We start from the raw sequence: 1,153,433 nt of genomic DNA on the forward strand, positions 1-1,153,433 counted from the left end.
ACGCACCTTCCCCCGTAGGTCGTTCCACCGCTTCCTGATGTCGTCCCTATTTCTTGGGTGCTGTCCCACTGCATTTACCCTGTCGACTATTCTGCTCCATAGCTCCATCTTCCTGACAATGGAAGTGTGCTGCACCTGTGTTCCGAAGAGCTGTGGCTCAACCCGTGCGATTTCCTCCACCATGACCCTGAGTTCATCCTCAGAAAACCTGGGGTGTCTTTGCGGTGCCATGGGGTGGTGTGGGTGATGTGTGGGGTGGTTTGTGTGGTGCTAAGTGTGGTGATGTGTATTGGTGTGTTGTGTGACGTGCGTGGTAATATTGCTGGGTGAAAGTAAAATGCGCGTCTGGGTGCTCGGATCTCTATTTCTCTGTGCGTGGTCCCGATTCTGGAGGAGTGGGGGTTTGAGGGTGATGTGCGTGTGTGTTTTATATTGTGTTGGGTGTGTGGGAGTGGTGTTTGTATGTGTATCAGGTGTGTGTATTTTGATTTGTCCAATGTGGTTGTATTTTGTAAGTGTGTGTGTATTCTGAGCGCGGCGGTGTGTACCACCAATAGAATACCGCGGTTGAATGACCGCCGCGTGGATTCGTGTGTCGTGATAGTGTGGGCGTATTTCTGTTGGCGTGACGGTGGAGGTTTGGTCATCGCCAGTTTCTCGCTGCCCTTTGGTGTGGCGGACCTTTGTGGATGTCTGTATTTTGGCGGTTTGCCTGTTGTGGGTCAGAATGACCGTGGCGGTTTACCGCGGCCGCGGCGGTATGTTGGCGGTCTTCTGACAGCGGTAAGCTGATATTCCCGCCAATGTTGGAATGACCACCATAGTATCTATATATGCACTCCTGTCAGACCTTTCATAGCAACCAGAATAGTCCAATTGTTCCCTAGCTTCCTCTTGGTATTTTGCCACATCCCAAAGTACCACATTACCCCCTCTATCCTTGTGAAGGAAGTATTTTTACTGAGAGAATCCAGTGCTTTCCTTTGCCCAGAACTCAAGTTGCTGGCAACATCATTGTGTCTGTTTTTCCATAGTTTCATAAGCTCCCTGATTACCACCTTTAGAAAACAATCAATTGCATCATGAGAAATAGTGGGATTAAATTTAGATTTTGGTTTGAATTGACTATTACTGGCCCTATCGATCTCCAAACCCAAATCACAAAGTAATTCCCTTTCAGAAACCCAATCCTGGTTTCCACACTTCAATTCTCTCAGTAGAGATAGACCCTCAACATCCCCAAAACAAAAGTTGTCAAACAATTGATTTTCCTCAACAATAACCAAGTTCTTATCGGCATATTTCAATTTGTCACGTTGCTGGGTAAACACCTTCAGTAACTTCAACTTCCTGATGAAGAGAAATAGATTAATACGTGTTTTACAATAATCAAAAGTGGCTGTCAGGCAAAATGACAACCCCAACTCAAGGAGCGACCACTCATCATCATTAGGATCATAGGGACATAATGCCCTCATTAAACAAACTGCGTGACACATCTTCACATTTCTGTGTGGCTTCACCCATTTTGAATTCTCTTAAATTTCTTTACCACAGGAGATATTCAAGTCGAAAACCAATCCTGCCAGAGAAAAACATTCCACGCCATTCTAATATCGGAAAATCCGAAAGATGGAACCCAACCGTTATGTACAGCAAATCCAACACAATCCAGCAGGCAACTTCTGGAAAATCGTAGCGGAATTGGCCCGATCCCGTACCCTCAACGGGACATGGGGCGGACACGAGCCGTCCACTCGCCCAAGAACACTGGTGATTCACAAGCTGTAAAGGCGACGGGAATCGGGTATGACGAATCAAGTCCAAGTCCTGCTGTTCTCGATTGCGACCATCCAACGGGTCGGTGCTGCGCCAGTAGGTGCAGTACCTGCTCAAATATTACAAAGACTCCCTCGCAGAGTAAGTGCCGATAACAACGAGAGAAAGTCCGCACTCCAGGATGAAGTTATCTTAGCAAAGTTTTATTACAACTGGTTCACACATATTGCCAGAGCCACGTATACTGTGAAAGCAAGCCCCAAGGGCTTTTAAAAAAACCTAACAAAAATGTCTAATAAACATAAACAAAACATTTTTGCCCCGATTGCCCAGTTATTTAAAAAATAATTAACAATTATCATATAATTAACAATACATACATATCTATATATATATATATATATATATAAATATATATATATATATATATATATGTCTATATATATTTATATAGTACATTCAACTTCCACATCACCCGGTTAACATCCACCATCCAGCGTCAGTGCAAACCGCGGGTGCGGACCCCGCTAACAATGAGAGAAATAGTGAAAATTCAAAGAAGAACTCCACAAAGGCTCACACTCCAAGGCTTCATTTCCAATGCAATTTATTCACAGGCAACGCATTATGACCTTGTGGTCTTTATCATGACCACTGAGTCAAAAGTGCACAATCACCCACTTAAGTAATAGTGATCAGAAGACATAGAAAAAATACTTTGTGTGAGTTGATTAAATTGAAATACACAATCTACGCAAAATTAGACAAATGTAATAATTTCAGGTAATAATCCCCCCCCAAAAAAATGACTGAAGTGCAATCTATGCAAATTACATACGTGTTGCGAACAAAACAAAAAATCAACACATCGTCATTAAATCATCAACATTAACATTTCATAATCTTAATTATGGATATATTCTGTAATAATATTTGACAAGTGGCCTTATTAGTCTTTCGAGGGTTGCAGTTGTACACTATGTCTCAGGGAAAATTAAACAATAAAAAACAATAAACAATAAAACATAGCATGTGTTCTTATCTGGATGTGCCAGAACCTTGTGAACCAAGATGCAATGAGGGCGAGGACACCCGGCGCCTTCCAGGCCAAGGCAATAAGCAGTTATGCCATATCCACCTTATGCTGGGCTAGGTACTAGTCTGCGTGTGTCAGTGCTTCGAGGGCGGCTGGATGAATACTGTAGGAAGCTGGCTCTGTATATACTATATCAAAGTGAGATATAGTGCGCACAGAGTCCAGATCTGCTTGCAGGTAAGTACAACACTTACAGTCTCAGTCTCTGGGTTTTAGGAAGACCACCGATTGGGGCTCAAGTTAACCCCAAACATACACCACCAGCAACACAGGGTCAGCCAGGTGCAGAGGTCAAAGTTGAGCAAACTTAATGTGGGCTCCTATGGAGAAAGAGGGTCCTCAGAATCCGGTCTGCCTGCAGGTAAGTACCTGCGACTCGGAGGGCAGACCTGGGGGGATTAGAAGAGTACTGGAGGGGCCAAAAGTAGGTACCAAACACACACCCTCAGCGGCACAGGGGCTGCCGGGTGCAGGGTGCAAACAGGACATCGGGCTTCCAATGCTGGTCTATGAGGAGACCCCGGGAGTCACTCAGAGGCTGCAGGCGAGGTCTGGGGGGTGTCTCAGGCACACCGCCGGTCAGACAGGGAGAAGGGCCACCTGCTGAACGTAGATGCACTGGGTGTCGGGTTCTCCGAAGGCCTGGGGGCTTCGGATGCAGTGTGTTCTTAGGCATCGGTTATCTTCGTCTGGAGCTTCGCGGTCAGGGGGGTCCTCTGGATTCCTTCTGCAGGCGTCGTCGTGGAGAGATCAACCCAGGATGGGCACTTGCTCGCAATCGCCTGCGGACCCTTTCTGGCTGGGTGGACCACCTGGACACGGGCCGTGGGTGTCAGGTGCACAGGGGTCAGGACTCACGCATCTGGAGTGAGGTGGGAGTCCTTGGTAGTAGGTTTTTCTTAGACAGAGCCGCTGTCCTCAGGAGTTCTTGGTCCTTTTGGGTGCAGAGCAGTCCTCTGGCGATGGGCAGAGGTCGGTGGTCCCACTGGATGCGTCGCTGGTCTTTAGCAGGTTCTTTGAGGCAGGAGACAGGCCAGTAGGGCTGAGGCCAAAGCAGTTGTCGTCTTCCTTCTTCGCTGCTGGGGGTTTCAGATTAGCAGTCCTTCTTCTTCTTGTAGGTCGCCAGGATATCTGGTGAGTTGGGTTCAGGGAAGCCCTTAAATACAAGATTTAGGGGCTTACAGGGGTCAGAGTGCAGTAGCCAATGGCTACTGTCTCTGAGGGTGGCTACACCCTTCTTGTGTCCACTCCCTTTAGGGAGGGAGGCACATTCCTATCCCTATTGGTCCCTGTCCTCCAAACCAAGATGGAGGACTCTGCAGGGAGGGGGTCACTTTAGCTCTGGACACATTTTTCTAAAACACATTTTTATTGATTTTAGCATAAGTCATACAGTAGCTTACACAGTATAATTTAGCAGGGCGTGGTACATAGTATATCATACATAACGATTGTATCATGATATCCCGGATTAGCATTGTGCAATATGGTATACAAACTTGTTTCTAAGTATTATGTCAGCGTTTATTGCTCACTACCGTTAAGGCATATTGTACTTATTCGTCATAGTATGTCATATCAAATGAGTTTGTGTTCTATTTAATATTTTGAAACATGTAACATTAAACATTTCTCCCTTCCCTCCACCTTCTGTTTTGACATCTTTCTCTCTTGGGGGATTTTGAGCAAGGGCTCGCTGTCATTTTAGTTATTTGTCATTATCACCTGCCTATTATTCTATTACAACATGCGAGTGACTTCATTGAGCATCTGTGCCTGGTGGCATCTTTATAATGGTACAATTTTACTATTAGGAGATTATCAGCGGCGACAGTTGGGCCCCACCCCACACTATATCTTAGCATGGACAGTACTATATTTGTAATTGGGCCCCTTGTTCCTCACATGTTATTTTAAAATCATCTAGTACCTCATCCCAGTCTAGAGCCATTGGTATCCTTCTCAGTTCTCTACTCTCCTCTCTTCTTATGGCTGCACTTTCAGCTCTTCCCCATTCCAGCACTTCCATACTCCATTGCGCTACCGAGGGTGGCAATGTGGCCTTCCAGCGCCTAGTCAATAGGCGCTTTGCCAATAAAAGTGCCAAATCTGCTAATCAAGATGGCACTCTTCCTTTTTTGTGTGGGGAAACAGCCCCAGTAGACATACCTTTGCCGACCGCCACACATTGCTCCCTGTCATCTTTTCCAAAACAGTACCTACTCCGTGCCAATACTTGGAGATATTAGGAAAGCTCCAAAGCATGTGTAGCAGTTCCGCTTCCTCCATCCCACACCTGGGACATGTTGATGGTAGTGTGGGGAGTAGTATATGTAATTTCCGTGGTGTGAGGTACGCTCTATGCAGTATAGCATACTGTATAAACTTAAATCTAGTGTTACGGGACACCTGGCTAGGGTATTCTAGGATGGAAGACCACTCTTTGTCCGATAGTTCTCTGCCCACGTCCATCTCCCATTTGATTTTTAGCGCTGTTAAGGGTTGTAGTAAATGAGTTCTAAGTCCCCGATATAGCCATTTTATTAAGTGTTTCCCGTGTCCTATGGTATACGCAATATGTGTGAGGTCATGTATAGAGGGTTCTATGCCATCTGGGGCCCAATGGCTGTTAATGTAATGTATTATATTTGCCTGTAGCAAGAATAGCGAGGTTGGTAGGTTGTGTTCATGTGCGAAATCCGTATGCGTAAGTAAGTGATGATCTTTAAATAGCATCCAAATCGTGTCTACTCCTTCTTGTGTTCATTTAAGTATTCAGCTTTGGGATAATATTCCGGTACCAACAGGGAGTCCCAACAGCGGGATATTAGGGGCATAAGGAACCGTACTAGCTGTGTATTTTAACGCTAGTTTCCAATATTGCAGAGCCACTCGTAGCAAAAGTGGTATGTTCTCCGGGGTGGGGGTCCCAGGGCAGATAAGGGAGTGGGGACGTCCCTTATCAAACATTGTCTAAGTGAACTCTATTTCTTGCAAATTTCGTCTGGCTAGCCAGTATGTAAGCCATTGTAGATGGCTCGCCACACAGTAAGCCTTGAAATCAGGTGCGCCCATGCCCCCCCGGTCTACCGGCATTTGAAGCTTTGCCAAACTAATTCAGCACTTTCCTCGCCCCCAAATAAGTTCAAGCAACATAGAATGGAGTGCTTTAAAATATAGATCAGGCACTTTCACTGGTAGATTCATAAAGTAGTATAAGACACGGGGTAGCTTCACGATTTTAGCCAGTGCTAGTTGACCTGCGATGGATATAGGTAATGTTATCCAGAAGTGAATCTGTGGCTTGAGTGAGGTCAACACTCTCCGTAAATTGCCTTCCAGTAAATCTAGTGGGGTTCGGTAAATCTGTATACCTAGGTATCGAAAGGTATCTGTGGCTACTCGCAGCTGTTTGTCCCCAAGGTCCACTGTGTCTCCTATATTCACTTCACAGGAGGAGAATGCTATGGATTTATCATAATTGATGACCAGCCCTGACGATGGTGCAAAATCATGAAATATTTGCGCAGCAGTGCCCGGGTTATGGCCAAGGTTTCTCTCACATAGAACAATGTCATCGGCATACAATGATACCGAGTGCATTACTCTCCCCACTCTGATTCCCCAGGACTCACCATCTTTCCTCAATTGGTGTGCTAAAGGTTCCACAGCCAAGATAAACAATAAGGGAGACAGTGGGCATCCCTGCCTGGTATCTCTATGGATACGATAGGAATTTGAAATGTTCTGCCCGGTATGTGCTCTTGCCGTAGGAGTAGCATAAAGCAATGGGACCCAACGTATGTATTCAAGGGGAAGCCCAAATCGTTTCAGCACTTCAAACATACAGGGAGTGCAGAATTATTAGGCAAATTAGTATTTTGACCACATCATCCTCTTTATGCATGTTGTCTTACTCCAAGCTGTATAGGCTCGAAAGCCTACTACCAATTAAGCATATTAGGTGATGTGCATCTCTGTAATGAGAAGGGGTGTGGTCTAATGACATCAACACCCTATATCAGGTGTGCATAATTATTAGGCAACTTCCTTTCCTTTGGCAAAATGGGTCAAAAGAAGGACTTGACAGGCTCAGAAAAGTCAAAAATAGTGAGATATCTTGCAGAGGGATGCAGCACTCTTAAAATTGCAAAGCTTCTGAAGCGTGATCATCGAACAATCAAGCGTTTCATTCAAAATAGTCAACAGGGTTGCAAGAAGCGTGTGGAAAAACCAAGGCGCAAAATAACTGCCCATGAACTGAGAAAAGTCAAGCGTGCAGCTGCCACGATGCCACTTGCCACCAGTTTGGCCATATTTCAGAGCTGCAACATCACTGGAGTGCCCAAAAGCACAAGGTGTGCAATACTCAGAGACATGGCCAAGGTAAGAAAGGCTGAAAGACGACCACCACTGAACAAGACACACAAGCTGAAACGTCAAGACTGGGCCAAGAAATATCTCAAGACTGATTTTTCTAAGGTTTTATGGACTGATGAAATGAGAGTGAGTCTTGATGGGCCAGATGGATGGGCCCGTGGCTGGATTGGTAAAGGGCAGAGAGCTCCAGTCCGACTCAGACGCCAGCAAGGTGGAGGTGGAGTACTGGTTTGGGCTGGTATCATCAAAGATGAGCTTGTGGGGCCTTTTCGGGTTGAGGATGGAGTCAAGCTCAACTCCCAGTCCTACTGCCAGTTCCTGGAAGACACCTTCTTCAAGCAGTGGTACAGGAAGAAGTCTGCATCCTTCAAGAAAAACATGATTTTCATGCAGGACAATGCTCCATCACACGCGTCCAAGTACTCCACAGCGTGGCTGGCAAGAAAGGGTATAAAAGAAGGAAATCTAATGACATGGCCTCCTTGTTCACCTGATCTGAACCCCATTGAGAACCTGTGGTCCATCATCAAATGTGAGATTTACAAGGAGGGAAAACAGTACACCTCTCTGAACAGTGTCTGGGAGGCTGTGGTTGCTGCTGCACGCAATGTTGATGGTGAACAGATCAAAACACTGACAGAATCCATGGATGGCAGGCTTTTGAGTGTCCTTGCAAAGAAAGGTGGCTATATTGGTCACTGATTTGTTTTTGTTTTTGAATGTCAGAAATGTATATTTGTGAATGTTGAGATGTTATATTGGTTTCACTGGTAATGATAAATAATTGAAATGGGTATATATTTTTTTTTGTTAAGTTGCCTAATAATTATGCACAGTGATAGTCACCTGCACACACAGATATCCCCCTAACATAGCTAAAACTAAAAACAAACTAAAAACTACTTCCAAAAATATTCAGTTTTGATATTAATGAGTTTTTTGGGTTCATTGAGAACATGGTTGTTGTTCAATAATAAAATTAATCCCCAAAAATACAACTTGCCTAATAATTCTGCACTCCCTGTATAGTCCCAGTTTAAGGAATCAAATGCTTGGCGTAGATCTAATGAGAGACAGCCCGCTTGGGGGTATCTCTCTCTGGCATAATCTACCATATAATAGAGTCAGCGTATATTTAAGGAAGTATTACGAGATGGCACGAATCCACATTGATCTGTGTGTATCAGGTTACTTATAAAGTTAAGGAGCCTTTGTGCTAATATTTTTGCTACTATTTTATATTCTGTGTTCAGGAGGGATAAAGGCCTATAGGAGGAAATATCTGTTGCAGTCTTCCCGGGCTTTAACAATGAGGATACTATTGCTTGTTTAGTAGTATCTGGGAGGTATCCTGCCGTCAGCGAGGCATAGTATAATTTTTCCAATTGAGGGGCTAATTTAGAGCTATACAAGGAATAAAATTCGGCCAGCAGACCGTCTGATCCTGGTGTTTTGTTATGCACCATATCTTTAATGGCCGCCCGTATCTCCCCCTGAGTTATCTGTGCTCCTAGCATTTGTTTAGCTTCATCACTGAGTGTCGGGAGCTCAATGCCAGGTAGAAAGGAGCTGAGCTGTTCCCGATCTAGTTCTGATGGGGCGGAATATAGAGTTATGTAGTAATATGGAAATGCCTTGTTAATCTCTAATTGAGTAGTTATGTCACTTTGTTGTGGTGTTTTAATGTGCAAAATTGGGGTAGGGGGTGGTTCTTCTTTTATAAGGCGTGCCAAGAGTATACCTGCTCTGTCTCCTTCACTGTGGGTACGTTCCCTGTATTTTGTATTGCCAATTTTTCGTAGGCGTTCAAGCAACTCTGCATGCTCGGCCCTGGCTTCAAGTAGTTGCTGTACTTGGGGGGGTTGTAGTACCGCCTCCTTTTCCAAGGGCCCTAGTCTGTCTTCTACTTGTTTTAGCTCCCTTGATATTGCTACTCGTGCTCCTGACGCTGCCCCCATCACCGCTCTCGTCACCACTTTGAACGTCTCCCATTCCACTAATGGGGAGGACGCGGTATCAGTGTTGTCGGTGAAGAAGTTGGTTATCACCTCGGCTATTTCCTCTTTTAACACCGCATCTTCGAGTAGTGAAGGCTGCAAATGCCATGTTGGGATCGGTGTGGATATTCTACCCCAGGTCATAGTCAATTCTAATGGGTTATGGTCTGAAAGTGTTTTCCCCAAGTATGTGGTGTGAGTCATCTGTGTCTGTAGAGAGGCGGTACATAGAACGCGATCTAGTCTCATGTGTACTCCATGTGGGTGGGAATAGAAGGAGTATTCTCTCATCTTTGCATTCCTGGCCCGCCATACATCTGTAAGTGTCCAGCTGTGTGACCAGTTTCGTAGTGCCTCCGCTTGTCTTTGCGCATTAGTACCCGATAGTGGGGGAGTAGAGCGATCTAGAGTGATATTTAGCACTGCATTAAAGTCCCCACCTATTAGCCAGGGGATGTGGGCCCAATGTGCGACTACCAGTGATAGGCGTTCTAGGAAGGGGTCCTGACCGCTATTTGGAGCATATATGCCTAGCACTATCGGTTTCCCATCTAAGTCACCCCTGATCAAGGTGTACCTGCCTTCTGCATCTATCTTCGTCTCTAGTACTTCAAAGGGGACCCCAGCACATAGCCATATAGCCGTTCCTCGGGCAAACGTAGAATATGAAGTGTGTAACAGTTGTCCCCGCCATTTTTTGCGGAGTTTCGCCACCTTGTGAGTGGTGAGATGTGTTTCCTGTAAATAAGCTATGTGTGTTTTACAGCGATTCAATTGGGCCAGTATTCTATGCAGTTTGTGTATGGATCCCATCCCGCGGACATTCCATGTAAGAATATTGTAATCACGTATCAACAGTATCATAGTGCCTTAATAAGGTAAGCTCTCCTCCAATCCATGCCAAGCTACCTCCCCCCACATATTTTATGCATGGTGTGATTGCTGATGTCAAAACTTGAAAAGAAAAAAAACATATAAACAGTTCTTCCAACGAAACCCAATACAAGGCAGAGCCAACCCAGTCTCTGCCAAACCTTTACACCATAAAAACCAGTTCAGTTTACAACCATTATCATTGTGAAAGCAGTCAAACAAGCCTACGCAATGGGGGTGTACAAGATGTAGGTCTAGTAGTTCTCGCCCGTGATGTCAGGTTCCTCAAGCAAGACGTGAATCACAGAGGTCGGCCGTCCGGGCCTGCCTCCTGGTCAGGAAATATAAAAGTTCCACAGTAAATAGGGACATCTCCACTCGCATGAAGAGAAACGGTCCGTCTGTATATTTTCGAGGTCAGTCTTTGCAGCCAAACTGCGCATCTGGAGATAGAATTCTGACTATGTTATAGCGGTCGTGTGCATTATTTATGGCCCAAGCCGCTGCATGGACTATGTGGGCCTTTTCTGAGTTTTCACACTTCTGGTATTGTAGTATTTGTAGTGGGCCGTTAGAAGTTTTCCATCGCTTAAGCTATTTATCAAAGTTCTGGCGCTGTCTGTGGGGTAATGGAAGGGAACAGTGCTAGGCTTCCCTCCGAGTCTGACGCGATGGTGCTATCCACCGAGAAAGCAATACCATGAGGAGAAGTATCTACTCTTTGTATGGAATATGCTGACTGTATTGCATCATTCTGACCCTCTAATACTTGTGACAGTGTTGGGCCTGTTTGTCCCCCGCGTCGAGTGTCGTTGATTTCACTTGTCTTTACGAGGGTGGCGGGCCTGCCTCAATGGTAGGGCGTCATCTTGCCCCTTAGGTCCTGAGTGTGGGAAGGTCATGTCTAGCCACTCGCGTACTAACTCTGGTGTATCAAAGAAGTGTGCCTTTTGATTATAGTTAACTCGTAATCGGGCCGGAAATAGTAAGGCATATGGAAGTCCTTCCGCTCTGAGCCTCTTTTTAACAGATTGGAAGGAAGCTCTATGTCTCTGGACTGCTAGCGTATAGTCTGGGTATAGGGAAACTCGGGTATTATCTACGATGACAGGTTCGGCTTCTCTCGCCATTTGTAGTAGGGTATCACGATCCCTGTAGTTCTGTACTCGAGCTATCAGGGGTCTCGGTGGCGCCCCTGGTTGGGGCTTCCTGACAGGTATCCGATGCGCTCTTTCAATTGTAAAGTGGGTTGATAATCCAGCTTTTGCTATTGTTTTCAGCCAGTCTTCCACATATTGTGTGGGGTTTCGTCCTTCTTTCCCTTCCGGTAGACCAATTATGCGGACGTTATTTCACTGGGATAGTCCTTCTGCGTCCTCGACTCTCTCCTGCAATGGTTCTAGTTGTTGTTGCAATTGTTCAATAGCGTTTTTATTTTCCTTGTGGGCAGGGAGGATATCCGTTACGTTTGATTCTGTCTGCTTTAGTCGGTCTGCTAGTTTTTTGTAATCATCTTTCAGGATACTCAATTCCAATGTGATAGAGCCCAGTCTCTGTTCTATTGCCTGTCTTGATTCTCGAATTTCTTGTAGAATGACATCTAGTTTGACCATCGGGCTGTCTGCTGGGGGAGCCGGCATCGAATTTCCAGAGGCTGAAGTCTCCACACTTTCGAGATGCTTGCTCTTATTGCGGCCCATATTCTGGTCTATACGTCGTATGACCGACCCAGGGCAGACCGTGCCTTCTGATTCACTTCTCGTTCAGAGTGTGGTGTTCACCCAGTAGCGTCGCTATCTCCACACTCTCAGCCGTTCACACTACCTTTTTCGGTGGGAGTCTCAGGTTAAGAAAGGGGCACGCAGGCGTTAGCACCGATTCTGGTCTTCACCTGGTTTTAGCCCCATTTCCTTCGCATATTGTTAGCTGCGCTGTTACGTGGGATGTGTGTCTTTGCCATTTATAAATTTGGAGCTAGGTCTCTGCGCTCCGCCTCTTGATATCCGCTTTAGCCGGTGAGGACACCAGCACCCCCCCCTCCCTACACGCTATCCTTGTGCCGTGATTCGTAGTGCATGTTGTCCCATAAACGGAGGGGTGGGGGAGGGCCCCAGCCTCCAGCGCAAACCAGGCCGTAGTGTCGCGGCCCAGACTCCCACCGCTATGATTTTCCGCAGTTATAGTTTCAGCAAACCCCACTCACCGGGTCAAGCCGCCGGTCCGGCGAACCTTACTTTTGACCTTGTTTTCTCTCCTACTGGGCCCTGCTCCGCAATGGCCCCGGTCGTGTCTTCATCTTGGTTTTCGGCGCGTAAAGCGTGCAGCTAGGGAAGGGGTGGGATCAGAAACGACGGCGGCAAAGGCTCCACCGCCTGGTCCCTTCCGCCCAGCGTCTCTCACCGCTGCGTTTTTGTTGCTTCTTCCACTCCCCGTGGTGCGCCACCGGGCCGACAGCCGCCGCGCCCGGGCGCATCACCTCATTCGTCAGGCCCGGCTTCCGATCAGGCCCCGTTGCGCACACACAGCCGCCGGCTCAGTGGATGCTCGTCTTTTGACCCCGAGTATCTGTTGGTCTCTTCTTCATGGATGGCCCCAATTCAGTACGGATTCACATGATTTTGGCAGGCCCGGACTAGGAGCTCTGCTATCGGACGACCACCATCTTGGGCGGTTACCAGCTCTGGACACATGAGAAGTGGTTCCAGCTGAAGTGGTCACTCCTCCTTGTTTTTCTTAAGTTTCCCGCCGAACTGGCCGCCAAAAGTGGGGCTCTGTCCAGGGGGTGGGCATCTCCACTAGTGCCCTGGGGCACTGTAACATGAGGCCTGAGCCTTTGAGGCTCACTGCCAGGTGTTACAGTTTCTGCAGGGGGGAGGTGTGAAGCACTTCCACCCAGAGCAGGCTTTGTTTCTGGACTCAGAGAGCACAAAAGCCCGCACCCCATGGGGTCAGAAACTTATCTGCTAGTGGCAGGCTGGCACAGGCCAGTCAGTCCTACACTAGAGGATTGGGTAAAATACAGGGACATCTCTAAGATGGCCTCTGTGCATTTTATTTTAATAAAAACCACCATGGCATCAGTGGGGGTTTATTGTGCTGAGAAGTTTGATACCAAACTTCCCAGTATTCAGTGAAACCATTATGGAACTGTGGAGTTCGTAATGACAAACTCCCAAACCACACACTTAATATGGCCACACTACACTTACAATGTCTAAGAATGGACTTAGACACTGCAGGGGCATATTGCTCATGCAGCTATGCCCTCACCTGTGGTATAGTGCACCCTGCCTTAGGGCTGTAAGGCCTGTCAGAGGGGTGACATACCTATGCCGCAGGCAGTGTTTTGTGGGCATGGCATCCTGCTGCCTTTTTCTCTCCACCAACAAATATAATCTGCAATAGCAGTGTGCATGTGTTAGGTGAGGGGTCCCTTAGGGTGGCACAACACATGCTGCAGCCCTTAGGGACATTCCCTGGTCGCAGGGTCTATGGTACCACTTGTACCTTTTACAAGGGACTTATCTGTGTGCCAGAGGTGTGCCAACTGTGGAAACAAAGGTACATTTTAAAGAAGAGAACTGGGGGCTTGTTAGGAGGATCCCAGCACATTCTGAGTCAAGTCAGCATCAATATCAGGCAAAAAGTGTGGGGGTGGGTAACTGCAACAAGTGCCAGTTTTCTATAAATACCTAGAATGATTGTGCAATAGTCTGATGCGATAGGAAAGTCCAAAGTGTTTTGATATGACCCAGGATTACCTTCAAGAAGACAGCAAGGTGTGGGCATGACCACCAGATGTGTTGGAAATCTCTCACTTGTACCCCACACCTCCTACAGGAAGCGAAGCTGTGGGGAACATAGTGTGCAGTCGAACAGGCATATAGTACCACTGGAACATATGTTTGTAAGACGTTTCTTGCTGCAATATGATTGTGTGTTTTAGGGATCTCACACCACAGAACTTCCCAATGTTTCTATGTAAAGCTGACGTGCTGTCAAGTACCCATCTTGCCTGACATGAATGACTGGGGAGGAGGCGGGACTGCTGTAGGATGCTGTAGGAGTTTTGGATATCACACCTCTCAAGCCTTCAATGTTGCGAACTAAAGCCTCAAAGGGTGTGAGTAACTTGGTTGCCACAGGGCACCTGGGGAAAAAGTGCAAAGTGGCTTAATTGAAAATACTGGTGTCGAAGTGTGTTGGGAATTTGGAAGTCCGTCTTGCATTGCTCAAATGGTTTTATTCTCTGTCCTTGAAAGAGATCTTGCAGAATTCACCCTTATCCCAATTGGGTAAGCAACCCAAGCAGAGTGCAGGCGTGAAGTCAGGGTTGCAGGCTATGGGGATGTTTGGGGAAGGAAATGTAGTCAGACCGCCTTCAACTGCCACCCTGCCCCAAATTTCAAGTATCGTCTGGGTTGGGGTCACCATGTACGTGCTACGGGGGTGATGGCACTTAGGAAGCTGGGTTACATCCTAGAATGGTCTACAGGCCACCAGCCGGTACATATATAAGCAATGTATTTTGCTGTCCCTGACCAGTTACACCGAGATGAAGCACAGATAAGCTCCCCAGTACTAATTTAAACGATTGGGGCAGGCCAGGCCACCGTGATTTCTGGGGAGCATGAGCAAGGTATTAGAGATAAGTGTCTGCTTCCCTTTCCAGATGAAGGATCGAAGAACCCTTTGCAAAAGTTGAATGACCTCTGCTGGGATGGGGTAGGGAGCACCTAAAAGAGATAGAGTAACTGAGGCAGAATGTTCATTTTCACCATATTTACCCGGCCCATTCAGGAGACATGCAATGGCTTTCACCAGCAAAAGCACTCCAGTATGGCCCTGCGGCAGCATGGCCAATTAGCCCAGGTCTAGATCTGCAAGGAGTTAGGGATACTGAGGCCCCGGTATTGGATGGAGTGGGTCTCCCACTGAAAGGGAGCCAGGTCCTGTAGTTGCGGGAGTTGTTGTGGCAGGACAGAAAGGCTGAGTGCCTGTGATTTGGCTATGTTGATCTTGTATCCCAAGGCTACTTCAAACTCCTGCAGTTTCTGCACCACTACTGGGAGGGTTGTTACAACTTCCATCAAGGTCAACGGGAGATCGTCTGCATAAAGCAGAACCTTCTGTTCTCGCCCTTCGAACGGTATGCCAGCAATGTCCTGAACCTGGCGAATGTCAATCGCCAATGTTTCCATGACCAGGGTGAAAAGTAAAGGGGACAAGGGGCAGCCTGGTCGGTGTCAAGCTGGAGCTCAATAGGTTTGGTGAGTTGGCCATTCACCCAGGTGGTGGCAGTCAGTGCTGCATATGAGGCCATGATTTTGCTAACCATGACGCGACCCTGCCTTATCTTGATAAGAAGGCCGGCAGGAAGGCCCAGCTGACCCTGTTGAATGCCTTCTCGGCATCTAAGGAAATAAGGGTGGGAATGTTAGCCATACGTGCCTTTTCTACCCGTGGACCAGGCTCCTGGTATTATCTGGACCCTGCCAGCGCTGAATGAAAACCACTTGATCTGGATCAACCAAGCCAGGCAGGAGAGGCTCCAACCGGTTGGCCAGCATATTGATTTCGATTTTACCGTCTGCATTTAATAATGTAGTGGGCTGGTAACAGGAGCAAAGAGTCAAGTCTTTGCCAGGTTTAGGAATCAGTGAAATTTCCACTACTGACATAGAGGGCGTGAGACCAGTACTATGAGAGAGGAAATTAAAGAGTACGAGCAGGTCATCTTTCACATAGAGGTAAAAAACCTTGTCAAAAGTGACTGGCAGGTCGTCCAGGGTCTTCCCCATGGAGAGTCCTCCCCCATCCCTGGAGTTTTTTTCAAGTTCCAACTCCATAAAGGGTGCCTCCAAGTCCTGGGTTTTATGTGGGTCTAAGTGCAGCCCGAAGGGTCTAAGGGCAGTCCCGAAGGTATGAGTGGATAGCGGCCTGGTCCTCCCTCCCACCAGTGTAGAGTGTCTGGTAGTAGGCACGAAAGGCCTCCTGTTTATCAGGTTCCCAAATCGCCCATCCCGGGGCTCCCGTGCATAGTTTGGCAATATGTAAGCAAGCATACTAATGGCGCAGCCTGCAGGCCAACAGTGTGCCTTTCTTATCCCCCCCATCATAATATTTTTGCTTAAGCACAAGTAGGGACCGTTCCCCTTTATTAAAACGGTGGGCCAGCTGCTGCTTATTGCACCCGGAAGGGTTTTGATTGTTGACGCCCTCTAAGGAGCGAATCTCCTCAGTGAGATTTGTTTCAAATAAGCACGGCTCGCACTATCTAGCTATAGTAACGGAGGAGATGACGCCCCATATGGTTTGCTTGAAGCGGTCCAAAGCATGTGGGGAGGGGTGAGCGGCAGGACATTGAGTTCAAAGTATTAATTTATTGCATCCTGCATAGTGGCTTTGTCCACTGGGTCGCACTGCAGCTGGGGATGTTGGGGGAGCCAAGGGTGTGCAAGCGGGGGCCCTGCATGGAGAGACCAGGTCATTTCTGTGTGGGCAAGGTCGAAGATTGAAACATCGGATATCTGTGCTGATTCAAGGCCTCTCAGGAGGGAATGCATATGGAAAACATAATCAATGCGGGGGTAGGATAGCTGACTGTGAGAATAGAAAGAATAGTCCAGCACGTTGGGATGGAGATAGCACCAGGCATCCGATAACTTGGCGTGGGTGATTTCCCTCCTAAGCTGGCGTGACACAGCCCTCGTGCCCTGAAAATGTGTAGTGTTCCTATCAAGCACAGCGTCCCAAACTGAGTTTAAGCCCCCTCCTACAACAACCTCCCCTTTGGACGGGCTAAGCTGGCCCTTGTGTACTGTACGAAGAGAAGTCTCTTGGGCCTGGTTCGGGGCATAAAGCTTGAAGAAAGTCAGGGTAGAATGCCCTCTCTCTACAGTCATCATCAGAAAACGCCCTCCTGGGTCCCGCTATTGTAGAGGTCGACTGTGCCATCTGCCGCCCCGAGGCTCGCAGTATGCCGCAGTCAAGGCCACAACGGCACGGAGCAGGCTGACTTTATTCGGGCGCTTGCACTCTGCCTGTCCGCAACGTTCCACCTCAGAGGTTTGGTCGCCACTTGCTCCCTTCTCAACTTGCATGTTGCATGTCTTCATGTGTGCTTTGTAGTATGTGTCTGTCTCACTGGAGTGAGCGGCCATGGCTTCAGGGATAAGGATACTCATCTGCATAAGAAGAGAACCAGCAGTAGGTGTAAGCATTCTACAAACAAGAGTCTCCAAATATGTGAATTATAGAAGTGTTACTTACGCGATAGCCCGGTTCGTTCACGTTGCAACATTGTCCTGACAAGAGGGATGCTGCAGCTATGCGTTGTGTAACAGTGATGGGCCGAAAAGCGTATTTGGCATAGCAATGCGCGTTAATGAGGCCTGCACTGCAGTTCATATGAACGTTGAAGGAATATATAATGTTCCTGTTTCGGCAAACTTAATCTTAATATGGCCTTTTGTGACATGATATACACATGTGCAATCCAAGCAGTCAGCTTCATTAGGAAAAGATGCAATTGAGTAAAAAGTTGTTTTCATTGCAGTCAGTTTTACATTTGTTTTTGGAAACAATGCAAACGACTTTGCTTATCATCACACCAGTGACTTGCTGCATAAAATGACAGAAGGCTGGTTGTGATATACCGTCTGACAGTGCATCATTACCTTGAAAAAAGTCTGCACCACATGGATGCAGCAGTGAAAGAAATTTCAACAAGAGCAAGATTGCAGTCCTCGTATTGCTCCTGGACTCCAGGACAGTCTCTATCCATTAAATTATGAGAAAAATGCATTCCTGATCCAGATGATGGGTAGCCAGGACTTGGTCAGGCCTCAACAAATGAACACGTGCTGGAAAATCTCCTTTCTTCTGAGGCACTCCGTACTGTGGGTCAGCTGTGCATTCCCTTCCATTAATATGGGCACACAGATGCGCAGCATGTTGTTTTCACTCTACCGGTATGAGAGTGAAACCAGTTGCAGCAATGACCAGTGCTTGGATTACAATCCCAAGAATAGCTGTGTTTTTTAGAAACCTTTTACAAATCAAAATTGTGCAATAATTGCATATATATAACGTTGAATAATACCTATACCATTTGTTTTATATAATGTGTTGGTTAATGACTCCATAGTTATGTTCTAGAAACATTTAAACTGACAATAATAAATTATGACACAATCCTAAACTTTCAAAAACTACTACACCTAAATATATTTGAGCTGATTCACAAAATCATTTGGGAGTACAGGAAGTAGTAATACCGGAGTACTCATTTATTTACTCTTAGATGTCTTCGCGAATCAGCCCTGAAACGTCCATCTCCCTAACAGTAAAAGCGTAAAGAGAATCCTTTCTATTTGTACCACTTTTTGGAAATATTCCAGAATATTCCCATTTTACGTTTTGAAGCTAATTTACAAAGGCATTCAATAATATATAAAAGCGTACTATAAGAATACTAATGACATTATAAAATTCCTTTGTAAATAGGCCCTGTAAGGAAATGCCTCTTTTTGCACGATCACTCCCAAAGTTGTGAGCTGATGCTGCTGGGTTTTCTACTCTGAGAGTGCACTGAGGCCTGTTTACCAAACCTCAGTGCCAGTGTTCTGACCTTAAAAAGCATATGTTTGATTAACTTACACCCATTTGCATAACTTTACTCACTTATGAGTCCCTAATATATGGTACCAGTAGTACCCAGAACCTGTAAGTTGAAGTGTGTCATAGAAGGCTGCAGGATCTATTGTGCCACCCTGCATGCGACAAAGTAGAAACATGTCTCCCAGCCTGCCAATCAAGACTGCTAATTTCACATTCCGATTTAACCTAATGGTAAAGTCCAGACCTCCCTCTTTAGTATATGTGCCATCATGTTGTGAGGACCTCTTGGGTCACACAAGGGAAACAGTTCAGGAGAGGTGTACTTCCTGGCAGTAGGTTTGGTCTTGGCATTTGCTCCTGCTGGAGGTCTGGGTGGACGTCCACATTTGTGGGGTTTTTTTCAGCTACAGAGGATAGGGTGTCTGAGGCATGTCCTTCCCCTGGCAGGGCCTCCATTCCATTAGCATCCACATATGTAGAAGGGCCTGATGTATCAATGCTAGTGGAAGGGGCCAGATGTTGGGTACAAGACCTACTCAGTGTGGTATTCAAGTCTCTCAGCACCCCTGCAGTAGAAGCCAAGTGAGCCTTTTGTGCCTGCCACTACCGTATAACTTCCTAGTGGTTGTCCCTCTGCAGCTTATGGATTTCCCCCAACATGGTGATAACTTGGCCCATCATGCCTTGGGAACTTTGGTAGGCTCCCAAGCCTTGGGAGATGGTATCCTGGTCAGTAGTGTCCTTTTGTGACCCCATCCTCTGGTCCACAGCATCCCTCCTACACACCCTGCCCCCACGTGGCTGTGCCCACTCCCAGTGACAGGTCCATCATTGTCAGGGGTGGCAAGGTGAGACTCAGGTACCTGTACTGTGGGCCGCCCAATGGATGACACAGTCCCTGGGACACAGGTTAGGGGGCTAATGGTTGCCTGTGATGTAGAAGCAACAGGGCTGGGAGGAGTTGAAGTGGGCAGGGTGAGGCTGACATTTGTTGACTGACCAGGTGTCCTAGATGGGCCAGGTTCTTTGTCAGTGTCCAGACATCCAGGGGTGTTGTCCTCACTGGGGCCTTCATCCAGAGGGGTAGTGGCAGTCTCTGTTATCCTCTCCATGGTGACAATGGCAAGGTTACCTGTGGAGGGAGTGGAACACAGAGTACAGGTTACAATGGGGGTATTGTTGCAGTTGTGTGAGATCCAGGCAGTGCCTTGACATGATCCCCAGCAATGACATTGACAGCTGATGCACTATGCAACTTGGATACAATATGAAACTCTGTAACTTCAATTCCATACACCATGTTTTATGCTGGTGAACCATGTTGATAGTGATTGTACAGCTGATGGCGTTTGATATTGTTAGGTAACTGACATGGCTGTTCACCTCTTTTACCTGGTGAGTTGTCTGCCATGATAGCTGGCACAAATAAGAGCTGTAGGTTGCACATTGGTGTCCTTGTTGGAACACAGTATAGGAGTTTACAATGGACATTGACCTGTATCTGGATGTACTGCATGTGCATGCACTCAGCCATCTGACTTTCCAAACCAGGTTAGTATATGTCTATTTTGATCTGTGGCCATTATATATGGGAACCCAGCTATAGCTGTTTTTTGCTTGGGATGTTAGTGTGAGTGAGCCATTGCATTGCTGTCATTGTTATGTTCTGTTCCACACTAGTACAATCAAGATGGGTTAGATCGGATATTGGTTTGACATGCATGACAAGTAATATTTGGTTCAGTGTGCTGGTGTTGACTATGTTGGGATTTAGCATTCTGGGAGTAGTGCTATAATTAGCCAGTATACTTCATGTGCTATTTCTAAGGGCTGTGGGGCTAGATGTGTTTAGTGGACACGTGGCATGCCAGGGAGGGGTATTAGGTGATTAGGACAGAGTTGTAGTGGGTGGTGTGTTAAATGGGGTGGCTTTAGGTGGCGTGGGAGCATGCAGGACTAGACAGTTGGGTGACATGAATGTTGTGGGTACTTACAAGACTCCACTCCCTCAGGTATTCCTGTCATGCCCTCACAATGCAGGATGTTCAAGACCTTCTCCTCCCAAGATGTGAAAGTAGGGTGAGGAGGTCGGGGCCCACTGCCAGTCTTCAGTACCACGAGCTGGTGCCTGGATGCCATGGAATGGACTTTCCCCCTGAGGTTGTTCCACCTCTTCCTGATGTCCTCCTTTGTGTTTGGATAACTGCCTACAGAATTGACCCTGTCGACTATCCTTTGCCACAACATCATTTTCTTGGCAATAGATGTTTGTTGGACCTTTGCTCTGAACAGGTGTGGCTCTACCTTGACAATTTCATCCACCATGACCCTCAATTCCTCATCAGTGAAACATGGGTGTTTTTGTAGGGACATGTTAGTGGTTGTGACAACGGTGTAGTTGTGTTCAAAGTGTACGGGTTCTGAGTTAGGTAAATGGTGAGGTGTAGATGCTGTGATGTGAGTGGGTGACAGGTGTTGTGGATTGTGTGTGCTACAAATATGTGTGTTTTGTATGTTGTGCAGGTGTGTGATGTGGGTGTAATGAAGTGTAAATGGGTACCTATTCTTGCTAATTTTAACTCTCTGGGATGTTGGTTATCTGTGGCTGTGTGTGGCGTTTTGATTGCAAAGGACTGTGGGTTGTGTAGGGGTGTGTTATATAGAACAGTGAGTAGGTGTGTCGGGTGTGTGGATGTGTATTGGGGGGATTCAAACTATCCAGTGTGGTGTGGTGTTCTGACAGAAGCAAGATGAGACCACTGCGGTTTGCACCGCCAATGGTTTTCCGCCATGGAAGGACCTCTGTCGTGATTTGTGGATCGTAATATGATGGGAGGATTTTTTTCGGGCTGGCAGTGTTGGTGGTGGGACTGCCTCTTTTCCGTCCTCTACTGTCCTGTGGGTTTCGGGAATTTAGCTGTTTTTTGGCAGACTTCACAGTGTGACTCTGAATTCGGTGGTCAGATTGCCACCAACATGGCGGTCTTTTGGCAACCACCACAGCGGAAGTCTTGCCAAAAGACGACCAAACGCGTAATGAGGCACTCAGGCTCCTCAGGAAAGTTGTGGAAACAAATCTTACCCTTTCGTTGTATTACTCATGCATACCCAGGCGAAACACAAGAGAGATGCGAGATAAGTTTTCAAAACATTTATTGAAACAGTCGCAAAAGGGAATAAAGCGAATGAGCTGCGATAATGAGGCAGACAAAACAAAGCAAAGTAATCAGCATTAGAAACATGGTAAAGAAAATAAACAATCCAACCATGATTAATATGTTTCTAGATGTTCTACAGTTTCCTACCTAACCCCAAGACTAAGCTGAGAGCATAGTGGGTGTACCTTTCTGCTTGGCCCGATCTAAGGGATTAGCCCCATCCCTGAGGTCAGTGTCAGAAGTCGGCCTGCAGTGTAAATTGTGAACCTCTAGGGGAGCTGGTAGATTAGTGCAAGCAGAGCTGCATGTCGAACACAGCATTTGTCCCAGGACGGTCGTGGCTGGAATGCCCTCTGCCCCTTCCGGGTCAGTGCACTGTTTATATAATAAAGCCATAGTGTGTTAATAGCACAGCTCTGATGCAATGCTGTGTCTAGATGTTAGAAGCTGTCTCCTGAACAGGTAACATAAGAACGAGGATATTATGTACAGTGTTCCTAGCGTTGAACAGAAAGTACTGATTACATTATGTGCAAATGCTAACTAAACATGCAACACGTAACACATATTCCTAGAAGAATATCATGCAAAAAATGTGTATAAATGTCATTGCTAAAAGCAGTATAGTTAAAATGAATAAAATATAAAATGTTGACTGTTCTGTAACCAATCTCTATTTTCCTATGGTGCAAGGCCACTGGACCTGTGTTCCTAAATGGTGTTGCAGCTACCCTGATGACATCATCCACCATGACTAAACCCATCACCATTTTTCTGTGTTCGTAGTCACATATGTGTTTTGTTTTCCACAATAAATCACACTTAAACACAGGTCCTGTGTATGTGTCATTTATCATCCATGTACAATAGCTATGCATGCCAACTCTAGTCTGATCATATCCCTCTGTATTATACACCCATTGTTATGGACCCCATACGTGGACTCCATCAGCAGGAGACTCATTACAATAGGACGGTAACTGGACAGATACCAAATAGGTTGTAAACTACAATCAGTGAAAGATATGCTAACAGTACAAAGAGCATGACTGAGAATAGCATTAGGATGTCTGCCAAGGTATACCAAAATGCTAAACTACACGATACAGAAGTTAGGGTCATGTCACTCTACCAACAAGGCAGTAGGCACACAGATTGGTTCTTTGTATCACCTGGCAAAGCCTTATCACATATCCATACCATAGCTTCCAAATATACATATCCCAAGGTACAGATAAAGATCAGTACAGATCTACACACACGTGGAAACATTCACTTACATTGACCACATACCTGTAGGCTTGTCATTCACCTATGTCAGTCCACAATGACATGCACATTGGTCTGCAAAGTAGGAATACACTGACAGCTAGATTCAAGGTAGAATACATAAAACTGTTACCATTTTGCAGGGAGAGGCTATGGTCCTACATTTACACACAAACCAGACACTTATTCAAACACAAATAACAGCATTAGACAACCTCATGTACCATACAGGTGACCTTGACAGGAAAACACTTCCCCCCTCCAGTGTCCTGACAGTGAAGTAATGTCAGTCACACTCCACATAATCAAGACTCATGGTACCTGGTATCGGCCATGTCCACTTCTCATGACTGACTGCAATTCCCATCTGATTTTGACACTGTCTGTCATTTGCCAAGGTTGATCAACCAAACATGATCTAGGCAAATCTGTGTTTGTAACAGAAGAGGGGTGGGACATAGCAGTACACACTCCTCAGTTCAAGGAAGTCATGTCCAGAAGTGTAACTTTGCATCTGCCATAACAATACATGATAATGAAGACCACTCTGTTCTGTACACCATACAATTTACAGTTTGCAAGCACAACGCACCCATAGCCATTGGAGCTATCTACAACCTCAGAGATGATGCAAGAAAGGAGGTAACATGCTACCCATCTACTTCAGATTACACATTTTACCCACAACATTACGTCTACCTCACATACCTTTTAGTCAGTTGAAGTACTGATTGAAGAGATCTGCCTTAGAATCCACTGCTTCATCTTCCTCTGGCTCTTCATCACTTGGCAAATGTGCATTATTACCCACAGGTCCTGCTGGATCCCCCTCATCTGGTATAAATGGTATCTATCATCTCAATGCAAGATTGTGGAGCCTGCAGCAGACAACTATTATTTGAATACTTTGTTGGGTGAGTAGAGGAGGACTCCTCCTGATCTGTCCAAGCACCTAAATCTTGCCTTCAGGAGCCCAAAAAGTCCACTTAACGACACGTCTTGTCTTTCCATGGGCCTCATTGTAGCAGACTTCCCCTGGCGTGGTTGGGTACCTCACTGGTGTCAACAACCAAGGATGGTTTGGATAGCCAGAGTCACCTGTGAACAGATTGGTAGAACAACACACACACATATATGTGGGAAATGCAACATTGTGATGGCAGGAGACATGCATTGCAAACACACATTTCATTTGTAACTTACCAACCAGCCAGGCCCTCTCTGTGTGGAGTCGTGTCATCAGCAGTGGGACATTGCTGTTCCGCATCATGAAGGAATCATGGACTGATCCAGGATACTTGGCACTGACTTGTGAAATGTACTGGTCTGTCAGACACACCACCTGAACATTTATTGAGTGGTAGTTCTTCCTGTTCCTATACACCTGTTCATTGGCACTAGGAGAACCAAGGGTGCATGAGTGCCATCTATAGCTCCAACCACATGTGGAATGTGTCCCATAGCATAAAACTCTGCCTTCACATGTGCCAAATCCGCACGCTGGGGAAACCTGATGTAGCTATCCAGGTATTTTAACACTGCTGACAGTGCATCCTTCAAAATCAGACTGAACATGGGCTGAGACATCCCTGTAGTTAGGGCCACTGTATTCTGAAAGGACCCAGTGGCCAGGAAGTGTAGCACTGACATTACTTGAACGATGGGTGGTATGCTATAGGGATTGCGAATTGCAGGCATCAGATCTGGCTCCAATTGATCACAATGATCCATGATAGTATGACGATTCAGCCGATAGGCTTGGATACAATGTCTCTCCTCCATGGTGTGCAGGTCTACTGGTGGCTGGTACACTGGTGGTTGTCGTCCTTTCCTCATGGCAGGAAAACTGTGAAGAAAATTCAACATAGTATGTGACTTGCAGCATGCAGAGATCTTGTAAAGTCTGATACACAACACACACATATCTGCTGTCGAGGTCTGTTACAAACTCAGATATCTACTTTACAGCATATAGGTATGAACCCGATGACACCCTCATTGGGGCACATTCCCCCACATAACTAGTGAACTACAAATACATATTAATCTGTTACTGTACATGGTTATAAGTCCAACAGATGTGACATATCTTACACATATTGTTGCACATTATCTATGTTTTCTAGAAACCATGGGAACATGCGAGTAGGTGTATATTGCTAACACCATATGCCCTCCTGTAACAGAGCATTTAGTGCACAGATGCACATATTGACAACTAAACGTGAAGGCAGTATTTACAGTTGTACTGCACGATATGGGGTATAGTGAATGACGCAGATGATAAAATTCTTACATACTTGTAATGTGCTTAAAATGGCAGACGCCTGACCTACGGTACTGGACACATGGAAGTGACCTAAGTCCGCCAGTGGAAGTCGTCATGGCGGTAGGTGGTCACAACCGCAGTGGAAATTGCCATTGAAAGACATTGCTGCCTTTGGTGGACTTGGGCCAATGGTGATGTCTGCTGGTGGTGATGGTCCTGTACGTGGCGGACGTGACTGCCATTTTGTGCAGTATTGCTCACTTGGCTCATGACACTACTGCCAGCAAGACCTTCCCTACCTGAGCTGCTGTGTACTACCTCTGGGAGCTATCATGCCATGTCCTGCAGACGATAGAGCCCCAGCCTTCACCCCTGAGGAGCTGGAGAAGCTCGTGGAGGAGGTCCTACCCCTGTATAAACAGCTATATGGCGTACCAGAGAAGCAGGTCAGTCCAATGCAAATCCAATGTGTGATAGGTTTGGTGAATGATGGTGTATCTGAAATGTAAAGTAGTTAAAGTGTTGATGCATGCAGATGATAATCTGTAAATGAGTGTGAATTGAGAGGATGGGAATGTTTGCCTATTTGCAGTCACTGATGTGTACTGTCCACTACTACTGGTATGGTGCATGTGGACATAATTTTTAGGGTCGAGAGCAAAGCGCTCCGTCCCTGTTATAATTTCTCTGGGGGCTTTTAACCACGCCCATCGGTTTGGTTTGTTCGTGGGCTTGCCTTTTACAATTTGCTTCATTTCATTAGTGAAAGGCATGCATACGTCTGGTGTTTAGCCCTCCTCGAGCGCACTGACCAACTACAGAAAACACACGAGGATCTGTGCTTTTCCGTATGGCTTCTGCACTACTTTTTCTCTTTATTTTGCTGGCAGCGCGATCTCGCTGGGTAGTAGTTGTGCGCTTTGCATCACATTGACCCTGTTACATGGCTAACTGCACTCTTGCCGGTTACATGGCTTATTGCACTTTCGCAGGTTACATGGATAATTGCACTTTTGCCGATACGTTTCACTGGGAGTGGACTTCTGATCCTTTTGTGTGTCCACGTCATGCTTCATTGGGGCCGTGGGCTCGCTTATGTGAAACTGTTTTACTTTTTATTAGTTTATGTGGCAAGAAAAGTCCGGATAGGAGTTTAAAATGGGAATAGCTCTAACTTGAGCAAATGAGAGGCCCATTGCATTGCAAATGCTTGTTTCCTTTTGTTTGTGTCATCCATGCAGGTCGAAGCCCATCAGAAGAAGGGAATTTGGTGTGCCATCACCCTGGGGGTCCACAGATGGCAGAGCACTCACTGTAGGAAGCGGTGGGAGGACCAGAGATGCTGGGCCCGGAAGACCGCAGAGGCCCAGCTGGGGATGTCCTCCCAACGAGGTATGGGTGCCCATCGGAACTTGACCCCCCTAATGGCCTGCATATTGGCGGTGGCCTACCCTGAGGTGGATGGGCATTTGAGGGCAGCACAGCAGCCACAAGGGGGTAAGTACTGACAGAATCCATGTACTTGCCTCTGATAGTTTGGTGTATGATGTCTAAGCATTGCAGCTGTGACGATGTGGTACGTGCTACAGGTATGGTGACTACTAGGAAGACATGGTACTACAGTTGCCAAACGCAGATGTGGCCATTGTATTGTGCATGGGAACATGTTAATCAGCTTTGTCTTCCAAATAGTATGACTGCATGAGGAGATAAATGTGACTGAGTCACATGTGACTCTACTCAGCCATACATTTTTGTAACCTGCAGTGTCATCCTTCCCACCTAGTGTTCCCAAGTCCAGTTACCCAAATGGTGAGTTGTATAGCTCTTTGGTCTCTGACCACTCCAGTTACACTGGATCTGCTCTATGTGCAACATTGAGTCTGACAGATGAGTAACAGGGCCAAGTAATCCTGTGTCCTGAAATAGTTGGACACTTCCTGTGAGGCTGTCATCCAAATCAGGCTTTTGGTATGGCCAAATTACTACACTCCCTTTGAGGTCCGATGAGGAGTCCTCAATGTCATGTCAGATTCATACATTGGGAAATGTAAAGTTTGATAAAGGAGGACATCCTACAATGTGGAACTAATGGGGACAATAAGACATTGACATTTCATGTAATTACATTGACATGTGTACAAATACCTTTTGTCCTAATGTATTCGGTGTAGAAAAGGTAAGTGGCTAGGCTGCTGAACCCTTGGTCCACGTGTATTGTCCATGCTACATAGGCCACTACCATACCTATATGAGTGCAACATATGCTATGTGCTGCCTATATCATGTCTCAATTGATACTTCGTGCCTGATTTGATATTGTAGCCTCTTTTTTCCCAGACTTACCTTTGCAAATCTGAGGCTGTTTGGACAGTTTTAGGTATGGCTCTGCTTCTTTCAGCCTGACTTAGTGGTGTAGCAGGTGTCCCATTTTACATACACCTGTTGGTGTTGTGGGATATGTTGTTATTCAATTAGCTTGCCTCTAGGTGTATGTGTCATTTATTGGTACATTAGTAATCAGTTGTTTAAGTGTTAGTTCTGGAATTAGGTAGTGAGAATCACCTGCCTGGACAGTTGTTAGTGATGTAGGTGTTCAGATGTTGTCATGTAGAGGTTTCTATTCAGCATGTATGGTGGAATGATATGAGCGGTCCATGCTCATTGTTTGGCATCCGTTGTTTTGTTGGTGTAGCTATGCTCCCTGTGGTTGTCTGTAGATGCATCCTGTCTGCTAGGTAGGCCCCTACTGCAGTACATAGATTTGTTGTCTATGTGACAATGTATCAGAATAGTGGGTGCAGAAACTCCTAATGAATCTTTTCCTAGTATTTAGATAGATGTTTCAATGACATGCTATGTCATTTTGTGATGCACACTGTATGGGATTGCCACATGTAGTGTATTCATCTGAGGGTTTTGCCATTGAGTAAGTTGTGTACAGAATGATCAGTTAGGCATGTGATTGGAAAGCAACATGATGTGTCGTATGTGAAGTGAGATGAGTTTACTTTCATGGAATATGAGTTTTGGTGATGGACTGGGCAGGTGTGGAGTAGGAGTAGGCACAGCAGACAGTGAAAAGCGCGACGGGTGCAACTGCACCCGTCGCATGGCCGCAACACTGCCGGCTCCATTTGGAGCCGGCTCCCATGTTGCGGCCAACATCCCCGCTGGGCCGGCAGGCGAAAACTCGGTTACAAGCCAAAGTTGTAATGAGGGCCAGAGTTCTTTGTAGGTCGATTGGTAAGTAGTATGATTGTGTATTTGTATGTGTGTTTTGCCTATTGATGTTATGTTGTGAGGTCTGTGTGATGTGTCCCTGGGTAGTGTCCCCTGTTGGTCCCTGCTAAGTGATTGGAGATGGTGAGGTTGTGTTGATTTTGTGACATGATGTGGTGTTGTGTGGTACTGTGTGAGTGTGTGTGGTGGCCGTGCTGCGTTTGTTGTGTATATGCGTGTGTGTTTGTGGCTGTCTGCGAGTGTGCGTGTTAGTGTGCTGTTAGGTGTGAGTGCCGCCCTCACACCCCTTTCTAGAATGTGCGTTGTGTGTGTACAAAAATTGACAATGTACAGCAATAACAGGTAAGTGTGTATACTTACGGTTGCTGTCGTCGTCGCTGATTCCGAAGTGTTTGTGCGATCAGGAGCAGCAGGAAAACATGTAGTTCTGGTTCCATGGCAGCTCTGGACAAGTATGACTTCCAGAAGGTGAGTGTCTCCTTTTATACGGTTGGTTTCTTCCTGGGTTTCCGTAGTGGTGCGACCGCGGCAGAAACCTTGGCAGTGTGCAGCCTCGTAATCCGTCCGGCAGAAACATGGTCTCCGCCGGCATTTAGGTGTCTACCGTCATCTGTGGGGGCTGGATCACACTGGCTGTGCTTTAGCTGTGTCCTGTTGGGAATACCGCCATCTTCACAATATGGAGGTCTTCTCTGCCAGCCTGTTAGCAGTGCGACTGCCACTGCCAACATCGCGGTCCTGGGACTGCCATACTCGTAATGAGGCCCAGAGTGTCTTGTTTAGGTTGCCGTAATCACCTTCCACCCAGCTTGATTTAGGGTTACAGTTGAGGCACTGTGAGCTAGCCAGGAATTGGGCCAACAGTGCCTGATGGTGTGGATGGAGTTTGTCCCCCACATTCTGAAGTTCTGTTGTCCTAATTCACAGTCTTATTAACTTAGTAGGAACCGCATAACAATCCCTAGAGCAGACCTGTTCTAGTAGTTGGAGTAGGACATGTATTTTTATATGTCTTTACAGTAAAAAACCCACATTGTCGTTTTTACTGCAGAAACGTTAGTAGCTCAATTGGCGACTCAGGTGTGCTAACTTCTGAACTGGATTACTAAAGTGCACACTTCAGGTTATTGAAATGTTCATTGCATTTATATGTAAGAAATGCAACTTTTAGAAAGTTGTCACTCTGTTGCTCAAGCCATCCTGGGGCACCTCACAGATGTTGCCAACTGCTTTCTGTTCTCCTGGGGACAAAGTGTGAACAGCTCACAGGAGTATGAACAATAAAGGCCTGCCACTGGAAGAGATGTCACCTCTCTCTGGCATGTAGGCACATTGGGTGTGAGCCCAAAAGGCAACCTTCAAAGGGGAAGCTGCCTTAGAAGGGCAAATGATGAACACACACGAGAGCGGCTGCTCTTTTTGTTGAGGTAGACAGGTTATCGTCGGGAGACAGGGGTGGGAGACCAGTTGCCAAACAAGGGTGCGGTCTTCTTGGGAGGTGGCAGAATAATGCACTCTCAAATAGCTAGATGGCAGACCTCACAGAAAGTCATCACCAGGAAGGGAGGGACCTAGTAGCCCATTGGCTAGTAATCAGTACCTCCTCTGAGGGCACTTTCTGGGCATAAATATGGCATGTCTGCTACCCAGACCTAAATTACATCTAGACTGGAGAGAGGACCGAAGAACTGTCCCGCTGATATGTGGACCTGGCAAAGAGAGGCTGCACTGAAGACTAGACTGCACCTGCTGATCCTTGGCCTAGCAAAGAGAAGACTGTGCTTGTGGAGCCTGGCTCATGGAAAAGTTGCTCCCAAGCCCCAGACAAAAGAGGTGAACTCCAAAAGCCAGTTAGGTGACTTCCTTTTACAGCATCAGGGCCATAAAGGCTGGAGAACTGCCTTATCGCCACGGACTCCCGATGTGCAACCCAGATGACCAAGTCCTGATGCTCAAAAGTTGCAACCGAGTCTGATGGGCCTTGGAGAGTTGTCAGAGTGCAGTTTGACTGCCCAAGACTGACACTAGCCTTTACCAAAGGGAACCTCTGGTTTTGCTGTGACCGGAGATCAGAAGAACGGTAGGAACTGGACGTCTGCTGGACCAAAAAGGGCTTTAAGGGACATTGACCTTGTGGTCAGTCACCCTACCTGGACCGTGGACTGATGAGTAGCCCCAGGAAGATCACCCCCATCAACTGCAAAGCATTCTCAGCACCTTCCAGCATATTCAGCATCCTGTATCTCTTCCACCAGGACCACTGCACTGAAGCCTATGGCAGCTTGCCCCTAGCACCTAAAACTAGACTTGGGACTGCTTTGGTGCCACAGTAACTGTCCTACTACTCCTCAATGGCCCCCAACACCCGGCCTTCCCCCGCTTGGATTTGATCCCCCAATGTAGGCTGAAGTAGCCGAACAGAACTTTTTAAACGCTTTACAAAGTTTCCAAATTTTGTAGTTACCAATGCTTGTTTGCATGTTTGAGTGAAAAGCTGAGATTTATGTTTACTTAAAAACTGTATCTTCAGAACCCTCTGCTAGATTTCGTTCATAGTGGTGTCAAAAAAAAAAAAATCTGAAAAATAAGATCTATTTTTATAAACTAGTGATGAATTTCTTTCTTGTTGTGTGACTTTATTCTGCTGTTTAGCTACTTCTGAATGCTTTACACTTATTTAAGCCTGACTGCTCGAAACCACAGCTATCCAGTGTTGAGCTAATGTTTAACAAACAAGCCTGACTGGACCCATGTTGGTTTAATAAATATATTCCACAGTGAGGTTGCAAAACTACACAATATAGTACACTACAATTCCAGCAGGCCTTATTGTTTCTTTGTGAACTGGTGACAATGTATGATTCAACAAAGAAAAGCTGCAAAATACAGGCACAACCAAACCTAAATGAGGACCTAAGCCACTTATTACAGATGTTGCTAGTGTTACTGCTTTGCTGCGGGACAATCGCCTTACTTAATACCAGTGTTTATTTTAAGCCGGCGGTTGCAGATGGAGCCAACTGGCACTTATTTTTGGGGACTGTTAGAAATGGGGTCTCTAGCTGGCAGTCAGTTTACACCCTGTCCAAGTAGTGACCCTCACTCTAGTCAGGGTAAGGGAGATATCCACCTCAGATAACCCCTGTTCACCTCCTTGGTAGCTTGGCAGAAGCAGTCAAGCTTATCTCAGAGGCAATGTATTTGTACAAACACACACAGTAACACAGTGAAAACACCAATAAAGGACTCCACATCAGTTTAGAAAAATAGCCAATATTTTTATATATATATATATATAAATCAAAGAAGACCAAAACCACAAAAATACAACATACAGAAGCAAAGATATGATTTTTTAAAGTAAAACGTGTCTTAATCCATAGAAATCAATAGATGTGTTGTTTTAGCACAAAGTACCTGGTATGCATCGAAAATAAAGCTGCATGGGCGAGCATGCGTTAGAAAAGCAAGCGATGTGTCGATTACTTACTCTCAAGCGAGGCCATGTGTTGATTCTTTTTCCACTGGGCAAGCGATGCGTCAATTCTTTCCTCACAGGGAAGGGATGTGTCTGTTTCCTGACAAGCAGCCTCAGGTCTGTGCAGTGATGTTGAAGGTTTTGACACCCAAGATCAATGGGTGGAAAATTCTGACGTGCTGTGCGAAGGGTCCGAGTTCAGAATAGGCACTGCGTTGCTTCTCCAGCCACAAGGCAGGCGCTGCGTCAAATTTTCAGCCGTGGGACAGGCGCTGTGTAGATTTTTCTGACTCACACACAGCATGCGTGGATTTTCCCCCGCAGGTTACTAGCTTCCACTTCTAAAGGCCCAAGGACTAGATTTGGCACCACTTAGCAAGTCGGGACTCTCAGCAGAAGAGCCCAGGCACTGGCAGTTAGTCTTTGATAGCCCTGAGACTCCTGAACAGGAGGCAAGCTAAGTCCAAGCCCTTGGAGAAACTTCACAAGGAGGATTTCAGAAAGCAAAGTCCAGTCCTTTCACTCTCAAGGCAGAAGCAGCAGCAGCAAGCCAGCACAGCAAAGCAACAGGCAGAGTGGCAGGTCCTCCTCAAGCATCAAGCTCTTCTCCTTTGCAGAGGTTCCTCTTGATCCAGGAGTAATTTAAAGTTGTGGGTCAGCAGTCCAATAAGTATGCTCATTTTTGCCTTTGAAGTAGGCAACCTTCAAAGGAAAGTCTTTGTAGAGCACAAGACCCTACCTCTTCCTTGCCCTGCCCCAGCCACACTGTAGGGAGGTGGAGACTGTATTGGGAGGAGACAGACAGAGCCCTTTCAAGTGCAGGTGACAGCTTCTCCCTCCCACTCTAGCCCAGGAAGACTCATCAGGATAAGCAGGACACACCTCAACTCCCTTTGTGTTACTGTCTAGAGTGAATTAAACAAACAGCCCAGCTGTCAGTCTGACCCAGATGTGTATTCAGCAGCCAGGCAAAGGCACAGAATGGTTAAACAATAAAATGACCACTTTCTAAAAGTGGCATTTTCAAACTTACAATCTAAAAAACAACTTTACCAAAAGATGTATTTTTAAATTGTGAGTTCAGAGACCCCAAACTCCAAATCTATCTGCTCCCAATGGAAAACTGCACTTAAAATATATTTAAAGGCAATCCCCATGTTACCCTATGGAAGAGATAGGCCTTGCAATAGTGAAAAATCGAATTTGGCAAAATTTCAGTATCAGGACACGTAAAACACACCAGTACATGTCGTACCTTTTAAATACACTGCACCCTGCCCATTGGGCTACCTAGGGCCTACTTAGGGGTGACTTACATGTAGTAAAAGGGAAGGTTTGGGTCTGGCAAGTGGGTGCACTTGCCAGGTCAAACTGGAAGTGCAAACCTGCACGCACAGACACTGCAGTGGCAGCTCTGAGACATGTTTACAGGGCTACTCATGTGGGTGGTACAATCAGTGCTGCAGGCCCACTAGCAGCATTTGATTTACAGGCCGTGGGCACACATAGTGCACTTTACTAGGGACTAACAATACCATGTAGACAGAGAGCCTATGCACTTTAGCACTGGTTAGCAGTGGTAATGTGCCCCAAGTCCTAAAGCCAAAAAAACAGGTCAAAAAAATAAGGAGGAAGGAGGCAAGTTTGGGGATGACCCTGCAAAAAGGGCCAGGTCGAACAGGGACTTGTACTTATTTTTCCTCATTAGGCTTGGAGCTAGAGCAAGCAAGAGTAAAACACAAGGGAGAAATAATGAGTGTTAAAAATTGGGTTTCTGGTTGACAGAGATATGCACCCTGGTAAAGCAGAAACCACAATCCTGGTAAGGGTAAGCCACAAGCATAGCCTAAATTAACCTGTGCTCACCCTCTGGTGAACTGGCACAGAGCAGTCAGGCTTAACTTAAAGGCAATGTGTAAAGTATTTGTACAACACTTTAAACAGTAAAACAGTGAAAACACCACACAAAAAGATACCACACCTGGTTAGACAAATAAATCAAAATGTAATAAATAAAACAAGACCAAAACGACAAACATCCAATAGGTAGAACTTCAGTTATGAATTTTTATAGAATAAACTGTAATGTAGAGCTTAAAAGCAAGAAATGCCAACCGGGGATATCTTGTTGTGCCGGACCGGGACACGGGCAAAAGTTCAGGCCGACCGCAGAGTGTGGTCCGGCAACAGGGACCCAGTAAGGCCCGCTGAACCAAAGTACCTTAAATCCTGGATGCAGAGCGCTGAGTTGGTTCTGAACCATGCAGTGGAGGTGATGTGTCAGTTTTCTCCACCAAACAATGGCGATGCATCTGTTCCGATAGGTGGCAGTGTTATGGTGTGAGCTCCTGCAGAGCTGACGTCAAAGACTCAGGTGCCAGGGCTTGCGATGCTAAGACCAGTGTCGAGGAGGCATTGTGCAGTCGAGGCAATGTGTCTGTTCTGATGAGTGCAGAGGAGGCTGCCATGCGAAGATTTGGTGTCGTCGTCGAGACTTCTGTTGATGGGGATCTGAGGACCTTGCGCCAGGAAAATTATTGCAGTGGCCATTCCGATGGCGATGCACCAGTTCCTTTTCACTCAACAGCTGCAACGCGTCAATTCTGCTCCCACAGTAGAGGATGCGCCAGTTGTTGAAAGTCTTTTATGTCCCTCAGACTTCAGATCAGGAGGCTAGCCAGCTGGCCCTTGGAGTCACTCTGGGTTCAAGTGATGCAGGTCCAGTCCTTCTCACCCAGGCAGGGGAACAGTTCACAAGGGCAGGAGTTTAGCAAAGTAGCAGAGTAGTCCAGCCGTGTGGGAGTCCTTCAGAAGCACAGCAGCCCTTCTTCCTGGCAGAGTAGTCACAGGTCCAGAAGTGTACTGAGTTGGTGTGTCAGAGGCACAGTAGTTATACCCAATTGGGCCTTTGAAGTGGGGGAGACTTCAAAGACAGGCCTTTGAAGTGTACAGAGGTCCTGCCCTTACTGCCCTGGCACCAGACTCACTACAGGGGGGTTTGCAGTCCTTTCTGTGGGGAGAGGACACAGGTTATTCAGGTGTAAGTGAGGCTGGGTCCAGCTCCTCCCTCCCTTCCCAGAATGGCCCCCATTAAATGACACCTATGCTTATTTGTGTTTGGCTGTCTGGGGGAATACACATAGCCCAGCGGTCACCCACCCTAGAGAAGGGATCAGAGACAGGCAGCAGGCACCAAATGGCTAAAGAAAGAAAATGCCAACATAGTGCATGCTCTGCCAAAAATAGGGTGGTCAGGTCTTTCTTAATTAACAGGTAGATCTCTGACCTGCTGTGAGGAACCTGTACGGATGAAAGCCTTATTAGACACTGCAAGTGATGGGCTATCTGCCATTTGAAGCACCAGAACCCTCCAACATCTGCCAGGAATCTGCACTCACTATCTCCCGTTAATGACAGGCATGCACAGAAGCCAGATGGATGCAGTTTTGAGAATGCCACCACATTAATATATACAATTATAAATGGGTAACAATGAATTATGGGCATGTTTTTTTCACTGGAAGGTTCCAAGGGACATCAAATAGACAACTAGATAGAGCAAAGCTTGAGTAGTCTATGATGTCACTCAGAACCCAGAAGTGAAAGACATACCTGTAATTTACTTTTTATCCACCTACAACTTTTATGTTATGTATTGGCCCAAAAATAATTTCCCTCTGCTTTCAACTGCTACGCAGAGGAGTAATGAAGGAGCCATACATAATATGGTCTCTCCTCCCTGTACCAAATTGAAAAAAAAAATACTGCTCTTGTGCCACTAAACCATATCACTCTCTGTGCTTTCTCTTCTCTTTCCTTCAAAAGCTGTGCCTCCTGCTTTCCAGCACTGCTTTGACACATTCTGTGAGAGCCCTGCTGGAACAGCCTTGAATGTGTGATGCAGCAACAGTGGAGAACAGCTTTTTTAACTACTGTTGCTATGTCATAGCAGTGAGTTACTGGATTTGAATCCCGTTGTTCATGTAAGTGGCTCTCTACAACAGCCTTACATAACAAAAGCAGAAATATGTCATCATAAACCAATACAGAACCATGAACACCACTAAGGATAATCCCATTTTACAATGGCATTCATTAAGAAATGCAGTAATCTAATGCTGATTTTGTCAATAAAGGATTTCATCGACCTTCATTAAAACATGTAATAAATGAGTCACTGCAGACTTTGTCAATAAAGTTTTTTTATTAACATTGTGCATGTTTTTTCCCTACTTTTTTCAAATGCGGTAATGCAATCTTAGGACCCACCAGCAGGGTTCTTGCACTCTAGAGCCAACACTATGCAGCCATAATCATTATGTTTTGTTCACCTTGCCCTTGATTCCCTCCAGCCCCCAACAGCCTTTTGGTAGAATGGTTGGTCTGGGCAACTGCTTTAGAATGTTTGTGACAAGCTCCTTAGAAATGTGGGTGACAGAGCTAGCGAGTCAGGTGTCTTGGAGGTGACAATAAAGAAACATGAACCTAATAAAACGACTTCTTCGTTATTTCAACAATAGTAAAACACACACCATTTTCTAAGAAGCACTATAGACTTACACTATGAATACCCACTCACACTATAAGGCTTACACAAGTTCAGCACCAATCCCTGAAGTAACCTATCTGCGACAGGCTACTCATGCGTACATATCAGAATGAGCTTGGTGGTAGTCAATCTTGATCAGCCTGCATACTCCTTATTCGCGTGCAGCTAATCCAGAGCTTCTTACACCAGCTGCGCAGTAGCACGCCTTGTTTTAAAAGACAGGCACTATCAACTGCCACTTCAAGTCCATTTTTACAGTGAGTGAGAATCACATTACAAGCTAAAAACGGCAACGTAGAAAAGTAAAAAATCCAAGGGGTTGAATGGATCCAAACCCCCTTTCCTGCAGACATAAACACATGCATGCGTCTTTAGAATTCAAGCATGTTAACATGGAATGTGCATATTGTGTAGTAAAAGTTGAGTACGTCCACAGAAAAGCGCTTTGCATAAATAAAATGAGCGTCCGTCAGCTAAACATTATTTTTAATCTAAGTTATCAGAGTTCTTCGATTATAAAATGAAACGTATGGTGCGTTAACCTTCACGTAAGAGTTAAAATATTCCGTTGCCTTTCATGATGTGCCCACGGCCTTCGTATAAAAGAGAAACGCCTGACAAGATGCTGTTTTCTGTCAGTGACAATCTGTCCCTTCCTTTTCATAGCCATTCCAATGAACCACTGTCCGACGAGAAGCAGCATCAATTGTGAGGTAAGTGTACACGAAAGGGTCCGATATTACATGCGCGTCTGTCAATTGACCCTATTCCCAAGGTGGGGTATGAGGAAACAAAAGTGCCACCACTTAACGCACTAGCCAAAAACCCGGCTCACGTGTGGCTGGTCCATGCCTTCCCGAGCGGTAGGAGGTCTTTTCCTGTTACGCGGTCAGGGGCGGGCCATTTTCTAACCAATCGAAGGTGAGCTGTGCGGCACAGGCACCCAAACACGTCCATTCAGTCCTTTTACTAGTCAATCAATTTAAACCAAACTTTCGAATTACTTCTACTAACCTACGCCTATAGAAGTGGGTAAGAGACAGAAGGAAAGTTGAGGCATTCTGATGGTTGAGATTTTTATCATCAACGTCTAGGAATCACCCTCCCTGGCTTTGGAGGATTGGATTGCCTTATACCGAAAGGCGCGCACCATCAAAGCACAGTTCGTTGTTGCTAAGGCAGCAGAAGATACCTGAGCGGCTCTACGCGGCAGATACTGTTCTCTAAAAAGAGACAGTACCGACATCCATGTAGCCAGCCTCTATTAAAAGGGGAGGTGTAGCGAACATGCCTAAACATCCGTTTACACGTGAATTCCACATTGTACACCCAACGCTGCAAGTGACAGGTGCTTCGGATAACTGACATCGCTTAGGCTCAAACTCCTGCCCTCTAGTTTACCTACCCATTCCCTCTGTTGACCAGATCCAAGGAGAACCATGTACCTACGGAAAAGACAGCAGCGGCTGTCACGGGAGTAGGTGGAACTGTTGTTGTGATTAGGCAAGGCGAGTGCCTGTCACGTGACTCTGCCTCGTCGATCCCTGCACAAACATGGCGGCTTTCGGAGCGAGTTTCGAAAGTGAAAAGAGTATTGAGGAGAAGAAGAAAGCTAGGCGCAGCGAGAGAGAGCTTGAGCTGCAGAGGGTAAGTGTGCAAAATTACAGCTCCAGAGTTGCTTGCTAATCACTGCAGTGCAGGCCTAAAGGGAGGGGAATACAATTTTAGTGAGGTTTCTGGTGCCCAAACATGGCAAGCAGTACTCAGCGTGTTAGCTGTTTCCGTTCTAGGTATTGTGAGCCACCTTGTATGTGAAAGAAGTTCCTAGGTCCATGAGTGACTGGCTGCGCCATTTCTGGGTTTTTGTTTGAATTCTGGGACTTGTAGTCAAATTTTATTGCATTAAGAAACGGGTCTGCAAGACCCAAAATCAAACAAGCATTTACAATGCACTAGGATCTCACGTTTGTCGGAGTTACAGCTGTTCACAGTTGTAAACTCCCAACCGGATTTTTCTTGCATTAAAAGAAAAAACAGCGCAATCGTGCTGCTACAGTTCCCACGTAATAATACCTATCAATAGAGAAAAAGTAGTCCACAAACCCAACGAGCCTCGCATGTTTTCTGTACTTGGTCACTGCGCTCAAGGAGGGCTAACCACCGGAAAAGGCGTGACGTATGCGTGCCTTCCACTAATCAAAAGAAGCGGATTCTAACAGGCAAGCCAACATGCCAATGAAAGACACTGACGTGACGTCGACGGGGCTCCGAGCCCTTTTCTAATACCTAAAGCATCTCGCTAGCGATACGCATGCGTGAGCGCATGCGACGCAGGCTCGACCCTAAAAAAGGAAATAAGCGTTGGTAGTGCCAATAGATCTGCTTTTCAAAGAATTTTGTTTGGTAACGTGAAGTATTACACATAGCGTGTTAATGGAGATCTTATTGTGCAGAAGCAAATAACTGTAAAATAATATGAGTATGTTAAAAGGTTCGGTGACAGTTGCACTCTCAAGCCGGACCTAAACAACCATGTAGGTTATGACTGCCCTTTTCCCATCTGTGCTGCTGCCAGAGAAAAACACAATAAATATCTAGTTAGCTAATCAATTTAATAGCATGCACGTGCCCCTGAAAGTTCAACCTTAGGCAGCTATATAAATAAACAAAATAATCCCAGCTGTATGCGGAGCTAGCACTTTTTGTGGAAGCACACACATTCTGCCCAATCAAAGCATGTATTCCTGACTCCCAACTTGTGTTTGGAGCTAAAGCCTCTCTCCTGGTGTTATCACAAAATTGTATGACAGCAGCTGAACTGTCAAGCCAGGCCACACAAACCTGCCCTGGAGCAGTATCCTTGGAATTGCTGTGAAGTTTTAAGACTGCTTATGTGTTGCATTTCTATGTTTTCAGTGTAATTGCGTGGGACACTTCCTTGCCTTAGGTGTGACATTTGGCGTGACACCACAGCGAGTACAACCAAGCAATTATGTCTTTCGTACATATTGAACATGGGCTTTGTACAAGTGGCTATCTAATGACCCATATCATTTGGTCCATATAAATAACGATCTGATTGAATTCCAAGCACCATCATCTGACATTGGGTGTTTCACTAGTGAATATTTCTCCATGTAATTAAATTGTCTCTAGAAAAATAATTTGGACCTTCCAACATTAGTTTTTCATTCATATCTTGGCACCAGTCAAGACCTCCTGCTTTCAACATAAGGAGTTGTAGATCTCTACTCCTGCCTTTGAAGAAGCATGTTTTTCACAGCAAGTCAGGTTGGTGGTTTGCCTCTCTCATGCATGACTGCCAAAGGTAACCCTGTCACCATCATTATGTGATATCTTAAGTCAGTAGTGGCTTTTTAGCCACCGACCTATTGCATTATAGGACCTGTAGATGTATATTTAGCTTGAAGCCTACCGGACAGCACAGCTGACTGGTTGCCAAAATACTTCTTGTAGGCATTCTGAAAGCTTCCCTATGAATGCATTATGCTTATTGCTTAGCTTATTAGCTTATTGCTAACTCTTATGGCTTAGAGTTAACTGTCATTTTCTGGCTTTCTATTTGCTGGCTTTATTTGTTTTAGACTGTCAAGTGTGTCTTCATCCCTCCCAAGGAGCAACGCTTGTTTATCACCGCTTCTTGTATTCTTCCATGATTCCTAACTTTTCTGTAAATAGACCTTTACATTTTGTTCTTATCGTATCACATTTGCTGTGCATGCAAAGACAGAGGTCAAATGTCAGGCTCTGTCTTCCGAGGGAGCTTCGTGTTTACTTTTCTTTCTCTGACTTCAAAGTGAGAGGATTTATGTGACAACCTTGTCAGTACTGGGAAAGAAAACATTTTTTTTCTAGCACACAACAAAATGTAAATGTTTGTTAATGAACTGTGCAAATATTTCAGAATCTATCAGAATTAGGAAAGCAAAAATGAAGGACATTTTGTGTAATTCCGAAGTGTGGCGGAAACAAATATTTTCATATGATCAAAACAAATCAGTACACCAGGTGATGCCATTCCCACACATTATTGTTTGTGCGGTGTACAGTTGTATAATTTTGATTGAAAATGTGTTGTCTGTACCATGCCTACTCCGCTCAACGCCACTTCACTCCTATCTACGACATGACATTCTACGACACAACACTCCACTCAGCTCTATGCCACTCTGCCACTTCACTCTAAGCCATTTTACTCCACTCAATCCCACTCTACTCTGCGACACTCTATGCCACTCTACCTCACTCTAGTCAACACTCCATGCCACTTTATTCCAATCTGTGCTATAAGGCTTTACATCATTCTACGGAACTCCAGTGTATGACACTTTACTCCACTCTTGGTCCCTCATCTCTACGCCCCTCCACTCTGGCACTCTACTCCTTTTCTGTGCCACTACACATCACCGTATGCCACTATACGTTTCTCCAATCTATGCCATTTCTCTCTACGCCACTCCATTCTACAGCTCCACTCCACTGTACTCTACTCTCCGACACTTTATTCCATACTATGCCTCTCCACGCCTCTACACTGTGACCCTCTGCTTTACTCCATACTACACCACTCCACTCTTCAACATTGTATGCCACTCTATGCTATTATACGCTATTCCATTCTACGACATTCCAGTCTGACACTCCAGTCTTTGCCACTATACTCCACTGTGTGTCAGTCTCTGCCACTCCCACTCTACACCACTTTAACTCTAGGCCACTCTATACCACTCCACTCTATGACTCTACTCGCCTCTACGGTCCTCCATGAAATGCACACCCCCACGCTACGCCCCTCCACCCCTCCACCCTATTCCTCCTCATTCCTCCCCACTCTACTCTTCACCACTCCACTACCTTTTAGCCATGCTGAACACAACCATGCTAGTGTACAACATAACAAGAACACATTGGCAAAGCCAATACCTCTTGCATTGGGAAGAGCTGTTGACTTTGCTAATGTTTGTTTATATGGGCTGTTGGCATATACTCACTGAAACTCCAATACACTCCTTTCCGCCAATATAAAGTGTTAATAAAGCTTGTTAATGCAAGGAAGCAGTTGAGAGGACTGCAGCAACTGCTAAACACATTTTAAAAACAACCCCAATTCACAGCTGCCTTTTCGTCCAAACTTGAATAATTTTCTATAAAGATACCATGCGTTTTGTAAACACTGTTATGTAGCAATTAAAATGTTTGTTTGGTGGGTGTGAATATGCTATTTCTCTTAAAATCAGGCTGTAGCTATTTCTGCAGCCTGTTTTTTGCGATTGAGGTAGCATCATCAGTTACCACAAGCAATTTCTCAGGGGTGACGTTGAAGGGTTACACCAGTGCTGCCATCATTACAGTCAGCTCGAAGGCCCTCTCAGCAACTATTCTTATGTGTGCCATAGCTGCCGAGTTTTCAGACTGCTTATGTCTGACATTTCCATGGTTTCAGTACATATGAGTGACATGCAACAACTAAATGCATGACACTTCGAGTGACACTTTCGTGCAAACCAACAATGAAATGCATAGAAATACATCATTATCAGTAATTACACTCTTTTGAGCAACAATAAGCTCTAAAAAGAACTCGAAACTACTTGGTGGGCTGCTGTGCATGTTCCCATGTCAAGAGTGGAACAGAGACCAGCCTCATCAACAAAGAGTTTAAACTCTCTCTAATGCAGCCTCTCAACTCACCATCGGGTGTGTGGTAGAGGCTGTGTTATACAGACTCTCTCACCAAGTTTCTGTTCAGCAGTTGTGTCAGTGACAAACGATGCCCATTCTGCACCGGTTGGTGTATTGCTCATGCATACATACCCCAGAATATGTGCAGTTTCAAGTTCTGTGCTGGGTGGGCGTGACGTGCAGTGGTATGATACCTCTGCCAGCACCATTTCCTAGAGGGCTAGTTCAGCATAGGCTGGGTTAGAGAAGCTAAATGATAACTTATGAGTCCCTGATTTGGCTGCTGCAAGTCAGCTGACCTAGTGTCACTGTCAGCTGAAGAAAAACAATTGACCTGACTTCCGCAGCATGGGGAGCGATAACATGCTCAGCTTTTCTGGTCATCTTATTTGCATAACAATGCCTGTTATTGCGGGAGTAGGAGACTGGACCTAAAAATCATTACTCCAACATGAGATGCACAACACTTGGGAGGGCTGCTATCAAACACTAAGTGCATTGGACTTAAACGCAACAGGGATAGTCACTTGCTGGCAGGCTCACCGGAAGCCATTACACTGTCACTCACTGAGATACTGTAAGGTGGAGACTCTTGGAAAGGCCCTGGAAGTTGGGAATTACACACTCTACACTAAAAAGTGTGGTGATGGTGTTGAGATCAGGCCACTATGTATGTGGATTCTGGAGGAACCTTGATGATATTAATGGCTTTAGAGTTGATACTTCATGAGGAAGTTCAGTAGAATGAAATGTGTTGACTCTGATTGATGTTAGTCCTACTACAATGAGAGGGTGCTCTTACCTTCTCTATTCTATGCTTGATGGTCTTTTGGAAGACCTTGGAAATCTGTTATATTAATTTATAGACTCCTCACCCACTGGTACCACTCATCGCATGCTTCATCATCAGATCCTCACCCACTTCACCCAGTGTGAGCAGGTGGGCTGATGCAGTTTGTTAGGAGAGCACTTAAGTTCTACGGGATTTTTACTTGATGATTTCAAATTGCCTGCTTGTTCCTCTGTACCCTTCTTTATTATGAGTACCTTTGGCAAGGTAAAAAACAAAATAGAGAGGTGGCTTTGTTAGGGTATATTACGGCCCAAAAGTCACAGGTCGAAATGTTTCAGCCCTGTCCTCTGCCCATCTGGGTCATTGGGCTTTCTTCAGGACCACTTTTATCTTTAATCCCTTCAAAGTAATGGTAACATTTTCCACCTAATAGCACAATAGTGTACGCTTCTCACACTCGCGAAAACATGCATTTACAAACCATGACAGGGTATTTGCCTATATTTACAACTGCCCAGTTAGTACTCAGTGCTCCATAATGTCTCAAAAGGAGGGTGGGCTCTGCAGTCTCACATTCTTCAAGAGTCTACGCCCTGCATAGTACCCTAGATTCTGTCCTCCGAGCTCTGCATGTGATTGGTGTTATAAAAGAAGAACAGTTCTGGAATCTAATAAAGACGAAATAAGAAACATCACTGCTTGGATTAGACTTTTTGAAAATTATTTACACAATTGGGTGCACCCAGTTGTGTTTTTTCATCATGTTCTTTCGTTATATTCTCATCACCCTCTTTAAATTTGTTGTATATAAACGTCTGACAATATTTCATTCACAGTCTGGCTTACGCACTATTAATTCACTTCCTGCGCAGCATTGAGACAGAGATATGCAAGAGTACAAAACAACTGAAACTCATTGGGCTCAGAGCTGCTCTTGAGAGAAGTAAGAAGAATGTGTTTTGAATGTCAGCTTCAGGTACTAAAACAGCCACCGATGTTGCCTTAGTTTTTAGGTTGAGCATGGCAGCGCGCAAGCGCTGCTTTTCCAAGTGTTGGTATGTATCTGGTCTTTTAACCACGCCCACCTCACGCCCATCAGTACCACTCGTTCGTGGGCTTACCCTTTAAAAATGCTTTGAAGACACTGGTAAATGGTTTACGTTTGTCCGTCCTTGGGGAGGTTTTGTTACGCCTTGGCCATCGCTCCTGTTGCATGGCTAATTGCATTTTTGCCGATAGGTTTGACTGCGAGTGAACTTCTTTTTCCTTTTGTGTATCTCTTCACGCTGGTGCTAATAGCGGCCGTAGCGCTGTGAATCGGCTTGCTTATGTGAAACTGTTTTATTTTTATTTTTTAATTTATGTGGCAAGAAAAGTCCGGTTAGTAGGTTAAAACGCTAATAGCTCTAACTCGAGCAAATGCGAGACCCATTGCATTGCAAATGCTTGTTCTCTATAGAGTTTAATAGGAACGCAATTGCACTGACCTGTATGTATCTGCTGCCCATCCTGGTTGTGTTTTCTGTGGTCTCTGCCACATGTATTCTCTTGCTGCCTTCTCTGCCTTGTATTTCCTGTCTATTTGCCTGTGTTTCAGGGTCGACTGACCTCTTTACGAGCTCCCCTCGCTGTCGTGTCCTTGGCTGGGCTACTTCCCGCAGAGCTACAGGTTCCTCTAGCTGTATATTGTTAAACTACATCCCTTGCATTATTTTATATCATACCAGTGTCTACACAGGTCTTACCCAAATTGAAGTCAGTCAGAGATTGGATTTCGCAGAGAAGGCTGCTTTGCGATGGGATACATTCAGTGTGGTGGACCAAGTTTGGTCATCAGAGCCCTAGCAACAGCAGTTTGTGTTTATTTTTAGGGTCGAGCCTGCGTTGCATGCGTATCGCAGCGAGACTCTTTTGTATTTAGAAAAGGGCTTGGAGCCCTGTCAACTTCACGTCAGTGTTTTTTATTGGTTTGTGGGCTTGCCTAATAAAATCTGCTTGCTTTCATTAGTCGAAGGCCGGCATAACTCATTCCTTTTCCGGTGGCTAGCCCTCCTCGAGCGCAGCGACCAAGTACAGAAAACATGCGAGGCTCGCTGTTTTCCATCAAGCTCGTGGACTTCTTTTTCTCTAATTTACGAGCGCGATCTCGCTTGGCAGAAGTCGAGCGCTTTACATAGTTAATTTCACTTTTTCGGGTTATGTACATAAATGCACTTTTGCCCGATAGGTGAAAAGTCGGGTTAGGAGTTTACAACGCGATCAGCTCTAACATGAGCAAACGCGAGACCCGTTGCATTGTAAATGCTTGTTTGGTTTATGAGGGCCTGGCCTCGCTCATCTCTCTTGGGTCACAAGAGCCTGAAGTAAGCTGTGGAATTTGGTGAAATTAGGTTTTGTCTGCCACCACTCGCATAGGCAAGAGTCATCCTGTGGTATTACAGTCATGTGTATTTTTGGGTACTGGGGTGTCAGTCCAAAAATGAAACATGCCTAAAGCCCCATCTTAATAGCATCTGATCTCTGGGAGATCGCACATGTGCTGTCCTCTAGCATCCACTTCATTAATACTACAACTAGAGATTAAATGGATCACATTCTTTTACTTGGTTACACCTCTCCCCACATAATCATTATTCTCTTAACCATTATTTTCTTGATGGGATGCATCACTTCCGTAATGTTTAGAACGTTTGACTTTAGTAAGGTAGCTTCGAGAGGTGATTATGTAGAGGTTTTTCCTTATTCAGTTCCTGTGCCCAGGTGCACCGGCAGCTCGTACTGCATTGCCTGGTGTCCTGACATCAACGTCTGAAAGTCCTATTGTTATATTTGTCCAATAAAGTTTAAAAGAGCAGAAATACTGTCCTATGTTTTGATAGGGACTGTTATTGTAGTATTTTGTCTGTTCATGTGCTAACTACCCTATTGTAGACCTGGTTCTATCTGGTCACCCTGTATGTAAAGTCTGTATATTTGTCAAATTGGATGTGTATTCTAACACTTTTTATTGCAAGGTCAGTTGGCTCAATTACTATTTCGTACCAAAAGTATTTTTATATAGTACTATTAAATTTACAAATAATATAATTTCTTTGTTATTGTAGCTCTGCAATTTATCCACAACTCGTTCCATAGATCACAACCTCTCCTATGAAACCACATCCCTGCAACCTAACAGTACCCAGTCTGCTCTAGTTCATCTTTTCATTCCAGCAATTGGCATGAGCTCACACAGACTCACTAATGCTCACACCTAACCTCCTGTTAACATAATCTTCCACAAACAAACTGAAGTAAATGAATGAACGATTTCATTGCGAGCTCAAGAATAACTGAAATTACCAACAATCAATGGATTAACAACTAATATTTGGTTCCGGTGTAGATGCCACTCTCCGTAAAGCCCTTCAAAGCCTTGTAAAGGGTAGTAAGCACTATATACATGCAATTATAATACAGCACACCATTCCTCTGTGAGATACTCCATAGTTCTTGTGAGAATGCTGGTTATCTCGCTGACACAACAGTGACTCTTGCTGATATACACTAACATTACAGGTTTTTCTCAGTGAGAGACACTGTGGGCTCTTACTGGCATGCCCAGCAGAGTCACATATTGAGAGACAATGCAGAGGCATTCACTAAAGCACACTACACTGGTGCCCATTTAGGAATACAACAATGTCCACTGATGAGCACTGCTGGAGATTTGAATTTCTGCATGGGAAACTTGCAAAATACATTGCAGGGAGCACTTGTTAAAAAAAAAAAAACACAACAGAAATACTGCACATATGTTTGACATAAACAGTGGCAGGTGCACTTATTTTGGGTTGATCAACCTTTCAAAACAAAAAAACTGTGGCTGGACATGGAAGTAAAGCTTAGCAGCAACTATGGACATAGGGCTACGAACACTGCCGACACAGGCTTTGAAGAAGGGCTAATTGGCATCTCCAGTCCTGTCTGGTAGATGTACATTTTAGAGGTTGAGAACTTAATTCACATTCAGTAAAGGTTAACAGAATATAAACTAGAAATCTCACTGCCAGAACCCAATTCAGCTGAGGGCCACGTGGCAAGCAGGTGTTACTGGGCCCAACCTTTGGGTTGAGTCCTCTTACTCCTGATGACCTGGAGCCTGACCTACTACGGGTCCTGTGCAACTGGGCCAAACACCCCTTAAGCACTTTGCTTTCAGTGGTAGAGTGGTCAAGCAGTCCAAGTCTTCTTGGGGTAAGGTAGAAAGAGGTAGACGAACACAGGCTCGCAACTCAAAATCTGTGTAACAGCAGTAATAAATGATTGTGCAGTCAGATATTTACTTTTATATAATAAAAAGTAGCAATTATTTTACAGCCACTACCACAAAGGGAAATGCGATATTCACAAACTGTTTCCAATGCCCCCTCTGGTCATGGCTCTAGTGTTTCTTAGGCGGTTCTATCAGTCCCACTCTCTCCTAAATCTAGCGGTAGTGGTTATTCCCCATTCACTAAATGCGACAATCAGGTGAAGCCCCACTAGTCCGAGTCTCAGGAATCCCACTCCGATTCGGTATAAAGGTCAGAAGTGTTCTAGCCTGGAAGCGCAATTTGGCAAGCAAGATTCCCCCAGGGCCGACTGGCCCAAAATCAGTCTTACCCACACCTGCCGGATCGGAGCGACTGAAACCCCTGTGCACTCCAGATCAGCGGATGCTGGAGCTACAACGACTGCCCCCAGTAAGTTCTTTGCACGTGGCCCAGGCGGTCTGCACTTGGCAGACCTCAAGTTCCTCGCACATGGTCATGCAGCCACCACGACCGGAGGATCTTTGTGGCTCTACCAAGATGGGTAAGTTTTTTTTGGTCCTTCCCAGGATGGGTGGGTGGAATAGTGTGAAAGTCCTGACGCTTATCCTCAGTCACGGTGCAGGCCAGTCGGGGTCATCATGACATTCTTTATCCTTTGGTGACGATCTTGACGAGTTTGCACTTCTTGCTTGGATCCAGTGGCCTCCTCTGACATACTGGTCAGGTGTCTCTACTGCACATGGAGTCTAACCCAATCAGCACAGCAGATTTCTTCACAGCGGCCCCTCCTGGCATACTAGAACATCAGATCACCACCGCACACTAAGTACGGCCCACTCAGAATGGCAATCTCTGCATGACCGCCCCTCCTGGCATATGGGGTTTCTGGTTCCTCACTGCATACGATTGATTACACTTTTGGTGTAGCAATGGTCATGGCTGTATTCATTGCAGCCCACATGTGGCAAATGAGGGTCGCCGACTTTCCCTGCACATGGGCAACAACCCGATTGGTGCAGCAGCCGTCTCCTCACACCTCACCAATGGAATCCACTCAGCAGGATTCCCCACTGGAGCTCGTTTCCTCCAGCGCTGTCCTCCTCGCCACGGGGCACACTGGCCTTGGTAAGCAGGCAGGTGGTGCAGGCTCAAGGGCAGGTAGTTTTGGATTCCGAGGGTGATGTCCTCTCACAAGATTCCCTTATAGTCCATTTCCTGACACCAAATGTTATTTAGAGTCTAAGGGCCTAATTCAGATATCGGCAGAGGGTATACTACGTCATAAATGTGATGGATATCCCGTCCGCTGTATTACGATTCCCATTGGATAGAATGGAATCTTAATATGGCTGACGGGACATCCGTCACGTTTGTAACAAAGTATCCCCCTCCACTGACTTCTAAATCAGGCCCCAAGTCTTTAAAGTTTGTGTGGGGTCTGCTTCCTTTTGAAGTGCTCACTCTTCTGCCCTCTCTTTCTCTAGATGACAGTCTGTCACTGCAGGAGCAACTCCAAAGCTGATAGCGCCACAACACAGGCCATGGGAGATACTAGGAGTTCAGTCCTCAATACCAGACACAGAGATATGTTTAACAAAAGGTTAGCCCTACTCTTTCTGATTCTCTTATCAGCCCTATCTCCTTCCTGAGGTGTGCCCAAGCCCCTTCCTTGTGATCTCTCTCTGAATCAAAGAGCACTCTTTGAACTGTAATGGGGGAGCCTAGCTCTCCCTCTCTCCAGAGTGTCTCACACAGTTTACAGGAACACAGCAATCCAGAAATCTTCCTGGGGTGGTTCCTCTGCCTCCTCTCCTCATGTTTCATTTTGCAGCCCTGGGTATCCCAAAATGGACCCCAGAGTCAGCCACGTTTTGTACCTTTCACTGGTACACACACACTCCGCACATATGGATAACGTACATGCACTGCAAAGTACTGGATTTGTCCTGCATTGTACCACTCATAGGCGCACATTCATATAACATGCACACACTGCACAGTACTGCATTAGTCCTGTATCGTAGTCCTTCCAGGCACATGTATACCCAGCACATGTATACAGCATACATGCGCTGCACAGTACTGCATTAGTCCTTTGTTGTACCCCTTACAGACACACACACCCAGCACATGCATATAACATACTTGCAATACACACTACTGCATTATCCCCGTATTCCATTATCAGACACAAATACGCCCAGCACCTGTACATCACGCATGCACTGTGGAGCGCTACACACCAAACCAATGTAAGCCAAGAGTGACTAAAGCACACAGCAGCAACACTTTAAATGAGTGAGTCTGTAGGACTCACTCCAGTGACACAGGTAAAAAGGACCTGTTCACTCCTACTGATCACTCCACAGTATGCTGCAACCACCGCACTCATGTTCTCAACTCTTGGTAAAGGCAGTAGCCTTTCATCACTGTGAGGGTAGCGGTTTAGGTGCCCCTTTTGGTCCAACAAGACTGTAATCCATGAGACAGGCCTATGTTATGGTGCACATGTATGATCTGTGTTTGCCTATGGCAACAAAAATCAGCATTAGGGATCCAGACACAGTACAATGGAGGCCTTCAGGATAGGGGTGTAGATCCATTTTCATGCAGAGGACTTTTCTGTCCCATTACTCGCGTTGTTCCATGTCACACATGGGTAGCTCATTTGGTCCTGCGTTTTACTTTTTTAAAATTTTGAGTCCTTTTGCCTAAGCTTAATGCGTAAAACAAAAATGACAAATACCGGAATGTAAATAATTGGGATGTAATAAAGGATTATTGTAGGAAGTTGGCTCTGTATGTACTATTTCAAAGTAAGAAATAGAATGCACAGAGTCCAAGGGTTCCCCTTAGAGGTAAGATAGTGGCAAAAAGAGATAATTCTAGTGCTCTATTTTGTGGTAGTGTGGTCGAGCAGTAGGGTTATCAGAGGGTAGTGTTAAGCATTTGTTGTACACATACAGGTAATAAATGAGGAACACACACTCAGACAATTCCAGGCCAATAGGTTTTTATATAGAAAAATATATTTTCTTAGTTTATTTTAAGAACCACAGGTTCAAGGTTTACAAACAATACTTTAAATGAAAGGTATTTCACTCAGGTATCTTGGGAACTTTGAATCATCACAATAGCATGTACAGTTTTGGCAAAAATGTCAATAAGCTATTTTAAAATTGGACGCAGTGCAAAATGCAACAGTTCTTGGGGGAGGTAAGTATTTGTTAGTTTTTCAGGTAAGTAAAGCACTTACAGGGTTCAAAGTTGGGTCCAAGGTAACCCACCGTTGGGGGTTCAGGGCAACCCCAAAGTTACCACACCAGCAGCTCAGGGCCGGTCAGGTGCAGAGGTCAAAGTGGTGCCCAAAACGCATAGGCTCCAATGGAGATAGGGGTGCCCCGGTTCTAGTCTGCCAGCAGGTAGGTACCCGCGACTTTGGAGGGCAGACCAGGGGGGTTTTGTAGTGCACCGGGGGGGGGGGAAACAAGTCAGCACAACAAGTACACCCTCAGCGGCACAGGGGCGGCCGGGTGCAGAGTGCAAACAGGCGTCGGGTTTGCAATAGGTTTCAATGGGAGACCCAGGGGTATCTTCAGCGATGCAGGCAAGGGGGGGCTCCTCGGGGTAGCCACCACTTGGGCAAGGGAGAGGACCACCTGGGGGTTGCTCCTGCACTGGAGGTCGGATCCTTCAGGTCCTGGGTCCTGCGGGTGCAGTGGGTTTCCCAGGTGTCGGGTTCTTTGAAGCAGGCAGTCGCGGTCAGGGGGAGCCTCTGGATTCCCTCTTCAGGCGTCGCTGTGGGGGTTCAGGGGGGTGAACTCTGGCTACTCACGGGCTCGCAGTCGCCAGGGAGTCCTCCCTGTAGTGTTGTTTTTCCGCAGGTCGAGCCGGGGGCGTCGGGTGCCGAGTGGAAAGTCTCACGCTTCCAGCGGGAAACGTGTGGTCTTTAAAAGTTGCTTCTTTGTTGCAAAGTTGCAGTCTTTGTGGAACAGGGCCGCTGTCCTCAGGAGTTCTTGGTCCTTTTAGATGCAGGGTAGTCCTCTGAGGCTTCAGAGGTCGCTGGACCCAGGGGGATGCGTTGCTGTTGCAGTTTTTCTTGAAGTGGGGAGACAGGCCGGTAGGGCTGGGGCCAAAGCAGTTGGTATCTCCGTCTTCTCTGCAGGGCTTCAGGTCAGCAGTCCTTCTTCGTCTTCAGGTTGCAGGAATCTAGTTTCCTAGGTTCTGGGGAGCCCCTAAATCCTGAATTTAGGGGTGTGTTTAGGTCTGGGAGCGCAGTAGCCAATGGCTACTGTCCTTGAGGGTGGCTACACCCTCTTTGTGCCTCCTCCCTGAGGGGAGAGGGGCACATTCCTATTGGGGGAATCCTCCAAAATCAAGATGGAGGATTTCTAAAGGCAGGGGTCACCTCAGCTCAGGACACCTTAGGGGCTGTCTTGATTGGTGGGTGACTCCTCCTTGTTTTTCTCATTATCTACCCTGGACTTGCCACCAAAAGTGGGGGCTGTGTCCAGGGGGCGGGCATCTCCACTAGTTGGAGTGCCCTGGGGCATTGTAACACAAAGCCTGAGCCTTTGAGGCTCACTGCTAGGTGTTACAGATCCTGCAGGGGGGAGGTGTGAAGCACCTCCACCCAGAGCAGGCTTTTGTTCCTGTCCTCAGAAAGCACAAAGGCCCTCACCACAGGGGGTCAGAAACTTGTCTCTCAGCAGCAGGCTGGCACAGACCAGTCATTCCTACACTGAACAATTGGGTAAAATACACGGGTATCTCTAAGATGCCCTCTGTGTGCATTTTGTAATAAATCCAACACTGGCATCAGTGTGGGTTTATTATTCTGAAAAGTTTGATACCAAACTTCCCAGTATTCAGTGTAGCCATTATGGAGCTGTGGAGTTCGTTTTTGACAAACTCCCAGACCACATACTTAATATGGCCACACTGTACTTACAATGTCTAAGAATAGACTTAGACACTGTAGGGGCATATTGCTCATGCAGCTATGCCCTCACCTGTGGTATAGTGCACCCTGCCTTTGGGCTGTAAGGCCTGCTAGAGGGGTGACTTACCTATGCCACAGGCAGTATTTTGTGTGCATGGCATCCTGCGGGGGATGCCATGTCGACTTTGCATTTTTCTCCCCACCAACACACACAATCTACAATGGCAGTGTGCATGTGTTAAGTGAGGGGTCCCTTAGGGTGGCACAACATATGCTGCAGCCCTTAGGGACCTTCCCTGGTCACAGGGCCCTTGGTACCACTGGTACCTTTTACAAGGGACTTATCTGTGTGCCAGGGGTGTGCCAATTGTGGAAACAATGATACATTTTAGGTGAAAGAACACTGGTGCTGGGGCCTGGTTAGCATGGTCCCAGCACACTTCAGTCAAGTCAGCATCAGTATCAGGCAAAAGTGGGGGGTAACTGCAACAGGGAGCCATTTCCTCACAATTATTAATTAGCGGTGGAGCAAAAGTTATTTCCATGTGATTATCTGAAAAAAGGGGAGAAAAAGACATATAGTGATGGCGCTCACAGTAATTACACCATTATTAAATCATTAAACTAATGTTAACACGGTGCTCCTGGAAGGAGGGTCCTCCCAACTCCTCTAAAAATTCTCCTAGGAGAATATCAGGGATCAACATAAATATCCCAAGGCACTACGTGTAATTAGTGATAATAGTGTCCCTAAAGTAACCAGCAGCTTAAGTCCAATTGTTCCTTTATTCACAAGTTCCAAATTAACAAGTCTTCAAAACACAGCCAAACGTTTTCCTGGTCCAGAACCAAAAATGCCAGTCTTGAGAATAGCGTCGCCAACATGTGTTTTATCAAGCGAAAATGCTCGCAACAACTTCTTCAGGGCATATGATACAATTATTTGTAAGTCTCTATTAATAACAAATAAAATTGGAACAATAAATAACAAACTTCCTGAACAGATTGCTAAATTCATCACCCAAAGTGCCACTATATAATAAGGGTGAACAGTAAGTACCAAAAGATGCTCAACCCCATGCTGAAATTGAAAAGTCAGTAATGAAACAATTAGATATAGCTATCGACTAAGGTGCTGCCATCTGACAGATCTCAAACTTAAACATGTAGAAATGGAAATCATATACGGTGTAATAGATGAGGAGAAAGAGAGTCCTAGAGCGACACCCATAATCTATCATGTGTATAAGAAAAATATTCACCACCCTAAGTTAAACAGCCAAATGTAACCTGAGTTACACGTAAACCGGAGGATCACCCAAAACACTTGTGTCATGGATAACCTTAACCCTAAATAATACACTCCAATGCATCATATCTAACAGTCAAATTTAGGATGACACTATTGAAAATAAATCATCCAAGTTGCTGCTCTGCGTTTCTGGTTTCAAAGTGCCAAATGTGCCGATCCCCACTACATTAAAAACAAATAATAAATAATAAATTATCTGCCTGCTCGGTGGTGAAAATCCCTCGCAGACATTTGAGACAATTCAGTAGCAAACCTTACCTTCCGGCATATAACTCCGTCCCGTGTGCGGAATGAAAACTCAAATGTCGTTGTTATGCTACGGCATGTACGCCTCCGTTGGACCTCTCGGGAACCTCCATTTAGACACTACAAATGGAACTAGAAAACGGACTAAAAGCTATTATTGCAGGCGTAATATTGAGAGTAGTGAAGTATCACTACTCTCCGTTTGTGTGTGTCCAATTTAGAAACAAATAATAACCACCATACGCTAAACCTTTTGGAGGGTCTAAAAAATATAGAAAAATACCGCTATTAATTGTAAACTATACCTTAATACATGTCTTAAAACCAAAACCACGAAAGGCACCACTTATATTACGTGTTAGGCATTAAAAGGCACAAGGATGTGAGTAAATATGTACCCCATCGTGGTGGTGACCAACTATCCCTTTGTAGTTACAAAACCCTACCTCAGCAAAAAAGCCATTAGAACAAGGAAAATATAGATCAACTCCCATTATTATTAGTGTCCATGAAATCTCGCAGCGTATACTGCATTGTATAAATGCCTAAGCATATGATCGCAGTGCAAAAACCTTACTGAGCCCTCACCAATGACAACTTCCAAGTGGATTATAAAGGTGCAGCAATAGTCGCTCTAGGATAATCCCTCTCCCATCTAATTTTAGTCCCTAAGGACCTCACTATACATTCCTCAATGTACATGGGGGCTGACAACTGTAAATATGAACATCAAAATCTAGGCTAATACAAACATGAACCGTATTTCACCAGTAGACCAGATACAGTTATGTGAAATATATAAAATACAAAAAATCTAACTTATTCCCTTGTATTAAAATAAGATCCGCATACATCATGTGACCATAATGTCGAGAATTACAATGGTGACATTGCGTGCTAACTAATGTTGCCGACTTGTTAGGAGATTGGTAGTCATGTCAGAAAATTGTATATCAGAAGAAAAAGAGGAATACGAGAAGGTTCAGAAACATTGATCATAATAACATAATGAATCATACTGCATTATTCTCCCCAAAAATATTCCAATTTATGATTCGTATTCAGACCTTCTTCCACTGCCCTCAATTTTAAAATCCAAACACATTCCCTCCTTCTCAGGGACAATTCCCGATTCCCACCGAGGGTCTTGGTGTACATGATCAAAACCAAAAAATTCAAAATTCTTCACCATACCCTGCTCAGGACATTGCATCATATGGGCTACTATGGGATATTGAACATCCTCCTGTCTCAGTGCTCGAAAGTGTTCACTAATTCTAATTCTTAATGGTCTAATAGTGCTACCCGCATAGAATAATCCACATTTACAAACTATCATATATACTACAAAAGTACTATTGCACGAGATGTTGGAACCAATATGAAATGTGTCCCCTATTTGATTTTTGAATGTGGATACACCTGTTTTTGCCCACTTGCACATTCCACAGTGACCACATTTATGAAAACCCTTATTACGATTAGTTAACCAATTGTCACTGATTTTAGTGTTAAGATAACTGGGACATAAGACATTTTTTTAGAGTTCTGCCCCTATGATAAGTAAAAAGTGGATTATCAGCAATGCAGTCTTTGTTAGTAGTGTCAGATTTTAACACATGCCAATGTTTGGTCATACATCTGCGAAGTAAAGCAGACGTCTGTGTAAAGTTCACAATACACCGAACTTTATCATTATTTTGACTGGTTGGTTGTTTCAAAGTATCTTCTCTGGGAATCTTCATGATCCTATTGCGGGCTCGTCTCAACGTGTGTAACTGGTAGCCCCGATGTCTGAACCTCTTTTCCATGTCATCAATACAATGCAAAAAATCTGATTCTGTACTACAGTTACATCTGGCCCGTATCATCTCCCCATATGGGATGGACTGTATCTGATGGCGTGGATGTGCACTACTAGCATGAAGTATCGAATTACAAGCAGTACTCTTCCTATAAAGTCTACTTTCAATATTTCCGTTGTCCACAAACAGTTCCACATCAAAAAACGGAATCCTCGTGGTACTATACTCCCATGTAAATTTAATATTCAAACTATTCGAATTGAGATATTCACAAAAAACTCTTCAATTTTGGAATATCACCTGTCCATATCATGATACAATCATCAATGTATCTACCCCAATATAATATATCAGAGTTCCACATTTTGCCCTCTGTACTCCATATAATCTTATGTTCAAAATAACCCATGAACAGATTGGCATAGGCTGGAGAAAACCGAGATCCCATCGCAACCCCTTGTTTTTGACAATACCACTCTGTCTTGAAGAGAAAATAATTATTATTCAAAATCATTTCCGTCATATCCAGCAACATCTTTGTGTGCTCATACAGGGTAGCTCGTCTGCTATGTAGATAATGTCTTAATGCTAATAAACCCAACCCATGATCAATACTGGTGTATAAGGATGTCGCATCCAAAGTAACCAAAATCATACCTGGTTCCCAGTTTATGTCTGCCAAGATACTTAAGATATGCTTAGTGTCCTTAATAAATGAAGGAAGATTAAGAACATGTGTTTGTAAGAAAATATCAATAAACTCCGAAAGTCTTTCTGTGGGGCCCCCCATTCCAGAAACTATAGCTCTACCATGTGGAAATGGTTGGTTCTTATGAATCTTTGGTAAAGTGTACAAACAAGGATACCTAGGCCTAAAGACACGAAGATACAGATATTCATCCTCATTGATTAGCTGTTTTTCTAGGCACCGTTTAAGAAAATATTTAATTGTATTAGATAATGCTGGAATAGGATTAGACGTAATCTTTTCATAACAGGTTTAATCTGATAACTGGCCATAAATCTCATGTTCATAATCAAACTTATTCATAATCACAATATTGCCCCCTTTGTCGGCTTCCTTTATGACAATATTATCTTGTACTGAAAGAGATTTCAAAGCTGTATATTCCTCATAACTAAGATTACTATGTTAAAAAGAAATGTGTCTCTTGTTTTTGCGTTCTAAATTGTTCAAATCCAGTTTAAAGAAGGTATCTATACTGTTACCACTAAACAAATTTGGCGTCCACTTGGATTTAGATCTCAAACCACTATCCATAGTGCTCGAAGAGATGTCTAAATCATTAAGGATCTGCGGAACCGTAATCGAATCATGTTCATAATCAGTGATAGATAACAAGGTTGCCTTGTCATGAATGTCCTGAATTGAGAGGGGACAGTAATCTCGATTAATATCATGTAGGGTATTACTCACCCTATGGCCCAATTGTAATGAAAAGTGTTTTTTAAGTTTCAAGCATCTAATGAACTTGAAAAAATCTATTTTTGTTTTGTAGAATTCACCAAAGACCCCCGGACAAATTCCAAGGCCCTTATTTAGTAATGACAGATGGTGTGCTGATAATGTCCATTCTGATAGGTTCTTAATGGAAATAGCAGCCGCATTCTCATCTAACATTTTTCTTTGTTCCATGATCTGGTTCTCATGCCCTTTCTTTCTTCTGCAGTTTCCTCCTCTTTTACCCCGCCTTGTTTTGTGGTATCTTCTTTGCGTCTATTTATTTCCCATTGCCCCTGTCTGATTCTTTGAACCTCCCTTAAAAAAGAAGGGGTCCCATGTCTATATGTTCCCTTCTCCCTTGCAGTATCAACACTCACTACTACTCATCGATGGGACATTCAATGAAGATTGAGAACCAATAGTATGTGTTTGTGAATCATTCAGGATAGGGGCGTAGATCCATTTTCATGCAGAGGACTTTTCTTTCCCATTACTCGCGTTATTCCATGTCACACATGGGTAGCTCATTTGGTCCTGTTTTTACTTTTTAAAAATGTTGAGTCCTGTTGCCTAAGCTTAATGCGGAAAACAAAAATTACAAATACCGGAATGTAAATAATGAGATGTAATAAAGGATTATTAATTAGCGGTGGAGCAAAAGTAATTTCCATGTGATGTCTTTTGTTTTACCATTGGATGTTATTAATATATCATTAGTTTCACTACACTGTGACCGTACAATTTTTCCATTTGAAAAGCAATGTAAGATGGTGTTTCTGTGAAGTGACCTAAGGCTTTCTCTTGCCCTCCTAGAAGGTAGACTTCATGTCAGTTGCCTTATCGAATTTATACTTGCAGATTTAAAGACTTTTCTGGGACTCCTTATTAAGCATGTCTGTATGACAGATTGTTCTTTAACTTTGTACTTTTTCATGATTCTCTCTTGCCTTTAAAACTGATCAGTTCCTATGACAGTTGCTCTTTGACTCATTATTTGCCTTGTGCTAGACCATATTGTATTCTGGCCGTTAATTAGAATAGCTTGTCTTCAAATGCCTATGTTAATTCACATTTATTTTCATTTTGAGAATCTTGAATTGAATTGACTAGCCATTTATCTTTTTGCCTTCTGTAATGATTTCTACATTTTCATTAAACCTTCATGGCTCCTATGAGAAATTGGGTTACTGGTTGACTGCAGTGTGAGCCCTGGTCCATCAGCATCCACAATCCTGTTCCAGGTGAGGCACAAGCTAACTCTAAAGTAACCTGTGCTCAGCCTTCTAGTAGCTTGGCACAAATCAGTCAGGCTTAACTTGGAGGCATTGTGTAAAGTATTTGTGCAGCACTTCAAACTGTAATAAAATAAAAATACCACACAAAAATGATCCCACACCAAGTCAGAAAAATAGAGCTTTGATTAATAAAATAAGACCAAAATGACAAAAATCCAATTAGTAGGATTGGAGATATTCAGTTTTAAAGATTTTAGGGGAAATAGTGCCAGAAAGCACAAAGTGCTAACAGTGGATATCTAGCCGCCCTGGACGGGGCTGACCGATAGAGCACTGGCCGTCTTCTGGGACTCAGTTAGGCCAGCTGGAAAAAGTACCTTTAATCCTTGTTTGCGGGGCGTTGTGAGGCTCCTCGGGTTCCAGGATGCATCAAGGCTGTGATGCAAGGGCCTGTGTCGAGGATGGGTGTGCAGTCGAGGCATTGCATCGGTTCAGTGGAGCTGCGATGCGGACTCTGGCGTCGTCGTCAAGTCTGCCGTCGATGAGGGCTGGCAAGGCCTGCACCGAGGATGCGTTGCACTGTGGTGGTTCTGAAGGCACTGCAGGATGTGGGGAGACCATGCTAATCTTTGTGAAGGGCCCAATCCATGAAGCAGTGTAGATACATCACTTCTGCTTGAGTTTGTGCCACGCAGCAGAAGAGATGCGTCAGTTCCACCTGTTCCACAGATGCTGGCAGAGGACCTTAAGCAAACTTCCAAGGGTCAGTTGACTGAAGTGGCACCACTTGGCAAAGCAGACTCACAGATGGCAGAGTCCAGGTGCAGACTAAGGATGCTGGAAGCCTGTTATGTCCTTGAGGCTTCAGATCAGGAGGACAGCCGGCTAGCCCTTAGAGCCACTCTGGTTTTTGGGTTCAAGAGATGCAGATCCAGTCCTTCTGACCCAGGCAAGAGGGCACCAGGCATCGGTTCAGCACAGCAGGGCAGCAGTTCCTTCAGAGTAGCAGTCCAGCAGAGTTGCGGTCTTCGTAGCAGCAGTGCTTTTTCTTGGCAGAATACCAATAAGTCCAGACGTGTACTGAAGTGTGGTATTCGAGGTCTGGTATTTATACACAATTGTGCCTTGAAGTTGGGAGAAGCTTCTAGAGGCTTGCCTTTGAAGTGCCTTAGGTGCCCTGCCTTCCTGGCTCCAGACTTACTAAAGGGAGTAAGCGGCCCTTTGGGTTGGAGACCGGACACAGCCTATTCAAATTCAAGTGGGGCTCGGCCCAGCTCCTTCCTTCCATCCTGTCAGTGATGGCGTTTATAGTCACACCTAATCTTCCCATTGTGAATGGCTATCTAGAAGGAATACACAAAGCCCAAATGCCCAGTCATGCGTCCCAGAGACAAGCTGCAGGCACCAAATGGCAAAGGCAAGAAAATGCCAACTTTCTAAAAGTGAATTGCAGTTTAAAATTCGAATTCACCATGTCGGGATTTTTAATTTGTGACACCCGAGTTGGCTACATGTTCCCATTTGAAAATTACTCCTATAAAATATGATAAGGTAACTCCAATGTTATCCTTTGGGAGTGATACGCCTTGCAGAAGTGGAAAATAAATTTGAGTTTTTCACTACCAGGTCATGTAAAACTTAAAAGTACACGTCCAGTGTTTTAAACACACTGCACCCTGCCCTTGGGCTGTCCATGGCCTTTCTTAGGGGTGACTTTTATGTGTTAAAAAGGAAGGTTTGGGCCTGGCAAAAAGGTTTGTTTTCCTAGGTCAAAATGGGAGCTTTAAATTGCATGCACATGCTCTGCAATGGCAGGCCTGACATGGTTGGAATGCTAATTAATTGGGTGGCACAATCAGTGCTGCAGCCCTAATAGTAGCGTTCAGTTGACAGGGACTGAGCATAGGTAGTGCTACTTTACTAGGAATTTACAAGTAAATTAAGGATGCCAATTGGTTATAAGGCAATGATGACATGTTTTAGGGAAGGAGTTCAAGCACTTTACCACTGGTTAGCAGTGGTAAAATGTGCAGAGTTCTAAGACCAGCAAAAACCATGTCAGCAAAAACAGGAGGTCTGAAGACAAAAAGTGAGGGGAAACTACACCAAGGATGCCAGGAACAACCATTCCTATTTCGGTCTGGCTTAATGAATGGCTTTCTGCATGAGGCGTTCCTGCGCCAAATCCTTTAGGAGATATATGTATATGGGTCAAGCAGGGTTGTAGAAGGAATTTCTGACTGTGCAATTGGCTGAGATACCGGTGTCCTGCCTCGTGAATGGGTTTCAGCTTCTTATGAAAAATCTTCATATGGCATTTCCTGTTTTAATCAATCGAGTGGTGAAAGCAAAAATGTTACCTTAATGACATATTTATGCATTTGCCTGACGTCATTAATTCGTCTTTGTTCTCAGAAAATATGGTTCGTAAAGGCCCTAGCCAGACAACTGTGGCCTACGTTCCCTGATGTGCCCACGCCCACTGAAACACTAAGCATACTGCTCAAAATAGCCGGGAGGTGTGCAGGCTTACAACCCACTTATACCAAGCGTTGTGCTCAGACAGACTAATATAGACCCTACAAGTGGAAAATCAATGGTACAGACACTTAGGAAAGGACCTAACCCCAAAGGATTGGAACAAAATACATATGGGTGTAAAAGAAGTGGTGGTTTGCACCCGCTTTAAGTTAATTTAATGTCATATCTCACCCCCAGGTGCATACACAGCATATACCCCTCCCGAGACCATCAATGCCCGAAGTGCGGAATAGAACTGGCCGACTTTCTCCGTTTGGCATGTAGCTGCCCCACAATACTGACATTTTAGGAGGAGATCGTCTCCCAGTTGAAAGCGGCTACAGGATGAGATGTTCTGTTGGAGTTAGAAAAATGTATATTGGGAATTCTTCCACAAAACCCCACCAGAAAGTTGAGTAGGACGATGCTGGCCTTGTGGTTGCTAAACAACGTATAGTTATCTATTGGTATAGTACCAGGGCCAAAATGAGACATAAATGGGAGACAGATATGGTAGAGTGGGCAGGGAGAGAAGAGCTACCCCTCCGAAGGACCAAGAGGGGCAACAAGGCATAAGACGTACTATCAGCCTGGGCAGAGATGACTAGGGCACTACTCGCATATGCTGTCGTACAAACTAACACACGTCTCAAGAGGAAGAAGCTACCTAACAACTGCACGGGTGGAGAAGCGGGGAGTTTTTTGTCTGTTCAATTTTCACAAAATAACTACTACAATAGACTGACATTGTGCAAGGAGAACTTTATTAAGTACAGACTTATAGAAGATGTTAGACTGAACGTGGAAGCTCAGGTGGGAGGGAAGGAGATTGTATGAGGGTTCTAAATGTTATTTGGTTCAAATGACTAGAATGTAAATTGATTTTCCTATGCAACGTACTATCCAAAGTTATCACACTTCTATGTAAAGACATACGTATGAGTTTCAGCTGACTGTTGTCTGCTAATATAATGTTTAGTAAATAAAATATTGAAAAAATGGATCGTAAAGTGGCCTATTACAAAGGTTAATTACATGAACCCAATTACCTACAAGCGTACAAGTACAGCAAAATGTTTGCTAGCCAAACAAAATGAAAATTTTTGAATGTTTCAGCTATTTTGCTGCAAAGTACCAAAAAAGGTATGCTCAACATGTTTCTAGACGGGTTTTAAAACAAAAATGAAATCTGTGCTTTCTGGGTGTTGGATGTCTTTTTTATCTGTACTAAAACATTGCATACAAATGATTTGTGAAAATAAAAGCTCAATACTGAATACATGTTTGATAAATATAGGGTAATCTGGCAACCCTAAATGTAACACATAAGTCCTAGAGAGACTCACAAATTGCATAGCTGCGTTTCATCGATCATAGTTATGTGCGCCAGAATTTGGATGTAAAGATGCCAAGGACTGAAAGGAAAACGAAACTGATTGCCTAGTAGAAGTGATTTCTCAAAGGAGAGACTAAGGATTAAATGGGTGTACTGGAACTTGTACTTTCTGAAATAACTGAATGTAAGTTGTTTCTAGTCTTCTAACTGGAACAACAAGTTATAATGTTAGCAATGAGCCTACTGCCTTCAGTTCATAGTGTGCTGTCGATATTAGGGGCACATTTTTAGTATAAATGTAGGCTTCTGTAAAGTGTAAATCACCCTATAATAACCATCGGTACATGCCTAGATGTTTGCTCCCATCACCTCATTAACTGCACGAGTGCCACCAGGGGGGCGTGGCCAAGGACCCGGAGATGGCGCACGCCTGAACTTCTCGCTCCGGAGGGGCCGGTGAGAAAGTGCTTGAAATCGTGCCCTCTCCGGGCCTGCCGGGGTCCGAGCGGAGGGACTGGGCCTGAGGGAGTGGCCAAGAGGGCGCGGACCCTTCCGGCGACCACGGAGAGTGCCGGGGGGCGAAACCGGCCAGCTGTTGGGCTCGGGGCCTGGAGGCCTGAGAGCGCGGCCGAAGCCGCGGCCTCGTGCTGGGCCGAGGCCCGAAGCGGCGTGAGGGCAGACGGAGTGGAGAGGCGGGGGACCCCGGACGGGTCTCCCCACGGCGGCGCGGGTTCCGGAGGGGGCCCGAGAGCCCAAGAGTGACTGCGTCTAATCGGGGCATGGCAGGGCAATGCCCCTAGAGGCGGTCGGCCCCAGATGAATACGGGGGCCGGCCTACGAACGAGGTTTGTGGCCGCGGGCGGAATTGCGGGCCGAGGCGGCACGAGGGCGATCGGCCCGAGGGCAGCGGGGAACGCCAAGGGAGTCCCCCCCCCCCCCCGCTGCGGCGGGGTCGCCGGTTGGGGCCCGGTGGCCCAATAGTGGACACGCTTTGAGGCGCTGCTCTTAGACAAGAGCATGACCCCAGAGAAGAAGAGTGGGGACGACGAGTGGCCGACAGAGAGAGTAGGAGCAGCACGACACCGAGGTGACGGTGCGACCCGGGAGCTGGCCACGAGGCCGCTTGACTGGAGGTGGAGCTCGGGGCCCCGGCAAACTCCGAAGAAGTGAAATGATTAGAGGAAAGCGGACCCTGGTGAACCCCTGTAGACATCGGTGAGTTCGCAGTGCGACTGGTGGCCCCTTGGGGTAGGGTGCCAGAGAAGAGTGGCCCGGGACCGCGCCTGCCTGAGCCCCCTGGGGGCGGACTTGGAGCCCGAGGCGGGAGGATCCAACTGACAGGATCAAATCAACTGGGCAAGAGGAACAGCCTGTGGAACCGGTGAGTGGCGGATCGCGCCCTGGGGGTGAGCGGAACGTGGAAGGACCAGTGGATGGACTTGTGGAATCCCTCGGGCGCCCTAGAGGGCCGGAGACCCCTAAACGAGTAGGGCAGGAAACAGTACAAGGGGGATTAGCCCCAGAGGGGTGAAACAGGGTGCCCAGAAATGTTATTGGTGCAATAAGGAAGCCAAGTGGGACGCAAAGCGGAGCCGCGAAGAGGGGAGACAGACGTGAGCCCACGACGTGCCAAAGGGCCAAGAACTGGAGAAGCTAGCGGCTAAACAGGAAAAGTCGGCGTAAAGACCCCCCGACGCCGCGGCCCGAAAACAGCGGGTCTGGACGGAGCGCAGGGGCCCAGCTGAGGATCAACCAGGAACAAAAAAGGTGCCGCTTATGGTGAGTGGAAGTGACGCCCTGGAGTGGAACTATAAACATCGTTGGGGCCACTGCTGGGGCCCCTAGGGCAAGGCCGGAAGCCGGTCTGATGTCCCCCAAGAGCCGCCGCAAGACCAGAACCATGGACACTGCGGCTCCGGCTGAGAGCGGGGGACCCGGCACGCAGGACCACATGCAGCTCAAAGTCCAGGATACTCTAGATAAAATACTCGGAGCGATTGAGGACACAAAAGCAATGCTGCAGCGGGAGATAAGCCAGGTCGCGGTTGAGGTGAGCCTGCTGAGAGCAGACCACCACAAATTGGTGGACAGAGTCAAAGAAACAGAAACTGCACTGGCGGACATTGCACCAAAACAGAAAGACTTGGCGGCCGAAGTGACCTCCCTGGTTGACAGAGTGACGCGCCTCGAAAAGAGAGCTGAAGACGCGGAAGGTAGGAACAGAAGGAGCAATGTACGCGTAGTGGGCCTCCCGGAGGGGGCCGAGGGGGCGAACATGGTTGAATTTCTGGAGAAGTGGTTCAGCACAACAGTGGCGCCCGGGCGCCTGACTCCTTTCTACACGCTGGAGCGGGCGCATCGAGTGCCGGCGAGACCCCTTGCTCCGGGCAGGCCCCCCTGGGCAGTGATAGCTAAATTGTTACACCACAGAGACAGGGACACCCTCCTGCAGAGGGCCAGGGAATCTGTCCCGTTCAAAGTAGCAAACGGGGAGGTGACACTATTCCCGGACTTCACCCTGGAGGTGCAAAATAAGCGAGCTTCATTTCTGACAGTCAAGAGAGCCCTAAGGGATGAAGGAATCCAGTACTCGCTACTCTACCCAGCCAGGTTAGACAACGTTCCTCCAATCCCCTGAAGAGGCGTGGGAATGGCTGGAGTCACACAGTTCACGGGCGGGGGGGCCGGCAGGAGAGGGCGCGAATGGGGGCAGGGCTCACCGAGCTCCGAAGGGAAGGAAATCCAGAGACCGCAGACGACTGGCGCCTACGCAAACACAGAAGGAGGAAGGAAGGAAGCACTGGAAGCAGCAGCACGCATGGGTGGCGAGGCATCCCCCCAGGAAGGCTCTGGGGATGAAACGGATGACACGCTGGGGTCCTCTGCGGGAGACCTGGAATACTCAGCCCGGGCCCCGAAGGTAACCCCACAAACGGCTGACAAACTCGGCTAACATGGACCTGCGGTGGGCGCCGGAGATAGAGCGTGTCATGGGAACTAACGGCCCCTCCGGTTTTGGCCACCCCCCGGACCAGAATCTCGCCTATCCAAAAATGGCGAGTACTGCTGTTAAGAGACTAAACAAGTTGCACTGTTGCACAATTAGCTGGGCAACCTACAGGCTTAGAGGCGCCCTGGGGATCGGGAGTTGGGATACACAGTTAAAAGTTAATATGGCACAGTGGGTGGCAGAATTAGTTTGCGGCAAAGTCATGAATATGTGGAAATACAACTCTGAGGCTTGGGAGGGCCGGGGACAATGTTACCAGTCTGAAATCACAAAATGGCAGATTACAATCTCTTGACCTGGAACGTTAGGGGAATGGGTACACCAGCTAAAAGGCACAAAATACTCTCCTATTTAAAGAGAAGAGGTGTACAGGTGGCACTACTGCAGGAGACTCACCTGGCGCCTGGAGAGGGAGAGAAGCTAAGACGCAGGTGGAGGGGGCAGGTGTTTGCATCAGAATACTCAGCCTATGCAAGAGGTGTATTAATATGGATCAGAGCGGGGGTCCCATTCACAATGATTTCTTCTAACATAGACCGAGATGGAAGATTCGTGATATTAGAGGGGAGGCTACACGGTATACCAATGGTCTTGAGTTGCATTTACGCCCCCAACCAAGACCAGGTACCCTTCATATCGGGCCTATCGAGACACCTCACACGCCAACACGCTGGAGAACTATTAGTGGGAGGTGATTTTAATGCAGTGATAGACACAAACATGGACAGATCCACCCCACCTCTACAAGAGGCAGCTACAATTAGAACAGCCAAAAGATTAGGCGAGTGGTTGGACACGTGGGGGTTGTCGGATGTCTGGCGAGTGCATCACCCAACTACTAGGGATTACTCTTACTACTCGGGTCTTCACCGGGTGCACACTAGAATTGACAGGGTAGTTTGTACTGCAGGCCTGATGAATAATATGACACGCTCGGAATACTTAGCCCGCACCTTGTCTGACCACAATCCCTTGCTAATAACGATGAGGTTGTCAGAAGATAGACCCCCCCATACCATCATGGAGACTGTCCCCCTCAGCACTTGAGGACCAGGCGTACAGAGAGGCCCTGCACTGTCACCTAGCAGAATATATTGAGATGAACAGTGGGTCCACCCCATCTAGGGCCTTGGAGTGGGAGGCACTCAAGGTGGTGACGAGGGGCTTCTGTTTGGGGCAGTCAGTGGGGGTGAGGCGCACGCTAGAAAAGGAACTGGAAGCCCTAGAGAAGGATATGCATGATGGGGAGTTGAGACAGGGGAAGGCAGTCCAGGAGAATGGAGAATACAGCCGTGCCTGCAGAGAACACTCCCGTATTGAAGAGCAGCTCAGATGTCATGATAGGCAAAAATACATAGCATCCTTGCAGGCGGAGGAGGGCAGATCGGGAAGGCTGCTGGCATGGCTGGTCCGCCCAGGGGGGCAGGGTGAGCCGGTCACCTGTGTACTAGATAGGGAGGGATCGCGCAGACTCAGACCGGGCCCCATAAATGACGCATTCAGGGAATACTACACGCAGTTGTACGGGAAACCCAGTGAGCTGCGGACGGAGGTCTTTGATAATTACTTACTACAAACTCCACTGCCTACACTGAGTGCAGAGGAGAGAGACGGCTTGGGGGGTCCAGTGTCGGTAGAAGAAGTAAACGAAGCAATAGCACAGTTAGCACCTGGAAAGACTCCAGGAACAGACGGCCTCCCCATGGATTTTTATAAAAAATACAGATCACTGCTGGCTCCCCAACTGATGGAGATGTATGCGGAGGCACTGAAACAAGGAGAGCTACCGTGCACACTGCGGGAAGCCTTGGTGGTGCCACTCCCCAAGACAAAAGACAGGGAAGCTTCGGTGGCGGACTTTAGGCCTTTATCAATGCTAAACAGCGACTTCAAAATTCTTAGCAAGATCATGGCTGCTCGGCTACTCCCCCTTATGACCAAGCTAGTGCACGCTGACCAGAACGGTTTTGTCCCCGGCCGTAATACCTCCCTGAACCTGAGACGGGTTTTTACGGTTCTGCACATGCCTAAGAACCTGAGGCCGACGGCGGGGGTCTTGCTCGTGGTGGACTTCGAGAAGGCCTTCGATTCTATCAGGTGGGACTACTTAAGAACTGTGATGCTTAAAATGGGGCTGGGGGAGGAATGGGTGAAATGGGTGGATCTGTTGTACTCATCCCCAATAGCAAGAGTTAAGACCGGAAGGACAATTTCTAGTGCATACCCAGTATACCGGGGAACTAGGCAGGGCTGCCCCTTGTCCCCACTGCTGTTTGCTCTGGCAATTGAGCCCCTGGCCTCGCGGCTGCGATGTGAAGGCATGGGTAGGGGAATTGTGTGGGGTACGGATGAGCATATTGTTTCTCTGTATGCTGATGATATACTTATCTACCTGAGAGACGGGACAAGTGGACTCACGTGGGCACTGGGGACACTGGAAGACTTCGGAGACATATCTGGTCTCCGACTTAACCGGAGGAAAACATTTGTATTCCCGGTGCTGTCAGACGGCATGCGCCCTGATGCGTGCCCAGCGGATATAATCTGGGCCCCGCGGACTTTTAAATACCTGGGCATACAGATATTTCACGAATTGAACGACCTTAGAGACGGGAATATTGGCAGGACACTCGGATCCCTGCACACCTCGGTGGGGTTCTGGAGATCATTGAAGCTAACAATAATGGCCAGAGTGGCGCTCTCAAAAATGATCATGCTTCCGCGCCTCCTTTACTACTTTGCTAACTTACCGCTACAGGTCCCCTCTGCATGGTTCCGAGAGCTGAATGCTCTGCTCAGAGAGCTGATATGGGATGAGGGTCGCAGGAGAACAGCGCTTTCGACCATCTGTAGACCAACACACTTGGGGGGGCTGGGTGCTCCTGACTTCGAGGCTTATTACTTGGCATCCCAGCTACAGTGGGTGGCCGGCTGGCTAGCGGGCAGGGGATGGCTGGACCTAGCTACCGCGCACGGAGTAATAGACACAGCTCGGATAGCAGCAAGTATGGTGGGCAGGAAGATTGCCCCCATAAGAGACAACATAATGTGCAATGTGGCGATGAAATGCTGGAAACGGTGCGAGAAAAGGACTGGGGTGGGACCGCCGTACTCTCCCACTCTGCCGCTGGCGGCCATCGCTCTGGACCCGGTAGTGGGGGAGCGAGGGGGGCTGGGATTGGGACCATGGACGAGAGCAGGGATAGTGACAGTGGGGGGGCTATTCAAGGAGGGGGTGCTGAGGAGCTTCGCTGATGTAGCAGGGGGGGGGGGAGTGCCGCAAGGACAATTTTTACTCTTCAGGAGGTTGGTGCACACCCTGAAAGAGCATTGGGACACGATCAACGCGGAACCCACGATTCACAGGGTGTTGAACCTCCTGTTGACAGCAGGAGAGGAACCTCACTTGATTGCAAAAATATACCGGGCCCAAATAGAAGCAGCAGTGGACCCCCTGCATTCCCTAAGAGAAAAATGGGTGAAGACAATTGGGCGGGATCTGTCTGAATCCGAGTGGAACAGAGCACTAGCTTATCCCAGGATGATCTCGCGCAACACGAGGCTGAGATACATCCAATACAACTATCTACACAGAACATACCTCACTCCTCAACGGCTGCACCGCATATATGGGGGGGTGCCCAGGACATGCCCAAGATGTGGGGACGGTGAGGCCGACTTTGACCATATGGTGTGGGGATGCACGATACTCCAGAGGGGTTGGGACGCGATGATGGCAATCCTCACGGAGCTGTTCGAGATGGAGCTCAGGCCAACCCCTATCATGTGTCTATTGGGCATTAGAACCGGCATCAAGTGGAGTAGGGTAGGGGTCCGTTTCCTTGACCTGTCCCTAGCCCTATATAAAAGACTGATTACGAAGGGTTGGAAGTCTCCCACTCACCCATCTCTGACAGAATGGAGAAGCGATGTCACAAGATGGTCCAGAGCTGAGCTGCAGGTCCTTAAGGCCGAAGAGGCCAGGGGGGTACGCCAGACTCCCATCGCCTCGGAGTGGGAAAACCTAGTGACAAACTGGGACGACCTAACGAAGAGACCAAAAGCACCTGAGGGGGTGGGATGAACTAATTGAAATGGCCAGCGGATAGGATCGTGGGGGAAGGTCCCCGTAACTATGACAGGAGGAATACTAGGCGCCCCTCCGAGCCAGACGCGGAGAGTGAGAGAGCGGGGGGACAGGACACAATAACTAAAATGATAGAGGACGGAGGGGTGCGAAGCACAGGCCAACCCAACATAACAAGTAATGCCCTGACAATTGCCCCATTAAGAAATTAAGCAGATCCACCCACTTAAGCCAATAAGTTTATTCAAAGTTTGAAGTTGAGTTAAGTCTGTTATTAGGTCACAATATCCAAGAGGTAACAAGGGGTTCTGAAAGTACTGACAACATAAAAGCGATCTGATTTAGAATTGGAAATACTGATGTATAAGTATTATATTATAATATCATTGAAATGTACAAGTAATTGTAACACGCATCGCAAGCAAAGTATAACAGAGTTGCGGCTCAGTGAGCAGAAATGTACCATAAGAACAAAATGTTACAGTAAACAGACCTACATATGTAAAACAGCAAACAGTTAATAAAAATATATTTGGAAAAAAAAAAAATGCACGAGTGCCACCCATCACTTAACAATCCTTATGAAGTATTTAGGTTGGTGTTTTGTACAGTGTGATACAATGTGAATGTTGTGTTGTGAAATTGATGAAAGGCTTAAAAATGTCGGTACACGACAGAATGAAGATCTGAAAAATCAGGAGAGTAGGTAACAGCTTTGGCATACCAACAGGGTATTTAGAAAAAACAGGCGTTCTTGACTCACAGACCTAAGTGACTACGGTGATCCGTGGAAGGAGCTCCTGAATAGTTCCATTTTGACGGTTTTACTAATTTGCAGGTAGCTATTTTCAGATCTAAGTTTGGTGTGTAATGTGTTGTGCTAATTAGGTTCTTGTTCTCCTAGGCATTGGCCTCCATATTTATCTCAGCTCGAGGGGAATTGTAGGGTCAGGTACAAGAAGCCTCCTGTAGGACATTTATTGGGAAACTGCTTTTTAAGGGATACAGATTTTTTTTCCTGTAGGCCTTGCAGCTAACGTAGAGTCTTTTGATGATAATGGTGGTCTCCGCTGGGAATCAGTGGAATGTTCTCCATGCTGTTTGAAGTGATCATGCTTCTTTAGGTACAGAAATATCCCGACTGCCTGATTTTGAAGCTTGTGTAGTTTCTTTATATGCTCTTTAAGGAGACCAGAGTGCAGAACATAGCAGTTATTCTAAAATTCCATAACATTATTTCTTGTAAGATCACCATGCCTGGGGGTTTGCAAGTGAGGAAGAACTGTCTGCAGCAAGTAAAGAGGCACAGTGACACCATTTTCCACAGTCTTGGTTTGAGTGGGTAAATGAAGTTTCGATAATTATCCCAGGTTCTGGCCTTTCTGGGTGCTGGTGGTGCTGATCCCCAGACCCTGGGCTAGACAGATGAAGTACAGGCATGTCTACAACTCCTAGAACTAGGATTTAATAGTTATTTTTCTCCTCTGAAGTCAAGAAAGCTTTATTTCAATAAATGTATTATACGATCTAGGCAGTTTGTGAAGTTAATGTGATTCTTGGATTCATTTTCCAGACTGGGGTACATTGGAGTGTAGTCAGCGTACATCTGGAAGCAGATTTGATGATCTAGTAAATGGAAAAGAGTTACAAATAACAGTTGAAGAAACATGGAGAGATCTGAGAGATGATCCATGTGGGATAACAGAGATTAATTCTGAAGCCCCAATGCATATTTGAGGGGTGGTAACCACTGTGAATCTACCCTATCAATCGAAGGCAGGCCTGATTAACCTGAACAGCCTTTAGCCTGGTCAACAAAATGTTATGGTCCAAGATGTTCTATGCTACAGAGAAGTTGAGAATGATTAGGGCAGCACGTTGTTGACAATTTGTTCTGAATTTTTGGCCAGGACATATTCTGTCCCTCTCATGTGACAGAACCCTGAATTCATTGTGTAGTTCATTCTTTCTACATGTACTCGTTACTACTCTTTTAAAAAATTTGCATGTATTTGTTTGGTTGGTTATTGGTCAGTAGTTAAGTAGCATAAGAAGGTCTGCTTCTGCTTTGTACGAATATAAATTGATAATGTGCTACATCAGGCATGTCACTATGCTGGACTTAAGAGGAATGTATTACTTTGGTCTTGTGAGTTGCCATGGATGGGGAATGTTTTATTATAACACTGTAAATCTTTGCACTGTTGTCTGCAATTATATGGGCTGTTTTTGTTTAATCAGAATTGGTAATTTCCTGTGATATTTTTAAATGTTTCTTTTGATTTGTAAAGTCATCGCTGGACTTGTCTAGATATAGTAATTTTACTTTTCAGATTGCTTTTTGATATCCTGTTTGTTCCTTTTGTACGCAATTAAGGACATGTGACTAATTCCAATTAGGACTGTGTCATTATCGTCCATAGTTTATACATTGCCTTTTAAATTCAGGCAGGTTGTGGTTGAGCTATTCGTTGGATACCCTTTTGGATTTTCTCAGTTTTACTTGTGTAAATTAGGCCCTTAGAAATGTTGCAAGAAAGTTTCCCTAGGATGGCATCTGGGTCGTTGTAGGCAGAAATATTAATTCCTGCTACTTTGCACTGTTCGTTAAAACATGTCACTTTGACGTTCTTGAGTATATTACTGGGCATGTGATCGTATTCGATGTTTTTCTTGGCTGTGATATATTATGTTCCTAAAGTGGAATTAGATAAATGAAGGCCATAATCAGATATGAGATTCGATCTGAATATGTTATAAGTGAAAATGACATAGTAATGCAGAGGATTTACTTAGATTTGCCCAGGAGTTTTTGTGTTCTGCAACCACATTTTCCACCATTCCACTGTACAGTAGGGCATTTGCTGGGGGCCATATTGAGGGAATTGTCTTCGGGGACCCCCAGTGAGCAGCTGTCTTCTTGGTGCCAAGCCACATCCCTCTGCGGTATGACGCTTTATAATACCACAGAAAACACCATATGTTTCCATTTTCATGAAAGCAGACAATCCACCCACCCTTGTTAACATCTAACATTCCTTCATTTTATCTGCCCCTAATGTTTTCACCCAAATATCCATCCGTCAACATCAAACCATCTGTCTGGCTTTCTGTCCATTCTTCAGTCTATCTGCTCTTCAATCCATTCACCTAAGCATCCATTTATCACTTGAGCTGTTCATCCTTCCATCCACAGTTTGATCCATCTGCCTATCAGTCTAATATTTCTGCCCGTCACTTGATTAACCCAACTACTCCTCTGTATTTCATTATCCATCCGTCCTCTAGTTTATCCATTGATCCTTCTGAACACCTGTCAATGTCTGTCCATCATTCTTCATTTGTCTAACTTTTCTTCCGTGTATTTTCCAGTCATTCCGTGTATTTTCCAGTCAGTCCTTTCACCCGACCATCTATCTATATAGTACTTGATCTGTCAACACATTCTTCTGTTTTTGTTTGAGCTTTCATTGCAGAACTCAGTCTATCCGACCCTCATCCATCCATTCATCAGTCCAGCAATCTATCCATTCATCCCTCCAACCCACTCTTCTTCCATCTGTCTGCTTCTTTTTTCCATGAAAAAAATAATGTTTTGATACTCTTTTTTTTTTTTTTTAAGTGCAGGTTTTTTTTTTTTTTTTACCTGAAAAGGACCTGCCTGTGGTGATGCTTATATCTATCTCAACATGTATGGATTGTAAGTGCATTGGGTCTGTGTACATGTTTTTCCCACATGCACATATGCCGTTGTCGGATCTATTTACAAATTAACCTTTTAGATCATTGCTGCATAAAGAAAATACATATTTTGGAAGCGAGCTTATCTAAAGCGTGCTCGAGTTCAGTGAAACATTTCATTGTGGTCATAATTAATGCAAAAAACTTTCATAACCTTGCAAATATTAATCCGTCGGTGCCTAGTTGACGCTATGGAAATGATGATAAAGCAAAAAGCTGACTGCCATATTATGATTGTATCCTATTCAAAGAGCAAAAAGATGGAAAACTCCACCGTTAATGTATCACGGGCACCTCCCGACTCGGTGATAACTCTGGCTCCAAGTGTTTCTCGGTGGACTTTCATATCATTTGCTTCCTGGACTGCTTCGCTTTTCCTCCACGTCTGATGTAATAGCTTCACTTTCCATTAAACACACAGGAGCTCAGTGAGGCGCCAGACCCATATGTCACTACTCGGGCATTGCTGGAACTGCTGCCTGGACCTTTTAAGTTCACATTAGCCTCTGGCTCGCTTTATGGGGCGCCCATCCATTCTTGCTGTCTCCACATTGCCTAACAGGTTATAGTTTCCGGAGAAACTACAGTAGATAAGATCTGTGAGAGTCTCAAGCACATTTTTGATGGTAATGGTGCAAGAAATTGCTTTTTATGTGCATCTAGATATAGATGCCCTATGCCAGAACCTTTAATTCTGCCTTCGTGTGATGCCCCTCGGAGCACACGATATGTCATTATCATAGCGTAAAACCCCTTTCATTTGTAGGTTTGCCTCTGCTGATTGACGGCTAGTGGTTTTTTGTCGTTGGTGTAGAAAAAGGTTTTTGGTATTGCACTAGCGATGGCCTTGTGTAGACCTTTAGACCTTTTGCACCTAGCACTCGGGTGGTGGGGGCATTAGCTCTCAACATATCAATGTCCACTCACAGGAGTATACATTTACGTATACAAAATATGTCACATACATGAGAAAATAAAATAAAAACTGGGTCGAAAAAAACAACCATAACATCAGGCCAACATATTTCGTACATTTTTGTTGTTGTTGCTATAACTGTTTTTATTGATTTCATAATCCAGAACCCACAAAAACAATATAGTGCATAGTAATATGAGATATCACAGATATCTTCTCTGATGACAGGGTACATACAAAGTCAGAAATGTGTGTCAACAGCAGCCAAAGTGGTAATGTTTCCCCTCAGGCCCTCTACTGGTTAATACCCTTATGAAACCAATTCATATGTGTACTATAAGTACCAGAATATGAACATAGCCACAGTTGGTTGTTACCATCGTATCTGAAATGTGCAATCCCATTAGTCAATCATCAGCGTTGGAGCTCCGTTAAGAGATTAATTAATCTGTGAGAGTGAAACTTTCCAATAAATTGCCCCATGTGATCAAATCAGTTAGTGCCCCCTCATCCCTGAGTGTTATCCGCACATGTTGTTCCTCTGCATCTCCCCATTCCAGTATTTCTAGCATCAAATAATCAATGGATGGGCTCCTAGCGCTCATCCATCTTATGGCCACCCTGCCCCTAGCCAGCACTAGAGCTAGTTGTGCTAGTCTGTATGGGATTTTCCTTTCCCGTGGTCTCTTTACCACTCCTAAGAGGCATGTCAACGGCGTTGCTTCGAAGCCCAAACCCGTGACCTCCTCAATCTTCCCAGCCACCTCCTGCCAAAACTGCTTCGCCTCCCTACAGGACCAAGCCAGATGTAGAAAGGAGGTGCCCAATTCGCCACATCTGGAACTCCCGGGTTCTCTAGTTGAGTCAATTTTGTTGAGACGATCAGGTGTCATATACGTACGGTGTACAAAATTGAAATGTAGGAGCGTAAATCTATTATTGCATGAAACTGTGGGCACCAGTGACAAGGTGTAGGGATATGCCTCCCTTGGCATGGTTACCCCCTAACGTTTTGCCTTTTGTTGATGCCAGTTATGATTGAAAGTGTGCTGGGGCCGTGCTAACCAGGCCCCAGCACCAGTGTTCTTTCCCTAAACTGTACCTTTGTTCCCACAATTGGCATAGCCCTGGCACATAGATAAGTCCCTTGTAACTGGTACCCCTGGTACCAAGGGCCCTGATGCCAGGGAAGGTCTCTAAGGGCTGCAGCATGTATTATGCCACCCTGGAGACCCCTCGCTCAGCACATGCACACTGCCTCACAGCTTGTGTATGCTGGTGGGGAGAAAAAGACTAAGTCGACATGGCACTCCCCCTCAGAGTGCCATGCCCTTAACCCACTGTGGCATAGGTAAATCACCCCTCTAGCAGGCCTTACAGCCCTAAGGCAGGGTGCACTACACCACAGGTGAGGGCATAGTTGCATGAGCACTATGCCCCTACAGTGTTTAAGCCAAACCTTAGACATTGTAAGTGCAGGGTAGCCATAAAGAGTATATGGTCTGGGAGTCTGTCAAATACGAACTCCACCGTTCCATAATGGCTACATTTGGTATCACCCTCTCAGCACAATAAATGCACACTGATGCCAGTGTGAGATTTATTGCAAAATGCACACAAAGGGCATCTTAGAGATGCCCTCTGCATGCCAGACCAGTTCCTGCCAAAACCAGATGAGTTTCTGGCCACATGGGGTGAGTGCCTTTGTCACTCTGTAGCCAGGAACAAAGCCTTCACTGGTGGCGGTGCTTCTCACCTCCCCCTGCAGGAACTGTAACACCTGGGGGTGAGCCTCAAAGGCTCATGCCTGTTGTTACAGCACCCCAGGGCATCCCAGCTAGTGGAGATGCCCGCCCCTCTGGACACAGCCCCCACTTTTGGTGGCAAGTCTGCAGGAGATAATGAGGAAAACAGGAGTCTCCTACCAGTCAGGACAGCCCCTAAGGTGCCCTGAGCTGAGGTCACCCCTGCCTTTAGAAATCCTCCATCTGGATTTTGGAGGATACCCCCAATAGGGATGTGCGCTCCTCCCCTGAGGGAGGAGGCACAAAGAGGGTGTAGCCACCCTCCAGGGCATTAGCCATTGGTGACTGCCCCCCAGATCTAAACACATCCCTAAATTCAATATTTAGGGGCGACCCTGAACCCAGGAAATCACATTCCTGCAACCTACAACAAGAAGAAGAGCTGCTGACCTGAAAGCCCTGCAGAAACGACAGAGACGACAACTTACTTGGCCCCAGCCCTACCGGCCTGTCTCAAGACTCAAAGAACCTGCACAGCGACGCATCCAGTGGGACCAGCGACCTCTGAGGACTCAGAGGACTGCCCTGCACCCAAAGGACCAAGAACCTCCCGAGAACAGAGGCACTGTACAGAAACAGTAACAAACTTGCAACAAAGAAACAACTTTAAAGAGACTCTCACTTCCCGCCACAAGTGTGAGTCTTTACACTCTGCACCCGATGCCCCCGGCTCAAGTCCAGGACATCCAACACTGCAGAGAGGACTCCCAGACGACTCCAACGACGTGGACTCCCTGGGTCGACTCCCTGCACCCCCACAGCGACGCCTGAAGAGAGGGTCCAGAGGCTCCCCCTGACTGCGAGTGCCTGGTAACAAAGGAACCCGAAGCCTGGACCAAGCACTGCACCCGCAGCCCCCAGGACCGAGAGGAACTACCTACCAGTGCGACCAGCAGGCGGCCCTCATCCTAGCCTAGTCAGTGGCTGGCCCTAGAAGCCCCCCTGTGCCCTGCCTGCATCGCTAGGGGGACCACTGGGTCCCTCCATTGCTTCCAATAGCACACCCAAAGCCTACTTCGCACATTGCACCTGGCCCCCCCTGTGCCGGTGAGGGTGTGTTTTTGTGTGCTTGTAGCACCCCCCAGTGCTCTACAAAACCCCCCTGGTCTGCTCCCTGAGGACGCAGGTACTTACCTGCTAGCAGACTGGAACCGGAGCACCCCTGTTCTCCATTGGCGCGTATGTGTTTTGGGCCCTCTTTTGACCTCTGCACCTGACCGGCCCTGTGTTGCTGGTGCTGTGACCTTGGGGTTGCCATGAACCCCCAACGGTGGCCTGCCTATGCCCAGGAGACTGACTGTGTAAGTGCCTTACTTACCTGAGATTCCTAACCAAACTTACCTCCCCCAGAAACTGTTGATTTTTGCAGTGTCCACTTTTAAAATAACTTATTGCCATTTTAACCAAAACTGTGTGTACTACTGTTTTAAATAAAAGTTCCGTACTTACCTGTGTGAAGTACTTTGCATTTTATGTACTTACCTCAAATTTGAATCTTGTAGTTCTAAAAATAAATTAAGAAAATATATTTTTCTATATAAAACCTATTGGCCTGGAATTGTCTTTGAGTGTGTGTTCCCATTTATTGCCTGTGTGTGTACAACAAATGCTTAACACTACCCTCTGATAAGCCTGCTGCTAGACCACACTACCACAAAATAGAGCATTAGTATTATCTACTTTTGCCACTATCAACCTCTAAGGGGAACCCTTTGACTCTGTGCACACTATCTCTCACTTTGAGATAGCATATACAGAGCCAACTTCCTACACAAGGCCATAGTCAAATCAGTGTCCTCCATTGGATCCCCCAGCTCCCGCTCCCAAGCCCTCCGTGCCGCACAGACTGCACCTGGTTGATCCCCCTGAAGAGCTCTATAAAACAAGGTAATTAAATGATTCCCATCCCCCAATTTATCTTCCTGTTAAACGCCTTTGAAGACGGCAGGGCGGCCGGGAAATCGCATCAGATCTCAGCACCACATTTTCCACCTTGGCATATTGCAGAAATTGGCCCGGTCCCAAACCAAACGTGTTTTGTGCTTCCTGAGTGGGGTATAAGTCCCCCGCCACAAGATATCCCTGCGCTCTTCAGCTTTCCATGGACATGAAATTATCCATATCCCGGAAGGAAGCCAAGTCCCATATCTCAAGTTCCCTATCAAAGGGCGCACGGTGAATCACTTTCTTAACAGCCTGTTCCCAGATCCATGCAGTATTTCTAATCAGATATCAGACTGCTGTTCCCGACTGACCACCTCTCATCAGTGTTTGTGCTAACCTGTTATTGCCCATCATTCCTTCAAATAGTCGCTTCTCCCAGTTATCAACTCAGTCATCCACTTTGCCGCCTGTTGTTAGTGCGCTGCGTAGTAATATAGCCTAATATTAGGGATAGCCAACACTGCCTTCTAGATCCTTCTGCAGTGTGGACAGCGTCACTTTATTGCGATGCCAATGAGATCAGTAAACTATCCAAATGATTAAAGAGCCAAGCTGTTTATGGAAATAAAGAATTTTGTACCAGGTATAGACACCGTGCAAGAAACACCATCTTTGCTCTAGCCGCTCTTCCTATTACAGAGAGAGGCAGCCTGTTCCAGAACAATGCCGAGCTATTCTTTCCACATTATGTGTCTCATTTGCCGCTGCAGTATGGGTATCTGAAACTCTCCAGTTCTCACCAGAGCCCTACTACTGGCAAGTCCTCCATATGTTTTCCACAAAGTAGCCCTAGAGGAAACATGAGCGACTTATGCGTATTCACCTTAAGACCCGATACAGCCCTAAACTCCTCCAACAACCGCAACAACAGGGGCACCGAAATACTCTGTGATCAAAGGTATTCCAAAGCATCATCTGCGTATAATGAAATTATGTGGATGAAAAGTCCCACCCAAATGCCCCAGGGGGCCAATTCCTCATGCAGCCATACTGGTAGTGGTTCTACCGCTAGGGCAAAAAGGAGCAGTGAAAGTGGACACCCATGTCTGGTTCCCCTGCCAACTACCCAGGTCTCTGACAGTTCCCCTCCCACCCGAACACGTACTGAGGATGTGGTATAGATCAAGCGAACCTACGCACAGAATTTGGGGCCAAACCCTATTCCCCGCAGTACCGCCAGGAGATAGACGTACTGAGGATGCGGTATAGAGCACTGTATCAAAGGCCTTTTCTAGGTCCAACAATGCTAGCGCCAATTTATCCTCTGCACCTATGGTTTCACGCAAGACATGTGCCCAACGACGTAGGTTAAAAGTCGTGCTACAGCCAGTTATAAAACCACATTGGTCTTCATACACCAAGCCCCGAACCACTCCATGCAGCCTAGTAGCCAATATTTTACAAAGGAGCTTAATATCACAATTCAGCATGGTGCGGGCCGATAGGAAGAGGGGTCACTTGGATCCCCCCCCACGCTTGAGCATCAGGCAAACAATGCACTGGCACAGGCACTCCGGCAGGATGCCCTGTGCTCAGGCCTCCTCAAATACTGCCAATAATTTCTCTTGCAGAAGGGGGGAGAATGTTTGATAAAGCTTGACCGGGAGGCTGTGGTACCCCAATTCATGTCTATGTAGCCCTTAATGGCAACTGCCATTTTTTCACGACACGCAGCGTCTGTCAGAATATTTGGGGGCATGCGCCAACTACATGTCACCCTGCCATCTGAACCCCACTGCAGCTGCATCAATACCGGTGCGTGATCAAATTAAAATCTCCCCAAATGTGCTACTTCCAACACTTGCAAGCAGTTCAGGCCACCCAGGAGGAATCGGTCAAGACGGCTATACATGTTGTGCGTCTTAGAGTGACAGGTATATTCCCTACTCTCTGGGTGCAGTCCCCTCCACCCGTCCCATAATCCTAAATTATGCATGACCGCTGCGAGGGATCTCGTCATTAACGGTTTAGTACCCTGTTTAGAGGGGTGACAATCTTTCTCACCGTCCAATATACAATTGTAGTCTCCAGCCAATACAGAAGGAAAACCCACCCCTACCCCCAGCATCTCAGCTATATTATCGTAAAAGCAATGATCATCTGTGTTGGGTGCATAAGAATTGAGAATAGTAAGAGGCGCCTCATCTAACGTACCCTGTAGGAGTATATATAGCCCCTCCACATCAGCTTCGCTGTAGACATGTGTAAATGGGGCCCCTGGCACAACCCATATTGCTACTCCCCTTGCGTAAGAGGAAAAGGACGAGGAAAACACTTGGCCCTGCCATTTCTTAGCAAGCTTTTGAGATTCCTCCTCCATCATAAGCATTTCCTGTAAACAGGCTATTTGAACCTTATGCCGCCGCAGGAAAGAATGCACTCTAGCGAGCTGTATAGTTTTTCAGCCCCCTGACATTTCATGTCAGCATACTAATCTGTCGACCCATGTTAGTACTTTGTATTTTCCATCCATTGTCGAACTTCTCCCGTCCCCCCTCCTCTGCAGGGGAAAAGAAGATTGAGTACTTATCTCACTTCTCACATACACGTGTGCACAGTTGTTGAAACCAAAGAACACATGCAAACATGCACTAACTAAGCAATTCCCAACCCCCATTCCCACCCCGGATAAACAGTAAAACAAGTACATCAAAGCGTACTGTAGATCCATATTTGTAAATGCTGCCAGGACAACAGCCTAGACCCCCAGCACCCCAGTTACAAGATCCTACCAAAGCAGTGGAGGTAACCACCCCCCACCCCGTATGCTAAGTACATCGTGCCTGCATGCCTAATCAATCATGTTCCAATAAAGACAATACCCCCTTCGTCATATAATGCGGACTCAAGGAGTGCCCTATCTGTTTAAGATCCACTTTAAGCCCGTTACCCCTTACTGTACAAACAATAAACATCTGACATAATAACATGCCCCACAGAGAAAAGCGTTAAAACACTATTCACTCAAGAAGAATCAAGTTAACTGTCAACAGAAATCATCTCCACTCCCAGATCAGCTGCCACAGTCAGTCCAGCAGACAGGCCAGGGGACACCACCGCCATTGTACCATCCTGTTGAATTTCAATTCTGCCGTCATCGCTGGCCCTCTGCCCTGTGGAGCTCTCCATCTGGTTCTTCCTGCGTTTCCTCCAATCTGAGTCATCCAATCCGGAGACAAGACCAGCGGCCAAGACGGCCTGCCTGGGTCTACCTGGTGCAACTTTGTCCCACATCTCCAGCCATCTCCAGACTTTCTCCGGGTGGTCAAAAAAGTGAGATTTGCCTCCCTAGAGCACCTTTAAGTGCGCCAGGTACAGTAACATGTATTGAATGTTCATGGCATGAAGCTTGGCCTTCACCTCTAGAAATCCCTTCCTCAATGTCTGTACCTTGTTTGTATAGTCTGGATAAATGGAAATGTAGTGTTTTTCAAAAACAGCTTTATCTGTTTTACGTGCAGCCCGTAGGATACAGTCTCGATCCTTATAGTTTAGAAGATGTGCAATGATAGCCCCCGGAGGGGCGCCAGGCCGAGGGGGTGCGACCAGTACCCCATGAGCATGCTTCACTACGAACACACCGGACAGCCCGAAAGGCTGCAGTACGTTCCTGATCCATCGCTCCATGAAGACCTCCACAGTGGAACCCTCTGCCTGCTCTGGGAACCCAAGAAGGCAGACATTATTGCGTCGAGACCTACCCTCAGCATCCTCCAGTCTCGCCTCCTTTGTCCCAGCTTTTGAGGTGACCTGTGCCATCTGCTTCCATAGAGCACCAACCTCCATCTGCAACTCCAAAATGGACTCCTCCGCAACTTTGACCTTATCAGAGACCTTCCGGAGGTCCACTCAGAGAAGGTTTACCTCCACAGCTACTGTCTCTATCTTTCCCTCAATAGCCACCCTTGAGCCCTGAATTGCCGCAAGAAGTTCAGCACGTGACGGTTCTTCCACAGTAGCTGGCATGCCCATGTCTTCCCGGGCCCACCCATCCGCGTCTGGTGCTGCGGCAACGGATCAGGGGTGGTGTATTGCTCTATGGTGTTACCCTGCATCGCGGCGTTTGCCTGTGCTGCCCCATCTCACCATCAACCAAGGGGAAGTGGGCTGATGAGGCGCGTTGTCGCCGTATCTGGTCTGTAGGATAAAGGTTAGAGTTCCCTTGGACCTTTTCTCTCTTAAGTCAGTCCAGATCCAAGATCAATTCCCAGTAAAATACCAACAGTGGGCCGCATTTAGGTCCATTCAGCCTGCTAACCATCCCCTACTTTAGTAGCTACTCCAATATGGGATAAGGTCCACACTCTGGCACCTGTACACCTTCATACAATGGCACCTTACCAGCACCTCAGAATTAGTGCTGCTGGGGTTCAGGGATGCCCATGCCACCACTCCAATTGTCAAGCCTTAGCCTTCCCTCCACTGGGCTGCAATTCGCCCTGCCGGGCCACACCCCAGCAGTCTTGTTGCGGTGAAGCGCCAACAAGCCCGCTACCGTCCTCCTGGGCCCCCTCTTCACGCCGCCGGCTAGCTCCATCCCCTAGGCCGCGTACACAAGCCGTCTGCCAGGAAAAAGGGCGCAGGGTAGGGCCCTCCTCCGCGCAGGCCCGCAGTCTGCCCTTCAAGTCCGAATCTGTGCCAAACCCACAGCATGGGTCCTCAGCATCAGGGTGCCCCCTGGTCCCACGTCACCACACACGCGAGGACTGATCAGGGCAGTAAGCCCGCCTGGGAAGGCAGAGCAGAGGCCTCCCATCCTTTTTGCCAGGTCGCATCCACCGCCGGGGCCGTAGATCTCGATACCACCACCCCTCCCCCCCCTTCCGAATGGGGGTTCCAAGTTGCCACATGGGTCAGGGCACTCACTCCCTCCTGGAAGAGCACTCAAAGTCCCAGGCACATCAGGATACTTGCAGGATCAGTCCGGGATGGCAGAGAGCTTCCTAGAAGAGTGTCCTGCTGGCCACCTTGCTTGCCCACGCCCCCAACATATTTCACAATTAGATAAACTGCAAACGTCAATTTATATAAGTATATACATATAATATGGGACAAGTAAAAGTGAGAAGAGAATCTACGAACTATCAAAGGAAGCAGCTGTTCCATTGGCAGCCTCTTAAGTCCCATTCATCATTGCCAATATAGATAGTTGAACCTGTTACTTATTGTTAAATGTTACTTTTTTAAAATGCTTGATGACTCTCCCTTTCCTTGTTATTAATGCCGACCATATACATTTGTGCTTTCAAGTGTGCTTCGTTGTAAATGTGTGTGTCCATTTACTTTTGTGGGACTCGCCCATCAGACAGCACAAGCTGTCTGGTTGTGGAAGACCTATTGTGGGCTTACAAAGAACTTACAGTGGGTGAACACTGCTTGCCTTTGGTTGATTTTTGACAATCATTTCCTTTCTTCTTTTTCAATGGATTTCATTTTCCATCTTGTTCCCTATTGGGTTTGTCCCTCCCCTGTAGCATAGCCCATTTACTATCCTCTTGATATGCTAACTTGGGTCCTTAACCTGTTTACTTTTAGGGAGCAATTTCTGTTCTATTTGGTTAAGCACTTCATCAGGGTGCACCTGTTTTCCAGTTTATTTAGTATCTATTTAAGTGACCACAGAGCATTCTTTAAAACCGCACTAGCCCTTTTGTTCCTAAATTCAGTGTGCTTGCAAATGGATTGTGTGTCACATAACTGCCTGTTATTGTGGAGTTTTTATTGTCTCCTTCTATCTCGTTGTTTTACCAAACAAGTACTTTAATATACTGCACACTAAATTACTTTAAAAATTAATAACAAAGCATCTTGCCACTGTTTTCTGTATTTAACGAAGATGGTATTTACTTCACTGTTTGCAGATTTTAACAATTAAGCATCATCGTAGTTGCTGTTCTTCTGTTTGCAAAGGTTCAACAGTTCCTTTGAAACCATTTGCTAAGATTACAGATAGTTGTGATCCAATCAAAGTGCATAGTTTGACGATATATCATTTAAGGTCATTTTAACTTCTACATCATACAATTGCCAAAATTCTTTTGAAAATCTGTGTTGGTATTTACTTAAAATGTCTTGTAATGTTGACATTTCTCAATTTTATTTCTTCGTTGTAGGCAAAAGATGCTTATGAAAAGCAAGAAAAACTGAAAGAACAGAAGCGTCTGCGAGGTGAGGATACGTGGATGCTCACTGATGTGAACGAACGCCTGGACCAGTTAGCACAGGTGAGTAAAGGTATATCCATCTAGTTTGTTCCAACGTGTAAAAAGTCATGTTTAAATGTTAGCTACACAGCGGTATGTCCCCTAATCCCTCTTGCCACATTCTTTTGAAAAATCTGAAACTCAAAAATAGAAGTATAGCTGCAAATTTAGTTTATCAACAGTTACTTTGAGCAAAGAGAGATCCTTGCTGCAAAGGAAATTGTGGCATCCAACTAACACACCTTCAGTCCCCCATACCTTTGAGAAGATAGGAGGGACAAGAAGAAGCGGAGATCGAGCCTCGAACGAGCTAGCCTCTCAGGACGTCTGTCCATAGCAGTCTCGTTCAGAGGCTGTCTGATACTGGGTTAAGTACTGGATAAAGAAGTCATCCTCCTAGGCCCGTCATCCTCCCCGTGTACCCAGATAAGGGAAGAACAGGAGTGGGTCAGTGGTACCTGACACAACCACAGGGCAATTGTGAATTTCTTTCAGCACCTCTGTCTTGGGACTCTTTCTGCTCTCAGCACTCCCCTGAGTTCACGGACTAACTAGTTTATAGCAAAGCACTCTTCATATATACTGGGCTGTGTGGCTGCCTGAACAGATGTTATCTGATTGATCTGTCCAATGGAAGTTGGTTTAGAGTTGCCAAACCCCATTTAATACACATCTAATTTCTTCTTTGGGATATAAACTGAAAACCAATGAGTTGTCTCCGACTGCTCAGGTTTCGTTGTTGATTTAACTGCCACCTAATCAAGTGCAGTGTCTTTTATCCCAAATATTGCTCTGGTGGGCTAGCTCCAGTCACCAGCCTCAGCCTGCTTTACAGGTAATAGTCCAGTTGCCAGTCCTTGATTGGCCAGTCCTGGAGGCCATGAAATTTGCATGTAAGCATGCTCTACTATGTAGTCAAGGCCAAAGTCCTGGAAGCTCTGTCCATAGAATCCCATGCAGCCCTGCTGGGGGATCAATGGCATTTAAGCACTGGTCATTTTGTCCCAAGTCTTCAAATGCACTCAGTAGATCGGTAGGAAACCATTCTTTGCCGTCAGCTTCAGAATCTAAAGGCAACAAGTACCAGGCTCCTAAAGACATGCTGGTGGCAGGGCAGGGAGGTCGGAAATTCCAGGCACTGCTGTAGGGGGACAACTCTAGACGTTTCTCCAACTTCATAGTGGGCACCAAGTATAAATATTGGTCTCTGAAATCCAACTTTTCAGTACACCTCTGGACCTGTAGAAGACTCAGAAGGCCTACTGTGCTGCTCTCCTGCAAGAGGGACTGCTACTTTGCTGCCTGAGTGAAAGGGACTGTACCTGTATCCTGAACCCATGCCCACCAGAGTGACTCCAAGGGCTAGTGGGCTTAACTCCTGATCCCAGCCTCAGGGACCAAACTCCCAACCATTATGAACCCAGCACCTGTCTGCTTTGAGTGTTACCCGCCTCCCCCTCCCCCGTGAAGTGGTGCCACCCCAGTCCTCATGGAATTGGGCCTGGAGATGCCTTGCCAGCCTAGCTGTGGTCCAAACAGAACTGGTGCAGAGCGATGCATCACCTCGCAACTTCACATCAGAACTACCACTGTGCGATGCATCCATGACACAGGACCTTGCATCGCAGCTCTTTGGAATCACTGTGTGCAGCACATCCTTGACGCAGAACCTTGCAACGCTCCACAAACTAGATTTAAGGTACTTTTCAGTGGGCCTAGCGTGGTACATCATGGTTGGTCTAAACTTGTGACTTTGTCCCGGTCCAGTGACCAGATAACCACAGTTGACGCTTTGTGCTTTTTAGCACTATCTATACCTAAATATTTAAAATTGCATATCTCCAGTATTACTGATTGGATTTTTGTTATTTTGGTGTTAAATAATTCATTAAATTTGGCTATATTTTTTACTAATTGGTGTGGGATTTTTCTTTTGATGTGGTATGACTTTATTACTGTTTGAAATGCTGCATACAAACTTACATGCCTCTAAGTTAAGTCTGACTGCTTTTCTGCTAACCTACTAGAGAGTTGAGCACAGGGTAATGTGGCGTTTGTTTCTGTTGATGCAGATAAACATCTGCTGCAGAGCTTTTTCTTTTTTTTCTTTTTCTTTTTTTTCTTTTTCTTTTTCTAGGACATGACAGAATAGTCTGATGTTATCACTGAGAAATCAACTTTAAGAAAGGCTGATTGTGCTAGGTGAATGACCTGGTTGAGGACCTCCTCTAGCCACAAGGCTACTATCTTGGCATAGATCTTGCAGTCTATGTTTATGAGCAATACTTGGCGATAATGTTTGATATCAAGATGTCTTTACCCTCCTTAAAGATAACCACAATGTTTGCATTAGTAGACATGCCTATGATATTACCAGTATTCGTGAAGTGATGAAATAAATTATTGAGTGAATCTAACTGTTATTTTGCGCACATTTAAAAATTTTTGCTAGTTAGGCCATCTGACCATGGGACTTTCCTAATTTTAAGGCTTTGGATAGCCTTTAGTATTTCTGTATGACAAATTGGTTTGTTTAGTTTACCTTTACAGTCCGAATCAAGAGGAGGAATTTGGGAGACTATCTAGCTATTTCTTACAGTCTTCAAGTTTAATTTAGGTTCCTGGGCTGTAGTGTTTCATTGAAGTTGGATTAGTGCTGTGATTGTCTTTCATGTAGGGAATATTAATTTGTTCTTGTTTTGTTTGGAATAGTTTCTTAGAAACCAACCTGATTTATTTTTTCCACATGCTTTCCTTTTTTTATAGGAAATCTATTTATTAACTTTTTTGCTCAATATTTTATACTATTCATATTGAGGGGCTTTTAATTCATTTAGCAACGAGGAACCTTTTGTGTGGTTGAGTTTGAATTCTATTGATTTAATTTTAGTTTGTAGTTCATGCAGTCTTTTGTATTCCTCTTTGTCCTTTCAGGCATTATGTTAATTCATTGGGCCTCTGATTGTGGCTAAATGCTTCTGGGGAAATGTCCTCACTTTGGTTTTCCTGCTTACAAAATTATACCTGTCAGTATGAACGATATAGTATCTCGTTATCTATGAGGAGATCATTCATCCTCCATTGTTTAGTTGTGGTCATTTTGTTTCTCTATGCGAGTGTCCATTAAGATGCTAACATGATCCAAGATTGCTAATGGTTCAGTGTTGCTATTTGATGTGAGTTCTAGGTGTTAAGAATCTTTTAAAAGGTAGACCATCCTTGAAATGTAATCATGTGGATGCAAAAAGAAAGTATACTCACTTCCGGCTGGATTGTGTATGCCCCAGACAGCAATCAGAAGGTGAGAGTTGCACAAGTTTAACATTTGTGGGCCATTCAACTCTGGGAATGCATGAGGGAGTGGGGCAACATGGAACTCTGAATAATTTATTTTCTGCTACTACAACTAACGTCCTTTTTTGTATTTTTACTGTAATAGGATTGACATTTATTTTGGACATCAAAGTGGTGACTGCATTTCTGTTTCTTGGTGTGCCGAGGATGTAAAGCTAGCCTCTCTCGAGATATAGTTAAACAGTAGGACATCTTTTGGACCAAGTCTGGTCTCTTGCAAGAGCCTTGTATCTCCTTTAAGTTTATAGCAGTAGTTTAATTAATCTCTTTTTTAACAAGACTGTTGAGGCCTAGCATTTGATGAGAGAACTTTGAAGTTTGTCTAGTCAGTGTTCTTACTTAGTTGTACTTTGAGGTATGGTCTAGAACTATGTGGTAATAGGAGTGTTTGATCACCCCTTACCTTGTTATGAACTGTGGGATGTGGGGAATGCAGTTGCATTTGTAACAGACCCACAAGGTTTCTAATATGGATAATTTAAAAGACTGCATTGTAGAACAGGCTTGGGTCTCATGGGATGTGAAAATGACATATTTGTCTGTATGGAGGGAAATAACGTATTAGCACACATCATGCCCACATAGGAGGTAAAACGGGGTATAAGACAGGTAAGAGGAAAAGACATATAGAGAAAAAGTTAGACAAAAAAGTTAATAAAATCCAAGACCCAACCCCATGCCCCCTCCCCATGAGAGTGACAGCACTCTAGATTCCACCAGCATAAGGGCCGAGTGTAGGAGTGCCATGGGCAGTCTTCCAAATGCTATACTAAAAGATATCAGTGTTAACATGAACTGTCTTGACCTAACGATTCAAACTTGCCAATAAAGTAGCAGAGGAAGCAATAAACAAGCAAATGATAACATTGGAAGCCACAAGAGTTACAGTGCAGTGGTACAACTGCATAGTAAGAAATGTTGTTCCGAAGCAGTAATAAGCTGATAAGTAGAGTCTTGCTATGGGAAAGCTAGTGTTTTTAACATAATTTACGTTGTACCTTGTCTTCGAGTACATAGAGCGAAAGTTAAACAGTACCGATAACCTCTGCAAGTGATGAATATGAACTGAGTTGGTATCTTTAGGTTATTGCAGTGTGCTTGTCTGACAAACCTTCCCAGCTTGTGGCATTACTGAGCAAGCTTTAAACCATCTGTGATACACAATCACAAAAACCTGAGCACATATAGATAGTGAAAACCATCAGTGCCTATCAAAGTAGAAACTTTGAGCCTAGAATTAAAAGAATACATACTAGTGTTCGTCAGTTCTTTGTTTAAAGACATATAAGACATATAATTGATGGTTAAGACATGATACAAGATGATTGAACATAAAAGAACATTAACAACATTGTTGGTCTGTGTGATTATGTCCTGACAAACAATGGGATTTCAAAAAATTAGGCTTGGTACGGTAGATATCACAGACAGCTGTTTCTCATTGGTCCATGGCAGATTAAGAAATATTTGATTGAAGGACTCTAGCTCCTGTGGTCCATTGGTTTATTTCTTCTTGTAAGTAATTGGTAAATGTGAAGTGCCCACAAATGTGACAGATATACCTAATTTACAAAGATCATTCCTGAGTCCCCGAAAGCCCTCCCTACGAGTCGCTGTGTCTTTTGCATAGTCTTGTGAAATATCAGTTTTTAAACCATTCCATAGTTTGTTCTTCATTTGATTGAGAATTTCTTTTGAATGTCTTTATTTTAGTGGTCTGAAGGTCATCACCGTTGCATGTTTTCAGTATTTGGACGTGTCTGTTGATATTTTCCCAGATGGGACCCTCTAAACCCTTTCAAACTCAAAATCTTTATCAAGAGACAGAACCAATGTAGGAGAACACTGTGACTCTAAGAATTTGACACAGGAATTTGTCCCATTCTTGGAACCTTCTGGCAGAGCAAAAATCCTCAGATTACCCCTGTAGTTACTGTCCTCTAGTTAGGATTGTTACTTTTGCCCCAAGGCATTAGTGATTTTTTTGGTTTTGAGACTTCTCATGGTCCAGGAGGCTTATTCTAGATTCTGTCTCAGCGCTTCTCCCTATCATATCCTTTGTCTTTTCTCAGGTCCACCAACTGAGCTTGCATGACATCTGAGATTTATTTTTCCCTTGTGTTCAGTCATGCAGTGCAGCCAGTATTTGCACAATTTGCTGATGGTGTGCTCCTGTTCACAGAAGACTCTGTCTCCGCTCTACCATGGAAAATAGAAAAGATCCCCAGACGCGCCACAGTGTAGGGACATTTCCTTAATAGGGATAAAATTCTGGTCTTCCCACTAAATATTCACTGCCCCACACTTTGACTCAACGCCTGGGGCTAAAATGGCAAAACAATGCTTTGAAATAATTAGGAATTGGGTTTGGTATGGACTTAAAAAACATTAAATCACTTAATGTATCTAAACTTTTTCCAAAATCAAAGAGATACTATCAGATTAGTCACTAAAATGAATAACCTTGAGGGGAAGAATAGAAACTGTAAAGATGATGATAACCCCTCTTATAAACTTTGCGTCCTGCATGCTCCCGATATTACTGTCACACACAAAATGTTTTTAAATCCATCAATAAACTTATTTCAAAATCCCCATGTAAAAACAACAAAACAAGAATTGCTCTTAACAAAATTATGTTGAACAGAAATGAAGATGGAAGCATGTGACCAGATTTTTGAAGGTGCCAAACCGCCTTCTTGGCGCATCAGAGGTCTTAGTTGATAGCAAATAGCTTGCATACCAGATCACTTTGCCTCCTAAGCCAACTTATTGCCCCAATACCTCTTTTTGCATCCCTAATAATCAACAATGTCAAACAGCTAAGGATCTCTCTTTCAGATCCAAAAATCTTAATCTGACATTCACCTGGATGCTTTGTTTCCTTGATAAAGGATGGACGCTCTTCAACTCCACTCATACAAAGCCTTACTTTGACAGAACAGCGCAATTAAGATCAATGTTCTTGGAAGATTGGGCCTCTAAAGGTATCACTCTTATTGAAGAATTTGTTCCAAAGAGAATCCTAAAACCCTTGCAGAACTGCAATCTAAACATAAACTCTTCAACCTGGATTTTTATTAATTTCTTAAACTGAAAGTGGCCATATGAAAATTAAGGCAAACACCCCTCTGCTGTCTTTCCGGCACTTACACAGATGGGTCGTATTGCCTCAAAAAATGTATAATTTTCTAACCCCACTTAGACCACATATCAACTACAAAATATTGTCTTTTTGCAACAACAACCAAGACCGTTCAGTACCCACAAACATGTGGAAATAAATATGTCTCTCACCTTTCGAAGGTAAAATTACACTGGCATTCACCTAAATGAGGTTAGGTGTTAGGCAATTATAACAATGCTTACTAGAATCCACAAGTTGTGTCTACGAGGTTCAAACCTGTGCTGAAATCGCAACTCAAACAGGTGCTCTATATCACATGTTATACAACCACAAACGTGTGTCCACTGTGGTCACAAATTTAGTTACTCACGCAAAAAATCTTTATTATACACTTCCAAGATCGAACTGAACACAGCACTCTTGGGCATTTTCACTGATGACCCTATTCAACATCTCAAACTACAACATTCTTCTGACAGATATTCTACTAGTCATGGGCTTTAAACTGATGCTACCTGAATGGAAAAGCTTAACCAACATGTTATTGCATACTTGGTGGGCATGGGTTTGCTTTGTTAGAAGTGCAGACCGCACTATACTGCACATCTTTACCCATCTAGAAAGCTCTCGAACTCCATTGACCAATACTTTTAGAAAAGCAAGCTGTCAGGAATGTATAGTTCTAATCACATGCAGGATTTACAATAAAATCTGACTGGCCTATCTGTACGGAGGAACCAAATCTAGACTGACCTACCTTTCACTGCTGTATGTACCCCCATCTAGTGGCTTTGTTTCCTTCTCTCTTGGATGTTCCCTCTATCCCAGTGGCTCCCAATCTGTGGCCCGGGGCCCTGTGAGACCTTCTCAGGGGGTCAGTGACTGCTTAGAAAATTAAATAATATTAGCAGGTTAGGTGCCCATCTTTCAGTAATGACTTAGTGGGGGTCCCCAGATTCCAAAAGTGATTCGGTGGGGGTCCCCGGGTTTCAGTAATGATAAAGTGGGCGTCCACAGAAGTCAAAAGGTTGGGAACCACTGCTCTATCCTCTTCTTCTATTGATGTACCCCTCATTTTTCTCAGGAAACCTACAGTCAAAGTGCAAACCCACTCCCCGGGCCATCTTGGAAGCCCACGCTGTTCTATTCAGGGGAAGGCGTCACTGGACCCAGATGAGCAGAATAGGCTTCATAGCAGAAGTATCCAAAGTCTGTCCTTGAGGGCTCGATCAGATTGATACTTCTAACTGCATATTCCTTACCTTGGAGTTATCCCCAGAAGTCAGACTGGATCTGGAAATGTTTTAGTAAGCAGTATCCCTGCGTGGTGGTAGATATTGTTCAGCTTTTTGGAGCATTCTCCACATCTGAAGTGACATGCACAGTGCCTATATAAACACCACCCAAATGCGCTGACATAATTTTTCTTCCCTCCATGCCAGTCAGCGCAGATCCAGAGGGAGCTACACCCAGTCATTTTTTGACTGAACTTTTTTTACCGTTTTGTTGAAGTTTTTTTTAGATCTTTCTGCTGGTGTGGCAGGGATGTCCACTAAAAAGCCTGGTTTCAATTCTTGCAGCTACCGTCATCAACAGATATCAGTGATGGACCCTCATCACATCTGCCTCTGGTGTCTCAAGTGCGACTACGACTCAAAGACCTGCACCTACTGCTGCTCCATCCATCCGAAGGCTTTGAGGAAGCGGCCCTCAAGCTCTGGGGGGCTTGCTGTGCAATGCCTCAATGGTCTTGATCCTGGTCAAAAGGAAGGTCCTGGGATCTGTTGAGGCGGCATCAATCTTTGTCAAAGTAATCTGTGCGTTTGGGTAAGTCCCACAAGAAGAAAAAGAAGAAAACATCAAAGATGTCTTTGACTTAACCCTGTTATTCGAAGTCATCCAACTAAGTGAGAGAACGCTGTCATTCGAGGTCTGGCTCCGCAGTTGAGCCTGTGCTTGGGTTGGCTCCACTAATCCCCAAGCTTCTGTGAGCAAGAGCGACCCCCTCCCAACTCCACAAATTTTATTAGGTCATGCACCTTATATTTGGGCAGCCCGTCCTTACTACAATCCCTCAGGACTGGCAGGTTAGGGAGGGGCTCCCACTGGTTCTCCGCCAGTTGAGCCCCTTGCATCCACTGATCGATCCAGACAGGTGCCGGTCATACCACCTCAACCTTTCCTGATGCCGGTCCTAATGTCGACACCCTCTGACAAAGCCGTCCCCATTATTATCCCTGACACAGAGTTGGATGGGTGTTGTCCGACAATGACTGCAGCACTGACTGGAGCCATTCCCTCCAGGCTGGAGCCTGAACCATATGTCTATGATCTAGGACTTGGGGAAGATAGGGAGAGCCCACTGACCCTTGAGAAATACCAACCCCTAGATCCTGACAGGGGCTGGTGTTAGGAATTGGTGCAAGCCAGTGGGCTGGACACCTGTCCAGATAGTGGCTTAGTCTCTCCTCCTGCTGGGGCTACAGAGGAGGTTCCACTTTTGCTATTGTGGTGAGGAGGGCAGCCGAGGTCCTGGACCTTCTGCTACTCTCTGTGGCTGTCAAGACTTATTGGTTTGATGGAGGTGCTTCAGCTGGGAGTCGCACCTCCAGACCCTCTTCTCCCATTAATGAAGCCCTTACACATGTCCTGCTTAGGGCCTGTTCCAAGCCCCGCACAGGGGCTCCTGTGAACAGGACAATTGCCTGCCGCCATTGCCCTGTCCCTTTCCTCACCCACCACCCCACTTTGGAGAGCTTGGTGGTCAAAGCCTCCACTTCCCTTGTTAAATCCTGGTGCATACCCCACCACTCCACCGGATTGGAACCCAGAAGGTTCCCTCGCATTGCATTTAGTGAACACTGCGTGCCTTTTGGACCAATACTTACATTCCATGTGGGATTCGTTTTCGCTGACTGATGCCCGGGCCATACTGTCTCAAGATATGGCAGATGGGAGAGATGCAGCTAAGTTCACAACCGGATAGGGGCTAGATGCGACCAACTCTCCAGGCAAAGTGGTTTCTTCGTCGGTGACCTTAAGGTGCCACACGTGGCTGAGGACATCTGGCTATGCAGGGAATGTCCACGCTTCACTTATGGACATGCCCTTAGATGGCTCCTGTCTCTTTGGAGACAATGCAGACTCTGCGCTGGAGCTCATCCAGGACAACTAGGCTATGACCCAGTCCCTGGATCTTTCCGTGGCCCCCTGTCAACCTCAGTCTGCCTTTCGTGGACATGGAAGGGGGCTTCCAGCTGAGCCTCCACCAGCCCAGCCACCACGTCCCGCAAGCTTCTCAACCCCTTTGTGTGTGAGGACACGGTACCCACGGAACTCCAAAGATCGGCCCAGCCCACTACCCTCTGCCAGCCTCAAAGGCTCTTTAGTTTGACCTCTGACCATAATGGGCAGCCAGTGGGTGTCATGGTACATCATTACCTGCACTTCTGGAGGTCAATAACATCAGACCACGAGGGGTTCCCCAGATTGTCCGGCGGGTCTACTCCCTCCCCTTCGTGATGGCCCTCCTTCCATGCCAACCATGACAGGCTGGTAGAGGACCATCTCTCCTTACTCTGTCAGGAAGTAGTGACTCTCTTGGCCAAGGGGACAATGGAGTGGGCCGTAGCAGAAGAAGTAGGTCATGGTTGCTATTCATGCTACTGGCTTATGCTAAAGAAGGACAGAGGCCTCCGTCCTACCCTAGACCTGTGCCCTCTCAATTTCTTCCTGAAAAAGGAAGTTCCCAATGCTCACTCCTGCTCAAGTCCTGTATGCCCTTGACCCAGGTAGTTGATGGCATTGGACTTGCCAGATGCATACTTACATATTTCCGTCTTGCCTACAAAAAGGCATTACCTGCAGTTCATGGTGCGCCATGTGCACTTTTAATGCGCAATGCTCCCTTTTGGCCTTACCAGCATTCCTCGAGTCAATCAATCAAAGCATTTGTAAAGTGCACTACTCACCCGTGAGGGTCTCAAGGCGTTGAGGGGGGGAGAGGGGTGTTCACCAAGGTAACAGCAGTGGTCACAACTCATCTCTGGGGCTTGTGGGTTCCAGTCTTCCTCTACCTCTATGGCTGGCTGTTGAAGGCAGGCCCACCCTAGGCAGTCACCTACCACCTCCAAACTGCGGTGGACTTCTTGCACTTGATAGGGCTCACTATCAACCTGCCAAAGTGACACCTGATTCTCTTTCAGGTGCTCTCTTTCATCGGAGCTGTTCTGGACACGGTGCAGTTTCTGGCTTATCCTCCCAAACGGAGAGTCCAGGATATTCAGGCTATGATACTGATGTTTCAGCCTTTATCCTGGATTTCGTTGAGACTAACTTTGAGGATGTTGGGACTCATGGTCTCCTGCATCTTGATTGGGACACATGCCTTCTGGCATATGCAGGCTCTGCAGTGGAACTTGAAGTTCCAGTGGGTATAGCATCAAGAGAATTTCTCTGACATGGTCCCAATGTCAGAGGAAACTGCAAAAGGCTTGCAATTGTGGTTGATGAACTGCGATTGGGTCAGCGGCAGATCGCTGTCCCTCCAGTGATACACCTGGAATGGGGCAGCTATGTAGGAGAGGTGGAGATCAGAGACCTCTGGTCTGTGACGGAATCCCTACTCCACATCAACCTGCTGGAGCTCCAGGCGATCAGGCTGGCATTGAAAGCCTTTTTACCTTCATTAAAGAAAGGCCAGTGCAGGTGTTCACAGACAACACCACTGACATATAGCACTGCAACAAACAAATCCCTCTCACTACTGGAGAAGAAGTTCGGCTACAAGTTGTTTATACCAACACTGATACCTCTCCGAGCTTGGGGAGGGTGGAAGATGATCTTGCATTAGTTCCACTAACATCAACTAACTTAGAAACATTTGAACAAGACAACTCAACTACGAGCCAAACGGATGGTGCTGTCTGTAGTGTGCCACCACAGGAAACACCAACTCCACCACTGACAACGGCTACGCCATTTGCACGAACTGCCTCTGGTTATTTTGCCGATTTCCACGATGATTTCTCAGACTCATTCGCCTCTTCGACAGCTGATTTGTCAAGTGCACGTAAGCTAACAAACTGGTTTAAAGAAACATATTTCATTTTTCCATGAAACTATGTATGGCTTTCTCTGACTGTCCTAGCCTTTCTACTTTGGATTGGTTTTGTTATTACCTTTTTCTTATTAATACATGGTCATTTTCTTCCAGAGAGATCAGCGTTTGAACAGGTGGAGGAGGTTTTGAAACCACATTTTTCATCACATAAGTTCCGAAGAAGCTTATCTTTTGTGAACATTTCCGCAGTGCCAATTCCTGATGGGATTGTTTGGGGCAAAGTAATGTTTGATATAAATGGTCCCACGGAAATTATTCAAATACCGTATGTGTTCAAATTATCGATGAATGATATAGTAATACCACGCATTGTATCTCATGATTGGGATGTGAAAACAGTTGATTCTATGATGACAGAATTGCAATATTATACTGTCTTTGGAAACGAAGATGTTTACCAATTCAAAGAAAATTATGGTGATATGTTTTGCTATAATTATTATGGGCACCACTTCATACATAGAGCGAGTAGTCCCAAACGATATTTAATTACACGCAATGGGAACATTGTCCAACCCCACCGCAAGGGAGTTCTAAAACTTATACTGAAAAGTTTACATATTTTTCTGGGCACAATCAAAAGAATGCTGAGTCATATTATTTTAAAGTACCTTCTACTAAGGATATACACATGTTATTGACCAATACGAAATTTATATATTCGGAATCTTTTGTTTCCCGGTTATCAATAGAAGGCTATGAATGATCAATTGATCTGAAAAGTGTCTGGGGAACGAAAAATTGGCAGATCAAGGGAAAAGAAACATTGTTTAGATCATGTCTCATCCCTGTTCAAATGATCTTTTTAAATGAAACAGTGCAACAAACCAGTTGTTTAGGCTTAGCAACAATCAGGGAATTGAACATGCCCAGCATACCGTCCCCTGCTAAATTTTATGCATGGCAAAAATACACGAATGCAACTAAAGATGAGCTCGATGAGTGGGTCCAGAATGGTACGTTTAATGCTTCACTGACACGTCCAGGCGGGTGGTTATTGTGGCCCATAGATACCAACGGGTGACATCAACGTTTTATTAACTCCTCTGGGGGTTTTAGGACGAGTAGGCCAGACCCCCTCTATATATCTCCAGAACATGCAGATATCATTACAACATATAGTGTAGGAAAACTATGCCAACAGTGGCTAAAGCATCCTCACTAAACGCGGTTAAAGAACACCTCAATCTCTTGTCTAACACCACTGACTTACAAGATTTCTTGTCAGGCCCCAGACCACCACGTAGGAAGCATTTCTTATATGCAGTATACAATGAAATATGGAAACTTTCCCAACAAGATGCTGCTGCCCGGTTAAGGCAAATAGATAAGGAAAATCTGAAAAAGGCATTAGCTGTTGTGGATAATGGGATCAACACCTGGTCCGACCGGATATATACAATTAACAACATTGTCTTTTCTGCTATAGACATTATATGATCTGATATGTCTTCTTTATACCATGGACAGAGTCAGACCAGGTCCATCATGCAGTTGAGTTGGACGCTTAAAACATTGAGGCTGGTTGCGTTCCATGGCAGCACGTTAGTGCAAGGGAAATATTTTCTTCCTTTAATCTAACACAGCAACAACAATTAATGGCTAAAAAAGAAAGCGACTTATGTCATGCTTAACATCGCGAAACTAGAAAGGTTTCCTTTTACAGTGGCTGAAATACCATTGGCAGCGTGGTTAATACACAGGGTTATTAATCTGCCTATTTCAACATTAGAATTCATCTCCTGTTTGAAACACATTCCGGTAGGCAGATATGAAAAGCTGGGAGATAGTTACATCCATGAGGTGTGGGAGCTTCCCTTCTCGTACAAATGCTTCAATGGCATGAAAGAGGTCTTTCTTAGCAGTAGTGAATGCAAGACTTTTGTCAGCCATTCGATGATTTGTAAACAGCTGTCCTTGCATGGGGCGTGTAACGCCTCGGCTGCAAACTTTGCTTGTTATCTTAAGGGAGTTCCAGTCCCCTTGATTAGACCTACGTTCCAGGTGCTTTCAAACGGCAGCTACGTCCTTCTCAATAGTGAAGACTGTTATGGCATGCGAGCCGGAATAGTTTACGTTGTTTCGGTCTCTAAGGTCGTTCGTTACATGCTGCAGGAACGTACTGTTTCCCCCCACTAAAATGAAGGAGGTAGCCGATATCTGGCTTCACATTGCTACTTCAAACGTGAATTTTGACAAGTTAAGTAGACTCAAGGCTTTATTGTTTCAAAAGCATGTGGCCCTTACATCTGCACGCGAGACCTACGCACTTCTAATGGAAAGGTCATCAGCAGAAATACAGTCCCTGTTAAATACGTACTTTCCGAGACACTTTGGTGAACTCGTGGGAGGAATATTTAATGCGTCCAGCACGGCTGGATTAGCACATTTTTTCAAAGCTGTCGGTTCTGGTTTTGTTCACACCTTCTCCTCCATATTCGGTTTGATGCCTTCAGCTATCCACTCAATTTTCTGGTCCCCGTCATTCAGACCGGTTTTGTATTGTGTGCAGCCTGTGTTCCAGTGCCTCTGGTTCTCCTTTGAACATGCACTGGAAGTTTGTCTTTCACGGCAGCGCCCCCCAGCAATAGATGCTGATCTGTTGATGTTCTCGCTGAAGGTTCCTTAAAGAATCGATGCATCACCTCCCCTGCGCAGTAAGGAACCGACGTGACGCTTTGCTTTTAAGCGCCTCACTTCCCCTGTGGCCCACATCGCATTTGTTTTTGACTCATCCCAGATTCTTTATGCTAAAAAATACTATTATTGATTTGTATGGATTAAGACTCATTTCACCTAAAAAGTGATATCTTTATTGGATTGCTGTCTTTTTGCTCCTGTTTTATTCAGATAGATATTGGCTATTTTTCTAAACTGGTGTGAAGTCCCTTTGTAGTGTTTTCACCACTCTATTACTGTATGTGTGTTACTGTATGTGTGTGTGTGTTTTCAAATACTTTACACATTGCCTCCGATATAAGCCTGATGCTCTTGCCAAGCTACCTAGGGGTTATCTCAGCTGTATTGCTCCCTTACCCTGACTACAGTAAGGATCCCTACTTGGACAGGGTGCAAACCACTGCTAACTAAAGACCCCATTTCTAACACTGGACAATTGGTTCAATCCCTTTCATGTTCTGTCATCCCTCATTCAGACCTTCCAGTGGTAGGTGGTCCTGTCTTACTAGTCAGGTGCTTTTGCTCACCAACTTGGCCTCGGAGAATGGGTGGGATGGATGCATTTCTGGCAACTTTTCATCAGTGACATGGATTCAGATTAATCTCTTCCTGTAAACGTGGAACTTACCCACACAGACAATACCACAGCTGTGACCGATTTGCCAGCTGATAGTGCGATTTTGCAAATAGGCCTCAACATGTTTCTGCTAGTGTTCCACATTACGGGAATGAGCTATTTCAAAGTGTACATCCTGAACAGCTGTCTTCACTCTCACAAAAGACTTTGACTCCCTCTCAGAAGCCTTGTGTCACTCAACCATAGGTCCCTTTCTGACTAGACTGAACGCAAGAGGTAGCTGTTTTACGACTGAACTGGCTCTGCTTATAAGAGTTCATTGGAATAAACATGGGCACTCTTGTACGTCTTTCTTCCAACTCCTGTTTATGAAGGTCCTTTAGAAGATCAGGAAGAACCCAGTGTGTTTGTTAATTCTAGTGCCCTTTGTGTGATCTGTTTTTCAGAACAACTTTATCTTTGTCAGAAGGGCAACCTCTGACTCCTCCATATGAAAGACCTATCCAGGGGGGACAGGAAAAATGAGGAGAGAGTAAGTAGAGAGTGCAGCACTCCTCACTACCATTGCAAAGCATAAGCATATGATTCCTGGAGAGCTAATCTTTGTACACTTGGGTCTCTCCTCAACATTTACACTTGAGTAAATCTAAACGATTGTTTACTCTTACACTTTGGAGTAGCTTTTGTTCCCCAGGTGGTGGTGGTGATCTCCTATGGTAAAGTATAGGGAAAAATAAAAAAATATTTAAGAGTGATTTCTCAGAATAATTCAAAGTAAATTTTTTTTTTTTTTTTTAAATGTTACATTCGTATTTACATTAAGAGATTATTACGGTGTGGTAAAGTAAAATGTTTTATTTTGAGATACATTTTTAAAGTTAAATTGTATTACTTTATATTTTTAATGAGTTTAATTCATATAATTTAATGTAACATTATTTCGTATGGGCTTTTACTTTAAGATCGACCTCTATTATTTTTTATGAGATTATGTTGCAGTACTGGTGGTTGGCCATGTGTAGCACTAGACTTATTCCATCTCTGAGCTGGAATACATTTACTACTGTTTTGGGTCCCTTCTGACTGTAGTGAGTGCAGTTCTTAAATAGGAACGGGCTTACTCTTTTGTCCCTAAATCCTTCCTTAGCCCTTCATAAGCCCCTGATTACTCTTCCCTAACTCCTTCCTATCAAGCATTCCCATTTTTCTATTTACTCCTGTTGCCCTTCCAACATTTACTACTAAGTAGTAAACTTATAGGTGTGAGGATTGCCCCATAGAAAAGGTAGGAGAAGTGAAGGTGGAGATTTATACTCGTAGGTTTCTGAATTGCGTTTTGTAGTACATCAGTTGTACTAATGTGATACTTCTTTGTGTACTACAAAATTCAGTTTGTTAATCTGGCCCTCAGAGCTGAGCATCAGTGCAAATGGCTGAAGTTCAACCAGAGCATCCACAAAAAACATCAACCCTCTCACCTGCTCAGCTGAGATTATTTATTTTTCTTAATCGCTGGGCTCAGATGAGGATGCAGGTGGGAATCTACACCACTCATATTGCAACCTTTTGAGTCCACTGGAACAGACCATAGAAGTCCTTTTGCACGGCCTCTGAGGTTGTCAAAACTATACACTTGGGTCAAGTTATCTGTCACCAGTCGGGTGTCTCAAAGTCTCTTGGAACCAGAACCAGGCTGTTGCATGTGCCTTTTGAACTGTTTACCAATTGTCACTTAAGGCTTCTTATGTGATAAACTTTTTTCTTGTTCACATATAATCTGCCTAGCACTTACGTGAGTTGCAAGCACTTTGTACCTCATATCTAAGCACAGTAATACAGACAAATTGGCCCAAAGGACCTTTCAAACCTTTGTTTCAAAGGAGCTGTCATAGTGCTACGTATACAATTATGAGTTCAAGGGAAGACAATTTTCTTCCCCAGCTTCAAACCACCATAAAGCTAGGCACCTAAACAAAATACTGCTTCCACATTTTGTGATGCAAAGGGAACGCAGATATTTTAGATGGCACTGACACTTTTTTTCTGACCTATATGTCGAAGTGCCAATCCCCAACTGCATTGCTATCTGATTTAAGTTTCATTATTAAGAAAAAGGAATACCATTGGATATTTCAAAGCACTCTGCTCCAGGAGAATGCTTTAACAGCGATATATTTCAAGACTTTGTTTTTTGGCGCTCTGGGCTCCTTCAGCAACCAGGTGAGTCCTCCAAAGGCCATAATAGCTGAGGAAAGGGAATATCATAGCCAGAGGGTGCATAGTACAAGAGTTCAATTAAGAGGACAAAAAGGTGAGGTTGTTTTGATTTTGTATTGAAGTTTTGTGGCCAGAGAGCCTTAGCTAACTTCTTGGAGATAATATCTTCAACGCAAGTAGTCTTTTGCTTTTACCTACCTAGTTTATTCATGGGATGTTCAGTAATGTATATATTAAAATTTGCTAAAAGGAAAGGTGGGTTTGTGCCAAGATTCAGTGTGATTACTTTGAAGGCCATACTTGGGTGGGTGGGGGCAGTGGAATTGTTTTGGGTACAGTGGAAGTCTTAGTAGAGTCTGCTGCACAGTATTTGACATTTTGTACTTTGACACAAGATGGAATGCCTAGGTAGATCTGTTTGAGGTTTAACCAGTAAGAGCATAGATTGCCACAACTTCCATTTGGGGTAGAATATAGGAGAATTGTTGCCTAAAGATTCTCAGCTGAGTCTGTGAGGGCCTCCGAATGAGATCTGATTTTTGCCCATCATCCTTAACTTTTATTTATTTGTTTTGTTTAAAGGACAATTCTGTGAAGAAAAAGAAGAAAAAAGAGAAACATTCAAAGAAAGCTAAAAAAGAAAAGAAGCAAAAAAGTAAAAAACAGAAGCTTGAGAAAAATGTGGAGTCTGCTGACAGTTCTTCGGTAGGTTTTCAAAAGTAATGTGGCAAGATATTTGAATGGAATAAGCTAAGCACAATTAATCGTTTGTCTAATATTGCAGTTTCTAAGTGTGTATCATATAGTGTTCCTTGAATTAACAGCAGCAGCAGACACATGTCACAGAGGAAGCTCTAAGTCTCTCTTTTGTAATAAAAAAATGTATTGACTTTATTACAAGGACAAACTATAACAGTCAGTTCATTTGTAATGTGCTGTCCATAGTTAAAAATGAGCATCTCGATGCAGTACAGACACACCAGAATAATCCCACTGTTTGCCGAGGGCAACCGTGTACATTTATTTATTTATATATATATATATATATATATATATGTGTGTGTGTTCCTCCATTTGTGCACACTAGCCCATAACTACTCTCCATGGGTTAATTAATTCCTTGGCTTCCAGTTTTTTGTGTTTAGCAAGGAGGATGCCTATCCCATCCATGCCCTGTCTCCCCTGGGCCCCCCCAAATCTACCAAAAGTCCCAGCAAGGCAAAGATCTGTCATGTGTGAGGACCCTCAATAGATGGGTGAAAATCTCTTGACAATGATGGGGCATTTCCAGACCACATGAAAGATGGTCTCCCCTCCTTTTCCAGTTTTTGAGTTATGTAATATGTGAGTTCATAAGCAGTGCATTATGGGGGCGCAAGTTATAGTTAGCTCAGGTAACTATAACTGCTGGATTTCTATGGTTTTGTAAGTGTGGAATGTGAGCCTAACTATAACGTCCCTGTACCTTTTAGGTTTTTTAATTATACTTGTATGTTTTGTAAAATTATTTCTCCCAACTATAACCTCCCTCTAACCTTCATTTTTTTTTTTTTTTTTTTTTAGTGAATTTAAATTTTTTGTTTAACGTAAAGTAATTTTAATTCCTATATGTTAATCCAACCGCACCTGCACACATCCTGCGGCCAACCCTTACAGCCACCCCACCATGCGTTGCACACGGCCTTTGGGTGTGTGCAGCAGGGGTTGGCTGCAAGGCCTAGACTGTGGCCAGGCCCTGCAACCAACCCATATAACCACCCACCCCCACGCTGTGCACCGGCGGCCTGCAGCAGTGCCTGGCTTGTGGACAACCCTTATAACCACCCAACCACGCACTGCGCACAGCCTTTGGCAGTGGGCAGCGGGGGTTGGCATGCAAGCAGCCACTGTAACCACCGAACCCTGTACTGCTTACGGTCTTTGGCTGTGCACAGCGGTGGTTGGAAGCAGGGCCTGGCCTGTGGCCAACCCTTATAACCACCCAACCACGCACTGTGCACGACCAAAGGCTATGCAAAGCATGGGTTGGCCTGTAACTAACCACTATAAACCACCCAAACCCGCTCTGGGCTCGGCCTTCCCTTATAACCACGCATAGCCTTTGGCCGTGCGCAGTGGGGGTAGACCGCAGGGCCTACAGCCAACCCCTATAACCACCCAACCTCACACTGTCCACAGCCTTTGACCACGCGCAGTGGGGGTTGCCAGCAGGGCCTGCAGCAACCCCTGTAACCACCCAACCGTGTGCTGCGCACGGCCGAAGACTGTCAATAAAGCCAATGAATGGCCAGCAGTTGGTGGGCTGTAGGCCCCCTGTATGTAAACAAAATGTCTCACCAGCGACTGTGCATGCACTGTGTCAGGCGAGACCTTAAAAATAAATCCATGATGTCAGCAATGGAAGGATTCATCTGATCCAATCAGAAACATGAAAGTATAGTGTTTTTCAGTGCCAGGACAAGCACAACAATAAGAGCAACGAATTAGGAGCAGGGATCTAAGATAGATAAGAAAGTCATCCATGTGTGCAACTGTCTGATCCCTGCTTACAAGACAGCTAAACTCTTTAGGCGAGACTTAAAAATAAGATGATGATGGTTGTAATTGCCAAGGAGAGAAGAGTTTTAATTAGTCACTTTTATTTGTGTGTGGGTGATTTTAGTAGTAAATAGTATTTTATTCTGAGTTGCATGGTTAACATATGTTGGACTCTGGCATGAAGCAGCAAAACACAAACCCTGGGATCCAGTCTGTGTGTGTGATATTTGGACGCATGGCTAGAATTTTGTTCAAGTTCTACTCAACAGGTTAGCTCTTTCAGCCTGGATTGCATTTATATGGCGATCACAGTAATGGTTCTTTTAGGTTAATCTATCAACGTTACCAGTTTATCATTACACACAATTTAAGTACAAGAAAGTGTGTGGCTAGCCTTAGCTCATGTCTGTGCTTTTCCAGTTGCATGTTGTTTTTCTTTGTCTTGTAGTAAGTGTTTTTAGTGTGCCTTTGGGCTGAGTTCCGTTCCCATCTAACTACTAGAGTTAAAAACGAATGCAGATAAAGGGGCAAACCAACTGTGGAAACTAAGACATAGTATGTAACATAATTTTGTTTTATGAGTAGTGGTTGTGCTGTCAGTTTTACTGCAACGTAGGAGTTTGCCGGGAGCTGCTTTATCGCCCAGTATGTCGTCTGACAATATACTTTTAAACTTACGGTAATTTCACTTTTGCAGTCCGTACCCTACTGTTTTTGGTATGTTTTGGAAATTGTGTGTGTGTTACAAGGCGATTTAGCTCTGGCACAAATTATTTCCAGAAGTTACTATACTGATAGCTCTCTTACTCATAATCTGCCCACATATTACAAATCTGCATTTTCTGTGTCTAAACTAAAACTTCGAATTTTTCCCTCCTTCACTCCGTTCAATCGATGGTCTTAAGAGCTAAATTAGGAATACAAAAATCACATATTTTACCTTCCTTAGTTATAGAGCATTCTCGCAGTCCGTTTTAACGCCGAGACACCTAGTGCTGGCTTATCACACGTATAACAAATGATCAGTCTATCAATCACAGGCTACTTAAATAACTTGCATAAAATCCTAACTGATTCAGGCCCTCGTGTAACTTCTCTCTTAACCAAAACTCTTGCTATGCCTACACCATTTTTATTCAGAGCGTCTTCTGCATGTGTAGCGTCCTCTTTTTGAATTGTTTCATCTCCACGAAAAGGTACACCGTTAATAATTGCATTTACAACTGTTTTCTAAGGCTGAAAGGTGGACTAGCTATTATATTCAAACAGGCAATAAACCTCAGTAAAACAGACAACATTTCCATACAAGGTTGTGAAGCCCTCCTCACCAGATGCCACCCTACTCCAACTTCCTCCTGTAACTTTCTCCTCCTTTACAGACCTCCACCTTTCCATATGCTTTTCTAGATACATGCTCAAACCTTATAACACTATACTCCAAATTATGCTTTCTTGGGGATCTAAACATTTGGTTTGACAAACCCTATATGCCCCATCCAAAAGATATCACCACTGGCCTAGTCGCATTGAACCTACATCAGATTGTACACAATCCCATACACCTCGCTGGACACATCCTAGATGTCATTTTTGCTAAGCCTGATCTAGTTAGCATTCATAGCATCATGCCAATCACTTGGTCAGACCACCATTTGCTAACCTTCCAACATAAAACTCCACAAATCAACACACCCCACAACTACTTACATACATGCACCTATCGACCATGGGGCAAACTCAATTTTGATGACTTAGAAACACAACTAACAGCCAACACAGATCTTGATACAATTAATTCTGTGCCAAAACTTTGAGTGGCTACAGGAAGCTTTTGATATCCTAATACCACTCAGAAAAACTAAACATGACAAAAGTAAACCAACACCTTGGAGAAACACAGAACTTAAAAAGATAAAGCAACAAATCAGAAAGTTGCAGTGGACCTGGCTCAAATCAAACAACAGTCAAGAAAAACTGCAGCTACACAAACTTAACAGAATATACAAATCATTAATCAAAAAAGCTAATTCAAAATGCAAAATCTACAGCCAAGGAATTTTATAAAATTCTCAATGAATTTCGAAAACCTACATGCATGGAAGGAAGTCATCCCACTACTCAAGATTTCACAAGCAAATTGGCAACTCACTACACAACCAAGGCAGACACATTGGACTCCTATTTAAAACAGAAGAAAACCATCAGCAAGACCCCAACAACTACAGACCAATCACAAATGGAGCTTTCCTGTGCAAATTGATAGAAAGAGCAGCATTCTCCCAGATGTCACAATTCATTGAAGACAATTCTATACTTTCAGACTTCCAAACTGGATTCCGCCCAGGAAGAGGCACTGAATCAGCACTCATAGCAATCTGGGATGATCTTAAAAAGACAGTCGACTGTAAGGGAGTTGCTGCACTACTTCTCTTGGACCTCTCGGCTGCCTTTGATATGGTTGACCATGACACCCTAATTCAAAGACTCCACCAAGCCGGCATACAAGGGACTGCTCTCGACTGGATTACTTCCTATCTTTAAAAAAGATCTAATATCATCTACTCGCCCCCCTTCTCGTCCAAACCCTACCTCACAAAAGCAGGGGTCCCCTTAGGATCAATCATCTCACCTTTGCTTTTCAACATCTACATGATATCATTACCAGAACTAATCAATGATTTTCATCTCACATGCTACAACTATGCAGATGACACACAAATACTACTTAAATTAGAATGCCCCAAAAACATTGAAAACTCAGAAATCTTCAGTTGCCTCAGAGCCGTTGATCAGTGGATGACCTCTCGGAGCCATCTCAAACTAAATACCTCCAAAACAGAAATACTCATATGTGGTGACTGGAAAAGTTATGATCCTCTGTGCGTCTGGCCTGACGATCTCAGACCACCTCATCAATTATGGATTCCAAGTTAACTTTGAATGCCCAAGTGGACAAATTAGCACGAACAAGCTTCATCACCTTGAAGACTCTACGATGCATCTTCCCCCACCTCGGATTGCCACACAAGGTGCAAGCTACTATCCCGCTTATACTATCCAAACTGGATTATGCCAATTGCCTCTACCATGGATCTCTATCTATTATGAAAAAACTACAACGTATTCAGAACTCCACAGCCAGGCTACTATTGCATGTAAAGGCACACGCCCACATCTCCCCTGCCTTGAGAGCACTACACTGGTTACCCGTTGCCAGAAGATGCACTTTCAAGCTGCTTTGTATCACCCACAAAGCTATACATGGAACAGAACCGCTTTTTATCAGAAACAAAATAACCAAACACATCCAACAAAGAAACCTCCGCTCAAGATTGGCACCCTGCCTTAGAACACCACCATACAAGAAAAAGACTATAGGTGGTACATCTTTCTCCGCTCAAGCAGCCAAACTATGGAATTCATTACCCCCCAACTATAAGAGCCACAGATAACTTTCTTGTCTTCAGAAAACTACTCAAGAGTTGGCTCTTTCCTTCATAACCACCATATTCAAACAACTATGGACTGCATATGCCTATGTTGATAAATATTTTTTTCTGATTTGTATATTTCTAGTTATGTATAGTTCTTTAGAAAATATGTATCAATACTATGTCATAACATTAAATTACACACACACTCTTTAAACCTGTTTGACTAAGTATATTTACCCATGGTTCTAATTATGTATTTTTTGTACATATATGTGTGCATAAGTGTGTGTATGTGTGTGTGTGTGTATAAATATAAATGTCCGTATGTGTGTATGTTGTTCTGTGCTTGGCATGTACGTGGGTCATTGCATGGTTCCTGGGTGTATTGTTATACTAGATATCTATGAATCCCTGCTCTCATCTTATCACACTTATCTACCCATCATCATATGTCATGTCTCTATCAATCTATCCTCCATTCCCACTCTGACTCATCCCAAATCCATTCTACTACTTTCATCTCCTAAATGATAGAGTTTAGAGTTCTGCCTAAGCTCTTCCCTCCGTTTCCACATCTAACTCACCAAACCTCACCCTACTACCATGACCTCCCAAACAACCCTGCTAAATTCGCCCTCATTTATCTCACCCTGCTACTATGATCTCCCTAACCCTTCCACAGACTCTTCCCTCCTCCACCCCCCTTTACTCATCCCAAGCCTTTGGGATGAGTAAATGAGGGATATGCTCCCGATTAACATTTCTGGATTTCTTTCCTCCTCCACCCCTCCATTACTCCAGTCAATCTAACTAACAAACTCTCATATTCCGCGGCTCAAATTAACTCAGAATAATACTAAAACTGTTCTCATATTTCCCAATACTAATCCATCACTAATTCTTGTTGGGTTCCAGGGTAGCATTCTACTCGCCGAAAAGCACTTCGCCTCATCAGGGGTAGTAAGCGCTATATAAATACTTTTACAATTACATTTACAATTTTTGACTGGGTCAAACCATCAACATTTACCTGACCATGATTCATAGCATGTCGGCCCCAAAGAGCACCCAGGATATGGCACCCCGTGAACTAGCAACTATTTTTGTTTACTATTTTTTGAACTTTCTTTTTTACTTACTATAATTCATGATCCTTATATCAATGTTTTCCTTTTTGTGTCATCTTTGTGTTCTAGAGATGTGTAAACGTTTATTGTACTCCAAGTTTACTGATCTTGGGACCCTCAGGAGGAGGCTTGTCAGCGTACAATTACCCAGAAAAAAACACTCCTCTGGATAGTTTTGGACAATTGGATCAGGCCTCCTGCAGTTGTAATCCGGTGGAGGTGCAGTGAGAGAAATAAAACAGTTTTCCAAAGGTCACTGACTATTACCAGCTATTAACTGTGCTCTTCATACAGTGGAGAGAGGTGGTTGCCCAAGACAGAGTGTCAGCCTGGCTGTTAGTGTGCATGCTTGGCAATAATTTGGGGCATTTAGATTTGGGGCCTGCGAGGCTGAACATTCATTTTACAGCTCTGAGCTAATCAGAGGGTACTTACCCTGAGAGTAGGGCACAGGGACCCCATAGAAAAATGATTACTAGGCAGCAGCTGCAACCTGCAGTGGTGACATGTGCCATATTGTCTGTCGTCCTGAAACTGAGTTTCTGTATATGTGTAGTGCCTACAACTACATTGGTTCTTGCACTAATTAAATGCACAATACTGCAACAGTGGACTACGCGCAATAACTATCTTAATGAGCTTGATTCCTGTGTACTTTTTTTTTAAGGGGTCAGAAGATGAGTGGATCGAGTCAACATCAGTTACCCAGTCACATGGCATTCAAAAGGCATGGAAAATTAATAAAGAGCAGTCTGGTAAAGATGAGACTCCTGCTCCGGTCCAGGTGAGATGAACCAGATAATTAATGCAGCTATCCAACCAGTTGCTGTGCCACAAGGGAGAAACTGTTTTCATTGGGAACTTTTATTGTTGCATGCAGGAGTATTGCTTGAAAAAAGTATAATTAAAAGTATTCCATTATAATTTGTACCTCTTTGTGAAAGTTACGTTTTGTTGCCACAATGTAACAACAAGTTTAAAATAACAAATTTTCCATTATATAAAAGAGTTGGCATCACATATCTGTATGTTCTAATATTAGATTAATTAGCTATAGAGCAGTTGTTCTTTCTTAAGCTGGTACTGTTGGTTAAGTAGATGCCTATAACCCCTAAAACATGCTTTACAAAGTGGTTTATGTGACTTTCAGAGGCGAAAAGGAAAAGCAAGTTAGTGGTCACTATCTACCCCTTAACCTGCAACTCTTTCCCTGACCCTAGTCCTTCCCGCTAACAGCCTTCCATGGAGTAACTTGAACAAGTGGCTGGCTTGACACTAGAGTGGGTCGCTAGGTTGTCACTCTGAGGTGTGATTAATAACTAGGTCTGTGTGGAGAGCTCCGCTACGCTGACGGAACAAACAGAGTTTTTGGCACTCCAAGCTCTGCTAGTCCTGCCAGCGGAGCGGAGCTCACCCGATGTGTGCTACAGCCCAGTATGGGCTGCACAGCGCAAGCGCAGACAGTCTGTGCTTGCACTGTGCAGCCCATAATTGTGCTGCAGTGCGCACCGGAGCACAGGAGGCAGCTGCTGACGAAGAGAAGACTCGTCGTCATTGGACGACGAGCAAAGGAGGACCCCCGGGAAGACCCAGGTAAGTCCTCGTCTCTTTCTTTTGTTGTCGTCGTTTGTGCACTCTGGTGCACAAAAAAGGACTGAAACAGAAGCTTTCACTGCCTACGGCCCTGGCCTCAATTCAGGACAGGGCCGTAGGCAGTGAAAGTTGCAGTTTCAGGCCCCTTGTGCACATGCCTGTCCCGTGTGCACTGCACACGAGGCAGGCTGGTGCACATCAGGCCTGGCAGTTTAGGGCAGGGCCGTATGCAGCGAAAGAAAGTTGCAGTTTCAGGCCTCTCATGCACCAGCCTGCCCCGTGTGCACTGAGACCAGGCTCGACCCTGCTTAGCTCTTCCGAGATGGGCGCATTCAGGAGGACTCCGCGGGTCATGGAACTCTGCCTTTGCGGAATTCCACTGAGGTTTTTTTCAACTCCACAGAAACCCGGAAAGCCAGACTCAGTTTACTTCTCCCAGGCCTATTAATCACTAGTACACTGTAAATTTGTCTGTATGTAAAAGGTTCACTGGTGGTAGTTGTGTTAAAATGTGTAGTATTTTATTGTTTCCATGCGGCACTTGCCAGGCAGTGTGGCAGTTTTTTAATGGCTCACTGCTCAGCCTCTCCTGCTTGAATATTCATACTCAATTATGACCTTTGAAAGTGGCAGTTAAAACGTTTAATGTGCAGTCAGAGTTCAAATTATTTTGCTTGCAAGCTAGTTGTAAGCAGCCAGACTCACTCTCAAACGCCCACTCTGCTGTCACATATCCAAACACCTCAAGGACTTCCACTGGCTCTCAATCCACAAACGCGACACAGACTCTTGTGAGTGTGGAGGCAGGTGGAGGTGACCGGGATGGCCTGGTTGGACATCAGGATTTAACTGTTGATTGCAATCCCTAGGTTCCTGGCGGAGTTGGACGGAATTGACATTGGTACTAGTTCTAAGGGCAACTAGACAGAGGATCAGACAGGTGCCTTTTCTGACTAGGATCCACTTCTGTCTTTTAGTTGTTGAGTTTCATGCAATTGTTTTTCATCCATTTCACAACCTTGGGCATGCACCTGATCGCATGGGTTGAGTGTGGTGTCTTCAGAGAGGGAGAGGATGAGCCAGGTGTTGGTGACTTAAGAGATGATGCCGAGTCCATGAGCATGGAGGATGGTGGTGAACGGGGTCATGTAGATGTTGAATAGTGCAGGGCTGAGTGAGGAGCCGTGAAGAACACAGTAGATCAGGCTGAAGGAAGTGGATAAAGATGAGGCGAAGCCTACTGTTTGGGTATCTCCTGAGAGGAAGGAGCTAAACCATCAGAGTGCTAGTCTGGATCCTGGTTTTGTGGAGGAATTGATAGAGGATGGGGTCAGAGATGGTGTTGGAGGCGCCCGAGAGGTTGAGTAGGATGAGTGCTGCTGTGTCTCTCTTGTCCATTTTAAGTCGGATGTTGTGGATGACAGCAAGAAGGGCAGGCTCTTTGCTGTGGTCAGGTCTGAATCGAGATTGGGAGAGTTCCAAAAGGTGGTTGGCCAGGCAGTTGATGATAAGCTTTTCTAGCACTTCTGCCAGGTAGAGGAGGAGAAACCTGAAACAGGCACAATGGTGCTATCCAACATTTTATAACAATACAAGGCTTAAGACAGCTTCATCAATATGACCATACTCAACACTTCGCTCTCCACAGCCCTTTCCCGGAAGCCTGGAAACAAGCAGAGATCAGACCCCTCTTCAAGAAACCCTCTGCAAAACCCTGTGAGTTGCATAACTACTGCCTTATCTCCCTGCTCCCATTCCCTGTCAAAGTCCTTGGAAAAGGCCATCAGCTTCCTACTCATGAAGCACCTAGATGGAAACAACCTTCTACACCCATCCAAATTAGGATGAAGAGCCAATTACAGCACTGAGACAGCTCTAATTGCCGCAACGAACGACATCCGCACCCTGCTTGACATGGGGGAAACAGCCGCCCTGATCCTACCCGACCTCTCTGCCGCTTTCGATACGGTCTCCCACCACACACTCATCGAAGACTACGCCAGATTGTGATCACTAACGACGCACATAAGTGGACGCATCCAGAGAGTCCTCCAGCTCCTTTCACTTCACAAGCCAAGCACACCATCTGCGGCGTCCCCCAAGGCTCCTCACTCAGCCCAACCCTATTCAGCATTTACATGGTACCACTAGCAGACATCGTGAGAGCGCACAACATCGACATAGTCTCTTACGACAATGACACACAGCTAATCCTCTTGCTCTCAACAGACCCCACCCAAGCAAAGATAACTTTCACAACTGTATGAAAAGCGTTTCTGCCTGGATGAGGGACAAATGCCTGAAGCTCACCACAAACAAAATGGAGGTGCTGATCTTCGGCAGACAATCAACCCTCTAGAATGACTCCTGGTGGTCATCAGAACTCTGACCCATTCCGAACACCTAAAAATCACACCTTGAACCTCGGCATCACCCTCGACAGTGTACTCTCCATGAGACAACAGGCCATTGCTGTCTCCTCAGACTGTTTCCACATGCTCTTCAAGAACTTCAAATGAGTCCCCCTCGACACAAGGAAGACAGTGACACAGGCCCTTATCACCAGCTGACTAGACTACGGCAATGTACTGTATGTAGGCACCTCCACCAAACTCCTGCAGCGACTCCAAACAGTCCAGAATCCACAACCTACCTAAGATAACCCACATCACCCAGCACCTTAAGGACCTCCACTGGCTCCCAATCCGTAATAGATGCCTCTTTAAGCTCCTAACCTATACCTACAAAGCCTTCCACAACCTAGGACCTGCCTACCTCAACCACCGCCTTCACCTCCAGCAACCACCACGAACCTCCGCTCCGCACACCTCACCCTTGCACAGACACCACAAATACAACGCTGCCTCACAGGAGGACACTGTGCGCTCTCCGCCTTCACCTTCGCACCCCACCATCGCTGATCCACTTCAGTAATGAACTGAAGACCTGGCTCTTCGAATAACATCTGCAGCAAGCGCCTGGATACCCTCTCGGGCAATAAGCAGTGCTATACAAATATCGACTGAATGATTGATGCTGGAGTCACCACACTGTTGGTATAGTTCACACAATTTTCTCCCATTAAAATATGCTATGGAATAGTTCTATGGCACAGTGCTCGCCTCAGGTATTTGGCAGTAATAAGCTGTTGAGGGATTTACACTAGCAGAGACTGGTGAATCTACTCATGTGCTCCAAATACAGCTTCAGCACTATCTTTCCCAGGGTATCAGTTCTTTCATTGTCTGCAAACCTGTTTGGTAGGACATTGCTCTATTGTTAGGCTTCCTAGCCTGTGCCGCAATAACCAACAGCTCTGTGTCCTTGCGTATAAGGCAGTTTAAATTCTTTGTAAACTGCCTAACATTACTGCTGGCCAATCAAAGCTTGTAGTAAGGAAGATCAACATGTGGGTGGAATTGAGATCCTTCCCTCACTAGATCTTCCTAAAACTCTTTTTCTGGTTATAACATAAGGTCTAGTGAGAACTATGCTGACAGTCCCAACCCAAAGAACAGGGTTTTACATACCACATCGCTTAGGAAAAGGAAACAATTTGAAATAGGATGCAACCGTTTGATTGGTAGTGAAGCCTAATAGAGGTTTACATTTTCAACATGCAATGTAATAATCTGGATATATTTAATGTTGAAGCTACTTGAAAGACCCTATATAGTGATAAACATTATAAGTCTAGAAAGTGATGAATTGTTTGAGTATTAGTATTAAGATAATAGGCGCCCTTGATAAGTGTGTATGAGCAGGATTAATTAGTGATGTATAATTATGTGCCAGTTTAGCTGGAGAAGATGGGCCCAATTCACAATGAAAGAGGTAAATCTGCATTCACAGATCTACACCTATGTGTAAATGTAGATTTCCTGGAACAGGATTTACACCAACCTTTGGCTAGAAGTAAAAAACAGACCCTTTCCAAGGTGGAACAAGGAAGGAGAGGAGTTTGTGAATACCCACAAACAGCATTGTTTGTGAGCATTCACAAAACTACAAGGTTAAGCATTACTTCGAACATCAACAACTTTACAGTGCCTTGAGTGATACTTAAATCTGCACTTGCAGCAGAGATCTCCATACACATAAATTGGCTTATGTCTGCGAGGAAAAGTTTTGTGAATTCCTGGTAAGTGTACGTAAGGTAAATGTGGCTGTAAAAATACATTTAAGATCAAATTTACCTTTGTGAATAGTCCCTTGTGTATATGTTGTGACAAACGTCTCATTGCTTTTACAGAATGTTTACAGACATGTGGAATTACATTCTTTGTGAACATTCAGTGTCTGCAAAGCTCATTCTTTGCCTGGTCGAAAGGAAACCATGTGAATATTTACCCATCCTGTGCTTGCACAAGTTCAAAAGGATTGTTTTCAAATACAGAGCACAGTTTCTCAGTTCTATATCTATGTTGGACCTAGCCCTTTCTCCAGAGTCACCCCTAGACTTTTTGCCTTCACCCATCCTGTTTTCCGAAACAATTTTTGTTGGATTTAGATCTATGCACTTTACCACTGTTAAGCAGTGTTAAATGCTTGTGTTATCTCCTTTAAGCATGGTAACATTGGCCTACTCCTAATTGGCACATTTAATTTACTTATAATCCCCTAGTAATGTGGTACTACATGTAAGCAGTGTCTGTACATTAAATGCTACTAGTGAGCCTGCAGCACTTATTGTACCACCGCCCGAAGTAGGCTTTTTAAACATGCCTCAGGTCTGCCATTGGAGCAAGTGTGTTAAGTTTTAAACTGCCATTTCGACCAGCCAAAATAAAAAAAATTCTAAGCCTAAAACTCCCTTTTTATTACATGTAATTCACCCCAGAGTAGGCCCTAAATGGCCCATAGGGCATGAAACATATTTAAAAAGCTGGATCTATATTTGTAAGTTTTACATGTCCTGGTAGTGAAATACTCCCAAATTTGTTTTCACTACCCACATTTGTTTTTCACTACTGTGAAGCCTACCTCTCCCTTAGGATTACATTGGGTTACCTTATGATTACATTTGATATGTTTGTCTTGGAATAAGTAAAAATATAATGATTTCTAAAGAATTCTAATTTGAAACCCTTTGTAAGTTCTTTTAAATGCTTTTTATTAAGTTTGTAGTTGTTTTTACTGTTGCTAATGTTTGGAATCATTGTTAATTCCATCACTGAAGGAAAGCATTTTCTGCAAATATAATATGGATGTGATATAATGTACTGCATGAATTGCTGAAAAACATAACACAATCTATTCAATAAACATGTTTTTAAAAAGTATGCAGTTATACAAATAATAAGCCAAGGCCCCTGCACTATAAATTATAGAAAAAAGAGAGAAATTGAAATAACTAGCCTCGACACATGGTAAGAAAACAACTCAACATGGTAGTGTTCATTGAAGACATATCAATAATACTGTCGTGCACAGTCCCCATCAGTAATTTGAAAAAATAAAGTTGTGTACTTGCAGATGCAGGATGCAGATGCCAATTACTCACGGCTGATGGAGCTCACTCCACCGTGGAAATTTACCAGAGCTTACAGGGGGAAAAGAGTCAGTGTGTGAGAGTAGATCAAGTATCTCAGTCAAGGTAGGCTAAAAACCCTCTTTAATGGTAAAGTCCGATTTTAAGTCGAAGTTTTGAAATTCCACTTTTAGGAAGCTGACATTGCCTGCCTACAGCCTGTGTCCTAGTTCATGTGACTAGGTGTAGTGAGTTGTTGTCCTTTGTGTTTTCCTCCCTGACAGCCACAAAGTAGAGGGCCTGGGTGTTGGTAGGATAAGCCAACCTAGTTAGGATGGTGGGGGACAAGCTATACACAGTCCTATTTGCATTTCAAAGACACTGCTTCAGCTCACACACAAAGAACTTCACACTAGACTCTTGGGCCTGCAGACAGACTGGGACCAGGACAGAGAGGCAAGAAATTCTAAACACCTCTGTGGAGGGGAAACTCCAAATGCTTCTCCCATTGCAAAACTTGCACCAGGTATAAAAAGGGAGCCCGCAGACTCATTCTTTAGTACACCCCTGAACCTGTGGACCCTACAGAAGAGGGACTGCCCTGCTGCGTGAGGCCTGCCCTGCTGTCTGAGAAGGGAGACTGGACTACCTCCTTCATCCCAGGCTACACAAATGACTTAAAGGGCTAGTTAGTTGGCCTCCTGTTCTGAGCTACAACAAGCTCGAGAGGCCTCGCTGCAGCTGCCGAGTTGGCCTGCTGCACTGAACCTGCAACTGGACCTGCCTGAGGCCTGCTGCCCTCTGCTGGATTGAGTTCTTGATCCCCAAGAGATGCCACCAGATCCTGGACCCTTGATGGGGCTTCATTTGAGCTCTTCCTAAAAGACAAGGAGAAATCCTGAAGTTTTGAGGTCTTCACAACAGCAAAGGGACCTATTCGAGCCAAGATTGCCCTCCAATGCCAGGGTGATTCTCATCTTTCCAGGGTGTATGCACCAATAGTTTTTCATGGTTCTCCTCCACATAACAGAATGTCCATTGAAGAATCTAAAGTTCAAATCTCTTTGCAATTTCTAGAGTCATATCCTGCTCCTCCATTCCTCTATCGCTGACCGTGGCAGCTAGGCTTCTGAAAATATCTATTATGGACATCTGAATCTGCTGCAAGGTAGTATTGATATTCTGAATGAGGCCAAATAATCTTTTTTCCACAACAGCTTGAACCTTTAAATGGAAAAGATTCTGAACATGTACATGCAAAATGTTAAGTTTTACGAAATGCCCGGGAGAGGAGGTTTTCACACGCCTTATTATACTTGGAAAAGATGGGTCTGCAATTTTAATTAAGCTAATTTTAAGCATTGTGAATTACAGAAAGTGTGCTTTACAGACCTCGTTTTCAAAATCCACTTAAGAAAAGACATAGTTTTTAGATTTGTAGTAAAACTTTTATTAAGGCAGCGGCATTGCCACCATCTTACCCATATGACTCCATAGCACCAATGTTGCCCAAACTGCCACTTATATCTCCTTTTCCCAAAGTTCATCAAACATCTCTTTTACCCCTAACCAAGTGAGAACTGCTGCTCGCACACTTACTATGTATCTCCTGGACGGCAACAGAACCATGTTAGCTAGGATATTTTGTTCAATATGATCATAATTGTTCTTCCATGCCCACTTCATTTCTGTGGAAGTGTTAGACTTGGCATCCTTGGCATGGTCTTCCCTAACTTTTTGCCTCTGTTTCCAAGGTTGTTGATGTGTGCTGGGCTCTTGTTTTTGCTGTTTTTGTTACTCAGTGCACTTTACCACTGCTATCCAGTGCTAAAGTGCAAGTGCTACTATGTAAAATGTATGTGTAATTGGATTTCCATGGTTGGCATATGTGATTTACTGGTAAGTCCCTATTACAGTGCACTAGAGGTGCCCAGGACCTGTAATTTAAATGCTACTAGTGGGCCCGCAGCACTGGTTGTGCCACCCACATAAGTAGCCCTGTAAACATGGCTCAGACCTGCCACTGCAGTGTCTGTGTGTGCAGATTTTAACTGCCAATTCCACTTGGCAAGTGTACCCACTTGCCAGGCCTACACCTTCTTTTTTCTTACATGTAAGACACCCCTAAGGAGGTCCTGGGGAGCCGCATGTGCAGGGTGCAGTGTATGTTTAAGGAAGGACATATACTAATGTATTTTATATGTCCTGACAGTGAAATACTGCCAACTTCGTTTTTCACTGTTGCAAGGCCTATCTCTCTCATAGGTTAACATGGGGGCTGTCTTTAAATAGGATTAAAGTGTAGATTCCCTTTGGGAGCAGATAGACATCTGGAGTTTGAGGTCTCTGAACTCACAATTTAAAAATACATCTTTTAGTAAAGTTGTTTTTTCAGATTGTGTGTTTGAAAATGCCACTTTTAGGAAGTGGGCGTTTTCTTGCTTAAACCATTCTTTGACTCTGCCTGTTTGTGGATTCCCTGTCTGGGTTAGTTAGACAGTTGGGATATTTACATCTCTTTCTAGACAGTGACACAAAGGGAGCTAGGGTGCAGCCTGCATATCCTGATGAGCCATCTGTGCTAGGAGGGAGGGGACGAGTGGTCACTTACACTTGAAAAGGCTGTGCCTTCCCTCACACAATGCAGTCTTCAGCCCCCTGGTGTGTGTCAGGGGCCTGGCCTGGGCAAGGCAGGACTTCACAAACAAGAGAGACTTTCCTTTCAAGTAGGCCTACTTCAAAGGCAGGACAGGGTATAAGAAGGGCACCCAAACCCCTGAAAATTAGATCAATTCTGGATATCAAGAGGAACCTCTGCCTGGAGAAGAGCTGAGGAGAAGTGCTGCCCTGCCTGTGACTGTGCTTTGTGGCGCTATCCTGCCGTTGCTGCTCCTGCCTGTGCTAGGGGACAAAGACTGGACTTTGTTGTGCATTCCTGCTTGTGAAGAAATCTCCAAGGGCTTGTGCTGAGCTTGCCTCCTGTTATTGAAGTCTCAGGGCCATCAAAGACTTCTCCTGCCAGCACCTGGACCCTCTGGAGAGACACCTGCCTGCCAAGTGGTGCCCTATTCAGTTTCTGTGGCCTTGGAAGGTGAAGCTGGCAGACCAAGACTGAAAATCCACGCACAGACCACCACGCAGGGAAAACTTTGACGCACCTTCTGAGACGCGGCTGAGAAACGATGCGCTGCTGGCTTCACCGCTGAAATCTCCGCTCCACCTGCATCGTGGCTGTAAGATCGGCGCAACGGCTGGAGAAATGACGCGCAACACCCACTGACGGAGGCTGATAACCTCCCAACCCACATAGCGAGGTTTTGCTGATACCGTGCGGCAGGATTTTCAAAGCAAACCTTGCTGGGTGTGGGAAAACGACGCAAAGCCTGCCCGGACCTGAGGTGCCTGTCCGGATTGGCGCATCGCTCTCCTGCAGAGAGGAAAAATGACGCACGCTGACCCGACCGGAGGAGGAATGACGAACGGTCTCACTTGCGAGTGAGAAATTGACGCAGTGCTGGCCTTTTCCGATGCATGCTCGTTAGTGCGGTGTTTTTTTGACACAACCCAGGTACTTTTTCACGCTAATAGCGTTGGCACTGTTTTCTAAGGATTTAGGCCTCTTTTTGCTTTTTAATTCCTAACTTGACTTGTGTATGGTAGATATTTGTCGTTTTGGTCTTGTTTTATTCAGATAAATATTACCTATTTTTCTAAACCTGTGTTATGTAATTTTGTAGTGTTTTCACTGAGTTACTGTGTGTGTTGATACAAATACTTTACACCTAGATTCTGAAGTTAAGCCTGCCTGCTTGTGCCAAGCTACCAAGGGGTGAGCGGCAGTTAACTGAGGGTGATTCTCTTTTACCCTGACTAGAGTGAGGATCCTTGCTTGACTGCCACCCAAAGACCCCATTTCTAACAGGAAAAAAATGTGACCACATGTGTCTGAGTTCTCGAGCTTCAGTGCTGTCACTCAAGGCTAAGATTTCATTTAAAGCATGCTACTTTACATGCAAATCTCTCCAGCTATGAAACTCTCCTTATCTTATTAGACCTCTGACCATCCACTTTGGTCAACAAGGACTCGGGTGAAAAGCCCCCCTGAATTTAGAAAATCCAGAGTTCAAAATGACCCTTACTTGTGCCTAGGCTTCATTGGTGCTGCAGCTGTACTATGGACATTAAAGACTCAAGCAAACCTCCCATCCTTCAGGAAAAAACATCTTTTTTTTTACTCCATCTGAACTAACCTGGAGGAAGCACAAATGCCATCACATTTGAACTTTTGATATTCCATTATCTCACTATTCATTCATTAACCAGCTGCACTTCACTATTATTTAATTTTTTCTCAATCTGCCATTCTTATAACTTAAAAAATAGTTGATTTTTTTCTTTGTTCTGTTAAAACCTCCACATTTTAATCTAACCTAATAGTGTTATGTAAACTGCACCAATACTTGTTGGCACAGCAGCGCTGTACAAAATTATTGACTAAGCTATTGCTGTTTAATAACATACTACAATACAGATTTTGATACACATAGCTGATGCTAAATACAAAATGGCTTTAATCAAAGAAACCCCCACAAAGGCTCTTGGTTATTGAAACGCATTAACCTCTTTAAGCTTCTTCATCTAACTGATTTACATTTTAGTCAATCTAACTGAACAAGCTTGTTTTTTTATGCCTGCTACTTGAAGTCTCTATAGGGCACTAAAGAATAAAGTGTCACTTGAGTAGATCTTTAGTATGTCAGATACAATCCTACTGTGGTCAAGACAGACCTGTTAAGAAACAATCCCTAAACTTATGGGTGCTCCATGGAGCTGTCAAAGCATTGCCCCATACAGAATAGAAAAATCCTCAATTCGGCATCTCTTGCTGCCATACATTTATCACAGCCACACCAAATGGCTACATATGACATTGGTATCTTACTCTCACTAGAAGAGTAAACTGAACTATGATTGATCTTCGGCCTCAATTCAGATTTCTACTTGAATCATTCAGTTGTTATACATGACTTCTTCCTATATCAAATGAAGAGGATGTGGTGCTACGGCCAGAACTGCCAAATGAAACTAGGGAACCAGGTTCGATTTCCGGTGTCTACTCAACATTCTGCGAATCTGGGCAAATCACTTAGGGCCAGATGTAGCAAAGGTTTTTACCCATTCTGTGTCTATGTGAAAAAGTATTCGTACATATTGCCCCTAATCTCCATGTGACTTAAAAAAATCAAACAAAAAAAATAATAATAATTTGACCCTGTGTGTTGCTCATGTAAAGTGCCTCAATGCCCATGGGCCGAGATCTTGCTATTTAAAACTTGGACTAGTAGGTTATTCTTTTCACAATCTCTGTGCTAGCAGATTGCCAGCTGTATAGATAAAGCAGACTATTCAACATCAAGAGCATTTCCTCTGCTGCAGATGCCATTGTGTGGTGTCTCCCCTGCATTGGATGTTTATAAAGCTAAAACACAAACTTTGACTGATTATGCATCTAAAATTATGAGCTCTGAAAAAATTGGCTAATTGGTTTTCATAAAACATTATTTGAAAATCCATTTGAGGCTACCTATGAATATGCCTACTCTTCTCTACATTTTGGAACATTGTTTTAGGAACATAATAATTTGTCATTTTAAAACCACTTCTCTATATGACCAATGATTGGTATCAGAAGAGTTTGAGCTTTGTAGAGATGCTATATGTGATGTTCCTCAGTAAAAGTGGCGCAAATAATCTTCCTTGCCTTCCTTTCCTTCGAGCATGTGCATAATCTTTTCGTCTCTAAGGGTCATTACCTTTCTGGTTTGTTTCATCACCTTTCTGGTTTGTTTCATCACCTATTACATCTCTTATCAATCCATAAATTGAAAGATCTTATACGGCATGGGGCAAATGTTAGCAGTTTAATGCTGTGTAGCATGGTCACATGACAGAGAGCTGGTTGCTCATAAAGTATCCTCAAGACTTAGAAACACATCTAATTGGATCAAGCCTCTGATAACTAAGCTATTTATTGTATTTTATGTTCCATATTGGTAATTTGCCCTTGCCCACATTCTCTCAGAATTGGGGTGCTGGGTTTGCCCAGTGGGATAGTTGGTATAAAACACTATGGAGGAAAACAAGGAATATTCTTTGTTCTTTTGCCCCGTCAGGCATGGCAGTGTTTCAAGAGGATCTTGTCCTTTATTTAAAAAATGTGGTACCTGAAACAATCAGGTGGGCTTTGTGGCCTTAAAAATGAAGAATTTCCTTGACATGATCTTTGCCAACTTTAGATATATGTTGTGTATCCTCTTGGGGTATTCACCATAGGCATCTTCAGTCAGCTCAATGACAAGAGGATACTCTTTGGTAGAGGTTGGCAGTATGTATTTTATGTTAATCATTCTTCCATAAGTTCTAAATACAACTTTATAATAAGCTTTTTATTTCTCTTCTCACCACATAGCTTTACCACACAGCTTTCTTTTTTCAAGCTGTTTAAACATTTCTGCTTCTGTTTTTATATTTATTTTAGGGGGGTCAACCCAAAATAAGGTTTACTAAATGACTAAGTGACACCAGTTTTTGCCCAACTTTGCGTGGGTGTGCTCTGTTAGTATTAAGCTTGTCAGAATAGATTATGGCATGTAAAAAATACATCTTTTTAGACAGCTCAGATGTCTGGTTTACAAAAAACATCTTGGGGACTTTCAAAAAATTGATCTAGGAATGCCTTCCAAATGCTGATTACCATTGGCTTTGTGGTTTGTAACTTACATTTTCTGGCTTTGTGTTTGCTGGCAGTCAGCAGATATGGATTCCACCTTTTTCATCGGAGCTGCAGGATCTGGCAGTAGGGGCATCCCAGGGATCGGTGCTGAGTCCGACTCTTTTTAATATATATTTGACCTCTCTTGCTGGACTTGCAGAATCTCTGGGTGCCAAGGTTATTTCTAAGGCGGATGATACGCAGCTTCTTTTCTTTTGTGACAAGGGCTGCAAGCTCCCCATGAGTCTGATTAGGAAATGCCTGACAATGGTATTTCATTGGATGACCTTACATCAGTTGAAGTGTAATGCTGAAAAGACTGAAATTCTAATGTTTGGAGACCACCTCCCAACTGCTGGGTTTTTCTGGCCCAATAATGCTTCTCCCACCAACCCCCAGAGGGGCATGGTTAAGAATCTGGGAATAAAGTTTGGTGATTAGTTTGTGTTTAAACCCCAAATTAAGGTGGTGGTTGGCACCCGTTTTGGGATCTTGGGAAGTTGTACTTCCTTTCCAGCCAAAACATCAGTTATTCAGGCCCTAATAACATCAAGGCTTAACTATGGTAATGCACTTTACCTAGGACTCCCTGAATATCTTTTGGACAAACTTCAAATGGTGCAAAATGCAGCTGCTCATCTTCTTCTCCAGCTTCCGAAGAGAGCACACATTTCTGCACATCTGTGTGTGCTGCACAGGTTGCAAATCAGGAAAAGGATTTTGTTTAGAACTCTAGTTTTAATACACTCTGCCCTCCATGCGTCTGGAGCTGATTATCTAAGACCAAGATTCTGTTTTCAATAACCAGCCCGAAACTTTAGATCAGCAAACAGTGCCTTGGCAGTGATTCCTAGAGTATGGAAGTCGAGAATCGGAGGCAGATCTGCCACTTGCTTGGGAGCGAAAGCCTGGAACATGCTACCTCTGGAACTATGAACTGTGCCCTGTTAATTAGTTTTCAAGAAACAACTTAAAACTTGGCCTTTCAATAATTGATTTTCACTGGAGTTGTCTGGATTTGTGGCTTCTGCACCGGGAAACGCATTGTGTAGCTGTACGCAATGCAAGTTGCTTTAACAACATAATATTTGCTTTGGACTGCCAATTATGAGTTCATCCCTTCCGTTGCCTAAACCGTGTTTATTGTATTCTTCCACAAACCCACTTTCTGTAAACAGGCCATTAAAACTTGTTTTTATCTTGTCACAGTTGCAGTGCATTCAAAGACAGAAGTCAAATGTAAAGCCATATCTTTAGAGGGAGCTTGATGTTTACTTTGCTTTCGCTGACTTAAAAGTGAGAGTGGCGCGTAGGCTCTCATTATTCTAATGAGACTACTGGATTTTTAGCGGCAGAATCACCTGCAGTATGGGAGACTGAGTCTGACCCACTACAGGTGACGCCTGTCGCTCCAGTCTGGGTTTTGCTCCGGCTAAATAGCAGTGCCTTATCTCCACCCAAGGGTGTGATGATTGGGCAGCCGAATGCATTACATCATAAATTTCTCAGGGAAATCGTGGTCGCTCAGGTCTCATCCGTTTCTCTGTTACATTAGTCTCAAATACACAATGACAAATAGAGGCAGTATATGTTTCAATAACGCTTTAATGAGGCAACTGCATCTTTGATAGCAAAGCATGGGCTGCAATAACCAGGACGATACAGCATGACAAGATTAAAATTGTGATGAGGAAAGTAAAGCATAGAAATAATGCTACCATATTGTCACTAGAGTCAATAGACTAATTCCTACTTAGGCTATATTAGAGCACAGCATGTTAAGCTCTAGTTCTGCCCTTCAGGTTCCGCTGGGAAGACATCATCCCCCATACCTGAGCAAAGGCCTGAAGTTTGCATAAGCAGCTGTAGCGAAGTGTTCAGCAATCAGCATACAGTCGTGGATCTCTGGCTAGAATCTCCCTCTAATTTGTAAGGGACAGGGAAGTGTTTTTATAATGAAACAACTGATGTCTGAGACAATGTTCCTACGTAAGGATGTATATTTTCTATGAATGTCAGAGACAAAACGTTATACCACGTTCACCGGCAATCTATCTTACTGCAGCCTTGGAAGAAGCACAGAGTGAGCAAGAATGTCTGTTTGAGATCAGAGTGCTGGCCTAGGCAAAAACAGTCAGAAATAAATAAAACAAGACTGTAAAAGTGGCTACTGTAACAATAAAGCGCAGCCGAATCAAATATATCTAGGTTAAAGTGCACAGCGGCAGGCCTAGTATTTTAAAATAACGTGCATGGAGCTATAACTAAAATGGCTACACAACAAGAGTGTTTATAGGAAAGAGGAATGCAGATTAGTGTGCCCATGGAGCCCGCTCATGCCCTATTTACAAGGCTGTAACATTAACCTTAAATAGCACATCATGTAACATGTGGAACACATATTTTTATTTTAGCTAGATAGGTAAGTGGGTTGCTACTTTTAACACAGATATCCTTTTTTTTGCTTGCAGTTAATATGTTGTAATCCTTCTAATGTAGCACAGTGAGCTATGAAGGACATACGACTCCTACACCTTGTAACCTTCACTGTTATGTGCAACAAACATCTTGTACATTGATTTACATACCTGATTTATTGTCAGTGTATAATATGTATGTTATTTAAAGCGCTCTGATACCCTGCAGTGGGTTGACTAGCGCTATAAAAGAAATAAAATAGTGCCATTTACAATATTATTTGTGCAAATACTGGGACAGGCCAGCACATCTGACATTCTTAAAGTACATGCACTTCTTTTATAAACAAGGACTGAACAAAGTCAGAAGCATGCCTCTCTTGACCTGTGACATGATAAGCTGGGAGTCTTTCTTTTCCCTCCTTTCTAACTGCATCCAAGTGTGAACCTCCAGACCACACCCAGCAATGATCAGATTGGAAGAAAAGGAGACCTGATGGACCCTTAACGTCGGTCTTTATCCTTTGCCCGTTGGGAGGTGAAAAAAACCCACAAAGCCCCCTCTCTGCCTACATGTTGCTGCATAGCATGAAAGCAGACAATGTGCAGGCACTGCTAAACATGTCTCTGTGTCTGAAAATTACACTGGAAAAAGTTCATCATAGGCAAAAAATCAAAGTGGCTCTTCAGGAACAACACCCGATCACTGCTCTTCTAAGCACCTCAAACCACCTCTTCCTTCCCTTTCCTTTGAACACGCACTTCCAGGAGCTTACTTTATTTTTAAACAGCAATTGCAGTGACACCAGGATAATAAGAACTCATGGAAACATCAAACCTGCGCTAATGTTTCAGTTTACATTTTAAACATACAAATAGAACACAATTCCTTTACTTCCACTAGAAGATACCACATACTGCCTACACTAGAATATACATTTTGACCATAGCTCAATTTATAAAATGTATTCTTCATTGGTTTTATGCAAGGAGAAGACAAAAACAGCATATATTCTCTACAGGGTTGTATACACCAAGCAAGAGAAACCATGATAGTGTGAAAAAAAAATATTTTCCCAACTCCCTCCCCATCCTCCCTCGCTGCTCTCACACCTCCGGTGCTTAGGACAACTTCAGTCTCTGGTGTTTTTTGTGTGCTATAGATGCTGCTGTTCTTATGACATGCCAGACCCCCTCCTTATGATTGCTGATGCCTAGAAAATATGATGCCATCCGGGTCTTGTCGGCTGCACAGTCTCCCACATCCAATAGCAGGATCCGGCCTTGCTACCCCCCTTAATACCAGCATGCTATGGTCCTGTGTTTGTTAGGGCTGCTACACCAAGCCGTACTCGGCCTTGTTCCCGCTTAATCATCTCGCCCTTGAGTATTCCGTAATTTAGCCTACATTGCCCCATGTGCATTTTCCACTTTCTCACCATGTCTTACATGCTTCAGCCATACCTTTTCCGCTACAGCTGATCCCAACACATCCCGGAGCCAGTCAATGTACCTGGGGTATGGTAGCTTCCAGCCACTGTATAGCAATGCAATGTTTTGCAAGCAGGAGACCTAATAACCCGAATTTCATACTTAGGTTCTTATTCTCAGGGGTTGATATCATGCCCAACATGACAGTTTGTGGAGTTAGATGTAGATCTCACCCTGTAGCAGTGTTGAGACCCCGCAGCACTCTCGACCAGTATGATGCAAGTGATAAACAGCTCCATACCGCATGCATAAAGTCTGCTGCAAGGCTTCCACATGTACTGCATCTATCCGGTCTTTGCTGATAAATATAGAACAACTTCTTTGGTGAGAGGTAGGCTTGATAGATATAATTATATTGTATTAAATTAAATTGTGCATTTGAACTAACAGTTTGTGGTTCAGCTTGAATTTTTTTCCCATTGCTGGGCCGGTATTGGTTCTCCCAGAACCCCCTCCCACTTAGCACATGCCTTCAGTATCAGCTTCGGCATGCCTTCTTGGAGTGCTCTGTACATATGGCAGATCAGCCTGCGCCTACCCGCAAGTGACAGAAGTGATGTTAATGTATGTGAGGGTTCCGGCTCCCCGGCAAAGTACGGCTAAATTTCCTGGGCTGTCACTGATAATTTCATGTATTGCAAATATTGCTCCTTACCCAGTGCAAAGGAGTCAAATAGCTCATCTGGAGTTATAAATTACCCTCCCAGGTATGTCACCAAGCACATCACAGCCTTTCTCCTTCCCTTTTTGTAAGGACCTCACCTCTGCAATCTGTATGAACAGGTTGAGGTCCCTTATTGGCATGTCTCGCTCGTAAGGTGCACACCTCAGTACCTTCCTGACTGTCATTTCCCAAATGCAACACACCTGTCCAATCACATAGAGTGTATCTGGTGGCACCCGTCCCTCTCTCATGAGAATATTAGGCAGTGAAGAGTCCCCTTGGCATTCCCTCAACATTTGGTTTTACAGGTTATCTTCTGGGTCCATCCAGTGGACCACATGCTGCTGATGCGCTGCTATGTAATAGAGTTCTAGGTGCAGAACCTCAATTCTCCCCCATCGCCCCCACCCTCCCCCTTTCCCAGGTCTGTCGAAGCATAAGTAAGCTATTTTGTTTCCTTTTGTTAGCCCGGAGGAGATCGAGAATCAGATGGTCTAATTCAATGAAATAATGTGTGGGGATGTAATAGAACGTATTTTTCAATGCGTATAGACAATGAGGGAGCACCACCATTTTCACAATCACTGCTTTGACCATCAGAGACAGAGAGAGATCCCTCCAAAACCGAAACGACACACTAAGACCTTCTAACACTCCATCGAAATTAAGTTCCAGTACTCTCTGGGCTGTGTGGGCCAGTCGGGTTCAGAGGTACCGGATCCCCTCTGAAACCCACTACAGGGCAGGATTCAGGTCCTGCTGTTACTAAGCGACCCAAGGGGAAGTGTTGGGATTTCCATGTATTGATTCTCAGACCTGAAGTGCCACCAAACCATTGCAGGATATTTAATAGTAGAGGAATCGAATATTCTTGGCTTCTACAGTACACCAGGACATCGTCCTCATATAGGGATATCACATGGGTCGTGCTCTCCACCTCTATCCCCCACGGCTTCAGAGGATTTCTCGTCATCACTGCCAACGGCTCCATAGCCAAGGCAATCAGAGTGTATCAATGTGGACAGATATGGTAGCAAACGTGCTGCCAAAATTCCACTGAGAATTTTTACATCCATATTTAAAAGAGATATAGGCCTATAAGAGGAGGCAAACAGTGGGTCTTTTCCTGCCTGTGGAGGCAGCCTTACACATAGATTCAGGTAGGGAGCCCTGCTGCTGGGCCTCTTGATATACTTCTAGTAGTTTCTCTGTCACCTGGTCTGCATATTTTTCATAGAATTCAGCCGGGAGGCGGTCACCACCAGGAGATTTTGCAGTATTCAAATATTTTATAACGACTAACACCTCTTCTCTGGTAATAGGTTTCTCTAGTATAGCCTTGCCCTCTGCCGACAACCGTGGCAGATCCACCTCAGCCAGGAAGGTGAGTTCCTGATGGCGTTTAGTCTCCCTACTAGATGTGTATATTGCGCTCAGCTGTGGGTGGAAATTGTTATCGATGGCTGCCTGGGAGTGAAGCAAGATTCCAGCCCAGTTTCACAGTCAGGATTGGATCTCGACCTACCTGTTTTAATAAAAGGGCTAGCATAGCTCCCGTTTTATTACTGTCGCCATGTATCCTCTGGCGGTGGGCCATATGTGTGTTTCTCTAGCCAGTGCCAAACATTTAGTAATTCCTTATGCATTTGTCCCCATTTCTCGAGTTTAGATAGCTGAGTTTGGGTTTGTTTTTCTAGGTCACTTAAAGAGGTCTCCTGGTGGCTCAAGTCTCACTCCAATTGTGTCCTAATGCCATAAGAAGTCATGAAGCAAATGCCTCTAATGACCACCTTCAAAGCTTCCCATTCAAGGGCCCTGTTACCTGCACTACCCCAATTTTCAGTGAAATAGTATGTTTATGCCTCTCCCACCTCCATTTCAAAAGGGGGATCTGTAAGGGCCTCTGCCCGAAGGTGCGAGATTAGGATCGCCGGCTGGTCGTAACCCCTCCGCAGACTTATGTACACCAGGGAGTGATCCGACAAATAGCGGGCCACATAGGAGAAGGAAGTCACATTGCGCGCCTTGGTGGGTGTTAACAAAAAATAAACCAACCTGCTATACATTGCCGTTGCAGGCGTATAATAGGAGTACATCCTAGTGTTAGGATGCATGTCTCTCCAAATATCAGTCAGTCCCAGCCAGACCTTGCATCATACCAAGCAGTGCTCCTGTCATATTAGGTTTTGTGTGAGCTGTGAGCCCTTGGCAGGACATGATCCAGCGAGTCGTCAAGAACACAGTAACTATCCCCTGCCAGGACAATATTGACTCTTAAGTATGGAGCTACAGCTGTCAGGACCCCCTGGTAGTAGGTACCACAATATGTATTAGGTATGTACACATTTATCAGGCACATCTCTCGCCCATCTAGCATACCATGTGGGATTACATAGAGGCCCTCTGACTTCAATACCTGAGCCTTATGTTGAAAAGGAACCCCCTAGGCCACCCACATCAACGCCCCACGTGCATACCCAGAGTACGAAGTGGCATATAGCTGTCTCCGCCATTTTTCCCGGAGACTAGGAGCACATTCTCCCTAATTATGCGTTTCTTGCAAAAAAGAAATGGAAATTCGGTATCTCATTAAGTAGGCATGCACTCTGCTGCACTTTTCCAACCGGCCTAGGCCTCTCACATTTCATGTCAAAAACTTGCACTCATCAGTCGACATTGTCATTAAGCATCAATATGAGCTGCCTCCACCCCCTCAAGGGCAAATCTTCCATCATCCATCTCAGCAGGCACCCGTTATAAAAACACCAGACAGGTACGCAAAGAGAGCAGCGATTAATACCCCGAACTTGAAGAACTCTCAAATACAAACTTCCCCTTCACTCCCCCCTCTCCTTGGGCAGTAGTGCGAACTCGCCTGGCCTAAAACCATGCAAAGCATCAACTGACTCCTCCCGACTCCATCCCAATGGACATATGTAACAGTGAGTTGGCTTCGGAGCCCAAATACTTTGAGCTGTGCTAGAGGACGAAACACAAGCAGTGCTAGGGTATCCTCAACCAGCATTCGGGAATCCAAACCAACTCCTTGCCCTAATGTCACGGCTGGCCCTACAGAATTCCTGCCACGTTGGAAACATGCAATTGTCAAGCCTCTACTTAAAAAACCTAACCTTGATGCAGCCCTACTGAGCAATCATAGGCTGATTTCTCTTCTCCACATAGAATCCAAATTGATCGAAAAACATGTCAACAGACATTTGGCAGCCTTTCTCGAAGACTACAAGATTCTTCATCACACCCAAATGGGCTTTAGACCTCCGCACAGCACTGAGACTGCCCTTCTGGCCGTCAGGGAAGACATTCGACGACTGCTAGATTCAGGGGGCTATGCAGCAATTATTCTATTGAATTTGAGCGCAGCATTCGACACCGTAGATCACAGCACGCTGCTCCAAAGAATCTCCCATGCAGGCATCAAGGGGCTTGCCTGGAAATGGATCTCCTCCTTTTTGAAGAATAGGACCTTTTAAAGTCCTTGATTGTTCCTTTTTCTCCAATAGCTTCTCTCTCAGCTGTGGGGTTCCGCAGGACTCTTCTCTGAGCCCCACCCTTATTAATATCTACATGTCCCCATTAGCTGTGATTGTAGAACCCTATGGTCTATCTCTGGTGTCCTATGCCAACAACGCTCAGTCATTTTTGTCGTTCTCCACCAACACTAACTCTGACCAGCCCAGCCCATCCTAACACCCTGCCTCCAAGCTGTTGCCAGATGGATGGCCGACTGTAAACTCAAATTAAACGAAGATAAAACAAAAGTAATGCTTGTAGGGAACCCTGCCCTCCCTAGACCTCCTCTTCTAGTCCCGGAAGGATTGAAGGACCTGCCCCCGCCAATAGAGAACATAAAGAGTTTAGGTTTTTGGTTGGACTCTCGTCTCACTATGGATTACCAATCTAAAAAGCTGGCAGCCACTTGTTTCAGTCTATTATGACTTCTAAGGAAAGTTTTTAAGGTACTTCTATTCTCGGCCAAAAGACTCATTACCTAGGATCTTATAATGTCATGCTTGGACTATGAGAATGTTCTTTTCCTGAGTTCCTCCCGATATGTATTACAGAGACTGCAAGTGGTGCAAAATGCCGCTGCATGCCTCCTTATGAATATTCCGAGACACCTGTCCGCAAAATCTGCCCTAGATTCTCTTCACTGGCTTCCTGTAGAACAATGAATCAACTTCAAAGCTATGTGCACTTTGCAAAGGGCCCAGCCTTTCTTAGGCAGATTGTAAGGCCTTATATCCCTCAGAGGTCACTTAGATTCTCAAGAGCCTCTCTAATTAATGTCCCACAGATCAAGAAAGCAAGATGGGGTGGCAGATCCTTGGCACATAGGACCGCCAATCTCTGGAACACCCTTCCTTTGGAACTCTGTCAAGATAACCAAGAACTCTTTTTCCGCAGGAAATTGAAGACCCTATTGTTCACAGCATAGGTCTTCGCGCAGTCTGTTGTGTCCCCGCTCTAGCGCTGGGAGGCCTTCAGGTAGCCATGCGCTTTATAAATCCTTTAAACTAAACTAAACTAAACTAAACTAAACTTATATATCTCATATAAACATTCCTCAGCCACCTACACAATGTCAGCTATAAACTGAAGGGGTATTAGCAGGTAGAAAGTCTTTAACTGTAATATATATATATATATATATATATATGGTCTATCTCGCCCCCTGAGTCATTAGGTCATCAGATCCAGAAGGCCCTATGAGGCCAGTGTTCCCTTTCTCATGGATCCCTCTGTCCCACCAGTACAGTACTTATATTGCCAAATAAGTTCTTTAGGGGGGACCCACAATTGTACTGTCACTTCCCGTGCCTGGGTCACTCTGCCATCACTGAAAGGAGTCCTGGGGGGCCCTGTGCCCCCTCCACCGTAAGGGTACCATGCAGACATAGCAGAATTCGGTCGGTGGTGGCTGGGGTGCCATGCGCCACCTTTCGCCTCAGCCCTCCTTGCGGTTTGGTGTTGCATCTCCTTCTTGCTGCAAGGAAGCCTGGCTACTGCCCCTAAGGGAGGGTGTCTGGCCAGTCGCTTGCCTCCACAGAGGTAAAGAATATTAGGATTTCCCCTTCGTCATCCACTCTGCTTTGCAGGAAACATCAGACTGTACCTCAAATTGAGGGCTCTCATTCGCTTTTCCACCTCCAAAAAGGATTTCCTCTGCTCTTTGACTTTCTGTGTGTAACCGGGGAATAGGAAATCAGGTGACCCTTCCAATTAGGAGGGCCATGTATATGCATGTGCTGTAAAATAGCGTCTCTGTCTCTGAAGTTGAAAAGTCACACAATAAGAGCATGTGGTGGTGGCCTGCTCGCTCATGAAATTTGGAAGGGAGCAGTGATGGGTTCCATTAATGGCAGTCATTACATCTGCAAGCGACAGCTTTATGCTGTCTCCCCAAGGGCAGATTCAGGTCTTTTAGATTGTCCGTCACTAGGGTGGTCGCCCAGTTGCGCAGCCTGTGTGTAATTGAGTATTTTGTTGGATTGGCCAGAGCGGGGCGATTTATCCTTCACCATGGTGTAAGGATCAGGACTGGGGGGCCCACAGTTGTCTCTGCCCTGGTTCTCATGGTTCTCAACTCCTCACCTTCAATCTGAGGAGCTGCTTGCCCCTGTCACTGGATCATTTGTCAACCACTTACCCCTGATCACCACCAGTGCCCTCGTCTGCATCCGTCAGGTAGGCCCTGGTGTTGTCGCCCCGTAGATCCAGTTGGGGGGAGCCCTCCAGTGAGCACATCGGCTGTCCCTTGTGGTGTTCGTCACAGTTTAAGGAGCCTTCAAGGTATAGCAGTTCCGAGCACAACAATTCTGCCATTCATCAGCTAGACATGCATGGGGAGAGCAATGCCCCCAGCGCACAGGTTCTCCACTCGGTCTAGAGGGGGCAATAGGCGTGATTTCTTACTGTAGACCAATCCCAGGAGTTTCCGTTTGTACTTTTGAAAAAGGATGTTATAAGCATTCACACTAGTCCAGTTGCTTAAGTTTTATGTTCAAAGGCTCCAGTATTTGCAGTAATTTGTAAGCGCCATCGTGGTCAGGCCCTGCACCACGAGATATGGCCCTACCTGAGTTCCGTGATTCAGAGTCCCTTGCAGCCCTCAAGGTACTCCCCATGCAGCCCCTGGTAGGTTACTTTCTGTTTTCACCCCTCAGGGCAGCGTCGATGCCACACACCTGCTGACATGCGGTGCAGTCGTGCCGCAATCTCTGTCCATGGCTGGGAACTCCTCTAGGGCCGCGCCCCTCAGCGTCTCTTCAGGGGCCTGCTCACTGCTACAGATCCAGACCCTTTGTCCCCTGTGGGCCGATCCCTCTTGCAGAGTACGCAGTCTGTTAGGGCCCAGCCTCCTCTCAGGCCTGCTCACTGATGTCCCCTGGGGTTCCCTTGCCTAGGCGTGGCTTCACTCGCTGCTGCAGCCTCAGCTTTCTCCTCTGCGACCCTGCCCAGGACCATGCAGGCTCAGCTGCACTAGCCTCTGGCACCAGTTGTAATATTGACCTTCCTGCTACTTGTAAACAGACACCATAAACCTAGAGCCACTCTGAGAATCCCTACTCCACCCACCCAGAGGTCTAAGCCCCCTCAAGCCCCTCTGCCTTTCCAACTTCAAAGCTTCACAGACTGCCTTTGTGCACTTTTAACACTTTAGCTGACACTGTCTACTTGCGGCTCATCACCCGTTTTCTAACAACAGTTACACTACATCCTTCAGGCCCTGTAGGAAAGCACTTTTTTTTACCATGATTAACCCCCACTTTTTGCCTGGTATCTGATGTGATTTCGACTGAAAGTGCACTGGGTTCCTATTAACTAGGTCCCCAGTGACAGATCTCTTTCCCAAAACTGTACAGTTGTTTCCCCAATTAGCAAAACCTTTAGCACCCTCTGTATGTCCCTAATCAAGGGTGCCCCTGGTACCTAGGGCCTGGGGTACTAAAGAGGATCCCTAAGGGCTGCAGCATGAATTGGGCCACCCTAAGGGACCCCTCACCAAGCACATGACAGGCTGCCATTGCAAGCTGCATATCTTGGACAGACAAAAGTGAAAACAAGACATGGCACGCAGCCTGTGTGCCATGTCCCCTAACACTGCATGTAATATATGTAAGTCACCCTTCTAGCAGGTCTTACAGCCCTAAGGCAGGGTGCATTATATTACATGTGAGGGCATATCTGCATGAGTAGGTATGTCCCTGCTATGCATTTGTAAATTTGCAGACGTAGTGAGTGACCAGGGAAGCCATTTTAAATGCATGTGCTGGACACTGGTCAGTATGAGTTCCACAGCTCACCGGATGACTTCACTGAAGATAGGGATGTTTAGTATCAAACATCTCGTATTGGTGCACCCACACTGATGCCAGTGCTGGATTTACCAATACATGCACCCAGAAGACGCCTTAGATGTGCCCCCCTGAAACCCTACCAGCTACTAGTTTGTTGACTGATTGGTCCCGACCAGTTCAGACACTTTAACCACGTTGCTGACCCCCTACGGTGAGACCCAGCGCTCTCGGAGGCCAGAGACAAAAGCCTGCACTGGGTGGGGATGTTGACATCTCCTGCAAGCAGGATGGGCATTCCACAGTGGAAGCTTCAAAAGCCTAGCAACCTTTGTAATGCAACCCAGGTCTCTCCAGACGGTGGAGAAAATCAACCCCCTTGTCCTGACCCCACTTTTTGGCGGCAAGACAGGCGGGAAAATTTGCTAGATTAGGCGGTGTGCCCACATCATGCCAGTCCCACCCCTAAGGTGGATGAGCTGAAGTGGACACCACTTTTTAAATTCCTCCATCTTATTTTGGATGGAATTAGACCTTTAGGGTCAGGGTTATGCCCACTTCCCAACAGAAGTGGTCATAAAGAGGGTCCTGATGACCTAAGAAGCCTAAGGACACCGGAGAGTTGCACTTACTGATTTGGAGAAAAAGAAGCAGTTGACCTGTTACCAACTCCCCGCACCCCGGCCTGTCTGCATCCCTCGACGGACTCTGCACCAAAAGACAACTTGTCCTGCAGCTGAACCTCTAAGAAACCCAGGAGGACCGCCTGCCTTCAAAAAAGACTCAAGACTCCCGTGAGCAGCGGACCTGGCCTCCAGCCGACTCTGAAGAAAGGACTCTGCACCTCCAGAACCTCAAAGACCCGACACTTGAAGTCACCTCTGCACCTGCTGTCACTGACCTGAGTGGGAGTGGAGCTCTGGTGCCAGTGAGGTTCCCCAGAGTCCGAGTCCACTGTGGTTTCACCCCTCCTGGACTCTATGAAGTCGCCTGCAGCCTCTGCATGCAGACCCCCTCTCCTGCAGGCTCTGTGGTGAGAGAAAACCTGACACTTAAAGCAACCACTGCACCAGTCCGGCCCGAGTTGAAGTGGGTCCCTAGTGTCAATGCCGTTCCCCCAGCCCTCCTGAGCCTGAGTCCACTGTGGTTTCACCCCTCCTGGGCTCCACAGTGACGCCCGCAGCCTCAGACCACAGGATCCCTTGACCGCATGTGCTCTCCGACACAGAAACCCGACACCAAGGACACCCCTGCATCTGTCGCCACTTGGCCTTGGAGAAGAGGACTAAAGGTGCACCTACGTTCCCGAGCACCCTATGTTTGTTTCCTACCTGTTGGTTTTGCCCGACTGGCTTTCTAGCCAGATCCTGCAGCAATTTTCCCAAGGTGGCCAATCCCCATTGAATTACACTGGGCACCCGAGGCCGTACTATACCTATGCACCCACTGCCCGTGTGCTGCCCAGAGTGACCTGTTGGTGTGGTCCTGACCCTTGCCCAATGCGTACCTTAAGTCTCTGAGATTGGTCGTGTAAGCGTTGTAAAAAACCTGTTTCTGACTTTATTTTCCTTCCACAGGTTAACATTGAAGTGCACTGTGGCCACTTTTGCAAATGAAAATTATTTATGCTTGAAAACGTGCTTACCTTGTAACGAAGTTCTTGGTTTCACAATATATATTCTTTCTAAATTGGTCTCTGATTTACTCTTTGACTGTGTATCTCATGTATTGCCTCTGTCAGTACAACAAATGCTTAGCACTACCCTCTCATAAGTCTAACTGCTCGCCCACACTACCACAAAATAGAGTGTTAGTACTATCTACTTTTGCTTCTGCAACCCAATTGGGGATCTACTGTTCTCTCTGCACGGTTTACTTCTTTTTAGTGCACCATATAGAGAGCCAGCTTCCTACAGGACCCGTCTTTCACCTATTAAATCACATAAGGAACACAAACAGGCCTCTCGCTTTTTTGTTACTTTTCTAGCCCTAGCCTATGCAACATTACTTAGTGGGCCTTAATTACATGACGTACTATGTGCAGTAACAGTTTGTCACAAATAAGATTAATATAAAGTAATAATCTGTTGTTCCGCAATAAAATACTGCTGTGTATTTAATTAATTCCACTACAACTCAGGAGACACTACCTCTGCCACAGAGCACTTTTTTCATTAAAATAGATTTGACCTACCTGTGTTAACACCTTTAACTTACTCCAAGGTGTTCTTTTGAAACAACAACAAATCCTCATCGCTGCTTCTGTTTGAATTTTTTTGTTACAGGACACAAGGATATCATTCCCTCTATCTCTATGCCATTGTACTCTATAACACTCTGCGGCACTGTATTCTCCATCACTCTGCTCTGTGCCAGTCTGCTCTGCTCCATTGCACTCTGTGCCAGTCTGCTCTGCTCCATTGCACTCTATGCCACTTTACTCAACACCTCTGTACTCTACACCACTGTCCTCTAAGCCAATGCATTCTACTTTATTACACACCACTGCCCTCTTCGCCACTGCACTCTACACCACTCCAATCTAGACCACTCCAGTCTACTCTGTACCCCTCTACTCTACACCAATGCACTGTACACCACTACTCAATGCCACTGCACTACCCTGTAGCACTTCACTCTACGTCACTCACTCTTCTCTGAAACAATCTACTCTACACCACTGCACTCTGTGCCACTCTATGCTGCACCACTCTACACCACTCTGCTCTACGCTAGTCTACTATAAACCACTGCACTCTACCCAATGTGCTCTATAACACTTTACTCAAAACCAATGCACTCTACGCCACTCCACTCTGTGCCAACTACTCTGCACCTCCGCAGTCTAAGCCACTATACTCTACAACACTTCATGCCATTGCAAGCGACGACACTCTATTCTACTCTGCACCACTGTACCTTATGCCACTGCCCTCAACAGCACCCTACTCTGCAACACTGTACCCCACTGCAGTCTATGCCAATGCACTTTATTTACACTACTGCACTCTTAAGACTTAAGACTCTATTCTGCAAGACTGCACTCTCTGCTGTGGAACTTTGCGCTACTCTGCACCACTACACTTTACGCCATTGCACCATGGTACACTCATCTCTACGCTAGTGCACTCTATGCCACTCCACTTTGCACCATTGCACTTTACGCCACTCCACTCTGCACTACTTCTCTACATCACTCTACTTACTCTAAGCCATTGCACTCTACACCAGTGCACACTGCACCACTTTACTCAAAACCAGTGCACCCTAAGCCATTGCACTCAATGCCAATCTACTCTGCACCACTGTACTTTATGCTACTTCATTCTAGGCCATTCTACTCCACTCTACTCTGACTCTCTACTCCATTAAACTCTACTTCACTTTGCCACTGTACTCATCTCTATGCCACTCCACTCTGCAACTCTATGCCACTGGACGACGCTCTACATAACTCCCTCTATGCCACTCCATGCCACTTTACTCCACTCTATTCCGACACACTACTCTACTCTCCTCCATTACTCCACTCTACGCCAATCCAGTACTTCACTTTACACCACTCAATCCCACTCTATGCTACTTCACTCTGACACTCCACAACACTGTACTCCACTCTACGTTGCTCAATGCCATTCCACTCTACTCCACTACTCCACTCTGTGCCACTCTATTCAGCAACATTCTACTCTGCTCTACAGCACATCTACTCCACTCTATGCAATTACTTCTACGCCACTCCATATGCTCTGTGCCACTCAACAACACTGTGCCCCTCCACTCTACGACACTGCTCCACTCTGACACTGCTCAACTCTACAACACTCTACACCCTTCAACTCTACAACACTTTACTCCCTCCATGATAGTCCACAACACCATGCCACTCCACTCCATGCCACTCCACGCCACTCCACTCTACGCTACTCAACTCTATGCAACTCTACACCACCCCATTCCTCTCTACGCCACTCCATAACACCCCACCCTACTCTATGACACTCTACTTAACACTCCACGCCACTCCCCTTTATGCCACTTTGTCATGCCGGACAGCTGCCAATCATATTGGCAACACCAACAGCTCTTGTATAGGCGGGGCCGATTGGCTTTGCCAATGCTTGTTTTCACTAAGCTGCTGTTGGGAAACCCCAAACCACATTCGACAAGAGGAAAAGCACGGAACTTTGTGCTCCTTGGAAATATTCTAACGCTGAAATTTACAGAAGCCTTACGGATTCTGCTCAGAAACGGCGCTTTTATCGTTTTCCAGCCTCATCAGTGTCATGATACCCTCTACTTGATGCTCATAATATGGATCCATGACACACATAAGCCTCACAAGAAAACCTTACTTCTCTGTAGCAATGACCTCTCAGTCTGGTATCAATCATAAATGTGCATGGCGCCCTCCAAACCTGAATTTGAGGCGACGAGGAAGAAACGAGCACCTCTCAATACGAGGGCTCGGCCAAATAACTTGAAGATTATGTCACAATTTTCAGGATTAAGGGTTTCCTATCTGCGTCCTCGTCTCGCACACATTTCTTTCATTGACACAAACTGCTTTTTTTCCTGGATTGTACCATCAAGTGGTTGAAAGATAAAAACTAGGGATGTATGAAGTTCGTGTAATTTCATGAAATTTTGAAAAAAGAGAAATTACGTGAAATGCAAATCTAGTATTTATTTTAGGGCAAAATAGTGACCTTGTATTCATTTTGGGCGTGAGGAGGCATTGCGTGCTTAATAAAAAGTTGAAAAACCACAAGTGCTGCAAATAGCCGGTCACTTCGTGTGTGTCGTTTCTGTGCTCCCGCAATAGGATTTTTACTCGAATGGACTTCATGGTACTCAATATGACGTAATTTGGGGAATTTCATATAACTAGTGTAATGCGAAATTCCAGTTTTTACGTACGGTTACTACAGCATAACGAAAATAAGACTTCAGCTCTAATTAATTACATCAGTACAGCATATCACAACTCAGTTTGAGTAAGCTTACTGCAGGTGGAGGGGCATTTTGTTGAAGGCAGCACAGCTCTGGAACAATTTATCAGTGGCACCGAGAAATAGTACTAACCTTCTACATTTTAGGGCAAATCTGAAAACATGGCTATTCCCCCCCCTACTCGGGGCTAAGAGTTCTCCCTGAGTTAGTAGCCCGATACTAGAAGCAAGCGCCAGGTTATCTTGGAGGTGACAGTCTGCATGATATAAATGGTGTAATTATTATTATTATTATTAACAATAACAATAATAATTGTAAGTTTTCGTGCACAGGCAGCCGTGAGGTTTATAATCTAGTTGTGTAGTTTCTGAGCCTCGAAAATATGACGAGTATATGGCCTAACCATTAAATTGGCATTGAGAAGTATTCTCCTGTCATTGATATATTTCATATTGCATTGTTCACACCGTCTGGCGGAACCATCAATAAGTGTGTGGAGATTTTTCTAATTACTTTTCATATTACATATTAAAATATGTAACTTTTCTGGTATGCTGTAATTAAATGTTATTTATACATGAAACGGCGGATTAAAGTATAAAGAAAACAGTGCGTTAGTAATCGCTTTTTGAGTGTTTATATGAGGATTAAGCGTTACCCTTGAACTCAAACAGGTGAAATTTCAGTGCACTAGAGATTCTGCAAAATATTATTTCTGTTGTGCAATCCGCATTTGTTTTTCCCTATTGTGAAATGTGTGTAAAACTATCATTAAAGCAATAGCAAATGAAAAAGCTGCTCGTCTAAACCAGACTGGAATAAATCGCAATTAATAAAATATGTTCAATGTGAGGTGAGTTGTATTACTTCAGTAGCCACACTTTATAGCATGCAAACTTCAAGGCACACTTTTGTAAACTCTGCAAGAACAAAAAACATTTTAGAGAACACTATACAAATTTGGAAGCTGGTTCCACAGTGAACGAGTGGCATTTGAAACAAAATTAAACATTTGAAATTTTGCAATATCTGAAAGACTGCCTTCCAAGGAGTGCCCAACAGACTGATCTACAAAGCTGAAAAGGGTTGAATAAAGGCTGCTTTCTTCACCTTTGAAGCCAGAGCTGCATGGTAATATGGAGGAAACGTGAACGAGACCTAACATCAAACAGCAATAGAGTTGAGAAACAAATACATTTAGATAAAATGATTAGATAAACAGAGTTCGTACATTATGACAGAAGATGTAACAATTTTTCATAAAAACGTCCGGGGAAGTTCTTACATACCCAGAAACACAGTCCTTAAGTGGTACGCTTCAAGGGGTAAGGATGCAGTGGCGGCTCCTTCGCAATGGCGAAGGAGCGTCACCACCCCTCCCCGCTAAGCCAGCAGCTGAAAAAAATAAAACAATATTGGTGGCTCTGCTGTGCCAGGGTGTAAAGGGAGGGGCGGGTTGGGGCATAGGAAGGGGAAAGGGGAGCGGGAGTGGAATCTGTGCACTTAAGAGCGCATGTGTGTTTGGCTGGCTCCAACCCGGCTGGTTAAACTCCCACTGAGTGTCTGAGCAGCAGAACAAGCCACTCAGACCAGTCCTGAAACTGCTCTCATGCTATGTTTAGCATGAGCGCAGCACCAGGATTGCATGGGGGAGTCTGTGCAGGTGTCCCAGGGACTTCTGGGACACCAGAGAGAAGAGGAGCAACACGGCAGGTGCAGCAACATCGACAAGGTAAGTTTAAAAAAAATATATATATTTTTTATAATCCCCTCCTCCCTGCCCCTTCCCTTTGGATTTGCGGCGGCCGCCGCTGTAAGGATCATTTGCAGAATTTTTACAGTCATATCTAGTGACCGATTCAGCATATGATGCCTGTTGAGCCAACAAGAATTCATGATGCAGGTAGTTTGCAGTACCCAGACTCTGAGGTGGTTGGAACCTAAGCTCAGAGTATTGAAATGTCAGCTTAAATGTAGAGGTTAATGGAGGTTAGAAGAATGGAAAATATAAAGTAAGTTTTAACAAAACCCAATTGTTGTTCATTTGTTGTTTGCCAAACCCAGATGTCTACCTTTTCTGTAGTAAGCAATTCCTTCTGGTGTCAGGACCTCCTCAGCTTCTCATATAGTGGAGTCTAGAAACAAGTTTCTCCAGCAGGCAGTATTTCTATTTAAGGCACATCCAAATATCCCCTTATGTTAGGTGAGGAAACTGTTTTCCCCCCGGACTGGAATTAGGTTCTGTAAACAGACACTTACAATAGAGATAGGAGAAGCTCTTCCTGGAGGTCTTCACAAATTCACTTGCAGCCAGCAAGGGGTCTCCCTTCACCTGGATTCAGGCTGTTTTTGAAGTTTCAGTGGAGCAAGCAAGGATTTTTAAAAGGGGAACTAGAGAACTGTTTGAATGCAATATTAGTCCAGTCTTCAATATTTATCTGCCATGCTCCCTTTTTGCTCCCTTGTGATTTTGTTTCTGTGTCCGGTATTAAAAAACATTCTCGCTTGCAAACAAACTCTCACTTGCAAGCAAAACTCCGTGATTGCTGAGAACATTTTTTGTGTCTAAGAAGCTTTGCCAGAGCTCAGCATTATCCTTGTGCCATTCTAGCTCACAACCTCAGGGAAGGGGTTGGCCTTTTATAGACTGGCATTGGATGGTACGAACACTTGAATTATAGTGTTAAGTGACCCCACTACCCTCAGTGGGATTCAGATGCAAGAGGATAGGACTGTATAATTTTAGTACAAAGTCTCCTATCTTATGGATCCTGGTTTATGAACATTTTGTATGTTCTTAATTTGTACAGTTGTTTTGATAATAATTCCAACCACTATATTAACAATTAGTTGTAGGTCTAAAGCACTGGCAATAAGTACAAATCAAATGAAATAAATGAACTGGTTCTCGGAGGAAGCCTTGGGATTTATGTATTCTAAGAATCCAAAATGTAAAGACATGTTACAATTTATCACAAAAACGTAACAATTCCTATCTGTCGTAATAGAAAGCAGCTTTCAACAAGCTCTAAATCCAAAATACAATCCAACGAGGAAAGGCAACTGTATTTCACAGAGGCATACTGCAAAGGTCATCAGGAAGGTCCACCAATCACCTGTCTGTCAACCACAGCTGGCCCTTCTCCTCCTGTGACCCCTCTTTTCTACATACTACCAGCAGCAGTGTCCCATTCAGAAAGTCATACTGCTCCCGAACCACTCCTGTCAGAGGAACTAAAGGTGTAAATAACATCACCAGCGATATTCACCATTTATGACAAATGCATGAGCCAAAACAGAATACCATATAATTCTTTGGTAATAACAAGTGTATCTCCCTTTGCGAGTAAATCAAGAATGCTTATACCTATATGACAAGACTTCCCTCGAGTGGTTCTTCTGTGATTTCTAAAGCTGGATGGGATAATCCCTATCTCTGTGTCTTTAATTGAATCAAAACCTTCGGTTACAATAGGTAGGACGTTTTTACATTTTGTGTCAGGATTGTGGGTGAGAATGGTGATTCTCAAAATGAAATAAGAGAATCAAGATTTTATTAAATACACGGAGGCTAACATTATGCATCAACTCTTTTTTGCTATGTGTGCAGCACCTTTAAAGAAGGTATCATTAGAATATCAACAATCCAGAACTAGAACACCATAGTCCTTAAATAGTCCCTTTGGAGAGCTGTCCTCCTCTTCTAAAAGCTGCGAACTGATGAAAAGTTGTCATCCTCTTGCCCTGAGCCCCTGCAGTCCAAACTGCACATAGACGTCTCCTTTCTGAACTCCTCTTATTGTGTATCTAAACAGTAAATATACCAAATGTAAATATTTTATTGAAAATGAACTACCTGACAGTAATTTAAACCTCACCTAAAAAACATCATAATAAATGCAAGTAACATTCACAAAGAATACAATTTAAAATTCTATTCAACACATCACTTTTTCTCATCTCATCTCATCTCATCTTTCTTTTTCTTTATTTTTATGGGAAGTGGTGGGAGGGATAATGTTAGCCTCTGAGTCTTTAATGAAGTCTTGATTCTCTTATTCCATTTTGAGAATCATCATTTCATTACAAGACTGGAGGCTACCATTATGCATGTTGAAAGCCCTTCAATACCACATTAGCCATATGATCCACTGGTCTCAAATAATGCTTCATGAGAGTATTTCCATTAGACCAATCTGATGCCTTTAAAATTTGTTCCAGGCGCCACCTTCGAAATATGACTTACTCACCACAGCACCACGTAACAAATGTGCCTTGAACATGTTTACATCAACTCCTGCTTGTTCCTTTACACATTTAAGGTATCTTGCAATAGTTGCATTAGTAACTGCTCCATGAGGCTTTTCAAAAGATATTAAAAGTTAATTCTCACCATGCTTCCCGTGTTCCATTATTGCACTCTCATACACCTTACACCTTAAACATTCCACCACACATAACTTGTTGGAATCTAAAACTTTGGGATAAAATATCGACTCAGACATTGTCTTCTTATGCTTCCAAATCTCAAAATGTACTCCATCTGGACCATAAATCCTGTTTTTACCTCCAACGCTTTAACATCCCAGACTCTTCTACAGACATAACATTGTTGCCAACTTCATTGTCAACCTTTTTAAATCCAAATATTTATTCAACAACCATTATTGAAATAATGCTAAAACCAAATTGACATCCCATAATCTGTCACATCTCGCTTTAGGTGGTCTTCTCAACCTCGTACGTCTTACGACCCTGCATACTAAAGGATTCCTCCCAATAGACTTAACATCTACGGGTATATGACCTGCTGCAATTGCAGATCTTTAACAATTCAAAATCCTGTATCTAAAATCTGTTTCAAACTGTTCCACTAGAAACATCATCACATCTACAGCAGGGGCCTCCAAGGGTATCAAGATACCCCCTCAAACACCAACAATTCCATGTTCACCAAATCCCTTTACATCTACTTTTTATACCTGGTGCCCAGGATTCTTCCAATAGTTCAACAGCCTTTTCTGAAAGTCCTTTACAACATTCAGATCTCCTGACACTTTCCAAACAAGTAGATTCATCACCCAACTATGTACCAAAGAATGTTCCTCTCCTTCTGCATTTTCTAGTAAATCTACTTCTGCCGGAATCATAAAGGGAATTTCGCACTCCAACTCTGTCACTGTAGGAAACCATACTTGAGACACCCGAAATGGAATCACCAGAACCAACTGACATTTCGCCAATCTCATTTTCAGAAGAACCCCTCTGAATCATGTCAATGAAAAAGCATACCCCCTTATGTTCTTCCAATTCTGTTGAAAGACATCCACTGCTGAAGCTTGCGGATTGGGTAACCAACTGAAATAACTCTGTATTTGGTTTAGCAAGTCAACCTGCTTGCAGAAAGATCTGCCTCCAGAGGGCCCCAAGTCATAGCTACCTTCCTGAAATACACAGATTCAATTTCCAATCGGTGTAATCCCTTACAATTGCAAGGATTCCGGTCTGCCATCACATTCATGCTCCCCAGTAAATACTCTGCTTTCACCTTCATCTTGTGTTCCAAACACAAATTCAATAGATCTCGTGCTAGAAGAAGCAAGTTTTGTGATCTGCTTCCCCCTAAGTGATTGACGTAAGACACCGCTGAAATAGTGTCCATCTTCATTAAAACTGCCTGACCTTTTATAATGCCCTTGAAACTTTGCAAGACATACAGGCCACCAACATATCCAAACAATTGATATGCTGCGTCCGCTTGCTCACAGACCACCTGTTTGCTGATCTCCTAATGGTGCTCCCCAGCCCCTTAAGCTTACATCTGTCTCTAGTACAAATTCCGGGACATATCCAAAGATCACACTCTCGTTCCATGTTTCCATGTTGTTTAACCACTAAATCAATTGCTTCGCTGTCCAGAGCTATACTCTCTCCGTATCAAATACCGTTTTGCACAGCTTTCCTCTTCACTCTCTGAAGAGCCCGGTAATGCAAGGGTCCTGGAAAAGTCACCTGGCTAGAAGACGATAAAAGACCTATCATTCGTGCTAAATCCCTTAAGGTTATCATATTCCTCCTTAGAACCTGTGCCATTTCTTTTTTATCATAGTTATTTTCCTTTTAGTTAATTGTAAAATCACCTTTACAGAATCTATTTAGAAACCTAAAATTCTATGCTTTGTGAGGGTAACAGAATGGATTTCTCCTTGTTCATCAAGAGACCTTAAATCCTCTAACAGATTCTTTACTAAAATCAACTGATTCTTCAGTTCCTCCAAATCCTGAGCCATAATCAAGATGTCCTCCAGGTAAATAATTAACTGGACACCTGTCTCTGCGAGGTAGGCCATCACTGCTCTCATCACCTTAGTAAAGCACCAATGATCTGAGGACAACCCCAATAGAAGGCGCTGAAACTGATACAGCTGATTCCTCCACCTAAATTAAAGGTTTTTCTGACACCTTATTCCCATGGGAATATTAAAATAAGCACCCTTCAGATTTAATTTGACCATCCAATCATCCTTTAGTAATAAATCCCTCAACAAATTGATTAATTCCATCTTGAAATGCATCTTGAAATGCCTGTAAAGTAAAAATGTGTTCAGTTCCTTGAGATATATCGCTTTTCTCTGTCCTTTTCCTTTTTTCCTCACTAAAAAGAGATTGCTCACATATCCTTTCTCTCCCTCCGTTTTTACCTTGATCACACCTTTCTGAATCATTGCTGCTGTTTCCAAATCCACAATTATTTTTTGCTCCTCTGGAAAAACTCAGCTCTCTTTGTTCGACTTCCTGCTCTAGAATCTCTAAAAATTCTATCTCAAAACCTTGAATTTTATTCAACACACATGGATCTTGAGTCATTTCGTTCAATTTCTTTACAAAATTCCTTAATCCCTCACTTACGTTTCCCCATACTCACCTTGAGATCCAGAGAAAGACTGTCCTTGACCATGTGAGACTCTTCCTCTTCTAGACCTTCCTCCTCTCCCTCTATTTGGATAGAAATTGAGAGGGGTCTGGTAGCCTCTTCCATATGCTTTGTAGTGTTTGAAATCCATTGTCAGTGGACAGTCCTTGTCTACTGGCCCTTCCAAAAACACTGTTGCTGAAAACTTTACTCAGATTAGATTGTGCCTTCCTCTAAGGCAATAAAAGTAGAAACATATTTTCCCAAACATTTGACTAAACCATCACCAAACAAAAGTCCCCTAGCTTCTGTGCTTGGCTTTTTATCAGCTAGATCACCCAATTTAGAACCTTTTTTCATAAGAATTGCTTTTCTTCTTTAAGCCAACAGACCAGCATAAGCATTACCTAGACGAATTACACCCCTCTGACTCCAAAATGCTTCTTCTGCCATACCTAGGATCCTTGCTACAGGACCTAGCACATCAAGAAGTTTATCTTGACACTGTTCGAGCGAACGTTCAAGAACCTTTTGTGGATCTCTACCCAGTCTGAATAAAAGAGATCAATTCTGTGATTCGAGTTCACCATACAACAAACTTTCACTTTATTACTGGCCGAGAATACTCTGGACTCAATACCCTTCCAACCTCCTTTTCCAACACCTTTCTCAATCATTATTTAATAAATTTACTGACATGAGCCATTGGCCACTATTCACCACTCATAGGATGTCTGATATCATATGGAGAAAACACCTCCTATCCCAGGGGGCTCTTAACAAGTATCTTACTTGTAGTTACTTCATCTGCCAGTGCTTAAGCACCAAATTCATCATCATGTTCAATATCTGAAACATACTCATCATACTCTGTCTTTTCCAGTCACCAGACACATTTCCTCATTACAAAATGCTTCATCCTGTGTGTCGCTGAGGACATTTCTCTCCTTTGTGACACCTCTTTTTGATGGTGTTTAAACCATCCTTTCCTTTCTTAGTTGTTTTACAACTTGCCAGATGATTAGTTTTGCACAGTTGTTTACCCCCTTATTCTGTTCTCATCTTCCTCTGATAGGGAATAAAATTCATCTCCTGGCCCTATTTCTTTTCCTTTCATTACTCAAATAATCCAATGTTTCTTTATCCTTAGACCTCAACTCTTGTTGGATCATTCTCTTAATTATTTCTTCAGACATACTACTTCTTGATGACTGACAAGTTTCCTCTTAAACAGAATCCATCCTACAATGCTTATTCTGAACAAAGTTCCTATCCGTATCCTCCGATAACAGCCTTAACCATAAGCCTACTACAACACACCTACTTCAAACTATCCCAAAAACTCATCTAAGGTGATTAAAACGTTTTATTAGAAAAGTATTTTAATTGTTTTATCTAAAAAAACAAAACAGAAACACACCAACATAAAATTTGTGTAGTCTATGTGGTCCAGCCCAATCAAACATGGCCGTCAAATCTGGTGATAATCCTGCGAGTAATTAGCCCTTCTTCTATTGTTTTTCTTTTTAACGTTCTCTCGCAGCCTTTATCTGCAATTGGGGCACGAGGCAGGGAGAATAAAAGCAATCTCTGGCTCGCGCTGATTACCAGCAGTGAGTGCCTGCATGCTTGAAGTTGGCCTCCTGAGCAGATTGGCTTGCACATAAACTGAATGTGCTTGAACATTTGAAGACGGCTTTCCTAAACATATCGGTACACTCATAACTTGAAAGCGCCTGAGTGCCTGCAAAAAATGATCGTCCTTCAGCTACAATTGAGGCACGTGTTTACATACACACCTACAAACACAGTAAACCGTGTTTCTAGTCTTAAAATTTGTACTGTCCCCTGAATAAAACATTTTAAAAAAAACTCCAACTATGAAGGAAACAAAAGAATAAATATATATCATAAATGAATTATGGAACTCATAACCAACCCACAATCATAATATTGCTTCTGAAAAGTAGAAGCATTACTGCATTAATTAACAAGCATGCCAAACAGTCAAGTATTACATTTATGCTTATCTTTTGCAGAAGCAGCTTTGAAAGAGGATCTAGAGATATATGAAGAGGCTGTTTAAGGACCATGGTGTTCTAATTCTGGATTGTTGACACTCTAATGTTAAGTTCTGTAAAGGTGCTGTAGGAGTGGCAATAAAGAGTTGATGCATAATGATATCATCCAGTCTTGTAATGAAATTATGCTTATTCAAAGCTTAATAACTACTGATGAAGTCACACCCATCTCTGGCTTAAAACTACATTTTTTAAAGGTAGACTCCATGGACCAATTTGCACGTCCTATAATATCCTCCAGTAAACCTCACAAAGAAAAGGCCTTCAGTGCCATCGCTTCTCTGGCTGAATGAGCTCATACGTCAACCACACAAAGAAAAGGCTTTGGATGCCTTAGGGATGAATGAGCCCCAAAGCCTGAGGTTTTGATGTGGCTTCTGACACAATCCCACAAGCCCACCTTTTTATCTTTGATAAAACAAACTGCTCCGCAAGACTACTTGATAAAAATCAGGAGTTGCTCAACTCCAGTGTGACACTACTCTGCAATCATATCCTCATATATCCCAAGGCAGAAGTTCACACTTAGCTTGAGAGTGTCCAGGAGCTCTGGGTAAGAAATAGTCTGTGTGTTGGACTTGGTTTGCCTGCCAGTAGTAAATGTTACCACTTCTTGAGTAAACCTGTTGCCCTCCAGGTCTTTGACCCTTCTGCAGGATATGATGCATAGCTGCATTACTCATTTTGCATAGAGCTCATTCCTGGACAGATATTCATTTGTAGCCCAAGGCAGGAAGAGAGTGAGGACCAAATTCACATCATATTTCAAAGAGTGCCTAGTTTTCAGAGGTTTGGATAAGCAGATACCAATTACTTTTAAACTATAGGACGCTTCATTTTTGGCACTCTGTTGAGAAGAAGATGACCCTCTCCAATCACCAGCTGAAATATAGCTCAAACAGTCCATCTCGAATTTAGAAAATGTACACTGTGGGCAAGTTCAGCCCCCTAGGACTTCAGACTTTATGTAACTTACCAACGAAACCACTTTCTCTCTGCTGTCCTGTGCCATTTATTAGTGATGTCCGCCAAAGCCCTTTGAATAAGGACCTCAGCCTGCCTCGAAAGGCCTGGGATCGACCATTAGCTCCTGAAACTGCCATGCCATCAGGTGCAAGGATCACTCTAGGACCAGCTGCCCCACCAGCCCCCAACAATCTGTCAGATTTTTCAGGCTTTGGGGCCAAAGGAGTGGAGACTGTTTAAGGCAATTGATGTGCACCTTCATCTCAAGTGCCGACCACTGCTCTCCTGTAGAGATGTCTTTAATTCTTTTGACAAGGCTGGGGCTTTAGTTCCAGGCTTCCAGGTGATTTATTTATCACTGGAGCTGTGACTGGGCTATAGGAACTGACAACCCTAAGCCCATGGTCAGGTGGTGCACCTTCATCTTTTCAAGGCCCAGGAGTGCAGGGGCCTTGGGAAAATCCCCTAAATCAAAGAGAACAGACGGCCCACCAGATTTACGGGTCTACTCAATTCAATCTGGTCCTTGGACAGTGCCTTTTGGTGAAACTGTCTCGAAATGGCCAACAGCTTCTTCTGTAAGACCTGGAGCATCTCTGAAACAGAGTGAATCTATGAAACAGATTGAATCATACGCCTTACGAATATAATATTGGTGGGCCAGTTCTACTTTTTCCGATCCCCATACAATCCCCAGCCTCTGAAGCAACCCTTCTGTGTCGACAAGAAGACCTGATGGCAACCTTGTTACTATTCCATCAGGATCAAGTAGCTTAGGTAGACTATGAGCTTGATGCCCCTGGCCACGAGGAGCTCCATGACTGGCCTGAGAAGCTTGTTGAGGCACTATGGCACTAATGAGAATTCAAAAGTCTGATCCTGTGCTGTGTTGTGCTGTGGTTGTAGGCAACCACTGGTGAGTGTGTGTCCCAGGACCTAGGGACAGCGGCCAGGCTAGAGCTGGGTGCGGCTTCGGGACACTGGCAAGCCTCACTAGCTCCTCACTCCAGCCTCTCCTGCACACTGCCAGACTGCTAAAAACTCACTAAGCTCTCCAAGACTGTAAGGCATGGCAAGCTGGGGGCGCTAGGAGGCTGCAAATACATTTTACAATTCCTTACATAATTTTCAATAATCACCAATCATAACCCCTAAATATTCTTCAGTGGCACCATGACTGGCACCAAGACTTACTTTGTCTCCAAGAGACATGGGCAATGGAACCTAAGTCGCTCGCAAGTTATTAAGATTTTCATGTCGTGGAAACAAAATGTAATATATTTGGTCGACCGTCTGGAGGCCTTTCTATTTTCATTAAACATGCCCATAAAATAGCAGCCACAGATATTTCCCAATAAATCGGACACTCTTGAAGGCTTAAAGTCTAACTCTCAAGCCCTGCGTCTGCTGCTAATCAACTGCTACCTAAGTCCTGCCCAGCATCAAAAGAAAGAGCCCTTGGACTGGCTAATAAAGAGTATCGACGAGCTGTGGTTTAAATACGAGTCCATCAAGCTATCCTAGTCTGGAACTTTAACACCAGGAACTTGAACAAGCCTTTCAATCCCCTTGGGTTGTCAGGTGTGACTGCACCTTTACATGCTCTCTTTCACAGTCACAACTTTAGTTCGTCTCAAACCCTAAAAGAAGCTCTCTCCCTCTGCACCCCCCCCCCCCCCCCAACCCTGGTGACTAATCCCACTTTTAAAAACATATCCATAATTGACTATATCTTCATCAGCAGAGGGTTGGCACCCATTCCAAGACTTTGAAGTCAACGACAGGGACGAAAGTGATCATTGACCCCTGTGGGTTATCCTGCAACTGGCCTCAACTGACTCCACTTTTCTACATGGAATTGGGGAATCAACAGGGGGAAGAGTGCCATAAGCTCCTCTACAGAATCAAATAGTTCTCTAGAATGGGAGACAAACTTCTAACATTGGTTGGGCAAAGAGAGTATGATAAGAAGTCACCCAATGCAACAGCAGTACTTGGAAAATGGGAGGGTCTTGTAGCAGACTTACGTCAGGCGCTGGGTTATAGGGAACAGCATCCATCGTACAAAATCTCCTTAATTTCAACACATGTCCCCTGACAAACCAAGGAGCTAGCAGCTTGCAAACGCTCACTTTGTAGGGCATTGGCAGCCAGAAGAAGAGGCAGCAAAGTTGCAGTTGGGTAATCCATCCCAGCACTCAGGGCAACTTAGAAGTTGAAAGTCTGGCAGCACAAAAGAGAGTACATCAAAGCAGAATGGCTCAGGATTTTTTCAGCTTACTAAAAGATAAGAACCACTCTCTCCTGTGGAGGCACATCAATCGCTTAGGTAACTCGGGGCAGCCCAAGGATAATGGACTGGTGGAAACGGACTGGATCAGACATGTTGAAAAGTTATATACAACCGAACGGGAGGTGGAAGTACCCACTTCCCCTGCTCCAGGTTCGTGGCTCCAATAGAGTTAATCTTTCGCAGAAGGGGCAGTAAGAGAAGTTATTCAGAAAATGAGGAACGACGGGCCCCAGGACCTAACAGGAGTCCAGCTGTCGTGTTCAAACCGGCTCAAGACTTCTGGGTGACTACCCTCACACCACTTTTCAACCATACATTTGCACACTGCAACAATACTGTTCTCCAGGAGGGGATTAGTTCTTTTCCCCATTCATAAAAAGGGCTACCATTCCAACCCAGGTAATTATCGGCTTATTGCGCTTCACGATCTGGAAGCCAAAGATTAGGCATGCATCCTTTTGAAGGAACTAGAAACATGGGCAATGGAAAAAATAATCTTTCTGCTTTTACTATCAGGTTTTAGGCCTGAATGTTCTACAATGGATAACATCATGGCGCTGGCGTACTTAGCCTCTCAAGCAGTTAGGAGGAAGCATCCCCCGTTCTGCTGCTTCGTTGACTACAGCACCGCCTTTGACAGGGTGGATCAATGCAGGCTATGGGGAAGGAAGCTAACTGTGTGGGGAATTCCGCCTTGCTCCTCGCGGTGATAATATCACTACATTGGATGAAAACAAGCCCCAATACAGTTATGCCAGAGTGTCAACCCTCAGCGGGCTTAAACAGGGTTGTGTATTGGCTCCCCTCCTTTTCAGTCTCTATATTGTTGACCTGGTAGGCTCCCTAGAAGAAGCCAGTCTAGTTAATCCCAGGCTGGGCAGGATGTGCCTCCCCATCCTGCAGTATGCAGATATCTCTGTAATCATGGACCTTACCAGAGTCGGTTTACAGAGAGCCCTGAATGTATTCAACTGCTATAATCAGGCAAATAACCTGCAGGTGAACCAGATTAAAGCCAAGATTGTTGTTTTTGGCAAGTACCCCCATAAAAAACAAATCCACTTGCGATTTGGAGTCTTATAAATATTGACAGCGCCAGCTTATAACTACCTTGGAATTAGATTCTCAGAATGGGCCAAGCCAGCCGCTTTCTTAAGGCACCTTAGATCCATCCATCAGCATCATCAGCTCATTAAAGCACCTACGTAATCACCTGCATAGTCCAACTGCTGAGCCGATGCTAACAGTCTCAAGAGCAAAATTGATCCCGTCTGTCAATTACAGCCACTTGACCTTTCCTGGTGCCTTCAATACATTTCTAATGGGTGTCCAGATCAAGGCGTGTAAGAATGCGTAAGAATGTCCTGCTTGTCCCTTGGCAAGCCAGAAGAACTAGACTGAGACTGGAGCTGGGTCTCATGAGCCCAAACCTTAAATGTCAGGTGGACATATTAAAGTACTACCTTAGGGTTTGATGTGCCCCTTAGACCACCCTCAAATACCATCTGAAAACAGTCTTCGAGGAGGTGGGCTTCTCATGGCAACCATGGTTAGCAAAGACGATCTGCAGTTTAAAGATTAAGGCCGATATGCTGCGCTCCCAAGAATTTCCATACTTAGCTTGGAAAAGAGCTGTGAACAGGCAGGTGATAAAAGCCTCATTTGAGTGGGATACTGAAAGACTTCGTGCCAGCCCCGTGATGGACACGTTGGATGCATCTTATTCTTCAGGGAAAGCACAGTCTTATTTTCACCATGCATTTTCAGCACAGGCCCTTAGCAAAATACTCTATATGAAGCTTATCACTTTATCATTCTTGGATTTTAACCCATCCTGGGCTCGAGGAGGGGAGACAATTGCATGTAGGCTCTGTAATTATCACAATGAATCATTGTTTCACCTGCTGTGCTGTTGTCTCAAACTGACCAAGGAGAGGAGCCGTCTGCTTCTTCCATTGTTTTGGTCTATAGGTGTCAGGCAGTGTGGGGAGGCCTCAGACCTGTGCTTTCTGGAGAACTCTCCAAACTCCCTAACTACACTAGGGAAATGTACAAATATTGTTCATCATTCACTTTTCACTTTAGTCATAGCACCCAGTTTTGGGAGAGCTGCTAGTAAGCTCTGTTAACTTCAAGGGTTGTAAGCTGTGTCCTGCCAGATAATGTGCTTCTTTACAGTGTGGGCAGCCAGCCTCTCATCAACCAGTCTCCGTGATCACGTAGGCGATTCTCTTTTCCATTTCTTCTTTGGTTGCTGCTCTTTTTTTTTAGGTCCGGAGGAGTTAAAACTATCTCTATTTGTATTATTTTACAGTTTTAGTGATCATGTGCTGTTTAAATTAACAGCTCTTTTATATATGTAATTGTCATGTATAGCTTTATACATGTAATGATTTTAGTTAATCGAACATGAATAAATTGATAGATTGTGCCCTGACCTTAAAAGCAAAACATATTAAAAGGGAAGGACTGATTGAGGTTTCAAAATTGTATAAAAGAAACTGATTGAGATCTTCACATCTTGAAAAATATTAATCATTTATTGATCATCACAGTATTAAACAATTAATTAGTCAAAAAAATTATTCAACTGTATATCAACGTCAAGATGTGATAAAAAATGTTTCTAAAAGGATCACCTGACTGCCTGCCCATCAGTGTTGCGCCATGGCTATATCCATTGTCACTTATTTGGGGCATCACATTATTAATTTTGCTTTTATCATACTTTGAGCTATACCCAAATTTAATTGTAGCAGTACAGATGCCACAAATATGACAGCCAAGTTATACAAAAGAAAAACAACAACAAAAAAGGGGGAGAAAAACAAACAAAATAGGAAATGTTAGCTAAAGTGAGAAAATTCATTCATATTTCTAGGCAAATAAGTATTTAGTCAAGAATATGAATTTTAGACAACAGATCCTGATTCTAAATAGAAAAAGCAGGTAATCCCTAGAAGACGTAAATATAAAATAACATTGAAATCATTACCCTTCTTAGATTGTAATAGTAGAAGTACGCTAATCACAATACACGTATATTGTCTAATTCACAAGTGGATTAATCAGATTTTACTTCCGTTTAAATAAATATACAGTCCACAAAATAATGTTAATTTAAAAGCCAAAATACATCAAAGAATTGATTACTTTCCATTCAAATCCCATTTCGTACACTTATTTATTTCAATCAGAATGTGACATGTCAAATTATATTTGCCCTTATCAAATCTCATATTCATAATCTTACTCCCTCTGCTCATGTTGAATCTACCTATTCAGTGTAGCAGGTAATATGCCTACCTTGGCTGTACCTCTGTCTCCATTTCCAGACCCATAATGGAGCTGGTCCAGACTTCCACTCTGGCCCAGGGTCCACACCAGTTCTTCTTGTGCTGGCGTTGTTACTGAGTCAGCTAGCTGTGGTAATGGATCCAGTGGCAGTCTCTCATCAGACCGGCCTCAGGCACTGTGAAATAATAACTAAAACACTGCAAAAGGTTGTACGCCTAGTCTTCAGCATCAGCCTCTCCCTCAATGTCAGTACTGTTGGTGGTTCCAGGCCATATTCAGCTTTGACTTCAAAGTTGCATAGGGCATACCTAATATCCCTCACGATCCCTCACAGTTGTGATGATGACGAGGAGGTGGACAATCTGCCTGGAAGTCTTGTGGTGAGACGTCCACAAGTAAAATCAGTCCAAATGCTTTTCCTTCAAAGCCCTGAAAAGCTAGTTGAAACATATCCGTTCATTTGGCTGAAAAATGTTTTCCTCCGCTAGCCTAACTTTACGATCTTTAAATACAGTGGGCCTTCTGGGCAGATACACCCTTGGCGTATGGGACATGGCCAATGAGATGGTGCCAACAGTCCCAGAGGACCTCAAAGCTTCACTAACTCAAATGATCCAAGATGGATAGGGCATAGCAAAGAATGGCTGGGGGTTCTACTGGCTGAATGCCCCATGCTATTGGCACCAGTGTAGTGCTTTGAAACCATGCTTGGATAGGATTAGCCTGATTTCTGGGTGATGTTCAAGTGTCCGTAATGGACATGTCCTTCGAGGGGTCTAGAATATTCAGAGAAAAGGCTAACCCAGCACTCAAGCAATTCAGATAGTCAGACCACAGCTCGGTCTCTGAAGTTATTGCCCCCAGCCAGACAATCCACTGGCAATATAGAAAGTTTAGGGGTTATTTCAGAAGCCTACTTTATCAGCAGCATTAACCTTCCAGTCAGAGCAGCAGCAAACTCAGCCTTTTGGGTGTAGAGGATGTGGTGGTGTCTGAAGCTATTCACACCAGCAGGGACAGCAATAGTCCAACTCCTTCTCTGATGCAGCAGTTCCAAAGCCAATCCTATTAGCTCTCCTAGGCCCAAATTCAGCCAGTAGAGGCCAAGATACCATGTTTCCTCTCTGGTTGTAAATGCCTTAAGCAAAGGGGTAGCCCTGCATTTCATTTTATACCCATGTCTTATTCTCCCCACACCAGAGTAATTTTTGGGAGATCATACCTCTATTTTGATACAAGATGTCCATCTCCTGGCAACCAAAGATGCCATCTCATGGATGCTAGACTCAGAGAGAGGTCAGGGGTATACTTCCTCATGCCGAAGACCAAAGCCCTATAGTGTACAGCCAGCAATAAATGCATTTCTGAAGATGGACAAATTCAAAATGCTCACTATGGCTCAGGTCCTCGTTGCTCTGGATCTAGGGGACTGGATAGTATCCTTGGGCTTGCAGGACGTGCCTTTTCATATTCCTGTCCACCAGACTCCCCTTTCATTGCCTTTTTCTGCCCCTCAGGTGCTCAGGAAAGTGATGGCATTAATCGTAGCTCATTTTCCGAGGTATCAGACACATTTATTCCCATAACTTGATGCCCGCTGCTCAGGGCGGACTCACCATAGTCACAAACTACCTCTGGGCAGGGGACCAGCTCTTGATCTCTTTGGCATTTTCCATCATTGAGCTGAAGTCCCACCTGAAACCGACACAGAGAGTTCCCTTGACACAATAATTTTAAAGACCTTTCCATTGGTGCAGTGAGTCTGGAACAGTAAGGATCTGATACCAACTTTTCTTGCTCATTAGTGGACTCTTTGAGGATGGTTCTGAGGATTCTTGGGCTCCTGGCCTCATTTATCTTCCTTATCCCAAATGCCAGTTTGCACATGCAGACCTTGCAATGAAACCTAAGGTTTTAATGGGCCCAGCTTCAACGTTGCTTCTCTGTCCAAACGATTCAGGACCTCAGGTGATTGCAAACGAGCACAAACCTGACCATTGGCAGGCCAGTATCCCCTCCACACCTGAATGGCAAAGTTGTAATATAATGAATTGCCCTGGACCCTGTTTTTGCTTTTGGGAGATTGAATACTAACCCCTAAATAGTGCCCAAAAGGTTCTGAACCCTTGGCTGATGTTACAGTGTACTGCTTCAGCCTCCAAGGTGCAAGAATGCACTCTGAGAACTTGGTTTCAACTTCTCTCTAAAAAGAATCAGAGGCTCATATTTACAGCCACAGTTGACTAATAACCTTTTGGTTTCATCTGCCCAGACATCCTGCACAGACTTCCTTGTGTCAACAATAACCACCTCCAGTCTCCTTGCAAACACAAACAGACTTCAAGGCCAGCGCAGAAACTGCATCCTCATGCCGCAGGGACCTTCCAGGGTACCGACTCTGGATTTCAACCTCCCAGGGCTCTTCTGTTAACAAAGACCGCCCAACATTTCTCAACAATGCCAAGTTCCTACCAGGGAAGAGGGTTTCATCAGTCAATCGTCAACAAACTGTTCTTTGAGTCCACCCTGCAGCCTAACCTGCAGATAAAAAAATGTCTTCAAGAAAAAGACTGTCAGAAGGTAATCTTTCTACTGGACCGAACTTGGTCCATGTATTCGAGCCACACTCCATTGCAGTTAGCCTTAACTTTTGACTTTTATCCAGACCTGCGCAGCCACATAGCCGCAGTTGGCACTTTGAGCTTTTTGGCACTAGTAATATCTAAAACGTTGAAAAATCATATATCCGGTTCCCTACATGAGATTTTTGTTTTAGTGTCTATTTGCTTATTACAATTATCTCCATTTTAATAAATTGGAGTGTATATTTTGTTTTCTACTTTTTAACTTTTCTGGTGCGGGGAAATGCTCTACACATTTCTTAAGTTAAGTCTGTCCGCCTGCTCTGTGCTACAGCTGCCAAGGGTTGAGCTCAGGTTGAAATTATTGCACCCTAACTCGACCTAGTAAGGATCAGTACCATTATGATTTGAACCTTTTCTCGACTTTGAAATCCTCAACAGTGCCCACTCCTCCTTTGGCACAAAGGCTCTCATCTGCTTCAAGGCCTTTCGTCTCCCAAGCCTTCAACGGTATCAGTGCCTTCCTTGGCTATGAAACCTACATCGACACCAAAGCCACTATCGACTCAGAAACCACATGGAGGCCCAAAAACAAATGAAGGACAGAAACCTGCAGTAACATGGAGGAGGCCTTTGAGACTCCAATTTTGAAGAGGTTATGGCAAGAGTTGGATGCTAGACAACAGCGCATCTTCATTCACGGGCAAGATTTCTATCAACCTGCTTCCATCAGCTCCAACACCACTTTCTGAACCTATCCCACACAAGAGGAAATTTGCTTTCAAGGAAGAGTCTTTTTCTTTCCTTCTTCCCCAGAATTTCAAGAGACGCAGACGCACAGCCATCAGCTCTGTCCCTCTTTCAAATACTCCCTTGCCTCTAATCCTACCTCCACCTCCATGGCTGTGCACTGCTCCACCACTGCCTCCACTAGAGTTAACAGACTGATCCACCTTCTCAGGTTCTCCACAACACAGTTCCTGCAGGACTACCTAATAGTCTGGACTTCCTGCAAGCATCCATATTCCTGGGGCACTGGTGTTGCCCCTCCTTCAGATAAGAAGAGTAAAAGTATTGATGTGGCTATCAATTGGGTGGTGGTGGGAGAAGCTACTACTTGGCGAATAGCCAGTGTGGTCGCTCTCCTCTACAGATATGATAGAGCACAGTGGGAGGAGATGGAGGAACTCCCTATACACCCCTTGGAATAGTTCTGTAAGAGAGGGGAGGAGGTGATGTTAGAGGGCAAAACCATTTCCACTACCAAGATTTGTCCATTAGCTGTCACAGACACAGCCTCAAGTGGCATCAACACTATACTGTGATGCCATTTCGGGCTTTGTATCTCTGGGTTCAAACCCAAGGTGCAACATTATCTTTTCAACCTCCTTTTTAATGGAGAGTACCTTTTCGAGCCACAGGTTGATGAGATGCTGCACGTGCAAGGGCTCCTTTCGGAGGCAACAACCCAGAGGAAGGGCCAAGACCACCCCCTCTGCTCAGCCTCATTAAAATGAGAGCCTGCACCATGCTTACCATCACCAACCCAGCAAGGGGTACATTGGGATCTCCTACACAGGGAACAAAAGGAGGAGGGGCAAAGGAGGTTCCCACAAGGGGGCTGCCTTTTCCCAGCAGTGATGTGCTCTACCTCCCATGCCCAATCACACATTTGCTGTCGGGGAAATAACACAATTTTCTCCACCACTGAGAGGACAGCGCTTCAGACAGATGGGTACCAGCCCTCATACAGCATGGCTACTTCCTTGACCTGCATTCTACTCCTCCCAAAGTCCCACACTGGTCACACATGATCAGCAACAAACACCTCTATCTCCTCCAAGAAGAGGCGCATATCGTTGTGGGACAGGGACCATAGAAGAGGTATCCAGGCAACAGGAAGATACTGGTGAATATTTGTACTTCCTCATTCCCAAGAAGGACAGCTCCTTCAGGTCTGTCCTCTGTCTCAGCCCCTCGACAGTTACATAATATCAGAAATGTTTTTGGGTGTCAGGAGGTCATTCCATCTTCTTCAGCAGGGAGATTTCAAGATGCTGCCCAGCCTTAAGGACGCATATTTCCACTTCCTCTCCACCCAGCCCATCAGAAGTACCTTTGCTTTTTGGTAAGTGGACAAGACTACCAGGTCAAAGTACTCCCATTTGAGTTCCCCGCGGCCTCATGGGCTTCACTAAATTTCTGGCAGCGGTGGTGGTGCATCTGTGCAGGGAAAGAATTCACATCTTCCCATTCACTGACAGTTGGCTAATCCAGAGCAGCAGCCGGTTGCAGTATCCTTGCTTAAGGGGGTTGGGCTTTACTGTAAACACCACCAAATCCTACCTGCAACCTCTTCAAATACAGTCCTTCCTAGGCTCCATCCTAAATTTGGTTACAGGCAAAGCATACTCCGAAGAGCAAAGGGTCTCCGCTTTCCAGCACCTGCTGCCTCTTTTTCAGCCTAGCCATCAGCTCAGCTTTTTGGGGAATGATGGCATCCTTCATTGTAATTGTTCTCTAATCAAGGTTGCCCAGGTGTCCACTTCAAGAGTGGCAGTCCAATGTTCCGAAGAGCATGGTCAATGTAAATATCTAGTGTTGGTTCAGGCCAAAGCATACCCACTCTCTGCAGTAGTGTACAGCCACCAACTTGGTGCAAGGCAGGCCTTTCTCAGAACCTGTCATGCAGGTGACTGTTAAAATGGGCACCTCTATCATATGTTGAGTCATACATCTCAACCAGTATAAAGTTCAAGAACAATTGCCGCCTCAATATTCGGATAGCCCTCAAAGCCATTCTGCAGCTCTGTTGTGGCAAGGTAGTCCTGATCGAAACAGACAACATGACTACCATGTATGACATCCCAAAACAAGGAGGTAGACACTCCAGCCAGCTCTCTTGTTTAGTGCAGAACATCTGGCACTGGGCGCTCTGCTACAACATTCACCTTTTGGCAGAGCATCTCCTGGGAGTGTCCAACGACTTTGCAGTGGTGCTCAACAGGAAGCATCAGCAAGTCCACAAGTGGGAACTCCACCCCCCCCAAATACTTCACAGATACTGCCAGTGTGGGGGCACTCTGCGAAATACCTGTTCCCCTTTCCAGAAAATGGAAAATGGCTCAGCTTTGCCACCAGATAGTCACACCCACAGTCCATGGGCAATATACTATAGGTTAACTAGTTGGGGATAATTGCCAACGCCAGTCAGTCATAATCCTTGTATTCAATTTATAAGAAAATACACCATACAGGTGCAATATACGTACATCACAATATCATCTGAAAATCGAAATAAATAGATAAAAAGAAAGCAGCTTAAGAGTGAAACTCTACAGGAATGGTTGGTACAGCACTCAAATGAGGTCTGTTAAGAATTCATTGAAAGCCTTAATTTGCCGGCCTATTTTAAGAAACCTGTTAGAGAAAAATGGAGAGACTCAATAAGCAATAATTGTTAAAACAATAGGGTTGGTCTAACTTGAGTAAAATCTGAATTCTTTAATTGCAGTACTATGAACTTAACCCTCAAGTGGGCCTAACATCTACAAAAAACATAAAGTGCCTAGTTTCCTTTACTGAGGTTGAATCACACCTACAAGGTGCCAGTCTCTCAGCCTTGTACCATCCTCTCAGTACCACAAGCAAAGAGTGTGATATGCGTAGCTTAAACCTAGTTAGAAATGGCAGGTGTTAATGCTGTGAACAGTTACCAGATAAGGGTCTTTGTATGTTCTTATAGGTACAATAGCTAAGTTTGATCTACTTCAAATCTGCTCTAGTAATGCTGTCGGGGTTATGGAATAAACCAGGTTGTCTAGGAGCACAAAACATCATTTTGACATATTATCTATTTCATCTGTTGCGCCCCAATCCTGCTATAAACAATCCAATATTATAACCTTATTAAGGGATGGACCACTCAGTAGCCAGAGCGATAGCCATCTGAGAAGGGGGGAAGTGCAAGGACATTGGAGAAGCAACCCACACCAAGTTCCTCATGGGCTGTATATGCGAGGGTGGATTTAGGAAGGGACAGGAGTTGTCTCTAAAATGAATTCTCTACTATTTGTAAAGTAGATGTATCCGCATAACCCCAAAGGCCATTCCCGTAAGCCGTGGCAGAGAGGCACTCAGATTGACAAATTTTAATCATGGCTGCAAGTGGCCTATTACCCAACCTACCGGCAAAATCGCAAACTGCAGAAATGGACATGGTCATAGAACGATTTTTGATGGAGAAAGCAGTTTACCAGGAACCTTTCTGCTCCAAAAGTACCCCTAGGTATGGATCCCAGACACTGGTAACTTCAGTACCAGCGATAAAATGTCGATAGGATTTAGGTTTGAGCCTACCACCATTATGTGAGACTTTACAGAGTTTATTGACAAGTTCAGAGAGGTCATAAAATCTTCTAAGGAATGCAATTAATATTTTAAACCAACAGATGTGCGGGCTAGCAGAACTGCATCATTGATGTAGAGGAGTCCCGGAACAGATCCATCTCCCACTATGTTCAAATGTCTAGAACCATGAAGTCAGGCCAGTTCTAGCCGCTTAATGTAGAAGGTGAATAAAATGGGAGCTAGAATATACCCCAGTCTTACCTCTACTTTTACTTCAAATCTCATCTTACATTGGCCATTCATTCCATATCTGATGACAGCAGACATCCTTATATGGATCTCTTAGAAAAAAAAAATTACAATGTCTCCATCCACACTGCTTGAAATCAAGTCCAGAGTTTGGCTCTGTTGACTTGATCGAATGCTGATGTAAGATTTATAAAGTCTATATGCAAGACCCCGTGCTTAGCAACTACATATTTATTAAAAATAAGATATAGATTTTAAGATTGGTCGAGGGCGCTCTGTTCAGGCCTGAAGCCATAATGTAAGCCAGAAATAATCGTATTACTTTATGCCCAGGAGATAAGTCTAGTCAGAACCACTCTTCAGACAACTTTAACTACTAAGACTATTAACGAGATGGGCCTCTAACAGTGAGGATCCCCTTTATCACCCTTCTTATAAATGGGCACAATAAAAGATTGCGACCAGGAACTAGGCAAGCCTTTTCTGACTGCTGCATTAAAAATCTGCGTAAGCATTGGAGCCCATAGATTGGGTTTTAGCTAATACAAATTGGCAGGCTCCTTGTCTGATCCCTGGGCCTTGTTCTTTGGCCAATAAAGGCCTTATGCACTTAATCTATGAAGAATACAATGTTTGAGACACCAACAAGAGATTCCGATTCTTACTCAGAAATGGGCGAATAGTCTGAGTTGTAGACAGATTTAAAATGTTTAACCCGGTGTTCGGGTGAAGTATGGGAACATACCGTTTTTGCATCACTGGGCGATCTACATTTTTCCAGAAAAGGGTACTCTTATAGCAAGGGTGCAGGCTGGCAGAAGTTGGTCCCAATCATCCTTTTTCTGGGCCTTTTTCCTGTCCTTTATAGCCTTTCTTTGAAACTGTAGAAAAGATGCAACCAAATCTATGTCTCTAGGGTGAGTTCAATGAAATCTCTGCCCCTATGCACTGTGGAGCACCTATTATTGAGCCATCAAGGGTGGCGTGGGTTTTTAACCGTTAAAACTAAACTCACTGAGCGGCAAATGCCACCACAGGCAGCAAAGATATCACTGGGCTCCTCCTGGAGACACTTGTCACTTTCAGTGGCACATGAGACAATTAAATTGCTATGAAGGGGAATAAAGAGGGAAAAACACTTAAGTAAAGGAACTATCGACAACCCCAGTTTCAGGAATACAAATGAAATTAAACTTTCCAATAAAATTACAACATGGGACTTAGGGCCAGATGTAGCAAAGGTTTTTACCCATTCTGTGTCTATGGGAAAAAGTGTTCGTACATATGGCCCATAGTGTTTCTTTGAGTATAAACCTGTGATATTCCACCCAAGAATGTCTAAAGCAAAATCAGAGCCCCCTCTGGAATTAGTCATGGGAGCCTGAGCAACAAATACAGAGGTCTTTGGGAAAGACAGTCAATCCTGACAATCCATAAAGCTTAGCGGCTCAAATAAATTGATGATGGGAATGTTACTGACATATCTGGTGGCTTGCTTAGAAACTGGTAGGTGCCCCGACCTCCATGCATCTGACCCAGACAGGTGTAGAGTTGGCAAATAAAAAGTCTAGAGGGGGAGCATGTATAAGTAACCGGGCATTATCAATGCCAAGAAGGGTACCACACAATCCCCATCATAAACCTTCTGGCTTCCACCTATCCAATTAATTTGCCTCACCATTTGTACATGATTAAACGGAGATGGATTGCCCCCACGTGCTCATTAAATCTGGCCCACTAACTTGTGCCCGTGATCCGACAGGACTGTAACTTCATCAACAAGGTTAGAGGTAATTAAACCCATATAACTGATCTCAAAATTATATTGAGCCCAGCTTAAGTAGAGGATTAAAGGATTATTGTTGCTGAACATTGTCCTGAAACCATGAAACACTTTATAAGTAAAATAAGGGGAGACGAAATACAAATTTAATTGATTGTTGTGGATGTACTTCTCTTGATAAAGTTGGGTTGATGTACTAAGAAATCATCTACAGGGCTCCTACTAAGCATGAAGTGCAAATTAATCTTTTTAAAAAATGTAGCATTTGTGGATCATCCAGAAATAATTCTTCTTCACTCTCACAGTCAAATGGACAATCCTGGGCCGCACAGATATGCATATTAAAATCGCCAGCTATAATCACAGGGGTGTATATGATAAAATCCTCTCTACAGTGTATTAAGAGATCTTGTAGCACCGTCAAATGTTCAGTCCTCCTAAGGGATAAAGGAAAATTATAAAAATAACCAACAATCTATTTGATTTTGAGAATCGTAAGAGAACAGGTAGAATATAAGGTGAGCCTGTGTTTGAGATAGCTCACAGCCCCGTTTCTGAGTAATCAGTGTAATTAAACCCTCTTTTGCATGACCAGATGTAGTGTAGCGGGGGGGAATAAAGAAGTAAAACCACTTAAGTAAAGGAACTATCGACAACCCCAGTTTCCGGAATACAAATGAAATTAAATTTTCCAATAAAATTACAACATGGGACATAGTGTTTCTTTGATTATAAACCTGTGTTATTCCACCCTAAGAATGTCTAAAGCAAAATCAGAGCCCCCTCTGGAATTAGTCATGGGAGCCTGAGCAACAAATACAGAGGTCTTTGGGAAAGACCGTCAATCCTAACAAACCATCGAGCTTAGCGGCTCAAATAAATTGGTGATGGAAATGTTACTGACATATCCAGTGGCTTGCTTAGAAACTGGTAGGTGGCCCGACCTCCAGGGATCTGACTGAGACAGGTGCAGAGTTGGCAAATAAAAAGTCTTGAGGGTGAGCATGCATAAGTGACCGGACATTATCAATGCCAAGAAGGGTACCACACAATCCCCATCATAAACCTTCTGGCCTCCACCTATCCAGTTAATTTTGCTCACAAGTTATACATGACTAAACAGAGATGGATTGCCCCCACGTGCTCATTACACCAATGCACAACTTAATTAACTAACTGCTGTGTGGTTTCATATGCTTCCTCCTTCAGCCACGGAAAATTAACAAAAACTAACTTAAACGGTGTGGCACCAGGTGCAGTGAAAGTCTGTGAAGCTATATCTGAGGCTTGGTGCTACCTCTGTTAGAACTAGCCAAACTTTCAGAGTCTTGCCTACTGGGCAGCACTGAGGATGACGACTGGAAAATCGGGCCACAACCTGAAGAAGTGGGTTTAAACTAGTGACCCTTGGGACTGCTGCGAGGGCTCTTAGTCACTGGCCATAACATTCAAATGGCTTGCAGCCATTGTGTCAGGGCCACCGACTTCCTTACCACTAACTAAGCAAACATTTTGCTCAATAATATCACTGGAAACATAGTTAGTCTTTTGGTCCGAACCCTTGTTTCCACATGACTCAACATAGTCCCTTAACCCTTTGAGGTTTAGTCCATATTAGAGAGTCTTTGTTAAATAGACTTCAGAAAATGTTTCAGGAGTTCCGCTTTAGCATAGATGTCTATCAACAGGGTGTCCATTTGTGAAGGTATAATGGCACATAAATCCCCAGCTACTTCAAGATCCTTAGTCACTGCAGAAATGTGAATGGTCACCCCCACCTCCTTCCCTAAGGCCTGAATTATTGATACCAGTGCCCCTTTTGACTACGATTGCTCTGTTCTTTTTCCCACAGTAGTTGGAATTAGTTCTGGAGCCGGTGGAAGCCACTGACAGTACTGGAACCTTTATGCACAATTTTGGGTGACTTTGCAAATGTGTGTGCCGTAGATGAACTGGTAATAACTCTAAGGGACGTTGTCAGGGGATTACTGCAAAGTCCAAGTTCCGCCCCAACAGATGTAATTTAATCACTTAGGGGGTTATTCTAACTTTGGAGGAGGTGTTAATCCGTCCCAAAAGTGACGGAAAAGTGACGGATTTACCACCAGCCGTATTACGAGTCCATTATATCCTATGGAACTCGTAATACGGCTGGTGGTATATCCGTCACTTTACCGTCACTTTTGGGACGGATTAACACTCCTCCAAAGTTAGAATAACCCCCTTAGTGTCCCAACTGCTGAGGTGAGAAAATACATAACAAGAGTTTTTACGATTAATTAAATTGATGCGATCAGCCGCCAAGGAAGAATTTGACCTTTTCCCCATGTTAAGCTTTTACTTAGGATGGCCGGGTGTAAGAGGAAAGCGACAGAAACCAGCCCAGCCTCATACAGGCAGGGCTTCACTCGTGTGTGTCCTGTGCCGTGGGGTGATTCAGTGAAATGTATGGCACCCAGCTTGTGCTGATGCAGCGTCCCTGCCTTTCAGCAGGCAAAGGAATATCGGTGACAGAGTCCTTTCCCCCCAAAGCCCAGAAAAGGCTTCCTGGGCCACGGTGTGAGGCGAGGAAAGTTATGGCGCCAGGTTGGCACTGATGCAGCATCCTTGCTTTCCAGCAGGCACAGGATTACGGAGGAATGACTGCCTGCCCCTGAGAGTCTATAAAAGGTGTCTGAATGCCTGTTTTTACACTTCTCCCGCCCACTGCTTTCCTTTGAGGTCAAGAAGTTCAAGCAAACATCTCTAACTCTCGTCTTAGTGGCACTAATTTGGGCCAGACCGCCTTGGTTTTCCACTCTGCGGAAGTTATCACTCGGCCCCCTCAGAGGCTTTAACTCGGGCTAGACGGTCTCGGGCAGGGTCAAGTTAGGCACATCGGGATTTTGGGCAGTGCAATCTTGCAGTTGGCATCAGTTTGGTCCTAGAGTTCAGATACCTCTGTCTTCCGCTAAAGTGTATGTCTATCTTGAAGGAGGTCTGACCCAAGCATGTTTTGCCACAAAATGGAAGAGGTTTGCAGATTACTGCAGTGCCAGCAAATGAATTCCTTTAAAACCCACGGTGCAGGAGATGTTGCCTATGTTTTGCATCTACAAAAGTTGGACCTTCCCTACACCTCTGTTTGCCAACACTTGATAGCAGTTGCAGCCTACATGCAGAACAGATAACACTTCCTTGTTCATGGTAGCAGTTGTCAAAGGCTTTATGGAGGCACTCAAGAGGGTATTTCTCTCAGAGTACCTCATGCTCTGTGGTAGAACCTCAACATAGTTCTTACCAGATGTATAGCCCTACTATTTGAATCTATGCATTTGTGCTCTCTACAATTTCTGTCTTGGAAGGTAGCTCTCCTCGTAGCTATCACCTAGTTTAGGGACATAGAAGAGCTGCCAGCATTACCAATAACACTAGGGGTTTGTCTTTTTAATAGGGCTTGGGTCTCTGGAGGATATGGGCCCACCGTAAAGAGCTGTGCACACCACAAAAGCATTTTGTAGAAGTGGCTTGGCGACCTAATTGGGGCTTGGGTGTCTGAAGGAAGTGGGCTTTCTTTAAAGAGCTATGCACATGGCAATGGCTATGCTTAGTAGGGGGCTTTGCCACATTATTAGACATTGGTTTCTGGAGGGATTGGACACTTTGTAAAGAGCTGTCCACAGGGCGAAGGTGGTGCATAGTAGGTCCTTTACCACCTCCTCTGCCTTGCATGTCTCGTGGGAGAGGGCTCTCCTTGAAGAACTGTACTGTTTGTAGAGTAAATTGAAAAGCACAAGCGTGAATAATGTTATCAGTGATGTTGTCCCCGATGTCATTTGAGAGGTCATCAATAATGTCAGTGAATGTCTTGATGTAATACAGGGAGTGCAGAATTATTAGGCAAATGAGTATTTTGACCACATCATCCTCTTTATGCATGTTGTCTTACTCCAAGCTGTATAGGCTCGAAAGCCTACTACCAATTAAGCATATTAGGTGATGTGCATCTCTGTAATGAGAAGGGGTGTGGTCTAATGACATCAACACCCTATATCAGGTGTGCATAATTATTTGGCAACTTCCTTTCCTTTGGCAAAATGGGTCAAAAGAAGGACTTGACAGGCTCAGAAAAGTCAAAAATAGTGAGATATCTTGCAGAGGGATGCAGCACTCTTAAAAATGCAAAGCTTCTGAAGCGTGATCATCGAACAATCAAGCGTTTCATTCAAAATAGTCAACAGGGTCGCAAGAAGCGTGTGGAAAAACCAAGGCGCAAAATAACTGCCAATGAACTGAGAAAAGTCAAGCGTGCAGCTGCCACGATGCCACTTGCCACCAGTTTGGCCATATTTCAGAGCTGCAACATCACTGGAGTGCCCAAAAGCACAAGGTGTGCAATACTCAGAGACATGGCCAAGGTAAGAAAGGCTGAAAGACGACCACCACTGAACAAGACACACAAGCTGAAACGTCAAGACTGGGCCAAGAAATATCTCAAGACTGATTTTTCTAAGGTTTTATGGACTGATGAAATGAGAGTGAGTCTTGATGGGCCAGATGGATGGGCCCGTGGCTGGATTAGTAAAGGGCAGAGAGCTCCAGTCCGACTCAGACGCCAGCAAGGTGGAGGTGGAGTACTGGTTTGGGCTGGTATCATCAAAGATGAGCTTGTGGGGCCTTTTCGGGTTGAGGATGGAGTCAAGCTCAACTCCCAGTCCTACTGCCAGTTCCTGGAAGACACCTTCTTCAAGCAGTGGTACAGGAAGAAGTCTGCATCCTTCAAGAAAAACATGATTTTCATGCAGGACAATGCTCCATCACACGCGTCCAAGTACTCCACAGCGTGGCTGGCAAGAAAGGGTATAAAAGAAGGAAATCTAATGACATGGCCTCCTTGTTCACCTGATCTGAACCCCATTGAGAACCTGTGGTCCATCATCAAATGTGAGATTTACAAGGAGGGAAAACAGTACACCTCTCTGAACAGTGTCTGGGAGGCTGTGGTTGCTGCTGCACACAATGTTGATGGTGAACAGATCAAAACACTGACAGAATCCATGGATGGCAGGCTTTTGAGTGTCCTTGCAAAGAAAGGTGGCTATACTGGTCACTGATTTGTTTTTGTTTTGTTTTTGAATGTCAGAAATGTACATTTGTGAATGTTGAGATGTTATATTGGTTTCACTGGTAATAATAAATAATTGAAATGGGTATATATTTTTTGTTGTTAAGTTGCCTAATAATTATGCACAGTAATAGTCACCTGCACACACAGATATCCCCCTAACATAGCTAAAACTAAAAACAAACTAAAAACTACTTCCAAAAATATTCAGCTTTGATATTAATGAGTTTTTTGGGTTCATTGAGAACATGGTTGTTGTTCAATAATAAAATTAATCCTCAAAAATACAACTTGTCTAATAATTCTGCACTCCCTGTATGTGAGGTCCTCGTAAGCAGTGCATGGTGGGGAACAAGTTCGAGCTAGCTCTGTAAATTGCAATTGGTGAATTTCAAGTTTTTTTTGTTTTAAGGTGGTACTTTTTATATTATTATTAGGTGGAACTATAAAGTCACTTTAAACTTTGTTTTTTTCAGTGAATTTCTGGAACTTTTTTAAGCATAACCTAAATTCTTAATACTTTACCTCATCATGACATTATTTTACGTTAGTTTTTTTTCAGTGAATTTCAGTTTTTTTTGTTTTTGTTTTTTTAACGTAGGAGGATATTATTGCCAGACTCAACTATAACGTCCGTTTAACCTTGCCTTTATTAACTTACCTAACTATAATGTGACCTTAATCTGTGGCCATGCCGTTTGCCAAACTCCCTGCTGCTCACGTCCCATGACCTTGTGAGAGTGGGGTTGCGCTTTAGGACTTCACCTGTGGCTTTGTTTTTTTTCAGTGAATTTTTGTTTTTTAATTTGTTTTTAACGTAGGAGGATATTATTACCAGACTCAACTATAACGTCTGTTTAAACTTCTTTTTATTAACTTACCTAACTATAATATGACCTTAATCTGTGGCCAGGCCCTTTGCCCAACTCCCTGCTACTCACACCCGTTGGTGTTACATCAGGTGTTACATCTTAGTCGAATGGCTTTTGCAGTTCTTAGAAAGATAAGGTCAGGCGACATCTGTGTCAGCTGGCAGAAATGGCAATGATTCTGCATAAATCTGGAAATAGGGCGACTCCTATTGTCTAAAATTGAGAAAATGGCGACTTCCATTACCTAAGATAAAATCAGGGCATAATTAAGATGGAGGCAAACCTTAGGGGCTTTACGTCAAACTGGATCCAAAGTAGGGCTGATAGACATGAGGTTGCTGAAGCGCGGGCTCCCAGTGCAGTCATTGACGAAAGTGGGAAATCTCCAAGTGGGTGAAGTGCACGCCCAGGAAGGACTTGACGTTGCTCAGATACAACTTGATGTTAATCCCAGTGATGCTGGTTCCTCTGGCAGAAAGTTGGCAAAAAGTTTCCAAGTCCCACTTATTGCAGTTTTGGGACAGGAGGAGTACACTCTAACACCAGCAAGGGTCCAAGATCTGGGTGGCAACACTTTGGGGTTAGGACTCACTCCAACAGAGGCCAGCTGTAGGGTTCAGGTTAGGCCCAGTTCTATGTGGTCAGCTGGGCAATTGCAGGGAGAGAGGCCTCTAAAAGCGTATTGTGTACTTGTAGCTGAAACAGGAGAGCAGCCTGCTGACCCATAGCCACTTCTGGAATACTGGGTTTCCAAGAAGTTAGGTCCAATCTTACGTCAGGTTTCAGACAGCATTGGTGATATGTTTTACTGGGCTAGGGTGGTAGGTGGCACACAGAGTACTGAAGACCACTAGTAGCATTTAATTTCAGGTCTTGGGTACAGGTAGTACTATATTCTAGTGATCTACAAGCAAATTAAACGTGCCAATCAGGGTTTTGACAACCAAAGAAAAAGGAAAAGCATAAAACAAACGATCCATGTACTACTTAGAGGGGATGCTATTGAAATTAATGATCAGTATTGTAACGTCATTTCCAATTACATACATGGCATCAACAGCAAAGGAGGTAGAAGACCAGAGAAGGGGGCAAATAGGTATTCATCTTAGTCATAACAGCAGGGACCTACAGCAGTTAGCGGTGGTGGTATTGGTGATGTCTGATGGATGTCATACTGAACACGAAACCACTCAAAGCCCAGCTTCACTGCTCCCATTAGTGTGAGTCACGTGTCATGAGGTAATTCCCTCAGTGGTTGCCGAATATGTTTGGGATGGGACGTGAGTGGTTTAAGAGAGGCATATAACTCACTAGTAGTGTAGCAGTGTATAAAGCTGCAAAGCCAGGCTGCTGTTGTGGGTGATGTTTTACTGCCTCCAATGTATTGCTATTTCCCGTTTCACCAACAGTAGAGCTAGTGCTGCGTAGCGTCTGGTGGATTTGGGAATATCGGGCACTTAACCCAGCAAGGCAGGAAGGAGACTGGGGTCCAACGTCATCACAATCATCAAAGAGAGGCAGACAATATACCTCTCCAATATTGAGCAACAATAGGGCATGTCCACGTCATGTGGGCAAAGTCTGCCAGTGGTGCCTGACATTTAAAGTGACAGGAACTTGTACGGTCTACTCTGGCAATCCTAGCAGGGGTAACGTATATGTGATGTAAACATTTGTAGTGGATAAGTCTATGTCAATTATTCATTGAGATCAGGCGTGTCTGCGCACAGCAGGTCCTCATATATTTTGTCAGGGAGCAGGCATCCCAGTTCTGACTCCCAAGTGGTACACAGTTTGGCATTGTGGGAGAGAAGGAGATCCAGACAGGCTGTGTATAGCCTGGAAACCAATTTGTTAGTGTCTGTGATAAGTAACGTTAGAGGTTGGAAGTCATCCGGTGCAAGAGGGTACGTGGGGAACATAGCGCGAAGAGCTCTTTGCAGTCGCCGAAGAACAAAATGATCCATATGGGATGCTGTAGTGAAACACATGTCGTCGGTTCTGGAAAAAAATCTGTCTCTCCAGGAACAAGTCCCCGAAGGTACACAGGGACATGTCAGATAACATACGCTGCACTAATTCTTCTCTGGTTTTCAGGAGCCATGGGTTGTTTGTCAATGGCAATGTCTGAGAGTATAGATTCCACCCACTAAGCATCCGGGCCAGTCTATGCCAGGCCCAACAAATAGTTGAGACCGTTTGTATATCAGAAGGGCCCATCGGATGCCCCGTAGGGAGCCATGCCCTCAAGGAAATGGGGTTTATGAGACCTCTTTCTGATATGGTATATTGGAGGCAGGCATCCGTGTGATACCAATGGAACGCAAAGCGGCATTGTGCCACCAGGTAGTATAAATGAAAATGAAGCACACTAAAGCTGCTGCGGTTACAGGGAAGCACTAGTGTGTCCCAACGTATCCGCGGGTGTTTATCTGCCCATATGAGTCGTATCAAGAGGCCCCGAAGGTCAGCAAAAAAGGATTTGGTTAGGGGGATGGGGATGTTTGTAAAGAGGTACAGAAAACAGGGCAGCACCACCATTTTGATTATGGCGATACGTCCCACCATTGAGATTGGTAGCCGGATCCAGCAGTCGCTATGTGAGGCGAAGTTTTCCATAGCCGGTCCATAATTAAGATGGAGTATCTGTTCCTCATCTTGGTGGACAAATATGCCCAGATACTTCACATAATGTGCACACCAGTTCAACGGGAACCACAACTAGACTGGGACCGTTGCGTCCGTCAGGGGGAATAGTTTAGACTTCGACCATTCAACCTGCAACCCTGGTAGGGCACTAAAATGGATAATCTCATGTAAGATGGGGTCCAGGTTGTCTTCTGGATGGCAGCTAAGCAACAGGTTATCATTCGCATATAACAAAATGAGCAATGGGCCGTATTTGAACTGCAATCCCCCATGTATATGGTTTTCTTGCAAGTGGCATACTAGGGGGGTCCATGGCTATAATAAAGAGCAGTGGAGACAGTAGACATCCCTGGCGGGTACCTCTGTCAATTGGGAACGAAAAGGAAAGGCTACCATTAACCCTAACCCTTGCAGTAGGATTGGTATACAATAATTTAATCAGGATGGTAAAGCTTTGTGGTAGGCCCAGTTTGCGAAGGGTAGCTAGAGGGAAAGGCCATTCTAGGGAGTCATACGCTTTTTTGGTATTAAGCAAGGCCACCGCCACTGGGGTGGAAGATATCCTGTTTAGTGCCACAAACAGTGTGCGAAGGTTTATGGTCATGTAGCGATGAGAAACAAAGCCTGACTGGGCTAGGGATATTATACTATCCATCAACAAGGACAGGCGTGGAGCCAGCAGTTTAGCCAGTATCTTATTCTCAGAATTTAACAGGGAAAGTAACCTGTTAGAGCCACATACTTTCAGACTTGGGCAATAGTGTGATCACTGCCTCCCGCATCGTTGGCGGCAGGACTCCAGCAATAAGGGCCTTGTTGTATACCTCCAGTAAATGCGGTGCCAGGATATGTTTATAAGCTTTATAGAACTCTCCAGTAAAGCCATCAAGGCCAGGGGCCTTGTAGCCATCCAGCTCGTATATCGCTAATATTATTACTTCACATGTGAATGGTTCACTGAGTAATTGTTGTTGCGCCAAGGTGAGCCAAACCATGGCTACCTCTTCCAGATATTCTGCCACCATAGGCTTGTCATCCTGCTGCCCAGAGATATACAGTTGAATATAATAGGAAAGGAATTCAGATTGGACTTCCTCAGTACCCATGACACGCGACCCATTCGCTGCCCATAATTATGGTATGTAGGAGACAAAGTTGGAGGGTTTGAGGAGTTTGCCAGTGTGCACCCTGGGCGGTCACAAGACCATAGGCCACAACAATCAACATAACATAAATATAAAAAAAATGTTATCTTACAACTAGATCGAAATACAGTTCAGTATAAACATTTGAACTTTGACTGTACCCCAATACAATTCAATGTAGTATGGTCTTGTCTTAAGTTGCACTGTGTCCTTGTCAATGTGATTGGTGAGTGTTATTTGTGTTTTGGTATGTTTAGTGTATTTTTTAATATTTATAAATGAATTAGCTTTGTATCGATTAGATATATATATTCTTTTGAAACTGTAAATATTGTTGTCTGCAGGTTCTACAACACATAAGAGTTTGTGATATTTTCATTTTTTTCTTGGATTGAAATACACATTTAATAAATATTCTTTTTGAATCTATTACATTGATGTCTTTTTTCATACATTACCTTTTTAGTTTTTGGATTAGGTAGTAGCTCAATATTTGTTCTTGTACTTCAAGTATATTTCCCTGGATGGGCTACTGATTATACCAGGGGCCCTCGATAGTTTATTTCCGTTCACAAGAGCCTGCCTGGCCCCAGACACACACCAGGGGGGTTGGAGACTGCGTTGTGTGATGACAGGCACAGCCCTTCAAGTGTAAGCGCCAGCTCCTCCCTCCACACTCTAGCCCAGGAGACTCATCAGGATATGCAGGCTACACCCCAGCTCCCTTTGTGCCACTGAGCGAATTCACAAACAGTCCAACTGTCAGTCTGACCCAGATGTGCATTCCACAGGCAGGCAGAGGCACAGAACAGTTGAGCAAAAAAATGCCCACTTTCTACAAGTGGCATTTTCAAACTGACAATCTAAAACCAGCTTTCCCCAAATATGTATTTTAAAACTGTGAGTTCAGAGACCATAAACTCCGTATCTCTGTCTGCTCCCAATGGGAAACTGCACTTAAAAGATATTTAAAGGCAGTCCCCACGTTAACCTATGAGAGAGATAGGCATTGCAACGGTGAAACCCGAATTTGGCAGGATTTCACTGTCAGAACATGTAAAACACTTCAATAAATATCCTACCTTTAACATACACTGCACCCTGCCCATGCGGCTACCTAGGGCATACCTTAGGGGGTGCCGTACATGTACCAAAAGGGAAGGTTTGGACCTGGCAAGTGGGTACGCTTGCCAGTTCAAATTGGCAGGTTTAAACTGCACTCACAGACACTGCAGTGACAGGTCTGAGCCATGTTTACAGGGCTACCCCTGTGGGTGGCACAATCAGTGGTGCAGGCTCACTAGTAGCATTTGATTTATAGGCCCTGGGCACCCCTAGTGCAGTTTACTAGGGACTTGTTAGTCAATCAAACATGCCAGTCATGAAAAAGTCAATCACCGATACAGTTTACACTGAGAGCACTTGCACTTTAGCACTGGTCAGCAGTGGTAATTTGCCCTGACTACCTAAACCCATCAAAAACAAAGTCCAGCACACAGTCACAACATAGGAAACAGAGGCAAAAAGACAGGGGAGACTATGCCAAGGTTCCTAGGCCTAACATTTAGCATCAATGCCCCTAAAGCCGGAGTGTAGTTCAGCTATAATGGAGCTTAAGTCAGGTTGTTGTTGAGGGGCATGGCCAAGATGGCGACTGGAGCGGATGCTTAGCACTCAGTTTCGCTCATGATCTAACCAATATCCTCCTGTAGTAACCCCACCCGGTTCCCCAGATAATCAGAACCAGAGTCTCCTGAGGCCCGCGGACACCGGGTCACTCGCAGACAGCTCTAGTCCGCGTTCAGGCAGTGCGGTGAGATGGTGGTAGCAGCCATGACCGGATCTAAGCACGTGCCCGTCATCTGCCGTAAGTAGTGGTGCGGAGGGGCCTGGACGCTGCACTCAGGGGTGGGGCGCTGAGGGCACGGTCAAAAGCGGAGAAATTGCCGCAGGCCAGGATGGCGGGTTGAGGACGTGGACTTGGATGGAGGGCCTGCGGAGATGGTGGAGTCGGTGCAGGCTGTAGATTGACGAGCGCTGCAGCAGCGGGAGACAGGGCTTCCTTGGAGGTGAAGGGGTGAAAGTGGCAACGTGCAGAAACGTGTGGTGAGTGGGAAGTGACACCTGGGGGGAAAACCGGGTGCTACAGCCAGGGGACGCCAATCTGGATTGCAGGCAGTGACGCGGCCTACCCACCGGGCTACGTATGTGCCCTGGCTTAGGGGCACTTGAGAGGACATGACTGGTGGGGCGGCCACGGATCTCCAAAACGCATAGGCCGCAGGAGCAGCAACCCCCTTCAGAGGAGGAGGGGTGCCCACCATAGTTAATACCACATCAGCTAAAGTCTGAAACCCCACCAGGACTACCTCGCCTCAACATACAATGGGCGGTGGGTGATTGTGGTCATTTTCAATTCAGGTCTTCTTAGAGTTAATTGTGTATTGCCTCCTTGTTGGTTCATCATTACTCTGTCCACACCATGGTATTTTTCCTGATCTACTATTGTATTTGCATGCCTCCCACACACACGGAAACCAATAGATGTATATCTTCCCTGCCATCCTCCCCTCTAATTGCACTTTGGGCCAGTTTGTCTCTCAAGAGCTCACTTCGGCTGTCCATTATTTTAGGGTACAGTGGTGACTACTTACCTATAAGTTGTCAGAGCATAGACAATCCTAATGGTTATTTATCACTCTTCTTATTGTCCTACTGTTACTGTTAAAGGTTGTTCTGAATCTGATATCGTGTACTTCCTCTACATTTTCAGCTCTGGTTGGGCCATACAGTTAATCTTCCCTCACCTTTTTCTGTACTCTCTCTACTGCTTTTTTTCAAAACCCAGTTTGGGTATCTATATTTTTGAACCCCACTGAGCAGGGCGTCCTTTTCCCTACTGTAAGCTTCTGTATTACTGCTACTAAACTTAGCTCTCAGTAGTTTCCTAAATGGTATACTGCTTTTTAGGCCGTTCGGATGATTGCTAGTTAGTGGCGTGTAGAATACTGTTTCATGCCATTGGTTTTCTAAACAGATCAGTGTTTTGTCTTCCTTCCTAAATTCTGACTTTCACATCCAGAAAGTCTGTCTCGTGATTACTGTTAGTAGTAAACCGTATAATTTACATAATTTCTATTGGTATAGTGCACAGATGCCCTTGCCTTCCTTTCACTACCTTACCTGATCGTGAAGAATATAATCTATAAACCTGTGTGAACGTGTGTGCATGTACGTATATATATGTGTGTGTGTGTGTGTGTGTGTGTGTATATATATATATATATATATATATACAGGGAGTGCAGAATTATTAGGCAAATGAGTATTTTGACCACATCATCCTCTTTATGCATGTTGTCTTACTCCAAGCTGTATAGGCTCGAAAGCCTACTACCAATTAAGCATATTAGGTGATGTGCATCTCTGTAATGAGAAGGGGTGTGGTCTAATGACATCAACACCCTATATCAGGTGTGCATAATTATTAGGCAACTTAACAAAAAACAAATATATACCCATTTCAATTATTTATTATTACCAGTGAAACCAATATAACATCTCAACATTCACAAATATACATTTCTGACATTCAAAAACAAAACAAAAACAAATCAGTGACCAATATAGCCACCTTTCTTTGCAAGGACACTCAAAAGCCTGCCATCCATGGATTCTGTCAGTGTTTTGATCTGTTCACCATCAACATTGCGTGCAGCAGCAACCACAGCCTCCCAGACACTGTTCAGAGAGGTGTACTGTTTTCCCTCCTTGTAAATCTCACATTTGATGATGGACCACAGGTTCTCAATGGGGTTCAGATCAGGTGAACAAGGAGGCCATGTCATTAGATTTCCTTCTTTTATACCCTTTCTTGCCAGCCACGCTGTGGAGTACTTGGACGCGTGTGATGGAGCATTGTCCTGCATGAAAATCATGTTTTTCTTGAAGGATGCAGACTTCTTCCTGTACCACTGCTTGAAGAAGGTGTCTTCCAGGAACTGGCAGTAGGACTGGGAGTTGAGCTTGACTCCATCCTCAACCCGAAAAGGCCCCACAAGCTCATCTTTGATGATACCAGCCCAAACCAGTACTCCACCTCCACCTTGCTGGCGTCTGAGTCGGACTGGAGCTCTCTGCCCTTTACCAATCCAGCCACGGGCCCATCCATCTGGCCCATCAAGACTCACTCTCATTTCATCAGTCCATAAAACCTTAGAAAAATCAGTCTTGAGATATTTCTTGGCCCAGTCTTGACGTTTCAGCTTGTGTGTCTTGTTCAGTGGTGGTCGTCTTTCAGCCTTTCTTACCTTGGCCATGTCTCTGAGTATTGCACACCTTGTGCTTTTGGGCACTCCAGTGATGTTGCAGCTCTGAAATATGGCCAAACTGGTGGCAAGTGGCATCGTGGCAGCTGCACGCTTGACTTTTCTCAGTTCATGGGCAGTTATTTTGCGCCTTGGTTTTTCCACACGCTTCTTGCGACCCTGTTGACTATTTTGAATGAAACGCTTGATTGTTCAATGATCACGCTTCAGAAGCTTTGCAATTTTAAGAGTGCTGCATCCCTCTGCAAGATATCTCACTATTTTTGACTTTTCTGAGCCTGTCAAGTCCTTCTTTTGACCCATTTTGCCAAAGGAAAGGAAGTTGCCTAATAATTATGCACACCTGATATAGGGTGTTGATGTCATTAGACCACACCCCTTCTCATTACAGAGATGCACATCACCTAATATGCTTAATTGGTAGTAGGCTTTCGAGCCTATACAGCTTGGAGTAAGACAACATGCATAAAGAGGATGATGTGGTCAAAATACTCATTTGCCTAATAATTCTGCACTCCCTGTATATATATATATATATATATATATATATATATATATATATATATATATATATATATATATATATATATATATATATATATATATGGTTTAAAAGTATGCTAATAAGCTTAATGTTGTGACCCATAGGAGTTCACCCATTTGTGTGAATATCACGAGTGAATCAACCCTTTCTTACAATAGTTAACTGGCTGATTGATTGAGATATTATTTTCAGTTACCTATATCCATTTTACTTTTTTTCAGAGGGATGACTGGATGACGTTAGACTTTATGTCAATGAAAACTACATCAGTTGCGTCACTGAGAGCAGAAAAACAGAAGGAAAAGGAACTGGAGCAAGAAAACTTGCAAGCCATCGAACAGGTACTGCAGTTTGTTTAAACAAGTGTGATGTTGTGGTTTACTACGTTTCTATAGCCATGAACTTTGACCATGTTGCAGCAGCGCAGTCAAAGGTATCACTTGTGAATGTTGTGATTTTTAAATGTAACCACAAATTATGACTTTATGCCTCAAACTTATCGTTTTCCTGTGGTTGACAGCACATTTTCACTTTTTAGCACAGATTTGTTCAGTTCGTCATGTTTTCCTTATTGCATTGCCTCGGTTGTCTGTGACAGAGGCGTTTATAAAGCCTGTCTTTGCGTGGCATGCAGGTATTCATTTGTTCAAACAATTTACTGCACATCGAAGTAACAAAAGAAAGGCTACTCGCATAGTATATCCTCAAATATCTATTGATCCTAGAAAACTGATGTACAGTAGTGGCTGGACTCTAGTCACACCTTGCTTTGCATATCTAGCATACCGACGTTGGTTCTACTTTTACCATCTATTGCTCTGTCCTCAAAGAGGGTATTGATCCATTGCTCATCATGGACCACAAAAATCAAACAAAGATTTAAGAAAGTTGTCTTTAGCCTCAAGGAGCTGGGGAGTTTTTGCCTTTCATGGAGTGAACCTTGAAAGCTCCCTCCTTTGTGCTGGCATAAGCCAATCTAAATTATCTAGCATATTTCGAATCCACACAGTGGTTGGTTTTACTGTACGGTAACACTCTATACTAAACCTGATTAAAGATCTCGCTCCTCTTAATGTAGCTTGGCCTCAGAGAAGGTCCATCGATCCTTTATCTTGTTTTATTTGTACCCAAGAAGCCTTATGGTCAAACTGCCATTTACCACCTGCCAAGGACAGCATTCTGTTTAATTAGAAAGAATAAACCAAGGCATGTATACCTGTAGGATAGCAATCGAGAACACAAAAAAAGTTACTTCATCTCTTCTATGCTGCTGGTTTCGAATTGTACTGGGGAATTATTCAACATCTTAAAGGAGGTGAGAACATTTTGTTTCTCTTCATTTCCAGCATCTACACTCGGCTCAAAACATTTTTCTTAAAAAAGTTCAGACTGTAATGGGTTGAATCAAAGACAATTGTGGCAAAAAAAAACAAGTCTGCACAAAAAGGTACAGTTCTGTACTTAAAGATGGCTCATCAAACTTCATCTTTATGAATCCCATTGAAACCAATTGTAAACTGTCTATAGCAGTTTATAACCAGACCTTAAGTAAATATGTAGTTGAATTCTTTGGTTTACTGTGAAGTTTCAGAAGCTGAAGTGAGACCCTAGGAAGCTGTAGAGAAAGTGGGTAGAAGCCCTGCTAATCCTAAACACCTCTAGACATTTATATAAAAAAACTAATCTAGATAGTAAAAAAGAAAATATCACAGCTCAAATGGCAACATCACAAAATGCCCCTTGAGATCTTTTCCATACCCTGGCGACTATAGCTGAAGCAATTATCAATAGCTCAAATTCCCCAAAGTATTATTTTATAATAAAATTCAGTTCAGGAGAAGTAAAAAGGATGAAAGGGCAAATTGGTGATAGCAAATGATGTGGGCACTATAGCTGTTCTAGACCGCCCCTGCAGGCCAGGCTCGGAAATACATGATCACATTTGTGGAAGCAAGGGTCCCAGCAGCTTCCCCCTCATCATTATGGCTTCAAATTCAAAAGAAAATACTTAATGATGTTGGATTCTGGGTGGACCTGAGTTCCAACATTGCTCCCACTGCCAATCATGTAGGCAGTCTGACCAGCAGAGCTGGGTACCAGTGGTTGTTCCTGCTGGGGTTGCACCATAGGCCCTACTTGGTGGCTCAGTCAGACCCCCTAACGGACACTTTGGACATTGGTATGAGAAACTCAATTGGCTGGACGCAGCGGGGAACTGTATTTGCCAGACCCTGGAGAAATCTTGGAAGGCTTTGGACATTCCTGGCCCTGTGAGAGAGCGTGGGTGTGGACACCCCTTCCCTCACTTGCTTGATCCTTAAACCCAGAGCTTTTAGAAGCCAGTAAACATTGCACCAAATCGTTGGGAGTTGTGCCTTCCCTTTGTCCCTACATCTTAAATGAGGTTGCACTCATATCGGAGCCCTGAGGAGAGAGGCACCAGCAAGATTGAAGAAACAGATCTGCAGTTGGAGCCCAGTCTGCTGGGACCTGAGCTTTTTTAGTCCCACTGTCCCTTGCCAACTAAAGGCCCTCATGAAGGAGAAAAATTAAAATAAGCAGCCTTGTGAGACTGTAGTATAAGACAAGTGAGGGTAGTAGTAAGTGGAGGAGCATCCCATGGCTGGAGCTTGATTGATGTCACTAGATACGAAACAATGTTCTAAATCTAGGCACGTTATCTCTCTTTAAAGTGAAGCTAAGATAACCTGTTACACTGGCAGCAGTAGTATGTTTTGAGAAGAGCTCCTCTCCTTGCCATACGTAGACAGAGCTCAGAAAATGGACCCTGTCATCATCTATCGTCCAAGCTTAAAACTAGCGATTTGTCCAAAGGTGTAGTCATCACCCAGCATCTTACAACATGAGGATGCACAGCAAGCGCATCTCCAAGCCTTGAAATTTTGGCTCAATATGTGAGCTCACTGACTAAGGATGACCAGAAAACTTGCATAGCTGAATTAAAATCCATTGAAGATGGGTTTACAGCACTTAGAGCAGATGTTGTCAAAATATGGTGGACATAACTTTGGGTATGCAGTGGCTGAAAGTCAACTTGAAGCAAATGCATCTGCAAAACAACTGTTTCATACTTCTATAGCCTGCTTAAAATATCAACCCAAACATCTGTGTATGAGTACAAAGACCATGAGAACAGGATGTTGAGGGTTAACATTGGCATCCGTAACTTGAAAGAAGGGGCAAAAAGAGACAATATCAGCATAGGTTCAGTGGACATCTTCTGCATAGCTCTCAGGACTTAAACATTGTAATTGAGAGGGCACGTAGAGTGAGGAAGGAATCCAGAGACTCAGCTGCACGATAAAGTGACACTGTGGTGAAACAGTCAGACTACTGAACTAAGAGAAATCATGAGAAAGGTGAGAGAAATTGAAGATTTGCAATAGGGGGACAGCAGGGTCTTGCATTTTGAGGACCTGTCGGCAATCATTCTTCAACAAAGAAGAAACCTTAGACCCTTAAGCAGACATTGAACAAGAAACAAGTTAAAACTTGCTAGGGCTGTTCAACTAGCCAGGTGGCTCGACATTGAAAATTTCATTAATTTGGAGGAGTACAGGAATATTACTTTTTTTTTTTTTTTTTAAATAAAAGATGGTATCTAGCTATGCAATCATGTTTTGAGGTTGTTGAGTGGATATTGAGTATTGTGCCTGTTTAAATCTTGCACCATTGCCCCGTCCTCCCAACAGCCCCATTGAGAAGCCTTGGCATGCTTTATCCCTGCTCCCACTGAGAGTCAAATGCTGTAAGGGTAGTACTTGGCCCATTTACTCAGGACCCCTACTAGTTTGGGCTCCATCATATCAGGAGTAAAATGCTTCAACCCCCACGATTGGGCCTGGTAGCTTCTGCTTTCCCAGTGGTCCTCTGAAAGGGGTTCTGACAAGGAGCGCCTGATAATCCTTGGACCAAAATATATTTCTGCAATAGTGAAAGAGCACAGTGTACTTCGATCGAGCAATATTTGAGGCAAATAAAAGCATAAGTAGAATTCTAGCTCCAAAGACCAAGGGATAGGCTAATTAGGGCAAAAAGTGTGTGATCAAATATAAGCCCTATTGCTGATCGACGTAATGGGCAGAACAAAGAACAGAAGTCTCTTAGGTAGGCAATTTTAAGTTTCACGTGAAGTTCGGGCAGGCACGGTGGGGTTTTGTTTGTGGTGGTGCGGGGAATTTCCATAGTGAATAATAGAAGAAGCAGCAGGGTAGGCCGAAAGCTGCCCGGTGAGGGAAAAAGGTGACTGGAGGTGTGATCATATGGTTTATGGGTGAACCTCTGCTGGATAATCGGGGTATGTACACAATACCAAGGGCCTCATTACGAGTTTAGCAAAGGGGACTGATTACTCCATTACAAACGTGATGGATATCCCATCCGCCGTATTACAAGTTCCATAGGATATAATGGCACTTGTAATACGACGGTCGGGATATCCGTCATGTTTGCGATGGAGTAATCAGTCCCCTTTGCCAAACTCATAATGAAGTCCTAAGTCATTGTTATCAACAGCGGCCTGTAAACAAATTATTTTTTCGACATAGAGGTTTCGCTCTAACTGTTTTTTTGTTGTTTTAAAAAAAATAAAAGGTCAGTATTTGGGGTAATACCAGTTTTACACCGAAGCAGGAACAAATTAATTTCGCATGTTAAAAAGATGCTCCTGGCATCCAGAATAAATATCGGTGTTTGTGGGGACATTTGCGCCTTTTATAATTATAATCATCCGTTTTATAATTAAAACCAGCCGGTGTTCAAATTAATTTAGGAAGCAAATACACAAGTAATCGTTTACTTGTGATTTTCTAATTAAAATTCAATTAATTGTGCTGAAGGTCCAAAACTAAAATTTTCTGTAAATAGTTACTTTTTTGTAAAATAAAGCAAACGTAATAAAAATGAGTCCTTCAAACAACCGTAAGTATTTTAAGTTGATGAAATAAAAATGTTCAGGCAATGTAAATGCGGAGGAGTTTTGCAAGCTTATTGCTGCAGAACTACCTTTCTCGATTAACCTCACATATAACATCTTCAAGTACATAAGTGAATACATCAGTTCTAATTAAAGTGGGAGTGTAAGGCCACTCGGGCTGACTACGTACCACATAGACAAGCATTCTTTGCTGGGAATGTTATATGCAAACTGGGAAGTCAAAGACCAGTTTTAAATTACCTGTTTGATTTCAGTGGCTTAAGCAAATGTTCCCTGAAACCACCTACAACATACTTATTCAAATACTCTCCAGTCAACAGGTGGGAGAGCCCTACTGTTGGAAGACATTTGAGACATGCAAGCTGCGCCCGGCATAGGATATTTGCATACCCAGAGCCCTTTGCTCTGTATGTCACTTATGTACACCCATGTGTATAAACATATACATGCATTTCTTTTGTCTCACATCACACATTTCAGCACTTGTGTTATCTTAAAATGTTCAGCACACACCTTCTCCATCATTTTGAGAGGTCACCTTGCATGGAGGAGGGCCTTACTGATTCATTGCTTATATTCAGAAGAAGGGCAATGTTGACCACTTTGAAAACAAATTAACGAATGGGACCAGTGGTGGGCAGCAGTTTGCTACTGAAGTGAATGTTGATTGATGTCCTGCCGATCATTCAGTGTTTTAGAGCCAATTTATGTTTGCTTTAAAAGTACGTCATGAAAATCATTTGTACCTGACAGACGACGAATACGTATTTTACTCACTAATGTGTGTCATGGGCGTCAGTTCATCAAGATGCCAGGGGTAGCAGAAGTTACATCACATGCCATTTGACCTTTACTGTGACTCACACACACACATGCTTACCTACAGTCACACACTCTCTCACATAAACACAATCTCATCCACAAGCACGCATACCACATACATTTGAAAGCATTTTTACTTATCTTAGCTGCCTCATAGGGTCATATTCCAGAGAATTGTACTCTATTTTTTTATTTAAAAAATAGTGAATCATAATAGTCACAATTTGTGTAATACATTTTTTACAGAAAACCAGGAAAGTTGATCCCCAACCGACGTCCGTTAGGACGAGCAACCCTGAGGTGCAGGCACTGATTTTGCCACACCTAAGACCAGGGGTCGTAAAGGCTGGGCCAGGGATCGCAAGGGGCAAGTTGACATCCATGTTTTTTCTAGGAGTAACTATTCACTTCAGCAGTTTCACTGATCACTTGGGATCTGTAATGACAGCTGAGTCGTGAACAGCAGTGGTTGGGAGTTAGAGAGTGACGATTAAGGGATGATGAACGAGCAAGAAGTGATGGTTGAGCGTGCCCTAAAATGGATGCTGTATTAGAGATACTCTTTCTTCTTTTAGTTTAGTTTCTGGGATGTTCCTGATCACAACCAAACTGACGTTTTGGCCTGTATTACCGACACATTTCTTTAAGCATTCTCACACGCATTTTTTTTATTTCTTGTCTATTAGAAACAGAAGTTGAATCCATTTATGTGGTTGTTTTAACCCGTGGAGAAAGCCTTGTTATTAATGTTCACTGGGAGTCTAGATGGTGGTTCGCATGCTGTGGTAACATATTAACTTATTTTTCTTTTAGGGAAGAGTTATTTCATTTTGAACTGCAAATACAAACAGTGCTCCATCAGTTTTGTGGTCTCGCCTACTAGACAGAACATGCATTGACTTTTGCAAGAAGTACTGCAAGTTTACAGCGGGCTTAGTGCTTGACCATTGCTTACTGTTGATTGACTTCATTGTCACAGAACATTTGCTTGCTTGTTATATGTTGGTGTGTGTAGTGTTTGCTTTAATTTCTTGTGTTTGTCCCTCCGCTAGAGCATGAGTGCATTAATTGTGTCCTTCCCCTGCTTCCTTTTCAGGCACTGCTTTATCATTTTTGTTTAAGCACTCCACAAAATTGCATGTGTTTTCCAGCTGTCTCCTGGGTATAAGTCTACCTCTCTTCTCTGCCACGCTCCAGTGTTCCTCTCATTTGTTTGTGTATGGCTCCCCTGCATTATTTTCTTGCCTGGGTGATTCTCCCCACCAGCTCCGAATTAGTCTGTTTTTTGCTTGTTTGGTCCACCTGTCTAGCGCTGCACTTTGCTCTCATTCTCTCTCTGTCCTTTCTCCTCGCATGGCCTGTGTGGCTTTCTTTCCCTATCTGGGCCACTGTATTGCTTTCACACCCATTCCCTTGTGTTGCTTCCACCCCCTAGTACACTATGTTATTTCTGGTCCACCCCCTATAGTCACATGAAATGAGGGTGGTAATCCTCTCTCCATTGTTCACGTTTGAGGGAGAGAGCTACAGTTGACACCGCAAGGGTCCACCTCCACACCAGTTATCAGTCTCTATCAGCACTCCCCAACTCCACCAGCCATTGTCAACTGACACCGCTAGGCCTCTGTCTGGCTACTTGCTGGCACGAGGCCACCCCTCCACTCCTTTGCCGAAAGCCATGGGGTATCCACTGGTTTGACTTCAGTCTTGTCTCCAAAGGCGCAAGCTCCAGATACAACCTCTGATGTCAGTTTTGCATCTGGAGCAGAGTTTGCTAGAACTCGACTAATGTCATGTTACAAGATCACCAAAGTCTGGCTCTTGGAAAAGCTAACCTACAATGCCCCTGCCTCAATGTCTTTGCTATAGATCGACAGATGCTGTCTTTAGTTCTGGATCTGTCGCTGTACTGGACATGCAGCATGTTCCTCATGACGAAGAGGAGAAGATGGACAATTTGCTCCTCACCCTCTTCAATGATGCTGGTTTCTACTTAAGCCAACAAATTGGTAGTGGTCTTGACACCTCTCTTGAGACAGAGTTTGACTTGCCATAGAGTCCCCGTACTGAAGAGATCGCAGCTATCACAGTTGTAGTTCATAGAGCAGCATGGATAAAATTGATGCAGTTGCCCACTGTAAAAACTAGTGCTGATTTGCTATCAAAACTTTTGCATTCTGGTCCCTCAGCATGTGAACCAGTTCTGCCTTTCAGTGAGGCTGTGACGGAGGCATTCATGATGGCCTGGCTCAAGCTGTGCCTAGAGTCTCCAGCGAGTTGGCCTATTCCTAAGCTACGTAGAACTGCTCTGTGGGATCTTCCTTTTTGACCAAGCAGCCTGTGCCCGACATATCCGCGTGGCTCAGGCTTTGGTCAGGCCAAAGTAAATACTTTCCCTACTACCCTTCCAGATAGAGAATCTAAGTGCATTGGCGCAATTGGTAAGATGGTTATTTCTTCTGCCAGTTTGCCATTGAGGTTTCTGAATGTTGTTTGCTTACTGGGGAGATAAACTCATACCCTCTGAAATATCATGAGCAAGATCTTGCCTGCCCTCCCAGAGAAGTTCCAAAATATCTTTGCTCAGATAGACAGGATGGGGCCGAGTGTACCTTATTTGTGCCGGTCCAGACACCGGGCTTTGTATACCGTGTTATGGGCACTCGTGTAGTGATTCCCTCTTATCCCTGGATGTGCCCCACAGGCTTCTCCAGGGATTGACAGGCATCTCCGCATCCATATGGATATGCACTTTTATGGTTTCAGGCTGTTTTGGGACAAGGAGGATTCTGCAGTGGAGCAGTTGAGAGATAGCCACGCAAGAGCCCGCTCTTTGGGCTTACTATTGTCAGCTCACCAGTTCAACTGATAATACAAGTAGGTCAGAGGTTACTCCTGGGGTCTGGCTCACTGCTAGGTTTGTGATGGTGGCAGAGGCTGTGCCACCAACAGAGCCAGTCCTACACGTTCTCTTTGCCTATGGCAACCGCTACCAGGCCGCTCCGATTTCCCCATCTGAGCTCATCTTCAGTCAGTAAGGGGCAGAACGTTATTGTCTGGCTGGTGTGCAACTTCTTTAGAGCGGTGGTTCCTGCAAGTTATTCATCTCATACTTTAATGTGCGCATGCTGCTGTTGCACAGGTGCTTCTTCTACTTCGCTCTGGGGTCGAAACACTTCCCGTTCATTCTCCCTCTCTTTGGCCTCACCTTGCCCCCCTCCCTTCGGTGTTTACAAAGTCATGGAGGTGGCTGCGGCCCATCTGTGCACGTCGGGATACACCTGTTTCCGTACCTGGAAGCCTGTCTGTTAAAGGCAGTCTCAGCCCTGTGGCCACTCTTATGTCATCTTGGTTACTCCATCAACGGGTGAAATCTAATTTTCGACCTGTGCTGAGAATTCCTTTTGTAGCGGTGGTCCTGAAAAGCAGTAACACACTAAACCTTTCCACCTCCACAGCAACATTAAGCATATGATCCAGATGTTTTTGGTGAGATTTGTCAAGTGTGGGGGGTTAGTATGCCCCCTTTCCCAGGTTCAGAGATGCACAAAACTAATAGTTTCTGCCTTTTGCTAATTAATTTGTTTGACAGTGTATTTCAGGTATGTACCCGTATGATATTTGTAGACTGCTTCTCAGGTTTACATGGACTCATTGAAGGTAAATGCTGTGAACATAAATTGAATAGAGAGCAAGACAGGGTTTCTCCACCTTACCCACCTCGCTTTCATCTAGTGATCCATTTGCACAAGTGATTTAAAGTAATACAAAAATATCAGACATACTCCTGAATAACAAACTGTCATTAATTTTGTTTCCTGAACTACCATAAAACATACAGCAAATGCATCCTAAAAGCACAAAACTGGTATATATTGAAGCATTGAAACAGAACATATGGCACAAAATTTCATCTAGAATAAATAAACGTGGTAAAAACAGAGAGATTTGGCATTATTTGCAGAAAAACACATTTTCATGAAGGATAAGTATTGAAATAAGCAAACATGAATTGAAACTGTAGGGGAATTGGACTCTGCCTGTCCTATAACAGGCATCAATAAAACATTTCTGAAATCTTGGTCTTAATCCACACTCTGACATGCCACTGTGAGCTCAAATAATAAAAAGGAAATATATCGATCGAGTCAACCTTGCAGAAAATCACATGTTAAATAAATGTAGCATGTTAAATAAATGTAGCTTGCCTGTACTAGGATCAGACTTTAAAAAAAATGTTGAGCAGTGGCTATAATTAACATGCTAACAAAGAGGGAGAAGGAGGTTTTTTTAGGGCTGAGTCTGCCCTCCTCATAGCCTATATAACATTACAAAAAGGCCCAGCCCAAAGGAACTTCCACAGGGTGGAAAAAAGGTTTTTTTTTGTGTGAAAAACCCTCACCCACCAGGGTTAACCCTTGGTGGCATGCTTCATCTTTGTAACGTTATAATTAACATGGGCAGTCTTAAACTGAACTTGAATGCTACGTCTTTGAATTCATACAAGATCTCACTCTTAGGGTTTTGAAATCCATTGCATAAATACAGACAAATGTACAAGTATCTGCATATGTGCAAATGACAAGTTAGCTGTAGAATATTTACTTGTATGAGTTTCAAACAGAAATTTAGTTACTGCAAACTGATGATTAATTTACCAGTCACATCGCCCACCAGAGTGACAGTTACTGTCTAGTGATGAGACATAATATGTAGTTGAGAAAGAATCAACACAAAATTAATTTCCAAGCTATAATGACTTCCAATTAAATCTAGAAATGAGTATGGGTCATTTATATCCAATGTAGTAAATACACTTTAGTGTTAAAGTACAGCCATCCAGATGTATAGAAACGTGTCCGTCCATACAGGACTTCTGAAGCTTGAAATAAAGGGGTCTCAAATTCCTCTGTAAAATGTTTGTTTGACTTTTCTAACCTTTGAAGACAGCTGAAGGAGAACTTATCATTACATAGACAGATTTCCATATTTAGATCCTCGCTACTGCAGTTTTGACTAAATTCTGACATGAAAATTGCAGATCAGCAGTAAATGCCTTAATAGCCCATCAGCCAAAAGGACATTTGATTTATTTCTCATATAATACACTAGAGATGTTTAATCACAATTTAAATCACACTTGGATTCTAAAATGGAACAATCAGATCTCCTTAAAGACAAGGAAGGCAATTTGAAAACCAGGCACCAAGATCCCGATGTGTGGTCATTCAAGTAAGCAATCATTTACTGCATAGTACTTAACAACGTAGAAACCTAGAGTGATCCAGGTTTCTCACACCAATGTTTGAAGGACTGTAGTCAGCCAGCTATCTTAGGCTTACTAAAGATCAGGCTTAGCTTGTTGTTATCCACTGATCACCTAGTTATCCTTCTTGGAAATCAAATGTTGGTAGACTAATAATACAAATGTTGGTTGCTACTGGGTTGATAGTCTTGCAGGAAGAGGAAATGGTTAATGCTTTTGCGATTCCTCTCTGGTGGCTTAAGGTGTAAAGGCCATGGGCCCGCTCAGGAGCCCCACACGGGGTAATACATTAATTGGTACCATAAAACCATGTGCCCAATTCTGATTGAAAGGTAACCAGGTGCCAACGTGGGACTTGTGTCTAAAGAATAATGTTACTGAACAAGTTTACATGAAATCTGAGATGTTAGAACATAACATCAAACCAATTGATGGCATATCTCAAAACAGTTGCTCAAATTAATTGAGACCACAGGTGTATCAGCACATGGATTAGTGTATTCAAAGAATGAATCCAGATTGACATTCATCGGGGTACATGAAAATTATGTTAAGATTATGTTAAAATTATGTGAAGATACATGGTCCCCCTGACTCAATGCCAAAAGTATCGAAACAGTGTTGAGGCAATCGACAAATGAATGAGTAATCTTAGATAGTTCTGGAGTCCCTCCAGCCGCGATGAATGAGGACAGTGAAAATCAAGGAACAAGTAGTCTCCCATGTGTAGAGTCAAATCTGAAAATCAATGCTGAGTCTTTGGCTCTACACGTGGGAGACAGCTTGCTTGACACTTTTTTTTGATACTTTTGTTCAGAGGGACCATGTAACTTCATATGATTTACCAGTCCTGAGGATGGTCCTATCGACAATTGCAATTTGAACAGAAACGTCAAGGCACAACCCAACTCAGTATTCTTTCTTGTGCAACAGTAGAATACTCCTGTTTTGAAAACTATGGGCATACTAACTTCTGAGCGGGTTATTACTACATAGATGTTTAGATGGTACTACTGTAAGTAACTTACAAGCCTATTTTCCTTATCCATGTATTGTTGAAGTTTTTTTTTTTCATGTACCCCGATGAATGTCGATCTGAATTTATTCATAGAACACACTAAATCATGTGCTGATACACCTGCGGTCTCAATTAATTTGAGTAATTGTTGTTTTGAGATATGCAATCAATTGGTTTGATGTTATGTTCTAACATTTCAGATTTCATATAAATTTGTTCAGTAACATTATTCTTACCAAATAAGTCCCTTGTTGGCACTTGTATACCTTTCACATTTATACCCAAGTCTTAAAGGATAATATTGGAATCTCCTCTTGTATGTATCAGTTCAGAGTGAGGCTTCATGAATGAATGTTGTGACGCTTGGTAATATATCAATGTAAAGAACATGAAGAAATATACATATTATGCTGAGTAGTGTTGCTAATTCAGTAGATGGTATTTTTCTTACATCAAAATTAATGCTCTGCTCTGTTGGACTCATTGAGTTATAAGGGCTTGACCTACCTTTTAACAGTGCAACGCATTGGGCCCTTTGATGGTGAGGTCACATCCTCCCCACCGAAAGGGGGATTGAAGTGAGGAAGATGCTGTTGAAAGCTCAACAGATATCGGGGAAAACAATTAAAAAAAGGAAATGGGATGGTTGCTCCATCATGATGCCCCCACATGCCCAGGATCCAGACTCTCTGCACCGTTAGAGGCAGAATGGGGAGTTTAGCCACAATCAGCCTAACCAGAAATCACCACTGAACACCAGATATTATTATTTTTCAAAGCACAAATAGCTTTGTGGCTGGCCCTGTGTTGGCACTGACCCATCCCTCCCCCCTAGGAACCCACTGTCTTCCCCCCCCGCAGCCACTTAAAAAGGCAGATTGAGGAGCCAACTCCTTATCTCTCACACCCTTTAAACCCCCCCCCTCCAAATCCCCCCCAAAAGGGCAGAAAGCCTCAGTAGTAGACACCAGGGATTACTTAATTACCTTTTCAATTTATTTTGTATTGCATGTGTGGCGGACAGTATTGTCAGAGGACCGCACCCCTCAAAGCCAGTGGTCCATACAAGCTTTCTGTCCTCTTGGGAGGCACACTGAGAAATTTACTCCCAATCTGTCCACTCAGTAGTGCTGAAAGCACCTCTGGACACTAGATATTATTTGAATATTTATTTTTACATTATGTATGAGATGAGAGGGTTCCCGGCCTAGCATCAGACCCAAAAGAGTCTTTCTGCCCCACCTGCAGGCAGAATGAAGGTAGCTGGTAGTCTGGTTCCAAGAGGCTTAAAGCCCACTAGTCCAAAAGGGCAAAAACATTAAAAAAGTAAGGGGTGGAGGCCAGCCCGTCTTGGCATCGTGCTGCCCGAAACCCCTCCTACCCCACCCCCTCCACTAATTGGTTACTTTGACCCTAGGCAGTCTTTATCCCCCTGGGCAAAAACAGAAAGGGGGTTTATTCTGTCTCTGCCTGCCCAAATGTTAAAACTATACCCAAAGAAAATCCAATTTCCTCTTACTTGCGATGAGGAAATGGCTGCAGTATTCAAACTTTATTTCAACCGCTACCCAGGGAACTGTGCCAACCATGGGCATTTCTGAAAACTAGAGGCCCAGCGAAGTTTCAAGGTGGTGTGTATTGCGTGGTCCAAATACATTGTCTTACCCAGAATGCCCTCCAGATGTGAAAATTACGCCTAGAAGCACCAGTCTTTTCCTTGGATAGCTGCAATCATTGGGACCAGCGTCAGCTGGTTCCAGATAACTCCAACAAGCCAGGGCATCTCTGAAAACCAGATGCCCTGAACGATCCAACATGGTGTGGCCTGCATGTATCCCAACATGATTTCTCACCCAGAATGGTCCAAGAATATGGGTTAAAAATATCCCCACAACATCATAGCATGGAAAGTGAAAAGAAACTAAATATTTTTAGACAGAGTTGTGACATTTGCAGGGCTTTCTGGATAACAAAATGTATTGGAATTCACAGAGGCAGGGACACCCTGGATGGGTCTCTAGTTTTCACAAAGGCAGGGTTCAAAGATGTTCGTGGGTGCCAACTGACCCCAGGCCAGAATATTGCAGTGATCCACAGTGGACAGGTGGAGAAATTTGGGTGGTGATGGGTATTTTTCTGAAGCTTGCAGGGAATTCCTGGTATGAAAAAGTAGTAGAATTCACACAAACCCACCTCCTTGGACTCCCGAACGTCTAGATAGCAGATTTTTTGGGGGGTTGATCGGTTTCTGTGGGTGGGGGCGGACCATGGGCGCAAGTACCACTGTGGCCTCATACCCAAAATGATTGAAAATTATTGGAAAAATGTAGATGTTTCCATGTTGCATTTCGTGGTCTTTCCTGTCCTGGGCAATAAGCCCACTGACACAAATGAGGTACAGTTTTAACTGGGAGAAGGGTTAGAATGCTGGGCGGCTGGACTTGTGTTGATTCCCACCCATTTCCTAACTCTCCTCCTCAGAAATGTGAGGCGACTATTTTATTTTATCCAAAGTTTGGCATATGCAGTTAATTCTGGGTAAGAAAAAGTAGTAGTGTGTCCCGCACAAACCACACCATTTTGGACTCCTCCAGTTGGCTAGGTTTGAAAAACGTCTGGGGCTGGTAGGTCACCTTGAGTCTCGGCTAACTGCAGGCCCAAACACTACAGCTAGCTCATCCCAGAAGTTGATATAGTACAAATAAAATAAAAAATAACTTTGGGATCGTGTACTTTTAGGCTTTTCATGTCCCGTGCAATCGACCGTTCACACATTCGAGGTGCTGGTTGTTTATTTATTTTTTCAGTGAAGTGTGAGAAACCAGAACAGTAGAACATTTGTTATTACCCATTACATTGCTCCACGTTTCCGGCATCCACATGTAAGTCAGTGTAAAATGCACATTTTGTAAAATTCCTTAGTAATCACCAGATATTAAGGGTAATCCCAAATTCTAAGTGGTATGAACAATTTGCACGGGCACATTTAAACAATGCATAGTTGCCCTTCATTTTTCATTCCGTAGATTTTACTTTAAGAAATTATGCATAGTCGAAACAGTGCAAAATCATTACAAGTTTAATTGATTGATGACTCTGGGTTTCACATGTTTTTAGACAGTGAACAAGACCTATATGTTTCTGGGACTGAAAAAGTCTGATGGGTGTAACAGTTTATTACATTTTGTAGGCCGGCCTTCGATGCAAAAACCTGCAGATGAAAACGTTGTCAACAATTTCTATTTTTACCTCCTTGCTTCCACTATTTGTTAATTTGAGGGATTGGTTTCTTTGAGAAACCAATGAGCAGTCCACACAAAGGGCCCCTAAATGATTCCAGAATGTTGTCTAGTTTTCATTTTTGTAAAGCTTTCATTATATTTTTTTGTAGCTCTGACTGTTTCGGAAAGCTCCGAAGTGGAGCTTCTTCACAACTTTTGTTGATTCTGTTTTAGAAAAAGGCATACTTTCTTGCACAATGCTTTTTCCCGTTTTTTTGAAAATACAAACATTTTGCCACATTTTGGCTATTTTCTAGGTTCACTTTAAGGAAAATCAAAAAACCAGCAACCTTCCGAATCCCCCGCATATGACGGTTAGAAAGGAATCACATTTGTCTGATAAGTTTCCTCGATTTTCTCTCCATAACAAGGCTTAGTAATAGCTTTTCTAGAACCCGCACTGTGGAGTTTGCCAGCCCAAGAAGGAAAGCAGTTGGACTGTAACCACCCGCATCCCCACATTCCTCTTGGCTACTAAGCTAAGCTTTAGCACCAATGAGATGCCTGATTCTAGTTTTTCAAAGATTGTTCACACCTACATTCCTTCTCTGCACAACAGAACCAATGTTCAGTAAAGTAACAGCATTCTAACCTGTGTTGGCAGGCAGGCAGGTAAGGCCACTGAAGAAAAAATAGATGTGCCTTTGGGCAGCCTTCAGTGAAGGAAGATGATCACATCTCTGTATGACCTTTGTCTTGAGTTTCGGATACAAAGTTCTTCTGTATCTCGTTACCTTCTGTTCTTAATTCATATAATACACCTGAACATTGTTAATCAATTTCAGAATAAACAATTAGTAGAACGACCCTGACACCCTTTCACTTAACTAACATTCAATGAAACTGTGCCTATTGTTAAAAAAAACAATAGAAGAGAAGTGAAATTACCAGCTTTTGTGAAACCTAGTTCATTGCCTAAAACAGTTACTTGAAAAAGGAGTTCAGTCCATACAGATAAACATGGATATATTCAAGTATAGTTATCACGTTGCAACGAATAGCAACATGAATAAATGTGCATCTAGATTTGACATGTATACCCAAGTAAACAACATACATAATTAAAGAAGGAGGATGCTAAAAAGGCCAACATATGATCATTATATATTTATGACTTCATAGTGCTAATAAAGTATATGCAATATATATGTATGTATATGTAAAAAACCTAGCAGCAGCAGATAATTGGTAGTTATAGACAGTACCAAGTTTCCAAAGGAAATTGATTGTTTTGTTTGCTTATAACTTTTGCTCAGTTTGATGACTCTTCACAAAATGTTACCAAAAAGTCTCATCCACCTCAGCTCCCTCCCTGATAATTTCAAGCTGTTACGCAGGGGCTGAGAAAAAGGGGAGGGATCGCATAATTACACACAGCTACAGCCAAAATGGCTGGATGGAAATACAGTAAATTTGGCAGAAACCTAGATCTTTCCCCAAAAAGTGTGCTTTTTGGAACAGTTAAGGTTTGAAATGTATGCATATTTCACTCTGCAGAGGATCCGTGGACCTTCAAGGTAACATATAAAGATGTGATTGATGCCACAACATCAGCAAAGTTGTTGCAGGAGCCGCTTCAAGACTTGGGGACTCAGTCCTCTAATTTAGTGACAAAAGTATTAACAAATATATAGGTGAAGTATTACAAAAAAGTATTAAAAAACTATATGGGGTAAGGATAGGGATACCTTGACCCCGTAGGTCCGGTGGGTTGAGGGGGTGAGGGAGGGAATTCCCGTGGCCAAAAGCACTTTTGTATTTAAACTGTACCATGGGTCCACAGAGCTGCACCTTAAAATAAAAAATAAAAAAGCGTCCCATTTTAAAGCTGCCCTTTTCAAATACAATCTCCCACAGTCTGGAAGGGCCATAATCTGAGGGGTCGCTGTAAACTAAATTTGTGGGGAGTGGGTGTGCGACACCCCTCCCCAAGCCAATAGAAGACCCCGGGCATCTAATCCCCTGGGCCAATTTATTTTTGAAGGGTAAGGGGGTGTGTACTAATTACCTCACATATTATGACATGCACTGCCAATGACCTCACATATTACATCGCTTATGACGTAACATCACTTCAACACCTGAAATAACATCGTAGATCACAACACTGCATGGCAGGGGTGCAAATTATGATTACTTTAGAGCACATGATACATTTACTTGAGAACTGTAGCTGATGAATTTCAGTGGGTTTGTTATTTCAAAACGCTATGTTTTAACTGACGGTTTTCAGATAACTATAATATCCCTCTAACCTTTGCTTTTTTTAGTTTATTTCTAAGTTTTTTTCTTGTAAAGTAAGATATAATTTCAATTCCTAACTATAACGTCCATTTAAACTTTGTTTATTTCACTGACTATATAGATTGATGTATTGATGCTTGTATACGCAGTTGTAAATAAAAGCATTTAAGCTGTTATCTTTTGTTTCCTGAACTGTTATGGTGGGTTACAAAAAGAATATAGGGGGAAAAGGGAATCAAAAAAGGTACAAACTATCCCTTTCAGATTCATTTCATTGTGATAATTTTGACCATTTCTTTGCCATGAAACAGGAAAGAGTCAAACATTCTCACACTTCAGGGCAGATTTATTAGTTTTCTCTAACTGACGATGATGGTGAAGTTGCCCTTAGTGTTTCATAGAAGTCGAAATCATAGGTGAAAAGGGCGTCATTGGTGATGTGGAAGGTGAAGCTGGAATAGCTCGTTTAGCAGCACCAGTTGACTCCAACAATGTAGATCCTGTTAGTATTAAGGACAAAGCTTGCACATTTTGCATGGAAACGCCGACTGAATTAGAAAATGGAAATGTGGCTGGCAGCCTGATTCTCAGCATAGTTGGCATGGATGGTGACGTTGCAGATACTGTCTGCATTGGTAGATTGCCTTGTGCTGCTTACTTAACGACCACTAACTGCACTGGAGTACAATATGCTTAATGCAATGTCATTTTTCTGATTACTTCTCTCATGTTAAGTGCCACAGTTGACAGTTTTTCCAGCTAGACGGCCAAATAAACGGTTTCTAAGCAATTGTGGTCCAAAAAAGCAGGTGTCACTTGGGTAGCTTGGCATTTGCGAAGAAACCAAGTTCAATTTTCACTTAATCTGTTAATTAATTCTCCTCCAAAGTGGAACAACATCAATATTGTTGCCGTAGTGTTCATGCCAGTATGAGCCAACGCTATCTCCTCATCAGCTTCCCAAATTAAATGTAATCTGGCTTGCTTATTAGGAATATGCCTATCCTCTACCCCAGGCATAAAAATCATTGGAACATTATGTTTGGAGAGTGCGTAAGAGTATTTTTTAGGAAAGTCGTGAGGAGTCTTTTCGTCTTTTCATGTTGTTTGTATTATCTCTAAAGTATATTCATCAGTCTTAGTTTGAGCAAGAGTTACAGCAGCTGCCTGGGTTTTTGCTAACAATTTCTTTGCACGGATCCCTTTAGCCTTAATTCCTTCATTTTTATTGACTGAGGTGTTGTGTAAATGGATCATAGGAAGTGTATCCTGTAGAATAGTTACCTTTCAAAAAAGTAGTTTTTATTGATTTCCCTATTACATTTAGTTTCTGAAGCAGTTTACGCACCCCTTGGGTGCCGAGGACGAGGTGATCTCGTCCTCAGCGCCGGTTCCCCGGTTCAGAGGACGAGACAACCTCATCCTGCTATGGGCCCCCGCTAGCGCTCCCCCCGATGGCCAGGCACCCCATCCCCTGGGCAGGGATGGAAGGGGAATCGCTTCCCCTTCTACCCCCCCCATCCCCTATAAGCCCCATGTGGCGTCTGATGACGTCAGCCCGCTTTCGCTCGCTGACTTCATCAGAGGCCTTCCCCTTGGCGCTGGAAGCTCAGCTTCCAGCGTCTGATCAAAGGAAAAATGCAAAGCATTTCTCCTCCGATCACGTGGAGGGGGCAGAGAAGCCGGAAAGGAGAGGAAAGGCCTTTCCTCTCCTTTCAGGCTTCTCTGAGCAAATGCCACTAGACACCAGGGTTTTTTTTTTTTTGTACATTTACTGATAGGGGGAGCGGCCCCTTGGGCAAAGGCCGCTCCTCAGGGGGGGGGGGAGGGGGGGGGGGCAATTTATTTCTTGGCATTTATGCCCCTCCTGGGGGCAGATCGGCCTAAAATTATTAGGCCGATGTAATTATTATTAGGCCATTTCTGCCCCTCCTGGGTGCAGATCGGCCTTGCGAAACCACAAGACACCAGGGAATATATTTTTTTGTGGGCTATTTGAATTAAGGGGTGCAGCCCCTTGGGCAAGGGCTGCTCCTCGGGGGTCAATTATTTCTAGGCCATTTCTGCCCCCCCTGGGGGCAGATTGGCCTAATATTATTAGGCCGATCTGCCCCTGGGCGGGGTTGGGGGGAGGGCAGAAAACCACAAGACACCAGGGATAAAAAAAAAATATGGTAACTTTTATTTTTTTATGTTTGGGGAGCGACCCCTTAGGCAAGGGTCGCTCCCGGGGGAGGGGGGAATTATTATTAGGCCATTTCTGCCCCCCTGGGGGCAGAAACCACAAGACACCAGGGATTATTTTTTTTATACTAACACATAAGGGGAGCGGCCCCTTTGGCAAGGGCCACTCCCCAGGGAGGGGGGGGCAAAATATTTTTAGGCCTTTTCTGCCCCCCCTGGAGGCAGATCGGCCTAATATAATTAGGTGGATCTGCCCCCAGGGGGCAGAAACCTCTAGACACCAGGGATATATATATTATTTTTAATTTACTTTGTTTTTATGTATGGGGAGTGACCCCTTAGACAAGGGTCGCTCCCCTGGGGGGCAACTTGTATTTAGGCCTTTTCTGCCCCCCTTGGGGGCAAACCAGCCTATTTTTGTTAGGCCAATCTGTCCCCAAAGGGGGCAGAAACCTCTAGACACCATTGATTGGTGTGTGTGTATGTGTGTGTTTTGTTTGGAGGGGGCAGCCCCTTGGGCAAGGGTCTCTCCCCATGGGGGCAGATTACTGTTGGCCTTAACTGCCCCCCTTGGGGGCAGATTGGCCTATTTTGGAAGGGGCAGAAAGCCCACCAGAGACCAGGGAAGATTTTTTTTTCAAAATAAGAGGTTGGGGGTATGGCCATACCCCCACCCCAAATAAATGGGGCCAAAGTTGTTCTGCCCACCAGTTGGCAAATTGGGCAATTACCCCCGATCCACACCCCGGGGGGACAGAAAGTCTACTAGATGCCAGGGAATAAAAAAAAAGAAAGAAAATAGAGGATTGGTGGCTACCAACCAGTATGGGCCTGGTTATGCCCCCACCTGAACTGAAGGGGCTAACAGTCTTTCAGTTCTCCCCCGCACACTAAAACATCTTATCCCATGGCAGGCAAGAGGACATTTGATTATTTTTGGTTTTTGTTTTACATGGTAACTCTCAAAATCGTCCCACTTTGAATGGTGAGGGCTGCACTTTTTTTAACTTTGGGACGCTGCCATGTGGAAAAATCCACAAGACCTAGACACATCTGAAAACTAAACATCTAGTTGATTCCAGGGTGGTGTGCTTCACATGCACCCCGCACCATTTCCTTACCCACAATGCCCTGCAACTTTGCTGGAAAGCACACATTTTTCCCACATTTTTGTGATGGAATCTTCTGGAATCTGCAGTAATCCACAAAATTCCTACCACCCAGCATTGTCTCATCTATATCTATATGCAGTGATCCCACACAGAAATGTGGGAAAAATGTAATTTTTTTGCTAAATTTGCGGTTTGCTGAGGATTCTGGGTAGGACAATATTGGGGGATCCATGCAAGACGCACCTCCCTTGACTCCCTTTGGCGTCTAGTTTTCAGAAATGTCTGGGTTTGGTAAGTTTCCCTAGATGGCTGCTGAGCCCAGGACCAAAAACGCAGGTGCCTCCCTCCCTGCAAAAACAGGTAGTTTTCTATTTGATAATTTTGATATGTCCAGATAGTGTTTTGGGGCACTTCCTGTTGCAAGCACAAGGCCTACCCACACAAATGAGGTACCATTTTTATCGGGAGACTTGGGGGAACGCTGGGTGGACGGAAATTTGTGGCTCCTTTCAGATTCCAGAACTTTCTGTAACCGAAATGTGAAGAAAAGGTGTTTTTTTAGCCACATTTCAGAATTTCAGAATCCTTTGCAAACACAGGTTTGCAAAGGATTCTGGGTAACAGAACCTGGTGAGAGCCCGACAAGTCACCCCATCTTGGATTCCCCTAGGTCTCTAGTTTTAAAAAATGCACAGGTTTGGTAGGTTTCCCTAGGTGACGGCTGAGCTAGAGGCCAAAATCCACAGGTAGGCACTTTGCAAAAAACACCTCTGTTTTCTTTGAAAAAATGTGATGTGTCCACTTTGTGTTTTGGGGCATTTCCTGTCGCGGGCAGTAGGCCTACCCACAGAAGTGAGGTACCATTTTTATCGGGAGACTTGGGGGAACATAGAATAGCAAAACAAGTGTTATTGGCCCTTGTCTTTCTCTACATTTGTTCCTTCCAAATATAAGACAGTGTGTTAAAAAGACGTCTATTTGAGAAATGCCCTGTAATTCACATGCTAGTATGGGCACCCCAGAATTCAGAGATGTGCAAATAACCACTGCTCCTCAACACCTTATCTTATGCCCATTTTGGAAATGCAAAGGTTTTCTTGATACCTATTTTTGACTCTTTATATTTCAGCAAATAAATTGCTGTATACCCGGTATAGAATGAAAACCCACTGCAAGGTGCAGTTCATTTATTGGCTCTGGGTACCTAGGATTCTTGATGAACCTACAAGCCCTATATATCCCCGCAACCAGAAGAGTCCAGCAGACGTAACAGTATATTGCTTTCAAAATGCTGACATCGCAGGATAAAGTTACAGAGTAAAATGTACAGAAAAATGGCTGTTATTTTCACCTCAATTTCAATATTTTTTTATTTCAGTTGTTATTTTCTGTAGTAAACCCTTGTAGGATCTACACAAATTACCCCTTTCTGAATTCAGAATTTTGTCTACTTTTCAGAAATGTTTCGGTTTCTGGCATCCAGCATTGGTTTCACACCCATTTCTGTCACTGACTGGAAGGAGGCTGAAAGCACAAAAAATCGTAAAAATGGGGTATGTCCCAGTAAAATGCCAAAATTGTGTTGAAAAATTGGGTTTTCTGATTCAAGTCTGCCTGTTCCTGAAAGCTGGTGATTTTAGCACTGCAAACCCTTTGTTGATGCCAATTTCAGGGAAAAAAAACACAAGCCTTCTTCTGCAGCCATTTTTTCCAATTTGTTTAAAAAAAATGAAATTTTCACTGTATTTTGGCTAATTTCTTGGTCTCCTTCAGGGGAACCCACAAAGTCTGGGTACCTCTAGAATCCCTAAGATGTTGGAAAAAAAGGACGCAAATTTGCGTGGGTAGCTTATGTGGACATAAAGGTGTGAGGGCCTAAGCGAGAACTATTCCTAATAGGCAAAAAAAGGACTGGCACAGGAGGGGGAAAAGGCCTGGCAGCAAAGGAGTTAATGTACATTATAGCCTTGTACGCAGAATACTGAATTAGACACAGTAATTGTGGTAACTGAGACATTATCCCTCTGAAGGTCATGTAGTCGGGCATGTATTTCTACTAGCTTTGCAGTGGAGTCATTCAGAAATGTATTGAGTGTGCGTAGCACCTTGAAGTTGCCTTCTTAGAAAAAAATCCCACAACTGCAACACAAGCTGCAGAATACTTCTTTTAATTCCATCTGCAGACTGTGCAGACCCATCCGTATAGAGCATGTTTTTATACTCATATGGATAAAATATTTTGATAAGTGGAATATTTTCAGTGTTTTACAAACTTTTTTGAGTATGAAGTGTATGATCATGTTCCAAATTTACATTGGTGATATCTAAAGAAGCAGCCCCACTGCACATAGTAAAGGTGTAGAGCATGTGCATTTGAAACACTAGCTTATGTGGTAATTTCTAGTACTGGTATGGGAGAAACATGAATGATTTCTTTGCCCTGTGCCAGAGGACACACTGTCTATACTGCAGAACGTTCTCAGTAGGAGTAAATTGATCCTCAGCAGTATGCTATGGGGGTTGTTTGTCCCTCATTGTATACTACAAATGTGTAGCCTAAAGTGCTAGGAACAACCCTAAATGTTAGGGTTGTCCTGTTGTGTCCTGTCTGCTTTGCTGTTTACTCATTTACAAAATCCGAGTAAGTTACTACCAAAACAAATTAAAACAGTAATAAGTTCAAAAGCACACATGATCACTAGTTGTTAAAACAAATCCCTCCCATAGAAAATAATGGAGGAAGAGAATTCAAGTAAAACCAATGGGAAATAATGTTTAATTAAATTATGTAAAACTGTGAAATATAAATGTTATGTTAAAAAATGTAAAAATAGTACAGATTTATAAATTAAATATAACTAAAATATTTTAATAACCTATTTTGAATTACAAAAAGTAACAATATTTTATTAAATTATCTAAATTAATTTAAATTATTCCTGTACATAAATTATAACAATTATGAATGCATATTATTTTGTGTTTAGGTGGGAATTTATATTTTAATTTACACTGCAGAAAAATACAATTGATTTTAAATATGTCCATTTATTAAAGTTTTGATTCAGACTGAAGATAATAGTGCTGTAGCATCGTTATATTTTATTCTACATTTAAAATGAATATGTTAAATGAATTTACATTAATATTTATCTCAACATATTTATAATACTTACTTTAGAAATAAATAATAAAAAATAAAAAAAATATACTTTAGTTTATGAGAACTCTGCAGTCAGAGTAGAAAACCCGGTATTGTAACTTAGACTCTGATTTTGTGAATAAGCAAAAAGTACCAAACTCCCTCAAAATTGTACATTACGCATAAGTGTAAGTTACTCTTGTCAGTCAGCCCCTTAAACTATAATGTCTGCTAACGGACCACATATGATAGCTTTATGTTTTTTGGTCAGATTGTTTTTTGGGGGGATTTTAGTGATTAATTGATACAAGTGTTTAACCTGCTCAGCATAATACAGCAAGTAAGCTTTTCCAAAGCTGAGAAACCCCTTTTAGGGCTTGTAACTTCCTTAAATTATTTAGATGCTGTAAAGTAACAGACTTACGCAAGAAGTCAGCTGCCAATCTTGGATAAACATGTTTGAGAAAAATGACATTAAGATCTAAAATTTTAGATTTCTTAACAATTGATTCTATACCCATGTCAGGCTAAAAACGTCATTATTCTGTCCACATTTTCTGATATATAGATGTCATCAATATAATATAGAGCCTCTGGATCTTATTGTAAGATCTCTATAATCCTTGCAGCAGAGAGTCCAGGGCTGTTCTCATACCCCTGAGACAATCTCACATAAGAGTATTAAAAGCTGCAGAATTAAAATTGGTTAGGTACTCGAATTCAGGTACTTAATTTAGACTAAGTATGTTGTTAAAAATATATAACCTTTTATTCTTTTTCCTGACTAAATTCTTCATTAATCCAGTACTGTGGGTTTTTTGTATAGCATGTTTGAGTTTATGTGCATTCACATTTCTGTTACTAGGATCATGGAATTATAATTCAGAATAAAACTATTTTGAATTAATTTGCAGGTTTTAACAGCAGAAAAAGAGGAGTGTTCTTGGTCAAATGACTAGACACTATTATATTCGATGTTGTGATTGATCTAAAATAGCATTTATATAGCGCTTATCTTCTGGCTTTGGGGGATGTTGAGCCTGAATTTGGGGCTTGCTCCTTGAGGGAATAGCATAGGGGACAGATCCTTGTCCCACCCCGCTTGCCTTTTATGTGGTGCTGGAGATTTACAGAGATCCTTATGCATATTTTTCCCTGAGTGCTTCGGGTGCTATGGAGGAAAATGCTTGCATTACTCATTTTTCACTTTAAAGTACATCCCATATAAAAACCGGATCCCAGTCATCCTCTAAGATGAAGACATCATAAGCATTTGACAATGCCATGCCATAATGTAACTTTGATTTTGCGCAGTGTATCACTCCCCACTTGTATCAATATATCGTCAATCGTGTGTTGGAGGGTTTATGTGTCCATCCAGTGTCTCAACTTATATATATTCTTTATTTAGAGTAACCAGACCTCCTTGAGAGTCTGGTTAACTTTTGCTACTTCTGTGCTGTCCAGAAGTGCTACTCCAAAAGTCTTGTTCCGCAGAAGTGTCCGGAGTTGCTAAAACAACTACTTTTCTTTCTTATTATGATTCTTTGAGTCAGAGTCTTCCTCTTCCTTTTTTATGCTAACTTCAGCTTCACTCGTCGGTTCACATTTCTGTTTGACGTATTCATTCATTCTGCAATACTTAGTCCTTCTAGTCCTTTCTGTTCTTTTCCTGTCAAAATACTGCTACTGATCTTGCTTTCTGATTTTATGATGGTTCCTCAAATTGTATCCATCCTTACCGGCCTCCTTGTTTGGCGAGATCCAGTTCTTTTTTTTTTTCTTTTTTTCAACATCTGTTTTTTCTTAGTCTCTAGTGTAGCTTTTTCCTTATTGGAGCCCTCATTCTCCTTTTTCGATTTGAATTGTGGTTTTATGGCCTGAGAAACTAAGGTATCACAGATGTGTAAATTTCTGGAAATATATTTTGAAGCTCCTGTTTGCAATCTGTAATGGAAATTGCTGCCAACCTCGGGCATACTGCGAGAACGGTGGTGTCTCCTTGAATGTTATTCAGAACTTTTGAAGAAACTGTCTCAAAGTTACCATTAATTTCATTCCTAAGTCGAAAAACTAGTTTGAAGCTCCATGTTCATTTTTTTATTTGTTTTAACACTAGAGTAACTGTACAAATGAGGGTGTGCCATGCATACATATAGATACTTGAAAATATTGTTCCCTAACTAGGAACACCTTTCTACATGCGGTACGATTCCAAGTGGAGCACACAAGGTTGACATCCTATGTCCATCCTGGGGTGTTGCATGAGGGTTAAACCAATTCAATTCTTGCTGGTAAGTTATGCAAACGTTCCAGAGTGGATTTTTATCTCGCTTTGTGGGTGTTTTGTCATTAATAGTACTTATAATAATTTGTGGACTAATTGCCTGCACTGCAGGATGTGCTTTTTGTTTAGGGCTAGGAACAGTTGTCCCCACAGCAGTAGAACATACTGTTGAATTCATCCATAAATGGCCGCCATCTGGTTTAGTAAATGTCTTACTTATGCAACTTTCAGATTTACTACTTCTAAATATGGCATATACTCAGCCAATATGGGGCAGGTAGCCCTTTCGGTACTCAAGAGACAAAGTCTAATATTCTGAACTGCATGGGGTAGTTGACTACCAAACCATGGTTGTTGTTTTTGATATCCTAACCCGACTTATAAATCACAATAGGGTTTGTAAGTAGCCAGGAATGTAGTAGCTCTGTGTGACCATGTTCCTCAATGGTATCTACAGCATCTTTCTAAACCCATGAGTAAAATATCTCAAAATCATATGTGGCATTGGCATTTATAATGAAAGTTACTGTCTCCCCAAGTTAGGAAAACGCCTAGCAAAGATATGTTGTGTAATTGGTGCCCTAAAGTAACCCCTATCGCAATAGCTTGTTGCAAATTTATAAAACAGGTTTTATAAATCAAGTGTGTAATAAACCTACAACAGAAAGGAAGCACCTGTTTGGGCTGAAGGATGTCTCCACTAGTAGAAATAATTGACATATTGAGTTTGTTAGCCAAAATTGCTCAAAGATCTAGAAGATCAAGGTGCCACTTGAGTGCCATTGGTACTTTTTGGGATTTTGTTTCCAGAACATGGCCTGATAGTAGGCATTCTAGACCCCTTGGTACTAAGGACTTTACCAGTATGCTCAACCGGAGACAGCAAGCTAGTTGCGTCTTCATCCAACCCACTGATTACTGAGATGTGTTCTAGGTAACAATAAATCCTGTGAGGTATCACAGAAATAGTTTGTGGAGCCCAAAACCTCTTCCATCATGGTAAGGCACACTCACGAACACTAGAAAACCAGAGATCTATTTAAAAGATTTATTATAAAGTCAAAATCCTTCCTACTAAACTACTTTCTAACTATCATGAAAATCAAGATAACGGTGGCAAATATATTAATCAAAGCAAACAGAACTTATTGTAACATGTTGGTGATATCATAAAGTGTTATCTTTATAATAAAATCTCCAAACCACCTGCATTTCTCTTGGCTAACCAAGCTATGCTTTACAACAAAAAGGCCTCATTCTATTTTCAAAGATTTTTCACACCCACATCACCTCCTCTGAACAATAAAACCAAAGTTCACCAAAGTAAAAGCCTCTGCTATTCTTGTCTGTGTTGGCAGGAAGATAAGTTCTCTGAACAAAGGCCAGGATGTGGAATTTCTATTGCCTGACGCCTGGGACATATTGTTTGCGGTCAAGGGCAACAGGGGTTCATGTTTATTTTGTCCCTTGGACAAGTAGGCCCAAGCCCCTGCAGCAAAAACCCTTTGGCTGCTAGGTTACAGAGAAGGGAACTATCTGCAGTTGAGGTAATATGTGTGTCCATATGTTAATGCTGTTTGAAGTTGTATTTATGGTTCATTATTGAAAGCCTTTATTATTAGTGTGAGCGCTGTAAATAAACGTTTTGAGGTCACACTGCACTTCTCACATTGCTTCCAGTAAAAAAAAAGAAAAAAAAAAAGTTGTGTATACACGTTTGAAATGTTTAACAATATGAGGTTAAGTATGATGCTCCTAGAATGCTCTCCGATTAGGTGCAAATATTTGCCGAAGCTTGTATGTAATAGTGATGATTCTTTGCTTTTAAAATAAAATGTTCATTAAAAAATGCAAGTAGGAAAGAAACATTTCTGCACTATGAAATTTTAGGTGCTATTTCTTTGAAGCGCCATTTAGTAAAATGTGTTGATGCATGCTAGTATTTCCCAAAAATATTTTTAATGCGAAATCAGTTTAACCATTTTCAACAAGATTATGGGAAGCATGAAAATAAATAAGTGCTGGCAAAGCCAACCAATCCAACATTTTTTATTAGTCTTTTAGTTTCGTCGATGCATGTCTTGTTTTGACAGTGCTTTTGTAACACTTTATTGTTGTAGGAGCTGCCAGGCCCTCACCATTGTAACAAACACTGGCAAAACGTAAAAACAAATATTTGGTCTTAAAAAGCACACACTGCCACCAGTGGCATAACAAAGTCCCTGCATCCCCCTTCAGCACAGCACCTGCCCTGAGTGAGTCTAGAGGGGAGGCACTCAATGTTCTTTGCAGGCGGGGCCTCCTCCAGTTTTGTTACACCACTGATTGCCACAGTGGTTCCTGGCAGTGAACAAAACTACTTTGTGTGTCAATATGCTCCTTGTGGAAGAGCAATCACTCACAGTAAAGCCTGCCAATAGAGAGAGAAATAGAAGTTTAATAAAAACAAAACGTCTTTGTTAACGCCAGACCTAATTAGGGACCCAATTCTTAAAGAAAGCCACAAAAGTGCACCCCAGGCATATGTCTTTGAAATAGTGGCTTTCATGAATTTTCCAGGAACTTATAGACGTAGACAATGAAATTGTACTCCTAGAAAATATTTGTGATCTGTATTTTAGCACGAGCAAATACACATGTGTAGATTTGCTGATGTGAAAATCTATTGAGTGTTTACAAGTTCACTTTCCCTCCAACCACTTTTTTCCCCAACTTCTATTTCTGCCCTGGTCAGGAGTAAATTTCCAACCTTTCTCATTATGGGAAAAGATTAGGGAAGTGTTGGTGAAAATCCTTAGAACATGCAAGTTAGTAGGCTTGCAGACTCAAAGGCATTCCAGCCCCAGAACTATTTCTTACTGCTTCCTCTAGCCCCAGTATGTAGATCTGCGGAAAGGTGGCAAAATAAGGAAATTGCTATAGTCAGGATTGAAATTGCAAGTATTCGAGTGCTACTATAGTGGTAGCCCTGGCATAATCAGAGAGGCTATTATCAGAGTTCTTACATAATGAGATTGCTGCCATAATTTGTCACCGCGCTACATGGCACCACAGGGACAAGTAGATTTTTTCACCGGATAAGTGGATTTAAGAAGCAACCTGTCCATGGACAAGTAGATATTTTATTAAATTCCACACCCCTGCAAAGGGTAGATGTACCTCTGAGTAGCCTTCAGTGAAGGGACATGATTACAGCTTTGTATGGCCTTTGTCTCTGGTGGTTATTCTCTATCTCATTACACTATATTATCAGTTTCTTTAATGTATCTGAGTATTGTTTCAGAATAAACAATTCGCAGAAAGGCCCTGGCACCCTTTTACTTACTAACATTCAACTAAACCTTGCCTATTGTTTAGAAACAATTAATGAGCAGTAATGTTATAAGCTTCTATGAAACCTGCACCAGAAAAGGGAAAGGTGAATCTAAATTTGACTTTTATATCTAAACAACATGTGTAATTCAAGAAGGGGGCTACCTAAAAAGAATACTATATGATAATTATAACATGCCTTTTGTGAACAGAAAATTACAGAGGCTCATGCATGAACTACCTCAAATAACAAAAAAAGGAAAAAGCCTTGTTTATCAATGTTAAGATAGTTTAATTCCTGGAAGGATTATTTAATGAAACCATTTCACTAAGCCAATTTATCAAAAGTCTTGGATGAATGTTTATTTTTGCATTTTCACAATTTTTGGTGCATCATCTAGTAATGAGACATCACTTTACATGAGTGAGAGAATGTAAATTTAATTCATCATATTTATATTAAGAAAAAAAAATTAAAGCATCCTACGAGTGTTTGTAAAAAGATGAAAGAGTACCATTTTACCTGGACCTTTGTTAATCTTAAGACCGATTCCTTCACACACATTTATCAATGAACACATTAAGCCTGAGAGAACTGGCTTAATGCGGTCAGAGGGAGCCAGTTAGCAGGCTTTAATCTTTACTGGCCATTTTTAGATGCTTAAACATGGACCTCTGAGTGCTATCTACAAATATAATTTCTTAGCATGTTAGCCAGGAATATGCATGAAGAAAGAGTTACAACTGCCAGAATCTGGTCACTCTGCTTACAAATGCAGCTGGTCTGACTAATAAATTAATTCTGCTGCATTTGAAAGGGTGTCAAAGACGCTTACATTGGCAGGCCTAATTGCAACAGATTAAACTATCTATTGTTATTTGTTAAGAGTCTAGTGGGCATTGTCAGAGTTTCAAGTCTTTTAAGCATCTGCCTGTGCTGTTCTCTTGGAAAACCATCAGAGTTGGGTACATTTTTCTGCATTAGTCCCCCAGCATAACCAACCAAGGATAACCAGTTGATCAACGCTCAGGCTAATGTACCTTGGTGGCAAGATCTGTAGTTTCTGCTCATAATTATTAGGTTTTTTTAACTAGATTACTTTTTCTAAACTGCTTACACGCTTACTAATGTCCAGACTCAACCTCTTTATTAGGTACATAGGCCAATCAGATAATGTCCAACAAAGTTTTTTTAAGATCACAATGAAAGTGTATCAGATAAATAAGTGAAAAGAATTTACCAATTCCGTATAATTAAAACATTTCTTATTTCATCACAGAGTTGGAGTTTTAGAAAAATACAAAAAAGACATGTTGATAACTGGGTTCTCACAAGTTTGTAGACCCTGATTTAGTAATATGGGAGCAGCTATTATAATTATGTGGATGAAGTTCACAACTCTGATTTTAAAGAGGCATGTTAGGGGCACAGTAGGAGCATCTCAAAGTAGTAGGTGATGCCAAAATTGAATTAAAAGATTGTGTATTTTGAGTGTGGGGTCTGCAGAAATGAGAGGGAGGAGTTGCACATATTATTCCCTTCCCTCCCCCAAATAAAAGCTGCCTTTGGGCTTCTACCTATGTAAACAAATACATTAGGAGTTCGATAGAAGTGTATCTGAGACTTGGGGAAGCAGCAAGTTGCTGTCCGCAATGCATGGGGCACTTAAAATGTGAATGTCCTAGGTGCATTTTTAGAAAGGAAGAACATGTTTATCCTTTGAAGGTAGTCATGCCAAAATTATGTTTAACCCTTCCTGCTGCGTCCGCTTCATCCATGGTGCCCACCTACCTCCCTCTAATCATGTTTGACTATCTGAAGTACAGGAGGCTCGGTCATGCTCTGTTTGTGCCAGGAAGCAGGGCACCACAAACTTGTAGTTCCCGTCAACTCGCGAGCAGAGCAAATTGGCACTCGTAGGGCTGGGGCGGTTACCAATGACTTTCTGTGGCTGACGGGCTTTCTAGTGTCTGTTCCAACCACTGACTGATGAGTCAGAGGGGCCCCTCTCCAGTACATGGGAGTTTTGGCCTAACTTCCGTAAAGTAACCAAAAACACGCTATATGATAGAAGTGAGAGAGATCAAGTTTTAATAATACGTTAGTGGCATAGAAGTAGCATATGGCAACTAATAAATCTGTAGTTTTAAAGGCCTAACGGAGAAAGTAATGTAGAAATGGAAATGTGCACATTTGAATTATAGTGAACCTTGTGGCCACCATTCGTATTTCGACGCCTCGTTTAACATAAAAATATTTTGTATTTATAAATGTGTGAATTATTAATGAATAATATCATGAAAGTATTGTTTTTAAGTAGAAACAGTAGAAATTAAATGTATTATAAGTAGGCCTCCCGGTTTAGGGTATTTATTTTTTTAACATTTCCGTCTGTAGTTATCCATATTTATTTTTTGTCCTTTTTATTTGTATTTATCCATATTTATTTTGTGTCATGTGAACAGATGAGGTGATAACTGGTATAGTTCCACATTTATTTAAAGGATAAACACACACTCATACTTTGATGCCTGTCAGATTTTAGCACATTACACCCCCAAAAATAATAAAATAATAATACCACATTAAACAATTAGAATAATAGCACAAGTACGTGTTGCGATATGCAGTAATTTAAGCAAATCTCATTGAGTTTTGTAACTCCCCAAGCTGACTATATGTACAGCCATTTGCCTGAGTCATTAATCTCAACATGGAGTCACTCTCAAGAAGCCAAATTAACTGTATTTGTCCGCTTTTAAAAATAAATACAGACAGGAAACATATTGTTTTCTGTCTGTATTTAGCTGTAAAAATAAGTAAAAACAGAGCCCTAATTATGAGTAAGAAATGAATATGAATTAAACACACATTGAATTGAATGATTTTCATAACGTGTGCAGAAAGTAAATACACGCTTAAAATTGCTTTGACATAACATGAATAATATTTGAAATTAAATAATTTGGTGTGCATATTTGATTTGAATTGTGAGGTGTGAAATAGATTTATTAATGTATTAATTGGATTTATGTGCCCTAGGCTTTTCTGGCATGGCTAGCCCTGGTAAGAAAATTCATTTTGCAAGCAGTCATGAAAAATCACTTGATTATTTTGTCCTTTTTGACCTGAATTCTTTCCCTAGGCAGCTATTCTGTTGTATTGCAGGAGAAGAGCATGTTTCAAGTTTAGTAAGTGTAACAAAATTTGTTCTAGCTGTTGAATCTGTAGTATTCATGTGAAAGAATATTAGTTTAGTTTATTGTGGATTGTGTGAAAGGAACGGCAAGTAGCTAATTATTAGAAAATGTTTCAGCAGAAATGTATGTTCTCATTCAGTTGACAACACACTATAGCTGAGAAGATTCTTAAAAGTATCAGAATTTAGTAGTGCCATCTACAATGATTGGATGCTGAAATCCATGCCCAGGGTATGCCAGTCTGAAGAATCAGTTAATTAATTTTGCCTATTTTAATTAGTGAAGAACTATGAAACTGAAGTCAGTCCGTTTTGAGATCTCCTTAGAGTCAGATCCATGCTTGCTTAAGTCTGCTCTCACATCTCTTCTCTTAAGTTCCCTGATGAGTTTCCTCATCATAGTCTTATCTGCTGTATTCTGTTATGTGGTTCAGAACTAATAAGGATAACTAATTCTGAACTGCTTATTTGTCCTGTGTGCAGCTCGTGTTCTGCACTATCCTGATGCTGCTGTCAAGTGATGCTGGAAGAGGGTGACCGTTCCTGTGGAATCATCCTGTCTGCTGTCCCAGGAGGAGAGGTGTAACTAAGGCCCTCTTTACAACATTGGCGGGCGGCAACCGCCGCCCGCCAAGTTGTAACCGCCGTGCGGCCGCACTCCCGCGGTGCCCATTATGACATCCCCGCTGGGCGGAAACAGAGTTTCCACCCGCCGGCCCAGCTGGGATGTGGGCCGCAACATGGGAGCCGGCTCCAAATGGAGCCGGCAGTGTTGTGGCCGTGCAACGGGTGCAGTTGCACCCGTCGCGCTTTTCACTGTCTGCAAAGCAGACAGTGAAAAGCCGCATGGGGCCCCAGGGGCCCCATGACTCCCCGTACTGCCAGCCTTTTCCTGGCGGTTCAAACCGCCAGGAAAAGGCTGGCGGTAGGGGGACCCATAATCCCCTGGGCAGCGCTGCAAGCTTCCGCCGCGGTCGTAATGACCCTGGAAGCACCACCAGCCTGTTGGCGGTGCTTCCGTCATTTCAACCCTGGCGGTCCTGTACCGCCAGGGTTGAAATGACCTCCTAAATGTGGTTTCTTGTTTCCTTCTAGCTTAGTCACTTACACCAGCATATTTTTGAGTTAGTTGCCCTAGTTGGATGTTTTCCAAATTATTTTGCCTTTGTTTAATTTTGCTTTTGCCCTCATGTGTTAGCCCGTTCCCACACATGCAAGTCCCAATTTTGGTTAGTACCAGAAATGGCCCAGCTTTGAAATAGATTGTTAAACTATATTTTGACGATTTACTGATGTCACCAAAATCTGCTTTGAAATCTGGTAATAATGTTCATATTTTTTTGTTTCAAATCTATATTATTCTTTTAGAGTGTCTAACTGTATTGATGTTTAGTAGGTTAAATCTTTTCAGACGTTTTGGTCAGCCTGTGGTTTTCATGTATGTCTATAACTTAGTTTTACACACCATTTACTTGACATTGATTTTGGGATTGTAATAAAGTTTGAAACTTTACTCAGTTTGGAGTTTTGAATTAGTGTCTAAGTTGTTTATGGTGTTTAGTATTGTTTGTGATTTAATGTTTTTAATTTCTGATTGGATAATTCTGACTACTGCACTCTTTGTGAAGTCCAAAGATCCAGTCAACCTCAGTGGCTGAGATTGGTGATGGTGTCTCACTCACCCCTGAGCGCTGGTGGTTGTTGAGCCCAAAGCTGAGAGAGGGAATATTCCGGGACCCCAGGGCTCAACAGTGTTTGGTAGCAGAGCTATGGTTTTGTCTTGTGGGGAGGAGAGTCAGAATTTGCCCACATTGTGAGTTGTTCTTGCTGTAATGTAAGGGTTGATGAAATCTCTGTGTTGTGTTACAAGTGTACGTTATGTGTTTTGAGTAGGGTTTTGCACTTGCAGTGCTTTTGGCAAATCGCGATGAAGTGTGATGTATGAGTGAAGTAGGGAGTTTGCGTACTCCAGGGTAATTTAGTTTGCGTACTTCAGGTAAGAGAGAGGGGAGTTGGTGTACTCCAGGTGAATGTGGCGCTTTGTGCCCAGAAATTGCCCACGTGGTTGTTGTTATTGACAGGTCCTGCATGGCCTAAGACTCCGGAGTAGTAATGTACAAGTGTGTGGAGACACTAGGTTAGCTTGTTGTCTGCTGGTAAGGTGTTGGTCGATTGAATGCTGATGACAATGCCAAAAGATTTCCCTTGTGTGTGTGAGTTGTTGATTGGTATTAGGTGAATCCTGAGTGCATGTGGATGATCTGTACTAATCAGAATGAGATTTGAGGGTCAGATCTTACCTGCGTTTGAGAAAGCCACAGCCAGAAGAGTAGCTGTTTGTACGAAAGGCCACAGTCGAAATTTCCGTACAGCTTCTGAAGTGTTTAAGTCATATCTGTAGTGAGCAGACAGGTTTTGGTTTTTGTGCTCACAGTATTTGCATTTCGGTTTGTGTATGAGGTGTGTGAAACGGCCCTGAAGTGAGTCACAGCTGCTGAACAAAGTCAGTGTGACGTCATGTGGACCATTCTGGGATAGGTTTTTTAATGAGGAAAGCCACTCACGGATTAGTGGACAAGACTGGGCTGCTATAGGTTGAGAACAACTAGTGAAAAGGATTGTGAGATTGAAAATTACTTCCTAGTTTTGTAAATTTTGTGTTTGTGAATTTGAATAGTGTAACATTTAAGTTTTTCAGAGCTTTAAGGAGCGCATTGAGAGGAGATGCTTTTATTTCAGTTAGGGAGTGAGAGTTTATTCCTCCTGAGGGTACACCAGCATTCGAGCTAATGGAGGAGAGAGGTGATTCATCATGTCTTTGGGTAAATCAATGGTGCAAAATAACTGGGAAGGAATATACCTTAGCTTTTCTTAGGTATGGAACCATTACTTTGAGAATTTTGGAGAATTTGAGGAGGGTGAAGTATGAATCAAAGCCTCTTCCTAGATCTGCACAATTTGAAGCACTTGCTATTTGGGAATTGGTTGCGAGACAGAAAGACTGAAAAATTCGAGAAAAGAATGAGGAAAGCAGAAAAGACACTAGCAGAAGCTTGATGGGATGAAGAGCAGAGAATGTGGAGAGCAGATAAATTACATGCAGTGAAGTTATTTCCAGCGATTACACAAGAAGGTGATGGTAGTGTTAAGCTTAAAGCAAAAAGGAATCTAAGGAAGATATGGAACAGAATTCGGGTGAAAATAAAAGAATAGCCGATGTTGAGAGTGATTCGGATGATGAATTTATAATTCAATTGTTTCAGAATCGTCCCCCACCGTATAATTCAGTTGAATCGGTAAACCAGAACGTAGTCCCGAATGTTGCCAAAGCTCAAGTTGAACAAAGCCAGGTTCAGATAGTTCCAAATGTGGCGACTGCTAATGTTACCCAGGTGCCAGTAGTTTCTCTGACAGTTCTAAATGTTAACACAGTTCAAAATGTCCCGGTTCCAGTTATGCCACAGCCAATACAGAATGCAGGAATGACTCAGTTTGAATGCACACTTAATGTACAGAAACAAGCACAAGTCATGAACCGGAGACGGACCATGCCAATGGATTCCCCAGTGATGACACCACAGAATGTTGCCTGAAATCTGTCAAATCAGACTTTTGGTATAGTATTGACTGGGAAAAGTAAAGGATTAATGTTCCCGAAAAGTCAGTTGAATTTGTCAGGACAGGAGGAAGCATTAACAGTTACTCTAACCATAGGTCTAGTAATCCCGTTGTATGCCCAGACTAATAATGAGAGTGGTCCCCAGATTTCAAATCCAATATCAGCAATTAATTCACCTTTTGGAACTAATGTAGAAATGGAGAGACTGAGCACTACAGTGCCAGCCGTGACTCCTGTGAATTCTGTTGGTTTGAATCAGACACATGGTGGAGTTGGTCCACTAATTGATGTGACACGTCCGCCATACTCCATGGGATCATCTGGGATGGCTAAAGAGCAGGTTATGAGAACCCCGTGTAATGTACCACAGTTTGTACCCCGAAATAACGGTAATAACATTTGTTTGCAAGGTTTGAAAGCCCAACAATTGACTGAATGGTTCAACAATTTGAGTTGAACAACAGCTCCAGGAAATATGCCAGAGGGTGAAAAGACTTTGAATGAGGCCAGTCTAAAATTAGAATTAAATGAAATGATTGAGGGACCACTTAAAATTGAACAGATTAGATTTTTACAGTGAGAACGTATTCCTCTTCATGTGCATAGATGTTACTCTTAGAACAGGACATGCTTATGACAAATTGACTAATTTGGCTCAGAAATATGAAATCGAAATTAATAAATGCAAACGGTCGAAGAGGACTTATAGAATCAAATTTGATGCAAGAGACATTGCAAACATGAGATCACCTCGAATGAACATTCACATTAAGGAGTTGATTTAGAGCATTCAAACATGGCGAGCATTAGATGTATGGGAAGGCAGATGGGCAAAGAAGAGATTACAAGAAAAAGCTGACTGAATCATCAAATGATGTACAGCAGGCTGAAGAAGCAGTAAAAAGATGCCAATGAGAGTAACTCTTGGAGGGAATTTTGTTCGTCCCTTGGTGTAGCAGTGACATATTGTCATTTACCCAAAGTTGAGGGAGAAACTAGTGAAATGGTATTGGCAAACAGAGAGGTTTGTCTAGCTGGCAAAGTGTTTGTGGGAAGATCTGAACACTTTATTTGAGATTGTGGTTCCAGCAGATTTGTGGGTTGAGTGTAAGAGGAGTGTTGATTGGCCAACGTGTGAGCCACTGAGAGAAACAGATTCGCCGTCTGAAGAGGTGATGAAAAATTATTAGAAGGTCATTGAGTTTTTGAAGACTAGAGTTTCCCCTAATTATATTGATTGGCAAAGAATTGACAGAACATCTCAGGAGGCAAAGGAGTCTGTGCTTAGTATGAGAGACTGCTGAAAGCATTCAAACAATACAGTGGCACAGAAATTATTGAACTGAGAGACATGATTCATTTTCTGTTTACGTTTGTTCAAGGATTGAAGCCTGGAGCTAGTAATATGATTAAAAATCATTTGATTTGCTGGCAAGGAAAGCCGATTGATGAAGTGCTGCAATACACAAAATATTATAGTGATGAGATTGATCTGAACAAGAAAACGTTGAAGGAAAATGTAATTCTGATGTAGATTAAATCTGCCCAGGCAGCAGGTGCGCAGGGTATAATGAACGCAGGAGGAATGCAAGGGATGCAACAGCAGGGCAATATGATGCTCTGGCTCAGAGGTAGAGGTCGTGGAGTGCGAATAGATCTGAATGTGGCTGATGTTCAGAACATGAAGAAAATACTTCCCTGTAATTTGTGCTGCAACGTCGGACATTGGAGATGGGAGTGTCCCTTAAATAATGTAAATAATTTGATGCAAGGTGGTGGTGTTGCACAGATGGCTGACAACAGCCAATTTCAAAATCAGAGTCCAGAAGTCCCGAAGTCAAAGCATGAATGTCCCTAATGGAGCAGTCCAAATGGAGGTTCCCCAGCAGCAAATGCAATTTCCCCAACAGCAAATTCATGTCCCAAAGCAGATGCAGCTACCACAAGCTCCGATGGCACAGCAACAGGTGATGGTTCCTTAGCAGAATGCAAACCAAAGAACCAATGCAAATGCAAATCAGTTAATCTCAAAATACCCATTGATTGATTTCAGTGATTATATGAGTGAAGAATGAATGAACAAGAGTTCGGAAGAGGAAGAATGTGTTGGCTGCCTCATTGGAGGTAGATCAGCATGGTCCATCATTGAATGCAAGTGTAATGGGTCATGATGCTTCATTCCTGGTTGACACAGGAGCAACTCGTTCCACTGTCAGATCTGCAGAAGTCCCTTGTTGTGCCACTTTCAGGAAGAAAGGTTCAGATTGTAGGGGTAGCAAATCAGCATTTGGTAAATCCCATTACAGAACCTATTCCAGTTAAAATTGGAATATTTGATGGTCTGCTCTGATTTGTAGTTTGTGATTCAAGTCATGTGAATCTATTGGGAAAAGACTTGCTGTGCAAATTAAAATGTTCTATTACTTGTACACAAGAAGAAATAGAAATTCAAACTAATAGTGATTATGAGACTCCTAGTCAAGCTGATGAGATGTATCCTCTTATTACGTTGTTTCCTGCCATGACAATTAAAGACTTGCTGATGAATTACAAGAGACAGTAACGCTGAGAGCTTGGGCTCTCTGGAAAGGATATTGGGCTTATTCAGGGTGTTGAACCAGTCAAAGTAACTGTGAAGCCAAATGCAGTTTTCCCCAGAACGCCACAATATCACATGACTCCAGAAGCGAATAAAGGAATTACCCCAATAATTGCAGATTTTGTTGAGCAAGGAGTTAAGAAATAAGTGGTGGGCAGCCCATGCAATTCACCAATTATGGGTTTGCGAAAGCCAAGTGGAAAATATTGCATAGTTCAGGATTTGGGAAAGGTGAACAAAATTGTAGTGTGCTGTTCCGTAGTGCCAAGCCGAACTGTGATTTTATTTCAGATTCAATGTAAAGCATAGTGATTTTCAGTGATTGATTTTCCCAAGCCTTTTTCTCAGTGCCATTGTATGAGGATAATCAGTTCCTCTTTTGTTTCTGATTCGGCAACCATGTGTATTCATGGTGTCGTACTCCACAGAGGCTTTCGGAATCACTATCCATTTTTAATCAGATCCTGGTGAAGAATTTAAAGCCTTTGAATATGCCATTTCAGTCTGCTTGAGTGTAGTATATTGATGACCTGATGGTTGCGTCCAATACATGTGAAGCTTTGCAGGCAAGATTCCATAGCACTGTTGAATCATTTGGGTGAAAACAGACACAAGGTTTATCCTGCTAAATTACAGTATTGCCAGAAAGAAGTGAAGTATTCCAGTCACCAAATTGAGAAAGGTGCAAGAAAAATGTCATGAGAGAGAGTGGCAGCAATCATGCGAATGAATCCCCAGTTACACAGAGAGATACCAGAATGTTTTTGGGCATAGTGAGCTATTGTCGCCAGTGGATCCTGAATTGTACAGTAATTTCTAAACCATTGCAGAAATTAACACACAAAGAAGTCACAGATCCTGTCCCTTTCAATTAAGAAAGCATGGAAGTTTCACTGAGTTGAGATAGTTTGTGCAGAGCTCCAGCTTTGGGAATACCTGATTACACTAAAAGTTTTGCCCTATTTTGTCATGAACATGATGGTTGTGCTCTTGCTGTTTTGAAGCAGTCACATGGAGGAACAAACAGGCCAGTAGCATATTTCTCCTCCACATTGGATGCTGTAGCTGCTGCTTTTGCTGTCTGTCTGAAAGCCATGGCTTCGGCTGGTGTAAGTATTAGCCAGTGCGAAGGCATTGTGATGGGACATCCTTTAATTGTTTATGTCCCTTACACTCAGTTGAAATTCTTTTGATCAAGTCTAAAACCCAAGATTTGAACAGTGCCTGACTTACCCGTTATGAGTTATTAATTCTTGGATCCCCTAATGTTGTGATTAAGAGGTGTTCAACTTGGAATTCTGCTACATTAATGCCTGTAAATGTTGATGATTCTACTGATGTTAATGAAATGGAACATGACTGCCTTGATGTCACTGCACTGTGCGCCAAACCCAGACCTGATGTTCAGGATGCTCCATTAGAGGAGAATGTCCAAGTTGTCTTTGTTGATGGCTCCTGTTTAAGAGACAGTGAAGGTACTCTGAGAGCTGGTTATGCAGTTTGCACCCTCTCCGGAGTAGTCAAAGCTTCGTGACTTCAAGGAGTCGTTTCTGCCCAAGTAGCTGAATTGGTTGCTCTTACAAGAGCATGGTGCGTATCAGAGCAGCTCAAAGTGACAATATTCACAGATAGTCAGTATGGATTTGGTGTTGTTTGTGATTTTGGGCAATTATGGCACCAGCAAAGTTTCCGGACCTCTGCTGGATCACCCATTCGAAATGGTGAGAAAATTCCTGACTTGTTAAGCACTTTACAGTTACCTGAGAAGATTGCGGTTGTAAAATCTACCGCACATATAAGATCAAACCATTATGTATCATTGGGTAATGCCTATGTTGACCAGATTGCCAGATATTATGCACTCCATTGCGTCACCTTCTATGAAGAGTGAAGCAATGAAACTGACACCAGTGAGACAAATCAACATTTCTTGTTGTCAGTGGTTGATACCTGGCATGAGAGTGAGAGGTTGCAGGAAGAGGCTGCAGAGGAAGAACACAGAGGTTGGATAAAAGCAGGTTGTGCTCAAAGAGAGGGTGATGATGATTTCAAATGAAGGGAGAGTTGTATTACCAGATTGTTTGCTGAACTCAATGGTTAGGTATTATAATGGTCAGGTTTATCTTGGCAGAGATGTAATTATTCACATTTTTTAAACAGACATGGTACAATCCCAGATTTAGATTGGTTGCAGAAACGGTTTGTCACAGATGTGTTACATGCCAACAAATGAATGTAGGAAAAATCACAGTGGTTAATTTGAGCCACATAGGCAGATTGGGAGGTCCATTTAACAGAATGCAACTGGATTTCCCTGAGATGCCTGCCTGTGACGGACTGAAGTATGTGCTAGTCATTGTGTGTGTTTTTTCCAAGTAGATCGAGGCTTATCCAACATGTAGGAATGATAGTCTCACTGTAGCTAAGCTGCTGCTCCAGGAACTAATAGCTAGGTATGGATTCCTGAGTTCTTTGGAATCAGTTTGAGGAACTCATTTTAATAATGAGATTATAAAATTGTGTGCGGCATTGAACACTGAGCAAAAATTGCTCTGCAGTTACAGACCAGAGGCATCTGGATTGGTGGAGCAAATAATGGAACACTGAAGCTCGAATGGCAAAGGTCTGTGCCTCCACAGCATTGAAATGGCCTGATGCATTGCTACTTGTCCTGATGTGCATGCATAGCACCCCTGACTGGAAGACAGGACTGTCTCGCCATGAAATATTGATGGGCCGGGCAATGAGTCTACCAGCAGTACCTGCAGGTGCACTTGTTAACATCACAGATGACTTAGTGCTGGATTATTGCAAAGGTCTGGCTGATGTGGTTCGCTCTTTGTCTCATCAGGTTGAAGCAGCAAAAATTCAACCAGCACAAGAACAGTGCCACAGCCTGGAGGCTGGGAAGTGGGTGCTGCTTAAGAAACACGTAAGGAAGACTTTCCTAGAACCAAGGTGGACAGGTAAATTTCAAATCATCTTGGTGACAACAACAGCTGTGAAGTGTGCTGGTCTTCCAAACTGAATACATGCAAGCCGCACGCTGAAAGTTCTGTGTTGTCTTGAAAACATAGTCTGATCCGGCAGGAGCGAATGCTGATAAGGAAGGAGTTCAACTTGACCAATCGTGAGAATCGGAATTAATGACTGAAGCTGAAAACGTCCAAAGTGGTGAAGTCACAAGTAGTCTGCATGCAGATAAAGGTGCAAGCAACCTCCACACAGACAATAGTGCAGGAGAGCAAAGTCAGAATCAACTGATTCCTGCCAGAACAGCAAATGTTGTAAAAGCAGTTGTACCTGGAAAGAGAACTGTGAAAGGAGACAAATGGTCTGCAGCTGCACATGAATCGGTTGCTGATAAACTCATCAGTAACAAAAGCAGTCGAAGAGTCAAATCAGAGTGAAAATGAAGAGGGTGCTGTAAGGAGAACGAAAAGGAAAAGAGTGCCAAGTCGCAGATACTCTTCACCTGAATGGATCTATTTTGCCACAAATGAATGGGAGAGCGAGTTTAAGGCCTTTTGTTTTGACCGTGAGAATCCAGCTGAACATTCTGGAACTTGAACCTTGCCAATTGATCAACAAAGACATCACACTCTGGAAATAATGATTAGCGATCAAAAAGTTGTGTTCTATTGAAAGCAAACATTTGAACTGATTTTTGACGATATATTTTTTTTTCATGAACTCAGGAAGTTTCTTAAAGGTCGGGAATTGCTGTAAATAGTGCAAAAAACTTTGAAGATAAATGTTTGTTTTGATTTTTGTTTGTTTGTGCTTTTTAAAAATACTTTCCTTTTTTTCTTTTCTTCTCTGATTCTATATAAGCCTTGAATCCTGGACAGGGCAAACACAGTATATGTAAATATGCATGCATTGGATTGATTGTAGTGTGTATGATTGCATGCATTTTATTAAATGCTGGAATTAGTGTTTCAATGAAAAGGGACGTTCAAAACACAGCACTTCCAATGCTGAAAATGTCATCACCTGAGCAGGATAGGTTTTATAAGGATGAGGAATTGCTTAATTTAGATGTCACAAAGGGAGATTTATTTTCCAATGTGTATTATAGTTTGCTGTATGAGTATGTGAACACGACGAATGTGCATGATTGTTATGTGTGCACTTTAATTCCTTCATCCATGCAGGAAGGAATTACTTATCACAGTTTACCACTAATTTATGAGATTATTTGCAGTTTGTTATTAACACACTTGTATAACCTGGAGTATATTCAATATTTGTTTTCTAACCACAATGGTGTCTTTTCTTTTGTTCCCATTAATCAGCATTTGAGCAGCATTGCAAAGGGTAGAAACATAGACAAAGTGGGAGTGTTCTTTGAGCCTACACTGACTTTTGACACAGCATATGCACAGAGGAATAACCTGCCATGTATTCTCACAATCACACAGGTAAAAACAGAGTTCATTAACCAAATGGATGACAGAAGAAAAACAATTAAAGAAAGGATAGACATGGGTATCGTTAGTAAGAAGAAATCAATTCACATCACACGTAACACACAAGGATGCTTAGCTTTAGATTGGCAACATGTAAAAAAATGTAGAAAAGCTTTGTATATATAGGCCACAATCAAAAGCCGACAACAAATTTATAGGAATGAGTGAAATGCAGACATCTGTTCCTGTTCAAGAGTGTATGAGATTTTATGTAAAATGGACAAGAAACTTATTACAAGCTGCCGAAAAGCTGGTATGGTGCATGCTATTTAGGAGTGGCTTTGCCAAAACTTTATCAAATGGACAACATTGACAATCCCTGAGGGATTGAGATTTAAAAGGGGAGAAAGTGGTACAGGAGATATTTTTGGAATCATTATTCCATCAATGTGCGTGATCTTGAATGACATTAAGATAAGGAAGTTATCAACGCTTGTAAATAAGATGTGAACTGATTTTTCAGGTGCAGTGCTCCCAATGGATACAGAAAAGGTTGTGGCAGGGTCTGCGATTCTTCAGAATCACCTTGCATTTACATTCTTTTAGCAAAAGTGGTCAGAGTCTGCTGAGTTTTGAAATCAGAACAATGCTGCACATACATACCTGATAACATCAGGGAGATAAGGAGATACTTATCTATTCTGACAAGTCTGAAAAATGACTTAAGTAAACTAAAAGAGACTAATGTTTGGGAGACAGCAGGTTAAGGAAGTACTAAGGTAGGATCTTGGTTTGTTATCTTCGGAATGGTTTTGTAACGATGATCCTGAAACCTTTACAGATTGTGACAGTGTGCATGATTTGTGCACTTGGATTTTACAAGGCTTATAATTTCTGGAGAAAGCAAAGAATTAACAGAAGAGGGGAGAAATGGAAATGGAGGATATGAGAAATAAGTATTATCAGACAATAGAAATAATCGATGACTACTGCAAACCTAGATTATGCGTTATCTATGCGTTATCAAACTACAAGGTTTTGATTTGTCTTATTGCAAATGAGAATAGTTCTTAAGGCATAAATTGCCATTAGAGGAGGGATTGAGAAAGATTAAGTTTTAATAATAAATTAGTTGCATAGAGTAGCATATAGCAGCTCATAAATAGGTAGTTTCAAAGGCCTAACAGAGAAAATAATGTTGAAATGGAAATGTGCACATTCGAATTATAGTGAGCCTTTTGGCCACCATTCATATTTCGGAACCACGTTTAACACGCAAACATTGTGTATTTATAAATCTGTGAATTATTAGTGAATATTGACATGAAAGTATTGTTTTTAAGTAGAAACAGTAGAAATGGAATGTATTATGAGTAATTAATACGAATTAAAACACATATTGAATTGAATGATTTTCATAACGTGAAGAAAACAAATACACGTTTAAAATTGTTTTGACATAACATGAATATTATTTGAAATTAAGTAATTTGCTTTGCATATTTGATGTGAATTGTGAGGTGTGCAATAGGTTTATTAATGTATTAATTATATTAATGTGCATTAGGCTTTTTTTTGGCTTGACTAGGCCTGGGAAGAAAATTCATTTTGTGAGCAGTAATAAAAAAATCACTTGTTTATTTTGTCCCCTCTGAACTGAATTCTATGTAATGTTGAATGTTCTATTGTATTGCAGGAGAAGAACATGTTTCAAGTTTAGTAGGTGTAACAAAATGTGTTCTAGCTGTTGAACCGGACAGGAAATCTGTAGTGTTCATGTGAAAGAATATTTGTTTAGTTTACAGTGGATTGTATGAAAGGAACTGCAAGTAGCTAATTATTAGAAAATGTAATATTTCAGCAGAATTGGATCTCATTCAGTTGGCAACAGTTGAGAAGATTCTTAAGTGTCAGAAATTAGTGGTGCCATCTACAATGATTGGATGCTAAAATCAAAGCCCAGAATGTGCGCACCTAAAGAACCAATGAATGAATTGTGTGTATTTTCATTAGTGAAGAACATTGAAACTGAAGTCAGTCCATTTTGAGATCTTCTTAGTCAGTTCCATGCCTGTTTAAGTCTGCTCTCACATAACGTCTCTAAGTTCCCTGATGAGTTTTCTCATCATAGTCTAAAGTGCCCTATTCTGTTATGTGATTCAGTATTAATAGGTTCAACTAATTCTGAACTGCTGATTTGTCCTGTGTTCTGCACTATCCTGATGCTGCTGTCATCTGACTCTGGAAGAAGGTGACTGTTCCTGGGGAATCATCCTGTCTGCTGTCCCATTAGGAGAGGTGTAACTAAATGTTGTTTCTTGTTTCCTTCTAGCGTAGTCACGTACACCAGCGTATTTTTTGAGTTAGTTGCCCTAGTTCGATGTTCTCCAAATTATTTTTGCCTTTCTTTTATTTTGCTTTTGCCTGCATGTGTCAGCCTGTTCCCATGCCTGCAAGTCCCAATTTTGGTTAGTATTAGGAATGGCCCAGCTTTGAAATTGCTTGTTAAGACTTTATTTTGCTAATTTACTGATTTAAAGCATCATCTGCTTTGAAATCTGGTAATAATGTTCATATTGTTTTGTTGCAAATCTATATTATTCTTTTGGCGTGTCTAAACTTATTGATGTTTAGTAGGTTAAATCTCTTCAGACTTTTTGGTCAGCCTATGGTATATTTGGTATATGGTATCTATAACTTTGTTTTGCACACTATTTATGTGACATTGATTTTAGGATTGTAATAAGGCATTGAAACTTTACTCAGTTTGGAGTTGGAGTTTGGAGTTGATATAGGGCCTCATTATGACCCTGGCGGGCGGCGGAGGCCGCCCGCCAGGATGCCGCCCTCCAAAATACCGCGCCGCGGTCAAAAGACCGCGGCGGGTATTACAAGTTTTCCCCTGGGCTGGCGGGCGGTTGCTGAAAAACCGCCCGCCAGCCCAGGGGAAAACGACCTTCCCACGAGGATGCCGGCTCGTAATCGAGCCGGCGGAGTGGGAAGGTGCGACGGGTGCAGTGGCACCCGTCGCGTATTTCAGTGTCTGCAAGGCAGACACTGAAATACTTTGCGGGGCCCTCTTACGGGGGCCCCTGCCGTGCCCATGCCATTGGCATGGGCACGGCAGGGGCCCCCAGGGGCCCCGCGACCCCCCCTACCGCCATCCTGTTCATGGCGGCTTTCCCGCCATGAACAGGATGGCGGTAGGGGGGGTCAGAATCCTCATGGCTGCGGAGCGCGCTCCGCAGCCATGGAGGATTCACACGAGCAGCGGAAAGTCAGCGGGAGACCGCTGACTTTCCGCTTCTGACCGCGGCTGAACCGCCGCGGTCAGAATGCTCGTTGGAGCACCGCCAGCCTGTTGGCGGTGCTCCCGTGGTCGGTGGCCGCCAGGGTCAGAATGACCCTCCTAGTGTCTAAATTGTTATGGTGTTTAGTATTGTTTGTGATGTAATGTTTTTAGTTTGTGTTTGAATAATTCGGACTACTACTCTCTTCGCAATGTCCAAAGATCCAATCGACCTCAAAGGGTGAGATTGGTGATGGTGTCTCACTCAACCCCGAGTGCTGGTGGATGTTGAGCCCAGAGCCGGAGAGTAGGAATTTTTCAGGGCCCCCAATGCTCCAGCAGAAGTGTGTCACTTCTTGAGCCTAATTTCTGCAAGTGCTGTTCCTTTTTAGACCATTCTCTTTAGACCACGCATGGGCTTGTTTAGGGGTACCTCAGAATGGGTATTATAATATTTTTATGCCTTTGACTAGAGTGCACTGAAAACAAATACATTCTTTTTATTTGTATCTTCAGTGGCTTCCATTGGAGTGATAGACAATATATGTGCCACTAAAGATACTGTCCTCCTCATTTTGTGAAGGAAGAAATGCAGCAAAGTTTTTTTTTTTTATTCCGCAGCAGTAGAAGAAAATTAATATTTTGTGCACTAGAGCCGCTGTATATATTACACATCTCAGGTCGTCGTGCTAGGAGTGAATGGCTCATCCCCTCCAGTATTTTTTATTTAAGTTTTGATACTTAATGGGTTTCGTTTGTTCCCATTAGAGAGCTACAAGTACTAAATAAGATAGCAAAAAAAATGGTGTTGTTTACATATGACAGCTTGACAGCTCAGGGGCAGGTAGTGGAAGTGAGGGTGAATGTAGCACCGTTTCAGCTAATGGCAGTAGGTGACAGGGTGTCATGCATGTACCTCAACAGACCAGTTTGAACACTTAAGCTGACTTGCCTTTCCCGTGTCGTATAGTAGGACTCACACTCGGCAAGAGCATAAGGCAAGCCTCTTAGGGTGACCTTTGTCAGTTTATCCTCAGAAATAGTGCCATTAGTGAAGCTGCGAAGCTATACTGTTCTGAGATACCCCTGTTATTTTTTCTGGAGTCTGACTCTGAATGTTGATTTAGATGAGTAGTGAACACCGCAGGGGTAGCTGCAGTACTGATGATAAGCACCGCACCACGACCATAGCTGCCAGGGTTTCACACTGCTTATGAGTGACATTTCCATTGTTTCAGTGTACTTATGTGTGACATTCCACACTATTTTTTATTCTATATGTAATGCAATTTCAAAATAATTACTTGTATAGTCACAATGCTTTTTCAGTCGCAGACTGGGACCTATTAGCACTATAAATATTGAAGTCACTATTCCTCACTGCACCAAACAAGATGCAATTCTGTTTTATTTCTGTTAACACATACCCACACATCTGCAGAGATGGCATTAACCAAGTGAGGTTTCACAAAGTAAAAGACTGCATTTTCCACCTATGCTGTTTTATGAAACTGTAATTGTTTGCTTATTTTATAACCGTTTATCATATGCTGTCTTTAATACAATTTAAAAAATCACTTGCGTATTCACTGTTCCTTCTGTCACTGTCGGGAACCTCGTAGCACTATAAATACAGAAGTCAGTAACACAAGCAATTCTGGAATGCCACAGTTGTGTTGAAGTTATTTGTTGACCAAATGGACAAGATTTCAGACTTTGATCTATTAATTGCTTTTTCCTGCCCATGTCAAAGTGTTACTTGTTGTCACACTTAAGGCATGTTGCACGCAGGCACATCCCTGGCTACTTGCCTCCATTTTGTTATGTTTTTATGCCGGCATACTTTATTTTTTACTTTTAATTTACTGTTCTAAAATGACAGTCTGGCATGTTAGAATAGTAAATTAAAAGTGAAAAATGGCCACGGTGTGTTTCAACCCATTTAAAAACTTGTGTCCCAGTGCATGCATACATTTCAGCAGCTTTCATTGAATGGCTTTTCTGTAACTGAAAATGTATTCCAAGATGTCAGGGCATGCATACACACACCTTATGACGTACTGGTCGCCATTTTGGCGTGTTACTGTCAATTTAAAAAAGCATTGTGACTATACAGCAGCCTTTTCAAGCCAAGACTTACTGCCTTTGGTTCTTTTAAATCTTAATTGACATGTTTTTATCGATCTGTCATTTTCCACAGATTTATTGTAAAAAATTTGCAAGACTATTAATTGTGCTTAACTGTTGTCAGTCTTTCCGGAGTGGGTCAGTCAGTCTGTCCCATTTTAGGTCTCGCTAGACAGCGCTTGCACTGTCTCTTTGAGACATGTGTATACTTTGTGGGTTTACTGCCCAACCATTGCCTTTTTATTTATTCTTTCCATTGTCCTGTGACAATGCTTACTTGCTAGTGGTGAATAATTTGTCTTTGTCCCTCCTTTTTGTGTTTTGTTTCCTTCCACTCAGCACAGGCCAAGTACTGTATCTCTATGCTTTGGTTATTTAACTGTTCGTTTTATGGGACTATTTTTTTCTTGCTCTCCTGCTCGTTTTACTGTTTGCCTATCTTCGGTGGTTGTGTGCGTTTGCTCCTAGTACCGTTTCTATGGGCATTCAAAAACTGAGGGAAAACGTCAGACGTGGTTTTCTGAGGGCTGTTTACTTTTCTTTCTCTGACTTCAAAGCGGGAAGATTTGCGGGTCATGGAGATTGTTTGTGTCTGATCCCAGTATCTTTCACCAGTTGCTCCATTCATTTTAGTCCCTTTTTTGTTTCTTAAACCACAAAGCCTACTATTTAATGGCACACAGGGACGTGCTCCTGCAGAGAATGACACGTTATGCTATTACACATGCAGAAAATATAAAAATGCATGTTTTACATTTTACAAATTTGCTTACTGAAGTGTTCAATTTGCCAACTAATTCAAAACAGCTGTCGGACTCTCCCGTACAAATGCTATTCCGAAATGGCCAAAATACTTCTGTATAAACGAGAGCGCAATGCATGTGTTGTCCTTCTTTTATTTCAATGCAAGGATCAACAGTGCTGCTCTCTATGGAAATCTGGTGTTGCAGCAGATATGCTAATATGAGAATATTTTAATGATTTGCGTATACATACTAATGAGAAACAATGAGATTTAAAAACTAATAGTCATAATAATGTGTAGTGTGAAAAATTTGCCCATAGGGTGTGGTCACCATCTGTGATAACAGTACTACAATAATGTGGAATTTGTTTGGAATATGTAATAATATGCCATAACTGATGATATACCTTATGTTTTATGATGCTTCGTATCCTTAACTTAGCCAAACTAGAGGCCTGGTCGGCGCTGTGCCTTACTTGCTTAAACGTGGAGACGCGATGAGCCGCACAGGATTGAAGCTGGAGAAAAGGACCTTGAACTGTACAGAGTTCAGAGATGAGCTCTGCTAGAAATTTCTGCAAACTCACCAGCGTACAGGAGACGATCAGAACTAACTGATACAATTATGTGTAGAGTAGGCTAAATGTACTTTCACAGGACTCGAACAATGGAACCACTGACTAAAAGCTATGGGCAACAATTTTGTTACCTGAAGAGCTGGATGATGTTCTCATCGATGGAGAGACCAATCATGTTACTGGAACTTGATGGTTGTCTAGACGCAGACGAGTGGTAAACAAAAACTATAGGTTAGAGTGATAACCCCAGATAAGGTCGACCAATTAGCAAATTGTGGGACGGACTGAGAGACCCTAAAAAAAAGTCATGACACGAGAAGAAAAATCAGAGTGGAGAGGCGAAAGTTGATGACGTCAGGAGACGCTGTCCGAAGTGCTGAAATTTAGGCTTGCTCCTTGTGAGCCCGATCCTTGCTGATGACTGATGACCTGGAGACGAAGACTAACTCGGTGCTGATCTATCTCGGATAGGTAGCTATAAATGATTGACTGAATAATGTGCTTTTCCTTCTAGGCACCAACTGCGCTGTTTAAAATTGTTTTTCTCTTGGTTAGTCGTTTTCACAAATTAATGATTTTTGACTAAATTGTTTTTAGCAGGAAGACCCACATGCTGATGCTAATCAGAGTTAGGTAGGCTGAAAAGGGTGACTTTGACTGACTGACTGACTTGCATTGCTGAATTAATCAATGTTACAAAAATTGCAAATTTACTTTGATGTTGCTTTGATCATTAATAAAATCTTGTTGAATTATTGCTCATGATGCTAAAAAGGTTTGATTAACCATGGATTTATTGAAATAAAGGTTTGATTAGAGTTGTAACTAATAGGGAATAAAACAAACTAACCTTCTTGAGTGATGGTCTTATCATTTTTAGACTAGGTTATTGGTGTTATATGTTTGGTTGGAATTATTGTTGATTTTACTCTGGTCACCACTTAACTAGGATACTCTGTGCGATCCAAAAGATTCATCAACCTATACGCGTCCCCTTGTAAGTTCACTTACTAAGGACAGGGCGCGCTAGCACTGGTGACCCGGGCATCCATTTAATTTTTAGTGGCTTCTGCTGGATCGGACAATGAAGCTGGTTTTATTTATTATTGCTTTCAGTGTCACCTTTGCTGCTTTTCAATTGTTATTCTTTGCCCTGCCCCCTCTTCAGTGGGGTGACGATGTACTAGCAACTCTGTGTTAATTAGTTAACTCAGCTGTGCTGCTACTGCTGCACTTAGGAAATCAGTTTGCACCAGTTGTACTAACAGCTCCCCTTAACTGCTTGCACTAACCGCTCTCTTCATCCAAACCATAACCCCCTAGACATGATCCTGTAGCCTCTTTATGCAACTGAAACCCAACTGCTCCACCTGTAGGATAGTATGTGATGAACAGGATCTGGATTGTTGAGATATTCTTGTTCTTGTATTCTGAATATGTCTACAATTCTTATTCTATCCAACAGTTAAAGCCAATCAGAGTGTGATTATTTGCTTTTGTTTCTGTTTATAGTAAAAAATCATTATAAATTCCAAGCTTGAATGATAGTTTCTAACAGCTAGGTGATCGATTAACGCTGCTGCCTGCTATGATTGGGTGACGACAGGCAATCGAAGCAGTGCTGCTGTTTGCCTCCTGAATTCACATCATTGTGACTGGTTGCAGTGAGAGCCAATAAAGAACTGTCAGCGAGACTAGTCGCATGCATTATGACAGCAACCAATAGCAGCCTAGTTGCACAGCGTAGGGGGCTACTCATGCAGGGTTGGTAGGTTTAGATTGATTATTTAAGTAGAGAACACTACACTAAATTTAGTGCAGTTAATCTCTGTATTTGTTAATAAAAACAGGAATTAAAATGAAATCCATTCACCATTACATCATTCAGTGATGCAGCCCAGTGTCTTCCCTTGAATACAATACCCACAGCGTCTGAGCCATTTCCTTTTGAGAATAGAGCATTTGGCATCAAAAAGCACCAGCAACATTGAAACCCCTTAAAAGTGGTGTCAATGGCAAACCAACTACCAAACAATGCTAAGGGACTCTGAAACAGGCTGACTGACTCTTTGGCCGAGATCTGTGTTTTTATGTTTTCTTTCTTTAGGTTTTATATCCAGTGACACTTCTGCTATTCATGGACACATCTTGTAACCTATACAAAGAAACGGGGCATGGCCCCCGCACTTTTCCAATGGATCACTGCTGAATGCTGAACTTTACTCATTTTAATTAGAGCATGCTTCTTTTCTGTTAATTATACATTAAATTAGTGAGTTGCGACTTCAGCTCTTGTTTCTAAACCATGTGCCTTAAATAGTTAAAATTAAAAATTCCCTAGGAATGCATTTCACCCATTCCTTACCATTGACTTTGTTTTTTTGTAACCCACATTTGCTTGCCTTCTATTTGCTGGCTTTATTTGTTTTAGGCTGTTCAGCTTGAGTTCGGCCCTTTCCTTGCCCAAAACGTATTTACTGTATTCTTCCACCAGTACTGGATGTCTGTAAATAGGCCTTTACATCTTGTTCTTATCAGGTCACATTTGCTCTGTTTGGTTTTATTGATATACACAAATGCAATAACATTGCTGACTTCTATAGCTCTCAGATTGCCTAGACCTATTGGCTTTGCCAATGCTTGTTTTAAAGGTGCAGGAAGTTTATATTTAATGGGGAAAAAACTTAGTGATTTTTCCGTGTAAATTTAATGCACAATATCTGAGCGAAGGACTTTCCCGTTGTTTTCAATTACACATTTGTTCTGTTTGATGCCACTCGAAAGGCTCATAAGCGGTAACCTAGCAGTAGAGGCAGCAAATGCATTGTGCTCTTTCTATTTACAAATGGACACCATGTTTCTTGCAGGCGAACATTCTGTCTCGAGAGCTGAACCCTTATTGGAGAGATGGTGGTACAGGGCTGCCGCCAGAGGAGGGTGATGCAGCACCAGCTAAAAGAGGTAAAGACACTTTCATCATTTTATCCACGTCAACAGCTTGAGAATGTATTTTCCCACCTCTGATGCTCCTGTTTGTAAGTCGCTTGTTTGCTTTAGATAACGGTTTACCACATTTCGTAGGTACAAACGCTTCTCCATTAAAGCAACAAGACATCGTGTAGCCCGTTAGCACGAACATATATAACCAAACCACTAGAAGTAAAGTGCTTGACTCCTCCCAGTTTTACGCTGATGACTGACAGGTGCAATGTGCGTAATTGAGGTGCAACGTGTTTACACTGATGAGACTGCTAATTCCACTCTACCTATAATTTATCTCTTCGAATGTTTTGACCTTCCTTTCTTTCTCATTGGCTTCCTAATCTTCTGTTTTGAAACTAATTAAAGTAAAGTAAGATTCTGCTAGGAAAAGATAAATTGTCTGAACTCATGTGGTTCCTTTCATTCCATTACCCAAATTACAGCTTTAAAATATTCAGCTACTAAAAGATGTGATTCACATTTAGATGAAGTACTGGGAGGTGGCGGGATGAAAGAAATTGAATGAGTTAGTGAAGCAAATGAGAAAATCACAGAGATAGAAATATGTTCTAGGAAGATAGATTTGGCCTGTTTTACTATAAAATCTGGTATTTCATACTTCTTTTCGCTGTTTGCAGGATGACCTATTTAATAATCCACTTGAAGTATTTAAAGATTACACTTAACACCGCGTGGACCCTCTCACAATACACGATTATTTCCATGTATTTCCTGATCACGAGCTTTTCCGGTGGGGTGGGGGGGTTATAACTCAGTAGCTCTGGTTGCACATATTGATTTTAGATCTGGCCTAGAAATTGCTTTTGGGCTTTCGCCACTTTCTGTAGCCTCAAAATATCACCATCCATTGGTGCGCCCACCTGTCATGAACATTTTGTTACATACAGACACAGCATAAACCTGGGGCAGTGGTTCACCCTTTGCCGGCTTTCTTGCTCTGTGAATGATGGTATTTTTCCTGATCAAAAAGAAGTGCAGTTCTGTGCCAGAGCTAATAGTGGGCTAATGTGTTTTCTCTCCATACTGCACACTTTTCTTTATTTTATTTTTAGTCATCCTGCAGTTTTCAACTATGCCTGCAGGATATAGTAATTTAAAGCCTGTGGTGAATTTTCATTGCCCCAATAAGAATCATATTTTCTATGGATTTGCCTTACAACTAACAAGAATTCTATCCCTGTTATAAATACACTTGCCTGCTGGGAAGCACTCGTACTGTTCCAATAAATGAATATGTATTTTTTCAATTTAAATATTTATTGGACACATATTGCTACCACACGTAGGCATGGACATGTTTTTTCTTTTCATGAAATATGCTTTCAGTAGAAGATAATAAAAAAATAACCATTGTGCCAACTTGCCAACGTACTTAAATCAGTATTCAGCTGACATTACACATTTCAGAGAAACAGTTTTTCTGTGTTCTGTTATTAAATATTTGTCTTCCTTTAAGTGGTAAAGTAAACAAAAAATAAATAAAACCGAAACGAGCGTTCTCTGACCACTAAATAATGCAGCTAGTTGGAGTTACTGCCTACTCCCCCGTCTAGTCAGGTCGAAGAACACATAATTATGGAGAGCTAAAAACTAAGAAAAAGCACAGCCAGGCACCACAGGCCTACCATTTCCCAAGTCTACACAGCCTTTCCCAATTGAAACAAACATTCGGTGCCTTCGACTTGGGTCTTTAGCGCTGGAGTGGGCCTTTAATGGCTGTATAGCCTAGCTACGGCGGGCTATAAGGCTATTAGAACATTCTGCCACTAGAGAGCAAAATGTTCTAGCAAATAAAACAAAGGCCTCATGGAGCCAGAAGGGGATTAAAATCTCCTCGGTCTCCGTGAGACCTTTACAGCTGTTGCTGTGAAACAAGCATCAGAATGTTGGAGCTCCAGATTTCTACCAGCCATTAGAGATCCGGAGGACTCCATTGTCTTCAATGGAGCTTCCAACATTCCAGTGTTCCAATCAACCAAGGTTAATTGGTCTCAAATACCCTTAACCCTTAATTAAGAATCATGGTATCAATTCAGTGTCACAGATAGCTAAATATAAAGCCACATAATTGTAACAAAAGAGGCAACTCAGGCAACACATTTGGTAAAATTATGGATACAAATATAGTAGTACAGGGATGTTGACTGATTAATATATATATATATATATATATATATATATATATATATAGTGTGTGCGTGCTTTTGTGATTCTGTTTAGGTGGTAGGGTTCATGGTTAAAAGAAGAAACAATAAGTTGTGCATTTGCTATGCACTGCTTATGTCCTCACATATAACCTCACATATTAAATCACTTTTAACACGTTTTGTGATATCATTGATTATATCACTGATGACATCTAAAATGGCACCTCTGTGCATGGTGAGTGTGCAAGTTATAATTCATTTAATTATAACCAGTGAATGTCATTTTTAGGTTTACAACATCACGTTAACTTACATTTTCACTTAACTATAACATCCCCTAAACCATTGTTTTTCTCATTGAATCTGAGAAGCCTTGTCCCAGTGTAAAACAGCATCATACATAACATAGTTTATATTCACAACACAGCTCACTATACAAAGTATAGTGAGAAAGTCAAAGAATAAGCAAATCCATGAAGACATCCCTGTAATCAATAAAAACCTAAATACCTTATAATGTTAGCAAACACATTCATCTTTGATTCGAGTCTTGCAACTTGAACTCATTATTACCTCTATGTGAATGCTCTTTTATTTGATCTTAAATGCTCTCTTTATTGGCTTAAACTAACACATTTTGGTTATTTCGAATCACTACTATAGTGTATTGCCTCTATCATCTGTCTGTCTTAATGTTTGTTCTGATTGCAAGCTTACCCACATGTGGGTAAAACAACTATTTGAAGATCTGAGTCAATATAAGGCAGCAAACTGATCTTCCATAACATTGTCCAAGCATGGGGGTTGCTATCAGGGACCTTAAATGTAGGCCAAGCTCAAGTTCCTATCTAAATAGTCAGTTCCCCAGAGGACCTTGTACATCATCCCTGACTGTTGGTTCTCACCAACACCACATTGCCCTATAGCGATGGAGCAAAGCATCCTCAGTACCCCCAATAAAAAGGAATTGGGAATTTCTGTTGTTAGCCATTGACCCTGGATGGGAGTTCTCGCCTAGCATAATCCCAAATCACATGTAACTGTTGCAAGAACCACAAGATTGGTGAGGGGGAGAGGAACAATTTGTTTGAGATGTTTGGCTGGAGCAACCACTGATTGAAACTGAAGTGTGTGCATAGAGTTCTTAAACTCAAACCTGAGGACTCTAGAAGCTGAAAATGTAACATACCAAGGGACTGTGGTGGAAAGGTGTGCAAAGGACGACAAAGACAAAGAGACCCTGTAACGAGACAGGAACATTGGAAAAATAATATGAAGTACTTCCTCGAGGGTCTTACCCAAAGCCCTCACGTCAGCCTCTATCATTTATAAATATAGACATGGAAAGCAGCAGTCTCAGCGGAATGCAGGGCATCCGCTTCAAGGGCTGACATAAAAAAGAGTGGAACATGAGTGTTGGAGAGGGAAGGGGAGTAGCAAAATAATCTTCTTTATTGTTGATGGGGTAGGGGTGGGGTGGAGAGCGGGGAATAAGTAGCTAATGGGGCTCTATATCAGATAATGTGGTTCTGTTGTCATTTAATTTAACAAGACTCTAAGTACATCTGTGCTGCTTTTAACCTTAGTTCATTGAGTAGGTTCTGCCTTCTGGGACTCAATGTGTATTTCCTGCAAAATACTGCATTGTCTTAGCAAGGATTGTAAATGTAATCTACTCATGGTGTCACCTTGATCAATGACTGTTTTTTAAGTGTTTTCCTAGCATTAGGAGGTAGCCTCTAGAGAACATGCAAAGGTTGAGCTGTGCACTATTATGGATAATGCTATGAATAAATGGATATAGTGTGACACATGAATACTCTGATAAACCAGTAATGGTTTACCTAGGATATTTCTAACTTCTCCGATTTCTGAAGCATTTGCGTCATCCAGTAGGATATAATGATTTATGGTATTATCCTGCACTTTAAACCAGTGGCTCTATCGCACTGATAATATCAAGGTATAAAAGCTTGCTATACTATAGAATGTTGGTAGGTGCAACAACACCTTCAGCTGTGTTTCTCTGTAGCCTCAAAGCATTGCAATGGTTATTAAATCAATGTAAATGTAGCATATCTGCTGAGATTGCATAATTGATTAGCATGTTACCAAATGGGCAGACAAGGAGACCTTGGCTCTCGCTTTTTGCTTTTTAAAGGTACTGGAGGGCAATGCGTTACAAAATTATGAGTTCAGTACCCAGAGCTACTCTGCAGCATTGTCGTTATGCTCACATACACTGCCGGCATATGAACATACAGTAGCTAAGTATAGCTAAGTATATTTGAGCATCCTAGAAGGCCACAAGGAAACACCAAAGATAATGTGTTGTTTGTTACTCTCATGTTTGATCCGGAAAAATGTAGACTAAAATATGCTTGTATTAGTATCTGGAATCTTGCATAGCAATCTTTGATTAGGCAATGTTTTTCAAAAGCTTTTAAGACTGATTCAACACAGTAGTTGTCAAGTACGCACCAGCTTAACTTTATTTAAAGTTAACTTTGAAAATAACGTAACAAATAAAAGAAAAAAACATTTGGGCACATTTTGGATTGCATCTGCTTCGATAAGTTGACAGGATTTGTCGGTTGTGCACACAAATGTACTGCCAACCGAAAAGTACTGTTACTTCTGTCACATCCTTCTGGGTACGGAATACCCAGAGCCAACAACTAAGCTGTAGCTTAATATGATTGTCCATTGTGTACCTACTGATCATACAGCAATTGATATATGGTAAGATCTAATGAAAGAAAAATGAAGATGAAAGAAACGTATACATTTTTTTTAATGTGCCCTTGATACTGAGTTTACGAATATTAGTTATTTGTACAACTGTGTATTTAGGATTACCTATACTTTCATGTGATTGCATTTGGCAAAATGTGTTCATTCTTGCACAGTGCCTTCCATTTGGGGGCCAAAAATGTAGAGAAATTCAATTAATAATAACAATTGTTCAACTGTTCTGTGCTCCAACACTTATCCCGATAAAATGGTACCCCACGTGTGGGTGGACTATCACCTGCAACTGCAAAGGCTACACTACGCAACTCGAAGTCATAACATTTTTAGCAGAAGAAATGACCCATTTAGCTGCAACATTTCGTCCCTGGCTGTCTTCCACCCAGCGAAACTTATCAAAGCCAGTAATTTGTGAAAAGTGGACCCTTGTTGGAGTCCATAATGGTGTGACATGCATTGATCCCCTACCGTATCAGCTACAAACCTCAAATTTTGGCTAAAATCACGCATTTACCTACATTTCTATGAGGCAAATTTCCTAAATCTGAGGGGATCCACAAAAATCCTACCACCCAGCATTCCCACTCCTGATAAAAATTGTACCCCCACTTGGGTGACTTGACTGAGTACCTGCAAAAGAAATAGATAAAGCCAGGGACCATGTCAACTTTCTGTGGCCGCTGGATTGATCTGTTCCAAATGGGTGGATTTTGATGGTGAAAATGTGATGCCTCCAAGCTGTGTTTTGGAGCCTTCCAGTATTAGGTGTTGAGCGAAGCCACCCAAGTGGGATGCCCTTTTCTATGGGAGTGTGGGAACGTTCGCTGGTAGGAATTTTGTGAATCTCAACAGATTTCTGACGTTTCCCTCATAGAAATGTGAAGAAAATGTGTGTTTTTGGCTGCTATTTGAGGTTTGCATTGAATGCTGGGTTAGACAGCATAGTGACATGCACCCTGAATTCCACTGGGATGTCTAGTGTTGAGAAATGTTTGGGTTTAGTAGGGTTTCCGGTTACTGGGTGACCCAGAACCTGAACAGTGCAATCATTCACCATTTCAGCTGGGTGGAAATTAGAATTTAACCCTTCTCTGCTAGACAATATGTCAACACTACAGCCAAAATAATTCAGATTTTCTCTCCCTTCCCGTGGGTGTGGTGTAGAGGGTGGAGGAGAAAGACTGTGGGCATTTAGGGATTGGAGTGTGGCCTGGTGTCAGGGCAGGCTGGCCCTCACTCCATTATTGTTTCTGAAAAGTATTCCTGGCATTCAGTGGGCTTTCTGCACCCTCCGGGGAGAGATTGGGACAACACCTCTAGTCTTTCCTCGAGGGGGCAGAGAGCAATATAGGCCCATTCTGAGCCCCAACCCCCTTTGTTTAGCTATTTCAGCCTGCTGTCTAGTCTACTTTGTGCCCCTCTGGGGGTGGCAGATTGGGAGTAAACCCCCCAGAATCTGCGCCAGGAGGGTCAGAAAAACTGTTGAGACCATTTTGGAGTTGGAGCACAACCTGATGGTAGTGTAGGCCACCTTAACCCTTCTTTTTTCACCTTTTTAGGGTTGAGCCTGCGTCGCATGCGCTTGCTCATGCGTATCACTTGCGAGATGCTTTAGGAGTTGGAAAAGGGCTCGGAGCCCTGTTCACATCACTTCAGTGTCTTTCATTGGTTCGTGGGCTTGCCGGTTGAAATCTGCTTGCTTTCATTAGTTGAAAGCACACATACGTCATGCCTTTTCCGGTGGTTAGCCCTCCTCGAGCACAGCGACCAAGTACTAGAAACATACGAGGCTCGCTGTTTCCCGTAAGGTTTGGGGACTACTTTTTATCTTTAGTTCGCAGCGCGATCTCGCTTGGCAGAAGTCGAGCGCTTTGCATAACATTGACCCTGTTACATAGTTTATTGCACTTTTTCCCGGTTACGGAGATAATTGAACTTTTGCCGATAGGTTACAAATGGGGGTAGTAGCCTAAGGTTAGTCCGCTATAGTCAATTAATATATACTTGAGTGAGTACTCTGAAGCCTGTTCTCTTATGTCAGTCTGACTAAAGCAGGCTTCCTAATCAGTGTTCCAGCACCGCCGTCTGCGCATGTCCAAAGCTCCTCTTCACGGCTCTGGAATCTCTGGATGTCTAAACTTAAGCGCGTGTTTGCAGCTCTGCAGTACTACATTCCCAGACTCCACAGCCCACCTTGTGTTTGGGAGGGGGCCTGGAGACCAGGCAGTGGAATGCTCCTGCCTGGTGGGAAGGGAACCAGAGCCCCCTGCGTTAGGGTTGAGCTCCGCACAGCTATGTGAGGAATGTCTCTTCACAATTGGGATAACTGCTGTTCTGCTGCCTGTGTGTAATTGGACTGTTCGTGGCCAATAGGGAAGACTGGACAGAAAAACGATCCTGGTACAGGGCTCTACAGATCAGAGGGTAAGTGCTCTTACTCAGTCTTGGCCTCACCAGCTCATGGAGAGGCCAAAGGTCGGCTTTGTCCTGGCACCTGACATTAGGCCAGTTACAATGGACCGTTTATTTGGATCATTTCATGCTCTAGCTCTCACTAATGAGGCATGCTGTGGGTCCCTTGTTCTCCTGCTCCCCAAACCCAGCCTTCCGTAATTCATTCTGTTTATTTGTAGGGTGCTTTTAGCCGTTGGACCCTTTTTATGTAGCAATATTGCCAGTTGGCGGTACTTGAGACAGAAGTAATGCTAGGATTCTTGTATGGTGTGCCAAATGTATATTGATTGTTCTGCAGGTAGTTGGGTCACTTCGGATGACAGTGGGCCATGACCACTTTTTAGTTATGTGGCGACCATCTTTAATGTCCATCCCTGTTGAGAGCAAGGGTTCCGTAAAACAAGGGGCTGCTGCCGTACGCTCTCTTCTCTCCCAATACAGTATGATGGACAAGCCCTGGTTGGTTAACGGACCCATGATGCATACCGTGCTGGCAGGGATTTGGAGGTCTTGATTGCGCCTTGCCTGGTCATGACTGTATGGATTGATGGCATACACCAAAACGATTGTTGCTTTGGTTAGAAATCTGTATCTGTTGAAGGGATTGGTTCTTGGTGACCTCCTCTAACAATTTCTGTTCTGCTTGTTAAATGCGGGATTTTTCTTGGCGTGAATTCGGTACCACTTGATGCAGCTTCCCACTGTGCTCCCTCCCTCAGGCTTGCTTTTCTTGTCAGTTTGCGTCCTGTTCTTTGTGGCAATGCTGGTGCACGTTTCTGACCCCCCTCCCCAGTATGTCCTTAGTTTCGCCACTGGAAGCCTGCTTTGTTTAAAATTAAAGCTGTGCCATCGCGCCTGCTCTGATTTTTGTTAATCTCCTGAGGGTATGCCTCTGTCGCATAGCCGCAGTGCACATGACATGTTGACTGGCTATTAATGACACGGACAGTTAAACTATTCTGTATGAACTGCCCACGGTATTCACCGGAGCCACGTGCATTTCTTAACGTTGGCTGCGCTTGGTGTTACTCTGGGTCCTGCACCCGGACCTATTATACTGTGTGGCGGTTCTCTCCATGTTGCTCCTAATGACCACGTGAATACCATTGTACGCAGTTATTCTAGCTCCGGGAGTCCCTCTCGCCCCCTTGGATTGCCAATACATCTTCATCCAAACTATTCATACACCGAAACTCTAAAAAGACCCCGGTAGCCGTAGTGGAGGTGTCGCTTCTGTTCTCATTACAACCTGCACTCCTCTCCCAGTGCACATTTTGGCTCTTCCACAGCTAAATTGACCCCATAGTTTTTCTTCATTTAAGCTAACTCGGTTTGTTGCGCTTTGCTTAGTATTAGTTGGTGTCATCAGGTCAAGCATAGCAGCGCGCAAGCGCTCCTTTGCCGACGTATTGGTTTCTATGTGGGCTTTTAACCACGCCATCACTTTCACTCGTTCGAGGGCTTGCCTTTCAAAAATCCTGTGACTTTGGTAAATGCTTTACGTTAGTCTCTCCTTGGGGCAGTTTTGTTACCGCCTTGGCCATCAACCCTGTTACATGGATAATTGCAATATGCCGATATATTGACTGCCAGCGAACTTCTTTTTCGTTTTCAATTTGTGGCAAGAACAGTCCAGTTAAGAATTTACAACGCTAATGGCTCTAACTCGAGCACACGCGAGACCCATTGCATTGCAAATGCTTGTTTCCTATTTGTAAAGGGGTTCCTGGTGTTGAGTGAGTATTTTGACCCCCTCCCCTCTGAGGTATGGTGGGTTGGTGGTAAGAGACTGTTCAGTTATTTTAAATGATGGGGCACACTTGCCTATGCCCTGGGGACCAGTCCCCCCCCTTGCAGTTTAGTGAGTGGGTACCTGCATGTGGATCGCAGACCCAGTGCAATTCCCAAGCAGGAAACCACTTGGGAGAGGTACCGCTTGAGGTAGGTACCTTTCCCGTATTGATCGGTGCTCTGGGTGGAGCTTTTCTCCCCTGAGCACTGATCAAAGCGCTTTCACTTTGTCTGCTGTGATGTCGGTGCCCCCGAATGACGCAGAAAATGAAAAAAAAAAAGAAATTTAGGAAGTGATGCAATCTCTTCCCTCGTATACGAACTTAAAAAAAATTCTTCTGCCACTTGCACCAGAAGTATTTTCTTCCTAAATATTGTGGACAACCCTTTGATGTCTTCCACACTACGAACATAATCCTGTGGACTTCAAGTGGGCCTTCCATTCATTTAAGAGGTTAATAATCATGCATCATTTTATGAGTCCAGATTAAATAATAAACATTAATGTGCATTTCGTTTGTCTCGGGTTATCATAATAGACCACAAATCTAATTTACTGGGCCTCACTGACAGCTGAGGAACCATGACTTTTTAAAAAACTACACATCTTGCATAATTTCTCTCTCTGCTTCTGTTTTTTCCTTTTTATAAAAAAAGATGAAAATGTGCTCTATTCCGTGTTGTTTATTTTCGTTGTAACAACTAATGTGCTCCAGAGGAACCCTGCATGCAGTGTTTCAAATGTTCAAGGCTAGCACAGCTTACCGGTCAAGTCAAACTGTGCTTCATTCAATTTTTCAGTAGTTTATTGTTCAGCGTTGCAGTGTCCTAGATGAGAGGTGCTCATAAACTATTCATTTTGCTAGGGTTTCTAGAGTGAGCTTATTTTATGTAATAATAATTCTAAAATGTGTAGTGGCTTCTGTGAATGTATGTAAGAGATATTAGTACAGCCCATGGGGTCGCTTCACACCGTGGAAAGGGCATTATTCTCTATTTATGTGAAATTGTATAATGTACTGTTTTTTGGGATGTGTGTCAGACTGTTCTGAGCCTTCTATTGAGCATGTTCTTATGACAGACTACTGTTTGACTTTGCAGGTAGAATGTTTGCCAAATGTACCTTGCCTTTAAACTGAGCAGTTCCAATTACAGTTTGTTCTTTAACACTATACTTAGGATATTTTGTAAATTATGGAATTGCCGGACTAACTAATCTTTTTTAATATTTGTAATGATTTGATTTAAAATAAACTTAAATGGCATTTAGTAGAAAGGGACAACAATTTCAATAGCAGAATTTTTTTGATAACCAATTTTATTGAATTTTGGAAAATACAACACCACAAAGCAGCATTAATAGTGATGCACATACAGAGAATATGATAGATCACTTCCCATCATTGAGATCTAGAACGTAGTTCCCTTTCACAATCCAACCAAGACCAACCGTAATACACACACCACTTACCCCATATTTTCTCATGTTTCTTGGGGCAGCCTCTGGCCTTGTACATAGGTTGTTCCTGACGTGCACACCAATCAAGCCCTCTTCGCCATCTCACCATGTTTGTGAGTTTAGAGTTTCTCCAGTTGCGTGCAATATCGCGTTTAGCAATCAAGGAGGCTGTTCTTATAAAAGCCCACTCAGAGCAGGAGTCTATAACAGATTTTTTAAGTAGCCGCTTGGATAGCGGACCTCCTGAACTAGACACCATACAACGACTGGGCATAGTGATGTGCATGGTTTTTGCACAATTTACCCAATTTGCTAGTAATGTCTTCCTCTGTGCTTTTGTAATCAGTGCTGTTATGAAATCTGTTATCCGTTTGTTTCATTACACTTACAGATGGTCAGGTCACCCTTGCACTGATGTTAGATTGACTGACCTGCAGGTGTTGGCCTCCTCACGGCTTTCTCTTGTGTATTGTGATCCTGTATGCACTGCACACTAGCTGCCGGGTTCATTACAAGATTTATAGCAGGGCTATTAATATTGCTGGTACTACGTCTCTAGTTTCTTGAAAAAACAACATTATATGTTCTGTTGATGCATCTTGCAGAAGATGTATACATTCCCTTCTATCAGTTTCTTTTGTGAATGTTCTGCATTTCATCTGTGGAAGTTGTTTCCTTTTTGTTGAAGGTAGTAAGCCAAATTATTGAACAATTCAGTTTGTCCTGGTTCTTTTATTTTACCAGTCTCTGTTCAGCCTCTTCTTTTTTATGTCTGTGTATCAGTGACCGAAATAGTTAATCCAAAATGTTGTAAGTTAAGGTCTCCCGCAGGTCCATTTGCATGTTCAGTGCAGCTGGTCAGGGACCTATCTGGAGCTTGTACAGGAGGTCAGTCAGCAGACCTTGGGAGTCGCTTTATGTGGCCTGGAATGAAGACAGCAGGTCCAATCTTCCTTCTCAGACAGCGGGCAGGTCTCAGGCAGCAGGGCAGCCCTTCTTCTGTAGTACTCACAGATTGAGAAATGTACTGCAGAGTTTTTCTGAGAGTGCAGTATTTATACCTGGTGACAGCTTTGAAGTGGTAGAATTTCATTTTGAGACTCCCTCCCCTCCTCCTCCCCCAACATCTAGTTCTATACTTTCCTTCCTTCCTTGTGCCCTGGTCCTCGGATGTCTGGAGTCACAAAAGGGTAGTATGAAGCTATTTGTATGCTGAGGCAGCTCCTTAGAAGTGCAAGTGTAGTAGGTGACAGCTCCACCCCTCCCGTCAGGTCAGGATGACCCATCTTGCCAAGATCCAGTTCCCCTTAGTGGTACTGTCTTGGAGGAATACACAACGTCCAGCTGTCAACTACACCTACTCATGTGACCTAGAAAACGTACAAGTACATGTCCAACTTTTTTTAAAACACTGCACCCTCCCCCCCAGGCTGGTTATGGCCTTCCCTAGGGGTGACATATAGGTATCAAAAACGAGGTTTTGGGCCTGGCAAATGGTTTATTGTGCCAGATAAATTTGGCAGTTTACAACTGCAGTGGCAAGCCTAAGATACGTTTTAAAAGGCTATTTATGTGGGTGGTGCAATACTTACTGCAGGCCCAACTAGTGGCACTTAATTCACAGGCCCTGAGTACATGTCGTACCACTTTGCCAGGGACTTGTCAGTAAATTAAATGTGTCAAGTGGGTGTAAGTCAATTTTACCATGTTGAGAGGAGTGAGCACAAGCACTTGACCACTAGTTTGCAGTGGTAAAGTGCACAGATTTCTAATGCCAACAAAAATGACATTCAGAAGACAGGAGAGGTGAAGGTAAAATGTCTGAGGGAGACTGCAGAGAGGACAAAGTCCAACAATCCCCTTTTAAGAATGATTAAGATATGAAAACTAAAATGAACATTTTGCTTTATTATTTGAGCAAGCACTTATTTGATCAAATTGTGTATTTGGTCCTCTATGGATGATATGATCCAAAGAATGTGTTTTTCAGAAATTGATATTATGATGTCTTGTGCTGGCAGAAGCTCGTTAATTGCTGATAGAAACAATGTGTATTTCCTTCAGTGGGTTGAAAAGAATATAAACATCACAATGTCACAATTGTATTGAGAGTTTGAGATGTAGACTCTAGTGATTGAAATGCATGTTTGTGAGCGAAGTCTTCTAATGATAATCACACTCCGCTTTTTATAAACTAAGGATTGCATCATTGAGGAGAGTGCGCTTTTCCACCATTGCCCTTTCCTCGGGGTAGATTAGGGGTAAATCACCCAAAACCTCCCATTGTGATCCTTGTAGGTTGTAGGTTGGAGGAAGACTTTCGTAGTGGGCTTTCTGCTCCTCTCGCCCTCCAAACTGTGATGAAACCCCCCAGTCTGCCTCCCAAGGGTAGCATTATGACGGTTGTGTCTGTAGGGGATGAGGTTAAGACCCAGTGCCTGGGTGGGCTCCCCCCACCCATATTTTAATTTCTGAAAAATATACTTCCCTAGTGGGCTTTCTGTCCCATGTGGGGTGCAGATGAGGGTCAATCTGCCCCATCCCCTTCTTTTTAAAATTCATTCTTTTTCCCTGGTGTTAAGAGGGCTTTCTGCACTCCTCTCCTGCCCCCCTTTCCCCGGGGCATGATGGGGGTTCAAGCACCCAAAAGATGTTCTTTTAAGTGCAGTTGACAAACTGTTCATGTTAACTACGCTACAAACGTAGTACGGTTGAGGTGCATGGGTCGCCAGGCACAGTTAAAGGATTAATGAGTTGTGTTCTGGCAGGTAAGGAGGAGTAGAACATTTTAAGTCAGTGCCTTTAATGCCCATTGTGGTTGACAGGATGTCTAGTAAGGTTGTGTAATTTACAGTGTTGCCAGCTGATGTTGGGTTTAGAAGCACTATTACACCGTAATATCATTACTCTGTTATTTTGAGGATGTCACCAGTAATGTGAGGTGTGACTGATTCTGTGCTATGCTTGCCCTGACTCCAGACTCTTTTGTTAAAAATGTTATAATTGCTAATGCTTGTAGTGAGTTGAGTTGCTCCCGCTTTCTCAGTTTTGCAAGACAATGATAACATTGTCACTTTTCTCAGCTTCCAAGATGTTCTGAGTTTAGGTTATGTGTCTGAGTAATGGTGTTAATCCTCCTGACATAGGTGCACTGGCAAGGTGCCTTGCATTAGTGTGTAGTATTTAAGACCTCGAGTAGAAAGAGCATAGTAGCTTTTATGCGTGCCTCATTATCCTGCATGCAAGGGCATCTTCTTAACGACTTCACATCCTTTTTCCATACTTAACAGTTAGAAGGAAAATCAATTGGATGTTTTTTATATGAATTTTCATTGCGTGGAACTTTGCTAGCTCAATGGCTTTTTCAACTAAAGTATGAATCATTGGTCGCTTGTTATGGTTAGCACATCATTTAACGACTTAGAAGAGAATTTGGGACCCATTTCAGTCCTTTTGAAACCATTTCTGAAAAAAATATGTTTTCAATCCACTCACTAGACCTTTGCGGGTCTTTCAGATCAATTTCTGATTTCGAAAACCTATAGTTATTTCCTATCTTTATCTTGACTCTCTTGCTTGTGTTCCGCTTGTTATACTACGATTTAAGAGGTCTTTCGATTCTGTTTTTTGATCGATCTAGTTCATGGGTGATGTTGTTTATTGTAGGCAGTTGTTAATGAGATAATTAGCTATTATAATGACCTTGACTTTCAGTATGATAACTTTAATGCTTTCTTCTAAAACAGTGGATCTTAAACTGTTGTCCGCGGACCAGTGGGGGGACTACCACACCTCCTCAGGGGGTCTGCAACTGTTAAGAAAATTAGATAATATAAATATGAATAACGTATATATTAATCAAGAAGTAAAATTGAAATTTTTAAATTGTTCTGTAAATGTGCAGGAATTTGAAAATGAAAGCTAAAACGTAAGTTGCTTGATTTTTTTTGGAAAAGCGCTAGTATAGCAAATTCAGCATAGTATAGACGATGGGTAGCCTCAATTGAAGCTCCGCCAAAAACAGCATGCTTTAGGAGGAAAAATGACAGTGGTATGCTAGAATTTTGCGTATCTCTTCATCTTTAAGAATCAAAAACCAAATTTAGAAAAGCTCTCACCTTTTCATTGAAATTAGTTTTGATTTTTCCATATTTGATTATGAATTAAATAAAATATTTCAATATTTGTGTATTTTTCTATAGTGTTTTGTGGTTCAGTTGAGAGAAATTGCTTAAGTCAGAGGTCCCCGGCTTTCAATAATGACTCACCGGGGTCCTCGGATTTTAGTAATATGGGGGCCCCGAGTGTAAAAAGGTTAAGAAACGCTGATGTAATACATTTCATTATACTTGCAACAATTTACCATCTGGGGCTTGGTTGTTGCCGGACGCCAAATATTTTGGATGTATACTTTTTGTCTCGGTAGTAACTCATTCTTTTAGTAACGCTTGTTGCCAGCATTGCAGTGCTGTGTCGTGCTGTGTAAGAGCTGTTCCTTTAATCAACTCATCTAATTCTTTTTACTTCAAAACAGTGCGGAGCTGAGTTATCGTTGTTCAAACTTTAACTATATGATGCTGCGCGCAGATCTCAGAAGCCGCATTGGCCGTCACAAAACACGTCATAGGACTATTAGTTCACCCATCACCACCCCTCTGTTACACTGCGATGCCACCACGTACTACAGCCTGACAGAAACACACTAGCACCCACCATTACCGCACTGCACACCCAGTACCTGTGGTACCACATTCCACCACTGTACTGCCTCTCCCGCCAAAAATCAATCATGTAACAGCACCACATCATCCAAGAACAGCACCCTCCCTCACTGATCTACCACCCCTCACCACTACATTACTAAACTACTTCTACATCCAAAACCACACTCTAGCCCCATACTGCAGTTGTGGTACCACCATGACAAAACACAATACAGTACTGCGCACCTACAATAAGAGCAGCAAAACAACACCCCAATGCAGCAACAAATAATATGACACAGGACCCCAGAATATTATAGCAGCACTCCAGTGCACCACAACAACTCATGAACACCACAAGCACACTGCCTTTCAGCCAGGTTTGCAAAATACAAACATACATACGTAGCTATAACAAAACACCAGATTACAACATGACAGGATAAGAAAATGAACAGATGAAGAACATACGAATACGTCAAAATAATATAGCAACATAGAAAACTGAGCACAACACAAACTCACAACACAACAAAGAAAACAAAACACATAGGAAAAACACTTTTCAGCCAAGAGTGCAGTTACAACTTTTCAACTCAATACTGCAACACAAGAACACCACCACAACAAAACGCAAGCACAACAAAACTATAATACCGGCCCAACAATTGCACTTAACACAAAATTATAACACGATGGGACACAGTACCCTATATACCATAACAATACACAACATAATAACCTGACATTTACAGAAGTCACACATCACAGTTTCAATAACAGCACAGTACAGAACAATAATAACAAAACAGAACAGATAAACACAACACAACATAATCCATAACAATAACAGCACAACAAAATACAATGCAGAAAAATAATGACACAACACCCTAACACCACACAAAAAAACAGCATGTAAAATGCAGTTCTATCCAGGCACCACAGGGCAAGCACACGCTGCCCCTGGAGTGAGGTGGTGACGGTGCCCTCCACTGGCAGATTAAAGTTTTGAATCTCCATAGAGTAGACTCTCTCACGCACCTTATGCCCACAAGTGAGCTCCGCCCAGATAAAGTAACCCCCAAGGCTGTGGGCTGAACACGTGGTTAAATATGTAATATGTAAAACTCCGGGGCGGGGCCGTGAAACCCTAGCAAGTGGAGGGTTAGCATGTGAAGTGGGGTGCCCACCCCCTGCACGCACAGCCAGTTAGCTCCTTCAAAGAGCTCAGTTGACTGTTTTACTGCAATAAGTATTCATGTCAAGACAAAAGTCCAGCCAAAAAAAGGGGTCACACCAGTCTCCCCAGACATGACGTCGTGTTGTATAATGCTTCTGCCTGTGCCAGCCTTGCCTGCATCTGTACCTCTGACGCCCCTTCCAAAGTAACGCCCAGTACCCCTGTCTTTGTACTCTCCGATGCCCTTGTACCTCCGGGCCCTGTCACGTTATTACACCACCGTCTCCTAATGGGGCCGCACGAAGCCCGCAAAAATACAAATTAGGGACACGCTGACGTGCACTGAGGAGCGCTCTCCGGTCTGAAAGGTGCAGTCCGTGCATCCCACACAATGCAGCAAGAGCCCTCGCAGTATCCAATCCCGTGCTTTCAGTTTATGTGCTGGGAATCGAATAGTAGCGACTGCAAACTCCGATCAAAGGACATACATTTCCTTCATAAATTAGCCTCTAACAAAAACTGGGAAAACGGTGATGACGTGCTGCCGGATAATGTGCACCGATAGAGGCAGAAAACACTGCAAGACAGAGGACCTCATATTGACAAAGTGATTTTATAAAGTATGTCCGCCAGCTTCGCTTCCCTGCACACAAAGGAACAGTAGAGCTAATATCTGTCTACCTTTATAGATAAGCATTGGCAAAGGCAGTAGGTCTGACTTGCATTTTTCAGATATTACCCAGAGCAATTGCCTTTGTTGTGCTAAATAATGCATTATTACTGCACCGGGGGCCCATCACACGAAGGGCCTACTAGTGTGAGGGGTGTAGGTAGATTTATAGCAAGAGGTGCACTCTGCTCCTGCCCCTGGGAAACGGTACACACCGGGGCATCAGTTTTCCTGTTGCTTTCAGCTCAGTATTTGCAAGTATCGCCGGGCCTGCCGCTCTCTCAAGCATATGCAGAAAGCCTACCTGACCTGGGCTTCGGAGAGATGGTTGGCTAAGCACTTAGACTAGTGTGCTCGGTATTCAAGGGAATGTGCACTGGTTTCTCTGTTTTGAGCGTGCTTGAAATGAATGTATTCAAACCTATTCACATTAGTTCATTAACACTGTAATTACATGTCTACTACCCACAGTATCCCAGGAATTACCACGGTTGAGCCGCGTTCATGGTCATGTTATGGGAGGAACACCTTCATGTTAAGCATGCCGCTACTGCTATTTACAGGGAGCAGAATTAAACTGCGAGGGTCGGTGCCTTGTGTGCTTGCAGTATGTAAAAGAATATTACACTGCCCATTAGATGTTAATAATAGAACATATGTTACCACCATGCTCACACGGTGAACATTATGCCAAAGTCGGGCACCATTCTGAAAAGGATGCGCACAACAGCATCATGCTGCCTGGGCAGCCTTGGCATAATGGTGGCTGTCCTTGGTATATGTACATAGATGTGTTCACGATTTTGGGGTTATAGAGACTTGTCACCCCGCGACATGCCACAGTTTTACCAGTTTAAAACGTGGGTGTTTTAACAGCAAACAGACGTCATTACAAAGTGGTCCTATGTCATATGTGACTCCCTCATCCAGTTCTGGGCTCGTCACCACCACCCTTTGCATGCTGGCCTTTGCAGTCCCTTCGTGTGATGGGAAGGATGAATTACCTTTCTCGGAATGAAGGCTAGTTGTGATGAAACCAACACCACTAGTGCTGAGTGAGGCACATTATGTGGCCCACCTCAGAGCCCATATTACCCACAATGTCGATGCCCACGGGAGACTGTTCTGCAGCTAGTTTTTGTAGACGTTCGCTCAACACCAGCCTTTGGAAATGTGAGTAGAACTATATTTTCCATAAACGAAACAACATTTCCTGCCTTGCTCTCCAAGAAGCAACTACTTACTCAGAAATGCAACCAAAATAAAAAGCACACTGTGGTAATCTGTTTTGTGTGTGTTTTGTACTCTGCCAGCATGTTTGACAGACAGAATACATTATTTCCAAGAAATAAATTCTTAGTGAAATACCAGCATGCTGCTTTTCTACCACCTCCATATGCTTTAAACAGCTCACAAGCAGAAATGGAAGTACAACGCGATCCCTCTTTTGCCAAGCCCAGTTTAGCAGCAGCCTGTATCTCAAACTCTTGAGGGTCGATTAGCTCCCAAGAGAGTGCATGTTGAGTGCCATATCTTAAGCCATTCGGCACCCATTGCATTCAGGCGCTGGTTGCCTCTCGTCTAACAGTGTATAAACTGAAAATTCCTCAGTGAACAAAGAGTTCATGGTTAAATAGCCACGAGTGCTGAAGATGTTGCTGATGGGTCACTTGTCAGCGATAGGTTTGTTGCCTGGAAAGCCTCAGTTTGGCTTCCAGGGTTAACTCTATCCACATTGTTTACAACACATTTGGATATTATTATACTGTGCCTTTGATTGAGGCTTGCTTATGTTTACACATTCAGAGTAAACTACTGAATCTATCTTATACTGTGGTATGCCGGATGGCAGTTTTGAGTTGATGTGCTTAATCCACCGCTTAGCCCAGCCATTAGAATTAACGTCTTCAGGGTGACAGTCTGCCTGAAAACTGAAGAGTGGTTGAAATGTGAATATCTTTATGCATACTGGCACCCTTACTCCCATTTCGAGGCCATGGGAGACAGCAGGCTATCCAAACTGAAATAGAAAGATGTCAGAGGAATACCATCAATTTGAAATTTCACTCCATGGTTGAAAACGTTAGAAACTGCTACTGTTATTTATATCTAGACCTTGATGTTCTTATTGGCCATCTCAACATACTTATTTTAATGACCTTAGACAAAAAATGTCGTCAGCGTGTGATTTTTGAGTCCTATTTTGAAGAATGCCAGTATCTGAAATGGACTTAGTCACCCTGTTACTTAGCATTAGTTGACTATTTAGTTGAGTTGTTGTCAATCTGATTTTCTTCCTTCTTATTTGTTCAGTTTTCTTCCTCTTTGTGTGTGGCCCTGCACTGTTGCTTAGCGTCTTTCTCGTCTGTTTTTCATTAGATGATCTGTAATCTTTTACTGTTCACATTCAGGGAACAATTTTTTGCGGTGTCTGTCTGGGAAACTGCATTGACTACCATACTCAACAGAGCCAATCTTTGCTCAAGACTGGATGGCTTATGTGACTCAGTTTCCTTGCTTCTATATGTGGTTTCCTCCCTTTCTGTGTTTGACCCTCCCACAGAAGCTTTGGTTTAGCTGTTTATAGATTTGTCATTTCTTCTGCTCCTAATGCAGTATTGCAAATGCAGCCGCGTTTAAGCACCAAGTTGCTGATTTTCAGTGTCACCTAGTGGTTACTAGAATAACTACAGTAGAAATATGGAAGATACAACCACATCGATCTTGACACGCATTGAAGACCATATCATCATCAATCTTGACAGACAATGAGGACTACTTTAAACAAGCATTGGCAATGACACTTGGTCTCGCTTGTAAGTAGAGGCAAGCAAGACTGTTGAGGCATTTCCAATGTTTTCTTCTGTGTTGCCCACTGTCCTTCCATCTTGTCCTCGTCCCTCTTGGTTTTGTCGGTATCTTTTTTTTATTTTACAGTCCCATCCGCTCTTCCATTGCTTCCATCCTGCTACATGTCAGCATTTCCATCATCCCCACACCACCAGTGCTCTCCCCTCCCTGATTTTGTTTTTAATTTATTTTTTTTATAGTTTGCAGGGTCCAGCAGCGACAAATTGTTGTGGGGCCTCTCCTTAACAAAAAATGTAGCTCACACTTTTTATATTATTTTAATTTACTCCTCAGAGATGGTTGTCTGCCATCTTGGAATGGTGACTGAAAACAAAAAAAGAAATAGCTATTGCGTCACGATGCATGGGTGGTGAGGTCGGTCTACGTCACTGTTTTTTTTTTTTTTTTTTTTTTTTTTTTACCGATGCGGCGCAGCTAATGTGAAAAGCATTTTTTTCTCTTTTAAATGAAAAAAAACCTTTCACAAAGCCATAGGTCTTTATTGGCTGGTGAGAGTGTTGGCTTTGCCAATGCTTGTTGAAATATCGACCCGCCCCTGAGATCTACAGCCGGAGCACAAAACCACTGATCTATTTTACCAGCTTGAAAAACGCCCAGAGTTAAAAGGAATCAAGTTAAGCATGATAACCTCTGAGCCTTCAATCCTTTCCTTCCAGGAGTGCTCATCCATTTTCATTTTGCCTGTACAATGGCCAGCTGTGAATGTTTAATTGATAATTACTGTATTTGGCCTTTGATTAATAGAGGCGTTTACAGCCCAGACTTGTAAAATAACAGTGCGGCTCCCAATTAAAATTGAAAATCATTATGAATCACATGTGGCATCTCTTTGATCTTCACTTCAGAAGTACTGTCTCTGTCTAAATAGCTGGTATTTGAGTGGCCCCTAATTCAATAGAGGGGGTATTGGGTTGCAGGCAGCACTGCCCATTCTTGTGGCAGCAGCTTTGTGAACCTTATCGTGTAAAGCACATGAACCATTATCTGAGGACTTGCAACTGCTTTCCCATATCCCGTTGTAATGCATCTCCCTATCCCTGGGGGCCCCTGCATGGCCCTGGGTTGCCACTCCATGGCCCTGGGTTGCCACTCCCTGCCTATGGAGAGTGATTCTGGCAGCTTCTTTCAAGCACTGTATGACCTGACAGCTATGCGCACAGGACTGGATGAGGGGTCCTGGCACTGCTGTAGTATAAACATCTTATCTGGTTATTAAGGTATCTTGTCTTTTGCCTTGTATGCCTGTTAGGAGCCCCCCACGTTACGCATTTTCTCACTTATCATTATTTGGAATCATGCACTAGCTCATATGAATTTATCTTTATTATCATGTAACAATGTGTGCTACATTTATCTTATATTCTGATAGCATTAATATTTATTTTGAATGGTTGTTTTCTTGTGAAAGGCACAGTGCTTCTCACATGACTTTGTAAGTGATTTCTCACACTTTTATTCCCACCTTACATCGTGAATCAAAAGGTTGTATTTTCCTAAAATAAGTTGTTTGACTCATATAGAATAGTCAGTCACTGCCGTCTTGGTGAGAGAGAAAGAATCTTTGGATCTCAGAGGAAGAGCAGTTGGTCTAACTGCCTCAAGGCCATCATTTCATAACAAACACGTCAGTGTAGACAGAAATCAGCCTTGGCTTAGACATGCTGAGAACTGGAAAGTAAATCAACTTTAAGTATGCAATCACAATAGCAAAAAACTGAGTCCTTAACGAACGGAAGGTTTTTTGGATGGCGATGTTTATTGGCAAGGATTCTTTTTAAATACTTGCTCGCGCAGGTCAACTGCATAGGATCAGTGGGTAGTACACACTAGAAGCCAGGGACTGGTTGCATGGGACTGTTTGTTGGTTCCTATGTGTGGAATCACCATGAGGCAGATAGAGGCCAAAGCGGACAGAAACAGGCTACAGGATCAATAAAGTCCTGTTGGCCAAGGCAGGAACAATGTCCTTTGACTTCAACCGCAACTGGCCCCTCGCACCCAATTTGGAATTTGAGGCTATTCTCACAAGTTGTTTGTTTACGGATGACTTCTGGGTAGTTATTACCCTTCTCACTGCCTACAGATATGGTCTTGGGATCATGATAGATGTTAGAGTCCTGTTGGTTGATTCTGTTATTTGTTGAGGATCGAAACGCTGTTGATTATACCGCAGACCCACTTTCGAATATATGATTTGCTATGAAGGACTGTGTTCTTGTTATTTTGACACAGAAGATGATCACATTTTTCACATGCGTGTGTCATTTATGAAAAAGCACTGAGAACATTGTTCTGTACTGGCACTCACTGCGCCATTTTTATGACTTTAATTGTTTAATTGATTATAAATTTAATTAGCATATTCCTTCAAATGGGGACCTCTGTTACTTGTTCTTCCAGGACCCTGGCAATTAATGTGTTTCCCTTGTGTTACACTACCTCTGTTGCAGCACTGTCACTTTCTTTTGTAAGGGCCATCACCGTTGACAAAGAATATGTCAGCTTTGCAAAAGGAAGAATGCACTATGAAAAGGAACTACTCCAAACTAGTTCCTGGACATTGACAGTGGGATTAACATCCCCATCGGGAAACTAAATGTGTGTGAAAATGGGACCGAAACTTTCGTACTTGGTTCTAGTTCCAAGTTCTTGACTGACCAAGGAAGAGTGTTCCCTGCAGAATACGCAAAGAGCAGCTGAGATCCATGGCTGGTATCTCTGATGGTCAGTTTCCCAGAGGTGAGAAGTCCCTGGATATCATCTTTCTAGGGAGCTGTGTGTCTGCCTGTGGTATGGCCTCCAAGAAAGGAGAGATGGAGCACGTAGCCCTTCAGGAAAAGGCTGCCCATAGAGAAGACGCCCAGCAGCTGTGCTCAGAATGTGGACAGCTGTATATGTAACATATGTAGTAGGTACCGACTGATGTCTGGAGAGGGCATTCCTGCCTCCCTTCAAGTTTACACAACAAGGCAAATAAGTTGAATCAGCCTACCAACCCAAGTCTACTTGTGTTAGACCTGGCATCCTTCGTGTGGTCTCCCTTAACTTTTTGCCTCTGCTTCCCAGGTTGTTGCTATGTGCCGGACTCTGTTTTTGCTGATGTTGTTAACTCTGGGCACTTTACCACTGATGGCCAGTGCTAAAGTGCAAGTGCTCCCTATGTGAAATTGTATGTGTGATTGGCTTTTCTATGATTAACATAATCTGATTTACTAGTAAGTCCCTGTGCACTAGAGGTGCCCATGGCCTCTAAATCAAATGCTACTAGTGGGCCTGCAGCACTGATTGTGCCACCCACATGAGTGGCCCTGTAAACATGGCTCAGACCTGCCATTGAGGTGTCTGTGTGTGCAGTTTCAAACTGCCAAATTTGACTTGGCAAGTGTACCCACTTGCCAGGCCCAAACCTTCCCTTTTTATACATGTAAGGCACCCATAAGGGAGGGTAGGCCCTAGGTAGCCCCATGGGCAGGGTGGAGTGTATGTTAAAAGTAGGACATGTAGTGATGTGTTTTTACATGTCTTAACAGTGAAATTCTGCGAAATTCGTTTTTCACTATTGCAAGGCCTATCTTTCTTATAGGTGAACATTAGGGTTGCCTTTAAATATTATTAAAGTACAGTTTCCCTTTGAGAGCAGATAGAAATATGGAGTTTGTGGTCTCTGAACTCACAATTTTAAAATACATATTTTAATGAAGTTGGTATTTAGGTTGTTAGTTTGAAAATGCCACTTTTGGAAAGTAGACATTTTCTTGCTTAAGCCATTCTGTGACTGCCTGTTTGTGGATTCCCTGTCTGCGCCAGACTGACCGTTGGGCTGTTGGTGAATCTCCTCTAGACAGTGACACAAAGGGAGATGGGGTGTGGCCTGCAAACCCCGATGAGCCATCTAGGCTAGAGTGGAGGGAGGAGTGGTCACTTGCACCTGAATGGGATGTGCGTGCCCTCACACAATGCATTCTCCAACCCCCTGGTGTGTGTCTGGGGCCAGACCTGGGCAAGGCAGGATCCTGTAAACAACAGAGACATTTCTTTGAAGTTGGGCAGCTTCAAAGGCAGAAATGGGTATAAGTACTGGGCCCAAAACCCCAGACTTTTGATTACTTCAAGGATTCAAGAGAAACCTCTGCCCGGAGAAGAGCTGAAGGATAAGTGCTGCCCCTGCCTGTTACTGTGCTTCTTTGGGCTATCCTGCAGTTGCTACTTCTGCTTGATAAAAAGGGACAAAAACTGGACTTTGTGGTATATTCCTGTTTGAGAGGTATCTCCAAGTGCTTGGACTGAGCTTGCCCCATGTTCTGAAGTCTCAGGGTCATCACAACCTTTGTCTGCCATCACCTGGACTCTCTGCTGACACTTCTGCCCTGCCAGGTGGTTCCTAATCCAGTCCCTGGGCCCTTAAAAGGAGAAGCTTGTGGAAAACCAAGAAAAACCAAGTGCACCGACTTCGGATGACCCAGGACTGCCGCCGCTTCTGGATTCCGCAATGCCGCCTGCAACTGAAGCTGTGGTCCTCGCTGGACCGCAACAACCCTGCAGACCCGACACCGCAGCAGCCTCGCCGAAGTCCGTGAGCCCCGAAGTCGGGTGTCACCGACATCCGTGACACCCGACTTCGCCGCACCACACCTTGACGGCCAGATATCGACTCTGTGGGAAGTGGGAGGATCCAACACTTCGCTCAACGCTGCCTCACCTCCACTGCTCTGCAGCAAGGACTCAATGCCTCTTTGTGACGCCTCTGTGCCTTCGCCGCGCAGCACCGGAACCAATGCCGCATCGGATCTATTAACGCCGCGACCCCCTACTCAGTGCACTAGCATGTTTCCTCATTTTCACAAGGTACTGTACCTGGGGTTCCGTGTGACTCCGTGACTGGCGCTATTGGCGTCAGATGGTTGGGAACGACTCCGTCACCAGTTCAAAGCATTTGTGTTTCTAAGCGCTATATTGGAGTTTAATCCTTAAAAATTCATAACTTTGCCTGTGTATGCTGGATTTTTGTCGTTTTTGATCTTGTTTTGTTCAGATAAATATTGGCTATTTTTCTAACCTGGTGTTGAGTCATTTTTGTAGTGTTTTCACTGTATTACTATGTGTGTTGGTATAAATACTTTACATATTGTCTCTGGGTTAAGCCTTTCTGCCTGTGCCAAGCTACCAAGGGGGTGAGCGAGGGTTAACCAGGTATTTCTGATGGATACAACTACCTGTGGATTCCTCACCTGATGAATACTCCCATGGCGCCAGCATTTGACGGAAATCTTCTTACTAGTCTCTGCACGTCGACGAGGACGTCACTCTAGCCCACGCGACGCCGTCTGACGTCATACAGGCAATAAGAAGTCCTCGCCGACGTGCCGATGACAGTTCCCTTTTTTCCGTGCATTCGAAACGGTTATCTTCGAGGGAGTTACTGTTACCTTCGTGGTTAGTGTATTGTCTGCTGCGTAGTCTTCTCTGCGGTAACAATGTCTCAGAGGAAGTCGGGTTTCAAGCCCTGTCGAGAGTGTGGGGGCAAGATGTCAGTTACAGATCCTCACTCCGACTGTCTATGGTGTTTGAGCTCCGACCACGACGTCTCGACTTGCGATTCATGTCAACACATGAATCCGAAGGCCCTCAAAGAGCGCGAGGCCAAGTTATTCATGGCAAAGTCAAAGAAGAAGGAGAAACATCATAAGAAGTCTTCTTCGCCAAGGTCTCACCGGCGTCATCGAGACTCCCGGCGCCGTAGAGACTCACGACGTCACTCCAGCAAGGAGTCTCATTCGAGGTCACCTTCGGCTCGGCGTCGGAGGACTTGGGAGGTCAGCCCCACGGTCACGCCGCATCCATCGACGCCGTTGCCCTCTCCGGCGTCACCGGCTTCACCTGGTCAGGCGTCAGTGATTGAGGTGGTGCAGCCTCTTGTGTTTTCTCCGGTGTCGCAGACGTCGAGGCCGGCGTCGGGGTCGCCCTCGATCCAGGCACCCCAGTATCCGGTTTTTCCCACTCCTGGAGCCGATAGTACCGCGTTTCTTAATGCGATGTATACCATCTTTCAGCAGATGGCTCCAGGAGCTGCTCCGGCTGGTCCTTCGGGGCCCTTGGCCTTTTCGTTGGGTGATCCTGCGCCTCTTCGGCCGGCACCCTTTATGCCCTTTCTCCCTTTTGGGAATGTGGGCTCGGCGCCGGTGCCGGCGTCGGTGGCCGCTCCGGTGGCTTCGGATGTTTCGGCCCCGGAGGTTGCCCCTCCGTCGAAGTCAGGATTTTGCCCTGTGACTCCGGTTGGTCCATCGGCTCCAAGACCTCGTCCTCCGGCTCCTGCCTCGGCGCCGAAGCTGCCTGTGGCGCCGGACGCGGCGTCAGATGCTTCTGGAGATCGGCGCCGTTCTTCGACGTCGGCGGAGGCCATGTCGACTCCGCGTATCGAGGAGAGACTTCATTCGAGGAGGCGTGCTCTCCGTCTTTTAGAAGAACAAGAGTACCAGCGAGTCCTAGAGGAGGGAGAGATTGAGGACTCTGGAGACGGACTGCATGGTCTGGATACAGCCAGTGGGCTGGACACTTCCCCTGAGTGGGACCTTTCATCTCCAGGGGAATATACGGAGGAGGCTGCTTCCTTTCATGCTGTGGTGAGGAAGGCAGCGAGCTTTTTGGACCTGCCTTTGCCGGTGGCAGAGGCAAAGCAGAATTTGCTGACAGAGGTATTGCATCCGGCCTCTGCTGCAGCTGAGCCTCTCTTGCCATTTAATGAGGCTTTGCTGGATCCGGTGTTGGAGGTGTGGAAGAAGCCGGTGTCTTCCTCGGCCGTTCATAGGGCTGTGGCCAGGAGGTATCGAGCTGCACCATCTGACCCTGGCTTTCTCTCTAGACACCCTACGCCGGAGAGCTTGGTGGTGCAAGCCTCCTGTTCCTCAAAGTCAGCGCCTGGTTCCTTCCCGACGGTGCCTGGAGACAGAGACTCCAAGAAACTGGATGCGCAGTCCAAGAAAATATTTTCGTCATGCAGTTTGGCGTTGAAGGCCACCAACGCCACGTGCATTCTGGGGAGGTACATCCATGCGCTGATGGATGATATTTCGTCTTCATTCACGGAGCTTCCCCAGGGTCTTTTGGATGTGGTCTCGGACGCCCAGGCTGCCGCGACCCAGATTATCCAGTCTGGGCTGGACACGACCGACTCGGTGGCCAGGGCGATGGGCACGGCTGTGGTGGCAAGAAGACAGGCCTGGCTCCGAAACTCAGGGTTCTCTGCGGATGTGCAGTCGACCCTGCTGGACCTCCCGTTTGATGGGGACAGACTGTTTGGAGCCAAGGCAGATTCAGCCTTGGAACGATTTAAGGAGAGCAGAGCCACAGCCAAATCGTTAGGACTGCAAGCTCCTTCTTCCTCTGCCTCTTCTAGAATTTTCAGGAGGTTTCGGGGATTTGGGCGTGGCTCTTATTCCTCTTCCTTTCGGGGGAGGTTCCAGCAACCCGCCTCTTCCCTCCCCTATAGGTCATTTAGAGGGAGGGGGAGGGGTGGGGTCCGTACCAGAGGAGCCTCTCAACAGCACTCTGCCTCTTCCTCGTCCTCTGGAGGGGTGCAGCAGGGGAAGCAGCCTTAGGCTTCCACCGTTTCCCACTCACTCCTCTCCTGTAGGGGGAAGATTACAGCGTTTTCTCCACAAGTGGAAGTCTATCACAACGGACACTTGGGTTCTCGGCATTGTGGGAAAAGGCTACGCCCTTCCCTTTCGGGAGTTCCCGCCCCTCATCCCGCCCCGCCCATCTTATTGTTCAGAAGAACACCTCCTGTTGCTAGAACAGGAGGTTCAAGTCCTCCTTTCAAAGGGCGCGGTAGAGTTGGTCCCAGAGCAGGAAAAGGGTCGAGGTTGTTACTCAAGATACTTCCTGATTCCCAAAAAGGATGGTCAGTTGAGACCAATCCTGGATCTGAGGATCTTGAATTGGTTCCTCAAACAGGAAAAGTTCAAGATGCTGACCCTAGCACAGGTGCTTTTGGCGTTGAACAAGGAAGATTGGATGGTGTCTGTCGACTTGCAGGATGCTTACTTTCATATCCCGATACTCAAGTCGCACAGGAAGTATCTCCGGTTTGTGGTAGGGTCGCAGCACTATCAGTTTGCGGTCCTCCCGTTTGGTCTTACTTCAGCACCTCGAGTCTTCACAAAGGTGATGTCAGTGGTTGCGGCGGAGCTCAGAAGGAAGGGGATAGCAGTATTCCCTTACTTGGACGACTGGTTGATCAAAGCCAAGTCCCCGGAGCTTGTGTCGCATCATCTGCAGTCAACAACCCAGTTGTTGTTCGACCTGGGCTTTTCGGTGAACGTGCCCAAATCTCACCTGGAGCCCTCTCAGCGCCTCCTGTTCATAGGGGCAGTACTGGATACAACATTGAGTCGAGCCTTTCCTCCGCCTCAGCGGATTCAAGATATTCAGGAATTGGTTCCAATGTTTCGAAATGGAGCGGTAGTTCCAGTCCTCAAGGTCCTTCGTCTGCTCGGTCTGTTCGCCTCCTGCATTCTGTTGGTCACGCATGCTCGCTGGCACATGAGGGCTCTTCAGTGGTGCCTCCGAAGGCAGTGGTCTCAACACAAGGGAGATTTAGAAGGTACTGTCAAGATCTCCAGAGATGCTGCTGTGGAATTGAAGTGGTGGATTGCGGGCAACAATCTTTCACAGGGGAAGCCGTTCGCGCAGTCGCCACCAGTGGCCACGGTAATAACGGATGCCTCCACCCTAGGATGGGGAGCTCATCTGGGGGATCTGGAGATCAAAGGGCTTTGGTCTCCAGAGGAACAGGTGTTTCATATCAATCTGTTGGAGTTACGGGCTGTACGTTTGGCTCTCAAGGCCTTCCTCCCATCCCTTCGTGGTCAGTCGGTACAGGTCCTGACGGACAATACTACCACGATGTGGTACATAAACAAACAGGGAGGAGTAGGGTCGTACCTTCTCTGCAGAGAAGCTCTTCGGCTATGGTCCTGGGCAAAGGACCATCAGATTTGCTTGGTGGCAAATCATCTGGCCGGGGTCTTGAATGTACGTGCGGACAGTCTCAGTCGCCAATTCTCGGCAGACCACGAGTGGCGTCTCCATCCAGATCAAGTCTGTTTAATCTTCCAGATGTGGGGGTTTCCTCGGATAGATCTGTTTGCCACTCGGGAGAACGCGCATTGCCCGTTATTCTGCAGCCTCCAGTATCCGATGCAGGGAGCGTTGGGGGGCGCGTTTCAGATAACCTGGTGCGACCAGTTGCTTTACGCGTTTCCCCCCATACCCTTGATTCCTCGAGTGTTGAGGAAAATTCGCCAAGACCGGGCCCAAGTCATCTTAATAGCTCCGGATTGGCCAAGGAGGGTATGGTACTCCGACCTTCTCCAACTCTCACTGTGCCCTCCGCTCCGTCTCCCTCTCAGGGCAGACCTCCTCTCGCAGTCGCAGGGGCAGGTTTTACACCCCAACCTCCAGAGTCTGCACCTACATGCTTGGAGATTGAACGGGGCAACCTGAGTTCCTTCTCTCTCCCGCCGGATGTAGTGGATGTTATCTTAGCGGCCAGGCGACACTCCACTAAATCTATCTACGCTAATAGGTGGTCTAAATTTGTTATGTGGTGTGGAGAGAGACAGATTGATCCCTTACATGCTCATCTGTCACATGTTTTGTCTTTTGCACTGTCTCTAGCGCAGAAAGGTTGTGCAGTAGCTACCATTAAGGGTTATTTGTCGGCCTTGTCAGCCTTCATTTGTCTTCCAGACCAACCATCGTTATTTAAATCCCCTATTGTTCTTAGATTCTTGAAAGGTCTTCTGAATCAATATCCTCCAAAACCATTCGTTATGCCTCAATGGGATTTGTCCTTGGTCCTGACTTTCCTTATGGGGTCCCCTTTTGAGCCTATGCATTCTTGCCCCTTAAGGTATTTGGTTATTAAAACAGTATTCCTGGTAGCTATAACATCTGCAAGGAGAGTGAGTGAGTTGCAGGCCTTATCGGTTAAACCCCCTTATATAACGTTTTATGGGGATAAGGTGGTGTTGAGGACCAAGGCTGCTTTCCTTCCGAAGGTTGTTTCACCCTTCCATTTGGCTCAGACAATCACTTTGTCCACGTTTTATCCTCCGCCTCATCCTTCAAAGGAGGAAGAAAGACTACATCGCCTGGACCCAAAAAGGGCGTTGAGCTTCTATATCGACAGAATGAAGGATATCAGGCTGGAGGATCAGCTGTTTGTCGGATACGTGGGCAAGAGGAGAGGAAAGGCAGTCCACAAGAGAACACTCTCCAGGTGGGTTGTTCTTTGCATTAAAATCTGTTACTCTTTGGCAAAGAAGGATCCGCCTGAGGGCATTAGAGCTCACTCCACCAGAGCTAAGTCGGCCTCTTCGGCCTTGGCCAGGGGTGTTCCTGTGGTTGACATCTGCAAGGCCGCAACTTGGTCGTCCCTTCACACTTTTGTGAAACATTACTGTTTGGACTCTGAGGTCAGAAGGGACGGTCATTTTGCACGGTCAGTGCTGCAGGATTTCTTGGTTTGACCATTTAGGCACCCACCGCCGGGCGTGGTACTGCTTTGGGACTCTATTCATCAGGTGAGGAATCCACAGGTAGTTGTATCCATCAGAAGAACGAGTTACTTACCTTCGGTAACGACTTTTCTGGTGGATACATTAGCTACCTGTGGATTCCTCACGGTCCCACCCGCCTCCCCGTTGCCTTTTTGGTCTCTCCAAGCAATCCTTGAGTGTGCTCCTTTTGGTCTTCAAAGTTGCAATACATTTTGCATGTATGATATTTGTATATATGTGTATATTTATATATAAATCTATATATATATTGGGTATATACATGATTCGTATGTATAAATATATTTATTTGTTTAAAAAAAAAAAAAAAAAAAGGTTATATTAAATCTACAGCTATTTTATTGCAATGTTGTGTGATTTACAATATTAAGAGATGTTGCTTTGCTCTTTCATTGCATTGGGTTATTATTATTATTCTCATGCACGTAAAAAATGTTGGTACTGTCATCGGCACGTCGGCGAGGACTTCTTATTGCCTGTATGACGTCAGACGGCGTCGCGTGGGCTAGAGTGACGTCCTCGTCGACGTGCAGAGACTAGTAAGAAGATTTCCGTCAAATGCTGGCGCCATGGGAGTATTCATCAGGTGAGGAATCCACAGGTAGCTAATGTATCCACCAGAAAAGTCGTTACCGAAGGTAAGTAACTCGTTCGTTTCTCCTTTACCCTGACTAGTGTGAGGGTCCTTGCTTGGACAGGGGGAATGCTGACTGCCAACCAAAGACCACATTTCTAATTCCAACATCCCTGTAAGTTTACACAACAAGGCAAGTAAGTTGAATCAGCCTACCAACCCCAATCTACTTGTCAGGTAGTGTGACTGCAGCATCCCAGTCATTTGCTCGAGGTTGGAGAATTGGTACTGACTCTGCCGCAACATTGAGTTTTGTGATTGAAGATCTGAGACCCTTCTAGTGGAAGGATTCATGTGAGTAAGGGAGCTAAAGGTGCTGCTGGACCTGCTTCGCTCCCATCCCAAGCAACCATATACAAGCACCAGTGCTGAGAGTTGGATTATGTATGGCTGCCACCCTGCACTGTTTGGAGCTGCGAGCATGACAACTCTCCTATGCTTCAGAAGGTAACTTTAGCCAAATAAAGTTGAACTTTGATATTGTCTTCTTTGCTAAAAACTCCTGCAGGTTATTTAACCCAGTGGGCACTGACTTGCCCTAAAGAACCTTAGACGTTAAACATATGCAGGCTGGCCTATGGTTCACTGAATCAGGGAAGCTCCTAGCACCATATTAAGGGTTTGTATTATGTCAGCTGCATGCCTTGAGTATTTCTTTATGTTTACAACCCCGTAGCACCTGTCTTAGAACCGTGCATCTGATTTTTATTTCCTAGGTGCAGTCGTACGTTTTGATGTGACTGAAGTATTTCTCCTTTTACAAAGGGAAGCACTGGGCTGAACAGTACCTATTGCGCCTGTTGCTTAACTGTTTTAGTTTTGATTCTCTACTCCCACACCATCTCCTCAGAAGTCTTGCTGCTCACTCTCACTATCCTGGATTCAAATGTAGAAAGGTGCTGTTGGCATCCAGCTTTCAGTCCCATAGTAGGTCAGGCCCTCGAACCTCAGTCATAAAATGCCCCAACCCGACAGTTGTTGCCCATTAATCACTGCTTGCCCCATTACCCCAGAATGGGTTCTGAGTGCAGCCAATGAAAATGGCTAGGTGATGTTACACAGTGCCTGTCTGGCTGCCTTGCTGCAATAGTTAAAGTTGTGTAGCCTTGCAGACACCAAATGAAGTAAGAGGCTTTGTAAATGTTGGTGAAAGACACAACCATGGCATAATCAGCTAAATGGTTGAGTGGTGCAGCCCAGGCCAAATGATCATAGTGTGTGATTCTCGAACTGAGTAATATGTTTTTGGTTAAAAGTGTACAATGTCAAAAAATATATATATTTTTACTAGTGACCATTTGTGATATAGTGTGTGCTGATAGAGAAACGATGGACAGCTCATCAAAGCATCGCCTGAAGGGGACTTGCCCAAACAAGCCAATGGCTGAGGAGGCTGACCTGGAGCACTTTTTATGTATATTTTGTGTTGTTGGGTGTCTGTTTGTGTTGCTATAGCGCGGAGAAATCCTAGCTATTACCTCAGACCAAATGGAGGATCTCGCGCCTTAGACCAGTGGATCGATACATTGATTAGAGGGGATGTCAATAGTATATTTCATAATTATTCACAATAAACATCAACAAACAAGAAATCAATAATCTAATTACAATGCAAGACTAAATAGTTTATTAAGAAGGTTTATACATTTATTTCCCTATGTTAACAATGCTAAAGTCATGAAAATAATTCTCAAACACAAATGATACGCATAAAGAACCATCAATGGCTGATTAGAGCGCCTTATATATCTGAGTTTAATCAAAGCAAGTAAACAAATTAACTCGAGTGTTATGACACAACATAACACCAAAATATGCGCCAGTGAAATAATATACATTGAAGCAATAGATCAAAGAACGTCAGTATGAATCACAAGTATGTAAAGACAAAATCCCTCACTAACCTTGGATTAGCATTAACATGTTGGGCTTCCTGTAAACATTTTAGAAACACAAATTTAGAAAAACACACTAACTCTGGTTATGTCAAAAATATTATTATTATTATTATTATTATTGTGCAGCAATTAATTCACGAGTTGCAGCTGGTACCTGTAAAGCAAGACACATATAACAATTTGCAAATTTATACATTACCCATAAGATAACAAGAAGAAGATTGCTTCAGTAGGGGGACACCATCAGTAGGAACGATCTTTAAATCCCCCAAGTCTACATGACTGCAAAGCTCCCCATTAATCTAACTCTGAAAATATTACGTAAGGACCGACTCAAACTCATCTCTCTCTCTCTCTAACTCCTTCCAAGAATAAGTGACAGAACATTATATTAATTTTCTCAAAGCTCATGATTGGTCAGGACATGGGGTGTTGTACATTTAGCCAATAAAACTAATGTTAGATAACTAAAAGTTACACATTTATAGTACACTAAATTCTCAGACAATTTCTCAGTGACAAAATCATTAACTAAACACAATATATAACAATTTTTTCTTCTCTTCCGTCTCATCTCTGAATCCATTGTTCCATCTCGTCAAAATCTCATGTTCAGGAAGAAATGCCTAACAATGTTGCATCATCTTTCATCCTTGAGGGAAACCCACACGTTTGTGACATTTTCTAAACAATAACACAGTCAAACTCTAGCAATGACCTAATAAATCTGACCTTGTAAGACATAACACAAAATTCCACTAGAGGTAGCTGTTTACACGTCTACAAATTATTAAACATACTCTTTTGAGTAAACATTAAGAAATTAAAAAACACTCTATTACCACTAAAGTTAGCCTAAGTAGCAAACAAAATAGATTATGGTGGCCGTTTACAAAAGTCACCCGTTTTGTTAGCATTCATAAGAAAAATCACACATTAGTTCATCAATGAACAGTATTTTGTCAATTATAAATTTCATCAGTAAAATCTCTGCTCCTGCAGTGTCTGTAGCAAGACCTGAAAAAGGAGTGCCCTAGCAACTTTTTGCAGATGAGATATTAATGGTATATTCAGCAGCGACACATAATTAAATATTCTAAGCCACACATTACTGCAACGGCACCCATTCACATGCTCCATCTCTTTCCGCCCCCAGCTAGATGAGCTGCAGGATGGGGAAATTAGCTCCTTACCAGCAAAGGCAGTGGCCGGTGGCCAGACTGAAAATTCCAGTGGCAGAAGAGGCGAGGTCCACAACTTATTTAAAAAATAAATAAAACTTGTTTCTTTTCCACAAAAGTAAACAGGATGTAAGGACATAAGCTTACTATGGGTTTTTATACTGTTCATTCTATTTATCTAGACTTTTAAGTTCTGCAAAGTTGAGTAATATTGCTCATTATAAATTACTTAAACTGGGATGTTATTGATTTAATTCTTGTAAGGAGATCTTTTTCATGGAACACTTGGTAGCCGAGGATAAGAATAGACTGTTTATCGCTGACAATTTGTTGTCAAATAACATGAAAATATGTGTTTTTCTCACCTGATACAGAGAAAGCTTTTAATCAGGTAGAGTCCAACAGTAAATTCAGATTTGTGTGGCAGTTGGTTACTAATATGAATGTGAAAAGTAATTTATTTAAGATCTACCTGGGACAAATTAAGCAGGTGAACAAGTTAGCACTGACCAACGTTCTGCCTTTGTTGAAGAATGTCTTGCGCAGGCAGATGGACAAAGCAGTAAACTAATAGGCGTTAAAGTGGGTTTGAATGATGCTTTGTTGGGTGGGATGTATGGCAGTTCCCGGGTTCCTCTACAATTAACAATCGCTTGTAATTTGTTTTATGCACTCTAGCGATGTTGGTAGAAGATGGCGGTTTGAGTTGGCTACAGAAATCCTATCAACGAATGAAGGAGCAATCTGAGAAAGACAAGCGAAATTTGAATGAAATAATTGCTGAAAGATATGGGGTAAGTTGCTGTGTATGGTCATTTCAAGCACTTTTCTTATGAAGATCCCATGCGTTCCGATGGATATAGATATATGACAATAATTCTTAATGTGCAAATCACTCTTCAACTTCTTTTAGAAATGCTAATGCTAGTTATTGTCCTTGTTATAAGATAAGATAAGAGAGACAGCTTAGTGATTTAAACACTCAAGACAACTTTCTCAAAATACCTCGGACTCGAGGTGACTGGGCATTACCAGACCTACAGCTTTATCATTGGTCAGTTATGGGCAGTAGATTAGCCATACTAATTAATTATCAATTTAAAGAGGTAGGGTTGAGTATATATTAATTATGAATGGGAAATTAGGCCTCTGGCTGGTTCCCGATGAATAATGATCCAAATTACAACAAAAGGGTAAGGTTTAAAGCCCTAGAGGATGGCAAGAAATTATGCCAGCGTTGCAGAAAAGCTCTTCAAATACCACTAATAAAGAGTTGCAGCCCAATTGAGAAAAAAAACTACATTCCCTGAAATATTCAATTATAGTAATGCCCAGAAGTGGGCGCAGTGCGGCATCCCACAGCTTGGAATGCTTTCCAAATATTAACATAAAATGACCTTTCGGAGCAGTGTCAGTTTCCCAGAGAAAGTTTTAGAAATATCACCAACTAAGAGATTATTTGAAGCAATGGGATATGTACCTGGACAAAATTGACTTACTAGAAGTACTTAATAAACCAGAAACAGCTGTTATACAATATATTTGTTGATTCTTAAGTAGTAATTTACTACATTGTAATGTACAGCTTGCTGAGGGGTGGGACAAGGTATTGAACATTTAGGTTATAGTTGAGATGGTAGAATATAGTTTTCTTCAAGCACTAAAAATCAGTGCACTGCCAGTATTTTGACTTGCATTATAAAACTGTTTTATTACACCTCAAGTAGACAACATGCATGGAAAAGTTGAGCAAATTCAAACTGTCCTAGCAGTCTGATGGGGAATGCAGATGACTTATTATGTTTAGGGCTTGTATCAAGCTCACAGATTTCTGGCAGGCTAGAGCTACAAAATGATCAGGCATGCAGGTTGCGGCTATTACTTTATCAGTACCCTTTATATTGTTAGTGAATGATATATCAAAGCTGAATTCCAGCCAGATGCATAGGGGTATGCTTTGTGGCTATGACAGTAGCCAGGTAAATAAACTCTAAGACTGGTCGGATCACAAGCCGCGGCAGTCGATGGGCACTGCGTTTGAGGTTGAATCTGGGGTATACAGAATTAAAGGCAGGAGGGGGGAAATAGGTGCAGAAGTATGGGCTAAATACCACTGACAAACGGACATGTTTATTTAAAGAAGACTTCATTCCCTTTTGTATCATTTTAAAGAGGAACTTTGTAGCTCTTACAGTAACAAAGATGTCCGACTTATGTTTGTTAGCCTTCCCACTTATTAACATGCATTTGATATGCTGTATTTACTAATTTCTTATTTTATTTATAAATATTCTGTAATATCTCAATAAAAAGGTGCTCGTAAAATGAGATAATACGGTGATCCTGCATCTAAAATGTAGAGATGTTAAAGCAGTTGCTTGCAGTGTGAAATATAACTGTAGAGTATTTTTATCTGTATGAAAATGCTTACAGTGAAGCGTGTCCCTCCTGGAGTTCCTCCTGGGGATGGAGGAGAAAGTAAGTGCCCCCTCATCTTGACAACGTGATGCCTGTTTATTAATGCTGCAGTTAATTATAGTCCAGTAGTTCCACATTCTGGAATCAATTATTTTACATTGGAAATATAAACATAGGAAATGAGCAATATAATAAATCTTTAATATACTTTTATTTTATAGTCTGTGGAGACATTCGAAGCTAGAATGAGAGAAGCTGAAAAGCAGGCCTCGTTGCGCTGCAGGGACACAGTTGACAGAAGGTCAGACTGGAGAAAATGTAAATATTCGGACATGGACTCCAGAGAAGCAGGAAAACGAGAGGGAAACGTGAACAAAATCCAAAGAGAAGCAGAAGATGGATGTAAAATCCCATCAAATGAAAGTCCCAAGAATAGGTCTAGTGACTCATCTCAGGGGAAGGAGTACAAAAAACATTTTGAGCACAGGTCAAGATGTGATGAAAGAGATGCTACAAAACCCAGTTCGAGTTCAGAACACAAGAATTACGAGTCCAGGACTGCCAAAGGGGATGATATTGACTCAAAGAACAGGCGAGAAAGGTCCTCTAATGTGAGTGGTCAGAAATATAAGTTTTTGAAGCCGTGTGACAATAATGAATTTTCCTACAAACATGGAGGTAGAAACACAGAAAGACTGAAGAGTTCTGCATTACCCGCTCAGGGCCCTTTAAGTAAGGGGTTCCGAAAACCTGTGTATGAAAACGAAGATGTTCCAGCACGGGGCAGTGGAAATGCAAAAGACACAATAGCTAAAGAAGAATCACATCAGGAATCCGAGCCATCACAAAAAAAGATTTCTACGGTACAGAATTCCCCCAAAGAAAAAGAGCATAAACCGGTTGGAGAGCACTTGCTGTGTAGCACAGATAAGCGTGATCTGTCACCAGAGAGGAATTCATCAACCTCCAGGTATTGTCTGTTACTCATTGGAAACCCATTTGTAGAAAAGCATGTTGAAATACCAAAACACCCCACGTATTGTGCTGCACAACTTGCATTTTATTGTCACGTAATTTAGTCGAACCTGACACATAATTTATGCAGCAAGGCTGACTAACTTTAACGTTAAAACATAACCCATTCAAAATGGCTGCCGTATGCATTGTGACGTGTGCATTGCAACACGTGACATGATACCGGCTATTTTTAATTTTCCTGTTTAATTGTTGGTTTGTGACGTTAGAATGATGCACAACAATGAGAAAAATAGATGCTTGAAAAGTTTGAAAATTAACTCAAGCATTTTTTCCAGCTCCTGGAACCAGGATGGGGAGTGGGATACGATTGTGGAATGAAGAGAGCACTGGGGAGAGATAGGGAACAAGCATCTGCAATGCAATAGGTCTCACATTTGCTTGAGTTAGAGCTTTTGGCGTTGTAAATGCATAACTGGACGTTCCTTGCCACATAAATTGGTCATCCCTGCCACATAATTTGGTCTTCTCTGCCACATAATACCAGTGGCCCTGCATATAACAAAAGCACTTATATTTACCTTCTTCCTCTATGTTGAGCAAAAAATTCAAATATTGCCATTATTTATTATATTTTTTATATTATTATTTTGGGGTCCCCCCCCCCAATCTAGTGTGGGGATCCAGAGATCTAGACAGAAAGGACACATTGTGCGTTGAGTTATGGGCAAAAATGTTTTGTTGAAGGAATGCTCCACAAAGCATTAAGGGTTGAGTTTCCAAGAGCAGTGAATATTGTAGTACAGTGGTTCCCAAACATTTTCGACCCACGGCTCCCTTGATCTATTGGCCACTGGCTGCGGCTCCCCATTATGTTACTTTTTGTTGGCGGGTGGGGGATGTAAGCCTGGCCTAGGGAGTACATCCATTTTTCTCCCTGAAAAGAATTGGGATGACGCCAATGAAGGTATTGTAATTCTATATATAACTGTAAAAAATAAAAATGTAACAGTTGTTTAATTACAGCATGCATAGTGTTTTTTAGTAAGGGGAAAATATTGGTTGACGGTAACCCTAGTAAAATGGGCAGGTCTCATTTTTATGTAGTTATAACATAACTGTTTAAATATTGTGAAATGTAGAATCCCTTTAGTTGTGTTTAACCACCAGAGGGCGCTCAAGGACAACATTAAAAAAGAGCTGCTACAACTGAGTAGTTTTATTTTGTACGAACTGGCCCAAGGGCTATAAATAGCTCAGTGGTTCCCAAACTGTGTGCGGCGCCCCTGGCTAGTTTTGATGGCGCACCAGCGAGCCGCGGCGCACAGATTGGGAACCACTGTTGTAGTATCTTGACTGTAGTGCTCAGAACAGCCACTAGAGGGCACTACTATATAAATAACATTTGTTAAAAACGTGGTCATGTAATAATATAGTCAGCCCCTTAAGGGCTTAACCACACGAAAACAGAATGGCAGAACATAATGCAGTGTAACCATATATTTAGCCCCTTCAGGACGTAGTGCAATACACTGTGTCAGGCCTACTATTACAAACAAGGCCTTCAAAACACAAATTACGCCCAGCTGTAAAACAAAAGTTTCAGCCATAAGAAGGCTTAAAAAGACTCCGACTGGTGGGGGAGGAGGTTATTATTTTACGCATTCGCCCTCTCACCCCCCCCCCCCGCACCAGACACCCCCCCCCCCACCTTGTGTGGGGACCCGAAGATGCTCTAGACAGAGTATGTCATGCTGAAAATGTTGATGGTGGTCCCATTGTCCTAGGGCCACCACACGGTGAGTTATGGGCAAAAGTGTTTTGTAAAAGAAATGCCCAGCAAAGCAGTATGGAGCAATTTTCCGAGTGCAGCAAATATTGTAGTATCTTGACTAATGCACAGAGCAGCTACTAGAGGACATCATAATGAAAGTAGCATTTGTAAGATACATGGCCATGTAACCATATAGTCAGCCCCTAAAGGGCAGAACAGAATGGCAGAAAGTAATGCACTGTAACCATATATGTAACCCCTAGAAGGCGTAGTGCCTTACACATTTTTAGGCCTACTGTAATACTATTACAAACAAGGCCCTTAAAACACTAACTACTCTCAGCTGTAAAACAAAAGTTCCAGCCATGAGAGAGCTTAAAAAGACATTGAATGGTGGGGTGCACACACACCCCCACCACCACTCCCCCCAAATGAGACTTTAAGACACTGGAAATGCACAGACCTGGTGAACGAGGGGCAGCACCCAGTGGTTAATTTGATTCAGTGGTTGCCAGTGGGCAGACATTTTCTGCATCAAGAGAGGAAAAAACACTGAAAGGGGAACGACAAAGGAAGTGAAAGATGGAAAGATCACAAAGGGAGAAAGCAGGAACCCACAAAACAGAGCTAAAAGGGCACAGAGTGTCTGGCAGTGGATTAAAGAGGCCAGGGGTGGATTCAAGAGTATGCAACTTTGCTATTCGAAGCGTTGGCAGTTAATAGCACCGGAGTGTAATTATGTTGTCAGTATGGATTTATGTGGCTTGGATTGGAAATATGTGTAATGATGTTACTGTGTGGATTGCAATTATGTGGTGTGAAGTGGAATCATTTGGGTTTGAGTGGAATTGTTTGGCTTTGAGGTGTGTGTGCTTCAATTGTGTGGTGTTGAGTGGAGCTATGTGTATTGGAATTATGTGGCTAGGAATTATGTGATAATATATGTAGTAGAATTATGTTGAGTGGTATACGTTGTGGAGTGGCATGAAGGGGATTTATGTGGCGTGGCATTGGACTATATAGCATGATTTGGAATTTTGTGGTGTGTATTGGTTGTATGTGGTGTGTAGTGGAATTGTGTTGTGGAGTGGAATTATGTGGTGTGGTATATATGGTGTGAAATTGTGTGGGGTTGAATTTTGTGGTGTTGCGTTTGACAAGGGCCAGTAAAGCAAGTCACAATGAGTGAAATGTAAGCATGGTTAGTACTTCTGCCAGTTATATATAAGAATCTGCTATTACTGAATGGCCAGTAAGGCACATAAATCATATAAATCCCATGTAAAAACAATGCTGTAGGTGCAAGTGTGTGTTTAATACTAAAATCTATCTGGGCTTAGAAATAAAAAACGGTGCATGACATGTGAACAGAGTGCCAGCTAGCAACAAGGCACCATAAATGTAATTTGGAACATATTGATACTGAATCAACCATATTGAATGTATGTAGCATTTAGCTAAATTTGCAACAAGCAATGGTGCATCAGAAATCACAAGCCCTTGACGAGAGACGAGATGACTGCACTACCTCGCGTTGTGTAAACATCTGAACAGAAAATTGAAAATAAGGCTGTAAAAGTGTTTTCTTTCTATTTTAACAGAATGAAAAGTCTTGCAAGCATTCTTGCCTTGCATTTCAACAAGCAGAGGGGGGGCTCTGGAGAGAGAGTTGTGATGCAAGGCTAAGCAAGTGTCACATTATTGCTTCCAGGTTTAGGTACATTCTACCAAAAAGGGCATATTGTGGCTTTCGTGAGCAGGGAGCTGAATGACTGGTGGTTTCTTTTGTAAAAAAAAAAAAGCTTATTTTAGGAGACAGAAGTAAACGAGGACAGCACTGGAATAAAGCCAAAACAAATGTCAGCGATGTGGGAGGAGATGGACTGAACGGAATGCTGCAATAAAACACAGGCAGCTACCAGCCCACAATGAGAGAGGAGGACACAAGAAAAAACGAAAATAGTCAGTCACAGCAACAGATAAAGAAACCAAAGTGGAATAATACAGTAGTTGGTCACTTCTCTGAAACAGAAAAAGGAGGGCAAAAAAGGCAGAACCTACCATTCGCGAGCAAGATTTTTTAAAGGACACTGCAACCAACACATGAAATCGCTTTAAGCTATAAGAAGTATACTAAAAGTATACACGAGGTCAAACGCTTACTCTTGACCTAAAGAACGCGATTAAGCTCTTGCGCCCTGGTGACATGCTGAAATGTAATTTTTAAAAAAAAAATGCAATATGAATGTCTATTGGTCGTGCCTTTTGAAAGATGCAGTATAGTATTGCAAGGTACTGGTAAGCGGCGCTCTCGAGTCAAATATGTAACAGCTTGAGCAGTCTTTCAGAAAGCTCCAGCACCCCTTTCTCTGGAGAAAAGAGTAAAAAGAAGAAATGCAAAATTGCCGACATATGCCATTCAACTAAGGAAGTCGAAAAATAAATTACCATGCTCGTTGGCTTGCTTTAGTCTGAATTTTGTTTCCAAATAGATATATTTTATAGAGTGGAAAGGTCTCAAAATTAGTGTATAAAAAGAAAGAATACCTCACAGGATCATCAGAACAGGGGTCTCTTAACACTTGACCAGACAGTCAAAGGTGTCTGTGCTGGCCAAGCAACTGGATGGAAAATCCTTACCTATTTGTATAATTTTAGAGATGTCCATAGCGTATACAAATGGTGAAGTGCGGCCCCATCATAAAAACATCTGAATTGCTTGCTTTGGAAGAAAGGTAGGCTTATCAAAGTGGCTGAGTCTGGATTTGTCACTGAAAAAACTGAGTCTAAGGTCGGTTGTAGAGAGGATTAAATAAGGTGGGTGGCTCCTCACAGTTAAATTCTATCGGTAGTAGGCAACCATTAGTTAAAAACAGGCTGACGCATGTATGGACCTAAGACGTAAGTAAACATACAACACTGTGATTTCATCAGGACTAAAATTGCATTAAGTCTCTCTTACTCCCCTTTCGAGTGTTGTTAAGTGGGTCTCAAGAGTCAGCATGTACCCCAAGTTGTTTTTACAAAAACTCATACTAGGACCTCAGTCAAAACAGTCACATCCAATATTCCTAGAGGGAGTAGCCAAGCCAACCCTTTTCTAAACATATGTAAGCCTGACGGACCCAGATGTACCAAATGGTCTCACAAATATTCCTTTCTCTAGCTGGCATGGATCGTGGAAGTAACAGAAGGCCTTCTACACTGATTCAGAAACACAAATAAATGCCTATGTGGTCTCCTATGATACAACACATGTACGTCTACCAAAAGAGAGCACCCTTGGCGGCCCGTCCGAACTCTGCCGGACGCGCCTTACTAGATGCCCCTCTTGAGTCTGGGCCGGCCCTGTCTTGAGTCAGATGCAAATGCTTGAAAACTCCTTTAGAAAGCTGGAGGTTGTGGCGTCAACATCCAAATGTGTATATTCACCAGTGCTTTATGCTTGTTTATTATATGCTAAACATGAAAAAGGAGGTTTATGAAGACGTGTCGATATTGCAGCTTTCTATAAATGTATTTTATGGTATAGACGACAGCAGGGTCATGCTAAACTACTTTGCTACTGCCAGGTACTGGTAACTGCAAAGTGCCTATAAAAATCTAACCCTCGAAGACTCCTTTTTAGATGAGTGTGTACATGTGCCCCAGCAAACTGTAGTTGCCAGCAGTAAAGACAACTAAAGACTGAAGTGGTCTGCTCATTTTCCCATGCCGTGTGTTATGGTAGAAGAAATTAACATTTTTTTGCTGAAATGTATAAATAATCCTGCAGAGGATGAAATAAGAAGAACGTGTGATAGATTCTTACGTGACAGCACAGTTGTTTTTTTCCAGTGGCCCTATCGTACCCTACCATAGGTTGACCAATGTCACAACATTAATATAATTAGAATCCATAATTTCACTATAGATTCACTAGAAGTACCTCGGCGAGAACCACCAAACTCCTGCATGTAAAGTGAGTTCAAGTTTACCATCCGATGACAATATTGGTGGCATAATGCACTTTAAATGTACCATTTGCCTCTAAATTTCGCAAATGTTTTTTGGGGAGGACTCTCAAACATTCTTTTAAAAGAGCGTTCAGATGTTAATGCCATAATGCAATTCAGTATTCCCCATTTGTTATTACTCAAACTTCTATTAGGAAAGTCTTCAACTCCCTTGAAGATAGATCTTTGAACCGTTTCAGTTTTGACCAGTTCATCTGGCTCAGTGCCTCTTCAAAAATCACAGTTCATCACCGTTTAAAGCAATATTTTGCGGACATCTCACATTCCCCTTAAATGTATCTTTAATTTCTATCAACGTTTGGTCACTGCCGCTTGCTTATATGGTTCTTGTTAATTACTTCAAATTTAAATGCATAAGTTATCATTTTGCATATTGTGTTCATTCGTAGTGATTCAGGTCTCGTTCATTTTGCTAACACATCTGCACCTATATTTTGCATTGTGGTTCTCAGTGATGAGCGGGGGTGAAGGGGAATAGAAAATATATTACTATTACTTGTTGAGGTGACCTGGATAGAATGGCAGCCTACCAGTTTATAGATTCCTCAAATACACAGCAGTGACTTCCAAGAGGATTTGGTTGCTAATGATGTCGAAAGTGGCATGCAGCAGTCACCTTTCGTGTTCACTACAATTCCTGTATGTTTTTCACATGAGCTTCAAAACCTCTGTTCCATGTTTAGTCTTCTACTTACTTACTTCAAATCCTAAGGGCACTTCCATATTTTCACTGAAGCAAGGTAGCGCCAGGTTGTAGTTAGATTTGCCAAATGCCCTCAGTCCTTTAAGAACAATAGTTGCAAATGGCGGCCCTAATCACCCAGTCCTTCTTCTGCTCTTTGGGTAGCCTTTCTGGAGTGCCTCTTTGTCAGAAGGGTGACTCCTCCGATGTAAAAGTCCATTGCATGATGAAGGACACGTAGCCCTGCCCTGAGTGCCCCAACTGTAATGATGTTCGGATCTCTATCCTGATTTTCGTTGTCATTTGTGAACACGGATCATGCGTGTGTGCTGTGACATAGACCTGTCTCACAAATTGCAGTCTTTTCGGTCCAGGAGGCGTGCCCAAAGCGGCTCCCCTCATAGTAGCGAAAGGCCACTGCCTTTGGGCAGGAGTTAAAAGCACAAGCGCGGTGGTGGCAGCATGCCATGTAATGATCAATGAGAGTGGACTGGCCTTTTTTTTCCAGTTATCACTGGAGTGAGGCATACACTGAGGAGCAGCATTTGAAAATCTGTCCTTCTTGGATTCCCTTCAGTGCTCTCAAGCGTGTGCCATCATTCACACACTCCCATAAACCAGTCTTAACCCGACGCACAGAGGCTAATCAGTTCACAATAAAAGAGTTCTATATCGCATGGAAAAACATACAGAAACACATTTGGTTAAAGCTTATATTGGCCCCTTCCTTTGCCAGATGTGCTTTCACTTGAGCAGTGGATTATCACTATTTGAGGACTGAGCAAGTGCCTCCATTAAAGGTCCGTACATAAAAAAAAAAGTAAGTGAGGGGATGTATCTTTGACTCTAAGTCATCAAAGACTCTGTCTGCATACAAGATGGCTTAGCCTCAGGCCAGGGTGGGTGTACTAAAAAAAAAAAAGTTAATTTTTATTTAAGCTTCACAATTTTCTGTTTTGCCACAGATTATTAGCAGGGTTTGACCTCATGAATGACTGACTAGTACCATTCTGCAGTCTGGGTGTAATGGGCAGGCACCCGCTGTGCACACTGATAATTAATAGAGTTCGCCCCACCTGGAGAGCGGGTGGAGCAGAGCTCTGGGTGCTGCTCCTGTGTGCAGCGCCACCTCCAAGGCTGGCTTTCTTGAGTGCTGCATGCAGTCTCATGGACATGGCCGCCTGGGTGCCGATATGGGCTTGACTGTGATGTTTCTGGAGTTGCAAAGCAACATCCTTTCTGGGCAAGAAAGAGATCCTGCAACGCTCTACGCGACCAAGTCGCAGCAGCAAAAAGGGTCTGGATGACAGGCAATGGAGTGTCCACACACACTGTAGCAAGCCGATCCCAAAGGTGGTGTCCATGGCAATGAAAGTCACTTCCTTTTTGGGCTTGGCTCACACTACCCTGGGCACATTAAACACGCATTGGCAAAGCCAATATGCCTCGCCTACAAAAGAGCTTTTGTCTTCGCCTGTATGTTTTAGCCATTTTGTACACCTGTGTGGCTGCTGTTTAGCATGGCTAAAAGTTAGTGGCGTAAAGGAGTGGAGTGTTGTAAACTATTGTATCTTATCAAACCTTTATTTCAGCTGAAAAGAAACCATAAAAGCGCAAACATAAATATCAAATAAGTACTCAAAACATTCCATTTTTCATAGTGCATCAGAATATATGAATAAAAGCAACAAATATATGAAGTAAAATAATTAGTTTGAAATTCTATAGAAATCTATTTTTTTTACACATCAAGCAGCTTAGATGAGACTGATTCGAAACAATTTGTGATCCTCAGACTCATCCCTCAAGAGAGAGGGATGCAATTATGCAGGTCAATATTTATCACATACATTACAAGTCAAAAAGGGGCTAAAATAAGTCAAAAACTGCAGATTGACCCGAAAATTCTAATCCAAGGCAAACATCTAGCAGAATGGCCATACACCGCTAAAATGCTCATGGCTAAAATAACGTTGATTTCCTTTTTGCAATAGAACATTAAAAAAAGAGAGCAGTTGCTGGCACAAAGAGAGGGAGAGTTTGACTGTTGTAAGAATGCCAGGGCATCACCACATCTTCTAATTCCACTCATTCTTAATATAGGAATTGAAAACCTTTTGGTAAAAGCTACATAAAAATGACCAAAGAGAGTAAAATGGAGCAAGCTCTGGTGGTGGGGAGACTCATCACATGGACAAATTAAAACTTTACAAGGGCCAAACTGGCCGAGGAGGAAACCGAGGTGTAACCTCACAAAACAAAGTCTAAATCTGGTGAAAAGCAGTCTGTCCTAGGAACTATCCACCCATTCTAGGTACGGCTCCAACAGTAGTGAGGTTTGGAACTTTGCATAGTCCCCAACAGTGATTATTGCCATCTCACTGTCCTCCCTTAGTCGATATCTCGATGTCTTAAAGGTCTTCTTGACCAAGACTAGGTCTGAATTAGACATAGTGGAAGAGCTGGAAAAGAGGTCTGGCCTTCCCAGGTTGGACAATTCTGTCTCAATATAATAAAACCAGAGGACTTTCAGGCCTCTTTCACTTGTTAAGTAGCCAAAAATGACCCCCCTATTGAAATCAGCATACAGGTTTACCCAAATTGCACATCACAAGGCGAGAGGGGCCAGTTTAATAGTATCCTCCACATACTGAACCCCAAGCTCTTTTTTTTTTTTTTTAAATAAAAAAGTTGTATTTTAATGTAGAAACAATAAACACAGCAAAGACACAGCCTTCGCCAAGCAGCAAATTGGCAACATACACACAGCCATGTAGACAACAGTACAGTATCCACATCGGTTATAAACCATTATTTCACAATCACAATTATTTTTCTGCATATGTCTCTCATGGGAGGAGGTCCAACTATTTTCCCCCATACCCTTATATGCCTCATAAACCAGTTTTTCATGTCTCGCACACCAGTCAACCCCACGTCTCCACTTTGTGAGGGACAGCGTAGTAGGAGAGTTCCAGTTGTTTGCAGTGTCTCGTTTCACCACCATTAAAGCAATACTGATGAAGGTTCAATTGCCACATGTTTCCTCCATCACTCCCAGTAGGACCATCACTGGGGACATCAGCAGCTCTCCCCACATTACTGCGTTAAGTTTGTGAAAAATCTTCTTACAGTATTGTACAATGTGAGGGCAGCTCCACACCATGTGGAAGAAATCCGCTGTGTCTCCTGAGCATCTAGGGCATTGGCAAGTGGAACGGAGTCCTGCTCGATACATCAGAATAGGAGAGAGGTATGACCCATACAGAAAATACAATTGTATCAGCTACAGCCTAGTTGATATGGCTATTAGTCTTGGCGTCATCAGTGTATCCTGCCAATCGGCCTCTTCAAGAGGGCCAACCTAGCCCTCCCATCTATTTCTGATATGATCCAGACCACCTGGGGAATGATTTATTAGCATTTTATAAGTTTGAGAGACAGCCTTTTTTCCCATAGACCCCATAAACAGTTTGGCCTCTAGTGGACTATATCCAGGTATCGTGTCAGTACATGACAAGTGTGTATTAAGGGCATCATGAAGCTGGAGATATTTATAAAATTGTGTCCGGGAGAGGGGATGTGAGGTGTGGAGGTCTTAAAAGGACTGCATGTATCTATCCTTTGATACATCTCCTAACTGAGAAATGCCCAGCAAGTCCTATTTCTTAAACCCACATAAAGTAGCTGATTCTTATAGCCATGTGCCCTGACATAGAGGGGTCTGCTGGGTGATAATGTTATTCCATTGAGTATGATGTAAAGCCACTCGCCAGGCAAGCAAAACTAATCTGGTCACTGGTTCCATGTCACAAGGGAGCGAGGAGCCATACAGGATATCTAAAATTTGTGAGAATGGGAGTGAAGCTAACTCAAGTTGATATGCCGGGTCAGCCCATCCTCCATTTACCCAATCATGAATAGTCAAAAGCTGTGTCCGGGAAAGGTGATGTGAGGTCTGGAGGTCTTGAAAGGACTGCATGGATCTATCCTTCCATACATCTAACTGAGAAATGCCCAGCAAGTCCTGTTTCTTAAACCTACATAAGGTAGCTGATTCTTTTAGCCATGTGCCCTGACATAGAGGGGTCTGCTGGGTGATAATGTTATTCCATTGAGTATGATGTAATGCCGCTCGCCAGGCAAGGAAAACCTTTCTTGTCACTGGTTCCATGTCACAGGGGAGTGAGGAGCAATAGAGGATATCTAAAATTTGTGAGAATGGGAGTGAGGCTAACTCAAGTTTATATGCCAGGTCAGCCCATCCTATTTTGAACCAATCATGAATAGTCAAAAGCTGTGTTGCCAAATAATATAAATAAGGATTAACCATACCCATCCCCCCATCGTATACCCCCGTCTGACAATGCCGCAATGCGAGTCGATGTCTAGATTTCTGCCAGAGAAATGAGGCTGCCATCCTGTCTAGTGCCTGGAACCAGGATCGTGGAATTGGCAATGGGAAGTTCTGAAGTATATATAAAAACCAGGGAAGTATCATTTTGTACAGTGCCACTTAGCCCAAGACGTTTAAGGGCAATGTTTGCCAGTATATCAAGTCCACCTTAGCCTGAGACACTAGCGGAGTAAGATTCAGGGTCCATGCCAGTTCTGGTAGGAGTGCCACCCAGATACCCAAATATTTAAAGCTCAGCTGACAGAGAGTTACCTCGTCCTGCCAATCATAAGTTTCTTGATGGGCCCAACAGCACCAGCACCGATTTAGCTGTGTTCATTGTGAGTCCTGACGCTTCTTCGAAGCAAGGCAGGAGGTGAAAACTCGGTGGACCAGAGTTACTAGGTTCTGCAATATATAGGAGGACATTTCCACCCTCGGTATATTGGGTCTATTCTAATCAGTTGTGCCAAGGCCTCAATAGCCAGGGCAAAAAGAAGAGAATATAATGGGCAACCCTGAAGTGTCCCTTGGCAGATAGGAAAGACTGGAGATAAAATCCCATTAATCTGAACTCTAGTCATTGGGTTGTTGTATAGGGCCTGAACCAATCGACGAAATTGGGATCCCCTGCCAGCCCTCAAAAGCACTAGTTGTAGATATCCCCAGTCCACTGTATCGAAAGCTTTCTCAAAATCAACAAATAGAAGTTCCAGATCGGAAGACAAGCGATGTCGCTGAGCCAATGTAACATGGAAGCAACGTTTACAATGTTGCGTAGTATGGTTAGTCATGAATCCGCATTGGTGAGGGTTGATTAATAGTGGTAAAAGCTTCTTAAGGCGAGTTGCTAAAATCTTGGCATAGATTTTCATTTCCCCATAATAAGGGAGACTGGCTTATAATCGGCACATGACCGTGATGGTGGGTGAGGTTTAGGAAGTACCACAATCATGGCTGTATCTTTTCCTTCTGGAAAAGAATCTAGCTGGTCAACCTCATCATATAAATTCTTAAGGTGAGGCGTCAACTCTTCCCGAAACATTTTATAATATTCCTCTGGAAACCCGTCAGGTCCCTGTCTTTCCAATTCCCATTGACAAAATTGCCACCTTTATTTCTTCACTCGTTATGGGTTCATCTAGGATGTCTATTTCTGCCTGCAGTGGTTCAGGGAGTGACACATCTGTCAAGAATTAACGGGTATGATCTGAATTAATGGTAGTGGAAGCTCTATATAGCCCCTTGTAAAATGAAGCGAATGCCTTTGCCACAGCAGTTTGAAAACCGTTTCCCCGTGTATGTTGATAATTTCAGGAATGATTCTGGATGTTTGGTGGTGTGAAACTAGCCAAAAGAGTAGTTTCCCATTTTTGTCCCCTCATCCACACACTCTGGCACAGGAGGCATGCCAAAGGTGCTTCACTGCTTCAAGGGAGTGGTCACAGATCTCCTCCCATATAAGTGACAGCTGTTGAGTTATGTCTCCACTCGGATGTGTGGCTTGTTTAGTTTCCAGTTGAGTAGCTCGGGCTTCCAACTGGGTAATGTGTTGAGAGACTGTGCCTTTTCTTGGGAACAAATGAGTCCCTTTGCTAGTCCCCTCACTACTGCCTCACTCGCCTCCCAAAGGATACTCTTCGATGATACTGAATCTTTGTTAAGGGTGAAATATTTCAGACACCATTTTTGCCGAGGTTGAGTATAATGTTTATGTTGTAACTACCAGGCATTCAATCGCCACTTCAGGCGGATCGCCGCGTTTGCAGACCGCAGCACAAATCGAAGTGGTGCGTGGTCCGAAATACCCCTTGGAAGAATCTCAATGTGAGCTAAATGGCGGCAGTCTGTGGCCGGTAATAATATGAGATCTATTCTGGCTTGTGTGTGGTGCGCTGCTGATGTATGGGTAAACTGATAGTGCAGTGGATGCCAGGTTCTCCAAGGAACACATGGTCGCGATGACATAAGCCAGTTGCACAGGCTCGTAGCTCCCTTCAGCCTATGATTCGAGGGAGGCTCTGACGTATCATGCTGCAGATCAAGAACTGCATTATAGTCCTCGCCCAGAAGTGTGATCCCTTGGGGCAGATCTAGAAGCACCTTGGTAAGATCATGTAAAGCTGTGTGTAAGGCTGCCAGAGGGGCATGTACACTTACCACATTAATAATACTTCCTTCAACTCGCCCTTTTAGGACCAAGAACCACTGATATTGATCTCGCTGTACCTGAGTGACTACTATAGGGAAGGAGCGGTGAAGCATTATAGCTACTCCTCCTGATCCACAGGTAAACCTGGCATGATAGACCCTATCAAAGCCTCGTCGTGCCAGGATGGGACGTCGGTCTCCCATAAGGTGGGTCTCTTGAAGTAGAATCACATCGGGACCGGGACGGTGAACGTATGTAAGCACAGCTATTTGTTTAATCTTGTCTAGGAGACTATTATTATTCCATGAGAACTTGTATTGGTCCCCCCATGTCTAGGTGTGTAAACTAGTGTTTTGCCCCGGTAGAGGTCTCTCTCTATACCCCCATGGTTTTGGATCTGGTGAGTGGAATCATTGCTCCAATGTCCACAGACGTACCCTATCAATAAAGGTGTGTGCCTAAGTCCCTGTGTATCTGATAACCACCAAAGAAATACAAAATCAGTGATCCCTAACAACAACAGTAGGTGCGGTACATCGTATGGCGTACCCACGTACCCCCCCAACTCCCGACCCTCCCCATACTTCCCCCAGAAGCATCTGTCACCCATATAAAACATTTAAACTTAAAAAGTCTTTAAACTCCTATCTGCAAACTAAAGAGCAGTGGTGGACCCCTCCATAGACAGGATTAAAGCCTTAATTCAATTTATATTAACATAGCAGATAAGCAAGTGCTAGTTTTAATCTCCCCTTCCCCAAACCTTCCTTTACAAGAAGCAGTCTCACAGTATCGGGGTTCGGGACAGGTCCGCCCCGTCGCAGGAATCACCTGATCAGGTGTAGATCTTTCTTCCGGACAGCCCCAGCAATGCCGGTATTGTCTATTGCTATCTCTGCAGATGTTGCTGCGCAGGCGTGCCCCCCCGGTCTGGGAGCTGAGGGAGACCCAGACCTGCTCCGCGTTCTGCGCCTCCCAGAACGGGCACGCCACCTTTTGGGCCTTGGTCTGTAATGATTGGTTGTTCTTGTCTGGTGCCACTCGATCCCGAGAGGAACCCTGGCCAGAAGAAGTCAGCAGAATCTCCTCCATTAGCTATTTCCAGGCCGCCGCAGGGATGTTAAAAAGTTGGTTTTGTTGGCATAGGCCACTCTTAATCGAGCTGGAAAGAGAAGACGATAAGGCACCTCCATTGCTCTCAACTTATGTTTAACCTCTGTGTAGGATCTGCACTGTTGCTAAACCTCTCTGGTGTAGTCTGGGAACACAAGAACTCTCGCACCACCACAGTTCAGGTCTCCTTTAGAGCGGGCCTCCTGTAACACTGCATCCTATTCTCTGTAGTTGAAGAAACGGAGTATCAGTGGTGCTCCTGGAGGAGGTCTAGCCTGCAAATCCCAATGGGCTCATTCTATTGCGAACCAAGGTGTGAGGTGGCTCTGCGACACCCAGGATTTAAACCAGTCCTCCAAAAATGAAGCCATGGAAGAAACTTCAATATTTTTGGGGATGCCTGTAATTCTGACATTATTGCATCTAGAGCGATTTTCAGCATCCTCAGCTCTGCTGTGCAACTCGGGTGTTTGAACTAGAAGCTTAGATACCTGAGATTTAGGGGTGTGCACCTCATCTTCCACACTGGATAGTCTGGTCCCTACGTCCGTGATTCTTGCCATTGCGTTGCGAAGGTGAGCCTCACGTCAGTTTCAACAATCAGCCCGGACCTGGGCCCCAAACCAACCCCGGCCACCAAACCTGCTGGTGCATGTCCTTGCTGCCGTCGGATGCGCCAGGCCCTGGCCAGTCAAATTTCCACTGTCTCAACTCTGTGATGGAAGGGGCCGGCGGCTGGATCCAGGACCAGAGATCAGCCTCCCTTGGCTGCCGCTCCTCATATACCTCCAGAGCTGGGGAGTCCTTCCTCCCGGCCTCTGAGGCCTCCGAATCGCACACCGCTTGCCACTCCCCCTCTCTGCTCCTCTGCTCTTGCTTCTGCCCCACGGGTCCTGGAGGCACGCCCTGCCCCAGACCCTACTAGGAGCGCCAGGAACCAGGATCTCTGCCCCCGAGCCAGTTACGACGACCAGTGGGCCCCAGCGTAGGTCACGCCAATTCCCTCAGGGCGATCACCAGCTGGGTCCACCTCCCGGCCTTCCTGTCACGTCCCGGTTCGGAGGACTAGGGAGGCCGGAGGCACCTCCGGTCCAACAATCATCACAGCAGGCTTCAGTTCAGGGACCCACTCCCCAGGTGCCTTCACTTCACTGCTGCCCTCCGGCAGAGTCGCTGAAGCTGCGATGGCTGCCATTTTGTGGTTGGGTGCGACCCTTGTGGTTTCACCCCGGCTCTGGTCCCTTACCTCCAATATCGGGGACCACACTGTGACTGCTGCCCCCAGGGGTTTTGACATGTGTTTTAGGGCTGCAGGTGTGCTTCAGAGGCTGGTATTCAGGATGGATGGGTCCCAGAGCACTCTTAGAGTGCGACTGCCATCTTGTACAATATAGTATAGTTGAGCAAGTAGGGGGAATGCCCAGCAAGCCCTCAGCACCCTGTTCTGCTCACCTTGGAGGACGCTGGTGTTCGAATAGCCCCATAAGCTGTTACAAACATAAGAACAGGAAGACATTTGCTCCTATACACCTCCAGTAGTGGGGCCACAGGTTTATTTCCAATGCGAGAGGCTATATTGTAGATGTACCTAGCTGCTCTCACAAATATATGAGAAGCTTTAAATTTACATAGTCCCCAATTCCCCCTGGCATCGAAGACAACACCCAAGTAGGAGAAATCTTGGGTAAAAGCAAAGGGGAATGCCTTGTAAGTAAATATGGTGGTTGGGGCCACAGACCATTGTGAATGTCTTAGACCCATTGATGGTGAGGCCAAGTGACCATGATGCTGAAAAAGTCCCGGAACAAGGTGTTTAAGCCATTTGAGGTTCTTGCAAGTAAAACAGCGTCATCCGTGTAAAGTAATACATGGACATTTTTTTTTTACCAATAAAAGGGACGTCCAGAGTTTTCCCAGTAAGAGCTGAGCCTAGGCCATTTATATATTGGAGAAATAAAATCGTAGCCAGGACACAACCTGGTGACCCCCTCTTCCCCAATTAAAAAAGGCTGGTGCGCTTACCCGACGGAACAAACCGTACAGATGGTGAAAGGTCATAATGTAGGGCATGTAAAAAATTAACTAGGTCGCCATACACTCCTAGGTTGGTCAAGGTGTTGTATAGTAGAATGTTGTAGAGCAAAGTACAGTGTAGAGAGTTGTGGAGCGGCTTGGAGTGGCGTACAATTGAGTGGAGTGCAGTAGAGTGTCACGGAATGGTCGTAGAGTGTAGTGGCATAGTGTTGTGAAGTGTCATGGAGGGTGTAGAGTGGAAGGGCATAGAGTGGCGTAGAGTTGAGTGGCTTAGAGGGTTTCGCTTAACGTGGAGTAGAGTATTGTGGAACAGAGTGGCGTAGGTCGGAGTAGATTGTCATAGAGTAGAGTGGAATGGCATAGAGTGGAGAAGAGTCATGACGTGTCATACTCTGTTATAGAATGGAGTGGTGTAGAGTGAAGTATTATGTCACAGGATAGAGTGGAGTAAAGTGGCATGGTGTGGTGTAGAGGGAGTTGCGTAGAACGGAATAGTGTAATAAGGTGGCATAGAGATGAGGAGAATGTTGTGGAGTGGTGCAACTCCCTCTCCAACCACTTCCACCTCAACATTTTAGACATACACAACAGCTTCACACCACCAGCACTCACCATCTCCACACTGACACAACCAACAACAACACCCCCCCTCCAACCTTCTGCACACCTGGGCCCCTACCAACGACGAACAAACCCAAAAAACGATGAACTCCCTCCACTCAGGCCCCCCACGGACCCCTGCCCCCACCACATCTTCAACAAGGCCAGCCCAACCATCGCTCCCCAGCTTTGTGCCGTAATCAACAGCTCCATCGACGACGCCACCTTCCCAGACTCCTGGAAGCACGCCGAAGTAACCACAATCCTAAAAAAAAAAAACAAAGCAGACCATGATGACCTCACGAACTACCGCCCCATTTCTCTTTTCCCCACCAAGATCATTGAGAAGCTAGTGAACACCCGCCTGTCTCACTTCCTAGAGGAAAACAACGCACTTGACACCTCCCAGTCTGGATTCCTCAAGAACCACAGCACGGAGACCGCCCTCATCGCCTGCACTGATGACATCAGAACCAGAGTCGACAAGGGCAAGACCATTGCACTCATCCTCCTGGACCTCTCCACAGCCTTCGACACTGTCTGCCACCAAATGCTCTGTACACGCCTCTACGATGTAGGAATCCGACACAAGTCCCTGGACTGGCTCGCCTCCTTCCTCGCCGAATGAACCCAGAAAGTTTGCCTCCCTCCCTTCCAGTCCCCAGCAATCAAGATCATCTGTGGGTGGGGTCCTCCCTCAGCCTTACCCTTTTCAACATTTACATGGCCCCACTCGCCAACATCCTCCACCCTCACGGAATCATCATCATATCCTACGCAGACGACACCCATCTTGTCATCTCCCTCACCAGGAACCCCACCACCGCCAAGACTAACCTACACGCCGTACTCCTCGACACCGCCAAATGGATGACAGCAAGCTATCTCAAACTAAACTCCAACAAAATCATCATCTTCGGCCCCAAAAAGACAGTATGAGATGACTCCTCGTGGCCCACCGCCCTAGGACCACCCACGCACGCAACCTCGGCATCATCTTAGATTCTTCTCTCTCCATGGCCCAGCAAATCAACTCTATCACTTCCTCCTGTTTCAGCACCCTCTGCATGCTGCAAAAAACCTTCAAATGGATCCCCATAGAAACCAGGAAGACCATCACCCATGCACTCATCAGCAGCAGACTAGACTACGGAAACGCCCTCTACGCTGGCACCACAGTCAAGCTTCAGCAGGAACTCCAGCGGATCCAGAACGCAGCCGCACGTCTCATCCTGAACCTCCCACGCCATGAACACATCTCTGCCCACCTCAGATCCCTTCACTGGCTACCCATCAGCAAAAGGATCATCTTCAAAAGTCCTCATCCACGCACACAAATCCCTACACAACACTGGACCAGCCTACGTCAACGAAAGAGTGAACTTCCACACTCCCACTCGTCTCCTCCGCTCTGCTGACCTCGCCACAGTCCCCCGCATCCAACGCACCACCTCCGGAGGCAGATCCTTCTCCTGCCTCGCCCCCAAGACCTGTAACTCCCTCCCCACCAACCTATGCAAGACCCAGGACCTCCTGTCCGTCAGAAAACACCTCAAGACATGGCTTTTTGAACAGCAAAACGGCATCTCCCCCTGTTTTATCCCCCCCACCTCCCTCAGCGCCTTGAGACCCTTGCGGGTGAGTAGCACGCTTAATACATTTTTTGGATAGATTGTACAGTGTCAGAGTGGAGTAGTAGATTTTAATGGAGTAGGGTGCTGTAGAATGGAGTATTGTGAGTGGAGTGTTGTAGAGTGGAGAAAAGTGGCCTAACATTAAGTGGCTTAAAAAGCAGTGGTGCGGTATAGAGTGCATTGATTTTTCAGTGAAGTGGTGTAGAATTCATTGGGGTAGAGTGCAGTGACGTAGAATGGTGTAGAATAGAGTGGGTTGGAGTGGGGCAGCATAGATTGTAGTTACGTAGAGTGCAGTGGTGCAGGGTGGAGTGGCAAAGAATGCAGTGATGTACAGTAAATTGGGTCAGAGTAAAAGTGAAGTGGTGTAGGGTAGAGTGGAGTGATGCAGGATAGAAGCAGAGGTGTAGAGTGGAATAGAGTGCAGCAGTGCAGAGTAGATTAAATTGGCATTGAGTGTAGGTAATGCAGAGTGGTGTTGAGTGTAGTGGCGTAGAGTGAAGTTGAGTGGCATAGAGTTGAGTGGTGCAGATTAAAGTGCAGTGGCATGGAGTGTAGTGGTGCAGAGTAGTGTAGATATCAGTGACGGAGAGTGCAGAGTTGAGTGGCGTGGCATGGAGTGGTGCAGGGAAGAGTGCAGTGGCGGAGAGTGGAGTGATACAGATTAGATTGGAAGAGTAGAGTGGAGTGGTGCAGATTGCAGTGGTGCAGAGTAAATTGTTTGATTAGAAAAGTGGGGTGGAGTAGTGCACAGTAGAGAGGAGTGGTGCAGGGTAGGGTGTAGTAGAATAGAGTGCATTGGTGTAGAGTAGAGTGACGTAGAGTAGATTAGAGTGGCATACAGTGGATGACTTAGAGTGCACTGGAAGAAGAGTGCAGTGACATAGAGTGCAGTGTTGCAGAGTAAAGTAGCAGAGAGTGGAGTGATGCAGAGTAGACTGGAGTGGTGGAGAGTGCAGTGGTGGATAGTGCTGTGGTGCACAGTAGAGTAGAATGGGGTAGAGTGGAATGACATAGTAGAGTGATGCTCAGTAGAGTGAAGAGGCATAGAGTGGAGTGGTGCAGAGTAGAGTGCAGTGACACAGTCAGTAAAACTGTATAAAAGCACACAAATGATGTGTGGAAATGTCATCACCTAATGTATTGATTAGTTTTGATCGCATTAACATATTTGTTTCCACTATACTGCAGAATGAACAAAACGTTGCTTAATTTGTCCTTTCCTATTTATAGTATATTCTAAAATATCTGCACAGTTCTTTTACAGACTGTTACATTTTGTTGTGTACTAGAAAAAAATAACATCGTACAGCCTAACTCCAGTACACCCTCAATAGGCCAGCATAATTGTCACAAATATCCTCTCACTTTAAACTCAGGAAAAGTAAATTAAACACCAAGCTTCATCAGAAGACAGAGCATAGCATTTAAGCTCTGTTTTTAAATGCACAGCAAAGGTGACAAGATAAGTACAACATTTAAAGGCCTGTTTACAAAAAGGATGCTCCTGGAAGGATACAGTAAATAAGGTATGGGCCACAGAAGGGACAAACTCAAGCTGGACAGTCTAAAACAAATAAAGCTGGCAAATAGAAAGCAAGCACATGTGGGTTATAAACCACAAAGCCAATGGAAAGCAATGGGCAGAATGTATTTCCAGGAAAGGTTTCTGAATGTCCCCAAGATGATGTTAGCAAAGCTGTGCTGTCTGGTAAGCTTAGACCTAAAAATCAATCAGACTAGCACATGCAGTGGAGCTAAATATGCGTGACAGTGCATTTGTAGTGCAGTGATGGGGGACACATGACTCAATGCTTTTGACTAACCTATGATGCGTGGCACTTGGCAGGGCTAACACTGTGGGTGGGTGACCTTATATTATTTTGTATTATTATGAAAAGGTGACACGTAAGAGGGCAGTGACATCTACCACCTTCAGAGGTTGACTCAAATTTTCTGACTCTGACAGGGGTAAGAAATCATCCAATCAAACAATGAGATTCAATAGCCATCAAACAATAACAAAATATTTTGTTATTGTTTGATGGCTATTCGGTAATTCAAACACATCATGACCTGTGTGGCCATAAATCACCACACCAGTTTAGTAAAGTTTAAACATTTATTGCCCTTAAATTAACAATGCTAAAGTCACATAGATCATATGCAAGACCAAATGATAGAAATACATAAACAACACAGGTATAACAAAATGTCTAAAGAATCTCAATCTTGCCAATGCATTTAACATTAAACACTCCAAAAGAAAAATGCAGAATAACAGCAGAATTAAGTGAAAAATAGAAACAGCATACATTTAGTTTGTGCAGTTGAATTAATCACAATCAATTAATAAAGATTTAAAATCCAATATTAGGTCAGGCATCCCTAACTATTACTCTAATTTGAAAAGCATGTGTTAGCTTCATGCAAAAATAAAAACAAGACAAAAATTAATTTGGAAAACCTCTAACTATGCTGCTAACCAAAAACATGTGGTTCTATTTTCTAAAGGGAAAACCTGCAAAGGAAAAATAAATGCCCATTAGTTATACCTCTTCTAAATGAGACAGCAGTCAGCAGGATTTTCATCAGGGGAGCAAAGAAACTGAAGGTCTTCAGACAGCATCAGGCAACAGGAACTTGAATGGGGCAACAGTTCAGTATTAATGGGGCCTAATGTATCTGAACTGTTAGACATCATAGGCAAAGACAGAAACACATGTAACTCATAACAAGCTCAGCACAGGAACTGAAGCACAAACTGACTGAATGGAAATAAAATGAATCCGAATCTCATCACCTAAAAGTATGCTATATTAAAGTCCCAAAAGGTTACTGGGTAAGTCTCTACTGGGCAAGACTACTGTGGGCGCCTACCTTATATTTTATTTGATAAAAGTTTTTTAAGGGGACACATGAGAGTAATCGCCCATCTACCCTCATGAGGTCGAATGAACCTTTGGACTGAGATAGGTGTGAGTGTTTGGCTCAAAACAAAGTCAACAATAAACAAATCCAAACAATACCTTCATTAATCAACACTAGAGCCAATAATTTATGCGCACCATGACCTATTTGGCCATGAATCACCACACCAGTTTAGTAAAGTTCAAACATTTATTACCCTTTAGATTAATAATGCTAAGATCACGTAAACCAAGTGCAAAACCAAATTATAAAGATACGTGAATAAGACAGGTAGGCCAAAGTTTTTTCAGAATCTCAGCTTTGACAGAATATGAATTATTATTAGGCACTCAAGAATCACAAAACAGAATAACAGCAATATCAGATGCACAGTTGATATTGAATACATTGAGTTAACACAGATGCATTATTCACGATCAGTTATTTTGTGCAGCCAAGTTCAGAATGTGACATTAGATTTTAATTAGATTAAGCATGTTGGACTTCATGCAAAAAGAAAAAAAAACTAATTTGGAAAACATTTATCTATGATGCTAGCCAAAATAGTGGTTGGGTTTCTAAAAGAGAAAAAACATGAAAACCTGCAAGAAAGACAAATGCACAATTTTTGTTATACCTCTCCCTAATAGGTTCAGCAGGCAGCGAAGTCTCCATCAGTTGAGCATCTTCTGGTCTTCTTCGGTGGACAATGACATATATGGGAACAGTTAAGTAATATTTGACCTTAATGCATCTGAACTATCAGTGGCTCATAGCACATTATTTCACTAGCAGAAATAGTAGCACATCTGAACACAGTAAAGGACTAAGCAAAATCTCCTGTGAGCTTCAACAAGAACGAAATAAGCCTGAACTGACCTCACCTAAACATTGCCATATTAAAATACCAGAAAAAAACTAGCTACTCTACCATTGGTCAGACTGCGCGGTGGTTAGGACAGAACCAATTAAAACTAAAGCACATTTCTTCCTGTTGCATTCGTTTCTATTCTTCCTCATTGGTTCAACTTCTTTCACTGCCATCACCAGTTTTCTTTTGCAGAAATAAAATGTTTCAAACTACATAAAACTACTGAAAGCCATTGGTTTTTGTGGAACACTATCTAACAGGAACTAAATAAATGTTGCAGTATTTGTACATTTCCCTCCCCCTCAACAGGATGCTTCTGGAAGAACAGAACCTTGTCAGCAATTTCTAAACATTACATTATTTCATCTCAATTAGCTTAATTTAGGCCTTTTAAAAAAAAATGCAGTAAAATGTGCAGTGTACAACATTTCATAAAACTCAAACTATTTATTTTCTGAACATGTAATTATTACCCTCAGTTAGTAAAACATAAAATACGTTTAATGAGACAGTGATTTATTTTCATTTTCTGAATATCTTTGTCAATTGTAGGCCTCATTTTCAATTAAGCCTTGCACTTTTAAATTCATGTTTTTCTTTCAGTCAATCACACAATTTATATTAGTAATTTTCACACTCCAACACTATGGTGGTTTATTGTGCATCCAATAAACTCACATCTGTGCTCCAGTTGCATCTTTCCCAGATAGTGTAATATTCATTCTCCTCTCGGGATGGCAGCTTCCTGTAACAATATTTTAGTTAAACAGCAGCACTAAACACCATGACATTTAGCTAACATGGCTTTCTTTCAGAAAATAAAGTTTATTGTTAAAAGTTGCAATTATTATCTCAAAGGAAGTACAACACCAGCAGCAAAGCAGGACAGAAATTTCCACTGTGCAAGTCACAGAGGTTGTTTAATAAACTGCTTGCAAAACGTTTCAGTAACATCAGCAACATTTAAACATTGTGCTTCTAGAAAATGCTAAAACGTAAACCTTTTAATTAATGCTCAGCAAGAATATAACATTTCTAGTAATTTCAAACCATTAGTTTTATAGTACTTATTAATAATCATCTTTTGCCAGTACATTTAATTATGATAAACCAAATACATTTTCATTAGACATTATTTTCCACATAAAACACGTTGTGGTGGACACCATGTCAGTCACTTTTAAAGTTGCATGTTTATTTTTCTAACCCACGTCTTTCAGTTATGCCTTTAAACACACGTTATTTTAGTGATTCATTTTTATTAATAATGTTTGCTCTCTAACACCCCTGGGTTTCAAATTATAATGGCGTATGTTATGTGTCAGTACATCGTACTGTAATGAGATCTACAAGTATGAAGGGAAGGGAGGCTGAAGGAGTAGGGGTATGAGATTCAATACAAGAGTGTTATAGCGTTACTTTAAGCCTTGCTATAGTCGTTTTTCTATGGTACATCGGTTGTCTAAATAGAACAAACCCTCATTACATATAAAGATTCCATTCTTGCAGAATAGTTTTTCCAAGTTAATACAGAATGGTATCGGAATATGGATTGTATATATGAAATATTCAGTGCAAGGCACAGAAAAATACAAAGACTCTAGGATTTATAGATTTGTGTAGATGTGGCAAAGTATGGGAACAGTGCCTGATTTAACACCATAGTTCCTCCTATCTTCCTGTGTACATCATTAAAGAGTAAAAAAGGATGATAAACAATGCCTGTGGGAGTAGATGTTTGCTGCATGCAGAACAATTTATCAATCCAAAATGCAGCTTTGGTTTGGAGTCTTGCTGATTTAAAAAGAAACACCTAAGATGGCAAATGCAGGCTTCTACATCAGAATTATTTGTGTGAGATCACACCTGCATTAATTTGATTGTGATATAAAGAGGATAAAAGGATTGCATACAGCCCGTCGCAACTCTTGAAAACAATCGGAGGTATTTGTGTAACAGATTTACTTTGATGAATATGCGACATGGAATTGTCAAAGTGTTTGTGTTCTAGCTTAGACAGAACTTTGTGTCCCATGCATAAGCAAATATGAGTATAAGTAGGAAATATGTGGATTCCGTAACAGTTGGAATGATTGTATTTAAGACCAGTGAGCTTATGAAAAGTGTATTCATCACTCAAACAATTGTCCATTGTCATCTGATGACAGCAGCATGTGTTGGTATTCTCTGAATGTGTTGACTTTGATACCGTGTTTGTACTATCCATATTGGTTATTTTCTCTTCCATGTTCCCACAACCAGTTTCCAACCAATTCTCAACACCTGGGTCTTGTGACAAGCAGTCGTACAATCCATCTGTTATTTATGATACTACTATTAGTTGTGGTACCTATAAAAGTTACTGTAAATGGAATGCATCTCTCACTTTCTGATTTATGAATTTTAATCATGTAGGAACTGTTGCTGCTTAGTTTGTCAGAACCCAGGGCTGGTGGTGGGTTACCAGCCTCCAGAAGTTCTCTGTGACCTTATCCGTCAGCCCTGCCAAGCTGAAGTTACATTTTCGAAATGTTCAAAGTGCTGAAAACTTAAGCAGTTAACAGAGAAACAAACACAGACCTTAAGGAACAATGTCATTCAACTGTCTAGGGCACTTTTTGTGCTCCCTGACCGTCGTAGTCGTAGTTGGACTCTTGCTCTAGGCAAGACTATTGGTTTAAAGATGGCAGTAATTATGTTTGTAGGCGACTATGCCAATCCTGCAACAAATCACAACTGTCATCCCAACTCTCTTGGCTCACAAGCAGCACCTCACCAAAAACTCCAAACAGTAAAAGGTGGTTTGTGGCAGCCTTTGCGCATGGACTCAAGAGTGTGACATCTCAGGGAGTGTTGTGGTTAAACGGAGATTACCCCTTTCTCACATAAAAACCATGTCTCAATCAAACCCAGGCAATGAAGAAGATGCAGTAAAGTTTCAATAGGTTTTATTTAGCAAAACTGAAATCTGCGATAAGTTGCATGGGCTGCAATGATTAGGATAATGAACAGTGCAAGGAACAGAATGCTAAAGACAAGATTCATTAGTACAAAGACCCCCACCATCTTGCAATAGCATGAAAAGACGTGAAGTGTGTAACATGTCCTAATACCTAAATGAGGTGAACCTAACATCTAACCTACAAGAAAGGTGGGTATGTTAAACCTAATCTGCCAATGCCATGTCCATGAGAAGAGCCCCTCCATCCCTCGTTACCTTGGAATGAGGTCTCTAGCTCAGACTCCATAGGGACAAGAAGACTGGGCCAGCGTCAAGGTGACGTGCAGCATCGATAGCAGCGATGGCATCTGGTCGGAACCCCTCTGACTATCTGTTTAAGTGAGGAGTATTTATACAGATCTGCTTGGACCCCTGACATAGGTCTGTTCTCAAACAATAGATAACAAGACATGCTTAGGACGGTAATTTATATAAAGAATTTCCTCGAAAACGTGAAGAGGGAAAGTACCTAATGTGAACACCTACAGTTTGTTTATCTTTGTCGCTCGATATTGAAGCCTTAGCGCGGTGGCACTGATAACGCAAACTAAAACATGGGCCTAACCAAAAACAAGGCAGCCATCTTTAAAGATTTAACTAAATAAATACAGAGTAAGCTAAGTAGGGTAAAAGTGACTAGGTGACGGGGGCACTAGTCTGCAAGCCAAAGGGTATGATAACTCCTGTATCCCATTAAAACAAACTAGGATTCACTACAACAGTGAGAGTGTCACTATGCACACCCTCTCCTGCACACGTCTGTGTTTATTTCACTCTCAATGTACCCACAAAGGTATACCGTACTAGGTAATAGTCATACTGCTGTTCTTTAAGTAAACATGTATTCAGTAACATCCTCACTCTTTCAGTCTGCATACAGCATGGATTACTCCCCATCCATTCTGAACATTTGCAAGGTAAGGGATGCATGATACTGGAATAAACTATTTTCCAAGCAATTTAACCGGCCCTGCAAGTGAAGGAGCTCTGGGATAGTCTACATGTGCAATGTACATTTGCAAAACTCGTGATAATTAAAGACTTTATCACATGTGGTCCTTGCACTGGTTCATAAATCAGAATCTATTGCTATTGCTAATGCTTTTAACCTATTATATCCCATGCCTTACTCTCTAACCTGATCGCTGTATTACCATGTTTGGACAAACCTTTTCATGTAAAACACTGGCACCTATAGTCCTGCTACATTTAAACAAACAAAAATAAATCCGTGTATTAACATGTTTCGTGAGACCTATCTGAGCTACAAACAGAATCGCTGCTCGTTCGCTCACCTATACCTGCATGCACACCGCCTCAGTTTGCGCAATCCAGGACAGCCTCAAGAATTCAGTATTTCCATCTATAGGCCCAGTGGCCCAAGTATCCAGAACTGTTTAGCTCTCAGTGACTGCACTTCAGTTGAGACGTACATGATTACGCAGAGGCCATTGTAGCATGCAAAACAACTGTCCAAACCTCTTGAATGTGCTATTCAGCATCTTAGTTAGTAAACTAACCCCATTAAGGTTTCCAAAGTCTGTAAACTCTGCTTACATGGAAAGGTAGGAGCTGTTCAGTTCAATTAATTATTAGTCTCAACGAGCAGGTCGAGACAGATCCTGAAGGGGGAAAAGGTGTCTGTTTGGTCTTACATGGTAAAAGGGATGCCGTTTTCTGGATGTCTTCCTCTTGATGAAACCTAGCAATATTCAGCTGTGTGCATTATCTTCCTATTATGCTTCTATAGTGCTAGAGAACAGTGGTAAGAAGAGAGTAGTGGTGACATGTAGAAGATGCCACATTTGATGACTGTTTTCAGGGAAGCCAGATGGAGCACCTGAAGAAAACGTCTCAGAATTCTTGTTCAGTCCTAGTCTGTGGTTTGGTTATGGTTAGAGTTACCCATTACAGAGCTGGGCAACCTTGCAGAGCCAGTTTGTAGTATTCATTGTGGGCTGAGCCTACTGTGCTATCTACAATTATTTCATTTATTGAAGGGTTTTTCACTATCAGTTGTTTTTCCCATTCTACAGAAAGGAGTCCAACTTTTGGTGCATGTGCTTTTAAGTATTTTTCGTTTTTTTTTAATTGTGAGGGGAGGGAGGTGATTGGATCTGATAGAGAATTTGAAAAATAAAATTGATTTTTAGACATGTAATCCTGCCAAACCACAGACTCTCCTGTTTACTCCATCTCTACAAATTTGAAGGAGGACATCCAACAACCCGGGGAAGTTAGTATGCATCTTTGGGCCAGCGTCTCCAATAAATAGTGAGGTCAGAAGAGCCTCATTTAGTACTTCATCTGTCACATTGACAAGTATGGCTAATGACTTTCTAGAACTTTCTGATCTTGAATCCGGAAACAGACAAATACTTCTCGTAAGATGAATGATGATGCCAGTGATGTGGCAGGCTTAATTAAGAAGTATAGAATAGGTTCTCAAAATAGGACCATTTCTGATGACATGATGCTATTCCTAACCCTACCATATCTTGCATTGCATTGTTTTTCTGAAGAGGAGCTCCAGAGAGGAGGTAGACATTAAAGGGGAGAACTGGCACCCCTGTTGTGAGCCCCAAGTACGATGCCTCCGCATTAAATGAAAGCACTACGATGTGGGAGATTAGTGTGTTCAACTATTTCAATCAAGGTTATTGCCAACTTAATGTTGTCAAACGTGGTTCTGAGTTTGATGAATCCTGACTGATATGGTAGTATGAGTCCAAGCCGTAGCACATATTAGGACCTTCGTAAAAAAAATAAAAACTTGACTGCAATAAGGAAGGGCTTTCAGCTTTTATGGGACACACTCACAAAGGGCCCTTGTAGGCTTTTAATAGAATGATGAATGTTTATTAAATCATAGGAAGAGTCGCAGATGGTATAATCGGAAAAAAGTTGTAGACTCCTTTAAAGGTGTCCTACAGCAACTCTAATTGCACACAGTGGGGCTTTTTGATAAAGGCTTCTATATGTTTTCTAATGCTATTTAGGAAAATGGACATCTGATTAGAATCTGCATTGTCAAGTTTGTTTCTTGTGTATAACATTGCAAGAAATAACATAGTGCTCAGTGAGAGCTACACTGCCTACACACCTCTTTAACAAGGGGCATATTATCACAATGCCCTGGGTGGGCATGGTGGGATACTAGGAGGGTGAAATGGCCCACCATTCATCACACACATGTTCACCCTGCATCAGTGATCTATATGACAGTTGCATCCCAACAAAACTACACATTTACTTGGAAAAGGCACTTGCTATGCAAGTATTTGATACAATTGGGCCTACATATCTGTTCTTGCCAGATGAACAGACAGTCCATTCCAGTGACACAAATCATTGTTCCTATGTCCATTGTGCGTAAGGGAAGTAATGCGAACATCTCATCAGTCCTCTAGCTGCTTTTTCTTGTTATAGACTAGATGGAGTTGTAAGAGCGGGAAGCTTCCCTCTTAAAACCCTCTTGCCTGCGTCCCAGACCTTGTCCCATGACACTCTTCGATTAGCATTTTCACTGAAATAATGGTCCAGTGCTGAAGGTAAGGACTTTGTTGGGGCACCATTTCGAAATACTATTTCATTCATGATCTACAGTCTGAGCAATGGGAAAGGTAAAGTAGTAGTATCAATTTCTGCCAGTGTGTCTCAGTTGATAGCACTCAATGAAAGAACTACCCCGGGAATTAAAAAGAAATAGATCCTCAAGTGAGTCCTATGTGAATTTGAGAAGAACAAGGTGTCATGATCAATGTCAGTCCAAACTTGCTAAATGTCTATCAGAACTAAACCTTCTCTTGCCTCTAGGCGGGTGAAGGAAGGGTGCACATTACTACTGTTAGACGTGGCATACTTGGCGTGGTTTCCCCCAGGCATTTTGCCTTTTGACCTCTTGTTTGCTGACTTTGTTTTTGCTGACTTTAGGATTCTGGGCACTGTCCCACAGCTGGCCAGTGCTAAAGTGCATGTGCCCTTCCCCCAAAACGTGTTAACATGGCTTATCCAGAATTGGCATATTTAATTTACTTGTAAGTCCCTAGTAAAGTGCACTGCTCGTGTCTCTCCCATAGGTTAAAATTGGGATTGCTTTATTACATTTTATAAGTGGAGTTTCCAATTGAGACCAGATAGCTATTTCAAGTTTGCTGTTTCTGGGCTCACAATTCGAAATCCCAACTTATGGTGGAGTTGAATTTTAAGTTGCAAGTCTGGAAATGCCATTTTTATAAAGTTGGCTTTTTCTTACTTTAACCATTCTGTGCCTCTGTCTGTCTCTGAATACACATCTGGGTGTGTGACAGCTGGGCTCTTGTGCATTCCCGCTAGACAGTCACACACAAAGGAAGCTGAGGTGTGCTATTTTCATCCTGATGGCCCATCACCAGGCTGATAGGACTTCCTAGGCTGGATGGACGGAAGGAGCTGACACTTTCACCGGAATAGGGTTGTGACTGTCCCCACACAAAGAGCTGCATAACCACCTGTACTGAACCTTTAGCCAGGGAAGGAAGGGCATGGACTTTGTGTACTTCAAAGGCCTCTCTTTGAGGTCTCCTCCACTTCAAAGGCACAACTGGGTACAAGTACTGGACCCTAAATCCCACCAAATCAGTACACCTCTGGACCTGAGGACAGGAAGAAAGACTACTGTGCTGCTAAAGGGACTGTCTCTCTGCTGGAACTCTGCTGGACATTGCTGGACTCCTGCTTTGTGTGCGTGCCCTGCTTGCCTTGGAGTGAGAAGGACTGGACCTGAATCTCTACATCCCCAGAACCAAAGTGACTCCAAGGGCTTGCTGTCATGCCTCCTGTTCTTAAGTATCAGGGACATCAAAGACTTCACTTTCCTCTGCTACAGCTTCTGGACTCTGCCAAGTCTAGGTCCTACCCTGCCAAGCGATGCCATTCCAGTCCTGGGCCTTTGGAAGTGGGTTCTGCAGCCGTGTCATAAGAAAATGTATACATCGCCTTCACAGCATCAATTGCAACTGCTGCATCTCTTCTTGATGCTGACACATCGCCGCTGAGGCCATAGACTTCACATTGCTGACTGCGCGGCTCTGTAATGGTTCCTCACCATCAGCCCTGCATGATCACCTTCGCATCGTCGGCTGCACAGCTCGACGGCAACGTGTTGCCTTCATCACAAAGGGTTCGATACCGCACTGCGCATCAATGACTGCACGGCAACGCATCCCTGACTGGATTGGAAATGGACACCGGTTTCTCTGTTCCTCGCATTTGATCCTCTACGTTGTGGCAACCCTCCACAGAAGGTACTGTTTCAGCGGGACAAGGATGGCCTGAACTTTGGACTTACTCCAGTCTAGCACGAACAGATAGCCCTAGGTGGTGCTTTAAGCTTCAAAGCACTCGCAGATATTCTTTAAGAATTCATATTTCGACTTCTGATTATTGGATTTTTTTGGTCTCATTTACTCATACAAATATAATCTATATTTCTAACTTTTTGTGTTGCTTTCAGTGTGTTACTGTTCTAAGTGTTGCCACTTAAGTTAAGCCTTCCTGCTCTGTCCCAAACTACCAGAGGGTGAGCACAGGCAAATTTAGGGAGTGGATGTGTCTTACCCCAACTAGGATTGTGTTCCCTACTTGGACATGGTGCATACCTCTACCAGCTAGAGACCCAATTTCTAACAACTACCGTTTCTGGCAAAGGAACAGTCCCTTAGGGACTCTGAGACTGGTGTAAAGTTACAATCCACTTCCAGAATTCCATTCACAATGCTAGACATTACCGGTAACAGGAGGGTGTAGAATTCATCATTATTATTGTTCGGGCCACATTTTGATTGAAAGGCCAGAACTACTTTAGCGATTTTAGTTTCACTACAGACATCTGCATGCATGGTGCGCTGATTGTCTTTCACATAAAAGAAAATGCTCTGGCTAGAGTGGAATCTCTTCCGCTGACACTTGAAACGGGTCCAAAGATGGCCCTCTTAATGTACCAGAGCATTACCCAGTCCTAACTGTTAGGACATGCTGGACATTTCAGAGGCAATTCTGTAGGCGTCCCCAGTTTATTCTTAGCAGTCTAATGGTTAAGTAGAGGAATATATAACCTCTTAGCCAATCAAATCCTTTCTTTTTAGGTTTGGTGTTAGCCAAGACCTTCTGATTTTAAATACATATATGTAAGATATACTTACTTAAAGGTGCTTTCAGCCAGTAATGTTCATCCATTTGTCTGGTGGTGTCATTCACATTTTCCTTCCTCCCACTACATCATATAGGATGGGAAGGGGGTCAGCCCTCTTAAGCCACTGGCTAAATTAACTCTAATGACTGCATTTTGCTCTTTCACAAGGAGCACATACACACACAAGGTAGTTCTGTTCAGTGCCAGTGTTTTTGTTTTTACTTTACTATTACTCCATGTTGAGCACAAGGTACATTTCAGCTTTATCAGTTCCTATCTCCTACTAATGGGGTTGTGAATTACTTTTGGAGTGTCCTTTGTTTATCTGACAACTGCTATTTCACAGCATGCCACATTGTATCCACTTTAAACTGTTCTTCATGCAGTTGTCACTTTTTTAGTACGCTTGCAATGGAGTGCATTTAAAACTACACTCCCTTACATCATGGAGGTGTTATTTAATTGAGGAATGCAGTTATATTTGTCAACCAATCTGTATACTCTGCTTATATGGGTTTCTAGTTTGATTACAGTGCTCTTCTATGTGTTATGTTTGTAAAGAAAGACAGTATGTATGTTATGCTTGTATGGCTTTTTAGTGTGCTTTCAGTGCTCTTGTATGTCATGCTTCTATATACATCTAACTATTCTGTTACTAATTAAAGCTCTGCTATTTATCTCACTTTCCTTATCTATCTATCTATCTATCTATCTATCTATCTATCTATCTATCTATCTATCTATCTATCTATCTATCTATCTATCTATCCTTTGTTTCCGTCTCTCCGTAACTTTGTCTTTCTGTCTCTGTTTCTCTGTAACTTTGTCTTTCTGTCTCTCTGTAATTTTGTCTTTCTGTCTCTCGCTCTGTCTACCTTTCTATACAACCCCATCTATCTATGCAACTCTGTGTCTGTCTGTACAACCCTATTTATAGATCTGTACACCTCTGCCTGTGAATCTTTCTTTCTCTTTATAAAACTCAGTTTATACAACTCTATCTATTCAACTCTACCCATCTATCTAAACAACCCTATCTATCTATTGATTTATCTATGCAAGCCTCTCTGTCTTTTCAAGTCTCTATATTTGTTTTCAAGCCTCTCTATCTTTACAAGCCTCTCTATTTGTGTAAAAAGGTTTTCAAAAAAGCATTATCAAAGGCAACTTTAGAGTGATTGGCTTTATTAGGTCTGGTGTTAGCCCAGACCTTTTGATTTCAATGACATTATATGTATAACATAGTTACTTATAAGGGTTTTCAGACAGACTCCATCCATTATTCTTTTGGTGTGTCATATTTTTTTTATCCAGCGCCTACAGCATTTATCTCGTGGGAATGGGTCAGCACACTTTTGCCACTTGCTAATTTTACTTTGAGTCACAGCATGCTATCCCTTTTACAAGAAGCACATCCACACACAAAGTAGCCCCCTTCCATGTCAAGTGCTACTATAGTAATGTGTAGTTTTTTGAAACCCCAAAAATATTTGTACCTTTAGCCAATGATGTTTTTTACATTGATGAGAGCCTGGCTGTTTCCCCAATAATTAAGTTTTGCAGAACCATGACAGAACAAAACAAGAATTGGCAAAGCCAAAAGGCTGGCAGCCAACGCAACACCTATTGCCGTTTCCAATTCTTGTTTTAAAGTGTGTTCACAATTCCTGGATTCTTTTCTGCATTTGCCAATTTCACGAAAACTGTAGGCAGGACGGTCCAGCCATGGAAGGTGTAGAATGTTAAATCAAGTGTTTTTTTAATTCTTGAAAACTGGTTCAATAACAGCACCACTCAAAAATTTTAGCAAGTTATGGTTTTATTTTGCATTACAGTTCCATGAGTTTTTCTACACATGTTGGTTGTGACTTAGTGACAGATCCAGGGATCCTGTTTGTTGCATGTATGTGAACTTCAGTTTGACCCCAGACACATAAACAGTCGTTTTAGTAACAAACCATACCAGAAAACAATGACATCCACATTTAATATGTGAGGAATCTGCGAATTGAATTTTGAGTGTGGCAAATTCTCCCACACGACGTCCCGCCTCCGGCAAGACCCTGTGCCAAACCTTGATGCGGTCTCACTCTCTGCCCAGTGGGATCACACAGCCTTCAGCTATGTGAAGCAGGGGTTGGCCGCAAGGGCACTAGTACACATTTTGGATGAGAATAAGGATAACCTATTTTCTTCTTCTCTGGAGTTTGACATAGCCTACAGTTTTTTTTAAACCCACTGGAGTTTGAGGCTTCAAAAAAACAAAACAAACAGAAAAATCAAACACACACGCACTCTCTCTCCCCCTCATTATGCGCTCACTTTTCGAAGGATTTAAAAGTGGCTTTATAATGATAGTACTAATATTCCTAATGGGCATCATCCGGGAATGGTCACAGCGCAGCCACGAAACAGAAAATGTTTACCTAACACGTATATTATTTACATATGTATTTGTTTTGTTCCAGAACAAACGTGTCAGATTATGCATCTTGTTTTTTTAATGAACAGATCCTCATGATAAACAATCCAGACTTAATTTACAATTGCTAACGGTTGTTAATGAGCATGAAAACCTGTTACATCTGCTGAAATTCAGTCTTCAGCTTTTTATTGAGTCCGTGTCGCAGGCAGACGCTTGGCTCTCAGAGCCCTCGGCAGAGTTTTCTCCGACAAGTAATGAGAACAAGAAAGTCTGAGGCTCCTTAGATTTTGGAGTACAAGAGAGATGCATATTAAAAATATACACTGCAGGGATAGATAGTGCATGTTACTATGTTTTACACTGAGGCAGTGCACTTAGTTGTTTTTGCTGACCTCAGACTGTTATACAAATACATTTGCAGATGAAAACTTTTCATATATGCATAATTTCTGCCCTGTTCATAGTCTTATTTGTGGAAATGAAATGAATAATTCTGGAAAGTATTGTAACTGACTAATCTGATGTTGCTTCTGCTCTGACCTTGTCCTACCTACTGTTTACTGGAAGCAAAAAAGAAAACGTGTTACAGAATTGATTAACACATTTGTTTGTAAGCGTTTCTTTTATTTTGTCTTTACAATTACGGGTTTGCTTCTCTAGGTAATCCACATAACTCCATAAAAAGAAAATCCAGGTGAGAATATTCCGTAGGTAATAAGTATGAAAGGAAGAGTATAGATCAGTGGTTCCAAAACGGTGGCCCGGGGACCCCTGGGGGTCCGTGAGGCCTTCTCAGGGGGTCCGTGACTGCTTAGAAAATTAAATAATATTAGCAGGTTAGGTCCCCAGCTTTCAGTAATGACTTAGTGGGGGAGTCCCCAGATTCCAATAGTGATTCAGTGGGGTCCACGGGTTTCAGTAATGATAAAGTGGGTTTCCACAGAAGTCAAAAGGTTGGGAACCACTGGACTATAGATTGAGGAAAGCAGAGTTCTGATGCCACATGCTAAGAAGCTCGTTATTCAAGGCTTCGTGTGTACTTGTTGTCTCAACCGCTATCCAGTATACATTGTGGTCCTTGGATTGAGTTTGTTGTTTGGTCAACCTGGGAGGAATTGTTACAGTAGAGTAGAGAGAAAGGAATGCTGATCGCAGTACATCAACATGCTGCATATCATTGATTACACACATGGTTACATGTAGTTTATTGTAGTGGTGTGGTTTAGATCTGTGACTGCTGTTATGGTTGCTGGGCATTTTAGGGAGTGTCCATTTATAAGGTTGAAGGGTTCTCTGGTTCGAGGTGGTTTTGATTGTTGAGAAAAGTCAAATTTATTAGAAGAGTTTTCTCCTGTTATTCATGAAGTTCGAGTACCCCATATTTATGTTCTGGCATCAGTGTGCATATCAGATGCAAGCCCACTAAGTGATAAAAGCTGTTTGTTCTTCGATATCCTAAGTTCTTCTGATATCATAATCTTTGAGATGATAGGGTTGGGAGTTTGTTGTGTGTGCCTTAAAACCGAGAGTGATCACTGGAGTCAATCGCCGAGCTAAGCCTGGTGCACTGAGTGAGACCTACCCTTGGAAGATCTTTATATTTTTTCTTCCTGAACATTTTGCAGAAAGGAAATATTTTGCTGCAAGTGAACAACAACATGTGGAGTGAACTGCCGCCTTCTATGTATAATTCTGTACATGCAAAAGAATAATATTACTGCATTAAAAATGTTTTTTGTGAAGAGTGTCTAAGGAGTGTGATGAATCATGCTTAGACAACCAGTAATATGTTTTCATAAGAATGAGGATAATTAGATTTTCATCCACTGTGTCTTGGAGTTTGAGGTGGCTTAACAATCCTAAATCACTTTACCAATCATGTTGGGCTTTTTAATCCGCTCAAGTTTGAGATTTAAAGCAGCTTTTCAATTTTAAAGTCTATATATTCTTGGATAATAGCATTTAAAATTTGAATGAGGTATATATCTTTTTTATAGGACTGCATATGCGGCTGCCTATTTTCTCTATGTCAGTTTCTGTGTGCTGGTTTTTGGAGATGGGTACCTGTCTTTCTCTCAGTGACTTGCCAAGGCATTTTCCTAATGGCCCGCACAGTTTATTCCTCCTGCCTCTTGCTGCTCCCTTCTTCCCTCACTGGCAGCCGATTTTCCTTTTCTGTTTATTGCTAGCCAGATGCATAAGCCTAACTAGCACTGCTCCTCCCAATCATAAGACTCCCTCCTCTTTCACTGTTGTTCCTTTCTACTCCGTCACATCTAGCACTTTGAGCAGCATAAAGCGCTATGCAAGCGTCCAGCATAACAAGTCATATGGTCTATGTGCATGCGTGGATGCCTGTTTGTCTGTAGGCGTAAAGATGTTTGTGCATTTACGTCTATAAGTATGTTGCGCTCTGTATGTGTTATCTAAGTCAGTGTGTCCGTGAATGTTGTCTGCTTGCACTATACGAAAATCGGAGCATAAACCACTTTATAAAGAGTAAAATTGCCAGTACTGTGATTATCTGGCATGTTGGTGTTGGGTGATAGGAGTGATGTTTTGAGATTATTTTATGCACCATTATTGCTGGGTCTTGTGACTGCACAAGCTAACCATGTATGTATCTTGTATGGAAGAGCATCTAATGGTGCTACTGAACTTGATTTCTAAGTTTGCTGAATGTGTGTTTTTCTATCTGTTGAAACAGATCAGAAGTAAAGATATTCCAAAGATATCCCTAGGGGGATAGTTTGGCATGCTTTTGTGGCTATTCAATATATCTTTCACTGTACTCAGTGTAATAAAATAAATCATGAGCTCGTGTTTGAGTGTGACTTATTCAAGGTATCCTAGAATAGTCTAGGCATCTCTTTACTTTCTATCCTGGGAGCAACAACTCCTGAATGCGTTGCGTGCTGCTTGCTTTGTGTTATACACAAGAATACTTAAGTGGGTTGAGGTGGTTTGGGTGTCATGCAAGTTGTGCTTATGCAAAGTATTTCACAATGGCATATGTGTCATTGGTTTTGTATTTTTAAGGAAGGAGGATGGTCTGATACTCCGGTTTCTAGTTTCTGTGAGGAATTTGCAGGCTAGTCTGGAGACACTTTACCATATATGGTCGCACCATTTGGGGAGCAGCATCGTCGCTCCATGCCTGCAAAATTGATTTTTTTCAGTCCTGAAGTTTTCAGGAGACAAATGGCAAAAAGTTGCTGAACGAAGATTTTCTAGGACATGAGATACAGATATAGTAGGGGACTTGATTATTGCAAGTGCCACTCTGTCCTGTTCTTGTCTTGAGATACCAAGAAAAAACTGGGGTACTAAATGTATTTTTAATGTCTGAGGTGGGCCTATTTCTGCTCTTACGATAGAAGCTTGGTAAGAAATTAATAAGCATTGTTGGACCTGGCCCTTTTTGCTGGGTCATCTCCAAACGTTTTGCTTTCCTCATCCTGTTTTTCTGACCCTCTTATTGTTGGCTCCAGGGCTCTGGGCACTTTATCGCTGCTGATCAGTGCTAAAGTGCATGTGCTCTGTACTGTAAACTTAGTATGTTTGGCGAACACCCGATTGGCACACTTAATTTACCTGTAAGTCCCTTCTACAGTGGTATCCCTTATACCCAGGGCATGTAAATTAAATGCTAATAGTGGGCCAGCAGCACAGCTTGCGCCACCCATAGAAGTAGCCTTTCAAATCTGTCTCTGGCCTGCCACAGCACAGCCTGCATACTCAGTTTACTGCCACATTGGCTTGGCATCTAAATGTACCTGCCAGGCCTGGAAATCCCATTTTACTACATATAGGTCACCCCTAAGGTAGGCCCTAAGTAGCCCTATGGGCTAAGGGTGCTCTGTAGGTAAAAGGTAGGACATGTGCCTATTGTGGGGCCTGTCCTGATAGTGACAAACAGCCTATTTTGTCTCTCACTGCTGTGATTGCTGCCCCTCTCAGAGGTTTGCATTAGGAATGGCCTTGCATATGTCTAAGTGGTATTTTCTGATCTATGAGGAGTAGCGTGGCCATGTTTAGTATGTTTGGAATGCGAGAAATCCTCCTTATTGGTGTAGGTGGTTTTTTTATTACCATTGTGGAAATGCAAATGTCACTTTTAGAAAGTGGGCATTTCACTGTGCTTATGACTCTTGTGCTTTGCAGCCTGACTCCAATCCACGTCTGGTGTAGAGTGACAGCTGGGTGGTGTGCATACTTTCCAGACAGCCATCACACAGGGAGGGTGGAGGTGTAACAGGATTACATATGCAGACTGAATGGTCTTCCTGGGCTGGGAGAGGGAGAAGCAGGGCACACTTACATTTGTATAGGCTGTGTCCTGCCCTCACACAAAGGGCTTGTTTGCCCCCTACTGATGTCTGGAGCCAAGGCTGGAGTTTAAGGGGGGTGTTGTGCACTTTATAAGGTCCTTTGAAGTGCCTCCTTAGAAAAAGACAAAATGAGTATAAGTACAGGGGTTATTCCTCATGTTTTTAGACACTGCGTGGACCTGCACCAGATGCTGCTGGGAGGAACTGTATTCCAGAAAGGAACTGCCATTTAGACTGCTTGCCTCGTTGGACTGGTCTGCTACCTACTGATTATTGGGTGGCTGAAGGGACTGCCACTTTGCACTGCTGCCTTATGTGCTGGCCTGCTGCTTGTCCTCCTGCCCTGAGTCCCCCTAAGTTGTTCTCCAGGGGCTGGGGTGTGGGTGTCTTCTCCCCCTCCTTGTTTTGTGGGAATTTCTACAGTTATCGCAGAGTGAAGTGCTTTGACAGCGATGAGGCAGTGCTAGAGATTGCCTAGGAGGGGGATGTAGGCTGGACCCTCCCTCCTGAGTACTGAACAGTGTGGTTTTTTTTTGTTCTTCCCGTCATGTGGTCAGGAGTCTATGAAGCATGAGGTGGTTGTGCGCCCTCCCACGAGTGAATCGTTCCTCCCCCTTTTTTTTTTTTTTTTTTTTTTTTTTTTTTTTTAGAAGTTACCCAGAAGGAGGAGAAGTGAGGCAGGGACCACCGGCTGTGTACTGGGTGCGCGAACGAGGAGCATTCCATCCAGGCAGGAACTCACTCCTGTCGTGGGAGCCTGTAGTGAGGCCGCACTCCGTGCCTCTTTGGGGGGGCTGACACCGCTGGCCCTGGGATCAACGAAGACAAGCAGCCAGCCCTCAGGATTGGGAGCCCCGACGGCATCTCAAGAGAGCAGGTTCTCCCGCCAGGTACGGCGAGGCTCCCTGTGAAGAGCCCTGGAGTTGACAGCTGCACAGATGTGAGCGGCCGTCTTGGTTGTTGGCATACACGGGGATCCCAAAAGGTCACCCCATCGTTTTGGGAGCTGGGTGTGACTCCCCCCCAACCGCGCCCCCCCCAACCCCACCCACAGTGGAGTTGCACCTGATCACCGAGGCCTTGTTTGCTGTTGATCTATATCACTCTCAGGACGGGGCGGGAACCTCAATGGAGCCCTATCTTGCCTAGGATCATTTACCGCCCTGTATTAAAAGGAGCGCAGGAGCTCCTCTGTGGACGGGGTGCATTTTATTTACTGCTTACCATATAAGAGAGGTGTCGGTCACCGGGTCTATGGGGCAGTGCTGGTAAATTATACAACAGATATTACGGATGAGCAGTGATTCATTACCTGCTGCGTTTTTGTGCTCTAAGATTGATGTATGTACAAGTACTGTTTCAAGAGACTAGGTGACATGCACAGTAATGTTTCTTTTATGAGGTTTTTGTCCTGGCATGTGCAACCTACAGATTTATCTTATTTGTATTCATGATGATGGTCTGACAATTACCTGTTTGGCAAAGTATTACTGATTTATGTTGTTTTGGTCTATGTTTGATATGCAATACACTTTATTTGTATATAACTTGTCGTGAAGCCTCTTTTGTGATGTAATTATGTGTCACTGGGTTGTGTGTCTTGTGCATACCCATTACACATTACCTCTGGGATAAATCTGACTGCTCTTGTCTAGCTACGAAAGGGGTGGGCAGGGGTTAACTTAGGTGTGTAATTCCCTTTCTGTGAATAGAGTGGTGGTTACTGCCTGGCTTTGGTGCCTACCCTAGCCAACCAGAAGCCCCATTTCTAACATGCATACTGTTAGCTATAGGAACTTTGGTAACAACAAACTGTGCTGCTATGTAGAGCATCAGCGAATGTAGTGAAGAAGCTTCATCAGGAAGGAGGCCTTCTTGGATTATTTGTCTGCACAGTTAACAGTGGAAATTAAGTTTATTTTACATTGCTGCGCTGTGTCTGTAGAATTTTTTGTTTATTTGAAAGCCAGTACAAGGTCCTCTAAACACTGATGTTTACCAAATATGGATAGTTCTTTGTTTTTTTAAAGTAGCATGGGAATTGTGGTCCCCCTTGGCATTTGTGACAATTGCAAAAGGCACTTTATCTTTACATTCTGTGCACTGTGATAGTGCGCTTTCCATCTTGCTGGGGAGAAAATGAGCAAAGTTCAATCTGTTTTTATTACATGTGGCCAAAACGCTTACAGCGGGTGATGCTGCTAAATGTCGAGATTTGTTTTGACATAGAGGTAGTATGATAGCCCTCCGTACGTCTTATCAAACTTCACAAGAGAAGCTGACTGTAAATGTGCTCTTGCTTGAATAACTCTGACGTGTTGTCATCCAAGATTAAATTATGGGAAAAGAGCATACCCAGGTATTTAAAAATTCTCATTTGGTCTAATTTTTCATTATCTAAAAACCATGTATAATGTGTTAGTTTATTATCAAATACTAAGACTTTAGTTTTTCCCTATTTAGTTTTAAGTGATTTTCCTTACAATAAACTTTTAAAGTGTCAGTGTTTTTTCTGAAGGCCCCTTGGAGTATAATCTAATAAAACCAAATCATCTGCATACTTTAGACATCAGTGGTGTAACGAAACTTGAGGGGGTCCCCCCTGAAAAGTTAATTGAGCCCCCCCCCTCCAAAACACACCCCCCCTCAAACTCACTCAGAAGCTCTCAGGCCAGGGTACAGTGCTGAGGGGGCCCCCTGATGCTCGGCGCCCTCCTCACGGTGGGGGCTGCGGGGGCCTCCATTACGCCACTGTTAGACATGTTATATCGGATGATCGCGTCTTGTGAGAGAAGGAGCTAGAAACATCAAATGAGCTTTGTAAATCAACAACATATAAGCTAAAAAGTATTGGAGCTAGGACACATCCCTGGCACTGGAAACAACCTATTTCACGCAGGCTTTGGAACGCAATGCCTCTAGAACGAAACAGGGAGAACAACGGTGTCATTAGTATGCCTGTCTTTTCCCTCATTCATTTTTTAAAACTAATGCCTTTTGCATGCATGGCACTACAATGGAAATGTGGATTGTAGATGAGTATGGACGTGTTTTCACTGATTCCTTGTTAATAACTAAATCCTTCTGTACGCATGGTATTATAACGAAAAATATTGTTCTAATGTTGCATTTGGATCAAGCTATTTAATGAAAACTATAATTAAGTTTTAATTGTTTGCTATATTCACGAATACCATTTTTAATTTTAATAAAAAAATGAATTGATTTGGTAATTTTATGACTAAAACTTTGTTGTATTTGGAGGTGGGTTATTTTAGTTTTAATACTTGAGTGTTGATGAGCTCAAATGTAAATTGTTTGATAGAAAGATCAGGCGTTCTAGCAAGTTTGATTTAAAGACAATCCATTCATTTTAAGAGTGGGTTGCCTAGAAATGATAGGGGTTTTAGGTGGGTAAGTGTGTTAATTCTCGGGTATTCATTTTAATACTTGAGTATTAATGAGCATTTTCCTTTATATATATATATATGTATATATATATATATATATATTTTTTTTAAAGGTATTTATACGAGTTTATTCGAAAGTCACCTACTTTTAGGAGCTGTTTGCCTAGAAAAAATAGGGTTTTTGGGTGGGTAAATGTAGTGGTTCGGAGATATTAATTTTCATACTTGAGTATTAATGAGCATTTTAAATTGATTTTGTTTTACAAAGAGCAGGTATTTAAATGAGTTTGAATGAAAATCAGTTACATTTAGGAGCAGGTTGCCTAGAAACAATACGGGTTCTTGGTGGGTAGGTGTAGTAATACTAATTTATTAATTTTAATACTTGAGTATTACTGTGCATTTACTGTTTTTTGTTTTTAAGGACAATCATTTAAACAAGTTTGAAAGAAAGTCACCTACTTCAGGAGTGGGTTGCCTATAAATAATAGGGGTTTTGGGGGTGGTGGGGTGTAAGTGTATTAATACTCAGGTATTAATACTTCAGTATTAATGAGCATTTGCTGTTACATCCGTTTAAGAAAACAAACAAACATGTGTTTAAATGAGTTTCATTCAAAATCACCTGCTTTTAGGAGCGGAATGCCCAGAAAAAATAGGGGGTTTGGGCCGGTAAGTGTATTAATATTCATGTATTAATTTTAATACTTGAGTATTAATGAGCATTTTGAGTTAATTTTATTTTACAAAGAGAAGATATGTAAACAAGTTTGAATGGAAATCATTTACATTTAGGTGTGGGTTGCCTAGAAAAAATAGGGGTTTAGGGTGGGTAATTGTATTAATGTTTGAGTATTAATTTTAATACTTGAGTGTTAAAGTGCATTTGCTGTCAAGATTTGTTTTCAAAAAAGGACATGCATTTAAATGATTTTTAATGAAAGTCACCTACTTTAAGAAGCGGATTACTTATAAATAAAAGGGTTATTCTGTGGGTAAGTGTATTAAGGCTTAGGCATTCATTTTAATACCTGAGTATTAATTTATACTTGTGAGTTAGGATTAGAAAATTTATATTACTTATAAGGGCCGTACAGTGAAAGTTACTAAAAAAAAAAAAAATAATAATACAAAAAAACACAATTTTACAACAATTGTTTTGCTTAAAAAAATCAACAAAAACACAGCCAGCCGCAATTGAAAAATGCCAAACTCATTAGAAAATGAATATTTTAATTTAAAATTAGACAAGTCCAAAAAACGAAAAATGTATTATTTTATATTACATACTTTTATAAAACAAGGGAAACATTTTACAACACCAGACAGCAATTACTACAAACATTGTTTAAAAATATTCTCTCAAACGATTAGATTGGTAGAAAAAGTGTAAAATGTCCATTCTTATAAATAATAACCAAGCATGACGCAAGCGGAAGAACTTCATAAAGTATAATGTGGTGTAGAAGCAACAAAATTTGCATTCCAGGAACAGATTACGATAGTATAGTAATGATTTGGGTGCATAATTTTAGTACATTGTTGGCTCTCTTTACTGTAAGATAGAAGTGGGGAGGTACAAAGTTTAATGGCTCATGAAAAATATGTTACATAGGTCTTAACTCTAAATTCTTTCCCATGCATGTTGTGGCAGTTAACCCACGTTTACAGAGTATTTGGAAAAATCAAACCAAAGGTCACAATTATTTTCAATAAATTCAGAGACTGTGTTAAAGACTAGGGACAAAAAAAAAGCTAATGTAGTAAAAAAAATAGTCAGAAGGCCAATTGAATTGAGGCTTAACATGAAAACAGGCAAGTCATGAACAGGGTAGGTAAGTATTGTTAGTAGTGTAGGATGTATGCTAGACGGTCTATGTATTCTGAAGCCACCTTCAAGTAAAACTATTGCGATATGGCCAAAAGTCTTTCAGACATTTTCTTACTCGTTTTTGAAACACATGGGTTCAGGCTACCCGACAGTGATTGTGCAGTTCTCATTTGTTGGAAAATGGGTTATTGATAGGGCAGGTAGGTACCTACACCTAGCAACAAGCCACAAACCTCCACAAAAGTACAGTTAGGTCTCAGTAAATTAATCCCAGCTCTACCCTTGGTAGCTTGGCATCGAGCGTCAAGGCTTAACTTAGGAGACAAAGTGTAAAGCATTCAAATATCACAAAACAGTAATTAAATAAAACACAGGAAACAGTTTAAAAATCCAAAACCAATTTATAAAAATAGCTTATATTTTTATCTTTAAAATGACACAAAAACGATTAAAATCGGTTCAGGGGAACCGGAGATATGAATTTTTAAAGTATTATTATTTTCTAGCGCATAGAAACAAAAAGCGCCAATCGGGTCATCTGGTTGCACCAGGACCGGGACAAAGTCAAACTTTCAGGCCGACCGCGATGGAGCCCTGCTCGGCTACAGGTCGCGGGAGGCCTCGGTTAAAAAGTTACCTTCTGACTTAGTCTTTATTTTGAAGTTTTTCTTCACCGGGACGAACCTGCCAGTTGGATCCGACCTCCTGGAGCCCTTGTCCGGATACGCGAAGTCGGTTTCCTCGGTGGTGATTTCTACCTTCGGACTTAGTCGTTTTTTCGAGATGAAAATCCTTCGACCGGGGTAAACCTGGATCTTGATCTGACGTCCGTGGAGCCCTTCTCGGATACGATGGCTGGAAGGTCCCGGTCAACTTTTTACGTTCGGACTTAGTCTCTTTTTCGGATGTTTTTCTTGACCGGGACGAACCACGAAGTCAGGCCGGGTCGCGGTTGAGGCAAGCCGGCTAGAATTTCCGCGTCGAGTCGGTCACTTTATGGAGCTTTTTTCTAAAATTTCTCCAATCTTTTCCAAACTTCTGGGGCTTCACCCAGATGTTCTTTTAAGGTTCTTTTGGGGTCCACAGCTCACCCCAAGGGTCCAGAAGTTCTGTGATGGTCCTTGGGAAGTGCGGACTTCAACTCCCAGAGTGCACCTGGCGCAAACTCCTTTTTGGCCACTGGGCAGTGGTCAGCTGGTCACTTTTTCAGGAGTTGGTGCAGGGGACTCTGGTTAGCAATTTTTCACCTGTAGCAAACAGGGAGTCCCTCCTTGAACCAGTGGAAGCCAGGCAAAGTCCTTCTTGTGGTGAAGCCCAAGTGTGCAGCTGGTGCAGTCTTTCTGAGTGCAGGGTCCAGGTGCAGGCCAGGGGTCCAGCAGGGCAGTCCTTCTTCTCCTTGTAGTTCTTTCTTCTTGAAATTTGGTGGGGATCTGAGGCGTGGGTGCAGGTCTGCCAGTTTTATCCTTGCTCCTGGGTGAAAAGCAGGGGGGCCCTGGTCCTCCAATCAGGGACAGGGTCGTCCCCCTGTGATGACCACTTCCTGGGAAGTGTGGCAAAAATCCATCCCAGAAGGCAACAGTCTCTAAAAATCCAAAATGGATGAATTTGATTTTTAGAGGAGAGATCTGGCTGAGCCCACCCACTGGTGTGGCTAAAAATCATAAACACACCCCTCTCCTGCCCTCTCCTAATCTAATCAAGGGGGCACCTAGCTGTCTGGGGTTGCAGGATGTGGGGGTGTTGCTTGGTGCTCCAGATGTCCTTCTCTGCCTTTGAAGACCAGTTTGGCAGCCCTCCCCCTTCCTGCTTCCCCATCTGCTGAGGGGAGATTCTCTCCCCCAAGCACATTCCTTTGTGTGAAGTCAGGCCACTTCACACCTCATTAAAGTAGCCTGGCAGAAGCTGCTGCAGGCTGGCCAATCAGAGCACAGGAGCAAAAACAATGCAGAGCTGAAATTGGCAACTTTTTAGGTAAAGTCTAAACTTTTTACCTGCACTAGTTATATTAAATCCAACAACTGGAAGTTGTGGGATTTATTATAACAATCAATTTGATACCAAATTCTTGGTATGTAACATTTAAGGAGACTTTAAAATTTAAAATAAAGTCTGCCCATTCTAGCCTATGAAGGCCATTTACTTCTATGAGGGAAAAACGAATTTGGCTGTTTTTACCTCACCAGGGCTTATAAATCTATTTTTATAAAGTCCCTGCTTATAGTTACATGGCACCCAGCCCTAGGGGCACATAGGGCACACCTTAGGGGTGACTTATATGTAAAAATAAGGTAGTTTAAGACTTTGGAAGTACCTTTAATTCCAAAGTCGAATTTGCATATAACTTTAATTTAAAAGCAGCCAGCAAGGCAGGCTTGCTTTTAAAATGACACTGGGCACCTCAGCAATGCACCTAGGTGTGCACCACCTATGCTGTGGTCCCTAAACCTACATGCCCTACCATATACTAGGGACTTATAGGTAGGTTAACTTAGCCAATTATAATTAGCCTAATTTGCATATCCATTTTACACAGAGCACAGGCCCTGGGACTGGTTAGCAGTACCCAGGGCACCATCAGAGTCAGGAAAACACCAGCATAAAGTGGAAAATGGGGGCAAAAAGTTATGGGGCCCTTGCAATCAGCCCCAGTTTCTCACACAACCCCCCCCCAGCCCAAACGCCCAGGAGACTCAGCCCAACCCTGGGAGAGTCTTCCTGGCTTGTTAGGCGAGGAAGACAGTGAAGAAAACTGGCTGTCCCTTTGCAGGGCCTACTCTGCCTTATATCCTCCTGTCAGGGTCACTCCCTCTGGGTAGTGAAGCCATCCCAACAGTAAAAGGACCCAAGTCAAACTGAAACTTCCCTCTAGGGGGGTCTTCCTCCTCTCTCTCTGCCAACTTGGGTAGTGAGGTGCCCACCTCCCCTACTCCTAACTTTGCTAGGGCAACACCTAGCTTACCCAAAGAGGTCACCCAACACTTGAGCAACCCCACCATGACCAATAGGGTCAGGGGGCCTACTTTGCTATTGGCCCTGGGGTCTGCCTCCCAGGCCAAGTACAGTGCTGCCAGGAAGGCTAGCACCCAGCAGAGGCTACTGACAGCTGTCAGTACCCAGAACCACACCCTAAGCTCTCCACTGACAGGTGGCTGAGCTGCTTTAGGGGCATCTTTGGGGTCCTGGTACCCCTCTTGCTGTCTAGAGTGGGGGGCTACCACCTCCTGTGGCAGACACCCTCCTTCCACTCTCCCTTCTGTCAGTGCAGGGGCAACACCTTGCATCTGGACAGCTGCCTGACTACTCAGGACTTCCTTGGGGTCAGGTGAGGCCTCACCAGTGCCAACTCTGGGCTCCCCCCCTACTGGGGCAGAAGGCCTTTGGCTCCTTGGAACTCTCTTTAAGAGTGGCCTACCCTTCCTTTTCTTCTTTCCTTTTCTTGGGGACCCCTGTCTCCTAACTGTAGGGACTGACTCCCCAGGACTTTGGGTAGGGGGGGCGCCCTGGGCGACCACCCCATCTGTGACCAGACTCACCTCTGGGAGGTCATTGCCCAGGATACAATCTAGGGGAAGGTCAGCACTGACTACCACCCTAATCCAGTCAAGGATACCCTCCCTCTCTAGGGGCACTATGGCTACAGGTTTGGAGGTGACCTCCCCTGTGGCTATCCTGACTTTCTTTGTCTTTCCTGGGACATACATGTCTGGGGTCACTAACCGGTCACTCACTACAGTGTGACTGGCACAGGTGTCTCTCAGGCCAGTGGTAGGGATCCCATTCACTTGAATGTGGTGGAAGTGCCTACTCCCACCCTCAGGGATCACCAGCTTACCATCTGGTCCTGTCTCCCAGCACAATGCTAGGAGGACTTCATCATCTGAGGAATCCTCCTCTATGGCTACACTGGACAGCCCAGTGCTAACCACCTTCTTTGGACAGGCTGCATCTCCTCTGAAGTGACCTGTCTGCTGACAGTCAAAGCAAGCCCTACTGTCCAAGAGCTTTTTTAACCCTGGGTCTCCCTGTCTCTGCATGTCAGAGTGGGAGTGGGATTTACTCTCCTCCTTCTTAGGGTTCTGGGGTACAGAGGGAGTCTCTGTGGTGGGCTTACCACCTCCCTCCTTAGGTTTTTGGGGACCTGTCCCCCCCTTCTTGGAGTCTCCCCCCTGGGACTTGACAACCACCCTGGTTCTCAACCACTCATCAGCTGCCTCCCCTAGCTCTCTAGGGTTGGTCAGCTTAGAGTCCACTAGATGCTGGCGTAACCTTTCTTGGATACAATTGGTCAAGATGTGCTCTCTCATGATCAGATTGTATAACCCCTCATAAGTATTTACTTTGTTGCCAATAATCCAGCCCTCTAGTGCCTTTAGTGAGGTGTCCACAAAGTCAACCCAAGACTGGGTACTGACCTTCTGGGTGTCCCTGAACTTCATTCTATATTGCTCTGGGGTCAGACCAAACTTCTTGACTAAGCACCTCTTCATACTAGGGTATGAATCTGCCTCCTCCCCCCTTAAGGTCAGAAGCCTATCCCTCCCTGAGTTGGGGACCAACTCCCACAAAAGGGAACCCCAGTATTGAGGCTTAACCCTTCTCATTTGGAGTGCCCTCTCAAAGGCCCCTAGCCACTTATCTATGTCATCCCCCTCTATATAAGCAGGAACTACCCCCTTGGGTAATCTGGGGCAAACTCCCCCACCCATGGACACCTCAGCTTCTTTATCGCTGCTTCCATCTCTTTTTTCTTTGTATGCCCACTTTTTCTTCTCTAGGGCCAGCTTCTCTGCTTCCAAAGCTATGTAGGCTAGCTGGGCTTCCAGCTCTCTTTCCCTGATGGATGGGTTCTCTCCTCCTGAAAGGACCCTCTTCCTACCACTAGCTTTGGGTCTGCCCCTAGTGACTGTGTCCAGTGAGGACCGTTCCTCCTCTTCCTCACTTGGGGTCTGATGCCTTTCCTCCCCTGAGTGGTTAGAGTTAGCATCATCCTCTTTTGGTTCCTCCTCTGGAGCTTCCTCTGTCTCTACCTCTTGGGCCTCAGCCCATGCTGTCAGGGATTTAATCAGGATTTCCTTCCTGAGATTAGTGGTTGCAGGCAACCCCCTCTCAATACACAACCCCCTAAGCTGGACTACTGTCAGTGTGGGTAGGCTAGCCAGATCAAGCTCCATGGTTCCCTAGTTTTGTGTCAACAAAAACTTTTTGCAAAAATTGGAAACAAGAATTTAGAAAAATTACAAAAATTCAATAATTGAAATTAATCCAAATTAATTTAAAAAAAAATTAAAATTAAAAATTAAATTTTTTTTTGCACTAGGACAATTTAAAGGATTTTTAATTTGTTTTATCTAAAACTGTAACGTGATATTGAACACAAGTACAGGATCCCGTCGCTGCTTCCAATTATGTTGGAAAATGGGTTATTGATAGGGCAGGTAGGTACCTACACCTAGCAACAAGCCACAAACCTCCACAAAAGTACAGTTAGGTCTCAGTAAATTAATCCCAGCTCTACCCTTGGTAGCTTGGCATCGAGCGTCAAGGCTTAACTTAGGAGACAAAGTGTAAAGCATTCAAATATCACAAAACAGTAATTAAATAAAACACAGGAAACAGTTTAAAAATCCAAAACCAATTTATAAAAATAGCTTATATTTTTATCTTTAAAATGACACAAAAACGATTAAAATCGGTTCAGGGGAACCGGAGATATGAATTTTTAAAGTATTATTATTTTCTAGCGCATAGAAACAAAAAGCGCCAATCGGGTCATCTGGTTGCACCAGAACCGGGACAAAGTCAAACTTTCAGGCCGACCGCGATGGAGCCCTGCTCGGCTACAGGTCGCGGGAGGCCTCGGTTAAAAAGTTACCTTCTGACTTAGTCTTTATTTTGAAGTTTTTCTTCACCGGGACGAACCTGCCAGTTGGATCCGACCTCCTGGAGCCCTTGTCCGGATACGCGAAGTCGGTTTCCTCGGTGGTGATTTCTACCTTCGGACTTAGTCGTTTTTTCGAGATGAAAATCCTTCGACCGGGGTAAACCTGGATCTTGATCCGACGTCCGTGGAGCCCTTCTCGGATACGATGGCTGGAAGGTCCCGGTCAACTTTTTACGTTCGGACTTAGTCTCTTTTTCGGATGTTTTTCTTGACCGGGACGAACCACGAAGTCAGGCCGGGTCGCGGTTGAGGCAAGCCGGCTAGAATTTCCGCGTCGAGTCGGTCACTTTATGGAGCTTTTTTCTAAAATTTCTCCAATCTTTTCCAAACTTCTGGGGCTTCACCCAGATGTTCTTTTAAGGTTCTTTTGGGGTCCACAGCTCACCCCAAGGGTCCAGAAGTTCTGTGATGGTCCTTGGGAAGTGCGGACTTCAACTCCCAGAGTGCACCTGGCGCAAACTCCTTTTTGGCCACTGGGCAGTGGTCAGCTGGTCACTTTTTCAGGAGTTGGTGCAGGGGACTCTGGTTAGCAATTTTTCACCTGTAGCAAACAGGGAGTCCCTCCTTGAACCAGTGGAAGCCAGGCAAAGTCCTTCTTGTGGTGAAGCCCAAGTGTGCAGCTGGTGCAGTCTTTCTGAGTGCAGGGTCCAGGTGCAGGCCAGGGGTCCAGCAGGGCAGTCCTTCTTCTCCTTGTAGTTCTTTCTTCTTGAAATTTGGTGGGGATCTGAGGCGTGGGTGCAGGTCTGCCAGTTTTATCCTTGCTCCTGGGTGAAAAGCAGGGGGGCCCTGGTCCTCCAATCAGGGACAGGGTCGTCCCCCTGTGATGACCACTTCCTGGGAAGTGTGGCAAAAATCCATCCCAGAAGGCAACAGTCTCTAAAAATCCAAAATGGATGAATTTGATTTTTAGAGGAGAGATCTGGCTGAGCCCACCCACTGGTGTGGCTAAAAATCATAAACACACCCCTCTCCTGCCCTCTCCTAATCTAATCAAGGGGGCACCTAGCTGTCTGGGGTTGCAGGATGTGGGGGTGTTGCTGGGTGCTCCAGATGTCCTTCTCTGCCTTTGAAGACCAGTTTGGCAGCCCTCCCCCTTCCTGCTTCCCCATCTGCTGAGGGGAGATTCTCTCCCCCAAGCACATTCCTTTGTGTGAAGTCAGGCCACTTCACACCTCATTAAAGTAGCCTGGCAGAAGCTGCTGCAGGCTGGCCAATCAGAGCACAGGAGCAAAAACAATGCAGAGCTGAAATTGGCAACTTTTTAGGTAAAGTCTAAACTTTTTACCTGCACTAGTTATATTAAATCCAACAACTGGAAGTTGTGGGATTTATTATAACAATCAATTTGATACCAAATTCTTGGTATGTAACATTTAAGGAGACTTTAAAATTTAAAATAAAGTCTGCCCATTCTAGCCTATGAAGGCCATTTACTTCTATGAGGGAAAAACGAATTTGGCTGTTTTTACCTCACCAGGGCTTATAAATCTATTTTTATAAAGTCCCTGCTTATAGTTACATGGCGCCCAGCCCTAGGGGCACATAGGGCACACCTTAGGGGTGACTTATATGTAAAAATAAGGTAGTTTAAGACTTTGGAAGTACCTTTAATTCCAAAGTCGAATTTGCATATAACTTTAATTTAAAAGCAGCCAGCAAGGCAGGCTTGCTTTTAAAATGACACTGGGCACCTCAGCAATGCACCTAGGTGTGCACCACCTATGCTGTGGTCCCTAAACCTACATGCCCTACCATATACTAGGGACTTATAGGTAGGTTAACTTAGCCAATTATAATTAGCCTAATTTGCATATCCATTTTACACAGAGCACAGGCCCTGGGACTGGTTAGCAGTACCCAGGGCACCATCAGAGTCAGGAAAACACCAGCATAAAGTGGAAAATGGGGGCAAAAAGTTATGGGGCCCTTGCAATCAGCCCCAGTTTCTCACATCATTTCTTGAAAACTTGGTTCCTCCTTCAAAATTTCCAGCAAAATATACTGTTGGGATGATGTTTGCCAGTTGCTTTGCTGAAGGAATTGTGCCATCCCTCTATGGCATTGTAGTTTTTGTGCATCCCACTAAACAGGTTGAGTAGCAGTTCCACCGTTCAGTTGCAAACTTTGGCTTCCTCCGGCGTCTAGACCTGCTTAGCTGGCCAATCCAGGTGTCCCCCAAAGTAATTTAGTAAGGGTGCCAATTTTTCATCATTTTGGAGAAAGTAATCAGATTCAGAAATCGTAGTGTAAAACTCTTCTACACTGTCATGAAGAACAAAAGTTAACACAGTTAATTTACGTAATTCAAACTGTAGTGTCCTTTTTGAAATGTAATCCTCAGCTAAGGATTGTTTTGTATTTTATGCCTAAGCACTTGAGAAAAGTGATAAAAACATCCTTTAATTTGACATTTGGGGTGCATTTTAGTTACTGTATTAATCATTGATAGTTCAAAGTCAATTATTACTTTTCTCTGACTTTTACTCATTGTTTTAGCTTTTAGTACAGATAGGAATTCCGTATAGGTTGAGGATTGCTTATTGGGTAGTAAACTATATACCAAAGATACAGTTGTATTATTGTTAGCGTGAGTAATGTACATTTAGGAGAATGGATAGGGTGTGGATTAAAGGTGCCATTCATCATCTAAATTTTAGAATTCTCAAGAATTATCATGCTACGTGCCTTGCTAAAGATTGGTATTCTTTTTTGAGGGTTTTGGTTGCCATGGAGGAGGAAAGATTCATCACTAAAAGTTAACATTAAGTTCAGGGGGTATAACAATATCAGAGTATGTTTGAGGGGCAACACGGTGTGGATTACCTGCCTGTTTTCTTCTTATTACCATTATATGGTGGATGGTAATGGAGGGCATCCTGCTAGCAACATGCATTGGTATTTTTTGTGATATCTCCCGCAAAACTGACCCACAGGAATCAATGGAGGTGGGTGCAAGCATTTTTGTGTACTGCACATGTTTTCTAACTTCTGTCTCCATGGCAGAGTGCTTATGTTCAGTTGAACTAAGGACAGTCCTCTCCAAAGTAACAGCTCTGCCTTTGCAATGGTATGAGCAATACTGCACGTACCTCCAATAATTCCTGGGTTCAGTTATCTTCTCCTTACAGTAAAGATAGCCGTTGTACTTTAAAAGTTGGTTTCCCCTTGCAGATTCAACATGCAAAGCTTGACGGGAAGATGCCATCTTGTTCAGGTTCACATTATGGAGTATTTGGAAAAATCAAACAAAAGGTCACAAATATTTTCAATAAATGCAGAGGAGATGTTAAAGACTAGAGACACAAAAAATGCGAATTTAGTATAAAAAATAGTAAAAAAAAAAAAAAAGCCAATTGAATCGAGGCTTAACATGAACATAGGTAAAAAAATTACAGGGTAGGTAAGTATTGTTAATAGTGTAGAATGAATGCAAGACTACCACGATAGTCTGAAGCCACCTTCAACGAAACCTGTTGCAATTTGGCCAAACGTCTTTCAGACATTTCCTTACTCTTTTTGAAACATGTGGGTTCAGGCAACCTGACAGTTATTGTGCAATTCTCATTTCTTGAAAACTTGGTTCCTTCTTCAAAATTTCCAACAAATTGTACAGGTTTGGTTGATGTTTGCCTATTGCTTTGCTGAAGGAATTGTGCCATCCCTCTATGGTATTCTTAGTTTTTGTGCCTCCCTCTAAACAGGTAGAGTAGCAGTTCCACCATTCATTTGTAAACTTTGGCTTCCTCCTGCGATCCGACCTGCTTAGACGGTGAGTCCAGGTGTCCTCAAAGTAATTTAGTAAGGGTGCCAACTTTTCACCATTTTGGAGAAAATAATCAGATTCAGAAATTGTAGTGTGAAACTCTTCCACACTGTCAGGAGGCACAAAAGTTAACACAGTTAATTTTACGTAATTTAAGCAATAGTTTAGTTTTTGAAAAGTAATCCGTAATTTATGCTAAAATGCCTGAAAAAAGTGAAAAAAACATTGTTGAAGTTGACATTCGGGGTTCAGTTTAGTTACTTTATTAATCATTGATAATTCAAAGTCAATTATTACTTCTCTCTAGCTTTTACTCATTGTTTTTGCTTTTACTACAGATAAAAAATCTGAATAGGTTGAGGATTGCTTATCGGGTAGTAAACTATATACCAAAGGTACAGTTGTATTATTAATGTTAGTGTAAATTGTACAACTTAGGGAGGATGAGCGGGGTGTGGATTTAAAGGTGCCATCCATCATCCAAATTTCAGAATTCTCAAGAGTTATCATGTTATGTGCCTTGCTAAAAATTAGTATTCTTTTTTGAGGGTTTTGGTTGTCATGGAGGAGGAAATAATCATCACTAAAAGTTAATGTAAGTTCATGAGGTACAACAATAACAGTATGTTCGAGGGGCAACACGTTGTGGATTACTTGCCTATTTTCTTCTTTGTACCATTCTACGGAGGATGGTAATGTTGGGCATCCTGCTAGCAGCATGCGTTGGAATATTTTGTGGTACTTCTTGCAAAACTGACCCCCAGGAATTATTGGAGGTAGGTGCAACCATTTTAATGTGCTGCACATGTTCTCTAACTTCTGTCTCTATTGCAGAGACAGTGTAGGTATGTTCAGTTGTATTAAGGACATTGTGCCCCAGAGTAACCGCACTGCTTCTGCAATGGGATGAACGATACTGCACACCTCAAATAATTAATGGGCTCATTTATCTTCTGCTTACAGTAAAGATAGACGTTGCACTTTAAAAGTTGGTTTCTCCTTGCGGATTCAACATACAAAGCATGGCAGGAAGATACCGTCTTGTTAAGGCCTGCAAAAACAAAATGAAAAAAGAAAAGGCACATTAAACACATTGAAACTGATTTTTTAAATCTCTTTCTGTAGGTTGAACATGCTATAACTTCCTGCAAAAAGGAAATTAACATTTGAAAGACAATGTGTCAAAAGTTCCAAATCTACACGAGGGCTTGTGGGAGGAAAATACTTTTGCTCAATAAATCTTACTTTACTCTTGTGTTTATCTTAGAGTTGCCTTGTCTTGGATGAAGTAGGTGTTTGGGGGGTTATTGAGTGTAGGTATGTGCCTTCTCGAAGCAAGAGAGTGGTCCTTCGTTTGATCTTTCTCAAGTTGGTTATGATCCTTCAATAAGAAAAAAATAAAAAATAAACAATGAGTTTACTTTCTGTTTTGTTTCAGAACACACCAATTTACCACAGTGCAGATCCAAAATCTGACAGAAATGTAATACCTGCCAGAGTGAGAGTATTAAATTTAAACCCCAGCCAGTGTCCAGCACCTGCCCAGAGGTACGCCCCCAGCGTAGTGGGAATAGTGAAGTCGAACCGCAGCCACTGTCCAGCACATGCCCTGAGGGACGCCCACAGGGGAGTGGGAATAGTAAATTTTAACAGCAGCCACTGTCCAGCACCCGCCCTGAGGGATGCCTCCTGCAGAGTGGGAATAGTACATTTGACCCCCAGCCAGCGCCCAGCCCTGAGGGGGTGCCCCCAGAGGAGTGGGAATAGTAAATTAACCCCCAGCCACTGTCCAGCAACTACCCTGAGGGTTGCCCCCAGCAGAGTGGGATCCTTGTTTTTTTTTTTTTTTTACTACATTTTTTATTAAGGGAGAATATAGGGCAGTACATAGTATACATAGACATATCTTCAGTACTCCACATTACAGCCTGATAATTTTACAATCAATATCTGGGTGTATGCAGTCTGATAAGTATGCTGATTAGTAAATATGAACTGTGGGTTAGAGATTGGAGGAAGATCGGGGGGAGGGGGTAAGGGCTGATAAGGAGTTAGATCGTAGGAGAGGGGGGTAGGAAAGAGGGAGGAAGGGTAGAAAGTGGGAAGGCGGGGAGGTTAGGTAGGGTGCAGGGAGGGGGAGGGGGAGGGGGGAGGATCCTTTGACACAGTGTTTCTGATGGATACAACTACCTGTGGATTCCTCACCTAATGAATTCTCCCATGGCGCCAGCATTCGACGGAAATCTTCTTCCTAGTCTCTGCACGTCGACGAGGACGTCACTCTAGCCCACGCGACGCCGTCTGACGTCATACAGGCAATAAGAGGTCCTCGACGACGTGCCGACGTCAGTTCCCTTTTTTCCGTGCATTCGAAACGGTTATCTTCGAGGGAGCAGCTGTTACTTTTGTGGTTACAGTGTATTTTTGCTGCGTAGTCTTTCGCTGTGGTAATAATGTCGCAGAGAAAGTCTGGATTCAAGCCTTGTCGTGAGTGTGGAGGCAAGATGTCAGTGACGGATCCTCATTCCGACTGCCTTTGGTGTTTGAGCTCCGACCACGACGTCTCGACTTGTGATTCATGCCAGCACATGAATCCAAAGGCCCTCAAGGAACGTGAGGCGAAGCTGTTTATGGCGAAATCGAAAAAAGAGAAGCATCACAAGAAGTCTTCTTCGCCAAGACATCGGCGTCATCGAGACTCCCGGCGCCGTAGAGAATCTCGGCGTCATTCGAGCAAGGAGACTCGTTCCAGGTCTTCGGATCGGCGCCGAAGGACATGGGAGATCAGTCCCACAGTTACGCCTCATCCTTCGACGCCGTTGCCCTCTCCGGCGTCTCCGACTTCACCTGGACAGGCGTCGGTGATTGAGGTATTGGAGCCTCAGGTGTTATCTCCGGCGTCGCAGACGTCGAGGCCGGCGTCGGGGTCGCCTCCGAGACAGGCACCCCAGTATCCGGCTTTTCCCACCCCTGGAGCCGATAGTTCCGCATTCTTGAATGCGATGTATGCCATCTTCCAACAGATGGCTCCAGGGGGTGCTCCGGCTGGGCCTTTGGCCTTTTCATTGGGTGATCCTGCGCCTCTTCGGCCGGCACCCTTTATGCCCTTTCTCCCTTTTGGGAACGTGGGCTCGGTGCCGGTGTCGGCGCCGGTGGCCGCTCCGGTGGCTTCAGAGGGATTGTCCCCGGGGATTTCCATCCCGTCGACGTCGGGATTTCGGCCTGTGACTCCGGTGGGTCCATCTGCTTCGACTGCTCTTTCGTCGGCGCCGAAGTTACCTGTGGCGCCGGACGCGGCGTCGGTGGCTTCTGAAGATCGGCGCCGATCTTAGACTTCGGCGGAGGCATTGTCGACTCCGCGTATTGAGCCCTGGAAGAAGGAGAGCTAGAGGACTCGGGTGATGGGCTGCGTGGTCTGGAGTCGGCCAGTGGGCTGGACACTTCCCCTGAGTGGGATCTTTCGTCCCCAGGAGAATATACTGAGGAGGCTGCTTCCTTTCACGCAGTAGTACGGAAGGCAGCTAGTTTTTTGGACCTGCCTTTGCCGGTGATGGAGGCAAAACAAAACCTTCTAACAGAGGTGCTACATCCGGCCTCAGCTGCGGCAGAGCCTCTTTTGCCATTTAATGACGCTCTGCTGGATCCGGTGTTAGAGGTGTGGAAGAGGCCGGCATCTTCCCCAGCAGTTCACAGGGCCGTGGCCAGGAGGTATCGGGCGGCTCCAACTGACCCTGGTTTTCTGTCTAGGCACCCTACGCCGGAGAGCTTGGTGGTGCAGGCCTCCTGTTCATCCAAGTCAGCGCCTGGTTCTTTCCCGACGGTGCCTGGGGACAGAGATTCAAAGAAACTGGAGGCGCAGTCCAAGAAGATTTTTTCGTCCTGCAGTCTGGCGTTGAAGGCCACCAACGCAACCTGTATCCTGGGGAGGTATATTCATGCTCTGATGGATGACATTTCCTCATCATTTACAGAGCTTCCCCAGGGTCTTTTGGACGTTGTTTCAAATGCCCAGGCTGCTGCGACCCAGATTATCCAGACTGGACTGGATACGACCGACTCGGTGGCCAGAGCAATGGGCACAACTGTGGTGGCAAGGAGGCAGGCCTGGCTCCGTAACTCGGGCTTTTCTGCGGATGTACAGTCCACATTGTTGGATCTCCCGTTTGATGGGGACAAACTGTTTGGAGCCAAGGCTGATTCGGCCTTGGAACGTTTTAAGGAGAGCAGGGCCACGGCTAAGTCGTTAGGGCTCCAAGCTCCTTCTTCCACGGCCTCTTCCAGATTTTTCAGGAGGTTTCGTGGATTTGGGCGTGGATTTGGGCGTGGCTCTTCCTCCTCTTCCTTTCGGGGAAGATATCAGCAACCTGCCTCTTCCCATCCCTATAGATCTTTTATTGGGAGAGGTAGGGTCCGCACCAGAGGAGCCTCTCAGCAGCACTCTGCCTCTTCCTCATCCTCTGGCGGGGTGCAGCAGGGGAAGCAGCCTTAGGCTTCCACCATTCCCCACTCACTCCTCTCCTGTAGGGGGAAGATTACAGCATTTTCTTGCCAAATGGAAGACTGTTACAACGGACACTTGGGTTCTCAGTATTGTGGGAAAAGGCTACACCCTTCCCTTTCGGGAGTTCCCGCCCCTCATCCCACCCCGCCCTTCTTATTGTTCAGAAGAACACCTCCTGTTGCTAGAACAGGAGGTACAAGCCCTCCTTTCAAAGGGCGCGGTGGAGTTGGTCCCAGAGCAGGAAAGGGGTCGAGGATGTTACTCAAGGTATTTCCTGATTCCCAAGAAGGATGGTCGTTTGAGACCAATCCTGGACCTGAGGATCTTGAATTGGTTCCTCAAGCAGGAAAAGTTCAAGATGCTGACCCTAGCACAGGTGCTTTTGGCGTTGAACAAGGAAGACTGGATGGTGTCTGTCGACTTGCAGGATGCTTACTTTCATATCCCGATACTCAAGTCACACAGGAAGTATCTCCGGTTTGTGGTGGGATCGCAGCACTATCAGTTTGCGTTCCTTCCGTTTGGTCTTACTTCAGCACCTCGAGTCTTCACGAAGGTGATGTCGGTGGTTGCGGCAGAACTCAGAAGGAAGGGGATAGCAGTATTCCCTTACTTGGACGACTGGTTGATCAAAGCCAAGTCCCCGGAGCTTGTGTCGCATCATCTGCAGTCAACAACCCAGTTGTTGTTCGACCTGGGTTTTTCGGTGAACGAGCCCAAATCTCACCTAGAGCCCTCTCAGCGCCTCCTGTTCATAGGGGCAGTACTGGATACAACATTGGGTCGGGCCTTTCCTCCGCCTCAGCGGATTCAAGATATTCAGGATTTGGTTCCAATGTTTCGAAATGGAGCGGTAGTTCCAGTCCTCAAGGTCCTTCGTCTGCTCGGTCTGTTTGCCTCCTGCATTCTGTTGGTCACGCATGCTCGCTGGCACATGAGGGCTCTTCAGTGGTGCCTCCGAAGGCAGTGGTCTCAACACAAAGGGGATCTAGAGAGTACTGTCAAGATCTCCAGAGATGCTGCTGTGGATTTGAAGTGGTGGATTGCAAGCAACAATCTTTCACAAGGAAAGCCGCTCGAGCAGTCGCCACCAGTGGCCACAGTCATAACGGATGCTTCCACTCTAGGGTGGGGAGCTCATCTGGGTGATCTGGAGATCAAAGGCCTTTGGTCTCCAGAGGAACAGATGTTTCACATCAATCTGTTAGAGTTACGGGCTGTACGTCTGGCTCTCAAGGCCTTCCTCCCTTCCCTTCGTGGTCAGTCGGTACAGGTTCTAACGGACAATACTACCACGATGTGGTACATAAACAAGCAGGGAGGAGTAGGGTCGTACCTTCTCTGCAGAGAAGCTCTTCGACTATGGTCCTGGACAAAGGACCATCAGATTTGCTTGATAGCAAACCATCTGGCCGGAGTCTTAAACGTGCGTGCGGACAGTCTCAGTCGCCAATTCTCGGCAGACCACGAGTGGCGTCTCCATCCAGATCAAGTCCGTTTAATCTTCCAGAGGTGGGGGTTTCCTCGGGTAGATCTGTTTGCCACTCGAGAGAACGCGCATTGTCAGTTATTCTGCAGTCTCCAGTATCCGATGCAGGGAGCGTTGGGGGACGCGTTTCAAATAACCTGGTGCGGCCAGTTGCTTTACGCGTTTCCTCCCATACCCTTGATTCCTCGAGTATTGAGGAAGATTCGCCAGGACCGGGCTCTAGTCATCCTAATAGCTCCGGATTGGCCAAGGAGGGTATGGTACTCCGACCTTCTCCAACTCTCAATGTGCCCTCCGCTCCGTCTCCCTCTCAGGGCAGACCTCCTCTCGCAGTCGCAAGGGCAGGTTTTACACCCCAACCTCCAGAGTTTGCACCTACATGCCTGGAGATTGAACGGGGCAACCTGAGTTCCTTCTCTCTCCCGCCTGAGGTAGTGGATGTTATATTAGCGGCCAGGCGACACTCCACTAAATCTATCTACGCTAATAGATGGTCTAAATTTGTTGCGTGGTGTGGAGAGAGGCAGATTGATCCCTTACATGCTCATCTATCGGACATTTTGTCTTTTGCTCTGTCTCTAGCGCAGAAAGGTTGTGCAGTGGCTACCATGAAGGGTTATTTATCGGCCTTGTCAGCCTTCATATGTCTTCCAGACCAACCATCTTTATTTAAATCCCCTATTGTTATCAGATTCTTGAAAGGTCTTCTAAATAAATATCCTCCAAAACCATTCGTTATGCCGCAATGGGATTTGTCCTTGGTCCTGACTTTCCTTATGGGGTCCCCTTTTGAACCTATGCATTCTTGCCCCTTAAGGTATTTGTTTTTAAAAACAGTCTTCCTGATAGCTATAACATCAGCAAGGAGAGTGAGTGAGTTGCAGGCCTTATCAGTAAAGCCCCCTTATACAACTTTTTATGGGGATAAGGTGGTGTTGAGGACCAAGGCTGCTTTCCTCCCGAAGGTTGTTTCACCTTTCCATTTGGCTCAGGCAATTACTTTGTCCACGTTCTATCCTCCGCCTCATCCTTCCAAAGAGGAAGAAAGACTGCACCGTCTGGACCCAAAGAGGGCGTTGAGCTTCTTTATTGATAGAACAAAGGATTTCAGGCTGGAGGATCAGCTGTTTATTGGATACGTGGGCAAGAGGAGAGGAAAGACAGTCCACAAGAGAACACTATCCAGGTGGGTTGTTCTTTGCATTAAAATCTGTTACTCTTTGGCAAAGAAGGATCCTCCTGAGGGCATTAGAGCTAATTCCACCAGAGCTAACTCGGCCACTTCGGCCTTGGCCAGAGGTGTTCCTGTGGTCGACATCTGCAAGGCCGCAACTTGGTCGTCCCTTCACACTTTTGCAAAACATTACTGTTTGGATTCTGAGGTTAGAAGGGACGGCCATTTTGCACGGTCAGTGCTGCAGGATTTCTTGGTTTGACCATTTGGGCACCCACCGCCAGGCGTGGTACTGCTTTGGGACTCTATTCATTAGGTGAGGAATCCACAGGTAGTTGTATCCATCAGAAGAACGAGTTACTTACCTTCGGTAACGACTTTTCCGGTGGATACATTAGCTACCTGTGGATTCCTCACGGTCCCACCCGCCTCCCCGTTGCCTTTCTGGTCTTACCAAGTAATCCTTGAGTGCGCTCCTCTTGGTCTTCGAGGGTGCAATAGATGTTGTATATAATATATTTATATATATGTATATATCTTTGTGTATATACTTGATGTATATATATTTAAAAAAAAAAAAAAGAGAGAGTTATATATATATATATATATATATAAAAGATTTACAGTTATTCAGGCAAATGTTGTGTATTTTACAATGTTATGGGATGTTGCCTTGCTCTTTCATTGCATTGCCTGGTTGTTCTCATGCACGTAAAAAATGATTGGTACTGACGTCGGCACGTCGTCGAGGACCTCTCATTGCCTGTATGACGTCAGACGGCGTCGCGTGGGCTAGAGTGACGTCCTCGTCGACGTGCAGAGACTAGGAAGAAGATTTCCGTCGAATGCTGGCGCCATGGGAGAATTCATTAGGTGAGGAATCCACAGGTAGCTAATGTATCCACCAGAAAAGTCGTTACCGAAGGTAAGTAACTCGTTCTTCTGGGCTATTAAATGGATGTTCCGGTTGTTCCCCATCTGTTACCGATGATCTTGCAGGATTGTGCCATGTAGTGTATGCATCAAGATACATTTAGGGTGGAATAAAATAATCTATATGTGGGGGGGGGGGGGTGATGCTGAGGAAGGATGGTCGGGAGGGCATATCTGTGTGGGCGTGGGTTTAAGTGCGTGAGGGGTCAAGCCTTGTCTATTGGTGTTGGGTAGTTAGCCACTAATCGTACAAATTGGGAGAGAATGAGTTTTCTAGTGCATGTTTAAACAGGTCGGTATGGGGGGGTGTTTCCTGGGACGGACAGTCTCGGGAATAAAGGGAGAGGATAGAAAGGCAGAGAAGGAAGAGAGAGAGGGGAAGGGAGGAGAAAGTGTTGGGGTGTCAGCTGCTATCCACTGACCATCCACCAGCTGCCTCATGGTCCTGCCAGGAAGGGGCTCCAGATCTCCGTAAATAGAGCCGCTTGGTCCTGTAGGTTATAAATGACTCGCTCATTGGTGGCTTTTTGAAACATGTCTGTCATCCATTCCGTTGGTGTTGGGGCGATGGCAGACCTCCAATGTCGAAGTATGCATATTTTAGCTGTGGCAATTGCCGTATGGAGCAACAGTTTGTGGGGTCGTGATAGGGAGGGATACGGGCGCATGTCATGTAAGATAATGAGTGTTGGCGGCGTCTGGTTTGGTATCAGTATAAAATCCGCAAGTGTATGGCGCACAGTTTCCCATAAGGGTTGTATCGTCGGGCAGTGGCATAGAATATGAAGTAGGTCGCAATGAAGATCTGTGCACCGCCAACACTTTGCGTGTGGTATCAGACCTGCCCTGAAGAGTTTTATGGGGGTCCAATACCAATCTTGGAGGATTTTGAATAGACAGAATTTTAAGCGGTCCTCGCGGACCCCCCTATCCAGGGCCTCTATTATGTCATGCCATTCTTCTTCAGTGTAGACTATCGTTAGTCGTTCTTGCCACTTGAGGCGCAGTCGCTCTAGAAGAGGTTGCGAGTAAAGGTGGTTCGTTATCTCTGCGTATAGGCCGGCCATAACACCTCTGTGTCGACCCCATTTCTACAGGTAGTTGACAACGGGTGAGATTTTGGTCGTCCACGGGGGGGATCCCAGAGCCTTGCGCATACAGTGCGTGAGCTGCATGTACCTCCATTCTTGATTTTTGTGAATATCGAACTCTTCCCGTAGAGAGTCAAAGGATCGAAGGCGGTCGCCATCTGTTATTTGGGATATATTGTGAATGCCAGCATTACTCCACTGGGGCCACCTTAGGGTACTTCCTCCTATTTTTATACATTTGTTTCCCGTTATAGGGGCTTGAGCATGTAAGGAGGGGTGTACGCCCAGTAGACGGTGGGCTCTGCGCCACGCTGCATTTGTGGCCGCGTGGATAGGGTTGGACGAGTGAGGGAGTCAGTGTATATCCCACCTAGTTCGGCATGCTGTCCCCATAGGAATTTCGCCGTAATTGTCCATTGTGGGGGATCCGGGGTATCTGGTAATGTGTAGGCTAGTTGTGATAATTGTAGGGCTAGAGCATATTGTTCTACTTAAGGTAGACCTAGGCCTCCATAGGGTCTGCGCGCTAACATTGTCCCCGGTTTTAGTCTTGGACGTGTAGGGCCCCAGACGAAGGACCTTATTGAGGTATCAATCATTCGGAGAAGGGAGAGAGGTATCTGTAAAGGGAGCATGCCTAAGACATACGTGAAACGTGGGAGGGTGACCATCCTGACCGCCTGTGTCCTGCCCCACATGGATAGGCCAAGTAATGACCACTTGGCGAAGTCCTGTTTCATCCGGGATATAAGTGGGTCTAGGTTGTCCTTGACCATGTGTTCTAAGCCACGATTGATATATGTTCCCAGATATTTTTTTATTTTATTTTTACTTATATTTTTATTAACATTTTGTTATTTTACATTTGCATGTTTCTTCAAGGTAAGCTCTTGCATCCGTTATACATCGTCATTAAACAAACCGCTTTTGTGGTATACAATATTTGTGCTTCATTATATGTTTCGTTGATGAACCTATTAATATTTATGCTTTCGTCAAATCCTGAATTACATAATCTAATCTTATTGACATCCAGCGCAGCGTTCACCACTGTTCCATAGTACTGTTTTGTGTCATTCCTATAAATAACAAGCTTAAATCCATTCCATGCTATAATTTGGAGGAGAAGTCATGAGGTAAAGAAGAACAAAATGAGAAAAAAGGAGGAGTAGGAGAGAGAAGGAAAGGAAAAAAAGAAAAAAAGGGGGGGTGAGGGAGGAAAGGGTGTATAAACTAACCAAAAGGTCAACTTTACAGCATTTTTGTGGGTAGGACTTGTGGTTGATGACATTTAAGGAACTAAGGCCCTCATTCTGACCTTGGCGGGCGGCGGAGGCCGCCCGCCAAAGTCCCGCCGTCAGATTACCGTTCCGCGGTCGAAAGACCGCGGCGGTAATTCTGACTTTCCCGCTGGGCTGGCGGGCGGTCGCCTTCAGACCGCCCGCCAGCCCAGCGGGAAAGAGGCTTCCACGATGAAGCCGGCTCGGAATCGAGCCGGCGGAGTGGAAGCTGTGCGACGGGTGCAGTTGCACCCGTCGCGTATTTCACTGTCTGCGCAGCAGACAGTGAAATACATGTAGGGGCCCTCTTACGGGGGCCCCTGCAATGCCCATGCCAGTGGCATGGGCACTGCAGGGGCCCCCAGGGGCCCCGCGACCCCCCCTACCGCCATCCGGATCCCAGCGGTCCGACCGCCGGGATCTGGATGGCGGTAGGGGGGGTCGGAATCCCCGCGGCGGTGCAGCAAGCTGCGCCGCCGCGGAGGATTCAATGGGGCGGCGGTACACTGGCGGGACCCCGCCAGTGGTGCCGGTCCGACCGCGGCTTTACCGCCGCGGTCGGAATCCCCATTGGAGCACCGCCGGCCTGTCGGCGGTGCTCCCGCGGTCCTCCGCCCTGGCGGTCAAAGACCGCCAGGGTCAGAATGACCACCTAAGTCATAACAACATAAATGTAAAGGCTGTACCCGGGGCGCACCAGTGTATGGAGGGGGCAGCTGTCCACTCGCTCCGCCCCCCATCTCTTATGGGATTGTGACAGATGGCGACCCTTTCGTCTCTTTGTCGTGTTCCAGTATGCAGACCATGTGTCAGTTCGGACAGCTTAGTGCACCGGCTGGGGAGCTTCCTCCTCAGGACCCCCTCCTAGAGTGTGCCTGCTCTCTCCCACTCCTACTACGTTGATTGCTGCTCTCTTGGATAGCCCATCCCAATTCGACACTAGGTCTTCCCAGGCCGGGGCAATAGGAACCTGTTGAATGCCCCTGGCTTCCTCAGCTTTCAGAACCTGCAGTTCAGTCCTAGACCATTTCGTAACATCCCTTTTCCAGTCAGCCAGTGAAGGGTGGGCTGAAGCCCTCCAGCCCCTTGAGATCAGTCTTTTATCTCCAGGAAACGCCCTCTAACTTTCCCCTTTAACACATGCGGCCTGAGGCCCAACAAGCACAGGTCAGGGGTGGGCTGCAACTCCACTCCGAATAACTGAGATAGGGCAGCCAGTGCCTCCCTCCAACCAACCTGGAGCACTGGGCACCCCCACACCATATGATCAAAGTCCGCATCTCCTCCCTTGCATCTCGGGCATGTCCTGGGGGCCCCCGTATATTCGGAAGAGACGGTGTGGAGTGAGGTACGTCCTGTGTAAGTAGTTATATTGGATGTATCTTAACCGCGTGTTACGAGATATATCCCGGGGGTAAGTGTGGAGATCTTAGTATTCAATGTAGTATCTCCTTTAAGAAATCTAGAATGCGATGAGGTAGCAAGCTGAGGTCAGGAATGGAATGATGGGGAGAGAAGGATCTTAAGAGGAGAGAGAAAAGGATGTGCCTATGATTGCTGAAGGTGTTATGATCTTTCAACTGTAATAAAGAAAAACCGTGAAACGAAGAGGAATTCTGTGGAGTGAACTTTACATTGGCGACGAGGACCTGTGCAGGAGACAGGCTAAACAACACCTTCACTCCTGGATTATAATGAACAGTTATTCATTTTGGCCTTCGAAGAAACGTGTACAAGGAAAAAGGTACTTAAAACTACAAAATGTGTAATATTATTTCTTGCCCTAAAATTGCTTTTAAATCAGCAATTCTTATACTGGAATCGCGTTAATACGCGATACTTTAACTTTATAGAAATCCTTTTCTAAAACTGTGCCGTTAAGACTGCTCGCGCGCACCGTTTAAAAGACGCGACTGAAGCAGCTTTCAACACGCGCTATTACAACGCGTTAGCGCGAGCCTCAACAATAACTTCAATGATTTTCAACACGCGCACAGAGAAGCGTTTCTAACTCGCATTTCTCTAGCGCGACTGAAACAGCTTTCAACACGCGCTATCACAACGCGAGCTTCACCAATAACTCCAATGACTTTCAACACGCGTACAGGGAAGCGTGTCTAACTCGCATTTGTCTAGCGCGCTAATTTAAGGAAAAGGGGCACACAAATAAAATAACACACAATAAATAAAAGAAATCTTACCTGCGTCTTCTATCGAGGAGGAGAAAAAGGAAGTAGAACCTAAGGAAAAAGGAAGTGAAATAAATGAAAGAGAAATTGAAAAAAGACTATTTCATTACTGGAATGGTAAAGAGAGAATAATAAAGGAAACACTGAAGTGACACTATTTCGATTATTTATTTTATTTGTAAACTAAATATATGAAAATCTGGAAAATGAATACATAATTTACACAAGTGAAAATAACATACATATCCAACTGGAAAAAGTGACAAGTAAATAGTGTTAAGTAATACATATAAATAATGGGTGATCAAGGTATATCAGCGCCACCACCGTTCCTAGCAACTCCAGGTGATCCATCCATACCCTGGAAACAATGGAAGAAGATATTTAACACTTATATGTTAGCTATTGGGAGTGATCGATATGCCCCTCCGAGGCGCCAAGCCATATTGTTACATCATCTTGGAATTGAGGGCGGAAGAATATATGAGAATTTACCAGAGGTATCACTAGGAATGGGAGACGGTCAGCCTTCTAACGTCTTTGAGATGTCTATACAGATGTTAGACATACAGTTCATTCCGAAGACGAATCTTGTGTTACAACGTCATAAGTTTTTTTCCAGAGTACAACAAAGAGATGAAGATGTTGCATCTTATGTAGCGAGTCTAAGAGGTCTGGGGCTGTCTTGCGAATTCGATCATTTACTGGATTCTCTAATAAGGGACCAGCTGGTGAGGTGTGCGAGTGACAAAAGAATACGTGAAAAATTATTGATGAAGGATCCAAACTTGGAAGAAGCAATACTGATTGCTAAGAAAATGGAGCATGCAGCTGTATGGCTACAAGAAATGGATGCAAAATCTATACAGGTTGAACAAGGAGTTATGGCAGAAGTTAATAAAAAAGAGGAACCTCGCGGTGCAACACGATGGAATAGAGGTGATAAGAATGGTGATGACGTAAAAATCAGTAAAGAGGAAAGGCGTAAAACACAGGAATGGAGAGTTATAAAATGTTATCGATGTGGCGCCCCAGGGCATATAGCTTCCAGTAAAACATGTGCTGCCAGGAATGCTATTTGTCGCAACTGTGGGAAAAGGGGGCACTTTGCAAAAGTTTGCAGATTTAAATGTGGCATGGATAACAAGATGATTCAGGAGGTAGAAGACGTATGTGAAACCATGGAAGATATAATCCTAACGGTTCATGGAGAATTGGTCTCTCACAACTGTGAGGTAATTTCACTTCAAGGGGTCAAGAAGGAGAGCACCGAAGCACTAGACAAGCCACATATCCAGGCCATGTTAGATGGTTTTCTGGTAAAGTTGTTGGTGGATTCGGGAAGCCTATTCACCCTCATCTCAAAGGAAGTATTTGATTCTGGATGGGCAGAATCCTCACGTAAAAATCTAATAATTCCTGATATAAGAGCTGTGGGATATGCAGGGAGAAAAATAGAGATAATAGGAATGTGCTGCATGACTATTTCCTTTAAGGGAAGAATCATTCAAGGGAAAGTGTACATTACAGACTTTGGTACAAATCTCCTTGGTTGGCGCCATCAGAAGGACCTTGGAATAATTTTATATCCAAATGCAAAGGAACCTGTGTCACTTACTGAGGAGATAAGTATTGATGTTGTGAGGGAACCAGTAGAACATGATCTGGTTGCAAGATATCCTGAAGTTTTCTCTTCTAAATTGGGTCTTTTGAAAGGATTTGCGCATAAGATTATAGTGAAAAAGAACGCTGCACCTATTGTACACAAGGTAAGAAATGTTCCAAACTTAATGAGGGAGCCATTAAAACAAGAATTGGAAAAAATTTTGAGAGAAGACATCATCGAACCGATAGAATCCTCAGAATGGTTGGCTCCGGTGGTCGTTTCACCAAAGGAAGATGGAAAAATTCGCCTATGCATTGACCTTAGAGACCTCAACAAATGTATATGGGTTGATTGTCAACCTCTTCCAAATATTACGGAAATGTTATCAGTGAAAGCGAAGGGTAACATATTCAGTGTTTTGGACATGTCTTCGGCGTACCATCAAATAAGCCTGCATGTTGATTCGCGACATTTAACATCTTTTGTAACATCGCTAGGAGCTTTTAGATATAAGAGAATGCCCTTTGGGCTTGCCTCTGCGTCTGCGGTGTTCCAAAGGATAATGGAACGAATTTTTGGTGACATGACTCGTGTATTATGTTTTCAAGATGATATACTAATCGTAGGGGAGAATGAATCTGATCACGATCTTTTATTTCATGAGGTAATGCAAAGGTTAAAGAGAAATGGCCTAACAATTAAGAGGGAGAAGTGTCAAATTCGTAAGAGGGAAGTGACATATTTGGGACACACAATAAATAAAGATGGAATTAGGCCAAAGAAGAGCATTGTCTCGGCAATCGAGCGTGCTCCAGAACCAGCATCAAAAGAAGAGTTGAGGTCATTTCTGGGTCTTGCAGAATATTGTTCCAAATTTGTTAAGAACTTTACAGAAATAGTTGAACCATTAAGGAAACTTATGAAGAAGGGAGTAGCGTATGTATGGAGTGATAGTTGCAAATGCTCTTTTCAAGAACTAAAAGATCAGATTTCGAAGGTTCCAACTTTAGGAATATTTGATTCACGTGCAAAAACCTTTTTAACAACTGATGCTAGTAGTGTAGGTATTGGAGCTGTGTTAACTCAAGTTAAGGATGGTGAAGAACGCATCATTGGTTTTGCATCTAGGAGGTTGCAGGGCGCCGAAGTTTCATATTCTGTGATAGAGAGGGAGGCCCTGGCTTGTTGTTGGGGAATAAACCATTTTAAATTGTATTTGTGGGGTTTACCCTTTAAGTTGAAGACTGACCACAAGCCACTTACCTATGTTTTTAAAGGGGGGCGGGGTTTAGAAGGTGGTATTACTCCGCGAATTTCCAAGTGGTTATTGTCGGTATTGGGTTACAACTTTACGGTGGAATTTGTGAAGGGTAATAAGAATGTTGTGGCGGACTTCTTGTCTAGAGCGCCAGTGGATGATGGTGAGTTTCAGGAAATGGAATCGAAAGATGTAGTGAGCACTATTTTAGGAGAAATGGCTATAACAGCACAAGAGTGGGAACAGGCAGAAGTTAGTGATGTAACTTTGCAAGTCGTGAAGGAAAGAGTAATTAATGGTTGGAAGAATGGTGATGAACAGGATTGTGATTTGGTAAGGTACTTTAGAATTAAGGATCAACTAAGTATAGTTAATGGGAGATTATTAAGAAGAGATCAACTGGTTCCACCTGTTAATATACGTAAACATATTATTGAAATTACCCATCAAGGACATCTGGGCAGGGGAACAATGAAAAGGAAGGTGAGACAGATATTTTGGTGGCCTGAGATGGACAAACAGGTGGAAGAAGCAGTAAAAAACTGTGTGGCGTGTGCCAATAGCGATAAGACCAAAGTGTTGAGGCATGTACCCCTGGCTCCTGTGAAGTTTCCTAATGGTCCGTGGGAAAAATTGGCTATTGATTTCATTGGCCCTATGTCTAGTTTGGGAGTGGGGTGTAAATATATTTTGGTGTTAGAAGATTATCATTCTAAATGGTTCACTACCAAGGTAGTTGGGCACGTGAAAACTTCAGTAGTGATAGAATTCTTTGAAGAGGTATTCATGGAGGAAGGTTTTCCAAAATGTATTGTATCCGATAATGGGGTGCAATTTATATCATCAGAAATGACTGATTATATACGAAGAGTTGGAATCAAGCATGAGAGGGTAGCTCTTTTCCATCCGCAAGCCAATGGTCTGGTGGAGAGGGTAAACAGATTAATAATGGAAAATATACAGTTATCTCTGGCGAATCGACTTCCATGGAGAAAAGAGTTGAGTAAAATGATATGGACTTATCGAACATCTCCCCATTCTACAACGGGAGTATCACCTTTTGTATCATTAAAGGGAAGGGAACCTGGTGTGTTGGAGTGCCCGGTGTGGTTGAAGACCAATAATAACAGAGTGATGGTTGATAGAGAGTCAATAAGGGCAAGAGTTGAAAAGATGCAGGAAAAATGTGCCACGCATTACAATAGGAGGATGGGTGTGAAATCTTGTACAATACAAAAAGGAGATTGGGTGGCAGTAAGGAAGAAGGGTATAGTTCTTAAGGGAGAAAGCAAATATTTTCCTCCTCAACGTGTGTCGAATGTAAAAAAAAATGTGGTGGTTTTAGAAAATGGATCCACATGGGGAATGTTTGCAAGCTTAATCGTTGAAATATTTTTGTATGGTATTCTCATTATTGTATATAGTTAATTACATTGTGTTCATATTGATTGGTTGTGTTTTAATGAAAGGGGGGAGGTGTGTGGAGATCTTAGTATTCAATGTAGTATCTCCTTTAAGAAATCTAGAATGCGATGAGGTAGCAAGCTGAGGTCAGGAATGGAATGATGGGGAGAGAAGGATCTTAAGAGGAGAGAGAAAAGGATGTGCCTATGATTGCTGAAGGTGTTATGATCTTTCAACTGTAATAAAGAAAAACCGTGAAACGAAGAGGAATTCTGTGGAGTGAACTTTACAGTAAGCCAGTGCCTTGTTCCATTCTGAGTCTGACAGTTCCCGCCCGACCGTGCCTCCCCACCGCTCTCTCAAGGATTGCAAAGGGTCTAATACGGCTTGGACCTGGGCCCGGTAAATTTGGGCTATCGGGTGAGGTTCCTCCCCCAATGTCAGTAGGAGGTGCAGTACTCCGTGGACTGTGGGCTCCGCATTTATCGTGCTCCAGTGGTCCTTCAGAGTGTGAACCAGCTTCCTGAATAGCAGGAACTGACCCAGAGGAACACCCACTTCCAAGAGGTCTGGGAATCCCTTCAGTACTCCCCCTTCAAACAGCTCACCCACCGTCTCAATCCCTGCTCTTGTCCATGAGCCAAGCCCCAGATTCCCCAGTCCGCCCCCCCCAGATTCCAGAGCCAGTGCCGAAAGCGGTAATGCCGGAGAATATGGGGGGCCCACTCCTACTCTTTTCGTACACCTCTTCCAGCATGCTAATGCGACACTCATCATTATGTTGTTTCCAGGTAGGGCAATCTTCCTGCCTGTCATACGTGCCACAATCCATGCCACTTCCATTAATCCCTGATCTGTACAAAGGTCCAGGAGTCCACTGCCCGTCAGCCAGCCGGGCACCCACTGCAATTGGGATGCCAAGTAATAAGCCTCAAAATCGGGGGCACCCAGTCCTCCCATATGGGTCGGTCTGCAGAGGGTCGCAAGTGCAGTACGCCTACGACCATCATCCCAAATTAGTTGTCTTAGCAGCATGTTCAGTTCACGGAACCATACTGGGGGGATCAGCAGTGGTAAGTTGACAAAATAGTAGAGGAGTCGGGGAAGCATTATCATTTTGGACAGCGCCACTCTGGCCATCACTGATAACTTCAGAGAGCGCCAGAACCCAACCGAGGACCTCAGGGATCGAAGCGCCCTGCCCAGATTGCCCTCCCTGAGATCTCCCAACTCGTGGAATATCTGAATACCCAGGTACTTGAAGGTCCGCGGAGCCCAGTTCATGTCAAGTGGGCATGTCGTGGGCACGCGCAGCCAGGGGTCAAGGGAAACACATACGTTTTGCCACGGTTTAGGTGCAGTCCGGAGACTTCACCGAAGTCCTCCAAGACCTTTAGGGCCCAGGGGAGGCCACTAGTACCGTCTTTAAGGTAAATTAGTATGTCGTCCGCGTACAGGGAGACAATGTGCTCAGTTGGTCCCCACACCACCCCCCTACCCGCCCCCTCCTCCTGCAACCGGGCCGCAATGGGCTCAATCGCCAGGGCAAACAGCAGCGGGGAGAGGGGGCACCCCTGTCTAGTTCCGCAGAACACCGGGTACGCACTGGAAACTGTTCTGCCCGTCTTTACTCTTGCCAGTGGGGACGAGTATAGTAGGTCCACCCATCTCACCCAGTTCTCCCCCAGGCCCATTTTTAACATCACCGACCTCAGGTAGTCCCACCTAATTGAATCGAATGCCTTCTCGAAGTCCACTGCCAGCAGGAGCCCTGTCGCAGGTATCAACTCTTTGGGCATGTGCAAGATGGAGAAGATACGTCTAAGATTCAAGGAGGTGCTGCGACCAGGAATGAAGCCATTTTGGTCAGCATGTATCAGCTTGGGCATATGGGGAAGCAGTCGGTTGGCTAGGATCCTGCTGAGGATCTTAAAGTCGCTGTTCAGCATTGAGAGCGGGCGGAAGTCAGCCACCGAGACTTCCTTGTTGGTAGTCTTAGGGAGTGGCACTACAAGTGCCTCTCGCAGCGTGCCTGGCAGCACTCCACACTGTACTGCTTCCGCGTACATCCCCGCCAAGCCGGGAACCAGCAATGATTTATATTTTTTGTAAAAATCCGTAGGGAGACCGTCTGTACCCGGGGTCTTCCCCGGGGCCTTCCCCGGGGCCAGCTGCGCTATGGCATCATTGATCTCTTCCGCAGTCACCGCCCCCCCTAGGCTGTCCCTGTCCTCCAGACTCAGCCCCCGGAGCGGGGTCTGCCGCAGACAATTGTCAAATGCCGCCGGATCCAGGTTGCTAGGTCTCCTATATAGGTGCGTGTAATAATCTCTGAATGCGTCATTGATGAGGCCTGGGCTATGTCTGCAATTTCCCTCTCTGTCTAATACGCTTGTGATGGGTTCGCTGTCCCCACCCGGGCGCACCAACCATGCCAGGAGTTTACCCGATCTCCCCTCCTCTGATTGTAGGGATGCCAGGTATTTTTGAGTGTTATGACATCTGAGCTTTTCTTCTGTCTTGGAGTGTACCCTGCGGGCACGGCTATATTCTTCGTCCCCTTGTGCTGCAAGGCCCTGTCTTAGTTCCCCCTCGTGTATGACCTTCTCTAGGGCAGTAAGCTCCCTTTCTAGCGTTTTCCTCACCCCCGCTGACTGCCCGAGGCAGAAGCCCCTCGTTACCACCTTGAGTGTCTCCCACTCCACTGCTCTAGAGGGGGTGGACCCCTTGTTAATTTCGATGTGTTCTGAGAGGTGGCTACGCAGCCCCTCTCTGTACGCCTGATCCTCAAGCGCTGCGGGGGCCAACCTCCACGTTGGTATGGGGGGGGTCTGTCCTGTGTCATCCTCAGGGTCAATAGCAGTGGGTTGTGATCCGAAATTGTACGGGCAAGGTATTCGGAGTGTGTTACACCCCGAGCCAGACCCGGGGTGCAGGCCACCCTGTCAATTCTGGTATGCACCCGGTGGAGGCCCGAGTAATACGAGTAGTCCCTGGCGGTCGGGTGCTGTACCCGCCAAACATCCACTAATCCCCATGCGTTCAGCCACTCGGCCAGGCTCTGTGCTATCTTAATTGATGTTGCTCCCAGTAGTGGCGGGGTGGACCTATCCATGTCTATATCTAGTACTGCGTTAAAATCCCCTCCTATTAGAACCTCCCCCGTGTGTTGGCGAGTAAGGAGTCGTGATAGGCCCGTCATAAATGAAACCTGGTCTTGATTAGGGGCATAGATGCAACTCATGACTAATGGAGTCCCGTGTAATTTCCCTTCAAGTATCACAAACCTGCCCTCCTTATCTATGCTCGAGGTTTCTATAGTCAGGGGGACTCCCGCTCTAATCCATATCAGTGCGCCCCTTGCATAAGCTGAATACTCCGTCGCAAACACTTGCCCCCTCCACCTCCGCCTTAGTTTCTCTCCTTCTCCCGGAGCCAGGTGGGTCTCCTGTAGTATTGCTATTTGCACCCCCCTTCTCTTTAGGAATGATAGTATTCTGTGTCTTTTGGCCGGAGTGCCCATCCCCCTGACATTCCAGGTTATGAAATTGTAGTCCGCCATCCTGTTCTTAGAGACTGAGAATTTGGGGCCTGGTGCGCCCGGGACACTAAATGACCCCCTCCTGTGCTCGTTCCTGTATTGTGGTCAGTGCTCGCTACCCCTGCTGCTGGTTTAACTCGTAACTGCAAACCCCAACTCCCCAACCCCAGGGCACCTCCGGAACTCTAGGAAGCCCAAGAAACTATGCAATAATGCAACTTTTCCAAACTCATAACTGCAGTACTCGCCAGCCTAGCCAGACGGGCGAGAGATACAGTCAGGGAGGGAGTAGCCAGGTCCGGAGGGGCCTCTTGTTCGTTCAGCTTGTCAAGTCTCCGGGCGACGCCGCATGGCGGAGCTATCCGAGCTCATCGGCTGTTTGTGCGGTCACCTTCGGTGCACCAGACGGGCTCCCCGAGTCCCCGGCAGAAGACACCATTGTGTCGTTGGATTCAACTTCAGAGCCCTCGCGAGGGGACACCTCACCCCCCACTCGGGCCGCTGCCTCCAGGGCCGCCCTTCTGCTCGTTTCTCACTGCGTTTTCGTTGGTGCCAACCGTGGACGATCTCTGGACCTCTTTCCCCTCGGGGCGCAGCGGGACCCACCCGCTCCAGGGCTCCCCTGCACAGGTCGCACCATTTGGGTCCCGCGCCTCTCGAGCCAATCCCAAGCCTCATCCGGGGACTGGAAGAATGTGGTCTTTCCCTCCACGATCACTCTCAGCCTTGCAGGGTATAGGAGTGAGTACTGGATCCCCTCATCTCGTAATGCTCTTTTAACCACTAGGAATGAGGCTCGCCTGTTCTGGACCTCCAGGGTGAAGTCCGGGAATAGTGTCACTTCCCCATTTGCTACTTTAAACGGGCCCATCTCTCTGGCTTTCTGTAGGATAATATCTCTGTTCTTGTAGTGCAAGAGTTTAGCGATTACAGCACGGGGAGGTCTGCCAGGAGCAAGAGGTCTCGACGGTACGCGGTGGGCTCGTTCCAGCGTGAAGTAGGGAGTCAGGCATTCAGGTGCGACCACCGTGCTCATCCATTTCTCCAGGAATTCCACCATGTTCGCCCCTTCGGTCCCCTCGGGGAGGCCCACTACGCGTACGTTGCTCCTCCTACTTCTCCCCTCCGCGTCTTCGGCACGCTGTTCAAGTCTTGCAACTCTGCCAGTCAGGGAGGCTACTTCCGCCGCCATGTCCTTCTGCCTCGGTGCAGTGTCCGCCAGCGTGGTTTCCGTTTCCTTGACTCTGTCAGCCAGTTTATGGTGTTCAGCTCTCAAGAGTCCCACCTCAATCGCGACTTGGTTGATGTCTCGTTGCAATGTTGACTTAGTGTCCTCTATGGCCCCCAGTATCTTGTCTAGGGTGTCTTGAACTTTGGTGTGTGATTGGTGCAATAAGCCAGCTTCGCCATCCCCGGGCAGGGTCAGGGGGTCCATGGCTCTGCTCTTGTGTCGACCCTTGGGGGGCATCAGTCCAAAAAGGGGGCGTACCCCGGGGGGGCTAGACACTCGGACCGTGTGGTACCGTATAATTCGCCGTTGAAAATGATCCCTCGTTTCGTTTTCCGCAGCTTTGACTTCCATTCACAGGCGCCGCAAGCCAAGCTCCAGGCGCTCCACCGGCCGCGCCCTGCGTTCAGATCCAGCGGGAGGGGGCTCCACTGTGGCCGGTCGCTGCCAATCTCCGTCTGCGGTCGTACCGGCACCTCCGTCAACTCCCGCTAACGGTGCTCGCCCCACCAGCCGGATTCAGGCGCGCGCCTCAGCCGTGGTCCAGCTGCCCCCCGCACGGGGCACCCACCTCCCCCCCAGGGGTTCCTCCGCGCCCGTGGTCGCTCTTGCGCGCTTGCACGATGTCCACATTTGATGGCCGGCGGTGCCCCAGGATGATCGGGAGGTCCGTGGTTCCCCCCGTTGTACAACAGTTAGGGGCTCCGAACTGGCTGCGCCTCTCCGGAGGCGTGGACTAGGGGTCTCGTACCCCCCCCCTAATGGCTCCCCAGGTGGTCACTTCTGGAGGGCACGCCGGCCGCTCCACCGCCGCAGTACTCCGAAGGCTCTCTTGAGCCCAAGTCGATGTCCTCGGGCAGGCCCCTGTGAAGAGAGGGCCGCGCCCGATACTCCAATTTTAATTGATAGCGACGCCCGCCGGGTAGAGGTCTCAGCAGGACTCCCGGTGCCCCACCGGCACACCGGGTCCCGCAGTCTAGTCGTCGGGGTCGGCCGCCGGCGCCGCCCCGCGCATGCCGCTCATCCCGTTCCAGCCGCGGCCTGCCTTCCCACGCAAGGCCGCGGCTTTGAGAGAGAGGAGGGGCCGCAAGCCTCCTCTCAGTCCGGGCGGCTCACGGCACTTGACGGGCCCGCCGCGGGGGCTCAGTCGCGCCACCCGCCGGTTAGCCGCACGGCACTTGAGCTCCGCGCTCGGGTGGCCCGGGCCGGCGCTCTTAAGAGGAGTTTTGTTGCCGGCCCCTCCGGAGCTGAAACATTAGGCGGCCGCCATGTTCCAGATCTTGGCCACGCCCCCATGTTCCCAGATATTTAAGGTGGGTTGGGGTCCATTTGAATGGGCGGCCATGGATTGCAGCTCTCGTTGTTACGCGAGATAGGGGCAACAATTCACTCTTGTCCCAGTTTACTCGGTATCCGGACAAGGGTGCAAAGCTTTCTATGATAGAGAGCAGTGATGGGATAGATCTTTCCAAGTCGGATAAGGTTAACAGAATATTGTCTGCATATAGATAAATTATGGAGGAACCCCCTGGTAGGGAGATGCCTTTTATCTGTTGGGAATTCCTTATAGTTGCCGCCAGCGGCTCCATTGCTAGCAGGAATAAGAGCAGTGAAAGGGGGCAGCCCTGTCGAGTGCCTCTTCCGATGGGGAATGGATCCGACAGGAAGCCCCCGGAGTTAACTTGTGCCGTAGGGTGGTCGTATAGTAATCGGACTTTAGAAATAAATTGGTCTCCGAGGCCAAAGTGTTTCATGGTGGTAAATAGGTAGGGCCATTCTATGCGGTCAAATGCTTTCTCCGCATCGAGAGATAGAGCCAGGGCTTCTTCTGGTAGGTTTAACGATTCAAGTAGGGTGTGACATAGTGTGCGCATATGGCTTCTGGAGGTGCGACCCGGTACGAATCCCACCTGGGTGTTGTGGATCAGGAACGGTATAACTTTACGTAGGCGTGTTGCAAGGACACTGGCTAGTAGTTTAACATCTCCGTTCAAGAGGGAGATGGGGCGATAGCTGCCACAAAGTAGGGGGTCCCTTCCTGGTTTAGGCAGAACAACAATCGTGGCCCTGTTGGACAGGGCGCCCAGAGAGCCCTCCTGGCACGCCTCCACGAGTGCCTCATGTACTGCCTTGATTGCCTCATCCCCTGCCCATCTATAGAATTCCGCAGGAAATCCGTCTTCTCCCGGGGATTTATGGTATGGGAGCTTTGTGATAACCTGCGTTATTTCTTCCCTGCTTATATCACCCTCAAGTAGAGCTCAGCCAGCTTCTGATAGACAGGGTAGTTTGGCCGCAGCAAGAAATGCCTCTGTCTGTGCCTGGTCAGTCATTATTTCGGAGGTGTAAAGATGCTGGTAGTATGCAGCAAATTCGTTCACAATGTCTTGCAGGCGGGTCAGTGCTGCTCCGGAGGGGGACGTTATGGCCGGGATGGCTGAGGCAGCGTCTCTCTGTCGAAGCTGTGCCGCTAAGAGGCGTCCAGCCTTTTCTCCTTGCTCGTAGTGACGGGCACGTAATCTTTGCAATGCATATTCTGCCTGCGTTGTGTAAAGATCATTGTGTGCCATTCGGGCTTGTTTGAGGGAGCGGCGTAGTGCGGGGGATAGCTGTGCACTATATTGTTTGGTGAGGCGTTGGATCGTGTTTTCTAAGGTACGTTGGCGAGCCTCTCTGTCTCTATTGGCTAATGCTGCATCCCTCATCATATTCCCTCATCATACTCCCTCTTAGAGTAGCCTTTGCCGCTGCCCACAGGACGCGCTTGGACGTCACAGTGCCCGTGTTTTCGGCCATATAAGTAGATATATGGGCCTTGAGTTGCTCTTTCCCTTGGGGGGAGCGGTATCTGTGTATGGCAAAGCTCCATGGTTTACGACCGGGTGAGGTTAAGCCCACTTGGATCGAGAGTAGGATCAGAGAATGGTCTGAGAGTCTGCTGTCTAGGATGCTAGAGTCTTGAATTTGGGGGATTATGGTATGTGATACAAGAAAATAATCCAGGCGTGATTGGGTGCCGTGGACAGATGATATGAATGTGAATTCCTTGTCCTTTGGATGTGTTAATCTCCAACAATCGACTAGGCCTACATCCGCAGTGATATCCGTCAGTAATGCTCTGTCGGAATTATTACCCACATCAATGGGGCCTGTCCTGTCTAGTATGGCATCCCTAGCAAGGTTCCAATCTCCCCCGATAATGTAACGGGTGGTCCCTATCTCGGTCAGTATGCGATTGAGTTGTAGAAAAAAGGAGCGCTTTGCACCGGTTGGTGCGTAAACAGATCCCACACATAGGAAGGTATTTCCTATCTTCAGTTTAGCGAATATATATCTCCCTTCCGTGTCATTCCATGTTTTAACAATCGTGGTCGGCAGGGATTTGCGTATTAATATCGCTACACCACATTTGCGAGATATGCCACCCCTGGTTCCCTGGTCTGCTGGGCAGCAGCTAAAGGCGACCCTTCCCACCCAGTCACGTCTAAGTTTGCTGGACTCTGTATTGTCAAGGTGCGTCTCTTGAATCAGGGCTATGTCTGCTTTTTTAGATTGGAAATAGGACAAGATCTTTTTCTGTTTGATGTAGCTCGTCATGCCGTGGATATTCCAGGAGAGGATTCGTAGTGGGTGCGTTGTGTGGGGGGCTGTCTCTGGCATGCTGAATTGGAGAATGGAGTTTCAGCAATCCTGGGGGTGGCAATCGTGAGGGGCATTGTTCTTTGCAATAAGAGTATTTGGAGGTTTGAAGGGGGAGGCGAAGGCAGCTGATGGGGGTTGGATAGCCCAACAGAGGGGAGAGAAAAGCGGAAACTGGGAACTTTTGGTAAGGGAAGGGAGAGAGGTGATATGTGGGGAGATGAGGCGAGGGTTAGCGTTGATATATAGGGTGGGATGGGATAAGATGATTGGGAGGGTCGGGGAGGGGAAAGGAGGAAAGGATATGGAGGGGCAGGGAGCTCTGTGCTCCCTTGGGGACGATCTGTAAACGGCGAGTCCGAATCCTATCCGAACTCCTAATGCCGTCAGTGCGGCCTCTCTGCCGAGGAGGCGGCGGTAGGGCAGAGGGCGGCCGATATTGGTTTATGACGGTCAAGTACGCGGGTTCCGAGCTCCGGAGGGGGGGACGAGTGGGAGGGGGAGCCACGAGCGCGTCGTGAAAGGGGGGAGGGCCTGGGGAGGGACAGGAGCTATGTTAGTGAGGGAGAGGGTAATGTATAGGTGGTGGGGGAGGTTTGATAACATCAGATTTAATATGCTAATGATAGACGTAGTGATAATAGTAGTGGAGGGGAGGTTCGTGCTGGCATGTGTTGATATGTGGGGGAAGGTCCATCTGATAACTCGCGATGTCTAGTGTCTAATATAATGGATTGAATATTTATCGTATTTCCGAGTAGAAGAGGGTTAGCGGCCATTGCACTTGGTGTATATCATCGCGTTGGGTTCTGTGTTATGGGGATGCAGTGGTAGAGGAGGGGAGTAGGTAGGGATCAGGGTTTGTATTTGTAGTTGTGATTGTAATTGTAAATGTGAATTTAATGTAAATGTTACTGTAAGTATAAGGGGGGGAGGGGGTGGCTTGTAGAGTCGGTGGGTAGGTGCCAAGGAGGCCAAAGAAGAGGAGAGGGGGAAGGCGAGGTCAGGAGGGGAAGGATGTAAAGTGACACAATACCGGGTCAGGCAAAGATATTGGGGTACATTTGCACATAACAGTTGGGATACTTCCATACTTATATAATATCACTGCAACATATAACATAAAATCACTGCAACCCATTAATTCGTAGAACGTAACATAATATAACATAGCACAGCGTAACGTAACATAACATAATTCCCCGCAGGTAGTCGTGTTGCGCTCTATTAGTTTTTATGTCATAGGGCCTATCCCAGGGTAAGTGATAGGAGTTGTTGGGTCCTGGCCTATGTGTAGATAGCTTGTGTGTCTTGCTACCTCATGTGTGCCGTGGGTTGTATTATTGCGCCATAATACTGCAAGGTACTTTGAGGGATTGCTAGTTTGCTGAATAATCGTATGTTACGATCCTGCTCGGTCGGGGCTCTATTTAGCACAGGGACGACGTGTGACAATGGAGGTTAATCTGAATACGGTTGTATGTGTTCGGTATAGGCTGTGTATAATTTATTTTATGGTACAACATTTTGCTGTATTACAGTAAAAGGGACAGGGGTGTACTGATCGTCTGACGGGGCATTATTAGTTATGGAGGAGGGGAACGTGGGTTGTATATCCAAGTGATTGATCTACTGCTCATCTGCGGGGTCAGGCGCCATCGCGTGCATGTGACGGGATTACATTACCCTTATGGGAGAGGCTTTGGAGTATGCATGTATATGCCGTCCTATTTGTTATGCCTCTATTGAGATGTGGTATTCCCGTAGGGGGTAGTGGTACATCTCTGTAATATGTTATATTGTATTATATCATCCCCCGTGGCAGTTGGCCATATCGTGCCATTGCTCTGGTAATCATCAAAATTTGTGTTATTGCGTATAAGTTATGTTACTTTCATTTCCCATTTTGGCCGCTTGAGGAAGAAATGGAGGATGATGGGGTCAGCTGGGGGAGGTCAATGATACGACTTGTCTGCAAGATCGGGCCTGTTTATGTAGCCTTGTTGCTATTGTGTGATGTTGTATTGTGAGGTGTTCTATGTTACAGTAATACTGTAGGAGGGGAGGTGCCAGCTTCTCCTTAGGTGTTTGATCATGTCCCTACTGAGCAGGGTCCTGGTGTATGTATAGCCTATGGGATCTGTAAGATCCGGTCTGTACGCTTTATATCATGCAATGATCAATCTACGCAGCAGTGTTACACAGTAAGGCCCCATATTATCTTATAAAAGATATGAACATAGTGATCGTCTAGTATTGAAAGTGATATCAACAATTGTTAGATAAGCATATATACAAGATCCGAGTTTGTACTCATCCTTCCGTGGATTATCGCCAGTCATACTTCAATGTTTTGTAATCGTCTCACATGTACCCTGTGAAGGGTCGGCGCTTCAAGGGGACACAATCGTTGGTTTTAAAGGTGATCTAGATTTGTCTCTTTCTGATAGCTGGGTGTAGGCTGCCACGGCGTGTAGAACCTGACCCCTGTCGTCGTGCAATCTGGCTAGTCTCTCTAGGTCCCTGCCCCTTTGGCAGGTGTCGGTGTCATGGTGGGTCGAACTTCCTTTCTCTGGACCTGTGAGTAAGAGTCCACCCCCTTCGTCTTCCCCCACAACATCTTGTGGGCGGCTTGAGTTGACAGAGTCCATAGGCTGATGCTGAAAGGAGTCAAGGAAAAGGCTCAGTTCATCTGGATTATAGAAGTCTTTGGGTATTCCGTTATTGGTGACCCACATTCTGGCGGGATCAAAGAGGCCGTATTTCATCCCAAGTTGACAAAGTCGGGGTCTTAAAGCTAGGAAGGCCTTTCTTCGTTCGTTGGTGTCCTTGGAGTAATCGGCCGTTATTCGAATGTCATGTTGGCCTATCCGGAAAGGACCATGTTTGCGCGCTGTTTGTAATATCTGTCGGGTCTGATAATGGCGTAATAGACAAGCGATAATTGGTCTGGGTCTTAAAGATGTGTCGAAGTGTTTCGGGCCTACTCTGTGTGCTCTTTGGAATCCCAGCGGTGGGTCGAAGTCTAGGGAAGTCAGTTTGGGGAGGATGGAGCTCAGGAAGGTCTGTATGTCTGTACCTTCTTCGTGTTACGGGATTCCGAGTAGGCGGATGTTATCTCTTCGACTCCTGTCCTCTAGGTCTGTAAGTTTGCTCCTGAGATAGAGGAGGTCCTGGTCCCTGTCTCGGGATGTGGTTCTCTGCGTTTCTAGTGATTCCATCCGATGTTCCAAACCTGTCACCCTAGTTTGAAAGCCTGCAATGTCTGATCGCATAGATTTAGTTTCCAGGGTCAGTGAGGATATAGAAGCGTCCACTCCCTCTATTCGGCGGCTAACAGCGGTGATCTCCTGTAGTATTCTCTCCATGGTTATGGATTGTTCCTTGTCGGACATTGCAGTGGATTGGATTGGGGATGGTGGTGAGTGAGGTCCTGTTGCCATGGAAGTTGGGCGCTTATGATGGAGAGCTTCAGAAAATAATAACTGTTGCGCTGACTTACCAGTGGGTTTCTGGTTTGCTTTGCTGCCGGGCATCGCCTCGTCAGTCTGTAAGGGTTGTCCGAATGGGTCCAAGGCCTTCCTCAGGGTCTAGCAGGGGCAGTGATGCGCAGTCAGTCGGCTCTTATCGCTGTTCTTTCTCCTTTGTTTTTTTGTTTTCCCCTTTTTTCCTTTCTCCTTTTTTGTTTTGTTTTTGGGGTTTGGGCGGTGGTAAGGGCAGTTATTCCTTCTTCTGCGTCCGAGTAAATTGGGTGGGGGGGTAGAGGGTGAAGGCAGAGGGTTATGTAGTTTGTTTCTTAATTCTTGCTCTTTTTCTTTTTTTCTTTTTTTCCCCCTGCATTTCCCCCTTTCCCCTCCTTTTTCTTCTGGTCCTCTTCTTCTCCTCCTGGTTTTCTTTTTATTTATTTATTATTTTTTTTTTTTTCCCTTTCTCTTTCCTTCCCTCGCTTTACTTTCCCCCTCTTCTCTTTTCCTCTTGCCTCCACGTCTTTATTCCTCTGTTTCTTTGTTGTTCAGGGGATCCTGGCCCTTTTCTCCTCTCCCCCTCTTTTCTCTCTCCTCCCTGCTCTCCGTTGCTGTCGTTGTTTCCCTCCCCACCCCGTCTCTCTCCTAGGAGGGGGGAAAGCATGTTGAGCAGATGGGGGGGCCACTTGGGGGAGATACTCTCTGTCTCCATCTGTCGTTCAGGCGCGGGGGGCCGTACCTGCTGCTACAGTCGTTGCGATGGTAGGGAGGCCGTCCCCCCTCTCGACTCGAGGACGCGGCTCCTCCCCCGCAGCTGGGCCTCCCTCAATGCAGTGCAGCGCAGGTCCCCCGGTGCTCTATGACGGGTCTCCCCGAGGGGCCGGAGGTCCGGAACACCCGGCGGCTCCTCTGGGTTTCCCGAACTGGGTTCCCCCTGTCCTCAGGAGGGCCGATCGCCGGGTCGAAGGGACGTGACTCCGCCCGCTCTGTAGGCCCTTTTCCCCCGGGCCGCGCTGCCGGCCGGCAGGGTCTCGGCGACTGGTTGTTGGAGTTCGGGTCGGGAACTCAGCGATGGTAGAGGGGTTCCGGCGTGGGTTGAGGTGATTTTTTTCGGCCTCCACAGGGCCCCCGCCGCCTCCTCAGGACCTCCGCGGAGCTCGGGGTTTAGGTGGCCATCTTCTTTTGTGGCCTAGCCACGCCCCCGGGATACTAAATTTGAACCCCAGCCACTGTCCCAGCACCTGCCCTGAGGGACACCCCCAGCGGAGTTGGAATAGTAAATTTGAACCCCAGCTACTTTCCAGCACCTGCAGAGTGGCGGTGGCAGTAGGGGAAAAGAGACAGGAAAATTCTCAGTAAATGCAAGTGGAGGAGACTGCATACTTTTAAACATCCCTACATTTTCTAAACTCATTAAGAGCTCAAAACAAACAGAGAACACCCAGGCTAGGGTCTTCACCCCCTTGTACCTACACACTACCTTATACACAACCTATACACTTGGAGGAAATTAAGAATGCCTATTCATGACAGACTACATGAATTCAAGGTTGGGGGAAGATTTACTCAATGTGGAGCTAAAAAGACTTGTACCCCACACCTTCAGCTCGACTGACACTAACTGCTAGTAATGGCCTGGTCATGGTGACGGTAATCCCTCAGGATGAAAGGAGTATAACTTTGACTACAATGCCCACAGTCAGTCAAAAGTCTTACTGTAGGTTAAGTAAAATTACTGTGGTCTTGAAACAGTGCATCATACAGGTAAAGTTACAAATAATAAACTCAAGATTTCGTCAATGCTTAAAATTACATCTAAAAGGCTTTTTCTTTTAGACCACAGTAACTTATGGGAGGCCCTTCAACCTTTTCACTACTTTGTGCAGAAACTAAATATCCCTCCACAAAATCACCCAAATTTCAGTATTTGAACAAATTAGCACTGCGTCATTGCATCTATGAATTTCTGCCTCGACACAAATGGTATGCAACCAATAACTCCTCTCTGATTTTACTGTGCCGCAAACACAAAATGTGTATGGATTAATCTTAAGGTGAACCATGTCTGCAATGAGTCATTCTATTGGGAAACAAAACCTTTCAACCATGCCTCAATTCCCAATGTGGAAATTGTAAAAATCTCAATCTGATGGTCTGATTAAAGAGGCAGTTCATTCTGAAGGCACCACTTAAGTACAAACTAAACACATGCTTATCCGAGTTACATCTTAAAAACAAAACCAAAACTGCCTTCCTTGAGGCACTTTCATCAATAACAAACACAGAGCACCTGTTAGGGCCCTATGGTTTGGGTTTTCTGAACTGGACAACATATCAGTTGACCAGAATAGTGAATTGAGGGACAGCATTGCACATGGCAATAGTATAAAGGACAATTAGCTCTACAATATGGTTACATTGTGCTGTTATTTACAACATTTACAAATAGCAATTTCATGCCATTTTAAACACTATATGAACAAGTTATTTGTGATAGCACCACATACTCACCCTAGGCCTTTGGGGATTGTCCTCGAATGAACCTCTGGCAAACATAATTGGCGAGTTGTGTATTTCCAAGTATATTGTAGCAGTAACATTGGCCAAAACATGATTTGAAGATCTCTTTGCAGGGGAATTTGGTTCATATTTGCAAGGAATTTGGAGGCGATTTGTGCATTTTTAGATACATTATGAAAGTAACATTAGTACTCATTTTGTAGGATCCAGATGCCACTTTGCAGAGGGATTACTGCAGCTGTAAAATATATGCATAAGACCACATTAGAATGGGCCTAAGGTAGACTTTCTTTAAATCAAGTTAAGAGATCACTACAGGTAGTCAAAGGGCCTGATAATGGCCTTGGCGGAGGGGGTTACTCAGTCCAAAATGTGACGGATATCCCGTCCGCCAGGTTACAAGTTCCATAGGATATAATGGAACTTGTAATACAGGGGACAGCATATCCGTCACATTTGGGACGGAGTAATCCCCTCTGCCAAGGTTGAAATCATGCCCGAAGTTTTAGTGCTTCATACCTTTAAAGATAAGTGATCCTTGTTTGCAGGGTTCAAGCTGTCATTTTGTTTTCCGGGCCCCTCTGGCTGCCTCAATAAAAAGATGTATATTGGGAATGGATTTTGACAGAGAAATGTATGCTTCTATAATGAAAGCCGTTAGGCCGACTGCTTTAATAACAAAACCGTTAGCACAAAGCTGACATTATCATGCCCGTTTTTAGAACAAAGTGTTACAGCACTGTAAGCCAAGTGCTGTGTTTGGTTTGTATTCACATAAACTTCAACAAGTTGAACGTTTTTTTTTTGTGTCGACCTTCCTTGGGTCAAGCCTTTTCCAGAAGGTCAGCTATGTACACCTGAGTGAAGACTAAGGGAAAGGGCAGGACAACTGCGATGCTCCTACACAAAGGAAATGGGTTCCCTATCCTTCGCTTAATCTGGTGTCCTCGATACCCAAGTGTGGAGCAATAATCCCCTAACTGGTTGAAAGGTTATCTAGCTGTAGTACACACTCAGCAGTGGACATTGTGAGATTCTTACCCTGCCTAATGAAACCAAGGTAACGGAACACTGTTGGTAGCTGGCTGCAATGGAGCTGTGCAGCACCAACAGTGAAGATACACTCTGGGAATTTTTGGTTCCTAGTTTCAATGCAACTTTGAAATTTGAATGGCTGATTGTCTTAGACGCTCCTGCCACTGTTTCTGAATTCAAGCTGCAATTGTGAGCCAGATCAAAGTTCATCTATCTAGTTAAAGAAGCTCTGCGCACCTGTACAATAGGAAGGACAGGAACCCTTGATTATTTCTGTTGATGGAGTAGGGAACTTACTACTTGACTGAGGAAGGTCTCATAGCTGCTGTAATTTGTGAAAGTCATTCCCAGAGCTCCACGCCCACCTTGTGGCCAAGTCAGCCCATCAAAACACATAAAGAGAGTCAGGGAGAGAAAAAACAAGAGGAACCAACCCATACTTTCTCCCTATAACTAGAACCATAAACACAAAGAGTATGGGGTTCACTTATATTGTGGGGCCGCTGGCAAAGGATTTCGCCTGGGGCTCCTCAAACTCATATGAGTTGCCGTGTTGGGTGCTGTGGGGGGTTGTGTGGTGGTGGGGGAGTTTCCTTTACGGACTAGGCGGTCTCACATACTATATAGTGTCATGCTTCATCATATGACCACCTAGCCCCACCCAGGTAGACCGTGCCACCTGGGCGGACTCAACCTCACTGTTAAAAGAACAGGAGGGAGTGCGTAAATTCAACTTGTCTGGAAAAATATGGGATCCAGCTATACTAGGGTAGAAGTAAAAACACCTAGTCAGTCACCTGTGTAAAGGTACACTTTTATTGGTGGTGTCTGCTGGTGTGATTAGGAGCAAGGATGGGACACCTCTGTGAGAACAAGGACTCACTGGGTCACCTATCTAAAAGTTAGTCCATCTACTGCCATAAGTTACTTTTTTTGCAGAGATCAGAGACCTGCTGCTGAACAGCCATTCCCAAGCTTGCTGAACTTGGGGAGCAGAGCCCTCGCGCCTTTCTCTGATTTCCCCAAGAAAGATTGTGACCTACAAGACCTCACCAATGAAATAAGCATTGGGTAGTGAAGAAAGTAATAGGAATGACCAGAAAAGTATGTCATCAATGTGGTGCTCCCAGAAATGAGACCACTATGCTGTCATTCTTCTTTGCAGGTGGCATTACTAGCCTAATTGCTCTGCAGAACCTTTTCAGGTGACTTCACCTCCCTCAGTGCTCGCATACCTCTGCACCCTCCTGCAGTGGCCTTTGTGCGCCCGCTGTAACAAATGAGAGACCATTGTTTGCGGCATGGTTCTTGTGTGTCAGAGCCATGTGGTCATGCAAACCCGACACCAGTGTTTGACCAATCCTTGAACTAAGTAAGAACATTGTTTTTTAATGCTTCCACCCTTCTTAACGAGATGCTGTGCTTTTACTGCTCCTGCTGGCATACCCTAGACAGGCCCACAAAGAAATGTGAGCAGAGACCATTAACTCCGGAGATGGTTAAATAAAAATAGTCTCTTGCATGGGAAACTCCTTAACAGTTTTGTGCTCTTCACCTTATATTTACTAAGCTTTTAAGATTCATCAGAAACACAAATAAGTTATTGTTGGATCGTACAAGTTTACTGTATGATAAGTTTACTGTGTTTACCCCTGCCCTGAGTGCCCAACTGTACTGGTGCCTGGATCCCAAATGCAGATTTTTATTTTTCATAGGTGAACACAGATTATCTGTGTGCACCATGACAGGCCTGTTTTATGGATTACAGGCTTGCTGGACCAGAAGGGGCACCCAAAGTGCTACCCTCATAGTGGTGGAAGGCTACCGCCTTCACCAGGAGTTAAGTAGTATGAGTGGTGGTAGCATACCGTATAGTTATCAATAGTATGAACGGAACCTTTTTACCCTGTGCCACTGGAGTGAGGCCCACAGGCTTGCTCACCTTATTAAGAGTTCTGCTGCTGTGTGCTTAACTCATCCTTGGCCTACATCGTGTAGATGTGGAGTGCTGCATAGAGCGTGGAGCAGACTGAGTGTGTATGCTGAATTCATGTGTACATGTGAAGGTACAATGCATAGAGGTATGAGTGCTGAACAGAAAGTGTGCTATAGATGTACACTGAGTGAGTGTGCCTGCAATGATGCATTGTATGGAGGGCAATGGGTTCCATTTTGGGAAGCCCCGGCCTGCCCGGTAAAGACATGAGGAGGGGAGAAATGCCCCCAGACAGATTTGTGGATTGCTGCATTCCTGTGAGCTGGGTGGGGACACATGGAGGGAAAAAGGAAGAGACTCCCTTTACAGTTCAAAAGACTACTCTTTGATTCAGTGATCGATCACAAGGAAGGAGCCTAGATACATCTTCGGAAGGGGTGGGGCTGATAAGAGAATCACAGAGAGTAGGGTTGGGGTCTGGAAATAACGTTTTGATGTACATACCAATGTGGCTGACATACAGATGTGATCTCTGGTCACTTTAAGAATTGCATTGTGGACAGTCAACTTCAGAGTCATGCCTGCTGTAACAGACTATTTTTCATGAAGGAATATGAAAAGGAGGAATGCCCACTTCAAAAGAAGCAGATCCTCAACATAGAACTTCACAGACCCTGAACCATAAATCACATTTGATGCCTGTAAAAAGACTATAAGAAGGGGAAGTTTAGTTGAAAAGAAATTGTCATCTGCCACGCAGCCAGGCTGGGTGTGTGAGAAGGGAAAGCTCTGCAAGACTTCTGCCTGTGACCTGGTTGGGGATCAAGACCTGCCAGTCTGCCTGGTGGATGAGGGGACATCACCCAGGAAACCCAAGAACACCTGCCCTGGAGCCTCAAGACCAGTGTGCCCTGTGAGAAAGAGGAGAGCACTGGTGGGATCAATGTCCAGTGGGAAGCTCTAACTTGAGGTCTCCCTGTGTGAGGTGTGAGGATTCAGCTGAGCACTGATGGGGCCCTCACCCGTGTGCAAGATTGTTTTAGGTGACCACTGTATGCCAGAACAAGGCTGCCTTAGACTGAGCCATGTGTTGAGCGCCATGCAGGTCTTGTTACACCGTACCACTGCGATGACCTTCTATGCCAGAGGAGCGCACCGTCTCAAGGACTGCCAAGACTTGTGACTGTCTGGGCTGTGGTGCGGGGGCTGGAAGAGACTGTTCTATGTCATCACGTACCACGGCAAACCTATCTGTCAGGAGAGGTTCCCGGTACCAACATTGAAAAAGGATTCAGGCCACCCCCCAAAGGAGACCCTAACTCCTGGACTCCTTCGGGAGGACTGCTATGGATGCCGTGGACGACGTCACATTCTTGATAGCTCCAGCTGGGAGCCAAAGAAAGGATTCTTGATATCTCCAGTTGGGTGCTGCTCGGACTCTGAGAGACCTCAGCAGTAGCACTGCTCTGGAGAGAGGGACAGCCTGCGCCGCTGTGTGCTGACGCTTCGGCCACAAACAGCCTGACCTCTCCATACTGAGAAGTACTCGTGAGTGCACGTTTGAAAGCACCATCTGTATCATTTAACTCTTCTATGCTGCAAGAGCAGCTAAGATGAGAACTGGGACACTTGGTGCCCGGGGGGACTCACTGCTAACAGTGCTGCAGCACCACAGAAATTTTTTAATAAGTTCGTAGAAGGTCAAAAGGGAGAACCTTTGAGTACAGATTAATAGTTTGCATTCCCTGTTGCGGCCACTAGTGAATGGGTAATAACCATGAGCACGTTAAATGAAGGAGGGTGGGACAGGTATTTGCCTGATAAGAACTAGAGCCCTGACCTCAAGAGCATTGTTTTGTTGCATTTGAAAGTCACATTTCATTCCCTGTCAGGGATGTGGAATTCCTATCGCCCGGGACATCTTGTTTGGAGTCAAGAGCAACAAGTTTTTATGTTTACTTTGTCCTTGGGACATGTAGGCCCAACCCTCTGCAGCACAAACCCTTTGGCTGCTTGTTTACAGAGAGTGGAACTCTCTGAAGTTGAGGTAATGTGTTTCCAAAAGATAATGCTGTTCGAACTTGTATTTATGGCTCATTATTTGAAAGCCTTCATTATTAGGGTGAGTGCTGTAAATAAATGTTTTAAGGTCACACTTCACTACTGACGTTGGTTCCAGTACAAAAAAAAAAAAATTGTATACACGTCTGAAAAGTTTAGGCTATGAGGCTAAGTATAATGCTCCCAGAATACTCTCTGATTAGATGCAAATGAAGTGTCATTTAGTAAAATGTGTTAATGCATGCTAGTATTTCCCAAACATATTTCTAATGACAAATCAGTGTAACCATTTTCAACACGAATATGGGAAGCATGAAAAATAAACAAACACTGACAAAGCCAACTGATCTGACATATTTTTATAAGTCTTTTAGTTTCATCAATGCGTGTCTTATTTTGACATGGCTTTTGTAACACTTTATTGTTGTGGGAGCTACCAGGCCCTCAACATTGTAACAAACACTGGCAAAACCCCCCCAAAACGTTTTTGAACTCTAAAAGCACACGTTGCCACCAGTGGCATAACAAAGGCCGCGCAGCCGCCCTCAGGGGGCCCCTTCAGCACAGCACCTGCCCTGAGTGAGTCTGGAGAGGGGGCTCCTCCATGTTCTTTGCAAAGGGGCACCCTCCAGTTTCGTTACGTCACTGATTGCCACTGTAGTTCCTGACACTGAACAAAACTACTTTGTGTGCCAATATGCTCCTTGTGGAAGAGCAGAATGCGATCACTCACAGTAAAGTCAGCCGAAAGAGAGAGGAATAGAAGTTTAATAAAAACAAAATGTCTTTGTTAACACCAGACCTAATTAGGGACCAAGACCCACATGTAGGTAGCTTTTTGCATTTCGCAAACAGCGACGTGCAAAAAGCACATTGCGATGCACAAACCCAGTTTTGCGATTCGGTAACCTGGTTAACGAATCGCAAATGGGTTTGCGACTCGCAATTAGGAAGGGGTGTTCCCTTCCTAATTGCGACTCGCAGTGCAATGTAGGATTGTTTTGTGACCGCGAACGCGGGCGCAAACCAATCGCAGTTTGCACCCATTTCAAATGGGTGCTAACACTTTCGCAAAAGGGAAGGGTTCCCAATGGGACCCCTTCCCCATTGTGAATGTCACTGTAAACATTTTTTCAGAGCAGGCAGTGGTCCTGTGGACCACTGCCTGCTCTGAAAAAATTAAACGCAAACGTTTCATTTTTCGTTTTTGTAATGCATCTCGTTTTCCTTTAAGGAAAACGGGATGCATTTAAAAAAAAAAAAAAAAAGAAACTGCTTTATTGAAAAGCAGTCACAGACATGGTGGTCTGCTGTCTCCAGCAGGCCACCATCCCTGTGAGGGCCGCTATTCGCAAGGGGGTCGCAAATTGCAACCCACCTCATGATTATTCATTAGGTGGGCATTTGCGAAGCCCTTGCGAATCACAGATGGTGTCAGGGACACCATCCTACATTCGGATTTGCGACTTGCAAATTGCGAGTCGCTCTGACTCGCAATTTGCGGGTCGCAAATCTGAACCTACCTACATGTGGCCCCAAATTCTTAAAGAAAGTCACAAAAGTGCACCCATGGTATATGTCGTACCCCTATAAAATATTTGTGAACTGTATTTTAGCATGGGTAAATACGCATGTGTAGATTTGCTCATGTGAAAATCTATTGAGCATTTGCAAGTTCATTTTCCCTCCAGCCACTTTCTTCCCAACCCTGGAAGAAGTTCTAATTCTGCCATTGTCAGGAGTAAATGTCCAACCTTTCTTATTATGGGAAAATATTAGAGAGAAGCTGGTGAAAATCTTTAAAACATGCAGGTTAGTAGGTTTGCAGACTCAAAGGCATTCCAGCCGTGGAACTATTGCTTACTGCTTCCTCCAGCCCCAGTATGCAGATCTGCAGAAAGGTGGCAAAATAAGGAAATTGCTACAGTAGGGATTGAAACTGCAAGTATTCAAGCCCTACTATGGTAGTACCCCTGGCATAATCAGAGAGGCTATTATCAGAGCTCTTACATAATGAGATTGCTGCCATAATTTGTCGCCACACTACATGGCACCAAAGGGACAAGTAGATCTTTTTACAGGATAAGTAGATTTGAGAAGCAACCTGTCCCCTGGACAAGTAGATATTTTAATAAATTCCACACCCCTGAGCCTGTATAGAGTTAGAAATTAAATACTACTTTTTCACATAAGATCACGTACTTGGCTAGACATTGATTTATTGTTTGCACTTTGAAATATGAGCCATGTTCACTGAACTGTATCTACATCCCTCCCATGGAGCCTTGACTTCTCGACCATGGCTACCACTGAGAGTCAAGTGCCAGTGGGTTACTTGGCCCAGTTAAGCAGGTTCCCTAGTAGGTCGGGCCCCAGGCCAGCAGGAGTAAAAGGCCCCAGCCACCATGGTTGGGCCCAGTCGCCCCTGCATGTCCTGTGGCCCTTTGGAAGGGGTTCTGACATTTATTTTTCAAAGGTCTAAGACAGACTGGACATTACATTTAGTGCCTGATTACAACTTTGGAGGAGGGTGGTAATCCGTCCCAAATGTGACGGATATACCACCCGCCGTATTACGAGTCAGTTATATCCTATGGAACTCGTAATACGGTGGGCAGGATATCCGTCACATTTGGGACGGATTAACACCCTCCTCCAAAGTTGTAATCAGGCCCTTAGTGTGTTACCCTCCTGCAAGCTGAATTTACATCATTCTAAAAACTACCCTTCAAGAGGAAGTGTCTACTGGTAGCCTTTGCTATCCCAGAAAGCCAAAGTCTAAAATTAGGTTTTTTTTTCCCAACAAGTGAGCATGAAATAGTAACTTACACATTGAAATCAGCATCTGTAGAAAGAATAACCCACATCCTCTAGTTGACTCCCAGTCGTTTTAGAGGTTGCTGTACCCCCACACACCCCACTGAGAGGTCAATATCAAGTTAATGGCTCCCCCAAGAGAAAAAGGTCATAAAACTGTTAATACAATAACCAAATGTAGCAGATAGCACCCCAAGTGTATCAAACAGTCTTCGAGAAAAGTATAATTCCAATTAGGAGTTGTGGTGTACAAAACCAATGAATTTGTTTTATTCTAAGTTGATTCAGTTAGAATGAGGTCACAAAAAGCTGTCAAATTCCTGAAAGGCAGCTGACACATCTTTTGTCACTTTTGTCAAAGCAATTGGTGTCCCACAACTAGTACATCGTGAAATTAAGACAGCCTGGTACATGATAAGGAATATTTCACACAAGATTTTGTTTTTGTCTAAAAAGTAGGTAGGCAGTAGATGGTCAATGTATAAATTGTCGAGTGGTCAGGTAGTAGAATTGGTCGGTGCCTGATAACACCTGAAGTTCTTGCGTGTTCTGAGTAGGAAAGCTGTAACTATTACATTTTGGTCACACCTGTCTCTTGCATTATGTGGAGAGAATAAAGCCAAGGTGCAAGTTATTTGCCCCTCTATTCACTGGGAAAGGCTGTAGGGAGGAACACACACATACTAAGGGACTTAAAGAAAGATACAAGTGCAACTACACATTTACAGACACGGCTAAATAAATGTAATTTGGTGGCAAGGATAATTCCTAGTCAGGCTCCACAATATATAATGAAGGCAGGCAACACCAGTTGCTTACAAATCATACTGTTATACTCTGCTACAGAGGAGCACTTTGTTCCAGAAGAAAACATTCTTACTGCAGTCCAGACTGTAATCATTAAAGGATGACCAACCCTACCTCACAGAGCAATAAATAGTCTCACCTACAGCATTATTATATGCAGCGACTGATGCCAGTATACCTGATTGTCAAGCTTTACTTGTGCTCAGTGGGTTGTGAGAGAAATAGGTTTCAACATTAAATTTGAATGTGGTCGGACTTTAAGAACACAGGTGAGTCCAAACATCTAGTCAGTAAAACCATTAAGTGAATGCCTTATTGTTTTCTATACAGGAGGATAAGCATGGCCTATGGTAGACATGAAACAAAGATGCTCTACTGCTTACACAGCAGTATAAGGACTATTTGAGGATTCTGAATTTAAAATAAAGCATATACATGTGACGCCCTTAGAAGATTCAAATGAGTACAGTGTAGAATTTAATGCCCTAATAACCTTACAAAAAACACAAACGCTCGAGTCCCAGTTTTTTTCATCCTGGTTCATCATTTTGTGTACAGACTTACAGTGTATATTTAATGCAGTGATTACAAACTCACAAGGCAAGATGATAAGAGCAGGCGTCAAGAAAATAGGTTCCATAGCTGGATGTACTGTACACGTTGGCACCAAAGTGAGGAATCTACTTGAAAGGCAGCTCTGACGCTGTTCTGACCAAGCTGCACAATATTCGGTACAAGTGAACAAAGTAGCAGCGGTAACCTATTACAAAAAAAAGTGACCCTAGAAATCACTGAGCAATACAGTCATTGCACATAAAAAAGCCCCCACCTCCTTACTGAGACAAGATGGGCTCCCTAAAGTTATTACTATACATGGAGTAGGAAATAGTGATATACCAAATTAATTTTCTAGATCTGAACCAATCTAGGCAACACATGAGGGGTTTTGTTTGGCATATGCAGGAATTTCTGCAGTTCTACGTATATTGCAACAAATTTCACTGGTGGTCATTAATGGTGACAAATAATCAAAATTGTGCATTGTAGTGTAAAATAGGTCAACTGATGAAACTTAGATTCCCTTCAAAACAGCAGCTCAGCCTTTCCAATTTTGTTTTGTTGCTATCAATCCGCTCAAGTCAATTAATACTTGTAAATACATATATATATATATATATATTGGTAGCAGTTGATTCCTGTAGCCACTTTATATGGATGTGGCCATACTGGCATGGCATTCACAGTAACAAAAGATTTGCTATGTTTAGTAGTTGGTGGGTGAAGTGCATACCTTTTACTCAGCTGAAGGGCTGGTTTTTACTTTTAAAACATTAGCCGAGCCACTTACGGAAGAATACATTCAATTCTTTCAACTCTTTAGAACTATTTTAAGCAGAGTTGTAGAGAACAAATACCATGTTTAAGCAGCTCTTGATTGTGAAGGCTTTGAGTACCCTTGCTAAATAGCGTATGTAGTGCACATAGATATATAAATATGGAAAGGATGTACTGATGAACTGCTAATTTTGTGAAGTGATATGTGTGATGAAAATACACATGCCAAAACTATTTCTAGATCTTGTTGCCAAGCGTTGCATTTGCATTATGGGTGGCAGTGGTGTTGTTTCTAAATCACATGTTGCATGGTGACTGCATACCACGTTTAATTGCAGTGCATGTAAGCATGCCAAAAGAATTACACTGATCTACTAGGAGTGTGTCTACAATAAATTTAAATATCTGCTTGCTGCAAGCAAGGGCCATACCTCACTTCAACAAGAACAATTATTGTAGATATATGTTCTGATATGATAGATATTCTGGCTGGTTCTTACATGTTACATGTTTCTTATGTTGGGTGGGCAGAGGCGCTCCTTATTGGTGGGCAGGGCCATTGGCGGGTGGAGGGAACACATTGCTGGGAGGTCCTCTGTCCCTTGTGGAATAATCACTGGCCTTACAACATGTCACACAGAGTACTGAGAGGGTGCAGAGTGGGGAGCAAATGAAACACACATCAGAGGTAGGTTGGAGTTGACCCCAACACACACACACACACCCTCCTCCTCCTCCCCCGCCCCCCCCCCCGTCCTGGCTGCCACAACAGGGGACAGCGGTAGAGCCCGGGTGCCGCATAAATGACTGAGCGGTTGGGACTTAAGTTTTGGTCCCCACTACCATAAACTAGTAATTGATGACCTAGACTGTGATGCCTAGGGTAGATTGGGGACTCACATAGAGGACAAGCTGGGGATCAACCTCATACCCGCTCGCAGTGAGCAGCACATCCGATCCACAATTCTGGAGGTGGCTAATGAATAACAGAAAAACAGTGAATGGAGACCCAGGTCAAAGATAACGGACCATTTACAGGTGACTGGGCCCTCAGACTAAGTTGTGAAACTGTTGTACTCACAATAAGGGTATTGTCTGACTCAAGAGTTGAGTACTCACTCCACTTATGGACTGACACAGTTGTGAAGGTAATGAGAAGATAGAAGGGACACATCAATTCAATGGGACCTGTAGTGGAGAAGCCCTGAGTTCCCCTCCTCCCTGTTTCTAGACTGATCCACCCCCTTAGGCCTGCTTGCCACCTAAAATGAAGCCTGCTGAAATTAGTAAATATAAACAAACCTGGATCGGAAGGGGCTTACTGCTGAAGTAAAGCCACTTTTTCCCATAGACACAGAATGGGTAAAAACCTTTGCTACATCTGGCCCTAAATGATTCCAGGAGATGTCTACACAGGGAGGCTTAGGAACACTCCCTTCAGTCCCCAGAACATAGCCTGAAAGTCTGATTAGATCAAATACTTTTCACTAGCTTACTTAAACCCTCACTATTATTCTCTGGATACTTGGGATGGACATTTTCCAGTCATAACCCTTTACTGTTGTGATGAAAAGGGGCACACAGCACATCACAATACACACCTTGAAACTCCAGATTATTAGTTAGAAGACATCAGTTTAAGGAATTGTTGGGAAATACATAAAAAACGACTTTATTGAAAATGAAGGAGCTGCCTCTGACTCATTAATGGCGTGAGAGGCGTTCCAAGTAATAGTCAGAGGATGTTACATTAAGGAAGGGTCGCGATCGAGGAAGGCGAGCTGACTAAACTTAATCACAGTTTGCGCGACATAGAACTAGTAGTGCAAGACCTCATGCAAAACAGCCATTTTTAACGGAAACTGAAAAATATACAACAATACTTGAGAGGCTGCGATGTTTACATTGCACTGGTTATATTAAGACTCACACTGATAGTGACAAATCTGGGCACTTGTTTGCTTGGTTACTCATGTCAGATTAAGTAGGGATGCCAATAGTGGAAATTAGGAACTGTAATGGTGGGACTGCTAGTATGCAAAATGTGATAAATATGACCTTTCTAGCACATAAAACTCGACTAAGATGTGTCCTAGGCATGATGACTCTTGGAGAAATGGAGACCTACGTAGATAACGCTAAACCAGATAAGGTACTACCAAAGGCCCTCAAGGTCATGGATCGTTCAGTGTCAGGTCACAGGAAGGAGTCCTAGCAGTATGACCATGTGTAATTCCTATCATTTAAACAAGAGTATTGTTCACTATCCTGTATAACAAAACAGGAGCAGAGTGTGAGCTGGCCTCTGCTTTCTTGGAAGAACCCTGTGCATAAGAAATGTATATAAGATAGGCGTATTTGGGGTGGAGTTAGACACATGGACCGGTTGCTGGAGGAATGCTGATATACTGAGTCCCGTCTTCAGGCTGGAGGGCAAAATAAAGTTTTTGGGGAACCTTGACATGACATGGCAAATATAAACAATGTGATGCAACTATACTGTAAGACAGCTAGTGAAAACTTAAGGATTAGGCTAACTGAAGAGGGACGTGTAATGAAATATGATTGTGGCTTATCTGACCTTTGCCCTATTGTGTATGTTGCTCGCTGAGCTGTTTATAATATCTCAAATACTTGTATTCACTTTATTTGTAGACAAATATGTGGTATAGGTACCCAAACAAGTATAAAATACTAATTTATGCATGTGGTATCCTGTTTTCAGGGGTGTATGGATGGTGCTTTATTGTATCACTTACAGTTAGGAGGTTGTATGACTTCTAATACTCTTACTCAATGGGTTGGGTGAGAGACACCTGCCAGTTTTTTTTTTTTTCTCTGAAAGGTTTACAGTTTTCTTTTGGAGGTAATTTTTGGGTAACATGAGAACTGTGTATGAAGTACCATTTATGGTGCGCTCTGTAGTTGTGGCCACAAGTGAAATTAGAGCAAAGTGAATGCATCGTCAGTGCCACATATTTCCGAAACCTGTGGTAATTCCCATTACAACACAAATCAGAAATGATAGGAATGAAGATTTTTGCCATTTTTATTACACTCAAAACTTCAACCCGGATACATTTTCTCAGGTTGAACATGATATTTAGTCGGTAAAAAACGCTGTGTAAATACCTAGGACATGTACATTTTGGTGCCCCATTCAATCGAAAAGCTGTAATATTTGTATCGCCCAATAAATAATTTTAACCCACAATGTTGTTATTTATCATAAATAAATGTTGCATCTAATAATAGCCGACTTGTAATAAGAGCCAGTGCCATAAATTAGATTATTAACTTGGAATGGGGTTGTCCCAACCAACTTAATCAACACAATCTGGTTAAGTTACAATACATTTGAAATAGAATCTCTTCTCACCCCCGGTAGCACTGGCACAAGGATCAGGCAGTTCGCCAGAGAAATAGGGACGGCAGGGAGCCTTCCTCCCCCAGCAGGCGCATCTGCAAAACTTGTTTATTATTGTTTTAGTTTTAAAGGGGTGGGGCCATGGGGGATGACAGCCATGGAGAGTAGAGCACAGAGCACTCCCCTCTGTGCGCATGTATGTTTGGCTTGCCATCTCGGGCCAGCCAAACACACATGCTCACTGTGCTCTCTCTAGCTCAGCACTGTGTAGCCGGGCTGGAGAGAGCAAGCCCAGGCACTCAGTGTGCCTTGGAGCACCCAGCCAGGGCGCTCCAGCCAATCATAATGCTGCTCTGAGCAGCGTCATGATTGGCCGCAGCAGCAGAGTTTGGAGCCTGAGTGTTTGTTAAGTGGGAAATTCAAAAGACAAGAAAAGACAGAGCTCCTTTAGAAAGTCACAGTTCCTGGTTGAATGGGTCCAATGCAGGCTTTCAAACTGACCTCAAGGAAACCTAGTTCGGGTAGGTCAAGCATTTAACGTCTGCCAACATTTTTCCCTTCTGACATAGACATTTTTCTGGAGCCCGTTTACATATATGCTTGCCACGTGGACTCCAGATGCCGGTGACACACAGGCCATCCACTGCAGGAGTCTGACATGCTGACTACTGAAGGGAGGTAGGCTGTGTTCAAAGAGCCATCATAGCAAAAGCTATGTTTAGACCTAGAACCCTGGTTGTTTATGACTGCTTCCACTCCAGTTTCCGCAGGGAGAAATACTTTATGTTGAACATTTTTACACCTTCTGAACCCCTGGTGTTATCATAGCAGTTAATTTTCATTTTTCGTGTTTTATTCGGGTTCCTTGCTTAAAATATGGTGTTTAAACTCCTTGAAAGGGCTATTAGGGCAACTTCTTATTTATTTTTTTATGTTCCCTTATTTTCATTAATCCCTTTTCTCCGCATCTGGGGAAGCCACGCTTTCCGTGTGGCCATCCAGGATTTCTTGCCTCTAAATGGTTTTATGTTAGATGGTATTATTACTGTGCACTGTATGCTGCTTACCAGTGCCACAACCATAGAAGATCGGGTCTGCATAGCCTGTTTGAACCATGCCATCTGTAAAACATTAGGTTAAATTCCACAGATGTAAGATTTTAAGTTGTAGCATATCTTCTCAATGAACTATTGCATATTTCTAGAAAGTTTTATTATTCAAAACTCTCCTGATAATAATGTTCTGGCATTGATTCTGTGCTGCCATGGACTTCAAACGACTAAAATACAGAGTGGCAATGATATCAGACATTCTTTCACTACAAATATCAGCTCACAGTTGGACCCCTTCATCCTCCTCCGGTTCCTTAACAGACTCCCACTGACTCTTTATAGAGTAGCTGGAAGATAATGAGTATGAACCAAATAACCTTTGAACTACGATTCATTTCTGATCCTGGAACTGTATTGATGGACCCCAAAATCATCAGCTGGCAGGACAGTGCCGCATTAGGAAATAGCCTAATAAGGTTTTCCCATTGATATCCTAATTAAGACTAGTTTGTGTTGTTAGCGGAACCAATAATAATCACACTTTATGCTCAGTTTCTACTCTGCATGTGCTATGAACACCAAAATGTTTCCAAATTATAGATGCATTTCAGCCAATGCTACTAGCCAAGTATACTTGATGAGAAGTGGCACTCAGAATTACTATGTAGTACCGCTGAGTATAGATAGGCTCTCTATTTTGGGAGTTACAGTACCTGAGCATGAGGCATCCTTGTAAGGGTCAGCAAAAGAGTGGCTGCTTCTAATACCCTTGTATTCTAACATAACCCTATTGTGTGCTGAGAAATGCGCTATGAATTGAACAATGACAAAACAAATGAATTTAAACTGCACCATTTGCTACAAATTTGGAAAAATCTCCTTTGTGGAAATCTGCCTAAATATCTTGTATTTTTTAACACCCATTATGTTAAGACCAATTCAACTGACCCTGTGCATTTTGGAATGCGCTATTTGCCATTTATTGATTTGAAATTCTACATCCTACTTGGTCGACTGACCCAGTGTACATTTAAATATAGTATTCTCTGCTCCTTCTGCTAAAATTCCTTGATCGAGAATTCGTAAATTTCACTGAAGGATAGTAAGTTGAGACCACTATTAACCCCTTCGCTACTAGGCCTTTTCCTGTCCTGCCAAGCCTTTTTTGGCTATTTCGGGTAGTTCGCGCTTAGGCCCTCATAAGTTTTGTCCACATAAGCTATACAAGCCAAATTTGCATCCCTTTTTTCCAACATCCTAGGGATTATAAAGGTACCCAGAGTTTGTGGGTTCCCCTGGCAGAGACCAAGAAATTAGCCAAAATACAGCTAAAATGTGTTTTTTTTTTTAAATGGGAAAAAGTGCTGCAGAAGAAAGCATGAGTTTTTTTCTCTGCAAATGGCATCAACAAAGGGTTTGTGGTGCTAAATTCAGCATCTTCCCAGCTTTCAGGAACATGAAGACTTGAATCAGAAATCCAAATTTTTCAGCACAGATTTGGCATTTTACTGGAACATAGCCCATTTTTACCACTTTTTGTGCTTTCAGCCTCGTTCCAGTTAGTGACAGAAATGGGTGTGAAACCAGTGGTGGATCCCGGACAGCTAAACATTTCTGAAAAGTAGACAAAATTCTCAATTCAGCCGGGGGTCATTTGTGTAGATCTTTCAAAATTTTCCTACAAAAAACAACAGCTGAAATAAAAAAAAATATTGACATTGAGTTGAAAAATCCATCCATTTCTGTCTACGTTTGCTTCTGTAACTTTTTCCAGCTATTGCAGATTTTTTAAAGCAATATAGCGTTACATCTGCTGGACTCTTCTGGTTGCGGGGATATATAGGGCTTCTAGGTTCATCAAGAACCCTAAGTACTCAGAGCCAGTAAATGAGCTGCACCTTGCAATGGGTTTTCGTTGTATACCGGGTATACAGCAATTCATTTGGTTAAATATAAAGAGTGAAAAAATAGATATCAAGGAAACCTTTGTATTTCCAAAATGGGCACAAGGTAAGGTGTTGAGAAGCAGTGGTTATTTGCACATCTCTGCATTCGGGGGTCCCCATGCCAGCATGTGAATTACAGGGCATTTCTCAAATAGACTTCTTTCTTGCACATTGTCTTACTTTTGCTAGGAAAAAATATAGAGAAAGACAATGGGCAATAACACTTGTCCTTATATTCTGTGTTCCCCCAAATCTCCTGATTAAAAAAAAAAAAAACAAAAAAAAAAAAGAAATGGTACCTCCCTTGTGTGATTAGGCCTTGTGACCACGCCAGGAAACGCTCCAAAATGCAACATGGAAAACATCACATTTTTATATTAAAAACTGATGTGTTTTTTGGAAAGTGCCTAGCTGTGGATTTTGGGCTGTAGCTCAGCCGGCACTTAAGGAAGCATACCAAATCTGTGTATTTTTTTTAAAACTAGACACCTAGGGGAATCAAGGATGGGGTGACTTGTGGGGCTCTCACCAGATTCTATTACCCAGAATCCTTTGCAAACCTCAAAATGGGGCCATAAAACCCCCACTTTTTTCTCACATTTCGATGATGGAAAGTTCTGAAATCTGAGGGGAGCCACAAACTTCCTTCCACCCAGCATCCCTCCAGGTCTCCCGATAAAAATGGTGCCTCACTTGTGTGGGTAGGCCTAGTGTCCGTGACAGGAAATGCCCCAAAACACAAAGTGAACACATCACATTTTTCTAATGAAAACTGACCTTTTTTTGCATTGTATCCTGCTGTGGATTTTGGCCTCTAGCTCAGCCGGCACTTAGGGAAACCTACCAAACCCACATGCTTTTCAAAACTAGACACCTAAGGGGACCCAGGATGGGGTGACTTGTGGGGCTCTCACCAGGTTCTATTTCCCAGAATCCTTTGCAAACCTCCAACTTCGGCACAAAACACTTTTTCCTCACGTTTCAGTGATGGAAAGTTCTGGAATCTGAGGGGAGCCACAAACTTCCTTCCACCCAGCATTTCCCCAAGTATCCCAATACAAATGGTACAGGAAACACCCCAAAACACAGAGTGAACACATCACATCTTTTTCATGAAAACTTACCTTTTTTTTTTTTTTTTGCAAAGTGCCTAGCTGTGGAATTTGGGCTTTAGCTCAGCCGGCATTTAGGGAAACCTACCAAACCTTTGTATTTGTTAAAACAAAACACCTAGGGGAACCCAGGATGGGGTGACTTGTGGGGCTCTCACCAGATTCTGTTACCCAGAATCCTTTGCAAACCTCAAAATTTGTCAAAAAACACCTTTTCCTCACATTTCGGTGATGGAAAGTTCTGGAATCTGAGGGGAGCCACAAACGTCCTTCCACCCAGCATCCCCCAAAGTCTCTCGATAAAAATGATACCGCACTTGTGTGGGTAGGCATAGTGCCCGCAACAAGGAAGGGTCCAAAACACAACATCAACACAACAAAATTATCTTGTACAAAACTACCTGTTTTTGCAAGGGGGTGTGGTGGGCCTACATTTTTCATCCTGGGCTCGGCAGCTATCTAGGGAAACCTACCAACCCCAGACATGTTTTAAAACTACACACCCGGTGGAGTCCAAGAAGGTATGGATTGCGTGGATCCCCCAACATTTTCTTACCCAGAATCCCCTGCAAACCTCAAATTTAGCCAAAACAAAATCACATTTTCCTCACATTTCTTTGTAGGATCACCGTGCTAGCACAAATTTCCTACCACCAAATGTTCCCCTCAGTCCGCTGATAAAAACGATACCTCATTTATGTGGGTGGCCCGAGTGGCTGCAACAGAAAAGGGACAAAATGTGTAGTGATTGAGGGGCTATCACAGCGAGTTGATGAGCACAATTTTTTAATGCATTTTTAGGCTGCCTCTGCTTTGGGGACCCACACAAGTGAGGTATCATTTTACGTGGGAGACAGAGGGGAATACTGGGTGGTAGGAAATTTGTGCCGGCGCGGTGATCCTGTAAAAAAGTGAGGAAAATGTGTTATGTTAAGCAAATTTTGAGGTTTGCAGAGGAGTTTTTTTCAGCCTGGGGGGACAAAATACAAATATTTTGTTGCCCCCAAGGGTGCGACCCTTGCCTACGGGGTTGCTCCCCTAAACACACAAAAAGCATCCCTAGTGCCTAGTGGATGGATTCCTGCTCCAAGATCTGGGGCCTCACCCGCGATCCTGTAGCAGGAATCACTTCAAAACAGGCACTGAGGGAAAGGAAAAAGTCGTTCCTTTCCCCCTGTGTCTGTTTTCCCCACCTCAACCCCCCAGGAGAAGGACTCACCTGAAAAGGGTCCTCTCTCCTAGACGCGCAGGAAGCAAATGCTTCCAGCACGTCCCTCGCAGCATGTGATGACGTTGGCACACCATAATCGCGCCAACATCATCAGATCGATGAGGGGGGTGGGGGGGTGTCAGCAGAAGGTGTTCCGCTGCAATTTGGGGTGGGGCTGGGAGACCCACTGGATGAGTGCTAGCGCTCCCCCTGTGGGTCGGGTGCAGGACGTAATGGTTACGTCCTTGGCACAGCAGCGCTGCAGCCAAGGACGTAACCGTCACGTCTGTGGCACCCAAGGGGTTAATGGCTGAGTATGCTTTAAAATGCACCAGTGGTAACATACTGTCTAGAGAAATGCTCCCCATGTTATTCAGCATACACCAATAGTAAAGAGAGCTCCTTCAAGACATATTGTCACAGGTTCTGATTATCCCCCCTCCCCGAAATTTGAGTCTAGTTGCATCCCTGTAGACGGAGATAAGGCAATTTGCCTGGAACATCTTAACGTTTGATCTAAATGTTGAAGCTGGATTAGAACTAGTGTCTGGAGTTACAATTTCATTAATATATCTACTTGACCACCCATCTTCCTATGATTTCCACTCATAAGCGCATTTTCTGGTGCTTACTGAAATTGTCCTCAGCCTTCTTTCACATCTAATGTTTGCCTTTTTCCGGAATTTCATTTTCAACCATTTTGTTAATGAGGAATCTGAATTTCACCCACACATCATTTCAAACCGGTTTTTACTGCCAGTACTAAGATTCAAGTCTTCATATGGCTGGACTTTTTTATCTGTGTGGTGATGTCACATGAAAACACGGTTCTAGGGCTTTTGCATTTTGCATTATGCTTTTCATATATTTTATTTGAAAATAGCATTGGCCTTTACATTTCTATTCAACTGGGAGTTTTTCACCGTCACTGCAGCCCGCTTGCTCCTCGAAGTTATCTGACGGGTCATTGGTACAACCTCTGAATGCCCAGGCCTCAAGAATGCAAAGAATTGGAATATATTAAAGCCATACTCTATAACATCCTACTCTTGAAATTCATCGCTATAATGTACAACAATCATTATTGCACTGGAAGATCTCAAGTCACTCATTAGAAGGGGATTAGGCCCAGAGGGAACCCTGGAATATGTGTCCCACGAATGTCTGTTACCTTAAGGCGAGAGGGTCTTTGTGGAGCAGATAAAAGCCAGCCAGGGTCCAAGACAAATTGTCTCTTTCTTACAGCCTTGGCAGAGAAAGCACCTCACAGACCAGAGGACAGACAGCTGCTTCACAAGTGCAGCGCTGTCAGTGCTCTACAAACAGCACACTCCTCAAGGCTCACGTCTAATTTATACACCTAGCGGGAAAGGCTGTTGCTGAGCAGCCATTGTAGTATGGAAATTAGCTCCCCTGCTTTTTGGATTTAACTAATGGACATTGTGACTACCAACAGGCGCGCAACATCCACTGGGCTAAAAGGACAGGGCTAAAGTACCGGACTCAGCTTCTTGGGTGTTTGCCTCAGGAAAAGCCCAGACAGAGCACCATTTGGGAAGCGATGTCAGAGAAAACATTTTCATATTTTTTAGAGACACGTTCAGCTTCTGGTTCTGCTGGAAAGTGTCTTCAAAGGAGGGAGGTCACCAGAGATTCATAATGTGTTAGCTCACAGACCCCATTGTGGAGGACTCTTGCTGTGCAGAGCCACGGTACTTTAGCATGCCTCATTGTTTTAAAGGCCAGTCAATGATAGCCCATTAACACGGTGATGACCAAAGCAGCGTGTACAGTTGAAAGTTGATGTCTTCCCTGTTCCCAACCTCATAACTAACCTGAGTCCTTCCAGTTAAAAAAGACACAAATGAGAAATGTTATTGTATGTAATTGCATTTATGTTGCGCTTACTATCTATGACAAGGAATAGCAAGCACTATATAAGTGCAAAAAAGAGCAGCATTTTTTTTAATGGTGTTGCAGTGTTTCAGTTTTTATGAGGCAATCAGAATTTTCATTTATCAACTTTATTTTATGCTCTGAATGGGGCACTTTTTGTTTTGTTTACAAAAAAATCCAGTACTGACTAAAAATTATGAACGTGCAAAGAGGTATTGGCAAACAGGGATCTGGGCAGCAGTTTGTTTCGGTGGTTGATGGTGGGTGGCACCAGCCACTACTAGTGGGGGCTGGGACTTCTAAAAGATTGTCCCGCAGGCAGCCTGTAAGTAAAATGTTCCCAGCCTGTTCTGTTCTTGAAGGAAGGCCAGCCATGGCCTGTCAGGCAGTATTTGTGTCAGGGTGACGGCTTGGCAATAGTGTTATTTCACACAGTTACTTTCACAGTCATACAGTTACTCCAGAAGTCTACACAGGCAGCGGCGGAGAGCAGCCCGTCATTGCAGTCCTCTACCTTATGAATGCTATCTAGCTCATTTTGCTTTGTGCAGGTGATGTGCACCACAAAACACATGAAGGGTGTGCAATATACAATTGTGCCTTGTTGAGAGCTACTGGGTGCTGAACGCCCACATTTCACTTAACAGAATGCTGTGTGTGTCTATTGACTCGATATTTGGTAGCTCAGCATGTAATAGACTGACAGGATCAGCATGGCCATGTGCATGGACAGCACATGGCTCTTCACTCACCAAAACTTTCTGCTACGGTAGCATGGTGTGCCGTAGACCACTCTTTCCTTATATGGTTTATCAGATGTTGGTTAGAAAACATGGAGAAAAGGGTGCCCAGCTCCAAAATCCAAGACACAGGGACATAGCAAAGGCTCAGTTTAGACACATCCTGGCTGAACAACATCTGGGTCTTGCTGTCCCTCAAGCTGACCCACGTTTGCAGTCATCTGGTGCCCACCCTGCCTTCTACTACCCAATGTCAGCTTCAAACATGCAACAGTAGTTGTTAGACCTGACAACCTTAGGGTGGTCACCCCCAGCTTTTTCCCTGCCTCCCTCTTCTTTTTGACAAAGTTTTTGCTGGTTTTGGGACTCTGCGCACTTTACCACTGCTTACCAGTGCTAAAGTGCATATGCTCTCTCCTTTAAAACATGGTAACATTGTCTCATATCCAATTGGCATATTTAATTTACTTGTAAGTTCCTAGTAAAGTGTACTGCATGTACCCAGGGCCTGTAAATTAAATATTATTAGTGGGCCTGCAGCACTAATTGTGCCACCCACATAAGTAGCCCCTTAACCATGTCTCAGGCCTGTCATTGCAAATCCTATGTGTGCAGTTTTACTGCCACTTCGACCTGGCATTTAAAAGTACTTGCCAAGCCTTAAACTCCCCTTTTTCTACATATACGTCACCCCTAAGGTGGGCCCTAGGTAACCCAGAGGCAAGGGTGCTGTGTAGGTAAAAGGCAGGACATATATATGTGTGTTTTATATGCCCTGGTAGTTGAAAACTCCTTGTTAGAAATGGGGTCTTTGGTTGGCAGTCAGGTTACCTCCTGTCCAATCAAGGACCCTCACTCTCGTCAGGGTAAAAGGGAATCACCTTCAGCTAACCCCTGCTTACCCCCTTGGTAGCTTGGCACAAGCAGTAGGCTTAACTTCAGAGTGCTAGGTGTAAAGTATTTGTACCAACACACACTTGATGAACTTGATGAAAGCACTACAAAATGACACAACACAGGTTTAGAAAAATAGGAAATATTTATCTCAACAAAACAAGACCAAAACAACAAAAATCCACAATACATAAGTCAAGTTATCACTGCAAATGCAAAAAGTCTTCATGTAATTTTAAACACACACTAACAATGTTAGCGTGAAAATGTACCTTGGGTGTGTCAAAAATAACCCGCTCGGGCGAGTGTGCGTCAAAAAGGGTTTGGATGTGTCGATTTCACTCATGAGTGAGACCTTAAGTCGTTTCTCCATTCGTCTGGTCTGGGCGCGTCGTTTCTTTTCTCCACAGAGAACGATGTGTCAATCCGGTCAGCAGTCTCGGGTCCGGGCAGGCCTTGCGTCGTTTTTACACTCCCAGTGGTTTTTGCGTCGGAAATCCATCCGCACGATGATCTGAAAACCACGCATTGCGGGTTGGGATCTCACCAGCCTCCGTCAGTGATGCTTTGCATCATTTCTCCAGCCCCGGGTGTCGATCTTCGGGTCGCGTTGCAGGCAAGTGTCGATTTTCAGCCGCAAAGCCGGAAGTCTTTCCTGTCCCTGAGCCTTCAAACAACAGGAGGCAAGCTCTAAATCAAGCCCTTGGAGATCTTTACAAGAAGGAAGGCACACAAAGTCCAGTCTTTGCCCTCTTAATCTGGCAGAAGCAGCAACTGCAGGATAGCTCCACAAAGCACAGTCCCAGGCAGGGCAGATCTTCTTCCTCAGCTCTTCAGCTCTTCTCCAGACAGAGGTTCCTCTTGGTTTCCAGAAGTGTTCTAAAGTCTGTGGTTTTGGTTCCCTTCTTATGCCCATTTTTCCTTTAAAGTAGGCCTACTTCAAAGCAAAGTCTCTCTTGATTGTGAAATCCTGCCTTGCCCAGGCCAGGCCTCAGACACTCACCAGGGTGTTGGAGACTGCATTGTGTGAGGGCAGACACAGCCCTTTCAGGTGTGAGTGACCACTCTTCCCCTCCCTCCTAGCACAAATGGCTCATCAGGAAATGCAGACTACACCCCAGCTTCCTTTGTGTCACTAATCTAGTGTGAGGTGCAACCAGTCCAACTGTCAAACTGACCCAGACAGGGAATCCTCAAACAGGCAGTCACAGAAATGGTATAAGCAAGAAAAGGCTCACTTTCTGAAAGTGGCATTTCCATCCTCTCCCAAGGGGGAATCTACACTTTAATCATATTTACAGGTAGCCCCCATGTTAACCTACAAGAGGAACAGACCCTGCAACAGTGAAAAACGAATTTAGCAGTATTTCACTGTCAGGACATATAAAACACATTACTGTATGTCCTACCTTAACCATACACTGCACCCTGCCCTTGGGGCTACCTAGGGCCTACCTTACGGGTGCCTTGCATGTAATAAAAGGGAAGGTTTAGGCCTGGCAAGTGGATACACTTGCCAAGTCGAATTTACAGTTAAAACTACAGACACTGCAGTGGCAGGTCTGAGACATGATTACAGAGCTACTTATGTGGGTGGCACAACCAGTGCTGCAGGCCTCTAGTAGCATTTGATTTACATGCCCTTGGCACCTCTAGTGCACTGTACTAGGGACTTACTAATAAATCAAATATGCCAATCATGGATAAACCAATTACATACACATTTTGTAAAGGAACACTTGCACTTTAGCACTGGTTAGCAGTGGTATAGTGCCCAGAGTAACAAAAACAGCAAAATCAGAGTCCAGCACACACATCAACAACCTGGGAAACAGAGGCAAAAAGTTAAGGGAGCCCACGCCAAGGATGAAAAGTCTAACACTCCTAAATTTGTTTTCCACTGCTGTGAGGCCTGCTCCTTTCATAGGCTAACATTAAGGCTACCCTCATAAACTGTTGGAGTGGTAGATTCTGATCAGAAAGGGGTAAACAGGTCATATTTAGTATGGCCAGAATGGTAATACAAAATCCTACTTATTGGTGAGGTTGGATTTTATAGAACTATTGTAGAAATGCTACTTTTAGAAAATGAGCATTTCTCTGCACAAATCCTTCTGTGCCTTACAGCCTGTCTCCAGTCCAAGTCTGGGCGGGGCTGGTTGACAGCTCCCTTGTGCCGTTCACCTAGACAGCAACAAACACAGGATGCTCAGTCACACCTGCACACATCTGCATACTGAATGGGTCTTCCTTGGCTGGAAGGGTGGAGGGCCTGATACTTACATTTCAAAGGACAGTGGCCTGCCCTCACACAATGGACTGCCAAACCCCTACTGGGAGGCTGGCAGATGGGGTTCTACTGAAAGGGGACCTTGTGCACTTCAAAACTACTCTTTGAAGTCTCCCCCACTTCAAAGGCACTTTTGGAATATCAACTGGGTCCCTGGCCCTACCAACTTACACACTTCCTGGGACAGATACTCTGAACCAGATCCTGCAGCCTGCCAAGAGGAGCTGCCTGGCTACCCAAAGGACTCACCTGGTGTGCTTTGCTTTGAAGGACTGCTGCCTTGCTGTTGCCCTGCTGCCTTTCTGGCCTCTGGCTATGGTGAGAAGTGCTCTCAAAGGGCTTGGATTGAGCTTGCCTCCTGTTTCCTGAAGTCTCAGGGCCAAACAGACTTCATCTCTGCAAAGAAACTCCTTGTGCTTTGAAAATCGACACAAAGTCTGCCGGATTCAATGCACAGCTGTCCTAGCGGTGAAAGAATCAACACATCGGCGAACCGGCAAGACACAGCCCGTCTCACCAAGTGGAGATTGACGCAGTGCCAGGGTTGCGGCCGGAACTTCGACGCACAGACCACCAGATTGACGTATCGCCAAGCCGGATTGACGCAGCCCGACTTCCTGCGGGAGGAATAGACACAGCACCTGCCGTGCGACCGAAACTCTGATGCATCACCCACCAGATCGACGCAGCACCTGTGACTTCGTCCTGAACGCCCAAGATTTCCACGCATCGTCCCTGGGCGTCAAAAGACCCCACATTGCAAAGAGGATTCAAGCCTGCGCACCGGAATTCGATGCAAAGTCCTTGCCAAGTGGAGAATAATCAATGCATCTTCTCTGTGCGCCCAGAAATCTGACGCACACCCTTCGTTTTCCTCGCATACCCTCCTCTGCGGTCTCTGTGCGTGTAATTTTGACGCATGCCTGGTACTTTGTTCTTGCAAGAGACGCTTGTTGCTTTTTAAAGACTAAAGACACTTCATATCATTACAAAAGTGATATTTCAACTTATATTTAGTAAATATTGATTGTTTTTACCTTAATTCATTCAGATAAATATCTTATATTTTTCTAAAACTGTGTGGTGTATTTTTGTGGTGTTTTCACTGTGTTATTGCATGATTTATTGCACAAATACTTTGCACATTGCCTTCTAAGTTAAGCCTAACTGCTCAGTGCCAAGCTACCAGAGGGTGGGCACAGGAAAATTTGGATTGTGTGTGACTTACCCTGACAAGGATTGTGGTCCCTACTTGGACAAGGGTGTAAACCTCTGCCAGCTAGAGACCCCATTTCTAACAGTAATCTTGTGTATTAATGCTTCTTCTGCTGAGACATGGTACAGATGCCTCCCCTCTTTTGAACATCTGATTGAAGAGGGGATTTTAGGGCTTAAGCTTGTTGCCAGAGACAAACGTTCACATTTTACATAGGTGTATAAATTACCATTTGGGATGGAATCTGCGTGAATATACTAAACCAACCTTGGCATCAAAGCTATCTAGTAACCTGAGACCTTCAAACTTAGTATTGAGAATTAACCATGCTCAGGCTATATTTGTTATCCAAGAGACACACATTTTTTTTAAATAATATTAACACACTTCAAAATATTTATGTCATGTAAATTGAACAGTTGTATAATTACAAGGCTGCCTGAAATTTCACAAAATCATGGTTACTCACCAGGCACACCCTTAAAGCACCATCCCCATGAAAATGTGATTTCGTCCCCCCACCAGATTCCCTCCTTAGTGCTTGACAAAGTGGAGTTAGCCACTCCCTCATACCAGGGGCCAGCCAGCCATTAAGTTAGACCCTAAACCATGACAGAGCAACCCAAAACAGGTTTTCCCTGGCATCCTTTGGAAGATGGACCTCAGTAACCCAGCCGTATTGTGGTCTCCTGCCGCTAGTACCATACCCCAAATCACCTCTAGGCATTGTTGAAGAAGCACCAATGGACAGCCAAAATATAGTTGCTGTAGCACTCAAACATCAGACTCCTGCTCCACTACACCTACGTGGGGTAATAATTAGAGCTGAATCCAGAATTCTTCTGACCTAATAGGGTTTGATGTCAAGGTGTTTACCTGCCCTTTGGTGAGTAATCAACTTTTCCGCAAATGCGCCTGGCTCTGCCTTTTCCTTTCCATGTGCTGCAGTGCATTTTGACTTCTGTCACATCGTCCATAGGCAGTTACCTGAGCTTGAGCACTGTTCATCCTAACCTCTGTCCCTGTAATTATGAACTCAGTATGATGCTTCTTCTTTTCCTACCCCCTATCACCTTCCACTTCCTTTTTTCTCCACCCAGCCCTTTCCATTTCTTACACTTCACTTTTCTATCCTTTTTAATTTAGCATCGTCTCCTTCCCTCTTCTTGTACTTCCCTGCTCTTTCTAAATTTCCCCATTACAAACGTAGAACAAAAGGTCATACCAAAATGAAACAAAAGCAATGACTGTCAAGTAGAAAGTCACAGCAAAGCGTGGATGTTGGGGAAGACCTTGGAGGAAGAGTGTGCACAGTAGAGAGGGGTTCAGAAGACAAGGTAAACGGAGATGAGAGCTGCATTTGTGGTGCAAAGCATAACATATTTAGTGTGATGCTGTGCAACATACCAATGCAATGTCCATAACTTCCTGGGATCGAGAAGCACGTTTCAATGCTTGTTTGATTAACGAGAGGAACTCAAAACTGAAGTTGGTTGCCCTTCTAGAGATGCAACTGAGTACTTGGAAGACTCAAACAAGCTCCTCCACAGGTAAAATTAGTTCCTGCACATGCAGAGAGAGAGTAGGGCATTGACATAAACAGACCCTTTCCACTTGTAAAGCGAAGGTCATTCGCAGATCGAGTTCATCTCTTTGTTTTGCAGTTTTATATAGCTCAAACTCGACCTGAAGGTAATGGAGCACTTTACGTAAGCAGCAGTTACATTAAACAAGGTCACATTCGTTTTTTAGGCACGGATAGATTGAGTGATTTGACCAGATTCACAGAATGTTTAACTGACACTAATACTGGAACCTAGTTCCACAGTTCCAAAGTCAGCTGCTTTAGCTGCAACTTCACAGCTGAGTCCCTGCATACACAGTGCTGAACCCCTGCGTAGACAGAGCAGCATTTGTGAGCAGATTGAGCTGAGTTCCTACAGGTATATACTGTTGAGTTTCTTTGCAGGCAGTTTAATTCTTGCACTGAACCATTGCAGAGACCCTGTACAAATAGAGCTGACTCCCATGCACAGCAAGAGTCGTGTTGGTTCTTAGATTGTTTTGAGCCAGTTGACAGGCAAAATTTATCTCTTTTGGTATTCATTCCTACAATGTAAAAGCTAAACTTCTGTGGGGACTGAGATACCTGTCACCAGCTCCTCATTTGTGTGAGTACCTCAGGCCTTTCACTCAAGTTACTCTGACATTACCTGCTTCTAACAGGAAGTCAGGAGGAGAAGTTGGGACGGAGAATAAGAGTGAGAGGGAAAGGATTGAGCAAAGAAATTGCAGAGAAAGAGAGACGAGATAGAGAATAGTAACAGAGAAGAGAGAGAAAGTGTGAGAAAATATGGAGGGACAAAAGAGGGGGAAAAAATGAGAGGAGAATGTGACTGAGATGGGAAAGAGGGGAGAAAGTGTTTGAAACAGGAGATGGTAGATTAGGTGACGTGTGAACAAGCAACAACCAATGATGTTTAAGGCAAATTTAACAGCACATTTCACCTTTTACATTTGTTTTCTTCTTAACCATATGTCTGACTGTCACCTTGCCACTGGAAGGAGCCACTGGTGGTTGTGGATGTACCGGTATAAAGACATTTTGGATTACAGCACTTAGGCGATGGGTGGGAGTGAAGGTGTTGCACACACAACATAGTCACTTGACAGCCATGTTTTAGAATTCTGCAAGGTGGTTCAATCACTTTTGAACCCTTTGTTTAATATGGGACTGTAGGAATAAACCTTCTGTATACTTTGACGAATTTGGTCTTTTATTAAGCTCAAATTTAAAAATAGACATTGACAAGTCATTTGTTTAGCTCCTGTAAAGTTAAATTATTTATTAGAAAGAGCACTAAACATACCACAGGCACATGATGACATTGGCAGCATCCCAAGCACAAAGAAAAGGTGATGGGAATGTGGCAGAAGGAGTAGGAGCGGATAAGGTATAAAAAGGACAGCAATAGTGAAAGTTTCAATGCAAAACAGGTAGGAGACAAGCATCAATAGAAACATATCCCTCACTCCCAGAACAGATACAGATGGGAGAGCAGCAGTGCAAACTTGCTTACTCATGGAACAGGTGCAACATAGGTTCAGCAGTGCAGACTTCCCTTTCTTGCAGAATAAGTATGTCCTTGGCAGCAACAATGTAAACTTCACTACATATGTGGCCTCTAAAGTACAAGCTTTCGCACCTCAGAGACCATTGTTTGCTTAAGATGCTGTTAGAGATGCTTCTGACTTATCCTGAAATCTCTGAAGCCCTGTCCACCGCCAGCTCTTATTGCTCATGCTGCTTGAGGTGTAATTGGTGGAGCTAAGTCTCTAGAGATTCAATGTTGCATTTGAGTGTTTCGAACTGTATTATTCACTCTTAAGTGGGCGAGTGCATGGCCGTGAATAACTGCCTTAAAGGCCTTCCAAAGACCACAAGTAGGTTTCACTGTACCTTTGTTTTCTGGAAAGTACTGGTCCACCCTCTGTTGAATTTGTTCCTGAAGATAGCATGTACACACCCAAGATAGCCCCTACTCACCCCCATGGTAGCTTGGCACGAGCAGTCAGGCCTATCATAGAGGCAATGTGTAAGTGATTGCACAACACACGTTAACGCACCACAAAAGAAACACAACACCAAGTTATATAAAAATAAACTGTATTGTACACAACGTTATTATACCAAACACAACATGTCAGTAATACCCTGCTACCCAAGCAGTTGTCAGAACATTACACAGTACTATAACTGTGCAAAAGCCAGCAGTAGTCACATACAACACATAGATTACTGGTTATCCTGCAACATAAGCAGTAGTGAGGTTGTCTTTACCACAAAAAGGCACCTGTCATAATAAACATCTCATTATAAATGCCCATAGAAGGAACATCAGAGAACACATGGCAAGTCATGAAAACAGATCATCATAAATGCACATGCCATAGGAAACACATGATCATCACTGTTCACATATTATGAAAAATATCAGGACTTTACCCTGAAAGGACCATCACCTACATTTTTGCAAAGGGGTGGTAAACCCCCACCCTATAGACGAAATGGAGGAGCTCACACGCTCATAGACCAGGAATATGGTCACTTCCGGGGGATATCCGATAGCGACCCTGCTCTCCTTCTGGGGGTCGCTATCCTCAGAAGTGCGGTACCACAATTAAGGGGGGTTGGAGGAATTGGATGGCTCCTGCCGACTCAGATTCCTCCAATACTCGCCAAGAAGAGAATTCCTCCAGCGGCCACCCATGTCCGCACGGCTGCGGCGCTGTGATCATGTGCGCCTCTTTAAAGAAATATGGCCCGAGGGGCTCTACAAGGACGGGCCCTCCAATGATGGTTCCACCTCCAGTCCTGCTAAAGGGGCCAGGGATGTGGCTGACCGGGGGGGCCCCCTGGCTTCAACACGGGGACCGATGCCCGTCTGGGCAGTCTGTGACTTTGAGGGGGATGGGCGACCGCTCCCTCCTTCCTCCAGGGGGCGTGGACCCGAGCCCTCCGAGGCTTCCCGGCCACTCTGTTCAGCTTCCTGTTCAGCTCTGTTCAGCTTCCCAGCCCACTCTGTTCAGCTTCCGGGCCGCGGTGGTGATGCACCATAGTGCCTGCTTGTGCCCCGGAGGCAGTCCTGAAAGCGCTCCTTGCCTTGGGGGTACGTGAAAGTGCGCATTGGGTGCGAGGCTGCCGGTGGGCTCCTCTCCCTCCTCCCAGCATCCAGGAGGGGTGGGACCCATCCCCTGCGTTATAGGGGCGCTTTTGAGGTGCTGCGCACCAGTCAATGAGGAGTGCCTCTCAAGTGCTCAAAAAGGCAGACAGAATGCGCTATCTGGACGCTCTCTCATACAGTAAAGTGCTCCTCCTTGTGATTAAAGCAATAAGGATGGAGGGGTCACAGCACCTAGCCCCTGGAGACAAGTGGAAGTACAGGACGGTAGGGCCCAACAAACAGGCCAGCACAAAGGGTTGCAGTCAGGCAGTTCCTCCTAGTGACCCAGCAGGTCACAGGTCAGAACAACAACAGCAGCAGTCTAAGGTGGTTCCTACCTCCAGCAGCATTCTGTGTCCAGGTCAGTTCTTCAAGAATGTCTCAAAGTGTCTCTTTTAACATGGGGAAAAACCCCCTGTACTTATACTCAGTTTTGCTCAGCTTTTACAAAGAGAGGGAGAAGAGGTTCCAACCAGATCCAACTGGTTCTGGGAGTGTCCCTTTTCTCCTCCAAACACAGGCTCCAGACATCAGTTGGGGGTAAACGAGCCCTTTGTGTGAGGCCAGGGCCCAGCCTTTACAAATGCAGGTGTGCCCATCTCTCCTTCTCTCAGCCCAGAAAGACCGTTCAATATGCAGATGCACCTCTGTGACACCTCCACCCTCCCTGTGTACAGGCTGTCTGAAAAGTATGCACAAAGCCCAGCTGTCTTCAGACGTGGATTGGAGTCAAGCTGCAAAACACCAGTCATAAGCACAGAGAAATGCTCACTTTCTAGAAGTGGCATTTCTATAATGGTAATAAAAATCCACCTACACCAGTAAGCAGCATTTCTCATTACCATTACAACCATACCAAACATGCCTACGCTATCCCTCATAGATCAGACAATACCAACTAGACATAAGGCAGGGGGCATTTCTAATGTGATCCTGTGAGAAGCAGCAGCACTCAAAGCAGTTAGAAACCAAATAGGCTGTATGTCACTACCAAGACAGGCCACATAACTAGGCACATGTCCTGCCTCTTACATACATAGCACCCTGCCCATAGGGCTAGCTAGGACCTACCTTAGGGGTGACTTACATGTAGTAAAAGGGAGTTCCAGGCCTGGTAAGTAAATTTAGATGAGAGGTCCCTGTGGCAGTAAACTGCACACGCAGACCCTGCACTAGCAGGCCTGAGACAAGTTTGAAAGGCTACTTCTGTGGGTGACGCAAGCAGCACTGCAGGCCCACTAGTAGCATTCAGTTTACAGGCCCTGGGTATAGCGATACCATTGTACAAGGGACTTACAGGTAAATTAAATGTGCCAATTAGGTGTAAGCCAATCATACCAACTTTAAAAGGGAGAGCACCTGCACTCCTCATGATGAGGAGAGAGCCAAGCTTAGGGGCTCGCTCAAGGAATATAAAACATCTATTAAAAAAGTGAAATCGGATTACTTTACCCGTAAAATTAAGGAAGCAGACAATGGACCTAGAGAACTCTTCAAGGTGGTCCGCACTCTGACTTCCCCTCCCCGGTGTTGGAGAATTCTCTTGACTTTTGTCAAAGGGTCATAGACTTCTTTAAGAATAAAATCATCCAGCTTCATGCTAATTTCGCGCAGCCTCCTCTGAAGCTGAGTGGGGGAGTTCAGGGGGGGGAGCTCTGGTCTTAGATAGTGGACCAGAGCTTACCTGTTTCTCACCCTTACAGGCTGACAGAATTAAAGAATTGCTGGGGGGAGTGAAATCAGGGTCCCCCAATGACCCTCACCCTCCTAGGATACTAAAACTAGTACCTGATCTGGTCTCGGCTGCCCTTAAACGGGTCTACCTAGACATTTTGATGGAAGGATACTTCCCACCAGACTGGAAGGAATCCATCGTGTTTCCTCTCACTAAGAAGCCAGGTGGTGAACCAAATGATCTAAAAAATGTATGACCTATCTCTCTACTCCCCGTCCTGGCTAAAATTTTGGGGAAACATCTTAACATCGAACTGGTGGGTTTTCTTCAGGCCAGTGGTGGATTAGACCCTTCTCAACATGGGTTCCGTAAAGACCATAGTACAGAATCTCCTCCGGTCTCCTCTGCTGATATCATTCATAGAAGAGTGGATCAGGGGGAGGGCACCATTCTTGTTCTTTTGGATCTCTCTGCGGCATTTGATACCATAACTCCTCAAATGTTGATACAACGACTCTACCAAGCAGGAGTTAGAGAAAAGGCTTTTGACATTTTAAAATCTTTTCTGATGATTCGATCTATTACGGTTAGCTGCGGGGATTGTAGGGCAACTCCGTTTCAACTTCCCTGTGGGGTTCCACAAGGGTCCTCACTTAGCCCTACTCTGTTTAATCTATATGTCGCCCCATTAGCCATACTGGTTCACTCTTTTGGCTTCCAAGTGGTGTCTTATGCTGATGACACCCAGTTGATTATTCCTGTCAACCAGAACTGGGAGGAAGTGGCAGACAGATTTTACATGTGTATGAGTAAGATTAATAACTGGATGAGCAACAATTGGCTGAAAATGAACAGAGAGAAGACGTAAATTCTCTTCTTTGGCCTAGACACCAATTTATGGAGTTCCCCCTGGTGGCCGAAGTCCTGTCATGAATGTCCAGTCCCGAGTTCGTCGGACAGAAACCTCAGAATTTTATTTGATAGGACTCTCTTTTTTGAGCACCAATTAACCACACTGTCAAATGCTGCTATTTGTGTCTGAAAACACTGAAGAAAATCTTCCCCTTTCTTCAGAAAGAACTTAAAATTATGGTGACTTTAGCCTTAGTTATTTCTAAACTTGATTATTGCAGTGTTCTGATGCTAAACATTAAGAAGGTTTCCCCCTATTGACTACAGCTGATTCAGAATGCTGCAGCTCGCCTAGTGCTGGATCTTCCGCGTTCTGCATCGGCTAGCAGTAGCCTCAGACAGCTGCCTTAGTTACCGGTGGAAAAACGGATCACGTTTAAGACACTTTGCCTCACATACAAGGCTCTCCACCAGGAAGGCTGTAATTATCTTAGCTCTGCCCTGCTGCCTAACCTGCCTTGTCGTCAGCTTAGATCTTCCGCTCTTCATCTTATATCAGTCCCCCGCTGCCGTAGGGCTAGAATGGGGGGATAAAGCCTTTTCAGTGGTGGCAGCAAGACTCTGGAACTCACTTCCACTGCCCATTAGGATGGAGGAGACTTACCTCTGCTTCCGAAAGCGGCTTAAAACTTGGTTATTTTCACATTAGGGAATGCCTCCGCCCCCCCCTCCCCTCCACCCCCCTCTTTTCCTTTTCTGACAGTTTCGGTATCCGGCTTTACTCTTGTTAGGACTCCTTCGACTTACACTTCGTCTTCAGCGCTTCAATGCTATGGCCGGAATGTGCTCAATAAATACAATACAATACAATACTTTAGCACTGATCAACAGTGATAAAGTGCTCAGAGTCCTAGAGCCAACAACAAGAGGTCAGAAGAAATAGGAGGAGGAACGAAAAATGTTTGGGGATGTAAAGACATGATTGAGGTGTGAGAAACTGCCATGTGCCGCTGAGAAATAAGTGCATTGCTTTGCCAGTGGGTTATGTTTACACCACAAATCTACCAGTCCCATTGCATCCGTGAAGGCCCATTGTGGATCTGGGTTGTCCCAAGGTGTAGCTCCGCTCTCTCTGTCAACATACGGATTGACCACTGTATTCATGTCTCCCAATCATATCAGGATTCCCAATGGCATCTCCAGGAGTAAGGCGCTAACATCAGGGAATTTCATCGGGTGAAGTCGTAGCATTACATAAAGAGAACAAATGTTCAGCGCGTGACCCACCTACCAAGTTGCACCACATATCTACCAACTTGCATTCAGGGTTAAAGGGCACCAATCTTTTAATTAGCATATCTGTTCCCCTAGATTCTGTTGTGTAGCCCGTATGCGCCTGAAGGGGGTAATCAAATCTGTTCAGGGCTTTGTACTGGCTGCCTCTGAGATGGGTCTCCTGCAGGAGGACCAAATCTGGGGCATGACTACGGAGATATTGAAGCATTATGTTACGTTTACTTCTGCTACTTTACCCATTAACATTCCGTGTTAGGACACTTAAGGCCTGTGCTGTTGGTGTTCCCATCTGCAAGTGAAATGTGTATGGGTCTGTCCATATATCCAACAAGTAATCTGCGACTTCCCACTGCATCTTGCATCTCTGTCTGTACCTGCCTAGTGTCACTGTATCAGACCAATGATGAGAACAAAATACAAGTATGAAAAAACAGAAAGGTTGGGCCCAACAAACTCCCCCCTCCCTGCTACCGTGCAATGCAGGATTAGAACTGCCCACCTCCCCAATATGCAGAGTGCCTGTTGCCCTAACAGTGTCATATATAACAGTGGGTTGGCCAACACTGCCTTGATCAGCCATTGAAATATGCAAGAAAAAGTATAACACCTTTGCATTATGTTAAGTCCCTACCTCTGTGTTAAATTCCATAGTCCCTAGATCCCTGCCAGAGCCCCATGCAGGGGCTACAGTGTGTCTGCAGTCACTGCAAGGGTCAGTTCCCAGTTCGCGCATCTCTCAAACAGTTTCTACAACACCTACTCTTGAACTTGAGGTAGTTTGTTGCACAGATGCTGCCTAAGTCTGGTTGTTCACTAGTCGTTTGGAGTCTCTTGCCTCCGTTGCATATTCATTAGCGGCAAACACTCGTTTTCGGACTTGTCACAACTACATCTTCCCTGTCTCTCTTGCTTGTTCCTCCGCCAAGGGTGTGCCACCCCTCTGTCCATTCCCAGGATTCCTCCGGTGTGGCAGAGTGCCATGAATTTCCCTCTGCAACCACCAGTAACCGAACCCGGTACAGCTTCATGTATTTGAGTTACTTCATTCTTAGTGCTTTTTTGACCACCTTAGAGCTGTGCCTCTGCCTTTGCACTTCCATTGTAAAAATCTGGAAAGAAGCATATTGTGGCATTTCTGTATTTTGGGTCACCATGTGATCGGGCTGCATGCAGGATTACTTCCTGACCCTGATAGTTGAACACCCTGGCAATGATTGCCCCGGGTGTGGGCAGGAGGCGGTACCTGGTCTTTGCTAAAGTATTGGCGCCTTATATGCTTTTTCCATTAAGAAGAAGTTGGAGAGGCGTTTTGGACAGAGGGCGTTGACAATGAGATCTTCCAAGAAGACCCCTCTGCTCTCCCAGTGCCCCCCACCCCCCAACTCTAATATTGTTCTTCCTCGCCCTCCCCTCTTGATCTTCAAGGTTTGCTGCAATGGTAGTGCTCTGTTTTGTGGGATATTGTACTTGATCCTCTAGTCTCTTGGTCTTTGACTGAAGCAAATTGATATGAGATTTGGCTGCTGTTACTTTCTCTGTGATCTTTTTGAAGGCCACTCAGAGAAGGTTTACATTATAGTTACAGCGTCCAGCTTGGTCTCTTTTGTGCCCTTAAGGTCCTGTATCGTTGCCATAATCACACCTAGCGAGGGGTATCCAGCCGGGTGAGATTCCGCTCCCAGTCCACCGGGCGTGCCCCCCTCTCCATCGTCGCTCCTGGAGTCCCCTTGGGAACACCGTATTTGTCCATTCTGTTAGGTTGTGTGTGTTTTGGCCCTCTGCTCCTCACCATGTCCCTCGCTCTCCAGCGACACCTGGTTTCTCTATTGTCTAGGTCTCTGCCACGGTCCCCTCTGCTTCGGCCAGTCACAGCACCTGGAGGCCCCAGCTCAGTTCAACCAGATAGTCCCAGTGGGGGCACTTCTTATAGATCCACCACTCAGCTTCAGCGTGCAGGGAATCATTCTAATCACCCTCCTCCCTTAATGTAGGCTCTCCAGGCCCCCTGTAGCAGTTAGGACGTGTCTCAACAACACAGCTTCAGTCTTTATTTATGTTGTTTTAAAGAAGGTGTCACCGCGATTCTGCATGTCCTGAGGTGGATACAGCCAACCCCGCTCCCCTGCTGGGTCAGAAGTGTTTGCAATCTCTTCCCAAACCTGCAATGGGGACCCTCCTCATCACTCTCCAACAGAGGCCTTGCTGAGGAACTGGGTCCAGGCACCCCCCTGCAGTTACATCCAGCCACCCCAACCGCAGATGGGGGTGGACCACATCCACAGAGGCCCCCCGGCAGCAGCAGTTTTCAGGGGCCCCCACTTGTAGGACTCCCATTGTTAGAACGAGACTGCTGGATTAGGGGCAGCAGCACCACTGTTTGTGGGTGACTGTGTCAATCCCACAGCATCTTGATAGCTGTCGGCCCAACCCTTCTGGCTAGCGAGCAGCACCTCACCAAAACCTGAAAGAAAAGATTTGTGGCAGCCTGAACATGGTACTCTGTGACTTTTTAGGGGAAGTTGTGGTTGACAAGTCCCACCCATTTCTTTCGTTAGCAAAAGGTCTCATACACACACAGGCAAAAAAAAGTGATGCCAGATAGTTTCTAATATATTTATTGAAAAGACTGCAATCTACGATAAAATATATGTGCTGCAATTATTAGGGCAATGAGACATAACGGTATTAGAATGGTGATGACCAGTGAGAAGAAAAAACACTGTCGTAACATAATGGAATAATATGCATAGATGAATCCGAACTAACCTCTAACTTATCAGCTAGAGCATAGCAGCGATAGCCCAATCTGTCCATACTTAGTCCATAAAAGGAGCACCCACCCCCATTACCTGAAGGAAAGGGGTCTGCCCACCGTCTCCTGGGTTGGCTGTAGAGACAGGGCCCAGGTCAGCAATGCAATGGCAAGCAGTGTGGATGGAATCCTGGCTGGAATTACCTCCTTGTTGTCACTTGGCCTACACAGTGTTTTTATAAGGAAACATATTTTTGTTCTGTAAAAAGGCCTGACGCAGGCAAGTGCCTGAGTGTTGGACTGATTGTAAACTCTTGTGGTGACAATTTCTATCTGAATTACCAGGTACTTGGACTCATCAATCTTGGACAAGGGTACATAGTGAAATGTCGTGCACAGAATAATAATAACAATTCCTTGGCAGAATCACAGCTTTACAGCTGATTAGAAAATAAAAACATCCCCACTGAAAGCAGGCTACTAGAAGTGAATAAAACGGAATAAATGAAATTAGACCACATGTGTAGCTGAAATATATGTGCCCAGGCAGAGTCTAAAATGAACCCTTAACACCCCCCTTCAGTTTTACTAGTCATAGTGTGTACCAGCAATATCGGAGGGGGTGGGGGGATGAGCATACCTTCAGCTGACGGAGTTGATCAGCCCAGACAGTGTTAGGCCTCCTTTACTAGGACCCAAGTTGTTGCTGCGTTTCCACCACACGTTTCTCGTGGTGCCAGAGGCTTCCACTATGTGGTTTTGGTGTCTTTTGTCCCCTGGGGGCACCAAAATACGGCTTTGATCCACGCTGTTTCTTCAACACTGTGGGCCCCCACAGCAGTCCTGAGTGCATGTCTGCAGGCTCTCCGTTGGCTGGAATCTTCTCCAGGGTGCACAGTGGAGTAAGAGGGAAGCAAAAGCCCCTGCCGTGCTCTGTAAGGCCTCAGCTCCTCAGCCTCCACCTCATGGGTCTTGCCATCGACTGCTCGGTCGCAAGGGTCGCTGGACGTGCGGTGGCGTCGCAGTAGGGTAACATGTGGCTTCGAGACTCACTGCCAGTCTCGCAGCTTTGGGTATGGCTGGAACTATGAGGCAGATTGCCGGAAATCTAATTTGGTGGCTGTGGAGCGCGTTTAGTGTGTGTCCATCTTGCCTGGCGCCTGCCACGCTCCCCAGCAGTCCATTTCTTAAGTGCCCACTCTGATTCTTAAAGCCAAGTAAAAAGTGTCTTAGTGCCACAGTGCTTTTAGCAGCAAGTTCCCCCGGGGCTGGTGGACCCGAAACAAGCCTTAACAGCCCCGGTATAAGTGAAGTGTGCAGAGACTTGGAGAATGCCCCATCTATGGGCACTAACAGCAGCTCTGGTCAGAAATGAGTCAGCTGCATGTGGACTCAGCAGTTGCACTCGGCAGATTCTCTCTCTGCCCCTGTCTCTCCCTCTCCCATCTCTCTTTCCCTCTCTCTTTCTTTCTTTCGCTCTCTCTTTCTCCCCCCCCCTCCTGGTAACAATAACGCAAGATTCTACACTCCTGAGAAGGGAGGGGGTGCGTGGGTTCTGATGCACCTCCCCTCAATCCTGAGCTGGCGTGGTGATGCTCAAACAGAATTCTCCCTCATTCTATGGGGTCTGATCCATCACAGTCTTCGTTGCTCCCATCGACTTATGGATCACCACTGCTCACAGTTTGTGGGCTCCTGCCCAATCAGCATGGCACAAGTACTCTCGGCAGCCCATCCTTTCATACAGGTTTGTCGCACAGCTGCCACACGAGGCTTTGGCCCTTAACAGATGGCAGTCTTAACCATGGCACCCCCTCATGGCATACAAAATTGCCTCTCCAGTGTTATGTAGGCTTCGACTGTTCTCCCCCATGCAGTCTTTTCCATGGTGGCCCCTCCTTGCACAGTGGGGCCACTGCAGCACAGGCATTTACTGCATAGCAATCTTTTCCATGGCTATCTTCACAGTGGCCCTCTCCTGGCATACAGGGGTCGCTGACTCAGTTCTGCACACAGGCAGCGACCCGATCAGTGCAGCAGCGGTTTCCTTGGACTGGGAGTCTACTTGACAGGACATATGGCACATTGGCTTTGGCAAGCATGCAGGGGCTGGTACTCCAGGCTGCACGGCAGGTGGTCTTACTTTATCTGGGTGATGTGTCCTCACCCAGCAGGGAGACTAGCAGACGTTGGTCCCCAGTCCTAGTGAAGCAAAAGCTTGCCCTCCTTACTCAGCCCATCTGGCTACTTGACAGATGATCATTTTGGGGCTCTCAAATTTCCCTTCTTATAGTCCATTTCCTCTACCCCCTCATGTCTTTACTATGCAGGCCTGGGTCTCCCAAAATGGAACCGTAGATCCTCCATGCAATGTCTCATTACTGGCACACTAGCACTCAGTGCAGCACACATACTGTCCAGCACAGTTTCCTCCATGTATTATGCTACCACAGACACACATTCACTCAGCACACACATTCCCCTTGTGTGTGCTGCACAGTAGCTTTTCTTTATTGTGCCACCACACCCACAAGACATAATCACCATGTGCATGCTGCACAGCACTACATCTTTCATGGACTGCACTTCGTGCAGGTACATTTACACACAGTACATGCGCTCACCAGGCATGTTCTTCACAGTGCTGCCCTATCCATGTATTGCAGTCTTTCCAGGCACACATACATCCAGCCCAAAGTCACCAGTCTTGCACATGCAGTACTTCATATCCAACCGTTGTAGGTTAAGGGGTGAGTTAAGCACACAGGAGTGAAACTTTAAAAGGTGAGTGAGTCTGTAGACCTCACTCCCACGGCACAAATTAACAAACATTTGCAATGCAATAGATCTTGCATATTTCGAACAAGTTGTCAACTTTTGGTCACAGCGCCCACGAGCAAAAAAAAACAGAAAACATGAGAAGAAGCTGAGAAAAGACAACTATATGAAATAAAGTTAGCTTTAAAAAAAAAAATACTTTGCAATTTTGTGCCTGCTGGGCACGTTTTTGCCAGTCACAAGCCTTCTGTTTGCGGGCACTTGAAGTTAAAAACAACAAATAGTACCTCGATCATGTTGGGACCTGCTGACGGGCACTAATTAAGTTTCATTAGTTAGTGCTTGATCCCTGTGCCACACAGAGAAACAGAAGTAATGTCGGGCGTGCCTTGATGAATTACAAGGCTGTAAAGAAGAGTGGCACGCAAACCAACAAATGGTGAGTGACAGGTGGGCTCCAAGCCCTCTACTGAATACAACAGCGCCTTGCAGCCGAGACTCATGCGCTCGCGCATGCACTTGCAGGCTCAACCCTAAAAAGGATCTGTTCACTCCTACTAATCACTACATAGTATGCTACCACCACTGCGCTTGTGCTGCTTAACTTTTAGTGAAGGTGGTAGCCTTCCACCACATATGAGGGTAGTACTTTGGGTGCCCCTCTGGGACCGCAGTCCGTGAGACAAGCCTATGTCATGGCACAACCTCATGGTTCGTGTTTGCCTGTGACAGCAAAAATCAGCTTTAGGGATCCAAACGACAGTACAGTTGGGCACTCAGGGCACAGTTACACATCCATTACCATGAAGTGGATTTTTTTGTCCCAACAAGTATGCTTCAACGGGGCACATTATTCTGTCATCATTGCTAATGTATATGCATCTTGCGCTAGTGCTGGATATTGAGGCATACACATTCAAAGTTTGTAGTATGGTTGCTGTTGAAATTTTCTTCCATGCACATCACTCATTAAAGTCCAGAATACCTAAACGGTTTCTCGTTGTGGACTGTAATTATGCATACGCTCATTCTGATACCATAATGATTTTTAATTGTTGAATTGTGAGTATGGCTTTTTTTCCATAAACTTTTGACTTAACTGACATCTGTACTTTTTGTTTTGCTTTTTCTTCATTTGTTTTGGGCTTTACGCAGACATGAGTCAGAAGCAGAGTCCATTCATGTCCTCAGCGAAGAGGAGATGAACAAATTGGGAGCCAAGCTTGTCAAGGCAGAGCTGATGGGAAATATGGTAAGGCTCCTAAAAATCGCACTAATTCAGTCACCGGTCATGCCTTAGCATTTGCAGTTAGTTCATATTGGTTTCAACATAGCTGACAAGCGGAAAATGTTAATGTATTTTTTCATATATTTCAGCTAAATACATGAGTAAGTAGCATTATTGAGAACATTTAATAATACTGTTTAACCCAGATTTGTTAGCCAGTGGAGTAGGAATGCATGTTATCAACTAAGAAGCAGTCTCTTAATCCCTTCGCTGCCAGACCTTTTCCCCCTCCTGTGCTGAGCCTTTTATTTTTTTTGACTATTTGGGGTAGTTTGCGCTTAGACCCTCATCACTTTTTGTCCACATAAGGTATACACGCCAGATATGTGCCCTCTTTTTTTAACATCCTGGGGATTATAAAGATACCCAGTGTTTGTGGGAAGAGACCAAGAAATTAGCCAAAAGCTAAACTTTGTGTTTTGGGGGGGGAAATGGGAAAAAAGTGCTACAGAAGAAAGCATGTGTTTTTTCCCCCCAACAAAGGCATCAACAAAGGGTTTGAGGTGGTAAAATCACCGTCTTCCCAGCTTTCAGGAACAGGCAGACTTAAATCAGAAAACCACATTTTTCAATACAAGTTTGGCATTTAATGGGACATAGCCCATTTTTACTATTTTTGTGCTTTCAGTCTCCTTCCAGTTAGTGACAGAAATAGGTGTGAAACCAATGATGTATCCGGACATCTAAACATTTCTGAAAAGTAGACAAAATTCTGAATTTAACAAGGGGTCATTTGTGTAGATCCCTCAAGGTTTTCCTACAGAACGTAACAGCTGAAATAAAAAATATTGAAATTGAGTTGAAAAAAACTGTAATTTCTTCTCTAACTTTTTTCCACCTATGGCAGATTTTTGAAAGCAATATGCATTTACGTCTGCTGGACTCTTCTGGTTGTGGGGATATATAGGGCTTGTAGGTTAATCAAAAACCCTAGGTATCCAGAGCCAATAAATGGGCTGCACCTTGCAATGGGTTTTCATTGTATACCGGGTATGGAACAATTCATTTGGTAAAACATAAAGAGTGAAACATGGGTATAAAGGAAACCTTTGTATTTCCAAAATGGGCACAAGATAAGGTGTTGAGAAGCAGTGGTTATTTCCACATCTCTGAATTTGGTGGTCCCCATACTAGTATGTGAATTACAGGGCATTTTCACAAATAGACTTCTTTCTTACACACTGTCTTACATTTGGAAGGAAAACATGTAGAGAAAGACAAGGGGCAATAACACTTCTATTCTGTGTTCCCCCAAATCTCCCGATAAAAATGGCACCTAACTTGTGTAGGGAGGCCTAATTCCCGTGAGAGGAAACGCCACAAAACGCAACATGGACACATCAGATTTTTACATTAAATTCTGACGTGTTTTTTGGAAAGTGCCTAGCTATCGAATTTGGCCTGAAGCTCAGTGGCACCTAGGGAAACCTAGCAACCCTGTCCATTTTTGAGAACTAGAGGGTAATCTAGGATGGGGTGCCTTGTGGGGCTCTCACCAGGATTTGTTACCCAGAATCCTTTACAAACCTAAAAATGTGTCAAAAAAACACTTTTTCCTCACATTTTGGTGATGGATATTTCTGAAGTCTAGGGGAGCCACAAACTTCCTTCCGGCCAGCATTCCTGTAAGTCTCTTGATAAAAATGGTACCTCACTTGTGTGGGTAGGCCTAGTGCCCGTGACACGTAAGGGTCCAAAACACAACAAGGACACAACAAAATGATTTATTACAAAACTACCTGTTTTTGTAAGGGGGCACCTGCGTTTTTGGTCCTGGGCTTGGCAGTCATCTCGGGAAACCTACCAAGCCCAGACAGTTTTGAAAACTAGACACCCGGTGGAGTCCAGGGAGGTGTGGCTTGCGTGGATTCCCCCAACATTTTCTTATTCAGAATCCTTTGGGCAACAGTCATGTGCCCTCTTTGGAGGGGCAACCCTTGCCCGAGGGGCTGCCCCCCACACAAAAAACAAAAACAATCCATGCACCATAGTGTATTCTGTCCACCTTGGAGGCAGATGGGCCTAAAAAAAAAAGGCCGACCTGTCCCCAAGGGGGGCACAAATGGCCAACAGTTGTGTGCCCCTTTGGGGAGCGACCCTTGCCCAAGGGGTTGGCCCCCCACAAAAAACAAACTAAAAAAGTCCCTGGTGTCTTTGTGGCTTCTGACCCCCTTGGAGTCTGATGGGCCTAAAAATAAAAGGCCGATCTGCCCCCAAGGGGGGCAGAAATGGCCAACAGTTCTGTGCCCCCAAGGCGGGCAGAAATGGCCAACAGTTCTGTGCCCCCTTTGGGGAGCGACCCTTGCTCAAGGGGCCACCCCCAGCAAACAAAAAACACAGACACACAGATCCCTGACTCCTGGTGGGTTTTGATTCCACCCCCACCCAGGCTCCCACCCCTCCCAGGGCCGAAACATAGAAAAATATATTGCCCCCAGGGCAGCAACCCCTTGGGCAAGGAAATTGCATAAATCCCTGGGGCATAGTCGGTTTCGAAACCCCCACGGAAAAAGGGGTTGGGGTCAGATCGTCTGAAAAAACTGATCCAATATTGCCCACAGGGGAGCGACCCTTGCCTAAGGGGTTGCTCCCCTAAATCACCATTCAATACAGGCACAGGGGGAAAGGAAAAACCAGTAGTTCTCTAAACTTCTTTTGTGACAGAGGGCACCTTGAACCAGGCATTACATACAAGCAGCTTGACAGAAAGACTATCTTCAACAGTGAGCTTGCCATTACCAACAGTGGTAGCGTATTCCAGAAGTCAATTGAATGCTTTAATCCTCCCATGTTAAGTGTGTATTTCTCATTCTTACATCGGGTCAGTTGTATTCCTAGATAGCAGAAACTTGTATGTTTCCACTGCATACCTAGATCTGAAACTCTATCAGTCATGCACAATTTGCTCAGTAGAATCACCTTGAAGGTATCCAAGTTCACAAGAAAGCCAGAGATCCCAACAAGCGACCCTGCTCTGGTAGTAGTTGAGGCACAGACATTTCTGGCTCTGTCAGTTATATGATGGTATCACCAAGGAACATGGAAATCACATGCTTTGTATCTCCAATAGAGATTCCCCACTCACACATACTAGTCCTCTTCTTGTATCCCAAGGTCTCCATTGCCAGGGCAAAAACAATAGTGACAGGGGTCTCTTTCTAGGGTTCATCTATCTAAAACCACCTGCCTGTCCTTTTTCTGGCAGTTGACACAGTATAGAATAACCATACTTAGTCCATGAATTATAGTCCAAAGCCAAGTGTACTTGAACGCAGATACTCCTAGATTGCAGTGTCAGAAGATCATTCAAGCTCGAGAATTCCCAGCGTCCATTTCCCATCAGCAAATAAGAGCCTGCTGATGACGTCCGGTTTCTCAGATTGATCAACTTGCTTCTTCCTATTATAAAGTTGCACAACGGGCCTTATGAACTAAACTATTTTGTGGTTGCAGACCCTTCAGTTTGCAAAATCAAAGCATTTAAGACTGCAAAAATCATGGCTCTGTATGTACAAAACTTTCATTGTGATTCAGTAATGCATTACTGAATCACAAAGTAGGTTTCCGAGTACATACTGAATCGCAAATTGGAAGGGGCGTGTTTAAGGCGTCCCTTCCAATTTCTTAAAGTTTGTATCAGTGATTTGTGTATCCGTGAGTTGTGTCTTTGCGGTCACAAACCATTGCTAAGTTACTGACACCTCAAAGAAGGTGGTAACCCATTCACAATCACAAAGGTCTCTGTAGGTGTCCCCTTCCATTTTGTGAATTTTGACAAAAAACATTTTTAGCAGCAGGCAGTAGTCCATGGAGACAGTGCTTACTGCTTGTGAAGTTTTTTTTCTTTTCTTTTTTACGTGTCTGGCTGTCCTTAAAGAAGAATGGGTTATATTTAAAGAAAAAAAATATTTAAAAACAAACACAGACAGGGTTGTCTGCAGGTTATCACTGTGATGGCAACTAATTGTAGTGTGTTGCAATTTGCAACATACCTCATTAATATTCATGAGGTAGACTGAATTGCGACCCAGTACTATTAAGTATTTTGCCACCCGAACTATTAGTGCATGCCTCAGTTCGCAAAATACCAATGCCTTCAGTAAAAGTCATTGCGCACATTTCAATCACTTTTACTGCATCCATTCTTTCTACATAAGGCCCTATGTTTCCTGTGATACTAGTTAGCACATTTGGAAATATTTCACTCAGATTTCTGTGTCTGTGCTACTTATTGATTGAGCTATGCACCAGCAGCATCTCTGTCTGTTTTGGGATCAGTAGAAAGAGGACTTCCCTCAACTCTGAATATCTCCAGTAATTTATCAAAGAGTACTGGTATGCGCTTTTTTATGTCAGCATATTTTAGGCAAAAAGCACCATGGGGCCATCACCACAGGTTGTGCCCGACTTTTGGTACCTTATGAAATGGATTTATTAGTTCTGCCTTTGTGATTGGAGTTATCACTATTTCATTCTGCTCCATTGTCATTTTTTATAGTTCCAATCTCTTTAATAATCATACTACTCGGGCATACCTATTAAACCATCCTGTTTATAAACCTGTGCAAAATGTGTGCAACACTATTTATCGTTATGACATGTCCTCCTGTTCATTCACTCAAACAGAGAATATGTCGGAATATTTTTGATTTTAAAGGCCAAGCCAGAAAATGGCCCTTTTGTCTCCCTCCCCGTGCAATTGCGGTCTGTAAAGGTGTGCGTCCTTCAGCCATCCTTTGGTTTGCACTATTTGCGCTACGCCCCCTTCTCTGTAGAAACTTCTTTTTCCAGTTACAAGGTTTTCTGTTGCTCTGCTGATGTACAATCCAATTGCATTTTGGTAACGTACGTTTTTGGCTATGCAAAGTAATAAAAATGCAAAATAGTAAAAAGAGAAGTGTTAACTTTACTCTGCTTTTTAAAATTCGTTGTTTTTTTGCATTTTGACTTTATTATTGTTTTGGATCTGCATAAATACTTTGCACATTGCCCCACATTAAGCCTGTCTTCTCTGTGCCATGGGTACCTGGGGAAGGAGGGGATGGGGCTTGGTGAGCTCAGAGTGAGTTAGTCACTTAAAGGGTTTTCCCTGACAAGGGTTGTGATTGTTCATTGAGGTGGGTAGTCACCCACCGCAATTAATAATACAGTAATCCAACATACAGTGATGCAGACTGGAGGCACAGCAAATCATGGCCACAAAGAAGGGCCCTTGTCAAGATGAACCCTTAAAGTGACTAAATTAGCCTGAGCTCACCAAGCTCCACCCTCCTCCTTCCTCGAGTACCCATGGTACAGAGCATTCAGGCTTAACATAGGTCAATGTGCTAAGAACTTATGCAGTTCCAAGACAGTAATAAACTCAAAATGCAAAATGATGAATTTGAAAATATAGAGTAAAATGTAATAAAGGAAATGACACCAAGTCCAGTAAGGGGAACCGGAGATAAGATCTTTATTTAAATTTTGAAGTAAGATTAGTGCCAAGAAACACAAAGTGCAAATGGTATTGACAGGTTGCATTAGACTGGGACCAAGCCCCAATTTGAGGCTGACATTGATGTAGCCTAGGTTGGCTACATCAACTGGGTTTGTCTTGGTCAATGATTTTACCTTCTGAATTGAGTCATTTAAGTCCCAATCCACCACATTAGTGCACTTCCAAAGCATCCCAGTACCTCAGGGGAGACCCTTAAAGATTCACAGGATATAAGGCAGAGGCTATATAGCAGGGTTCAGCCTGGTCCAGTTGCCACTGATCAGCTGGGCAGTTGTAGGAAATACCTCTTGTTGACTTTTAACTGCAGATTCATCACCTTTTGAACATTCCTGCAGGCATCAGACTCTCAAGCAGTGCCAATGCGCTCTGGCAGGTGGCGCAGTGCGCTCCGTGCCTGTAGCGCTCCGCTCAATAAGTGATGCTGTAGGCCCTGTATTGTCACCACCCATGCATGCTGACCTTAGATCCTTTCTGTCTGCCTCTATAGATGCAGATCTGGAACCACCCCTTGTGTCTTTTGAGACTGTATTTTTAGACATTAGCAAGGGAACATGTCACTCCCAAAATCTACAGCGTTTAAACCTTGTAGAGAACGTCTGTGACAGACCCTTATTTGGTTTCCCTGTGGTCGAACCATGACACCCAAGCCTGCTGTGACTGCGCATTGATGCACCCCAGGGCTGTCCAGGATCAGGAAGTAAAGCTGTTTGTCGCAAAGCAATTTAATACTCCATGTCATGACTGGTTGAGGCTCAAGGGGACATCCAGTTAAGTTGGGTAAGTCAAAGAAGAAAGCCAAAACGTCCAAGCGGGACTCTGCTCCTTCCCACCACTCGAGATCACCTGAGGAATGAGGGCATACTTGTGCCTCTTTTTTTCACTCCCGATGCTGTCCCTTTTTGGAGCCGATTCCGACCCTTGCCTTTAGGCAACCTAAATTTCTGAGGTGGTCGGCAATACTGCAGCCAATCAGAGTAATCGGGCCTCACAAAGCTGAGAGGACTCCCAACTGGGCCTCCGGCCGCAGGTCTGCATTGGACCCTCTGGTTTCCGTACCGCCTTTGATACTAGATCCCTCTCTGCCGCCACATCCAACACCGCAACAAAGGATATCATCAACACAAGATGACAACGGCCAACCCATAGTGCTGTTCAACACCAAGACAGCTCTGACGTCGACCGAGGCCACACCATTCTCTATTTGAGCCCTAGCCTACCCACTACCCCATAATAACAATACAGTGTCCTTGCTCATTGGAAGGGCTCAGGTGTTACACACGTTGTTTGCACGGATTCGGATAATGGAATTACGATGCTGGGGACTAGTTTGCCCAGATCAAGCACAATGACAATTGGTGTGAAGATCTCCAGAATGCCAATGGTCTGGATACTTCCCCCACATCCTGGATTGATTTTGCCTCTGAGCCCTGCCCCAGAGGAAAGTGTCTCCTTTTTGATGGTTGTGTGAAAGGTGGTAAAGGACTTTGACCTATAACTTCCTACTGAGGATGTTAAGACCGATGTCGTAATGGCAATGCTTCACTTTGGCCGAACAAGTTCTGAGCCCCTACTTCCCTTCAGAAAGGCTCCTACAGACGCACTTTTGGAGACCTGGACTAAATCCTATTCAGGGCCCCCTGCCAGTTGGTAGGTCGCCAGGTGCCCCTGCCCTGCCCGGGGTGACATGGGCTTCCTCATCCAGCAACCCATTCCTGCGACCCGTGTGGTACAGGCTTCAGCCACAAAGGACAAACTGAATTATTTTCCGTATATACTCCCATGGCAGGGAATTGAAGAGAATATAGACTTTTGGAAAAAGGATTTTCTCATCTACAAGTTTGTCCCTTCGCTCTGTGAATGCCAGCTGCCTTTTATGCCGCTGCACTTATGCCTTGTGGCACTCAGGGGCCCTGGTGTTGCCTTTTGTCCCTGAGGAAGATATACAGACTCTTGTTAGAGGCATAGTCACCAGTGTGGCCCTTCACTGACATGTCAGGATGCGGTCCACTGACATTTCAGGTAACATCCAGGACAGTCTCATGAATATGCTATTTGATGCATCCCGGCTTTTTGGTGATATAGCAAACTGTGCCCTGGAATGCTTTAAAAATAGCAGGACCATAGCACACTACCTTGGTGTGTCTGCTCTACCATGCCATAAGAGCCATAGAAGGATTGCAGGCACCAGAGTTTGTTTGTACTTGTTATTCCTACTTCTTGGTGCTGAAAAAAGACACACTACTCCATCCCTTGTTAGACTTTCGCCCTCTGTATGTATTCCTGCGGAAGGACAAATTTAGTTTAGTTTAGTTTAGTTTTATGCATTTATAGAGCGCGTAGATACCCTAGGGCATCCCAGCGCTAAAGGTACAGGAGGGATTATAAGACAGGCAGGAGGACAGGTTAACGACTAAAGAGAATGGTTTTCAGCTTCTTCCTAAAAAGAGATTCAGAGGATTCATGGCGAAGCTCAAGAGGTAGGGCATTCCAAAGACGAGCAGCCTTAATACTGAAGGAGTTTCCTCCCCATGATCTGTTGACGCGGGGTATATGAATCTGTCGGGTGGAAGAAGATCTCAAGTGTCGCGAAGGGGCGTAGATGGAAATACATTTTCTGAGGAAGTATGGACCTTTGTTGTGTAGGGCTCTATGGGTGATGCACATGGATTTAAAATGTATACGCTGTTTAATCGGCAGCCAATGGAGTGCTGCAAGAGCCGGCTTGGCAGATAGATGTCTAGGACAGTTCATAAGGAGCCTAGCTGCCGTGTTTTGTACAATCTGCAGTTTCCTTAATACATATTCCGGGGAACTAAGATAAAGAGAATTCCCATAATCCAGTCTGGAAAGAACCAGTGCCTGGACCAAGATTCTTCTAGATGAGATGGGAAGAAGATTGAGAATCTTCCTGAGAGATCTAATGAAGCCAAAACAGACCGAGGAAATTTTCTTAACTTGTGGTTCCATCGTAAAGCGGGAATCCAGTACAAAACCAAGGCTTGTTACCTGACCTTTAGGAGGAGGCAGACTGGTAAAGGCCTCTGAGTAACATGTTAAAGGGGGAGCAGGAGAGCCGTTACCTAAAATGAGTACCTCAGATTTGCCATCGTTAAATTTAAGTTTGGATTGACTCATCCAGTCGCCAATGTCCCTCATACAGCCAGCTAGGTTGACGGAGGGAGAATTCCCAGAGCTAGAAAGGGAAACCACTAGTTGAGTATCATCGGCGTAGGTGACCAATGAAAGGTTGTGGGGAGTGACTACTTTGGCCAAGGAGGATAAATAGACATTAAAAAGAGTAGGACTTAAAGAGGAACCCTGAGGGACTCCACAAGTTAGGGGGACGATATCCGAAAGGAAGGAACGGTCCAGAACTTGGAAAGTTCTTCCTGTGAGAAAGGATGAAAGCCAGGAGAGCGCTATGCCTCCTACGCCTGCCTTGGAAAGTTTGTCGGAGAGAAGAAGGTGGTCCACCGTTTCAAAGGCTGCGCTAAGATCAAGAAGAATGATGGCGGCATGTCCACCCATGTCTAATAATTGACGGGCAGACTCAGTCACTGTTAGAAGCGCAGACTCAGTGCTGTGTTGTGCTCTAAAGCCCATTTGAGTGGGGTGGAGAAGCGTATTACTCCAGAGATAGCTCATCAATTGCATATTTACATGTTTCTCCAATATCTTAGCTAAGATGGGGAGAAGAGCAATGGGTCTGTAGTTGTCCAGGACAGAGGGATCGAGCTTGGGCTTTTTAAGAAGGGGCTTTACTATGGCGCGTTTAAGAGATTGAGGGAGTGAGCCCGAAATAAGGGAGTTATTAAGTATTCTAGTCAAAGGAGAAATAATGATTTCTGCGGCTTTTACCAGAGGGGCAGGATCCAAAGGGGAGCCAGATTTAATAGAAGTAAGTAATTTAAGAGTCTGCACATCTGTGAGCGGTAAAAACATAGTTAGTGAGGGCCCAGCCGGGGGGGGTTCACTACCGTCTTATCAGATGGCTTCTGGGGGGAGGGCAATGAAAAGCCAGTATATATCTTCGTAACCTTGTCCTGAAAGTGAGCTGCTAAGAGAGTTACTATGTATAACGGAAGCTTCTATAGGAGAAGCCGGCATAGGAATAATAGTGAGCTCTTTGAAAATCTGAAATATTTCCTTTTGGGAATTGGAGGGGTTCTCTATTTTCCTGCTATAATAGGTAGTTTGAGCTGCCTTGATGTTCTGATGATAGGTTCTAATGGCTTGCTTGTAACATGATAGCAATCAGAGAGGTGTTTGCGGCTAGCCTCGGCTTGTTTACCCCACGACCTGGAGTAAAACGCCCCATGCAGGGGTCTGTATTCGCCCGCAGACAAGCTATTTGCATTGTTATTTCTTCATGCATGTGCACCCTCCACACCCCGGTTGGGAGTCTGTATTGGAGGTCTCTGTCCTCGGGTGATTACTCGCCTTACGCCCCAAGTTGGGGGTTGGTATTGGAGGTCTCTGACCTCATGTGTGATATCGCGTGGAAGTGCTTGACATTAAAACAACTGCCCTTCATGGACTCCAAGAGACACCATACCTAGGCCTCAGAGATATATTGCACACTGGTCCTGGGCCTTGATACTACATGTACTTATTGTTTAACCCTGTAAAATAAAGGGCAGTCGTGTCCCTCTACATACTGGTGCCATCAAGGACCCCCTCAATTTTGGCTTTGCCCAACCCATATTCTTGCCTCTAAGATGCAGGAAATGCATGACTCCTACACGGAGGAGAAGGAGTCAAACACATACTTCCCCATTGATGAAAATTTCTGCAACGCCATGGATGCCTCCATTCACAGGGCAGTCTCTGCCATGGCACCACTTGAGCAAACGCTATTAAACTTGGCAGCTCAGTGCCTTAAACTACTCGACCCAAGGGCAGAGCCTAGGGAGCTTCCCTCACCCCCAAAGCCTTTGGACGTACCCAAGATGCCTCAATCCTCAACCAGGAAACATGCCGGCATAGATTTAGACACCTGTGCTTGCCTCAAGCGTGCATTCTTGGACCATACCTCCCTTGAGCCAGCAGGTACCTTCAGATCCCCTCCCCAGATTCTGGACCTAAGCCCACCCTTCCGTTCCCCATTTGCCAGATGTTGATGACTCTCCGGCTTCCAACAGAGATCTGGAACCAGATAAGCCCCTCCACTTCCAGTCAGACACCAAACTGTTTGATGGCGATTACTCTGCACTGAACCCAGACTCAGACATGCTCAAGCTGTCGTAGGGGGCACTCGCCCTGCCATGGGCAGCAACAGGCTTCTTCCTGGGGCCTAGCCTTTAGACAAGGACAATACCAGGACCAAGTTAGGTTCAGTGGGTTCTAGCCCACCCATTGATACCATAGACACTGGGGCTCCCGAGGAGGACCTAGAGGCGGATATCAGCAAAGAACCTTTCATGATGAGTGGATCCCTATTTCAAGCTTAAAACTGGGGGACAGATTGGCACAGTTTGCTCACAACTGGAAATCTCTGACATAAGATGCTTGGTTCTGGCAGACCACTCAGGCGTTCCAGATAGAGTTCTACGGCTCCACCACTGCTTCCCTTCTCCGAAGAGGAATGCTCTTTAGTTGATGCTGAGGTTCAGTAACTCCTGTCCAAAGGGGCCTTTGTCCAGACATCCCCACAGTTTCCCCCTCAACCTTTTTGTGGTGGACAAACGTGATGGTGGTAAACGCCTGGTTATCAACCTCAAATGATTCAACGAATGGCTAAAATAAAGCCACTTCAAAATGGAGGGCATTCATCTCTGCGATCGTCTTCTTCCTAATGACTGGTTGTCAAGCCTAGACCTAAAAGACAATTACCTTACAGTCCCAATATTCCCACCTCACCGATGCTTCCTCTAATTACAGTGGCTCCAGGTCACCTATGAGTTCACAGCTCTCCCTTTCGGCCTGTCGTGCTCACGAAAATCCTTCGACCAGTGGTGGTGCACCTCAGGGCCAGAGGTGTCTGTCTGATCATCTACCTGGACAATCTCCTGCTGATGAATAAAGATACAGTCACTGGGTTTCCTCATAAATGAGAAGAAGTTGGTCTTATCCCTGATGCAGTCCTAGGTTTTGTCATGGACTCCGTTCAGGCTACCCTGAGCCTTCCCTCCAGAAAGGTGGCCAAGATCAGACACAAATTGACTCGCAACGTAGCCAAACAGGTCACATCCCTTTGTCAGATTGCAAGGGTGGTTGGGCTTCTCTCCTGTTCTATCTAAGCCATCTTTTACAATCCCTTACATTTCTGAGCTCTCCAACTTCTCAAAATCTCCCATCTAAAGAAGGGTCTATCGTATTTGCAATGTGTCCCTCTTTCAGACAATGAAAAGGGTAAATTAAGTGGTGGCTAGCTCACATTAGGGCGTGGAATGGCCTTTGATGATCGATTCAAATGCCAGTGGAGTAGGCTGGGGGCCACATTGTAGGGAGTTCTCCACTAGTGTGAAATGGTCAGAAGAAGAGAGTTCTGCTCACATCAATTGTTTGAAGTTGATGGTCTGCTCATTCGCGGTCAAGTGTTGGACAAAGGATTGAATACAATACAATGTCCTCCTCAAGATGGACAATGTGGTGGCAGTCATATCCCTCGACCATCTTTGGGGGACACACTCCAACCCCATTTCGGAAGTGGCCAGACGTTTCTGGGAATATTGCCTGGAGGACCAGATCTCAGTCACAGCAAAACATCTTCTGGGGTCGGGCAATGGAATTGCAGACTGGCAGTCCCGATATCTGAGGGATCTCAGTCTTTGGAAACTGGACCTCTCTGTTTTTCGGGTGTTGAACTCCTGATGGGGCCCTTTTTCAGTAGTCTTTTTCACGTCTAGACTGGAGCTTAAGCTGAAAAACACTTCAGCTGGAGGCTGGATCCTTCGGCTAAGGCAAAAGGTACATTCCAAAAATGTTCGGAGACAGAAAAATATTACACCCGAAATCACCCTTCTAAGTAATAATGTGGCTATTGACCCAGGTTCTGTGAAGTGGGTGGAAGTAGTGGTGGTCATCCCCCTTTGGAGTTCTCAGATGTGGTTTCTAGTTCTGATGGAACTTTCCTGTGATTCTCCAATCCATCTAGCCTTGTTCCCAGCTCATGGCATAGAGGAATACTGGGGGTAGTTGCATGTAATAGGAGTTTCACAACAGGCGGCAGACCTTCTCTCTAAGGCGTTTGCAGTTAACACAGTTAAAAGCTATCGATCAGCTTGGTTCAGGTGGATGGGTGGTGTTGTCAATGACACTCAGATCCTGTGGGGACCACCATTGTCTACGTCCTGAATTTCCTTGCCTCCTTAGCTTCAGATGGCATGGCTTACAGAAAGAGCAATACCTTTCGTTTGGCAATTTCAGCAGGACATCTGCTGATAAATGGGCATCTGGTGGGAGAACATCCATTAAATTGGAAACACCTAGGGGGAGTTTGGCTTTATACTCCCCCGAGCCTTGATATTCGGTCCTTTGGGAAACGAATGAACTTCTTAATCTGTTTCTCTCTTGGCCAAGTAACACATACCTTTCTTGGAAGCAGCTGTCAGCTAAATTGGCATCCGTCCTGTGCTTGGTATCATGTAGACGAGTCTCCAATGTCTGGGCTCGAGACATCACAGAAGAACTTTTTACTCTGGATGACGTTACCTTCTATGTTTCAAGACAAATGAAAACCAATTCCAAGATTATCTATTATCCCACTTTTTTACTTTTTTCAGATTCTCCTAAGATGTATTATGTATGTGAGATGTATTATGAATCCATGACCGAAGAGCTCCCCTTCCCCCCTACACTGATTGCCCTCACAAAACCACACAAAGTGGGTTTTCCCTCTACCATTGCTACGTGTGTTAAGTGGGCCTTGCAAAAAGGTGGCATTGACACACAGATGTTAAGGCCATCTCCACCAGTGGGGATATGGTCTCTAAAGCTTTTTTCTTGGGACCTCATTTAGAGGATTATATGAATGCAGCGAATTGGTAATCAGACTGTCTTCAAGAGCTTTTACTTTGTCGCTTCATAGCATGGCATCCTTCGTGGTGGATCAGCTTGGAACTAGCATAATCCTTGTCATGATATAGAATATAAAATTTCCTAGCTTTTGTAATGGAACGTTTCAATTCTGTTAAGAACATGGAGGTGATAATTTTCTATAGCGCTGGCAAGACCCAAGGGTACCAGAGCGCTTTACAACAGTATAGGTAATAAACAAACATGTTCAAAGAGACAGTTATACATACATCCTGCTTGGTTGAACTGTGATGAACGTTATCCCAAGTGTTCATGTGATTTATGGATTCTTTATTGGTGTTTTTTTACATGGCTGCTGTTTAATAAATCAAAGAAAAGAAAGCATAATCCTCGCCTCCGTGTCCTTAATAGAATTTATATAAGCCTCCAGGAATGAGCGCTGGGAAAATGTAACTTTCTGACAATTACTTTTCCTTAATGTTTGTTAAAAATCAGATGTAACTATTGAATTGGATTTTAATAACTATTAAAAATAGCTGTTTAATTATTTTTCTTAGTCCCATTCCTGAAATAGAGTATTAGGATGTGAAATGTTAGTTTCTTGCCTCTCTGTGCAGGGTCCCAAGATCTGTCTGGCCTTTCTCCTCATGATTTCCTCTGGTTTGTCCTCGATGTGAGAAAGGGATTGCTCAAAGCCCAATAAATTGGAAGTAATATATAGAGGATTGATTTTGCCCTTACCAGAGAGTTGTGCGTACCTTCTCCTAGCCTAAGCTACCCTTTCTGGTGGTTCATGGCGATGGTAATTCTCAGAATCAGCTTGTTGGAGCTGTGGATATACATATAACGAGTGGTAAATGCAAGGAAGGTCGCCAAAATGAATGAATGAAAGCTAAAGGAATCACAGTCACCCACATCATGACTCAACTACACCACCTCTCCAACTGCCTCTAATCCGCCCCAGTACTTGACTAATGCTGACCACTCCAACAATCTCATCCATTCTCTGCCACTCATTCATAGCCATCCAAACCATAGTCACTCACAACCATTGATGCCACCACCCACAGCAACTCAAACTACGAGTTAGCAACATAACCATTAACCCACAGCCATGCGTATCACCACAATCTGCTAACTGCACTCTTTTAATCCAGGATACTACTCACTGCAGTCTCCCGCCACTTTCTCTGGGCCACACATGAATAGGTAATGAGTGACAGTCACGCAGAGTACCGGCACCAGCCACTCAAACACCAGGAATCCATTTGATCTCACAACTCAACACAATTCCAGGTGTATTTAGCACCCCATTCCTACAACCTCTGACACTACCATTTACTTCCAGTATGCTACACACTGCCCCACCCCCAGTCTGTTTCAAACATTAAATATCAGCAAAACACCCAAGTTAGTGCTGCCATTTAATGGATTAGACAGGCGCACAAGGGTGTATTTACAAATGTGTCTGCATTTGTACTAGTATGTCTGCACTCTGTCTCTCCTCAACACACTTCACACTCGTAGGAAGGGCCTAACATCTCCTCATCAACTGCTTCATAGTAAGTAACATCCCTTTTTACCAAATTAATATCACACCTGTACCAAGTGCAGTGCCCCTCTTGAACAAGCTAGAAGCAACCCCTCAACAGTGTCTGTACAGCTCTTCCCCAAAACAAATGCCATACTTATAGAACGTGCACTATTACTCGAACTATATTTACTAAAAAAAAAAAATAAAAAAAAAATATTTATACCAGCTGCAATACAGGTCGTTGACAAATAACACACTTTACAAAACAAATATCACACTTGTAGTAAAGTGCACTATGCCCTCTCTACTAAATGCACTACCCACCTTCAGCAACATCACACTCAGAATAGGTGCACTACCATCTTCATCAAACACATCGCTCACTTGAAGTGAATACCTCTTCCCACGCGTGTGCATTGCACCTCTTCCCACGCCTATGCATTGCACCTCTTCCCACCTGTGTGCATTGCACCTCTTCCCACACTTGTGCATTGCACCTCTTCCCACACTTGTGCATTGCACCTCTTCCCACTCATGTGCATTGCACCTCTTCCCACTCATGTGCATTGCACCTCTTCCCACTCATGTGCATTGCACCTCTTCCGACACTTGTGCATTGCACCTCTTCCGACACTTGTGCATTGCACCTCTTCCCAATCGTGTGCATTGCACCTCTTCCCACTCGTGTGCATTGCACCTCTTCCCACTCGTGTGCATTGCACCTCTTCCCACTCGTGTGCATTGCACCTCTTCCCACGCGTGTGCATTGCACCTCTTCCCACGCGTGTGCATTGCACCTCTTTCCACGCGTGTGCATTGCACCTCTTCCCACGCGTGTGCATTGCACCTCTTCCCACGCGTGTGCATTGCACCTCTTCCCACGTGTGTGCATTGCACCTCTTCCCACACTTGTGCATTGCACCTCTTCCCACTCATGTGCATTGCACCTCTTCCCACTCATGTGCATTACACCTCTTCCGACACTTGTGCATTGCACCTCTTCGCACTCGTGTGCATTGCACCTCTTCCCACTCGTGTGCATTGCACCTCTTCCCACGCGTGTGCATTGCACCTCTTCCCACGCGTGTGCATTGCACCTCTTCCCACACGTGTGCATTGCTCCTCTTCCCACGCGTGTGCATTGCTCCTCTTCCCACGCGTGTGCATTGCACCTCTTCCCACGCGTGTGCATTGCACCTCTTCCCACACTTGTGCATTGCACCTCTTCCCACTCGTGTGCATTGCACCCCTTCCCACGCGTGTGCATTGCACCCCTTCCCACGCGTGTGCATTGCACCCCTTCCCACGCGTGTGCATTGCACCCCTTCCCACGCCTGTGCATTGCACCCCTTCCCACGCCTGTGCATTGCACCCCTTCCCACGCCTGTGCATTGCACCCCTTCCCACGCCTGTGCATTGCACCCCTTCCCACGCCTGTGCATTGCACCCCTTCCCACGCCTGTGCATTGCACCCCTTCCCACGCCTGTGCATTGCTCCTCTTCCCACGCCTGTGCATTGCACCTCTTCCCACGCCTGTGCATTGCACCTCTTCCCACGCCTGTGCATTGCTCCTCTTCCCACACGTGTGCATTGCACCTCTTCCGACGCGTGTGCATTGCACCTCTTCCCACGCGTGTGCATTGCTCCTCTTCCCACGCCTCTGCATTGCTCCTCTTCCCACGCCTGTGCATTGCTCCTCTTCCCACGCCTGTGCATTGCACCTCTTCCCACACGTGTGCATTGCACCTCTTCCCACACGTGTGCATTGCACCTCTTCCCACACGTGTGGTAAGTGCAGCACCTATTTTGTTATACACGATATTACAGATCTGTACTCTGGCTTCATCTGTTAACAAGTTGGCTCTATGCAAAGGAGTGTAAATCGGTATCTAAAGGAGCCAGGCAGACTGGCTGTCAGTGTTTGGGGAATTTTGTTACTGAATGTTTATTTCTTGTATATTTACATTTTGCGTGTATACACAAGTTGTATCTTCTCGTTTTCTCCTCATGTTTATTAGACAGCTGTTCATTGCTTGTCCAGTCTTGACCTTTTATCGCCAGAAGGGGGAGATGAGGGAATGTAGATGGTTTCCGTGTGGAAGCTGGCGTGATGAACTCTAGGCATGAATAGATTTATCTTTCAACCCAAATAAAACCAAAGAAGCATTCGAGATGTAAAGCTTTCATGGCTCTGGTCAGCTCCTCTGTGCCTTCGTGGATTTGTTTAGGCTGTGGAAGTCATTAAAAAGATAAGTGCCTGCAGTTTAATCTTCTCCATTTCGTTCCTCTCATCACTCGCTCCCATCCTTTTATTAGCCTCGCCTTACCCCGTAAAGCGCGGGAAATAGTAATAAAATCTTCAGAGCCCATTGCAAGTCTGGTTTCTGCTCATTAAACAAGGGAAAGCGTGAAAGTGTGTCCAGGCCTCTTTATGTCCGGTAATAAATGCTGCAACCCTCCAATGCTGCAGTCGCAGCAAGTATGTCCGTGCTACCCTAGTAAGGGACATACATGCCCTCCATGGAGGGCAGCGCTAACCTGACCTCGGAGGAACATGTCAGTACGAACTTTCCATTCCCCGCCCACCGAGAACATGTTGCATAGCATTTAGCTTTCAACAAATATGTGTACTCTATGAAGTATTTGTATGTGTCTAACAGTGTTTGGTTTTCTTGTGGCTGGAATTCGTATAGAATTTGATTTTTTAATAAGCTGATGCCTTCTGATTGATGGTGGTAATTGAGCCAGAGATGCTGAAGTGGTTCGTCAACCCTTTTAGGAAGGGCCGCTTCCTTGGAAGCCTCAGACATGGTGTTGGCATTAGCAGGAAGAGAGGTTGTAGTAGAGGGCATTCTGAGATGTGACTGGCGTTTATAATGAACACTGTGGCGTGATCCTACTAGAATCAACAGCGGAACCTCTCTGGTATGTTTTTAAGGATTTGGCTGCAAAACTAAAGGCTCAACTGGAGAAAGCCCGTGAGATCAGGGTGAGCCAGACACCTCGTCCATCTACAGCCACTAAGAAATCTGAAGCAACGGTAAGAAATGTTTATTTGCATGTATGTGTTTGAACGGGATCTACTTTTTATAATAACCTGCCTTTTACTGTTTGCATACAATCTCACTCCCCTTTCAGGTGAGTATTAGCACTCGTTGAAATTTAGATGGGATGGCGAAATGAAAGACATTAACATAAGATAAATCCTTTGCTGCTAAAAGTCATCAGGAAGAGTGGCACATTTTCAGTGTGGGTATTAAAGGGCCAATGGCAAAGGTTAAAGACGTCGTAGAGCATGGGTACTCGCAAAAATTTTCCCAGGGGCCAAAACGTTTGGTCTGTGATGTGACCAAGGGCTGCACTGATGCCTGAAGTGGCAGTCTGGCGGATCAGGGAGTGTTTACCGATGCGGTGGATATTGGGGAAGTGAGGCTTATGCATCTGGTGCCTGAATAGCACAATGAGAACCCTGAACACCTTTGATTAATCCCTTGGCAATTGTTCTATTTCACTTTCCCTCTTTTTTCTTCATTATCGTATATTAGAGGACCTTTGCATACATGATTGCAGGATGGGCGCTGTACAAAATCTTTTTTGGTGTTTGCTTTAATAAAGTATAGTGTTGTTCATGTATAATAAGAGCCCAGGCCACCCAAAGAGTGTACGTAACAACTGACGTGCAACTTACTTCACTTCTGCCATTGTTGTCAGGGTGGGGGAAAATGAAGGTTTCAAAATTTATATTTGAAAAAAAACTATCACTTTAAAAAAATACTTCTTCATGCGCTGATATAATCTAATGTGCTATGTTGAAACAGCTCTGCATATTAATGAAATACACTTGCTGAATTCTGAAGAGACTTTATCACATTTGTACACTTTGCTGCAAGATGTCTTGAAAAATTAAGGTTTTTTCCAAAGTTATACGGTGCAGGACTCCCTAGTTAATTCCTTTTTATAACATTAATTAGCCTTTAGATAAAGCTTGCCTTTTGATTTCTCATCCTTTTAAAGTTTAATGCAGAGTTTAGTAAATAGCAGTTCAGAGCTGCTGTTGCGAGTTGCGAGAGCTGCATCTAAAGGTCAGGAGGGCCACATGCGGCCTCTGGACCGTACTTTGAGTATCAATGTCCTAGAGTAGCGCAATGAATCTCATATCTACTGAGCACCAGGCTGTGCAATTCCTTGGTTGCCTGCCTTCCTGAAGTCACAATGCCACTGGCCGGACAGGAAAGCAAAAATACCACTGGCAAAAATAATTATACTAGACCCACATTGCATTGAGCAAACTTAGCTAACAAGCGAGGGAAATGGAGGATAACTGGGGAGGTGCGGCTTTGCCTCATCCTTCTCATTCTCTTCAACATTACTCTTCCTTCTGTCTGGTGCAGTGTTGGTTATGGTATGATATACAAGTTGAGCAAGGGCCTCTGAGAAATTTCAAATACTTTATGAGACGGACCAGAGCAGTTGCATTTCCCTCTGGTGCTGCTCACTTAATATTGGAAAATCCCACTACAGCACCTACTGACTCCTGCAGTCGCTCCAGCTTTGCAGTATAGCTTGAAAACTAGTTCCTGATCTGGCAGCCGCTCATGTAAATGCACATCTATCTGATCAGGCCTTATATATGTACGATTGAAGGCATAGACTTCAATTAGTGGTCACCAGTGGTCGCAACTGCGACCCCTAAGCCGCCTGTTGTGACCCCTGCCACCTTGCTTGCCATTCCTGGCTGTTTGTCAGCCTTGGCAAGTGCCTTGGTGGCATAAAATCAGTCACAGTGTGAGCAGTGCTTGATTGCAATGCCGTGCTGAAGCTCTCCTGCAGAGACATTCAATCAGTCAATCAATCAGTATTTGTAAAAAGCGTGGCTACTCACCCGTGGGGGTCTCAAGGTGCTGGGGGAGAGGGGCCTCATCGAAAGAGCCGCGTCTTGAGGTTCTTCCTGAAGATGGTGAGCGACGTGCTTTGTCTGAGGTGCAGGGGGAGGTTGTTCCAGCTCTTTGCTGCAGTGTAGGTGAAAGATCGTCCTCCGGCGGTAGTTTTGCGGATGCGAGGGATGGTGGCCAGGGACAGCTGGGCAGAGCAGAGGGATCTGGCGGGGGTGTGGAATGAGACACAGTGGTTCCAATAGGCTGATCCTGCATTGTGTATGGCCTTGTACACGTTAGTGAGAAGTTTGAAGGTGATTCACTTCTCAACCGGTAGCCAGTGGAGGGTCCTCAGGTGTTGGGGGATGTTTCTTGTCGAGGGAGGTCCAGAATGAGTCTGGCGGCGTTCTGGATGAGTTGAAGTTTTTTGATGTTCCTAGTTAAGGTGCCGGCATAGAGGGCATTACCGTACTGGAGCTTGCTAGTGAGTAAGGCGTGGGTGACTGTCCTGCGACAGTCTGCTGGGATCCATCTAAAGATCTTCCGAAGTTTGCGGAGTGTGTGCCAGCAGGAGGAGGCAACAGAGTTTACCTGGTGGGTCATGGATAAGGAAGAGTCGAGGATGATTCCTAATTTGCGGGCGTGCTTGGTCGGTGCACCGGGGGCGCTGAGGGATGTGGGCCACCAGGAGTCATCCCACGTTGAGGTGGTGTTTCAGAAGATGATGAGCTCCGTCTTGTCGGAGTTAAGCTGGAGGCAGCTTTCTCTCATCCAGGTGGCGACAGCTTCCATTCCTGAGTGAAAGTTTCTTTTGGCCGTGTCCGGGTCTTCAGTGAGGGAAATGATGAGTTGTGTGTCATCAGCATATGACACAGTGTTCATACCGTGGCTTCTGATGATGGTAGCAAGAGGGGCCATGTATACGTCCAGTGTGGGACTCAGTGAGAATCCTTGGGGGATTCCGCAGTTGACTCCTGCGAATATGGAAGTGTAGGGCGGGAGTCTGACCCTCTGCGTCCTCCCGGAGAGGAAAGAGTGGATCCATTCCAGGGCTCTTCCGTGGATTCCTATGTTGTGGATTCTGGTGTGTAGAGTGCTGGGGAGACCGCGTCGAAAGCTGCTGAGGGGTCGAGTAGTATGAGTGCTGCGGTGTGGCCGCGGTCTAGGATTACTCAGATGTCGTCGGTGGCTGCCAGGAGTGCTGTCTCCGTGCTGTGATTGCTGCGGAAGCCAGACTGAGAGCTTTCCAGGGAGTTGTTGGCCTCAATAAAATTCCATAGTTGTGCGTTGATTGCTTTCTCTAGTACTGTGGCGGGGTAGGGTAGCAGCGAGATGGGCCGTAAATTCTCTACTTCTGATTGGTTGGCCAAAGGTTTCTTCACGAGAGAGCGTATTTCTGCGTATTTCTAGTCCTCGGGGAAGGTGCCCGTGCTGATGGAGCAGTTGATTGTGTTACGAAGCTCGGGGCATATGGATTTGTTGGCTCTGATGTATATGTGGTGCGGGGAGGAGTTCAAGGGTGCTCCGGAATGGGTGCTGTTCATGATGTTGACTGTTTCCTCTGTGGTGAACGTGGACCAGATGTGGATGATCTGGGTGAGTTCGGGGGGGGGGGGAGGGGGTTGTCGTCGCAGGTTCCGGTGTCAGGATTTTCAGGGAGGAAGCTGTCTTAGATGTCCTGGGTTTTGTGTGGAAAAAGGAGGCAAGTTTGTTGTAGAGGTCCTGTGACGGGATGGTGCTGGTGGCTCGGGGGGGATCTGTGATCTTGTTGATGACTGAGAAGAGTTCCTTTGAGTTGTGTGCGGAGGAGTTGATGTGCTCCCAGAGTGCGTTCTTCCTTGCGTTCTTGATTTTTCGTCGGTCGTACTAGGTGACTGGTGGGCATTTCCCTGGGGGGCTGATAGGGTATGGGCAGGTTTTGGTAGTGGGTGTCGGTTTTGTAGAAGTGCAGCAGTTTGAATAGCACTGCAAAGTTTCTTCTATATTCAACACTTTTCAGGCAACAATAAAAGTGCCAGGTTAACTGGTGATTTATTAATGTACTTGCTGGAGAGTTTTGGGAGTTTTGTCTAGTAGCAGTTTTTTACTTATTTAAGGTAGCGCAGAGGTTGATATGCCTGCTGCAAAGAACGTGTACCATGTATCTCAAAGAACAATAGTTTATGTGGATAGCTCAGTGGGTTACTGCTTTTGTCAGAGAGATTCTGTAGTGGTTCTCCAGACAAAAAACTCTTAAAAGTGCCTACAGGTATGGATGACATGTGAATCGTACCCCTTGTAGTCTCCTTTGCGTCATGTAATATTTTCTCTACACTGATTTACACACGTATGATTTATTTTCTCTTTACATGTGTTTAATGGATTTTGAAAATGTGGAAAGTTTTGCTTTAGGAGCAGTGAATAATGGAGTAATTTCTAAATGCGGACTGTAACATCTGCATTTGTAAAGCAAGCATTTATTCCTTTGGGCATTCTCGCTGTTTGAATAGATGTTTGTCACTGGTAAGGTATGTTCAACACAAGATTCCCTATTAGGCACACTACGTTATACGTCCTTTAATTCTGAAATGCTTTTGAGGCACCATGTTTGTTGAAGAGGCTAAACGTGGTGGGACAGCACATACAAGGAAGGTGGGGCAGTGTCTGACAAAGGGTAGGGTGTTGAAAATGCAATAGAGAAAGTGTAATATCGCTCATTTCTAATGAATGCATGATGATGCAGAAAGCGCAATAATTATGAGATGCATGAAACCCTAGAGTGGTGATGCTTAATGGATTAACTCTGGAATGTTATGTGTGGTGCATGTTGATAACTTACTAAATATTAGAGAGAAATGTACTTTTACTGAAAATAAATTTGTATCATGCTGTAAAACAGTGTACACTTATTTTGAATAAAACTATATTTTCTAGCATTATAGGTTTAACAACTCCCATAGTATAAAAAAAAACCTTGAATCTATGTTATTGTAGTCATATTTCCCATGCTTAGGCTACAATTCATTTTATGGTCTGTATCGGAACAAAAAAAGTGCATGGAGAGTGCAGGAAGGGGGATCAACAGATGAACTGCATCAACAAAGTAGAAAAGTACAAGGATTTATTTTCCTGCAGGGCCCTGTTGACACCCCCTTCCCCTGACCGACCCCCCCTCCCCACCCTTCCCAAAGTCCAGGGCAGATTTAGCCCACAGGTGTACGGGTAGTGAGTGCCTCAGTACAGTTAGAGGAGGCAGGGCAATGAGACTGACAGGCTGGTTTGCCCCCCATGTACTGCAAAGTGTTGAAAGTAGAACAGAGCATAAGGATACACTGGGAATGTGCTAGATGGCCACTGGCAATCACCTTTATCTAGCATGCACAGTGAGTGTACATCTGAAAGGCAGTAAAAAGAGCAGGTTGTGTCTTGAATCCATCGGGTAGGGCTGTTAAACATCATAGGTTAATGATGGAGCTAATGTAGCAGATGTTATCTTTGCATGTTGGCACTGACTTTGTATTGGGATTAACTGCAAATGCATAGAGAAAAAACAGGATTGAGTTTGCTTCCCACAACTTGAGCTGGGCATGAAAAATTGAGTAAGTATAGGGGGTTATTGAGCCGGGCATGAAAAGATGAGTAGGTATAGGGGGTTAACATATAATCAATTTTTTGCTGATATGAATAACCTGTTTTTGCTTTTATACAAAAGCAGTTTGAAAGCTAGCGCATACCTCTTAATTCACCCTGAATACGAGGGAATCGCCACACCTTTGGCTCTTCCTCCATTTCAAAACATGACAAATCCCACTGAAAGGCTCAATTGTGTCTGCCCTATAAAAAAGTACTTTGCCCAGCTCAGAGTCAATACCACTTTGTATCTCCGTTGATTTCACTGGTGTTGTGTTAACATACAGAAAATAATATATGCAATAAAACATCTCTTGTATACTGTTTATTAACAAAATAGCAGTTAAAAAAATTACATGCTTGTGTGTGAAAGTCTGTCTGTGTTTCCTCACTATTGTGTAGTGTGCCATGCCCTAACTCTTTTTTTCTGTATTTTCGACATTTTAGCAGTAGAATTGCTGGGTTTAGCTGCAAAATGAAGAAAAGTGTATTTACCTACAGAAAACCCAAAGATCCAAAACAAAAATAAATATTGGATTTGTTCACTAAATAAAAGAATATGAATACCAAAGTCCCTCCTACAGGTTCTAATGGAGGCAGGAGAACAAAAGAAACGTCTGATACTGCTCTATCTAGCAGCGAAGGCGTATGTTCACATGTTTACGACATCCCTGAAACATCATCTGCTGCCATTGCAGCTACTTCCCCTTGTGCTGATGATAGGTCTGCCATAGTTCATGCTGAGTGTTCATTTCACACTGATGTTGAAGATTCGTCTTCTTATGTTTGCAGCTTAGACAGTACTTCCCTGGCGGGCCTTGCTGACTGTTCATCATCCTGTGATGACAATGCAGCCTGCTCATTTTTGGGGAGTGACATTATAGAGGCACCTCGAATCAAAGAAACTTGTCAGACGCCGACATCAAAATCCCACCTGGAAACTGAATTCTTGGCAGACAACTTGTCATTGAGTTATTATAGTGACCCAGTGCAACCAAGAATTCACACATTCCCCTTAGCTGCAAGCCGTAGGTTTATTGGAGATTACAAAACCCATTCTTGCATAGAGTATTCCATCCTTAAATATGCTGTTTATTGTATTGTATGCAGGCGTTTAGTGCTGTTACTGTGGGAGGAGGATGTGAAACTGGCAATGTTGCATTCATTGATATTTGCTTCAGTAAGTGCGAACAGTTTACTCATTCTTTGTCCAAACATTCACAGTCAGAGAAGCATAAATCAGCAGTTATTGCTTAAACCAACTTCAAAATATTACAGCAGCCTACAAACTTTCATCAGTTATTTTCTTCTGTACTTGTAAGCAGTGCGAAGGTAGAAATTGAAGAGAATAGACAACTGTATAGCATGTCATGGAAAGGAAAGTCGCTGGGAGAACTTGACCTGCATTAAATAGCACTCTTTATCTACTTTCCATGACGGAGATTTGATTACATGGTAATTTTAGTTTCTGAAACAAATGATAAAGTTAACTTATTTTGAACATTATAGGCCCATCAATCTTCCCATTTTAATTTGTTTGATATCGACAATGACTGATTTCAACTTGACTAACATAATTTCCATTGTTGGACACTATTTGACAGGTTTTTAATCAATGCTACATTAGCAGAAGTTACTACTTGAAACAATGTATGTAGCTGCATTTTTAATAGGATTGGAAGTGTCTGTTTTTAGAATACTTCTTTTGTGTCTGTAGAGATTTTCCAGCCTGTGTGTGTGATGTAAATAACCAAAAGTTATATATATCACTTCCTGTGATAGCACCAAGCCGAAGGTCATGCAATGTTGCTTCCTTTGCTTTCATGGAGTCCAAAGGTCATGTGATGTCACTTCCTGTGATGTCATCAGGTCAAATGCCTTGCAATGTCACTTCATGTGACATCACAGGGGTGTATCAAAGGGCAGGTGATGTTGTTTCCTGTGATGTCACCATGTTGGAGTTCATGTGATATCACTTCCTTTGACATGAGGTGGGGGGGGGGGGGCACATGGCATGTGATGTCACTTCCACTGCCGTTGGCATTTTGATGAATCAACGTTCATGATAGACGGTAGGGCATAAGAAAATATTTATGTTTTGTTGGAAGATTATAAAAAAAGGTAAGCTAGAACAAAATAGTTTTTGGTGAAAGGAGTGGAAAGAAACATTGGAATGGACTACGGTCAAAATCTTAAATTGTTTGCGAAAGGTTGAGGGGTGAAAAGAAGGGAGTTTAGAAGGGAAGGGAAATGATTAAGGATAATGGAAAGGGCCAAAAGCTAGTGGAAAGGATGTGAGCTAGATGGCTGTGGGGCAAAGGGTTAAGAAAGTTCTGGTTTGGAGAACTACTGTCTTCCTGAAGTGGGAATATGAACTAGGTAGGATTTCCACCCCGCTCGCTACACATAGTGCCAGAGAAGATGTTATGTCAGCAGACATAGGAGATGTTTTTTTCCACTATCAAGATTAATGTCGGGAGTAGTACATAGATGCCGCCTTCGTGCAGTGACGTCAGTTCTTTTCTTTCCGCGCCACATGCTGATCCGGAGAGAGCTACCCTGGTCTCTTTTTGACCGACTTCCACCGTTTTGTCAGGTTTTTGTGAGATATTTGGTGCTTCGAGGATGTCCCCAAAGACCGGTTTCAAGCCTTGCGTGGACTGTCACCACATGATGTCAATGACGGATCTGCATCGGGTTTGTGTGTGGTTTCTCAAGCACGACCCGAAGTAAGTCCCGGTCTCGATCGAGAGGAAGGTCTCAAGACTATTTGCGGAGCCATCAACACTTGTCGCCTTTGAAATCTTTGGGTGCAGGTAAGAAAAATAAGTAGAAGAGATCCCATCTCTCTACGACTTCACCCCGTCGCTCGGCTGACATGACGCGGGAGGAGCGTCGACGCTCAAGGCCTCTGTCCTCGGAGCCTGCGTCTGGGTCCACTCCGCGCTTCCCAGAGTTTTCCAGGGATGGAGTGACCCCCACCCAACGTAAAGAATTCTATGAGGCCATGCGCCTCATCTTTCGGCGGACTGACCCCGATACAGTGGCTTCGGGCCCGAAGGGTTCAGTTGAGGGGCCTTTGGGTTCCTCCCTGGTGGCTTCAGCTCAGGCCACCGAGGTCCCCTCTGGATCCGCTCGTGGATCCGCACTGGCACCGGTCGCACCATTGAGACCTTCCCCGGCGCTGGGTCGATTGTCGACGCTCCCGACATCGGTAGTGCCCACTATCGATGTCGACCCGATCCTTATCCTCAATGAATCGGAGTCAGAGCGGCGTTGTTTCAACGCTGCCTTTGTCTTCCATGGGGTCTATTCTCTCTAAGTCAGATTTGGACCCTTTTCCTATGGGTACGAATTTGGGGAAGGATTGGAGGGGTCCCTGGACCCTTATGAATACCAGGATGACCCATCTTTGGACTGGGTCCAGGATTTGGTTGACTCCAGTGCTCTGAATACTTCTCCAAATGCTGGCATGCTGTCTCCTCCTACCGTGGCTACGGCAGAGGGAGCAACTTATGGTATGGTGGTCAGTAGGGCAGCTGAGGTCCTTGGCCTTGAGCTTCCTACTGTAGCGGTCAGGTCCAATCTCCTGACGGAGGTGCTTCAGCCAGGGGCTTCTTCATCCGAACCCCTTGTGCCATTCAATGAAGCCCTCACCGATGTCCTTTTGGGTACTTGGTTCAAACCCAACACAGGGGCTCCTGTGAAGAGGACTATCGTACGCCGCCATCGGCCCACTCCGAACGACCCTAAATTCCTGTCCCAACACCCCATGCCTGAGAGTCTTGTCATCCAGGCTTTCTCTTCTTCAGGCGCATTCCCTTCCGCAACCCGGATAGGGAATCAAAAAGGCTGGAACAATTTTGTAAGAAGTTGTTTTCTTCTTCCAGTCTGGCTCTGCGGTCTGTGAACACCACATGCCTTTTGGTCCCGCTATACCCACTCTTTGTGGGATACGTTTGCGCAAGTCCTGCCGCAGATACTGTAGGAGGCCGTGCTATCGTCTCCCAAGCTGTGAACAATGGGAGAGATGCAGCGAAGTTCACAATCCCTTGTCGGCTGGACACAATCGACTCTCTGGGTAGATCGGTTGCTACAACAGTGGCCTTGAGGCGCCACACCTGGTTGCGTACTTCTGTTTTTTCTGGGGCTATCCAACAGTCACTCATGGACATGCCCTTTGTTGGCTCTCGTCTCTTTGGAGACAAAGCGGACTCAGCCTTGGAGAGATTCAAGGATTCCTGGGCTACGGCTCGGTCCCTTGGTCTTTCCTCTGCCCCTCGCCCCCTGCAGTCCGCTTTTCGCCCCTTTCATGGCCTCAGAAGGGGCTCCATGTCACGTCCTCAGCCCAGCCACCGTGCCACCCATGCTGTCCAGCCTCTGCGTGGCCGGTGACGCGAAATCCCACGTGGGTGTCTGCCCAGTCCATCTCTGCCCCCGCAGCAGCCTACAAACCCTTCTAGTCCATCCCCTCATTCCCATCCGGTTGGCGGCAGGATTCGTCATCACCTGCCCCACTGGGAATCCATGACTACGGACAGGTGGGTTTTGCAGATTGTTCGAAAGGGCTACTCCCTCCCTTTCGCATCTTCTCCACCAGCCATGCCTCTATCTTTCAGTAACCTTCCAGAGGATCATTTGACACTTCTTTGCCAGGAAGTCGCTGCTCTCTTGGCCAAGGGAGCTATGGAGAAGGTCCCTGTGCCCGAAGTAGGTTGTGGTTGTTATTCCCCTACTTTCTGGTGGCGAAAAAGGACAAGGGCTTACGTCCTAACCTAGACATTCGGGACCTAAACTGCTTCCTTAAGAATGAGAAATTCAAAAGTCTCACCCTGGCTCAGGTTCTGTCTGCCTTGGACCCAGGAGACTGGATGTTAGTGTTGGACTTGCAGGACACTTATTTCCACATCCCCTTCCTGCCTGCCCACAGACGTTGCCTACGATTCAAGCAATTTCCGTTTACCATGCTCCCCTTCTGCCTTACCAGCGCCCCTCGGATTTCACAAAAGTGATTGGGGTGGTTGCTGCTCATATGCGCAGACCAGGAGTATCAGTCTTCCCCTACCTCAACGACTGGCTGTTGAAGGTGGACTCGCCCCAGAAAGTCGTCTCCCACCTTCAGACTACGGCGAACCTCCTGCACACGCTGGGGTTCACTATAAACGTGCCGAAGTCACACCTGACTCCCTCTCAGATGCTCCCCTTCATTGGAGCTGCTCTGGACACAGTGCAGTTTCGGGCTTATCCTCCCGAAAAGCGAGTCCAAGACATTCAGGCTATGATTCTAATCTTTCAGCCTCTGTCTTGGGTTTCAGTGAGACTGACGCTGAGGCTGCTGGGCCTCATGGCTTCCTGCATCCTGCTAGTAACACATGCCAGATTGCATTTGCGGGCTCTGCAGTAGGACTTGAAGTTCCAGTGGGAGCAGCATCAGGGAAATCTCTCCCATATGGTCCAGATCTCAGAGGGGACTGCAAAAGACCTGCAATGGTGGCTTTCAAATCGGCATTGGGTCCACAGCAGATCCCTCACCCGTCGCCAACCAGATCTATCTATAGTGACAGATGCGTCACTTCAGGGTTGGGGCGGCCACATGGGAGAGGCGAAGATCAGAGGCTTCTGGTCTCCGACGGAGTTTGGGCTCCATATCAGTCTTCTGGAGCTCCGGGCGATCAGGCTTGTGTTGAGAGCATTTCTTCCCTCTCTCACAGGGAAAGTGGTGGAGGTGTTCACGGACAGTACTATTGCCATGTGGTACTGCAACAAACAGGGCGGAGTAGGGTCCTGGACCCTTTGTCAGGAGGCACTACGTCTCTGGACAAGGCTGGAACATCAGGCCATTACCCTGGTAGTTCAGCATCTGGTGGTTTCTCTCAACTCCAGAGTGTACGAACTCAGCTGTTGATGCACAGCTGATCACGAATGGCGTCACCATCTGGAGGTGGCGCAAGGTCTCTTTCAGCAGTGAGGAGAGCCTTCGTTATATCTGTTTGCCTCTGCAGAGAACGCGCAATGTCAACTTTTTTTCGCGTTGGAGTTTCCAAGGCGGCACTCGCTCACAGTGGAACTCCGGCCTCCTTTCCGCCTATAGCACTTCTGCTCAGAGTTCTCAGGAAGGTCAGAAACGACCGAGCCCAAGTCATCTTGGTAGCTCTGCACTGGGCACGGAAAGTCTTGTATCCAGAGCTATTGAGCATGTCCATCGATCCTCCACTCAGACTGCTTCTTCAGGTGGATCTTCTGACGCAGCAACAAGGGACGGTACTTCACCCGAACCTGTCCAACCTCCGCCTTCATTCGTGGAGATTGAGCGGCGACAGTTGACCACTTTTGATCTTCCACCCGAAGTCTGCAGTGTTATCTTGCCACCAAGGCGTCCCTCCGCCAAAACTGTATACGCCTGCCGTTGGAATAGATTTGTGGCATGGTGCACCAACAATTCTGTTGATCTCCTCTCTGCCCCTCTATCCGAGGTTCTTATGTTCATTCTTTATTTGGCCCAGAACGGCTCTGCTTTGGACACCTTAAGGGGCATTTATCTGCCATTTTGGCCTTCCTTAGGTTACCTGTTCAGCCTTCACTTTTTAAATCTCACTTTGTGAGTAGATTCCTAAAAGGCCTAACCCATTTATTTCCTCCCACTCCATTTATCATGCCTCAGTGGGACCTCAATCTTGTCCTTACTTATTTAATGTGTACTCCCTTTGAGCTGATGCACAATTGTCCCTTACGGCTCTCACCTTCAAAACTGTCATTCTTGTTGCCATCACCTCTTCGCGCAGGGTGAGTGAACTTCAAGCCCTTTCGTCTAAACCTCCATACTTGGCTGTGCACCCTGACAAAGTGGTGTAGCACACCAAGGCTTCCTTCCTTCCAAAGGTGGTTACGCCTTTTCATGTAGGTCCACTAGCGCCGGCGGAGGTGGAAGGCTGTTCCTCGGTTTGGCTAGTGTCAGGGGCCCTTCGTTGAGCTACTGCCTCCCTCATGGTCTTGCCAATATTAGCCAGCACCCCTGCTATGGTGATCAGGATGGTGTATATTTTGGTGAGGTCATCCCTGATCCCCATGTAGTGTCCCTCCTGCAGCCGCTGGGTGTCCTGAAACTTGGCCAGTACTGTGCCCATGGTCTCCTGGGAATGGTGGTATGCTCCCATGATGTTGGAGAGTGCCTTGTGGAGAGTGGGTTCCCTGGGCCTGTCCTCCCCCTGTCGTACAGCCGTCCTCCCAGCTTCCCTGTTGTCCTGTGCCTCTGTCCCCTGAGCCGTGTGCCCATTGCCACTGACCCCAGGTCCCTTATCGTCCTGGGCTTGTGGGGTTGCCTGGGGTCCCTGAAGTGGTGGACACACTGCTGATTGACGTGTCCTGGGGACAGTGGCATGGGCGCGCTGGGTGGGTGCTGTGCTTGTGTTTCCTGCCCAGCGGTCCTAGATGGGCCAGGCTGGTCATCCTGTCCCAGGCGTGCAGAGCTGCTGTCATCACTGTGGGCCTCTTCTGTGGAGCAGTGGATATAGCTTGAACCTCCTGTCCGGTGACGTTGGGTAGGGGTTCTGTTGGTATGCAAATGCATTGTTATTGTATCTGTGTGTGTCATCTTGTGCAATGGGTGTGTTTCCCTGTATAAATGTGCTTGCACTGTCGCCTTGGCCTTGTGTGATTGCTGATTAGGTGGGCTGGGTGAGTCTATCTAGTGTGCATGCTGTAGTGATGGGTGTCCATGCATTGTTGATGCATGCAGGGCTTGGTATTGGGATGGGTGGGTTGTGCTAGTGGGGTATATGTGAGGTGTTGGGGTAGGGTTAGGAGTTTGTGATGGCATGCAGGTAGGGTGTGGGGGATAAAGTAGTAAAGATTTGACTTACCAGAGTCCAGTCCTCCTGCTACTCCTGAGGCCCTCAGGATGCATGATCGACAAGACTTGCTCTTCCCATGTTGTTAGTTGTGGGGGAGGTGGTGGGGGTCCACCACCAGTCCTCTACAGCAATCTGGTGTCTTGATACCACGGAACGTACCTTCCCCCGTAGGTGGTTCCACCTCTTCCTGATGTCATCCCTGGTTCTTGGATGCTGTCCCACGGCGTTGACCCTGTCGACGATTCTCCACCATAGCTCCATCTTCCTTACAATAGATGTCTGCTGCACCTGTGATCCGAATAGCTGTGGCTCTACCCAGATGATTTCCTCCACCATGACCCTAAGCTCCTCCTCAGGAAACCTGGGGTGTCTTTGAGGTGCCTTGATGTGGTGTGGGTGATGTATGGGGTACTGTGTTGTGATGTATTTAGATGTGTGTGGATGGTGTATGTGTGATGGTGTTCTGTGCATCTGGGTGTGGTCTTTGCTTTTCTCTCTCTGCTTGTCCTAATTTGTTTGTTGAAAGGGTTGTGGGTAATGTGGGTGTGTGTTTTATAGTGGTGAGGGTGTGGTGTTTGTATGTGTGTCAGGTGTGTGATTTTGAATTATCCAATGTGGTGTAGTTTTGTAAATGTGTGTGTATTTTGAGCGCAGCGGTGTGTCCCGCCAATGGTTTACCACGGTTTTAAGACCGCTGCGGTGATTCGTGGGTCGTGATACTGTGGGCGTATTCCTGTTGGCGTGATGGTGTGGGTTTTGCTATCGCCAGTTTATTACTGACCTTTGGTGTGGCAGATTTGTGTGGGTGTCTTTATAGTGGTGGATTTCTTTGTGTGGGTCATAATACCCGTAGCGGAATACCGCCGCGGTCATGGTGTGTTGGCGGCCGTCAGCACAGCGGTAAGCGGAATTTACCACCAGGGTTGTAATGAGGGCCTAAGCACCAAAGATAGTCTATGGAATTGGTAGATCAGCACCTAGAAGTGAGTTCAGTCTGATCTCAGTGAGGTCGTCCACTACACCAAGCTGGTTTGTCGAGGACAAGGATTTTACCTTCTGGCTTCATTTTTTGTGGAGCTGAAAATTCTTTAATGGGACAGGCCTAAAGATGTATTGAATGAAAGTGCATTGAAATGGAACACCTTTGTCCCCCTGGTGGCTCTGGTAGTCTTGAAGTCCAAAAATGTTCCAACTTTTCAGGGTTTTTGGAGTAGCTCCTCTGGTCACTTCTAAGATACTCAAGACCTCAAGGACTGCACTAAGTAGCCAAGACTCACGCCAGCAGAGGCAGCAAGAGAGGTCTAGTTGGCACAGGTCTACTGGTTGCTTCAGGAAAAAAGCCTGTAGCCACAGAGGAGGTCCGCCAACTGACTCCTGGAGCTCCAGTTCTTTAGCACTCGTCTGAGGTTACTGAGAGCAGGTCCAGTCCTCTTCTGATTTTCTCTGGGTCCGGAAAGTTTTCTGAAAAGAGTTCTTTGGGCTTGGTTGGCACTAGCCATTGAGTGGGGATGATTCCAGGATACTCCCTAACCAATGAGGAAAAAGGTCCTGGGTGGCACCCTGACCTCTATTTTAGCAGTACTTATTGCCCCTACTGCAAACAATCCTACACTGCCCTTCAATCCTTAAATCCAGATTGTGGAACCCCTTTCTTATTTTGCAGAGCTCCTGTCCACCCAGAGGAGTGGCCAGGAAAATAAGCTGTTCCCTCCTCTGTGCTCACTCCAGACCAGCTGTGGGTGTAGTGTCCCTCCCATTGGATTCAGAGGCATCCTTGGTAGTGTGGGGTTGCTAAGTGCAAAACTTCCCCTTCATTAGATCGCTCCTTACTCTAAACTGTGAGTGTGCAGACCTCATCTCTGTCCCTTTCAAGTTGTTTTGAAGTTCCTGGGTCCACCTCATCTATCCTTCTTGAGCTGATAGGGATCAAATGTCCCACACCAAGTACATCCTGTCACCAGCCCTAAACCATTGGTCTGCTCTAGGAGCAGTTTTCACACCTCATTTAGGGCAAGTACTGGGCAGTTGCTGGGTAACTTTCTAAAAGTTATTTTCCTAAATATTTAACAAAAATCTAAATTCAGCAATGAATTTGATTCATAATAAATCTGAAAAATATTCTTTGAAGGTCTAATTTAGCTTTTTCCTTTCAAAGTTACAGATTAAAGTTTAAAATTTGTACTTTGAAATTTTTTAGGATCAAGCTATAGCCCTGCCAGTGAAAATAGCTTTTGGAGGCTAATCACTGCAGGAATATGCTAACTTTAATTTCCCATATGTTCCTCATTTAAATATTGAACACGCTCCTTATGAGTGAAAAGGTGTACTTAGGGGAGACTTATTAATATTTAAAATTAGGGTTTCCCACCTGCCAAAAAAGGCCATAGTGACATGTTTCGGTGCATAAAGAATAATGTTGTACAGGAATACGCATGCACTGAGCACCTATCATTGTAGCTCCTAGAAAATCCAAACAAGGTGTCCAGCCTAAGCACACTAATAACAGCATCACTGCCCCACAGGAAACTCCTCCACAGGTTGCAGTGTTGGTGACCCACTACTCCCCTAACACCTCAAACAAATCCCCAGTAGGTGAGGAAGCTCGAAATCTGTCAGCTCATGGGGTGCTTTATTGAGAAGTTTAAATCACTGTTGAGGGCTGAAATCTCTCCACTATTCTTATGTCTGTCCATTATTGAAGCCAGCTTAGTGTCATTGATATCTTTGCCTCCTGCGCTGTCTCCCACTTCTAGTAGCAACATGCCCAGGGCTAGAGAGACTTTACTGCTGTCTCTTGCTCAGCCCCTTCATGTAAACCTTTCTTCTTCCCATACTACAGCAGACAAGGATGCAGTACCGCCCAGGATCCCTGATGAAATCGAGCCCTTCCACGCTACTGCCCCGGGTATTGGCCATGCTGGGAAGGACCTGTGTCTGGCCAGGCCTTTGTCAATCTGCCCCCAGCCACTTGTCCCAATGTGCTAGTTCTTACCGGGGTACCAACCCCCCCCACCCATCTCAGATGCACCCCCACACCAAATGAGCAGAAGAAATCCGATGAGGAAGGGTTTAATAGAACATTAGACTGGCTTATGCACTGTAAAGGGTTGCCTATTTCCCTTGCTAAAGACAGTTTGATTATTCAAAGATATACCTGGATTGGGTCAGACCCAGTAGATGTTCGGGCTGATTGAGTAATTGTGAACTTCAGAATTTCATTCTTGGTACACAGTCTACTATTTGGCCCATACAGTCAAACTTAAACAAGTACCATTAACCTGGTTCCCTTAGGATAATTTTAGAAACCTTTGGTTCCATACACCCAGAGATTTACTTGACCCACGTTACTCACAGAACCTCAGGCTGCTCGTTCTGTAAACATCCCTTGGAACCATCATCAGCTTCCATTGTAGTCTTGCCAAACAGAGTGCCCTTCCAAGAGTCCTTAGTTCTCTTCTCAAGATCAACTGTCCTTTTTTCCTGTCACCACTGCCAATAGATGTGATGCTCTGTCTAGCCTCAATTGACTCCCGGATAAGGCCAATCAGGCTTTAGGTAGCAACTCGAACGTTCTCACCCTAAAGACTGGCCTCTTAGCACCCAGCCAGGCTCGTTCATACTCCATACTTAGTTGGAATATTGCAGGACTCAAGGATAAAATTAATTATCCTGACAGGCTGGCCTTTGTCAATAAGTTTGACATTATAGCCCTGCAGGAAACGTGGGTACCTCCTTAACCAGCTGCTATGGCTACGTATGCTATTTTAGATAAGCCGTCCCCTCTCCACGAGGCAGAGCTAAGGGAAGGCTCTTGGTCTGGATTAGTCTGAGTCTCCAAGTGGAAGCTACAGTAATTAACTCTAAGAGCTCGGCTTTTCTAATCCTGCTGATACAGGACAAATTATCTCTTTTTTCTTTAAACAATTAACAACGTTGCAAATAGTGTTTATATTCATTTTACCCACCTGTTTAATTTTTCTTTTTTAATTACAATCTCCTGGGGGAGGCCTTAGATCCCAGCCAAACTATTTACTGTGTGGAGATTGTATTGCTAAGCTGGCTGACCACACTTTATGGTTGGGGACATCAGCGGAGGAACCCTTTGAGGTAATCAGAGATAGCAGAGGCGAAGAGCTGTTCAAACATATTGCCACTCATGACCTAGTTGACCTTGTCAATGCTTTTAGGGGGAGCGGTGTGACTTTGCTGTCTTTTAGAAGGCTTGGTAGTGCCTCATCCATTAATTACATTTGTGACTAAGAACTTCTTGCCTTGGTTCTCCAAGGGAGAGGTTGTGCAGACTGTTTGGGGGGGACCATAATGCCCTTTTTTGCCATAGGATAACTGCAGTTGAGTAGGTACAAACGCCCCACTAAAGCAATTGCTATTCCACAGCATTCCTCTGATGATCTTGGGCTTATTTGGCACCTCAACAATTCAGGTGATACCTTGGCCTCCCTTTTGAAGTCGCAGCAAGGCCTGTTTCTTAACTGTTTGGCAGATGTTAGCGGAGTTGATTTTTTTGGCCCACTTTCACAACTTAAATCATGACATTAGAGATTCACTACTTAAGCCATCACGCTCCGAAAGGGAAGGACCTCCTGGTTTGAGGAACATTGTTCTGCAGTCAACTGCAGCCTAAGAAGGCTCTGTCTGCTACTTCTAGAGACTGGCCCAAGGTACGAGCACCTCTCCTTTCATACAAATCCACCCTAAAACCAGGAAGGTAGTTCAGCACTGAAGAGCCTGGAAGCTCCTTGAGCGAGCTGTAGCAGGAAATAATAGCAGGATGTTTTGAGAAACAATCAAGAGAATCAGGCTCAGAAATGCCACAGAAGGCCCTCTCCTGCATTGTAACATCTTGGGGTCTGAGTGGGTCCTTCATTTTAATGCCATATACCATATTGAGGTGAACTTGGACAGGGTCCATGCAAAGCAGATTACAGCGATCACCACATCTGTTGAAGGCTGGTTATTAGCAGAGGTAAATACGCACCTATCACAGCAATAATGACCCAGACAGTGTTGGGTCCAGTCAAGGTCTCAAAACATTAGCCCCTGGCTCAACCCCATGTAACTTGGCAACGAGCAGGCAGTCTTAGCTTCGGAGACAGCTATCTAAAGTATTTAAATACCTATTACAGTAAATAAGTAAGGTACAACACACAATTAAAAGCCCACACCATTTTATAACATAGTACATATTTTTATCTTTAAAGTGTCACCAAAGCAACAAAAATCTAAAATAGCAAACTAGAGTTATGGATTTTTAAAGATCAAATAAAAAATGTGCTTTCTAGTGCTTAGCAATCAATAGCGCCAACCGGGGACATCTGGTCGTGCTTGACCAGGACCAAGTCAGAGTTTGAGGCCGACTGCGATGAAGCCCTGCTCGGCTACACTGAGCAGGGGGCCTCAGTCAAAATTTTACCTGCGGTCCTCCTCGGCAAGTCGATTTCCATGCACTGTTGGACTGCTTTTCCGAGAGGCCCCGGTCAATTCCTGGAATTCTGGCTCTTAGGAGCTTTCAGCGGGACAAACCTGAAATTCTGGCCAGGTCACGGTTGAAGGTAATCGGCTTGACTCACAATGGCAAGTTGGTCCACTTATGGAGCTTTTTCCAAAAGTTGCTCCAAACGTCTGGATCTCCTTCCAGAAGTTCTCCTTTGGGTCTCAAAGTGTCTAAAACACACATCCAAGGGTCTAGGAGCACTGAGATGGTCCTTGGAAGTTTAGGACTTCAATTCCCACAATGCACCTCACCACATCCTTAAAAGTCCGCTGTGCGCACTGCAGACTTTTTTGATAGTTGGTGCAGGCAAGCTTTGTTAACCTTTCACTTTAATGGAGTCCAATCATGAGTCCTTTTTTTGAAGTAAGGCAGTTCCAGTGTGCAATAGGAGCAGTACTTCACTGTGCAGTCCTTTTGGTTTCAGACCAGGGTTCCAGCAGTGCAGTCCATTTTCTTGTGGTTTCAGGCAGCAGATCTGAGTTCCAATGCAGATCAGCCACTTTTATTTAACTATCTTGGGTGCAGTCAGTTGGCATCCTTGTCCAATGAGCTGCAGGGTGCCACCCCGAAGCATGACAACTTCCTCCAAAGTGTGGCATTATCTTGTCCCATAAAACACTGCACTTTAATATTCCAAGATGGATGATTTTCCTCCAGAGGAGCAAGACCTGGCTAAACCAACCCACTGATGTAGCTCATTTCTATTAACTCCCACCGTGGACATCTGCAGATTCCTTTCCTAAGCCCTCTATCTGTGGGGTAAACGATGAAAGAGCAGGACTGGCTGCATTCCTTTCTGACTGGCTTCCTTTTGAAGCCTCAGCTTCATTTACCCAGCCCTCTTCCTGGCCTGGCCTCAGCATATGTCAGCCTCCCCCATCAGATAACCTCTGGTCAGTACAGGCCACTTATCACCTAATCAAAGCAGCCTGGCTTATACTGTTAGGGCTGACCAATCAGGAGAGACCACTAGCAAGCTGGAATTTGGCTTACAGAATAGAAAATCTTATAACTTTTCAGCATTAGTTAGGATACATTCAACAATGGCAAGTTGCTGGATTTATTATCACCAATCATTTGAGTCCTTTCATGCCATTGGTAGATCCTTCCTAGCAATATGTGTTCTTATGAAAAATATTACCATTTTAGCTAATAGAGCTAACATTTCTACTTTGGGGGGGAATGAAAGGCGCAGTTTTTCCCTCACTGGGGCATATAAAACATCTTTTATAATTTTCGTGCTTATAATTAGATGGCACCCCGCCCCGGGGGCATCTAGGGGAGACCTTGGGGTGACTTAATGGTAAAATAATGTAGATAATCACGTTGGAAATACCTTTATTTCCAAAGTCGAATTTGCATACATTTTACTTTTTAAAGACAGTCTGCAAGGCAGGGCTGCCTTTAAAAATGACAGCAGACACACAGCAGTGCACATTCCAGTCCAGGAAATCTATTGGGCCTCTAAACTTCCATGCCCTATTATATACTAGGGACTTCTAGGAAATTTGAATCTTCATTTCCCTATCATCTACTAAGGACTTACATGGGTCTGTCATGCCAATTCTAATTATAACATTGGACCATATACCTTTTATTCAGGGCACTGGCCCTGAGCCCAAGGCACAGTCAGGGTCAGTTAACACCAGTATCAGTCAGAACATTGAGGTGAATCTGCTAATAGGGTGACTTTCTCACAGCTGCTTTGTGTACTTTTACCTGAAGTAGAGGAGGCTAAATGCCAGAATTCGGGTGGGAAAGCTAAAGGGTCAAACGGGGTCCCTATCGACTTCATAAAATGCAGAGTAGGTCTGCAGGACCCTTTGATCACCAACTTTTCAATTCGTTCCCGGAACAAAGATTTCCCCTGCTCTAGGGCGTTGTGCACATTGTGCCAATTTTTAAGAAGGAAGTCTGTATGTCCCAAAAATGGTATCGTCCAATTTCCCTTATTGACAGCACAGTTAAAATCATAGATAGAGTGTTTTTTAATAGACTTGCCACATGGGCCCACGCAAATAACAATCTCTCTCCCTTCCAGTTTGGTTTAGGCCTGGGGATGGGTACAGTGGAGCAGTGCCTGAGCCTGATCATTAATAAGTCTATGTTAAGCATTGCCCACTGTACTTGGCCTTCATGAACCTATCCACAGCCTTTGACTGTGTGAATAGGTCCAAGTTGTGGCTGATGCTATTGAACTTGGTGGTGGAGTTATCCTTAGTGAATTTTTTTACACTCCCTGCGCACTGATTTAGCTGCAAGAGTGCGCTTGGGCACCAATGGGAAATGACCCCCGAATTGTCCTTTAAGCAAGGCTTGTGCCAAGGCTACAGCTTAGCTCAGTTACTCTTCATTATTTACATCAATGGCCTGTGTGCCCATCTGATCATGAGCACCATAGATACCCATAGGATTGCCCACATTCAGGCATCCGCACAGCTCTTTGCAGATGATGCACTCCCAAACTTTGGAAACTCTCACATCATGGCACGTGGACCTGGTAAAATTAACATCTCTAGGCTTTCCATCATTGACCAGTCTCTGAGTTGTGTGAACAACTTTAGCTACCTGGGCATAATCTTTAATTCCACAGGTTCTTGGCAGTCCCAGTTAACCAGCTTGCTATTGGACCTTAGCAGTTCAGTGCTTAAACTCCCTATAGTTGCAGGGAAAGGGACTATCTCCCCTCTCTTGAATGTCTACAATGCCCAGGTTGTTCCAGCTGCCACCTAAGGGGCCGGGGTTAAGGCTATCACAATATCTCCCCCCTTAAAGTTTTGGAAAATCGCATCTGTGGAGGATTATGTTTTTATCCCCGTCCAGTTCTAGATTTATCATACACCCTGAGCCACACTTGCAATATATAACAGACAAGGTCAATAAGGCCATTTGCTGATGTGGGTTAGTATATGGCTCAACCCTGAGAAGTCTCTATGTAGATATATTATCTTGGATTGCCTCAGTTTGGACAAGGAGAGCACAATCCAATGGCTAGACTATATTTCAAAAACTTACCATGCACTTGGACTGTCCGCCTTGTTCTTGACTCCTCAAAATATTTTTAAAAAGATGATAAACAAATGGTCAAGCATCACTTTTTAGATAATTACATGACTAGAATGCTTGATGTTGAATTGATACAACACTCTGTACAGACTTTTTATAGACCCTTTGCCTCCATTGAACCTGCCCTATATCTGTCTTTAGAGCTGACGCACTGGGAGAGGTCTCTCCTCTTCCTTTTCAGAGCAGGTACGGTGTGTTAGTTCCTGTGCTTTTGGGACGATTTTAGTAGTTTTTTCAGTAATTTCTTTAATTTTCAGTGTGAGTACCATCTTAAACCACTATTAAATAACTTGGGTCATCGTAAATGCAGAGAAGCATTATTACACCTGCAACTGCTGAACAGCCGCAATATATGTTTTAGGGTTGGTTCCTTCCTTAAAGCCGCTGTGTGAAGTAGAAAATCAATGGAAGGATAACTTTAGGTGAGGCTTCCCTCCATCTGTCCCCTAAAGTTAGGAACCAACTACCATTAGCAATATCTGCCAATGGACTTTGTTTTGTGTTAAGTTCTGTTACTACTGCTGTTTCTCCTATCCGGTTGCTAACATTGATCTTACTTCTGGGTCCCTATTGCATGAATTTTAATGCTGTTATTTTAAAAATCTGGTAGTAACTTCTAGCTGCAGATTCTTACCATATAATTCCCTGGCGTCAGCTTGAAATCTGGAACTTTGGATGAGCAGTACCCTTGTGTGTGCCGCCGGGTAGCTTTGTTCAGATCCGCTTGGCATCGTCAGTGTCATTGGAGTTGTTCGTGACATCATGGTCGCCTATAAAGGCACCACCCAGGCGCACGTATGTCAGTTCTTTTCCTTCAGCACCGGTTAGAGCAGATCCGGAATCAAGCTACCCTCTTTGTTGTTTGACAGGCCTTTTTCAACCTTTTTGTTGAAGATTTTTTGCTAAGTCTGTGTAGGGTGTCATCTAGAAAGAAGGGGTTTAAGCCGTGCGGCGCCTGCCACTGCGCCATGTCGGTGACGGTCTCCCACAAGGTATGTCTCTGGTGTCTGGACCTAGACCACGACTTGAAGTCATGTTCAGACTGCCGGGCCATAGCTCTGCAAGCTTTGAGGGAGCAGCCCCTGAAGCTCATGGTGGCCCGGCAGTCGATGTCGGTTGGTGTTACTCCTCGGAGGTCACGGTCCTGGTCAAGAAGGAGGTCACAGGACCTCTCCAGGAGCCTCCAGTCCTCTTCTTCTCACTTAAGATCCTCCAGGCACTCATGAAAGAGGCATAAGAAAAAGAACAAGTCCAAATGGACTTTGACTCCACCTCGCCTGTCGGCTGACGAGGCAAGTCGGGAACGTCAATGTTCTGAGCACAGTTCCGCAGAGCCGATGCCAGGGCTGACTTCGAGCCTCCCCCCTTTCTGAAAGACGGCGAGACCCCCGCTCAGCTCAAAGAATTTTACAAGGTTATGTGTCTCATATTCGAGTAAGCTGTCCCTGCTGGTGCGCCCTAGGGCCCGCGGAGTCGGCAGAGGCCCCATCAGGTTCCAGGCCGGTGGCTTCGGCCTAGGTGTTGATGTGGTCTTTTTGATCCAATATCAGATGTGGAACAACGCCAAGTCCATACAGTCGGCCTCCGGCTTCATTTCCGACGTCAACGCTCCCTGCGCCACGGGCGCTCGACGGTGGTGCAAGCCCCATCCTAATACCTGATGGTCTGTAGCCGTAACAGTGTCATACGATGCCGTTGGCTCCATCAGGGGCCAGATCATTGCCTGAGTCTTATTATGATCAACCAGGCATTGGTGAGGAATGGGAGGGGTCTCAGTACCCTCTTAAGTATGGATTGGAGCAAATGGACTGGTATGAGGAGTTAGGAGAAGCCAGTGGACTGGACACCTCTCCAGATGCTGGCATGCTCCCACCTCCTGCTGTGGCTACAGAGAGGGAGCATCTTATTCTATGGTGGTGCCTAGGGCAGCTGAGGTCTTGGACCTTGACCTGCCTACGGTGCCAGTCAGGACTAACCTCCTGACAGAGGTGCTTCAGCCGTGGGTTACCACATCGGAACCATAGTTATCCTTTAATGAAGCCCTCATTGATGTCTTGCTGGGGACGTGGTCCAGACCCAGCACAGGGGCTCCTGTAAATAGGACAGTTGGCTGCCGCCATCGCCCAGCTCCAGATGATCCTAGCTTCCTCACCCAACATCCCATCCCGGAGATCTTGGTGATCCAAGCCTCTACTTCCCATGGTGCCTTCCCTTCTGCTCCCCCGGATAGGGAATTCAAGAGGCTTGGTAAGAAGATGTTTTCTTTCTCCAGCCTGCATTGAGGTCCTTAAACACCTCATGCCTATTGGGCCTTTTTTTTCCCATACTTTATGGAATACAGTGGCACAGATGCTGCCTCAGGTCCCAGAGGGTATGCAGGACACACTCTCACAAGCAGTCAAAGATGAGAGAGATGCAGCGACGGTTTATGATTAGGTGTGGTTTGGACATGACCAACTCGCTGGGTGGAGCAATTTCATCAATGGCGGCCCTTCGTCACCACTCCTGGCTTCGTACATCTGACTTTTTGGGGGATGTCCAGTCAAACCTTATGGACATGCCCTTTGATGAGTCTCACCTTTTTTGTGAGAAGGCAGGCTCGGCACTGGAGCGCTTCAAGGATTCTCGGGCTACGGCCAGGTCCTTGGGCCTCTCAGCGACCCCTCGCCAACAGTCTGCTTTTCGCCCCGTTGGAGGCTTCAGAAGGGTCGGGGTGCCACACCACCCACAGACCAGCCACCGTCCGCCATCAGGTCAGCATCCTGTGCAGGGACAAGGTTGTGATACCTTCAGACCCAGAGGTCGTCCACAACCCAGCCCCACTCCTCCACAGCATCCAAGGCCTCTTTGTGTGATTCTGCAAGACCACACGTGTCCATTTGGAGGGAGGATTCAATTTCATCTCCCTCACTAGAGGTCCATAACATCGGACAAATGGGTCTTGCAGATCATACAGAAGGGCTCTTTGTTCCCCTTCCAGTCCTTCCCTCCTTCTATGCCTCCACTAAAAGAACGGCGGATGGAGGATCACCTAATTTTGCTCTGCAAGGAAGTTACGGCTGTCTTGGCCAAGGGAGTCAAAGAAAGGGTCCTGTTGTCAGAAGTAGTCAGTGGTTGTTATTCCCGCTACTTTCGGATTCCCAAAAAGAAAAAGCGTCTTGTCTGCTCTATGAAACTGGATGGTAGCGTTGGACTTACAGAATGCCTATTTTCACATCCCCATCCTGCCTGCCCACAGGCACTACCTGCAGTTCAAGGTAGGCCACGAGCATTCTCAGTTTACTGTGCTCCCCTTCGGCCTCACCAGTGCCTCTCTGGAGCTCACCAAATTGATGGCGGTGGTAGCAGCTCATCTGCGCAGGTTAGGGGTATCAGTCTTCCCCTACCTCGATGACTGGCTGTTGAAGGCTCCTTCGCCCCAGGCTGTCGTCACCCACCTTCAGACTACAGTAAACCTTCTGCATTCGCTGGGGTTCACTATAAATGTGTCAAAGTCACATCTGACTCCCTCTCAGAAGCTCCCTTTCATCTGAGCTGTTCTGGACACAGTGCAGTTTCAGGCTTATCCTTCCAAGCAGCGAGTCCAGGCTATTCAGGTTATGATACCGATGTTTCGGTCTCTAGCCTGGATGTCAGTGATACAGGCTCTGAGGCTGTTGGGCCTCATAGCCTCCTGCATCCTATTAGTTAAATATGCCAGATGGCACATGAGGGCTCTATAGTGGACCTGAAGTTCCAATGGGCACAGCATCAGGGGAAGTTCACTGACATGGTTCAGATCTCGGAGGGAACTGCAAAAGATCTGCAGTGGTGGTTAGTGAACTGTGATTGGGTCAGAGGCAGACTCCTCTCCCTTCCCCAGCCAGATTTCACAGTAGTGACAGATGCATCACTTCTGGGATGGGCCCGCCATTTGGGAGAGGTGGAGATCAGAGGCCTCTCGCGGAATCCGGACTCCATATCAATTTGCTGGAACTCTGGGCGATCCGACTAGCATTGAAAGCATTTCTTCCTGTTATAAAAGGGAAGATGGTGCAGGTGTTCACAGACACCACCACCGCAATGGGGTAAGGGAACAAGCAGGGCAGTGTGGGGTCGTGGGCCCTTTGTCAAGGGGCCCTGCGTCTCTGGACATGGCTGGAATAGCAGGGCATAACACTGGTGGTTTAACACCTGGCAGGTTCTCTTAACACCTGGGCAGACAAACTCAGCCATTGATGCCTAGTGGATCACAAGTGGTCTCTCCATCTAAAGGTGGCACAAGGACTCTTTCAGCAGTGGGAAGAGCCTTGGTTAGATCCGTTTGTCTCCGCAGGGAACACGCAATGTCAGCAGTAGCATTGGATTTCCCAAGGTGGCAGTCGCTCAGCGACGCTTTTCGTTCCTAGTGGAGTTCAGGCCTCCTGTATGCCTTTCCACCCATACCAAATCTGACCAGAGTTCTCAAGAAGATCAAGAATGACCAGGCCTAAGTAATCCAGGTGGCTCTGGACTGGGCACTGAGAGTCTGGTATCCCAATCTTCTGAAAATGAGCATCGATCCTCCGATCAGGCTGCCTCTTAGGGAAGATCTTCTGTCGCAGCAGCAGGGGAAGGTTCTCCACCCAAACCAGTTTACTCTGCCCATTCATCCGTGGAGATTGAGTGGCGACAGTTGGTACCTTTCGACCTTCCTCCCGAAGTCTGTAACCTTATTCTGCCAGCCAGGCATCCCTCCACTAAGACGTTATATGCCTGCCATTGGAAACTCTTTGGGCCAGATGCAGGAAACACTTTGCGACTCGCAAACGGCAAAATTTGCCGTTTGCGACTCGCAAATGCGTGTTTCCTATGCAGAAATGCATTTTGCGAGTCGGGACCGACTCGCAAAATGCATTTCCGAATCGCAAATAGGAAGGGGTGTTCCCTTCCTATTTGCGTTCGCAGTGGTATTCAATACCATTTGCGACCGCATATGCGGTCGCAAATGGTGTCGCAGTTACCATCCACTTGCAGTGGATGGTAACCCACTCGCAAATGGGAAGGGGTCCCCATGGGACCTCTTCCCCTTTGTGAATGGACCACAAATTATTTTTTCAGGGCAGGTAGTGGCCCAAGGGACCACTACCTGCCCTGAAAAAATACTGAAACGAAAGGTTTCGGATTTTTTTTTTAAGTGCAGCTCGTTTTCCTTTAAGGAAAACAGGCTACACTTAAAAAAAATAATAATAATCTGCTTTATTTAAAAGCAGTCACAAACATGGAGGTCTGCTGACTACAGCAGGCCTCCATGTTTGCGAGTGCCCATAGTCGCTATGGGGCCGCAAATTGCGACCCACCTCATTAATATTAATGAGGTGGGTCTTTGCGACCCCATAGCGACTCGCAGACGGTGTCTGAGACACCGTTCTGCATACCAATTTGCGAGTTGCAAATTGCGAGTCGGAAGGACTCGCAATTTGCAACTCGCAAATTGGATTTTTGCTACATCTGGCCCATAGTATATTACTGTACAGAAAGATCTGTTGATCCTCTTTCTGCTTCTCTTTCTGAGATCCTTCTCTTGATCTTATCCCTTGCCCAACAAGGTTCTGCCTTGTGCACTCTCAAAGGCTATTTTTCGACCTGATCAGTCTTCGTTATTCAAATCCCCAATTGTAAATAGATTTCTTAAAGTGCTTGTACATATGTATCCTCCTACGCCCTTTGTCATTCCTCAGTGGGACTTGAGTCTGGTCCTCACTTTTCTAATGTGTGCTCTCTTTGAGCCACTGCACAACTGTCCCCTCCGACTGCTCACAATCAAAACAGCCTTTTTAGTGGCAATACCATCTGCCAGGAGAGTGAGTGACATGCAGGCTCTTTAATCCAAGCTGCCTTATCTCACCATGTTTCTCGACAAGGGGTACTCGGAACTCGTGCCTCTTTCCTCCCCACGATGGTGACCCCATTACAACTGGGTCAGAATATTACCCTGCCTACCTTTTTTGCTCCACTGCATCCCTCTAAAGAGGAGCGACTCCAACAACTGGACCGTAAAAGAGCGTTGTCGTTCTACCTTTACCGCAGAAAAGAGTTCTAGGTGGATGACCAACTTTTTGTGGGGTACGTGGGAGAAAAGAAGGGTCGGGCAATGCAGAAGCTAACCATTTCGCGCTGGCTTGTTCTCTGCATTAACATCGGCTACGCACTGGCCAAGAAGCAGCCTTCTGAGGGCTTGAGGGCTCATTCTACCAGAGACAAGGCTGCTATCACTTCGCTAGCGCGAGGTGTTCCAGTCCTGAATATCTGTCAGGCAGCAACATGGCTTCATTGCACACGTTTGCAAGACATTACTGCCTGGATAATCAGGTTTGTAGAGACAGACTCTTTGCCCGTTTGGTCCTACAGGACTTTTTAGTGTAAAGAAGATCTGTCAGCAGCCCACACCAGGAGGTTATGGCTTGGGTGTATATTCTAAGGTAAGGAATCTAGTCTCTATCAGATGAACAAGTTACTTACCTTTAGTAACGCATTATCTGGTCAAAACTCTATCAAGCTGCAGATTCCTTACACCCACCAATGCCTCCCCGCAAGTCTAATAGGGTGAGGGATTGTACTTTCAGGGCCCTAGTTTATGCACAGACGAATTGTTGGTTCTTTCCATGGCTTTGCGCTTCAGGGGTGGAAGTTCTTGGAAAAGGAACTGATGTACGAGTGCCTGGGTGGTGCCTTTACAGGGACTGTCACGTCATGAATGGCTCGAACATCGCCAATGACACCTACGCCACCTGAGGGCGCCCGCAAGGGTATAGCTCAGCAAAAGTTCTGGATTCTAAGCTTATGCCGGGGAATTCTAAGGTAAGGAATCTGCAGCTAGTCTCTACCAGATAATGCTTTACTAAAGGTAAGTAACTTGTTCTTTTCTAATTTAAGGCCTTTGTGAAGTTCGAGTTAGAGTCAGTAGATTATTCGCTATCTTTTGTATTTTAAGATTTGTAATGCTGCCATAATAACTGGCTGTTCTGCTTGTTTTTTTCCTTTTTTTGTAGACTTTATCTTTTCATCTTTTAAATGTTGTGTGTTTTCTCTTTTATGGCCAGATCTGGCCGAATAAAGATTTCTGGATTTGATTGACGACAAGTTTTTAGACTGCTGCAGTCAGGCTACGCATGGTAGGCCTGAAGTCATATTTTACAGGTTATGTGTATGGTACCATAGGTGCTGCAGTCCACAGGTGGCATTTAACCTAAAGGCCCTGGGTGTATTTCCTACATCACATCATATAGTAGGGACCTATCTGCATGGTAACTATGCCATGTTGGGGTAAAACTATTTAGCCATGTTTAAAATGGGAGCTCAGGCACTTTGCTCCTGTCTAGCATAGGATCAGTGAACAGATTTTTAAGTCCTGCAAAAATAGGGCCCAGAACAAGATGAAAAATCTGGGCATCTGTGCAGAGCAGGCAGATTTCCTACATTATGTACTAATATAACTCTTCCAGGGTATTCAAGAAGAATTGTATTATGCACATAAAAGTGAATTGCATATCCCACATTATACAGATATCTAGGTCCTGATTACAAGCTGCTCTGGAGGGGGTGATACAAGATATAAAACTACCAATTATGGCAAATATCTTCCCCCGTGTTCCGGGGATTTTAATTGTTAGCCACGCCACCACTTCCAGTGAGCAATAATCATAGAGACCTAGGATAACCACTTATTTGCCACAGATGAGCAGGGTGTAAATATTAGTGAGTAGATCACGCCTGGACGGGTGATGAGTGCAGAGGGTCACAAAGCTGTGGTGTGAAGGGGTTGGTTCTCTTGTGGCTAGATTGAACTTTAAATCCTCCCTGAGCTGTGGGCGAGAGTCAGATGGGGGCCGTGTGGAGCCATTCTTCCCTCTACCTGACTCTGAGCCCTGCCAATTACTGGGTGTATTTTCCCACCTGATAAAACTGGGCCTGATATTTCCACATCTGGTAATTCCAGGCATGGGGGCAAAGGGGCTCTCGGAATTGGCTTGGGTGGCATTACATGACTCACTTATAACGAGAGCCAGAGTTCCTTATGTAAGGCCAGGCTCTGATTTGAAAAGAAGATTGTTTACCCGATTTAACAAAATGAAAATTGCATTCGGAGTTCAGTTGAACTTAAGAATTATACAAGTTGCATAGTAATATTTTCTTTTAATTGTGTACTAAAAGCACGGCTGGTGGCTTCTGTAAAAGTGCAGAGACATTCATTACTAGAAAATGAATATCCTATTTATCCCTCATTCATTTTTAATAATCTTATGTTTTCATATCGCTGGCAGCAGAGTCTGCCGAGGTGTGTGCCTTGGAGGGAATGTTAAGAGGCCCGACTTCATTCAGTCATTAGTATTACCATCACTAGCAGCTAAATTGTCTTGACCATTATTTTTTTATTAAATGTATGACTTTTTTGCAGTCTTTTCACATGAAGAGCAACCGAGCCTTCGTGCAGAAGGTGAAATTATATTCAAGTAAATCATTACTTTTTAATTAAATTCAGAAATAATTGGCCTGAATGATATACACCACTAAATTATTTTCTTGAACATTTATTGTTTTCCTGATGTATCTTCTAATTCAGTTGCAATTTGTCATTTTCCGATCCAGTGCTTGTCGCTTGCATGCAAGCAATAGTTTTAAAATATTGGATTTACGGGATCCATCTTTGCTTAGATTCCGTATGCGTGACAGAAACTGAAAATGTTATTTTTATGTAAAGACACTAGCAAAGTATTAAGCGAGTTGTTGAATGTTCATTTTCTGATAGAACATATACTTTCTGGTATTCTTCAGAGACTGTCATGCAGGAACATGGAGGTCTTATGACACAGGATGAGGGTAAAGGTATGAGAAGACAGTTGTCTTCCTTGGCTAAACATGGGGCCTGCACTATGGTATGCCCGTCCTATATTACTATTTTCGTTGGTGTGGAATGAGAACTTCAATAATTAGATTTGTACAGCGCTACTTGTCACCCATGAGGGTGTAACAGGGTTACCGCAACCCTGTCACTGAGTAATACAACGGGGCCGATGTGGTCGTGCCCGGGGGGTCCCAGAGGGAGAAAAGAGGATTGGACCTTTTTCGGAATCCAGGATATCTAGGATACGAAGGATATAGCAGGAAAAGAAGGCGTGTTGGGAAGAGGGAAGGAGACGCCAGGAAGGAGCGAAGAAAAAGGAGACTGAAGGGCCGCCGACATGGCAGGAGGAGAAGGCCAGCGCATTGGGAGACAGAAAGGAAGACGTCGGACAGCAGGAGCACGAAGACGCCATACAGAGTAGGAAACCCGACATGCGTGTTGGAGACCTCAGAGCGGGACAGACCGGAGAACCCAGCCACGTCCATTGAGGGACGCGGCTCATGCAGGTGCGTGCACATATCCCAGCACCAGGGGATTTTCGAGGAAGTGGGAGAGGCGGGAGGAGAGGCGAAGAGTAGGAGAAAGGAAAATTCCATTACACCGGGTTTTCACAGACAACACTGTTGTGCTTTCAGGAGTCAGTTCGCACGCAAGCACTATAGGGTGATTATATGGGCCCCTCTATACTCACACAGGATATTTTTCCGTTGTTAATTTTTTCTCTCTCTCTTCTTTCTGTTTCCTCCCCTCACACTATTTTGACTGCCCTGCCTGTGCACTCTATTTAGAAAGGCACCAAAACAAGATCCACTGACCTTTTCTTTCCCTGGTTCTTTCTCTCCACATAACCCCGCCAATCTGGGAGTTGAACTCCGAACAGGAAATACCTAAGAAAGAGGAGAAGAAAAAAAAATAGACAATTAAAAGAAAGTACGAGTAAAGGAAACACAGTGACCAGAAAAACGAATGGACAAAACAATTGGAAAGAGAGAAAGAAAAAAGAGACTATAAAAGATAAAGGACAATGAAATAAGATTTTTTTTTTTACTAATACATTAATCCAAATAAATGAATCTAAGAAATTAATCCGGACTATAGTCACTTTTGTCTTCCATTTACAAGAGCCCAAAGAGCCTACCACAGAGGGTTTCCAGGCGCTGGCAGGGTCCAGTTGATTAGCCAAACAGCTGGGTCTTTACGGACGTTTGAAGAAATTGGAGAGGTCCGTAGATGAAACGGTAGCTCATTCCATGGCTTCGCTGCTAGGTAGAAAAAGGAGTGACCTCCACATCTGCTTCGTCGCATGCAGGGACTTTGAGGTAGCCATTTGAATATCTTATGAAGCATGCAAAGGATAAAGAAACAGGAGGAGGGAATGGAGTTAACCGAAGTCATCATGATTAGCTTGTCGTCCAGAATTATTCCTAGGTACCTAGCGTGCTCAGTTGGGGATAGGAGTAGGTCCGAGTTATGAGGGCCAACAGGATGCATCGCAAGGGGAGATTTTGTTTCTGAAAATCAGTAGCTCTGTCTTGTACGTGTTGAGGTTTACACTTGCTTCATGATAACTGTTTGTTGCTGTAAAATAATCTGTAATAACAATGCAGGACCATTAAGCAAGTCTTTTTATTCCCACTGGTAAAATAAATGTTTCTTTTTAAAACACCAGCCCTGTTTCTTAGAAAGATGCATTTTGACATTAGTGAAGAGACATCCATCTGGATCTCAGTCTTGAATCTAATCCCACTAAGGCTTTTGTTTCCCTTGACTGCTTCCACCCAAGAGCATCAATTGCCCAGGAAACCCAACATAGCACTCTACCATTCCTTGCTGTACTTGACGGAAACTGTGGTTTCGGGTATGGCATTTTGACAATTATTCAGATAATTACCATTACCTTCCTCTTGCACTCTCTCGAACTTTAATATTGCATTTTTTTCTAAACACCATGCTGGTTCTTTCCAAGGACAGAACTATCTTCTCTAAATCAAGAACTGCTTTGGTTACTTGAAAAACACTCTTATATCCCATCCGTCCATGGCACCATGTTGTTTTATCTGGATCATAGCCCAGTTTTTGAATTTGTCCTTCGGGACAGAAGAGAACCTTGTTTGATCCCTCTCTATTAACCTCAAGAGTAGCATTACATCACCCTTTCTGTGATCCACATTCCAAGTCCTGCACTCCATGTTGCACCTGATATTCTATCTTATGGACAGATTTCAGTAACATCTTTATGTACATTGCTGATTGTGAACTTGAAATCGCCCATACATGCCCAGATCTCTGAGCATCATTGACTCACAACTATTTAGATTTTAAATGTGGTCTTATATTGGTCCTTTGACATTCATTCTTTAGTTGTTTTTAAGTGCAGGTGCACATGTGTGATCGTTCTTGCATTAAGGTGACTAAACTACTTAGGTGAATGGTTTCCCAGTTGACTCATAATCAATGTTTTTTTTTTTATAACAGCACTCAGTACGAAGATGTAACATCATAATAAGTGAATGATTCCCTGCCAATTTGTGTGTGCCTAGCTTAATGCTTTATATATCAAAATCAGATTTGGAATTAAGCACAGGTTGGTTGATAGACTGTTGATTTCACAATGCGTTTCAGTCTTTGACCGTAGGTGGGTTTTGCCTAATCCTGAAAACATTTCATTGCATTTGCAGATCCACTGGGGAAAAAATACTCAAACTAGATGACATTATGCAGGCAGAGACCTTGAGGCTGTAATCAGTACCATACCAAATTAGGAATAATGTTATTTTGGCCCCTACCAATAAATGTGTCTATTGTGTGGTACTGGATTTTATTTTATTTCCACCCAACCTTAAGCAGTCATGTTTGCTGTAGTTCAGCAAATTGATTAGATGAGTTTGTCTCCATCCCTGGAGTTTTAACTTTAATAACGCAGTAATTTTATAATTCTGAGTAGTAAATGAAGATCTGCATGGGTAACTATCAATAATAGGGATGTTTATCTCTTAGTAGCTTGGAGTGTCAGCAAATAGACAAGCTAGATGCTCAAGTAGTCGATAATGTGTCTCTTGACCTTGAGGTGATAAAAATGCCATTTGTTCACAATTACCCACATACCGTTTTATATTATGTATGCCCTCCGTCCCTTAAATCATCATCCTTTCTCAAAACAGAGCAGAGATAGAAGTCATGTGGAAGCAATACCAGATGCAGCTAATCCTCCGTGATGTATGCACATCAAAAATACTTATACTTAACTCACCACACCATCCTTTCCTTCTTTCCTCTTCCCACCCTAAAGAAAATACCCAGCACCCAATACTTCCAACATTACCCACCTCTTCCCTCCCAAATTTTCTAAACTTAAATACCAGGCGTTCTGCTTCCACTTGTAACAAGCCTTCCCTAACACCTAGAATTCTGCCACCTCCCACACCACCCTTTTTATCGTTCTCTCCCCATATGCACCAAAAGCTGTGAGTGGTGTCTCCTGTTCTTTTGGTATTCTTTTGACTAGTGATGCATGACCTATAATGTTACAAGGTGTCTGGTCAAGGGCTTCTAAGGGCGACAGAGCAGTTAGAAGTGTTGGCTGAAGCATTTCTGAATAAACTTTTCGTCTCAAGATATAGCGTATTGTTGTTTTTTAAGAACCTTATCACAATTTTGGCGATGACCACTATGAGATCTGATTGTGCATGTGTCTGCCGAAACCCCTCACCACACTTCACTGGAGATCGACGTTTAAAAAAATCTCTGTGGCAGTTCTTTAGCAGTTTGTGGCCATCATGCTGTGCAGTTGTGGCTGCTGTGCTGTCGGGACCTTGTGTTACAGTGTTTTCTTTTGGTCCCTTTTCAAGACGATTGGAGAGAGCTTTCTGGCTGGAGAGCGGGCACTGACCTGTCACTCAAGCAGACAGCCTTGTATGCCGAGGGGTGGTCCTGCATGCACAAGGTTGAATGGAGAGCTAACTTGTGTTGGCCGGTGTGAGATCCAGAGAGGTTTGCGGTCATGTGATCGGGTGTAGGAGGAAGACGCTTCAGTCCACTCGTGGAGTGATTTTGGTTTGCTGGAGCGCTAACTACATAGAATTCAGGAAGTTGAAAGTGGAGCCGGGGTCCTCACATTTTGAGCTTTGTAAAGCGAACTCTCCGAGACCTCCTGAAGGGACGAGGACGCTGTCTTTTCGGGAAGTGTTCAGGAGAACTTGCTGGAAGGTGGAGTCATCATACAGGCACAATAGGAAAAGTTCCAGATTTTGAGGACTCTGTCTGTTCGGGATGTGTTCAGGAGGAACTGCTGCAAAATGGAGTCATCACACAAGCACAAAGAGAAAAGTTCCAGATTTGGATTGAAGTGATGCAAAGTATATTTATATACAATCAATGATAGGCTCACCGTATTTGACTGTAGAGAGCTTGTTCATTCGAAATACGGTGACGGGCACACCCCTGTACAATAAATAAGATGACAGGCACACCTTATCACAATATTTACTGTATATATTTTGTTTCCAAGCCTGTTCATTTAAAATACGGTGACAGGCACACCTATATACATGATGTGCTTTAAAATGTGTTGATTTCTGTTCTTTACTTTCACACGTATACTATTAATTTCCCTCATAATATTTGTAGTTTGTATTTAGCTGGGGCTAATGTCTAATATCAAAGAGTGAGGCATATTTAGAGTCCTTACAGTTAAGTTTTGTTTTGATAACTAGTTATTTTGGATTCAGTAAGTACGGTTAGCTGGAGGCAGGAATGCAAAACATAACGCTCCATCCGTTTTACCTGAGTACTCCAGGTGATCTGGTTCTTAGTTGTGCAAAATGGAATAACATTTTTGAAAACTATGCCAACGTATGTGGTCCTAATATAATGGTACAAAGGAAAGTAGTTTTGTTGTTTCATTGTTTAGGGGCAGAGAACAGGAGATATTAGATAGTTTGCCCTAGTTTGAGAGAGATATAGGAAGGGGTCTTAATGAGTATGAGGTGTTCATGAAGAACTTGGATCTACATTTTCTGCCTAGGTTATCTACTATTTTAGAGAGGTACCCGTTTGGCAAACAAAGGCAAGAGGAAGCTTAGATAGTGGAAGAGTATATCACTGTGTTGCATAAATTGGCTCCTACTTCCAAGGTTGGGGCTTGGTCAGAAGCAAAGATTAGGGATCAATTGTTATTGTTTTGCAACTCTGACGAAATCCATGTGGTGTGCTTTGGCTTAAAGATGACCAAGACCTACATGAGGTTATAATTGTTGCCAAAAGAGTAGAACATTTGATAAAGTGAGTTAAAAAATGACATGAAGACAATGGAGGAAGAAGCTATTATGATAGTAAAAAATTGATAAGCACGATAAATCAGAAGGAAAGAAGGTATGTTTAGAGGGCAGTGTTTCAGGTGTGGCTAGTATGGTCACATGAGTAATGGTAAAAATTGTCCTGATGTTACTGCCAGTTACAACAAGTGTGATAGAAAAGGGCAGCTTGCCAAGTGTTGTAGAAGTTCGTGTTGGAAAAAAAAGGTTCAAGAAGTTTAAGATGTAAATTCTGATGAAATAATGTTGCAGGTCAAATGGAAACCAGGAGGGAATCCTGAAGGGTGGGTCAACATTGGAGGAAAAAAGTACAAATGATGTTTGATTCATATTCAAAGTTGTCTATAATTTCAAAAAGAAAGTTTATCAGAATCTGTTTCAGAATAAAGTGATTTTGGAAGAGATGGATTTAAAACCAGGTAGCTATGGAGGAAGGCCTGTAGAGATATTTGGTTATTTTGTAACCACAATAACTCAATCTACTAAGAGTATAGTAGGAAAAATGTATGTGGCAGACCAAGGTGATGTAATTTTGACTTGACCACACCAAAAAAAGCTGGGAGGTTTTCTAGACATGCAGTCCTGCAAGAACAGATAAAACAAACTGGGAGGTTACAAATGGATTTTGTAGATCAATATCCTGAAGAATTTAATGAACAATTGGGATGTCTTAAGAACTATGTATATTGTATTACATTAAGAAAAGAGGGTAACCAAGTTACTGCTAGGGTCCAAAGATTACCTTTGTCTATAAAAACAAAAAGGTGCAGAAAGAATTAGACAAACTGTGTGAGGCTGGTGTGATCATGCCTGTGGAGGCCATGGAGTGGTTATCTCCAGTTGTAGAGGCCCGGAAGAGTAATGCAAATATCAGATTGTGTACTGACACAAGCACTGAGTAAAGAGTTTGTGGTAGATAAATTCCCATTACCTAACATTCCAGAGGTGTTGACAGCATTAGCAAGGGCAAGTTTATTCACAATATTGGACTTGGCTTCGACCTATCACCAGGTCAAGCTCAATCAAGACTCTTAGGCTTATATGGCATTTATCACTCCGATGGGAGCATTCACATTTTGGAGAAAGCTGTTTGGATTAGTAACAGCTGCATCTGTTTTCCAGAGGGTCATGTTTAAACCTAAAGATATTCCATATGTTCCAGTGTTTTGAAATTGGGTTTCTAGTTGGCAGAGATATGCACCCTGTCCAAGTAAGGACAACAATCCTAGTCAGGGTAAGCGATATACACACCCTAAAGTAACCTGTGCTTACCATCTGGTGGGTTGGCACAGAGCAGTCAGGCTTAACTTAAGAGTCAATGTGTAAAGTGTTTGTGTAACACTTAAATTACAGTAACACTGTGACAACACCACAAAAAGACTCCACACAGTTTAGAAAAATAGAGAATATTTATCTGAGAAAAATGAGACCAAAATGACAAAAGTCCAATAAGTAGAACTCAAGATATGAATTTAAGCGTTAAACTGCAGAATATTGCTTAGATGCATAAGGTGCCAACCAGGGATATACGGTTGGGCTAGACTGGGTTAACTTCAAAAGTTCAAGGTGACCGCGATGGAGCATGGGTCAGATACATTCCCAGCTAAGTCCTGCTGGTTTCACCTTCTCAGTTTGGTGCCAAGAGTCTGTTTGCGGGTGTTGCGTTCACAAAGAGCCCCTAAGCTTGATTTGAAGAGCAGAAAGACCACTTTCAAGGCCCCATCACTGGCGAGATGTCTCTTGGGTGTCAGAACCTGGTTGAAGAGGGGTCCAGGACTGTAGCAGGTGTGTTGGAAGTCTTTTTTGCCCCCAAGACTTCAGAAGAATGGAAGGCAATCCAGCAAGCCCTTGGAGAACTTGAGTTCAAGGATATAGAGAACAGGTCCAGTTCTTCTCACTCTAGGCAAGAAGCTGTAGGCAGCCGGCCAACACAGCAGAACAAGTAGTAAAGTGGCAGTCCCTCCTACAGCACAGAACGAGCATTAGGCAAGCACAGCAATGCAGATAGCAGAGTGACAGTCCCTCCTGGCAGCACAACATTTCTTCTTCCTGGTATAATGTCCTTGGTTCCATTAGAGTTCTGATGTGGTCGGGGGTATGGTCCAGTACTAATACCCAGTTGAGCCTTTGAAGTTGGGGAGACTTCAGAGAGAGGTGTTTGAAGTGCACAAGGTCTCTGCCCTTCCTTTCTTGGCTCTAGACACTCTACAGTGGAGTATACAACCCTTTATGTGAGGAGAGTCACAGCCCCATCTAGGTGTGTCAGCTCCTCTCTCCCATCTAACCCAGGAAGTCCCATCAGCTTGGTGATGGGCCACCAGGATGCTTGTTTCCAGTCCAGGCAGTTTGTGCTCGACTGTTCCCATAGGGAGCACCGTCAAGACTGATTTGCATATGGCTGGGTTCAAACTGGGGTGGGGTGGTGAGCACAACAACTGATGGATTAAACCCAGATCTGAGACTGGGGGGGTCAATTTGTTCCGCATTCCAACCATCATCTGTTCTTTTACTTTCTTAAAGCAGCATTTTCCGACTTAGAATTAAAAATCCAACTTCACTATAGGTTTTTTAAATTGTTAAGGCCCTTATCAGCCATATGTCTCTGCAGGTTTGTGGGTGACAGGCAAGGCAGGTAATGGGCGTGTCAGAACACCACCCATGTTCCTTTCCCTCCCGCAGGCCAGAAGAAGGTGGTTGAGGGGGATGGTCTTCATCACCCATACTGTGGTTTTACTCAGGTCCTCCAGTCCCTGCAGGACCAGACAAGATGGGGAAAACACCTGGGAATTAGATACTTCTCATGGTGATGTAACAACAGTGGAAAGACAACTTTTGTTTTTTCACTGTCAAACCTGTGAATAACCAAATTTTGAATCCCTGCTTCATACTAATGGCTATCACTACTAGTCTGCCACTAATAACATCTACAACAATAGGAGGCAGCTTTCTATGAAGTTAAAAGTAATAGCTATTTTTTGTTTAAAATGTTTTACTAGATTTAAAGAATGTTGCAGTTAATTATTTAATACATCATTCCATCCAACGCACTCAATTATTTCATACCTCTCTGCTAGTTCTTTTCAGCCTTTTGAGTGATTATTTTACATTTTACACATCAGATTAAAAGGAAAAGTTAAACAGAACTATGAAAGTTCAGAAAACCTACTTTGAGCACAACCCCTCTGTACTCAAGACAGGCACATTTAAACACCCATCACGAGAGATCTAGTCATTTCCTTAGGGACAAACATGTTTTAGTAATTGTGATATTCATAGTGCTGTCTTGAACTTTTTGACAGTTTTTGTAGTGTAGTCCATCATTGTTTTTAGGTATTATTTAAGCAAGCATGGTGTTGATTTAGCTCATAGGGAAGGTTTTTTGTAATGCTCTATAGTCAGTAGAAGAAATGAATAATTTATGGACTTCTCTTTACAAAGCACACAGCTCTACCAACCATTTTCCCTTACAGCTTTGTGTACTGTCCCCGCTCATCTTTAGCTTTGTGCATCATTTCCCCTCAGCCATGTGCACCATTTCCCACCATTATCTGTGTGCATTTTCCCCTACAACTAAAAGCATTATTTTCCTCCTACATTTCTTCTTTTTCCACAGTGTTACTGTGTCAGACATTTCCCTCAATTCTCAATGCAGTATTCCCGCTATGGCTTTGTGTACTGTCTCGCTCCATGCCCCTCAGCTTTATGCACTATTCCTGCACAGTTCTGTGTACCGTTCCCCCAAAAGCTGTGTATTGTTCTCCTCACAGCTCTACGCAGCTTTCCCCCTGCACAGCTCTGTATAGAATTCCAAGCACATATGTGCACCATTTCCCACCCCTATGTGACCCTTTCCCACCTACAGTAACGTACACCTTTTCTCCCATAGCTTTGCCCACTATTTTCAGCCCATATCTCTGAGCAGTGCTCTCCGCCAGCTCTGTGTACTAGCCACCCTCCTGCCACTGCACACCATTGCCCCTTTCCCACAGCTCTTGCTCCCCAGTTGTTTTTGTCACGTCCTCCACAGCTTTAGTCTGCATTTCTCCACAGCTATGCACACCTAAGGGTACATTTGCCAATCACGCGTTAGAGCATAACTGCTGACATCTTAATTGTTCCAGAAGTAATTGCCCTGCAGTTGTGTACGTGATGAAGCACACTCTGCAAATTGGGTGTGAGTTGTGTAAAAGTACACATGTGGATTTCTCTGTGATGGGATATGTCCACTTCTTGTGCTAAAAGGGCCTTGTATGTTACCTCTTGTCCAAGCTATTAAAATTATCTGTCCCCCAGTGTAAGTGTTCACACCATTTTGAATAGAGACCTCATTCAACCTTGTCAGTGAGAGCATTTTGGGACTGATTGACACAGGATAGACTGAAATTGCTGAAAAGTTACTCCCTTAAGCATTTCGGTGGCGGGACGTGCACCGATATGAGTCCTGCAGTTTGGACCCTCCATCCCTATATCAGGTAGATCCGAGGTGGCCCAACTTCTGAAGAAGTAAGACCTTAGATACTGACAACATAGTGTGCCCTATTTCGGGGGTCCCTTACTATGCAAGGAAGACTGGATTCATTTCTATTATAATCATGAACATTGGATGGAAACCCTTAAGTGCTATGGAGAGAAAGTTACTGACTTGACTACATTGTGATGGTATTCCTGTGTCTTCAGTTGGGCCATGTATAGGGACATATATGATCCTTAGATATCTGCTTATATACCATTGTTGAAGAGAGAGGTGTCATCTCCTCTACTAGAGCATTGCTTTTACAGTGTTCTGGATTAGATCCAACTGCACCATGATGAATGTTGTTTCTATTGCAGTGAGACACCGAAACGTGCTATGACGCTAATACTACCCCTTGCAACCATAGAATTTGTATTTAGAAGAATAAGCTTTGGTGCTCATACCATTTTATTTATTTTTTGCAACTATAGGACGAGCATCAAGGAGAAATAAGGCATTGATCTTTCTGAGAGATCAATAACACTTTCGGTGCTATTATAGGATATGTGTTAATAAGGTGTTGATGTTTTATAAATGCACATGTGTATAATCTTATGGCAATAACATATCTTGGATATTTAAAAGACTATGAACCTCATTACGAGAGTGGCTGTCTCGCGGTGGCCAAAGCGGCGGGGTCCGACCGTGGCGAAAACGCCACTGTTGATCCGTCGGCACTGCCACTTTTAGGTCGGCTGATGGCCTGGTGATTCTGGTGTCTTAATCCTCCTGGGCAGCGCCGCAAGCAGCGCTGCCCTGGAGATTACGAGTCCTGTGTCTGCCAGCTTTTGCATGGTGGTTCAACCGCCATGCAAAGGCTGACGGAGACGAGTGCTTGGGCCCCGGAGGGGCCCCGGCACTGCCCATGCACTCGGTATGGGCAGTGCAGGGTCCCCCATGGACAGCCCCGTATCGCTTTTCACTGGATTACAAGCCTGTGTCAATGTTGTGGTGAGTTCACCGGGCCAGCGGGAAACTCGTAATAGAGCCAGCGAGAGGAAGACTGGAGTGGCGGTTTTCCGCCCAAAGATTTGGCAGATTAGGCCCTATAAGTTATTGTAATAGCAGGGGTGTAACTTGGAATGGATAAAAGATACTTGTATCCTAGTGTAAGATTGATTGAATGGATGTGAGTGCTAGTTACATTTGATTATGGAGTATGAATGTAAGGAGTGATTGAACCAGAGGGGTGCTTGTTTCTTTGAATTCCTTCTTACTATGTTTTTCATTGCTGTTCCTTAATTCCTTATTTCTTTACATTTTTTGATTGAAAATATATCATGATTGGTATGTAAATGTAGAGTTGGAGAAAGTAATACTTATGTTTATAATTAATGAGATGTGAATCCATTTGTAATAAAAGAGAAATATTTTGTATATTTATGGGCTCTATGTATATTATGTATGAACTTTGTAAAGGTACAGGTACAATAGTGGGGTAGCCCTGTTTTGTGTATTGATAGTATTTTCCCCTGATAGACTTATAGTTTGCTCAAGGGCCCTCTTTTTGTAATTTCTGACACCATTGTGAATACAGACCTCACTCAGCCTGAATTGGGTTGGATGGTGGCTTCCTGGATCTGACTTTGGATCTATGTGGAGCATTATGTGCATTAAGTTCTGTGCTGAAAGACATTACTATGTGTTTTGTTCTGCTGGGGTGTATGTTTGTTCATTTATTGCCGTTAGGTGGCTGTTATGTTTTAAGGTATCGCTGCTGCTTATGAAACTTATTATCAGTTCTATGTGTTTATAGATGTGGTAAGTTTAAGTGGGCTTAGTTATGGTTGATCTGTGTATTGAGACAACAAAGATGTGTTGTTAAGGAGCTAGATATTACACCACTAAATGCCCCTTAGCTGTACTATTCATGTATATTTTGTATATTTCTTATTGTTTATTTAAGCAAAACTAATGGAAAAGGTATTACACTGAAAAATGGAAACTGTGGGAACAAATATATATATACTGTGAATGTTATGGTCATGTCCTAAAATTGTGGAACAAATATGTATACTGTGTATGGTTTATGTCCTAAAAGTATATATGTGTTAATTTTTCTTGTGTAAAATCAACAAATGAGATTATAGTAAATGGTGAAAAACCTATTTGATCATGTTAATGAATTTTGTGATCGTGTGGTAAATAATTTCTTGATAACTGTTTCAGACAAGGTCCTCTTTTTTAAGGTTAGTTTAATGTGGTCCAACGTTGCTGAACTATAAGGGTCCAACGCCAGGTTTATCAATTTTTTTAGAAAGTTGGCATTTTCTTGTCCTAACCATTTGGTGATTGCAGTCTGTTCCTGGGTCACATGACTAGGTGTAGTTGGCAGTTGACCTTTGTATATTCCTCCCAGACAGCATCCCATTAGAGGGTCTGGGTGTTAGTAGAATGGGCCATCCTGGCTTAATGGAGGGCAGAGCTGTCACCTACCACACTTGCACTTCAAAGGCACTGGTCCACCTTACACGCAAAGGACTTTACACATGCCTGTTGGACAAACAGACTGGGACCAGGGCAGAGAGGCAGGAAATTTCACACATCTCTGTAGGGGGAAACTCCAGAAACTTTTTCCACTTCAAAGTTGGCACCACCTATAAAAAGAGGACCTTCAGATTCACTCTTTTAGTACACTTTTGGACCTTCCAGTACTACCAAAGGAGAGAGCCCTGCTGCTTGAGATGTGCCCTGCTTGCTGCAAATGAAGACTGGACCTGCTCCCTTCATCCCAGGCTGAGTGATTCCAAGGGTCAGATGACTGACCTCCTATTGTGAGCTGTAGGAACATAACAAGCTCCAGAGGCCTGCCTGCATCTACCCAGCTGATCTACTGCCTGGACCTGCAACTGGAACTGCCTGAGCCTGCTGGCCTCTGCAAGAGTGAGTCCCTGATACCCAAGCAATGCCTTCCTGTGCCCTTGACTTTTGGCTGGCATAAGAGTGCACTCATTTGACTCGAAAAGGAGGAATTGTGAAGTTTTGGGCTCTTCGCAAACTGGCCTGTATGTGGCAAGATCTTTTGCCCCCTGTGCCAACTGTCAACGTGAAACTCTGGTCAACCCGACTCTTTGCCCTACAGCGACTCTAAGTGACACGACACCTGCACTTCCTGCTACAGCATCTACAGATCGCAGTGACCACCAAAGCAAGTCTCTACAATGACAGTCCACGGATTTGTTTTTGGACAGGAGCTCAGTGAGTTAGCAGCGTTTTTAAATTTATGCTTGAAGTAACTATACATGGAAATTTTAACATGTTCTATATCATCTAAAATGACACTACAAAGGTACATCATTAGCCTTGTTCATTTTCCAGTATTGTATTTCTTACTTTGATAAGCCACATTAATGTTAACAAGCGTCAGTGCCAACTCTAAAATGTGCCAGGATGGATGGTGACTAGCTAATGGAAAACAAGTATGATACCTTACTTTACTTGGGTGTATTGAGACTAGGTTCTCTTGATAGGGTAATTGCAGGCATCAGTAAGCTCTCCTACGGAGGTAAGGCTCAGGGTCCCAGGGAAGTAGTGCCTTAGAAAGTAGGGCTTGCCTAAGTCTTCTTAAGCATGTAGATACACATGGTGGAGCAGTCCTAAGCCTTCACTGAAAGGAGATGTATGAAGTGACAATAGGTATATCTTTCCCCTTACAGAAGTGTCTGGCATTTCCTTTCTTCCTCTGCCCTGGCTCCATTGGGCTTGGGGTGACAATAGATTAGTGTAAAGTTCATTGTGAGTGTGCTGGGGCACTACCTTTGAAATGCAAGTGTGGTATGGGACAGCTCCGCACCTCCTACCTCCTACCTCCTATCTCCTGTGGATGGCCCATCCTGCTAACACCCAGTGCTTCCTTTGTGATACTTTCTAGGTTGAATACGCTAAGGCCAACTGACAACTACACTTAGTCATGTGGCCCAGGATATAGACTGCAGGCACTTTAAGGATTAGGACAAGAGAATGGCCACTTTCCAAAAATGTGGCATTTTCTGAATTGTGACTTAAAATCTGACTTTAACATTATAGAGGGTTTTAATTCTTTAGAGACCAAACTCAACATTCCTACCTATTCCCTATCAAAAGTTATCACTTAAAAAATGTAATAATGTAAACAGGTGTTAACTTATGGGTGATGTAGGCCTCACAGTAGTGAAAAACACATTTGTGAGTTTTTCACTACCAGGACATGTAAAACTTAAAAGGACATGTCCAATTTTTTAAGTGAAATGCACCCTGGACTATGGGCAATTTAGGGGTAACATATTAACAAGCATTTGCAATCCAATGGCTCTCGCATTGATTTGAGTTAGCACTATGAGCGTTGTAAACTCCTAACCGGACTTTTCTTGCCACATAAATTGAGAATGAAAAGGGAAACAGTTTCACATAAGCGAGCCGATTCAAAGCGCTATGAGCGTGAAGGAGACACACAAAAGGAAAAAGAAGTTTGCCCACAGTCAAATGTATTGGCAAAAGTGCAATTATCCGTGTAACAGAGTCGATGACCAATGCGGAAACCAAACCACCCCAAAGAGGGACAAACGTAAAGCATTTACCAATGATGATAAAGGATTTTTGAAGGGCAAGCCCATGAATGAGCGATAGTGTTGGGCGTGAGGTGGGCGTGGTTAAAAGCCCAAATAGATAACAACACGTCAGAAAAGCATCTCTTGCGCGCAGCTATGCTCGACCTAAAAAGGGAGTTTTAGGCCTGGCAAGAGGTTTATTTTGCCAAGTCGATTTACCAGTTTAACACTGTGTACAGGCTACAATGGCAGGCTTGAGACATTTTTAAAGGGCTACTGAAGTGGGTGGTACAATAAATGCTAAAGCCCCACTAGTAGCATTTCATTTACCAGCCCTGTGTAAATGGTACACCACTTTACTAGGGACTTCTAAGCAAATTAAAGGTGCCAAACATGTGTAAGCCAATTGTACCATGTTTTAGGGAGTGAGTGCAAACACTTTAGCTCTGGTTAGCAGTGGTGTTAGAAATGGGCTCTCTTGTTGGCAGTGATTTGCTCCCTGTCCAAGTAGGGACCCTCACTCTAGTCAGGGCAAGTCATACAGCTAAGATAACTGCTGCTCACTCCCTTGGTAACTTGGCACAAGCAGTCAGCCTTATCTCAGAGGCAGTGTGTAAAGTATTTGCACACACAAACACACACACAGTGAAAACACCACAGAAGTACTTCACACCACTTTAGACAACTAGCCAATATTTATCTGAGTAAAACAAGACCAAAATGACAAATATCCAACATTCACCAGTAAAGATACACATTTTCAAAGATTAAATCTTAGTATAGCGCTTAGAAACTCAATAGCTCCAACTGGGGCTATTATGGAATTTTGAGTCACTTCCAACAGTCCAACACCACTCGTGAGGGCGGGCGGGCCAGTCATACACTGCCTTGGAAAACGTCGAGGAAATGAAGACTTTGCATGGACATCAAGAACATAGTACTCGGGACTCATGCTGTGGAGGGACTTCGGAGGTGCTACGGCGGGGTCAGGCCAGGGTTGCACATCACGGTCGTTGCACTCAACAGGGGGACAATGGCTGTGGTGCAGGCAGCGGCGTGGAGTTGGAGAGCGAAACCGGTTCCAAAGTAGCTCTAGAGTCAGTGTGCTTAGTTTATTCCTGGTTGCACCAGAGCTCACTTCCAAGGGTCCAGGAACTGGATTTGATACCACTTGGCAAGTCAGGACTTTCAGCAAGAGAGCCCAGGCGTAGGCAGGTGAAGTCTTTGATGGCCCTGAGACTTCTTAACAGGAGGTAAGCTCAGTTCAAGCCCTTGGAGAAACTTGGAAAGCAGGATCTAGAAAGCCAAGTCCAGTCCTTTCACTCCCAGGACAGAACAGCAAGCAGCAGGCCAGCACAGCAAAGCAACAGGCAGAGTGGCATTCCCTCCTACAGCATCCAGCTCTTGTTCCTGGCAGAATGTCCTCAGTCCAGAAAGGTTCTAATTATGTGGTGTCAGAGGTCCAGTACATATACCCATTTCTGTCTTTGAAGTAGGCAAACTTCACAGAGAAGTCTTTGTAGTACACAAGACCCTGCCTTTCCCTGCCCTGGCCTAGACACACCCCAGGGGGTCAAAGACTGCTTTATTTAAGGACAGGCACAGCCCTATTCAGGTGCAAGTGTCAGCTCATCCCACCATTCTAGCTCAGGAATACCCATCAGCCTGGTGATGGGCCATCAGGCTATGCAGGACACACCTCAGCTCCCTTTGTGTGACTGTCAAGGTAAAAACACAAACAGCCCAACTGTCATCCTGAGCCACACGTGTATTCAGTAGACAGGCAGAGGCACAGAATGCTTAAGCAAGAAAATGCCCACTTTCTAAAAATTGCATTTTCAAACTCGCAATTTAAAAACCAATTTTGCTAAAAGATGTATTTTTAAATTGTGAGTTCAGGGACCCCAAACTCCATCTCTATCTGCTCCCAATGGTAAATTACAAGTAACAGATATTTTAAGGCAATTCCTGGGTTACCCTATGGGAGAGATAGGCGTTGCAATAGTGGAAAAACACATTTAGCAGTATTTCACTATCAGGACATGTAAAACACACCAGTACATGTCCTAACGTTTAAATACACTGCACCCTGCCAATGGGGCTGCATTAGGCCTACCTTAGGGGTGACTTACAGGTAATAAAAGGGAAGATTTGGGCCTGGCAAGTGTTTGCACTTGCCAGGTCAAAATGGTAGTTCAGAACAGCATACTGACAATGAAATGGCAGGCCTGAGACATGTTTGCAGGGCTACTCATGTGGGTGGCACAATCAGTGCATCAGCCAAAATAGAAGCATTTGGTTTACAGGCCCTGGGCACACCTGGTGCACTATACTAGGGACTTACTAGTAAATCAAACATGTCAATCATGGAAAAAACAATCACCAATACATTTTAAACAGAGAGCATATGCACTTTAGCACTGATTAGCAGTGGTAAAGTGCCCAGAGTCCTAAAGCCAACAAAAACACAGCAGAAAAAAAGAGGAGGAAGAAGGTAAAAGTTTGGATCTAACCCTACAAAAAGGGACATTTCTACAAAGTGTTAAAGTGCGCAGAGTCCTAAGGCTAACAAAAACAAATTCAGCAAAACAGGAGGGGCGAAGGCAAAATGTTTGGGGGTGACCCGGCTGAGAAGGCCAAGTCCAACAAACCAAACTTTGCATGAATGTTCACATTTTTTCTAGATCCGGGGACCCAGCACTCGTAAGTACATTTCTAGCCTCCTCTGAGAGACCTGCAACTATGAATCATGCCTGCTGTCTTGCATGCAATAAGGTTAAACACTCCAGAGTGAACTAGTGGACGTTCTTCTCCATCCTGACTTAAAAGCAGACCTGGTGACGCTGGAATCAAAAAGGCTCCTTCTCCTCCAGTTTCAACAACTACAGAAGCCAAGTTTGTCTGGCTTAAAAAGGGAGTCACTAAAATTACCTGACACCTCTGTTTCCCTACCATCAGAAGTACCCTCTGTATGATTGCAAATGGCCGGAATGCACAGCCCATCAGAACCCTCTAATTCACTAGAAAAGCATCTACTGCCTCTGCAACCGGATTTGGTCTCCAGCTAAAGTGCCTCAGAAGTTGATTCGTTGGATTCAAAGCAAAAACATCTACACTGAGTGACCCCCAAAGTTTGCTGTATTTCCTTGAGCACATTCTGATTCAATTTCTAATTGAACTAATCCCTTAATTCATGTGAATTCCAGTCAGCTATTTCAACATCCTGTCCTGGTAAGTATTACGCCTTGACTGAAATCTTGTGCACAAGACAAAGATTCCAGACCTCTATCACTAGTTTAAAAATCTTCAATCTGCTTACCCAATAGCGATTTAAACAGTGAATTTCGGAAATGATGTTCAACTTCAGAAGAACCGCACACGTGTCTAATTTTTAAAAACAAAACTGAAGAGCAAACAATCCTGCTTTCAACTCTAAACAATTTATACCAGATTGCTTTACTTCCTTTGTCCAACTACCTACAGCTCTTGACTGCCTAACTGTGCACACCAACAAGACAGGCTTGTGTTCGACTTCACAGCAAAGTGTGAGGAGATTCCAAATATATATCGTCCGTTCCTGAACTTAAGTTGCCCAACCACCATTCCAACTCTTTTCTGGCATACATTGAGAAATATAAACAATCACTGTACCAAACTTCCTTGCAATGGTGATTCAGTATTAACCTCTAGAGCAGTGATTCCCAACCTGTGGTACGGGGACCCATGGGGGTCCGCGAAGCCTCCTTAGGGGGTCCGCGACTGCTTAGAAAATTAAATATTATTAACAGATTAGGTCCCCAGCTTTCAGTAATGACTCAGTAGGGGGTCCCTGGGTTCCAGTAATGATTCAGTGGGGTCCCTGGGTTCCAGTAATGATTCATTGGGGTCCACGGGTTCCAGTAATGATACAGTGGGGGTCCACTTATGTCAAAAGGTTGGGAACCACAGCTCTAGAGACATCTGTAATGGTGTTGGCCAGAAAAAAACTGCCTGAATCAAAGAGGACAGAAGCCCTAGGATCCAAGCAAGCATCTTTATCATAAACTGTTCCTGATTCATTTTCCTCTGAGAAAGACATAAGAAAGTCCTTAATGTATCAATTTTAAAATCCCCAAAACCCTAACTTTTTGCTTGGCACCAAAATAGATTTCTCCTTATTTATAAAAACCAAATCTCCAAGTAATTATTATCTTTATTAACTGACCCTGTCAGACTCTGATCAGAACATCATATAAATACATAAGGAGATACACCCCTCTTCATCTCAGCCAGCTTTCCACTGGTCTCATCACCTTTGTGAAACACCACAGTACTGGGCATCCACCGAGACCTGAACTCCCTGAATCACTAGGCACCCTGATACCTTAAGTAAGAGTCCCTTCTCTTGGCTGAGTGGGTAAGCTTTGAACTAATGCACATCAATACAGTCTTATCTCTTTCTGAAATCAAAGCAGCTTTAGAAATGAGAAAATAATCGCCAGACATTACTAGGGTCTTGCCAGAGTAGATGTGAATTAGTACGAGATTCTGCACTGGATCATCATGAAGGACTTTCAGTTAAAAAATAATTAGACCAGTGCTGATTTGCTGGTGGCTGTCTCACCTGACTGTGGCTTCCAGTCTTGATGAACAAAAACATTTTTTGGCCAAGTAGGCTGAGGGACCTGCTAAGAAGGAGTTGAACATCTTAGCTTTTTAGTCCTGCTCAACATTACACAGGCTTTACAAGAGGGAGCAGTGACCATAGGATGTGCTTATCTTTTCCCAATTCATGGGAGTATTGCCATTTTATATCTAGCAAGGTTGACTAGACAGCACTAGCACACATAAAAACTGGATTTCTATGGTTCAACAGCTGGTTGAATTCAATTTTGTGCTCTTACTATTGGTCCTGTTAATTCTATTTGTGAAGAAAAAAGAATCCAGTGCTGTATGCAGTCCACATTAATACATTTTATATAGTGCTTTCTGCCAGTTTTAAAGTTTGCAACACCTCAAATAGGTGTAATTATTAACCAACGTAATGGCACGAGTTCTATTGACCTCACAGCAATGGCCAGAATGTAAACCTTTGAGTCGGGCTACGCAGGTCTCAGTAGTGAGCACTTTACTCACTCAGCTAATTTCCAGTGGCATTGGGCCTCTGCAAATCTTTTCGAGAGCGCTGAAACCGAGAAGCAAAGCAATACAAAATGCAAAGGGCCCGTGGATTCTCAAAGAAACCACTTCTCAAAGGGTTTGTACATTTTCAAAGATAACCATGATTAGCTTTGGCGTCACTGTGCATAACAGTGTCTCAGAACAGTCAATATCCAAGATTTCCTGGACGATACTGAACCCTACGGCATGACCTTGCCTAAAGGAAGGGATTGCCCGGCAGTGTTCTCTTGAGAAATGGGCAGACTCCTTTACATTCAGTGAAAACGACACAACCCCATGTGAAAACTACTGTTTTTTTTCTGAGCTATTTGAATCCCTCCTCTTATTTTAAAACAGGTGTCTTATTCGCATACTTCATTACAATAGTTAGAACAAACATTTTGTACATACTATGTTTACTTAATTTCATTATTGTGTATCTTTTTCTCTGGTCGTTACTGTAAAATGCTGGTTTCGGAGGCCCATGTGTGTTCGCTGTCCTATTTTCTGGGTTTAAAAATCTGGCCCGGGCCAAAAGTTAGGGAACTGCACTGCCAACATGGTAATGTGCCTGTGAAACCACTTGACATCGGGCTGAAGTTTCCTTATCCAGTAAGCTCAGGTGGTGAGGTAGTGCACAGCAAGCGGCAAATTCTGGGGGCTTGGGATGTTGTGCCACATAAAATGATTCATGCACCAGTATCTGTTTGCTTAAATCTTTCTCTCATGCCAGGCAGTACAATTACGGTTGGTGTTTCTACACGTTAGACTGGGTCTTAAGAAACTAAACATATATTTTATTTTTGTAAATCTGGCTATAGGCAGCTGTAGGTTTTGGTAGAGCTTTTCATCAGCGCAAAAAAGAGAGGAGCTTTGGCTGAGCCCCAATTAGCTATTGATGTATTATGGTCACCCCCTTTCAACCATTGCTTAAATACAAGTCACTCCCATTTTGGACCAGCTAGCAGAAGTATTCCCTCTTTACAGACATACTGATCTATCATTAGTTTATTAGGTTTATGAGTATGCTCACTTTTTCTGGGGGGCTGGAGTAAAATTACATTAGTGGACCTGGAAAGTGTAATCTTCCATTTACTTTAGGAGCACAGGGGCGGCTTCTTCGCAATGGCAAAAGAGCGTTGCCCCCCTGGCTAAGAGCCAGAAGCTGAAAGTAAAATTATATTTCATTATTGTTTTATTTTACAGCTGCTGGCTCAGCCATCAGCATGTGCAGGGATGGGCGGGGCTGGAGAAACTGCACAGACCCCACGGCACTGTCTGAGCAGCAGAACGAGCCGCTCAGACCAATTCTGGTGCAGCTCTCATGGTCTCATGCTAGGTTTAGCATGAGAGCTGCACCAGGATTGCTGGAGAGCCTGTGCCGGTGTCCCAGTGAATGCTGGGACACCAGAAGAAGAGCAGAGGAGCGAAGCAACAGGCGGTGACAGGAACAGGTATTTTTTTTTATGTTTTTTTTTTTTTATCAGCACCCCTCCCTCCCCTTGAGATTTGCGGCGGCCACTGCTGGTTGTGGAATGTCATCTTTGTTTGAAGAGATCCTACCTTCTGTTGAGTTCTTGCCCAATGGTCTATTCATTACATGATTTTCAAGCACTACTTTTTTTGGGGGTTATGAACTCCATGTGAGTGCATGTTTTTTCCTGCTGTCTCCCTTGTGTACTTTTTTCACATGGCTCCACCTCCTCCCCCGCCTCCATTTCCCCCCCACCCCTGCACTGCTTTCTCAACTGTGTTTTTCTCCCCCTCCCGTTCCATTTCGTTCTTTCTCACCTGCTGCTTCATCCCTTCACCCCAGGTTGCTTCCTTTGCCCACCCAAACTCTCCATATATACTCCATGGCTAAGATGGGAGGCAATTTCTTCTCCTTTTTGGCATCTCATCATTAGAACACTCTCTCACACAATATTAGACTTCTCTCCACCATTTTTTAAAACTTAAATGTTTTGATGCTCTGCTCTTCTCTGTCTATTACCGTACTTCATTTTGCTCCCCCTTAGCCCATTGCGCAAATATACCCTTTCGGGAGTAAGTTTGTCACAATACAAGGCGCAAAAGCATAACATCTTGTTTCTGTCTCGCCACCTGTGCCCTTCATGTTGTTTCCTGCCATCCACACCCTCCATGTTGCTTTCTACCCTTGCCCGCTGTGTTACTCCCCATCACAGAACCCCAGGTTCCCTCCATGTTGTTTCCTTCTGCATCCTTTTTTATGCTTCCCCCACCTGCGCCCACGGTGATGCTCTCCCCCACCTGTGCTTAAAAAAAGCCCAAAATGCTTTGAACCTACTTATGTTTTTAATTTACCGCTCCAACTCTGTAAATTAAAAAAGAAAAGTGCGCCTTTGTAGGCAGGTGCATGCACGGTGCGCATGCCTATAAAATGATGCAGTCACCACCTTTTGGTTTTGTGGATGCTCTACAGCATGGCTAAAATCCAGTGGCAGAGCCAAAAGGCTCCAAAGGCAGATACACCGTTCCCTTACGTCTCTGTATTTCCACTTTCCCACCAAAGCTGTATTTGTTACCAGAGAATGACTGATTTAAAAAACAGCATTTCTCTTGTCCCTCCCTGCCTTTCTCTGCCCCCTTAAGAGTACCACTCCAGCTTTTATAGTTCAAACTCCAGCTAGAGCATGCTGGCCAATCCTTCAGCCTAGCAAGTACGTCATGACTGGTGTAACCATTATTGGATGAAAAGGGATGCGGTACCACAAGCTGTTACTACGTGATACATTGTGCTCTGCCGCCATTGCTGTATTGCAAGAATGTACCACAGGCAGTTGCTACTAGGTGATATTCTGCAGTATTTAAGTATTACATAGAGGGATACCACAGGACCCTACTGGTAGAATTCCATCCGACAACATTGCTGAATTTCAAGGGTGCTAATACTAATTGAATACATGCACCCTGGAGTCATTGCTGCCATACACTGATGACCGGCCCTCAGGCATGTTTGTAGTTAGCATTCATATAGTATGTGCTATTGAACTGACCCAGTGCAGATCCAGTCTCCCCTGTGGTCTGCCAATCTCCATTTTCTAGATAGTGCTATTTCCCCCCATCATTCTCTGCTCCCCTAATAATTCTCACCCTTGGTAATTACCCTTCATCACCCTTAGACCACTGATTACACTATGCAGGGAATACTACATCAGGGAATAATTATTTTAAATTTCTTGGGCATATGATCACTCATCTTGCTAGTCAATATTTCAAAGCTAACCTGTAGGGCTTCACCCTAAGAATCCTGTTTAGTTTTCATTAAACAAGATTTCCGTCTTTTTGTTTTTGTGCAATCACTAAATGACAATGGATGCAATACCACAAGCTAGTACTAGGTGGCGTTTAACAGTCTGCCACCACTTCTGAATTACAAGGTTGCATTATAACCGGTTGAAACTCTGTGGCATTCTTTAATATTTCTGGATTACAAAGATGCAGTACCACAGCCCTTCAGTCGCTGAATTTCGGGGTGCAGTACCACATGCTGTTGCTAGGTGATGTTTTGCATCCTGAAATCATTGCAACATTACTGTGATGGTAGTACCATAGGCATGTTACTAGCTGTCATTATGATTTTTTTCATTACTGTGTAATGTCTACAGAATGGTATCATATGAAGTTTTGTGTTGCTGGCAGTATTTAGCATTCTTGTATATCGCAGAGCTTTTGGCTGCCTTATATATATTCCTACACTATTGAAGACCACAAAAAGACGAGAAAGCAAGGAAGGCACCCACTGAGTACCTTCGAATTATTTCTGCACTTTCCATCACTTCTCTCATTTAGTTCCTATACTGCTTAATGCCCGATGTGCATTCTTTTTTCAGACCCTCTGGCTTGGGTTCACACTTAGGGCTACTTTGAAATATGTGGACTTCAGAGGTTTACCTCTCTCAGTATCCTAACCGGCAGTGACTTCCTCTCTGGCTCTCAACCAAAGGGTGAGGAAGCGCAAGTGGGTTCTCGCAGCCACCTGTGTCATCACCACACCTCCTTTCCTACCATTAAGATCCCCGAAGGGTGGAGCGGATTTGGAACTCAGAGTAGACATGTCTTCACAAAAGTGCTACAAGTCCCCCATCTGAGACTTTGTCTGTCAGTTATCACAACCTGCTACTCAAAATGAATTAAACTTCCCTCCCATGCCTTGCATAGCCCCAAGCTCTTTGGTTTGTCTTTGGCCATGCAAAGAAGCCTGTTGTGAATTATATGTTCCTGAATATTTTAGCACCCAAAATACATTTTATGAAAATAAATGCCTTCTTCTGTGGCACAATATACCAGAAGAACTTCATTTCTGCCCACTATAAAATCCTAAATAAAACACACCTGTGTACTTAAAAAAAAAAAAAAAAATGAGAAAACTTAAACAACAAAGCTATGATCACTGTTCAGGTATTGTTCATCAGGGTTTGAGTGGGTAATGCATATTTATTTATCTAAAAACAAAATGCATCTGTATCTCAGGGTGGCAGTATTGGCCCATTGGGCTGTTTGCAACCAGAAAAATGCTTTGTACATCTGGCTCTTAGAGTCTTATAGATTTGTTTCTGGATCTTTACCCAAATATTGAACCTAAAATTGAACACCAAGTACCACCCTTTTGCACTTAACCCACGAGTAGACAGGTCAAGCGTTCCAAGGATTACAGAGGTGGGGCTGGAGACTCAGCTTTCAAAGCAGATAATAAATAACGTCAGCTAATAAATTGCTGTCTTGTCTAGTGTTTTTATTTGAAAAAGGAAAAGTACAATATCTACAGAACCCATCTATATACACACATAAAAGTAGTCCAGCAAAGTTAGATGCAGTTGAAGTTATGAGCTACTTTGAATCCCGCATCTCTATCACATTTATGCCTTGGAAGAAAAATAGAAAAAAAAACATAGAAAAAAAAACTTCCTCAAATGTTGATTTTTTGTTGTTATTTTTTCTTGCACGTTTTACCATGTTCATACTTGGAAAGACATAGTACTTTTTTTAGAATCATTTATGAAAAAATATGTACTGTTGGAATGTGCCTTCTGAACTGATGTTTGTGAAAGAATGTGTTTCCTGTTGCAGGGTGCTAGATTGGAAGAGGATAACGAAGTGCTTCTTGTCAGAACAGATCAGTCTGGAAGAGCGTGGCCCGTCAATGTGGCAGACACGTCAGAGACAAAAGGAGGGAGGAGGAGGAGACAGATGGTACGTATTTTTTGCTTTAGGAAATCTACGGTTGGCCGCCTGTGCATGTGACAAATGCCAGTTTCTTGCAAATGCATAAGCATGTTTGACAGTTGCTGAATGTATACTGAAGTTTCATTCTTGCATCTTGGAGTATGTATTACAATAGAACATTTTTAAAATGTCTTTATTGAAGTGTTTCACTTAACAGTACAAAGCATAACATAGCTATCAATCCCACTACATCAGCATTTGACTTACGTTAAGACCGGCCTTTAACATATAAAATAGTAATCCCCTAGTAGCAAAATCTCCCTTAGAAGAGAAAACCTTAATCAAGAGAAAACTTCAGTGTGTGTTTTTGAAGTTCTCCTTCCTCTTGGTTTGCTTGAGCGCTTACGAGATATTATATAACACCATTCTAGTACCACAACACAAATACAAAGCACTACCAAACCGGCAAATAAAATATGAAGCTTTACCAAAACACAAAACTATCTAGACGAGAGCTCAACAGAGGACAACAAATTCATAAATGGCTAAGAATTAAAAAGAGAGAATTGTGATGCAAAGCATGTCGGAAAGCCTGTAAGGCAAGGCTGAGAGTGCACATTCTAGAATATGACCAATGTAAGCCTCTAAAACATGTAGATAATAAACACTGAAACCTGTGTCGTTTAGCAGTGCATGTGGGAAGAACTTGATATAAATTCAATAAAGGTTGTACGACGGTATGCTATAATTAAATGAAAGACTGTTTGAATATGCCAATTCTTAGCTCTACCACATGTTCACTAGAGAATGACAGTATTTGTACTTGATCCAACAGTTTTGCTCGGTTAGTCTCCAATCCCTTTATCCCTTTTTAAAGTGGGTACTTTCTGTGGTTTAATCAGTGTTTTTGGTTTAAGTATCTCTCCATTCCACACAGCATTCTGCCTTGTTCAGCTGGTCCAAATGTTGCCTTCTTCACTGGATTATCAAATAAACAATGTCTGTTGTGACAGCAGTTTTTTACCTTGTAGCTGTCAAACGGGTTTAGTATTCGAAGATCGCCTCTTGTTTTTGATGTCTACAAAATATCCAAGAATTTTTTTTTACAATGCGCATATTGTAAGTTTTTGGTAGGAGGAAACAATGCTATTTGTTTGGAGGAGGCATTGCGGACTATTGGAAATTGGCCTCTCTGAAGGATCACCCCAAACTTTTTGCCTTCCTCTTCTATTTCTGACATTTCTGGTGGCTTTAGGACTCTGGACACTTTACCACTGCTAACCAGTGCTAAAGTGCATGTGCTCTCTCCCTAAAACTTGGTAACATCGGCTCATACCCTATTGGCATATTTAATTTACTTGTAAGTCCCTAGTAAAGTGCACTACAGGTGCCCAGGGCCTGTAAACTAAATTCTACTAGTGGGCCTGTAGCACTGATTGTGCCACCCACGTAAGTAGGCTCTTAACAATGTCTCAGGTCCGCCATTGCAATGCCTGTGTATGTGCAGTTTCACTGCCACGTCAACATTGCATTTAAAAGTACTTGCCAAGTCTTAAACTCACCTTTTTCTACATATGTGTCACCCCTAAGGTAGGCCCTAGGTAATCCATAGGGCAGGGTGCTATGTAAGTAAAAGGCAGGACTTGTACTTATATGTTTTACATGTTCTGGTAGTGGACAACTCACAAATTCGGTTGTCACTACTGTGAGGCCTGCACCTCTCATAGGCCAGCATTGCTACTGCCCTTATATACTTTTAAATGGTAGATTCTGATCTGAAAGGAGTAGTCCTGTCATGTTTAGTATGGCCAGAATGGTAATCGAAAATCCTGCTTACTGGTGAAGTTGGATTTAATATTACTATTTTAGAAATGCCACTTTTATAAAGTGGGCATTTTTCTGCACTTACTGCCATCTGTGCCTTACAGCCCGTCTCCAATCCTTGGCTGGTCTGTGCTGGTTGACAGCTCCCCTCCCTTTGTGCATTCCACCCAGACAGCCATAAACACAGGACACTCAGTCACATCCGCATTGATCTGCATAGTAAATGGGTCTCCCTGGGCAGGAAGGGTGGAGGGGCTCTCTCTTACACTTCAAAGGCCAGTGGCCTGCCCTCACACAAAGGCCTGAAACCCCCCCACAGGGATCCTGACAGACAGGACTGAGCTGAAAGGGGAACTTATGCAGTTCAAAACCACTCTTTTAAGTTTCCCCCACTTCAAAGGCACTTTTGGGTGTATATATATATACTGGGTCTCCGACCCCCACCAAATCAGACACTTCTGGAGCTACACCTAGACTCTGTCAAAGGGACTGTCTGGCTGCCAAAGGACTCATCTCTGCTTTGCTGAGAAGGACTGATGCCCTACTTGTTGCCCTGCTTCCTGCTGGCCTCTGACTCTGTCGGACGGACTCTGCCTTCTCTACAAGTGCTCTCCAAGGGCTTTCATTGAGCTTGCCTCCTGCTCTGAAGACTCAGGGCCACAAAAACTTCATCCCAGAGAGGAAAATCCCAGTATGTCAGAAAATCAGTGCAACGAATCGCAGAAATTGATGAAGTGCCTGCCTCGTGGCTGAAAAGTTGCTGCACCGCCTACCGGATCGACACAGCGCTGCTCCTTCTTAGCAGCACTTCAAGAATTTTCAACACATTGTCCTTAGGTGTCAAAATATCACTGCATCGTAGTGAGGAACCAAGGCTGCGCCCTTGGAAATCAACGCATCACCTTGCAGCGTGGAAGGAAACAACAAATCTGACGCAGCACCTTATTTTTGAACGCATCTCCACCTCTGCTGAACTGTGCGTAATTTTTGACACATCCCAGGTACTGTGTGTTACAAGGATACAACCACTGATTCTTAAGGATTGAGACTCTTTTAAACCTTTAAAAAGTGATATGTCATCTTGTGCGAATTGAATTTTTGTTGTTTTTATCTTATTTTATTCAGATAATTATCAATTTTTCATAACCCTTTGTGGTGTATTTTTGTGGCGTTTTCACTGACTTACCCTGATTAGGATTGTGGTCCCTACTTGGACAAGGGTGTATACCTCTGCTAACTAGAGACCCAATTTCTAACACAGACATAAACCTGTTACTACGGTGTAGACAGTTTAAAAATAAAAGCATGAAGACCCACAGTGGTAACTCTCGCTGCAGTAAGGTGGCTACTAGAGTAGTGAGGCTGATAGGACAAATTAAAGATTCAAGATGAAAGCAGTACATAACATACCACAAAAGAAAACGGACTGTATGACAGTCTTAAAAGTTATCTTCTGTGCTTTAATTTGTAATCTATTTGTCCATGTAATGCTTAGCACATAAACCTGGCTGTTGGTGTTCTTAGTCATGTAGACACTCTACATTCATTTCCAAAATATTTCAGAAGAGAGGAGGGTAAGTCACAGAATAAAAGCGTTCTGCGCCTCAAGTGGCGTTCAAACCTTTTTTTTTCCACGCCCTGTATGTTCCATAGTGTCTTGTACCTGTCATAAAGGTGGAGAATCCTAGAGCACCACCTTCTCATCCCCATTTTCCCAACAGTGCCTGTTTTGTTGACAATGGCTTTACATTAATTAATGCTGCTGTCCTTTTGATAGCCCCTTTATGGGTGCTAACATATTATGACTCGGTTTGGGTCTTCCAGTAACTGTAGTTTAGTGGTTTTCTCTATATCCCCTTCCTCTATGCTCACATCTTGGTGCAGCCCCTGTAGTGTAGCCATTTTTAATGTAGCTTTTTGCGTGTTTGCTTAAAGTATTAGGCCTCTGTGCACTTTGCCCTAGATGCATTTTATTTAGCCTCGCACTGTTATTTTACAATAACCAGTTTCACGTTTTTGTTATATTCTCTTCTATCACACTGTTTAGCCTACTTCAGCACTGTAGTTCTCAAACAGTCACTCTGTGCTTCAGTCAAGGATACAGTCTGGTACATTGCCGATAGACGTGGTAGAAGTTTAATCTTTATGGTTCGTAGACAGTACACATTTTTACGCAGGAACATCGGGGTGTTAGTTCACATCAATAGTATAAAAACACTTTCTAGTCCCAGTACACGTAAGAGGGAGATTCCAACCAGGAACTCACAACTAGATGCTGACAGCCCTGTTGCAGACGCTGATCCAGATCACAGGCTTTTGCTCAGGTTTGAGGGTTGATGTCCTCCCGGGGGAACCTGAAAGGCAGGCTTAGAGCTTAACATGCTGTGCTCATAATATAACTTAGAGAGAGAACGTAATCTAGTTGCACTATGATAGCATTATTCTTATGTTTCACTCTCCTCGTTACCATTTCAATCCTTCTGTGTTGTATGGTTCTGGTTAATGCGGCTCACGCCTTGTTATCTAAAATGCAGTCGTTTTATTAAACCAATCTTTAAAACTCAAACTGCCTTTGTCATTTATATATGAGATCACACTTTGTACAAGAGAACTGGTTGTGACCTGAGTGACCACGACTTCCCTGGGAAGCACTAAGATGTCATGCGCTCAGCTGCCCAATTGTCTCTTCCCTCTGGGAGAGATAAGGCACTGCTAGTTAGCCGGAGTACAACCCCGATTCGGGGTGACAAGGGTCCTTCGCCGTGGGTCAGACTTAGTCCCCCACACTGTGAACGATCTTGCCTCCCAATAATCCAGTAGTCTCATTAGGATAATGAGAGCCTACGCGACACACCAAAATACTTGTGTGAGCGTCCCTGAGCTCCTTTAGCCCCTCCAACACTTATGTGACCCTTTGCTGTTAATTGCATGTAGGGAATGAGCTGTGTAATGCCAACTAAATATGCTCTTTCTTCCCGGCTCCATACCCTGAACATGGGTAATGCCCTTCCTTGAGATTCTCATTATTGTCTCCCATTTTCAGTCTGACAAGGGCTGCTACAGTTCTTCCTTCCAGTTGTCTTGGAATCGGCCACTTCTCTGATCACCTATTCCTCTTGTAACAATTTGTGTATTTTAGCGATGCAGGGCTTATCTTTATCAGCTCTTTGAAGCATTTTTTTAAAATGAAGTGAGGGGTCTTGTAGTGGCTGCTCATATAGTTTGGATTTGATACACAGTGACGGACCTGTAAGCAGCTATACTTTTACACTTTGTCTATGCCAAAGTCACTCTTAAGTTGTTTGAATGACTTAATTGTTTCTTTAACAAACATATAACCAATCTTTGAACATCTCAAGGTCTGCCATTTGAGGAAGGCCTCCCTATCTAGAACTACAGAAAACATTGAACTACCAAGGATCAGTGTGAAAGGTGAGAGAAAGGAGTGAGGCCCATCTTGACCCCTGCTTGTTCCCAGACATTCAATCAGGCACATGTGGTAGGAAATCATGACCTGGGACTGAGCCAAGATACCTCCTACAGGTGTTGCCCTTCATAGAGTGTGGTCCAGGAATTACCAGTGGCGCTCTGGCCATCCCCCAAAAATATTGCTGGTGTACTGCTTGATAGTGCCTTGTCATATTCGAATGCACGACCGCCCTTTCTGGTACATCAATATTCTACCCTACTAGTACTGTTGAACTACTTCCACCCCATATAAAATCCATACCAATCTGTTTTATTCAGATCAAGAGCTTCTGATTGATAGCTATGGATATTACTTGAACTACAAATAATATTCTCAACAGCGCCACCATTGCAATGGTCATGATAGCCACAATAGGAAGTGGTTATGCCATTTTTGGATGTCTGGAGTTTATTTTTAATTATTTCTGTTTTAATTGATTTTAACATCAGCAAACCGCGTCACAGGCAACCAAATGTAAAGAAGAAGGAAAGATGAAAGCTGCAGCTGGGCTCAACCAAGCAGGGTAAACATACCAAATCCATGAGATATTTACAACGTGATCATAATACCTACAATATTTTAGGGTCTTGGTTTATCACAAGAGTCCGATGTCAGTTTGCATCATACAGTGAATAGCGACAGTGTTCATATAGACACTAAGCAAATGCTGTCTCATGCCTTCCTCTCCCCACGACCAGGCAGACCATTTCTCCTTGGTCCCGCATAGCCAGGAATGTGCTAAAGAGGGGGATCCCATATGTCGCTGGGACGAGCTTGTGCCAGGATTAGAGTTTGGGATTTGTCAAGACATTCCTGGCAGTAAGTCAAGTCCTTAAGCAGCCACTCTCTTGTGGGGCCGAGTGCCCCTCAGTGCATAGCCACGCCTCTCCTAGCCATGAGCAGCATCATGGCAATGAGTTTGCGGTAGGCAAATGGGACATTACTTACGTAGCTCAGCAACGTGACCATGGGTTCCCTCTGGACGACTCAGACTGTAATGCCGTCAACACAGTTGAAAACGGTGGTCCAGAACTGAGCTACTCGGCAGCATCAGGGCCAGGTGTAAAAAGTCAGCATTCTCTTGCCCACAATGTTAATTGTCTCCCGTTTTGCAAAGCCTTATTAGAGTGTGGTAAATCCTGTTCAGATACTTGATGTGTATTAGTCTCCGTCTGTAATTGGGGGACAGCGCCACCATCTGGGTGCAATAATGCTTCTAGCATTTGACAGACTGTGTGGGTCTCAGGTCTCATCTCCAATGTTCATACGCCCCAGGTAGTGTCACAGGTGCTCCATTCTGCATTGTTTTGTAAAGTCTGTTAATTATTTTTTGAGGTGAGGGAGAGGCAAGCCCGAAGGCTCCTGGGGAAACATAGACTGTAGTTTTTTACAGGTAGCCCACTTGCAGTAGTACAATAAAGTGCTGTGCTGTGTGCTTCCAGATCGGGTCCACACCTCTCATTGAGCAATAAAGGTACTATCTCAGTACAGGTCACCCTCGTCCTGAGGCCGACCATCCAGCATGAGGTGTAACATTGGATTATACTCCATCTGTAATTTAGCCGAATAAAGGCACAGTCCAGGTGCCCTCGCCATCTCATCCAGTCCAGGCTCATGTAGTGCATCAAACCTTGTCTATCATGCCTCTGGGGTGTTTTAGCAGTGTGCATATCACTGTGGCCAGAGTGCTTGGAGACGGCCTGAGGTGTTTAAGTGCTGGTGGAAGTTTCAAGGCATAGTGTTCTGGCATGGTTGTCGTGAGTCACATCCCAGATATTTGTCCTGTGAAAGCTCCACCAACATAGGTTATGTAACCAGAGCCAATCGAAGTTTTCCTTAAAGATATTGATACTCGGGGTTCTTATTTTTGTGTATTAATTTTGAAGCCTGTTGCCGCACAAAAGTGTTGGCTTTCCCTCGTTAAAGGGGCCAGGGATTTATTAGTGTTCAGAAGGGAGACTAGTATGTCATCTGTGAATAATGAAAGTTTAAAATCTTCCATGCTCTTCAATCTCTTTCTTGTCCCAATTTATGTTTAACGTTCGGAGAGTCCTCTGCCTTTAACCAATATCTGGGCCATAGCGCTAAAATAACCTGCCATGACCATGGGCTGAAATAGTGGACCAAATACCTGAATTTGCAATATAAACTTGAGAATTCAGGAACTAACTTTGTTGAATGCTTTCTCCACATCCAGTGACAGAAGTGTGGACTCTTTCCCTTCCTGGTGTTTTCAGATGTAAAGCCTTCTTTGTCTTGCCTTACACTTGTGTCTTAGCTGTGAACCCTTCCTAGTCAGGATGGATCAGTTCCAACATCAAATTCTCCAGGAACAATACCAAACCTTTGTAAACACCTTATCTGATAATGATGATTCCCTACCTTAGAATTTTCCCCCCAGGCATCAGACTGGATCCAGAAGATATTTAGTGAGCAGAACCCCTGCGTGGCAGTAGCTGGCATCAATCGGTTGGCCATCCCCATTGTCATTCCCAACTCTGACACAGAGCAGGATGGGCGTTGCCTGATGTATACTCCAATGTGGCATTAGCCTTGCCTCCTAGATCGGAGACAGAGTCCTATTCTCTTCGGCTAGGCCTTGGGGAAGAGGAAATGGACTGGCGTGAGAATTTGTGTGAAGCCAGTGGTCTGGATACCTCTACAGATACTGGTATGCTTTCTCCCCTTACCATGACTATGCAGTGGTGGTGAGAATGGCAGCTGACGTCCTAGACCTTCAACTGCCCTCAGTGGCACTCAAGACTAATCTCTTGATAGATGGGCTGCAACTGGGAGCCGCCACATCTGAACTCATGCTCCCATTCAATGATGCCCTTTCAGACGTCCTTCTGGGTACCCAGCACAGGGACTCTTGTGAGTAGGATGATAGCCCTCCCAAGGCGCTTTCCCTACCACTCCTCTGGATAGAGAATCCAAGAAGCTGGTCTCAGTGGGAAGAAGATGATTTCTTTCCGCCAGCCTGGCATTTCGGTCCGTGAACAGCGCATGCCTTTTGAGCTGTTATTCCCACATTCGTTCGGACATGCTTGCACAAGTGCAGCCAAAGGTCCTGGAGTGGGCTTGAGCTGTGCTCTCTCAGGCTGTTGCCGATGGGAGAGACGCAGCAAAGTTAACAATTTGTTGTGGACTTGACACGACCGACTCGCTAGGCAGAGCAGTTTCCCCAAGAGTGGCCTTAAGGTGGCACACCTGGCTGGGGACGTCTGGCTTTTCAGGGGATGTCCAAGCTTCTTTTATGGACATGCCCTTTCATGGCACCTTTGTCTTCGGAAACAAGGCATATTCGGCACTCAAGCACATTTAGGATTCCAAGGTTATGGCCGGGTGCATGAACCTTGCAGGGGCCCCCTGTTTCTCCCCCACCAGCCTTTCGCGGATATGGAAGGGGCTTCCAGCTGTACCATTTGCCACCCAGCCACTATCCTGCACATGCTCCCCAGCCTATGCGTGGATGAGGGCGCGGTACACACCGACCTCGTGGGGTTAGGTGTCCAACGGTCTGGTCAGTCGGCCACCTCCTAACTGCAGCAGCCTCTAAACCCTATTAGTTGCCCCTTTACCACCATGGGCATCCAGTTGACAGCAGGATTCACCATCTCCTCCCCTACTTGTAGTCTATAGCATTGGACAGGTGAGTTTTGCAGATTGTATGAAGGGGCTACTTTCTCCTCTTCCAGACTACCCCTCTCTTTATACTATCATCTCTTTACCAGAAGAAAGAGGTTCATCTGTCCCTTCTCTGTGAGGAGGTTGCGGCTCTCCTGGCTAAGGAAGCCATAAAGAGAGTTCCAGTGCCAGAAGTAGGCTGGGGTTGTTATTCTCGCTAATTTCTGGTTCCTAAAAATAACAAAAGTCTTCGCCCTATTTTAGATCTACGAGCCCTCAATCTTTTCCACAAGAGGGAGAAATTCAAAATGCTGACATTGGCTCAGGTCTTGTCTGCCCCGGACACAGGAGACCGGATGGTAGCATTATACTTGTAGGTTGCTTATTCCCACAGTCCCGTCCTGTCTGCTTACAGATATTACCTGGGGTTTACGGTAGGCCCAGAGCACTTTCAATTCACCATGCTTTACTTTGGCCTTACCAGCGACCCTTGGGTGTTAACCAAAGGTGATGGCGGTGGTTGCAACTTATCTGCGGAGATCAGGGGTTCCAGTCTTCCCATATCTTGACGACTGCATGTTGACGGTGGGCTTGCACTGGGCTGTCGCCTTCCATCTCCAGACTACTGTGAAAGTCCTGCATTTGCTGCGGTTCACGATAAACGTGCCGAAGTTACATCTGACTCCTTCTCAGATGCCCCCTTTCACCCGAGCTGTCTGGACACGGTGCAGTTTCTGGCTTATCCTCCTGAGCGGTGAGTCCAGTATATTTAGGCTATAATACTGATGCTTCAGCTTCTATCCTGAATTTCGGTGAGACTGTCTCTAAGGCTATTGGGACTCATGGCCTCCTGCATCCTGCTGGTGACACATACAGGATAGCATTTGTGGGCTTTGCAGTGGGACCTGAAGTTTCTGTGGACACAGCATCAGGGGAATTTCTCCGACATGGTCCTGATCTTGGAGAGAACTGCTTAAGATCTGCAGTGGTGGTTAACGATGATTGAGTCAGAGGCAGATCCCTCTCCCTTCCCCAACCAGATCTGACAGTGGTGACAGATGTGTCATTCATGGGATGGGGCGACCATCTGGGAGAGATGAGAATCCGAGGACTGCGCTCTCCGGCAGAATCCGGACTTCACATGAACCTGCTAGAGCTCTGGGCAATTTGACTGGCATTGAAAGCCTCTCTCTTCTCCATCAGCGGAAGGCTAGTGGAGGTGATCACGGACACCACCACCACCATGTGGTATTGCAACAAACAGAACGAGGTGAGGTTGTGGACCCTTTTTCAAGAGACTGTGCTCCTCTGGACATGGCTGGAACAGCAGGGCATCCCTGGTGGTTGAACAAGTGGTGGGCTCTCTGAACACCAAAGCAGACAAACTCAGCCAAAGATTCCTAATAGATTATGAAGACATCTCCACCCGGAGGCGGCACAAGGTCTCTTTCAGCAGTGGAAAGAGTGTTGTTTGGCTCTGCTTTGGGCACTCTTAAAGGTTATTTGTCTGCCATTTCTGTGCGATGTGTGCGCCTTTCGAGCTTCTCCCCAATTGTTCCCTCAGGTTTCTCACATTGAAAACAGCCTTCCTTGTGGCAGTTAAGTATGTCTGTTGAGTGAGTGAGCTGCATGCTTTGTCATCCAACCTGCCTTTACCTCTCCATTTATCCTGACAAACTGGCACTTTCCACATGAGCATCTTTTCTACCAATAGTGGTCACACCCTTTCATGTAGGCCAATCAATCACCCTGCCTACTTTTTATGCACCTCCACATTCTTCTAAGGAAGAGCGGAGACCTGGACCAGAAAAGAGCCCTGGCGTTCCTTCTTGATCATACCTGCGAGTTCCAGGTGGATGACCAACTCTTTGTGGGGTTAGCTGGGTCGACGAAAGGTCAGACAGTGCAGAAGTGAACCATCTCTTGTTGGGTCATACTCTGCATCAAGAGCTGCTATGCACCGGCATAAAAAGCAACCTGCTGAAGGTGTGTGGGCTCATTCCACCAAAACTAAAACTGTGACACTGCTTTTGCACATGGAGTACCAGTCCTGGATGTCTGCCAGGCAGCAACATGGGCCTCTCTGTATAGGTTTACTAAACTTTACTGCGTGGACAGTCAGGTCCGTGGAGATGAGCATTCTGGTTTGCAGACCCATCTCCGGGGTTGGTATTGCTTTGTATCTATTCAAAGGTAAGGAAGTCTCTATCAGATTAACAAGTTACTTGCTTGTGTTAACGCCTTATCTGGTAGAGACTGTGGTGGGCATTCTGATTTTGGCAGTCACCTGACCACCATGGTGGCTGTGGCAGTCGGTCTACAGCCAGGCCGGAGGGGAAGACCACCATATTTTGACTCCGGTGGTTTGGCCGAAGCCAAACAACCGAAACGCCACCCGTACGCCAGGGCCATAGGTGAGCACCTCCGGCTAAGTGGTACCCGCAATACCGCCATCGGTATTACGACTCTGTAGACCGCCAGCATTTTCGTGGCGGTTGCACAGCCAAAAAAATGCTGGCGGTCATGCACACGGCTACAGGAATCTCGGTTTCTGTCGCCGGCAGACACAGCCCCACACGACCACACACCTACATACACGCACCCCCACTCACCCACGCATTCACTTACATACACCCACAAACTCACTCAGATACACCCATTCACTCGCATGCACATTCATTCGCATATACACACGTAGACATACACATTTACTCACATGCACGACTCAGACATACACCCCCTACCCGTGCATTCACGCAAACATACACACACACTCGCAGACACCCTCCCCACCCCCTGCATTCACACACACACACACACACACATCCCCCTTGGCATACACGCACTTACACATACACACACACACACACACACACACACACAGACACCCCCTTCATACCTCCACCTTCATACCTAATACGGCGGGTGGAGGGGTGGAGTCCTGTTGGCGTGGCAGTACCAGCGGTGGAAACTGCCTCTATGACATCAGCCAGGCTGATGGTGTCAGATTTCCACCCGAAATCAGGCGTAAATCGGCACGACATATTAATATGGCGGTCTTCAGACTGTGGCGTAAGACCGCCAAAGTCGGAATGACCACCTATATCTAGCTGCAAATTTCTTACCAACAGACCCATCTTCCCCCCTCTGCGAACAGATTTCTAAAGACAAGGATCACCCTTTCAGGGCCCTACTTTGGACACACACCAGTGGTCAGTGTTCTTCATGGCTCTGCGCTTCTGGCGTGGAAAGTCGCAAAAAGAAACTGATGTTGGTGCAGCTTGATGGCACCTATATAGGTACCGCAACATAATTTCCGGTCCTGATGACGGACACGGAGTTGATCATCGCTACCTACCAGCGTGCCAGGGGTGCTACTCACGAAAAATCTTTTGCATCCAGTGTGAAGCCTGGGGAGAATTCAAAAGTAAGGAATCTGCAGCTAGATGTAGTTTCTACCAGATAAGGCATTATCAATGTTAAATAACTTGTTCAGCATGTACGTTCAGTAGTGAAATGGTGCTGTGAGAGCCACAGTTTTCTGCGTTCATCGTTGATTTAAAAATAGATAGATATTTTGGCTTCAGCCATGCGAGAAGTTACCCTGCCTGTCTGTGCAAAATGATTGTTTAGTTTCAGAAGTTGTCTTTTGGGCCCAGATGTAGAACAGTTAGGAACTGTGATTATCAAATTTGGGTTTCGGTAATAATTCCTAATGTAAGAAGAGAACTTTAATTAGTGATTCCTAGTGGGCAGCAAATCTACCTACCTCGTGAATATTAATGAGCTAAGTCGCAGTTTAAGACCTATTAGGAATAATAGCCATTAGATGGGTGGTGACCTGCTGGGGTTTACATATATATGTGATTGGTTTAAAATAAATAATTTCTTTGTTTAAAAATGCAGCCCGTTTTGCATTTCAAAAACAAGAAATTAAATGCTAAGTTCAAAATTTTAAGATTAGAAATATTTTGTTTAATATTCTCAGATGGGAAGGGCTCCCATTGGTACCCCTTCCCATTTACGAATGGTACCCACTACCTTTTAGTAGTCAGTGAACAATTCATGTTTTACAACTGTTATTTGCTCTAAAAACATTAATGCATACCACTGTAATTCCGATTTTGGAAGTGACACCCTAAACACTCCCCTTCCAAATAGCAAATCACAAAAACAAATTGGGATTTAGTAACAAGTTACCAAATTACTATTTGGCTTTTGTACATATCAAAATGTTTCTTGCGGTTCCAAATAGCCTGAGTCTACGAATTGGACCGTTTGAGACCTCCGAAAATGTTCTGTACACGAGGCCCTTAGTTCCAACCGTTAAGCCTTATTGAAAAGCGGTGCAAAAGCTGTCAGGCCCCAAAGTCTTTGTTATTGCCTTGATTGCTTTTTTGGGTTATTCGGTTGTGTAGTAGATCCTGCTGGTCAACTGTTAAGATGTGTTCTGTTATACTGATTTGTACAGCACACTAATCATTCAAGAGGGCATCCGGGTGCATGGGCATGTGTGTAGTTTGTGTTTCCCAAGGTGCTTATATGAAAAGCCCTCTCCGATGTGTATAGGGAAGGAGATGCATGTGATGTAAGAGAATGAGCAACCTCCAGTTTTGATTTGGGGATGCAGGAATGTGTGCGAGTGAAATTGAGGCAGAGGGTAGGTGTCTGGTGAGTTAGTGAAAGTGTATGCCTCTGTTGAAGTATTCTGGTTCTGTGTTGGGTAGGACTTTGTTTGTGTGAGTTAGAAGATTGAGTTGGTTGCACTTATAAATGGAGAGTCAGTGAAGCTTCCTGAGGTGCGGTGTGATGTGAATGCAGCATAGGTGGTTGAGTATGAGTCTTGCAGCAGTGTTCTGGATGGTCTGGAGTCTGTGAAGGATGTTTTGAGATCCCGGCATAGAGAGTGTTGCCAAAGTGTAGGCTGCTGGTAATGAGTGCTTGTGTGATGGTCCGTCTGGTGTTCTGAGACAATCATTTGGATATTTTTTGCAGCATGTGTAGGATGGTGAATAAGGAGGTACACACTGCCTTGACTTGAGCTGTCATTTTAAGTGTGTCATCCAAAATGATCTCTAGATTTCTTGTGTGGTTTGTAGGTCTGAGTGTTGGTGCTAGCTCTGACGGCCACCAGGTAAAGAACCATGAAATCTTGTTGCAGAAGACCACCACTTCCGTTTTGTCAGAGTTAAGCTGCAGGACGTTGGTCTGCATCCAGTCTGCTACAAAGGTCATGCAATTAGTGAAGTTGGTTCTGGTGGTGGTTGTTTTGTCCATCAGGTAGTAGAATAGTTGGGTGTCATCAGCGTAGAGGATGACGGTGATGTTCTGTGATCGGATGATGTTGGGGAGTGGTGTCATGTATATGTTAAAGGGTGGGGCTGAGGGACAATCTCTGTGGGAATCCGCATATCAGTTTCTTGAGCTCAGATGTGAAGGGTGGCAGCCTGACCCTTTGGATTCTTCCTGTGAGACAGGAACAGATCTATTTGAGAGTGGATCCTTGTGTGCCAATCTCGTGGAGTCCTATGATGAGGATGTTAGAGGAGACAGTGTTGTAGGTCGCAGATAGGTTGAGCAGGATGAAGGCTGCTGTTTCTCCTCAGTCCAGGATGATTTGAATGTCATCTTTGGTCCTGGTGACTGTTGTTGTCGTGTGGTTGGTCTTTCTGAAGCCTGATTGAGTGTTGTCTAGCAGATGATGAATTTCGAGGTGGGTTGTGAGTTGCTTGTTGATGGCCACCCTTGTTCGCTAGATAAGGAAGCAGGGAGATGGGTCAGAAGTTGATCAGTTGATTCGGGTCGGCTGTGGGCTTCTTGAGGAGGGCATTGATTTCTGCGAGTTTTCATTCATCCAAGAAAGTGGCAATGTAATTGGAGGTGTTGATGATGTAGTTCAGGGTGGTGCTGATTGGCGATGTTTACAGGTGGGGAAGACATAGGTCCGTTGAGGCGCCTGTGTGAATGGTCCACATGATTGCCGTTGTGACGTTTCTAGTGAAAGTTGTCCATTCCGTAAGGTGGCCATCTTGGTTGGTGGGGGGTAGCTAAGCATTGATCTTTCCGGGGGTTCGGTTGGTGTGCGAAGTTGCTGTAGTAGCTGTTTTGCTATTTTGGTTATTTAGGCCTACCCTTTTAATGTATTGTTACATGAGCTGTAGATACCGGCTCCCTATTGTAGTGTTTATTTAGTACTGAAATGCTTTTAATCTATCTCTTCCTGGGGTTAATCTCTTGTTCCCTGGTGCTTTAATTACCTTCACAAATAGTTGGAGCCTTATTCTGTTGGACCTTTGAATCCAGCGTCCTCCCAGCTTTGTCACTGCCCTCTGTGCATTTGGATTGAATGCTAGCTAACTTATATTCTGCTTAATCAAATCCCATCAATCTCATTAGCACCCGTCTCTGCTACGACTATGCTCTGTATGTTCTGTGTGCAAGTTATTAAATACTTTGCCCCAAGTTCCCACAAGTCTTTGTGAATGGCAAGTATTGTTCATTCCTTCAGCCTTTTTAACCTAGAGTCCTCTGCAGTGTAGGTCTTCTTACCACTACTTTGAGAGAATCCCAAACTTTTGATAGCTCAAGTTCATCTATGTTGTTAAACCTGTGGTATTGTTTATTTGAGCTCAAATCAACCTTCCAGCTACTTGAGCAATGTGCTGTCTAGTCGCCATCTGAAATACCTACTGCAAGCCCCTCGTTCATCCACATCTTTGTGTGCATGTTACTTGGTTGTTGTCAAACAGCATAATCGCTCCATTGTCAGACTTCACAAGGTTCAAGCTCAAGGCATGATCCATCATGTGTAGATAGATTCTGACACATCTTCTGTGCCACCAAGAAATAAAATTAGTCTGAAGTGCTGTTTAGTGTTTGCTATGCACCAGAAGTGCCAGTCTCGCTAGCCATTTACTTTGAGAGACACTTTGCCGCCATGTCTCTAACTCAGTTTATCTTTAAGCCCCTCTAAAACTAAATTCAAGTCAACTCCTATTATTACATGGCCTTGTGGCAGACCAATCATCCTATGGATTGACTGTCTGATGAATCCCTCATGTCCTTGGTTAAAGGCATCCACTGCATTCATGGTACCTGTTCAGTCTCTCAATAATCTGGTTAGAAAATGCAGTCTCCCTTTTCTTTTGTTAGCAAACATAGTTTTTCAGTGTGAAAATTTTCATGTGCTGTGCATTATTCCACCATCCAGTGCTTGGCTGTGGTATTGTTTCTTGAAGGCCTCTTTTTTTCTTTCTTTTGTATCCTTTTGGCTCTGTTGCCAATTGGGGTCCTGTCCAGCCCCTTCTGATATCAGACACCTACCCTGAAAGCCCCTCTGCATGGTTGCCACCTTCAGATTATTTTTTCTACCTTTGGTCTGGAAGCACAGCTTGGAGCATGGCAGGTGTTGGATGCAAAATTAAACTTTCATTGAGGGTTTACAAGAAGTATAGACATTCTTCCAAGTGTTGGGACTACATCAAGGGTAGCATGGCAGCTGGCTTCTTCATCGTTGCCACGATACACAAAAGAGCCAATGTCGCACGACAGGGCCTCCATCAGACAAGGAGTGCAAGAAGATGGAGATAATGGGGCAAAAAAAAATGAAGAGTTCGGCTGCCATCAATTGGTGCATTGCTTCCTCTATTGCGCTGCTCAAAAGGTACAACCACCAACAATGGGATGAATTGGAGAAATCAATGCAACAACGCCCAGAGTGTGTGTAAACTGGCACTAGATGAAGTGGGTACAGCCAGCAGACAGCTGTGTACGGGCACAACCCCATGAAGGCATGCATGGTGGAGTCTCAGGATTCAAGCTGGAAATAGAGGCAGCAGTGGTTAATATGCCTTTTACAGGCAGAATCTTTATGCTAGCAGTGGATGATTCATTGCAAAGAATGAAAAAAGATAGCAAAGGTGATGGTTTCCTTGCAGTTCCAAGGGCCTTTTCGAAGACAATGAACACCAAGAAGAAGGTTGCTTTCTTGCCTGAAGTGAATCCCAGCCTGTCACTCCCCACCCCATGTAAGTTTCGCGCCACAGCACACCTGTTCAAGTGCACTTTCACAGAGGCAATACCTAAATACCAAGGGAGCTTTTTCAAGCAAGAGCCAGAGGGAGATTTCCTGCTCCCATAGCAGCAGGGCACTAATGCAAGTGATTTGCTACCAGAACCTCTCCTTCACTCAATACCTGTAGGGGGGCATGTTAAGTGGATTTCTCTAGAAGTGGGACAGAATCACCTCTGAAAAGTTCAAAATGGTGACACTACAGGGGGTGTTCCTATGTCTGCAGAATGGGAACTACTTGGCAATCATAGACCTTAGGGATACCCTGGATCACAAACGGAAAGAGCCCGTCACACGCTGAATGTCAGAAGGGCAGTCATGCTTGAAGGGAAAAAAACAAATCACAAAGAGAAAACACTTTTTCTTCTCCTTTGTACCTGCAAACAAGGGGTCACTGGCCACCAAGGGCCTGACCTTCATAGCGAGTGTATCCACAAATCACATCTGTGTGGTATCGGCATGGTCTTCCGTGCACATCTTCACATAACATTATTGTGTAGCTATCCAACCTAGCAAAGAGGAACAGATGGAATAGAGTATTAGAGTTCTCGTTTGCAAACACAAAATTTATTTCAGCTGAGCCTCCCAAGAGGTGAGAATCTAGCTACAAAATTGAAGCACAGCAACATGAATCCAAAAAAGAAGCATGTTGCAAAACGAAATGGTTACTTATCTGTAATACTAGTGGTCAAGTTTTGAAGTTTGAATAATTTTCTGGATTTATATGCTTTTTTGGAGACAAGATGTGTAAAGAAGATATGGAAAGCAACAGAAAGCCACGACAAGGGGTCGTCAAATCTGAATCTGAAGATGACGACGGTACAGAGGGGCTTTCAGGCAAGGACACCAAAATATTCAACGCTGCCCAAAGGAGGAAAAAAAGGGGAACTACAAGAGACAATTCCAAAGTCAATCACTAGACAACGGAATGCTGAAAATCATGTGAAACCAGAAATTTCTTCAATCTGCAAAATGACTCCCACAGATAAGTAACCATTTTGTTTGCTCTGGGAACTCATCATGGGCAGAGCACAGGATTCTTACCACTTAAGCCTTGCCTTCATTATGTGAGAAGCACAGAACTTTTGAGGAAATGTGCACAGTCTTAGTATCCATGTATTGCAAGGAATTAGATGTGTCTCCTGTAGGAGGCTGGCCTGGCTTATAGTGGGTACCCTGTGGTACTCACACCCTGTGCCAGGTCCAGTTATCCCTTATTAGTAGAATAGAGGTGTTTCTAGCAGCTTAGGCTGATAGAAGGTAGCTATGGCAAAGCAGCTTAGGCTGAACTAGGAGACATGCAAAGCTCCTACCATACCACTTATATCATATGCACAATATCATGATAAAACACAATACTCAGAGTTACTAAAAATAAAGGTACTTTATTTTTATGACAATATGCCAAAAGTATCTCAGTGAGTACCCTCAGTAAGAAGGTAAGTAATATACACAAGTTATATGTACACAAACCCAAAACAGGTAAGTAAGAGTTAGAAATGTAATTCAAACAGTGTAGAATTACAATAGGATGCAATAGGTAAACATAGGTCTAGGGGCAACACAAACCATATACTCCATAAGTGGAATGTGAATCATGAATGGACCCCAGACCTATCGGATCTTGTAGAGGGTTGCTGGGACTGTAAGAAAACAGTCAGAGTGTCCAAGATACCCCACCCCAAGACCCTGAAAAGTACGAGTAAAGTAAACCTACTACCCCAAAAGAACACAATAGTCGTGATAGGGGGACTCTGGAAGAACCACAAACACCAGCAAAGCACTGAAGACGGATTCCTGGACCTGAGGACCTGCAAGGCAAGGGGACCAAGTCCAAGAGTCGCGATAGTGTCCAGGGGGGGCAGGAGCCCCAAAAACCCTGGATGAAGGTGCAAGGAAGCTGCCTTCAGATGGAAGAAGCTTGGAATTCTGCAACAACGAAGAGGACTAGGAACTTCTCCTTTGGATGGAAGATGTCCGACGTTGCGATGAAGGTTGCAGAAGTGTTCCCACGCAGAAATACCGCAAACAAGCCTTGCTAGCTGCAAGGGTCGCGGTAGAGGTTTTTGGGTGCTGCTGGGGACCAGGAGGGACCAGGATGTCTCCCCTTGGAGAAGGTGACAGAGGGGGCGTTCAGCAACTCAGAGAGCCCCCACAGAAGCAGGCAGCACCCGCAGAAGTACCGGAACAGGCACTTAGAAGATTTGTGAACCGGAGCTGGCTCAGAGTCACAAAGGAGGGTCCCACGAAGCCAGAGGCCAACTCAGAGGGTTGAGCACTGCAGGACGGAGTGCTGGGGACCCAGGCTAGGCTGTGCATGAAGGAAATCCTGGAAGAGTGTACAGGTGCCGGAGCAGCTGCAAATCACGCAGTACACCGGTTTGCAGTCTAGCGTGGGGGAGGCAAGGACTTACTCCCACCAAACTTGGACTGCAGGATCACTGGACTGTGGGAGTCACTTGGATAGAGTTCCTGTGTTCCAGGGATCACGCTCGTCTGGATGAGAGGGGACCCAGAGGACCGGTGATGCAGTCTTTTGGTGCCTGCGTTAGCAGGGGGAAGATTCCGTCGACCCACGGTAGATTTCTTCTTGGCTTCCAGTGCAGGGTGAAGGCAGGTGACCCCCAGAGCATGCACCACCAGGAAACAGTTGAGAAAGCCGTCAGGATGAGGCGCTACAATGTTGCTGGTAGTCGTCTTGCTACTTTGTTGCGGTTTTGCAGGCGTCCTGGAGCAGTCAGCGGTCGATCCTTGGTAGAAGTCGAAGAGGGAGATGCAGAGGAACTCTGGTGAGCACTTGCATTCGTTATCTGAAGAATTCCCCAGAGGAGAGACCCTAAATAGCCAGAAAAGGAGGTTTGGCTACCAAAAAAGGAGGATTGGCTACCAAGAAAGGTAAGAGCCTATCAGAGGGGGGGTCTCTGACGTCACCTGCTGGCACTGGCCACTCAGAGCAGTCCCGTGTGCCCCCCATCACCTCTGTTTCCAAGATGGCAGAGGTCTGCGACACACTGGAGGAGCTCTGGTCACCTCCCCTGGGAGGTACTGGTCAGGGGAGTGGTCACTTCCTTTTCCTTTGTCCAGTTTCACGCCAGAGCAAGGCTGGAGGATCTCTGAACCGGTGTAGACTGGCTTATGCAGAGATGTGCACCATCTGTGCCCATCAAAGCATTTCCAGAGGCTGGGAGAGGCTACTCCTCCCCAGCCCTTCACACCTATTTCCAAAGGGAGAGGGTGTAACGCCCTCTCTCAGAGGAAATCCTTTGTTCTGCCTTCCTGGGCCAGGGCTGCCTGGACCCCAGGAGGGCAGAATCCTGTCTGAGGGGTTGGCAGCAGCTGCAGTGGAAACTTCGGAAAGGCAGTTTGGCAGTACCCGGGTTCTGTGCTAGAGACCCGGGGGATCATGGAATTGTCCCCCCAATACCAGAATGGTATTGGGGTGACAATTCCATGATCTTAGACATGTTACATGGCCATGTTCGGAGTTACCATTGTGACGCTATACATAGGTAGTGACCTATGTACAGTGCACGCGTGTAATGGTGTCCTCGCACTCACAAAGTCCGGGGAATTTACCCTGAACGATGTGGGGGCACCTTGGCTAGTGCCAGGGTGCCCACACACTAAGTAACTTGGCACCCAACCTTCACTAGGTGAAGGTTAGACATATAGGTGACTTATAAGTTACTTATGTGCAGTGATAAATGGTTGTGAAATAACATGGGCGTTATTTCACTCAGGCTGCAGTGGCAGGCCTGTGTAAGAATTGTCTGATCTCCCTATGGGTGGCTGTGATGCTATTAATTGTGTTTGGCCAATTACTTTGTGTTTCACCACTGCGCATATTAGTTGCTCAATGTTCACCAGTAGCACATTATATGTTTTGTTCAGTTTAGCTGCCTATTGGCTTTAACATGGAGTTAGACATTACATTCTGTATTCAGTTTAGCTGCCTATTGGCTTTGACATGACATTAGCCATTACATTCTGTATTCAGCTTAGCTGCCTATTGGCTTTGACATGACATTAGACATTACATTTGATATTTAGGTTAGCTGCCTATTGGCTTTAACGTAGGGTTAGACATTGCAGTTGAGACATTACAGATGAGCTGTGTTTTTCCAAGCTGTGTTTTTCCACAAGATGGACCAAGCTGTTTTCTTCACACCAGACCTTAGCTGATAAGAGCACGTAGATTTTGTGTTTACCTCGCAATCCAGTCTGAGGACGAGGAACTCAGGAGAATTGGTCTCTCTCCAAGGTTGTTCGGCTCTCACACTGAGTTTGCTTTTAAGGATGACTCTGGGCTACGGTGAGTTAGATTTGAATCTGCTTGACTTCAGACTGGAACTAGACGTCAGTTGCCCGTCTCCCGTTTGGGTAGAGAATCTCTTTCTCGCAGTTGACCGGAGTCATCAACCTGCAGACCCTAGAAAGATGAAGCTGAGTATAGGCCCTCCCGCCTTGCCCATACGGTGATGAATTTGACTTTTATTCTTTGCTTTGAAGTTATGCTATAAATGTCTTCACCTATATTTGCTGTGTACATTGCAACTGAGAAGTACTTTGATATATTTAGCTTTCATTGCTGCGACTACTTTTGAACGTGTGCTTCCAATCTACTAATTTAGTCTCTCAGGAACTTGTGGGTGGGAAATTAACAACAATAAATGTCTTCTTTAAACTCAGAAGTGCATTCCAGAGAGGTTCTGTAAGCTCGGTTATGAGATAAGAGGGAAAGCAAAACAGTGGCAAAAGAAATGCTGCAGCCCATATGGTTCTCCTGGAACCCCAATACCCTAGGTACCTCAGTACCATATACAAGGGAATTATATGGGTGTACCAGTGTGCCAATGAGAATTGGTAAATTTAGTCACTAGCCTGCAGTGACAAATTTAGAAAGCAGAGAGAGCATAAATGTTGAGGTTCTGGTTAGCAGAGCCTCAGTGAGACAGTTAGGCACCACACAGGGAACACATACAGGGCACATATTATGAGCACTGGGGTCCTGCCTGGCAGGATCCCAGTGACACAAGGGCTAAAACAACACACATACAGTGAAATATGGGGGTAACATGCCAGGCAAGATGATATTTTCCTACATCTCCTATATAAAATAAATGCCCCCCTCGCCCCCATATACATTTCATGGCTCTAACAAAGGCTATCCTCTTATTTGGAGTTTTGAGCCTCTGGACATTAATAGACACAAAGATAATCGTTTACCGGTTAGGACATCCAGAGATATGCATCTTGCTTGGTCTGCTTCTTTCTCAGTTGACTCATTTCATGGAAATTTAGAAACCCATCACCTCTATTTTGTTGTTACTGATGGATAGATCTACCTGTAGATTCCTCACCTTTTGAATTTCTTTATATCTGTCCATGCCTTGAGGATGTCACAATGCCACAGCTCCACACGTGACTCAGTGTGAAGTCATCGGAGCCATAAGGAGTCGTCATCGGTGTACTGATGTCAGTTCTCTTTTTTCTGTGCCTTCTATGCGTAACGTTTTTTCATCTCTCCTATAGGTTTGCGGTTGGCGACCGTGTTTCAGGTTTGAAAAAAGTAGATAGCTGTCTTTACCAAGAAAATCTAGGTTCAAGCCCTGTCACGAGTGGGAGGGTCAGATGTCGATCACTGACCTTTGTGACAACTGTCTCTGGTGTCTAAGCACGGACCACTACGTTGACGCCTGTTTTTCGTGTCAGAAGATTAACTCGAAGGCTTTGAAAGAGAGGCAAAGCTCTTCATTGGCAAGGAAAGAGAAACAAAGTTGTCGTAAATCTCAACCTTGTTCGCTGTTTCCTCACTCCTCAAATTCATCCAAGAGGAAGCACAATAAGAAGCAATGTCACAATTCCTGATGCCGATCCTTGATAGATGTTTCTCCAACGTCTGTCTTTCCGCATTCAAGGTCAAATGAAGGATCTCAAGATCCATCTCCTTTAGCTAGTCCGGCTTCACCTTCGAGTCCTGTGAGACCTCCAGTGCCACCTGTGTGTCCTGATCCAGAGGTGGTTCCTCCAATTCCAATTCTTCCTCCACCTCCTCGGCAGGAGCAAGAGTATCCAGCATTCCCTGCTCTTAGATCATATTCTTCCAGCTTCCTAAATGTAACGTACAGCATTTTTGGAAAGGGCTGTGACTCCATCTGGTGCGTTTGTGGGCCCTATGAGCCCAAAGATGTGTTCGCTGGGAGGCTTCCCGGTGCCATACCAGCAGGTGCCATTCCTGCCATTCATGCCAATGGCCCAGGTACTCTGGTCTTCTCTGGTGCCAAGGAAGGTGACTCCTTTGCCAGTTGAGACTAGGTAGGAGTCAACTGCATTGATTGCACGTCAAGTGGCTCCATGCTGGGGTTGCATCTTCTGACTCCAGTTCCAGTCCGTTCTATGGCTCAGGTTTCAAAGTCTCTGGCGCCAGTACCAACATACCCGACTCAGTCTTCTCCGGGGCCTCAGCTGGAGTCAAGGCATAGATCCCATAAGGAAGCTCAATGCCTTTTAGCCCAGCAAGATCCTGACCTGGAAGAGGGTGAGATTCTTTCAAATGATTCAGATTTTGAGGGACTCGAAGTTGCAAGTGGCTTGGACACTTCCCTAGAATGAGAGTTATTACCAAAACGCATGCCTTCTCCAGAGGTCACATTATATCATGCAATAATAAGGACATGCTGCAGACATGTTGGAGTTGCCCTTTCCTACAGTGGAACTTAAGCCTAATCTGTTGATTGAAGCACTGCATTCTGCTTCCTCTGTGTCAGAAGCACTATTGCCTTTTAATGAGACTTTAACTGAGCCTCTGTTGGACATTTGGCAGAAACCTATGTCAACCCTGGCAGTGTCTCGACCCATTGCCAGAAGGTACAAAACTGCTCCAGGGGCTCCTATGTTTGTGAGTAATCATCCATCACCAGAAGTGTGGTGGTACAGGTTTCCTGTTCCTCGAAGGTGACTCCAGGGTCCTTTCCAACTTCTTCAGCAGACAGAGACTCTAGGAAAATGTAAAGAATGTGTTTTTGTTGGGGAGTATGGCTGTGAAGTCAGTTAACACAACTTGTCTTTTTGGCCGCTATATTCGTGCCTTGAAGGTTTCTGCCAGGGCAGTGGTTCCAAAGCTGTTGGATAATGTTCAGGGGCAATTTGTAGAACTGTTAAATGACAGCCAGGTGGCAGCAAGTTAAGTTATTCAGTCTGGCTTAGAAATGGCTGATTAGATGGTTAGAGCAATGGAGACCTCTATTGCTACACGAAGACACACTTGGCTGTGCGGGTCTGGATGCTCACCTGACGTCCAGTCCATTGTGATGGATTCACCCTTTGATGGTGCAATACTGGGACCAAAGCTGATTCTGCCTTGGAGCAATTCAAAGACAGTAAAGCGAGCATGAGATCGTTAGGCCTTCAATCCTAGTCCGGAGACTACAGGCCGCTTCGCAAGTTCCAGGGGTTTGGCCAGAACTTCTCCTTTAGCAGGAGCAGGCAGCAGTTTCCCAATCCCCTTTACAAGTCATACAGAGGGCGTGGCAAATTTAGACAGCAAGGAGCTGCCCATCCTCATTCCTTATCTTCCTCTTCTTCCCTGGCCAATGTTACAGGAAAGCAGCCTTAGTTTCACCTTCTTGGAGCATGGTTTGCCAGTGTGAGGAAGGTTGTCCCATTTTCTATCACAGTGGAGGTCCATAACATCCAACCTGTGGGTTTTGATGATAGTAGAAAAAGGGGTACGCCCTGCCCTTCAAGGAATTTCCCCCACCTCCTGCTCCATCTTCTGCTCTTACAGCAGGAGGTCCAATCCCTACTTCTAAAGGGAGCAGTGGAGTTGGTTTCAGAGCAGAAACAGGGTGAGGCATGCTATTCATGGTACTTGCTGATTCCCAAAAAAGACGGTTGTTTACACCCGATCCTAGACCTCAGGATTTTCAATTGGTTCCTCAAACAGGAAAAATTCAAAATGCTGACCCTGGCACAGGTGCTTCCTGCGCTGGACAAGGAAGATTGGATGGTTTCAGTCGATTTGTAGGATGTGTATTTTCACATTCCCATTCTGCCGTCTCACAGGAAGTATCTCTGCATTACGGTAGGGTCTCAACATGACCAGTTTGCGGTCCTTCTGCTTTTTCTTACTTCCACGCCTACAATCTTCACAAAGGTGATGGCGTGGTCACAGCACATCTCAGAAGGTGGGGGGGAGTACTGGCATTCCCTTACCTGGACAATTGGCTGCTCAAAGCCCAGTCTCCAGAGTTAGTGTTTTGTCATTTGCACTTGACGATTCTGGTAACTTGGGCTTTTCCATCAACGTGCCCAAACCTTACCTAGACCTCTCCAAGAGCACCATGCTCATAGAGGCAGTACTGGACACTACATTGAATCATACCTACCCTCCTCCTCAGAGAATTAGAGACATTTAGGCTATGTTTTTGGAGTAGAGCACTGGTTCCAGTGCTGAAGGTCTCGAGCCTGCTTGGTCTGATAGCCCTTGCATTCTGTTGGTCACCCATGTATTCTGTTGGTCACCCATGCACGCTGGCACACGAGGGCCGTCCAGTGGTGCTTCTGCGGGTAGTGGTTTCAACACACCTGAGATTGACCAAAATCTCCAGAGAGACTGCAGACAGTCTTCGATGGTGGGATGTGGAAATCAATCTATTTCAGGGGAAGCTGTTTTGTCCTCCACCTCCAGAGGCCACAGTGATCATGGATGCCTCCACTGTAGTGTTGGAACCACATTTGGGGGATCTGGAGATCAAAGGACTTTGTCTCTGCAAGAGAGATTGTTTCATATCAATCTATTGGAATTGCGGGCGATACGTCTGGCTTTCAAGGCCTTCCTCCCTTCCATTTGCGGTCAGTCAGTGCAGGTCTTTACAGACAATACTACAGCAGTGTGGGACGTCAACAAACAGGGAGGTGTAGGATCATATCTTCTCTGCAGAGGGGCTCTGCTACTCTGGTCCTGGGCTCAGGAGCATCGGCTTTGCATAGTGACAACTCACTTGCCCGGAGTTCTGAACGTACATGCTGACAGTCTGTCAGCATTTTTCATCTGATTACGAGTGGTGTTTCCATCCAGAGGTGGTACTTCACATCTTCTGGCCCTGGGGGACTCCTCAGATAGACCTGCTTGTCACTCATGAGAACACGCCTGCCCATCATGCTGCAGCCTCCAGTATCAAATGCAGGGGCTATTGGGTGACATGTTTCAGTTGGATTGGGGCTCCCTGCTGCTTTACACATTTCCCCCCATACACTTGAGTCCTCGGTGTAAAATCCCTCTTTTCCTCAAAAACTCACACATAAGTTTGGATGTGAATTGAACTCCATTATCGGTCAATATAGACTTAGGATAACCCTCTCTACTAAATACATCAGTGAGGAACTCTAAAACAGTCAAAGAAGACACCTCAGAGACAATCTTGACTTACGGCCATCTAGATAACTCATCCATGAGGACCACCACATACTTCGAATGAGATTTATAATTCAAAGGCCCCAAAATGTCAATGGATACTGAATCCACAAAATAGCATCCAGGAAAGAATAAAAATAAAAATAAAAATCTAGAGGGCTGGAGTTTCAAAGGACGTATCCCATCCTCGTCGGCAAAAATGAAGTAAATCCAGAAGAAAAGTACCAATTCAAAGAGTAAAAATACTTGCTTATTTATTCAAGTCTGGAAGAATAAAAACTCCAGCCACTCCTGCTCTGCTCCTTCTTCAACTGCCTCCAATCAACATTCCAGGCAGTACCGTTCTAAGAGCAGGGAGAGCAGGAAGATACCATTTCACATAACAAACATACACAAAGGGTAAAGAGACAAGGTATAATAACCTAAACCTTGAAATACATTTTGAATACATAAATGTTTCCCCAACAAACAGAATACCACACCCTGGTTCTGAGAAAGATTCACCAAGACCAGTCCCATGTCATATTATTAGCCTCGGATTGACTGAGAAGGGAGTGGCACACAGACCTTCTTCACCTCTCACTGTACCCTCTGCTCCATCTCCCTCACACAACACACCTCCTCTCACAGGGGCAGGTTCTATACCCCCATCTTCAGAGCCTGTACCAACATGGTTGGAGATTGAACGTTGCAACCTGAGTTTTTTTCTCTTTCCCCTGATGTGGTGGATGTTATTTTATAGGCCAGGCAACACTCCACCAAGATGGTTTGTGCTGGCAGATGGGCTAGATTTGTGAAGTGGTGTGAAGAGAATTTGACCTTTTAAAAGCTCTCTGATATTTCACTTCCTCTAGTGCAACCAGGTTGTGCAGTTGCCACGGTTAAGGGATATTTGTCTGCCCTTTTGCCATTCCTTTGTTTACTCGACCAATCTTCTCTGTTTAAGTTTCCTATAGTACTATGGTTTACTAAGAGACTTACTAGGAGATATCCTCCCACTCCGTATATCATATCCCAGTGGGATCTTACCTTGGTGTTAACCTACCTTATGGGTACTCTGTTTGAACTCTTACATAGTTGTCCTTCAAGGTTACTTACTTTAAAAACTGTTTTTGTGGTTGCCATAATGTGTGCTAGACGTGTTGGTGAATTGCAGGAGTAAAGTGTGAAACACCCTTTCACATCTTTCTATGCAGATAGTTTGGTGTTGAGAACCCAGGGCTACTTTCCTGGCAAAAGTGGTTACTCCCTTCCACTTGGGCCAGTCTATCACCCTTCCTACTTTCAGTCCTCTTCCACCTAAAGAGGAGGAAAGTCTTCATCATTTGGACCCTAAAAGGGCTGTGAGCTTTTATGTGGACAACAGAACTTGTGGTCTCCAGCTGGACGATCAGCTGTTTGTTGGCTATGTGAGCAAGATGAAGGGAAAAGCAGTGCATAAGAGGAGGTTGCCCAGCTGGAACATTCTGTGCATAAGAATCTGCTACACCATGGCTAATAAAGAACCACCTGAAGGTATTAGAGCTCATTCTACTAGTGCTAAGTCTTCTTCTTCTGCTTTAGCTAGAGGTGTCTCTGTAGTTGACATTTGTAAAGTGGCAACTTAGGCCTCTCTCCAAACTTTTGTGAAGCACTATTGCTTAGACTCCGAAATGAGGAGGGATAGTCACTTTGCTCGTTCTGTTTTGCAAGGTTTTTTGTTTTAGGCAGACAGGCACCCACCTATGTGTGGGACTGCTTGGGGATTCTATTCAAAAGGTGAGGAATCCACAGGTAGATGTATCCATCAGAAGAACAAAAGAACAACTTACTTATCTTTGGTGACACTTTTTGTGGTGGATACAGTATCTACTTGTGGATTCCTCACTGACCCACCCGCTTCCTCTTCGTTTGTCTGCATATGCCAAAAAGAATTCTGTTTGTTTATTGCTTATGTACTTATTTCATATAAATATTTGTGTGTGTGTGTGTATATATGTTGCATTTGTGATGTTGGTTTCACCCGTTAGCCTCAATGGTATGAAAAAAGTGGTTGGAAACTGACGTCAGTATGCCGACTTCTTATGGCTGCGATGACGTCACACGGAGTTGCTTGTGGAGCCGTGGCATTGTGATGTCCTTGTCGATGTGGAGAGTTTTGAAGAAAAGTTTCTGCGGAATATTGGCGCATTGGGATATTCAAAAGGTAAGGAATCCACAGGTAGATACTGTACCCACCAGAGAAAGCGTAACTGAAGGTAAGTAACTTCCTTATCTTTCCACGGAAACGGTCCCATTATTGCTCAAACAACTTGAATTCCCTTCTGAGTGCACGCCCCCTTCAGTTTCATACTTCATCTCCGTTTCCCCAGAGCCTGAGGATCTTTCATACCAAAGGTATAACCCCTTTGAGGGTTATCAGGTGAACCCTTGTTCTTATAACCACCTCTTCCCACCATGACTGCCCCTGCATCAAGGAAAACATTTATGTGCTTATCTAATGTCCGCTCTACCTCACTAAGTTCAGACTGATTCTTCTCTGAAGGTTTTTGTTTGCCAGGTAGGTTGTCACCTCTGTTACTACCTTTTTTCAAGTGTTCACTCATCTTGATTTTTCACTGTCTGTTGCTTCTGTTGAGGGACAGTTGGACTTCTAAGGTCCCCAAACTCTTTGCCAGAGAGGTCTTGCTGCATGTCAGTTTCCTTCTTTTGTCCGAGACGGTCCCTTTTCTCTCTCTCCTTCTCTTTCGGATTGTAATTTTATGGCGGCCTTCACTCTTGTGAAAAACCTCAGTGCTTACTGTTGTTCCTGCCGGTGGAAGATCAAGCCTTAGGAATGGCCCCATGTATAGGCCTCTCTTTGAGAGCTCAGTAAGCCAGTCATAGGGAGGAACTCTTGCCTCTTTTGTAATGTTCATGTCAATAGGTTCTAGGACAGAACTCCTTTGTTCTTCTTTAAATGAAAATTGTGCACTCGTATGAGGATATCCAGTTGTGCTTGTTGTTATTGGTCCATGGGAGCCATCCAACCAATTGTGTAGAACTTTATCACTTCCAACAATGCTTAGTCTCAGAGGAACCCGAAAATATCTGCCTACATATGATTTTGTGTGGCCACCTTCCACTCCCTTCACGGAACCTCTAATCCATGCATTGTGTAGGCCTGAGCTATTTCGAGATCCTTAAGCCCCTCTTTTAGTGCAATCTTTTGTCCTTTTAGTGATACTTCTTTTGGTCTTAAAAATATGTGCCCCTTACATCCGCCAGCAGTGGATTCCTTCATCAGCCAGCAGTGGATTCCTTCAGAGTGCAGTCTTTCACCCAGCTCTGCCACATTTTGCTTGACCTCTTTGAGGGTTTGGCATACTTAATGGAATCTTAATCTCTCTTCACTTTCAGAGCCTTTTCAAGCGTGTTAATAACAAAAGAGGGTATTGAGGCACTGTCATCCTGTTGCAGTACATCTCATCAACTCCTGCTTTAGGATTCTATGTTTCTAGTTGTTTCACTTTTATTTCCCCTGTGCCAACTGAATGAAGAACTCCAAGCTCCAGATGCCTCAGCATAATATCAGGGGTGGCTCCTTCGCAATGGCGAAGGAGCGTTGCCCACCAGCTAAGAGCCAGGAGCAGAAAAATAAATCGATATGTAATTATAATTTTATTTTACAGCTGCTGGCTCAGCCAGCAGCATGTGCAGGGAGGGGTGAGGCTGGGCCACAGGAGGGAGGAGAGGAGAAGAAAGGGGAGGCAAAGAGAGTGCACCTAAGTGCACATGTGTGTTTGCCCGGCCAAACACACATGCGTAGTTAGGTTTGTCCAACAGCCATTGAACAGCCGGCCTGGAGAAACTGCACAGACCCCAGGGTTGTGTCTGAGCTGCAGTCCCAAGATGCTCAGGCCAATTCTGAAGCTGCTTTCATGCTGGGTTTAGCATGAAAGCAGTGCCAGAATTGCTGGGGAGCCTGTGCTGGTGTCCCAGAGAATGTTGGGACACCAGAAGAAAAGTGGAACGCGAGGCTGCCGGCGGTATCCATGAAGGTACTTTAAAAAATATATATATATTTTTATTTTCCCCGAACTCCCCACCCCTTCCCATGAGATTTAATATCAATTTGTTCAGCCTTCCCAGCAAGGAGCTTCCAGTGTCGCTCCAGTGTGTCCCCTTGATCCTTCTCTCAACAAAATTGTTCGGTGATGTAAGCCCCTTGATCCAGTCCTCATCTCAGATACTTATTCAGGATCAACTTCACGGCCACAGGTGGTGCCCAATAACAGATTTTTTTTCTACTTCACTTGTTCCTAAGAATCTCTCTTTTTCCCTTAATCCACTTCTTACTTTGTTGCTCTTGCCATTTGCTTTTATGTCTGATAACAGTCTACTGTCACTTAGCAGATCTCCAGATTCCGTCCTTTTGCCGATTCCTGTTGCCCTGCACTGTGGCAGAGGTTCACACTGCAGGTATGCAATAAGTCATGCTAAGTGTCTCCCCTTGTTTGCTCCTTCCTCTCCAACTGAAAGGATGACTTGTGGGGCCGCGGAATTCACCCATGCTGTTTCCCTACCTATTTAGAGCCAATGCCTCCACCTCCAATTTGGCAGACCCATTTCTTTCTCAGGTTTGCTGCTTCCAGCGTGGTCTGTTACTTCCAGGCGCAGTCCACTGCACCCTATCTGCTTCCTTGGGTGTGAGTGTTACTGTTGAAGAATGCCTGACTAACCTCTTGTTTGTTTGGGTTACAATAAACACTTCTCTTCATGAACCCACGCTATTTAAATGTTTCCCTACAGTGGCTGAGTATTTAAACTCTTTTAAAAGCGAAAAACCCAATGAGGCGGTCAAGCACAGACCTCTCCAGTTACCAGAAAAAACATACAAAAGTTTTGTCTTGTTCAAGCATTGAAAGAATTTCTCAGAATTTTGTCTATTCATGATGTGGTTTTGTTCTCTCATATGTTAGGCACTCTGTATGTGTTAGCCAAGTAGGTAAGCTACTGGGGGGGAATTCAAGGATGGGGGATAGACTTACCAGTCCTGCACTTGACGTTTTCCATTTTTCTAAAACGATTATTAATTTCATTTCCTTGCAGTGTAAGTACCTAATTTCCATTAGTTGTGCACTTTCCTCAGTCAACCTTCTCATTGATCCCCAACTGAAATATCTAGCTGGCTTACCCTAGCACACACAATGGGGTCAGTGGGCTGCTAGTCAAAAATTAGTTGCTGAATCTTAATGCAGGTGATTGAACTAGTTGTTCCAAATGTTATTTTTCAAGGTTCGGAGAGTGATAATGTGTCTTATTTTAGCACAGTGCATTTTTATTTGTTCCTGGTCAACTCTTGCCAGATTTAAACGAGAATGAAATCATTTTGCAATGGCAAGCCCAGTCTTTTGCCATGAGACCATCCACTTATGTTGCATCTGTAGATGTACTTTAGAATAGTTATGAAGATGATTGTACAGTATCTTGCATTCTCTGGGTACTTAGATTATATGTCCTGCTTCTAAGTACTGCAGTGTAAACCAGGAAAGAGAAAGAGAACACCAAGAAATTAGCCAGCTGTTTAGGAAGACATTTAAGATGGTGACTGACACTAATCCTTTGTACATTTAAAGATTAGATGTGTTTCCTTGACCTGAAATGCTTTAGCTTTAAAACAACTGCGAGACATCCGAGGTTTGTAGTAGGGAGAATTCATTATCAATACAGATTACCTTCTAATCTCAGCACAGCATCAAGGGTTTTAGTGTGCTTCAGTAGTTGCTCCACGCCTCATAGGAATTGAGATTAATAGATCATCTTTCTAGCGCTCCTTCTGTAACTCATAGGCTTCGCTCCTGCAGATGAGACCAGTGTTTTTTGTGTTTTTTTTTATACCAAGCACCGCTAGCTGCCTATTTGTGCTCTCACATTGTAGGTTTTTGCCACTAAATATGGTATAGTTGTTGTTACAGTGATGAATGATTACTGCTAGAATCTTTAAATATAGGGACAACTTTCATTTAACTATTTAAGAAGCATTGCTTGTAGAGGATTGCCAGCTTATTTTGAAAAATAAAGTATACTTTCTTCAAGAAAAGAGAATTCATAATATTGCTTTCGAGAAGAAGCGCCTTACATAATGTGTCAAACCATTTACAATCCAAATATTTTCTGTCAAGGTTGAAACTCATGAGGGTAAAGAAAGGGTGCGGTACTTTAAGGATGATGATAATCAGAGTCTTCAAGATCTGGTCAGAAAAGAAAAGATGGGTACTGCAGAGGATCAAAACAAGCTCTTCATGCGAATGGCTTCTAAGGTAAAATGCACAATATTGTAATCTGTTGTTTAGCTGTATGTGTTTACAGTCTTTGTTACATACACCATGATATGTATTAATTTTGAAAGAAACCGAGAACCAGTACAAGACATTTAACAATAGATACTTAACACACAGTGGTGTAAGTTGGATCATCCTTAGGACTTCAAATAGCTCTTCACATGTATGCAAATGAACTTCCCTGTAGCCACATAGCATTTCCCATTCGATGTAATGTTGATGTACTGACAGTGATTTGTATAATAATGTACTGATACACGTTCACTGATCTCCAAATGTTTGACATTGTGAAAATCAGTTCCTCAGCTCCTATCTATAATGCATGGTTTGTCAATTTACTTTCATAGCATGAACTGTATAACATATATAAACATAGATTTCTCTCACAACTATAAGGGGTGTCACAAAATGTGTTCCTTTATATTATGCATGTCTGTAGTGTGGAGTGTGAAAGGTATTTTGTAAATAGGCTTTTCATTTAACATTGGGAAAAAAATGCAGAATTTAACTAGTTTAAGGTAGTCCATTGTCATCAGGTCCCTTTACAAGGCTAAAGCATTTGAAAATGGAAAATTAAAATCTGCAATGTGACAAGGTTGTGTAACAAAACACAATACTTGCAATGAATGTGTGTGCTTTGTTGTGGCATCATTTCAATGTATTGTGTGTGTAATGCCCTCAAAAATTGATTAAAACATTGTCATTGCTCGATCTGTGTTATCGAAAAGTAAAGTGTTTTAAAACATAGCTCCGGAACTCCTTAATCCAGCAACAATTTGGAGGAAATTGTGGCACACATTGCTTGCTACCCACAACTCCTTCCCTCTTATTAGTTGCTGGTAAATGCGAATCCACTGATGTGACTGGGCCTGCTCATGACCCCATCTTGTTTCATTTCCTCTGTTCCACCTTGATGCTCTGTTGCCAAGCTGCAGTTCAACCTACAGCTATATCCATAGTTGCCACCACGCCTTCTGCCTCACTATGGCCTTTAGAACTGCCATGTATCTTTCTTTATTTCCGTCGCTCTAAGGGTACAGTCTCCTGTGGAGTTGTGGTGCTATGTTGCGCGCCTGATCTGTGAGCCTCTGGCCCCTTGGCGCACTGAAGTTGTGATCAATTGTGGCTCAGCTTGGGATGAGGAGTCTGAGCTTCAATCTCATTTAGCAACCACTCAATTGTTCCACAGGCTACTTAACCTTTCCAAGTGACTAATTGCCCCACTCAAAAGGATCCAACGTTCTGCAGTATTTGAGAAACAGCTGTCAGAGACCGATAAAGTGGTCTGATCAAACCAGACCCAATGCTTCTTTTACTATTTTGTTGTTTCACCCTGCTCCTGACATAGGTATATATTGTTATATTTGATTTAACTTGCTGCAACAAAACCAATACATAGTTAGCAAATGGGGCATATTACTGTATGGCTAGTGCACTGCTGTGAGATTCTTTCCAAACTGCCAAATCTCCTCTATGCATGCTTTACATTTGTGCTCTTTCTACTACACCGGTGAGCCCCTCTATTCAGTCCTGAATACTAGATAGTGGAAATTAGGATTAATATTATCAGATCTTTCTGTTTCCACCATTATTGTTAGGTTGCCATTATCCACTAGCCTTTATAACCCATTACTTTGCAGTTTAACTACGAGTTGACCGAGTGGCAAAACCAATTAATTATGCCTATTTGCAAACTGTGCTTAGTAGTACCAACATGGTCACTGCGAATTTATAATAACCTGCTCACCTCATTCCCAAGTCCATGTAGTCAGACTAAAACATAAAAAATTAAAGTATCTTCCTTTTGTTTCACTGGGAGGAATACACAAAGACTAGCTGCCAGTTACACCCAGTCATGTGACCCAGGGTCAGGCTGCAGGCACCAAATGGTTAAGATGAGAAAATGTCATTTTCAGAATTGTGACTAAAAAATTTACTTTACCATTAAAGAAGGCTTTCAATTGCAATTCTCTAGACACCAAACTCGATTTGTCTACCTGCTCCCAATTGGAACTTACAGCTTATCACATGTAAAAAGGTAACCCCAATGTTATCTTATGGAAAAGGCAGACGCAGTAGTGACAAAAGACTTTGGGAGTTTTTCACTACCAGGCCATGTAAAACTCAAAAGTATATGTCCTACTTTTTCAATGCACTGCACCCTGCCATCTGGGCTGTTCAGGGCCTACCCTAGGGGTGACTTATATGTGTTAAAAAAGAAAGTTTAGGCCTAGCAAAAGGTTTCATTTGCGGGGACGAAATGGCAGTTTAGAACTGTCCACACAGGCTGCAATGGCAGGCCTGAGACATGTTTAAAAGACTACTCAAGTGGGTGGTACAATCAGTGCTGCAGGCCCACTAGTAATATTTAATTTACAGGACTTGGGCATATGTAGTACCACTTTACTAGGGACATACAATGAAATTAAATAGGATGGGCCAATTGGTGTAAGCCACTTCTACCATATTTTAACGAGAGAGCACAAACAGTTTAGCACTGGTTAGCATTGGTAACGTGCACAGAGTCCTAAAAGCCAGCAAAACAGGTTCAGAAAACAGGAGGGTGAAGGCAAAACCTGTGGGGATGACCCTGCAGAAAAAAACATGTCCTACATGTACTGCTTACAAAAGCTCTTAACTGAAGTGGTTTATGATGTGGGACAACCCACAGCCTTGCTGCTTATAGCTGAGCCAAAGGACGAAAACCAGATAGTAAGCAAATGGGTATACCCATTTTTTTTTACCCATAAAGAACTGATTCACTGAAAAGTAGCAAAGAAAATAACTTGTGAAAAATAGTAGGAAACAAGAGATGTGCAAGGACAAATGTACAGTGGAAAGCAAAGGATTCTCGCAACCACGAGATACCACTTTCAGAAATAGATCTAACTGGCAGCAGAGAAGACTCACCCACAGAGATAGTCCCCATAGCTCCCACCTACGCTTTGATTGTAGCTCTTATATCTGCTATATCAACTGCCACTAAATCATGCAGACTAAATCCAAGACCCAACCCCTTGTTAATAAGGAATCCCTTTTTAAATACATTATCACTCTCACAGTCTAGAGGTGCATGCTCTAAGGAAAGCAATGCAATATCACAGCGATGGCTCCAAATCAAAAAAAGAGATCTAGAGAACGCTGTTGCAAAAGTTGATATATTCCGCTTAGATTTTATGACTATGTTTCTTGATTATCATGCATCCCACTGAAAATATCATGCATTTTAAACATATGTTATGCAATACTACCTTTAAGGTTAATATCTTTATATGATATGAGCTATGTAATTGGCCTACCAACTCAAAGGAGTATAGTAAATTCCCTTACAATTTAGGCTGACTTTCAATCTGACAGTAGTTCATAACTGATTTTGAACCATGCTTGTCAGTTCCGCATTTTGGGCATTAATAATATACTGCACTTTGAAATTTTGAACATTACATTGGCCAAAAAAACTTACAACACATTTTAGCACATGATTGCACATCAAACATTGTATGCCAATCCAGGGATTGCATTATAACGAAAAAGGGCAGCGAATGAGTGGTCAGACTATGAAATGGGAGAACCACTTGTTATTCCTTGGAGAATACCACAGCAACAAATATGTGGTCCTGGCTTTCGGCTGCCCTGGATAGTGTAGGAGGTAACAAAAATGTCAACAGGCCACTGCGTCCTTTTTAGTATTCAGTTTAATCTGTCTTCTACTAAAGAACTGGTGAAGAGTTCAACAGAGGTGATGGCAAGAAGTAATGCCTAGCCACTTGCCAAGATTCTTATGGAATATCACAGATTTGAGTTCAGAATTAGACATTCCTTATTGACAAATTTTTATTAAGCAGCACAATGTATGCTGTTTACATGAGCCATTGGCCTACTCATTACAACCATGACACAGAATTAACTATACACAATTTTAGGAGCAGTAAATAAACTTTCTAAATTAAGACCAAGGGGAGACTAGAAATATGGCTCAACAATACTTCACTGACAGCAACTATCTGCCCCAACAACAAAACACTTTATACGTTAGGTTCACAAGATCGGATCCATCCCAAGATACTATTGATAGTTTGAATGTTTATGTTTCACATGACCACAACTTGCCCCGAGGCCAGGCCTTGAGAACAAGAAGAAAATAAAGAAATGATGATGCTTTCCACATTGCTCATTTATAGTGAATTTAACATCTCACCAAGTATGGGTGCTCTGTATAGTGTGATTAGGGAGGAAGAAGCAAAGAGCGGCATCCTGAAACCAATACTGTGAAGTGGAAAGAAAACCCAGGATTTGGGGAGTGAGAAGTGGGTGGAGGGGATAGAGGTAGGTGAGAACTTTAGTAATTTGCTGCCGAACTGTGAGTTTTGCTTCCTAAATGGCTGTACTAACAACTTTAGGTCTGGCACCAGAACAAGCTTGATTGATTATTTTCTCATCAATGCTAAATCTTAAAAGTGAGTTGTCATTATGTAACACCTTGAATACAATCATGACCCCCTGGTGGCTACTGTGGCTTGAACATTTAGAGACCCTGACTCTACTCTATATGCCTCTAAATTTGTTCTGACACAGTAGAATATTTCTGAAATGGAACTGGGACAAATACAAAAACTAAGAAGTAGTAGGACTGAATAATTTGAGGCTACCTCTAAGAGCAATATTTGCAGTAAACCTGGGGGAAGAAAAAAACATAATGGGGGTCATTATGACTATGTCGGTCCTGCCCTGTCACGCTGGCGGTGGCAGCCAGATCACCAACAGCGTGGGAGGTCAGGACTGACCAAATATGACCATTGCAGTGATATCGCTGCATTGCAGCCAGTTCACCACTTGTACCGCAAGGGGGGTGGGACCACTGACTGTATAATGAGTATCATTACCACCAGGGATTCCATGGCGGTAGCCCCGGCACGAAATCCCTGGCGGTAAGGATACTGGCGACAAGAATACTAATTCCTTTAGCCACTACAGGACTCCTCAATCCCCGCACCCCCTGTAGGAGCCTCCCCTACCCCTGACCTCATCAGGAGCCCCCCCACGCAGCAATGCCTCCCCTCCTCGATCCACGTACTGACCTCCCCCTGATCCACGTACTGACCCACTCTCCTCCTGATCACCGTACTGACCCACCCATCCCTGTACTGCCCCGATCCATGCACACATACATACACGCACACATCCACGCTCCCTCATTCACACACACATGCATACATGGCCACAACACTCCCCCCGCTCCCTGCATATACGCATTTACACAAGCACACAGACACTTGCACGCACACAAACACACACAACGACCTACATTCTCTCACACACCAATTCTAACCCCCCACCCCCACCCCCTGTCGGTCGATCACCTTACCTGGTAGACGTCTGGGAGGGAACGGGGTCCATGTGGCCTGCTCTGCCCGTACCGCCTCGTCACCACAACACCACCACACAGATGTAATACGGCGGGCAGTGTTGTGATGACGTGGCGGTGCCAGTGGAGCAGCCTCCACTAGACCGCCGACCGCCAGTATGGCTGCTGGCAGCTCTCCGCCCAGTTTATGGCAGAGATCTGCCAGGAGTCATGATATGGAGGGCGTGACTTCGGCGGTCAACTGTTTTGATCACCGAAGTCATAATAAGCGTCAATATGTATTCAGGCAAGTCATGGCAAAAAGTTCCTCAATCTGGTTGACTGTCAAACCACTTCTGAACCCAGAGCACCTTAGGCAACTATGATTTGATGAGGGATATAAAAATTGGAAAGAGGTGCAATCAAACTGCTTGAGTATGAAACACTTTTCCCCAAGCAATGATTTTAATTTCAAAGAAGGTAGAAAAAGTTACAAGGCTAACTGAGAAAAACTGCCCAATAATCCTTATGCCACGAGTTGCACCTTGCCTCCAAAGTAAAAAGAAAAACAACAAAGACCTATTGGGACAATGGATCATATGGCTACTGCAGAGGGGTGAGTACGTTAGAGCATTATATTAGTGCTAGTGCATGGGTCAAACACTTCAATAAACCCTCTTACATTAGCCCCTCAGAATGATGTGGAGAATACTGATTCTAGCCTCAACTCACCTCTTGTAATGTTTGTCCCTGAGGTAGAGAGCTCCTTTATTTGCCAGAAAAGAAACAAGGCCCCTGGCCTGTACTTTGTCCCTGTGTTTATAGTTTGTGTTGACTCTAAACTGTGTGGACAGATAGTAAGTAACAAAGTGTTCGATGTAATACTGATAATTAGCTTTCATCCTCCTTTGTGGCACTCAGTGACTATTGTTTGACCAAATGAAAAGCATTGGCAAACCAGTAGATCTCATCTATGCAAGAACTGTTGGCTTTCTCAATAAATTGTAGCAATATTGTAGAACTGTGCAGCTTGGCTAAAAGTTATTTTAAAAAGCGCTATGACCTGGCCAGCGCTAGCTGCATCATAGCGCTTTTGATTTCTGTGTGGGGGTGGGGTCAGATGCCTGACTCACTACATTCTTACCAAAACCCTGACCTAGGTTGTCACATTCCTAAGTTTCAGGGGGCACAAGTAGGGGTCTGTGCTATTTCAGTCCTGGTCCCTACACTCTGGAAGTCCCTTTCGTGCAAAAACAGAACGGTTTCTTCTCACCTCGCTTGAGAAAAGAATTGAAAAGAACTGAAAACTCTATTATTTATTCAACGTTTTTCATAATGTTGCATTGTTTCTCTGGTTTATTTTGAGAAAGTGTTTTTTTAGTTTGGGGAGCTGGGTGTCCATCACAAGCACTAAAGTCCCTATCTTGTTATGTCCATTAAAAAGGTTCAGTACTTTAAATCTAAGTTCAACCCCTGATAGCTATGGCACTGAGCAGACATGCTTAATGTAAGGAAAATATTTTATGCATTTTGAAGTACCCAAACAGCTAAAAAGTTGAAAACACAACTCAATAGAAATCGTTGAAAAAACACCTCAATAGAAATCCCACACCAATTCATAAAAATATAGTACATTTTAATTAACAAAATGACACCAAACAACAAAAATCCAATCGGGGGAACCAGAGATATGATTTTTAAAACATATTTCAGAGAAAATAGCTTCCAAAAGCAGAAAGGGGATTTAATGGTTGTGGTAGACCAGGACCTAGGAATTATTTGAGGCCAACCGCGATGGACCGCTGTTTGATACATCAAAGTGGTTGGCCCCGCTAAGGCCTGGAAGGAGGGAAGTTTGAAAAAGTATCAAAGTCCCAATCTGAAAAGGGGCTTTGTCATTTCTTCTCTATGCATGACAAACCATAAATTCAATGTGACATTCTTGAAATGCCAGTTGGATGCTTTTCACAATCAGTCCCCTTGAAGCTCTGGAGTTCAGTTGGGGTTTTGGTTGGAAGAGGGTCCAACATCCTCATAGGTTTCAGGTGCCAAGTGCAGCAGGTTCAGTCTGCGAAGTATCCCCTTGCAAGTCCAGCAGTGTCCTGAGGAAGGCTGGGTGAAGACCCTGCTTTGTAGGGTTCACAAACCTGTGGGTGGGGGACACTCCTAGTTGCTCTCTGGCCAATGGAGTAAAGGTTCTCAAGGTCCTGACTGACCTACATTTGCAGTTTTTAATTTTTACTTTACTGCAAACAGTCCCAAAATGCCATGTGTTACAGCATTTTCAAGATGATAACATTCTTAAACACTTAACTTAGGCTGTGTGTGTGTGTGTGGGGGGGGGGTGTCTGTGGTATTCCTAGGGTCCTCCCACATCTAACACTAAAATCCAGTTTGAAACAGGCACTGTACCCCCCAACAAACCCAGAGACTGAAATTTGGTAGGGCAAAAGTAGTTTCATTTTCCAACTAGACCAGTGGTTCCCAACCTGTGGTCTGGGGACCCCTGCGGGTCCGCGAGAGGCTAGAAAATAAAAAAATATTAACAAATATTGACAAATTAGGTCCCCAGCTTCCAGTGATGACTCAGGCGGGGGTCCCCGGATTCCCATGATGATTCAGTGGGGGTCCCTGGGTTCCGTTAAAGTGGGGGTCCACAGAAATCAAAAGGTTGGGAACCACTGAACTAGACAGGTGATGCACAAGTATTATCCTAGCACCCTCTTAGCTCCCTTTGAAGACTGCAAAACCTTTACATGTGCTTCAGACATACCTGTCATCTAGGATTTGACTCTTTGTTTAATCTTTTGAGCTCAGTGGAGCTATCTCTGCCTGTTCAGGTCAGTTTATTGTGTACTTTTGGGAGGAATTTCACATCTCATTCAAGGTTGAGCACTGGGTAGAAGTAGCTGGAGAGCTATTGCAAGCAAATAAGCTTTATGCAAGCTTAAGCAAACAAAGGGTAGCTTTCTAAAAGACTTTTTCATAGAATTTGATTTTTAATAGCTATTAAAAAAAGTGTTTTAAATATTTTCTAGCTAGTCCCTGTCCTGAATTAGCAGTATTAGTGTTTTAATCTGCAGTTTCGTTTTCTCCATACGACAGCTAGGCCTGCAACTATGAAAATAGCTTTTAGGGCCTTGTCACTAGTTTCAAGTTAACGGGAATTTTATCCCACTTTTAAATGCCATACACCCACCTTGTTGGCTACAGTACCTACATAGGGATGACTTTACTTCTCAAAACAGGTTACTTTACCAGGCAGCACTGCAGTCAGGCTACAGTGGTGGGCCGGAACACATGTTGTCCTTGTCACGCTAGTGGATGGTACAATAAGTGCCGCAGTCCACATGTGGCATTTAATTTTCTATGCCATGGGTTCAATTCTACACCATATACTATGGTCTTATAGTAGACTTAAATATGCCAGTCAGAGGTTAGCCAGGTGGTACATGTTTTAGGGGTCAGAGCACATACACTGGGCATTGGACAGGGGTGTCCCAGTGTGCAGGGTCTAAAAAAGAGCAGTAAAATTAACCCCCAAAAAATGGAGGTCAACCGTGCAATAATGGGCATTTTCTCACACTTCTTTGATCTCTCATAGCACCGAGAGACACAGGGGTGGGTGTACTCTCTATAAATCCTCAACAGCATATCAGTGCTATGAGGCTGATTTATGTACTCGCACTATAAAGACATAAGTGATGGAGACTTCTAATTGTACATTCTTTACCTTGGAATTTCCCCCAGGCAACTGACTGGATCTGGAGATTTTTCTTTGAGCAGTACCCCTGGGCGCCATGATGACGTCACAGACATATATAGGCGCCATCCCGGTGCGCTGACATTAGTTCTTTTCTTTCCGTGCCAGCTTACGCACAGATCTGGAGAAGAGCTACCCCAAGTAATTTTTTGACTAAGTGTGACACTTTTGTCGATTAGTTTTGACGAGTTTTGGATGCGTCAAGAGATGTCCGAAAGACCAGATTCAATCCCTGTGACTCCTCTCACCTAATGATGTTGGTGACGGATCCGCACTTCGTCTGCCTCCGGTGTCTAGCGCGTGACCATGACCCGAAGTCGTACTCCAAGTGTCGGGCCATGAACCGAAAGCTTTGAGGGAGCAGTCCCTAAAGCCCATGGTGGCCCTGCATTCGACTCCGTGTCGCTCCCAGTCTCATTCGAGAGGAAGGTCAGGTGACCGATCGCTGAGTCATCACCACTGTTCCTTGTACAAGTCATCTGGACTTTCGGGTTACAAGAAGAAGAAGAAGTCGAAGAAGGCCAAACGTTCTTCGACTTTGCCCCGTCGCTCAGACGATGTGACACTGGAAGAGCGTCGATGCTCTAGGTCTCTGTCTTCAGGGCCTCTGTCTTCAGAGCCTCCGTCTGGGTTCGCTCCAGTCCTCCCTGACTTTCCGGGAGCCAGTGCCACCCCTGCCCAACTCAAGGAATTTTATGAGGCCATGCGCCTCATATTTGGGCAGACCGACCAACCCTGGGTGCCTTTAGACCCAAGAAAGTCGGTGAGGGGCCCCATCAGGTTCCAAGTCGATTGCTTCGGCCCTGACTCCGGAGGGCACTTCAGATCCATTTCCGGATCCGCCCGACACCGGTCGTGCCAACGCGACCTTCCCCAGTGTCGGGTCAGACGTCAATGCTCTCAACGTCGGTTGGGCCCACAATCGACGTTGACCCTATACTGATCCTCGATGACCCAGAGCGGAAATGGCGTCTCTCGACACTGATTCTGCTTTCCATGGGCTCTCCTGGTCCCAGGGCCGATCCTGACCCCTATTGCTATGAGTGTGGGTATGGGTATAGTGTAAAGGGGCCATGACCCTTTAGAATGCCAGCTTGACCCTGACATGGACTGGGTTCAGGATCTGGCTGACGCTAGCGGGTTGGACTCCTCCCCTGATTCTGGCATGCTTTCACCCCCTACAGTGGCTACGGAAGAGGGAGCATCATACTCTATGGTGGTGAGAAGGGCGGCTGAGGTTTTGGACCTCGAGCTTCCTTCTGTGGAGGTCAGGACTAACCTCCTGACCGAGGTGCTGCAGCCTGGGACCTCCAATTCAGGACCCCTTCTTCCCTTCAATGAAGCCCTTACGGACATCCTTCTGGGTACCTGGTCCAGACCCAGCACAGGGGCTCCTGTGAATAGTACTGTTGCCCACCATCGGCCTGCGTCGACTGACCCAAAATTCCTGACCCAACACCCTATGCCTGAGAGCCTTGTCATCCAGGCTTCGTCATTTTCTGGTGCATTCCCCGCGGCTCCCCCAGACAGGGATTCAAAAAGACTGGATAACTTGGAGAAGAAGATGTTTTATTCCACCAGTCTAGCGCTGCGGTCCGTGAACACTGCATGCCTTTTGGGCCAATATTCCCATACTGCATTGAGCAAGTGCTGCCTTGAGTCCCGGAGGAGGCCCTGACCATTCTCTCCCAAGCCGTTACGGACAGGAGAGATGCAGCGAAGTTCATGATTCGTTGTGGACTGGATACGACTGACTCACTGAGCAGATCGTTGCATCGATGGTGGCCTTGAGGTGCCACGCCTGGATGAGGACGTCTGGCTTTTCAGGGGATGTCCAGCAGTCCTTTCTGGACATGCCCTTTGATGGCACTCGTCTCTTCAAAGACAAGGCGGACTTAGCACTCGAGCGGTTTAAGGATTCCCGGGCTACGGCTCGGTCCCTTGGCCTCACAGCTGCTCGTGCCCCCCACAGGCCTCCTTTTGTGTCTACAGAAGGGGCACCCAACCGCGTTCCTTTCTACCCAGCCAATGACCCACGCATGCTGTAACCCTCGGCGCGGTCGCGTGATCCCACTAGCTCGTGGATCAGGGAGCCAGCGGACTGCCCAGTCCACCCCCGCCCCTCCACTGCCTCCAAGCCTTCCTAGTCTGTCGGAACATCTGGGACCAGTTGGCGGCAGGATTTGCCATCACTTGCCCTCTTGGAATCCATTACCACAGACAGGTGTGTGTTACAAATTGTCCAAAGGGGCTACTACCGCCCCTTCGAGACTTCTCCTCCAGCCATGCCACCATCATATGATCATCTATTGGAGGATCATATGGGACTTCTCCGTGAGGTCAAGGCTCTCTTTGGCCAAGGGAGCCATTGAGAGGGTCCCTGTCCAGAAGTATGTTGTGGTTGTTATTTCTGCTACTTTCTGGTGCCCAAAAAGGACAAGGGCCTTCGCCCTGTCCTAGATCTCTGCTCCATCAATCTCTTCCTCAAGAAGTAGTTCAGGATGCTAACCCTAGCTCAGGTCCTTTCTGCTCTGGACCCTGGAGACTGGATGGTTACATTGGATATGCAGGACGCCTATTTTCACATTCCCGTCCTGCCAGTGCACAGACATTACTTGCGATTTGTGGTAGGTCACGAAGACTTTCAGTTCACTGTGCTCCCCTTTGGCCTTACCAGTGCCCCTCGGTGTTCACAAAAGTGATGGTAGTGGTTGCAGCTCATCTTTGCAGGTTACGGGTTCCAGTCTTCCTCTACCTCGACGACTGGCTGAAGGTGGACATGCCTCAGAAAGTCGTCTCGCACCTCCAGGCTACTGCGAACCTCTTGCATTTGCTGGGGTTCACTATAAATGTGCCAAAGTCACACCTGACTCCCTCTCAGAGATTCCCTTTCATCTGAGCTGTTCCGGACGCAGTGCAGTTTTGGGCTTATCCTCCTGAAAAGTGAGTCCAGGATATTCGGGCTATGATACCGATGTTTCAGCCTGGTCTAACATGCCAGGTGGCATATACGGGCTCTGCAGTGGGACCTGAAGTTCCCGTGGGCGCAGCATCAGGGGAATCTCTCAGACATGGTCCAGATCTCAGAGGGAATTGCGAAAGACCTGCAGTGGTGGTTGTCTAAACAAGATTGGGTCAATGGCAGATCCCTCTCCCTTCCCCAACCAGATCTCACAGTAGTGACAGATGCGTTGCTCCTGGGATGGGGCAGCCAGATGGGAGAGGCGGAGATCAGAGGCCTCTGGTCTCCGGCGAAGTCCGTGCTCCACATCAACCTTTTGGAGCCCCGGCGATCCAACTTGCATTGAAAGCATTCCTTCCCTCTCTCAAAGAAAGTCGTAAAGTTGTTTACCAACAACACCACCGCCATGTGGTACTGCAACAAGCAGGGTGGGGTGGGGTCGTGGACCCTTTGTCAAGAGGCTCTTCGTCTCTGAACATGGCTTTAACACCAGGGCATTTCACTTGTGGTTCAACATCTGGCGTGCTCTCAACGTCAGAGCAGACAAACTCGGTCAATGCATAGTCGATCACGAATGGCGCCTCCATTTGGAGGTGGCTCAAGGTCTCTTTCAGCAGTGGGGAGAGCCTTGGTTAGATCTGTTCACCTCTACAGAGAATGTGCAATATCAGCTGTTTAGCACGCTGGAGTTTTCAAGGCGGCACTCCCTCTGCGACACTTTTTATCACAAGTGGAGCTCAGGCCTCCTGTACGCCTTTCGACCAATACCATACCTACTGCCCAGAGTTCTGAAGAAGATCAGGCAAGACCGGGCCCAAGTAATCCTGGTGGTTCCGGACTGGGCACGAAGAGTCTTGTATCCCGAGCTATTGAGCATGGCCTGTCAGCGAGACCGGCTCCTCGGGGTTTGCACCTGCTCCCAATATGTCCACCTCTTGGCAGCTCCAAACTCTACTAGCCATTATAGCACAGAGTTAAATAATGGCCAAGCGGGGATGGGGTTTAGGTTGGGAACAGCGGGGAAGGAGACCTGTGGAAACCAGAGTTAAGAACACAATAGCAAAGTTATTCACATTAATCTTCATGAACTTTGTTATAATTATCTATACTCTGATAACATGAGAGATCAAGAGCTTTTCAATAACATGACTTTTTAGTTCTGGATACCTGGAAGTAAAAGAAGGATTACGCAGACTTTCATATAAGCGTTTCCAGAATAACATCTTATGCACTGAACGTGGAACTCTCTCAAGTTAGTTCTTGGAATAGCAACTACGTCATAACAAGAATCAATTAACAAATTAATTCCCAAAACATGAACTGCGAAAGACTCATGAATAATACTGTAAAGTCACACTCTGTTTTGATTTGAGTTTCAGGATTCAATTGCCCAGAAATTACTATGCATCTTATTGCTAAACTGTACATCAAGATTCCAATTCCTGAAATGATCGCGCAACTCTGCCGATCCGAACTGCAAGGTTTAATTGCCAAGAATGAATCGCGCACACTGCTGCCGATTCAACCATCAAGATTCAAATACCAGGAAATGATTGTGCACCCTGCCGATCTGAACTGCAAGGGTTAATTGCCAAGAATGAATTGCGCACCCTGCTGCCCATTCAACCATCAAGATTCAAATGCCAGGAAATTATCGCGCACTCTGCCGATCTGAACTGCAGGGATTAATTGCCAAGAATGAATCGCGCACACTGCTGCCGATTCAAGCATCAAGATTCAAATTCCAGGAAATGATCGTGCACTCTGCCGATCTGAACTGCAAGCGCCAATTGCCAAGAAACAGTTGCACATGCGATTTAATCAAAAGACCAAAACTCAAAAATCTCTGGCAACGGAGTCGGGGTCCTACCCCGACCTCCACCTTACCGCCCTGCTTGAGGATCACCAAGGTAATAAGGACAGGGCCTGGAAATGTCCAAGTAGGCCTCCGGAACAGGAGCCCTGGAAAATGCTGCTGCTCTGCACTGGGACCTCTGAATAGTGAGCATATGGAGCTGGGCTGGGTTCCTTAAATAGACCCAAGCCCCGCCCACCTGCCACACCCAGCCACACCCAGCCAGGCTGCAGGAAAGGCTTGAAAATAAACAATACATTGCAAACAGTATTAAAGACATTTCAAGATAAATACCTGCAATGCAAAAAGTTAATATGCAATATCAGCACACAATGCATGAATTATTACATTGCATAAGGTTTGTCGCTTTGCATTAAGTTGCCCGTAGAGCGTGCACTGTCCTGGTGTTGACATGGCCATGGATCCTCCGATCAGACTGTCCCTTTGGGAAGATCTTCTGTCACAGCAGCAGGGGAGGGTCATTCACCCGAACCTGTCCAGTCTCTGCCTCCTTGCGTGGAGATCGAACGGCAGCAGTTGACCTTCCGCCCGAAGTCGGTAATGTTATCTTGGCAGCCAGGTGTCCCTCCATCAAAACGGAATATGCCTGTCGTTGGTAAAAATTTATGGCATAGGTTATCAACAAGTCTGTTGATCTCCCCTCTCTGCACCTCTCTCAGAGGTTCTCCTCTTTATTCTCTCTCTTGCCCAGCAGGGCTCTGCTCTGGGCACCCTCAAGGGATATTTGTCCGCTATCTCTGCTTTTTTAAGGCTACCAGACCAACCTTCTCTGTTCAAATCTCCCATTGTTGGGAGGTTTCTCAAAGGACTCTCACATATCTTTCCTTCTATCCTGTTCAAAATGCCCCAGTGGGATTTGAACATGGTCCTCACATACCTCATGTGTGCTCCTTTCGAGCTGCTCCACAATTGTCTTGTACAGCTCTTGACCCTTAAAACTGCTTTCTTGATTGCCATCGCCTCTGCTCGCAAAGTGAGTGAGCTCAAGGCTCTCTTTTCGAAGCCACCATTCTTAGCAGTACATCCTGACAAGCTGGTGCTTCGTACCAGGGCTTCCTTCCTTTTTAAAGTGGTGACACCTTTTCATGTAGGCCAATCAATCACCTTGCCTACTTTTTACGCACCCCCACATCCCTCTCATGAGGAGGAGAGACTGCACGCCTGTATCCAAAAAGACCATTGGCGTTCTACCTAAATTATACCAAAGATTTCCGGGTGGACGATTAGCTCTTTGTGGGTTATATGGGTGCGAAGAAAGGAAGTGTGGTGCAGAAGAGGACCATCTTGCGATGGGTAGTCCTCTGCATCAAGATGTGCTACGTTTTGGTGGAAAAGCAACCCCCTGAGGGTTTGAGCGATCATTCCACCAGAGCAACGCGGAGTTCCAGTTCTGGAAATCTGCCAGGTGGCAACGTGGGCGTCTTTGCATACGATCACCAAGCATTACTACCTGGACAGTTGGGTCTGCAGGGCAGCTACTTCGGCTGTTTGGTCCTGGAGGACTTTTTGGTGTCATCTTAGTTCGCAGCCCACCACCGGGGATGGTATTCCTCTGGTATCTATTCCAAGGTGAGTAATCTGCAACTAGAAGTCTCTTATCAGATGTACAAATTACTTACCTTTAGTAACAATATATCTGGTAGAGGCATATTCTAACTGCAGATTCCTTACCGACCCGCCCATCCTCCCCGCACTGCGAACTGATTACTAGGGACAGGAACTTCCCTTTAAGGGCCCTGGTTTTGGCACACGTTCTCAGTGTTCTTCATGGCTCTGCGCTACTGGCGTGGAAAGTTGTGAAAAGAAACTGATGTCAGTGCGCCAGGGTGGCACCTATATACAACCGCGACATCCTCACGGCGATCATGACGCCCGCGGAGTCGACCGACACCACCTGACGGCATTCAGGGGTACTGCTTGAAGAAAAATCTCAGGATCCAGTCTGACGCCTGGGGGAAATTCTAAGGTAAGGAATCTGCATCTAGAATATGTCTCTACCAGATGTATCTTTACCGAAGGTAAGTAACTTGCACATTATTACTAGAGTTATTTTAACTCCGGTATCTGGTAGGTCTCCTGATTGCATTTCTGTGGTGTGAAAAGGACAGACCAGTTTAGATACTTGAATCGAAGTATTACTCTTTCAAGCCTTGCTAATGTACTCCCAGTAATCTAGATAGAAGAGTACAAGCAATGCAGGCATTTAAACATTGCAAGACTCAATGATATTCTAGAGAGGCACAGTGCCTTTGAAGAAATCAGAATAGAGAATTGCATAGAAATACACCTGGCTACATCCGCGACCCTCTGGCCACTGATCTGAGGGGCCGGTTTCACGAAGTTGCACTTCTGTATAGTACTGCTCTCGCTAAAAAGAGGCACCAGGTGCTGCAGTATGTGTGGGTACTGTTTGTCTACCTACGGATCTTGGCATATTTTTGATTATTGACTCTCCACCTCTGTGGGGAGTCTGAAAAGACTCCATTTCTAATAAAGGTTAATCTTTTTTAGCACACATTAGCCTTGCCACTCAGTTGGGGGCTTAATCACAAAATCTAAGACGCAAGGTGAAAAAACTCTGGAACTTCCTTCTGCAGGAATAAGTATTCTATTCTAGGTGTATTCCCAGGAAACTTGGCCTGTTCTAGTTTTCTAGGCGTACTCGCATGCCTAGTATTTTAGTTTCTGTGTGCAGAATTTCCATCCATTGAAAAAATTCACATTCAGAAACACAGTGCATGGAAAATAAATGTCTTCATTTGCAGACACGCTATGTGTTGGGAACGTCTCAGTTATGATTCCCTTGATCAGATTTTGAAATTTCCATGTACAATGTTCAAACATTCTCCACAGATCAGTTGAACTTAGATGTGCAAAGTGTTTTAAGAATCGGACTTGTAATGCATAAGAGCAATGTTTTCTCAGCCCTCCTAACTTTTTTTGGCAAATAAGGCGAAAATTTGGGATGGGTAAATTAGGTTATTTCCCAGTATCACAAAAGGTGGGGAAGCCGAGATTAGAGCTCTTACCTACTAGTCCCCAAACCCATAATATAGGTCTAGGCCACATCTCCTCAGGATAACACTAGAGCAAGACAAAATCCACATAGCTTTTGTGCTACAGAGGGTAACTGACAGACATATTTTCTGCATTAAGATTACCTCGATTAAAACTGTTGTGCTGTAGAAATAAACTACGCCTGCCGGCTTTGTCCACATGTCTTAGCCCTCCCTTCCCGCGCTCACAAAGGAGGATAAATGATGCATGTACCGCAGGTCTCCTCCTTTGGCCAGATTCCATATTTAGTAGTTAATAACCCCTGTGGGCATCAATCGGAGGCAGAAGTCACAGTTTTATGAGCATTCGTTTGTGGGTGGTGGGGGTGGGAGGGATATACTGCAGAGCGATCGGCTCTGACTCTCCGTGGGGAGGTATCACTGAACTTCTAAATATAACTGAGGCATTGAAGGGCATTAAATGCAGCCCTTGGGTGCTGTGCAGTAGCTGCTGCGGATCCATCTTATTGATGAGCTGCTGTTAACGAGTCTCTGCCGCTGCCCTGGGTATCAACATTTATACTTGGAAGCATTAATGTTCGCTCTGTACAGGTCTCTCCATACTCTGGAGCTTGCATTGCATTCTGAAACATTGCTCAGGTTTTTACGTCATGATGAGCTGACCTCATCACCAAGAAGCAAGGTCCTCCATCTAAAGGATTTCAAATGTTGCGAGATGACCATTTAGGAGTAAAAGTGCACACTAAATTACTGATCTACTGTTCTGAAGATTAGTTCCTGAATTCTCTTCTTTTCTTGCATCTCCCCATCATGTCAAAAGGGAAATGACCTGGCACCATTTTCGGTTCTAAACTTAGCTTAATTTCACTCTGTAAAACAAGAAAATTGTGAATCGAACTGACTTCCATCTGTGCATCTGAGAATCCTCACGTTCCTCCAACCTGACTACTGATAGAGCTAGCACATGCCATGATCATGGTCCGATTGGATGATCTACCATAACTTACTGTTCCCCCTCCCCAAAAAAGGTCCCCAGACAAGGAAGCCAGAATGTACCTGATGTGTTTCCTTAATTATGACCACATAAATCTCCCCATTGGGTTCTTTTTTAATTCAGGCTGACCTTCAAAACACTGCACAGCATGCACAGTAGTTACTGAGCAAAAAAAGCAGTGCTTAATTTGAGCTGATGATTGCCAGTGGGACCCCCCAGCGCTTATTTTTCATCAGTGGTCAGCGCTCTGAAAAGGTCTAGGTGATGTGTAACACTTTATAAAATTCCTAAATAAATAAAAATATGGCTAAATACAAAACAATGTGGTTAGGCTTCATTGGTAACCATTTGTGCTCACATATTTTTGCTGTGAATTACAATTTTTTTGTAAAGATATTTACACAGAAGGCAGTCCATATATCTGTACTGCTAAATAGACAAGAATTGTCAATTCCAATAGGTCTGGCTTTAAAGGGATGTTGTGTTGTGATGAGAACCATTAGAAGTGGATATCATGGGAATAGATATGTATTTGGGTGGCAGCAAATAACTTTGGAATAATATTGGTGTAGGCTATAAGGTCAGGTAACAGTTGCAATGTCAAGCCAGACCTGCAAATCCATGTAGGTAAATGACTACTTCCCTCCCCTATATGCTGCTACCAGAGGGAACACCATAAATTATCTAGCTATTTAAGACGCTTTAATAGCATTACAGTTTCAGGTATGTGCCCTTGAAAGCTCAAGCAGCTGGATTAATAAACAAAATGATCACAACTTTGAGGAGGATAAGCACATTTGTGTGGAAGCACACAACGTCTGCCCAATCAAAACATGTACTCCTGGCTCCCAACATGCAGGTGGAGCCAACAGCTGCTCTGTCAAGCCAGACCATAAAAACCTTACTTCTGATTGTGAAGTGGTTTCTTAGGGAGAAATAGAGTGTGATTTTTACTTAAGTTGTTCCAGAACTGACAGGACAAAAACACATGTATATATATTTTGGAAGTCCTTTCAGAGCACCCTGACTGTGCAGCAGTAGTAAACATGAATGTTTACTTTATTCTGACTTTACATGATTGAGCCTCAGTTACAAAAACAATTATTTTGAGCGCATTCAGTTTTGAAAACCATTTGGCCTTCTTTTATGAAGTACTTTCCAATAGTGATATTACCTCAGCACTTCAAAATTGTTACTTCTCGTTGTATTACTGCAAACATTTTACTTATCAAAAAATATTATATTCAACACGCAAAAATTCAGGAAATATTTGGTAGGAAAAAATTAAGAAAACAGAAAATAGCAAGGGACAGGAGAAGAAGAATGCAACATGGCTTTCAAAAATGGAAAAGAAAAATAGCAAAACAAATGATAGCGGGGTGGGGTAGAGCAGGGTGAAAAAGAAAAAGGGTAGGTAAAATAGCGATTTGGCCCTACCCTTTAAAAGGAAAACAAAGAGGAGGTAAAAAAAACAAAGTGTGAAAAGAAAAAGGAAAGATTAATGGCCTCTTTTCATGTTCAGCGGAGCAGTATCCCAAGGGGTATCTGCCTCACCTGGTCAAAAGTGGCCCGGATGTTAATGCTGCCCCCTGACATTACCAGGTTTGGTAACACTGGACCTGGTTTTAGAGGGTGGTAGTCCACACCCAATAGCACCACCTCTACCAGCGGTGTAGGGTCTGTGCGCACAGGCACATCCAGACCCCAGGATCTTGAGGGGGCGCTTAGTGCTTCCTTCTAAGCAAGCGACTCATGCCCTGACCCCAGGCAGCGTCATAGCCATTCTGCCTTAAAACCCGCATTGGCCTCCTGCTCACCTTTACCACCTCTCAGAGCTGCTGGTAAATCTGAGAAGTAATGTCTGCGTAATTGTTTCATACTCCTCGGATATAGCTCAAAATGTCTGGCATCTGGTGAAGACATACTAACATATGCTGTGATTCCGACCCTGGTATCTCACCCTGCAAAATCTCAGCACCTAGTAATGGGACCATAAATGAAGTAAAAAATTGAGAGCCGAAAGACTTTAAATAATACTTTTGAGAAGTATGAAAATTGAAGTTATTAATACTTTCAACATAGCTTTTGAAATGTATACTTTTTGTGAGATCCAGTGATGATGCATCCCTCATTAAAGCTCTTTAAGAGGCATTTCACTTGCGCAGATTGGTGACAGGTGACAACAATTCCGAATTTAGCTGAACAATAAGGCGAGTGGATTATCTCAGAAACACACTCCCAGCTTCAGCTTAATTCCACTATCATAATTTTCTCAAATGGGAATATACCATTTCTCTTTAGATTCTTAATCAAAAAAACTCTGACGAATATTTTGCATACGGTAATGTACTTTGTATACCAAGGTTACCCCAGCAATTAGTGTTCTTTTCCAAAGGCAAAATAGAATCCAGCAAAAACATGGCTCGGTTCTCATCTAACTCATTTGGCCTGCTCGTCATTTGCCCATAGCTGAACAGCTTCATGACACTCACAGGTTCCTTCCTTGATGTAGGGCAGTAAGAGTTTCCAAGGAGCTGCCGCCCGTCTTAGACTAAAAAAAAAAAAACAGTAAAGGCTTGGAAAAGCAATGAAGACCTTCTTGATTGGTTTCTCAGTATACGGGACTCATGACAATGTATCAAAACGTATTACTCCCAGACAACAATACCAATTTTCACACTGCAGAAGGTTAGAATTCGAATACCATTTCTATTAGGTATGTTTACCCAAATAGTTCTGGATTTTTGCAATGTTAGTTTTAATCTTGTATTAGAAAGTATTCTCTTCACACTCAAAAAGATCTTCTTAGACGTCTGGTCCTTAAAGCCTTCGTAAAGGAGACGAGGCGCAGTGTTTACATTTCCTCTAGAAGCAAGTGAGCGAGCTTTACTTCAGGGAGTGAGGCCGCTAGAAAAAGAAAACGTGTCAAGCCACATTCCTGCTTTAGTCTGTGGTTGATGGGAAAACAGCTTTCCCATAGTTCCTTCTAACCGTCACTTAAGTACTGTTTTTATGGTTTTCGGTATCCCCAGTAATCATTCACTTTACTGAATGGCTGATCTGTATACCTGCGCTCTTTAATCTTTCCTGACTTGGCCAAGTACGAAGTAGATCTAATGTACAATAAATAGCCGTATCTAATCTGAGCCTACATATCTGGATAAGATTCCTTTATGTCCCCATCACTAACCATGCTTAGGAAACCTCTTTCCTACACAGCCAATGACACGATTCTGTAGGAAGCAGGGGGTTCAAGTGCTCTGTTTATATTTCTGAATAATGACTGATTTTTCAAGTCACCATTAATAACAGATATGCAGTTATTATAAATAGAGGTACTTATTTCAACCACAAGTAAGTAAAGATGTAGGAATCTTTGTCCCCTGGGCCATTAAATCTTTGGAGAGAAGACAAGAAGAGGCTTTACCTTGTTTCCTGCAAGTTGATAAATTATGATATCTGAAGCAAAATGACTTAACAAAAAGAACTACGTTTCTTCTGTTATGACATCTGTGCTGCTGTGTTACGCATTTCGCAGCAGATGGTTCTTTGACTAGGTAGGAGTAAATGTATTGTTGCAGTCTTCGTGTACCAAGAAAGGCTTCCTGTTGGGCATACCTCTTATCCATCTAATTTACAATGCTGTTTTATTTCCCGGATAAGCCTTGTATTTATTGCTGATGAAACATACCTACAGTGAGTAAAAAATGCCTTTGCTATGGTGGTTAATTCTGTTCTCTTACCACTAAGCATTCCTTTTGCAGTGTGGCCATCACCATTTTGCATGTAGCATAGTGCATCTTGAACCAACTGCGTGCAAAACCGGAATAACTTTTAATGCTTTATTCATTTGTGTTTCTATCTCACATAGGCCCTCATTCTGACCCTGGCGGTTCTCTACCGCCAGGGCCAACGGGGGCGGGAGCACCGCCGACAGGCCGGCGGTGCTCCCTTGGTCATTCTGACCGCGGCGCTTTGGCCGCGGTCAGAACGGGAAAACCGGCGGTCTCCCGCCGGTTTTCCACTGCCCCTTAGAATCCTCCAAGGCGGTGCAGCTCGCTGCGCCGCCGAGGGGATTCTGACCCCCCCCTACCGCCATCCTGTTCATGGCGGGAAAGCCGCCATGAACAGGATGGCGGTAGGGGGGGTCGCGGGGCCCCTGCCGTGCCCATGCCAATGGCATGGGCACGGCAGGGGCCCCCGTAAGAGGGCCCCGCAAAGTATTTCAGTGTCTGCCTTGCAGACACTGAAATACGCGACGGGTGCCACTGCACCCGTCGCACCTTCCCACTCCGCCGGCTCGATTACGAGCCGGCATCCTCGTGGGAAGGGAGTTTTTCCCTGGGCTGGCGGGCGGTCTTTTGGAGACCGCCCGCCAGCCCAGGGAAAAACTCATAATACCCTCCGCGGTCTTCTGACCGCGGAGCGGTATAATGGAGGGCGGGATCCTGGCGGGCGGCCTCCGCCGCCCGCCAGGGTCATAATGAGGCCCATAGTTACAAAGGGGTTCTTGTCATTTGGCCAAAAACATGGTGCAGTGTAACAAGTTGCAAATAAGTAACCTTGATACTGATGCATGTTTTTGACCAGTTTACAGAAAGCCCTCCTTATTCTCTCTCCCCTGTGGAATGCCATCTGCGCTAACCCATGTAGGCGAGTCTACGTCCCATTACCCCGTCTGAGGACTTTCAGGAATGTTGCATCTTTGGGAGTTACTTCTCTACTGGGGAGATCCCCTTTTCCTCTTTTTAGGGTGTTTCCCTTTCTTTTTCCCCAATTCAGGAGTACCTCTTCTCCCTTCTGGGTGAATCACTCCTGAGAAATGTCTCTCCATCCTTAGCAGGGCCAAATCCAGATCCCATATGGGTATGTTACTGTCTTGTGTGGGAGAAATCCCTCTTTTTTTGCCTCAGTGTGTACATTTTCCTTACCGTTATAAAATGTCATTCTTTCACATGTTTTCAGCCTGTTAGCTGCTACTGAGCACACTGTTCCTGATGCTGTTCCTTCATTATTGTACTAAAATTGACATTCTCCTTTTAGCAGTGATTTCTCTGTGGTGTTAATTCTACGTTGACCCTGGCTGCCACCTATCAGTGACGTTTTATAGCAGAGGCATTATTCTCTTGTTTTTATGGCTCTTCCTTAATGGAAGTAATTCCACTTGACCTGGGGTAATCTCTTTTTATAGTTTAGTTCATTCGAACCGTTTTTCCTTCTTATGTTCTTTGCTTTAGTCTAACTGATAAACAAAAAGACCTGTAGTGAATGTTTCAGGTGATCTACTGTCTCCTCTTATCACTATCATTGTCTAACATGCTTGTTGCAGACACTACATAAAATTACATTTTGCATATTTTGCTCTCTGTCCAGTTATATCGGGACCAGCAATCCGGTGTTAAACAAATGGCAGGTGGACAGTTTGCTTGACCGCCTATAGTTTTGCTCTCAAGCCAACATGGGATTTCAGATCATCCGAGTAGTTTTCATATGTAAAGTAATATAATCCTCCTGTGTTTTCATTGGCGGCTGGTTGGAATGACTGGCATATGTAATAGTAGATTAAAGTTGAACTCAGATGGTAAAGGCTCGAAAATCCCACAAACCTGAACCATCATCCGGAGATTACCATACACGAACCAGTAAAAATAATCTGTCACGGAAACTGTTAAAGGGCCTTGGGATGGTTCGTTTTCACGTGTGCTCTGCAGAAGAACCATCATTCATGAAATGATTCAATAATCCTGCACGAGTCTGCATGAAAAAGGAGGATGGACATATTATTCAAACATATATGTTCATAAGAAACAACATTTACATCCAGTGTGATTAATAATTCTGGCGGGATGACGCTGAAGACTGGGCCTTTCGCGTTAACATAGGGTAGAGATGCACCTATAAAAAAAGTGCGAGGTCTCTGGTATCATGCATTTGGCTACCATGATGTGGGCATTCCTGAGAGTCACTACGATTGAAGCTATTGTAATTCAGAAAAAAACTGAGAAAGACAGGAGAATTTATCTTTCAAGGGCGCTCATAATGCATACAGATAATTCACTGCGGAGTGAACATTCCAAGAAACAGATTTGGAAGATGTATAGAATATACTGAGCCAAAAAGCTGCTACTCCCTTACATGAAATTAAGATAACACATATACTCGGCAGTAAGAAGGTTCATTAATTAGTCATCAATGTATGTCTGTTTATAATGTACGGGATATGAATAAGCTGCTTTAGTAATAAACATTTAAAACGTTTTATTATTGAAACTGCTTTCAGGGAATGGATGCATTCAAATCATTAGCCTGAAGTTAGAAAAATAGGTTTAAGCCTTGTAGATACTGTCCCAGCAAATGTCTCTGAAAGATCCTGTGAGGCCTGCCTTTAATGCTTAGGCTCATCACATGACTCCAAAGCTTGCGATAGTTACACCCATACGAACTCGAAAGCCATCCAAATTTGCGAGACGAAGCTCTAAGCGGCGAAGCACCAGAAGGATCCACACAGGTCCCATTCCAGGTCCAAGTAGAGAGCACGGGCCTACTCCCAAAGGAAGATCTTCATCGAGATTTAAATCTTTGGGTTAGTCAAAGAAGACACATAGGAAGTCTAAGAGGGACTCTGCCCTTTCCCTCTTGCTCTCCTAAGCAGGCATGAGGGCATCACCATGCCTCTCCGTCTCACTTCCATTCCACCATAGAGCAGATGCCATCACTCATCCCGATGCACCCATAGTTGTTGGACCCATCTCTACATTGCAGCAAGACAAAGCCTATCGAGAGGCCAAGCTGCACATTTTTGGCACACTTTCCTCTCCCTCGGGTGCACCTTTGGGACCCAAGGATCTGCAGAGTTCCCCAATCGGATTACAGCCAGCAGTTTTGCTCTTGGTGCCATCTGGGCCCCTTGAACCTTCTTCAGGTTCTGCACCAGCATCCGGCTCAGTGCCACAAACCATGTCAGCTCCTCAAACATCGATGACGGCACTGACCCCTCTGGCACCAAAGGGTGGCTAACAATCTAGTGAGTTGTCTGACACGTTCGGATCTTAATATGCCACAACGGTTGGACTTTGACACAATTTTACTACCCCAGGCTGCGCACACACATTACACCAGGTTTTTGCCTCGGACTCTGATCAGACCCAGCCTTATGGATATAACAGTGTTGAGGATGAGAACACATTTGCCCCTCCTTATGACGAAGATTACTGGTACATGGAGTTACAGGAGGCCAGTGGGCTGGACACCTCACCCAACAGTGGCCTGGTTTCCCTCCCTGGACCAGTTTTGCAACTGTTATCAGGAGAGCTGCTCAGGTCTTTAATCTCTTCCTCCCCACTTTGGAGGTTAAAACAAACATAGTCACAGAGGTCCTACAGCCAGGTCAGGCACCAACTGAACTTATTTTGCAATTCAGTGAGGCTGTAACTGACACGCTGCCAGGAACTTTGACAAAACCATGCTCTCACTCACCGGCTTTGTGGGTCCTTATTGTCAAAGTTGAACTTCCACCTTTTAGTATTTTTATATGAAGTTTATCTCCCAGTATCCTTTTAGTTTCGGGTCAAGTGGGTCTAAAGTGGATATCTGGCCGATAGCACTTTCAATTGAATGTTAGAGGTGCTTAAAAGAAATTCACTTCTAAATGGTTAACCAAGATGTGTCAGCGTGGGGTTTGTGACAGCAAAAGCTTCTGATCAAGGCAAACTTCTACAATGATCCACTGTTCAAGATTAATATATTGCTGTCGAGAAAATGTTATATGTACTCCTGAGTGGAAGTACATTTTGTATTTTATATGTGCATCAGTCTCCACATGTCCCGAATGCCTAAGCACCTGCAAATGTAATGATTCTTCACAGCCTTAAGTAACATTTATCGATCCCCTAACCATAACCTCAATATTATTAGTACTTAGTCTTGAACAGCTGCTGTCCCTTCAGTCCACAACAGAGACACTACCTAAATATGTGGCAACACCATTATCTCTGTCAAGATTCTGGGGGACGTGAGTATCTCAAGCCAGTGAAAAAGTCCTTGCTAATTAGATTTGTAAGAGGCTCAACATAGACATAAGAGAGGCTGAGGAACACACCAGAGAAGATGCCTAAATTCTAAAACAAGGGGAGCAATAGACCAGTGTGGTAGCATTCAGACAGGAAGGACCTGAACCAATCCAGCACAATGCTATGGAGACCCATCACAGATTAATGCTCCTCGAGAATGGCATAGTCGACTGTATCAGAGCTGTTAACTTATTTAATTTCAGCACACTGAGATGAGCATTATTTGAGACAAGCCAGAACTCATCCAAATTAGCCACCAAGGTTAATTCTGTGCACCATGGAGACATATACACTACAAAAGATCCACCAAGCATGTATTGCCTCTCTGAAGATTTTTTGTTGGGAGTCCTTAGAGGTCACTTGGATCCAAGATAGATTTCCTAAGCAGTAGGGACGCAGATGCAAGTTTAAAGTATGGTTGTTCTTCCATTTCACCCAGCACTATTATTCATAGGTCTAGAAAATAGGAGAAATCGAGCCCGTGAGATCCCGATAGGGCAGGGATCACTGGGAGACTAAGGGCCAGATGTAGGAAGGCATTAGCGCCTCGCATACGGCGAAAAACGCCGTTTGCGAGGCGCTAATGCCCTCATGCGATGCAGAAACACATATTGCGAGTCGGTACCGACTCGCAAAATGTGTTTCAGACTCGCAAATAGGAAGGGGTGTTCCCTTCCTATTTGCGAGTCGCACCGCGATGTAGAGTTGATTTGTGAGCGCGAAAGCTGTCGCAAATCAACTCGCAGTTACCATCCACTTGAAGTGGATGGTAACTCATTCGCAAACGGGAAGGGGTCCCCATGGGACCCCTTCCCCTTTGTGAATGCTCACAATAATATTTTTTCAGAGCAGGCAGTGGTCCTATGGACCACTGCCTACTCTGAAAAAAAACGAAACTAAAAGGTTTCGGTATTTTTTCTATTTGCAGCTCGTTTTCCTTTATGGAAAACGGGCTGCAAAGAGAAAAACAAAAAACTGCTTTATTGAAAAGCAGTCACTGACATGGTGGTCTGCTGTCTCCAGCAGGCCACCATCCCCGTGAGTGCCTAGACTTGCTATGGGGTCGCAAACTGCGACCCACCTCATAAATATTCATGAGGTGGGTCTTTGCGACCCCATAGCGAGTCGCAGAAGGTGTCTGAGACACCTTTCTGCATTTCCTTTTGCGAGGTGCAAATTGCGAGTCGCTGGGACTCGCAATTTGCACCTCGCAAAAGGAAACCTACCTACATCTGGCCCTAAGTTCCAGACCAATTGTGCATGCTAAGAGCTTATGAGAGTAAGGGGTTGCAAATTGTACTTCTAGAGCACAAAAAGCTGAATAACATTGAAGATTTTTTTTGCTTGTAGGTGGCTTGCAAACTTCATTTAGAGACGTAAAGCTTCCAGTCAGTTGCGGGCTTAGGTTTGTGAAGTGTTCATTTATGTCTCTAAGTGGGTATCTTTGCTGGACCAGGTAAAATACCTTTTTATGGCAATAATGTCCCATGTACGAATTTAAATTAGTTGACATTGCTAACTAAAGTTGTTACAATTATTGACTCATAACCATTAAAGTGCAAGAGGAAATAAGAGGTGCCATTTTTGGCTTACAAGTGGGCTTTAAAAGTAGAATTGCATAAAACATGGGTAACTTTTGCCACTGTCAACCATTCTAAATCATTCTGATTCAAACAGAAAGTAGAACAGCCAAAGGCATTTATCATTGGCACACTCTGGTATGCCATCTGTTGCCTCAAAGCGGGAGCACATATAGGCTTTTCCTGTCGAAGACCAGGCAGTTAAACGTTATTGTGGACATTGGTTCATGCTCTCAAAGTAACCATGAACTGTTTTGGGAGCTTGTGGACTGTTTTGGAAACTACATGTTATTTGTAGACACAAGAGTGACACCGTCTAACTTTATTATCCTAGGTTCCCATTTTCCTTGTGGTCTAAATGGGAGAATGGCTTCTATTGAAAATCAAAGTGTGAATGAGTACCTTAACCCCTTCGCTGTCAAGCCTTTTACCCCCTCAGGTTCCAGGCTTTTTTTTTAGGTATTTGGGGCAGTTCAAGCTTAGGCCCTCATAACTTTTTGTCCACCCATGCCAAATTTGCGTCCTTTTTTCCAATGTCCTAGGGATTCTAGAGGTACCCAGAGTTTGTGGGTTCCGCTGGAGGAAACCAAGAAATTAGCCCCAAAATACAGCAACAGTTTAGTTTTTTGTTTGTTTTTTAAATGGGAAAAAAGGGCTGCAGAAGAAGGCTTGTGTTTTTTTCCCTGACCATGGCATCATCAAAGGGTTTGCGGTCCTAAAATCATCATCTTCCCGGCTTTCAGGAACAGGCAGACTTGAATCAGAAAACCACATTTTTCAACACAATTTTGGCTTTTTAGTGGGACATAGCCCATTTTTACTTTTTTTGTGCTTTTAGCTTCCTGCCAGTTAGTGACAGAAATGGGTGTGAAACCAGTGGTGGATCCTGGACAGCTAAACATTTCTGAAAGGTAGACAGAATTCTGAATTCAGCAAGGGGTAATTTGTGTTGATCCTACAAGGTTTTCCTACAGAAAATAACAGCTGAAATAAAATAAATATTGAAATTGAGGTTAAAAAAACTGCAATTTTTCTCCACGTTTTACTCTGTAACTTTTTCCTGCAATGTCAGATTTTCGAAAGCAATATACTGTTACGTCTTCTGGTTGCGGGGACATGTATGGCTTGTAGGTTCAACAAGAATGCTAGGTACCCACAGCCAATAAAGGAGCTGCATCTTGCAATGGGTTTTCATTGCATACCGGGTATACAGCAATTCATTTGCTGAAATATAAAGAGTGAAAAATAGGTACCAAGGAAACCTTTGTATTTCCAAAATGGGCACAAGATAAGGTGTTGAGAAGCAGTGGTTATTCTGGGGTCCCCATACTAGCATGTGAATTACAGGGTATTTCTCAAATAGACGTCTGTTTTACACACTGTCTAACATTTGGAAGGAAAAAATGTAGAGAAAGACAAGGGGCAATAACACTTGTTCTGCTATTCTGTGTTTCTCCAAGTCCCCGTATAAAAACGGTACCTCACTTGTGTGGGTAGGCCTAATTCCCAGGACAGGAAATGCAACATGGACACATCACATTTTTACATTGAAATCTGGTGTATTTTTTGGAAAGTGCCTAGCTGTGTATTTTGACGTCTAGCTCAGCCGGCACCTACCAAACCTGTGCTTTTTCTGAAAACTAGACTCCTGGAGGATTCCAGGATGGGGTGACTTGTGGGGCTCTCACCAGATTCTGTTACCCAGAATTCTTTGCAAACCTCTAAATTTGGCCAAAAAAAAACACTTTTTCCTCACATTTCGGTGACAGAAAGTTCTGAATCCGAGAGGAGACACGAATTTCCTTTCCACTCAGCATTCCCCCAAGTCTCCCAATAAAAATGGTACCTCACTTGTGTGGGTGGGCCTTGTGCCAGCAACAGGAAATGCCCCAAAACACAACGTGGACACATCACATTTTCCTAATGAAAAGTGTCCTTTTCTTTTTTTTTTTCTTTTTTTTTTGCAGAGTGCCTAGCTGTGGATTTTACTTAGGAGACTGAGGGGAATGCTGGGTGGTAGGGAATTTGTGCCGTGCGGTGATCCCTCAAAGGAAAGTGAGGAAAATATGCTTTTTTTAAGCAAATGTTAAGATTTGCAGAGGAGTCTGGGTAAGAAAATGTTGGGGGATCCACGCAAGCCACACCTCCCAGGACTCCTTCAGGTGTCTAGTTTTAAAAAATGTCTGGGTTTGGTAGGTTTCCCTAGATGAAGGCTGCACCCAAGACCAAAAATGCAGGTCTCTTCCCCACCTCTCCCAACCTGCACCCAGAAAAAGAGGTTGTTTTATAATAGATTATCTTGATGTATCCACATCCTTCTGTGATGTCCAAAACAGTAAAATTGTGAAAAGAAATGCACTTAGGTAATGTTAAAAAGACCCCTCACCCACTATCCAAGTTGGTGGCATGCTTAATAATCGGGGTCCCACCCGAGACACGAGCATGTCACGGGTGCTCTGCAATGCTTGATTACAGCGGATCAGGTTTTCTCATTTTTACCACACATACTGGTTGGATTTGGCACGAGGGTGAGTGATGGTTCAGTAGATCAAATTTTATTAACAAGCGATTTCACAAAAATGAAATGCACTGTTAATAACTGAAAGCCCAAAAAACTGAACCAAAGACTCACAGCTCGTGAGCTGTAAAGTCGCATCAAGGCACCAACCGCTTTACAGTCCATTCACACACCTTTCATACATGACATGCACAAGACCATTTACGCCACCAGCCGCAGGCCCAGCACATTACAACACTTGCATCAACAGACAGCACCATTCAAGGGCCCATCACTTTCATACGCCCACATGCCTGATACAGCAATCACACCAGCTGATGGGAGTGTGTGGACTGGCGTTTAGCTGGCAGTGGCCAACAGCAAGTCACTACTTACACCGCCAGCCAAGCGCCACTCCACGCACACCACCAACACTTTTTTTTTTAAACAACAAAGAAGCCACTAACTAATTATAAGTAAGTACAAAACTACAAACACAAAAGCTTTAACTAAATACATGACAATAATGCCAACCGTGAAACTGAACATATGAAACAGGCAGTTTACGCTCACGGTATTTCCCAGAAAATGTTTTTTTGTGTGCTAACTCCTGAAACAGCCGTCCACACACAGCCCAGGTTTTGAAGGGTAATCAGGGCAGTACATCTGAGTCTCCCTCCGGATACCTCTTCGGGCACAGACTCTACATTTCTTAGCGGGGGGATGTCTTTTTTGGGAGTGGGAGGAATCTCATCAGGAAAGTGGGGATCTTTCTATCTAGCCACATCCTCCACCACTGCTACTCTAGGAACTCTTGCCTGTTCCACCACAATAAGGCTCTCTATCACTGAATCCTGAAATTTTACAAATTTCATCCTTGGCTCAGGGGAACAATCCTTGAAAACAATCCTTGAACACAACAAAAGCATTAAAAGTTGCTAGATTAAACAAATGAATCGCCACTTTTTATACCAAACGTAAGACTTACGAACAGCAGTGTAAGGTTTCAACCTCTGATCTAATCTATCAACACCACTCATGTGCTTATTGTAGTCTAAAATGCACACAGATTTGCGCACTTCAGCAACTTGACCCCAAACAGCCACAGACGAAGTACTCTCATCATGGATGGTAGTTAGCATATACACATCCCTTCTGTCTGCAAATTTCAGAACTAGCAGCTCATCATTCGGCAAGTGACTGCACTGTTCCCTCAAGTTTTTTTTACAGACAAGCTCCCTTGGATAGCCTTTTCGGTTAGAGTGGATTGTGCCACAAGCAACAGCGTCCACTCTGAACAATTCCTTGACAACTCCACTCCAGTATAGAAATTATCTACATACAAATGGTGACCTTTGTTAAACAGTCATCTACCAAGTTCCCACACAATTTTCTCACTAACTCCAAAAGTGGGCGTACTACTAGGGGGATCAATACAGTAATCCCTACAGGTGTAGACCTACAAATGATAAACATATCCTGTACTACTTTCAGACAGCATATAAAATGTAATTCCATACCATCCCCTCTTGCTAGGAATGTACTCCCAAAAAAAACAAACGACCCTTGAACAGGACCAAAGACTCCTCCACACTTATTTCTTTGCCTGGAACATACACCTCTGAAAACCGATCTACAAAGTGATGAAGGATAGGCCTGATCTTACAAAGACGGGCATAATCAGGGTGATCTCATGGTAAGGCTAAAGCATTGTCAACAAAATGCAGCATTCGAAGAAGAAGCAAATACTGATTACGAGTCATGGTTGCAGGAAATATAGCCGTGGCCATCAAGGGACTAGTAGACCAATAAGAAGCCAGTGACTGCTTCCTTATCAACCCCATCAAAAAAGTCAAACCCAAGAACTTTTTAATCTCTTCCAGATTTGTGGGAATCCACTGGGTAGCTCTAGACTGAGGCTTAAGTCTCCCTCAAATACTGCTCTGCAAATTAGTCTGCTCAACAATCTCTGCCAAAAATACATGGTCCACAAACAACTCAAAGAAATTGACAGGCAAAAAGTTTTCCGTATTTACTCTACACCCTGGGAGACCAGTAAAGGCAGGCAACTGTGGCTGCTCCCATGTTTGGGGTAACCCAGGTGTCAGGTGTTCCAATGGGAAATCTTTCAGCCCCAGGCTGCAGCACTATTGGCACATCAGTGTCCTCCTCTAAAACGGGCCCTTCATATGCCATAAGAGTGGCTTCCTCATCAGATTACTCTGACATAAAACTCACTGCCATAATCTCTCACTTCCTCCTCTGCCTCAGGTAGTTTCATAATCATGGTCAGAAGAGCTGAAAAAGCATGCCAATAACCCACTGATCGGTCACTCTGCGGCCAGCCATGATCCTTTCTAAGAAGTGTAACTTGACAAATGTGCCAACAGCAACCAGCACTGTCTAAAATAAGTAATAACATAAGTAATAAACAAATTGTGGCTTTAAAGAGTTATGTACTCAAACTATACCTCTCACTTGCCTGAAATGCTAGACTCAACAGCAACTTCTCTGCACAGACACAGCAATCACCAATGATATCCCACTAAAAAGAAACGCAAATTAGACACATAACAAAAATATCATTGTGCACAAATCGAAGGATTATATCACACAAAATCCTGCATTTAGTACATCACCTACAAACATGTCACTCATGCATGACAACAATACTCCTTTGGAGTAAATTGTTTTTACTTACCTAAAACATGTAACTATGCAAACCGCAGGTCAACCACTGCCAAAACCGCAACTAGCTACAGCAAAGGAAGCAAAAGCTTTGAACTAGAACAAAAAGGAGAAATAAACTGTTATAATCATAAATGCAAATACTTCACCAGTTGACGAACAAACCGCCACCAAACATTTAGAAATTGTCCCTGGTGTCTAGTGGTCTCTGGCCCCCTCGGGGCAGATGGGCCTAAATAAACTAGGCCGATCTGCACCCAAGGGGGCAGAAATGGCCACCAGTACTGTGCTGAATCCATAGCCCAAGGGACCGCCCCCCACACACACACAAAAAAAAATCCCTGGTGCCTTAGTAACTTCTGCCCCCCAGATGGGCCTAAAAATAATAGGCCGATCTGTCCCCAAGGGGGGCAGAAATGGTGTAAATAATATTGCCCCCCCACCCAAGGGACCACCTCCCATACAAAGCACACACACACAAGATCCCTGGCACGATGTGGATTCTGCCCCCCTTGGGGGCAGATCAGTCTAAAAAAAAAAATGGCCGATCTGCCCCAAGGGAGGCAGAAATGACATAAAATATAATGCCCCTTTTGGGGGGTGAACCTTGCCCAAGGGCTCCCCCCCCCGCCCACCCCCACAAAGCACACACACAAGATCCCTGACGCTAAGTTGATTCTGCTCCCCATGGGGGCAGATGGGCTTAAAAAAAATAGACCTTGGGGTCAGAACTGCCCAACAGTGCATTGCCCCCTTTGGCGGGGATCCTTGTCCAAGGGATCGCCCCCACACAAAAAAAACAGAGTAAAACATCCCTGGTGTCGCTGTGGCTTCTGCCCCCCCCTTTTGGAAAGATCGGCGTCAAAATAATCAACCAACGGCAAGAAACATTATGCCCCCTTAGGGGGACGACCCTTGCCCAGGGGGGCGCTCCCCGACACAAAACATTACCTCCTGTTCCCTTGACGCGCTGGAAGCAAATGGCTTGGGCGTCGGGTGGCCTCTAATGATGTCAGCGCGCCATCACGCTCTGACGTCATTAGATGGGGAAGTGATTCCCCTTCCAGCCCTGCCCGGGGTGGGGTAGGAGGGAGGCCCGGGGGGTGGGGTGCTAGTGCTTCGCCGTGGGCCTGGTGCAGGATGTAATGGTTACGTCCTGGGCACCCGAGCGGTGCTGCCCAGGACTTAACCGTTACGTCCAAGGCACCCAGCGGGTTAAATTTTCTCTAATGGTATTGAACAACAGTAATGTTAATGGTGATTACTTTAAGCAAGGAGCTCTGGGGCTCCTCAGTGTCTCCCACAGGATTGGATTATCTGCTTTTCCATCTTTCTGTTGTAAAGAACTTGTGATTTTAAGTTTTAATACTTCAGTATATTCTTATTAGACCTTGTTGTTCAAAGGTGCGGTCTTATGGGTTTCTGGCCCCCCTGGTGAATTCGGGTGGACTGCCATATCATGGTGGTTAATGCATATACCTCAGCCTACCTGCATCATAATAGCAATGCACTTTTAAGGATGTGAACAGCCTTAATAAGGAAAATAAAGTTCAGCTAGTGCAGAAATCATTTGTGCCTCTGGTTCGTGGCCATTGTACGTTTTCGTGTTTTAAGTATCCTGTGGGCTTAATTAGTTCTCTGGTACATCCACCTTTTGCTAAACAAGCTTGTTTGCTTGGCCAGGCACCTTTTTATCATTAAAAAGCTTACACTAACAGTACAGGATTTCAGTTATTTTCTGCAAGGAACTGCTCCAGAGTTTAAGGAGCAATAGATGAAAGTATGTAAATTTCAGTTCCCACAGGGAGTAGGGAGGAATGCAAAATTCGGAATGGCAAGAGTCTTTTGTTCATGCATTCTTTACCTCTGATAGCTTTATGGCTGTGATGTAGGGGTGAGATGTGGGAGTAGGACAGCAGACCACCCCTAACACAATAATAACTGAGTGGTGTTTTATCCCTGTATTTGCCTTTGACTGTTTTTGCTTCAGGAGGCCATGTGCAGCTCTCTGAGTTTGCAGTTCTGTCTCCCTTCGCCATTCTGCAGTGGAGACAGATTAATGTTGTTGACACCAAGGAGTGAATTGGTGATTGATGGCTCATTGACTATACATTCAGCATTGGAGATAGGACAGCACGAAGTAGTAAAATATTTTGTCTACCTGGGACTGACTGAAGCCAACATCTTAAAGGGACCACTCATATACAAAGGAAATTTAAAAATCTGTAGCCTCGTCAAATGCCGTTCTCAGATTTGTCATTTGTTTTTCGCAACTCATCAACATTGTTGAAGCCAATGTAGGAATCCAAATTTTGTATGGTGCCCGAACTCTTGGGCCTGGAGAAATATACAACCAACAATGGTGTCCAAGACAGGAAATTCTGAAACTCCCTTCTTCTGCTTCTGGCAAAATTCCCCACCATTGCTTTAGATTGCCTCATTTACTCTAATTCCATTCAAAACAGATGTCAAATGTCACCATTCAAATACAGACTAAAGGGACTGAAAACGAATGGGGACAATTTTGTGGATAAAGCATGGAAGGAATATTTCACTGTGGATAAATCCAACTAGGCTACTGCCTGGGAGAAAAAAGCCAAATGTCTTGGTCTCATTCTGTGACCCAAAACTCTAAGCCTGGGCATAGTGACCAAAGAATTAATTAACAAAATTGTATTTAAAACCTTCCTTAATCTCCTTCTGCAAGGCAAAATCAATCTATTATTCAAACCAGCTGGATTTTCTATTCTGGTAATCCTATTACCCACAACCATCCTTGAAGACATTTACTGCCTTCACTCAGAGGAGAGTATTCGCCATTGCAAGAAGTGCTGCCCTCCCGCTGATAGCTGCTGAAGAAAAAAAAAAGCCTTGTTGACTGTGACGAATATTCTTGCTGCCGCATAAAAGACCTATCCCACTTCCTGTTGACCTTGCATTCTGTATACATCGATTTGAAGAAACTTATCAGCCAAAGAACAGTTAGACTGACAACGTGGTCCCATTCTACCTGCAGAGTGACTTGCCCCAGACAACAACAAGATTTATAAGTCAGTACCTGGTCAGAAGGTGGTATACAAGAGAAAAGAGCTAAAAACAAGCATTCAGACCCAAATCACCTATATGACGTAACTGTTTTTCTTCTTTCTTTTCTCCCCACACTTCTTTTTCCCCTTTATTCTTGTTTTAGATATATTTTGTAAACGTAAGTTATTGTCCCAAAAGCTGTTAGCCCAAATCATCCTTAATAAATCAACTAAAATCTCTGACAATAAGTCAGGTCTGCACCAAGTTCTCTGCAGAATGTTTTAACACTGAGGTGTTCACCTTCAGTGACAAAATATTCTCATCTAATGACATGTTGCTGATTGCTTACAAATTTAGTCAGGGTTTGTTGCAGAATTTGGAGTGAGTACACAATGATATCCCTACCAATTTTGCGACTTCTCTAGCGATTTTGCAGACTTTGAAGCTTCAGAAACATCTTGGCATGCACACTTCACAGATTAGATCTTGAGAGAGTTCACCTCTTAGTGCAAAATTTCTGCTGGATACTGTCTACCAGTATTCTGTTCCTTATGTGGCACATATACTTGCTTGGAATCCTCCTTGTCTTCAAAGTCTGATTTGGATGATATGTCACCTTTGTCACTGTCCAAAGTGCTGAGGCGCCCTCTCAGAGCCTATTCTTGGAAGATTTAAACCTTTTTTCCTGGAAGTCATTAAGAAAGCTGCTGAGATTCTTGGCATACCAGTCTCATCAACACAGGTCATGGCTACTGTGATTTTTGAGACTGGAGCACCTACAAATAATTGTGTTAGTGCTCAAGTTTGTTGAAGCCTGTCATGAATTTGTACCTCACTCTTGCTTTAGTAAGATATTGGCCTAAAAGTCCTCCCAAAGATATAGGGGGTCATTAGGAGTTTGGCGGGCAGAAAAGCCCGCCCGCCAAACTCCCACGGTCAGGTTGTCGCCAGTGCGGCCGCCTTTCCACAGCCCCATTAGGAGTTCCCCGCTGGGTCAGCAAGCGGAAATAGTGTTTCTGCCCATTGGCCCGGCAGGGAACAGCCCACAACATTGACACCGGCTCATAATTGAGCCAGCAGCAGTGCTGCGGTGCGTAGGGTGCAACAGCACCTGTTGCGCTTTTCACTGTCTGCAATGCAGACAATGAAAGGCGCGATGGTGCTGTCCATGGGTGCCCCTGCACCTTGTCTCCGCCAGCCTTTACATGGCGGTACAACCTGCATGTAAAAGCTGGCAGAGAGGGGGGTTGTTATACCCAGGGCAACGCGGCATGCAGCGCTGCCCTGGCGGATTAGGACCGCCAGTCCCGCCAGTGGAGGGAAGCTGGCTGTCCGACTGTGGCACAACGCCACAGTCATAATGTGGCGGCCAAACAGCCGCCAAAGTGGTGGGACCACCTTTTTGGCGACGGTCAGACCGCCACCTCAACCTGGTAGACTGCCAGGGTTGTAATGACCGCCATAATGTTTCTTAAACATCAGTTGTTTCCACATTTGTAAAGAATAGAATGTGCCTTGTAAGCATAAGGCTCATACAGCCTTAGGAAAGATAGTCAGGAGGTCTTAGCTTGCTAATCTCCCATAGTTGATATTTATAAAGCTGTTGATTGTAATTCACTTCACATAATCATTAAACATTATTGTATCGATTCAGATGTTGGGTTCGATTTTTAGTTTATGTAAGCGGCCCGAATGTTTTTTAAAATTCGTTTTTCAACGTATTACTACAGTGTAGCAGACATATCTACAACATACCCACTTACAACCAGAGACTTGAAAATACACGAGTAAATAGTTAGCAAGCATTAGACCAGTCAGCTCATGTAGACCGTGTAAAATGCACACGAGCCAGATAGATGTAGTATACAACATGACCGGTCCAGCACTAGAAGTCACAACCCCACCCCCCCAAAAAGAGTGGACGAAATACTTTGAAGCAGTGTCTCTCGTTGCAGACGACCACAGTGAGAAGAATATTGTTATACTACACCGTAGTCATCTCTTCCTCTCTCGTCCCCCTCCTTCCCAGACATATATATTTCATATAGCCCTAGGATGAAACACAACTGGTTGGAGCATAGCATGAAGCTCAGCACATTATTACACATGTCGTTAATCCAGTCCATTGCCCTCAGGACGGGCCTGTACAACCAACCCGGCTCCATGTTTGATATCTGCTGTGGGGTACTTGCATAAATGACATATTGGATTCATTGCAGTTGGAATCTAGTTTGTGTAAGAGTGTGTAATAAAATCACAGAAACTTGCAGAATCGTGTCTACTGTTAATAAATACCAGGGTGGTCTGTCTATAGCAATACTTCAGCGCTTGTTGGTAATATGCTCACCTGCATCCCACTCGCAGTACAGTCTGGCTGGCACAGTATCTATTTTCCTCAGATCTATGATTTGAAAGTAGTTACAGGATAACCAAGATCTTGCGTTCAAATAATCTGCATTACTAGGGCGAATTCAGATGACCCTAATTATATGCCCTAGGCATCCTGAACCACAGCTGTGACCCTTCGGCATTATGCCCCTTTATCAGCCATGTGAGGGTGCAGCCAGGCCTTTCTTCTCCATTCTGGCGAGCCCTGGCACGGCAGCCCAGATATGCCACCTTACGGTCTGCAGCCATCATGTAGAAGACGAGTGGTGCATTAAGCCTCCCAGGGACCCCCAGATTTCCTGTGGCTACGTAACGACACTCCAGCTCACAGTGCTCTGACGTCAGTTAAACCAGTTGTGACCTCATTGATTTTAAAGCCCCCTAGAGACCTGGAGGCCTTCCGTGGCGTGGCATGCATGTCTACCGTTCCTGCATTCATAGTTTATACTTCTACCTGACCTCAATACAAAACAACATGTCTGTAAAACCCAGTGCAGAAAGCCTCCAAAATTTGCCTCTGGGAAGTGCAAGAGTGGTCTCCAACTGCAATAGGACTGAGGAATGGTCAGATGGGGGTCTTGACGGGAGCGCAACAAGTAATCTATTGTAGTCATTGAATCATGGACTGATAAATAGAACGCGTACACCCATCAAGAGCCTTCCCTTGCCCTCCAGAATAATGCAAGTCCATTGTACATCTCAAGGCTGATCTGCTGGCGCTTATGGGTTTTTCTGTTGGATTGGATTTGTCTACGTTGAGGTCAAAAAGTAGATTATGATCCTCTCCCCAGAGTATGTTACCCCATCTATGTTCTTTGCATCTATGAGGGATAAGAATGTCTCGGGAATGATGAATCCAGCAATAAACATTCACCAGGGATATAGGGCGACCACATAAAGACCCCTGGAGCACTATGTACTGACTCCCCCGACCGCAGTAATCATGAACTGCATTGAAAGATGCAGGTTTATGAATTAACAGGACCACTACGGATTGAAATAGGGAAAAACTTATACACCCTCCAATGTGGAGCTAATTGATGTTGGTTTCGGCCACAAAAGTCGGTATCCTGAAACATGGCCACCTCTGTATTATGCTTACCGAGGTAGGCCAGAACCAGTCTGTTTTTTTATGTTATTAAAGCCCTGGACATTCCATATTAACATTTTAATATTCCTACTCCGTGGCCCCAGGCGCTTCTCTCAGGACCATAAATGTGCATCCAGGTTCCTGTGCCTTCGACATCAGTAACGGTCCAAGGAGTCACCCTTTGAAATGACCTGTTGAACTAGTTAATCCAACAATAAGTGCTAACTAACTGCACCGACCCGGTGTGAGGTGCAAGAATAGCCCTGTGGAGTTTATCACCCATCCCACCCACCCTGTGATCCATTTGCCCAAGGAAAACCCCTCCCGTCCTGAACACAACAGACTGAAAACATTGCACACAATGGTGATTCACACCTGGGGGCAGAGCTGAAGCTTCCCACCTGCCAGTCCCATCAGGAGTGTGTAATACCACCTTACCTACAGACATCAAACATGCACTTGAGTAGTGTTTACCACTATGGTAGTGTTGCACTAATTTGCTGTGGTAGATGCAAATATCAGTAGAAAAAAGAGAAAACGCATCGCCATGACAATAGGAAGAGCGTAAAGATCAGTCAGTATCGCTAGTCTGGGGTGCATCACGACCATTGGTCTCAGCTGCTCCTCTCTCCTGTTGCCCCTGGCATTGAGCTGCGCATTGCAGAATTTCATAGCTTTCCTTGGGTCGGAAAACTTATGTAACACAGTATTAATCTACATCCGGAGGGGAACAGGATAAAATATTATGTCATTTTTGTACTGTGTTCCCAAAATCAGGACAGATAGATCACAGCACTGTGGAATGTCTCAAGTTCCCTTTTATTTATACTAATATCAGGACACTGTCCTGATTCCCATAACTTAACAGGTGAGTAAAAGTGGGCCTCGGGCCAATGCATCGTTCGCCATCTCCACCAGGAAAACCTCTGAGAATTGAGAATGGCTGGATTTCTCTGACATCTCCTCCACAAACAGTTCAGGTTTTCCCATGCTCAAAGACACAACAATTCCTACAATCGTAAAGTTATTGAACCGTGCTTCTAAATCTTTGTTTTTTATTCTACAACTTCCAGCACACTCTCCATGTGTAGGAGTTTCTCATTATGTGTAATTGACAGATCATTCACATGAGATGCACTGTGCTCTACCATGTCGAGACTCCTGGACTGCACATCCAGAGGCTCATTGAGATGGTCCATGCAGACTGGAAGGGCGTTACTCTTGAAGTCAGTTGTCTCGAGGCTCCATCTGCCCTCAAGAAGGATTTCATGTAGATGGTCTCCCTCCTCCACAGGCTCCACCTGCTTTGCATTGGGCCCCTGCACCAAAGGAATGGTATCCAATGCTTTGTGGGACCGTTTTTGATCAAATGTCAATGTACTTTCTTTAGTATCCCCTTTTCCCATTATGCATTGCGGACGAAGGTGAGACAGGCGAAAAGATGTATTATGGCGGCCAAAGTATCCTGCGTCTTCACAAATAGAGGACTCAACAGTAGGAGCTGTTAGCACAGTTGCAATTCACTCCCAAATCACTCCCCTCAGTGCAAGGATTGAAAGCAGACACCTACTCAAGTCCAGTATATTGATAACAGTAGTTACTCAGGCATGCACAGCGCATAGGTCCAATTCCTAATATGACTATGCAGCACCATAGCACTCATAGCACCACACCCGCCAGAGCATCTGCAGTACTAAGGTAGTGGCCAGAAAATTAAAATACTCCCCACTTCGAACCAGAGCTCTTATTGCGTCAAGCAGACAAAGCAAGCCATCATGACCCTCCCCAGAAGGGCTCCCTCGTCCAAACATCTTTCCATTCTTCCTTTCATCTTTCCATCCACTTGTCGATATCCACCAGTTTACCTTTAGATTTAGGCATCCATTCATTCTTTGATCCATTATTAAGTCTTTCACCATCCATCCATATCCAACCTGGCCATCCATCTATCCATCCACCTGATCATTCATCCATTTCTCCATCCCCCTTTCACTCATCCATCCTTTATTTATCCATCCTTTTGCTCATTCATCCATCCATCCTTCCACTCCATCCATTCCTTCACTCCATCAATCCATCCTCCTTTTCACTCTTCCATCAATCCACCCTTCCACTCATCCATCCACCCATCCATCTGCCCTTTCACTCATCAGCCCATCATTCTACTCACGAATCCATCCATGTTTTTACTCATCAACCATCCATTCACCCTCCCTTTCACTCATCCATCCATTCATTCAGTCATCCATCATCCACCCTTTCATCCAGCCATCCTCCATTCACTCATCTATCCATCCACCCAGCCTCCCTTTCACTCATCCATACATTCTTTTACTCATACATTCTTTCTGTCATTCATCCATTCTTTCACTCCAACCAGCAAGTCACACTTAAATTCCATTCATCCGTCCATTCTCCTTCTCTCATCCGTCCATCTTTTCACTCAGCCATCCATACTTTCACTCATTGACGAGGTGTTGGAGGTGGCTAAGCGGCCTCCGAGCCGAGGGGAGCTGGGTCGAGGTCATATGACCTTTCCACCAGAGGACAGCATTGCTCTTCTTCTAACCGCTACCCTGCTGTGCTCTGCACATGTGCTGGACCCTGCAGTGCCCAGTATCTGCCACTCCAAGCTCTCCGACCGTGGGGCCTTCTGCCCCCGGGAGAGGAGAGAAAAGAAGGTGAGAGAATTTGAAGAGTGAGGGGGTAGAGATAGAAGAAGCAGAGGAGAGTTTAAAGGGAAAAGAGATAGAGTGAAAGAGGTAGTGAGTGGGGCAGCGAGAGGAAATAGAGACAATGGGAGAAAAGCAGAAGTGTGTGGGGGAGGGCTTGAGAGACTAGAGATGCGAATACACCAATGGGGATGGTGAAAAGGGAGAGCGACAAAAACGAGAAAGAGAGGTGTGTTTGTATGATAAAAAGTAAGAAATTAGAGAGAAAGGGACGAAGCAATATGCCTCATTGGCTGTACTTTTCAGCTGTTGCGGAGTTGCTCTACATTCATATTCTGCGAAGCATGTCTTACAGCTGACACGCTGTCTGATGTGCGAACCTGCTTATCTTTAGTGTGTTTTTGTAGAGAATGAATGAGTAGACATATAAGTTACTGTCGGATATCAGTTCATCCTTCTTGTTTGCCAAATCTAAGCACTGTCTGTATCAGTAATACCCAATTTAATATTACTCAATTTTCTGACCTTTTTTTTTTTAATCAATATTCACATTTGTGACGTCCAAGTCTCAGCAGATCTCAGCAGTAGTCACAACTCGTTGAGTCCTCATTCCAGAGTATGTTACTGTTAAGAGAGCCAAGGTGCACTTGGGGGAATCTTGGGGTGTTTAGTGTGGCAGAAAGGGCCAGATGGCGATGAGGACCATGAACACAACAGAGCTGATTATGATGGTAAATCTGCACATGAAAAAACATAACTGTGCCAAAACATTGCACCACTACTGTACTAACACAAGTTATAACCAATGGAATGGGGACCTTTGAGACAACTATCAAGGGCAATGCATGGGCAAAATGCATACTCGATAGAAGCATCGTCGTATCATCATATCTCACCTGCCTCTAACCCCGCCCACTAGCCACGCCCCCAGCTCAATGTAATGAGTACCTGCACTTATTTTTTCCATTTAAAGCACTGGGCATGCGTGGTCCCAGCATGCGTTGTTCCGACTCCTATTTGCCCTAGACTGCCAACTGCTCTAGCCGGACTCTTCAGCTCATGCCACTCACAGGGTCCTTCACCCACCAAATCCCTCTGGAGGGGACTGTTGGTAGGTTTGTTATGGTGATCCTCGTATTTGTGAGCATACCCACACAGCCGCCCTAGTTCAGGATAAATTATTTTTTGTGTGTCTCAGAGTAGAAGTGAGACTATCTCGTCTCGAGATATTGTGGGTGCGTCAGAGCGGGTGCCTTCAGAAATAACTACCCCTGATTCAGTGCATTCCGTGTTCAGTGTTAAAAAAACGTTTTTTAGTTTTTTTTTAGTACTTATATTGTTTTTTTTAATAGTTTGATTTGTTTATAGTATATTTTTAAAGAGTTAAACATACCACAGGAGCCCCGGGGAAATTATTCTAAAGGATGACCATAAGGGAGAACTTCCCCTTGCAGGTAAAAAACTTTTACTAGTATCGACTGCTCTGAATCATAAAATTAACCTTCTGGGCAGAATTCACGGTATGGTCCTGAGCGTGCGTTGTCTGAAGCTGCTTCTTGTGGACAGACTGGCATCGCTTTCAGAATGTGCTGCTGATTCCGCGCCCGTAGCTGGAGGCACGGTGCCTGCAGCATACATCTGGCGTAAATGCTGAGGGTGCTCCGCGTAATCTCACTTCCATCATAAGCCTCTAATATTTCTACGGCGAGTTCGCTGCCACCTGGTGGAGGCCTAGTTTTGTGTGAGATCCTGTATAGGATTGACTAGCATTAGCCCGTCAAGTATACTTCGTTAAGATCACCACTTATACTGTAACGACATTGCGCTGTTGTGGCACCTCAACCGAGACGATACCAGTTCCCATTTTGGGTGGCGGTGGGCACTACCACTGCGATCTTTGATTTTGCTGGGGTGTAGGCTGGTTGCATGGGGTACCTGGGACCGCTGCTTCTGCCACTCGCAGGGTGGTTTATTCCGTTCGGTATATGATGTCTTCTGGTGAGGAGCTGATTTACTTGGACGAGAACATCTTCCTTTGTTTCTGCACTGGATTGGCGCTCAGGATGGGTTCATACATAGTCCCAGGCTGTAGGTTTCATTCGCCAGGGCGCGTCATTACCTCTGCTGAGGGCACTCGCGGAAGACGGCTGCTTTCTAGGATTTCTGTCAGGCTCTCTGGTCTGCGCCGTCACGCTCCGCTGTGAGCCGGCCTCTTGCTCAATAAGGCGATCTTAGAAGATTTCCGTTGCTTCCCTTTTATGATGGAGATTATCAGTCATTGCCGCTGGAGGGAAGCAGGCACTCGGTACTGTGGCCGGCGTCCGAGCCACTCCCTTAAAGAGCTCACTGCTTTGCTAAGACACGTGTGATGAGCAGGCGCGAAAGCCCCGGAGGTGGTCTTCATTTCCAGAAGGCCTCTGATCCGTTTTCTGTGGTGTATACAAGGCTAGGTGTAGCACTAGTTCTGTTCGCTCAATTACTTGTAACTTGGTTTTTGTTGTTTATTAGTGACCTCTTAATAATTTGCACCAGATACACGACACACTAGCCTGTTTCACACAACATAGAAAGACTGAGAGTAATGGTTACATTGGATTCTGTCTAATGGTTATGCGGTGCTTACCCCGCAGGAAGTTACCACGCAGGTCCATTTTTGGTACTTTACCCCGCGGTACTTTACCATGGAGGCGAGTAATTCTTTTTAAATGACATAACTTTTAAGTGATTTAAAAAAGGGGAATTTAACAGTTAAGGATGGGTAGGGGTAAGTGAGGGTAGGAGTAAAGGTAGATAAGGGTTTTTTAAGTTACGAGGTCACGTAGAGGTTAAGAGATAAAAGGGGTGTTTAGGGCTAAGGGGCAAGTAGAGGTAAAGAGAGATAAGGGTTCAAGGGAAGACAGAGGTAAAGGGAGGTTAGGGGTTTTAGAAAAAGGGATGTGGAAAGTTACCCCAAAACAGGACGGGTGTGGTGGGGGTGGGGGGGGGGCTTGGGAGGGTTACCTCCCAAAAAATATTTGTGTGTATGTTTGTATATGTAGGTGTGTGTGTGTTTGTATTTAGGTATGTGTGTGTGTGTGTGGGTGGGTGTATATATATATATATATATATATATATATATATATATATATATATACACATTTTATTATATATATATATATATATATATTAGACAGTATAACTGCAGTGCAGGGTAAAAGCATGCGTTGGTTGTAAAGACCTTCTTGATATTACAACATGTTGTAAAGGTCAACGCATTGTAATGCTCGCAGGGCGAGGACATGCATAGTAAAACCCTGTGTTGTAAAGTCCAGTAGAAGTGCCCTTGAAAGTGAAAAATACATCTTTACCTTTTATCAGCTTTACAGCTACAAAGGAATCAGGTATTTTAGTAAAATTATTGTTGTGGTTTAATATTACAGTACATTATGATTGAAGATTTATTTTTCACCCACTAAGAAATTATGTTACCCCTTAATTCCAGAGGTGGCCAGTCCAACCTAAACTCCCATGTCAGGCCCTCCTTGAACCAGGACACAAGCAACCCAAGACAGTTTTTGCCTTGGGACCAAGCTATACCCAACTGATGATCTCCAATAAGGGCAAAACCAGTCTTGGGCTGCTTGTGTTCCATTTCAGGGAGGACCTGACCCAACAGTTCAGGCTGTCCTGTTGCCATTGGAGCAGGGTCAGGACTAATTATTATATTGCTGGGTCCAAGCTGAGGTGGCATAGTGTGTAAAATAACAGTGGACTGGGTTGCGGCCCAAGTAATTACCAGTGGCTGAGATTAATGCACGTACTCCATCCATCATTCTTTGTATACACAAGTAAAATACTACCACTTCCAAATTTTATCTTCAACCATAAATTACACTAGATATTTTTGGAGTTTTGTTTGTAGTACAATTGAAAAACAGCGAGGGAATTCTAGCATATATTCTTGTCCCCTAATGCTGTGTTCAAAACCCTCAAGATTTCCCACTTTTCATAAGTTTACCAGCAGGGTTACACCAGTAGATGTGATGTGACTTCTGCCATGTGTTGTGCCCAGTTGATTCTGTTTGTAATGCTCGCAAGGTCTTCTTGTGCTGTACACGTTTTGACACAAGGATTTTGCGTAACAGCCAAAGCTGCCGACTTTGGAGGTGGGGATCCGGGTTCATGTCTCGGCGCAAGCTCAAACATCTTGCGATTCTGGGCAAATCACTTAATCCCCCATGCCTATTGACAGTGACTGGATACCCCCGCTGGTGATAAGTTGCGCTATACAGATCTGAGTATTATTATTTTAAAGCGAGTTCAGTGTTATACAAATTTGCGCTGATTGTTAGAGCTGAGAGTTCATGCTATGCTGTAAAATCAGCGTGAACGGAATCCTGTGGCATGCCAGAGGGCGTTGGTACTTTTTGCAGCTCAAGTAGATTTTCCACTTGAGTAGCAGCTTTGTCAGCACGAATGGTCGCAACCTGCCGCGACTCACCGCATTGAGAAATCTTGGCGGGAGGCATTCTAGATCCCAGAATTCGCATTAGTGGAAGCAGAATCTTTGTGACACTTTCCAACTAAACATTGTTGAGCCACGCATGAGAAAAACTGTACCACACAGCAGTTGGCGGAGTTTTACTGGAACTCCCCACTTCAGGCTGAACACTGAGTGGGCAAAACTCTGTGAACTCCGTCTGCAAAGCAGAATTTTTCACCCACCTCTAGTTTTGAGAGACTTCCAATGTCATAGTCAATATCACATTTTTGAAGATGTTCTTTTGTAAGGCAAAGGCATTTCCCCTTAGCAACAATGTTTGTGGGGTCTGATTGGGTTACTGTCTAAGAACCTTAGGTATATCCTCCAAGATTCAGGCCAATATGTCTCTTATTTCATATATCAGTCGGCTACTGATTAAGACTTCTCAGCATAAAGCTATATGGTGTCTCCCTTTAACTACTGTCAGAGCTAAACAGACACACCTACTTTTCTGATTTCTCCCACCTTCTTAGTTGACCTAAAGTCTGAATTGCACAGTGCGTGGCTATTGGAAAAACATTTCAGCAATGGATGCTATCCAGATTCATAATCTTGAACAACTCTGCTGTTGGGTTTGACATCTGCAACATCCAAATAAAATGCAATTGTACAATGTTATAGTAAAAAGCATTTTTTGAAGAGGTGATTCACCAGCGAACACCATTGGAACACTGTTTGGCAGTCCTTCGAATCAGCTTTACAACTTTTGTAATAATACCATACATTTTCCCTCAACAAATTACCTTTTACAAACATCAGTAACAAGTTCTGTAACAAGAAGAACCTATTACGTAAATGTCGCCCTACATGCATTATTCATGTGATTCTTTGCCAGCGCCTAAGCTGTGAAAGAGAGTAGCCCAAGCAGTAAATGGACTCCATACACGATTAAGGAATCACAAATCAGCAATAATTAATAAACTTGACCAGCCTAGAGCCAGTCATTTTAACCTTGTGGATGATTTGCTATTGGATTTGAGGAGTTTTCCTTTGGAACATGTCTTTAAGGAAGAACCACTAGGTTCCAGAGAAAACACATGCATGTACCATTTGAAATCATTGCATCCGGTTGGCTGAACATAACTAACAATACCACCTGATTACTGCATATCTCCAGCAATCTGTGAACTACATTGATTCCACATTCCTAATGATATCTTCATTCATGATGCTTTTTGAAAATCTAGCAGTGTCTGCTGTGCAGCCACTGAGCAAACAATCTTGAACTGAGGAAGAAGAAAGCTGAAATGTAGTGGAAAATGTTTTTGTTCTTTGGTGAGTCCATCTGTTTGAGTCACTTCTTTCTTGGATATTTCATTTCCTTGTGAGCAATTGTATCCTTGCTGACTTTTGTTTTCTTGTGATCCTTCATTCTCTAATACATATAGATATATTTATTTTGGGGTGGGCCTACCCCCAACCCTAAACGCCCAACAGTTTATATGACCAACTGGTGCCATGGGCATTTCCATCCCTGTGGAAGTGAGAGGAAATTTGAATTATTTTCAACATAGTTTTGACATATGGACTGGCAGAGTTGAGAGTACATTCCAATTTCCTGTCGCTTCCCATGCTTAATGGCTGTATTATTTGGTTTCAGGGTCAGCTGGCAGCTGGGGAACTGTACTAGGTCCAGATATGTATAAATACTAGACATGCAGGGGAGTCCAGGTGGTGTGAGTTGCACAAAGTCTGTTTGTGGTGCTAGGTATCAGGCCACAACTCCAAGGTGCGTGGCGACTACGCCCAGATGAACCTAAAAACTATTTGGGAAAGTGAAGCCAAACTCTAGTTGCCAGGCATAAGAAAACTGGTTGAAGTCAAAAGGAAGGTCCTGTTCCCCACTCTAGAAGTTGTTCAGTGGCTGGTCATAGTGGTTGAAGTATTCAGCCAAGTCATAGAAGAAATATAAGCAGGAATAAACCCCTTCCAGCCAAACTGGAAATCCAGAGAGGCATGAGGGTGACATTGTGCCTCTTGTCTCGCTCCTGATCTCCATTTGAGCCAATTCTGCCTCTGGTCCCAACGCATCCTGACTTTCCAGTTCCATCAACCACGTTGCAGCAGGTACAAGTCTTCAGGGAAGCTATGCCGGGGCATGTTCCTCACTTTACCGGTGCACTGTGGCACTCCTTTGTATCCCAGAGAACAGTAGGGGCCTGCAGTTGGACTCCCGCTGACAGATCCATCATTGGGACAGTCTGTGCCCTTTGAACCCACATTGGGTGCAGCACTGACTTCGGAGCCTTCTTTGGCTGCTGCACCATCCGCTTTGTAAATCCTGCTTGCATCGGCAATGCCATGGACGCCTGATGCCATCTGACTCCAAACTATATCCACCACAACCTGACCAAAGTTGTGCCCGGCGCCATCTGGAGCACAACCTCTTAGCAATTACTGGTTTTAATACCTTGCCTTTACCACGTATTAGGGTCAGAGTTTACATAATTTATTTGGCACATATTCTGATAATGACAACAATGATAATGGGAACAATTATGTTCCCCAGTATCATGAGGACAGCTGGCAGTAAGAGCTTCTGAATGCCAGTGAACTTGGCACTTCACCTGCTCCTGGCCTTGTGTTCCCCTTCTGGGTCCTGCTATAGAGAAAACAGGCATTTGAAGTATTAGACCTAGAATTGCCCACCATGAAAATGAACAACAGTGTTCCTACCAAAGTTTTGCAACCTCGAAAGGCTCCCATTGAGCTACTGTTAACCTTCAACGAGGCACTTACTGACACACTTTTGGGCACCTGAGCTAAGCCATGTTCAGGGCCACTCTTCAGTAGACAGTTTGCCTATCGCCATTGCCTTGTACCTGGTGACGCTGCTATCCTATACTAGTAATCACAAATGCTTTCCCTATGTCTCTTCCAACTGTACATCCAAACTGATAGAGACTTTGGTAGAAGAATTTCCTTCTTCAAGAGCCTTGCTCTTAGATCGGTCAATGGCAGCTATTTCCTTGGTTGTTATTTCTATATCCTATGGGATATAGTGGCTCAGATTTTACCCACTGTTCCAGATGACGTTTGGATGTCTCTCATTGAGGCTATTTGGGACGGCCACGATGTGGCGCGGAGGCGGTCTCGCCCCAGGCAATTATCAGCTAACTCGATACATTGGCGAACCTCCTGACATGGGTCGGATTCACTATCAGGGAGCCAAAGTTACACCTGACTCATACTCGATGCTTCCTTTCATCTGATCCATTCTGGATATGATTCATTTTACTTCCTTTTCCCTAGAATGGAGAGTCTAGAACATTCAGGCTGTGATTTCAATGTTTCAGCTACTGACCTGGATCTCAGTGCTGATGACTCTAAGACTGCTGGTAGGGCTGCTTTCTGCATCCTGCTGGTGTTGCGTGCCAAATGTCACAGGCAAGCTCTTCAGTGGGACCTGAAATTCCTGTGAGCACAACATCATATAAACCTATTGGATTGCATTCAGATTTTGGATTAAACTGCAAATGATCTGCAGTGATGTCAGAGAACATGCAACCTCTGTGCACTAGAGTTTCCTAAGCAGCTCTCGCTTGGAGACACCCTCCTTCTAGAGTGGAGTTCAGGACTCCTGTTTGACTTCCGTCCACTACCGCTTCTGCTCTGAGTTCTGAAGAATATTAGGAAAGACCGGGCCCAAGTTATCCTAGTGCCACCGGATTGAGCCACAAGTGTGTGGTACCAGGAACTCCTGGGCATGAGCATCTGTCCTTCAATGAACAAGACGCTTGGGGAAGATCTGTCGGAGCAGCAGGGCAAGGTGTTCAGCCCTGGCCTGCTGACTGCATCTCCTTGCTTGGAGATTGAGCAGTGGCAGTTGACCTCCATCGTCCTGCATTCCATGGTCGTTGATGTCATTTTGGCAATGAGGTGTCCCTTCACTAAGTCAGTTTATTGCACCCGTTGAGGACACATTGGTGCGGCACCCGACAAATTTACCTTTTACAGGCAAAACATTACCTAGTCCAGTCAGAACTCACCTAGGGAACTGTTAAGGGCTACTTAGTAGCTCTTTTGGCCTACCTGCCATTGCCAGCTCAGCCTTGATTATTTAAATATCCAGCTGTGATGCAGTTTTTGAAAGGTTTGCAACATTTGTTTCCACCAAAACCCTTTGTAATGCCCCATTAGGACTTTGACTTCGTCCTCACCTTTTTGATGTGGAGCCTGCTTCAGATATTGTACAGTTGTCCCTTGAAACTTTTGACCTTAAAAACTGTCTTTCTCAAAGTCATAACATTGGCCAGACGTGCGAGTATACTTCAGGCTCTCTGTGCAGATCGACCTTACACCACAATCTGCTCTGATAAGTTGGTTTTGATGACATGAGCTTCCTTTCTATTGAAAGTGGTTACTCCTTTCATGCCAGTCAGATCCTCACCCTTCTGGCATTCTTTGCTCCACCTCATCACTGTAAGGCAGAAGAGAGGTTCCATTTTTGGGGTAGTGAAAGAGCCTTGAGATAATATATTTACTGATGGATACAGCTACCTGTGGTTCCTCACCTCATGAATTCTCCCAATGCTCCAGCATTCAAGGGAGATTTTCTTCCTAGCTCTTCACTTTGACAAGGACATCACAATAGCAAGAGTCTGACGTCAGCAGAGCCATAAGAAGTCCTCGCCAGCGTGCTGACGTCAGTTCCCTTTTTTCCGCGCCTTTAACGCTAACGTTGTTTTCTACCTCTTTGTAGTAAATTATTTCGAGGGAATTGTTTTGTAGCGCTACAATGTCTCCACCGAAAAAATTGGGATTTAAGTCTTGTAGCGAGTGCTGAGGCCACATTTAGGTGCTGGGTCTGCACGAAAATTGCCTTTGGTGCCTGAGCTCTGATCACGACGTGGAAGGTTGCACTTCCTGCCAGCGTATGAACCCAAATGCTTTGAAGGAGAGAGAGGCTAAGCTTTTCTTGGTAAAAGCTAAGAAAGAGCCGTGAGGTCACCGAAGATCGAAAATAAGGGATACTTTGTTGCACAGTTCCTCGAGGCCACACCTTCAGCATGAGTCACAACGCCTTTCATCCTTCATCCGAGACAGCGCCACACAGCGTGGGAGGTCAGCCTCACAGTGTCTCCTCAGCCTCTAAGCCAGCTGGCTTCCCCGGCACCGACCTTGATTGAGATCTCAGAGTCCTCAGCAAGCCCAATGGCTCATTTTTCTCCTGCATCCCCTCATGGTCAGGAGTCTGGTGTTCGAGCGATGGATTCAGCTCAGCCACCTCAAGGGGAACAAGAGTTTCCTGCCTTCCCGGCTGCGGGAGCGGATCCATCATAATTCCTCAATGTTACGTTCAGCATTTTCAACAGGGCGATGGTCCCCTATGGCGCACCTGCTGGTCCCACAGGTCAGTTGGCTTTCACGCTGGGGATGTGTGTACCGTATAAGCAGGCCCCATTTGTGCCCTTTCTTCCAGTGACTCCTTGTGAGGATACTGGCTTGGCGCCGATGATGTCACCACCTCTACCCTGACTGATGGCGCCAGCAGCGCCAATGGAGTCGATACCGGTACCAGCAGGATCCTGATCATTGCAGAGTGTGTTTCCCCTCCCTCTTCTCCTCTGCCAGTGCTACCTTCTACTTTGAAGCCTGCATCTTCGTCAGTTAACGCTCTGTCAACACCATGTTTGGAGTCTAGGCTGAGGTCGAGAAGGAAGGCCTTGAGACTTTTGAAGGAGCAAGAGTATCAAGAACAGCTATTGGGGGAAGGAGAAATTCCAGAGCCTGCTGATGATTTTCAGGGCCTAGACTCTGCTAGTGGGCGTTGGATACACCCCTTGAGTGAGAGCTTTTATCCCCTGGAGGTGAACTCGCGGCAGAAGCAACTACTTACCACGGGGTGATAAGGAAGGCGGCTGAATTTTTGGACTTACCACTTCCTGCATCAGAGTTGAAAACCAATATTTTGACTGAGGTTTTGCATCCATCAGCTTCTTCTGAGCCCTCACAGAGCCCATATTGGAGATATGAAGGGAAACCAGTTACCACTCCAGCGGTTTGTAAGACTGGGCTAGAAGGTACAGGGTTGCTCCAGGTGATCCTCAGTTCCTGTCCCAGCATCCAACACCTGAGAGCTTGGTGGTGCAAGCCTCTTGTTCTGTACGGTTGGTTCCGGGATCATTACCTACGACACCATGTGATAGGGAGTCAAAACTTATGGATCAGTCTGCTAAGAAGTGCTTCTCCCCTGGCAGCAAGGCCTTAAAATCTTTGAATGCTACATGTGTGCTGGGGAGATATATCTATGCCTTACTGGACACAACAAAAGCAGTTGTTCCAAAATTGCCTCAGGATGTGGAGGGGCACTTTAGTGAACTCTTGCAGGACAGTCAGGTGGCAGCAAAGCAGGTCATTCAATCAGGTCTGGACACTGCAGACTCAGTTGCTAGGGCCATGGGCACTTCCTGTTTCAATTAGTTTCTCAAACAGGAAACGTTCAAAATGCTGACCCTAGCTCAGGTGCTTCTTGCGTTGAATAAGGAAGACTGGATGGTGTCTATCGACTTGCAGGATGCTTATTTTCATATCCCTATTCTGACGTCGCACAGAAAGTATCTACGGTTCATGGTAGGGTTGCAACACTACCAGTTTGTGGTCCTTTTGGTCTTACTTCTGCACCTCAAGTCTTCACAAAGGAGATGGCAGTGGTTGCAGCAGACCTCAGAAGGAAGGGAGTATCTGTATTCCCTTATCTGGATGATTGGCTGATCAAAGCCGGGTCCCCAGAACTCGTGCTGCATCTTTTGCAGTTGAAAACCCAGTTGTTGTTCAACCTGGGCTTTATGGTAAATGTTCCCAAGTCTCACCTGGAGCCCTCTCTGCGCCTCCTGTTCATAGGGGCAGTACTGGAGACAACATTGAATCAGGCCTATCCTCATCCACAGAGGATTCAGGGCATTCAGGCGATGATTCCAATGTTTCAAAAGGGAGCGGCTGTTCCAGTTCTCAAGGTCCTACGTCTGTTCGCTTCCTGCATTCTGTTGGTCACTCATGCACATTGGCACATGAGGGCTCTCCAGTGGTGCTCAAGCAGTGGTTTAACACAAAGGGGATCTCAAGGAGTCAATAACAATCTCCAGAGACGGTGTGTGGATCTGCGATGGTGGACTATGGATGGCAACCTTTCTCAAGGAAGGCCGTTTTGTCTTCCACCTCCAGGGACCACAGTCATAACAGATGCTTCCACTCTAGGGTGGGGAGCTCATCTGGGTGACCTGGAGATCAAAGGCCTTTGGTCTCCAGTAGAACAGATGTTTCACATCAATCTGTTGGAACTGCGGGCAATACCTCTAGCTCTCAAGTCCTTCCTCCTGCCCATTTGTGGTCAGTCAGCGCAAGTCTTGACAGACAACACTACTGCGATGTGGTACATCAACAAGCAGGGGAGAGTAGGGTCGTACGTTCTCTGCAGAGAGGCTCTGCGGCTCTGGTCCTGGGCGTAGGACCATTGGATTTGCATGGTAGCAAACCATCTGGCCAGAGTTTTCAACGTACGTACAGACAGTCTCAGTCGGCACTTCTCGAGTGATCACGAGTGGCGTCTCCATCCGGATGTGGTTCTTCAAGTCTTCCGGATGTGGGGAGCTCCTCAGATAGACCTGTTTGTCACTTACGAGAATGCACACTGCCCGTTGTTCTGCAGCCTCCAGTATCAGGTGCAGGTGGCGTTGGGGGATGCGTTTGAGCGGTCCTGGTGCAACCACCTGCTTTATGCATTTCCTCCCATCCCCTTAATTCCTCAAGTTCTGAGGAAGATTCGCCAGGGTCGAGTCATATTAATAGCTCCGGATTGGCCAAGAAGGGTGTGGTACGCAGACCAACTCTCACTATGCCCTCCACTCTGTCTCCCTCACAAGGTAGACCTCCTGTCGCAGTCTCAGGGGTAGGTTCTACCCCCCCACCTCCAGAGCCTGCATGCCTGGAGATTGAATGGGGCAATCTGTTCTTTTTCTCTCCCTCCAGAAGTGGCGGATGTTATCTTATCGGCCAGGCGACACTCCACCAAGACTGTCTATGCCAGGAGGTGGATGAAATTTATTACTTGGTATGGAGAGAGACAAATTGATCCCTTAAAGGCCCATTTTTCTGATATTTTGCTTTTTGCGTGTTCCTTGTCACAGAGGGGTTGTGCATTTGCAACAGTGAAAGGATATTTATCAGCGCTGTTGACTTTTCTTTGCCTTCCTGATCAGCCTTCCTTATTTAAGTCCTCCATAGTTCTTATGTTCCTTAAAGGGTTTACTAACAAGTTTCCTCCCACTAAGTTTGTAATGCCTCAGTGGAATTTTAATTTAGCTCTGACTTTTTTGATGGGTTCACCGTTCAAGTTTATGCATACTTGCCCGTTGAGGCTTTTAGTTTTAAAGACAGTTTTTCTAACAGCCATCATGTCAGCTAGATGTCAGGCTCTTAGTGTGAAACCTCTTTTTATTACCTTTCATGTTGACAAGGTGGTGCTGAGAACCAGGGCGGCTTTCCTTCCTAAGGTAGTCACTCCCTTCCATCTGGGACAATCTATAACACTCTTGTCCTTATACCCTACTCCTCAAAGGAGGAGGAAAGACTGCACCGCTTGGATCTGAGAAGGGCCCTAAGCTTATACATAGAAAGGACGAGAGACTTCAAAATTGATGATCAGCTCTTCATTGTATATGTGAGCAAAATGAAGGGAAAAGCTGTCCACAAGAGGGCTCTTTCACGGTGGGTCATTCTTTGCATAAAGATTTGTGATTTACTAGCAAAGAAGGGTCCATTCTATCAGGGCTCAGTCTGCTACTTCGGCCTTGGCTAGAGGTGTACTGGTTGCTGATATTTGTAAAGCAGCAACTTGGGCTATCCTCCACACTTTCGTAAAGCATTATTGTTTAGACTCAGAAGTGAGGGGGGGATTGCCATTTTGGCCATTCTGTTTTGCAGGACTTCTTGGTTTGACCAGTCGGGCACCCACCTACGAGTGCAGGACTGCTTTGGGGTTCTATTCATAAGGTGAGGAATCCACAGATAGTTGTATCCATCAGAAGAACAAGTTACTTACCTTCGGCAATGCTTTTTCTGGTGGATACAGTAGCTACCTGTGGATTCCTCACAGTCCCACCCGCCTCCCGATTGCTTGTCTGGTCATACCAAGAGTTCAATTATTGTCATAGATAGTATGTATATTTTGTATATATTTTTGATTTTATATATTTATTTGTATAAACAGTTATTGTAATTTATGTATTTGTATATATATATTTTAGTTGTATTGGCACATGTTGTGTTTGTGAGGTCGGTATTCACCTGTTTGCTTCAAAGGCACAGTAAAAAATGGTGAAACTGACATCAGCTCGCCAGCGAGGACTTCTTATGGCTCCGTTGACGTCAAACGGAGTTGCGTGTCGTGCCGTGCTATTGTGACGTCCTCGTCGACGTGAAGAGCTAGGAAGAAAATTTCAGTTGAATGCTGGCACATTGGGGGAATTCATAAGGTGAGGAATCCACAGGTAGCTACTGTATCCTCAAAAACCAACAAAGGAGGGGCAAAAGAAAGGGATATTCGGAGAAAAGACTCCTGGTCCCGTGTGTGAAGTTCCCAATATAATGCACATCAAAATTGCACACACGATTCCAAAAAGAAAGGTTCTTCATAGACCAATAGGTTCTACATACCACAGAAAAGAAAAAGTTATTTCTTTTAAAGCACAAGCCCTCACTCACCTTACGGTGACATGCTTCATCATAGGGCTGTGCTCCTCGTCAGGCTGGCGCTGCAATGCCTGACGGGCCCCACGAGGGGGCTCTTTGCCGGAGATCTTGTTTAAGGAGAAATGCACAACCGGTCAAAAAGAAGTGTGGAGGATTGGTATAGTAGTGGTTAAAATTGTCTAGAGGTAGAAAATAAATACGTCTTTAATTTGGTGTAGATACCTCTGACAAGGTTAAAAACAATAAATAGGGAAATGGTAAAATAATGTCTACGCTCCCCATAAAAAGAGAAATTATTATTAATAGCAATTACTGACTCTCACATTGGGGAGTAGTATAAATGAAGCAAGTAGACACAGGGTCCCCTGTGCTACTCTACATCACAGGTCAACATGTTTCTCGCTAAATGGTAGTCAAAAATGATCTTAGTGCGATTCGTCAGGACCTTAATAAACGTACCTAATCCTTTAGATATTTGGAAAACCCTTATTTAGGGAGAACAGAGCCTATAGGAAATAGAAGAAAAAAAAAAAGAGATCGAAGCACATCATTAATATTAAACATAACTCGTGCTCATTGTTTGTTGGAACACCACAACCACTCGTGAAAAATACCAGAAGTGCCATGTGCTTAACAAACAGATGTGTAATAGTACGGATAAATCAAGAACGTATATCACACTGCTTACCCTCATAATTTATATGTAGGGCCTCATCAGGGAAAGTAATAACTTGAAGCTATCCCTAAATATATATCGAAAATGGACACATCGTGAGAAGACAGACAAATTATAAAGAGGACATCATAATCTAGTAATCAAGACATTTATCAGACACAAATTCAGAGGTTATGACCAGAAGGTTGAGTCAGAACAATTAATCTTAAACTGTAAAACATGAAGGTTCACAAAATATAGCCACGTGGGCCTATAAAAGTGATTTATAACAACAAAGTATATGGATGTGACCACCGTCACAACCCCACATTAATCGAGCCAAAAAAGTGCTCGTAAATCCAAAAGAACAGCTAGGTACAAGTCAACACTGGGTGGCGCATAGCAGCGCGTATGTAAACACCCAGTAAAGAATATCCGAGCGCGACGTGTCTAAACCCGGCTCCAGGTGGCTTTGAAAAGCAACCGGGGCTGAGAGCGAACCTGAATAAGGGTCGAATGCCGCCCCGGACCGCACTGTTACGGCGGCCGGAGCTGGAAGAGAGACGCGCTAGTCAGCGCCTCTAAACCCTGCTCCGGGTAGTTAAATAGCTAACGGGGAGGGGATAAGGAGAGTGCCTGTATGGAGGTGAGCACAAGCACCGTGCCGCCCTATAAAGCGCGACACGAGCAGGAGGATAGCCGCGCGGGTAAGCGCGGACGCGATCAGTGCGATCGCTAATCTCGCAACCGGGGTGTGGGATAGGGAAGGTGCCTGTGTCGGGGTAGATACAAGCATCGTACCGCCCTGTAAAGGGCGGCCCGAGCTGGAGGAGAGCCGCGCTGGAAGCGCGGTCGCGATCAGAGCGATCGCACATCTCGTGAACAATAAAGTTTACACGGAGTTAGAAAGAGCCCATAGTATAGTCACGTCGGTCATGACTGGAAGCAACATAACTATAGCTGCATAAACTACAGACAACAAAGGCACTTACTTGGATATGGATAGAATCGTGTGGGAAGACCTAATGGTATCAACACTCCCTGGAACTCCAGGAGGGACGCCAGTAGTTGCCCATAAGTAGGGAGAGAAACTAACACAAAAGAAGGACTACAAAGGTAAAAATCAAAAAGAGGCCAGATATGTGTTGGCCATATTTAAGTGGTTAATCAAGTCACCGAATAACTCAATGTGGCCTGAAAAATTCTAGAGAAATTATTGAAAGAGGGGGTAGATGTGAAGAATTAAATCCAGCAAACGTAATCCAAATACTTCGCTAAAGCAAAGGACTAACTTGATTCGGCTAATAGTGTAATAAGGCACCCAAGGATGTTTAGGGTATGTCAAGATATAAACCAGTCCATATAAATAACAGTAGTTAATGGATAAAACTAGTCCACTGAATGTCATCGTTCAGTCCATTAATGTGGGTCTGGAGTCTAAACACCCACCGCTGTTCTTTTTCAAAAAGTCTGGCCGTACAGTGACTGTTATGTTTGACAGTCTCTAAAACAAACCATTTCATGTCATCTGCAGTATGTTTTTTATCGATGTAGTGGTTGGTCAGTTTCGTGGAAGACCTCTTACATCTAATAGTGCTACGATGCTCATTAATACGGATTTTCACCATTCTGGTTGTCATACCTACATATCTAAGTTTGCAAGGGCATGTGATCATGTAGATACAGTCTTTGGTGCGGCAATTGGTGTGTGCTCTCAATTGCCAAATCTTTTGTTCACCTAAATCCACTTCTTGTATATTGTTGGTCAGTGGGCAGACATTGCAACTGCCGCAAGGGTAATGTCCTTTGACTCTCAGCCATTGGTTAGGATTCGTATGGTCCACATTGTGGTGCATCACAGGTCTGGTGTGAACTAACAAGTCTCTGATATTCTGGGTTCTTTTAAATGAAAATAAGGGACGTTCCAAAGATTCGCCAGCACTTGTGAGAATCGGCCAAGACTTACAGATAACATTCTTAATCCGAGTACTCAAAGGAGTGAATGTGGTCACGCATGTAAGCCTAGATTGTTGAGGACGGACGTAATTGGTCAATAGTGATTCTCTGGGAATGTTACTAGCTCTTTTCTTGGCTAGCTTGATGTTCCTTAGTGGATAGTTACGTTCTGAAAGTTTCTGACATAGCACATTTGCTTGGGTATGGAAATCACTGGTGTCAGAGCAATTTCGTCGTATCCTAAGGAACTGGCCAACAGGTAAATTATCTCGTAAAGCCTTTGGGTGATGGCTGTTATAGAGCAATAGACTATTTCTGTCTGTGGTTTTGTGAAACACAGAAGAGTGAAGCTGCCCGTCCTTAAGTGTAATTTGTAAATCAAGGAAGGATATATCACTCTTAGAGATGGTAGAAGTAAAGCGTAAATGCGTGTCCAACGTATTAACCCATTGTGTAAAGGCCTTTGCTTGGTCGATATTGCCCTTCCAAATCACTAAGATGTTGTCTATATAGCGACGCCATAGTCTAATGTTGGAAAAAAATGGTTGGTCAGGGGTAAGGATGTGATGTCGCTCAAAAGAAAACATATATAGACATGCCAGACTCGGAGCAAAGGTACTCCCCATGGAAGTACCCTGTATTTGGTGATAGAGACATTTCTCAAATTGAAAAAAGTTTTCTTTTAATGCTATGCTGGCACATTGCATGATAAAACTCACAGGAGTGTTGTGAGGCCAGGTGTCAGTCAGGAGTATGTTTTCCACCGCAATCAGAGTAGCTTCTTGGGGGATATTGGTATAAAGGGACTCTACGTCCAGACTAATCAATATGTCAGTGGTCCCTGAGCTGTTAATATTGTCTAGTAAAATTAAAGTATCTTTTGTGTCCTTTAAAAAGGTAGAAGTTGCTTGTACGATGGGTTGTAAAAAGAAATCACAAAACTTAGAGAGAGGTTCTAACAATGAACCGATGCCAGAGACTATCGGTCGACCCGGAGGGGGAATGCCCTTGTGGATTTTTGGAAGGCAATAAAAGTACGGAGTCCTGGGGTTCTTTGCATCCAGGAAATCTGCTTCTTGGTGAGTAATCCATCCAGCAGACTCTGCTTCCAAAATCATTCCTCGTATCTCACGTTGTAGGCGTGGAGTAGGATCAGTCGTAATCTTCTGATAGTAAGATTCGTCACTAAGCAACCTAAGGCATTCCTGTCTGTATTCAATGGTGCCCCCTTTATCTGCGGGTTTGAGGGTGATGTCTTGGTTATGTGATAAGGACTGCAGGGCTGCACGTTCCAATTTGGAAACATTCTGGAAGGCTCGTGTAGGTTCAAGGAGTTGGATTCCGTGGCGAACTGCTTTTTCAAAGGTAAGGACCTCTAGTGGAACCGTAGAGGCGGGTGGCGTAAAGGTGGACGGATTCCTTAGATTAGGCACTTCTGGTATTTTTCACGAGTGGTTGTGGTGTTCCAACAAACAATGAGCACGAGTTATGTTTAATATTAATGATGTGCTTCGATCTCTTTTTTTCTTCTATTTCCTATAGGCTCTGTTCTCCCTAAATAAGGGTTTTCCAAATATCTAAAGGATTAGGTACGTTTATTAAGGTCCTGACGAATCGCACTAAGATCATTTTTGACTACCATTTAGCGAGAAACATGTTGACCTGTGATGTAGAGTAGCACAGGGGACCCTGTGTCTACTTGCTTCATTTATACTACTCCCCAATGTGAGAGTCAGTAATTGCTATTAATAATAATTTCTCTTTTTATGGGGAGCGTAGACATTATTTTACCATTTCCCTATTTATTGTTTTTAACCTTGTCAGAGGTATCTACACCAAATTAAAGACGTATTTATTTTCTACCTCTAGACAATTTTAACCACTACTATACCAATCCTCCACACTTCTTTTTGACCGGTTGTGCATTTCTCCTTAAACAAGATCTCCGGCAAAGAGCCCCCTCGTGGGGCCCGTCAGGCATTGCAGCGCCAGCCTGACGAGGAGCTACTGTATCCACCAGAAAAAAACATTACTGAAGGTAAGTAACTTGTTTGATTGTACCAAGACATACAGAGTGGAAGATTAGCTGATTAGCTCTTTGTACAGTTTTCCGGAGCAACGAAGGGTGAAGCAGTGGAAAAGCGGACAGTCTCCTGATGGATTGTTTTCTGCTTTGAGATATGCCACACACTGATGAAAAAGCAGCCCTCAGAAAGCTTGCGGGCTCATTCCATGTTATGTTATGTTACACAATTTATAGAGCGCATGGCTACCCTCGGGTTTCCCAGCGCTACTAAACCCTAACCACAGAGGGGATGAGAATGATACGCAACAAGAAAGGGATAAGAAAAACGGACCAAGAATAACCAAGTTTTCAAGTCCTTTCGAAATTCCAGTCCTTGCTCCATCAGCCGAAGATTAAAGGGAAGCAAGTTCCACAATTTAGCTCCTAAAAACATCAGAGAGGACCCACCCCATCTTGCTTTCTTTATTTTTGGTACGATTACCAAAGCTAGAGTAGTAGATCTCAAATCTCTATTCGGCCTATAAAAGGTGGCCAGATTCCTAAGGAGCATAGGCCCTCTATCATGCAAAGACCTGTGGATATGACATAGAGCCTTAAATTTGATCCGCTGTCCAACAGGCAAGCAGTACAAAGAGGCCAATCCAGCCTTCACAGAAGACCTTCTCGGGATGTTCAGTAATAAACAAGCTGCAGCATTTTGTACTCTCTGTAATTTCTTTTTAACATATATTGGGGAACCTAGGAAAAGGCCATTCCCATAATCTAGCCTTGAAAGAATAATAGTTTGCACAATAAGTCTTCTAGCCAGTGCTGGAAGAATAACAAAAATCTTCCTAAGAAGTCTCAATAAGGCAAAACAAGTAGTAGATATGTTTGTAGCCTGCAGGTCTAGTGTCAGAAGGGGATCCAAACTGATCCCCAGGCTCTTAACATGCTTCTTAGGAGGAGGGAACTCACTAAGTGCCGAAGGACAAGTGCGAGAATGTCCAGGCCTTGGTTCAGGGCTCAATATCATGACTTCCGTCTTCTCCTCATTTAGTTGCAATTTACTCTGAGTCATCCAGCTTGAAACCGCTTGCATACAAGTACGGTAAGCGGCACCTTCTGAGGTCTCATTAGCAGAAAGGGAAACCACCAGTTGGGTGTCATCAGCATAGGACACTAAAGTAAACCCAAGTGACTCCACCAAAGAGGCCAAGGGAGCCATATAGATGTTAAACAGTGTCGGACTGAGGGCAGATCCCTGATGTACACCACACCACACCTGCACTGCAAGTTTGTTTGATAGGAACGATCGATCTAGGACCTGAAAGGACCTGTCCTGTAAAAAGGTAGTAAACCAGGCAAGTGCCTGTTCCTTAATTCCGAACTCCCTCATTCCCCATGAGGGTCAAATATGTTACTACTGTGTTAACAAGTGGAGTGCCTGTCCTGGACATCTGTCAGACAGCCATGTGTGCTTTGGTACTCATGTTCATAAAAGCACTACTGCCTTGACAGCTCCGTCAAGAGCAGTGTTCTTCTCGCTCGGTCCTGTATGACATTTTAGTCTCAGCTAGTTCACAGACCCACCACCTTGGAGGTAACTGCTTTGGTATCTATTCATAAAGTGAGAAATCTGTGATTAGAAGTATCCATCAGAAGAACAAGCTACTTACCTTCAAAAACGATCTTTGTAGTGGATAACTTAACAGCAGATCCCTCACATACCCCTCCCACCTCCACGTTCTGTGAACTGGGCTCTTGTCATCCAAGAAAGTCCCAATCTAGAGATGTGCATTCTGGTCATACCAATTTGCCAGTGTGCTGTGCGTCTGATGGCATGGACACCCTCGAAAGCAACTGACGTCAGTGCACATAGTTAGAAATGGGGTCTTTGGTTGGCAGTCAGGTTACCCCTGAACCTCACTCTAGTTAGCGTAAAAGAAAATCGCCCTCAGCTAACCCTTGCTTACCCCTTTGGTTGCTTGGCACGAGCAGGCAGGCTTAACTTCAGAGTCTAGGTGTAAAGTATTTGTACCAACACACACGGTAACTTAGTGAAAACACTACAAAATGACACAACACAGGTTTGGAAAAATAGGAAATATTTAACAAAACAAGACCAAAACGACAAAAATCCAACATACACAAGTCAAGTTACTAATTTTAAAATCAAAAGTCTTAAATCCTTTTGTAAACAGTAAGAACACTGTTAGCATTGAAATGTACCTGGGTAGTGTCAAAATAACACGCACAGGCGAGTGTGCGTTGAAAAAGGTTAGTGACGCGTCGATTTCTCACCGGCAAGCCAGACCATGTTTCTCCTTCTCCGGTCCGGTTGGCGTGCGTCGTTTTTCCTCTCGATGCGTCGATCCAGGCAAGCACTCGGGTACGGGCAGGTGTTGTGTAATTTTTCCGTGCCCAACAAAGTTTGCATTGAAAATCCTGCCGCACGGTATCATCCAGACGCTCTGCAGGCGGTGCATCGATTTCAGCCGCGGAGCTGGTGGCAAGTTGTTTCTTTAGCTGCGTCTCAGAGGTTGCGTTGGAAATTTCCCCGCCTGGCGGTCGGTGGTGGATTTGCAATCTTGGTCTGCCAGCTTCACCTGTCAAGGCCCCAGGAACTGGATAGGGCACCACTTGGCAGGGTAGGAGTCTCAGCAGAGAGTCCAGGTGCTGGCAGGGGAAGTCTTTGATGGCTCTGAAACTTCAAACAACAGGAGGCAAGCTCTAAATCAAGCCCTTGGAGTTCTTCACAAGATGGAAGGCACAGAAAGTCCAGTCTCTGCCCTCTTACCCTGGCAAAAGCAGCAACTGCAGGATAGCTCCACAAAGCACAGTCACAGACAGTGCAGCATTTCTCCTCAGCTCTTCAGCTGTTCTCCAGGCAGAGGTTCCTCTTGATGTCCAGAAGTGATCTAAAGTCGCTGGTTTTGGGTGCCCTTCTTATGCCCATTTTGGCCTTTGAAGTAGGCTTACTTCAAAGGAAAGTCTCTCTTGTTTGTGAAATCCTGCCTTGCCCAGGCCAGGCCCCAGACACACACCAGGGGGTTGGAGACAGCATTGTGTGAGGGCAGGCACAGCCCTTTCAGGTATGAGTGACCACTCCTCCCGCCTAGCACAGATGGCTCATCATGATATGCAGGCTACACCCCATCTCCCTTTGGGTCACTGTCTAGAGAGTGGTGCAAACAGCCCAACTGTCAAACTGACCCAGACAGGGAATCCACAAACAGGCAGAGTCACAGAATGTTTTAAGCAAGAAAATGCCCACTTTCTAATATACATATGTGCTGAGATAATGCCATCGTCCCAAGTGCACTTTATGCTCCAGAAATTCTAAAAGTTACTGTACTACATGCTTAATATCAAATAAATCGTATTAATTGTATGTAAAAAATAACACTGCTTGGACAGTCCATTTATTGTGAGTTATATATGTAGTGCTTGAATTAGACATTCTTTTCCCTCACCATCCTCAAGAAAACAACCATACTGTTTGATTATGCAAACTCCTGAAGGACAAAACCTAATTAGTAGGCCATTGGTATTTTCAGTTAGCTCTTCAGTGAGTGTCTTACTTATTCATTTACAGGGAAAGCATCAATATTTACATTGCAATATTGGCATTTGCTGTTTACCTTATGGTGTCTTGCCTTCCAAAACAATGGCTTTTTATTTGATAACATGTGCCCTGCCACCTTGCATTTCAGTGCCATTACTGATGTGCCTGGGCTTTTGAGGCACTTTACTTTTATATTTATGTAATTTGTTTGGCACTAAGGCCCTCATTTCAACATTGGAGGTAAAAACCGCCTACTGCAGTGGCAATGGCGACCAAAAGATTGTCGCTATAGCTACCATCCGTCTGCTATAATATGACCACAGATGGATTTCTGCCACAAAAAGGACGGAAATCCAGCTGTGGCCGTACTGGCGTATGGCAGTAAGGTGGAGCAGCCCCCCATCCTGTCCCCTGCCGGAAGACCCCCCCCCCCTGGATCCAGGTAAGTCGGGTTTCTGATAGGGGAAGGGTGTGGGCGATGTTTGTGTGTATGTGGTGGGGGATGTGGGGTTGTGTGTGTATGTATGTGTGAGTGTGTGTGCACATGAATGCAAGTGTGTGTGTAATGTTGTTTGGGTGCGTGTATGAATGTGTGTGAGTGCATGTGTGTGACTGCGTGTATGAATGTCCATGAGTGCTTGTATGTATGGAAATGTGTATGCGTGTCAGCATGTATGTTATGATGTGTGTGCGAATGTGTGCGTGAATGAATGTATATATGCATGCGTGGATGTATGTGTGGATGAGTGTGTGTTTTGGGGGGGCGTGGATATAGGGGGCATGGTGGGGTGTCTGGAGAGGTTTAGGGGGAGGGGGCCTCCTAACAGTGACAGGGAAGGATTTCGCTGTCACTGATAGGGCCTACCGCCATGGTTTGGTGACGTTATGAACGCCACCTAAACCATGGCGGTAGGAAGGGACATAATACTACTGGCACGACAATGGCAGCGGCTGCTACCACCATGGCGGTCGGAGTGGTACATTGGCGGATTGTGTGGCAGTAAGTACTGCCAGCCTGTTGGCAGTACTACCGCCACATTAGCTCCGACCGCTGGGGTCATAATGACCCCCTTAATGTTTGCAAAAATAAATCATACGCGTGCTTTTTTTTTTTTTTTTTTGCAGTGTCTTTGGGTGTTTCCTTGATTTTTGATCCAAAATTTGTGTAAAAGAATGTCCTTCAGTTCTCAGTAACACCATGGGCTCCGTTCAGTATTACATCCATTGTGATGGCATGATGTCAGATCAGTGTTAGTCCCTTTATTACCTGCCTTCTTTCACTGACATTACAGTTGTAGGCATCACCTGAGGATTGGTTAGATATAAGTGAAACTGTTTTACACCTAGCTTTTAAAATGTTCATATTCTACTGGTCAAAGTAGATTGGTTAGGATTTAAATGACATGCATGAGGAATTCCCCTCCAAGAATGGTGTCTAGTTGAAATTCTGTCTCATCCCCAGTTAGCTCTGGTTTGGACTCAGTGCCTGATAACAAGGTGCCTGCATTGCCTTCTAGTTATTCCTGCTTCCATTTTCCCTCTCAGTGGTCTTTTTTGGTCTTAACCGACCCTAGCAATGTTCCTTTTGTGGTCTTAGAATGCTTCAGCTAACCTGAGTGACTTTGCGTGCTGCAAGCGCGGGAGCCAATTTATTAGACGAAAAGTGTATAGAAAATGACTAGAGTGATACACCATGATACATACCACAGTGGTCCATAAAAGGCAATTCCATGTAATGCGTCTCAGGATAATTTCCTTAATTATGCCATTTTTCCCACTGTAGAGCCTTGGGATTATTTTGAGGATTTTGAAGATCTTCACCCAAGTGATAGGCTTCATTACTGAATAATCTATTGTGTATGAACCAGTGTCCCTTGTGAGATTGAACACTCCAGCTACAGAGCTAAAAATGCCTCTGCACAGGACCAATACTCATTAACATTTCCTTTGTAAAATGCATAGTCGATTCCCTTAATATAAGGGTTTTTGTATTACGCGTACTCTCTACTAGTAACACCAACTTTTAAATAGTCTGTATGCATCTATGTGTAAAGTAACTGAGGATCCGAAGACTGGCCCAGTGTTCCTCAAGGGGTGGGGGCCCTGCAGCTGGAGCGGTGGCAATCAACTGCATTTGATCTAACTTCCGAAGTAGTGGATATCATCTTGGTAGCCAGGTGTCCTACAAAATCTGTACACGCCGGGCACTGGGACAAATTTGTGGCTTGTTGCGGTACTCGTAATACTTTGCTGGTCAAACTGTCAATGTGTTACTGTTTATTCTGTCTTTGACCTGGCAGTAACTTCCAGTGGGCACTGCTAAATGTTACCTGTCAGCCCTTTCTCTTTTATGTTTACCGGACCAGCCAACCTTATTCAGATTACCAGTTGTGATGAATGCTTGTCATGTGAGTGAGCTTTCAGGACAAATTGGTGCTACAGATGAGAGCGACCTTTCTACTGAAGGTTGTGACTCCCTTTCACGTTGGCCTATCACATTTCTGATCTTCTTTGCTCACCTCATCTCTCGAAGGAGGAGAAGAAACTCCATTGCTTGGACCTGAAAAGAATGCTGAACTTTTACATCGATCACACCAAAAACAATCAATGGATGACCAGCTCTGCGGGATTTTCTGGAACAAAGAAAGGCAAGCCAGTGCAGAGGAGGGCACTATTGAGGTGGATAGTTCTCTGCATTAGGATTGGCTAGGCGCTGGTCAAGAAACAGTCCCTGAGGGAATCAGGGCTCACACCACCAAAACCAAGGCTGCTTCTTCTGCCTCTCCTTGATATTTGTCACGCTGCTATGTGGCATCAATACACATGTTCCCAGAGCACTCCTGTTTTGCTTTCACTAATGACCGAGCTGACAAAAATCTCTGGAATGCACCTCTTAGTTCAGAGAAGACATTTATTATTATTTCACCACAAGGTTCCTAAAAGGAGATTAGCAATGTTGAAAGCACACGTTTAAAAAAAATAAAAGCAAAATATTCCAAAATGATTCTCCACTGCAGTGTACACAGCAAATATATGTATTTATATTATATCATACTGCAAAGCAAATAATGAAGTAAAAATTCATCACCGTAGGGCCTGCCAAACTCTTCATCTTTCTCATGCCAGCAAGACGATGACTGCAAAAGAGAAAGAGATCTCCACCCTCACTGGACAGATATCAGACATCCGACGTCAAGAATCCTGACAGAGGCCACGCTCATTCTCACTGTCTTTTTATATCTTAAAAAAACAGAAGGAGCTTTCTGGAGAAAAAAACCCTCAGTTAGCAGTTCAAACATGCTGGCTAGTTTAGGTCTACTTTGAAAATAACACATTGGGGTTTGGCCACAATCCCAAGATGTCAAATCAAAACATGATGGTCCCCTTCCGTCTGAGTACATCCTTATCAACTTAAGCCCTTGGTGAGAAAGAGTACAAAAGCAAGCACAGTTTACAATGTGGAAAAGTATGAACAGATTTAACATGGCAGTGTCTAATGCTACGATAGTCATTAGGCAGCTAACTGAATACAAAATGTAGTCTGCAACTGGTGAACACTAGACAGCTAATCCAGGTGCAAAGTGGTGCAACACAAAGTCAGTGGTCAAAAACACATATTTCACCACAACTCCTGAGGTGACAGCCTTGTTCAGAAGGACATTCTGGTCATATTGTCTTATGGGTCTTCTTGGTCTGAGTCGTTCCACAGATGCATCACTGGGAGAGGTTCTGCCTTGGTATCTCTGTTCAAAAGGTGAGGAGTCTGCAGCTAGAGTATCCATCATAAGAACAAGTTGTTACTTACCTTCTGTAATGCTCTTTGTAGTGGATACTCCATTTAACCGCATATTCCTCATTGCCTTCTCACCTCTCCATTCTGTGGAAAATACTCAATTCCATCTACAAATCTCACAACTTGGAAATCTGCACACTGACGCAAGCATTTGTTTTAGGCTCCGAGGGCATAGACAATGTCCAGAAAGAAACTGACATTAGCACGCTTGGGTGTTATCTGTATGCTGTTCCAACGGAGGGGAGTCGAAGTATAGCTGCACGGCATCATCTACTGGCATGCCGGGGTTATGCTGAAAAATCTTCCAGATCCAGTCTGGGGATAACTCTGTAGGTGAGGAATCTGTGATTAGATAGAGTACCTACAAGAAAGAGCATTGCTAGTATAATTTGTTTTTCTATACTCATACAATCCTTAGCCAAGTACCAGACCACTGCTGCTGCTCATTCTAATGCAAAATCCTTTTTAATATGCTGCTGTTTTGCCCTTAGATCTCCGAACAACACCTTATAAATGTAGTTTCAACATTCTGACCACAGCAGCACATTTCACATTGCAAATACTTTTCCAAGGTTGCTCTGACTTCAAGAATTCACAGACATCCTCTTTTGAATGCTCTCCTTCATGACGTACAGAGCAATCTAGGAGTCAAATAATGAAACACTTTGCAATATCCTCCAGTGTCTTTGTTGCACATGGGCTCTGCCCAATTAGTCTGTCAGGATTTTTTGCTTTTGATCATCTATTTTCTGGACCTTTACAGCGGGCGAGTCTTCTACCTGAATCTCACTCACAATAAATGCATGGTAATTCCGTCCTTTAAGATTAAGCCGCTGTGACGCAGAAAGCGTAAGGGACACTGGTGGTTACATGTGTTCAGGCTGTGCGTGAGAGACTAACATTGTGTGCAGCCTGGTAGCTGTACACAGGTAACATGCCTCTGGTAGTTTTAAACTGCAGTTTTGACCTATCAAATAGCCTCTCTTTACAGGTCTAAACTTTCCTTTTAAATATAAAAAAATCAATGCGTCATGGGCCATATTGCCCATAATGACTGGGTGCCTGTCCTTTCAGTGAAATATCCCACAATCTATTTTCGCTATAGCAAAGCTATAGGAAAACACTGGGATGCATTGTTATGTTTAGTAAAGGCTACATTTTGGATTGGTGGAAGCTAAATAAATAATTCAAGCACTCATTTTATATTTATTCAAAATCCAATTTATTCATTAATTAAAATTTTGTCTAACTAATGAGCAATCAGTACTATTTCAAAAAGTAACAATTTTCTGCCTAAAGCTTTTAAGCATTCAACTGGCAGCTGGATTGCTCCCCTGTAGTGAGATGTAAATTGCTCTCATACAGAGGACAAAAGGCGTGGGTATGGACAGGTTCTGGCCTTTCCTTGACAGGGTGGCCTGGAGCTATACCAAGGAATAGAAAAAAATAAAAAGAAAAGACATGCAATGAAGCCAAACAGAGGCATTAGGGGCTGCTAATAACATATTCACCGTTTCTCCGGCTGGAGTGTCCTATAATGCCAGGCAAGGGATAGTATGGATATTTTTCATGATTTGTTGTGCCACAAGGAAGGGGCAGGAGTGGTACCAAAGTTGTGTCCAGGTGTTGTGTGGGCTGCAGGAAGTGCAGCAGCCCCTGTAATGATTTCGAAAATTAGCCATATGTCTCCCACCTCAAAGGATGCATGACCTGGGTAGACTTCATCATATTTTAATTATTCCTTCAGAGGAATGCCAGGGCATGGTGCGCTACAGCCGGGTGTATTGGGATCCCTGTGGTTGGTCTATGGCTGCATTATGTGACCTAAAGTGGTAAAATAAATACACGTTTAATGTTGTTTTGAATACAAATAATTAGTTTAATTAATCATTTTGATGATATGTGATGCTTATTGATAATGAATGCACATGATTTCTGCATCCATTGGTTTTAATGGTAAATCCTAGTATGTTGTTATTGCTTTATATTTTAATGTGTTGAGCCCTTGACACAGACAATAGAATTGCCTTATATAGTGATGTGGTGACCCCTTGGTGAAGCAAATAGGACTGCTTTATTTAAAATAATCCCCCCCCATACTGTGATGTTATAGCTGGTATATGTGGGGGATTTTGTGATTATTGGGATCATGACCTATTATGGGTCAAATGTTATTTCAGATTACCACCAAAGGTATTTCATCTGTGGGTAAAAAATATACTTTTCTTTTTTCAAAGAAACAGCACTGTCTATACAACGATTTTCTTTAATGGTATTGTTGCATGCCATCGGATAGAGATTATGACCCCCCACACCAATTCTTGAGTAGGCTTTGAACTGTTCTGCTTCATTACTCTGAGAGACTCAAATGTTACAGTAGGGTATTTGATTTCCAGAAAGGAGATAATTGTTGACCATTTACTTGCACAGGACTCGCATCCTGCACAACTAATAATCTAGTTTCTTAATAACCTATCATCTCAGTCTCCATTCGCACATAGATGAGACAGCACATTGTCAGGTGCTCCTGCAACCTTAGTCAAGCAGTGCAGTTGGTATGAAACCTACTGAATGTTACTCTCCCTGTTCTCAGTCGTTCTGCCTAACTGGATGCAACATCAGTTTCCCCGTTGCTGGTTGTATGCTGGAGCATGTAAAAGTTCACAGACAAAGGCCCCATCACCACTGTCAACACCGTTGATCTTTGTGGAAGGACTGGAAATGATTAGCTCATTTTTGCTCATAGGATTTCTTTCGTTATTTTTTTCACATCTTCATTGATTGTAAATTATCCAGTTTCCAGAGAAAACAAGCAACAGATACATTTCAGGCTGCAGGGAAGCCCTATTAAACCATGGCTAAAAATTATGATGATGCAGAGGTTGCTAATGCAGACGAAGAAAATAAAAAATTTGATTCATTCTTCATGCACCTTTGACTCATTCTTCACGCTGCTGCCACTTTCCGACCTTGTATTTAAACAGCAGAATCAGTCCTCAGTTTGTGCTGTTGGTTGCATGTGGTGGGCTGAACTTATTTTTCAGAATCCAACTTGTAGCCACAGCATGAAAGAGAAATGCAGGAAAGAGAGTATGAGAAACATGGGGAAACAGTGACATAGAAAGCAGGGATGGAAAAAACACAAGTGGGTAAAAGACAGAAAGTGCATGGTGGTGGATGAAAGTCACGAGGTGCAATCCATTGTAGGAAGCCCATGTATTCACCAACTGTGACATTTGGCAGTGCACTGAAGGCTTCTAAGAAATAGTTGTGCCCCTGCTTAAATATACAGGGAGTGCAGAATTATTAGGCAAATGAGTATTTTGACCACATCATCCTCTTTATGCATGTTGTCTTACTCCAAGCTGTATAGGCTCGAAAGCCTACTACCAATTAAGCATATTAGGTGATGCGCATCTCTGTAATGAGAAGGGGTGTGGTCTAATGACATCAACACCCGATGTCCTTTTGAGTCCAAACCCAATACAAGGGCTCCTGTGAAAAGTACTACCACACGCCGCCATTGGCCTGCTCTGAACGGCCCTAAATTCCTGTCCCAACAGCCCCACACCTGAAAGTCTTGTCATCCAGGCTTCCTTTTCTTCAGGCGCATTCCCTTCCGCACCCCCGGATATTGTTTTCTTCCTCCAGTCTCGTGCTATGGTCTGTGAACACTGCATGCCTTTTAGGCCGCTATACCACCTCTTTGTGGGATACGGTTGCACAGGTCCTGCTACAGATACAGGAGGAGGCCCCGGCTATTGTCTCCCAAGCTGTCAATGATGGGAGAGATGCGGCGAAGTTCACAATCCGTTGTGGGCTGGACATGACCGACTCTCTGGGCAGATCGGTTGCTACAATGGTGGCCTTCAGGCGCCACACCTGGTTGTGTACTTCTGGTTTTTCTGGGGATGTCCAACAGTCCCTCATGGACATGCTTTTTGATGGCTCTTCTCTTTTTGGAGATAAAGCGGACTCGGCCTTGGATAGATTCAAGGATTCCCAGGCTACAGCTCAGTCCCTTGGTCTTTCCTCTGCCCCTCGCCCCCACAGTCTGTTTTTTGCCCCTTTTGTGGCCACGGAAGGGCCTCCCTGTCGCGTCCTCCACCCAGCCACTATGCCACCCAGCCGATGTGTGGCCGGGAAGCGGGATCCCGCGTGGGAGAGGGAACCAGAGGTCTGCCCAGTCCACCTCTGCCACCGCTGCAGCCTCCATACCCTCCTAGTCTGTCCCCTCACACCCATCAAGTTGGCAGCAGGATTCGCCATCACCTGCCCCACTGGGAATCCATCACTATGGACAGCCATGCCTCCATCCCTCAGCCACCTCCCAGAGGATCATTTGGCACTTCTCCACCAGGAAGTCGCAGCTCTCTTGGTCAAGGGAACTATAGAGAAGGTCCCTGTGCCCAAAGTAGGTCAATTCGACTTGGCAAGTGTACCTACTTGCCAAGCCTAAACCTTCCCTTTTCTTACATGTAAGACACCCCTAAGGTAGGCCCTAGGTAGCCCCGTGGGCAGGGTGCAGTGTAACAGTCTAACAGTGAAACAGTGAAATACTGCCAAATTCGGTTTACACTGTAGCAAGGCCTATTTCTGTCATAGGTTAACATGGTGGCTGCCTTTAAATATGATTGCAGTGTAGATTCACTTTGGGAGTGGATAGACGTGGAGTTTGGGGTCTCTGAGCTCACAATTTAAAAGTACAACTTTTAGTAAAGTTGATTTTAAGATTGTGTGTTTGAAAGTGAGCATTGTCTTGCTTAAACCATTCTGTGACTCTGCCTGCTTGTGAATTACCTGTCTGGATCAGTTTGAGAGTTGGTCTGATTGCACCTCTCTCTAGACAGTGACACAAAGGGAGCTGGGGTGTAGCCTGCATATCCTGATGAGCCATCTGTGCTAGGAGGGACCACTCTTCCCCTCCCTCCTGATGAGCCATCTGTACTAGGAGGGAGGGGAGGAGTGGAGCGATTACAGTGCGGCTGGAGAAACGACGCACCACATCGCTAACTGAGGCTAGTAACATCGCAACCCACACAGTGCGGTTTTGCTATCAACGTGCACCAGGATTTTGGACACAAATCTTGCTGGGTGCGGAAAAATGACTCAACGCCTGCCCGAACCCGAGTGCTGCCCGGATCGACGCATTGCTCTCCTGCGGAGGCATTCCGCCCTTCTGTTTGCAATCTGCCTGTCCAGATTTTGATCGACAATAGAAGCACAATGTGGTATGTCAACAAGTGTGGTTCAGTTGAGTCTCATCTTCACCCTAAGAAAACATTGAGGCTTTGGGCGTGGGCACACCGGCATGTCATCCAGTCATTTGGCAACCATATGGCTGACTCACTGGGCACCAAGGGAGACAGCACTGGTCGGTTTTATCTTGCAGACCACCAGTGACGCCTTCACCTGAAGGTAGGTAGTTCCTGCACACCAGTCTTCAGACCCTCCACTGTCATGCTTGGAGATTGAACAGGGACACTTAAGCTAATTTCTGCTAACTCCATGGGTTATGAAGATTATTTTGACAGCTTGTTGCCTCTCCGCTAAATTAGTCAGTTCTACACAGTAGAACAGATTTGTGAGTTGGTGTGCGGAGCAAAATATAAACCTGTCAAAGACATGCTTGTATGTGGTCCTCTGTTATGCTCTAACCTTAGCCCAGCAGGCCTGTGTAGAGGGCACCATCAAGGGACACATTGCTGCCTTGTCTACAGTTCTCTGCCTCCCACACCATCCATTGATTTCGAAATCGTTGATTGTGCTGAGATTCTTGAAAGGACTCATATTTTCACCAACACCCTTTTAGGTGCCCAATGGGACTTTAATGTGGTTTTTACATATTTGATAGGTGCTCCTTTTGAGCCCCTTTGCAGTTGCAAATCAAGACTAGCAACACCAAGAAGATTTTTCTTGTGGCCATTACCTTAGTGATGCAGCTCAGTGAGTTGCAAGAACTGATCCTCCATCTGCCTTTCATATCCTTGTTCCAAGACAAGTTGGTCCTCAGATCTGAAGTGGCTTCCCTGCCGCTTTTCATGTGGAGCAGTCAATTATGCCTTCTGCCTTTTACCCTCCATTCCATTCAGTCAAGAAGGAGATATTGAACTGGCTGGACTCTAAGGAGCGGGCAGTTTTTATATGGACTGCACCAATAAGATCAAATCTGACTATCAGCTTGTTGTGCGCTATGAAGGCAGTAAGAAAGGCAAGGCAGTTGAGAAAAATATGCTGTCCTCTTGTCAAAAAGGACCCGCCAAAGGCAACTCATTTCAACATCAGAGCTTGTCAGTGGTGTTCCAGTGACTGAAACTTGTTGTACAGTGGCATGGGCTTGCCCTCATACCTTCGCTAAGCATTATTGCTTGGACGAAGAAGTGAGAAGGGGTTGCCATTTTGCATGCTTGGTGCTACAAGATGTCCTCGTCTGACCATTCCTAGAGAGCCATTTTCTGAGAGGGGTACTACTGTGGAAACACCACAAGAAAAAGTTAGCTAACTTTGGTAACTCTTTCTGATTGATACTCTGTTGAGCTGCAGATTCCTCGCTGATCACACCCACCTTCCTGTTCTGGAGAATGGTCACAAGTCACAATAAAAAGGTTCAATTTAGGTTGCACAGAGCTGCCTCAGATTGTCATTTCCTTACCACTGCTTCTAAGGGGATGGAAAAAATAGATGGAAAACTGACTTCTCTGCGCCAAGGAAGGCACTACATGGTTCTAGTGACGTCACTATGGTGTTGCTTCAAGTGCTAAAGTGGAGCTAGTTCTCACTGCCGGCATGTGAGAGCTCTAGAAAAGTTTCCAAATCCAGTCTGATGTCTGTCATAATCAGGTGAAGATTCTGCAGGTAAAGTGTCCACCAGAAGCATCGTTTCCAAAAGCAATTATCCTTATCTTCATCACTACAACATTTACTCCTACCTCACTTTCTTCCCCTTCCCAATAGCAGCAAATGAATTATGACCAAATTATATTAACTCTGCAAGCTGATACAACTTGGCGTACTGCTTTCTGAAATATATTATTTTGGGTCCCTTTGATGGACTAACCATACACCCTTTACCAGTTGCTCCTTGCGATTTACCATTACTGATTATTGTAATTTTCCCTCTACTTAACAGCCTTTTATGGTCATGTTCAAATGATTAAATCACCTTGACTTCCGTTCCCGTGGTATATATTGATGGCTAAAAGCTGGGTCAAATCGCCTAATAAATAAAAACAGCAATACGATTAAAATGATCTGATACACTGATGTCGTAGGGTTCTTGTGAGATGTACTAAAGATGCAAACTGTGCGTGGTCCTTGTTCTCTGGAGCCTGAAACAAAATAATGATCTGCCTATGGAGGCCCAAGGCTATGGCATTCTAATGCAGCAATTTGTTTGTAATGTTGTTTGGCAAAACCCCGGAGTTCGGAGTATTATGCACCAAGGATGTTTCCTGCAGACAGCAATCTTTCTTGGGTGTTCACTGTGCCGAAACGGAATAAAATGTTTCTTGCATATTGATACAAGCGAGAAAAATGTGGAAAACAGTATGTGAGTAATTTCAGCATGCAGAGAAGCATTCTAGGCAGAACAAACAGTATGTAGCAGACTGTGGTCGTTCCTTTTGTACGATCGCTCAGGGTATCTGTTTTACTTTACTTGCGAATATTCTTTCACACCTTCTTCGCCGTCAGACTTTCTAAAAATTAAATTGAATTCACGTGTGCTCTTGCTTTAAAAAAAAAAAATATCAATTTGCATCGCTTAAAAAAATAATAATAAAAAAATAATATATATATATATATATATATATATATATATATATATATATATAAATTTGCATGGTCAGTAGCTTAACCCCTTAGCTGCTGGGCCTCCCCTCAACCCCCCACCCCAGGGGGGAGGGCTGAGCCCTTTTTTGTTTATTTGGGGTAGTTTGCGCTTAGGCCTTCATAACTTTTTGTCCACATAAGCCATCCATAAGCTATCCACCCCAATCAATCAATCAATCACTGCATTTGTAAAGCACGCTACATACCAGCGAGGGTCTCAAGGCGCTGGGGAGGGGGGGGGGGTGCTACTGGTCGAAGAGCCAGGTCTTGAGGAGTCTTCTGAAGGCCAGCAGGTCCTGGGTCTGTCGTAGGATGGTGGGGTGAGTGTTCCAGGTCTTGGCCGCTAGGTAGGAGAAGGATCTGCCGCCGGCGGTGGTTTTTCGGATGCGTGGCACTGTGGCGAGGGCGAGGTTGGCTGAGCGGAGGCTTTGGGTGGGGGTGTAGAAGCTGAGTCGGTTGTTGAGGTAGGTGGGTCCGGTGTTGTGCAATGCTTTGTGTGCGTGGATCAGGAGCTTGAAGGTGATCCTTTTGTTGACGGGGAGCCAGTGCAGGCCTCTCAGGTGGAGTGTAATGTGGCTGCGGCGGGGGACATCGAGGATGAGTCGGGCCGAGGCGTTCTGGATGCGTTGGAGTCGTCTCAGGAGCTTGTTTGTAATTCCTGGGTAGAGGGTGTTCCCGTAGTCGAGTCTGTTGGTGATGAGGGCCTGGGTAACGTTTTTTTTTGTGTCGAGGGGGATCCATTTGAAGATCCTGCGGAGCATACGGAGGGTGTTGAAGCAGGACGCGTAGATGGCGTTGACTTGCCTGGTCATGGAGAGAGTGGAGTCGAGGATGACCCCCAGGTTGCGTGCGTGGTCCGTGGGTTCCGGGGCTGTGCCTAGTGACGTGTGCCACCAAGAGTCGTCCCAGGCTGATGGGGTGGGTCCGAGAATGAGGACCTCCGTCTTGTCTGAGTTCAGCTTCAGTCTGCTGTCCTTCATCCAGTCGGCTACGGCCTTCATTCCTCGGTGGAGGTTAGCTTTGGCGGTGTGGGGATCTTCGGTGAGGGATATGATCAGCTGGGTGTCGTCGGCGTAGGAGATGATGTTGAGGTTGTGTTGTTGTGCGACGTGGGCAAGGGGGGCCATGTAGATATTGAACAGTGTCGGGCTGAGGGAGGATCCCTGTGGGACGCCGCAGATGATCTCAGTGGTTTTGGAGTGGAAGGGTAGGAGGCGGACGCTCTGGGTTCTGCCAGAGAGGAAGGATGTGGTCCAGGCCAGGGCCTTCTCTTGGATACCGGCGTCATGGAGGCGTGCTGATAGGGTGCGGTGGCAGACCGTGTCAAAGGCTGCTGATAGGTCCAGGAGGATGAGGGCGGCTGTTTCTCCTTTGTCCATCAGGGTCCGGATGTCGTCAGTGGCGGCGATGAGGGCGGTCTCGGTGCTGTGGTTACTGCGAAAACCCGATTGGGAAGGGTCCAGGATATTGTTGACTTCGAGGTAGCGGGTCAGCTGTTTGTTGACAATCTTCTCGGTCACTTTTGCCGGGAAAGGGAGAAGGGAGATGGTCCGGAAGTTCTTGAGGTCCTTGGGGTCCGCCTTGGGCTTCTTCAGAAGGGCGTTGATCTCGGCGTGCTTCCAGCTTTCTGGGAAGGTTGCTGTCTCGAAGGAACAGTTGATTGTTTTCCGGAGGTGGGGTGCGATGGCTACGCTGGCTTTGTTGAAGACGTGGTGAGGGCAGGGGTCCGATGGGGATCCGGAGAGGATGGAGTTCATGGTTTTGATGGTGTCTTCGTCGCTGACGCTGGACCAGACGGTCAGGCGACTGGTGCGAGTGGGTGGTGGACTCGGTGGTGGGTGCGGGGGGTCGGGCTTGAAGCTGTCATGGATGTCGGGGATCTTGCGTTGGAAGAAGGTGGCCAGGGAGTCACACAGGTCTTGAGATGGCGGGATGTCGTTGGTGATGGAGCTGGGGATGGAGAGTTCTTTCACGATGCTGAGGAGCTCTTTGGTGTTGTGTGCGTTGTTGTCTAGGCGGTCCTTGAAGGTGGGCTTTTTGGCGGTCCTGATGAGTTGGTGATGTCTGCGGGTGGCGCTCTTGAGGGCTGTGTGGTTGTCTGGTGTTCGGTCGTGGAGCCATTTCTTCTCCAGCGTCCAACAGGTGTGTTTGGAGATCCGGAGGTCCTCGGTGAACCAGGCGGCTTTCTTGTTGGTGTGGTTGGTTGTAAAGGTCTTGAGAGGGGCGAGGGTGTTGGCGCAGTTGTTGATCCACTGTGTGAGGTTGGTCGCGGCGGTGTCTGGGTCGGTGGGGTCGGTGGGTGGTCTCAGGGCAAGGGCGGTAGTCAGTTGGTCCTCAGTGACCTTGCCCCAGCAGCGGTGTGGTAGCTGTTGGGTGCGGTGGTGTGTGATGGGTTTTCTGAAGGTGAAGTGGACGCATCTGTGGTCGGTCCAGTGTGGTGCGGTGGTGTGGTTGAAGGAGACGTGGGGGCTTGCGGAGAAGATGGGGTCGAGCGTGTGTCCAGCGGCATGAGTGGGTGTCATTACAAGCTGTTTGAGTCCGAGGTTGGCGAGGTTGTCGATCAGGGCGGTGGAGTTGGCGTCGTTGTTGTTCTCGAGGTGGAAGTTCAGGTCCCCGAGGAGGATGTAGTCCATGGAAGCGAGGGCGTGGGTGCTGATGAGGTCGGCGATGGTGTCACTGAACTGTGGGCGGGGTCCGGGAGGTCTGTAGATGAGAGTTCCTCTGAGGGTGGTGTTGGGGTCGGTGTGGATCTGGAAGTGCATGTGCTCGGCGGTGGTGAGGGTGTCATCGGTGTTCGTTGAGATTTTGATGGAGTCTTTGGGGATGATGGAGATTCCTCCTCCCACTCCGTTGGTGCGGTCTCTGCGTGAGATCTTGTAGCCCTGTGGGATGGCTATAGCGATGTCTGGTGCTGAGGTGGCGTTCAGCCAGGTCTCCGTCAGGAAGGCGACGTCGGGGTCGGTGGAGTCTAGGAGGTCCCAAAGTTCGATGGCGTGCTTGCGAACGGAGCGGGTGTTGAGGAGAATGCAGCGGAGGTGGTTGGGTTCTCTGGCTGGTGGTGTGGAGGGTTGGATGCTGGTGAATCTGCAGTTCCGGCAGGTGAAAGGCCCCTGGGTGCGTTTTGGGGTGGCCGGGTAGCAGGGGTGGTCTCGTCTGGTGTTGAGTGCGTGAAGGGTGCTTGCGTCGTAGTGCAGTCTGGCGTTGCGGGGGGTGCGGGTTCCATGGGTTCTGGTGCTGGGTGCGGTCCAGGCGCGGACGGGCGCAGACGGGCTTGTCTTAGGCGCGGCCACTTCGCGGCCTCCATATGAGGGCAGAGGGAGGGAGGGAGGAGCAGCTGGGAGGTGGGAGCGGGGTGGCCAATGGGAGTGAAGGGGGCGGGGCAGCAGGAGCTCAGCGGCGAGGGAAAAACCCGGGGAAAAAACAGCGGGAAAAGATGGCGGGAGAGGGACAACACAGCACAGGGGTACAGAAAGCAAAACACAGGGGCACAGAATGAAAAAACGAAGTGGCACAGAAGCCAAGCGCAGGGGTACAGAAAAAAGGGAGCGAGTAGTCAGGCGGCAAAAGCGGCAACGGAGGTTCAACCCACAGGGGGCTGCGTGGCAGATGGGGGGAGCGACCTGCCTGGTGACAGGATCAAAGGTCGCAGGCCAAATTTGTGTCCTTTATTTCCAATATCCTAGAGATTCTAAAGATACCCAGAGTTTATGGGTTCCCCTGGAGGAGACCAAGAAATTAGCTAAAATATAGCTACAATTTATTTATTTTTTATTTATTTTTTAGAAAAATGGGAAAAAAGGGCCGATAAAGAAAGCATGTTTTTTTCCCCCTGAAAATGGCATCAACAAAGGGTTTGCAGTGCTAAAATCACCATCTTCCCAGCTTTTAGGAACAGGCAGACTTGAATCAGAAAAACACATTTTTCAACACAATTTTGTCATATTACTGGGACATACCCCATTTTTGCTATTTTTTGTGCTTTCAGCCTCCTTCCAGTTAGTGACAGAAATGGGTGTGAAACCAATGCTGGATCCCGGACAGCTAACCATTTCTGAAAAGTAGACAGCATTTTGAATTCAGCACGGGGGTCATTTGTGTAGATCCTTCAAGGTTTTTCTACAGACAGTAACAGCTAAAATAAAAATATATTGAAATTGAGGTGAAAAAAGAGCCATTTCAAGCCACATTTTCTTCTGTAACTTTTTCTAGCTATGGCAGATTTTTGAAAGCAATATACTGTTACGTCTGCTGCACTCTTCTGGTTGCGGGGATATATAGGCTTTGTAGGCTCATCACGAACCCTAGGTATCTAGAGCCAATAAATGAGCTACACCTTGCAACGGGTTTTCATTGTAAACCAGATATGCAGCAATTCATTTGGTGAAATATGAAGACTGAAAAATAGGTATCAAGGAAACCTTTGTATTTCCAAAATGGGCACAAGATAAGGTTTTGCGAAGCTGTGGTTATTTGCACATCTCTGAATTCCGGGGTCCCCATACTAGCATGTGAATTACAGGGCATTTCTCAAATAGGTTTCTTTTTTACACACTGTCTTACGTTTGGAAGGAAAAAATGTAGAGAAAGACAAGGGGCAATAACACTTGTTCTGCTATTCTGTGTTCCCCCAAGTGTGGGTAAGCCTACTGCCTGTAACAGGAAACGCAACATGGACACATCACATTTTTACATTGAAATCTGACTTGTTTTTTTGGAAAGTTCCTAGCTGTGGTCTTTGGCCTGTAGCTCAGCCGGCACTTACGGAAACCTACCAAACCTGTGAATTTTTAAAAACTAGACACCTAGGGGAATCCAGGATGGGGTGACTTGTGTGGCTCTCACCAGGTTCTGTTACCCAAAATCCTTTGCAAACCGCAAAATTTGGCAAATAAAACACTTTTCCCTCACATTTCGGTGCTGCAAAGTTCTGGAATCTGAGAGGAGCCACAAACTTCCTTCCACCCAGCATTCCCTCAAGTCTCCCGATAAAAATGGTACCTCACTTGTGTTGTTAGGCTTAGTGCCCGCGTCAGGAAACGCCCCAAAAGGCAACATGGACATATCAAATTTTTACACTGAAAACTGACGTGTTTTTTGGAAAGTGCCTAGCTGTGGATTTTGGTCTCTAGCTCAGCCGGTACCTAGAAAAACCTACCAAACCTGTGCATTTTTTTAAAACTAGACACCTAGGGGAACCCAGGATGGGGTAAATTGTGGCGCTCTCGCCAGGTTCCCAGAATCCTTTGAAAACCTCAATATTTGGCAAAAAAAAAACACTTTTACCTCACATTTCAGTGATATAAAGTTTTAGAATCTGAGAGGAGCTACAAATTTCCTTCCACCCAGCGTTCCCCAAGTCTCCTGATAAAAATGGTACCTCACTTATGTGGGTAGGCCTAGTTCCTGAGTCAGGAATACATCACACAACGGTCAATGTTGGTCCTTACATGAGGGCAGCTGTTGACCCTGGGGTGATGCATTCTTGACGCAGGCACAAGGTACAGGCACTCAAGTGGGGTAGCGTTTTTATCAGGACAGGTGGGAAAACACTGGGTGGTAAGAATTTTGTCGATCCCAGCATATTCCTGTAGTTTGTGTGACAGAAATGCAAGAAAAAATTTAATTTTATTCAACATTTCACCTTTGCAGGGTATTCTGAGTAAGAAAACTTTGGAGAATCTAAACAAGTCACACCTCTGTGGACTACTCCGTAAGTCTAGTTTCCAGGAATGTCTGGGTTTGGTAGGTTTTCCTTTATGGCTGCCGAACCGAGGACCAGAAACGTAGGTGCCTGCCTTACAAAACCAGGTTGTTTTGTGATAGATAATTTTGATGTCTCCACAATACGATTTGGGTGGTGGAATTTGGGGCTGAACTAAATTGGGAAGCTCCCAAGAGAGCATCCTTTCTGTGCTTGCCGCCACATGCACATGCTCTCTGGGTTGGGCTAACCCGCTATTGTCCTGCAGCACAGACTATGCTTGTGAAGGGACAGCAGGACTGTCCTCATCACCTCTTTCATAATCACTGGATGAGGAGTTATCAAATGGGACACCTCTGACTGAAAAATCACTCCCAGAGTCTGCGCCATTGTCCTATCCCTCAGATGCTGTGTCAGTATCTGCTGTCTCAGTCTCTGATCCTACGTCAGAGCTGTCCTCTATAACCCGAGTTAGGGCCTGAGCAGCTGTCATCCAACAAGATGCCATCTCTGCTACTGGCTAAACTGTTGCTCTAAAAAACTAGCCTACGTAGACAGTCACAAAATTGCTGGTGGGTGTGTGTGTGATACCTGCAACAGTAGAGGTCACCTTACCTTCGCTTCTTCCCGCAATCAGCATGTTCTTTCAAGACACTAAAAAAAAAAAAAAGACACACTATTACTTCACCTTGTCACATACCTATTGTCACAGTCTTTAGCGCCTCTAGCGTTAGCCCCCAGGAAAACCACACACACATTGACAAAAGTGATCATTATATATAGATAGATAGATAGATAGATAGATAGATAGATAGATAGATAGATAGATAGATCTATAGAGATATCTATATATAGAGAGATATATCTATCTGTACAGATATATATATATCTACATAGAAATGTCTATATTTAGATCTATAGATATATATGGTATTTATATATATGGTCACTGGTTGTGACCCGCACCAGGGAGGTAGTGCAGGCATCGGTCAGTGACCGACGCCTGCACTGAAGAGGTTAATTTGTGGATTCTTGGAAAAGAATGCAAGCATGATAGGGTAATGGGCCTGTCCTCACTCTCCACAAAGTTCTCACTCCGGAACTTGCACCAACCAATTTCTCCATCTTCTTCCATAATCCCTTTGGTGGGGTACTAGAATATCATGGTCAAACTATTATGTGGCATAAATATTGTGTACCAAGCAACGTTTACAAAAATATTGCAAACATTTCACCTCATTGTAGCTAATAATAGAAAATCTACACACTACAGGACAATACTTGTATAAGCGATATTTAGAACATGATATTTGTTGGACAGTAATTCTATATGCAATACTGTCTTCCCTTTCAGATTAGGAGAGCATTTTCCCAAGAAGGCAATAGATTTAGTTAGTGTTACGAAACAGACGCCCAACGTGTTTAGTAATTTTTTCATCTTTACACTTTGCAGCCAAGGGGCAAGTGTCCCAAGAAAGACTTTATGGTCCATTTGATTCTGTCTCATTCTACAGTTTTGAGAAACCCCTATAGTGCAGATTTTGTTGGTAGAATCACACCTACCCTTTCACTTTTTGAACAGTATTAACAATTTCCTGTTTATAAGGATATGTCTCTTTATATACGGCCAACCCTAAGTTTTTCGACTCTGAGAGTGTACAGTGGCCTGCAAACCACAGCTCATTGCCAGTGCCCTGACCCTAAAGTGGATGAAAGATTACCTGTACCCAAGTCCCGAGTACATGGTACTCTAGGCATGTAGAGGGGTGCCACAGGGCTTACAGCACTGATGTTGCCACCCTACAGGTCCCTCAGGTAACACAAGTCCCCCAGTCCACCACTGCAGACTGGTGGCGCAGTTGTGCGCTGCTAGCCTGACTTCGCCATTGAAAGCCAATGCAAAACCACCTTTTACCCTGGACATGTTTGCAAGTCACCCGTCTGGCAGGCCTACTGAGGCCTAAAGGCAGGGTGCAACATGTGGCACAGGCATGGGACCAGCAAAGAAAGGCTGCACCGACGAGAACTGCACCTGCTGCACGTGGTGGCTAGCAAAGAGAAAGATTGTGCCTGCTTTGTCCTACCCAACGAGAGGCTGTCTCCAGAGCCCAGTCTAGCCAAGAGATCTTCTAGGGCCAGCTGACCGGCCTCCTGTTTGCAGCACAGAGGCACAACAGCTGAAGAAGGCCTGCTGAGGCAGCTTGGTAGCCCAAAGCCTCAAGCTGTCACCACTGTCGCCGGGCAACACCGAGGATCAAGGCCTGACGCAGAGTGTTGCACCTGAGTTTGCTGACCCCTGAATGCTGGCAGAGGTTGCTGGGAACCTCGGAAGGCAAGTTATCGACTCAGGAAGGACTACCCTGTGACCACGACAACGTGCGACTGGTAGTTGGGACTTTGTGGGACATCAACCCTGAAGCCAGGACCCCCTCACCATCTTCGTGAACTGAGAAATACCCTCAGGAAGACCACGTAAACCACATCGCATATACAGCATCCTTAGAGCATCTTCTGCATCCTTCATCCCATGCATCAGGACCACTCCATAGGAGTCCTTGAGGACTAATAAAGTGCCTGGAACTGTTGAAGGACTGCTTCTCCTGTGAAGATAGCTGTTCTTGAGGACCTCGCTGGTCCCTCTGGCCAGCTCCCTGATGGAGTTGGTGTCCCCAAGTACTTCTAGCGTCCCATATTGACACTTATCTAAGTTTTCTTTGTAAAATTTTCTAAGTGTCCTATTCGTTGACTTTGCAAAGGCTTGTTCACAGTTGAGCGAAATTGCACTGATTTATTATTGTTTGTGCATTCTATATCTCTGTAAACCTCTGGTGGATCTTTTTCGTGCTAGTGGCTAAATTCTTATACAAATACAACCTATTTTTATAAATTTGTGTCAGATTTCTTGAGTGTTGTTTCAGTTTTTTTCTTCAGTTGTTCTGGTTCTGTTTAATTGCTTAACACTTGCTCCTGTTTCTAAGCCTTGCCTCTCTGCTTCACAGCTACCCAGGATTGAGCTACGCTACCCAGAATTGAGCTAAGGGTTTGACAGACCAAACCTATGGGTCCTAAAAGGGTTGGTAAGCGTATTACACTGTGAGGATGCACTACCACAACCGATGTCCCCACACTATACCTACCCGAAATCCTTCCTGGAACAATTGATAAAGCTTGGAGCAAATGCTATAACCAAAACATGCTGTGATATAATGAATAGCAAGCATTTGCCCTTTTCAGTAGAGTATGAATTTTAACTCATATCAGGCTTCATTTTGCTTCACTTATATTTATATACTCCTCTCCCCATTTTGCCACCAAGACTTAAAAGTATCCGACTGATTGAAACCCCAATGCTCAATATAGCACAGACACTAATCTCCCTTCTGGCTACTTTTAGAAATTCATGCTGTCCTATAGCACTTAGATGTTTTTTCGTTAGATAATATCCATTGCTGAAGTTGCAAGTAATTATTGAAACACCCCCAAATTAAGATACTAAGGGGCTGGCTTACCCATCATGCACTGCCCTGTGGTGGTAAGTCCATTAATAACCTATACTTTCCCTCCAGACAATAAGCCAGTCTATATGTAGACTAAATAGGTTTGAGGTTGTACCATGTTGGTGTTTAATGTTTTATTATGCACCAATAATTATACAATTTAACTAATTTAACTTCACAAATTCTATATCTTTTTCATATTTGAAAAAAATGAAAAGCATGGAGCGTCATTGTTTTCATCTTGAATTTGTCATAAAGAAGTTGTTTATTGAATTCTGCATTCCTCTCCTGATATACTCTTGCTCATTCACAAACAATAGCAGCTCTGTTTTGATCTTGTTGCTCCTGTAACCTGCTGCTGTAGAGTACTTTAACTTTGATATGATGTTGGAGACATCTAAGGCGGAAAGGAATAGGTCCAATAGGTTGGGAAACCAGCAGGAATTAGTCACAAGTCTTCTCAGCTGCATGCAACAGATTAGCCACTGAATAACCAATAACTGTTTAAAGGTGAATTCTGGCAAAACTGAAGTTTTGCTTTTAGGTAGCAATACTTCCTTTTGGTCTCCAGATTGGTTGTCATCATTCTTAGGAAACCTACCTGTTCCTGTCCCCTAAGTAAAAAACAAAAACAAATGCGAATTGTATTCAATGATCATCTGTCATTTGATAACCAGACAAATGCAGTAACTTCTTCATCATTCTTCTCTTCACTTTAAAGATTTTGAGAAAGGTTCTCTCCTTTATTCCGCTAGAACTAGGGAAACTGGTTGTCATTGCCCTCATCCTTTCAAAGTTGGACTATTGTAATGCCTTGTATACTAATCTGCAGAATTGTCCTCTGAATAAGTTAACAGATCCTGCAGAATGCTGCTGCTTGGCTTTTGCTAGAAACTCCCAGCATCAATCTGCTTCCAAGGCCTTAGTCCAACTTCTGTTTTTACTAGTGCACAAGCCTATACATTTCAAGGCATTGTGCATTGCTTTTAAAGCCTTGCATGGCTTAGGACCAAAATACCTTAAATAAAATTCATCTGGTATGTTCTATCTAGAGCCTCTTCAGCTCACAATTTGGTTGTCCCTAAATTTAGGAGAGCCCAGTGGGGGGGCAGAAGCTTCGTCAATGCCACCACAAGTGATGAAACTCCCTGCCATTTCATCTGAAGAAATTTACCTATGTGTCTTCTTTTAGGAAAAATCTCAAGACCTGGCTTTTTAATCTTTAGATCTCTTTCATGTTTTCTTCTTCCCTCTGTTAATTGAATAGTGCCATGACTCTTTCGGGCATACACGTGCTTTATAAAATTGTATTTCATTTAATTTCGAATCATTATCATACAGTTTGATTTTCACTCCTCAGAAAAAAAGCTTTGCAAACATAACTCCTCTCTAATTTTTTATAAATATGGGTCAATTGATAGAGCAAATTGCAAGCATATCCCCCTTGAGTCATGTATGATTTCCCTTTCGCAATGTCTTGGATCAGGGTCCATGCCCGAGCACACTCCTAAATATTGGTTATCAACCAGAGATACAAGCCTGGAATGTGAACAACTATTATACCTCTTGAGATATGTCAACAGCAGAGATGGTCCTCCCTCTTAATTTCCACAGGTCTCTGCCAGTCTTCTGTCTTTTACTTAGTTCTCTTTCTCTGCTCAGGCAATTTTAGAGGGAGATGGGGATCTTAGCCATTGGTGGGACCCTCACCCACTCTAAATACCACTTCCTCTATCTTTCTATATTCTCCACTGTCCTAGTCTGGACAAAGGACAAATGGCAGAATCCAGCTTCTCCCTCACCCCAGGAGGACCTTTGAAGGTAGGAAATGGGAAGATGTGGGCCCTGTAGGGAGGAGGGAAGCATTACAGAGTTGCTTTGACCATGTGTTTGGAAAATACTCCATCATGATATCTCCCAGAACATCTTGGTGGAGGTGGCAAACCAATGGGCTGACCCCAGAAGGCAAAGGGACTATCCTGATTCACAATGGTAAACTTAAACCAAAAATGTAAGTTTAGACCTAAAATCTAACCTAGTAGTAAAGTTATAATTTTGGTCTAAGTTCAGAGTTTTGGTCTAAGTTTAGACCTTTTGTCCAAACCACAAGGGTTTGTCATGGCATAGAGAAAAGGTTTTGATTTACACAGAAGAATCAATTGGTACCAAGCTGACTGATCCTTCTTTGCAACATAGATAGACTGCAGGGACTGGTGTGCATGGCTGACTAGGCTAGTGTAATTTCATTCAGAGCCACCAAAATATGTTTCCAGTTCATAATTCACATTCACTTACAGGTCACAGAAACCTTTAAGCAGCAGACATAAGAGGTGCATTTCAAGTACTCTTCCATATAAGTACTTGGGGAAATATATAGCATATATAGACTAGGACATCTGCAGACCTAATTAGGAGGAGGATACCACAACCATCTGTGAAACTCACAGCACCTCTTAAGTTAACCTCCTCTGGAATGTGAGCCTGTTACGTAGAGTGCCTTTGATGAGCGATATACAGCTATAAGGAACCCATATTTATTGAAACTACTCATACATATGAGTTCCGGACCCGTTTACCTATAGACACAGAACCGACTCTGGTCTCCCTGCTATGCCAGTCAAAAACTGCATGAGAAGGAATCCTCATTCCTTTTGCAGCCAAGGAATTCTGAGTACCGATCACCAATGCAGCGTGGATCTACTTGTAACTTTAGAATGGGTCTCATTCTACAAGCCTGTTTGTATGCGGATGAGTGGCTGACTGAGACAAAATGTATCCTCCCTCATTTTTCTCATCTTTACAAGTGTTACATGTGTAACCTTCACCCCATCCAAAGTCCTTTACCCTAGCTTTAACAGCTTTCCTCATTAAATTGTGGACACTAAAGACTGCAGCTGTGGAACCAATTTCAATAGAGCATTACAGTAAGCAGTACTCCATTAGGGATTCTTGCAACACAGCAAAAGTAATAAAAACAGAAGCCCATAAAAGTGACACAATTAGGGATCTAAGTAGGTATAACCCAGTCTCGTATAGTGCATCATTGACTAATTCGCTCACAGATTTGCCTTTTTCTAGTGATAACACAGTCCCTTAAACCTTCCCTCCAACCCTCAAGCACATAGTGGTCATGTTATCACATTGAAATACAACCAGTTCAAAATCTAAAGTGAAACTGGTTATGCCTATTTTATGGCCATTTATTACACCATACCTTCTAGCCAGACCCTGCTTCAGTTCTGAAAAGCTCTAAATAGAGCAGAGTATATGTGGGAATTTGTTGTATTTCAGGACAGCATGGAGAAGAATCAATCACATGTCAGGCTGTTAAAGAATAGTTGAGTCAGGGCAGAATCAAATGCTTGCTCAGTGCCTCTGAAAAGCTAGTAGGGCTGGACTTAGTTAGTAACATGTCTGCCATTGATTTTAGAATGTTAAGTATGCCACAAAATCATATTGTCAGTGTTGGACTTTTGCTTATGCAGGGTCATCCCCAGTCTTTTTTGCCTCCTGCCTCCTATTTTTTTCTGACCTGTTGCTGTTGGCTTTTCAACTCTGAGCACTTTACCACTGCTAACCAGTGCTAAAGTGCATATGCTCTCCTGTTTAAATTGTATGTAAGTGGTTCATCCATGATTGGCATATTTGAATTACTAGTAAGTCCCTAGTAAGGTGCACTAGAGGTGCCAGGGCCTGTAAATCAAATGCTACTAGTGGGCCTGCAGCACTGGTTGTGCCACCCACATAAGTAGCTCTGTAATCCTGTCTCAGACCTGCCACTGCAGTGTCTGTATGTGTATTTTTACACTGTAAATTCGACTTGGCAAGTGTACCCACTTGCCAGGCCTAAACCTTCCCTTTCCTTACATGTAAGGCACCCCTAAGGTAGGCCCTAGGTAGCCCCAAGGGCAGGGTGCAGCGTATGGATAAGGTAGGACATATAGTAATGTGGTTTATATGTCCTGACAGTGAAAATACTGCCAATTTCGTTTTCACTGTTGCAAGGTCTGTCTCTCTCTCATAGGATAATATGGGGGCTACCTTTAAATATGATTAAAGTGTAGATTCCCCTAGAGAGTAGATGGACATGTGGAGTTTGGGATCCCTGAACTCACAATTTAAAAATACATCTTTTAGTAAAGTTGATTTTGAGATTGTGCGTTTGGAAATGCCACTTTTAGAAAGTGAGCATTTTCTTGCTTAAACCATTCTGTGACTCTGCCTTGTTTGTGGATTCCCTGTCTGGGTCAGTTTGACAGTTGGGTTGTTTTTCACCTCACACCAGACAGTGACACAAAGGGAGCTGGGGTGTGATCTGCATTTCCTGATTAGCTATCTCTGCTAGGAGGGAGGGGTGGAGTGGTCACTCTCATCTGAAAGGACTGTGCCTACCTCTGACAGTGCTGTCTCCAGCCCCCTGGTGTGTGTCTGAGGCCTTGCCTGGGCAAGGCAGGATTTCACAAGAAGGTGTGAGTCCCCTTTGAAGAAAGGTGACTTCAAAGAATAAAATGGGTATAAGAAGGGCACCCAAACTTACAAACTTTAGAAACACTTCTGGAACCAAGAGGAACCTCTGCCTGGAGAAGAGCTGATAGCTGAGGAAAAAGTGCTGCCCTGCCTGTGACTGTGCTTTGTGGAGCTTTCCTGCAGTGCTGCTTCTGCCAGAGTAAGAGGGCAAAGACTGGACTTTGTGTGCCTTCCATCTTGAAGAAGAAATCTCCAAGGGCTTGATGTAGAGCTTGCCTCCTGTTGTTGAAGTCTCAGGGATAGCAAAGACTTCTTCCTGCCAGCACCTGGAGTCTCTGGAGAGACCCCTACTCTGCTCTGTGGTGCCCTTCCAGTTCCTGGGACCCTGAAAGGAGAGGCTGGCAGCCTAAGGACAAAAATACACGCACCGAGCGCCGTGCGGAGAAAAGATCGACGCGAATCCGATCGCGGCTGAGAAAACGACGCGACGCCGGTTCCGCAGCTGAGAAACGACGCCGCAGGAAACGCGACCGAAAAACCGACGCCCGGAGCAGGAGAAACGACGCGCAGCATCGCTGACGGAGGCTGAGAGATCGCACCCTGCGCCGCGGGACTTTCGGATCGTCGTGTGGCTGGCTTTTTCAACACGCACCGCCGTGCCGAGTTGTTTTCGACGCACACAGCCGTGCAAGGTTACTTTCGACGCACACCGCCCGTGCGGGGTTATTTTTGACGCAAACCAGGTACATTTTCACGCTAGCAGCGCTAGTGTGGTGTTACAACTACCTAAAGACTCTTTTTATTTTAAACCTTTAAAAAATCATAACTTGACTTGTGTATGTTGGATTTTTGTCGTTTTGGTCTTGTTTTGTCTAGATAAATATTTCCTATTTTTCTAAACTGGTGTTGTGTCATTTTGTAGTGTTTTCATTAAGTTACTGTGTGTGTTGGTACAAATACTTTACACCTAGCACTCTGAGGTTAAGCCTACTGCTCTGCCAAGCTACCAAGGGGGTAAGCAGGGGTTAGCTGAGGGTGATTCTCTTTTATCCTAACTAGAGTGAGGGTCCTTGCTTGAACAGGGGGTAACCGGACTGTCAACCAAAGACCCCATTTCTAACATTGGTGACCAGCGGTCGGGATTTGGACTTGTATTTGTACTTGACATACAGTAATTAAGTGTACACTACTGTTTTGATCTCAAACCACTACGTGACCACATACTACTTGTTTGGTGATCTTTTGATTTTTCTCTTAAAGGACTCTTTTTATTCTACTTCCATGATTTTGCTGATCCCTTGACTGATTCTTCTTACTTCATTGGGAAATTATTTTTTTCTGCCTTTGGAACTTTGCACTTGTGACCATCATGTCTCAATCTGGAGATGCAACAGCTGGAGCTGTGTTTGAAATGGAGAAACTGAAGGAGTACTCAGTTGCTCAATTGAAACAGTTCCTTAAAGATCTTGACTGTCCCACTGAGAGCTCCACCAGGGAGGGGGAGCTGCAACAGGCACAGAGGGCTTGGGTGACAATCAAGAAGGCTGGAGGGCACACAGAGGAGGAGAATATGGGTGGGGAAGTGCAGAGGATACACAGTGGTGTAGTGGAGGAACCTGTTACGCCTGGGGGGAGGGTCCCCAGGAGGGATGGCAGGGTGTCACCCAAGGGTCTGACTCCTGAAGAGTTACAGGACAGACAGGCAGAGAGGGAGTACCAATGGGAACTGAAAAAGCTCAGTTGGGAGTTGGAAGAAAGGAGGAGGAACTTAGAGATTAAAAAAATGATTTATGCTTACGAGCTTAAATTGAAAGAGCTGGAAGTCATGAGGGCTGAGTCCAGCTGGAATGGTGGCAGCAACAATTGTATATCCAGTGATGCTGCAGAAGTGCACATGCCCAGAGAGGTGGTGCCCTACTTGAAGGAGGGAGTTAACACACGCCAGGAGGTTCAGGGGTATGAGGTAGCTCCAGTGATGCACAGGGTCCCTGAGGTGGATTGGGGAACTGGCATGGGGAGTCATATTCCTACTGGTGGGAGGGACACTCTACTGACTCTAGTTGAGAGTGACAGGGAGAGGGGTTCCCCCCAGGTAGAAGTCCTGGTTATGGAGTGTGAAGACATCCCAGAAGAGTGTGGGTTGAGTGTCAGGGACAGTCAGGTACTGTCTCACCAGTCTCAGGAGGGTGATGTGGGGTGCTTTGTCAAAGCAGAGTCACTGGATGGTTGGGTGAAGGGTACGTTGGTTAATTCATGTGAGGGGCTGAGTGATGTAATTGCTGGAGAGCATATGTCTAGTCCTTATTTTCCAGAGCTATGCCAACACCAGGTGGAGTGTGAGTTCTCTGACCCCAGGGAGCTTACAATGGAGGCCGACTTCTGGGTGAGTACCAGAGAGTCTGAAGAGGCATTTGGGGGTGCTCCTGAGAGGAGTGGTCTAGGTAGTTCCCAACCAGGTGAGGTAGGGAAGGATTGTAGTGTCCCAGGTAGGTCCCAGTGTAGTGGGATGGGTGAGGGACCCCATGTCCAGTCTCAGAGGAGAGGGAATGGGGATGGGTTGAGGCCCAAGGTGCCCGAGATCCGGTCCCAGGTCCAGGAGGGTTCCCTGCGGGAACACCAGGAGGGGAGCCTAGCCTGTACCATAGGGCCATCTGTTGAGGGAGACCCCACAGTGTCAGGAGGACTTGAGGGGGCGGCTGTAGCCAGCATCCCACCAATTCTGGTGTCTGGCAGTACCACTCCTAGTGAGGGGGTGCAGAAGTCCAGACAGAGGGTTGAGAGGGGGTTGCGGACCCCAGGGGAGAACCTGGAGGGTCAGGGGTCAGCTCTGAGAGCAGAGCCCCCCATGAATGACCTTGGTGAGACCATTTCTGGGCTGGGGGGAATCCAGACTCTGTCAGATGGGCAGAGGTCAGGAGACCTGCGCCAGCCAGACTCTTGTGTGGCCCTTCGGGACAGTGTGTCCCTTGAGGGGGGTAAGTGTGCCCCCCTGGAAGTCCTGGTGTGCCAGGCAATGGTTCAACCGCAGGGTGGTGACTCTGGGTTGAATGATCAGGTTCAGGGGGTAAACTCTGACCTGATGGGGGGTAAGTGTGCTCCCAAGGAAGTCCTGGTGTGCCAGGCAGTGGTTCAACCGCAGGGTGGTGACCCTGGGTTGGATGACCAGGTTCAGAGGGTAAACTCTGACCTGGTGGGGGGTAGGTATGCCCCCCAGGAAGCCCTGGTTTGCCAGGCAGTGATCCAGTCTGTGGGTACAGACCCTGGATTGGGAGGCCAGGTTAAGGGTGTCCCACCTGACCTGGAGGAAGGGGCTACTGCTAACAGTGCCCCTACCATGTTGTCTTCTGGGGGGGCCACTCCTAGTTGGGTGGTTCAGGACCCCAGAAGAGAGGGCAGGGGGCCTCACCCCTGGCCCTGGTCCAACCTGAAGGTACAGACCCCAGGTTGGAGGATCAGTTGCAGGTTAACATCCCTGCACTGATGGAAGAATTGTGCAGGACTGCTTCTACAAGCACCCTGACAGTTTTTGACTCTGGGGGTGCCGCTTCTGCAGGGAGGGTACAGAGCCCCAGAGGGGAGGACCAGGGTCAGGTTGCCATCCCTGACCTGGTGGAAGAGAGAGTGGTCAAAGAGTGCCAGGCACCTGGGGCTACCGCCCCCCACTCCCCACAGTCACAGTGGTTAGAGAGGCCTGAGGTCGGGCTCTCATCCCTGACAGTTGTCTGGGGCCACTGTGGCTTGCTGTCCTGGTGGACAGAGTTGCCCCTGGGGGGGGGAGGACGAGAGTCACACCCCGGGGGTGGAGTGGGCAACACCACTGTGTTGGCCCTGGTGGTACTATCTGCCCATTGCAATACATCTGTGAGCAAAGTAAAGTTAGGTGTTACACAGATGGTGTCTGTAGATGTGGAGAAGGGTTCCCCCTGGGTTAGCTTAGTGGGCCCTGAGAGTATGGACAGAGGGATCCAACTGGAGTCAGGAAGGCGTAGAACTGGAACATGCCCCTGCTGTTGTGGGCCTGGGTCCCTGTTCTATCGCCCCAATCAGGGAAGTACATCAAGGTATTGATTGTTCTCCCCTGGCTTTAGGCTGGTAGGGGGTCGTGTTGGACTTTTGCTTATGCAGGGTCATCCCCAGTCTTTTTTGCCTCCTGCCTCCTATTTTTTTCTGACCTGTTGCTGTTGGCTTTTCAACTCTGAGCACTTTACCACTGCTAACCAGTGCTAAAGTGCATATGCTCTCCTGTTTAAATTGTATGTAAGTGGTTCATCCATGATTGGCATATTTGAATTACTAGTAAGTCCCTAGTAAGGTGCACTAGAGGTGCCAGGGCCTGTAAATCAAATGCTACTAGTGGGCCTGCAGCACTGGTTGTGCCACCCACATAAGTAGCTCTGTAATCCTGTCTCAGACCTGCCACTGCAGTGTCTGTATGTGTATTTTTACACTGTAAATTCGACTTGGCAAGTGTACCCACTTGCCAGGCCTAAACCTTCCCTTTCCTTACATGTAAGGCACCCCTAAGGTAGGCCCTAGGTAGCCCCAAGGGCAGGGTGCAGCGTATGGATAAGGTAGGACATATAGTAATGTGGTTTATATGTCCTGACAGTGAAAATACTGCCAATTTCGTTTTCACTGTTGCAAGGTCTGTCTCTCTCTCATAGGATAATATGGGGGCTACCTTTAAATATGATTAAAGTGTAGATTCCCCTAGAGAGTAGATGGACATGTGGAGTTTGGGATCCCTGAACTCACAATTTAAAAATACATCTTTTAGTAAAGTTGATTTTGAGATTGTGCGTTTGGAAATGCCACTTTTAGAAAGTGAGCATTTTCTTGCTTAAACCATTCTGTGACTCTGCCTTGTTTGTGGATTCCCTGTCTGGGTCAGTTTGACAGTTGGGTTGTTTTTCACCTCACACCAGACAGTGACACAAAGGGAGCTGGGGTGTGATCTGCATTTCCTGATTAGCTATCTCTGCTAGGAGGGAGGGGTGGAGTGGTCACTCTCATCTGAAAGGACTGTGCCTACCTCTGACAGTGCTGTCTCCAGCCCCCTGGTGTGTGTCTGAGGCCTTGCCTGGGCAAGGCAGGATTTCACAAGAAGGTGTGAGTCCCCTTTGAAGAAAGGTGACTTCAAAGACTAAAATGGGTATAAGAAGGGCACCCAAACTTACAAACTTTAGAAACACTTCTGGAACCAAGAGGAACCTCTGCCTGGAGAAGAGCTGATAGCTGAGGAAAAAGTGCTGCCCTGCCTGTGACTGTGCTTTGTGGAGCTTTCCTGCAGTGCTGCTTCTGCCAGAGTAAGAGGGCAAAGACTGGACTTTGTGTGCCTTCCATCTTGAAGAAGAAATCTCCAAGGGCTTGATGTAGAGCTTGCCTCCTGTTGTTGAAGTCTCAGGGATAGCAAAGACTTCTTCCTGCCAGCACCTGGAGTCTCTGGAGAGACCCCTACTCTGCTCTGTGGTGCCCTTCCAGTTCCTGGGACCCTGAAAGGAGAGGCTGGCAGCCTAAGGACAAAAATACACGCACCGAGCGCCGTGCGGAGAAAAGATCGACGCGAATCCGATCGCGGCTGAGAAAACGACGCGACGCCGGTTCCGCAGCTGAGAAACGACGCCGCAGGAAACGCGACCGAAAAACCGACGCCCGGAGCAGGAGAAACGACGCGCAGCATCGCTGACGGAGGCTGAGAGATCGCACCCTGCGCCGCGGGACTTTCGGATCGTCATGTGGCTGGCTTTTTCAACACGCACCGCCGTGCCGAGTTGTTTTCGACGCACACAGCCGTGCAAGGTTACTTTCGACGCACACCGCCCGTGCGGGGTTATTTTTGACGCAAACCAGGTACATTTTCACGCTAGCAGCGCTAGTGTGGTGTTACAACTACCTAAAGACTCTTTTTATTTTAAACCTTTAAAAAATCATAACTTGACTTGTGTATGTTGGATTTTTGTCGTTTTGGTCTTGTTTTGTCTAGATAAATATTTCCTATTTTTCTAAACTGGTGTTGTGTCATTTTGTAGTGTTTTCATTAAGTTACTGTGTGTGTTGGTACAAATACTTTACACCTAGCACTCTGAGGTTAAGCCTACTGCTCTGCCAAGCTACCAAGGGGGTAAGCAGGGGTTAGCTGAGGGTGATTCTCTTTTATCCTAACTAGAGTGAGGGTCCTTGCTTGAACAGGGGGTAACCGGACTGTCAACCAAAGACCCCATTTCTAACAGTCAGAAATCTGTTTATTAATGTGGAAGGGAACCACCCCTGCCAACCCGATAAACCCAGCCTGATTACGTTGTGAGATAATTTTTGCTCAATCCCTGGTAGTTTATGGCACAAACAGCAAACACTCTCCAGAGAAGTGGATGCTAAGGTCAAGCAGTGGCAATAATTTGGAATTAAAGAACACAAATCAAACATTTCCAATCCAATTTAATAAACTGAAGAACATATAATGAGCAAAAATACACCAAGACTATCAGAATAGGTTTAGGGGAGCAGGAGATATTAAGGTAACACCTTAAGGCAAAATGTGCTTATAAAAACTCAAGCACTATGGAAAGGCAACAGCTTACAGTGGACAAGAACAGACCAACTGTGATGGAACGTAGGTGAGATAGGATACACCATGTTGGATGTCTTGGTCAAAGGTTTTATCTTCAGACTCCAGTTGCCGGGAAAGCTGCTTCTGGTCTGTCATGCAGGTCCTCGGTCCTCAGGGCAGGCTTCTGGGCCCTAGGTGTCTCTACAGCCAGGTTTCCTGTGGTGTCTAATCTTTAGCCATCTTGGCCCTCTTGGAGTCTGGAGTCTGCTTTTTTTGTCCCTGGCACAGGTAAACAAGAAGGCAGCTACTTGACCCTTGGATAGTAGTTTCAGTCCTTGGTGCCAGCAGGGGTTCCGGAGTTGTTGTGCAAGTCCTCTTCTTCCAGCAGGATGCAGGAGTCAGAAGTCTTCTTCCAGCAGGGTCTTCTTCTTGAGATGAAGTCTTTCCAAGTTCAGGATTGTTCTGAGGAGGTGGTGGAGGAGAGGCCAGACTTATCCTGTGCACTAACCAGTGATAGGAGAAACTCTACTACTGAGTACTAACAGTTTACTCGTACCTGCTTTTGCAGCATTTCCTCTTTCCTTTACTGTAAAATAACAGGAGTCCCTCTTTCAAGGTGGTGAAACTCAGCTGCCACCAGGCAGGCCGGTCTTCAGCTTCTTGACCACCCCTCTACCAGACAGGGTCAAAACCTGTGCTCCCTCCTATTGTGGCGGGAGCCTAACTGTCAAGGAGGGACCCAGGGATGAATAGACGAAGGCCTCATTGGCATTTCCATGTCAAGAGGTAGTGCTAAAGCTATCCTTTGTTTGGCAAACTGTTCCTGTCCACTCTAAGATAGCTAATCCCTGCTACGTGGTCAGCAGTTAATTTCCATTGGTGTTTCCTGGGTCCAGAGGCAAGCCTTTTGTCCTCCGAGCCAGAGTCCTTTACTCTCCTAGCCAATGATGTGTATTCCAGTCCTGGAAGTGAGATTGGTAACAGATTAGGTTTTCTCCCTACTGTGATTGCGGATGGGCTGTGTAACAGGACCCTGTGACTGAACAGAAGAAGCCATCCCTGGCATCTCCAGTTCAAACAAGGTAGTGCTTAACTGCCCTCTGTATGTATGTATGTATGTATGTATGTATGTATGTATGTATGTATTGGGTATTTCTGTGGTATGAACCTAGCCAAATGGCAGCAGAGCTCTCTGCATGGTCAAAGAAAAGCATATAGTAAAGAAGTAATAGATGAAGTATTGTGATGTAGTGTTCTCTAAAGAGGTGAGTCTTCAACTCTTTCCTAAACTAAAGCAGCGTGGAGGGGGGGGGGAGGGGAAGTCCTAATGAATTTGGGGATGTTGTTCCAGATCCTGGATGCATAGGCAGAAAAGGCTTTTTGTCTTCTTCTTATTTTTTTCTGCTTCCTAGTCTGTAACCTGGTTGTGTCCTGGCTTTGGGTGTTCCGGTGACTAGCAGAGATGATGTACTTGCCTGCAACTTAAGCAGGTTCCTGGTCGAGATGGCTTTGTAAATGAATGCAGCTGGTTTTGAAGAAGGTGCAGGCTGGCAAGGGGAGCTAATTGAGTTCCATCATTATGGGGGCACTGGGATCATATTTCTTCAGACCCTGGAAGAGAGGTGCTGCAGAATGTAGGATTCCTCTCAGGGGTACCAGTGTGGAGTCTGAGTGCCCAAAGAGTAGGGCATTACCAACATCCAGATGCAACAGTACGAGAGCTCGAACAAAAGTTTTGAAGCTGTTTTCTAGAAGAAACAGTTTGACATTCTTTAGGATAGAGAGCTGTTACCAGGCCTACATTGTTTTTTGGCTGTGTGTTCCTTGAGGGTGAGATTGGTGTCCAGGGTGATTCCAAGTGACTTGGCATTTGGTCAGAGTTGGGGTTTGAAGATGTCAAGCAATGTTCATGTCATTGAACCATTAATTCTAACAACTGTTCCTGCCCACTTCCAGATAGCTAGTCCCTGGTAAGAGGTCAGCAGTTAACTACTTGTAGTAATCATGACTACAAGTGTAGGTAAGGTAAAGATCTTTTAATCAACATATAGACCGCTGCGATGTCGCAGCTACCGGCTCAACCGTCCTCTTGACTCCGAGTGTCTCGAGCTCCTCTCTATCACGAGCTCGAGACGTAGTACAGGAGTCACGAGGACGCGGCAATACTACACACATATTGGCCTTTCCAGGGCCCAAAGGCAAGCCACTCTACTCTGAGTCAGAGTTGTGAACTTTCCCTACCAAGGACATGTATTGCAGCTCTGGAGGTGGGATGAATGGTGGAACTGGCTTTAAACCAATTCTAGCACTGGCAGCCTAAAGAACATTTTTACAAAGTTATTTTCATGCTTAAGTTATCAAAAATCTGACTTCACCAAGAAGTAAGATTTTAGGTGCTAACCAGGAAATAATTTTGAATTTTTTTTTTTTTAGCCCTTTCCTCTTTGGAGGTGGACACTAAAGATTTTAAACCCAGTTGGGCCTAAATAGGCTTGCCTTGCCCACATAGTGAAATAGCTTTAGCTTTTTATTACCTTGAGCGCACACTAATCTCAGTATGTAGGTTACCCTGTTTTTATGTATAAGCATGCTGACTATGTCTACAAGGCATTCTTGAGGAATGACTTAGTAAAATATACAAATACCCTTTTCCTACATGGTACAGATATTTCCCCTGCCCTATGTCACTGCAGTGCAGTTAAATTGCAGCCTAGCTAGAGCACAGTGGTGCTCCTAGCAGCAACATATTTTTGCCAAACAGTACACACTGCAGCCAACATATGACATTTAGGTTTCCGTGCTGTAGGTGCATTATTGTATCATTTACATTAAAAAGGCCAAACAAAGAGTTTCAATGTATAGCACAGGAGAGACACAGGCACTTTACTACTGTTTAGCAGGGGTAAAGTACACAGAATCCTAGAGCCAGCAAATCCAGACATTCAAAAATTGGGAGAATACAAAAAAAACGTGGGAAATTTCTCACATATACATATTTTATACTGCTGCCAGTAAACTGCATGAGTAGCTGGAGCACAGATAGTCCTGTCAGGCATCACAGTTGGCATTGCAGAATCAAAGTTTATGGCTAAAGTGTTCATCTACATCTCTTTACGTAATATTCAGGTTTAAAAAAATTAAGACTACTTGAATACATATTTTCCTTGAAATTATTGCTGTATGTGCTTTTCAGAATAGTATTTTGATTAGAATACAGCAACGTCTAGCCACAGATTCCTTACCTTTGAATATCCCCCGGTGTCTGACTGGTAGGTGGTGTCATTTAGTTCTGCATTGTCAGCTTCAACCTGCGCCATAAGTGATGTTCATGGTACCTATATAGGCGCCACCTCAGCATGGTAATGTCAGTTCTCTCCTTTCCACGCCAGATAGCGCTGATCTGGATTGAGCTCCCCCGCAGTCGCTTTTTGACTGACCTTTTTTGACTTTTTGTCGACCTTCTTTCTGAAATCTCATCTTCTAGTGTGACAATGTCACCCAAGAAACCGGCTGGTTTCAAACCTTGTGAGGCCTTTCACAGGGAAATGTCAGTGAGAGACCCCGACTTGGTGTGTTTGTGTTGCCTGGAGCCGTGAGACAACTCCAAGGCATGTTAGGACTGCAGTGCCATGCACCTGAAGGCGCTCCCTCAAGCTCCTTGCCACCCAACGTCAGTTGACTCCACAATGCTCAAGGTCCCATTCACATGGGAGGTCCAGGGATCGTTCGAGGAGCCTGTTCTGATGTCCCTCTTCGGATTTGAAGTCATCAGGGAGGTCAGGGAAGTCCCACAAATGCAAGAAGTCGAAGAAGACCAAACGTTCTTCGACTTCCATGTGTCGATCAAAGTCAGCCCATAGGACGAGGTGGCCCCGTGAGTCGATAGGGTCTGAATCTGGTTCCGCTCTATGCTTTTCCCAATTTCTCAAAGCCAGAGTGACCTCCACCCAGCTCAAGGTATTCTATGATTCTATGCATCACTTCTTTGGACTGCCCAGCCCCTCTGGAGTGCCTTTGTGCCCCATAGATGCAGGAAGGGCCCCCACTGTAACCACGTCGGTGGGTTCACCCTCAGCTCCAGTCAGGCTCCAACTATGCCTCGCTGGAGCAGAGCCGCCAGCGAGAACAAGACCTTGCTCTGCACCCACTCCCAACACCTCAATGCACCTAGGCGGTGCCATACCCAACTCCTACGTGGAGCTGAGGACATTCTCCCTGAAGCAGGCCCAGTGCCTTATTATTTATAGTCCTGGAGAGAGAGATATTTGGGAGGGGTCTAAGGACCCTCAGAGAGAGGACCCTATTGAGAAGGACAACTGGTATGAGGAACTGGATGAGGCCAGTGGTTTAGACACCTCACCGGACACTGGTCTGGTATCCCCTCCTACTGTGGAGAAGGAGGAGGGAGCCTAGTTTGCTATGTTGGTGTGCAGGGTGGCTGTCGTCTTGAACCTTAACCTACCCTTAGTGGCAGTCATAACTAATTTTTTGCAGAGGTTCTTCAGCCAGGAGTTTTCCCCTCAGAACCTTTATTCCCATTTAATGAAGCCCTTATTGACACACTACTGTGGGGCTTGGCCCAAGCCCTGCACAAGGGCTCCTGTGAATAAGACGATTGCCTGTCTCCATATCCCCGATCCAGGGGGTCCCCGTTTTGTTGCCCAGCACCCCACCCCGGAAAGCCTCCTCATGCCACATTCACCTTGGCTCGTTCCCTACCCCTCCACTGTATAACGATTCAAAGAGGCTGGACATCTCCAGTAGAAGAATGTTCTCTTCCACCACCCTAGCAGTGCAGTCATGCCAGTTAGGCAGTTATTCCCATACACTATGGGATTTGGTTGTGCAAGTAATGCCTGTGGTCCCGTAGGAAGCCACGGCCATAATCTCTCAGGCAGTTGGCACCAGTGGAACTGCAGCAAAGTTCTCCCTCAGATGTGGACTTGACACTACTGATTCTCTAGGCAGAGCAATTTCATTGTCTAAGGCTTTGCGGTGCAACGCCTGGCTGAGAACATCATTTTTTTCTGTTTTTCCCTCATGGACATGGCCTTTGATGGTTCTCGCCTATTTGAAGACAAGGTGGATTCAGGTCTGGAGCGCTTCAAGGACAGCAGAGCTACGGCCAGGTCCTTGGACTTGTCGTGCCCCCTCCTCAACCACAATCAGCCTTCTGCCTCTCTTATGGCTTTGGATGGGGTCTCCAGCCACCACGACCAGTAGGCTTCCCAGCCTTTTCGTGCTCAAAGGATGAGATCCCACAGACCACATAAGACAGACAGCCAGCAGCCAGTTCCTCCCCTGCCTCTGCAAGGGCGCCCCTCCATGCCTCTTTAGTCCTTCCTCAAACCATTGCGGGCACCCAGCTGGAGGCAGGATACACCATCACCACCCCTACTGGCAGACAGTAACATCAGACCGTTTGGTACTACAGATAGTCCAAAGGGGCTACTCCCTCCACGAAGTGCAGGATCTCTTGGCCAAGGAATACATAGAGAGGGTACCTCCATCAGACTAGGTTGTGGTTGTGATTCACTTAATTTTCTGGTCCCAACGATGGACAGAGGACTTGTCCTTTTCTAGATCTGCGTCTTCTCAACCTCGTCTTAACGAAGGAGAAATTCAAAATGCTCATGCTCGCCCAAGTTTTGTCTGCTTTGGATCCGGGAGACGTAGAAAGTGGTGTTGGACATGCAGGATGCTTATTTCTACATTCCTGTCCTCCCGACCCACAGACACTATCTGCCGTTCAAGGTGGGCCACAGGCACTTTCAGTTTGCTGTGCTCCTCTTTGGCCTTACCAGCGCCCCTTGGGTGTTCACCAAAGTGATGGCAGTGGTCACAGCTTATCTGCCACTGTCAGGGATTTCAGCCTTCCCCATCCTCGATGACTGGTTGCTGAAAGCGAGCTCACCCCATGCAGTCTGTCACCTTCATACTATGGTGAACCTCTTAAACTCGCTGGGGTTCACTATCAACATGCTGAAGTCACACCTCAGGCACTCCCTTTCATCGAGCTGTTCTGGACACACTGCAGTTTTGGGACAGTCCTCCTGAGCAGTGAGTCCAGGATATTCAGGCTATGATACCGATATTTTAACCTCTATACTGTATTTCGGTGAGGCTGACTCTAAGGCCTTGTAGCCTCCTGCATCCTGCTGGTAACACATGCCAGCTGGCGTGTGTGGGCTCTGCAGTGGGACATGGGCGTGGCTTCAGGGAAATCTCCAATCGGGTCCAGATCTCAGAGGGAACTGCTGAGGACCTGCAGTGGTGGCTCTTAACATGTGATTAAGTCAGTAGCAGACCCCTCTGCCTTCCCAGTCAGAGTTGACTGTAGTGACACATGTGTCACTTCAGAGCTGGAGTGGCCATCTGTGAGAGGTGGAGGTCAGATGACTCTGGTCTCTGGTGGAGTCCAAGCTTCACATAAAACTGTTGGAGCTTTGGGTGATCCACGTGGCATTAACAGACCCCACTGCCATGTGCTACTGCAACAAACAGGGTCCTGTCCCCTGTGTTAAGAGGCTCTACGCCACTGGACATGGCTGGAATGTCAGAGCATTTCCCTGATTGTTCAACACCTGGCGAGCTCTCTGAATGCCAGGGGGGACAAACTCAGAGAAGATGCCTAGCAGACCACAAATGGCGTCTCCACCCAGAGGTGGTCCAAGGTCTCTTTCAGCAGTGGGAAGAGCCTTGCTTAGATCTGTTTGCCACCACTGAGAATGCGCAGTGTCAGCAGTTCTACGCCCAGGAGTTTCTAATACGGCTTTTGCTCTGATACACTTTTTGTTTGGACTGGAGCTCCGACCTCTAGTACGCTTTTCCACCAATACCACTCCTGTCCAGAGTTCTCAAGAAGATCAAGAACGACCGGGCCCAAGTCATTCTTGTGGCTCCAGTTTGGGCACAGAGGGCCTGGTATCCTGAGCTGTTGAGCATGACCATCAGTTCTCCAGTGAGTCTGCCTCTTTGGGGGAATTTTCTGTCGCAGCAACATGGCAGGGTTCTGTACCCCGACATGTGCACCCTCCACCTCCATACATGCAGTTTTGAGTGACAACAGTTGACAGGTTTTGACAGTTCCTCCCCCGATGTTACCCATCTGCCATCTTGACATTTTTGCGGCAACATGTTTCCAACTAAGCCTTTTATCATGCCTCAGTGGGATCTCAACCTGGTCCTTACCTTTCTCGTGTGTGCACCTTTCGAGCCTCTACACATTGTTCTCTGCTTCTGACCATCAAAACTGCCTTTTTAGTAGCCATAAGATCCACCAGGAGGGACAGTGACGGCACACCCTCCTTATAGCCCCTTTTACCCAGACAAATTGATCCTCCGGACACATGCCTCCTTCCTTCCAAAGGTTGCCACTCCTTTCCATGTAGATAAGAACATCACCCTGTCTCCCTTCTTTGCTCCACCTCATCCCTCCAAGGAAGAAGAGAGACTCCACCGCCGGACCCAGACCCAGACCCACAAGGAGCCTTGCTGTTCTCCCTTGCCCGCACAAGAGAGTTCCGGGTGAATAATCAACTTTTCATGGGTTATATGGGAGCAAGGGAAAGGGAAAGCTATACAAAAAAGAACCATCTCAAGATGGATTGTCATGTGTATTAAGATCTGCTATGCACTGGCCATGAAACAGCCCCCTGAGGAGTTGCGAGCTCACTCTACTAGAGCCATGGCTTTAACCACTGGGTTAACCCTGGACATTTCTCTCCTGTATATCTGTCAGGCAGAGACTTGTGCATCCCAACACAAGTTCACAAACTTTACTGTCTGGGCAGTCAGGTCCGTCATGATGGGCACTTTGTCTTTTCTGTCCTAAAGGACTTTTTGGTTTAATGAGGTTCACAGCACCACCTCTGGGGAAGTATTGCTTGGGTATTTATTTAAAGGTAAGGAATCTGTGGCTAGAAGTCTCTATCAGATGAACATGTTACTTACTTTCGGTAATGCGTTATATGGTAGAGACTCTGTCTACCCCACTCGGTTGAGGCATAAGGCTTTAGTTTTTTCCTCACCATTGGTCAGTTCTCATCGTTGCACTGCACTCCTGGCATAGAAAGTTGCAAAAGTAACCAAGGTGGCGCCTATACAGTACCGTACACGTCACTTCCAGTGCGGCCGAAGCAGAACCGAACGATGCCACCTACCGGCCTACAGAGATACTGCTCAGAAATCTTCCAGAATCAGTCGGATGCCTGGGGGTATTCAAATGTAAGAAATCTGCGGTTAGGCAGAGTTTCTAGCAGGTGTTACCCAAAGTGAGTAACTTGAGTGAGAAAATTAATCAGGTAACAACAATTAAAAGTATTGGCAAAGTCAGTTTTTCCGGCCTTATTGTGGTAACACATGCCAACAGTATTTGTGCGTGCCGGTATTTACATGTTTTGGCATTTAGCACATAAGAGCCAGATCTGTTGGCACTGCCAGTATTATGTATGTATGTGTGAGATTAAAGCGATGTTATAGTTTGCACTGCTTAAGTCCTTATATATCATATCACTCATGAAATGTTCTGTGACATCATTATTAACATCAATAATGAAATCCGAAATATCATCATTGGTGACACTGCATGCATTGGGAGTGAGGTATAGATATTTACGTTAACTGCTACTGGTGAATCTCTGTATTTTTTTTTTGTTTAAAATGTTAGGTTTTAAGTGACATTTTCGTCTGTTATGTCACTTTACCCTTCCAATTTTTCAGAAAATTTGTAAGGGTTTTTTATGTAAATTATTAACATACCTAAATATAACATCTCGTTAACCTTTGGTTTGTTTTTTCAGTGAAGAATATATATGTGATATATATATATATATATTTATATTCACTGAAAAAAACAAAGGTTAGCGGGACGTTATAGTTAGGTTGACTTATATTAAGAAACTATAACTCATTGTTTGAAAGTTACTTTGTGGTACGAATCATAGTTTCTTCAGATAAGTATAGCAATAAGTATTACTAAAACTGCTCTATTTCTATGGTTTTGTATGGGTAAAACGTAAGCCTAACTATAACATCCCTGTAACCTTTGTTTTTTTCAGTGAATTCCCATGGTTTTTGTAACTCACACATTAATATTTTTGTCAGGTTCTGGTCGGCCAATCAGGGCATTGCTTTTCCCCTGGATTTGAGGAGGGTCCTTGGAGGATTCAAGGATCCACGGATTGCCCGAACTTTTTTTAAAAAGGCTTTTTTGTTTTGCCCATGAGGGGTCCCTAAGGTACCCCCAATGTGTCCTAAACAGATATCCTGACCCCTTATATGTTTTTACACTATTTTTCCTTACCCCCAGGCAATGCGAGAAGCAAAATAGCAGTCACAACTTTTCTGTCAGGTTGCGGCCAGCCAATCAGGGCCTTGCTTTTCCTCTACATCTGCGGAGGATCTGAGGAGGATCCACGTCCCTATACATACAATTTATTTTTTTATTTAATAACTAGAAAACTACTGAATGGATTTACACCAAAAAGGGTGCTTTCTGGACCAAGACCTAGCTTTCTTCAAAATCTGGTGTAAATCCGTCCAGTGATTTGGGCTTTAGTAGTGTTCAAAATCCCTATGGAAATTAACATGGGGAAGAAGTGTTTTGGCACCCTTTTTTCCCTCGGCATGCTTGACGGATCAGCATAAAAGTTTACAGACTGCGGCTGAAGAGAGCTTCAATTGTTTTGGGGAACATTTTGTGAAGATTCATCTACCGGAGCCAAAAATTTAGGCAAGTCAAAAAAAGCTTTATATATATCTCCAATGGTTAAAGTTTAGTTCTAGTTAGGGACATTATTTTCTACTACCATAAACAAAACCATTAAACTACATAAACATTACAGATCATAGAGTTATAATTACAGCTCTAAGTTTCACCTATATGCAACTGCTTCCCAACATAAAAGTATTGCACCTCGATAAATACAACTTAAAAATCAATAACCAATCAACTGTAACTATAACTCGTTCCTCTACCATGCAATGTTTAAAAAAGGAAGACGTAATTTTAATAGATAAAATCATAGTCTGTTATTTTTCTTATAATATTTTAGAAGTAAAGCAATACAAAAAACTGTCTGCAATGCATGGTAAAGTAGTGATTTATTGTTAATTGCTTTTAAAATATAAATCTTTTACCAGTAAGAATCTAGCTGTAGATCGATAAATTTTATTTTGATCCTCAATAAGATCAAACTTTACCACAATAAATTCTATTTCTTCACTTTTTCCCGACACGATAAAGTCTACCACAAATCCTATGGCTCTATTTGCGAGTCCCTCTTCTACATGTAAATTGTGATGGCAAATAATAAAGCAATTTTTACAGAAATGTAAATCTTTTTCCAATCCTGTTGTTTGTGAAACTGATTTCTCTATATTCTTCAATTTTGTAATGAAACATTTGGTAATTGGTACATTTAGACCGTGACTTTCTACTTTATCCTTGCAAGGTAGATGTAAAATTCTTTGGTTTCCCAAAAGTAGCATTGCATTATTAATTTCAACACATTCTTGAACCGTTGGCATTAAGCGAACCACAGGTTCAGATTGAAAGAAGAAAATGTATAACCAGAGCAGGTATATTACGTTTCGGAATCAGTATACCTATTCTTCATTTTTTAGCATCATCTTTGCTTTTTCTGTAAGTGTGCCAAGACTAAAGTCTTGTAATATTTTGACATACTATTTTTCGTTAGCTTGCGTCATATTTGTTGTTAGTACTCTGTATTTACAAAATCATCCAAATGTTTCTATTCCTCTTACTTCCTAAAGAATTATGAGTTTGTTCCTGCAAAATTGTTTTGAAGATGGGTTCACCTTTGGCATGTGTAAGTTGTAATGCCTTCAAAAACAATGACATGTTTGCCTCCAAAAAGGATGTCATAAGATGGTAGGAGTGCTTCTTACATGCGCAGATGATCAAAAGCCATTATTAAGTTTGAAACCATGCTGACTTCATCTATGATAAAAATGCCTGCTTTTTTTAACACTCTACTGTTCCTGACATGTAGCTGTATGCAATTTTAAACATTCAAATTTTTGATCATGCTCAACAGGCAGTAATAGACCAGGTAAAGTTATTCCTTTGATATTATGTGTGGCTAATCCAGTAGGTATACAAAAAGTGATAGATAGAATGCTTGAATTAATCTCAGCCACTGGTAATTACTTGGGACCGCATCCCAATCTATCGTTATTTTGCACACCATGTCACCTTGGTTTGGACTCAGCGATATGCAAATCAATCTTGACCCTGCTCCAATCGGAACAGTCCAGTCAGAACTGCCCCAAGCCTGGTCCTCCCTGAACCGGAGCATAAGCAACCCGAGACCGGTTTTGCCCTAGTTGTGGGCTTGTCAGTTCGGACTGGACTATTTCTGTTGGAACAGGGTTAAGACTGATGGCAGTGGCTGAAATTAATTCAAGCACTCCATCTGTCACTGTTTCGTATACTTAATGCTAATCCAGTAGAGCAGTAACTACACAACATACATTTGTACTGGTAGTCTTATGCACATAAGCAGTAATGAATTTAATTAGAATTTTTTTTTCCTGTGCCAGCTTATTGGATGAGATATAATAATTTTGGTTGAAAAGTACTTCAGTCACATTATTTATTTTCATGTTGAAGTCCATGATATAGAGACTGCTTGATGTCTTTGTATATTTGTAGTTGGTCCAAATCCAATTGTGATACCAAGTAACCCATAATTTCAATGTCATTTTTTACTTGCACCATGATATATTATATTCAACATCTTCCATGGCAACCATACTTTCAATATCAATTAGTGGTTGTCCCAGTAATCAATACGTCTGAAAGTACAAGTATTATTAGTTGATGCAGTACTGCACTGTAATTCATCTTTGATGTTATTTTTGTCAGCTATTTCTTGTTCCAGCGTTTCTAGATATATATGAAATTGAGGTGCATCAATCTCATTGTTATATACATTTAAGGCATCTTCATAGGATTTAAAGGTCCCTATGATGTCTTCTTCATTCGGTCATGGTTTAAATAGTTGTAGAAGTACTAAATAGTAGAATTTGCGGTGATTGATGAGAGTAGGTGTTCTGTGATAGATTAAACATTTGTTAGTCCCTTAAACTCGAAATGTGCCAGTGTTGATATCTTCAGCAACAATATTTCACTGTCTGTAGAATTGTAGAACTGGGCAACTTCATATATAGATAGATTTTCTAACATAGAAATTCTGTTTGGGTAGCATGTGTCGAACATATGTGTTTTTACACTGCCTGTGTTCATTTAATCAAAATATGTAAGGTACTCGATTTCAACACCCTGATGGCAATCCTAAGGCAAGCTTGCCTTTGAACTACTGTATAGACTTGAATAACTCACAGTCACATGCCTTATACCTACTAACCTCTCGGTGAGATAACATTTTAAGGCTAGATTGGTATAATTGCTCATTTAAATATTGGTCTGCTGCTGTTTCTTCCCTTCCGTCATGTCTGTCTTTTCAACTTTTGTAATATAGGAAGCAACATACCATGCAGCCCCGGTAGAGTTATCTGCAACGCATTGTATATCCATGTTAGAGTTCCACATATGTAGAATAAAAAGGTTGTTGTCATTGATCCATTGTGATCCTTGTGATCTCCTAAGATTGTAAGTATTCTTCAATGATTTTCCAATAGCAGCCTGTCTTACAGATGACATGAAATTCACTATTCCTTTTTTTAGAGTTGGTCTTGGAATTCCAAAGCAACATTTAGAGTAATTATTTTGATTTGCTCTGTTATTTACTTAGGCAGTGTTTACCACTCCTGTGAGACTTATAGCATAACACTTAATCAAAGAGTTTATCATTCTGCTCTTTGTTTGATATATCACAAGTGACATAACATTCAATAAAATGTCAAATGTAGACATCAGTCATAACCAAACTAGGGTGTGTCTTTGATCCATAGAAGAACATGAATATGAGGTGCTGCTCTTGCATGATAGTCTAAAAGAAATCAAGTACTTCTTCAAGGGGATTTTTATTGTTGTTGGTTAAGCATCGAAGCATTATTTGGAATTTGTGGCTGACATATCTACAACCATTAGCAAGGTCCAAGAAACCTAATTCAGCACGACTTTTTTTGTCAATATTTTCAATGTTAATATTTTTCTCAAGTAGAAATTGATACAAGCTGCCCCATGCGTATTCTGCACAGCTCAAAGTAATAAACCATGTTGGTGGTCCTACATTTTCCTGCATACATTTTAGTTCTCCATGTCTTCTAAACCAATATTTATTAACTCCTTGCTTACATGCCATATTGTTAATCAAGTTATGCTCTAGATTCTCATCTTTGTCTGTGACCTTTGAAATTAATCCCTGGTTGTTACATTGTTAAAACCAGTTCTAGTGTGCCTTACTTATGCAGCAGCATAAGAAGTAATAGAAAGTTCAGTTTCATACAGGAGTGTGAGGAATGTCTTAACAAAAACATAGATCCTCTGAAATATAATATGGTTCCTTGGTACTCTGATGCAGAAATTTTGACAGGACGATCATCATATTGTCCACCTTTCTCAGTGGGGACTAAATAGGTATAATATCTTGATTCTATACTTTTTTCCCCAGACAACAAAAGGCTCTCCTGTAGCTTGTCTCGCCTGATCACATTCTAAAGCACCACTCATCATTTCTTTGTAGTGCAGTGAGTGACTACTAGAACGTTCATATGTTTGTACTGCTTCTTCAAGATTCATTTGTTGAAATTGACCACGTTCATGTTATTTCTCAAAGAGTAAGTTGTTGGAAGCGATGAAATGACAAGTGTCCAAATCTTTGTAGTATGTTGTTCTTTTGAAGGTATGCTATAGCCTTCTGAACTTTGTCTATGCTTATTAATTGTTGCCTTTGTAGGAACTATATCTTCCATTGTCTGCCAAGAGTGTTGATGTTTTTGTGGAATCTGATGGAGGAAAACATTTTTACCTTTGAGTGCACATACTAATTCATGTGGCTGGAATATTCCTATCAATCTAAGAATAGTGTGGAGTTTGGAAAGGATGTACAGCTTGAATTAAAATGCTTTCATATCAATTAGTTTGGCCTAGTTCTGGTGGAATCGGATATATTCCCAAATTGTTGTCCGGCCCATGTGAAGGCATCCAGTTATGGTGTCGTTTTCTATACAGTATATGCACATATTCTGATATTCACAAGCATCATTTTTCAACCATAAATAGTGTGACATTTCTCTGTTTTCTTTTTTCTTCATTCTCAGTTTTCTCAGCATTTTAAATTGCTTGTTATAGTTTCTTCTTCGGCAACAAATTGAAATCTTATTTGGCATTTTCGTTATTGTTTCCTTAGCAGTTTTCATGGTTCATTCTGAGTGGAAAAAAACCCTCTTAGCATATATTCTTTTCAGAAATGACTCCTAAGTATTTACTATGTGTGTAGTTGGTTATAGTATTGACTTGTACTGTATAAGAGTGCAATAACACTTAATTTAATTGTTCTAACTGCAGTGATGGTGTTTTTATAAAGTATAATCATCAGTATTCTAATTTTGGGTGCTGTGTAGAAGGCATCTTAATGTGATGACTGCAGTGTCACACGTGCCATTTTTTCAGACAAGATAAAGAACGTTCTTGTAGGTTGGTAATTGCAATAAAGGGGCGCACATCTATGTTCTGTAGTCTTAGAAACGGGGTCTTTGGTTAGCAGTCAGGTCACCCCCTGTCCAAGCAAGGACACTCACTCTAGTCAGGGTAAAGGAGAATCACCTTCAGCTAACCCCCACTCACCCCCTTGGTAGCTTGGCACGAGCAGGCAGGCTGAACTTCAGAGTGCTAGGTGTAAAGTATTTGTACCAACACACACAGTAACTTAATGAAAACACTACAAAATGACACAACACAGGTTTAGAAAATAGAAAATATTAATCTAAACAAAACTAAACCAAACCAACAAAAATCCAACATACACAAGTCAAGTTATTAATTAAAACAGCAAAAAGAGTCTTAAATCCTTGAGAAAACATATAAAACACTGTTAGCATTGAAAAGTCCCCAGTTAGCGTAAAAATAGCCCCGCACGGGCGAGTGTGCGTCGAAAAAGGTAAGTGGTGCGTCGATTTCTCACCAGCCACGAGACCGTGCATCGTTTCTTCTTCTTTTGTCGGGTCGGCGTGCGTCGTTTTCCTCCCCACAGGGGAGCGATGCGTCGATCTGGGCAGCATCGGGTCCGGGCAGAGGTTGCGTCGTTTTTCCACGCCCAGCAAGGTTTGCGTCGAAAATCCTGCCGCACAGTATCAGCAAAACCGCGCAATGTGGGTTGCGACGTTAATAGCCTCCGTCAGCGGGTGTGCGCGCTGTTCTTCCAGCTTCGTGCGTCGATTTTCCAGCCGCAGTGCCAGTGGAGCGTCGATTTCTGCCGCGAAGCCAGCGGTGCATAATTTTTCAGCCGCGTCTCGGATGGTGCGTCGAATCTTTCCCCCACGCGACGGTCTCTGCGTGGATTTTTAGTCTTGGTCTGCCAGCTTCACCTTCCAAGGCTCCAGGAACTGGATAGGGCACAGTCTCAGCAGAGAGTCCAGGTGCTTGCAGGAGAGGTTTTGATGGCCCTGAGACTTCAACAACAGGAGGCAAGCTCAGGACAAGCCCTTGGAGATTTCTTCACAAGCAGGAAGGCACACAAAGTCCAATCTTTGTCTTCTTGCACAGACAGAATGAGCAACTGCAGGATAGCTCCACAAAGCACAGTCTCAGGCAGGGCAGCACCTCTCCTCAGCTCTTCAGCTCTTACCCAGGCAGAGGCTCCTCTTGATGTCCAGAACTGATCTAAAGTCTGTGGTTTTGGATGCCCTTCTTATACACATTTTGGACTTTAAAGTAGGCTTACTTCAAAGGAAAGTCTCTCTTGTTTGTGAAATCTTGCCTTGCCCAGGCCAGTCCCCAGACACATCAGGGCATTGGAGACTGCATTGTGCGAGGGCAGGTACAGCCCTTTCCGGTGTAAGTGACCACTCCTCCCCTCCCTCCTAGCACAGATGGCTCATCAGGATATGCAGGCTACACCCCAGCTCCCTTTGCGTCCCTGTATAGAGAGAGGTGCAATCAGCCCAACTGTCAAACTGACCCAGACAGGGAATCCACAAACAGGCAGAGTCACAGAATGGTTTAAGCAAGAAAATGCCCACTTTCTAAAAGTGGCATTTTCAAATACACAGTCTTAAAATCAACTTTACTAAAAGATGTATTTTTAAATAGTGAACTCAGAGACCCCAAACTCCACCTCTGTCTTCTCCCAAAGGGAACCTACACTTTAACCATGTTTAAAGGTAGCCTCCACGTTAACCTTTGACAGAGATAGGCCTTGCAACAGTGAAAACCGAATTTAGCAGTATTTCACTGTTAGGACATATAAAACACATTAATATATGTCCTACCTTAAATATACACTGCCCCCTGCCCCTGGTGCTACCTAGGGCCTACCTTAGGGGTGTCTTACATGTAAGAAAAGAGAAAGTTTAGGCCTGGCAAGTGGGTACACTTGCCAAGTTGAACTGGCAGTTTTAAAACTGCGTAGACAGACACGGCAGGTCTGAGCCATGTTTACAGGTCTACTAATGTGGGTGGCACAACCAGTGCTGCAGGCCAACTAGTAGCATTTGATTTACAGGCCCAGTGCACCTCTAGTGCACTATACTAGGGACTTGCCAGTACATCAAGTATGCCAATCATGGAAAGCCAATTACAAGCACACATCAGCAATCTGGGAAACAGAGGCAGAAAGTTAGGGGAGACCATGGCAAGAATGAAAAGTCTAACATGTAACACTTACTTTTTTTAAGTAGTCTTGATTTTCTACATGTCATTAGAAATATCCTTTGTTTCTCAATGGATGTTTCTCGTATATTGCAAATAGAATTGCAGTTCCGTTCATATACAGGTTTTTGCGGGTTTTTTTCTCAACCAAATCTTTATTACATAATATTTTTCCCTTCCCCCCACCCCCCCTTTTTATTTTTTATTTTACTTTTTCTTTCCTGGTCCTCCTACGTTTCTATGTAGAAGTTCAGAACATTGTCCTTCATTTGTGACCGAGAGGACTAAATTTATCTGTTAATGGAAACTTTCCTAATGAAAGTATGTTTCAGCACTTGGTATGTGCCTACAGCTGCCTTGGAAAATGTTGCAGACGTTCAGTGTACTCTGTTTACCTCTAAGTAATTTATGTATTTTATAAGTTGCAATTAAACTGTCTAGGCTTTTCATACGATTCATAATTATAATAAATAGTTTTCTTTTCACAACAAATGCCTTATCCAGAATATGTTAAATATAAAGTCCTATTTTAATTTCTCCTTCTTCTGCTTTAAAATGGAAGTGTTTGATGGAGATTGTTGAGAACAGGAGTATTGTGCTTCAATATTATATTTCTAATCTTGTCTCTTTTGTTGTAAAGTGATTTTTTTTAACGTGTAACAATTTTATTTATCTTAAAAAATTATTTATAATTTTTTCGGGTACGACAGACTTCTAGATACTACTGCGATGCTCCCTAAATTATTTAAAAAAAGGTATTTTGTATAAAAGTAATTAGTGGTATCATTACTCAGCCTATTATATTGCCTCATAATCCTTTACACTGCATCACAAGTAACATGTAATATTTCCAGTTTTTTTTTTCAGAACACATTCAAAGTGTAGTGTAATCAACATGGCTGAGGTTTCATTGTTGAATGGTTTGGTTTATTTAATCAAGTTGTGCTTTGTCATCGCCATGTATCACATCTACAGATATCACTAAGTTAGTTTCCCTTGTAACCTAGCTACCACTGAAGGCATTCAAGTCAAACACCAAAAAGGATCATCTGCACGTCCTAATCCATGATCATGGCAAATAATCCTGACAATCTGTTCAGCCAATGTAGTGTTGTGCATGAGTGCAAAGTCAATGAAAAATCCATTGATTCCCAAATGTGTTTTGGGACCCCTCATTTTTCTTTGCACCCCCTTGGCCAATGGCTGTGAAAATGTTCATCATCTGCCAATGTAGAAGGAAGAATAGGTCTGGAAACCTTTGTGGAGATGTGTCAAACCGGCGTAAAGTTATTAAGGAACGTAAATCCTGTAACCCTAACTATAATAGTAGTAGGCATTTAGTACTGTTTAAGTGCTGGTTTGTCATCAGAAACTGGTGATATGTTGGTTGCATTCTTGGTGGGACTCAACTACTGATGTGTGGCTTTACTGATTAAATGGGCTAAATGGAAATGTGCTGGATTTCTTTTTGCTGTAGTGTTTGCCAAGGTATTAATTAAATAAAATACTCTCTTTTGTAGGTTACTAAAATGTTGCATGTCACCGAGCAGTTCTGTGATTGCATAAATCAGGACTCATAAGTGACTATGCAGAATCCTCATTGTTAGAAATTGGGTTACTGGCTGAGGGTGGTGAAGCCCTATTCAAGCATGGATCACAATCCTTGTCAGGATGAAGTTACAACCAAACCCTAAATTTATCTGTCAGGTAGCTTGGCACAGAGCAGTCAGGCGTAACTCAGAGGCAATATATACAGTATTTGTGCAACATTTAAAACAGTAACACAGTGAAAACACACCACATCCCACACCAGTTTAGAAAAACAGAGTAATTTTTACTTAATAAAACAAGACCAAAAATGACAAAAGTCCAATCAGTCAAAGTGGAGATATGCAGGTTTAAAGGTTTCAAAGAAAACAGTGCCAAAAAACACCTAGAATTAAGAAGGGGCAACTGTGGATAGCTTTGTTCGCCAGACATGGACAAAGTCACAAGTTCAGGCTGACCGTGATGGAGCGCAGGCTTTCTACAGGTACCAAGTTATGCCCGCTGAACAAGAAGACCTTGAATCCTGGTTTGGAAACCGCTACCCAGCCAAGGCGATGTGTGGTTCCAATGTGTTGCACAGCTGTGATGCAAGGTCCTGTATCGTCGAGGATCCTGTTGACAAAGGCTTGTGACACGAAGTCTGGTGTTGAGGATGTGTTGCACAGTCGAACCGATGCATCAGGTCCGAGGAGCTGTGAGGCTTCGATGCGAGAACCTGCATCTTTATCGAGGCTGGTGTTGATGAGAGATATGAAGGGCTTCTTCAGGAAAACTTTGCACAGGCACCAGTCCCAAAGTGGGTGCAGGGTCAATGCAGAGGCAATGTGTCCGCTCCGAAGGCAGTGTTTCGAACAGCAAAGGTGATGCACCAGTTCTGCTGGGGAGAAGCATCGTCCTGCTGGATCCATACCAGGGCTGCCAGAGCACCTTTAGGCCCACTTCCAAGGGTCCAGGACTGGGGTGGCACCACTTAGTAGGAGAGACTCACAAATGGCAGAGTCCAGGTGCTGGATACAAGGTTGTTTGAGCCTTCTGTCCCTGAGGCCTTGATCAGGAGGCCAGCCAACTAGCCCTTGGAGTTACTTTTTGGGCCCTGAGCTCAACACACAACAGTCCGTCTTCCTGGCACAGTACCACAGGCCCAGAAGTGTACTGACGAGGCACAGCTAGGCTCTCTATTGTGCTTGGCCGCATAGGAGCAATACGCAAATCCCAACTGTCAGCTACACACAGTTGGTGACCCAGGGACAGGCTACAGACACTAAATGGCTAAGGCAGGAAAATACCAACTTTCTAAAAGTGGTATTTTAAAAATTATAATTTAAAACCAGACTTTACTATGAGAGAGGGGTTTTCATTACAATTTCAAAGACACCAAACATGAGGTGGGCACCTGTTCCCATTTGGAAATGATAGCTTATTAATTGTAATAAGATAACTCCAAAGTTATCCTATGAGAGAGGTAGGTCTTGCAGTAGTGAAAAATGAATTCATGAGTTTTCTACTCCCAGGACATGTAAAACGTAATGTTCCATGCTCCACTATTTAAATACACTGCACCCTGCCCTGTCGGCTGTTTAGGGCCTACCCAAGGGATGACTTATTTGTGCTGAAAAGGAAGGTTTGGGCCTGGCAAAAGGTTTATTTTGCCAGGTCGAAATGGCAGAACAGAGACATGTTAAAAGGGGATGGCACAACCGGTGCTTCAGGTGCACCAGTAACATTTATTTACAGTCCCTGGGTAGATGTGCTACCCCTTTACTAGGTACTTGTAAGAAAATGCCAGTTGGGGATAAGCCAATGTTGCCATGTTTTGTGGAGTGAGCACTTGCACTTTAGCACTGGTCAGCTGTGGTAAAGTGTGCAGTCCTAAGGCCAATAAAAACAAGATCAGGAGAAAAATGGAGGAGGAAGTCAAAATCTTTGGGGAAAGATCACCCTAAGGCTGACAGGTCTAACACTCATTTACATGCAATCTGTGATATTTTAAACCTTATACTATACAGGTTTTAGTATATAGCAAGATACAGCACAAACTCAGCACAAACCCAGCTCCAAAGATCAGTGGAACTCTATACAGATAACATTATTTTATGGTCGCTGAATCATGTAAGAGAAAAGTTGCTGTACAAAGAATTGTGAGAATGTGATTTGTTAATAACCAGATTACAGCATCTGGGATGTGATGGGAAGGATTGTTGTTAGAAAAATGTAAGGAGCAGTGCTAGATAGAGTATTGTGACACTTTTACCCCCACACATTTATTCAGTTAGATATTTTTATAATTTGGTCATTATGCATAATATTTTGCTTTTGTGTCTCATGGTTTAGCAGCGGTAGATGGAACAGAGACCAACTTTAAAAAAAATAAAAATACAAACTTTGAAAGGTGTGGTTTGATAGTGCACGCATGTCTCTGCGTATGTTTATCAGCACACCGTCTTCCTTCAAATCTCCAAGAGAAGGCTGACATTCCATATGAACTGTTGCTGGGCGGGTGTCATGTAATTTCTTGCCAGTGCCAAGTCATTACAAGCTAGTAGTAACATCTATTTCTTAGTCCACTGCTTCCTATTATACGGCTTATGTAATAAGAAAATGACTCACACCTGGTTATAAACAAATTTACAGTGTCCTGTATATTATATATAGTATACCTCACTGTACCCTGTTGTCAATAGATTGACTGCTTCTGCAGATTTATAGCACTTTCAATTATGCTAATTAGCACTTCTAACCCAGACATTCCTTGCGATATGGCATCTTGGCACAGTTCTATCATAGTGGGAAAATCCAGATACCATTGACTTAGCTTTAGAAGTGCCTGGTTTTTAGGAATTTTTTGAGTCTAGGGCGGCCTTTCTTCTGATGCCTCAAGTTCAAAGAGCTTATTTTCTAAAGAAGTGCTGCATTCACAGAGAAAGATCTATCTCCTTAGTGTGCCATTGTTCTTCTTTGGCTACTAGCTGTCGATCCAGCACACTGAAATGGTCAAATGCTTAACAGAGGGACCAAAAAAGTTGACATGATTTTAGCAGATTTTAAATTTTAGAAGACAAAATTAGGGGAGTGGTATATCGAGACAATGGAATGCAGAAAAATAGGTTAACTCAAAAGATTAGTCTCAAAGAAATGAATGTCCCTGATAAAATCACATTGAACCCCAAAGACAATGGGCCTGATTACAACTTTGGAGGAGGTGTTAATCCGTCCCAAATGTGACGGATATACCACCAGCCGTATTACGAGTTCCATAGGATATAATGGACTCGTAATACAGCTGGTGGTATAGCTGTCACATTTGGAACGGATTAACACCTTCCTCCAAAGTTGTAATCAGGCCCAATGTATTTTTTTATTGGCTCTGTTCAGGGAGCAGGACCTGAAGTTTAATCTCAGGAATTGTTGTGGATGGAGGCAGAACCAGTAAAATAATAAAAAATATGAAGGTTTGAACAAACCAAGTTCTGAGGAATTAAAGAAAGTGCATAGCTGCTAAAATGGACGTTGATAGAAGAAATCGTTAACATGGGCCTCTATCAGTCTCAGTGCAAAACGTTAGAGTGGGGTAATAATGATAAACAAGCATTGAATTGCAGAGGCAATAGGCTGAGCTTATGAATGATGTTATTCAGCCTTTTGGCTTTGCCAGTGCTTTTTTCCATGCTGTTCTGCTTCAGGAAAAATTTAAAAAAATCTTGTTTGCAGGACAGTGTTGGCAAAAAAGCTACAATGCAGTGTGGTAGCATATATTTGCACGTGTAGTGCTGTATCAATCATTCTGTTTCTAATTTGTTGAACTATTAATGTACAATTCTAAGACAGTAAGTTGCCAATCTTTGAGCCGAAAACGTTATAAAAAACAAAATACGAATGGACCTAAGAGTGAAAAGGGCCACCCAATAGCAAATAGTAGCTGCCAGGCCCACCAAAAAATGTTTTGTTAAGAACACAAAGACTATGATGGAAGGGTGGGGGCAGCAAAGAACGAGCATGTGTGAGCAGAAGTCATCACTTGAGAAGGCAGCAAGAGAAATGGGTTGGGAGAGCAAACAGCCAGACAAGGAAGTTTGGGTGGTGGGGGGTCACTGAGCGAGGGTCGAAGGATGAAGCAAAACAAAGAGTGCAGTAGAGGTGAGTGTTTGAGGGAGAGAGCAAGAAAATTCCTGTGGAGTACTGAAAGAAAAAGGAAAAAGTAGGTTCTTAAATGTAAACAGAAGTGGAAGGATGTAAGTTATTCAGTCAAAGGGATAGTAAAGAAGGTATGCTCGAGGTGCGGGTGGAGGGGGAGAAACAAAGATAAGAGGAGGAAGGAAAGCAATCAAGATAAGCCAACCATATGGTAAGGAATGGACTGACACAAGAGATCACTTTAAATGTTGATATTGTCCAGAATAGGTCTTTGATTCCTTACCTAAGAATTTCCCCCAGGTGTCAGTATGGATCTGGAGATTTTTTTTCTCGAGCAGTACCTCTGCGTGCCGTTATGTGGCATCGATCAGCTCAGTCCATGGCGGATATGACATCAGGACCAACGTGTTGCTGAGCGCCGGCTACAAGAAGCTTTAGGGACTGCACCAGGAGTGTCGAGACTCAAAACTCCTCGGCGAAATGTCGAGAAAGATCAGTCAAAAACTGACTGAGGGGTACTTCTTCAGATCAGCGCTAGGCTGGGTTGGAAAGAAAAGAACTGACATCAGCGCACCGGGGTGGCACCTATATAGGACCTGCGACGTCCTATCCGGCGTGCATGATACGGGCGTGGAGTCGACCAGCGCCACCTAACGGGGCACAGGGGTGCTGCTCAAGAAAAATCTCCAGATCCAGACAGACACCTGGAGGATACTCTAAGGTAAGGAATCTGCAACTAGAATATGTCTCGACCAAATAAGTTGTTACCAAAGATAAGTCATTTGTTCATCAGTTTGCTTCTCTGGTTGTACAGGCGAAAAATGCATCACCAGTACAGGTAATCACCATATTAGGACTGGAAATCAATGCTTTTAATACTTTATTTAAAAAAAAAAATACCCTAGCACTTGGCTTGCGGACATATTCGCAAAGGGCATTTGTGTATGTTCAAGTTAAATTGTGTGTGCAACTAAGTGTGTACACAAAGAACAGTTATGAAGAAAATGTATTCTTATTGTCGAGTATTTTTTCATATTGCACCCAGAGTGCTTCTGTCTTGTTGAACCCAGATTGACCCTGTAAAAGTAACTGAAAAAGTGTACTTGATTAGGGTTGTTAAAAGAAAACCCTTTACTTTTTGGGGGGAAACAGCTGTGTCATTGGGAGTTCGTGGAGTATCATATGGTTTAGTAGTTTCTTCAGATTTGCAGCTTTTATTGCAAGGTCCCTGGCTCTGGGACTCTGGAAAATATGCACTTTCAGCACGGATCCAGAGAAAACCAGGGCTGGTATGCGTTGGTTAGTGTGAGACTTATCTGACAGAAAAGCGCGACCAGTTATGTGAAATGCCTTACTTTCCGCACTTAAGGAACTAAATTGAATGGAGTCGACAGTCCTCTGGTGTAGGTGTACCATCATTTTTGTAAAGTGCTGTTAGGACTTTCTCCTAGTATGGCTATGCCATTTCACACTTACACGACATTTATAGCTATGTTCTGATTATCAGACAGGGAGTATCAGACACCTCTTTTACAGGGAGTGCAGAATTATTAGGCAAGTTGTATTTTTGAGGATTAATTTTATTATTGAACAACAACCATGTTCACAATGAACCCAAAAAACTCATTAATATCAAAGCTGAATATTTTTGGAAGTAGTTTTTAGTTTGTTTTTAGTTTTAGCTATGTTAGGGGGATATCTGTGTGTGCAGGTGACTATCACTGTGCATAATTATTAGGCAACTTAACAAAAAAAAATATATACCCATTTCAATTATTTATTATTACCAGTGAAACCAATATAACATCTCAACATTCACAAATATACATTTCTGACATTCAAAAACAAAACAAAAAAAATCAGTGACCAATATAGCCACCTTTCTTTGCAAGGACACTCAAAAGCCTGCCATCCATGGATTCTGTCAGTGTTTTGATCTGTTCACCATCAACATTGCGTGCAGCAGCAACCACAGCCTCCCAGACACTGTTCAGAGAGGTGTACTGTTTTCCCTCCTTGTAAATCTCACATTTGATGATGGACCACAGGTTCTCAATGGGGTTCAGATCAGGTGAACAAGGAGGCCATGTCATTAGATTTCCTTCTTTTATACCCTTTCTTGCCAGCCACGCTGTGGAGTACTTGGACGCGTGTGATGGAGCATTGTCCTGCATGAAAATCATGTTTTTCTTGAAGGATGCAGACTTCTTCCTGTACCACTGCTTGAAGAAGGTGTCTTCCAGGAACTGGCAGTAGGACTGGGAGTTGAGCTTGACTCCATCCTCAACCCGAAAAGGCCCCACAAGCTCATCTTTGATGATACCAGCCCAAACCAGTACTCCACCTCCACCTTGTTGGCGTCTGAGTCGGACTGGAGCTCTCTGCCCTTTACCAATCCAGCCACGGGCCCATCCATCTGGCCCATCAAGACTCACTCTCATTTCATCAGTCCATAAAACCTTAGAAAAATCAGTCTTGAGATATTTCTTGGCCCAGTCTTGACGTTTCTGCTTGTGTGTCTTGTTCAGTGGTGGTCGTCTTTCAGCCTTTCTTACCTTGGCCATGTCTCTGAGTATTGCACACCTTGTGCTTTTGGGCACTCCAGTGATGTTGCAGCTCTGAAATATGGCCAAACTGGTGGCAAGTGGCATCGTGGCAGCTGCACGCTTGACTTTTCTCAGTTCATGGGCAGTTATTTTGCGCCTTGGTTTTTCCACACGCTTCTTGCGACCCTGTTGACTATTTTGAATGAAACGCTTGATTGTTCGATGATCACGCTTCAGAAGCTTTGCAATTTTAAGAGTGCTGCATCCCTCTGCAAGATATCTCACTATTTTTGACTTTTCTGAGCCTGTCAAGTCCTTCTTTTGACCCATTTTGCCAAAGGAAAGGAAGTTGCCTAATAATTATGCACACCTGATATAGGGTGTTGATGTCATTAGACCACACCCCTTCTCATTACAGAGATGCACATCACCTAATATGCTTAATTGGTAGTAGGCTTTCGAGCCTATACAGCTTGGAGTAAGACAACATGCATAAAGAGGATGATGTGGTCAAAATACTCATTTGCCTAATAATTCTGCACTCCCTGTAATCTAATTTCTTCTTCACTCACCTAGGTGTGCCAGTGGAGAACCTAGGGGTTCGCTTAATGATCTGGCAGCAGGGAGGTGAAGGTGGGGGGAGCAGTATTCTGAGAGGCACCTCTGGCGGGATAGAGACCTGGGAATGTGCGGCGAGGGGGATCGCCATAGAGAGTCGTGCTGCAGTCCGGTTGTGCTTCCGAGGCGTTACGGGCAGCTTGAAATTTCCAGCGATCCTCAAGATTATGTAGAATAATAAAATGTACAATATAAAGGAGCCTGCCAAGGTTCAGAGCTTAATTCAGCCAATGAGAGGGAGTTGAGAGCAGCTACTGAGGAGATGGAGCCCAAGGGTATCGGAGATACCCAATAAAGGAGGAGTGGATACCCAATAAAGGAGGAGTGGAGGGTTCCCCAGGGTGGATCAGAGGGAGATTAGGAGGGGTGGAGGATGCGTCATACTTGGATAGGTTTAGGGGAAGGTTTGCTGCACAAGGTGGGGAGCATGTAGTGTAACAAGGAAAAATAAATGTCCTCATATGAGACAAAGGCTAATATGATAAATAAATTGAGTTTAAGTGTTCTGTCGTGGAATGTAAACGAGCTTAAGGTGCCAGGCAGGAGGAGAAAAATACTAGATTAATGTACTCTGATTATAATGTTATAATACTGCAGGAAACGCACTTACTTCAGGAACAGTGGAGCAAGATTTTAAATATCAGAAATGGGTTAGTCAGTTTGCATGCACAAACCAACGATGCAATGTAAAAGGCATCGCCATTCTTTTGAAGACCTCGGTATTAGTTGGGGTAGAGAATTATGCTGCAGATCCAGGAGGAAGGTGGCTGGTGGTAAACACTAAACTGCATAGGATAGAATAGACCCCTGTGGGATATTATGGGCCCAATATCGATGACCCAATCCCTCTTCAGGAACTGTATGGACATTTAATGAAGGTAGAGGTGGGGCAGCCACAAAAACAATGAATGCACAGTTCCACAATAAAGAAGATTAAGTCCCAGTCTGGGAAAGATCAACAGGTCCCTGTGGGTATCCTAAATCAGGAACAAGAGCCCTCACTAACCGTTTGGTGACATGCTTCATCATCAGGCTTTGCTCCTCGTCAGGCCGGCACTGCAATGCTTGACGGGCTCCTCGAAAGGGCTCTTTACAGGAGATCTTTTATTAAAGGTATTTGCCGGTGGGTGAGTGCAGTTATGTGGGATTGGTGAGTGATGCTGTTAAAATTGACTAGGGGGAACAATAACAATAGGAGAATGTATTAAGGAAATGTGCCTCTGTCAAGATTAAAAAACAATAGGTAAGGGGAAAATCAGAATAATGTCTATTTTACTCTATTTAGTATAAGCGTCTGGTAGCTTCAAACTCTATAAACTCTGGATTTGATAAGGGCAGGAATGGAAATCCCTATACTGCCAAAATGAAAATGGTCAACATGTTTTCAGGCTCAGAAAGTCAACAAAGATAAGAGGGCGATTTATCAGGACCTAAAAAAAAAGCATACCTAACCCTCACTTATGTAGTAAACTAAATTGAACATATGTGGCCGGAACCCTCCTCGTATTAAAGGATGGGTCCCATAGGGGATGGCGTTGGGCTTAAGTGGTCCAATCAGTATGAAAATTTTTCAAAAGTTCGACCGGTCCAGAACACTAACCCCAGCTCCGCGCTCCCTGGTGGGGCACCACCTAGTAATTGCTGGGGACCTTAAGGTTCTACTGGATCCTGTTAGAGATAAATCTACGTCAAGAGTGGTAGTTGGTTCCCCTAAGATGAGGGAGGGTGTCCTTCGTCTGATAAGTGATCTGGGTGTAATAGATATTTGGAGGCAGAGGTCGGGCCAAGAGGAGGGTTACACATATCACAAAAAATATGGGCACTCTTCTCGGATAGATTTATTTTTGATAAGTGGAAATTTGGCCTCCAAGGTAAAAGAGGTGGCACACTTACTAGAACACCTCTCCGACCATTCAGCAGTAACATTTGAGGTTGTTTCAGAAAGAGGGATAGGACATGGAAGGTGGACTGTAGATAGGTCGATGTTAATTGATCCCGCTGTACTTGGTCAACTCAAGGAGGATACATTATAGTTTTTTTCTGGTGAATGATGGATCTGCTCTTATCAGTGTGGTCTGGGACAGTTACAAATGTTTTATCAGGGGAAGGATAATCAGTTGTGCAGCCTTTAGTAGGAAGACTCACAAGTCTAAAGTAATGACATTAGAATACAGCATAGAAGCATGTCAAAAGGAACTGGAATTTTGTCATAATGAAGCGCGGGTAGACTGTACAAATAAACTTAGAGAGGCAAGAGAGGAATTGGCTGATTATTTGGAGGTTTGTGTGAAAAAGAAATGGGAGGCAAGCAGTTTGGCTCGTTATGAGTATGGGAAGGTATGCAGAAGGTTGCTGGCTTGCAAAACGAGGGTAGAAAGGTTAAAGAATTTGATTACAGAGATAGTTATAAAGGAGAAGGGGGAGCGCACCTCAGATGATCAAAGGCTTTTGTGAATTGTTTCCAGTCTTTGTATACAGAGGAGAACTCAATCTCAGAAGAGCAGACAGCTAGTTGGCTGCGAGAAATAAACCTCCCCACTTTCCAGCCGGATGAACAGCAAGGTGTAAATCAACAGATAAGTCCGGAGGAAGTAAATAAAGCAATTAACGAGTTGCAAAAAGGGAAGGCCCAAGGACCAGACTCTACTGAATGAACTGTACATGAAAGGGAGGAGCTATCACCGATCATGACCAGGGTGCTGAATGCTATTTATAAGGGTAGTTGTGCCCAACCAATTTCATGGGCCGATGCGGTAATTAACATACTTTTAAACCCCGGGAAAGATCCTAAAGCCTGTGAGTCATATAGGCCTATCTCTTTGTTAAACAACAATTACAAAATTTACACACACGTCTTGGCAAGAAGGTTGGAGGAAGTGTTGGGAGGTTTGATACAGATAGAAGCTTACCTTTGACTATAATGGCTTTTGATGCTGCGAAAGCCTTCGACAGAGTAAGTTGGCCCTTCCTGTATGCAGTAATCAATCATTGCGAGCTGGTTGATCGCTTTCTTAATGCGATCAAGGCAATTTATAGACAGCCGGGGGCAAGAGTTTTGATCAATGGTAACTTTACTGATAAAATTCAAATACAGAGAGGGACACAGTGGGGTTGCACTTTATCACCCTTACTTTTTAATCTATATATTGAACCCTTAGCAGTTCAGCTGAGGGAGGAACAACAGATTATCCCATTTAAGTACCGGGATTGGGTAAAGAAGGCGGCATTTTATGCAGATGACCTGATGATCTACACACAGAACTGCAGAGGCTCCCTCCCGGTGATAACAGGGATTATGACTGAGTTTGGAAAGTTATCTGGGTACCAAATAAATCATCAGGAAACTGAATTGATGTCCTGGAACACCGAATCTTTCAGCACTCTGGAGAAAAATGAAATCAGTAATCTAAGGGTGCAAGTGGTTAAGGATCTAAGGGCCATATGTACGAACACATTTTCCCATTGACACAGAATGGGAAAAACCCTTGGCTACATCTGGCCCTAAATCAGATAGTACAAATCAATTTTAGTGAGCTTCTTGTAGAAACAAAAAGTCTTTTGAATTCCTGGGTCTGTCTTCCACTGTCATTTATGGGAAGGTATAGTTAAAATGAGAATACTACCTAAGTTTACATTCATCTTTAATGTTACTCACTCGAGTTTGAAATACAACGGTTTAATGAGCTTCAAGTAGAACTAAACAGTTTTGTATGGGCCCATAAAGGGGTGCGCATTGAGTGGAAAAAGCTACACAAGAAAAAGGTTGATAGGGGAATTGCGTTACCAGACTTTCAAACTTACAACTGGGCCTTTCATTTAAAAAATGTAAGGTTATTGTTACAGGGTGATTTCCAGCAGATTTCCCCCTTATATCGAGCATTGACTGAAAGCCAGGAGGAAGGAGGCGCATATTTTGTATTTAAATTTGCCCACCCCAAATACTTCAATAAGATCAAGCTAAAGATACTGAGAGCTGCTTATAAAATATTGATGTATGCTAGGTGGATCTTAAAAATTCCATATTAGAGCTAGTTACACAATATGGAGTTTGCTGGGTACACCAGAGTGTTTACAGGATGCTTTAGCGCTTTCCTTAAAGGATGCTGGGATAACAACGCGGGGACAGCTACAAGAAGAGGGGGTGCTGATAACCTGGGATGAACTTGATCGTCTTACAGGAAAGAGAATAGCGAAGTTCAAATATTGCCAACTAGTTAGCTGGGCAGGAGCACAAAGAGACTTTGAAGCTGGGGAAGTGGAAGGAGAAAAGAAGCCACTGGGCCCGTTTTCACACAAGAGGGAAGTGTCTAAGTGGTACTGGATGTTGGTGCAAGTAGAGGATGGCCTGTTAACACTGCCAGAGGAGAAGTGGAGGTCGGACCTGCCAGAGCTGGAGCTAACGAACCTCTGGCAAGTATCAATGTCTACACTTTGGCACATGGTAAAATTAGCCCCGTTAAGGAGAAACTACTTTTTACAGTCCACAGGGCATATTGGTCCCCGAAGACACTGATGAAGCTAGGAGAACCAGGGAGAAGGTGTGCTGTCTTAAGTGTGAGCTAGAAGAGGCTGATGTTGTTGATCTGTTCTGGCAGTGTCCAAAGGTCCAAATTGTCTGGCAAGAAGTGAGTAAGATTTTATCAGGCATATTTAGAGTTTGGTGGATGGGTTACTCTGTAACAAGCATGACAGATATCCCATCAATTGTATTACAAATGTATTATATCATATGGCAATTGTAATAGGGCGGGCAAAATAGCCGTCACGTTTGTGACGGAGTAAACCATCCGCTGAACTCTAATTCAAGTCCTAAGTCTTAGGTAATGGCCAGGCATTTATGATTCTCTTGTGGCAGCTCATCCGATGAGGTGTGCACTGCCGCTATCTGAATAGTGTAAGTTATGCCCCATTCTACAGTATATTACTGCATGCATTGTACACAGACTAAAATACATAAACATTCTCAGAAGCCCCATGCAGAAACATCCATAACTGAGGTACAGGAGGCTGCTCACAGACAAGAACCCTGGTGCCACTGCACCAGCTGCATCATTGGAAGGTAAAACCCTGTCCCCAGTGCCCCAACACACATCATCCAAGAGCAGCTTGCTCCAGGCATGAGCTAGGGTTGCCACCTGGCCTTTTTGTTTTGTACCAGCATGATCATTATTTTAATTTCTGAGCCAGTACAAAAATAGGGAAAATCACCTAAAGCCAGTATTTTTTCCCCTTATCATTACATACTTAAAACACTAATCATAAAAAGAATGCACTTTAAAATGATTCTTTTAGACCCCTCACTGATAATTAAAGTAAACAAACTGAAAATAAATACTGATGCTTGTGCAGAAGTATATTCACTGACATTCTCAAGTGTACCTCTGTGGGACTTGGCCCTTTCTGCTGGGACTCCCCAAACTTTTTTCCTTCACCATCCTGGTTTCTGAACCCGTTTTTGTTGTTTTTTATGACTCTGCACACCTTACCACTGCTAACCAGTGGTAAAGTACCTGTGCTCACTCAAAGCATGGTAGAATCGGCTTATACTCAATTGGCACATTAAATTTACCTCCAAGTCCATCGTAGAGTGACACTAACTGTGCGCAGTGCCTGTAAGTTAAATGGTACTAGTGGGCCTGCAGCTGTGCTTGTGCCACCCACTTAAGTAGCACTTTAGACATTTCTCAGGCCTCCCAGAGTAGCATGTGTGTGCAGTTTTAAACTGTCATTTTAACCTAGCAAAATACACCTTTTTTCAGGTCCTAACATCCCTTTTTAATGCATGCAAGTCACCACTATGGTAGGCCCTCGACAACCCAGAGGGCAAGGTGCAGTATATTTACAGAGTTGGACATGCACTTTTTAGTTTTACGTGTCCTGGTAGTGAACAACTCCTAAATTAATTTTCACTGCTGCAAGGCCAACCTCTCCAGTAGGAAAACATTTGAAGTTACCGTATTGCATTTAATAAGCTATAACTTCCAAAAACAGACAGGTAATTCTTCGTGTTAGGTTTCTTGGGAATTACAATAGAAAATCCTAACTTATGGAGAAGTTGAATATTAAATTACAACTTTGAAACTGCCACTTTTAGAAAGCTGGCATTTTCCTGCCTTAGCTATTTGGTGCCTGCAGCTTGTCTCTGGGTCACATGACTGGGTGTAGTTGACAGTTGAAGCCTAGGTGTGCCTGGATGGGACTCACTGGCAGGATGGGAGGGTGTAACTGGGCACAGCCCCACTTACACTTGAATAGGCTTGCCCAAAAGGCTGTATAGCCCTTGTAGTTAGTCTGGAGCCAGGAAGGCAGGGCATCTGTGCACTTCAAAGGCATGCCTCTAGAAGCTTCTCCCCACTTCAAAGGCGCAACTTAGTCTAAATATTGGACCTGAGACACCAATTCTGCCAGGAAGAAGGAGTGCTGTGTTACTGAAAGGACTGCCAACTCTGCTGGATCGCTCCTCTGAAGGAACTACTGCCCTGCTCTACTGACCTCTTGCCAGGGTGAGAACAAATTAACCTGCATCTGTTGAACCCTGGACAAAGTGACTCTAAGGGCTAGTTGGCTGGCCTCCTTACTTGAACCTCAGGGACAGAAGGCTCCAACAACCATGAACCCAGCACCTAGAATCTGACATCTGTTAGTCTGTCTAGAGAAGTGGTACCCACCCTAGCCCTGGACCATTGGATAGTGGGCCTAAGGTGCTCTGCCAGCCTCTGTGGATCCAGCAGAACCGACACATCTCCTCTGCTGTGTGGTGCAACCCGAGCAGAATCAATACATTTTCACTGCTGCATGCATTGGACCCACAAAGAACAATTTCGCCTCCACAGCTTCTTAGGAACCGCTGTTGTGCGATGCATCCTTGGCGCAGTCCCTCACATCCCTCGTCAGCAGCAGCCTCGATGACAACGCCTGATTCTCAGAACCGCCACTCCACCCTGACTGTATGACACATCCTTGATGCCGCACTTTGCATCACATCGGGATCCTCCTAGAAAACACAGGACCTCACATAGCAGCCTTGCAGCACTTCGGGACTGACACATCACTTCAGCTGCGCAAAGCATCTTAAACGTGGATCTTCCCAACACTCCACAAGCCAGGATTTAATATAATTTGCTCAATGGACCTAACTAGGTCTGTGCAGCCGGTAAACACTCCATCGTTGACTTTGTCCTTTTCTGGCACGACCAGGTATCCACAGTTAGTGCATTTTGGCGCTATCATCACTAACATCTTTCAAATTACATATCTCTGGTTCTACTGCTTGGATGTTTGTTGTTTTGATCTTATTTTATTTATTTTAAGAAATCGTTTTTCTAATTTGGTGTGGGATTGGTTACTTGGCATCCTTGGCGTGGTCTCACCTACCTTTTTGCCTTTGCTTCCCAGGTTGTTGATGTGTGCTGGACTCTGTTTTTGATACTCTGGACAGTTTACTACTGCTAACCAGTGCTAAAGTGAAGGTGCTCCTGCGTAAAATGTATGTGTAATTGGCTTTTCCATGATTGGCCTATTTGATTTACTAGTAAGTTCCTAGTAACGCGCACTAGAGGAGCCCAGGGCTTGTAAATCAAATGCTACTAGTGGGCCTCCAGCACTGGTTGTGCCACCCACATTAGTAGCCATGTAAACATGGCTCAGACCTGCCACTGCTGTGTCTGTAGGTGCAGTTTTAAACTGCCAACTTGACTTGGCAAGTATATCCTATTGCCTTGCCAAAACCTTCCCTTTGTATACATGTAAGGCACCCCTAGGTAGTCCCATGGGCAGGGTGCAGTGTATGTTAAAGGTGGGACATGTACTTGTGTGGTTTTACATGTCCTAAAAGTGAAATACTGTTAAATTCATTTTTCACTGTTGCAAGGCCTATCTCTCCAATAGGTAAACATGGGGCTGGCTTTAAATGTCTTTAAAGTTCATATTCCCTTTAAGAGCAGATTGAAATATGGAGTTTGGGTCTCTGAACTCACAGTTTGAAAATACATCTTTAGCGAAGTTGGTTTTTAGATTGAAAACGCCCCTTTTAGGAAGTAGGCATTTTCTTGTTTAAACCATTCTGTGCCTATTTGTGGATTCCCTATCTGGGTCAGTTTGACAGTTGGGCTGTTTGTGAATCCCCTCTAAACAGTGAGACAAAGGGAGCTGGGGTGTAGCCTGCATATCCTGATGAGCCATCTGAGCTACAGTGGAGGGAAGAGTGGTCACTTACACCTGAATGGGCTGTGCCTGCCCTCTCACAATGCAGTCTCCAAGCCCCTGGTGTGTGTCTGAGGCCTGGCATGTGAAAGGCAGGATCTTGCAACCAATTTCAAAGTCAGAAGGGGGTATAGGTATTGGATCCAAAACCCCCAGAAAATTAGATCACTTCTGGAACCAAGAGGAACCTCTGCTAAGGAGAAGAGCTAATGAGCCGAGGGGAAATGCTGCCCCTGCCTGTGACTGTGCTTTGTTGGGCTTTCCTGCAGTTGCTACTTCTGCCTGTGAAAGGGGACAAAGACTGGTCTTTGTGGTATATTCCTGCTTGTGAAGAATCTCCAAGGGCTTCAACTGAGCTTGCCTCCTGTTCTGAATTCTCAGGGCCATCAAAGACTTCCTCTGCCAGGACCTGGACTGTCTGCTGAGACTCCTGCTCTGCAAAGTGGTGCCCTGTCCAGTTCCTGGGCCCTTGAAGGTGAAGTTGGCAGAACAAGAGCTGAAAATCCACGCACAGAATGCCATGCGGGAGATTTTCGACGCACCATCTGCAGCGCGGCTGATAAGTGACACATTGCCAGTTTCGTGGCTAGAATGGACGCTCCACCTGCTTTGTGGCTGGGATATCGACACATTGCGGCTGGAGAAATGACGTGCAACACCTGCGTGCGGCTGCTAATAACGACGCAAACCCCACGCAGTGCAGTTTTCTATCGTGCTACCGGATTTTCTACACATCGTCCTTGGACGTCAGTCATCCCGAGCCTGCGCGGACCCGAGGTGCCCCGTCCGGAAATCGATGCATCGCTGTCTTGCGAAGGAGAAAAACAACTCATCGCTGACCTGACCGGAGAAGAAACTATGCATTGCTGCCTTTTCAAATGCACGCTTACCTGTGCGGCTTTATTTTTTATGCTAACCAGGTACTTTGTGCAAAATCATCGTTTCCATTGTTTTCTACGGAGTAAGACTCTTATTCTTTTGAAAATTCATATTTTAACTGGTGTATGTTGGATTTTTGTCTTTTTGGTCTTGTTTGATTTAGATAAATATTGCCTATTTTTCTAAACTGGTGTGGTGTCCATTTTGTAGTGTTTTCACCGTCTTACTGTGTGTGTTGGTACCAATACTTTACACATTGCTTCTGAGATAAGCCTGCCTGCTTGTGCCAAGCTACCAAAGGGGTGAGTAGGGCTTACCCAGGTGTGTTTCTCCTTTGCCCTGACTAGAGTGAGGGTCCTTGCTGGGACAGGCGGTAACCTGACTGCCAACCAAAGACCCTATTTCCAACAGGGATCCTTTTGTGTGATGTTTTTCACATTATTACTGTTTAAAGTGCTGCACTAATACTTCACACACTGCCTCTAAATTAGGCCTGACTGTTCTGAGCCAAGCTACCAGAGGGTTGAACACAGGTTACTTTGGGTTTGGCTTGTGCCTCACTCTGACAATAATTGTGGCTGCTGCTCACACCCCAGTCAACCAACAACCCTGTTTCTTACGACCTTTTAGAGCACATTATGCACAGTGGTCCAGTATTCTGCCTGGCCTATACTATGAGCTGTAATCAAGCCATCCAGTCAGTGAACATGTTATGTTCCAAGAGCTATCAAAGGACCATGCTGCTCATGGCATGGCAGCCTGTCTTCACTTTCTAAAGGTTAAACAACTAATGTTATGACTTTCAAGCTCCAAGATGGGATTGCTTAGGCCATTAAGGTACTATGTGAACCCTAATGTTGTTTTTGCTTTCCATCTAGTACATTGCCCCAGTGCTGTGCAAGCAACATCAAATATATACTGAAACTGCATGATTTGCCAGTTTGCCAACCACAAAGCATGCATTTACGCTCAAAACATTTAGTAAAAAAATTTGATAGCAATGCCTGATTTCTTTGAGTTTGTAGAAAACTAACAGTTTTAAATATCAATATCCTCTCTGAGGTGTACGTAGTTTGAAGAGACTCAAAATATGTTTTCAGTGCCCTCTTTCTCCGCCCCGTGAATGTAGGAGATGTTGTCTTCTTCGACAGTATTGGATTAGTACTTTGATTTGCTTTTCTCATCACTACCCTTTGGAAGTTAGGGTGCTCCCGCTGGACGCAGGCAACCCCGTTTGACTTCTTACATCAAGCACTTCTTGAATTACCCATCCCCTATAGACAGTGAGAGGTTTGCCTCTCATGCTCAACCCCTGCTTTTACTGTCTCCGGGTAAGACTGGATCCTGCAGAAATGTTTTGGCATAGAAAAGGCATAATATTGCATTGTCTGCCTTGGACACTGGGTACTGTTTTCTCTGTTTCAAGTTTTAGTTTTTATGTGAGTTTGGTACTTGCAAACCGGTTTCCTCTGTAGGAGAAAAGACACTGGATGCAGGATGGGCTACAGATGTCCCTATATCCCATAAACTGCCTGCTTTCCACGTCTCCTATGTAGGAGAAGTACCACAGTCTCTTTAAACACTCTCTGGAAATGAGACCATCTGCCCCCGAAGGTTTGCTATCTTGCATCAGTGCAGATTTTCTCATTTTGTCTTCCAAGTTGCACATTGAAACTAGCATCTGATAGAGACTCCTAGTTTGCAGATACCTTACCTTAGAATTTCCCCCCAGGCGTCAGACTGGATCCTGAGATTTTTCTTTGAGCAATACCCTTGCGCGTCGTTAGGTGGCGTCGATCGACTCCGCTGGCGTCATATTTGCCGTGATGACGTCAGGAGTAGTACATAGACACTGCCTCATCGCAGTGATGTCAGTTCTTTTCTTTCCGAGTCACGCGCTGATCAGGAGAGAGCTACTGAAGTCAGTTTTTGACTGCTTTGACCTTTTTGTCACATTTTTGGTTAAGTTTTGGTGCATTGAGATATCCCCGAAGAGCGGCTTCAAACCTTGCGAGAGGACTGTCACCGCATGATGTCATTGACGGATCCACATCGGGTCTGTTTGTGGTGGCTGTAGCGCGACCACGACCCAAAGTCGTGCTTTGAGTGCCGGCCCTTGCACCCGAAGGCCTTAAGGGAGCTGTCCCTCAAGCTTATAGCGGCCTGGTGCTCAACTCCGCATTGGTCCTGGTCTCGCTCGAGAGAAAGGTCTCAAGACCATTCACAGAGCCACCACCACTTGTCCTCCTCTAAGTCTTCGGGTCAAGATAAGAAGAAGAAGTCAAAGAAATCTCATCATCCTTTGGCTTTACCCTGTCACTTGGCTGATGTGATGCAGGAGGAGCGTTGGCGTTCTAGGCCTCCGTCCTCGGAGCCTGCTTTTGGGTCCACTCCGCATTGAGTTTTCGGAAGCCGGTGCGACCCCTGCCCAATTATAGGAATTCTATGAGGCTATGCGCCTCATTTTTGGGCAGTCCAACCTCGCTACGGTGCTTTTGGGCCCAGAGGGTTCCTTTAAAGGGCCTTCGGGTTCCATGCTTGGCGGCTCTCGCCACCGAAGTCCCCTCCGTATCCGCTCCCAGATCCGTACCGATGCCGGTCGTACTATCAAGACCTTCCCCGGCGCTGGTTCGAATGTTGACGCTCCCAATGTTGGTAGTGCCTTCTCTCGATGTTGACCCAATCCTGATCCCTGACGACTCAGAGTCGGAACGGCGTCAGCCGCCGCCTCCGCCTCCTTCAGTGGGGCGTATTCACCTCAGGTTGGATCCTGACCCTTATTCTTATGGGTTTGAATTCGAGGAATGATTGGAGGGGTCCCTGGACCTTATGAATACCAGGATAATCCTAACATGGACTGGGCACAGGAGTTGGGCAAGGCAGGTGGTCTGGATGCCTCTCCACATTCTGACATGCTGTCTCCTCCTACTGTGGCTACAGTGGAGGGAGCTACTTATTCCATGGTGGTCAGTAGGGCAGCTGAGATCCTCTGCCTTGAGCTGCCTATGGTTCAGGTCAGGTCTAATCTCCTGACAGAGGTGCTTCAACCATGGGCTTCCACCTCTGAGCCTTTTCTTCCATTCAGTGAAGCCCTCACCAATGTCCTTTTGGATACTTGATCCAGAACCAACACAGGGGCTCCTGTGTTCAGGACAATCGCACGCCGCCATCGGCACACCCCAAACGGCCTTAAATTCCTGTCAGAGCAACCCATGCCTGAGAGCCTTGTTATCCAAGCATCCTCATCCTCTGGCGCATTCCCTTCCACATCTTCTGATAGGGACTCAAAAAGGCTAGACCAATTTGGAAAGGAGATGTTTTCTTCCTCCAGTCCAGCGCTGCGGTCAGTGAACACCGCATGCCTTTTGGGCCATTATACTTATTCTCTGTGGGATGCGGTCGCGCAAGTCTTGCCATGGATACCGGAGGAGGCCCGTGCTATCGTCTCCCAAGCTGTTACCGATGGGAGAGATGCGACAAAGTTCATTATCCAATGTGGGCTGGACACAACCCACTCTCTGGGTAGATCGGTTGCGATGACGGTGGCCTTTAGGTGCCACACCTGGTTAAGAACATCTGGTTTCTCAGGGAATGTCTAACAGACCCATATGGACATGCCCTTTGATGGCACCCATCTCTTTGGAGACAAGACAGACTTGGTGCTGGAGAGGTTCCAGGACTCTTGGGCTACGGTTTGGTCCCTCGGCCTTTCCACTGCCCCTCATCCTCAGCAGTCTACCTTTTGCTCCTTTCGTGGCCAAGGAAGGGGCTCCCTGTTGCGTCCCTTTTCCAGCCACCGTGCCGGCCATGCTGTTCAGCCGGATGGCCGGGGACGCGGAATCCCACGTGGGACAAGGAACTAGAGGTCTGCCCAGGCACCCAGCCCCTGCTGCAGGCTCCAAACCCTCCTAGTCCATCCCCTCACTCTGGTCCAGTTGGTGGCAAAATTTGCCATCACCTACCCCACTGGGAATCCATGGAAGACAGGTGGATTTTGCAGATCGTTCGGAGGGGCTACTCCCTCCCCTTCGAGACTGCCCCACCAGCCATGCCTCCATCATTCAGCCCTATACTGGAGGCACTTCTCCACCACAAAGTCACGGCTCTCTTGGCCAAGGGAGCCTTAGAGAGAGTCCCTGCGCAAGAAGTAGGTCATGGTTGTTACTCCCACTACTTTCTGGTACCCAAAAAAGACAAGGGCTTATGTCCTGCCCTAGACCTTCACTCCCTCAATCTCTTCCGCAAGAAGGACAAATTCAAAATGCTCACCATATTCCCTTCCTGCCTGCCCACAGACATTACCTACGATTTGTGGTAGGTCATGAGCACTTTCAATTTATCGTGCTCCCCTTCGGCCTTATCAGTGCCCCTCAAGTGTTCACGAGAGTGAAGGCGGTGGTTGCAGCTCATCTGTGCAGGTTGGGGGTTTTAGTCTTCCCCTTCCTCGATGACTGGCTGTTGAAGGCGGACTCGCCCCAGGAAGTCGTCTCCCACCTTCAGACTACGGCGAACCTCCTGCACACGCTGAGGTTCACTATAAATGTGCCGAAGTCACACCTGACTCCCTCTCAGATGCTCCCTTTCATCGGAGGTGTTCTGGACACAGTACAGTTTCGGGCCTATCCTCCCGAAAAGCGAGTCCAGGATATTCAGGCTATGATTCTGATCTTACAGCCTCTATCTTGGGTTTCGGTGAGAATGACTCTGAGGCTGCTGGGCCTTATGGCCTCCTGCATCTTGCTAGTGACACATGCCAGATGGCATATGCGGGCTCTGCAATGGGACTTGAAGTTCCAGTGGGGGCAGCATCAGGGAAATCTCTCCGACATGGTCCAGATGTCAGAGGGGACTGCGAAATACCTGCAGTGGTGGCTTTCGAATCAGCATTGGGTCAACAGCAGATCCCTCTCCCTTCCCCAACCAGATCTATCCATAGTGACACTTCTGGGGTGGGGTGGGGCGGCCACGTGGGAGAGGTGTAGATCAGTGGCCTCTGGTCTCTGGCGGAGTCTGGACTCCATATCAATCTTCTGGAGCTCGGGCGATCAGGCTTGCATTGAAACCATTTCTTCCCTCTCTCAAAAGGAAAGTGGTGCAAGTGTTCATGGATAACACTACCACCATGTGGTACTGCAATAAAGAGGGTGGAGTAGGGTCCTGTGAAGGTGGTGCGCCTCTGGACATGGCTGGCACATCAGGACATCACCCTGGTGGCTCAACATCTGGCGAGCTCTCTGAACGCCAGAGCAGACGAACTCGGCCGTTGATCCATAGCCGATCACAAATGATGTCTCCATCCTGAGGTGGCGCAAGGTCTCTTTCAGCAGTGGGGAGAGCCTTGCTTAGATCTGTTCGCCTCCGCAGAGAACTTGCAGTGTCAGCTGTTTTGGGCGTTGGAGTTTCCAAGGCGGCAAGTGCTCAGCGACGCTTTTTGTCTCAAGTAGACCACGGCCTCCTTTCCGCCTATACCACTTCTGTCCAGAGTTCTCAAGAAGATCAAAAACGACCGGGCCCGAGTAATCTTGGTGGCTCCTGACTGGGCACGGAGAGAATAGTATCCAGAGCTACTGAGCATGGCCACCGATCCTCCACTCAGACTGCTCCTTCGGGAGGATCTTCTGTCGCAGCACCAGGGGACGGTTCTCCACCCAAACTTGTCCAATCTCTGCCTTCATGAGCGGAGATTGAGCAGCAGCAGTTGCGGTCTTTGACCTTCCACCCGAAGTCTGTGATGTCATCTTGGCAGCCATGCGTCCCTCCCCCAAGTCGGTATACGCCTGTCATTTACATAAATTTGTGGCATGGTGTACCAACAAATCCCCTCTCTGCTCCTCTTTCTGAGCTTTTTTTGTTCATTCTTTCTTTGGCCCAGCAGTGCTCAGCTTTGGTCACCCTTAAAGGCTATTTATCAGCTATCTCAGCCTTTCTTAGGTTGCCTGATCAGCCTTCACTCTTTGAGTCTCCTATTGTTAGTACAGTCCTTAAAGGCCTTACCCATTTGTTTCCTCCCACTCCATTCATCATGCTTCAGTGGGACCTCAGTCTTGCCCTTAGTCTCTTAATGTGTATTCCCTTTAAGCTGATACACAATTGTCCCTTATGGCTCCTTTCTTTCAAAACTGTTTTTCTTGTTGCCATCACTTCTGCTCACAGAGTGAGTGAGCTTCAGGCTCTATCTTCTAAGGCCCCCATTTTTGTCTGTGCACCCTGACAAAGTGGTGTTACGCACTAAGGCTTCCTTCCCAAAGTCTTTACACCTTTTCATGTAGGCCAGTCCATCACTCTGCCTACTTTTTATGCACCTCCACATCCTTCTTATGAGGAGGAGAGACTCCACCGCTTGGATCCAAAAAGAGCACTGGCATTCCAACTCAATCGTACTAAAGTTTTCCAGGTGGACGATCAACGTTGTTGGATATGTGGGTGCGAAGAAAGGGAAGGTGGTCCAAAAACTTACCATCTCGCGATGGGTCCTTCTTTGCATCAAGATGTGCTACACTTTGGCAAAGAAGCAACCCCCTGAGAGATTGCGCGCTCACTCTACCAGAGCAGCTGCTGCTTCCACAGCGTTAGCATGTGGAGTTCCTGTCTGGGATATCTGCCAGGCAGCAATGTGGGCATTCCTACACACAGTTACTAAACATTACTGCCTGGACAGTCAGGTCCGTAGGGACGGCTACTTTGGTTGTTCGGTCCTGCAGGACTTTCTAGTATGATCTTGGTTCGCATCCCACCTCCGAGGATGGCATTGATTGGGTAACTATTCTAAGGTCAGGAATCTGCAGCTAGAAGTGTCTACCAATTGTACAAGTTACTTACATTTGGTAACGATATATCTGGTAGAGACATATTGTAGTTGCAGATTCCTTACCGACCCACCCATCCTCCCCGCTTGTGAACTGATTTCTAGAGATAGGGATTCACCATTCATGGCCTTAGCGCTGGCGCACCAATTTCAGTGTTCTTCGTGGCTCTGCGCTTTGACGTGGAAAGTTGTGAAAAGAACCTGACATCACTGCGCTGAGGCGGCGCCTATGTACTACTCCTGACGTCGTCATGGCGAGTACGATGCCAACGACGCCCACAGAGTCAACTGACACCACCCACCTAACGACATACAAGGGTATTGCTTCAAGAAAAATCTCCGGATCCAGTCTGACGCCTGGGGGAAAGTTTTAAGGTTAGGAATCTGCAACTAGACTATGTCTCTACCAGATATATTGTTACTGAAGGTAAGTAGCGTGTACATCAATTCTAACTTAACATTCCTAATCCTGGAAAGTGTTTTTGAATTCCTTTTTCATATGCATAATTAATTATATATTATGAACCATGAATAAATGTGCTAATGCTTGCAAACACAAATGTTTTGCATGCTTTAGCATTTTTAAGCCAGAACTATTGGCTCTGCAAATACCCGTTCTTATTCCTAGGTACCCTTGGAACTCTCTCAGTATTATAATTGTTCTTAGCACGTCAGAGCAACATATTAAAACATTTGAACAATTCCTGTATCCCTAAACCGTGCCCTGTCCATCATCCCTGTTCTTCTACTGGGGCGTGATTCTACGTGCTTCTAGTCAGGGAGAAACATGGTGAAATGGTGTCTGCTTTTGGGCTCCCTCGTGAACGCCTGCCTCCTAGCCCGTGCTTACTATCAATCAGTCAGAACCGGATTACTTGTTTTGCTTCCGTTTTGGTCTCACTTGCCATTACTGAGTTATGTGAGAACACCGCGCCTTTGTATTCAGTTGCGCTATTAAATTTCTTTGATTGATTGCTTCATAACAATGCCCTAAGATAACTGTCATTGGCTGACAGCTGCTCGTGATGTTTGATTTATAGGACACTAATAATACAGTAATACCGTAGAAAACAGACCAAAGAAGAAATTATCTAAGCAAAGAACGGTGGACGTTTGGTTTGCTAGTGGATTTTTTTTTACATAACTGTATACAACCCATAAAACACAGGGATTACCTTTTAAGACACCCTGGTCAGGCGTTGCTGTCTGACACATTTTGAGACCTAGGCATGCACCTAATAAATACTTAACTCTAAATATAAGAGTATTGATTTAAGGCGACGCTAATATAATATAAACTGACAAAGATTAACACGCACCAAGAAGGAAGCCCTGCAAAGAAAACCTGGTTGGTAACAAGAGTATTTGCTGCACATTCGATCACAATCGTACTCTTAATATCCCAACTTTGTTACTAAACAACCGTCTATTCTTTACTTATTTTTAAAGCACAGACGTTGAGTAGTCATCCTTTTTCCTATCACTATCTTGAGCACAAATAGTTTCCTCCTGAATTATGTTTTTTGAATACTTGTCGTATCTCAGGTTTTGGAAACGTTATGGCTTTTCATATTTCAATTGAATTTATTAAAAATGTTTACAAATGCAAAAGTCACTTCCAGTCGTTTGATTTTACTGAATAAGTGCACTTCGTAAGTAAAACCAAACAACATAGTATGCCAGAATTCAAGCGAGAGAGCTAACAAGGTTCTACTGTTTCCATGTTCTAATATTAGCAATAAATAGGGTGCACAAACGGAAAACGTTAGGATTAGTGTAAAACTTCCTTTAAGCTAACGACATTTTGTTAATGAAGACCTAAAATGATTTTGGATGCAAATTGTTCAGTATAACTATGGATGTAAAAATATTCCTGAACAATTATGTTTGAGATACCATCTACAGTAACTCTAGAAGGAAAAAAATGACACACTGGAGAGGGTTCGAGATATATGTGTGAAGCTGGCCTTTAACTGTGTGCCAGCCAAATTTATTTTTAGTATTACTTTATTGTGTTGTGGGTACAAAGTTATTAACGTGTGCAGTCATTTCCGTGCATTTCAGTTAGTAGTTAGAGTGCCACTGTCCTGCAAGACAGCATAGCAATGACAAAATGTTGAATGCCCGCCCAACCGCCAACATTAGACTACATAAGTCCTTGGAAACGCCTCATACCAGCACCTCAAACTTTAGTACTACAAAACACCTTTTTGCAGGGAAAATGTATACCTCTGTCTCATTTCCTAAACTAGGCCCACTGCACAGTTTGGATAACAATTTCACCGACCCACCACAACTGCCTCAGTTCACATGCCCAATGTAGGTTCTCAGTATTTGCGATAAGAGGAACAATATTCAGACCATCGTCTTCTAACATGGATAAAGCGTAGCCAGTCTGCGTGAATTACCCATGAAAACCAACGAGAGCACGTCCCACAGCACTGTGAAATCAAGTCTGGAACCGTATCTGGAGATACAGAAGTACAAACTATTCATGGTATTTCTAAAGCGCGAGAGGAATTTTTGGTAGTGATAGCTTTCTGTTTAATGTATCTAGCCTAGAAAGAATTGGTATATTATATTGTGCCATAAATCTGATTTTACCATATTTGAACATTTTTAAGCCAATAATTTGAGGTTAGGTGATCCCCCTCAAAGCAAGAACAGAAGATGTATCGAAATTGTTAGCAACTGAAGGGAAGGGTACAATATACAATACATTGAATTCAATGACCACACTTTCAAGGTCCTTTACCAGGGCTACTAAGTACCACTTTCTATACAGGTCACCATTTTTCAGACATTAGCTACATACTTATTCAATATTAGTGAGGCGTTTTATTATTTAAAAGATATTTGTGACTTGGACACTGATTCAAACATGTCAACTAATAACTCAGAGCTTTTTGGTTTTTCATTCCATTGTAGAGAAACAGCCACCCTTTCCAAGTGTTCTGCGAGTGATGAAGAATTACTGGAACAAGAATCCAATTCAGTTTTTAGGCAGCCTAAAATATGCTAAATATCTCGCAGTAGTGAGGAGAGTGACATCAAGTTGCAGTACTATCCAGTTCTAATTGTCTTGGGTGAAAATTCAACGGATAAGAAACGGACTGCTTCTGTGGATATGAAGTCTAACATTATGACAGAAATGTTATAGTCTTCCACAGATTATACAGAGCCATTGCTCCAGTTTAATGAGTCTGTCCTTAACCTTTCTGCATATGAAAAACCCAAACTGTCCACAATCAGATGGTCATATGCAAGAGGCCTGCCCAGGTTACTCTGCACTTTGTTCTCCGACTGGTCACTGGAGAGGCTGGTGGTTCACTGATCTTCAAAATAGAACCCAAATGCCTTCTCTAAGGCACCAGAAAGCTTGACGCCTGAGGTTGCAAGGCTAATCCACCTGTGTTTTAGGATGATTTGTCCTTGTCTTATTTGACTTTGTGAAACCTATGATTATTGTAATCCTTTAAAAACATATGAAGAAGCCATTCTTAGCTCTGATGAGTAAGGTCTAGATGCATCAACGTCAACCCTGAACCGTTGCTTTGCCTACATTGGCACAGTTACTCGCTCTATGGCTACTGCTGTCACACTGTGTTGGCATGCAAGGATGCATTCCGCTGAATTTTCTGGAGCTGTCCAGGCTACCCTCATGGAGCTGCTCTTTGACTGAAAAGCATCTATTTGTAGAGAAGGCCAGCTCCTCAATGGAATGATTCAAGAACAGCAGGGCGACAGCTAGTGCCTTAGACCTGACCTCCCCCAGCACAACAATTCCATCATCAAACAATCTGTGGTTATCTATTGCTGTACCGTCCCAACATTGGTAGCCATCTCAACCTGTCCAAACTCCAGAGCAAATGTATCTCTTCTTTCGAGGCAGAGGTGGATCTAGGTGGAGTTACAAGCAGCAGCTTATCTAGTCCCCACTGTCCTTTGCAGCCTCTTCTGCTACCAAACACTGCTGACTTACCCCTCACACTTGAGGTTCACAGTGGAGTCCTGTGTATAGGACTTTGTGGTCCCGCAGTTCGGACTGACCACCTCACATGTCTTTACAAAGGTGCTGGCAGTTGTGGCAGCTTCACTGTGGATGTTGGGATTTCATGTATTTCCATCCCTGGATGACTGTTTGGTAATGGTAGAGTCCCCTGTGCTGGTCCAAGAACATCTCCAGCAGATAATGACTCTTCCCAACAATGTGGGCTTTATTCTCAAGGTTCATACGTTTCAACATACAGAAGATTCGTTTTATTAGATAGATCTTCCTGACTCCTCAGACATCTGAGGGCAATGATCCAATGTGCCTAATTGAAGCTGGAATCCTGGTCCTGCAGGTCTTAAACCTGCTAGGCCTCCTGGCTTCATGCATCCTGTTGGTGCTGCCTGGCAGATGGCAGATGAGAGCCCTCCATTGGGTTCCTAGGAGGCAGTGGCTGCCCTAAAAAGGTACTCTCTAGGCTCAGATGCAGATTTTCCAAAATGTGCATCAGGATCTGCATTGGTGGATGGACCCTTAAAGTGTTCGGAGGGCTTGCCCTGCAACCACTTGCAGGCTTAGAATATCATGCTCACACATGCTTTGTTGTTGGGGTGGTGCACTCACCTAAATGTGCTCAAGCTGTGGGCAGTCCGTCTTGCCTTAAGGGCTTTTCCCTCTGCCACCTCACCTTTAATTATACCAACAGAAATGGTTTGGGGAGGTTTTGGGCCCTATTTTGGGAAGCATTTTGCCTTTGGAGGTTGGCACAGCAATGTGGAATCTTCTCAATATTGGGTCACATAGCAAGCTTTTTCAGCCTGAGGACACATGCTGCCAGTCACTGCTCACTGGGGGACCATAAGTGGGAGCTACACCATGAAGTGACAGAGGGGAGCTTTGGCAGATTGGGCTTCCCATTCGTGGATCTCTTTTCCACAGCCCAGAACAGGAAGTATCCTTAATTTTGGCCATACACTACCCTGTGAATGATTCCGTGGGGGATGCTTTCAGATTCAACTGATCTCAGTGCCTGCTATATGAAATTTCCACACTTCACTTAAAAGTACTGTGGAAGATTTAGGAGGATTAAGCAGAGCTGATTCTGATCGCCCCAGACTAGGCGAGGAGGACCTGATACTCTCATCTGTTTGCACATTGCATTTGTCTCCCTTTTCTTCTAACACAGCTCTGTTTCTAGTGATTACTGCTGGCAGCAACTTGCCGGGTCGAAAAACTTCACTTTGTCCACCCTTTGCAGTTTTCAACCCAATAAATGGTTTTGGCATTCCAGATGGCCTAGACTATTACTCAATCATCCCTCTTTGTTCCTCCACATCCAAGCAAGGAGGAGTTTCTTCTGCTAGGCTAGATCCTAGGCATGCAGTGTTTAGGAAGCTGGCTCTGTATATACTATATCAAAGTGAGATGGTGTACACACACACAAGCAAAAGAAGAAACACACACTCAGTGACTTAACTCCAGACCAGTAGGATTTTATATACAAAAAATATCTTTTGTTAATATATTTTTAGAATCACAAGTTTCAATTTGCAGGTAACCACATAAAATGAAAGGTACTTTGCATATATATGATCAGGACTTTGACTGGAATCAACAATGTATATAGTTTTTCTTAAAAAGACACAAAGCTATTTTAACAGTGGACACTACATTTTTCAATAGTTCCTGAAAAGTTAGATCTTTTTACAGGTAAGTACAACACTTACAATCTCAGTCTCCGGGTTTTAGGAAGTCCACCAGTTGGGGTTCAAGGTAACCCCCACCCACCACCAGCAACATGGGGCCGGCGGGGCGCAGAGGTCAAATTTGAGCAAACTTAACGTGGGCTACTATGGGAGACAGGGCGTACTCAGAATCCGGTCAGCCAGCAGGTATACCTGTGACTCGGAGGGCAGACCAGGGGGGATTAGAGGAGCACTGGAGGGGCCACAAGTAGGCACCACACATACACCCTCAGCGGCACAGGGGCAGCCGGGTGCAGGGTGCAAACAGGATGTCAGGATTCCAATGTGGGTCTATGAGGAGACCCCGGGTCACTCAGAGGCTGTAGGCGAGGTCCGGAGGGATGTCTTGGGCACACCACTGGTCGGACAGGGATTAGGGCCGGCTGCTTAATGATGAGGCACCAGGGGTCGGTTTCTCCAAGGCCTGAGGGCTGTGAGTGAGGTGTGTTCTCTAGGCTTCGGATATCTTCGTCCGGACTCTCAGTCAGGAGGTGTCCTCGGGATTCCCTCTGCTGGCGTCGTCGTGGAGCAGTGGAGAGGTCAACCCAGAGTGGGCACTTGCTCACAATCGCCTGGGGACCCTCTCTTCAGACAGAGCCGCTGTCCTCTGGAGTTCTTGGTGCTTTTGGGTGCAGGGTAGTCCTCTGGAGTTGGCAGAGGTTGCAGGGCCCGCTGGATGCATTGCTGGTCTTTTTGCAGGTTCTTTGAAGCAGGAGACAGGCCGGAAGGGCTGGGGCCAAAGCAGTTGTTGTCTTGCTTCTTCTCTGCGGGGGGTTTCAGCTTAGCAGTTCTTCTTCTTCTTTTAAGTCGCCAGAAATCTGGTGAGCTGAGTTCAGGGATGCCCTTAAATCCTAGATTTAGGGGCGTGTTAGGGGTCAGGGGGCAGTAGCCAATGGGTACTGTCCCTGAGGGTGGCAATGCCCTCCTTGTGCCCGCTCCCTTTGGGGAGGGGGCACATTCCTACCTCTATTTGTCCCTGTCCTCCAAACCAAGATGGAAGATTCTGCAGGGAGGGGGTCACCTCCGCTCTGGACACCTTAGGGGTGGTCCTGGCTGGGGTGGTCACTCCTCCCTGTTTCCCTAATTTTCCAACTGGACTTGCAGCCAAAAGTGGGGCTTTGTCTGGGGGACGGGCATCTCCACCAGTTGGAGCCATTGAGGCTCACCGCCAGGTGTTTCAGTTCCTTCAGTGGGAGGTGTGAAGCACCTCCATCCAGGACTGGCTTTGTTTCTGACCACAGAGTGCACAAAGGCACTCACCCCATTTGGTCAGAAACTCATCTATCACCGGTCAGTCCTACACTAGCATTTGGGCTAACATACAGGGGGCATCTCAAAGATGCCCTCTGTGTGCATTTTTCAATAAATCCCACATTCGCATCAGTGTGGGTTTATTGTGCTGAGAATTTTGATACCAAATTTCCCAGTATTCAGTGAAGCCATTATGGTGCTGTGGAGTTCGTAATGAGAAACACCCAGCCCATATACTCAATATGGCTACACTGCACTTACAGTGTCTAAGAATGGACTTAGACACTGTAGGGGCATATTGCTCATGCAGCTATGCGCTCACTTGTGGTATAGTGCACCCTACCTTAGGGCTGAAGGCCTGCTAGAATGGTGTCCTACCTATGCCACAGGCATTGATTGTGGGCATGGCATCCTGAGAGGGGTGCCATGTCGACTTTGTCTTTTTCTCCCCACCAGCACACACAAGCTGCAAGGCAGTGTCCATGTGCTGAGTGAGGGGTCTCCTGGGGTGCCATAATACATGCTGCAGCCCTTGAAGACTTTCCCTGGCCACAGATCCCTTGGTACCATGGGTACCTTTTACAAGGGACTTAACTGTGTGCCAGGGCTGTGCCAATTGTGGAAACAAAAGTACAGTTTTAGGGAAAGAACACAGGTGCTGGGGCCTGGCTAGCAGGGTCCCAGCACACTTTCAATCAAAGTTGGCATCAACACTAGGAAAAAAGTGGGAGATAACCATGCCAACTTTCCTACACAGTGTTTTTAAATCACCTGCAGAGGGTTGATGAGCAGCTTGTTCTAGGATTTACTGCAACTCAAACAGACAATGCAGTGACTAAACACACCATTTCACAATGGATCCTTCTATTGAATCAACATCTGTTATGCTTTGGCCAAGAAAGTCCATCCAGAAGGCATTTGTGCTAATTCCCCAGAACTGTTGAGGCTTGAATGACACGTGCGTGGTGTATTGGTGTGTACCCCTGCCCTGAGTGCACTACTGTATATGAAACTGGTGTCCTGACTTTTTGTTTGGCCCTGCAACCACTCTAATCTAGTATATTCATAAGGTCTGTACATGGTTCAGAACATGTTCTGTGACTTGTAGGGGTGCACCAAGCATGCCTTCGTAGATGAAATGGTGGAACTGTTCATGTCCTGGATTTGTTACACAAAGCATTGGTGGAAACCTAGCGTGTTTTGTGACTCTTGACCCCACTCCTCTAATATTCTGCTGGAGTGTAAGTCCCAAGCATTTGCACTAACAGGTGTGTGCATGTATGTGTAGTGGATGTGTAGCGTGCGTGTGGACCTAGGACTCTATGTGGTAAAAGTCTGAGTACTGTGACCAGTGGGATGCAGTTATAATAGTTGAACACCCACTTCAGTTCCGGCCTGGACGTTTCAAATGCTGAAGCAAAGCACCCAATGACATTCGGCCTGCAGGTGGTGACCGCCATGCAAGCCTACCTTTCTGATTCCTACCAAGCTGTCAGTATTCCAAGTGAGGCTGCCACCACATTCCCACCTCATCAAAGCCACTGCTGCAGAAATGGATTTGCAGGACATATCTGCCAACAGTTAAAGAGCCAGAACTCGACTAAGCTGATAGAGTAGGACTTTGCCTTGTTGGAGCAGAAAGGCTAAATATGCAGTGGTACATCTGCTGTAACAACACCAGATTTGTGCATGTGTGACTTCTTTGTTCAAGAACTGTTGAACTGATCGACACATTAGCTACTGAATTAATCCAGAGTGAACTGCACCTGTTCCAAAATCGTACCTATGCCAGTTCTTCTTATGTGACACCGTAGACAATAAGAGAACTCCTAGGAATGACGAAAATGGACTGTGGGGTTGTTTAAAGGTTCACTGAGACTCATAGAAGAGTTTGCAACCCTGCAACTGTCTCCCAATTGAACTGTCCAATATCTTGTTTTGATATATAAATACAATACTTTCTTTTTAGCAAGATGAGCGCTATGGAGAGCATTACAATATGGTGTCTGTTGGTTAACTGTTGAGTTCCGAACACTTGTCTCTTACACTACCTTCTTGAGAAGCTGTTGACTGCTCACTTTGGCTACCCAGAGAGACAGACTGAAAAGGTGTATTTGACCCAGCTTCCAGAGCCATAGGAGATTGATACAAGTGGCAAACAATCACAGTAACAGTTGCAGCCTAGTATCTCCTGTCTGCCCTTTGGACCCCCCAAACAGGGTAGGACAAGGGCCATTGTTTCTTCTGGGGCTCTTCCAGAGGCGTCCCAGTTGCCAACATGTTCTGGTCAGGTACATGATCATCCTTGGATATGTTTTGCAAAGCACTAAAAGTTCACATCTCAAGCACAAAGCGCTAGATACTTTGCCTGAGCTGTGTTGCATGATTTCCTTGTTTAACTGTCTCCTTTGAATTCCACCTGTAAGACCGGTATTTCACTGGGACACATTCATAAGGTGAGGAATTTGTGGGAAGATGTACCCATCAGAAGAAAAAGTTACTTGCTTTTGGTAACGATTTTTGTGGTGGATCTTCCCACAGATTTCTAACGGAGTCCTACCTTTTCGCCAGTGAGCTAGGGCTATGATTAATAGGACTGCAAGGTAATCATTCATATTATGTACTGTATTTTTTGTGGCTCTTTTGGTTCCGCTCTGCTCACCTTGATGGGAAAAGAATACATATTAGGAACTAATATTGCACTGGTTGGCCCCTAATGTACACCAGTAGTGTCACAACCTAAAGAAAAAGCACATCTGCATATGTATGGTATCACCTGGCAGAGTTGGAGGGTCGTTGCTGGTGAAAACAATTTCTGGACTAGTCTGTAGCCTGTAAGGAGTATTCATAACATGAGGGATCTGCCAGAAGATTTGTATCCATCTGAAATGTAGCCACCTAGTTTAAGTGACTAATTTCCAGCTCTTAACCCTTACCTTAGTGCTGCATGAAACATGATAAACTAGTGGAATTTCCATAGTGCTAAGGGCCTGATGTACTAAGCTTTTACCAGCCGAAAACCAACCAACTCGGTAAATCGGACAGTTTGCAACGTTTTTTTAAATATACTAAATACATTGGAAGATTCAGAAAACTTTTTCTGAATCACAAAATGTTTTTAGAAAATGTTACATGTCTGCTGTTTGAAAGGGGAGTGTTTTGGGTGTCCATTTCGACTGCAGACTCAGTATCTTATGTGTTAATGCTTTGCAACAGTCATTCCGATCGCAAACCACTGATAACTTACCGCCTCACAAGCTGGGATGATAACTTATTCATAAAAGGGTAACGGTCCTCTTGGCACCCCTTCCTCTTTGTGAATTGTGTTGGCAGTTGCAGGGGGAGTAAGTAGTCAGTGGTCCAGGGGACCTCTGCCAAATATCAATCAAGTCTTTCAACGCAGAAAACCTTTTTTTTTTTTTTTATAACCTTCTACGTTTCCTTTAAGGAAATCGGGATCATTCTTTTTTTTTTTTTAAGTTTTTAGTTTCGAAATCTAAATTCAGGCATGGTAGTCCGCTGTCCCTTGCAGACCACCACCCCTGTCTTTGTAGCCAATTGAGGAGGTCACAATTTGCAGTGAACCTAATAAATGTTAGTGAATATGTTGATTCACAAAATAATTTAGTGGTCGCAAAAAGTTGATATGCAGATTACTACCACAGTTTTAGTACATAGGTCCAAAATCCTGTCTGTTGGCGGCAATCTTCTCTGATCATCATTTTGTGTATTCCACCACTATAGTTACACAGAAGGGCGTCAATATGTATGTGGCATTTCCTTTATATAATTCTTAAGGGCCTTATGATGCAACTATTTTAGCTGTTCTAATTGCATGGCCGAAGTTGACTGCAATTGACGTTTACTTGGCATTGCAGATTTTCCTTTAAGCAGTTAGGGAAGTTAAATGTCAGGTCAATTTCAAGGTAGCTTTGATGAGGAACATGCATTTCTTATCAGGAAGCAATAGTCTTTATGGATGGAAAATAATCCAATAATAATAACGTTGAGAAATGTGTTCTGCGCGGCTGTCCCTTGAAATCATTTTTAATGTAGGGCATTTCTTTGTTTCTCCTTCATGTAATTATTTATCTGCCTCGGGAGATTTTCGCTGAGCAATGGACGCTTTTTACAAGGGAAGCACGTTATTTATTCAGTTATGTATTGCGTGGTACAGCTGTTTTGTTCAGTTTCTTCATACTATGTTCTAACTGTTTGCGTGTCATCAGTGTATTTTATTGTGGTCGTGCGTATTCTTTTGCATGGTTTGAAGACCTCCATATGTGCGCTGCGAGCACTTTCTGCGCGTGCTCTTAAGCGATACAATGTTAAATGTACTCTATTGTGGGTCAAAACTGTAGAACTGCACTTTATTGAAGAAGCACCTTGGTGCGTAACGCAAGCCCCTGCTGTGTAGGGCGGCTCTCAGTCTCTCAAGGGGCTGTGGGAGTGTCAGGGCCCCCTCGCCATATTCTTCAGGAGGCACCAAACATTTTGCACCACGCCTCTGCCTTGGTGCAAACACATATTTCACCCTATTGTTGGTGTTTAATATCAAGTAAATTGCTTTGAGGAATAATTTATAACCGGGTATTAACAACGGGCGATATGGGGGTGCAATTTGGTGTTTTTTATTAATAAACCTGCAGTTTTGGGTTTTGGTGTAAATAGCTGGAGCTAGAGGGACCAGGTGAGGTGGATGGGAGAGCTGAATTGTGCCGATTTTGAGCCTTGCCACTTATAGGACTGTACATTCATATGTCAGTGTACGGTTGTGTGTGATGAAGTGTTATATTGAACTGTTTAGATGTTGTGTGGTTTATTTGTGTACTGGGTGTAGGGAGTGTTTTGTTGAGTGGTCACCCCTTTTGTAAACTGGATTGTGAGAGCCTTCTTGGTAAGAGATATTTTATTTTTGTGGAATTGGGAGTGAGATGTGTAGGATTGACTGATGTGGTGAAGTTGTGTAGGGAGGACTGGGCTGGGAATACTGTGGACAGTTGCGTCTAGCGGGTTGCAGAGGGGGTGGGATGGCGCGCGGGGGGCATATTATTTTAATTTTTATTTTTTAAACCACTTGCTCCTGCGCTGCGCCACTTCTCTGCCTCGCTGCAGGCACAGGCTCCGAGCCTGCCCTGTGGCCAATCCTGACGCTACTCAGAGGAGCGTCATGATTGGCTGGGATCACCCAGCCAGGGCACTTCCAGGCAGACTGGGAGCCTGTGCAGACTCTCTCCAGCCCGGCAACTGTCTTACTGGGCAGGAGAGACCCTTCTGCTCATGTGTTTGGCCGGCACGAGACGTCCGGCTAAACATACATGCGCAGTGAGGGGGAGTGCTCCCCCTCGTACTCTATTCCCCAAAAACGATGATAAACACAGTTTATTATCGTTTTTAGGGAAAGGCTTTGCAGCTACCGCTGCTGGCGGGGCGGGGGCGGCGCTCCTCCGCCCTTATGGAGGAGCCGCCCCTGACTGTGGATGAGTGTTGCATGGTCTGTATCCACAACCTGCTAAAAAAAACATTTTCAAAGTAATTTTTTTTTTTTTTTTTTTTTTTTTTTGATGTTCGGCTTCACACTCGGTGCTCTAATTTGTCTTTGATTTCCTGACATGTGTTTGCTAGCTTCTTCCCTACGTTGGTGGACAATTGTCCATTCATGTACCTGAAAGGATACTCACATACTTTTTTTGTTTGCGTCCCTATTTTTCTAGCAACATAAGAGGTGCATGCTTATCATTGTAAGTATTGAACATCAAGTTGATATCGGGTTCAGCTCCTTAACAGCATTGCCCAGTACTGTATGTTTTACATGTGGACGATGACTTGCCAAGATTTGTGAGAAACCCTTGCTGAATATAGTATTGTGTGTATTAGCCTTTTGTGGTAATACTGGAGTTTGTAATAGCTTTAAGTGAATACACTGGGGAAATAGTTTTGGAGAATATCCTGGGGTTGTAATAGCTTTTGGTCAATATCCTGGGGTGTGTAATAGCTTTTAGTGAATATCCTGCAGTGTGTAATAGCTTTTACTGAATACACTGGGCGTGTAATAGCTTTTGGTGAATATACTGGGGTGTGTAATAGCGTTTTGTGAATAGACTGTGGCGTGTAATAGCTTTGGGGTGTCATAGAAATGTATGCCACTCTACCTTGATGCCTAGAGGGTAGGCCTTAAATGTACTCCCTAGTCATTGACACCACTGTTTTGTTGATTCTCCTCCACTGTTATAGAACTTTTAATTTCTAAAAATAAGGATTTCTGGAAATCCATGCCTACAAAGTACTTCTAAGCTGCAGTATTCCCTTGTGCTGTTTTATGTCCTTGTTTGACAACTGCATTTTTCCTTAAATTCTTAGAAAACCTGAAACTGCTGTAGAGCAAGGCAGTTTTGTAATATATTAGGAACCAGATGTCAGAATGCAAAAGACACAGCTTAAAGGACTTCACTGGCTTTTCTCAGCATAGCTACTTTATTACATGAAACAAGCTAGTTACTTACTATTCCCCATCCGGGGTTGTGAATGTTCGGAACTTTTGTGTTACATATCTCAGTCTGCCTCACATATATGTGAAATTTAGCCATGAAGCTTCCAACAATTGGGACGATTCAAGTTTGCTCTTTAAACAATATTTTTATTGATATTGTTCGTGTAGAGCTACTCAGTTTAATTCTTCAACCCATTGACCTGGCAGTAAAATTGGATGTAGTAATCTGATAGAGACTTCTAGTTGCAGATTCCTTACCTTAGAATTTCCCCCAGGTGTCAGCCTGAATTCGGCAATTTTTCTTAAGCAGTAGCCCTGCGTGCCGTTAGGTGGCGTCGATCAGCTCTGCATCCTTCAACGGCATCATCTGCACCGGATATGACTTTGCCAGTCCTTTATAGGTGACACCCCACCATGCTAACATCAGTTTTTTTCTTTCCACACCAGCCAGCGCTGATCCGAAGAGAGCAACTCTTCAGTCAAGTTTTGACTGGCCTTTTTTTGTCTTTTTGTCAAAGTTTATTTTAGAGTTGTTAACTCCTGGTGCGTCAAAGGATATCATTGAGGAAGACCCGGTTCAAGCCCTGCAACTCATGTCATCAGGCAATGTCCATGACGGGATCCGCACCTCGTGTGCCTAACCACAACCCAAAGTCGTGCTCCGATGGTTGGGCCATGCATCCGAAGGCTTTGATGGAGCAGTCCCTAAAGCTGATGTTGGCCTGACTCTCCGTGCAAGTCACAGTCTCGGTTGAGAGGAAGGTCTTGGGATCAGTCATGGAGTCCCCCTTCATCATCATCCCACTCCAAGTCCTCAGGATGATTGGGTAAGTCGAGGCATAAGAAGAAGTTGAAGAAGGCAAAACTTTCTTTGACTTCCCCTCGGCTGATGAGACGGGAGATTGGAAGCGTTGTCGTTCTAGGCCTCCCTCCGTGAAGTTTCCATCTGGGCTGACCCCACACCTCCCCGAGTTTCTGGGAGCCGGAGTAACCCCTGCCCAACTGAAGGAGATCTATGAGGCCATATACCTCCTTTTTGGGCAGTCCAAGTCAGCTGGCTGAAGAGTCAGTAGAGGTCCCTGTGGGTTCCACGCCGGTGTCTTCGTCCTCGGCTCTGAGGGGCACCCATGGTTCCGGAATGGTGTTGGTCATACCAACTCCACCTTCCCCAACGCCGGTCCTGCGCAGACGCTTATGGCACCACCCATGACACTGACAGAAGTGCTTCAAACTAGAGCTTCTTTTTCCGAACCCCTGCCTCCCTTCAAAGATGCCCTTACACATGTCCTACTGGGTTCCTGGTCCAAGCCCAGCACGGGCTCCTGTTAACAGGACAATTGCTCACCGCCGTTGCCCTGCTCAGGGCGACCCAAGTTTTCTTAAGCAGCACCGCCCCCCATGAGAGCATTGGTTATCAAAGCCTCCACCTCCTATTGCGTGTTTCCTTCCGCACCCTCAGATAAAGAATCCAAGAGGCTGGACACACTTAAGAAGATGTTTTCTTCCGCCAGCCTGGCATTACCGTCCGTGAGCACTGCATGCCTTTTGGGCTGGTACTCACACACACTGTGAAATATGGTTGTGCAAGTGCTGCCACAGGTCCCGGGGCTGGGCTGCACTTTCCAAAGCTGTTGCAATGGGAGAGACTCAGCAAAGTTCACGATCCAATGTGGACTGGACATGACCAACTCACTAGGCAGAGTAGTTTTATCAACAGTGGCCCTGAGGTGCTACGCCTGGTTGAGGGGGTCTGGTTTTTCTGGAGATGTCCATGCCAATTTTATGGACATGCCTTTTGTTGGCATATGTCTCTTCAAAGAAAAAGCAGACTCGGTGCTCAATCACTTCAAGGATTCTCGTGCTGCAGCCAGGACCTTGGGTCTAGCAGTGGCCCCCCCACCTCCTTCAGTCTGCTTTTTGCCCCTTTCTTGGCTATGGAAGGGGCACCCAATGGTTCACCGACCTCATGGATCAGGGAGCCAGCGGTCCAGCCAGTCCACTGCCCCCCATTCCACCTCGCGCCCTCTGCAGCTACATCCAACCCTTCCTAGTCTGACTCTTCCCCACTAGGGACCAGCCTGAGGCATGATCCGCCATCACCTCACTAATTCATCACGTCAAACAAGTGGTTTTTGCAGACAGTCTAAAGGGGCTACTCCTTTGCTTTTAAGACTACCCCTCCATCCATGCCACCATCCTATGATCGGATGACGGAGGATCACTTGGCACTGCTTCGAGAGGAATTTACCACTCTTTTGGCTAAGGGAGCCATAGCGAGGGTTCCTGCGCCAGAAGAAGGTTGTGGTTGCTATTCCCGCTACTTTCTGGTACTTAGAAAGGACAAGGGCCTCTGCCCTATCCTAGACCTTCATTCCCTGAATCTCTTCCTCAAGAAAGAGAAGTTCAAACTGCTCACTGTGGCTCAGGTCCTGTCTGCCCTGGACCCAGGAGACTGGATGGTAGCGCTGGAACTGCAGGACTCTTACTTTCATATTCCCATCCTGCCTGCCCACAGAGGTTAATTGCGGTTCACAGTATGCCACAAGCACTTCCATTTCACCGTGCTCCCCTTTGGCCTTATCAGCACCACTCGAGTGTTAACCAAGGTGATGGGGGTGGTCACAGCTCATCTGGCTGATCAGGGTTTTCAGTTTTCCCCTATCTCGACAACTGGCTCCTGAAGGGGAGCTCGCCCCAGGCTGCTGTCTCACACTCCAGACTATGACGGAAATCCTGCATTTGCTGGGGTTCACTATAAATGTGCCAAAGTCACACCTGACTCCCTCTCAGATGCTTCTTTTCATTGGAGCTGTTCTGGACACAATGCGGTTTAGGGTTTATCCTCCCGAGCGGCAAGTCCAGGATATTCAAGCTATGATACAGATGTTTCAGCCTTTATCCTTGATTTCGGTGACAATGACTGGGGCTGCTAGGCCTCATGACCTCCTTCATCCTGCTGTTGAGACATGCTAGATGGCATATGCAGGTTCTGTAGTGGGACCTCAAGTTCCAGTGGGCGCAGCATCAGGGGAATCCCTCCATCATGATCCAGATCTCGGAGAGAACTGTACAAGATCTACAGTGGTGGTTAACAAACGGCGATTGGGTTAGAGGCAGATCCCTTTTCGTTCCCCAACCAGATCATACAGTAGTAACAGATGCATCACTTCTGGGCCCTGGCGGCCATCTGGGAGGGACGGAGATCAGATGCATTTGATCTCTGGCAGAGTCCTGACTCCACATCAACCTGTTGGAACTTCGTGTGATCAGACTAGCATTGAAAGCATTTCTTCCCTCTCTCAATGGAAAGATAGTACAGGTGTTCATGGATAACACCACTGCCATGTGGTATTGCAATAAGCAGGGTAGGGTGAGGTCGTGGGCCCTTTGTCAGGAGGCTCTGCACCTCTGGATGTGGCTGCATCAACCGGGCATTTCGCTGGTGGTCGGGCCCTCTGAATGCCAGAGCAAACAAACTCAGCTGACAATGCTTAATCGATCACAAATGGCATCTCCATCCAGAGGTGGCTCAAGGTCTCTTTCAGTAGTGGGGAGAGCCTTGATTAGATCTGTTTGCCTCCGCAGAGAACGTGTAAAGTCAGCAGTATTGAGCGTTGGAGTTTTCAAGGTGGCAATTGCTTGGCGACGCTTTTGGTCTCCAGTGGAACTCAGGCCTTCTGTAGGTCTTTCCGCCTATACCACTTCAGCCTAAAGTTCTCAAGAAGATCAAGAAAAAACAGGCCCATGTCATCCTTGTGGCTCTGGAGAGGGCACGAAGAGTTTGGTATCCCGAGCTACTGAGCATGACCATCGATCCTCCACTCAGACTGCCCCTTCATGAGGATCGTCTGTCAAAGCAGCAGGGGAGGGCTCTCCACTCGAACCTGTAAACTCTCCGTCTTCTTTCTATAGATTGAGTGGCAACAGTCGACAGCCCTCAACCTTCCTCCTGAAGTCTGTAATGTAATCTTGGCAGCGACTTGTCCCTCTACAAAATCGGTACATGCCTGTCGTCGGGCAGAAATTTGTGGCACAGACAAGTCAGTTGACCCCCTTTCTGAGGTTCTATTGTTCATCCTTTCTTTGGTGCAGCAGGGCTCTGCTATGGGCACTCTCAAAGGTTATCTATCTGCCATTTCTGATTTTTAGTGGTTGCCTGATCAACTTTCTTTGTTGAAGTCTTCGATTGTAAATAGGTTCCTCAAAGGCCTTATTCATATGTTTTCTCCGACCCCATTCATTAAACCTCAGTGGGATTTGAACTTGGTTTTGACCTTCCTGATGTGTGCTCCTTTCGAGCCTCTAGGCAATTGTCCTCTTAGGCTTCTTTCCTTGAAAGCATCCTTCCTTGTGACCATTACCTCTGCCCACTGGCTGAGTGAGCTGCATACATTGCCATTACTTGTCCTCTGTGTTTCCATCTATCCTGACAAAGTGGTGCTTCACACTAGGCTTCCTTTTAGCCAAAAGTGTCCACTTCCTTTCATGTGGGCTAGTCTATCATCTTGCCTACTTTTACACCCCCCCCCCATCTTTCTAAGGAAGAGGAGAGATTCCTCCACCTAGACCCAAAGACATTGTTAGTATTCTACCTTCATTGTATAAGAGAGTTCTGGGTGGAGGATCAACTCTTTGTTGGTTATGTGGGTGCCGAGAAAAGTCAGGCAGTGCAGAAGCGAACCATCTCCAGATGAGTTGTCTTCTGCATAACAATTTGCTACACACTGACCAAGAAGCAAACCCTGAGGGTTTACGTGCTCATTCTACCAGAGCTAAAGCTGTGACCACTGCGTTAGCACATGGAGTTCCAGTCCTTGAAATCTGTCAGGCAGCGATGGGGGCTTCTCTGCATACATTTATTAAACACTACTGCCTGGACAGTCAGGTCCGTTGGGACGGACACTTTTCCGGCTCGGTCCTACAGGACTTTCTAGTATGATTTTGGTTCGCAGGCCCTCCTCTGGGGATGGTATTGCTTCAGCATTTGTTCTAAGGTAAGGAATCTGAAACTAGATGTCTCTACCAGATGAGCAAGTTACTTATCTTCAGTAACGCCTTATCTGGTAGAGACAGTATTTAGGTACAGATTCCTTACCGACCCACCCATCCTTCCCGCTCTTCAAACTGATTTCTAGGGAATACGATTTCCCTTTCAGGGCCTTGGTTTTGACGCAGCAGTGGTCAGTGTTCTTCATGGCTCTGCGCTTCTGGAGTGAATAGTCGTGAAAAGAAACTGAAGTCAGTGCACTGGAGTGGCACCTATATAGGACCTGCGATGTCATATCTGAACGACTCCGACAGCAAACGCGGAGCCGATCGATGCCACCTAATGGTGAGCAGGGGTACTGCTCGAGAAAAATCTCTGGACCAAAACTGATGCCTAGGGGAAATTCTAAGGTAAGGAATCTGCAACTAGATATTGTCTCTACCAGATAAGGTGTTATCAAATGTAAGTAACCTGTCCTACAGTGGCACATACTGAGTGAGAGAAAATTACATGGAAGGGTAAAACAATCCCACTCCTGATCAACTCTTGAAATTAGGCCAATCACGGACATGTGTTGGGTGAGCGCGTAGTTGTTCTTTACCAGAGGGATGTGGGTCATCCCTCCAGAAGGGGCCAATAGGGTATCTGCTGAGATGGACCACTGCATTTCTATTCTTTGACCTGTCTCCCATGGATTTAATTTTGCTTTACATCTAATTGTCCCTATGCACATGCACAAATTAAACAGGTTGTCAGCAAAGCTACACAATCTAAGCTTTTATTTTAAATCAGTTGAATGGTGAATGTTTTTATTGAACTGCAGATCCCTCCACAAAAATAAATTAGATATTATTGACCTTTTAGACGACAAACAGCCGGGAAGCCATTTTCCTGATGGAAACTTGGCTCAAGGAAGACTGCAACCCTGATTTAGCCATAGCCCTTCCCTCGACTATTCAATTTTTAGAAATGACAGGACTAACAAAACTGGAGAAGGGTAATTTGGGGTGTGTGGCTAGCATCTGTAAAAAAAAATTAAAAAAAATGAGTGTAAATGTAGATGCTCTCCTGGCCAAGTACCAGGATGTGAAAGTGTTTTCTTCTCAATCAAACTTTCGTCCACTTACACTTTTTCTGGCATGCTTAACTATTGCCTCCCTGGATCAGCCTCAAAATTTGTCTCCGCTATGCCAGACATTATAGCCTCTCACAGCATTCAAACAACTACTTTTATACTGTTATGCAATCTTAATTTACATTTCAAAGACACGAGCTGTACATTAGCGGCTAATTTACTTCTGGATTTATCAGCACTACAACTTGCCCAACTATTTGAGCTCCCTACGCACAATAAAGGCGATACACTGGACCCTATTTTTTCTAACATTGTTTATAGTCAAGGGTGTGGAATTTAATAAAATATTTACTTCTCCATAGGACAGGTTGCTTCTTAAATCTACTTGTCCTGTAAAAATATCTACTCGTCCCTTTGGTGCCATGTAGTGCGGCGACAAATTATGGAAGCAATTTCATTATGTGAGATCTCTGATAATAGCCTCTCTGATTATTCCAGGGCTAATACTATAGTAGGACTTGAATACTTGCAATTTCAATCCCTACTATAGCAATTTCCTTATTTATCCACCTTTCCGCTGATCTACATACTGGGGCTGGAGGAAGCAGTAAGCAATGTTCCAGGGCTGGAATGGCTTTGAGTCTGCAAACCTACTAACTTTCATGTTTTAAGGATGTTCACCAGCACCTCTTGAATATTTTCCCATATTGAGAACGGTTGGAAATTTACTCCTGACAATGGCAGAAGTAGAGGTTCTTCCAGGATTGGGGAAAAAAGTGGTTGGAGGATAGGTGAACTTGTAAACGTTCAATAGATGCACTTTGGTGACTTTCTTTAAGAATTGGGTCCCTAATTAGGTCTGGTGTTAACCGAGACACAATGTTTTTATTAAAATTCTATTTCTGTCTCTATATCGGCTGGCTTTACTGTGAGTGATTGCATTCTACAGTACAGGGTGCATATTGGCACACAAAGTAGTTTTGTTCTGTACCAGGAACTCCTGTGGCAATCGGTGTTGTAAAGAAACTGGAGCCCCCCCCCTTCAGACTCATTCAGGGCAGGTGCTGTGTTGAGGGGGCACCCTGGAGCGGACCCTGCGCAGCACAGAGGCTATGGGGCCTTTGTTACACCACTGGTGGCAATGTGTGCTTTTGTAGACCCAAAACACTTTTTTGACAATGTTAATTACAATGCAAAGGGCCTGGCAGTTCCCACAGCAATACAGTATTACAAAGGCCATGGCAAAACAAGACATGCATTGACAAAACCAAAAGACTCACAACAACTGTCGGATCGGTTTGCTTTGTCAATGCTTGTTTATTTTCATGCTTCCCATAATCTTGTTGAAAATGGTTACACTGATTTTCCATTAGGAATATTTTTGGGAAATACTAGCATGCATCAACACGTTTTACTAAATGACGCGTCAAAGAAATAGCACCTAAAGTTTCATAGTAGTGAAACTTTTTTTCCTACTTGCATTTTTTTTCTGAAGATTTTATTTTGAAAGCAAAGAATCATCACTGTGGCTTACAAGCTTCTGCAAACATTTGCATCTAATCAGAGAGCATTATGGGAGCATTACACTTTGCCTCCATTGTTAAACTTTTCAAATGGGTGTACTGGAACCACTGTCACTAGTGCAGTGTAACCTTAAAACGTTTATTTACAGCACTCACCCTAATAATAAAGGCTTTTCATTAATGAACCATAAATACAAGTTCAAATACCATTAACATATGGGCACACATATTACCTCAACTGCACAGTCGGTTCTCTGTGAACTGGCAGCCAAAGCGTTTGTGCTGCAATGTGTTGGGCCTACTTGTCCCAAAGTCAAAACCAAACATGAAAACTTGTTGCCCTGGATCCCAAACAATATGTCCTGGGCTTCGGGCTATAGGAATTCCACATCCCTGATTTAGAAATTGGGGCCCATTTACCAGTTAGCTGGTCCTATCATTTTTTAATCCTGTTTGACATCCCAAAATCAGCATTAAATATTCCTAATAAATCTGAAAAAAGGCTGGCCCGACAGTGGTCCAGATTGGAACAACATGACTGGGAAACACCCTTGCAAAACTCTGTTCCTGAGTTTGTGTAGATGTTACAACAGCATATTAATCGTTCACCAAACGGATCAATACTGTCCTAGACAGATTGGTTCCTCTAAGAGTGAGCAAGAAGCCCCAGTCCTGTTACAAAATCCACTGGTTTCCACCGAGCTGGTAGAGTTAAAGAAACCTTGTAAGAGATGTGAGAGAAACTGGCGAGCCCATCATAGAGATAGCGATAAACAGGCCTATAGACAGGCTCTGAAAATATATCAACATGCTATTTGAAAAGTCTGGTTGAATAATTTTGCATGTAGTATCAGCCAGGCAGAGATCTTCTCTGAGGAACTTTACACTATTGTGAATTCCTTTTTTAAACCTGCTATCTCAGGGACAGGTCCTAATCCCTCAGAGTCCCATTGTGAGGCACTGGCTAAGCATTTTTTGGCCAAAGTCAGCCCTTATCTACAGTACTTTTTCTAATGAAGCGGAATCTAATAACATGATTTCAGAGGGCACCAATGTCAATCAATGAAATGCTAAGCTCGACATATTTCCATTCATGGAAAAATATATTCTTGGAATAGCAGAGCGTATTAAATTAGGCTTCCTGCTGGATCCTGCTCCTCTAGATATGCTCCTATGAGGAGATGATGCTATTGCTACTGCTATGGCATACATCTATAATTCATCCCTTGAAGAGTGGGGTGGTCCCAGACGCGAGGAAGCTTGCTGTTATATGACCATTATAAAAATATATATATAATTGCTGGGACCAGACAGATAGCTATACACCTCTCTCTCTCTACTTCTGGGTATTAGCAAAGTCCTGGAGAAAGTGATTAATCAACATTTCTCAGAATTTTTAGAAGCAAACAATATCTTGCACTCCACCCAAACAGGTTTTCGTCAATGCCATAGCACGGAAACTGCTCTGCTAATGCCCAGTGAGGATTTAAAGCAATCCCTAGATGAAGGTGGGTTGGTTACACTTATCCTTTTGGATTGAGCGCAGCCTTTGACAGTGTATCACACTCCATTATCCTTTGAAGTTTGGAAGCGAATGACATTACAGGAAAGGCGCTAAAATGGGTAACATCTTTCTTATCCAAAAGGAGATTTCAAGTCAGTGAAGGACAATTCTGTCCCAAAATACATCAGTTAAAGTGTGATGTGGCACAGGAGTCTTCCTTTAGCTCCACACCTTTTAACGTATAAATCGGTCAGCACCCTGACATTATATGTTCCTTTGGTTTCACTATGGTTTCTTACACCACTGACGATACCCAGATCATTGTTTCTCTCTCTTCTGTTGTTGAGCCGGTACTCTAAAAACTCAACTACTGCTTAGAGCAAGCCACCAAGTGGATGGCAGGGAGTTGCCTCGAATGAAATGGGGAGAAAATGGAGGTCATAGTGGTTGGTGGTAACCCATCGTTATGGGACCAAGTCACATGGCCACCGTCCTTAGGAGATCGCCGCTCCCCCAGACTAGAGGTGAAAAGTCTGGGTATCATTCTGGACAGTCATCTTTCTATAACCCTACATGTGAAGAGTCGCAGCTACCTGTTTCTTTCTTCCTTAGATCCTTGAGGAAAACGATTAAATGGCTCTCCATGGATCTACAAAGAGCAGTGGTACGGGGACTGATTCTATCACGCCTTGATTATGGCAATTTTCTATTTCTAGGCAACCCCATCTCAGTGATTCATAGGCTGCAAACCACCCAGAACGCGGCAGCTCATTTTCTACTGTGTATTCATAGATACCAGTCAGCTCGCCCAGCACTAGCCACCCAGCGCTGGCTGCGACTAGTAAAATAGTTCACTTTAAGGCGCTATGAATGGCGCACTGTGCTAAACATTATTCAGGCCCACAGATTCTTCAGCATCTTCTAAACTGTGGAACTTTCAGCCAGTCAGCCTTAGACTTAGTATTAATTTGTCTAGTTTCAGGAAGCAATTGAAAACCTATTTGTTATAAATGTGAGAGGATAGTTTCAGCAGGGATGTCGAGTGCTGGGAAGTCCGAGTCCGGTAGCCATGCGCTTACCAAATGCTGTTTATAATAATAATAATAATAATAAACTGTTATGAAGTAGCAGTATCTTAAGCATGGACAAATATGCTTGACAGATAATTCAATATGGAGCAAAAGCGTCCTTTCTTTAAATCATGCTTCTACTACTTATTTGCTTCTTATTGTTATTTTACCGTGACGTGGACTGTATTTCCACTGTCAGTAATTACATTTCCACACTAGAGCTTGGTGCTAGGGCTGTTTAGAGGTTTAATTTGATGTCAAGGCATAAACTCGAAGTAGGAGCGACGGGAAGTAGCTCTGCTGAGGTTTGCTGTTCATGGCCAGTTGGCAGAAGCTGTAAAATCCCTCAAGCAGACGACATTTTGTGGTGCTGTTTTATTGCCTTCTCCTCTGTATTGCGATCACCCTGAAAGACAATTCCATCGATTATTCTCCGGGAAATTTACAAGTACACTCTCTTCATCCCTTTCTTGCCGTGTATGAGCATCGCTTTACGTAGACCTTTCCCTTCCATGCAGTGCCTCTTGATATTTTAGTTTATTTAACACTGACAAGTAGATCACTTATGTGCAGTTGGCGTTGGAAGTTGCAGTTACAGCTTTTATGACACGGAACATTTATAGGATGCCTAGATTGAGTAGCTAGAGGTCAATCATTAAGATCATTCATCTTTAAGCTTATTTGGCAATACTATTTACATAAGCCATAACCTTGCTGTTGTATTTGAAACGTGGCTGTCTAGATAGGTTAGTGTTTTCATTGAACATGTTTAGTTTCCATTTCAATGTATTCACCCAAGGACATTTGTCATTTCATTTTTGTTTGTGCTCAATTATTCAGAAAAATGTAATACATCAACCAGGGAAAATAAAAATAGCGTTTGAAATATTCATACAGATGATCTAGTTATTTTTAACCTTCTTGCAAACTAGCTTATTTGTACTGCCACAACAGTAGTTGTCACTGTGATACCGCATATATGACGAAAAAAACAGACATAGAAACGAATGCAGGCTGACGCACGTTCAAGGCCATTGCTGTCATGGGACAGTATTAGGCATCTACCTAGGGTGACACCAACAAGATTGTACCCAGGTGGCCCCTACCCGCATTACATATAGTCCCCTTGTCAGGTGTTTGCAGCAAAAAAGTACTCCTTTTGTTAAAAAAAAAAAAGAGCCTTTCTTTATCACGAGCTTCATCTAGCTTAAATTCCTGATCTGGTCTTTACCACTGAAATCTGGCTCATGATTGAGGCAGCTACGATTTTCCAGAAGGTATTCCATCAGATCATCCTCAAAAATCTTTTGTGTCTTGTCGGCAAGCTAATCTTCATCATTTCCTATGCGTTTTCATTATCTCCAAAATCAATGCAGGCATACAGTTTACCATTTGCTGCTGAGTAAACGGACAGAAGTCCCATGAATATTCCCCATACTTTGGTAGTGGCATACTGCCCTTGGTTCCAAGAGCAGACCCAGTCTGTGAGAGTCCAACTTCTTATCAGCCAGCGTCCCTGAAAGAGCAACATGATGCGTGAAGAATTTCATGGGATTATTTACAGTTTTTCTTCTGAATATTTAAGTAGGAAGCATTGGCCCTAAGCTAGACATTATACCACATATGAATACATGCATAAAAATCACATTCATATATCATGCAAACCATAAGTAACAGATTGCTTTATATTTAGTTGCATAAGGCAAAACAAGCAATTAATAATAGCAGTAAACAATGAGGGGCTTAGGCTACAGAGTGGCTGGTGGGCCCCAATGCAAAAATGTGTAATTCTTGCTTTCATTATCTGCCTTTATTTCTAGCTGTGCTCCAGGATGCAAATCCTTCCTGTTAGCCGTGTCAGCCATAGGATGGTCTTCCCCCAAACATTTTAACTTCTCCCCTCATGTGTTGCTGAATTTGTTTTTGGACTCTGTACTCTGTTAACCAGTGCTAAAGTACTTGAGATTACTCCCTAAAACATGGTAAAATGGCTTACACCTGATTGGCTTATTTCATTTACGTATATGTCTCTATTAAGGTGGTGTACCATATGCCCAGGGCTGGTAAATTAAATTCTACTGGGGGCCTGAAGCACTTAATGTGCCACCCACTAAAGTAGCCCTTAAAACATGTTCCAGGCCTTCCATTGCAGCCTGTATGCAGTTTTTTGCAGCCAATTTGGCTTGGCAAAATAAATCCCTTGCCGGACCTAAAAGTCCTTTTTTAATACATATAATTCACTTCTAAGGTAGGCCCTAAACAGCCGGTAGGGCACAGGTGCATTGTATTTAAAAAGTTGGACATGTGCTTTTAAGGTTTACATGTCCTGGTAGTGAAAAACTCATTTTTTTTTTTTTTGCTACTTTGAGGCCTACCTCTGCCATTGGGGTCTCTTATTACATTTAATAAGTGCTAACTTTTCTTTGGGAGCATGTACAAATAGTATGTCTAAGGAATTGGAAATTAAAATCCTCTTTAATAGTAAAGTTAGATTTTAAGTCACAGTTTTGAAAATGCTACTTTTAGAAAGTTGCTATTTTTTTGTCCTATTCATTTGATGCCTGCAGCCGGTTTCCTGGGTCACCTGACTAGGTGCATGTGGCAGTTGTTCTTTGTGTATTCCTTCCAGCCACACACCAGAGGGACTGGGCTTTGGCAGGATGGGCCACCCAAAGCAGAATGGGGGCTGTGGAACTGCACATCGCTAGTTGCACTTCAAAAACCCTGCCTCAGCTCACACATAAAGAGCTTCATATTATCCTATTGTGACTGCAGACAGACTGGGACCAGGACAGGGAGGCAGACAATTCCAGACACTTCTGTGGGGAGGAAACTGCAGAAGTTTCTTCCACTTCAAAGCTGGCATCAAGTATAAAAATAGGACCTTCGGACATACTCTTCAGTTCACATCTGGACCTGTGGAAGGGCTCTCAGAGGATTTCCTTGCTCCCGTGTACTTCAGAGGACTGCCCTTCTACACCAAGTGGACTGCCTTGCTGCCTCAAGCCTGCCCTTAGAGGACTGCCCTGCTGCTTGAGACCTGCTTTCCTGCTTGAACCCAGTACTTCCAGAATGCCTCCACTGGGTAGTTGCCTGGCTTCCTGGCCAGAGCCACAAACACAGAAAACCATCTTGAACCCTGGACACAGTGAGTCCTGACCCTGCAAGTCGTGCCCCTCCTGTCCTTGACACCTGGAAGTGGTGCTAGAGGTGCTGAGATACTCAAATTCCAAAACTTGGCACTTGAACATTTTTCTGCCAAAAAGTTCTCTGAGAAAACAGAGGATAACAGGACCTACCTGCTCTCCTATCCCCCAAGGTGCATAGCTGAGTGTCCGGATGATGTCGCGGACCCAGTGACTACTGTGTAAGCCTGACTTTCTTCTCTGAAATGACTGTCACACCATCTCTCTCACTCTTCAGATGCCACCCAGGAAGATTCCTACCTTTGCTACGACTACCTGTGTCTTCATCAGGAAACTGAAGAAACTGTTTAGACCTTTCAGGAGATCTCCTGAATAGCTTCTCCGGCAGCTGTTCACTTCAATGGAATTCATAATATCCAATATGGACCACTGGATATCAGCAGGCCACCTAAAATCCAGTAACAATAGTATAATTTTTTGCATGGTAAATGTTAAACAGTGGAGTCTAGGGAGTGAAATCTCTGTGGCATATCGGTGACAAACGTAGTACCAGTGAACATATGGCTTGTCAGCCATCATCTTAGATCTTCAAGAGAGCAATCAATAAAACAAAGAAAACCTGCTTTTCTGTCAAACTCATTCAGGTTACACTTTGGATTTCCCAGATGAGACTTACCCATCTGTATTGTTTGTCAACACAAAATCAGGCCTCTTTGGAGCGGATCAAACCCCTTGTGCAGAATCCTGCAGGATTGATGAGTATTCCCACATCATGTTGGATTTCTGCTGATTTCTACTATTATAAAAGGAATCCTAAATGGATAGCCTATAAGTTCCAGCTAGGGAGTTTTTATGTTCCTTGGCTTCTATATGCAAACATTTACTTCTGTTTCTCTATTGTTACACTATAACATCCTGGTTTTTGAGAATTCCTGAAATCAGTGGGACTTGCACTCCAGAAACCAAGCATTCCTTTTCTCTTGTCACACTTTAGCTCCATTGGCAACCGTATGATTCCAACTGACTGTGCTTTTCATCCTCTGAAACTAGAACTTAAGTTATTTTCCCTAGTTGTATACAGGACAGGTCTAGCCTTCCATGCAAAGTATGGCATGGAGTTCTAGGCTGTTTATTCCACCCTACACATTCTGCAGGCTCATTGGCAAGTCCGTTTTTAAAGAAGGTCTTCAGTCTTCATCCACCTCCTCGGTGGTGCAAACCTTACTGGGCTTCTGATTTCATCATGGAATATAAACTAGAGATCACACATCCTCTTACTTCAAGCCATTTCATAATCCTAAAAACCTGGATATTCACCAACCTATTGCCAGTACACCTTCTTTGGGAAATATTTTAACAGAGCAGTATTTTCTCAACTCAACCACTGCATTAAAATAGGCAACCTTCTTGCTCATGCCCAAACTAGGTTTTATTCTCACCAGGAATGTTATCAATCATTGCCACTTGGATTGAGCTCCAGATTCACATTTATGGTAGCTTTAGCTGACCTATCAGTGGCTTTTTATGCAGCACATCAAACCATCTCACCCCCTGCGTTGGTGATAACGCCTAAGTGATAATGGGGTTCAAAACAAGGCACAGGGCTGCATCTAATCCTTTCTCTAGAGCCAGATGTAGATCATCTGTCCTACTCCTGTCAAAACATTGTCATACTCACTGTTATTAGGTGTGCCACAAGAGCTGTTGCATTGCTTCTACCTTATTCAGCGTCTACCCCATCTTCCCTTATTAAATATGTTGACCTAAACTGTAATTACTTTTCAGATGAAACCCAGATTGTCCTGAGGCTGTGTCCACAACCTGGGACCATACCTGAGAACGATCCATGAATAATGACCCAAAGCTAGTTAAAGCCCAACGCCAGAAAGGCTGAAATATTAACATTTGTAATCTCCTGTGGAGCTTTCTCTTTGTGGCTTGCTGAGTTTTCCTAATCCAGCTCCCCTCTACCTCATTTAAAATCTTAAAGTTGCCCTTCATGTGACCTTATTCTCAGTTCCCAAGTCAACCAGATTATAAAGTCTTCCACCCTTCATCTAAGGCTGTTCAATTAATTTTGTTTTTGTATCTTCCAAACCACAATTGCCCTGATGCTCTAATGGCTGTATTATGCCTTTGAGCTCTAGCTCACTGCTTCTGACAAGTGCCTAAGCAGACTCCAAAGGGTCAGAGCCTGCAGTGCCAGACTGGGACAGAAAATATTCACAGGCACCAAAAAATAACTGGCCTCCATTAGTGAATTAAATAGAGTTGGAAATGGCCCTTTCTGCAGGTCATCCCCAGATGTTTTTACTTTTCCCTCCACTTTTTGATGAATTCGTTTTTGTTGGCTCTGGGACTCTGGGCACTTTACCGCTGCTAACCAGTGCTAAAGTGCATGTGCTCTCTGCTTAAAACATGGTTACATTGTCTTATCCACAATTATCATATTTAATTTACTTCTAAATCCCTAGTAAAGTGCACTATACGTGCCCAGGGCATGTAAACTAAATGCTGCTAGTAGGCCTGCAGCGCTGATTGTGCCACCCACTATAGTAGCACTTTAAACACATCTCAAGCCTGCCACTGCAGAGCCTGTGTGTGCAGTTTTAAACTGTCATTGCGACCTGATACATACAACTACTTGTCAGGCCCAAACCTCTTTCTTATTACATGTAAGTCACCTCTAAGGTAGGCACTAATTGGCCCCAAGGGCAGGGTTCAGTGTATTTAAAAATCGGACATGTGCTGTTAAGTTTTACATGTCCAGGTAGTGAAAAACTGCTAAATTAATTTTTCACTATTGCAAGGCCGATCTCTCCCATAGCATAACATAGGGATTACCTTAAAACATCTTGTAAGTGTAATTTCCAATTCTCAAAAGCTAGAAATATGGGGTTTGGTGTCTATGGACTCCCAATTTAAAGACCACAACTTACGGTGAAGTTGGTTTTAAAATTGTAAGTCAGAAAATGCCACTATCTGATAGCTATTTCTAGGTGCAGATTCCTTACCTTAGAATTTTCCTCCAATTGTTAGTATGGAGCCAGAGATTTTCCTTTGTTCAGTACCCCTGCTTGCCGTTACGTGGTACTGGTCGACTCCGCGTCTGTTGTTGGCCTCGTAGTGACCAGTTATGATGTCGCAGGTTGTATATAGGCACCCAGAGCACGCTGACATCAGTTCTTTTCTTTCCACACCAGCATACATGCAAATCCGAAGAAGAGCTATCCCACAGTCACTTTTTGACTGGCCTTTTTGAATTTTGTTGAATATTTTTTTGACTTTCACAGGAGACCGGGTTCAAGCCCTGTGACTCCAGTCTTCGGATGATGTCCATGATGGATCCATACCTCATGTGTCTCTGGTGTTTGGAGCACGACCATGACCGGAAGTCATGCTCCAAGTGCTGGGCCATGAACCCTAAGGCCTTGGGGAAGCGTTCCCTAAAGCTTCTTGTGGTCCAGCGTTTGGCTCCATGTCGCTCCCGGTCTCTGTCGAGAGGGAGGTCCCGAGACCGCTTGCAGAGCCCACTCTCATCGTCATGCCATTTGAAATCTTCACGACACTCGGGTAAGTTGAAGAAGAGCAAACGTTCTTCGACTTCACCCCTTTGGTCGATGACATGATACAGGAAAAGGAGCGTTACCGCTTTAGGCCTCCATCTTTGGAGCCTACTTCTGGGCCGGCTCTGCATATCCCTGAGTTTATAGGAGCTGGATCCACCCAACTCCGTGAGTTCTTTGAGGCCATGTGCCTAATTTTTGGGCAGTCTGACTCTGCTCCAGTGACTTCGGGCCCACGGGGTCAGAAAGGGCCCCTTTGGGTTCTGTGCTGGTGACTTCGCTGGCCACTTTAGTATACCTGCTTGATGACCCTATGGACTGGGCTCAGGACTGGGGTGAAGCCAGGTGGCCTAGACGCCTCCCTTGAAGGTGGCATGCTTTCTCCCGCTGTCATTTGTACGGAGGAGAGAGCGTCATATTCCATGCTGGTGAGGAGAGCGTCCGAGGTCCTGGGCCTCGAGCTGCCTTCTGGGGCTGTCAGGACCAATCACCTGACTGAGGTTCTTTGGCCTTTGGCTTCCTCTTCAGAACCCCTTCTGCCCTTCCATGAGGCCCTCACTGATGTCCTGCTGGGACTTGGTCCAAACTCAGCACAGGAGCTCCTGTTAGTAGGGCAATCGCCCGCCGTTATAAGCTTACGTCTAACGACCTGGTGTTCGTGACCCAACACCCCACCCCTGAGAGCAGTGGTGGCGACTCCTCTGTGGCAGAGAAGCATCGACCCCCGCCAGCAGCAGCAAATCTTTTAAAATAAAACTATGTTACTGTAAAAGGGGTGAACCATGGGGTTTGACAGGGACAGAGGGGTGGTGCACAGCACTTCCCTCAGTGCGCTTGTATGTTTGGCCATCTATCTCCGGCTGGCCAAACACACATGCACACTGGGCTCTCTCCAGCTCGCCACTGTGTTGCTGGGTTAGAGAAAGCAGGCAGACGCTCCCAGTCTGCCTCGGAGCGCCAAGTCAGGGTGCTCTGGCCAATCACAACACCAATGCCAACAGAATGAAAGCAGCGTTGGAGCCTATGCCTGCAAGTGGAGCCAGAGGAGCGGTGTGGTAAGGTACGTTTTAAAAATAAATTAATAAATGTAATGTGATTTGTGATCCCGCCGCCACCACCCCTAAACACCTCCCCCCCCTCACCATGTGCCGCCCCACCCCTTTACCGTAGGGCAAGCCGTGACTGCCTGAGAGCTTGGTTATCCAGAACCTCTACATCCTCAGGCGCATTCCCTTCCGCAACCTACAATAGGGAATCCAAAATACTGGGTCAGCTTGGGAAGAAAATGTTCTCTTTCTTCAGTCTGGCATTGCAGTCCGTGAACACTGCATGCCTTTTGGGCCAATACACCCATACTTTATGGGACACGGTTGCGCAGGTGCTGCCACAGGTCAGGGAGGATGCCCGGGCCATTCTCTCTCAAGCTGTTGCTGATGGGAGGGATGCAGCTAAGTTCACGATGCAATGTAGACTGGATATGACCGATCCACTGGTTAGATCAGTTGCATCGACGAGGGCCTTGAGGCGCCACACTTGGTTAAGGACGTTTGGCTTTTTGTGGGATGTCAAAGTTGTGCTTTTGACCATGCCCTTCAATGACACCCATCTCTTCGAAGACAAAGCAGACTCTGTGATCAAGCGCTTTAAGAAGTCCCAGGATTACGGCTTGGTCCTTGGGCCTCACAGCTGCCCCTCACCACCCTCAGTCTGCTTTTCACCCCTTTCATGACTACAGAAGGGGCACCAAACCACATCCATTTCCCTCCAGTCATTGTGCTGCGCATGCTGCCCAGCTGGGGACGTGGGATCCAATGTCTTTGTGGATCTGAGGGCCAGTGGTCGGCCCAGTCCATCATCACTCCCACTGCAGCCTCCAAACCTTCCTAGACTGACACTTTCCCATCAGGGGCCAGTCAGAGGAATGATTTGCCATCACCTGCTCCGCTGGGAACCCATCATGTCAGAAAGGTGGGTTTTGCAAATAGTCTGAAGGGGCTACTCCCTCCCCTTCAAGACTATCCCTCCATCCATGCCACCATCCTACAATCGGATGACGGAGGATCACCTTGCACCTTACACTTCTCCGTGAGGAGGTTATGGCTCTCTTGGCCGAGGGAACCATAGAGAGGATCGTTGTGCCAGAAGTAGGTTGTGGTTGTTTCACTTTCAGGTGCCCAAAAAGGACAAGGGCCTCTTCCCTATCCTAGTCTTCTGGTCTCTCAATCTCTTCCTCAAAAGGAAAAGTTCAAAATGCTCACTCTGGCTCAGGTCCTATCTGCCCTGGACTCAGGAGACTAGATGGTAGCATTGGACTTGCAGGATGCATATTTCCATACTCCGGTCCTGCCTGCCCACAGACGTTACTTACGATTCACAGTAGGCCATGAGCATTTTCAGCTTACTGTGCTCCCCTTTGTCCTTACCTGTGCCCCCGGTATTCACCAAATTGATGGCGGTGGTCGCAGATCATCTGTGCAGGTCATGGGTTTCAGTCTTCCCATAATGCGAGAACTGGCTGTTGAAGGTGGGCTTGCCACAGGCTGTCGTCTCCCACTGCTTTCGCTGGGGTTCACTATAAATGTTCCGAAGTCACACCTGACTCCCTCTCAGATGCTCCGTTCATCAGAGCAGTTCTGGACACAGTGCACTTTCAGGCTTATCCACCTGAATGGCGAGTCCAGGATATTCAGGCTATGATACTGATGTTTCAGCCTCTAGCCTGGATTTCGGTGAAAATTACTCCAAGGCTGCTAGTCCTCATGGCATCCTGCATCCTGCTGGTGACACATGCCAGGTGGCATATGCATGTTCTGCAGTGAGACAATGAAGTTCCAGTGAGTACAGCATCAGGGGAATCTCTCTGACATGGTTCAGATCTACTGCACAAGATCTGCTGTGGTGGCTGTTGAACCACGATTGGGTCAGAGGCAGATCCCTAACCCTTTCCCAACCAGATCTCGCAGTAGTGACAGATGAGTCACTCCTGGGATGGGTTGACCACTTCGGAGAGGCAGAGATCAGAGGCGTCTGGTCTCTGGTGGAGTCCGGGCACATATCAATATTTTGGAGCTCAGGCTAGCATTAAAAGCATTCCTTCCCTCTTTCAAAGGGAAAGTAGTTCAGCTGTCCACGGACCTCACCACTGCCATCTGATAATGCAACAAGCAGGGCGCAGTGGGGTCATGGACCTTTTGTCAGTAGGCTCTGTGCCTCTGGACATTGCTGAAACATCAGGGCATATCCCAGGTGGTTCATCATCTTGCGGGCTCTCTGAACGCCAGAGCAGACAAACTCAGCCATCATTGCCTAGTCGATCACGAATGGCGTCTCCATCCTGAGGTGGCGCAAGGTCTCTTTCAGCAGTGGGGAGAGCCTTGGTTAGATCTGTTTGCCCCTGTGGAGAATGCACAATGTCAGCTGTTTTTGCATTAGAGTTTCCAAGGCGGTACTCACTCAGTGATGCTTTTCGTTGAGTGATACTCCGGCCTCCTTTCCGCCAATACCACTTCTGCCCAGAGTTCTCAAGAAGATCATGAACAACCGGGCCCAAGTAATTCTTGTGGCTCCGGACTTTGTACGAAGAGTCTGGTATCCCAAGCTCTTGAGCATGACCATCGATCCTCCTATCAGACTGCCACTTTGGGAGGATCTTCTGTTGCAGCAGCAGTGGACGGTTCTCCACCCGAACCTGTACAGTCTCCGACTCCTCGTGTGGAGATTGAGCAGCGACAGTTGAAAGCTTTTGACCTTCCGCCTGAAGTCTGTAACGTTATCTTGGCAGCCAGGCATACCTCCACCAAAACGGTATACTCCTGGCATTGGATCTAATGTGGCATGGTGTACAGACAACTCTGTTGACCCCCTCTCTGCCTCTCTTTCAGAGTTCCTTCTGTTTGTTCTTTCTCTAGCCCAGCAGGGCTCTGCTCCGGGCACCCTCGAGGGTTATTAGTCTGCCATCTCAGCTTTTCTGATGTTACCTGACCAATACTCTTTTTTTTTTTTTTATCTCCTATTCTTAGATTCCTGAAGGGCCTTACCCACATGTTTCCTCCTTCTCTGTTTATAGTGCCCTGTGGTATTTGAACTTGGTTCTTACTTTCTTGATGTGTGCTCCTTTCCAGCCACTTCATAACTGTCCACTTCGGCTTCTTACTCTAAAGACAGCCTTCCTGGTCGCCATCACTTCTGTTCACAGGTTGAATGAGCTGCAGGTCCTTTCCTCAAGGCCACCTTTAATTTCCATCCATCTTGGCAAAGTGATCCTTTTTACCTGAATTGGCCACCCCCTTTCATGTAGGCCAATCCATCACCTTGCCTATTTTTTACTCGCCCCACATCCTTCCAAGGAAGCGGGGAGACTCCACCGCCTGAACCCAAAAAGAGCGTTGGCGTTCTTTCTTGATCGCACCAAAGAGTTCTGGATGGATGATCAACTCTTTGTGGGTTATGTGGGTTCGAAGAAAGGTTGGGAACTGCAGAAGAGAACTATCTCTAGATGGGTTGATCGCTGCATTAAAATGTGCTACACATTGGCTTTGAAGCAACCCCCAGAGGGTTTCCGTGCTCGCTCCACCAGAGCAGCAGCTTCAACCACTGCATTAGCACACAGAGTGCCAGTCCTTGACAACTGCCAGGCAGCAATGTGGGTCTCTTTGCACACGTTCATCAAACACTTCTGCCTGGACAGTCAGATCCGAGAGGTCGGGTACTTTGGCCGTTCAGTCCTGCAGGACTTCCGAGTATGATCTTGGTTCAAGAGACCCCTCTCCAGGGATGTTATTGCTTGAGTATCTATTCTCAGGTAAGGAATCTGCAACTAGAAGTGTATCAGATCAACAAGTTACTTACCTTTGGTAACAACTTATCTGGTAGAGACATATTCTAGTTGCAGATTCCCTACTGACCCACCCATCCTCCCAGCTCTGCAAACTGATTTCTAGGGACAGGGACTCCCTTTTAGGGCCCTAGTTCTGGAGCACCAGAATCAGTGTTCTTCATGGCTCCAGGCATCTGGCGTGGAAAGTCATGAAAAGAAACTGACTTCAGTGCTCTGGGGTGGCGCCTATATATGACACGTGATGTCATATCCAGCGACCACGAAACCAACGTCTGACGTGGAGTCGACGGACACCACCTAACGCTGCGAAGAGGTACTGCTTGAAGAAAAATCTGGAGGGAAATTCTAAGGTAAGGAATCTGCAACTAGAATATGTCTACCAGTTAATTAATTACTGAAGGTAGGTAACTTGTTCTTTAGGAAGTTGGCATTTATTTTACTTTAACTATTCTGGGCCTCCTCCTGCCTCTGGATTGGATGACAGCTGGGCTCTGTGGATTCCCTCTAGATAGCCACACACAAAGTGAGATTAGGTGTGACTTGACAGGCCTTAATGGGCAATTAACTTTTGGGGGAGGGGGTTAGCACTGCCTCACACCTGAATAGACTTTCCCTGTCTACCCACAATAGGTCTTAACGACCCTGTGTTGTCACTCCAGCCAGCTTGGAGCCAGGACAGGGCAGGTAAGGCATCTGTACATTTCAAAGGCCTGCCTCTGGAAGCTTTTCCCACCTTCCACAACCATGGCATCAAAGTATAACTACTGGACCCCAGACTCCACCAAGGCAGATTCTACTGGAACCAAGAACACTGCCAAGAAGAAGGACTGCTGTGCTGCCAGGAGGGACCCCCACTCTGCAACTGCATTGCTGTGTTGGCTTACTGGTGCCAGAAGGACTGGCACTTTACTATGTGTTCTGTGTGTTGGCCTATTGCTGCTGCTGTAGGAGGGACTGACACTTTCTGTTTGCTCTTCTGTGCTGGCCTGCTGCTTCTGTCCTGCAGTGAGAGGGATTAGACTTGCTTTCTAAATCCTTGAAATCAAGATACTCCAAGGGCATGTTGGCAAGCTCCCTGTTGTCCTGCAGTCTCGGGGACATCAAAGACTGTTGCAACTAACCTGCTACAGCACCTGGACTCTGCCATCTGTGAGTCTACCCTGCCAAGTGGTGCCACCACAGTCCTGGCCCCTTGGAAGTGGGCTTAAGGTGCTCTCCCTTCGGTGGTTTTCATTGTCACCGCCTTGAAGCAACTCAATGACACCAAGCCCCGCAAAGCTTTGCAGCTCCTGGTGCATCAGAACCAATGCCGGACGGCATCACGGTCAGCCTGAATTTGTGACTTTGTCCCAGTTCAGCATGACCAGATATACCCAGTTGGTGCTTAGCTCTTCTATGCGCTTTTTTCACCTAAATTTTTAAAAACGCATTTCTCAGGATCTACTTATTGTTTTTTTTGTTTTGGTCTGGTTTTATTCAGATAAATATTCTCTATTTTTGTAAGCCGGTGTTGAGTCCTTTTTTGGTGTCTTTCACTGTGTTACTGTAAATTAAGTGTTACACACATACTTTACATGTGTAACAAGTGTATTTATAAAGCACACGTTCACCCAGAAGGGTATCTTGGTGCTGAATAACAGTTGTTTATTGTTACTCAAATTAGTGGTACTAATTTTATCGACCTCAGAAGGATGAAAGTCTGACTGGACCTGCTGGGATTTAAACCTGTTACCATGAGCTCGAACACAGGCCCCTACAGTGGACGCATTAGTCCACCGAGCCACCAGACCTGGCATAGAGTGCAATGGTGTAGAGTGCAGAGTAGAATTGAGTGGCATAGAGTGCAGTGGTGTAGAGTAGCATAGAGTAGTGCAGAGTATAGCGCCATAGAGTGCAGTGGCATAGAGTACAGTGCTGCAGTGTAAAGTGCAGTGGCGTAGAGTGCAGTGGTTAATAGATGAGTGGCGTACAGCTCAGTGGCATAGCGTGGAGTGGTGAAGAGTGAACTAGAATGACGTAGAGTGCAGTGACATTCAGTAGATTGTTTCAGATTAGAGTGCAGTGGCGCAAAGTAGATTCGATTGATGTACAGTGGATTAGCGTAGAGTGCAGGGGCATAAAGTTGAATGTTACACAGTAAAGTGCATTGACGTAAAGTGTATTTGCATAGAGTTGAATGTTGCACAGTAAAATCCACTTTACCACTTGCATTGGGGAGTCTTATTTGATCAGGTGGAGCTATTTTTAATACTTACTGGACCAACCCTTCTGGCAAGTTGACACTGAACAGGTGTTCTGTTCAATTGAAAAGTGGAGGGGCAATAAAAGATGCCTTTAAATCTTGTTCTTATGTCACATTTGCACTGTGTTTGCAGACAGCGGTCAAAAGTCAGCTTTTCCTGCAATTAATTTTCCTTCTGACTGGGAGTTTCAGGACTTTGTAAGGTGAACTGTGTGACCTGCTGCTTAGAATGTTAAAAAAAAAAAAAAAGGATATAGGGTGTCAGGTTTTTCCTAAAACACAACATTTAAATGACTAAGTCAACTGTGCAAACATTTCAAAATATATTTCATTAGTTGTGAAAGCCCTTTTTTATATTTCTGTGTGAGGAAAAAAATATTTTAATAGGATGAAAACAAATCAGAATACTTTGTGTTGATGTGCAAAGGATATGTTTTCTGAAACCCAATTTTCAAAGATTAATACACTATATAATTTGATCAGAAAAGCTGCAAATTAGTGGAGAGGTTTTTAGACATTTTTTGGAAAGTTACTGTGTGTAGAAGACAATATGTTACCACATCATGGTTTAATAATATATTTATTGAAATTGAGTGTTTACACAAACTGAGAAACGCTCCTGCCCTGATGGTAATGTTGTTAGTAAACTAAAAGAAGTCCTAGGTTATGTGGGCTAGACTTCATGGGTATGTGGGCTAGATTTGTGTGATACATGCAGCAAACTTTAGTCTACTTAATCAAACAAAAGATTATTTTATACTGTAGAAATGCTGAGCTCACATATTTGAAGGAGAATGAAGAAAAAGGCGATTGTTAACTATTTGCCTAGGATCACACAATTTAAGACCCCTTTATTGGTCAAGTACATTACAGTTAGGTCAAGTAGATTATTTAAGTTACTCAACCTGCAGGTGTAGTAAATTTTTTATTATTTTTCGAGCCCTGGTAGAGTTGTGCATAGTAGATTAGTGTGGCCTTGATTGGAGTGGTGTAGAGTGCAATGGCGAAGACTGCAGCGGTGTACATTAGAATGGGGAAGAGTACATTGCATAGAGTAGAGCAGTACAACGTAGAGTAGAGAGGCGTGGCGTAGACTGCAGTAGCGAAGAGTGGAACGGCACGGAGTACAGTGGTGAGGAGTGGTGTAAAGTGGAGGGGTGCAGAGTAGAGTGCAGTGGTGTGGAGTGGTGCAGAGCGAAGTGGCATAGAATTAAGTATTCATGATGTGGTAGCACACTGCCATTACAGACAACACATTTTCAATTGAAATGACCAATACATTAGCACAGACATACATTTTTACTGATAAAACTATACAATGCACAGACGAAAGTGTGAAAATTGCATCATCTAGTTTGAGGATTAGTTTTGATCACATTAAAATATGTGTTTCCAGCACACTTCAGAAATAAAAAATATGCCTCATTTGTGCGTTCTTAAGTCTGATATATTCTAAAATACTTAAACTGTTCACTTAAATGTTATTGTCTGCTAGAAACAAAACTGTCTTCCCCCATTATCCAGCAACAATGTCACAATGTCACATAAGTCCTCCCATGTTGAAGTCGCAAAAAGAAAAGTAAAGAAGCGCCTGTGGAAGACAATGCATGGTATATGATCTAGGCCTTCTAATGCACAGTAAATTTGACTAGATAAAAACACGATTTAAAGGCCTGCTAACTGAAAGCGTGTTTGTGGAAGGATACATAAAACATGGTTTAGGCAACAGGAGGAACAAGCAAGCAAATGGAAAGCCAGAAAGTGTGAGTTACACACCAATGGAAAACAACGAGCAGAATGCATTCCTAGGTCAACTTTCTGAAAGTGCCCAAGATGTCTTTAGCAAACCAGACGACTGCGACCTAAAAATGTCCCACACACTGCCTGTCTGAGCAGCCTATCGGACACTGACTGATTGCCATATTGGCCACTCTGGGTATAGGATGCACAATAAAAAGTATTATTAGTTTAAGTTTGCTGTCAGTCATAATACATTGTACAAACCATAGTTCCCCTGAGGAAGTATCTATCTGTCTACTCCCTTAAAGTACATTTCATGACTTTGAAAATATGTATCGAGTGTATGCTTTAGGAGTGCTGAAATTTACTTTATAGGAGGAGGCAGATAGATACAGTCATCTGAGTGGTCACGTACAGCAGGCGCGTTATTCTTGGTCACAATCTTAAAAGATGTCCTGCTACTGATTGACAGGTCCGCCCTATATAAACAGCCTTAAAAACGAAATAAAAATATGGTAAATTAAAACCATAGAATACATTAAAACTGGGATTGTGTTTTAAAAAATACATGCATGTATTCTTCACATATTAAATCACTCCAACTTTACCGATTACTTATGAATTGGTATTTCATCTATTTAAATAGGGGACATTTGAAAGACTCCAATTAATGATTCATTTTGTGTCGAGAATCTAGGTTTTTAAGATTTCCGGCACTGAATAAATGCTTGAGAGGATTAACCTGCCGTATGGCGCGGTGCCACAGTCAATGCAACAGCTTCTCACGGGTAGTTATTAGCAAATGCTAAACGGTAGTGGAATGTTTGTTAGATTAAAGATGACATCGTTTCTAATATAAGATTGACTCATCTGGGCTAATTTGATTACTGTGCCTACTGTAATCAAATTCTGTAATTGAGCAATAATCTCTGATGAGCTGTCAATTCATTTTTTTACTTTTTGGTGGTGTTTCCATAGACTGTTACTGCTCCTCGCCAGCCTTACTTTGCGAGTGATAGATCTGTGCTGTTTATTGTGCTAATGCTTTGTGATGTCCCTTTGGGATCCCGCTGGTGATCTGGCGTGAGTTTGAATCTATCTCCTGGAGGTGAACCGTAATTCGAGTGCAAGTCTCAGTCACATTCGCTTTCTGATGGAAAAAGGAAGTAGTACTGGATAAATCCGTAATTTCTAAACATTTAAGAAGACGAACATAGATTGAAAAACTTAGTTTCCCAAATACACGGTTTGCATTATTTATCATGGTATAGGTAATTTTATTTGCAGCTCAGGCAAATTGCATTTCATTGTGTGTATGTGTTATTTGGATATCCACCCCCTGGTTTAATATTGGCAAGATCGTGTCATAGTGAGTTCACAGTGCTGAAGTAAATGTGCAGAGCTGTCTGTTTTTAATTCCACTTCCTGTTAACCAGTTCGTATTCACAAACAGGAGCAAATACATGCCAGTCACTGCTTGTCTGTGGCACATGGTATGTGATGAGCGGATGCTGGAATGCAATGAACTGGGATGCAGCTCCGATTTAATAACAGTGGCTGACATTAGTTCAAGCGTTCGGCTCACCATTTTTTCCTATACTTCAGTGTGTCGCCCCTAAATCGGACTGTATGCCCAGACGTGGGTCCAGTGTACACTGTTTCACTGGAACCAAGCTATACCCGAGTGATGAGTCCTAAATAGGGTGAAGCCAGTTCAAGGTTGCTTGGGTTCTGGTTCAAGGAGGACCTGACCTGGCAGTTCGGGCTGGACTTTTCCCACTGGAGCCGGATCAGGACCGATTTGCGTATGGCATGGTCCAAACTGGGGTGGCGTGGTGAGCAGAATAATGATTGACTGGGATAGCGCCCTGGTAATTATCTGTGGTTGAGATTCATTCAAACATTCCATCCTTCACCTTTTTGTGTAGCTTAGTGTGTCGCCCCAGTGGTTACCACCTTTCTAGTGCTTCCAGCTCTTGGACCTAACACTCTTGCACCTCTCTAGCATTCTCTACAGCTATCCAACACCTCGACCTCACACTACCTGCAATGTCAACTGTATGTTGTGCAGTATAAACCTTCTCTGGGCAGGAAATACATACATACATACAAACAATAAAGATGTGCACAGGTGCAGATGTATACACCCCAATCGTTTCCTGTGGTGGAGAGTGTCTGAAAAGCTTTATAGGTGCTATGACAAAACACCTGCAACACCCTGGTTGTGGTGTTAATACAGAATCAAGCCAGAGTCTCTTTACGCTGGCCTTGTAATTTCCAGTGGTTGTGGGTCAAAGATCGGACATATCTGAAGTGCAGGGCAAGACGGTGAAATCCTGCAACTCAAAAAGCTACACGTTCATAAGAATGAAATAATGTATAAGGACCAAAAGAGTAAACTTGGTGAAAAAAGTTTAGGTATGATTTTTTTTTTATGGAACTCCGCCTTCATCCGCAAGTATCCCGAGGCTTCACCACAAAAGGCCTTCACGTGGTCACTTACGATGAGTGAATAACAGCAGTGAAGTCTGAAGAGCAGAAACTCCAGGTACGAGTTTTTCTAGGGATGTGCTGGACGCAGACACATGAATTCTCTGAATGGCATCTCTCCTTCAGTCCTATTTTTGCATATGCATTCTGTGATTTCTACCTCTAGACCTCCCAATAAAACTGCAGGTGCTTGCAGGAAGGAAACGTGTGGGACGGTGAAAGTCGTAAGAGTAACAAATGGCAAGTGAAATCCCGCACAGTGACATCTTTCGTGGACTCATTTTGATAGGTTGCATTTGTTTGTTTTGTGTTTCAAAAGGCGGATACCTTATGGCATGGTAAAGTTTTACCGCTGCTGAACACGCTCCCTGAGAATTTTGTAGTTTTTTTTAAACCAAGCTTTATTTAGCTTTACCACAGTGGTACAAAGGCATGCTATTAGCATTCAGATCAGTAGTACATCATTAACAAACACAGTGAACCCATCACGAGTTCCTTACAAGTATTACAAAACTGATTATTTGGCAGGAGTAATTTGTTCATAATGTAAAACACATACACATTTACAAACTGTAGGTCATAACAGTAGAAGGGGAAATTCGTAGTTGAGGTGTTGCAGACATTAGTTCCTGCAGAAGAGGGAGGAATCATCAAGTGACACACCTTCCGACCAAACCCAGAACAAAGCTGTCTCTCTCACCTCTGCTGTTCATGGCCAGACAGAGGGCTACAAGCAAGGATGCTGTTAGACTGAATTAGACTGTCACTCCACAGCTGCCAGACCTCAAACCTCCTGCCACCGGAGTATCCAAAAATAGGCAGAACACTCGAGTATCACTAGAAGGAGGTCAGAAAACGGGCTTATCCAGTTCTGGGATGTTTAGTCCAACATGACTGGTGCAAGGGGGAACAGTTTTCTCAGCTTCCTGCTACAACGAGCCGGCACTTCTTGTCTTGATTCAACTTGTTGCTATAGAGATTGTGATTCTACTGAGACATTTTATAGAGAAACATCTATCAATCTGCCTGTCTATCTATATATAATACTCACTGGCTAAAGTGACATTATATAGTTAGGTGAAAATATATGCTAAAATTTAACATTTGAAACTAAAAAAAACTTAGTCACCAGTTATAATTAATTGAAGTAACTATAAGCTGCACCAATGTCATGCAGAGTGTTATCATCAGTGATGTAATTTCAGATGTCTTAAGTCATGTTATCAATGATGTCATTGAAGAGTTCATGACCGATATAATCTGAGGTCATAGTGCATGGCAATGGCGCTAGTTATAGTTACCTCAATAAATTGTGAATTTCAGTGTTTTTTAGTTTAAAATATTACATTTCTACTGACATTTTCACCTAACTATAACATCACTTTGACCTTTGTTTTTTTTCAGTGATTTCTTTATTTTTTTAATGTAAATTTACAATATGGAAGGATGTCATTTTAAATGAGCAGACCCGCTGGTTTTGCCTTTGTCAAAGGGTCATAACACTATAATATCAAAGAGACCGATCTGCTTTATCAGGGGGTTAGTACAAAAAAGATATTTATATTAAGCAAACCTATTCGCTTTGTGAAAAATAATAATCACCCTAATGTAGCAGTAACCATGATCCAATGTATTCCTTATTAATATACAAATGGCATTTGACCTTGATAATAATTGTCAGGAAAATATTGAAAATAAAGTATTTTGATTCAAAACTTCCATAAGCCTTTATTTGAGTATTTCTTTAAAACTCTTCAGGCCACAAAATCCAGCCATAAAACAACCACAATGGGCTCCGCACTCCACCTGAAGAGCATACAGCTCCTGCTTGGAGTGCTTTAATAGTAAGCGCTCCAGGGTTCATAATAGATGTTTCACACTATTATTATAGAGGAAGTTGAACAGTATTAGGATGGCTGATGTCATCAGTGATGCCATGTGGTAGGGGAGAGGATGTGGCTTAATGGCCTGAGTTGCTGTCTTTGGAGAAGTGGAAACCAGGTTCAAGTCTCAGTTTCGGGTCAACATACTATGATTCTGGGCAAATCACCTAATCTCCCCATGCAAACAGTCTAGCTCTTTGAGACCCTCACAGGTGATGTGCAGCGCTTTACAAATCCTGTATTTTGTTTATTTTAGATGACATCAGCGATTACATAGAACATGTCATGAGTGATGTAATATGTGAAGTCATAGGCAGTGTGCAGCAGGGCACAATTTATAGTTTATCTGTGAACTGTAACTGATGAATTTCAGTCGTTTTTCAGGTTTAACACTAAACATCATGACTGACATAGTCACCTAACTCTAACTTCCCTTTTTTCAGTAAATAAAAATATTTTCAGATTTTACAGTTTTGTTAGCAGTCTAGTTTGGCAAGTGTCAATTTATTTACAATATAGCTTTACTAAACATTTTGCCATGACTGCCTAGTGCTACAGTTTAACTGATTCGAATTTGTATGGTGCTACCTGTTCACATGTTGAACCAAAAATATCAGATGGAGAGTAGTAGCTGCAGCATGCTTACCTTAGAATTACCCCCAGGTATCAGAATGGATACAGGGAGATTTTGTGAGCAATACACCTTAGTGCTGGTAAGAACTGTTGTTGGGCTCCACATGGCGTCATTGGTGCTGGCAGTTACTTGTGTGGTGACTGTATAGGCACCACCCCAGTGTGCTGACATTAGCTCCTTTTTTTCTCCACCAGTCAGCGCTGATCCGGAGAGAGCCACCCCCACTCAATTTTTGACTGATCACTTCTCAACTTTGTTGAAGTCTTTTTTGAGATTCTTCTCCTGCTGTGGAAGGATGTCGACTAGGAAGGCCGGCTTGAATCCCTGCAGTGCCAATCATCGACAGATGTTGGTGACGGACCCGCATCTTGTTTGCTTCTGCTTCTTGGAGCACAACCACAACATGAAGACCTGCGCCAGATGTCGTGCCTTACACCCCAAGGCCGTGAGGGAGCTCTCCCTCAAGGTTCTTGCCACTCAACGTGCGATGCCACAATGGTCTTGATCTTGGTCAAGAGAAAGGTCCTGAGATCGGTCGAGGAGCCCAAGATCTCATCTCACTCTGAGGCGTTCAGGTAAGTCCCACGAGAAAAAGAAGAACAAGAAGTCGAAGAGGTTTTCGTCTTTGCATCGCCTGTCATGGTCTTCCGATGAGACAAGAGAGTGTTGTCACTGCAGTTGAGCCTTCGGCTGGGCTAGCTCCGCACCTCCCCGAGTTTCTGGGAGCCGGAGCAACCCCCGCCCAACTTCCCGAGAGGCAATTCTTCTCAAATTTGGGCGGCCGTCTTTGCTGGTGCGCCTTGGGGCCCTGCAGGTTGGGGAGGGGTCTCTAGTGGTTCCCTCCCAGTGTGTCCGCCCTTGGTGCCAGTCGGGGCTCGTTGATCCATGCATGGATCCAACCTACGCTGGTCACACCACCTCACCCTTCCCAGATACCGACGCCTCCGGCACCACCCTCTCCATTCTTATTCCCAATTCCGACAAGGAGCAGGAGGGGAGTTTTTTTTTTTTTTTTTTAAATCTCTTTATTGAATTTTGCAGTGAACAACTCTTACATTGATTTAATAACCAGTGTTATTTATAATGCAGTTGTGAGATTCTTTTATCATTATTTTGCTTCTGATCAATTTATACATCTAGTTTTACATGTTTTATAGTTGTAATCTTTATTGCATTTAGTTAAAGGAGCACTGTAAAAGTAGTGAAAAAACTGGAAAGAGGAGAACAAGAGAGAAAGAAACCGGAATAGGGCTGAGAGAACAAAGCGATATATAATGGGTTGGGGGGGTGAGAAAGATGCTGGCGGTGGAGATGCATTGGTGGGGGATTTGACGGTTTCTTTGTGGGTGTTTGTTAGAGCGGCGGGGCCCGTGTGGGACTTGGGGGGTTCTATATTGCAGTCTTGTGTGTTTCCTTTAGAGGAGTATTGCGGGTACCTGTATAGGGTTTACAGCTGTAGTGTCTTGTTGCTGTAGTCAATTGCTGTTAGCTTGTGCCAATGATCTAAGGCGGGCGGGTGTCATCTTTTTCGAGTAACTGCCATAGGAAGGTGTCCCATATCTCCGCTTTTTTAACCACTATCCCTATATCTTTAAATGAGTCCAATACATGTTTTTCTGTATTGGCCCAATGTATTAGGTCTTTATGCCATCTGTTTATATCTGGGGTGCCAGGGGATTTCCACTGTGTTGCAATGAGACGTTTAAAGATGATAAACGCTAGGTCTGCACATCTATGTTTTTGTCTGTCTTTATTGCGTCTGTGACGTATGCCCAGTATGCAGGATTCGAGTGCAGGATTCAGCTTTAGACCCGTCCACTTGTTTGTCTGTTGTGTGACGGTGTGCCATGTGCGAAGTAGTGGTGGGCAGTTCCAGGTCATGTGATAAAAATCTGCTTCCATGGTTCCACATCGTGGACATTCAGACGTTGCTTGTGGAAACATGCGTTTTATGCGAAGTGGGGTTAAATATGTCTGGTGTAAATAATTAAGTTGGGTGTATCTGAAGCGGCCATTGCGGGAAATTTCCCGCATGGTTGTTAGAGCCATGGTCCATTGTTGCTCTGTGAGAGGTGTTTGCAGGGCCTTATCCCAGTGTGATTTAGCTTGTGTTTGTGTTTTTGCGGGGTAGACTTGTAGTATTTGGTATATTTGAGATATACTTGGTTTAGTGTTAATATCTGCTAGTAGTTCATGTAAAGTGGAGGCTGTTGGTGGTTCTGAGTTGCCTTGGCCCCATACTTTGCGTATCAGTCCTTTGAGTCCCCGTATGTTATGAATTCCCCTGGTCCTAGGTTATATGCCTCTGCCAGTTTTGTGTATGTTATGTATTGCTCGTCTACATATAGGTCGCCAATCTGCTGTAAGTCTTTTGCTATCCACGTCGCTAGATTCAGTGTGTCGTGTAGTTTATTTATCCCTGGTATGGCTAGTAGGGGAATCTTTGTTGAGTATAGTGGTACGCGGGTTCCCTGAGATACATATCGGTTCCAGGTACGTTCGGCAACTGTCATTAGTGCATTTTTATGATGTGAGGTGTGTGTCCCTCCTATGAGCCAATCTAGTATCTTTGTTCTCCCTAATTGTGTTCTCACTTTGTGTCCCTCTGGGCTTGGGGGGTCTTGTAGCCAAGTCATGATCCAATGCAACTGTGCTGCTGCATAATAATGCTCGAGGTGAGGTACCCCCATTCCCCCCTTTTCTATTGGGAGGTAAAGTTTATCAATAGCCACCCTTCTACGACCATTCGCCCATATCAGTTCGATCAATAATTTGGTTAATTGTGCAAAGAGTGTTTTTGGTAGTATTAGTGGTAGTGCTGTGAAGTAATAGAGTAGTCGAGGTAGCACTATCATTTTGGCCAGAGCCACTCTTCCCATAGGTGAGAGGGGTAGTGAGCATCAAAAGGGTATTGAGCTTTTAATTGATCTAATGGCTCTGTCCAGGTTGCCTTCCTTTAGATCTGTAGCGCTATGATAAATATGGACTCCTAAATATTTGAAAGTGGAATGTTCCCACTGTAAGACATCATCGGTTGACGCTTCAACGTGCGGTGTTGGGGACGGACACATAGGGAATATGCATGATTTGGACCAGTTGACACGCAGGCCAGATAGGTCTCCGAATGTGTTAAGTAATTGTAATATATGTGGGAGGGATTCTGTGTGGTTGTGTAGGTATATTAGTGCATCGTCTGCATATAGTGATATTATGCGGAATTCTTCGCCATCTGGGATACCCCAATCTACTGTTTCATTGCGTAGTCTTGCCGCAAGTGGTTCTATTGCGAGTGCAAATAATAGTGGTGATAGCGGGCAACCTTGTCGCGTTCCTCTCTGTATGTCAAATTTCTCTGAAATGATTGCGCCGGTTTTAATCCGTGCTTTGGGATTAGTGTATATTATGGATATCCAGCGTGTAAAGCCAGCGCCGAATCCCATTTTTTGTAACGTTGTCATCAGAAATGGCCAGCCCAGAGTGTCAAAGGCTTTTTCCGCATCCAGTGACACCGCCACACTGGAGTGATCCTGTTCCGGAGTCATGGACATGATGCGTATTAAGTTTCTTATATTAATAGAAGTATTACGCCCTGGTATAAAGCCAGATTGATCTGGGTGTATCAGGGTAGTCATTAGTGGCAGGAGGCGATTGGCTAGAATTTTCCCCAATATTTTATAATCTGAATTTAATAGCGATAAGGGTCTGTATGAGCGGACGTTTAAAGGGTCTCGCCCTTTTTTTATGTAGGCCTACAATTGTCGCTTCCCTTTGTGTTTCTGTGAGTTGTCCTCTTTCATATGCTTCTTGTAGCATAGTTTGGAATGATGTGATTATCTGTGGTGTGAAAGTTTGGTAGTATTCGATGGGAAGTCCATCCGTCCCTGGGGTCTTATTGTGTGCCAACTGTTTTAATGCCTGTAGTATCTCTTCACTTTCGATTGGTCTATCAAGGTTAATTATTTGTTCTGCATTTAACCTCTTCATTGGGGCTTGCTGAAAGAACTTTGCCAGTTGTGTCAGGTGTGGGGGAGGTTCGGTTGCGTACAGTGTGCTATAGTATTGTTTGAATGTCTTGTTGATCTCCTGTTGTTTATTTACCATTGCGCCTGTATCTTGGCGTATAGCGTTTATGGGTGTGACTTTCTGTGTCCCTTTTGCTAGCCACGCTAGTAGCCTGCTAGAACGGTCGCCTTCGGCATGTAGACGTGCTATGTAGTGTTTGTGGTCAAATTTACGCAAGCGTGTCTTGGTTGCATTCCATTGATTTTTGAGGTTAGTTAATTCGATATTGTTGCCTCTCCCCAAGGCCAATTCACATTCTGTGTTGCGAATTTTACTTTCTGTTTCGTGTAGTTCTGCACTTAATGCTTGGCGGACCCCGCCTTCCGTTGCTATGCACATGCCTCTTATAACTACCTTGTGTCCGTCCCATTCTACAGCAAATGATGTTGTTGTCTTTGTGTTAATTGCAAAGTACGTTTCTATTTCTTCTGATATTTTAGCACGGAAAGGGGGGTCTCGTAGTAGGGTGGGTTGTAGGCGCCATGTTGGATGCATGTTGATTGTCTGCCCCATTTTAATGTTACGAGTAACGGGCAGTGGTCTGATAGGGTTTTGGCCAGGTATGTTGCGTTATGTATCATATGTGCTAGCCCGTTAGTGCATAATAATAAGTCTATTCTCGTATGGAGATGGTGTACTGGTGAGTAGAAAGAGTATTCTCTATCTGTGGGGTGTAAACGCCGCCATATATCTTGAAGTTCTCTTTCTTGTATCCATTTATTAAATGCACAGGACAATGTCTTGCACTGGGTGTCTCTCGTTGGGGGGTGTGATCGATCTAATGGCATCTCAATTACGCTATTAAAGTCACCCCCCATATAGTGGGTATGGTCGGGTCATATGGGATTTGTGTGGTGATGGTTCGGAGGAATTCTCCCTGTCCTGTGTTGGGTGCGTATAGTCCGATTATCGTTAGTTGCTTTCCGTCTAACTCTCCATCCAGGCTAGTGTATCTTCCATTATTGTCTGTATGTACGTTTTTGATTGTGTACGGTACACCCGGGGCTATCCATATTAATACTCCCTTCGCATATGTCGAGGTTTTGGTTCTGTGTGTTATTCCCGACTAGTTTTTGTCTATTTCACACAATTCGTGCTCTGTGGCATGTGTCTCTTGCAGGATAGCTATGTGTATTTTGTGTCGTTTAAGGTATGAGTGTATCTTATGTCTTTTGGTCACTATATTATATGCCATAATTTTGTGTGGATTGCTTGGTATAGTGTGTCTCTCGTGTCCCGGGTCCCATGCCATTTCGCACGTCTTGCCCCGAGTCTCCTTTGTGTGGGATATTAAGCATCTTGTGGGAGAAAATGAAAGTAAAAGAGAAAATAAAACTTACATTGGTTAATCTAACTGGGGGCTGCAAGGCACAACTGGTGCAACTGTTTACATTAGTTACTGCAAGGTCCATTCGGTAACCCATTGGGTTGGGGGAGGGGGACGTTGTTATATTTTCCGGAGTGTCTCCGAATTCCAGCCCGGGTGTTTGTACTTGCATCCCTTCTCGTGTTCCATTTTGTGCCAAGTATGGTTGTTGCTCGCGTGTAGGGCCCGGTTTGGTTTCTGCATGTTTCTTGTTTATTTCCCCCTTTTTTTTGTGTTATTTTTTGTTCCAGGTTTACTTGATTTTGGGGGAAGAATTTCTGTGATATTTTCATTGTTCTGCCTTTGTTCCTTGAGTTCGTGAGTACGCATAAAGGAAGTCCTGCTATTTCAGAATTAAAGGTCATCCGCCAAACATGGGGTAAGCGTTGGCCCTGTGGTGAGTGGCGACATGATTAGGCCTTGTTGACTGTTCGTTGAGTCGGAGTCTGAATTGTTTGTGTCTTGGTTGGATCGAGGCTGTATGGATGAGAACCTGTTCGCCAGTTTTAAGACTTGGAGTTGTTCCGCCTCTACTTGCGATTTTGTTGGACCCGATTCGGTCTTGCGTGTTGATTTTTTCTTGCGGCGTGATTGTGGAGTCAGCCGCTCTTTTTGTGGTCGGGTCTCGGCTGTAGGGTCTATCAGGCCTTTCGCGTGTATCCAGGTCCATGCATCTTCTGATGTTGGGAATATGTGTGACCTTTCACCGTCCACTACCCGCAGTTTAGCGGGGTACATCAAGGAGTATGAATAGTTTTTATCTCTCAATATTTGTTTTGCTATGTTGAAAGTGGCACGTTTGCGTTGGACTTCAGCTGTATAGTCTGGGTAGGCTGTGATTTTTGTATTCTCTATGTCAATTGGGCCTGTTGTGCGGAAGTTTCTTAGTATCTGGTCCCTGTCTCTGTAGTTAAGAAGTCTCGTGATTAGCGGTCTTGGTGGGGCTCCCGGGCGGGGAGGACCCCCTCGAACTGGATGTGCACGTTCCACTATTAATAGCGGTGGGGGGGCGTTTGTAAATATGTTTTCACTAAGCCAGCGCTCCAGGAATAGTTCTGCGTTTTGGAGTTTGATCTTCTCCGGAAAACCGAGGAATCTCACATTATTAAGGTGAGATCGTCCTTCCGCCTCGTCAGCCCGCTTGTTTAGGCATAGTATTTCAGTTTCCTGTTGTTGAAGCCGGAGTTTTAGGTCTGCTATGTCTGGTTGCACCGATTTAAGGGTTATTTCAGTTGTTGCAACCCTTTCTGCGAGTTTCCGTTGTTTCATTCGAAGCATGTTAACTTCGGCCACTACGGTGTCTATTTTTCCTTCTAACGATGTTTTGGTGGCGAGTATTGCTTGGAGTACCTTTTCCATTTGCACGGAGTGGGCGGCTAGGGTCTCCGTCACTTTATGTAGGACATTTGGGTGAGGTTCTGCGTCCATTTCTGAGGCTGATGAGGGTCCAGTTTCAGTTTGTGTTTTTTGTGTTTTCGGTTTCACCATTTTTATATTACCTTAAGTTCATGCGTATCAGATTCTAAGTTTTGTCTATCGCGGTAGCAACTCGTTACCGAACCGTTGAGCAGCAGCGTTGTTCCATCCAGAAGCCCTGATTTTGTAGATGTATCTGCACGTGTGTTTGGTGATATGTCGCTTTTTAGGGCTAAATGAGGTCGAGATCCTTGTTATTTTGCGTGTATGTGCAGTGGTCACTTTGAGTCGCTTAGTTCCTTATTCAGCTGTGTCTTCCTGTGACATCCAGTTTGCGCCCTCCGACGTCTTTCGCACTAGTGAGTTTCTCTGTGCAAGTTGTAAAGGAACTATGGAAATGTTCAACTGTAGTGGAGCGGCGCCGCACCGCGGGCCCTGTCCGATCTGTCGGGTTGAATTAAGCGTTGGTGCTTGTTGCGCACGTCCACCGATGTCGGTGTCGTCGACGGGTTTCAGCGCAGTCAGCGGCCGGAGCCCGACCTCACATCCAACATCTCTCTGGGCCCTTTGCTCCGTACTACCCCACTGATCCCGTCGAGGTTCGAGTGAGTCTGAGTCCGCGTCGCCAGGTGGTTCCGCCCGCCCTGGGCCCATCTCCGTGAGGGGTTTCGGCGTGGGTAGCAGCGGCGGGAGTCAGAGCCCCGATATACGTCCCGGGGTCGCGCGCTCCTCACCTCTCCGGCTCCTTCGCGGGTCATCCGGTCCGCAGTTGCTGCGTCGTGGGTTTCCGTTGTTCGGTTTTCCTTATTGTGTTATCCTTCTTGCACTCATATTCTGTAGTTTTCATGTGCAATATCTGGGATTTTGGTGCTTTATCAGGATCTTTTTGGCGGACAGAGCTCACTTTAGAGCGTCCTTTCACGGCGCCATCTTGACCACGCCCTCCGAGCAGGAGGGGAGTTGTCCAACGCCGATTCGTGCCATGCTTCCCTGAGTGGAACCTGGGTCCTATTTTTATGGCCTAGGACTCACAGGGATTGGTACGGGTCACCAAAATGGACTGGTATGAGGACTTGGGGGAGACCAGTGGACTGGACACCTACCCAGATACTGGCATGCTTTCTCCCCCTACTGTGGCTACACTGGAGGTAGTATCATTTGCAGTGGAGGTGAAAAGAGCGGCTGAGGTCCTGCACCTTCATTTGCCCCCAGTGGCAGTCAAGACCAGTGTTTTGACAGAGGTGCCTCAGCCAGGAGTGGCCCCCTTTGAACCACTTCCCCCTTTTAATGAAGCCCTTATGGATGACCTGCTTGGGACCTGGCCTAAGCCCAGAACTAGGGCTCCTGTTAACAGAACTATTGCCTGCCATTATTGCACTGCTCCAGGGGTCCACAAGTTCCTCACACAACACCTTACCCTGGAGAGCTTGGTCATCCAAGCCTCCACCTCCTGTGTAAACTCTGACGCATTCCCTACCTTTCAACCTGCTAGGGAATCCAATAGGCTGGACACGTTAGGCAAGAAAATGTTTTCTTCCATGAGCCTGGCACTGCGTTCCTTGATCACTATGTGACTTTTGGACCATTACTCCCATGCCTTATAGGATTCAGTTACGCAGGTGCTGCGAAAGGTCCAGGAGGAGGCTCGGGCCATACTTTACCAAGTTGTTGCTGATGGGAGAGATGCAGCAAAGTTCACGATCTAATGTGGACTGGATACCACTAACTTGCTAGGCAGAGCAGTTTTGACGACGGTGGCCTTATGGCCCAAAGCCTGGCTGAGAACAACTGGGTTTTCCATGGATGTCCAAGCCTTGCATACGGACAAGCCTTGTGATGGCTCCCATCTATTTGGAGACGAGGCGGACTCAGCGCAGGAGCGCTTCAAGGATAGCAGGGCTACAGCCAGGTCCTTTGGTTTTTCCCTGGCTCTTCGCCAATCCCAGTTTGCCTTTTGCTCCTTTTGTGACCATAAAAGGGGCTTCAAGCTACTTCTTTACCCTTCCACTAGCCTGGTGCACAAGTTTCCCAGCCTCTTTGTGGCCACAGACTCAGTACCCATAGACCCTGTGGGTCAGGCATCCTGAGATCGGGCCAGTCCATCCCTCCCCCGGCAGCTGCAGCCTCCAAACCCATTTAGTTTGCCCTTTTTCCATCATGGGCACCCAGTCGAAGGCAGAGAACGCTGTCACCTGTCCCGTTGGAGGTCTATAGCATCAGACCAGTGGGCTCTTTAGAACGTCTTAAGGGACAGTTCCCTCCCCTTCATGACTACCCTCCTAACCCACTTGGGAAAAACTGACCAAGCACCATCTCACTTTACTCCGCAGGAAGTGATTGCTCTCATGACCAAGGGAGCCATAGAGTGGGTGCCGATGCCAGACGTAGTCCGGTCATGGTTGCTATTCTCGCTACTTTCTGATGCCCTAGACTTGAGCCTTTTCAATTTCTTCCTCAAGGAGTAGAAGTTAAAAATGCTCGTACTCCCTCAAGTCCTGTCTGCCCTGAACCCAGGATACTGACTGGTGGTGTTGGTCTTGCAGGGCGCATACTTTCACATTCCCGTCCTACCTGCCCAGAGGCATTACCTGTGGTTCACGGTAGGCCATGAGCACTTTCAGTTTGCTGTGCTACTTTTTGGCCTTACTAGCACCCCCTCAGGTGTTCACCAAGGTGATTGTGGTGGTTGCAGCCCCTCTGCGAAGATAAGGGGTACCAATCTTCCCCCCATCTTGATGACTAGCTGTTTAAGGTGAGCTCGTCCCAGTTTGTTGTCTCCCATCTCCAGACTACGGTGGACCTCCTACACTCGCTAGGGTTCACTATTAACATGCCAAAGTCACACCTGACTCTTTGCCAGATGCTCCCTTTCATCAAAGTCATTCTGGACATTGTGCAGTTTTGGGGCTGTCCTGAACGGCGAGTCCAGGATATGATAGCGGTTTCAGCCTCTATCCTGGGTTTTGTTGAGACTGACTCTGAGGCTCATGGCCTCCTGCATCCTGCCCGCTGGCATATGCAGGCTCTGCCATGGGACTTGAAGTATCAGTGGGTGCAGCATCAGGGGACTCTCTATGACATGGTCCAGAGGGTACCGCACAAGATTGGTAGTGGTGAGTAACAAACCGTTAGTGGGTCAATGGCAGAACCCTCTCCCTTCCCCAACCAGATCTGAGAGTGGTGACAGATGTGTCACTCCTGGGATGGCGCAGCCATTTGCGAGAGTTGAAGATTAGAGGCTTCTTGTCTCTAGCAGAATCTTGACTCCACATCAACCTACTGGAGCTCCGGGGGATCCAGCTGGCATTGAAAGCCTTTTTACTCTCCATAAAGGGAAAGCTTAGTGCAAGAGTTCATTGACAACAGACCTGCCTTGTGGTACTGTGACAAACAGGGTGGGGAGGGATCATGGACCCTCTGTCAAGAGGCCCTGCATCACTGGACATGACTGGAATATCAGGGAAATGATCTGGTGATTCAACACCTTGCAGGCTCTCTGAACAACAGGGCAGACAAACACAGATGAAGGTGCCTAGCAGGTCATGAATGGCGTCTCCATCTGGAGGTCCAAGGCCTCTTTCAGCAGTGGGGAGAAGCTTGGTCAGATTTTTTCACCACTGCTGAGAATGCACAGTGTCAGCAATTCTGTGCACTGGAGTTTCCAGGGCGGTTCTCACTTTGAGACTCTTTCTGTCTCGTGTGATGCTGAGGCCTCCTGGATGCCATTCCATACATACCACTCCTGCCTAGAGTTCTCAAGAAGACCAGGAACGATCATCCCCAAGTAATTCTTGTGGCCCTGGACTGAGCTCAGAGAATTTAATATCCCAAACTGTTGAGCATGGCCGTTGGTTCTCCAATCAGGCTGCCCCTTTGAGAGGATCTTCTGTTGCAGCAGTAGGAGAGGGGTCTGCACCCAGACCTGTCAACGCTCCGCCTTCATGTATGAGGATTTAGTGACGGCAGTTGACTGTTTTTGGCCCTCTGCCCGAAGTCAGCATGTTAACTTGGCAGCCAGGCGTCCCTCCACCAAGAGTGTATTCACCTGCTATTGGGGCAAGTTTGTGGCATGGTGTGCAGAGAAACAGGTTGACCCTTTTTCTGCTTCCCTCCGTAAATCTTTCTCTTTATTCGTTCTCTTGCCCAGCAGGGCTCTACTTTGGGCATCCCAAAGGGCTATCTGTCTGCCATCTCAGCCTTTCTGTGGTTGCCAGATCAGCCATCCTTTTTCAGATCATCTATTTTCACTAGGTTCTTGAAGGATTTGCAACATGCATATCCGCCTTCACACTTCATCATGCCTCAATGGGCCCTTAACCTAGTCCTCACTTTTCTCATGTGCTCTTTCTTTGAGCCATTGCACAACTGTTCTCTCAGGTTCTTTGCCATCAAAACAGCCTTCCTCGTGGCAGTAACATCTACCCGTAGTGTCACTGCGCTTCAGGCTTTGTCATCCAAGTCTCCGTACCTGAATATCCAGACAAGCTGGCTATACCCACTAGAGCTTCCTTTCCGCCGAAAGTGGTCACTCCCTTTCATGTAGGTAATCCATCACCCTGCCTACTTTTTACACTCCACCACATCCCTCCAAGGAATAGGAGTGACTTCACAGTTTGGTCCCAAAAAGATTGTTGTCGTTCTACCTTGGCAGCATGAGAAAGTTCCGGGTGGATGACCAACTCTCTGTGGGGTATGTTGGAGCGAAAAAAGGAAAGGCTGTGCAGAAATAAACCATCTGCAGATGGATTGTGCTCTGTATTAAGATCTGCTACTCACTGGCCAAAAAGCAACCCCTAGAGGATTTGCGTGCTCATTCCACCAGAGCCAAGGCTGCGACCAAAACACGAAGTTCCAGTCCTGGACATGTGCCAGGCAGCAATGTAGGCTTCTTTGCACAGTTCACTAAGCATTGGACAGGCAGGTCTGCCGGGATGGCCACTTTGCCCATTCGGTCCTGCAGGACTTCTTAGTGTGAATCGGTTTCACAGACCCACCTCCAGGGAGTTACCTCTTGGGTATTTTTCTTTACGGTATCTGCGGCTAGAAGTCTATTTCAAATGAGTAGGTTACTTACCTTCGATTACGCCTTATCTAATAGAGACTCTTTATTTAGCTGCAGATTCCTTACCGGTCCACTCATCCTCCCCTCTCTGCGAACTAAACTGGGGTGGCGCCTACATAGGCACTATGCATGCTACTTCCGGTGCGGACAAAGCCACGTGGAGCTGAACAGTGCCACCTACTGGTGCAGGGGTACTGCTCAAAAAGAAATTCTGGATTCAGTCTGACGCCTGAGGTTAATTGCAAGGTAAGGAATCTGCGGCTAGATGGAGTATGTACCAGATAAGGCATTACCAAAGGTAACTTGTTCCTCTCAACCAGTTGACCTCTGTCACCAAGTAAAGGACTGTGTGTGAATCATCATGTTTGGTGAACAAAGGTAATTTTGTTTCTTGAAATAAACGCAGAAAAAGTTAATAAAATTAAATTTCTTAATTTATTCATTAATGGCACTTAATGTGGCACAGGGCACCTACAAGAAGTCCCCTAAAATAACTGGCCATGATTGAAAGAAGGTTTTAGGCAACATGTGGTTTTCCTATATATTCTCTCTATTGGTTTGCAACTTCAGGTGCTGTTTACATGATCTTGCAAATTGCTTCAAAGTGAGTTTATGGTCAGATGCCATTCTCAGGAGGCTGGTTAAAAAGCGCTTCTCACTAGATCTTCCTTTTTAACATATTTTGAACTTATTCAGAAGACATCAATCTTGAAGGTCATATAAGTTTTCCGTGGTCTAAAACTAATGCTGCGTACATTATATTATATAGAAATTTCATTTAAAAAAAAACTTGCGGGAATGAAGGAGATGGCGCCCTTTGTGGGGAATTTAGTTTTATCATTTCAGAGCGAACTTTGCAATCAGAATCTGCCTATTATACTTGTAGATCAGAGACAATTACAAAGGACACATGGGAAAACATGAACATTCGCCTCCAGAGTAGCAGCATGCTAAATTGAATAACAAGTAGTGTAAAGCTCCAATTATGATTCAAAAACTAAAGAAAAGTTAATAGAATCAAGAAATTCATGCTTTTCTCAGCGACAACCAAATTAGATGCTTTTCCCCTGTTGAAATTTCTGTCACAGCGCTGAATTCGTGAATGCTGACAGTGGCTGACATTTGATGTCTCGCTGTACTATCATGGCATATTAAAGTGTTCCTCCATTTTTATGTAATTGAGAATGTGTGTCTACCCATCCTATTTTATTGCTGATTGAGGTGAATGCATGAGTAGCAGCACCTGAAATCAAGACGATGAAATTTGAATCCTAATCCCTTAAATCCTCTTTGCTTCCTCTAGCTTCTCTGTCCCATATGGCAGCAGCTGTGCGCTGGTGTATTTTGTACATTATTACAAAGTCCTCATTTCTGGTTTACATTGCATACTCCGGGGAGGGATGGGGGGGGGCGGAGGACAGAACTGAAGAGTAGAGGGAAGTTATTTACATAGTATTAGAATATAGCAGACATACTGGTGGACTTGTTAAAGTATTTGAGTACCAGAAATAGTACTACAGGAGTACTCTTATACATATTTGTGCACGTCTCTATAATTTGGCCCTGAAATATCCACCTCCATTTTAGTAAAAATACTAAGAGGGCCCAGTCCTTTCTATTTGTATTAATTGTATATTAATAGTCTCAAAATTTTAGATGTTTTGGGGCCAGTCAATTTCACAAAGGCATGTAAGATTGGAGTGCTTGTTTACCTACTTTAAAATGTCTTTGGGAATAATGTCCTCGAGCATTAACGACCTTTCCAGTGAAGTTAGTTTAATACAAAAGAAAAAAGGAGGCACATCTGCTGTATTATGTATTACCTCTTACAAACATGATCTATATAATATCTCCAGATTCATCTGATTTACATCAGCAAGACTTGGTGCATTCGCCATATTTGTGGAAAAGCTCTCAGCTCAGTTCACAAATAAACCAATTTAGAGTTGAAGAAGAACAAGAAACAGCTTATTCCACAATGTGCTATATTTCAAGGTGCGTTCAACTAGTGCACGCATTACCAGGTGTAAATCAGAATTTGGGATCTAGTTTTAAAATTATATAGATGACATCCAGCCAGGCATGGCTCCTCTATGGGTGGAGGAGCATCGCCACCCCACCAGCAGCAACCGCTGCAAATCCTTTTACATGGAAAGGATAATAAACGCTGTTTATTATCCTTTTCATGTAAAAAGGGTGGGGCATTGCACTTCCCTCAGAGCGCATGTGTATTTGTCCGGCCGTCTTGGGCCGGCCAAACACACATGCGCGCAGGGCTCTCTCCAGCCCAGCAACACAGTTGTTGGGCTGGAGAGAGCCTGCCCAGGCTCCCAGTCTGCCTGGGAGTGCCCAGCCAGGGCGCTCCCAGCCAATCCTAGCTGGTCTGAGCAGCATCAGGAATGGCGCAGGGCAGGCTGGGAGCCTGTGCCTGCAGCAGCGACGGGAGAGGAGCACGGTGCGGGAGCAAAGGACGTAATTTTTTTTGTAAAAAAATTATTTCTAATTATTTTTGTCCCGCGCTCTCCGGTCCAGCCACGCGAGCCACTCCTGCATCCAGCTGATTCTCATGTTATGTTCTTAGCATGCGTAACACAGAATTTGTCAAGGCTGTCTAGTTGCTTTTAGACTTATGAATGTCTGAAGAACAGTTGCATTTCAATCTCACAAAAACTGAGGTTGTGGTGGTAGAAGCTGAAATATTTAGCCAGCAGCCATGGAAAAATGCACAGATGTCCTGAATCTGGTGAGAAACCAATGGGCTCAGTATCATGTTAGACCTGGCATCCTTGGTGTGGTTTCCCCCTGAGAATTTAGCCTTCTTACCTTCTGACCTCCTGTTCTGCCGGCTTTGTTTTTGCTTGCTTTAGGATTCCAGGCACTCTACCACTGCTGATCACTGCTAAAGTGCATGTGCTCTTTCCCTTAAGACATGGTATCCACAATTGGCATATTTAATTTACTTATTATTCCCTAGTAAAGTGTGCACTGCATGTGCCCAGGGCCTGCAAAAGAAATGCTACTGTTGGGCCTGCAGCACTGATTTTGCCACCCACTTAAGTAGCCCTTTCAGCATGACTCAGGCCTGCCATTGGAGAGCCTGTGTGTGCAGTTTTAAACTGCCATCACCACCTTGCAAGTTAACCCTCTTGTCAGGCCCAATATCCTCCTTTTTAATACATATATGTCACCCCTAATGTATGCCCTGGACAGCCCTAAGGGTAGGATGCAGTGTATTTAAAAAGTTAGACTTGTACTTTTAAGTTTTACATGTCCAGGTAGTGAAAAACTCTTAAATTCGTTTTTCACTACTGTAAGGCCTCTCTCTCCCATATGTTAACATTGGGATTACCTTTTTAATTATTTTAGGAGTACTTTCCAATTTGGAAGAGGTGTGACCCCCCAGGTTTGGTGTCTCTGGGATCACAATTTAAAATCAAAACTTGTGGTGAAGTCGGAGTTTTGATTGTAATTCTGAAAATGCCACTTTTAGAAAGTTGTCATTTTCTTACTTTAAATCATCTAATGCCTTCTGCCTGTCTCTGAAATCACGCAGTGGTGGCTGGTGACTTTTGAAAGTGGTGGGGGTAAAAGTTGACTATGACTTTTATGTAGCAAGTGAAATGAGCAAGCTTAATAGACGAACATGTGATCTAAGGTGGCTCCTCCTCTCAAGAAAACATTGAAAAAAGATTGACAAATGGGGCATTTGAAAGCAAATGAATTTAGTGAGACAGCAAGGTTTGTATAGCAGTGGGAGCGTATATTTTGAAATATTAAACACTTTAAAAGCTGCCCCATATCTTACTGCACCAACATGTTCAACAGTTACTTTAATGTGCAAATTGTACAGCGCAGCAACTTCAGACCCTTTAAAGTCTGTGCTTGCCCAGTGTCTTACACTGCATGCGGAATCAACTTTAGAAGAAAATGTTCTAGCCAGGCATCAGGAAGCACCCACAGCTGCTGGCTGCAATCAATTATACAGAAATATATGCAGACAGGTCTTTAAGTGGGATGAAAAAAGTGGAGGCTCTCTAAAAAGGGAACATGTAAAATGAATTTATCTCATTCCCATAGAGTGTCACCCGACCTGTATTTTGGTTTCTGTCTGAGATGTTATTGCATCCAGAAATATAACACAACTGACATACACCTAAAACCTGTCAGTACTATTGACTTTGCCAATGGTTGTTGGCTATTTGAGATAAATGAATAACAGCATTGATTAGTGATAAATAACTAACATTAAAAATGTTTCAATTCTGAAATTGTGAGACTGACTTAAATATTATTGAGGCCTATGGAAAGAGTATGGCCTTTGATTATTTGTGCTTTACCTTAGTTATGTATGCCCTTTTTCTTTTCACATCTCATCCATCTGCACATTTTCAACCTCCTCTCTTTCCTCTTCAGCACTTTCTTTTCACTCTCCCCTGAATGCACTCCCTTGCATCTCCCTCCTTTTACCAACCCCAAACATACACTGCACTCATTCACGTTTAAGCACTTTATTTCATTTTGCTTTTGTCTTTTAAATATTTTGACCACCTGCGCACCCCTTCACACACACACTGACACTGAATTTCATTTGCAACTGGAGTACATGACCATTGTTCTGTGTGCTCTGTAGAGACCAACCACTGATAGACACTTTGATTTGCCTTCAGCCTGAGCACCAGCACTCTCAATCAAAGCTCCCCATAAACACCTAGCACAAGTCAAAGTATACACTATGAAAGAGTAATACAGTGCCCAGAGACACAGCATGATGAAATGGCTAACTCTCTTTGGGAATGCAACATTAAGTAAAATGTGAAATAAGAGGAACTAAATGGCTGACACACATTACACACATTTTAACATTCATTATTCGCATATCAAGCCATGTTTTTGGCATTAATGTTAAGGGCATGAGGATAGGACCTATTTTAAAACCATACGGCAGATAACTGCCTTTTCTGTAAGCACGTCTTTCTCCCCTTGCTCTTGGCTGAGATATTAGGATCAATTTTGCAAGGGGACAGGAACCCTGCTCAATCTTATGTAACAATTTCGAGAGGAACAAATACAGCAGCTCCACTTTTAAAGGAGCCAGCGATCTGCAGCCAAGGCCTGGGGTGTCACATGCGGGAGGTTGGCATGACAAGGAGCCTCAGTACAATAAAAATAACACAAGATTTGCATTATAACACTTACCAAAGACAAGGCACTAAATCACATGTGCCTGCACCAACTCCTACTGCGTGACAAATGGGGAATGGGTGGGAGCTATGCCTGTGAGTGAAAGATGGCTTCTCTCATGCAGAGATTGAAACTCCATCGCCCAAAATCATGCAGCTAAAAGTGTCACTGGCCTATAGTGGATACTGCCATAGATCACAATGGAAATGAATGGCTTTAGAGCAGTCAGCCCTGCGTTGTGCGTCACAGTGTAGAAGTTGATTTACTGCCTGGCTTCCGTCTCGTACTTCAAAGCAAGGGGGGGCAGGCAGTCTGGGACAGACAGCCCAGATGTAAATGCATCGATTTGCTTAGAGATAGGATCGTATCTCTGAAAAAAGCATTCTAATTTTAAAAAAATTATATAAATGTGTAGGAATTTCAGAGGGGTGCAGCCCCTGAGCCCTAAAAGAGAAACTGCTCCTAAAATCACATCTGGGTGGTTGACAGCTGGGCTGCTGTGCATTCGCTTCAGACAGCCACACACAAAGGGAGCGTAGGTGTGACTGAGTGGCCATCTGCATGTTGATGGCACATCCGGGGCAAGAGGGGAGGGAGGAGATATTACACCTGAATGGGATGGGTCCTGAGGCCTCACAAAGGGCTACATAACCCCTGGTAATGTGTCTGGAGCCAGAGCAGGAAGGGCAGGGACTTTGCTTTGAAGTCTCCCCCACTTCAACTGCACCACTGGGTATAAGAACTGGACTTCTGACCCCACCAACTCAGTACACTTCTGGACCTGTGGCTACTCTGCCAAGAAGAAGGACTGTTGTGCTGCTGAAAGGGCTGTCACTGTGCTGGACCCTATCTGGATTCTGCTGGACTCCTGCTCTGCTGTGCTGACCTGCTGCCCTCCATGTCTGGTAGAGAGAAGGACTGGACCTAAATCTCTCAAACCCAGAACCAGAGTGACTCCAAGTGCTTGCTGGGTTTCCTCCTGTTCTTCTGAAGTCTCCACACAAAGGCTTCCAACACATCTGCTACATCTCCTGGACCATCTTCAGCCAGCTCCTGACGCCCAAGAGGTTCCCCTCCAGTCCTCAGACCTTGAAAGTGGTTTAGTTGCTCCTGAAATCAAGCGTTTGGGCTCTTTGCGACCGTAAATGGTCCCCCTTATACCGGAACTTGGTCTCTCGCGCAAAGTGTGAGCTGCTGCAAGTCTGTCTCATCGCACAGCAATCATCGCCAGTTGCGACCATGAGGTTCTAGTCCACACTCCCAGCCAACTCCTTGCACCCGTGGACCACTGCCAGCGACGCTCTGCTCTCCTTTCACCCAGTGCACTTCTTCGCGAGCTGGAGTCTAAGTTCAATTTTGAGAAGGTATACCTTCAGCTGGACTTGTCTGGTACTGTATCCGACCCGCATGCCATTGCGGTTGGCCTGAACTTTTAGATTTCACCCGGTCTAGCATGACCAGATAGCCCCGGTTGGCGCTTTATGCTTCTAAGCACTTAATCTATAAAAACTCATATATCGACTAATACTTATCGGAAGTTTGTTGTTTTGGTCTTTTTACTCATAAAATCAAGCTCTGTTTTTCTAAGCATTGTGGTGTCTCTTTGTGTGGTGTTTTACAATTTAAGGTGTTGCACAATTACCTTACACATTGCTTCTTAAGTTAAGCCTGACTGCTGTGTGCCAAGCTACCAGAGGGTGAGCAGAGGTTAATGTTATAGAAAGAATGTGGTACAATGGAAGGTGAGAGGGAATGTGGAATGTAGAACGGGGGGAACGTGGAAGGCACGGGGATGAGGAGAATTCGTTGATGGATGTGGGACTGACAGGACGTGTTTTCTTTATGTGTAAATAAATCTCGGGAACTCCTATCATTCGTCTTGCATTATTTATGACATTTTGGCGACGAGTTTACGACGAACCCACGCCTGAACAATTCAAAGAGCAGCAAGCTATACTCTCTGAGATATAGGAGCCGCCCGCCTGAACTATTTAGCGTGAAGCAAGCTGCACACTCGGAGGAATAGAAGCCGCCCACGCTGTAAGAATACAGCAAACATTGAGAAGGGAGTTTAAGTAATTCGACAAACTTGCGGTAACTTGGCACTTTTCTTGGGATTACCCTTTCCAGTTTAAACCTACCTGCCTGTTGGTGTAACGGCAGTTAAAGACAGTCGCGCGGCATGAACAACGCGCCGCGCGACAGCTTTTGTCCTTCATAAGCGCGTCAGCCTGTTGGAATATTTAAGCTCAGAAGCGTTCTGAGCTTTACGAGCTTTTTCTTTTCTGGTTGAGGCCGCGTTACTAAAGGATTGCTTACCTGTGTCCTGCATTTCTGCCGCTTGTGCCGTATTTGGTCTGACGGTGGGCGGGGCCTGTGTTTTTTTTTCCTCTCAAGGTATGAACATGGTGAAAGGACTTTATTTCTTGCTGTAGGGTCAACGAGAAAGGACTATATAAAAATAAAGACATTTGTGTTGACATTAGAAGAGGACTTTTCTGCAGTTTTTTTTTTTGCTAAGACCAATTTTAATAACTGGAAATGTTATTTTTCAAAAAAGAACATCTTGGATAAGTTCAGACTTTTTAAGGAAAATAACTTGTGCAATCTGATATTTTTTTAATTTGTTTATTCTTTTCTCATTAAGGTGAAAAGACAGAGACATGCAATTTGAACCCCCAGCTAAATTTTTACAGAGCAAGGGTGATCCACCAATGCACTGGTCTAGGTGGAAGGAGGAGTTTTTAACCTACATGAAAGCTATTGATGATGACAACATGTCACAGGAAAGGAAAAATAATATTTTATTGCATTGTTTGGGTTCTGAGGGGCAAATGGTTTTTAGAACTTTACCCCCGATACCAGTACAAGATCAAGGCGATGGAGATGTCTTCAAAGAGGCGCTAATGAGATTGGAGATGAGGTTCAAACTTACTGCGAGTCTAGCATTGAATAGATTCAAATTTTACACAAGAGTACAACTTTCAGAAGAGACATTTGATTAATTTCTTACAGCGTTACGTGGTCTATCTGTTCATTGCAATTTTGGAAATATGACTGATGAAATGATTAGAGATCAAATTATTGTGCATGTCAAAAGCAGGAAAATCCAAGAGCATCTATGGGTTATGGGCGATCCCAAATTACAAGATGTAATTGCAACTGCGAAAGCTTTAGAGCAATCTGAACAATGGATGAGATCAGTACAAGATACTGACAAGGTCAAATGTTTAGAGTCTGAGGTGGTGGGTGCAATGGTGGGCAGTAATTTGAATAGTAATGTTGCTGTCAAGCATACTGCAGCAGGCAGGAAATGGGTAAAACATGACAGGCTGGAAAAACTTTCATGCTTTCGTTGTGGTTGTCTGAACCACCTGGCTTCGTCACCTCAGTGTCCTGCGGTTGGAAAAGAGTGCATGAAGTGTGGAAGGTTGGGACATTTTGCACGGGTGTGCAAAGATGTCAAGAAAGGGAACTATGTTGCCAAGGGAAAGATGGCGTGCGTGAGTGTCAAGAAAGATAGTGAAGAGTGTCTGGAGTTTGATGGCGAGCACAGAGGCATGGTGTTGTCGCTCAAGCAGGGAAATGTAATAGGGTATGAACGTTTAAGTCAACCAAGGTGTGAAGTGCATGTTGCTGGAAGGAAATTGGAGTTAATGGCAGATTCGGGGTCCCCTTGGACCATCGTCACGTTTGAGTATTTTAAACAAACCTTTGAGGGGATTTGGAATAAGGGTGATCTAAAAGAATCTGATATTGTTGCAGAAAGTTTTGATGGGGGCACTTTTGAGGTGATTGGTTTTGTGGATACTGTTATCAATTTTAAAGGGAGATGTGCGAGTATTAAATTGTACGATGCTGCTAAGGGTGTGAATGTCCTGGGATGGAGAGACCAAGGGAAACTGGGTATAATTTTGAACCCCCGGTGTAGCAAGCCTGTCTTGGTGGTAGAGTCAAGGGAGGTGACTGAATGGGTTATGTCCAGATTTCCACAAGTGTTCACTAGCAAATTAGGCAAATTAGCCAATTATAGCCATAAAATCAAGGTTAAGGCTAATGCTAAACCTCTGATACAGAAACTTAGAAATGTTCCCATCAGTGTGAGAGAAGAGTTAAAGCTGATGTTATCAGAGATGGTGAGTGAAGGTGTGATAGAGGAGATTGAATCCTCTGAGTGGGTTTCTCCGATTGTTTTGGCACGTAAGTCTGATAAATCTTTGAGACTATGTGTGGATCTGAGAGCTGTAAATGCCAATATCATTGTGAATTGTCATCCTTTGCCAAAGATCAACAAGGTTATTAGTATGTTGGAGGGGGCGAACATCTTTTCCACACTAGATTTGAGATCAGCGTACCATCAGATTGAGTTAACTGAAGACTCTAGACATTTACCAGCGTTTATTACCCCGCAAGGATTATACCAGTTCAAAAGGATGCCTTTTGGCTTAACATCAGCTGCGTCTGTCTTCCAGAGAGCAATGTTTCATCTGTTTAAGGACATGGACAAATACGTAAAATGTTTTCAAGACGACGTTTTGATTTTCTCGAAGGATGAGAATGAACATAAACAGCATGTGGTGAATGTGTGTAAAGTACTGAGTAAGAATGGGTTGACCTTGAAGGCGAAGAAATGCAAGTTCTTTGCTAAATCTGTTGAGTATTTGGGTCACTCTATTTCAGGTGAAGGGGTAGTTCCCAAACAATCTCTTGTGGAAGCAATAGTTAATGCTCCAGTGCCTGATAATCGGGAGAAATTGTTGTCTTTCACCGGCTTGTGTGAATATTATAGCAAATTTATCAAGGATTTTGCTACCAAGATGGAACCTTTGAGGGAGCTCACACGCAAAGGAGTTCAGTATGTTTGGACTGATAAACAAAGTAATGCATTTGAGATAATCAAAAAAGAAATTGTTGAGGCACCTACGTTGAAGCCTTTCTGTGTGGGGGCACAATGCATTGTGACGGTGGATGCAAGTATGTATGGAATCGGTGGTGTGTTATCTCAGTGGTGTGGGAAGGACAGATGGAATGTTACCTTCGCATCTCGTACTTTGACCGAGGCAGAGCGAAGGTATGCAGTGATTGAAAAGGAACTGTTAGCGTGCATTTGGGCGGTTGAACATTTCCGGACTATATTTGGGGATCTAAGTTTTCTTAAGTACAGTAACATCAAACATGTAACTACTCCTTTATATGATCCTAAAGGCAATGGTCAAGTTGAAAGATTTAACCGGGTTCTTAAAGATAGTATTTTCTGGGCGCGTGGATTTGGTGGATTGTGGAAAGAAAAATTGAGGGAGAGGTTGTGGCATTATCGTATCACTCCGCAAAGTACTACAGAGGTGAGTCCATTTAGATTACTTAAAGGCAGACACCCCGTGTCTAAATTGTGCCCTTGGTGGTTCAAGAAGAAGCAGAATAGAGACTGGGAGGCATTCTCAGTTGAAGAAGTTAGAGAGAGGGTAAGGAGGAAACAGGAGTATTTCAAGAAGAGGTATGATGATAAGTGGAAAGTGAAAGAACCTTGTTTAGAGGTGGGTGATTGGGTGAAGGTGCGTGAACCTGGTTTATTGGTGAAAGGGGCGGCTAGGTTTGGAGAGGCTTTGAAAGTTATAAAAGTGTTCAGGAATAGTGTTGTTACGCAGGACGGCAAAGTGTGGAATGTAAGTAGACTAGCAAAGTGTGCGTGGAATGACAAGGACCAGGACAGGAGTTATGCTATAAATCCTTTGTTTAGGATTGAAGAAGGTATGCGAAATGGTGAAGTTGGTTGTGATCATCAGGAAGTGGTGGAGGATTGTTCTGGAGAGGAAGAATCGATGCAGACGTGTGACAGTGACGTTAATGTTGCTGTGGGGGATACCTCTGTTGCATCACGAGTAAAGTCCAACTTTAGGGCAAGACGTCAACCAGCCAAGTTCAAGGATTTTGTTTAGGAAAACAGTACATCTGGAAAAAAGGGACTCTTATTACGATGTTTTATTGCAGTGGGTTACTAGTTTATTTTGTTAAGTTTGTTCATCATTTTATTGCCATAGATACATACCTGTTTTTATTTGTTTTTGTTTAAAGAGGGAAAGTATGTTATAGAGAGAATGTGGTACAGTGGAAGGTGAGAGGGAATCTGGAATGTAGAACGGGGGAACGTGGAAGGCACGGGGATGAGGAGAATTCGTTGATGGATGTGGGACTGACAGGACGTGTTTTCTTTATGTGTAAATAAATCTCGGGAACTCCTATCATTCGTCTTGCATTATTTATGACAGTTAACTTTTAGTGTGTCTGACTTACCCTTCCTATATGGACAGGGTGCATATCTCTGCTAACCAGAAACCCAATTTTTAACAATCTTGATATACATCCCCACGTGGTAAATGGTGTGCAGACTACTTTCTTCAACTTTAAGATAATTTTATGCATTTCTTTAACCTTCATGCTCCAGGGTGAGGTAGTTTCGGCTCTGGTATTATTGCAGATTTGATGTCTCAAATAGTGTCTCTGGGTTTGCCAGATTGCCTGTTGGACTGACCTCTAAGACTGCAGCAGTCTGTGTAATACTTAGCTTTCATTTACTTTATTAAAACATAGTAATCTCTACTTAGTACATCACAACAAAGTTAATAATAATATAATAAAAAGTAAACTCACCCAAAAGGTCAGAAGACCCCTTCTTTCAAGTGTTGTAGGTGTCCTACTGACTACTCTCTTCTTCCTCCATCATTGCATAAATCAGTAACATCCACAACCATTACTCTTCCTGTTTTCACAACTAGAAGTCAATTTTAGTTTCACAAAATGTTTACTAGAGTTGTCAAAGCTAAAACAAGCAAGGTCCGACCAATCTGTCGCCTCCTTTGTAGCACCCATTGGTAACTCCATCTGGATGACTTTAATTGTACTACACTGGAACTAATTGAAGCTACAGCAAAGTAGCTACTCTTGTACATATCACTGGGTATTGCATTGGTAAAATCTGCAGCCTCATTAATGCGTTAGAGCATGTAAGTGCTCTCTGGTTAGAACAGAATTAGGCCATCAGAGGACGACACATTTTAGCAAAAGAATGTTCAGCACCATGAATGGCATTTGTCACCTTCTCCATATCCAATTTACCACGCCAAAACTAGTGTGTTGGAGTGTGAGTTGTCCCTTACCTGGCCAGAAGCACCATATTAACTAATGTACATGTTCTTTTTTTTGTCCTATGTTGCCTCCATCCTAAAAGAATGCAGCTTGGTTCTGTCAGTATTGCCAGTCCCATAACCTTCTCCATAGCAGACAATACTCTCTTCCAGTAGTCGTGTATAAGATCACATTCCCTTAGAGTACGTGTTATTCCTTTCTCCCTGCTATCTCTCCTGCAGAGATCAGAGCTATTGCTATGTAATGTAAGCAGTCCCTGGGAAGTCAGAAGCCATTATAATATTATTTTAATCACCGGATGTATCCCCCCGAGGGTGTGTTCAGTGGTTTATCCCTATCTTCTTCCATTGTTATATTCTCAGCCCTCTAACAGCCTGAGCCTTACAGGCTTACCATTGCCAGTTCCACTCCTTTACCATCAGAGACAGGAACAATACCAGTTCGTATGGGACAGTGAAATAAGTGTCCATCACTGCATCAGTTCCCCATCAGGCATGACCCTTTTTGGTATTATAGATGCCTCCAGATTCAGGAACCTTGAGAAGAGTGAGGCTTGTTGAGGAACTTTACAAGAGTGTGGCCAAACTGGCCCCAAGTGTGCCACGCCACGGAAAACATGATTTAGTTTTTTACTGTCTCCTAAATACTGTCATGTCTTTACTACTTCTGGACAATGGATTATTCCACAGTAATGACTTTTTAAATGATTTTTCATATTACCTTTTAACTCAGAAACTGCTGCCTACAACATCCGTGAGATATGAGACTTTTATTAATCCCACAAACGTGTTTGTATGCCCTAGTGTCTCCTAATCTTTGCAAAGGAAAGGCCTCACACCCTATGTCATACACCCCCTTCCGTCCTTCGTTGATCGCAGCTGGTGGTTTGGCAAGCTCAGGTAAGTTGTATATGATGAAGGATCCTGTGAAAGCTTGCACACATACCTGTAATCTTACTGTTGTACTTGTGTTGGTCCAATAACAGACACCATCATATTCTAAGAGTTTGCAACATAAAAATATGCAAATGTAACATAGCATGTAAACGCATGTAAATATTCTGGAGTAAACTTTGCAACTATAAATCAGGATCGGACTGTGTTAAATAATGTATACATATCAACCAAGGGACAGGTGTGTTGACTTTTGTTCGAAGGTCACAGACAATCATTAAAGCATAAAGATGCTGGATACAGATATAAACAGTCACCACATAGAAATAGTAAAAATGCATAGGCTTACAACAATACACAGCAAATTTAAGAAACCACCCTACTCTGTAGCATGCACCCTCGTTGGGTAACAATTGCAAAAATAAGTGTGCCATTCTCCTTTGTCTCAATTTATATTCCATTAAAAGTGGTAACAACAACTGAGCTGAAAAGAACACTTAACATTTACAGACAAATATAAAGTGCTAAGTGTGAGATACAGCGAAGGCAACCGTTAGGGGGTTTACATGAAAATATATAGTGCATTCACAGAAGTTAATGCGAGAGGGCAGGCTTGCTGTAGCAGAACAGATGCATATGCAGCCAGTAGCAGATTAAGCAATGAAGCACAAAGAATAAGAGCCAAAATTAATGCAGTGAATAATAAAGCACATGCCACACAATTCAGAGATGAAGGTACCTATGATTCAGGCACTGGGACAAGACAGGCGCTGTTCCACATTGTACATTGGCTGTAGAGAGTGATGGAAATTTAAATCCAAGAAGGCATCTTAATTACAGCCCAGGCAGATTTTATATACTACGAATACCTAAATGATTCAGAATATAAACACTCTGTTGAGTTCCTGCAGAATACGTACTTGTATGGATTATCTGACCAGCAACTAGAGGATCTTTTTAGACTGGCATTTCTGCAGGTACTTATCCTCTCCTTCAGGAAAGGCTGCTGGAACAGATGTGCTTTGCAGCGAGATACATCAAGCAGTAATCCCTGGACTTGCATTTCTGTTCCTTCACATAGTCAAATATTTGGGTGGGAGTCCTCACTAAAATATTGTATCTCTTTAGGACTTGGCAGATCTATCTTCCATGTTGCTACTTCAAACAACTTGGTGGACTACTCGCCTCTTTTTGGGGGGGAACATAAAAAACGTAGACTGGCCTTGTCATTTTTATATCTACATTGGAGTAAGGGAGGATTGACCCTACCCAACTTTTAATCTTATTATTAAAAGCTGTTTTACATAAAAGACTAATAAAGGAATACATTCATGCCAGGGTTTTTAGAGGCAGTATTGGATAAACAACCTATTTCGTCAATTTGTGGATCCCAAGCATTATCCCAACAATGTTAAATATGAATGTTATTGACTTGGAAAAGTATTGCTAGTTATTTGGAAGTATTTTCATATTCTGAGAATCCATGGCTATTAAGGTAATTAGGAATGTTAAGGCAATAATGTCCATGTTCCCAAGGCTTCCCAAAGGGAGAAAAATCGATTTGTATTTCAAGTTTTTCTAATGGCACTTTCAAAACCTTTTAAGGAGCTTAGGAGCGAGTTTGGTACCTTTCAGAAGGAAATCGTCAGTTATTCATAGATCTGACACATTCAAATGATAAATAAATGTACATAAAAGCCACCTGAATACCGAAATAAAGTTTGTGTTGGTCTGATTTAACCTAAGCTACCAAGTACAGCTGGACACTACCAAATGTTTATGGTGGCAGGAGAGGATCAGTAACAGACCTGGGCCCAGAAGTGGTCTAAGGGCCTGATTACAACTTTGGAGGAGGTGTTAATCCGTCCCAAAAGTGACGGTAAAGTGACGGATATACCACCAGCCGTATTACAAGTCCATTATATCCTATGGAACTCGTAATACGGCTTGTGGTATATCCGTCACATTTGGGACGGATTAACACCTCCTCCACAGTTGTAATCAGTCCCCAAGTAGCTGGAAATAGAGACATCTGTAGAAATGTTCACCAGTTTCGATACTATGGGGTACTCAATTAGTAGAATTGCCAAATATTGGCTCCATCATTACTGTAACTTATTTGATTTTTATTTTACCCCAGTGAAGACGAGCAAGTGGAATGTTGTTGAGTCTTTGTATTTTCCCAGATGTAGGTGTCCAGAGTCTGATGGGGTGCACATGTTCACTTCTTGCTCTGCACTTCAGCCTTACTGAGCGGAGGTGCTTCTAAAGATCTCCTTAGATTATTACTCCCTACCGGTCATAATGAGGCTATTTTTTTAGATTATTACTTCCTACTGGTCATAATGGGGTTGAACTATGGATGTGTGTAATAAATGTGCTTTTCTAGCTATATTGATACCATGCCTTCATCTCGCTTGGCAACGCAGAAGCATTTTGTATCCAGGCATAACCTTGTGGCTCAAGGCAGTAGCATATGTTTGTAATTGTGGGAAAGTTATGGGTTTGTAAGAAACCTACCTAAAGACAAAAAACTGTTGGACAATATTTGTGTATATAGACTATATGGGATCTTTTAACTTAGATCGATTTGTAATCCCTCAAATAAGATACTATTTTTCTCTATTTCTGTTTAGCATCATTGTACTAATCTGGGGTTTTGTTTTGAAATTGTTCCTTGGGCTGTATATGTTAATGTGGCATTTATTACTTCGTTTCCTTGGTAAAAAAAAAAAAAAAGAGGAAAGGTAAGCAAGCATAACCAGCAATTCAAGCCAAAAAGGAGCATTTCTTATAAAAAGTTCAGCTTTTTAGTATAAGGTAAACGTCTACTGCATGTAAATTTATTCAGTGGTAGAGTTAAGACTTGAGGAACATAAGTAGCGGCTTCGAACTCTACCTTGCTGCAGAGATAGATCCACATAAAAGAGGTGGCTGACACAGTAAGATCATTTCTGCCAGTGCCTTTGGGAGTATGCAGCCGTAAGCCACACAAGCCAATTCAACTCCTGAAACTTAGAACCTAATCCTACTACATTCAGTACTGTTCAGAGAAGACAATAGACAAACCTAGTCACAAAAAAATCATACTCTTATTTTTACCTATAGTAAACCCATATAAACTTAATTCAGATATTTTATGTTCTGACTGAAGAAGAGTAATTTATGCGTGATGTTGACAGGCAGTCAATAAACTCTTTAAAATCAGGTTTTAATAAAAAAAAAAAAATTGCATTCTTGCTCTTAATTTGATCTGCCATAGATTCGCCAAAGAGTGATTTCAAGGCCTTCTGACACACTTTCACAGTTCAGATTCGGCATTTACTTTCTTGATTACAGTGGCATGAGACACCATCATTGTACATGTGCATCATAGATGTGGCAGGAGAGGTGCTGATCTCTGGTAAACGGAGTATGGTTGCGCCCATCCTGCATCATGGGTATGCCTATGTCAAAGAGGGTGATTGTGTTGGTGGATTGTTCAAAGTGGCTTATGTGGAAGTTGATAATATCATCATGAAACCGTATTACTTCGCTAGTCCAGATGATAAACGGATCATCTATGTGACGAAGACGGCCCCATCAATTTCTTTTGCTCTAGGTGCAGGCACGTACAAGCCAGCCGTGAACTGGTTTGCATACTGTAGAACTCCCCAAGCTTCCTGGACAGTGTCTGTGATGTGCATACATTGTCTGTCAGTGACAGCCAGTGTGTGTGGGGACGAAGTGAGTTTTCTGGTTGTAATATTTGGAATATCCCACCGCGCCTAACTTATTTGTGGAGTTTACAGAAGCCATCGGTGCCACCCTTTCGTTGGATTGTGGCGTGCAGGGCGCTCTCCTTCCTAGTTATAAGGGTGGCTTAGAGGTAGATGTGCGAAGTATTGTAGTTTGCAGATGAAATTATGTTGATGCACATTCTTTCAAGGCATGCACCCAAGCTTCCTGCCATGTTCCATAGGTCGTGCATGAGTAGCTCCAGCTTCACCTACGACTGCCGGGTAGGCAGACCAGAGGAGGCTTTTCTGACAGTACTATACCTTCCATACCCAAGCACATTTCTCATGTAAAGATTTCTGATGATGTGAGACAGCAGTGTTTACAGTGTACTAGCAGGTAACAGATGCATTTCTTAATGTGCTTCTAATAGGTACTTCTGTCGCCTTTGTTTTAAACATGTTTTAATCTATCCTATTATTAAATCAGTTGTTTTAAAACCATTCCTTCAAGGGGAATTGTTGATGCTGTTTAGATTTCTGCAATCCACCTTATAGTGCATTTATCCATTTGTTTTTCTTTTTACTGTAGTTCATGGAGAAAACGGACAAGGAGTACTACACTCTGGATGACATGTTTGTTTCCAAAACTGCAAGGAAGGAGAGTGCAGTTAAAGAAGAAGAGCGAGAAAGAGAGCAGGCAATCGCAGAGCACCGAAAACTGGCTGCACGGATGGAGAAGTGTCCTTACTGCTTTGACAACCCTGAGCTTCCCAAGCATTTAATTGTTGCAATTGGCAAAAAGGTCTGAACAGCTTTGTTTCTCATGTTTCAGTGCATTCTTGCATTGTATCCTTCATGTGCAGCTGTAGCTGGTAGCGGCCATGTATTCTCTATGCAAAGAGTTACCGTTATTTGTTAGCTGACATGTTCTATCCATTTAACCAAGAGTTTGCTGACATAGCAAAGAACAAAGACAACAACTTATGAAGTCAGACACTCAAGTGGTCTTCCAACCGCCATATTACGAGTACTGAAGGATTTCTGCCACAGTTTTGATGGAAATCCTCCAGTAGTCGTGCTGGCAGTCTGAGGTGCAGAGGCGGTTCCACTGCTGGCCCCACCCTGCCAAAAGGACTCCGCCAGCCGTATTACGAGCAGTAATACGGCCTGGTGGAGTCCTGATGGCAGAGTGCTGCCGGCGGTGAGAGTGCCGGGTCCTGTCCCCTCAGGGAGGAGCACCTCATTGGACGAGGTAAGTGTCCTCCGCAAAGGGAGGGTGGGTGGGGTGTGTGAATGGATGTATGTGAGTGTGTGTATGCGTGTCATGAATGAGGGGGTGGGAAAAGGAGTGTCTGTGCATGTGTGTCTGTATGTAAATGTGGTGATGCGTGTGTGAGTGAATGTGAATGGATGTAGACAGGGGTGGGGGTTGTGTGTGTATGTATGTTGAGGAAAGGAGGGGGTGGAGTGAGTATGCATGTCAATGGGGGTGAATGTAGTGAGTGCGTGTGTGAGTGGGGGTGTTGTGCGGGTGATTGTGCGCATGAGTGTAAGGGTGTTGTGAGTGAGTGTCAGGGTGTGTGTGTGTCTGTGGGCGTGTGCGTGTATGCAGGGAAGTGGGGGTATGCACGGGGATTGGGAGGGGTGGGGAGTCAGTACTGGGAGCTGGGGGGTTACTAGGGGGCTTGGGGGGGGTGGGAATGTTGTAAGGGAAGGAGGGGTGGGGGGCTCTTGGGTAGATGGGGGAGGGATGGGTGAGTTGCCTACCGGCGACAGGAACGCAAATCCTGTCACCGGTAGCCTTTCCACCAGGGATTTTGTGGCAGTGCTACCACCACGAAATCCCTGACGGAAAGGAGACTCGTTATACCGTCAGCGGTATTGGGTGGACCGCCAGGTCAGAGATGCTTATCTCTGGCCCGCCAGTCTGACCGCCTTGGTGGTATTCACAGGAAAGTGACGGTTTGGCACAGGCCAAACTGCCACACTCATAATGTGGTGGTTTTCACCGCCTGCCCGTAGGCGGTGAAACCTCCACTGTGGCTGTGGCTCTGGCGGTCAAAGACCGCCAGTGTCAGAATGACCACCTAAGTCACACATACAAACATGCACAAGTAAACACATACTCACAAGTAATACAACACAGCCATTTTTTTTTAGAATAGAATTCACAGTACTCTTCCTGGCACCTTTGTCCACCTTTTAATAGACACTTGATGTTTTTGCATACCCACATCAACATTTCTAGGCCCGTCTGTCTGTCTGTCCTACTGGCGTTTGCCAGTAGGTATTTAAAGTTAGGACATACTTTCGTAGGAAAAGCGTTTCTTGTTTTGCTCCTAACTTTAGTGCCGTTTCTCAGATCTTCCCGAAATTGTCCAATTAGTACGACACTCACTTCCCCTGCAGTCTTGAACATTTTCAGGGTGATTCCGCAATCAGGGGCTGAGAAAAAGGGGGAGGTCTCAAAACAGATTTTCCTCACACAATTTCCCATAGGGATTTTAGGCACAACTAGAGCCCGAACCGCTGGATGGAATTAAATCAACTTTGGCAGAAAGTTAGCACCTTGTCCAGAAAGCGTGCTTTTGTGATTTGGTGTAAATCCGTTTAGTAGTTCGGAGATATTTAAAGTAAAAGAAATATAGCTATTTAGGGAAACGGGTCTTTCTCGGATCTGACAGATCTCAAGTTGAGATCTGATTGGCTGCCAACCCTTCAATCAGGAAGTGTTGTCACTCATTTTTGGAATCGGACTCAGCAGAGTCCCAAAAACAAAAAGTTAAATAAAGCAAAGAGGCAGGGTAGGAATACCCTGACCCCCTACGCATGGTGCTGGAGTCAAAAAGCATTTTTGTTTTTTACGTTTTTGCTGCAAAATCATAGAGGATCCAGGAATCCCAGCAACATTAAAAAATAAAACACAAGCACGGTCTACTGTGCTTTTCTAAAGCTTAGCCGCGGGATGGACAGGTCGTGGGGGCATATAAAAGTATATTTTTTGAGGAGGGGGATGCCAGCGGCCCTGTGCACCACCACCTCCCTGGGGCAGGCTGATAGTAGTTGTTATTGGAGGGGGCTGTGCAGCTTCCTTCCTGAGGCCATTAAAAGCCCCTGGAACCAACACCTCCCTGGGGCTTCACAAATAAATTAGAGAGGGGCCACATCAACCCCCCTCCTTTGCTTTGTAGGGCCCAGGGACCACCACTTCCCCGGCGCCACGATTAACATTTAAAGGGGGTTTTTCGGCCTCCCTCCTGGGCCATATTTCGCTCCAGGGACCATCACCTCCCCGGGCTTGGCCATCTTCTAACAAGGGATGGGTGCCATGTGGCCCTCCTCCTGGGCCCTTTTCAGCCCTGGAAACCACCACTCCCTGTGGGTGGCCCTATAAACAAAGGAGGGGGGCCACCCCTGAGCCATTAATGGCCCTGGGGACCACCACCCCCTAGGGGTCATCTCCTGGTGCATACCCTCTGGACATAGTAGTTCGCTGTTGCTTGGTGGAAGCTCTGAAAGCTCCCACCAAGTAAGAGCAAACTAAGTCTGCTCCCAGCGGGTGGAGCGTGAATACTGCTCCCGCCCAGTGGCAGCAGCTTTTTAATCTGTTTTCCTTCCCGGTGCTGATAAAAAATAAGGGTAGAGGGGCATTATAGTTAGGAAATAGGATTATAAAAACTTTAGGAGTTCACTTAAAAAAACAAAGGTTAGAAGGATGTTGTTGTTCGGTTTAGAATTTATACGTACAAAACAATAGAAATTTATCACTAATTCAACAGTTATACTGATCTCAAAACACGATCACTCGTGCTTCAAGTTAACTATAACTCGCGACACCACAAAGTAAAATGATGGACAGAGTGTTGAAACTTTTCAAACACTCGCTCCAAGCCACAGATCAGGGTTTAATCCACTGTTATTCTGCTTGCCACATCACCATAGTTGGGACCCAGCCATATGCAAATCAGTCTTGACCCTAATCCCCATGGGAACAGTCCAACCCGAACTGCCAAGCCAGGTCCTCCCTGGACCGGAAACAAGCAACGTGGGACAGGTTTCAGGATGTCACCCCTCATCAGCCAGGCTAGCTTGAATCCAGTGGCGTAGCGAGCAAGGGACACATGTCTGGGCATACCCTAGTCACTTTGGGTTCCTTAGTTGTTGCGTGACTGGATTCAAGCTAGGCTAGCTGATGAGGGGTGATACCCCAAAACCGGTCCCAGGATGCTAGTTTACAGTTCAGGGAGACCCTGGCCTTGAAGTTGAGGCTGGACTCTTCCCATGGAAATCAGGGTCAAGACTGATTTGGGGTAGTCGGCTCGAGAAAATGCAGAATCTACGCAGTATAGGTAGAAACCCTTTAAATCATTTCGTAATGGTAGGAAAGCAGTTATAGCACAAAATGGTATGGATGGAAGAATTACCACTCCATCCATTGCGTACTAATCAGAACTGGTGAACATAATTCAGCTGGTTGATGACACTGAAGGAAGAGCTATTTTCTCGAAGCACTCACTGTGCGTTGCATATCTGGTCAGATTAATGGGGAGCCATACAGTGGCAGGACTCAGAGGTTCCCAAGAGTCCCCAGGTTTACAAATACAGTTACTAAAATCCTGGATAAGCATTTCTACTAAGCAAGCAGTTCATACGCTTAAAAAAATGCCTCTGTAGAGGAAATGGAAGGATGGATTAAGAATTCCAACTTTTCCTAGCTGGCCTATTCATTTCTGATAACAAAAGGTCCAGAGGTCCGACAAGCCTGAATAATTGCGATACAAATATACTGTAGTATATCAGCTTATCAGAAATAAAACAAGGAAAGATTTAGAGACTGCACCTTTGGGGTGGGGGGAGAAAATTTGAGGTACCAGTTGGAAGTCAAGCATTGAACATATTTTAGTTTTGCATTTAAAACAAACCACTGAACCACTGTTACGTAAAAAGCTCGTGGAAAGATCTCTCCTGATTACGTAGGCCAAGGGGAGAGCTTCTTTCGGTGACATGCGGAAATGCGGGTCTAGATAAATCCACAAAGCTCTTAGGCTTTTAGATAATACAATATGTATGTGATTAATTGTTCTCTTTCACACAGACCACCACAAAGTTCGCTTAATTGATGAGTAAAAGGGCACAGCACTGAGACCTGAGACACTATGCGAAATGCACAACATTATGCATAATGTAATCTGACATAAGGACAGGACCCTAGTTTGCACAGACCATATTTCACTGAGGCAGTTTCTGCTCGAGCCAGTCCCTCAAGCCTTTTATGCTAGGTGTGTGCTTGCTCAAAAAGAAGTCATGCAAGATACATTTCGCTACGAAAATGTAATTCTGTGAAATGTTCATAATATTCTCGCAAAAAATATGTGCAGTTTAGTTCACCTTGTGACGGCAATACCAACTTTCCACTCCTGGTCATTGCTTTTAAACATCATTATCATTTGATCTGTTGGTGTAATTGGTTCAGATGAACAGAATGAGCCCTGCAATTTCCCAGAATGTCCTAATTAATTATTAGGGCACTACTTCCTAATCAATCATCCTTATCCTAGTCGTAGTTATATTAGGATAAATTGAATAGTCCTTCACCCTACAAACACCACCAGCTCTGCTCCTAAGTTCTGTAGTGGTCTTGGTTTTAAGGACATCTAAGACACCGGAGCACCTTAAAATTTGATCGTTTTGAAACTTGTTAAAAAATGTGCTCTACAATACCATACCATTTTATGGGATAGACCACTGCCAGGCTTTTGCAGATCTCAAGAAAGCGACCTTTCACTGCCGTCTCATCAGATGTTAAATGTAGAGCATTACTCTGCTGGCGCATGGCTGAAAAGACCTTCAGTGTCTGATATCCTAAGGAACTGAAGAGGAGTTCTCACTTTCTCACTTTTGACTCATCAGCCTGCCAATCTCTGACAGTAAGAAGGACCATACAGCGTTTCCTTTGAAGGGACAAACCTACAATCAGAGAAGAAATACTAGCCCAAGATAGGAAATGTGAACTCTGAAAACTCTATTGACTGCACACCATCCCTCAAATAGTGGGCAGTAAAAGATCACAATTCTGAGCTGCTTAGTTCAGGGGGTATTTGGCAGCAGTACTGTATGACACAGAGACCATGGAGTATCCCTCTTGCGTAACCGTGTAAAAGTGCCTTTGTCTGACCTATGACGACGATTGGTGATGAACACCAGTTGCCCCTGGACCTAACCACTGGGAAGTGTACCCAGCTTTTGGCAGTGGATTAGTAACACCCTGCACACGAAGCCTGATGAATGAACATAAGTGCTGGAATTTAAATTTGATAATCATGACCGTAGCAGGACCTGGCTCACTAAACCATTTAGTGTTAAAGGACCAGTGGAACAATGAAGAGCTGTAAAAAGGAAAATTAGATGTACTTTGTTGTCATACTAACTATCCTTGGCCCGCTATGAGATATGTGGCACCTGTTTTGTCCAACCTGAAGCTGCATTTACTATGGACTAGAGATTTCGTGAGAGGCCTATTAAGACAAATCTGTACGGTCCCATCCTAAAAAGTCTAGCCTGAAGTGCTAGATGTATTTTCTCTGAATGTATAAACAAGCAACCCTGGATGATTTGCAGCCTAATGATTAGAGCACAGTAATGAATTAAGTGCCTAAATGATTTTCAACCACTTTCTGCCACATTTCAATCTATAATTTTCTTTTATTCACTGTGTCCTTACAGACAGAGATGAACCGTACATAAAGCATCCACAAATTCACATGGGAAACTAGAAGGGCTAGAAATGTCCTGCCTCCTACTAAGACGGAAAGGTGATCTGGAAAATCGCTAAGTGGATGCTTGATTAATGAACTGGCAGTTTACCATCCAGATATGCCTTCCATCAGGAGCCCATCCTCAGGCCTAAGTTAAGCTAAACATTCCAATTTGGTGTCCTTTACCCAAATAAAGCACAAGTTCAGCAAATTTAATGGTGGAAAGATGATTGAAGGATTCAAGTGTTAGACCAGTAGAAAACCAAATGATCTATCACTAACAGATTTATTCTGCAGACCCGTTAATATATCAGAACATATCCTGTCTTGGGGTCCAGGAATCCAGAGCTTCTACCGCTTACACTTTTGCTTAGTTGAAGGAGAAGGGGCTCTTGTAATATTGATACTGCCAACCACCCCTCACCCACTATTACAGGAAACCTTGTCCTGATATCTGCCAAGAATTGTTGTGCTTCTGCAGGAGGCAGACTTTCCTCTGGATAGTTGCATGAACAGCATAATGGAGCACCATCAAGAAGAACTAAGGCACATTAGTCAAGCACTTTAAATGTGAAGAACAAGTTACTTACCTTTGCTAATACTCTTTAGGGTGGATTTCTTTCTAACCACAGACTCCAGACCTTTTGAATTTCAGAGGGCATCAAACTGCATTTGGAACATTTCCTAGCAATAGCCACCAGCAGGCAGACACCACCCCGGCACACTGATGGTGGGCCATGTGGTGATGCCTTTCCCCCTCTGGAAGTCACAGTTTGGGCATATATAGGTGCCATTCCAGTGCTATCTTTTTTGACCACTAGAAAATAAGAGAAATAACACGACCTGATCTTTTCTGCCCCCGGCACTCTCTGTGTGTCCCCTTTGTCCAGGAGCAACTGTACTTCCTGCGTAAGAACAGAGGTATATATACTGTATGAAGACCAGCCAGTTCTGTGCAACCTGTTTCGGTGCATTGTTGATATCATACGTATATTTATCCAGAGGGTGTATTTTCCAGACCTTGTTAAGCCAAAGGTATTCTGTGGCTTGTTGATTCTTCCCCCATAAACTGGCCACCACTAGTTTTACTGCTATCAGTAATTGGTGGTTTAATTTCCAATATCCAATGATTAGCGCTTCCTCTCTATGTCACACCTTTATCCACTCCTGTATATATTTCCATTATCTGTGATCTTTGGACCTGTCCCTGAAATATGGAGCACATTCCCCACCACAGGCATTTCCTCGACAGTCATATTGGTTTCTAATAACTCTGATTTCCCAATAGGTTCTGTAATTTTGTAATACTTCCATTAAGGCAGCAAATGATTGGGCTGGACTTCTCAGATTCAGTTTTATCATCTGCAAATAAGTTGATCTTAGACTTTTCACACCCATTTGGCACCTGTTGTTTTCAGTTTCTCTCATTTTTGCTGTAAGTAGTTCTACCACTGTAGCAAAGAGAAGCAGGAACATTGGGCTTCCCTGCTTTGTATCTTATTTCAGGTGAAATGGCTTAGTTAGACAACAGTTTACTAAGATCCTATCTGTTGGCTCTGCACATATGTTCCCCCTATTACCACCTTAACCAGCACTTTAAAAAGGTAGGCCCATCAGTGCAATCAAATCCTTTTTTTTTTTTTTTTTACATCTAGAGAGGCCAGCACTGCTGGGCCCCATTGGAACGGTCTCTAATAGAACACAAATGCCATTTTCCTTGTATTAACCCCGGCCTGCCACTCCCTCACAAATGCCACTTGACACATTTTAGGAGAGTCCCGATCATTTTATAGACTACCCTGTAAGGCCATGTAGTCCTGCATCTTATATTTCAATGCATTGATGGCTAGTTAGACTTTATTTTGGTAAATGGACTTTCCATGTCCCACATTACTGTATGTGGTATCTTGGGCATTTAAATATTTTTATGTGTGTTTTGAAATTCTTAATTCACCCTTGCTGCAGCATATGGATCTCTATACAGTAGTTAGCATCTAGCCAGATACCTCTTTGAGCTCTGAACCTTCTCATTCTAATTGACTTGGTGTAATTTGAGTCGCCTTGTCTTTGATATATTTGTAAGTAAGCAGTCTGTTGTAATACTTCCTTTATAAAAAGTTTGTTGTGTATATAGGATCAACCTTTCCACCTTATTGGTGAGTAATTGAGGTAGCTGCGGCCTCACCACCTCCAGCCTTTGCAAGTCTAATGCAACACCGGTCTCTGTCTTTATATTAGCTTCCTCTTCTTCTTGGACTTTCAGTTCAATGGGCTTATTTTTTTTTAAATCTTGGCCCAAAGTGCTATAACTACCAAATTCATGTGGATTGGATGGTCCTTCTACTTGCTTTCACTATGGTGTATCAGCCATGAACGTCTTTACAAACGTCGTCACACTGGAAGTGAAGGCAATCTCTCAGAAGTATAGCTGCCCCCATTTCTTTCTTCGAGTCAAGGAACTGCACCAATAATTTCTTAGTTTTCAAACAACCCTCATCTTTGAGGCACAGATTGTCTCCTTGATAAAGTGTATGTCACAGCTCAGAGGTAGTAGCTGTCTCTGGATCCGTAATCTATTGTTAGGGGTATTCAACTCCTTTGTATTAAGTGTTGATATTTTTTACAATAGAGCATGAGTATGCTGGAATATCCTCTCTTGCTCCTATCGTATGTCTCCCAATGGCTCTCTCCTCCAGCCTATAACTTTTGCCCACACAGGGTCCCTCCCAATCCCACCCTCCCCCTACCCAAACCGGTCATGCTCCTCCCTCAGCCTTTGTAAGAAAGTTAGAAAAACTATAGCACTCGGGTGTATTGGCAAGGCACCCCCCAGCTTACCCCCATTTGTCAGGCCTACCCCCAATAAGTGCCCCTCTCTACAACATAGAAACATTTTACAATTCAATTGAATTATATTTCCATGTGGCATTTGTTCTAAATCAGATCCCTTATAGGAAGAGCAAATAATTAGTGGTTCTTCATGATTCCACTCCCCCAACATCCCTTTTGTCTGCATTTACTCTTGTGCAACTATTTGCTTTTTTTAATGTTTTAAGTTGCCAGTCTTGGTGGCCGTCTCATTTCCTGTTTACACAATGGATCATCTTCCTGTTCCCTTGTCGGTTGTCCAAGGGAAGTGCATCTGTTCCCTTCTTCATCATTGTTACCACATGTATTTTACCTTGCATTTGAAACATTAGCCCAAAATTGAAAAGTCCACTTTGGGACAGTGGATTTTTAGTTTACTGGGGTGTGTGTCCTGGTCAAGCAGCAACCACAATCCTTGTAAGGGTGAGGCACAAGTCAACCCTAAATTAACCTGTGCTCAACCCTTGGTAGCTTGGCACAGAGCAGTCAGGCTTAACTTAGTGGCAATGTGTAAAGTATTTAGGCAACACTTCAAACAATAATAAAATGAAAAACACCACACAAAAAGGATCCCACACAAAGTTAGAAAAATAGATCAAAATTTAATAAATAAAACAAGACCAAACCAATAAAGATCCTATTGGTAGAATCGGAGTTATGACTTTTTAAAGATCAAAGTGTAAAATGGAGCCAAAATGCGCCATCTCCAGCTATCTGTTTGCGCTGACCAGGGTCAAAGTCTCACTTTCAGGCCCACCATGATAGAGCGCAGGTCAGATATAGTCACCAGGTTAGGTCCGATGTAGTTTACCTTCTCAAATCTGTGCCAAGAGTCCTGTTTGCTGTGGAAGGGGCCACGAGGAAGGAGGAGAGTTTTGCAGGAGGCTGTCTGCATAGCAGAAAGTGCTGGCTAGATGTCGCAGATGCATGGCTTTAGCTTTGTGTTGGCGGTCCCCGTGAGTGGTCATTGCTACAGTGTGAAGAGTCGGGCTGACGGAGCTTCATGCTGAACTGCGGTGTCATCGGCAAGGGCTCAGTGGAAACGGGCCTGTTTGCAGTTGTAAGTGCCCAGAAACTTGATTTCAGCTCACTGAGCATCACCAAGGGTCCAGCGCGTGAGGGGCACCAGTTGGGGGTTAGGAAATCAATTCACATTTGGTCCAGGCTTTCAATTCACATTTGATCCAGGGGCTGGTGTAGGACGATGGGGAGACTGTAATGTCCCTGAGGCTCAGATCAGGAGGCGAGCAGACTAGCCCTTGAAGTCACCCTGGGAGCCCTGTGTTCAAGATGAGGTTGCAGGTCCAGTTCTTCCTCCCCAGGCAGACAGTCAGCAGGTCAGCACATCAAGAAAGCAGTTCCTTCAGAGCAGCAGTCCAGCAGATTGGCAGTCCTTTCAGCAGCACAGCAGTCCTTTCTGGCAGAGTAGCTACAGGTTCAGAAGTGTACTGAAGAGTTAGTGTCTGGGGTCCAGAATTTATACACAGTTGTGCGTTTGAAGTGTGGAGAAGCTTCTAGAAACATGCCTTTGAAGTACACAGGTTCCCTGCCTTCTTACTCCTGGCTCCAGGCTAACTACAAGGGCTATGCAGCCCTTTGTGTGGAGACAGGACCCAGTCTATTCACGTGTATGTGAGGCTGGGCTCAGCTCCTCCCTCCCAACCAGCCAATGATGGCCTATCCAGTCACATCTAAGCTCCCCATTGCGTGTGACTGTCTAGGAGAAATACACAAAGCTTAGCTGTCACCCATACCCAGTCATGTGACCCAGAGACAGTTCTGCGGGCACCAGGTGGCTAAGGGAAAAAATGCCAACCTTTTAAAAGTGGCATTTTCAGAATTGGAACTTAAAATCTGAATGCATCTTAAGTTAGTGTTTTAAATTAGAATTCCAGAGGCACCAAACATTAACATGTTACCTGTTCCCATTTGGGAATTACACTTATAAAAAGTGATACGGTAATTCCAATGTTATCCTATGGGAGTGGTAGGCCTTGTAGTAGTACAAAACAAAGTTAAGATTTTTTCACTACCAGGAAATGTAAAACTTAAAAGTACATTTCCAACTTTTTAAATGTGTTGCACCCTGCCCACTGGCCTGTCCAGGAAACTAACCTAGGTGTGAATTATGTGGGCCTAGCAAGGGTTTACTTTTCCAGGTTGACATGGCAGTTTACAACTGCACACACAGGCTACAACATGTTTGCACTGCTACTTAACTTGGTTGCACAATTAGTGCTGCAACACCACTAGTAGCTTTTAATGTACAGGCCCTACGCAGAGGCAGTGCCACATTACTAGGGACTTAAGAGTAAATTAAATTTACTCCAGTATTGGAACTTTCTGTCGAGATGGGCCCACTCACCTGAAAAGCAGGATGTCTGCAGGGGCGATGGTATGCCCTCCGACCTCCTGGATCACCTCTTGGCACTTTCTGGTGGACACAGAAACCCCAGCAGGAGTCCGAAAAGGAAAGGGGGAGTGGAAGAGAAAGAGACAAATCACTGCCACGGTCCAGCCAGGCACCCTGTATCTTTGGAGGGGGTAGGTCGTTATTGACAGAGTGATAGTAGAGTTAGTGCACTCAACTTCCTTGAAACTGAATCTCTCTTTCTGATATGGGCACGGGAGCGGTAGAAGAACACCAGGATGCTCAAGCACTTTTCTTGGATAATAATAACTGTTGGCACAATTACTAACACTGCTCTACCAAAAACCCAAACTGAGTACCATAACAATAAGTACTGCGACACTAGGGCTGGCTTCACAGAGATTCACTGTTGCACACTACAATTAGAACTGTGGTTGCACTTATCATGCACAAGAAAGACAAACAAGGGCATTAATTATATCACATATAACTTTCCTGCATCCGTATGGTTAAACTAAAAGGAACAAAAACAATCCAAGAAATACAAATGTCCGCTCTGGGTTTAAACAGTTAGGGTGGCACAGTTTGGTTTGGTTTCACTGTGAGTGTGAAAAACCCTTCAAAAGCAAATTCCTCAAACCTGAAACACAGGCATGAATGACACAATTTAAATCCAAGAGTTATGCTATTGGAGAAAGAAAAGTCACGTAAATGCTCTTTTAAAATTGCTCTGTCACTTTTTGTTGTACTTGAGCTCAAACAGATTTCCTGAAGCACATTTAGGCAAGTAACTACAATAATAATGTAGAATGTTCAGAAATGCATTTGTCTCTTCAAGATAAGCACTCTGCCAAAATACGAGGTCTGAAATACACTAGCTGTTCTAGGGAAGCGCGGCGCTGAAAGAACAAACTCCATGCAGAATATTAGTCACTTAGCAGTAGTCTTTTCCAGAGTGCTGGAGGAATGCCTGGTGTCAGCTGGTACAGGAACGAAGAAAAGAATTGCCTCAAAAGTCCTAGATATGAGGATGACAGCAGGGGCTGGACTGCCAAATCAGATGTTGAGATCACAAAGTAAAACAAAGCCAAGCAGGGAGACATGCTTCACTCAGCTATTTATAGCCAATCAGAAAAGCAGTTGAGTTTCCTCATGTGGATGAGTCGCCACACCCCATAGAAGCACATGTCTACACCACACCCAATTAGAAGCACATGTCTACACCTGCTCACATTAGCAAACAAGCATTGGTGAAACAAGCATTGATAAAACCAATTGTTTAACACAGCACATTATGTTTACTTAGAAACATGAAGGTTTAACCAAGAACAGAGATATGATTTAACACTAATCCCTGGGGATGCTGACAGATAACGCAGGAGGCACCTTGTGGATTCCTGACACTTTCATAGATTCATACGCTTGACTCCTTCCCCATCGTAGAGATTGGAGTCCCCGGTGTAATATAGAAGCTATGCCCAATTGCATATAGACATTACATGCATTAGGCCTTTATCTTAGAAACATATCACAGTCATTTTGTAAACAGAAAAAAGGCCCAAACTCTAGAAACACCCAATCAGGCTACACCACCGTCTAGAACCCTCCTGTGAGGAGTTGCCTTCCCTCAGATTTTCCACCGCATTTCGTGCTTAGGAGTCTCCTCTGAGCCCTGCTCAGTTTTCTTTCAGATATACCTTTTCTGAGGTGTTTGGATTGATTTTCTTCAGAAATTCTCTTTTTTTGGTTGCTTCAAACTGACAACCATGTCAGAGACCCCTAAAAAAGGGCTTTTTAGAGCCTGTGCTACCTGCATGAAGAAGAGGCTACATGTGGATGACCAGCATAAGGACTGCATATACTGTCTCTACCCTAACCATAAAACCAGTGACTGTAAGGTATGTAGGACATTTTCAACTAATACTCTAAAGGATAGAGAGGGTCGTATTCTCCTTTGGCTGCAAAAGTTGAAATCTAGAAACAATCCGGTCTCTGATTATAAAAGTGCCTCATCTTCTATGTCTATCACTAAGATACCTGTGAAAGGGACATGCTGAGGAATTGACCGCCACTGACGAGCCCCTTAGAAAGGCACCTAAAAAGTCATCTGAAGGTTCCTCAAAACTTCGCAGCCCGTCAAAGAAGCATTTGTTGCAGACCGAGAAATCTAAGGGGTCAGGTTCCCTATTAAAACCAAAAAAGAAAACCCTCTCTGAGCCCCCAACACCGCCTGCGCGAATAAAGCATACTTTCAAGAAGCCAGCCTCTGCACCGTCGACGGCACCTTCATCTACGGTATCTTCGTCGAAGGCTCATGCATCAACAACATCTACCATTGTCACCATATCTATGTTGACAGCAGCTTCAACAGAGTTCTCGTCGACGGTGCGTCCCATTTCACCACTGCGACTACAGTCTCCATCGACGCTGCTTATCTCGTCGACGATCCTCCCGTCAACGGAACACTCGTCGATGGCTCCACCGATGATGCTTCCACTGTCGACGACACCTCTGTCGATGATACTTATGTCCATAATCACCTTGTCGATGCTGCCACCGTTGACGACAGCTACTAACCTCTTGTTGACGATCAAGGAAACACCTACAAAAAGAGAGACCGTCTACATTGTCTCTTTTCTTGTCGACGGAGCAGATTGGACTAAAAAAAAGATTACAAAGCATTGTTTGACCCCATCCGTTACGTCTCCAAGTAAGGAGTCAAGACTGTTGCCTTCACACCTTTTGGATGAAGATGACTCTGAGGATGATGGACTATATGGGGTGGCCAGAAGTCCTTCACAATTACGGGTCAAATGTCAGGGATACTCTGATTATGATTTTTACTATGACCAGCAGTATTACGAGCAGCCACAACAACAGCAAGGGCTGGTATGTCTACCTTCCGGCTTAGTGTCGGATTTGCAAGCAATGTTGGCAGATTACAGGGAACGTTTTCCGCCAATGCCTACATCAATGCAGCAACCAACGATTCCCACCATACCATCAACCCCTCATCAGTCTCAGCAGCCGCAGGTATTAACTCCTTCTCGCCCATGGGCTTCCCCCCAGTCTGTACCTGCGCAAGTGCAAACTTCTTCGGACAGCAAAGGTGAGGAGGTTGAAATCCATACACCACAATATGAATGGTATGAGTATATCATTCCAGCACCTGCCTCTCCTAGAACACCAATAGTGGAATCTCCTCCTGAGGATATCAGTGGTTTTCGCAATCTGCTGGAAAGGGCAGCCACACGATTCGATTTGCTGATGCTTGCGACTCAACAGGACTGTTTCCTGTACGATTTCAAAGAACCTAACAGAAAAACGGTCAGAGCTATTCCAATAATTGACCATGTTTGGAGTCAGGGTTTAAAGTTAATGCATAACCCTGCAACAGTACCTGCAGTGTTACCTAAGTTGGATAAGAAGCACAAGTCAACGGATGACGCTCCGGCCTCTGTCATTCCACAGGCGCCGCAACAGTGCTCCAGGAACCCTTCTACACCGTTAACTGCGCTGCCAGATAAGGAAAGGAGGCGCCTCAATAACATCGGAAGTGTTTTTCCTCAATGTCTGCCATTGTGGTGTGAGCTGCCAGTTCTCTAGCGCTCTGTGGCAGATACAATAGGCAACTGTGGTCGGACATAACTCAGTGTTTGGAAGAACTTCCTGAGAGTGCCAAGATTGAGACCAAAAAGGTGCTCATGGAGGGACAATGTTCCTCTGTGGAAAATATTGACTGCACACTTGACATCGCTGCCATGGGCTTTAGACTGCTATCTGGATCAGCAGTTTTGAGGTGTCACGGGTAACTCAAAGGCACTAATTTCTGAGCTGTGGTCCAAACAAAGATTTTAGATCTTCCCTATGATGGAGAGGCACTATTTAGGAAGCATGTCAATGACGCACTTTAAACCATAAAGTCAGACACTAAGACCGCCAGATCTTTGGGCACTCTGCAGTATAGGGAAGTGCCTTTTTGTGGAGCCAAGGGCAGAGGGCAACCTTCATTTCGTGGAGGATACCAATAGTACAGATTTCCATCGTACTCCACCACCTTCCACACTGCCAGATCTCAATATCAGCAAAGGCAGCCGCGCCCAGCGGCTTACAGCAGACCTTCTCACAGAAGAAAGCCTGAAAGACAAACTAAAGAAGCCACCCATTGGCAATGACTGTCTTCAAGCACCGGCTTCCTCTCGTTCTTCCCCTTCAGCTTTTCAGAGAACATTGAAACATCATATTCATCGTTGGCGTCAAATAACCAAGGACAAATAAGTACTGGATGTAATACAATTTGGCCACCTCCTAGAGTTCATTCAGGTACCCCCAATGACGCCACTGTCCCAAGTTCAACAAAGACATCTGCTTGTGCTCAACTTAGAAGCGGAGACCATGTTGAGCAAAGGAGCAATAGAAGGTTGTACCCTATTCCCAGAGGGGGAGAGGCTTCTACTCCTGCTTCTTCCCTATGCGGAAAACATCTCGTTTGTGGAGGTCAATCCTAGACTTACGGGAGCTAAACAAGTACCTGAAAAAGCAAACATTCCGTATGGTCACATTGCAAAGCATCCTGCAGCTTCTAAACAGAGCAGGCTACATAGCTTCCCTGGATCTTCAAGACGCCTACTTCCATATTCCCACTCACCCAAGACACAGAAAGTTCCTGAGATTCATGGTAGCTGGCAGGCACTTTCAATTCAAGGTCCTTCCCTTTGGACTCAAGACCGCATCGCAGATCTTTACCAAATGTCTGGCTCTGGTCGCAGCCTACTTGAGATGCAAGAGACACCAAATTTTTCCCTATCTAGACGACTGGTTAGTAAAAGCTCCCGACTTCCAGTCAGCACACAGGTCTGTCAGAGCGACCTTACGCCTTTTCAAGGACTTGAACCTTACTCTCAACCAGAAGAAGTCACTGCTACAACCTTCGACACGATAGCCTTCCTGGGTGCTATATTAGACAGAGAACAAACCAAGGCCTACCCAACATTGGACAGGCAGGAGAAGCTAATCTCCCTAGCGAAACAAATTCAGTGAAGAAAGTCTCTTTCAGTTCGACACTACAAATCATACATAGGTCTGATGGCATCTTGCATAAATCTCATTCCCCATTGTCACATTCATATGTGTCCACTTCAAGAGGAGCTGGACAAGCAATGGAAAAAAGTGCAGGGATCCTTTGAGGACATAATCCAGATAACTCCACTCATGATAGCTTCTCTCGATTGGTGAACAGTTCCCAAAAACATTTCAAGAGGACTACACTTCTTACCTCAGATACCTCCGCTAACAAGGCTAACAAAACTGAATTCAGTATAAATGAGTGCGTGAAGGCGAAACATTTGGGGATGACCCTCCATGAAGGGCCAGGGCCAAGTCCAATACCCAGCTTTTAATGTTTTTGATATTACATATATTTGGTCAGCCGGAGGATTGTAACCTGTTTTACTTTTTGTGGAAACCATGAGATTTATGTGTTTATATATTCTGATATTGAAAGTGGTTGCCAGCAAGAATAAAATTAAAATATTTCATGCAGCAGACTTGGGATCGAACAGAAAGGTGAATTTTGCGATTAAAGTGAAGTAATGTTGCGTCCCCTTCCAGGTCCTGGGCGTTGCTAATTGAAAAGGTTACATGGATTACAATTAGGGCTCCCAGTTTTCCGTTTTTACTGATTTTTACAGATAAATTCAGATAGAAAAGTATTTATTTTCCTGCCTGTATTTGTTTTTAAATACAGAAAATAGACCTTCTTTGGATTAATTTCTCTACTGTCAGTCATGAATGCCAGGTCAGTATGAGTATAGGTTGAAAGGTAGGGAGATGAAAAAGGACAATAGATTTCCTAATTAACCATAATTAAGTGCAGATCTGCAGTTGTTTATACTATTCTATGATGCAAGTGTTTTTAGATAATGCTATTGCACTGTATTAGGCTGAAGCCTTTTAGACATTCAAGTGCGAGTTTACATTTATCTTTTAAGTAAATGTGGAAAAATACCTATTGCAGCTTCATTTATGCAGTAAATACAAAGTAAAAATGGATAAATACAGAAAAAAGTAGAAAAAAATAAATATGGATAAATACAGACGGAAATGCCGAAAAAATAAATACCATAAAACCGGGAGCCCTAATTACAATGCAGTTGGTAATGGCCAAAAAGAAAGTGGCTCTCAGCGTGAGATGGAAATCGTCAAAGCTGGAAATCGTCAAAAATACAAAGGGCGCATTAGGAGGGAAGTTCCGAATTTTCTTTGGGGGGCTTAATTGATCTTAGGTGCATCTTTGAGCGACTGCAACTTGCAGCCTCGACAACTGTACACATTTTCTCGTATTTTCCAAATAAGCAACTAAGTGGCAAAAAAATATTTCTTCCCCAAACACCAAGAATAAACTAACAGTCTAAATTATGTTTAATTGAGCGGTCTCAATTAATGAGATTAATTGTGTAGTTATTCTGCTAGCGGCCTTGATGAATTGTTTAGAGGCAGAAAGCAGGTGAGCTGAAATGGTCCAATGTGAAAGATCATGTTTAACAAATTACTTAAATCATCCATACTATGAAGAGCATCTATATTATGCGAAATAAATTTATTTTTCAGTAATTTCTGTTAGTGTTCCAGGGGAGCCAAAAAAAAACCTGTCCACTGCCAGGCACCCTTTTTTGTGAAAAGGAAAACTAGCAGGTGCCTCACACACACACACCATGCCATAGGAGTTGTGCCCTTAAGGGTAAGGGTTTTCGAAGTCAGGCAAGCCTACCAAAGAACCTTTTGAATCTATCTGCGGCTGATGTCGGGAACCCCTCACCCTTCGCCCCCCTGAAGCCCCAAAGTCAGCATGCACACAAACGTTGATGCTCTGTGATGAATTAGAGGTTGTTGTTTTTTTAAACCATATGTTCAGCTATTATCATAATAAAAAACTCGCAGATATTAAAACCAAGAACAGAGTGCGCACTAAATAGACCCCAAACATTGTTCATTGCACATCCATTAGGTAAGTAATAGTCTAAAATCACTGACTGTATTTTTCTAAGCTGCCTTGTAGCTTCGTGTGTTACTTATGTTTGTGAGCACCTTTAAAGCTCCCAGCTTACCTGTATACCAGTGGGCCTGCTCGGATCTTTAGTCTTCTTATTATCTTTTGGCGGGCCAGAGCATGTATGGGGCAAGAGGAAGCGCACAGGGCACAGATCCTGAATTAGTAACCCAGAACTGAAAACGATGTGTCCAGGAAACTTGTGAAGGCCACAGTTGACATGTCTCTTCAATTCCACCAGCATGGAACAGGGACAGGGACAGTGCATGCTCATGCACAACACATTCCTGAAGGTTAAGCACCTCATAGCCTGTCTAACCAATATGCAACAAAATTACATTTTTGGAACGCAGGCCTGTGTCTGTATCTCTTTAAAACTTGAGAGCCAGCAATATTGGTCCGGCTCCCAGGCATGAGAAGGACTGAAGTTAAAATTACTGTGCATCTGTCAGTGTTTCGCCTTGTGTATAAAGACTTTTAAGCCATTACTGTCATGTCTATCCAGGTTTTGCAATTTTGTCATCAGAGGTGTGTATGATAAGTGTGGCTTTCGTAAGTGGCAACCTTCTTCATGCGCCTTGCATTTAGTACTTTACCACAGTGAGCCTCAGAAATCCACCTGCAAGTTGTAGGTCACATATCCAGATTTGTAAAGATTAGTACTTGTACAAGCCCTTACTTGTACAATTAATATTTATTTGGAAATGGTCTCCGAACTCTACAGTTGTTCTGCAGGTCTTTTCCCTCTTTAGAAATAAACTATCTGCGTAGTTCTATGCATTCGGTATTCCTAACTTCTAATACTTGTCATCATAAATTTGCTGAAAGGATTCAGGTAAGTGGGATCCTAAAATGATGATTAGTCGAACCTACTAGTCCGGTTAAATTGTCTGAGGTCTAGATGTATTTTTGCTTGTGGTTATATGGCTCTCTTTTGCTTTACCTGCAGCAAACTTTCCTTCAGTTGTGTCTGTCCAAACCAACTGTGTCGAGCAGATGTTCATACCAACGGCTGCTGATGGGACCATCTTTGTCTCACCACTAAGTAAAGTTGATTGATGATCAAGTGATGAGCTTCTTAAACAACACTCTCTGATTTTGTGAATCCTTGCGCGGTTAAGAAGTTAAGATTGGCAAATTGCCTTGCAGAAACGTTTTCCATTCCTTGAAGTATGTTTCCAGAAGAGATGGTCCACTACTGCAATACTAATCAAGGCTTTGCAACACATTAGATTGCCCAAACTATGGACAATGTGAGCTCACTTGCTTTATTATTTGGAACTAGTTGTGAGAAAGGTGACATTTTGGGCAGCTCTACCCCCCATTCACTATTTCATCAACAAAATTCTCCCTTTCTACGTGTATTTTTGGTTCTGCTACGTTAAGTGCATGTTTGTATGTCTAAATGTGATAGAGCGGGTTTTTTTTTATTCCTAGTGTAGATAGCGCCATATCACCGTTTGCATGTATTCCGTTCTCAATATAAATGACTACCTATCTCAGTAGTCATTAATTTTTTTATGGCATCTCCACCGTGTGAAAAGAAAACCAGTCACCTGGAAGGCCCGCTCCCTCCTCAACAAGATTGACAAGCATTTTTTCTCACAATTATTCTAAAAATTGGCAGCACAGAACATAATTAGCAAGTCAGTCTTTGCAGTTATGTTTAGTCGAGGTAAATACACAATTGCCAACGTTATGTTGATGGGCAGGTCTCCCTAAAAAGAGTATTAGTATCCAGTATGACGCCCTCCCCCCACAGAACCCTTTACTGATAGCGTGTTAGAGTGGCCGATTAGATTTTCTTTCACTAAAAACACAATACTGTTTTCAGCATGTTTATGTTTGTTCCCAGTGATATAATGGATACACCATCAGGCCACTACCTGGTACACCTCCCACTGTACCCCCTCCAATTCTCCCCCCTATCAAGACCATTTAAGGCCGACCCTCCACACACCCCCATTGGGACTCTTCCGACATTTTGTATACCTGTGCCCTATCCCTAGTTGCATTCTGTTCCAGTGTCAAGCTGTCACCATTTTCTTACTGGAATATCCCAGAGACAACTTGGTGTCTGTCATTGGTCTGAGTTAGTAGGTATAGTGGGGATCTATAGTACACATATACCTACCACAGTTCGCATGTATTTCCAGTTTCTGGGCCAGTGCTTCTCCAGTCTCAGAGTGGGTGCATTACAATCAACTCTCTATACTCTCCATTACACCATTGCTCATTGGACCCTCTCTGCTAATGATATTGCTGTCTGATAGAGACTTCTATCTGCAGCTTCCTCACCTTAGAATATTTCCAAGGCGTCAGACTATATCCGTAATGTCTTGAGCAGTACCTCTGCGTGCCAATAGGTGGCGCCGATCTGCTCTACGTCTAATCCATCCACATCAAAAGAGACACCATGGTGCCTTCATACACTACCCTGTTCTCTGACATCAGTTACTTTCTTTCCACGCCAATAGTGTAGTTCTGGAGAGTTACCTCGGCCACTTTTTGGTCCACATTTTTCAACTTTATGTCAAAGGTTCTATTTTTTCTTTTTTTAGCTTACTTCCAGTGTGCAGGGGAAATTTCCCATGTGAAACACTCTGGTTTTAAGCCTTGTGGGGAATGTCACCATCAAATGTCAGAATCAGATCCACACCTGCTTTGCATCTGGTACCTGGGGTCGGTGCACGTCGCCAAGGACTGTGGCGAGTGTAGGTCGATGCCCCCAAAGGCAAGTCTTGAGCGGGCAGTGAATCTGGCGGCATGGCAGAAGAAGGCTCTGCGTCATTCCCGATCTTACTCCTGAAGATGCTGTCAAACGCCGGTCCAAGAGTTGTTTCCGTATATAGTTGTCTTCGCGGTTCAAGACCTCCTTTTCAAAGTCGGGTAAGCCTAAGAAGCACAAGAAGAAGTGGAAGCATTCTTTGGCTTCACTCATTCAGTCTCGTGCTTCAAGGCCCTGCTCCCTCACTCGTCCTGTGTAACTGGTGTCAGGACCTGCCCCATGCAACCCAGACTCCCAGTCCCCCAGGGAGGAGCATGCCCAGTTATGGTAGGTTTATGATGCCATGCATGTCATCTTTGGGGCCTCGTCTTTCTTTGCGTGCCTCCATGTCCCACAGAGCTGAGAGGGACCCTGGCTGGGTTACTGCCGGCTGGTTTGCCTCTGATGGCAGCCGGGCCTTTAGGATCCATCCCTGGATCTAGGATGATGCCGCCTTGGCTATCACCACCTACCCCGGCTCTGTCCCATCCAACACCTGGTACGGTGCAGTTGGTGCCGCTTGTCGACAAGCATATTGTCATTCCTTATGTGGACACAGCACTGCATTCAGGGCCGCTCAATGCTAATCCCGGTGCCATCCTGGTCATACCAACCCCTGGACGTTACACCATTAGAGTCCCCCTATGAGGAGGAGATGGATGGTCCCTTGGAGGAAGACCCTGCTGAAAAGGAAGATTAGTATGAGGAGCTTCAGGCCCAAAATCAACCCAAGCGCATTCCCACCCACACCACCCGATTGGGGGAATCCAAGAGGCTGGATACCTTTGGGAAGTGCACCTTTTCTTCCACCAGTCTTGCATTGCAGTTGGCGAACACAGCATGCCCCTTGAGGTTCTACTCCCATGCAATGTGGTATTTTGTCACCCAGCTGATTCCCATGCTGCTTGAAGCCGTGCCAGCCTCAATCAGGCCTTGCTAGATGGTAGGGATGCCGCTAAGTGCGCCATATGCTGGAAACTGGAAACCACAGATTCCCTTGGTAGGGTCATGGCTTCTGTGGTGGCGCTTCTCCACCACACTTGGTTATGGTCCGCTGGATTTTGAAGGGGATGTTTAGTCATCCCTGATTGACATGCCCTTTAAGGTGGGTCCCACTTGTTCGTTGAGAAGGTGGACACAGCGCTTCAGTGCTTTTGCGAGAGCAGGGTCACCACTTGATCTTTGGGCCTCTCCCACTCGACCCAGCTGCATCAACAGTCCTTTCATTCCGACCACGGCCGCAAAGGGGCAGTTTTAGGTGTCCACAGTACCAGCCCCACCTGGTACAGCAGCCGGCCCAGTTCTTTTGGGGGAAAAGGGCTTGGTTCCCAAAGATGCTGCGGAAACCATACCCAGTGAGCTGCCCTGTACCCTGCCTTCCAGCTGCTGCAGCCTACAAGATTCTTTAGTCTGCTGTCCACTCTGCACATGCACTCTGCGGTAGGCAGGATCCAACATCACCTGTCCCAGTGGTCCAGCGTTACATCAGACTGTTGGTTGCTCCAGATAGTGTGGAAGGGGAATGCCCTACCATTCGTTGAAATCTCTCTCCCCCCAACTTCCATCTGCAGCCTTTATCAGCATCTCGAGAACGGCTGACTGAGGACCATCTTGCTTTACTCTGCCAGGAATAACGCAGGGTCTATTGACTAAGGGGCCACCGAGAGGGTGCTCGTGTCAAACACAAAGGGGTGGTTTCAATTCCCGCTAATTTCTGGTTCCAAAAAAAGGAGGAGGTCACAATCCAATTTTAGACCTGCACCCTCTTAATTACTAAATAACATCTATATAATCTTTTGATCTCACTTGTGGGGTATCTTTACGCTTGTTCAGCAGTGTGTTTTTTTAATTGTAGTTAGAAGCCTTGGAAGACTTGTTTTGACCCTAGTTTCAAATAATGCATGTTCATTTGCCTTGTGGCGGTTCTATCTTTGTGTTTTTGTTTTTTGGGGGGTACAAGTGCGATCGCTGTTTCACCACTCTACCTTCTTTCTGATGTTTTTGACGCTGTGCTGCAGGTGTCTTCTTTCTTCCTGCACGTTTTACTGCTGTCTGCATTCTAGGGGGATGTAAGGGAAGTTGCCCTTCTACTTCTGTTGATTCAGTGTGTTGATTGAATGTCGTGTCTTTCAAAAGCTTCTATTCAGGGAACTCTTTCGCTTTCAGCATTCCATGTTCTCTTGCTGTGTACAGCTTCCCCGACCTCATATCCCTTGCCCTGCTTACTCCCACTCTCCTTGTCGTGTCGCTACCCTCTACCCGGCTTTTTCATTGCTATTCTGTCCCTTCGTTTTCACTGTTGTGGTATGTGTAGTTGCTTCCCCCTCCCAACTCTGCCATTTGTTTCCCACACCTAAAAGCCCCCTCCCCTCCATATTGTTTGATTATTTTTTGCATGGCGGCTACAGTTAGCATCATCAGGTAGGAGAGGCAGTCATTTTCATCTTTTTGTGTGGATGGGCGGAGTTTGCTATCAGTGTTCAGCATTGGCAACTATTTTTTTCTTTTTTCCTAATGGTCAGAACACTGGCATAGCCAAAATGTCAACTACACCTTTCAAGTAAATTACCGATGCTTGTTCTTTTTTCTTTTGCCAATCTCTCAATTGCCAGATCTTTGTTCGATATACGGTGGCCTCATAGATTGCTGCACAACTGTACAGTTTAAAACATATGCATATAAGCTAGTAGCAAGGAGGCTTTATCCTTTTTTCTATATATAATAATGTGTTTTTATGAAGTCCCTGTCTGCTTTGTTGAGACTGGATTGGTTCTTCTGTTTTTCCAGAATTCTTTCTCAGTGGGCACTGAAAGAAGAACAGGAACTGACATGCGCACCGAGTTGTGTGCCACACTCACTGTGGTGCCATGTCTGGGGAGGTACTGGGGTTGGGTTGGAGCCCTGATGCCACTTAATGCAGGAGAAGTCATTCAACTTCTCTGGAGCCCTTCCGGTTCCGTGGGAGCCTCATGAAATGAGGAATCGGCCTGCGGATAGAATATCCACCAGAAATATTGGTGCCAAAGATTAGTAACGTACTCCTCTGGTCCGCCTGTGGAGTTATAGCCGGTCTCCAGCTCAGGGCTCCCTTTATCAGAACAAAGCCAGTAGTCTTCAAAACACCAGACTCTTCCGAATACTGTAATGTGGTAAGTGTGGGTCTGACGGTCTGCCGTATAGCGAGCAGCCAGCGAGAGCACATTATGCACTACAGTAGTATACTATCGTGGAAAAGTTAACATATATTTTATTCGGCAGAACATTGAATAAACTTTCAAGCTGTTCTTTATAAGCAAAAAAGAAAAAGTCCAGGGGCGTCGTGCCATTCGGCAGCCTACATTTTTCTTTCTGGTTCCTTGCTGTTCTTAAAATTGAGGAAATAGTGCCATAGTTTTCTATTTCAGTGCTGTTTTCAAAACCTATTGGAAACCTAATTTGGTTCTGATTGCTTTGTCATTGCTCTGCAGTAAACGAAAGGGGATCTGCGGTCTAACTATACATGCGGAAGCAAGTGGAACTTCTTTTCAACAGAAAAGGGTTTGATTATTTCACAGCTTAAAGCCTGCGAGTGAATCAGGTTAGCATGAAATTGCTGTGCTGATGAAACGCGGCGCTACCGGCACTATCAGTATGTGGCATGGCACACCGGCTAGCGTGCTTCTGATGAGGACTGGAGCTCTGTTTACTATTATAGGACCGCAACCATGAAATAAAAGATCCTGCAGCCGCGAGTATTTCAAAATGTAATCTTCAGATAAAACCCAAAGCGTCCACGGGTGTTCAGGGGTCAGCAGGCGGGCTGTTTGTGCAGCGCTGCCTTGAGGTTGAGTGAGAGGCCTGACTGGCATATACCACTCAATGTCACAGGTGGAACTGCACCAGCTCCACTCAGTATTGACAAAATCAGCGCAACTGCTCATCACATGAGAGAAAAAACACACTTTGTGGCGGAACTATTCGGGCAAAAATGCTATTATTTAAGCCGGTCACCAAAGTCACATTCGTTGTCTGTGCTATATGCTTCTATGTTCCCCAGCATTTGCTGCAACATTAAAAAATGTAAAGAAGCCATTCGTATGCTAAACACACCTACACCAAGTACCTCTGTATGCAGCAATCACCATTCAACTGCTACAAGATTTCCACACATCGATGCACTTCTAACACTGCTGCTACATTAAATACACTGAAGCACTGCAGCAAAAGCATTCAACCACACCATTACCTCATTGCTACTACCACGTAAAAGCACTACAGCACGTGATCGACAACACTGCAAGTTCAGGACTACAACCATAACGAAACAACTCCAGCAGTAGTGCCACTCTTTCAAAACATTCCAATCGTGGCACTTGGTCAAGCGTATTAAATGCTCAAAGTGTTGTGTTGCACGTGCCACAGCGCGCAGTTGTACGTTTCTCTGCAGCGTCATACATAATGCGCCATGTGGAAACAATGTAGAACGTTACAAGGCACAAATCCACTGCACTTGAAGTAACAATGGAGAACTTCGCTGAAATGTGAAGTGAGTCTTAAGACAAGGGAAAGATATCATGTGAGTTATTTGAGGTCTTTGTCTTGTAGTCAAAACCACGCCATGCAGACTGCAGCAGAGCCAGTTCTGCAACTGTACCGCGAGCAAAGTCTGGTTGGGTTTCCAGTCTCGTGTAGTGTTGTTGAAATGGCTCCTTCGTACGCAGTTTTGACTTCAAGTCAAAGACCTCGCAGAATCTGCATATATCAGTCCAACCAGTGGGCAATCTTAAATGTTTCTGTTGCCTGGACTGCTATTTAAATATGCCTACTGTCAATGTAAACTTCAATGCTCCCATTTGTGATATGTCTCGGAGTACCATGTTGTAAAGCGCTCTGTCACTGTGTGCCCACGGATTTGATCTATGAATTCATGCATATTTACATACACAACTACCAGCACCCCGCTTATCTTGCAGACAAGCTCACCTTCTCCGGTAGTTTTAGGCACACCCACAGCCAGTACACAATCAGACTGTAGACTAAGAAGTGTAAACAAGCATTGACATAGCCAATACGTCTCGCCTTTGGGACCTTATACGTATTTAGCCATGCAGCACATTAAACCGTTATCAGAAATAAACAGTGTATGTGCATTCCTTCATACGCTTGACATTAGACTGTAATGGTCAGAACATCCCCTAGAGGGCACCACAATAAAAATAGCAGTTAGAAGAAACATGTAACCATATAATCAGCTCCTACAGGGCATAACCAAATGAAAAGATAAGAGCAGAGAGTATTGCAGTGTAACCATATATTCAGCCACTAGAGGGCATAGTGCATTACACATTTTCAAGCCTAGCAGGCCTGCTAGAATATATTTGCAAACAAGGCCCTTAAAACACAAACTACTCCTAGATGTAAAGCAAAAGCCCCAGAGAGCTTAAAAAGACATTGAATGGTGGGAGAGGTTATGATTTTGGGGTCCCCTAACCTAGTGTGGGGTCCCAGACGATGAGCTGGCCAGAAAGAGCACGTTGTGCTCAACTTTTGGCAGTGGTTCCATTGTCCTAGGACAACCACAGGCTAAGTTATTGGCAAAAATGTGTTGTAAAAGAAATGCCCTGCCACGCATTATGGGGCGAGTTTCCCAAGTGCAGTGAAAATTGTAGTATCAGCTCTCCCGCTGTGTTGGGAGAGAGCAGCGTTGAGGGTTTCCCTTGTGTTTTTTCTATTTAAAAGGTGCCAGATTGTATATTTTTCAACTTCTAAACTAGGGATGAATTTAGGAATGGGGCTGCAAATTTAAGTGGTGCTCATGTAAAGCGCTCCAATCTTTCAGTCGATTTTGCGCTATCTAAATAAATAAAAAAGATTCCCCCTCCAGTTTGCAGCCTTTGTCGGGTGCAGACATGCAAAGAAACAGCGAGATGACAGAGGAAGAAACAACATACCGCCACTAGCGCAAAGCTGAGAGGCAAAAGAAAAAAACCAGTGCGCCGACACTAGGGTATTGGGCAATAATCCATGTAATAGGGTCAGTCTCTAAAGCGTTAACATAACAGCCCCAAGGCGGGACAAACCTAAAGCATTTACCTAACAAATCAAGGAATTTTGAAAGGCAGGCCAAGGAACGAATTAAAGAGATGTGTGTGTGTTGGGCGTGGTGAGAGCCCACAGAAGTAGATTACAGCATGTTGAGAGACCGCGCATGCACCCTGTTTAGGCTCGACCTAAAAAGGCAGCAGGCCCTTTCCATCTATGTATCCAGAATCTGGAACAACATCTCCGTATCCATCATGGCACCCTAATGCTGTTCCAGTTTAGTAAAGGGTTGAAGATTCACCTCTTTAGAGATCACTGCATCACTGTGCATGGACAGTACACTTCTGCTAGCAGAACCCAGCTAACTCCACTTCAGTTATTGACTGTATATTCTCTGTATATTCTCCACTGCCTTGTGACTTGGTTTGCGCAATAGGAATTCCACATGCATACATGTAACACTATCTTAACATTTGAGACTTCCTCATTTTGTTCTCTGCTTTGTTAGCTGACCTAACAAAGTAACAAAGGACATAGATAGTAAGTAGGAGTAAGTTACTGGGTAATCCTGGTCCTTCTGGGTTATTTTTACTTCTAGACATCCCTCCATTATGAATGTCCATTGTCCAACCCAGGCTCAGATTGGGTCTTTGGTAGAACTTAGAATCACTTTTGAAGGAAGTAGTCAGGCAGGGCATAGCATGTATCTCTTTGCTTCAGACATTTCTAGACTGCAGTATAGTTTTTTGATCCACAAATCAGTAACCAAAAGGTTCTTATGGACTGAAACCACTGAATAGTATTTTCTCTCTTATAAAGTAAAGGTTTGTTTCACAATATTGATTCACGCATCTACTCTTTTCTTCTTTAGGTGTATATGTGCCTGCCTAATTATCTTTCTCTAACCGATGGACATTGTCTAATTGCGCCTCTTCAACACTACCATTCAGCTACCTTGTTGGACGAGGACATATGGGAAGAAATCCAGGTGTGTTCACATAAAAACTTACATTGTTGAACATGTCTGAATTAATTCAAATACAAATCTTTTGGCTCTGGGCCTTTTGCTATTAATGATGATCATTGTGTTAAATTGATGTACCTCGTAGCGCTGGAGGCAAAACGCTGAATACTTGATGGGGCTTTGAAAGCACACCTTTTTAAAATAACAATTCCCAAATTTGAATCTATCGAAAAAAAAACGTTGGAGGCAAACTAAATGGAAAATCGACAGTGAACAGTAAATTAAAAACAAAGCAAAATGTCTATCCATTTCGACCATTAATTTGCCCATTGCCAAAAGTGATGCCTTGCAACAAGATGACCATAAAAATGTGTATAACCGAATTGCATGTTCTCTATTGTATATTTTCTTTTTTCAAGAATTATGGTCTCTTGTCTTGCTGTTTTTGTGATTGAGTCCATAAGATAAATGAACACAATATGTTTTTATATTTCTTTGCATTGATTTTATAGCATAGTAATGTACCAGCTGTACAAGGTTACATGCATTCAGGTAGCAGACATGAAAACTGTAGGGGCCTTGAGCCATGGATCCCCTTCACCTAAGCAGTCTGTAAATGTCGTCCCCTCAGTCCCAATGAGCTTGATGGCATTGAGGAACGAACAATGTACCCGAACTACGAAGTCTATGCCCCCCAAAAGTATTTATACATTTTAGCACAGCCTCTCCACTTATAAATCTCCTTTTCAGCATTACAGTAGAAGTTCATCCTTTTCTGCAAGGCAGATAAAGGTGCTGAGTTTGGTGATATCCATTGCTGAGCAATGTTCAGTTTAGCCACATGATAACCAATACCTGCAAACAATCTGTGTTGTGAAGCATCCATTCAACCATCCATTATCCCCATAAGCACCACCTTGGGGTCTAACTCCACTGCCACGTGGAGCATATGAGTGATCTGTGGATGGACTGAGGCTCGTTAGGCTTTCATAATGGAGCAGGACCAAACAGCTTGATAGTATGACCCTGCGTGGTCACCACATCGTGTGCAGGTGGGTGAGCTTGCGTGCTGCATCTTCCAGAGCCTATTTGGGCTATACTATTTACAGTGAAAATATGAGAATTGCATGAGCTAGAGATTAGAGGGCATGGAGAGCATTCACGAAGCCATCTTCGCATCTTGCTAGTCTTAATTTTTGAGTTCCACCAGATCAGTCGTCCATCTCTCTCCGAGCTTTAGGAGAGGGTCTGGGGCATTGAGGAGAATGGAGTGGTATAAGCAGGAAATTGAGGGTGAGTTGTACACCTCCCTTTCCTCCTACATGGGCACTTTTCTCCTTTGCTCTTGTGTGTGCCCGAACCTTACCTGACTCCACATCTCTTCTTCTATCCTGAAAATCTCCGGGGACGGGAAGAGGAAGATGAAGCGTGTAACCTAAAGAGAAGAAAGAAGACAGCGAGAATTAATGAGAAGATACAAACTACAAGTATAAAGAACAATGAAGATTGTAACGTTTGGTGTTGTCACCCTACATCCCAGCTTCCCTAGATAAAGTACTTGTGAGACGTGTTTTATTGAAGACACCTACAGACCGGTGCAGGGCAGGTGAGCCCTGAACCTGATTACAAACACCATGCCCTTACTCCTACTTAAAGTATGGGTGATGTGGATTCTAGAAGAAAAGTGCAATTTAAAAAAATGCAGTCTTGCCCTGGTGATGCTTTTTTGAGCTAAAACACACTTTTGGTTTCTAGCTTTTGGGGCCACGCAGATAACCTTTGCAGTTACAGTACTAACTGAAATTTCCTAAGGAAGAACAATCCAATATTTTTACTGAATCATGCATGATGCTTTTGAGTTGGTCTGATTTGAAAGCAAAAAGTAGACCTTATTAGACATGTGTCTTGTTGGTTCCAAAACATATCACTGCTCCAGCTTGGACTAGAATAGCCCTTAGGAATTCCTGAGATTGATTACTGCACATATCTTTCGCCAAGTAGCCAACAGGTTGGATAGCCGGTGCTAGGTACAATTCTTTCAGGTTAGTGCATTTTCACAATTCTGTTTAGGCATGTACGTACTACATAGTTGATCAAGATATTCCATAGATCAGCACAAATAGCAGTTCTTTGTCCATATAACCTGGATTTTCAGACTTCTGACTGTAGAAAATTGGCAGGTTTGGTGAATAATCCAGAGCCTTAACACAAACTCAGTAGGAAAGCTGGAGTAAGTTTGATAGGTTGGGTGTGAAAGGTTCATAAATGTTACCGGGGAATACGGGAAGAGGTCAACACTTGGAAATATGTTTCCAGGTAAAATAAAAATTTAAAAAAATTAAACCGCATTAGCACATTAATGCTAACCTTAAATCGGTAGATTTTCCAGACATTGTAGAATCAGTCAGCCTCATTAGCCTTATGCCCATAAATGATTGCTTTTCATATATTTAGATCCATAAATATATCTAATATTGAATCCATTTTTTTTTAAAAGTTACTCTAGACAGTTATCACTTTTCCTTGCATCTTTTCCTGTACCAGCTTTGCTATCTGGCATCTGCAGTTATTTCAGTCTTTACAGGCATTATTCATATTTTTATCAATTTCTTTAGTCACTTTATTCCCTGCTATAGGGAAATGCCTTAGCTTCTTTATTACATCCTGCTATTGTTTGCTTTCTAATTCTGATGTCATAACTATGTTTTCTAGTACTTTGCCAGTGGCCCTTTTTTGTCTTTCATGTTCTGCTTGAGCAGATGTTGTGTGATGGTTAAACTGTTGACTTAAACTTTGTGTCGTTCTGTTTGCATGGTCTGAGGCAATTTATTTAGTTGTTTGTCCTGCATTCAATATTAAATTTCTTCTGGGCTGCTTCAGAGCTTAGAGGCTCAGCACTGCTCTGATTCTCCTCTTGGGTATAGATTGAATGAGCACTTGTTGTTAAAGCTATCCTGTTCTTTCCTATAATATCAAGTTCCATTCTGCTTAGGGCCATAGATGCTCATTTCTACCCAGGGCCCTTGAAAGTATTTTCTGCCTGGGATCCATGATGTTCATTTCTACCTGTGTTAGTTGTTGTTCATTTATGCATGTAACCATTAATTGTTATTACTGTCATAATCCCAGTTGGGACTGAAAAGTCCTCTGCGTGGTGAGCGATGTGCACCCCTGCCCTGAGTACCCAACTGTATTGTTGTCTCAATCCCTAATGTGAATTTTTAGTCATAGTCAAACACGGATCATACTTGTGCGCAATGACATAGGTCTGTCTCATGGATTGCGGTCTTGTATGATCGGGAGGGGGCACCCAAAGTGCTACCCTCATTGTGGGGGAAAGGCTACTACCTTCACCAGGAGTTAAACAGCACAAACTCGGTGGTGCCAGCATACCGTGTAGTGATCCTTAGTAGTGAACAGGCTATTTTATCCTGTGTCACTGGAAGGAGGCCTACAAACTCACTTATCTTCTTAAAAGTTCTGTTGCTGTGTGTTTAGCTCTTCAGGTTGATGTGGACGCACGTGTTGAAAACGTGCAGAGTACATTTGTGTTCCCAGGGGATACAGTACATCTCCTAGTAGCTCCTAGTTGCTGCATTTAGTAAGTGAAGTTTCTGCCTAACATTACACTGCTGCATTAATTTAGTGCTCCTAATACTCTATCTGATTGGTTATATTGATGTTTTAACCTTGTGCTTTTAATGTTGTTTTATAACATTTTAACACTTACCTATCACCGCTTGCTCGCCAGTCCACCGTGGATTTTTCTGATTGTTGTGGTGAGATCCGCAGTGTTTTTCACTCACTTTCTGTTTTGGGTGAGGTTGGCAGACTATCTGCTCTTTCTGGGTACAGTTCAGAAAGGGATGCTGGCATGGATGTGCCGATGGCACGCTAAAGCAAACCCATGTGCACCTGTCTGCGCCAGGACGTCACATGGAGCCAGAACCCCTGCAACTTCTGGCTAAGGAAATAGGTCGGTCCTTTTAATTTCTTATTCTGCAAATTATATATTAGCATTGAAACGCTATACATTGGTAAAGCCTTGTGTAACTATCTTCCCAATCTATTTAGAGGGCCCAATTACTTGCCTATGCTGCAGATGGCAGAGTTTAGCCGATATTGGTAAATTAACATTAAGGACAACTGAACAAAATGCTTGTCGTTCTATTCCATCTCAAAGTACGGTGCTGCTTACCTTATCTCTTGTTTCGGCACCAAATCTGCCAAAAATAGCAAATTCTGCCTCTAACAGCTCTGAGGCAGCCCAAATAAATGCTTTTTACTAAATGTTAGATCTTGCCGAAACATTCATCTGAATTGTGGGACCTATTGCATTCATCTTCTCCTGATATTGGCTTTTTAACAGAAACCTGGCTTAAGCCTGATGCAACACCAGCCACTGCATCCCTGATAAGTTCTGTATGATTAGAGTAGATAGAGAAGACAGAATGTGGGGTGGCATTATATTTAAGAATTCCAATAAGCTATCTTTTATTGATTCTTTCTTGGCTGATTGAATAGAAATATGTTTTGAATGTTCAGCCAAGGACTGTGGCTGTGGGGCTTTAATCTATCTTCCACCTGGCCCCAAAAAACTATTTAGTCTGAAACCAATTGAACTAATTGCTCCTTATGTCTTAGCTTCTCAACAATGTGTTCTTCTAGAGGACTTTAACTATCATGGCGAAAATCTTCATGATTCTGACGTAGTGCATCTTATATCTGACATTGCCTCACTTGGCCTGGCAGAGAAAGTTTCGGGCCCCACTCATAATGCGAGTCATATGTTGGACATGCTTTTCTCCAACTCCACCTTTTTAACCTATGACACCCCATATCAGTTAATGTGGTTGGATCATGCTGCTACCTTTTTAAAATGTTCTTTATGCCATAAGCGCAGTAGTGCTAAATACACTAAAACTAGACTTCAAAGGCAATGGTCTAGAGCAACGGTACTCAAAGTACGGCCCGCGGGCCGCCAGCGGCCCCACGGACCTAGCTTGGCGGCCCGCGAGACGCACACCAAACGCCATATCATAATGGCAGCAGTATGTAAACATAGAAGAGGGCCGCGGGAGCATGCGCAACAGTGGCTTCCTTGCGCATGCTCCTGCGCCCCTCCTCTATGTTTACGTACGGCGGCCATTGTTTATGGCGTTACCCTGACGATCCTGGAAGCCAAAGCCCCATAAAAGTCAGCGCTTGCAGCTAACTTTTACGGGGCTTTGTCTTCTGCTTCCTGTCACCGGCTCCACGTCTGCTGCCCGCCTGCCTGCCTGCTGTTCCACATTTGTGGCATCTTTACAGTGCTTTGAGTCAGGTAAGGCTCTTTGGTTATTTATTTATTTGTTTTTAATGTAGTGTGTGTTACTGGGGTAGGCGTGAGAGCAGATTGCGCTGTGTGTGTGCAGATGGCGCTGTGTGTGTTACTGGGGTAGGGGTGGGAGCAGATGGCGCTGTGTGTGTTACTGGGGTAGGGGTGGGAGCAGATGGCGCAGTGTGCAGATGGCGCTGTGTGTGTTACTGGGGTAGGGGTGAGAGCAGATGGCGCTGTGTGCAGATGGCGCAGTGTGTGTTACTGGGGTAGGGGTGAGAGCAGATGGCGCAGTGTGCAGATGACGCTGTGTGTGTTACTGGGGTAGGGGTGGGAGCAGATGGCGCAGTGTGCAGATGGCGCTGTGTGTGTTACTGGGGTAGGGGTGGGAGCAGATGGCGCTGTGTGCAGATGGCGCTGTGTGTGTTACTGGGGTAGGGGTGGGAGCAGATGGCGCAGTGTGCAGATGGCGCTGTGTGTTACTGGGGTAGGGGTGGGAGCAGATGGCGCAGTGTGCAGATGGCGCTGTGTGTGTTACTGGGGTAGGGGGGGAGCAGATGGCGCAGTGTGCAGATGGCGCTGTGTGTGTTACTGGGGTAGGGGTGGGAGCAGATGGCACTGTGTGTGTTACTGGGGTAGGGGTGGGAGCAGATGGCGCAGTGTTCAGATGGGGCTGTGTGTGTTACTGGGGTAGTGTGCAGATGTTTTGAAAAAGGGGGTGGGGTGGTTGTTCCCCCTCTAAGCCCCGCCCCCGCGAAGCCCCTCCCCCCGCTGTCACTTCAGTGCGGCCCTCAGCCGCAAACCATACTGCAATTTTGGCCCCCGAGAAAAAGTTTGTGAGTACCCATGGTCTAGAGTCTCTCCTTCATCCTTTGTGGACGTCTATCAATCACCGGATTTTGGAAATATAACTGATGTTGAATCAGGTTTAGTTATGTACCAGGGTGTGCTAATATCGCCCTTTGATAAGTTAGCTCCTTTAGAGCATTCTCAAACGTGATACTCCCTTGTTTACCTCTTCTTTACGAGAGGAAAGAGCACCTTGTAAAAAGCTGGAACGGCGCTGGTGCCGATTTAAGGAACCTGAGAGCAAGGAACCTTATCACTCAGAGTTGATGAAATATTATCTTAATTTAAAAAATGCTAGGAAGCTATGTTTAGTGAACAAAATTGATTCTGCCGGCAATTCAGCTAAAGCACTATGTAAAGTTCTTAATTCCTTTACCAACCCGCTATCTTGTGCTTAAAGGATCCAGCCATCCCAAGTCTTACGTGACTCTCTCGCTTCCCACTTTAAGGATAAAATAAATAAGATCTATTCAAACTTTGCCAACCACATGGAACATGCAACTAAGCCTTTGGAGCTAAATAAGGACACGTGAATGAGCTCCTCCTGTTTGGAGCAGTTTTCTCCATTTTTTCCCTTGAACAAATTCAGGGAGCTCTCTTCTCAGCCAGATCGGGATTGCCTCTAGACGTATGCCTAAAATAACACCCACGTTAGCTAATATTTTGGCCCCTGCATTGGCTTCTCTTTCTAATTTCTCTCTCATAAATGGAAAAATACCAGCAGCCTGAAAAGCAGCACAAGTGATTCCTATCCAGAAGAAAGCTAATATGCCTCCTGATGATTTAAACAACTATTGCCCAATCTCGCTACTTCCATTATTGGGCAAGCAATTGGAAGGCTAATAAATAAACAGCTTATGGAGTATTTAGAATTCAATCAGCTCCTGGATCCTTTGCAGTCCTGTTTCCGACCTTTTCACAGTACTGAAACTACCTTATTAGCGGTAACAGACAATATCAGAGGTGCACTAGACACCAGTAGCCCTGTCATGCTAGTATTATTAGATCTATCCGTGGCTTTTGATACCGTGGCACACCCCCTCCTGATATCAAGGCTGTTGGAGTGTGTCATAATTGGGCCAGCACTACAGCGGCTAAAGGACTTCCTTTCTAATAGAACACAAACGGTCACTTTAGGCTCTATTAAATCTCATACTGTTCACTTGGATAAAGGAGTCCCTCAGACCTCGTGTCTCAGCCTCACTTTATTTAATATTTATATATCACCTTTGGAAAAGTTAGTCAGACAGTTTGACTTAGAAATATACTCATATGCTGATGACACCAAACTGTTTCTGTCTTTTGATAGCGAACCTTCTAAAGTGAAAGAAATTTTCGGTTCGGGCCTCAGGGCTATAGCTGACTGGATGACTGTAAACCGTCTCCAGCTCCACGCAAGTAAAACTGAGATATTGTTACTTGGGAAGGCAGCCTCTCATTGGAGCCCAAGTTGGTGACCTTCAGAACGTGGGACGCCTACCACCCCTGTGATTAAGAATCTTGGTGTCCACTTGGGTCAATCCCTTACCATGGCCGTCCACGTACAGAAAAACATGGGTTTTTGTTTCTTTCCTCTTCTTCCTTTTCCTCTAGGAAAACTCTGGTTCAGGCTTTAATCATCAGCCGTCTGGATTATGGTAACACCTTGTATGCTTCCATAAAGGAGTCCTTACTGACCAAGCTGCAGGCGGTACAGAATACAGCAGCACTCCTTATTTGTAACACACCTGCAAGAACATCAGCGTCTCATCTTCTGCGTTCTCTTCACTGGTAATCAGTTCACAATAGGATTACTTTTAAAATCTTCTGAATTGCTCATGAGGCGTTAATTAGAAAGGGACCATTCTATCTATCCTCAAGGCTTCTTCCCAACAGCCCTCTAGAAATCTGTGATCTTGCAACAAAATGTTGCTTGAAATTCCTAGGAGAAATAGGATCAGGATGGGTGGCCGATCTTTCTCATAAGTGGCCACTCTGTTTTGGAATGTTCTCCCAATTTATTGTCGTCAATGCACTGATCACTTTACTTTCAGGAAACTTCTTAAAACGGTTTATACTAATAGTATGAACTACCTTTCCTTTGCTTCAGCTATTTGAGTCAACACGCTGAGATACTCCTCAGGGTGAGTCACACACGGTATAAGCAACTTTTTAACATAACATCTACAGTGAAGTATGCACTGGCAATATGTGTTTAAAGTGACACACTCTGGTACAGTACAGAGGGACTGTTGGCCTGAACAATGTGCACATACCCAGTGCATGTGTTACATTTGGATATGCTGGTGGTAGCGTAATGCATAAGCACAGCAGTACTGGTCAGTGAATGTACTCTGAATATACACTGAGTGCAGAAGGGCTTGCACTGGTACATTACATGGAAGATCCTGGGTTTTGTTTTGAAAAACACAGGCCTGCCTGGTGAAAACATGAGTAGAGAAATTCCCCCCAGACAGAATTGTATGCATTTCTGTAAGCTGGGTGGGACAAGCACTGTATGAGGAGGGGCCAGGCTATTTTGTGCATTTCAAAGGTCTCTTTGATTCAGTGACAGATCACAAGGAAGAGGCCTGGACACATCTCAGGAAGAGGGAGATAGTTCTAATAGGAACATTATAAAAGGTACGACTGAGTGCCCAGGATTAACCTTTGATGCACATATCACTGTGACTGACATCCAGGTGTGAACACTGGTCACCCCCATGAATCTTGTTGTGGGTTAAACAGCTTTGGAGTCCTGCCTGCTGTGACAGACATTTATCAGAATGAAGAATAAAGGAGAGAGATGTTCATTTCAAAGAATTGGAACCCCAATATAAAACTTCAGAGGTCGGGCACTAAATCACATTTTGTGTCTGAAGAAGAACAATAGGGGAGTCTGAGACACCATACTTTATCTTCCAAGCAGCCAGCTGGTTTGTATGGGGAGGGGAAGTTGTACATGCCTTCTGCCTATGACCAGAACTAGGGGCACAGCCTGTTAGTCTCCCTGCTGGGTGAGGGGACATCAGCCAGGGAAACCAAGATCACCCCCCTGGAGTCTGGAGCACCAATACCTGCCTGCTCTCCAAGATTGGTGTGCTAGTGAGGGAGAGGAGCGCGTTGGAGGAAACAACATACAGAGAGGAGCCCAGATGTATGGGGCTCCTGAGCGAGGTGTGAAGAGCAGCGCTGCATTGATTGGGCCATTGCGTGTGTGCCAAGTTGGAGGTTTGCAACTCTGTATGCCAGGAGTTTCTGTTGGACAACGAGAACAGTGCTGCATCTATCAGGCTATCGTAGGTGTGTAGCATAGTAGAAGTTTGGTGACCCTGATGCCAGGAGGGGCCACCAAGCCTCAATGACAATTGATCAAGCTGTCCCCCTGTGCAGCATGGTAAAACTTTGGTGACCCTGTGTGCCAAGGAACAGCACCCCATCGATTGGACCTGTGTCCCTGTGTGGGAAGTTGCCACAACCCTGTATGCCAGGAGGGGCTGGGGGAGAGGCAGTCTGAGACCAGCATGACCCAACAGTGAGGTACATCGGAGCAACCCCACATGCCAGGAGGGGCTTCTCGGAATGCTGGGGCCAGAGGTACAGGTCGTTGCACGTGACCCAAAAACTGCTGCTGCAACCAAGACGAAGGAGGTTTTGTATCGAGGATATAGAAGATACCATCAGGGCCCCGCCACAATAAGGAAACTGCCCCCTTCCCCGAGCAAGAAAGAAAAAGGACTAGCTGCTTGTGGCTGGAGCTGGACCAACTCTGATTGTCAGGACACTGGTAAGTAGAGCTCATTAGAGAGAGCTGGAGCCTGTCAGGAGCTGCACATGTGAACGCATGAAGCCTAACTTTGCCGATCCAGGCCTGGGCTGCACTGTACTGCTGCCTGGTTTCGTACTGCTGGAGCAGGTAATTGCAAACTGGGCCTACCTGGCTCCGGGGGATATACTGCCTTTGGGTTATGCAACCCTACTTGACTTTAAGTGACTACACCTTACTGAGTCCAAGAGGGGGATACTCTAATGTTGTCTACCTCAAGGGGAACTGTGTTATTGCTTTTTGAATGTCATTTACCTTTTCTTGTGAATTAAAATACTCTTTAATGCAAAATAAGCATTTGACTGGACATTGATATATTATATGCACTGCTTGCACTTTGATCTGAGTCGTATTCATTGATCTGTATCTACACTTCCCTCCAAGGGAGCCTTAACTGCTCATGCTATGGTACCTAACTGAGAGTTGGGTGTTGAAAGGGGTGCTTCACCCAATTGAGCGGGATCCATAATAGGATGGGCCCCGGGACATCATGGGTAAAAGGCCTCAAGAACCTTGGTTGGGCCCGGTAATTTCTGCGTGCCCCCTGAACGTGGTTCTGACAGTTGGCACCTAGCAGTGGACTGCCTAATGTTTTAGGAGTCAAAAGATATAGAGGTGGCATTGGCCATTTCCAGCTCGTGGCAAGGTTGCAATAAGTAAAGTTTTTTTTTCTGTCTACGCGCAAAAGGCAGTGGAGCACACAGGGTTAAAAATTGACGTCAGCACCATGTCCATGGAACAGATGAAGGATTTATGTAGGGACTGAGGGTGGAAGGTTCCCAGGAGTAGGGACAGAGAGTTCCTTGCTAATTTCATTATGGACCACTTTGAGATACTGGGTGGAAGGGAGGAGGCTGTAGTTGACACTGGGGAGGGAACCATTTTAGGAACAAGAAAGGGACTGCTGTGGGTTCAGGCTCTAGGATCCCCTTAGCACTCATATATCCCAGACACACGCCGCGTATGCCCCCTAATGCATTTTCCAAAGTTTCAATAAGATAGTCACCACCTTTAGTTTGCATAATACCACCGGTGGGTACACCACCTCGAATTTATAGGGCACCCATGTCACCAATTCCCAGAAGGAACCTTTTGGGTGAGAGGAGCCTAGCAGAGACCTTGAGCTTGGAGTTGGCACTTCCAAAACCTAAGGCTGAGGATGAGAAAGCCAGAGTTCGAGAGAAAGAAGCTAAGGCTAGCTCACAGGGATCAAGAGGACAGGAGGCAGGAAAGATGGGAGGAATGGGTACGGGAGGAGAAATTGCCAGAAAGGGAGGAAAAACAGCAAGAAAGGGAGGAGTAACAGTGAGTGGGAGAAGTAACAGAAGGAAAAGGAATGAGGGCTGGAAAGTAAAATGATAGCCCTTGAGAGAGAGAAACTTAGGATGACAGCAATGACAACTCCATCTGGGATAAGTGACTCTACTTCAAGTTCAGGTCAGGCTGCGGCCATGTTTCTATTTTGGAATGGTTTGTGAGCTTTAAAGATGCTTGTAAGGTGCAGTCCTTGAAGGAAGTGTCTAAGGCAGCTGCCTTTATGGGGCACATGCCATTGGAGGGGAGCGTCGCCATTGGTAGGTTGCCTGTGGCAGACTAGATAGTCTATCAGTGAATGACGGAAGCTCGCAATAGGAGGTTTGGTCTGAAGCTAGCTCAGTACCTTCAAACATTCAGCGACTGCAGGAGAGTGGATGGTGTTCCGTTTGAGACTAGGGTTCACGGAGTATTGTGTGATTGGAAGGATTGGTAAGAGGGTTGAGGCCAAGGTTTTTCAGTCCCTTAACCAGTTGATGGTGTCAGAGCGACTTGAGGAGGAGTGCTGTACCCCACTCAGGCAATAGTTGTCTGATCTGTCAGAGAGGGATTCAACAAAACGTGCAGTGTTAGCTGATAAGTGGCAGAGTAGTACCAATGGGACTCGCAGACGGCCCAGGAAACATGAGAATGGTAATGTTGTATCCGAGAAGGAGCATAATGAGAAGGTAATGCAAGGAAGCCCTTCCAAGTCCAAAGTAGTGAATTGTTTTAAGTGCCACAAGGTGAGACATTACAAGAGAGTCCGTCAAAAATAGGAACTTGACACAGCCACTCCAGTGATAGCAAGCATGTTGCACTTCGGTGAAGGTACACACGAGGGATTGGTTGCACTCAACCTAGTAGCTATGGACATTTGGGATAGGGACCCAGATGCTCTGAATCACATCCATCCTAACACACTGGGATTTAGTTAGTATCAGTGGGAGGAAGATAAATGCATGGAGCGATAGTGGAGCCTTCCACACTGTGGTTGAGAGGAAGTACCTTAAGCCTAAGTAAATACTCCCTAGAACCAATGATACAGGATTGGTAGCCAGTGGAGAGGGCATGGAGTATCCATTTCCCAGGGTTAAGATTGATGGGGCTTAATGGCAAGGTGGCTATGGTCAGTGTTGGAGTAAAGGAACTGCAAGCAGCTGGATGTCACTTGGGCAATGATTTGATTGCGCCTGGCTTAGTGCCAGGACCAGAAGCCTTTATGGCTTGCACATCGTCAGCTATGTTAACCAGAGCACAGGCTGCTTCACAGTTACAGGTTGAGGCTGGGACCATCTCTGGTTGCAGGGACCCGGACAAGATAGTTTTCAGGAAAGGGCAGACTCTGGGAAGGCAATGGCCATGGAGACCCTTGTTTTTCCTCTGAAGGGAAAGGAGGATGAGACTCCCAAAGTGGACCACATGCTGGAGTCTGGCTCACTTCCAGAGCTGTAAGAGTTGTTAGTTGCTGGGGGGCCTACTCAGGAAGATTTCTGCAAGGCACAGGAATAGTGCTCTACACTTGAAGAACTTTGGAAGGAAGCATAGGAATAGGTCAGCAAAGGGGTGGTCTGGAAACACTATAGGCTTGATTTAGCTTTCGGCAGACGGGTTACTCCGTCACTGTGGTGACGGAAATCCCATCTGCTGAAATATGCATCCAATAGGGAATAATGGGATTTATATTTCGGCAGACAGGAGATCGTCATTGTTGTGACGGAGTATCCCATCTACTAAAATCTAAATCGGGCCCTAGGTTGGCAGGGAGAACGGGCTACTTTATAGTTAAATAGGCTATCCTGAGCCAGGCACTAGTAAGAGATTGGTGGTTCCATTAGTGCACTGAAACTTCCTGTTCTTGCTAGCCCATGAAGTTCCCTTAGCAGGACACTTAGAGATTGGAAAAACCCAGGATAAGCTGGACTCTCTGATCAAATGGCCAGGAATTCGCAGAGACCCACAACAGGTCTGTAAAACCTGTCCAACTTGCCAGCTGAGTGGTAGGACAGTAGGGAAGACTAATTCACCATTAGTTCCTCTACCAGTTGTAGGTGTTCCATTTGAGTGGGTGGGAATAGACAAAACTGGTCCATTCTATCCCCCCCCCTCTTAACAGTCAGGCAACAAGTATATCTTGGTTGTTGTGGCTCTTGCCACCAGGTACCCTGAAGCTGTACCTCTGAGGAACATGACTGAAAAGGCAGTAGTAAATGCTCTCTTGGGGATTTTTTCTAGGGTCAGAGTTCCAAGAAAACTAATTTATAACCGGGGAACCAACTTCATGTCTTCTTACATGAGAGAGATGTTAGAGCAAGCTAGTGTGGTGTACTACGTCTCCATGTCACACCACCGACAAAACAGTCTTTTAACAAAACACTGAAGAGCATAATGAGAACTCTAGCACAGAACCTCAGTAGGAAGTGGGATCTTCGCCTGCCATGCCTCCTATTTGCCTAGAGAGAGATTCCCCAGAAGGGTGTAGGGTTCAGTCCATTTGAACTTCTGTATGGACACCTGGCGAGATGTCACTTGCCTTAGAGAAGGATGGGAAGGTACCTCAAAAACCCCACAGAAACATAAAACGTCAAGGGTCAGGCCCTAAATCACATTTTGTGTCTGGAAAAGAACTATAAGTAGGGAAGTCTGAGACTCCATACTGCTCCAAGGGAGCTTTGACTGCTTGTGCTCAGCTACGTAACTAAGCTGGGTGCTTCACCCAGTTGAGCAGGATCCATAGTAGGATGGGCTGCTGGACATAAGGGCCAAGTAAATCCAGCTTGCCCTGTAGTCCAGTGAACACAGTTCTGATAATTCCAGAAAGAAAGGGAAAGTTTCTCGGCCCAGACGCTTCACTCTTCTTAAAGGTCTAATGCACGACGATTCCCCACAAACGAACCCAGAGTGTACAAGACAAGCAGACACCACACTAGCTAGGGATACAGGCAAATCCACAAACCCTCCCACAGCCTACAATACCAAATGGTGATGTCCGGACACCAAAGTCCAGTTGATGTGAAACTGGCACTCACCATACCCAGTCAAAACCTGCAGCAGAATGCAGTCCATATAAGACGAAAAGGACATCATTGAAAATTTGGAAAGCACCCTAAAAAAACAGGACTTCCCTAGTGAATCCATGCAAACTCTATGTTGTCTTTGTAGGCTTTGTAATGGTTGATTCAATTCTAAAATGTTATTCTTGTGGCTGGCTTAACCTTTTCAAACAGTACATGAAAGCAAAGGATAGATAGAGTCTAATCAAGACAAGCGGAGCTGGGGACTTGGAGGAGCACTCTCTCTGTGGGAATGCATTGGAGTAAAGCCAAATGCATGATTAGTTTTGCTCTTCTCTTCTCAGTCCAACATCCTTAGCAGCCAGAACTGGGGACTGAATTATCCTCAGATTTTAGGATTTTACAGTTAGTGTTCATCATTTAAATCAATTTTGGAAAGAGTGACCATGCCTTTTGCAAAGGCTAACTATGAAGGTCAATGTTTCCATTGGGTACCCCCCACAACCCTTGGGTACCTCCCACCCCCCTCCAAAAACACTTGAAATTATCATACATCTTTGCAGGCCATCTCTTCTGTTTTCCAGCCGTTGCCAATTTACCAACTGTAGGTAACATCAGGATCATGCCTAGGAGTCTCTTACTATCATGCTCCCCTTTACAAGACTGTTTTTAAATGTTACTCATTGAATTCCCTCTTTGCTAGTGATTTTGTGATGGATAATTTGAGACAGAACACAAGGACTTATATAGTCTTCGGCTCCACTGGACCAGCGTGTCTATCATGAGAACCACGGAACAGAATGTAACCTTTAAAGTCATTTTACGTGACCCTCCACACTATTATCTGTTCACTGTTTTGTGTCAAAGTACAGAGCAAATAATGTACAGAGAGGCAGAAGTACTGTTGTTTTCTTTTCCAGCACGACAACCAATAAATGCATAATTTCACAGATTATGAGAAATTACATTGTCTGACCACAGTAAGCCCCTCAGTGTTTGCATCACGTCAAACAAAACAGACTCCCAAAGGGTCACTTCAAAAACAGTGCTACAGTGAATTTTGCGACAGTCTGTAACAGTTACAAGCTCTCCAAACTGATGGATACTTCTTTTTGTTTTATAAAACAGATTTTGCCCATTCCCATCAGGATTGGGTACCTTCCCAGGACCCCCCACTTCGTCCAGAATCCTAGGAAGGCAATACAGGGCAGTGTCTCATTTGGCGCAAGACAACTCTCGATAATACGGCAAATATTTCCTGCCAATATGAAGTGTTAACTGGGCAGCCCACACTATGTGAAAGTAGTTCACTCCCGTCTGTGGACATTAGAAGCACTTCAAAAGTGGGATTTGGTCTCCCCTGCCAAAGTCCTTAAGGTGTAAGGTAAGTAGCGTGCAAGTAGTTGAGCTGAATGAAGTGAAGGTGTGAGGAAATGGCCAGTACCCGGGTGGGGCAATCAGAACCTCCCTCCTATCACACCTCATGAGTACTTCTAACCTCAGTTTCCTCACCATAGAAATATTCCCGAGGCATCAGCTGGATCTGGAAAACTCAAAAGCAGTACTCCTTCATGCCGGTAGATGGAGTCATTCTGCTCTGCGTCAATGACAGTCTGCTCCAGAAGTGATGAACTGAGCCGCTTATATGTGGCACCAAGTCACTTCAAAGTCATTTGCATTCTTTCCGCACATTCAGATGCAGATCCAGATCGCTAATCCTTCCATGTGCAGCACTGACGCAAGTCAAGGCCTTAAGTGAGGTCATGCTCCATTTTCAGTATACCTCGAGCTCCTTCTGGGATGCCTTTGGGCCCGAGAACTCTCACTGGCCTCCGGCTGGGCTTTCAGCCAGCTGTTCATCCTCAGTGGCATCTGTGCCACTCGAACCTGCCTGAGGTTCTGTATCTGTGCTGACTTTGATGCTGGCGCCACACTATATATGCCGGGTGAAGGATACACCCGACCGAACCCACAGCCACCTGGCAATTCTTTTGATTCCAACTCACTACCTTAACTGTGCGTCAACGTTTTGACAATTGGTATGAGGAATTATAGGATGCCAGTGGCTTAGACATCTCCCCAGTCACTGAATTTGTGTCTCTCTCTGGATTGCCTCTAGAAAGATCACATATTTTGCTGTTGTGATTGGAAGGGTGTCAGAGGTTCATGACTTGCAACTCCTCCACTACTGAAGTTAAAACCAACATTCTGACAGAGATCCTTCTGTCTGGCACTGTTCCTACCAATCCTTTCTTGCCCATTTAATGAGGCTTTTAGAGGCAAGGTTGTTTCAGGCAGTCGTAGGCCACCTCCAGACAAAGGTGAACCTACTGACATTCTTAAGGTTCACTATCAATATGCTGAAGTCACACCTGACTCCTTTGCACATGCTCCTGTTTATTGGAGCCATCCTGGAAATGGTGCAGTTTCTTCCCTTTCCTCCAGAGCACATAGTCCAGGACATACTGGTTATCGCACCCTAAGGGACCCCTCACCTAACACATGCACACTGCCATTGCAGATTGTGTGTGTTGGTGGGGAGAAAAAGGCAAAGTCGACATGGCATCCCCCTCAGGGTGCCATGCACACAAAACACTGCCTGTGGCATAAGTAAGTCACCCCTCTAGTAGGCCTTACAGCCCTAAGGCAGGGTGCACTATACCACAGGTGAGGGCATAGCTGCATGAGTACTATTCCCCTACAGTGTTTAAGTCCATTCTTAAACATTGTAAGTGTAGTGTTGCCATATTAAGTATATGGTCTGGGAGTTTGTCAAAAACAAACTCCACAGTTCCATAATGGCTACACTGAATACTGGGAAGTTTGGTATCAAACTTTTCAGAATAATAAACCCACACTGATATCAGTGTTGGATTTATTTAAAAAATGCACAAAGAGGGCATCTTAGAGATGCCCCCTGTATTTAACCCAATCCTTCAGTGCAGGACTGATTGGTCTGTGCCAGCCTGCCACTGAGACAAGTTTCTGAGCCTGCTGAGCCTGCTCTCTTGGGGTGAGAGCCTTTGTGCTCTCTGAGGCCAGAAACAAAGCCTGCTCTGGGTGTAGGTGCTTCACACCTCCCCCCTGCAGGAACTGTAACACCAAGCAGTGAGCCTCAAAGGCTCAGGCTTCGTGTTACAATATCCCAGGGCACTCCAGCTAGTGGAGATGTGCCTCCCCACACCTCCCCCACCCCCTATCCCCTGGACACAGTCCCCACTTTTGGCGGCAATCTGGGGAGATAATGAGAAAAACATAGAGCAGTCACCCCCTCAGCCTGGTCCACCCCTAACGTGACCAGAGCTGAAGTGACCCCCTCCTTAGATAATCCTCCAACTTGGTTTGGAGGATTTTGCCCACTAGGGAGAGGGATGTGCCCTCCTCCCCCAAAGGGAGGAGGCACAAGGAGGGTGTAGCCACCCTCAGGGACAGTAGCCATTGGCTACTGCCCTCCAGCCCTAACACATCCCTAAATTCAGTATTTAGGGGCGACCCTGAACCCAGGAAATCAGATTTCCTGATGACCTAAAGAAGTAGAAGGACTGCTGACCTGAAAGCCCAGCAGAGACGACAGAGACGACAACTGACTTGGCCCCAGCCCTACTGGCCTGTCTCCAGACTCAAAGAACCTGCAACAGTGACACATCCAGCGGGACCAGCGACCTCTGCCGACTCAGAGGACTCCATTGGACAGTGGCTCTGTCCAAACAACAAAGAATAAACCATTGTTAAAGGGAATCCAGCCTCACTCCTGAAGCATGAGTCCCCAACACTCTGCACCCGACGCCCCCGGCTTGTGTCCAGAGAAACCAACACTGCAGTGAGGGCCCCCAGGCGACGTTGACACCCTGAGACGACCTCCCTGCACCCCCACGGCAACCTGCAGAGACAATCCAGAGGATCCCTCTGACCGCGACTGCCCAGTAACAAAGAACCCAACGCCTGGAAGAAGCACTGCACCTGCAGCCCCCAGGTCCGAAAAGAACCAACTACCAGTGTAGGAGTGACCAACAGGGGGCCCTCCTCTCTGCCCAGTCAGTGGCTGGCCCGAGAAGCACCCCCTGTGCCCTGCCTGCATCACCAGAGGGACCCCCGGGTCCCTCCATTGATTCCAATAGAAAACACAACGTTGTGTTTGCACACTACACCCTGCCTCCCCTGTGCTGCTGAGGGTGTATTTTTTGTGCCTGTTTGTGACCCCACCCAGTGCTCTACAAAACCCCCCTGGTCTGCTCCCCGAGGACGCAGGTACTTACCTGCTAGCAGACTGGAACCGGAGCACCCCTAGTCTCCATAGGCGCCTATGTTATTTGGGGCACTCTTTGACCTCTGCACCTGACTGGCCCGGTGTTACTGGTGCCGGGTGTTTGAGGTTGACTTGAACTCCCAATGGGGGGCTGCCTATGCCCTGGAGACTGAACTTGTAAGTGCTTTACTTACCTGCTAAACTAACTTGTACTTACCTCCCCCAGGAACTGTTAAATTTTGCAGTGCCCACTTTTAAAATAGCTTATTGCCATTTTATGCCAAACTGTATACATTACTGTTTTCATTCAAAGTTCTTTATTTACCTATTGCAAGTACCTTACAATTTATGGATGTACTTGAATTCTGAATCTTGTAGTTCTAAAATAAATTAAGAAAATAATATTTTTCTATATAAAAACCTGTTGGCCTGGAGTTACGTCTTTGAGTGTGTGTTCCCATTTATTGCCTGTGTGTGTACAACAAATGCTTAACACTACCCTCTGATAAGCCTACTGATCGACCACACCACCACATATAGAGCATTAGTATCATCTATTATTTCCACTATCAACCTCTAAGGGGACCCCCTGGACTCTGTGCACACTATCTCTCACTTTGAGATAGTATATACTGAGCCAGCTACCTACAATCCTGAAGAAGGAGAAGTTAAAAACGCTCCTGCTCACTACTAAACTCTGGTCTGCCCTGGACCTAGGAGAATGGATGGTAGCATTAGACTTGAAGGACGTATACTTCCACATCCCATCCTGCCTGCCCAGAGATGTTACCTGCGGTTCACGGTAGGCCAAAAGTACTTTCAGTTAGTTGTGCTTCTCTTCGGCCTTACAGCACATCTCGGCTGTTCACCAAGGTGATGGCAGAGGTTGCAGTTAATTTGCAGAGATCAGGGGTGCCAGTGTTCCCCTAACTCGACAACCAGCTTTTTAAGATGTGCTCACCCCATGCTGTCATCCCCCCAACTCCAGACTATGGCGAACGTCCTGCATTCGCTGAGGTTGACTAACAATGTGTCAAAGTCACATCTGAATCCCTCTCAGATGCTCCGTTTCATCAGACACTGTGCAGTTTTGGCCCTATCCTCCCAAACAGTGACTCCAGGATATTCAGGCTGTGGTACTGATGTTTCAGCCTTTATCCTGGATTTTGATGAGAGTGACTCTGAGGCTGCTGGGCCTCGTGGCCTCCTGCATCCTGCTTGTGACTCATGCCCACTGGCATATGCAGGCTCTGCAGTAGGACCTGAAGTTCCAGTGGGCGCAGCATCAGGGTACAGATCTCAGAGGGAACTGCAAAAGATCTGCACTGGTGGTTAACAAATCACCATTAAGTCAGTGGCGGACCCCTCGCACTTCCCCAACCAGGTATGACAGTGGTGGCAGATGCCTCACTTCTGGGATGGGATGGCCATCTGGGGGAGATGGAGATCAGAGGTCTCTGGTGGAAACCTAACTCCACATCAACCTTCTGGAGTTTCAGGTGATCCGACTGGCACTAAAATCCTTTGTACCCTCCATCAAGGGAAAGGTAATGCAGGTGTTTATAGATAACACCACTGCCATGTGGTACTGCAACAAACAGCGCAGAATGGAGTCATGGATTCTCTGTCAAGAGGCCCTGCATCTCTGGACATGGCTGGAACATTAGGGCATTCTCTAGTAGTTCAACACCTGTCAAGCTCTCGGAATGCCAGGGCGGACGAACTCAGCCAAAGATGCTTAGCGGATCACAAATGGTGTCTCCATTCAGAGGTGTTACAAGGTCTCCTTCTGCAGTGGGGAGAGCCTTAGTTAAATATGTTTGCCACTGCCAAGAACGTGCAATGTCAGACGTTCTGCGCACTGGAGGGTCCAAGGTGGCTCTCGCTCGACTCAAGTGGAGCTGAGGCCTTCTGTACACCTTTCCGCCCATACCACTCCTGTCCAGGTATTGCTTGGGTATCTATTCTAAGGTAAGGAATCTGCAGCTAGAAGTCTCTATCTAATGAACATGTTACTTACCTTCCGATAGAGAATCTCTGTAGCTGCAGAGTCCTTTCTGACCCACCAATCCAACCAACTCTGCAAACAGATTTCTATAGAGAGTGTATTTCTGCTTTTCAAGGTCCTAGTTTTCCATACCATTGGTCATTGTTCTCCATGGCACCGCACTCCTGCCATGGAAAGTTGCGGGAAAAAAAAGTCAGCGCGCTGGGGTGAAGCTTGTATAGGCACCGTGCACATCACTTCTGCCGCAGATGATGCCAGGCGGAGCTGAACAACACCACCTAGCAGCGAACAGGGGTACTGCTCAGGCAAAATTACCAGATCCAGTTTGACCCCTGGAGATAATTATAAGGTAAGAAATCGCTACCAGATAAGACATTACCGAAGTTTAGTAACTTCTTCACCAGTCACTGATCCTTAAGGTATGTTTAGAACACATTTTAAAGTGCTTTCTTTTTATGTTTGCCATTGTAAGTATGTATTGACAGGAGGAACAATACCAGCTTTAGATGATTTTCTTTTTTTTTTTTTTGTACCGGCCAGTACATTTAAGTGCTGGTCATACCAGTAAAAATAAGCATTGACAAACCCTATAGGTCTCATCTATGTGACAGGTTATGGCTTTGGCAATGTATTATAGCCATGTTGTACACCAGTGTGGCTGCTGTTAAGCATGACTAAATGTTAGTGGGGTGGAGTGGAGTATGGGTTGGTAGGAGTGGGATAGATTGGGGTAAATTGGGCTAGAGTGGAGTGGGGTAGATTAAGGTAGAGGGGAGTAGAGTAGATTGGGGTAGATGGGTATAGATTGAAGTGGTGTAGATTCAAATGCGGTAGAGTGGAGTGGGGTATGGTAGATTGGGGTAGATTGGAGTGGGGTGTGATGGTGTGGGGTGGAATAGATTGTAGTGGGGTAGATTGTGGTAAGGGTGCTGTGGGGTAGATTATAGTGGGGTAGATTGTAGTGAATTGGGGTAGATTGTAGTGGGGTAGATTGGGGTAGACTCCAGTGGGGTAGATTGGAGTGAAGTTAGGTGGAGTGGGATGGATTGTAGTGGGGTAAATAGGGGGTAGATTGTAGTGGAGTATATTAGAGTCGGTGGATTGGGGTAGTTTGTGCAGTGGATGGATTGTAATGGATTGGGGTAGATTGGATTTGAGTAGAGTAGTGTTGAGTGGTGTATAATGATGTAGGGTGGAGTAGGGTTCATTGAGATGGAGTTAATTGGGGTAGATTGGCAGAGTAGGGTAGAATAATGTAAAGTGGGGTAGACTGATGTAGAATGGAGTAAATTGGGGCAGAGTGTGGTAGATTGGAGTGGGGTAGATTGTATAGGAGTGGAGTAGATTGGGGTAGATTTGAGTGAAGTAGGTAGATTGGATTTGAGTGGAGTAGTGTGTGTTAGACTATGGTAGTGTTGGGTTAGATTGCAGTGCAATGGGTTGATTAGAGTGGGGTAGATTGGATTGGAGTAGGGTAGATTGGAGTGAGGTGGAATAGAGTAGGATAGATTGGAGTGGGGTTGATTGGGGTGAAATGGGAAACTTTGGTGTGGAGTGGGGTAGAGTAGGGTAGATTGGAGTGGGGTAGATTGGGGTACAGTAGATTGGGGTAGAATGGGGTAGAGTAGATTGGGGTGGGGTGGAATGTAGTAGGGTGGATTGGAGTGAGGTAGATTGGGGTGAAATGAGGGACTTTGGGGTGGAGTGGGGTAGATTATGGTGGGGTAGATTGGAGTAGAGTGGGGTAGATTGGAGTGGGCTGGTTTGGGGTATAGTAGAGTGGTATAGAACGGGATAGAGGGGTGTAGTTTGTGGTGGAATGAATGTGGATAGATTGAAGTGGAGTTGGGGTAGAGTACGGCAAGGTAGTTGGATTGGGGTGAATTGGGGTAAATTTGGAGGTAAATGGGATAGATTGGGTAGATTGAAGTGTGGTAGAATGGACTAGATGGGAGTGAGGTAGTTGGAGGTAGATTGGGATAGATAGAAGTGGGGTGAATGAGGTAGATAGGAGTGGGGTAGATTGAGGTGGATAGGGGTAAATTGGAGTGTGGTACCTTGGATAGAGTGGGGTGGAGTGGTGTGACAGGTTGAAGTGGAGTGAAATGGGGTAGTGTTGGGAGAAGTGGAATGGGGTAGTTTGGATTGTAGCCAGGTAGACTGGAGTACATTGGTGTGGAGTGGATTGGAGTTGGGTATAGCACTTGTGGGGTAGATTGCAGTGGAGTGGGGTAGATTGGGGTAAACTAGGATAGATTAGAGATGAGTAAATTGGAGTGGGGTTGAGGCATGGTATGGTAAGGTGGGGTGGAGTGAGGTAGAGTGTGGCGGTGTTGATTGTGGTCTATTGAGGTCAGGTACACTGGGGAGACGAGTGCAATAGAATGAGGTAGAGAGAGTTAGATTGGAGTGTGGTAGATTGTAGTAGATTGTAATGGAGTCGTTATATTGGAGTAATGTGGGTTAGGTTGGAGGAGAGTGGTGTAGATTGAGGTAAAGCAGAGTGGAATGGGGTAGATTGTAGCAGATTAGAAGGGAGTGGGGTAGATTGGAATTGAGTGGGCTAGAGTGGGGTAGATTGGAGTGGAATGGGGTAGGTGAGTTAGATTGCAGTGGGGTAGAGTAGAGTATATTGTGGGGTGGAATGGAGCGGGGTAGATTGGAGTGGGGTGATGTAGCTTGGAGTGGTGTAGACTTGAGTGGGGTAGATGTGGTAGAGTAGTGTGGTGTAGAGTGGAGTGTGGTGGATTGTAGTGCAGTGTATTGGGGTAGGTGGGCTAGATTGAAGTGGTGCAGTTTGGAGTGCAGTGGTGTAGATTAGGGCAGATTGGAGTAAGATAGGGTGGATTGGAGTGGGGAGGTATTGGAATGAGGTGAAGTGGTGTAGATTGAGTTAGATTGGGGTGGAATGGGGTAGTTTGGAGTGGGCAGATTGAATGGAGTGGAGTAGAGTGGGGTAGACTGGGGTAAAGTGGAGTGTGGTAGATTAGAGTGGAGTGGGGTAGATTGAGTTAGATTGGAGTGGAATGGGGCAGATTACAGGGCATGGCTAAAGTTATGGTGCAGAGTTGACAAAATTAGAGTTTTACTCCGAAATGAGGTTAATTTGAAATCGATTATGTAATGCTCATGATACGTTGTACGTGCCTACCTTACAAGTGACCAGAAGTCCTGAATACAATCACAACACACTCTGACAGCAAGTCTTCTGATTTCATTGGGACGGCGATCCTGCAATGTCACTTATTGTGGTGTGATCTATATGCCAAAAGGCATTAGATGTCATTTTCGCTACCCCTGGCATATTTGTGAATTAACATCCATGACAATATCACATAATATTTAAATGGTTAAACCAGTTCATTATCCTTCCACTCAGCCCTCAAGTCTCTGACAACAAAATATTCAGAATTGTATTGTGAGAGAAAAGTGAAATGTACTCGTCTAGAGCAAAAACCATCATTATAAGTCTGATCCAGTATTCATTTTGTTATGTTGGTGTGAAAGACATAGCAGCAGTAAGAGTGATAGAAATAAGTATGAACAGTTCTGGGAAGAAAGTCTTAAGTAGTTCTAGACAAAGGGAAAACATCAAACAAAAACCTGGTACATCAATTCAGTTCATATTGGTTCCAAGAAAGGGACTGAGTGCAGCATGGCTTTGTGTACTCCAGGCAGCCTCTGAAAAGAAAAGCGTACTTGTTTTCAGAATGATATTGGAAAGCTACAGACAAAAGATTGGGAAGTAGGAGAGAGATTTTCTTTTTCCGCACACGCCAAGAGTCTTGACAAAACATGTATTGCGTTTTAAGTGAGAAGAAAAAGGGGAGCATAGCGCAAGCAGGGAATCAAAGGTAGGCTGATAAGATCATTGATGTTTCTAAAGAAGACAAGCAGTACAACAAACTATCTGATTTTCATTTCCAGATAGCATAATGTGAATGCTAAAATCATTGTTAATAGTGAGGCTGGAAATCCTTTGGGCTAGTAAAGCATAAGCATTTGACTTGCACCTTTGCCTCATTTTAGTATTCTCTTATATTTATTTCATAAACAATGACATGTACCATAGCACAAAATATGACAATATCGAATATCTTTACATCCCCAACATTGTGTAATCGGAGCACTTGCCTACGCCATAATGAGTAATAGCTATTGCGTACCTCCACATCAGCTTACTAAAGTATCAAGCAGGTGGAAATGATATCTTAGAATTAAAGAAAAAACAACAAAACGTACACATAAACTAGTGATCCCCTCAAGGATGCCGCCAGTAAACAGTTGAGAGAGTAACTACGATTCAGGCATAGTAAGGTCAGGAAATGGAAGGAATAAAAAAGGTTTGGAGTGGGTAGGAGCTGGTACGAAGAATAGTCCACATCAATCCCAACTCGACGGGTGTGGTTCTAATGTACTGGAGTGGGGTAGATTGGAGAAGATTGCAGTGGCGTAGGGAGAATGGGGTACAGCAGGTTGGGTGAGTGGATTGGAGTGAGGTGGAGTGGAATAGATTGGGGTGGAATAGGCGAGAGTGAGGTGGAGTTTGGTTGATTGGAATGCAATGTGGTAGACTGAAGTACCTGGGTGGAGGAAGGGACTGTAGTGGAATAGGGTGGATTCAAATGGAGTGTGGTAGATTGGATTAAGGTGGATTAGATTGGAGCAGATTAGAGGGGAGTAGGGTAGATTGGAGTTGAGTGGGGTAGTTTGGAGTGGAATGATGTAGGTTGGGGTAGATTGGGGTAGAGTAGAGAACGGTGGAGTAGGGTGGAGTGGAGCAGAGTGATGTAAATTGGAGTGGGGTAGATTGAGGTAGACTGGAGTAGGGTAAATGGGGTAGAGTAGTGTAAGGTAGATTGGGATGGATTGGAGTGGGGTAGATTGGAGTGGGGTACAGTGGAGTGCAGTAAATTAGGAAAGAGTCGGGTAGATTGAGGTACAGTAGAGCAAGGTACCTCTGCTGAAGCGTAAGTGGTGGTGAGTGCTAATTCTTTGGGTTTATTATGATCATCTCCATTGCTTGTCACTGCTGTGAATATAAAATCCCATTTTGGGCTTCGTTCCTCTGTCTAATGCATCTCCTTGTGTAGAGTTCTGCTGTTGCTCTCTGCCTTATTTATTAATTCCCTCTACCGTAGTTGGATACTGGATCGTTTCACGGTTTCCAGGTCATGGTAATGTTAAATTTTGCCATTATCAATGCAAGGTTGGTAAATCTACTTGTTATCCTGTTAGATTTCAATCTGGGAAACAGGCCCAGTATGCATACCACCGACTTGTGTAAAATATTTGTGTCAGTCGCTTTATTGATGGCATCTGCTATTGTTTCCAGTATTCCCTCAATTCTGTGGTTTCCCATACCATGTGGAATAAATATGACTCAACCTCTTTGCATTTGAGGCATTGTGTCCCCACAGCAGGGTATATCCTGTTAATCCTCTTGGGGTACCTGGTTGCTCTATGCAAGTAGAAGAAATGGATCAACTTAAATCTTTCATTTCTGAATATTTTAGGGCTATTTCTCAGTATTCTTAACTATTCATCCTCACTCAGCTGGGTTTCCTAGGTCAGCTGACCATTTGTCTTGATGTGGGTTTAATGAGTATTTTGTGTTTTCATATAGCATCCTACATACAAATGTGGCTGCTTTGCGTTTGATGCTAATGGAGCATACCACTCTCAGTCCTTGGTAAAAAGGCAGTTTTTAATTCCCCACACACTAGAATTTATATAGGTTCTCCACCACTGACCCATCCAGAAGAAACAGGCCATTGGATGTGCTATGTTCCTTCTGAATCTTCCAAAATCTTTGTAGGCCCATAAGCGAATATGTCCCCTAAGTCTGTCCTATCAAATATCCTCTCTCTGTTCTTCTGAAGTGATAGTGTTAGTATGCAGGTAACAGGAGTACGGGGTGTAGGGCATGTTTGTTCATGTCCTCTGCAGTGTCTGTGCCTAACAGTCTGCATGATCCTGAGCCTTATGTCTTCATGCTTATTGCTGGGCTTGAGACTCAATAGAATCTGCATTATTTGGGAATAGATTGGCCAAGATTCGGTCCTTCTGGCATGTAAGGTTCTCCTCTCTTCATCAACAATGAGAATCCAAGTAGCATAGCTCATAATAAGAAGCTACTTTCACCTCTTCTGACTCATTTTAGGTAGTGTGGCCCTTCACTGATTCGCCTCCTGATTTATTTTAGCAGAATAGAAAACATTTCCTGGGAGGCTTTCTTAAGTATTTTGAGCAGCAGTGCAGAGAAAGGATATAGTAGTCTGGGCAAGGCAACCGTTTTTAGGGAGACCTTCTCAGCGACAGATAATAGCATTTGGCAGAACTTCACAGAGCATCTCTTGGTGGATATTGCAGGTCTAATATTCCCACCCAAGAGGTGCACCTCATTCCTGTAAATGTGGATCCCAATGTAGTCCGACCTGGCCAGCTGTCACCTAAGTCCTTGATTCCCTTGCTGGTTTCAGTCTCTTAATTTCTTTGGTGTAGGTGATATGCTCCAGATTTGCCCTAGTTGACTCTCAATGCTGAGATGCTTCCAAAAGCTGTAGCAGGGCAGCAATAGCATTAGGATTGCGGCTCTTGCACAAACAATATATTGTGTATAGGACTGTGTGGTGAATGGATTTGGCCACTGTTACTTTTCTAAAGCACCCTTCCCATCTAAACTTGCATGCAAGTGGCTCCAGCACTATTGCAACAAAGATGGGTGATAAGGGGCAGTTGTGACATGTTTCCCTGTCCCCAGTATATGACTGTGACATGGTCCTTCCCTTTAGGACTTGTGCAGGCAGGGAACTGTGTGCCCAATAGTTGTGTCCATCACAGAAATCATTCACCCAGCCCATGTGGCCAATGACCCAGTATAAGTACTGCCAATAAAGTGTTTTGAAAGCCTTCTCAATGTCAGTAACTAATATCTAGGTGGCCTTTAGTAGTACAGGACATGGATAAATCTCCTTGCATGCAGTGCTGCATTGCATTCAGGAATGAACTTGAATTGATCTGCGTGTATTAACCTCTGAATCTTAGAGAATATCCTATTTGCTAATATTTTAAAGTGTTCTGAGCTTAATGTCGAAGGTCTACAAGAGGGCATCGTCAGCCCATTTGACCCTTGCTTAAAGAGCAACAGAATCAGTACTGGTGGGTATAATGCCCTATTTGCCTGTACATAGTTATGGAGCTTGGCTAGTACATTCTACAGGAAGCCTGTCTAGCCAGTTAATTTCCTGAGTGCATGGCCTCCACTGTTGCTCTCAACTTGTGTCCTGTAATGCCTTTTCCCAGTAGCTCATCCTCTTCCAGAACTATGACTGGTATCCTTGCTGTCTGATAATAAGCCTGGAACGTATGCATAAGACATTCTTCTGGGACTCCATATAGATTTTTGTAGAATTGGGCAAATGGCTTGTTGATATTGAATTACAGTGCCACAAGTTACCCTTGACATTGCGGATCTCAACAATGGGATACTTTTTTTTTCAGCGCTCATGAGCCAAGCCAAAAGGCTTCCGACTTTGTCCTGTTGGTCATGTGCCCTAGCCTCGTATTTACTGTAGTCAGCTTCCTGCAGCGTTACCACCAGACACCTCAGTGTCTCCCTTCATCTTGAACATCTTCATCAATGTTTACTTCATCTCGAAGCTCAGGGTAGCATATTTGTCTGTTTTTTGCATCTTCCAAGTTTTGCTCCTGTCTTAATCTTCTAAGCATTTCCACCCTTTCAACTTCATCATCTGTCAACGTCTTGTCTATCCTTATAGTTTTCATATCCTGTTTATCAGCCAAGGACATTACATTAAATCCTTTTTACAAGCATCATAATTAGAAGCTCTAGGGGACACCCAGTGGATTGCCCTTTGAGTGTTGGCAAACACAATACACAACAAAGCCATTCCTATCTGGATTTTAACATTGTGTGTATTAGGGAATACATCCTCCAAGCACAATTGCATTGACCTCACAGGTAGACCATTTATCATCCTCAAAGTTCTCCATTCCAAAATACTGCCACTTACAGGCACCCCCATGGTACTTGCAAAAACACTTCACCTTGTGTGCTACATCTAAAACATGCTGATGTTCTGCCTTGGTATACCTTGCAAGTTTCTTAGATGTGAAGAAAGTAATGCGTAGGTAATGAAATTTGGTTTGCTTGAAGCACATATTTGAAGAAATACTTTTCCCCTGTGTGAAGGCCTTTTCTCAGTTTCTGTCTGTAAAGGGATGTAGGAACTCACATCTCCACCTTTAGTTATACAACAGTAAATATGACTATTTAATAAAGTTGTACAATTTTTATAAAACATATAGTACAATTAAAAAAGATGTATCTTAAGATACTGAATTCATTTCTAAATATATTTCTAAATTGTTACAAATTAATTATAAAATTATATACTAAATGTTATTAAATTGTATTAACTAGCTAGTTATTATGATAAATAATACATTTCCAAAACCAATTTTAACTTACATTTTATTTTTAAAAATAACGTTTAATAAAACATTGTAAATAATTAATCAACATTTAAAATATAATACAAAAATGTAAAAACTTTTAAGAAAACAAACACCTACAGTAAAAAGACAAAAAGTTGTAAATATATAATTACAGACTATTTTAGTTTGAATGTATCAGTGTTTACATTAAAAAAATCTATTTTTATTACACTAAAATATTTAATTTTACTCTTCACATTTAAAACATCAACAAACCGAGAAAACGTCTACCAAAGAATAATTTTGGATATTTGAAAAATGATAGTGTTAAATTGTAATATTACTTTAAAATGTGGTAATTCAAACAAACTACTAAACTAAACCCCGTTGAACCCCAACAACCAGATTTAAAATTAGAATTATTTTTTAAATTAAGTTATACATTTTAAAATGTGTACAATATAACATTTTAAAATTATTAGTAACGTATACACTACCCTGCTACTACCTCAACAAAAATCATAACTCCACATTTAAAATGTTGATACATCAAAAACAAATTAAACAAATATATTATTAAATAGCATCTTAAAATTCTGAAGCGCTGCCCATCCTGTTCTCCAATATTACCCATTAACCCAAAAAATAACTGCAAAATTCTAAGTATTATAAAAAACCTTAAAAGTTAAACAATTAAATGCATTCAAAAGCCACCTACATAAAAAACAACAAATAAAAAAGTAAAATATCATCTATATTCATGAATTGTTACTACACATTTAAAAAAAAAAAAAAAAAAAAAAAAACATGTAAACACATGAACAAAAGACCAACTATACTAAAGTTTTAGATGCAAACACCTTCGGTAATGTAAACAATAATTTTGTTAACCCCTTCGCTGCCAGGCCTTTTCCCCCTCAGGTGCCAGGCCTTTTTTGGGCTATTTGGAGCAGTTCGCACTTAGGCCCTCATAACCTTTTGTCCACATAAACTACCCACGCCAAATTTGCATCCTTTTTTTCCAACATCCTAGGGATTCTAGAGGTACCCAGAGTTTGTGGGTTCCCCAGGAAGAGACCAAGAAATTAGGCAAAGTATAGCAAACATTTTGTTTAAAAAAAAAAAAAAAAATTTGAAAAAAAGGCTGCAGTAGAAGGCTTGTGTTTTTTTCCCCTTGAAAACGGCATCAACAAAGGGTTTGCGGTGCTAAAATCACCCTCTTCCCACCTTTCATGAACAGGCAGACTTGAATCAGAAAACCACATATTTCAATACAATTTTGGCATTTTATTGGGACATACCCCATTTTCACTATTTGTTGTGCTTTTAGCCTCCTTCCAGTTAGTGACAGAAATGGGTGTGAAACCAATGCTGAATCCCAGACAGCTAAACATTTCTTAAAAGTAGACAAAATTCTGAATTCAGCAAGGGGTCATTTGTGTGGATCCTACAATGTTTTCCTACAGAAAATAACAGCTAAGATAAAAAAATATATTGAAATTGAGGTAAAAAACCAGCCATTTCTCTCCATGCTTTACTCTAACTTTTTCCTGCCATGTCAGAGTTTCAAAAGCAATATACCGTTACATATGCTGGACTCTTATGGTTGCGGGGATATATTGGGCTTGTATGTTCATCAAGACCCCATAGGTACCCAGAGCCAATAAAGGAGCTGCACCTTGCAATGGGTTTTCGTTGTATACCGGGTATACAGCAATTCATTTGGTTAAATATAAAAAGTGAAAAATAGGTATCAAGGAAACCTTTATACTTCCAAAATGGGCACACGATAATGTGTTGAGAAGCAGTAGTTAATTGTGCATCTCTAAATGCTGGGGTCCCCATACTAGCATGTGAATTACAGGGCATTTCTCAAATAGACGTCGTTTTTACAAACTGTCTTACTTTTGGAAGGCAAAAATGTGGAGAAAGACAACGGGCAATAACACTTGTTCTTCTATTCTGTGTTCCCCCAAGTATGCCTAGTGCCCGCACAGGGAATTCCCCAAAACACAACGTGACACAACACATTTTCCTAAAGAAAACTGCCCTGTTTTTTTAAAGTGCCTAGCTGTGGATTTTGGCCTCTAGCTCATCCGGCACCTAGGAAAACCTAGCAAACCTATACATTTTTTAAAACTAGACACCTAGGGCAACCCAGGATGGGGTGACCTGTGGTGCTCTCACCAGGTTCTGTTACCCAGAATCCTTTGCATACCCCAAAATTTGGGAAAAAAACACTTTTTCTTCACATTGCGTTGCTGCAAAGTTCTGGAATCTGAGGGGAGCCACAAACTTCCTTCTACCCAGCGTTCTCCCATTGCTCCTGATAAAAATGGTTCCTCACTTGTGTGGTTAGGCCTAGTGCCTGCGGCAGGAAATGCCCCAAAACACTATGTGGACACAGCAAAATTATCAAATACAAAACTAACTGGAAGGGCACCTGCATTTTTGCTCCTGGGCTCATCAGCCATCTAAGGAAACCTACCGAACCCAAACATTTCTGAAAACTAGACACCCGAGTGAGTCCAGGGAGGTGTGACTTGCGTGGATTCCCCAGTGTTTTCTTACCCAGAATCCTCAGCAAACCTCAAATTTAGCTAAACAAAAATCACATTTTTCCCACATTTCTATGTGAGATCACCGCACTGGCACTAATTTCTTATCACTCAACGTTCCACTCAGTCTCCCAGTAAAAATGATACCTCACTTGTGTAGGTGGGCCAAGTGCTTGTGACAATGAAGAGCCAAAAACATGTCAAACATGAGGGCGAACCAAAGCTGGTCCAAAAGGGCAGTTTGAAAAGAACGTTTTTAGGCTGAAAAGTGGGGCAGAATTTTTATCGTTATAGATGTGACAATGCTGGGTGGTAGGAATTTTGTGGATTCCTGCAGATTCCCGAGGGTTCCATCACAAAAATGTGGGAAAAATGTGTGATTTCCAGCTAAGTTGGAGGTTTGCAGGGAATTGTGGGTCCGAAAATGGTTCGGGTGCATGTGAAGCACACCACCCTGGACTCACCCAGATGTTTAGTTTTCAGATGTATCTAGGTCTCGTAGATTTTTCTACATGGCAGCGTCCAAAAAGTGCATCCCTCACCAGTCCAAGTGGGATGATTTTGAGAGTTATACAAGCTCTCATGGCCCAAATGTAAAACCAAAACCCAAAATAATCAAATGTTCTCTTGCTTGGCTATAAACCCTTGGGATAACCTTGGGATAAGATCTTTTAGTGTGTGGGGAGAGCTGAAAGACTGTTACACCCTTCAGTTGGAGTGGGAAGTGGATCAGGGGTAATTGCCAAATGGCCATACCCCCACCCTCTATTTTGAACAAAAATCTTCCCTGGATCTGGTGGGCTTTCTGTCCCATAGGGGGGCAGATGGGCCTTACAAAAATAGGCCAATCAGCCCCCGGGGTGGCAGAAATGGCCAACAGTAATGTGCCCCCATGGGGAGTGACCCTTGCCCAAGGGAACCCCCCCAAACCAAACACACATACACACCAATCCCTGGTGCCTAAGTGGTTTCTGCCCCCACTGGGGGCAGATCGGCCTAATAGAAATAGGCCGATCTGCCCCCACGGGAGTAGAAATGGCCTAAAATAAAGTTGCACCCCCAGGGGAGCGACGCTTGCCTAAGGGGTTGCTCCCCTAGCGTGAAATTGGCGCAAAAACAAAAACTCACTGGTGTCTCGTGGCTTCTGCCCCCACTGGGGGCATATTGACCTAAGAAAAATAGGCCGATCTGCCCCCAAGGGGGGCAGAAATGGCCTAAAATTAAAATGTCCCCCAGGGGAGTGATCCTTGCCTGAGGGGTCGCGCCCCATCTGTAAAAAAAAAAAAAAAAAAAAAATTAAACCCTGGTGCCTAGTGGTTTCTGCCTCCCTTGGGGGCAGATCGGCCTAATTAATATAAGCCAATCTGCCCCCATGGGGGGCAGTAATGGCCTGAAATAAATGTGCCCCCCATTGGAGCGACCCTTGCCTAAGGGGTCCCTCCCCTTTAGTGAAATTGTCATAAACAAAGAAAATCCCTGGAGTCGAGTGGTTTCTGCCCCTCTTGGGGGCAGATTGGTGTAAACACAATAGGCCGATCTGCCCCCAAGGTGGGTCAGAAGTGGCCTAAAAAGATTTTTCCCCCAAGGGGCGCGACCCTTGCCTAAGGGGTCGCTCCCTGCATCTAAAAAATAAAAAACAATTAAAAAAGATGTTCCTTGGTGTCTAGGCCTTTCCTTTCCTTTCATGCTTCTGCCTGCCCCACGTCCCGGTTGGAAGAAAAATGCAAAGCTGAGCTTCCAGCGCGATGGGAGGCGACCTCTGATGAGGTCAGCGTGCGATTGCACACTGACGTCATCAGATGTCACTGGGGTGGGCCCGGGTGTGGAAGGGAAGCGCTTCCCCATGAGCTGGTCTAAGGACGTAACGGTTACGTCCTTGCTGCCTCAGCACTGTAGCCAAGGACGTAACCGTTACTTCCTTGGCTGCGAAGGGGTTAAAGGTCAGGCTGTGCAGTTTGTCTAATGAAGTGCACCATTTTAGTAATTATAGGGATTGTCGTTTTGGATATATAGCCTTGCTGCTCATCTTTGCCCAGGAGGCCGAGATAATGCTTCCTACTCTGTTTAGGTGATGGTGAGCTATTATGAAAAGGCAAGCCAGCTAAGTACGTTACTAACCTGGAATCAGGTAATCGTGAGGTATTTTTTGTTGTGTTTTACAATTCCCCTTCCATTTCCTTGGATAAAAGTATACTTCAGCGATTTATTTTTATGTAATAAAAAAGGGGGAATCAACATAGCCGAAATGCAGTTAAAGCATCAGGTCCGTATGTCAACCAGATAAATGCAATGCTCGTTGTGTTGCTGCGCTCCCTCTTCCTCAGTCAATACTATGCTTTTACAGCATGAAACCCCTTTATGTATAAATTGCGTTCAGAGGAAGTTGAAGTGCCTTTCAGTGCTCAATGTTACCTTCTAGAGCTGATGTGGCACAGTAGCATAGTACTTTTGGCGGGAGGGCTCTGCAAGGGGCCTTAAAGGTAAATAAGTGTTGTTTTTTTACTCTACAGTGCTTTTATGAGTGAAGAATTCGACACCAGTGAAAGTTTGAACCAGTTTGTGGATGGGATTAGGTTCGTAGGAGAACGGTATCTGGATAAATACTGATTTATTGATGTGTGTTACACGTTTGCCTTAGCATTTTTTACATACTGGGAGGGATATAGCCGAGACTGACTTCTGCCCTGTGGAATTTGGCTACCGACGAAAAGGTGAGGACGAGGTCAGCACATGTCCTCGTTCTCATATATCGGATTGCAGGGATCTGTAGACGACAATGGAATAATGATCCTGCGATCAAAGAGCTGAGCAGGGGAATGAGTTCTAAATGGGAAATGAAAGCAGAATACTAACCACCTTGGAGATTTAATAGTGATTGCGGGCAGTCCACGAGGCTTTCTTCAATCAATTTTACTGTCAATGAGAAGCAAAACTGCATTTATATCCTTCCCTGAAGAAACGTGTTTGAAAGGTGGAACAAAAGTTACAAAATACCAAGTATAGCATGATGATAAAACAGCAGAAACCCTAAGCACTGGCCATCGGGATTCTCGCTGCACATACACATCAGTCAATCACTATAGCGCGGTGGACATACTTGACAAAATGAAACAACCCACATGTACTGAACGTACCCCAGTATGGGGACAAAAGGCCGGGGCGCATTTTGATTGTTAAGTTGTACCACCATTTCGTTAACATGAAAGTATCACACGTCCCATTCAAAAACAAAAAGAACTAGAAACTTACGAAGGGCAACTAAACAGTGAAATGAACACTTTATGGAACATGACTTGTTAGAAAACAAAAAAAGATTAGCGGAACCATCAGCACAGTGAAAATAATTTTTACTGCCACAGTAACCTTATGTTGTATGCAACTAGATCCAGGTAGGACATAAACTGTTACAAAATTCATGTCACTAGTTATGAGAATGCATTGTTATGAGAAAGATAAAATGAACCTTAAAATAAAATTTGTGTATTAGCGACCTTTTGCCTAGTGTTAAGCTCCAGATATTTGTCCTAGTTGTACCACTGTGCTGATGTCGGTTTCTTCTCTGTTCAGGTAGCGTGCAACTGGAAGTTATATTTTATTAACAGTAAATACAGAGATTGCCTAAGTTTGTAAGTGGCAGTCTTGACAGTCAATACTCAGGGCATGTGCAACATTTTCCCTTAAGTGCCTACTGCTGAAAAATGCACTGGGAAACAGCTGAGTGAAATGCAAGGATATATATTTGAAAACATTACTAGTAACCTTGCGGATTTTTCCTATGGAAATGTCAAAATAGTAACATAGATTTTGTAGGAGCGTATGTACTACCTGGACTTAGTTTCCTACAAGAACTGCGAAGTACATCGGCAGATTTACTCTAGGGCAGCATAGTGGAGCATCCTACTTGCTTTTGGTGCCATGATTGTCTTGTTGTTGGCCTAGACCCTATATGGGACATAAGGATCCAAAAAGGAAGCCCTCAGACCTTGAGAGTTGAATGTTAAAAGTCTTGTTCCAATTGGCAAGGAACAAGTTGGAATTTCATGCATCTCTGTTTGATCTGCCAAAAACCTGTGCTGTAGACTTGTTCATAAAGTAGTCATCCCGAGAACAAATCTTAAATGGGTGTAAAATCTGCTTACCAACACGTGTGGAATTCCAGTTTGTAAGGAAGTCGATTCTGCCTGTGAAAACTACCAGTGTTTTGCTTTTGGAACTCTGCTATGGAATCAGCCTCCCCAGTGGATTGCTATTGACTGTCATGCTCCTGGTTAAAACAGACTTGACCTATGACTTCCAGTGCCCACTTATTAAAATAGTATTAGGATCAGCATCACCGATTAGCCCCTGTCAGTAGTGTAGAATCCTAGTTTGTAATGTGGACTGCATGGATTCTTTCCAAGTCTATCCATACTCGCACCCTGACTCCCTTGCAGGACCAGTAAAGGGTCAACTTGCTCAGTATCCTTATGGAAGGGGTCCTCTGAACTTTTATTGGACTTGCTCTGGTCCACCAAAGGATTGGTGCTACAGATTCTTATTGTTGCGCTCATTTACACTGTATGTGGTGAAATATTTGGGTGACAGGGCAGTGCAGGCAAGGTGCTTTAGAATGCTGACCAGAAGGCCCCAGGCCAGGAGACCACCAGGGCTGAACAGAAAGACAAGTCCCATCTTCTACAGCTAAGCTACTGAAAGCATTATTTTCTGAGGGTGTTGGAAAACTGCAGGAAAATCCCCAGTGAAAATCTTGGGGCCTGTAGGTTGGCCAGGATCAGGACAGGACTAACAGCACTTATATATCTTTAGCTCATGCGCAGCTTTTTAAGGCCCTGCAGTGGGATCCCCATAGCTATGGGCACATGTTGCCACTACAGAATCACAAGCATGATCTTGTATTACCCTTGGTTGGCACCACAAAACAGGTCTCTGTTGAAACTGTTGTAGCGCTAAGCTATCTGGCCCATATTTAAAGGTGGTATTCTACTATGGAATGGAATTATCCTCCTTTCTCCGAGGCTTCACCATTGCAGCCAGTATTGGTTATGAATCTTTTTGGCACATTATGTGAATGGATGTATGTGCGTAAGGACTTTGCCATTTGTTTCCATCTTGCGGGCTGTATGTTTTTCCATAATTTGGCTGATCTTAACTGTTAGGGGGAAATATTTTTAGTTGAATAGCTTTGATGCAAAGCTTTGCACGTGTGGATGTAGTATATTTAAGTTAGCTTGTTCTGATTAGTTGTTATGTAGGTTGTAACAGTGCTTAGTTACTTGTGTGTCTTGGTGCTCTATTATGCATATAATGGTGCCGAGTGATGTGCCTAATGTCTTCTCTTGATGTAGGACAAATTAGCAATATCTCTTGTTAAGGAGTTTCTTTTGAAATGGCATCACGTATCAAATTCAATGATTTTGGTGGTGTGCTGTGAGTCTGACTGTTCGGGAGCTTCTTTTGTGAATTATTGGTTTAGAGATTGCACACTTCCTGCCAAAGCTGTTGCTGGTAGTATTCTGCAAGGCTTTGACTTGCAGCTCCTGCTTTCTAATTTATATGTGGCTCTTTTGGCATATGCATTACATCAGCTAGGCAGATCTCTGTTTATGTATGTTGTGGTGGGGAAGCTTTCAGGAGTTACCAGGCTTAGATTGTATCAAACAATGCTGTTTAAACAGTGATGTTGGACCCAAAATTGATCCCCAGGTACAGACCTAAGCACTTGACTCTAACGGTAGCCAAGTCATTACTCAAAGAGGTGGTGTGGGGTTCAGACTCAGCACTTAGCATTCAGCAGTCATTGAGTGACAATTAATAAATCACTGTCCAGTAAGTTCTTTGACTTGTAGAAAATAATGTACTTTGTTTTATCACATGCAATAATTTAAAAGGATTATAGTACACAATTTAGAAGAGGTTGGCTAATCTGGCACTGATGGGAGTGGTTATGGGACAATATTTTCTAATGCTGTACATTGGGTATTTAACCTGTGCAGGAGTAACAGTACTGGGCCTGAAAACATGTTGTCTGAAGGTCTGGTAAAATTAGTCCTAGACAAATATTTCAGTTACATCTTACTGAAATACATTTGCCTCTCCACTCATGGAAAATTGTCATTGTACTTTTCTTAGTCCCAGTAGTGAAGCCCGTTCAGAGGTCCTGCCTCATGCACCATTGCCAGCAGCAGCTGCCCTGCTTTGATGGTGTGCACCCAACACAGCCCACCCAGTGAGGATACCTCAGTGGGTGCCTCAGCCAACAGTGGGGTTTGAGCTTTACATTGCACACCACTGTAACCACATGAAGGCCGTAGCACGAGGTGCGCAAGTAGCAGCTGAACTCACCATCCCGGGGACCTTGTCTTTCCCTCTGGTACAATCTTCAACCCCCCTATCAAATAAGCTGGTTTCCAGCCCAGGTTGTATTATTGGCACTCGCCCAGACAGTGTTGGGTTTTCCTCAGCCTTCTGAGATTCTCCAAAGTTTGACTGCATCAGCATTTGCAGTTGCCTCGGCGTTTAGGTATTTCTAAGCTCTACGTCTTGGACTCTCAGACTGGAATTCTTTACAGGATGCATTTTGGAAAACCCTCAGCTATAGGTGTTGATGCTGCCTTCAGAAGGGTGACATGTTCAAGCCTCTGGACCTCAATCAAAGCCTTTTGATGTAGGTTGCTCCCCTTCTTATTGTGTCAACATCGCCTCCACTCCTGCAGCATCTACTTCGGAGCAATGCCTTCTTTTTTCAAGGACACCTCCAGTGTCCCCCAGATCACTTGGTGAGCTCTCTCCTTGGAAGTAGTATGCCAGCAGCCCTCCGAGCAAGCTCAGCAAGTCTTCCCCAGGTGACTGATCTGTAGCATGGCAAGGGAAGTTGGCAGTCAGTAACCCAACTCTGGACTTCAAACAAAATTCCCAGTTGCCACTTGTATTGAACACAAGATTTCTGGTGAGGAAATCTTAGCAGCCTGACCTGGAGTTTCCTTGTGCACAGTCCTTGTGTATTCCAGCCGTTCAGTTCTACACTTTTGTGCCCCACTCTAGGTCTCATTGCACAGCGGGGAAAGGCTTAAAAGCACACACATGATCATCATGTGTGGTGTGCCAAGGTGGAGGTCAAAACACTACAGCTTGCTATTGGGACTTTGCGGCATAGGTACACACTTTCCAGAGCCATGCATGCGACTTTTCTCCATCTCAACATATGCCGATGGTACAGTGGATATCAGCTTATCTATCTTGTCTGAGGCCCTTGATTTTCTTCACAGTTGCATTTGGGAAACTTTTAATGGCGGAATCATTTTATCTACAAGACCTCCATAGTAGATGGGAATCTAAATGTATTCCTTAGGCTCTGTTTCAAAGCCAAAATCAGAGGTTTAAAAATTCCAGAGGTCTTAATGGATACAGTTATAGGCTTAGAATCACAGATTTCGCTGATAGTAAGCTCTTGGTTCTGTCATCGTAATTGTCTAAGATGTGCATTACTCTTTTATTAAGCCACTCACTCACTGGGAATCGTGGTGACATATGTATTTGTTCACTCTTTTTTATATGGCTGTCATTAGCTGTGCTTAGGCCTCCAAAAATGTTATCTCCCAATTACAACATATTCAGAATACCTCCATCTTGATGGGTATTAGAATGAGAAAACAGAAATACATTTCAATTAATTTTTGATGACCTCATTGGCTTCCTACTGTGAACAGAATTTGCATTAAAATTCCTTAATATATGCATCCAAACTTCAGTCTCATTACACCTTCTTGCATGGGCCGGGAGTTTACTCGACTGCAGTCCTTACTCAGTCTTCCATTCAAGTCTATTTTTTTTCTTACATTTAAGATGCAAGTGTGGGTGATTGTTGGAAGAGCTTTCTCCTTTTTCGGTGCCAAGACTTGGAATGACCTTTTAATCTCTCTTAGGCAGCTGAACTGCTGATGGGTTGGCAATGGTTGACTAACTAACTTTGGTGCTGTGTTGTGCACATGATGGTACAAAAGCAGAGGCAAATGTGTACTGTTTGAGTCGGCAAATACTCAATGTGTTTGTGTGTTGTTTGTGTTGGGGATTTCTCACTGACCATAATTAAGATTGATTGATGCCATATTATTTGATGCCGCTTTGAATACAAGTGATATCTTTTGTGTAGTATGTTCTGCTGGACATTGTGCTGTTGGAGAGAAGAGTCCAGAGAAAATAGTGCAAGCCGTACTATTATAGATATGTAGAGTCCATAGCAGTCATATGATTTAGATAAAAACATTGACAGATATTGAATAAATAATATTGAACACATGAGAAAACAGCAGATGAGAGGAGAAGTTGAGTGCTCCTCAATTATCTCATCCCTGGCTTTGCAGATTCTCAGCAAAGCCTTCCTCGGCTGACTCTGTGATGTCTCAAGGACTCCTCTGGATGCCCACGAAGAGATGAAATGACACACAAATTCAAAAATGTTATTGGAAATCCTTGAGAGAGAGGAGCAATGAGGTGTTTGTGTAAGTGTGAGGGAATATGAGAGGCAAGGAACATACAGGTAATCGAAACAGAACTGTCAGTACCTAGGGACAATTGCTTTATCATGTTAGCACAGACAGCTGATAAGAGAACCAAGGTGCAACAGGACTGGTGTGGCAGACATTGTAGCACTAAAGGAGCTCTACAAGAGTGATGTGGGTGTTAGAGCCAATTAATTATAGTGAGGGACTCACATAATAATAATATGTTAATGATAACCCATGTAGGATTTTGGGTTACTCGTTGGAGAGGCTGAAAACATACTCATGCAGCAACCGCAATCTTTGTCGGGGTGAAACGCAAACAAACAACAAATTAATCTCTGCTTAGCCCTCCTGTAGTAACTTGGCACAAACGCAGTCAGGCTTAACTTTGAGGCAGTGTGTAAAGTATGTATGTGGAAAAGAGAGCAAAACGACAAGAATCCAAGAACCGGAGATATGCAATTCAAAGTTTTTAAGTAAAAAATAGTGCCCAGAAGCACAAATGTTGTACTGTTTTTATCTGATCATCCTCGACTGGGACAAAATCATAAATTCAGGCCAACCGCAATGGAGCATGGCCTGGAATCAAGTTAGGCCAGCTGAAGAAAAATATTAGATCCTGGTTGCAGAGTGTTGAGAGATCCCACTTAAAGGATCCATCACACAGCTGAGGCTCAGAGGAAGCTGTGGGGCTGTATAAACGGAGGTCTCCATCATCGTTGAGGATGCCATCAGTGACACAAAGTCCGGCGTCGAGGATGTGTTCACAAGAGGCTTGTGATGCAAAAGGCCTGTATTGAGGATGTCTCGTGCAGTGGTGGTTCTGAGAAAGCTATGGACTGCGGTGTGAGGTCCTGCATTGGGGATGCCTCTCGCAGCAGAGGTTCTGGGGTGAAGTTGTGAAGAGATGTTGCCCTGTGTTGATTCTGCCCACAGGACCACAGCTGGGTCAGCAGAGTATCTTCAGGCCCTCCTCCAAGGGTTCAGAACTGGGGTGTCCACCACTTGGGGGGGGGGGGGGCAAGACTTACATAGGCAGAGTCCAGGTGCCAGAGCCAAGGTGTTTGTAGCCTTTCTCTACAACTGAGGCTCTGATGTGGATGCCAGCCAACTAGCCGTTAGAGTCACTCTTGTGGTCCTGGTTCAAGATGCAGGTCCAGTCCTTCTCACTCAGGCAGAAGGGCAACAGAGTAGTAGTCCTTCTTGCAGAGCAGATCTGATAGAGACTTTTAGTTGCAGATTCTTTACCTTAGAATTTCCACCAGGTGTCAGACTGGATCCGGAGAACCAGTACCCTTGCGCGGCGTCAGGTGGTGTCGGCCAACTCTACATTCGTCGTTGGCATTGTGGTCGCCGTGATGATGTCGGGGTCGTACATAGGTGGCATCTCAGCGACGTGATGGCAGTTATTTTCTTTCTGTGCCGCACGCTGATCCGTAGAGAGCTACCCTCGTCCTTTTTGAGCAATTTCAACACTTGTGTGGTGACTTTTGGTTCTTAGAGGATGTCCCCAAAGACCAGGTTCAAACCATGCTAGGACTGTCAACGCATTATGTTGGTGACAGATCCGCACTAGTTCTGTTTGGAGTGTGACCACGACCCAAAGTCGTACGACCCGAAGTCGTGCTCCGAGTGCTGGACCATACATCCGTAAGGCTTTGAGGGGGCGGTCCTAAAGCTCATGGTGGCCCAGTGCTCGACTCGGCATCGCTCCTGGTCTCGCTCAAGAGAAAGGGTTCAATACCGCTTGCGGAGTCACCACCACTCGTCTTCGTCCAAGTCTTCGGGTCACTCGGGTAAGAAGAAGAAGTAGTCAAAGAAGGCTTGGCATTCTTCAACTTCATTCGGTCGCTCGGCTGATGAAACGTGGGAGGAGCGTCAACACTCCATGCCTCCTTCCGCAGAGCCTACTTCTGGGGGTTCTGCTAGGGGCCCTTCAGGTTCTGCGCCGGTGGCTTCGGCCTTGGCTGCCAAACCCTCTCCCCCCCGGATCCGAGTCAATACCGGTTGTGCCATTGCGACCTTCTCCAGCGCTGGCATTGACGCTCTCGACGTCAGTTGGGCCCATGATCGACGTCAACCCAATCCTAATTCCCAACGACCTGGAGCCAGAACGCCGTCACCCCAGGTTGCATTCGGACCCTTTTTCCTATGGGTACCAATATGCGGAGGGATTGGAGGGGTCGCTGGACCCTTATGAATACCAGCTGGATGACACTAACATGGACTGGGCACAGGAATTGGGCAAGGCCAGTGGTCTGGATACTTCTCCAGATGCTGACATGCTTTCTCCTCCTACCATGGCTATGGCAGAGGGAGTCTCTTATTTAGTGGTGGTCAGTAGGGTGGCTGAGGTCCTTGGCTTTGAACTACCCACTGTAGCGGTCAGGACTAATATCCTGACAGAGGTGCTTCAGTCTAGGGCCTCCTCTTAGGAGCCTCTACTCCCATTCAAGAAAACCCTCACTGATGTCCTTCTGGGTACTTGGTCCAGACCCAGCACCGGGGCTCCTGTAAACAGGACAATCGCCCACCGCCGTAGGCCTGCACCTAATGACCCAAAATTCCAGACCCAACACCCCACCCCTGAGAGCTTGGTTATCCAGGCCTCTACATCTTCAAGCGCATTCCCTTCTGCACCCCCGGATAGGTAGTCCAAAAAACTAGATCAGCTTGGAAAGAAATGTTTTCTTCCACCAGTCTGGCATTGTGGTCCATGAACACTGCATGCCTTTTGGGCCGTAACTCCCCTACTTTATGGGACACAGTAGCGCAGGTGCTGCTAAAGGTTCCGGAGGACGCCCAGGCTATTGTCTCCCAAGCTGTTTCTGATGGGAGGTATGCAGCAAAGTTCACAGTCAGATGTGGGCTGAATATGACCGACTCACTGGGCAGATCGGTTGCATCGACAGTGGCCTTGAGGCACAACACTTTGTTTGAGGACATCTGGCTTTTCTGGGGATGGCAAAGCAGAACTTATGGACATGCCCTTCAATGGCATCCGTCTCTTCAGAGACAAAGCAGTCTCTGCTCTTTAAGGAGTCCTGAGGTACGGCTCAGTCCTTGGGCCTGACAGCTGCCCTTCGCTCCCCTCAGTCTGCTTTTTGTCCCCTTCGTGGCTACAAAAGGGGAGCCCAACCACAACCCTTTCCTTCCAGCCACCGTGCCACGCATGCTGCCCAGCCTCTGCGTGGCTGGGGACATGTGATCCAGCGTACTTGTGGCTCAGGGAGCCAGTAGTGGCCGAGTCCACCACCCATCCAGCTGCAGCCTCCAAACCTTCCTAGTCTGACGTTCCCCCATCAGGGACTAGTTGGAATCGGGATTCGTCATCACCTGTTCCGCTGGGATTCCATCATGTCAGACAGGGCGTTTTGAAAATAATCTGAAGGGACTACCCCTCCATCCTTGCCACCATCCTATGATCTGATGCTGAAGGATCACCGCACACTTCTCCGTGAGGAGGTTACGGCTCTCTTGGTCAAGGGAGCCATAGAGAAGGGTCCCTGTGCCAGAAGTATGTCACAGTTGTTATTGGTGCCCAGAAAGGACAAGCGCCTCCACCCTATCATAGACCTCCGCTCCCTCAATCTCTTCCTCAATAAGGAGAAGTTCAAAATACTCACTCTGGCTCAAGTCTTGTCTGCCCTGGACCCGGGAGACTGGATGGTAGCGCTAGACTTGCAGGATGCTTAGTTCCATATTCCCATCATGCCTGCTCACAGACGTTACTTGCCGATCGTGGTAGCTCACTTTTCAATTAACCATGCTCCCCTTTGGTCTTACCACTGTCCCTCGGGTGTTCATCAAAGTGATGGCAGTGGTCACAACTTATCTGCACAGGTTAGGGATTTCAGTCTTCTCCTACCTAGACTACTGGCTGTTGAAGGCAGGTTCGCCCCAGGCTGTCATTTCCCACCTCCAGACTATGGTGGACCTCCTGCATACGCTGGGGTTCACTGAAAACTGCGGAAGTCACACCTGACTCCCTCTCAGATGCTCCCTTTCTTTAGAGCTGCTCTGGACAATCAGCCTGTATCCTGGATTTTGGTGAGAATGACTCTGAGGCTGCTGGGCCTCATGGCCTACTGCATCCTGCTGGTGACACATGCCAGATGGCATATGTGGGCTCTGCATTGGGACCTGAAGTTCCAATGGGCACAGCATCAAGGGAATCTCTCCAACATTGTCCAGTTCTCGGAGTGAACTGTGCAAGGTCTGCAGTGGTGGCTTTTGAACAGTGATTGGGGCGAAGGCAGATCCCTCTCCATTCCCCAACCAGATCTGACAGTAGTGACAGATGCGTAACTCCTGGGAAGGGGCAGCCACATGGGAGAGGCAGAGATCAGAGGCGCCTAGTCTCTGGCGGAGTCCCGGGCTCCATATCAATCTCCTGGAGCTCAGGGTGATCAGGCTAGCATTGGAAGCATGCCTTCCCTCTCGCAAAGGGAAACTGGTGCAGGTGTTCACGGACAACACATCCACCATGTGGTACTGCAACAAGCAGGATAGGCTGGGGTCGTAGGCCCTTTGTCAGGAGGCTCCGCGCCTCTGTACATGGCTGGAACATCAGGGCATATCCCTGGTGGTTTAACATCTGGCAGGCTCTATGAACACCAGCGCAGACAAACTCAGCCGTCAATGCCTGGTCGATCATGAATGGAGTCTCCATCCGGAGGTGGCGCTAGGTCTCTTTCAGCAGTGGGGAGAGCCTTGGTTAGATCGGTTCGCCTCCGCAGAGAACACGTAATGTCAGCTGTTTTGCATGTTGGAGTTTCCAAGGCGGCACTCGCTCAGCGACGCTTTTCGTCTTGAGTGGAACTCACACCGCCTATACACCTTTCCGCCAATACCACTTCTACCCAGTGTTCTCAAGAAGATCAAGAACGATCAGGCCCAAGTAATTCTTGTGGCTCTGGACTGGGCAGGAAGAGTATGGTATTCTGAACCTTTGAGCATGGCCATCGATCCTCCACTTAGACTGCCTTTTTGGGAGGATTTTCTGTCGCAGCAGCAGGGGACTGTTCTCCACCCGAACCTGTCCAGCCTCTGCCTTTTTGTGCGGAGATTGAGCGATGGCAGTTGACAGCTTTTGACATTCTGCCCGAAGTCTGCAACGTTGTCTTGGCAGCCAGGCATCACTCTAGCAAAACAGTAAACGCCTGTCGATGGAGCAAATTTGTGGCATGGTGCACAGACAAGTCTGTTGAGCCCCTCTCTGCTTCTGTCAGAGGTCCTTTTGTTTGTTCTTTCTCTAGCCCAGCAGGGCTCTGCTTTGGGCACCCTCAAGGGTTACTTGTCTGCCATCTCTGCGTTACTGAGATTACCTGATCAACCCTTTTTGTTTAATTCTCCTATTGTTGGTAGATTCCTGATGGGTCGTACCCATATTTTTCGACCTTCTCTGTTCATACTGCCCCAATGCGATTTGAACTTAGTTCTTACTTTCCAGATCTGTGCTCCATTCTAGCCACTTCACAACTGTCCACTTCGGCTTCTTACTCTGAAGACAGCCTTCCTTGTCGCCATCACTTCTGCCTGCAGAGTGAGTGAGCTTCAGGCTCTTTCCTCGAGGCCACCTTTCATTTCCATTCATCCTGACAAGGTGGTGCTTCGTACGAGGGCTTCCTTTTCCCCCCATAATGGTCATGCCATTTCATGGAGGACAATCCATCACATTGCCTTCTTTGTACGTGCCCCACATCCTTCTAAGAATAGGAGAGACTCCACTACGTGGACCCAAAAAGATCATTGGCGTTCTATCTTGATCGTACCAAAGAGTTCCTGGTGGATGATCAACTCTTTGTGGGTTGTGCGGGTGCAAAGAAAAGTCGGGCAGTGCAGAAGAGAACCATCTCTAAATGGGTAGTTCTCTTCATTAAAATGTGCTATGCATTGGCTAAGAAGCAACCCCTGAAGGAGTTGCATGCTCACTCCACTAGAGCAACAGCTGCAACCATAGCGTTAGCACGCGGAGTTCCAATCCTGGACATTTGCAAGGCTTCAACCTTGGCGTCCATGCACACGTTCATCAAACACTACTGGCTGCCTGGACACTTGGGTCCGAAGGGACGGGTACTTTGCCATTCGGTCCTGCAGGACTTCCTAGTATAATCTTTGTTCGCTGACCCACCTCTGGGGATGGTATTGTTTGGGTATCTATTCTACGGTAAGGAATCTGCAACTAGATGTCGCTATCAGATGAACGAGTTACTTACCTAAGGTAACAAATTATCTGGTAGAGACACATTCTAGTTGCGGATTCCGTACAGACCCACTCATTCTCCCGGCTCTGATAACTGATTTCTAGGGACAGGGACTTCCCTTTCAGGGCCCCAGTTCCGACACACCAGGGTCAGTTTTTTTTGTAGCTCCACGCTTCTGGCGTGGAAAGTCGTGACAAGAAACTGACGTCAGCACACCGGGGCGGCACCTATATACAACCCATGACGTCATATCTGGCGAACATGACACCAACGACAGACACTGAATTGACTGACGATACCTGATAGCACACAGGGTTACTGCTCGAGAAAAATCTCCGGATCCAGACTGACGCCTTGAGGAAATTCTAAGGTAAGGAATCTGCAACTAGACTATGGGGCTGATTACAACTTTGGCAGAGGGAATTACTCAGTCACAAATCCATAGGATATAATGAAACTTGTAGTACGTGGTGGGATATCCGTCACATTTGGGACGGAGTAGTCCCCTGCGCCAAGGTCGTAATCAGGCCCTATGTCTCTACCAGATAATTTGTTACCGAAGGTAAGTAACTTGCTCATTAGGAGATGAGGATTTGAGTGTCATCAGCATGTGATACTGTGGTGAAACCATGCTTTGTTTCCCTACCGCTCCACCTACGCCAGACCCAGGACCTCCTGACGTTCAGGAAACACCTCAAGATGTGGCTCTTCGACCAGTAGCGCCCCCCCTCCCCAGCGCCTTGAGACCCTAACGGGTGGGTAGTGCGCTTTATAAATGGATTGATTGATTGTTATTTTATGCCTGCCAGAGTCTGCACTTTAAAGTGGAACAGCGTGGGGCTTAATGAGGATCCTTGTGGTGCTCCATATCCCCAGGGATAAAGTATCAGTACAAAAGGATTCCACGCTCATTTAGAAACCTCTTTTCTCCAGAAAAGAAGGTAGCCATTTAAGTCCTATGCCTTTAATTCCTACTTGCTCCAGTCTTTTGATGAGAATTGGATGAGACACTATTTTAAATGTGGCGCTTAGGTCTAATAAGTGACCGCTGCTGTTCCTCTTGCAAGAGATATTATGTTGAATAAGTGGCTTAGAGCCCGTCCACTGCTTAACATTCATAGGCTTCATTGGCACTCTTATTTGATGCCTTCTAATTGGGCAGCACAAGCCTTCTTCAGTACCTGTTTTTTCAGCTAGAGCCCGGAACCAAGTACTGAGAGCAGCTTCATATAGATTAAGGTCCTTCCGGAGATGGTGGTGTGACTGAGGTACTATTTTTTATTTTATTTATTTCCTTACTTCTTTTTCTCTGACTCCCTCCATGTTGCATCGTCTAATCCTACTACGACTGTGTTGGTTCTTTGTTGGAGTTGCTTCTTCCTAAAAAGCTGTTGCTTCTTCTTAAAAAGTGCTATGATGTTGCCTGCGCTGACCCTCTTCATAGCGCTTTTTACAGCGCCATTCTCCACCCTTACACACCCTCCTGTTGTCCAGTAAAGCACTTGATAGTCTGCCAAGAAGATTACAGTCCACAGGACTGCTCTTCTTCCCTCATCAATCATTAATAAACTATTTGTCAACACTATTGTCCATCCAGTTGAAGTGACCCCATACTGTTGATGTACACTGGTGGGCTCCTCTTATTTGTCAATGTTCAGAGACTTGGATGAAGTAAGCTGCTTGTTGTGTGGTGAGTACCTATGGTATTATCACCTTATACCAGGTCCAGGTATCACCTTATTAGTAAAATGTAGGCAGTGTCTAGAAGCCAGGCTATCTAGAGGTAGCTGTGGATGAGCAGCCAAGGCTTATCTAAGAGGCATGCAAAGCTCATGCAAGACCACTGTAGTCACATGGAAGAACCATGCAGTGTTGCAAAAATCAAGGTACTTTATTTTAGTGACACAAGTACTAAAATACTAGATAGGCAATGCTCCAATAGGAGGTAAGTAAACACACTATATATGTACAGTAACAATCAGGAAATAGGCATAAAAAGTAATAGAAAATAGTGAAAAGCAGCAGGCAATATTGAAGGCCTAGGGGAGACCAAACCATATACTAAGAAAGTGGAATGCGAAGTCGGGTTCCCACCCAAGGAAGTGGAATTGATAGAGGGGAGATGGAGGTAGTAGGAAACCCAAAAGGTAAGTACTGGAGTATCCCCAAGCGACCAGGTGGAGAGAGGTAAATTACTGGTTATACCCAAACCAAACCCACAGGACTTCAGAGGATATTGCAAGACCCATACAAGACTTCAAGCAATAAAAGGTGGATCCTGCAAGAGGAAGACCTGGAAAAGGAGGGGGCCAAGTCCAGTTCCAGTTAGAGTGTCTGGTGGTGGCAGGAGCCACTACCCACCTGTCTGTGGATACCGGAGTTGATCGATTGGAAGATGAAGACGGTCAGCAGTACAGCCCTGGAGTGGATGAAGAGTTTCTGGATGACAGTCGACATCCCATGCCGGATGAAGGATTGCAGTCAGTCTGTGGTGTGGAAAAAACACCAACAAACCTTGGCAAAAGCAACTGTCGCGGTTGGAGAAAAGTGGACCTGCAGGGGTCCAGCAAGGTCAAAGGGGAACTCAACCCATGGGGGGAGACCCAGGTGACCCTCAGAAGTGTGGAGAGTCCAAACAATAGGAGGCAGCACCCACCTAAGACCCACAGGCAAGGAGCACAGGAGTCACAGAGGGACCGCCCCCCCCCCCCAACCTGAGGAGAGGTCACACGTTGCAGGAGAAGCACGCAGAGTGCTGTGGTTCGCAGGGGAGAGTGATGGGGCTAGGGCTACATGGAGCCTGAAGATCCTTTGGAGGAGATGCCAACAAGCCTTGGTTTGCTGCAAGAGAGACAGTGCACACGGATACTGTCCTGCTTTGTAAGGCAAGGGCTTACCTCCACCAAAATGGACAGCTGGCAGAGAGGACCAAGGGGACCACTCCAGACCACAGCCCGTGATGCAGGATCCATGCAGCTCAGGATGAGAGGAGATCCACGCAGCCAGTCGCCATTGTAGTTGGTGCCTGCGGATGCAGGAGAGTGACTCCTTCACTCCAAGAGAGATTTCTTTTTGCTTCTTGTGCAGGCTGAAGACTTGCTGCCCTCAAAGGATGCACAGCTGGGGAAATGTTGCAGTTGCTGGACGGAGCCGGAGAAACAATGTTGCAGGGTGAAGTCGCTGTAGCTGCAGCTTGTAGGTTCCTACGGAGTCCAGTTGCGGTTCCAGTGGTCAGAAGTCAATGTAAACGGCGCAGAAGTGTCCTTCTGGAGACTTGCCCGTCGAATCTGAGGACCCACCCAAGAGGGAAACCCTAAATAGCCCTAGAAAGGGGATTTGTCACCTAGCCAGGTGATCACCTATCAGGAGGGGGCTCTGACATCACCTGCCTGATCTGGCCACTCAGATGATCCCAGAGGCCTCTGCCTACCTTGGATTGAAGATGGCTGGATCAAGGAGCCCTCTGGAGGAGCTCTGGGCACCACCCCTGCGGTGGTGTTGGACAGAGGAGTGGTCACTCCCCTTTCCATTGTCTAGTTTCACACCAAAACAGGGACTGGAGATCCCCAAACTGGTGCAGACTGGTTTATGCAAGGAGGGCACCAAATGTTCCCTTCAAAGCAAAGCATACCAGTGGTTTGGGGAGGTTACTCCTCCTAAGCCATGTAACACCTATTTCCAGAGGAAGAGGGTGTTGCTCCCTCTCCCAGAGGAAATCATTCGATCTGCCTTACTGGGCTTGAGCTGTTCAAGCAGCAGGAGGGCAGAAACCTGTCTGAGGGGTGGCAGCAGCTTGGGTTGCCCGGAAAACTCCAGAAAGCTGGTAGGAGCAATGCTAGGGGTCTTCTAAGGATCCCGCGAAGTGCATGGCATCATACAACCAAGACTGGCAACAGTATTGAGATATGATTCTTACATGTTTAATACCAAACATGCCCAGGTTCTGAGTTATCGTACACGAGTAAAATGGCATCCCAGCACTCACAAAGTCCAGGAAAATGGAGCTGGAGTTCATGGGGGCACCTCTGCTCATGCAGGGGTGCCCTCTCACACAGGTACCTGCACCCGGACCTCTGGGCTAGGAGGGCCTACCATAGGGGTGACTTAGAGTGACCTGGTGCAGTGACATATAGTGAAAAGGGTGCATGCACCCTTTCAAGCAGGCATCACTGGCATGCCTGCAGATACACTTTGCATGGGCTCCCCATGGGTGGCATAACACATGCTGCAGCCCATGGGGGACTCCTGGTGCCCCAATGCCCTGGATACCATATACTAGGGATTTATAAAGGGGCACCAGTATGCCAAATGTGGGGTGTTGGTGGTCCAAGCAACCAGGTTTAAAGGGATGGAGCACAGTCACTGGGGTCCTGGTTAGCTAAATCCCAGAGCACACACTCAAAACACATTGACATCAGGCAAAAAGGTGGGGATAACCATGCTAAAAAGAGGCTACTTTCCTACATTGGGCAACTCACTTATCTGTTGAAATGTACTGGGGGGGTGCCAGACAGGTACTTACATTTCAGCATGAAATAAGAGGCCAACTATTCGGGCAATGCGGTGGCCCACTAATCTGTTGACGTGCATCTGGGGACATATTCACTGAATTAATGCTTTTTCTCACTCAGTTTAGACATTTTAGTCCTCAACCTGTCAATGAGGATGGATCTTTAAGTGTTAAGTGAGAAGGCGCTTTAATGTTGGTGCATTGGTCACCATACTCACAAGAATCTTGCCTGCCTGTGAGACGCGGTGGGTGTGGCAAATGGGAAAGGAGTCTCTTTCCCCTCTAATTATTGGGCAATTCAGTGGCATCTTGATAATTCTCAACTTGCCTCACATTCTCCTCCATAACTGTCCCTGTTTCCAATGCAAGTCGCTAGCCTTGGTTACGTTATTTAGAGGTGGGCGAGCCACTCAAAGCTCTAGCCTGTGGCCTGGCTGTATTTCAGCTCCAGATCCTGTTATTTTCTGCCTGCTAGGAACTGGTAAACCAGGTTCAAGTCTCTGCGTCGCTCAACATCCTGCGATTCTGGACAAATCACTTTATCTCCCTGTGCCTATCAACAATGTATGAGACCTTGTATTGTAATTAGTGCTCCTGTAGAGCGCTTCAGTACCATCCGGTCGAGTTTGTGCTACATGCAGATTGCTGAAAGAAAGCTCAAAGAGGTAAAAACAAAACGTTAACCCAAAAAAGGACAGATACCAATTTAGTTACTGATTTGTACAAATTAAAACCAGAAAACTTAGATAAATCACAGCTTCCCTGTTTAAATGATGTGATTTTAGGCAATATTTTATTTCACCAAAACTCCTTTTTATATTTCGATTGCAAGAGATATTGTGTTGAATAAGGGGCTTGGTTCTTTATTATCCCCATATGAAATCACTTTCAAATATGTGAATTTGGGGTACTAGTTGTAAAGAAAACCCTATTGTGCTAGACTATAATGTTGCTCCATAATAATGTAGGCCACAGTCAGGATTTAAACGACAGTTGTCTTGCCTTTTAGTTCAATATTGGTTTAATCTCAGTGCAGTTTTTGACATCTGGAGTAGTACATAGATGCGGCCTCAGCACAGTGAAGTCAGTTCTTTTCTTTCCATGCCATGCGCAGATCCAGAGAGAGAGCTACCCTGGGCTCTTTTTGACCGAGTTCGACCGTTTCATTGAGTTTTTTGGTGAGTTTTTGGTGTGTTGAGATGTCCCTGAAGACCGGTTTCAGGCCGTGCGAGGACTGTCACCGCATGATGTCGGTGACGGATCCACATTGGGTCTGTTTGTGGTGCTTGGAGCGCGACCACAACACGAACTCATGCTCCGAGTGCCGGGCCATGTACCCGAAGGCCTTGAGGGAGCAGTCCCTCAAGCTCATGGCGGCCCGGCGCTCAACTCCGCATAGGTTTCAGTCTTGCCCGAGGGGAAGGTCTCGAAACCATTCATAGAGCCACCCCCATGCTTCTTCCTCCAAGTCTTCGGGCACAATTCAGTAGAAAAAGTCAAAGCGGTCCCGTCCTCCTTCGACTTCACCCCATCGCTCGGCTGATGAGACGGGGGAAGAGCGTCGATGCTCGAGGCCTCCGTCTTCAGAGCCTCCTTCTGGGTCCGCTCCGCACTTCCCCAAATATCCGGTAGACGGAGTGACCCCTGCCCAATTAAAGAAGTTATATGAGACCATGCGCCTCATTTTTGGGCGGACCGATCCCGATACGGCGCCTTCAGGCCCAAGGGGTTCGGACGAGGGGCCTTCGGGTTCCACGCCGGCAGCTTCGGCTCCGGCCACCGAGGTCCCCTACGGATCCGTTCACTGATCCGCACTGACGCCAGTCGTACCACTGAGACCTTCCCTGGTGCCAGTTCGATTGTCGACGCTCCTGACATCCGTGGTGCCCACCATCAACGTCGACCCGTTCCTTATCCCTGACAACTCGGAACGGCGATGGCCGACGCCTCCTCTGTTTTTGATGGGGCCTTCTCACCCCAGGTCAGATTTGAACCCTTTTCCTTATGGGTACGAATTCGGGGAAGGATTGCAGGGGGTCCCTGGACCCTTATGAATTCCAGGAGGACCCATCTTTGGACTGGGCACAGGAATTGGGCAAGGCCAGTGGACTGGACACTTCTCCAGACGCTGGCATGCTTCCTCCCCCTACTGTGGCTACGGTGGAGGAAGCGACTTATGCTATGGTGGTCATTAGGTTGGCTGAAGTCCTTGGCCTTGAGCTACCTATTGTACAGGTCATTTCTAATCTCCTGAAGGAGGTGCTTCACGCAGGGAGGGGCTTCCACATTTGAGCCCCTTTTGCCATTCAATGAAGCCCTCACCGATGTCCTTTTGGGTACTTAGTCCAAACCCAACACAGGGGCTCCTGGGAACAGGACTATCGCACACCGCATTCCATCCGCCCCGAATGACCTTAAATTCCTATCCCAACACCCCATGCCTGAGAGACTTGTCATCCAGGGTTCCTCTTCCTCAGGCGCATTCCCTTCCATACCCCAGATCGGGAATCAAAAAGGCTGGAACAATTTGGGAAGAAGATGTTTTCTTCCTCCAGTCTTGTGCTGCGGTCTGTGAACACCGCATGCCTTTTGGGCCTCTATACCCACTCTCTGCGGGATACGGTTGTGCAAGTTCTGCCGTAGAAACCGGAGGAGGCACGTGCTATCGTCTCCCAAGCTGTCAACAGTGGGAGAGATACAGCGAAGTTCACGATCTGATGTGGCCTGGATACGACCGACTCTCTGGGCAGATCGGTTCCTACGACGGTGGCCTGGAGACGCCACGCTTGGTTGCGTACTTCTGGTTTTTCAGGGGATGTCCAACAGTCTCTTATGGACATGCCCCTTGATGGCTCCCATCTCTTTGGAGACCAGGCAGACTCGGCCTTGGAGAGATTCAAGGACTCCCAGCCTAGGGTCGGTCCCTTGGCCTTTCTGCTGTCCCTCGCCCTCAACAGTCCACCTTTCGTCCCTTTTGTGGCCATGGAAGGGGCTCCTTGTTGCGTCCCCCACCCAGCCACCGGCCACCCATGCTGTTCAGCCGCAGCGTGGCTGGGGACCTGGAATCCCACGTGGGCGTGAGACAGGGAACCAGAGGTCTCCCCAGTCCATCCCTGCCCCCGCTGAAGCCTCCAAACCCTCCTGGTCCGTCCCCTCCCTTCTGTCCAGTTAGCGGCAGGATTTGCCATCACCTGCCCCACTGGGAATCCATCTCTACGGACAGGTGGGTTTTACAGATAGTTCAAATGGGGTATTACCTCCCCTTTGAATCTGCCCCATCAGCCATGCCTCCATTAATCAGCCAACTTCCGGAGATTCATTTGGCACTGCTCGGTCAGTAAGTCGCGGCTCTCTTGGCCAAGGGACCCATAGAGAAGGTCCCTGTGCCAGAAGTTGTGGTTGTTAGTCCTGCTACTTTCTGGTGCCGAAAAAGGACAAGGGCTTACGTCCTATCCTAGACCTTTGGGACCTCAACTACTTCCTCGAGAAGGAGGAATTCAAAATGCTCACCCTGGCTCAGGTCCTGTCTGCCTTAGACCCAGGAGACTGGATGGTAAAGTTGGGCTTGCTGGACGCTTATTTCTACATTCCCATCCTGCCTGCCCACAGACGTTACCTGCGATTCGAAGTAGGTCACAAGCACTTTCAGTTTACTGTGCTACCCTTCGGCCTTACCAGCGCCCCTTGGGTGTTCACGAAAGTAACGGCGGTGGTTGTAGCTCATCTGCACATGTTAGGGGTTTCAGTCTTCTCCTACCTTGACGACTGGCTGTTAAAGGCAGACTCACCCCAGAAAGTTGTCTCCCTCCTTCAGACTATGGCGAGCCTTCTTCACACGGTCGGGTTCCCTATCAATGTGACGAAGACTGAAACCCCTAACCTGCGCAGATGAGCTACAACCACCGCCATTACTTTTGCATCCTGCTAGTGACACACGCCAGATGGCATATGCAGGCTCTGCAGTGGGACTTAAAGTTCCAGTGGGTGCAGCATCAGGGGAATCTCACCGGCGCATAGTCCAAATCTCGGAGGGGACTGCGAAAGACCTACAGTGGTGGCTTTCGAATCCGCATTGGGTCCACGGCAGATCCCTCTCCCTTCCCCAACCAGATCTATCCATGGTGACAGATGCGTCGCTTCTGGGTTGGGGCATCCACATGGAAGAGGCGGAGATCAGAGGCCTCTGGTCTCCGGCGGAGTCTAGGATCCATAGCAATCTTCTGGAGCTCTGGACGATCAGGCTTGCGATGAAAGCATTTCTTCCCTCTCTCAAAGAGAAAGTAGTGTAAGTGTTCATGGACAGTACCACCGTCATGTGGTACTGCAACAAACAGGGCGGGTAGGGTCATGGACCCTTTGTCAGGTGGCACTACGCCTCTGGACATGGCTGGAACATCAGGGCATTACCCTAGTGGCTCAACATCTGGCGGGTTCTCTCAACGACAGAGCGGACGAGCTCAGCCGTCGATGCACAGCCGATCACAAATGGTGGCTCCATCCGGAGGTGGTGCAATGTCTCTTTCAGCAGTGGGGAGAGCCTTGGTTAGATCTGTTCGCCTCTGCAGAGAACGCGCAATATCAGCTGTTTTGCGCGTTGGAGTTTACAAGGTGGCACTCGCTCGGAGACGCTTTCCGTCTTAAGTGGAACTCCGACTTCCTTTACGCCTTTCTGTTTATACCACTTCTTCCCAGAGTTCTTAAGAAAATCAGGAACGACTGGGCCCAAGTTATCTTGGTGGCTCCGGACTGGGCACGGAGAGTTTGGTATCCAGAGCTATTGAGCATGGCCACCGATCCTCCACTCAGACTGCCTCTTTAGGTGGATCTTCTGTCGCAGCAACAAGGGACGGTTCTCCACCTGAACCTGTCAAATCTCTGCCTTCATGCGTGGAGATTGAGCGGCAGCAGTTGACTACTTTTGATCTTCCACCCAAAGTCTGAGATGTTATCTTGGCAGACAGGTGCCCCTTCACAAAAACGTTATACGCCTGTCGTTGGCATAAATTTGTGGCATGGTGTACCAACATATCTGTTCATCCCCCCTCAGTTCCTCTATCTGAGGTTCTTTTGTTTATTCTTTCTTTGACCCAGCAGGGCTCTGCTTTGGGCAGCCTTAAAGGGTATTTATCGGCCATTTTGGCCTTTCTCAGCTACCTGATCAGCCCTCACTCTTTAATTCTCCTATTGTGAATAAATTCCTTAAAGGTCTCACTCATTTATTTCCTCCTACTCCATTTATCATGCCTCAGTGGGACCTCAATCTTGTCCTTACTTAATGCACAATTGCCTTTTACGGCTCCTCACTTTCAAGACTGTCTTTCTTATTGCCATCAGTTATGTTCGCAGAGTGAGTGAGCGAGCTTCAACCTTCTTCTTCCAAGCCTCCATTCTTGTCTGTGCACCCTGACAAAGTGGTGCTGCGCACTAAGGCTTCCTTCCTTCCCTAAGTTGTTATGCCTTTTCATGTAGGCCAGTCCATCATCTTGCCTACTTTTTATGCACCCCCACATCCTTCCCATGAGGAGGAGAGACTCCACCGTCTTGACCCAAAAAGAGTGTTGGCGTTCTATCTAAATTGTACTAAATATTTCTGGGTTGACTATCAACTCTTTGTCAGGTATGTGGGTGCCAAGAAAGGGAAGGTGGTTCAAAAATGTAATATCTCTTGATGGGTACTTCTTTGCATCAAGATGTCCTATGCTTTGGCCAAGAAGCAACCCCCTGAGGGCTTGTGTGCTCATTCCACCAAAGCAACTGCTCCTTCCACTGCTTTGCCATGCAGAGTTCCTGTCCTGGATATCTGCCAGGTTACTACGTGGGCAAACGTGCACACGTTTGCTAAACATTACTGCCCGGACAGTCAGGTCCGTCGCGATGGCTACTTTGGTCGTTTGGTTCTGCAGGACTTTCTAGTATGATCTTGGTTCACAGCCCACCTCCGAGAATGGCATTGCTTGGTTATCTAAGGTAAGGAATCTGCAACTAGAAGTCTCTGTGAGATGTACAAGTTACTTACCTTCTGTAACGAAGTATCTGGTAGAGACTGGTAGAGACATATTCTAGTTGCAGATTCCTTACTGACCCCCCCTCCCCACCAATCCTCCCTGCTTGAAAACTGATTTCGAGGGATAGCGATTCCCCCTTAAGGTCCTTAGCTCTGGCCCACCTATCTCAGTGTTCTTAGCGGCTCTGCGCTTTGGTGTGGAAAGTCCTTAAAAGAAACTGACGTCACTACAATGAGGCGTCGTCTATGTACTACTCCTGACGCCATCACGGTGACTACGATGCCCACGGAGTCGACCGACGCCACCTACTGATGCGCAAGGGTATTGCTCGAGGAAGAAATCTCCAGATCCAGTCTGACGCCTGGGGGAAATTGTAAGGTAAGGAATCTGCAACTAGAATATGTCTCTACCAGATATTTCATTACCGAAGGTAAGTAGCTCTGTACATTAATGTTAAAGCGCCCACATGTTAAAGAAATATATTATTTTGAATTTTGAAAAGATTTTATCATATTTTGTGTGATGTTTGTTGTATGATTTACATAACAAACATTTTCAGTGCTGGGCTCCTACACGGCTATAAAAGCAGGCCTTTGCTCCGCCCTGGCTCTACCTGTTCTTTTATTGACTCGCACATCGCTAGTTATTACCAGATGTTGGTTTTTCTGTAAAATAAAATTGCATGGGAGCATCAAGACTCCTCTTTATCTCCAGCTTGTTAAATTCAAGATGCAGATAGGCCATTCTGCAGTACTATACTCTTCATTGGCGCGAGGCAGACCACCTGCAGCATCTCCTAATTACTCTTCCTCTGTACTTTCTAATACTGTGCACACAAGAGGCCCACTTTAAGAAAAGAATCCGTCTTTTCTTGCTCTTTGATGTTCAGTTAAATACTCCAACTCTGCTTGTTGCATTAATGTGACCAGTAACACATATTACATTATAGTTTGTAAGTTATGTGCATCCCCAACCTCTGTCTGTGTTGCTCCTTCCACCTCTCTGGCCCGTTTCTTCTTCCCATCCCACTCCCCTCCATGTTCATTTGACCCTCCCAACTCCTGCCTGTGTTGCTTCTTTGTCGTTTTCCCAAACTCCCCACCCCGGGCAACCTTGCTTTGTCCCCTGACAACCCCGCCTCTATGTTTTGCCCCTACCCTTCCCGTGTTTCTTTTCCAGTAACTCCCCACCCCAGCCGTGTTTTTTATTCCCACAACGGACAGAACGAAAAAAGCACTGCAGCACATCTGGTTAATCAATACCTGCCATCCCATTCCACAACCCACCCACCCTCCTGTTCACCCCCACGATATTGGCAAAACCAATAGCTTGCCTATAGGCAAACTATTGGCTTTGTCAATGTTTGTTATGCGTGGGCAGCAGTACTCTTTGGGTGAGATGAATGGCCTCAAGGTCCTGGGTTAAATTGTTTACAACAGTACACTTTGAATTTTCGAAGTGTAGGTTTAACTCTCTCAGTATTAAAATGTTAGCCTTTTGCATACTACGTTCAGAAACTATATCAGACAGTACCTGTAGAAATTGGATAGAAAGTCCATGTGGACAGTAAATTAAAATTCCAGACAGAGTGAATGTATGGCAGAGGTCAATGGTAAATGCCAGACTTTCACACCCCAAAATGGGAATAGAGGAGAATTTCCTATTAAAATCTTTTGTTTTTTAAAAGATGGCGACCCCACCCCCTACTTTATTTTGCCGGTCAGAATTAAATACTGTATATTTCTATGTGAAGGTCGCCATTATGTCTGGTGTGGAATCTTTTTTTCAACCAGGTTTCTGTCAAAAATAAAAGATCTGGCTGGGACTCCTCTAGGAGAGTAAAAAGATCTATTTCATGTTTGGGGAGGGACCTACAATTTATTAAGTAAAAGCTCCAATTGGGGTTAATTTCCACCTCTAGTACCTTTTAACCATTTGTAAAGTTTTTCTCTATGCTGCTCCAGTGTTTGTTACAAATTTTACATGTAAAGTTGCCAGTAAATGCAACTTCATTGGGGGTTGTACTATGTTTGCAACTCTTAGCTAGAGGCGGTTGTAAGCGAAGTAGGCCCTCCATCGAATAGGTTATCCGGGTGCTGGGTGAACGGGCAGAGGGTTCTGGCCCCGGGCCCCATCCAGCCATGGATGGGCGCAGACGGGCTTGCCTTTGGTGTGCTCACTACACGTGTCCGCATCATCTGGGGTCGATTTATCAAAATGCTGGAAAAACAAGTAGAAGGCTACCCAAACTGGTGTCTCGTCAGCTTCACATTCACCTGGCGCTAAACACGGCCAGTGAAAGTGCAGCATGCAGCGTAAACCCAAGTTAAAAACACACAGTGAATCACAATGACATACATTTTAAAATATATAAAAGGCGGAGGTGGATGGCTCACACTTCAAATTTGAGAAGGAATAATTGACCTAGCATTTGCAATGCAGAAAATGCAGATCAGAGGTTGGCAGTCACCATCATGTCTTGGAACATCGCCGGAGCGAAAACTATCATTACAGACGGGTTCTCAGCAATAACCAGCTGCAACTATTCTATAATCATACTGCAAGAAACATGGCTAGTAGACCTGATCCAATTAGGAGGCTACTTATTATACCGCATTAGTGCCATAAAATTAAACAAATCGGGCAGGCCAAGCGGTGGTCTAGCCACGTATATCTCCTCTGCACTTTATGCCACAACAGAGCAGCTGGCATTCTCAAAAAGCAACTTGCAGGCCATTAAAATCAATTTTAGCAATAATCGACACGCCCTGTTAGTAATTTTTAATGTTTATGCACTCTGCAGAAACATCGGAAAACCCTCCTTTTTGAGAAACTATTGAACAAGGTAGAAGAGATAAGATGCGCCCACCCAACATGGGACATTTTAGTGACGGGTGATTTTAATGCCAACTTAATGGACACTCCCGAACCAGATGATCAACTGGCAGCGGAAAATGTTATTTGGTCAGTGCTGCCGCAACTTCCACCAGTACAGAAGAGATTGAATGCTATGGGTAAACAACTGGTAGAGGCACTGGAGCATCTGAGCATGAGGGTTCTAAACGGCAGGATCAAAGATGACGCGCCACCAAGCTTCACTCATCACAGCACAAAGTCTGCGACCATAATAGATTATACGGCCGTGACCCTTCCATTGCTAGCTCATGTAAGCAAGTTCAAAATTAAACCTACTCTCCACAGTGACCACTCATCTCAACATATAGAACTGGACTTGAATACCCCACACTTTCTCCCAGCTGCTATTGAACTAGGAACAATTATATCCATCAACTTAAACCGCCTGATTTGGTTGGAGTGATTAATATCCTCACGTTAAGTGACATCGCCGACAAAGCAAAATGCTTAAAGAAAAAGTTACATTTATGATTTGTGGACTTCAAAAGTGCCTTTGATCGGGTGGACAGAGCAACTCTCTAGCATAAACTGCGAAGTTGGGGCTTGCAAGAACATTCTTAGGAGTATCGAAATGCCATATGACAAAACATTGGTGCAGATCAAGGTAGCAGATGGCTCGAAAATTTCAAGTAGGATACCAACAAATATAGGTTTAAAACAAGGCTGCGTTCTGGCCCCGCACTTCTTTAACCTCTTCATGGCGGATCTCTCCCCAAAGCTGGGCGCGACCAACTCACACTCTCCAAGGATGGGAAGTTTGTCTATATCGCACCTTTTGTATGATAATGACATTGTTTTATTGAGCCACACGAAAATAGGGCTGCAGCGGCTGGTCAGCACCCTGGGCAACTTTGCAACGACAAACAAATTAGAAATCAACACCACAAAGACTAAAACTATGTCTATAGGATGCCCTTCTAATTTTGTAAACAAAATTAAGCTGAGCGGCATTACCCTTGAAATTACTCGCTGCTACGAATACTGGGTTTTACTATGGACAACAAGGATAACATTGTGCCGCAAAAGCAGTACATTGCGCAGAAGTGTAAAGCCCTGGCGGTCGCCTTCTGTGCTCTAGCCAAAAGGTTAAAAGGGCCTTCGTACAAACCATTACTGTCTGTCATGTCGGACAAATTCCTCCCAGCTATTACATATGTAAGCGCAGCCCTATACGGGAAAGACGCCTTGCTTCTGGATCAGCAACAAATAAAAACTTACAAGCAAGTCTTTAATCTTCCTCGTACTGCTTCCCCTGCACAGGTCAGGTTAGAATTTGGCCTCAAACAACAGCAGCTGGACAGGAAAGCTCATACAATAAAGACCTGGTATAAAATAAGCAGAAACACTGCTAGCTCTTTAGTTGTGGCTTTATGGAATTCAGTGAGTAATAATCCAAAGTCAGTATACATTAGGTATTTGCAAAATTCCCTGCAAGAGACACAAAAATGATGCCCCTATGGGACTCTAATATCTCTTGTGTGTTGTGTGCTGAAAAAGGAAATAGGTCTGCAATCCTTTCTAGATGACAAATCTAAATTTGCACAACGCTCACACGCCTGGTTTCTTATGCACACTTACACTACCCTGGCAGCATCACAATACCTGATTTCAACTTTTGACGTTCACATCAAACATCGCCTGCTTGCGCTTCGTTTAGGAGCTCTACCATCTAGAGCGGATCAACCATCGTGGAAGAATGGAGGTGAGACGTCTTGCAGGCTATGCAATGGTGCCAAAGAGGATATGGTCCACTTGATCTGTGTTTGCCTGACCGTAAAAGAAGCACGTCGACAGCTGCTAAAAACAGTTTTCAAGAGGAATGGGATTCGTTCCTGTCGGCCAGCAGTGATGAAAATGTTTGACTCAACCGATCCGCAGACAATCTGCAGACTTGTCAAATTCTTGACTGCGCACACCACAAGCGCAAACTTGCTATCTGGGACGCACATTTAATTGATAAGATCGAAGAGTTTTTCGTTTTACAAGTGTTCAGTTACTTTTGCAATTACTTTTATTAATGTTTTAGTCCGAATCTTTTTTGTTTTCTAATACTATTTTATTATTGTTATTGTTGCTAAGATTTTAATTAATCATGCAAATAAATACTATTACATACATTTTAAAATGCCCATAGGTTTAGAGTTTAACTCATAAAAACATACCCAATTTTGAAACCTGGATGAAGTGGAACCCATATTGTCTAAAGTCTTGTATTTTAAACTAAGGATTGGCATTTTTTAATATTTTACTTGTAAGGGTGTTGCTACCCACTGTAAACGAAGACAGTGCCAGAATGAGCTAAAGATGTGAGATAATTTCTGCCCCCCTCCCATGGTACCCCAAACCAAGGCTACAAAGGCTAAGCAGTTCCAAGAATCCTGGACACCTAAAGTCTGCGGACTTTAAACGTGATACCTCCCTGTGTAATTCGATTTTTCTGGCTGCATGGAAGATCCATTCAACTATTCTTGAAGGAGCAAGGAGTTTTTATTTGTTGCTTCTCGTCGCTTTTTTAAATACCTTGTCATTGTATTTATGCCAAACCCCCAAGATTTTATCTGTTTCATCATGTCTATGTGTACAATATACTTCTTCTTTTGTGTCAAGGTTTGTGAAATACAGTATTGGTTTGAGTTGTATGGGCTTCGCCCCGAATTAAACTGATTATTAATTTATGTTCATGTCTTCGAAGTGACTCAGAGGGGCAAGTGGAGGCAGAGATAAGGCAAGAGAATGCGAATGTGTAGTAGGGGAGGCAGATGGGAATCAGGGATGTCATAGAGGAACCTTGGATTGCAGGCAAACAAGAGGTAGGCCTGGACGGCAGAGGGATGCAAGAGAAGCGGAGTAAAATGAGAAACCTGGGCAGGTTGGGAAAGGGTGAACTGGAGGAGGCAGGGTCGTACAGCTGAAGGAAAGGGACACGAAGGATGCAAGACACCATTGTTCTGGCAAGGGTGATGCAGGTGCTGGACCATGCATGAGGATAGGACCTGGCGCTCGGTCTCTGCAGAAGGAGGCACAGTGTGGCAAGGGAGGGCATGGGTAACAGCAAGGTAATGTAAATGCTGTTGGGTTTTTGTCCCTGCCTGCAGCTTCCGTGGCCTTGGCGCTCTGAATTAACTCCTTCCTGTGCCAATAGCCAGCCGCCTGTCCATCCCCTGCTCTCTAAGACTCCGTCTCCGCCTCATATCCCCTCAGTCCAGTTCTGACTGGAATGGTCTACACACCCCATAGTCTGTTTTTTCTGACAGGTGCAACACCTGCATCTGAGGTTCTCAGTGTAATCACTAGTGGTCACGACGAATCGTACTCTAGCCGTCCATCCTGGACTGAAACCACAGAAACGCCGGCCCTCTCTCTCCACTTACCCAGTTCCCCTTGGAGGGTCCTGCTGTGTGCTTCATTCTTCCCTAGACGTGCATGCCCTCAGTTGTTTCCCGTTGACAGTCCTGACTGGATACTTGACTGTTAACGGGTAGCTCCCAGCAAGGCATTGGACTCCGGCTGTGTGGTGCCGCTCGGGTGTGATTGTGCCGGGTGGAGAGTGGAAGTGGTAGATCGGCAGTGCCGGTGTTTCGGGAGACGGTGATCCACCTATAGAGCATCTTCGCGGCCTGCACCATCTTAGTCAAGATCGATGGCCAGGCTGCCATCTAGGTGGGGGCGGGAGGGCGATTACCTTGTTAGGCAGTATGTTGCTCAGTACAGTCACCCGTGTAGTGACGTTGACGTGTCACGGCAATGGCTAACCCCTGCAGTTCACCAAGATACTAGGATAGCAACAGAAGTTTAGTAACTCGCAACCAATTGAAGTAGTTGACAAGTTTATTGAACAGACTCCTTGCATAACACCTCCTCCAGCTTACAGCCTTAATCTCCACTCACACTCTTCGTCAACATTCTAAGGTGCACTCCCGGTTATACCATTGACCAACATTCCAGAGGTGAGGCTAGGAGTGCACCACCTTACTAATAAAAGTAATATATATATATAATTGTAAGGAAATAGTCTTGTGATATAATGGTTATGTCATCTACATAAATAGTGCCCTGCATAACTTGGACACCATGCTACAGACATATGTTTATAACAGTAATATTACAATATTACAACAAGAAGGTTGCAGGCTAGCGGGATTCAGGCATGAGGTTGGGGAGTGTGTCACTGGGTGGCAATATGGGCACTGGGCCAAGCGGAACATTGTGCATAAAGGGAGCCGGGTAGAGGTGAAGTCACAACGAGCTTTAGCCCGCAGTGTGCGCATCTCCCCTTGGGGCCACAGGCAGTGTTTCTTGAGGCCGGAATAGCGCCGCATTCCCTACGCTGTCCAGCCTTCGGTTGTCACTGGGAGACGGCCAGGGCATTCTCCTGAAGTGGAGGAATGTGTTTCAGGTCCAGTGAGCGGATGCCTCGCACCACCTGCATTGCAGTGAGAGCCGCAGCGTCAAGCAGGAGTCGCCTGACTGTTGCTTCGATGGGTAGCCGTCTTTCACTGGAACGGCATCACTCCAACCGCCATGAACGATAGTTAAAACCAGTCGGCGTTTGCTGAATGTCGACTAAACTGTGTGAATTTCGAGAACCAATGGTTGCCGTTCTGCACCCCTCCCAGCTCCCCGCCCCGCGGAGTGTATCGACTTTGCAAGGCAGATAAGGCTGTGTTCCGGTTGCTGTAACCTACGATTACACATCAGCATCTTCTCCCATAGCTTGTTATTCTGCATAATTGTTTTTATGTACAGCACTCGCTGTGTTTACACCTTGCAAGTCCATGTGCATACATGCATGCGTGTCTCTGCTTCAGCCTGTGCTGAGCACTTTCGCACAGTGGGACTCACAATTTATGTCACTGTGATCTCAGCAAGGCAAACACACTGGTGTCCCATGCCCAGTTAGATGGGCCCTCTTTACTAGTGGCCACTTCGGGACTGGTATTGGCAGTTACTGACACCAACAACATCGTGACATCTGATACAAAACCGAGCATCGGTAAAGTTTAAAGAAGAGGCAGCCGAAATCTCGAAGTGAGAAATTAGTTGGGGAAATCGGACCCCGAACTATGGATTCCACTATTAATTCCTCATTTGTCAGTGGACTCAGAGTTAATCTGGTAATGGACCTGATTTTCACCAGTGCAACGACATCGGTAACTCAGGGGGTGGGGTGGGAAATAATGGCCCGTTTCCTGGTCTGCTCATAAAGATGGTCCAAGTCTGTAATTCGGCGTCGATCCAAGGTGGTTGGAAGTGCCAGATCTTAATAGAGAACACCTCTGCTTAAGCTGAGTTCTTACTAAAACATTTCACATTTAAATATTAATAAATATTAAGCGACCATGAAAACATTTCACGACAATTCAGTTTTGTTGTTAATCTTGACAATCTTTAAAGATGATTTATATGAATACCAATAGCCTCCTGGAAAAAATGAAGTCAGGCTTTTCTCTTAATCTAATATTTATTTGCTCAGCTTCACCTCTTCAGGAAGGTTAATGTTCTTTGACACTCAGGAGCTACATTAATTACTCTTTTTAGACTAGCGAGCCTTGTGCATACTGATGCCGTTTTCCAAGTTTATTTTTCCCATTATTTGTATGAGGGAATGGGTGTTTTATTTACATATGCATCTAACTCTATTAAGTTGTGCGCCAGAGAACACTCAAATATAATTTATTTTCTAACGTCCCGAGCCCGCAAAGATTTTCCCTGCAGAAATCATAATTCTAAAAGGTTGAATAAATGAATATGTGTGTGAAGGTGAACTCTCTGAGGCTGAATACCCTAGGTCTGTATTACACTTAGCCGATAAAGACTGTGCTCACAGATTTGTAGGCCATGTTTTTGCCCTGTTTTAACGTTCTGAAATGGAATGTGGCTATGATCTAGAAATGCTCCTTGGTTGCTATTTTTGGTTTGAACTCCCGAGCACTTGACATTTGTAATGCCCGTAGCCTAGAACTATTCACTCTTCCTCTCCTAAGGCAGTGACTGGCCTCCGTTAATACATAGGAATGATTACACTGTCGCCAGTTGAAGTTTGTGAGTTGGGTGTGCATAAGAACAAACTAGATCCTCTTTCAGTGAATCATAACAAATTCCAGGAGACGTATTGAAATAATATTTTGGCCATCTTTCTTGCTAAATTTTGCCCTCAAAGGGAGAGTTTTGCTGAAGTATCTCAAACTCTGCATTAGGGCACACTATTGAGATTTCTTCCAATGAGCATCTTCTTGTGCATTTTCGGTACGAGAGCATCTTTTAGTCAACTAAATCAACTAAAGCTGTAGGCCAGGCCTAGCATGATATTGCTTAAAGGGATTGTCCTATAAGATGTAGGATGCCCTCTTTAAAGTGAGAAGAGTTTTGAATTTAGGCGTTTTTCTCAATTACTGAGACAACCTTACTGTTTTCATGTTATCTCTTTATCTAACCCATCTTTTCTTCTGGTAAAAGACTCCACATTGCTTTTTGGTTGGATGTTTACCCTCTGAGCATTTTCACTGAAGGCCTGAGATAGTAGGAAAAAAAGGCAAAACTTCACATCACCATCCTGCTGCACAAGCCCAAGTACAAAGAATGCTCACAGAGGTGGATGCCCCTACCAGCTTAATAAGTCTACTCTGGGAGAATCTTTGCTCAGTCTCTGGTAGCTAAGAGGCAAGCAGCCCCCAGAGAAGTGTGCTAAATTCAAGCAGTGCCAACAATTTCAAAGTTAAGAGCGTAACATAATAAAGGTCTCAAACCAATGTAGGAAATATAGAAACAGTTACTGTGCATAATAACATCATCATCATTAAAATGTGTTACATGGAACCAGAGGTACGAATTTCAAAAGTTTTCAGTTAAAAAAAAATGCCAATCCAGAGTTCACTGTTCATGGATGACTGAAAGTTAGGTGTAATTTCAGGCAAACCGTGGTATAGCTCATGTTAGATACACCAAGCAGATCATCCTTTTCAAAATGTTTACCTTCCTAATTAGTGTCTAAAACAACAGTCAGATTCTTCCATTGGTCTAGGGCCAAAGCTGTGGCCGGCAAAAGTCCCAAGTCTGATGCATTGTCAAGTTCCCTCTGAAGCTGTTGGTTTTTGCACTAAAAGCTCTGAGCAGGACGATCCTGGATTTCATACCCACCAAGTGAAAATTGTGGATCGGATAGATTTGTTATCTTGCCTTGATCCACAGTTTCACCTTCAGACTCAGACTCAGACTCAGACTCAGTCTCTTTTTTTTTTGGAAGACAGAATCCTCCAGCAGGGCAAGACTCATAGCTGTAGCAGGACAGGACTCCTCAGGGTCTGATACTTCACCACAAGGTCCAGCTCGGACAGTCTGCAATCCAGCTCAGTGTGACATCTGGTTTTCTTTCTCTGCCTTATGTATAACCTCCACGGGCAAGCCTCAGCATCTTGTCCTGGTCCTCCAGAAGTAATAAAATGACCAGCTTTTCTGTAACTGCTGGAAAAGTTCCTTTGAGTCAGGTCTTCAGCTTGTAGCTCTAGAGGGTAGGGTTCTGGACAGCAAGTCTCTCCGAGCGCGGTGTCCTGCAATGTTCAATCCTTACTAGTAAGCTAGGTCCTCTTGGAGTCATTAGTCCTGCTTTTCTATGTCCATAAAGCAGGCAACAGGAAGCCAACCACTTGACCGTTGGAGAGCAGTTCCAGTTCCTTGGTGTGATTCTGGTATCCTTGAGTGAGCCCTCTTCTTTCAGCAGGAATCAAGAGTCTTCTTTAGCAGGACCACCTTCTTTAAGTGAAGTCTTCTCAGGCCCAAGAACGTTTCAAGAAGGTGGGGCGTGCTATCCAAGAAAGAGTATTTCTTTCTTTTTACCAAAAATGACACCAGCAGAAAATTTGCTGTTCTAAAATAATTTTCTTCCCAGATTTCCAGAACAGACAGTTAAAAAAAACTTTTATTTCACAGTAATTTTTTGCAGTTTTGTAAGAGGAAGTCAATATTGTTGATATTAGCGGTTTATACCTACTTGCAGGTTGTGGGGGTAATGAGGTGTGAAAACCATGGATGAAGGCAGAGAGCTGTACATCTATAGGAAGTAGAAACCTTTTTTAAATAAGCAAGGAGTCGTTTGTGTAGATTCACTTATCGGTTTTCTGAAGAAACTAATGATTGAAATAAAAGACTAATGAAAGTAAGAAGGAAAAAATATAAGTAAGTGACAATGTTTTCATATTTCATTTTTTGCTCCAATTACCAATTTACAAAAGTAATATACTGTAAACGGCCATGTATCAATTTATAATGAAAAATGCAATGAATGAAAAATGGATATGAAGAAAAGCTTATGGTGACAATGCTATAGTGCCTGCACATCAAACAATAACTTTACAGTTTGGTGTAAAAGTAATCAAAATCTGAATCTGCAATAATCTAGTATCACAATAAATAGCTGCTAATAGGGCATGATCACCGAGCCACCTTGGGTGAAGGATAGCCCACCTGGATAACAGGATGAGAAACTGAAAGCAGAAAAGATCCCAAAGCACACTGTGTAACGTAAAATGAGTCCAAATCAGACAATTCTGTTCCATGTTGCAAAATAATGGTTTATTTCCAAGCGTCACAGTGGGTCTTGACAAAATATTCACAGAGCAGCAGCCAACACATGTTTCGTCCCATGGACTTTATGAAGGCTGAGAAGTCATGAAATAGAGTTCAAAACAACATGGCCAAAGGAACATGGTTTGCTAAAAGCATAGTAGCCCTGGTAAGCTTGAAGAGAGCCTCATAGGAATCCTCTTATTTCCAGGACAAATAGAAGTCAGTCATAGTAGGGACCCTCAGTCCCACTACCATTTGGATTCCCAATATACGGTACACAGCCTCTCATGGTTGGTGCCTTTCTCCATCCTTACCTGGTCTCCAACGCCTAGCGTTTTACTACTTTACGCAGTGTACTTTGGGATCTTTTCTGCTTTCATGAAGAAAAGCTATGCATTTTTTTAATGGGCCTAAAGATCTGAGTTTAGGAATAGTGGTTATTTGTACAACTGTCAATTTGGCGTTGCTCTTAATATCATGTGATTCATAGAGTGGTTTGAAAAATCTGTCCTTTCTTTTCATTACCTCCATTTGGAAGCCATATACAAATTAAAATTCAACAAATAATTACAATTAGTATACTATTCTGTTCTCCTGATTAAAGTAACCTCTACTTGTGTGTATGGGCTTATTACCCAGGACAGGAAAGGACCCCAAATTCAACCTGGATACATCAAGGTTTTTCCTTGAAACTTCGGTCTTTCAAGCAATGAGGTTTGTTGTGGAATTTGGGCCTCGGCTTGACTGGCAGCCATGGATATCTCCCAACCCCAGACATTTCTGAAAATGAGAGCCTCATGGAGTCCAGGGTGGTCTGGCCTACATGGATCCCATCACATTTTCTTAGTCAGAATCAACTGCAGGCATGCCTTTTGCTGCAATTGCAGGTTTTTCTCATTTGTGAAAGATAAAGTCCCATAATCTGCAGAGATCTACAAAACTCCTGCCACCCAACGTTTTCACACTTCTACCAATAAAAACGAAACTCCATTTGTGTGACTGGGCCTATCGTACTAAACAGGAATGAATGAAAACTGTGACCTCATGAAGTCAGCATACTGTCAGTGCAGTCTTGGCATAGTCACTAGGTTGATTTGTTTTTGTCTTGGGCAGTAGGCCCACTGACACGTGGGGTACCGCTTTCATGAGGAGAAGTATAGAAGTGCAGGTTTGAAAGACTTTTGCTGTTCTCAGTATGTTCCTGAGTGTTTTTTTTTGCAGTGCAGCCTACATTAGAAAATATGCATGAATCTATGTAAAGAACCGAGCCCTGGATTCCCTGAGTGCCTACTTTTCAGAAATGTCTGAGATTTGTAGGTTTCCTTAGGTGGTGGGGCCAACCCTACACCCAAATACTGCACCCAACCTATGTGAAGTTACCATTGACTACACATGGGTACAGTGTTAAAACTTTCCTCTTTCATACAGAAGGCACATAAATGGATATTTTGTATTAATTTTAGTTGGAAGAAGTGTAAAAATAATAAACAATGTAACATCCTTCTTTAACGGGCAACACAGGACTTACAGCACCAATATTGAAATTCCACTAATGATGAGCTCATGATATTTCCCCACTTTATTGTTGAGTAATGTTTTATTCTCTTGACTGAATGAAGATGTGTCGAAAGAGGCATAATGCACAGTGTGGCATGCTTTATCATTGGATCGTCTCATCTGGAGACGTGTGGGTTTATAGTTTGACCTAAGTGAGTGGTAGTGGGTTTAGTGACCTGTGTCACTAAACTCTTAAGTTTTACAACTTGTTCCTCCTACAGAATATCACTATGAAAACAAGTCTAGGCAAAGCTTGGACTATCTCTTCATGTCTCTGTCTCACTCTGGGTCCTGACTAATATTGTGCTGGTGGCCTGTTGACCTTTACTCTCTGATGTTACATCTAATTGCAAATGGCTCACCCCAGACGCCAGACTGGATCAGGAAAATGTTTCATAGCAGTTGTCCCTCATGCTTCAGTTCTGTAAAACCAATCTTCTTTTTTGATTGTTTTCTCATGATTTCTAAGGATTCCATAATGTGCTACAGAACAACATCTCCACTGAAAACAGCAGGTTTCAAGCAGTGTTGCAACTGGGGGAAGCAAATGTAAGACCCTGAACTGACTTCGGCTCGAGTCTGACCTATGCTGCTCCATGAAATCACACAAGGGTAACTGATAGTCATACAACCTGACCCTAGCCTGTGCCACTGCTGTGTCACACCTTCCACCAAAAGATTCATTATCTGTTTTGGTTAAGACTCCGCACTTATGCCAGAGTGGGGGGCACCATATGATGTTGATGAGAGTGAAGGAGATAGCTTCCCCCCCCCCCCTTTATACGGATGATGCCTTATACATTGAATTACAGAACACCAGTGAGCCCGATACCTTGCCTGAGACAGTGCTTGACTTTCCCCTTGGGCCACCAATGAAAGGGAGTGCCTCATTTGCAGTGGTGGTTCACAGGGAAGGATTGCAGCCGCCCTCCACTGAGACCAAAACAAATGTTCTGACTGAAATTTCGCAGCCAGCAACTTCTGAGCCCTTGCTTCCTTTTAATGATACATTTACTGATACTTTGATGGCTGCTTGGTCAAAGCCTTATTCTTGCCCACCTGTGAAAAGGGAAGGAGTCAGAAGTCACAGACCAGTGCCTGGTGACAGTGATTTTCTCCCCATGAACCCCACGCCAGAGAATCTTATTGTACAGGCCCGAGCACTAAGGCCAGTACAGAAATTCCAGGCACTCCTCTGGGTAGGTACCAAGATCTGTTGGCAAGTGAATGTTTTCTTCTACCAGCCGAGCACTGCGACCTGTTAATGCTGTGTGTCTGCTAGACAACTAGTGCACTACACACATGATCTTTGGGGCATGAACAAATAGATGTTGCTGGCTGTCCTGAAAAATCTCAAGGCCACTTTTGGTCAGATGATGCATGGTGGGTAGGACGCAGCCAGATAGGTTATCAGCACAGATCTGGATTCTACAGATTTCCTGGGAAGGGCGATCCGTACCAGTGTTGTCCTTCGTAGACATGAATACATGTAATCAACAGGGTTATCTAGTGATGTACAGGATATCCTAAAGGATATGCCTTTGGATGGGTCCTGCCTTTTCAGAGAAAAGGCGGTCTCTGCATTGTAAAGCTTTAAAAGACTGCAAAGATACAGCGCGCTCCTTATGGCTTTTTGACTACTGCCAAACAGTTTTTGCATAATTCGCGAAAGTTTAGAAGCTATTCCAGAGGGCTGGCGTGAAGACTGACAACCTTCCCAACCAGTGATGCAGCAGACACCTCAATTCTTTCTATGCTGTGGACACTGGTCTGGTAGACAGCGTGCGGTACAGCAGCGGCATCAGTCTTACAATTTCTCTTCCCTTGCTACAACAGCTACCAGACCACTTTTGTTTGCCCTTAGCGCCACATGCTCAGCCAGTAGGGGCAGAATTAAGCATTTTCTTCCAGGTTGGTGATCCATCACGTCTGACAGCTAAGTCTTACAGATTGCTCAAAATGAATATGCCCTGCCTTTTTGCATCACCTCACCCACTATTCCTCCAAAACCAGAGCAATTTTCAGACAAGCATCTGTCCATTCTTTTACAGGACGTGTACCTATTGGCTCCAAGTGTGCCATCAATAGGGTGTCTGACTCTGAAAAGAGAGTGGGTTGTTACTCTTACTGTTTCCTCTTCCATTCATTGAGGTGATCTTTAACTCAATAGAGGTCAGGGCTTCCACTCTACTACAATGAGTACAAGACATTCAGTCTACGGTACAGGTGTTTGATTCTAGTTCCTGGAGCATGGTGAGAGCAGCTCTGAGGCTTCTTGGTACTGAGTCTTGTGCATCCTCCTGGTCAGCAATTCAAAATGGTGCATGCATGCTCTGCAATGGAATTATAGAATTATGGTCCTACATCAAGGCAGTGTGACAGACACCATCAAGATATCGGAGGAAATAGTTCAGGGTTTGGAATGGTGGCTGCTTGATGACAACTAGTCCAGAGGAAAGCCCCTCTCCATTCCCCAACCAGACTGACTGTGGTGACGGACCTGTCTCTGCTGGACTGGGGAATTCATCAGTGCGGTTGGAGGGCTAGTTCCAAATCAGCGTGCTGGAGCTAAGGGCCATTTGTCTGCTCTGAAGGTTTTCCTGCCGCTATGCACCCTTCCTAAAAAATCATTCACGTTGGACATTGGGACAAATTTGACCTGATGTTGTGTTTGTAATACTGGCCCCCTCTAGGTGAAACTGTGGGACATTTTATTAGTTTTGTCTTTCGCTTAGCAAGGTCTTACAGTAGGTGCTATTAACGGTTATTTATCAACACTGTTGTTCTTCAAATCGCCTGTTGAGATGAGGTTTACTAAACATTTGACTCAAATATTTTCTCCTAAGCTGTTGTGATGGCACAGTGGGATATTAGCTAGGTCTTGGCATTTCTCATGTGTATTCCATTGGGGCCGGTACATTGATGCTTGCTGAATCTTCTGACCTTGAAGACACTCTTTTGTGATAGTCAGTTTTTTATGTGAGTGAACTTCAGGCACAATCCATGCAACTGCCCTACACCAACTTAGTTCCTTACAAATGGGTGTTGAGGATTCGGGTAGTCTTCTTACCAAAATCTGCAACTCCCTTCCACATAGGGAAATATTTCACTCTATCATTGTTTTTTCCTCACCCTCGCCCCTCAAAAGAGGAGAGATGCCATCCACCGTCCCCCTTAAAGAGTTGTAAGCTTTACAGTGGTTTTACTAAGAACCGTTGAGTGGGTAATCAACTCTTTGTGGGGTTTTGAAGAGTAAGGAAAGTGAAGGCTGTGCAGAAGAGGACATTGAGGTGAATAGTCCTCCATTATGTCATGCTACGCACTGTCCAAGAAACAGCCTCCAGAATATCTGAGTGTCCATTCTACCTGGAGGAAGACTTCTACCCCTGTGTTGGTACACAGTGCGTCCGTCATTGACATATGCCAGGCTGCAATGTGCGCATCAGTGCATATGTTCACAAACACTACTGTCTTGAAAACCAGATCCAGCAGGAAGGGGATTGTCCCTTCTTGGTTCACAGTAGATAGAACAGAACATCCATCACATTTTCAAAAAAGATGAAGGAAGCAAGCAGGCCACACATATGACCAGTGTGTACCTTATTCATTAGAAAGATTTTCCAACATAGAAGGAACATTTTGAAATGCATTATATGCAAGTTAGGTAATGGCCATGGAAGGTATGTTATATTGACTTGTATGGCACACTAATCAGCTTAGAGGGTATACAGGCGCTTGGGCATGTGTGTAGTTTTTCCAGGGTGCTTATGCGAAGAGCCAAGTCTTCAGCTTCTTGCAGGACTCAAAAAGTGAGGAGGGAACTCTGATGTATAAATGGAGGTTGTTGCATGTCTTGGCTGAGATGTAAGAGAATGAGTAACCTCCATGTTTGATTTTGCAGATGCGGAGAATGTGTGAGAGTGAGTCGGAGCATAGCTGTCTGGTGAGTTGGTGAAAGTGTATGCAGCTGTTCAGGTATTGTGGTCCTGTGTTGAGTAGGGCTTTGTATGTATGCATGAGAAGTTTGAATTGGCTGTGCTTATGAATGGGGTGCTAGTGAAGTATTCATTTGGGCCCACTGACCATAAACTTTGGCTGGAGAAGTGCTCTCATTATAAATTATAGACATGTGCTTTCCATCTGACTGATAATTTCACAGCCAGCAGTTTGTTGCAACACAAGACACTCACAGACCTTTATGTAGCTTATTATTTTTTTTGCTTAACAAACAAGCTTCAGTGAATCATTTGCGTTGACTGTGATTTTTTTCCAGCTGCAACGTGCCAGGTTGTGCACCTCATTGACCAGCTATACTCCTGTTTTGAAATGGGCCCCATAAAGGTGATAACCTTTACTACGTGATAGAACGTGATCCTGCATAGTCTGTTCTTTAGCCTAATGTGAAATGGCAACAAGCATAATTTATATTGAATCCTTTTCAGTATTCACTGCCAGACTGTATACCGAACTAGTGGAATTCTTGTACAACATATAAAGTTTGATGCTGTACTGAGAATAAATGTCAGGAAACTTGGCAGAGAAATTTCCCACAACAGGTCGAAATTTGAACAAATGTCATTATGTGGATGACTCCATGGCAGCGATACCATTCAAATGCATCATGCGTTGCAGCATCAAAAAACGATGTCTCCTCCAGAGAGATGGAACGCTATATGTTTCCCAAATCTTTAAAGAAGACCGGTACGACTGCACTGATGGTCTACACAATTTACCTATGAACAGTGTAAATCCCAAACATTTTTAAACTCCTCAGGTGAAGTAGAATTCCACAGGTGTGCCACAGACTCAGGGGGGTGCCATAGTTCCTCCATGTTCCCCCAAAAACTGTTTGGCACACAAATGTGTTTTGCTGCACAGGAACCTGTCATCCACACGCTCCATTAAATACTTGGGAGTGAAGATTATGCAATCAGTGACTGATTTATTCAAAGCTAAGTACCTTTCACTTCGTGCAGTCATACATAGGGACTTAGGCCAATCACTTTCTTCCCTTGGTAGGCAGGACTAACGCATTAAAGATGCTAGCTTACCTACGGTACTAGATCTGTATCAGGTTTTGCAAGTTCTGGTTAAATCTCCATTTTTGACTCTCTTCAATTCAAAGTATGGTACACCAATTTATATGGCATAGATTTCGTACCAGTGTGCCTTTCAAGATTATGCAAAGGCAAGCTGGGTGGGGAGCTGGTCTTTCCAGACTTTTTAACACATTATGAGGCCGAACAACTGAGGATATTGACTGATGAGACTAACGTTAAACAGACAATTCTTGGTCACATTTGGAGAAGGCTCTGATGGGCTGGTCCATATTGGATGTGACTTGGTTCGTCAAGGCATTACACATATCTAAGCCTACCAGTGTGTACTACACTGGAAACCAGGGACTGCATAGCCACTAAGTTGAAGCACATGACTTTCCTTCACCATTTGCTCTGATGCACTCCGGCCCCTCGTAACAAGCCCTTGATAGATGGAGGAAAAGAGGTTGGGGGACTATTTGCATATGTTTCACAATGGTAAAATTAAGCCCGTCCCGTGATGGCTCTTCAGCCATTTTGGCAAAGGGGGTGAGTTTAATCAAACAAGTGACAGCTTTCTCAGAGGTATTAATGTTGGAGCTCCGACCACATGGAGAAGGTTGACCATAACAGACTGTGCACTGATATGGTAATGTCCGGGAGAGGCAAAGCTTATGACAGCCATGTTGTAGAAAAAGTACAAGACTGTCCCTCCTCCTATTTCACAAAGGCATATGTGAATTGAAAACATTTTGACTATAGAACTCTGGATTAACGTCTGCTATGTATTAGTCAAAAAGCAATCTCCTGAAGGTCTGAGAGTGCATTCCACTAGGGGTAAGGCTGCCACCACTACGTTGGTACGCAGAGCGACTGTCCTCGACACCTGTCAGCTGACATATGTAGTGGTGAACACGTTCACAAAGTACCACTGCCTCGACAACTAGGTCTGACCAGAAGTGTATTTCATCTGTTCGGTTTGCAGCATTTTTCTGGGTTGAGCCTACCTTTGGTAGGTACTGCTTTGGTATCTATTCTGAAGGTGAGCAGTCTGCATTTAGAATTATCCATAAGAACAAGTTGCTTACCCTAGATAATGCTCTTTCTTGTGGATACTCTATTTAATTGCAGATTCCTTACCACCCTCACACTTCCCATCTGTTGTATGCTCCTTTTTTACCATCTGAAAAGGACCCACGTTAGAGATCCGCACACTAGTGCCAGCTTTTGTTTTGTGCTCTGCGTCCAAGAGCACTGAAAGAGACCGCAATAAACTGATGTTGGCTCACAGGGGTCTTGCTTGTATGTGGTACTTTTCCTTCACTTCCGGGGTGGAATGAAGCCTACACAGAGCTGCACAGCGCCATCTAGTGGCACATCAGAGCACTGCTATGAACATTTCCAGATTCACTACCAATATAAATTCGTAATCCTCATAGGATTGTTTTAGGATGTGCTTCCATGAAAGCTATCTCTGCTGCTCTCTTTGAGCATAGCAGAAACATGATGATAATAGATCCAGACCTGACAACTCACACACTGCCACCATGTGACACACGATATTGGCTCCCCTCACACAGTCTCCCGGGGAGGGACCAATATCACATGGTGACAGGGAAAACGAGCTGAAAACTACTGGAAACAGTGGTTTTTCAGGTCGTTTTCAGAGGCTTTTAATTGCCAATGTACATTAATGGGTGTGAAAACACCCAAGGACATCTGCAGCAGCCTCAGCAAGCTTTTGTTTTATTCTATTTTGAGAAGGGGGTTTAGGGCCGGGGTGGGGTGCAAAAGTGCCTCTTTTGGTGCTTTTTGGCCAAAGGCCACGCCCCCTCCTCACACTGTGAGGATTTTAGTGAAGTTGCCAGGTCTGTAGATCATTTTTCTCTTCTGACAGGTAGCTAGTCAGTGCTGCTTCTCCACACTTGGTGTACTTTTGTGGTTCTATTTTCTGGCTGTCATATAAAGATCTGCTTTTCCACTTTTGTTATGTTTTCATCTTTATCGTTTGAGAATAGGCAGGTACAGTTGCATCCCAAGAATAGCTACACTGTGCCACCCTCTGCAGCAGGGCTTTATGTGGGATTAAAAAAACTGGGGCACGGAAAATCTCTAAAAGAGATGTGGCCAACCCAATTATGGGCAAGGCCTAAATCATGAGAATCACGCACAGACAACATTGTTTAGTAAACAAACTCTGGCCGTGTAGCAACCCTACTGCCGGCTTGTTGCTTTGGTAGTCAAATCATCTATGGAGCCTGTTCTGTTTCCCTGGAGTTAGCAAGCAAAACAACAAAAACAATTATCTCCCCTCCAATCCACCTACCTTCAGAACACACGGTATCCGCATTGTTGTTCTGGTGGATTTCAAGTTCCGCAGGCGTTAACCTTTCTGGTGCTGTTAGGGCTGGGGCGGGATCACGCAGCCTAGTTCCTTTTCAAGCCCCTTTGGATGGGAAGGGAGGAAAGCTTAACTTGTGGCTGGATTCCAATGCATTCTGCATGGTCGTTGCTCACTGTGAAAGGTCAGAGCAGGGTCGCACTGGTGTATGGCTGCCCTGATCCTCTGATTTCAGTTTTCAGAGCATGGTCGTGCTGGTCTAGTTGTTGGTGGTTCGTGGTGTCCCCAATCCAGTGGCTGTCATGACGACAGTTTTTGCTGCTCCTGCATTGCAAAAAGAGAAGGGAAATACAGAAAGAAAATGTCTCTTCACTGGTGAGAAGTGAGTGAATGCGCATGCTCATCCCAGTCTGCAAAAAACGGACCGCCTGAGCCAGGGCATTAAAACAAAGCCCATTTCGATGCCTCCTTTTAAAAACTTCCAGTGCTCAGCACTGTCAGGACCCGGCTCACTTAAAGCCCTGCTCTGTAGTCAGTTTATACTAATCTCTACACATTTAACCACTGGTTTATGACCTTTGGGCCTTTAAACGCTTTCTTGTGTACTTGTGCGAAAGATTTGTAACTCTAAACCCTACCCGCCTTCAAAGCTGTTTAGAATTGAGCAAATTCTGCCCTGTAAATGGAGTAAATAAGTTATTTATTGTTACCTTAGGCAGAGACTGCCTTCTGTTACTTTTACATAACCAGCTGTATTTAGTCTTTTCAATATTTATTAGACAGTGGGCTTTGAATTTCAGGAGCTCAAAGGTAAATGTTGCTATGCCGGAGCAAGATGGTAACTAAGCCACAGAGAGATTGGTGATGTTTATGTTGGGGGTTCAGCTTCTGATTGCCCCAAATGCCACGCTATAGAATCAATGCTTGCTTAAGTGTGTAGCTCAGGATCAGATGGAACAGGAGGGTTCATCGAGAATGTTTTCCTTAGCTTGGAATGTTTGACGACCATGAGTTTGGCTGAACACTTTTAGGCTAAAAATCTTAAATTCATTCGCACCTTGTGCAGTGACCGTTCCTTTCCCTTTGCAGCACCATTGCAATTTTTACTCCTAGGAGCACTTTCCTCCTGTAAAATAGTCTTATCCCATTGAACATGTTTACGAACGCCAAGTTGTCCCACCATACTGAATACTGAAATGCAGTTTGTATCCTGTATTCGTAACATGCTTTCTGCTATTCGTTTTCTCCACAGATCTTCAGAAAAGCCTTGGTTAAAATGTTTGAAAGTAAAGGGTTAGACTGTGTTTTCCTCGAGACAAATATAGACACGAAGAAACGATTTCATATGGTGTACGAGTGCATTCCGATGCCCAAGGAAGTAGGAGATATGGCTCCCATTTATTTCAAGGTATGTGGAAACATGTTGTTTTGTATTTTGGCAGTTGATGAATTATGATCTTTAGAATCTGACGTTGCTCCACATTTTCACAGTGATAATAGTAGGGTGCTGGCTTGCATGGTCAGTAGTGTGTATGTCTTACTTGTATAAGTGACTCAGTGGTTAAGTCCTGCTTTAATCATATGTAATTATATATAATCTAAAATACATATATTTATATATCACCCAGTGGCAGTTGCATTTATTTATTTAGTTACGTCTGCATTTTCATAGGAAATTACGTTTTCGGTTTGCTAATAACTTTGGTGCGGTTTGACGAACCTTCACAGTTTTTTTTTTTTTTTAAGTACTCTTTTTTTTCCCGTTAGTTTCTTCATGGTAAGTTTCAGGGTGATCCATCAAGGGCAGCCGAGAAAAGAGGAGGTCCCAAAACGTAAAACCCCCTTGCAATTTCCATAGGGATTTTTGACACGGGCTACTGCCAAATCAGCTGAACAGTATTACACCAGATTTGACAGGAAGGTTCATCTTAGTCCAGAACGCATGTTTTTTGTGATTTGGCGTGAATCCTCTGAGTAGTTTAGGACAAATTAAGGTACAAAAATATTTGTCTATTTGGATGGTTGGGTCCGAGGGACTCAATTCCATGAGCTGAGCTTTAAAAATTATAACATTCAACTTGGCTGAGGAGACCTTTTTCTCTATTGTGCCATCTCCCTCCTGCAAGAGTGAGTGCTCAGATTTGTCTGGCCGCAACAGGAGCAAAATGTTGCAGCAGCCATTACAGGCCTCCGGGACTTACTAGCCTGTCCTGAAAATGTTTTTTAACCCCTTTGGTGTCTGGGATGAGCTGGTTACGTCCTCGGCCACGGTGCCCGGGTGCCGAGGACGTAACCATCTCGTCCTGCACCCGGCCCACAGGGGGGAGCGCCAGCGCTCCCCCTTGGGCCTCCCACCCCCCTTCCCTGGGCAGGGATGGAAGGGGACTCGCTTCCCCTTCCAACCCGACCCCCCCCCCCCTCCCCCCCCCAAGCCACCACCAGTGACGTCTTATGAAATCAGCACACGAGCGCACGTTGACCTCATCAGAGGTCGCCTCCATTGCGCTGGAAGAATGGCTTCCAGCGCGATCCGAGGAGAAACTGATTAGTTTCTCCCCTGTACAGGGGGAGGAGCGGTCAGAGAGGCATGAAAAGGAAAGGCTTTTCCTTTCCTTTTCATGTCACTCTGAGCATTCCTGCAGCACTATGCGATTGTGCTCCAGGAATGCCCACTAAACACCAGGGACTTTGTTTACTTGTAGCAAACTAATAAGGGGAGCGGCCCCTTGGGCAAGAGTTGCTACCCAAGGGGGGGAGGGGGACTTATTTGAGGCCATTTCTGCCCACCTTGGGGGCAGATCGGCCTATTTTTATTAGGCCAATCTGCCCCCAAGGGTGGCAGAAACCATTAGACACCAGAGATTTTTTTTTGCGCCAATTTCACACAAGGGGAGCCACCCCTTAGGCAAGGGGCGCTACCCTGGGGGGGAGTTTTATTGTAGGCCATTTCTGCCCCCAACGGTGGCAGATAGGCCTATTTTTATTAGGCCCAACTGTCCCCAAAGGGAACAGAAACCACTTAGGTACCAGGGATTGGTGTGTGCATGTGTGTTTTGTTTGGGGTGGGAGCCCCTTGGGCAAGGGTAGCTCCCCATGGGGACACATTACTGTTGGCCATTTCTGCCCCCAATGGGGGCAGAAAGCCCACTAGACACCAGGAAAGAGTTTTAAACTGAGGGTGTGGCCATACCCACACTCCAAATAAATGGGGACAAGTTGTTCTGCCCAGCGGTGGGCAGATGGGCGATTAACCCCGTTCCACTCCCCAAGAGGAGGGGGGGGCGCAGAAAGCCTACTAGATGCCGGGAATTAATAAAACTAAAATTAGTGGGTGGGTGGCTACCAACCAGTATGGGCATGGTAATTCTTCCATCCCAACTGAAGAGGGTAACAGTCTTTCAGCTCTCCCCCCTGCACACTAAAAGATCTTATCCCAACGGCAAGCAAGAGGATATTTGATTATTTTGGGTTTTGATTTTACATTTGGGCCATGAGAGCTTGGCTAACTCTCAAAATCGTCCCACTAGGAATGGTGAGGGCTGCACTTTTTGGACTTTGAGACACTGCCATCTAGGAAAATCCACACGACCTCGACACATCTGAAAACTAAACATCTGGGGGAGTCCAGGGTGGTGTGCTTCACATGCACCCCACACCACTTTCTTACACACAATGCAATGCAAACCTCCAACTTTGCTTGAAATCACACATTTTCCCCACATTTTTGTGATGGAACCTTCCAGAATCTGCAGGAATCCACAAAATTCCTACCACCCAGCATTGTCGCATCTATACCAATAAAAATTATGCCCCAATTGTCAGCCTAAAAAAATATTTTTTTTCAAAACTGCCCTTTTGGACCCTCTTTGGTTCCCCCTCAATTTCAACATCTTTTTGGCTCTTCCCTCTCACAGGCACTTGGCCCACCTACACAAGTGAGGTATCATTTTTAGCAGGAGACCGAGGGGGAACATTGAGTGGTAGAAAATTTGTGCCTGTGCGGTGATTATTTTATTTAGCTCAATTTGAGGTTTGCTGAGGATTCTGGGTAAGAAAACACTGGGGGACATACGCAAGTCACACCTCCCTGGACTCCTTTGGGTATGTCGTTTTCAGAAATGTCTGGGTTTGGTAGGTTTCTCTAGATGGCTGCTGAGCCCAGGCCCAAAAACACAGGTGCCCCCGCAAAAAAAGGTAGTTTTGTAATTGATAATTTTGATGTGTCCACGTAGTGTTTTGGGGCATTTCCTGTCGCAGGTCCTAGGCCTGCACACACAAGTGAGGTACTATTTTTTATCGGGAGATGTGGGGGAATGCTAGGTAGAAGGAAGTTTGTGGTTCCCCTCAGATTCCAGAACTTTGTAGCACCGAAATGTGAGGAAAAAGTATTTTTTTTTTTGCGCCAAATTTTGAGGTTTGCAAAGGATTGTGGGTAACAGAACCTGGTGCTAGCGCCACGAGTTACCCCATCCTGGGTTCTCTTAGGTGTCTAATTTTCAGAAATGTCCAAATTTGCTAGGTTTTCCTAGGTGCCGGATGAGCTGGAGGCCAAAATCCACAACTTGTCACTTTGCAAAAAAAAACTGGTCAGTTTTCTTTGGGAAAAAGGGATGTGCCCACACTGTGTTTTGGGGCATTTCCTGTCGCAGTCACTAAGCCTACCCACACAAGCGAGGTACCATTTTCATCGGGAGACTTGGGGAAATGCCAGGTGGAAGGAAGTTTGTGGCTCCTCCCAGATTCCAGAACTTTGCAGCACCGAAATGTGAGGGAAAAGTGTTTTTTTGGCCAAATATTGAGGTTGGCAAAGGATTCTGAGTAACAGAACCTGGTGAGAGCCCCACAACTCACCCTATCCTAGATTCCCATAGGTGTCTAGTTATCAAAAATGCACAGGTTTGCTAGGTTTCCCTAGGTGCCGGCTGAGCTAGAGGCCAAACTCCACAGCTAGGCACTTTCCAAAAAACACCTCAAATTTCAATGTAAAAATGTGATGTGTCCATGTTGCATTTCCTGTCGCGGGCACTAGGCCTACCCACACAAATGAGGTACCATTTTGATCAGGAGAATAAAATAACAAGTGTTATTGCCCCTTGTCTTGCTCTACATTTTTTCCTTCCAAATGTAAGACATTGTGTAAAAAAAGAAGTCTATTTGAGAAATGCCCTGTAATTCACATGCTAGTATGGGGACCCCGGAATTCAGAGATGTGCAAATAACCACTGCTTCTCAACACGTTATCTTGGTACATTTTGGAAATACAAAGATTTCTTTGATACCTATTTTTCACTCTTTATATTTCACCAAATGAATTGCTGTATACCCAGTATAAAATGAAAACCCATTGCAAGGTGCAGCTCATTTATTGGCTCTTAGTACCTAGGCTTCTTGATGAGCCGACAAGCCCTATATATCCTCGCAACCAGAAGAGTCCTGCAGGCGTAACGGTATATTTCTTTCAAAAATCTGCCATAGCTGAAAAAAGTTATAGAAGAAAACGTGGCCAGAAATGGCTCTTTCTTTCACCTCAATTTCAATATTTATTTTAGCTGTTACTTTCTGTAGGAAAACCTTGAAGGATCTACGCAAATGACCCCTTGCTGAATTCAGAATTTTGTCTACTGTTCAGAAATGTTTAGCTGTCTGGGATCTAGCATGGGTTTCACACCCATTTCTGTCACTAACTGGAAGGAGGCTGAAAGCACAAAAAATAGTAAAAATTGGGTATGTCCCAGTAAAATGCCAAAATTGTGTTGAAAATGTGGTTTTCTGATTCAAATCTGCCTGGTCCTGGAAGCTGGGAAGATGGCAATTTTAGCACTGCAAACCCTTTGTTGATGCCATTTTTAGGGGAAAAAACACATGCTTTCTTCTGCAGCACTTTTGTCCCATTTGTTTTTAAAACAACATTTTAGCTGTATTTTGGCTAATTTCTTGGTCTCCTCCAGGGGAACCTACAAACTCTGTGTACCGCTAGAATCCCTAGGATGTTGGGGAAAACAAGGACACAAATTTGGCGTGGGTAGCTTATGTGGACAAAAAGTTATGAGGGCCTAAGCGCAAACTACCCCAAATAGCCAAAAAAAGGCTCTGCACCTAAGGGGGAAAAGGCCTGGCAACAAAGGGGATAAAAAAGATGTTAGCCCTTATGGAGGCGCCCAGAGGGAACAGCTCCCCCCAAATAGTAATTGTTTTTTTTCGCAGCATTCCAGCTGTAATGTCGCAGGAAAAGAAAAACTTGGCTTCATTAAAAAAAAAAAATATATATATATATATATATATCTATATATAGATATCATCCCTGTCCCCCTGAGTGGGCCACGGCCGGGGATCAGTGTATACTATTATTTGGGAGGTGGGGTGTGTGTGGACCTCCCTCCCCAATCCATTTATGGCCCCAGGGAGCCCATTCCCTGGGCCTGACTCATTAGTAAAAGGGAACTGGAGTTCACACCCGTTCCCTGAGCCTGTACATTACCCTGGGCTAAATAGCAAATAAAGGAGAGGAGTGCATGCCGCCTCCCTCCCTGAGTTACTCTTGGGCCCCAGAGACACCACCCACCAGGCAGATTCTTTTTTTGTTTTGTTTCCTCACTGTGCTAGGGTTGACCTCGGGGAACCCATCCTCCATGAACCTATACTGAAGAGAGTCCTGGGGAGCCCATCCTGGGACGCCCATCCTGGGACACCGTGGTTCCCTGCCAAGGAGAATGCTTGCACTGCCCTGGGCAGGGAACTTAAATTGGCTCTTACCCAACGGGAGCAGTAAAAAAAACAAATGCTCCTCCTACCCACACAGGAGCAAAGAGAAAGTGCAGCTCCCGCAAGCACCAGTATGGTACAGGCTGCAGCCTTGGGGGCCTCAGGGCTCTTCTTGCAGCCCCCAACAACCCCTGCAGTGTGGGAACTGTGGCATCCACCAATTTCTTTTTTTAAAAGGGCCAGCACCCCCAAGGGCAGTCACAGGGCCCCTGGGCTCCCCCTACAGTAATGTAACTGTGGGTGCCCCAGATGAGCACCGAGGCACCCACTTAGGATGAAACCTGCCTGCTGCTGCTGGCACACAGGATGTGTGCCAGCTGGGGCTGCGGGGGCCCTTGAACTCCCTAAGTGGTCCCCAATAAAAATTAAACATATGGGTGGGGTACTCCTGGTAAATTATAAATGGATGAGTCACTCAAAAAATCCTGGAAGGAGCACCTCATAAGGCCCTGCAAGGGCTGTTAACACCTTTTTTTTTTATCTTGGTCATGCCCCTAAAAGGGACAGAGGCACCACAAAGCATTAGACCTCGCCCCCTCTTCCCCCCCCTCCTCTCCCCTCCCTCCAGAAACATTTTAAAAAACAGTATGACTCCTGGGTCATTAAATTTATTACCCCAAGAGAACTTTCCATAGTTTTTCAAAATCACTTCTTGCAGGAGCCCTATGCGTTTCGGCTGAAGAGCGCCTTCCTCTTGTGGTTGTTTTTATGATTGTGGGCTGAAAAATGTTACAAGAAAGACTCAGACAAGTTGGTTTTATTTTTGGAAACAAAATGTCTCTGAGTCCTTCTTTTAACATTTTTAAGCCTACAAAGTGTTAACCTAAACACTATGTTAAAAGAATGACTCGGACATGTTGATTCTAATTTTTTTAATGAAAACTTTATTAAACAATTTTATAGTAATCATGGTTATTAAACATTGCTTTGTGTGAATTACCTAAATATGCATTTAATTAAAAATATTGGTGATATTTAAATAAAGATGAAGGTGTTCTACATATATTGATATGCTGACCCCTTGATAAAGTCAGGGGGGGGCACTTTTTATATTTTGGTGTTGTGACTCTTTTACAAAGTTAGTAAGTCTGCCTGCATGCAGTCAGGACCTGCAAACCAAAACACATGCTGCACATGCCAGATATCAAAAGCTGTGCATGGCGTGGGCTTCCTTGCCTGCAAGGGGTTGGATGCACAGCCTTGTTCTGCATAGGGTTGGCATTATGTATTGTAATAAAATACTGTATTACTTCATTAAAAAGACCCTAGAAATTCAATGAAAAAACAAAGGTTAAAGTAACATTATAGTCAGCTGAAAATGTCAGTGACAACGTAATGTTATAAACTCAAAATTCTTCTGAAATTTACCTGTTACAGTTAAGTCAGGGAACAAGAAATCTCCCATTCTCACTAGGCACCCATGGTTTTTTTATGTTGGCTATCACTTCTGTAAGACAGATAACTTCCTGCAGAGCTCCTTTACTTAGATTTCTCTCTCTCTAGAAAATGTCATCCTTGATCTTAAACCTTTGCAAACTTTGGAAGGCACACAGTTCAGTTTGCAAGTTTCAAGAAATCAGACTTTCCCAGTGGTCTTTTTAGTGAGAAGCCTTTCAGTGATATTGAACATTGTATGCAATCACCACACACATGATGTCCCTTCTTAAAAATATCAACAAGTAATTTAGAAAAGTACTGAAATAACTTATAAAGCATGGGACAGTGGCAGATTTTGAAATAAACCTCACTAAATTGGAAGGATCTGCATTGGTGTCTGTGGATCAGATTGTAAGGAATATGCAGGAAGATGTTGTATTATCCAGAAATATTGCTACCAAAGGTAAGTGCCTTTTTCTTGTGTTCAGTTCCAATTCATTCTTATGTTTGGCCAAAGCTAATTGGAAATAAGAGCCTTTGTGTGGTGTTCTTTATTTATTTGAGAATGTACCTACTCTTTAGCTTTAGTAATATCACAACCTGTTTCATTTCTTAATTGCTAAACATAAAGAATTCTGCTTGTCTTCAAGTTATGCCACTGAGCTATTCAAAATGCATTTTCTGATGTAAACTTTTACATGCAGATTCCTCACCTACAGAACAAATTCAGATGTCAGACTGGATACTTAAAACTTTTAAGCTCTGGCTTTGTTAGGACAATGGAAGTGGCTTCATGTGTCGTCACTTGTTAGAAATGGGGTCTTTGGTTGGGAGTCAGGTAACCCCCTGTCCAAGCAAGGACCCTCACTCTAGTCAGGGTAAAGGAGAATCACCCTCAGTTAACCCCCGCTCACCCTCTTGGTAGCTTGGCACAAGCAGGCAGGCTTAACTTCAGAGTCTAGCTGTAAAGTATTTGTGCCAACACACACAGTAACTCAGTGAAAACACTACTACATAATGACACCGCACAGGTTTAGAAAAAATAGGTAATATTTATCTAAACAAAAGAAGACCACAACAACAAAAATCCAACATACACAAGTCAAGTTATTAATTTTAAAAGCAAAAGAGTCTTAAATCATTGAGAAAACAGTAAAAACACTGTTAATGTTGAAAAGTACCTTAGTAGCGTCAAAATAACATGCACAGGCGAATGTGCATCGGAAAGGGCTAGCGATGTGTCGATTTCTCACCCGCAAGCGAGACTGTGCGTTGTTTCTTCTCTCCGCAGGAGAGCGGTGCGTCCAACTCAGCGATGTGTCGAAACTCCGGCCGCGCGGGATCAGAAAAATCGCAATGTGTGGGTTGCAACGTTATCAGCCTCCGTCAGCAGGTGTTGCGCGTCGTTTCTCAGCCGCGTCTCAGAAGGTGCGTCGACATTTTCCCTGCAGGGCGGTCTGTGCGTGCATTTTCAGTCTTGGTCTGCCAGCTTCACCTTCCAAGGCCCCATGAACTGGATAGGGCACCACTTGGCAGGGCAGGAGTCTCAGCAGAGAGTCCAGGTGCTGGCAGGAGAAGTCTTTGAGGGCCCTAAGACTTCCACAACAGGAGGCAAGCTCAGTTTCAAGCTCTTGGAGATTTCTTCACGAGCAGGAATACCAACAAAGTCCAGTCTTTGTCCCCTTGCACAGGCTGAAGCAGCAACTGCAAGATAGCTTAAAAAAGCACAGTCACAGGCAGGACAGCGCTTCTCCTCAGCTCTTCAGCTCTTCTCCAGGTAGAGGTTCCTCTTGATGTCCAGAAGTTACCTAATTTTCAGGGGTTTGGTTGCCCTTCCTTTACACAGTCCTGCCTTTGAAATAGGCCTACTTCAAAGGAAAGTCTCTCTTGTTTGTGTAATCCTGCCTTGCCCAGGCCAGAGGGCAGGCACAGCCCTTTCAGGTGTAAGTGACCACTCCTCCTCTCCCTCCTAGCACAGATGGCGCATCAGGATATGCAGGCTACACCTCAGCTCCCTTTGTGTCACTGTCTAGAGGGAGGTGCAAAACAGCCCATCTGTCAAACTAACCCAGACAGAGAATCCACATACAGGCAGAGTCACAAAATGGTTTAAGCAAGAAAATGCCCACTTTCTAAAAGTGGCATTTTCAAACATACAATCTCAAAACCAACTTTACTAAAATATGTTTTTTAAATTGTGAGTTCAGAGACCCCAAACTCCATATGTCTATCTGCTTCCAAAGGATATATTAAAAGGTAGCCTCCATGTTAACCTATGAGAGCCAGGCCTTGCAACAGTGAAAAACGAATTTGGCATTATTTCACTGTCAGGACATATAAAACACATAAGTATATGTCCAGCCTTAAACATACACTGCACCCTGCCCGTGGGGCTACCTAGGGCCTACCTTACGGGTGTCTTACATGTAAGAAAAAGGAAGGCTTAGGCCTGGCGAGTGGGTACACTTGCCAAATCGAATTGGCAGTTTAAAACTGCCTACACACACTGCAGTGGCAGGTCTGAGCCATTTTTACAGGGCTACTAATGTGGGTGGCACAACCAGTGCTGCAGGCCCACTAGTAGCATTTGATTTACAGGCCCTGGGCACCTCTGGTGCACTGTACTAGGGACTTACCAGTAAATCAAATATGCCAATCATGGAAATCCAGATACACATACATTTTACATAGGAGCACTTGCACTTTAGCACTGGTTCAGTGTTAAAGTGCCCAGAGTAACAAAAACAGAGTCCAGCACACATCAACAACCTGGGAAACAGAGGCAAAAGGTTAGAGGAGACCACACCAAGGATGCCAAGTCTAACATCACTAAAATGATATAACACCCGCACCAACATTAGTTACTTTTTTCCCATGCCATCAACATAGATCCAGAACTCCCTCTCTCTGAGTTTTCCTCACAGATCAGTTGTATACTTGCAGTACTGTGTCTTACCCTCGAGTAATCGGGGTTTAAACCCTATAGGGACTGTGACATATTAAGGTCTATTATGGATTCCCACTCCATCTGTCTGTGGTGCCTCACATCGAACCACTGCTCCTGTGCCTGGAACTCCTGCCAGAGTATGCACCCGAAAGCCATCAGAATGGGAGAAGAAACACTTCATGGCCACGGCTGGGAGGAGGAGCATGGTAAGCAATGTTCTAGACCTTGTTCCAGCTCACCATGCCCACAATCTCCTGGAGGGGGAGGGGTGCAGGGGGTGAGAAGGGGACAAAGGAAACAGAAGAAACATAAGAAATGCAAGTCTGACTCCTACAGGATATTCATCCACAGAGCCAGAGTTGGTCGAAATAGGGCCAGTACTTCCTGCTCTAAATGGCCCGCTCTGCTGACCCCACTGGACCCAGCCCAGGATCCACATAATCCTCCTCTGGCTCTGTCATCTTCTTTTCCTGATCCCTCAGTGCCGGGTCAGTCGTACCCTCAGTTTCCAACACAGACTCTAGCCTTTCCTCAATTTCCAGCTCCGTGCTCGGAGTCTGCAGCATTCCTAAACACAATATACAACATCTTTGCAACAACATCCAGTGAACCATTGGCCCATGGCTCCAGAAGGCCTACCAGTGTTCTTGCCCATGACTCTGGCTCCCTACGGTGACACCCTATCTGACTCTGCACTGGCCTTGCATCCATTTGACCCATCAATCCGCTGTGCGAGGCAGCAAGCTACCATGCCTTCTACAGCTCCACTCCCACAAGTGCCACCTCCATCTCCAGCTCTGCCATCTGCAGCAGACACAGTGCCATCAGTGCGGACTTTGGAGACGGGCACAGAACAGGTCTCGCAGACCCAGCAACTGATACGAATACAGAGACATGATACATGACCTATTTTAACTGATCCGGATCACAGATCTTTACTCATACGGGAGTGTCGATGAGGGTAAAGGCCATGAACTCTAAGGACTTTCTTATGTTCTCACCCTGGGCACTTCCCCAGAAATGGACATGAAGCTTCCCTCTGGACCACCCAACTCCAGTGATGATGTCCTTTCGTCCCATAATGAAAAATGTCACTGACTTATTAGATATACAATTGCCAGTGGTGGCAGTCCAAGTGAACGTCGTCACTGAAGTCTTATTACCATCAGCAGCAACTGCGGAACACCTACTACCCTTCAGTGATGCCCTTTTGGGTCCAGTTATGGCAGTCTGCAGAAAGTCATTTTATGCCCTGCAGTCAGCATGCTGTTATAGCCTAGCTCCTGGGTACCCACCCTTTCTTTTGACTCCTGAGAGCCTAGTCATTCAGTCCTGTTCCTCAGGACAATAAGCAGAAACCTTCCCCACAGTTTCTTCAGATAGGGAAACAACGTGACTAGTTGCCGGTAGGCAGCATGGCTATGAAGTCAGTCAAGTGTCAACTGCCTCCTGTTTGGGGGTGGTGGGGCTGGGGGGGATAAAAATGATTTTGCATCTATCTTCTCCAAATAGTCATCCCACATTGAGTACCAGGCGCTTATCCTGCACCTTCTCTGGAGTACCAATAATTTGTCAATTTCTGCATAAGTCCACTTCAGAAGATCACTCAACCAATCACATATTAGTGGTGCTTACACCTCTTTCTATGGCATAGCGATGCGTCTCTTTGCCAGCACAAAAACCAAGACTATAAATCTGCAGTCACATTTAGATTCTTGAGATGACCATGTCTCACAGGAGGTAAGACATTGTTTCTGTTATGGATCAATTCTGTTTATTTTTAATATAACACAGCAATGTGGCTACGACCCTTCGGGCAAGCAGCGATTAGTATTGTGCAGCGTCTTATTTAACACAGCTTTAATGCCTACAACCGAAACCTGGCAGCATTTGAGGATGCTCTCACAAAACATATTAGAAAACAAAACTGAAATATCCCCAACCACCCCTCTCCCCCTACTCCTCCTTAATAAATAAGTTGGCTGAGATGAGTCACTTAACTGTAAAAGCGTATTGGATCGTCCACAAGTCACTTGAAGGCTGTATGGTGGTGTTAGGTCGACGTCCTGTCAATTGGGGGCTAGAAGCGCAAGACTTTCAGGTAGTTGGGATAGGTGAGCTCATAAAATACAGAGGAAAGAATGTGGATAATGGACGCCCAGGTTGTAGAGAGATCGCAGCCTTGATGGTCTGCTGCTAGAGACAGTTTCTCCATTTGCAGCAGGGACCAAAGTTTAAAGAGCCATGCTGTGTAGTCTGGTATCTTCTCTGTACCCCAGAGTGAAAGGATTACCTGGTGGGTGTCCCTGAGAGCCAAGGCCATCTATTTCTCTCTTGAGGAGCGAAGTGGGAAAGTAAGTGGATTGGGGAGGTCCGATACAGACACAATAGCCCCCCTCAGAAAACACATCGCCACCCGCAACATCAAGAACGCCCCATGGTTCACCCCTGAACTCCAAGACTCCAAGCGCAAATGCCGCCAAGCTGAGAAAATATGGAGACTAGAACCTTCCACAACCAACTTCTCCACCCTCAAAACCACCATTCGCACCCATCACCAACTCATACGCACCGCCAAAAGAGATCACTACAAGACACGCCTTGACAACAACTCTCAAAACAGCAAAGAACTCTTCACCATCATCAATGAACTTGCCAAACCCAAAGCCAGCAACATAGACCCCACACACACACAGCCCCTATGTGACGCCCTTTCCAACCACTTTCTCCACAAAATCCTGGACATCCACAACAGCTTCAAACCACACACACCCACCACACATACCCCTCACTCACCCAACCCTACCTCCACTCAGGACCCCCCCACCACACTCTCCACATGGATCCCCACCACACACGAAGAAACCGAAAAAACCTTGATCTCCATCCACTCCGGTTCCCCCTCTGACCCCTGCCTACACTGCATCTACAACAAAGCTAGCCCTACCATTGCCCCCATACTCTACAATATAATCAACTCCTCTTTCGACTCCGCCACCTACCCAGACCCCTGGAAGCACACGGAAATCCCTGCCCTCCTAAAAAAAAAAAATAGCCGACCCAGAGATCCTCTCCAACTACCGCCCCATCTCCCTCCTCCCTTTCCCCGCCAAGGTTGCAGAGAAATTAGTCAACACCCGCCTATCCCACTTCCTCGAAGCAAACAACACTCTTGACCCCTCACAATCTGGGTTCCGCAAGAACCACAGCACAGAAACCACCCTCATCGCATGCACTGACGATATCAGGACCAAAGTCGACAAAGGCGAGACCGTCGCACTCATCCTCCTAGACCTCTCCGCAGCCTTTGACACCGTCTGCCACCACACACTCCGCACACGCCTCCACAACATAGGAATTCGCCACAAAGCCTTAGACTGGCTCACCTCCTTCCTCCCCAACCGGACCCAGAGAGTCCGCCTTCCACTCCAACACTACCAAGATCACCTGCAGAGTCCCCCAAGGGTCCTCCCTCAGCCCCACGCTCTTCAACATCTACCTGATCCCCCTAGCTTACATCCTCCGAGCACACAGAATCACTATCCTCTCCTATGCAGATGACACCCAACTCATCCTCTCCCTCACCCGCAACCCCACCACCACCAAAACCACCCTACACGCCGCTCTCCTCGACACCACCAACTGGATGACCACTAACCACCTCAAGCTCAACTCAAACAAAACCAAGATCATCATCTTCGGCCCCAACAAAACCACATGGGACGACTCCTGGTGGCCCACCGCCCTAGGCCCCGCACCCACCCCCGCAAACCACGCACGCAACCTCGGCATCATCCTTGACCCCTCCCTCTCCATGACACAGCAAATCAATGCTCTAACCTCCTCCTGCTTCCACACACTCCGCACTCTAAAAAAAAATCCTTCAAATGGATTCCCCCAGAAACCAGAAAGACAGTCACCCACGCACTCATCAGCAGCAGACTGGACTACGGTAACGCCCTCTACGCCGGCACCACACTCAAACTCAAACAGAAACTCCAGAGAATCCAGAAAACAGCTGCTCGCCTCGTCCTTGGCCTCCCCCGCCACGAACGAATCTCACCACACCTCAAATCCCTTCACTGGCTCCCCATAGACAAGAGAATCACATTCAAGATCCTCATCCACGCACACAAATCCCTCCACAACACCGGCCCAACCTACCTCAATGAAAGAGTTAACTTCCACACGCAACCTCCGATCAGCCGACCTCGCCCTAGCCGCAGTCCCCCGCATCCAACGCACCACCACAGGAGGCAGGTCTTTCCCCTACCTCGCCCCCATAACCTGGAACTCCCTCCCCACCGACCGCCGCAAAACCAAGGACCTACTGGTCTTCAGAAAGAAGCTCAAGACATGGTTGTTCGATCAGTGTCTTAGAAGGGTGGGTATGGGTTCCCTAAGAGTGCGTATATCTCTGATATCATCCGTTTGTCATCTTGCTTGAGGAACAAGTATTTCTTGAATTAAGTAAGAGGTCTCCCAGCAAAGGGATGAATGGAGAGTTGGTGGAATCCTCAGGTATTGCATTCTGTTGGATTTATTTAGATTGTACTCCCCCTTGAGGTGGTCAAAGGTATGATCGCCTTTGGGTCAAATAAGCTACCTACCCTTTTACAGCCCCCTACTTGGCATCAACATACCTGGAGCGAAGTCAGGATTGGCACATATGGGTGTCATGTGGGAAGCAAAGGAGGTCAGCCCTGCCTTAAGTGCAACCGCATTCCATATACGAAAGACAGAGTTGGTGATGGGAGAGGAGTAAAGGCCTTATGCTCTATGTTTACATGGTAGCCAAAGCTCTTTCCAAATGTGGTACCTGGCCACCCTTTTGGTCCATGAAGCCCCAGTGTTTTTCCGAAAGCGGGTGACTCCACTCGAATAGGCAGCGCAGTTGAGCTACTTGAAAGTAATGCTTTAGGCAGGGTACTGCCAGATCTCGCTCCCGCTTCGGGCGGTTCATCAGCTGTCTGGATAAGTGTGGGAGTTTCCCGTTCCAGACAAATTTAAAGAATGCAGACTGACAGGAGTGTAGCGTCCTTCTTGGTGGGGTAGGGGAAAGTTTCTGGAAGAGATATTGGATGCGGAGAGGATGGTAATTTTGATCACCACTATGTGGCCTAGCCAAGAGAGGTTATGGTGGTGCAGCATCTCCAGATCAGCAAGGATGAGAGTTGTGAGGGAAGTGTAGTTTACATTGATAGTTTGCGGTATAGTGCGGGCGAGTTCGATCCCCAAGTATGGAAGGTGGTTGGATGTCCAGAGGAATAGGAATTGAGAGCGGAGGGTTGCTGCATGTGTGGGAGAAAGCGTAAGATTAAGGATCTGGGATTTTTGCATGTTCACCCATAGGCTGGTTACGGCGAAACTTCTGTAGTTTGTTTACTATGGCAGGGAAGGAAACCTCCGGTTTGGAAAGGGCTAGAATTACATAATCCGCGTACAGGCTGAAAAGATGGTGGTTTCCGTCGAACTTAATCTCCTTGATACTGGGATTTGCTCGGATTTTGCGAGCCTGCAGTTCTGTGTATAGGACGAAGAGTGGGGGGGAGACAGGGGGCAAACCTGTCTGGTCCCTCTTCATATCGGGAAGGGCTGTGAGGATACTCCATTTACCCGGACAGAAGCCCCGGACGAACTGTTGGAGCACTTTACCCATCACATGAGTTTAGGCCCGAAGACGAAACAAGAAAGTGTCTTGCAGAGGTAGGGCCAATGTATCCTGTTCAATGCTTTCTCTGCATCGATCAGTAGTAGAAGTGTCTCTGGTTTAGATTGGTGGACCTTGTCTATTAGATGCAGGAGTCTCTTAGTGTTGTCCCCGCATTGTCTGGTGGGGACGAAGCCTGCCTGGCCTGGGTTCACTAAACCAGGCAGAGGGGATTCAGGCAGTTGGCCAGGATACCCGTAAAGAGTTTGGTATTTATGTTAGGTAGCAATATGGGTAGATATGACCCACAGGAAGTCGGGTCTTTGACCTGTTTTGGCATCACAGGGATGGTGGCATCCAGCATAGTATCGGTCAGGGAACCGGTATCAGCAAAACAGTTGAAAAGCCTTGAAAGAATAGGTGCGTGTTCTGGTCAAAAGGTTTTGTAGAAGAGTGTGGAAAAGCCATTGGGGCATTGTGGTTAATCGGGCTTCAGTCAGGCTATGACGGAGCTTACTTCCTCTATGCAGATAGGATTGTCAAGGGCCTCAGATTCAGATTGAGGGAGTGGTGTGAGGTCACATACACCAAGATTGGTGAAGAGGTCTGCAGCGTTATCGGCCTCAGCTGCATAGAGAGACTTGTAGAAGTCTCGGAAGACAGCAGCTATCTGGGGGTCTGTGCATGCTTCCGTAGCCTTAGAGGTCCATATTACTGGGATGGTAGCCACTTGGGCACAGGTGTGTAATTTATGCACAAGAAGGCATCCACAGCCGTTACCCCCAGGTAAAACGTGTACTTTAACCAAGCAATGGCGTATTCAGCCTGATCAAGATTGTGTTGTTTAAGCTGCAAGCTTTCTAATTTCCTCCACACCCTGGGTGCCCCTGTACATTTATGAATCGCTTCCTATCCTGACACTGTGTGTTCTAGCTGGTGTCTCTTCTATTTGCTGCCCTTGTTCTCCTCCTCACAGATGGCGATCAGTCCTCCCCACAGGGGAATAGAGCACCATGTGTCAACCAGTCCACATTCTGTTAGCCATTGGAGCCTGGCGTGGAGAAAGCTCCGGTCTGGTCCAACTGCTGTCCCGACCTGTCCAAGACGTTGTCCTTGGCCATGTTCAGGTCACCTCCTATAAGGATCGATGTCTCAGGAGTGCATAAGGCTGTGGCCAAGGCCTGCATGATAAATGTCTCTTGATGTGTGTTTGGGCGTATATGGATGCAATTGTGAAGTGAAAGTTACCAAGTCACATTCTAAAGGCAACCAGCCGACCTTTGATTTTAGCAACTTTTGTGAGTACATCACCGGGAAAGGATTTACATATTAGAATAGCCACGCCTACTTTCTTTGTCTGGGTCGAAGACCAAAATTGCAGGGGAAACCATCTGGAGCACATCCGGGGGACATCTTTAGGGAGGAGATGGGTCTCCTGCAGGAGACATACATGAAGCTCGGAGCGCTCCAGGAGAGAGAGTAAAGCAGCTCATTTTGGTAGGGTTGTTAAGGCCCTGCCCATTGAGGCTCAATATTTTAAGTTTCAATTGGGTGAAGGGTATGCAACACATGGAAATGCTGCTGCCGCATTGGGAAAGAGAGCACCTCTGGCGGTGTTGTGGTGTCTTGTGGGCTGTGGTGTGCAAGAGGGCTGAGGTGTGAACTCTGGATTTGTGGAGGAGGTATTACCAAGAACAACAAAATTAAACGTGAGCAATTGAAATTCAAAGTCCCAAGTTGGGGATCTGTCTGCAGTTGAGTCACAGGCTGTGGTGCGGGCGAGTCTGGTAGTACAGTGTGTTGTCTGGTAGGCCCCCACTGCAACAGGCCCCTTCAATTGAGGGCACATAGGGGCCCAGTGGGGCTGGCTGAGAAAAAGGGGTATTAGTAGGATAGTTACGTTCACTCTGCCAGTTTTGGGGCCCATTGGGAGAACCTTCTCAGGAGGGTCTAGCCTTGGGCCTCTTGAAGTGGCTTTGGTTGGTGCAGTTCACCTTCCCAGTGGAAGATAAGCCATAAGGGGTGCCTGATCATACGATATGTCTTGAGAGCAGAGGAATTCTGTGATGGGTTTGAGCCCTTTGCGCCATTGAAGGGTATGAAGAGAAATGTCATGGTAGAGGCCCGACCGTGTGATCTCAGATCCGAATGGGATATTTGTCGCGCACAAACCTCAGGATGTCTTCTTTGATCTGGAAGTTGTGAATGCACACTAAGAAATCCGGAGGTCTGGAACCAGGGCCCACAGGGTGGCCTGCCCTGTGAGCTCGGTCCAGCTGTAAGTCTCTGTCATCGTCCCATCCTAAGATTGAGCGGAAGAGTGCTGTGGTGTATGCCCTGATATCTGCACACTGAGCCCCTGTAGGGCCCCCCTAAAGCATACGTTGTTATGATGGGATAGAATCTCCAGGTCCTCTTTCTGGGCTCATATGAGATCCTGATGTTCATGAAGGCAAACTATTTCCTTGGCCCAGTTGCTCTACATCTGTGTCCCGTGAGACCTCGTTGTCCTGTAGGCCAGACACCCGCTGCCCTATTGGGGTGAGATCTGAGTGAAGGTCAAGCATTTCCTAGGACAAGTCTCTCCGAAGGTCTTGTAGGTCTGTCTTCAGGGAGTCAAAGAGGGAGGTTAGGAAGCCTCTGGGGTCAGCTCAGCATTGTTCGCCCCTTCAGAGTCATCTTCGGTTGGCGTTGACCGAGTCAACATCTCCTGTACCGATTGGTACTTCTTATGCTTCGAGGTGGCCATATTTGTGGGGGGCAGGGAGAGTCCCTATCCGATGCTATCTCTTGCTCTGGGAGGGAGTGGCAATATTGCGGGAGAACTGTGTGTTCCCTAGTTTCCAGCATGGGCACGGTGTCTCTTGATGACTGCAGGCTCAAGGGTTGTGCCAAACCTCTAAGCTGAGTTAAGATAGGAGGATGGCTAGTTCCTTTCAGTCTGCTGGGGTATAGGGGGTGGAATGTGCGCTGAGATCTCCCCGTCTGATCCAGCCGGATCATCCTCCGGGAAGTAAAGAACCCAGGGGTCTATGTGGCCACGTCAGCAGTGGCAGGAAGATTGTGGGAGGGAAGTAGGCCTCACTTGGAGGCACGTGTGTCAGAGGCTTAGCGTGCCTACGGCCTGCTCAGTGTTGGAGGTGGTTGCTGTGTCCATCTTGATTATTTGACTTTGCATGTTGTGGGGTCACACCGCAGGGCTAGGAGGTGAGTCAGACCAAGGAAGGGGCTCGCAGTGGTCTTGCCACCTGCTATAGGTAGAGAGTGGGGTAGTGCTGTGCACAGGTCAAGGCCGGTGTAGACTGTCCCGCCAGAGCCCTGCAGCTCTTTGGTCCTTCCTCAGTGTGCCTGTGTCGGTTTGATGCCCCGTCTGGCCGGCCAAGCTGCCCCTTGCAGTGGGCAAGCCCGAGTCCCAGGTGCATTGTCCTTCAGTGTTTGTGAGGGGTAGTCACTGGTTCCTTCTAGGTTCCCGGCGCAGTAGCAATCCACCTGGGTTGGAGACCCCGGCCCCTCTGCCATGTGTGTGTCAGTAGCGCTGCGGGGGAGGTTCTGGGTGTGGTACTTTGTGAGGGCATGGGCCCTAATGGTCACCCGGCGTGGCAAGGTCTTGAGGGCGCAACAGACTGAGCCCGCCGGCTCATCATGGGACCATTGGAAAGGTGTGCTTGTTGTTCAGAAGTGTTCCACCCGGAGGTGGGCCTGTAGAACTGGCGGCGTTGAAGGGAGACTTCAGGGCCTCAAGTGGGGCACTTCTATTTCAGCCCAGCTGCATGCGAGGAGGTATGGGCTTGAACGCGCGCAGAGCAGGGGTTTCTATGGCATTGGGAGTCAGGCGGTATGCCTCCCTGTTCGTCCCCTGCCAAAGACCACCTTGGGCTAGTTTGGGCCACGCACTCCCCGGCTCAGCACAGTTGGGCCGTTGGTCATGCATTTCGTTGTTGGCCGCACTCCCTGGAGGTCCCTGCAGGGTGAGGATGCGGCAGGCTGCTATCTTCCATCCTTCGTCCGGGTGCCAGGAGTGGCTCGGCGGGCCACGTAGTCTTTAGGGAGGTGGGCTGGCGATGTTGTGGGGCTCAAAGTGACTGAGTGCTGCAGTGTGGTGTGGAGAACTCTCGCGAGCATTCACTTAGCTTCCTGTGGGCGCCATTTTAGATGGCTGCGGCTCATTATCTTGTCTCTCGCAGCACTGGGTATTTATTTAGGTTGGAAGCCCTTGCAGACCTCTCCTTGGCTTCAGGGTCGTTCAGCAGCCTTTCAGGGAGGGAGGGGGAGTTCAGTGCCATTTAGGGATCAGGGTGCCACTGAAAGGTGCGATGGCGGGCCCGGACGGTGGAGGAACTGAAAAAACGTCCTAGTCCGCTGCCATCTTGGCCCCACCCCCATTGTTTCTTTTAGTATTACTCTTGTGGTTAATTCAGTGAGATTACAGTATCCTACAACTGCCAGATTTCTGAACAATGCCATACAATATATAAATAGTCTACATCCAACACAGTACATCTGAGAGTTAGTTGATGCCCCCTGGTACATACAAGCTATTCATTTCGGGATCAAATAATCGTGATTCACATAATTAAAAGGCATATATATCTGTGGCTGGAATTTCTGGTGATTAATTTAACGCTGCTTAAACACTATGCCCATTGCCCACAGGTAATTACAGTCCCAAATGTTGTTCCCACCACCCTTTTAAATATCTAGTTTCCATCCTGTGATGTTGTGAGTGTGCCATATACAAGCAAGTGATCGTTTTCTGCGGGGAACCAAGTGTTAGTATCACTCGAAGAGGTTGTGCGGTGCTATGTTTCAAACTATCTGTCCCCCAGATTTTATTTGCCTGACTTACCAACGTGTTATATAACAAAAATCGACCTGGACCTATCATAAACTTCTCTTATGTTCTCAAATGATCTCAAGACCCCTAACATAAAGTATCACTCCAAAACCCAAGTGGTTGCCTCCAGACAAAGGCACGTATCATGTGTTAAAAATGTACGCAGCCAGGAAGAGACTACAAGGGCAACTCCAGAGTGTATGGCGACTTCGCTAAGCTACATATGTTTTCTGACACCAGTGTGCCTCTTTCAAAAGTACATTGTCTTTAGCTTGTTTTCACATCTGTTCCCAGTGGGCTTTCTAGGATTGATGTGCCCCGTAATAGTCTACCAACTCCACGTGTTTCAGAAGCTAGCAGGCCACTGTAGTTGCGCCATAGCATAATATGTCATAATTGGGGGCTTCAGGTACACCCTGCGCCAACGTAGTGTATAATTTTGTGATTACCATCCTGCATGTTCCCTTTCCTCAAATCACAGTAGCGAGCAGAGATTTTAGTTCCAGAAAAAGGCCTTCCTTAACCCTTTTTGGTGTGGGTGACTGTGGGGATAGTTATAAAGCCCCCACTGGTGGCCTGCACTATATATTATTTTTTTCATCAAGCTGCTTGGAAAGAGCTTCCTGAGCAGCTTGGTTGTGTTTTTTTGTTTTTGTTTTTTTTATTTTGTTTACTGCAATAACAATCAACGTGCAGGGCACTCTGACATCTTTACAATAAACTGAAAGGAAAAGGAGCTAATGAGTTTGTTTTATTTTCAATGAATCTGTGGTCGGGGAATATTTAACCACCCCGCACCCCCACACCCTCAGATACACACACTCCACGAGCACTAAAAATAGTGTACCTGGGGGAAGGCTTTCCCATCATGTCCAGCTATGTACCAAGCAGTGAAAGAAGACCTTCTGTGCATGCCACTGGTCTCCAGCGGTCAGCAGGCCAATCGTCAGATAGTAAATTAACATTGTAACACGTGAGCTTGGCTCACAACAATTAACATCCCTACTGCTCTTCCCTAGATAAGGCATCACAAACTACCTCGTCAATAAACTAGCAATACAACCACATGCCATAAAACTGTCCCTCTTGCTGTGTAGCGGGAACCGTGTAATAGTTACTATATAGACGAAGTCCTGTGAGGTTCTACTCCCCCATGCAATAAAAACTATAGCATGCATCCCATCCCTGCATACATATGTTTGCCAGTGGCCTGGCTCCAGGCACACAGCACTCTGCAGCCAGTGTACAAACTTGCTGAGTAAAAGGATATAGTCCTGCTAAGCCTAAAGAACTGAATCCACAGTCATTGGTGTACGTTCAGGGCCCTGTCTTCCTTCCATTTCCATCTCTGCAAGTTCCACTTTGTCTTCATGACTGTGTGTCCTGTTATCGTCCTTCAGAGGATCCTTTCTGGGGCAACTCGATCTCCTCCATGATCATAGCACTCTCGCTAGCAGCTTGTTATTGGGTAGGATATCTTCGAAGTTTCTTAATGCTTAGTCTGTTGCCTTGTGTCGGCCATCCCTCGTCAGAATCTCCTCGATCCGTCATGTTAATCTCACCCTTTGATTACAGCTATGCCGATGCTTCAGCTAGGGTACCAAAAATTTGATTTACTACCAACAATGACTCTTGGGTTGGCTGGGTACATCAAGGAGTAAAGTATGCCGATTTGGAACAGTGTCTTTTTAATGTCCAGGAAAGACTCCCTCCACCATTGCACTTCAGTGGTATCATCCGTAAAAATGTTTACCTTACAGTTCTCTATTATCCATGGGCCTTTGCTATGTGAAGTTTAAAGAATATGATCCCTATCACAATAGTTAAAGAGACATGCATTCCCAGGCATAGGCGATACACCCAGATGCGGCATCCTGCTCAGTACCCTATGGGCCTGTTTCACCGAAAAGAAGACCGGTTGTGATTGCTGACATTGTTCTTGACGGTAAACACACTATTTCTTTCTACCTGATCTGTTAGCCCACAGTGTGCACAGTGTTCCGACGAGAGTGGCACTCAGCATCATCAGACTTCAATTTTGGGATCATACCTCCCCTTGGATTTCCTTGAGCTAGGACTGCATATCTTTAACTTAAGAGTGTATTTCTGCCAGCGTTGACTCGTTCATTTGCAGTGTCAGTGAGTTTTTTATGCTCCGCTCAGACCACGCATCGTTCCAACACTACAGCATCAGTCTTGGACTTGAGTGTGGTTTTGACAACTGCTGTGACAATCTTTCTGGTGGATACTCTACCTGCAGATTCCTTACCAACCCTCCTGGCTCCCCATTTGATGGATGTGTTTTAGGGAAAGTTTATAAGATCCTAGTTCATATTTTGGTACTGCACTACTTTGTTGATGTAAGTATGTCCACTCGTCTCAATGTTTTGTAAAAACAAATATACGTAAAGTGACATTGTTCTGGAGCACATGCTATGTGGCTTCAGTAGAGTCACCTGTTGTCACTTTCAGCATCTTAACAAAGCCAGCACCTCCTACTAGTGCCTAGATAGCTTTGAAGTTTTCTGGATCCATTTTGATGCCAGACGTTATTGAACATGTGAGGAATCTGCAGGTTACCACATATAAGTAACTTTTTCTTGGGAAAAAGATCCCTTAGTTGTAATTGGTGTTGACAGTCTTATGTATTTGCAAATGTAATACCGCAAATAATTATTTCTGTTGGACACATTTTCAAAATTATTTTACATATTCTTTGGTACCTCTCTGAATGTGAAATCTGAGGGCCCAAATTACAAAAGTTTATTGTGATTGCAAAGCCTGTGATTCATAAAAATAGAAGTTTTGCAACTGGAAAAACATTTTACTATGTGCCGAAGCCTTTTGCATTTCAAAAAGAGTCTCTCTGACTCACAAAAGGGCTTTTGCAGCACTTTCTGAATTACAAACAGGAAGTGCTATGAAAGAGTAATACTCCCTTATGTGAATCACAAACAAATGTATCATTGATTTGTCGCAAAACCATTGATCTGGTATAAACTCGCTATCTTCAAGTCCCAGAATTTCTTGCAAAAACATATTCATGGCATTTTGGTATCCTCATGATACAGTCTAATTCTCAATTCCTTGCCGAAATTCCAAAAACGAGACCTGTGAGGTTAAGTGTCAGCCTTTTCTGTAGCAATAGTAGCAAGCATTTGCAATGCAGTGGGTCTCATGTCTGCTCGAGTTAGAGCTGTTAACGTTGTAAATTCCTAACTGGACTTTACTTGCCACATAAATTGAAAATAATAAGTAAAACAGTTGACGTAAGTGAGCAGATTCAAAGCACCACAGCCACCATGAGCGTGAAGAAGACACAAAAGGAAAAAGAAGTTAGCTCGAAGTCAAATTTATCTGCAAACGTGCAATTATCCATGTAACAGGGTCAGTGTCTACGGCAGTAACCAAACCGCCCAAGGAGGGCCAAACTGAGTATTTACCAATTATAACAAAGGATTTTTGAAAGGCAAGCTCCTGAGCGAGTGATAGTGATGGTCGTGCAGTGGGCGTGGTTAAAAGCCCACAAATAGACCACAACAGGTCAGAGCACTGGCGCACTCGCCCTAAAAATCTGGAACACTCGCACAGTCTTCACTCCGAATCTAAACTCTCTGTTTATAACAACTTCTATAAACTCATCTCTTTAATCCAAAACTTCACAGTATCGACCTGACCTTACTTGCGCTTTTGCGTAAGCACCAAGATGCTTAAGTAAATATTGCGCTTTATAAGTAGCCCACCAGAGCCCATTGTTCACTGCAAACCTTCATTTCGGCATTTGCAGACCTGATGTGGCGCTGCAGAACTCATCTTAATATTTATTAGTTATGAGGTTTGGGGATCTGTGAATCCATATTGTGTGGTTGGATTAGTACATCCATTGCATTGCAAAATGAAGGGGAGGCTGCAATCTGTTCGGTGTGCAAAACCGCCAACTGCATCGCGACCTGGCCTGTAGAACATCAGACCCTAAATCAAGACTCTTCTCTTAATGGAGCGCACTCCTAAAAGGAATGCAACGCTCAAGTGTCTCCTTATATTATTCTTTAATTACATTTGTAATTAATTGTCTAACATTAATGCTCTTTAACGTATATTTGCCTTAGTTTCTAAACTCTATAATTTTTTGTGTTCTTGGACCATTTACCATACCTTCTTCAGAAGCTGGATCTGCAGATGCAACAAAACACTGCCATAAATAACAGATTACAATTGTGTATGATCAAGAATGAAAATATTTTGTTTTATGTTAACCTTGCATATCGGTCTTTGATTGAAAAGTACCTCACTCTTTAGAGTCCTAAACAACCAAATATTGTTTGCATATTACTGGTTCAGTCGTATCACATTTAAAATTCATCTTTGCCACAGTAGCGACCGTTTGCACAGTCTAGTTGCTGCCCTCGGTGTTATTTCCTCCCTGTTCATCTTAACACAATACTGGCTCTAACAAACTTAGTCCTATACTGTAGTTATGAAAATCACAAATGTTTCCTAGATTCAGTCCATTTGGGTGTGGTTTCTTCATGAACCTCCTCACCATTCCATCTGTAACAAAACGTTGGTTATAAGTCCTCCAAAGGGTGGTACTTGGACTTTTTGCATACTAGTAAGCAAAGTTGTGAAATATTGTGTTTGACCTTTTGGTGGGAATGTTTTTATCAATTAGACCTTACAAAATGATTGTGCAAGTATCATTGAACAAAAGTTGGACTCGGAACTAAAGTCGTTAGATTTGGAGATGTATTAGATACAGTGTCTGGGGACTCAACGGGCACCTGCACCCATTTTCTGCACCCCTGGGGGACTGCAGTATTATTGAAGGGGCTGCACATAGAGATAGTGCACACAAAGCACCATCGCTGCTGTAAAGGGGCGTTCCTCCCTTTGAATGAGGGTGACACTGCACCTCTGCTGTGTGTTATGAGCTTGGGCGCAGAGGCCTTCAACAGGCGCACTGACAGTGCACCACAAAGATGGGGCGCACTGTCAGTGAACCTCCTAGGGGCATCCCCCTGGAGATGGGAAAAGGGATCCCATAGGTCCGACACCATTCACTACGCCACACCCGCCTGCAGGGGGCTGTCTGTCGCCAGAATCGCCTTGAAATGCAGGCAGGTACCATCGAGCACGTGCTGTAAGCAAGCAGCTTTGTCTTTCATTAATGTGCTGTCCATAGGACAGACGTGTGTTTGCAGCAGCCCTGAGCAACGCAGTGAATTTAATTGGGCCTTCCATCTTTGTTGGCACGCGGCATACCTGTTGTGAGCAAACAGGGACAGTACGCCCATTATATAATACGAGCCCCTATTAGGAAACGTGTGCCCAACATTTTGCAGCTTGTATAGCTGGGAGGAAACATAAATGTTGTATTTTTCAATGGGCTCGTGAATGTTTTATGTGGATTCATGTAACGCTTCTTTGTGGTGGCATTAGCAATAACTAGTCACAAACGTGCAAACATTTAATTACATTCACTTAGGAACTTGCAAAACAAAAAATGCAGAATGTACATAATTTCAAATGCGAAATAATATGATTTTTCATGTGTGCCGAAAAAAACGTAAATATATTATTGTTTACTTTGTTCGTACTAATGTTAATCTCGGTTTTTACAGAAAGCTATTATGGAATCTGATGAAGAATGGTCTATGAACAAAAAACTGATTGATCTTTCATCAAGAGACGTCCGAAAGTCTGTAAGTCACGGACAACCTTGAGACTCGAGTACACTTCACACTACCTAGTAATGTATATTTAGGTTATAAAAATAAATTGGTCGATCTATGACTTTGAATCTGTTGCCTTAACTGCCCCAAAGCTTGACCTAAATTGTATTTGCCCTCTCTAAATTTGCATCAAGTGCTCCAGCTTTTTGACTGAAACTCTTATGGAAACTGATCTTTCTGCGAGTCTCTAATACCAATGGATTACATTTGACCAGGTTTAAAGGCAGGTCACTTGAGGTCTGATTTGCAATCTATCACAGATTTATGAATTTTCATCTAGCTTTTTTTTTTTTTTTTTTAAAGAGTGCTTTGTAATGTTTGAACTGCTAGTGTTTGTGAACAACTACGTCTTTAGTTTTGGAAAATTGCCCCCTTATTGCTTGAAGATGGGTTAGCAAATTTTGATACATTCTTAATGGACCCGTACATTTCAGAACATTAACCGGATGTTCGTGGACCAATACATTTGTCGTAAATGGCTTCGGTCTTCACTTTCTGTATCCTCAAACTTCTGCGTCGACAAAGTCAACCCATCCCCTCTAGCACAGCCATGATCATTCTCATTCTGAGTTGAACGCAAGCACACAAGCCGCACTAATCTTCACACATTCAGCATTCACATAGAATCTTGCACACGCCTACACAATGGGGGGGTGCAGTGAGGCGACACTAACATTTACTACACTGATTCAGTCACATTAATTCACTCAAAATGACTTGTGTGTTTGAGGTGAGTGAAGTGACAACTACTTATCCCTGACACACCTTTACTTGGTCACACACGCACTAGTAACCATGCAACAGATATGCTTATGTGTGAAAGTTTGACAGGTTGCACTGCTATTGTTTCATATCATAGACCACCACAAGAACAGCACATTTAATCACGAAATCACCGTTTTTTTGTTTCCTTTGCCAAAACGTGATGGGGCGATGTTATGGAAAAAACTAAATGGGGCTAAAATTAACCACTAAGGCGTAGGGGACTTCATGGACATTCAGAATCTCAGGGTATTAATTCTGTGATGTTATAAAAGTGCAATGGGAGTAAATTAATCACATTATTGAAACTGTAAATGGGCATTATGGAAATCAGAGGTTTGTATCCTGGGGCACAATGGGATATGTGTAATCTGGTGAAACAAGAAATCTCAAGAAATTTGAAATGTGCGCGTTATGGAAAGGCATAGCATACATTTAGAAATAGGGAATACTGTGAATGGGACATGGCAGTTTTATTATGTGAACTATAAATGTGGGTATTTTGGGACATTAAGGACAATGGTTGTGTAAATGTACTGAGGGAAACGTGTAAACATTGGTGTCATGAAAATAGCTACTGGAGGCGTGACCAAAGCAGCCTCCAAGATGGTCACCTGCCTGTGAAGCTCCGGAGCACATGTTAAGAAAATGGCATAATCCTCGGCTGAATTCTTACCTAGACATCTCCACTGGCCCAGGGGATGTGAGACCTGAGGGATGCTGCAGGCCAAGACCCTCTCTGGGGCCTCCACACACACCCCTATTCCTGTACACGCCATCCGACACAGCCTTGGAGGACCCATGGCGACCAGGACAGGGGCTGCTGGCGAGCCTGATGTCGAGACTACTAAGTGTCGCTGGGTGCGGAGGGCATCTCTGTGATCTCGCTGCCAAACCATATGCAGGGTGTGACGGAACTGTGAGCCTCCCTCTGCAGCCACCCACCAACGCATTCATTTCCCCCCTTGGGCTTGCGACCTTTGGGGGACACACACCCTGACATCGAACTGCAGTTGCCGCCTGCGACCGCATTAGAACAGTCACCCTTGAGGAGATGACCAGTGGTGCATGGAGGACATCCGGATGAACTACAGAGTCCTGTGGTGAGTGGGGTGGTGAAGTGGGGGCCCTTCGCTCTGCACATACCATTTACATCTGTCCCTGAGCGGCTGCGGCACATGTTCTAACCCACTGGGCTAATCTCGCTGGCATGGTATCCCCCAATGCTGCTAGGCCCATTCCTACGATTGACATTCTGTCTCTACCCCTCCAGTCACCCCCTCCACCCCCATCCACCCAGCACATGACATGTACTCTCTGTGGTGAAACACATGCTACTGAGTCACAGATGTACTTCCTCCTAGCGACATTCACCCTTTTTGAATTAGACACATACTATGAACCCTTTACTTTGACAGACTTAGCCTGCATACCTGGAGGCCTCTTGGTGCTCCCTGAGCCATGCGCTTTTCATAATGGTGCTTAGCCAGTACTACTCATCTCACACCACATTGCTTCCCCTGCCCCAGGACCATTGAGACCCCCATGCCCCACTGCTTGCCTTGCCCTTGTGGAGCGAACCTCTGTTGCACCTACCAATTGCACCTCACCACCACCTCCAATGATAGGCAGGGGTGTCAGAAAACAGCGCAAGCTTCTTTTTGAACAGTCCAAAACTCAGCACCATAGAGGTTTCCAATCTGATACCGACGAGCCATCACCTAGGGTGGCGGCACTCAAGAGCCCAGTGGATGTAGCAGCCATAATGTCAGAAATCAGAGCTGGGTTACGCTCTATCGACACATGTTTCAATACCCTCCTAACCGTCTTTACGGCATGGGTGAACGCCAGGAGTGCATACTAGATTAGGAGCGTATCTCCAGCCTAGAAGAATGGCTCACTCCCCTAACGAAACGCATGGAAAAACTGGAGCTCATTCTTAAGACGGTGGCCATAAAAAACAAAGACCTGGAGGTGCGATCCCACGGAAACAACGTCCCCATTGTAGGAATTGCAGAGACAACAAACATGGGTCGCCCGGATGTTTTTGTAGGGAATCTGTTTACCGAACTCCTGAACCCACCAAGATCACCTCTACATTTGTAGAGGAACTCGCGTCCAGGTCCCTTGCCCCACGCCCATCTGTGGGGGCCTCACCAAGGCTGCTAATAGCCCACCTCCTGAACAATAAAGACAGGGACACTGTACTCTACTTGGTTTGTGAGAAGTGCTACCAAGGCAGCACACTTTTCTTTCATGACCACCCACTGCCCCTTGCAGGAGGCACAGCGCAAATACTCTGATGCCAAGATTTTATTACGCAAACTGGGTCTCAGATACACCATGCTTTACCCAGCCCGACTTTGTATCAAGGTTCATGAGAAATCCTTTTCTTTGACACCCCAGCTGACGCAATGCTCTTCTGCAAACAATATAACGAGAGCCCTTCGGGTTCTAGACGGGCCACTCCGAGCACACGCAGTCTCCAGGCCCAGTGGAACTCGACCTCGCTGAATGATCTCGCCGAGAACTCATGTTCTTTGCTGTTGCGCACTCCCTTCTGATGGGGGACCCAGGTCTGCTGGGGCATGCGTCTGACCCTCTGGGGGAGATTCCTCTGGCCGCCCCTTGGCCGGCATGCTGGAGGTATCTTCGTATTATCCTGTGTTCTCTGACTCGTGTTAGATTCTGCTAATACCCATCAGTAACAGACTGCAGAGTCTGGGACTTTGCCTCCCCCCAACGGTGTACACTGACCTGTTATATATGGGACTGTTTAGTTTTCTTGTTTACTATGTTAGGGATTCGCTGGATAGTTCAATGTCTGGTTGGGTGGGGGGTTGGGTTTGAATTGTTGTGGTTTGTCACAGTCTAGTGTGTTCTACATTGCACCTCCATCACCTCCAGGGTTATACATTTCCATAGTTTGCTCCATACTGTCTGGTAGTGCTACTTGCCATTCACTGCTCTCACAGGGCGTAATGGATGTACCTTTCGTATACTTGAACGTCCGGGGTCTCAATAACCCTCATAAGGGCAAGCAAGTTCTCTCTTATCTGTCGCGGCATGGCACCATAATACGTTTTCTGTAAGAGACCCACCCTCCATCTACAACCTTCCCACCATTTGCACACACATGGGGCATACACCAATACTTCTCCGCTTATCACACATATCCAAGAGGGGTCTGTATCCTCATACCTAAGAGTCTCCTTTTCACTCTCCATACTAGCCTAGAAGACCCAGATGGTCGCTATATCCTGCAGTCCGGCTTACTAGCAGGCAGTATCATTCTGCTGATCAACATATATTCCCTAAATGTCGACTCCCCCAAATTATTTCAGACTATATACACACACATGGGTCAGATAGAGGCCAATGTGGTGATTTTGGAGGGCGACTTCAACCAAGTCCTCCAACCTGTTGCTGATTCCACATGTACATCGACGAGTGGTAAATCTAATGCCAGGACGATCCTCCATCAAATTGACACTTACACCCTCACTGACGACTGGTTCACGTGACACACCACCACTAAAGACTACACGTTCTACTCCTCTCTTCACGGGGTATGGACATGGCTGGATTACTTGCTCGTATCTGCTAACGTCTCCCTGTGGACAATCAATATCAAACACCTGCCGCGCACCTTATCGGACCCTGTGTTCTTGCGAATAGGCATCACCAGCAGCTTTGAACTACGGCCGTCCTGGCAATTCCCTGGTGAGGCACTGCATGATTATACCTTCCACTCTGATTTACACAACGCTGTTGTCGAACACTTCGCCATAAACAAAGGCAATGTGCCCTCCCAGGTCACTCTTTGGGGAGCCATTAAGGCCTATATATGCAGTATCTGTATGTTGAAACAAACCGGTATTCTCCGGGACAGCCATGCCAGTATGACCCGTATTGATCGGGTCGAGACCTGCACCCGGGAACCTCCCCGATTACATACCTGATCAGTTCTTTTGGCTGAGTTCCATGATCCTGCTGATAGAGAAGTGAAGTATATGGGAAAACACGCTACTACCTGGCGATATGGCGAGGGGTAAAAGTCAAGTCCCAGGCTTGCGCACTTGCTCTGCCCTAATTGCCTCAACTGATTCATTACCAAGCTCCACACATTGGTGGAAACTAGCATCACGGATAACAAAGGCATCCTTTCTGAATTACGTTTCTATGAGCAGCTCTACAGCTGTTGCTCTTCCAGAGCGGAAGCCGACATTGCGAGGTATCTTGCAAAGGTTGCCATGGTGTGGATAACTGATGGCCCACGCATTTTCCTGAGCGAGCCAATTACAAGCAATGAAATAATTCAGACCATATAGGCCAGGGAGGGCTCCAAGGCCCCTGGGATGGATGGCCTCTCTGAAGCCTTTTACAAGGCCTTCAAACATTCACTCACCCCACACTTACATGCCATGTACACAGAGGCCCTAGAAGTGGGCTCCCTTCCGCCCACTCTATACAACGCCATATTAACATTAATACTGAAACCCGTCAAGAATCTGCACCTTTGCTTCTCATAAAGGCCACTATCCCTCCTTAACCTAGACAATAAAATCTTCACCAAAATACTACCTGTTAATGAAACAGATCTCCTCCCCGGTCCCCTCGGGATTCATCCCTCACAGATCCACCTCCTTTAACTTAAGAACACTTTTTGCTGTACTGAACAGAATCACCCCGACAATCCCTGCGGTGATGGCATTACAGGACGCCGAAAAGGCGTTTGGCCCCCTGGAGTGTTCATTCCTGAGACTAACCCTAACGAAATTAGGCTTTCCCTGTCCCTTCATATCGGCAGTTATGCTATTTGTAGGAAGCTGTCACTCTATATGGTGCACTAAAATGAAGTACACTGTGCAGGGAGTCCAGTGGATCCCCAATTGGTATTGCAGAGGTAAAAGTAGATGGGACTAATGCACTATTTGTGGTACTGTGAGCGAGCAGTTAGGCTTAGCAGAGGGTAGTGCTAAGCATTTGTTGCGCTCAGGGAGCCAATAAATGAGACATACACTCAATAAATAAATCTGAGACCGATTTAGAAAAATAACAATTCCTGTTATATATGTTTCAAACTCAAGAACTTTGTTATCAGGCAAGTAGACTTCTAAGCCTAAATATTTAGCAATTTCAAAAATAGACAATTTTCAGAGTTCTCTCAATATTGTCCTATGGAGGAAAAACAACGTTCAGCAAACACAGGGTTAACAATGCCTTAAGAAGCTAATCTTGGGAAATTAAGGTAAGCACTGGGCACTGATCAGAACCACACCAACAGGTCACACCGGGCTGCATTGGGCCGGCTGGGCGTAGAGGTGCAGTAAGGCATGGGGTGCCCAATGGTTCCCTATGGGAGTTTGAGCCCGTGACAAACAGGCTGCAGACTCTGGCTGGGAAGTCCGTCGGGGACAACAGACAAGTAGGTGGTAGACGTGGGGTTCTGGGGAACATGAGTGCACCTTTGGTCCTCTTCTCCTTTGCCCAAGGGAAACTGATGCAGGGGTGTTTTTAGATGTTGGGTTTTCACATCCAAGAGCACTCATGGGTAAGGGGTCCTGTGTGTTGAGGCTGCAGGCGTTGTGGGGAAGTCTGGTAGGGGTGGACCCAGGGTGGACTCAAGCTCTTAGGAGCCGGGGGACGTTGTTGGCACTGGTGACCCACCGCAGTTGGGGTCAGGGTCACAGGTGCAGTGGTTGCTGTAGCTGTTGGATTTTCTTTCTCCAGGAACCTGTGGAAGAGGGGGCCTGCGTGCAGAGGCCTCTGCTCAACGGTGTATCAGGAGAGTCCAAGATGGGTTAGACCACACTGGACTCGGTCTCAGCTGTGGACCCACGTTGGCACCGTCGGTTGGCTTTACCTCCGGTCATGGACGTCGGGTGCAGTGGCCACTTCTGGTGTCTGGTTTCGGGAGCTCCAGCATCTTCAGAGTCTTTTCTTTGTGGTTTCTTGTTTCAGGGCAAGTCTGGTGCCCGTGGGAGACTTGATTCTTTATTGATAGGTGGATGAATTGGCATCTTGTACAGGATCCTTCGAGCTCAGCAGGCAGGCCAGAGGGCCTGGCTCCAGGTCAGCTGCTTCTTCTTTTGCTCTTCTGTGGGTGCAACTATTCTTTGCCGGGGTCTTCTTAGGTTGTCGAAATCTGAGTTCTAGGGTTCAGGAGTGCTGCCTAAATTCAGGGGCGATACAGGGAATGCAAGACAGTAGCCAATGGACTGACCACCTTGAGGGTGACACCCTTCTTATGACCACTTCTGCTGGGAAGTAGGCATAACCCTAACTCTGGTGGCCTAATTCCTTCCAAGCAAGATGGAGGAATTTGAAAAGTAGTGTCCACTTCAGCTCATCCACCTTAGGATTGGGACTGGCATGAAGTAGGCACTCCTCCTAATTTAACAAATTTTCCCACCTGTGCTGCCTCCAATAGTGGGGTTAGGACAGGGGGGTTGGTCATCTCCACTATCTGGAGAGACCTGAGTTGCATTACAAAGGCAGCAAGGCCTTTGAAGCTCCCTTCCCTGGAATGTCCATCAAGCCTGGGAAAGAAGGTCACAAATCTGCCCAGTGCAGGCTTTTGAACCTGGCCCTCAAGAGCACTGACTCTCACCTGGAGGTGGGGGCAGAAACATACCTGTGGTGGCTGAACTGGTCAGGACTAGTCAGTCAGCACACTAGTAGCAGGTAGGTTTTCAAAGGGCACCTCTAAGGTGCATTTTTTAATAAATCTATCACTGGGGTCAGTGAGGGTTTATTATTCTGAGATGTTTGATACTAAACACCCCAGGATTCAGAGAAGCCATCATGTCACTGGGGAACTCGTAATGACCAGTGTCCAGCACATGTTTTCAAAAATGGGTTCCCTGTGCACTTACCATGTCTCAGAATCGACAGAGACATAGCAGGTACATATCTGCTCATGCATATATGCCCTCACATGTGCCTGGATGCAACCTGCTTTAGGGGTGACGTACACCTGGCACATGCAGTGATAGGGGGCCGAGTACATAGGGGTGTGTAATAAGTTGTGTTTTCAATTTATCCTGCACCAACATGTGCAGTCTGCAATGGCAGCACTGTGTGGGTTAAGTGAGTTGCCCCTGAGGGTGGCACAATTGATGATGCAGCCCTCAAAGACCTTCCTTGATACCCCAGGCCCTACGTACCAAGGGTACCATTTACTAGAGGCTCACAGTGGTAGCTGAAGAGTTTGCAAATTGTGCAAAACTGTGCAGTTTTGAGGAAAGAGATCTGGCACTGGAAACCTGATTAGCAGGGACCCAGTGCACTAACAATCAAAGCCACACCAGAAACCAGGCAAAAGGTGAGAGCTAACCACGTCAAGAGGGATGCTTACCTACACTACTTTACACCAACCTGTTGGCATGTCTGAAGGTGAACGGATCACTCTTCAACTGATTCCCAGTATGCAGGAGAACCAGATGGGGTGCCTGCTCCCCCCTTCTTTTCATCATTACGATGGATCCCTTAGTTCGACACCTACAAGAAAAGCATATGCATTGCGGACTTCCACTTTTACATGTCTGCTCCTAGCATCACTTTACGCTGATGATATGTTGCTATTTGGGTGTGTCACACTGCTGTTAACTTCCTCTCTCTCCCCCCCCCCCCACTGATTCGGGAGATCACACACTTTGGCAGCCTCTTGGACCAGCATATCAATTGGGCTGAATCCAAACTTTTCCCTTTAAGCAAATGCACTCACCCCACCGATATCAAATAACCCTTGACCGGACCACTGACTACACCAAATATCTAGGCATTCATTTATATTTAGATAAAGAGCAAATACTATGACTCATCTATGGCCCGGCCATTGACAGACTTACCTCTCAAGTAGAACGGTGTATAAGCCTTCCACTTTCTAAGTCCGGACGGGTGGCAATAATCAAAAAGGTGATTCTCCCCCGTTTTCTGTATCTGTTTTTGAATATTCCTATCCCACTTCTGCAACACTTTTTCCCCTCACTACGCAGCCTTCTGATATGGCTGGGCTGGAGTGGACGGCGACCTCATATCAAATGGGACACCATGGCTCTTCCCTTCGAGTGCGGCGGGCTTGGCGTCCCTGACTTCTGTCTCTATCTAGCTGCATAATGTCAGTACTCACATTGCTGGTACCACCCCAGTGCTCGTATACCATATCTCAAGCCGGAGTGCGATCAGGTTGGGCAATGGCCACTCTCCTCCCTATTACCTACAGGTATACCCATAGACCCAACCAACGCCCAGACGTTATCCACAGCCTGCTGGGCCTGGAAGAGCGTTCATTGCTCCTTAGGGGACAGCGTCCTTTACTCCCCAGCCCTTCCACTGTCTGATAACCCCCTCACGCAGGAAAAACTTGTACAACGTACTCTCTTACTTTATGACCTTCACATGATAGGTGATTTATTTTCCCAACAGACACGTCCTGACATGCGGATGATACCTGTTTCCAGAATGCCATATACATGGACCATTTCATATTACGCGGACTACATAACACCTAATCCTCCTGCATACCTTCATCCCCCCTGGCGCCATATGACTTCCTGCCCCTCACACATATCATCTCAGACAACGACGATAGCCACTTGACTTTCAAGCTGCATCACTCATGCCTTGCTCTGAAACCTGGCACCATTAAACTTGTGAGAGAGGCCTGGAGCACGGATCTTGGCTATCCCATATCTGACAAGGTATGTGCCTTTTGGTGCTCTCAAACAAAACTAGTGTCTATCAATCATAGGCACAAGCTTTTACATACGTCTCCCCCATAGATATTGCCAGATTCGACCCTACGCACTCCTCCCATTGCCTTAAATGCCAAACTCGTGATGCTGATTTTGTACATCTCACCTGGTCATTCCCCTTCATCAGCAACTATTGGACTACCATTTTCTCCCTCCTTACCATGATTTCTGGCATCACGATCCAACCCAACCCAACAATGGCACTGCTGGGGTACACACATGATTTCCCTAAGTCTGTCTGTAGATTAATTTCCATAGCACTCTTGCTTGCCAAACGAGAAATCACTCTCCATTGGGGCAGCAGACACCCACCCTCGGATGCGGCCTGGCTTAAATCTATGTCCTGCTGCGATAAGATCAGCGATGACTACGCTCAGCTTCAGCCCCCACGTCTCGACCTGGAGACTTTGGCAACCTCTCGCCACTTACCTCAATAGACTCGGATGATGCTCACTGAATCCCCTATTCTCCATATTACATGCTTCTTCTCATAAGGCAGCATATGCCATTGATGCGCCATACCTAATACGATATTCTCACTCACAATTAGCACTCCTGGCATTCCCCTCCATACCCACCACCCTACCCACCTTCGCCGTGCTATTATTCTATCTTTTTCTGATCTGTCACCTAGACAATTGTTGTGTCCAACACAACGCGAACACACTGTAACTCTAGTAACAATTCCAGTGTGTTTTACATGTTTATTTGTTGAAAACCGTAATCAACACATTAAAAAAAAAAAGGAAAATAGTTGCTGCCAGCAAACTGAGATTTTTTTTTTAAACTGGTTATGTAAACTTATATGAGACTTTATGTAATCCTGGACCGGGTCATATTCGGGAAGTAGGTGAACAGGGAATACAATCAAAATGAGGCAATGAGGCATTATGGAAACTGAAAGTATGGTCATCCTATGAGGTGAAACAGAATGAGGGCTCTCAAGGGCATTGTAGAAATTCTGAAATGGGACATAATAGTCGATTAGATAAACTAATAGTGTTGAAACACTGAGGCATTATGGAAAGTTCAAAAGATCAGACCTGAGCATCATAGTGTTAAGGAAGCGGATACTGTTCGCATTTTGGAGTATTAGGAAAAATGGATAATGGGACATGATTCTGTACCCAGGTGTAGTCAGAGTATTGAGATAATAGGGAAACAGGTAATGTGGATGTTCGGTGGATATACAGGGGGATTTTAGAAACTGGCTCTGGGCATATGGGGCTTTCACTTAAGGAAGCTGCTGAAGATAGTCAGCTATACTATACTCTCCACAAAGACCATACGGAAAGAGTAAGAGAGGCCCTTTTATCTAGAGTCAAGTTTTGTTACTCCCTCGAACATTGCTCACTTCAGAGCTTAGAGTTTCTAAAAAATTACACTGGTTATATGAGTATATTGCAGGGTTTAAGTTTGACATTTTCCAGAATAGTCTGGCAATGTAGTAGAACAAGCATCGCGCTAGTCCTTTTATGAATACACTAGTGTCAGCCAGAGTCTTCCACCTCCCTCCCTCTGTGTACCAGAGTGGCCTCTTCTCTATATGGGAATGATTTGCTAGCTCTTTGGGCTGAAGGGGGTGATGAATGAAACAAGTTGCACAGAAGCTACACTTTTTAAAACCACTGAGCAGTGGTCGGGATTTAAAGTATCCGAAACGGATTAAGCTCCTTAAAATAAATACTTGATCGTTTACAGATACATACAAACATTATGGAAAGAGAGAAAATAGGGAGATGACGGAAGGTAAGCCTTTAAAGTTTATATTGATTGTATGTTCTTGTCATCTGAAAGAGAAAGAAAAGGAAAAAACAAACAGTGTTACCTCTGAGATCTGTTAGAGTGTTATCCTCACCCCCCTTACTTGTGAATGTTTGGAGAAACTGGTATTTTTCTCATTTTCCCCACATCAGTTTAAAAGGGTGTTGTCGGATAACGCCTTTCTTCGTTGTGATAGAATTCTAAAACTCATTGCATCCAGGCATTCATTTAATGATATTGAATACCCTGCCATTAGTGTTCGATTTCTAAATTCAGCAACAGCACAGCCAAGTATACAAAATTATATTGTTGGGCTATGGTGATTCCTAACAATCGATATGGTATCCAATTTGCTAGGGTAACCGTAGCTGCACTTATGTTCAAAAAGGTTTCCTAAATTATGTTTAATGCCGAACAAGTGGCAAACATATGTATCCGATCAGCAACAAGAATCTGGCCTCTAGTATAGCAAACCAAATGGACACGAGCTTGGACATAGCTTTAAAATGTTAGGAGTTATGATTTAGAAGTTCAATAGCATTTTACATTGATGAAGTATATGTTTGGAGAGGAAAGATAGTTAAAAGACAGTGGTGTATGATTTAGCGATAAGGTTTGGAGAGCCTGGACAATTTAACTAGATGACCATTTCCTGGCCCATAGCATATTTTGATCTTCTAGGTTTGTAAGGAAGGCATGGTAATATAATGATATTTTAAGTGGTAGTGTTTTATGTACAATCAAGCAGACATCAGGTGACTCTAGCTGAGTTTTGCTTCATTGTTTTAGTGAGAAATGTATGGATCTGTAGGTATTTAAAAAACGTGTCTTTTCTCTTTTGCACTCGGAGACCATGAGAGAATTTTATTTGGCCAATGCATGTCCTCCCAGTCACAATCACTTCAGACCACAAACAATGAGATGGCTGAATGTCTAGTCAGACCTCTATTTAAGAGCTAATAAGATGTCCTTTTGGTGTATCTTTTACGTAATAGAGGAGACACCCCACCTATCATTTGACAGCATCCTTCATCTTAGGTGCCTCCTCTTATCTGGGTAGGTGAATATCCCCCAAAGGGGCTCAACCAAACAGAAATAGGATCATTCTGGCTGCAGATTCTTTACCTTAGAATTATCCCAGGCGTCAGACTGGATTGGGAAGATTTTTCGTGAGCAGTACCCCTGCGCACTGAAATGTGGCGTCATTTGGCTCCACGTGCATTGTCGGCCTTGTCCATGCTGGAAGTGACATCTGTGTCACCTATATAGGGGCCACCCAGTGTGTGCTAACATCAGCTCATTTCGTTCCGTGCCAGCCAGTACAGATCTTGGAAGAGCTACCCCTTATCACTTTTTGACTGAGCTTTTTTCAATGTTTTGTCAATGCCTTATGAGGTTTTCCTCCTGTTGTGGCAGGGTGTCATCTAGGAAGGCTGGCTTTAAGACCTGCTGCACCTGTCACCGGTGGATGTTGGTGACAGACCTGCACCTTGTTTGCTTGTGCTGCCTGGAGTGCGACCATGACCCGAAGTCACGCTCTGACTGCTGCATGAGCTTGAGTGCACCTTCAAGCTCATGGCTGCCTGTTATATGATTACGCGCTGGTCACAGAGTCTGAGGTCATCATCCCATCTAAAATCTTTGGGACACTCGGGTAATTCGAAACATAAAAAGAAGTAGAAAGTATGCTTTGACTTCTCCGTGTCCGTCAGCCGACGAGACGCAAGAGCCTTCCTCAGTGCTGCCCCGATGCCGACTCTCCCAATTCCGCCGGTGCCCACCAGCGACACCATCCCCATTTTGATCCCGCCTCCGATACTGCAACATTGGGAGCCTTGCCTCTCAGATCAGATCTTGAGGCCTATTCCTATGTGTTTGGTCCGAGGGTGAAATGGGAGGGGTCACTGGGCCCTTTAGAGGACCAACCTTATGCACAAAGCGTGACCTGGTGTGAGGAAAGCAAGTGGCCTGGATACTTCTCTTAACATGGCTACAGAGGAGGGAGGTGCCGTGTGCTGTGGTGCTGCAAAGGTTCTCGACCTTCAGTTGCCCTCTGTGGCAGTCAAGACTAATGTCTTATCAGAGGTGCTTCAGCAGGGAGTATCCGCATCTGAACCACTGCTTCACTGTAATGATACCAGGTCCAAACCCAACACAGGGGCTCCTGTGAACAGAGCAATCACCCGTAGCCACCACCCTGCCCCAGGGGATCCAAGTTTCCTCACACAAGACCCCACCCCTCAAAGTTTGGTGGTCTAGGCTTCTACCTCTCATGTCAAACCTGGTGTGTTCCCTACTGCTCCTCTGGATAGGCTGGAGACCCTTGAGAAGATGATGTTTTCTTCCACCAGTCTGGCATTGCGGTCTATGAACACTGCATGCCTTTTTGGGCTGCCCTGTGGGATAAAATTCTGCAGATGCTGCCTACAGTCCCAAAGGAGGCCCAGACTGTGCTCTCCGAAGTGGTAGCAGACTGATGAGATGCAGCAAAGTTCACAATTCGATGTGGACTCGACATGACCAACTTGCTAGGCAGAGTAGTTTCTTCAATGGCAGCCGTTAGTTGACGCTCCTGGCTACGGACTACTAGCTTCTCAGGGGAATTCACATCTTCTTTGATGGACATGCCCTTTCAATGGCTCCCATCTCCTCTGAGACAAAGCTGACTCAGCGCTCAAGAGATTTAAGAACAGTCGGGTTATGGCCCGGTCCTTGGGCTTATCTTCCACCCCGCACAATCCCAAGTCTCCTTTTCACCCCTTTTGTGGCTGCCAACACCCACAGTTCACATCCAGCCACCATGCCCCGTATGCTCCCCAGCCCCTGCGCAGCTGAGGATGTGGTATCCACAAGCCTCTTGGGTCAGGCAGACAGAGATCGGGTCACTCCACAACTGCAGCCTCCAAACCCTCCTAACCTGCTTGTACACCATCAAGGGCACCCAGTTGGAGGCACGATTCATCGGCACCAGCCCCACTGGCATTCCATCACATCAGACAGGCTGGTCTTGCAGATAATCTGAAAGGGATACTACTTCCCCTTCCTGACCTCTTCCTCCCCCCAATGCCACCATCTTAAGACAGGCTGATGGAGGATCATATTTCTCTTCTGTGCAAGGAAGTTGCAATTCTCTTGGCCACCTGAGCCATAGAGAAGGTCCAGAGGTCAGAAGTAGGTTATGGCTGCTATTCCTGCTACTTTCTGTTGCCAAAGAAGGATGGAGGCCTTTGTCGTATCCTAGACCTGGGTCTCCTCACCTGCTTCCTCACGAAGGAGAAATCCAAGATGCTCACCTTGGCTCAGGTTCTGTCTGCCCTGGACCAAGGATACTAAATGGTAGTGTTGGACTTGCAGGGCACATATTTTCATATTCCCGTCCTGTATTCCCACAGGCTTTACCTGCGGTTCATGGTTGGCCAGGAGCATTTCCAGTTTGCTGTGCTTCCTTTTGACCTGACCAGCACTCCTTGGGTGTTCATCAATGTGATGACAGTGGTTGCTGCTCATCTGTCAGTCTTCCCCTATGTCGATGACTGGCTGTTGTCTCCCACCTCCAGACTACGGCGAACCTCCTGCTCTCGCAGGGGTTCACTGTAAACATTTGGAAGTCACACCTGACTCCCTCTCAGGCACTCCCTTTCATCAGAGCTGTTCTGGATACAGTGCAGTTTTGAGTTTATCCTCCCATGAGGCAAGTCCAAGATATTCAGGCTATGATAACATTGTTTCAGCCTCTATCCTGGATTTTATCCTGGATTTTGATGAAACAGACTCTCAGGCTATTAGGATTCATGGCCTATTTGTATTCTGCTGGTGACAAATGCATGTTGGCATATGTGGGCTCTACAGTAGGACCTGACGTTCCAGTGCACACAGCATCAAGGGAAATGTCTCTGACATGGTCCAGATGTCAGAGGGAGGTACAAAAACTCTGCAGTGGTGGCTAACAAACTGTGATTGGGTAGTGGCAGATCCCTCTTCCTTCCCCAACCAGATCTCCCAGTAGTGACAGATGCATCACTCCTCGGTTGGGGCGGCCATCTGGAAGAGATGGAGATTAGAAGATTCTGGTTTCAGGCGAAATCCGGACTCCACATCAACTTGCTGGAGCTATAAGTGATCTTACTTACAATGAAAGCCTTTATGCTGGTTCAGATGTTCCCGGACTACACCACCGCCATGTGGTACTGCAATAAACAGGGCTGGTGGGGTCGTGGACCAATTGCCAAGAGGTTCTTCGTCTCGGGACATGGCTGGAACATTAGGACATATCCCTGGTGGTTCAACACCTGGCAGGTTCTCTGAATGCCAGGGCAGACAAACTCAGTCAAAGTTTCCTTGCAGATCACAAAAGGCATCTCTGTCCAGAGGGTGGTATAAGGTCTCTTTCAGCAGTGTGGAGAGCCTTGGTTAGGTCTGTTCACCGTCGCTACCAAGAAAGCACAATGTCAGCAGTTTTGCATGCTGATGTTTCCAAGACAGCTCTCACTGGGAGATGATTTTCGTCTCAAATGGAGCTCAGGCCTCCTGTACGCCTTTCTGTCCATACCACTTCTGCCCAGAGTTCTCAAGAAGATCAATAACGACCGGGCCCAAGTTATTCTTGTACCTCCAGACTGGACATGGAGAGTCTGGTATCCAGAGGTACTGAGCATGGCCATCAATCCTCCAATCAGGCTGCCCCTTTGGGAAGATCTTCTTTCGCAGCAGCAGGTGAAGGTTTTCCACCTGAACCTGTTCAGTCTCTGCCTTCTAGCATGGAGATTAATCAACAGCAGTTGACAGAATTTGACCTCCTCCCCTGCCCCCCACCCCCGAAGTCTGTGAGGTTATCTTGGCAGCCAGGCGTTCTTCATTCAAGACGGTCTACGCCTGCTGTTAGAAGAGATTTGTGGCTTGGTGTTCCGACAGAAATGTTGATTCCCTTTCTGAGGTTCTTCTCTTTATTCTGTCTCTTGCCCAGCAGGGCTCTGCTCTTGGCACTCCTATAGGTTAGCGTTCTGCTATCTCTGCATTTCTCAAATTACCTGATCAGCCCTCTCTTTTCAAATCTCCTATTTACATAGGCTCTTGAAAGGTTAAATTATCTTTTTTCGCCTTCTCCCTTTGTCATGCCCCAGTGGGACTTGAATCTGGTTCTCACATTTTTTATATGCGCTCCTTTTGAGCCGCTTCACAATTGTCCCCTGTGGTTACTCACCATCAAAATGGCTTTCCTAGTGGCTATAACATCTGCCCAACGAGTTAGTGAGCTACAGGCCTTAATATCTAAGCTGCCCTATCTCTTTATTCATCCTGACAAAGGGGTACTTCGCATGAGGGCTTCCATTCTTCCAAAGGTGATCACGCCCTTTCATATAAGACAGTCCATCACCTTGCCTACTTTCTATGCTCCACCTCACCACTCCCAGGATGAGGAGTGTCTTCATTGTTTGAACCCCAAATGAGCATTTTTGTTCTACACTGACCGAACATGAGAATTTTCAGTGGATGATCAACTCTTCGTGGGGTATGTCAGAGCTAAAAGGACTGTGCGGTACAGAAAAGGACCATCTACAGATGGATCGTGCTCTGAATTAAAATCTGTTACGCTTTGGCCAAGAAGCAACCCCTGAGGGCTTGCACAATCATTTTACCAGAGCCAGTATGAGACCACTGCGTTAGCATGCGGAATTCCAGTCCTGGATAGATGCCAGGCGTCAACCTGGGCTTCCCTGCACGTTTACCAAACATTACTGCCTATACTGTCCAGGTCGGTCGTGATGGGCATTTTGCCCATTTCCAGTCCGGCAGGACTTTCGCATCTCAAATTGGTCTGCAGACCCACGTCCAAGGATGGTATTGCTTGGGTATATATTCTAAGGTAAGGAATCTGCAGCTAGGAGTCTGTCAGATGAACAAGTTACTTACCTTCGTTAACGCCTTATCTTGTAGAGACTATATTTAGCTTCAGATTCCTTACAAACCTACCAATCCTCTCTGCTCTGGGAATGGATTTCTAGGGGCAGACTGTATGCCTTTCAAGGTTCTAATGATCCACACCTGTGTGTCAGTGTTCTTCAGGGCTCGGCTCCTCTGGCATGGAAAGTTGGGCAAAGGAACTGACATCAGCATGTCTGGGTGGTGCAGACATCACCTGCAGCACAACCGACAATGCACGCGGAGCTGAACGCTCCAGCTACCGGCGCGCAGGAGTACTGCTCATGAAAAATCTTCACGATTGAGTCTGACCCCTGGGGTAATTCTGAGGTAAGGAATCTGCAGCTAGATATAGTCTCTATCATATAAGGTATTACTGAACCTTATAACTTGTTCTTTAGCATCTTAGACCTGTCTTGATTGTATGCAGATTTCTGCAGCAAGTGTGGCAACATTGACAAATCACACTTGCTTGCAAGACTTGTTTTAACGAGATGAAGCCCTCACACTAATATGTGGAATGTCATCACCCTCTGCTGCCTGGATTAGCTCTGAAACAGGAGAAAAAAATGAGGTAAGGATGGAAGGCAAGAAGAAAGACTGGGAGAAAAAAGGAGGGAGTAAGGAATTAAGGCCAGGAAGGATTGTGTACATATCCACTCACACTTCGAATTTGCTACTGCAGATATTCCTCTAGTACAGCATTTGCCTGCAGTCATAATTGTAGTGGCACATGTGGAAAAGTGAGCAACACCACTCTACGTTTACTGGTATTCACATTTTGCTGATCCCACACTAATGCCCCCAACCCCACCTTAAGAAAAACACGTGCATATTTACGCATATATACTCCTTTTTTTTTAAACTTAGGTAAATGCCTTTCCTTGATGGGAAAGGATCCTGTCGTCTTTCATGGTGATGTAATGGAAAGGCTGTTTCATGGAAACAGTTTCCCTTTGGGTTTTACACAGAACCAAAAGAACATAATATAGATTCGAATTTATTGCTGTAACAAACTTGCAACACACAGTACTCGTTGCAAAACGATTTATATAAATCATAAAATTCCAAATAAATCTAGCGAGCTTCATTCAATACATTTATCACATCTCATATGTACGCCTACACAACGGGCTTTGGCAACGCCAGCAGGTTTTACTTTAATATGCTAACTCCGGTATACCCAGGCAATAGCAAATGTTGTTTATCAGATGGCCATTGCTATTGGGTGGAAAAAGTAGCTGAAAAAGGTTGTTGTCTTAGTAGAAAGCATATAGGAGATAAATAACTCACTGCGGTAAACAAACTCCATGATGATTGAGGGTACTTTTCAGGTGTTAAAATAGCCTGTCATGCGTTCCAGTGGAAGCACTTGCTAGAAAGCGCAATGATACACCAAATAGCCAACAGCATGAGGTAAGTGAGTGATACTTCACTAGGTAGACCCAAAGCACATATGGTGCTCATTCCGACTGCTCAGTTATTCACAATGTATGGTAACTCCTGTTACCACACACATCGCAGGTATAGGACCAAACCACCACTATGACAAAATCCCATTGTATTGAGTATACCTTTTCAATTACAAATATAAGCCTAAGTCACCAATATCCTCAATCACAGCTTTAAATACTCCGAGAGATGCTTTGTTTAATGTAATAGGAGCATCCCACATGTCTGAGCAACCTCTCTCGTTTTTTCATTTTGTCCTCCACATAATCAATCAGATTAATGTAGTTAGCCAAAGAATCGAAGATCCTCTATAGAACTTCATGGAATTGTTGACTTGTAGCCTAGCCCAATACACTGTGGGTCACAATGAAATTATGTCTGAGACTTTATTCATCCGCAAATCATATCCAAGTTATAATAAGGTGATATCTAAGCAGAGATGCATTAGTGATCTTAATATGTGGTTCTTTATTGGTTTTAAAATCTTGATTGCTACTGTTCTCAATAACAGTTACATTTGCATCACCACAGAAGTCCAGACCACAAATAGTTTGCTGATGCCACATTTTGACAGAATATCTGGAGCTTCAAAACTCACTGCATGGCTGCCTGCCTTCTTCTGCATAAAAACTGCATTAAGTGTTTGCCTCAGCATTGGTAGCAGGTACTTTCCTTTGCTGTACTCAGAATAGTTTGATGCCAAATTGCACCACATTTGTTCGTGAGAGCAGCTCGCAATGGAGCATGTACCGTAAGAAGAGCAAAGACAACGAAAAATGAGGTAATTTATTTTTTTAGTCCTGGATCCACTGTTACAGGAGGGCAGACTGAGGATCAGCTGGTTGGTGACAATCACAAGTCACTTTTCATGGCAGCAAGTAAGGAACCTCAAGCCACGTCAAGTAACATAGAATCAAAGCTGACTCCAGTGAAGGAACATAGAAGTGCTGCACACAGGTTTGGAGAGTGTGAGGTGGGCACTGTTGGACCTGACATCCTTGGTGGGGTTCCACCCTCCTGCCATTTTTTTTTTGCCTTCCATCCTCCTTGTTTTGCTATCTTCATTTTTGCTGGCTTTAGGAACCTGCACACTTTACCGCTGCTGACCAGGGCTTGTGCTTTCTCCTTAAAACATGGTGACATTGGCTTACACTGAATTGGTACAGATAAATTACTTGGAAGTCTCTAGTAAAGTGGCACTACATATCCCCAGGGCCTATAAATTAAATGTTACAATTAGGGCATGGAGCCCTAATTGTACTATGGACTTACGTAGCCTTTTAAACATGCCTCAGGCGTCCCATTGCAGCCCGTGTTTGAAGTTTTAAACTGCCATTTCGACCTGGCAAAATAAACCTGTTGCCAGGCATAAACCTTCTCTTTTAATACACCCTGACAGAGATTATGATCGGTGCTTAATTAGGGTAACCAATAGAGACTTCTACCAGCAGATTCCTTACCTTAGAATTTTCCCTAGACGACAGACTGGATCTGGAATCTTTTCTTGAGCAGTACCCCTGCATGCCGGTGACATTGTCAGCGTCCTCCACACTGAAAGTGACGTGCTGTGCCTATAGAGGCCCCACTGTCAGTTCTTTTCTTTCTGTGCCAGTCAGTGCAGATCCGGAGAGAGCTACCACCAGTCATTTTTTGACTTATGTTTTTTCAACTTCTTGTCAAAGTGTTTTTCGAGACTTGTTTCCGGGTGTAGCAGGGATGTCCACAAGTAAGGCTGGCTTCAAGCCCTGTGGTGCCTGTCATCCATCAGAGGTCAGCGACAGACCTGTACCTCACCTATCTCTGGTCCCTTGGGTGTGACCATAACTCCAATCGATTGCCAGGCTATGCATCCCAAGGCCCTGAGGGAACATTCCCTCTAGCACCTTGCTGCTCGACATACAAGGCCATGACGTTCTCAATCCCAGACAAGAGGAAGGTCCTGGGATCAGCCTCAGCCATAGATCTTTGTCGCAGTCAGAGTCGTCTCACACCGGTAAGTCCCACAAAAAGAAAAAGAGCAAAAAGTCAAAGAAGTCTTCAATTTTAATTCATCTCTCGAAGTCATCTGACAAGATGGGGGAGGGTTGTTACTTGAGCCCTGGCTCTGCAGCTAAGCCTGAGCCCGGGCTGTTTCAGCATCTCCCTGAGTTTCCCGGAGCAACTCTTGCCCAACTCTGAGAGTTCTTTGAGGCCATGCACCTCATATTTGGGCAGCCTGTCTCCATTGGAGTGCCTTCGGACCCCGTGGCTTCAAGAAGAGCCCCTACTGGTTCTCCGCTGGCGGGTCCGCCCTCTGCACCATTCGAGGCACCTTGGATCCACAAATGAATCCAGACCAGCGCCGGTCATACCACCTCGACCTTCCACAACACTGCTCCCATTGTCGATGCTTCCAGCGCCACCGGCACCCTCCGGCAGTTCTCATCCCTGACTTTGACACACAGCGGGAGGGGCATCATCCTGTGCCGGCTGGGCCATTCCTTCCAGGCATAAGCCTGAGCCCTATTCCTATAGGCTGGAAAGAGAAGATTGGAAGGGGCCACGGGACCCTGAAGAATACCAGCCCCTAGACTGGTATGAGGAAATAGCAAATGCAAGTGGTTTGACGCCTCCTCAGTTACTGGCTTGTTCTCTCCTCCTACCTTGGCTACTGAGGAAGGTGCCACATTTTCTAGGGTGGTGAGGAGAGTGGCTTAGATCCTCGATCTTCACTTGCCCTCCATGGCTGTCAATACCAACTTCTTGATGAAGGTGCTTAAGCCGGGAGTCACCCTTTCTGAACCGCTTCTTCATGCTTAATGAAGCCTATACAAATGTCCTGCTCAGGCCTGGTCCAAGCCCTGCACAGGGGCTCCTGTGGACAGGACAACTGCCCGCCTTAACACCCCACCCCGGAGAGCTTGGTGGTCCAGACTTCCATCTTCGATGTAAATCCTACTGCATCACCGTATAGTAAATCTAAGAGACTGGGCACCTTGGGAAAGCAAATGTTTTCTTCCGCCAGCCTGGCATTTTGGTCTCTGAACACCATATGCCTTGTGGGCCGTTATTCCCAATCCCTTTGGCATTCGGTTGCGCAGCTGCTGCCTGCCCAGGGGAAGCACAGCCCACACTCTCCCAAGCCATGGCTGATGGGAGAGAGACAGTGAAGGTCACAGTCAGATGTGGACTGGACTGGACTAGACCGACATGCTAGGCAGAGCTTTTTCTTTGTCAGTGGCCCTATGGCATCATGCCTGGCTTTTCAGGGGACGTCTAACCTTTGCTTATGAGATTGCCCTTTGATGGCTTCTATTTCTTCGAAGTCAATGCGCTTTAAGAACCGCAGAGCTATTGCCAGATCCTTGGGCCTTTCAATGGACCTCTGCCAACCCTAGTCTGCTTTTCACTTGTTTGGTGGTTATGGAAGGACATCCAGTCACGTCTCTACCTGCCTATCCACCACAGCCCACAAGCTTCTCAGCCCCTTACTGGCTGAGGACGCAGCACCCATAGACCCAGTGGGTCAAGCAACCGGAGGTTGGGCCTGTCCAGCAGCTGCAGCCTCCAAGCCCCTTTAGTTTGCCCTCTGACCATCATGGGCAGCCAATGAGCATCAGGACACGCCATCCCCTGCACCACTGGAGGTTTATAACATCTGACCGCTGGGTTCTTCAGATGGTCCGAAGGAGCAACTCTCTCCCCATCAAGATTACCCCTCCACCCATGCCACCTACTTATGACAGGCTGACTTAGGACCATCTATCCTTGCTCGGCCAGGAAATAGCCGATCTCTTGGCCAAGGGAGCCATAGAAAGGATGCCAGCCTCAAATGTAGGTTGTGGGTGCTATTCCTGCTACTTTCTGGTCTCCAAGAAAGACAGAGGCCCTGTGCCCTCTCAATTTCTTCCTGAAAAAGGCGAAATCCAAAATGCTCATGCTCACACAAGTCTTGTCTGCCCTGGCTGGACCTGGGAGACCTAATGTAGCGGTGGACTTGCAGGATGTTTTATTTCCACATCCCCATCCTGCCAGCTCACAGATGTTACCTGCAGTTCATAGTAGGCCACAAGCACTTTCAGTTTCCCTTGCTACCTTTTAGCCTTACCAGCGCCCCTCGAGTATTTACCAAGGTAATGGCAATGGTTGTAGCCCATCTGTAAAAATCAGGGGTACCAGTTTTCCTCTATCTCGACTTGCTATTGAAAGTGGGCTCATCCCAGGCAGTCATCTGCAGTTGCTGGGGTTCACTAGCTACGTACCGAAGCCACACCTGACTCCCTCTCAGACTGTAAGGCTGCTGGGCCTTACGGTCTCCTGCATCCTGCTTGTGATTCATATCCATTGGCATATGTGGGCTCTGCAGTGGGACCTGAAGTTCCATTGGGCGCAGCATCAAGTAAATCTCTCTGACATGATCCAGATCTCGCAAGGATCTGCATTGGTGGCTAACAAACTGTGATTGGGTCAGCAACAGACCCCTCTCCCTTCCTTAACTAGATCTTATAGTAGTGATTGTGTCACTCCTGGGATTGGGTGTCCATCTGGGAGAGGTGGAGATCAGAGGCCTCTGGTCATTATGCAGAATCCAGGCTCCACATAAACCTCTTAAGGCTCGTAGTGATACGGATGGCATTGAAGTCATTTCTACCCTCATTAAGGGTGGGACTGCACCACGCAGGGTGGGGTGGGATAGTGGACTTTTTGCAAGAGGCCCCAAGCCTCTGGAAATGGCTGGAATGTCTGGGCATATCCCTGATGGTTCAACACCTGGCAGGCACTCTGTACACCAGGGAGGACAAACTCAGCCGAAGATGCCTAGCGGATCACGGATAGCAGATAACTAGCGGCTCATAAGGTCTTTTTCAGCAGTGGCGAGAGCCTTGGTTAGATCTGTTAACCACTGCTGAGAACATGCAATGTCAGCAGTTTTGCACAACCAAGTTTCCAAGGTGGTTCTTGCACAGAGACACTTTTCATCTCTAGTGGACTTCAAGCCTTCTGTATGTGTTACTACCCATACCAATTCTGCCCCATGTTCTCAAGAAGATCTGGAACAACTGATCCAAAGTTATCCTTCTGGCTCCAGACTGGGCTCACAGAGATTGGTATCCTGAGCCATTGAGCATGGCCATCGATCCTCCGATCAGGCTGGCCCATTGGGAGAATCTTCTGTTGTCTACCTGATCCTGTCAACGCTCACCCTTCATGCATGGAGATTGAGTGGCAACAGTTGATAGCTTTCGACCTTGCACCTGAAATCTGCAATGTAATCTTGGCAGGCCAGCTCCCTTCACCAAGACAGTATATGCCGGCCGTCCTTTGGAACAGATTTGTGGAATTATGTACTGAGGAACATACTGATCCATTATCTGCTCCCCTTTCCCAAAGTCTTTTGTTTATCCTTACCCTAGCCCAGCAAAGCTGTTTTGGGCACCTTGAAAGGTTATTTGTATGTCATCTCTGCATTTCTGCAGCTGCTTGGTCTGCCCTGTTACTTCAAGTCCCCTATTGTAAATAGATGCCTTAAATGTGTACAGCACGTTTCCCCCAATCCCTTTGTTATGCCTCAAATTTAAAATAATAATTGTAAGAACCAAAATAATTTGCTTCTTACCTTCTTAATGCACATTCCATTTGAGCCACTCCATTCTCTTAGGCTCCTCACTATCCAAACATCTTTTGTGGTGGCAATTACATCTGTACAGAGAATCAGACTGCTACAGGCACTGTTCTCTCAGTCTCTTTACATCTCATTTTCCCCCCAACAAACTGGTCCTTTGGTCTTGAGCATCCTTCTTGCTGAAGGTAGTTACCCTGTTCTGTGCAGGCTAGTCCATCACCTTGCCTATCTTTTGAGCTCTGCCTTATCCCACTAAAGAAGAAAAGAGACTTCAATGGGTGGACCCAAAAAGAGCGTTGTTGTCCTACCTTCATTACACAAAACAGTTCCGGGTGGATGATCGAGTCTTCATGGGGTGTGTCTGGGCCAAGAAAGGAAGACCGTGCAGTAATGGGTCATCTCCTAATGGATTGTGCTCTGCATTAAAATCTGCAGCGCATTGGCCAAGAAGCAACACCCGATGGTTTGTATGCTTATTCTTCCAGAGCAAAGGCTGTGACCACTGCATTAGGATGCAGAGTTCCAGTCCTGGGCATCTGCTATACAGGTAAGTGAGCCTCCCTGCACATGTTTAAGAACCACTAATGCCTGAACTGTCCGGTGCATCTTGATGGGTACTTTACCCCTCCAGCCCTGCAGGACTTTCTGGTTCAAATCATGTTTCCAGACCTACTTCTGGGAAGGTAATGCTTGGGTATCTATTCGAAGGTGAGGAATCTACAACTAAAAGTCTCTTAACAGATGAGCAAGTTACTTACCTTCTATAATGCCATATCTGGTAGGGACTGTATCTAGCTGCAAATTGTTTACTGGCCCACCCATCCTCCCCAATCTTCAAACTGATTTCTAGGATCAAGGCTGTTCCTCTTTCATGGCCCTAGCTTTCCACACCAGTGGTCAGTGTTCATCGTGTCTGTGGGCTACTGGCGTGGAACGTTGTAAAAAAGAAATTGATGTCAGCCTGCTGGGGTGGCACCTATGTAGGTACCATGTATGTCACTTCAGGCGCTGATGCCGCCACGCAGAACCGAACAACACCACCTACTAGTGCTCAGAGGTACAGCTCACAAAATGTTTCCGGATCCAATCTGACGCCTAGGGACAATTCTAAAGTAAGGAATCTGCAGGTAGATGGAGTCTCTATCAGATAAGGTGTTACCAAAGGTAATTAACTTGTTCTTCACTCCTCTCAACCAGTAATCCAGTTTCCTACATTGGTATTCAGAGGTGGGATTTGGACTTGTGTTTGTGTAATGCCATACAGCAATTTTGTGTTACACTAAAATGCCAGATAAATCATTTAAGGATTTTCTTAAGTTCTCCTTGATTTGTCCGTTTTGCCTTTTCCAAAAGTACTCTCTTTTCGACTTAACTGTCTGTGCCTGTGGCTTTACTTGCAAAGCTAGAATTTCCGACTTGGAGAACTACACTGTGGTTGAGGTCAAGCATTTCTGCAAGAAAAGGGGACTTCCAGCCAAGAGGAACACCAGAAAGCTGGAGCTCCAAAAGGTGCTGAGGTCCTGGGCAGATTACCATCAATCACAGGTTATAGCAAATGGAGGAGGATGAAACGAAGAGGCAAAGTGAGGACGTTGCTGGAGGTCCAGAAATGAAGCACATGGTGGAAGGAGAGGTCCCACTCGCTGCATTTAATCTTCCTGCCAGAGCAGAGAGCAGTGTGTCTTCAGAAGGCCTGTCTCCAGAGACGCTGGCAGACAGGAAAGCTGAAAGGGAGTTCAGGCTGCAAATGGCCAAGCTCAGGTTGTTAACAGAGAAGAAGAAGACAGAGCTGGCAGTGGAGAAACTGGCTATGGAAGAAACAGAGTGACCCATGAGCTAAGTCTCGGAGACCTGGAAATCGGAGCTAGGCAAGTGGTGTCCATCAGTGTTGGTGTCATCATACCTACAGTGCCCTGTGGAGACAGGAGGGCCCACATTCCAAAAGATTTGGTGCCTTACTTTGCTGTGGGATATAACATCGACAAGTGCTTTGAAGCCTATGAAGTTGCTCTGGAGATGAATAGGGTCTCTGGTACCATTCTCTGGAGGCACATACCTAGCGAATGACTGGACGCCCTACTGGCACTAGTGAAGGAACGGGAAGCTGATGTATCCCCCCAAGAAAGACAGCCCTGTCAAGAAATACAGAAAATTACAGGCAGAAGTCAAAGGACAACGAGAAGCTGTCCCACCAGTCCTGGATGGATTGTGTGGATTCCTTTTGCAAGGCACTGGATGGTTTGGTGAAGGGCAGTGAAGTAAAAGATTACTAGGTGCTGTACAATTTGCTGGCAAGAGAGCACATGTTCGGTCTTTGTTTCGCAGAGCTTCGCCATCACCTGATTGATAGCACGTTTACTGACCCCATTTACCTTTCCAAGGAGGTGGATCACTGACTCAGCACCAGAGTCCACAAGACGTTATCAGGGGGATCACCACAAGGGTGGGTAGGGTCGCCACCATGAGAAATAGGGGAGCAACAATATAAAAAGGAGTTCTCCAGAGGTCCCAAAATAGTTAGTCTGGGCAAGATTCCCAATCCCCACCTGAACAGAAGAAGACTTAAGTTCCCTGATCATAAATCCTCAGCCCAGTTCACCCCAAAGTGCTATGAGTGCCATCAGTTTGGGCACTTCAATGGTGAAACCAAGTGTCTCAAGCGGGCACAGCCCCCCCTCTAGTGGGCAGACACAAGGCTGGCTAATGTATTGCTTGGGGAGGAAATTGCCTCATTTAGTTTGGGAGGTAGTGCAGAGGTTACCTTAGTGTCCCTGGGAGGTGGAGAGACAGTGCTAAAGGCCCATATACCTGGCAACACAAAAAGGTACAGGCAGTGGTTCACCATCAATGGGCAGACGGGAAAGGCTCAGAGAGACAGAGGAGTGCGCATGACATCTGTCTGGTGTCATTTTGTATCCCCAGAGCAGGTGGTCCCTAATGTAGTCCACCAGGTTGTAGTAGCTGACAAACATGAGTCACAATCCAGCGGCTCCGGTTACAATTGAATGGGTGTAGGTTGGGGTGGAGAGGAGTCTTAGGTTGTGAGAAGGTAGTTGAGAGTCCAACTATGCCTGTGGATAGTCTGCACTGTAATGAGCTGGAGCAACTCAACTAGGAAGAGGTGGAGCTTCAGTCCCACCTAGAGATGTTGGGGGTTACCTGAATGGGTGTGTCTGACCAACCGGTCCATGGCCACTGGAGAGGGTAGTCAGGAGGACCTGGAGACTGGACTATTTGGTCCAGGTACCTGCCAAAATGAGAAAGGTTAGGGGGCACTGGAAACCCGCTCCTGAAACTCTCACAATCCCAGAGGACGCAGAACGTAGTGGCGCAGTCCCGAAAGGTACAGGGGAGGACATTGGCACCCTGGGAAACGTATCTAAACTGACCAAGTGGCAGAAGGGAGGAATTTTGCAGGGTGCAGAAGGAGTGCCCTCCTCTGGAGGGCCTACATGGCAGGGCCAGGCATCTTCTGACACCTATGGGTGATCACCTGATTTGCTGGGAGAATAGTCTCCTGTACAGTGAGCCTAAGATTCCTGAGCCTGGTGCAATCCGTGTGTTGGTGTTTCCCCCAGTGCTACAGGGCCTTCCTACTGGAGCGGGCTAATGATGTTCCCCTGGCAGGTTATTTAGAGCAGGACAAGACCTTTGGCATGCTTGTCACCCACTTTTATTGGCTGATGATAGTCTCAGATGCATCCTGCAGGTCAGTGGCAAGTCAAAAGTGAAGACCAAGGCTCACCTAGTTTTCCTTCCAGTCGTTGGCCCCTCTTTGAGAAGGTGGGTGGTGACATTGTGTGGCCCCTGTATTTTTGTTGTTTTGTTCCCAATTAATTACATTTTACTCTATTTTTCTAAATTAGTGTGGGAGTTTTCTTGTGTTGTGTTTTCACTTTATTACTTTTTGAAGTGCTGCATAAATATTTTGCACATTGCCTCTAAATTAAGCCTCACTACTTTGTACCTAGCTACAAGATGGTTAAGCACAGGTTTATTTGGGGTTTGCTTGTTTTTCAGCCTGACAGATTGTTGTTGCTGCTTGAGTAGGGTTTCACCCCTCTCGACCAGTAACCCAATTGCCTACAGGTACACTTTCCAAACTTGTATGGAAAATGGAGAGATGGCAATGACCCTCCTGTCAATAAGAAATGGGGCTCTGAAAGTGTACTGTGTAGTTTGTCCTGCAATTGGATGTTAAAATGCAGGCTTGGAGAATAGAAAGAGAAGCAGTTGGCTAACCTTTTTTATTTAGAAATGTCTGCAATCTGCTGTTCCATCAGGGTAGAGCAAAATGCAGTGAGTATCTCTAATGCATATCAGCTCCACACTTTTAGGGGTCCAGATGGTAGTAATAGTAGATAAATTCTCTGAAGGCAAAAAGGATTTGATCTAGAAAGCAACAAGTAGGAGGAACATTGTGCGAAAGAAAAACAAGGATCTTCCCACATTTTAGTGCAGAGACTCAGTCTAGACATTATGAACTTTAGCTTTAGCTTTCGAAGAACTAATTTGTGATCTTGGTGTCTAGAGATGGGAGAATGTTACATCTCTGCATTTTGCAGCATCCATATCTTTAGGAAGTGACATCGGCTTCCTGTCAAAACCATCTTTAAAAGAATAATTCTGGCAAGGGGACTTCGTTATTCATCATCCATGTCCACAAGAAGGGACATGACTGCATTCCTCAACATCCACATCACTTCTTGCCTTCTCCCTAGTTTAGTCAAATCCCCTGGGTGCCTTCAGCAAAGGACTGTTTGGGTCAGGAAGGGCCTTCAGCCAGAACCCTTGTTCCTCTGCAACCTACAAAATATAATCATTTATCACTCCAAGCATCCTACACTGCCCAGTCCTACAATCACAATCACACCCAGACCTGGACCACACAAATACTCACATAGCACCCACACAACAATAGACTCAAGCGCATACACATCCCCCATACATCGTTGAACTCTCTTCTTTACAACTCATGCTCATTAACAGACACTATTCAGTATTCCACACTCCATAATCTGCAGACTTCATCCTTGTCCTCACTGTGTGGAGTTCACACGTAAGAAGGAAAGTGGCTTCTCCGTCATCTTTAGTCATTCTGGTCCTTCACCATAGGCACGCAAGACTGAACTCAATGTGCCTACGCACATGCCACGTCCCACTCTGTACGATTCAGTCCAGCACATTCCGTCTCATCTACAGGCTTCCCAGGCAAAACAAAGACTTCATTAACAAAATCTTGGTTTTCCTCAACACCTCATCTATCTGACACACCCCAACTCCAAACTCACAGACAACACTAGATGGAAAAAAAATAACACCTTCTTGAACCTCCTTGTACCCTCAGTTTGGGGCAGCAGTCTAGTGCAAGCAACTCCATGCCTAAATTTATCTTCATATATTTTATTTTCAGTTCTCCAGGCAAGGTTAAAAATAAACTGCAATGGCATGTCTCAGCCATAATCCATTTTAGGCTTTCATAAGGAACAAGGACCTGATTTAGATTTCAGTGGACCTGTTACTCCGTCACAATGGTGAAGGATATCACATCCGCCAAAATATAAACCCCATAGGAAATATTGGGATTTATATTTCTGTGGATGGGATATCCGTTACCGTTGTCACAGAGTAACCGCTCCACCAAAATCTATCAGGCACAAAATCTCTTGATCCCTATCCAGAATACTATTTGGATTGGATTTTGATTCTTGCGATTCAATGCACCCATTTCTTTGCCACACATGTAACAAACACATTCATTCATACCTGCTACACATTATGAACCCTCTTGATGGACTTTCCTCAGTTTAGTTCTTGTGGGTAAAAGAGAAATCATCATGACCAATCACAGTTACTGATATTTGTTTGCTGTGATTCACGCGGTGAGCACTGTACGCAATTGATAATTGGTGTAAAAAACCTTGACAGCACAAAACTTAGTTGGAGAATTCTTTCTAGTTATCATTATCATGCAACTGTGAGTGGTTTGAAATATCTGTGTGTTAAATCCAGTCATTCATCTCTCATCGCAACATGCAGTTGTGATTGTGCGGAGGTAGAACCAACGTATAATTGAAGGTGTTGTTTTTAGAGAGGGATTGGCCTTGCAGTCACACACTGATAAAAGAGGAGCAGACTGGCACAGCCATAGATATATGGCTCCCAGTTACTGCCTGATTTACTTCTTTAAAGATCCAGACCACAGGATACAATTGCTACTCTCTCTGTCCCCTCTATGTTATCGAGGCTGGTATTGAACCGTTACTTGCTCGTATCAGTGCTGCCTTCTGGATCTCGTGACTGTCACGTAATGAGCATCCATAAGCACCATGATGTCTTCTCATCAAATGATGCCATGCCACTGCTCATTTTGCAGGCATCTGACATCATTATGAGGAAAAAACAACTGAACTCCACTCTAAACTCTTTCTGCGTTGAGTTTGCAGGTTACACATGATGTCAATATGGTTAAATTTATTTTATCTGCGCTCTTCAAGACAAGTATGCATTGCATCAAAACCCTGTCTGACCTTCCTATTCCACATTTTGCAGACAAGTGCCATGCCACCAACCTCTTCAGTGAAAAAATACAGAATATCCATCAGCTCATTAACAATTCCAGTGCTGCTTCTCCTTCTAGCCTCCCCATTCTCGTAACATCCCACAGTGGTCTTTCTTCAAATCCTTCTCTTTCACAGGTCTGGATTAAATATGTAACTTCCTCAAAGCCCCCTCGTATGAAGATGATGTCTTACCCTTGTCCTTCATCAAAGCTCTTTCACCCTTTCTCATTCCTATAAGCGCCTACTCCTAACAATACTAGATTAGACCCTGACAATCTCACCATATACCAACCCATCACTCAACTGTCTTCATCACCAGTGTCATTGAAAAAGAAGTCTATGTTAAATTTTAAAACCATATCTGATAGAGACTTCTAGTTGCAGATTCCTTATCTTAGAATTTCCCCCAGGTGTCAGACTGGATCCGGAGATTTTTCTTTGAGCAATACCCTTGCGCATCGGTAGGTGGCGTCAGTCGACTCTGCGGGCGTCATTGGCGTCGTAGTTGCCGTGATGACGTCCGGAGTAGTATATAGACGCTGCCTTCGCGCAGTGACTTCAGTTCCTTTCTTTCCGTGCCATGCACTGATCCGAAGAAGAGCTACCCTGGTCTCCTTTTGACGGAATTCGACCGTTTTGTTGAGTTTTTGTGAGAAATTTGGTGCGTCGAGGATGTCCCCGAAGACCGTTTTCAAGCCGTGTGAGGTCTGTCATCGTACGATGTCAGTGCAGGATCCCCATTGGGTGTGTCTGGGTGTCTCGAGTGTGACCACGACCCGAAGTCGTTCTCCGATTGCCGGGCCATGCCCCGAAGGCTTTGAGGGAACGGTCCCTAAAGCTCAATGCGGCCCGGCAACCTACTCCGCGGAAGTCCCGCTCTCGATCGAGAGGAAGGTCTCGAGACCGGTCGCGCAGCCATCACTACCCGTCTTCTTCCAAATCCTCGGGTCAAGGTAAGAAGAAGAAGTCAAAGAGATCCCATCGCTCTCCGACTTCGCCTCGTCACTCGACTGACGTGACACGGGTGGAGCATCCACGCACAAGGCCTCCATCCTCGGAGCCTGCGTCAGGGTCGGCTACTCGCTTCCCCGAGTTTCCCGGCGCGACCTCCGACCTGCTTAAAGAGTTTTATGAGGCCATGTACCTCATCTTTGGGTGGTCGGACCCCGATACGGCGCCTTCAGGCCCAGGGGGTCGGTTGAGGGGTCTTCGGGTTCTGCACCGGTGGCTTCTGCTCTGGCCAACGATGTCAACTGCGGATCTGCACCGGCCGCACCCTGAGACCTTCCCCGGCGCCGGGTCGATTGTTGACGCTCCCGACGTCGTTAGTGCCCACTATCGACCCGAGTCTTAACCCCAACAACTCGGAGTCGAAGCTGCGTCAGCCGACGCCACCTTTGACTTCGATGGGGCCTATTTGCCCCAGGTCAGATTCAGACCCTTTTTCTTATGGGTACAAATATGGGGAGGGATTGGAGGGGTCCCTGGACCCTTATGAATACCAAGATGACCCATCTTTGGACTGGCTCAAGAATTGGGCGACGCCAGTGGTCTGGCTACTTCTCCTGACGCTGGCATACTGTCTCCTCCTACCGTGGCTACGGCAGAGTGAGCGACTTATGGTATGGTGGTCAGTAGGGAAGCTGAGGTCCTTGGTCTTGCGCTTCCCACTGTGGAAGCCAGGTCTAATTTCCTGACGGAGGTGCTTCAGCCTGGGGCTTCTACTTCAGAACCCCTTTTGCCATTTAATGAAGCCCTCAACGATGTTGTAAGGAAATGCCTCTTTGGCATGGTTACCCCCTGACTTTTTGCCTTTTACCGATGCCAGTTATGATTGAAAGTGTGCTGGGACCCTGCTAACCAGGCCCCAGCACCAGTGTTCTTTCCCTACACTGTACCTGCGCTTCCACAATTGGCACAGCCCTGGCACTCAGATAAGTCCCTTGTAAATGGTACCCCTGGTACCAAGGGCCCTGATGCCAGGGAAGGTCTCTAAGGGCTGCAGCATGTCTTATGCCACCCTGGAGACCCCTCACTCAGCACATGCACACTGCCTCACAGCTTGTGTGTGCTGGTGGGGAGAAAATTACTAAGTCGACATGGCACTCCCCTCAGAGTGCCATGCCAACCTCACACTGCCTGTGGCATAGGTAAGTCACCCCTCTAGCAGGCCTTACAGCCCTAAGGCAGGGTGACCTATACCACAAGTGAGGGCATTATGCCCCTACAGTGTCTAAGCAAAACCCTACACATTGTAAGTGCAGGGTAGCCATAAAGAGTATAATGGTCTGGGAGTTTGTCAAACACGAACTCCACAGTTCCTTAATGGCTACACTGAAATCTGGGAAGTTTGGTATCAAACTTCTCAGCACAATAAATGCACAGTGATGCCAGTGTGGAATTTATTGTAAAATGCACCCAGAGGGCATCTTAGAGATGCCCTCTGAATACCAGTCCGACTCCTAGTGCTAGGCTGACCAGTTGCTGCAAGCCTGCCACAACCAGACGAGTTGCTGGCCACATGGGGAGAGTGCCTTTGACACTCTGTGACCAGGAACAAAGCCTGCTCTGGGTGGAGGTACTTCTCACCTCCCCCTGCAGGAACTGTAACACCTGGCGGTGAGCCTGAAAGGCTCATGCCTTTTGTTACAGCACCCCAGGGCATCCCAGCTAGTGGAGATGCCCGCTGCTCCGGCCACTGCCCCCACTTTTGGCGGCAAGGCTGGAGGAGATAATGAGAAAAACAAGGAGGAGTCACCCACCAGTCAGAACAGCCCCTAAGGTGTCCTGAGGTGACCCATGCCTTTAGAAATCCTCCATTTTAAGATTGGAGGATTCCCCCAATAGGATTAGGAATGTGCCCTCCTCCCCTCGGGGAGGAGGCACAAAGAGGGTGTAGCCACCCTCCAGGACAGTAGCCATGGGCTACTGCCCTCCAGACCTAAACACACTCCTAAATTTAGTATTTAGGGGCACCCAAGAACCCAGGAAATCAGATTCCTGCAACCTGAAACAAGAAGAAGGATTCTGACCTGAAAGCCCTGCAGAGACGACGGAAGACGACAACTGCTTTGGCCCCAGCCCTACCGGCCTGTCTCCTGACTCAAAGAAAACTGCAACAGCGATGCATCCGACAGGGACCAGTGACCTCTGAAGCCTCAGAGGACTGCCCTGAACCAAAGGACCAAGAAACTCTTGTGAGCAGCGGCTCTGCTCAACAACAGCAGCATCTTTTGCAACAAAGAAGCAACTTTTAAAGAACTCACTCTTCCCGCCGGAAGCGTGAGACTTCACCCTCTGCACCTGACGCCCCCGGCTCAAGCTTGAGAACCAACACCAAAGGTAGGACTCCCAGGCGACTGCGACCTCGTGAGTAGCCGAGACGACCCCCCTAGGTCTCCATAGCGACACATGCAGAGAGAATCCAGAGGCTCCCCCTGACCGCGGCTGCCTGTAACAAGGAACCCAACGCCTGGACAAAGCACTGCACCCGCAGCCCCCAGGACCAGAGGGAACCGAACCTCAGTGCAGGAGTGACCACCAGGCGACCCTCTGCCTAGCCCAGTCGGTGGCTGGCCCGAGAAGCCCCCCTGTGCCCTACCTGCACCCCTAGAGTGACCCCATGTCCCTCCATTGATTTCAATTACAAACCCGCCGCCTGCTTTGCACACTGCACCCGGCCGCCCCTGTGCCGCTGAGGGTGTGTTTTGTGTGCCTACTTGTGTCCCCCCCAGTTCTCTACAAAACCCCCCTGGCCTGCCCTCTGAAGACGCAGGTACTTAACTTTAGGCAGACTGGAACCGTAGCACCGCTGATCTTCATAGGCGCCTATGTGTTTTGGGCACCTCTTTGACCTCTGCACCTGACCAGCCCTGAGCTGCTGGTGTGGTAACTTTGGGGTTGCCTTGTGTGTACAACAAATGCTTAACACTACCCTCTGATAAGCCTACTGCTCGACCACACTACCACAAAATAGAGCATTAGAATTATCTAATTTTGCCACTATCTTACCTCTAAGGGGAACCCTTTTACTCTGTGCACACTATCTCGTACTTTGAGATAGTATATACAGAGCCAACTTCCGGGCTCCTGTGAATAGGACTATCGCACGCCTCCATCGGCCCGCTCCAATTGACCCTAAATTCCTGTCCCAACACCCTATGCCTGACAGTCTTGTTATCCAGGCTTCCTCTTCTTCAGGCGCTATTCCCTTCCGCACCCCTGGACAGAGAATCCAAAAGACTGGAACAGTTTGGCAAGAAGTTACTTTCTTCCTCCAGTCTCGCGCTGTGGTCTGTGAACACCGCATGCCTTTTGGGTCGCAATTCCCACTATTTGTGGGATACGGTTGCACAAGTCCTGCCGCAGGTACCGGAGGAGACCCGTGCTATTGCCTCACAAGCTGTGAACGATGGGAGAGATGCGGCAAAGTTCACTATCCATTGTGGGCTGAACACGACCGACTCACTGGGCAGATCAGTTGCTACGACGGTGGCCTTACGACGCCACGCAGGCTGCGTACTTCTGATTTTTCTGGGGATGTCCAACAGTCACTCATGGACACTCCCTTTGATGGCTCACATCTCTTCAGAGACACAGCGGACTTGGCCTTGGAGAGATTCAAGGATTCCAGGGCTACAGCTCCTTCCCGTTCGAATCTGCTCCAGCAACCATGCCTCCATCCTTCAGTCACCTTCCAGAGGATCATTTGGCGCTTCTCCACCAGGAAGTCACAGCTCTCTTGGCCAAGGGGGCTATAGAAAAGGACCCTGTGCCAGAAGTAGGTCGTGGTTGTTATTCCTGCTAATTTCTGATACCAAAAAAGGACAAGGGCTTACGTCCCATCCTAGACCTTCCGGACCTAAACTACTTCCTCAAGAAGGAGAAATTCAAAATGCTCACCCTGGCTGAAGTTCTGTTTGCCTTAGACCCAGGAGACTGGATGGTAGCTGTGGACTTGCAGGCCGCTTATTTCCACATCCCCATCCTGCCTGCCCACAGACGTTACCTACGATTCGTGGTAAGTCACAAGCACTTTCAGTTTACCGTGCTCCCCTTCGGCCTTACCAGTGCCCCTCGGGTGTTCATGAAAGTGATGGCAGTGGTTGCAGCTCATCTGTGCCGGTTAAGGGCCTCAGTCTTCCCCTACCTCGACGACTGGCTGTTGAAGGCGGACTAACCCCAGAAAATCATCTCCCACCTTCAGACTACGGCAAACCTCCTGCACACGCTGGGGTTCACTATCAACGTGCCGAAGTCACACCTGACTCCCTCTCAGACTCTCCCTTTCATCGGAGCTGTTCTGTACACACTGCAGTTTCGAGCTTATCCTCCCGAAAGGTGAGTCCAAGACATTCAGGCTATGATTCTGATCTTTTGGCCTCGGTCTTGGGTTTCAGTGAGACTGACTCTGAGGCTGCTGGGCCTCATGACCTCCTGCATCCTGCTCGTAACACATGCCCGATGCCATATGCAGGCTCTGCAATGGGACCTGAAGTTCCAGTGGGCACAGCATCAGGGGAATCTCTCCGACATGGTCCAGATCTCGGAGGGGGACTGAAAAAGACCTGCAGTGATGGCTTTCGAATCCGCATTGGGTCCACGGCAGATCCCTCTCCCTTCCCCAACCAGATCTCTCTATAGTGACAGATGCGTCACTTCTGGGTTGTGGTGGCCACATGGGAGAGGCAGAGATCAGAGGACTCTGGTCTCCGGCGGAGTCTGGGCTCCATATCAATCATCTGGAGCTCCGGGCGATCAGGCTTGCGTTGAAGGCATTCCTTCCCTCTCTCAAAGGGAAAGTGGTGCAGGTGTTCACGGACAATACTACTGCCATGTGGTACTGCAACAAACGGGGTGAAGTAGGGTCCTGGACTCTGTCAGGAGGCACTACGCCTCTGGACATGGCTGGAACATCAGGGCATTACCCTGATGGTTCAACATCTGGCGGGTTCCCCCAACGCCACAGCGGACAAACTCAGTCGTCGATGCACAGCCGATCACGAATGTCGTCTCTATCTGGAGGTGGTGCAAGATCTCTTTCAGCAGTGGGGAGAGCCTTGGTTAGATCTGTTCGCCTCCACAGAGAACGCGCAATGTGAGCTGTTTTGTGCGTTGGAGTTTCCAAGGCAGCACTTGCTCTGAGACGCTTTTAGTCTTAAGTGGAACTCTGGCGTCCTTTACGCCTATACCTCTTCTGCCCAGAGTTCTCAAGAAGGTCAAGAACGACTGGGCCCAAGTCATCTTGGTGGCCCCAGACTGGGTACGGAGAGTATGGTATCCAGAGCTATTGAGCATGTCCATTGATCCTCCACAAGACTGCCTCTTCGGGCAGATGTTCTGTCACAGCAACAGGGGATGGTTCTTCACCCGAACCTGTCCAACTTCCACCTTCATGCGTGGAGATTGAGCGGCAACAGTTGAAGACTTTTCATCTTCCACCCGAAGTCTGCGATGTTATCTTGGCAGCCAGGCGTCCCTCAACCAAAACTGTATACGCATGTCGTTCAAATACATTTGTGGCATGTTGTACCAACAAATCTGTTGGTCCCCTTTCTGCCCCTCTATCCGAGGTTCTTCTATTCATTCTTTCTTTGGCCCAGCAGGGCTCTGCTTTGGGTACCCGTAAAGGGCATTTATCTGCCACTTCAGCCTTCCTTAGGTTACCTGATCATCCCTCACTTTTTAAATCTCCTATTGTGAGAAGATTCCTAAGAGGCCTCGCCCATTTATTTCCTCCCACTCCATTTATCATGCCTCAGTGGGACTTCAATCTTGTCTTTACTTATTTGATGTGTACTCCCTTTGAGCCAATGCATAATTGTCCCTTGCGGCTCCTCACCTTCAAAACTGTCTTTCTTGTTGCTGTCAGTGAGCTTCAGGCCCTTTCCTCAAAACCTCCATACTTGTCTGTGCACCCTGACAAAGTAGTGTTGCGCACTAAGGCTTCCTTCCTTCCTTCCTAAGGCGGTTACACCTTTTCATATAGGCCAGTCCATCACTCTGCCTACATTCTACGTACCCCCACACCCTTCCCATGAGGAGGAGAGACTCCACTGTCTGGACCCAAAAAGAGCGTTGGCGTTCTACCTCAATCGTACTAAAGATTTCCGGGCGGACGTTCAACTCTTTGTTGGGTATGTGGGTGCGAAAAAAGGGAAGGCAGTGCAAAAGCGTACCATCTCTTGATGGGTGCTTCTTTGCATCAAATGTGCTACGCTTTGGCCAAAAAGCAACCTCCTGAGGGCTTGCGTGCTCATTCCACCAGAGCAACTGCTGCTTCCACTGCGTTAGCACGTGGAGTTCCTGTCCTGGATATCTGCCAGGCAGCTACGTGGGCGTCCCTGCACACGCTTGCTAAACACTACTGTCTGGACAGTCAGGTCCGTCGGGACGGCTACTTTGGTCATTCGGTCCTGCAGGACTTTCTAGTATGATCTTGGTTCGCAGCCCACGACCGAGGATGGCATTGCTTGGTATCTATTCTAAGGTAAGGAATCTGCAACTAGAAATCTCTCTCAGATGTAAAAGTTACTTACCTTTGGTGATGACATATCTGGTAGAGACACACTCCAGTTGCAGATTGCTTACCGCCCACCCATCCTCCCCCTTGCATACTGATTTCTAGGGACAGGAATTCTCCTTCAGGTCCTTAGCTCTGGCGCACCAATATCAGTGTTCTTAGCGGCTTTGCGCTTTGGTGTGGAAAGTCGTTAAAAGAAACTGACGTCACTGTGCGAAGGCGGTGTCTAGATACTACTCCCGATGTCTTCCGGGTGACTACAACGCCAATGATGCCCGCGGAGTCGACCGACGCCACCTACCGACGCGCAAGGGTATTGCTCGAAGAAAAATCTCCAGATCCAGTCTGATGCCTGGGGGAAATTCTAAGGTAAGGAATCTGCGACTAGAATATGTCTCTACCAGATATTTTGTTACTGAAGGTACGTAACTTGTACATCAGCACCAACCATCTACTGCATGACTACTAATCTGACTTCAGATTATGCTGCAGCATGGAGACGCTTATCTTACACTTTGTAGATAGTATTCGCCTGACCTCAGATGGAGATTACTCCTGATATTGCTGGATCTCTCAGCTGCTTTTGGCATTGGGATTGTCATTGTCCCACCCTCAACTACATCAAGCAGCCTTGAATGGAATTCACTGGCAGTTTCCTTCACTGGTTCTCCTTCCACATTTCCAAAGACACCAGATGGCTCACATGGGCAGCTCCAGATCCCTAACACCTCCTGACATCGTAGTCTAAATCTTGTGGTAAGTAATAGAAAAAACACAAAACATAAAATCAGTACTCTCCTTGTCCCTCCACTCTTGATCTCCTGAGGAGATGCAGCGACATCACTGTGCCTCTTGATCTCACTCTCAAAGCTCTTCCCCTTTGGAGCTGGTTTCCAACCTTGGTCCTTCGGCAGCCTGAATATCCTGTGCTGTTAGTGACACTTGAGCAAATCGAGGAATTCTGTGAAGCCATGATGTAGCTTTTTGGCATGTTACTAGCTCCATATGGTGTGCCTGCATGTCCCAAAGAGCCCTGAGGCCCCCCAACTGCCCTTCCGCCAGGGGGTCCACCCTTTACACCAGTTAGACCCTCTGGATTTGTTTCAGACTCCAGACAGACGTTGGTACCAGTTCCCTCTGTGGCACACCAATCCATGCCAGAATGCAATCCACTGACACAGATTCCAGCACTGTTGACTCCAGATGCAATGGCCCACCTATTGTTCTTTCTGGCGCCACCTCAGCCATGTGCTGCTTTTACTGAGTTACAGAAATTTAGTCATCCTTCTTACTCTAATATGGTACCCTTACCCTCTGGTAGAGCTCAGGTCCGCTGTGGTTTGTTTGGCACAGATTCTAAAAAATGTGGCTATGATGCTGTTGGCGAGTTTGCACCGCCCTACCAAGATGATAATGTTCACAGGATTGGTTTCAACTCCGGGCCCTGCCACAGAGGACTATGGTTCCTATGCAGTGATGGTGTGGAGGATGGCAGAGGTTCTTGATCTTCAGCTTCCTGCTCAGGAAGTAATGGCCAATGTCTTAACTGAAGTTCTTTAGCATGGCCAAACCAATTTTGAGCCCCTGCTTTCCTTTAATGAGGTGCTTACAGATAAGCTTTTGAGGACTTTGGCTAAACCCCGTTCAGGTCTTCCTGTTAATCAGCAGGTTGCAAGGCACCATCGCCCAGACGGCCTAGATTTTGCCACCATGCAGCCTACTCTGAGAGCCTTGTGGTGCAGACCTCAGTCCACAAAATGTGCCTAAATTTCTTCTGACACAGAAACGTAAAGGACAGAAAAAGCGTATTTTCATCATCAATTTTGGCTGTTCGCTCAGTGAATGCCAGTTGCCTTTTAGGCTATATTCTTACACCTTCGTCTCAGTAGCCTAGGTATTGCCCATAGTCCCAGAAGAAACACATGCCTTCCTTTCTCAGGGCATGCAGTATTGTCATGATGTGGCAAAGTTCACCATTCACTGTGGACTGGATACCAGTGGTTCTCTTGGTGGAGCCATAAGCACCGTCAATGTGGTTCTTTGCAGGCATGTCTGGATGTGGTGCACTGCCTTTTCAGGAGCTGTCAAGACTAGTCTTGTTGACATGACATTTGATGGTTCCTGACTTTTTGGGGGTAAAGCTGATAGACCCTTGAACCACTTTGAAGGTAGTAGGGCCACAGCATGCTCAATGGGCCTGTCTGCTTCTTCCTACCAGCCGCATCACCAGTTTCACTGGCTCAGTGGCTGTGGTAGGGGTTTTCTGTTTTGTCAGCATGTACAGCCAGTGCAGCAATTCCATTCCCCTTTCTCCCCTCCTCCTTCCCCCCCCTCCCCTCATTCCCCCCCCCCCCCCTCACACACACACACACAATCAGCTTTTGTGGGCCTCTCTAAACCCACAGAACATGGGCAACAGGGACAGCATGCAGCTGAATCTTCTACCCCTCCAGCTGCCACAGCCCACAGCCCCACACCACTCTAGCACACCCAAGACAGCATTCTGCCACCATGTTGGAGGTAGGATCTGTCATTTTCTGCCAGGTTGGCAAGCAATAACTTCAGACAACTCAGTCCTGCAAATTGTTCAGCAGGATTGTGCCTTACCATTCCTGTGTACCCCACTGCACCTCCCTCCATCCTCAGACCAGCTGATGGAGAACCATATGTACCTTTCACAATAGGAAATGCAGGCCCTTTTGACCAAAGGAGCCAGATAGAGGGTTTTGATGCTAGATGTTGATCATGGTTCTTATTCCCGCTACTAGTTGATACTGAAGATGAACAGAAGCCTCCGTCCCATTTTACCCTGGAGTCTGAACGATAGCTTGATCTGCTGAACACTTATTTCCACAGCCACGTCCTGCAGACCCACAGGTATTATCTGTAGTTCACGGTGGGTCAGGAGCATTTTCAGTTCACTCTGCTCCCCATTGGTCTCACCAGAGCCCCATGGGTGTTCACAAAAATGATGGTGAAGGTCACAGCTCATCTTCAGAGGTCGGGGTTCCAGTCTTCGTCTACCACGAAGACTGTTTTTTGAAAGTGAGTTTGCCCTAGGCAGTCGTCACAACCTCCAGACGATAGTGAACCTGCTAACATTTTGGGGGTTCACACCACCTGAAGAGATCGGACATTATTATTGACCACACAATGCGGAGACTGCTTAACAGGTAAGCCAGGAGACAATCCTTTTTATAGAATTATGTTAGAATGAATAGTAGGGGAGGAATTGTAAGTTTGAAAGGGATAGGGGTACAAAGCATGGCTGGGGAAAAAGGCTAGCAAGAGAGTTTGATATTGACTAAACATTAATGTTTTTGTTTTTTTCTGTTGTAGGTTCCTAAAGGCTTGCCATACTTTTGTGTGGACTTTGGTCTTCAAGGCGGCTTTGCACACATTATTGAAGATCGGCATAAGTTCCCTCATTATTTTGGCAAGGTACTAACATTTGGTTACTCTGGGTTGCTACCTTTAAGCGATGCTAATTATTCAGCTGATAGAGAGCAGAACCACGGAAAATCGATGGATGAGTGCATTATCAGCTTTGTGTTTTGATTAGTTCATGTCTTTATCAGCTCATAGCATGCGTATATGAAAATCATGTGTGTACCGTAGGGCAGTGTGTATTTCTTTTAGTCCTATTTAAAATTCAGAAGTGTGAGCGTTATGGTTCAGACATTCTGCACACTTGTATGTCATTATTTGTAAGTGATTTGATGCTCTTCAATTGAACAAATGCTTTGGAAACGGAAACTGCCTTCATAGAGCTACATGTAACTTATTTTGCTTATTACTGCATGTTCTGCATTAACTACTCCCTGTTCTGCATTAACTACTCCCTGTTCATTCACATGAATCTAGTTTTAAGAATAGCTATATACATTCTATGTATTTAAATTAGGAATTACGTAATTTGCGTCATTTTAATGCAACTGGAAATCGAATGTCCTGTGAACATGTTATGGCAAAGACCAATGTTTTTTTTTCCTGATACTGCTACTAGAGGCTCTTGATGAAGAAGAAATTGTTCATGGACCCGAGGAGTCAGAGGTAGTTTATTGTGCAAGTGGGTTCCTTAACCACTCAATGATACACACCCACCTTCTGTAATGTTTTTGTAAAGACTCACCCCCGAAACCGACCGCCCCCCCTCAACCCCCCCCAACCCGGATGCTCTTGCACGCGCGCACCCAGACAGCCGTTTTGGAATGGGTATAATGCACTTTAAAGATGGCTGCCCGTGCAGGGGCACATGCATACAAGCAAGGAAAGCAATTTTGGAATACATTAAAAGCCCATATCAAAAGATAGTGGCTTTAAGAAGTGTATGTGCTGGATGTGGCACACTGCATCATCGGCTAACTCCTAATAGAAGTATCTGGGGAGCTGCCTGGCCCTTGCAAACTTAAAATAAAGTTTGAAAAAATCTTTTGAAAAGAAGCTCACAAGTTCCTGGCATTGAAAGGGACTCATTTCTTTGTGGTTGGGAGAATGCCATCACTTACACAGAAAGTTGCCACTGGCTTAAGTGGGCTCAACCTCTGCCCAAGGTTAGTCCTATGGTGGACAGAACCAAAATGTAAATCACAGTTGAACAACCCAGTGGATGAAGAGGACTGCGAGAAAGCTTCTATATTTAATGATAGTGTACATATACTTTTTCATGCAACCAAAAGGTCTTTGCTAACGCCCGAACTAAAAAAAAAAAAAAATTAGGTTCGAACAAGAAAATAGTACAGTGGCTTGAGAGGCGGCTCAGCGAAAAAAAGTTTTTAGGGGATGGAAGTTGTTTGCTTTTCCAATCCCAATCCCCCACTCATTTCTTCTCATAGAGAAAAACTCAAAGATATGAAACTGAGGGGCACGAGGGCGGTTTCCCACTATGTGGAAGAAAAAGAAGTTAACACACGCCCTAAGCAGAGAAATTACTGTGGAGAACGCAGTGGCAGAGAAGAAGAAACTATGAGGTTACCGACGGATCTACATATCCAGATTACCAGAGCACTGCTCTGTGAAATATTTATAACAATCACACTTGACAGACACCCTAAAATCACATCGTTCCTGTACACAATCTAAACGTTTTTGAGGATGAATACCGGCAGCCTAACCTCAAGGGATTGTGGTTTTCTTTTACTATTTCTTGACAGTCTTGGCGAACTTGAAATAACTGAGTGGACGTTTACACGAGCAGCACAAAAGGTACCCAGAGTATTCTAAGTAATAAATGGGCACCCTTGGCCCATTAGCTTTTCAAAATATGTCTAGAGTCCTTAGTCATACATCAAAAAGATAGCAATCCGCCAGGTACATTGTAACTCAGAGGAAATAAAAGATGTGTTTTTCCAATTATAGTACAACTATCGCTATGATGCAAGTAACCAGTTGTTCATTTTAAAATGGTTCCCATTACTTTAAAATGTAAGGTCAGAAGCAAAAATGGCACGATATTCTGTTCATGGACATCTAATTGTTGCCTTAGTCAGTCCAGCAAATGCAAATAAGAAAGGAACGGGGCACCCATTCTCATAGAAGCATCTTCACCAGACCTTTGAGTATTCAATACTTGCACTATTGACTGATGTCACTGAGAGGTCGTCTTGCTTTGGTTAAATGCAGTTTCGAACCTATTAGATAGCTTTTTATGCAGATGGATTTCTGTAAGAAATACGGTCAAATAAACACCAACAAGTCGTTCAGAGAAGCACATGGGGACAAAGGTAATCAAGTCAGGATGAGAGTCTCACAATTAAACTGTATGTGCCTTGGCTATGTTTAAACAAACCAAAGTGAGCATTTGCATGTCTGCATCACAGAAGGGACTGAAGTCCTCAGCATGGCGGTGTCAATGCTGTGCCACACTACCCATTTAGATGCTGGACAGCCCTGTGTGTTTTCTTCGAGTGAGCTCCACAGTCTCGTGAGCCTGTTGGATGTTCGCTTTTAATGTACATCTTTGTCGACATCACAGTTGTATTCTAATACCAGGGGACACCCAAACTGAACCCCTGCTGTATGATATTAGTTCTTGACCTCTCAATCGGGGCTAAGCTATAACTGGTAGATATGCTGCATGCTTATAGTCAGGGACACATGCCGTTTTACTTGTACTCGTGTGGGAGGCTGCCTACTGGGTCTCCCATGGAAAAAGTCTGACAGTCCTATGACCTATGCCTTTATCGTGTCTGGAACACGTATAAGGGGCATTCTGTAGTGTACTGGCCTGTATTTTGTTTGTGGGCTACACAAGATGACGTCCTATTTTGTGCTCCTTTGGCAAAGTCCATCCCCTAGACAATCAGCCTTTATATGCGCATTCTTCTCCTCCTTCCCGGAACCGGTGTTTCTTGTGCGTTGGGGCCATACCCAGCCAATCCCCATCTGCATTAACTTATCTTTCCCCTGCCGAAGGGAGCCCCACCCCTTCCCCGTTTGCTGCGTTGTGGCAATACCCCATATCAGTGACTCCGGACATTAAACAAATACACACAGTACCTAAGCCAGCCCAAAAAAATATAATTGTTTACATTGTACGTGAAACCATCAAATTTGGTCAGTACATAGTATTGCTTAGAAGCTTACCTAGGACTGCATGATCCTTGCAACTTTAAAAAAAAACTTTGACTGGGTCTGGCTCTCTCAAAGGAGAATAGATATTAGCCCCCTCAGCCAGTACTTCATCCTACTTCAATAGTTCATTGACCGAACATGAAGGAGATTTGTACACCCTACAAGAGGGTAAAACAGTTGGAGACTGTGAGGTCAGAATTGCAACCACTGCAATTTTGCCTTTCTCCATCCAGATTGGCCACAACTCGGAGAAGCCTCTGGAATAGCCTTGCTGCCTAACTGAGGAGAGAAGAAAGAGCTACCTTCCTGCACAAGAAGCTTGGCTGTGCCTGATGGAAGGAAAGAGAGCCCTAAGTCCAGCTGATTGGAAGGACCATCATAAGGTCATTTCAAGGCATAACACTGCCCAGGAGCCGCAAGGTCACCACAGCCCAGGAGAAGCAAGGGAGACATCCAGCTGCTCCATTGATTTCTCATGCCTGGAAGGGTGAGCCTGCATTGTTGAACCTCTCTCTGATCCATGGGATTCCTCTTCTTATCTTTGTCACCACACAGTGAGCATGCAGGACTCATATAAATCTTTAATCCCACCCAGGGTACCACAAAATAGTGGTTCTTCACTCCATACTCCATTGGTGTATGAGGTTGTCCTCAATATGGAAGCTTATGAACCATTAATTTGATAGAGACATCTAGTTTGCAGATTCCTTACCTTAAAATTTCAACAGGTGTCAGTCTGGATTCAGAGATTTTTCTCGAGCAGTACCCCTGCATGTCGTTAGGTGGCGTCTGTAGGAAAATACCCTCTTTTTGGCATGGTTACCCTCACTTTTTGCCTGCTGTCAGTGTGCTTTGACTGTGTTCTCTAGGATCCTGCTAACCAGGACCCCAGTGACTGTTCTCTCCCCCCTAAATTTGGCTGCTTAGGACTTAGCACAACCCCACAATTGGCATACTGGTGCCCCCATGTAAGTCCCAAGTATATAGTACCTAGGCACCCAGGGCATTGGGGCACCAAGGGTCCCCCATGGGCTACAGCATGTATTATGCCACCCATGGGAACCCATGCAAAATGTGTCTGCAGGCCCACCATTGCAGCCTGTGTGAAAAGGTGCATGCACCCTTTCACTTCAGGTCACTGCACCAGGTCACTGGACGCCTCCCTTATGGCAGGCCCTCCTAGCCCAGAGGGCAGGGGGCTAGTAGCTGTGTGTATGGGCACCCCGACATGAGACGAGGTACCCCTATGAACTCCTGCTCCATTTTCCTGGACTTCGTAAGTGCAGGAAAGCCATTTTACTCGTCTGCTGGACACAGGTCATCTGTGTCCAGTTACATAATGGTAACTCCGAACCTGGGCATGTTTGGTATCCAACATGTTAGAATCTTACCCCAATATATTGTTGCCAGTATTTGTTGTATAATTCCATGCACTCTGGGGTTCATCAGAGGACCCCCAGCATTGCTCCTACCAGTCTTCTGGGGTTCTCCAGGCAGCCCGCGCTGCTGCCACCCAACAGACAGGTTTCTGCCCTCCTGCTGCTTAGCTTTCTCAAGCATAGGAAGGCAGAACAAAGGATTTCCTTTGGGACAGGGCGGCAACACCCTCTCCCTTTGGAAATTGGTGTGACATGGCTTAGGAGGGGTAGCCTCCCCAAGCCACCGGTATGCTTTGAAGGGCAGATTTGGTGCCCTTCTTGCATAAACCGGTTTGCACCAGTCCAGGGACCCCCGATTTCTGCTCTGGCATGAAACTGGACAATGGAAAGGAGAATCACGACTCCCCTGTCCATCAGCACCCCAGGGGTGGTGCCCAGAGATCCTCCAGGTGGCCGCTTTATTCTGCCATCTTAAATCCATGGTGGGCAAAGGCCTCCTGGAGCATCTGAGTGGCCAGGTCAGGCAGATAACGTCACAGCCCCCTCCTGATAGTTGGTCAATCTGCTAGGTGAGACCCCATGGACTGGTATACAGACCTGGGTGAAGCCAGTGGACTGGACACCTCACCAGATACTGGTATGCTCTCTTCCCCCTACCGTGGCTACCGCAGGATGGAGCTTCATATTCTGTGGTGGTGCGTAGAGCAGCCGAGGTCCTAGACCTTGAGCTGCCTTCAGTGGCATCAGGACTAACTTAGTGATAGAGGTCCTTCAGCCTGGGGCTTCATCCTCTGAACCCCTGCTTCCCTTTAGTGAATCCCTTAAGGATGTCCTACTGGGTACCTGGTCCAAACCCAGCAAAGAGTCTTCTGCGAACAGGACAATTGCCAGCCACCATCGCCCAGCACCGGGTGACCCAGGTTTCCAGATGCAACACCACACCCCTGAGAGCTTGGTCATCCAAGCCTTCACCTCCCAAGGCGCGTTCCCTTCCTCACCCCCGGATAGGGAGTCCACGAGGCTGGATACGCTTGGGAAGAAGAGTGTTCTTCCACCAGCCTGACATTGCGGTCAATCAACACTGCATGCCTTATGTGCTGTTATTCCTACACGCTGTGCGATGGGCCGGGTGTTGTACTTTCCCAAGCAGTTGCTGATGGGAGAGAGACAGCACAGTTCATGATCCAATGTGGACTGGGCATGACACTCATTGGGCAGAGCGGATGCATCAACAGTAACCACTAGGTGTCACGTCTAGTTAAGGACATCTGGCTTTTCAGGGGATGTCCAAGCCAATCTTATGGACATGCCCTTTAATAGCACCCGTCTCTTCGGAGAGAAAGCAGACTCAGCACTCGAACGCTTCAAGGATTCTCGTTCTACAATCAGGTCCTTGGACCATGCAGTGGCCCCTCCTTCCCCTCATTCTGCTTTTCACCCATTTTGTGGCTACAGAAGGGGTGCCCAGCCATGTCCCTTCCCCTCTAGCCACCGTGCAGTGCATGCTGCCCAGTCTCTGCGTGGCTGGGGACGTGGTATCCACAGTCCTCAAGGATCAGGTACTTACTTGTCTGCCCACTCCACACACCCCCCTTACCCTGCCTCCAAACATTCCTAGTCTGACAATGCCTCACTGTGGACCAATCGAGGGCAGGATCTGCCATTACTGGCTCCGCTGGCAGTCCGTCACATGAGATAGGTGGGTTTTGCAGCTTGTCTAAAGGGCCACTCCCTCCACTTTGAAACTACTCCTTCATCCATGCCACCATCCTACGATCGGATGACGGAGGATCACTTGTCACTTCTCTGAGAGGAAGTTATGGCTGCCTTGGCCAAAGGAGTCCTAGAGAAGTGTCCCTGTGCCAGAAGTAGGTTGTGGCTGTTATTCTCTCTACTTTCTGAGGCCCAATAAGGACAAGGGCCTCCGCCCTATCCTAGACCTTCGGTCCCTCAATCTTTCTCAAGAAGGAAAAATGTAAAATGCTCACTCTGGCTTAGGTTCTGTCTGACCTGACTAAGGAGACTGGATGTTAGCATTGGACTTGCAGGACTCATAATTCCATATCCCCGTCCTGCCTGCCCACAGACGTTACTTGCAGTTCACGGTAGGCCACAAGCACTTTCAGTACACCGTGCTTATTTATGGCCTTACCAGTGCCCTCAGGAGTTCACCAAGGTGATGGTGGTGGTTGCAGCTCATCTGCACAGTTCAGGTATTTCAGTCTTCCCCTATCTCGACAACTGGCTGTTGAAGGCGGGCTCGCCCCAGGCTGTCGTTTCCCACCTCCACACTGCAGTGGACCTCCTACATTCGCTGGGGTTCACTATAAATGTGCCAAAGTCTCACCTTACTCCCGCTCAGATGCTCCCTTTCATCTAAGCTGTTCTAGACACAGTGCAGTTTCAGCTTTTCCTCCTGAGCGACAAGTCCAGGATAGTCATGCTATGACACCAATGTTTCAGCCTCTATCCTGAATTTTGGTGAGAATGACTCTGAGGCAGCTGGGCTTCATGACCTCCTGCATCCTTGATGGTGACACATGCCCAATTGCACATGTGGGCTCTGCAGTGGAACATGAAGTTCTAGTAAACTTAGCATCAGGGGAAATCTCTCCCACATGGTTCAGATCTCAGAGGGAACTGCAGTGGTGGTTAACGAACTACAGTTGGGTCAGAGGCAGATCCAGCTCCCTTCCCCAACCAGATCTGACAGTAGTGACTGATGCGTCACTCCTGGGAGAGGCTGAAATCAGAGGCCACTGGTCTCCAATGGAGTCAGCACTCCACATCAGTCTGTTGGAGCTCCGGTCGATCAGGCTAGCATTGAAAGCATTTCTTCCCTCTCTCAAAGGAAAAGTAGTGCAGGTGTTCACAAACAATACCACCGCAATGTGGTACTGCAACAAACAGGGCAGCGTGGGGTCGTGGCTGGAACAACAGGGCAATTCCGTGGTGGTTCAACATCTGACGGGTTCTCTGAATGTCAGAGTGGATAAACTCAGCCAACAATGCTCAGTCTGTCACAAATGGCAGCTCTACCCGGAAGGTGTTGCAAGGTCTCTTTTAGCAAATGGGGAGAGCCTTCGTTCGATCTGTTCGCCTCCACAGAGAACGCACAATGTCAATTGAGCGTTAGAGTTTCCAAGGCAGCAATCGCACAGCAATGCTTTCCGTCTCAATGGAAACTGAAGCCTACTGTTTGCCTTTCCTCCCATACCACTTCTACCCAGAGTTCTTAAGATCAAGAATGACCGGGCCCAAGTAATCCTTGTAGCTCCGGACTGGGCACCAAGAGTCTGGTATCCTGAGCTACTGAGCATGGCTATCAGTCCTCAGATCAGACTCCCCCTTCGGTAGGATCTTCTGTTGCACCCAAACCTGTCCAGTCTCCACCTTTTTGCTTGGAGATTGAGGAGTGGCAGTTGACAGATTTTGGCCTTCTGTCTGAATTCTGTAATGTAATTTTGGCAGTCAGGTGTCCCTCTACCAAAATGGTATATACCTGTCATTGGAAGACATTTGTGGCACAGTGCACAGACAAGTCTGTTGACCCCCTTTCTGCCCCTCTCTCTGCTGTTCTATTGTTTATTTTTCTTAAGCCCATCAAGGCTCTGCTATGGGCACTCTCAAAGTTTTATTTGTCTGCAATCTCTGCTTTTTTAAGGTTTCCTGATCAGCCTTCTTTGTTTAAATCCCCTACTGTAAATAGGTTCCTTAAAGGCAGGCATTGTCATCTAAACCACCCTACCTTTCCATTTATCCTGGTAAAGTAGTGCTTCGCACTAGGGCCTTCTTTTTGCCAAAAGTGGTTGCACTATTCCATGGAGGCCAATCTATCACCTTGCCTACTTTTAACCCCCTCCCCACCCCTACATCCTTCTAAGGAACAGGAGAGACTCCACTGCCTGGACACAAAAAGAGCATACCAAAGAGTTCTGGGTGGATGATCAACTCTTTCTTGGTTATGTGGGTGTGAAGAAAGGTTGGCCAGTGCAGAGGAGAACCATCTCCAGATGGGTCATACTCTGCATTAAAATGTCCTATGCACTGGCTAAGAAGCAAGCTCCTGAAGGTTTGCATGCTCATTCTACCAGAGCTAAAGCTGCAACCACTGCGTTAGCACGCAGAGTTCCAGGCCTTAATATCTGTAAGGCGGCAACATGGGCATCTCCGCACACGTTTACCAAACACTACTGCTTGGACATCCAGGTCCGTAGGGACGGGCACTTTGCCCGTTCAGGCCTGCAGGACTTTCTAGTATGATCTTAGTTTGCAGACCCACCTCCGGGGATGGTATTGCTTGGGTATCTATTCTGCGGCGAGGAATCTGCCACTAGATGTCTCTATCACATGGACAAGATTCCTTACCGACCCACCCATCCTCTCCGCTCTGCAAACTGATTTCTAGGGAAAGGGACTCCCTTTCAGGGTCCTAGTTTGGCGCACCAGTGGTCATTGCTTTTCATGGCTCTGCGCTTCTGGTGTGGAAAGTCTTGAAAAGAAACTGACATCAGCGCACTGAGGTGGTGCCTATATAGGACCCGTGATGTCATATCTGGCGTGGCTGACAACGGATGCTTAGCTGATTGATGCCACCTAGCAGCTCGCAAGGTTACTGCTCGAAAAAAATCTACGGATCCAGACTGAAGCCTGGGTTAATTCTAAGATAAGGAATCTGCAAATATAGATAGTGTCTCTACCGGATAAGGAGTTGCCAAAGATAAGCAACTTGTCCTCCTAACCAGTACTGTTTTGGAGATATAGGTGGTAAAACTAGTGTCCCAGCTCACTGTAAAACCATGACCACAAGCTACTGATATATAGGACCCTCCTCTAAAAGGCACCCAAAGGATGAATAATGGGAACTAGTCTCCTATTTTGCCATCTGTGCCATTTCAAATGAATATACTCCAGTTTGGCCTCAAATTGGACTCTGAATTCCAGAACTCGATTGAGCCCCTTTACCCAGGTCATTAGTGGCTAGTAGCTACCATGTTACCCATGTGTACATGGCGAGCAGCTTAGGCTTTCTTGTGGGTTGCCACCTAGTTGTTTGGGTGATGGGTTTTTGGTGCAGGCTTGTTTTTAGATGTCCTCCCCATTTAATTTGTGAACCTGGACTATTTTCAGAAGAGAGAGTTTTTATTCAAAGTACCCTTGGCTACTGCAGACCGTTACTTCAAAGTGAAGCCTGGGTATCCCTTCCCTATTGTATTCCATCCATTATAACCAGATCTTACTAAGAGACACACACCTTTCCCATGAAACTCAAAGCATTCTCCACAAGATAACATTGGCCTTAGGGCTAAGTATTCAACTAAATTCTAGCAGCTAGAGCGAGGGAGCAATAAAGACATGGGACTTGTAACTTGAGTCAGAAGATGCCAGGACCCTCTGGTGTTTCTTATATATCAGATTGTTTAACTATACTATTTTTTTTATTATTAGTCATTTTAGTTTGTATAAATGAAAGTCTTATCTGGACAGTGCAATGAAGAAGTGTTATCGCTGTGCTTTGCTGTAATGAGTTTCTAGCCATGTATACCTTATGGGGTAAGCTTTGACTACTGTCCACCCCTGCCCTGAGAGAGTCAAGTGCCTAAAGAGAGTCTCTTATTTATCCAGTCGGTAGTGCAGCAGTATTGTCCCGCTGGGACTTCGGGAGTAAATATCATAACCCCTAAAAGTTAATACCCACTAAGTGCCTGGCATTTATAATATCACTGCACAGCCTTAAATAGTTTGACACCTTTGATGAAGATGGCAGGAATACCATCTAGTGGCAACCCTTGTTAAAGAACTGAGTGCGTGTGGAAGTGGTATTGTGCCCCGCAGTGCTGTCTTTTCAGAGCATGTACTGTACCTTTAAGTGTATATTCTGTAATAGGGAGTGAGTGGGTGCACTCTGCACATAGTTCATATACTTTAAAAATCTGTAATGCTTATACTGTACGTTTCATACGCTAATGGACAGGGAATGCCTATACTGTAAGCCTGATTCACATACTTCTGTAGACAGGAAATGCATGCGTCTTCTGTTGCATTGACAATTAACAGGAACGAAATTCAAGATTTAGTATTCTCATTCCTAGGTGCCCAGCCTGTTTCTTTTCAAGTTTGAGTGGTTTATGAAAGTTGCATTGCACACAAACTGCGGGCTTTCGCCTGTCCATCCATCTTGTCACAAATTCTCCCACAAAAGTGTTCCTATCTCATTGTTCGATGAAAGCCGTGTATCCCGTGCATTCGTGTTTTACAAACATCCTATATTGTTTTCTTTTTCAAGGAAATCATTGGTGGCATGCTGGACCTGGAGCCAAGAGTGTGGAGGAAGGCGGTGAGAGAAAACTTTGACGACCAGAGGAAGAAGGTGCTGCAGTTCGCCCAGTGGTGGAAACCTTATGATTTCACTAAAGAATCCTGAATGTAGGGAGTTTCTCTCCCTACGGTGACTGGCATGGCGTGTGCAGAGACACTGTAGGGGGCTCAAGCTCGAGATGTTGAGGATGTGTGCATAGCCTATTATGGCACAGCGAACTGATCCTGAACATACGGTTTCCTACGGTCCCAGTGACTCTAGCTATCATTTGAAGCACACGCATTGTGAAACAGACCTGTGCACTATAAGTCTTATTTAATTTTTGTTGTGCAATATCTGGCCTAATCTTCTGAAAGCTCAACCTATTTGCTGATTTCCAAATATGACGAAACCATTCGGTGTTATGGCCTCTTTTGCATTCACCCTACAAAATCACCATTGCTGTGGTGCAATAACTAAATGTGCTGAATGTACTCTGCGAGTAACTTCGTTTTCGCTGAAGTATCCCTCATTGTTTTTGTCTCGTAAGAACTTGTTACGGATCACGTTTGGGAACCCTCCCCTCTTTACCTTAAAAAGTGAAAATGGTAATAGGCTTGTCAACAATTACGCACAGCCGGTTCAGTAATGGCTCGAGAACATGACACGCGAGCCAACCAATGGTCAATGTTGTTTTACATGCGATTTTACTAATACTTTTATTTCAGATACCTTTGATTAAAGCCGCTCTTTGCACTGTGCTTGGCAGAAATATCAACCTGCAAAGTTCTGGATTGAATGCAATGGCTTTTTTTTAATTAAAAACACATATGTTTTCTAGTGAAAATCCAGAACAGAGGGAGAGGAACTTTTTAAAATGTTGTTTATATATTTTTAGATACATTGTAGCCTACCACATTTTGGTTGTAGATCAGTACTTTTATTTGACAACACTCATGTGTGTTCTTGGAAAATGTATTGAAGCAGCACACTGCTGCTCATTCCTAATGTCTACTGCTTTGAGTGGTAATGGCATCTGTAGTGTCATTGGATTTAAAATGTATGCTACCGAAAATTGAGTAAAATTGGAGAACTGAAATAGAAATAAATGAAAGAAACAGGCTATTTTTGTACTGATTTTATTACGGAAAGAGTGCCTCAGTATCGCAAATAATGCAGTGTGGATCCTAAAGACCAGGAGATGCATAGTAACCTGTACCACCAAACTCTAATTAAGCCGCTAATCAAAATTAATGACCTCAAGAGCCACACATTAAGCTGCTCCCAGAGAACTGCTAGCACAAGGGGAATAATTTAAGCACTGCTGATGCGGCAAGTTGTTCTACTAAGATGCAAAGAAAAAACAAAACGGTGAATTACTCTGCATATTCTTGCTTAGAACATTATTCAAGGCCTGAAAGCACATATCTACACAGCGGAGAAAAGCAGTATATGACTCAACATAGGTTTGGGTTTTTGGCGAAAAGCAGTATATTACATAACATTAAGGGTTTTATATGTTTACCAACAAAAACGTTATTCGAGCTCTGTAGAGTTGGCAGCGCTAAACTGTTACCTATTCTCTGATTTCAGATGACTGTACATTCAGTCCACCACAACAATGCACGCCTCTGAACGTGAAATCCCAAGCTAATACCATTCTGTTACTGCGTCTGCCAAACTATTGGCCGAGCAGAGAACCATACAAGTACCGCCCCTGCACACTGACATCAGTTCCTTCCTTTTTAGGCTTTTCACCACAAATCCAGAGTTCCACTTCCAACTTTGTCCACTGAATGTGAACTTCTAAATTACTTTCAACGGTGTGCTAAGGGAGTTGTCTTCCCCCAAAGTAACAGTATTCAAACCATGCTGAGTCTACAGGAAACAGATCCCGGTCACAGACTCGTTAAGTGTATTTGTGGTGCTTCGGCTCCGGTCATGAATTGAAGTTGTGCATAAGTGAGCCCTCATGCACCCATATGTGATCTGAGAGTGGGAGAAGAACTGGTCGTGGTTGAAGCACAAATCTTGCTCCAAATTGTGAGGCCACTAGCTATCTTGGTCAAGGGGCAGAACCTGCACATAGTCCTGTTCCTGCGCAAAGCCTTCTAATGAGTCTAAGTCGAAGAAATGCACCATAAGCGTAAGAAAGCCGAGTGGGAATCTGTCCCACCTATCTAAATCTGGAAAGACTTGCAAGGTTGTCATGCGAAAGATACCCCTAACATCATCTGCCTCCGACCCAGTCATGCCATTGTTACCTGCATGTCCCAGGCTGTAGTTGACTCAGCAGCAAATCGTAGCCTTCAGAGCAATGATGCTGCAAATCATTCATATGCTTCCAGTTTTCTGGTGAGAGTTTGCGCCACCAGGACAACAGGGACCGCAAGATGGACTTTTGCCCATGGGTCCTCCCCCAACAGCAACTGAGCCCTTGGACCCACTCCCGAGTCCGTACTGTCCTGGGTCCAGAATTCTACCATGGTTCCCATAGCAACACCTGTTCAATCTGTGCTGATGCCAGTCTCAGACCTTGAACTGATGCCAGCCCTATGTTGCACAATGAGAATTAAACAAAGCCGAGCCAGTCATTATGAACCCAGCCCTAAACTCAGGCTCTTCCTCAACTCCAGTACTATCAGAGGCCTTGTTGATATCCAGTTGTTACTGTTCAAGGTATAACTATTGCTGTTATGACACTGATGACGATGATGAGGCAGCCAACCTGCTCACCCCTTACTAACCAGGTTAGGAGCTCTATCTATGTTTTACAAAATACCAGTGGGCTAGACATAGTTCAAGAGACACAGCTACACTCGCCAAATGTGGTAATATTCAAACGTCCATAGATGTGATGTGATGTGATGATGAGAAAGTGGGTCTTTTAAAACATGCTATTTGTATCCCTCTTATATAATCGAAAACACAAAGTAAATGCATTAGCTATCTTATGGAGGACATGTACCATACTGGTTGTATTTAGCAAAAACATACTCTTAACTGTATATGCATTACAGATTAGGAAAGTGAGGGACAGTGTATGAATTGACGCGGGCAGTGGTCCTTACTGTATGGGGTTTATTAGATGTAATTTAGAGTCCATAAGGAATAAGTTACATCTTTGGAGAGTGAATGCAGAGTGAAGATTACAAATCTATTTAGGAAATTGGGAGGGGAACAAACCCTCTTTAGGAGAGAAGACAGTGCGAGCATGGTGATGGTGGGGGGAAAGGATTGACACATTTGTATATGTTCGTGGTATAGTATTTTGTAGGTGGAGAAGGTCTGTGGTGCTGATGACTATACAATAAGTATGTCTATGAGGATTATGGTTTAAACTGCATTTACATAGCTCTTTCTGCCCCTGAGGTGGCATTGAAGGGCTGTACGAGGAGTAGCACCCTACCTGGGAGCGTAAAGTTAGTTGCCAGTTCATTCGTTATTGGAGTTAATTTTGCATGCTCATTCCATGCATCCATACCCGTCACTGTGTGCTACATTATTGACATTGGTGTGATTAGACGGGGCTTTATGAGACATTGCTTGCTGGAATTAATATAGTTATGGTTTCCAAAGAGCTTAAGACGGCTAGGCATGAGATTACAGGAGAGGCAGGGAGAAGAAAGCAGAGGTTCATTAAAAAAAATAGGAAATTGAAGTAAGCAGGTTTCATTGAAGGTCACTTTTTCATGCAGGACTTTAAAGAATACAACTGTTTGAAAACGTCTGCATGCAATTTGTGGGTGTATGCCTATTGAAAGGAACAGTTTAAAATTATAAATTCTGCTCCTAAGGAATGTAGCTTATACAATCTTTCTAGGAGCACAGGTACACAGTGACAGATACTCCCCACAGTGAAAAAGAAGCCCAGTTCTTGTTGAGACCCCACTACTTGTGACTGTCAGCAGCACATTTCATTAACCATAATTAAAATTTGAGAGCACACCAGAGGCACCCTTTTTATACCTACTACAGCAGGTTAATCAACACTATATGAAGTATTGTTACTTTTTATGCAGATTATATGCACCACACATAACACACTCATATAATATAAAACCGTTATGTAAACACCCACCAACTTAAAAATATACCAAGGCAGCTGACTAACACATTGCGTCCATTATTAGTATTTTCAGTGCATGTCTGTGACCCATTCAATACCTGGTTTGAAAGGTGCTGTCCATTACATCCACCTGAAGAGCACTCCCACAGAACAGACACGTTGTCCAGCAGAATGGATGTGTCCGAAGTCCCTTTCATTTGCCAGCGTCCATCTTGCATCTTGGTGTGTTATATGGTGTGGTTGTGTGACTGCACCATGTAACATGTTTACGAAACGTTGTTGGGTCAAGTCAGGCTTGTTTGTAAAACCTCTACCTCAGCCCTAGGTAACTCTGGCCTTGGGCAGCAAGGCTTAAACAAAGACACTAGGGTAAAGCAACAGACCAAGAAAGTTACACAACACTAAATAAATTGGACATGGATTATTAAAAATAGGTTATTTTTACTAATTTTTCAGACACCAAGATGAGCACACTCCACCGGAGGGTTCGGAGAGATAGATTTTTAAGTGAAACATAAAGCTCAGTTTTGTAGTCTAAACCACAAATAAGCATTGGTAACAGTAAAGTTTGAAATAATTTGTGTTTGACTACTCTGGCCTGGACTGGGCAACCAATTCCGACAAGGTGGAAGTTCAGGGGGTGCGTTAAGGGATGTTAGGACACTTAACTGGTCTCCAAAGCAGTCTCAAGTCCAGCTCCACACTTTATGCATGGACCACAATAGATTGGACCTGTTGCTGAAGATGTTGTAGGGTGCTAGGATTATTTCTCAGTCCATGGTCCAAGTGGGGTGACTTTGTCCACAGGAGTCGGTGCTCTTTAATGCGCTCTTTGGCCCAGCAGAAGTCCAGTCACAACTGACCTACTGCTCTCTGGTCACATCAGGTGCAGCTGTTTCCTTTGGTGAAGATTAGTGCCCATCTTAGTTTGACCAGTCTGCACTTTGATGACTCTCATGAATCTGACTGACTTAGGTACAACGTTTGAGTGTCACGGAGTGGTCTTCTTGGCTGCACATCAGCAGTCAGAGGCAATTCGATGAATGCGGCTAATGACTGGCCAGGACAGGATACTTCAGCTTTTATGGCACTGGTGCTGGATCAGGGATTTAGCTGTCTGACTCTTGGAGTTCACCTTTTTCTCTCCCAGGCTATTATGCAACTTGTCTGTGAGCCCAGACATCAATCACAGACACAGTCATCTGCCTGCCAGGCCAAATAACAGAAGGTGCAGTCCAGCGGTTTGATGCAGCCTCTACTGCCAGGTCCAGGGGTAAGCAGGACAGTCTTTTTTTCAGACCTCTCACTGGCCATTTGATCAGAAGTCCTGGGTACCAAATGTATGCCCTTGTGGGATGAAGCAGTCACTAGCCAAGGAGCTATCAGGTTCCGGTTCCCTCAGGCCTTTGTGATGACTTCTGGCTGTGTGTGGCATCTTAGATATTCCAGAATGCACTAGTCTGCCCACTCCCAAGATGTCAGAACCCCTTGCTTGGTAGCCCACACTGAGTGCTATAAACCCATGGGAAAACAAGCAGCAATCACAATTCATTTCAAGGTGAAGTCACAAGCAGACCCTAAATCAACCTGTGCTCAAACCTTGGGTAGCTTAGCACAGAGCAGAGCAAAGACAATGTATTTGTGCAATACTTCAAACAGTAGCACAGGGAAAAACGCACCACAAAAGAATACCACAACGGATTTAGAAGAATAGAGTGTTTTTAATAAAATAAGACCAAAACGACAAAAATCCAACCAGTAGAACCGTAGACATTCAGTTTGAAAGATTTTAGTAAAAATAGCACCAAAAGGCGTAAAGCACCCACTCTGGATATCTGGTCGTGATGGAACGGGACAAAGTCACAAGTTCAAGCCAACTGCAATCAGCTCGGGCCAGCTACGAGAACCCAGTTAAGCCTGTTGTACAGAGTATCCGCACTGAAGATGTGTCATGCAGCCGAAGCGATGTGGCAAGGCTACAGTGTGAATTCCTTCAGCATCATTGAGGATCCTGTCGAGAATTTGCGATGCGAAGTCCTGAGTTGAGGATGCATCACTCAGTCTGGACAATGCATTGGTTCGAAGGAGCTGTGATGTGGAGTCCATCGTTGTTGTTAAGGCTGTCATTGATGGGAGATGCTTGGGCTTAGCCTAGGAAGTGCTGCGCAGTGGGTCCGATGCAGCAATGGGCTTTGATGCATTTCTTGGTGATGGTTCTGACCCACGTAACATCGGTGATGCGTCGTTTCTGCTGGGTCCACAGAGACTGGGATAGCACCTTAGGCCCACTTCTAAGAGTTCAGGACTGGGGAGTTACCACTTTTCAGGGTAGACTTACAGATGGTAGAGTCCAGGTGCAGGTGCAAAATTCTTGGAAGCCTGTTGTGTCCCTGACGCTTCAGATCAGAAGACTGGCCAACTACCCCTTGGAGTCACTCTGGGGTTCTGGGTGCAAGTGGTGCAGGTCCAGTCTTTCTCACCTAGGCAGGAGGGCAGCAGGTCAGCGCAGCAGGGCAGCAATCCAGCAGAGTGGCAGTCCTTCAGCAACACAATAGCCATTCTTCCAGGCAGAGTATCCACAGGTCAAGAAGTGTACCAAAGAGTTGGTGTCTAAGGTCCAGTATTTATACCCAGTTGTGCCTTTGAAGTGGGGGAGAAGCTTCTAGAGGTTTTCCTTTGCAGTCTCTAGACATCCTGTCTCCAAACTAACTACAAGGGCTATGCAGCTCTTTGTGTGGAGGCAGGAGTGTAAGTGGGGCTGTGCCAGCTCCCCCCTCCCATCCTGGCAGTGATGGCCCATTCAGGTACACCTAAGCTCCTTATTTTGTGTGTCTTTCTAAGAAATACACAAAGTGCAGCTGTCAAATACACTCAGTCATGTGACACAAGGACGGTATACAGGCAATGAATGGCATAGGCAGGAAAATGCCAACTTTCTAAAAGTGCATTTTCAAAATTGTAATTTAAAATCTGATTTCACCATAAGTTAGGATTTTTCACATATGATAGTCACTTCTAGTTGCAGATTCCTTACCGTGGAACTATCCCCAGGCATCAGACTAGAAATGGTGAGCAGTGCCTCTGCATGCTGGTAGATAGTGTAATCTGTGCTGGAAGTGACATTTGCAGTGCCTATAAAAGTGCAGCCCAGGCATGCTGATGTCAGTTCTTTTCTTTACGCTCCAGCCTGCGCAGATCTGGAGAAGAGCTAACCCTAATAATTGTTTGACTTTTTTTTTTTTTTTACTTTTGCTGATGTCTTTTTAAGGTTTTTCCTCCTGGTGTGGCAGGGATGTCCTCTCGAAAGTACAGCTTAAAGCCCTGTTTCAACGATCGATATCAGACCCACACCTTGCATGCCTCTTGTGCCTTGAGCTCAACCACCACCCAAAGGGCTGGGCTAATTGCTGCACCATGAACACAAAGTCCTTGACGGAAAGCAATCCCTCAAGCTCCTGGCAGCTCAAAGCAATGGTGCATCGATCCAGATCCCGATTGAAAGGAAGATCCCGGTAGCATTTGCAGAGCCCTAGGTTTTTGCCACACTCAGAGTTGTCTGGATATTCAGGTAAGTTTCACTGCAACAACCTAATCAGTTGCCGACAAGCAACCGATGCTCATCAAAGCATGGCTCCGTGGTAGAGCCAGTGCCTGCGATATCTCTGTGTCTCCCCAGGTTTCTGGGAGCTGGAGAAACACCCGCCTATCTCAAGAGTTGTATGAGGCCATGCACCTCTTATTCGGGCCCAAACGGTTCAGAAGGGACCTTTTCAGTTCCACTCCAGCAGCTCAGGCCTCTGCGCCAGTTTGTCCTCTAGGACCCACTCTTGGGTCCGGACCGACACCTTGGTCATGCCACCTTGTCCTTCCTTGGCTTCGGTTTAGATGTCACCACTCCTGGCGTTGCCAGCACCCACCATCAGGCCACCACTGTTCTGATCCCTGACTCCCATATGGGGCCAGAAAGGCATCTACTAGAGCTATGCCTTTCAGGTCAGAGCCTGAGCCCTATTCCTATTGGCTAGGACTCTGGGAGGAATTGGAGCATTTGCTGGACCCTGAAGAATGTTAGCCTTATAAGACTATAGACTGGTGTGAGGATCTGGGTGAGGCCAGTGGACTGAACACTTCTCCAGATACTGCCATTCTTTTGCCCCCGTTCAGTGGCTATGCAAGGGGGAGGGTCCTTTGCTATGGTGGTGTGGAAGGTAAATGAGGTCTTTGACCTTCAGTTGCCCTCATTTGCAGTCCAGACTAATGGCTTTACAGAGGTGCTGCTATTGGGAGTGTCCCCCTCAGAACCGCTATTCCCATTCAACGAGGCCCACACGAATGTCCTGCTTGGGACCTGGTCCAAGCCCACCACAGGGGTTCCTGGAAATAGAACGATTGCCTTCTGCCAGCACCCCGTTCTGTGGGCCCCACACGTCTTCACCCAACACCTTACCCCAGAGAGCTTGGTGGTCCAGGCCTCTACTTCCCACCTAAATCCTGGTGTACTCCCTACTGCTCCCCCAATAGGGAATCCAAGAGGCTGGACACCTTTGGCACCATGGTCTTTGAACACTACATGCCTTTTGGGCAGCTACTTCTCATGCTCTGTGGTACACAGTTGTGCAGGTGCTGCCAATGGTTCCAGAGGAGGCCGGGACGTGCACTCCCAGGCTATTGCCGATGGGAGAGAGACAGCTAAGTTCACTATACGATGTGGACTGGACACCAATGACTTGCTAGACAGAGTGGTTTCATCCACAGTGGCCTTGCAGCACCACACCTGGTTGAGGACATCTGGCTTTTCTGGGGTTGTCCATGCATCACTCATAGACATGCCCTTTGATGGTTCTGTCTCTTCAAAGACCAAGGCGAATTTGGCACTAGAGTGCTTTAAGGACTGCAGGGCCATGGCCAGGTTCCTGGGCCTTTCCACGGCCCCTTGTCACCCACAATCCACCTTTCACTTCTACGGAAGGGACTTCCAACCACACTTCTACTCTCCCAACGACCACACTGTGCATGCTCCCCAGCCTTTGCGTGGCTGAGGGTGCAGTATCCACAGGCCCTGTGGATTCTATAGCCAGCAGTCAGGCCAGTCTACCACCCCCAGGCAGCCGCAGTCTCTAACCTCTTCTAATCTGCCATCTTTCCTTCATGGGCACCCAATTGGTGGCAGGATTCACCCTCACCTGCCCCACTGTCAGTTCATAACATTGGACAGGTGGGTTTTGCAGATTGACCAAAGGGGCTAATACCTCCCCTTTGTGATTTCCCACCCCAGGCCACCCACTTATGACAGGCTGACGGAGGATCATCTCTCCATTCTCTACCAGGAAATGACAGCCCTCTTGGTCAGGGGAGCCATAGAGAGGGCGTGGGTGCCAAAAGTGGGTCGTGGTTGTTATTCCTGCTACTTTCTGGTGCCCAAAAAGTAAGGAGGCCTTCATCCTATCCTAGACTTGCACCCCTTAATTTCTTTCTCAAGAAGGAGGAATTCAGACTGTTCATGTTGGCTCAGGTCTTGTCTGCCCTGGAACCAGAAGACTGGATAGTAGCGTTGACTTGCAGGACACATATTTTTATCTTCACATTCCTGTCCTGTCTGCCCACAGATGTTACCTGCAGTTCCCAGTTGGCCACAAGCATTTTCAGTTCACTGTGCTACCTTTTGACCTTACTAGCGCCCCTTGAGTGTTCACCATGGTGATGGCGGTGGCTGCCGCTCATCTGTGAAGATCGGGGGTGCCAGTCTTTCCCTATCTCGACGACTGGCTGTTGAGGACGAGCTTGCAACAGGTTGTTGTCTCCCACCTCCAGACTATGGCAATCCTTCTCCACTTGCTGGGGCTCACTATCAGTGTGCCGAAGTCACACCTGACTTCCTCTAAGATGTTCCCTTTCATCAGAGCGGTTCTGGACATGGTGCAGTTTCAGGCTTGTCCACCCGAATGGAGAGTCAATGATATTCAGGCTATGATACTGATGTTTCAACCTCTATCCTGGATTTTGGTGAGAGTGACTCTGAGGTTGCTGGGTCTCAGTGCCTTCTGCATCCTGCTTGTGACTCATGCCCACTGGCATGTGCAGGCTCTGCAATAGAACCTGAAGTTCCAGTGAGTGCAGCATCAGGGTAATCTCTCCAACATGGTCCAGATCTCAGGGAACTGCACAAGATCTGCAGTGGTGGTTAACGAACCGCGATTGGGTCAGAGGCAGACCCCTCTTCCTTCCCCAACTAGATCTGACAGGTGCATCACTCCTGGGATGGGGCTGCCATCTGGTAGAGGTGAAGATCAGATGACTCTGGTTTCTGGAAGAATTGGAACTCCACATCAACTTCCTGAAGCGCTGAGCAATCCGACTGGCATTGAAAACCTTCTTACCATTCAACAAGGGAAGGCTAGTGCAGGTGTTCACAGACAGCACCACTGCCATGTGGTAGTGCAACAAACAGGGCGGTGTGGGGGATGTAGACCCTTTGTCAAGAGGCCCTATGTCTCTGGACATGGCTGGAACAGCAGAGCATATCTTTGGTGGTTCAACACCTAGCAGGTTCTCTGAACGCCAGATCAGATGAACTCAGCCACTGATGCCTAGCGTATTACGAGTGGCGTCTCCACCCGGAGGTGGAGCAAGGTCTCTTTCAGCAGTGGGGAGAGCCTTGGTTAGATCTGTTCACCTCCAAAGAGAATGTGCAGTGTCAGCAGTTTTGCGCACTGGGTTTCCAAGGCGGTTATCAGTAGGAAGGTTTTGCGTCTTGGGTGGAGCTCTGGCTTCCTGTATGCCTTTCTACCCATACCACTTCTGCCCAGAGTTCTCAAGAAGGTCAGGAACGACTGGGCACAAATCATTCTTGTGGCTCTGGACTGGGCCCGGAGTGTTTGGTATCCCAAGCTTCTGAATTTGAGCTTCAATCCTCCAATCAGGCTGCCCCTTCGGGCGGATCTTCTGTCACAGCAGCAGGTGAGGTCCTTCATCCGAACCTGTGAACAGCTTTCGACCTTACTTCCGAAGTCTGCACTGTAATTCTAGCAGCCAGGCATCCCTCTACCAAGAAAGTATACACCTGCTGGTGAAAAAGATTTGTAATATATTGTACAGAGAAATTTACAACACCTCTTTCTGCTTCTCTCTCTGATATCCTTCTTTTTATTCTTATCCTTGGCCAGCAGGGCTCTGCTTTGGGTATTCTGAAGGGTTACCTTTCTTCTCTGTCTGCCTTCTTGCGGCTGGCTGACCAACCCTCTTTATTTAAGACCCCTATTGCAAATAGATTCCTTAGAGGTCTTGTACATATGTCCCCCCCTCCCATTTCATTATGCCTCTGTGGGACCTCAGTTTTTTCTTAATTCTTTGATGTGTGCTCCTTTTGAGTCTCTACACAGTTGTGCCCTCCGGCTGCTTACACTCAAAACAGCATTTCATGTGGTGATAACATCTGCCCAGAGGGTGAGTGAGCTGCAGGCTTTGTAATTCAAGCCTCCAAACTTGACTGTTCCCAGACAAACTGGTACTTCGCACTAGGGCCTCTTTCTTCCCAAAACTGGTAGTCATTTCATGTCATTCTGTTACCTTTTCCACTTTCTACCCTCCTCCACATTCTTCCAAAGAAGAGTAGCAACTCTGCTGTCTGGACCAAGAAAGAGTGCTGCTGTTCTACTTTGACTGCACAAAAGAGTTCCCCGTGGACAACCAACTCTTTGTGGGGTATTTTGGTGCAAAGAAAGACCAGGAAGTGCAGAAACTGACTATCTCCCTATGGGTCATTCTCTGCATCAAAATCTACAATGCATTGGCCATGAAGCAACCCCCTGAGGGCTTGCGGGCACATTCCACCAGAGCCAAACCTGCGACTACTGCGTTAGCATGTGGACTCCCAACTCTACGCCACTCCTCACTATGCCACTCCTTTCCACGCTGTTACAGTTTACGTTATTCCACTCTGTCACTACGCTCTATGCCACTCTATTCTAATCCAGTCCCCTCTATGCCACTCCACTGCACGCCACTGTACACTATTACACTCTACACCGCGCAGTCTATGCCACTACACTGTACGCTGTTCCACTCTCTGCAACTCCACTATCCTCCACTGCAGTGCAAATCACTCCACTGTGCGTTAGTCCTCTGTAAGCCTCCCACTCTATACCTCCCCATTGTACGCCACTTTAGAATACGCCACTACACTCTGTGACACTCCACTGTACACTGCTCCACTCTACACCACTCCAACGTATGCCACTCGACTGTACACTACTACACTCTACGCTAATACACTGTACAACACCCCACTCTGTGCCACCTCACACTGGGCTATTTCACTATATGGCACTCCACTCTAAGTTACTCCACTGTACCCTTCTACACTCAGTTATTCCACTCTACACCACTCCACCTGTACACTTCTCCACTGTATGCAACTACACTCTACGCTATTCCACTCCACACCATTCCATTCTTCGACACTCAATGGCATGACCCTCTACTGAATACTACTAAACTTTATGCTAATCCACTGTATACCATTCCACTCTGTGACACTACTGTACGCTACTCCACTCTATGCCACTCCTCTCTGTTTCACTCCCCTATATTCCTTTTGATTCTATGCCACTAGACTGTATGCTATTCCACACTACGCCACCTCACTCTACCCCACTCCACCACACTCCTTAGTGTAAGGGAACGATAGTAGACAGAAATAAAAAGAAATATTCGGTCACCTGAGCAAGACCACATTCAATTATTCATGCATGAGATGTGCCTCTTCTAAACAGTCACAAATTGTTTTGTTGTTTGGCAGGCTAGGTTTCGACGGAGCCGCCTTTTCATCTTTTGAGAGAGAGCGAGCAGTAGTTGACAAAATAAATCAGTGTCCATATAAAAGCTGCCGTATGTAAGCTAGTGATGCTTTTAGTAGGTGAGGAGATGACGGTATGAAAACAATACATTTATTTATGGGATGAAGTTCGGTTTATGAGGGAAAATTTACAAATATGATTTGGGCAACATGCTCAAGGAACACAAATGTAAACTTGACAAAGCTGTTTCTTTGCCAAACAACATACATCTATTTTTCTTAATCTGTTAGGCACTGTGTAATAACACATTAAACATATTTAAACAGGCATTTCGCACGCACTGTGCTGCTATGGGCTAAGCTCACGCTATACATGTATATGCTATACAAAAAATAACATAGAATTCACTATATCTGTGCTAGCTTATCTGCGGAAAGAACATGTTTTGGATTTCATAATGCACTGGAAGCCTGAGCTTAATGTTAAATAGCTTGTAGGAATAATATGACTTTAAGACAAACCAGTGTTTTACAGAAGGCAATGGCTATCTGTGTGATTGAGCGGAAAAACAAAATTGGCCTGTTATTGGTTTAGAGGGATGGCTTATGGCGACAGAGGCCTTCAATCAGATCCATGAAATGGTTTTACATTCGTTAAGCCCGTGTTATGTAAAGTGCTGCTTTTCTGAATACGGAAGCCTCCATTGGCTATGCACTAAACCCTTGCAAGTTGTAAAGGGAATTATTGTGATACCTTCCTATACTCTACAATTGTATCATGTAGTTGCAAAGCACAGAATGGTCACTGTCGCACGTTGTTGGAGTTTACGGGTCAAGCAGGGGCTACCGTGGTGTTTAGGTAGCTTACCTGAGATGCTCTGGGGTCCGTTCTACTGTGGCTAAGCAAACTGGAACAAGTACAGCCCCTTCAGTACTTGACGCTCAGTGGCAGCAATGGCGATCAGTCAAGGGAATCTCAGGGATGTAGTGTGGGAGTGTTCAAGCTCAGTAAAATAAAATATCCATCCTCAGAGCTTTACTTTCAAGAAAGAAAAGTGCTTTAATGCGCACTAGAACACTTTACCACACACAAATATAGTATTAATTCAATTTAGTGTCCTAGGCAGTGCTTGAAATAGAAAAATTAAAGTGCAGATACTCTGTGCCAGAGTACCCGCTTGTTTCTGAGAAGTGCCAGTACTCTCTAATTAAAAGTATTGCGTTTTTATTGATATGCGCTGGTACTCTCCCTCTCAAAAGAAAAAAGTGCCGGTACTCAGTCCTGGAGAGTACCGGCCCATTTAAAGCACTGGTCCTAGGTGCTGTTAGATAGGGCTGCATCTCTATCTCCCCCCAGTCCCCTTTTTCTGGTTTAGGCAGTTCCTCCATCTCTTGGGTATTAGAGTGATTTTGGCTCCTATACCGATCTCCCTTTTAGGGTGATTCCCTTGGTCTCTCTCGGTTCAGTCACTCATAGTTGCTTACTACCCACTGTGCTTCTGTCTTTCACACATCCCCACTCCCTTCTCAGCACGTTTGCTTCCCCCCTTTATTCTGAGAGGGGGCGCACTAACGAGCAACTCAGTGTAGGAGGTTTGCCCTGGCTTCTGGTTCGATGGGAGCAATTTTGGTGGACCGCCTTCGGCTCAGCCTTCCACTGCTCGAGCAGATGGGAGCAGTGGTCCCACAGGTGAAGGCTTCGTACAAACAGGTGGGCCCTGCACGAGCAAACTGGTCATTCTCACTGAGGCCCCTCCCCCAGCCGATTATGTGGGCTGAATGCGGCCGGTATCCACTGGTGGTGCGGCCATGCACCGACCGATTTCCTGTTCGCAACATGGTCTCAAACGATTCCGTTGAGCATCTGCCTTTAACAGCAATTTAATTTCAAGATGATTTTAATTTTATCAAACTATGTGTTAACTGCGATAAGACATGACGGGTACTTTGCTGCTGTAAGAGTCTGATGCATTCGCTGGGTAAATGTCTCTTCACCTATATCCCACCTCACGTACTTTTCTAATTATGGCATTAGCCGCAAGGGAATTCAGATGCCGGGCGCTTTAATCTAGTCCGAAATCACCATGCTCAGCTGGAATCACGTTTACCTCTCAATCCGCGGTGAGAATTATCCAGCCCTTTATTCAGTTCCTTTAGCCCCAGGCCCGAGTCACTAAAAGCCAATTCTCCTTCTTCAGTTCCTACCCACGGGATTTCAATTGTCAGTGTATTCTGTGATCAAAGGAATAATTATTATTGACCTGTTTAAATAATGCATTCCAATAAGCCGCTCTGTTTCTCGAAATAGCACCTTAGGGGCAGGTAAAAAAAAATGGAAGTGGTATAGGAATCCATTTTAAATGATGGCGAGCCGGAGCGGCCATATAATTCAGACTAAACCGGCTCCATTCTCAATTTATTAAAAGCATTTAATGACACGAAGTAGGATTGCATATCAAATTCTTTAAGGCGTCCTGTTCATTTTTGCATTTTGTAAATTTATTCATTATCTAGTTTGTACAGAGTTCTTGGGGGTCCTACCCTGTGTACACGTAGAATTCAATGGAATTAAACGATTTTCAACGTGCACTGTGTTATACCAATTGACAGCTATTGGCTCCACTCTGAAAATAAACAAGGTCCAAGGGAATCCTGGGTGGAATATGCTTTTTGAGTCTGGGGCAAATTTTCAAGTTTATTTTAGAACTATTGAGTGGGAGGTGTTTTAAAAAAATCAAAGTGAGCAGATATTCTGAGCTGTATTCGAGAAATGAAATAGAGACAGAAGTGAATGATATGGTTGCTTGCAGTTGACAGCACAGGACCTGGGCTATGTTGCACAGAACATCCTGCTTTATAAATGCTACATACATCACAACACCAAATGAATGGGTACACCCATCAAATGTTATTGTAACCATTAGTAACTGACATTGAAGCCCCCATGTAGCCCTTTTTGATGATCAGTGAAGTACTAGGAGACCAGCTTGCCATCGTCATAGAATGGTTGGTTGGAGGCCAGTGCACCTGCTAAAGATTGGTTGGAGACCAGTGCAACCATTAAGTGTCTTCTGAAGAAGAGGTGGCTCGTGCAGAAAGTGAGTGTGAGCTGATGTAGGCAGCTACAAAGATGACAGGGTGTACAACCTTAAAGTTGAATGGGTTGCTGCTTGTGACTGAAGGTTCTTTGTACAGTAGCAGGTTTTGTGATAGCTGGGTCAGGCATTGGTGGAACAGCAGCAGCAGCAGCACAAAGAGGGAATGCAGTAAACTGCAAGGTTGCAGAATTCGACTGAGCCTTGCTGGAACTTCAGGTGTGGTGACACTCTTGTGGTGTTAATATGGGCACATTTGGCTTAAATCTGTTTTATTAAATTTAAGTGGGCCAAAGTACAACAGTCATTCCATCTATATCCAATGGCCAGTGGGGAAAAACAGTGAAGGAACAACAAGAACAACACAAGGAGACAATCAAGAGGAAAAAGGAATGCCATGATGGGGAAAAGGGGACCAGGGAGTGAGGTGGAGGCGCCCAGATAAACCTTAGTGATTAGGAGTAATAAGCACACAGTGCAAGGGGGGCAGGTGAAAGGCAAGAGACAGCATGCCAAATGCAAAATCAGTTAGATGCGTGATCTGAGCATGTGAGGCGGCGGACACAAAAATATGCTGGAAAATTCAGCTCCCTAAATTCGTCCGAGACGAACAGTATACCTGGCCCCCTTATCTCATCAAACTGTGGTAGTGTATTGGTCAACACTGCCGTCAATTTCTCCATTCCCAACAGTTTCCTTACTTTATACAGCCAGTCCAGTCTCGTTAGTATTGTGTCCGTAACCCACCGGGAGAGAAGGATTTGTTTGGCAGCACCGAGTGCTAAGGTAATGGCCTGCCCCTTTTGCAGATTTCAGGGGATATGTCACGAGATTCGGAAGCCCCAGGAGAATGTAGCTTGGGAATCTGGGGACGTCGGTACCATACACGTCGGTACGTCACATAAGATTTCCATCCAGAAGTTTTGTATTTTGGGGTAATGCCAGAGAACAAGTGTTAGGGTGCCAATCCGACCACAGTGCCTCCAGAAAGTACTGTGCCCACCTCCTTTCCACTGGGCCACTCTAGCTGATGTAAAATACCAGTAATGTGCAATTTAAGGAGCATTTCCTTGCCAGGGGCACTATGGGCGGAGGTGCAGGCTCTGTGGAGGACATCACCCCATTCCTTGGTGGTAAAAGTGTGCTCACATTCTGGCTCCCATTGTCGCTGCACCTGTGATTTGAAGGGCACTAGTGGTGTATTGAGGAATGTGCAGATGTCAGAGATAAGTTGCTTGTCTGAGGAATGAGCTAGGAGACATTTTTCAAAGGGTGTGAGAGGTCTACCTGTGTGGGAGCATATCTGAGGCTGCTGGATAGCGGCGTACTGCCAGTAGGCTTTAGTTGGAAGCCATAGTTAGAATGGATTTGCGCGAAATCCATGAGACCGTCCATGTCAAAGAAGTCCCCCACCCTTTTGCAATTGGCTTCTTGCCATTGAGTGAAAGTGGAGCCAGGGGATGTTTGGAGGAAATCTGCGTTCCCTATGATCAGTGTCTGGGACAAAATGCGGGTGTACAGTTTCCATGCGACTTTCACCTTGTCCCATACTCCCATCGTAGCCCAGAGTATTGCTGAGACATAAACCCCTAGCAGTCGGTGTTGTTTTGGTAGTCATGGCACCTTCCAGATAAGAATACCGGCCACAGGCTGATCTCTAATGCACTAATGCTTTTCCGTGTAGGTCTGGACCACTCCACCATGTAATGAAGTACGTGGGGAATACCCAACCCACCCTCCCACTGGGCCAGATACACCTGCTTCATTGCCATGCACGTCTTTTTCTCCTTTCCATATGAAATCTTCATTAAGCTGTTGCAGCTTGTCAAGTACATTTGGGGGAGGCTGAAGTGTCAGCGTTTGCATAACATAAAGAATCTTCAGTAAAAGGGTCATATCCTTTCAATTTGGAAAGATCGGACCGGGCGGTACCTAGGGTCACAGGGTAGTTGTTTTCGGCCGTACACCCCGACGTGGAGTACATTTGCAGAGCCAAGTACACTATTTCCTGCTAGACCCAGGTAAACAGAAAGAGGCTTTCAAGCTGTGCCTGATCGGCCTTCAGGATGGTGAGATTGAGCGCAAAGCATTTTTGTAAATTAATTTTAAAGCCAGGAGCGATTCAGAATGCTGCCATTTCTCACATCTACAAAGGTTTAGTGGGCTACCCAGTAACCTTAGGACCTGGGTAAAGTAAATGTTATATCAAACACAACTGATCCTGAAAGGGAAGTATACCCTAGACTTCCATTGTGAAGATTATTCATTAACCTACCTATCAAGTTCCTATTTTTGAACAAATTTATTGTGATCAAATAATTCTCATAAAAAATATACTCAGTTAGATTCAAGTAACATAGTAAAAATAGGTGCTCCAAAGATTGTGTAGTGACGTAGTGCAAGTGATTAGATGAGAAAGTGCATCAGTGCTGTACAAGATACATATATGATTGGTAACAATGTATCAAAATGAAACCAACAACATCCAAGGAATGAAGGTTGAAGCCCTTAGGTAATTATTTTGAGGATTAACTAGTCCGATGTAAAATTGTAGGGATGTTTTGACCTCTATATGTTTTTAACACAGGGTATCATCAGGACATTGAAGGAGACTCCTAAGAATAAAGTAACCATATGTCTAAACAAATAGGGTTTGTAAGTGTCAATTGTCAATACAATCTAAAAAACGTGCCCACTACGGGAACTAGGTAACACTTGCCAATGGTCCGTGTGTTTCTTAGAGTTGTGTACAAGAAACCCACTCTCTGGTGCTACAATCACTTCCAACCTTCTACTGTTCAAGTAGAAATAATATCCATACTTCGTATATTTCAACCTGCTGTGAAAAAATATTGGATTATAAATAAATCACCCATAGAGACTCTGGTAGGACCTCCAATGCAATTGACTAGGTCAGTGGTTCCCAACCTGTGGGCCGGGGACCCCTGGGGGTCTGCGAAGCCACCTCAGGGGGTCCGCGGCTGCTTACAAAATGTAATAATATTAGGTCCCAGCTATCAGCAATGACTCCTTGGGGGTCCCCGTGTTCCAATAATGATTCAGTGGGGGTCCCCGGGCTCCAGTATTGATAAAATGGGGGTCCACAGAAGTCAAAAGGTTGGGAACCACTGGACTAGTTATCAATCTAAACTTAGTGTCATGAGCTTATCAATCGGGAAATTTCGGGAGGAACACCAAAATAATTGGAGGGTTCATGACTAAACACTCCAAATCCGACTATGACAGTAACTCGGAGCATTGTCAACCTTCTATACAGACACCAAAAAGGCTGTTGTGGCACTAGCAGTGAGCGCCCATACCCCAAGGTACAAGGTAACAACTAAACTAATTAGCAGCAATGAAAAGCCACTTCCACTAAAAGGAAATTAAAATAGAGCATAGGCGACTCTCTCAAGGTAAATTAGGGGGCTGTGGCACAGTGGATATACCAAAAAGCAAATGTAAGCAGTATATAGGATCAAGACGCATGTAACTAAAAAGCCACCACAAACATTAACTGCAAGCATGCTAAGAGCAGTGTTATTGGAAACGTGTAGTCATAAGAACTACGGAGCACTGTCAACCTTCTTTACAGATGCCAAAGAGGCTCTTGCTGCACTAGCGGAGAGCTCCTGTATCCGAGGATAGAAAGTAACAACTAAACTAATTAGCTGCAATGGAAAAGCGAGGGCTTGTGGCAAGGATGAGTGTTGAAAACATTTGACACAATCACACAGTGAAAGAAACATGCCACTTCCACTAAAAGAAAATGAAAATCAAGTATTAGTGGCCCTCTCAAGTTGAATTAGGGGGCTGTGGCAAGGCTCATACACCTAAAAAAAAAAAAAAAAGGACTGTAAGCAAATGTCTGCAAGGCGCATATACCTGAAAAGCATCCATGACAGAAACTGCAAGCATGTTTAAAGTGCCTCAAGGAACAGTACCGCTTGAACCAATTACAGTAAGGACATTGAATGCGACCGGGAAGAAGGCTTTCCTCTGTGGGTCAGAGTGAGAGTATCCATTGACCACAACAAGATCAATGTCTTGGGCCGCCATCAGGAGTGGCAGAGATGCTAGGAGAACAGCACCTGCCTGAGGGCACTGAATTTAAATTACCTAGCGTAGGCAATGACAAGTCAGGGACCTATGACTCACCCCAATTTACATAGGACCCTTTGCTGTTTATGTAGTGATGAATTTCGAGTTACCATTAAGTGATGCAAACATGTATGCTGACAAATAGGAAACCTAAGGGCAAGTGAGCCAGTGTAAAATTATTGCTGTGTGCGAACACGCACGGACTATAGCGTATCTCTTAGGTGTCTCGTCACTCTACGGTGCCAGCGATAATTCTCTAAGGTCCACCAACTTTTAATGAACCAATTGTATTTAAGAACCCCTTCATAGAGGTTTCTTAGCTTGGCGAAGTTAGATAATGGGATCAAGGGAATAGACAGCCTCATGGATGGGGTTTAAAAAAAAAAAAAGAATAATATTGAGTAGAAAGGGTGGCTGAGTCAAATGAAAAAACAACAAGGGTGTCAAAAAGCTTAGCAAATTAACCCTATGGTTTGAATGTTTAGAGGGTGTGGTATGTCTGATGAATAAATATTAAATATGAGGATTAGTCAGAGTATAACAACCTCACAAAATTGTGCCACAATCAAGTCTTCATAACTTTTGGTAACATAGATGTTCTGAAGAATACAATGAAGACACCATATATGATCCATCCAAAAAATAAAAGATATTGGAGAGACTAAAGAATTGTTCGATGAGAAAAAAGCTGCCTGTTTCCAGTCCTCAACTGTACTCCAGCCGTCAGTCATTGATTTAAGTTTGTCCATACAAAGTAGTTATTTTCTTAGTAGTGCTGCTGCTTTGTCCCCACTGCGTGAGCCTAGTGAACTCTGTTCAATGACTTGCCATATTCTGTCTTCACTGGTATGGTTGTGTTGTTGGAAATGTTCAACCAGTAGTGTTCCAGTTGTTCTGCACTCAATCTTCTTCGCTTCTGTGCTGCAAGATTCTATATTTCACTTTCTGCGTGGTTTGTCCCACATAGATACAATCACAGGGACACCAAACAACATAAATAACATCCTTAGTGTTACAATTCGAAAACCAGTCGGTAAAATCTTTATGTTCTTATGCACAATCAAATTTGTTGTCAAACTAACCTGCAGGCCACACATTGACCACATTTGTAATGTCTGACAATGGCTGGAAGTTCCCATAGGGCATTTAGGATCTGCCTGGTTGTAGTGGGTTTGCTTTCACTAAGATATCTTTAAGATTTTTGCCACTTTTAAAGTAAAATGATGGCTCTTCCTTGTTGGTCACATGATCTTTTACTAATCCCCAATGTCGTTTGATTATTTTCTTGATTTCATTACTGGCTGGGTTAAAGGCTTTAGCGCATACAATACGGTCCAAGCTTTCCTTTCTCTTTTGTGGTTCTAACAGATGTTCCCTGTGATTGGACCAAGCGAGTTTCCTTGCCAGTCCCACTAGTCGCCATGGGTACCCCCATCAGTCAACCTTTTAATGAGGATGTCAGATTCTCTAAAGTAGTGTTCTCTCTTGGAGCAATTCCTACGGATATGTAGGAATTGGCCAACGTGTAAGTTATCCCTTAAACTTCTACGGTGGCTACTAGTGTAATGTGGAAGTGAAATTCTCTCAGTGGTTTGCTGTAGAGTGAAACAAAAATCTTGTCCTGATCTATGCACATCTTAAGATCTAGGAATGGAAAACTATTCTTACTATGCACCATGGTGATTGAATGTCTGGAGATCTATTATTCAACATGGAAAAAAAACAAGTCTTGTACTGGATTTATCCAGTGTAAGAAAACATTGTCTATATAACGCAGCCATTTTCCGATATTACCCTGAAAGGGGTTGTCTGGTGCAAAGATCTTGGCCATTTAGAAATTGGCCATAAAATAATTCACTAAATTATGCGCAAAACTTGCACCCCTAGCAACTCCTTTGATTTGAAAGTAGAAGCAACGATCAAACTGAAAATAATTTTTAGTCATTGCAATTTCCATCAGTTTGACAATGGGCCAACTAGTACCCTGCGATGGCTGTTCTCGTGCATCCATTATGCCCTTCATTACTTCAAGAGCCTCAGCCTGGGGGATGTTGGTATACAAAGATTGAATATTCATATTGGCTAGAAGGTTTGTTCAAAGTAGGTGGCCTCAATCATGTTTATAAAATACATGCTGTCTCTGACGTCCGAGGTCGTGAATGGTACCCATAGTTTTAGGAACAAATCCAGGTATTGACAGCATGGTTCTAAGACCAATCCACACCCAGAAACTTGAGAGAGACACCTGTACTCTATTTTGATTTCCTTTTAGTGGAAATGGCATGTTTCTTTCACCGCACAATCTCAGCAATTGTTTTCAACATGCGCCCTTGCCACAGGCCCTCGCTTTTTCATTGCTGCTAATTAGTTTAGTTGTTACTTTGCATCCTCTGGTATGGGCGCTCACCGCTAGTGCTGCAACAGCCTTTTTGGCATTTGTAAAGAAGGTTGACAGTGCACCGTTGTCCTTATGACTACGCGTTTCCAATAACACCGTTCTTAGCATTCTCGCAGTTACTGTTTGTGGCATCTTTTTAGATATATGCGCCTTGCTCACATTTACTGCTTACATTTACTTTTTGGTATATGTGCCATGCCACAGCCACCTAATTTCGCTGGCGAGAGACACCTATACTCGATTTTAATTTCCTTTTAGTGGAAGTGACTTTTTCATTGCTGCTAATTAGTTTAGCTGTTACTTTGCCTCCTTGGGTGGGCGCCAGTGCCGCAACAGCCTTTTTCGCATCTGTATAGAAGGTTGTCAGTGATCCGTAGTCTTTATGACGACTTGTTTCCAATACCACATGGCAGTGCAAGTTTCTATCCTAGTCTCAATTGGTGTGTTTAGTCTCGAACCGTCCACTTATTTTGGGTGTTCCTCCTGAAATTTCCTGATAGATAGACTCATGACACACGTTTAGATTGATGCCTAGTCTATTGCATCAGAGGTCCTAACAGCCTCTGTATGGGTGGTTTATTTAAAACCTCTTTTTTTTTTTTTTACAGCTTGTTGAAAATACGTTGTCTGAATATAATTTCCCCTTAAACGATAGAAAGGTGCAAGTGATTGTAGCACCAGAGAGTGGGTTTCTTGTTCACCACTCTAAGAAACACACAGACCATTGGCAAGTGTGACCTACTTACCTTAGTGGGTAAGTGTTTTTTAAATTATATTGCCTCTTACTAACCTTACTGGTTTAGACAAAATTACTTACAAACGCTTACTTTATTCTTAAGTGTCTCCTTCAGTTGGTATTGTCCTGATGATGACCCTGGTATAAAAATCATATAGAGGTCGAAACGTCGACAATTTTACATTGTACTGGTTATTCTCCAAAATAATTACCTAAGGACTTCAATGTTCATTTCCTTGGATGTTGTTGGTTTCATTGTGATAAGTTGTTACCAGGCATGTAAATATTTTGTACTGCACTGATGCACTTTCTCACCTAATCACTTGCACTGCATTGCTACACAAGTTTTAGCGCACCTATTTTTGCTATGTTACTTGAATCTGAGCATATGTTATACAAGAATTATTTGATGTAAAACAAATTGTTCAAAAATTGGAACTTGGTACATGTGAGTTAATGTATAGTGTCCCTAGTGGAGTTCTAGGGTCTACTTTCCCCTTCAGGTCCATTTCTCGCATTAGCGGGGCAGCGAGTCTGTGGTTTAGATAAGACAAGTAAAACATCATCTGCATATAAAGCTACTTTATGTTCCCTGCCCCCTGTAGGAATACCTGTTATATCCTGATTTCTGCATATCCGTTCTGCAAAGGGTTCCATATATAAGGCGAAAAGTAAAGGGACAAAAGGGAGCCCTGTCAAGAGCCTCTGGAAATATTAAAGGGTTGTGACGCCAGCCCATTGATTCTCACCATGTTCTAGGAGATTTGTAACTACACCTGATCCCTTGACGGAACCGTTCACCAAGGCCAAATCTTGCCAGCACTGAGTGAAGGTACGGCTAGTGGATCCTGGCAAAAGCCTTCACCGCATGTATAGAGAGAAGAAGGGCCGGGATGTGGGAGCATTGTGTTTTGTCAAGAAGGTGACAAATGTGCTTTGTATTATTACTGCAACCTCTTTCAGGTATAAAACCGGTCTGGTCAGGGTCCACTAGCCTTGCATGTATGGGACAAGGCAATGCACTAAAATGCTAGTAAAGATCTTGGCATCTACGTTAAGCTTGAAATAGGGCAGTAGGACGAGCAGTGCACAGGATCCTTGTCGAGTTTAGGGATGACCGTGATGGATGCAAGTTGCATTTTGTCTGTTAGAATGCCCATAGTACTAAAGGAGTTGTAAAGGCATGTCAGGATGGGAGCTAATAAGCACCAAAACATTTTATAGAAGTCCAATGTACAACCATCTTGCTTGGGGCTTTGCCCGGTTGCAGACGTTGTATAGCCATGATGATGTAAGTGGGGGTAAAATCCTTATTCAATTTGGAGGCATCGTCCCAAGGGATGCAGGCCAAAGGAATCTGTGCCAGATTGAAGTCAGTGTCCCCTGAATCTAAAGCATTCAGATTTCAAGATTTGCACATCCTGATTCACTGTGCTACTGTCCGGCCACACAAGCTCGGCTGCTCACTGTTGAACAGCTTGAGAGCAGAGGTGATGGGCTAGTAAGTGGCCCATTTTGTTCCCTCCCATGTAATATTTTTGTTTCCTGCATAAAAGGGCATATTCCGCTCTATCTTTATCCAGGGCCATAAGTTGTTTACAGGCTGCTATCAGTTGGTGCCGAATTGGCAGATGAGCCAGTTGGTTATTTTTATGTCTCCTCTAACTCCCTTATCTTGCCCTCCAACTGAGCGTGCGTATCGCGTCTGTCCTTGTTAAGTCAGGCTGCTATGGCTATGAACTGGCCCGCACAAATGCCTTTAATGTGTCCCACAGCAAAGCAATGGGTGTGTCATTTGTGGCTAAGAAGGAGTTGATAGTGGCTGTTATGTCGGTGACCATTGTCTCATTAGGCAAGGAGCTTGTGATTTAGGCTCAGAGTGCAGTGCCGGGGTGTGGAACTTGGTAAGGAACAAATGAGGACCACGGGCGAATGGCGAGAGAGGACGGCCACTCCAATATCCACTGCCGCCATTGCGGTGGTAAGGCATGGGCAGGTTAGAAAGAAATCAATTCTAAGGTATGTCTGGTGGGCAGCAGAAAAAAGGTGTAATCTTTTGGGCTCTGATGCTGTTGTCGCCACACATCCACCAACCCCACATCTGCCAACTACTGTCTGCATGCTGAGGTAAGAGCACCCGTGTGCCCCAACCTCTGGGCAAATCTAAACAGATGTGCATCTGGAACAAGTACTGTGGTTCAACCATCGAGACCTCAGGCGCTTTCAGTAAGCTTTAATAAGGTGTGTTTCTTGGATAAAACAGATATTGCATTTACCATCCCTAAGGAAGGAGAGGAGTACTAGGCTTTTCACTGGGGCATTGAGACCTCAGATGTTCAAGCTGAGTATTTTAACCATGAGTGATAATGTAGTGGCGAGCCATAGAGATGATGAAGGGCCATGTTTCAGGCAGGTGTCAGCCATAGGCTTGTCCACGCTGTGGTGCCTGAGGTGCATGTGTAAATGCATGGGTTATTGGGTAGAGGAGGAGAGGGAATAACAGTAAACAATACAACTGATGAGTTCCTCACCTGGAAACATAAAGAGCCCAATCCTGGGGGCCCATGTTGTCTGCAACAAGTTGTTTCAATTCTCCAATTAGGTGTGGTGGGTGGCCCTGCTGCCAGAAAGGGGGAGCCGATCCCTGGACCACTTCAGACCATAGAAGGGGAGGAGCCATCGGTCTGAAGAGCATTCCTGTACAGCAGTCATGAGTAGGACATCCATTCTGACCTTATTAATTGTCTGATTCCAACGTGCTGTCCCGGCACTGTAGTTGGTGCAACAGTGTAGCCCTTTCTTTGCAACTTTCTGTCTCTGAGGGTTTGCAAACTTTGTCCATTGAGCACGAAGAGCAATGCATCTCTGCAGGAGGAGTTGTTGAGCACTTCGATTGAGTCTGTGTAGGGTTTTTCCCCTGGAGAGCATCCATGTCTAGCAGTGAGCAGGCTTCCTGTAATGTCTGTATACTCCAAGTCTCTTTATTCCAAACAGAATGAAGCCAAAAGGGATGTCCCCACCTGCACTTGATCCCTTTATAATGGAGAAAGTCAGTGAGAGGCATAAGAGTTCTGCGGCGCTGTAGTGTTAAAGGATAAGATCTTAGTATAGCCATATTTGTGTGTCTTTAAAGTCAATAATTTTTCTTTCTCGTACTGTGGACATGAGGACCTCTTGCCAACAGTATTGGAGGTGGGTGAGTATATCCTTTGGCTTGCCAGGAGAGCGTGCTGGGCACCCCGCCCTTGTGTATGGTCAAGAACAATCTCATGGTCTGCGAGCTCCAGGGCTACGTTGTGAAACAGGCGGGTGACATATTCCCATAGCTTCCCGGAGACGGCCTGCAAGGGGACTCCCTAGATGCGGATATTGGAATGCCTGGATCTGTTTTCAAGATCTTCCAGTTGATAGTGGAGCTTGGTATTCTTGTCTCAACTCCACAAGCTCATGGCGGTGATTATCCAGCTCTTCTTCACAGGAATTGCTAGTTTTCTCCAAGGAGTCGACTCGCTATCCCAGGTATCTGAGCTCTCTCCTGATGTCTCTAGTGTCCGCCGGTATATCCTGCTTGAGTGCTGCGATGTCCTCCCTGAGGCCTCCAAAGAGGTTTTCCAGAAACGCCCTTGTGACTGGTGAGTTGTCTCCCTGTGAGCCCACTACAGCCATCTCGAAAGGCAAATGTGCAGACAGAGGCATATCTCCACTCTGGTCCAGCTTCTTGGTTGGTAATTTGGTGAGCGTATCCTTAAGGATGGTATCCTTATTATTGTTGTGGTGTGAGGTTATGGCAGCTCTGTGAGTGGGCTCCTGTCTAAGCAGAGAGGGGGTGCAAGCCAATGCCTGTGATAAGTCTTCCAGGGATAAAAGTGCGGACCACCTCGGCTAGGATATCGTGTCCCTTCCCAGGTTTCCCTATGAGGTGGTATCCCAAGAGGGTGGTGAAGGAGTTCGGACCAGCGTCTCTGGCGAAAGAAGGCCCACCCAAAGCAATGCCTTTCACAGTTAGTATCGGCCTCCCTGAGAGCTCGAAAGATGCTGTTGCAGTAGTGTGGTCAATCCAGAAATTACCATGGGTGAGCATCACAGACAATGCCTGTTGTCACCTATGGGCACAGATTGTAGGGCCGGTGAGCACAGGCAGTTAGTGATGGGCTCGGGGAAACAGGTGCTGAGGTGGCCTCAGAAGTTGCAGCACAGGTCAGGGAGGACAACGTGGAGAATGATGAAGGGGCTCCTCTGCTGGCTATATGTCACTAGCTGGTGGCCAAGCAGTGCTCGTGCACTCTATCAAGCCCCAGTCCGCTCCAGTGCCATATCCCAAATCTGTCCACATCCCAACAGACCCCCACACAGTGTTACACCCTCCACTCTCAGATGATGGGTGGATTCTAGTGTCCCCAATCTCGGAGGACTTGTGCCTTCCAGTACCAGGGGGGAGTTGTACTCAGTTTGGCGGGTGTGGTTCCGTGTGGGGCCGTCAGTGATGCTACTATATGTCACACAGGGCTGCCTCAGGCCTGCAATGCACCATTGGTCCTCGGGGTGTGCTCTTCACTCTTGCCATAGGCCTCAGGCCCGTTGGTGGCCTTCCAGGCATAGACTCAGGCTATCCTCTGGGAGCAGGCAAGGGGGAAGCAGTTCAGTGTGCCCTGTAGGACTGCCAGTAGCAGTTCAGATCCTGATCCCCTGGAGGGAGCCAAGGCTGTGCTCTGGCAGTGAGCGTGTGGCTGGGATGACGCTGGCCTGTTGCCATCTCAAGGCCCCCAGTCAGTATGGGCCCTCCAAGTGCCCAGTCCGGTGGAATCAGGCACCCCCCTCTCGCTAATGCAAGGCACTATGGGTTGCAGTTTCAGATGGTTGCAGTGAGACTGTCGGGCAGCTTCAGGCGGTTCGTCTGTCCCCTCTGGGCAGAGGCCCCACAGCAGTCTCCATCTTGGCCGCACAGCCGTCCGTCAGGCTTTGGTGCCTCAGGTCAGGAGCAGTGTGGGTCAGCGAGGGTCCGCTCCTCGCCTTGGTCAATCATGAGTTAGCCCCCGACACGATTCAGTTGGGATGGAGGCCTAGTGATCGCAGCAACTGCCCCGATGTAGAGCGCTGGGGGGCGGAGCTCCAAGAATCCACTCTCACTCAGGCGCCATCTTGAACACGCCCCAAATATGGGCAGATATGTTTGCCAACGTGTAGTCATTACTGCTTCTCCAAAGGTGAACCCAAATGAAAGGCAAATAGGTGAGGGCAGGAACAGTCACAGTAGCCATCCTGAAAGAGTTTTCTGGTTCATCAGATGGGGGCACTTGTTCTTAGCATTGACTCTCACATGTTCCCTGAAGTGGTATGTCGACAGCCAGGTGACTTAATGTGAAACATGTTATGGGGAAATGCCCCTTACAAGTAAGGCAGAGCTATGTTTCTCACACATCACTGCAGCGCAAACTGGAAAAAATTGGCTACAGTGACAGACTGCAGGAATAATAAACTGTATCTGCCTTGGGGCTCAGTGCTCACCACCATGAGAATTCCATGGCTGGAGTATAGTTGGGATCAGGTGGCAGATCAAGTGCATACAGGCCCTGGAAAGGCTCATGGAGATTTGTGTGGGCTAACCCCAAGGCACTGCAGCACGTCCATTGTTATGAGATCTGACAATGGAAATTAGTGGCTAAGGTGGCTTCTTGAAAAATAAGATAGGGGATAGACAAGAAAAGATAAGCACTTTCAAATCCTACAGCAAATTTACTATATAAATATATAACACACTTCTTGGACGAGTGAGGATCCCTGATCACCAACCAGAGTCCGGTGGGTGTGATTTTGAGGAGCCATCCGATTATTCTCATAGCTTTCAAATTTAAAATGTGCAACAAAAATATAAGTTCTATTCTGGTTCATGGTAATATTGGGAACTGTACTTTATCTCTTTTAACCCCTTGGGTACCAAGGACGTAATGGTTACGTCCGTTGCTGCGGCGCTGAGGCACCACGGACATAACTATTACATCCTAGTACTGGCCCTCCGCACTCCCACCACCCGCCATGGCAGGGCTTGAAGGGGAATCGCTTCCCCTTCCACCCCGACACCCCCCAGTGACATCTGATGACATCAGCACGCGATCGCGTGCTGACCTCATCAGAGGCCACCTCCCATTGCACTGGAAGTATGCTTCCAGCGCGAAGTGGATGAGAAATGCTCAGCATTTCTCTTCCGCTCGGGAGGAGGGGGCAGGCAGAGGCAGGAAAGGAAAGGCCTTTCCTTTCCTTTCATGTCTCTGCAAGCATTTCTGCTGCCCGATCGCGATGCGATCGGGCAGCAGAAATGCCCACTAGACACCAGGGATTTTTTTGTTTTTATACTTACTCATAAGGGGAGCGGCCCCTTGGGCAAGGGCCGCTCCCCAGGCGGCCAAATTATTTTTAGGCCATTTATGCCCCCAGTGGGGCAGAAACCCCCCTAGACACCAGGGATATTTTTTTTTTTGTTCATTTTATTTTATTTTTTTATATGTGGGGAGTGACCCCTTAGGCAAGGGTCACTCCCCGGGGGCTAAATTACTTTTAGGTCATTTCGGCCTATTTTTATTAGAATCTGCCCCCCAGGGGGGCAGAAACCAGTAGACACTAGGGATGTTTCCTTTTTTTAATACTTACGCATACGGGGAGCGGCCCCTTGGGCAATGGCCGCTCCCCAGGGAAGCAAAATATTTTTAGGCCTTTTCTGCCCCCCTGGGGGCAGATCGGCCTATTATAATTAAGCCGAAACCCCTCTAGACAACAGGGATTTATATATATTTTTTTGTGCGGGGAGCAACCCCTTAGGCAAGGTTCGCTCCCCGGGGGGGCAAAATTACTTTTAGGCCATTTCTGCCTGGCCTATTTTTTATTAGCCCAATCTGCCCCACTTGGGGGCAGAAACCAGTAGACACCAGGGATTTTTATTTTTTTATACTTATGCACAAGGGGAGCGGCCCCTTTGGGGGGGGGGATATTTTTAGGCCTTTTCTGCCCCCTGGGGGAGGGGGGCAGAACCCTCTAGACATCAGGGATATTTATTTAATTTTTACTTTGTTTTTATGTATGGGGAGTGACTCCATAGGCAACGGTCGCTCCCCTGGGGGGCAAACTGTATTTAGGCCATTTCTGCACCCCTTGGGGGCAGATCAGCCTATTTGTATTATGCCAATCTGCCCCCAAGGGGGGCAGAAACCACAAGACACCAGGGATTTTTATTTATTTGCGTCAATTTCATGCAATGGGAGCGATCCCTTAGGCAAGGGTCGTTCCCCTGGGGGACAAATTTATTTTAGGCCATTTCTGCCCACCTTGGGGGCAGATCAGCCTATTTTTATTAGGCTGAACTGCCCCCAAGGGGGGCAGAAACCACTAGGCACCAGGGATTTTTTTTTCTGCTAATTTCACGTAAGGGGAGGTACCCCTTAGGCAAGGGACGCTCACCTGGGGGGGGGGGTCAAATTTATTTTAGGCCATTTCTGCTCCCCTTTGGGGCAGATCGATCGGCCTATTTCTATTAGGCCAATCTTCCCCCGGGGGGGGGGCAGAAACCACTTAGGCACCAGGAATTGGTGTGTGTGTTTTGTTTGGGGGGTTCAGCCCCTTGGGCAGGGGTCGCTCCCCATGAGGGCACATTACTGTTGGCCCTATCTGCCCCCCCCCCCTTTGGGGGCAGATCCACCTCTCTTTGAAAGGCCCATCTGCCCCCAAAGGGGGCAGAAAGCCCATCAGAGACCAGGGTAGATTTTTGTTTTTCAAAATGAGAGAGGGGCTATGGCCATACCCCACCCCAAATAAATGGGGCCAAAGTTGTTCTGGGCAGATGGGGCAATTACCCCCGATCCACACACCGGGGGAGCAGAAAGTGTACTAGATGCCAGGGAATTTAAACAAAAAAAAACATAGTGTGGTGGTGGCTACCAACCAGTATTGGCATGGTTATGCCCCCATCCCAACTCAAGGGGGCAACAGTCTTTCAGCTCTCCCCCGCACACTAAAACATCTTATTACACAGCAAGCAGGAGGACATTTGATTAGTTTGGGTTTTCGTTTTACGTTTGGGCCATGAGAGCTTGGCTGACTCTCAAAATTGTCCCACTTTTAATGGTGAGGGCTGCAGTTTTTGGGACGCTGCCATGTGGAAAAATCCACAAGACCTAGACACATCTGAAAACTAAACATCTGGGTGAGTCCAGGGTGGTGTGCTTCACATGCACCCCACACCATTTTCTTACCCACAATGCCCTTCAAACCTCCAACTTTGCTGGAAATCACATATGTTTTCCACATTTTTGTGATGGAACCTTTCGGAATCTGCAGGAATCCACAAAATTCCTACCACCCAGCATTGTCTCATCTATACCGATAAAAGATTTGCCCCACTTGTCAGCCTAAAAATATATATTTTTCAAACTGCCCTTTTGGACCCGTTTTGGTTCCCTCTCAATTTCGACATGTTTTTGGCTCTTACCTGTCACAGGCATTTGGTCCACCTACACAACTGGGGTATAATTTTTACCGGGAGACTGAGGGGAACATTGGGTGGTAGGAAATTTGTCCCGGTGTGGTGATCCCACACAGAAATTCTGGGTAACATGACCTGGTAAGAGCCCCACAAGTCACCCCATCTTGGATTCCCCTAGGTGTTTAGTTTTCAAAAACGCACAGGTTTGGTAGGCTTCCATAGGTGCCAGCTGAGCTGGAGCCCAAAATCTACAGCTTGGCACTTTGCAAAAAACACATCAGATTTCAGTGTAAAAATGTGATGAGTCCATGTTGCGTTTCCTGTCGCGAGCATTAGGCCTACCCAATTTGGTTTTCTGATACAAGTCGGCCTGTTCCTGAAAGCTGGTGAAGATGGTGATTTTAGCACTGGAAACCCTTTGTTGATGCAATTTTCAGGGAAAAAATACAAGGCTTCTTCTGCAGCCCTTTTCCCCCATTTTTTTTTCTAAAACACTAAATGTTCGCTGTATTTTGGCTAATTTCTTGGTCTCCTTCATGGGAACCCATAAAGTCTGAGTACCTCTAGAATCCCTAGGATGTTGGAAACAAAGGACGCAAATGTGGTGTGGGTAGGTTATGTGGACAAAAAGTTATGGGGGCCTAAGCGCAAACTGCCGCAAATAGCCAAAAAAAGGCCTGGCATCTGAGAGGGAAAAGGCCTGGCAGCGATAACATATTACTTGATTCTGTAGAAAGCTTGCTGTATTTAACTTCCTAAAAAGAAAAGCAATCAATGCCTAAAGTTTTCACAAGGTATGATAACAAGGCTGCAGCAGCAAGGTGTTTTGATTGATTAGCAAGATCTCTTTGAACCACACTGAAACTTATATTCACTATTAGCAAAATGGCCGCCGTTGCTTCCAAACATTCTTTCCATTTTGTGGCTTTGTGAGAAATGTAGTTTCCAAGATTGCATTCAGGCGCCCATGCTTAGAGATGCAAAGCATTTTGCCTGGGAGCGCCAACATGCCGAGTGCAACGCCACCCTTTCCTTTTCCATTATGAATATAGCCCTGATAAGTAGCTCGAAGTATTTCAGTGGGCGAACGTGTGAGCACGGAAATATGAGTCTGTGCCAGATATCATGACATTGGAAGACATTGGAAGACTAGTTCAAGACCCATGTGAAAGAGGAATCACTATGGCAATGCTCCTCAGTGAACGAACCCCTTTCTTCAGGAGTCCCACCTATGACAATCTTTGTCAAGTACTGTGACTTACAAAGACAGAGATATGATGATGCAAGCAATGGAAGCGGTGACTGACACAACTCACCGAGGTTATTTATTTTTTCATATAATAGCAGAGCATACAGAAGTGATGAATGGGAGGAAGAAAATAAGGGCTCTTAGCTTTCAAGTTGCGCTCTTGTTTCTCATTCTCAAGCACATAATCATTCCTCCCTAAGACACCAGAAGCATCTTGGGACTGGACAAGAGCTGCATCATCAAAATGTGTATTACTATCGGGCTCATTGCACCTCCCGACTCGCTGTCTGTTTTGACAGGGCTTTGATCGTAAGAGCTTCTAGTTACCTGCGCACTCCAATTGTGTTCCCTTCCGTGCTTTGTTGGGGTGTAAGTAGCAGACGAAGCAACTTCGCCACCGGTTCAGGCTACCGTGATTAATTTCTGGATACGCGAAAGCTGGGGCGTGCTTTTTCACTCGGCAACCGTTACATTGATAGCACTCTGAGGGTGCTTCCTTCTTCTGAAGTCCTGAGGCCCAGATTAAGGACGGACCGAAATAGGTCAACATTTTTCCTCAGGTGAATCCTCTAACCTTGAATATGCTCAACGATTTTGCAGACACACACTAAATAGACTGAGGACAGGTTTGTCCTCCATGTGACACCACTGAGAGGACTACTTCCTACGTGGACTGCAGGGTAAGTTAGGAAGACAGGCACATAACTGTCCAAAGCAAATGGATGACTGAAGTGAACTGTTTGCATTTGAGTTATTGCATATGTTCATAGTTGGGTGATTATTTCATTTGTCTTTTCCTTTAGGTGTTCTTAATATATGTTTTAGGTGCCATTGCTGTGAGAGTCTTGTATTTTGAAATTATTTTTTCTGATGTACCAGTGATTAATTCAAGTATTCATTGAGGCATTGAACTATGTATGATCTGTTCCCACTATGTACCACATATAATTTGTGTTTGCTTTATGCCCAGGTATAGTTGGGTTATTTTGACTCACCCCTACATTTTGATATATGATGCTGGAAGCGAAGGGGCCAACATAAATAACTGCCGAAAATGGTAATAGCAAAGAAAAGCAACATGAATATGAGATGCATGTGGTGACTACCAAAGATGGGGGGGAAAAGCTGATACTGTAATCCCAAGTAGTCAGAAATCCTGAAGCATCTATGATCAAAAAGATAAACTCAAACCTAAAGTTTTGATAGTCAGATCATAAAATGTGTTGACAGAGTGTAAGTAATATCTTTACAGTTACATTGGAAAAGTGTTGTGAAGTGAGATGGGAATGGTAAACACCGAGTACAGGGATATGCTGACCAAGTCAAGAGTTGGTGGCTTGTACTGAACATGTACAACTATCGTCAGCCGTGTTGTTTCCTTATTTGGATCTTGGGTTAGGAGGTGCTGTAGTGAGGTGATGCATTCAAGGTGGATAGCATGGTACACATGGTGATTCTGCAACTGATGCCCGTGTCATGTTCTCCATGGCAGAATGACACAAAGTCTGGCCTGGCTGTGGTGGCTGGTGCTTGTGCATGCTCGTGTTTCTTGCCGTGCCAGTTAAGTCCAGCCCCGATACGATGGAGTGGCTTCAGTGGATGCAGCTGGGTCCTCATTTTGCATGTTGCTCCAGGCCCGGTAAGATTGCTGTCACTCAACCCACTGTCTTCACTCCTAGCCCTTATATATGTGGGTGTGAGTTGTAATGAGGGCTGTGTTGCTTGCGATTTGGACCTGCAAGGGAGGTGTTGTGGGAGTCTTCTGCTCCTGCTAGCCTTTGATCTGGGGATTCTACAGCATCGATGGAACTGTTTGGAGGCCTCCCTTTGCATATTCCCTACTTGGGTCTTTCAGTTTGTCTAGGGCGGACTAACAAAACTTTGTTAGCCTGGATTTTACTGCTTTATTGGTGATTGGCTAAGCATGTGTGGGGAGTAAATTCATCACTGACACAGGTGACTCTCGGAATAGGAACGGTGGTGTTTTTTTCATCCACCTTCCATCTGCCAACATTGTTCTTTCCGTTTTCAGTAGGAAGAGGTTAAGTAGGACATTGAAATTTTAATTTATATTTAAACTTATTTGTACATTTTCGTCTTTTGCATGTTTATCTGTGGAATTATGTTGTGGTTTTCTAGTTGTTCCACCATGGTTCTGTACGGGATTCTTACTATCTTTATTTTTTCATGTTACGTTTATTTATTGTACCAATTTGTTACATTTTGAAGAGCATTTTGCTTAAATAGAATACGGTGAATTCTAAACAAGAAGGTAGAAGGCAACCGATTTTACTATTCTGCCAAAGTAAGGACCCTGAGATGCAGTAGCAAGAGGGAGAAAGGTGAGGGAGCTAACAAAGGAAGAACATTTTACTGAACAGTTTACCGTCGTTGAGGCAACAGGTGCTTTTAGGGTAAAGGTATGGGAAGAGGTGTGTTTGGAAAGATGTTAAGTTTGGTTAGTAGAAGTTTTTGGGAGTTGGATTTTGCTTTTAGCATGGAGGCCCTCAGGCAGATGGGCAAGTGTGGCAGATAACCATGGCAAACACAAATATAGGCACATCAGACCCAAGTGATGCTTTTGTATAGTAGCATTAATGGAATAAAGCACAAAATTAAGTGAGAGCTCGCTTTACTGTATGTCAAACTACAAAACCTTGATTTACTGGAGAGTTTCCAGTTGTTGGACATAGAATGTCAACAAAAAATACAAATGCAGCATATGACTGGGGAGAATTTGGGCAAAATACGATGACGGGCACTATAGCATGTGCCGTCCTCTCTACATCTATGTTCATATGATATTTGCAGCTTATTTTCAATGTTCAGCCATGGTTTATTGCCAATCAATGTAATTTAGTAACTTTTTTTTAAAAATCAGTGCTGGAAATATATATGGTTGTACACGTACTGTGCATTTCTTTCCACGGCAAACAGAGTACTTGATACTCACTCAAAACGTTGTCTAATAAACTAAAGCAAACATCTAGAAAAAATTGCTGTACATTTTGACAGGTTAGATAAAAGACTAATGTTCCTGGCCATTTCCTTATTAATTACGTTAACTGGTCGAACTGACTTGTAAAACAAATGACTCGGGTTAGTACCAGTTCATTATCAAAACAGATACCAATATACTGGACATAATATTTTTGGTGGGCGTAGAATATCTACACACCGGTAAAAATATGGATTACCAGTGTACAGAGGGACGAATGTGAGCAAACTACTATGATAATAGGCACTCAGAAAAAGGAAATGACCAATTCTGCATAATTATCCCATCCTTAACCTTTATCTTTCCATATGAGCTACAAAATTGAATAATTAGATGCCACAAGGAGATGGTAGTAATATGTGTCGGCTCTAATCCACTTAACATTGACAGGACAGGTACAAGACTCCAACAAGGATATTGGCAAAACAAAATTTTGGACGAATTTGTCAAAGCAGTGGAAATATGAGTAGAGAGATACCAGGTAATTGAGGATTGTATTCACCAACTGAGCACTAATACTCACACCATGAAACCTTCTTATTTCAAGTACTGAGGCCCATAACACTCCAAGGGCCCTAATATTTCTGCAGAGCATGTCTTAACACACTCCCATGGTACTTACACTAGGCAAACCAGAAAGGATACCACGGAGTACAAGTGGTTTAAATTGCTTAAGAGGGCTGTGACCCTTCTCAAGCAACAGCCGCAGACCTTGTAATGGATGAACAACAAAAAGTCACTAAATTAACCTATGCTTAACCCTCTGGTAGCTTGGCGCAAAAGCAGTCACTCAACTTAGAGGCAACTGTAAAGTATTTAGGCAGAACTTAAGCAGTTATAAGGTGAAAACACAGTACAAGAAAAATCCCACACCAATTTGGAAAAGTTGAGTAAAATGTAATAATTTTTTGACACCAAAATGTCAAAAATTCAAACAGTAAAACAGGAGCTATGAATTTGTAAAGGTTTTAGTGCAATCTAGTGCCTAAATGTTCAAAGTGCCAAATACGGACATCTCGTTGTATGAAACCAGAATATAGTCGAAAGGTATGGCCGACTGCAATGGAGCATGGTCTGGATACAAGAAATGAATTGGGCCCGGTCTCGGTTCACATTCAGACTTAGAAGAAATGTCAAGGAAAAATGTCTGAGAAGGTAGAAGCTCAGCCAGGCAAGGCAGTTTGTGTCCCGAGGAGGTGGTGTCATCATCGTCAAGGGCTGCTGGATAAAGTCGCAGTGAGTATTTCTACGTTTCTCTTTTTTGGAAGTTGAAAATCTCCAGCTGGACAAAGCTTCAGGCTGCGGCTGACGAAGGAACCACAAGACCGGATACCCTTCTGATGACGAGGTGCTAAACAGGATTTTCTGCAGCGGAGAAGAACGTAGCTGGAGCTACCGAAAAGTATGGCTGACCGATGATTCCACTAGGGCGAATCGGCGAGCAGGTAGGTCAGAATCTCCTCTTGGTTCTCAGAGCATGTTTTGGCAGTTTTGGACTTTGGCTTGTTGGGCACCTTTAGCCCCACTTCCAAGGGTCCAGGACTGAAGGGCACACCTTGAATGATCAGGACTCACTTCAGGCTGGTGCAAGGTGCACTTTAAAAATTGTTGGAGCTTTTGTGTCCCTTTGGCTCTGAACAGAAGGCCAGCAAACTAGCCATTGGAGTCACTCTAGTGGTCATGAGTGTAAACCGAAAAGCAGGTCTCAAGCAGCAGGGCAGTCTTCTGAGAGCACAGGGCATGCTTCAGGCAGTAGAGCAGTCTTCTTGGAGTAGCGTGGCAGCTCTCTGACATACGCAGCAGGCCTCATACAGCAGGGAGGCAGTTCTCTGGTGTACACAGCAAGCCTCAGGCAGCAGGGCAGTCCTCTGAGAGCCGTCCGCAGATCCAGGAGTGAGCTGAAGAGTGTGTCTGAGGGTCCTATTGTTGTACCAGATGCCAGCTATGAAGTGGAAGAAACTTCTAGTGTACCCCCTTTCCCCCAAAACAAATAGGTCCTGGAATTTCCTCACTGCCCAGGCGCCACAGAGTCTAGGCTCACAATAGGCTAGTGTGAATTTCTTTGTGTGTGCTGCGTCAGGTCATTTGAAATGTAAGTGGGGCTGTGCACAGCTCCGCCCCTTGCATCCTGTCAGGATTGCCCATCCTGCTAACATCTATTTCTTCTTTGTGTTACTGTCTGGCAGGAATACACAAAAGCCAATTACAATATACATCTAATCATGTGTCCCAGGGCACAGGATGTGGGCACCAATGGCCAGGACAAGAAAATGGCAACATTCTAAAAGTGGCATTTTCAGATTTGTGACTTAAAATCCGACTTAATCATTAAAGAAGGTTTTAAATTCTAATTCTCTAGACACCAAACATGAAAACATTTGTTGTTCCCAAACAAAAGGTATCACTTATTAAATGTAATAAAGTAACCCAATGTTATCTTATGGGATCGGTAGGCTTCACAGTAGTTGAAACAAATGTTTGAGTTTTACACTACAAGAACATGTAAAACCTAAAAGTACATGTCCAATATTTTGAATACAATGCAAAACCCTATAGGCTTCTTAGGGCCGCCCAAAGAGGTGATTTATGTGAATTAAAAAGGGAGTTTTAGGCTTAGCAAAAGGTTTATTTTGCCAAGTCGAATTGGCAGTTTAAAACTGCTCACAGGCTGCAGTGGCTGCATGAGACGTGTCTTAAGGGGCTACTTAAGTGGGTGGCACAATAAGTGCTACAGGCCCACTAGTAGATTTTAATTTACAGTCCCTGGGTATGCCACTTTACTAGGAACCTGTAGGTAAACTGCGTATGGCAATCAGGTGTAAGCCAATTTTTCCATATTTTAGGGAGTGAGCAAAAACACTTTAGCACTGGTTAGCAGTGGAAAAGAGCACAGAGGCCTAAGGCCAACAAAACTGAATTCAGCAACAAATTGGAGGAGAAGGCAAACAGTTTAGGTGAAGACTACCCTAAGGCTGACAAGTCTAATAAACCTCTTTTTCTTCTGTAGGACTCGGTTTACAATCCCACTTTCTGTCAGCCTTCTCATGGTGGGCACCCCACCATTAAAAGGCTGGTGGAAAACCAGTCACCGGGGCAACAGAGGGGCCCTCCACTGCCCATGGCAGGGGCAGAGCAGCCCCCTCCCACTGTTCAGCACTGTTTGATTTGCAGACAGTGCGCATTACAAGGGTGCTGGAGTGTTAGGATATTGTCTTTGGCTCCTTTGAGGCAGCCAAGGCCAATATCCTAACACTGTTCCCGCCGGGCAGCCTGGTGGGAAAATGTATTGCATTGTTCCTGGCAGTCAGCCCGGCGTGAATATTGCAATACACTCAATGGGGACATCACCGCAATGGCAGTGGCGTCCTCCCTGCGAGTTTGGCGGTCCCGTGGTGGGACCGCCAAACTCATAATGAAGCCCGTAATCTGTTTATCTGTGATTACAATGAAAAATATCTCTACAGGACTAGTACATTTATTTATCAATTATGCTTGCCTGAAATCAGGAACAACTCAATACTAAGTGACTCAATGTTATCTTCATTGATGATTGTGTAATTAATTTTGTATGTAGTTTATTTTTTATTTTTAGCTAATTGTATTTAATTTCATCACTGTCGCTGTCAGTAGCACATGACCAAGACCCCTTTTCCAGGTCGAAATGTTTTGTTGCCAAAAATGATGGAATAAAGACTTTTGTTTTTACAGCTAATAGAGTGGCTTGATATGCTTCTTCATGAGGTATCACAGAGTTTTTTTTTAAATATAATAGGATTGGAGGATAACCCACTACGAGCCCCAGTCCAGCAGCAGTGAGCTCTGTCTTAATTCTCCATGCACTTCATATATGTATATATCCATCGCACCAGAGCGTTTCTTTTTTGGGATATAATAAAGTATCTGGACACCTTTTGCTTTGTATGCATTCTGCCCCCAGCATGGCCCAAGAAGTCTGTTTTGCAGAGGATTCTATTTACTTTTATATAGAGCTGCTTCCACTAGGTAAGAGAACAAAAATGTTTCCTCCTGCCTGCACTCTCATGGGCAGAGAATCATCAAATTGCTCCCAACTGGCAGAAAGAAAAGATGCTCCCACCAGGTAGGAGCAATGATATCTCCTGCTGCACCAGGGAGAGATGTTGTCAGTGGAGTTGGCGGAGGTCCGGATGTGTTTAGGGGAGGCTGCAGGGAGTGGAGGAGCACACCAGAAACATTAAAAAAAACACACAGTACGTCTCCTGGGTCATTAAATCCATGATCCCAGTAGAGCTTACCATATTTTTTTAAGCAGTCTGAGCTGGAACTGTATGCGCTTCAACTGGAGTGCAGGGCCCTCTCGTTGTGGCTACTATGGCTCCACTTTATGGCCTGAAAAATGTTTAAAGATAGACTCAAAGACATGTTGATTTCTTTTTAATAAGGCTTTAAAAAATATGACAACCACCTTTATTAAACATTGCAATTTGTGAATTAATGTAATGTACATTTTATTATAATAATTGGTGACTTTTTGACAAAGATAATAGGTTTGTGTTATATATGTTTATATGCAGACCCCTTCATAAAGCCAACAGGCTCACTTTTTAGGTCGAGCCTAGACAGTGCGCATGAGCTGTCTGCAAGACCTGTTGGATAGAGTATAGGACTTTGCACCTGCCTGCCACTGCCTGCCGCTTACCATAGGTTGAAGGCAATGTCCCTCTTGTTTTGTTGCCTCCTAACTGGTTTGGCAGCCGATAAGTCACTTCTTTCACTTGGCTGAGGAGCACTGGCCAAGTACAGTTTAATTACACCTGGAATGTTTTTCTGTTGCTTGGACAGACTATTTTCCTTTGTTTCCTGCCATCTTGTGTTTGTCAGTATGCACTTGTGTTCCTGCACGTAGTTAGTTTTCCACGTTTGCCCTTCAGTTGGTCTTTACGTTACATAATCAGTAATTACAAGGAGTTGTGTCGTGCATGTGTTTTGCACATTTTTTTGTGGCTTTATATAGCATGAAATCGACCCAGGAATTAATCCTCAATAGCGCCTCTCCCCGCTCAGCAGGACAGATGATACTAAAATATTCACTGCACTTGGGGAAACTCACCCATAAAGCTTTGCAGGCATTACTTTTACAATACATTTTGCCCATAACTCAGCCTGTGGGGGTCCTAGGGCAATGGGACCACCGCCAAAGCATTCAGAACGATGTGCTCTTTCTGCCCAGGCCATCTTGTGGGTCACATTAGGTTAGAGGGGGGCCAAAAATCATAATCTCTTCCACCATTTAATGCATATTTTAATTATCTTGTAGCTGGAATCTTTGATTTTACAGCTGAGAGAAGTTTGTTATCTTGTAGCTGGAATGTTTGTTTTTACAGCTGAGAGGAGTTTATGTTGTAGCTGGAATGTTTGTTTTTACAGCTGAAAGGAGTTTGTGTTGTAAGGGCCTTCTTTGTAATAATATTCTGACACCCGTTCTTGGCCTGCAAGCATGTAATGCACTGTGCTCTCCAAGGACTGAAGGACGATAACTGCCCCAAGGCATTACTAACTCAGTGGCTCCACAGGGACATCTAGCCACGGCCAGCTTAGTTTGGAGAACCTTTTGATAGGCTGGTGAGAGGGGGAGGTATCCGAACCAAAGGAGGAGGAGAAATGTGATGAATTCAGAGCAAGGAAATTTATTGAATTATTGAATCTCAAAGAACTCAATCATGCCTATGCTTACCTGTGAATAACATGGACCGAGCATTTATTGCTGAAAAGGGAGAGTCAAGCGAGAGCTTAGACAGATCACAACACAGCCTTCACATCTGCCCAATGCCCCTAGCCCATGGGTCATGCCCTTCCCGGAAGCTACTGAATACAGGGCTTTGACATCACTAGTTGAAAATTAAGCACTTTAGAGGTGGCAATTTCAGTACAGGCATCAACTGTTGTACTCAGTCGCTACATGCACAGCAGTGCAGGATCGTTGATATGTTTGTCTCATAATGCTAGTAAAGTGGACATTTTTTAAGTTTTACTTAAACGTCATAGCATACTACAGTGTTGCAACTCTGGTAAGCATGTTTCAATAGTTGTGTGAATTGGAAAATGGTGGTGATCTAGAGGAGAGCGACCCAGAGGCTGCCTTGAGCTGAATAAAGTTCTAACCTACCAATTTTACCCATTTGTTTCACCCATTTGGTAGAAAACATTGAGGGGAGTAGCTAAGTTAGTGGGATTCAGAGGGTGTGAGACTAAAGTTTCCCAACAAGCACTATAGTGTATTCAACAACAAAAGATGTCAAGACATTTTTTTGTAGTATCATTAAATTCAATCCCCCACCCGCAGACTGAAAAAGTGATATAGAAACAGCACAGCCCAAGAAGCTTGTTTTCTGCATCACATATGACTTAGAGAGATGCGGCATCTTCAACATGCATATCAAAAGCGGGAAACGATGCATTGATGTTAAAGCTTTTGTGCCTCTATAACTTGTGCGGATCAAGGTGCCCACATTTTCAGTGGACCCCATGATGTACTCCGCAGTCTCATGTTTCGTCTCCTCCCCCATCTGCGGTACTTAGTGGGGCTCTAAACGTCAGCAGTGGCTTTCTTGCAGATCTGTGCACAAAACAAAAGACGCTTAGTAGCTCTGCAAACCCAAACCCAGCATTATCGTTTCTTTTGCTGTGTCCTAAGGATTACTGGTCGTCATCCTCAGCATCCATCTCTGACAGGTAAATTGACAGATATTGTCAGACTCGACAAAGCCTTCCAGAACGTGCCTTTCGGAGTTAATTAGGGGGGAGGGACACCCCTCAAAACCTCTATGAAGCTAAGCCCCTGTATGTAATTTTACACCACACTTGAGTGCAGGCAGTTAATTAGTTCTTGTGTGGGTCTGAGATAGCACGAAGTTCTCTAACAACGAAAGGAGTAAATAACAAATTCAAAATCAAGATGACATACTCTTTATCATTCGAAACTTACTGCGCCGCAGAACACTTCATTGTGGACTGAACAATTGTTGCTTAATCACTCCCTTAATTGTTAGGGTTCATAATTAGAGTGGAAGAAAGCACAGATGGGAAAGACACCATTCTGTTGCAGCTTGTGTATGGAAGTGAAAACAATCGTGTTATCCCTAATGGAGCGCGCACAACAATTGTCTCCGTGTATGTGGGCTGAGGAGCATCTAAATTCTCCCAGTGCTTGCGTTTCCGCTGAACCTCTCCTGCGCCTTAAAAATAAATTAAAAATCCTATACACCAGTCAGTGGAATCTCAAGTATCCTGTTTGCAGCAGCCCGAGCTGGCGTCTTATCGCGGCGCAGGCTGCTGAGCGGGATCCCAAGTGATCAATGGGACGTTCATGAAATGCAGATCAGTCCGCCGGGGGCGGGCTATCCCACCACCAGCGATCCAGGCGCACTGATCATTAGCTTCCATGTACAGCATCAAGCAAGCCTCAAACTCCTCTCGGGGCTCAGCCATGAAATATGTAAATAGTAGATTGTTCAAGGAGCCCTACAACAGCCCCATGTTTATTTGTGATGTTTCATGTATTGAACAAACGTATGGGTCGGATAGAGGTGGAATAATCTGGTTTAATTATAAAAACGTAGTGATTCTTTTTATTATAGTTTTCATGTTAAAAAAAAATAGTTAAAATAGTACATACAAGCAGTGGTGCTAACTATAATTGCAAAACAATATTACATTTGCCTACAAGCCGGACTTGAAATAGAAGAACCTGCACTTTGCTTTTGCTATATAGAGAGATTCAACGGCCCAATCACCGTGGTGTTCCACATTAGCCCTTCTAAATGGGATCAAATACTCTCCCTGCATACATTGAGGATGTTGGAAGTCAGCAAGGTGTTCTGTGTCCATACGCAGGCAGAGATGCACACGCTGTACTCCTTCATAAATTAATTAAAAAAAAAAAAACACCAGAGTTCGCCTTGCAGAATACTAATTATAAGATGGAAACCCTGGACGTGACTGGGGCCTCGAAGAAATCGACTCTTACCGATCGTGTCATTTACGCCAAGTAGACCTTAAACATGTGTCTGATTTACGAACTCGATACCCGCATTTTTGGAAGGATTTAAGGCACAGATTGTTATTGTCAGTACTCATTTCAGGAGCACGAACTGAGCACTTCAGGAGGCAGTGGAACAGAGTGTCCTTGGCAGCAGAAATATTTGTAACAGTGGTGTCAAACTTTTGCAGGGTGCGTTTAAAAATCGTGTCTGACATGGATAAATTAAATTATTTGGGGCTGTAACTGACTAACATGGGAAATGTGTTGACGCCTGGGTGGAAGCCCCACTCCACAACAACCACAATCCTTGTCAGGGTGAGCAACAAAACCAGCTAAATTGGCAGCTTGGCACAAATCAGTCAAGCTTAATTTAGAGACAATGGGTAAAGTATTTAGGTAGCACATAGACACTAATTGAGTGAGAACACAATACCCAAAAATCTCCAACCAATTTAGAAAAATAGAGTACATTTTGATAGATAAAATTATACAAAACACCAACAATCCAATCAGTAGATCTGGAGATATGCATTTTCAAAATTTTAGGTAGATGTAACGTCTAAAAGCACAAGAGACATCTACCATGCATCTGATTGTGCTAGAGCTGGGGGAAGTTACAAGTTTAGGCTGACTGCGGAAGACATAGCAACTAAAAGCACAAAGCGCCCCTCATGGTCTTCTGGTCATGCTAGACTGGGGGGAAGCCACATGTATAGGTGATGGAACGTGGCCAGATACTGGGACAAGGTTAGCTCTACTGAAAACGTTACCTTCTGAAAGTCAGGCTCACAGAATTCCGTCCACAGAGGAGGAGGCCACGAGGAGCAGGTAGAGCGTCACGGATGGTTGTCGCTGTTGCGCAAAGAGCAGGCTGGGCGACATGGATGGTTGTTGCTGGAGCTTCGCATTGGAGGTCACCGCAGGCTGTCATTGTTGTAGAGCGAAATGCAGCCACCCTTTGCCGGTTGTTGCTGGCCATTTCTGTAGCGCAGAGAGCTAAGTGTACTGGAGCTTCACGTTGGTGGTAAAAATTAAATGTAAATTAGCACTTGTATAGCGCACTACTCACCCGTTAGGGTCTCAAGGCACTGTACTCATACCGCTATGGAACCCCTCCTGGCTTTTCCCTGTGAGGCGCCCACTCCTGAGCACCCCCAGGGTGAAGCCAGGCATCCAAGCGCTGTTGGGGCCGTTGTGGAGCTTAAGCAAGCTATTGCCCAGAGTTGCAGAGTGTGACCCATGAATTAGATTAGGCACCGAGGCGAGAATTATCTGGTCAAGGGGAATTGAGCCCAAGACCTGCCGAAGCGGGACTTGAACCCTGGTCTTGAGCCAGATCTCTGCTTCAGGGTCTGCCGCTCTAACCATTGAGCCACACTTCTCCACTCGTCACAGGCGGCAGAGTCTTGGTGTGAACCCAATATGGGCCTGGTGGCTAGGAAGCCAAAACTTCAGGACTTAACCTTCTTTAACAGGAGGAGCTGAGCCAATGCCAGCTTGGGGTACAGGAGATGAGTAGGCGGCTATTGGGGATTTGGAACTCACTCCACCAGAGGCCAGTAGGGCTCGGGCAGGTCCAGTTGCAATTCTAGTGAAGCTGGGCAGTTTTAGGGAAGCCTCTGGATCTTGTTGTGTCCCTGTAGCTGAAACAGGAGGTCAGCCTACTGACCCTTGGAATCATTCAGGTAGCCTGTGATGAAGGGAGTAGGTCCAGCCTTTCTTCTCTGAGAGCAGGGTAGTCATCAAGCAGCACAGCAGCCCTTGGAGGGGTCAAGGTGGTCCTCAAACAGCAGGGCAGTCCTCTGTTGAACAAGGCAGTCCTTTTGCCATGTCCACAAGTTCAGGAGTGTACCGAAGTAGTGTTCTTAGGGTCCAATATTTATACTTGGTGGTAGCCTTTGAAGTTGGGGGGGCATCCTAGGCTACCCCCACATCTGTTTTTGGAAAGGTACACCATTCTCATGCCAAGGCTTCAAGATGTCTGGGGTGAAAAAGGTTAGTGTCAGGCCCCTTGTGTGTGCTGGAGGTAAGCCTTTTGAAGTATAAGTGGGGCAGGAAACAGCTCCCCCGCTAGCCTTCTGGGCAAGATGGCCCACCCTGCCTACACCTAGTCCACATTATCTCACTGTCTGGCAGAAATACACAAACTGCAAGCAATAACGGAGCCATTCACTGCCATGTGACTCTGGACACTGACAGCAGGCACCAAATGGCTAGGGAGAGAAAATGCCACCTTTATAAAAGTGGCATTTTCATAACTGTGACCTAAAATCTGACTCTCAATTCAATTAATTTGAGTCCAAATATGATATATCGACCTGTTTCAATCAAATGTTATCACTTATTAAATGTAATAAAATAATCCCATGTTATCAAATCGGAGAGCTATGCCTTACAGTAGTGAAAAACGAACTTAAGAGGTTTTCACTACCAGATGTACAATTTAAACCCACATGTCCTACTTTTTCAATACATTGCACCCTGCCTTATTGGCCTTTAGGACCTACATGAGTGGTGACATATTTATTAAAAGGAAGGTTTAGGTCTGGCAAAATGTTTATTTTGCCAGTATAAAATGGCATTTTTAAACTGCCCTGCAGGCTGCAATGGCAGGCCTGAGACATGTTTTAAAGGGCTACTTAAGTGGGTGGCGCAAGGAGTGCTGCAGGGTCACTAGTAGTATTTAATTTACATGCTGTGGGTACATGTACCACCATATGCTAGGGGACTTATAATTAAATAGAATGGTGCCAATCACGTGGAGGACAATTTTACCATGTTTGAGGGAGACAGTACAAGCACTTTATCACTGATTAGCAGTGGTTAAGTGCACAGAGTCCTAATACCAACAAAAACGAATTCAAGAAAACAGAAGGGGCGAAGGCAAAACATTTGGGGATGACCCTGCAGAAAGGGCCAAGTCCAATACTGCTCTCAAGATATTTACAATGTACTTATATTTAAATATGCATTTCTGCATCAGTTACATTAATTCTCTTTTGGTTTATATTGTACTCCTGTTAATGCACTCTTGTTTATGATAATATTTGAATTTGTTGTTTTGTGTGTGTATGTGTGTGTGTGTGTATATATATATATATCATATGTTTTACTAAAGGTAAATATAATCATTTGACATAATTATCTGCAGTATAATATATTGTTTCTTCTAATATATTGTGTTTTAGCCACAAGCTTAATTTTAAGGTCTGGCTTGACAGCGTAGCTGTCTCTTTGACGTACTGTGTGCTCCAGGTTTTTAAAAATATATATAGAGTGGGCTTTGGTTGCACCCAAAGGAGTATTTCCACCTCCTGTGGAGTGCTTTCATTGTACTGCCTGAAGGAGTATTTTACATCTGAAAAATTAGCTCATCGCACATTCAATTCTTTATCTCATACATGCATTTTATATGGAAAACATTTTGTTTTACACTTGTCTTCACTTGAGTAGTCCTTTTAAATGTTTTTCATGATTAAAATACAAGCCATTATCCCAACCATTTTTACCACTACTATTGCCTCCATTAGCAGCACTGCCATTACAACCACCATTAGCAGCATCACCATTAGCAACAATGCAGGGTGTGTGTATGCCTGTGTTTGACAGCTTTACCAAATGAAAGCCAAACTTATTGGCTTTCCATTACTTGTTTATTTTTGTATCATTTAATCACCTGGGGCTGATGAAAATAGAGGCATTAGCGTCACAAAAACCCTTTTAACGGTCCCTAACATGCAGAGCAGTCCTGGAAATTCACTAAACAATTTAATTTAATATGGTTTGTATGTTGGGGCAGTGGAGCTCAGTGTCGACTCAGAGTAATTAATAGGCATAGCAGAACAACTGTTAAGGCCCAAGTCATTAAGCGATAACATCGAATGCAGTCTACGACTCAACAGCACACGTTTATTGGAACAAAATTACAGGATCGATGTGAAAATGCGGCTACGGGCTTTTCATGTATTGGCAGAGCGCCCACCCTAATGCACCAGTCCAAAAACCTGTATCGGAAAGCTTCATTGAAATGACCTTGGCCCATCTTAAATAGGACAAGCTGAACTCAAGGCTACATTGCAATGAAGCAGAGGTGGCTGGTGGCATTTGAAAGTGGTGGGGCGTACAAGTTGTGGCTGAATAATGTGCAGGGAGCACGCAAAACGGATGAGCCTGACCATCATAAGGAGGGTTCGAGGGGGGTCCCCCCTAGGAAAATTTTGAAAAAAGAGCGAGATAATTAAGGCAAATTTTAATGAGCAGTACGGTTTAGAAAACATTGTGAAAGTGTGGACTTTAAATATTTAAACATGTTGCACTTAACCATGCTATTAGTACCCATGTATTAAATGGTCTTTACAAGAACTTGTCTAAACAGTATGAAGAAAATATCAGTTATGTCATCAGTAAAGATGTAATAAAATGATGTAGCTTCTCTGTAACCGTAGTACATCAAAAACTGAGCAGATCTTTCCTTTTCTGACACAGTGAATCTGATGCATAGTTATGCACATTTCTAGACAATATATCTATCATAATAAACTAGCATTATCATGATGCTACCATCTTTCTACATTTACGTGGTTCTTGCCACCGCCACGCACCGTAACTCGCGGAGCCCTGATATTCATGCACTTCTGTGGCCTTCAAAGCACGTAGACAGATATTGGAACTAGTTACTCCACATAGTAATGGAGACCCCATGTGCCTTTGCAGATTAAAAGTAAAACACACTGACTGCTGCATGCACAGAGCAACCGGGTGTTCTGTAGCAGGAAGAAGACAGGCTGTGATAACTGGGCGCTTTCGGAGAAAATGAGAACATGTTGCTAAAGCATCACACATGGCAAAAACAGAAGCTGAATATTAGGTGGGTAATAACGAGAGGGAATATAAAACGACGAGGCAACACAAAAACCCTGAATCTATCCCAATGACTCATAGGCCCAGCCAAAGTTCTTGAGTACCCCAGGGCTGGACTATTCATGAGTAGAGCGGCCAGTTCAGGAATGTTTGTGAGATTTGTAGTCCTAATCTTTCAATGGGCTCGACTGAACTACAAATCCGTATGCAAAGGGCAGGCTGTCCCAGCTACTCACGGGTTAAAGTAGGACACTTGTGAACAGTAATTTAGTCTTCATTCTGGAACGGAAAAATCAAAACTACAGGCACAGAAGAAAAAGCAATAAAAGTAGGTGAGCAGCTCTGGGCGAACTACTCACTCACAGGGGGAAGCCCTAGGGGCAAACAAATCTGTAATCTGTGCTCATGTTAGGCGGAACGAGTCACATGCCTTTAGTTCGGCAACCTTAGCTCATCTGCTTCAACTCATCCAGTTGGTTTGCCACTATAGGCACATAACTAGCCCACACTGGCTTTTTGGGCATCCCATCTGCCATTCGTTTAATGCCAAATCTTCAGCGCACATAGACTGCAGTGGAAATGAATAAAGAGAATGCATAAAAGAGGAAAGAAGGGCCATGCTGACTGAGGAGAGAAAGTGAAACGGAAAGACACAACATCCATATATAAGAAGATAGGTCTTGGCATTTCTAAAAAGGCTTCTGTTCTGAAAGATGCATGTCAATCTCTACCGATTTCGAGGATCTCGCAGATATTTTTTCCATGCCACCCTGTTGCCTTGCGCCTATAAATAGCAGACTTGGCACTTATTAGTGAGTTTGTGCAACTCACTAACAAAGATGGAAAGGTACCTATGCTTGACCGCGAATGGATTTGCACACTGCGGCACCAGCACTAACTACTGTTTGTAATGTAAGCAGCGCCAGTTCATTTCCACCTGTGCGCAGCTCCTGCAACAGAGCCGCGCACATTCGCACTCCAGTAATAGCATGTCATTCACGTGCCTCGCTGTTTGATTAGCAAGCGTGTTCAGCATTTCATTTTACTTTGCAAGGGTGGAAGGGGAAGAGCACAGACCTGACACTCCGACTTTTCAACTTTCTCATTTCTAGGCAGCCACTAGCTTCAATAACCATGAAAAGAGAGCGACTGAAATAAGCCACGTCTACTAAATGAACTGCACGCACCTTTCCTGCTGCCACTGGCTTCGAGGATTGACCTGAAGCTTTCCTTTCAATTCATTGTAAATAATCGACTGGGAAAGGACTCCACTCCCGCTCTGCGTCATGTCACGTGCAGGACTACTGCACCAGAGCCCTAATCGCGTCTCTTTATCCAATTCAGGTGCTGCTTCCCTGCTATGTTACCAACACAGCATGAAAGCAGCACCTGGATTGGCTCGGGCAAGCCAGCTCAGCGCTCATTCCGAGACCAGGCGCTTTGGCAGTAATTCCCCGTGGCTGACTAGTGCAGGTGGGAGAGAGGTTTCCAGTGCGCATGTCCGGCTGGCTAGAGAAAGGCTGCCGGCCAAGAAGACATGCGCACTTGCAAGAGTGGGGAACCTGCTGAGCTTGAACATGACAGAGGAGTGTCTGCTCCTGCCAATTATTTTTAAGCCCCACCCCCACAGACCCGCAGGCACAGCCTAACTCAGGAACTGAAAGTGACCGGACCCCGGCTGCAAAAATACTCACTGCTGCGGCCAGAGTAAAACACTATATCATTACATATTTATTTACATTCAATTCAGAGTCCGGGGGAGGTACAAATATGACAGGGCAACACCCCTACCCCTAATAAAGGAACCGCCCCTGCAATGAAGGTGCTCTGGGAATATAAATTAACATGGAGGTCAGAAAGGAATCACAATTCAACTATTGTGACCAAGAATGCGAAAGAGCATTGGGTACAGCAATCAGTGATCGGGAAAGCAGCCTAGGCTTGGGATAAAACCGCACCAGGCTCAAATAGGCAAGTATGAGCAAAGAAGGAATGGAGGAGTGAGTGGTTGTGGAAGCAAGAAGCCCTACTAAGTAAAGACCCTGTCATCGAGGCCATTTGTGCCAATGAAAATGCTCCGAACTCAATGGCCAGGACCACATAATGATGCTGTAGGCCTCTTTACTTGACATCTGTGCAGCCTGGACATCCAGACCAATCAAACATACACGAACAGGTACCAACCGAAGCCTAAACTGCAGTAAGCAAGGAATCTCATGGATCATCATGGAAAACGTGGCAAAAAAGAAACAAGTAAAGCAATACATAAGGAACAAAACAAACAGAGAAGCCACCAAGAAGTGCAGAAATGCACACACTTTCCCCAAAACAAACAATACAATAAATTCATAATTGGGAAATGGGAAGCATTTAGCAAAGCAGCACGATTGATGGACACCAAACCTTTTTGGCAGATTGTAGCATGGTGTGCAGAGGCCAAAAGCACACAGAACTCAAAAACGAAACTCTACAGAGCCAACACCTCTTAAACATCTTTACACTAGAACAGACATCAGAGCCAAACAAAGGGACACTGAAAAGTTTTTGTCACCTACACAGTTAGACACATCAAATGTTCAAGAAATCAGACTGTTTTTGTTGTAATATATCAAGCATGCAATCAAAAGGATAAAAGACGAAAAAGTATCAACCCCCAACCTAATACCATATGCGTGCTTCTAACTTCTCCAAATATGGTGGCTTCCCCTATTTCAAATTATTTTATTCTACTGTGCATCCAGCCTGATATTTCTGTCTTCCTAGTGCAGGAGCGTTGTAGTCCCACTATACAAGGACGGACCAGTGCAGGGAACCAGACTGGTTAGTTTAGTTGACGCTGAAGGCAGTTTCTTCACCAGAGTAATCCACTACTACTTCGAAAAAACCTGTGAACTGAAGGAAGTAACTGTGGATAATACTTGGGAACCTGAACTTCAACCCCACCTGGCCCTAAAAAAACTTTACACAAACTCCACACTAAGGGTATGCTATGGCACCAACTGAAGTCTAACAGGAAAACTCGCCACAATGTCCGAACTGAAACAAGGCTGCCTGCTGGCACGTGCCAATAATCCCCAGTAGAAAAGTCCCACTTCTACTGCACGCAGACAAGTCAGTAAAAGTGACAGAGACATTCTGCAATGAATGTGATATCAAAGTTAATATATCAAAAAAGATAATGATCCTCAGAGGAAACCTATCCGCCATATTACAGAGAAAGAACATCACAGCGGCAGGAAAGGTCATTGAAAAAGTGAAGCGCTTCACCTATCCTGGATTAGCAGAACGATTCAATTGGAATTGGAACACTCTCACCCAGCTTGCAGCAAAGAGAGGCAAAAGAGTCCGCAAAAGGAGTGGCAGGCTATGCCATAGTATATGACAGCGGATCACTGACCTACATCCCAGAGACTGTGCCGTCCCCGAGTAGCAAGTATTCTACTTTAGGGGTCAAAAATATAGGCGCTGCACCACTCGGACCACCAACTATACAGTGCCAAGAAATCCTACTTCAAGTTCACCAAGCAACAAAAAAATGTCCTCTTGGAGGCTGACTTCGGCAATATGCCTCTGTCTAAGATGCAAGAGTTCAGCCATTTGCTGTGTCGATAAAATGAGTGCAGCAACAAGGAACCTTTTAGTACATGAACACTACAAAGAACATGTTTTGACCAAGCCCCCTATGATTATACAAATGTATACTGAATGAATTTGAGAATATCCCCAGGATGTCAAACTCTTCCTCAAACAAACAAAAACGTATCTAAAAGAAATGTATAGGAGCATACCTGGTAAGCCAAAATGGTAAGAGTAAAACACCTGCCTTGGGAGAAACTCCTCAACTACTCAAAATATGTACAACCGCACATACCAAGATCTCAAACAACAAAGACAGGCAACGTTTTAATGTAATGTAATAGTTTATGTTTGATAGATTACATAAAATCGCACATGAAATTATTAAAATGAATTTCAGATCAGTAGGTTTTGAAATGAAATAATGTTTCAGTGTAAAGTAGTACTCTAAAAAACATTAATATCCAAAATTAAAATTGCATGTAAGCAGTCCTTAAGAATAAACCATGCCTAAATTCATGTTGACGCTACAATTGCATAGAATCACACAAAGGAATATTACCATGTAAAACTGATTTCAAACTAAATGACTTAAAATGAAACAATAGTTTAGTTTAAGATAGTTCCCTGAGAACATTACACTTAAAATTGCATATAGGAGGTCCTCAGGAATTAAACCATACCTAAGTTCGTGTTGACTCTGCAATTGCAAGAATGTTAAGTACGTTGACTGTTATTGATGTTACAGCCATAGAGGATTAAGGCTGCAACTTCCCTGAAACATCTGACGGCTCATTAAAGGCTCAGGATGCACTGCGAATTGGGACAGTGCATTAAGCTTCTCTGCATTATCTAAAGTTGTTTGTGAGAAAAGTCTGCTTAAGTAGACTTGCCTCTCACTGTTCATCCCAGGACAGCAATAGACAACATGTAGTATGGATTCTGTCTCATAATCATACAACCTGAGCTTATAGTTGTAAAATTGGTGATCATGCCAGGACAGGCTTAATGATTTTATTGGATACACCAAGAACCACATAGGAATGATAGATAGACTCCCTGATTTATGCATTGGCCTTGTTAGATATCACTGGGAAGTCATAATATTGTACGAATCTAGCGTGTAATACAGGTGCCTGCTTTTGGCCAGATCTAGAGTTTCTGTGGACCGGCTAAGCAGCATTACTTGTGTTGTATAGCAGCTTTCAAAGCTGCGCAAGGATGATTGCCTTCCCAGACTGAATGTGCTTCCAGATCCTGGACAAATGTTGTTAAATACATAGCCCATGAATTTGATGCAAGTCAATAGTATGCCAAAAGAGGCCTGATAGCTTCTTTTACTGTTCCTTTCTTTGCTTTATTAACCAGAAAACAGAATGCCAAGAAGTTTGCTCTACATGCAAGTCATGATGGACTCAACCAAAGTCCAGTTGGATTTGTGATTTTGGGGCCCTCCGGAGAAGATGAAACAACTTTCCAAATGTATTGCACTGTATTAATTCTAATGTTGATGCAAGACGATCTGGAAAGCATTGATGATCATAGGATATCAATGGTATTAGTTTTGCTCTAGTTCCACTCAGAATTGCACTTGCTGAAGGACTATAAATGTTTGCATTGAGCCTACTTAGAGCGTATGCTGTTATTGTTTCTCTGTGTTTCATCTTTGATAACAGTTATCTTGGAATACCCTTCTCTGTGAGCCAAATACCCAAGTATTTGTACCAGGTGATATATCTCAGGATGGAAGGACCAGAGTACCATATATTTTTTCAGATTTTTCACGTGTTTTCCAAAAATCATAACTTTTGATTGGCTTGGGTCTGGTTTTCTGTAGGTCAAGATTTAGGGCTTCATTTCAACCTCGACGGTCTTTTACCAAGACCGCTGAGGTACCGCCGTGCTGAAGACCGCCAGTGCAGGCAGTTTTCCGCACAGCGTATCAGTACTGCTGGCAGCCCTCTGCCCTTTTTCAGGCGGAGAGCCGCCAGCAGCCATACTGGTGGTCGGTGGTGAAGTGGAGGCTGCTCCACCTCCACTGTCACGTCATCAGAACACCGCCCACCGAATCACAACCCATGATTCGGTGTGGTGGTGTTCTGGTGATGGGGAGCTGGCAGCGGAGCAGCGTCCATGGATCCTGTTCTCTCCTGAAGGATCACTGGACCAGGTAAGGTGATCGTCCGTTAGGGGAGGGTGTTGTGTTCGTGCATGGGGGTGTGCGTGTGAGTGTGTAGAGGGGGGTGAGTGCGTGTATGCATGCGGGGCGTGTTGTGTGTATAGAAAATGTCTGTGTATGTCTGTGTGTATGTATGCGCGTATGTCTGTGTGAATGTGTGCGAGTATGTGCGTGTATGTGTGCGTGTATGTGTAGTTGTGTGAGTGTGCATGTGGGGGGGTGTGTGTGTGTGTCAATGTTGGGGGGGGTGGGGAGGAGGGTCCTACCACCTTTGGGGGGTGGCAGGGGGGTCGTTGGTTTTGGGGGAGGACTCTGGGGAGGGGGAGAAGGGTGGGGGAGACTCCTATCCGTGCCAGGGAACGTCTTCCCTGGCACTGATAGTGCCTACTGCCATGGATTTCGTGGCGGTACAGAACCCCACGAAATCCATGGCGGTATGCGGGGTCGTGATACCGCTGGCGGTGTAGTGACGGCTGCCGGTCTGGAGACCGAAGTCTCCAGCCCAGCGGTCTTTACTACCCTGGCGGTCGGAGTGGAGAAGTGGCGGTTTTGCATGGCAGTCACCGCCATGCTTGTAATTCCAATTTTTTTCACGGCCGCCCTGTTTGCGGTATTACCGCCACTTCTCCACCGACCGCCAGGGTTGTAATGAGGGCCTAAATATCTTAGACCTACAAGATTGCAGGTGTCACTGGAACCAAATGGACTCAAATCAACCTGGATGCAATAGTGGGCAATCTGGGAATCTCTACCACGCCTTCTGTCCTGCAAATGATACAATATCTTTGAAAGAGGAGCATGTAGAAAGCCTGCAAGCACTCAGACATCTATAACTACAAAGAGGCAACATTGTGTCTGCAAGGGAGTCATTAAGGAACAAGATTGCCACAAAAGCAAATCAGCCCAAGAAGACTTTTTGGACTAGTAGCACCAAAAATAGACCTTCAGCCAAGGCACAGAATATATATTTGCCCCTCCAAATCCTCTATTCTCCCCATCTTAACTCTACACTCCCTCAGTTTCCCCCCAAACTTGGTAACTGTCCTAGCCCAAAAATAGTAACATTGAAAGTCGAGGAAAGACCACCAAATCATCCAAAGAAATCCCAAAGGATTCAGGAATAATTTATTACACTTATAAGGACCCCAAAACCAAAGAAGCCGGCCTCTGATGAACTTCACTGAAGTTTAAGAATGTTTTCTCCTGGATAGACTTTTAATGTCCACCTCACTCTAATTGTTACAATCACAAGCAGAACTCTCTGTTTGTGACACATTCTAAGTACTTGTCCTGCTCTGAATATTTATTTTCTTATGCTCCCCCATTCATTCACCTACTAACCCAACTTGCTTTAGATCTGTAAAGGTTTTACTTTTGTAAGCAAAGGCTCTTTGCTAACCAAATGCAATGAATAACATTGACTTAAAAAATTACGTAGTAACTGACCTCTCAGTTATCACACAGCACTCTCCCAACTTATGTAGAAGTTATTCACAGTGACCTAGTGTCGGGCCCCAATTTGACGAAAAGTTATAACACAACTTTGTCCCCAAACCCTACACAAAGCTGTAGGGATCGCACATATGCAGCCTCCCCTAAACTCAAAAAAATGTTTGCTCTTGGAAGGTAGGAGGGAAATGGTTAGATTAAATCTACAAAGGAGGTAATGGCTCTTGTCGTGTTTAGAATAAAAATACACCCCTTGATATTTTATACTGAAAAAAAAAGCCAAAATTAAAGAAAGGAATATTCTTTAGGAAGGAGACTACAGCATGGGAGGATATGGACGAGCACCCACCACACAGGAATTCTTCCACTTGAAACCAGGGATTCTATAGTTGGGGGATAGCTGTGCCCACAACCCACAGAAAACTAAAACATTTCAGCAAGGAGTGGGTAGCCAATTAGTGAACGTGAATAATTAAAGGGAGGATATGGCCACCCCGCATGTGGTTCAGCTTCCCTTAACCCTGCATTATTACTTTGCTTTCACCATAGTTTTATATCAGGGGAGGTGGGTTAGTCATAATGTTCACCCTATAAAGGTAGTAAAAAAGACCACCAAGCATCAGAGACTCTGAATTGGACAGCTGACCTAACACTCCCCCAATGCCCTTGCCCCAAAACCTAGGCACAGACACTTATCACTATCCAGGGAGGAGGCCCCTCATCAGAGGTGTTTTTGCGCTAAAAAGGAAACCTCAAGCAGAAAGTGCTCAAGCCGTGATGCAGAAATTTCACATCCTGGTTAAATATTCTGATTGTGTGATAGTTGAAATCATCAGTGTGTTTGTTTCTCCTTGCATATATGGTGGTAAGCTGTTCTATAATTTGGTGCTTTCGACAAAGCTATCTTCCTCCCCATTTCGACCTTTTTAACTGAGGAACAAGAACATTGTGGGTTGAATTTCAAAGTCTCTGATTAGCCTAGTACTCTTGCTGGCACACTTTTAATATACAGGTGGCTCTACAGCAGTGCACCCCAAACTGTGGGCTGCGCCTTCCCGCTTGGCTCAGCACCAAGCCAGGGGTGCGATGCCTACAGAAAGGGCAGTTTGGGTCTGATGTGAGCTGCACCAGCCTCTGCAGCCATGTTATTTGCCTCGTAATTAGTAAACAGCACAGTTTTGCGGGTATATATATATATTTTTTTTTTTCAGCATAAGCACAGGGTCCTCAAAATGCACAGGGCCTGGGAAGTTATGACCCATCTGCTCCTACTTTATGACGGGCCTGCGTTTAAGAGGTGGATTTGTTTCTTCTTTTTGTTTCATGCTTACAATAAAAATGATAATAATAATTTCACTATCACACCAGCTTGCCAATGCCAGACTTACTGGCTTTGGCAATACTTGTTGTACGGAATTAGTAGTATGCCTGTTCCAGTGCCAATGAAATGTATGTTATTGGCAATACAGCACTATGCAAATCTCTGTTGACACAATTTAGCATATGTCTGTGTGAGAAATTGGAATTTTACAGGGAAAAGCTTTCGAATGCGCCATAGAAGTACGCAACAATTGTGTCAAAAGGCCATTTGTAAGCAGATCCCCGAGTACCACTTAAGCAAAAACTCATGTTGCAGGAAATGTGAATTTTATTGCACAAAGTTCAGTAGGGGCCACAGCACGGGTACACAATGGGGACATAAATGAACAAGAAAAAAGTGTAAGAGCCTCGCAGCTTAATTACACTCCCCACTCTATGTTGAGACGAAGAAGAAATCGAAGGACAAAGTAATTGAAAGCTTAGAGCAATGCACGAAGTCAAATACTTTATTAATCCGATAGGGCTGAAAATAGACCAGTTTGTAAAAAGCAGCAAACTTTTTCGCAAAATAGAAGAGACAGGATCTGAGGTATTATTTTCCCCTTGACAAAACACGGTGATGAGTCCTTGAGCATGTACTGCTTCCAGAGACCTCGATTCAAATTTAACCAAGCCATTACCTCTGTAACAAACAAGTGAAGGGCTTTTCTTCCTGTGTAATGGCAGGATCCAATTTATAAAAAGGCCCTTGCTTTAGAAATACACTGATGAGCAGTGACAGTTTCCTATTGTTCCTCAAGGCTGAAGCCCTTACTTCTGATCACATAGCTCGGGAAGTGATTTTAAGAATTTTGAAGCGAGAGTGTCATTGAATTCTGTTTCATGCCTTCTTCAGGGGCCATAATCCTTCTCACGTGTCTGCAAGAGCAATGCACATAAGCGAATGGAAATTAAAGCTGTTTTGGGATGTATGGAGCACGGGCAAAACTCGAACAAACAGCATTCATGCAACAATTGTTATACTGCAGTAACACATTAACAATGTATTGTTTCTCCTACAGATGATGTCAAATAGCATTAGTGGGGTGTAACCTCTAGCTGAGCCTTTCCCTCACCTACTGCAGGTCTGGGACACATGCAATTTATTTCTTTATTTATGGATTTGTATATAGCGCGGACATTACCTAAAGGTGCTAGAGTGCTTCACAATAGTAAAGGAATATTACATACAGTGTGAGATGTTCATTACACATGTCATAGAGTCACATTAGGCAACAAGTATTAGTAATAAAGTATGTTATTGCAGTCCTCGACTTTAGGCATCAGGATATTGTCTGTTGCCAAATGTGTGTTAGAGTCTATTAAACGCGAGGTAGAGCAATAATTCTTGAAAGTACAATTATTAATTGAAACTAGGGAGGAGGGTTTTACTAAAATGTGGTTGAAAGAGAAGGGCTTTCAATGTAGTTTTAAACACGGCTATTAATTAGGTGATGTGGAGGTAAGGAGTTTCATATTCTGGCCGTGCTTCCAGAGAAAGGATTTGCCATAAGTTGTTCCTTTTTAAATGTCAGGGGATCTAGCTGCAGTGCTGCAGCGTCGTTTGAATTGGTCAGGTAGGTGAATTTGGAGTGGATGTATATAGGGCTTTGTGAGTGATGCACGCTCTGTTGTATATGATCCTGGCTTCAATGGGCAGCCAAAGCTGTGTGACCAGTATTGGAGAATATATTTGTTTCTTTTGGCTCCATAGATGAAACATGCTGCAGTGTGTAGGATTGATTTAAAAGGGATTAAATTAGTTTTAGGAAGACCACTCAAAAGAGATTTGCAGTTCTGGGTAGCACCAGAGATTGCACAAGAATTTTCAGATTTTGTTCAGAAATATAGCAGCGCATTCCCCAGGAAAGACACAGTTGATACCCTACATTTCTAGCATTTTTCTAGTATAACTCCATGACACTTGGCACTATTAACACTGGTAAGTTTGCTTTGAGGAGGTTTAGTGTTGATGAGGAGGAATTAGTTTATAGGAAGATTTCAATTATAAATTATTTTTCCAGTCTTGGACAGCGTTTAGTGTGTTGGTAAGATGTTGTTGGGGGAGGCGACCTTTAAGTACAACTGAGTGTCATCTACATATTGATGATAGAAGATATCCGATTTTCTCAGTAAGACTTAAAGTGGCTTGAAATACAGATTAAATAAGGTCTGAGCTAGGATAGATCCTGGCGGGACACTTGATCTATAGCCATCGGTGTTGGGAAACATTCAGCAATGTTTACCCTCTGCAAACTGCCCATGAGGAATGATTCAAACCATCCAATGACCAAAGCATCTAGTGTCATTCAATGTTTGATGGGGTTAAGCAGCGTATTGTGCTTTATGTCATTGTCTTGAATGTGTTGGTTGAGTTAGTCTGCTACACACCTTTCAGTGATTTTCTGCTAGGAATGCAAAGTTGGAGACAGGGCAGAAATCTCTGAGGTTATTCCCATCTGCAGAGGTTTTTCTGAGGAGTGGGGTAGTTTGTCCAGTCTCTAGACAGTCGGGAAATAGTTCTTGGCTGAGTAAGAGATTTACCAAATCAGTCCAGTAGGGAAGCATGTGTGTTTAATGATAGTTGGTATTGTTACCTTGAATCGGTTTCACAAAGTTTTTAGATGGTTTGGTTTTCGTGTTAGTTTTCAGTAAATCTTGATCACTACTTATGTTGAATAGATGCCACATATTTTTGAATTTGAATATAGGGTTCAGGTTGGGTCAGGCGTCTCGGGGCAAGAGTGATTTCACTTTGGAGTCAAAGAACTGTGCAAATTCTTCAGATACCTTGGTTGTGGCATTGAATTTGATGGATGTGGAAGGGTTGTTAGCAGTTTTGACTAGATTAAAAAGTTGTTTAAATAGATTCTTGGCTAACTATAGTATAGATCTGAAGTGTTTATATTTATCATATGAGATGTTTCTTTTGTAAAGTGATCTAGCCTTTCAGAGATGTGTGAGGTTAAAAGTGGAGGGTTATTGTCTCCATTTCTACTTTAGGATTCGCAGAGCTCTTTTTTCCTCATATAGCACCTAGTTAAATCAAGGCGACAATCGTTTAGGTTTACCTCATCTAGCAGATCTGAAAGACTCTTAAAACATTGGGAAGTTGACACACTGATATCAGTGTTTAGGTTGATGAACAGTACACATTTCTGTGTAGTGTTTCTAAGTGTGTTGACATCAATGTTCTTGGTGTCTCAAAACCAGATATCGCTCCTTTTGTTTTGCCCAGGGTCATGGAATCTGAGAGCCAGAGAGAGAAGGGAAGAGAAATATGATCAGACTAGTTGACCAGTATGGGTTCATCCGCTGAAATCAGCTTGTCTTTGGATATTATTCAGACATGAATAGCACCTTTGATGTTTGTTGGTTCTAGGTTATAGTGGATCACATCATTTCCAGAGAGAAAAGAGACACAGTGATCTACTGTCGAATAGTCTGTGTAACCTCAATGAAGGTTAATGTCTCCCAGAATGAACCCGTTGTTACTTTACAATGATTGGTTGTTTGCGAGATCTATGTATTCCTCAAGAAAAGTTGGATTGACAACTGATGGATGGTAAATTACATATAGGCCCTCATTACGACCCTGGTAGTCGGTGATAAAGCGGCGGTAATACCGCCAACAGGCCGGCGGTAAAAAAAATTGAATTATGGTGGAAACCGCCAACACAGACAGCCACTTTAACACTCCGACTGCCACGGCGGTAGCAATAAGCACCACGGCCGTAACCGCCAACAGCCAGGCGGAAGACAATGTACCGCCCACAATATTACAACAGGCCAATCCGCCAGCTTTTCCGGGGCGATACCAACGGCATCAAATAACAGTGGAAACATTACACTGAAGGGAAACGACTCACCTCTCGACACTCAAGGAAGAACCACAACGCCATGGAGCCCGAGCTGCACATTTTTCCAATGCTGGTGTACCTCCTCATAGACCAGGAACATGAACGCTGGTGAAGACGACCACGGTGAGTACTGCACCTAGCACACAAGTGAGGGGGGAGAAAAAAGAGAGTGACACACACACATGCAACACCCCCACCCCCAACACCATACACACAAACAGATGCAACAACATTACATATACACCCGGTAACCCTCAGGAATAACGCAAGGACAAAAGGAATGGATTAAAATTAGTGTAATAGTACAATTTAAGATAAATACGTCCTTAAATCAATAAACAGTATGTAAAATATATACAAAAGGAAAATGTCCACTCCAAAATGTCAGTGGCCCACGGGGCCATAACACAAAGGCCAAGGCCACACTTGAATCCTGCCTCAATACGGAGAGAACACTGCAGGGGCATCAGGTCGAAAACACACAGGCACCTCAGGGGGACTGGGAATGGGGGAGCACCACAGCCAGAAGATGGTACAACACCACTGCTCCTGGAGGGGAATAGATGCCCTCTTCCTGGTCCTGGGGAGTGCAAAGCCACAGTCTCTCAAGTGGGTGGGTTGCCCACTGCTTCGTCCTGGAGAGTGCAAAGCCACAGTCTCTCTAGTGGGTGGGTTGCCCACTGCTTGGTCCAGGGGAGTGCAAAGCCACAGTCTCTCTAGTAGGTGGGTTGCCCACTGCTTGGTCCTGGGGAGTGCAAAGCCACAGTCTCTCTAGTGGGTGTGTTGCCTACTGCTTGGTCCTGGGGAGTGCAAAGCCACGGTCGCTCTAGTGGGTGGGTTGCCCACTGCTTGGTCCTGGGGAGTGCAAAGCCACAGTGTCTGGAGTGGATGGCTTCTCCACTGGTTCTGGAGGGGGCTTTGTGCCCAGTGTACTTCATCCTGCCAAGGGGTGGGTGAGTGGATGCCTTCTTCCACTGGTTCTGGAGGGGCCTTTGTGCCCAGTGTGCTTCATTCTATATGGTGCAAGGTCACAGTCTCTCACCCAGGGTGTCACACCTACAGGTGTTGCAGAGGCCAGGACGCACTGCTTCCTATGTAGTCACGACTACACACTGTTTGCCGGAGGTGAAGGCTGCTCAGTGGATGTCAGTTGCGGTGCAGGTGGCGGGTCTGTCAATGGTGGGGGAGGCTCCAGCCCTTCCCCTGCAGCCTCAGACGGCTGCCCACTGGGGCTGCTGCTGCTTTCAGTGGTGCTGCTGGCGGTGCAGGTGGCGGTGCTGGCGGCGGGGCAGGTGGTGGTGCTGGCTGCGGTGCAGGTGGCGGTGCTGTCAGTGGTGGGGGGAGGATCCAGCCCTTCCCCTGCAGCCTCGGACGGCTGCCCACTGGGGCTGCTGCTGCTGTCAGTGGTGCTACTGGTGGTGCAGGTGGCGGTGCTAGCGACGGGGCAGTTGCAGGGCTGACAGTGGTGGGGGGAGGCCCCAGCCTTTCCCCTGCAGCCTCGGACGGCTGCAGTGCCATGGCTGGTGTTGTATGCCCCTTCCTGCCCTTGGCAGATGGTGGTGCCTCCTTGCTTCTGCCAGCTGGTGTTCCTTTCCTGCCCTTGCTGGCTGGTGTCCCCTTTCTGCCCTTGCTAGCTGGCGGCCCCTTCTTGCCCTTGGCAGGTGGTTCAGGCACACTGGCTGTGCTGACGGGTGCCTCCTTGGAGCCTCTCACACCTGCAGTAGCTGCAGAAACCACAGTGGCCGTGGACTGGGTGGCTGAGGTGCTGGGCTGGGTTCTGGCTACCTAGGCCCGAAGTGAAGGATGGGGGGGGGGGGAGGTGTAGGTAATAGGTCAAGGGTGGCGAGGAAAAGCTTCTTAGGGACACTGACCGGGAAGAGGGTGAAGGTTTGGGAGTGGAGGAAGAGGGAGTGGTTGTAGGAGGTGCCTGTCTGCTGTGTTTGGGTGCAGGTGCATGGGCTGGATGCTGCTGTGAGGTGGATGGTTGTTGGGTGTCTGAGTGCTTGCGTTTGTGTACTTTGGGAGGAGGGGTCACAGACACAGTGGGAGAGGACACAGGGGACGTGTGTATAGATGTGGGGGTGGTGACTGCCAGTGAGGGCTGTGTAGTGATAGGTGTGCTGGTGATGGAGGTAGTGGATGAGGATGTAATGCATGCAGGTGTGAGTGGAGACGCTACTGGGAGGGAGGTGGGCGAGGAGGAGGGGGTCACAGTGGAGGCAGTGGATGTTGGTGTGTCTGCATCTGGATTGTGCTTGTGTGAGTGCCTGTGGGATGAAGTGTGGTGCTTGTGTTTGCCTGAGCCACTTCTGTGTGTTGAATTGGGTGAATGCAGGTCTGAAGGTGTGCTTGGGATAGGATGGGTTTGAGGGGATTGGGACTGGGTAGAGGAAGTTGGAGGGGGGAGGCTGGAGACAGGGATAATGGCTGCCATCAGTGAGTTGGCTAGAGCCTGGAATGCTCTCTGTTGGGCCAGAGTGACTGCCCTCCAGCTATGCATTTGTTTGTTGCAAATGCCCTGCTAGACCCTGGATGGCATTCAGTATGGTTGACTGCCCAACAGAGAGGGATCTCAGGAGGTCAATAGCCTCCTCACTGAGGGCATCAGGGCTGACTGGGGCAGTGCCTGAAGTGCCTGGGGTGAAGGAGATGCCCACCGTACTGGTTGAGCGGGCACGGGAAACACGGCGAGGGGCTGCTGGGAGGGCGGTGTTGGTACGGGGATGGCGGCTGTACCTGTAGTTGGGGAGGCCACAGAGGTGTCCGCCAGGGAGCTTCCATCGGAGGAGGAGTCGCTATTGGTACTGTCCCCTCCTGTCTCCGTCGTGGTGCTCCCCTCGCCCTCCGTCCCACTGGTGCCCTCACAATCGGTGGATTCGGCCTCCAGGCCCATGTCGGATGCAGCTCCCTCCGTCGCCGGTGCCTCTGCTCCTCCACCAGATGATGCTGATGCACACAAGGACAGGGTGACAAAACAAAAAAAGGGGGGGGGAGAGACAGAGGATACACTTGGTCAGTGCCAGCAACAACATTACCGTTGGCGTACACAACTCACAGGGAACTGCCCTATGCACTAGACAATGCACTACCAGTTACAATGCTAGTCACCAGCTCATGGGGTACAATGCCTAACGCCATTAACTGCACACCTGAAACCCACAGGACCCTGCCCAGTAGTAGATGCCCACTAACATTATTGGGGTTGGAGTGCATCTGAGCTTGCCCATCATGGAACGTACCCTGCCATGTTTGCCCTGGCTTAGGGGCACCCACAACCCACACCCCCCACCCAGGTAACACCTTAACACACGCAAAGTCATGAATCTGAATCTGTACTCTCACCCCCTTGTGGCTGCTGTGATGCCTTCAAGCGCCCATCCAACTCCAGATAGGCCACCGCCAGGATGCAGAAAATCAGGGGGTCAGGGTATGACAGGCACCCCTTCCTCATTGGGAGGCCAGCCCCAGGTGGGCCTCCGCTGTCTTCCTTGCCCAGTGGCGCAGGTCCTCCCACCGTTTGCGGCACTGGGTGCTCGCTTGTCAAAGACCCCCAGGGTCCACACCTCCTTGGCAATGGCACGCCAAATACACTTTTTCTGATGTGCACTGACCTGCAGAAAAAAATACAGAAGAAAAGATATTATTCATACCGTCTGGACTGTCATACTCATGGCCCAACATATCCCTCCCATCCCCTTACGCACATACATTGACCACCATGCATGCAGCACTCTGCCCAGGACCCCTCAGCACCCCCTTACACGAGGCTTACACACACAGTACTACATGCATCATGCCCACAGTGTACTCACCTGTCGGTCTGGAGGACCATAAAGTAAACAGTTTTGGGGTAGGCCCCCATCCTCCAGTCTCTCCAACTCCTCTGAAGTGAAGGCAGGGGCCCTTTCCCCAGACACTGGAAACATGGTTGCTTCTAGACACAGATCACAGCAGCACTTGCAGCGTAGGTCCTCTCCTGTTGAAGGTCAGATAACAAGTGAGTGAACAGATAGAAAATGGCAGTCACGTCCGCGGCGGTGCGTACCGTCACCGCCGGTGTACATCGCCATTGGCTACTGGAACCCATAGGCCCCAATGATAACCAATGCGGTGTTGCACGGCGGTCGTCGACCGCTGCCTTCAACGAGGCACAACGCCAGCGGAATTACCTCATTTACACTTGTCCCTCCTCACAGGTCAGGTGGCCGCCCTTTCAGGGGGGCACAGGTCATGGCACCTAACTGCGTCACAGCTGACATAAGCACATCAACTGACTTACAAGTTCACATACTGTTTCTGTAAAGCAAACATAGCATATTCATCTGAGTATATGTTTGAATATGACCTTCTGCTCACCGTTTTTCACCCTAGAGTTCAACCGCTGAGGATGAATAGGAGATGAAGACATACCCCCGTGTACAGACCCCTGGTCGACCTGGCGACAATGGAGGACAGGCACATTATCCTAACCTACAGACTTGATAGGGCCACAATCACAGAGCTGTGTGCCCAATTGGAGCCAGACCTGATTTCAGCTATCTGACACCCCACAGGTATCCCCCCTCTAGTGCAGGTCCTGTCCGTGCTCCATTTCTTGGCAAGTGGTTCCTTCCAAGCGACAGTGGCCATGGCATCACAGATGTCACAGCCTATGTTCTCAAACGTGCTGACCAGAGTGTTGTCTGCTCTGATGAAACACATGCATATTCCCCAGGTGGAGGATTTGTCCACAGTGAAGGCTGACTTCTATGCAATGGTACATATATTGCCTTTGTCCCACCCCAGAGAAATGAACAGGTGTTCAGAAATCGAAAGAGCTTTCACTCTCTGAATGTGCAACTGATGTGTTTGGCAGACCAGTACATCTCCCATGTCAATGCAAAGTATCCTGGCTCTGGGCATGATGCCTTTACCTTGAGGAATAGAAGCATCCCGTATGTGATGTCTCAACTCCAGAGGCACAGGGTGTGGCCATGGTCCCTGCCCCATTTATGTAGGTATATGGGAGTGGGGTTGTCCCTAAGGGTGAGTGTCTGGCTGTCAGAACACGGCTGGTGCGCGATCTAGGGCCCACCCCAGCTAAGTTACCCGTGAGCTCATTGTTACCATTGTGTGCCACACCATCTTGTGGGAAAGCTCACGAGGTCGCCTGCAAAGCTAACTGGTGGTCTCATTGTTAGTTTTCTTATTAAACTGTGCTATTACCCCATGAGATATTTAATGGTATTATATGGTATGTCTTGAATGTTAAACATGTTTGTTCCTCCATATAGCTGTTTGCTAGCGTTGTGCTGCTTCATTGTAGTAGTCTGAAAGAGACTACAATTCCCAGCAGGCTGTACAGCCACCATCTTGTGCATGCACCTAGTATAAAACTGGCCCCGCCCAGCAAACAATACTCACTATTGCTCTGTGGCTCCCTGGCGCAGTCTGGTTTGCTCTCATCTTGGTGAAGACATTCCTAAGGATACTTTCCTCAATTCTGTCAGGCAGCTGTCATCACAGCTTTGGTGCGGAATCTCTCCTGTTATTAGCTGCTGTCATCTTGCTCATTAATCTTCGTGTGAGCCTCTAGCACAGTGTATTTCCAGAGCAGGCCCTGCTCTGAAGGTAAGATTATTCTTTCTAAGAAAGTGCATCTGGGTTGATGTAGCTTTCCAGTTATTTGAGTTTTGTGTCCTGAAGTCTGTGTTGATTTATTACAGGGTCACTCTGGGTTCAGCATCTTCCAGGCAGAATGTTTTCATACAATTAAAAGAGCACTGAATTCTTTTGAAAATATTGTTTAGCCTGCAACTAACTCTGAAGTCAAGAGTTTTATAAACATCATAAATAGAATTACAAGTTGAAGAGTTTTATTGGGTGAATGTTGTGGCATATATATATATATTACATAAAAGAAGGTATCATTAGACAACCAATTGCATGTTTATTAGGGAAAGGCTCAACAAAACCCACTGCTGAAAGTCCTGGTGCCTTTTTATTTTTTTAATCATCTTTCCATACTATAACTCAAAATTCAAAGTAATCTGAAACCCTTACGCCAGACTGCAGTTCAAGTCTGTGCAGAATTGTTAATGTGCTTTGTACTGTTTTCCTGTGACCTTTTTGTTTTCTCAGATCTCCTTCCCTGCTGACCCCAACCCACAACCTTCCCCTCATCAGATCACTCCAAATATCTGCACTATAAGAGCATTCAGATTTGGAGGTATCTGGAGGTGGGTCCTGTTGAGCTTCACACAGACCCCGTGGAAATGTAGCCCTGACACTAACAGGTGTCCCTCGATATTTTCAGGTGACTCTGGTTACCCCAACCTCTCATGGCTACTGACCCCAGTGAGGAATCCCAGGGCAAGGGCAGAGGAACGTTACAATGAGACACATGGGCGAACAAGGAGGATCATTGAGTGCACCTTCGGCCTCCTGAAGGCCAGATTCCGGTGCCTCCATCTGACAGGAGGATCCCTGTACTACTCACCCAAGAAGGTGTGCCAGATCATCGTTGCATGTTGGGCAACCTGGCCTTGAGACGCCAGGTGCCTTTTCTGCACCAGGATGAGCCTGGAGATGGTCGTGTGGCAGCGGTGGAGCCTGTGGACAGTGACGAAGAGGAGGATGTGGACAACAGAACTACTATAATTCAACAATACTTCCAATGACACACAGGTAAGACACTGTAACTTCACCTTCCATTGCAGTTTTGTGTTGGACATTGTACATGGCAGCCTAATTTCCCTATTTCTATGGCCACTTACTGTACCCTTTGGCATCTCTATTTTCAGATATCTGTGCCCCACTCTGGCTCCTGGTGTGTTTACTGCTGCCCATTACAGGTCATACCTATGTAAATATAACTGCACATTTGAATTGCAATGTTTACAGCTTGTTAAACTAATACATATTTCAATCAATTGACAGACTCCATACTTGTATTAGTTCCAAGGGTGTGATAATTAGGGTAGTGGTATTGCAATGGGCTGGGCTGATGGTGGAGAAATGTCCAGGATAGAGTCCAGTCTATTTTTATCACAGATGCATTGTCCAAGGGGGCATAGGAAGTGGAGCAATGGCAGTTCAAGGTGGACGGGTGACAGAGTGGGACACAAGGGTGACATTCAGGGGAGTCTTATTTCCTGGTGGGGGTCTTGGCAATGTTCTCTGGCTTGTCCTGGATCGCAGGGACCTTTTGCATGGTGATTCTCCTTCTGTAGGGAGAGGGGTGCTGGTGGCCTGTTGTTCCTGTGACGGGGCCTCCTGTCCACTAGCGTTGGTGGAGGTGGAGGGCTGTTCTTTGGTGTGGCTAGTGTCAGGGGCCCGTTGGTGTGCCACTGCCTCCCTCATGGTGTTGGCCATGTCTGTCAGCACCCCTGCAATGGTGACCAGGGTCGTGTGGATGTCTCTCAGGTCCTCCCTGATCCCCAGGTACTGTCCCTCCTGCAGCCGCTGGGTCTCCTGCAGCTTGGCCAGTATCTGGCCCATGGTCTCCTGGGAATGGTGGTATGCTCCCAGGATGTTGGTGAGTGCCTAGTGGAGAGGCGATTCCCTGGGCCTGTCCTCCCCCTGTTTCACAGCAGTCCTCCCAGCTTCAATGTTGTCCTGTGCCTTTGTCCCCTGAAACGTGTGCCCACTGCCACTGACCCCAGGTCCCTGATCATCCTGTGTTTGTGGGGTTGCCTGGAGTCCCTGTAGTGGTGGACACAGTGCTGATTGACGTGTCGTGGGGACAGAGGGATGGGCCTGCTAGGTGGGTGCTGTGGTGGTGTTTCCTGAAGGGGGAGGCTCTCTGGTGGTTTGGGAATGTGGCTGGGTCACCGACTGTCCAGAGGTCCCTGATGGGCCAGGTTGGTCATCCTGATCCAGGCATGCAGAACTGCTGTCATCACTGTGGGCCTCTTCTGGTGGGGGACTGGATGTGGCTGGCACCTCCTCTCCGGTGACGTTGTGTGGATGTCCTGTGGGGATGCAAATGCAGTGTTATTGTTTCTGTGTGTGACATCTTGTGCATGGGTATGTTTCCATCTATGGCTGTTATTAGCAAGGCAGCTTTGGCTTGTGTGATTTGTGATTTGGTTGGCTAAGTGATTGTCAGTAGTGTGCATGCTGTGGTGATGGGTGTCCATGCAGGTCTGTGATGGTGGTCCATGCATTGGTGTAGCATGCAGGGCTTGGTATTGGGATGGGTGGGTTGTGATGGTGGGGTATATGTGAGGTGGTGGAGTGATGGGGATGAGGGGAGGGGTAGGAGTTTGTGATGGCATGCAGGTAGGAGGGGATAAAGTAGTAAAGATTTGATTTACCAGAGTCCAGTCCTCCTGCTACTCCTGCCAGGCCCTCAGGAGGCATAATCGCCAAGACATGCTCCTCCCATGTTGTTAGTTGCGGGGGAGGAGTGTGAGTGGTGTATGTGAGGGTATGTGGGGTGATGTGTTGGGGTGTGTGCTGTGAGGTGCGTGGATGGTGTATGTGTGATGGTGTTTTGTGGCTCTGATTCAGTGGGTGCTCCTGGCTTGTCTCTCTCTCAGTTGTCAAATTCTTTGGGTCGTAAAGGGTTGTGGGTAGTGTGTGTGTGTGTTTTATATTGGTGTGTGTGTATGTATGTCAGGTGAGTGTAGTTTGAATTGTTCAATGTGGTGTTGTTTTGTTAGTGTGTGTGTATTATGAGCGCAGTGGTCTGTACCGCCAATGCTTTACCGCGGTTGAATGTCCGTTGCGGTGATTCATGGGTCATGATGCTGTGGGCGTATTTCTGTTGGCGTAATGGTGTGGGTTTTGGTACTGCCATTTTATCACTGACCTTTGGGCTGGCAGACTTGTGTGTGTGTCTGTATAGTGGCGGATTTCTATGTGTGGGTCATAATACACGTAGCTGGATACTGTCGCGGTATGTTAGCAGCAGTCAGCATGGCGGTAAGCAGCACTTACCGCCAATATCATAATGAGGGCCATAGACTGAAAAGGCAGCTGTGTTATACATGTAGATCTATAGTAAAATATTGAAATGAGAACACACAGTTGGATATCTCTGCATTTTATGGAATCTCTAAAGATGCCTGCTATTCCTCCCCCAACCCTCCCTACACAGTCATTTCTAATGATGAAGTCGTTTTAAGAAAGTAGAAGGTCAATTATGTTGAGAGATGAATCATTAAACCTGTTTTCAGTGAAGACTAATAGGTCAAGGTTAGTGTGTGAGATGGTCTGCAATTTCAAACTTGTGTTTCATTGCTGATCTGCAATTGTGAAGCATGCATTGAAAGGTCGAACTGACCAAATTTGGTGCAGGGGGTGTCATGAGGTTCCGTCATGTTAAGAATAATGGTTTAGTTCTGGACAATGTAATAGTAGTTATTCTGTTTTGGTTCAGGTTGGATGGAGTATGGAAGTTGAGGTGAAGGAGGTTGAGGCTAGAGCAGGCTGGGACAAGGTAAACAGTTGCTCAGTGTTCTTGTGAGGCAGGGAATCTGGGACTCTAGCTTAGGAAGTAGAGAGTCCAGTTGAGCAGAAAGCCCAAAGTTAAGTTGAGCTAATGTAACATTGAGCTGAGAACGTTTTGAGTTGAAGAGACTAAGGCCCATATTTATATTTTTTTAGCGCTGCATTTGCGCCTCTTTTTGACCCAAAAACAGCACAAGCTTACAAAATACAATTGTATTTTACAAGTTTGTGCCGCTTTTGCGTAAAAAAATGACGCAAATGCGGCGCTAAAAAAGTATAAATTTGGGCCTGAATTTGTATTCCACGGAATGCAGAGTTGTGGAACAAACATTCCTATGATGTTCACCTAGAGTTCTATTGAAGATGATTGTCACTGAGAGTATTCAAGAGCAGTGGATCATTGTAAACTGGCAAATTGTTGTGTTGTGTTTGTCTGACATTCTCATTGGAGAACTGGTTGGTCTGATTAATATAGTGGGATTGGATCAGGGCTTTTATTGCCGAAGAGATATTGTAGGTGTTGTAGGGGCTCAGTGGCATTGAGTGGGATTGGTTATTGAAGTCAGTAAATCAGATAATGTGTGGGGGAGTGGATCTCGAAGTTGGTCGCTTTGTATGGTTAAGTGAGGTCGGGAGGAGTGCAGGGTGGTGTGAGGAAACATCAAATAATAGGATGGTTTCTACTAAGTGATATCAGAGGGATAGCAGTAGGTGCTCTTTAGTGGGGGGTGGTTGAGTGGGGTGAAGGATAATGTACATATATGCATATATGATCAGTCACACAGAATTCATATGGGAATGCATAACTGTTTATTGTACTCGGAGCTCTATATAGTATGTTGGGTACACTCATAGTCATAGAAAATGCTGAAATTCATCTCAGTAACATGCAGCAAGTGGTCAATTGGATTTTAGGGTTCAGACCCAACATAGGCAAAAGCTTTGCTCAGTGCGAATGAAGCTCATCTTTAAATGGCTGAATAGAACACTTGTATGCCATCAGCCTTCAGGGTCGGACAGGGGCAGAAAATAGGTTCAGGCACCAAAATAAAATTGGCCCATGTCTGCAAATTGGGGTAGTTCTTAAATGCTAAAGACATGCTGTATAGATATTTTGCAAGGGATAGAAAATTCCATGGATTTGAACTTGCTGCAAGCAGTGTTTGTTTTATTATCAGGGAAATCCAATGTAAAAACAGGACCAGCGGACTATAAAACAGGCCCACTAACAGTTGAAAAAACCTGCCCTCAAAGCGTCTGTCAGGCAAGCCTGTCAGTCATCACCTGATTGCCCTGTAGGCAAGGCTGACCCTGGCACCCTTCAGCATCTGCAGTCTACTTCTAAAGTGCATCACTAATGTAGCACAGTTACCCGTGGGGCAAGAACATGGATCACACCACTAACACGTCCTAAGTATTGTGCATCATTTATGCAAGTGTGGTATTTACATAGAGGTCACCTTGCTACAAAACCCCAGAGTGTTGTGTATTCGTGAATGTATACAGAAGAACATGATAAAAGGTTCATCATACCATATAGAGGATAACAAGAATATGATAGAAGGGTGCTCAGGGAAGGCGCGGCATTGTTTTGTATATGCAGTTTTATATAGTGTGTGTAGAACGTGGGCCAAGGGCATTATTACATCGCTTTACTATCAAAGCAATATGTTAACTATTTAGGACATATTTGTTAAGAAGCATGTAACAATAAGCAAAGGTACAAAGAATATCTGCCATTAACATATTTAAGCATCTATAGTGCAGATCCCTCCCAAAGCAACATATAACAGTATATCTAGATAAAAAAAACTCAAGAAGAAATAAATAAACTGTAGTGCTAGTTAAAGAAGTTAGGATGGGGAGATCTCTAGCTGGAAAACACCCCAATGTGGTGTGTCTGTCCATGTATCATGAGCAATCTGCAGAAGCGCCACAGTTTCCTCCTATAAAGTGATATAACCTACCATTAGACCCTAAAGGATTGCTGAAACTCATAACTCTGCCCCCTCTCCTAACCATGCCCCTGGAGCTGGAGACAGTCCCTGTTACCCCAGTAATAGGACACCCAGGGTAGAATGTGGAAATATTCCTCTCTTGTTAGTTACTAGGGATTTGTTTTAGATCATTAGTGCAGCCTGTTACTGTTGCTACTTAATGTATTATGGATCAACACCTTTTTAAAATGCTAACTAAAGAGAATTAAGTTGATAAAGACTTGTTGATTAAAGACTATAGAGGGCTTCATTTTGCTGGGTTATGCCGACTTATAATTTGTTTACTCATTTGCTCTCTCACTTTTCTCGCGAATTTACAGGTAGAGATCTATAGAATGATCATACCAGTGGCAGAAGATGGATGGTGCATTTCCTATCATGCACATACGGGGCTTGGGGCATGTCTATCTGCTAAAGTCTGAAGGAATTAGCCTCTCACAATAGCCTCCACTATGATAGTCCCTGACATTATTTGTAGGCAATTTGTTACAAAGGAATAAGGCCAGTGTGAGAGATGAACCAATGGCCTCCGGACCAAGGCAGATTACTTACCAGCGAGTCTCCCAGTATGAGTAAGGAAAGGGGCTCATATGCAGTCAAAGATGTCCTTCTGGTTTTGGAGTCTGTATATCACTGTTTCATAAAAGGCCGTGCTGAAAAGCTTCATAAGGATTTTTCTTGGGTTGGTGTGTTGGGGCATGTCCAGTGTCTTTCTTTAAAGAAGGGGAAATCCATCAGCACCCATGTTGGTGTAACATGGGAATTTCAGAGACATCAAAAAGTATTATCAGGCTGTTCGAAGGTTGGAACACATAACTGCTTAATTCAGACACTGTGTGCCACATTGCAGTCCAGCAACGACAGTGCTCAGGCATGTCCATCATACATGGAGCTGGTTGCAATCCATGTGTATGCATTTCCAGCATATTGACTCTTTAAATAGTTTAGCCTACATCCAGAACCAGTTCTGTAGAATTTTGAAGCAGCTAATTTCAAGCCTTGCTCCCAGGATTACTTTTTTTTTGTTATTTATTTATTGATATTGCCTAACCTGACATTATATCATGTATAATAGGCCTGGGCGGAGTTCGCGTAGTTGCGCTACATGGAGCTCCACAAAGTGCCCCAAAAACTGTGCCGGGCTATGCGGAGTTCCGCAAGTGGCGGAGTGCGTTAGGTTGCGCCGTTTGTGCTGATTGTTAGCACCAGGTGTTTATCCCGCACTGAAAGATCAGCGCGAATGGCTCCCAATGCAGCGCAAGAGGAAGCTGCTTCCTTTCTGCCACTCGAGTTGATTTTCTATTTGAGGGGCAGCCACCTCAATGTGAACGGAAGGTTTCTCAATGCGAGGGGTCACAACCATACTGCGGTCACTCACCTTGAGAAATCTTGGGGGGAGGTGGTCTTGAGTAAGATTTTCCTTGCTTGCGCTCGCCAACTCACCATTGCTCCACCCCACTACATTCAGTTGTTCAGAACTCCGCGCTCTACGCGAGCGAAGCGGAGTTCACCCCCTACCCCTAATGTATGTATGATATAAAAAAATCATTTTCGCAGCGACTGTTGTACACGTTTGACCTGATGAGCAACATCCCCAGTCCGTCTGCCTTTTAGAGCATAAATATTACATCCTTTATATACATCACAAGTATCCTGTGTGTAAGGAAATGGCTCCCTGTTGCAGTTACCCCCCACTTTTTGCCTAATACTGATGCTGACTTGACTGAGAAGTGTGCTGGGACCCTGCTAACCAGGCCCCAGCACCAGTGTTCTTTCAGGTAAAATGTACCATTGTTTCCACAATTGGCACACCCCTGGCAAACAGATAAGTCCCTTGTAAAAGGTACCAGTGGTACCAAGGGCCTTGTGGCCAGGGAAGGTCCCTAAGGGCTGCAGCATATGTTGTGCCACCCTAAGGGACCCCTCACCTAACACATGCACACTGCCATTGCAGATTGTGTGTGTTGGTGGGGAGAAAAAGGCAAAGTCGACATGGCATCCCCCTCAGGATGCCATGCACACAAAATGCTGCCTGTGGCATAGGTAAGTCACTCCTCTAGCAGGCCTTACAGCCCTAAGGCAGGGTGCACTATACCACAGGTGAGGGCTTAGCTGCATGAGCAATATGCCCCTACAGTGTCTAAGTCTATTCTTAGACATTGTAAGTACAGTGTGGCCATATTAAGTATATGGTCTGGGAGTTTGTCAAAAACGAACTCCACAGCTCCATAATGGCTACACTGAATACCTGGAAGTTTGGTATCAATAAACCCACACTGATGCCAGTGTTGGAATTATTAAAAAAGGCACACAGAGGGCATCCTAGAGATGCCCCCTGTATTTTACCCAATTGTTTAGTGCAGGACTGACTGGTCTGTGCCAGCCTGCTGCTGAGAGATGAGTTTCTGACCCCATGTGGTGAGGGCCTTTATGCTCTCTGAGGACAGAAACAAAAGCCTGCTCTGGGTGGAGGTGCTTCACACCTCCCCCCCTGCAGGAACTGGAACACCTAGCAGTGAGCCTCTAAGGCTCAGGCTTCGTGTTACAATGCCCCAGGGCACTCCAGCTAGTGGAGATGCCCGCCCCCTGGACACAGCCCCCACTTTTGGCGGCAAGTCCAGGGGAGATAATGAGAAAAACAAGGAGGAGTCACCCACCAGTCAGGACAGCCCCTAAGGTGTCCTGAGCTGAGGTGACCCCTGCCTTTAGAAATCCTCCTTCTTGATTTTGGAGGATTCCCCCAATAGGAATAGGGATGTGCCCCTCTCCCCTCAGGGAGGAGGCACAAAGAGGGTGTAGCCACCCTCAAGGACAGTAGCCATTGGCAACTGCCCTCCCAGACCTAAACACACCCATAAATTCAGTATTTAGGGGCCCCCAGAACCTAGGAAACTAGATTCCTGCAACCTGAAGAAGGACTGCTGACCTGAAAGCCCTGCAGAGAAGACGGAGACACCAACTGCTTTGGCCCCAGCCCTACCGGCCTGTCTCCCCACTTCAAGAAAAACACACCATCCATACTATATTCTGTTTGATGCACTTGCACTGCAAATTAATCTGAAGATACAAATTTATTTTTAGGCTCCAATTTCAAATTCTTTGACATTGACAGTATGTTTTAACATTTTCAATCGTACATTTAGCCACTTGATTTATATAAACTTTATTAATGTGTTAATATTAATTTTCTAAGCAGTCTTTGTCAGACCACAGGTTGGGAACCAGTGCTCTACATAACAACCAATAGTGAAATTACATCACTTCGATATTTTACCTGATTTTAACGTGGGGTCCTCGATGCCCTTGTAGTTAATAATGGGATGCTGTTGAGAAAGGAGAGTAGTGAGGCCCATATAACCTTGGGCCTGTTGCCATGGGATATAGTTGCGTGTTATGCTTTCAGTGGTTTGTTACAATTCCCAGAGACCTTTACCACTGATCTCCGGGAGAGCTGTTCATTCACCTCAATGTATTTAGTGGGAAACATGTCAGTGCTGGAGTCTGCGCCTGGTCGCTTACATGGTGCTCAAGAACAAATCATTCAAACTATTTATGTATAAACTTGAGCTGACCAGTGAATAAATGAAAATAAAATTATAGAGCTTCACAAGAAGCATCCTGTCAGTGTATGGATAGAAAAAGCAGATCTAAATCACATCTCATAAAACAATAAGGTTTTCAAGTGAGCCTTTGATCCGATGGAGAATTCTAGAAGCATTGTGCCGGGAAGGAAAATTATCTGTCCACTGGTCTGGCTTTATGCACTTTAGGTATGCACAGCAGACTTTGCTTAACAGAGCATACAGTGCCCTAGCAGGAAGATATTGTTTGTTTTTTTCCCTGAATATACCATGAGCCATTATTGTGAAGTGCCCTGTTGGTAATAACTTGCCAGGTAACCAAAGCAGTTGTTTCAGAACTTGCTGGATGGACAGCCTTTTAGAGATGTTTAAGAAAAGGCTGGCTGCTGCACTCTGAACTCGCTGAAGGCTGTTAACCAACTCCTTAGGTGCTCCAAGATAGTGTACCTTGGTGTAATCCAAGCTAGATGTGATTAATGCATGCACAGTGTCTTTCCTAGTAGGAAATGAGAGATATTTCAAGGTCTTCCTTAAGTTTTAGAAGTGAGAAACAAGTGACAACAGTGGCCTGAACCTGAGGTTTGAAAGATCAGGCCGTGTTCAATTGAACCTAAAGAGTTTTAGCAACAGATGTTGGGGTTGTAGGCTAGCCCTAGCTCCGAGGGCCATAGTCTTGTGGTGTCTAATGGGGAAGATGCAACAAAAGCTAAGATTTCTGATTTATCAGAAATTAGTTTAAGACAACTACAATGCCTCCAGCAGGCAACTGTAGAGACATCCTTGAAAGTTATCCACCAAGGTATCAATCTGTGGGAACAACAGCATAGACATGTGTCATTTGCGAAGGAACCAATGTTAAAACCTCAGGATTGAATGATAGACTCTGGGGGGGGGGGGCATATAGATGTTGAACAAGTTTGGGCTTAATATACAGTGAACCCAATGTAAGGTGTGCGGGACAAGATTGATGGTGGATGGAGAGCCAAAGGATTTTTTCCCAGCAGTTAGCCAGTTGATTGTATCTCAAGATTTGGTCGAAATATAACCTCCTCATAAATGGTAGGTAATGTCTTAATGCTTTGTGCTTTGAGCATAAAGTCCACTATAACTATGCCTTTGCAATACCATGCCCGCCAATGGATGTTGCTGCAGCGGAATTGGAGTCCAGCATTACTACAGAGTGGGGCTGAGAGGTGGACTTGAGGACCTATCTATGTTAATATACTGTATATTGTGTTCTAGGTTGTCAGCATGAAACAAACTATCAGATTGGGCATGGAGGTTAGGTGTACTTCATTGCCATAAATTAGCTCAAAGCCAGTTGAGCCACAAAGGGGTTGAACAATGTTGTAGAGACCAAATAAGCCAATTGACATAGATGGTCATACAGGAGGATTCTCTGCTTGACAGCATGAAGTGTTTTTCTTACCATTCAATTTTAAGGCTTTAATGCCATACATTGCCTCTCTAAAGGGGAAAATAAGGCCTGAATGCTGCAGAAGATGGGAAAATAAACAAACCCAATACTTTTGTTTTTATCCCCAGCTATCCAGAATTTAGCCTTGTACCCGTCATTGAAACAAGGGGTGGTGGTGGTGATATGCCCTAACCTCAATGACAAAGCAACTTTTACTTAATTATGATTACCTGGAGACACAGGAACTAAGCTGCCTCTCCTAAAGAAGCTCCTTTTGTTACAGCTGAATATCAAAACCACTGCTTCCTTTCCAGGTAGCAATGGAAAAAAGGGGTGAGGACTGAGCCTAATGGTGCAGGGCATGGGTCACACCAGCACATCAAAGAGACGACGAGATGACAGCCACAGGATGTTTCCTGAGAATGCCTAAAACAGTAGATTTAACATCATAAGGAAACATTCTGACCAACTGTCCAGCTCTGAAAGTACTATTCTGGATGCTAATGTGACCCGAAGGATAGCTTTGGCACCTGAAGTGTGCACCTGTAAAATCTGGGTAACCTGAGTGATAATTTAGCATTTGCATTACACATTGATGTGATGTCTGAGCCACATGCTCTTATAACCTGGATAACCCAATGGGCAGTTCTGCTGCCTTTGCTAACTATGCAGCCGGTGCTGCCTGAAGTATCTTCATGTATCATTGATGCAATATTGGGGATAGTTCTGCTGTCGTACAGCATTTGTTTGACTTGAATTTCAACTCTTCATTCTGCGTTCAGTCATTTATGTTTACTGATGACAAAAGCAAATGGAGAAACCTGGACTATTGGAACCTGGAAGTTTCAATACTTATGAGCCAATTTTATGTTTGTGACTGGCAGTGGGTGATAGAAACTACATATGGAACCTTGACAGGCTGTTTGGAGGTGCACATTAATGTAAATGGCATTCATGAGTTATATATTAGAGAGCATCATGAGATTTTGATGTCAAGGTGATGTGGTCAGGCTGTAGAATTGATGTACTCTGTGTGGTTTATGTCCTGGCCTTTAGCAAATCCTTGGAGCTTAGGTGAAAAGGGAGAATATGCCCAAGTGCAGCTTCTTGTACATTTGTATATAGGCTGACAAACCTTTTGAAGAGGCACTTAAGGAAGATACAACTTTAATAGGTCATCCAACCACTAAGAGTCACAAGTTATATATCCATTCTAGAAAGTTTCATATGTTTGATGATAGTTGGCTCTGACATAGTTAATAACTAAATGACCCCTGCTTTTATTTGGCTAATTAAGGTGGATCACCTCATATGTGGAAGGCACAACTACTTGGATGACAGACCCTGAAGAATTTCATGGCCAGGATTTTGAAATAGTTTAATGGACAGAAATAAGTATTAAGAAACCCTTTAAAGGTGGCATAATTGAAGGTGGGATATCTTTTATACAAAATATAAGGGTCAGCCTCAACTGATTTAGCAGCTGCATCAATCATTAAATTCCCTGGACTAACAACATCATAAGAAAGTCACAATAGTCTGTCTCTATCACAGATGATTGGAGAAGTGCCAGGGGTCATGTAGATGAAAGCTCTAGTTTCTCATCATCTGCCTGGCAGGCACATAGATGGGAACCAACAGGCTTACTTGCCAGCGGGGTGTGGCCTTGCACCAATTGGTTCTAGGTAGCAGTCAGCCAGCCAGTGCATGTCCAGGAAAATTAAATGCTAGATTGCAGCTGATAAATTTATTTTGGTGCCCTCAAAATGGCAGTGGTGAAAGAACTGGTTAAGTGTTATGGCCCTATGCATAACAATAAGCTCTATGTAACTGAGACCCATAGGACTAACGAACAAAACAGGGAAATGAAACAGTTGAATGCAATGTACTCTGTTAGACCCTCCAGCCTTATGTCGGTCTTCCCCCGACTATTTGTCTGCCCACCTCCATCTTTCTGACTTAAATTTTGCTGGTTTTAGGAATCTGTGCACTTTACCACTGCTGTCCAGTGCTGAAGTGCTTGTGCTCTCTCCCCTAAATGTGATAACATTGGCTTAACAGCAATTGGCACATTTAATTTACTTATAAATCCCGAATAAAGTGCACTACAAGTGCCCTGGACCTGTATATTAAATGCTACTAGTGGGTCTGCAGCACTTATTGTGCCGCCCACTTAATATCCCTCTAACCATGACTCAGGTCTGCCATTGTAGAGCCTGTATGTGTAGCTATATTGCCACTGGGACCTGACAAATCTAACCTCTTGCCAGGCCTGCACCTTCCCTTTTTATACATAAGACACTTCTAAGGTAAATAACTCAACAACCCAGAGGGCAGGGTATCATGTATTTAAAAGGTAGGACATGCACATTTAAGTTTTCTGTGTCCTAGTAGTGAAAAACTACCAAAGTTGTTTTTCACTACTGCAGGGCCTATCTCTCACATAGGCTATCATTCGGATCATCTTGTCACATCTTATAAATGTAATGCGCAATCTGGAAGAGATAAGTTTATTAAATTTAGTGTCACTGGACTCACAATTTATGGTGAAGATGGATTTTAAATTGCTGTTTAGCAACTGCCATTTTTACAAAGTTGGCATTTACTCGCTTTAGCCATTGTGTGCCTTCGGCCTGTCTCTGGTCTGTCTGGGCTGGGTGACAGTTGGGCTTTGTGTATTTTCTTTAGACAGCCACACACAAGGGGAACCAGGGTGTGACTGCATGCATCTTCTGGGAGGATGGGAGGGGAAATGCTGGTCCCAGCCTCAAACTTACACCCGAAGAGGGTGTGTCTGCGCAATCAAAGACCTAATTACCTCCCTGTATTCTGTCTGGGTCAAGGACAGGAAGGGTGGACATCTGTGCACTTCAAAGTTTTCTTTGAAGTCTCCTGCACTTTAAAGGCACAATTGGGTATAAGTAGTGGACTCATGGCATCAGAACTTGTGTACACTTCTGGACCTGTGAAGACCCTGCCAGGAAGAAGGACTGCTGTGCTGCTTAAAGGACTGCTACTCTGCTGGATCCCTGCCTTGCTATACTTTTGCCTTGCTGAGTTGCCGTGCTGCCTGCTCTTCCCCTTCCTGAGTGAGTAGGACTAGACCTGCATCACTTGAACCCAGGGTGACTCCAAGGGCTTGCTGGCTTGCCTCCTGTTTTCTGAAGTCCCAGAGAAACAAAAGACTTCTAACAATCTGGCCACAGCCAGTGGACTCTGCCAACTGTGAACCCTGCCCTGCCATAAAGTACCAATCCAGACCTCGGCCCATGGAACTGGGTTTCTGTGGCTGCTGCTGCAAAGAACCACGCATCAGTTTTGTTGCGCCAGTTGAAACTGAGGCATCACCTTCACCGTTGACATATCACTACTGCTTCACCGCTGCTGCGAGGGTCGAGGCACCGTATAGCCGACTGCACTGCACATCGCCCCCTCTGTGTGGCCCGAAATCAATGCATTGCCTTCATCCTCCAGATCGACGACACATCGCTTCACTGCTTTCTTCAGTGCGAATCCACACCTGACACATCAACATCGTTGCACTGATGGGAACTGACACATCTCAAGGACCAAGAAACTTTTGCTCAGCGGGCCCTAACTAAGTCTTGTGGCCATCCTGTACTCCCTCGGGGTAGCCCGATTGGCACTTTCTGCTTGTAAGCAGTTTAATTTATTCTTTTAAAATTCATACTCATATCTCAGTTTCTACTTATTGGATTTCTGTCCCTTTGGTCTTGTTTTGTTCATAAAAATATACTTTATTTTTCTAACATAGTGTGGAGTGTTTTGTGGTGTCTTCATTGTGTTACTGCTTGTGTGTTGCACAAATACTTTACACATTGCCTCTTAAGTTACGCCTAACTGCTCTCTGCCAAGCTACCAGAGGTTGACCACTTTTCGTGACCAGGATTGTGGTTCCTACTTGGACATGGTGCATAACTCTGCCAATTGGAGACCCAATGCCTAACATACTCTTAGTACAATCAGTACAAATACTTTTGAAACCAAAGTGAAAATCCATGTATTTAAATTGAGAACATGATATTAAGTGATTTAAGGCCTGATTTAGAACTTGCCAAATGGCACATCACAAACGTGACGGATATCCCGTCGGTCGGATTATGATCCCATTATGTCCTATGGGGATCGTAAAACGGCGGAAGGGATATCCGTTACGTTTGTGATGGATTATTCCATTACCAAGTTCTAAATCAGGCCCTTCATCAATGAAATGTGACACTCAGTGATATAGGGATAGATAAACTTTTTTTTGTTGTTGTTGCTTCCAGTCCTCTCCTTTGAATGGATTTTAAATCCTTCACTAATGGAAGAATATGATTTTAATCTTTTCCTAATTTCTGATACTAATGTATTAATTGCCAATTATGGGATGTAATGACCCTGATGTTGTCAATTAGTTAAAAGTTCTGGTTGATACTTACCATATGTGTTAATATGTTTCATGCATGTTTTTTCAGCCCTAAAACTGTCCCAAGTCAAATGAAGATAAAACACATAGGGTGAATGATGTTCAGCATAGTGTTTTGAATTTTTGTACATGATTAATAGAATATTAAATTGACTGATATTTAATTAACAACTAGCTGGTTTTGTATCCAATTAATTATATTAAAGTTATTCTTTTGGCTCTTCTTTGAGACATGAATGAAGCGATCTGTGGACCTGGATTACCTTGGGCTAGTAGCACCTAGAGTTGAGACATTGGTGACTTTATTAGTGTGCAGGGATTTTATATCACTAGCTGCAATTGTAATTAAGCAATCAGTTTATTTTCTGTAATTGTTCACTGTTGGGACATACTTGTCCTCAAATCTAGCATCCTCCACTTTTAGAAATTAAGCACACACACCCATATGGGCTCATAAGGCACACAGTAGGGCTGATTTAGCTAGTACATAAAAGCAGATTTTATTACCTGTCTAGAGCACTTTTTTGGCGTATGACACTGCAGTGCTTTTAAACTGTTGTCTAACCAGAGCACAATGGTGCTCCTTTTAGATATGCACTTTTGTTTTGCATTAGGTGATCTAAATACACACTGCAGTGGATGTATGATATTATGCTCCCATGCCCCTTGTTCATTTTCTGCATCATCAACTATGGCCTTACCATACAGTTCGATAGCCAATTAGGCAAGATCCATGCGCAGTATATATTTGAGGAGAAATGCATGTGTGCTGTGACACTGTTCAACACATCTTACTCAGCTACAAGAACTGTCCATAAACTCATGAAACCTGGATCTAAATACTGAAACTAAACAATGGCACTCTTAGGTATCATTTAAACAAACAATAAAAAATATAAATGGCTAAATAGCCAGCTGCAAGTAATGCTTCATTATGCAATCACATTTCAGACTACCATAATGGTTTCTGATAACATTTAACATATTCATTCAAAAAATTAATTATAAGGCAATTTTCAAAATATCAATCACAATAAAAAAATGTGCACTGTGTCCCCAATAAACAAAGAATCACAAAAAGAGACTAACAAAGTAAATACATGTTTGTTTCCTATAACAACCAATGTTGAATCCTTAGAAGCAGTCCTTATCAAGGCAGAGTGTTATTTATGTTTGTTTGTTATATATGTCGAAGGCATTTTGACCTGGAATAAAATAGCCAGGTCTCATTAGGACAGAAAATATGAGGCCAAAATGTGGAAACTAATGGACATATATTAGCAAAGAATTAAGGTGGTCCAGAGTGCTATTAATGTGGAAGGAATAATCAATACTACCTTGCACCCAACGTGATAAAGGCTGCCACAGTTTGCCATTAAGTGAAATAACCCCTGTGATGAGATATCCAAAATATGTACTTACTCAGGGGTCAGAGAATAAGCCTGCAAAAGTAAATACAAAACTAAAAGTCATATGTAACCACTAATGGACATATAGGACTCTGCTTACCCCTGAGGATATGGCACAAGTAAATATAGGATCTGAGGAGGAATGCGTGTAGCAGTTTCAAACCAGAAAGAAGTGGCTGTGGGCAGGCCAGAACTGGTAGCAGAACATTGCGGCGCAGAGACAGACACTGTGTAAATTGTGTATGAGCATGCGTGCTGACTCCGAACAGAGGTTGCCGGGAGAGATTGAGGCATGGTGCTCTTGATTCATTCCAGCCATCGCAGGGGGGGCCCTGTTTGGAGGGGACCTACAGGACCAGGGGAAGACAACAGAGACTAAGGCCCTCATTACGACATTGGTGGTACTAGGACCGCCAAAGCAACGGTGTCGATCAGACTGTCACACTCCAGGCGGTCTGCCACATTACGACCTTGGCGGTCGGACCCCCAGGGGAATACTGTCCCCACCAGGAACAAGGTTCCCGACGGGCTAATGGTGGTCAGGGTCTTAGTCAGCCATGAAGTTGCTGAGCTCAGCGCCGCCAGGCTGATCACAAGTCCAGTTTATGCCAGCCTTTTCATGGTGGGGACCCCTCCATGAAAAGGCTAGTGGAAACAAAGTGCAGGGTTCCATAGGAAGGGGCCCTGCACTGCCCACAACCATATCGTGGGCAGTGCAGGGGTCGCCATGCCCAGCACCTTCGGATTGGGCACTGTCTGCTTTCAGACAGTCCGCATTTAGAGGGTGCTGTTGTTCTACGGTATTGGCCTCGGCTTCTTTAAGGGAGCCGAGACCAATACCATAGCACTGTTCCCGCCAGGCTGACCGGCGGGAATATCGTAATACAATGTTCTCGCCGGTCAGTCTGGTGGGAATATCATAATACGGCGGGTGTGAGGCAGCCAGGTTGACAGCTGCCTCATGTTATGTTATGTTATGTTATGTTATAGAGGTTTATATAGCGCCTAACTGCCAACGGCCTCGTAGCGCTCATACAGCCATAATGATGACATACTGCTTAAAAAAATTATTCAGGGGATTTAAGTTTTAAATAGCCAGGTCTTCAATTCTTTTCTGAACAACAACTCTTGAGAATTAGCTCTCAGCTTGAGAGGAAGGTTATTCCAAAGTAAAGCGCCTTGGTAAGCTACTGATCTTCCTCCCCATCTGGCTTTCCTCATGATTGGAACTTTAGCCAGATTAGCTGAGGAGGATCTAAGAGGTCTGGCTGGAATATAGGCCTGAACAAGAGTTTTCAACATTTCAGGTCCCTTATCAAATATAGATCTGTGAACGTGGCACAGGGTCTTGAACTGAATCCTTTCTGCTACCGGGAGCCAGTGTAAAGAAACAATTCCTGGCCGTATTGAGTGATGTTTAGGGATGTTTAGTAGCAGACGAGCCGCTGCATTTTGTACTCTTTGCAGTCTCTGAATTACATATTTCGGGGAGCCAATGAACAACGCATTTCCATAGTCAATCCGGGCACCAATCAGTGCCTGGACAACCATTCTCCTCGCTGTGAAAGGTAGAATAGTTAACACCTTCCTCAAGGTCCTTAGTAGAGCAAAGGCGGTTCCTGCTACTCTATTTGCATGTTGGGCCATAGAGAGAAGGGGATCAAGCCATACCCCGAGGCTTTTAATCAGGCCTTTAGGAGGGGGGAGGTTGATATTCCTCTCAGTATGCTGGAGTTAAAAGGGGGAATTTTATTTCCAAAAAACATAACCTCCGTTTTATCATCGTTGAGCTTTAGTTTACTATCAGCCATCCAGGTTGCAACTGCCTTCATACAAGGACCTAAGGCTAGGCCCATATCCGGATGGAAGTTGGAGAAGGAAACTATCAGCTGCGTATCATCGGCATAAGAAACTATGTTCAGTCCGAAGGGCTCAACTATGCCTGCTAATGGCCTCATGTAGATGTTAAAAAGTAATGGACTCAAGGCCGAGCCCTGAGGATCACCACAGCTGCTAAAAGTGCTCCTAGAGATGCATTCTCTGTCAAGTACCTGAAAAGACCTTCCATATAAGAAGGAGCAAATCCAGTCTAACGCAGACCCGGCAATTCCACATCCTTGTACCCTTTCTATAAGGATTTTTAAATCAACTGTATCAAAAGCAGCACTTAGGTCAAGGAGGATAATCGCGGTTTCCATACCTGAGTCCATCCTCTTCCTTGCCTCTTCTGTTTAGGCAATCAAGGCAGTTTCAGTGCCATGTTTAGGTCTGAAACCCATCTGGGTCGGATGTATAAAATTATTTTCTTCCAGGAATGAGGATAATTGAGAGAGTACATGTTTCTCCGCCAATTTGGCGATTAAGGGCAGCAATGAGATTGGTCTATAGTTACTCAGTATCTTGGGGTCCAAGCTGGTTTTCTTCAGGAGTGGTTTGACAATGGCTTGTTTCCAGTGATCAGGTACTATGCCGTCACTCAGAAAATTATTAATAAGATTCTTTATTATCGGCCCTACTACTGAGATTCCCAAGGATAAAACCTGGGGAGGGGCCGGGTCAAGTGGAGAGCCCGATTTTGTTAATCTCATTAGATTGATAACTCTGTCCAGACTGATAGGAGTGAAATTTGTAAAAGTGATTACCTCCCTGGCCTCATAATTTATTCTTTCCTTTCCTATATTAGGGGTGTTAGGGAATGCAAGGTAGATATTCTGGATTTTGTCCAGGAAAAAACCAGCCAGCTCTTCTACATGTTGTTGGGGGGAATCCCTACTTTCTGCTTCCTCTCTTGGATGGATGAGATCTTTTAAGGCATTAAAGATCTCCTTAGGTGAGTTGGCAGCCGCTTCGATTTTTCCTGCATAATAGATCGCCTGAGCTTTTTTAATTTCCATGTGATAATCTCGGATCAAAATTTTATAATCCTTTTTCATGGATTCATTTTTGGTGCATCGCCATCTCCTCTCAAGTTTCCTACACTCTCTTTTTTTCTCCAGTAAATCGACATTGTACCACGGAGGTGACTTCTTACGCCGGGTGCATTTAGACGAGGAGAGAGGTATAATCTCATCTAAACTGTTCTCTATCCATTTATTAACAGAATGCGAAAAGACTGTTATATTATTTGTATTTATGCTCCCTGGTCTGTTTTTCTCCAGTGCAGAGACAAAATCTACGGATTTTAACCTATGCCATTTCCTACGGCGAGGGGGTGCCCCCCTGTGTGGGGTCTTGTAGTGCGTAAAATGTAATTCCATTTCCACAAGGAAATGATCGGACCATACAAGCGGGGAAGATAGTAAAAATTTTAAATTAGGATTATTAGAGAAAGCCAGGTCAAGTGTATGGCCCTTAACATGGGTGGGGCCCTGAATAAGTTGGTTTAGATCACATGCATTCATCTCTGCTATCAACATCTTAGAAGATGCAGTATCTATATTTTCTATATGGAGGTTGAAGTCACCCAGCACTAAAAAATTAGATTTAGTGTGTGTTATTTGCGAAGTGTATTCTGCTAGTGACATTATAAAATCTCCCATGGGACCAAGTGGACGGTAGATCAATACCCCCGAGAGTGTATAGTGAGGGTTTACATTGATCGCAAACGACATGCTTTCGCAGCCTTTAATTAGGGAAGGGGCACAGTCGATCTTACATGTGTCTCTAAAAATGACTGCAATGCCTCCCCCTCTGCTAGGTCTGTCCACTCTGCTAATCTTATAGCCTGAGGGGAGGGCCATGACAATATCTGGTGCAGAGCTTTCATCCAGCCATGTTTCTGTTAGAAACAAGGCCAGGGGTTCAGTTTGTTCTATTAGGAGATGAATGTCCCTAGCATGCGCTCCTAGTGACCGACAATTAACTAGACATATAGGAAATCTAACATGATTCTTCGCTTGTCGGTGGTTTGTCGATGCTTTATGTGACCATGCACAACTGGGGCATCTAAAGTTAACCTTATCTGGGTCTAGACTGTTATGGCATAGGACTGAGGAGTTTTTATTAAGGAGAAGTAGTTCTTCACTTGAATAAGTAATACCTATCCCTCCGGCTCGGGCATAATTTCTGGACTCTTGGCTCGTTCTGGCGCGGACGGGCGCAGACGGGCTTGCCTTTGGCACGCCATTGGCGCGCGCGCCGCGCGCGACCGCTGCGCGCCACGCTCCTGTTGTGGCTAATATAGCCCTCCAGCACTAAAAGCTGGAGCGCTAACCCCCCAAAATGGCGGCCGAAAAACGGAACAAACTGCTAGTAAAAAGCGAGCGTCTCGTTCCTAGGACACACCAGTGCCGATTGCAATTTTAAAAAATGACAGATTTCAAATTCACTTTTTAACAAATCCCTGCGAGTTTGGGGGGCAACTCGTCCGACCACCAAACTCGTAATGAGCCCCTAAGAGTCAAAAGAGAAGAAGGCCAGAAAGTATCCAAACGAATAAACAATAATACACAAGAATTGAAAATTTGATATAAAAAAGAATCCAGTCCATTATTCAAGTCCTAAACAAATTAGAAAAGGCATGCATAACTCATGATACAGAAAGTAAAGTACCATCAAGGAATCATAATAAAAAAATACAATTCAAAGGTATCCAATAATATAAATGACAAGTATAAAACTAACCAAATCCATGGAGACATACATCATACTGTCATTTTACAGTCTTATAAAGGAATACTTAGAGTCTTCTGTTTTCAATCCTGCAGTAAGGAAACAACTCCACTCCATTCTTCAATGGTGTTCAAACCTTTATCGATGGAGTTGCCAAGCATTATCCATCTACATTCCAGTTCAACAAAATAAGATTAATATAACTCATTCTCTCTGATGTGGCTCTAAAAGGATTAGAATCACCTAGCACAAATTGATGATCTAAAGCTTCAATATAAACAAACTGACAGATTTTGAGCAAAAACGGCTCCCATAGACGTGCTGCCTCACTGTTGAGAAAAATTATTGTTATCCCTAAAGTAATTACTCAATCGGAACTGCAGCTGGTCTAGGGCATGCTTCAAGTGTCCACTTAATAAAGAGGATGCTCTCTTGTTGTGGCACATTGGTGTACAGTGAAGTAACATCAAGGGTCACCAATAATTCAGTGTGAGAGTCAAATTTCATGCCTTCTATCAAACTGATCATATAAGTACTATCACATACATAGGTCTCCAAAGTTGGGACAACATCTTTAATGAAAACATTCATATACTGACCTAAAAGTTTAAGCATCGACCTACATCCTGATACTATGGGTCTGCCTGAGGTGCTGTTCTAGGCTCTATGTATTTTTGGATGTATATAATGCAAAGACAGCCTTGGATGTTCCTGATTGAGAAAATCAACTTCTTTTTCACTTTGTTATTCTCTTTTCGTGGTTGTTTGTTCACGTCACGTCCTTTCGTGGTTGTTTGTTCAGACAGTGCACGTCCTTTTGTTGGGAATGATATGGTGAAAATGTCCTTATAATTATCTTTTTGAATGAATATGGTAAATGTTATCAGAAATCATTATAGTGGTCTGAAATACAATTGCATGATGACGACATTAGTTTCAGCTGGTTATTTAGCCATTTATATTTTCTATTGACTGGATGATACCTACGAGTGCCATTGTTTAGTATCACTGTTCAACACAAGCATAACACAGAGTACTAAGGCCATGAAATCAAATCACGAAAAAAATACTATGAAAATGATCTTTCCTACACGTATTCATTGCATATTGTCTGAAACCCTGACTGGATTTTGTAATTTGGTCTGTGGATGAGCTTAGAACTCATTTGATAGTATAAATAACAGTTTTAATATACACAAAGTGCTTTGAAAAACCTTTTGGTAGACCAATCATCTACTTGTAATTCAGTCTTGGAACTGCTTGCCAAATACAGTGATTTGTTTCCTTAAAACGTTTGGTAATTAATATTATAGAGTACATAAAAAATGCAGCCATTAATTACCTGTCAGAATTCATTGTAATACTTTATGTTGAAAGTCATCATACTAATATTCCACAAGAAGAGGTGATATAATAGGAATATATTTAGACGCAAATGAAAATCAACATGAATTTACCACATCATTCACAACAGAATATATGTGCATTGTATTAATTGTACCTAAAAAAAGTTTTATTGGAAGGATGCTTTCTATTTATAGAAAAAAGGTACCACAACGCTGATACCTTACCCCAGTTCGACTTCCTAAGATGATTGGCAGCCTGGCCAAGTGCTGCAGTGACAGAGGGGCCTTTTTTGCAAGTGTGGTGGTCCTGCCTACACATTCAGGCCCACATTTATGGGAAAATGACAGAGCGTGACGGTGCTCTAAAATTGGCAGCGCTGCGCTCTGTCATTTTCACAACGCAGGGGTGCGCTGTATTTAAGTGAATACGGCGCACCCTTGTGTTGTCTCCTGCACTGGCGCTAAATTTAGCTGCCAGTGCCAAGGCAGGCATCCTTGCACCATCGTGCAAGGGTGTCTGCGTTGAGGGGTGTGATTGTTTATATTCGGGAAGGTGTCCCTTCCCGCACATAAACAGTCACTAATGGCGCTTTGCCAGTTCCGTGTGTGGTGCAGAATGCAGCAAGCACAGAAGTGCTAAAGGGTCATTTTCAAATGATTGTTTATGTACAGGAGGGGACACCTTCTCACACATAAACAATCATTTCTGGCATTTTGCTCTTTCTATGCGTGCTGCAAAATGCAGCACACATATAAAAAGCAAAAAACGAGAAGGAATATAAGTATTCCTCCTTGTTGTGCCTTGCTAACGCCACCCCTGGGGGTGGCGTTCGATTTTGACGCTGCTGTAGCGTCGCACGTTAGGAGCTCCCGTGCGGCTACCGCAATAAACACGCTTGGAGCCAGGTGTGCGTTTACTCCGTTTATTTCTCCGTCACAGTCCCCGACTGACTTTCCCGCTCTTCCCCTCCTCCCTTTATGCCCTCCCCCTCCCGTCACTGGTGCAGACCACCTTGCCCTCGTTCAGTAGGGGGTCTCCCTCCGGACCCCCCTCTCCTACTTGCTCTCTTTGGTGTTGACCACATCCGTTGTCAACACTACATCCCTCCCCAACGGGGAAGAGATGAAGATTTTAAACATTTTATTAAATTAAAAAAGGTTAGCTTAGACAGCTCAAAATCTCTAACTTTGTAAGTATGTACGACTCTGGTCATAACAGTATGAAACAGTGATCAGTCACATGCAAAGTCCGCATACCGCCGTGAAGGCCCAGGATTGTGCCGTAGTGAGTATCTCTTTGCGCCCGACCGCCCTGATGTCTGTGTTTCTTCTCTGCTTGGTTCGGACGCTTCTGCTTCAGTTGCTTGTGCTTGTCTTTGTTCTGTCGTTGGTCTGTTTCTTGGTTGTTCTTGACCTAGCCCTGGTCCATCTAGGGTGATGCTCCAATCGTTTAGTTCTATGTCTGACTCGGTTCTTGTCTCTCGGCTGGGTGTCTGTGGTGTTAGACGCTTGAAGAAAACTACGTTCCTGGTTACTTGTTCTTGGCCTCTCTGGGCTGTCACCATCGTGCCTTTTATGGTGACCACCGTCCATGGTTTAACTTCGAAAGGTAGTCGGAACTTGCTGGCTGGATGGCGGTCTTTCACTAGCACCGTGTCTCCCACTTGCAACGTTGTGTGCTTGGCTCCTCGTTTCTGGGAGGCATACTTGTTCGTGGCATTCCTCCTAGTTGTTGATTTGCTGGCTGGTTGTGTGCTTGCTGCCCAGGAGGGGTGATGTGGGATGGCATCTACTACTGTCCTGCCGAAACAGAGCCGGCTGGGCGTGACTCCTGTGGTGGCATGTGGTGTTACTCTGTACTCCCTCAGGAACACATATATTGCTCTCTCAATGTCTCTGGCTTCTGCCACGGCTATTCGGATAACTTTATTGAGTGTCCTCACGAACCTCTCTACCTCGCCGTTCGCTTGTGGCCACCGCGGGGTGATGCGTCTGTGTTTTGTGTTTGTGGATTCCAGGAACTGTGCCCACTCGCGGCTATTGAACGGGGGTCCGTTGTCTGTGCGAATTTCACTGAAGAAACCGTGAGTGGCCATGATTTTTTCTACTTTGGGAATGACTGCTTGTGCTGACGTTGATTTTACTACTTCCACCTCCGGATACCGTGAAAAGTCATCTATCATAATGAGCATGTGCGACCCGTCTGGTAGGTGGCCAAAATCGGCACTCACTCTCTGCCATGGTGCCGTCGGGTCTTGTTCAGTTATGATGGGCGCAGGGGGATCTGGGTTCCCACTGGCTTGGCAGGCCATGCACTTTTGGACTGTGTCTTCCACTAGTTTGTCTAAACCTGGAAACCAAACTTTGTTCCTGATGCGGGTTTTTGATTTGACAACCCCTTGATGTGCTTCGTGTGCCAACGATACTACTCTGTCGGTGAGGCTGGTTGGTATGACTAGACGGAGACCCCTGAGCAGGCAGCCTTCGTTGCTTACTGACAGTTCTTGGCGCACGTTGAATAGTGCGTGCAAACAAGCTTGAGCTTGTTGCGTGCGGAATGAGTCTGGTCTTTGGAGGGCTCTCCATTCTCCTGAGCGGGTTGCCGCTATGGCCAGTTGCAGACACTCGTCTTGCTTGGTTGCTTCCACTACCTCTTGGAGCGGTATGGGTGCTGGTCGTGCTCTTTCTACTATCAGCCTCACATATTCTTCTATGTCTTTGGCTTCCTCTATTTCTTTCGGGGTGGCTGGGCGGGCGTGCCTGGATAGGAAATCCGCTGGGTTCTTCGTTCCGGGCTGATATGTGAGCGCGAAGTCATACTCTTGTAGTTGCAGGATCCACTTTTCAATTTGCGGGGGTGGTTTGGATGACGACCCTTTGAACAGTGGAAGTAGTGGTTTGTGGTCTGTCACTACTGAAAATGGCTTTCCATAAAGGTACAGGTGGAAGTGTCGGCATCCCCAGTGGATGGCGATGGCTTCCCTTTCGATTTGGGAGTACCTTTGTTCCGTGGGTGTGAGCGTGCGGCTTGCGAACGCGATGGGGGCCCATTCGCCACAGTCTTGTTGTTGTCCCAGCACTGCTCCTAGCCCTGTGTGGCTTGCGTCTACTACGAGTTGTGACTGACGTCGGGGGTCGAAGAATGCCAAAGTGGTGTCCGCTGAGAGCGCTTCTTTGGTGGCCTGGAACGCGGTCTCTTGCTCGTTCTTCCACACCCACGGGTGTGCGGATTGTGTGAGCTTTCTCAGGGGCGCTGTGATGTCGGCCAGATTTTTCATGAATCTCCCACAATATGTAACCATTCCCAAGAAACTCCTTACCCCTGTGACTGTCGTTGGTGCTGGGGCGTCTTGGATGTCTTTGACCTTCTGTGGGTCCGGTCCGACTCCTTGCTTTGAGAATCGGTATCCGAAGAAGGAGATTTCTTCTTTGAGGAACTCACACTTGACTCTGTGGAGTGTCAACCCTTTGGTCTGAAGTCTCACGAAAACAGCTCGTAGTCGTTTCATGTGCATTTCGATGGTCGGGCATGGACTAAAATGTCGTCACTGACGTTTAACACACCTGGGAGGCCATGTAGGACATCCTTGATTACTTGCTGGAAGATTTCCGCGGCACTGGATATGCCAAAGTTCAGTCTTTTGTAGCGCCATAGGCCGTTGTGTGTGGAAAATGTGGTGATGGGCCTCGAGTCGGGGTGCAGCATGATCTGGTGGTATCCCGATCGGAGGTCCATTTTTGAGAACCAACAGGGCCCTGTCAATTCGCTCAGGATGTCATCGATTGTGGGGGTGAGGTGGCGCTCTCGTTTTATTGCGAGATTTGGTACACGCATGTCCACACAAATTCTGACCGCGTCGGGTTGTTTGGCCTTCTTTGCGACCACGATCGGGGACACCCATGGTGTTGGCCCTGTGACCCTTTCGATGATTCCTGCGTGTTCCAGCATGTGAAGCTCTTGTTCCACCTTGGGGCGGAGGTGGAAGGCAACTCGGCGGTGTCTTAGTGCTGTTGGGGTGACCGATTCGTCAATGTGGAGTCGTAGAGGGGGCTCTTTGAGGCACCCAATTCCGTCAAAAAGGGTCTGGAACTCTTTTGTGAGTTGGAGTAATGTATGTGCATGTATGCTGAAAGCAAAATGTACCAGTTCTAGGTCCTGGGCCGTTTGGCAACCCAGGAGGAACCCTGTCCCGTCTTTTGATACATATATTTTCGTAGGTTTAGTGGCGTCGTCATGGCTGACCTCGGTGGTAAATGTCCCTGCTATGTGTAGCGGTTGGCTGTGTCCGAACGCGAACACTTGGACGTTTGTGGGTCTTAGCGGTGGCCGTGGTTTGGGTAGGGTGTCGTACACATCTGAGGCCATTAGGTTTATTGATGCTCCGGTATCCACCAATGCTGGTACTTGCATGCCTTGGAGTGTAATTGTGCATGTGGGGAGACGCCGGCCTTTTATGGTGTGTATAATGTGTACCACGTGCGATTCGTTGTCGCTCTCTGAGTCGGGGTCCCAGGTCGTGTTCACCATTTTGATTGTGGTTTTAGGAGCTGCTGGGTGCTGTTTTGGAGTTGACCTGCACACTTTCGCGAAATGATTCATCTTCCCACACGCACTGCACATTTTCCCCCACGCTGGGCAGGTCGTTGGGTGTGGCGCTAGTCCTCCGCACCATTTGCACTTCCTGCTTTTGGGTTTGTCTTTGTATGTTTCTTTTCGTCGCGTGGACTCCTTTGTCACCGCATTTGCTGTTTCCACGTTCGTTTGGGCTGTTGAGGGCTGTTCCATATGTGCTGCGCGAGCTCGTGCTAGCTCTTGTGATCGTCCCAGCGTTAGTATGTCTTTCATCGTCATATTGGGCTGTTGTAATATGCGTTCTCTGAGTTTTGATGAGGAGCAGCCTTGGATGAACTGGGCTCTGACTTCGTCATTTTCATCAGGCAGTGTGCAGGTGCTCGCTAGCTCTTTTAGTCTGGTGTAGAACACGTCCACTGACTCATCAGTAATCTGTCGAGCCTGGCGCAAAAGAAACCTTTCGTAGTCTGCGTTTGCATACGGTTCGAAATGTGCCGTGATTGCTGCCTTTAGAGTGTCGTACGTGCGAGGTGTGGCCTCGGTGACGGTCTTGAAGATTTTATGAATGTCTGCTCCCCCTATATGGAGAAGGAGTGGTCTTTTCCTTTCTGCCTGTATGCCCAGAGCTTCGAAGTACGTTTCTAGGCGTTCCACCCAGACTCTCCATTTCGCTGCTTGGGTGGGGGGGGCACCTGTGACTTGAAATGGCTCTATGGGTGGTATTCCGGCCATGCTGGCTAGCGGGGTGTTGCAGGGGGTGTTATGCACTGCCTGCTTTCTCTTTTGACTTTTTCGCCAGTGTCCTTTTTGTACTGCCAGTGTGAAAGTCAGGAATTTTTTTTTTTTCTGTTGCCCTGTGTTAGAGATTTTTTTTTTTCTGCTTGTTTCTGACTTGTTCTGTTCTCTGTTCGTTTTTCTTGCAGAGCTGCGCAGCGGGCGTTTGGGGTTTGGTGTTGCTGGAGGGCTTCCAGGCACGTGCGCGGTGATTTGTAGTGCAGAGTTGTGCAGCGGAGCGTTCGAGCGTCGCTCTGAGCGTCTCACCTGGTGTGCTGCCTGTTCACCGATTACGCTCTGGGGCCTGCAGGAGGATGTTTCTGCGGTCGGCGCATGGCTTGTTGCAGGCTGTGGAACGCGCGTTCTTCCGAGCGGCAACTCGCGTCAGTGTTGGCGTCATGCAGCACCGTGCAAACGCGTCTGTGTGACTCCAGAGGGCTCTTCGATCGCCGAAACCCAGCGGGGGAGAGGTTTCTCACGGCGGTGAGCGTTTTCTTTGTTGTTTTTTTTTTTTCTTGAACGCCATCTCGGAGAACGGAGATCTTGGTGTGGACCAATTTCTCCTAGGTGTCGTGGCAGGTGGGTATCGTTACTACCCTCGTCGCCAATTGTAGCGTCGCGCATTAGGAGCTCCCGTGCGGCTACCGCAATAAACATGCTTGGAGCCAGGTGTGCGTTTACTCCGTTTATTTCTCCGTCACAGTCCCCGACTGACTTTCCCGCTCTTCCCCTCCTCCCTTTATGCCCTCCCCCTCCCGTCACTGGTGCAGACCACCTTGCCCTCGTTCAGTAGGGGGTCTCCCTCCAGACCCCCCTCTCCTACTTGCTCTCTTTGGTGTTGACCACATCCGTTGTCAACACTACAGCTGCCTTAGGTGTACGAAATCTTGTAAATCTGAGGCAGCGTCAAAATGCAATGGGTGTTGCGAAAAAAAAGTGACGTTACGTCTCCTTGTAAATATGGAGCAGAGTCCTATAAACATGCCCCTCAATCTTTCTGGGAGGTAATCCTTCAAACGATAAGGGACATTACAGGTACTATACTACCTTGTGACCCACTACTTATTCTGCTCAGCAGCACTGGAGCCCGAAGATAATACCCCACATCGACACCACTTCCGTTCCTACCTCCTCTCGGCTGCACGGATGTGCTAGCCCAACCGTGAAACAACCTCCGGCACCTGCTCTAAACTTGTGGTGTAAAGTGTGGTTAATTTACGCGATGAAAAAGCTCACTGCCCTGGTACATGAGAGGGTCGCTGAATTTGATCTATCCTGGCACCCGTTACTCACCTCAAACGGCTACAATGTTCAGGGGGCGTCCACTTGACAATGTCTAAGATTTTATGAGCCTCTAGTATTTGTGTCATTTCGGACGCTGAGGCTGCTAATTAACCATCTCAGGGACACTGATATTGTTTCCACTCATCCCTTAATTAAGTACAAGGGCTTTTGAGCACTAATTACGTTTTTTTAATGTCTGTTATTTTGTACTGAAGTAGGTCGGCTTGGCCTGAGTAGTGGGGGGTGGAACTCATTGTTTTTACCTGTAACAGCACATGAGAACTGCACTTTGTCTTGGAATGAAATATCATTCTGTTCGATTTAATTATTGTTAAAAACTATAAACAAAGTGGTCAGAAAAAGAACAAAGGTACCACAATCAGTGCTGGAGTTGTCCTGAACTTTGCAAAACTGTCTATGTCCACCATTGAGAAGAAGTAGATGCTTGCAGTGGCGTAACAGAGGCCCGACAGCCCCCGTGGTGCGGAGTTTCCCCCGAGTTCTAGGGGACACCCTCAGTACAGTAGCACGGCCTGAGAGTTCCTGAGTCCGGAGGAGGGCCTCTCTGCCTACTTTGCAAAGGGGTGGGGGAGGGGATCCATTTTCGATACACCACTGTTGTTTGGGATAGAAGGATTTGTCATATGAAAAGATATATTTATGATGAGACCAGGTTCGGACGTTCCATATTTGGTTGAATGCATGCAACAGCAAGCCACATTTCACTGGAACTATTGAAAGAGAATTCAACTATGTGGATACACAGATTAAATTTGAGAATACGCGCGTCATACATAGGCCCTTGTTTATATATAAAGAAACTCAGCCTAAAACATGACATGCTATCTGCAACTGAACAGCTGCTCCGAAGTTGGGGAACTATGCTAGAAAAGATGAATTCACTCACTCACTCATGAAGAGCAAGAAAGAGGGCATGGTACAGGAATTGTAACTCTCTTTTTATTACTAAATAAGCAACATGAGACAAATCTGTATCTGTTACTACGCTTGGGTCATTGAGTTAAAAAATATAAAAAGATGAGCAATTAAAACTGGACTATCTCAAATTAGGGCACTTTAAAAATGAACTATCTCCAAAGTCGCGTGTAAAAGTGCTGAAACATCTAGCAACTCTAAAGAACAAATTGTATGTGTGCACAGAGATTAGGTAAAATGTACAAGGATTCTGACAGACATATGGGGCATACCACAAGGCAGAAGCCCATGGATGTGGCAATTGCACAATCTGTAATCTCACTAAAACGGCCACAGGATTCAAATGTAGTTAGTCAGGGTTTCATTAAGAGTTTGGCTGTCGGACCGCCAGACCACCATGTTGGCTGTCCTAAAAAGACCGCCATGTTGGCTGTCCTAAAAAGACCGCTACGTTGGCGGTCTCTCAGACTGCTGTTTTACCAGTTATACAGGCAGCACCTCCTATCGCCAACCAATAAAGGCAGACAGGCAGCGACACGGAGGCCCGGAAATAGGCGGCCCATCTCCAGCCCGACAGCACAGCGACCAACCACTCACTGGTTTACAAGCCCAAAGTCGCAGTGACGGCCACCCATAGTTGTCAGCCTATGATGGTCTGAACCACGGCGGTTCACGGTCACCAAAGTAATACCCAACCGCACATTGGATGGATTTGAAAACAACACAACCAACACATATTGCCACCCTGGAGACACCTGAAAAGAACACTAAGAACACTATAACACACCTCTTCACAGACCACAATCTTCTCCATCACCAACGCCAAACACAGAAGCCAGAGCTAATTACTCAACACAGCAGCACAGATACTAGGTACCACTTTTTTCTCACCATCTCTTTTCACACCCAACACACACTTTTGTCCAGTCACACCCTTTTGCACTTCTCCTTTTTAGTGAGTCACTGTCTCTTCTTTTTCTCAAATTCCACCATGTCAGGTTCTAAAAATTCACATTTTTCTGAGGATGAGTTGAAATAATAGTAGAGCCACAATTGTTTGGAAGTCCAGCACACTCTTCTCAGTAGGAAAATGGAAATGTGGGACAGGATAGTCGACAGAGTGAATGCCGTAGGCACCACCCTGCACACAAGGGAGGACATCAGGAAGAGGTGGAACGACCTCAAGGGCCAGGTCCATTTCCTGGTCTCCAGGCACCAGCTGCAGGCCAACAAGACTGGCAGTGGCCCTCCCAGTGCCCCATTACTTTTCTTTCCCTGGGAGGAGAAGGTCTTGGCCATCCTGCATCCTGAGGGCTTAACAGGAATACCTGGGAGAGTGCAGCCTGGTAAGTCACAATAAAAATCTCACCCAAATGCTGTGTCATGCATGCTCACTGCTCACCTTTTGCCACCTTTACTATCACTCCACTCACCAGCCCAGTGTTCACCAGTCCAAAGCATCCTGTGTGGCAGCTCACATTTGAAGTGTACTCACCTGGGGGGAGAACATTTGTGTAGTGTGTGTCTACTACAGGGAGTAACATGACTACAACTCCCAGCAGGCACTGTTCCACAACTCCAAACACCAGACCAGTGTTTCCTTCTCCAAATACCCTTGTTTGTTAACTTCTAATTGAAGTGTACTCACCTGGGATGATAACATTTGTCAAGTGTGTGTAGGACAGGGACTGACATGACTACAACTCCCAGCAGGCAGTGTTATTCAAACCACCAGCACAGTGTTCCCTTCTCCAAACACCCTTGTTTGGCAACTCCCAATTGCAGTTTACTCACCTGGAAGGATAACACTTGTCAAGTGTGCGTAGTACAGGGACTGACATGACTACAACTCCCAGTAGGCACTATTACTGTTACTCAAACCACCAGCACAGTGTTTCCTTCTCCAAATACCCCTGTTTGTTAACTCCAAATTGAAGTGTACGTACGTGGGAGGATAACATTGGTATAGTGTGTGTAGTGGAGAGAGTGACCTGACTACAAATCCCAGCAGGCCCAGTTTCTGTAACTCCAAACACCAGCACAGTGGTCACTTGCCCATATACCCCTCTGTGTCAACTCATAAATGAAGTAAACTCACCTGGGGTAGAACATTTGTATAGTGTGTGTAGTATAGGAACTGACATGACTGCTGAGGCCAGGAGGCACTGTTATTGTTACTCCACTCAGTCACCACAGTGTCTTCTTCTCCAAAGACCCCTGTGTGGCAATTCACTCATGAAGTGTACTCACCTGTGAGGATAACATTTGTATAGTGTGTGTACTAGAGACAGTAACATGACTGCAACTCCCAGCAGGCCCTGTATCTGTAACTCCAACCAGCAGCCCAATGTTCACTTGCCCATATACCTGGTTATTAACTCACAAATACATTTTACTCACCTGAGAGGATACCATTTGCCAAGTGGTGGGCAGTAGAGAGAGTGAACGGACTGCAACTCCGAGCAGGCCCTATTTCTGTAACTTCAACCACCAGCACAGTTTTCACTTGCCCAAATACATCTGTTAGTGAAGGCTCAATTGAAGTGTATTCACCTTGAGGGAGAACATTGGTCAAGTGTGTGTACTGGAGAGAGTGACGTGATTGCAACTCACAGGAGGCACTGTTTCAGCAACTCCTAACAGCAGAACACTCGTCACTTGTCCAAAGACCACTGTCTGCCAACTCACAATTTAAGTTTACTCAGCTGTGAGGATACTATTTGTCAAATGTCAGAAGTAGAGAGAGTGATGTGACTAGTAAGGCCAGGAAGGCCCTGTGTCTGTAAAACCAACCATCAGCCTAGTGTTCTTTTGTCCAAATAACCACTGTTTGTGAACTCTCAATTGAAGTAAACTCAACTGGGAGGATAACATTTGTATAGTTAGTGTAGTACAGGGGGTGACCAGACTGCAACTCACAGTAGGCCCTGTATCTGTAACTCCAAACCCCAGCACAGTGTTCTCTTGTCCATAGACCCCTGTGTCTTAACTCTCAATTGAAGTGTACTCACCTAGGAGGATGATATTTGTATAGTGTATGTAGTAGAGGGAGTTACATGACTGCAACTCCCAGGAGTCCCTGTTTCAGTAACTCCACACACTATCACAGTGGTTACTTGTCCAAAGACCACTGTTTGTCAATTCCCAAATAAAGTTTACTCACCTGGGCGGATAATATTTGTCAAGTATTGGGGAGCAGTGAGAGTGACCTGACTGCAACTCCCAGCAGGCCCTATTTCTGTAACTCCACATACCAACCCAGTGTTTTCTTCTCCAAAGACCACTGGTTGTCAATTCCCAAATGAAGTTTACTCACCTGGGGTTATAACATTTCTTGAGTATTGGGGAGTAGTGACTGCAACTCACAGGAGGCTCTGTCACTACCATTCCAAACACCATTCCAGTGTTCTCGTCTCCAAATACCCTTTTTTGGTAACTCACAAATAAAGTGTGCTCACCTGGCTGTATAACATTTCTCAAGTGTATGAAGTAGAGGGAGTGACATGACTGTTAAGGCCAGGAGTCTGTGTCTCTGCCACTCCAAACACAAGCCCAGTCTTCTCATGCCACAATACCCCTGTGTCATAACTCTCAAATGAATTTCACTCTTCTAGGACCATACCATATGAATGGTGGCGGGAGGTAGAGGGAGTGAGCAGAATGCAAAACTGAACAGGCCCTTTGTCCATAACTCCAAACACAAAAATAATGTTCACTTGCCCAATGCCATCTATTTATGATATCTAAATTAAAGTTCACTCACCTGGGAGGATACCATCTGTCAAGCGTGTGCAGTATGGAGAATGATGTGACTGCAACTCCCAGGAGGCACTGTTTCAGTAACTCTAAACAGCAGAACAGTGGTTACTTGTCCAAATATCCTTACCTGCTAACTCTCAATTGAAGTTTACTCACATGGGAGGGACCAAGATACAGATCATGCTCAACTCTGAGATGGGTCTTGTTACCTAGCTCCACCTTGACCTGCTAACCTAAGGTGAAACTATTGAGGACAGGAAGGACACCTTACCCAATGTGCAAAACAATGATCTCAAAGGCTTCAAGATGCATAACCATAATGGTATTGGCAGTGGACACATTCGCAATGTACTGACCACATGATGACTCCAATCACATATACATCAAAGTCCTGGGTCTGCCTCATACCAATCAACTAGGCTTCAAACTGGCCAAAGACATATCTTGCCTAGACACTCTTTTGCCTGCACTGGTGGCAAGATGGCATTCCCAGGCCCTCCTTCCAAGCAATAATGATGTGCACATTTCAGCAGCTGCTTGACTTAAATGGAATTGGCATGCTTCACAAAAGTCAGGTCAATACAACCAATAGCATGGGTACTTTTCACAATAGGATAACCTGCAAATCAACTATGTACAAGGTCTTTACGAAATGTCACTGTAAACATTTGGAAGTAGATGTCACAGTACAACCAGCAACATTGTATGTTTCACATCAACAGGTTGAGCTGCCACTGGCCACACAGAGCCCACAGAAGAGACTGCCACTACCCCCATGGATGAAGCCCTCAGTGATGATGATAGTCCTGGACATCTGGACATAGAGGGTGGTTCTGGCCCATCTGGACAACCTAGTCAGACACCAATAGTGAGTCTCCCTGTGGCCACTACATCACTTCCCAGCCTGGTTGCCTTCACATCACTGGCAGCCCTTGGCCCCCCAACCTGTGTCCCTAGGACAGTGGCAATCATCTTGTGCCCCCCAGAGTTGCAGCACACCACCTCTGACAATGATGGTCCTGTAACCAGTGAGAGGGGGCACCCTGTGCAAAGGGCACAGGGCCTTGGGGGTAGGGTGTGTGAGAGGGGTGCTGTCGGCCAGCGGGGTAAGGCCACTAGGGATGTTCCTGGCCAGGACACCATCAGCCACGCCTTGGGGGGGTCTATCAGGAGTCCAAAGATGTGATGGGCCAGGTACTTGCAGAACTCCAGGAAATCGATCAGCTGCAGAGGGACATCAATAGGGATATGCATGAATAATGGGAGGCTCACAATATCAACTTCGCCTCCCTAACAGGGGTCCAGAGGGACAGTAACACCACCCTGATCAGGGATCAACAACAACCCACTATCCCTTCTTTTGACACATCTACACCAGACCCTTCATCGGTGTTAGCCACTGGAAGAGAGGGCCTGGCAGTGGCAGGGGTGTCTGGGTGGGTTCTGCCTGTCAGAGGCAGAAGCCACCCCAGACACCCCTGCCTCTTTAGCAGCAAATCCCCCCACTACGCAAGTGGGGACATACAGCAAAGACTGCCAGAAAATGACCTCTTCCAAAACGGCCTCCTTTGTGTGCCACATATTCACTCTGTTGACTGTTATTCAATCACCTTCCATTTCCAATGGGAGGAGTGCACTGGACTTTGGACTTCCAATGGTGTGGCATCTACTCCAATGATTTCATCAACCAGAACTGAACCCTTCACTTTTCTTTTCCTTCATGCCCTAATTTTATTTTATGCACAAATTATCAAAAAATCCACCTATTACAATGAGGAAGGCACAAGATACTAATGCAAGGAGGGATATTTTACAGGTACAATGTCCTACTAAGTATTACTACCAAAACACACTAACACATTGCTACAAGTGTCTGGTCACACCATTTTACATTTACATTTGTAGAGCGCATTCAGGCCATAGCATTGAAGCGCTAGCAAGTGAGAAGAGCAGAGTCCAAACAAACAGAACAAGGAAGAACAGATCATTGAGAGAACAGCAAGGTTTTGAGATGTTTATGAAACAATATCTCATTCCAGTTTTCTAATATATACCAGAAGTGAACTCCAAAGCCTAGTTGTAGCAGCAGAAAATGCCCTGTCTCCACATCTGACTTTCTTGGAGTGAGGAACAAGGACCTTGTAAAGACCCACTGATCTTAAAAGGCTTCTAGGAGTATACCGCCTTAAAGTGGGTTCAAGATACTCGGATCCCTGAAAATGAAGAGCTTTATATGTAAGACATAAAGCCTTGAAGGAGACGCGCTTTGTAATAGTCAGCCAATGGAGCTGTCTCAGACTCTCACTAGCTGAGGCTGGCCTTGAGAGACCCAGGACTAAGCGTGGTGCGGCATTCTTTATGTGCTGAAGCTTATGTAAGGAGCCTTGATTAATGTTCAGTAATAATGCGTTGCATTAGTCCAGTCTAAACATGACCAAAGCAAATACAATAGGAATTCTAAGCTTGTGAGGGAGAAAAAGTAGAACTTTCTTTAAGGTTTTGATCATACAAAAACAGACTTTGGTGGTTTGATTAACCTGTAGGTTGAAAGTCAGAGAGCTATCAAACAGAATGCCTACATTTTTAACTACTGGCATTGGAGATGGTAACGCCCCACAGGATTCGGGCCACTAGCGGGTGCCCCAAATCTCACCCCCACCTGTTGCAGACGTAGCACCATCAACTGTGGAGAAATAGTGTCAAATGCTGCTGAGAGATCTAATAATAGCAAGATAGCTGCACCTCCTTGGTCCACTTTTCTATGTATGGAGTCAGAGGTGGCAATTAAGGTGGACTCCGTACTATGGAACTTCCGGAACCCATGCTGAGAAGGATCTAGACAACCTTTTTCCAAAAGAAAATTTGCCAACTCAGTATTAAGATGCTTTTTAAGTATCTTTGCTGGAGCAGGTAGGAGGGAGATTGGGTCTAGATTCTTCAGACCGGCTGAATCACCACAGGTTTTTTTTGTTTTAGTGTAATGACAACTGCCTGTTACCAGGTAATGGAAAAAATGTTGGTCTTCAACACCTCTGCGAAGGTGGTTTCAAGACCCTTCGAGATATGATCTGGGACAACTGTAGCACCATAGGTGGACATGGATCATCTGGAGATCTGGATGTAATCCTTGATAGAAGCAACTTAATCTTATCCGCGGTGAGAATCTAGTTAGCAAAGGTTCACTATCTGCTCCTACGCCTCCCACTGATACATTGTTCGCAAGATCTGGGGAATGCTGAGAAAAATTTGCATGAATCTGTAAGACTTTGTTTTTAAAATAGGCCGGCCACCTTGTCACAAAAGACTTGGGAGGTTTCTAAATCATGAGAAGTAGTACGGGATGCCAGGGAACAGACTACCTTAAAAAGTTCTTTAGGTACGTTAATAGCTTCTTTAAGCTTTTGAGCAAAAAAGTCTGGTTTAGCTTTCCTAATAGTCTGTTTGTAGTCACCAAGAAGTACCCTGAGTTTATCTCTCTCTACCAAGTCTCGGTCCAGATTCCATTTACACTCCTGGCGTCTATACAATCTTTGGAGCTCCTTTAGCTCCTTAGTATACCATGGCGCTGAGGTTCTCCTACTGGCAACTAATCTGTCCTTTCTCATGGGGGCAATATCATCCACCACTGCTCTAACCCAATTATCATATTTCTCAACCATTGAGCATTGCTGCCCCCTTCCTGCCCCCATTGTCTTTCTAGGGCCTGCATGAAGGCTTATTCTCCAATTTGTCCCCAATTTCTAACCTTCTTGGAGGTGAGAGGTCTGTGCTTAATCCCACCACCCCTGCTTTACCTTAACAGATAGGAGACTATGGTCTGTCCAATCATGGGCTTGGTTCCCCATAAAAGTGCAGTCGTCATGCCGGAAAAATATTTCATCCAGGGTATGTCCCGCCAAGTGGGTGGCCAACATGACCCCTAAATTCCAATCAAAGTTGGTCATAAGGTTCAGCAGGGTGCTTGGGTCATTATCCATCTTATCCTCCAAGTGAAAATTAAAATCCCCTAGCAGAATGCATTTTTTGGCAGTAATTATTGGTTCAATTGCAAGGTGCCAATGCAGCAAAAAATATTTTTGGGGACCTGGGGGTCAATTGCCAAATGTTTTCTCTATGGCGTATCTTAAAAAAGGCCCCTCCACATATCTCTGCGCTAATATTAAGTGGTTCTATTGTACAGTGAAATTTGCTCCTAAGGATCATTCCTCCCCTCCTGCCAGGTCTGTCTAACCTGGTAGACTCATAACCTAGGGGGTGGCTACAACAAAGCAAGAACCACATAATTACACTCATGAAAAGTAGCTATTGATGAGATCTTCCCGCAAGTCAGCTCCTTCCTCTTCACCAATGTCATCCCCACTTGGCATTTCATGCGTCTCACCCAGTGGCACTGAAGGCTACCCCTCCTCTGGGATGTACAGGATATTCCTCCACAGGGTGATGTTGTTGAGCATGCAGCATGCCACAGTGATCTGCAAACTTTCCTGGGTGAGTAGAGAAGGGCTCCACCTGTCTGTTCCAGACACCTAAATCTGGCCTTCAGGAACCCAACAGCCCACTCCACTACCTGCCTTGTTCTTCCATGGGCCTCATTGAAGCAGACTTCCCCAGGCATAGTTGGAACCCTTATTAGTGTCAACAACCAAGGATGGTTTGGAAATACGGACTCTGTTGTTAAGGAATGGGACTTATGTGCAACAATTAGGCCCTCCCTCACTTCATGACTGTAGCACCTGACATTGCACACACACACAAACAAGTCACATGTGACTTACCAACCAGCCAGGTCCACTCTGGGTACAGTTGTGACATCATCTGGGGATGTTGCTGTTCTGCATTAGGAAGGAATCATGGGCTGGATAATGGGCACAGACCTGTGAAATGTAGAGATCCGCCAAACAGACAACTTGCGCGTCGATGGAATGGAAGTTCTTTCTGTTGTGGTATACTTGTTCATTGGCATGTGATTTCACCAAGTTAACATGTATGCCATCAATGCAAAACCATGAAAGTCAACCTTCACATGGGCTAAATCCTGATGTGGGAGAAACTGGATGTAGCTTTCCAGGTGTTTCAACATTGCTGAGCGGACATCCTTCAACACCAGACTGAACATAGATTGGGATATGCCAGCTGACAGGGACACTGTATGTAGGAAGAACCGTGTGGCTAGGAATTGCAATACTGACATGACCTTTATAATAGGTGGTATGCTGGTTGGGTAAATAGTAGCTGGCATCAGATCTGACTCCAAGTGACGACATAAGTCCACTATTGTTTGCCTGTTCAGATGGTAAAGAAGGATTATGTGGGGTTCTTGCATGGTCTGAAGGTCTGGCAGTGGATGGTAGACAGGAGGTTGTTGCACCCTCCGTCTCCCTGGATACCTATGTATGACAAGACATGATTTCTAACATTAGTCATTCTGTCCACAGCAACATACAGGATGCATGTGATTGATATCATGTGACAAGGTATTGCACAAGGGATAGACATGCAACCAGGACACATCACAGCTGCAAAGTACACAAGCGACACATGTGACCTCATGGTTTTCCACATGTGTCCACAACATGTATCTGGAGCAAACTCAAACATGTGCAACACATTTGCCCCTCGAAATGTGACTGGATATCCCGACTGCCAAAATGTCTGTTGGCGGGGGTGGACTTTGCCACACTGTTAAATGCCATCTGTGGCATGCAACATACTACAGTGGTGTTTGAGTAATAGGACCTACATGACAAGACAGGATAAACATGTTTGTGAGCTCAAAACAACATTTTCGGAGGTGTGACACAGTTTGTGAAGCCCAATTCAGCATTTTAAGCCTCCAAAATGGCTGCCTGACCTACTCCAGTGGACATTAGGAACCGCCCGGGACCGCCGGCAGTAGGTGTCATGGCTGTGGGTGGTTGCAACAGGGTGGACACAGCCATAGGCTAACATCATTGTCAGTGGCGGTCGCAGGTCAATGGCTGTGTCTGCCAGTGGTGACAACCGTGTATGTGGTGGACTTGACCGCCATGATCTGCGGATTCATTCTCTTGTCTCCTGACACTGTTGCCAGCAACACCTCCACTACCTGAGCTGCTGTGTTCTGTCCTCTGGGGGCAATCATGCCACTTCCAGCTAGTGATAGGGCCCCTGCCTTCTCTCCAGAGGAGCTGGAGAGGCTAGTGGATGAGGTCCTACCCCTCCATGAACAGCTCCATGGTGCACCAGAGGAGCAGGTAAGTACCTTATGTGCACAGTTCTCTCTGTACGTCACCATCCTTTCCTTCTTCACAGACTAGAATGTGGCCATTTGTGCCAGATTGACTACTCATGTGCCTGTTGTTGCATTCTATGTGGCATCAATGGGATATACAATGTGCAGGTATTGGCGGCCAGTGCCATATGTAAAGTTCAGTCACATTGTGTTGGGTGAGGGTTTTGATCTCATCCAGTGGTGTTGGATACACATAACTAGATGAGGAGACATTACTGCTATCTCTTCCCTCATGATTGTTGTAAATGTCAGACAACATGTATGTGCATGACAGCATGAGCTGAGTATGCCTGTTGTATGAGTCAGTTGAAAGTAATGTGAGCAATGTCTGTGATGCCACCAACATTTCTTAACACATCTGCCCTTGCTAAATTGTTAGGCATATCATGACTCACTCTGCCCTTCTGGTTACCACACACACCACATGCCAAATTGCTGTTGGGTACATGATGTACTGTCATGGATGGAAGTGATGGGAATGGAGTGTCATGTAGGTTCTGTATGCTCAGTCTGCGCAGACCAGGGACTGTCAAAAGTATCTCCCAGTATGGGTCCTAGTCTAGGCTGGGGTAGAGTCACTGTGGTTATGCATCTGTGGCACTGTGCCCACTCCCTGTCCCCCAGCCAAGCAGATCCTGTCATGTGGCCAAAAAGAGGCTTTGGTGGCAAACCATGCCCAGAATGCCTCATTCCTTTGATTAGATTAGGAATCGGTACAGAGGTAAGTTATAAATCTAAGTCATATGTTCACTTAGCATCATTGTCAATATGTGTCTTTGACTCATGACAGGTTTCTTACCCCTACAACCCTGTTGTCACCTTTACACCGGTTATATTTGTCCTGTACAGACTTATTGCATAAATGACAGTCCCACAGTTCAGACAGTGTGTTGATTCCTGGGAGGCCATGATATGTGACTCAGTTGCTTGGTAACATAGCATAAACTGTTCAATGCATGCTTTTGTTTGTTGGATGCCATCTCTGTAGGATGGACACATATGCCCAGAAGAGTGTTCTGTGGTACAGGTACAAATCACAGAATGCCACATCCCTGAAGTGGTGTGAGTCTGCATTTGTTATGGCACATGTCCACACATGGACATGGAAGACACTTTCTGTACCCACCATGCAAGTCCCTTCATTGTTACCCATGTGTAAATGTTTGAGTTTGTACTCTGGCAGTTGCCTGTAGGGACTGTATGCAGAGAGTCATTCTCACAGAGTTGAAATGTGTTAGTCCATTCATGCCTGAGGAGTTTACTCTTCAAAAGCCACATATGTGTAATGTGTTTCATAGTGGCTCACATCACTGTCAGGTTGTTAGTGCATGGGCTACATGATGTCAATAAGCTTGCTTAGTCATTGTAGGGCCTGAGGAGGGTAGTGTGTTAATCTGCAGATGGAGAAATGTATGTCTGTAGCCATGTCCCTCTACTTATTGGCTTGTATATGTCACACTTGGAGATTATTGACAAATAGGAAAGTCCTAGCTTGATGTTACAGACATGTATGTGACTCAACCATTTGTGATGAAACTTGTGATCATGATCTCTTCATTTGTCTTTTGCATCCATGCAGGTCAATGCTCTTCAAAAGAAGAGATTATGGAGAGCCATCACAAAGAAGGTGTGGACCTTGGGGGTCCATAGCCGGCAGAGCGCCCACTGTAGGAAAAGGTGGGAGGACCTGAGACGCTGGGCCTGGAAGATCACGGAGGTCTAGCTGGGGATGTCTTCCCAACGTGGGCATGGTGCCCGTCGTACCAAGACCCCCCCCAATGGCCCGCATTCTGGTGTGGCCTATCCGGAGCTTGATGGGTGTTTGAGGGCAGCACAGAAGCCACAAGGAGGTGAGTACAGGGCATATTCCTGCCTGTCACATTGCCAAGTGAATGAATTAGGTTCTGACAGCCTTCCCTGACAATTAGAGATCAGCCATGTGTCACACAGTAGATGAGTGATTGTTTGTGTAGACATGTCATGTGGTGCATACTGATGAGCCTTACTTATTGGCCCAGGGACCTACTACACAACAGGGTAGAATCCACAAAACACTTGCTCTGCAGGGGCGACAAGTGGCATGATACATTGGTCAAACAACTTCTGTTTGTTGTTGTAGTGTGTGTAATTTCTATGCAATAGACCACTACTCCTAAATGTTACAGGCCAAAGGTAAGTAGGTGATTGATCACTGTCCTCAGCCATGTGTCTGGGTAAATGTGTATATAGGCATCTGCCACCCAGAGGCCACTTGTCTTCAGCATATGACGGTAGCTGGTGCCTCACTGCAGGCTGTAATGTGAAGATGGCCAACATACATGTGACAGGGCATAAATTGTACTTTGGGTGCAGCTAAAGGTCAATACTTTCCCTTGGTAAGTGGGGAATGTCCATTGACATGATTTATGTGCCATCACTATTGCCATCATTCCTTGTGCCTACATGTCAGCATGTGTCCCTTTCTCTTTTGAAAAACATTTGTAAGCTACTGTTTCATGCATGGTCTACCTATGTTGATGGGATAATATCTGTATTCCCTCACATATATGTGCATGGCAAACTGTGTGTGGAATAGTACATTTACAATGGGGTTACATCTCATGTTGTGCCACATACAAGAGTGTGTCACCATTGATTATTGGCTGACACATACCCTCATCCGTCATAGCATGTCATTTGGCATATACAACTGCAGTAGCAGTGAGGGGAATGACAGGTAGGCCTAGAGTTTTGAGCCACAATGTGCATTTCCATCACAATGTGCATTTCAATGCAACTGATGTAGAATCATGTAGCAAAGTGATTAGCACATGTGAAATGGGTAAGGTTTGTGACCTGTTGGCCAGCATCACAGAGTGACTTGCAATTATGTTGGAATCACTTGTGTTTGGGTACATCCACAGACAGACATCTGGGTCTTCATGACCATAATGGGGACAATGATGTAGCTTCCAATTGGGCAACATGCTGAGGGCAGTCATCAATTACTTATAAATCCCTGGGCCTCTCCAACATCCAAGGGACTAAGGGCGTCTACGAATGCACTCAGAGTGCACTGTAAGGGGTGACAGACATTAGTGGTGATTTCCCTGGGGTTTGCTAGTTCATTGTGTTGTGGATTTTAGGGACATGTCTCCCTGACATATTGCACACGATGCCTACAGTGTCCATTTCCATGCCACATGTGTGGCCTACCTGAGCAAAACTAATACTACCTCCATGACTCTATTGAGACAAATTTCACTTGGTGAAGTATGCATAGTGGAACTGCTTCCAGTGTGACATCAGTATTTCCTTCTCCAGGATATTGTACTTTTGTCATCCACATGGCAGGATTTTGGAGCATCATTGTTTGGTCATCATGTTTGTGACAAATAGATGTGTGCATGACCTTGTGTGGGATCTGTTGAAATACAGTTGGCATTGGCCTACTATTGTATGCCAACAGGTAACTGAGGTCTGCTCCATGGGGCAAAGCTTTGAGGGTGATGGGGTCTCCTACTTGTTGAATGGTTATTGTCATTGCACAACTTCAGCAATGCAATTGTAGTTGTTTGCGGTCCTGAATTTCCTGTGGGCAACTGTTGAAAGTTCATATGGCATGCATGCATATGAGGTGGAACATGTATGGGCCATTTAGGTGGAGTTTGTTGCTGGGGCCTACTTGATATCATGGTAATGTTTGCTAATCAGAGCTGTTGTTCAAGTGTGATCATGGACATGTGATAACTCTATGTCTCTTTGTATTTGCAGCATCAGCACCAGAAAGCGAAGGAGACATGGCACAGCCAAGTGGGGAAGCATCTGGCCACTAGACTGCGAGTGAAAACACCACTGGCACAGAGAGACCCAGTGGCCTGGAGGGCAAGGGAAGTGCCTTGGGGGAGACCAGAACATCCTCATCATCATTGGATTCTTCCTGCAGTGGACACTCCCTGGTGGTGGCGGACCCATCAGGGCATCCTCCGTACCCTCTTTGTCCACTATCCCCATTCTATCACTGACCTCCCTGTTGCTCCTCACCCAGTTGGCCGTGTCTGCTCACCCAGGAGGGTGGGTATCTCCTTTGCCACAGGCACGTCTGCCACAGCCCCTGTTACTCCTGCTGCCCTCAGTGAGGAGGCTATTGACCTCCTGAAAAGTATCACTGTGGGTCAGTCAACCATTGCGATTGTCATCCTGGCATTAGCAACTCAACTACAACGAATAAATGCATTCTTGGAAGGCATTCACGGTCCGTCCCCCTCCACCTCCCTCTTCCCAATCCAAACCCTCCTTCTCCTACCTACCCAAAGCACACAGACAGATCTGCAGGTATCCACATCAACACACAGGAGCAGCTCACACAAACACAAGCACCACAAAGCACACTGGCATGCAAGCAAACAACACCTACCCACAGACACAACAACAGTCACCACTTCCCAAGACACCTCCACCACCCCCTGCATTGCACACACCATATCAAGCATATGCGCAGGCACCACACCAACAGTCAGTGACACACCCACCACACCCAGCATACCCACAGACACCACCCCAACAACCCCCCAGACATTCACCACAAGCACCACACCCACAGATAACACAACAGTCACACAGACATCCACCACAACCACCATACCCGCAGTCACCACCCCAATAGACACATCCACAACTCCGTCCCCCAGCACCTCCATCTCCCAGACCCCAAGACACACAAACACACTCACTCACCCACCCAACATATACCAACCACACACAAGCACACCTTCCAGAAGCACACACCCATGACATCCACACCAACACAGCAGACAACCACTCCCTCGATCTCCAAATCCCAACCCCCTTTTGGTGACCGTCCCCATGTTCCTACAAAACTTTTTTTGATAGACCTTAACCTTTCCTCTGTTCCCTCCCCCGTCCCATACCCAAGAGGCCCCCACCCACCTCTAAACCCCTCCCTTCCACCTCCAAGGCCTCCCTGCCCCTCCTGCAAGCATGTGTACCTCTCGCCACAAAAAGAAGCCCAACCCTCCCAAAAATTCAGGCCACCCCTCCCAAACCCAAGACCAATCCCCCCTCCCAAATTACCCCCTTCAAAGATGATCCCTGAGGTGCATGCCTGCCCACTTGATGCCCCTTCCTGTGGAGGTTCCCTTTCAGTTAAGGAGTCAAGTCTGAGTACAGTGATGTGCATGTACAATTGCTAATGGACTGGCCAACGGCCTTGGTCTTTTGACATTTATTGTCCAATAAACCCAAACCAGTTGTTGCTTCTTTGGGTACACACTTGTCCTGCAATTCCTTTTCTACCTTTATGTTGTTCCTGAGTAATTTGTGTTGTCTGCCTATAGTTGTGTGTTTCAGCTTGCTTGCTGATCCTTTTGCTGTTGCTTGCAGTATATGACTTTGTGGGGAGTGCTGGTGTCCTCCAGGACAAGGGTATATGTTGGGTGTATGGATATGTGCGTGTGAATGCAATGGTGGTGTCATAGCATTGTGTACTGTTATATGATATGATATGGATTATGTATTCATCTGAAGTGTCAGCTTGAGTGTTTGTGCAGACATGGTCTGTGTTCAATTGTGCTTGCTTTGTTTGCATTTAAATGTGCATGTGTCCATTTAGGTGTGTGTACCTTGCAGCTAATTCATGAATAGGTATGTCCCATGCAGTTGGAGATGTATGTGCTTTGTTGACTTGCACTTCCACATTGTGCAGATAGGTATTGTCGTAGTTTGGACTCTTGCTCTGAGCAAGACTGCTGGTTTAAGGATGACAGTACTTTTGTTTGTAGGTGACTGCGTCTTTCCTACAACAAGGCGCAACTGTTGTCCCAACCCTACCGGCTCACTAGCAGCACCTCACCAGAAACACAATAGTAAAAGGTGATTTATGGCAGTCGTTTAAGCATGGACTCGGAAATAAGATATCTCAGGGAGTGTCGTGGTTAAATAGAGATTACCCTTTTCTCACAGATATTTTATGTCTCATACAAACACAGGCAATGACACAGATGCAGTAAAGTTACAATAGTTTTTATTTAACATAACTGCAATTTGCGATAAGTTGCATGGGCTGCAATGATCAGGATAATGAATAAAGCAAGAAACAGTATTGTGAAGACGAGAGTCATTATTACAAAGACCCCCACCATCTTGCAATACATAGAAAAGATATATGAGATGTAATATGTCCTAATACCCTAATGTGAAAAGGCCTAACCTCCTACCTAAAGGAGAGCTGGGTTTGCTAAACCTAATCTGCCAATGCCATGTCCATGAGAGGAGCCCCCAACCCTCGTTACCTTGGAATGAGGTCTCTATCTCAGACTCCGCAGGGACACGAAGACTGGGTCAGCGTCAAGACGATTGCAGCATCGATATCAGCGCTGGTGGCGATGCCCTCTGGTTGGAATCCCTCTGATTATCTGTCTAAAGTGTGATGTATTTATACAGATCTACAAGATCCCCTGACGTAGGTGTGTTCCTAAACAATAGATAACAGACATGCTTGGGACGGCAATTAATATCAACAATCCCTTGAAAGTATAGAGAGGGAAAATCCCTAAGTGTGAACACCTACTGTTTGTTTGTCTTTGGTGCTTGATCTTGATGCCTTGGCATGGTGACACTGATAATGTTACCCATAACAAGTGGCCTAACTATAAAAAAGGCAGCCATCTTAGAAGAAATAAATAATTAAATGGGCTAAGACAGAGCAAGCTAAGTAGGTTAAAAGTCACTAGGTGACGGGGGCACAAGTCTACAAGCCAGAGGCTAAGCTAACTCCTGTTTTCCCATTAAAACGAACTAGGATTCACTACACCCTCCCCATTGCCGTAACAGGTATGACGAAGGAACAGGAACCCAAATGCTAAAACTTGCTTCTGAACTAAAAGCTAAAAGCAAAAAACAAGCTAAAAAAGCTGTAGCATGTGTTAAAAAAATATGTTAAAACAAATCTTCTAAAATACATACAGAGATGTTAATGTCAACTATGACAAGCACAGCGTGCAACAATTTCAATTTAAATGCATAATTTGGAATCGGGAATGGCAATTGAATTCATCAAATTATTTGTTATACGCATGATCTTAAAGAATGTCATCGAAGTCACCAACCAAGGACCTAAAAAATTAGTCAACATCGTCCGATGTTAAGTCTAGTACTGGGCGGACAAACGGATCCACAGAGCAGAAGTGAGGCGTATTTCCTGGTGTATCGTTATCCGTTGCAGTGTCCTCATCTATGGTAGATCTCAAAACGGAAGGCTCATAGGTGGCCTCGCGGAGCAACCTCAGTCTCAAGGGGCATGACCGTGTATGAACCCTCATCTGGGACATCAGCAGTTCGTGGTCCACAGGAGATGTCGGTGCAACAGCAAGACAGACCATAGGCAGATGTTCAAAGAGACACCATATGCAGCGGACGACTGGTTGTACGCACCAGAGAAGGGGCCGGAATGACAATGACCAGTCATGCTCCAGTTCCACCAGCAAAGGTGCACCGAAAATCCGAACCATGCGCTCACAGCACAGTGGAGTTGGTGGGAGCGGCTCCATTGCTGTGCGTTGCTGGAAAGAAACAACCACTGCGAATCAGAAGAAATAGCAGTAGTAGTCCGCCAATCAAAGCCAAAATAATTGGAAAGCCACCAAACACACTTGAAAAGAGAGAATGGATGGCTGATGGAATGACTCCGAAGACAGTCTGGAAGATGGACACGAAACCAGACCCGACAGCCTTAAAGAAATGAACAATCCCAGTGGTGCTTGAAGCATTGAATATTCTGGATACCAGTTCTCCAAAGTGTTTGGGGAAATCGATATTTAAAAGGGATTGTATGTCGGCTGATGATCTCGCAATCTGGAGAGCATACGTCTCCTTTGCGGATGTCAAGGCGACCTGTTTTTGAAACAATAGCGCCTTTAGCCTACTCAGCTTGTCATAGTTCACATTAATAGTATCTATGTGGGGCCACATGTCAGATACATTAATCTCTTGTGTGGGGGGAAACAAAACATGGCCACAACACGTAACGACCTCCGAGACCGAGATTGCGTAGGCAATTCCGGGTCGCATGCCACAACAACTTTGATTGTTCAGTACAACATAACTTCCATTGGAAAGTACATGAAACACCGGATGAATCAAGGGGACGGGAGTACCCTTCAGAAAACAGGCCAAATTTGCGACCCCCGCATTGCAAAGACCGTGAAGAGACACCTGTTTGTATATCATAGAATGACAAACAGCAGTCTCACATTCGCTTCTGCTAAGAAAGACCTCCATTTCGCCATTCAGACATCTATAGTCAAAGGGCAACTCCCACTCTTCCTTAATAAAGCTATCTCCTAGTTGCTCATATCGTCCCACTGCAAGATGTTTCAGGCAGCTCGAGAAACAAAAGGTCGAAATCGGTAAATTAATAATGCCGTGTAAGAGCCAGATAGTTGAAGGACTCTCTGCTACAGTGAAGGGCAACTTATCTAATTTTTCTACTTGAAGCAGGGTGAAACTAGCGTCCCTTTTAGCCATTGTCTCTTGTTCCTTGGAAAAATTAAAAGCAGTGAAGAATTCACTCCCATTAATATACTTCCATGGAATGTGGCCACTTTTCAGTGTCTGTAATGTCCAACCTAGCTGCATGATGGAACGTAGCTGTGTTTGCCCATGATATAACCGGGACAAGTCTGTCTGAGTGATATCAATAGCAGACAACATTATATTTGATAGTGAATAAATCCTGTTGGACAGTGTATTGATGCCATTGTCGACAACAGCTAATGTTTTTTCCTAATTTTCCTTATCTAGTTGCCTTAAACGCGCAGCAGCCTCAATTTGGGAAAGTTTCCAAATTTCATTGTACATAGCATATAAAAACCTTTTCGAGCGCTGTTTTCTAGGACCCAGCAGAAAATCCTGCAAGTCTATATTTTCAGAAAGAGTGTTCAGGTGTTTCTTAACTGCGGCTAACGTGTTCATTTGCACCCATTGCTGGCACAGCTTACCCACACTGTATGTCGTAACTATACTTGTATGTTGACCAGATATAAAGCAAGGGTCTGGCCTGTTAATTGAAAAAACCCCTGAAGAGTTCAAAAAACGCCTTTGACACTCATTAGTGTCTGTGGGCCATACCAACCACCCGCCGGGACTGGAAAGTGAAGAATTATAGGTACCAGCCTTAACCATTGCATCTAGCCTTTCCTCTGTGATATTAAGGAAGTGTTGCCAATCTTTAAACCTTGCCGGAGTAGGGATACTGGGCGTGTTCAGATCTTTAATTTTTGCTAACCCCAGACAGGATGTCTGCTCAATAGTGCCATTTAAGAAAATCATTTGCACAGGAATCAGGCATGCTCGAAACAAAGCCTCCCTACCCTGTATTTGCCAATCTTGTGTTCCCCATACACTTTTCAAGTCAATAGTGCTCTTCCAGTATTCAGAACCTTCAATCGAGAGCCGGGAAACAAAGGGATCTGAATAAATCAGTTTTGTATCTGTTAGCAAAACTTTTCTAGTTTGTGCCGGAGGTATTTTAAAATAATACGACTCTGCTTTTCTTGTATCATGCCCAGAAAAGTATGTAAATTTATCGCTATAATACTTTGGACTCCCCACCAGTGGTGTAGAACAGTGTTCTCACTGTGTGTAGTTCAAGAGAGGCCTGTATCTAGTGGCACGGTGTAGGTAGTGATGTCCCCAATTGTTATAGCAGAACATTTCCCCATAATTCATTGTGTAATCATATACATCATCACTTTCAAAAGTGGAATAATCCTTCATTTCAGTTAGCAGGGAATCAACTGTTTGGACATCCCAATCATCAGAGACAACATCAGGTGTAATTACATCAGTCATTGAAATTTTGAACACGTATGGTATTTGAATAATTTCTGTAGGCCCGTATATATCGAATGGAACTTTGTCCCACACAATCCCATCAGTAATCGGTATTGCCGAAATATTTACAGGGGACAAATCCCTTCGGACCTTATGTGAAGAATGATGTGGTGTTAAAACTTCATCAACAGGCTCCACTGAGGAGTGATCAGCAATATAGTGACCATTTATGAGCAAAAAGAAAACAGTCACAAAAACAATCCATAAAAATAATGCAATAAATGTCAAATAGAACCACAAGTAGTTCCATGGGTATATCAAATAGTTATTTTTAAGCCATCGACACAGCTTACTACTTTTTGAAATATCGTCAGTCACTGTAGAGGATGAATCTGAAGAAAAATCATCAATGTCAATGAAATAGCTAGAGGTAGTCTCTGCAAACACAGGAGCCGGTGTATTTGATCCACCGCACGTGGAGGCTCTTGGTAGACAACGTCATCAGTCGTTGAAGTGTTCGTGTAAAATACAGCTAAATCTTGAAGCGGGGTGGTCACTGAAGATGTGACTGGAACCAACAAGAGATAATTTTCCGCCCTCCCCATGGTTGAGGAAGTGTCTGGAACAGCAGTTTACATTGTTGCATAGTCTGTAGTAGTGATGTTCATCCTACTATGTAGATGGATGTCCTGTTGGGTAGTGAGAGGGGATCGGGAACCACCCAAGGGACCTCCTGGTCTACTGTGAAGGATCGGCCACATGGTGTTATTTGATGTCATCAATGGAGAGGAATCTGTTTGTCTTAGAACTAGACATTGGTGGTAAGATGACAGTCCTGGTGCCTTGTATTCCCAAGACTGGTACAGGTGCTCTGTATGATGGACCGAACTCCTTCTTCACAGCGATCTTCTCATGAACCAGATCCCCAACTTTAGGAATCCAGCCAGTTTAAGTTTTCACCAATTCCCTTATTCCTAAGGTGGCAGCACTTGCAGATGATTTATCATCACAAAATTGTTGAAGCTCCTGTAAAACAGTGAGACGTTCTTTTATGTCAAACGGTGTTTCTGCTGCCACCATACCAGGGGCATCAAGATCTGGGACATACATAGGTATCCCAAAGAGAACCTCATATGGAGAACGTCCCCCCAAGGACCGTCTTGGCAGATTATTAGGTGCTCTCTGGACCCCATATAGGTGGTGTAACCAACTGCGGCCTGAACCTAATACTCGAGCTGTTAAGGACTGCTTTAGATCACGATTCCACCTCTCCACGACCGAATTTCCCTCGGGATGGTAGGGTGAGGAGTAATGGAGTTCAACACCCATCGTCCCCATGGTGTCCCTGAATGCCCTAGAGGCAAATGCAGGGCCCTGGTCCGAATGGAATGCTGCAACCGCATATGTACCGATAAAGATCAGCAAATCTTTTATAACAGTCCGGGCGTCAGCCGACCGCTGTGGCCATACCCACAGGAATCTAGAACAGGAATCCACAGCCACAAAAATGTATTTGTATGCATCATCAGGCTGTAAGGGACCACAATGGTCTAGGTACACACACTGAAGTGGCTTGTCGGACACTAAGAGGGATGTCTGCGATGGGCGTTTGATATTAGAGCCCTTAATCTGCTGGCAAATGTCACAGCAAAGGACATACTGCTTTGTTTGTCTGCATAGACCAGGCCATCAGTAGCGTTGCTGTAGAATTGTTATCGTGGCCTGTATACCAGTATGTGCAGAAGCGACACCCTCATGCGCTGCCGTAATCAGATCTAATCTTTGGTTTTCATTGGGGATCACTCGATCTCCAACCCCAGGAATCATTGTATAAGCAACATTCTGTGCACTGATATGGTAAGGATAGTTTGTAGGGTATCCTTTCGGAAGGGGCTTGCCTGCAGCCGAAGCTTTAACGGCAATCAATATTTCATTATCCCATCTCGTCCGAGAACGAGTCACTGCAGCCACAGAAGCCGTAGCTACTGATGCTTTGGCCGCTTCATCAGCCAATGTATTATCGGCAACGTGTACTCCTACACGTTGGTGTCCTAATGTACGGACTACATGGACACACGGTAGCTTATCCTTAAGATCAGCCACCCTTCCCCACAATGTTTTGTGTTTAATGGTGTTCCCTTTAGAATCTCTAAACATGTTCAGTTTCCAATGATTGAGAAATTCATTGTATGACTGGACGCAGTAATATGAGTCACAGACTATCAAAGTCTGGCTTCCTGTCTCAGTATGTTCGAGCGCTAGAATAAGAGCTTTAAGCTCAGCCAACTGTGCCGTGCAGTCCCCTAAGGTCTGCGTGTAGGTTTTGTGAGGGTGGAAAACTCCATCTTCCATCACTCCGCTCACGGCTGCGCAAGCTGCCGAGTATTGATGTTTAGTACCTACAGCCGGTTGTGCTGAACCGTCAGTGTATATGATAGTATGGTAGCTCTCTAGTGGCAAGATATTTAGAGGAGCGGGGTACTCTTGTTCATACTGGAGAAATTCTTGTGTTTGAAGTCTTGGATCGAATCTATAATCGACATCAGTGGCGGTCAGAGACGTTGCCCATTGAATCCAACGTGGATGTAATGCCTTAGTGTTAGGAACGCTCGCTTTAGTGACAGCCTCTAAGGCCGGCACCGGGGAGACAACAATAATACGTTTCCCCTGGGCAAGTGTCCTCTCTTTTATGACGGCCATCTGAACTGCCGTCAGTATCATTTCTGTAGGTGCAAAATGTTGTTCAGCATTTGAGTATAAATGTGATTTATATGCTATTGGTATCGTGTCATCCTCATTAAAGGTGACATAAGTAAATCCTGTGGCACCAGCAATTATTCTGATGACCAAATTCTTTTTATTGTCACGCGTGTGTAAGTGTTTAGCTTCTAGCATGTCCTGTTGCATGTCCCTAAGGATGTGCGTGTGTTCAATTGTCCAGTGTCTGCTAGAAAATTTGGGCTGAACTAGGTCATACAGTGGCTTGATGCGTTCAGCATAATCTGGAATGTATGTTCTGCCAAAATTGAAGAAACCCAGTAATGACTGCAATTTCTTAAGTGTGTTCGGAGGCTGTAGTTGAGCACATTTCTCTAGAAAGTGCGGGGCCAGGCTCTTCCCTTCGCTTGATAGCTCATATTCCAGGAATAACACACTAAGAAAGGCTATCTTGCTTTTCTTAAAATTTAATTTGTAACCGAGGTCTGAAAATCCCAAAATGATCCGATCGACCTTCGCATGATGAATGTCGAGGACGTCATCCGTGAGATATATGTCATCCACATAGGACAATGCCTCGGAATCAATATCATGTAATATTGATGTTACACGAGCTGAAAACAGGCCTGGGCTATTTTTATAGCCTTGAGGTAAACGGCAAAAGCGTTTCTGAGAGCCAAATGAAAATGCACGTAGGTCCCGTCCCTACTTTCATGAGATAAATTCTGGCAGAAGAACCCATTAGATATGTCTAATGTTGTTTTATAATTTTTACGCACTATATTGTTTATCAGTGCTGTGCTGTGTGAATTTTGTATAGCATACATGTGTGTATGACTATTTAAGTGTCTATAATCAACGACTATTCTATATGAATGATCTAGCTTTGCAACGGGGAATAACGGATTATTCATTGCAGATGTACAGGGCTCAATTACTCCCTGGTACTCAAGTTGTGATAGGATCTCCTTTACCGGAGCTTTCGCTTCATGTTTAACAGGGTATTGTGGCTGCGGTTGGGGAGTAGACCTAACGGGAATAATATGACAAGGAGACTCCTTGTCCCAACCTACATGATTGCGGTATAGTGCAGGTGCCTGCGCTAAAGCCCATTCAGCAGCATAGGCTCCTTTTGCTGCTTCCGGAACAAGATCGGAGAAAGAAGGCAAAATGACATCTTCCCCATGCGGGAGCTTGCAGGCGTGTTCAGGTGGCCAGTCTCTTTCGGCAAATAGGATATCACTAGTAAGTTCATCCCAAAATATCACACTAATAGTGCGCTCCACGTCTCCCTCTATCTGAATTTTTAAGTCATAAACTCTATCGGGGGGAAGAACGCGGCCATCCGCTGTTTCAACCGCGATGTAATCGCTAATTGCTGTCGCATCCAGATGATCTTTCAGACTCTGGCGACATATCGTGACCTCTGCCGCGCTGTCTAACAGAGTCACTGCCCACCTCTTGTTCCTCAACAGCGTTCTCAATATTACTGGCATTTTTAACTGTCAGTGCTGCCACCTTCTTCTTTTAAACTGTGGCTTTTGCTGAGGAGTCTTTTCTTATTTTTTAATGGTAGACTGTTGTGAGTCTTTCTTTTCTTTCAGGTATTCCGGACTTCGATCTTGACAGCCCCCTCTCTCGCTACATCTATCTGGTGCGTCCTGAAAGGAACGAGAGGGATGTGAATCAGTATATCTGTCTGGGGTTTTAATGTTCTCCCTATTTCTGAGATTATATCTCCTTTCGGAGTTCTCCGGGTGTGGAGAATCAGCTCTCTTATTCTTTCTTTGAAATCTTTTTGTTTGTCCCAGCGCTTCTTAGAGCCCTCTTGTGCCTGCTTTGTACCCTCCTTATGGACGGTACCTTGTAACTCCAATTTTTTAGGTTTGGCTCCCAAACTATCCCGTCCTATACTAGTATAGGTATCGGAAATTATTTTTGGTAGCTGTCTCTCCTGTTCCTGGTTTTGAGTTTCCAGGAGACGCTGGCGAATTGCCAGTGCTACGACTTCCCCTTTAATATTAGTCAGTATAATTGATGATACGGCGTCAAAGTTACGCATCAATTTCATCCCCAAATCCAGGGCTGGTGCAGCCCCATGCTCATTTTGTATTTGTTTTAACACTTCCGGTAAATTGGCAAGTGTCGGGGTACCATGTGTGGTAGTATATATGGCAGCGAAGACTGTACCCCATGTGGCACAGTCATCCACCGAGGGAACCATCCCAAAAGGCAAGCACATAGTGAGCAATCTATGTTTTTCCTGTGGTCCCGTATGGGGAAACACAGCTTCCAGCTGATTCGTTTTCTGGGCAATCCAGAACGGTATTTTTTCCCATTCCGTGGGCACTTTACCCATAATAGTATGCACTGTTTGTGTATTAATCCCAGAAGCCAATTGATAACCACCAGCTACTGGCGGTGCTGGACGCGCTGGTGTTGTGTTCAATGTTCGCATTACGAACTGTACTAATCGTCTATACAATGCCACTAATTCATTATATAAAACTCGGAAATCTGCTATCGGCATATTCTGTATGCCTGGGTGAGGTGTGTATGTGGCGAACATAGGCCAGGTAGGTCCATCATTACTTAAGGGACCTAACCTCACTCTTCGTAGTACATGTGGTAGGGCGCTTTCAAACCAGTTCTGATGCTCCTGGTAGGTGAGCGATATTTCATGATACTGGTATGCTTGGTACCGTAAAGGTACGTTTGCAACTCCATATGTGTGGAATGTTTTTGTTCTTTGGTCAACCTCAGGAAAGGTGACCCAACAGTAAAATGTTTCTGTTTGGTATGCTTCAGTAGCTTCTATTATCAGAGTAACATCCCCGCCCTCATCTGTAAGGCCATGCGTTAATAAATGTTGCGTCAGTGCATGTCTAGCATTTTCAGGAATGTCTATGGCATCAGCCATATTTGTTTAGAGAAATGGAACACCAGAAATAGGAAGTATATTCCTTTTATGAGTTCGAGCTCGAACAACCTACAGCTTAATTAGGTGTTACCTTTTCAGCTGAGGAGGATTCTCAGTATAATGGTACTTAGGGTACCTGTTGTCTGTGAGACAGTGATAGTCAGGGTATCCGTAAATTAGTGCCTAAACACCATCGTTGGTGGCACCATGTTGTAGTTTGGACCCTTGCTCTGAGCAAGACTGCTGGTTTAAGGATGACAGTACTTTTGTTTGTAGGCAACTGCGTCTTTCCTACAACAAGTTGCAACTGTTGTCCCAACCCTACCGACTCACTAGCAGCACCTCACCAGAAACACAATAGTGAAAGGTGATTTATGGCAGTCGTTTACGCATGGACTCGGAAATAAGATATCTCAGGGAGTGTCGTGGTTAAATAGAGATTATCCTTTTCTCACAGATATTTTATGTCTCATACAAACACAGGCAATGACACAGATGCAGTAAAGTTACAATAGTTTTTATTTAACATAACTGCAATTTGCGATAAGTTGCATGGGCTGCAATGATCAGGATAATGAATAAAGCAAGAAACAGTATTGTGAAGACAAGAGTCATTATTACAAAGACCCCCACCATCTTGCAATACATAGAAAAGATATATGAGATGTAATATGTCCTAATACCCTAATGTGAAAAGGCCTAACCTCCTACCTAAAGGAGAGCTGGGTTTGTTAAACCTAATCTGCCAATGCCATGTCCATGAGAGGAGCCCCCAACCCTCGTTACCTTGGAATGAGGTCTCTATCTCAGACTCCGCAGGGACACGAAGATTGGGTCAGCGTCAAGACGATTGCAGCATCGGTATCAGCGATGGTGGCGATGCCCTCTGGTCGGAATCCCTCTGATTATCTGTCTAACGTGTGATGTATTTACACAGATCTACGAGGTCCCCTAACGTAGGTGTGTTCCTAAACAATAGATAACAGACATGCTTGGGACGGCAATTAATATCAACAATCCCTCGAAAGTATAGAGAGGGAAAATCCCTAAGTGTGAACACCTACTGTTTGTTTGTCTTTGGTGGTTGATCTTGACGCCTTGGCGCGGTGACACTGATAATGTTACCCATAACAAGTGGCCTAACTATAAACAAGGCAGCCATCTTAGAAGAAATAAATAATTAAATGGGCTAAGACAGAGCAAGCGAAGTAGGTTAAAAGTCACTAGGTGACGGGGGCACGAGTCTACAAGCCAGAGGCTAAGCTAACTCCTGCTATCCCATTAAAACAAACTAGGATTCACTACAGTATGTCATTTGGGTCAAGTATTGTTTGTCCCTGAGATACATGTAGGACCGTTCCCTGTACAAGTGTTGTTTAAGGGGCATGTGCAAAGTGATATGTGTCCCAGTGCAACCTCCTTCCCTGAGTGTTCCTGATGTCCACATCCCTATTGTGCAGATTTTGTTTGCATAGTGATCTTTGCCTATTTGCCTTTCTGTTTATTGTGCATGCCATTATCCTTCCATTGTGTTGCAATGTGTGTGATTTGTGTGTTCATTGCAGGGCTGTTTAATGGGAGTGGTGTTTGTGTTTCATGCCACATATGTGTGTTGAATGTGACGAAAGTCCATGGCATGTGAGGAATGTTAGTGTGTCAGTTGTATTTGGAGATGTGATGTTGGTGTGTTGTTGGTGTTATGTAAGACAATGTTGTGTACCCTTCACCGTCCCTGTGCCTGAGATAAGCAGGCGTGTGTTTTTGTCTAGTGTTGCATTGCAGTGTGAGTGACCTGCCCAAAGGGGGCGTATTGTGACTGTGAATGTGTCCTTCTTTATGTATGATTTCGACTGTGTACACAATGACACTTGTACTTGGTTCCTGTAGCGTGACCCCCATTTCATGTGGATGACAGTGCAACGATCTGTTATTACGATTAATAACACAAGTAGGTGTGTGTACTTACGATAAGTTGCATCCACGGCGGCGTGAATTTTGTGCTCCATCGATGATGATCATCAGCAGTGGCAAGACGTGTGTGATGGGCTCCACGGCGGCACTGGACGTGTGAGGCTGCCTGCAGTTGAGTGTCTCCATTTATACTGTCTGTTTCCGCCTGCTGGGACGTGGTGGTTGGACCGCCACGGTCACATTGGCAGTGTGCAACCTCAAAATGTGTCCGGTGGAAATACAGGCTCTGCCGGCCTGTTTGTGCTGCCTTGTCACTGTGGTAGTCCATACTGCCTGGTGGTGCCGGTGTGACCGCAGCAGTCTTTGCTCCATACGCCTGTATGACTTGTAACATGGTAGTACGACCGCCAACCTGACGGCTGTCGGACCGCAGCCTCCACCATAGCAGTCGACAGATCGCCAAACTCGTAATGAGGCCCTAAGTGTGAAATGAATAAGCTTTCACTATTTATGACACAAAAGATTTATTCTTACATACTCCTTTGTCAAAAAACTATATTGGAAGAAAAGCACAGCAGAGACAGAGGCAAATTATTGCACATCCTTTCTGTATGAGCTCTAAAACACAAAGCGCCTCTCTGGTTGAATATTATTCATATATGCGACACAAGGACATTTTGTCCTTTCTGGAAGGATGCAAGCCAAGAATCATTGTGGATAATGTAGAAAGAGGCCTGATGGATTAAAAGATGTAAAGTAACGGAGAAGGGACGGAATTCAATTTAAGTAAACGATATAGGTTAGAGTGGTTAATAATATGTTAAAGTCAAAGCTAAAAATTGATCAGATAAGACCGGCTTTATAGCTCTCTTGAACCTCTATATTGCTTATCTCAAGTACAACAAACAACTATCAAAGGAAACCTTGAATGAATGAATCTTGTTTTAATGTTAAATCAATATTTTCAAGCAATGTTCTAGAGCCCAAGTTTTTCAGATTGTTTTTCAGATTGTTTCAAGACTTCCTCATGTTAGCATCACGTTGTGTGACTCATTCTATCGCTTTTTCAGGGCTAAAAGTGAAGAGTCACTCAGACTAATACCTGATTTGATCAAGGTCGAAAGTTTTGGATTCCATCAAATGGATTATATATTTTAGTTTTAACCCAAGTGATTGTGTTGTGTTTTCCTGAGAAAACAACAGGATTAGTTGCAGCAGTGGTGTTGTCAATCAGACGAAGATGTGTAATCTGAAAATGTTGTTCTGTGGAGCATTGTTTGAAATTATTTAGGTAATATTAAAAGAATCGAAAATAATACAAAATGACAGTGCCTCTGACAGTTATTTTGGTTAGTATGATATTAGGGACTAAATTCATATAATCTGTTTTCTTGGCCACACAGAATTGCCTTGAAATGAGGCAGTGGTTTGTTTCTTTCATCTGATTGAAGAATCCCACACCTCACTTGGCCAGCGCTGTCTCTGGACGTTACTCTAAAAAAATCACTAATTTCTTAGGAGTTCTTTAGCATTTTTTTGCATTCTATTTAAACCAAATTAAGCATTTCTGTCACATCTCCCACCACTTGCTATCCATAGAAGTATGCACTCTGCAACTCAGGGAGCGCGTAAACCTTTTAATTCGCAAATAGACTTCCATCTGTTCTTAAATTTTTCATGGACTAGGCAGCAGGAGGTGACAACAATAAACAATTTAAAGTGACACATTACTATAACTTTGGCAGTAAGGGACTTTACTTAGACTGGATGTGGAAATGCAAATGTTTCTTGGTTTACCATTGCTTAGATAGGCTGTCCATCAAAGCCAGAACATTTTGTAGACGGTTACATTGTCCCATTTGTGTTTCCATTGGGTTTGGTGATGGGTTCAAGTATTCTTTTTATTTCACTGCAGAAGCAAAATCGGGGGCAATTTGTAATTCAGTGTGTATTCTTCAATGTAGTTTTTTTTACTGACATGTTGACATTTTAGTTGCTGGTTTATGGGTTTTTTTTAGGTACAGAGTGTTTCCTGTTTGCCTAAACACTAATCACCCTTTCTCATTCGTTTGGTTTTTGTGGGGTATGTAGTAACGAAAGGTGAACGAAACCGAACGGCGTATAATGCTATATTATTATATATTAACATGCTGTATTTTCAGCATTTTTTTGCACACAAATTAAAGACATGCACACCCATATGCCTTCTTACAGATGCCCTGAAAATACTGTCCCGTTGTAAAAAGTAAGCGTTATAGAATATAAACACGTTTTATTTAATTTCCACATAGCATAATATTAGAAACAGACAAATACACAATTCCCAATATGTTCCTGGCCAATATAGCAAGAATGTTTCAGAGTTTTACGTATAGAGTAATCAAGATGGTGTATTGTTGAAGTGCCTCCTTCCCACTTAACTATCCTGTTTCTCACTGTTAGAAATGGGGTTTCTGGTTTGCTAGGGTATGCACCTCAGCCAGGCAGAACCTACCCACTCTAGTCAGGGCAAGGGAGTTACACGTCCAAGATAACCCCTGCTCACCCGCTTGGTAGCTTGGCACGAGCAGTCAGGCCTATGCAACAAGTTCCCATGAAATCCTCCCAAGACTGGTGAGACCGCTTCTTGCTGCCTCTGACCTGTAGTCTTCAGGGGTGAGACCATACTTCTCTATCAGGGCCTTTCTGATGTGGGGATACCCCTGCCTGTCACTCACCTTCTAGGGCCAGTAGGACATCCCTTTCCACCTCAGGAATATAGGGCCAGATGTATCATACAATCGATTTGCGATTCTCAAATAGCGATTTTTAAGAAATCGCTATTTCAGAAATGCAAAAAGGTATGTATGATTTTTGCGATTCGGTAATAGCGATTTCTTAAAAATCGCAAATGCTATTACCGAATCGCAAATAGAGAATCTGTCCTCTTTCGCACCTATGGGCCTGTTGGCCTTTATCTGCGATATTTTTGCATTTCCAAAATTGCGATTTCTATACCCGAAATCGCAATTTTGGAAATGCAAAACCCCAGGGTGCTGGGGGCCTAAGGCCCCCTCTGCTGCACCCCAAAAGTTTTTGGGGGGACATGTAAGGTGCACACATGCCAAAAGGGCATGTGTGCTTTACATGTACATTTTAAAAATGCATTTTAAATGCATTTTAAAATTTTGCACATGGTTACCACCAGGTTCAACCTGGTGGTAAATAGCGATTCCTAAATGCCCAAATCGCATTTAGGAATGGCTTCATACATGTGCTAAGAAATCGCAAATAAGGAATCCTTATTTGCGATTTCTTATTTAGAGAGTCGCAATTTGCGACTCTCTAAACAGGGTCGCAATTTTAAGGAATCGCTATTTTTGCGATTCCTTAAAATTGCATTCAGAATGTCTTTCATACATTCTGAACTGGCTTTTTGCATTCGCAAACGGGCATTCGCACCGTTTGCGAATGCAAAAAACATTGATACATCTGGCCCTTTGTTCTCTAGGACAGTTCCCAATCTTTCTCAGGAATCCTGCGCGCAACTAGAGCTTCCTCATACTCCTTAAGCCACTGACGTATGTCATCCCCCTCCTTAAACCCAGGTACCAAATCTGTGGGTATGTAGGGATTGTGCCTAACACTACAAATGCTGCCACCACTGGACTCCACCTGCATTACTGGTGAGTCCAGATTTGTAAGACTGCGCTCTAGAGCGAGCCTTTCTCTGGCAAAAGCCCTCTCAGCCTCTGCCATCCTCTCCTGGACTAAGGCTTTGTCAACCTCAGCCTGTCTCTTTTCTACAGCCAGCCTGGCTAGCTGCAGCCTCAGGTCCCTCTCTTCCCTCCTATCTCTGAGCTCCTCAGGTGACAGGGAATGGGAGGTGGCGCTGCTGCTAGGCAAGGACCCAGAAAGGGACTCCCTATCAATGGGGTCCTCTCTCTCTACTGGCGTCCCTGCCCAGTCATCTTCTCCCTCAGTGTCTAACTCCTCAGGGTCACTATCCCCCTGGGGTGTGGACTGGGGACCCTTCTCCTCAGAGTCCTCACTACTCTTGTAGGTCTCTCTAGGGTCTCCCTCAGAACCATCCCTCTCTTGGACCTCTTTTTGTGCTATGTAGTCTGCCTCCTCAAAATTAAACAGGGCTCTCCTGAGGATCCCTATATGGGCTTCAGCCTCTATAAAAGGTATACCTCTCCCCCTGCAGAATCCCCTTAACGCTTCTAGAGTGTAATACAACAACTCATCCATGTCAAAGGTGGACTCCATTTTGTTAAGAGCACAACACTAGCGTAAACACAAGAGTCCAAAGTGCGAGTATACAACACAGGAGTAAAAATAAAAATTACTAGCTTGAGAGAACAGGAGAATAATTCAAAGAAAGATAATTAAAACATGTAATGGTCTAAGTGCAATTTGCGGTGCAAAAATGAGTCACAAGGTACTGTGCAAGCGCAAGTCCTATCCTCACCGCTGACAACCAATGTTAGAAATGGGGTTTCTGGTTGGCTAGGGTATGCACCTCTGCCAGGCAGAACCTACCCACTCTAGTCAGGGCAAGGGAGTTACACGTCCAAGATAACCCCTGCTCGGCCCCTTGGTAGCTTGGCACGAGCAGTCAGGCCTATCCCAGAGGCAATGTGTAAAGTGTTTGCACAACACACACAACACACGTGACGCAAAATGTACACCACAAAGTAAACACAACACTGAGCTATGTAAAAACAATCTGTATTGCACAAAACATAATTAGACCAACATTACATGTAAGTAATACCCTGCTACCTTAGCAGTTGTCAGAATGTTACACAAGTTACTAATACTCTGCAAGAATACGCAGTTGTCACATTAGAACACGTAAGTACTCAGGATTCTGCAACATAAGCAGTAGTCAGGAATTACAATAAGAGTTATATGCACTTGTCATGAATAACCCCTAAATACCCATAAAGGGCACATTAGAAAACAGATCACAAGTCATAAAAATACATATCAGCTTGTCACACTCATAAAAGAAACATCAGCACATATATGTAATATTATGAAAGCAGGTAAGGTCTATACTAGGCTCCTGGAGCCCATATTCCCTAAAAAGTACCTGGTTGTGATGTAGAGGCACTCCTCGTGCCTAAAAGACGAACAATGGGGCCCCCGGCGCTCCTATGCGCAAAATGGGGGCCTCTGAGGTTCCTTGGTAGAGAGGGGTGGTCTGCACCGCCTCTACAATGAAAAGAACGGGCCCCTCTGGGGACCCGTGATCCTTGGGGGCCCCCCTGGCCTCTAATGGCCCTCTCCAAAGGGGGGCCCAAAGCGCCAAAGATTAGTGCAGTATGGGGCGATCGTGCCCCTAGCGCAGTGACCGGGGGAAAGGGAACTCCCTTTCTTCCCAGCGTCCTGCTTGGAGGGAGGCAGCCGCCCTTGTCCGCGGTGCGGCTGCCTAACAAGGTAGTGAGCCGCTTTTCTGCCTTCCCTCGTCCGCGAGGGAAGCAGCGTGGAGAATTGGAGTCAATGTGTGCCCCGGGGGCGCTCTGAAAAGCGAGCGTCACCCGGGGACACGATCGGAGCATGCGAGCTCCTTTGTCCAGCTTTGGAAGTGCCCCGGGGGCACTAGAGTCAGTGCGATCCTCGCGCTAAAGACAAAATGCAGCGCCCGGGTTGCGGCGGTGATTTTTAGTGCAATTAGGTGCTTTTGAAAGCGCAGGGTCTCGTTCCCAAGCCCGGGTTGCGGCGGTGATCTCAGGGCTTCAAATCAAGCGCTTTTCAAAGCGCTAAGGCAATCTGCAGACAAAGAAGGTGCCTTGAAGTGCACCTGGGCACCAAAGAGCGCTCTCTCAGCACTTGGGCAAAAGCTGTAGAGATCGTTGCAGGGGTCAGGGGCCACAGCACCCTGCCCCTGGGAACAGTACAACAAGCAGAATCACAGGGCTGGTGGGCCCAGCTATAGGCCAGCACAAGGGGTGCCGATGGTGGCAGTTCCTCCTAGTGACCAGGCAGGTCACAGGTCAGCACAGCAGCAGCAGTCCAAGGTGGTTTCCTGGTGAGTCCATTCATCAGCGTTCTGTGTCCAGTTCCAAATTCCAAGAGTGTTCAAATTGTGGGGAAAATTCCCCTGTACTTATACTGAGTTTACAGTTTGTTTTACAATGGTAGGGAGAGGAAGTTCCAGCCAGTTACAACTGGTTCTGGGAGTGCACCCTCTATCCTTTCAGCACAGGCTCCAAACATCTGTGGGGGGTTAACGACCCTATTGTGTGAGGCCAGGGCTCAGCCTTTACAAATGCAGGTCTGCCCCGCCTCTCCCTTCTCTCAGCCCAGGAAGGCTTTACAATATGTAGATGCACCTCTGTGTCACCTCCACCCTCCCTGTGTTCAGGCTGTCTGAGAAGTATGCACAAAGCCCCAACTGTCAGTCTGCCCAGACGTGGAGTGGAGACAAGCTGCAAAACACCAAAGTCATAAGCACAGATAAATGCGCACTTTCTAGAAGTGGCATTTCTGTGATAGTAATAAAAAATACACCTACACCAGTAAGCAGCATTTCTTACCACTATCACAACCATACCAAACATGCCTACGCTACCCCTCATAAATCAGACAATACCCTTACACATAAGGCAGGGCATTTCCAATGTAATCCTATGAAGAGGCAGCACTCTCAGCAGAGAGACACCAAGTTAGGCTGTTTGTCACTACCAGGACAGGCCACGCAACATGGCACATGTCCCGACTTCTACATACATGGCACCCTGCCCAAAGGGCTAGCTAGGGTGTACCTTAGGGGTGACGTACATGTAATAAAAGGGGAGTTCTGGGCCTGGCAAGTAAACTTAGATGCCAGGTCCCTGTGGCAGGAAACTGTGCACACAGGCTCTGCGTTAGCAGGCCTTAGATAGATTTGACAGACTACTTCAATGGGTGGCGCAAGCAGCGCTGCAGGCCCACTGGTAGTATTTAATTTACAGGCCCTGGGTATAGGGATACCACTTTACAAGGGACTTATAGGTAAATTAAATATGCCAATTATGTATAATCCAATCATACCAATGTTGTAAGGGAGAGCACATGCACTTTAGCACTGGTTAGCAGTGAAAAAGTGCTCAGAGTCAAAACGTCAGCCAACAAAGGTCAGAAAAATAAGGAGGCAAAAAGCAAAAAGTCTGGGGAATGACCCTGTAAAAGGGCCAGGTCCAACACTCACCACTCTGGCAAGCATCCGATTCCTCTATTACACCCAGGAGTCACAACTTTAGTGAGACATAGTCTGGTCAATGTAGAATCTTAAGTAGGTTTGGCATAACACATATCCAGTGATCATGAATTGTTTCATGACCCAAGACTGTATGGACTGACTCACCAGTCAATAACATTTATAGCAATCAGGGGACTGAAACGTATAGATATTCTAGAGGCCTACTGGGATGTAATAGACTATGTCACTTAAAATTGGATCAAGCCCCTTCCTAAACTCCTCCTCACCCCCCCTCTAAACCCTTCCATTTAGGTGTAAGTATTTCCTGTTATCAAGTCACTCCCACCTGTCCCTCCCACATTTACTACTAAAATGTAAACGTATATGTTCTCTGCTTAAAAAAGATTGAAGAGGTGGATGTCTTCAGCCATAGGTTTGCGAATAGTATTTAGTAGTATGCAAGTAGTACTACAGCAGTACTACTTGTGTACTGTAAAGTGCAGTTTGTAAATAGGATGTGTTAGAAAGTGGGTCTCTAGTTGGCAGTGGTTTGCACCCTGTCCAAGTAGGGACCCTCACTCTAGTCAGGGTAAGGGAGTCACACAGCTAAGATAACCCCTGCTCACCTCTTTGGTAGCTTGGCATGAGCAGTCAGGCTTATCTGAGAGGCAATGTGTAAAGTATTTGTACACACACACAATAACACAGTGAAAACACCACAAAAGTACTCTACACCAGTTTAGTAAAATAGCCAATATGTATCTGAGTAAAACAAGACAGAGACAACAAAAATCCAACGTAACAAGCAGAGATAGGAATTTTTTATGATTAGGTCTTAATATAGCTCCAACTGGTGCTATCACATTATCTTGACGGAGTTGTTCCCAACAGTCAGATGCCACTCATGAGGGAGTGCAGGCCGGTCACAGAGTCGCAGTGACATAACAAAGGCCCCCACACTGCAGGGGGAGCCCTGAGCTCCTGGGGACTCCCTCAGCACAGCACTTGGCCTGAGTGAGTCTGGAGGGGGGCCTTTTCTATGTTCTTTGCAGGGTGGCCCCCTCCAGTTTCGATATGCCACTGCAGAGTCGCACGACCCCGGGTACAGTACCTTGGAAAACGAGGAAACAAAGACGTTGCACAGCATCAGGAGGTGAAGTGTTGCTGGAGCCAATTCGGTGTCTGCTCCTTATTGCTACTGGGGAGGTGAGATGTCAGTTCCTTACTGCTAGACAGGGAGGTGAGGCATTGGTTCCTTACGGTAAGATGAGAGGTGATGAGGTGTTGTGGCGAGGCATTGGTTCCTTACATCAAGGCGGGTCGATTAATCCAGCAGGTCAAGATGCGAGGTGTCAGCTTTGCAGTGTCGTGATCACACCATTGGGCCACAGGTGCACACAGGTACTGGAGCGGAGTTTGAGACGGGTGTCCTGGATGTCAGTGAGACAGCACTCGGGACTCACGCTGTGGCAAGACTTTGGAGGGGCCATGGCGATGTCAGGCCTGTGACATCAGTCACTGTTGTTGCACTCTGTCACAGTGCCCTTTCCTGGGGATCTGCACGCTGCTGAACAAAAGGCCCACTTCCCGGCGTCACCAACTCAGAAGGCTATTATAGCACAGAGTTATGATGAAGCCAGGCGGGGGGAAGGGAATTAGGGCAGGGAACTGCAGGGAGAGAGATCTGAAAAGAAACGGTTAGAACAAATATGCATACATTCATTCATAACAGTATAACTAACCAATAGACTCTTGAATAAAGGCGTCTCCGTGATATCAGATTGAGACCCTTTGTGAATTGGGCGTAGCCCCTTCTTTGAATCATAGGACAAGAACAAACTGCAACCTCTAAACCTAGAGATGGCAAGAGCTTTGGACTATGGTCATACTCTAAATATCAATCATGTAACAATTATGCATTCATAAGATAAACGTTTGATCTAAGCCTTGAAATTCTCAAAGACTTAAATATGTATCTCCCATATTATGTTTCCCCAAAAAACAATGAAACTATAATTTGCTTATCTCTGAAACGTTTTCACATTTACTACCTAGGCCTGAAAGTTTACTCATTGAACTTGAAGCGTTTTTTTGTTCATTGGTCATAAGCGCCTTGCTTGTTGTTCATGAAGCGCTTTGATCATCATACATGAAGCGCCTTATTCATTATGCCAGAGAGCGCTTTTACTTGATTTGTCTGATGGGCTACGCTCGTTATGCCAAGGGGTGCTTTACTCATGTGGCCTGAAGCCTTTTGATACTCGTGCCCAGATCGCTTTACTCATGTAGCCTGAAACGCTTTGATTGTCGTACCAAGGGTGCTTTACCCTTGTACGTTGAAACGCTTTGCTCGTTGTGCTAAGGGGGCGCTTTTACTCATGTGGACTAAAGCGTTTTGATCCTCGTGCCAAGCCCGCTTTACTCATGTGGCCTGAAACGCTTTGATTGTCGTGCCAAGAGCGCTTTACTCACATGGGCTGAAACACTTTGATTGTCGTGCTAAGGGCGCTTTACTCATGTGGACTGAAACGCTTTGATTGTCGTGCCAAGGGCGCTTTACTCATGTGGACTGAAACGCTTTGATTGTCGTGCCAAGGGCGCTTTACTCATGTGGATTGAAACGCTTTGATTATCGTGCCAAGGGCGCTTTACACGTGTGGCCTGAAGCGCTTTGCTCATTGTGCTAAGGGGCGCTTTACTCCTGTGATCCAAAGCGCCTTGATCGTCGCGCCAAGGCCGCTTCACTCTTAGAACTGGAAACGCTTTGCTCGTTGTGCTAAGGGGCACTCTACTTTTGGAAGTAACCACTTCCTTCAAGATTGGGCTCATCAAGACCTTACCGCTACGAGTACGACCTACTCGTATCTGAATTCACCATGGAAACAAGGATACTCCGACTTGCTGTCAATCTGCCATCAGAGGGACCCCCACGAGGTCTGACTGCATTGAAGTCTTCAAAATAGTGAGTAAGGTGCTTGGGTGTGGCTGGGCTTTATAGGCCTGCCACACCCCAAGATGGCCCCTGCCTCTAAAAACCTGGGAATTGTAGTCCCTTCATAGAATAGCACTGATAAGTGCATCTTGTCCACCGATGTCCTGACCCTGCAGCTACATGAGCTTTACCACAGGGCAGGTGAGGCTGATGACCACTTTTAGAACAGGAAGGGATGACAAGTGGTGCACATGAAGCGCCGCAAATACGCGCAGCAGAGTTTCGGGCGGGACCTGGACCGCACACAGCCTTATTCCTGACACACTCAGTGGGAACCACTGCTCCAGTACAGGCAGCAGCGTGGAGTCGGACAGTGGCGCCGGTTCCGAAGTCGCTCTGGAGTCAATGTGTTTGTTTCTTCTTGTTTACACCAGAACTCACTGCCAAGTGCCCAGGAACTGGATTTGGCACCACTTAGTAAGTCAGGACTCTCAGCAGGAGAACCCAAGTGCTAACAGATGAAGTTTTTGATGTCCCTGAGAATTTTTAATATGAGGCAATCTTCGTCTAAGTCCTTGGAGAAACTTTGGAATCAGGATGTAGAATGCAAAGTCCAGGATTTTCACTCCCAGGACAGAAGCAGTAAGCAGCAGGCCAGCACAGTAATACAACAGGCAGAGTAGCAGTCCCTCCTACAGCATCCAGGTCTTCTTTCTGGCAGAATGTCCTCAGTCCAGAAGGATTCTAACTTTGCTGGGTCAGAGGTCCAGTGCTTATACCCATTTCTGCCTTTGAAGAAGGCAAACTTCAAAGGAAAGTCTTTGTAGCCCACAAGACCCTGCCTTTCCTGCCCTCACTCAGACACACTCCAGGGGGTTGGAAAATGCTTTGTATAAGGACAGAAACAGCACTAGTCAGGTCCAAGTTTCCGCTCCTCCCCTCACTCTAGCACAGAAAAGCACAGGATATGCAGGGAACACCTCAGCTTCATTTGTGTGACTGTCTAGAGTGAATTCACAAACAGGCCAACTGTCATCCTGACCCAGATGTGTATTCCACAGACAGGCAGAGGCACTGAATAGTTAAGTAAGAAAATGCCCCCTTTCTAAAAGTGGCATTTTCACACTTACAATTTAAAAAACAACTTCACCAAAAGATGTATTTTTAAATTGTGAGTTCAGATACCCCAAACTCCATAATTATTTCTGCTCCCAATAATAAATTGCACTTAAAGGTTATTTCAAGGCAATCCCCATGTTACCCTATGGGAGAGATAGGTTTTCTAATAGTAATGTAATAATTGTAAAAACAATCTTGTTATGGCACAGTAAGTGATGTCACAAGATTGTTGACCCAGTGACGTCATAGGACATTACATCACATAATCTCTAACTTGCTGTCATTGTGTGCTGTTACTGTTTTCTGGACTGGTGGTGCATTTTATTTCAGTTGGTACAGTAGTATGTGTCAGATGCCTGACATACTCACTTTCAAGTTACCCTGTTTGGAAGTATGACTCTTGTTTAGCCAACTCTTTATCAAACAATTTAGTGGAAAAAAACGTATGTGTTTCTCTCTGTTGCCTTAAATTAATCACCCATTCCAGTATTTTTCAATAGTAAGTTCAAATTGGACCAACGATTCAATGTTGGAGGCAGCCTCAGTACAAATGAGAGCCATGCATAGTGTCTCGTTAAACATACCCAATATGACACCTTAAGTACTTGACATTTTGCTGAAATGAAAAAGATGCAGAATACAACGCCCAAAGCAAACAGTGTATTTTTCAGCTGGAGTCATTGCATTGAGGATTTAAAAAAAAAAAAATTGAACGCATAAGGTGCCTCTAAAGATCCCAGCACGCCACAATACAATAGCAGTATTTCACTATCAGGAAAAGTAAAACTAAAACACACCAGTATATGTCCTAACTTTTAAATACACTGCACGCTACCCATGGGGCTGCCTTGGGTCTACCTTAGGGGTGGCTTAAGGTAATAAAAGTGAAGGTTTGGGCCTGGCAGCGGGTGCCCTTGCCGGGTTGAAATGGCAGTTTAAAACTACACACACACACACTGCAATGGCAGGCCTGAGACATGTTTGCTGGGCTACTCATGTGGGTGGCAAAATCAGTGCTGCAGGCCCACTAGCAGCATTTGAGTTACAGGCCCTGGGCACATTTGGTGCACCATACTAAGTACTTACTGGTAAATTAACTATGTCAGTTGTGGATAAACCAATCACCAATATCATTTATACAGAGAGCACTTGTATTTTATCACTCGTCAGCAGTGGTAAAGTGCCCAGAGTCCCAAAGCCAGCAAAAACGAAATTCAGCACAGGATCAAAAGCAAGAGATCAGAAGCCAAAAGACAGGGGAAACCACATCAAGGGCTGACAGGGCTAAGAAGATCCCACGTGGCTAATGAATTCTTCTGGGGACAATTCGAGCAAGTATCTTTAGGCTCTCTTCAATCAACAGAAGAACTACTTGAAATATTTAGGACTAAACAGAGCTTCTGCTCCTAAAACACAACTAACTTGTTCAATTTTCAGCATACCCGCTTAGTCAGGTTCTTAATTTTTTTAGTAAACAAAGCTATGCAAACAGCCAGTAAACTGTGTAATAAAAGTAAACTATTCAGTATCTTTTTTTTGTTTTCTTCCGCAGTTACTCGAATGTGCATAAATATAAACTTTAATTCTTCAGATTGACATTGCCAGGAGTTTGCTCAGTTAAGGTAAATTCTTATTTCTAAACATTTTGTTACTTTTTTTTACCATCTAGGATAATAATTAGAGTAGATGCTTTTCTATCAATGGCAAGTATACTTTTTCAAGTCATTGGAACATTTCACTTTACAAACAGAAATCATTACTGCACTTGTGAATGGGGCCTCGGGGGGGAAGAGGAGGAACGAGGAGTTCCCCCCCGGGGTTTTTGGGAGAGGTGGTACGACCGGCGATGCTGTTGGCGTCCGGGGTGCCATTAGGGTGGGTGGGCTAAGTATTTAGGCGGACATTTTGTGGCCTCAGGCACCATTTTAGAAAAGGTTACCTGGTGGCCAGGGCTCTGTCCGGTAGCTCCGTTTTCCTTTTCACGTGGTTGGTGGATTTTGATTTGTGAATTGTTCATTAGATTGGGTGTGCCTTTTGTGACAGTTTTTGGATAACAGTGCCTAGTTAGCGTTTTAACAGCAAGGTTTTGTGCTGTAAAGGAAGGAAAGTGAAGTTAGTTGTGGGGCGCTTACCGTTGTCTATACGTCGGAGGCTTGGAGTTGCTTTATCCCCTTGCAATGGAGCACGACGCGAAAGTCCGGGAGGCCTTGGCGCTGCTAAAGCAGGCCGGCCGCATGGAGCTGCTGAGAGATGAGGCCCTGGCGCCTGGACGCCCGGCGCGCAGGTCCTCAGCGGAAGTCGCTGCGGCGGTTGCGTCTTGCTCGCCGCCGCGCCCCGTGGCAGGAGCCCAGGTAAGGGGAGTTGCCCGGGGGCGGTCGGGAGGACGGGGAAGGGTGCGGCTGGGGCTGGAAAAGGGAGGGCCGGGAGGCGGGGGCCAGGAGGCGGGAGCCGGAACCGGGATTCCCGAGGGCTTCCCTCGGGGCGGGGCGCCCTCGGGAGTTGCGAGTGAGCTGTGGATCAGCTCACCGCAGTAAAACAGGTGCGCTGGGTGCGGCGCGCCACCCGGGGCCGGTGGGTGTAAAAACTGGTGCGCTTCAAAGGCGCGGTGCAAGAAAAGGGAAGGGCCCGAGGGCGGGCCCGGGAGTGACTGGGCTGGGGGGGCCCTTCGGGGCGGGAGGGGACGGGGAATGGGGAAGAGGGGACTATGGGGCGGGGTGGCAGCAGCCCTAATAAGGCAGCGGGGCGGGTGTCGCACTTGAAGGCACGTGGTCGGGAGGCCAGGAAGGGGCATGTGGGTTGGGGGGCCACAGGGATCCGATGGTCTCAATTTCAGAAAAATGGCCGACCATGCTGCAATGGAGCAGCAGTGAAGAAGAAGGGGGCCCAAGTGCAGGAGAGGGTGGGTGGTCCGAGGGTGAGGGCCCATTAACTGATAGGGCCCTTGGGGCCCCCAGGAGGGTTTATGGGGCCATGAAGACAAGGAACAAGTTTGAGGATGGGGAAGATAGTGTGGGGGGAGAGGTTCAATCCAGGGAGGGTGGTTTTGTCGCGCGGGGGCAGGTAGAGTTAATTTCTTCCCCTGGCACACCAGACCTTGTTTGGCAGGATACTTTGGACTTCGAAGAGGAAGACCCAGGCGAGCAGGAGGCGGCTCGGTCACCCTGGGAAGAAGCAAAGGCTGGCCCTGGGGCGGCCAGCCGGATGGCATCGGCAGGACGCGTGGACGGCAGCGGGAGGCTGTGGACGCTGCTTCTGGTTGATGTGACGGTGTGGGTTTTGCGCCCCCTGACGCCGCTGCTTGGGAGGAGCAACGTCCGGGCCCGTCAGGTATACGGTCGAAGAGTAGAGGGGAGTTTGCAGGCTGTGTGGTTTGTGGTGGTTGCGGTGCGCATGACGCCAGGGGGACGGTTGCGCGGGATGAGGCGGAGTCGGATGTGAGTTTGGAGGAAGGAGAATTGCGGAATAGCGGGAGCGAGGCTGAATCGTGGGAGCAGAAGGGGCAGGGGGATTCTAACCCTGCCCTTAAGTCGTTTCAGGCGGAGCACACGGTGGGGCGGCCAGGGGGCCGCCAGAAGGAGCAAGCTGGAGGAGAGGTGCGGACGGTACAGGAGCGGCCCCCGCTGCTCTCTCCAGGTAAGGAATCTTCCTGCTCAATGGTATCGGTGGCTTCGGAAGCGAGGGAGGATTCGTGCGCTTGGTAAAAGGGGTGTATGTGCAGGACATGGGGGTGGCCACTGAAGGCGGGGCAAGTGGGGAGGTGGCAAAGGAGACGCAGATATCGGGTGTGCGTTGAGAGGGAGCGGCGGGTTCGGAGGACAAGGGAGGACATGCGGGAAAGGACGCGAAGGACGAAAAGGAAGGGGAGCCGGCCTCAAAGCGGGTAAAATTGCCCTATAAGGGCACGGCAACACCTCTAGGGGCGCATTTAATGCAAGCTACGAAAGACAAGATTTGGAAAGGGGAATACGTGGATATTCTGAAATTGCTGCACCGGGAGGTCAGGGCAAAGGAGGGCTCCAAAGAAGAGGAATGGGAGCTTTCCAAGAGGCCGAAGGTGCCGGTGAATACCGAAAATTGGATGGCTGCCTTCTTGATTTTTGCTAGTGTGTATTGTGAACGGTTTCCGGAGAGGGCGGTAGCGTTGTTCAAGTACATGGACATCATACGGAAGGCTCAACTTAACTACGGGGGTTATGCGTGGCAACAGTACGATGAGGAGTTCAGGGCGCGCATGGCCGCGGATCCGGAGGTGCAGTGGGGCGAAATCGATACGGACCTGTGGCAGCACACTATGGGGTCAGCTAAATTTGGTAAGACGGTTTTCACGGCCAGTGGTTTGCCCATAATCTATCGGCCCTTTCGGGAGCGCCCCACCCAAGGGGTGGGTTTCGGGGGCGCTAGCCCAGGTAGCTCCACCACTACAGGGGGCCTGCTGGGACTACAATAAAGGACTGTGTACCAGGGAATATTGTAAGTTCCGTCATGAATGTTCGAAGTGCGCAGGCCGACATCCAGTCACATCATGTGGTGGGCAGCAGAATTCTTCTAGCTCGGGAGGAGCCCAGAGTGGGGGACTGGCTAATAGCTATGGAGGGAGAGAGGGGCAGTGACAGTGGCAGGGAGTTGCAGGAAAGGGCTCTTATGCCGGTTAAGGTGGACCGCCTTGAGTTTTATTTGGCGGGTTATGACAGGTCTGAGGACGCGGACTTGTTGGTGCGGGGTTTTCACGCCAGTTTTCGGTTGGGCTATCAGGGCCCTCGGGTGCGGCGGTGGGCGGAGAATTTGCGGTCCGTTCGCGGTAAAGAAGAATTGGTGCAGCAGAAACTGCAAAAGGAAGTGAGTGAGGGTCGCATGGCTGGTCCTTTTTCGGTGTGGCCCCTGAGGAACCTCATCGTGTCGCCTATTGTCGTTGTCCCCAAAAAAGAGAGGGGGCAGTTCTGGTTAATTCATCACTTGTCTTGGCCGGAAGGAGCGTCGGTCAACAATTTCATTCCAGAGGATTTTACCAAGGTGTCTTACGCGTCGGTGGATGTGGCGGTCACTATGGTGGGGCAGTTGGGCCCAGGGGCTTTAATGGCAAAAACTGACATTAAGTCTGCATTTCGGCTCCTTCCAGTCCATCCGGACGATTTTGAGCTGCTGGGCATCCAGTTTCAGGGGCGCTGGTATGTTGACAAGGCATTGCCTATGGGGTGCTCCAGCTCGTGTGCGCTGTTTGAGCGATTTAGTACGCCGCTACAGTGGATTTTTGAGAGAATTACGGGTCACCAATGGGTAACGCACTATTTGGATGACTTTTTCTTTGCGGCGCTGGCGGCCAGCCCGCGTTGTGCGGCGGTGCTGGGCTGGTTTGTGGAAATCATGGGAGACCTGGGTGTGCCCCTGGCTCCCGATAAGACAGTGGGGCCAGGTACGGCGCTGTCATTTTTGGGGATTGAGCTGGATACGGTGGCCAGTATGGCCAGGTTGCCGGCCGACAAGAAAGCGGACATGGTCAGCAGGATCTCCGGAATGTTGGACAGGCGTAAGGTCACGGTGCGGGATGTCCAAGTGCTGTTGGGACATTTGAATTTTGCTTGTAGAGTGGTGCGAGCGGGACGGACATTCTGCAGGCGACTCGCTCTGACATTGTCGGGTCAGGTGCTTCCACATCATCATGTGCGGTTGAAGGTAGGGGTGCGTGAGGATTTGCGAATGTGGGCCATGTTTTTGGAATCATTCAATGGCATTCCCCTGAAGGTGTGGCGTGACTGTGAGTGGGACGTGCAGCTTTTTCCGACGCGGCGGGGTCGACGGGATTTGGGTTGTACTGGATGGGGTGCTGGTGCACAGAGGAATGGCCGAATGAATGGAAGAATGGGGGTCGCAGCATCGCGTTTTTGGAACTTTTTCCGCTGATAGAGCTTTGCCACTCGCCGGTGTTTTTTCGGGTAGACAACATGGCTGTGGTGCAGATGGTTAATCGTCAGTCTGCGCGAGAGGCCGGGGTACTACAGCTAATGCGCGTTTTTGTGCTTCAATGCTTGCGGAATGACATACATTTCAGAGCGAGACAAGTTCCGGGTGCGAATAATGACATTGCTGATGCTTTGTCTCATTCTCATTGGGAGCGGTTCCATGGATTAGCCACGGGCGTGGCGTTGAGGAGAATTCGCATGCCGGTGGCGCTGTGGAAAGTAGGCAATTCCGGATGCTACGACTGGTTATGAACTCTTTGGCACCGTCTACACGGCGGGCATATGCGAAAGCATGGGAAGAGTTCCTGGGATCCGGGGCACGGCGACGGGTGAGGCAGGAGGAGGTCGTGGAGGATGTGGAACAGTTTATTATGGATTTTATTGGGAAAGGACAATCCAGAGTCACGATTTCGGGTAAGTTGGCAGTGTTGGGGTTTATGGGGAAGCTTTTTTGGGGCTACCCTCCCTCGGCAGGGGAATTAGGTCTTAGGATCCTTCAAGGCTGGGAGAAATCATTGGGGGTTACGGGGCATGTTTGACAGCCAATATCCCTGGTGCTGCTAAAACGGTTGCTACCGGTTCTGGGAGATATTTGCTATAATGTGCATGAGACTTTACTTTTCAGAACTTTGATGTCGTGGCTGTTTTTCGGGGCCTTTCGTGTGTCGGAGTTACTGGGCTTACCGGGGCGTTCGGGTATTCAATGGCGTGATGTGCAACCGGTGGCTGAGGGGTTGGCGCTTCGTGTTCGGTATTCAAAGACAGATCAAAAAGGTGTGGGGGTCACAGTCTTCCTTAGGCGTTATCCGGTCAGGTTCATTTGTCCTGTTTTTTTGGGGGACCAATTGCGTAAAGGGTCTACTTCCACTGTCGGACAGGTTTTTTGTCACGCGAATGGTAAGAGGGTGTCCGCGGCACAGCTCCTAGCGGTTTTGCGGAAAGGGTTGGCCCATCTTGGGTTGGATGCCGCTAGTTTTGGGACGCATTCCTTTCGGATCGGGGTGGCTACGGAAGCTGGGAACAAGGGCTGGAGTAGAGAGGAACTGATGGCTCTTGGGAGGTGGAGATCCGATTGCTTTAGGCGATATGTGCGGGGATGTGAATTTTAGGGAGTGTAGGAAGTGGGGGTGTGTTCGTTGTGTCTTCATGTCTTTTTTCTTTTTCAGGTGTGGTCCTGGGGCCAGAAGCGGATTACCTTGCCATCTGGGTGATTGGTCATTCGTTTGTCAAATGGGCCCAGCGGCAGGCTCGACGGACTGCTCTAGGGGATAACTTGGGTTTTGACCCAGCGCGTTATCGGGTTACGTAGTTTGGGAAACTGGGGATGAAGTGGAATGAGCTTTTGCCTCGCTTACAGAGCACAATGGGGAGGGGCCATTGTCCAGATTTACTCTGCATTCATCTGGGTGAGAATGATCTAGTGAGAACCACAGGGCTAAACCTCTTGAAAGTAATGAAGAGGGATTTACAGATTCTGGTAGACCAGTGGAAGGGTTGCAATGTTATGTTCACGGCCTTTGTTCCGCATCGGTGTGGAGAGGAGCTAGGAAGCCGGGTGCGATAGAGAGGGCTAGACGTAAACTTAACAAAGAGATGAAAGGTTTTTGCGTGGGGCGCGGTGTGACATTTTTGGAGCATGCGGACTTAAGGTTCGAGGATGCTGAGTTTTTCAGGGACGATGGAGTGCATTTGTCTTTTGTAGGTATGGAGCTGTACCTGTTGCAATTGAGGGAGCAAATGAAAGTGTTGCTAAGGGAGCCCTAAGGGGGGGGGGGGCAGAAAAAGTCAGGGTCTTTTTCTGGTGGCGGGGACAGCTGCAGGGCCGCTATTAAAAGCTCGGGTGGAGGACGGAGTTGGCAGGGCAATTCAGGTATTAGGACGGGAAGGAGCATTAATTAGTCATGGACAGGCAGGAAACTGCTCATTAGCGGACAGGTTCAAAGAAGCGGGTAGGACGGGAGAAAGTAAGGAGACAAGAGGAGAAGGAAAAGACAGGACGAGAGTAAGGGGGGAGGGACCGCGGTAGGGGAGGGGCAGGGACAGGTTATTCGTGAGGTTTTAGTTTTGTAAGGCAAAGGCCAGGCGGGGTAGGCTCAGGGGCACCTGTTCCAATAAAGCGGCCTTTTACACACAATGAACGAGTCATGGTTTGGTCACTCTCTCCCAATGGGGCCTCGGTGGGGAAGAGGAGGAACGAGGAGTTCCCCCCCGGGGTTTTTGGGAGAGGTGGCACGACCCGCGACGCGGTTGGGCGTCCGGGGTGCCATTAGGGTGGGTGGGCTAAGTATTTAGGCGGACATTTTGTGGCCTCAGGCACCATTTTAGAAAAGGTGACCTGGTGGCCAGGGCTCTGTCTGGTAGCTCCGTTTTCCTTTCCCGCCCTCCTTCCCTCTGTCAGGTTGAATGTGTTGGAGCAGGTGTCCGTTTTTGGGTAGGGTGTTGCTTTGGACAGGTGCGTGCCGTGGCGGGGACAGCTGCAGGGCAGCTATTAAAAGCTCGGGTGGAGGACGGAGTTGGCAGGGCAATTCAGGTATTAGGACGGGAAGGAGCATTAATTAGACATGGACAGGAAGGAGACTGCTCATTAGCGGACAGGTTCAAAGAAGCGGGTAGGATGGGAGAAAGTAAGGAGACAAGAGGAGAAGGAAAAGACAGGACGAGAGTAGGGGGAGGGATCGGGGTAGGGGAGGGGGAGGGGCGGGGACAGGTTATTCGATGTCTATTGAGGTTTTAGTTTTGTAAGGCAAAGGCCAGGCGGGGTAGGCTCAGGGGCACCTGTTCCAATAAAGCGGCCTTTTACACACAATGAACGAGTCGTGGTTTGGTCACTCTCTCCCAAGGAAGCTGTGCAGCGTTGCTGTGCATGATACATGCCGGTGTTTTATATAGTGCACGAACTGGAGTTTGATAGTACCTGCCACAAGTAAATAAATGCACGTACTGAGAGCAGTATTCTGCTTTATCTGTCTGGGTCACTGAGTTCCGTGTCTGAGACAGAGTCCTGGCCTCCACAGTTGCTGCACTCTAGCCTACTTTAGAAGAGCAGATTCTTATCAGAAGAGTCAAGTAATCGGGCCATGAGACCAAGGTGTTCTGTCTTGATAAGATTTTCAATTAGAGAAGGAGATCTTCATCGTAGATAAACAGTGAGATAACATGGGCAGCTGACGTGGATGCGTAGGAAACGCAACCCATGGAACCACAGGCTAAATCTAAATGTGCTGTGGTGGCCCCTAAACGTAATAGATATAGTGAGGAAATGGTCCCAAGACTGGTGAGACCGCTTCTTGCTGCCTCTGACCTGTAGTCTTCAGGGGTGAGACCATACTTCTCTATCAGGGCCTTTCTGATGTGGGGATACCCCTGCCTGTCACTCACCTTCTAGGGCCAGTAGGACATCCCTTTCCACCTCAGGAATATAGGGCCAGATGTATCATACAATCGATTTGCGATTCTCAAATAGCGATTTTTAAGAAATCGCTATTTCAGAAATGCAAAAAGGTATGTATGATTTTTGCGATTCGGTAATAGCGATTTCTTAAAAATCGCAAATGCTATTACCGAATCGCAAATAGAGAATCTGTCCTCTTTCGCACCTATGGGCCTGTTGGCCTTTATCTGCGATATTTTTGCATTTCCAAAATTGCGATTTCTATACCCGAAATCGCAATTTTGGAAATGCAAAACCCCAGGGTGCTGGGGGCCTAAGGCCCCCTCTGCTGCACCCCAAAAGTTTTTGGGGGGACATGTAAGGTGCACACATGCCAAAAGGGCATGTGTGCTTTACATGTACATTTTAAAAATGCATTTTAAATGCATTTTAAAATTTTGCACATGGTTACCACCAGGTTCAACCTGGTGGTAAATAGCGATTCCTAAATGCCCAAATCGCATTTAGGAATGGCTTCATACATGTGCTAAGAAATCGCAAATAAGGAATCCTTATTTGCGATTTCTTATTTAGAGAGTCGCAATTTGCGACTCTCTAAACAGGGTCGCAATTTTAAGGAATCGCTATTTTTGCGATTCCTTAAAATTGCATTCAGAATGTCTTTCATACATTCTGAACTGGCTTTTTGCATTCGCAAACGGGCATTCGCACCGTTTGCGAATGCAAAAAACATTGATACATCTGGCCCTTTGTTCTCTAGGACAGTTCCCAATCTTTCTCAGGAATCCTGCGCGCAACTAGAGCTTCCTCATACTCCTTAAGCCACTGACGTATGTCATCCCCCTCCTTAAACCCAGGTACCAAATCTGTGGGTATGTAGGGATTGTGCCTAACACTACAAATGCTGCCACCACTGGACTCCACCTGCATTACTGGTGAGTCCAGATTTGTAAGACTGCGCTCTAGAGCGAGCCTTTCTCTGGCAAAAGCCCTCTCAGCCTCTGCCATCCTCTCCTGGACTAAGGCTTTGTCAACCTCAGCCTGTCTCTTTTCTACAGCCAGCCTGGCTAGCTGCAGCCTCAGGTCCCTCTCTTCCCTCCTATCTCTGAGCTCCTCAGGTGACAGGGAATGGGAGGTGGCGCTGCTGCTAGGCAAGGACCCAGAAAGGGACTCCCTATCAATGGGGTCCTCTCTCTCTACTGGCGTCCCTGCCCAGTCATCTTCTCCCTCAGTGTCTAACTCCTCAGGGTCACTATCCCCCTGGGGTGTGGACTGGGGACCCTTCTCCTCAGAGTCCTCACTACTCTTGTAGGTCTCTCTAGGGTCTCCCTCAGAACCATCCCTCTCTTGGACCTCTTTTTGTGCTATGTAGTCTGCCTCCTCAAAATTAAACAGGGCTCTCCTGAGGATCCCTATATGGGCTTCAGCCTCTATAAAAGGTATACCTCTCCCCCTGCAGAATCCCCTTAACGCTTCTAGAGTGTAATACAACAACTCATCCATGTCAAAGGTGGACTCCATTTTGTTAAGAGCACAACACTAGCGTAAACACAAGAGTCCAAAGTGCGAGTATACAACACAGGAGTAAAAATAAAAATTACTAGCTTGAGAGAACAGGAGAATAATTCAAAGAAAGATAATTAAAACATGTAATGGTCTAAGTGCAATTTGCGGTGCAAAAATGAGTCACAAGGTACTGTGCAAGCGCAAGTCCTATCCTCACCGCTGACAACCAATGTTAGAAATGGGGTTTCTGGTTGGCTAGGGTATGCACCTCTGCCAGGCAGAACCTACCCACTCTAGTCAGGGCAAGGGAGTTACACGTCCAAGATAACCCCTGCTCGGCCCCTTGGTAGCTTGGCACGAGCAGTCAGGCCTATCCCAGAGGCAATGTGTAAAGTGTTTGCACAACACACACAACACACGTGACGCAAAATGTACACCACAAAGTAAACACAACACTGAGCTATGTAAAAACAATCTGTATTGCACAAAACATAATTAGACCAACATTACATGTAAGTAATACCCTGCTACCTTAGCAGTTGTCAGAATGTTACACAAGTTACTAATACTCTGCAAGAATACGCAGTTGTCACATTAGAACACGTAAGTACTCAGGATTCTGCAACATAAGCAGTAGTCAGGAATTACAATAAGAGTTATATGCACTTGTCATGAATAACCCCTAAATACCCATAAAGGGCACATTAGAAAACAGATCACAAGTCATAAAAATACATATCAGCTTGTCACACTCATAAAAGAAACATCAGCACATATATGTAATATTATGAAAGCAGGTAAGGTCTATACTAGGCTCCTGGAGCCCATATTCCCTAAAAAGTACCTGGTTGTGATGTAGAGGCACTCCTCGTGCCTAAAAGACGAACAATGGGGCCCCCGGCGCTCCTATGCGCAAAATGGGGGCCTCTGAGGTTCCTTGGTAGAGAGGGGTGGTCTGCACCGCCTCTACAATGAAAAGAACGGGCCCCTCTGGGGACCCGTGATCCTTGGGGGCCCCCCTGGCCTCTAATGGCCCTCTCCAAAGGGGGGCCCAAAGCGCCAAAGATTAGTGCAGTATGGGGCGATCGTGCCCCTAGCGCAGTGACCGGGGGAAAGGGAACTCCCTTTCTTCCCAGCGTCCTGCTTGGAGGGAGGCAGCCGCCCTTGTCCGCGGTGCGGCTGCCTAACAAGGTAGTGAGCCGCTTTTCTGCCTTCCCTCGTCCGCGAGGGAAGCAGCGTGGAGAATTGGAGTCAATGTGTGCCCCGGGGGCGCTCTGAAAAGCGAGCGTCACCCGGGGACACGATCGGAGCATGCGAGCTCCTTTGTCCAGCTTTGGAAGTGCCCCGGGGGCACTAGAGTCAGTGCGATCCTCGCGCTAAAGACAAAATGCAGCGCCCGGGTTGCGGCGGTGATTTTTAGTGCAATTAGGTGCTTTTGAAAGCGCGGGGGCTCGTTCCCAAGCCCGGGTTGCGGCGGTGATCTCAGGGCTTCAAATCAAGCGCTTTTCAAAGCGCTAAGGCAATCTGCAGACAAAGAAGGTGCCTTGAAGTGCACCTGGGCACCAAAGAGCGCTCTCTCAGCACTTGGGCAAAAGCTGTAGAGATCGTTGCAGGGGTCAGGGGCCACAGCACCCTGCCCCTGGGAACAGTACAACAAGCAGAATCACAGGGCTGGTGGGCCCAGCTATAGGCCAGCACAAGGGGTGCCGATGGTGGCAGTTCCTCCTAGTGACCAGGCAGGTCACAGGTCAGCACAGCAGCAGCAGTCCAAGGTGGTTTCCTGGTGAGTCCATTCATCAGCGTTCTGTGTCCAGTTCCAAATTCCAAGAGTGTTCAAATTGTGGGGAAAATTCCCCTGTACTTATACTGAGTTTACAGTTTGTTTTACAATGGTAGGGAGAGGAAGTTCCAGCCAGTTACAACTGGTTCTGGGAGTGCACCCTCTATCCTTTCAGCACAGGCTCCAAACATCTGTGGGGGGTTAACGACCCTATTGTGTGAGGCCAGGGCTCAGCCTTTACAAATGCAGGTCTGCCCCGCCTCTCCCTTCTCTCAGCCCAGGAAGGCTTTACAATATGTAGATGCACCTCTGTGTCACCTCCACCCTCCCTGTGTTCAGGCTGTCTGAGAAGTATGCACAAAGCCCCAACTGTCAGTCTGCCCAGACGTGGAGTGGAGACAAGCTGCAAAACACCAAAGTCATAAGCACAGATAAATGCGCACTTTCTAGAAGTGGCATTTCTGTGATAGTAATAAAAAATACACCTACACCAGTAAGCAGCATTTCTTACCACTATCACAACCATACCAAACATGCCTACGCTACCCCTCATAAATCAGACAATACCCTTACACATAAGGCAGGGCATTTCCAATGTAATCCTATGAAGAGGCAGCACTCTCAGCAGAGAGACACCAAGTTAGGCTGTTTGTCACTACCAGGACAGGCCACGCAACATGGCACATGTCCCGACTTCTACATACATGGCACCCTGCCCAAAGGGCTAGCTAGGGTGTACCTTAGGGGTGACGTACATGTAATAAAAGGGGAGTTCTGGGCCTGGCAAGTAAACTTAGATGCCAGGTCCCTGTGGCAGGAAACTGTGCACACAGGCTCTGCGTTAGCAGGCCTTAGATAGATTTGACAGACTACTTCAATGGGTGGCGCAAGCAGCGCTGCAGGCCCACTGGTAGTATTTAATTTACAGGCCCTGGGTATAGGGATACCACTTTACAAGGGACTTATAGGTAAATTAAATATGCCAATTATGTATAATCCAATCATACCAATGTTGTAAGGGAGAGCACATGCACTTTAGCACTGGTTAGCAGTGAAAAAGTGCTCAGAGTCAAAACGTCAGCCAACAAAGGTCAGAAAAATAAGGAGGCAAAAAGCAAAAAGTCTGGGGAATGACCCTGTAAAAGGGCCAGGTCCAACACTCACCACTCTGGCAAGCATCCGATTCCTCTATTACACCCAGGAGTCACAACTTTAGTGAGACATAGTCTGGTCAATGTAGAATCTTAAGTAGGTTTGGCATAACACATATCCAGTGATCATGAATTGTTTCATGACCCAAGACTGTATGGACTGACTCACCAGTCAATAACATTTATAGCAATCAGGGGACTGAAACGTATAGATATTCTAGAGGCCTACTGGGATGTAATAGACTATGTCACTTAAAATTGGATCAAGCCCCTTCCTAAACTCCTCCTCACCCCCTCTAAACCCTTCCATTTAGGTGTAAGTATTTCCTGTTATCAAGTCACTCCCACCTGTCCCTCCCACATTTACTACTAAAATGTAAACTTATATGTTCTCTGCTTAAAAAAGATTGAAGAGGTGGATGTCTTCAGCCATAGGTTTGCGAATAGTATTTAGTAGTATGCAAGTAGTACTACAGCAGTACTACTTGTGTACTGTAAAGTGCAGTTTGTAAATAGGATGTGTTAGAAAGTGGGTCTCTAGTTGGCAGTGGTTTGCACCCTGTCCAAGTAGGGACCCTCACTCTAGTCAGGGTAAGGGAGTCACACAGCTAAGATAACCCCTGCTCACCTCTTTGGTAGCTTGGCATGAGCAGTCAGGCTTATCTGAGAGGCAATGTGTAAAGTATTTGTACACACACACAATAACACAGTGAAAACACCACAAAAGTACTCTACACCAGTTTAGTAAAATAGCCAATATGTATCTGAGTAAAACAAGACAGAGACAACAAAAATCCAACGTAACAAGCAGAGATAGGAATTTTTTATGATTAGGTCTTAATATAGCTCCAACTGGGGCTATCACATTATCTTGACGGAGTTGTTCCCAACAGTCAGATGCCACTCATGAGGGAGTGCAGGCCGGTCACAGAGTCGCAGTGACATAACAAAGGCCCCCACACTGCAGGGGGAGCCCTGAGCTCCTGGGGACTCCCTCAGCACAGCACTTGGCCTGAGTGAGTCTGGAGGGGGGCCTTTTCTATGTTCTTTGCAGGGTGGCCCCCTCCAGTTTCGATATGCCACTGCAGAGTCGCACGACCCCGGGTACAGTACCTTGGAAAACGAGGAAACAAAGACGTTGCACAGCATCAGGAGGTGAAGTGTTGCTGGAGCCAATTCGGTGTCAGCTCCTTATTGCTACTGGGGAGGTGAGATGTCAGTTCCTTACTGCTAGACAGGGAGGTGAGGCATTGGTTCCTTACGGTAACATGAGAGGTGATGAGGTGTTGTGGCGAGGCATTGGTTCCTTACATCAAGGCGGGTCGATTAATCCAGCAGGTCAAGATGCGAGGTGTCAGCTTTGCAGTGTCGTGATCACACCATTGGGCCACAGGTGCACACAGGTACTGGAGCGGAGTTTGAGACGGGTGTCCTGGATGTCAGTGAGACAGCACTCGGGACTCACGCTGTGGCAAGACTTTGGAGGGGCCATGGCGATGTCAGGCCTGTGGCATCAGTCACTGTTGTTGCACTCTGTCACAGTGCCCTTTCCTGGGGATCTGCACGCTGCTGAACAAAAGGCCCACTTCCCGGCGTCACCAACTCAGAAGGCTATTATAGCACAGAGTTATGATGAAGCCAGGCGGGGGGAAGGGAATTAGGGCAGGGAACTGCAGGGAGAGAGATCTGAAAAGAAACGGTTAGAACAAATATGCATACATTCATTCATAACAGTATAACTAACCAATAGACTCTTGAATAAAGGCGTCTCCGTGATATCAGATTGAGACCCTTTGTGAATTGGGCGTAGCCCCTTCTTTGAATCATAGGACAAGAACAAACTGCAACCTCTAAACCTAGAGATGGCAAGAGCTTTGGACTATGGTCATACTCTAAATATCAATCATGTAACAATTATGCATTCATAAGATAAACGTTTGATCTAAGCCTTGAAATTCTCAAAGACTTAAATATGTATCTCCCATATTATGTTTCCCCAAAAAACAATGAAACTATAATTTGCTTATCTCTGAAACGTTTTCACATTTACTACCTAGGCCTGAAAGTTTACTCATTGAACTTGAAGCGTTTTTTTGTTCATTGGTCATAAGCGCCTTGCTTGTTGTTCATGAAGCGCTTTGATCATCATACATGAAGCGCCTTATTCATTATGCCAGAGAGCGCTTTTACTTGATTTGTCTGATGGGCTACGCTCGTTATGCCAAGGGGTGCTTTACTCATGTGGCCTGAAGCCTTTTGATACTCGTGCCCAGATCGCTTTACTCATGTAGCCTGAAACGCTTTGATTGTCGTACCAAGGGTGCTTTACCCTTGTACGTTGAAACGCTTTGCTCGTTGTGCTAAGGGGGCGCTTTTACTCATGTGGACTAAAGCGTTTTGATCCTCGTGCCAAGCCCGCTTTACTCATGTGGCCTGAAACGCTTTGATTGTCGTGCCAAGAGCGCTTTACTCACATGGGCTGAAACACTTTGATTGTCGTGCTAAGGGCGCTTTACTCATGTGGACTGAAACGCTTTGATTGTCGTGCCAAGGGCGCTTTACTCATGTGGACTGAAACGCTTTGATTGTCGTGCCAAGGGCGCTTTACTCATGTGGATTGAAACGCTTTGATTATCGTGCCAAGGGCGCTTTACACGTGTGGCCTGAAGCGCTTTGCTCATTGTGCTAAGGGGCGCTTTACTCCTGTGATCCAAAGCGCCTTGATCGTCGCGCCAAGGCCGCTTCACTCTTAGAACTGGAAACGCTTTGCTCGTTGTGCTAAGGGGCACTCTACTTTTGGAAGTAACCACTTCCTTCAAGATTGGGCTCATCAAGACCTTACCGCTACGAGTACGACCTACTCGTATCTGAATTCACCATGGAAACAAGGATACTCCGACTTGCTGTCAATCTGCCATCAGAGGGACCCCCACGAGGTCTGACTGCATTGAAGTCTTCAAAATAGTGAGTAAGGTGCTTGGGTGTGGCTGGGCTTTATAGGCCTGCCACACCCCAAGATGGCCCCTGCCTCTAAAAACCTGGGAATTGTAGTCCCTTCATAGAATAGCACTGATAAGTGCATCTTGTCCACCGATGTCCTGACCCTGCAGCTACATGAGCTTTACCACAGGGCAGGCGAGGCTGATGACCACTTTTAGAACAGGAAGGGATGACAAGTGGTGCACATGAAGCGCCGCAAATACGCGCAGCGGAGTTTCGGGCGGGACCTGGACCGCACACAGCCTTATTCCTGACACACTCAGTGGGAACCACTGCTCCAGTACAGGCAGCAGCGTGGAGTCGGACAGTGGCGCCGGTTCCGAAGTCGCTCTGGAGTCAATGTGTTTGTTTCTTCTTGTTTACACCAGAACTCACTGCCAAGTGCCCAGGAACTGGATTTGGCACCACTTAGTAAGTCAGGACTCTCAGCAGGAGAACCCAAGTGCTAACAGATGAAGTTTTTGATGTCCCTGAGAATTTTTAATATGAGGCAATCTTCGTCTAAGTCCTTGGAGAAACTTTGGAATCAGGATGTAGAATGCAAAGTCCAGGATTTTCACTCCCAGGACAGAAGCAGTAAGCAGCAGGCCAGCACAGTAATACAACAGGCAGAGTAGCAGTCCCTCCTACAGCATCCAGGTCTTCTTCCTGGCAGAATGTCCTCAGTCCAGAAGGATTCTAACTTTGCTGGGTCAGAGGTCCAGTGCTTATACCCATTTCTGCCTTTGAAGAAGGCAAACTTCAAAGGAAAGTCTTTGTAGCCCACAAGACCCTGCCTTTCCTGCCCTCACTCAGACACACTCCAGGGGGTTGGAAAATGCTTTGTATAAGGACAGAAACAGCACTAGTCAGGTGCAAGTTTCCGCTCCTCCCCTCACTCTAGCACAGAAAAGCACAGGATATGCAGGGAACACCTCAGCTTCATTTGTGTGACTGTCTAGAGTGAATTCACAAACAGGCCAACTGTCATCCTGACCCAGATGTGTATTCCACAGACAGGCAGAGGCACTGAATAGTTAAGTAAGAAAATGCCCCCTTTCTAAAAGTGGCATTTTCACACTTACAATTTAAAAAACAACTTCACCAAAAGATGTATTTTTAAATTGTGAGTTCAGATACCCCAAACTCCATAATTATTTCTGCTCCCAATAATAAATTGCACTTAAAGGTTATTTCAAGGCAATCCCCATGTTACCCTATGGGAGAGATAGGTTTTCTAATAGTAATGTAATAATTGTAAAAACAATCTTGTTATGGCACAGTAAGTGATGTCACAAGATTGTTGACCCAGTGACGTCATAGGACATTACATCACATAATCTCTAACTTGCTGTCATTGTGTGCTGTTACTGTTTTCTGGACTGGTGGTGCATTTTATTTCAGTTGGTACAGTAGTATGTGTCAGATGCCTGACATACTCACTTTCAAGTTACCCTGTTTGGAAGTATGACTCTTGTTTAGCCAACTCTTTATCAAACAATTTAGTGGAAAAAAACGTATGTGTTTCTCTCTGTTGCCTTAAATTAATCACCCATTCCAGTATTTTTCAATAGTAAGTTCAAATTGGACCAACGATTCAATGTTGGAGGCAGCCTCAGTACAAATGAGAGCCATGCATAGTGTCTCGTTAAACATACCCAATATGACACCTTAAGTACTTGACATTTTGCTGAAATGAAAAAGATGCAGAATACAACGCCCAAAGCAAACAGTGTATTTTTCAGCTGGAGTCATTGCATTGAGGATTTAAAAAAAAAAAAATTGAACGCATAAGGTGCCTCTAAAGATCCCAGCACGCCACAATACAATAGCAGTATTTCACTATCAGGAAAAGTAAAACTAAAACACACCAGTATATGTCCTAACTTTTAAATACACTGCACGCTACCCATGGGGCTGCCTTGGGTCTACCTTAGGGGTGGCTTAAGGTAATAAAAGTGAAGGTTTGGGCCTGGCAGCGGGTGCCCTTGCCGGGTTGAAATGGCAGTTTAAAACTACACACACACACACTGCAATGGCAGGCCTGAGACATGTTTGCTGGGCTACTCATGTGGGTGGCAAAATCAGTGCTGCAGGCCCACTAGCAGCATTTGAGTTACAGGCCCTGGGCACATTTGGTGCACCATACTAAGTACTTACTGGTAAATTAACTATGTCAGTTGTGGATAAACCAATCACCAATATCATTTATACAGAGAGCACTTGTATTTTATCACTCGTCAGCAGTGGTAAAGTGCCCAGAGTCCCAAAGCCAGCAAAAACAAAATTCAGCACAGGATCAAAAGCAAGAGATCAGAAGCCAAAAGACAGGGGAAACCACATCAAGGGCTGACAGGGCTAAGAAGATCCCACGTGGCTAATGAATTCTTCTGGGGACAATTCGAGCAAGTATCTTTAGGCTCTCTTCAATCAACAGAAGAACTACTTGAAATATTTAGGACTAAACAGAGCTTCTGCTCCTAAAACACAACTAACTTGTTCAATTTTCAGCATACCCACTTAGTCAGGTTCTTCATTTTTTTAGTAAACAAAGCTATGCAAACAGCCAGTAAACTGTGTAATAAAAGTAAACTATTCAGTATCTTTTTTTTGTTTTCTTCCGCAGTTACTCGAATGTGCATAAATATAAACTTTAATTCTTCAGATTGACATTGCCAGGAGTTTGCTCAGTTAAGGTAAATTCTTATTTCTAAACATTTTGTTACTTTTGTTTACCATCTAGGATAATAATTAGAGTAGATGCTTTTCTATCAATGGCAAGTATACTTTTTCAAGTCATTGGAACATTTCACTTTACAAACAGAAATCATTACTGCACTTGTGAATGGGGCCTCGGGGGGGAAGAGGAGGAACGAGGAGTTCCCCCCCGGGGTTTTTGGGAGAGGTGGTACGACCGGCGATGCTGTTGGCGTCCGGGGTGCCATTAGGGTGGGTGGGCTAAGTATTTAGGCGGACATTTTGTGGCCTCAGGCACCATTTTAGAAAAGGTTACCTGGTGGCCAGGGCTCTGTCCGGTAGCTCCGTTTTCCTTTTCACGTGGTTGGTGGATTTTGATTTGTGAATTGTTCATTAGATTGGGTGTGCCTTTTGTGACAGTTTTTGGATAACAGTGCCTAGTTAGCGTTTTAACAGCAAGGTTTTGTGCTGTAAAGGAAGGAAAGTGAAGTTAGTTGTGGGGCGCTTACCGTTGTCTATACGTCGGAGGCTTGGAGTTGCTTTATCCCCTTGCAATGGAGCACGACGCGAAAGTCCGGGAGGCCTTGGCGCTGCTAAAGCAGGCCGGCCGCATGGAGCTGCTGAGAGATGAGGCCCTGGCGCCTGGACGCCCGGCGCGCAGGTCCTCAGCGGAAGTCGCTGCGGCGGTTGCGTCTTGCTCGCCGCCGCGCCCCGTGGCAGGAGCCCAGGTAAGGGGAGTTGCCCGGGGGCGGTCGGGAGGACGGGGAAGGGTGCGGCTGGGGCTGGAAAAGGGAGGGCCGGGAGGCGGGGGCCGGGAGGCGGGAGCCGGAACCGGGATTCCCGAGGGCTTCCCTCGGGGCGGGGCGCCCTCGGGAGTTGCGAGTGAGCTGTGGATCAGCTCACCGCAGTAAAACAGGTGCGCTAGGTGCGGCGCGCCACCCGGGGCCGGTGGGTGTAAAAACTGGTGCGCTTCAAAGGCGCGGTGCAAGAAAAGGGAAGGGCCCGAGGGCGGGCCCGGGAGTGACTGGGCTGGGGGGGCCCTTCGGGGCGGGAGGGGACGGGGAATGGGGAAGAGGGGACTATGGGGCGGGGTGGCAGCAGCCCTAATAAGGCAGCGGGGCGGGTGTCGCACTTGAAGGCACGTGGTCGGGAGGCCAGGAAGGGGCATGTGGGTTGGGGGGCCACAGGGATCCGATGGTCTCAATTTCAGAAAAATGGCCGACCATGCTGCAATGGAGCAGCAGTGAAGAAGAAGGGGGCCCAAGTGCAGGAGAGGGTAGGTGGTCCGAGGGTGAGGGCCCATTAACTGATAGGGCCCTTGGAGCCCCCAGGAGGGTTTATGGGGCCATGAAGACAAGGAACAAGTTTGAGGATGGGGAAGATAGTGTGGGGGGAGAGGTTCAATCCAGGGAGGGTGGTTTTGTCGCGCGGGGGCAGGTAGAGTTAATTTCTTCCCCTGGCACACCAGACCTTGTTTGGCAGGATACTTTGGACTTCGAAGAGGAAGACCCAGGCGAGCAGGAGGCGGCTCGGTCACCCTGGGAAGAAGCAAAGGCTGGCCCTGGGGCGGCCAGCCGGATGGCATCGGCAGGACGCGTGGACGGCGGCGGGAGGCTGTGGACGCTGCTTCTGGTTGATGTGACGGTGTGGGTTTTGCGCCCCCTGACGCCGCTGCTTGGGAGGAGCAACGTCCGGGCCCGTCAGGTATACGGTCGAAGAGTAGAGGGGAGTTTGCAGGCTGTGTGGTTTGTGGTGGTTGCGGTGCGCATGACGCCAGGGGGACGGTTGCGCGGGATGAGGCGGAGTCGGATGTGAGTTTGGAGGAAGGAGAATTGCGGAATAGCGGGAGCGAGGCTGAATCGTGGGAGCAGAAGGGGCAGGGGGATTCTAACCCTGTCCTTAAGTCGTTTCAGGCGGAGCACACGGTGGGGCGGCCAGGGGGCCGCCAGAAGGAGCAAGCTGGAGGAGAGGTGCGGACGGTACAGGAGCGGCCCCCGCTGCTCTCTCCAGGTAAGGAATCTTCCTGCTCAATGGTATCGGTGGCTTCGGAAGCGAGGGAGGATTCGTGCGCTTGGTAAAAGGGGTGTATGTGCAGGACATGGGGGTGGCCACTGAAGGCGGGGCAAGTGGGGAGGTGGCAAAGGAGACGCAGATATCGGGTGTGCGTTGAGAGGGAGCGGCGGGTTCGGAGGACAAGGGAGGACATGCGGGAAAGGACGCGAAGGACGAAAAGGAAGGGGAGCCGGCCTCAAAGCGGGTAAAATTGCCCTATAAGGGCACGGCAACACCTCTAGGGGCGCATTTAATGCAAGCTACGAAAGACAAGATTTGGAAAGGGGAATACGTGGATATTCTGAAATTGCTGCACCGGGAGGTCAGGGCAAAGGAGGGCTCCAAAGAAGAGGAATGGGAGCTTTCCAAGAGGCCGAAGGTGCCGGTGAATACCGAAAATTGGATGGCTACCTTCTTGATTTTTGCTAGTGTGTATTGTGAACGGTTTCCGGAGAGGGCGGTAGCGTTGTTCAAGTACATGGACATCATACGGAAGGCTCAACTTAACTACGGGGGTTATGCGTGGCAACAGTACGATGAGGAGTTCAGGGCGCGCATGGCCGCGGATCCGGAGGTGCAGTGGGGCGAAATCGATACGGACCTGTGGCAGCACACTATGGGGTCAGCTAAATTTGGTAAGACGGTTTTCACGGCCAGTGGTTTGCCCATAATCTATCGGCCCTTTCGGGAGCGCCCCACCCAAGGGGTGGGTTTCGGGGGCGCTAGCCCAGGTAGCTCCACCACTACAGGGGGCCTGCTGGGACTACAATAAAGGACTGTGTACCAGGGAATATTGTAAGTTCCGTCATGAATGTTCGAAGTGCGCAGGCCGACATCCAGTCACATCATGTGGTGGGCAGCAGAATTCTTCTAGCTCGGGAGGAGCCCAGAGTGGGGGACTGGCTAATAGCTATGGAGGGAGAGAGGGGCAGCGACAGTGGCAGGGAGTTGCAGGAAAGGGCTCTTATGCCGGTTAAGGTGGACCGCCTTGAGTTTTATTTGGCGGGTTATGACAGGTCTGAGGACGCGGACTTGTTGGTGCGGGGTTTTCACGCCAGTTTTCGGTTGGGCTATCAGGGCCCTCGGGTGCGGCGGTGGGCGGAGAATTTGCGGTCCGTTCGCGGTAAAGAAGAATTGGTGCAGCAGAAACTGCAAAAGGAAGTGAGTGAGGGTCGCATGGCTGGTCCTTTTTCGGTGTGGCCCCTGAGGAACCTCATCGTGTCGCCTATTGTCGTTGTCCCCAAAAAAGAGAGGGGGCAGTTCTGGTTAATTCATCACTTGTCTTGGCCGGAAGGAGCGTCGGTCAACGATTTCATTCCAGAGGATTTTACCAAGGTGTCTTACGCGTCGGTGGATGTGGCGGTCACTATGGTGGGGCAGTTGGGCCCAGGGGCTTTAATGGCAAAAACTGACATTAAGTCTGCATTTCGGCTCCTTCCAGTCCATCCGGACGATGTTGAGCTGCTGGGCATCCAGTTTCAGGGGCGCTGGTATGTTGACAAGGCATTGCCTATGGGGTGCTCCAGCTCGTGTGCGCTGTTTGAGCGATTTAGTACGCCGCTACAGTGGATTTTTGAGAGAATTACGGGTCACCAATGGGTAACGCACTATTTGGATGACTTTTTCTTTGCGGCGCTGGCGGCCAGCCCGCGTTGTGCGGCGGTGCTGGGCTGGTTTGTGGAAATCATGGGAGACCTGGGTGTGCCCCTGGCTCCCGATAAGACAGTGGGGCCAGGTACGGCGCTGTCATTTTTGGGGATTGAGCTGGATACGGTGGCCAGTATGGCCAGGTTGCCGGCCGACAAGAAAGCGGACATGGTCAGCAGGATCTCCGGAATGTTGGACAGGCGTAAGGTCACGGTGCGGGATGTCCAAGTGCTGTTGGGACATTTGAATTTTGCTTGTAGAGTGGTGCGAGCGGGACGGACATTCTGCAGGCGACTCGCTCTGACATTGTCGGGTCAGGTGCTTCCACATCATCATGTGCGGTTGAAGGTAGGGGTGCGTGAGGATTTGCGAATGTGGGCCATGTTTTTGGAATCATTCAATGGCATTCCCCTGAAGGTGTGGCGTGACTGTGAGTGGGACGTGCAGCTTTTTCCGACACGGCGGGGTCGACGGGATTTGGGTTGTACTGGATGGGGTGCTGGTGCACAGAGGAATGGCCGGATGAATGGAAGAATGGGGGTCGCAGCATCGCGTTTTTGGAACTTTTTCCGCTGATAGTGGCGGTTTGCTTGTGGGGCGCAGAGCTTTGCCACTCGCCGGTGTTTTTTCGGGTGGACAACATGGCTGTGGTGCAGATGGTTAATCGTCAGTCTGCGCGAGAGGCCGGGGTACTACAGCTAATGCGCGTTTTTGTGCTTCAATGCTTGCGGAATGACATACATTTCAGAGCGAGACAAGTTCCGGGTGCGAATAATGACATTGCTGATGCTTTGTCTCATTCTCATTGGGAGCGGTTCCATGGATTAGCCACGGGCGTGGCGTTGAGGAGAATTTGCATGCCGGTGGCGCTGTGGAAAGTAGGCAATTCCGGATGCTACCACTGGTTATGAACTCTTTGGCACCGTCTACACGGCGGGCATATGCGAAAGCATGGGAAGAGTTCCTGGGATCCGGGGCACGGCGACGGGTGAGGCAGGAGGAGGTCGTGGAGGATGTGGAACAGTTTATTATGGATTTTATTGGGAAAGGACAATCCAGAGTCACGATTTCGGGTAAGTTGGCAGTGTTGGGGTTTATGGGGAAGCTTTTTTGGGGCTACCCTCCCTCGGCAGGGGAATTAGGTCTTAGGATCCTTCAAGGCTGGGAGAAATCATTGGGGGTTACGGGGCATGTTTGACAGCCAATATCCCTGGTGCTGCTAAAACGGTTGCTACCGGTTCTGGGAGATATTTGCTATAATGTGCATGAGACTTTACTTTTCAGAACTTTGATGTCGTGGCTGTTTTTCGGGGCCTTTCGTGTGTCGGAGTTACTGGGCTTACCGGGGCGTTCGGGTATTCAATGGCGTGATGTGCAACCGGTGGCTGAGGGGTTGGCGCTTCGTGTTCGGTATTCAAAGACAGATCAAAAAGGTGTGGGGGTCACAGTCTTCCTTAGGCGTTATCCGGTCAGGTTCATTTGTCCTGTTTTTTTGGGGGACCAATTGCGTAAAGGGTCTACTTCCACTGTCGGACAGGTTTTTTGTCACGCGAATGGTAAGAGGGTGTCCGCGGCACAGCTCCTAGCGGTTTTGCGGAAAGGGTTGGCCCATCTTGGGTTGGATGCCGCTAGTTTTGGGACGCATTCCTTTCGGATCGGGGTGGCTACGGAAGCTGGGAACAAGGGCTGGAGTAGAGAGGAACTGATGGCTCTTGGGAGGTGGAGATCCGATTGCTTTAGGCGATATGTGCGGGGATGTGAATTTTAGGGAGTGTAGGAAGTGGGGGTGTGTTCGTTGTGTCTTCATGTCTTTTTTCTTTTTCAGGTGTGGTCCTGGGGCCAGAAGCGGATTACCTTGACATCTGGGTGATTGGTCATTCGTTTGTCAAATGGGCCCAGCGGCAGGCTCGACGGACTGCTCTAGGGGATAACTTGGGTTTTGACCCAGCGCGTTATCGGGTTACGTAGTTTGGGAAACTGGGGATGAAGTGGAATGAGCTTTTGCCTCGCTTACAGAGCACAATGGGGAGGGGCCATTGTCCAGATTTACTCTGCATTCATCTGGGGGAGAATGATCTAGTGAGAACCACAGGGCTAAACCTCTTGAAAGTAATGAAGAGGGATTTACAGATTCTGGTAGACCAGTGGAAGGGTTGCAATGTTATGTTCACGGCCTTTGTTCCGCATCGGTGTGGAGAGGAGCTAGGAAGCCGGGTGCGATAGAGAGGGCTAGACGTAAACTTAACAAAGAGATGAAAGGTTTTTGCGTGGGGCGCGGTGTGACATTTTTGGAGCATGCGGACTTAAGGTTCGAGGATGCTGAGTTTTTCAGGGACGATGGAGTGCATTTGTCTTTTGTAGGTATGGAGCTGTACCTGTTGCAATTGAGGGAGCAAATGAAAGTGTTGCTAAGGGAGCCCTAAGGGGGGGGGGGCAGAAAAAGTCAGGGTCTTTTTCTGGTGGCGGGGACAGCTGCAGGGCCGCTATTAAAAGCTCGGGTGGAGGACGGAGTTGGCAGGGCAATTCAGGTATTAGGACGGGAAGGAGCATTAATTAGTCATGGACAGGCAGGAAACTGCTCATTAGCGGACAGGTTCAAAGAAGCGGGTAGGACGGGAGAAAGTAAGGAGACAAGAGGAGAAGGAAAAGACAGGACGAGAGTAAGGGGGGGAGGGACCGCGGTAGGGGAGGGGCAGGGACAGGTTATTCGTGAGGTTTTAGTTTTGTAAGGCAAAGGCCAGGCGGGGTAGGCTCAGGGGCACCTGTTCCAATAAAGCGGCCTTTTACACACAATGAACGAGTCATGGTTTGGTCACTCTCTCCCAATGGGGCCTCGGTGGGGAAGAGGAGGAACGAGGAGTTCCCCCCCGGGGTTTTTGGGAGAGGTGGCACGACCCGCGACGCGGTTGGGCGTCCGGGGTGCCATTAGGGTGGGTGGGCTAAGTATTTAGGCGGACATTTTGTGGCCTCAGGCACCATTTTAGAAAAGGTGACCTGGTGGCCAGGGCTCTGTCTGGTAGCTCCGTTTTCCTTTCCCGCCCTCCTTCCCTCTGTCAGGTTGAATGTGTTGGAGCAGGTGTCCGTTTTTGGGTAGGGTGTCGCTTTGGACAGGTGCGTGCCGTGGCGGGGACAGCTGCAGGGCAGCTATTAAAAGCTCGGGTGGAGGACGGAGTTGGCAGGGCAATTCAGGTATTAGGACGGGAAGGAGCATTAATTAGACATGGACAGGAAGGAGACTGCTCATTAGCGGACAGGTTCAAAGAAGCGGGTAGGATGGGAGAAAGTAAGGAGACAAGAGGAGAAGGAAAAGACAGGACGAGAGTAGGGGGGAGGGATCGGGGTAGGGGAGGGGGAGGGGCGGGGACAGGTTATTCGATGTCTATTGAGGTTTTAGTTTTGTAAGGCAAAGGCCAGGCGGGGTAGGCTCAGGGGCACCTGTTCCAATAAAGCGGCCTTTTACACACAATGAACGAGTCGTGGTTTGGTCACTCTCTCCCAAGGAAGCTGTGCAGCGTTGCTGTGCATGATACATGCCGGTGTTTTATATAGTGCAGGAACTGGAGTTTGATAGTACCTGCCACAAGTAAATAAATGCACGTACTGAGAGCAGTATTCTGCTTTATCTGTCTGGGTCACTGAGTTCCGTGTCTGAGACAGAGTCCTGGCCTCCACAGTTGCTGCACTCTAGCCTACTTTAGAAGAGCAGATTCTTATCAGAAGAGTCAAGTAATCGGGCCATGAGACCAAGGTGTTCTGTCTAGATAAGATTTTCAATTAGAGAAGGAGATCTTCATCGTAGATAAACAGTGAGATAACATGGGCAGCTGACGTGGATGCGTAGGAAACGCAACCCATGGAACCACAGGCTAAATCTAAATGTGCTGTGGTTGCCCCTAAACGTAATAGATATAGTGAGGAAATGAGGTTTAAGCGGGCCTATAGGGGCGCACTATTCTCTGCATCGCGGTATTACAGGCCACTCAGGAAGTCTCAGTGCGTAACAGTAAATGTGTTTCAGTGTAATGCTGATTTTTCTTATAATCATTCCGTAATCACATGTAGGGCGATTCACTATAATAATAAAAATTACATATCCATTAGCCTCTGATGCTATTATAGAAATTGAGCGCGTGCGATTTTTCAGCCGACCTAGATGGCACGTAGTGATGATGTCACATGAGTTTCGACACTGATTACACCCCAGAAAGTGAATTAATTAAAGTAAAATAGAAACTTCAAAAAGTGGGCATGTACGTTGACTCTTTAAAATACTATGGGGTGCGAAAGTGACATCACATGCCTTTTGACCTGTGGATGAATTGAGTGCTGTTACTGTAATCTGGACTGGTGCGTTTTATTTCAGTTGGTGCAGAAGTACGTCTCAGATGCCTGACATGCTCACTTTACCCTTATTTGGAAGTATGACTCCTGTTTAGCCGACTCATTATCAACAATTTAGCGTTTCTCTCTGTGGCCCAAAATTAATCATCACCCGCTCCATTATTTTTCAATAGTAAGTTCAAATTGGACCAACGATTCGATGTTGGAGGTAGTCTCAGTACAAATGAGAGCCATGCATAGTGTACCCTTTAAACGTACCCAATGTGACACTTGACATTTTGCCGAAATTAAAAAGATGCAGGTTACAACTCCTGAAGCAAACAATGTGTTTTCGGCTGGAGACATTGCATTGAGGATTTAAAAAACAACACACACCTAAAAGCATAAAGGGCTTCTAAAGATCCCGGCACGCCACAATGCAATACGCCCTCACATGGCATAACACATAATTCAAAACGTGCACAATTCAACTCCATGGGCACTACATATTAGTTAAGTAAACCTCATTCATAATTGCGACCCACCAGAGTAGCCTTACGCTACTTCAATGCAGGATTTATATTCTTATGGCATGCTAATATTTGTAGAGGACCATCAGTAAAACACATAGGATGAGGGCTATGGGTAATGTCAAGTTCATGTCTATATAAGGCAGCGACTAGTCACATGATCGAGTGCTACAGACCTAACAATGGAGACAAGGGCGAGTATGGCATCCACAACTCTGTTTTAATGAGCACTTTAAAACATTTTTTCCAAGTTTAAAAATATGTTTTCAGTACTCTTGGTTTTAAGAGGTAAGCATTTTAGCAGTGTCACTTTGCACGTTTTGTTTTATTACCATTTGAACCTCGAGCAGCAGTATGCATAACTGCTAAGCATTAAGAGACGGTCTTTTACAGTTTATAAAATGTAAAAAATATTTGCATTTCCCCCAGGCATAGGTTATAATAACGAGCTATACTTACCCACCTCTCCAGGTGCAACAGCTCTGTACACCTGCATGGCAGAAGACACAGACCTGCACAGCGAGTCTCCCTCCAGCCCCGGCCTCTAATGCAGGCCTTGCAAGGGCAGTGTGAAGGTCGCAAATGGAAAGCCAGGGGTCACAGCTGCGACATCTGGCAACTCCTAAAGCATGTCCATGCAAGAGTGGAATTGATATATAATTAAAAAGTTACCAAAGCACAGGCAAATGCTTTAGTAACTACCTGTATCCAACTATAGTTCTGTCATGGTATGCTAAGTATGCAGCCACCATGTGACGGTGTGCACAAATTATATATTAGTGGTGCCATCAGCACATACGTAGGTGCACCATCATACATCCAATTGCAGAATGAAATTCCCAGCACAGCCATTTTAAGTGGTGAAAATCTAGTGCCCTCAGAATCCTAATGCTTAAAAACAGAACCTCGTCTCCCTACTGTTAGCTATTAGTAAGGCTATAGCCTTGTACTTTCAACATCTCGTCTCCTCTCTGCTATCTATTCCCCAGTGACTTTCATGCATCATAACCTGCTCAGGCGTCACTTACTCTGTCTTGTCAGAGCTGCTTCCTAAGTTTGCACTAAAATCTTCACCGTGAGACCCACAATATCTATCCTACCTGCCCCACCACCATCTTGCACAACCCTTCTTTCCCCAAAGTATGAAGCCTCTAAACCTCTCCATCCAGGGTCATTTATTTTCTGACTCGCTGTTCAATCACTCTGGTTTCTATAAAATCATCTTCAAAGTGGCAGTTATCATACTACTTGTAACAAATTGGGTTAATGGTTGACTGGGGGCTGAACCCAGGGTGAAGCACAAGCCAACCCTAAATTAACCTGGGCTCAGCCCTCTGGTAGTTTGGCACAGAGCACTCAGGCTTAGCTTAGAGGCAATGTGTAAAATATTTGTTCAACACTTCAAACTGTAATAAAATGATAAATACCACACAAAAAGGATCCCAAGCCAAGTTAGAATAATAGACTTATGTAGGAAGTTGGCTCTGTATATACTATTTCAAAGTAAGAAATAGTGTGCACAGAGTCCAAGGGTTCCCCTTAGAGGTAAGATAGTGGCAAAATTAGATAATTCTAATGCTCTATTTTGTAGTAGTGTGGTTGAGCAGTAGGCTTATCAGAGGGTAGTGTTAAGCATTTGTTGTACACTCACAGCCAATACATGAGGAACACACACTCAAAGACTTACTCCAGACCAATAGGTTTTTATATAGACAAATATCTTTTCTTAGTTTATTTTAAGAACCACAAGTTCAAGATTTGAAGTAAATACATAAAATGCAAGGTACTCCACACAGGTAAATTAAGAACTTTGAATTAGAGCAATAACATGTACAGTTTTTGTTAAAATGGCAACAGGCTATTTTAAAAGTGGACACTGCAAAAATCAACAGTTTCTGGGGGAGGTAAGTAATGGTTAGATTGTGAGATAAGTAAAACACTTACAAGTCTCAGTTCCTGGGCATAGGCAGCCCACCGTTGGGGGTTCATGGCAACCCCAAAGTTACCACACCAGCAGCTCAAAGCCAGTCAGGTGCAGAGGTCAAAGAGGTGCCCAAAACACATAGGCGCCTATGGAGAACAGGGGTGCTCCAGTTCCAGTCTGCCAGCAGGTAAGTACCCGTGTCCTCGGGGGGCAGACCAAGGGGGTTTTGTAGAGCACTGGGGGGGACACAAGCAGGCACACAAAACATACCCTCAGTGGCACAAGGGCGGCCAGGTGCAGTGTGCAAAGCAGGCGTCGGGTTTCAGATAGGAAACAATGGAGGGACCAGGGGGTCACTCTAGCGGTGCAGGCAGGTACAGGGGGGGCTTCTCGGGACAGCCACCACCTGGGCTAGGCAGAGGGTCGCCTGGGGGTCACTCCTGCACTGAGGTTCGGTTCCTTCAGGTCCTGGGGGCTGCGGGTGTAGTGCTGGTTCTAGGCGTCGGGTCCCTTGTTACAGGCAGTCGCGGTCAGCGGGAGCCTCTGGATTCTCACTGCAGGTGTCGGTGTGGTGGTTCAGGGGGGTCGTCTCGGGCTACTCACGGCATCACAGTCGCCGGGGAGTCCTCCCTGTGGTGTTGGTTCTCTGGATCTCGAGCCGGGGGCGTCGGGTGCAGAGTGGGAAGTCTCACGCTTCCGGCGGGAAACGTAAATTCTTTAAAAGTTGCTTCTTTGTTGTAAAGAAGTTGCTGTTGTTGAGCAGGGCCGCTGCTCACGGGAGTTTCTTGGTCCTTTAGTCCAGGGCAGTCCTCTGAGGCTTCAGAGGTCAATGATCCCTGTCGAATGCGTCGCTGGTTGCAGGTTTTCGAGTCAGGAGACAAGCCGGTAGGGCTGGGGCCAAAGCAGTTGTTACCTTCCGTCTTCTCTGCAGGCTTGTAGGTCAGCAGTCCTTGTTTCTTCAGGTTGCAGGAATCTGATTTCCTGGGTTCTTGGGTGCCCCTAAATACTAAATTTAGGGGTGTGTTTAGGTCTGGGAGGGCAGTAGCCAAAGGCTACTGTCCTGGAGGGTGGCTACACCCTCTTTGTGCCTCCTCCCTGTGGGGAGGGGGGCACATCCCTAATCCTATTGGGGGAATCCTCCAAAACTAAGATGGAGGATTTCTAAAGGCAGGGGTCATCTCAGCTCAGGGCACCTTAGGGGTTGTCCTAACTGGTGGGTGACTCCTCCTTGTTTTTCTAATTATCTCCTCCAGCCATGCCGCCAAAAGTGGGGGCAGTAGCCAGAGGGGTGGGCATCCCCACTAGCTGGGATGCCCTGTGGTGCTGTAACAAAAGGGGTGAGCCTTTGAGGCTCACTGCCAGGTGTTACAGTTCCTGCAGGGGGAGGTGTGAAGCACCTCCACCCAGTGCAGGCTTTGTTCCTGGCCACAGAGTGACAAAGGCACTCTCCCCATGTGGCCAGCAACTTGCCTGGTGTGTGGCAGGCTGGCAGAAACTGGTCAGCCTACACTAGAAGTTGGATTGGTATTCAGGGGGCATCTCTAAGATGCCCTCTGGGTGTATGTTACAATAAATTGCACACTGGCATCAGTGTGCATTTATTGTGCTGAGAAGTTTGATAACAAACTTCCCAGATTTCAGTGTAGCCATTATGGAACTGTGGAGTTCATGTTTGACAAACTCCCAGACCATATACTCTTATGGCTACCCTGCACTTACAATGTCCAAGGTTTTGCTTAGACACTGTAGGGGCATAGTGCTCATGCACATATGCCCTCACCTGTGGAATAGTGCACCCTGCCTTAGGGCTGTAAGGCTTGCTAGAGGGGTGACTTACCTATGCCACAGGCAGTGTGAGGTTGGCATTGCACTCTGAGGGGAGTGCCATGTCGACTTAGTCTATTTCTCCCCACCAGCACACACAAGCTGTGAGGCAGTGTGCATGTGGTGAGTGAGGTGTCCCCAGGGTGGCATAAGACATGCTGCAGCCCTTAGAGAAATTCCCTGGCATCAGGGCCCTTGGTACCAGGGGTACCAGTTACAAGGAACTTATCTGAATGCCAGGGCCGTGCCAATTGTGGAAGCAAAGGTACAGTTTAGGGAAAGAACATTGGTGCTGGGGCCTGGTTAGCAGGGTCCCAGCACACTTTCAATAAAAACTTAGCATCAGCAAAGGCAAAAAGTTAGGGGGTAACCATGCCAAGGAGGCATTTCCTTACAACTTATTATTATAAAACAAGACCAAAAGGACAAAAATCCAATCAGGAGAACCAGGTTTAAAGATTTCAGTACAGATAGTGCCAAAAAGCACAACGCGCAAACTGTGGATATCCGGTCGCATTGAACCACAATAAAGCCACAAGTTCAGCCAGACTGTGCTGGAGCATGTGCCGGCTCCAGTGATCTAGTTAGACCCGCTGAACAGAGTACCTTAAATCCTGGTTTGCACACCATTCGGAGGTTCTATGCTAAGGATGCATTGGTTACGAGATGTCTCAGTTCCGCAATGTGGAGCTGTGATGTGAGGTCCTGTGTCATTGTCGAAAATCCCATAGACACAGCTTATGATACGAAGCCGGTGTCAAGGATTCACTGTGCAGTTGAAGTGATGCATCAGTTCCAAGGAGCTGTGAGGCTGCAATGCGGGAACCTACACCATTGTGGAGGCTGCTGCAGGCGAAAGATACGAATGTGTGCATCGGTAAAGCTTCACACAGGTGGCGGTTCCGGTATAGCTGCGGGGTTGATGCAGATTCCTTTGTGTCGGGAGAACCCTTGCAGCAGAGGTAATGCATCAGTTCTGCTCTGGTTTGCCCCTCACAGCAGAGGAGATGCGTCAGTTCTGTTGGATTCACAGGTGGTCTGGCAGAGCACTTTTATGACCTCTTCCAAGGATCCAGGACTAGGGTGGCACTATTTGGCAGGGCATGTCGTAAGGCTCTTGTCATGGGGACAAGACTGCTGGTTTCGGGCTGCAGCAACACTGCGTGTGGGGGACTGAGTCAATCCCACACTGTCTGGCAGCTGTCGGCCTAACCCTTTAGGCTAGCTAGCATCACATCACCCAAACCTAGAAGTAAAAGTGATTTGTGGCAGCCTGACGCATGACACTCTATGACTCCTCAGGGAAGTCATGGTTGGCAGATTCTGCCCCTTCCTCTCATTAGCACAGGTCTCACACACACACACAGGCAGACAAAGATGCAGGGGAGTTTTCAATGCATTTATTGAAAAGATTGCAATCTATGATAAAGTATATGAGCTGCGATTATTAGAAAGATGAAACATAGCACAATCAGGATTATTACATTGAGTAAAAAGAAAATAAACAATCCCAGCATTTTGGAATAAACGTGTCTTAAAATTCCTCCTCACACTTCTTAGCATCTGTGTGAGAGCCTGGCAGTTATAGCCCATTTCTCTGCCTGTATTTAGTCAATAGAAGGAACAACTTCCCCCATACCTGAAAAGGAGGAGTCTATTCACTGTCTCCTCGGTTGGCTGTAGACACAGGGCTGAGGCCAGCAACGTGGCAATGAAATGGCATACAGCATAGGATGGATCCTCTGGCCGGAATGACCTCTATAACCTTCTTTGCCTGTGTGATTTTTTTTAATGCAACGTGTTGGTGTTCTGAGAAACAGGCCTGACGTGATCACGTGTCTAAATGTCAGGGCTGTCTGCACACTCTTGAGGCGGCAATACTAGATAGATTATCATGTACAGCCCTGAACAGCCTTGGGCAAAGGAACACAGTGAAATGTCGTGCATTGAAAGCAATAACAACACTTTTGCAGAATAGCAGCTGAATAGGGAAAATAAAATATACCTGCTAAAAGCAGCTGTGCTAAAATGAATTAAAATGAATAAATGAAAAGCAAAGCATGTAACTGGCTTAACGGGCACAGGCCACAGGCCTCAGCTAAAATACGTGAACCTAAGCAAGGCTCTAAAATTAATCTACAACACCCACCCCATTGTCAGGACAAGAATGCAGGGCTCAAGACCTAAAAACAACTACACTCTATTCTAAAACTATAACCCTAAGAACATACTGAAAGTGAACATAAAAAGAGATAAAATTCGAAGTTGACATGCAAGGCAGGCCGGTAGACAGGCCAAATGAAAAGGACAATTTAAAAATTGAAAATCAAAAATACCAAAGGTCTAATTCATCTATAATCATGGTCCTGCAGGAAATCTCCGATGGCATCAATGGAGATTGAAGTCAGGAAGAACCACACTTTGGCAGGCGATAAGGTGACCAGTTCGTTAGATGAAAGATCCACAGAGCACGTGTGCACATGCCTTAGCCATAGGTCTGGCCGAGGGGGTAGCATTCCATGGAGTGCCAGATGTAGAAGGAGCCATGACATCTACAAGGGGCATCTCATAGGATGCCTCGTGTAACAACCACAGTCTCAATGGGCATGTCTGTGAATGAACCCTCATGGAGAGCATTAACAGTTCTATGTCCAAAGAAGGCAGAGGCTGCACAGCAGACACAACTTCGGTGCACATTTGAATCGCCGCAAGCAATGGAAAATTGGCTACATGCAAGTCAGAATTGGTCTGAATGACATTGACCAATTCAATTCTGGTTCATCCAACAGTAAAGCTCTGAAATACTGCATCATGCAATCATGACACAGGTGGGGTGGTGAGAGCTGGATCACTCCCCTTTGCTAAAATGAGACAGCTATTGCTAATCAAAAATAGCAAGATACCGCCAATTAATCTCAAAGTTATTGGAAATCTCCCAAAGACACTAGAAAAAAGTGAGTGGATGGTTGACGGTATAACTCCAAATACAGTCTGAAAAATGCTAATGGATCAAGAACCAACATCCTTAAAAAAGTGCACCTTCCTGCAGTATTAGATGCATTAAAAATCCTGCTCACTAATTCTCCAAAATGTTTGCAGTAGTTGGTATTTAATATGGACTGTATCTCTGCAGATGACCTTGCTACTTGAGGTTATAGGTCTCTCTGTCTGATGTCAGAGCCCCATGTTTTTGAAACAGAAGAGCCTTCAGTCTACTCAGCTTGTCAAAATGTACATTTGAAGAAGCAATGTGAGGCCATAATTCTGCTAATTTTCTCTCTTGTGGAGGGAGAAATAACACATAGCTGCAGCAAGTTACAATTTAGGCAACCAAAATCACGAAAGCAATTTTAGGGTTCATTCCACAGCAGTTTTCATCACTCAGCATCAAATAACTTCCATTCAAAAGTATTTGAAAGATTGGGCAAATCAAAGAAGCAGGAGTACCCCTCAGATAGAAAACCAAGTTCGCCACGGGCGCATTGCATGTGCCGTGCATGGACACCTGTTATTAAATCATAGAATGAATAACTCAAATCCCTCATTTTCTTCTGCTCAGAAAGACCTCTGTCTTACCGTTCAGGCATTTGTATTCAAAAGGCAGCTCCCACATCTCGTGGACGTAAAAGTCCCCATAACCGCTCACATCTGCCTACAGGAAAATGTTTTAAACATGAAGTGAATTGAAATGTTGAAATGGGCAGATTAATCACACCATGTATTAACCACACTGAGGATGGAATTTCCGCCACAGTGAAAGGCAACTTTTCTACTTTTTCGATATTAATCATGATGTAACTTGCTTCTTTTTTAGCCATTGCCTGTTGCTGTCTTATTAAATTAAATGTGGCAAAGAACTCCTTGCGGTCAATGTGCTGCCAGAGCACGCAGCCATTTTTGAGAACTTGCAGCGTACAATCCAGCGGCATAATGAACATAAGCTGACTCTGTCCAAGGTGTAAAAGTGACATGTCATTTTGAATGATGTCAATTGCAGATAAGACAAAGGGGGTCATTATGAACATTGTGGTAAACACCGTTCCCGGCCGTGGTGACGCTGAACAGAATCCCACCATATAAAGCTGTAAAAATTAGAATCTGACAGACAGTTACCTGCCACCAGTCACTGCCATGACCTTGTCGGCTAAAATGCTGGACATCCCACCCCGCCACCGCCGAGCACACAGAGTCCCCGCCCTCCAAATAATAATGCACAAATCACTGCGGCGGTCAGTGGAAGTCGAACGACCATTGGCGGTAGAGACCGCCACGGCCAGCAATGGGACCCAACAGTAAGAATTGAACACATTGGCAAGTATGAAACCCACACACCGACACACATCCACAACACTATAAAACACTCACAGACACACCCCACAATCCTTTGCACTGCCAAAGGACAACTGAGATTGAGAACGCCACAACACACAAATCACACACAGCCACACAACAGCACCTTCACCTAGATCCACACAACACACCACTTACAACACACACCATGGCACCCCCCAAGCACCCATGCTTCACAGAAAGGGAGCTAAGGACCCAGGTAGATGAGATACTGAAGATTGAGCCACAATTATTTGGGGCACAGGTCCAGCACACACCCATCGCCAGGAAGATGGAGTTATGGCAGACCATTGTCAACAAGGTCAACGCAGTGGGACACCATCCACGCACGAGGGACGACATCCGCAAGAGATGGAACGGCATGTGCGGGAAGGTGAGGTCCATGGAATCTCGGCACAACATTGCGGTCCAGAAGACTGGGGGAGGACCTCCACCAACACCACCTGACTACACTGACTGGGAGGAAAAGGTACTGGCCATCCTGCACCCTGACGGCCTCACTGGACTCACTAGAGGAATGGACTTGGGTAAGCCTTCTACAATTACCCAATATCCATCACACCTGTAATGCATGCACCACCCCACCCTCCAACAGCCAACAAGACCACTACCCCACCCAGGCCACAATGACAAAATCCATTCACCCTGCATGCCCACAATTCCACCAACAGGCCCACATACCTCCCCCTGTGCACAGCCACCTACCCCTGCAAGTAATCACAAAGGTACTACACCACCCACAATGCACCTCCACATCCTAAGCAAAATGCAATGGCAACCTCACAAGGGCACCTTGCATGGCCCAAAAGTGGTAAACCTGCACAAAACAGCCCAGCCCTGTGTACCCCATCCGATTATGCAAATGTAACAGACATGTCCATTCCCCCCAACAAGCATCACCCCCATACCATCACCGCCCTCCCATTTGCTCCCCACCGAGTTACCCGTGTCCGCTCACCCAGAAGGGTGGCCGTCTCCTTCACCCCAGGCACCTTATCCCCTGCCCCTGACCCGAGGAGGCTATTGACCTCCTGAGGACCACCTCTGTAGGGCCGACAACCATCGTCAATGCCATCCAGGGGCTAGCATCAGAGGTGCAGCAGACCAATGCCTACCTGGATGACATTCACAGTGCCGTGACTTGCCTACAGAGATCTTTTCAGGCTCTGGCGTCCTCTTTGACGGCAGCCAGTGTCCCTGGTCATTCCGTCCCCCCTCCAACCAACTCTACCCCTTCCAACACCACACTTCCTTCACCCGTCCCAAGCACACATTCTGACAGCCATGCACACACCTCAACACACAAGAAGCACACTGGAAATCACAAGCACCACACTTCCCACCACAGGCATACACACAGCCAACATACAAAGGCACACACACCAACATTCACTGCCCCCAGTGTGTCCACCTCTTCACCTCCCTGTCTGTCACCTCTACATGCACACTCACAGGCACTGCACCCTCATTCACTGTTGCTGTCCCCATTCTGGCAGTCACCACAAAATCAGACATCCATTCATGCACCACAGACACCACACCTGCACTCACCACAACGACTTTGGTTGACACATGCAGCACACTCACCAAACTTGCAGACACACAGACAACATACATTTACATTGCCAGCCTGTCTTGTCCCACTGTGTCCACCCCCCTCCTCCCAAGTCACTCAAACGTTCCAAGACACCCACCCAACACATCCACCACACCTCAGCATACTGTACAGTCACCTGGACCCACGTCACGCACACCTACACCTGTCACAACCACTCCCTCTACCTCCACTCCCACACCTTCCTCCAGGTCCACCCCGATTGCCCCTAAAAAACATTTCCTATCCCGTGGTGACCTATTCGAACCAACTGGCCCACCCCGTCTCGTCCCTAAACATGCCCACCTCCTTGCCCTGTCCACTCCTCCCACGTCACAGCCCGCCTCTGTCCGTCCTTCCCATTCCTGTGCTATCTCCCCTATGAGCAAGAAACCCTGTGCTGACCCAGGTACATCTGCCGCACCCCAGTCCAAGGCCACTCCACCAGCTTCAAAGGCCAAACCCAAGCCCCTCCACCTCCCAAACGTAAAGCCAAGCCCCCCTCTCCCAGTCGTAAGTCACCACCCCCACCATCCCCTGCCCCTGAGGTTCCTGAATGCCCCATTGTTGTCCTTTTAAGGTGGAGTACCATTTGCACTTGTGGGAGTCAAGTTGGGGCCATTTGGGCCCATCGGACTTTGGACTATGGACTGGCCATTGGCCTTCTGTTGGTCTTCTGTTGCTCCTGGAGCTTAATAAAATGTTTGTGTGGCCAGTGTTGGTTTTGGCACATTCTGGATCCGTGGTTCATCGTTTCTTACCGTCATCGTCTTCATTGGCGGTCTCAGTCGTGGAGGTATATGGCAAGGAGCAGGACTGGCATGATTTGCAACTCTCTCTCCATGTCTGCTTCAGCATGTTGTGTGAGCCTCCGGTGAGTGTTTCCTTATATTTGGTTCATTTCCACCTGGCTTTGCGTGGCGGTGGTTCCTGCCCCAGAACTGACATTGGTCTAGTGCTGCATTATTTGATGGGCGGGTAGGGCCTTTCCGTCGGCCTTTGGGAGCCCTCTGCCGGCGTTGTCGGCACTCCTCTGCTGGCAGTGAGTGGTTTTCAGGCTGCCTGTTTTTCAGGTGGTTCATAATTTGGTGGCCCAGACCGCCTGATTGTAAACAGCTGGCCTTCACTGGGCAGGGCCATCAATGGGGCATGCAGGCACCTCAGGGGTGAGGAGGGGTCCTGGGGTGGGGGTTTTTGGAGGGGGGTCCTTAGGCTTTGGCCACCACCAGGGAGCCACCATCTGAGGAGGAATCTGAAGATGGTGTGGTCGATCCTGTCTCCCCCTTGACACTACCCTCGCCCTCCGTCCCACTGGTCCCCTCGGCTCCGCGGGATTGAACCTCCTGGGTTCTGTGGGCCGCAGTTTCCCCACTCATCGGTGCCCCTACTCCGTCGCCAGATGATGCTGATGCACACAAAGACAGAGGAGGAGAGGGAGTGAGGGTGGGAGAGAGAGACAGGTTGCAATGGGTCAATACCATCACAACAGTCACACAGAGTAACAACATCATTATTTGCTGCCATGCCATGGCACGCCATGCCCTCACCTATACATGCTACAACAGTGGCACACCATGGGGGCAACTACACCTATGCTGATATGAACTGCTGATGGTGGTACAATTGTACCCATGTACTTGATGTGAGTCACACTACTCACACTTGCCCAGTACTTGGCTACCCCACATGCCATTTACGGAAACAATTCCTGTATTCCTGAATCAACTGAATCCTGCATGGGTAGGTAGCATGCCTCCTAAGCCATTGACAATTAGCACAGTGACATCTTGCCCCACTCTGCCTCACTATATATATAGTACATGGCAGCAGATTGAGGACTCACTTATCTCCTCTGGCACAGTGGTAGGCAAATACAGATGACAATGCCCTGACACCTCAGATGTACTGATTACCATGGTAGGAGCTGAGTGCCCAAACTTGGTTGAGGGTGTCCACACAAATCACACATTGGAAGTAATTGCTTTTGTAAGTCACTGTCTGCATGGTATGGGCACACATCTGTGATACCAATCCTGCCAGGGTTACTGAAAACCATAGTAGACAGGCATCTACCTAGTACCTACGCTACAGGGTCCCACTAGTACTCAACCCAAACCCAGCTAAGCAACACATTATTGAGGTGAGAGTGTGTACTTACCCCATTGTGGCTGCTGTGCTGGCCTCAAGTGCCCATCCACCCCAGGATAGGCCACTGCCAAAATGCGGGCCATTAGGGGGGGTCAGGGTCCGACGGGCACCCCTCCCTCATTGGGAGGACGTCCCCAGCTGGGCCTCCATGGTCTTCCGGGTCCAATGTCTCAGGTCCTCCCACCTCTTTCTGCAGTGGGTGCTCTTCCGGGCGATGGCCCTCCAAATCCCCTTCTTCTGATGCACGCTGACCTGCGTGGATGACACAGACAGAAGGACAAAGTCATGTAGAGTGGCATCACAGGGACAGCAGTGGACCTCACACATCTCATGCCCACACTCACATGTCTTCATGCCTCTAACACGCAGACTCCTCATCCATCTCCATGCATCCACTCTATCTGCCTCGTGCCAAAGCCTTTAATCCACATACACATCACTATCAGACAGGACAGTGGCATTAGACTTACCTGCTGCTCTGGTGCCCCATACAACTGTCCATACAGGGGTAGGACCCCATCCACAAGCTTTTCAAGTTTTTCCTCGGAGAAGGCTGGGGCCCTGTCACCTGCAGGACGTGGCTTCTAGGCTACTAGAGTCAGAACACAGCAGCACACGCAGTGGAGGTCTTGTGTGCAGGAGTGTCAGGAGTCAAGTGAGCATTGCCATGTGAAATGGCGGTCACATCACCATCACCGCCAGCGGCGATCACTATTGGCTCCAGTCTCCTATAGACAACCATGTTATCCAATGAGTAGTTGCACGGCGGTTGCGACAGCCTGCTGCCATGACGACTGATGCCTGCAGTATGAGGTCACTTTCATCTGTCCTGTGCATGTAGGACAGTCGGCTGCCATTTTACATGTATTTAGGGAATAGTGGCTGAATGCCAGGTGCATCATGGGTGACATTTAGTGACTATTGCACAGCATTACTGTGTCCACACAGTCAACACAGCTTCTTGTGACTTCTCCCTCTTCTATTCTCAGATATGGTGCTATGTTGAGGATGAGACATGCTCCTGTGTACCGGCCCCTGGTCGACCCTGCCACCCTGGAAGAACGACACGTCATTTAGACGTATCATCTGAACTGTCAGACCATCATTGAGCTGGTGACCCAGTTGGAGTCTGATCTGTTGCCTGCCATCCGTCATCCAAATGCTATCCCTCCCACAGTAGAGGTGTTGTCAGTCCTCCACTTTCTTGCCACAGGGTCGTTCCAGATGACAGTGGGCTTGGCAGCAAGGATGTCACAGCCGATGTTCAGTAACATTTTGGGGGATGTACTGTGTGCCCTGCTAAGACATCTGCCCTGCTACATTAGGTTCCCCTAACGTGCAGATTCAGCCACTGTCAAAGCTGCCTTCTACGATTTGGCACATGTCCCTCATGTGATAGGGGCCATAGATGGCACACACATTGCCTTTGTGCCACCCAGGAGAAAGGAACAAGTGTTCAGGAACCGGAAAAAACTTTTACTCTATCAACATGCAGGTGGTGTGTCTCACTGACCAAAGTATCTCCCAAGTGACGGCCAAGATTCTGTGCATGACTCCTACATTCTGCGGAACAGCAAAGTCCCACACATGATGGCACCACTACAGAGGGAATGGGCCTGGCTCATCGGTATTTATACATTCTTATGTGTGCCCCTGTACACTCAACTCTCTTCACACCCTGCCTTATCTCCCTCCTGGTCTTGACATGGGTCTCACCTCTGTGCACACAGGTAACTCTGGCTATCCCAACCTTCCCTGGCTACTGACTCCTGTGAGACATCCGACTACAGATGCTGAAAACCATTTCAATGAGGAACATGGTAGGACAGGGTGTGTTATAGAGAGAACCTTTGGGCTACTGAAGGCCAGATTCTGGTGTCTACACATCACCAGAGGTGCCCTACTCTACAAACCACTGAAAGTGTGCCAGATCGTTGTTGCCTGCTGCATGCTACACAATCTGGCCCTGATATGTCACATCCCATTGCTGGATGCAGAGGGGGTGGCAGCTGGACCAGTGGCTGATGAAGGGGACATGGGAAGTGATGAAGAGGAAGGTGATGAGGATGCAGCTGACTCCACAGCAGAGTTGATATGACAATACTTCCACTGAGCTATAGGTATGTGTCAGATGTATGTTATGTGACCTGTACTACTGGCTGCCTTGTGACATAGATCCTCCTGGTGTCTGTTAGCACTGGTGGAATTGGGTCCAGCTCTGCCTCTGGGTGGGTTTGGGGGGCCACATTTGGCCATCGGTGGAGTTGTTACTGTGCACATTTCAGTGCAATTATCACCCTGCTGTTGTGTTGCTTCACTTGTGACGTGTTTGATTCCCTGAACTGCAATATCAACTACACTATGGGGGTCATTCCAACCTCGGCGGTAAAAGGCGCTTACCGCCGTGCAGAAGACCGCCATAACACCGCCGCAGCCGCGGTAAACCGCCAGAGAAGCAATAATCATACTTTTATACCCCTGCAGGACCCGAACGCCACGTCACCGCGCAGGAGGGTCCACAAATGTCCACTCCACCCCCAGAAGAGGCCCACAGTGATGACAGCAGCTCTGTCTCCCTGGATCTAGATGACCAGCCTGGCCCATCGGGGACCTCTGGACAGTCGGTTCCCCTCAGACAGCCACAGCAGACCTTCCCCCCTCTGGGAACACCAGCACAGCACCCACACAGCAGGCCCATATCTCTGTCCCCAGGACACGTCAATCAGCGGTGTGTCCACCACTACAGGGTACCCAGGTTAACCCACCACCCCAACAACAACAGGGACCTGGGGGCAGTGGTAGTGGGCACACGGTCCAGGGGACAGAGGCCCAGGGAAACAGGGGAACTGGGAGGGCTGCTGTGCGACAGGGGGGGGACAGGCCCAGGGAACCCACTCTCCACGAGGCCCTCTCCTCCATCATGGGAGCATACCACCACTCCCAGGAGACGATGGCCACGGTCCTGGCCAGGTTTCAGGAGATCCAGCTTCTGCAGGAGCAACAGTATATGGGGTTCAGGGAAGAACTAAGAAACATCAGTTCCGCCATGGGCACCATCGTAGTGGCTCTGAATCAGGTAGTCACCACATTGCGGGACACTGTTGCACCACAAAGGGCCCCTGACACTAGCATGGACCAAGAACTGCCTACCACCTCCGCCGGCGCTAGTGGACAGGAGGCCCCGACACAAGACCAACAGGCCACCAGAACCCCACCCCTGCAGAAGGAGAACCACCCCGCAAGCGGGCCCTGAGATCCAGGAAGAAGACAGAGTAAGATGCCAAGACCCCAGCCAGGAAAGGATACCTCCCTGATTGTCATCCCACTGTCCCACATTGACACCCTGTCCAACCTTACACTGCCCCTGGACAATCCTCCACCATCACACCTCAACGATTTGCAACCACCCACCAATTTAGAGCACTGTAATAAACACACTTATTGCATAAACCAATCTGGAGTCTGGCTCTGATTTTGTACAAATGTATTAAACATTACCGTGCCAAATGGCATATTCACATTGTGATGCCAACATACCAATGTCACACAGCTGTAGTCCATGGGAAATTAAAGCAGATGTCACGCAGTGGGGCCCACATCTCTGAAATCGGAAGGGAAAGTCACAACTCAGTTACCATACACTGGGGGAAAAGGTCAGACAGTAGAGAGGTAGTAGGGGTTAAGTATATGTAATATGCTGGTGTGGATTCTTACCTGTGTGTCATTGAAAATACTGCTGTATTACTGTGTTCCTGTTCTCTATGTCGTCCTCTTCGCCTTCCTCCTCTTCACTCTCCACAGGCTCCACAGCTGCTACAACACCACCATCTGGACCATCCTCCTGCAGAAAAGGCACCTGGCATCGAAAAGCCAGGTTGTGAAGCATACAGCAGGCCACGATGATCAGGCACACCTTCTTTGGTGAGTACATTAGGGATCCACCAGTCATATGGAGGCACCTAAACCTGGCCTTCAGGAGGCCGACGGTCCGCTCGATCACCCTCCTAGTTCTCCCATGGGCCTCACTGTACCGTTCCTCTGCCCTTGTCCTGGGATTCCTCACTGGGGTCAGTAGCCATGACAGGTTGGGGTAACCAGAGTCTCCTAATAGCCACACACGGTGCCTCTGGAGTTGACCCATCACGTAAGGGATGCTGCTATTCCGCATGATGTACGCGTCATGCACTGACCCAGGGAACTTGGCATTAACATGGGAGATGTACTGGTCAGCCAAACACACCATCTGGACATTCATGGAATGATAACTCTTCCTGTTCCTGTACAACTGTTCACTCCTGCTGGGGGGGACCAAAGCAACATGTGTCCCATCAATGGCACCAATGATGTTGGGTATATGTCCAAGGGCATAGAAATCAGCCTTCACTGTAGCCAAATCCCCCACCTCAGGGAAGACGATGTAGCTCCGCATGTGTTTGAGCAGGGCAGACAACACTCTGGACAACACCTTGGAAAACATGGGCTGGGACATCCCTGATGATATGGCCACTGTTGTTTGAAATGACCCACTTGCTAGGAAATGGAGTACTGACAGCACCTGCACTAGAGGGGGGATCCCTGTGAGTTGGTGGATTGGTGACATCAGGTCTGGCTCCAGCTGGCCACACAGTTCCTGTATAGTGTCTCGGTCAAGCCTGTATGTCAGTATGACATGTCTTTCCTCCATTGTCGACAGGTCCACCAGCGGTCTGTACACAGGAAGATTTCTCCATCTCCTCGCATGTCCCAGCGGACGGTGCCTATGAAGGACAACAGCGAGCACAGAGTCAATCAACCCACAGGTACGTAGCCACAGCTTGCACATAACACGATTCCCAATGCATTGAATGGCTTGTATGAGTGTCGATGAAAGGCCTAGGTATGTGTGACGCAGTAGAAAATAAGGCATGTGGGCCCTTGAAATGGCGGCTGCCTGACGTGTGAAGTGCGACAATGGGATGTGAGGTCAATGCGCTGGCGTGGCACACCGTGAAAGATGGTGGTGAGGGGAGCGATTGAGGCATGCATCAAACGACAGATGAGAGCATGTGCCACATGGGAAGGGTGGGGATGGGGGGGCCACTCACATCGAACATGCAGAAGGTGATGATTATTCTTCTCTCCCTGTACATGTCACATAGGTCAGCGCCCACCAGAAAATCGATATTTGGCGTGCCATCGCCAAGGACGTCCGGACCCTGGGGGTCCACCAGAGACGCGGCACCCACTGCCGGAAGAGATGGGAGGACATCCGACGCTGGAGCAGGAAGACGGCGGAGGCTCAGCTGGGGATGGCCTCCCAATGTGGGAGGGGTGCCCGTCGTACTTTGACCCGCCTGATGTCCCGGATCCTGGCAGTGGCCTACCCCGATTTGGATGGGCGCGTGAGGACATCACAGCAGTCACAAGGGGGTGAGTACACTCAAATCCTGTTGACTTTGCGCGCAGTGGAGGTGTCTGGGTGGGGGAGGAGGGCTGTGGTTTCCCTAGGCCAGGGCAATATCTGTAGGCTAGGCCCCTCCGTAAGGCATGGCCCTGTGCCCCCGCCCCCCACCTCTGTAGGGTGCCAAGTACAGCTATTCATTGCCCTGTGTCATGTATGTGAGCAGAGGTCCCCCATAGGCTTGTAGGCCATGTCCCACGGATTGCGTAGTCGACCCCAAGTGCGCGGCGTAGTGCAGGGGGCTTCTGTGTCTGTCCTGTCCGCCAACGGTGTCGCCAATGCATGCACTCAACATTTCTTTATTTTTCCCCACCCCCCTTTTTTGTTGTCTTCCTGTTCATTTGTGCATTAGCATCATCAGGCGGAGGAGAAGTGGCATCGGAGCACGAGGGAGCTGCATCTCACATGGCCATGGCGGGCCATGCAACAGAATCGGAATTCACCAGTGAGACGGAGGGCGAGGGGAGCTCCACAGCGGGGACTCGTGCGGATGTCAGTGACAGCGACTCGTCCTCTGAAGGGAGCTCCCTTGTGGTGGCGGCAACATCCGTGCCCTCCGCAACAACAGGTACAGCCGCCACCCAGTGCACCAGCACCGCCCTCCCAGCAGCCCCTCAGCGTTTGCCCCGAGCCCGCTCACCCAGGAAGGTGGGCATCTCCTTCGCCCCAGGCACCTCAGGCCCTGCCCAAGTCACCCCTGCTGCCCTCAGTGAGGAGGTCATTGACCTCCTGAGGACACTCATTGTTGGGCAGTCTACCCTTTTGAATGCCATCCAGGGTGTAGAAAGGAGGTGCACCAGAGTAATGCATACCTGGAGGGCATTCATTCTGGTCAGGCTGCCCATCAGCAATCGTTCAACACTCTGGCCTCAGCACTGATGGCAGCAATTGTCCCTGTCTCTAGCCTCCCCCCTCCAACTTCCTCCACCCATACCCAATCCCCTGTACCTCTGCCTATCCCAGACACACCATCAGACCAGCCTGCACACACCTCAACACCCAAGGGAAGCTCAGACAGACATAAGCACCACACATCACACAAGCATTCACACAAGCAACATCCACATGCAGACATACCAACACCCACTGCGTCCCCCTCCTCCTCGTCTCCCTCCTCCCTCCCTGTCATGACTCCACTCACACCTGCATCCACAACATCTTCAGCCAACACGTCCATCACCAGCACACACACCATAACCCCCGGCACACGTGCAGTCACCACCCCCACTACCATTCACACGTCCCCTGTGTCCTCTCCCAGTGTGTCTGTCACCCCCTCTTCCAAGCTACACAAACGCAGGCAGCCACCCACCCAACAGCCATCCACCTCACCACAGCCTCCAGCCCAAGCACCTGCACCCAAAGACAGCAGACTTCAAACTCCTAAAACCACAACCTCTTCCTCCACTCCCATACCTACTACACCTACCCGTCCCTCTCTTCCTAAACTTATTTTCCTATCAAAACTTGACCTCTTTCCAACAACTCCCCCACCCCGTCCATCTAATAGGACTCCAGTCAGCACCTCAGCCACCACAAAAGCGGGCCCTGTGAAGACAGTCTGCCATGGACTGTGGAGTCCCCCACCCTCAAGGTCAGCCAGTTCAGTAGGGAGCCAAGGCACGGCCAGCCCACCCCCGCAAAAACATGCGAAGATTGTCATTGGCCGGCGCGAGAGGCCTAAAACACCTGGGACCAAAATCCCTACCATGGCTCCGGCAGGGAGTGTGGTGCCAGCTGACACACCGCCAAAGGTGGGGAAGGGCCACAGGCGAACAGGGAAGGCTGGGAAGGGCAGCACGCCCGACAAGACCGCCAGCAGCTCAGTTGTGCAGGAGGGCCCCGCATGCCCCATCCCAGGTGGGCAGGAGGACACCAACAGGCCCGGTACTGCAGCCCAGGAGGGCCCCACCAGGCCCATCCCAGGTGGGCAGGAAGGCGCAGCCAGCCACAGGTCAGGTGGCGAATGACCTCCACGCCATGGGCGGATCTGCAGAACTGGGCAGTCATCCGAAGCACCGCTGAACTGGGCACCGCCGTCTCAAGCACCGCTGAACTGGGCCCTTCATCTCAAGCACCACTGCGCTGTGCACCGCCGTCTCAAGCACCGCAGAACTGGGCACCGCCGCCTCAAGCACCGCTGAACTGGGCCCTTCATCTCAAGCACCGCTGCGCTGGGCCCTTCATCTCAAGCACCGCTGGCCCATCGGCGGAAGGGGCAGGCCCGCATCTGTGTCGGGCAGGGCTGCACGAAGCACTCTGGGCACTAGTCCCCCTCCAGTACCAGTGGAGACTGATATAGACTTGAGAGACTGTGGCTTTGCACTCCCCAGGATGGAACAGTGGGCAAGCCACCCACTGTAGAGACTTGAGAGACTGTGGCTTTGCACTCCCCAGGATGGAACAGTGGGCAAGCCACCCACTGTAGAGACTTGAGAGACTGTGGCTTTGCACTCCCCAGGATGGAACAGTGACCATGGACGCCCCTCGTGGATCTGGCGTCGTGGACTCATCTGGCTGAGGTGCCCCCCCTTCCCTTCCCCCTGAGGTGCCTGTAGTTTTGGTATCTGATGCCCCTGCAGTGTTCTCTCCGTTGGAGTCAGGTATCCTGTGTGGGCTTTGCCCATGTGATTTGGGCCCAGTGGTCCACGAACAATGCCTGATACAAATATCGGACTGGACAATTTATGTATATAAAAGTCTTAGATGTGTGATATATTTTAAAGCCAGTCATACAATATATTCCAATGTTTATAATCATTTCCTTTTGTCTTTGCATTCTTCCGGGGGGTTTGGGGGGGTAACTGTGATGTCTTGCTATGCATTGATGTGTGTGTTGTAGTGGGTGAGGGTGAGGGTGGGTGTGTCGCATATGTGTGTCCCTGTAATTTTTTGCCTCCACCCTCCCCTGTGTCGTAGGTGCAGTACTCACCGTTGTCTTCTGCGCCGGCGTTTGTGCTTCTGGTAGAGGAGCAGGAAGACAATCGATGGGAGGATGTGGAGTTCGGGTTCCATGCTGTCCAGATTCCTCGTGGGGTGTATGGAGGTGAGCGTTTTCCGTTTGAAATGGCTGTTTCCGCCGTGTTTTTATCGGTGGGGCTACCGCCCCGGAAAAGGTGGCGGATTGGCGGGTTGTGATAGGGTGGGCGGTACATTGTCTCCCGCCTGTCTGTTGGCGGTGACCGCCGCACTGTTTGTTTGTTCCGCCGTGGCGGGTGGTGTGTTGAAGTGGCGGTCCATGTTGGCGGTTCCGCCAGGGTCGGAATTGCATTTTTTTTACTGCCGGCCTGTTAGCAGTTTTGCAGCCGCTTTAACACCGACCGCCAGGGTTGGAATGACCCCCTATGTGTGCTAAACATTGTGGTGTCACCAGTATAGCTACCTGTCCTAAGAGTCCACATTGGGAGGCAATGCAACATTACTGTTTCGGACTGTGGAACCTGTCTCAAGTTTAGCTTTGTTTGCTGTGTTGGAAGGACCATTGGGTATGGTTATCTTGGGAATGTAGGTCTGACATAAGCACATGGTTAGAGCTGACACTTGCACTCTCACCCATGTGACTTTGTAATTGTAGTGCATGTGTGTTGTATGGGCATATTGGACCCCTATGGTGATTGTTCTCCCTGTCTTGTTCTATTTGCAGGGCATTTGTGGGGTGCATTCTGGTTTCTGTATCATCTGTTGCCTCCATTGACACATGTCTCCAACCACTGCCTGCTCCACTCTCGTCCTTGCTGCATATTTCTCCCCCTTCTGTCACTATCACAATCTTTTGCAGGACAATGGGTTGACAGTTAGACATGTCATGCCACAGTAAATGTTACTTCTTACAATAAAGCACGTAGACAGTAACTGTGTTCAATAGCGTTTATTTGTGACTGACATCTGGAAAGGGTGATGAGTGGGGTCCTGGTGGGTGAAATCATCAGTGTAGTTAGCTCAGCTGTGGGTAGTCTGGGTCCAGTATAGGGGGGCATGGGAGAACGGAGCGATGACAGTGGACAATCAAGAGGGTTTCTCTGTGGCAAACAAGGGAGAATGTTCAGGAGAGGGTTACTTCCTGGCAGTGGTGTTAGTCTTGGTATCAGTTCCTGCAGGATGTTTGGTTGGACGTCCTCACTTGCATGGGGGTCCCTCAGCTACAGGGAGAGGGGTGCTGGTAGTCTGCGGGTCCTCTGGCAGGGCCTCCATTCCACTAGCTGCCACTGTAGTGGAGGGCTCTGTTGGGATGTGGCTAGTGAAAGGGGCCTGCTGGTGGGTGGAGGACTCACGCAGGATGCTGGTCAGTTCCTTCAACAGCCCTGCAATGGAGGCCATGGTGGCATTGAGTGCCTGCCACTGCTGCATGGCCTACTGATGGTGTTCCCTCTGCAGCTTCTGGTTGTCCTGCACGGTCGTGAGGATGAGGCCCATCGTGTCCCGGGTTTGGTGGTATGCACCCAGGACTTGGGAGAGGGCCACCTGGGATAGTCTGTTGTTGTGGCTGCCTCGTCCCTTGGACCACAGGTCCCCTCCCACTACCTCTTTCCCACTGTGCCCCTGGCACAGTGTGCCCACTCACAGTAGCACCAGGACCATCATTGTCTTGGGTGTGTGCCCTTGACTCTGGCCCCTTTACTGAGGGTCACACTTCAGATTGACCCGCCCCTGGGGCACTGGTTTGGGGAAGAAAGGCTGGCTGCAGTGTAGTTGCCACATGGGAGGGGGAGTCAGGTGTGTCCAAGGTGGGGCTGCTGGGTATGACTGACCAGTCGTCCCTGAAGGGCCAAGCAAGTCTTCACTGTCCAGACATCTACTGGGGCCTTCATCCTGGGAGGGCTGTCTGACCCTGGCATCTGCAGGCAGTTGGCAGTGGCAGCGGGACGTGTGGATGGAAAGGGAGTGAGTTCCATTTTGGAGATTTACTTGGCCACATCGTGTGATGCATGGTGTAGCCTGACTTGCTTCCCAGTGATGGCAATGACAGCGGCAGTACTGCAGACATTGTTTGGGGGATGCAGATTATGCCATTGTTTCCATGTGCCATTGAGGTTTGAGGATAATGGATAGCATTGCTGTCATTGCCATGTGGGGGTACGCAATCGAGGCAACCAGTTGCTGTGGCATGTGGTATGGGTTTCCATGACTGTGATCCTCTGATGTGTGGGGAGTGTCGCATTGTGGGAGTTGTGGTGCTTGGCATTGCGCTTGTTATCTGTGCATTAGGCCGTGACTGGGGATGGTGGCAGTGGGGTAGTGTGGTATGCAGGGGAAGGGCGTGGGATGCCTGTGGGGTGCAGAAGTGTGGGATGGGGTGGATCGGAGAGGGATGGATGGTGGGGACGCATGCTGGGCAGGGGTGGTTGTTGCCTGGGGGGTGTTGTTGACTTACCAGAGTCGAGCCCTTCGATGATTCCAGTCAGGCCCTCAGGATGCATGATCTCCAAGACCTTCTACTCCCAGGATGTTAACTCAAGGGGTGGAGGTGGGGGCCCACTGCCAGTCTTGTTCAGATCTGGTGCCTAGACGCCATGGAACGCACCTTCCCCGGTAGGTCATTCCACCTCTTCCTGATGTCCTCCCTTGTGTGTGGATGTGTGCCCACTGAGCTAACGCTGTCTACGATCCTCTGCCATAACTCAGTTTTCCTTGCTAATGATGTTTGCTGGTCCTGGGCTCCGAACAGGTGTGGCTCTACCCTGACGATTTCATCTACCACAACCCTCAACTCATTGTCATTGAAACGTGGGTGCTTTTGACGTGCCATGTTGTTGGGGGGGGGGGTCTGGTGCATGTAGGCTGCAGTGTGGGGTGGTTGGTCAGGTGGGGGTATTTGGATGTGGCTACAGGTGGGCTGTGGTGTTGGTGTGTGAGTGTGATGTGTGCCTAGTGCAATACATGCAGTTGTGTGGTGTGTGCTGAGTGTGCAGTGTGAAGATGCCTGTGGTTTATGGGATCTGTGTTAATGGGTCGTCGCTATGTGTACTGTTCGTAGGAATCTCAAGGGATTGTGGGTGTTTGGGGGGTGTTTTATAGTGCTGTGTGCAGGTGTTTGTGGTTTGTGTCTGTGTCTGTGTCTTAGGTGTGGGGTATTCAAACTGTCCAATGTGGTGTTGCCTACTATTGGCGGGACCTTTTTGAACCGCATCAGTGCGCACCGCTAATCGTGTTCCTCCGTGCATGGACTGCTGGGCAGGAAACTGACATGTAATAGGGTGGATACAATGGTGTCGGCGTGGCGGGGTTGGTGGTCGGACAGTCATTCTTTTGCCGTTGGTCAGTCGGCCTGGCGGTGTTGAATTTGTGGCTGTATTTGGGCGGTTTTCACTTTGTGACTCATAATACGACGGCCACTGTACCACCAGCACTGACGGTATGGTGGCGGTATTCTTCATGGCGGTCTTGCCCAGAAACCACCAAAGTCGCAATGAGGGCCTTAGTCTGTAATTGAGGTTGTACAATGTGTTCATGCAATTATCTATAACGGCTAGAGCATTCTCTGCTTTCCTTATCAAACTGCCTTAAACATGTATCTGCTTCCATTTGCAAAAGCTTCCATATCTCATTATGGGCCTGATTCTGACTATGGCGGACGGCGGACGGCGGAGGCCGTCCGCCATAGTCCTGCCGCCAAATGACCGGGCGGCCATTCACACATTTCCTCTGGGCCGGCGGGCGCTCTCCAAAAGAGCGCCCGCCGGCCCAGAGGAAATGCCCCTGCAACGAGGACGCCGGCTCAGAATTGAGCCGGCGTAGTTGCAGGGGTGCGACGGGTGCAGTTGCACCCGTCGCGTATTTCAGTGTCTGCAAAGCAGACACTGAAATACTTTTTGGGGCCCTCTTACGGGGGCCCCGCGGCACCCCCTACCGCCATCCTGTTCATGGCGGGTTTCCCGCCATGAACAGGATGGCGGTAGGGGGTGTCTGAATCCTCATGGCGGCGGAGCGCGCTCCGCCGCCGTGGAGGATTCCCCCGAGCAGCGGAAAGTCGGCGGGAGACCGCCGACTTTCCGCTTCTGACCGCGGCTGAACCGCCGCGGTCAGAATGCTCGTGGGAGCACCGCCAGCCTGTTGGCGGTGCTCCCGTGGTCGGTGGCCCTGGCGGCCACCGGCCGCCAGGGTCAGAATGACCCCCTATATATGGCAATATAATTATTTTTTTGATCAGGACCTAACAAGAAGTCTTCTAGGTCGACATCCTCTGAAAGGAGACTAAGGTGTTCTTTTACAGCTGTTAATGTGGAAGAGCTTAACCACTGTTGCCATAGTTTACCCACACTATATGTTGTGCCGATACCTGAGTGTTGTTCTGTGACATAACAGGGGTGTGTTCGGCGCACTCTAAAACCCTGTGTGGAGATTACAAAAAGTGCATATCAACCATTTGCGTCCACTGGCCACAATTACTAACTGTCCGGACTTAAAAGTGATGAATTAAAGGTGCCATTCTGAACCCAACCATTGAGCTGTTTTTCGGTGACATTGTCAAATTTTGCAAAAGTGGGGACACTGGGCGCATTTAGCTCCTTTATTGTTGCTAACCCGAGGCAAGTTGTTTACTGAAGAGTGTCATTTACAAATATAACTTGCGAAGGAATAAGGCATGCTCTAAATAGATCTTTCCTACCCTGTATTTGCCAATCTGGTGTCCCCCACACACACTTTAAATCAGTTGTTTTTTTCAAAAACTCATATCCTTCAATGGCCAGCTGGGAGACAAAGAAATCTGAATAAATCAATTTGGTGTTGGTTAGGAATATTTTTCCCACTTTGTCGGGAGGTAATTTGAAATATTATGACTCAGCATTCTTAGAATCATACCCAGTAAAATATGCAAACTTGTCTACATATGTTTTAGAACTCCCCACTGGTGGGATTGGGCAATGTTCACATTGTGTGTAGTTGTAAACTAATCAATGGGTACCAGCTTGGTGCAAAAAATAATGACCATGATAATGATGACAGAATATTTTCCCATAATTGGCAGTTGTCATGTAAAATCTTCACTTTCAAATACAGTATAATATTCAAGCTCAGAAAGCATAGAGTCAACTGTTTTTACATCCCTGTCATCAGAAACAACCCCGGTGTAATAACATCATTTATAGATACTTTGGAAACATATGGCATTTGAATGACTTCTGTAGGGCCAAAGATATCAGACAGTACTTTATCCCAAACAATCCCATCAGGAATTGGAACAGCTGTAATGTTCACAAGGGACAAGTCTCTTTGGGAAGACAGGTAAGGTATTAAAACATCATCCACCAGTTCAATAGCAGCGCATTCAGGAAGATAGTGACCATTTATCAGCAGAAAGAAAACAATCACAAAGTGAATCCAAAGCTGAAAGGGAAGCAGTGTCAGTAGTATCCACAAAGAGTGCCATGGACAAATCAAATAATTGTTTTTCAGCCAGGTGTAAAGCTTAAATGCTCTTAATATAGGTGCAGTTGAAGAAAAGTCGTCAATCTTGTCAAAATAACCAGAAGCAGTCTGTGCAAAATCTGGAGCCAGTGCAGAATTGGTAGATGTACCCAATGATGGTGGTTCATAGTGAACTATGTCATCAGTTTATGTTGCCTTGGAATAGCAGAGATCTACATCTTGGACATTTTTTGTTGATGAAGTGGTGAAAGGAATTAACAAAAGTTCATTCTCCACCCTCCCCAAGCTCGGGACACAATTGTAGCATTATTACGTGTTGAAGCATTGTTTAGTGCTTGATGAGGTATATCTCGTGGGGTAGTGGGAGAGGCAAGGGTACTACCCAGGAATTCATTTGGTCTACTGTGCAGGATCAGCCACATGGTGCAATGTGATGTCAATTGAAACAAATCGGTTTTCTTTAGAACCAGCCAGTGTTGGTAGAATGACAGTACTGGTACTGTGTATTCCCAGGACTGGAAATGGTGCTCAATATGATGGGCCAAATTCCTTTTTCAGAGCAATCGTTTCACACACTAGGTCCCCAACTTTATGAATCCAGCCAGTAGAAGTTGTTGGCAAATCCCTCATTCCCAAGGTAGCAGCATGTGTAGATGAATTTTCATAATGGAATTGTTGTATTTCCTGTAAAACAGCGACACGTTCATTTATGTCAAAAGTCATTTCAGCCACCACCATGCTAGGGCCATCATAGGTATCTCAAATAAGACCTCATAAGGGGGTATGTCCTCCCAAGGAACTTCTGAGCAGACTATTTAGTGCTCTCTGAACCCCATATAGGTGATGTAGCCAGCTATGACTAGAAACTAGTACTTCTGCTGTTAAGGATTGCTTTAAGTCTCATTTCTTCTGCTCCACAACCAAATTTCCCTCGGGACAGGGGTTGAACACCCATCGTTGCCATGGTGTACTTGAGTGCCCTGGTGACAAAAGCAGAGTCCTGGTCTGAGTGGAAATCTGCAGCTGCATATGGCCAGATGAAGTCTTGCAAGTTTGAGCGTTGGACGATCATTGTGGCAATACCCACAGAAATCTGGAGTATGAATCTATAGCAACTAAGATATATTTGTATGCACCATCAGGTTGTAAGGGACCGCAATGGTCCTGGTACACACATTACTGTGGTTCTTTTGACACTAAGAGGGGTAACTGCAGAGGGTGTTTGATGGAGTCTCTGGTTGGCAGTCAGCTTACACCCTGTCCAAGTAGGGACCCTCACTCTAGTCAGGGTAAGGGATATACACAGCTCAGATAACCCCTGCTCACCCCCTTGGTAGCTTGGCACAAGCAGCTAGGCTTATCTCAGAGGCAATGTGTAAAGTATTTACACAAACACACACAATAACACAGTGAAAACACCACAAAAGGACTTCATACCAGTTTAGAAAAATAGCCAACATTTATCTAAAGCAAACAAGACCAAAAAGTCAAAAATCCAACGTACACAAGCGAAGATATGAATTTGTAAAGCAAAAAGAGTCTTAATCCATAGAATCAATGGATCTGTTGTTTTACCACAAAGTGCCTGGTATGGGTCAAAAATAAAGCCACATTGGAAAGCGTGCATCGGAAAAGCGAGTGATGCGTTGATTCCTTAATCACAAGTGAGCCCGTGCGTTGATTCTTTCTTCGCCGGGTAAGCAATGCATTGATTCTTTCCTCACAGGGAAGGGATGCGCCGCTTTCCGGACAAGCAGTCTCAGGTCTGTGTAGTGATGTTGAAGAATTTGGCGCCCAGGGTCGATGCATGGAAAATTCAAACTTATTGTACGCAGGGTCTGCGTTGAGAACAGGCACTGTGTCAATTCTCCAGCTGCGAGGCAGGCGCTGCATGGAATTTTCAGCCACGGGATAGGCGCTGCATCTATTTTTCTGATGTGCACACAGCAGTGTGTGGGTTTTCCCTTTCAGATTACCAGATTCCACTCCTAAGGGTCCAGGGACTGAATTTGGCACCACTTAGCAAGTTAGGACTCTCAGCAGAAGAGCCCTGGCAGATGACGTCTTTGATATCCCTGAGACTTCAGAACAGGGGGCAAGCTCAGTCCAAGCCCTCGGAGAAACTTCACAAGCAGGATTTTAGAAAGCAAAGTCCAGTCCTTTTCCTCCTCAGGCAGAAGCAGCAGCAGTAGGCCAGCACAGCAAGGCAATAGGCAGAGTGGCCGGACCTCCTCAAGCATCAAGCTCTTCTCCTTGGGAGAGATTCCTCTTGATCCAGAAGTAATCTGAATCTGTGAGGTCAGCATTCCAATACTTATACTCATTTCTGCCTTTGAAGTAGGCAAACTTCAAAGGAAAGTCTGTGTAGTGCACAGGGCCCTGCCTCTTCCTTGCCCTGCCCCAGACACATACTAGGGGGAAGTACACTGTATTGTGTGAGTGAAGGCACAGCTCTTTCAGGTACAGGTGTGAGCTCCTCCCTCCCACTCTAGTTTAGGAGGACTCCTCGGGATATGCAGGACACACCTCAGCTCCCTTTGTGTCACTGTCTAGAGTGAATTCACAAACAGCCCAACTGTCAGTCTGACCCAGATGTGTATTCAGCAGGCAGGCAGAGGCACAGAATGGTTAAGCAAGAAAATGCCCACTTTCTAAATGTGGCATTTTCAAACAGACCATCTAAAAACCAACTTCACTAAACAATAGATTTTAAATTGTGTGTTCAGAGACCCCAAACGCAACATCTCTATCTGCTCCCAATAGGAAACTGCACTTAAAAGATATTTAAAGGCAAGCCCCATGTTAAACAATGGGAGACACTGGCCTTGCAATAGTGAAATTTGGCAATATTTTGCTATCAGGATATATAAAACACAACAGTAAATGTCCTACCTTTTAAATACACTGCACCCTGCCCATGGGGCTGCCTTGGGCCTACCTTTGGCGTGACATACATGTAGTAAAAGTTAAGGTTTGGGCCTGGAGAGTGGGTACACTTGCCAGGTCGAACCGGCAGTGCAAAACTACACACACAGTCACTGCAGACAGTGAAGTGGCAGGTCTGAGAAGTTTCCAGGGCTATTCATGCATTATCAGTGCTGCAGGCCCACTAGTAGCATTTGATTCACAGGCTCCGGGCACACATAATGCACTATACTAGGGACTTACCAGTAAATCAAATGTGCCAACCATGGAAAACCAATTACTAATGTTTTTTACACAGAGAGCACTTGCACTTTAGCACTAGTTAGCAGTGGTAAAGTGCCCAGAATATCAATACCAGCAAAAACTAATTATAGCACAGGGTCCAAAAACAGGAAGTCAGAAGAAAAAAGTGCAGGGAAATCACAGCAAGAGCTGCCAGGTCTAACATGGACCCTTTAATTTGTTGGCAGATGTCACAACAAAGGATATAGGGGGTCATTCTGACCCTGGCGGTCATGGACCGCCAGGGCCAATGACCGCGGGAGCACCGCCAACAGGCTGGCGGTGCTCCCATGGGCATTCACCGCGGTCAGAAACGGGAAACCGGCGGTGTCCCGCCGGTTTCCCGCTGCCCAAGGGAATCCCCATGGCGGCGCTGCTTGCAGAACCTGGCTGGCGGTAACGGGTGTTGTGGGGCCCCTGGGGGCCCCTGCAGTGCCCATGCCAATGGCATGGGCACTGCAGGGGCCCCCTAACAGGGCCCCACCAAGATTTTCAGTGTCTGCCAAGCAGACACTGAAAATTGTGACGGGTGCAACTGCACCCGTCGCACCCCTTCCACTCCGCCGGCTCCATTCGGAGCCGGCATCCTCATGGAAGGGGGTTTCCCGCTGGGCTGGCGGGCGGCCTTCTGGCGGTCGCCCGCCAGCCCAGCGGGAAACTCAGAATTACCGCGGTGGTCTTTTGACCGCGCAGCGGTATTCTGCCGGCGGGACTTTGGCGGGCGGCCTCCGCCGCCCGTCAAAGTCAGAATGACCCCCATACTGTTTGATCTGTTTCTATAGACCTGGCCACCAATAGGGTTTTTGCAATAGTGAGTTGGCAGCCGCCACACCAGCATGGGCAGAAGCATCATCCTCATGCACTGCTTTGATGAAATCTAATCTCTTGTCTTGGTTGGGGATGATACTATCACCCACCCCTGGAATTGTTGCAAATGCAATGTTTTCGGCACTTAAGTGGTAGGAATATTTTTAAGAGTATGCTTTTGGTAAGGGCTTGACATCAGCCAAGGCTTTCACAGCAGTCAGTATTTCATCATCCAGTCTTGTATGAGAACGAGTAATCGCAGGTAAAGAAGCCGTTGCTACTGCAGATGTGGCAGCTTCAACAGCCAAAGTGTTTCCTACAGTATGTAGTCCTCCACGTTGGTGGCCCAATGTATGAACTACATGAGCTTTTGGTAGTCTGTCTTTAGGATCTGTTACCCTCCCCCACAAGAATTTATGTTTGATGGTGTTCTCTTTTGAATCTCTGAGCCTGTTTAGGTGCCAGTAGTGTAAGTTTTCATTGAAGGACTGGACACAATAATACAAATCACACACAATCAGAGTTGAAAGTTCAGGATCCGTGTATTCCAGTGCCAAAATTAGAGCCTTAAGCTCTGCAAGCTGTGCAGTGCAGTCCCTTAGTGCCTGGGCGTATGTATGTTAGGCTGGAATTTACTATCACTCATTACCCTGCTAACTGCTGTGCAAGCAGCAGAGTATTTGTGTACTGAACCATCAGTACAAATGATGATGCATCAGGAACGCCTCTGTTGACAAAGTTTGTTTTGTTGTTACGTGTGTTTGTTTTACTTCAAGAATGTCTTGTTGTAATGTTCTGAGAATGCGTGTATGTTCAAGTGACCAATGTTTGCTTGAAAAATCTGGACGTAATAAATCATTAAGAAGTTCTGTGTGTTGCACATATTCAAGAATATAAGTTCTGCCAAAACTGAAGAAACCCAGTAATGATTGAAACCCCTGATGGTATTTGGCGGTTGTAATTGCACACATTTTTCTAGAAAGTCCGGGGCTAGTCTTCTGTCCTCATCTAATAGTTCATATCCTAAAAATAAGACACTAAGAAAACCAATTTTGTTTTTAATTTAATTTATGGCGTTGGGTAGCGAATCCTAAAATGATGTGATCCACCCTGGTTAAGTGTGCATTGAGGTTGTCATCTATGAGATAGATGTTATCCACATAGGATAACGCCTCAGAATCAGTATCATGTAATATTGATGTTACACGGGCAGAGAACAGTCCAGGACTGTTCATATACCCTTGGGGCAAATGACACAATTTCCTTTGAGAGCCAAACGCTGTGAAGGTGCTCAAGTCCTGGCATTCAGGCGCTAGATTTTGGCAGAAAAAATCTGTGGAAATTTTCAAGGTTGTTTCTATTTTTTACGCACTATATTGTTAATGAGTACTGGGCTATGCACATTTTGTTTTGCAAATGTGCGTGTGTGACTGTTTAAGTATCTGTAATCTAATGCTATTCTATATGAATGGTCAGGTTTTGTAACGGAAAATAAAAGATCTTACATTGTAGAGACACAGGGTTCAATTACTCCCTAGTACTCAAATTGTGTGAGAATCTCTCTCACTGATGCTTTAGCCCCATGTTTAATTGGATATTGTAGCTGGATCTGTGGTAGGTAGAATCTCTATCCCACCCTACCCAGTTGTGGTACAGTGCTGGTGCTTGCGCCAATGCCCAATCTGTGGTGTAAGCTTCTTTAACTGCACATGAAACTAGGACTGAGAAAGAAGGCAAAATGACATCTTCCCTTGTGGGAGCACATGGATAAATTTAGGTGGTCAATCTTTTTCTGCCAATAAAATGTCATAATTCAGTGTTAGTCTTCTCCAGAAGATAACTTTAATAATGCACTTTATATCTCACTCAATCTGTGAGCCCTGTCAGGTTGGGAGGTGCGCCTCTCAGCTGTTTCGACTTCAAGAAAATTGTTAGTCAGTGTCACATCCAGAAGATCCAGAAGATTCTGGTGACATATTGTGACATCTTCTGCGATGCCTAGCAGAGTTACTGCTCACTTCCTGTTCTTCAGTAGGGGCTCTTAATATTTTTGGCATGTTTGACTGAAAGAGCTGCAATCTTTTTTGTTTTTTTGTTTTAATTGGGCTTTTGCTGTAGAAGTTTCTCTTCCTTTTTTCGTAAACTTTTCAGAAGAACGTTCCAAGTCCTTTTTTGGCTTCACATAGTCACTTCGGTGTTCTGATCATCCTCCTCTCATTCCGTTTATCCGGTGTGTCCTGGAAGGAAGGAGATGGGCTATTGCCAGTATATTGGTATTTGTCAGGCATTTTTAAAGTTTCCCCATTTCTAAGATTCTTTTCTCTGAGGTCTCTGGTTGCTGAGATTCCCCTCTTAGGCCTCTTCTTTCTTTCTTTTGTTTTTGTTTATATCAGCGATTTTGGAGCTCTCTTGTGCCTGCTTAGTACCGTCCTTTCTGGAAGTACTTTGTAGTTGTGGTTTAGTTGCTCTTGCCCCCAGACTATTCCGACCTATACCAGTATACGTTACGGAAATAACCTCTGGCAGCTCATGTTCACAATCCCGTTGAGGAATCTCCCGGAGCCCCTAGTGTATTGCCAAAGCTGCTTCTTCCCCTCTAGTATTACTTAAAATAATTGAGGACACTGTGTCAAAATTGCACATTCGTTTCATCTCCAAATCCAGGATCAGGGCTGTCCCGTGTTCATTTTGAAGTTGTTTCAATACTTCTGGTAAATTTGCATGTGTCGGTTTATCATGTGTGGTGGTTAATATTGCAGCAAAGAATGTGCCCCAAGTGGCACAATCCTCTATTGAGGGAACCTGTCAGGAATCCCCAAGGTGCCTCCTGCGTTATCTGTCAGCATCCCCAAGGATTAGGGTTAAATCATATCTCTGTTCTTGGTTAGACCTTCATGTTTCTAAGTAAACATAGGCCCTCATTCTGACCCTGGCGGTCGGTGATAAAGCGGCGGCCAAGCCACCAACAGGCCGGCGTCTAAAATATGCAATTCTGACCCTGGCGGGAACCGCCAACACAGCCCGCCAACTTAACACTCCGACCGCCACAGCGGTACAAACAAACAGCGCGGCGGTTCCCGCCAACAGCCAGGCGGCAGACAATGTACCGCCCACCCTATTACGACCCACCAATCTGCCACCTTTTCCGGGGCGGGAGCACCGCCGATAAGAACACGGCGGAAACAGACTACGAACGGGAAAACGCTCACCTCTACGCACTCCACGCGAGATTCCGGCAGTATGGAGCCAGAGTTGCAGGTCATCCCCGCACTCCTATTCCTGCTCATATACCAGGAGCACGCCCGGCGGCGCGGAAGACATCGGTGAGTACTGCACCTACGACACAGGGGAGGGAAAAGATTACCGGCACACACCCACCCACCCACACCCACTACAACACACACATCAATGCATTCCCACAGATCACTGTCACAACCCACAAACCACCCCCCTCCGAAATAATGCAAAGACCAAAAGAAGAGATCATAAACGGGCAGATATATTGAAATATGGACACCAGTAATCCCAATAAATAAATAAACTATGTACAAAATATATACAGCTACTAAATGTAGTCCAACCACTGTCCGTGGATCACAGGGGTCCTGTGCAAAGGGGCAAGGCCCAGTCCCACGACAAGAACTCCACGGAGAGAACACTGCAGGGGCATCAGAAAGAAAATAGGACAGGCACCTCAGGGGGAAGGGAAGGGGGAGCACCTCAGCCACTTGAGTACACGACGCCAGATCCACGAGGGGACTCCATGACCACTGGGCCATCCTGGGGAGAGCAAAGCCACAGTCCAAACAGTCCATACAGTGGGTGGCCTGCCCACTGGCCCATCCTGGGGAGAGCAAAGCCACAGTCCAAACAGTCCATACAGTGGGTGGCCTGCCCACTGGGCCATCCTGGGGAGAGCAAAGCCACAGTCCAAACAGTCCATACAGTGGGTGGGCTGCCCACTGGCCCATCCTGGGGAGAGCAAAGCCACAGTCCAAACAGTCCATACAGTGGGTGGCCTGCCCACTGGGCCATCCTGGGGAGAGCAAAGCCACAGTCCAAACAGTCCATACAGTGGGTGGGCTGCCCACTGGCCCATCCTGGGGAGAGCAAAGCCACAGTCCAAACAGTCCATACAGTGGGTGGGCTGCCCACTGGCCCATCCTGGGGAGAGCAAAGCCACAGTCCAAACAGTCCATACAGTGGGTGGCCTGCCCACTGGCCCATCCTGGGGAGAGCAAAGCCACAGTCCAAACAGTCCATACAGTGGGTGGCCTGCCCACTGGGCCATCCTGGGGAGAGCAAAGCCACAGTCCAAACAGTCCATACAGTGGGTGGCCTGCCCACTGGCCCATCCTGGGGAGAGCAAAGCCACAGTCCAAACAGTCCATACAGTGGGTGGCCTGCCCACTGGCCCATCCTGGGGAGAGCAAAGCCACAGTCCAAACAGTCCATAACAGACCCCACTGCCACTGGAGGAGGCAAGTTGGCCAGAGGACATCCTGCAGCCCTGCCCGAGATAGATCCTGCCCTGCCACGTCTGCCAAAGGGCCAGCGCTCCTTGCCTTGAAGGGCCCAGTTCAGCGGTGCTTGAGACGGCGGGGCCCAGTTCAGCGGTTCTTGAGACAGCGGGGCCCAGTTCAGCGGTTCTTGAGACAGCGGGGCCCAGTTCAGCGGTTCTTGAGACGGCGGGGCCCAGTTCAGCGGTTCTTGAGACGGCGGGGCCCAGCGGAGCGGTGCTTGAGACGGCGGGGCCCAGCGGAGCGGTGCTTGAGACAGCGGGGCCCAGTTCAGCGGTTCTTGAGACGGCGGGGCCCAGTTCAGCGGTTCTTGAGACAGCGGGGCCCAGTTCAGCGGTTCTTGAGACAGCGGGGCCCAGTTCAGCGGTTCTTGAGACGGCGGGGCCCAGTTCAGCGGTTCTTGAGACAGCGGGGCCCAGTTCAGCGGTTCTTGAGACAGCGGGGCCCAGTTCAGCGGTTCTTGAGACGGCGGGGCCCACTTCAGCGGTTCTTGAGACGGCGGGGCCCAGCGGAGCGGTTCTTGAGACGGCGGGGCCCAGCGGAGCGGTGCTTGAGACGGCGGGGCCCAGCGGAGCGGTGCTTGAGACAGCGGGCCCAGTTCAGCGGTTCTTGAGACGGCGGGGCCCAGTTCAGCGGTTCTTGAGACAGCGGGGCCCAGTTCAGCGGTTCTTGAGACGGCGGGGCCCAGTTCAGCGGTTCTTGAGACGGCGGGGCCCAGTTCAGCGGTTCTTGAGACAGCGGGGCCCAGTTCAGCGGTTCTTGAGACGGCGGGGCCCAGTTCAGCGGTTCTTGAGACAGCGGGGCCCAGCGGAGCGGTGCTTGAGACAGCGGGGCCCAGTTCAGCGGTTCTTGAGACGGCGGGGCCCAGTTCAGCGGTTCTTGAGACAGCGGGGCCCAGTTCAGCGGTTCTTGAGACAGCGGGGCCCAGTTCAGCGGTTCTTGAGACGGCGGGGCCCAGTTCAGCGGTTCTTGAGACAGCGGGGCCCAGTTCAGCGGTTCTTGAGACGGCGGACGGTCTATGGCCAACTGCTAATTGCCTGGTGGTGCCCTCCTGGGCAGCGGGGATGGTGCTCCTTCACTGCCCACCTGGGCTGTGGGTGGTGGGGCCCTCCTGGCCAGCTGGGCTGGGTCCTCCCTGGGCAGCGGCTATGGGGGTGGTGGGCTCTCCCGGGGCAGCTGTGCCGGTTCCTCCCGGGGCAGCGGCTATGGGGGTTGTGGGCTCCTCCTGGGCAGCAGGCCTGCTGCCTGACCTCTCCGACTTGCTGCCCTTGCCCTCCTTAGTCGTGGGCCTGTGGCCCTTGCCTCCCTTTGGAGCTGTGGCTGGTGACTGTCTCTGGGTGGTGTCCGGGGGGGATGTAGAAGGCGGGCTCCTGCGGCGCCCCTTCCGCCTTCTGCTCCTCTTCCCAGGGGGTGGGCTGGCTGTCCCCTTGCTGCTGGGCGAAGATCCAGACATGCGGGCTGGCGGGCTCCAATACCCCTGCACCCTTGTCAAGGGGGCTGCAGGGCTGGTGGTGGCTGAGGTGCTCTTCTTACCCCGACGAGAAGGAGGGGGGGGCTCAGGGTCAGGAAAGAAGTTAGTAGTGGCGAGGAAGAGCTTCTTGGGACAATGGAGAGTGGTAGGTACAGTGGGAATGGGAGTGGAGGGAGAGGATGTGGTTGTAGGTGAGTCACGTTTGCTGTCTTTGGGTGCAGGTGCAGGAGGGATAGGCTGTCGTGAGGTGGATGGCTGTTGGGTGGGTGGGTGGCTGCGTTTGTGTGGTGTGGAAGAGGGGGTGACAGACACAGTGGGAGAGGACACAGGGGACGTGTAAATGGCAGTGGGGGTGGTGACTGCACGTGTGCGGACTGGAGTGGAGGGTGTGCTGGTGATGGAAACACTGGCTGATGGTGAGGTGAATGGAGGTGTGAGTGTAGACGTCACAGGGAGGGAGGAGGGAGACAAGGAGGTGGGGGTCACAGAGGTGGTAGTGACTGTTGGCATGTCTGCATCGGAATGTTGCGTGTGTGAATGTCTGCGTGATCTGTGGTGCTTATGTTTGGATGAGCTTCTCTTGGGTGTTGAGGTGTGTGCAGGCTGGTCTGATGGTGTGGGTGGGACAGGCAGAGGAACAGGAGACTGGGAGGAGGGAGTTAGTAGAGGCAGGCAGGAGACAGGGACAATGGCTGCCGTCAGTGCTGAGGCCAGAGCCTGGAACGATCGCTGATGGGCAGCCTGACCCGAATGAATGCCCTCCAGGTACGCATTGCTGCGATGAACCTCCCTCTCCACCCCCTGGATGGCATTCAAAAGGGTAGTCTGCCCAACAATGAGCGTTCGGAGGAGGTCAATGACCTCCTCACTGAGGGCAGCGGGGGTAACAGGGGCAGGGCCTGAGGTGCCTGGGGCGAAGGAGATGCTCGGCTTCCTGGCAGAGCGGGCACGGGGCGAACGCTGAGGGGCTGCTGGGAGGGCGGTGATGGTGCGCTGGGTGGCGGCTGTACCTGTAATGGCGGGGGGCACGGATGGTGCCACCCCCGCAAGGGAGCCCCCTTCCGAGGACGTGTCCGTGTCGCTGCAGGGTCCAGTCGTCCCCGTCGTGGAGCTCCCCTCGCCCTCCGTCTCACTGGTCCAGTCTGACTCTGTGGCATGGCCCTCCTGGGCCATGTGAGATGCAGCTCCCTCCTGCCCCGATGCCACTTCTCCTCCGCCTGATGATGCTGATGCACACAAGCACAGAAAGACAAACAAAAAGGGGGGGGGAGAGAGAAATAAAGGGATATTGATTACATGGATCTCCGGTACAGTTAGCGGACATGACAGACACAGATGCCCCCTGCACTAAGTTGCGCACTTGGGGTCCGCTACGCATTCCGTGGAACATGCCCTACACGCCTAGAGTTGACAACTGCACCCATGGATGACACGGCCCAGGGATGGCTGTACTGACAAACTACTGAGGGTGGTGGCTGGGGACACAGGGGCTTACGGGGGTGCCCAGCCTACAGATATCGCCCTGGCCTAGGGGGACCCCCAGCCCTCCTCCCCCAACCAGACACCTCCACTGCGCGACAACAGAGTAGATAATGCTTGTACTCACCCCCTTGTGTCTGCTGTGCTGCCCTCACGCGCCCATCCAAATCAGGGTAGGCCACCGCCAGGATCCGGAACATCAGGGGGCTCAGTTGACGGCAGGCACCCCGCCTACGTTGGGAGGCCATCCCCAGCAGAGACTCGGCGGTCTTCTTGGTCCCGCGGCGGAGGTCCTCCCACCTCTTGCGGCAGTGGGTGCCCCGTCGATGGTGGACCCCCAGGGTCCGGACTTCCTTGGCGATGGCACGCCAAATCCCGATCTTCTCATGGGCGCGGACCTATGTGACACGTACAGGGAGGGAGAAATACCACGTTCAAGTTTGTCAGCATTTTCCTTGCCAGTGGCCCAACATGCCCCCCATCCCCGCCAGGCCCCCCGCCAGGCCCAACATGCCCCCCATCCCCGCCAGGCCCCCCGCCATGCCCCCTGCCAGGCCCAACATGCCCCCCATCCCCGCCAGGCCCCCCGCCATGCCCCCTGCCAGGCCCAACATGCCCCCCATCCCCGCCAGGCCCCCCGCCATGCCCCCCGCCAGGCCCAACATGCCCCCCATCCCCGCCAGGCCCCCCGCCATGCCCCCCGCCAGGCCCAACATGCCCCCCATCCCCGCCAGGCCCAACATGCCCCCCATCCCCGCCAGGCCCCCCGCCATGCCCCCCGCCAGGCCCAACATGCCCCCCATCCCCGCCAGGCCCCCCGCCATGCCCCCCGCCAGGCCCAACATGCCCCCCATCCCCGCCAGGCCCAACATGCCCCCCATCCCCGCCAGGCCCCCCGCCAGGCCCAACATGCCCCCCATCCCCGCCAGGCCCCCCGCCATGCCCCCCGCCAGGCCCAACATGCCCCCCATCCCCGCCAGGCCCCCCGCCAGGCCCCCCGCCAGGCCCAACATGCCCCCCATCCCCGCCAGGCCCAACATGCCCCCCATCCCCGCCAGGCCCCCCGCCAGGCCCAACATGCCCCCCATCTCCGCCAGGCCCCCCGCCAGGCCCCCCGCCAGGCCCAACATGCCCCCCATCCCCGCCAGGCCCAACATGCCCCCCATCCCCGCCAGGCCCCCCGCCAGGCCCAACATGCCCCCCATCCCTGCCAGGCCCCCCGCCATGCCCCCCGCCAGGCCCAACATGCCCCCCATCCCCGCCAGGCCCCCCGCCAGGCCCCCAAGCCAGCGGCCCCAAATCCAGATAGAATTAAACTCACTTGTTGGTCTGGAGGACCGTAGAGTAGCGCATACTGGGGGAGGACCCCATCCACAAGTTTCTCCAACTCCTCTCCAGTGAAGGCAGGGGCCCTTTCCCCAGGTGCAGCAGCCATTGTCCCTTCCAGACCGAGGTCACAGCAACACTTGCAGTATAGGTCCTCTCCTGTGAAAGTTCAAGTCGCAAGTGGATTAGTAGATAGAAAATGGTGGTCACGTCCGCGGCGGTGCGTACCGCGGCGGTGCGTCCCGCCACCGCCGGCGCCCTTCGCCATTGGCTCCTGAAACCCATAGGCTTCAATGTTAACCAATGCGGCTTGGCGCCGCGGTCTTGGCCCGCCGCCCGCCGCGGTGTGCCACGCCAGCGCATTGACCTCACATCCCATTGTCACACTTCACAGGTCAGGCAGCCGCCATTTCCAGGGCCCACATGGCTCAATTTCAACTACGTCACACAGGCCTAGGCCTTGCATAGCCACTCAGACACGCCATTCACTGCATAGAGAATAGTTTACTGTGCTAGCTGTGAGTACATACCTGTGGGTTGCTTGACTGTGTGCTCCATGTTGTCCTTCCTAGGCACCGTCCGCTGGGTTGGGCGAGGAGACGGATGAATCCTCCCGTGTACCGACCGCTGGTGGACCTGTCGACAATGGAAGAACGCCACATTATCCTGACCTACCGTCTTAACCGTGCCACTATCCATGAACTGTGTGCCCAGCTGGAGCCCGACCTGATGTCCCCCATCCGCCAACCCACAGGGATTCCCCCTCTGGTGCAGGTCATGTCAGTACTCCATTTCTTGGCAAGTGGGTCATTTCAGACAACCGTGGGAATTGCTTCTGGGATGTCTCAGCCCATGTTTTCGAAGGTGTTATCCAGAGTGTTGTCTGCCCTGATGAAATCCGTGAGGAGCTACATCATTTTCCCTGAGGTGGGCGAATTGGCTACAGTGAAGGGTGATTTCTACGCCCTTGGACATATTCCCAACGTAATTGGTGCCATTGATGGGACCCATGTGGCTTTGGTTCCCCCAAGAGACAGGGAGCAGGTGTACAGGAACAGAAAAAATTACCATTCAATGAACATCCAGGTGGTGTGTTTGGCTGACCAGTACATCTCGCATGTAAATGCCAAATTCCCAGGGTCAGTGCATGACGCCTACATCCTCAGGAATAGCAGCATCCCTTACGTGATGGAACAGCTACAGAGACACCGTGTATGGCTAGTGGGGGACTCTGGGTACCCCAACCTGTCGTGGCTACTGACCCCAGTAAGGAATCCCCGGACCAGGGCAGAGGAACGGTACAATGAGGCCCATGGGCGTACTAGGAGGGTGATCGAACGCACCTTTGGCCTCCTAAAGGCCAGGTTTCGGTGCCTGCATATGACAGGTGGATCCCTAATGTACTCACCTAAGAAGGTGTGTCACATCATCGTGGCCTGCTGCATGCTTCACAACCTGGCTTTGCGTCGCCAGGTGCCTTTCCTGCAGGAGGATGGTCGAGACGGTGGTGTTGTGGCAGCGGTGGAACCTGAGGAGAGTGACGAGGAGGAAGACGACGGGGCTGAAACAGACAACAGGGACAGAATCATTGCACAGTACTTCCAACAGGACACAGGTAACATTTCAAAGATAATTTAGTAAATGTTAACTACTCTCCTGCATCTCTGCTGCCTGTCTATTTGCCCCAGTGTATGATGACTGAGTTTTGTCTTTTCCCTCCCTATTTCAGGTCTGGGGTCCCCACTACGAGTCCTGTGCTTCGTTTCCCCATGGACTACAGCTTTGTGGCAGCTGTTTGTTGACTTCACCATGTACAAGGACATATTTGCACTGTCATGTCAATTACAATCTATTGAAATCACAGCCAGACTCCAGATTTTTTGGTGCAAAATAGGTGTTTATTTAAGTGCTCAAAATGGGATGGGTGGTTTCAAGTGGGTGGGGGCTATGGTGAAGGAATGTCCATGGCAGAGTCCAGAGTAACAGTCACACAGGTGCATTGTCCAGAGGCCTGTGGAGAGATGGAGCATGGGCAGTTCAAGGATGGACAGGGTGACAATGTGGGACAGTGGGATGACATCAGGTGGTATCCATTGCTGGCGGGGGTCTTGACATCCTACTCTGTCTTCTTGCGAGATCTCAGGGCCCTCTTGCGGGGTGGTTCTTCTCCTGCAGGAGGTGGGGGTCTGGTGGGCTGCTGCTGTGCGGGGGCCTCCTGTCCACTAGCGCCGGCGGAGGTGGTTGCCTGTTCTTGGTCCAGGCTAGTGGCAGGGGCCCTTGGGTGTTGTTCAGTGTCCGCCCTGTTGTTGACGAGCTCCTGCAGCAGCCCTACCATGGTAACCAGGGTGGTGTTGATGGCTCTGATGTCCTCCCTGTACCCCCGATAGTGTTCCTCCTGCAGCACCTGGATCTCCTGGAACCGGGCCAGTACCGTCGCCATCGTCTCCTGGGAGCGGTTGTATGCTCCCATGATGGTGGTGAGGACCTCGTGGAGAGTGGGTTCCCTGGGCCTCTCCTCCCCCCCCTGTCGCACAGCTGCCCTCCGAGTTCCCCTGTTTCCCTGGGCCTCTGCCCCCTGGCCGGTGTGCCCACTACCACTGCCCCCAGGTCCCTGTTGTTGTTGGGGTGGTGGGTTATCCTGGGTGCCCTGTAGTGGTAGACACACCGCAGATTGACGCGCCCTGGAGACAGAGGCATGGGCCCGCTGGGTGGGAGCTGTGCTGGTGTTCCCAGAGGGGTTTGGGTCTGTAGTGGCCTGGGCCTGTGTGAGGGGAACCGACTGTCCAGAGGTCCCCGATGGTCCGGGCTGGTCATCGGTGTCCAGGTCGACAGAGCTGCTGTCATCGCTGACGGCCTCTTGGGTGGGGGGTGTGGATAATTCTGGCCCCTCCGCCGCGGTGTGTTGACGGTCGGGTCCTGCAGGGGTATAGAGGTATGGTTATAGTTTCAATGTGTGGCATATGGGTGTATCTGTGGGTTCTCGTGTCCCCAAGTGCTGGCATTCGTGTGTGGGGGCTTTGGTGAGGGTGGCTTGTGGGGGGGATGTGTATATGCATTGGGCATGCTTTGGTGATGGGTGTCCATGCTTAGTGGACGCATGCAGGGCTACGTTTTGGGATGTGTGGGTTGTGATGGTGAGACATTGGCGGGGAATAGGTGTGCTGGGGGTGGGGGTGAGGATGGTGGTGGGGGTGAGGATGGTGGTGGGGGTGAGGGTGGGGGTGAGGATGGGGGTGGGGGTGAGGGTGGGGTTCGAGGATGGGGGTGAGGTTTGGGGTCTGATTTGGCATGCAGGTGGGGGGGAAGCAGTATTGAAGCTTCAACTTACCAGTATCCATTCCTCCGCCGACTCCTGCGAGGCCGTCAGGATGCAGGATGTTCAAGACTTCCTCCTCCCATGATGTGAATTGTGGGGGTTGAGGTGGGGGTCCTCCGCCAGTCTTCTGCACGGCGATGTTGTGCCTGGATACCATGGAACGCACCTTCCCCCGTAGGTCGTTCCATCGCTTCCTGATGTCTTCCCGATTTCTGGGGTGCTGTCCCACTGCGTTCACCCTGTCGACAATCCTCTGCCATAGCTCCGTCCTCCGGGCAATGCTGGTGTATTGTATCTGTGTGCCGAACAGCTGGGGCTCTACCCGAACGATTTCCTCCACCATGACCCTGAGTTCTTCGTCTGTGAAGCGGGGTTGTCTTTGGGGTGCCATGGGGTGGTGTGTATGATGTGTGGGGTGGAGTATGTGTATTTAAGTGAGTTGAGTGTGGTGGTGTGTGTTGTTTTGTGTGTGGATAGTGTGTGGGTGATGGTGTTGAGTGGCTGTGGCTGTTATTTTTTGGATGCTGGTGTCTCGCTCTTGCCTTCTTTACGAATTTTTTAGCGTAGGGGTTTGTGGGTGATGTGGGTGGGTGTTTTATATTGTATTGTGTGTGTGGGAGTGGTGTGTGTATGTGTATCAGGTGTGTGGGATTCAAATCGTCCAATGTGGCTGAGTTTTGTTCGTTTGTGTGTATTCTGACCGCGGCGGTGTGTCCCGCCAATGGAATACCGCGTTTGAATGACCGCCGCGTGGATTCGTGGGTCGTAATGGCATGGGCGTATTTCTGTTGGCGTGACGGTGGAGGTTTTGTCACCTCCACCTTTCCGCCGACCGCTGGTCTGGCGGGCTGTTGTGGCGGTCGGATTTTCGGAGGTTTGCCTTCTGCGGGTCAGAATGACCGTGGCGGGTTTCCGCGACCGCGGCGGGATTATGGAGGATTTCTGACCGGCGGTAGGCGTCTTTTACCGCCGAGGTCAGAATGAGCACCATAATGTGCTGTGTTACACAATTGGTTTTATCAATGCTTGTTTTACCAATGCTTGTTTGCTAAGGTGAGCAGGTGTAGACATGTGCTTCCAATTGGGTGTGGTGTAGACATGTGCTTCTATTTGGGTGTGGTGACTCAGCCACATGTGGAAACTCAACTGCTTTCCGGATTGGCTATAAATAGCAGAGTGAAGCATGCCTCCCTGCTTGGCTTTGTTTTGCTTCCTGATCTCAGCATCTGATTTGGCAGTCCAGCCCCTGCTGTCCTCCTCGTATTCAAGACTTTTGAGGCAATTCTTTTCTTCATTCCTGTACCAGCTGACAACAGGCATTCCTCCAGCACTCCGGAAAAGACTGCAGCTAAGTGACTAGTATTTTCCAGGGAGTTTGTTCTTTGAGCGCCGCGCTTTCCTAGAACAGCTGGTGTATTTCAGACCTCATATTTTGGCAGAGTGCTTATCTTGAAGAGACAAATGCATTTCTGAGCATTCTACATTATTATTGTAGTTACTTGCCTAAATGTGCTTCAGGAAATCTGCTTGAGCTCAAGTACTACAAAAAGTGACAGTGCAATTTTAAAAGAGCATTTACGTGACTCTTCTTTCTCTAATAGCATTACTCTTGGATTTAAATTGTGTCATTCATGCCTGTGTTTCAGGTTTGAGGAATTTGCTTTTGAAGGGTTTTTCACACACACAGTGAAACCAAACCAAACTGTACCACCTTAACTGTTTAAACCCAGAGTGGACATTGTATTTCTTGGATTGTTTTTGTTCCTTTTAGTTTAACCCTATGCATGCAGGAAAGTTATACGTGATATAATTAATGCCCTTGTTTGTCTTTCTTGTGCATGATAAGTGCAACCTGAGTTCTAATTGTAGTGTGCAACAGTGAATCTCTGTGAAGCCAGCCCTAGTGTCGCAGTACTTATTGTTATGGTACTCAGTTTGGGTTTTTGGTAATGCAGTGTTAGTAATTGTGCCAACAGTTATTATAATCCAAGAAAAGTGTTTGAGCATCCTGGTGTTCTTCTACCACTCCCGTGCCCATATCAGAAAGAGAGATTCAGTTTAAAGGAAGTTGAGTGCACTAACTCTACTATCACTCTGTCAACAACGACCTGCCCCCCAAAGATACAGGGTGCCTGGCTGGACCGGCAAGACGTGGCAGTGTTTTGTCTCTTTGTCTTCCACTCCCCCTTTCCTTTTAGGACACCTACCAGGGTTTCTGTGTCCACCAGAAAGTGCAGAGAGGTGTTCCAGGAGGTCGGAGGCATACCATCGCCCCTGCAGACATCCTGCTTTTCAGGTGAGTGGCCCCGTCTCGACATAAAGCCAAGCCACAACATACAGGGCTGCCTGGGCGATGGATTCCTCAATGGGTACTTTCAAAGGTTTAGCACAGGCTTTACCATCTGATCAGGATGCTCCATCTTTATTAGATTTAACTAGGGCCCTAGCGGGATTACAGAAGGAAGTTCTTTCCTTAAAGCAAGAGAACCTGGAGTTGCACACTGAACTACAGCGGTATAAACCACAAGGAGTCCAACTAAAACAAAGATCTCCAGTACTACAGGCCCCTCGGTTTGACCCGTCTAATCATGTTCCTAGACCCGATTCAGGCCCAACGACTTACACCACACAACCCATGCAGGTAATGGTCACAAAACCTACCCCTGTGCCCTTAGCTTCTCCAGAAAGGTTTTTTGGAGATAGTGGCAAGTTCAAAAATTTTCTTAACCAGTGCCAGCTACAGTTTTTGTGTCGGGTAGCTGCATTCCCCAAAGATGCTGCAAAGGTAGCTTTTATTATCTCCTATTTGGAAGGCAATGCAGATAATTGGTCTATTCTGCTGGTGGAGCGCAATTACCCTATACTGTATGATTTCAATAGGTTCAAGGAAGCCTTGCGGAAACTGTTCGCCAAACACCTCTTCGTGCAAGCCCGTGACAATGAGTTGCTGAATTTGCGCCAGGGAAACAAGGATCTACTGTCCTATATCACCTCTTTCAATCGGTTGGTGGCAGTGACTGAGTGGCCCGATGAGAAGAGGACCTTCCTCTTCTATTGTGGCCTTCAGGCTGATGTCAAGGATGCTCTAGCCCAAATTGTGGAACCTCCTACGGAGTGTTCTGAGCTCATTGACCTGGTGGTACGATTGGATCACCGCTTGAGTGAACGTAAGGGAGAAAAATTCCGGGGTGACACACGCTTAGTGGTGCTCAAAACTGAGAAAAAGGAGTCCACCATTCCCACTCATGATACACCTGAGCCCATGCAAATTGACAGTGTGCGGGCCCACTATCTAAGGAAGAGAAAGAACGTAGGGAAAAATTTAAACTGTGTTTATACTGCGGTAAGGCAGGGCATTTTGCTCGGGAATGTCCTAACAAGCCTACTGCTCCAAAAAAAGCCATTGGAGTGGTAACAGGGCCTGAATTTTCTCTTCCTGACCAGGCAGAAAACTAACTGGCTTGATAACTTCTGAGACCATTTTATCAAGCGCTTCTTTCAATATGGTCTCACATCTTCTGGCTAATACCACCAGTCCAGTACCTCGATATCTATCTCTTATTGTGATGTTAGTGTTGTCCCCTCAGGTTTGTAAGGTCATTCCCATATTGCTTGACTCTGGGGCTACCGGAAACGTTTTAGACTTGGGTTTGGCTAAAGCCCTAAATATTACGACTGTCAAAAAAGACGTCCCTGAACCAGTCAGAGCCGTGGATGGCTCAGAATTGTCCTCCAGGGTTATCGTTTATCAAACAACACCCTTGTCCATGCTTTGTGCAAACAACCATACAGAACAAATTCAGTTTGACCTCATAGATACCCCAGTATTTGGAACCATTTTGGGGATACCCTGGCTTCAGTTACACAATCTCAAAATTGACTGGGCAGCAAGGACAGTGACATTAGACTGTAAACATTGTTGGCACTCCTGTTACCAAGACAAACCATTACTAGTGACACCCTTGCATTGTGGATCCACACATAGTACGTCTATCAAGCTGGATGACACACTGGCCATTCCTGCACCTTATAAAGACTTCCATGATGTCTTTAGTGAACAGAAGGCCACCCAGCTGCCGCCACATAGGTCATACGATTGTCGTATAGACTTGATTCCAGGGGCAACGCTACCATGTAGTAGGGTGTATGCTCTTTCTGAGCCTGAGAATCGATACCTGGGAGACTACCTGAATTATCTATTGGCCTAAGGGATTCATTTGTCATTCAACGTCACCAGTATCGTCGTCTTTGTTCTTCGTGCCCAAGAAGAATTGCGAGCTGCGCGCCTGTATATATTATCGCGCAGTGAACAAAGAGACCATAAAAAATCGGTATCCACTTCCGTTGATCATGGTACTTTTAGATCAGGTACATCAGTCGACCATTTATACTAAACTCGACCTCCGGGGTGCCTACCACTTGATCCGAGTGATGAAGGGTGATGAGTGGAAGACGGCGTTCCGAACTAAATTCAGACTCTTCGAGTACACAGTGATGCCCTTCAGGTTGTGTAATGCTCCTGCAGCGTTTCAATTTTTCATCAAGGAAGTGCTACAGGAGTTTCTGGATATCTGTGTAGTGGTATACATAGAAGACATTTTGATCTATTCGTCTTCCACTGAGGAACATATAGGGCATGTAAGAGTGGTTTTACAACGGCTTCATGAGCATCATCTCTTCTCCAAGCTGGAAAAATTTGTTTTTCACGCTACAACTGTAGAATCCCTGGGATATGTGATCACTCCCAATGGAATTTCCATGGATAGGTCCAAGGTACAGGCCATCCTGGATTGGGTAGCTCTAAGATCCATCAAGGAAGTGCAACAGTTTTTGGGCTTCGCAGATTTTTATCATAGATTTATACCCCACTTTTCTACTGTGGTATCTCCCATAACTCATCTCATATGAAAGGGGGTTAAGTTCCTCTGGGATGCAGAAGCTGAGAAAGCCTTTCAACATCTTAAAATCACATTCACTGAAGCACCCATTCTCCACCATCCCGACCTGGCTCAGCCATTTTTCGTGGAAGCAGACGCTTCCCAAATGGCAGTGGGTGGTGTCTTGTCCCAACGAGATCCTGAGTCTGGGCATTTCCATCCAGTAGCTTACTTGTCAAAGAAATTGCTACCCGCAGAGCAAAATTACACGGTGGTGGAGCGCGAACTTCTGGCCATCAAGCTTGCCTTCCAGGAATGGCGTCACCACCTACTAGGAGTTAGACACACCATAACTATTTACACAGATCACTGTAATTTACATTTTTTTCAAGCGACCACGGCCCTGACACCTCGTCAATTATGCTGGCTTCTATTCTTTAATGAGTTTGACTTCGTAATCACCTATAGGCCCGGTACTACACAACAAAAGGCAGACACGTTGTCTAGGATGGTTTTCTCCTCTGATGTTGCGCTAGAACAGGTAAGAAGCATTATACCCCCAGAAAAAATCGTGGCTGTGTGCACTTCCCAAGAGTTCCTTGAGAAAATACGGGTAGCCCAACACAAGGTTCCCTGTTCAACTGATGTGTATGAAAAATAGGGTTTACTATAACATGCTGATCAGTTGTACATCCCTAACAAAGAATGACAGGATACAGTGTTACATTGGGTACATGGTTCTGTCCTCACAGGTCACCCGGGTGAGAAAAAGATGTTAAATCCCTGTCAAAGATGGTTTTGGTGGCCCACACTTGTGCAGGATGTCAGAAGCTACGTCCAGACTTGTTCCACCTGTGTTCGGGCTAAAACCCCACATACTCCAGCCACAGGATTGTTACTTCCCATGCCACTTCCGGTGGCCCCATGGCATACCATAAGTATGGATTTTATTTCTGATCTCCCAGCTTACAATGGACCCACTATCATATGGGCGGTTGTTGTTTACCTAACTAAAATGGCTCATTTTGTTCCATTAAAATGCCGCCCTACGGCTTCCAAGCTCTTTGATTTGTTTGTCCAACACATTGTACGGCTTCATGGGTTGCCCACCACAATTGTTTCTGATCATGACCCCCAATTTATATCACGGTTTTGGCATAGCATGTGTCCCTGTCGGTATGGACGTCCGCTTGTCCTCTGCATAACATCCACAAACGGATGGGCAGACGGAACGTGCCAAACAATCGCTGGAGGAAATCCTGAGATGTTATATTGACACATGGTCTACTGAGTGGGATAAGGCTTTACCTCTTGTTGAATTTGTATATAACAACAGTGTCCACATGGCTAAAGGAGTATCCCCATTTTACTGTTTGTTTGGTCTGCACCCAAGAATGCTACCTATAACTGGGTCCCAAACATACACAAGAGTCCCAACAGTACAGAAACACCATAAAGAGTTACGGGAGATTCAAAAACAAGTACAACACCATTTAAAACTCTACCAAGCTCAAGTAAAAAAACAAGCAGATAAAAGAAGGAGACCTGCTCCCTCTTATCAGATAGGAGATCAGGTGTAGCTCTCATCCAAAAATCTCCATCTTGCAGGATCCAGAAAATTAAACCCCCGATTTCTAGGCCCCTTTCCTATTGCCAAAATCATCAATCCTGTGGTAGTAGAACTGACATTGCTAGATGATTTCAAGGTACACCCTGTGTTTCATGTGTCATTACTCCGTCCCTATTCCTCAGATACCCGCGATGCCCCACCACCTCCCCCGGTTCAAGTACACGGGCAATGGGAATTTGAAGTGGCCAAAATTCTTGACTCCAGGCGCGTCCGTGGTGTTCTACACTATTTATGGGCTTGGAAAGGCTATGGGCCAGAGGACAATTCCTGGGATCCCGCGTCCACAGTTCATGCTCCACGTCTTACTAAAGAATTCCATCTCCTGCACCCTTCCAAGCCCCGCCCTTTGAGAGGGTCCTTGGTGGGGAGGACTGTCAGGAATCTCCAAGGTGCCTCCTGCATTATCTGTTGCATCCCCAGGGATTAGGGTTAAATCATATCTCTTTTCTTGGTTAAACCTTCATGTTTCTAAGTAAACATAATGTGCTGTGTTACACAATTGGTTTTATCAATGCTTGTTTTACCAATGCTTGTTTGCTAATGTGAGCAGGTGTAGACATGTGCTTCTAATTGGGTGTGGTGTATACATGTGCTTCTAATTGGGTGTGGTGACTCATCTACATGTGGAAACTCAACTGCTTTCCTGATTGGCTATAAATAGCAGAGTGAAGCATGCCTCCCTGCTTGGCTTTGTTTTGCTTCCTGATCTCAGTATCTGATTTGGCAGTCGAGCTCCTGCTGTCATCCTCTTATTCAGGACTTTTGAGGCAATTATTTTCTTCATTCCTGTACCAGCTGACACCAGGCATTCCTCCAGTACTCCGGAAAAGACTGCAACTAAGTGACTAGTATTCTCCAGGGGTTTTGTTCTTTGAGCGCCGCACTTTCCTAGAACAGCTGGTGTATTTCAGACCTCGTATTTTGACAGAGTGCTTATCTTGAAGAGACAAATGCATTTCTGAACATTCTACATTATTTAGGTAGTTACTTGACTAAGGGCCTGATTCTAACTTTGGAGGACGGTGTTAAACCGTCCCAAAAGTGGTGGATATACCACCTACCGTATTACGAGTTCCATAGGATATAATGGACTCGTAATACGGTAGGTGGTATTTCCGCCACTTTTGGGACGGTTTAACACCGTCCTCCAAAGTTAGAATCAGGCCCTAAGTGTGCTTCAGGAAATCTGCTTGAGCTCAAGTACTATAAAAAGTGACAGTGGAATTTTAAAAGAGCATTTACATGACTTTTCTTTCTCTAACAGCTTAACTCTTGGATTTAAATTGTGTCATTCATGTCTGTGTTTCAGGTTTGAGGAATTTGCTTTTGAAGGGTTTTTCAAACACGCAGTGAAACCAAACCAAACTGTGCCACCCTAACTGTTTAAACCCAGAGTGGACATTTGTATTTCTTGGATTGTTTTTGTTCCTTTTAGTTTAACCCTATGCATGCAGGAAAGTTATACGTGATATAATGAATGCCCTTGTTTGTCTTTCTTGTGCATGATAAGTGCAACCACAGTTCTAATTGTAGTGTGCAACAGTGAATCTCTGTGAAGCCAGCCCTAGTGTTGCAGTACTTATTGTTATGGTACTCAGTTTAGTTTTTTGGTAATGCAGTGTTAGTAATTGTGCCAACAGTTATTATTATCCAAGAAAAGTGCTGGAGCGTCCCGGTGTTCTTCTACTGCTCCCGTGCCCATATCAGAAAGAGAGATTCAGTTTCAAGGAAGTTGAGTGCACTAACTCTACTATCACTCTGCCAACAATGACCAGCCCCCCGAAGATACAGGGTGCCTGGCTGGACCGGCAAGACGTGGCAGTGTTTTGTCTCTTTCTCTTCCACTCCCCCTTTCCTTTTGGGACACCTGCTGGGGTTTCTGTGTCCACCAGGAAGTGCCGAGAGGTGTTCCAGGAGGTCGGGGGGCATACCATCGCCCCTGCAGACATCCTGCTTTTCAGGTGAGTGGCCCCGTCTCGACATAAAGCCAAGCCACAACATCCAGAGCTGCCTGGGCGATGGATTCCTCAATGGGTACTTTCAAAGGTTTAGCACAGGCTTTACCAGCTGATCAGGATGCTCCATCTTTATTAGATTTAACTAGGGCCCTAGCGGGGTTACACAAGGAAGTTCTTTCCTTAGAGCAAGAGAACCTCGAGTTGCACACTGAACTACAGCAGTACAAACCACAAGGAGTCAAACTAAAACAAAGATCTCCAGTACTACAGGCCTCTCGGTTTGACCCGTCTAATCATGTTCCTAGACCCGATTCAGGCCCAACGACTTACACCACACAACCCATGCAGGTAATGGTCTCACAACACCTACCCCTGTGCCCTTAGCTTATCCAGAAAGGTTTTTTGGAGATAGTGCCAAGTTCAACATTTTTCTTAACCAGTGCCAGCTACAGTTTTTGTGTCGGGCAGCTGCATTCCCCAAAGATGCTGCAAAGGTAGCTTTTATTATCTCCTATTTGGAAGGCAATGCAGATAATTGGTCTATTCCGCTGGTGGAGCGCAATGACCCTATACTGTATGATTTCAACAGGTTCAAGGAAGCCTTGCGGAAACTGTTCGCCAAACACCTCTTCGTGCAAGCCCGTGACAATGAGTTGCTGAATTTGCGCCAGGGAAACAAGGATCTACTGTCCTATATCACCTCTTTCAAACGGTTGGTGGCAGAGACTGAGTGGCCCGAGGAGAAGAGGACCTTCCTCTTCTATTGTGGCCTTTGGGCTGATCTCAAGGATGCTCTAGCCCAAATTGTGGAACCTCCTACGGAGTGTTCTGAGCTCATTGACCTGGTGGTACGATTGGATCACCGCTTGAGTGAACATAAGGGAGAAAAATTCCGGGGTGACACACGCTTAGTGGTGCTCAAAACTGAGAAAAAGGAGTCCACCATTCCCACTCATGATACACCTGAGCCCATGCAAATTGACAGTGTGCGGGCCCACTATCTAAGGAAGAGAAAGAACGTAGGGAAAAATTTAAACTGTGTTTATACTGCGGTAAGGCAGGGCATTTTGCTCGGGAATGTCCTAACAAGCCTACTGCTCCAAAAAAAGCCATTGGAGTGGTAACGGGGCCTGAATTTTCTCTTCCTGACCAGGCAGAAAACTAACTGGCTTGATAACTTCTGAGACCATTTTATCAAGCGCTTCTTTCAATATGGTCTCACATCTTCTGGCTAATACCACCAGTCCAGTACCTCGACATCTATCTCTTATTGTGATGTTAGTGTTGTCCCCTCAGGTTTGTAAGGTAATTCCCATATTGCTTGACTCTGGGGCTACCGGAAACTTTTTAGACTTAGGTTTGGCTAAAGCCCTAAATATTACGACTGTCAAAAAAGACGTCCCTGAACCAGTCAGAGCCGTGGATGGCTCAGAATTGTCCTCCAGGGTTATCGTTTATCAAACAACACCCTTGTCCATGCTTTGTGCAAACAACCATACAGAACAAATTCATTTTGACCTCATAGATACCCCAGTATTTGGAACCATTTTGGGGATACCCTGGCTTCAGTTACACAGTCCCAAAATTGACTGGGCAGCAAGGACAGTGACATTAGACTGTAAACATTGTTGGCACTCCTGTTACCAAGACAAACCATTACTAGGTACACCATTGCATTGTGGATCCACACATAGTACGTCTATCAAGCCGGACGACGCACTGGCCATTCCTGCACTGTATAAAGACTTCCATGATGTCTTTAGTGAACAGAAGGCCACCCAGCTGCAGCCACATAGGTCATACGATTGTCGTATAGACTTGATTCCAGGGGCAACGCTACCATGTAGTAGGGTGTATGCTCTTTCTGAGCCTGAGAATCGATACCTGCGAGACTACCTGAATTATCTATTGGCCTAAGGGATTCATTTGTCATTCAACGTCACCAGTATCGTCGTCTTCGTTCTTCGTGCCCAAGAAGAATTGCGAGCTGCGCGCCTGTATAGATTATCGCACAGTGAACAAAGAGACCATAAAAAATCGGTATCCACTTCCGTTGATCCCGGTACTTTTAGATCAGGTACATCAGTCGACCATTTATACTAAACTCGACCTCCGGGGTGCCTACCACTTGATCTGAGTGATGAAGGGTGATGAGTGGAAGACGGCGTTCCGAACTAAATTCAGACTCTTCGAGTACACAGTGATGCCCTACAGGCTGTGTAACGCTCCTGCAGCGTTTCAATTTTTCATCAATGAAGTGCTACAGGAGTTTCTGGATATCTGTGTAGTGGTATACATAGAAGACATTTTGATCTATTCGTCTTCCACTGAGGAACATATAGGGCATGTAAGAGTGGTTTTACAACGGCTTCATGAGCATCATCTCTTCTCCAAGCTGGAAAAATGTGTTTTTCACGCTACAACTGTAGAATTACTGGGATATGTGATCACTCCCGATGGAATTTTCATGGATAGGTCCAAGGTACAGGCCCTCCTAGATTGGGTAGCTCTGAGATCCATCAAGGAAGTGCAACAGTTTTTGGGCTTCGCAAATTTTTAGCATAGATTTATACCCCACTTTTCTACTGTGGTATCTCCCATAACTCATCTCCTATGAAAGGGGGTTAAGTTCCTCTGGGATGCAGAAGCTGAGAAAGCCTTACAACATCTTAAAAACACATTCACTGAAGCACCCATTCTCCACCATCCCGACCTGGCTCAGCCATTTTTCGTGGAAGCAGACGCTTCCCAAATGGCAGTGGGTGGTGTCTTGTTCCAACGAGATCCTGAGTCTGGGCATTTCCATCCAGTAGCTTACTTGTCAAAGAAATTGCTACCCGCAAAGCAAAATTACACGGTGGTGGAGCGGGAACTTCTGGCCATCAAGCTTGCCTTCCAGGAATGGCGTCACCACCTACAAGGAGTTAGACACACCATAACTATTTACACAGATCACCGTAATTTACAGTTTTTTCAAGCGACGAAGGCCCTGACACCTCGTCAATTATGCTGGCTTCTATTCTTTAATGAGTTCGACTTCGTAATCACCTATAGGCCCGGTACTACACATCAAAAGGCAGACACGTTGTCTAGGATGGTTTTCTCCTCTGATGTTGCGCTAGAACAGGTCAGAAGCATTATACCCCCAGAAAAAATCATGGCTGTGTGCACTTCCCAAGAGTTCCTTGAGAAAATACGGGTAGCCCAACACAAGGTTCCCTGTTCAACTGATGTGTATGAAAAATAGGGTTTACTATACCATGCTGATCAGTTGTACGTCCCTAACAAAGAATTACAGGATACAGTGTTACATTGGGGACATGATTCTGTCCTCACAGGTCACCCGGGTGAGAAAAAGATGTTAAATCTCTGTCAAAGATGGTTTTGGTGGCCCACACTTGTGCAGGATGTCAGAAGCTACGTCCAGACTTGTTCCACCTGTGTTCGGGCTAAAACCCCACATACTCCAGCCACAGGATTGTTACTTCCCATGCCACTTCCGGTGGCCCCATGGCATACCATAAGTATGGATTTTATTTCTGATCTCACAGCTTACAATGGACCCACTATCATATGGGCGGTTGTTGTTTACCTAACTAAAATGGCTCATTTTGTTCCATTAAAACGCCGCCCTACGGCTTCCAAGCTCTCTGATTTGTTTGTCCAACACATTGTACGGCTTCATGGGTTGCCCACCACAATTGTTTCTGATTGTGACCCCCAATTTATATCACGGTTTTGGCATAGCTTGTGTCCCTGTCGGTATGGACGTCCGCTTGTCCTCTGCATAACATCCACAAACGGATGGGCAGAAGGAACGTGCCAAACAATCGCTGGAGGAAATCCTGAGATGTTATATTGACACATGGTCTACTGAGTGGGATAAGGCTTTACCTCTTGTTGAATTTGTATATAACAACAGTTTCCACATGGCGAAATGAGTATCCCCATTTTACTGTTTGTTTGGTCTGCACCCAAGAATGCTACCTATAACTGGGTCCCAAACATACACAAGAGTCCCAACAGTACAGAAACACCATAAAGAGTTACAGGAGATTCAAAAACAAGTACAATACCATTTAAAACTCTACCAAGCTCAAGTAAAAAAACAAGCAGATAAAAGAAGGAGACCTGCTCCCTCTTATCAGATAGGAGATCAGGTGTGGCTCTCATCCAAAAATCTCCATCTTGCAGGATCCAGAAAATTAAACCCCCGATTTCTAGGCCCCTTTCCTATTGCCAAAATCATCAATCCTGTGGTAGTAGAACTGACATTGCTAGATGATTTCAAGGTACACCCTGTGTTTCATGTGTCGTTACTCCGTCCCTATTCCCCTGATACCCGCGATGCCCCACCACCTCCCCCGGTACAAGCACACGGGCAACGGGAATTTGAAGTGGCCAAAATTCTTGACTCCAGGCGCGTCCGTGGTGTTCTGCACTATTTATGGGCTTGGAAAGGCTATGGGCCAGAGGACAATTCCTGGGAACCCGCGTCCACAGTTCATGCTCCACGTCTTACTAAAAAATTCCATCTCCTGCACCCTTCCAAGCCCCGCCCTTTGAGAGGGTCCTTGGTGGGTAGGACTGTCAGGAATCTCCAAGGTGCCTCCTGCGTTATCTGTCACATCCTCAGGGATTAGGGTTAAATCATATCTCTGTTCTTGGTTAAACCTTCATGTTTCTAAGTAAACATAATGTGCTGTGTTACACAATTGGTTTTATCAATGCTTGTTTTACCAATGCTTGTTTGCTAATGTGAGCAGGTGTAGACATGTGCTTCTAATTGGGTGTGGTGTAGACATGTGCTTCTAATTGGGTGTGGTGACTCATCCACATGTGGAAATTCAACTGCTTTCCTGATTGGCAATAAATAGCAGAGTGAAGCATGCCTCCCTGCTTGGCTTTGTTTTGCTTCCTGATCTCAGTATCTGATTTGGCAGTCCAGCCCCTGCTGTCATCCTCTTATTCAGGACTTTTGAGGCAATTATTTTCTTCATTCCTGTACCAGCTGACACCAGGCATTCCTCCAGTACTCCGGAAAAGACTGCAACTAAGTGACTAGTATTCTCCAGGGGTTTTGTTCTTTGAGCGCCGCACTTTCCTAGAACAGCTGGTGTATTTCAGACCTCGTATTTTGACAGAGTGCTTAACTTGAAGAGACAAATGCATTTCTGAACATTCTACATTATTTAAGTAGTTACTGGACTAAGTGTGCTTCAGGAAATCTGCTTGAGCTCAAGTACTATAAAAAGTGACTGTGGAATTTTAAAAGAGCATTTACATGACTTTTCTTTCTCTAACAGCATAACTCTTGGATTTAAATTGTGTCATTCATGCCTGTGTTTCATGTTTGAGGAATTTGCTTTTGAAGGGTTTTTCAAACACGCAGTGAAACCAAACCAAACTGTGCCACCCTAACTGTTTAAACCAAGAGTGGACATTTGTATTTCTTGGATTGTTTTTGTTCCTTTTAGTTTAACCCTATGCATGCATGCAGGAAAGTTATACGTGATATAATGAATGCCCTTGTTTGTCTTTCTTGTGCATGATAAGTGCAACCACAGTTCTAATTGTAGTGTGCAACAGTGAATCTCTGTGAAGCCAGCCCTAGTGTTGCAGTACTTATTGTTATGGTACTCAGTTTGTTTTTTTGGTAATGCAGTGTTAGTAATTGTGCCAACAGTTATTATTATCCAAGAAAAGTGCTGGAGCGTCCCGGTGTTCTTCTACCGTTCCCGTGCCCATATCAGAAAGAGAGATTCAGTTTCAAGGAAGTTGAGTGCACTAACTCTACTATCTCTCTGCCAACAACGACCTGCCCCCCGAAGATACAGGGTGCCTGGCTGGACCGGCAAGACGTGGCAGTGTTTTGTCTCTTTCTCTTCCACTCCCCCTTTCCTTTTGGGACACCTGCCGGGGTTTCTGTGTCTACCAGGAAGTGCCGAGAGGTGTTCCAGGAGGTCGGGGGGCATACCCTCGCACCTGCAGACATCCTGCTTTTCAGGTGAGTAGCCCCGTCTCGACAGAACCATTCCAAAAGGCAAGCATAATGTGAGCATTATATGTTCATCTTGGGTCCCATATGGGGAAACACTGATTGCAGCTGATTTGTTTTTTGTGCAACTCAAAACAGATTTTTTTTCCACTCAGTGGGTGCCTTTCCTATTATTGACTGGACAGTTTGTGGATTTATCCCTGTAATGGCCAATTGATTTATAGCTGGAGCAACCCTTGCTGGGGCGGTGTTTAAAGTCTGCATTACAAATTGTATTAAGCGTCTATATATAGATACGAGGTCAATGTATAATGTACGTACTTCAGCTACTTGCATAGTTTGTATGTTGGGATGTGGTGTATATGTAACCAATGTTCGCCATGTAGATCCATCGTTACTTAACGGACCTAGTCTAACAGATTGTATTATACGTGGGAGGGCATAATTAAATCAGTCATTGTGTCCTTGATAAGTTAGAGGTATCTCTAAGTATTGGTCTGTACTGCTCTGTATTGTTGAGGTACATTTGCTATTCTGTATGTGTGAAATGTATTTGCATCTGCATTAACTTCAGGAAAGGTGACCCATGAGTAGAATATTTCTGTTCTGTATGTGTCATGTGCCTCAACCTCAAATGCACCTTCCCCACCCTCATTTGTTAGTCCATTAGCTAAGGGAAATTGCATGATAGGTTGTCTACAGTTTTCTGGAATATTTACTGGTTGTGCCATATTAAGAGACAGGGATCAGAGTTGGGAACACCAATGGAGGGAATCCTTTTAAAGTTCAAGCTTGAACAACCTACAGCCTAAAATAGGTACTCTCTATTGAGCTGAGGAGGATTTTTCCCTCACACCACAGACATCTCCTTATAAAGTATTTAGGGTACCTTTAGAGTGTGTGAGAAAGAGATACTCAGGAGACCTGTAAAATTAATGCCTTTCCAACATTGGGTGTCATGTCGTAGGACTCTTATTATGGGGACAAGACTGCTGGTTTCGGGGTGGCAGCACCACCACATATAGGGAACTGAGTCAATCCCACACCGTCTGGTAGCTGTCAGCCTAACCCTTTCGGCTAGCAAGCAGCACCTCACCCAAACCTAGAAGTAAAGATGATTTGTGGCAGCCTGACACATGACACGGTGTGACTCCTCAGGGAAGTCGTGGTTGGCAGAGCCTTCCTCTTTCTCTCATTTGCACAGGTCTTACACACACACATAGGCAGACAAAGAGATGCAGGGTAGTTTTTAATGCATTTTTTTAGAAGACTACAATCTATTATAAAATATATGAAGATGAAACATAGCACAATCAGGGTTGTTACCATGAGTGAAAAAAATAAACAACCCCAGCATATTGGAATAAACATGTGCCTAAGAATTCCTATCCACACTTCCTAGCATTTGTGCGAGAGCCTGGCAGGGATAGCCCATTCTTCTGCCCATATTTAGTCCATGGAAGGACCACCTGCCTCCATACCTGAAAAGGAGGAGTCTGGCCACTGTCTCTTCAGTTGGCTGTAGAGGCAGGGCTGAGATCAACAATATGCCAATGAAATGGCATACAGCATAGGATGGATCCTCTGGCCAGAATGACCTCTCTAACATTCTTTGGCCTGTGTGATGTTTTTATAAAACAACGTGTTGGTGTTCTGAGAAACAGGCCTGACATGATCATGTGTCTAAGTGTCCAGCTGTCTCCACACCCTTGTGACAGCAATAGTAGATAGATTATTATGTACAGCACTGAACAGCATTGGGCAGAGGTACACAGTGAAATGTTGTGCACTGAAAGCAATAACAACACTTTCACAGAATAGTAGCTGGTTAGGGAAAATAAAACATCCCAGCTAAAAGCAGGCTATGCTAAAATGAATTAAAATGAATAAATGAAAACCAATGCATGGATCTGGGTGAAAGAGCACAGGCCGGAGGCCTAAGCTAAAACAAATGTGCCCAAGCAAGGCTCTAAAATGAACCCACGACAGGTAGACTTACAGAAGGCAGAGTCCAGGCGCTGGGTTCAAGATTTTTGGAGCATCTGTCCATGAGGCTTTAGTCAGGAGGCCAGCCAACTAACCCTTAGAGTCACTTTGGGGTCCTGGATTCAACAGATGCAAATCCAGTCCTTCTCACCCAGGCAAGATGGCAGGAGGTCAGGGCAGCAGTCCTTCAGAGCAACAGAGTGGCAGTTCTTTCAGCAACACATCCTGGAAGAGTATCCACAGGTCCAGATGGGTACTGAAGAGTTGGTTTCAGAGGTACATTAATTATATTTGGTGCCCTTCCTCTGGAAGGTGGGAGAAGCTTCTAGAAATTCCCTTTAAAGTCCCCAGGCAATCTGCCTTCCCTGTCATGGACTACCTACAGGAGGTATGCAGCCCTTTGTAGAGAGGCAGGACACAGCCTATTCAACTGTAAGTGGGGCTGTGCCTAGCTCTTCCCTTCCATCCTGTCAGTGACGGTCCATCCAGGCACACCAAAGCACTCTATTCTGGGTAGATGTCTAGAATACACAAAGCTCAACTACACCCAGTCATGTGACCTGGAGACAGGCTGCAGGCATCAAATGGCTAAGGCAGGAAAATGCCAACTTTCTAAAAGAGTACCATTAAACAGGGTTAACCGAATAACGCTAAGAACGAGGGTACTAACAATATATCAAAGCAACTGGTTTGGGAAACATTTCCTTTGTGAACCAATTCATTTGATTTATTAAACTTTCAAAAAGTGGCATTTTCAAAATTATAGTTTGAAATCCAACATCACTATTAGTTAGGACTTTTCATTAGAATTCCAAAGACACCAAACATGAACTGATCATCTGTTCCTGTTTGGAAATTACAGCTTATTAAATATTCTAAGGTAACTCCAATGTTATCCTATGGTAGGCCTTGCAGTGGTGAAACATGAATTTGAGTTTTTTTTACTATCAGGACACGTAAAACTTAGAAGTATATGTCCAACTTTTTAGAAATGCTGTACCCGGCCCTCTGGACTGTCCAGGGCCTACCCTAGGGGTGACGCATATGTATTGAAAAGGAAGATTTGGGCCTGGCAAAAGGTTTACTTTGCCAGGTCAGCATAGCAGTTTTCAAAAGGCACACATGCTGCAATGGCAGCTACTTAAGTGAGTAGTACTATCAGTGCTGCAGGCCCAGGAGTAGCATTTAATTTACAAGGCCTAGGCACACGTAGAGCTGCTTTACTAGGGATCTACAAGTAAATTACATATTCCAGTTGGGTATAAGCCGATTCTACCATGTTTTTAAGGAGAGAGCACAAGCACTTTAGCACTAGTTAGCAGTGGTAAAGTGCACACAGTACTAAGGCCAACAAAAACAAATTCACCAAAAACTAAGAGGAAGGAAGGCAAAATGTTTGGGATGACCCTGCAGAAAGAGTCTAACACTTTTTTTTAAAAAACATACCGTGCTGACCAAGTTGTCTTCTAATGCCGCTCTTAATAATCCCATCTTTTGCAAAAAACTTGAACAGCTTGTCCTTAATTGACTCATTATTTCTGCACAATCTACTTAATCCATTCTGATAAGGCTATTATGACCCATCCACTTCAGCCACCTTCACTCACTTCCTAAATGCCACTACCTCAACACACCAGAGACACCGATCATCTCTCCTCATACACCATGACCTTACCATGTAATTGGACACCATTGACCACCCCATGCTGCTGACAACCTTTGTCACTCTAATTATCACAGGATCTTCTCTTGAATGCCAAAAATCTGTTTTTTTCACTTCCACATTTTACCTCTGATCTCCATTCTTGCATCTCTGTCCCCGTGGGGTCGCACTGACACCCAGCAACGAGGGGATCCATAGGATTTTGATGCAATGGGATGTGATCTGGGTCTACAATGCTTGGAGGCAGGGGCATTGTCTTATTTTAGCTGTCTACAACCTCAACAGGCATGAGTCAGTGGAAATTCTACAAAATTGCATAAGTCGTGTACGTATTTGATAAATTTGAATTAGCATTTAATTTGCATCACTTGAAATCCTGATTGGTAAGTAGTTTCTGAAGGGGTATCTTATCACCTCTTTTCCGATCCTCATAATTGGTCAGTTCCAAGTCACCCACCCAGCCTTGACACAACCTATGAAGCAAGTGACACTCTGTTGACCAAAGTTTTGCAAATTAAAGATATTGCTATTTAGCTAAGGGTGCTGAAAAAGCTATGTTCTCTGTCAGAAAGCCATCCACAATATCCTGGAGCTCATTTTATTTGGGCCTAATCAAATAGCTGAGAGTGTTCGAGAAATTAATGCAAAATGTTTCAGATGACTTCACGCTGGTCTGACATATATCTCTCACTTTTTAAATGTTTATAGGATCCCATTTATGAAAAATGTTCAAGTGGTTCAGTTCTCCAAGGAGGAGAGCATGTTTCAGGAGAGGAGTTTCCACTACTTCAATCTATTATCATCCTAGTTTCTTCGTGACCATTTTCCATGTCTGGTTGGATGTTGCTCGCATTATAGATTTGCATGTAATATTGTGAAAACAATCCTAAACCTCTTATTCTGTGTTTTATCCATGGTTTTACAGCAGAGCTTGTGTTTTTGAAGTGTATTATGCATCCCCTCAATTCATTAGCATAGCATAGGCTGCAATTGTCCCAAATGTGGCCTTTTCATCTTTTCTCAGTCTCATTTATGGCCAGTGGGAGAAGGATGGTGCCATTGATAAGTATGGTGTCTCAGACAATGCACAATTCTAGGCCATCCTACATCTTAATACCTGCAGCGCTGCCATATCTAGCCCTCAGGCACAGCAAATCAAGTGGGGAACCCGCTCCACTCCACACCACTCTCTAGTGATTCATCAACTGTTTTCACCCTCCCGGTAGTGGTTACAGACAAGCATTGAATGTCACCCCTGGAAGCTCAGTGTTCTTCATGCTGCTCCAGCCAGGGACCCTGGAAGAGCTGAACTTCAATGTCAAAATGGCTGCCTCCTCATCTCTCCTGAATGCAGCGAGTAGATACAGAAGCACTGTGCCACATCGCTGGCAGGCTCAGGTCACTATCCTGGGGTAATGGAATGGCCACTTGTCACCTCATGTAGTGGATCTGGGCAGAGCAGGGTAACATCCGGGTCTAGAGCCGCTATCACAGAAGTCAATGAATGCTGTAGAGCTTTAGGTATACCAAGCAGGAACACCTGGAAGTGCACGACCTATCAGCTCTCCAGTTCAGGACTTTGCCATACCATGTTGGTCCTTCTTGAATAGGATTAGTCCAGTCCAAACTGCCAGAAGACACCCTCTTTTTTAATTTTTGTTTCATTAAATCTTCTCTGTTAATGAACTCATACAGCGGTAAGTATTTTAGTTGTACATATCACCAGTTTACACAGCTGTCACATTTAGCTGCATGTATAAACTATATGTTATCATCGTATGTTAAACAATTGCAGCCATTAACATCCCCAAGCTTATCTGGATCCCAGGCCATTTCATTTTGCGTGATGTTCACTGTGGGGTATCTGGAGCTGTGAATTGCTCTGCCTCCTTTGGCTCCACCCTCTAAGTAGAGCCCTTTCCCTGGCTCCTCTAAACTCCTGACCCCTGTCAGGACTTCGAGGCCCTCCTCCACCCGCAGGCTTCTGCCTGCGCCTCATCCCTGATGTCTATTGGAAGAGCTCTGCTCTCCTACTATGCTACCTTCTGCCTCTTTCCTCCTTTTGCTTTTCTTTCTGCTCTGCTTCACTACTGTCCCTTAGTTATCCTTTTCCTCGTTTCTCATTCACTCCGCTCTCTCTCTCACTTTTGCTCTCCCCTTCTCTCTCTCCCCCGCCGCTGCTGCCCCCGCGCCCCCTTCCCCTTCCCCTTTTCAGCTCCGCCCCCTTTTTTAGATCCGTTTTTGTACCCCCTCTGTCTTCCAGCTGTCCTCTCCTCCCCCCACCTCCCTACTTAATGGCGGCCGCTGCGTGGTAGGCTGAGCAAAGCCACTGACCTAGTCAGTGCATTGCTCTGCCTCCCGTGGCTCCACCCTCTAAGTAGAGCCCTTTCCCTGGCTCCTCTGAACTCCTGAACCCTGTCAGAGGTTTGAGGCCCTCCTCTACCCGCAGGCTTCTGCCTGCACCTCATCCCTGGTGTCTAGTGGGAGAGCTCTGCTCTCCTACTAGGCTACCTTCTGCTGTTCTCCTCCTTTTGCTTTGCTTTGCGCTCTGCTTCACTACTGTCCCTTAGTGCTTGTTTTCCTCATGTCTCTTTCACTCCGCTCTCTCTCTTACTTTTGCTCTCCCCCTCTCTCTCCCCCACCGCTGCTACCCCGCCCCATTTTTTCAGCTCTACCCCCTTTTAGCGTGCCGTTTTTCATCCCCCTCCCGCCTCCCAGCTGTCCTCTCCTCCCCCCACCTCCCTACTTAATGGCGGCTGCTATGTGGTAGGCTGAGAAATACCACTGACCTGGTCAGTGCATTGCTCTGCCTCCCGTGGCTTCACCCTCTAAGTAGAGCTCTTTCCCTGGCTCCTCTGAACTCCTGACCCCTGTCAGGAGTTCGAGGCTCTCCTCCACCCGCAGGCTTCTTCCTGCGCCTCATCCCTGGTGTCAAGTGGGAGAGCTATGCTCTCCCACTAGGCTACCTTCTGCCTCTCTCCTCCTTTTGCTTTGCTTTGCTCTCTGCTCCACTACTATCCCTTAGTGCTCCTTTTACTCGTTTCTCTTTCACTCCGCTCTCTCTCTTTTTCACTTTCGCTCTCTCCCTCTCTCTCTCCCCCGCTGCTGCTGCCCCGCGGCCCGCCCCTTTTTTTAGCCCGCCGTCTTTTTCGCACTGTTTTTTGTCCCCCTCCCACCTCCCAGCTGTCCTCTCCTCCCCCCCATCTCCCTACTTAATGGTAGCCACTGCATGCAAACGTCAAGCCCATCTGCGCCCATCCGCACCTGGACCGTGCCCAGTGCCAGAACCCCTTGTTCCCGTTCCCCCCCACCGCCACCACGCACGTCTTCACTATGACACCGCCACCCTCCACGCCCTAAACACCAGCCGCTCCCCCGCCTGCCTTCAAGCCTCCCCGCAGACCACCCGCGGACCCTTCTCCTGCCAGAACTGCACCTTCATTAGCCTCCATGCCAACGACCCACCCACCAAGGCAGGACGCTACCATCTCAGACGTATCCTCCTCAACACCCGCTCCGTCCACAAGCATGCAGTAAAGCTATGGAGTCTACTCGACTCAGCCTCCCCAGACGTTGCCTTCCTGACCGAGACCTGAATGAACCCCCTCCTCATTGCCTGACATCACCATAGCCGTCTCGGATGGCTACAAGATCACCCGCAGGGACCGCTCCAAAAAACCAGGAGGAGGCATCGCCATCATCCACAAGAACACCCTCAGGATCACGACCAACACCGAAGACACCCTCCGCACCGTCGAACATCTGAACTTCCAAATCCATACTGACCCAAACACCACCCTCCGAGGGACCCTCGTCTACAGGCCCCCCAGCCCACGACAGCAGTTCAGCGACTCCATTACCAACATCATCAGCACACACGCTCTCGCATCCACTGACTACATACTCCTCTGGGAGTTAAACTTCTACCTCGAGAACACCAATGACAACAACACTGCCACCCTGCTCGACAACCTCTCCAACCTCGGCCTCAAACAGCTCGTCACGACACCAACCCACTCCGCAGGACACACACTCGACCCTATTTTCTCCATCAGCAATCACGTCTCTTTCAGCCACACCACTGAACTCCACTGGACAGACCACCGCTGCATCCACTTCTCCTTCAAGAAACCCACAACACACCACCACCCACAACGGATCCCCCACAGCAGTTGGAACAAGGTCACCGAAGACCAACTTATCGCAACCCTCTCCCAGAACCCACCCATCGACACCACCGACACTGATGCAGCTGCCCGCAACTTCAGGCAATGGGTCCACACCTGTACCAGTACCAATTAAGAATCCCTCCAACAGACGCACCAGCAGAAAGGCCTTCTGGTTTACCGCCGACCTCCACGAATCTAAGCAAAGCTGCCGAAGACTCGAAAGAAAGTGGCGCCAAGATCAGACTCTAGACAACCTCACAGCCTTCAAAAACACCATCCGCAGACACCACCAACTCATCCGAGTCGCCAAGAGAACCACCTTCAAAGACCGAATCAACAACAACGCACACAGCCACAAGGAGCTCTTCAACATCGTGAAGGAACTCTCCAACCCCAGCTCCAATGCCAACGGCATCCCGCCATCCTAAGACCTCTGCGACTCCATAGCCTCCTACTTCCACCGCAAGATTGCAGACATCCACGATAGCTTCAGCACACAGACCCCCCCCCCGGCAACCACCAACACCACAGATTCACCTCCAACCAACCTCCTGTTCTCCTGGACCCCCATCAACGACAACAACACCATCGAAATCATGAACACCATCCACTCCGGCTCTCCATCTGACCCCTGCCCTCACCAGATCCTCAACAGGGCATGCTCCGTCATCGCACCTCAACTATGGAAGATCATCAACAGCTCCTTCGAGTCCGCCACCTTCCCGGAGAGCTGGAAACACACCGAGATCAATGCCCTCTTCAAAAAACCCAAGGCAGACCTAAAGGCCCTCAAGAACTTCCGGCCTATCTCCCTGCTCCCCTTCCCGGCAAAAGTCATTGAGAAGGCTGTCAAAAGACAACTAACCCGCTTCCTCGAGGAGATCCGCACACTGGACCCTTCCCAATCTGGATTCCGCAGCAACCACAGCACTGAAACCGCCCTCATCGCCACCACCGATAACATCAGAACCATACTGGACGATGGCAAAACCGTGGCCCTCATCCTCCTGGACCTCTTGGCCGCGTTAAACACCATTTGCCACCACACCCTATGCTCACGTCTCAGCAGTGCTGGAATCCGCGACAGAGCCCTGGACTGGGTCACCTTCTTTCTCACCGGCAGAACCCAGAGAGTCCGCCTCCCCCCATTCCGCTTGGAGGCTACTGAAATCATCTGCGGCGTACCCCAGGGTTCATCCCTCAGCTGGACCCTCTTCAACGTCTACATGGCCCGCTCGCTAACATCGCCCGATCCCACAACCTCAACATCATCTCATACACCGACGACACCCAGCTGATCCTCTCCCTCACCAAGGACTCCGCCAAGACCTACCTACACGAAGGAATGAAGGCCATCGCCGAATGGATGAAGAGCAGCTTCCTCAAACTCAATTCCGACAAGACGGAAGTCCTCATCTTCGGCTCCACCCTCTCCGCATGGGATGACTCCTGGTGGCCTGCCACTCTCGGAACCACTCCGACTCCCACCGACCACGCACGCAACCTTGGATTCATCTTGGACCCCTCACTATCCATGACCCAGCAAGTCAACGCCATCTCCTCCTCCTGCTTCAACACCCTCTGCATGCTCCGAAAGATTTACAAATGGATACCCACAGACGACTCTCCTTCTATACCCTGACCCGGCATCACCGCTTTACTGATCTCGCCCTCGCAACTGCCCCACACGTCCGCAGAACTACAACCGGCGGTAGATCATTCTTGCGCCTTGCCGCCAAAACGTGGAACACTCTTCTCACCCACCTGCGCCAGACCAAAGACCTCCTTACCTTCAGGAAACTTCTCAAGACCTGGCTGTTCGAGCAGTAGCACCACCTCCCCCTCCCCCTCCTCAGCGCCTTGAGACCCTCACGGGTGAGTAGTGCACTTTACAAATTCCTGATTGATTGATTGATTGGGGCTGTGTAGTACGTCTTTATATACGGTGAGATGGGGTATCTATTGTCCACTTCACCTGGCTTCAGCCTCTACTCTATTGTGCATGAAGTCCTCTGCCCGAGAGTCCATATTATTCAGGTTGTAGTTTCTTGCATGGTTGCCAAGCTAGTGGTTTTCTTCAGAGATCTCTTGTAGGAGGCTGGCCTGGTTTGTAGTGGTTAGCAAAGGTACTTACACCTTATACCAGGCTCAGTTATCCCTTATTAGTGAAATGTAGTCAGTGTCTAGAAGCTAGGCTGTCTAGAGGTAGCTGTAGGCAGAGCAGCCAAGGCTAAACTAGGAGACATGCAAAGCTCTTGCAATACCACTATAGACACACAGTACTCACACACATGAAAGACAATACCCAGTGTTACAAAAATACTTTATTTTAGTGACACAAGGCCAAAAATACTTTGGAGACTATACTCCCTTAGGAGTTAAGTAAATTACAGAATATGTACACTAGTAACCAAACACAGGTAAGTACACAGTAAGAAAACAGTGCAAATAGTGAAAATCATAATAGGTTGCAATGGGCCCATGGGGAACACAAACCATATACTAAAATAGTGGAATGCGAAAGTCGGTTTCCCACCTAGGCAAGTGTAGTGTGTAGAGGGGGGATGGGAGTGTAAGAAAACACCAAAGGTAAGTAATAGACCCCATCCCAGACCCCACGAAAGCAGGAGTAAAACACAGCAAGTTCGTAAAACACACTAGAAGTCGTGATAGAAGATAATGCAAGAACCAGAAGAGACTGCAAGACACCAACAAGGGATCCCTGGACCTGAAGACCTGTGGAAGTAGGGGACCATGTCTAAGAAGCACTGAAGAGTCCAGGGAGAAGAGGAGCCCCTACTAACCTGAATGAAGATGCAAAAGAAGAACCACTGGTGAGAAGACAAAGTCAGTATTGCACCAAAAAAGAGAGATGCGGGATCCTGGGTGGTGCAGAAGATATCCCATGCCGGATAGATGAATGCAGTCTGGTTTGTGCCTCTGGATTCCGCCAACAAGCCTTGGCACACACAAAGCTCGTGGTTAGCGGAAAATGGCGCTGCCCGGGACCAGGAGGGACCTGGTGGCCTCTACCTAGGAGGGAAAGGCAGAGGATGCATTCAGCAACTCAGAGAGCCCTCAGAAGACCAGGCAGCGCACACAGGAGTACCACAGCATGAGGACAAAGAAGGTGCAAATGGAGGCCCATGCAGCACAATACCAAGGATTCCCACGCCGCCGGTGAACCACTCAGGAAGCTGTGCGTCACAGGATGGAGTGCTAGGGGCTTAAGCTTAAGAATGAACTTTTTGGAAGGTTGCACACAAGCCTTGGCAACTGCAAGTCACACAGTGCACAGGGGTACTGTCTTGCATGGGAGGCAAGCTCTTACCTCCACAAAAGGTGGACAGCTGGTCGTTGGGACTGTCGGAGTCACTTTAGTCGACCACCCGTGTTGCTGGATCCACGCCTGTTGTCTGGAGAGGGGACCCAAGCCACCGGTCGTCACTGCAGAGAGGTGCCTGCTGAAGCAGGGAAGTGACTCCGTTACTCCACAGGAGATTCCTTCGGTTCTTCTGGTGCAGGCTGAAGACAGGCAGTCCTCGGAGGATGTAGTTGCTGGCAGGAGCTGAAGACACAATGTTGCAGAAGTCGTCTTCATTGTTGCAGTTTTGTAGAGTTCCTGGAGCACTCAGCAGTTGTTCCGTTGGTAGAAGATGAAGAAAAGGATGCAGAGGATTCCTGCTGGAGTCTTGCAATCCGAATCTGAAGAAACACCCAGAGGAGAGACCCTAAATAGCCCTGAGAGGGGGATTGGTCACCTAACCAGGTAAGCACCTATCAGGAGGGGTCTCTGATGTCACCTGCTGGCACTGACCACTCAGATGCTCCCAGAGTGTCCAACCACTTTGGAATCCAAGATGGCAAAACCCAGGGACACTCTGGAGGAGCTCTGGGCACCACCCCTGGGGTGGTGATAGACAGGAGAGTGGCCCTCCACTTTCCTTTGTCCAGTTTTGTGCCAGAGCAGGGACTGGGGGTCCCTGGACGGGTGTAAACTGTAATATGCAAGGAGGGCACCATCTGTGCCCTTCAAAGCATTTCCAGAGGCTCTGGGAGGATACACCTCCCATGCCTCTAACACCTATTTCCCAAGGGAGAGGGTGTAACACCCCTCTTCCAAAGGAAATGCTTTGTTCTGCCTTCCTTCGATTGACCTGCTCAAGCCCCAGGAGGGCAAAAGCCTGTCTGTGTGGTGGCAGCAGCTGGGGCTGCCTGGAAACCCTCAGAAGGCTGGTATGGCAGTACTGGGGGTCCACTGTGGAGCTCCCAGAGTGCATAGGATTGTGCAATCAATACTGGAATTAGTATTGAGATACAATTCCCAGTTGTTAGACATCTTACTTGGCCATATTCGGAGTTACCATTGTGAAGCTGGACATAGGTAGTGACCTATGTCCAGTGCACACTTAAAATGGCATCCTTGCACTCACGAAATCTGGGAAAATGGGCCTGGACGATGTGGGGGCACCTCTGCTAGTGCAGGGGTGGCCTCACACACATATACTTTGCACCTATCCTTCAGGGTTGGAAGACCTGATATATAGGTGACTTATAAGTGACCTGGTGCAGTGAAAATGGCTGTGAAATAGTGCATGCACTATTTCACACAGGCTGCAATGGCAGTCCTGTAGAAGCATTTGCATTGGCTCCCTATGGGTAGCAAAAGACATGCTGCAGCCCATAAGGATCCCCTGGAACCCCAATACCCTAGGGACCATATACTAGGGATTTATAAGGGGGTAACCAGTATGCCAATTTGGAGTGAAATACTGAGTTACCAGTATTTAGTGACAAATTTAGAAACAGAGAGAGCATGAGCACTGGGGTCCTGATTTGCAGGACTCCAGTGACAATTTAGAAAACAGTGAAACACACTGACAAGCAGGCCATAAACCACAAGCACTGGGGTCCTGACCAGCAGGATCCCAGTGACACAGTCAAAAACACGCTGACATCAGGAAGAAATTGGGGGTAACATGCCAAAAAGAGGGTACTTTCCTACACAATCTCCCCACCCCAAAACGAGGGACAATAAGGCTAACCTTGTCCAGATGATCCTTCATTGTCTAAGTGGAAATATCTGGAGAGTCCATCTGCATTGGAGTGGTTACTCCCAGGTCTATGTTCTACTGTAAAGTCCATACCCTGTAGGGAAATGGACCACCTCAAAATTTTAGGGTTTTCTCATTTCATCTGTTTTAACCATAAGAGAGGTTTGTGGTCTGTCTGAGCCATGAAGTGAGCCCCAGAGAGGTAGGATCTTAGCTTCTTCAGGGCCCAGACCACAGCAAAGGCCTCCCTCTCTATGGCTGACCAATGCTTTTCTCTAGGGTTCAACCTTCTACTGATAAAAACAACAGGTTGATCCTGGCCCTCTAAGTTTAGTTGTGATAACACTGCCCCAACCCTTACCTCAGAAGCATCTGTCAGGACAATGAACTTCTTAGAATAGTTTGGGCTTTCCATGACAGGTGCAGTACACATAGCCTGCTTAAGCTCCTCAAAAGCTTTTTGACAGCTGGCTGTCCATAATACCTTCTTGGGCATTTTCTTTCAAGTGAGGTCGATAAGAAGGGCAACAATGGAGCCATAGTTCTTAATGAACCTCCTGTAATACCCAATGAAACCCAGAAAGGCTCTGACCTGGGTCTGAGTAGTAGGGGGAGATCAGTCTAAAATAGTCTAGATCTTCCCCTGTAGTGGTTCAATCTGTTCCCCACCAACTAGGTGTCCCAGATAAACCTCCTTCCCCTGCCATATCTGGCACTTTGAAGCTTTGATAGTGAGGCCTGCCTTTTGCAGGGCCTCCACAACTTTCCACAGGTGGACCAGGTGGTCATCCCAGGTGAAGCTAAATACAGCAATATAATCTAGATATGCTGCACTGAAAGCTTCCAGACCTTGGAGGACTGTATTCACCAGCCTTTGGAAAGTGGCATGTGCATTCTTCAGGCCAAAAAGCATAACTGTAAATTGGTATTGCCCTCCAATGGTTGAGAATGCAGTTTTAGGTTTAGCATCTTCTGATAGCTTGATCTGCCAATACCCTGCAGTCAAGTCAAAAGTGCTCAGATACTTGGCAGATGCCAGTGTATCTATCAGCTCATCTGCCCTGGGTATAGGGTGAGGATCAGTCTTGGTGACTGTGTTGAGCCCTCTATAATCAACACACTACATCATCTCCTTTTCCCCATTTTGAGAATGAGGCTTTGGTACTAGCACCGCTGGGCTGCCCCATGGGCTATCTGAGTGCTCAATCACTCCTAAGTCAAACATCTTCTGAACTTCAGATTTAATACAGTCCCTGACATGGTCAGGCTGCCTGTAAATATGACTTTTGACAGGTACACTGTATCCAGTATCTATGGTATCCACAAGAACACCCTCAGGATCACGACCAACACCGAAGACACCCTCCGCACCGTCGAACATCTGAACTTCCAAATCCATACTGACCCAAACACCACCCTCCGAGGGACCCTCGTCTACAGGCCCCCCAGCCCACGACAGCAGTTCAGCGACTCCATTACCAACATCATCAGCACACACGCTCTCGCATCCACTGACTACATACTCCTCTGGGAGTTAAACTTCTACCTCGAGAACACCAACGACAAGAACACTGCCACCCTGCTCGATAACCTCTCCAACCTCGGCCTCAAACAGCTCGTCACGACACCAACCCACTCCGCAGGACACACACTCGACCCTATTTTCTCCATCAGCAATCACGTCTCTTTCAGCCACACCACTGAACTCCACTGGACAGACCACCGCTGCATCCACTTCTCCTTCAAGAAACCCACAACACACCACCACCCACAACGGATCCCCCACAGCAGTTGGAACAAGGTCACCGAAGACCAACTTATCGCAACCCTCTCCCAGAACCCACCCATCGACACCACCGACACTGATGCAGCTGCCCGCAACTTCAGGCAATGGGTCCACACCTGTACCAGTACCAATTAAGAATCCCTCCAACAGACGCACCAGCAGAAAGGCCTTCTGGTTTACCGCCGACCTCCACGAATCTAAGCAAAGCTGCCGAAGACTCGAAAGAAAGTGGCGCCAAGATCAGACTCTAGACAACCTCACAGCCTTCAAAAACACCATCCGCAGACACCACCAACTCATCCGAGTCGCCAAGAGAACCACCTTCAAAGACCGAATCAACAACAACGCACACAGCCACAAGGAGCTCTTCAACATCGTGAAGGAACTCTCCAACCCCAGCTCCAATGCCAACGGCATCCCGCCATCCTAAGACCTCTGCGACTCCATAGCCTCCTACTTCCACCGCAAGATTGCAGACATCCACGATAGCTTCAGCACACAGACCCCCCCCCCCGGCAACCACCAACACCACAGATTCACCTCCGACCAACCTCCTGTTCTCCTGGACCCCCATCAACGACAACAACACCATCGAAATCATGAACACCATCCACTCCGGCTCTCCATCTGACCCCTGCCCTCACCAGATCCTCAACAGGGCATGCTCCGTCATCGCACCTCAACGATGGAAGATCATCAACAGCTCCTTCGAGTCCGCCACCTTCCCGGAGAGCTGGAAACACACCGAGATCAATGCCCTCTTCAAAAAACCCAAGGCAGACCTAAAGGCCCTCAAGAACTTCCGGCCTATCTCCCTGCTCCCCTTCCCGGCAAAAGTCATTGAGAAGGCTGTCAAAAGACAACTAACCCGCTTCCTCGAGGAGATCCGCACACTGGACCCTTCCCAATCTGGATTCCGCAGCAACCACAGCACTGAAACCGCCCTCATCGCCACCACCGATAACATCAGAACCATACTGGACGATGGCAAAACCGCGGCCCTCATCCTCCTGGACCTCTTGGCCGCGTTAAACACCATTTGCCACCACACCCTATGCTCACGTCTCAGCAGTGCTGGAATCCGCGACAGAGCCCTGGACTGGGTCACCTTCTTTCTCACCGGCAGAACCCAGAGAGTCCGCCTCCCCCCATTCCGCTTGGAGGCTACTGAAATCATCTGCGGCGTACCCCAGGGTTCATCCCTCAGCTGGACCCTCTTCAACGTCTACATGGCCCGCTCGCTAACATCGCCCGATCCCACAACCTCAACATCATCTCATACACCGACGACACCCAGCTGATCCTCTCCCTCACCAAGGACTCCGCCAAGACCTACCTACACGAAGGAATGAAGGCCATCGCCGAATGGATGAAGAGCAGCTTCCTCAAACTCAATTCCGACAAGACGGAAGTCCTCATCTTCGGCTCCACCCTCTCCGCATGGGATGACTCCTGGTGGCCTGCCACTCTCGGAACCACTCCGACTCCCACCGACCACGCACGCAACCTTGGATTCATCTTGGACCCCTCACTATCCATGACCCAGCAAGTCAACGCCATCTCCTCCTCCTGCTTCAACACCCTCTGCATGCTCCGAAAGATCTACAAATGGATACCCACAGACGACTCTCCTTCTATACCCTGACCCGGCATCTCCGCTTTACTGATCTCGCCCTCGCAACTGCCCCACACGTCCGCAGAACTACAACCGGCGGTAGATCATTCTTGCGCCTTGCCGCCAAAACGTGGAACACTCTTCTCACCCACCTGCGCCAGACCAAAGACCTCCTTACCTTCAGGAAACTTCTCAAGACCTGGCTGTTCGAGCAGTAGCACCACCTCCCCCTCCCCCTCCTCAGCGCCTTGAGACCCTCACGGGTGAGTAGTGCGCTTTACAAATTCCTGATTGATTGATTGATTGGGGCTGTGTAGTACGTCTTTATATACGGTGAGATGGGGTATCTATTGTCCACTTCACCTGGCTTCAGCCTCTACTCTATTGTGCATGAAGTCCTCTGCCCGAGAGTCCATATTATTCAGGTTGTAGTTTCTTGCATGGTTGCCAAGCTAGTGGTTTTCTTCAGAGATCTCTTGTAGGAGGCTGGCCTGGTTTGTAGTGGTTAGCAAAGGTACTTACACCTTATACCAGGCTCAGTTATCCCTTATTAGTGAAATGTAGTCAGTGTCTAGAAGCTAGGCTGTCTAGAGGTAGCTGTAGGCAGAGCAGCCAAGGCTAAACTAGGAGACATGCAAAGCTCTTGCAATACCACTATAGACACACAGTACTCACACACATGAAAGACAATACCCAGTGTTACAAAAATACTTTATTTTAGTGACACAAGGCCAAAAATACTTTGGAGACTATACTCCCTTAGGAGTTAAGTAAATTACAGAATATGTACACTAGTAACCAAACACAGGTAAGTACACAGTAAGAAAACAGTGCAAATAGTGAAAATCATAATAGGTTGCAATGGGCCCATGGGGAACACAAACCATATACTAAAATAGTGGAATGCGAAAGTCGGTTTCCCACCTAGGCAAGTGTAGTGTGTAGAGGGGGGATGGGAGTGTAAGAAAACACCAAAGGTAAGTAATAGACCCCATCCCAGACCCCACGAAAGCAGGAGTAAAACACAGCAAGTTCGTAAAACACACTAGAAGTCGTGATAGAAGATAATGCAAGAACCAGAAGAGACTGCAAGACACCAACAAGGGATCCCTGGACCTGAAGACCTGTGGAAGTAGGGGACCATGTCTAAGAAGCACTGAAGAGTCCAGGGAGAAGAGGAGCCCCTACTAACCTGAATGAAGATGCAAAAGAAGAACCACTGGTGAGAAGACAAAGTCAGTATTGCACCAAAGAAGAGAGATGCGGGATCCTGGGTGGTGCAGAAGATATCCCATGCCGGATAGATGAATGCAGTCTGGTTTGTGCCTCTGGATTCCGCCAACAAGCCTTGGCACACACAAAGCTCGTGGTTAGCGGAAAATGGCGCTGCCCGGGACCAGGAGGGACCTGGTGGCCTCTACCTAGGAGGGAAAGGCAGAGGATGCATTCAGCAACTCAGAGAGCCCTCAGAAGACCAGGCAGCGCACACAGGAGTACCACAGCACGAGGACAAAGAAGGTGCAAATGGAGGCCCATGCAGCACAATACCAAGGATTCCCACGCCGCCGGTGAACCACTCAGGAAGCTGTGCGTCGCAGGATGGAGTGCTAGGGGCTTAAGCTTAAGAATGAACTTTTTGGAAGGTTGCACACAAGCCTTGGCAACTGCAAGTCACACAGTGCACAGGGGTACTGTCTTGCATGGGAGGCAAGCTCTTACCTCCACAAAAGGTGGACAGCTGGACGTTGGGACTGTCGGAGTCACTTTAGTCGACCACCCGTGTTGCTGGATCCACGCCTGTTGTCTGGAGAGGGGACCCAAGCCACCGGTCGTCACTGCAGAGAGGTGCCTGCTGAAGCAGGGAAGTGACTCCGTTACTCCACAGGAGATTCCTTCGGTTCTTCTGGTGCAGGCTGAAGACAGGCAGTCCTCGGAGGATGTAGTTGCTGGCAGGAGCTGAAGACACAATGTTGCAGAAGTCGTCTTCATTGTTGCAGTTTTGTAGAGTTCCTGGAGCACTCAGCAGTTGTTCCGTTGGTAGAAGATGAAGAAAAGGATGCAGAGGATTCCTGCTGGAGTCTTGCAATCCGAATCTGAAGAAACACCCAGAGGAGAGACCCTAAATAGCCCTGAGAGGGGGATTGGTCACCTAACCAGGTAAGCACCTATCAGGAGGGGTCTCTGATGTCACCTGCTGGCACTGACCACTCAGATGCTCCCAGAGTGTCCAACCACTTTGGAATCCAAGATGGCAAAACCCAGGGACACTCTGGAGGAGCTCTGGGCACCACCCCTGGGGTGGTGATAGACAGGAGAGTGGCCCTCCACTTTCCTTTGTCCAGTTTTGTGCCAGAGCAGGGACTGGGGGTCCCTGGACGGGTGTAAACTGTAATATGCAAGGAGGGCACCATCTGTGCCCTTCAAAGCATTTCCAGAGGCTCTGGGAGGATACACCTCCCATGCCTCTAACACCTATTTCCCAAGGGAGAGGGTGTAACACCCCTCTTCCAAAGGAAATGCTTTGTTCTGCCTTCCTTCGATTGACCTGCTCATTTGTATGGCAGTACTGGGGGTCCACTGTGGAGCTCCCAGAGTGCATAGGATTGTGCAATCAATACTGGAATTAGTATTGAGATACAATTCCCAGTTGTTAGACATCTTACTTGGCCATATTCGGAGTTACCATTGTGAAGCTGGACATAGGTAGTGACCTATGTCCAGTGCACACTTAAAATGGCATCCTTGCACTCACGAAATCTGGGAAAATGGGCCTGGACGATGTGGGGGCACCTCTGCTAGTGCAGGGGTGGCCTCACACACATATACTTTGCACCTATCCTTCAGGGTTGGAAGACCTGATATATAGGTGACTTATAAGTGACCTGGTGCAGTGAAAATGGCTGTGAAATAGTGCATGCACTATTTCACACAGGCTGCAATGGCAGTCCTGTAGAAGCATTTGCATTGGCTCCCTATGGGTAGCAAAAGACATGCTGCAGCCCATAAGGATCCCCTGGAACCCCAATACCCTAGGGACCATATACTAGGGATTTATAAGGGGGTAACCAGTATGCCAATTTGGAGTGAAATACTGAGTTACCAGTATTTAGTGACAAATTTAGAAACAGAGAGAGCATGAGCACTGGGGTCCTGATTTGCAGGACTCCAGTGACAATTTAGAAAACAGTGAAACACACTGACAAGCAGGCCATAAACCACAAGCACTGGGGTCCTGACCAGCAGGATCCCAGTGACACAGTCAAAAACACGCTGACATCAGGAAGAAATTGGGGGTAACATGCCAAAAAGAGGGTACTTTCCTACACAATCTCCCCACCCCAAAACGAGGGACAATAAGGCTAACCTTGTCCAGATGATCCTTCATTGTCTAAGTGGAAATATCTGGAGAGTCCATCTGCATTGGAGTGGTTACTCCCAGGTCTATGTTCTACTGTAAAGTCCATACCCTGTAGGGAAATGGACCACCTCAAAATTTTAGGGTTTTCTCATTTCATCTGTTTTAACCATAAGAGAGGTTTGTGGTCTGTCTGAGCCATGAAGTGAGCCCCAGAGAGGTAGGATCTTAGCTTCTTCAGGGCCCAGACCACAGCAAAGGCCTCCCTCTCTATGGCTGACCAATGCTTTTCTCTAGGGTTCAACCTTCTACTGATAAAAACAACAGGTTGATCCTGGCCCTCTAAGTTTAGTTGTGATAACACTGCCCCAACCCTTACCTCAGAAGCATCTGTCAGGACAATGAACTTCTTAGAATAGTTTGGGCTTTCCATGACAGGTGCAGTACACATAGCCTGCTTAAGCTCCTCAAAAGCTTTTTGACAGCTGGCTGTCCATAATACCTTCTTGGGCATTTTCTTTCAAGTGAGGTCGATAAGAAGGGCAACAATGGAGCCATAGTTCTTAATGAACCTCCTGTAATACCCAATGAAACCCAGAAAGGCTCTGACCTGGGTCTGAGTAGTAGGGGGAGATCAGTCTAAAATAGTCTAGATCTTCCCCTGTAGTGGTTCAATCTGTTCCCCACCAACTAGGTGTCCCAGATAAACCTCCTTCCCCTGCCATATCTGGCACTTTGAAGCTTTGATAGTGAGGCCTGCCTTTTGCAGGGCCTCCACAACTTTCCACAGGTGGACCAGGTGGTCATCCCAGGTGAAGCTAAATACAGCAATATAATCTAGATATGCTGCACTGAAAGCTTCCAGACCTTGGAGGACTGTATTCACCAGCCTTTGGAAAGTGGCATGTGCATTCTTCAGGCCAAAAAGCATAACTGTAAATTGGTATTGCCCTCCAATGGTTGAGAATGCAGTTTTAGGTTTAGCATCTTCTGATAGCTTGATCTGCCAATACCCTGCAGTCAAGTCAAAAGTGCTCAGATACTTGGCAGATGCCAGTGTATCTATCAGCTCATCTGCCCTGGGTATAGGGTGAGGATCAGTCTTGGTGACTGTGTTGAGCCCTCTATAATCAACACACTACATCATCTCCTTTTCCCCATTTTGAGAATGAGGCTTTGGTACTAGCACCGCTGGGCTGCCCCATGGGCTATCTGAGTGCTCAATCACTCCTAAGTCAAACATCTTCTGAACTTCAGATTTAATACAGTCCCTGACATGGTCAGGCTGCCTGTAAATATGACTTTTGACAGGTAAACTGTATCCAGTATCTATGGTGTGTTCACACCAGGTAGTCTGACCAGGTGTCAGTGAAAAGAGTTCAGAAAATTGACCTAGGCGGTTCTTGCAGTCTTCCTTTTGCTCTGCTGTAAGGCAGTCTGTAAGGAGAACTCCTTCCACTGAGCCATCAGCTGCAGTGTTGGAAAAGAAGTCAGGGAGAGGGCCACTATCTTCCTCCTGCCCCTCATCAGTGGCCATGAGTAGGTTCAAGTCTGCCCTATCATAGTAGGGTTTCAGGCGGTTCACATGAAATACTCTTAGAAGACTTCTGGGAGTGCCTAGGTCCACCAAAGAGGTGACCTCACCCTTCTTCTCCACTATGAGATGTGGACCACTCCATTTGCCTTGGAGAGCTCTTGGTGCCACAGGCTCCAGTACCCACACCTTCTGTCCTGGGTGGTACTCAGTCAGGACAGCCTTCTGGTCATGCCATTGGTTCTGTAACTCTTGGCTTGCCTGAAGGTTTTAGTGGCCTTTTTCATGTACTCAGCCATTCTTGATCTTAGGCCAAACACATAATCCAAAATGTCTTGTTTAGGGGGCTTCAAGGGTTGATCCCACCCCTCTTTGACAAGTGCAAGTGAACCCCTAACAGGGTGACCAAAAAGGAGTTCAAATGGTCTGTAGCCCACTCCCTTCTGGGGTACCTCCCTGTAGGCAAAAAGTAGGCATGGCAGTAGGGCATCCCATCTCCTCCTGAGCTTTTCAGAGAGTCCAATGATCATGCCTTTGAGAGTTTTGTTAAACCTCTCAACCAATCCATTGGTCTGTGGATGATAGGGTATGGCAAATGTATATGTTACACCACATTCCTTCCACGTTGCCTTTAAGTATGTAGATATGAAGGTGTTACCCCTGTCTGATTCAACCTCTTTAGGGAAGCCCACCCTGGAAAATATTCCCAGTAGTGCATTTGCCACTGCAGAAGCTGTAGTGGTCCTTAGAGGGAGAGCTTCTGGATATCTAGTGGCATGGTCCACTACCACTAAGATGAATCTATTTCTAGAAGCAGTTGGAGGATCAAGGGGGCCAACAATGTCAACCCCAACCCTCTCAAAGGGCACCTCAACCACAGGCAATGAGATCAAGGGGGCATTTAGAGTGCCACCAGTCTTGCCACTGGCTTGGCAAGTGACACAAGAGCGACAAAACTCTTTTGTGTCTTCTGACATGTGAGGCCAGTGAAAGTGAGGGACCAGTCTGTCCCAAGTCCTACTTTGCCCCAAATGTCCAGCAAGGGGAATGTCATGTGCCAGTGTTAGGAGGAATTCCCTATACTGCAAGGGAATGACCAGTCTCCTGGTAGCACCAGGTTTTAGGTCCCCTGCCTCAGTGTAAAGGAGGTTGTTTTCCCAGTAAACCCTGTGAGAGTCACTCACATCCCCTGCTTCTTGTTTGACAGCTTGTTGTCTCAAACCCTCTAATGTGGGACAGGTCTGCTGTGCCACACTCAATTCCTCCGTGGCAGGCCCCCCAGCACCCAAAAGCTCAGCTGTGTCAGCCTGGAGCTCCTCTGGTGTAGGTTCTGCACAGGGAGTAGACTCTCCCTCATCAAAAGGGAAATCTTCAGCAGAGGGAGGGAGAGTGGACAAGGGTTTGCCCTTTCTACCCGTAGTTTGTGGGAGCACTTGGTCCATTGTCCCAGGATCCAAGTTCCCCTGTTCTCTTTGCTTCCTGGCCTGAGCCCTGGTAAGAGCAAAGGTGTGCCCAGGAATGCCCAGCATTGCTGCATGAGCCTCCAATTCCACTTCAGCCCAAGCTGACGTCTCCAAATCATTGCCCAGTAGACATTCTACAGGTAGGTCAGTGAATGCCACAACTTTCTTTGGACCAGTAAACAACACCCCCCCCCCACCCAGTTGAGATTCACAACAGCCCTGGGGTGGCTAACAGTGTAATTATGGGCGTCAGTCACTTGGTACTGATGACCAAGTAGGTGTTGCTCAGGGCCTACCAGTTTTTCCATCACCATAGTGACATTGGCACCTGTGTCCCTGTAGGCCTCAACCTGAACACTATTTGTTAGGGGTTGTTGCTTGTACTTATCCATATTAAGGGGACAAAAGACAAGAGTGACAAGGTCAATGCCACCATCAGAGACTAAAACAGCCTCAGTGGTTTCCCTAACTAAACCAACCCCCACTACATTACCCAAGGTGAGCCCAGCTACACCCTTGGACTGGTTATGTGTAGTGTTTTTCCCACCACCACTGCTATTACTAGGGGCACTAGTGGAAGCAGTGTGGATTGTGGTGGTGGGAGCTTTGGTGTTTTTTTGGGACAAGTGGGATCACTTGCCCAATGGCCTTTGTTTTTACACATGTAACACCAAGACTTTTTCTGTTGGTTGGAAGAGAATTTGTGCCCACCCCCAGAAGATTTTGGGGGGCCTGGTGAAGACTCTGACTTTTTATCTTTGACCCCACCCTTATCATGACACTTAATATCATTCTTCTTGTCCTTGTCACTCCCTGTATGAGCTTTTCTACTCACCTTTGTTCTGACCCATTTGTCTGCATTCTTTCACAATTCTTGTTGAAAGGCCAGATCTGAGTCTACCAAGTACTGGTGCAACAAGTCAGACACACAATTGTTAAGCACATGCTCTCTCAAAATCAGATTATATACACCCTCATAATCAGACACTTTGCTGCCATGTAACCAACCTTCCAAAGCCTTCACTGAACAGTCCACAAAGTCTATCCAATCCTGTGAAGACTCTTTTCTGGTTTCTCTGAACTTAATTCTGTGTTGTTCAGTGGTTAAGCCAAATCCAGCAAAGAGTGCTGTCTTCAAAACATTGTAATTATCTGAATCCTCCTCTCTGACAGTAAGGAGTCTGTCTCTCCCCTTGACAGAAAAGGACAACACAGAATAGCAGCCCACTGCATCTGACAGAACCTCCAAACTTTACAGGCCCTCTCAAATGCAGCAAACCACTTGTAGATGTCATCTTCCTCCTTGTAAGGAGGAACAATCTTGTGCAAATTTCTGGAGTCAAACATGTTCTCCCTAACACTAGAGCTCCTGAAACTGCTATTGCTGCTGCCACGATGGGGAACTAACCCCAACCCCTGCCTTTCCCTTTCCACAGCCAAGGCTTCCCTATCTAGGGTCAACTGTTGCTGTTTCAGCCTCAGTCTAGCCTCCTCCAATCTCACCTTTCTGAGTTCCCTGTCTAGAGACTTAGCCTCAGGATTGGATGTGTGGGACACCTCAGATACTGGAGTGACATGAGAATGAGCAGAGACAGATCTTTCCTTAGCTTTAATAACCCTAGTAACCTGGCCTCTAGGTGTGAAGAGAGCTCTACATGTGCGTGAACCCCTCCCACTACCAGCTACACTAGATGGTTTGCTAGGGGGAAGATTTTATGAAGGACCCTCCCCTAAATCCTCAGGCTGCTCCCCTGATTCTAATGGGTTAGAATCCCCCTCTCCTCTTCCTGGTTACCAGACTGTTCCTGGTCATCCTGGAAAAGGAGCATTAAAAGGAAATCCTTGTTAGGGTTCTTCCCTGTTTCCAGGCTTCTCTCTGAGCAGAGCCCCCTCAAAACTTTAAAAGTTAGGTTCTCATAAGTGTTTTTTATAACCCTAGGGGGAGCCTCAGAGGAAGACATAGTGATAGAAAGTTAGAGTAAAGTGAAAGGAAAGAAAAATACCTACTTTATCTAACTTTTAGATTTTTAGAAAGCAAGTGAAAAGACTAGGTATATTTTTGTATAGCTCCCAGTATAGAGCACACTTTCCTGTGGACAGCACCAGTGACAGAGTGATAAGGCAATTGCAAGTACTTATCCCACTACTGCACCACCAATGTAGGAGGGTGGCCTGGTTTGTAGTGGGTACCAAAAGTACTTACACCTTATACCAGGTCCAGTTATCCCTTATTAGTGAAATGTAGTCAGTGTCTAGAAGCCAGGCTGTCTAGAGGTAGCTGTAGGCAGAGTAGCCAAGGCTCAACTAGGAGACATGCAAAACTCTTGCAATACCACTGTAGTCACACAGTACTCACGCACATGAAAGACAATACTCAGGGGGTCATTCTGACCCCGGCGGGCGGCGGGAGCCGCCCGCCTGGAGGGAACCGCTGTAGGAAACTACCATCTTGCCTGGCATGTTACCCCCATTTTTCACTGTATATATGTTGTTTTAGTTGTATGTGTCACTGGGACCCTGCTAGTCAGGGCCCCAGTGCTCATAAGTGTGCCTGAATGTGTTACCTGTGTTATGACTAACTGTCTCACTGAGGCTCTGCTAATCAGAACCTCAGTGGTTATGCTCCCTCATTTCTTTCAAATTGTCACTAACAGGCTAGTGACCAATTTTACCAATTTACATTGGCTTACTGGAACACCCTTATAATTCCCTAGTATATGGTACTGAGGTACCCAGGGTATTGGGGTTCCAGGAGATCCCTATGGGCTGCAGCATTTCTTTTGCCACCCATAGGGAGCTCTGACAATTCTTACACAGGCCGGCCACTGCAGCCTGAGTGAAATAACGTCCACGTTATTTCACAGCCATTTTACACTGCACTTAAGTAACTTATAAGTCACCTATATGTCTAACCTTTACCTGGTAAAGGTTGGGTGCTAAGTTACTTAGTGTGAGGGCACCCTGGCACTAGCCAAGGTGCCCCCACATTGTTCAGGGCCAATTCCCCGGACTTTGTGAGTGCGGGGACACCATTACACGCGTGCACTACATATAGGTCACTACATATATGTAGCTTCACAATGGTAACTCCGAATATGGCCATGTAATATGTCTATGATCATGGAATTGCCCCCTCTATACCATCCTGGCATAGTTGGCACAATCCCATGATCCCAGTGGTCTGTAGCACAGACCCTGTTACTGCCAAACTGCCTTTCCCGGGGTTTCACTGCAGCTGCTGCTGCTGCCAACCCCTCAGACAGGCATCTGTCCTCCTGGGGTCCAGCCAGGCCTGGCCCAGGATAGCAGAACAAAGGACTTCCTCTGAGAGAGGGTGTTACACCCTCTCCCTTTGGAAAATGGTGTGAAGGCAGGGGAGGAGTAGCCTCCCCCAGCCTCTGGAAATGCTTTCATGGGCACACATGGTGCCCATTTCTGCATAAGCCAGTCTACACCAGTTCAGGGACCCCTTAGCCCTGCTCTGGCGAGAAACTGGACAAAGGGAAGGGGAGTGACCACTCCCCTGACCTGTACCTCCCCTGGGAGGTGCCCAGAGCTCCTCCAGTGTGCTCCAGACCTCTGCCATCTTGGAAACAGAGGTGCTGCTGGCACACTGGACTGCTCTGAGTGGCCAGTGCCATCAGGTGACATCAGAGACTCCTTCTGATAGGCTCCTTCAGGTGTTGCTAGCCTATCCTCTCTCCTAGGTAGCCAAACCCTCTTTTCTGGCTATTTAGGGTCTCTGTCTCTTGGGATTCCTTAGATAACGAATGCAAGAGCTAATCCGAGTTCCTCTGCATCTCTCTCTTCACCTTCTGCCAAGGAATCGACTGCTGACCGCGCTGGAAGCCTGCAAAACTGCAACATAGTAGCAAAGACGACTATTGCAACTCTGTAACGCTGATCCTGCCGCCTTCTCGACTGTTTTCCTGGTGGTGCATGCTGTGGGGGTAGTCTGCCTCCTCTCTGCACTAGAAGCTCCGAAGAAATCTCCCGTGGGTCGACGGAATCGTCCCCCTGCAACCGCAGGCACCAAAGAACTGCATCACCGGTGCCTTGGGTCTCCTCTGAGCACGACGAGCGAAGTCCCTTGAATCCAGCAACTCTGTCCAAGTGACTCCCACAGTCCAGTGACTCTTCAGTCCAAGTTTGGTGGAGGTAAGTCCTTGCCTCCCCACGCCAGACTGCATTGCTGGGAACCGCGACTTTTGCAGCTACTCCGGCCTCCGTGCACTTCCGGCGGAAATCCTTTGTGCACAGTCCAGCCTGGGTCCACGGCACTCTAACCTGCATTGCACGACCTCCTAAGTTGTTCTCCGGCGACGTGGGACTCCTTTGTGCGACTTCGGGTGAGCACCGTTTCACCCATCCTCGTAGTGCCTGTTTCTGGCACTTCTGCGGGTGCTGCCTGCTGCTGAGAGGGCTCCTTGTCTTGCTCGACGCCCCCTCTGTCCCCTGACGCAATTGGCGACATCCTGGTCCCTCCTGGGCCACAGCAGCATCCAAAAACCCTTACCGCACGATTTGCAGCTAGCAAGGCTTGTTGGCGGTCTCTCGGCGGGAAAACACTTCTGCACGACTTTCCACGGCGTGAGGGATCCGTCCTCTAAAGGGGAAGTCTCTAGCCCTTGTCGTTCTTGCAGAAACCTACGCTTCTACTGTCCAGTAGCAGCTCCTTTGCACCCACAGCTGGCATTTCCTGGGCATCTGCCCATCTCCGACTTGCTTGTGACTTTTGGACTTGGTCCCCTTGTTCCACAGGTACCCTCGACTGGAAATCCATTGTTGTTGCATTGTTGGTTTGTGTCTTTCCTGCAGAATTCCCCTATCACGACTTCTATGTCCTTTGGGGAACTTTAGTGCACTTTGCACTCACTTTTCAGGGTCTTGGGGTGGGCTATTTTTCTAACCCTTACTATTTTCTAATAGTCCCAGCTACCCTCTACAAGGTCACATAGGTTTGGGGTCCATTCGTGGTTCGCATTCCACTTTTGGAGTATATGGTTTGTGTTGCCCCTATCCCTATGTGTCTCCATTGCATCCTATTGTAACTATACATTGTTTGCACTATTTTCTAATACTATTACTGCATATTTTGGTATTGTGTACATATATCTTGTGTATATTGGCCATCCTCATACTGAGGGTACTCACTGAGATACTTTTGGCATATCGTCATAAAAATAAAGTACCTTTATTTTTAGTATATCTGTGTATTGTGTTTTCTTATGATATTGTGCATATGACACTAAGTGGTACTGTAGGAGCTTCACTCGTCTCCTAGTTCAGCCTAAGCTGCTCTGCTAAGCTACCATTTTCTATCAGCCTATGCTGCTAGACACCCTATACACTAATAAGGGATAACTGGGCCTGGTGCAAGGTGCAAGTACCCCTAGGTACTCACTACAAGCCAGTCCAGCCTCCTACAACCGCCGAATGACTGCACCGCGGTCAAAAGACCGCGGCGGCCATTCTGGCTTTCCCGCTGGGCCGGCGGGCGACCGCCAGAAGGCCGCCCGCCGGCCCAGCGGGAAACCCCCCTCAACAATGAAGCCGGCTCCGAATGGAGCCGGCGGAGTTGTAGGGGTGCGACGGGTGCAGTGGCACCCGTCGCGATTTTCAGTGTCTGCAAAGCAGACACTGAAAATCTTTATGGGGCCCTGTTAGGGGGCCCCTGCACTGCCCATGCCAGTGACATGGGCAGTGCAGGGGCCCCCCGGGGCCCCACGACACCCGTTCCCGCCATCCTGTTCCTGGTGGTAAGAACCGCCAGAAACAGGGTGGCGGGAAGGGGGTCGGAATCCCCATGGCGGCGCTGCAAGCAGCGCCGCCATGGAGGATTTCCTGGGCCAGGGGTAAACCGGCGGGAAACCGCCGGCTTGCCCTTTTCTGACCGCGGCTTTACCGCCGCAGTCAGAATGGCCCAGGAAGCACCGCCAGCCTGTTGGCGGTGCTTCCGCGGTCCCCGGCCCTGGCGGTCATGGACCGCCAGGGTCGGAATGACCCCCTCAGTGTTTCAAAAATAAAGGTACTTTATTTTAGTGACACAAGGCCAAAAATACTTTGGAGACTATACTACCTTAGGAGGTAAGTAAATTACACAATATATACACTAGTAACCAAAAACAGGTAAGTACACAGTAAGAAAACAGTGCAAATAGTGAAAATCACAATAGGTTGCAATGGGCCTAGGGGGAAAACAAACCATATACTAAAATAGTGGAATGCGAAAGTCGGTTTCCCACCTAGGCAAATGTAGTGTGTAGGGGGGTGCTGGTAGTGTAAGAAAACACCAAAGGTAAGTAATGGACCCCACCCCAGAGCCCAGGAAAGCAGGAGTAAAACACAGCAAGTTTCCTAAAACACACTAGAAGTCGTGATAGAAGATAATGCAAGGACCAGAAGAGACTGCAAGACACCAACAATAGATTCCTGGAACTGAAGACCTGTGGAAGAAGGGGACCAAGGTGGTCATTATGTGGCGACGGTGAACAGAAGATCGCCATATAATGATGCCAAAAACAGAAACGTCCAAAGATTCTGCAACCTCCAGCCACCGCAAGGGCCCATATTGGCGGAACGGCTGTACACCCCACCCCGCCACCACCAAGCAGACAAATCCTCCACCCACCAAATAATGATGCACAAATCACAGTGACAGATAGTGGATGTCGAACGATCATTGGCAGTACGGACCGCCACAGCCTGCAAGGGGACCCAACAGCAATAAATGCACACATTGGCAAGTTTGAAACCCACACACCTGACACACATCCACAACACTATAAAACACTCACATACACACACCAACAATCCTTTGCAACACCAATTGCACGAATCAGACTGACAACACTACACAACATAACAAAAGGCACACATATACACAAAAGCACGCTCACCAATACACCCAGAACACCACACCCAGAACACACACCATGGCACCCCCTAAGCACTCACGCTTCACAGATAGGGAGCTAAGGACCATGGTGGACGAAATACTGAAGGTCGAGTCACAAATCTTTGGGGCACAGGTCCAGCACACACCCACCGCCAAGAAGATGGAGTTATGGCAGACGATTGTAAACAAGGTCAACGCAGTGGGAAACCATCCACGCACAAGGGACAACATCCGCAAGAAACGGAACGACTTGCGTGGGAAGGTGAGGTCTATGGCATCCAGGAACAACATTCCAGCACCCCACTCCCTTCACCCTTCCCAAGCACACGTTCAGATAGCCATGCACACACCTCAACACACAAGAAGCACACAGAGAAACACAAGCACCACACTTCCCACCACAGGCATACACATGGCCAACATAGAAAGGCACACGCGACAACATCCACTTCCCTCAGTGTGTCCACCTCTCCCGCCTCCCTGTCTGTCACCTCAACATGCACAACCACAGGCACTGCACCCTCAGTCACTGCTGCTGGCCCCATTCTTGCAGTCACCACATCTGACATCCCGTCATCCACCCCAGACACACCTGCACTCACCACAACTACATTGAATGACATATGCAGCACACTCACCAGACCTGCAGACACCCAGACAACATCCATTTACACTGGCAGCCTCTCTTGTCCCACTGTGTCCATCCCCCCTCCTTCCAAGACACTCAAACGTTCCAAACACCCACTCAACATACATCCACCACACATCAGCATACTGTACAGGCACCTGCATCCACGTCCAGCACACCTACACCTAGTACAACCACTCCCTCTACCTACACTCCCACACCTTCCTCCATATCCACCCCTTCTGCCCCATGAAACTTTTCATCTCCTGGGTTGACCTGTTTGAACCCACTGGCCCACCCCGTCTCGTCCCTAAACGTGCCCATCTCCTTGCCCTGTCCATTCCTTCCTCGTCCAAGTCCGCTCCAGTGTGCCCTTCCCATTCCCGTGCCCCTGCCCCAGAGAGGAAGAAGCCCTGTGTTGTCCCAGGTCCATCTGCCCCCCCGGGTCCAAGCCCACTCTCCCACCTTCCAAGGGCAAACCCAAACCCCCTCCACCTCCCAAACGTAAGCCCAAGCCTTCCCACCAGGCATAAGTCCCCACCCCTGCCACCCCCTGCCCCGGTTCCTGGCTGCCCCATTGATGTCCCTTTACGGTGGAGTACCCTGTGCACATGTGGAAGTCAAGTCCGGCCCATTTGGGCCCTTCAGGGTATTTCTCCATGGACTGGCCAATGGCCTTATTTGGACATTACTATTTTACTTTTGTATTAAAGTTTGTGTGCCCAGTGGTGCTGTTGGCACAATATGGAGACGTGGTTCATCTTTCATTGTGGGGGTGTGGGGTGCACATGTGTGTCTTTGTTGCCTTGTGTCAGGTAAGTACCTCTTATTCTGGTGTGTATGGCTTGTGATGGTGGGAGGGGTTGGGCTTGCGTTGCAGGGTGGGTGTGGTGGGGTGGGTGTGCAATTGTGCCCTTTCTTCCCATGTTTACTAGGTTGCGGTACTTACCGTCGTTGTCTTCGTCGGCAGTCAAGGTCGTGGAGGTATATTGCAAGGAGCAGGGCTGGCATTATTTCCAACTATCTCCATGTCTGCGTCGGCGTGTTGTGTGTGCCTACGGTGAGTGTTTCCTTTTATTCGGTTTGTTTCCGCCACAAACTGACGGCGGTCTTGTGCTTCATTATGTGTTGGGCCAGTGGGGCCTTTCCGTCGGCCCTATGGGCGGCCTCTCCCGTCGTTGTCGGCACTCAAACGATGGCAGAGTGTGGATGGACCGCTACTTGTTTCTCATGTGCTTCATTATTTGGAGGTCCGGACCGCCAGCCTGTTGGCGCTCGTTACCACCACCGCTAGCAGAGCGGTGATTGCCGCCATGTTCACAATGAGGGCCCAAGTCTAAGAAGCACTGAAGAGTCCAGGGTGAACAGGAGCCCCTGCTAACCCAGATGAAGGTGCAAAAGAAGAACCACCGGTGAGAAGTCAAAGTCAGTATTGCACCAAAGAAGACAGATGCAGGTTCCTGGTTGGTGCAGAAGATGTCCCACGCCGGATGGATGAATGCAATCTGGTTTGCGCTGCTGGATTCTACCAACAAGCCTTGGCACACACAAAGCTTGCGGTTAGCAGAAAATGGTGCTGCCCGGGACCAGGAGGGACCTGGTGCCCTCTACCCAGGAGGGGGAGGCAGAGGGGGCTCTCAGCAACTCAGAGAGCCCTCAGAAGACCAGGCAGCGTGCACAGGAGTCCCACAGCACAGGGGAAAAGAAGGTGCAAATGGAGGCCCACGCAGCATGACACAAAGGATTCCCACGCCGCTGGAGAACCACTCAGGAAGCTGTGTGTCGCAGGATGGAGTGCTGGGGGCTTAAGCTGTGCTGTGCACAAAGAACTTCTTGGAAGGTCGCACGCAAGCCTTGGCAACTGCAGTTCACGCCGTGCATGAGGGTACTGTCTTGCGTGGGAAGGCAAGCTCTTACCTCCACCAAAGTTGGACAGCTGGACGTTGGAACTGTTGGAGTCACTTTAGTCCACCACCCTTGTTCCTGGATCCACGCCTGTCATCTGGAGAGGGGACCCAAGCCACTTGGTATCGCTGCAGAGAGGTGCCTGCTGAGGCAGGAAAGTGACTCCGTCACACCACGGGAGATTCCTTTGGTTCTTCTGGTGCAGGCTGAAGACAGGCAGTCCTCAAAGGATGACCGACCTGCAAACTGTTGCAGTTGCTGGCAGGAACTCTTCAGCTATAATGTTAGCTTCTTTGTTGCAGGTTTGTAGAGTTCCTGGAGCGGTCAGTGGTTGTTCCGTTGGTAGAAGATGAAGTAAATGATGCAGAGGATTCCTGCTGGAGTCTTGCAATCCGAATCTGAAGAAACACCCAGAGGAGATACCCTAAATAGCCCTGAGAGGGGGATCGGTCACCTAACCAGCACCTATCAGGAGGGGTCGTTGATGTCACCTGCTGGCACTGGCCACTCAGATGCTCCCAGAGTGCCCCACCACCTTGGAATCCAAGATGGCAAAACCCAGGGACACTCTGGAGGAGCTTTGGGCACCACCCCTGGGGTGGTGATGAGCAGGGGAGTTGTCACTCCCCTTTCTTTTGTCCAGCTTCGCGCCAGAGCAGGGACTGGGGGTCTCTGAATGAGTGCAGATTGTATAATGCAAGGAGGGCACCATCTGTGCCCTTCAAAGCTTTTCCAGAGGCTCTGGGAGGATACCCCTTCCATGCTTGTTACACCTGGGTGTAACACCCCTCTCCCAAAAGAAATGCTTTGTTCTGCCTTCCTGGGATTGAGCTGCTCAAGCCCCAAGAGGGCAGAAGCCTTTCTGTGAGGTGGCAGCAGTTGGGGCTGCCTGGAAAACCTCAGAAGGCTGGTATGGCAGTACTGGGGGTCCACTGTGGAGCCCCCAGAGTGCATGGGATTGTGCAACCAATACTGGAATCAGTATTGGGGTACAATCCCCAGTTGTTAGACAATTTACTTGGCCATATGTGGGGTTACCATTTTGAAGCTGGACATAGGTATTGACCTATGTTCAGTGCACACTTAAAATGGCATCCCCACACTCACGAAGTCGGGGAAAATGGGCCTGGACAACGTGGGGGGACCTCTGCCAGTGCAAGGGTGCCCTCACACACAGGTACTTTGCACCCAGTGTTCAGGGTTGGAAGACCTGATATATAGGTGACTTATAAGTGACCTGGTGCAGTGAAAATGGCTGTGAAATAGTGCATGCACTATTTCACACAGGCTGCAATGGCAGTCCTGTAGAAGCCTTTACATGGGCTCCCTATGGGTGGCAAAAGAAATGCTGCAGCCCATAAGGATCCCCTGGAACCCCAATGCCCTGTGTACCTAGGTACCATATACTAGGGATTTATAAGGGGGGACCAGTATGCCAATTTGGAGTAAAATACTGAGTTACCAGTATGTAGTGACAAATTTAGAACCAGAGAGAGTATGAGCACTGGGGTCCTGATTAGCAGGACTCCAGTGGCAATTTAGAAAACAGTGAAACACACTGGCAAGCAGGCCATAAACCACAAGCACTGGGGTCCTGACCAGCAGGATCCCAGTGACAGTCAAAAACACACTGACATCAGAAATTGGGGGTAACATGCTAAAAAGAGGGTACTTTCCTACACCTCTGTAGTCCTTTAGTCGCAGCACTATTTCCTTCGCTCCTGCTCAGCTCAGCACTGGTGCCTTTAACCGACTATGTGGTGGGCCATCCAGAGATATCCAATGCCTAGCAATGTCTCTGCGGGCTACTCTAAGCACTAGGTCAAAAATGTGTTTTCCACTTTCCTAGCTATCTGTCATGCACATAGGCTGAGGAGGACTTCCAGCTCAGCCACCTTCAGCTCCCAGACTCCTGTGATCATAGCCTTTGTTCTGCCATTATACTTCATATGATCGACTCATCAACAGACTTACTTCAGTCTAATGGATTCTTGGGACTCTGTTTCATCTTATATTTTTTTCATACAGACATCCGCTTAGCCAAAGGTATTTTTCCTACAACATAATCGTGTGGACTGTTTCACAAATGCACCTATCAATTTTACTTCAATCTAAAGTGGTGCTGAGAATACCCTTTTCCTGGGGCATTGTCTGTCCCACTATTTATCACGTGTTTTCATTAATAGGCATGTTTTCACCGTCACGGGAGGCCTTCACTCATGGGTCTATTGGCACACTAATTGTTTCTGGTTGCTATGTCTTCTTTCCCATTATTGTTATTCTAGTGTACGTGACTACCACTTTTACACAGTGCATTCCTTACTCTGTACACATTCTTTCACCTTGGATGCGCATCCCTCTGGCTTTGCTATTACTCATCAACCTGTCAGTCAATGACAAATCAAATCTTAACTCTACCACATTGGGTATAATTGGTTGAGCTTTTTCTCCTCCCCCTCCTTTTTTTTGCTTATAAATGATTTTCATGATTAATTACCTGTATAGTTACACCATATCTCTTGCTTGAGTATATATGTTCATTTATTTCACAGCCTTGACAAAGTCTTGAAGACGAAACACGTGTCGGCTGTTTTCTTGCTGTTTGGACTTATATTTGATTTTGGTTACTTGATTGGAATCACCTTTAATAAATATCAAGTGTCACCAGCTTCCTGGACGTTGATTCAATTCCTGAAGTACCATTTGGATCTACCATGCGAAGTTACAATCTTGGATGTGCCCTGGCCTTTTGTTCTAATTATACAGGTTATCACTCACTGATTCTCAGTGGGTGTTCCTTTGACACCTGAGGTGGCAGGTGCACGGCTAGCCTGGCACCCACTACCAGCTGTTGCTCCAAAAAGACAATCATAAACAAACTTTCAACAAACCTAGGTCGATGTGCGAACGTCTGTGGCATTCTCCACCTGTTCTTTGTTGTAATTTCAAAGATTCTCCAAACGTTGGCTTATCCAGGAGTGCAGTCGGAAGCCTCCAAGTTGGAATCAATGACATACGTCTAATCCCGTTCAGGCTCATAAGCAGTGGGTTGTGGTTTGAGTATTCCATCTGTGCAACCTGCCCCACAACATGTGTGAAGCAGAGTATCATGCCTAGACGGACATGGAGGTTGTGAATTGGAGAGTAGAATGAATACTCCTGCTGCCCTAAATGTTGTAGCCTCTAGAAGTCACACAGTCTCTAACTGTCCACCCTGTCCCAAAGTCTCTTGCAAGGTGGACAGTTGGGGAATACGGCACTGATCTGTCAAGGTGGGTGTCTGCAATGCAGTTTTAGTCTCCCCCTAGAATCAGTGGCGCTGGACAGTCCTGTATGAGGTGCAGCAACAGTGCCATACACTGGCTGGCATTCGGTGCGTAGATGCTATCTATCACAACCCGCAGTCCATCCAGTGCACCAGTGAGGAGGATGTATAGTCCCTATATGTCAATCTTGAAGTCTGTGGCCATGAACTGAACTCCCGCCCAAATCCACACCATAGTTCCCCTGGATAACACAAAGGACGAGGTCGTACAAATCTGACCCCACCATCTGCACTGTAGAGCCTTGATTCGGTCCCCATCCATATTTTTCTCCTGTAGGAGGACAATGCGTGTGCCCCTACTCTTCAGGTATGCAAAAATGTTATAACTTTTCACCATAGAGCTCCTCCCCCGGGCGTTCCAGGTGAGGAATATGTAATTGGTATTTCCGGGCTGCATTTTGCTTAAAAGTTGCATGTGCTGTCCAGCTTCGCCCACCTGCTCTATGCGAGCCCCTCCACCAGCTCTGGTAAGCGATTATGCCTAATAATCCTCACCTGACTCCCCTAGTATAAGGTGACCTCATCCATATCGGGTGAAGGTGGAAATACAAACAGCCTTGAACTCCAACTTCCCCTCTTCAGGCCGAATTGTGAATGGCCAGCCGGACAAACCAATGCAAATCAAACATTTGAAAAAGTTTAGAACCCCTATACCAGTCTGAAGGCTGAGGTTTCTTGTAGGAAGATGACTTTCTTAAGTTAGCTGCTTTGTAAACCCTCGATCCCTTGTGAAAGGGATAACTTAACAGATTCCAGTTATTAAGGCCTTGGGACAGGCCAGCAGGCACAAAGGAGCATATTTATGATAGCTTTGTGTCATTCTTGCATCATGCAACTTGGAACATGCGTGACCCAAGCCTCAGAATCAGATTTTTTAAGCCACGCCAAACCACTTTGCGTGGCTTTGATGGCTTAAAAAATCCGGATTAATGCAATGCA

General features: G+C 45.5%; 1 protein-coding gene across 1 annotated transcript; it reads left to right on the forward strand.

The window, feature by feature from the left end:
* Positions 1–37,630: 37,630 nt before the first annotated feature.
* CWF19L2 (CWF19 like cell cycle control factor 2) lies at positions 37,631–898,353 on the forward strand. Its single transcript, XM_069202341.1, has 18 exons — positions 37,631–38,360; positions 83,982–84,092; positions 101,730–101,852; positions 108,914–109,030; positions 178,300–178,419; positions 231,140–231,233; positions 266,276–266,391; positions 268,237–268,985; positions 394,310–394,406; positions 412,393–412,494; positions 467,810–467,932; positions 500,455–500,592; positions 711,944–712,156; positions 740,056–740,172; positions 818,588–818,743; positions 844,527–844,607; positions 886,320–886,421; positions 897,219–898,353. The coding sequence occupies exons 1-18, from the start codon at positions 38,268–38,270 to the stop codon at positions 897,354–897,356; spliced, it is 2,790 nt and encodes a 929-aa protein (XP_069058442.1). The 5' UTR covers positions 37,631–38,267; the 3' UTR covers positions 897,357–898,353.
* The last annotated feature ends 255,080 nt before the right edge of the window (positions 898,354–1,153,433 follow it).

This window comes from Pleurodeles waltl, chromosome 8, assembly GCF_031143425.1.
Source record: "Pleurodeles waltl isolate 20211129_DDA chromosome 8, aPleWal1.hap1.20221129, whole genome shotgun sequence".
Classification (NCBI taxonomy): domain Eukaryota; kingdom Metazoa; phylum Chordata; class Amphibia; order Caudata; family Salamandridae; genus Pleurodeles; species Pleurodeles waltl.

What these genes read in the sequence shown, in the direction of transcription:
- CWF19L2 (XM_069202341.1), top strand. Translation starts at nt 38,268, where the DNA reads ATGGCGGCTTTCGGAGCGAGTTTCGAAAGTGAAAAGAGTATTGAGGAG. An exon ending in AGTCTGCTGACAGTTCTTCG is followed by an intron (nt 101,853 to 108,913) that starts GTAGGTTTTCAA and finishes TTTTTTTTTAAG; the next exon opens with GGGTCAGAAGATGAGTGGAT. An exon ending in TGCAGCACCAGCTAAAAGAG is followed by an intron (nt 231,234 to 266,275) that starts GTAAAGACACTT and finishes TATGCACTCTAG; the next exon opens with CGATGTTGGTAGAAGATGGC.